This window comes from Nycticebus coucang, chromosome 8, assembly GCF_027406575.1.
Source record: "Nycticebus coucang isolate mNycCou1 chromosome 8, mNycCou1.pri, whole genome shotgun sequence".
Classification (NCBI taxonomy): domain Eukaryota; kingdom Metazoa; phylum Chordata; class Mammalia; order Primates; family Lorisidae; genus Nycticebus; species Nycticebus coucang.
In genome coordinates, this window is record NC_069787.1 from 102,691,581 (window position 1) to 103,845,013 (window position 1,153,433).

General features: G+C 38.3%; 7 protein-coding genes, 1 long non-coding RNA gene, 6 other non-coding genes and 2 pseudogenes across 29 annotated transcripts in view; 11 read left to right on the forward strand and 5 right to left on the reverse strand.

Annotated features, from left to right (window-relative positions):
• The first annotated feature begins 105,748 nt into the window (after positions 1–105,748).
• LOC128592715 (uncharacterized) lies at positions 105,749–109,009 on the forward strand. The gene is made up of 3 exons (XR_008381984.1): positions 105,749–105,770; positions 108,041–108,132; positions 108,674–109,009. It is a non-coding gene; the product is annotated as an uncharacterized LOC128592715 (long non-coding RNA).
• A 51,415-nt stretch (positions 109,010–160,424) lies between these two features.
• Positions 160,425–359,264, forward strand: PPP2R3A (protein phosphatase 2 regulatory subunit B''alpha). Of its 5 annotated transcripts, XM_053599233.1 has the most exons (15): positions 160,459–160,558; positions 194,561–194,646; positions 210,841–213,285; positions 232,998–233,261; positions 242,374–242,477; positions 247,883–247,985; positions 272,085–272,159; positions 287,313–287,399; positions 291,334–291,490; positions 297,752–297,800; positions 298,279–298,368; positions 318,129–318,304; positions 319,113–319,231; positions 328,415–328,521; positions 356,129–359,264. In XM_053599233.1, exons 3-15 carry the CDS (start codon positions 211,291–211,293, stop codon positions 356,253–356,255), a joined length of 3,453 nt encoding a protein of 1,150 aa, XP_053455208.1. In that variant the 5' UTR covers positions 160,459–160,558; positions 194,561–194,646; positions 210,841–211,290; the 3' UTR covers positions 356,256–359,264. The 5 variants fall into 5 exon arrangements, with proteins under 5 accessions (XP_053455212.1, XP_053455209.1, XP_053455208.1 ...); XM_053599234.1 differs by lacking the exon at positions 194,561–194,646 and having other exon boundaries at positions 160,432–160,558; XM_053599235.1 differs by lacking the exon at positions 232,998–233,261.
• LOC128591614 (MICOS complex subunit MIC60-like) lies at positions 234,819–235,364 on the reverse strand. Its single transcript, XM_053599240.1, has one exon. The coding sequence runs from the start codon at positions 235,362–235,364 to the stop codon at positions 234,819–234,821; it is 546 nt and encodes a 181-aa protein (XP_053455215.1).
• Positions 359,265–361,306: 2,042 nt separating the features above from the next.
• On the reverse strand, positions 361,307–398,108 carry MSL2 (MSL complex subunit 2). Of its 2 annotated transcripts, none has more exons than XM_053599238.1 (2): positions 397,752–398,108; positions 361,307–364,660 (listed from the first exon to the last, which is right to left on the reverse strand). In XM_053599238.1, exons 1-2 carry the CDS (start codon positions 397,891–397,893, stop codon positions 363,069–363,071), a joined length of 1,734 nt encoding a protein of 577 aa, XP_053455213.1. In that variant the 5' UTR covers positions 397,894–398,108; the 3' UTR covers positions 361,307–363,068. The 2 variants fall into 2 exon arrangements, with proteins under 2 accessions (XP_053455213.1, XP_053455214.1); XM_053599239.1 differs by lacking the exon at positions 397,752–398,108 and adding an exon at positions 364,835–365,068.
• Positions 398,109–403,976: 5,868 nt separating this feature from the next.
• LOC128592939 (U6 spliceosomal RNA) lies at positions 403,977–404,083 on the forward strand. The gene has a single exon (XR_008382145.1). It is a non-coding gene; the product is annotated as a U6 spliceosomal RNA (small nuclear RNA).
• Positions 404,084–411,022: 6,939 nt separating this feature from the next.
• On the forward strand, positions 411,023–434,092 carry LOC128591415 (cytidine and dCMP deaminase domain-containing protein 1-like; annotated as a pseudogene).
• Positions 434,093–434,271: 179 nt separating this feature from the next.
• On the forward strand, positions 434,272–434,377 carry LOC128592894 (U6 spliceosomal RNA). Its single transcript, XR_008382105.1, has one exon. It is a non-coding gene; the product is annotated as a U6 spliceosomal RNA (small nuclear RNA).
• A 10,530-nt stretch (positions 434,378–444,907) lies between these two features.
• PCCB (propionyl-CoA carboxylase subunit beta) lies at positions 444,908–533,404 on the forward strand. The gene is made up of 15 exons (XM_053598527.1): positions 444,908–445,154; positions 453,928–454,047; positions 455,062–455,130; positions 458,052–458,108; positions 459,515–459,628; positions 467,990–468,100; positions 500,688–500,796; positions 504,185–504,305; positions 504,685–504,766; positions 519,416–519,539; positions 530,071–530,178; positions 530,419–530,519; positions 530,858–530,956; positions 532,065–532,164; positions 533,147–533,404. The coding sequence occupies exons 1-15, from the start codon at positions 444,972–444,974 to the stop codon at positions 533,266–533,268; spliced, it is 1,620 nt and encodes a 539-aa protein (XP_053454502.1). The 5' UTR covers positions 444,908–444,971; the 3' UTR covers positions 533,269–533,404.
• On the forward strand, positions 516,626–516,687 carry LOC128592979 (U7 small nuclear RNA). Its single transcript, XR_008382174.1, has one exon. It is a non-coding gene; the product is annotated as a U7 small nuclear RNA (small nuclear RNA).
• A 5,835-nt stretch (positions 533,405–539,239) lies between the features above and the next one.
• On the reverse strand, positions 539,240–950,538 carry STAG1 (stromal antigen 1). 3 transcript variants are annotated; one of them, XM_053598525.1, is made up of 35 exons: positions 950,282–950,532; positions 864,403–864,521; positions 834,948–835,059; positions 829,650–829,752; positions 818,267–818,431; positions 765,396–765,492; positions 737,328–737,404; positions 721,401–721,605; positions 705,967–706,118; positions 703,450–703,523; positions 674,961–675,084; positions 667,598–667,696; positions 667,012–667,091; positions 661,364–661,471; positions 656,821–656,935; positions 633,774–633,891; positions 619,942–620,045; positions 614,105–614,197; positions 613,914–614,003; positions 613,558–613,761; positions 611,987–612,057; positions 609,319–609,406; positions 590,954–591,034; positions 574,369–574,461; positions 569,981–570,155; positions 568,158–568,297; positions 565,605–565,706; positions 562,228–562,376; positions 561,413–561,541; positions 555,083–555,288; positions 550,890–551,064; positions 548,633–548,743; positions 548,011–548,125; positions 541,366–541,446; positions 539,240–541,270 (listed from the first exon to the last, which is right to left on the reverse strand). In XM_053598525.1, the coding sequence occupies exons 3-35, from the start codon at positions 834,974–834,976 to the stop codon at positions 541,247–541,249; spliced, it is 3,777 nt and encodes a 1,258-aa protein (XP_053454500.1). In that variant the 5' UTR covers positions 834,977–835,059; positions 864,403–864,521; positions 950,282–950,532; the 3' UTR covers positions 539,240–541,246. The 3 variants fall into 3 exon arrangements, with proteins under 3 accessions (XP_053454500.1, XP_053454499.1, XP_053454501.1); XM_053598524.1 differs by lacking the exon at positions 864,403–864,521 and having other exon boundaries at positions 950,282–950,538; XM_053598526.1 differs by lacking the exons at positions 864,403–864,521; positions 950,282–950,532 and adding an exon at positions 856,600–856,620.
• Positions 600,552–600,655, forward strand: LOC128592885 (U6 spliceosomal RNA). The gene has a single exon (XR_008382097.1). It is a non-coding gene; the product is annotated as a U6 spliceosomal RNA (small nuclear RNA).
• LOC128593014 (small nucleolar RNA SNORA28) lies at positions 784,455–784,580 on the reverse strand. The gene has a single exon (XR_008382204.1). It is a non-coding gene; the product is annotated as a small nucleolar RNA SNORA28 (small nucleolar RNA).
• Positions 900,370–900,562, forward strand: LOC128593086 (U2 spliceosomal RNA). Its single transcript, XR_008382257.1, has one exon. It is a non-coding gene; the product is annotated as a U2 spliceosomal RNA (small nuclear RNA).
• A 27,593-nt stretch (positions 950,539–978,131) lies between the features above and the next one.
• Positions 978,132–979,147, reverse strand: LOC128591416 (intraflagellar transport protein 22 homolog; annotated as a pseudogene).
• Positions 979,148–1,028,800: 49,653 nt separating this feature from the next.
• On the forward strand, positions 1,028,801–1,067,124 carry SLC35G2 (solute carrier family 35 member G2). The gene is made up of 2 exons (XM_053599292.1): positions 1,028,801–1,029,013; positions 1,065,680–1,067,124. Exon 2 carries the CDS (start codon positions 1,065,698–1,065,700, stop codon positions 1,066,934–1,066,936), a length of 1,239 nt encoding a protein of 412 aa, XP_053455267.1. The 5' UTR covers positions 1,028,801–1,029,013; positions 1,065,680–1,065,697; the 3' UTR covers positions 1,066,937–1,067,124.
• Positions 1,067,125–1,073,420: 6,296 nt separating this feature from the next.
• NCK1 (NCK adaptor protein 1) overlaps positions 1,073,421–1,153,433 on the forward strand; it is a 111,246-nt gene continuing 31,233 nt past the window's right edge. Inside the window, exons 1-2 of one of the 9 annotated variants that reach the window (XM_053599293.1) lie at positions 1,073,427–1,073,524; positions 1,099,510–1,099,592. The gene's annotated coding sequence lies outside the window, so the exon portion shown is untranslated. Of the gene's footprint in view, positions 1,073,576–1,073,922; positions 1,073,941–1,099,509; positions 1,099,593–1,150,698; positions 1,150,815–1,153,433 lie in introns of those variants that run through there. The other 8 variants (XM_053599298.1, XM_053599294.1, XM_053599295.1 and 5 more) reach the window with 8 other exon arrangements.

The window sequence follows — 1,153,433 nt, forward strand, 5'->3', positions numbered from 1 at the left end:
TTCTCTGTGACTTAGGGAGGGCATTAATATAATAAATTCTCTCTATTCCTGTTTCCCTTTTCACTAATAGCAAGTTCTATAGCTGCAGTCCCTGAATTCTTGGCTAACAGGCCAAAGCCAAAGCATGAAGACAAAGTCCTCATTTTTTAAAGATTGGCTCTACTGGACTCTTCTACTGTACCCAAAATCCCACAATTGATATCTCTGCAGCAGACTGTATGTTAATGAATAAAGGAACAGTACAAATGGAATTAATCATGGCTTCAGCACCAATGAATCTCTTCCAGAGGTTCAATGAGGATATTTTAGTAGCATTTCAGTGCCCTGTGCTTTGATTTTGTAGAACCAGTAAAATTATATAATGTCCAGCACATAACCTTTCCTCTATTCTCAGGTTTTGCAGACCTGAAAATGGTCAGGAAAAAAATTTGAGTCTCCTGGCTCTCCTCCCCTGGGATGCCATCTATTTTCCAGATCCCTCTGATTCCAGCACAACAGCCATCCCCACAATTAATTCCATACCTGCCTGCATTTCCTTTACCTAACAGCTAATGCCGATCCAGCATCTGAGATAAGGAAGAAAAAGCCCTGGGAGATGGAAAGAGATGGACCCTTTCCCACCTCTCCATTCATCACCAAGCAGTGGAGAGGATTCCCCTCCTTTATAGTGGTCAGGAAAGCATTTTCCTGCTCCCTAGTTTCCACAGGCATTACCTCAACTCACAAAAACCCAAACTAATCAAGTTGTAGGTAATTCAAAAAAAACCCTACATATGTGATCTGGTTCCAACTCTGATCATATTTTTGCAGGACGATTACATAGTTCGTAGGGTCTGGGGCAAGAGGAAAACACAGGCCCCCTTGTTTCCAAATTATTAAGAATTTCAAGACAGCAAGAGCAGAGCATGATACCAACTGTGAGGTGTATATGCAGCTGTATGCGTTGCATATTCACGCAGCGGTCCTACATTTATAATTTAGGACTGCCTAGGATTTGGGGCTTACCGTTGACTCCTGTTTTCTGTAGCTTTTACAAGTTTAAGCACTGCCTTGCACCTGTGGCAAGGACGTAAATAAAAGGAACATTAAATCCCCCAAGTGTTCAAATGTGAGTTCAGACCTTGGGCGGGGTGATGTTGGATGGAGGGCAACAATCTGTGTCCAACCCAATTATTGATAAAACAGCAGGTAAGCAATAGCAGGTGGCTGTGTTTACAACAATATTAAGCAACCCTGCTCAGCTTTGCAACTGTGGGGACTTACAACGCTTCCAAAGAAGTAAGTCTTACAGGGGACAAGCAGATCATCCTATGGAAGTTTTGCTAGATGGCCCTGGGACAGGAGAACTATAGAGCAGATTCCTGCTTCAGAGTGTCACAGACTAACAGTTAGTGGACCCCACATACCTTACACACACATTTTGTTTGGCGTACAACATTTTTAAAATTATAAAATTTCTCCTTAAAAATCTGGATTTCTGGAGGAGAGATTAAAGATGGCGGCCAAGTAACAGCTTCCCTGTAACTGGGAACAGCGAGTCTGGGGAGACAAGACTCCAGGCATCTCTGGCCAGTGGGATCTGACTATAATCATCCCTTTGAGGATACAGGGAGCCAGCAAGGGACTTCTGGACCCCAAGAGGAGGACAAAAACAGTGGAAAACTGGCAAGTGGTTGCGTGTTTCAATCGACTTAATCACGCCGGCAACCATAAGTACAAGCAGCAGTGAGACTGCAAACCGGAAAGGCCTTACCTGTGAACTGTTTCAGTGTTCTTGGACTTGGCACTCAGTTGAACTGTCTTGGGGAAAGCTTGAGCAGGAGTATGGAGAACTTTGGGCATTGTCTGGGGCCCCAGACTGAGCCACTGAGCTGGGCACAGGAAGCCTTTGTGAAAGAACTGCCCTGGCAAGCTCTGCCCTCAGGGTCTCAGAGCAAGGATTGGGCGGGTCAAAGTAACCTACTGACTGAGCAGCCTAAAGGTGGGGACTGAGCTACCTTACAGCCTTAATCCTTAGGGTCAGAGTGAGACGGCTTTGGCACACTGGAGCCTTGGGCTGTTGCCCTGAGTAGAGTGCCGTGATGTCACACCTCATAGCATCCTCAAACTCCCGGGCTTGGCACCACCCAGACCTCCGTAAGAGCTGTACAGCAACATTCCCTGACCAGAAACTGCGGGAGCCACACAAACCTGCGTCCTCCCTCCTGTGTCCTCCCAGCTTCCACACTAGCCCGTTCATCTGGACAGGGAGTCTGGTAGCTGCATGACCTTTGGAGCCCTCCCTGCCTCTGCGCAAAGCTCTTCTCCTGGAGAGACTGCTAGAACCTTGGGGGTCTCTGTGCCAAAGTCAATGGGTGCCTGGCACTCCCAGAACCGTGAACACCACCCCCAGCCCTGTTGCTGGATCCGGTGTGTCACAAACTGGAGCTGCTTCCACAACCAGAACTCCCTAGCTAGAGCAGCCCCAGAGGAACTACACAGAGTCACTCCCTACAAAGATCCAGCAACAATAGAGTGATCCCACTGGGGTCTAATCTTGGAGAGACACCTCCCCAACTCTGAGGACAGCCAAAGGCAATGGTGAAAAACAATCATGAGGTGAAATCAACATAAAAACTCTGGCAATATAAATAATCAGAGTAGATCAACTCCCCCAAGGATCAATGGGGCAGAAACGGCACAAGACCCCATGCACAAACAAATAGCTGAGATGTCAGAAATTGAATTCAGGATCTGGATAGCAAATGAGATCGAATTAGAATTCCAAAAGATATCTCAAGAATTCAATGGATTCAAAGACAAAATGACCAAAGATTTCAACACATTGAGACAAGAAGTTGCATCCCTCAAAGATCTGAGAAACACAGTAGAATCCCTCAGTAACAGAATGGAGCAAGCAGAAGAAAGGATTTATGACATTGAAAACAAAGCTTTTCAACGCTCCCAAACCCTCAAAGAAGGAGAGAAATGGAGAGCAAAAACAGACCACTCTCTCAGACAGCTCTCGGATAATTTGAAGAAAACCAATATTCGTCTTATAGGGATCCCCGAAAGTGACAAAGTGGCTTCACAAGGCACAGAGTCTCTTCTCCATGAGATTATGAAGGAGAACTTTCCAGACATGCCAAGAGATTCTGAAATTCAGATAGCAGACAGTTTCAGAACTCCAGCACTACTCAACCCAAATAAGACATCCCCCAGACACATCATAATCAATTTCACTAAAGTTAATATGAAGGAGAAAATTCTGAAAGCTGCCAGACGAAAAAAAACCATTACCTACAAGGGGAAGAATATCAGAATAACTGCAGATCTCTCTGCTGAAAACTTTCAAGCTAGAAGAGGATGGTCATCGACTTTTAATCTCCTAAAAAGAAATAACTTTCAACCCAGGATCCTCTACCCAGCTAAAGTGAGCTTCATTTATGATGGAGAAATTAAATACTTCAACGACATTCACATGTTGAAGAAATTTTCCACAACTAAACCAGCTCTCCAGGACATTCTTAGACCTATCCTCCACAAAGACCAGTGTAATTCTCCACCACAAAAGTAAACCCACACAAAAAATTTTTCATCAAATTCCAACTTCCACAGTCGCAAAAGGATTAAAATGTCCACAGGTCCCTCGAAAGGCTTATCAATACTCTCAATTAATGTGAATGGTTTAAATTGTCCTCTAAAGAGGCATAGGTTGGTGGACTGGATACAAAAACTCAAGTCAGATATCTGCTGCATCCAAGAATCGCATCTTACATTAAAAGACAGATATAGACTCAAGGTAAAGGGATGGTCATCTATATTCCAGGCAAATGGAAAGCAGAAAAAAGCAGGCGTTGCAATCCTGTTCACAGACGCAATAGGCTTTAAACCAACCAAAATAATTAAGGATAAGGATGGAGACTTCATATTTGTTAATGGTAATACTCAAGATGATGAGATCTCAATTATTAATATTTATGCACCCAACCACAACACACCTCAATTTATAAGAGAAACTCTAACAGACATGAGCAACTCGATTTCCTCCACTTCCATAGTAGTTGGAGATTTTAACACCCCTTTAGCAGTCCTGGATAGATCCTCCAAAAAGAAGCTAAGCAAAGAAATTTTAGACTTAACAGACATCTACAGAATATTTCATCCCAACAAAACTGAATACACATTCTTCTCATCAGCCCACGGAACATACCTGAAAATCGACCACATCCTAGGCCAAAAATCTAACCTCAGCAAATTTAAAAAAATAGAAATTATTCCTTGCATCTTCTCAGACCATCATGGAATAAAAGTTGAACTAAATAACAACAGGAACCTGCATACCCATACAAAAACATGGAAGCTAAACAACATTATGCTGAAGGATACATGGGTTATAGATGAGATTAAGAAGGAAATCACCATATTTTTGGAACAAAACAACAATCAATACACAAATTACCAGAACCTCTGGGATACTGCAAAGGCAGTCCTAAGAGGGAAATTTATAGCACTGCAAGCCTTCCTCAAGAAAACAGAAAGAGAGGAAGTCAATAAATTAATGCAACATCTCAAGCAACTGGAGAAAGAAGAACACTTCAACCCCAAATGCAGCAGAAGAAAAGAAATAACCAAAATCAGAGCAGAATTAAATGAAATTGAAAACAAAAGAATTATACAACAGATCAATAAATCCAAAAGCTGGTTTTTTGAAAGGATTAATAAAACAGATAAACCTTTGGCCAACCTAACCAGGAAAAAAAGAGTAAAATCTCTAATTTAATCAATCAGAAATGGTAATGATGAAATAACAACAGACCCCTCAGAAATTCAAAAAATCCTTAACAAATACTACAAGAAACTCTACTCTCACAAATATGAAAATCTGAAAGCAATCGACCAATACCTGGAAGCATGCCACCTACCAAGACTTAGCCAGAATGAAGTGGAAATGTTGAACAGGCCAATATCAAGTTCTGAAATAGCATCGACTATACAAAATCTCCCTAAAAAGAAAAGCCCAGGACCAGATGGCTTTATGTCAGAATTCTACCAAACATTTAAAGAAGAACTAGTACCTATACTACTAAACCTCTTCCAAAATATAGAAAAAGAAGGAATATTACCCAGCACATTCTACGAAGCAAACATCACCTTGATTCCCCAAACCAGGGAAAGACCCAACAAGAAAAGAAAATTATAGACCAATATCACTAATGAATATAGATGCTAAAATACTGAATAAGATCCTAACAAACAGAATCCAACAACACATCAAAAAAAATTATACACCACGACCAACTCGGATTTATCCCAGGGTCTCAAGGCTGGTTCAATATACGTAAATCTATAAATGTAATTCAACACATAAACAAACTTAAAAATAAAGACCATATGATTCTCTCAATTGATGCAGAAAAAGCTTTTGATAATATCCAGCATCCCTTCATGATCAGAGCACTTAAGAAAATTGGTATAGAAGGGACATTTCTTAAACTAATAGAGGCCATCTACAGCAAACCCACAGCCAATATCATATTGAATGGAGTTAAATTGAAATCATTTCCACTTAGATCAGGAACCAGGCAAGGTTGCCCATTGTCTCCATTGCTCTTTAACATTGTAATGGAAGTTTTAGCCTTTGCAATTAGGGAAGAAAAGGCAATCAAGGGCATCCACATAGGGTCAGAAGAGATCAAACTTTCACTCTTTGCAGATGATATGATCGTATATCTGGAAAACACTAGGGACTCTACTACAAAACTTTTAGAAGTGATCAAGGAATATAGCAATGTCTCAGGCTACAAAATCAACACCCATAAATCTGTAGCCTTTATATATACCAACAATAACCAAGCCGAACAAACAGTCAAGGACTCTATTCCTGTCACAGTAGTGCCAAAGAAGATGAAATATTTGGGAGTATACCTAACAAAGGACGTGAAAGATCTCTACAAAGAGAACTATGAAACTCTAAGAAAGAAATAGCTGAAGATGTTAACAGATGGAAAAACATACCATGCTCATGGCTGGGAAGAATCAACATTGTTAAAATGTCCACACTGCCCAAAGCAATATATAATTTTAATGCAATTCCTATTAAAACTCCATTGTCATACTTTAAAGATCTTGAAATAAATAATACTTCGTTTTATATGGAATCAGAAAAAACCTCGAATAGCCAAAACATTACTGAGCAATAAAAACAAAGCAGGAGGAATCACACTACCAGACCTGAGACTGTACTATAAATCTATAGTGATCAAAACAGCATGGTCCTGGCACAAAAGCAGAGAAGTAGATGTCTGGAACAGAATAGAGAACCAAGAGATGGATCCAGCTACTTACCATTATTTGATCTTTGACAAGCCAATTAAAAACATTCAGTGGGGAAAAGATTCCCTATTTAACAAATGGTGCTGGGTAAACTGGCTGGCAACCTGTAGAAGATTGAAACTGGGCCCACACCTTTCACCATTAACTAAGATAGACTCTCACTGGATAAAAGATTTAAACGTAAGACATTAAACTATAAAAATACTTGAAGAAAGTGCAGGGAAAACTCTTGAAGGAATTAACCTGGGTGAATATTTTATGAGGAGGACTCCCCAGGCAATTGAAGCAGTATCAAAAATACACTCCTGGGACCTGATCAAACTAAAAAGCTTCTGCACAGCCAAGAACATAGTGAGTAAAGCAAGCAGACAGCCCTCAGAATGGGAGAAAATATTTGCAGGTTATACCTCCCATAAAGGTCTAATAACCAGAATCCACAGAGAACTAAAACGTATTAACAAGAAAAGAACACATGACCCCATCTCAGGGTGGGCAAGGGACTTGAAGAGAAACTTCTCTAAAGAAGACCGACAGAAGATCTACACACACATGAAAAAAAGCTCATCATCCTTAATCATCAGAGAAATGCAAATCAGAACTACTCTGAGATATCACCTAACCCCAGTAAGAGTAGCCCACATAACAAAATCCCAAACCCAGAAATGTTGGCGTGGATGTGGAGGAAAGGGCACACTTCTACACTGCTGGTGGGAATGCACACTAATACGTTCCTTCTGGAAGGATGTTTGGAGAATACTTAGAGACCTAAAAATAGACCTGCCATTCGATCCTATAATTCCTTTACTAGGTTTATACCCAGAAGACCAAAAGTCACAATATAACAAAGACATCTGTACCAGAATGTTTATTGCAGCCCGATTCATAATTGCTAAGTCATGGAAGAAGCCCAAGTGCCCATCGACCCATGAATGGACTAGCAAATTGTGCTACATGTATACCATGGAATACTATGCAGCCTTAAAGAAAGATGGAGACTTTACCTCTTTCATGTTTACATGGATGGAGCTGGAACATATTCTTCTTAGCAAAGTATCTCAGGAATGGAAGAAAAAGTATCCAATATACTCAGCCCTACTATGAAGCTAAATTATAGCTTTCACATGAAGACTATAACCCAACTATAGCACAAGACTATGGGGAAAGGGCCAAGGAAGGGGAAGGGAGGGGGGAGGTTTTGGTGGAGGGAGAGTAATGGGTGGGGCCACATCTATGGTGCGTCTTAGAATGGATACAGGCGATTGCACTAATGTACACAGCTATGATTTAACAATAAAAAAAAATTTTTTTTAAATCTGTATTTCTAGCTCTCTAAATAATCTGAACAACTAGAATCCCTGGGCCCTCATCTCCACATGGCAACTCTCTGCTGGAGTTGATGAGCCACTGCCCTTGGTTGTAGCATGTGTTCTCCATACCCCACAGTCTCCAGCCTTCCCTACTATTCTCCATTACCCTGACTAACTCACACATGATACCTGGCTGGCCCTGATTTTGAGTTTATGATGCTTAGTCTTCATGGGCTCTTCTAACTCTGAGAAGCCACCATGGGCCCAGGCTCTACCATGGGACCAACACTGGAGGAGAGTATCATTTACTATAATTTTTATAACCAACTACTATACTTTCTGAGTGCTACATGGACAGAGGTATAAATTGCTATACACGTAGTAATGATGCTGGTGATAATGGTGGTTGTCATTGTTAACAGACATAGTATAAAGATTGTATATTATATCATCTCATTTGATCCTGATAACTAATATGGAGCCCTGACCCAGACACCATCTGTGTCACCTACTTTCACCGAACTTCAGTTACCAGGTGAGACACTCTGTCCCTGCACTATACCTGTACTCACCAAACCCTGCTATGCCAGCAGGACACTGGAATGTGCTGCTTTAGCAGCCAGGCAGTTCAACTTCTGCCCTTTCCCCATCTGCCTGGGTATTTGAGTTCCCAGCCAGAATCCTAGGTCCACTCACTTGGTGATCTCCTCATGATGGGATCTTAGAGAGCTACATCCATGAATTAAGAACTTATTCCCCATCCCAAATATCTCAGTAAATAATGGGAAAGGGGTGCTGCCAAGGTTAGCTGAATGAACCACGGGAAGAGATTTGGCTCCTGGGTGCTGCCAGGAACACCCAGGGGCCAAATCACACTGATATCCTCACCAACCAACTTCCCAACCTCCAAACCAGTAATAATTTCCCCTTCTCTTCTTCCTGTACTGACCTCATCCTCCATCTGCTACAGGACCTAATCAACTGTTGCCCAAAAGATACAGCATCAGGTTGCCTCTTGAGATGCTGCTCTGCCTCTCAGGCTACCCATGTGAGTTTCTTTCTTCTAAATCTCAAAATACTTGAGACCCAAAGGAGCCTCCAAGGCAACCAGCCAGGTAGTTAGAAGGCTGAGGTTTACTTCTTGTATTTGAGAGTACTAACCTGAGTAAGTTTGAGACCGTCATACAGAGACTTCACTTAGGAATGCTTCTTCAAAATTCTTGATCAAATATACACTTGTGTTCTTTTAAAAATTGTGTTCTTTGAAGCTTTAGAAATAGATGGACATATTGAGTTACTGGACAAAACAAGATCACAGCTCCTATTAACCCCCAAGTTCCCCTAAATGAGAAAGATTCTGTCTTCTTCAGGTGAAGGCCTCCCAAGTGTGCCTGCACCAAAGTGAAGACCCAAAGTCTATTCAACACCTGAGTAAGCTCAGGATCCGTATACATTCCAGCAGAGGTGATCAGGCAATAAGAGATTGAACTGTGGGAGTTGAACTCCCCAGAGAGTGATTGATAGACCAATATCCCATATTAGTTCCCTGCAGGAGGGTGTCACTGAGAGAATTCACCACCACCCAGGAGACCTAATTGCAAGTTTGTGGGCAAGCAGAGAACACGAGCCAGGGCAGCTGAATGTTCTTTCAGAGAATTACTTTCCAGCTCTAGTTGCTTGATGAATTACCTTTCTCATCTAGAGGGGTATTTCAGTTGGAAGATCCGGTACAGGTCATCTAAAATCAGATCATGCTCTTCAGGGACAGCATTAGAGGAAATCTTTCAATTCTAAGACTCCTGTGTTGCTTTCTCAATAATTCTTATCAGTTACCTTACCATTCAAAAGCCACTGCCATTATGTGATCTCATGTTACAATTTCCCAGATTACTGCTTGTTCTACACTGGCTACATTTGTGATGGCTGCTTCCCGGAACATGGGCAAGGACAGCCATATCCCTATCACAATGACTTATGACTTACTGCTCTAAGACACTGTGTTTCATTCTTGTAGCTTCAATTTCCCAGAATGGCATTTTGTAACCTTGTTCTCTAGGGGAACAAGCTAGAAGGTAATGGAAAAAGACCTGGAACCAGAATCGGCAGACCTGGGAAGATAATTTCCCTAAAAAAAGGTTCTGTATCTACAATTGTAAAATGGACATAGAAACGTCTTGCCTGCCTATCTTATCATCAAAAGGAAAAGCTCAAGGCCGGGTGCAGTGGCTCACACCTAACACTCTGGGACGCCAAGGTAAGTGGATGGATCATCTGAGCTCAGGAGTTTGAGGCCAACCTGAGCAAGAACAAGATGCTGACCTCATCTCTACTAAAAATAGAAAAACTAGCCAGGCATTATGGCATGTGCCTGTAGTCCCAACTACTCTGGAGGCTGAGGCAAGGGGATCGCTTGAGCCCAAGAGTTTAAGGTTGCTGTGATCTATGTGAGCTCCCCAAGGCAGAGAGAGACTCTGTCTAAAAAAAAAAAAAGAAGAGAAAGAAAGAAAGCTCTTTGTAAAATTAAGGTACTAAATAAGCACTGGCTGTTGCTTGTCTGGGAAAGCTCAGTGGATTTCAGCTCTTACACACAGCTCCGGGGTCTTGCTCTCACCACTGCCTTAAGCCTTGCCAGAATTATGGCATGCCCTTCACTCACCCCATACTATGCTCTGGCAGCCACAGGGGCTAAAGGTAGACAGGGATGGGGAAGGGAGGAAAAGATATATAGAAATTAAAGCAGCAAGCCTAGGACTGGCAAGTCCTTCAGTCATGACCTATTTGAAGAAGTCTCAACACCCCAAGCACAAACAGAAAGTAATAGAACACTGCATGTTAGCATCTCTCAAACCTAGACCCACTGCTTATTAGCTGTAAGATCACAGAAAAGTCACTTCTCTCAGCCTCACAAAAGAGATAAAACACTTACCTGCTGGGCTCTTTTGAGGATTAGAAAAATTAAGATATGTGACGTCCCCAGGACAGAGCCTGTCTGAAGCAAATCTAGACAGACATTGGCTTTCTTCCCTACAAGGTGACACAGGACCCAAAAATGACAGCATCCTTATTTTAGTCAAAACTAAACTCACTCACTACCTCTGGATCATAAGAGCTCCAATTCTCATAGTCTTCTTTAGCAGGGTCCAGTTGTTTATGGGAACTGGGAACACTCTAAAATAGCAAACAAAATGGTGTGGGAGAATGAGTGTGTTCATATTTCTGCAGCGAAAGTCTGTAGCACTTAAGAATGCTAGGCCCTGGGCGGCACCCGTGGCTCAGTGAGTAGGGCGCTGGCCCCATATACCGAGGGTGGCGGGTTCAAACCCGCCCCAGCAAACTGCAACAAAAAATAGCCGGGCATTGTAGCAGGCACCTGTAGTCCCAGCTACCGGGAAGGCTGAGGCAAGAGAATTGCTTAAGCCCAGGAGTTGGAGGTTGCTGTGAGCTGTGACATGACAGCACTCTACTGAGGGTGACAAAGTGAAACTCTGTCTCTTAAAAAAAAAAAAAGAAAGAATGCTAGGCCCATCAAAATGCCAAAGGTCTCTGCTACAGCCAGTATACCCTTCCAGAAAGCAAACATACCTCTAGCCTTAAGGCTGTGCCACAGACCAACCCACTTAGGGAGTACTGCTTAACATCTGGCCTCTATGATTTACAAATTTTCTTGGGCAAATATAAGCACTGTGAGAGCTTGGGGTTGTTTTTTGTTGGTTTGCTTTAATTCAGTTTGGTTTGGTTGTTGCTGTTGTTTTTCAACTTCATGCAATGAAGGATGGGCAAAGGGCAGACAGCAGGTGTGTACATAGATACCCACAAACTCTCTCTGAGAATACTACCCACTGTCATTTAGAACCATGTGCTTTAGATGAATGGGAAAATGAAGTTTGGAGTTCCATAAAGTTGTCTCTGAAAACTCCTAAGACTAATGCCAATTTATCTATGCATGGATGCATCCTGTATCCCAGCTATTTTCCTACAAAATTCTAATCCTCACAATAACCCTAAAAGGTAGGTATTATTTTCCCACCAGCAAGGCAGATGGTAACTTGCCAAAGAAGACTCAAATGCCAGCCAGTTTCAATTGCACTTGAAGGAATTTCATTAAAAACCATCAAACACTGGAGGCTGAGGCCTGAGGATTGCTTGAACCCAGAAGTTCAAAGCTATGAACTATGATCTGTATCATTGCACTCTAGCCTAGGTGGCAGAGCAAAACTTCATCTCTTAAAAAAAAGTAACAAAATCAAATCAAATAAATTTGAATAAATCAAAACAATCGAATAAATTAAAAAACAACAGACACAAACAGTGTAAGGGAAGCTATTTAAGAATAAAACAGAAGCCAAAAAAGCATGTGAATGGGACAAAAAAAAAAAAAATAGGAGCTGGGTGTTGTACAGAACCTTAAAGTGAAAAGGAAAAAGCCTCTCTTTCAGTTACCCCTGCTACACAAAAAAACAAAACAAATTTAATAGCATAAAACACTGACCATTGTATTATGCTTGCAGCTTTTGTAGGTCAGAAATTCAGAAAAAGCACAACAGAGATGTCTTGTCTCTGCTCTCTCAGTTGGGAAGACATGAAGGCTAATGGCTGGCGTCTAGAACCTTCTTCCAGCATCTTCACTTGTGCCTGGTGTTGATGCTGACTGCTAGCTGGGATCCCAGCTGGGGCTGTCAACCAGACCACCTATACATGCCTTTCCATGTGGCCTGGGCTTCTTCACAGCATAGCAGCCTCTGAGGGCCTGACAGCCTAGACTGTTGTATGTGGCACCTCAGGACCTCAAATGCAAGTGTCCCAGTGCACAAGGCAGAAACTGCAAGGTCTATTTTGGCTTAGCCTCAGAAGTTACACAATGTTTGTTGGTTATACGCAAATCACATGTGTCCCCTAGTTCAAGGGGAGAGGACATAGATCTCATCCTCAATGGGAGGACTGTCAAAGAATTTGCTGCCATTGAATTTTTTTTTTTTTATTAAATCCATAGCTGTGTACATTAATGCAATCATGGGGCACCATGCACTGGTTTTATATACCATTTGACACATTTTCATCACACTGGTTAACATAGCCTTCCTGGCATTTTCTTAGTTATTGTGTTAAGACATTTATATTCTACACTTAGTAAGTTTCACATGTACCCTTGTAAGATGCACCATAGATGTGGTCCCACCAATTACCCTCCCTGCCCATCCTCCCTCCTCCTCTCCCCTCCCTTTCCCCCACAATGAACAGATAAAGAAAATGTGATGTATATACATAAGGGCATACTATTCAGCCTTTAAAAAATTGAAAGAACATCCTGTCATTTGCAACAATGGACATGAACCTAGAGGACATTATGTTAAGTGAAAGAAGCCAGGCATAGAAAGTCAAATACCTTATGATCTCTCTTATACGTGGATTGCAAAAAAGTCAAACTAATAGAAACAGGGAATAAAATGGTCGTTACCAGTCTGACGGCAAGGGAATTAGGGAGATGTTGGTCAAAGTACATAAAATTTTAGTCAGACAGGAGGAATACATTCAAAAGCCATATTGTACATTTTGGTGACTATGGTTAATAAAACTATGTATATCATTACAAAAGTCTCAAGATACACAAAAATCAAGAAACACAAAATCCACCTAGACAGAAATAAATGCAGCCCTCCAAGCAAAACTGAACAAGTTGAAACTTGGATTAGTGAATTAGAAAGGACGCTTTTGACTAGGTTTCTTGAAAGTGAAATAATGGACCATAACACTGTCTCAAAACTTTTGTAGTGACTCACATACATTGTATTTTTTTTGAAACTGAAAATTGCTTATAGAGTCGGTTTTAAGTATCCTTATCACAAAAAATAAGTACACAAGGTAATGTGTATGTTAAATAATTTGATTTAGCCTTTCTACAATGTGTACATATTTGAAACCATGATGTTATACACTATAAATAAATAAAAGTGTCATTTTTACTTATCAATTAAGAAATAAAATAAATTAAAATCCAGTGTTTTTTCCATTTTTCTAGGATATGGGATGAATATGAAAAGAAAATTGACCTGGGTAGAATATTGACTTCTGCAAGTTTACTGAGGCCAAAGATGGGGGGAGTAGTACATAGAAGGCCCCAAAACAGCAAAACAAACAAAAAAAAAAGTATCGATTTGAGAAAATTAGAGTATAATAAATTCTTCATCATTAATTCTAAATCAAGGATCGTCGACCAAGGCTGAGTTAAAATTTCCTCCTGTGCTATCTGAAACAAAAGACTTTCTCAGCAATTTAATCATGTAAACAAGATGCAGGGTCAGGAAGGGTTTGTCTATAACCTACTTAGGAAAAACTGTTCTTAAGAACTTTAGCACTTTAATCATTTTAATAGTTTGCACGCCAATTAATTGGTACTGCTAATTATAAATGAGTTATCTGTTCATTAAAGCAGGCTTAGATGAATGTCAGCTTAGAAGCACTTAGCAGTTAGTGTGGATTGCTTTGTTATCTGCAAGTAAAAACTGCATTTCTTTAAAAATGTCTACATTATAAGTTTAAAAGTCTATAATTTATTTTTACTAATTCTGATTCATTTTTCTAGGCTGATACAATAAGATTTTACAAAATAAAACTTGAACTACTAGCAGCAAGAAAGACATATCAAATTAAATAGTCAGCTAACTTTTTAACAGTTTCGAATAAAGAGTCAAAGACTCCTCATGCCCATGAATGAGAATGCCTTCTATCCTGGAGCAGTTCTCTCTTTCCCGCATGCACAATCACTGGGAAACCACACACAAATGCCCTGGAAGGGTCAGGGCTCACAAAAATAGGATGTCTCAGGACTTAGAAATTTTCATCCACAGTTGGCATCTTGAAAGCCAATGTAGCAAAACTTGCTGATGTTTGCACTCAAACTTCTTGGCTTTAATTAATTCATGTTTGTCATTGGAATTCATCTTCTTCTCTCCAACTGAGAGAGAAAAACCTGATTTCGTGTCATTGTATCTCTCAGACATTGTCAGGAATGGGGCTAGAGGTTTGGCCAGAACCAGCACTGGTCAGACTCTAGCGAGGTTAATTCTGACATGTTACTGTGTCTCCATAAAAGTATGTCAAGGGAATGAATGAGAGACCAGTAGAAAGGTGATTGAAACAATGCAAGTGGCTTGGCTCAGGGCAGTAGCAGTGCAAGTGGTAAGGAGTGGTCAGATTCTGGACATATTTTTCAAGTAGAGGTATTGGGGTTTGCCATGTCCTCCCAAAATTCATGTCCTTCCTAGAACCACAGAATGTGATATTATTTGAAAATAGTATTGTTGCAGACGTAGTCAGTTAATCTGAAGTCATACTAGAGTATGGTGGGTCCTTAATTCAATAAAACTGGCGTAGCTCAACTGGGCTATTGAATGGAGAAGAGACACAGAAACAGACACACGTGGAGAGGAGACCACCACGTAAAGATACAGACGTTCGGAGGGAAGATGGCCATGCGATGAGGGAGATACACAGCTAACAAGCCAGGACCACCAAGGGTGGCCAGCAAACACCAGAGGCTTCAGAGAGAGGCAGGGAAAGAATTTCCCCTCTGAGCCCCCAAGAAGGAAATGTGCTAACACCTTGATTTTGGACTTTTGTCTGCCCCAAAACTCTGTCAGGTTATTTCATGTTATGCCCTCATATAACCAAGTTTCTTTCCTTTGTCAACTTATTGTGGCTATAATTACATAATCACATTACTGTTTTATAAATTGCTACTCCCCACCACACTGTAAGATCCAGAAAAGCAGGAGTCATGTCATTTTCACTGGCTATTGATCACCATAACTCAGAAGAGTAACTGACACGGACCCAGTAGTCAATAAATGAATAAGTGAATGAATGAAGAATACTCTTTTCATAATTATGATATTGACAGAAGTGAGAAGAATGAAAGACATTCCAGTAGGCTGAAACGAAAACAAAACCGTGGGGAAAATGTTTTGAGCTGTGTTTGAAAACCAAGGACAAGAGAATAAAGAATGAAAAGGAGAAAATAAAAAAATTACCAGAGAAGACAAAGGAAGCTGAGCAGTGGTAGAGGATCCTCCCAGTGGTGTCTAGAATACCTGAAGTGATTAGTCTTTTAAAACACTAGCTTTGTTCTGATTCATTATTGCTGTGTAACAAATTACTCCAAAACCGAGTGGCTTAAAACAACCTTCTCCTTATTTTCTTATTTGGCATTGTGCATGAGAAATACAAGAAGAGCTCAACTTGGATGTTGATTTCTGATCCACATATTTTCAGCTGGAGCAGGTGGGGCCAAAGGATGCTCTCCCAAGATTGTTTCCTCACTCACCAGTCAGGCACCTTTGTGCTCTTTGGCCTCTCTTTCTACATAGAGTTTCACCCTCCGAGTTTTTTCCATGTGGGTTGGAATTCTTACAGCATAGTACACTCGGGATAATTGATAGATTTCCTTGAATGGTGACTCAGAGCTCCCATAGACCAAGACAGAACATGCCAGACTTCTTAAAACTCCAGGCCTAGAACTGGCATGGGCTCTTTTTTATATCCATATTCAATTGGTCAAGGCTATCACAAACCAGCCCAGATTCAAGGATAAAGAAAATGAACCTCATCTCATGATACCAGTGTATCAAAGAATTTTCAGCCATTTTTAATTCATCACAAATCCATCCTGAGGTTGGACAAAGTGCCATGATATTTAAAGTAGAGAAGGAAAATAACAAAGAAGTTCTCACTGTGTAAATTTTCTTTTAAGCAACAATTCAAAACTTTGTTTTTAAACTAATTAAAAAGTTAAAGAAGTATAAATGGTGAAATTTTACTTATATCTGTCAATAAAATGGCAAGCAGTGATGTCAACTAAGTCTTTGGAAATTTGATGTCTTCTCAATCTTAAAGGTTTGCTTTGAAAGTTATGGCCAATGTAAACAATGACTTCCCTTTACATCAACCAGAGTTGGTCTCTCCTTCCTTCTTTGGTATAACTGCTTTCCTATGCTGTCTAAATGTGAACACCTGTATTCAGTCCTCCCCTCTCTCTTCTGATTTCTCGATCTTCTTTTTAGGTGGATGGTCTAATGCCTCTCCATCTTCCATAGTCATTACTCAACTGGGATTCAGTTCAGCTATGAGTCATTATCATCTAAACGCCATCTCCAAATGTGTGATGCCATCATCACCTCCCCACAAAGTCTGTCCAACCTCTTGACTTCCAAACTCCTCACCTTCATTTTCCTTGTCACCCTGACTGAAACCCTTGGGGTGCTGTGTTAAGAGTTGTGTTATACTCCCTCTGCCCACCTCTGACTACATCCCTTTAGCAAATTAGTCACCAGATGACATCAGTTGTTAATTTGTAGCATCTCCTACAACTACACCAGCCACTCCTATTTCTATTGATCCTGCCCTGATGGAGCCCTTATCACCATGTGCCTGATACACATAACTAAATTTGTTATAGGTCTCCCTACATCCTATCCCCTCTTTCACACTCCTGGCAGATTAATACTTCATCCAGTTTAGAAAATACATATTGCATTCCTACTTTTTTATTATTACCCATAAGCTTAATATGGTTACTTAACAAATATAATCAGTATAATTACTCTCCTCCTGAATGATAAACAGGACCTTAAATGCTTTGAACTACCAATTACCTCACTCTCTTCTTACCTGTTATTTTGGCCCAGCAATCTAGTTTTATGTTGTCTTCCAAGGGTGTCCAACGTGTGGCCCATGGGCTGCAGGCAGATTATTTGAAGTCTGTTTTGCTTATCTGTGGTGTTGGATATCATGAAAATTATGCACAGACCTTTTGGGGTGGGCTCATCATCTTCTTCCAATGTGCAGAAGGGAAAAATAAAAAGGTTGGACATCCATTAATCAATATATCATTATTTCTTCAGTCAACAAATATTTAGATTTATTCACATATTTAAGGATTACTTGTTCATCCTTTCTTCCTGGGTTCAATTTCATTCTCCATGAAGTGTGTCTTTTTAATACCAGTGGTTCTCAAAGTTGACATCACATTAGAATGACTTAGAGACATCTTTAAAATCTCAATGCCCAATCTTTACCTCAAAACAATTCAATATAAATCTCTGGGGACATCAATTTTTTGTAAATCTTTCCTAGTGATTCCAATGTGTGTATTTGTTTTAGAAAATCCTTCAACAAAGGTCTCTTCGCAGCAAATCGTCTTTGTTTTTTTTTCCGGAAATGTTTATTAAAACATTCATCTTTTTATAAAGTTTTAATGTAGTTAAATATAAAATTCTAGACTGACAACTATTTTTTAGCACATGGGAGATGTTATTTCACTGTTTTCCGGTTTCTGCTGTCCCTGTAGTGAAGTCTGCTATCAATCTAGTTTCCTTTCTTAGTAATCTTTATTTGCTTTCTGATTGCTTTTACAATTTTCTTTTTGTCTTTGAAGTTTTCAAGTTTTATTACGATGAGTCTGAACATAAAATCTGTTTTACTTGGAAATAAAAATGTTTAGAATTTATTGTATTTCCAGAATCTGAGTGTCTTTTAACATTTTAGAAAATTCTCAAGGCATTATTTTTTTTAATAATGTTTTTCCCCCATTATTTCTATTATGCCTTCACAAAAATCCTATTTTATGTAACTCAGGTCATCTCATTCTACTCTCCACGTCTCTAATACTGCTTTCATATTTTCATTCTTTTTATCTCTGTTCAAGATCTTCCAATTCACTTGATCATTTTTCATCTTTGTCTACTCTATTTAACCTATCGTTTGGGTTTTTTATTTTCAATTGTTTTACATTTTAACCTCTTAAAGTTTTACTTTATTGTTTTCCAAAATTTTCTGATAGTTTTACAGACTATCCTTCTTTTATATCACTCATCACTTTAAGGCTTCATTTAGAGAATGTATCCAATAATTCTGTATCTGAAGATTTAGGGATTTACTTACTTTGTTGTTTCTGCTGACTCTCACTTGTGGTGGATTAGTTCCTTGCATGTGTTGTAATTTTGAATTGTGATCTTGAGTTTGGCAGGGTTTTAGCTGCATGAATACTGTGCAGTCTGAATTTAAGGCATGTCTTTGCAGAGAGGTGCTCCATAGGCTTTACTGGTCTCACGCCAATTCCATGTTAACTTCCTCACTTGGATTTCCTGGATCATGCAAGTAAGTGTAACAACATGATGCTTATGAATTCTCAACAGGCACTTTCTTCCCCTAGGCAAAGCCAGCAAGGATTCTTATGGGGCTTTTTTGGTTTTGTTTTGCTTTGAGGTTTTGTTTTGATGTCTCTTGTTTTGGTTTTTTGCCAGTAGGTATTTTTAAACATTTCAAGTAGTGTACAGTCCTTTGAGAACTTTATGTGGGGTAGGGAATCCTGAAGCAGGAATGCCCATGACCTCAACTTCTATTCCTTGCAGTCCTTAAACTCAAGCCACCTGCTTAACCAAAACTGGCAACTCCTCCCAGGTCAGCTGAAGTCACTGCCTACTTGCTACTCTAGTTTTTAGCCTTCTCTCCATATTTTAATCCCTGGATCTTTCCTTTCCTAACTTCCTGAAAACTCTGCTATGTATTTAAAATTATGTTTAAAATGGGTAACTATGTGTGATCATAGATATGTTCATGTGTTTCACTATAGTAAAGATTTTACTATATATATAGTAAATATATAAAATCATATATATATGATTTTACTATATGTAAGATATTTATATCTTATAACATCATGTTGTAGGCTAAATACACACAATAAAATTTATTTTTTAATAAATAATAAAACAAAATGTTATTTTCATTTTATTCAACATCTAGGTTTTTGTCTTGTTTTTGTCATATCGAAAGAGGCTTTTCAGGGTAATAATTGTTAACTTGCCATAAACGGAAATCCCCATGGTCATTCCCTCTAATATATTAGAAGAATGGATTGTTATTTGCACTATAGCTCACATTTTTGCATAAGCAAATTTTTAATTAATATTTTTTAAATAAATTAAAATTTTTATTTACAAAGAATTTTCTTTTTCAAAGCATCTATCAGAAGGAAGGAAGGGAGGGAGGGAAGGAGAAAGGACTGGACACCAAAAAATGCTTTCAAACTATGTTAAATACTGACACAGCTTTGTTTGAAAAGGAAATTGTGAACTTTCCTCCTACACTTTATTCTTTTTTTTTTTTTTTGAGACAGAGTCTCACTATGTCATCCTCAGTGGCATCACAGCTCACAGCAACCTCAAACTCTTGGGCTTAAGTGATTCTCTTACCTCAGCCTCCTAAGTAGCTGGAACTACAGGCGCCCACCACAACACCTGGGTATTTTTTTTGTTGTAGTTGTCATTGTTGTTTAGCAGGCCTGAGCTGGGTTGAACCCTCCAGCTCAGGTGTATGTGGCTGGTGCCCTAACCACTGAACTACAGCACCAAGCCACTTTATTCTTTAGAAATCAAATAACATATCCTTTAGTGCAATGCTGGTGAAGTCACTCTCAGAGTTAAGGCAACCCAGGAAATAATCTTTGGGCACACATTCTATTCCAGTATTACAGATCATAAAATGGGAGGGGGGGGAGTTGTATATTTTGTTAATAACCTACCATTAATAGCGCTGAGCAAAGTTGGCTTTATTATTATTGATGGTGAGATATAAATCTAGATGGACTTAATTGGTCTTCCATTTCACAATTCATTCAGTGAAATATCAAATGTATGGATGAAATTTAACAAGGAAAAGTAGAGATATAGGATAAGATGATGTTTTTGCAATAAAAAGCTATAGATTTCAGTTACTCAGATTATTTCTAATATAAATCAATTTGGCTTTTTTGAAGAAAAGAAAATATTTCTAGCTAGTCAAAGTTTTATTTGAATTACTGATGCTCCCACATTCCTCTTCCATGCTCTTATACCTCGTTTTTGCCATCTTCTTCCTATTTGTACTACCACATTCTCAACTCTAAATTCTATAGAATTGCCCACTCTTTCCCTTCCAATGTGTTAAAAAAAAAAAAAAAAAAGCCAATCTACCATTGAATGAACAGCCAAGACAAACTGCTACAGGGGCTGTGGAATTTTTACCTTACAGAACCCATACAAAAGTAGAGCACAATTAATTACCATCACCGTCTGTACCTTGTGTCTCTTACCCAAACCCTTAGCTCTGTGAGAGAGGGAGCCAAGGCCTCACGCCTCTCTCAGGGTACTGTGCGTGGCTCAGGGTTTGGTGCAGGCTCACATCTGTGTGAATACTTGATGATAATGATTGTCTTGGTCATAATCATCGTTATCATCAAAATTTCTGCTATCGATGGAGCATGTGCTCTTTTGATTCTGAATGCTTTTCAGATTCAGTTTTGAGTCCTCAAGATAATCTTAGGCATCTTATTATTGTTGTTATTATACGTTTTATACATGAGAAAGCTGAGTCTCAGAAAGAATAAGTAATTTGATCAAGTTCACACAGACCATAAATAGTGGCTTTTTATAGCATCTTTGTATTCTGTATGTATTCTGGGCAGACAAATTTTTAATGCATTCCCATGGAGTAGACAAATAAGAAAAATTTGTCCTTCCTCCAAGTAGCTACAGCTTCACAGGTTTATAGCTTGATCAGGGGGATGTAAGCCTGCACTTGTCCCCTCCATGGGAGGCCTTCATGGAGGGCACAATCTGCCCAACAATATGTCCCAACCAACACATATCTGATTCCAGACCCCATGGTCTTTCCAGCCTCTTTAACTGAACAGTGATGTGATGGCTCATAATCCTCCAGTGTTTACTCCTAAAATAGTTGGGATTTTCAGCCATTTCCAATCAATTTGAATTTTTCTTTGTGGGTAGTTTGAATGGCCTGAGTTTTGGATTATGATGCTTGACTCTGGTCGTTCATCATTGAACACTGCTAAAGAGGATCCACAATGCTCTCTTTCCTTAACCCCAACATTTTGGTGATTGGAACAGGTGAAGAGTGTATGGATGGAGCAACATCTGCCTTCACTGCCATAATGCGAAGTTTCACACCATTGTTATAATAAACTAACCAAGCCTCCCATCCCTATAGCACAAACAGTGGCAATATGGCTGCACAACTCCATCCCTAAACAAGTGCTTGCTAACGGAAACCCTGACAAATCACAAGGCATCAGCAGCAATACCAAGCACCAGGGTAATAATTTATTTTTAATGCCATGCTGTCTTTAACAGTGCAATTTCCTCCAGGGTGTTTGCTTTGAGATTGCAAGATAATTACATCTCAGAAACCAGGCTAATTACAGTTAACAGCCTGAAAACCAAAGGAACCCTTCCCTCTACCCCCCACTTTTTTTTCCGCTAGAATACTACAACAAATTTCAGTTAAAATGTGAAGCATCATTTAGGAAACCAATTTGACTACAGCTTAGCGGTTCATTCTCCCCTCCTTGCAGCACATGTATAAACTCGCAATGATGTGTATCAGAGGGACCCAGAATAACACAGCCATGGTGATTAGAATAAATAATGTTGCTATAGAAAGGGAATAATGACAGCAATTCTCCAATAGAGATGAAAGTCTAAATGTTTCCAAAGAAAAACCAGGGTGTGAATATGAATTTATGTTGGAAAGGCGAGATTACCTGTGCCCTCCAAATATACTTTTAAAGTCCCTTAGAGTAAATAATCAACCAATTTGGGCCATTTATAGAATTAAGAACCTGAAAGAGATGTGAGAAATTATCTGCTCAATTTTCATTATTTCTAAACATAAAACAAAAATTCTCAAGAATGACAATTCCATGATGGGATTATTCACTCAGAAAACAATTATCGTCTTGTATGTAGTGAGCTAAGGATATGCAGGTAGATTTCCTGATTTTTTAACCCAGCTTCCATCAGAATCTTCTTCCAATCCTAAACGTTATCTCCATGCAACTCTCAGACCTGCCTCTACTGTGTTTTAGCTGAGATTAAGATCTTCTCAAATAGTTAGAGTTGCCCGATCCTCTTCTTTGGAGGACGTAACTTTCTCTCCAACTATAATACTCACCAACTTTCTAATCTTTTGCATATTATTTCCTGATTTGTCTCTAGTTTCTATTTACTTTTGACATGTGGAAACCAAACACCATAACCAGTCCTGGCTCAATCTGGCATCTCATAGAAGCTGGTGCCTGTATTTTCTTCTGTCCATTTGTGGGGTCTGGGGAAATAGATTGGGAAAAAGAAAAGTAAACTCAATTCTGTGAACTTTTGCAGGAAGTTCATTCTAGTACCTGTAGTGCCTCCAGAATTTATCCACCTGACCCTGTAGTCTACTTAACATGGCTAAAGCCCAGTGTCTCTGCCAGGCTTCTGCACAATGCCCATGGCTTTCCTCTGCATCCAGATCTAACTCAGAAAAGCAACATATTGGCCATTCCGTCAGCCTCCTTGCGAGAGGTTCTGAGCTGCTAATAATGTAAAATTTGCATGCAAATGGTATTTCTCATAGTAACAACTCCCTAGCAACACTGCCTGACTTCATTCATTCTTTTCACACATTGAGTACTCACCATAGGGGTGGAGACTCCATCATCTTTCTTGTTCAGCTGACCCTATTACTAGCCCTCCACTGAAAGAAGAGGAATTGCTAGTCTTGATGGAGCTACTTTCTACTAGTGAGCAGAGTTACCTTGCTCTAAAAATCAGCACCTCGATGCAATGTTCCCCTTTCCTTTCTGCCTCAGGCCCAGGTAGGTCATGAAGCTTGAAGAGGATCAACCACCCTCTCATCAGCCTCTCCTATTCTGAAGGCTGGCTGGGAACTGTTCCCAGAGCCTCTGCGGAGACAAGTATCTTTCTCTGTTCTTGGTCTTTTCACAGACATGCCTATACATTATGGTCCTAACATTCAGGTTTGTGGGTGCTGATGAGGTAAAGAGCCCCACTTTATTCTCAGACCCAAGCTGTGTCTCCTATCCAACTTTATCAGAGTCCTAAATTAGTGTTAGTTGCTTGCTTGAGTAGTACTTTAAATTTCTATTTTGTTACTATTCATTACAAATTTCTTTTCCCCAGGAAGATCTTGGTGAAGTACAGAAGTTTGGCATCACATGATTTGGGCATCTAGATGGTGAAATAACCACTTTACCCAAAATCTCACCTTCAAGCTCTAAATTTACTATGTACCATGCCTGGTGCTGGGCACCAAGGAGAGAAAGTCAGACAAAGCACACCCCTCCCCTCCAGAGGCTTATGAGATCTAGTGCAGTGATTTTCAACCAGTGTGCCACACTGGTGTGCCCCCATAATTTTTAAAGATCATTAATTAAATTATTTTTGAAAGAAGTTCAAAGCACAGCAAATATATTCTTTTTTTTCTCTTCTTTTTAGATCAACACAATTTAACTTTGCGACAGAAGTTTAACTATAGGTTCAAGTATGCCGTGAGATAAAAATGTTGAAAAACACATCTAGTAAAACATTCTGCCTGCCTTGGAAATGACGCTTTCATTGTCATTATCCAAAAGAATTTTTATCAAATAGCCAGGAATTGTTGCAGGCGCCTGTAGTCCCAGCTACTCGGGAGGCTGAGGCAAGAGAATCATTTAAGCACAAGAGTTTGAGGTTGCTTTGAGCTGTGACACCATGGCACTCTATCCAGGGCGACATTGTGAGACTCTGTCTAAAAAAAAAGAAAGAAAAAGAATTTTTATCCTTTACAAGAGAACAATTTTTTTTTTAATCTATCTGAGGCTTGAAAGGGATTTTATTACAAAAATGTGGGAATTTCCAATGTTATACGTTGCTAGGATTCTCTTACTTTTTGGCTCTTTACTAACTTGTAAAAGGGAAGACGTTAAATGGGCACTTAAAGAATGTGATTCTACTAAAAGCCCAAAATGTCCAGGCACAGTTCTGAAGAAGTGTAAACAGCTTGAATGGGAGAAGGGAAGAGCTCAGAACCAAGGAGCACAGCAGCTATGAGAACGCTCAGACCCAGGGAGGTGTTCGGGCTCCCACCATACACACAGTGTGCTTCCCACTCCCAGACACACTTTTGCCTCTAAAGGAGGAAAAGTGGGGCTCCTCAGAGTTCATTATAGTTCATTAAGTGGGGCTCCTCAGAGTTCATTATAGTCATAAAGAGGAAGTTCCTACCTAAAAGAAAGCAATGGGAGCAAATGGCACGATGGATGTTTAAGGCTGCTTCTTTCAGAAGAGTTTCTATTTTCAATCCCTCATTCTTTGAACAAGTCTTTAGGGCAGGTGTTACTGCATAAAAAGAAAACTATTTCTGAATTTCTCTCATAGAGTTGAGTCAACAGTCTACCACAGTTAACCTACACTCCCATGGGCTGATAAAATCCCATCACAGGGTCTCTGCTGGTCAAGGAAGATGGCGGGTTACTGTGGGTGGTTCAGACTAAGCAGTCCAACCACAACTCTGTAAGATTCAGGATAAGAAGAGTTCAATAATACTCAGGGAATGAATTTGAGTTGAGTTAAAAATAAGTGATATAGTTAAAATATAAAATACTCTGAAAGTACTGTATCATATGAGAAATGTGAGGTTTTGTAACTTCTCTGTATGCTTTAGCTATTTCAAACTATTTAAAAATACAAAGATAGGCTCAGCACCCATAAGTCAGTGGTTAGGTGCCAGCCACATATACTGGGGCTTGCAGGTTCGAACCCGGCCCAGGCCTGCTGAACAACAATAACAACTACAAAAAAAAAAAAAAAAGCCGGGCATTGCGGCAGGCTCCGGTAATCCCATCTACTTGAGAGGCTGAGGCAAGAGAATCTTAAGCCCAAGAGTTTGAGGTTGCTATGAGTGTGACACTATGGTACTCTACAGAGGGTGACATAATAAGACTCTGTCTCAAAAAAAAAAGTGTTCTAAATATGTCTCCTTTGATCCTATGACTTAGATCATATTACTTAATCACAAATTATCCAATAGCAGTTCACTTTAATTGCAGGCCAAATAATGCAAGAGGAAAGGATAAAAGAAGTACATCCAGAAAGGAATGGAAAATGGTACAGTTTTTAGGAATGACCTAGGAACAGTTTTAGGCAAAACATAATCTATCATAATAACTTGTTTTTGCAAAATTTCCTTAAGTTCATTTATAAGCCTGTAAAGACAGCAAGTACATTCTGTAATATAATTGGCTTGTGCTAAAGCTCTGCCTAAAACAGGCTTCTCTCTGATTGGCGTCATTGGTGATTTTCTTTTTTTTTGGGGGGGGGGGGGCTTCTTTAAATGGTTTTCTTTTTTTTCTTTTTTTTTTTATTAAATCATAGCTGTGTACATTAATGTGATCATGGGGCACCATACACTGGTTTTATAGACCATTTGACATATTTTTATCACACTGGTTAATATAGTCTTCCTGGCATTTTCTTAGTTATTGTGTTAAAACATTTATATTCTACATTTAGTAAGTTTCCCATGTACCCTTGTAAGATGCACCGTACCTCTGCCCATCCTCCCTCCTCCCTCTTCTCCCTCTCCCGTCTTCCCCTATTCTTAGGTTATAACTGGGTTATAGCTTTCATATGAAAGCCATAAATTAGTTTCATAGTAGGGCTGAGTACATTGGATACTTTTTCTTCCATTCTTGAGATACTTCACTAAGAAGAATATGTTCCAGCTCCATTCATGTAAACATGAAAGAGGTAAAGTCTCCATCTTTCTTTAAGGCTGCATAATATTCCATGGTGTACATATACCACAATTTATTAATCCATTCATGGATCAATTCATCCATTCATTCATGAAAATCATTTTTTTTAATTAATCCTCAGGTACACAGAATTGACTTGATTAATGACACTCTCATTATTGGTCAGTGCTTAAACTACTTTTATTAAATAATAAAGTAGATAGGGTTTCACTCTGTCACCCATGTTGGAGTACAGTGGCGCAATCATTGTTTACTATAACCTCAAAATCCTGGGCTCAAGCAATCCTCCTGCCTCAGTATCCCAAGTAACTAGGACTAGGATTACAAGCACTAGGATTACTCCCAAACCTAGCTGCTTTTCTTTATTTGGTAGAGATAGGGTCTCACTATGCTTCTCAGGCTAGTCTCAAACTCCTAGCCTCAAGTGATCCTCCCGCTTCCTAAAGAATGGGGACTATAGGCATGAACCACCATACCCAGCCTGGTTTTGTTTTTTTGTTTGTTAGGGTTTTTTTGTTTGTTTGTTTTTTGAGACAGAATCTCAAGCTGTTGCCCTGGGTAGAGTGCCATGGCATCATAGCTCCCAGCAACCTCCAGCTCAGGCTCAAGTGATCCTCTCGCCTCAGTTTTTCTATTTTTAGTAGAGGCAAGGTCTCACTTTTGCTCAGGTTGGTCTTGAACTTGTGAGCTCAAGCAATCCACCCACCTTGGCCTCCCAGAGTGCTAGGATTATAGGCAGGCACCACTGCACCCGGCCCCAGCCTGGTTATTTTTAATAAGGTATTAATCATTCATGAATGCATTATTCAAAAAATAAAACTAGAAACTTTGACAGGGATCTACATCTAACCACATGGAACCCACTCCATCCTTCTGCCTCCTTTGCCACTGAAGATAAGCATCATTTTGAATCTTGCTTTCCTTTGCATGTGAATTTTTACATACACACAAACAATATACATTATGTTTATATAATGTGAAAAGTAACCTTTGAAGAATTACTTTTCTTCCTTAACATAATGCTATTTAGATTCATCCATACTGTTGCAAATTACTGTGGTTCATTTATTTTTAAACTTTCATAATAATATGTTGTGTGAATATGTTACCATTTACTCTGTCACTCCCCCGTGTTTGCTATCCTGCGCCCTGCTGCTGTGATCATATGTTTACAAACATCCTCTTGGACATGTGCAAGAGTTTCTCAGATACATATTCAGGAACTGTATTGCTGGGTATAAGCAATATAAATCTTCAACTTTAGAAGACAATGCTAAACCGCTTTCTAAACTGATTGTATATTCAATTTTAAGAAACAATGTTAAACTCTTGTCCAAAGTCGGAACTGGATTTACCCAACATTTTAAGTTTTACCCAATTAAATAAATAGTCTATGATATGTCATGGTGGTTCTGATTTGCACTTCACTGATCACTAATGATATTGAACATTCTTTTACAAGTTTATTAGTTAGCCAGGCCAGGTGGCATACACCTGTAGTCCCAGCTACTCAGAATCTTAGGCAGGAGGGTTACTTGAGTTTAACCTGGGCAACAGAGAAAAGAAAAACCCAACTTAATAAATAAATAAATAGATATTATCTGATGATTTTTTTATTGATGCATATGTGTGTTTCTTACTGATTTATAGAAATTCTTTACATATTTTGATGTTCTGTATATTATGAGTGCCTAACCAAATTTTATAACTTGTTTTTCAACTTTCTTAAGAATTACTTTAAGTCAGTGGTTCTCAACCTTCCTAATGCTGCGGCCCTATAATACAGTTCCTGTGGGTCGCAACCCACAGGTTGAGAACTGCTGGTTAAGTCTTTTATTCATTTGGAGTTGATACAGTGTGAGGCAAGGGTCTAATTTCAATTTCACCTTTTCCCACATGGTTAATGCACAGCCTTTCTGGATTCTATTTACTGATCACATTTTATTCCTAGCTAATCTGATCTCAACTCTACCACATACCCAAGTTTTCTGGATAGCTTTCTCTATTCTGTTCCTATTCTGTTCATCTTTCTCTATCCCTGTACTAATCCACATTGTCCTTCCTCTCTGCTCTGACTTTTCAAAAATATCCTGATTACTTTTGGTGCTCCACCCCCATCATGTACATTTTGGAATCATTTTATCAAGTATCATTTTTAAAACTCTGGAATTTTAATTGGAAATATATTGAAGCTATAGATAATTAAAATCTTTAATATCTCTTAACAAGGTTTTATAATTTTCCCTGTAGAGGTCTTCCACATCTTTTATTAGATTACTCCTAGATACTTGATACCCTGTGATAATTTTGTTGCTTGGCTTTTGTTTTAATTTTTATATCTTTTACTGGCATAGAGAAATGCATCAGAATTTTATATTAATCTTATACGAACCCACCTTACCAAGCTCCCCTATTATTTCTAATAATTTGTCGGTAGATTAATTTGGGTTTTCTATATAAATTACTATATAATCTGCAAATAATGACTATTTCATTTTCTCCTTTTCTCTTAGGCCTCTAATATCCTTTTCTTAATTGTCTGGAACCGTAAATATAAAGCTAAAGATAAGCAGCAGTTGTGAACATCCTTTTCTTTTTTTCTTTGATTATTTTTTATTAAATCATAACTTTGTACATTAATGCATTTATGGGGTTCAGGGTACTGTTTTGATATACAATGTGAAATGCTTACATTGCACTAAGTAACACATCCATCACAATTATACTCATTTCTTAATAGTTTTGAAATGTACCATTGCATCATGCACATTAGGTGAGGTCCCCCCAAATACACTCCTTCCTCCCATATCCCCCCTTCCCTACCCTCTCTCTCCTCTTCACTTCTACTTTCTGGACTATAGTTAAGAACATCCTTTTCTTATTTCTTCTCATTCTACACATTCATCCTGGGTGATCTCTCTTAGTTCCACGGCTTCCTTCCATCACTATCTAGCTCTCTATCCAAATTCATGATGTGATCATGGGGACCAGATCAAAAAGGGCCTAAGTGTTAGATATTTGCCTCATGTAACAGATTTAGTCTCATTCTATAAAACACAGGGAACCACTGAGGGATTTAAGCATGAGTACTGTGAGAACAGATTTAAATTTTAGAGAACATGCTCTAACTGTGGCATGGAAGAGGATTTAGGAGAAGGCAAGAGTGGATGCAAGAAGTGGTGTAGGAACTTACAGCAGTAAAACAGATGAAAGATGATGGATTTGGTAGAGTAAATGGAAAAATAGGTTAAGTTAAAGTGATATTAATGGATCAAAATTGATAGGATTTGATGACCGAGAGGGCAAGTGTTAGGAAAGAAAGGGTCAAAAAGACTACACTGGGAGCAAGATGGCGGCCGAGTAACAGCTTCCTTGCATCTGGGCACCGTGAGTCTGGGGAGATAGGACTCCAGGCATCTCTGGCTGGTGGGATCTGCCTATCATTGCCCCTGTGAGGATACAGGGAGTCAGCGAGAGACTTCTGGACCCCAAGAGGAGGACTAAAACAGTGGAAAAACGGCAAGTGGCCGCGTGTGTTCAATCCGTCTAAACCCGCCTGCAACTGTAAGTTCAGTAGCAGCGAGACTGCAAACCAGAAAGGCCTTACCTGTGAACTGTTTTGGTGTCTTTGGACTTGGCACTCAGTTGAACTGCCTTGGGGAGAGCCTGAGTGGGAGTGCGGAGAACTTTGGCCGTTGTCTAGGGCCCCAGTCTGAGCTGCTGAGCCAGATGGAGCTAATAGTGTTTGGCTGTGGGTCACAGGGCGCCATTGTGAGCGATCTGCCCCGGCAAGCTCTGCCCTCAGGGTCGCAGAGCTAGAATCGGGTGGGAGCTGGTAATCCAGTGACCAAGTAGCCTAAGGGTGGGGCCTGAGCCGCCTTGCAGCCCTAACCCTCAGGGGCAGAGTGAGACCGGTTTTGGCACACTGGGTAAGTGGATAGCAACTTCAGCAGTGATTCCAGCGACAAGTACTTTCCTGGGAAAACTTCTGCTCAGCAAGTTTACAAGTTCAAAGTGCCTTTTAAGTGGACTGAAGAGAGATTTAGGATGTCTACCTGCTGGGGTTTCAGAAATCAGCAGCCTCCAGTCGTATCAGAACTGTGATTAACATCTCATACCCCAGAAGACCACGTGTTGTCCAGACAATATTCAATAACATATACATACTGCTTGGTTTTTGTTCTGGTTTTTTTGTTTTTTGTTTTTTTTTTTTGGTTTGGTTTGTTTTTTGTTTATTTTGATGTTGTTGATGTTGTTTTGTTTTTAATTTCAACCTTTTCCATACAGATCCTTTTTCTTTCTCAATTTTTCTAGTTTAATTATAATTTCCCATTGCTGCCTTTTTCAATAACTAGAACTTCATTTTTGCTAGTGTTTCTACCACTATTATTTGGTTTTTCACCCAATTTTATCCCGTAAAGTTTTCTATCTGCTTGTTTTGGTTTGATTTATCGCATTTTTGCCTTTCCTCTCTACTTGGTGGAGGTGGGGTACTGTGTCTGATCAGGTTACCAAAGAGCTGCTGACCTCAAGGGAAGCACCCAACTGGCCACCCCCAGAAGGTGGGGTTTTTTTAAGCTTGTGTCAAAGTACCCTACTGTACACCTATATTGCTCTGTCTCCCTCTTTCTGTGCCTCTCTTCTTTTTGTCATTTTCCTTTTACCCACCCCTCTCCTTTCTCTGTTTTTCTTTTTTTTTCTTATCACTTGGTCCCCCTTTCTTTCACCCCTGTTTTGCTCTTCAACCTTCTCACCCTTCTGGTCCTGTAACCCTTAGTCCACAGGCATGAGAATTTAAAGAGCAAGAGGAAGTGAAAGGAAAATTAGGACAGGAAAACAGATAAAAGAAATCACTCATGAGGAAGAATCAGCAGAAAACTCCAGGCAACATGAAGAACCAGTCCAAACCAACCCCACCAAGGGACCATGAGGTAGCTACTGCAGAGGATTCCACCTATACAGAAATGTTAGGAATGACAGAAAGGGAATTTAGAATACACATGTTGAAAACAATGAAAGAAATGATGGAAACAATGAAGGAAACGGCTAATAAAGTGGAAAATAACCAAAAGGAAATCCAAAAACAGAATCAAATAAGAGATGAATGATATGAAGAATATAAAAAGGATATAGCAGAGCTGAAGGAACTGAAACAGTCAATTAGGGAACTTAAAGATGCAATGGAAAGTATCAGCAACAGGTTAGACCATGCAGAAGAAAGAATTTCAGAGGTAGAAGACAAAGTTCTTGAGATAACTCAGATAGTAAAAGAGGCAGAAAAGAAGAGAGAGAAAGCAGAATGTTCACTGTCAGAATTATGGGACTTTATCAAGCGTTCCAACATACGAGTTATAGGAATCCCAGAAGGGGAAGAAGAATGCCCCAGAGGAATGGAAGCCATACTAGAGAATATTATAAAAGAAAATTTCCCAACTATCACCAAAGATTCTGACACACTGCTTTCAGAGGGATATCAGACCCCAGGTCACCTCAACTCTAACCAAGCTTCTCCAAGACACATTGTGATGAAACTGTCCAAAGTCAAGACAAAAGAAAAGATTCTGCACGCTGTCGGGAGTAAGCGCCAGTTGACCTACAGGGGCAAATCCATCAGAGTGACCACAGACTTCTCTAATGAAACTTTCCAAGCAAGAAGACAATGGTCATCTACCTTTAATCTACTTAAACAGAACAATTTCCAGCCCAGAATTCTGTACCCTGCTAAGCTAAGCTTCAAAATTGACAGAGAAATCAAATCATTTATGGATATACAAACATTGAGGAAATTCGCCACAACAAGACCAGCTCTACAGGAAATACTTCAACCTGTTCTGCACGCTGACCACCACAATGGATAAGCAGCAAAGTAAGAACTCAGAAATTAAAGGACAGAACCTAACCTCCACACTGATGCAAAAGATCAAACTAAGCAATGGACTCTCACAAAATAAGATGAATAGAATACTACCACACTTATCAATTATCTCAATAAATGTTAATGGCTTGAATTCCCCACTGAAGAGACATAGATTGGTTGACTAGATTAAAAAACACAAGCCATCCATTTCCTGTCTTCAAGAAACACACCTGGCTTCAAAAGGGTTGGGAGACAATTTTTCAGGCAAACGGAATTCAGAAGAAAAGAGGAGTTGCAATCTTATTTTCAGATACATGTGGATTTAAAGCAACTAAAGTCAAAAAAGACAAAGATGGTCACTTTATATTGGTCAAGGGAAAAATACAACAAGAAGACATTTCAATTCTAAATATTTATGCACCCAATTTAAATGCTCCCAGATTCGTGAAACAGACCTTACTCAGTCTGAGCAATATGATATCTGATAATACCATCATAACAGGGGACTTTAACACTCCTCTTACAGAGCTTGGACAGATCCTCTAAACAGAAATTAAACAAAGATATAAGAGATTTAAATGAGACCCTAGAACAACTGTGCTTGATAGATGCATATAGAACACTCCACCCCAAAGATAAAGAATATACATTCTTCTCATCACCCCATGGAATATTCTCCAAAATTGATCATATCCTGGGACACAAAACAAATATCAACAGAACCTTGTATCTTCTCAGACCATAAGGCACTAAAGGTGGAACTCAACTCTAACGAAAATGTTCGACCCCACCCAAAGGCATGGAAATTAAACAATCTTCTGTTGAATAACAGATGGGTGAAGGAAGAAATAAAACAGGAAATCATTAACTTCCTTGAGCATAACAACAATGAAGACACAAGCTACCAAAACCTGTGGGATACTGCAAAAGCACTTTTGAGAGGAAAATTCATCACTTTAGATGCCTACATTCAAAAAACAGAAAGAGAGCACATCAACAATCTCATAAGCCATCTTATGGAATTGGAAAAAGAAGAAAAATCTAAGCCTAATATCAGTAGAAGAAAAGAAATATCCAAAATCAAATCAGAGATCAATGAAATTGAAAACAAAAGAATCATTCAGAAAATTAATGAAACAAGGAGTTGATTTTTTGAAAAAATAAATAAAATAGATAAACCATTGGCCAGACTAATGAGGAATAGAAAAGTAAAATCTCTAGTAACCTCAATCAGAAATGATAAAGGGGAAATAACAACTGATCCCACAGAGATACAAGAGGTCATCTCTGAATACTACCAGAAACTCTATGCCCAGAAATTTGACAATGTGAAGGAAATGGATCAATATTTGGAATCACACCCTCTCCCTAGACTCAGCCAGGAAGAAATAGAGCTCCTGAACAGACCAATTTCAAGCACTGAGATCAAAGAAACAATAAAAAATCTTCCAACCAAAAAATGCCCTGGTCCAAACGGCTTCACTCCAGAATTCTACCAAACCTTCAAGGAAGAGCTTATTCCTGTACTGCAGAAATGATTCCAAAAACTGAGGAAGAAGGAATCTTCCCCAACACATTCTATGAAGCAAACATCACCCTGATACCAAAACCAGGAAAAGACCCAAACAAAAAGGAGAATTTCAGACCAATCTCACTCATGAATATAGATGCAAAAATTCTCAACAAAATCCTAGCCAATAGATTACAGCTTATCATCAAAAAAGTCATTCATCATGATCAAGTAGGCTTCATCCAAGGGATGCAAGGCTGGTTTTACATATGCAAGTCCATAAACATTACCCACCATATTAACAGAGGCAAAAATAAAGATCACATGATCCTCTCAATAGATGCAGAAAAAGCATTTGATAAAATCCAGCATCCTTTTCTAATTAGAACACTGAAGAGTATAGGCATAGGTGGCACATTTCTAAAACTGATTGAAGCTATATATGACAAACCCACAGCCAATGTTTTACTGAATAGAGTAAAACTGAAAGCTTTTCCTCTTAGAACTGGAACCAGACAAGGTTGTCCTCTGTCACCTTTACTATTCAACATAGTGCTGGAAGTTCTAGCCAATATAATTAGGCAAGACAAGGAAATGAAGGGAATCCAAATGGGAGCAGAGGAGGTCAAACTCTCCCTCTTTGCTGATGACATGATCTTATACTTAGAGAACCCCAAAGACTCAACCACAAGACTCCTAGAAGTCATCAAAAAATACAGTAATGTTTCAGGATATAAAATCAATGTCCACAAGTCAGTAGCCTTTGTATACACCAATAACAGTCAAGATGAGAAGCTAATTAAGGACACAACTCCCTTCACCATAGTTTCAAAGAAAATGAAATACCTAGGAATATACCTAACAAAGGAGGTGAAGGACCTCTATAAAGAAAACTATGAAATCCTCAGAAAGGAAATAGCAGAGGATATTAACAAATGGAAGAACATACCATGCTCATGGATGGGAAGAATCAACATTGTTAAAATGTCTATACTTCCCAAAGCAATCTACCTATTCAATGCCATTCCTATCAAAATACCAACATTGTACTTTCAAGATTTGGAAAAAATGATTCTGCATTTTGTATGGAACCGGAAAAAACCCCGTATAGCTAAGGCACTTCTTAGTAATAAAAATAAAGCTGGGGGCATCAGCATACCAGATTTTAGTCTGTACTACAAAGCCATAGTGCTCAAGACAGCATGGTACTGGCACAAAAACAGAGACATAGACACTTGGAATCGAATAGAAAACCAAGAAATGAAACTAACATCTTACAACCACCTAATCTTCGATAAACCAAACAAGAACATACCTTGGGGGAAAGACTCCCTATTCAATAAATGGTGTTGGGAGAACTGGATGTCTACATGTAAAAGACTGAAACTGGACCCACACCTTTCCCCACTCACAAAAATTTATTCAAGATGGGTAAAGGACTTAAATTTAAGGCATGAAACAATAAAAATCCTCCAAGAAAGCATAGGAAAAACACTGGAAGATAGTGGCCTGGGGAAAGACTTCATGAAGAAGACTGCCATGGCAATTGCAACAACAACAAAAATAAGCAAATGGGACCTCATTAAACTGAAAAGCTTCTGTACAGCTAAGGAGACAATAACCAAAGCAAAGAGACAACCTACACAATGTGAAAGGATATTTGCATATTTTCAATCAGACAAAAGCTTGATTACTAGGATCTATAGAGAACTCAAATTAATCCACATGAAAAAGCCAACAATCCCATATATCAATGGGCAAGAGACATGAATAGAACTTTCTCTAAAGATGACAGACGAATGGCTAACAAACACATGAAAAAATATTCATCGTATCTATATATTAGAGAAATGCAAATCAAAACAACCCTGAGATATCATCTAACCCCAGTGAGAATGGCCCACATCACAAAATCTCAAAACTGCAGATGCTGGCGTGGATGTGGTGAGAAGGGAACACTTTTACACTGCTGGTGGGACTGCAAACTGGTACAACCTTTCTGGAAGGAAGTACGGAGAAACCTCAAAGCACTCAAGCTAGACCTCCCATTTGATCCTGCAATCCCATTACTGGGCATCTACCCAGAAGGAAAAAAATGCTTTTATCATAAGGACACTTGTACTAGACTGTTTATTGCAGCTCAATTTACAATCGCCAAAATGTGGAAACAGCCTAAATGCCCACCAACCCAGGAATGGATTAACAAGCTGTGGTATATGTATACCATGGAATACTATTCAGCCACTAAAAAAAATGGAGACTTTACATCCTTCGTATTAACCTGGATGGAAGTGGAAGACATTATTCTTAGTAAAGCATCACAAGAATGGAGAAGCATGAATCCTATGTACTCAATTTTGATATGAGGACAATTAATGACAATTAAGATTATGGGGGGGAAGCAGAAAGAGGGAAGGAGGGAGGGGGGTGGGGCCTTGGTGTGTGTCACACTTTATGGCGGCAAGACACGATTGCAAGAGGGACTTTACCTGACAATTGCAATCAGTGTAACCTGGCTTATTGTACCCTCAATGAATCCCCAACAATAAAAGAAAAAAAAAAAAAGACTACATGTGGGCTTGGTGCCTGTGGCTCAAGTGGCTAAGGCGCCAGCCACATACACCTGAGCTGGCGGGTTTGAATCCAGCCCAGGACAGCCAAACAACAATGACAGCTACAACCAAAAAATAGCCAGGTATTGTGGCGAGTGCCTATAGTACCAGCTACTAGGGAGGTGGAGGCAGGAGAATCACTTGAGCCCAGGAGTTGGAGGTTACTGTGAGCTCTGATGCCACAGCACTCTACCCAGGGTGACAGCTTGAGGCTCTGCCTCAAAAAAAAAAAAAAGACTACACTGTGGTGAGGGGTAGGGGGTGGTGCCATTCACAGAGTTAGGAATTGAAGGAGGAGCAGGCATGAGCTGTAGAGCAAATCAGTACTGCTCCCTTTGCCCATAGCTCTGATCTCCATTTGTTAAGAATCCTATCTTTCAAAATGCCTTTCAATGCATTTCTAATCTCTCCCCCCATGACGAGCCCCATCACTTTGTTTACATGATTCCTTGGCATACATCCTACAGGCCTTGGGCTTTTGTCTAATCCTCTCAACCAGCTGCATGAAAACTAGGGCTGTGCCTCATCCATCTTGGTGTTCTCGCCACCTGCAGCCTAGGGCCTTGCACATAACCAATGCCAAATAGATATCCAAAGAAAAAAAAAAATAAATTCCCTTCTGGAACCACAAACCAAGCAGAGAACGTGATTTGGATTCTTCCATGAGCTGTGTTAGTGTTCAAAGTAGGAAGACTTTCGCCAGCATCTCCACCTGCACTGCCTTCAGCCTCCACCTCCCAAATGCTTTTTCAGTTTTATAACTGAAGTCTGAAGTCTCTGAAACAATGTTATTCATTTTATGTAACTTACTTTACAGGCAAAGCCTCTTCATCTTTCTATTCTATAATGCAAGTGCACCTGCACATTTTCTTGATTTTACAGATTTTTTTTAAAGGAAGAAGGCTTGGTGTGGCATTTAGTCTGGGTTTTCCTTCCCAGAAATATTACCCCTCTCCTCTGCAGCTGTTTATGAGTGTCACGCTCTGCCATTTAAATATTAATGTTATGGAAACAGAGGAGAAAAATCGGTCTCTCATCTGATATGCAATGTTGAGAGAAATTAAGATTAATAAATGGTGACAAGCTCTACAGAGGAAATAAAAGTTAAATTGCCTTGGACTATTTTCAGAAGTTGTTTGAGCAATGAGTATTTTATTGAATGCCCCATAACTATAATCATTCTAAAAGCCTGATTTCTGACTATGGATCTCAAATGATAACTCAAACCTTAGCTGTCCCCTCAGAGCACTTGTATTCTGGAAGTTCATATGTAGGGAAATCCTTGAAGGGGAAAAACTGAGAAATGTCTGAAAATGAGGTCTTCTTAATCAAATCTCAAGTGGCCGCTGTCCTGTGGGAAGGCACATTTTTGATGTAAAAATTTTAAGTAATAAATTTATGTAGGTGTCTAAGTAACTAACTAGAATTTTTTACTTCTTCAGCCAGATAAATCACCTCACAGCCACACTGGCACACCGTGGGCTATGACAGTTAGCTGCAGAGGGAGCAACCCTGCAGCTCCTGTCTTAGGTCTGGCTCTCACAGCCTCCACTCTATTGCACCTGCCAGGGCATTGGTGAAAGTATAAGGCAGTGACTCCCACAGCGTGGTCCCTGGACCAGCAGCAGCAGCACCTGGGAACTTCTTAGAAATGAGGTTCTCAGGCTCCAGACTAGATACACTGAATCAGCTTTGCTTGGAGGAGGCTCAGCAACTGACCTAGCAAACCCTCCCGGAGACTGTGGAGACTGTGATGCATCTTCAAGTGTGAAAGCCACCAAATCCTAACCTTGGTTTCAAATTTCACCTACTGGAATTTTTTTTAACTGATGCTAGGGTTCTATCCCCCAGAGATTCTGGTTTAATAGGTTTGGGGTTATAGCTTTCATGTGAAGGTCCTAGATTAGTTTCATAATAAGGGTGAGTACATTGGGTACTTTTCTTCCATTCTTGAGACACTTTACTAAGAAGAATATGTTCCAGCTCCATGCATGTAAACATGAAAGAGGTAAAGTCTCCATCTTTCTTTAATCTTACAAGGGTATATGTGAATCTTAGTAAATGTGGAATGTAGAGGTCTTGGCAAAATAACTAAGAAAATGCCAGGAAGGCTATGTTAACTAGTGTGATGAAAATGTGTCAAATGGTCTATGAACCAAGTGTATGGTGCCCCATGATCATACTAATGTACACAGCTATGATTTAATAAAAAAAAAAAAAAAAGAAGAAAGAAAGAAAGAAAAAAAAATAGGTTTGGGGCAAATCCAGTGCACTGGTGTTTTTAATGCTCCCCCAGATGAACCAGCCTGGCTGAAAATCTTACTGTGGTGATGGCAATAATCTCAGAAATGGGCTCTTGCTGTCCAATCTTCTCTCTCATTCTGTTCTCTACCCACTAGGGATTTATCGCTAATCAGTTTTCAAACCTTACCACACATCAGAATTACCCAGAGGCCTTGTTAAAAGCAGTTTGCTGTACCCCAACTCCAGAGTTTCTAATTCAGCAGGTGTGGGGCAGGGCCCAAGAATTTGCCTTTCTAATGAGTTCCCAAGGGCTATTGCTGCTATAGGTCAGGCTTCTCACCCATGTATTCTCCACTCACTCTGCCTTGGTTAGAATGGGGAAGTCATTGTAGTAATCAACTTACCTTGCAGGACCTCAAACCTCCTGCAGATCCCTCTGCCCAGAAGGCCTTGTAAGGTCATGAGCAAGGGTGCAGCCTCGGGGTGCTGGCTGCAGTGGGGTTTTTTTATTTGTTTTGGGGTTTTGGTTTTCTTTTTTGTTTTTGAGACAGGGTCTCACTCCATTGCCTGGGCAAAGATGCAGTGCTGTGATCAGAGCTCACTGCAGTTTCAGGCTCCTGGGCTCAAGTGATCCTCCCACTTCAGACTCCCAAGTAGCTGGGACTACAAGCACATACCACAACATCCAGCTAATTTTTCTGTTTTTGGCAGAAACAGGGTCTCACTCTTGCTTAGGCTGGTCTTAAAACTCCTGGCCTCAGGAAATCCTCCTGCCTCAGCTTCCCATAGTGCTAGGATTACAGGGGTGAACCACCACGGCCAGCCTGGCTACGATGTTTAATCCTATAAAGTCTCTATGCCTTGGTCCCTCATTCATATAAAGGGATACTTTGGTTTGAAGATATATCCCAAAGTTCATGTAGTGAAAACTAAATCCCTAGTGCAATTGTGTTGAGACATGGGACCTTTAAGAGATGAATGAATGAATTTCTTTATCTTAGTGTGGGTTAGTTGTGAGAGGAGTGGGTTCCTGATAAAAGCATCAGTTTGGCTGCCTTTCAAACAATCTCTCTGGTGCGTGCTCTCTTGCCCTTCCACCTTCCACCATGGGATGACCTAGCAAGAAGGCCCATGCCAGACGCCAGCCCCTTCCTAGACTTCAGAACTACAGGGGGAAAAATTATTTTCTTTATAAATTATCTAGTTTGCGGTATTCTGTTACAAAAACATAAAACAGACTAAGATAGGAAGATAATATGGACCTACTGACAGGGTTGCTGTGGGGGTCAGATGCATTAATACAAACAGCACACGTAACAAGTACTTGGCAGGGCAGGCACAGTGGCTCAGGCCTGTAATCCTAGCACTCTGGGAGGCCGGGGTGGTGGAATGCTTGAGCTCATAAAGTTTGAGACCAGCCTGAGCAAGAGTGAGATAACACAAACAGTTGTAATTGCAGATAAAAAACACTAATTATTTTATAGCCCCTTCCTCCCTAGAGTGCAGACACTAATTCCTGGGGCTCCATGCAGACAAATAAATAAAAAGGACACAAATTTTGCTATCCATAATCAGAATCACTCATCCTACCTTCCCCACCCCAAAAGTCAGGGGTCCATTAATGTAAGTCTAATCCAGAGAGGTCTGACCCCACTAGTCACCCCTAGCAGCATTTCCTGGAAACTAGAAAACACAAACCCTTAGTAAGCTGAAACTTTGACACACTTCTAAAATCCAACATGACCACATCACACGCCTCTGAATTATTCTATGATTCCCCACTACTTAGGAATAAACCAAAAAATGTTTATCATGACTTAAAGTCTCCTCACCCCTTTTCAGCTTCTCATCCCATGATACCTTTGCCACTGTTCCTTCCTCTACCTGGATGCCCTTCCCCCTCTTTGCATTATCCATAAATACACATACACACTTTTAAGATTCATTCCAAGTCCCCATTCAAAGTTCCTGAGTACTGACTTCCTCTGTGTCATCTCCATGCTTCTGCAATCCACTGCTGTGCTGATGCATGCCTGGGTGCCGCCGTCTATTCACACAGCCTCTCCCCACTGCGAGGCTGTGAACCACACCAAAGTAAAAACCACATTTTGGCCATCCCTAACCTCCACACCACAGTCCCTAGCCCACAGATGCTTCATTGTTGAGTGACTGGATGAAATCAATGAAGGATGAAGGAGGGAAGAAATGCCCAGTGGATTCTAAGAAAGTAAACTGAAGTTAATTCCTGGAGGATCAAGGGAAATCAGAAGAGAAAATATCCAGAACAGGGTACAGAAGGGAGAAGGAGTGGCTGCTCCAGCTAATACCCAAACCAGCAAGTGCACATGCCCTAGAGCTGGTGGCTATAGAGCAACAGGAAAAGTCTAGCTACCTGTATCATTAGCTCAGATAGAAGTTCTCAAACATTTTGATCTCAAGACTTCTTTATATTCTGAAAAATTGATAACCCCAAAGTACTTTACGTATGTTGATTATATATTTCCATATTAACCATATTTGGAATTAAAATGGAGAAATGTTTTAACAGTTCCTTCATTAATATGTTTTAAAATAACAGTAATAACATAGAAACATAAATGTTTTATTTTTAAAATAATATTTTCAAAAAACTTTTCTGGGAGGGCAGTGCCTGTGGCTCAGCAGGTAGGGCTCCGGCCCCATATACCAAGGATGGCGGGTTCAAACCCAGCCCCAGCCAAACTGCAATGACAACAACAAAAAAAAATAGCCAGGCATTGTGGCGGGCACCTGTAGTCCCAGCTACTTGGGAGGCTGAGGCAAGAGAATCGCCTAAGCCCGTGAGTTAGAGGTTACTGTGAGCTGTGTGATGCCACGGCACTCTACCAAGGGTGATAAAGTAAAACTCTGTCTCTACAAAAAAAAAAAAAAAAAACTTTTATTGTGAAGAATGGCATTGTTTTGGACTTTTGCAAACTTTTTTAATATCTAGCTTAATAGAAGACAGCTGTATTTGTGTATCTGCTACTGCATTCAATCTGTTGTGATATGACTCACCATGTAGCCTCCAGAAAACTCAGCTATACACTCATGAATGAATGACAATGAAAAAAGCCAACGAAGTTTTAGGGCTCTTATGAAAATGGTCTTTATCTTGTAGACACTAGGAAAGGGCTTCAGAGACTCCTCTGGGTTCACAGACCACATTTTGAAGGGTTCTGAATCAGGATATGGGTCATCTATTGTCAGAAACTTAAATAAGTGACTTGAATAAGATGAAAGTGATTTTTTTCCGTTGCCTAATTTCTAGAAGTAAGCAGCACCCATCAGTCATGGCATTCTTTCTAATTGTTCACTATCCCAAAATGACTCTCCACTACTGTCTCTATATTCCTGCCAGCAGGAAGGGGGGCCATGGCCTATTCCTTTAAGTGCATGCCCAGAAGTTTTATATATCACTTCCTCCCGTATCCTTACACAAAACCCTATTACTGAGCTGCAAAGGAGTCTGGTAAATATCTTTAATCTTGTTGACCATATGTTCCATTACTATGGAAATGGGTGAAAACAGATATGGGAATAATTCCCATCATCTGCTACATTACACTTTCCTCTTAAGCCCTGCTAGGCACAGGCCCAGGGAGGAGCGTGGGCAAACCAGGGCTTACCTCACTAATGCCCAGAAGGTCAGGGGAGCTGGTCTTGAAAGGAGCAGGACTCATCAGCAAGGTATCTTGGCCTGTTCATGTGCCTCACTGAAACAATGCTAAGAGAAAACTAAGAGGTCCCAAAGCATGCAGGCCCTCAGATAGGAAGTGGAAGCTCACATACAGAGCAACAGACAGGAGCTGGAGTTTATACTAAAAAAAAAAAAAAGTACTATTAATAATTACAAGAAAAACCGCCAAGCATCAGCCACAAATGATGCTGTGGTTAGGATAAAGGCCAAAACCATCAACATAGCTCACAAGGCCCGGCAGGAACCCAAACGCACACCTACACCCAGCCCCCGTCCCCTGCCACGTCTCATGCCAGTCTCCCTCTCACACTCTGCATTTCAGTCACATCCAACTTTTACAGCTGGAAGAATGTACTTTAGTATTTTTTGTCTCAGGGACTTTGCATGTGCGTTTCCATCTCCTGAAACACTCTTTTTCCCACCACCATCTGACCTACACATGACTTATGAAATAAAGACCAACCAAGTGAGAACAAGCAAAGGCCGTTTATTCAGAGCCTGCTATCGCAAGGGAGTCAGCCACCATCATTGGTGTTTTGGCAGAGACTCAGGAGCAGGAAGAGGAGTAGGAAAGCTTTATAGCAAAAAAGGGTAGAATTTATGTATGCCCTGCTTCTAGACTGTTGTCCTGGAGAAGTGGTAGGTGAGATCACCAGAAGCAGGCATCCTATGCAATTGGTTAGGGGTGCATACTTACCTTCTTCCTGTTGATCCTAAGTTGGAAGTGGGGACAAAAATTAGGGAAGCTGTCAGTTACTGACTGTTGGCCATTTGGAGCCAATTGTTACAGGAGTTATCATTTGACTTTTAACTTCCTATAAATCTGACTTATGGATAGTGCGCTGACTTCCCAAGCTGGTTACTGTGGATAATGGGTTGATTTTCCGAGCTTGTTGCTGCAGATGGTAGGTCAGAGTTCTATTTCATAAATGGCCTGATCATCATGCATGCTTATATTCTGTCCCTCAGCAGTCAGTTCACAACATTTCCTGCTGAAAACTTTCCCAACCCCCAGACCAGGATAGATGTAATATATTCCTGTAATATATTCCTGGAGCTCCCTGGACTTTTCTTTCCTAACTCTCAAAAATCTTGAAACTATGTGCCCAATAGACCATAAGCTCCACAAGGGAGTAGTATTTTTTTATTATTCATTTTACTATGCTCAGCATCACACAAAGTATTTAGCATATAGTTGGAACTTGATAAAATATTATTACATGGGTGGGTAGATGGATGGTGGGATAGAAGTCAGACTTTTTCAGAGCCAAAGGCATTGTTCTGCTCCTTCCCAAAAAATTTCCAGGACTCTCTGCAAAAAGGAGCTCAAGGCATGAGTTCCTTCTTGGTTCTGCCCCCTGAGCCATGATGGCCTTCCAGCAGAGACATTCACAGAGCAAAAGAAGGTCCCATTCTACCTCAGCAAAGGTGTGAGCTGTTTCAAGTTTAGTCAATTCTCCACCCTTGGGTCCAACCCTGTCTGAGATGTGATATCTGCTCTGGTGCCCTCATGCTGGGCTATATTTCCTCTTAAGCACAGATTACTGACAATATCCTACCAAACATTCCAATAGGCTTTGGTGCTGCCCATCTAGCAAGAAGATTACTTGTGCTGAAGTTCTGGCATAAACCTGCCAGCTGTAACATATCTTCCCAGTCTGACCCAATGATAACCCACAGTGCTCTATGTATGAGCTGTTTTCTTTTATTTTCCATCCTCTGAAGATTGTCAGAATTCTGCCTGGCTAAGCAATACATCTATCTTTTCAGAAATCAATTGCAGTGACTGGCTGAAAAACCTAGAAATCTAATTAACTGCAAAATAAATAAAAAATGAAAAATACACTGAAGCTATAATATAAATCAGCTAGAAAGTATTCTGGACGTTAAAATAAACAAAGAAAAATTTCAACTTTGTTTGTCTTCTTTTCCTTTTTTTAAACCGTTATTGATAAATTTAGCCTTGGTTCCAATTTTGTCTTAACCACGATTTGCTCAAGTATATATCTGTTGAGATGGCTATCTTGGTTCTAATTATACTCCGCAGGCACTCTCTAGAGAAGCCAGCTCGGCTAGGATTACCTCGCTACCATATGTAAAACTTTAGGCCGTCTCTCCCTTCATCTTTTTACACCACATGTGTTCTTAAAGGGGCATAAATCTGCTCTAATGTTGTGTGGAAAATATGAGTTATTTTGGCTTTCTAGAACATTTTGAAAAGGACAGAGTTTTCATCCTTTGCATCAGCTGGCTGAGTGAAAGGTCTTCTGCACCACTGCTGCTGAGGCCTCCTGGGCTGACGCCATCATAAGCAGAGCCCATAGGCACTGCAAAACCTTCCTGTTATGTAGAGTTGGTCAAGTACCTAGCAGCAGTGAGCCTCCCAGATGCATCTCAGGCCTCCTTTCAATGCTCTAGAAATGGCCCCACTCAGGAAATAAGGCACCTGGAGAAAGCAGAATAGCAAAGACACAGAGGGAAATGGATTCTTGAGCTCCCATCAGTAATGGACTCATATCTATTTCCTGTGGGTGTACTATAGAGGACAATCACAGGGGTCCTCAAACTACGGCCCGCGGGCCACATGCGGTGGTGTGATTGTATTTGTACCTGTTTTGTTTTTTTACTTCAAAATAAGATATGTGCAGTGTGCATAGGAATTTGTTCATAGTTTGTTTTTTTTTTTTAACTATAGGCTGGCCCTCCAACGGTCTGAGGGACAGTGAATTGACCCCCTGTTTAAAAAGTTTGAGGACCCCTGAAAGAGTTATAATCCATACAACCTGGGTCACCTGGGGCAACACACTAGTACAGAGATCTCATGTCCAGGGTCCAGACTGAGGGGCTCTGCTACTGAATTGTTATGTAATCTTGGACAGTCTTGAGCTGCACTGGATCTCCGTTTCCTCGTTTGCAAAATGGGCAGACTGAAACAGAAGCTCCCGACCCCCTTCCAGGTCTCAATGCTTATGATTACACCTTGGGTGAATAAAAGCATGTTTTTTACTTAAGGAAGATTTAAGAGGCCTGGTGTGGTAGCTCATACCTGTCCTCCTTGCATTCTGGAAGGCCGAGGCAGGTAGATCGCCCAAGCTCAGGAGTTCAAGATCAGCCTGAGCAAGATCAAGACCCCATCCTTACTGAAAATAGAAAAACAAGCCAGGTGTCATGGCATGCACCTATAATCCTAGCTACTTAGGAGGCTGAGACAGGAAAATCACTTGAGCCCAAGAGGTTGCTATGAACTATGACATCACAGCACTCCATCACAGGGTGACAGAGTAAGACTCTATCTCAAAAAAAGAAAAAAAAAAGGAAGATTTGATAAAAGAATAGTCTTACTTTGATGAACTATAAACTGGCTCTTCTAGCTTTTCTTATTTCTTGAGGCCCTGGACATGCAGTCTTGGAATTTGTCATCTCTGGGTCATGATCATCACACAGACAACAGGTGCCGGTCAGCTGATGCCACTGTGGAAAACAAGAAAAACAACAATCCACTGTTTCCCAACATTTCTCAATGTGAAAGCAAAATGACACAGCATCATTTTAAAAACAGCAAAAAAGTATCTTCCACTTCCAATCACTCCTTGAATAAAATAAATGACGTCAGTAAATGTGAGGAGAAACCTCTCTTGGACTTCAAAATGTGCACATGCAGAGTTTTCAATTCCAATCACAAATTATCTGCTATCCTTAGCTGGTTATCGATTTGGTTTTACTAAAAATATTGCTTTATTTTCTAAATGTATTTTTAAAATTCAATTTACCCAAAACCAAAACCAAAAGAAAACAAGTAAGTAGAATGACAGGAAGCTGTAACCATTGGAAACACAGTGATTACTAACTAGAGGTATTGCCATGGTCATAAACTAAATTTTCTGCCACAAAGAACAGAAAACACATAGGGCATAGGGTGTCTCCTTAAGTCTAATTGGAGTGATCAGACTTATGCAAGGAAATTACTGTGAAACAGCCTCAGAGTAACACACAAATAAATTCACCCTCTTAGTCTCAAGCCTGGTAGCTCTATTATTTACATAATCATTTATTCTACAGATATTTCTTGGATACTAACTCTATGCCAGGCACTGTGCTTAGCAATAAAAAATAGCAGTGAACACAATAACCGAAGCCTGCTCTCTGTAAGTTTACAGAGGGTGATACATACATTGATGGGTCAAAAACAATGGGTTAATTCCATGGGAAACAATGAGTTCTTTGGCATACTACACATGAACGCTGTTTTCTTAACCTTTGGCTGCATTTTTCTATTTTCATCTAGTAGTGTTGGCATTAAGAAGGCAGCAAGTGCCTGAGGCTCTTACCTTTCTAATCCCTCTTTCTTCTCCAAGGCAGGTAGTTACAAGTACCAAATAAGTTTCTATTCTCACTGTGGGGTTTTTTGGTTTAAAACTGTTTATTGATCAATAAAAAAAAGTAGAAAATCACAAAGTCATTGCCTGGGGAAACTGTACTAGTAATTTTACAGCAGGCTAGATAGTAAGGAAAGATTACAAATGTTAGTAGGCGGGAGACCCAGCTTCTGCTGAAAACAAGTCAATCCTGACAAAAATTCAACCACCACTACTGACCTTGGAAAGCCTGGACAAGGTCAATGGCAGAGTGAATATGATCATATTGGTGCTGTTCCCAGTTTATTTACTTGCTCTAGAAAAAAGTGGACAAACATCATATGTACTCCCATATGTTTAAAAGTAATAAACACTGTAAATAACAGACTTGAGTTCTCAAAGGAATGCAAAAAAGAACATACATAGGATTTAGAATAACATTTTAAAATAGATTTTAAAGTTAATTTTTAAAATAGGACTGTCACTAGGACATTTTGTTGCTACTGTAACTACTTATATTAATAACTCTGAGTCACCCAACAAGTCTTTGTGAGCTCAGAGACATATGAGTACACTGGCAATATTCATTCATCCTTTCTTTTTTTTTTTTTTTTTGTAGAGACAGAGTCTCACTGTACCGCCCTCGGGTAGAGTGCCGTGGCGTCACACGGCTCACAGCAACCTCTAACTCTTGGGCTTACGCGATTCTCTTGCCTCAGCCTCCCGAGCAGCTGGGACTACAGGCGCCCGCCACAACGCCCGGCTATTTTTTTGTTGCAGTTTGGCTGGGGCTGGGTTTGAACCCGCCACCCTCGGCATATGGGGCTGGCGCCCTACTCACTGAGCCACAGGCGCCACCCTCATTCATCATTTCAATCATCCTTTTTTCCATCTGCTCAACAAGGACTGCTGTGGGTATGAGCATCCAGTGAATCCAGAAAATTACCATTACCCTTGTTCTTATTTCTAATAATGGTCTTAACTTCATCCAAGGAGAACATACATTTCAACCTAGTCAGTACCTTTCCCTCTACCTGCTTGCCTTATTTCTCCTTCAGCCTCTTTATATCCATCACCCAGATCTCCCTAAAATAACTGAGATAAAATATTTCCAATGCCTTCTTCTGTCTGCTTGTACCCTTGCCTACTTCTCTTTTCTCCATGACTTCCATTAGTCACCATTTAAACTCTATTATTTATTTTATTTAGTTATTTATTTTTGTTGTTGTTGTTGTTGTTGTTGCAGTTTGGCCAGGGCCGGGTTCAAACCTGCCACCCTCAGTATATGGGGCCTGCACCCTACTCACTGAGCCACAGGCACCACCCCTTAAACTCTATTATATTCACCAACTCCTCAGCAGCCTCCTGAATAAAGCCCTAGACTTAATCTCCTCTGTCAGCCTACCTTTCTCTAGCAGACAGACAATAGTGTATTATCTTAAATATTATAAGGCTAAAGTATCTTTTCAGAAAGGCAGCATGCTCTGAATCTGGACAGTGATCCAACCATAACTTTTATTTGTAAGTATTCCTGGAAGATGGTGAATTAAGTAAATGGCATGTATGGATTGTCTCCACAGGCAGGGGCTCCATTCATTTCTAGGTGAGCTGTCATTTTTACATTCATGGCAAGGCTTTTAGTCTTTAGTTCTCTGACCCAAAATGTGGGTATCACCTCTCAGCTGTGATCACATTCCGTCAGGAACAGCTAACTTAAGAGATGAGACAAAGTGATTACCATTATACAACATCTCAGCTTAAAGTAGTTTATCATTTTACAGAAGAGTTCAACTCTTGATGGAATGGCTCCCTGAACAGGTGAGCTTTGCTGGGAAGGAAGGAAGAGGAGCAACTCACAGCACAGGTCAGGCAACACCATGAGGAGTCCTAGTAGGCATATAGAGCTTAAAAAATACCACACCTCCAGTAATAAACATTAAAGGGCTGCAGAGGCAGAGAAAGATGGGAGGTTTATAACAGAGACAAGTTCTTCACTTTTCACTTTTGTGAAAGGGAGTCTTAGTTGTATTCTTGCAGAGCATTAGGGCCATGTAAATAAGGTTCAAATACCTTTTCCCCCTCCCTCCTACCCCCACTGTCCCATAAAAGTATATTTCACACTGGGGAAGCAGTGAACTAACTGAAGTTTCTTCCTCCCATATGGGCATAATGTACTTTTGAGCATCATGTACTTTTATATCAGGATCTTCTAGGCCAGGATTGACCCATATCTAGAATCCACCGAAGTGAGGACTTCAGCTTGTGCCTGAAAACCCAAATATAAGGAATCAATTCACATGAAAAAATAGGAACCTCATAGAGTAAGTCCTCTCCTGAGAAAAAAAGAGAAGGAGGTACAGAAGTTTAGTTCAAGAGTAATGAGCCATAGGACATCAGCAAGGTGGCAGAGTGGGAAGTTCTAGGCCCTTCTTTCACCCAAAGACATAGCAAATTTAGCAATAGTGACAGAAAACTTTAGCTTTGCAAGAAATCCAGATACTAATTGAATAAAACTCTAGAAACCAGGAAAACATAAAAAATGACTTAATGAAGTAAATAGGGAGATTCAGAACACCTCTTGCTAGAATCCCTACCCCTGGAAAATGCCATATGATCAGGAAGAGAAACACCCTCCCCAGATCCCTCTTTCCTCCAGGGTAGGGAAGGGATTGGTTTGTGCAAGTAGCACCTCAACTTTTCCAAAGGGGATCCCCAAAGAACTGACTTTCATCTTTCCAGCCTTGGAGCAGTCTATCCACTTAGGGGAGAATAGAGAGAGTAGTTTGAACTAGTAGATACCATATCCCCCTTTCTGACCCTTGGCTCAGCACAGAGTGCACAGAAAAAAAAAACACACAGCTACTTTCTTTTCACTGGGGATAGAAAAAGTTGGTAGAAGCACCAAAGGTTCTGGCTGGGATGATTTGTGGGGGTCTTCTGCTGTACAAAACTAAGTCAGTGAAGACAAAAAGAGGTGCCTGTTTTATCTGATACACAAACACCAAAACAGTAAGTCAAGGAAAAGAAAAAATTAAGAAACTATGTTCCATACAAAAAGACAAGATAATACTCTAGAAACCAAGCCTAATAAAATAGAATTACAGGATTTATCTGAAAGAGAATTCAAAATAACTGTCATAAAGATGCTCATCAAAGTCAAGAACAAAACTAAGACATAGGTCTTTGTATTTCAACCAAAAGAAAGAAAATATTTTAAAGTATCACACAAAAATCATGGAGATAAAAAACATAATAACTGAACTGAAAAATTGACTACAAGGATTTAATAACAGACTAGATCAAATAGAAGAAAGGATCAGTGAACTTCATGACAGGTCATTGAAAATAATGCAGTCAAAAAAAGCAGGAATAAAAAAGAGTGACAAAAACTTAAGGGGCATATAAAATACCATCAAGCAGACTAATATATGTACAATAGGAATCAAAGAAAGAGAAAAGAGAAAGAAAGGACCAGAAAGCTTATACAAAGAAATAATGGCTGAAAACTTTCCAAATTCAGGCAAGGAGACCCAAAGACAACAAATAAAATGAACCCAAAGAAATCAACATTGAGATATATTATAATCAGATTATCAAAAGCCAAAGAGAGTTCTGAAAGCAGTAAGAGAAAAGCAACTTGGCACATTCAAGGGAACTGCCATAAAATTATTAGCAGATTTTTCAGCAGTAATCTTGCAGGCTAGAAAACAGTAGGATGATATATTCCAAATGCTAAAAGAAAAATACAACCAGCTAGTAATACTATACCCAGAAAAATTATCCTTCAAAAATGAAGGAGAGATACTTTCCCAGACAAATAAAAGCCGAGTATTCATCACCACTAGTCCTACCTTATAAGAAATGCTAAGAGGAGTTTTTCAAGGTGAAAGAAAAAAACACTAAACAGCAGCACAAAATTACGTGAAAGTACGAAACTCATTGGTAAAGGTAAATATAGACAAATACGGAATACCGTATTCCTGTAATAGTGATGGTTAAAAACTTTTAATTCTAGTATAAAAGTTAAAAGACAAAAATATTTTAAACAATTAAAATAAAAAATACATTTAAAGATACATAATATGAATAGATGTAAATTGTGATAATAACATTAAATATGTGGGGGAGTTAAGAAGTTTTAAGCTTTCATCAGCTTAAAATAGACTACTAAGAGATATTTTATGTAAGCCCCAAGGTAACAAAAAAATACCTATAGAAGTTAAAGAGAAGCTTGGTGCCCATAGCTCAGTAGTTAGGGCGCTGGTTACATACACTGAGGCTGGTGGATTTGAATCCACCCTAGGCCTGCCAAACTACAATGACAACTACAACTAAAAAAATAGCTGGGCATTGTGGCAGGTACCTGTAGTCCCAGCTACTTGGGAAGCTGAGGCAAGAGAATTGCTTAAGTCCAAGAGTTTGAGGTTGCTGTGAGCTTTCACACCATAGCACTCCACTGAGGGCAACAAAGTGAGATCCTGTCTCCAAAAAAAAAATAATAATAAGTTAAAGAGAAAGGAATAAAAGCATATCAATACAAAAAAAAAGTCAAAAAAATACAAAAAAGACATTAAGAGAGAAAAGGACAGAGAAGAGAACCACAAGATTAACAAATAATTTTTAAAATGGCAATAACAAATTCTTCCCTGTTGATAATTAATTGAAATATAAATGAATTAAATTCCCTAATCAAAAGACACAGAGTGGCTGAATGGATAGAAAAACAAGGCCCAGATATATGTTGTTTACAAGAAACTCACTTCAGATTTAAGGACACATACAAACTGAAAGCAAAAGAATGGAAAAAGATATTCCATGCAAATGGTAACCAAAACAGAGCTGTATTTATAACAAACAAAATGTACTTCAAGTCAAAAACTGTCACAGAGACAATGAAAGTCATTATATGATGATAAAAGGGTTAACCCACCTGGAACATATAAAAGTTATAAGTATATATGCATTTAACATCAAAGCACAAATATATAAAGCAAACATTAACAATTAGAGCAAGAAATATAGATAGCAATATGATAGTAGGAAACTTCAAAACCCCATTCTCTATAATGCATAAAACATTCAGAGAGAGATCAATAAAGAAACAGAAGACTTGAACAATACTGTAGAACAAACAGACCCAACATATAAAGAACATTTTACCCCAAAGCAGTAGAATATACTCTTTTCTCAAGAGCACGTAAAACATTCTCCAGGAGAGATCACATATTAGTTCACAAGTCTTTAAAACTGTAAGACTGAAATCATTTCAAACACCTTTTCTTACAACAATGGTCTAGAAATCAATAACAGAATAAAAACTAGAAAATTTACAAATATATCCAAATTAAACAACACACTTATTCAATCAAAAAAGAAATTAAAAAGAAAATTTAATAATACCTACATATGAATGAAAATAAAAACAGACATACCAAAATAAATGGGTTAGGAAAAGCATTACTAAGAAGTTTATTGGAATAAATTAAAAAAAAGAAATATCTCGGGTGGTGCCTGTGGCTCAAGGAGTAAGGTGCCAGTCCCATATGCCGGAGGTGGTGGGTTCAAACCCAGCCCCGGCCAAAAACCACAAAAAAAAAAAAAAAAGAAATATCTCAAATAAGTAACTTTACACTTCAAGGAGCTAGAAAAATGACAAACTAAGCCTAAAATTAGCAGAATAAAGGAAATAAATATTAAAGCAGAAATAAAATAGGTAGAAAAATAGAAAATAATCAATGAAACTAAGAGTTTTATGGAAAGATAAATAAAATTGTCAAACCCTTACCTAAACTAATTAAGAAAAAAGAGAGAAGATTCAAAAAAAATCAGAAAGAAAGAGGAGGTATTACAAGAGATGACATAGAAATAAAAAGGATCATAAGAGACTACTATGAACAATTACTTGCCAACAAACTGGATAACCTAAAGAAAACGGATAAATTACTAGAAACATACAACCTACCCAGATTAAATCATGAAGAAATTGAAGATTTAAATAGATTTGTAATAGAATGAAGATTGAATCAATAATCAAAAATCTCCCAACAAAGAGAAGCACACAATCAAATTTTTTCACTGTTCAGTTCTACCAAACATTTAAAGAAGACACCTGTGGTGCATCTTACAAGGATACATGTGAAACTTAGTAAATGTAGAATGTAAATGTCTTAGCACAATAACTAAAAAAACGCCAGGAAGGCTATGTCAACCCGTGTGATGAAAATGTGTCAAACGGTTTATGAAGCTAGTGTATGATGCCCCATGATCATATCAATGTACACAGCTATGATTTAATAAAAAAAAAAAAAAGAAATCCTTCTCAAACTCTTTCAAAAAATTCAAGAGGAAGAAACACTTATAAATTTACATTATCCAGGCTAAGCAACAAAACAAGATCCTGTCTCTACCAAAAAATTTTAAAGATTAGCCAGGCATTATGGAATATCTGTAGTCCTAGCTACTTGGGAGGCTAAAGTGGAAGGATTGCTTGAGCCCAGGAGTTATAGGAGTGATCTGTAATCATGCCAACTGCATTCCCCCATGGGTGACACAGTGAGATCCTGTCTCTAATAATAATAATAATAATAACCTCATGTTATGAGGCCAGAATTACCCAGATACCAAAGGTAGACAAAGATACCACAAGAAAAGAAAACTACAGGTCAATATTCTTAATGAATATAGATGAAAAAAATCCTCAACAAAATACTAGAAAACTAATTTCAACAGCACACTAAAAGGATCATACACCATAATTACATGGTATTTATCCCCGGGATGCAAGCATGATTTATTATACAAAAAGCAATTAATGCAACACACCCTATTAACAGATTAAAGGATAAAAATTGCATAATAATCTCAATAGATGCAGAAAAATCACTGAAAAAATTCAGCACTCAAAAATATAACAAACCAGGAATAGAAAGAAAATACCTCAACAAAATAAAGGCTGCATATAAAAACCCCACAGCTAATAACACTCACAACGGTGAAAAACTGAAAGTTTTTCCTCTAAGATCAGCAAAAAAACAAGGATGCCCATCTTGCCAATTCTATTCAATATAAGATTGGAAGTCCTAACTATAGAAATTAGGTAAGCAAAAGAAAAAAAAAGGCATCCAAACTGGAAAGACATGCAAATGACATGATCTTATACATAGAAATTTCTAAAGGCAACATTTTAAAAAACTGTTAGAACTAATAAATTCGGTAAATTTACAGAATACAAGATTATCATACAAACATCAGTTGCATTTCTGTATACTAACAGTGAACCATATGAAAAGAAACCACGAAAACAATTCTATTGACAATAGCATTGAGAAGAATAAAATACTTACAAATATATTTAACTGAGGAGGTGAAAGAATGTTTACTGAAAACTACAAAGCATTGATGAAAGAAATTAAAGAAGACACATACAATTAGAAAGACATTCTTTTATTCATGGACTGGAAGACTTAATATGGTTAAAATGTTCATACTACCCAAAGAAATCTTCAGATTCAAAGCAATCCCTATCAAAATCCCCAAAGCATTTTTTAGAAATAGGAAAAAAGTTCTAAAATTCATATGGATCACAAAAGATCACTTGGCCACAAAATGGGATAGAAGAACAAAGATGTCGGTATCACACTTCCTGATTAAAAATATATTTCAAAGCTACAGTAATCCAAACATCATGGTACTGGCATAAAGATAGATGTATACAGTATTCCACTCTTATCCATGGGGCATACATTCCAAGACCTCTGATGGATGCCTAAAATTGCAGATAATACCAAACCCTATATTTAGTATGTTTTTTCTATCTGATAACTGCAAAAACTGCTGAATAACAGGTGGGTAGTGTATATAGTTTAGACACACTGAACAAAAAGATGATTCATATCCTGGATGGGACAGAGCAGGACTGCACAAAATCTCATCATACTATACCATTTTTTTTTTTAATTTTTTTAAAGATGAGAGTCTTACTTTATGGCCCTCAGCAGAGTGCTGTGGTGTAACGGCTCAGAGCAACCTCCAACTCCTGGGCTTAGGCAATTCTCTTGCCTCAGCCTCCTGAGTAGCTGGGACTACAGGTGCCCACCACAACACCCAGCTATATTTTTACTTGCAGTTTTGCCAGGGCCAGGTTCCAGCCTGCCACCCTCGGTATATGGGGCTGGCACCCTAGCCACTGAGCCACAGGCGCCGCCCTATGCCATTTAATTTAAAACTTATAAATTTTCATTTCTAAAATTGTTTATTTAATATTTTTGTACTGCCATTGATCATGGGTAACTGAAATGACAGAAAGCAAAACAAGGGATCGGGGGAATTACTATAGACCAATACAATGAAACACAGTATCAGAAATAAATTCATGCATAAAAGATCAACTGACCTTCAACAAAGTACCAAGAATATAAAACAGAGAAAGGATAATCTCTTCAACAAATGTGATTTGAAAACTGAATATCTACATGCAAAAGAATGAAACTGGACACTTACCTTACAACATATACAAAAATCAACCCCAAATTGATTCAAGATTTCAACATAAGACCTAAAATTATAAAACTCTTAGGAAAAAAAATGAAAGAGAGAATAATATTATGACATTGGTCTTAACAATGATTTCATGGACATAACACCAAAAGCATCGGCAATAAAAACAGTAAACAGACGGGGCTATATGAAGCTAAAAAGCTTCTACACATCAAAGAAAACAATGAGTGAAGAGATAACCTACAGAATGGGAAAAAAATATTTGCAAACCATATATCTGATAACAAGTTAGCCTCCAAAATATATAAGGAACTTATATGACTCAACAACAAAAAAATTAATGTCCCAATTTAAAAATGATCCAAGGACTTGAATAGAGATTTCTCCAGGAAAAAAAAAAACATACAAATAATCACCAATTACATAAAAAATGTTCAACAACACTAATTATCATGGAAATGCAAAACAAAAGAATAATCAGATATCATATCACACCTGTCAGGAAGACAATTATCAAAGCAAAAAAAGATGACTATTGGTGAGGTATGGAGAAATGCTCTTCACAAATATTAATGTTGAGAGTTAAACATCTTCTGAGTCCAACCTATAATAAACAACCAGTATTTCCTCCTACCTGCATAGGGTTCACTACTTACTATTTTCTAAGGGTAATATTTGCACACTATTGGTGGGAATGCAAAAGGTTGTGGCCACTATGAAAAACTGTATGGAGGTTCAGGAAAAAAATAAAAATAGAACTACCATATGAAGAGCCTAAATGCCCACCAACCCAGGAATGGATTAACAAGCTGTGGTATATGTATACCATGGAATACTATTCAGCCATTAAAAAAAAATGGAGACTTTACATCCTTCGTATTAACCTGGATGGAAGTGGAAGACATTATTCTTAGTAAAGCATCACAAGAATGGAGAAGCATGAATCCTATGTACTCAATCTTGATATGAGGACAATTAATGACAATTAAGGTTATGGGGGGGGCAGAAAGAGGGATGGAGGGAGGGGGGTGGGGCCTTGGTGTGTGTCACACTTTATGGGGGCAAGACATGATTGCAAGAGGGACTTTACCTAACAATTGTAATCAGTGTAACTGGCTTATTGTACCCTCAATGAATCCCCAACAATAAAAAAAAAAAAGGAAAAATAAAAGCTATGCCTCCCCCCCCCCAAAAAAAAAAAAAAAAAAAGAACTACCATATGACCCAGCAATCCCACTTCTGAGTATTTATCAAAGAATTGAAATTAAAATCCTGGAGAGATATGAGCAGTCCCATGTTCATTGCAGCACTATTCACAATAAGCAAGATAAGGAAAAAAGCTAAATATTCATCAACAGATGTATATATACAGAAAACAGATGAATGGTATATATGATGGAATAATATTCAGCCTTTTAAAAGAAGGAGCAACATGGAGGAACACTGAGAACACTACCCTAAGAGAAATAAGCCAGTCACAGAAAGACAAATTTTTGACCAACAATCATTGATCAACATTTTGATTAATGATTTCTCTTATACAAGGCATCTGAATAAGTCAATTTATAGAATCAAAGAGTGAAGTGGTGCTTGCTCAAGCCTGGGAGGAGGGGAAATGGTGAGTTACTAATCAATGGGCATAACATATCAATTAAGCAAGATAACTAATCTCTAGATATCTGCTGTACAAATCTATAGTCAAGAACAAGGTATCATACATGTAGAAAATTGTTAATAGGATAGATTTCATGTTAAGTGTTCATAAAATAAAGTTAAGAAAAAAATGAATGGTCTACCATCAGAGATGACACACTCAATTATCCTCAATTCCAAGCCCAGGGACTTACACAAAACTAAACAGGAGTTAATAATAGTCAGCACCCTAGTAGTCAGAGCTGGAGAGAAGAAGGTGGTAAAGGCCTCACATACCAATGTGCCAATCATACCCAAGATACCCCCAGGAACTCTCAGAGCCATCTGTGAGGACTATGAGGAGGTGTGAAAGGCCTAATGAACAAGGACAGATTGCTGAAAATAGTTAGCAGAGAATGCGATCTTTTTTCTGGGCGGGAGGGGAGAAGAGAAGTTTATTTATTTTTTTTTATTATTGTTGGGGATTCATTGAGGGTACAATAAGCCAGGTTACACTGATTGCAATTGTTAGATAAAGTCCCTCTTGCAATCATGTCTTGCCCCCATAAAGTGTGACACACACCAAGGCCCAACCCCACTCCCTCCGTCACTCTTTCTGCTTTTCCTCCCACCCCATATCCTTAATTGTCATTAATTGTCCTCATATCAAAATTGAGTACATAGGATTCATGCTTCTCCATTCTTGTGATGCTTTACTAAGAATAATGTCTTCCACTTCCATCCAGGTTAATACGAAGGATGTAAAGTCTCCATTCTTTTAATAGCTGAATAGTATTCCATGGTACACATATACCACAGCTTGTTAATCCATTCCTGGGTTGGTGGGCATTTAGGCTGTTTCCACATTTTGGCGATTGTAAATTGAGCTGCAATAAACAGTCTAGTACAAGTGTCCTTATGATAAAAGGATTTTTTTCCTTCTGGGTAGATGCCCAGTAATGGGATTGCAGGATCAAATGGGAGGTCTAGCTTGAGTGCTTTGAGGTTTCTCCATACTTCCTTCCAGAAAGGTTGTACTAGTTTGCAGTCCCACCAGCAGTGTAAAAGTGTTCCCTTCTCTCCACATCAACGCCAGCATCTGCAGTTTTGAGATTTTGTGATGTGGGCCATTCTCACTGGGGTTAGATGATATCGCAGGGTTCTTTTGATTTGCATTTCTCTAATATATAGGGATGATGAACATTTTTTCGTATGTTTGTCAGCCATTCATCTGTCTTCTTTAGAGATGGTTCTATTCATGTCTCTTGCCCATTGATATATGGGATTGTTGGCTTTTTTCATGTGGATTAATTTGAGTTCTCTATAGATCCTAGTTATCAAGCTTTTGTCTGATTGAAAATATGCAAATATCCTTTCCCATTGTGTAGGTTGTCTCTTTGCTTTGGTTATTGTCTCCTTAGCTGTACAGAAGCTTTTCAGTTTAATGAAGTCCCATTTGTTTATTTTTGTTGTTCTTGCAATTGCCATGGCAGTCTTCTTCATGAAGTCTTTCCCCAGGCCAATATCTTCCAGTGTTTTTCCTATGCTTTCTTGGAGGATTTTCATTGTTTCATGCCTTAAATTTAAGTCCTTTATCCATCTTGAATCAATTTTTGTGAGTGGGGAAAGGTGGGGTCCAGTTTCAGTCTTTTACATGTAGACATCCAGTTCTCCCAACACCATTTATTGAATAGAGAGTCTTTCCCTCAAGGTATGTTCTTGTTTGGTTTATCGAAGATTAGGTGGTTGTAAGATGTTAGTTTCATTTTCTGGTTTTCTATTCAATTCCATTTTTCTATTCGATTCCAACATGCTAGTACCATGTTGTCTTCATCACTATGGCTTTGAAGTACAGACTAAAATCTGGTATGCTAATGCCCCCAGCTTTATTTTTATTACTAAGAACTACCTTGTTTTTTCTGGTTCCATACAAAACGCAGAATCATTTTTTCCAAATCTTGAAAGTACAATGTTGGTATTTTGATAGGAATGGCATTGACTATGTAGATTGCTTTGGGAAGTATAGACATTTTAACAATGTTGATTCTTCCCATCCATGAGCATGGTGTGTTCTTCCATTTGTTAATATCCTCTGCTATTTCCTTTCTGAGGATTTCATAATTTTCTTTATAGAGGTCCTTCACCTCCTTCGTTAGGTATATTCGTAGGTATTTCATTTTCTTTGAAACTATGGTGAAGGGAGTTGTGTCCTTAATTAGCTTCTCATCTTGACTGTTATTGGTGTATACAAAGGCTACTGACTTGTGGACATTGATTTTATATCCTGAAACATTACTATATTTTTGAAGACTTCTAGGAGTCTTGTGGTTGAGTCTTTGGGATTCTCTAAGTAATAAGATCAAGTCGTCAGCAAAGAGGGAGAGTTTGACCTCCTTTGCTCCCATTTGGATTCCCTTTATTTCCTTGTCTTCCTAATTATATTGGCTAGAACTTCCAGCACTATGTTGAATAGTAAAGGTGACAGAGGACAACTTTGTCTGGTTCCAGTTCTAAGAGGAAAAGCTTTCAGTTTTACTCCATTCAGTAAAATACTAGCTGTGGGTTTGTCATAGATAGCTTCAATCAGTTTTAGAAATGTGCCACCAATGCCTATACTCTTCAGTGTTCTAATTAGAATAGGATGCTGGATTTTATCAAATGCTTTTTCTGCATCTATTGAGAGGATCATATGATCTTTATTTTTGCCTCTGTTAATATGGTGGATAATGTTTATGGACTTGCATGTGTTAAACCAGCCTTGCATCCCTGGGATGAAACCTACTTGATCATGATGAATGACTTTTGATGATAAGCTGTAATCTATTGGCTAGGATTTTGTTCAGAATTTTTGCATCTATATTCATGAGTGAGATTGGTCTGAAATTCTCCTTTTTGTTTGGGTCTTTTCCTGGTTTGGTATCAAGGTGATGTTTGCTACATAGAATGTGTTGGGGAGGATTCCTTCTTCCTCAATTTTTTGGAATCATTTCTGCAGTACAGGAATAAGCTCTTCCTTGAAGGTTTGATAGAATTCTGGAGTGAAGCCTTTTGGACCAGGGCATTTTTTGGTTGGAAGCTTTTTTATTGTTTCTTTAATCTCAGGGCTTGAAATTGGTCTGTTCAGGAGCTCTATTTCTTCCAGGCTAAGTCTAGGGAGAGGGTGTGAGTCCAAATATTGATCCATTAACTTCACATTGTCAAATTTCTGGGCCTAGAGTTTCTGGTAGTATTCAGAGATGATCTCTTGTATCTCTGTGGGATCAGTTGTTATTTCCCCTTTATCATTTCTGATTGAGGTTACTAGAGATTTTGCTTTTGTATTTCTCGTTAGTCTGGCCAAGGGTTTATCTATTTTATTTATTTTTTCAAAAAACCAACTCCTTGTTTCATTAATTTTCTGAATGATTCTTTTGTTTTCAATTTCATTGATCTCTGATTTGATTTTGGATATTTCTTTTCTTCTACTGATATTAGGCTTAGATTTTTCTTCTTTTTCCAATTGCATAAGATGGCTTGTGAGTTTGTTGTTGCTCTCTCTTTCTGTTTTTCGAATGTAGGCATCTAAAGCGATAACTTTTCCTCTCAAAACTGCTTTTGCAGTATCCCACAGGTTTTGGTAGCTTGTGTTTAACTGTTTTTATGCTCAAGGAAGTTAATGATTTCCTGTTTTATTTCTTCCTGCACCCATCTTTTATTCAACAGAAGATTGTTTAATTTCCATGCCTTTGTGTGGGATCGAGCATTTTTGTTAGAGTTGAGTTCCACCTTTAGTGCCTTATGGTCTGAGAAGATACAAGGTAAAATTTCAATTCTTTTGATTCTGTTGATATTTGTTTTGTGTCCCAGGATATGATCAATTTTGGAGAATGTTCCATGGGGTGATGAGAAGAATGTATATTCTTTATCTTTGGGATGGAGTGTTCTATATGCGTCTATCAAACACAGTTGTTCTAGGGTCTCATTTAAATCCCTTATATCTTTGTTTAATTTCTGTTTAGAGGATGTGTCCAGCTCTGTAAGAGGAGTGTTAAAGTCCCCTGTTATTATGGTATTATCAGATATCATGTTGTTCAGACTGAGTAAGGTCTGTTTCAAGAATCTGGGAGCATTTAAATTGGGTGCATAAATATTTAGAATTGAAACGTCTTCTTGTATTTTTCCCTTAACCGATATAAAGTGACCATCTTTGTCTTTTTTGACTTTAGTTGCTTTAAATCCACATGTATCTGAAAATAAGATTGCAACTCCTCTTTTCTTCTGAATGTCATTTGCCTGAAAAATTGTCTTCCAACCCTTGACTCGGAGTTTTAATTTGTCTTTTGAAGCCAGGTGTGTTTCTTGCAGACAGCAAATGGATGGCTTGTGTTTTTTAATCCAGTCTGCCAATCTATGTCTCTTCAGTGGGGAATTCAATCCATTAACATTTACTGAGATAATTGATAAGTGTGGTAGTATACTATTTGTCTTATTTTGTGAGAGTCCATTGCTTAGTTTTATCTTTTGCATCGGTGTGGAGATTAGGTTCTGTCCTTTAATTTCTGAGTTCTTACTTTGCTGCTGATCCACTGTGATGGTCAGTGTGTAGAACAGGTTGAAGTATTTCCTGCACAGCTGGTCTTATTGTGGCAAATTTCCTCAATATTTGTATATCTGTAAATGATTTGATTTCTCTGTCAATTTTAAAGCTTAGCTTAGCAGGGTACAGAATTCTGGGCTGGAAATTGTTCTGTTTAAGTAGAGAAAGGTAGATGACCATTGTCTTCTTGCTTGGAAAGTTTCATTAGAGAAGTCTGCGGTCACTCTGATGGATTTGCCCCTGTAGGTCAACTGGCGCTTACTCCCGACAGCTTGTAGAATCTTTTCTTTTGTTTTGACTTTGGACAGGTTCATCACAATTTGTCTTGGAGAAGCTTGGTTAGAGTTGAGGCGACCTGGGGTCTGATATCCCTCTGAAAGCAGTGTGTCAGAATCTTTGGTGATATTTGGGAAATTTTCTTTTATAATATTCTCTAGTATGGCTTCCATTCCTCTAGTGCATTCTTCTTCCCCTTCTGGGATTCCTATAACTCGTATGTTGGAACGCTTGATAAAGTCCCATAATTCTGACAGTGAAGGTTCTGCTTTCTCTCTCTTCTTTTCTGCCTCTTTTACTATCTGAGTTATCTCAAGAACTTTGTCTTCTACCTCTAAAATTCTTGCTTCTGCATGGTCTAACCTGTTGCTGATACTTTCCATTGCAAAAAAAAAAAAAAAAAAAAACTAAAACACAACCAAAAACAAAGCAGTATATATATGTTGTTGAATATTGTCTGGGCAACACGTGGTCTTCTGGGGTCTGAGATGTTAATCACAGTGCTGATACGACTGGAGGCCACTGATTTCTGAAACTCCACTGGGTAGACACCCTAAATCTCTCTTCAGCCATCTTAAAAGGCACTTTGAACTTGTAAACTTGCTGAGCAGAAGCTTTCCCAGGTAAATGCTTGTCGCTGGAATCACTGCTGAAGTGGCTATCCACCTACCCAGTGTGCCAAAACTGGTCTCACTCTGCCCATGAGGGTTAGGGCTATAAGGCGGCTCAGTCCCCACCCTTAGGCTACTCAGTCACTAGGTTACCAGCTCCTGCCTGATTCTAGCTCTGCAACCTTGAGTGCAGAGCTTGTGGGGACAGTTCTCTCCCAGTGTGGCCCACAGCCAAACACTATTAGCTCCGTCTGGCTCAGTGGCTCAGACTGGGGCCCTAGACAACAGCTAAAGTTCTCTGCACTCCTGCTCAAGCTCTCCCCAAGGCAGTTCAACTGAGTGCCAAGTCCAAAGACACCAAAACAGTTCACAGGTAAGGCCTTTCTGGCTTGCAGTCTTGCTGCTACTATACTTACAGTTGCTGGCAGGTTTAGACCAATTGAACACAAGCAACCACTTGCCAGTTTTCTACTGTTTTTGTCCTCCTCTTGGGGTCCAGAAGTATCTCGCTGATTCTCTGTATCCTCACAGGGATAATTATAGGCAGATCTCACCAGCCAGAGATGCCTGGAGTCCTATCTCCCCAGACTCACAGTGCCCAGATGCAAAGAAGCTGTTACTTGGCCGCCATCTTGCTCTCTCTTCCAGAGAATGTGATCTTATGGCTGCTAACCACTGATAAGGCTAAGAAACATAGGTGAGAGCCGCCAGTGAAAGAAACACAGCTGCAAAAGGCCACAATTCTTTAGCCCAGTGTGTCTCTTCACACATATGTTGGAGGCAGTCCTGGCTAGGACTATGGAAAATGGGTATCAAGATGTCCTTCTAGGAAGGACGTCTGTGGCCACATGAATTTTCCCACATACGCAGGTCCTCACCTTACATGCCCCACACCACCAGTCCTGTGAAAGACAACATGAAACATGATATCAGAAGACTTTGTCCTTCAACCAAGATGGCTTTCAGTAGGTGAATAAACAAATAGTGGCACATCAGCAAGGACTGTTATTCTGTGCTTAAAAACAAATGATCAATCAAGTTATAAAAATACATGGAGTAAACTTTAAATGCATGTTACTAAATGAAAGAAGCCAGTCTGAAAAGGCTACAGATTTTATGATCGTAAAGAAAGATCAGTGGTTTCCAAGGTCAAAAGGTGAGAGGAGGATGAACGGGCAGAGCACAAGGGATTTCTAGGGCAATAAAATTACTCTGCATGATATTGTAATAGTGCACACACATCAGTATGAATTTGTTGTACATTTAATTTACAACCCCAGGAGTGAACCATAATGTGGACTATGGCTTTTGAGTGATAAGGATGTGTCAATACAGGTTCACCAATTGTAACAAGCGCACCACTTTGTTGGGAGATGTGGATGATGCAGAAGGCTATGCATGTGTGGAGGCAGGAAGCATATGGAATATCTCTGTACCATCTTCTCAATTTTGTTGTGAAAATAAAACTGTAAAAAATAGTCTTTTTTAAGCCAATATTTTTTAAAAATGACATCACTCCTATTCTGATATCTTTGGCTACAGCTACTGTTGGCGAACTCTGGTCAAAGAACAAAAAGGTGGAGAGAAAAATGGAAAATCCTATATGACTGAGGAAAACACCAAATACGAAATTCCATAAGGCTGAATTAAGCTCTGGGATCAAGAGTACAGTCCTCATCCTCCTCTGACCTGTGACAAGGTTACATTACTCCCACTACTTAACTTCACTGACTGAATTCCATCTGCAATACCCGTGAATTACATAGGGGTTTTAAGGACTGACACCTTTTTCCAAATGACTTAAGGGTTAGAAGAGGTATTCTCTCAATACAAAGTACAATTACAGCAGGACTGGCCCTTATCTGAGCTGGAAGTATTTCTTTCTCTTTTAAGATCTTAGGAAGCTGATACTCAGAGAAGGACAGCAATTTCTCTGAGGTCAGATAGCCTGTCAGTCCTCAGCAGTCTCAGGATAAGCAGCTGGACCCTCTGAGGCATCTCTTCTAGAATTCTGCTGGGAACTCAAACAAGACCTGAAAGATATTTTGGAAAACAGCAAACATATAAATAGTAAACATAAACTATTCATTATGTATGAAGAATGCAGCTCTCAAAAGAAAAAAAAGAAAAACCTTCCCAGAGCCTTCTCCACACCAATTTTCCTAGCCTTACTGCTACTGAAACTTTCCAGAGGAATAATTGGTTCTTTCTTCTAATTTCTACTTAATAATGTTGCAATGGTGAACTTTTTATTTTCCTCATTGAGGTATTGCTGGGTTGATCAGAGGAAAGCCGATTTGAGGTTTCTGCCTTGTAACCCAGCCGGGTCTTTAATTGGGAACTCCTCCTGTTGCCAGTGGTAGGAAAACATTTTAGGTTGGGTCATCAATTCTTATTTTTTTACCTGAAATCTTAAGCACTCCCTACAAATAAAATTTTAATATAATTGGCTTAAGAGCATCTAGGAGCCTTTTAATTACCCTCCAAAAGATGCTTAGGCAACAGCTTGCTATTAGGATGAACAGTGTCAGCATCTGTACTGTAAACACTAACAGTTTATTACACTTTGCAAACCAACATTTGCCTTCTATTATTTTTTCTCTAAAAAGCCTTCTTTGGAAGTACATCTCTAATGCAACAGACAGACTGGACATCATGCCCACAGAGACACCATCTTTTCTTCTCCTTATTTCCTTAAACATTGGAGGCTGGTTATTTCCAACACTACTATAAAACCGTGAAAAACCTTGTGACAATTCAGGAGCCAACTACACAGCTGGAAGCTCCACAAGCAGGTCCACTCCCTCCTTTGGCATCTCAGGCCTGGCCATTTCACTGCTCATTAGCCATTTTCCAGAGAGTGAGCAGGGAAAACAAAAAGAGATGAAATTCAGCTCTTCTCCTGGCCTGGAGTCTTGTCTCCCCAGACTCGCTGTTTCCAATTGCAGGGAAACTGCTACTCAGCTGCCATCTTTAATCTCTCCACAAGTTTAGAATTCTTTACCAAAAAAGTCTGACATCAGTTTTGTTTCCTCAGGAACTTGCCATGATAATCTTTCCGTGGCCAGCACAATCCTAGCAACTCTCCTAGCCTAGTCCCAAGGCCAGTACATTTTGTACTGTAGATGATTTCAAGGGGAGCAAAGCACTGCAAACACAGTCCTTAAACTTGCTATTAATTAATCACATCAGCAGCTTCCCTACTAAACTTTTAACTGGAGCAGCTAAGACTCCAGGCATCTCTGGCCGGTGGGATCTGCCTATAATCATCCCTTTGAGGATACAGGGAGCCAGCAAGGGACTTCTGGACCCCAAGAGAAGGACAAAAACATGGAAAACTGGCAAGTGGTTGCATGTGTTCGATCAACCTAATCACGCCGGCAACCATAAGTACAAGCAGCACTGAGACTGCAAACAGGAAAGGCCTTACCTGTGAACTGTTTCGGTGTTCTTAGACTTGGCACTCAGTTGAACTGCCTTGGGGAGAGCTTGAGCAGGAGCGTGGAGAACTTTGGGCATCGTCTGGGGCCCCAGACTGAGCCACTGAGCTGGGCACAGGAAGCCATTGTGAAAGAACTGCCCTGGCAAGCTCTGCCCTCAGGGTCTCAGAGCAAGGATTGGGCGGGTCAAAGTAACCTACTGACTGAGCAGCCTAAAGGCGGGGACTGAGCTGCCTTACAGCCTTAATCCTTAGGGGCAGAGTGAGATGGTTTTGGCACACTGGAGCCTTGGGCTATTGCCCTGGGTAGAGTGCCGTGACGTCACAGCTCATAGCAACCTCAAACTCCTGGGGTTGGCGCCGCCCAGACCTCCATAAGAGCTGTGCAGCAACCCCCGACCGGTGACCCACACCCACCGGGCCTCCACATTCCCTGACCAGGAACTGCGGGAGCCATGCAACCCTGCATCCTCCCTCCTGTGTCCTCCAAGCTTCCACATTAGCCCGTTCCTCTGGACAGGGACTCTGGTAGCTGCGTGACCTTTGGAGCCCTCCCTGCCTCTGCGCAGAGCTCTTCTCCTGGCCAGAGACTGCTGGAACCTTGGGCTCTCTGTGCCAAAAACACTGGGCGCCTGGCACTCCCAGAACCGTGCGCACCACCCCAGCCCTGTTGCTGCATCCGGGTGTGTCACAAACCGGAACTGCTTCCACAACCAGAACTCCCTAGCTAGAGCAGCCCCAGAGGAACTACACAGGGTCACTCCCTACAAAGATCCAGCAACAATAGAGTGATCCTGCTGGGGTCTAATCTTGGAGAGACACCTCCCCAACTCTGAGGACAGCCAAAGGCAATGGTGAAAAACAATCAGGAGGCAAAATCAACACAAAAACTCTGGCAATATGAATAATCAGAGTAGATCAACTCCCCCAAGTATCAATGGGGCAGAAACAGCACAAGACCCCATGCACAAATAAATAGCTGAGATGTCAGAAATTGAATTCAGGATCTGGATAGCAAATAAGATCAAATTAGAATTCCAAAAGTTATCTCAAGAATTCAATGGATTCAAAGACAAAATGACCAAAGATTTCGACACATTGAGACAAGAAGTTGCATCCCTCAAACATCTGAGAAACACAGTAGAATCCCTCAGTAACAGAATGGAGCAAGCAGAAGAAAGGATTTCCGACATTGAAGACAAAGCTTTTGAATGCTCCCAAACCCTCAAAGAAGAAGAGAAACGGAGAGCAAAAACAGACCACTCTCTCAGACAGCTCTCAGATAATTTGAAGAAAACCAATATTCGTCTTATAGGGATCCCCAAAAGGGATGAAGTAGCTTCACAAGGCACAGAGTCTCTTCTCCATGAGATTATGAAGGAGAACTTTCCAGACATGTCAAGAGATTCCAAAATTCAGATAGCAGACAGTTTCAGAACTCCAGCACTACTCAACCCAAATAAGACATCCCCCAGACACATCTTAATCAATTTCACTAAAGTTAATATGAAGGAGAAAATTCTGAAAGCTGCCAGACGAAAGAAAACCATTACCTACAAGGGGAAGAATATCAGAATAACTGCAGATCTCTCTGCTCAAACCTTTCAAGCTAGAAGAGGATAGTCATCAACTTTTAATCTCCTAAAACAAAATAACTTTCAACCCAGGATCCTGTACCCAGCTAAACTGAGCTTCATTTATGACGGAGAAATTAAATACTTCAACAACATTCACATGTTGAAGAAATTTGCCACAACTAAACCAGCTCTCCAGGACATTCTTAGACCTATCCTCCATAAAGACCAGTGTAATTCTCCACCACAAAAGTAAACCCACACAAAAAATTTTTCATCAAATTCCAACTTCCACAGTCACAAAAGGATTAAAATGTCCACCGGTCTCTCGAAAGGCTTATCAATACTCTCAATTAATGTGAATAGTTTAAATTGTCCTCTAAAGAGGCATAGGTTGGCGAACTGGATACAAAAACTCAAGCCAGATATCTGCTGCATCCAAGAATCGCATCTTACATTAAAAGACAGATATAGACTCAAGGTAAAGGGATGGTCATCTATATTCCAGGCAAATGGAAAGCAGAAAAAAGCAGGCGTTGCAATCCTGTTCGCAGACACAATAGGCTTTAAACCAACCAAAATAATTAAGGATAAGGATGGACACTTCATATTTTTTAAAGGTAATACTCAAGATGATGAGATCTCAATTATTAATATTTATGCACCCAACCACAACACACCTCAATTTATAAGAGAAACTCTAACAGACATGAGCAACTCGATTTCCTCCACTTCCATAGTAGTTGGAGATTTTAACACCCCTTTAGCAGTCCTGGATAGATGCTTCAAAAAGAAGCTAAGCAAAGAAATTTTAGATTTAAACTCAACCATTCAACATCTGAACTTAACAGACATCTACAGAACATTTCATCCCAACAAAACTGAATACACATTCTTCTCATCAGCCCACAGAACATACTCCAAAATCGACCACATCCTAGGCCACAAATCTAACCTCAGCAAATTTTAAAAAATAGAAATTATTCCTTGCATCTTCTCAGACAATCATGGAATAAAAGTTGAACTAAATAACAGATGGAACCTGCATACCCATACAAAAACATGGAAGCTAAACAACATTATGCTGAAGGATACATGGGTTATAGATGAGATTAAGAAGGAAATCACCATATTTTTGGAACAAAACAACAATCAAGACACGAATTACCAGAACCTCTGGGATACTGCAAAGGTAGTCCTAAGAAGGAAATTTATAGCCCTGCAAGCCTTCCTCAAGAAAACGGAAAGAGAGGAAGTCGATAACTTAATGCAACATCTCAAGCAACTGGAAAAAGAAGAACACTTCAACCCCAAATGCAGCAGAACAAAAGAAATAACCAAAATCAGAGCAGAATTAAATGAAATTGAAAACAAAAGAATTATACAACAGATCAATAAATCCAAAAGCTGGTTTTTTGAAAGGATTAATAAAACAGATAAACCTTTGGCCAACCTAACCAGGAAAAAAAGAGTAAAATCTCTAATTTCATCAATCAGAAATGGTAATGATGAAATAACAACAGACCCCTCAGATATTCAAAAAATCCTTAACGAATACTACAAGAAACTCTACTCTCACAAATATGAAAATCTGAAAGAAATCGACCAATACCTGGAAGCACGCCACCTACCAAGACTTAGCCAGAACGAAGTGGAAATGTTGAACAGGCCAGTATCAAGTACTGAAATAGCATCAACTATTCAAAATCTCCCTAAAAAGAAAAGCCCAGGACCAGATGGCTTTACGTCAGAATTCTACCAAACATTTAAAGAAGAACTAGTAACTATACTACTAAACCTCTTCCAAAATATAGAAAAAGAAGGAATATTACCCAGCACATTCTACGAAGCAAACATCAGCTTGATCCCCAAACCAGGGAAAGACCCAACAAGAAAATAAAATTATACACCAATATCACTAATGAATATAGATGCTAAAATACTCAATAAGATCCTAACAAACAGAATCCAACAACACATCAAAAAAATTATACACCATGACCAAGTCGGATTTCTCCCAGGGTCTCAAGGCTGGTTCAATATGCGTAAATCTATAAATGTAATTCAACACATAAACAAACTTAAAAATAAAGACCATATGATTCTTTCAATTGATGCAGAAAAAGCTTTTGATAATATCCAGCATCCCTTCATGTTCAGAGCACTTAAGAAAATTGGTATAGAAGGGACATTTCTTAAACTAATAGAGGCCATCGACAGCAAACCCACAGCCAACATCATATTGAATGGAGTTAAATTGAAATCATTTCCACTTAGATCAGGAACCAGGCAAGGTTGCCCATTGTCTCCATTGCTCTTTAACATTGTAATGGAAGTTTTAGCCATTGCAATTAGGGAAGAAAAGGTGATCAAGGGTGTCCACATAGGGTCAGAAGAGATCAAACTTTCACTCTTCGCAGATGATATGATCGTATATCTGGAAAACACTAGGGATTCTACTACAAAACTTTTAGAAGTGATTAAGGAATATAGCAATGTCTCAGGCTACAAAATCAACACCCATAAATCTGTAGCCTTTATATATACCAACAATAACCAAGCCGAACAAACAGTCAAAGACTCTATTCCTTTCACAGTAGTGCCAAAGAAGATGAAATATTTGGGAGTATACCTAACAAAGGACGTGAAAGATCTCTACAAAGAGAACTATGAAACTCTAAGAAAAGAAATAGCTGAAGATGTTAACAGATGGAAAAACATACCATGCTCATGGCTGGGAAGAATCAACATTGTTAAAATGTCCATACTGCCCAAAGCAATATATAATTTTAATGCAATCCCTATTAAAGCTCCATTGTCATACTTTAAAGATCTTGAAAAAATAATACTTCGTTTTATATGGAATCAGAAAAAGCCTCGAATAGCCAAAACATTACTGAGCAATAAAAACAAAGCAGGAGGGGGCGGCACCTGTGGCTCAAGGAGTAGGGCACTGGTCCCATATGCCGGAGGTGGCGGGTTCAAACCTAGCCCGGCCAAAAACCACAAAAAAAAAAAAAAAAAAAAAAAAACGGAGGAATCACGCTACCAAACCTGAGACTGTACTATAAATCCATAGTGATCAAAACAGCATGGTACTGGCACAAAAGCAGAGAAGTAGATGTCTGGAACAGAATAGAGAACCAAGAGATGGATCCAGCTACTTACCGTTATTTGATTTTTGACAAGCCAATTAAAAATATTCAGTGGGGAAAAGATTCCCTCTTTAACAAATGGTGCTCGGTAAACTGGCTGGCAACCTGTAGAAGATTGAAACTGGACCCACACCTTTCACCATTAACTAAGATAGACTCTCACTGTATAAAAGATTTAAACTTAAGACATGAAACTATAAAAATACTTGAAGAAAGTGCAGGGAAAACTCTTGAAGGAATCGGCCTGGGTGAATATTTTATGAGGAGGATTACCCAGGCAATTGAAGCAGTATCAAAAGTACACTACTGGGACCTGATCAAACTAAAAAGCTTCTGCACAGCCAAGAACATAGTGAGTAAAGCAAGCAGACAGCCCTCAGAAGGGGAGAAAATATTTGCAGGTTATACCTCCCATAAAGGTCTAATAACCAGAATCCACAGAGAACTCAAACATATTAACAAGAAAAGAACACATGACCCCATCTCAGGGTGGGCAAGGGACTTGAAGAGAAACTTCTCTAAAGAAGACCGACGCAAGATCTACAAACACATGAAAAAAAGCTCATCATCCTTAATCATCAGAGAAATGCAAATCAAAACTACTCTGAGATATCACCTAACCCCAGTAAGAGTAGCCCACATAACAAAATCCCAAAACCAGAAATGTTGGCGTGGATGTGGAGGAAAGGGCACACTTCTACACTGCTGGTGGGAATGCACACTAATACGTTCCTTCTGGAAGGATGTCGGGAGAACACTTAGAGACCTAAAAATAGACCTGCCATTCGATCCTATAATTCCTTTACTAGGTTTATACCCAGAAGACCAAAAGTCACAACATAACAAAGATATCTGTAGCAGAATGTTTAGATGCAGCCCAATTCATAATTGCTAAGTCATGGAAGAAGCCCAAGTGCCCATCGACCCACGAATGGACTAGCAAATTGTGGTACATGTATACCATGGAATACTATGCAGCCTTAAAGAAAGATGGAGACTTTACCTCTTTCATGTTTACATGGATGGAGCTGGAACATATTCTTAGCAAAGTATCTCAGGAATGGAAGAAAAAGTATCCAATGTACTCAGCCCTACTATGAAGCTAAATTATAGCTTTCACATGAAGACTATAACCCAACTATAGCACAAGACTATGGGGAAAGGGCCAAGGAAGGGGAAGGGAGGGGGGAGGTTTTGGTGGAGGGAGAGTAATGGGTTGGGGCCACATCTATGGTGCATCTTAGAATGGGTACAGGCGATTGCACTAATGTACACAGCTATGATTTAACAATAAAAAAAGAATTCTAAACTTTACATTATCTCATATAACATTTTATAGTATTTCTATTAAATTATAAAATAGAATATCCCATGGCTAGAAAAAAAAAATAGCTACTTCTTTGTTTATCTATCCCACTTATAGAAACTCCATGACAGAGAAAGTCATACTTACAGAAATAATAAATCTTAATAATGCCATAGGAAAGCTGACTTTTAATGATGAAGAATTTACACAAGAAACTAAGCAAATATTGCAGGAAGCTAATCCAGGCTGTTAAATAAACAATTAATAGTGATTATGCAAGATAAACCCTTCAGAAAGAAGAAATAAAAGTTTGAGCTTTCAAAACGAATATTTACCTGTATATAGAGAAATATATAACTAAATTTAAAAAAACATGCAAGCTATATCTTTCTCTAACAAAAAGATTTTTGTCTCACACTTTAATATTTGTTGGTTTATTCAGAACATTATTTTAATATTTCATCAGAAAATTCTTTTCACTCTAAGCATGTGGTTTTTCTATTATATTCAAGTGTATACTCAAGGCTGAAAGCTTTAACAGAATAAATACATTTCTAATCTTTAAGAAACATGATAAGATACATAATTTATTGAAATTCACTTTATTAGCAAATTTGTAAGAATATATCCAAGGCATGAAATGAGGTCTCCCTAAACATATGATACAGGCTCAACTTCCTAACACATCTTATCCAAAACTGGAGGACAAAACAACCATAGAGCATAAAGAAATTGAAAGACTGAACTGGAATAAAAGTCAGCTGGGTTCTAGCCCAGCTGTGAAAAATTGAACCAGCCACTTCTCTTCCTTGGCCTCTGCAACAAATGGTTTCAGTATTTCCTCCAATTCTTACTTTGTGGTCTATGAGATAAAAGATTAGGTCAAATCAGGAGAAAGCCCAGGTGAGTTAAAGAAGTACAAATTCAAAGTTCACTGGGGGATATAAATGGTACTACATGACAGACTCAGGGCTGGATACTTCTAATTAACTAGAAATGGTGAGGCTGTGGGGTTAGGAGGACTCTCAGTCTAGAATCTGGAGCTGAGTACTGCTGCTTTACAAATTTTATAATTGCACCTAGATGTAAGGAAACTTGGAAAACTTTTTGCAAGGGGAAAAAGATTCACAGGCCAGAATGCCAATCTATTAACCTGCCTAATAGGGATAAATATTTATAGTGGCTGAACACTCATAGCTATTTAGAGGACTGACTATTCTTGTTATGAAGGTAACTAGAGCTCTGAACCAGTCATCAAAATATTACCCAGTGAGCACAGAATAAGTTAGAGCTGAGCTGGTGCTAAGAAAGGACAAAATAGCATATGAAACTTCTAAGGTCAGATTAAAGAAAATGTTATTAACCAAGGGTCTCAGACCTAGGCCTAGGCTTTAAGAGATCTGTGACCCTGCTGAAATTATATGCAAAATTGCATATGAATGTGACCATGTGCACTTGTCTAAGAAGGATACTCACAGTATTCATAGCTTCTCAAAAGCATCTGTTTTTTGAGAACAGATGCTAAGAAGGATACTCATAGCCTTCATAGCTTCTCAAAAGCCAATGTTTTTGTGAACCACTGGGAAACACAGAATAGACTCAAGATAGAGAGAGACAACTCCAAGGTAGCTCTGAAAAGTCAGAAATCACGAGCCAGAGCTGAATGACAGAGTGAGAACTCTCTAGGAAGACTCAAATCAGAAAGAAAGGGTCAAGGAGTAGCCTGGTCCAGGCCAGGTTGGATGCCACAGCACTGACTCAAGGCGTCCCTTCCTACAAAGATCAGGTCCATGAGTCAGCCACAGTGATTCAGGAGTCCCTAAAAAAGGCTTGCCTCCCATGTGGAGCTACAAGGCCTGCCAGCTCACCAGGGGGGCAGGGCTCCTATAAATCCTGGTTACTCATGAACAGTCTAGCTTGAGACCCCTCTGACTCAGCACTGCACCTCTATTTCCTCTTACCCTAAGTCTGTTGATTTCCCTATGAACAGAGAGGACACCCGGAGAAGAGAGAGTAGGTGTGGCCTCAGGAGGCCAGCAGAAACACATAAGAGTTACCTCTCACGAGAGCTTTTGTCAGAATAGGTAGTTAACATGTTGGGCCAAGGTATTCATTCAAATTTAAAGTTTAATTAATTAAAAGTAATAAAAGTAAATAAAGTTTAAAATTCACTTGTTCAGTCACACTAGCCACATTTCAAGTACTCACTGGCCACATGAAACTAGTGGCTATGGTCCCAGAAAATAGAGCTATGGAACATTTCCATCATCACAGGAAGTTCTTCTCCAGGTAATTCAGCACTGAAGTCCATGATGCAAATTCTATAGTGATTACAATCATAATTCTGAGAAAGGAAGAGCCCAAAGTGAGCAGAAATTGCTATAAAGAGCTTCATGGAAAAAAAAATTTTTAAATAAATTAAAAAGGGCTTCATGGAGAAACTGGAACTCAAACTGAGGCTCAAGGGATGGAACAGAAGCATAAGAAGGGACATTTCATTTCAAAGCCAGTGACAATAAGGAGAAGAAAATGGACATAGGTCTGGATGGAGTCTGGCATGTGTTCATGAAGAACATAAATGGCAGGAATGGAGAGATAAAAGAATGGAGGAAATGCGGGGAGGCAGGACAGAGGCAGATTGCACAGTGATTTCAATATCTAGAACAGTAATGAAGTCACAGCAATCATAGCTATTGCTTATCAAATGTTTATTGTGTATCAAGCTTTGTACCAAGAGATTTGTATAAATTATTAAATTTACTCCTCACAGCACCAAAAGGTAAGTATTTTTAACTGTATGATCAAAATGACAAAAATTAATTTTTGGAGAGTTTAGGTAACATGCCCACACTGTCACCCAGAGTAGAAATGGTGGGTGGTGATGCAAACTATCACAACACCATTGTCACCACTGCCTTCGTTCCACACTTTCATCCTCCCTGCCCATCCTCCAAATGTCTTTCTTTCTAATTGGGCAGGGATTTTGCCTTCATTCTGTTGCATGAATCCAGTGTCCCAGGCATCTCTTCTGGAAATCCCTTTACCTTTTTCTAATGCTTAAGGGAAAGTACTCTTTTAACAGGGACTCTTTAGTAGGTTAGAATGCTTGATATTAGCAAGAGCAGGAACATGGCAGGAGGATTGAGAATATAGCAGGGATTGGCCCTACAGCTTGAATAAGAAGCATGTAGAAAAAGACGCCAGCATGCTCAAGATCTCCACAACTTTTTTTTTTTAGAGTCAGAGTCTCACTTTGTTGCCCTCAGTAGAGTGCTGTGGCATCACAGCTCACAGCAACCTCTAGCTCCTGGGCTTAGGCGATTCTCTTGCCTCAAACTCCTGAGTACCTGGGACTACAGACACCAGCCACAACTCCTGGCTATTTTTTATTGCAGTTTGGCTGGGACTGGGTTCAAACCCGCCACCCTCAGTATATGGGGCCAGCGCCCTATTCACTGAGCCACAGGCACTGCCTTTTTTTTTTTTTAAACAGAGTCTCATTTGCCCTGGGTAAAGTGCCATGGCATCACAGCTCACAGCAACCTCAAAGTCTTGGGCTTAAGGGATTCTCTTGCCTCAGCTTCCCAAGTAGTTGGGACTACAGGTGCCAGCCACAATGCCTGGCTATCTTGTTGTTGCTATTGTTATTGTTACTTAGCAGGCCCAGGCTGGTATCAAACCTACTTGCCTCAGTATTATGTAGCCAGCGACCTACCCGCTGAGCTACGGGCACTGCCCATCAACAACTTATTAACTGACATCCTTGTCAAAAGTCATCTCCCTCACTTCAGAGCCCCATCTGTCTATCAGGCATGCAGGAAAATGTTGCTGGCTCTGTGGCTCCAGGCACCTTTTTGGACACTTTCATCATCTCTCATTCTTCTAGGAAACTTGCTTGTTATGCTCATTTATAGGTTGGGTTTTGGAGTTTGCACACATGGAGTCCTCCCCGCTTATGATCATGGGTACCATTTGAGCTGGCTGCTCCCAGGGCAGATCCATGACCGCAGACTGGAACAAAAGGCTTCCCACAGAAGGAAGAGAAGTTAACGTGCTTTTCTGTGCCTCTGTGCTTTTTCCTATAAAAATAGAATACTTTATTAAGTTAACAAAGCATAACAATTCATCTCAAATTATTACAGATAAAAATTGATTATAGCATTTAGAGCAAGACTTAAAGAAATACATATACCTCGTACTGCCTTTAATAGTAATCATTCACTGCTTAATCTAACCTTGGCACTTGCTCAACACTTAAATTAGAATTCACCCTGTGTCTTTCCGTAGAGTTAAAATCCAGTGTGGGGTTAATACTTGGCTCTTTTTCTTTGGGGCATTCGAGATTCTGGCACCAACAAGTATTCCACATGGTTTCTTGCCAGCTTTTTACAATTTTAGCTGCCTTCACACAGCTGAACAGTGAGAAGGTGCCCTGCTACAGTCTTAGCATTCTAATTAACAGTCTTGCTGTCTAATCACTCTGCTCTGCTACATGAGAGAGACTGACCTTCTACTCCACACCATTGCCAATAGCCAAGAGGAGAAAATGATTAGAACCCAGCCATGTAATACTTATGCCTGGGGACACACACACACAGAAAGCCTGTTATGGAAAACCCCATAGGGCAGTGCGGGGAAGAAAGAGATAAAAAGACCAACCAACTCGCTCCCAGCTTTTATCCCTGCTTCATTTCTCTTCACCTCTTCACCTTTCTTTTTTCCTTTTATTTTTTCTTTTTTGAGACACAGTCTCACTCTGTTGCCCTCAATAGAGTGCTGTGGTGTCATAGCTCACAGAAACCTCAATTTCTTGGGCTCATGTGATCCTCTTGTCTCAGCCTCCCAAGTAGCTGGGACTATAGGCACCCACCACCACACCTGGCAAGTTTTAAAGACGGGGTCTCCCTCTTGCTTAGGCTGGTCTTGAACTCCTGTGCTCAGGCAATCCACCTTCCTCTGCCTCCCAGAGTGCTAGGATTATACCACGCCCAATCTACCTTCACCCTCCTAATGATCACTTCCACCATCATAACTGCTGCTGGTGATAGTTTGCTCTTTATACCTATCTTAGATTTTAGTAAATATCCTATTGATAAATATCTTTAATAAATATTTGAGGCAAAAGTGAAAATGTTTTTGAATTTTTGTCTTTAAAAATACAGGGAGAAAGGGCGGCGCCTGTGGCTCAGTGAGTAGGGCGCCAGCCCCATATGCCGAGGGTGGCGGGTTCAAGCCTGGCCCCGGCCAAACTGCAACCAAAAAATAGCCGGGCGTTGCGGCGGGCGCCTGTGGTCCCAGCTGCTCGGGAGGCTGAGGCAGGAGAATTGCGTAAGCCCAAGAGTTGGAGGTTGCTGTGAGCCGTGTGACGCCACGGCACTCTACCCGAGGGCGGTACAGTGAGACTCTGTCTCTACAAAAAAAAAAAAAAAAAAAAAAAAAAAGCATAAGTAAAAAAAATAAAAATAAAAAAAATAAAAAAAATACAGGGAGAAATAAAAAGAATAGAAAACACGAGTAAAATCACAAATGGGGTTACAGGCAGATATCTCATTTTTAAATTACCAAAGACTTAACACAATTATTTGCCCAGTGCCATTCACTAAAATCACCCAAATTCACCTCACTTATGATTTATTTTATTTTCCCTGAATTAATGTGCCTTTACCTATTTTTCTCAGCAAAGTTTGAGCCCAGACTCACTAGTGACCACATGACCTGTATAGCAGGTTCTAGCATTCCTGGATTCCCTCTACCTCATACAAATGAGCTCTCTTTCCACTAAAAGTTGGTGATCACCAGTGATCATAAATGCGGTATAGTTCCTCATTCCCTTCTCATAAGAGCTAAGTAGCTATCGTTAAGTGTTAAAGCAAGGTGATGCCACTTTTTGTCCTAACTCATGGATTGTGTAGGAATGAACTATTATCAAGTTTGATTGACTGTAGATGGATTTTAATGAGGTAAATTAGAATAAGGCTACTTATAGTGCTCAATAAAACTTTTTACTCCTTTAACTTGAAAAAAAAGTTAGCATGCCATGGAGCCAGTAAGCTTCTGATTATGGTCTATGTATGGGTCTGCCATTCTTCAATCACTGATAGATCAGAGACAGTAGATGTATCCAGGGCCCAAAATTGACAGATCCTCCCTGGGTCAGGTGCCATTTCTGCCCACCTGTGTAAATGCTCCTGAGGACACATCCAAGGTCTCATCCTCTGCCCCCTTCCCACTGTCACATTCCCACTACTACCCACATCCACCTCTTTCCCTCCACTGCCAAGAGTATAGTAAAAAGGGAAAGCCCCCTCTGCAATAACAACACATCTGACCAGAGAGGGGAAGCCATTCAATCCCAAACCCCTGCAGGCCTAATCTGGTATTGTGCTCAATTCTAGTTCAGTCTAGCTTTCTAGTAGTTTACTTGTTGTCTTTCAATCTAAGTTGAGCTTCTATTAAGGTAGGCTAAATTGCTACAATACACATATCCACAGATGTAATAGTTCAAACACAAAAGAAATAAAACTTGTTCACATAATAGTCCATGCAAGTGTTTCTGGGTCATCAAGAAGCTCTTCTTCACGTGCTGATTTAGGTATCCAGGCTGCTTCTAATCTATGACTAAAACTCTCCCCCATAACCTCCCGCCAAGCCTCATCATCCTCTGTATCCAGCTGGCAGAAAAGAGAAAGACCACAGAGTAAGCCTACCAGCCTCTTAAAGACCAGAGCTCAGAAGTGGGACACGTCACTTCCACTCACATTTCATTGGTAAGAACTGGTCACATGGCCCCAGCTACTGCAAGACAGTAGGGGAAGTGTGGTCTCTGGCTGGGCAGCTCCTTCCGAGTACTAAGTTACAGGAGAGAGCAGATTATGATGGGCAGCCAGCAGATCTGTCCACAAACTCACACAAAGAAAAGGGAGGTTTAATTAATAGAAATCACATAGGCAAGGAGAAGAAGGACTCTGAAAAGTCTTTATTTTTAATTTCCTTTTGAATTATTTTGGTGGAGTTTTATTCCAAGGAAGTCTATGCCTTCCAATTATGTTCATATGCTTATTTGTATTCTTTGTTTCTACTAAAAGTTTTAAGACAGGTACTAGATTCAAAGAGGAAGCAAGAATGGTATTGACTTTTGTTCAAGGACAGTGCAAATACTGTAAGCCAAAATGTTTTGCCAGACAAAAAAAAATCGGAAAATTCTTGGGAAGTGTGGTTTTCCCACAGGCCTGGTCCCTGAATATCTCTTCAACATCATTTTCCACCCACCATCCCTTTATGCACCACACTCTAGCCTCACTGCCTTGCTTACACTTCCTGGAAGAATCCTACCACATTCCTGCTCTATGATATTTCCATTTGTTCTTCCCTCTGCCTGAAACACTCTTCCTCCAGATATTTACATAGCTTGCCCCTTTATTTAATTCAGATGCCAAACAAATGCAACCATTTTACAGAGGCATTTCCTGACTTTCCCAGCCAATATAAAATAGCATCATCTCCCCAGCCCCAATAATACCTCTACCATTAATATTCAGAAAGTTTCCCCCAAATTTTTTGTTGTTCTGTTTTTTTTTAATTTTTCATTTTTCAAAGATCAATGACAACTTTAACAACTTTAACAATCAACAATATCCACACACAAAAGAATAAAGTTGGATCTTTTCCTTACATCATACACAAAAGTTAACTCCAAATTGATCATAGACATAAATGTAAGAGCTAAAACTATAAAACTATTAGAAGACAGCAACAAAGCAAATCTTTGTGACATTGGGTTAGGAAATGATTTCTTATGTGTGACACCAAAGGCATCAGTGATAAAAGAAAAAATAGATAAACTAGACTTTACCAAAATTTTAAAATCTTTGTTCTTAAAAGGACAAACCAATACCATCAAGAATGTAAAAAGAGGGGTGAAGACAAGATGTGTGACTAAGGCTAGCTTTCCACAGAGGCTTCTGTCCAGAAGGAGAATTAAAGGACAGAAATTTAGCAAGAAACCTGGTGGATTAGAGCTTCACCATAAGAGAAGGTTGAAGAACACACATCAACCCCACTGAGGTGAGCTGCAACCCCAAGGAGAAAAACAAAAGGTACAAAATCCATCACCAAGTGGACAGAAGTCCTCTCCCCCATGAGAACGGCTCGGAGTGCCACACAAACAAATGAGCAGAGTTCAAAAGTCCTCCCACTACACTCCATGGGAGAGACCCTCTAAAAACTGGACCTACCTCCCCTACTAGGGTGCCACGGCCTTCTCCTACCAGGCATAAAACTGTATAAAACTGTATATATTCTCTACCTGCAATTCTGAGCACTCCTCTCCACTCTCACTCTGAGGTCTAAAGGCCTGTCCCCCAGAAGTCCAGATTCTTGGGTGATTCCTCAAGGGGTGTGGACAGGGCCTGGACTGCAGCTGGTCTAGTGCTGATTCTGTGGCACAGGAGTGAGGACAGGACGTTGGCTGAGAGAGAACCATACTAGAGCGGCAGTACCCCAAGGCGCAGAGCAGCAGCCATTTTTGGCAACAATAGGGCTCACCCACGGATATTCTGAAGCCACACCCCCTGTCTCCCTGGGCAAGCAGAGGAGGCCAGGCATCTTCTCAGGTGGCAACCACCACGGAACAGATCTGGGATGGAAATGCAGGCCCCGTGAGTAAAGGGTTTGCCTCAGGCAGTACCAGCCTAGGTGGTGGGGGGACTAGAAAACGCACGTGCAGTGCCAGCTGACTCCCAGGGTGGGGCTGACCCAGAGGACTGCTTTACTGAGCCTAAGATGCACCTGGCCCTCAAGGGATCATCAGCCTATAGACAAAAGAGTGTGAGGCTAGAACTGATAGCTAACCGAGCTGCAATACAAATCTTTGCAGCAGCAAAGACAGGGCCTGAGGCTCAGGTTCTGTGAACTCAAAACAGCTTCTCTTCTGCAGGGGAATTTAGGTGGGACAGAAACAAATTCCACAAAGTTGTTCTGTTTGGTCAGTAACATCAATCAGGAGCGGGGCTGGAACTGAGTGAACACCCTCCAGCCTCCATCAAGTGCCTGAGGTTGTCAGGCCTCACCTCCCCCTATTGTATAGAGGCAGAGAACAGCAGCCTGGCTGAGCAGAAATAGATTTCCTTGTGATTCAGGCAGGTGCAAAACCCTGGAGTATCTGCTTATTGGAGGCAACTGGGTCGCAGTCCTGTGGGACTATCAGTGACTGGGTATGACAGAGGTGCAAAGTGGGGAAGGAGGCATCAACCTTCCCAGACTAATCTTTTTGCTGGGTGGATCCTCCTGACTTCACAGAGCACCTGAGCAAGTCATACTTGAGTTGTCAGCAGACCCCTGCAATCTAGTTGCCAGAGACCTTTTAAACTCTCCCACCTGAGACAGGTGCTGACTGAGACAATTGATTTGGACCTGTTGAACTGAGCCAATCGCCCGAGGACTATCCAAGTGGTGCCCTGGGTGTGTGGTTGTAGGAAGGTTTGATTTTCCTTTTCCAATTGTTACCCGTGGGGGGCAGGGTGACTTAATTGCTGGTATTTCTCCACAGCTGAGACTTCAACCCAGAGTAACTGTTTCACTAGGGTAGGACAGAGACCAGCTGAAAACAAGACAACCACTTAACCCCACCACACAAAATAGGTCCCCAGTTTCTCAGGCCGTAGCACTGTATGGGTCCTCAACAAAGCTCCAGAGGAAAAGCCAAATGGTGTAAAATAATCATGGGGTGGAATCAGTGGAAAAACTCTGGTAACATGAAGAACCAGAATAAATGAACCCCCCAAAGGAAAGATATAGCAAATGTAACTGAAGATACCATTAATAAACAGCTGGTCGAGATGTCAGAAATCGAATTCAGAATTTGGATTGCAAACAAGATTAACAGAATGGAGGAAAATTTGGAATTAGAAGGTCGAGGAGCAATTCAAAAGTCGGAACTAGAAATTTGAGCAGAAATTCAAAAGTTGTCTCAAGAATTTAACGAATTTAAAGACAAAACCACCAAAGATTTTGATGCACTGAAGCAAGAATTTGCAGCCCTCAAAGATCTGAAAAATACCATAGAATCCCTCAGTGACAGAGTGGAGCAAGCAGAAGAAAGGATTTCTGACATTGAAGACAAAGCCTTTGAACGCTCCCAAACTCTCAAAGAGGAAGAGAAATGGAGAACAAAAATGGATCATTCTCTCAGAGAGCTCTGGTATAATTCGAAGAAGGCTAATATCCACCTCATTGGAATCCCTGAAAGTGATGAAGTGGCCTCGCAAGGCACAGAGGCCCTTCTCCATGAAATTATGAATGAGAATTTTCCAGACATGCCAAGAGATTCTGAAATTCAGATAGCAGACAGTTTCAGAATACCAGCATGACTCAATCCAAATAAGACATCCCCCAGGCATGTCTTAATTAACTTCACTAAAGTTAATATGAAGGAGAAAATTCTCAAAGTGGCCAGATGTAAGAAATCCATTACTTACAAAGGGAAGAATATTAGAATGACTGCAGATCTCTGCTGAAACTTTTCAAGCCAGAAGAGGGTGGTCATCGACATTTAATCTCCTAAAGCAAAATAACCTTCAACCCCAGATTGTGTATCCAGCTAACTGAGTTTCATTTATGATGGAGAAATTAAATACTTTAATGACATTCATATGTTGAAGAAATTTACCATAACCAAACCAGCTCTTCAGGATATTCTCAGACCTATCCTCCAAAATGACCAGCCCAATCCTCTACCAGAAAAGTAAACTCACTCAGAAACTTTTGATCAACCTCCAACTTCCACAGTGGCAAAAGGATTAAAAATACCCACTAGACTTTTGAAAAACTCAATACCCAAAATTTTACCAGACTTATCAATATTCTCCATTAATGTGAATGGCTTAAACTGTCCTCTAAAGAGGCATAGGTTAGCTGACTGGATACAAAAACTCAGGCCAGATGTTTGCTGCATACAAGAGTCACATCTTACCTTAAAAGATAAATATACACTCAGGGTGAAAGGATGGTTGTCCATATTTCAGGCAAATGGTAATCAGAAAAAAGCAGGTGTTGCAATTCTATTTGCAGACACAATAGGATTTAAACCAACAAAAATAAGGAAAGATAAGCGTGGTCACTTCATATTTGTTAAGGGTAATACTCAATATGATGAGATTTCAATTATTAATATTTATGCACCCAACCAGAATGCACCTCAATTTATAAGAGAAACTCTAACAGACATGAGCAACTTGATTTCCTCCAGCTCCATAATAGTCAGAGATTTCAACACTGTTTTGCAGTGTTGGATAGATCCTCCAATAAGAAGCTGAGCAAAGAAATTTTAGATTTAAACCTAACCATCCAACATTTGGATTTAGCAGACATCTACACAACATTTCATCCCAACAAAACTGAATACACATACTTCTCATCAGCCCACGGAACATACTCCAAAATCGATCTCATCTTAGGACACATGTCTAACCTCAGTAAATTTAAAGGAATAGAAATTATTCTTTTCATCTTCTCGGACCACCATGGAATAAAAGTTGAACTCAGTAACAACAGGAATCTGCATACTCATACGACAACATGGAAGTTAAATAACCTTATGCTGAATGACAGCTGGGTCAGAGATGAGATTAAGAAGGAAATTCCCAAATTTTTGGAACAAAATGACAATAAGACACGAATTATCAGAACCTCTGGGATACCGCAAAGGCAGTCCTAAGGGGGAAATTTATAGCACTGCAAGCCTTCCTCAAGAGAATGGAAAGAGAGGAAGTTAACAACTTAATGGGGACATCTCAAGCAACTGGAAACGGAAGAACTTTCCAACACCAAACCCAGTAGAAGAAAATAAATAACCAAAATTAGAGCAGAATTAAATGAAATTGAAAACAAAAGAATTATACAACAAATCAATAAATCAAATAGTTGGTTTTTTGAAAAGGTCAATAAAATAGATAAACCTTTGGCCAACCTAACCAGGAAAAAAAAGAGTAAAATCTCTAATCTCATCAATCAGAAACAACAAAGACAAAATAACAACAGACTCCTCAGAAATTCAAAAAATCCTTAATGAATATTACAAGAAACTTTATTCTCAGAAATATGAAAATCTGAAGGAAGTTGACCAATACTTGGAAGCACGTCACCTTCCAAGACTTAGCCAGAATCAAGTGGAAATGTTGAACAGGTGAATATCAAGTTCTAAAATAGCATCAACCATACAAAATCTCCCTAAAAAGAAAAGCCCGGGACCAGATGGCTTCATGTTAGAATTCTACCAAACCTTTAAAGAGGAACTAGTACCTATATTACTCAACCTGTTCCAAAATATAGAAAAAGAAGGAAGACCACCCAACATGTTCTATGAAGCAAACATCACCCTGATCCCCAAACCAGGAAAAGACCCAACAAGAAAAGAAAATTATAGACCAATATCACTAATGAATATAGATGCAAAAATATTCAACAAGATCCTAACAAACAGAATCAGCAATACATAAAACAAATTATACATCATGACCAAGTCGGTTTTATCCCAGGGTCTCAAGGCTGGTTCAATATACGTAAATCTATAAATGTAATTCAGCACATAAACAAATTAAAAAACAAAGACTATATGATTCTCTCAATTGAAGCAGAAAAAGCTTTTGATAATATCCAGCATCCCTTCATGATCAGAACACTTAAGAAAATTGATATAGAAGGGACATTTCCTAAACTGATAGAGGTCATCTATAGCAAACCGACAGCCAATATCATATTGAATGGAGTTAAATTGAAATCATTTCCACTCAGATCGGGAACCAGACAAGGCTGCCCATTGCCTCCACTGCTCTTTAACATTGTAATGGAAGTTTTAGCCACCACAATTAGGGAAGAAAAGGTGATCAAGGGTATCCATATAGGGTCAGAAGAGATCAAACTTTCGCTCTTCACAGATGATATGATTGTATATCTGGAAAACACCAGGGATTCTACTACAAAACTCTTAGAAGTGATCAAGGAATACAGCAGCGTCTCAGGTTACAAAATCAACATTCATAAATTGGTAGCCTTTATATATACCGATAGTCAAGCTGAAAAAAACAGTTAAGAACTCCATTCCATTCACAGTAGTGCCAAATAAGATGAAATATTTGGGAGTTTATCTAACAAAGGACATGAAAGATCTCTATAAAGAGAACTATGAAACACTAAGAAAAGAAATAGCTGAAAATGTTAACAAATGGAAAAACATACCATGCTCATGGCTGGGAAGAATCAACATTGTTAAAATGTCCATACTACCGGGCAGCGCCTGTGGCTCAGTCGGTAAGGCGCCGGCCCCATATACCGAGGGTGGCGGGTTCAAACCCGGCCCCAGCCAAACTGAAACCAAAAAATAGCTGGGCGTTGTGGCGGGCACCTGTAGTCCCAGCTGCTCAGGAGGCTGAGGCAAGAGAATCGCTTAAGCCCAGGAGTTGGAGGTTGCTGTGAGCCGTGTGAGGCCACAGCACTCTACAGAGGGCCATAAAGTGAGACTCTGTCTCTACAAAAAAAAAAAAAAAGTCCATACTACCCAAAGCAATATACAATTTTAATGCAATCCCTATTAAAGCTCCACTGTCATACTTTAAGATCTTGAAAAAATAATACTTCATTTTATATGGAATCAGAAAAAACCTCGAATAGCCAAGACATTACTCGGAAATAAAAACAAAGCAGGAGGAATCACACTACCAGACCTCAGACTATACTATAAATCGATAGTGATCAAAACAGCATGGTACTGGCACAAAAACAGAGAGGTATATGTATGGAACAGAATAGAGAACCAAGAGATGAAACCAGCTACTTACCGTTATTTGTTCTTCAACAAGCCAATTAAAAACATTCATTCGGGAAAAGATTCCCTATTTAACAAATGGTGCTGGGTGAACTGGCTGGCAACCTGTAGAAGACTGAAACGGGACCCACACCTTTCACCATTAACTAAGATAGACTCTCACTGGATTAAAGATTTAAACTTAAGACATGAAACTATAAAAATACTAGAAGAGATTGCAGGGAAAATCCTTGAAGAAATTGGTCTGGGTGAGTATTTTATGAGGAGAAACCTCCAGGCAATTGAAGCAGCTTCAAATATACACTACTGGGACCTGACCAAACTAAAAAGCTTCTGCACAGCCAAGAAAACAGTAAGTAAAGCAAGCAGACAGCCCTCAGAATGGGAGAAGATATTTGCAGGTTATGTCTCTGCCAAAGCTTTAATAACCAGAATCCACAAAGAACTCAAACATATAAGCAAGAAAAGAACAAACGATCCCATCGCATGCTGGGCAAGGGACTTAAAGAGAAACTTGTCTGAAGAAGACAGGCACACAGCCTACAGACATATGAAAAATGCTCATCATCCTTAATCATCAGAGAAATGCAAATCAAAACTACTTTGAGATATCATCTAACTCCAGTAAGATTAGCCCATATCACAAAATCCCAAGACCAGAGATGTTGGCGTGGATGTGGAGAAAAGGGAATACTTCTACACTGCTGGTAGGAATGAAAATTAATACATTCCTTTTGGAAAGATGTTTGGAGAACACTTAGAGATCTAAAAATAGACCTGCCATTCAATCTTATAATTCCTCTACTAGGTATATACCCAGAAGACCAAAAATTACATCATAACAAAGATATTTGTACCAGAATGTTTATTGCAGCCCAATTCGTAATTGCTAAGTCATGAGAAAAACCCAAGTGCCCATCGATCCACAAATGGATTAATAAATTGTGGTATATGTACACCATGGAATATTATGCAGCCTTAAAGAAAGATGGAGACTTTACCTCTTTCATATTTACATGGATGGAATTGGAACATATTCTTCTTAGTATACTATCTCAAGAATAGAAGAAAAAGTATCCAATGTACTCAGCCCTACTATAAAACTAATTTATGGCTTTCATATGAAAGCTATAACCCAGTTATAACCTAAGAATAGGGGAAAGGGGAAGGGGGAATAGAGAGAGGGGTGAGGTGGGCAGAGGGAGGGTGATTGGTGGGATTACACCTGTGGTGCATCTTACAAGGGTACATGTGAAACTTAGTAAATGTAGAATATAAATGTCTTAACACAATAATAAGAAAATGCCAGGAAGGCTATGTTAACCAGTGTGATGAAAATGTGTCAAACGGTCTATAAAACCAGTGTATGGTGCCCCATGATCGCATTAATGTACACAGCTATGATTTAATAAAAAAAAAAAAATAATGTAAAAAGACAACCCACGTTATGAGAAAAAACATTCACAAATCATGTCCCTGATAAGGATTTATATCTAGAATACATGAAGAACTCTTACAACTCAACAGCAAAAAGGCTAATAACCCAATTTTAAAAATGGATAAAAGATATGAATAGACATTTTTCTAAAGAAGATATATAAATGATATATGAATTATATCTCAATTTTAAAAGACTAATGGGCCCTTTGTTGGGTTTCTATTTCAGAGACAGACTTTAAATCCAGATCACACCTACACTGTTGGCAGTTCACATAAGCCACTTACAATGTTCTAAAGATATACGTAGTTCTCAAAGTGTGGTTCCTGAACCAAGGGCAATCATGTCCTCAGGAATCTAGGCCTACTAAGCCAGCAACACTGAGGTGGAGACGTATGTGTTTCAATAAGCTCTCTAGGTGATCCTGGTGCTCATTAAAGTGTTAGATCCACTTCTCCCAACAAGGAAGAACATAAGATCTCTTTACTTAGGACAAGTTGGTGCAAAATTCTTACCCCATCTCCACCATCAGGACATTGAATGGGCCTCATTCTTTCTTTTTACATAATAGGCAGGGCTACTCTGCTCTATCCCATTCTTCTTGCTCCACACATGCAGTTAAAGCCATGGCCTGCTCTGTATATTGCTACCCACTCCCCACTCTCTGATTTTCTTTCTCCGCATAGCCAGCTTGATAGAGGTGATATCCCCAATATTGAGGTTCAGGGTACTAGGAGAACCCACTTCATAGTCTCAAGACCTTAGGCTCATGGCCAGCTCAGTCTTTCACCATAATACATTGCATAGGTGAATTTAGTATCTGATTCCCTATTTTTCCCAAGGGATTATTATTGTCCCTTCAGTATACAGCTCCTTTAAAACTCTATGGGCAGGCTTGGCAACACGGAGAGACTTTGTCTCAATAAAAAAAAAAAATTAGACAGATGTGGTAGCATGTGCCTAGAGTAGTCCCAGATACTCAGGAACCTAAGGAGGGAGGATCACTTGAACCTAGGAGTTTGAAGCTGCAGTGAACTGTGATAAGGCCACCCCAAACCAGCCTGTGAAATAAAGTGAGAACTTGTCTCAAAAAAAGAAAAAAATACTCTGTGGGTGAAAAGAGTACTTATTGGGCCAGAATGAGGGCATTTTGAACCCCTCCTGCCTGAACTACTTCATAATAGCATCAAAACTTCACCCTTAACCCCTAGCACCCAACAGCATGACATTTGTCATAACTTGGAACTTATACCACATTTACCCTACTCACCAAACACCTATCCCTCTTACATCAACCTACTTTGTTTACCCGCATCTCCACCTATGTGATTAGTGTGGTCAGGGAGCAATCACACATATAGTCTTCATGTGCTCATTAGGATTCCCTAGGAAGCTCAAATTCATAGGCAATGCACAAGGTCTCTGAGAGTCAATGGCAGAACCCTGAGGCCTTAAGCAGCATTTAGCTCTAGGCCAGCGGTTCTCAACTTGTGGGTCACAACCCACAAGAACTGTAGTAAAGGCTTACAGCATTAGGAAGGTTGAGAACCACTACTCTAGGCCTATTCCCCCACAAGAAACTAAACCCCTGACCTAAGTGCTAAATATAGGTCACCTGCCCTCATGTGAGTCATATCTAGGCTAAACGAGTGACTTCTTTCAGCCATGCTCAATGTGCATGTGTGTACGTAATACATTCAGAGATATGAGAAGAAATTCTCACTGGCTGCAACAGAAAACAGAAATAGAGAAAAACTTAACTGCAGACCCAAAGTCAAGTTATCAGAAACCAAATTAAAGCTGTTGGGTATTTTTGTTGAAACATCTCTACCTCTGAAATCTAATTTCTTGCAACTTTCCATATAGGATCCTGTATTGTATTATTTATAAGAAAATAATATTCTGCCCTCCCTTGACAGCATTTCCAGACTGCAAAAACCACTGCAGCCATGAAGTAACAGAATAATTTTGGTAATGTTTCCATAGCTACCTTGCTTCTAAGTGAGGTTTATTCTGTTTTAAAGTCTACTGACCTACTCACAACCTTAAGTGACATATTTTCAATCTAATCCCTTGTCTACTTATTATTGTCTAATGTTCTTGTGATTCCTATATTTAAGAAGGTCTTGATGCATAAATATATGGTAATCAAGCCTTACAGTTATATACAACAATATGATTTTTTTTCCTCCCTTTTTTCTATTCCTTTCCAATGTTCCAATTCATTCTGTCCCTCCCTTGCAAAGCTGGAAAGCCTAAGAATTTTGGAGGAAAGGGCCGTTTAAGGTACACTGCTGCCCTCTTGTGGTCACTCTGGCCTTGTGGTTGCCTTTCCAGAAGCCTCATAGAGAACTGATTTTTCAAGAGGTTAATGAGAAAGGATACCTCAAAATGCCATTGCTAATTGCCCTGGGTGTCCTTGTGTCTCTGTCTTTTGCCTCCTGAAGGCATGAGGGTCTGTCTAGAAAGACAGGCAGCCTCTCTTGAGTAGCAATGTAGCCCTGAGGTTTACAGGCCTCTGTTCTTTCCTCCCAAGGCAGGCCTCATTAATAAGGAATAATGTTCAGGGGTTAGGCCCTGGGAAGTAACCTGGGATGCACCCCAGAACAAAGACGGTAGACCAAATAACTCTCAGAAAGATCTTAAAGTGAAGATAATCTAGAGAAAGAGGAGAAGGGGCTTCACCTCAACAGAGCAGAGCCCATCAAAAAGGGAACAAGGATACTACCATGTTCTTTTTTAAAAGCTGAAAATATAAACTCCCATTCTGGGAGACAAAACAATCAATAAAATTCTAAGTAAGTCAATGTGGCTAGTTTTTATTCGATAAACATAAGAAGAGGAGAATAGCATACAGTCCTAGCACTGTCCAATAGCCCTTCCTACAATGGTGGAAAGGTTCTGTATCAGTGCTATGCAGTATGGTGACCACAACTACTTGAGCTATTGAGCACTTCAAATGTAGCTGGTGAAACTGAGGAAATAAATGTTTAATCTTACTTCCTTTTAGTTGATTTTAATTTAATAGCCACATGTGGCTAGTGGCTACCATATAGAACATTGAACATGAAGAAGACAGACAACTAAAATATAAGCAGAATTTTTAGTATAGGCAAGTACAAATAAAGCTCCATGGTGGGAGGGAAGAGAAGTTTCAAAAAAGAGAAGACGGGTGGCACCTATGGCTCAGTGAGTAGGGTGCTGGCTCCATATACCAAGTGTGGTGGGTTCAAACCTGGCCCTGGCCAAACTGTAACAAAAAATAGCTGGGCATTGTGGTGGGTGCCTATAGTCCCAGCTACTCCGGAGGCTGAGGCAAGAGAATCACCGAAGCCCAAGAACTGGAGGTTGCTGTGAGCTGTGATGTCACAGCACTCTACTGAGGGTGACAAAGTGAGACTCTGTGTCTAAAAAAGGAGAGAGAGAGAGAGAAGACATTGATCTTGCCAGAGAAATGGTAATGAGAGCATTCCAGGTGTCAGAAACAGCATGCACAAAGTGGTGAAGGTAGGAAAATGAAGCCCTGAATGCCTTGAAAGGTATATGGACCAAAACAAATAGGCAGTAGAACCTGAAACAATCCCATCATTAAATGAGGCTTGGAGCCTGGGTTTTCAGGAGGCCAGGGGCTCTGTGGCAGATTGAGGAAGGAAAGAAGGAAGGTCTCAAGGCAGGGTGTCAGTAGGAAACCTTTGCAACAGTTGGACCAGTGAGAAAGAGGGAGAGCTTTACCTTAACAAAGAGAAGGGACTGAGCAGGTCCAGCCCAGGCTGCTTTATCTCCCATACACACACACACAATGCATCAGAACTATCATGGTATTGTAACCAGAGTCAGAAGAGTGCCATGCTGTAAGACATGCCATTCAGCAATCAAAAAGTAATTTCAAAATAACTTGAGTTCTTGCATTTCTCAAACATGTTTGGACTGCCTCAGGTCATCCCCCAGCACCCTGAAGGCCAGGCCCTTAAACAAATTCACTTTCTTCTCACACCACTTTCCTTATGCCTCACAACCACCCCTACACCTTGTCCCTGGAATACTAGAATACTCCTCTTGCCTTACTAGACCCTGAACATCCTGTCCTTCCCTCTCCCTTCCCTCTCACCTCTCCAGCTCCCTCTCAATCCCTCAGGCTCCATTTTCTGCCACTCTAAACTCTAAAGATCAGATCCCCTCCTTGTGTAAGGGAGAGCAAGGAACAGAGTGTGCAAGCCCAGAACAATGTTTTGGTGGCAGGGGAGAGTAAAAGCTGGGGATTTGTACATAATCACCCACCTCCCACCCCCTAAAAAGAGCTGTCCCATATATGAAAGTATCTCTTAGGGACTCCATTCCCATAGTTCATATATCCCTCCCTCTTCCCACCACTGTCACTTTCTGTAGTAATTTCAAAGAAAGGTCCTCAGACCAGCAGTATTACATCAGCTGGAAGATCATCAGAAATGCAAATTCATGAGCCCCACTCCAACCTACTTAGTTACAATCTCTGAGAAAAGGGCCCAGGGAACTAGTAATTTAATGAGCCCTGCCGGAAACTCTAATTGCATTAAATTTTTAGGAGTCATTGGTAGAACAGATTTGAGAGCCATTACTCTCTTTTGCCTCTGGGGGTGCTGCCGAGTTAACTTGACTAGCTCCACCTGTCCTAATATAGTTTAGGACTAGGTAATGGAAAGTTTCTCTGGCAGAGACAAGTGAACATTCACACTTAATCCCCCTCCCTGCAAGAGTCAGGGCTAGGGCAGTGTTTCACAACATCTTACGCATCATGGCTCATGAGAAAAGTGAGAGGATTTGGAGGCACACTGGGGTAAACCCAGGTGGTAGCGACCAGGGGCATTGGCTAGCTCTGGAGCATGGAGAAGCAAGCAAGCCTAGGGACAAGATTGCTCTGTTTGCCATAAAAGAAAGAAGTGTGAGACCATCTCCTAAAACCCCAATGTTGGGTTCTGTCTTATCCACGCTGCAGCCTTGAAACACTAGGACTGAGAGGGTAAATTGCTGCCACAATCACAGTGGTGGGCCATTCTGCTGTACAAAAAGCATACTAGAGGGATATAGTTTCTAGTTCAGGTCTCAAGCTGCCTCCCAGGTGGAAGGGGGGGAATTTACAATGTGCATATCTGCATCTTTCCCCCTATTTTGAGCTCATCTAAGGATTTCTTACAGGGTAAGAATAAAGCCATACGCACATCACTTTATGCTTCCAACTCTAGCCCCAGAATTGTTTGTCAACTCGGGTCTACACATGCTTCATTGTTAACTGCTTATCTGGGTTCTCTTTTTCTTAGTAGAGATACTACTACCAGCAGAACTGGAGTGAGCTTTCAAGTTAGTATGAAGTCCAATATTGTTACTCTGACCAACCCCTGTGCCCCTTGGTTCTCCTGCCCCTTAGCAGACTGCCTGCTTCAGGACTTAATCTAGTTAGAACTTAGGGCAGAGCATACTTCTTGATCACTGGTTAATGTTTGTAAATCCAGCATGGAAATCACAATCATGGTCCACTTGCTACACATCCATGCCAGAAAGACATTAAGACATGTCTGTCTTAAATACTTTGAGTATTGAAAACCCTCACATAGAAGACGGTATCTCTGCCTTTTAGTCTTCCATCCTTAAATCATTTCTGACATATTGTATTTGCATTATAATTAAGTTATAGTATTTCCTATCTTCTGATTTTTTTCTGACATTCACAAGTTACTCAGACATATGCTTTTTTTTTTTTTTTTTTGTAGAGAGACAGAGTCTCACTTTATCACCCTCAGTAGAGTGCCGCGGCCTCACACAGCTCACAGCAACCTCCAACTCCTGGGCTTAGGCGATTTTCTTGCTTCAGCCTCCCGAGTAGCTGGGACTATAGGCGCCCGCCACAATGCCCAGCTATTTTTTTGTTGCAATTTGGCCAGGGCCTGGGTTGAACCCCCTTTGGTATATGGGGCCGGCACCCTACCCACTGAGCCAAGAGCACCGCCCAACATATGCTTTTTAAATTCCAAGATCTATGAAAGCTATCAGTCACATTGTTACAGATTCCTAACTGAAATGTATTGTGATCAGAAAGTATACAGGCACCTGTAGTCCCAGCACCTTGGGAGGCTGAGGCAGGAGAATCACCTAAGCCCAGGAGTTGGAGGTTACTGTGAGCTATGATGTCACAGCACTCTACTGAGGACGATAAAGTGAGACTCTGTCTCTAAAAAAAAAAAAAAAGAAAGAAAGAAAGTACAATGTGCTTACCTGTAAAGTTTTGGCATTTAAGGGTTGTGAACCACATGAGGTTAATTTTTGTATCTTTAGATTAAGTTTATTAATTCTGTTCAAATATTCTGTATCTTTTACTAAATCGCTCTGCATTTCATCTACAAAATATAATTAAAATATATTGTGATTTTAGTTTTATCATGTTCTTATACTTCTGAAAATATGTGATTTATATAAATTGAGGCTGTATTATTAATATAAATTGAGGCTGTATTATTAGGTACATACATGTTTAGAATTATTTCTTCCTAGTGAATTTTTTATCATTACATAGTGGTTCTATAAAAGTGTGATTTTCAAGACTATTTTGGTTAATTGTCAAGCATTTTTTTAATTACTTTCATGCTTTCTCCATCATTATGTTTTGGGTATGCAGCTTGCAAACAGATATAGCCAAATTAAAACAATTGACGAGCCAGGCACCATGGCTCACGCCTATAATCCCAACACTTGGAAGGCCAAGACAGGTGGATTACCTGAGCTCACAGGTTCAAGACCAGCTTCACCAAGAGAAAGACCCCATCTCAAAAAAATAGCTGGGCATTGTGAAGGGTGCCTATAGTCCCAACTCTTTGGGAGGCTGAGATAAGAGAATCACTTAAGCCCAAGAGTTGGAGGTTGCTGTGAGCTATGACACCACAGCACTCCACTCAGGGCAAAAAAGTGAGACTAAAAAAAAAAAAATTAATGATGTCTTTCACAAGTTTGGTCCACACACTTGTGATTAATTATTTTAGATCCCTCTTGATTTTACCCTCAAAGGTAGTCAGTATTTTTATTGTTATATATAACTGTTGCCTACTTAGATTCAATTTCACATTTACCAATAGATTGATTACCATTTCTTCATATTTTTTTTTTTTAGAGTCTTACTTTGTTGCCCTAGGTAGAGTCCCCTGGCATCATAGCTCATAGCAACCTCAAACTTGGGCTCAACCAATCCTCTTGCCTCAGGCTCCCGAGTAGCTGAGATTATAGGTGCCCATCACAATACCAGCTATCTTTTTTTAAAGACAAGGTCTTGTTCTTGCTCAGGCTTGTCTCAAACTCTTAAGCTCAGGCAATCCACCTGCCTTGGCCTCCCACCGTGCTAGGATTATAGGCTTGGCCTTCTTCATATTTTTTATGCTTCCATTTTGGGTTTTTTCTTCCTTAAGTTCTATTTGTGGTTCTTTCGTCAAAGATCTATTAGTAAAGATCGATTATCTATTGGTAATTCTTTCAACATTTTTGTCTGTATCTTTAATTTGTCCTCATTGCTATACTGTCACTTATCAAATAATTCTATTTGATAGATTATTTAGTAATATTTAGCATTTCTTTTGTAGTAAAATATAACATAAAATTTGCCATTGTAAGTGCACAATTCAGTGGAATTAAGTACAATTTTGCAATATTGTATATCTGTCACCATATCCATTTCCAAAATTCTTCATCATTCCAAACAAAAACTCCAAACCCCATTAAACATAATTTCCTTTACTTCCCTTCCCCTAATCCCTAGTAATCACTATTCCACTGTCTCTATGAATTCGCGTATTCTAAGTATCTCAGATAAGTGAAGTCATACATTATCAGTCCTTTTGTATCTTTATTATTTTACTTACCGTAAGTTTTAAAGGTTCATCTATGCTGTAGCATGTATGAGAATTTCATTCCTTTATATGTCTGAATAATATTCCACTGTGTCTATACATGTATACATATATGGTATTTATGCCACTTTTTTATCCATTTATCTGTTGATGGACAGTTGGGTCGTTTCTCAGCATTATTAAGCTCTTGTTCTCCCATTGTTTTCTTGTTTCCCTTGTAATGGTTAAGAAGTCTGCTGTCACTCTATCATTCCTCTGGAGGTGAATTCTATTTTCTCTGGTTGCTTTTATACTTTCCCTTAATATTCTGCATTTTCTTGTATGTAGGTATGTATTTTCCTTTTTTGTTTATCCTGCTAAAGATTCACACTGAATCAAAAAGACTCCTAACTTTCATCGACAATAGAAAATACTGAGCCACTCCCTCTTCATATTCCTTTTCTACAATTTCTTTTATTTTAACCTCTCTCTGTTTCTGGATGTGTGTGTCTTAACTTCTTTTTCATGTTTGCTATGTCTTAACTTCTCTATGCTGCAGTTCAGTTCATCAATTTTCTCTTCCATTCTAATTTGCTATTTAACCCCTCCATTAAGTTTTTAATTTCAATAACTGTGATGTCATTTCTAGTAATTTAGTTCTGTCTTGTGGTTCTCATTTTTTAACTGTTTTTCATAAATTTCTCATGCATTTTGTTGCTTTCTTAACATCTTTAGCCATAATCACCTAGGAATTCATTTATAAAACACCTAGTATGTACCTATTATTATGCATTTTGGAAAATGAACAAGACATTATTTCTATTGTCAAGGAAGTATAAGTCTGGTGGGCCTCATACTCCTGCACCTCCTCACTTACTCTAGTTCCCGGTATCAAGGAAATAATGGGGAACTAGAGTAAGTGAGGAGGTGCAGGAGTATGAGGCCTACTACAACTGAAAAATTCTCCAGTGACAAAGAAATGCCAGTTTTAGATGAAGTTGCTATTGTGTTAGATCATCTAGAATAGGGGCTCCAGCCAGTAACATAAGCATGTCAACAGATGGGGGAGCACATGTTCTGACTAAAGGCATTCAAATTTAGATACATGGTTTAGATAGACAGATAACACCAAATAGACACCATGCTGGTCAAACAAACCACTTGCTAGTTCTGGTCTAATCATTTGAATTAGAGTGCCAAAGAAAATACTGAAGCCCAATTGCTGAATTTTCCAGGACTTAACTTTTGAGGTAGTTCTCCCAAAGTTGAAGAAAAGTTGGGTAGAGTTGGCTGGTGTTATCTTAAAGTGAATATCAATGGCAGGTGAAGAAAGAAAGTGCCCTATGGCCTCCGGAACACAGCTGAGGTGGAGGTAGAGGATAAAGAACTCTAAGAGGTTGGATGTCAATAGCTCCTGAAGAGTCTGTTGACTTGTCCAAAAGCTTTGGCCAAGAGCAAGATACCCTGCAGCATGGCTTTGTGCGTACCCTTCAGGTGCCTAGGAATTTTTAGAGGATATTAATCAATGGAAAATAGTTCCATGCTTATTACTTACTACTAGTGACCAAACTGCAGATGCATTCTTCCCTGCCTGGAGTTCGCAGGCAGTCTTAACAAAAGTAGCCAACATTTCCTGAGTGCTAACCATTGGCCAGACACAGTTCTATGAACTTTACATGCATTATCCCATTATTTTCATAACATTCCAATGACTTAGGCACTTTCTTTTTTTTTTTTTTTTTTATTGTTGGGGATTCATTGAGGTTACAATAAGCCAGTTACACTGATTGCAATTGTTAGGTAAAGTCCCTCTTGCAATCATGTCTTGCCCCCATAAAGTGTGACACACACTAAGGCCCCACCTTCCTCCCTCCATCCCTCTTTCTGCTTCCCCCCCCCATAAACTTAATTGTCATTAATTGTCCTCATATCAAAATTGAGTACATAGGATTCATGCTTCTCCATTTTTGTGATGCTTTACTAAGAATAATGTCTTCCACTTCCATCCAGGTTAATACGAAGGATGTAAAGTCTCCATTTTTTTTAATGGCTGAATAGTATTCCATGGTATACATATACCACAGCTTGTTAATCCATTCCTGGGTTGGTGGGCATTTAGGCTGTTTCCACATTTTGGCAATGGTAAATTGAGCTGCCATAAACAGTCTAGTACAAGCGTCCTTATGATAAAAGGATTTTTTTCCTTCTGGGTAGATGCCCAGTAATGGGATTGCAGGATCGAATGGGAGGTCTAGGTTGAGTGCTTTGAGGTTTCTCCGGACTTCCTTCCAGAAAGGTTGTACTAGTTTGCAGTCCCACCAGCAGTGTAAAAGTGTTCCCTTCTCTCCACATCCACGCCAGCATCTGCAGTTTTGAGATTTTGTGATGTGGGCCATTCTCACTGGGGTTAGATGATATCTCAGGGTTGTTTTGATTTGCATTTCTCTAATATATAGAGATGATGAACATTTTTTCATGTTTGTTAGCCATTCGTCTGTCATCTTTAGAGAAAGTTCTATTCATGTCTCTTGCCCATTGATATAAGGGATTGTTGGCTTTTTTCATGTGGATTAATTTGAGTTCTCTATAGATCCTGGTTATCAAGCTTTTGTCTGATTGAAAATATGCAAATATCCTTTCCCATTGTGTAGGTTGTCTCTTTGCTTTGGTTATTGTCTCCTTAGCTGTACAGAAGCTTTTCAGTTTAATGAAGTCCCATTTGTTTATTTTTGATGTTGTTGCAGTTGCCATGGCAGTCTTCTTCATGAAGTCTTCCCCCAGGCCAATATCTTCCAGTGTTTTTCCTATGCTTTCTTTGAGGATTTTTATTGTTTCATGCCTTAAATTTAAGTCCTTTATCCATCTTGAATCAATTTTTGTGAGTGGGGAAAGGTGTGGGTCCAGTTTCAGTCTTTTACATGTAGACATCCAGTTCTCCCAACACCATTTATTGAATAGGGAGTCTTTCCTCCAAGGTAAGTTCTTGTTTGGTTTATCAAAGATTAGGTGGTTGTAAGATGTTAGTTTCATTTCTTGGTGTTCAATTCGATTCCAAGTGTCTATGTCTCTGTTTTTGTGCCAGTACCATGCTGTCTTGAGCACTATGGCTTTGTAGTACAGACTAAAATCTGGTATGCTGATGCCCCCAGCTTTATTTTTGTTACTAAGAACTGCCTTAGCTATACGGGGTTTTTTCCGGTTCCATACAAAACGCAGAATCATTTTTTCCAAATCCTGAAAGTACGATGTAGGTACTTTGATAGGAATGGCATTGAATAGGTAGATAGCTTTGGGAAGTATAGACATTTTAACAATGTTGATTCTTCCCATCCATGAGCATGGTATGTTCTTCCATTTGTTAATATCCTCTGCTATTTCCTTTCTGAGGATTTCATAGTTTTCTTTATAGAGGTCCTTCACCTCCTTCGTTAGGTATATTCCTAGGTATTTCATTTTCTTTGAAACTATGGTGAAGGGAGTTGTGTCCTTAATTAGCTTCTCATCTTGACCGTTATTGGTGTATACAAAGGCTACTGACTTGTGGACATTGATTTTATATCCTGAAACATTACTGTATTTTTTGATGACTTCTAGGAGTCTTGTAGTTGAGTCTTTGGGGTTCTCTAAGTATAAGATCATGTCGTCAGCAAAGAGGGAGAGTTTGACCTCCTCTGCTCCCATTTGGATTCCCTTTATTTCCTTGTCTTGCCTAATTGTATTGGCTAGAACTTCCAGCACTACGTTGAATAGTAAAGGTGACAGAGGACAACCTTGTCTGGTTCCGGTTTTAAGAGGAAAAGCTTTCAGTTTTACTCCATTCAGTAAAATATTGGCCGTGGGTTTGTCATAGATAGCTTCAATCAGTTTTAGAAATGTGCCACCTATGCCTATACTCTTCAGAGTTCTAATTAGAAAAGGATGCTGGATTTTATCAAATGCTTTTTCTGCATCTATTGAGAGGATCATGTGATCTTTATTTTTGCCTCTGTTAATATGGTGGATAACGTTTATAGACTTGCGTATGTTAAACCAGCCTTGCATCCCTGGGATGAAGCCTACTTGATCATGATGAATGACTTTTTTGATGGTAAGCTGTAATCTATTGGCTAGGATTTTGTTGAGAATTTTTGCGTCTATGTTCATGAGTGAGATTGGTCTGAAATTCTCCTTTTTGTTTGGGTCTTTTCCTGGTTTTGGTATCAGGGTGATGTTTGCTTCATAGAATGTGTTGGGGAAGATTCCTTCTTCCTCAGTTTTTTGGAATAATTTCTGCAGTACAGGAATAAGCTCTTCCTTGAAGGTTTGATAGAATTCTGGATTGAAGCCATCTGGACCAGGGCATTTTTTAGTTGGAAGCTTTTTTATTGTTCCTTTGATCTCAGTGCTTGAAATTGGTCTGTTCAGGAGGTCTATTTCTTCCTGGCTAAGTCTAGGGAGAGGGTGTGATTCCAAATATTGATCCATTTCCTTCACATTGTCAAATTTCTGGGCATAGAGTTTCTGGTAGTATTCAGAGATGATCTCTTGTATCTCTGTGGGATCAGTTGTTATTTCCCCTTTATCGTTTCTGATTGAGGTTATTAGAGATTTTACTTTTCTATTTCTAGTTAGTCTGGCTAATGGTTTATCTATTTTATTTATTTTTTCAAAAAACCAACTCCTTGTTTCATTAATTTTCTGAATGATTCTTTTGTTTTCAATTTCATTGATCTCTGATTTGATTTTGGATATTTCTTTTCTTCTACTGGGTTTAGGCTTCGATTGTTCTTCTTTTTCCAATTCCATAAGATCTCTTGTGAGATTGTTGATGTGCTCTCTTTCTGTTTTTCGAATGTAGGCATCTAAAGCGATAACTTTTCCTCTCAAAACTGCTTTTGCAGTATCCCACAGGTTTTGGTAGCTTGTGTCTTCATTGTTGTTATGCTCAAGGAAGTTAATGATTTCCTGTTTTATTTCTTTCTGCACCCATCTGTTATTCAACAGAAGATTGTTTAATTTCCATGCCTTTGGGTGGGCTTGAGCATTTTTGTTAGAATTGAGTTCCACCTTTAGTGCCTTATGGTCTGAAAAGATACAAGATAAAATTTCAATTCTTTTGATTCTGTTGATATTTGTTTTGTGTCCCAGGATATGATCAATTTTGGAGAATGTTCCATGGGGTGATGAGAAGAATGTATATTCTTTATCTTTGGGGTGGAGTGTTCTATATGCATCTATCAAGCATAGTTGTTCTAGGGTCTCATTTAAATCTCTTACATCTTTGTTTAATTTCTGTTTAGAGGATCTGTCCAGCTCTGTAAGAGGTGTGTTAAAGTCCCCTGTTATGATGGTATTATCAGATATCATATTGCTCAGACTGAGTAAGGTCTGCTTCAAGAATCTGGGAGCATTTAAATTGGGTGCATAAATATTTAGAATGGAAATGTCTTGTTGTTGTAGTTTTCCCTTGACCAATATAAAGTGACCATCTTTGTCTTTTTTGACTTTAGTTGCTTTAAATCCACATGTATCTGAAAATAAGATTGCAACTCCTCTTTTCTTCTGAATTCCGTTTGCCTGAAAAATTGTCTTCCAACCCTTGACTTGGAGCTTTAATTTGTCTTTTGAGGCCAGGTGTGTTTCTTGCAGACAGCAAATGGATGGCTTGTGTTTTTTAATCCAGTCAGCCAATCTATGTCTCTTCAGTGGGGAATTCAAGCCATTAACATTTATTGAGACAATTGATAAGTGTGGTAGTATTCTATTCGTCTTATTTGGTGAGAGTCCATTGCTTAGTTTTATCTTTTGCATCAGTGTGGAGGTTAGGTTCTGTCCTTTGATTTCTGAGTTCTTACTTTGCTGCTGATCCATTGTGGTGGTCAGTGTGCAGAACAGGTTGAAGTATTTCCTGTAGAGCTGGTCTTGTTGTGGTGAATTTCCTCAATGTTTGTATATCCGTAAATGATTTGATTTCTCCGTCAATTCTGAAGCTTAGCTTAGCAGGGTACAGAATTCTGGGCTGAAAATTGTTCTGTTTAAGTAGGTTAAAGGTAGATGACCATTGTCTTCTTGCTTGGAAAGTTTCATTAGAGAAGTCTGCGGTCACTCTGATGGATTTGCCCCTGTAGGTCAAATGGCGCTTACTCCTGGCAGCTTGCAGAATCTTTTCTTTTGTCTTGACTTTGGACAGGTTCATCACAATGTGTCTTGGAGAAGCTCGGTTAGAGTTGAGGCGACCTGGGGTCCGATATCCCTCTGAAAGCAGTGTGTCAGACTCTTTGGTGATGATTGGGAAATTTTCTTTTATAATATTCTCTAGTATGGCTTCCATTCCTCTGGGGCATTCTTCTTCCCCTTCTGGGATTCCTATAACTCGTATGTTGGAACGCTTCATAAAGTCCCATAATTCTGACAGTGAACGTTCTGCTTTCTCTCTCTTCTTTTCTGCCTCTTTTACTGTCTGAGTTATCTCAAGAACTTTGTCTTCTACCTCTGAAATTCTTTCTTCTGCATGGTCTAACCTGTTGCTGATACTTTCCATTGTATCTTTAAGTTCCCTAATTGACTGTTTCAGTTCCTTCAGGTCTGCTATATCCTTTTTATATTCTTCATATCGTTCATCTCTTATTTGATTCTGTTTTTGGATTTCCTTTTGGTTATTTTCCACTTTATTAGCAATTTCCTTCATTGTTTCCATCATTTCTTTCATTGTTTTCAACATGTGTATTCTAAATTCCCTTTCTGTCATTCCTAACATTTCTATACTGGTGGAATCATCTGCAGTAGCTACCTCATGGTCCCTTGGTGGGGTTGTTCTAGACTGGTTCTTCATGTTGCCTGGAGTTTTCTGCTGATTCTTCCTCATGAGTGATTTCTTTTATCTGTTTCCTTGCCCTAATTTTCCTTTCACTTCCTCTTGCTCTTTAAGTTCTTGTGCCTGTGGACTAAGGGTTACAGGACCAGAAGGGTGAGAAGGTTGGAGAGCAAAAAAAGGGGATGAAAGAAAGGAGGACCGAGTGATAAGAAAAAAAGAAAGATAGAGAAAGGAGAGGGGGTGGGTATAAGGAATATTGACAAAAAGAAGAGAGGCACATAAAGAGGGAGACAGGGCAATATAGGTGTACAGTAGGGTACTTTGACACAACCTTAAAAAACCCCCACCTTCTGGGGGTGCCCAGTTGCGTGGTTCCCTTGAGGTCAGCAGCTCTTTGCTAACCTGATCAGACACAGTACCCCACCTCCACCAAGTAGAGAGGAAAGACAAAAATGCTATAAATCAAACCAAAACAAGCAAACAGAAAACTTTACGGGGATAAAATTGGGTGAAAAACCAAATTATATCGGTAGAAACACTAGCAAAAATGAAGTTGAAGTTATTAAAAAAGGCAGCAATGGGAAATTATAATTAAACTAGGAAAATTGAGAAAGAAAAAGGGATCTGTGTGGAAAAGATTGAAATTAAAAAAACAAAAGAACATCAGCAACGTCAAAATAAACAAACAAAAAAACAACCAAACCAAAAAAAAAAAAAGAAGAAAAAAATACACAACCAAAAACAAAGCAGTTTGTATATGTTATTGAATATTGTCTGGGCAACACGTGGTCTTCTGGGGTATGAGATGTTAGTCACAGTTCTGATACGACTGGAGGCTGCTGATTTCTCAAACCCCAGCAGGTAGACACCCTAAATCTCTCTTCAGCCTACTTAAAAGGCACTTTGAACTTGTAAACTTGCTGAGCAGAAGCTTTCCCAGCTTTCTCGCTGGAATCGCTGCTGAAGTGGCTATCCACTTACTCAGAGTGCCAAAACCGGTCTCACTCTGCCCCTGAGGGTTAGGGCTGCAAGGCGGCTCAAACCCCACCCTTAGGCTACTTGGTTGCTGGGTTACCAGCTCCCACCCATTTCTAGCTCTGCGACCCTGAGGGCGGAGCTTGCCGGGGCAGATCACTGACAATGGATCCGTGTGACCCACCGCCAAACACTATTAGCTCCGTCTGGCTCAGCGGCTCAGACTGGGGCCCTAGACAACGGCCAAAGTTCTCCGCACTCCCGCTCAGGCCTTCCCCAAGGCAGTTCAACTCAGTGCCAAGTCCAAGGACATCAAAACAGTTCACAGGTAAGGCCTTTCTGGTTTGCAGTCTCGCTGCTACTGAACTTACAGTTGTGGGCGGGTTTAGACGGATTGAACACACGCGACCACTTGCCGGTTTTCCACTGTTTTAGTCCTCCTCTTGGGGTCCAGAAGTCTCTCGCTGACTCCCTGTATCTTCATAGGAGTGATGATAGGCAGTTCCCACCAGCCAGAGATGCCTGGAGTCCTATCTCCCCAGACTCACGGTGCCCAGATGCAAGGAAGCTGTTACTCGGCTGCCATCTTCAACTTAGGCACTTTCATTATTATCACGTTACAAATCAAGTAACTAGAGCACAGAGAAGTTAAATAACTTCCCCAAGATCACACAAGGAAGTGACTGAGCCAGGATTCCAGCCCAATCATTTTGGCTCTATAGCCTGCACTTTTAACATCTATGCTCTGGTGACTCCCATGAATTCAAAAATGCTACCAGGAGCACTACTACAAAAGGAAAAGTGGTGACATCTGTCACAGCATTCATTATTCTTCATGCGTACAACCTCAGAAGCTGCATCCCTCTGTCTACAGAAGAGCTTCAGCTAAACCCTCTACCCTCTCTAGTATGAAGCCAGAAGGAAGCAGCCTGATCCTGCCATGGGTCCTCTGGAGGACATCATTAGGGATGCTTTTTCTCTTTTCCAAGTTTATGATGGGTTTATCAAGATGTAACCCCATCATAAGCAAAGGAACATCTGTATTATATGCCAACAATTGTGAGAAAGAGTAAGGCAGATATACAGTGTGCTATCACAGCATATAACATAAGGGTCTGTCCTTTCCCAGGAGAATTTCCACATTAAAATAAAGTTTATGAAAGAATTATATAGAAATCATAAATAATTATATAGAAATCATATAGAAATCTAAAACATAATAATTAATATCTAGATTTATTTCTCCTTTGTCTTTTCCTCGTTTCTTTCTTTTTCTCTTTACTTTTTTTTTCTTCTTGTTTTGAAACAGAGTCTAACTCTATTTCCCCCATGTAGAATGCTGTGGAGTCATAGCTCACAGCAACCTCAAACTCCTAGGCTCTTTTTGCCTCAGCCTCCCAAATAGCTGGGACTACAGGTACATGCCACAATGCCCAGATAGTTTTCCTATTTTTAGTAGAGATAAAGTTTCACTATTGCTCAGGCTGGTCTTGAACTCCTCAGCTCAGGCAATCCACCTGCCTCAGCCTCCCAGAGTGCTAGCATTACAGGTGTGAGCCACTGCACCGGCCTCCTTGTTTCTATCGCTTTTCCTTCCCTTTTTTTTCTTTTTTGTGCTCCAAAGTCAACTCTAGGTATCAGACAAAGTTTAAGAACTACAAAATGTTTATGTAATCAGGAAAAAAAAACAGTAAATGTTTAGAAATATTTAGGGGGTATGGAATGGAACATAGGGTATAGAAATAGAGTAGAAACTGAAATGTAAAGGATTTTTTTTTTTTTTTTTTTATCGCCCTCGGTAGAGTGCCGAGGAGAGGCTCCAAAACCAGCCTGGGATGGTTTTGGGGGAAGCTTTACAGAAGGCTCAAGGTCTGAGCTGAGTCCAGAGGACAAGTAGGAGTCACACAGCTGCTCAAGCTGGGGGAAATCCACATCACCTCAAAGCAGCAATATAAAAATAGCCACGGAGCAGTAAAGGACATCAAAGGAATACAGGAAGAGCATTTCAACTAGTCCAAGGACCACAACACACACTCTCTCTCTCCCTCCCTCCCCTCGCATAGCCACAGAGGAAGAACACAAGATGGCAGTGGTGTGATGGGATTACGCGGAGCTGGGCGGCCTTGAAGCTTCAGACAGAAACTGCAAATCATGATAGAAGTTGGCAACAAATGGACACTGACATGCCCTGTGGGACTTTTGAAGTGGAGGACAAGGCAGCGATATGTATGAAAAGCCTTGAAAATGTATGGTCGTTGACCTATTAATTCAACCTTTAGAGAGTTATCCTAAGTGAAGATTTTTATACAGAATGTCTACAACAGCATCATTTTCAAATGGTGGGGAGCTGGAAATAAGCCAAAGTCCAACACTTGAGGTCATGGTTAAATGAACTGTGACACAATAAAATACCAGATGGCCAACTGCAATCATGCTCTTGAACAGTGTTTAATGATGAGGAAAATACACATAACACTATGTGCAAAAAATGGGATAGGAAACTGCATCTACAGTATGACTCACATTTTTCTTAAAATGTGTCTGTACACAAAGAAAATGTATATATACACAAGGAAAAAAGACTGGAAGAAAAACATCAACATGTCAGCAGCCGTGGAATTATAGGCAGTTTTTATTTTATTTTTTAAGCTTTTTTCTTTACCCCAAACATTCTATTTTGAATTTATAGTAAACATTATAAAAGAAAACGTTAACAACAGAGGCTATCTATAGGAAATGAAGTCAAAGTTTATTTTATTTTTTTTTTGTAGAGACAGAGTCTCATTGTACCACCCTCGGTAGAGTGCCATGGCGTCACAGCAACCTCCAGCTCTTGGGCTTACGCGATTCTCTTGCCTCAGCCTCCCCAGCAGCTGGGACTACAGGCGCCCGCCACAATGCCCGGCTATTCAAAGTTTATTTTTTTAATTCTATGCTTTCCAAAATATTTTCCCAAATTTCATGCTATGACTAGGTATTCCTCTTTAAAAGAAACCACCAAAGAGCACATTTTACTAGGAACCCTTTTTTTACTGGAGAGCAAGCTGCTATTTTGGGGATTAGTGATTAAGTCACCTACTGAGAACAGGTGTCAGCTTAGCAGAGAATGATGTGGGGGCTCCCTCCTCCCCCTGGAACCAGAGGACCTCCTATTGCCTTCCCACATTTTCTCTTCCATGCACCTACCTTTGAGAATGAGAAAAGGGCGGGGCTTTTGACCTTGGTCTGTAATCAGCGGGTTTAACTCTGTTATTCCCTTTCCCACAACCTGGCATTAAGAGAGTTTGCAGGTGAGTGAGCAAGACCAGCCCATTAAGCTTGCCAGATACTCCTTGCAGGGGTCCTCAAACTGCGGCCTGCAGGCCACGTGAGGTGGTGTGATTGTATTGGTTCCCGTTTTGTTTTTTTGCTTCAAAATAAGGTATGTGCAGTGTGCATAGGAATTTGTTCATTGTTTGTTTGGTTTTTTTTAAACTATAGTCCGGCCCTCCAGTGGTCTGAGGGACAGTGAACTGGCCCCCTGTTTAAAAAGTTTGAGGACGCCCGAGTTCTGGGACAGAGTAGTCCACATAAAGGAGATCTTTCTAAAACAAGTACTCAAATCTCTTCCTGTAAAGGTCTCTTTTATTTAGTCACTGTTCTTCATTTTTAATGCCAAGTTCACTAGAACAATTTCCAGCAAGCACATTCCTAACAGGTAAGTATCTGGGGCTTAGATCACTTTCCCCATCTTTTCTGGGTATATTTGCTGGGCCACGTGGAGCTCTGAAAAGAGTCCTCTTGCTGAAATAGATGGAAGCAACACTGGGAGGGAAGAATTCTCCCTTGGTTTTTATCATTTGCAAACATTGTGCTAAATTTCCCTGACAGCAGGCCTATACTTTCTATGTTCTTCTTGCTCTAAACACAGCTTTTTAGAAACCTGTTGTTTGTCTTTAGTTTTACACACACGCACACACACAAGCTTTGGCTTGTTCTGAGCATTAGCCTTCCTGACACTCTTCTGATGGTATGACAGGCCTGGGCCAGCCATTGACTCTCATCACACCCTAGGCCCATGGGATTATGTTTACTTCACTGTGTAAAAATCTTAACTATGTTTTGTTTCTCCCATTTTGCACCATAGAGTATCGATCACAAAGCTTTATGCACACTGTAATGCACTTACTGGATGCTTTTCACCTGGAAATTTCTGTTTTTATATTTCTTTCACACTACAGCGGGTATCCTTGATACCTGGGTTCATGGTTTTATTAGACCAATTTCTCCCCATCCCCTCACATTTTGGGTGGAATCTCGCAATTAGGCAGGTGTTTCTTGTCAAACAGGTCTTCCCAGATTTAGTGCAAAGCGCCCAGAAATCTCTGTCAGAAATGCTGTATCAAAAGCCACAATCTAGAAAACCAAAGCCTGCTAGCTAACACCAGGTGTAGCCAATACTTCAATTTTAAGATCCCCTCATTATGCTTTACCAGTTGCACCCTTTAAAATGGAGTGTGACACATATATGGCCTCTGCCCATCTCTAAGCTTAGCCTCGCATTTTTTTTTATAAAAGCCTCCAAAGCCAGTGAAGGTGTGTGACAGAGTCCCTCTGCCTCTAGCGTTCACTCCTGTAGATGTAAATGCTCGGGAGTGATACTTCCGAGTGGGTGTCAGTCACATTCTGCTTGCCTGCTTAACGCCTGTTTGCCTTCAGCAAAACAACTCACCCCTGCTCTCTGCGTCAGGACACTTGGTTCTCCAGAGGGAGTTGGTCATCAACCTCTGTGACTCACTTCTTCCTCACTGGGCGGGAACAGTCTTGCTCACTCCTGCCACTGCCCGCCACTTGGCCATGCTCCCTGACGGTTGATGAGTGTGGGGCGCTGCTGGGCAGGCACACAATGCCTCTCTCTTTGGCCCCAGGGAGAGATACTTCTCCACCAGCTCCTCCTGGATCACTGTTTTCACTTAAGCCTCTTGAAATTGGCCTACGTCGTTCTCCCTTCTTAAGCTTGCTTTCTGACTTCCTCCCTAGCATGCATTTTCCCCCTTGTCTAGGCACCCTTTTTCCTCTGCAGTGTTGGGAGAGCCACCAGCTAGCCTTGCACTCCCTCTGCAAGCAGAACTGATTGTACTGGCAGCAAACAGTGCCTGCTTAGGCGGGAAGCTAATGTGGTGCTGTCTGCAACAATTCCCTGGGGGTTCAGTCTTCCAAGGTCTAGAGTCCTTTGTGGCTTTCCCTGCAAAAAATGCTCATTCAACAGTTGGCTCCCAAGAAAGCTTGTTCATAGTTCTCCTAAGAGAACAGCTCTTAGATGAGCAAATAAGCTGAATCGCCATAAATCAGTTGCCTCTCACTTTTAATAATAATTAACTCTAGCAAGTTCTCAGCTTTAAATGTTTAAGAAGCAACAAACACAAAACACACAGGAACATCTTTTACTTGCAATAGTCACCCTTTCTTCTCACCCCTTCCCACCCATGCCTATTTGCTGGGTCTGTGGAACTAAACACTCCATATGGGTTTCTGCAGTGCCCCCACCCTGACCTACCCCATGCCTGACTTTTCTTTCCAGGGCTTCGAGTCTCACCTCTATAGCGATGGAACTGCAGGTACAGAAGGGACTCTGGAGACAGTCTCATCAATCCCATTTTTTATCTATAGCAGGTACAAATTTTCACATATGAAAATGTGTTTTCATTACATTATAATGAAACTTAAGTTTTTAAATTCACATTTCTGCTTAATCATGCCCTGCAGAGTAACTCAGTCTCTTTCACGTTTTTTCTCCTATTCAACCAGTTCAGATTCTCCTTCTCCCTCTCTTCTTCCCACACTCTCAAGTCTGGGTTCAGGAGGACTATGTGTAAGGCGCAGCTTATGTTCCATCCTGCCATTAATGGAAATGGGATGGCATTGGGCCCACACTCATGCTCTCTCCATAGGTGTCTCTGGCATGATAGCTGGCTTCTTGCACAGTCCTCACAGCAAGGCACTGGTGTCCACTGCTGCTGTCAACAGTCCTTCATGACCTCCAAGTCACTGAGTTCAGTGAACCACATTCTTCTCACCTAAGGGTGCCAGATTTAACAAATAAAAATATAGGATACCCAGTTGTATATGAATTTTTAGGTAAATAACAGTTTGAGGTTTTTGTTGCTGTTTTTGTCTAACCAACAACCAGCTACCTTTCAATATTCTCTCACAGATGTAGAGGGATCCGGACGTCCTGGTCTTCCTCGCAGAGGCAGGCCCTGACAACTCACCCTTCCTGTCCTGCAGCTGAAAGAAAAAGCCCTTATATGTGTGATATTCAAACACACCGTGCCCTCTTCCTCCAGGGAGCAGGGCCCAGTCTACACCCTGAATCCAGTCTAATTAAAAGTTCCTCTACATGTTTAATGGGTATAGAGATTCAATTTGGAATGATGAAAAAGTTCTAGAGATGGATAGTGGTGAGGGCTGCAAAACAATGTGAATGAACTTAATGTCATACACTTAAAATAATGAAGATATGTATCTTGCCATTTTCTTTTTTAAAAAATAAAAATGAAGGGCAGTGCCTGTGGCTCAGTGGGTAGGGCGCTGGCCCCATATACCAAGGGTGGTGGGTTTGAACCCGGCCCTGGCCAAACTGCAACAAAAAAATAGCTGGGCCTTGTGGCAGGCGCCTGTAGTCTTAGCTACTTGGGAGGCCGAGGCAAGAGAATCACCTAAGCCCAGGAGTTGGAGGTTGCTGTGGGCTGTGTGAGGCCATGGCACTCTACCGAGGGCAATAAAGTGACACTCTGTCTCTACAAAAATAGAAATAAAAATAAAAAAATGAAAATGAAAAATTTCTTACAATTTTTCTTTTTAAAAATCCCTTTACATGGCTTGGCACCCGTAGTTCAGTGAGTAGGGCACTGACACATACACTGAAGATGGCAGGTTCGAACCCAGCCCAGGCCTGCTAAACAACAATGATAACTGCAACCAAAAAATAATCGGCCATTGTGGTGGGCGCCTGTAGTCCCAGCTACTCAGGAGGCTGAGGCAAGAGAATTGCTTAAGCCCAAGAGTTTGAGGTTGCTGTGAGCTGTGACGCTATGGCACTCTACCGAGTTCAACATAGTGAGTCTCTGTCTCAAAGAACAAAAAAGCAAAAAACAAATAAAATCCCTTTTCATGGAGGGAAGGGAAGAAGGGAAAGGACAGAGGCTGCTTTCCCAAATTATGGATTATAAAGTAGGGATGGGCTGGGTGTGGTGGCTCATGCCTATAATTCCAGTATTTTGGGCAAAGGTCAAAGCAGAAGGATTGCTTGAGGCCAGAAGTTCAAGACCAGCCTGGGCGCAACATGGTGAAACGCCCCCCCACCCCGATTTCTATAAAAAATTTAAAAGTTGGGCGGCGCCTGTGGCTCAGTCGGTAGGGCGCCGGCCCCATATACCGAGGGTGGCGGGTTCAAACCCGGCCCCGGCTGAACTGCAACCAAAAAATAGCCAGGCGTTGTGGCGGGCGCCTGTAGTCCCAGCTACTCGGGAGGCTGAGGCAAGAGAATCGCGTAAGCCCAAGAGTTAGAGGTTGCTGTGAGCCGTGTGACGCCACGGCACCCTACCCGAGGGCGGTACAGTTAGACTCTGTCTCTACAAAAAAAAAAAAAATTTAAAAGTTAGCCTGGTATGGTGGAAACTACTCAGAAGGCTGAGATAGGAAGTTTGCTTGAGCCCAGATACTTGAGGCTGCAGTGAGGTGTGATTGTGCCACTACACTCTAGTCTAGGCAACAAAACAAAACTGTTTCTAAAAAAAATTAAAAGAAAGGGATATTTAAAGCTTGCATTTAGGGACTAGTTATTCTTAGTTTTAGTTAGGATGCATTCACCTCTTCCACCCCCCTCAGGTCTTTGGATTCCTCTTCAGTCTGGAGACAAGTTGCCTACAGCTGGCCTGACCTCAAACTCCATGTGCAACAACAGCTGCAGGAGGAGAAAGCCAGCGGTCCTAGGAGCTCTCCTAGAATTTGAAGTTTCTCCCCAAAAGTCCCAGTAAACTTGCCCTCACACCTCATTGGCTCAGATTGAGTAACATGCCCATTCATTACCAGCCCTTGACAAAGAGGATGAGCATCCCATCCAACCAATCAGGCCCAGTCCTGGAGTTAAGGGAGGGTCATTTTCCTGGAAGAAGACAACTGTTGGGGAGAGGGGTAGGAGAGATGGATGCCTATATAAAAGTGGATCTGTGGGAAGGGGGAAAGGGAAAATGGATACACTGGGTAGAAAATCCAGCATCTAGGTGGTTCACACCTGTAATCCTAGCACTCTGAGAGGCCAAGGCAAGTGGATCATCTGAGTTCAGGAGTTCGAGACCAGTCTGAGCAAGAGCAAGACCTGGTCTCTACTAAAAATAGAAAAACTAGCTAGGTGTTGTTATGAGTGCCTGTAGTCCCAGCTACTAGGGAGGCTGAGGCAAGGTGATCTCTTGAGCCCAAGTGTTTGAAGTTTCTGTGATCTAAGACACCACAGCACTCTACCCAGGGTAACAGAGCGAGACTGTCTAAAAAAGAAAGAAAGAAAGAAAGAGAGAGAGAGAGAGAGAGAGAGAAAGAAAGAAAGGAAAGAAAGAAAGAAAGAAAGAAAGAAAGAAAGAAAGAAAGAAAGAAAGAAAGAAAGAAAGAAAGAAAGAAAGAAAGAAAGAAAGAAAGAAAGAAAGAAAGAAAGAAAGAAAGAAAGAAAGAAAGAAAGAAAGAAAGAAAGAAAGAAAGAAAAGAAAGAAAAGAAAGAAAGAAAGAAAGAAAGAAAGAAAGAAAGAAAGAAAGAAAGAAAGAAAGAAAGAAAGAAAGAAAGAAAGAAAGAAAGAGAAAGAGAAAGAAAGAAAGAAAGAAAAGAAAATCTCCAGTACACAAGAGCAAAGTAGCACCCAGTTGCACTTGTATTGTCTGGTATTTGAGTGTTTCCAAGGCCCTCGAAAGAAGAGAAAGGAGAAATGGAGAGAAGGTGAGAGACAGAAGCCAAGTACTCTATAACATGACACTTCTTGTGACCACCATCAATGCACACACACACAAATACAAGTCTTGAGTAAATTCTCCTCAGCCAATTGAGATAAGCTCTGTATGGCTGAATCCTCAGATACTATAGGCCCTGCTCATTGTATACCAGCCATGAAGCCTGTTTTGCTCAGGGGGTCCCTGGTGATCCCTGAAGACACTCCTTGCAGTAGTGATACCTTTTATGTCCACAAATAAGAACACCTGTTAGGCCAATGTGGTTAGTAAAGGAAGTCCTTTTTAACTCTAATAACGTAAACATGCAATTAGTCTGGATATTCAGAAAACATTTAGGCTGAAGCATGAGACAAAACTATATGGATATGGGAAATACTTAAAATGAATGTAGGGAGCCTAAAAGTTATGACTGACTGAGGAACAGTAAAATAAACTGAGTAACAAAAGTCGAATTTGGTATATAATATTCTTTCAGGTCTTGGGACCTACAAAGAAGGAAGTTTTTCTAAGAAGTTTTGAAAAGCCAGATGAAATTGTACAAGTGCATCTAATCCAACAGAGATTCTTTCTAAAATAAGACATGCAAACGTGGCTTCCCTAGTGGAAAAGATGGAACCTTTCTAAGAATACGTGAGTTTAAGCTCACAGGTGCAGAAATTGAAGGGGTTCTGGAAAAGTAGTTAAAATTGTCATTCTGTGCAACAAACAAAACAGATGTGAGGTGACATTTATCTGAGAGACTTTGTGCCCTATCCCCTCCAGCAAATATGCCACACATCATTTGAATAAGATTTTTTAATGTTTAAAATTCCGTTAAGTTTTAGATGGTGTGTCTATGGCAGGCATGGTGATGTGCACTTATCTATGTTTGGTGAAGTATGTTAATCATTTATTCAGCAAACATTTCCTAAGCACATACTTTGTACCAGGAACTGCCTTGATTCATTCGCAAGTCTCACATATAAATATGGTATGATAAATATTTAAAGACCATCTGAAGCAAGAATATATTTTTCCACCCATATATACTCTTTAAAAATGTTCATACCAATGCACTGAGATTAGTTTTACCTGCTTCTTTCTTAAATTCTTTACTAAAAAATAGGGCATCAAATTGTTTCTAAATTAAAAATTATAGCTTTTACAGACATCAAAGGAATAGCTCAAAGCTATTGTAAAATAATAAGCAAATAAACTAAACTAGGAAAAGAATGCGGCCATTTTTAAATGAGTGTTCTTTTTCATTATTAAAGAGAATAAATAAATTCTCATGTCAGTCACTTTTACTTATAAAAAAATGATGGTGATAATCTTCAGCTCTGTCTATTGATTAGTTTGATAAACTGGTGTTTTACTATCATATTACTTGCATTAAATATTTCTTTTCAAACAATGTAAACCTACTTCTGTGTGCCATCTGATCTATATTTAGAAATTTGCCAAATTTTATTGTGCTTTATAACCTACCATACATTGAATTTTTCATCTTCAAGTTTAATCAGTTTGAATTATTTATGGCTGAAATTGTGTTAACAAAGTAACTGATGTTAAAATTTTTTTAAGCTGGCTATAAATTGAGCCACATTAGTTTTTTTTTGTGTGTGTGTGTGGTTTTTGGCCGGGGCTGGGTTTGAACCCGCCACCTCCGGCATATGGGACCAGCGCCCTACTCCTTGAGCCACAGGCACCGCCCGAGCCACATTAGTTTTAAATAGAACTATTCCACCATGGATTTTATTGTCCAGTCATATGAATAGCACCAATAGAAATTACCCATGGTGAGCTCAATTGCTTTTATTTAACTACATTTTACCTTTATAGATACACAATGGCCGTTCCTCTTTAAATATAACGTACCTATAAAAAATACCATTCTCTCAAAAAACAAAATACCATTCTATGGATAGCTATGGGTGCAATTGTACAATATTTATGCTATGTTAATCCAGGAAAAACAGCATGGAATATTTAATACATGGAGCGTGGGTGGATACTTACAACCAATGTAAAATTGTGCTTATTGGGTGTTTGTTGCTAGCAAATTTCACTGCTGTAACTACATCTTGCAATGTAGCTCTGAGACTGGATCACTGATGTCTGGGAGTGCAGGATCAGAATACCTAAGGAAAGAACCCCAGCATTGGTATCTTTGTTGTTTGTTTGTTTGTTTGTTTGTTTTTAAACAGAGTCTCACTTTGTTGCTGTGGGTAGAGTGCTTAAACAGAGTCTCACTTTGTTGCTGTGGGTAGAGTGCTATAGCATCATAGCTCACAGAAACCTCAAACTCTTGGGCTCAAGTGATCCTCTTCCCTCAGCCTCCCAAGTAGCTGGGACTATAGGCACCCACCACAATGCCCAGCTATTTTTTAGAGTCCAGTTCTTGCTCTTGCCCAGACTGGTCTCAAACTCCTGAGCTCAGGCAATCCACCCTCCTCGGCCTCCCAGAGTGCTAGGATTACGGGAGTGAGCCACCACACCTGGCTAGCTTTGGTATCTTTGGAGGAGAGAAAATTGCAATCTGATGAAGACTGCAGTTGGATTACTTAAGGATTCCATTTCATCCTTATTTTGACATGTGGTTAGTAAGAGTCAAAAGAGTATCAGAAAAGATCTGTTAGATGTAAGAAGTTTGTGCACTTTTCAGCACACACTGCCCCAGCTATGTATGACCAAGAATTAAGTCTACGTCACAGGCAACTTGGATTGGAGGTCCATCCTTTTACCTACCTATTCCCAATGACCCTATGCCCAATATTGAACTATCTACTACATAGTAGATACTAAAATTTCCATGTTTACCCCTTAATTTATACCCCTTCTTTCCTCCACAACATCTTTCAAATTACCCTCCTTCTAATCCATTCCTCTGATTATTTCTTTTTGTTATTTCAAATTAACATGAGGGTACAAATTTTTAGGTTACCTTGTTCTCACTTCCAAGGTAAAGTTCAAGTTGTAGAAGAGCCCCTCACCCAGGGGGTGTTCAGAACACCCTCGCATTATGCACGTTAGGTGAGATCCTGTCAAATGCCCTCCCTCCTCTGGCCAGTCACCCTCCTTCCTCTTCCGCCTTCCTCTCCCTACCCCCTTGCTAGACTATATTTGTGTTTCATCCTTTGTATGAGCGTGTAATTTTTTATATGTTGGTTTCATGGATTATTTCTAATTCCATTGGAAAATTAACCCAGTTAAGATTTTGTTGGCAGTGAGGTATGGTAGAAAGAATACAAACTTTGGCTTTTTATGATCAAAAACCCCTGGATTGGGATCTCAGTTCATCCCACTAAATCTGGGGCAAATTACTTTACTTCTTAATTTCCTCTTTGACAAAACGGGGAAGATAATATAGCAGCAGCCTGTAATATAAAAGAGACCCCATGCTCCAGTAACACCGGTTCTCTGCCCCACCCCAACATCCTGCTTTGCTGTCACCAGGCTGAAACAGGGAGACTTTTCCAGTTTGTGACTTGCCTCTTAAGTTTGATTATAGTGACTCTTTGATGGATTTTTTAAAAATTAAAAAATGAAACCAGAAAAAAATAAGACAAGTATGTAATGGGTTTCAGAATGAGAAATTCTTTTCAAAGCATAATGCATCGATAAAGCTTATATCCTAGCTATTCTCATTTGTCTATTCTTCCAAACAAACTTTAGAATAATTTCTCTGTCATTCAACCTAAAAAATCTCACTAACAACTTTGACTAGGATCATGTTAAACTTAAGTGGCAATGTGTCCCAAGTTGGCATTCATCAGAAAAGCAAAAGTTTTTCCAGAAACCGTTAGCAAATTTCTTCTTTTCTATCATTGTTCAAAACTGTAGCAGACTTTGACTACCCTTCCCTGCAAAGGAGGCTGCAGGATGTTGTTTAACTTCCAACTTCTAGAATAGAGGTGGAAGAAGGGAGATGAAAATGGATGTTGAGAGAGCCCATCTGCAGGATCTGCAGCAAAGTCTACATGGTCTACATGAAAGAGAGGTCAGAGGCAGGAACTGTTTCTGTGAGCACCTTTGCAAGACTAGTCACAAGGAATGTGGCTGTGGGATCCAGGCAACACCATGCACTTTGCTGAAAGGGCCATTCTTTGTCCCTCTTTACAACAGGCAGCTAAGCAGCTTTGATATTCCGAGGACTTAGAGCAACTACAGGGAAAGTGTCTATGCTTTGCCCATCCAAGAAGAGTGTGCAGCAGCTCCAGAGCAGTGGAGACCCTCTCTCAAATGCTTGTAGGTGCTGCATCACTGGGCAAATTCTATTGTTTGCCTGCCAAACAGACACATCCCCTGCTTCATAGCTAACAAAACCACACTTTTTTTTTTTTGGAGACAGAGCCTCAAGCGGACACCCTGGGTAGAGTGCTGTGACATCACAGCTCACAGCAACCTCCAACTCCTGGGTTCAAGGTAGTCTCTTGCCTCCACCTCCCAAGTAGCTGGGACCACAGGTGGCCACCACAATGCCTGGCTATTTTTTTTTTTTTTTTTTTTTTTTGTTGCAGCCATCATTGTTTGGCGGGCCCAGGCTGGATTCGAACCTGCCAGCTCAGGTGTATGTGGCTGGCTCCTTAGCTGCTTGAGCCACAGGTGCCGAGCCAGAACTACACTTTTCTTTTGGCAGTCTTGTACCCAGCACCCATGACTGAATACTGTTTAGTTAAAGCCCAGTATGGCTGTTGCAGTTCCCTTTGCCCAGTACTTCGTCTAGAGGTGGTTAACATGACCCAGCTTTGGCCAGTGAGATATAAGGGGAAGTCTGATGGCAGTGAGAGAGGTGCTAGAAAAAAAAATTGCCTTGCCTGAGAAAAAGGCACAGCCTTATGAAAAGGAAGTCCTTCTCTCCCTGACCTTTCTTCCTGTCTCGAACATGGTTGTGTGTGGACATTATGCTGAAGTGGTTCTTCCAGCTTGTATCCACAAGACAATAGGCTAAGGACAAAAAGGAATTTTCCCAAGTTGGGAAAGTGGAAATGTAGGAAGAGCCTAGGTCCTTGATGATTTTGTAGAGTGAGTCAATGCATCACACCTGGAACTATCTACCTCTGGACTAGTCACAGACAAGTAAATGTCTTTACTGTTAAAACCACCATTGGTGGAGTTGTTTTAATACTTGCACCTAAGAGCATTTATAACTGATATATACTTTTTTTTTTAGAGACAGAGTCTCACTTTGTTGCCCTTAGTAGAGTGCTGTGGCATCACAGCTCACAGCAACCTCCAGCTCTTGGGCTTAGGAGATTCTCTTGCCTCAGCCTCCCAAGTAGCTTGGATGACAGGCACCCGCCACAACACCTGGCTATTTTGTTGTTGTTGTTGTTGTTGTTGCAGTTTGGCCGGGGCTGGGTTCGAACCCGCCACCCTCGGTATATGACGCTGGTGCCCTACTCACTGAGCCACAGGCGCCACCCCCCAACTGACACATACCTTAAAAAAGAGAGCAGAGGGCGGCACTTGTGGCTCAGTGGGTAGGACACCGGCCCCATATACCAAGGGTGGCGGGTTCAAACCCAGCCCCAGCCAAACTGCAACAAAAAAATAGCCAGGCATTGTGGTAGGCACCTGTAGTCCCAGCTACTCGGGAGGCTGAGGCAAGAGAATCACCTAAGCCCAGGAGTTGGAGGTTGCTGTGAGCTCTGTGATGCCACAGCACTCTACCCAGGGCGATACAGTGAGACTGTCTCTACCAAAAAAAAAAAAAAGAGAGAGAGAGAGAGAGCAGAACAGTGCAATGAGTTGGCTTATTCTTGAGTAAAGACCCAGAAGAGACAAGAGGTCACTAAAAGCTAATAAACTAACAAAATCTAGGTATTAATATGCATGTGACCTCTTTCCATACTCACAGACACTGAGGCCTAGAAACAATCACGTTATCCCTATACAGTAATTTGAGAAGAAGTGACATTTGTATACAATACATTCTTTAAGGAAGATAGTGTATTTCTCCATTATTTAAATCTTTTCTATACTAAGTTTCATTTTTCATCATATGTGCTCCACCTATTTCTTATTGTTTTATTCCTAGGTATTTTATGTTTGGGACTATTGTTTCTCTCAAGATGCTGGCATTCTCTAGTAATCTGTCTTTTGCCCTGTTTTTACCCTAAAACTTAAGTGACACCACCTCTCCTGCCCCTCTCCTAGCTCCTACTTCAAACTGCTCCTTCTGTTTTGGGCAAATGCAACACTTAACCTCCTAGGTACACAGACTTTTGCCTGGACTGTTTTTTGGACGTCATCCAACCCTGATTGACAGGAAAAGGTAACATTTGAAATCTGGAGAGCTTAAGGTTAAAATATGTCATGTCAGCAATTGCTAAACAACAGTACGTCTGATTAGGTCAAGAATTTGTAAAATGTTTGTGCCAAGTGAAATGTCAAAGCACAAAGTGCGTGAAAGAAAAAAAGTTTCTGTGCTAGTCAAAATGTCATTCTGTCCTGCACCAAGTAATTTATTCCTTTCTGTCATTGCTGTTCTTGTTTCACATGTATTAATGCTGCCTCTAAATAATTAAAATTAATAGCAGCATTATCAGTGATTTAGGGTAAAAACTAAAGAGCTAATTTAGAATCACTCGGTCAATTTAGGCTCATTTTGAAATGGAAATTACTGATCCAACCTTAAAAATAAGCCCTTACTTGATTGTCTATAGCATTTATACTACAACCATTATTTATTTTGTTAATTTTGTAATATGCATAAAGAAGACACAGAAGATAGTAGAGAATTAACATTTTTTAAACGCTTTATCTGAGAAACTGAAAACAAGATAGAAATGCTATAGGTAGGATTAGTAGATCTAGGTAGCCTTCAACAAATGGAAGGCCAGTGGCTTGTTGAGATGATTATGAAACAAAACTCCATAATGTTCATCCCCATTTTCCCACTGGTTTTAATTTCTAAGTTGGCAGAGCTTTCCAGAATATGGCTCTTTTCCATGCCATTTGCTTCCTCTGAGAGCAGCTTTCTGTTGCACATTCATAGTCAAACAGTGGGGAACTGGTCCTGCTCTTGATGCTACAGCTGCCTGGTTAATAAACTAAAATGCTTCTTGGTAGGTATTAGAGCTGGAACTAGAGTGGGGCTAGCAGGAGCTCAGGGCACAACATTTAAGGAGGCATTCAGTCTCCAGTGCTGACCCTACACCTGCATGATCCTGAGAAGGAGTTCTTCCTTAAATATTGCAACTTAGTCATCTCAATTGCCTTATTTATTCCCGGCCCTTGGCTGCCTTTGGAATAGAAGAAAGGGCCTTAAGTAATGAAGAACTCTATGAATCTTCTGACAATAAAAATGGGGTTCCTACACAATTATATTAATTCTACACATCCGAAATTTTAAAATCTAAATTTGGAGAGCAATAAGAACCATGTATTGCTAAAATCAGAGAAATTCTCAAAAAGGAGTCCAATTCATGGCTAAGAATGGGCTCAATACTATCAAAGGACCATGTAGGACCACAGCATTTCCAGAATTTGGGATCAAATTTTTGGGTTTAGAGCTCAACTTTACCGGCACAAACAGAGATGATCAGACTGAGCAAAATTGGGCAAGAGAATTAATTATAGATAAAGCAGAATCCCAATTTACTAAATTAGAATTGTCGATATTTTTCAGTGGCAATATATATTCAATCTTGAGGACAACTCTCTCCATAGTCAAGGTATGTAGAATAAAGTACTAATCAGCAGACAGCTAGCTGCAGGTGAGCATGGCAAGAGCCAAGAGGAGCAGTAGCAGGATATTCCATCCAGGCCAGAGAAAAGTCCTGCCTGACTCCAGAATGTTCCTCTCTGTGTATCCATTCACTTGGCAACTATAAACTATACACCTACCATGTACTCAGCAAACCTTGTCAGGTATGTCTTCCAAAATTCAGTCCAGTACTTCACGCCACCAGCATAGCAACCACGTCATTCAGGTACCATCACACCTGGAGTAATGGAGCAAACCCCTAACTTGCTCCCAGCCCAGTCCATTCTTCAGCCAGCAGCCAACTGATCCTTCTGAAATGTAAATCAGATCATGATGTACCTGTGCTCAAAACCCTCTACTGGCTTTCTTCCTCTCAGAAAAAAAGTCCCAAATCCTTTTCTTTGGCTACACAGCCTATGTGATCTCACCCCAGCTCTCTCTCTCTGATCTCATTTCCCACCTCTACACACCTCACTCACTGCACTCTAGCCTCCACAGGGGTTCATCCTGCTGCTGGGACACACCTCAAGCATGCTTTCGCTTCAGGACCTCTGCACATATCTCTCCTGCTTGAATAATTTATTCCCATATATCTATATGGCTCCCTATGCTATGCTTTATGCTTAAATTTCCAAGCCCAAATGTCATCTTATCTCGGAAGCTTCCATTACCACCCTGTCTAAAACTGCATAGTTCTATCACTTCCTGATGTAGTTCCTGGGATCTTTGAATGGTAATGTAGGCTATTTTAAAGGATAATGCAATAATTGAAATGACTGAGTTGAAGGTGTGGCTCTAGAACTAGTTAGGGACTGAGGTGAAAATGGAGACAAAATTACACAAATGGGTGATTTTTCTGATGTAACCTCAAGATGACAAGTGCATAACAACACAACTACTGTCTCCTGGATGTCAGATGATCCGTGCAATCCTTTCCTTAATCCTCACAACTCTACAACAACCTTAAGAATTGGAGATTATTAGCCTCTGAATGTTTCCTCTGGGTGACAGATGACAAAACCAAGCTCGGGAAGGTTTGTTAACTAGCTCAGGGTAATACAGCAATATGGATTCAGGATTCAAACTCAGGGTTTCTAACCACAAAGCCATGTTTTTGCTGTTGTTCTTCACCAGGTCATCTCATATCATCATATCACCTGCAAGCTTTAGTTCATAGCCGCCAGCATGAGCAAGTTCACCCAGCAAGTTCTAAGTCTCAACTTTTGTTGTATGAGACTGGGGCAGAAGTCTGATACTGACGGTGGATGCTTCAGTTTCCTGAGAAAATTAGGTGGGTGCAGTGGCCACACTTATAATCCCAGAACTTTGAGATTGTAAGTGAGATTATCTCAATCCCAAGGTGAGAGGAATGATTGAGGCCAGGACCACCCTGGGCAAAATAGCAAGACCCCGTCTCTAAAAAAAAATTTTTTTTTTTTGTTGAGACAGTCTCACTATGTCGCCCTTGGTAGAGTGCTGTGGCATCACAGCTCACAGCAACCTCAAACTCTTGGACTTAAGCAATTCTCTTGCCTCAGCTCCCTTCCACCCAGATTTTTTTTAATTAGCCAAGCATAGTGGTGCTCACCTATGGTCCTAGCTACGAGCTCACTGCATTCCAGCCTGGGCAACAGAGTGAGACTCCATCTTCAAAAAGATAAAAAGAAAGAAAAGAAGCCTCTTTTTCCTATTCTACATTAGGAATCTCCATTAGACATTAGAGACAAGTATAACCACCATATTGTTTGGGTTTTTCTTCACTGGTTGACCTACTGGCCTGCCCCAGTAGCTACCTTTATCTAACCATAGCAGAAGATTCTTGGAAAATCTTGCAGTCCAGGCCAAAAGACTTCTTGGCCATTCACCAGGTGGTAACTGCTCCTTTATCTGGGAAAAAAGTAAGGACTAATATTCTGTCACTGGCATTCCTAGAATATCCTACTGTAAACCTAAGGTTTTCTATCCTCAAATAATTTATATAAGTAATAAGTGAAGAAAGTAGGACATGAAATATTCCACAAAATTCATGTATTTCTTGCTGCAATTGGGAGACATTTTCATTTTTTTGCTTTGTAATAATTCTACTAGAAAGAAATTTACCTCTAAGTGTCCTGAATTGTTGCAGGAAGACAAGGCCCAAAGGAGAGAAAGAGCACCCAAACACCACATTTATAAGAGGAAAGGCGGAGCTTACGGCATAGAAGAATCCCAAATGGCCGACTCCCCGACTGCCTTGGTCTTTCCCTTTTTATTGACAGTCAAAAAGTTCCACCCCACAGGTACCCTTCTCATTGGCCAGTTTGAATCAAGTGGGAGATGCTATTCCCACCCCTACAGAACTACAGGATTTCACAGAACTTGGAAATTTCCAAGTTTCGGGAAGTTAAGTTTACAAATTCCTAAGAGATATGTCACCGTGGAGAGGACCCTGCATGTGTATCCTTGTGGTCTCCTTGAGAAGACCTGTTCTTCTATACCTCACCCTTCTTGGGTATCCTCTCTCAGAATGAGAAAAAGAACAGGTGTAACTGAGTGTCATCACTGTGAATTATCTAGGTCAGAACTCATTCTGTTGAACTAGTTGTAGTCCAATAAAACTTTCCACAATAAAGGAAACTTTCTACACTCGTGCCTTCTAAATCAGCAGCCATTGGCCACATGTGGATTTTGAACACTAAAAATGTAGCTAATACAGCTAAGAAACTAAATTTTCAATTTTCTTTGATTTCAAGTTAAGCCGTATATGGTTCGTATGTGGCTAGTAGCTTTCACATTGGACTATGTAGATATAGATTATAAAACAGGAGGCCAAGCCACCTCACCCTTTTGAACAATGACCAATGACCAAGTTTGCCCACAAAACCTTGCCTGGTCCACTCTTCCTAAGAAAGAGGTCTTCTTTAACAGAAAAAGACTCAAACTCTGGGCTCAGCATCTGTAGCTCAGAGGCTAAGGCGCCAGCTAACATACACTGGAGCTGGCAGGTTCAAATCCAGCCCAGGCCTGCCAAACAACAGTGACAACGACAACCCATAAAATAGCCAGGCGTTGTGGCAGGCACCTGTAGTCCCAGCTATTTGGGAGGCTGAGGCAAGAGATTGCTTAAGCTCAAGAGCTTGAAGTTGCTGTGACCTGTGACACCACTGGCACTCTACCAAGGGTGACAAAGTGAGACTCTGTCTCAAAAAAAAAGACTCAAACTCTGTAAAATAATTTAAAGATGTTTATTCTGACCCAAATGTGAGTGACCACCCCCAGAGCACATGGCCTCAATAAGTCCTGAGAAGAGTGCCCCTAGTAGCTGGATTTGTTTGGCTTTATACATTCATGAAGACAGGAATTACAAGTAAGACCCTAGGCTCGGTGCCTGTGGTTCAAGCAGCTAAGGCGCCAGCCACATACACCTAAGTTGGCGGGTTCGAATCCAGCCCGGGCCCGACAAACAACAATGACGGCTGCAACAAAAAAATAGCCGGGCATTGTGGCAGGTGCCTGTAGTCCCAGCTACTTGGGAGGTGGAGGCAGGAGAATTGCTTGAGCCCAGGAGTTGGTGGTTGCTGTGAGCATGTGATGCCATAGCACTCTACCCAGGGTGACAGCTTGAGGTTCTGTCTCAAAAAAAAAAAAAAAAAAAACAAGTAAGACCCCAATTCAATATATGGAGGGTATACATTGGTTTGGCCCCCAAAAATGATACATCTCAAAGGGGGTGGGACTTGTAGGTTATAGATTGGTTTAAAGATTCTTTGATTTGTAATTGGTTAAAGAAATGAAGCTTTGTCTAAACTTAAAACAAGGGCGGCACCTGTGGCTCAGTGAGTAGGGTGCTGGCCCCATATACCAAGGGTGCTGGGTTCGAACCAGTCCCAGCCAAACTGCAACAAAAAAAATAGCTGGACACTGTGGCAGGTCCCAGCTACTCAGGAGGCTGAGGCAAGAGACTCCCCTAAGCCCAAGAGCTGGAGGTTGCTGTGAGCTGTGATGCCATAGCACTCTACTGAGGGTGACAAAATAAGACTCTATCTCTAAAAAAAATAAAAAATAAATAAAATTAAAACAAGGATTCCTGTTAATCAGAGACCAGCCACCGGACACTGACCCAAATTCAAATAATCTGTTAAGTTAATCATAGACCAGCCACCGGACATTTACCCAAACTCAAATGATCTGTTAAATAAATCGATGACCTCCAGGTGTGGCTTAAACTTTGTCTTGTATTCTTAGTAATAAAAACAAATCTAGAGCCATCACTCCACCAGACTTCAGGTTACATTACAAGTCCACAGCAATCAAAATAGCATGGTATTGACATAAAAAAATAATAGAGACATAGATACATGGAACAGAATAGAAAACCTAGAAACGAAACCAGCCTCTTATTTATTCAATAAACCAGACAAAAGCATATACTCTGGAAAAGAATCCCTATTAAAAAAAAAAAAAAAAAAGAATCCCTATTTAATAAATTGTGCTGGGAAAACTGGATAACCACATGTAAAAGCCTGAAAGTGGACCTGTACCTCTCACCACTTATAAAAATTGATTTATAAGGGGTAAAAGTTTTAAATCTTAGACAAAAAAAATGATAAAAAACCTAGAAGAAAGTATAGGGGAAAACTCTTGATGATATCAGCCTGAGGAAAGATTTTATTAAGAAGATTCCATTGGCAATTGCAACAACAAAAATAAATAAATGAGACTTAAGCCAAAAAGCTTCTTCAGTAACTAAAGACACAACAATTAAAGCTAATAGACTGGCCAGGCTTGGTGGCTCATCCCTGTAATCCTAGTGAAAGACTTGGGGCAGAACCCCCCACTCTGCCCGGAGCTCTGACCACCCCAATCAACCGCAAGAGACGTCGCTTGATGCAAAAACGCAAGAGGATTTTTATTCCAGCATGCTGGGACTTGACTCACAACTCTTTTAGAAGCCGAGGAGTCAAGCCCCCCCACAGCAGTTTTTTACAAGCTTATAAAGGCAAAAACTACAAAGTAGGCGGGAATAGCAGACATGCCAGGGACTCTAATAAAGTAAGAGGGAATAGACACAGCTGGGGCTCTAACCAGATAAGAACTCTGGTTCACTATTCAACTGTCTTAAGACAAGACTAACAGTCAAATATTTGCTTAATAGTAAACATTTGCTGCAGCTCCTGGGGCTATCTCCTGGAACAGTTACAAAAGGTCACATTCCTATGGTAGGGAGTGAGAAGTGGTCACATTCTCATGGTAATATTTTCTTTCACTAGTACTCTGGGAGGTTGAAGCAGGTGGATCACCTGAGCTCAGGAGTTTGAGACCAGCCTAAGCAAGAGCAAAACCCTGTATCTACTAAAAATAGAAAAACTAGCCAAGTATCATGGTGGATATAATCCCAGATACTCAGGAGGCTGAGACAAGAGAATCTCTTGAGCCCAAGAGTTTGAGGTTGCTGTGAGCTATGATGCCACAATACTCTATCCAATGCTATAGAGTAAGAGTCTGTCTCAAAAAAGAAGAAAGCTAATAGACTTCCTCCAGAATAGGAAAGGATATTTGCATGGTATGAATCTGATAAAAGGTTGATAACTAGAATCCACAGAAAACTCATGTTAACCAACAAAAAAACAGCAAACAATCCCATCTATCACTGGGCAAGAGACACGAATAGAACTTTCTCTGAAGAAGACAGACCAACTGCCAACAAAACATGAAAAAATGCTCCTCATCCCTAATCATCAAAGAAATGCAAATCAAAACGACCCCAAGATATCACCTAACCCTAGTCAGAATAGTTTACATCACAAAGCCCCAAAGCTGCAGATGCTAGTGTGGGTGTGGGGAGAAGAGAAGGGAACACTTCTACCTTGTTGGTGAGATTGCAAACTAATACAGCCTCTTTGGAAAGAAGTATGGAGAATCTTCAAAGAACTCAAAATAAATCTTCCATTTGATCCCACAATCCCATTACTAGGTATATACTCAGAAGAAAAAAAAATCATTTTATCATAAGGACATTTGCACTATATTGTTTATCACAATCAATTTACAGTCACCAAGATGTGGAATCAACCCAAGTGCCCATTAACTCATGAATGGATTAACAAACTGCGGTATATGTGTACTATGGAATACTACTCAGCTATAAAAATTATGGAGACTTTACATCTTTTACATTAACCTGGATAGAGTTGGAGAACATTCTCTTTAGTAAAGTATCACAAGAATGGAAAAGCAAATATCCAGTGTACTCAATACTAATATGAAGCCAGTGGGACAAATGAATACACACCCACCCACACAAAAGAAAAACTCAATTTAATTCAAGCTGGAGGGAGGAGAAAGGAAGTATGGGGGAGAGGGGAGGATGAAGGGGAATTGATATGCTCCCACCTAATGGGCACAATGTAAGGGTATATGTAAGGGTACACCTCCTGAGTGCAGTACACAACTGCAACAGGCATCTTACATAACAAATGCAAACATTATAACCTAATGGTTTGTATCCTCATATTAATCTGAATACAAAAATAAAAATAAAAAATCTTTGCCTTATATAGCCTTAGGCCTGTTAGTGAGTTTCAAAGAGTATCTCTAAGAAGGGAGTGGGTGCAGGAGAGAAGTTCATCTGACCTCCCTTCTCATGGCCAGCAACTCAGTTTAGGGTATTTTTTGGGTCCCCTTGGCAAAGAGGAGGGTTCATTCAGTCAGCTAGGGCACTTAAATTTTTACTTTAGTTCACATCTCCATTGTCACTCCTTTTCAAACAAAAGACAAAAGTTCCACATAATCATTTTCAATTACTGCAAGAAAGTACCACAAACTTTGAAGGTTAAACCAACATATATTTATTATTTCATAGTTTCTGTGGGTCAGAAATATATATACAGTGACCTTCAACTGAATTCTCTGCTTAGAGTCACATAAGGCCCAAGTCTAGGTGTCAGGGGTATGCTCCTGTCTGGAGGCTCTAGGGAAGAATCCACTTCCAAGTTCATTCAGCTGGTTGTCAGAACACAGTCCTTCTCTTGTAGGACTGAGGTCTGTATTTCTTTGCTGTCAGCCCAGAGGCTGCTCTCAGTTCCTAGAGGCCTCTGGTCCTTGCACATGGCCCCTCTATTTCGGATTCAACAACACATCAAATCCTTCTTAAGCTTGGAATCTCTCTTATGTCCTCCTCTGCTTTTAGGTAGGAGAAAGCTCTTCTTCTATAGGTTCCATAATTACACTGGACCCACTCAAAGACTCTCTCTATTTTAAGGTCAGTTGTTTAGTAACCTTAATTGCATGTACAAAGTCTCTTTTGCCAATTATCAAAACATAACTACTGGAGTAACACGAGGTGAAAAGTCCTGAAACTAAAATTCTTCCTATCACAACCCAATGGCAGAGAATGGGGATACTAGTGAAGGTATACTTAGTAATTATTTAGTGCCTTCTTGAGTAGAATTTAAAGTGGGCTTGTTGAGAAAAAGTAATTTTAAAAATTCTTTTGACTATTTTCTCTTGAAGTTTCAAGTCCTTTGTCTCACTTCGTCATTATAAGAAATTGTCAAAGTGATGGCCATCCCTGATCTCTGTCAGGGATCCCCAAACATTTTAGGTTATGTTTCTTGGTGGGTCTTAATTTTCAAGATAGCTTCAGGCAAAAAGAGATGATACACCACTTTGGAGATCCTTTCCCATCATAGGAGCACATATCATCGGCAATTCAAACATTCTTTCTGGTTTAACCAGTGCTGAGTTAGATATTAAGTCCTGATAAGGGCAACTTGGCCTGGAGGCTGTTAATTAATGAACAAACCTTGTATGCAAACTAAGCTGCTCAGCTCCAGTTAGCAAATTCCAATAAGAAATGAAGTCAGTGGAAAAATACTTCCTTCTAATTAGGTGAAAAGAGATATTGACTTTTCAAGTCTTAAACAAAGAGCTGTTTAGTGTCTGTCCTCCTGAAGAGAAGAGAAGAACATACCTCTGAGCCAAGAGTTCAGAGAGAGAGAGCCTGAGTGTGAAGCTGATGGATTTTCCAAGAACAAGTGTATAGGTGGTCCAGGAAGTTCTAGCGAAAGAAGTCAGCTCAAAGGGCTACAGGTTTGAAGCACCAACCACTGGTTTTGGAAGGTCACCATTCTCCGGAACTGCCCGAAGCTATCTTACTTCACTCAGCCTTCTCGCCCATTGCACTTAAAATACACCTGCAGGTTAAGCACTACTCTAGACTCGGCAAGTCAGCTGCCTTTTTACAGGGGTAATAAAAATAGTTAGGAAAATCTATCCAGCAGCCTTCAGAATTTCTCTTAGAGAAGAAACTATCTTGTTTAAGGAAATACCTTCAAAATCTAGGTGGGGGAAGACAGTGAACCTTGATACTGGGGTTGGTAGGAGTTTACAAAGAAACAGCTAAACTTCTGTGTTTAGAAAAGGAAAGAAGGCTTGGGAAGAAGTAAGAAAAGATGAAGGAGATTGGGGAGAAAGGAGAGAAGGAAAGAGAGGCAATGCACTGAGAGTCTGGAGTCTGTGAGTTGACAGAAACGGAAAAAGGGAGGCTTGTACACGGTATTCCACGTTCCTCTCTGGAACATGGCCCTCTGGAAAGTGGTGTGCAGCGTTTCACAAACCTTCTACATAACATTATTTTTGAAGCCCCTCTATCACTGACGTTTCACAGAGCAGACTTTCTAAACTTTCCCATGACGCAGGAACCAGCCCCAAGGAATTAAAAAAGAAGAAGAAGAAGAAGAGAGTTATCTAGCCAGGCACAGAGGCTCACACCAGTAATCCTAGCACTCTGAGAGGCCAAGGCAGGGGGATTTCCTGAGCTCACGTATTCAAGAAAAGCCTGAGCAAAAGTGAGACCCCCATCTATAAAAATAGCTGGTGTTGTGGCAGGCACCTGTAGTCCCAGCTACTCAGAAGGCTGAGGCAAGAGAATTTCTTGAGCCCAAGAGTTTGAGGTTGCTGTGAGTATAACATCACAGCACTCAAACCCAGGGTGACAAAGGGAGACTCTGTCTCAAAAAAAAAAAAAAAAAAACAGAAAGAGAGCAGAGTTGTCTTATATTAACTCTGTCCTCCACTGTCTTGTGATCTGTAACTTCCAGTAGCAAAGTTCTCCAACATGCTGCTAATTGATGTAAGTGGTGCTTTAGGCAGAAACCAAGGAGAAGAAACTAGATGCTCTCAGACTGAGAAAGATTTCACTAGACCAAGATTAGGATATAAAGTATAAACTTTATTTTTATCTTCTTAGAAAGAAAGAGTGAGAGAGGGAAAGAGAGGGAGAAGAGAGAGCAGAGAGACATTGTGGCATCCCAAAGAGAGAAAGGAAGAAGGCCACGCTGAGGTGAAATGGCTAGGTGAATTCAAGGAGGGAAAAGAGAAAAAAGGTAATTGCAGCCCAATTCACAGGGTACTGTGAATGTTGTATCTGTAGCTGGATGATAAACATAAGCAGCTGTCTTTGCTGTTGGAGACAGACTTTTCATAGGTGTTTCTGATCCTGTTGCTGATTCTTCCCTGAGATATAATTTTGGACAAAGTCTGAGGCCAGATAATCATACCCTGTTGTTCCTCCAGGGAAGACTCAGGAACACTTCAGTCTTATAGGTACAAATTCTAAAAGACATGTGAATGTAAGGTGAATGTAAGGAAAAATTTACATTTCCTTTCTGTCTGCTCTTTTCAGTGGTTTGTGAAAACAGAACTCCACAGGGTACCTGCCAGCAAGAGGACACGGGGGATTGTGTGGAGAGAAGAGAGAGATTTTACCAGAAAATTGAGTTAATAATTTTTCTACTGGGCCAGGCTCAGTGGCTCACGCCTGGAGTCCTAGCACTCTGGGAGGCCAAGGTGGGTGGATTGCTTGAGCTCAGGAGTTTGAGAACAGCCTGAGCAACAGTGAGACCCTGTCTCTAAAGAATAGCCAAGGGTTGTGGCAGGTGCCTGTAATCCCAGCTACTTGGGAGGCTGAAGCAGGGGGATCACTTGAACCCCAGAGTTTGAGATTGCTGAGCACTATGACAGCACAGCACTCTACCAAGGGTGACAAAGTGAGACTGTCTTTAAAACAAAATTTTTTTTTCTTTTCTGTTATTTCACTATCAAGACTAAGCATCGCACATTGGGAATAACTCACCCAAAGTTGGGAATCAGAGGAGGAGTGATTAGGAAAACTGTCAGAACATGGGATTGTGCATAAGCTTGGAAGGCACTGTTCTTCCCCCATGATAGGAGTTGAGCCGATCTTAGCAGATACTAAGGGACAGGGTGACATCAGCTAATACCTGAGTTATGTAAAGATTAAATCAGCCACTCACTGATTCAGCATTGATTTGTCTTGCGGCTTTTCCTGTCTTTTTTACTATCACTGTTTTCCCAAAACCTGAGTATATTATTTTTTTCTTCTTGAACTAAGTTCTCAGCTTCATATCTACATCCCCAGTGACTGGCCTCCTGCTCAACAGAGTTGGGGGAGGCATGATCACCCTGGCAATGGTGAGTAGTTGTCAGGAAGGCCCATGTTGTCAGAATGAAGACTCTTTGGAGCAACATTATTTTATACTAACTAGGTCAAGTTAGTTTGTCCAGTAATTTTAGGGGCTAAATTCTTCTCTCTCCTAACCTTGAGGACTCTATGGCTGAGGACCAGTGCTTTTCAGGAGATACCAAAGGATGAAGGCATGCCATCAACATAAGGAAAATTTTGGCTCATTTATCAGGACCCATGTGTAGATGCACGTCACAGAAGGCCTGGGAGCATATACATTATTCTTCCTTTTGATTCAGGTGTGATAATTCCATCCTCCTTACTTGAGGCTTGCTTATGGTAAAGCACAGAATAACCAGAAAGTGTAAATGATGGCACCCAGAGAGGAGGCCGAAGAGATGTTCAGGTCACATTTATTGAATGGTTCGGTGACCTGTTTATGCAGTGCAAAAATGGTGTCTGCACCTGGAGGAGCGTGGGGGAGGGTTTACAGACCCCTTTTATATGGGGCCGTGGGGGTGGGCACATTCCACAGCTTTTGCCTGTCAGGTTAGGGTCTTCTGGCATGAACTTCTGGTGGGTGGGGCCAGCCAGATCCTTTGTGTCTTTGTCTTAGGAGAGAAGGAGGAAGAGGAGGAGGAGGAAGGGAAAAGGGTTTGTGTGTGGCTGTGTTAGGCCTTCACAACAATAACCTTACAGTAATGTTGCATTCATTTGGAGGCCTGGACAGAGGCCTCTCATTGCTTCCCAGACCATAAGGGTGGGCGGCACCTAGCCTCAGACATCACCTGGCACCTTCTCTGCGTAGGCTTAGAAATCCCTTCTGCCAGAGTCCCAGACACACTCTCCAGACTAGTTAATTCTGGAGGTTTGCCTACCTCCCCACTCTGGCATGCTTTCCTCCACTCTTAATACTAGATGTTCTGATGACCTCTCTTTTTCTGTTATCATCACTGTCATCTTCCCCTTGGATCGTCCTCCCCCATTTCCCTTTCCCAGGACCCAACCATTCCTTCCAAGCCTCTGGAGCTCTCATCCATTGGTAAACTAACTCCCTTCCTTATAGTGAAGACTTTCCCATTGGGCTCCTTTCTCCACATGCCTTAACTGAAACATGACTCTGAAGGATTCCGCCTCTCCTACAGCCCCAGGGAGTGAGGATATATTATTCTTCACAAATTCTAGAGCTATTTAGGGAAAGGGATATATTTACAAAATATTTTCTGAGTCCACATTGCCCTTTCAAAACTTTTATATCTTCATTCAATTATAAAAACTCTCAACCCTTTCTTGTGGCCACTGTATCATCTCTCCTGCTCTTGGTCATTCACTCCACATTCCCTGGACTTCAGTTGAACTCTCTTCCTCAAGTCCTGCCAAGATTATTGGTAGCTTCCACCTCTGTCATTTCACCAGCCATCCTCATGGCTTCACCCTGAATGTGATCATTACCCAGAACTATTTCAACTTTGCCAGTTTCAACTCACCAAACACCATTACCAGTCCACTTTTCAGTTCTCTCTTTAACATAACACAATCAAAAATGACAATTCTTTGACCTCATTTAGAGCACTAATCCATAGATCTCTCTGTTTGGTCCCATTATACCATCTGTCATCTTCCTTCACTGTCTCATATGCTTAGGTCCTGTGTGCTATCCATTAACCCAATATTTTACCATTATCTTTTATCAATCCATTCAAAGATAGAAACACTTGGAATAGGAAAATTCAACCATTGAACACTAAAATCAATGAACAGTGTTCTACATAAAAGAAATACTAATAAAATAATACATCTAATGTTAACATTATCCAGACAGTTTAAAAAAATTTTTTTTTGAGACAGAGTCTTATTCTTCACCCTGGGTAGAGTCTCATGGCTTCATAGCTCATAGCAACCTCAAACTCTTGGGCTCAAAAGATCCTCTTGCCTCAGTCTCCTGAGTAACTGGGACTATAGGCACCTGCCACAGGCCCAGTTATTTTTCTATCTTAAGTAGAGACAGGGTCTCGCTCTTGCTCAGGCTGGTCTTGAACTCCTGAGCATTATTCAACAAATAGTTCTCCTTTCAACACTGTCCTGAAGCCTTTTCTTTTTAAAAAATCATAATAATGGTTTCAGGGATTATCTTCATTTCAACCTAACTTTCCAACCATCTTATATCACTTTTATTTGTTCTTCTTTTAATGTATAAATACATCTTAATGTCAAATGTCACTTATATTCAATATTCTTGCCAAAATGTATTAATAATACTAACCTTCAAGTCAACTCTGGGCAGGAAGCTTTAGCCATGACAGTGGTCTTGCTTGTCAGGTGGCAGATACCCTTATGTTTTTTTCTCTCTCCCCTTTAAGCTAGAGTTGAGTTCCAGAATCTTATAAGAAGATAATCATCAAAGTTTGCATCTAGCAAACAAACACTTGGTAAAATGGTTGCTAGGAAATTGTGAAAAGGAATAGAAATGTAGGGGGAAAAAAAAACCTAGAGGTAGGGAAAAGGTGTTCCCAGAATAAGATCAACATGAAAGATAAAAATCTGAGCCAAATGCAAATTGACCCTGTTATAGGCCAGAGACTGAGGAGCCACAGGAAGGGCCCACTCTAAGAACTGGAGTAAACAGAGTGAAGAGCACTGGGTAGAAGAGGTTCATTGAGGCACAAGAGGAATGAGGCACAAGATCAAGGTATGAAGCAGATCCCATGTACCTAGATGACACATAATGATGAAGCTTTCCATCCCACCCCCCAACACCCGTGACTTGAGCACCCAGGCACAAGAAGGCTTGAGAGAGAGAGAGATTAGTCCCCTCCCTGATGGAGGATGACTACAGGTCACCTGGCACCTCTGCCTACAGGTTTAACTGTGGCCACAAACTTATATCCAAATCCCACTGGTTTGTGGGACTAAACTATTGATCTGCTCATCTTGAAAGGAGTGGCACTCATTGGAACAGCTTTCATGGTATACTGGGATAAAGGCAAATAATAATACTCCATTCATTCATTGATCATTTACTGAAAACTTAATAACAAATGAAACACAAAATCAGCCCCAGAGCATCTGCAAGATTATAGCTGAGATTTGCATTGAGTTTGCTACCCCCAGGCAAAGGGAGGACCTAGAGTTTTCAAGCAGAGCTAATGCAACCATGTTGCTGGAATGTGCCAGCCAAGTGACTCACTCTCAAACCTCTTTAATATGAAACAGCATTAGGAGACTGTATATAGCCTCAGGGAGATCAGCTGCTAACCAGCTCAGATTATAGCTGTAATCCTTCAAATGCAGCCACTTACAGTGTCTTTCTACATCTTCAGAGGCACGTAGCACTGTGTACAGGAAAGAGACTGTTGTTGAAGTCTAAAGATCAGAGTTCTGTTTCCCATTCAGTAGCAGTTTGTCTTATGACTTAGGTCAGCGTTCTCTGAGAAGTGAGGCTGAAGCCTTGTCCATAAAATGGGGTAACACCTTCCCTGTCTACTCCCTCTGTAGTTTTGAGGATCAAGTGAGAAATTATGAGAATTGAATGAGATGATGGAAATGGCAGAGAGCTACATACCAGGTATTATATTACACACAAGTATCATAAATCTCCTTTTACACTTTCATTGGTACTAGAGGGAATTTCTTTAAATGGCAGGAATGAGGAAACCAACACAACAAAATTTTTGCTTCGTACTTTATTATCAACAGCATCCAAAGCACCAATTTAGCTGTTTATTGTAGACTTTTTTCATGCCAAGCAGAAAGTTGGATTCTTCTCCAAGGGAAGACTAGAGCTCCCTCTTCAGTGTTATCTGGGGCCATTAGACCATTTCTGATAATTTCCAGCAAGTACTTTAAAAAGATTCCTGTTTGAGAAATGTTTGCAACTATTTCTCTTATCTGCAATTACATGGTCAAGAAAACAAGTAAAAAATATCTTTTTTTCTTCCTTTCTTCCCCTTTTCTTCTAGGATGCAGTGGGTGAGGTGAAGAAGGCGCTTTCCTCAAGTGCAAAATTTAGATGAGCATCCAAAAGCTCAAAAATCAAGATAAATAATACTGTAATACAATATTTAAAAAATAGATCCCCAAACCCATAATGAAAAAAATATCAAAATTGTAAACAAAGATCAGTGACAATGATATGATGAGACATATTAAAGCCTGAAGCAAAGTAATGCTGATCCTATCTTTATTTGGTATGGTTTTCATCATAGATTTTTTTGCATTAATGTTGATGTAGCATAACTAGCTTTTTTTTTCTTTCTTAGTAGCATCTAAAATTATGGTTTTCCTTAGTATTAACGGGCATGCTGGATTTGGTTAAATTCTTTCCAGGTGGTATGTGAAACAAGTGTGACTCTTGGCAATCAAAACCCAACTTGACTCTGTCTTCCACTGGCTTTTTGAACATTTATTCAGTAAAGGTCACCTTCCCTGCTCCTAAATAAAAACTCTAACAAGTCCCATGGCTTTTCTGTTCACTCTTAAATAATGAGAAAGTCTCAAGGTCATTTTAAGTCACAAATACAGTCTCAGATTAGCAATTAGGATGCATAATCCCCTGAAATAGCCAAAATTCACAATTTTACTTAGTAAATCTTTCCCCTCCTCCAGATCCACCTAGAAGCCTGCAGGAGAAAAGGGAGGTAGAGACTTCTGCTCTCTCATCTCTCCCATCTCCCACTTCCACTTAGTGCCTATTTTGTTCTTTCCAAAATGGTAGGGACTTGGCAGGGAGGAGAGAAAGGATAGACCAGTTATTATTTAGCTTGGTGGCTTTATATCCTCTGAACCAGGAAGATGGTTCATGTGGGCTCATCATAGGTGGTAGAACCTTCTCCCTTCATTATAATGTATGCCCCATCTGGATGGTAGGTACATGGATGTTTATTATATAATTAACTGGACTTTTCTGTATATTTTATATATTTTTAATTTTATTAACAACAATAACAACAACAACAACAACAAAGAACTGTGAGAGAAAATAAGGAGAAAGAATTCTAACTCCACATGAAATCAACTTTTCCTGGCTGGAAACTTGCCTAACAGTGTCTGTTTTTTCTTCTCTCTCTACTCCCCAGCTCCCTTTACTTTAAACTTTTTCTCCTCTCCCGGCCTTCATTTTTAATACCTTCATAGACCAATAAAAATAAGTTTGTCTAGATTTATACAAACTTCCCTGCCCTGTCACATGCTAGTTTATTTCTTACTCTTTCTGAATAAGCAGAGCAATACCCCACTGGTTTCTAATTTCTTCATGAACAAATACCCCTGGCCAGAATCCAGTCCACTCCCAGTTCCTGGGACCTTGTCAAGAGAACTGGAACATCTCTGCCCACAACCTCCAGGGCAGAAATCAACAAGAGTCTCAAAGCAAGAAAAGCACTATAAAAACAACAGCCTTTGCCAAAGGCAGAAAATACATGTTGTTCTCACCATGGAGTGTTCCACTATCCCGCCTGTCTCCAGGTACTAGAAATGAAGAAAAAGAAGAATGTTGCAGAGGTTAAACAGTTGTTCCCATTTTAATAAAATAATGGCTTCCATTGTTTGGCTTCACAATAGCAACAATATATTACTTATATCCTGGAATGCACCTTTTCCATAGCAAAGCCTTCAATATTCTGATTTATCAGTACTATTTAAATGCAAGCTCTTCTATTTTTTTTTTTTAATTTAAAATTCTAAACTAAATGAGAAACCTAACACTTTCCATGCACTCAGCTCAGTGCTTACAGCGAGCACATTTCACAGCTGAAACATACTTGTTCAAAACACTAAGTCATGCCACTTCATAAGCAGAGGAGGAAGAGGTCAAACAGTATGTTTTTGCCAAACATTGGCTTTACTGGATCTCTACCTAGAAGCAAGCTCTTCTATTTTGCCTCCAGGATCTATGAAAGTGGGAACTGGAAAACAATTTGAGTTCTCACACATTCTAAAGTTCCTGCCCAGATTCAGGATGTCTAAAGCAAAACACTTTTCCAACATGACAAGTTTCAGGATCATAAGGAGGAGAGAACTAGCTATGGGTAGGTCATGTAGATTAAAAAAACAAAGCACAGAGGGAAAGCAATGCAGAGTCCACACCCTCTGTGACTAGGGCTCAACCTTACTGGGAGTGGCTTGCAATGGCAGGGTGGCCCAGGAAGGCAGAGCATTAAGTGTGGGAGGAAAAGGTGTAGAGGGCAGAAGAGCAGCCGCCCAGGACTCAAGGTCTGCACCCATCCATATTCTTTACTCTCCTTGGTGGCCTGCTAAAGCCTGCCCCTGGAGGGTTAATACAAAGGAAAAGAAAGTGCTAGTGCAGCAGTTCTCAACCCGTGGGTCGCAGTTGGAGGTCGGAAAGCACATGGTTCCGATGGACTTAGCAACCCAGACATGGCTCCTCTATCCTTCTCCAGGCAGGTCCGCCCACATAGGAGTACCCGGCGTGATGACATCATCTGTATTAAAGGGTCGCAGAATTAGTGGATGAAATTAATCAAAATGTAAAACCTGGCTAGGCACCAGCCACATACACCTGAGCTGGCAGGTTCGAATCCAGCCCGGACCTGCCAAATAACAATGAAGGCTGCAACTGAAAAATAGCTGGGAGTTGTGGCCGGCGCTTGTAGTCCCAGCTACTTGGGAGGCGGAGGCAGGAGAATCACTTGAGCCCAGGAGTTGGAGGTTGCTGTGAGCTGTGATGCCATAGCACTCTACCCATGGTGACAGCTTGAGGCTCTATCTCAAAAAAAATCTACTCAGCCCTACTATGAAACTAATTTATGGCTTTCATATGAAAGCTATAACCCAGTTATAACCTAAGAATGGGGGAAGGGGGAGAGGGAGAGGGGAGGATGGGCAGAGGGAGGGTAATTGGTGGGATTACACCTGTGGTGCATCTTGCAAGTGTACATGTGAAACTTAGTAAATGTAGAATATAATTGTTTTAACACAATAACTAAGAAAATGCCAGAAAGGCTATGTTAACCAGTGTGATGAAAATGTGTCAAACTGTTTATAAAACCAGTGTATGGTGCCCCATGATCGCATTAATGTACACGGCTATGCTTAATATTAATTTAAAAAAACTTTATTAATAATAACATTTTAAAGAAAAAAAAAGTAAAACCTGAAATAGGTGTTGGATCTCACACAACAGAAATAGATTCCATGAAGCCAAGAACTCAGATGGAAAAAAAGGAAATTGCATCTTTATTTTCACTAACCTGTAACTGAAAATCCAGGATTTCCTTCATTTCTGAATGGAGGAAATAGAACACTTCAGTATTAACAGTCTTGATGACTGTCACCAATAAAATTCACAGATATTTTCAATTAACTTTGTGGTGTTGCAAATATCTTGAAATATAATTTTTATTCATCATTTTATTGAAATTATGATAGTGGGGCGGCACCTGTGGCTGAATGAGTGGAGGGTGCGGGCCCCATATACTGAGGATGGCCCGGCCCTGGCCAAACTGCCACAACAACAACAAAAATAGCCGGGTGTTGTGGCAGGTACCTGTAGTCCCAGCTACTCGGGAGGCTGAGGCAAGAGAATCGCCTAAGCCCAGGAGTTGGAGGTTGCTGTGAGCTGTGATGCCACAGCACTCTACTGAGGGCGATGAAGTGAGACTCTGTCTCTAACAAAAAAAAAGAAGAAAAGAAAATAAATTATGATAGTGACGAAATGTCACTAGATTTTGAGATTTAATCTATTAATAAAAAATACATAGTCATGTACCACATAACAACTTCTTTTTTTTTTAGACAGAGTTTTACTGTGGCACCCTCAGTAGAGTGCTATGGTTTCACAGCTCACAGCAACCTCCAACTCTTGGGCTTAAGCAATTCCTTGCCTCAGCCTCACAAGTAGCTGGGTCTACAGGTGCCCACAACAATAGCTAGCTATTTTTTGCTGCAATGTCATTGTTGTTTAGCTGGCCCTGGCTGGGATAGAACCCACCAGCCTTGGTGTATGTGGCTAGTGCTGTAACCACTGTGCCAAGTGTGCCGAGCTACACATAACAACATTTCAGACAATGATGAACCACATATTTTATGGTGGTCCCATAAGATTATAATGCAGCTGAAAAGTTCCTATTGCCTAGTAACATCAGAGCCATCAGAATGTCATGGTGCAATGCATTACTCATTTGTTTGTGGTGATGCTGGTTTTATGCTAGTCCCTGATAGGATCAAACCCCACTCAAACAGGGTGGACCCGCATAAAATAATCAACCCCCTACCCTCTCTCACAGGATGTCCCACCCAGGAAAGGTCAGTGGGCCAACCCCCACACTTACAACAGATGCCCAACCCAGGAAAGGGAATGTCCCAACCCCACCTTCCTGACCTTTAAAACCCCAGTTCACCTTTACCCACATGTGGATTTCTTCCTGGCCCGGTTGGAGATCCTCCCCACCTGCACCCAGGTGGAATAAAGCTATTTTAAGTACACAAACCAGGCCTCCATTTTCTTTTGTCTCCAGCCTTGGAATAATCTTTTATCTTTGATTCTGTAAACTTTCAGTACCCTGCTTATTTGTTTACTGTATCTTTGTACTATATTTTGATGTCCAGTTATCTCTTTTTTTGTGTCCTTGTCTGGTTTGGTATCAAGGCAATGCTAGCCTCATAGAGTTGGAAAGTACTCCCTCCTCTTCAATTTTCTCAAGAGTTTGAGTAGAATTGGTATTAGTTCTTTAAATGTTTGGTAGAATTCTGTAATGAAGTCATTGGTTCCTAGACTTTTCTTTGATGAGAGAGTTTTTATTAGAGATTCAATCTCTTCACTAATATAATAGAACCTCCATAGTTGCCCACTTCCCTACATTGACCACCTCCTAAGTTGACCTAATTTTCTGGACATGCACCACATATACTCAGTAGAAATTTCTTGTGATGACCACCTCCATTAATAGACCAGTTTGTTATAGTCCCTTTGATGGTCAACTTACAAAGGTTCTACTGTAATTCGTTTGTTTAGGTTTTGTATTTTTTCTTGGTTCAATCCTGGTAGACTGTGTCCAGAAGTTTATTCATTTCTGCTGGGTTTTCTGATTTGTTGCCAGTTATTCATAATAGTCTCCAATGATTTTTTGTATTCCTGTGGTCTCAGATGTAATGTTTTTTCTTTTGTTTCTGATTTTACATATTTGAGTCTTTTCTCTTTTTTTCTCAGTCTAGCCAATGGTTTGTCAATTTTATTTATCTTTTTAAAAAACAACTTTTGGTTTCATCAATCTTTTCTACTTTTTAATTTATTTTTTTGAGGCAGAGTCTCACTTGTAGAGTGCCATGGTGTCATAGCTCACAGTAACCTCAAACTCTTGGGCTCAAGCAATTCTCTTGTCTCAGCCTCCTGAGTAGCTGGGACCACAGGTGCCCACCACAGTGCCCGGCTATTTTTAGAGACAAGATCTCACTCTGGCTCAAATTGGTCTGGGACCTGTGAGCTCAGGCATTCCACTCACCTCAGCCTCCTAGAGTGCTAGGATTACAGGTGTGAACCACCATGTCTGGCCCAATCTTTTGTATTTTTTAAAATCTCACTTTTATTGATTTTGCCTGATCTTTTTTTTTCCTTGTACTAATTTTGGATATGTTTTGTTCTTACATTTCTAGTTCCTTAAGATGCATCACGAGGTTATTTATTTGAAATTTTTCTGCTTTTTTGGATGTGGCTATTTATTGCTTTAAGATTACCTTAGTACTGCTTTTTCTGTGTCCCATAGGCTTTGGTAGGTTGAGTTTCTATTTTCCTATGTACCAAGAAACTTTTTAATTTCCCTCTTAGTTTTTCCATTGACCCATTAGTCTTACAGGAACATGTTTAATTTCCATATAATTGTACACTATATAAAAGTTCCTCTTGTTATTTATTTCTAGTTTTATTACATTGTGATCTGAGACAATATTTAGTATGATTTTGCTTCTTTTAAATTTGGTTAGATTTGTTTTGTGGCCTAATATATGGTTTATCCTGGACAAAGCTTGTTATGCTGAAAAAATTTGTTTTCTATAGCTGCTGGATGAAATATTCTATAAATGTATATTAGGTCTATTTGCTTTAAAGTGCAGCATTATTTATTTATTTAGTCACCCTGGGTAGAGTGCCATGGATTTAGATCAACTCATAGCAACCTCAAACTTTTTTTTTTTTTTTGAGACAGAGCCTAAAGCTGTCGCTCTGGGTAGAGTGCTGTGGCATCACAGCTCACAGCAACCTTCAACTCCTGGGCTCAAGCTAGTCTCCTGCCTCTGCCTCCCAAGTAGCTACAATGCCGGCTGTTTTTTGGTTGCAGCCATCATTGTTTTTTGGCGGGCCCAGGCTGGATTCGAACCCGCCAGCTCAGGGTATGTGGCTGGCTCCTTAGCTGCTCGAGCCACAGGCACCAAGCAGCAACCTCAAACTTTTAAGCTCAAGTGATCCTCTTGCCTCAGCTTCCTGAGTAGTAAAGACTACAGGCATGTGTCACCATACCGGGCTAGTTGTTTTTTGTTTCTTGAGGTTTTTTTGTTTTGTTTTGTTTTTTTCTTCAGTAGAGACAGGGTCTCACTTTTCCTCAAGCTGGTCTTGAACTCTTGACCTCAGGCAATCTACACATTTGGCCTTCCAGAATAGTAGGATTATAGGTAAAGTGCAATTTAAATTCAATGTTTTATTGTTGATTTTCTGTCTAGATGTTAAGATTGGGGCATTAGAGTTCCCAACTATTACTATACTAGAATCTATTTCTTTCATTAGATCTAATATTATTTGCTTTATATGTCTGGGTACTGTGGTGTTGGATATATATATCCCTAATTATTATATCCTCTTGCTGAATTGATTCCTTTTTCATTATATAATGATCACCTTTGTCTCTTTTTACTCTTTTGATTTAAAGTCTGTTTTATATGATGTAAGTATAACTACTCCTCTTGCATTTGGTTTCCATTTGCATGAAATATCTTTTTCCATCCCTACACTTTCAGTCTATATGTGTCCTTACAAGTGAAGTGACTTTCTTGTAGTTAGCATATAGTTGGGTCACATTTTTTATCCATTCATCCAGTCTGTCTCTTTAAAGTGGCAAATTTAATATGTTTACATTCAAGGTTATTATCAGTCAGGACTTTTTTACTTCTGTCATTTTGTTCATAAGGCAGTTCCCTTAGCTGGGCTTAGTTCCAGTGAGAACTTCAGAGGATCCCAGTGGTGAGGTCTGTGGATGTCCAAGAAGCTAAAGGGCATTGTTAGAATCCTCTTGTTTACCTCCTTGCCATATGGAGAAGCTCCCCTCTTCCTAACTGATCCTGGTTAGGGAATGGGGTGGTGGAAACCTAGACTTTCCTTCCATTCTCCATGTGGCCATCCCAAGTTCCTGAATGGTCTGGTGCTCTCCCTCAATTGTTTTCATTAAAAACAGCAACCTTGCTCAAACAAAAAGTTTATTACATTTCTGAGAGGGGTGTACTCCACATCAGACAGAGCCATGTGGGGAAGCACCAACCACAGGAGGAAAAAGGAGCCCCATTTTTTAAATCTTTTACACCATAATTTTACTGTACCTTTTCTATATTTAGATGTTTAGATACATAAATATTTACCTTTGTGTTACAGTTGCCCACAGTATTCAGAACAGTGGCATGCTGTACAATTTGTAGCCTAAAAGAAGTAGGCTGTAGTACCTATAAGAAGTAGTACCATATAACCTAAGCTTGTAGTAGGCTATACCATCTATGGTTATGTAAGTACTCTATGATGTTTTCATATGAGTGAAATCACCTAACAGTGCATTTTCTCAGAATATAACCCCATGATTAAGTGATGCATGACTGTATAAATTATTTTGCATTCATTTTAATATTTTTATAATTGTATTTCAATCATTGGTTTCCTTTGTGGTCCTATATGTTTTATGAAATAATAACATGGATAGGCACTTCACGAAAAAGGATATACAGTTGGTAGATAAACACATGAAGAGATGTTCAATATCATTAGCCATTAGGGAAACACAAATTTAAATCACAATGAGATAGCATTACACAGAGAATGAAAACTCATGTTCACACAAAAATCTGTACATGAATGCTCCTAGCAGCTATTTTCATAATAGCCCCAACTATCCAGAAACAATCCAGATGTCCTTCCACAAGTGAATAATCAATAAACTGTTGTATATCCATAGTATGAAATACTATCTAGCAGTGAAAAGAAACAGCCTATTGATACATACAAGAAATTTGATGACTCTCCGGAGAATTATACAGAGATAAGTGATTTCTAGGAGCCCGAGTTGGGTAAGAGAGGGATTGACTACAAAGGAGTAGTCAAGGGAATTTTGAAGGATGATAGAAATATTCTGTATCTTGGTCATAGTAATGGTCATTACATGACTGTATGCCTTTGTCAAAACTCAAAGGACTATATAGTTAATGGAAAGATTTTATTGTATATAACTTGTCATTCAATTTTTCAAAACATGAAAAACAACAGAAGCTTTTTAAACCATTCTCCACCTAGCTCAATTAGTAAATTAACTAGCAGTATCCGTTCCTTCTGTAAAACATACAAACTGGTACCCAGAACACTTACAGCTGAGTACATACTACATTCAGCAAGTAAGTCCCTCTCTAAAATACTGGCATTTTCTGCTCCCATCAGTTAAGCACAATACATACCAAGAATCAGTTGTGTTTGTCCCTAAACCTATAGGTGTTAGTTGTTTTTCTCATTATAATTACCTGATTTAATTAAATATGACATAAGCCCATGAATTATAAGTGTGGAAAGGAATTTTTTTTTTTTTTTTAGAGACAAAGTCTCACTTTATCGCCCTTGGTAGAGTGCCATGTCATCACAGCTCCCAGCAACCTCCAATTCCTAGGCTTTGGCAATTCTCTTGCCTCAGCCTCCCAAGTAGCTGGGACTACCGGCGCCTGCCAGAACGCTCCGCTATTTTTTTTTTTTTTTTTGCAGTGTTTTGGCCAGGGCTGGGTTTGAACCCGCCACCCCCGGCATATGGGGCTGGCTCCCTACCCCTTTGAGCCACAGGCACCGCCCTCGGCTACTTTTTCTTGTTGTTGCAGTTTGGCTAGGGCCAGGTTCGAACCCCCCACTCTCAGTATATGGGGCCAGAGCCCTACCCACTGAGCTACAGGCACTACCAGGAAAGGAAAATTATTGTTTCTATGAAAATTGAAAGAAATCCTTTGGAAAGACTTGCTAATGGCAACTTGCTGGAAAACTTCTTAAACTAAAAATGGATAAGACTACTATGAAAAATTGCAAGGAAATATAAAAATCAAAATCAATTTATACTTACATTGCTTTGCAGTATCTTAAAGGTTTTGCTTCATTTTATCATAATCCAAACTGGAAATAGTGTAGGATACACCATGAGAGTTGTTTGTGCGATGAAGATGTCTTAGAATTCTGATTAACAGATTCATGTTCAAAGAAAGGTATGGCAAATGGATGCATATTTATATGTTTAAACTAAACATTTATATATTCCAAACATTTAACTTAAAATGTTAAACTATGTATGAAGTATTGTTTATGATCCTTAGGTTAGCTGAATTTTTCTCTTTTTTTGAGACAGAATCTCAAGCTGTCACCCTGGGTAGAGTGCTGTGGCGTCACAGCTCACAGCAACCTCCAACTCTTGGGCTTAAGCAATTCTCTTGCCTCAGCCTCCCAAGTAGCTGGACTACAGGCACCTGCCACAATGCCCAGCTGTTTTGTTTTGGTTATAGTTGTCTTTGTTGTTTGGCAGGCCCAAGCTGGATTCGATCCCACCAGCTCCGCTGTATGTGGCTGGCATCCTAACCACTGAGCTACAGGCACCATGCCAGCTGAATTTTTCTATAAGCCAAATGTATGCAGGCTCCAAATAAGAGTGAAGAAGTGACTCAAACCCAAGATTTAACACTTTTTGTGTTAAGTTCAGAATCATTTTAAAAATTTAGGTGTATTTTGTTTGACAGATGGGATATTTGGAATGTCGAATTTAGACCTGATTTTAATTTGAAATGTTTAAGAGAACTTCACTGATGGTAGATTGAGGATTTAAATTTGAGATGTATAAAAGATGAATTGATTATGTTTGTAAATTGTGCTTGAATTTTTCAGAGACTCTGAGATATTAAATCTACAACTTCTGAGTTATTAGGTTTGTAAATAGAGTTTAAGAGTTTAGGAATATTGGTTTATTAGATTTGTAAGCTTGCTTATTGAGTGCTTGAAGTGCTTTAGAGAATCAAATACATTTCATTTGTAATTGTGGTTTGAAATATCTAAGAATTTCATCAAGTTAATAAATAAATGCTTAGGGAATTTAATCTCTCACATTTATAAGGGGATTTTAGGTTATAACAATACTATATTTAAAAAATTATAAGATTTAAAGTTAAGGTTAAAAGCCTAATATCAACTAAATTTTAAAATTAGATACCTCTAATAAATATAACATTAAGAAAAAGTTGAGCCAACACAGTGGCTCATGTCTATAATCCTAGCACTTTGGGTGGTCTAGGTGGGTGGATCACCTGAGCTCAGGAAGTTCAAGACCAGCCTGAGTGCGAGTGAGACCCCCAACCCCGTTCTGCCCTCCCCCCACCCAGCTGGGCTGGGTGCCTGTAGCTCAAGCGGCTAAGGCGCCAGCCACATACACCAGACCTGGTGGGTTTGAATCCAGCCTGGGCCTGCCAAACAACAATGACAACTACAAACAAAAAATAGCCAGGCATCTTGGTGGGCGCCTGTAGTCCCAGCTACTTGGGATGCTGAGGCAAGAGAATCGCTTGAGCCCAAGAGTTTGAGGTTGCTGTAAGCTGTGACACTACAGCACTCTACCCAGGGCAACAACTTTAGGCTCTGTCTCAAAAAAAAGAAAAGTGAGACCCCCCATCTCTAAAAAACCTCTGGGCTAGGGCGGTGCCTGTGGCTCAAAGGAGTAGGGCGCCAGCCCCGTATGCCAGAAGTGGCGGGTTCAAACCCAGCCCTGGCCAATAACTGCAAAAAAAAAAAGGCTGGACTTGTGGTGGGCACCTATAGTGCCAGCTACTTGGAAGGCTGAGGCAGGGTGATCACTTGAGCCCAAGAGTTTGAGGTTGCTGTTGCTGTGAACAAATAAAAATAGAAAAAAATAGCCTGAGCACAGTGGTAGGTGCCTGTAGTCCCAGTTAACTCAGGAGGCTGAGGCAAGAAGATTGCTTGAGCCCAAGAGACTGAGATTGCTGTGAGCTATGATGACACTGTGGCACTCTACCCAGGGCTACAGAATGAATTCTGTCTCAAGAAAGAAGGAAGGAAGGAAAGAAGGAAGGAAGGGAGGGAGGGATGGAGGGAGGGATGGATGGATGGATTCAGGGAGAGAGAAAGAGAGAGAAAAAGAGAGAGAAAGAAGAGAGAGAAAGAAAGGAAGGAAGGAAGGAGGGAGAGAGAGAGAAAGAGAAAGAAAGAAGTGGCTCTAAAAATTTGGTTGTTTTTTTTCTTTCTATGTATAAAAGCCTGCCTCGTACATTAAAAAGTTCAAATGATGAAATGATGAGGTCAACTTTTCCCAATCCAGATTTTTATAAACAAACAAATTAAAAAACCCTCAACTTTCAAGCAAAGCACTTTAAACATGGAGTTACCATATGACCCAGCAATTCCACCATTGTGTATGTACCCCAAAGAAATAGAAGGATATGTACATACTACAGTTTGTATAGTCATGCAATATGTTATTAACAATTTTTTAAAGTACTGATACATGGATCAGTACAATATAGATGAACCTTGAAAATATTATGCCACATATACAAAAGAAGCCAGACACAAAAAGCACATGTTATGACTCTATACAAAATATCCAGAATATTCACTAATACAGAGAATAGATTAGTGGTTGCCTACAGCTAGGAGGAAATGAAAAGTAGCTTAATGAGTATAGAGTCTTTTGAGGGTGATGGAAATGTAAAATTGATTTTAGTGGTAGTTACATAACTCTTTGAATATGAGGTCAGACAATTAAGTTAATGAACTCCTTCTATAAAAAGTGCTACATACCTCATTGATGAATATCACCATGGCCACCTTTGAAGTACTTTCCTGGGCCATCTAGTGACCCTAGTGATATCCAGCAATGAGATATGTGGCACTCCATCTAGGATGAGTTTGCAAATTTAATTGTTCACGTTTGTATAGCAAGAACCATTGCATTTTACATTGGAAAGAAGTGAATTATACAATATGTTAATTATACCTCATTAAAGCTGTTAACAAAAAGGAAGAGAGGGAGGGAAAGAGAGAGGGAGCGAGGGAAAGAGAGAAAGAAGCAGAAAACAAATTCTTCCTGCCAGGAAACATCTCTGGGAATCTCTTGCATATATATCTAATGACTTTATTCTGTTGTGGATGTCCTGCTTCTTCATATTGTGCTCTTCTTAGAGTCTTATGAGGTAAGTCTGATTGAATTGAGGTCATGCACCCTCCACTAGCCATACAGGAGATGGGGAAAGTGAGTTTTGTTTTTGTTTGTTTGTTTGAGACAGAGCCTCAAGCTGTCACCCTGGATAGAGTGCTGTGAAATCACAGCTCACAGCAACCTCCAACTCCTGGGCTCAAGTGATTCTCCTGCCTCCGCCTCCCAAGTAGCTGGGACTACAGGCACCTGTCACATGCCTGGCTATTTTTTGGTTGCAAAATTGTTGTATAGTCATTGTTGTTTGGCAGGCTCAGACTGGATTCGAATCCGCCAGCTCAGGAGTATGTGGTTGGTGCCTTAGTCACTTGAGCCACAGGTGCCAAGCCTGAAAGTGAGTTTTTGCTTGCACCTGGGCATCAAGTCTCCTAAAAGTAGAGATCCCACAACGGTACAAAAGCTATTCAACAGACACTAAGAAATGGAGAAACTATAAGAATGTGACAAACTGTTCACAACACTCAGCTACATGTGGAAAGTGAGTTTCAGGGGGGCAAAATGGGAAGCAGAGAGACCAGTTGGGTGCCTGGTATAGGTCGACAAAGAGAGATGAGAGATGGTAATGACCTGAACTGAAGCTGCAGTAATAGATACAGAAAGGAAGAAACTGATTTGAGAAATAATTTGAAAGAAAAGTCAACAGAACTTGGAGATTTGTTGTGCAACAGAGGGGAGAAAAAGGAGGAATTAAGAATTTCTGGCTTAAGAGACTGTGGCTCAGTGAGCAGGGCACCGGCCCCATATACCAAGGGTGGCGGGTTCAAACTCGGCCCCAGCCAAACTGCAACAACAACAACAAAAAGAAATAGCCGGGCGTTGTGGCGGGCGCCTGTAGTCCCAGCTACTCGGGAGGCTGAGGCAGGAGAATCGCCTAAGCCCAGGAGTTGGGGATTGCTGTGAGCTGTGTGACGCCACGGCACTCTACCCAGGGCAATAAAGTGAAACTCTGTCTCTACAAAAAAAAAAAAAAAAAAAAAAGAGAGAGACTGAGTGGATAATGGAAGCTTGACCTAAAATGAGAAAAGAACATGGGAGGAGGAGCAAGTTTGGAAGTTAGGGGAAGGAGGAAAGATATATTAAATTCTAGATATGTTATTGGTTCCTAGTACAATTTCATGTGGTCAGAGAGCATATTTCATATGATTTGAATTCTTTTAAGTTTGACACTTGTTTTATGGCACTAAATCTGATCTATCTTATTAAATGTTTGAAAAGCATGTGAATTGTATTATTAGATAAAGTGTCCTACAAATGTCAATTAGATGAAATTGTCTTCTATAGCTTTGCTGATTTTCTGTCTACTTGTGCTATCAATTACTCAGTAGAGGGTATTGAAATATATAACTAATTACAGATTTGTCTATTTCTATATGCTTCATATACTATTTCAAAGCTCTGTTATTAAATACATAAACATTTAGAATTGTTAGGTCCTCTTGATGAATTCATACCATTAACGTTACAACATAACCTTCATTACTTCAGATAATACTCTTGTTGCTCTAAAATCTATTTTCTTTTGGCTGCTTTTTATTCATTAGCATAGCAAATATTTTTCCATACTTTTACTTTTAAACTAGTTGTATTTATAAATTTAAATTGTATTTCTTGTAACCAACATATTGTTGTGTCTTGCTTTTTTATCCAATCTCTGTCTTTTAATTGGAAATGTTTGGGCCATTTATATTTAATATTTTTGCTTTATTATTAATGCATAATAAATGTACATATTTTGCATATAATAATTTAATGCATCCATGTAATTTATATAGATAAAATCTAAGTATTTGAGTTATATAATACCTTAAGTATTTGTTCTTTACACTAGAAACATTTGAATTATTCTCTTCTAATTATTTTGAAATGTATGATATATTATTATGAACTATTGTCACTCTACCAATCTATTGAACACCAGGTCTTATTTTGTCTATTTAATCATATCTTTGTACCTATTAATCCACTTCTCTTCATCTCTCCCTTATCTCACCCTTCTTGGTCTCAGGTAACCATGAATCTACTCTCTATCTTTATGAGATCTAGTTTGTTAGTTCCCACATATAAATGAGAATATGTGATATTTGTCTTTCTGTGCTGGGCTTATATCTTTCAACATAATAACCTCCTATTCTATCTATGTTTCTGCAAATGACAGGATTTTATTCTATTTATAGCTGAATAATATTACATTGTGTATATGTACCACTTTTTCTTTGCCCATTCATCTGTTGATAGGCACTTAGAATGATTTCATATTTTGACTGTTGTGAATAATGCTGCAATAAATATAGGAGACTAGGTATCTCTTAAATACATTGATTTAATATATATACACCTAGCAGTGAAATTTCTGGATCATGTTTTAGATGTATTTTCAGTTTTTTGAACAACCTCCATAGTGTTTTCCATAACGGTTATAGTAATGTACATTCCCACAAAGAGGGGTCCTCTTTCTCCACATCTTTGCCAGCCTTTTTTAAAATTTATTTTTATTTATTTATTTATTTATTTATTTATTTTAAGACAGAGCCTCAAGCTGTCACCCTGGGTAGAGTGCTGTAGCATCACAGCTCACAGCAACCTCCAACTCCCGGGCTCAAGCAATTCTCCTGCCTCCGCCTCCCAAGTAGCTGGGACTACAGGCACCCACCACAATGCCTGGCTAATTTTTGGTTGCAGCTGTCATTGTTGTTTGGCAAGCCCAGGCTGGTTTCGAACCCGTCAGCTTAGGTGTATGTGACTGGCACCTTAGCCGCTTGAGCCACAGTTTGCCAGAATTTTTTATTACCTGTCTTTTTTTTTTTTTTTTTTTTTGGCTGGGGCTAGGTTTGAACCTGCCACCTCCAGCATATGGGACCGGCGCCCTACTCCTTGAGCCACAGGCGCCGCCCATATTACCTGTCTTTTTGATGAAGGACATTTTAACTTGGGTGCTATAATACCTCACTGTGATTTTGAGTTGCATTTCTCTGTTGATTAGTGTTGCTGAACATTATTTAATATTCCTGTTGTATGTCTTCTTTTGAGAAATGTCTATTCAGATCTCTCGCCCATTTTTACTTGCATTATTTAAGGGTTAGCTATTGTGTTATTTGAGCTCCTCCTATGTTCTGGTTATTAGTCCCTTATTAGATGCATAATTTGAAAATATTTGTTCCCATTCTGTGGGTTGTATGTTCACTTTGTTGATTGTTTCCCTTGCTATGCAAAAGTTTTTTAGTTTGACGTAACCCCATTTGTCAATTTTTGCCTCAGTTTTCTGTGCTTTTGAGTTATTACACACACACAAAAAATCTTTACCCATACCAATGTTCTGGAGCATTTCCCCAATTTTTTCTTCAAGTAGTTTCATAGTTTCAGGTGTTAGCTTTAAGTCTTCAATAATTTTGATTTGATCTTATGTGTGATGAGAGTTGAAGGTCTAGTTTTATTTTTCTACATGTAGTTATCAAATTTCCCAAATGTCTTCCCTTTATTGAAGACATTGTCCTTTCCCCATTTTATGTTCTTGGTGCCTCTGCTGAAGATGAATTGGTTGTAAATGTGTAGATTTATATCTTGGTTCCCTATTCTGATCCACTGGTCTATGTGTCTACTTTTATGCAAGTATCATGTAAAGTTAATAAACACAAGGATGGTCACTTCATACTGTCAGGGAACACTACAACAAGAGGACATTTCAATGCTAAATATTTATACACCCAATGTAAATGCTCATAGATTTATGAAACATTGATTTGTCTGAGCAATATGATATCCTATCACACCATAATACCTGGGGACTTGAACACATCTCTGACAAAACTGGATAGATCCTCTTAATAGAAACTAAACAAAGATACAAGGGACTTAAATGCATCCCTAGGACAAATGGGCTTAATAGACATATACAGAACACACCATCCCAAAACTAAGGAATATACATTCTTCTCATCAGCCCATAGAACATACTCCAAAATAGATCATATCCTATGACACAAATCAAACCTCAAAATATTAAAAGAACAGAAATTATACCTTGTATCATTTCAGACCACAAGGCAATAAAGATGGAACTCAACTCCAACAAAAATTTTCATCCCCACACAAAGACATGGAAATTAGACAACCTTCTGTTCAATGACAGTTGTGTTAAGGAAGAGATAAAGGAAGAAATTACTAAATTCCTTGAACATAACAACAATGAAGCTATAACTTACTGAAACCTGTGGGATACTGCAAAAGCAGTCCTAGGAAAGAAATTTATTGCATTAGATTACATCTGAAAAACAGAAAGAAAGCATATCAACAACCCAATGAATCATGTTAAGGAAATGGAAAAGGAGGAACAATCTAATCCCAAACCTAGGAGAAGAAAAGAAATAAGTCAGAAATAAATGAAAATTAAATCAGAAATAAATGAAATTGAAAACAAAAGAATCATTCAGAAAATTAATAAACAAAAAGTTGGTTTTTCAAAAAGATAAATAAAATTAACAAATCTTTGAGCAGATTAACTAAAAACAGAAAAGAAAAAAAAACTCAATCAGAAATGAAAAAGGGGAAATAACAACAGATACCAAAGTGATACAAGATATTATCTCTGACTATGACAAGAAACTCTACACCTAAAAATTTGACAATGTTGAGGAAATGGACCAATACCTGGAGTCATACCATCTCCCTCGACTTAGCCAAGAAGAAATAGATCTCTTGAACAGACCAATATCAAGCACTGAGATTCAAGAAACAATAAAAAAGCTTCCAACAAAAAAAAAGCCCAGGACCAAATGAATTCACACCAGTACTCTATCAAACCTTCAAAGAATATCTTGTACCTATACCACAGAACCTATTCCAAAACATTGAGAAGGAAGGAACCTTCCCCAACACTTTCTATGAAGCAATCAATACCCTGATACCAAAACCAGAAAAGGACACAACTAAAAAGGAGAATTACAGACTAATTTCACAAATGAATATCAATGCAAAAATATTCAATAAAATCTTAGGCAATAGATCACAACTACACATTAAAAAATTATACATCAAGATCAAGTAGATTTCATCCTAGGGATGCAAGTTGGTTTAACATATGCAAATCCATAAATGTAATTCACCATATCAATAGAAGCAAAACCAAAAACTCTGTGATCCTCTCAATAGATGCAGGAAAAGTATTTGATAAAATTCAGCATCCTTTTCTAAGAAGAACACTTAACAATATAGGCATAGGTGGCACATTTCTTAAACTGATTGAAGCCATCTATGACAAACCCACAGCTAATATCATACTGAATGGAATAAAACTGAAAGCTTTTCAACTTAGAACTAGAACCAGATGAGAATTTCCTCTATTACCACTATTAATAGGTATCCACTCAGAAGAAAATAAAGTCATTTTGTCATAAATATTTGCATCAATATTCACTAATGATATTTGCACCAGAATGTTTATCACAGCTCAATTTATAATCACCAAGATGTGGAAATAATCTAAATGCCCATCAACTCAGGAATGGATTAATAAACTGTGGTATGTGTATACCATAGAATCTTTTTTTATTCAGCCATAAAAAAAAGATGGTGACTTTACATCTTTTGTATTAACCTGGATAGAGTTGAAACACATTCTTCTTAGTAAAATATCACAAGAATGGAAAAGCAAATATCTAATGTACTCAATATTAATATGAAGCCAGTAGCCTACATAGGAGAAAAACTTAATTCAATTCAAGTTGGGGGAAGGGGGAACAAGGAGAGGGTAAGAGGGGGAGGACTAGTATCTTCTACTTAATGGGTACAATGTAAGGGTGTAAGGAACCCTTTTTAGGTGTGGGACACAACTAAAAGAGGGACTCTATCTATAAACAAATTCAAATATTGTGACCTTATTATTTGTACCCTCATATTAACCTGAAATTAAAAAAAAGACTTTACCAAGCAAACACAAGCAATGTAACCTAAATGTATGTATCCCATATTGACCAATAATAATAATTAATAGAAAAAATAAAAAGTGTCAAATATTTTCCATTTATGTGCAAAAGAATAAACCTTTCCTGTTCAAAAAAGGAAGTCAGTTTATTAAAGGATGCAAAATTAAGTATTGATTGTCAATGTGCAATTGAAGTACAGCTCCTCTTCTTTCCCCAAAGAGTTAATTGGTATTGTTAGTGAATTCACAGTGCAGAACTGATGATTATGAGTTGCTCTCCAAAAGGTGTACATTGATTTTGTATTCTGTAACTTTACTGAATTTGTTTATCAGTTATAATAGTTTTTTGGTGGAGTCTTTAGGTTTTTTTAAGTACAAGATCATGTCATTCGCACACAAGGCTAATTTCACTTCTTCCTTTCCAATTTGGATGCCATTTGTTTCTTTCTTTTGCCTAATTTCTCTGGCTAGGACTTCCAGGATTATGTTGAATAAAAGTGGTGAAGGCAGGCATCCTTGTCTTCTTCCAGTACTTAAAGGAAAGACCTTCAAAATTTCCCATATGTAAATTTGTCACATATGACCTTTAAATGTTGAGGTATGTTCCTTCTACACCCAGTTTGATAAGGGTTTTCATCATAAATCAATGTTGGATATTATCGAATGTTCTGGGGGCATCCACTGAAATAATCATATGGTTTTTCCTTCCTTCTGTTAATGTGATATTATTTATTGATTTTCGTAGGTTGAACCATCCTTGTATCGTTAGGATGAATGCCACTTGATCATGGTGAGTGATATTTTTAATGTGATATTCAATTCCCTTTGCTAGCATTTTGTGGGTATTTTTGCATCTATGTTGAAAAGAGATACTGGTCTACAGTTTTGCTTTTTTATCATGTTCTGGCTCAGGCGATCTGATTCCTTGCCTCAGCCTCCCAAGTAGCTGGGACTTCAGGCGCCAGGCCACCATATCTCTGGCTAGTTCTTCTCCTTCTCCTTCTCCTTCTCCTCCTCCTCCTCCTCCTCCTCCTCCTCCTCCTCCTCTTTCTTCTTCCGTCCTCGTCCTCGTCTTCATCTTCCTTCTTCCTTCTTCTTCCTCCTTCTCCTTCTCCTCCTCCTTCTCCTTCTCCTTTTCTTCTTCCTTGTCCTCGTCCTCGTCTTCATCTTCCTTCTTCCTTCTTCTTCCTCCTTCTCCTTCCTCTTCCTCTTCTCTTCTTTTTCTTCTTTTTTTGAACAGAATCTCACTTTGTCTCTGTTGGTAGAGTGCCATGGCACCATAGCTCACAGCAACCTCAAACACCTGGTGTCAAGCAATCCTCTTGCCTCAGTTTTTCATTTTTAGTAGAGATGGGGGTCTCACTTTTCTTAGGATGGTCTCAAACTCATGAGCTCAAGTGATCCACCTGCCCTGCCCTCCCAGAAGGCGAGGCTTACAGGCATGAGCCTCTATGCCCAGCTGTGCATGGAATATCTTTGTTCACCCTTTCACTTTCAGTTTATGTGTGACTTTGTAAGTAAAGCAGATTCTTTTTTTTCTTTTTGACACAGGGTCTCATTCTCCTTCCCTTAGGGTGGAGTGCCATGATGTCATCATAGCTCACAGCAACCTCAAAGTCTTGGGCTCAAGCAATCCTCCTGCTTCAGCCGCACAAGTAGCTGAGATTAGGCATCTGCCACAATGCCCAGCTAAATTTTTCTATTTTTAGTAGAAACTGGTTCTCGCTCTTGCTCAGGCTGGTCTCAAACTCCTGAGCTCAAGCAATCTACCCTTCTCACCCTCCCAGAGTACTAGGATTCAAGGTGTGAGTCACCACACTGGGCATGAGTCTTGGGTCTTTATCCATTCAGCCACTCTTTGCCTTTAAATTGAGAATTGAGTCCATTTACATCCAGTGCTATTAGTGAAAAGTAAGGACTTACTACTGCAATTTCGTTGTTTGTTTTCTGGGTTTTCTTTCTAAATCCTTTTTTCCTTTCTTATTCTCTTCCTTTGTGGTTAAGTGATTTTCTCTGGTAGTACATTTTAATCTGTTACTTTTTATTTTTAATGAACTTATTTTCTTTGTGTGTGTTGTGGTTACCATGAAACTTACAAAAAAAAATTATAGATGTAACAAGTATTTTAAAGAGATGACAGCTCATCTTAGATAACAAAGAAAAGAATAGACCTAAACAACAAAGAAAAAATTCCAACAAAATTCCTGCTTTAACTACACCTCCCCCAACCCCATTTTGACTTTTAGTTGTCTCAATTTACTCACTGTTATGTTACCCATCTCTTTCTTTTTTTTTGAGACAGAGTCTCACTCTGTTGCCCTTGGTAGAGCACTGTGCTGTCATAGCTCACACCAACCTCAAACTTTTGGTGTCAAGCAATCCTTTTGCCTCAGTTTTTCATTTTTAGTAGAGATGGGGTCTCGCTTTTGCTCAGGCTGGTCTCCAACTTGTGAGCTCAAGCAATCCACCCGCCTTGGCCTCCCAGAGTGCTAGGATTACGGGCATGAGCTACAGCACCTAGCCATTACCCATCTCTTAGTGGGTTGCTGTAGACATTGTTGGTTGTGATAGATTTCTCTTTCAGGCTTATTACTAGAGTTACAAGAGGATTGCATACCACAATAATGGTATTTAAGTATTTGGTTTGTCTGTGTATTTAATTTTACCAGTGAGTTTTATACCTTCAAATGTTTTTGTTTATTGTTAGTGTTTTTTCTCTGACAATGAAGAACTACTTTTAGTATTTTTTGTAAGACATGTCTAGTGGTGGTGAATTCTCTCAACTTTTTTTTGTCCAGGAAAGATTTTATCTCTCCTTCATAATTAAAGGATAACTTTGTTTTGTGTACAGTATTCTTGGATGGCAGATTTTTTTTCTTTCAGCTCTTTGAAAATGTCATTCCATTCTCTCATGGCCTGTATGGTTTCCCTTGAGAGGTGTGTTGCCAGACAAATTGGTACTCCTTTATAGGTTATTTGCTTTTTTACTCTTGCTGCTTTTAAGAACCTCTCTTTATTCTTGACCTTTGAGAGTTTACATATTATATGCCTTCTTCTTCTAAAAAGGATTTAGAAGGGGTAGTCTTCTTTGGAAGAAATCTGTTTGGTTTTCTCTGACCTTCTCGAATCTGATATTTATATCTTTCTCAAGTCTTAGAAAGTTTCCATTATTATTGCTTTGAGACAGGGTCTCACTATGTTGCCCTTGGTAGAGTGCTATGGCATCACAGCTCACAGCAACCTCAAACTCTTGGGGTTTAAGTGATTCTCTTGCCTGAGCCTCCCAAGTAGCTGGGACTATAGGCACCTGCCACAACACCTGGCTATTTTTTGGTTGGTTGTCATTGTTGTTTAGCAGGCCCAGGCTGGGTTGGAACCCACCACCTTCAGTGTATGGAACGTCAGCTCACCTTCACTGCAGGTGAAGGGCATTCTTTGAGTAAACTTTCTACCCCTTGCTCTTGCTCAGCTCCCTGTTGAACACCAATAACTCTTAAATTTGGTCTTTCGAGTAGTGTTTTGTATCTTGTAGGCAGTCTTCATTCCCTACCATTCTTTTTCCCTTTTTCCCCTCTGACTGTGTATTTTCAAATAGTTTGTCTTTGAGATCATTGATCCATTTTATTGTTGTAAACTTCTCGTGGATTATCCAGTTCAGCAATGTACTTCTTGGTTCCAATATTTCTGTTTGCTTTTTTTTTTTTTAATTTTAATCTCTGGTAAATTTCTCTAATAAATTTCTGAATTGCCTTTCCATACCATCTTGTGGATCACTGAATTTCCTTAAAACTGCTGTTTTGAATTCTTGGTCAGAGAGCTCGCATATTGCTGTCTCATTAGAGTCAGTCACTGGTCGCTTGCTTTGTTTGTTTAGGGAGATCATGGTTCTCTATTTGCTATTGTTTCTGCTGGATGTATGTATATGTCTTTGCACTGAAAGATTATTTATTCCAGTCTTCTCTCTCTGGTTTTGTTTAGGCTTTTATTGAATATATTTGCTTAGAGATTCCTTACTGCTAAGTCACTGCCTCTTTTTAGGTGATGCCTTAATCCCAGGTTCTCCCTATCTCTAATAAATAAGTCCCAAAGGGGATATCTCAACTGTGTGAGAAGGCTGGCTTGGGGGTCATGACCCAGGTATCCCATGGACTATATCTCCTACAGCAGCTGCTGCTGAACAGCCACTCTTGTTTGGCATCTCCTTGCAGAGCAGTTTCCAATACTTCCTCTCCTTTTGTCTCTGTCTATCCTAGGGGATACTTCTCCCTTCAGGTACTCACAATGTTTCCTGTGCATTAAGACAGGGACAGGTCCCTGTCAGGAAGCCTAAAATGATAGAGAAGTTGGTTGTCCACTTCAATCTCACTTTTTCCAGTGTAGAAATTGTTGTGGGGTGGGGCTGGGGCTAATGCAGCCACACACAAACCCTTTTCCTCTACTCCTGTTCCTCTCCTTCTAAGTCAAAGACATGAAGGATCTGGCTAATCCCACTCCCCAGAAGTTTGAACCAAAAGACCCTAACCTGACAGGCAAGCTGTAGATGTGCCCACCAGCCACAGCGTCATATAAAAGTGGTCTCTAACTGTCCCCCAGGTGCAGATGCCATCTTCACACTGCCCAGGGAGATCACCCTCTCCTTTTGATAAACCTGGCCTGAACATCTCTGCAGCCTGGTCCCTGGGCGCCATCATTTATACATTTCAGAAATCATGGGTTGAAAGGAAATATTCTGCTGGCTTGGTGCTAGGCAGAATGGGAGGAGGGGTATCATGAATGTGGAAATCCAATTCTCTTATTTTCTATTTAGAGTTTTTTTACTTCTCCATGGCCCTGGAACTGTCTCATCCTCACATTTTATTTCTGGGATATTTCTGGTGTATTTGTTCATGGTTTTCAGGGGGAGGGAGTTAAAGCCAGTTTACTTCTATGTTTCTTCTACAGAAGAAATGTTTACTTCCAAATTTTGGAAACAGAAGTCCCACATTTAATATGATTATTGATGTGGTTGGGCTTAACTTTATCATTTGCTAGACTGGAAACTGGAAATCTGCCGAGCTTCTTAGATCTAAGAGTGTATAATTTCCATAAATTTTGGAAAATTTTGTTTATTATTTCTTCAAATATTTTTGGTCCCCACCCCTCTCCTTTGGATATTTTATTTATAGGCCACTGGTAGTTGTTCCACAACTCATGGATGTTCTTTTTGAATTTTAGTTTGTTTTCATTTATGTTTCATTTTTTATCATTTTTATTGATGGGACCTTAAGTTTACTAATCATTTCTATGGCAACATCTAATTTGCCATTAATCCAATTCAAACTATTTTTATCTCAGACATTGTAGTCTTCATCTATAAAAATACTATTAATACTAGGTTGCTTTTTTTTTTACATTTTCTCTTTCCAACATTTATTTAACTTTTTAAAATTCAGAATATAATTCTAACATGCATGTCAGTTTTGGTGCCTTTTTTTGATTGGTTGATTTTTCTCATTGTCATTATTTTTCTAAATCTGACAGACTCCCTAACTCTAACCATCAGTTTATGGGAAAATACAGGAGTAGAGGCACATGTAAAAAAACTATATAGGGATGCAATCAACAAAATGCAGAAGGTGGGAAACTTCCTAAGACAAACCATCCTTTTCTTCCACATGTAAATAGCAAGGAAATAAAAAAGGTTTAAGAGATTTTAAACAAACATAATATAAGGGCCTCTTTGGATACTGACTTAAAGAAATAAACTAAAACATTTATGGCCGCGTGCAATGGTTCATGCCTACGGTCCTAGCACTCTGGAAGGCCGAGGCAGGTGGATTACCTAAACTTAGAAGTTCAGAGACCAACCTCAGCAAGAGCAAGATCCCATCTCTACTAAAAAAGTAGAAAAACCAGCCAATTGTCATAGTGGGCTTCTGTTGTCCCAACTACTTGGGAGTCTGAGTTAAGAAGATCGCTTGAACCTAGGAATTTGAGGTTGCTGTGAGCTATGAAGCCAAGGCACTCTATCAGGGTGAAAGAGTGAGACTCTGTCTCAAAAAATAAATAAATAAAACATTGCTCAGCTCCCTATTGAACACCAATAACTCTTAAATTTGGTCTTAAAATTTGAACACTGTCTAGATGTTAAGCAATTATTAATTTAAAAGATATTGTAATGATTTTGTCATTGTTTTAAAAAATAGATTTCACTGGCCAGGTACTGGGAGGCTGAGGCAGGTGGATTGCTTGAGCTCATGAGTTTGAGACTAATCTGAGCAAGAGTGAGACCCTGTCTCTACTAAAAATAGAAAAGAAAAACTAGCCAGGCATTGTGGCAGGCGTCTATAGTCCCAGCTACTTAGGAGGCTGAAGCAAGAGGATCACTCGAGCCCAGGAATTTGAAGTTGCTGTGAGCTATGACGCCATGGTACTCTATCCAGGGCAACTGAGTAAGACCCTGTCTCAAAAAGAAAAATATAAAATAGGCTTTATCATTTAGAGATGCATAGTTAAGTATTCATGGAGTGAACTAATATGCTGCATGTGATTTGCTTCAAAATAATCCAGGGAGGGAAAGAGAAGGTGAGGGAACCGATGGAACAAATTAACCATGAGATGATAATTGTTGAAGCTGAGTAATACGTGCATAGTAGTTCATTATGTTATTTTGTCTACCTTTGCAATGTTTTTTTTTTTTTATAATGAAAAATATTCAGATGTTCTCTTCTCCGACGAGACTTGCCCTACTCTCTTCTTAGCCCTACTGGAATTAATTGTGCTCATGACTTTTCCCCTACCATTGTAATAAACTCTCATTTATTTCCATATCTTTCCCCTTTTTTGACCATAGCCCCCTTAAGATCAAAGGTTATATCTTATATATTTTACATTCTTTGTATTCCTACTACCAACCACAGAGGTTGGGTGCTCAATTGTTGTGAATTAACCATTCTCTAGTCGCAATCCACCAAGGTGCTCTTGACAGAGAGGCTAACTCCATTGTATTAAATCAAATTTCCAGTCAAACATCATCATGTCTTTTATACATTCAAGTTATAATACGTATAACTGTAAAAACTCAGGCAATAAAATTGTCGAGATAAACCAGGAATCCAGAATGGTAGGGTAAACAGTATTGAAATCATTTTATGGCTCACTATGTACTTCACCTTCTTACCAGCATTCATTGCACGTGACTTTTGCAAAGTCCTGTCCTGCCTCACCTTTCTCACAGGATTGCTGTGTCTCAAATAAGATGTCACATGCCTGTGAAAGGGGTTTTACAACAGAAAAGCAATACAAAGTTGAAAGTATAATGATCTCTTCTTTACAAGGCATCTCACTGAGCATACATGTATCACTTTAGCATCAAAAGGATTGACCTTAGGTGAAATTGTTCAGTAGATAAAGCCTATTTGGGGATATTTTACATATTTTTTTCTTTCCTTGTGCCACACACACATATTTATATATGTATGCATATGTCTGTGTGTATGTATCATACACACGTATGGGTACCTAGAACATGGTATGTGCCTGGTGCTTGTGCTAGGTGCTGGTGACAACAGTGAGAAGTATAGATAGCCCAGGTGCCTAGGACATATCCTCACAGCCCTAATCCTTGCCTGTTTTTAAATCTTTACATACCTCCCATCCTGCACCCTTAGATGCTCCTTACTCATGCTATTCAATCTTCGAATTGACTTATTTGTTATTATATGCATATATATTGATTGATTTATCTTTTCAATTAAAATTTTTACAAAGAACTCTTAATTGGGAGTTCCTAATTACAGGGAAATTTCTATATTACAAATATATTTTTGGAGAGGATATGTTTATGGACCAGTGACCTTTAAGTTCTTGTGGTACTTGGAAGAAGGGCAGTTTTGGGAGGCCCTCCCAGGCTGTGCCCTCCCAATTATTGATGAGGGTTTAAGATAGACCATTTTACAAGGTGTTAAATTGGAGAAGTGGTTATAGGCTGTGTGTCTCAGAATAATCCACTAAACGCTAGTTACATGGCTTTCTGTATTTGTGTTATATTTGACAATAACAACTAAAAAGTAAGTATCTCTTTTTTCAAAATTCACACAACTTTTTGAGCTCAGCGAAATGCAGTGCTGGTGTGGGCCACTGGGAACATCGGAGCGGTTGAGAGTGTCAGCAGCAAGGACAAAATAACTAATGACGATAACAATGATGACCATAAGTAAAAATCCGGTCGACAGGCTCGCAGCCGTCAAATAGTAATAATCACTACTAATCGTGTCCTGGCAGGGTCGCCTATGAGGGACTGCACCAGCGGTGGCTGCGGCGGCTATCGCGACGTCCCTGGTGGCCCCCTACCAGCCTTGGTCAGCGGGGAGGGCGGAGCCTGGAGGGAGGGACCTCAGGGGGCGGGGCGCCGAGCCCGCCGCGGAGAGTGGGGGAGGCGAGGAGGAGGAGGAGGGGGCCGACGGGCGGCTGGGCGGGGCGCGCTCAGGCCTCGGCTCCACACGAGACACGTTCGTAGCTTCAGAGCCCGCGCCGAGGGGAACCCTGGAGACCAGCGTCGCGCGCCAGCCTAGGCTGCAGTCTGAGGAGGAGTCGCGGGCGCCGAGGTAGGCGCGGGGACACCCGCTGCGAGGCCTGGATCCCTCTGCTCTGGCGGCCCGGCCTGAGAGGGTGGCGAGACCGGGGGGCGGCGCGCGGAGGCCGGGGCGGGCGGGGCTGGGGCCTGGGGGCGGGGACCGGCCTGGCCCGAGGGGCCTCGCGGAGCCGACAGGGCTGGGGAAGTCGGGATTCCAGGCGGTAGGGCGATCTCTGCACTCCCGGTCGGGTCTCGGGTGTGGAAAACGCCTGCCTGGGGGCGCCCACGGAGCAGGCGAGGCGGGGTCGGACTGGGCCCTCTCACTTAGGGGGTTCCTAGGCCAGTTTGCCCGCACAGTCGTCAGGAACTTGTTAACAGGAAAGCTTGGCAGAGAAATGCCAGCGTTTTGGAAGAACTGAGAGTCACGTCGTTAGGCACTGAGGCTTTATTTTCCTTCCCCGCCCCCTGCCCAGCCTCGACCGGGCTTAGCCTTAGAAGGATGTGTCACCGGCTCTGGGCTACGGGCGGGATCTCCGGCCCGGCTGGGAGCAGGGCTACTTGAAAACAAAGGTGAACGGAGGCCGGGTGGACCCTGACCCCGCTTCGCGGCGACACTCGGAACGGCTCACTGGGTCCCACTCCCGTGCCGAGCCGGCCGCCGCCTCGGAGGGGCGTTTCCTGGGGGACCTCTCTATGGAAACCAGCTGGCCAAGCTGGGGAGTTGATGTTGCATGCGAACTCACATTATTTCCAATCCTCCCACTCTGGTAAAGCTTAAGAAATTTTATCCAGTCTTAGTGGTCAGCAAATGCAGGGGAAGACAAATTGCCGTTTGTAAATTATAAGGTATTTTCTTATTAGGAAATGGTCCGAAAACACGAAATAAATTCTCAACACGTAAGCAAAAAAAGAGTGATTTGTACCGCTTTCCAAAATCAGAGGACGTGTTCCTCCTCAAATCTTCATTTGTGTACAAAACATACCCCACACCTTAGGTGCCAAGCATTTTTCTTTGTTCTCCTTGGTTTGGCCTCAGTTTCTTGTAAACAGAGCATCCAGCTCTAAACCCTAAGGATTGCCATACTAGGTCAGAAGATGGACATCCAGTTCACTAAGGGCGGGCTTGTGTTGTTGTAAAACAGGTCCCCCGACCCCCCAGGTAATACCGTTAAAAATCACCTCAGTTTCCTTTAATACTATCCATTGCTTTTACTGAAAGCCTTTTAAAAAATTTATAGACTACTCCTAATTTACACACACAATTTATTCACATTTATTGCATCCAAATGGCTCTTCTGTCATCTCTGGCACAATAACTTCCAGGGTGAGATACTTGTGGAAAAAACTTAAATCTTTTCTACAGTTTGGGAGCTCAAAAGTAGAACAGGGAAACAAGTTAAAAGGTTTCATAAAATAGAAAGTTTTAGAGAAGGCTTTACCAGGGCTGATGAGTTTGAACATAGCTTTATCCACCAACAATCTGAACATTAAGCAGTTAAAGATTTATTTGTACTCATATGTATTTGCGTATTTTAAAATGCAGTTCAACATTCTGGAGAGTGTAGGAGCTATCTTACTTCACCTTGGGCTGAATTAATTCGACCTTATTAAGGCCTTTATTAGAAGTATTTGTCCCGTATAATTTAGATTCGGTCAAAAGGTCACACTCAAGGATCCAGAAGACTACGTGTGGCACCAATTCCACAGGTTCCCCACCACTGCTTGTGCTACTCTGAGAGAATGGAATTTTTATTTTAGCAAGGGAATAAAGGAGATGAGTAATTTTGGAGTATGGGGTACTTGAAAGGGGACACCTGCTCAAATCATACTTTGCTTTTAAACTCTTCAGAGATTCCTCATTCCCTCTGACAAATACAGTCCCCAGTGATTTGGCCTCTGTTATTTTTCAACACAACACGGAGCTAAAGCTTTACTTCACATGAAGCTTCTTTTCATAGCCCCTCTATCCACCAAAAGGAAAAAAATTTTTGAAAAATTCCCCTGGGAGTACACTTGACCATTCTTTTGAGTATTACCATTCGCTAAATCAGGGATTCTCATCTGTGGTACTACCCTGTTTCCCCAAAAATAAGACAGTGTCTTATTTTAAGGTGTGCTCCCAAAGATGCGCTAGGTCTTATTTTCAGGGATTAACTTATCTTTCCTGTAAGTAGGTCTTATTTTCAGAGGATGTCTTATTTTCAGGGAAACAGAGTATTGACTTTTCAGACCAGGTAATTCCTTGTTGTAGGGGACTATCGTGTGTAGCATAGGATATTTAGCAGTATTCTTGACCCCTGCTTACTAAATACCAGTAGCACACTGCACATACAGTTGTGAAAATCAAAAATGCTCTTAGAAATTGCCAGATGTCCTCTAGGAGGGCCAAAATCACCCCCAGTTGAGAACCACTGTTGTAAATGGACTGCTGCCTTAACACAAATGGTAGTATTGTTCTCATGTGCTTATGCATTTACTATGGTAAGTTTGAGGGCAAGAGCAATTATTTATTTAACAAATATGTGAAGCCCTCCTTGGCTAGCTGGATGCTACATTAGTCTGGAGTACAGTCATAAAAGCAAATCTGCGGCCTTGGCCCTTATAGTCTAAAGAGGGTGACAGATATATGCACGTATAATCATACAATTATCTCACTACAATTGAGGTAACTGTATGATTATACATGGAAGAAGTGCTGCTCTGAGTACATGAAACGGAGATTCTCATTTACTTTGGAAACTGGGAAAAGTTTCCTTGGCGAAATGATCTTAAAGGTAGACTCAGAATAAGCAAGAGTTACTGGGTGAAGGTTAGAGGATAAGATTTCAGGAAAAAGGAACAGGTGTGAAGGCCGTGAGTAGAAAGGAAAAGGACAAATTTCCCAGAACCTGAAGAAGCCAGGGTGACAGGAGCAGAGAATGTGAAGATACAAAATGAAGCTAGGAAAGTAGGCAGGAGGCTATCCACTAACAGTGATTCTCAGTCCAGTGTGCTCATCAGAATCACTGGAGGAACGTAACAAGCAAATGCATATTCTTCCTTCTTCCTGTTGTTTACATACATGGTAGTATACTGTACAATTCTATTCTCTTAGCAATGTCTTGAGAGTCTTGCCACTTCAGTAGTTTCCTTATTCTTTTGAATGACTGTATAATGTTTCACTATATGGATTTACTATAGATTGTTTAAGTGTCTGGTCCCCTACTGATAGACGTTTAGGTTGTTGCTAATAATTTACCATAAACAGTACTATGATTATGCCATTTTTTATGTGTTTGAACATATTTGTAGGATAAATTTCTAGAAATAGAATTTTGGGGTCAAAATATGTGTGTATATATGAATAGACATTAAGTTGAATAAAATAGACAATATTTTTTCTACAGGATAGTTAAGATAGGACATTCAAGTTGATAATCCCTGTCCATTAACGACTTATGCATTATTAATAAAATTACGAGAATGAAAAAAATGTGTGTATATACCCTGTTTTCCCGAAAATAAGACATCCTCCAAAGACCTACTTACAGGAGAGATAAGATGTCTCCTGAAAATAAGACCTACTGCATCTTTGGGAGCACACCTTAAAATAAGACACTGTCTTATTTTCGGGGAAATGGGGTATTTATATATAACATACATACATTATATATACAAGGTTTGACAATTAAGTTTGTGAACTTACCACCTTGTGTTTACATCGACAACACTGTACAAACAACTCGGTAAGGTTTCACAACCTTGATATATCAGTGTCTCACAGTTGTGTTGTTTTGACATGTGGCATTGTGTTACTGCATGGCATTAATTATTGTGTGTTTTTATGTGCTTTCACAAGAACATTGGAGCTTGAATTAGAGCAGCAAACAAATATTTATAAATTTCTTATTAAATTTGGCAAGAGTAGAAGTGAAATCAGGGACATGTTAGTACACATTTATGGGGATAAATGCCATGAAGACAATGGCAGTGTATAAACAATTAAATACTTTTCTGAGAGGAGAGAAAGTATCACTGATGAAGGCAATGTCACTGTTAGGGTAGCCAGCAATGAGCAGAACTGATGAAAACATTGCAGAAGTTTGTTGAATTGTGGAACTGACTGTGAGAAGCATATCAGACCAAGTAAACATTGATGGAGAGAAACAGGCCATGGCATCACAGCTCACAGCAACCTCCAACTCCTGGGCTTAGGCAATTCTCTTGCCTCAGCCTCCTGATTACAGGCACCTGCCACAATGCCCAGATACCACAATGCCCGGCTATTTTTTGTTGCAGTTTGGCCGGAGCTGGGTTTGAACCCACTGCCCTCAGTATATGGGGCTGGCACCCTACCCACTGAGCTACAGGCACTGCCCCAACTCATGGCTTTTGCATCACGACAGTACACCAACTCACACGACACTGTGAGGGAGATTTTAGCCAGCAGACAAATAACTGTATTGGAACACTATCCCTGCTCACCTGAACTGGCCCCAGTGACTTCTTTACCCTAAGATAAAGGAAATATTGAAAGAAAGACTTTTTTTTTTTTTTTTTTTAAGATGGAGTTTCACTTTGTAGAGTGCCCTGGTGTCATAGCTTACAGCAACTTCAAACTCTTGGGCTCAAGTGATCCTCTTGTCTCAGCCTCCCAAGTAGCTGGGACTACAGGTGCCCTCTACAATGTCCAGCTGTTTTTAGAAAGGGGGTCTCACTCTGGTTCAGGCTGGTCTCAAACTCCTGAGCTCAAGCAGTCCACCCGTCTCAGCCTCCTACAGTGCTAGGATTATAGGCATGAACCACCATGCCCAGCTGAAAGGAAGACATTTTGATGACATTCAAGGCATCAAGGGTAATAGGTGATAAGCTTTCATGGCCATTCCAGAAAAAGAGTTACAAAATTGCTTTGGAGGATGGATGAGGTACTGGCATTGGTGCATAGCTTTCCATGGGGAGTACTTGGAAGGTGACTGTAGTGATACTCAGCAAAAAGGTATGTAGCATTTTTTCTAGGATGAGTTCATGTACTTAATTGTCAGACTTTGTATATACACATGCATTATATATATATATGTAGTGTATGTGTGTATATATATTTGCAAATATTTGTGATTGTAAAAGATCAATCTGGCCATATTGGAGAGAATGGTTTGGAAGAAAACAGGTGTGAATGTGGAAGACAGCTGACCCAAATTAAGGTTACTGGATGACTAGGAGAGAAAAGATGGTAGCTGGGACCAAGCTGGTAGCAGAGAAGATGGAGAGAAGCACATGTATACATGTGATAGTATTTAGGAGGCATGATTGAGAGGATTTGGTGGTTAATATGGTGTAGGAGTTGAGAATGAGAAGTTTCAAGGATAACCCCCACAGTTCTAGCTTGCCAGGTAAATGGTGGAGTTGTTACCTGAACAAGAAAATGCAGTAAGTATAAATAGTTTTGAGATAAGTTTAAATCTCGGTTTACATTTGGACTGCTGAGATTTTACAAATGGAGATGTCACCTAAGCTTTTGACAGTTCAAATCCAGAGCCCAGGTACCTGGGCACAAAGGAACCGAAGGCACAAAGTTTTAGATGTAAACTAAAGAATGTGGGTGAAATTATCTAGGAAAAGGTCGCAAACCAGTAGCTGTCAGCCAAATCTGTCCCACAGTTGTGTTTTGTTTTGCCCATACAATAGTTTTATTGTTGTTTAATTTTGAATTATTTGCTAATATTTTAAAATCTGAATATTGTCCCATGATAATCTAGACTTGGGGCATCTCTTAAAAAATTGGAAGATGTAGCACTACTGAGTTGTCTTTCCCATATGGCAGCAATAATTAGAGCTAAGTGACAGCTGATCCCAGCTGCTTTCTAGTTCACTACATATCCCACCACTTCCTAAAACTTAGGCCTGCCTCGCTTTTCTCATTTATTTCTCTAGCTCTGTAGGCTTTTGAATGTGTGACCCTTGGTGTAGGAAGAGAGTATAGAATGATGTTCTCCTCTTGCTTGCGCATTGGAATCACTGAATGATTAAAAAATACTAATGCTGGTGTCTAGAGATTAAAAAAAAGAGGGTTCACACCCAGCATTTCAAAGTTTGTTAGAAGAGGGTAGCTCAGGAAAGGATGAGAAGGGGCCAGAGAGGTACAGTGGAATGGTGCCTTGCTTGAAGTTCAGGTACGCAAATGCACTCTACCATGTTTTTAGTTAGATGAGAGAGAACCAAGTTTTATTTGCAGATACACAGGTATGCTGTACTTAATGCATCGTTTAAAGGATTTTTGAGAGTAATTTAAGCAAAGCTTGATTTTTGCCTTAGATGCATACTTTAGAATGTAATTCTAGTTTAAGATGTCATAAAAGGTAAAAGAGGAGAGTTTCAAAAAGGAGTCATTGAGGAAAAATGTGGACTGAAAATGATCTTTAGAATTTAGTAAGATGGAGTCTTTAGCCAGAAACAGTTTGGATTGGAATAGGCAGAAACCAGATTGAAATAGGTAGGAAGTAAGAATAGTAGAAAGGATAAATGTTGGCAAAATCTTTTGAGAATTTTGCTCACACAGGGAAGTGGTAATGGAGGGACAGGTGTCTTATATGACTACATGATGAGCGCTCAGTCTGTTGGTACTCAAACACTTCTCCTAACTTTTTTAGGAAGGTAGGTCAACGGTGCCAGATTATCTCTCTCTCCCATCTTAGGAAAGTCTGTCTTGCATTTGTTTTGTACTTTTCACTGAGAAGATATTTTTGCTAAGACTCTTGAGACTTCTGAAGGGGCTGACTCAGATATTGGTGATTAGGTCCCAAATCTCTTTCTCATCTGGAAAGGCCAGCAGTGATCTGGGTTCCAGTGACCCTGACATCATTCTCCCATTAAACTGATGAACAAAGACTATATTGTTGATATGTTAAAAATGGAATACTTGGCTGTGTTAGGGAATGTGTATCCAACTGTCAGATTCTCAGGAGTAGTTTTCGCAGCTGTATTTTTTTTTTTATTGTTAGTGCAGTAGCTTCATTTTCCAGTTGTATACATGTAAAATTCCTCATACTTTGAAACATTTATCATTGGTGGTGATTAAAGGGTATGGATAAATTGGAAATGTAGACCCTCATTCAACTCAGAGAAGAGAGCACTAAGCAAACTTTGGTTTCCGAAAGTTTACCTGAAGGCTGTTACCCTGAAGACATGGGGTTAGAGTGGACTGTCTAGGATGGTTTGTTGTGCAAATGGCCACTACTAATCTTTTATCTGTTTCTGCCTTATTGGCAACCTTAACCTGGCAGAAGAGGTTTTAAAGGTCAGTTTTCTACTTCATGTTTTTACAAGTTGTGTTTGCCTGCAGAACAGAAAATACGTGGGGGTAGAAAATGCCAAGGATTATTAGTGATAAATGGCATTTGTTAGTTAAAGACATAAACCACATTGCTATAATCTTTTGAAAATAGGAGTAATATTGTAAAGGATTAGCCTTCATAGCTGTCGTTGGTTTATCAGTTAGGTGGATGATGGTTAATTTCTGTATAAAGGATGACTTTGTGACATGAATAGCAGACTTTGTTTCCAAGATGGTTTGTATTGGGAGCCCATTATCAGAAAATATTTTTTTTTAGAAACTTGCATGTGTTTGGGCAGCTATGGTAATTCAGCTATCACAAATATGGCTAGGTACTGTACCTGCAGGTAGTAGATGGAGGGAAAAGTCCATTGCCAAGGTGGTCCAGTGCTCCTTTGGTTTATAGAGCAGACGGGGACTGAGTGGGCCAAGAACTTGGGGTCAGTTCTTGGGCAAAAGGCCTGTATTTGTCAAGTGTGAGCTTTGTGGTATTTATTTTTAATTGAGGTAAAATTAAATTAGGTGTACAAATTAAGTGTAATTTGAAGTGTAATGTACATTCACAGTATTGTGCAACCATCACCACTGTGTAATTCTAGAACATTTTTATCACCCCTAAAGGAAATCCTGTACCCAGTAAGCAGTCACTGCACCTTCCCTTCTACTCCTGGCCCCCGGAAATTATCATTTTCTTTTCTGTCCCTGTGGATTTGTAGATTCTGAACATTTATTTATATAAACAGAATCGTATGATTTTTTTTATGTCTGATTTATTTCATTCATAGCTTTTACAGAATTCACTCAGGTTATAGCATGTATCCTACTTCATTCCTTTCTTTGATTGAATAATATTCCATTGTGTGGATATACCAGATTTTGTTTATTCATTAATTAATGGACATCTGGATTACTTACACATTTTGGCTCTTATAAATAGCACTGCTAAGAGCATTTGTTTACAAGTTTCTGCTTAAATACCTGTTTTTAATTCTTTTGAGTATATACTAGTTGAATTCCTGGATCATATGCTAATCCAATATTTAAATTTTTGAGGAACTGCGAGACTGTTTTCCACAGAAGCTGCATCACATTTCACATTTCTACTGGCAATGTTTCAGAATTCTAGTTTCTCCACATCCTCATCAACACTTGTTATTTTCTGATTTTTTTTTTTTGTTGTTGTTGTTATATCCATCCTAGTGGGTATGAAGTGGTATCTGATTGTGATTTTGATTTGATTTCCCTAATGATTAATGATGTTGAACATCTTTTCATGCTTTTATTGGCTATTTGTGTATCTTCTTTAGTGAAATGTCTGTTCAAGTCCTTTGCCCATGTTTTAATTTGGTTCATTGTTTTTTTGTTGTTCAGTTATAAGAGTTCTTTATATAGTCTGAATACTAGACATTTATCAGATAAATGATTTGCAACTATTTTCTCCCTCATTGTAGGCTGTCTTTTTTTTTTAATTAATTAATTTATTTATTTTTTATTGTTGGGGATTCATTGAGGGCACAATGAGCCAGGTTACACTGATTGCATTTGTTAGGTACAGTCCCTCTTGCAATCATGTCTTGCCCCCAGAAGTGTAGACTGTCTTTTCACTTCATAGTTTTCTTTGCACAAAAGTTTTAAATTCTGGTGAAGCCTTGTTTGTTTTTTTTTTCTTTCAGTGCTTATGCTTTTTGCATTATATCTAAGAATCCATTATCAAATCTAAGGTCATGTCAGTATTACTCCTTTATTTTCTTCTAAGAGTTTATAGTTTCAGTGCTTACAGTTATGTCTTTGATCCATTTTGAGTTAATTTTTGTATGTAAGGATCTAACTTCATTCTTTTGCATGTGGATATCCAGTTATCCTAGCACCATTTGTTGAAAGAATTATGTGAATTTATACGATTCTCAGACCCTGAGTTTTCTCATTTATGAAGCAAAAAGTGTTAAAAATACTTGCTCCACAAAGTTGTTTTAAGATTAAATAAGAAAGGATATATATGTTATCACTTTGGAAAGTGTAAATCACCGAGTAATACTCATGGTTGTTATTTGTTTGCTACATATAGCTTTTATTTGTTCAAGGCTCCTGTAGGTTGATATCCTTCAGGGACCACTGAAAAAAAGTCTTCCATCCTAATGCATAGTGAATCATGACATGACAACAGGACCAGGATCCATGTTGTACCCCTGAGTACAAAGTTGTGGGGCCCTAGATACAGAAGGTAGTTGGAAGAGATTGTACCTGTTCAGACTCGAAAATGTATTTTGATATAGGGCATGTGTTTGTCAAATTCTGTTGCTATTTCACTGAAGTTTAGGGATATCTGTTTAGGTGTATAAGGGACCTAAAGAGTTTTCAGGCAAAGTAGGAAAGTAAAAGGTGGTCTTTTATCGAACTAAGAATTGTTACATTCTCTGTATCAGCTTTTAAACTTCTAGAACTAAGACTGAGTCAATGGCTAGTAACCTCACTTAGTTCAGTCAACAAGTATTTATTAATTTATCACTATGGACAGATACATAATACCTGTTGGAGATGCCAGAGATACAGTGCCTTATGACATAAGACCAAGTTTCTCTTGTATTCCAATGTAAATCTCCACAGTTATCTAAACCACTGACTTCAATTCCTTTTCCATCAATCTGTCTTGAGTCCACACTGGCCAGGTCTCTTTCTCCACTAAAGCACTCTTGCCAGGCTTGCCACTGACTTTGACATTGCTAACTCGAATGAATCATTGCTCTGTCTTCCTCTTTCTTGATTGTTTAGCAGCATTTTACAGAGTTGATTAATTCTTTCTTTGAAATACTTCTTTCACTTAGCTTCACTGTATTTCTCTGGATTTCCTTTCACCTTATTGAAGGCTCTTTCTCAGTCTTTTTGCTAGTTCCTAGTCCTTTGCTAGTTCTTTTCCCTATCTTCTAAAAGTTAGAGCATTGAAGAGCTTAATTCTCAGAACATATTCTTCTTAGTAAAGTATCTCAAGGATGGAAGAAAAAGTATCCAATGTACTCAGCCCTATTATGAAACTAATTTATGGCTTTCATATGAAAGCTATAACCCAGTTATAACCTAAGAATATGGGGAAGGGGGGGGGATGGATGGAGGGAGGGTGATTGGCGGGATTACACCTGCGGTGCATCTTACAAGGGGACATGTGAAACTTAGTAAATGTGGAATATAAATGTCTTAACACAATAACTAAGAAAATGCCAGGAAGGCTATGTTAACCAGTGTGATGAAAATGTGTCAAACTGTTTATAAAACCAGTGTATGGTGCCCCATGATCGCATCAATGTACACAGCTATGATTTAATATTAATAAAAAAAATTAAAAAAAAACCTTTATTCTTCCTAATTTGCATGGCACTTCACCCAATTTCATGACTTTAAATCCCATCTGTACACCAACAACTACACACCAACTATAAATTTTATATCTCTGAGTTAGGAAATAACTTGTAATAACCTATTCTTTCTCTGTGTCCTTCCTCTACTATAACCTACTCCCAAAACAGCAGCCAGCCCTATTAAAGGTAAGTTCTCTTTATACTTACCTACAATGCCCTATATATATAGACTCAAAACTCTGCTTTGTCTCTCTGATCTTGTCTTCTTTTACTCTTCCCTGTGCTTGCTTTGTCCTAGTTAAAAATGGTGCCTTTTGGGCGGCGCCTGTGGCTCAAAGGAGTAGGGCGCCTGCCCCAAATGCCGAAAGTGGTGGGTTCAAACCAGTCCTGGCCACAAACTGCAAAAAAAAAAAAAAAAAAATGGTGCCTTTATCTTCTTCCAACAAGCCAGATTATTTCCCTGCTTTACTCAGGACCTCTGCTTTCCCCTGTAAAGCTACCTCTTTCATTTTCTACCTCCCTTCCCTTTCAAACTTTGCTTCCCATCACTCTTAGAAGGGCCTGAGTATTCCTCCCACCCTTCCTTCCCCTGAGTACTAGTTTATTATTATCTCTTGCCCTTTTGTTTATTCACTGCCCTAAAGATGTAAACATACAATCTTACTTTTTTATACTTTTGTATATTTTTTAAATGTGGGTCTTCAATTTTATCTGGAATTTATTTTTGTGAATAGTGTCAAGGAAGAATTTTGTTCAGTTGGTTATCCATTTGTAATAATAATTTTAACAATAGGTGGAATATCAAATTATTAGTTTCCAAATTTCCACGTGTGCATAAGTTGGTTTTAGTACTCTATTTATTCCCATTGATCTTTGCTTCTCTGCTGATACATTTTTAATTATACTAGCTTTATAATATTTTTTTCTTGGTAAGGTAAGGTCCTCTTTTCTCCATTCTTCATAAAAAATTCAATACCTATATTTAAAAAATTAAATATTAAGTGGCTGTAGCATAATTGTAAAACCCAGATTAGGTATAAAAACGTATTAGTACAATGAATACTTGTTACCCACCACTCAGTTTAAGAAAAAAAGAAAAAATTGTCATTTCCTTTGTTCCCCTCCTGAAAATTGTCTTGGCTTTTCTGGCATATTCTCTTATTCATGTGAAATTTTAAAATTAGCTTATAAATTGGTTTTAAGATCAAGTTACATCATTGACATTAATAATAGTTTCTGGGCTCAGCACTCATGACTCATTGGTTATGGCGCCAGCCACATACATCAATGCTGGTGGGTTCGAACCCAGCCTGGGCCAGGTAAACAACAATGACAACTGCAACAAAAAACAGCTGGGTGTTGTGCTGGGCACTTGTAGTCCCAGCTACCTGGGAGGCTGAGGCAAGAGAATTGCTTAAGCCCAAGAGTTAGAGGTTGCTGTGAGCTGTGATGCCACTGCACTCTACTGAGGGCGACATAGCAAGACTCTGTCTCAAAAATAATAATAATAATAATAGTTTATGGGCCAGGCATGGTGGCCCATGCCTGTAATCCCAGCACTTTGAGAGGCAAGGCAGGAGGACTGCTTAAGGCCAGGAGTTCGAGACCAGCCTCGGCAACATAGCAAAAACCCATCTCTACAAAAAGTAAGAAAAACTAGCTGGTTGCTGTGGCTCATGCCTTAGTCTCAGCTGCTCCTGGGCTCAAGCAGTAACATTGCTTGAGCCTAAGAGTTCAAGGCTTTAGTGGGCTGTGATCCCACCTCTGGGATCTAGCCCAGGCAACAAAGCAAAATCCTGTCTCTAAAAACAAAAAGAGTAATAGTTTCTGTGCCAATAAAACAATTGAATGCTTATTCCATTTCTTTCTTTCTTTTTTTTTGAGACAGAGTCTCAGTATGTCACCCTCAGTAGAGTGCTGTGGCGTCACAGCTCACAGCAACCTCCAACTCTTGGGCTTAAGCGATTCTCTGACCTCAGAGAAGTAGTAGCTGGGACTACAGGAGCCCACCACAATACCCGTCTATTTTTTTGTTGCAGTTGTGACTGTCGTTTAGCTGTCCCAGCCCCGTGTGAACCTGCCACCCTCAGTGTATGTGGCTGGCACTGTAACCACTGTGCTACAGGCACCGAGCCATGAATGTTTTTTCTATTTAATGACAGTAGTTTGAGTGATGCAATGTGAATGTTAGGAGATATTGGTTGAATGTGGTCACGACCTTTAGTCATTTGTCTGCTTTGGTTCTTAACCATTATACTGTTTTTAATTGTCTTAGTTGTAAGTATGGTTTAATTTGTATTCATAATGGACTCTTGGTTAAAGATGGAACATATGTGTAGCACATGTCAAAATATTATAAATTAACAGAGAGCACAAAAAATAATTTTGCTCCATTATTTCAAGTTGCTCTTTTACAGAATGCATAAGTTGCATTCATCTGATCAGCATTCTTATAAACATTGGATGCCTTTAATATTTTTAAAGAACTATCTGAAAGCTGGGAGTAGTGTATCTCTGTCTTTATGACTTTTCTGGAAACCTAATGTTATTTTAAAATAAAGTCTTTTAAAATTATATAAAGATATAATTAGTCAGGAATGTCTTATGTTTAAATTACAAATTACATGCACTTAATTGGCATTTTCTGTTTCCTGCTCTTAGACCTGCTCTAGAGAAAATAATTTCATATTGGTTCACTGAATACAAATAGCAAGGTAAAGATATGCTACTGAATTTCATGAAAGATAGCAGAGGTCTAATCAAATTAAAATGCTTTCATTTTTAAAATGGATTGTCAGTTGAAAGACTCCATGTGATATTAAATAATTAGGAAGTGATTTTCTCTAAAAAGAATTCATTTTCAACTTACTATTTTAGTGATAACCTAGATGGCTGGATGTTTATTATACTTGATTGTACTCTGTTTAGGTACTTAAATTCTAAAAAATAAAACATTTGAAAATTAAAAAAAGAAAAATGTATGCTGATTCTCTCTGATTTGGCTTTTTAGTTATGGGTAATAAAGATCTATAATATGTTATAAAGAAATTCTCTCAGCAGGTGTGGTGCCTGTGGCTCGGTGGGTAGGGCACCAGCCCCATGTGCTGAGGGTGGTGGGTTCAAACCCAGCCCCTGCCAAACTGCAGCAACAAAAAAAAAGAAATTCTCTCAGCAGAGCAACTTTTACTACCTTGACATTTAAAAACTAAACCCCCAAATTACCAAAATAAACAACTTTATAAGCCCACAGTGGAAGAATTCTAAGTATCAAGTTATAAAAGCAATTCATTTATTTTGGATGGTATAATATAAATTAAATTTCAATCTACATTTTAGTATACATTTGGTGCTAAGTTCATCTTCTCATTTAATACATTTGGCAATAAATCCATCTTTTGACAATTGTATTCGACAACTTTATGATTTTCTTTACACAATAAAACCATTTGTCTACTTTGAGAAGACAAATTTGTTCTTAAATATTGTCAATATTATTATTAGTATCAATATTATTAAAGACCTGGGCCTGATTTTTTAAAAAAAGTTAAAAAAAAAAAAAAAACGATTATCTTCTGTACTTTGCTTCTCAAGACTAGGGCATTTGGAATGGGGGCCAGGAGGTTCAAAGCATATGCTAAACTTTTTCATCAGATAAAATGCCATATGAAGGGAGGGGGAGACAAGATGGCGGACTGAAGCCAGCTTTCAACAAAGGCTCCCGTCCAGAAGGAGAGTTAAGGGACAGGAATTTAGTAAGTATCCTGGTGGACTTGAGCCTCACCAAGAGAGAAGGCTGAAGAACGCACATCAACACCGCTGAGGCAAGTTGTGATCACAAGGACGCAAACAAAAGGTACAAAATCCACCACCAAGCGGACGGGAGTCCCCCTCCCCCATGAGACCGGCTCTAGAGCCCCATAATTGAACAAGCGGGCAGAAATTGAACAAGCGGGCAGAAATTAGAGCCCTTTAATTTCCACGGTCTCTCCACGGGAGAGACCTTCTAAAAACTGGACCTACCTCCCCTACTGGGGTGCCGTGGCGTTCTCCTGCCGGACATAGGGCTGAATAAAACTTTGGGAATCCTCTGCCGGCAACCCTGAATCCCCGGCGCTCCCCTCCCGCCCACTGAGGTCTGGAGGCCTGTCCCCCAGGACTTCGGATCCTTGGGTGATTTCTCAAGGGGAGTGGACAGTCCCCTTGAGTGCGACTGGTCAGCATTGACTCTGGGGCGCGCCGAGTGAGGAGAGGGCACCGGGCTGAGGGGGAGTCACGCCTCGGGCACTTCCCTGCGGTGCAGTGCAGCAACCCTCCCCGGGCATACGGGGCCCAAGACTGAATCAGACTCTGGCCTCCCCGCTGAGAGCTGAGAGCCCCTACTCTCACTCGGGGTCTGAGGGCCTATCCCCCAGGAGTTCGGATCCTTGGGTGATTTCTCAAGGGGAGTGGACAGTCCCCGAGTTGCGACTGGTCAGCATTGACTCTGAGGCGCGCGAGTGAGGAGAGGGCACCGGGCTGAGTCACGACTCGCGGCACTTCCCTGCGGTGCAGTGCAGCAACCCTCCCCAGGCATACGGGGCCCAAGACTGAATCAGACTCTGGCCTCCCCGCTGAGAGCTGAGAACCCCTACTCTCACTCGGGGTCTGAGGGCCTATCCCCCAGGAGTTCGGCTCCTTGGGTGATTTCTCGAGGGGAGTGCACAGTGCCTGAGCTGCGTCAGGTCAGCGCTGACTCTGGGATACGTGAGCGAGGAGAGGGCACTCTGCTGAGGGGAAATCAAGCCTTGGCGGCACTTCCCTGCGGTGCAGTGCAGGAGCCCTCCCCGGACCGTAGTATTGCGTGAAACTGAATGAAACTCTAGCTTCCCCCCGCCCCACTCCCAATCGGGGTCTGGGGGCCCATCCCCCAAGAGTTCTGATTCTTGGGGGATCTCTTAAGGGGTGTGGACCCAGCACAAACTGCGGCCGCTCAGTGCTGACTCTGGGGCGCGGGACAGAGGAGAAAAGGGTCGCCTGAGTGCCCACACCAGAGCAGCAGTTCCCTGGAGGTAGATCAACAGCCGTTTTTTCTTTAACGGCAGAACGCTCACTTCTGGATATTCTGAGGCCACACCCCCTGTCTCCCTGGGCAACCAGAGGAGGCCACCGGTGACACGGCTCACAAACCCGGAAGCCTCCAGGGCGGGGCCGACCCAGAGAGGTGTTCAGACGCAATTCTCCAGCAGCAAAGACGTTTGAACTCAAAACAGCCCGTCTCCTGTAGGCGATGACAAGAACAGAGACAGAACCTCACAAAGTTGTCTGTTCTGTTCTGTTCTGTTAGCAGCATGCATCAGGGACGGGGCTAAGCCTGAGTGAACACCTCCTTCCCATCACCTGCATCAAACACTCAAAGATGTCAGGCCCCATCTCCTCCTGCTAGATAGCGGCAGTCTGCGGGGGCCTGGCAGACTTCCTTGCGATTCAGGCAGGTGCAAACCCCTGGAGTGTCTGTTCACTGCAGGCAACTGGGTTAGCCATCTGCAGAGATACCAGTGACTGGGTCCGACGGAGGGGCAAAGTGGGGAAGGAGACGTCAACCTTCCCAGACTGCTCTGTTTGCTGGGTGGCTCCTCCTGACTCCACGCTGCACGGGGGTGAGCCGTGTCAGAGGAGTCACCAGGCCCCTGTGATCCAGTTCCCAGAGACCTCTTGGGAACCCGAGACAAGTGCCGATTGAGACAGTTGATTCGGACCTTTTGAACTGGGCGGTGCCCTGGGTGTGCGATTGTAGGAAGGTTTGATTCTCCTTTTCCAACTGGGGCCAGAGGTGGGCAGGCGGGGTGACTTAATTGCTGATTTTTCCACACAGCTGAGACTTCAAGCCAGAGTAGAAGTTGCAATAGGATCGAACAGAAACCAGCTGAAAACAAGACAGAACCACTTTGCTCCACCACACCAGACAGGGCCCCAGTTTCTCAGGCCACAACACTGTACGGGCCCTCGATAAAACCCCAGGGGAAAAACCAAAGGGAGTAAACCATGGGGCGGAATCAGCGGAAAAACTCTGGTAACATGAATAACCAGAATAGATCAACCCCCCCAAGAAAAGATACGGCAGATGTGATTGAAGATCCCATTCATAAACAACTGGCTGAGATGTCAGAAGTCGAATTCAGAATTTGGTTTGCAGACAAGATTAATAAAATGGAATTAGGAATTCGAGGAGAAATTCAAAAATTGTCTCAAGAATTTAACGAATTTAAAGACAAAACCACCAAAGACTTAGACACACTGAAACAAGAACTTACAGCCCTCAAAGATATGAAAAATACAGTAGAATCCCTCAGTAACAGAATGGAGCAAGCAGAAGAAAGGATTTCTGACATTGAAGATAAAGTCTTCGAACGCTCCCAATCTCTCAAAGAGGAAGAGAAATGGAGAGCAAAAACGGATCACTCACTCAGAGAGCTCTCAGATAATTCGAAAAAAAACAACATAAGGGTTATAGGAATTTCGGAGACTGATGAAGTAGCTGCCAAGGACACAGAGGCCCTTCTACATGAAATTATGAAAGAAAATTTTCCAGACATGCCTAGAGAATCTGAAATTCAGATAGCAGACAGCTTCAGAACCCCAGCACGATTCAACCCCAATAAGCCATCTCCCAGACATATCATAATTAGCTTCACTAAAGTTAACATGAAAGAGAAGATTCTCAAAGCAGCCCGGCGAAAGAAAACTATAACGTACAAAGGTAAGAATATTAGAATAACTGCAGATCTCTCTGCTGAAACTTTTCAAGCAAGAAGAGGCTGGTCATCAACTTTTAATCTCCTAAAGCAAAAAAACTTTCAACCCAGGATCTTGTATCCAGCTAAACTGAGTTTCATCTATGATGGAGAAATTAAATACTTCAATGACATTCATATGTTGAAAAAATTTGCCATAAGTAAACCAGCTCTTCAGGATGTTCTCAGACCTATCCTCCACAATGACCAACCCAATCCTATACCACAAAAGTAAACTCACTCAGAATCTTCGGATCAAACTCCAACTTCCACACTGGCGAAAGGATTAAAAATGTCCACTGGACCTTTGAAAAACTCGATACCCAAAATTCCACCAGACTTATCAATACTCTCCATCAATGTGAATGGCTTAAACTGTCCTCTAAAGAGGCATAGGTTAGCTGACTGGATACAAAAACTCAAGCCAGATATTTGTTGCATACAAGAGTCACATCTCAACTTAAAAGACAAATACAGACTCAGGGTGAAAGGATGGTCATCCATATTTCAGGCAAATGGTAATCAGAAAAAAGCAGGTATTGCAATTTTATTTGCAGATACAGTAGGCTTTAAACCATCAAAAGTAAGGAAGGACAAGAATGGTCACTTCATATTTGTTAAGGGTAATACTCAATATGACGAGATCTTAATTATTAATATCTATGCACCCAACCAGAATGCACCTCAATTTATAAGAGAAACTCTAACAGACATGAGTAACTTGATTTCCTCCAGCTCCATAATCGTTGGAGATTTCAACACTCCCTTGGCAGTGTTGGATCGATCCTCCAGAAAGAAGCTGAGCAAAGAAATCTTAGATTTAAACCTAACCATCCAATATTTAGATTTAGCAGACATCTACAGAACATTTCATCCCAACAAAACTGAATACACATTCTTCTCATCAGCCCACGGAACTTACTCCAAAATTGATCACATTTTAGGTCACAAGTCTAACCTCAGTAAATTTAAAGGAATAGAAATTATTCCATGCATCTTCTCGGACCATCATGGAATAAAACTTGAATTGAGTAACAACAGGAATCTGCATACCCATACAAAAACATGGAAGTTAAATAACCTTATGCTGAATGATAGCTGGGTCAGAGATGAGATTAAGAAAGAAATCACCAATTTTTTGGAACAAAATGACAATGAAGACACAAACTATCAGAACCTCTGGGACACTGCAAAGGCAGTTCTAAGAGGGAAATTTATAGCACTGCAAGCCTTCCTCAAGAGAACGGAAAGAGAGGAAGTTAACAACTTAATGGGACATCTCACGCAACTGGAAAAGGAAGAACATTCCAACCCCAAACCCAGTAGAAGAAAAGAAATAACCAAAATTAGAGCAGAATTAAATGAAATTGAAAACAAAAGAATAATACAACAGATCAATAAATCAAAAAGCTGGTTTTTTGAAAAGGTCAATAAAATAGATAAACCTCTGGCCAACCTAATCAGGAAAAAAAGAGTAAAATCTCTAATATCATCAATCAGAAACAACAAAGACGAAATAACCACAGACTCATCAGAAATCCAAAAAATCCTTAATGAATATTACAAGAAACTTTATTCTCAGAAATATGAAAATCTGAAGGAAATAGACCAATACTTGGAAGCACGCCACCTTCCAAGACTTAACCAGAATCAAGTGGAAATGTTGAACAGACCCATATCAAGTTCAGAAATAGCATCAACTATACAAAACCTCCCTAAAAAGAAAAGCCCGGGACCAGATGGTTTCACGTCAGAATTCTACCAAACCTTTAAAGAGGAATTAGTACCTATATTACTCAACCTGTTCCAAAATGTAGAAAAAGAAGGAAGACTACCCAACACGTTCTATGAAGCAAACATCACCCTGATCCCCAAACCAGGAAAAGACCCAACAAGAAAAGAAAATTATAGACCAATATCACTAATGAATATAGATGCAAAAATATTCAACAAGATCCTAACAAACAGAATCCAACAACACATCAAACAAATTATACATCATGACCAAGTTGGTTTTATCCCAGGGTCTCAAGGCTGGTTCAATATACGTAAATCTATAAATGTAATTCAGCACATAAACAAATTAAAAAACAAAGACCATATGATTCTCTCAATTGATGCAGAAAAAGCTTTTGATAATATCCAGCATCCCTTCATGATCAGAACACTCAAGAAAATTGGTCTAGAAGGGACTTTTCTTAAACTGATAGAGGCTATCTACAGCAAACCCACAGCCAATATCATATTGAATGGAGTTAAATTGGAATCATTTCCACTCAGATCAGGAACCAGACAAGGCTGCCCATTGTCTCCATTGCTTTTCAACATTGTAATGGAAGTTTTAGCCACCGCAATTAGGGAAGAAAAGGCGATCAAGGGTATCCATATAGGGTCAGAAGAGATCAAACTCTCGCTCTTCGCAGATGATATGATTGTGTATCTGGAAAACACTAGGGACTCTACTACAAAACTCCTAGAAGTGATCAAGGAATACAGCAGCGTCTCAGGTTACAAAATCAACATTCATAAATCGGTAGCCTTTATATACACCAACAACAGTCAAATTGAAAAAGCAGTTAAGGACTCTATCCCATTCACAGTAGTGCCAAAGAAGATGAAATATTTGGGAATTTACCTAACAAAAGACGTGAAAGATCTCTATAAAGAGAACTATGAAACTCTAAGAAAAGAAATAGCTGAAAATGTCAACAAATGGAAAAACATACCATGCTCATGGCTAGGAAGAATCAACATTATCAAAATGTCCATACTACCCAAAGCAATATATAATTTCAACGCACTCCCTATTAAAGCTCCACTGTCATATTTTAAAGATCTTGAAAAAACATTACTTCGTTTTATATGGAATCAGAAAAAACCTCGAATAGCCAAGACATTACTCAGAAATAAAAACAAAACAGGAGGAATCACACTACCAGACCTCAGACTTTACTACAAATCGATAGTGATCAAAACAGCATGGTATTGGCACAAAAACAGAGAAGTAGATATCTGGAACAGAATAGAGAACCAAGAGATGAATCTAGCTACTTACCGCTATTTGATTTTTGACAAGCCAATTAAAAACATTCAGTGGGGGAAAAGATACCCTATTTAACAAATGGTGCTGGGTGAACTGGCTGGCAACCTGCAGAAGACTGAAATTGGACCCACACCTTTCACCATTAACTAAGATAGACTCTCATTGGATTAAAGATTTAAACTTAAGACATGAAACTATAAAAATACTAGAGGAGAATGCAGGGAAAACCCTTGAAGAAATTGGTCTGGGTGAGTATTTCATGAGGAGAACCCCCCGGGCAATTGAAGCAGCTTCAAAAATACACTACTGGGACTTGATCAAACTAAAAAGCTTCTGCACAGCTAAGAACACAGTAAGCAGAGCAAGCAGACAGCCCTCAGAATGGGAGAAGATATTTGCAGGGTATAACTCTGACAAAGGTTTAATAACCAGAATCCACAGAGAACTCAAACGCATCAGCAAGAAAAAAACAAGGGATCCCATCGCAGGCTGGGCAAGGGATTTGAAGAGAAACTTCTCTGAAGAAGACAGGCGCAAGGCCTTCAGACATATGAAAAAATGCTCATCATCTTTAATCATCAGAGAAATGCAAATCAAAACTACTTTGAGATATCATCTAACTCCAATGAGACTAGCCTATATCACAAAATCTCAAGACCAGAGATGCTGGCGTGGATGCGGAGAAAAGGGAACACTTCTGCACTGCTGGTGGGAATGCAAATTAATACATTCCTTTTGGAAAGATATATGGAGAACACTCAGAGATCTAAAAATAGATCTGCCATTCAATCCTGTAATTCCTCTGCTGGGCATATACCCAGAAGACCAAAAATCACAACATAACAAAGATATTTGTACCAGAATGTTTATTGCAGCCCAATTCATAATAGCTAAGTCATGGAAAAAGCCCAAGTGTCCATCGATCCACGAATGGATTAATAAATTGTGGTATATGTATACCATGGAATACTATGCAGCCTTAAAGAAAGATGGAGACTTTACCTCTTTCATGTTTACATGGATGGAGCTGGAACATATTCTTCTTAGTAAAGTATCCCAAGAATGGAAGAAAAAATACCCAATGTACACAGCCCTACTATGAAACTAATTTGGGACTCTCACATGAAAGCTATAACCCAGCTACAACTTAACAATAGGGGGAAGTGGGAAAGGGGGGGGGTGGGTAGAGGGAGGGGAATCGGTGGGATCACACCTGTGGTGCATATTATAGGGGTATTTGCGAAACTTGGTAAATGTAGAATGTAAATGTTTTGGCACAGTAACTGAGATAACGCCGGAAAGGCTATGTTAACCACTGTGATAAAAATGTGTCAAATGGTTTATGAAGTGAGTGTATGATGCCCCATAATCATATCATTGTATACAGTTATGATTTAATAAAAAAAATTAAAAAAAAAAATAATAAAATGCCATATGAAAAGCAGAGCACTTCATGGAATATTATGCAGCCTTAAAGAAAGGTGGAGACTTTACCTCTTTCATATTTACATGGATGGAGCTGGAATATATTCTTCTTAGTAAAGTATCTCAAGAATGGAGGAAAAAGTATCCAGTGTACTCAGCCCTACTATGAAACTAATTTATGGCTTTCATATGAAAGCTATAACCCAGTTATAACCTAAGAATGTGGGGAAGCGGGAGAGGGGGGAGGAAGGGGGAAGGATGGGTGGAGAGAGGATGATTGGTAGGATTACACCTGCGGTGCATCTTACAAGGGTACATGTGAAACTTAGTAAATGTAGAATATAAATGTCTTAACACAATAACTAAGAAAATGCCAGGAAGGCTATGTTAACCAGTGTGATGAAAATATGTCAAATGGTCTATAAAACCGATGTATGGTGCCCTATGATCGCATTAATGTACACAGCTGTGATATAATAATAACAATAATAATAATAATAATAGAAAAGCAGAGCACTTCTCAGGATGGCCAGGCGACCGCTTTAACTATCCTACCTGGAGTGAGTCAGCCCATCCTTAAACTAGGTACAAAAAATGACCCTTTTACTATTTAGGTTTTGGACAGAAGAAATGGTGGTATATTAGCAAATTGCCTCCCTCCTGCCTTTCTTCCTTCCCTTCTTTCATTGAGTGCTTCATATATGCCAGGCACTGTTCTGGTGTTGGGACGCAGTGGTGAACAAGGTACCTTGTGGAGTGTACATATCATTGCAGGGATAAAGATAGTAAGTGTATAAATAACAAAGCAAATTCAGGGACTAACACGTTATAAAGATGGTAAACTAGATAATGGGGGAGGGAATAACGAGAAGGGGAGCAGAAGGGGCCATTTGAGGAACTTGAGAAAAGGCCAGGGAAGAACTGTACAAGATGAAGTCGGGGAGGTGGTAACAGACTGGAGCTATTATAGGCTATGGTAGAGGGGTTCAGACTGTTCAAAATGCAGTGGCTAATCATTTTTTGTTGTTGTTTGAGACAGTCTCAGTACGTGGCCCTTGGTAGAGTGCTGTGGCGTCACAGCTCACAGCAACCTCCAACTCTTGGGCTTAAGTGATTCTCTTGGCTCAGCCTCCCAAGTAGCTGGGACTACAGGGGCCCACCACAACACCTGACTATTTTTTTTGTTGTTGCTGTAGTTGTCATTGTTGTTTAGCAGTTCTGGGCTGGGCTGGAACCCACCGGCCTCGGTGTATGTGGCTGGCGCCCTACTCAGTGAGCTACAGGCACCAAGCCAGTGGCTAATCATTTTAAACAGGTAAGCAGTTCACTGTGATTTATATTACTCTGGTCGTGCTGTTTGGACAATGACTGAAGTGTAATGAGGCAAGAGAGGAGGCAGGGAGACCAGTTAAGAATCCTTGACAGTTCTGCAGGTTAGAGAGGATGGTGGTCTGGATCATGATCATATCGTAGCAGTGGAAATGACGAGAAGTGGTCAGAATTGAGAGATATTTTGGAGATAGGGTTGATGGGCCTTATACACTGGGTATGGCCTGCAAATATAGCAGATGGTTATTTCATTTTTATGGAGTTACAAACAACAAGATACCCGTGAAAAGTTCTGTTACCCAATAAGGTGCCTGGTTGTGCATGTACTGGGCTATTGGGTTATCTGTCTATATAATATATAATTAATAACAAATCCTTTTAGGCTTCATCTGTAGAACATAGGAATTCTCCTAGTCCCACATGTAGAATGTCAGCTGAATGAAGAACTTTGAGGAGTGTCTCAGAGTTCTCATTATACCCCTCAGGGTAATTAAGGCCTAATGACAGTCAGAGGTTGGCAAAGCAGTCTAGATGGCTGTCTTGGACCTCTCACCTCAGCCTGATGTACTACATATATGACCAGAAAATAGAAAGCAAATCATTAACAACCTTGCTGGTTCTGTTATACCGGATGACTCTGTTTATTTTCACCATCCTCCTTTCAAATTCCTGACTCTATGGCCAACCTCCATACTCTTGAATTAGAAGTTTTGTTTATCATATCTCGAAGAAGCAGTACAATTCAAGTATGTGCCTAAACTATTGACACAGTTTTGCCATCTTAATGGTAGTTTATTTTTGTTAGCAGCAGAGAAGCCTAGAAAGTGAGTAGCAATGTAATCACAAAAGGTGTTTTACACAGCTTGTTGAGAATTGAATATTTTTCCTTGTAAGAAGTGGTCCAAAGCCTGGAAAAAGTGGTGGTCAATCGTTGCAAAGTCTGCTGAATATGGTGGATAACAGAGAGGTTCCAAGTTTGGCTTGGAAACTGAAGTTTGAGTGGCATTAACTGTTGTTTGTATGACTTGTGATCAAGCATTGTCTTGCAAGAGGATTGGCGTGCCTCTATTGACAAGTCTTGACTGCTTAATCACAAGCATCATCCTCATGTCATTCAGTTGGTTGCAGTAGACATCTGCTGTAATTGATTGACCAGGTTTCATGAGCTGTAGTAGATAATACCAGCTCTGGACCACCAGACACCATTAGCTGTTTTGGCACTTCCTCTTTATCCAGCCGTCATGTCAAATGCTTGCATTTGTTGAAAAGAATACATTTTTCACACATAACAACGCTGTGTAGAAATGGTTTGCCTTTATGTTGTGACAGCAAAGAAAAGCAGGCTTCAAGACAGTTTCTCTTCTGATGCTCATTTAATTCATGTGGAGCCCATCTGTCCAGCTTCTTTATTACCTTGCCAGTTTGTTTCAAGTGGTCCAATTATTGGAATACTAACATCCAACCTTGCTTCTAATTCACATATAGGTTGAGATGCATTCGCTTCCACTACAGCTTTCAGTTCATCATTATCTACCTTAGTCTCAGGTCACCTATATGGCTCATTTTCAAGATTAAAATCAACAGAACAGAACTTTTCAGACCATTGACATACTGCGTGTTTATTAACCACATCCTTGCCAAACACTTCATTGATATTTCGAACTGTTTGTGCTATGTTGGTTTCTAGTGGAGCCTACCAAAAAAAATAACACATAGTTTTGACTTTATCCATGGTTTCACAAAAATTGCTCTAACTTTTTTTTTTTTTTTGAGAGACAGTCTCACTTTATCACCCTCGGTAGAGTGCTGTGGCGTCACAGCTCACAGCAACCTCCAACTCCTGGGCTTAGGCGATCCTTTTGCCTCAGCCTCCCGAGAAGCTGGGACTACAGGCACCCACCACAATGCCCTGCTATTTTCTTGTTGCAGTTTAGCCAGGGCCTGGTTTGAACCTGCCACCCTTGGTATATGGGGTCAAACGGGGCTGGTACCCTATCCACTGAGCCACAGGTGCCACCCGTTCTAAAAATTTTTGTAAGATAAGTCAAAATGTGCATTTGAAAGAATGAGAATGCACCTCCAAAATAAAAATAAAACAAGAAGTGTCAAAGTGAAATGTCAGAGATATCAACTGTTAAACTTAGTACTTAAGGAAATCAGACATTTCCTACTTAATAACTTAATAGAAAGCAAGTCATTAATAACCTTGCTAGCTCTGTTATAGCAGATGACTCTGTTTATTCTTACCCTCCTGCTGTCACATTTCTGACTTTATGGTCAACCTCCATACCCCTCTGGCCTTTTGTTTATATTCCCATCATGTCTCTTTTGACTTGAAGTTGAACCTTGTTCTCAGCTCTGCTTTCCCATCTTAACCTCATTATCATCTTCCCCAGCTTTATCTCTCCCATGCATGCACATACTCCTATCAAGATATTGAATGAAATTTTTCCTGCTGAATTGGTGGCCAAAGGGCCCCACTAGAGGAATATTACTAGTGGTAATTCAGACTTGTGTCCGATGGGTGGTTATATTTACTTGAGCCCTCAGGACCACAGATTTTTGCCTGAAATTGCCTTGTAGACAGATGAGTGCTTCATGCACACTTCCAGTGGACAAACAGTATAAAAATGAACCCAAACTGCTAATATATCTGTGATAAGACCTCATTGGAGACATGATCAAGGCTGGTTAAATAGAGAGCATCCATGGGGCCAAGAAATAAAACACTATAGCTGTATCCAGGGCAGGAGCTAAATAAACAATGGGTTCTGTTGAGAGACACCTGTAAGAACCATAAAGGATCAGCTTAAAGTAATCTGTATTTCCTGCTTACCTGAAAATATTTCCTTTGGGCTTTCACCCCCTTCCTCTACCCTAATTGAATTGTAGGGTATTCCATAACATTGGAAAGTTCACACATTAAGACAGTGTTTTGAATTTCTGTTTTATGCTCTGCCCTAGGCACATGTTGAGGATATGAGGATGAGTACATTGTAGTGGTATTCTTTGCTTCTGCTTCCCTGTTTCCATCACACTGCCACCAAAATCCCATCATCCTCCTTCTTGAGAAACTGTAACAGTGTTATAAATGCTTAATACTAAAAAAGCTTTGTGAATAAATGGAAATTATTTCTAGGATTTTCTGTTCAGTGAATCTTTGTGTTTATATGTGTTTCTCTAAATTAGATCTCATGTTTCATTCTTCTGTCATTTCCTTAAATTGTTTTTTCTTGCTCTAATATTTATTATCTTTCACATTTAGAGCTTTCTGCATTTTGTGTTTTTTTCCTGTGATTTAATCTCACAGTTCATTTTTTAAATTAAGCTTTATGCTTGCCTCTTGTCTGTCTTCCATCCTTTTCCCTACTGGGATTTTGAGACATTTGTTCCTTCTCTGGAAATTGAGAAATCTGGGATTATGGGAGGAACTCAGGAACTAACTGCCCCCCAGCTCTTTCAGCCTTCTTATGGATATGGTATAGGTAGGACAAAAGGACTTTAATGTTAGAGAAAACTGGACTAAAGTCACAGTCGTACTTTATGAGTGTATAATATGAACAAGTTCTTCAGCGTCTCTTATCCTCAGTTTACTCATCTGTGAAATGGAAATAAAACTAAGTTTATTGTCATAAGTGTTAAATTAGATGATTCATTTAAATGCTAGCACAATCCTAGCATGTAGAAGTACTTTAAAATGGTGATGTCATAATATTAATCTTCCTTTGAGAGCTGGGTACAAGAAGGGTCAACATAGCGGCATGCCTTTGTCTCTACTCCAAGCCTTCTCATACAGACACTGTCTTGTCCACCTAAGGGATACAAGCCTAAGGTAAAGAGGAAGCATGCTTAATTCTCTTTTTCTTGCTGTTATCCGTTGATGGTGGTAACATGAATTCCTGCAGAGGGTGGTCTTATATCTGATGTGTGACCATTTCCTCAGTCCTGCCACTTGAGGCCCACAGAGGGATTATCTTACTATCAAGTCATCAGTAAAGTTATTTTGGTAAATGATGCTCCTTCAGATATGTCATTATTAAAACATGTTCTAAAGGCTTAGGGTGTGACTAGGGGATAAAGTGACTGACACAGAGTAGAGAACAAGATCAACATTATTATTGTTATTGGGAAGAAAAGATTGAGAAACTAAGAGGACAGGATATCAGCTGGATTATTTGCTTGGAAATAATGTTGGAGTGACAGCCCGAAGATAAAATCATCAAGGAATGGAAGGGAGTGACCTTAGGGAGCCATAAATGACTGCAGTAAGAGAGGGTAGTGGGTGGTAGGGTCTGGTGATACATGACTCAGAGCAGAGAGTTTTTGGAGAGATCAAAGAGAGTAGTTTGGAAGTAGCATTGTGGAACAAGCCCTTACCATGCTTTGTGTTTGAGGAGTGTGGAAGAAGAAAAGCCATCATCCTAAAGGGTTACAGGGAAAGCAGCATCCTTAAGGGAGAGCCCCATTTCAGTTTAATTAAGAAGGTAAAGGAAGTGAAAGAAAGTTGCAGAGGTCAAGGATATGGGAATTTGAGCAGTTAACTACCTATGAGTCCTACAGGGCTCAGTGGAAAGGTTAAGCTTTCAGGAGATAGGAGGGGTAGAATCTTAGATTCCATCATCAGCTCATCATTTCTGCAAACATCCTCAGTTTCTTTGCCTCTCTCTTACTTCAGTAGCCTTACCTTGCTAACCCACAGCACCAATTAAATCCAGTTATGTGCCTATTTCATGCCTGTAAAACCATGCTGTGGAATTTGAATTACATTAGTGCTCATAACCTCAAGTGGACCCTTAATATTGCCTGGCCGTCATACTAGATTTCCCCAGTCATTTTCTCACAGTTTCATCTCCTAGGTGACTATTTATTTCATGTCTTCAGTCTCCTTTCATGTGGAATAGCTCCTCCTCACTTTTCACTTTCACCTGTTGGCCTTGCTTCCTATTTCACTGAGAAAAGAGCTTTACTACCACAGTGGCCAGTGGTATCCATATGCTCTGCTTTCTTTCATGTTACTGTGAAAGAACTAGCCTAAGTGCTTTGTAATTCTTTCTCTTGTATCATCATTTCCCCGCACTCTAAGTCATTCTCCTATGCATGACAATATGCTTTTATTTCTTCTATATTAAAAATAATTCTTAACTCCACTTTTCCTCTCTAACTGTTGCCTTGTTTTACATAAACATCACAGCAAAACTTCTTGAAAGAAGTTCTTGCTAATTTTTCTTTTCCCATTTTTTTTCAAGTCAGTTTTATCCCCATAATTCCATAAAAATTACTCTCATCAGTTATCAGTAATGTCCACATCTGTTGTTATTATTTATCTGACTTAACAGGAATAGAGTCGATCACTTTCTCCTCCTTGAAACACCCTCTTCACTTAGTTTCTAAGATATTTGTCAAGAACTATAAATTATCTAAGATTTTACCCTATGTGTAAGCTAAAAGATTGAGCCTGCCACAATTGCATGAATAATAGTAGGAGACAAAAGACTCCTGGATCAGAGACAGAAGATAGTTTATTACTTATAGTAGTAGTAGTAGCCAGAATTTCAGTATTTTTGTACTGAGTGCCTGATCCCCAGATCCACCAGGCCAATGTGAAGAGGCTAGATGATACTTACACACACCCAATGGGTTGTTTTATCAGAAAGGAAACCTGATCAAAAAATTATTTTCTTTTTTTTTTTTTTCAGGCAGAGTCTCACTTTGTCTTCCTCAGTAGAGTGTTATGGCGTCATAGCTCACAGCAACCTCAAACTCTTAAGCTCAAGTGATCCTCTTGTCTCAGCCTCCCAAGTAGCTGGTACACATTAGTTAAACTTAGTATAACTAAGGTGGGACAATCAGATACATATGTACCTCCAGAAATGATGCAAGATGAAGATCACAATATCATCTATGGAGTTTTCTTGCCAAAAATATTTAATTTCAATATAATCAATCCTTTAGTTCTAATGTGTAATTATAGGAAATATAAGACATAGAGAAATTCGCAGTATGGATCATTTAGTAAGAAAATTAGCCTGATCTTTTCAGTAGGTCTGGTATCACAAGGGAAAAAGCACATGTGTGTGGGTAGGTTGGGGGAAGGAAGCAGAAGGAACGCCAAATATAAAGTCTCTGTGCTGGGAGCATGTCTTGAATGTTTTGGCAAGAATGAGAATACCAGTGTGATTCAGAAACTTTGGCTCTTACCTGAGCGAGATGGGAAGCTGTTCAGGAGTTTTGAGCAGAGAAATGACATGATGTGACTTTTTAGCAAGATCATATAGCTGTTGTGAGAACAGACTACAGGAGAAAAGAGTAGAAGAAAGAGACCAGAAAGAGGGCTATCACTGTAATTCAGGTAAAAGACGATGCTGTCTTGAATTAGGCCATAGCCAGGAAAGGATGAGAGGTTGTCAGATTCTGGAAATATTTTGAAAATAGAGCCAATGTGACAGATGAATGGGTTTTGTAGAAAAGAAGGTCAAGGCGGCGCCTGTGGCTCAGTGAGTAGGGCGCCGGCCCCATATGCCGAGGGTGGCGGGTTCAAACCCAGCCCTGGCCAAACTGCAACAAAAAAATAGCCGGGCGTTGTGGCAGGCGCCTGTAGTCCCAGCTGCTCGGGAGGCTGAGACAAGAGAATCGCATAAGCCCAAGAGTTAGAGGTTGCTGTGAGCCGTGTGACACCATGGCACTCTACCCGAGGGCAGTACAGTGAGACTCTGTCTCTACAAAAAAAGAAAAAGAAAAGAAAAGAAGGTCAAGAATGAGTCTAAGAGTTTTAAAAAACTGGGATTTTTTTGTTTTATGTTTTTGCTTGAGCAACTGGAAGAAGAGAAATGAACTGACATATAGGTGGGGACTTTCAGATCGCTCCCTTATAAATTTGTTTTTCTCTGATTGGTTAACAAATAAGCTGAAGGATGAGTGTTATTTTTTTTTTTTTTCATTTTTTTTTTATTTTATTTTTTTTTTGTAGAGACAGAGTCTCACTTTATGGCCCTCGGTAGAGTGCCGTGGCTTCACACAGCTCACAGCAACCTCCAACTCCTGGGCTTAAGCGATTCTCTTGCCTCAGCCTCCCGAGTAGCTGGGACTACAGGCGCCCGCCACAACGCCCGGCTATTTTTTGGTTGCAGTTTGGCCGGGGCCGGGTTTGAACCCGCCACCCTCGGAATATGGGGCCGGCGCCCTACCGACTGAGCCACAGGCGCCGCCCGAGTGTTATTTTTTTAACTCTATGATTTTAAGAATACTTTTTAGATGTGGGACTTTTTTTTTTTTTTTTTTTCCAAATAAAACCTTTTTGAAGATCTGATATCTAAAACAGATAAAAGCAGAGCTATTCTGGTTACCGTGGGAAATGCCTGGTAGTAACAGCTTCCAAGGGAACTCTGACAAGCACAGTTTATTACCTATAGAACCTGCCCAGACACCGAAGGGAAATACATGAACCACTCATGAGAAAGCCTCAGTACATCTGAGCATCTCATAATAAAGACCCAGTATACTTTCTGTCAGAATACAATTTGGGAACTCTGTCACTTCCTTGGAAAGCTGTGGTTGTGGATGATCATTAGAACAGCACTTGGTTTTTCCCTGGCAGTCCACCCACTGTTTTTAGTTGTCTGAGTGCTTTCTTTGACATTCTATCTGTTCTGCAGATGTGAGATTTGAAATTACTTCATTTATAGTGTGAGTTGAGTTACAGTCTTTTTTTGTCTCCCTTTTGGAAATTCTTCTTCATCCACAAAGAATTCCAGATTCAGACATTATTCATCTATGTCTGGAACACTAAAATCTCATGAGCTTCCATATGTCTTAACCTCTTTCCACCTTTGGACTATTCAAAATGCTGCCATAGCTGAAGTCAGTTCTATCATTTGCTTGCTGCTTGCTTTCTTTCTGTACCTTCTTTAGAGCCTAATGTGCCTTTCTAGAAAGTTAAATAAGTAAATTTAGGGTAATGAATATATACCCATATATAAGTTGTGTAATGTAGACTTTTGTCTTTATGAAAAGGAGTTTCTCTATTAAGTGAAAAAACAGGTAATAAACCATAATTTAATCTCACTTTTATTTAAAAAAAAATATATGAGGTCGGACGAGTAGGTTTGTGAACCCACCTAGAAAAAGTGCTACATACCTCTTTGAAGTACTCTCCTGGGCCATCTGGTGACCATAGTGATATTGAGCAACGAGGTATGTAGCATTTTTTCTAGGATGGGTTCATGAACTTAATTGTCAGACCTCGTACAACAACGGCTCTGATAGCCATTCCAGAAAAAGAGTTCCAGAATTATTTTAAGGGTGGACTAGGTGCTGATATCAGTGCATAGCTTCCCAAGGAATACCTTGAAGGTGACTGTAGTATATTCAGCAATGACATATATAGCGCTTTTTTAGGACGAGTTTGCAAACTTAATTGTGCAACCTGGTATACACAAAACTCTCTATATCTTTTTATGTATATATGAACATATAGAGCCCAAAGAGATAATTACAAAAATGTTCACATTGATACAACCTGTATCACATTGATGCAAAGGTGAGATCTTTGTTTTCTCCCTTGTATTTCAGATATATATATATATATATATATTTTTGGACCGGGTCTGGGTTTGAATTCGCCACCTCTGGTATATGGGGCCGGTGCCCTACTCCTTTGAGCCACAGGCGCCGCCCCTCCTTTGTATTTCTTTCTCTCTCCTCACTGTCTTTTTTCTCCAGTGTATCTTATTTTTATACTCATTGCTTCTATCCATACAGATTCCCCTAATTACCTGCTTCTACATCACATTCCTAGTCATCTTCTAGAACTGTCCACTTGGCTCTGAAGACCTTCTCTATTCACTTGTATCAAAATGAACTTGTCAGGGAGGTAAAGAAGGATATAAAAACCATATTCTGAAAGGAATTGTCACTAGAATGTTATCTCCATCAGGGCCAGGAAGGACTCGGCAAATACCTCTTGAGTTAATTGACCTATTTTTTTTTTTTGTCTCGTTTCTTTTATCTCATAAGTTTCTAGAAGACAGAAGCCTTGTTCATTTTCTATAATGCCCTGAATATTTGTGGTACTTAATATAGTTAATGAATGAAGTCTTTTTAAAAAATAGGTCCATAGTTTACTTAATAGAGATAAATTTAAGATCTGTTTTCAACTTTGACCAGAATTTGTGCTTGCATGGGGATATAGAAAGGCACAAGGCCTATTATGTTCAGATTTTGCTGATAGTTTTGTGATCATAGTTATTTAATCCCCTGAGCTGCCTTCATTTATAGTCTCTCTCATTCTCTTCTAGACTCTGTAGAGACCAGCTACCTCACTTTATTTTGCGTTCCCAAGTCTGTCCTTCACAGTGCAACAAAGAGTAATATACCTACAGTGTAAATCTGACCTTGTCATCCCCAGGCCCCCAATCTATATCCTCTCAGAGACTGTGATGCTATATTGTCTCTGCCCTACCCCTTCAGCTTTCACTTCAGGAAACCTGTCTTAAAACTTGATGCTTGAAATATCACATTCCTGGTAGCTCCCACATATCTCATGCTGCCCTCTGCTTTGCTTCCTCTGCAAGCCATTTTTCCTTCCTTCCTGTAGCCAATTACTTCTGTTGTACTGCAGGACTGGGTTTGGCAGTCTTCTTCTCTGGGATGCCTTCCTTGCCCTAACAGTGGTGTATCTTTCTTTTCTGCCTACTCACACCATGAGCTGCTTGAGGCAAAACCATAGAGTTCATAGTACTCTGTCTGGAAGGGAACCTAGTCTGTAGTAGAACTCAAATGTTTATTAAACCATGTTATACGCATGTTCTAAATTGTCCAGATTTATATCTATAGATTTTGACCTATAAAACACAGTCTGATTTTTATATAATCTCTTCCAAAAATAACGAAAATACATAGGAAGGGAAAATATGTAGATTCAAGTAATTTAAAATACTACCAGATAGAGACAACTATTGTTAATGTTTTAGAATATATAAAGAAAATCGTTGTTTTTTTTTAAATTATAAAATGGGGCCGGATATGCTAGCTCACACATGTTATCTTAGCACTTTGGGAGGGTGAGGCAGGAGGACTACTTGAGATTAAGAGTCTGAGACCAGCCTGAGCAAGAGTGAGATCCTATCTCTACAAAAAAATGGAAAAATTAGCCAGGCATTATGGTGTGCACCTGTAGTCCAGGTTACTCAGGCTGAGGGAGGAAGATCACTTGAGCCCAGGAATTTGAAGTTGCAGTGAGTTATGGGAGAGCCATTGCACTCTACCCCTGGCAACAGAGCAAGACCCTGTCTCAAAAATGAGTAAATAAATAAAATTTTTAAAATGGTAAAAAAATGTTTAACCCCCAGATTTCCTTGTGGAGACAGTTCTTGGAGAAATCAGTAACTTTGCAAATTATATGCCCTAAAAATTAATAGTTCAGGCTCACAGTGGCTCATGCCTGTAATCCCAGCACTTGGAGGCCAAGGCGAGTGGATTGCCTAAGCTCACAAGTTTGAGACCAGCCTTATCAAGAGTGAGACCCCCGTCTCTAAAAATAGGCAGGCATTATGGCAGGATAGTCCCAGCTACTTGGGAGGCTGAGGCAAGAGAATCGCTTAAACCCAAGAGTTTGAGGTTGCTGTGAGCTGTGATGCTACAGCACTCTATCAAGGGTGATAAAGTAAGACTCTGTCTCAAAAAAAAAAAAAAATTAATAGTTTATTATGTTTTCCACATCAAATAATACAAAATAATTCTCTGAGAAAATACATCCTTTTCCTAATTCAAACCAAGAAAAAACAAATTTTGCTTTTCTCATGTTCCCTAGACCCCAGAGCCGCCTTTCATCCTATTTTTCCTGGAGTGAAGATGAATTCCCAGTAAAGGAAGTGACTTGATCAAGTTACTGAATTGGTCAGTATAAAAACAGAAGCTGGGACCAGGTGTTCCTGACTGCCCACCTGGTACTTTTTCCCCTCAGCCATCTTTCCTGTTTCTACACTGCAGTAAAAATATGTTTTTAAGTATTTCCTAATTCCTATATGCTCAAATTTGGCCTGCTGCTGAAATGTTCTTATATTACTCTTAGTTTCACTGAGATATTAACTTAAACCTAAAGCATTAATTGTTCTTTCATACAATTTCTTTGAAAAGTATGAACTGTATACAATTTCTTTGAGTATAGAAATACTTCCTTATAAGAGATTGCTTAATTTATTTTCTCAATTATTTTTGAAATGAACACAACGAATGAAATATTCTAGGTCTCCTTTTTTAATCTCACATGTAGAGCTTGTGGTATATGTTCTGTATTCTTCTGTATTGTTCTCTTGGAAGCAGTTTCCATACTGAGTCATCCACTCATGATTGCCTATGTTTTCCAGGCAAAGTAGTAGTTTTATTATTTTTAGATGACTCATTGCTTCTGAATCATCACACCTTGTTACTCTGTTAAATAAAAAGTTTTCAAGACAACTTTTACAATTTCTTCCACTCTTGCACTTTAAATGCCCACCTAAGTGACATGGATATTCAACCAGTTCGTTCTTGTGTCCATGATTTATGTTGATCTTTTCTGCTTGAACCCTTTCATTAGCTGTGATAAGCAACAAAATTTATTTACCTTATACTCTCTGCTCCAGGTGTTTCCTGAAATGGAACAAATAAATAGCAACATAAAAATATGTGTAATACCCTTCTCTATTTTCTGTCATGACATTAATGTTTAAGATTTTATTAACTTCCTGAATTTCTCCATGAAATTAGGGAGAGACAACTGTAAAAGCAGAGCATATTTGTTGGTACACAAAATTTTTGGAATCCAGCATTTTGGAAGAATGAAACATTCTCCTGTCTTGACTTCTGTGACATATTTGGCTGGTTCTCTACCTACCCTTTGAAGATTCAGTCTGTCTCCTTCCTTTCATTCCTCTTATTGCCAGACTTCTCAGAGTTTTGTCCTTGACCCTTTTCTCATCCTATGCCTGCTCAGTGTCTTCTACTCTTGTGTCTTTAAAACCTTTTTTGGTGCTTCCTCCCAGATCTTTATCTTCATTTCTTATGTCTTCACTAAAAGTATATCAAACTTGGGGAATATCTTCAGGAATGTCCCACTGAAACAATCTATGCCTGAAGTTGAATTCATCTCCCTTGCAGCCTTGCCCCTTAGCTAGCCTAGCACATAATAATCAGGCCCCAACTTCATTGTCACATATTCCTAGAACCTATTTTTAACTTTAAAAATTTTAAAGTATCAAATAATTCTAAAGCCTTTTTAAAAATATCAGTCTTAATCCCAACTAGTCCTGCTCCTCAGCGACAACTACTGTCAATGTTTTCTTAGCTATTGATTTTGGTTTTTATCTTCATATTTCTAAATGCATATACGTTGCTAGTTCATCATTTGTTAATTTTAAACACTAAGTCTTACCTTCCCAGTATGAATTTAGCTCTCTCTTTCCTATTCTACCACATTAACAAAAGAAAAGGTAAAAATGGGCGGTGCCTGTGGCTCAGTGAGTAGGGCACCAGCCCCATACACCAAGGATGGCAGGTTCAAACCTGGCCCCAGCCAAACTGCAACAAAAAAAATAGCTGGGCGTTGTGGCAGGCGCCTGTAGTCCCAGCTGCTCAGGAGGCTGAGGCAGGAGAATCTCCTAAGCCCAAGAGCTGGAGGTTGCTGTGAGCTGTGATGCCATGACACTCTACAGAGGGTGACAAAGTGAGACTCTGTCTCAAAAAAAAAAAAAAGGTAAAAATTATGTGATTATCTCAATAGATACAGAGAAAGTATTTGACAAAATTAAACACCCATATGAGATTTTGAAAAACTCTAAACAAGGCTTGGCACCTGTGGCTGAAGTGGATAAGGCGCCAGCAACATATACCTGAGCTGGTGGGTTCAAATCCGACCCGGGCCCACCAAACAATGACGGCTGCAACCAAAAAATAGCCGGGCGCCTGTAGTCCCAGCTACTTGGGAGGTGGAGGCAGGAGAATCGCTTGAGCCCAGGAGTTGGAGATTGCTGTGAGCTGTAATGCCATGGCACTCTACCCAGGATAACAGCTTGAGGCTCTGTCTCAAAACAAAACAAACAAACAAAAAAAACTCTCAACAAACTATAAATAGGAAGGAACTCTTTCAATCTGATGTTGAACATCTACAAAAAAAAAAAATAAGCTTATAGCTATCATCATAGTTACTACTCTAAAACCAGCTAAGGGTTCCTAAACTCATTACTTCTATCAATATTGGAAATCCTAGCCAGTGCAAAAAGCAGTGAGGCATTAAAGATTGGAGAAGAAAAAGTAAAAACTGTCTCTATTCCTAGATGACATGATTATCAATTATATGGGAAATCCCCAGGAATTTACAAAAAAGAAAAAAAAAAAACTACGATAAATGAATTTAGCAAGGTGTCAAGTGACAAGGTCAATCAGCTGTATTTCTATAAAGTAGCAACAAACAATATGGGAAAGGAAATTAAGGTAACAATGCTATTTGCATTAGCATGAAAACATGAAATATTTGGGAATAAATTTAATGAAATTGCTGCAACATTGCTGAGAAGTTAAAGAGCATCAAAATAAAGGGAGAGATATACTATGCCTGTGGATTGAAGATTTGATATTAAGATTTCCATTGTCACCAAATGGAGATTTAGACTCAATGAAATTCTGATAAAATTCCAGTAGGCTTTTTTTTAATAAAAATTGACAGGCTACTCACAATATTTATATGAAAGTACAAAGGACCTAGAATAGCCCAAACAATTCTTGGGGTGGGGGAAATGGAAGGTATACATTAACTATTTTAAGACTTAAAAAGCTACAGTAATTAAGATGGGATGGTATTGTGTATATACAGACAAAAGAATAGAAAAGTCATAATTATACCCACATACAGTATATGATTATTTATTTTTCAACAAAGCCTTTAACATAATCCAGTGGGGACAGAATAGTCTTAGAACAAATAGTGCTAGATGATTTTCAAATTCAACTTTATAAGTAAAAATTAGTTCAAAAGATACATACCTAAGCATAAAAACTAAAACTATAAAACCATTAAAAATCTTCATGACCTTAAGAAAGGTGAAGAGCTTAACATGGTATACAAATGTATTAACTGTAAAAAGAAAAATCGATGGATTGATGAGAATTAATTAATAGGATTAAAACTTCCTATTGTTCAAAGGCTACAGCTAAGAAAATAGAAGAGCCACAGACCAGGAGACAATATCTGTATCTAAAATATATAATGAACCTTTAGACTTCATTAATAAAAGACAGCCCAAATATTTGAGTAGACACTTTATGAAAGAAGATATGTATGAATTTCTAATAAGCATATAAAAATGCTAACATCATTAGCCATCAGAGAATTGCATATTAAAGCCACAGTGGGATACCACTTTACAGTCACTAAGATGGCTAGAATAAAAGAAACTAACAAGTATCTGAAAGTATGTAAGCCACTGGAGCTCTCAAGTTCCTGATAAGTGTGTAAAATGGTAGATGTACTTTGGAAAATAGTTTTGTAGGTTCTAGGTTCTTATAAACTACACTGATCATGGCACTGTAATTCACTGCTAATTACTCAAAAGAAATGAACATATATATACAAAAAGACTTTTACTTCAATGTTCTTAGTAGCTTTAATTCATAATAGCCCAAACTAGAAATAATCCAAATATTCATGGCTGTCAGACAAGTAGAACATATTTTAGTATATTTATACAGTGGACCACCTACTCAGCGGTAAAAAGGACTGTACAACTGATTTCATTCAGTAACATGGATGAATCTTAAACCATGTGCTAAGTGACAGAAACCAGATAGAAAAATATATATTATATAATTACATTCATATGAAGATCAAGAACTGGCAAAATTTATCTCTAGTGATAGGGAATCAGAGCAGAGGTTGTTGGATATTGTCAGTGAGAGGAATTGACTGGGAAACGGCATACAGAGGATTTTAGGGTGATGGAAATGTTTGTTCTGTCTTTTATAGGCAGTAGCTATATGCTTCTTGTCAAATTTCATTGACCTGTATATTTAATACATATTTTTATTGTATGTAAAGTATATATCAATGCAGTTGATTTAAAATAAAAGTGAAGGCTGGATATGGTGTGGCTCATAACTGGAATCCTAGGACTCTGGGAGGCCAAAGGGGTGGATTGCCTGAGCTCAGGAGTTTGAGACCAGCCTGAGCAAGTGCGAGATCACATCTCTACTAAAAACAGAAAAACTAGGTAGGTATTGTGGTGGGTGCCTGTAGTCCCAGCTGCTCTGGAGGCTGAGGCAAGAGAATTGCTTGACCCCAAGAGTTTGAGGTTGCTGTGAGCCAGGACTCCAAGGGCACAAAGTGAGACTCTGTCTCAAATAAAAAAAAAAAAAAAAAAAAGTAAAAGTAAAATAGGAAGCTCTATGTTCATGCCATAGCATTTGTCTATTAATGGGCTTCACTATAATGTAGTGATGTAGCTAGATGAGATTTCTGTTTCTCCTGAATAAGATTCTTTAATCCATAGTAGAGATTAGGAGCTGGGGACAATAGGCCTGGTTTCTAGAGATCTGGACCTCCTTTTTTCCCCGATTTTTTACTACCTACTGTATGTTGTCCCTGGTTTTGGTACTTTTCTGGTTCAGTTTTTTCCTTCTCAGCAAATAAACTTCCTGTCTGAGGTGAAAGAGGGATTATTTTCTGGGTTTGTGGAGTTGGGGTAAGGAGGTCTAATTATTCCTTTGCAGACTTTCAAACAAGTCTCCTATGTTCAATCCTGTATCCTACCCAATTTTCTGTAGTACCTGCTATTGCCAAACCTCAGCCTTTTGGGGATTGTACAGGATGAATTGATTTGCTTGTTATCAGTATCCCTACTCTGCTAAATTATTTACTATTCCACTTCTCTTTTCTATCTTCATGTAGTATATAGTGCTTTGGGGTTACAAGTGTCTCCTGAGTTTTTAAAGATGGGATTTTCATTCTTGTATCTTGTTCATACTGTTTGGAGGAAAATGCACATATTGAACTTCAGCAATACCAAATTCCTTATATTTCTCTGAACACACAAGCCTTTTCATATCTCTGTGCCTTTGTAGAATTTCTTTTTGCTTACAAGGCCCAGTCTAATCCTTTCTTTACCTGGCAAGTCTCTCATCTTTGAAAATCCAGTTTCTCTTCTTCCTAACTTTTCTTGTCTTCTGCTTTTGAACCTTTGTTTCACAAAAGGTTTGCTTCATTAGGAATTGCCATTTAGCAATTTACTATGGAGGAGTTGTCCAGGAGCCACTGGAAAATACTTTTAGGATACTTGTAATCTGCTTAAAGTAGAAGTGATAGTAAATGCTTAATAAATATTTGTTGAATTAACTCTGAAGATATATGTGAACCGATTAGCTAGAAATTGGGAAACAGAGTCCTTTGCAGGGATCAAAGAACCAGGAGAGACAAAGGCCTGAGGAGTAGGTAGTTAGCATACGACAGGAACTGAGATGGAATAAATATAAACATTCAGAATAATTATAATTTCCCAAAAAGTCTGTTACATTAGGGGTAGAATGCAGACTATAGCAGATGCTTAGACCAACTAAAAAGTTTTACCATATTTTATCGTATCTAAGATTGTAAAACACTCATTTTATGATATAATGCTTATCATTTAGAATTTTTTTACTTACTGAAAGAGCTCTACTAGAATTATATTAACAGATTTTTTTTTTTTTTTTGTAGAGACGGAGTCTCACTTTATCGCCCTCAGTAGAGTGCTGTGGCGTCACACAGCTCACAGCAACCTCCAACTCCTGGGCTTAGGCGATTCTCTTGCCTTAGCCTCCTGAGTAGCTGGGACTACAGGCACCCGCCACAACGCCTGGCTATTTTTTTGTTGCAATTTGGCTGGGGCTGGGTTTGAACCCGCCACCCTTGATTTGGGTGGGACCAGTGCCCTACTCACTGAGCCACAGGCACAGCTCTTAACAGATATTTTAAATTATATATTACTCTTGTGCATATATAAATAAAACATAGGGAAAATTGGTTAAAGTATTTCTAGAATTTCTTCAATTCATATCCTAACTCAGAACAACTTTTCTTTTTTCTTTTTTTCTTTTTACATATACATGTGTTTATTAGGATTCCATATTTTTGCCTTCACAAAATTAAAAAACCTTAAAATTTAATAACAATAGCAATGTTTAAGATAAGGACTAGAAACAAAACCTCGTAAGTAAGGGACAAACATAAATACATTCAGAAAAGGAATCAGACAATTGCTGCATCGAAATATTAAGCAATAATAATAATAATAATGCAAAGAAAGTAACATTCACATTGTCAAATAAGAGTAAAAACTTTTCAATTTATTTATTTGTTGATTTTTTTTTGTTTTTTTTTGGCAAGTGTGAAAGTTTATTGAGGAAGAGAAAGATAGGTTTACAGAATAAGAAAGTTTACAAAGCAGGATACATTTATCATATAGCAAACGGGCCTTCATTGCCATGGCAAATAGGCAAAGAGGCAACTTTTCCAGTTTAGAACCATCTATGTTCATATTTCCTCCTACAGTATTATCTTCTATGCCATTTAGTGATGAAGAATTTCTTAGAAGAGTGTTTTGCAATGCCCTTTGGGAACTTTTTGCCAAGTTATTCTGCATGCTTTTTATGGTGGTAATCTTTTGATTTTACTAGAAGGTGTTGGTAAATGATAACTAACCATGTCAAAACTGCCTGGCCCATAGACATTTAAGATGCTACCCATTAAAAGATGTGTCACCATTTCAGTGACATTTTATAAAATGTCCAAACAATGTATTTTAGACTGGAAAAATACTGTAGCTTAATAATTAATGTGATTCTTGCACCAAGACTTTCTCTTTTTCTTATTATTTGAAAGCTACTGATTTTTTTTTTGAGACAGTCTCACTGTGTCACCCTTGGTAGAGTGCTGTGGTATCACAGTTCACAGCAACCTCAAACTGTTGGGCTTAAGCAATTCTTTTGCCTGAGCCTCCCAAGTAGCTGGGACTACAGGCACCCACCACAACGCCTGGCTATTTTTTGTTGCAGTTGTCATTGTTTAGCTGACCCAGGCCGGGTTCGAACCCACCACCCTCAGTGTATGTGGCTGGCGCTGTAACCACTGTGCTATGGGCACCAAGCCTGAAGGCTGCTGCTTTTAAAAATATATATTTATAAAGACAAACATGGTGATGTATGTCTGTAGTCTCAGGTACTTGGGAGGCTGATGTGAGAAATCACTTGAGCCCAGGAGTTCAGGTCCAGTCTGGGCAATGTAGCAAGACCTGTCTCTAAAATAAAGAAATAAAAATTAAATTAAAATGTGTGTATAACCAAACTTTTCTTTCAAAAGTACTGCCTTTTATTGCTAATTTTGCTATAGCAACAAAATAAGTAAATAAAAAAAGTACTATCTTTTTTGCGAAAAACTTTAGGAATTTCTTCTTTTAAAATTTTTTTGTCATCATATTTATTTTGCTTGAAGTTAATAGAGGCTGTTATATCTTTGACAACTTTTGAAAGAAGCCTGATGAAAAAAATAGACCTTCTACATCCATCTCAGATGATTTAATGAAGTCTCCACTAATATGCAGTAAGGTATTCGTTAGATAATTTAATGATTAGAGTCAAAGTTTATTGCAGAAACATGTCATCCAGTGAGAGATCTTTAGTAAGTGGCGAAAGACTTTTCTCTTCTTTGCTTCTTTCTACTTAACATTATTTAACCAATAAACATCTTACCTCATAATTCTCCTGTGAATACTTATCACTCTTACTCTTGAATCTCATGCTTCTTTTTCATGAGAAGTCGTGGATCAATCCGCCCGTTCACATCCCCACTTCTGTGTCAGTCTTGCTGAATGTTTCAGTACCTCTGTGCTTTCGCCTGTTCTTAGTCATATTCCTCATTTGCATTAGCATCTATTTCAGATTTTTATTCTCTTCCCCTTTCTTTCCTGGAAACTTTAATAAGTAATTTTGCCATCAATTTCACTGAGAAAAACAGAAGCCCATCATGGGAAGGAAATCCTTTAAATTCTTCCTCTTCCATCTGTACATTTATCCCATTGCTTTCTTTCCTCCTGTCTTCCTGGGAACACCTCCTTGAAGCTTATGGATCTTTCTCTTTAACATGCACACAAGCTCAAGTGTATCTTCCATCCTTTGAGAAAAAATTTCATAACTCTATTCTCTTCTAGCTACCATTTTATAGCCCTCCTGTTTTTTTTTTTTTTTTTTTAACAAAAGCCACTGATGGAAAATCTAGTCTGCTTACACTTGCACCCTTATTTGACACTGACTCCCTGAAGTTGCCCTTGTTAAGGTTACCAGCAGCCTTCGTGTTTACAAATCCAGTGGATAATTTTTGTTTTTTCCTGGACCTCTTAGTAGCATCTAATGCTTATGACCTCCAATTTCAAAGTCTTCCTCTAGTTCCCTTGTTACCTTTCTGTCTCTTTGTTCTTAGGTTCTCTTTAAGAATTTTGTTCCTCTGATTAACCCATAAATGTCAGTGATCCCAACTTTGTACTCTGCCAGAGCTCTCTTCACTTAATGCTGTCAGCCTGAGTAACTTCTCAGAGCTGCATCTCCAACCTGGATCTTTCCTTTGACCTGTAGTTTTTTGTTTTGTTTGTTTGTTTTTTGAGACACAGCCTCAAGCTGTCACCCTGGGTAGCGTGCCGTTGCATCACAGCTCATAGCAACCTCTAACTCCTGGGCTTACGCGATTCTCTTGCCTCAGCCTCCCAAGTAGCTGGGACTATAGGCGCCCACCACAACGCCCAGCTATTTTTTGGTTGCAGCCGTCATTGTTGTTTGGCAGGCCCAGGCTGGATTTGAACCCACCAGCTTAGGTGTATATGGCTGGCGCCTTAGCCGCTTGAGCCACAGGTGCTGAGCCGACCTCTAGTTTTAATATACACATTTCATCCATTCATCACCATTGAGATGTTCTACATGTACCTCTTCAACACATTCAGAATAAAGCTTTTTGTCTTTTCTACAGCCACCCCTCCAATAAAACAAAAATTCTGTCTTAAAAGTAGCAATACTAGTTTCAAAGTACTCAAGCCAGAAACCCAAGATTCCTCCCTCTCGTTTCCCCCTCTGACTGTACTGTGGATTTTTCTCCCCACACTCCCTCATCCACACTGTCTAATCAATGCCTTCATCTGTATAACTACTGCCACCTACCTAGTTTAGATTCTCACTACTTCTTACATGATTATTACAGTAGTCTCATAATTGATTTCCATGCCTTCAATCAGGTTCCTCTTGCGTCTCCTTAGCTGCTTGAATGATCTTTCTGAAACATAAATCTCATTTATGTTACTCCCTATCCTAGAAGTTTTTGTTTTTTCCATAGTATTCAGAATAAAGTTCACAATCAGTGTTAACAGTTCCTGCTGCTCTAGTTTCCTTTCTTCTTGCCTTTCCTCTCCCCAGCGAAACCAGGACGAACTCCCTGTGCTTTTGGACTTACTATGCCATGATGTGCCTCTGCACCTTCACATATGTGTTTCCCTCTGCCTGGAGTATTCTCCCCTTCTGTTTTGTCTAACTCAGTCTCATCAATCCTTCAAAATTATGTATATACCAAAGTCTAACAGTTAAGTTCATTATCTTGCCACCATGCGCTTATGTTAGCAGAACTGTATGAGTAACTCAGTAAGGGTTTATAACCTTGGTATATCAGTATTTCATGGGTATGTCGGTGTCAACGTGTGGCAGTGTCTTGTTGAGTTGTGTTCATTATTGTTGTGGTTTTTTTGTTGGTTTTTTTTTAAGACAGAGCCTCAAGCTGTCACCCTGGGTAGAGTGCCGTGGCATCACAGCTCACAGCAACCTCTAACTCCTGGGCTCAAGCGATTCTCCTGCCTCCACCTCCCAAGTAGCTAGAACTACAGGTACCCACCACAATGCCTGGCTATTTTTTGGTTGCAGCTGTCATTGTTGTTTGGCCGGCCTGGGCTGGATTCAAATCCTCCAGCTCAGGTGTATGTGGCTGGCGCCTTAGCCGCTTGAGCCACAGGCGCCGAGCCATTGTTGCGTGTTTTTGTGTGTCATCACAAGAATGCTAGAGCTTTAATTAGAGCAATGAACAGACATTCATAAATTTGTTAAACTTGGCAAGAGTGGAAGTGAAATCAGGACATGTTAGTCCAAGTTCATAGGGATAATCCTATGATTATGAAAACAGCAGTGTAGAAATGGATTAAACATTTCTGAGGGGAGAGAAAGCATCACTGGTGAAGAGAGGTCAAGGTGGCTAGTAACAAGTAGAATTGACCAGAACATTGCAAAATTTGTCAAATTATGTCTGACTGAAAGAGGGACAGAGGGCGGGGGGTAGGGCCTTGGTGTGTGTCACACTTTATGGGGGCAAGACATGATTGCAAGAGGGACTTTGCCTAACAATTGCAATCAGTGTAACCTGGCTTATTGTACCCTCAATGAATCCCCAACAATAAAAAAAAAAAAAAGAAAACAAAATTATGTCTGACTGTGGGAAGCATAGCAGACCAAGCAAACATCAATAGAGAAACAGTTAGGAAAATCTTAACTGCTGATCTTGGCCAACAACTCATGGCTCTTGCAGTGTAATAATGTACCAGCTCACATAGCACTGTCTGTGAGGGAGATTTGAGCCGGAAAATAAATAACTGTATTGGAACACCTTCCCTACTCACCTGATCTGGCCCCCAATGGCTTTTTTCTTTACCGAAAGATAAAGGGGGCTTGGTGCCTGTAGCTCAGTGGTTAGGGCACTGGCCACATACACCAAGGCTGGTGGATTCAAACCCAGCTGGGGACTACTAAGCATCAATGACAACAACAACAAAAATAGCCGGGTGTTGTGGCAGGCACCTGTAGTCCCAGCTACATGGGAGGCTGAGGCAAGAGAATCACTTAAGCCCAAGAGTTAAACAATTAATTAAAAAAAAAAAACAACAAAGATAAAGGGAATATTGAAAGGAAGACATTTTGATGATAGTCAGGACATTAGGGGTAATAGGATGACAGCTTTGATGGCCATTCCAGGAAAAGAGTTCCAAAATTGCTTTGAAGGGTAGACTAGGAGCTGGCATCAGTGCAGTTTCCTAAGGAGAGTACTTCAGAGGTGACTAGTGATATTCAGCAAGGAAGTGTATAGCACTTTTTCTAAGATGAGTTCATGAATTTAATTGTCAGACCTCATAAATGTCTTTATTTTAGGAATAGTTTCCTAGTCCTGTCTAGATCCACAAGGTGGAAGAGCTCCCTTCCAATTTAGATACTGGCAGTCTGCCACGGGGACAAGGGGAGCTAAAAATACACCCACCCCTCCTTTGGAGGAAATACTAAGTCACTCAGGTTCCTTGTCAGTATCTGCCAGCCTCTTACTTTCTTCTTTTTCTGTGCCTTAGTTTCCTCCTGTGGATTCTCCACTACACTGTAGTACTTTCCCCTTGATATTTTGTTCATGATTGTTTACCTATGACTTTGGTTCTTCTGAGAACTGGTATTCGAAGTCTATAGTCAGCAATCTTCATGTGCATTAATGAGAGTGAATCTCAGAAACGTTGCATTATGTCAAAGAAGCCAATCTCAAAAGGTTACATACCATATGATTTCATAACAAAACGTTTTCTAAATGACAAAAGTATAATGATGGAGAATAGAGTTACAGTTGGAGGAAGAATGTGACTACAAGAGGGAAGTATGAGGGATTTTTTGAGGAGTGATAGGACAGTTCTGTATTGTGATTATGGTGGTAGTTATTACAGGAGGCAAGGAGGGAGAGAGAGGAAGGAAGGAGCGAGTGCTTGTAAAACTGGTGAAATCTGAGTAAGGTCTGTATTTGCTAGTACCAATGTCAGTTTCCTGGGTTTGATTATTGTACTGTGGTGACTTAAGGTGTTATCATTGGGAGAAAGTGGGGAAAGGGTTCACAGGACCTCCTGTGTATCATTTTTTCAACCCCTATGTGAATTTAAAATGATTTCAAAATTAAAATTATTTTTAATATTAAGTAAAATAAAAATTTGGTACTTTAGTTACACTAACCTCATTCAGTGTTCCCAACAACCCCATGTGCCTAACGCAGCCATATCAGATCATGCCGATGGAGAATTTCCATCTATATAGGAAGCTGTATTGGGCAACGCATGTCTGACTTTAGCCAATGCACTCTCTTCCTTTCACTGTTTCAAATTCTAACATAACACAAATACATTCTTGTACTTTCTGTCATATTACCTTGTCAACCAGTTGTTTTGGTTATATATAGGCCTGGAGAAATACCCTCTTTGTTTTATCAAATTTCAGAGAAAAATTGTTAATATAATTTATATAAACTAATATAATTGTTTTTATATTGTTAATATAATTATATAAACTGTTAATATAATTGTTAACAGTTAATTATATTAACAATTTTTTATATTAAAATTGTTAATATAATTATATAAACTAATATAATTGTTTTTATATTAGTTTAAGAATTTGCCTGACACATGTTTTAATAAGTGTATCTGGATATTTAAATTTTCTAATGCTCAATACATTTTGCCTCTGGGCCAGGTTTATCAACTCTATTAGGAAGTAGTCTCAATATCTCTCATCTGGTTATCCTGCTCTACTTTCTCAACAGGTTTCCTTTATGTTTATCATTCCTTTTATCCATACCCAAAAGCACTTTCAAAATCTTGGATTTCTGAAAAGGTGCCATTTCTTCCCTGTGTTTTGGATGTGGAAACGTAATTCCTTCCATTAGTCTGTTCTCTTTCATTTGCTCCATAACATCTGCTTTCTTTGGCTTTGTATTTTCACTTAAGAATTGCTGGGCACTTCTTTTACTGTTGAACTTTTTCTGCTTTAGCTTCATCCATCCTGTGTGGTATCTAGTTTGTGTGTGTGTTTTTTTTTTTTTATTTTTTTATTTTTGTGACAGAGTCTCACGTCTCACTTTGTCACCCTTGGTAGACTGCCATGGTATCACAGCTCAAACTCTGGGACTCAAGGGATCCTCTTGCCTTAGCCTCCCAAGTAGCTGGAACTATAAGTGTCTGCTACAAAGCCCGACTATTTTTAGAGATGGGGTCTCACTCTTGCTTAAGCTGGTCTGAAACTCATGAGCTCAGGCAGTCCACCTGCCTCGGTCTCCCAAGTGCTAGGATTACAGGTGTGAGCTACTACGCCCAGCCTGGTATCTAGCTTTATGTTTTTTTGTTGTTTTTCTTTTAATATAAGTACAGAATTTTATTTCTTTATACAACTGTAACAGGATTTGGATCAAACTACTAGATCCAAAAACAAAATAAAACAATGATAAAGTCACTGTCTGAGATGTGGAGGACGAGATAGTAGTTTAAGATGCATTTATACAGCAACAGAGTTAAAATACTCAGAGACAAGAATGAGATGTGACCTACCTGAAGAAAACCATAAAGAGGATTGCTTGAGGCCAGGAGTTTGAAAACAGCCTGGACAACATAGTGACACTCAGTGTCTTTAAAAAATTTTTTTTTTGCCTGGCAGAGTGGGCCCGTACTTGTAGTCCTATCTACCAGGGAGCTTGAGGTAGGAGTGTGAGATTGCAGTGAGCTCTGATTATACCACTGCACTTCAGCCTGAGTGACAGAGCAAGACCTTGTCTCTAAATAAATAAATAGAAAAAATATTTATATCTTCCTGTCTGAAAATATGAATATTGTAATGATGTTGGTATTCCTTCAAAATAATTTGAAGTTTATTGCAATTGTAATCAAATTCCAGTGGGATTTTTTTCTTAAAATGGATGGTTCAACAATTCATCTGGAAGACCATCAAAAAACACTTAGAGGGTGAGAAAAGAATTACAATTAGGGATACGGGAAGCAATGCCAGGTAGTAAAACTTAATAAGTAAACAATAATTATAATACAGTATACTGGCACAAAAGCAGAGTAATTACTGGATCCAAAGAACAAGAAATATAATCTAACCCGTATAAGAATTCAACACAAGAAATGTTTCTTCAAGAATTAATTGTATTAATTGTTTCTGTTTTAGTCCCTCATACCTAAATGGGCAAAGAACAAGAATACACAGTTTACCAAAGAACAAGTAAATAAGCAAAACAAACCGCTTTCTATGATTAAAGAAATAAAATGTGAAAACAAGGAAGTACTGTTTCTCATTACTAAATGGGGAAAAATTTTTATTATTGAAACATCAGAGCTAGTGATAGCGTGGTGAAATTGATAGTCTGCTTCATTTCTATCACGATCTCCTTCCTATCATTGCCTTATTGCACCATCCTTGACACAGTAGCATTGCACATTCTGTCCTTCAACAAATCATATTGGCTATAGCTTTGAAATATTAGCATCTCCACTGTTAGTATACTGGTTCAAGCCTCCCAGCCTTCTTGCCTGAATTATTACAATAGCCCCTAACTTGTTTCCCTGTAGCCAAAGTTACCAATGTAAAATGTGAATCTGAACATGTCATTCCTCTGCTCAGTAGCTACCAGTTGTTTACCCACTCACTCAGGGTTAAAGCCAGTTTTATCATAGTGGTCTACAGATCCTTCGTGATTTTGACTCCCACCTTTTCTTCCTCACCTCTTCTCCCATACTGTCCCTTGTGCTTTCTCTGCTGTAGCCAGACTCTTTGACATAGTCTCTTTGTCATTCTTCCAGTAAATCAATCATGCTACACATCAGAGCCTTTGTACTTACGGTTACTGTGCCTAAGATGATTTACCTCATAGTGCCTCTTGGCCTGCTCCTTCTCTTTCAGGCTTCTGTTCAGATTTCAGTGAGGTCTTACCTAACTTTCCTTTATAAAACAGCACCCTCCCAGCCTTTCTAAACTTTTGCCCTCTTTTATTTTTAACTTACATGTTGTTTTTCTTCTTCCAACTAGATTGTCAGCTCTGTAAGGAACAGGGACCTTGTGCTGCTTACTCTTGCATCCCTAGCATGTAGAAAGAGTTTGGCACATAGTAGGCATTCAATATTTGTCGATTAAATGAATACACTGACAGAATCTTTTTAGAAAGCAACTATAACATGTTTTAAAGGCCATTTTTTTTAAAAGAATGATTAAGTAAATTCTATATACTAGATGAAAAAGAGAGTTGCATAGGGTGGGGTTTGGGAGATGGGATCGAAAGCAATAATCAGGTTGTTTTTCTCTCAGTAAGAAAAGAGGGTCGGCCAGGTGCAGTGGCTCACACCTGTAATCCTAGAACTCTGGGAGGCCGAGGCTGGTGGGTTGCTTGAGATCAGGAGTTTAAGACCAGCTTGAGCAAAAAGCAAGACCTCTTCTGGTGGCGCCTGTGGCTCAAAGGAGTAGGGCGCCGGCCCCATATGCTGGAGGTGGTAGGTTCAAGCTCAGCCCCGGCCAAAAAAACTGCAAAAAAAAAAGCAAGACCTCTTCTCTACTAAAAATAGAAAAAACTGAGGCAAAAGGATTGCTTGAACCCAAGAGGTGGAGGTTGTTATGAGCTATGATGATGCCATCACACTCCACCCAGGGCAACAGCTTAAAACTCTGTCTCAAAAATAAAGAAAGGACAGAAAAGAGAGGGTCATCAGAGAATAATTTCCAAGTGTAGAGGAAATTTTGGAATCAAGAACAGGCACATATGTTGGCAGTCTTTGAGAAGACTAGGTTGATGGAAGCGAAAGGTTGGTGCAGGAGAGTAGTAGAAAATCTGGTTATAGATGTGTGAGAACAGATGTTGAAGGACTTGAAAGTGAGTCAGAAGGGTTAAACCTGCTGTGATCCATGATGGACATCAGTAATAGGAATTTTTGAGATGCGAGGGATGATGTCTAAATCTAAACTAGCAAGTGTCATAAGGTGGCAAGGAGAGTGGGAAAAGAAATGTCAGCTTGGAGGCAATTGTAACAAGGCAGAATTGAGATACTACTACTCTAGGTAGTAAGGATTGTAGGACATGATAAAATAAAGGTATGAATTGAGTATCAGCAATCAGTGGTATGGCTTGGTGATCTGTTGCATATGGGATGTAAAGAAAGAGGAAATTAAAAGTTCCAGCAATAAGAAATCATGTTTTCTTTTAATTTTCTTTTTTTGTTATAGGTTTCTCTTTGTCATTCATGGAAAAATGGATCATTTAAACCTTTGGAGGACACAGTTATCTAAATACTTCCATATCGCCAACTAAGATTTAAGACAGTACATTTATGGCAATTAATTTCTACGTGTAGAACTGTTGAAGAACTGAAAGAGGATATTTTTTTGATAAAAATAATTCTGTGGTATCATGATACAACTAAATAAAACTAAAAAGCACAATTAATTAAATTATGAGATTTGCTAATAAGAGCACCCATGTGCAGAGCTACTGTATCCTAACAGTTAACAGACCTCAAATTTAGATGGTTTTCTTTCTTGAGAAGAGTCATTATATTTGCAAAACACCACTGAACTTTGTCATTAAATATATTTTCAGTTAAGTACATTTAGGAGAATTTTCTTGAAACTAGTTCAAGAAAATTACAAGACCCACCACTAAGTGGATTTGATATTATGGCAGCAACTTACAGACTTGTGGTTAGTACTGTGAACCACTATAGCAGTGTGGTGATAGACCGACGTTTTGAGCAAGCTATACATTATTGCACTGAAACCTGCCACACTTTCACACATGGAGTTGACTGCATTGTGGTACATCATAGTGTTTGTGCAGACCTCTTGCACATCCCTGTGTCTCCATTCAAAGATTCGGATCTAAACTCTATGTTTCTACCCCACGAGAATGGGTTTTCCTCAGTTGAAGGTGACTATCCTCCTCAGGCCCTCACAGGCTTACCCAAGGTCAAGAGAAGCTCTACATTTCAGAATACCTGTAACTTAAAGGACATTGCAGGGGAAGCAATCAGTTTTGCTAGTGGAAAAATAAAAGAATTTTCCCTTGAAAAAGTCAAAAATTCTAACCATGCTGCTTACAGAAAGGGAAGGAAAGTTAAATCTGACTCATTTAATAGGAGGTCAGTTGATTTTGACTTGCTCTGTGGCCAATACAACAATGAGGGCAACTCCCCATCATTTGGTTTACTACGGAGTTCCTCAGTTGAAGAAAAATCTTTGTCCCATAGAAACTCACTTGATACAAACCTGGCTTCCATGCTTCTTCAAAACTTCTCTGAAGAAGATCTGGTTACTCAGATTTTAGAAAAACATAAAATAGATAATTTTTCTTCTGGGACAGACATAAAGATGTGCTTGGATATCTTGCTGAAATGCTCTGAGGATTTGAAAAAATGCACAGACATCATAAAACAGTGCATAAAGAAAAAGTCAGGAGGTAGCCTCAATGAAGGAAGTGGTAATGATACAGTTGCTAGCTCTGAAACTGTCTATATGAGTGTAATGACTAGGTTAGCATCCTATCTGAAAAAGTTACCATTTGAATTCATGCCATCTGGAAATACTGAGGCTATAGATTTAACAGAACTGGTCAGTAATCTGCCAAGCTTACAACTGACTCCCTTCTCACCAATATTTGGCAATGAACAGCCCCCTAAATATGAAGATGTTGTCCAGCTCTCAGCTCCTAACTCTGGACAATTTCAGACTATTGAATTGCAAGATGACAAGCAAAATTTTAGGAAAATGGACTTTGTAAAATCCATTCCAAACAACTCCACAAATTCCTTATATAACTTAGAGGTAAATGATCCCAGAACTCTAAAACCTGTCCAGCTTCAGTCACAGTCATTAACCATGAATCCTTTAGAAACTGTTTCTTCTGATGACTTAATAGAAACACTTTATATTGAAGAAGAATCAGATGAAAAGAAAGCATTAGATAAAGGACAAAAGACAGAGAATGGACCCAGTCAGGAGTTGTTAAAGAAAAACGAACATAGAACAGAATTTTCAGAACATGATACTCATCTTAAAAAATGTCCTGCCTCAGTGCAAAATGAAATTGGTAACATATTGGAAAAACCATTTGTTCATCTATCTCAGGAAGACTGTAAATCACAAAGTCCTAAAGTTGCAAGGGGAGACCAGAAAGATTTTATGAACTCTAATAGCCAGGAAGAGATAGATAAATTGCTGATGGATTTGGAATCTTTTTCACAGAAGATGGAAACTTCTTTAAGAGAGCCACTTGCCAAGAGTAAAAACTCTAATTCTCTAAATAGTCATAGTCACTTGACTGGTCAGACCCCAATAGATCTGGAATCCAAATCTAAACTCTCTTTACCCGTGGAAAAAGTCTCACCTTCCTGTCTGACAAGGATTATTGAAACCAATGGACACAAAATAGAGGAAGAGGATAGAGCCCTCTTACTGCGAATTCTGGAAAGCATTGAAGACTTTGCTCAAGAATTAGTTGAATGCAAATCAGGCAGAGGAAGCCTATCACAAGAACAGGAAATGATGCAAATTTTACAGGAAACCTTAACAACTTCCTCTCAGGCCAGTTTATCAGTCTGTAGAAGTCCTGTTGGTGATAAAGCCAAAGATACAACTTCCATGGTTTTGATTCAGCAGACTCCAGAGGTGATCAAGGTAAGACCCAACAATCTTGAACTCTGAGAAGTCTCAAACAAAAAAAAATTTTTAAGAGAAAGTTTAGAGCACTTTGAAAGAGAGTTGGAACTGGGTCCCTCTCATGGAGGAGAAAAGGTGGGAGAGACCTCCCAAAAAGTATTTTTTCTTTTTCTTTTTTTTTTCAGAGACAGTCTCACTTTATCACCCTTGGTAGAGTGCTGTGGCATCACAGCTCACAGCAACCTCCAACTCCTAGGCTTAGGCGATTCTCTTGCCTCAGCCTCCTAAGTAGCTGGGACTACAGGCACCCACCACAATACCCAGCTATTTTTTTGTTGAAGTTTGGCTGTGGCCAGATTCGAACCCACCACTCTCAGTATATGGGGCCGGTGCCCTACCCACTGAGCCACAGGTGCCGCCCCCCAAAAAGTATTTTGATGTTTGCAAAATTCATAAACAAAAGCTATTTTTGGAAGCCTTTGTATGATCTACTAAACTCCTGTCCTACACTAGGAATGTAGGGCAGTTTAGTCAGTTTACTCAGTTTAGTCAGTAAAAAGCAAAAACTTGGAGGCAGATAGACTGGTTTTAACTGCCCTTCCCACACCCTTCATCTTCTAGTTCTGTGACCAAAGAAAAGTAAGTCACTTAGCCTTAATATCCTTATCTCTATGGTAGAAATCACAAAGATCAAAAATAACTCATTTCAAGTACCAAGCAAGGTGCCTTATACAAAGTAGGCATCAAATATTAGACCTCACCCTTCCAGTAATCCAAGAGACCAGTCATTACAGCATACCTGTGTAGACCTATGTAAGATGCAGTGTTGGGTACAAAATTAGAGAAGACTTGATTCTCAAACAGCATGCAACCTAGTTGAGGAGACAAAACTAACATTCCTGAAATAGTTCATGAGCATGTATCATTACTCTGAAAATATTGTTAGTACAGTAGGCTTCAAAGGAATAAAAACTAGAATATTAGATTTCCTTCTCCATGCAAGTGAGAATAAGTACCAATCTAGAATCATAGAAGTAATTTTAAAAGATTTTTGAATCTATTCCCTACTGATAGCACTGCTTTTGCATATTCCCAAGAAGTCTGTTATCTGCCCATTTGTGTTATGTGTTTTAGCATAACAGAATTACAAGTCCAGCATAGGTCAGCAAGGGGCTCGGCTATACCTCACTCATGGTCCAGGCTGATGAAGCTTCCATGTTCTTACCCCTGGAGTAAGTAGTTCTTACTCCATCTGGAATACTTGGCTTAAGAGTTCACTGAAGAAGGGGAAGAAAAGGGTGGTGCTTTTAACTACCCAACATGACACACTTCATTTCTGCTTATGGTCCAGTGATTCCAACCTAAGATCTGAGAAACACAGGGAAGCATATGGAATATTTGGTAAGCACTGTCTCTGCCATATAAATGTACTATATGTAAAAATATGTATGGATTCACAAACATCGAGCCAAATCAACAAAAGCAAGTTGTAAAATAATGATATGAATTATTTTGAGATATGTATATTTGTTTAAATCGTATTAAGAAGTACATCAAATATGATTTTTATCCCTGGAGGGGAAAGAAGAGAGCTATTGAGGAAAGATGTGCAGAAGGCCTTAATTGTATTAGGAATGTTCTATTTCATAATCTAAGTGGTGAATCTGCAAGTACATATATTTTGTCATATTATTCTTTGTGCCTTTTTATATATTTTAAATATTACAAAGTAAATTTTTTAAGAAAATAAGATTAGAGGTGGTATTTATGTGGGCCAAGTTAAAAAACAAGTAATTCATTATTTTAGGCTTCTTATTAAAGTTTTCATTTGAGCAGGGAAAAAAATATGTGATGTAATCAGATGAATTTTTCCCTGGTACAGGTTGAGTACCCCTAATTCAAAATCTGAAGTGCTCCAAAGTTTGAAACTTTTTGAGCACCAACATTACACCACAAGTAGAAAATTCCACACCTGACCTCACATGATACAAAACTTTGTATCATGCAGAAAATTCTTAACAATATTTGATAAAATTACCTTTAGGCTATGTATATAATGTATATGTGTTTAGATTTGGGTCCCACCCCTCAAGATACCTTTTATGCATATGCACAAATTCCAAAATCTGAGAGAAATTCGAAATCCAGAACAATTCAGGTCCCAAGCATTTTGGATAAGGAATAATTATCCAACTTGCATATGTTTTGAGGCTGATGTTCTGTTATGGATTTTTTTTTTTTTTTTTTTTTTGAGATAGGGCCTCAAGCTGTCACCCTGTGTAGAATGCCATGGCATCACAGCTCACAGCAACCTCCAACTCCTGGGCTTCAGTGATTCTCTTGCCTCAGCCTCCCAAGTAGCTGGGACTACAGGTGCCCACCACAACACCCAGCCATTTTTTTGGTTGCAGCTGTCATTGTTGTTTGGTGGGCCCAGGCTGGATTCAAACCTGCCAGCTCTGGTGTATGTGGTTGGCACCTTAGCCACTTGGAGCTATAGGTGCCGAGCCTGCTATGGATATTTTTGTTTGTTTGTTTGTAGACACAGAGTTTCCCTGTACCGCCCTCGCGTAGAGTGCCGTGGCGTCACACGGCTCACAGCAACCTCTAACTCTCGGGCTTCCGCGATTCTCTTGCCTCAGCCTCCCAAGTAGCTGGGACTACAGGCGCCCGCCACAATGCCCGGCTATTTTTTTTGTTGCAGTTTGGCCGGGGCTGGGTTTGAACCCGCCACCCTCGGCATATGGGGCCGGCGCCCTACTCACTGAGCCACAGGCGCCGCCCTGTTGTGGATATTTTTAATTGCTAGTGATACTAATGTTTAAAACAACATATACTTAAGTTTAATAAATGATGAGTCTGAATATCCTTAGAAGTTAACTGAGCATTTCTGTAAAATCACTTTGTGTGTCTCATTTGTTGGATTCACAAGTGATTTTTTTTTTTTTTTTTTTGGCCTCTTTACTTCCGTGAAACAAGTGGTAGTATCTTTACTTGAATTGGGTCAACACTGGGGGAGAAACAGTGGATATTCATTACCAAAAAAAAAAAAGAAAAAAATCCCTTCATGTGGATTTTTTTCCTTGTGGCATATTGACAATGTGCAGGAAATAGTGATGTGCTCAATATTTTATAAAGAAAATACCTATGTAGCAGCCTCAAGAGGTTAATATCATGAGAGCTACCAGTTACTGAGAGCTAAGGTGTACTAAAACATTTTAGAGCTATTATCTCACCATTTTCCCCACAATAACCTGTTTGCTTATTAAAGAAAAATGTCCACTTTCTCTGATGACCTATTACAATGCCTTATAACTATTATAACCAAAACCTCTTACTGTGATACAGTGTTTTGAATTGTATTCAACCCTCTTCCCCCGTTATCTTCTGTGGAAAAAAGGAGGCAAATTCTTTTAAAAGAGATCAATTGTATAAAGTAGAAATGTGCGAGCAGCACCCTTCCTGTGCCAGCCAACAGCTCATGAGCAGGTCCCCAGTGATTTCCCCAGTCTAAGTACAGCTCCCTAACAATGCAGCAGTAGGCTCTAAATGTGCTTCCCAGTGTTTTTTTTTTGACCAGTATGGACTGAAATGAAAATCTTATTAAAATGCTGACTTCTGCCATTCTTTTAAATAAGTTCCAATATCATAAAATAGAGTAAAACTTGATGAGATTTCTTCTTGATAAAAGTTGGAAAAGTAATTAATGAAAAGCTAATTTAAAGGGATAGATAAGACTGGATACAATGGCTCCCACCTTTAAACGCAACACTTTGAGAGGCCAAGACAGGAGGATTGTTTAAGGACAGGAGTTCAAGACCAGCCTGGGCAATATACCAAGACCTTATCTTTACAAAAATCTTAAAATTAACCTGTGTGGTGCCACATACCTGTAGTCCCAGCTGCTAGGGAGACTGAGACAAAAGGATCACTTGAGCCCCAGAGTTTGAGGCTGTCGTTAGCTAGAATCATAACACTTTAATCCAGCCTAGGTGACAAATGAGACCTATCAAAAAAAAAAAAAAAAGATAATTATATAAAATGTTTAAATTCAGGAAAACAATGCAAGAAGACAAATCATTCATCTTTGACTCAGTTGCTTTTCTAATCATCTTAAATTGTTTTAATAAACAATTAACAAATTGTTTTCATTAAATGTTTTAAGCGAAGGGTTAACAAACTTTTTCTGTGAAAGCCAAATAGTAAAATTTTTAGGGTTTGTTGGCCACAAAGTATCTGTCACATGGTTTTCTTTGTTTTTTTTTTTGTTGTTGTTGCCCTGGGTAAAGTGCTGTGGTGTCACAGCTCACAGCAACCTCAGACTCTTGAGCTTAAGCAATTCTCTTGTCTCAGCCTCCCAAGTAGCTGGGACTACAGGTGCTTGCTGCAACACCCGGCTATTTTTGGTTGTAGTTGTAATTGTTGTTTGGCAGGCCTGGGCTGGATTCGAATCCGCCAGCTCCCGTGTATGTGGCTGGCGCTCTAGCTGCTGAGCTACAGGCGCCAAGCCTGCCCTTTTTTTTTTAAACAACACTTTTAAAAGGTAAAACCATTCTGAGCTCCACCCTGTACAAAAACAGTCAGTCAGATTTGGCCCATGATGACTCCTGTTTTAAGGCAATGGAAAAGTATGCTGAATGATACAGAAAGTCCTCTTTCATTTGCTCACCACTTAGCTTTGTCAAATGTTAACATTTTGCTTGATTTGATTCAGATCTTTGCTTTATCTAATGTTTTCATTTATTATCATCATTAAAAAAATCTCAGTTGAAATCTCTAGGGCACCTTACCTCAATACTCTGTCTCTCCCTTTTCGAGAAGTAACTACTATCCTGAAGTTGAGGTTTATCTCCTCCTGCAAGTTTTTACATAAAATTGTTTCTCATGTTTTTATTGCTATATAGAAAGAGTGAACAAAGAATCTTAGGAAATAAAATAAAGAGGTAGGTTAGGGCCAACTTATGAATGACCTTGTATGCTATGCTAAAGAGTTTGTTCTAGAGGAGTGGGGAGCCAAAGAATGCTTTTAAGCAGAAGAGTCCTGTAGGGAACTTTTAAAAGAATAACAGATTTTCAACTGTCTTCTTTTTTTGTTTCATCGGAGTTTTTTTTTTTTTGTTTGTTTGTTTCTTTTTTGGACAGTTGAAAATTTACCAATCATTCAAAACATTTTAACTAAAAGATTTATGTAAGGGGGCATATAGGCAGTACTTTTAAATGACACTGATTATCCTTAAAAGGAAAGATGGACTTGGTAATATATGAGGCATGTCATTAATATGTATTCAGAATAATTTTCCAAGAGTGAGCAGTATTTAATGTTCAGATATAAATGAAATTCAAACCTGAATTACAGGGGGAGCCAAATAGAAAATACTAGGAGAATACTGAGAGATTGATAAAGAGGATATTGGTCCAGATCGAGTGTTAGTAATTTGGGACCAATGGGCCAAATATAGCCTGCAGCCTATGTTTGGACCACAGTCACATCCATTCATTTACTTATGGTCTATGACTGTTTTGTGCTCTACTTGCAAAGCTGAGTACATAGTTACAGCAGAGACTCTTAAAGCCTGACATATTTCTGGCTACTTATAGAATAAGTTTGCTGACTCCTGATCTAGATAATGTTTCATGGCAGATCAGCAAAGCAAACTTTTGATACTGTTCAGTGTGCTATTTTGTTAAATGCATTGGAAATCTTGAAAGCATCCTTAAATATCAATAGCAAAAACTACCAGTGGTGGGGCAGTGCCTGTGGCTCAGTGGATAGGGCACCGGCCCCATCTACCGAGGGTGGTGGGTTCAAACCCAGCCTCGGCCAAACTGCAACAAAAAAATATAGCTGGGCGTTGTGGTTGGTGCCTGTAGTCCCAGCTACACTGGAGGCTGAGGCAAGAGAATCGATTTGGAGGTTGCTGTGAGCTGTGTGACACCATGGTACTCTACCGAGGGCAATAAAGCGAGACTCTGTCTCTACAAAAAAAAAAAAAAAAACAACTACCAGTGGTTGATGATATTTAAGCAGTGTATCAGTGGGTATAGAAAAGTAAAGAAGCCCAAGGTTTCTATATCCTTCATAATAAATTCCAACCATAGCTCTTTTTTCTCCCCTCTCCTTAGTCACAATTGATCTCTGACTTTTCCGCTTAAACCTGTTTCTTTACCATATTTTAAATTCTCCCTTCTTTACACGTGAACTTTGTCATTGTGTCAAATTATATCAGTTTCATTGGCTAGCAAATTAATCTTCAGAATAAGCCTTTTTCTTTTTTTTTTATTAAATCATAGCTGTGTACATTAATGTGATCATGGGGCACCATACACTGGTTTTATAGACCGTTTGACACATTTTCTTTTTTTTTTTTTTTTTACTGTTGGGGATTCATTGAGGGTACAATAAGCCAGGTTACACTGATTGCAATTGTTAGGTAAAGTCCTTCTTGCAATCATGTGTTTGACACATTTTCATCACACTGGTTAACATAGCCTTCCTGGCATTTTCTTGTGTTAAGACATTTACATTCTACATTTACTAAGTTATTGTGTTAAGACATTTACATTCTGCATTTACTAAGTTTCACATATACCCTTGTAAGATGCACTGCAGGTGTAATCCCTGCCAATCACCCTCCCCTCCCTTTCCCCCTTCTCCTATAAAAATCACATCATAACAAAGATATTTGTACCAGAATGTTTATTGCAGCCCAATTCATAATTGCTAAGTCATGGAAAAAGTCCAAGTGCCCATCGATCCATGAATGGATTAGTAAATGTGGTATATGTACACCATGAAATATTATACATCCTTAAAGAAAGATGGTGACTTTACCTCTTTCATGTTTACATGGATGGAGCTGGAACATATTCTTCTTAGTAAAGTATCTCAAGAATGGAAGAAAAAGTATCCAATGTACTCAGCCCTACTATGAAACTAATTTATGGCTTTCACATGAAAGCTATAACCCAGTTATAACCCAAGAACAAGCCTTTTTCATGGACGCCTCCATGTGGCACCAAACAACCCTATAGGTTCTATAATAGCTGAGGTATGCAGATGGGCCTGAAAGTGAGTTGAACAAGGATAAGAGAATATCTTCTGAAGAGGGAAAGGGTAATATGGCTGAGGTCCCAAAGAGTTCGATAATTACAAATGAGTGAATTACTGAGGACATGTTTTGACATGGAGGATAAAGGAATAATTTTTTTTGAAAAACTAAGAGACTATGCGATTTTGATAATTCACATAATAAATGACATCTTAATTCTATATTAACCACCAGCAGTCACTTTTGGTCTATTTTTTAGCCTTATGGGGCAATAGCATGTTAGTAGTTATTCACAAGTTAAAATAATAAGCCCCAACCTCCCTTTAAAATTATTTATCTATACTTAATTTTACTAAGAACAAAGCCAGGAAAAAAATTTCTGCTACTTGCCTCAATTAAAAGAATGGAGGTTGGGAGAAAATTCTTCAATGAAAGAGGAAGAATTTAAATAAAGAGGAAGATTATTTAAGAAATGATATGTTTGCAGTTTTTTTTGGGGGGGGGGTTGAACCTGCCACCTCTGGCATATGGAGCTGGCACCCTACTTCTTTGAGCACAGGCACCGCCCCAAGAAATGATATGTTAGTATTTAAATCTAGTGAAACCTTACAAATTTCAATGGAGGGAAAAACATGTCTAGTAAAAAGTACAAATTAAAATCTTAGTGTTTTTGAAAGAATAGCTGTATTAATTTTAAGATGAATGAAACTATTGTCAACATACTGCCAAATGTGGACTTCAGCTGGACCTGTTTCAGTAATCTGGTAAAGATCATTTAGAGTTAACGCATTCATTGTTATGCAAAATGGAGGCTGCTAAAATGCTTATTTTGTTTCTAAATAGGATATCTTTAAATAATTCAAGCATTCATAACTGCACTTCTATGCAGAGCTTACATGGGAGATAAAGATGAATCAGACAGAACAAGCCTTTGTGGAGCCCACAGTCATAGGAAGAGAGGAGCTATTTACTTTGATACAAAGTAGAAAATAATGGATTCTATGAGGAAAATATAAATGAAGTGCTGTAGTAGCTTAGGGGAGGTAGAGCTTTGTCCTAGCTGGTGAAATTCAGGGAAGTTTCTCTGGAGGAGATAGCATTTGGAATATGGATACCTTACTGTTATCCCATTAATTTCCTTAAGGACCTTGTTTTTCTGTTGGTGTTAGCTCAGTGTTAATGATACTAAGGTTAAAGGTTTATTTCTTACAGTGGCTTGTGTCATTTCCATTCTGTTCCAAGACTCTATGACATACTTTCAATACTAGTCTTGCCACATTTCTTACAAGTTTTCAGTAGATGAAGTATCCTGTACAGGAGCTTCTCAGTTCCTCGATCTCCTTTCCTCCAGTGAGCTTGTCTTCTGCCCTTCTTCATTCATTCTATATTTATGTCAGTGGTTTTATTTTAAAATAATTCCCAACCGATGGCATTCGCGTCACCTGGGAGCTTGATAGAAATGTATAATCTTATGCCCAGCCCAGACCTAGTACATCAGAAACTCTGGGAATAGGGCCCAGCAATTTGTGGCTTAACAAGCCCTGCCTGTGATTCTGATGCATGATCATCTTTGAGAACCACTGGGATAGTCCACTGTTAAAATCACTCTCTGGGATATACCTCAGCTTCCTTGCCTTCACTTGGTGGTGCACACCTGGAAAACTCAGTCTCAGATTAAGTTTTGTTTTCTGCTTACTCTGAGCTTTTATTTGTTTAGCTGTACTTGGATAGAGAGAATCACACAACCACGCTGATTATTCTGGCCAGTGGGCCTTTAGTACTGGCCAGCACCCCACCACATTTTCCTAGTCCATTCACTCCCCCCAGATGCTACCTTTCCTGTCCTCTAACATCCAAGATCTTTTCCATCCTCACCTTCAGCTAATGATCTTGTTCCCTTTTTTACTAACCAAAGCAATCAGAAGAGACCTTTGGCCACCCCCATCCCTTTAGCTATCCTCAATGTCTCCAGTTCCTTCTCTAGCCCTGCTATTTCTAAATATAACAGACACAATCCTATTTGCTGTTTCCTGTTCCTGCAACACTCCTGTCCCCACTCCATACCTGTAGGGCTTAATCCATCATCACATTCCAGTCTTCTTTAAAATAGCACCTCCTTGAGGACTCATGCACTGAAAATTCCTTACAACTTTTGGTATTCCCTTTCCTCCTTTACTGTTTGTATTTTTTTTCTCTATCACACACTGATGTATTATTTCAATTACTATTGTTTTTCTCCCCTCACTGCTACCACTAGAATGGGATTTTTGTGAGAACAGAGACTTTTATCTGAACATTGCTGTATCCCACAACCAAGACTGGAAGCTGGCACTTAATGGGTGCTCAATCGATATTTGTTAATAATTATCACATTTTACAGGACTTTGATTTATATATTGCTGTAGCATTTAACATTTTTCTTACAATCAACATTATTCTTTTGTAAGAAGAAAAATAATGAAGGTGATTTTTCTAAGTTACCTTAGAAGATCCCACTATTTTAGCCAGGCTTGAACACCTGAAAGCAAACTTTTCCTAATATGATCATCTTCAGAAATTGGATAAAATTACCTGTGTAAACCGATCACAAGCTCAGTTGTACCATACTTTGCAGTCTCCCTACTTCATGAGAACTGAGAGGCTTTTGAATCAGAGACCTGCCATCTCCCCTTAGATTACCAGGACACTAATCTACAACAGATCTGAGGGTGTCTTTATCATCTCCTCTCAGTGATCCACTTTTGGAGATGACAGTTAAGGTTTTTATGCAGGGAGGTGCTTTGACATCCAAGAGACATTGTTCCACCAGCTGTTGTATTTACAACATAATGCTCATTGAAACCCGGGTCCTTGACTATCAATTTAAGCCTTCTCTTTTGACATTTGTGAATTCAACTGTCACCCAAAATTACTGAGAAATCATTCTCTCTCTCTCTCTTCCTCCCTCTACTCCCTCCCCCACCTCTACCCCTTTCTTTTTTCCCCTCTCTCTCTCCCTCTCTCTTCCTTCCTTTGTCCCTCCCTCCCCCACCTTCCCCTCTACCCCGCAAGGAAGACTCTGGGGCAAGGTATTTTATAGTACCAGCCACCATGCAAGGCAATGTCAATGAAATAGAAACCCTTGATTTCTTCTTTCTCTAATCTATTTGTAGGCCAAAAATGAATTCTTATGCTCTTTAATGAGCAATTTTTCTAATTGAAATAATTCCCTCAAGGAGAGAGGGAAGAAAAAAGCAGACAAAGAGAATTCCAGAAACTTAGAAATTCTAGGGTATAAGAATTACTATGCAGGGTGGCACCTGTGGTTCAGTGGGTGGGGTGCCAGCCCCATGTACCGAGGGTGGTGAGTTCAAACCCGGCCCTGGCCAAACTGCAACAAAAAAATAGCCAGGCCTTGTGGCAGGCACCTGAGGTCCCAGCTGCTTGGGAGGCTGAGACAGGAGAATCGCCTAAGCCCAGGAGTTGGAGGTTGCTGTGAGCTGTGTGACACCATGGCACTCTACTGTGGGCAGTAAGTGAGACTGTCTCTACAAAAAAAAAAAAAAAAAAATTATTATGCCTGATAATTTAAGGCTCTTAATTCTCTCTCCCTGCTCCAAATCGTAGAAGAACCTGTATCCCAAGTACAAGATGACACAGTTTATTCTCCTATGTCTCCTTCCTAGTCTCAACTTCCTTCAGGGTACAAGCTTGTTCTAAATTTACTCCTCACTTCTATAGGTACCTGTGGGATATGATTAAGAGAGCATCTTTTTTTGCTTGAGATACCAGAGGCTATCCTAAAAAAAAAAAAAAACATTCTTTAGTTTTTAGGGTCCTCACACGAGGCCAGCCTCTCTTCATACAGTTCTGCCAAGGGACCTGTAAAACCTATACTTAGCAACCCACCCCAACTGGTTCTTTTTGAGAAAAATTATCTCCCTTGCCCAAGCATATTTATTCTGGAGGAAGATGTAATGAATGGTAAAGCAAGGGAGGAACCCTAGTCCAGGCAGTAGGATCCCAAGGTTGCCACTGATATATCCCAGTCAACCCCACAACAGACAGCACCAGTCTCTTGCATCCTCTAGTCAAGCTCTCTATCATTATTGTCCTGAATACTCAAATTGAACATGTGGTCCAGATAGGACCACATGTGTCTTCAGACAGGCTTATGTTTGTGAGTGATCTCTACTCTAATAAGAGCTCCAGGTAGCTTTGCAGGAAGCACCTACTGGTGACTGGCTAGAGTCTATTCTTGTTAGAATGGACTTCATTATATGCTTCGGGAAAGCAGGAGAAAAGTTCTCATAGTTTATTCCAGAACGACATTGTGAAGACCCTTACTATCATTTCTTTCCTTTATAACTTCCCATGGCTTCTAATTTCCCATATTCTCAAACTGAATTTATAAATGATGTGTTTTATGGTTCTCTGTTCTTCCTCATTCCGGTTAGCCCCTTCAGGGGAAACTTCTCACCCAAAAAACAGCTTCCTTCTTACGACACTCAGTCTCATGGATTGTACTTTTCCTTCTGACTAAAACAGAGAAGAGAGTAGGCCATAGAGTAAGTCTTAATCTGTAGTGAAATTCCCCTATGTTTGATCTTTTCCCAGCAAAGAAGAGGTTACTTTAAAAACCATGTTCTTTGGTGCTATGTTCCAGTTGTCATATACTTCTTGAAAGTAGAATTCTCAGATCCTTTCTAGAACCATGCAGGTATACTTCCATTCAAACACAAGTAAATAAGTAAAAAGCAAATAAGCCAATCTCATGCTAGTATCCTTTGTCAGTAACTGACTGCCACAGACCATTTCTTTTCTAAGCCCTTTGGCAGTCCTGGTCTTTTTTCTCCTCTGACTTTTTTGGAGAGCAATTTGAGAAGTCATAATTTAGAGTTTCTTTCTTCACCAAAAGACATGGAGAAATGTTTTCTTGCTTAAGAGTGGTACAGCAGAGCAGGCTTTTAACCGCTATTCTGACTTTGAAACTTCACAAACTTATAGGAAGTAAGTGAAATGAAAGGGTTTCTTATCCTTTGCTGCAAACCAGCTAGAAGGTATACTAGCAACTGCAGTGAAGAAACCAAGAGGCCACTGATTTATAATCTATCTTCACATCCAACAGAGTGTCTGCACATAATAGGTGATCATAGAAACATTTATTGATTAATTAAATGACTGTAAATTGGCCTTGCCCTCAAGAGTTTAGACACTATTGGAAAATAATTATCAGATTACAAATTATTACAGTAGAAGCTCTTAACATAATTGAATCAGTAAGGGAATTATAAACTATGTATATATGAACCCTAAACATTTTAACTTAAAACATTAACTTATTGAGATATCTTTTGATATAAGGCCAAAGTCTCTTAATAATGAATGAGTCCCATAATTAGAGTTCTATAACATCTTTCTTTTATAAACCACACTCATATTTGTTGACTGATTCCAATTTCAATTTCTTTAAAGTGGAGTGGGAACTTAGTAATGAAGCAATTTGAAAGTGGACACCTTCTAGTTTTTTTATTTTTTAAGAGACAGAGTCTCACTTTATCGCTGTCTGTAGAGTGCTCTGGCGTCTCATCTCACAGCAACCTCCAACTCCTGGGCTTAGGCGATTCTCTTTCCTCAGCCTCCCAAGTAGCTGGGACTACAGGCGCCTGCCACAACGCCCAGCTATTTTTATTTTGGTTGCAGTTTGGCCGAGGCTGGTTTTGAACCCTCCACCCTTGGTATATGGGGCTGGCGCCCTACCCACTTGAGCCACAGGTGCTGCCCGGCTCACCTTCTAGATTTTAATGATTTTTCTCTTTTATCCCACCAATACTTAATTTTGCCCCAGATTTTTTTAGTCGTTTATCTTTACTAAAAGGTTTTCAATTTGCGAATCAAATTTTCGACACTCATATTTCATTAGTTTATGTGATATGCAATTGAATTGAATAATTGTAAAGGTGCATCTTACAAGGGTACATGTGAAACTTAGTAAATGTAGAATATAAATGTCTTAACACAATAACTAAGAAAATGCCAGGAAGGCTATGTTAACCAGTGTGATGAAAATGTGTCAAATGGTCTATAAAACCAGTATATGGTGCCCCATAATCGCATTAATGTACACAGCTATGATTTAATAAAAAAAAAAAACAGGAAGAATTGTAAAAAGTGCAAAGAGTGTAAACAAGTTGACAACAAACACAACTGCTCTTAGTGAGCGTACAACTCATACTGAGATAAGAAATATGAGAACATAACCAAAAATATACTAATAGCCATGAATCAGTATCTGATGGGTTTTGGTTACTTGGTTTCACAGGAGAAATAGAGAACATTGGCTAATCCAGCATAAGTTAAGTGGAGGTCATTTAAAGGAGATTCTGTATTTCATGAAGTGTTTATATATATATAAATATTATATTTCCCAAAATTACAGTTCCCTTACTGTAATTCTTGACTATATATATAGGAAAGGTCAACTATATTCTTTCATGTTTCATTTCTTTGGGAGATATATATAGTCAAGAATTACAGTTAAGGGAACTTAAATAATCATGAAGCCTTCATGAAATAGTTAAAATTTGAGTTGCACTTTGAAGGATGATTAGAATATGTATAATTTGAGGAAAGGGAGCATTCTCAGGAAGGAGATGAAAATTCACCCACCTGAAGCCACAGGTTGGCATTGTGAAGAGGGAGGAAATACAACTTATTGCGAGGTTTTATAGAGTAGGCCTTGAATCATAAGTCTAAAGACTGAATTGAATTATAACAAACCTTTTTGACATTTTAATTTGTAGATAAATAATGAGGGTATTCTAGGCAGGAATGTAAGGAAAAACTATGGGAAAGCTGCCTAACTCAAAGAGTTAAGCCCAGTGAGTAACAAAATTCGGAAAATAAGGAAAGGTTCGAGTTGAAGCATAAGACCAGTGGTTTTCGATTGCAATCCTCTTTCAATCATAGTATATACTAAAAGTTTTCAGGTAAGATTTTATGTGAACAGAAGATAAACAGCTTAAAAAAATTTAAACACAGGTTTAAACACATAAACTCCAGTGTCCACATTATAAAAAGTTGTAGAATATCTTGAAAAGAAATCAGCAGAAGAAAGCTGAAGTTGTGGGAAACAATGGAAAACCAAAGAGTTTAATTCCACTAAATTAGATAAAGGTTCATAAAAGTTGTAAGCTATTTCTTGGTTTTACGTTTTTATAATATTTGGTTTATATTTCCTAGAAGTAGAAAATAAATGCCAAATGAATGATGTGATTAAAAATAAATATTGAACTCTAAATATTAAACATGAAAGAATATAGTCGACCTTTCCTATCCATGTGTTCCATATCTGTAGATTCAACCAACTATGTTGGAGAAATATTCAGGAAAAAAAAAAAAACAATGGTTGCATTCGTACTGAACATCTACAGACTTTTTTTTTCTTATCATTATTCCTTAAATAATACAGTGTAACAACTACTTACATAGCATTTATATTGTACTGGGCGGGGTTTTTGTTTTTTTGTTTTTTTGTTTTTTAAGAGGCAGGGTTTTGCTATGTTGTCCAGACTGAACTTGCACTTGTGGGCTCAAGCGATTCTCAGCCCCCTGAGTAGCTGGGACTTACTTTCATAAATTAATATTGGAGGATGAAAGTTTCTGTTTTTATATTTTGACGAGAGAGCTAAAAGGTTTTGGATATTTACTTCCTTTCAAATAAATTAAAAAAAACTATTCTTTAAATAATAGTTTTAAATTTGAAGTTCACCCTTTTCTTTTTTTCATAAAATATTACATAGCAAAAGCTGAAAATGTTCTCCATGTTCTTCTAGTTTGAGGACAAACTACTTTATGTGGATTGACACCTCACATACTCTGAGTTTAGGAAGTTAGCATTATCTGAGAAGTTGCTATTTTTAGGTCCAGCTATAATGTTTCTAACTTTGGTACTCAGAGTAGTGGGTGCTTTCTTTCCCAGAAGGCTCTGTATTCTCAACATGTGCAGGTCAATTTGACATAAAGCTACCCACAAGGAACAAGAGGCCCATTGCAGGCTGTGTTTCTAACTTGAAAATTATGAGCAGGTATTGGAAGCCACAGACTGGGAACCGGCTGCTTGTCAGGACAAGCATGGATTGTGGTTCCTGGAGGCTGAGAGAGCACAATGCTTGAATTTCATTTCTTTGGGAGATAAGAAAAATACCGTTCTACCTGACAAGATTGACAATTTACTTAAATCTGGACAGTTACGAAGTAAACATTCACTTTTCAAAGATGATGATCAAGGAAACATCTCTACGAAGGGACCCGGATCTAAGAGGAGAGTTAGCTTTCCTGGCGAGGGGCTGTGATTTTGTTCTCCCTTCACGGTTTAAGAAGCGGCTAAAGTCTTTTCAGCAGACCCAGGTTTGAAATTTGGGTGTTTCTTCTAAAATATTTTTGTTACTAATAAAACCACCCAATGAACTAACTCACAAATAATTTTACAGCTCTCTTGTATCTTGATATTAGATCAAGGAATTAATCTGTGTCCTCTATTCAGCTATTTGCAGAAAGCTATTTGTAGAGGGATTCCAACGGGTTTAAAAATAGACCTCCTGGACCTGAAGTACAGTACTCACATTTTTCTCTTGTAGAGAGGGACCCAGTTTTGGAGACAATAAATACACCTTAACCAATAGTTTACAATTTAGCCAGAAGAATACTAGAATCTTTAATAGAAATATCCTTGAGAAACTAGAATTTGTGTTAAAAGCCTTATTTGTATTTTGAATCAGCAAACTGTGTTTGTATTGTAATACATACATTTCTAATGAATGTTTGTTAAAAAATAATATATCCTGGAAATCTTTTTTTGAAGCAAGAAGTATTTTTATAAATAGACAATTGTGTATGTCCGTGTTAATATTATGAAGGTATGAAGATAACGAAGCATGGCAGTAACTTATAGACAGGGCAAAAAAATGTCTTCTCTAAGCATGAGATAAGATAGAGTCCTTCCTGCCTGTGATGATTTCTTTTCAGTCTCTGCTTTCTTGCTTAAAACCTTATGGCAGTGTCTTACCAAACAAGTTGCCTAACATTAGCATTGAGAACAATATAAATCAAGGGCTATACAAATGCTGGTCATCCAAAATCCAGTAAGAAACCATAGTTTCATAGTTACTCTGACCCAGAATAATCTCAAATTATTTGGGTAAATTATATGAAATTGCTTTTTTGTAGGTCAAAAATGGTCAAATGTTGGAAATACTGGATGTTTTAAATGTTCAGAGGAATATTTAAATGATATTTTGTTCATAGGGAAAGACTGAAATGGAGAATTGGGATAGTTTACCTAGCTAATTCTGTTTTAATGCTGCTCCTAGATTGTACTGAAACTACTTTATTCTAAGTGAACAGACAATAAACTTACCAGTAGATATGGCAAAATTTATATTACTAGGTTTTATTCTATAATGTTTGCAAAGGGTCAATTTTACTAAACTACTTTAAAGTTTAAATTATATGTTTTCTGTGGAACTCAATGAAAAGTAAATTGATATCCCCGAAAGTTCAAAATAAATGCATTTTTAAACGTCATTTTCTAAATATCAATATCAATTTTATTAAATAATTAGCCAATGAAATAATATTTACCTATTAGTGAATTGCTGTGTTAAGAATTACACTAAGAAAACAGAATGTTAATTATATGATCAAATATTTTCCCATTCAAATGAAAACTTTAATAGCCTTTGTTTTGCTCTGATGTCCCTTATTTCTGCCAAATCAAAAATATAGTTTTAGAAGACCCTACTCTAAACCTTCTCCACTCCTGTGTGTTCATGAGGCTGTCATATTTCATGGTCTTGATCCTTTGGGCATAACTGCTCTGAAATTATCTGTGATGTTACACCATGGGGAGAAATAAAATATATATTTTTTTAGAGACAGAGTCTCACTTTATCACCTTCCATAGAGTGCTGTGGCGTCACAGCTCACAGCAACCTCCAGCTCCTGGGCTTAGGCGATTCTCTTGCCTTATCCTCCCAAGTAGCTGGGAATGCAACGCCTGGCTATTTTTGTTGTTGTTGTTGCAGTTTGGCTGGGGCCTGGTTCAAACTCGCCACCCTCGGTATTTGGGGCTGGCACCCTACTCACTGATCCACAGGCGCCGCCCACAGTAAAATAATTTTGAAGATTGCACTCTTGTAGTCTCGCAGATCCCTCTCAGCATAGGATAATGCAAAGGAAATGGCACTAATATTGGTAAAGACTTAGGTAAAGCTCCTGAAGGATTCTGTGCCTTATTTTAGAATTTTAAGAATACTTTAAATAAGAACAATAACTGTTATTGACTCTTAGGACTATGTATTATTTGTAGATTTAGCACTAAGCCAGAGAGAAGCGTTTACTTACACTAGATTGTCATTTACTAAATCAAAAGTGATTTATAAATTTAAATTGCTTTATGAATGTAAATGATTATTCCATTCATTATTGAATTCGAAGGATCATGCCAAATTATCCTTAATCTAATCTTTTAAGAACCTCGTCCTTTGGCCCGTCACTCATTTTCTTACATTCAGACAGATGTGTGCCTAGCACTAATTTTGAACGTTTTACCTATGTTATATCCTATAATTTCCTTTAATTTTCACAAAATCTTCCAGGAAGTAGGAATTGTAATTTGTTTTGTTTTTGAAATTCTATTTTTTTTCTAGTACCTTCCAGTTATAAAAATCTTTTTTTTTATTAGTATTAGATCATAGCTGTGTACATTAATGCGATCATGGGGCACCATGCACTGGTTTTATAAACAGTTCGACACATTTTCATCACACTGGTTAACATAGCATTCCTGGCATTTTCTTAGTTATTGTGTTAAAGATTAAGTAACTTTTCTAAGGTCACAGCCTAATAAACCCTCACTCTTTTCTGTTAAATTTTTCATGTTTCATTGGCATCATTTCCCTGTGTTCCTTGTCTATTGGTTTATGTGGGTGACATCTTGATACTGTAGTAGAGGCTTGTTATGACAACTGGCCTTCATATCCCTAATCCCTAATATGTTAATCCCCCTATGAGGGATTAACATATGAGCAGACTGTGTGTGTTAATGTTAGATATTAACACATAGGAAATGGACCATTATAGTGAAAGTAGAATTTTAAAATCATGTTGTAAGCCATATGTTGAGAAAATATTTATTCAGATCTACTTCTTACAGATAAATCATTGTTCAGACTTTAGAGATGGCATTAAGGTAATTTAAGGAGGATTTAAATAATACTTTGTGTTCACAATGAATTTTTTAAAAGTTTAGCTAGTCAGCAGTTGTGTTCATCTTTCATATTTTATGTAGCATCTAATATAGTGTCGTGCTGTGAGCCTTGATAGATAACTTAGTCATTAATTAAAAGTAGAAACTATGGGCTCAGCGCCTGTGGCTCAAGCGGCTAAGGTGCCAGCCACATATACTTGAGTTGGTGCGTTTGAATCCAGCCCGGGCCCGCCAAACAACAATGACGGCTCTGACCAAAACATAGCCAGGCGTTGTGGCAGGTGCCTGTAGTTCCAGCTACTTGGGAGGTGGAGGCAGGAGAATCTTTTGAGCCCAGGAGTTGGAGGTTGCTGTGAGCTGTAATGCCACGGCACTCTACCTAGGGCAACAGCTTGAGGCTCTGTCTCCAAAAAAAAGAAGAAACGAAACCATGAAAATCTTCATGAAATCTTTTTTGTACCATTAGGAATTTCACAACCAAATTTAGTCTTCACTGGTTAAAAAAAAAAAAAAATCTTACCTGAATGATGGTGTACCTCATCCCTTCCCCTTTTTCTAAATCATGGACAATCTTAATTTCCTCATTGCCCTCCACCTTTTAATGTCCTTTTTAATGTCTCTATGTTATGTCACATCAAATCCTTTTTGTAAAAAAGGAAGACTATAAAACTGTATATGAATTCATAAACTGTAAAGGGTGTTTGTTTGTAATGAAATTAATGACCATGGTCATTGCCTATTTAGAGCATACCTAAAATGAAGTAAATGTGTATCTTGGAAAAAATGGCATGCCTCTATTAGCAAGTACATCAGCCAGGTAGAGGACAATTCAGAAAGAAAATAGTTTATTAACACAGATTTTCTCAGCATCAGGGCCTAGTAGTGATTCCATCTCAGCAAAGTCAAACTACAGAAGAAGGTGAAAAGAGCCCATGCCCCTAAATATGTTTTAGGTTTATTTGAAACCTAAAACGTATTTAGGTTCTTATTTGAAAAGAACTGACTTCGGCTTTCTGAAGGAGAGATAGAAATCCACAGAGAGACCAAGAACAGTCTTCAGAAGAATTTACTAATCCAATTCCAGTAAACTGAAAATACATGTTGATATCCTTAATATATCAACTGACATTGCTCTTTGAATCTTTTGAAATGCCTGCCAGGTGACTGATGGGAATATGTAGGATTTTTTAAACATAAATCTATGTAAACTTGATTCTTGAAAGATAGTTAATGTATTCGTTTACTTAGTATGGATGAGCATTCCTGAGAAACATACTTACCACCCTCTAGAGTGCAATGAGCCCTTGATCTGTACTATCTCTAATTGTGGGTTTTTTTTGTACTTATACTCAACTTCCTATTACTGGTAAGAATTCTCAAGAAATGAAAACTGCTTAGAATTTTTTTGTCTCATAATCTCATTTTCCTTCTAGATCCAAAATAAATCAGAAAAGAAACCTGGAACACCACTTCCACCACCAGCAACCTTTCCAAGTAGTCCCCGACCTCTCTCCCCTGTTTCTCATGTGAATGTTGTGAATGTACCATTGTCCATAAACATTCCACAGTTCTACTTTCCTGAAGGACTCCCAGATGCCTGTAGTAACCATGAACAGACTCTAAGCAGAATTGAAACTGCTTTCATGGATATTGAAGATCAGAAAGCAGACATTTATGAAATGGGAAAAATTGCAAAGGTAATATAACTACTAAATGATTTATAATCTCCCTTTCTCCACTACCCCTAATCTCCCCTTTGTTGCCTCTTTGCTGTGTTTTTGAATATACATAGGGTTTTTTTCCATGTTGAAAGAATTTGTTTGATCCTTATTAAATCTTTATCTGTAGTCCTATTCCATGGTACTTTTAAGTTTGAAAGAAACTTTACTGGTTTTTTAGTCCAACCTCCTATTTAATATAGTCATGCCCTATTTATAATCTCACAGATCATTTGTCATTGCTGTTAAATGGTTTGTAACTAGAGTGATTTAAAAGGAAATAAAAGGGAATTCTTTTATTATTTTTTTACCACCCTCTTAAACATTGCTTGTTGATCCCTTAGATGTTTCTAATGAAAAACACTTTCATTCCAGAAATAAGAACTTATCTGATTTCATTCCATTTTACTTATGGGAAAACTTCAGTCCCACAAGTACTTACGTGCAGGCACAGAACTAGTTCATGTCAGTAGACAAGTCCTTTAACTTCTAGCATGAGGCTGTTTTGACATGTGTTATCTCCCTGAACATTCACTGTTATTAGAGGCCTGTAATCCCAGCACTTGGGAGGCCGAGGCAGGTGGATTACCTGAGCTCACAGGCTCAAGACCAGTCTGAACCAGAGTGAGATCCCATCTCTAAAAGTAGCTGGCATTGTGGGGAGTGCCTATAGTCCCAGGTACTTGGGAGACTGAGGCAAGAGAATCCCTTGACCCCAAGAGTCTGAGGTTGCTGTGAGGTATGACACCATGGCACTCTACCAGGAGTGACAAAGTAAGACTATCTCAAAAAAAAATTATTAGCTAACTTCTAATTAATAGCCATCCAAATAAATTACCAGTTCTTTCAGGACATTCAGGATTTTCTTACCCAAATAGAGGCAGCTATTTTATTAGATCACAGAACCAACATGGTAAATTAAATGAATGAGCCAGAACTACACATCTACATCCAAAAGATAAAATTAAGCAAGGATGGAAATCTGTATTTGGAGAAAACATGGTGAATGCATAATTGCCAACAGGGTATTTTTTTATTTATAAGTCATTTATTCAACATTTTCAACTATCTATACCATGGACAAAAACTCAGAAGAATGCAAAACAAAAATCCAAATCTAAGTAGCCAAACTAATACCCAACACCTATGTTCATTCTGTCCCTTCTATTCTTTTGACTCCTCAGATTAGGGCAGAACCAACATGTTAGAAGGGAAACTGGCTGGGCTTGGTGCCTCATGCCTATAATCCTCGTACTCTGGGAGGCCAAGGCAGGAGGAGGTCTTGAGGTCAAGCGTTCCAGTCAGACCAGCCTGAGCAAAGCGAGATCCCGTCTTTACTTTAAAAAGGAAAAATTAGCCAGATGTTATGGTATACACCTGCAGTCCTGCTACACGGGAGGCTCAGACAGGAGGTTGAGGTTGCTGTGAGCTGGGCTGAGGCTTTTGGCACTCTAGCCCAGGCAACAAAGCATGATTACTCAAGTTTAACTTGTTCTTGTTTTTCCTGTTGTGCCAAACTCCAACGTCGTCAGACGGTCACTGCCTCGCAGAAGATGTGGGCGTGGGCTTTCCTTTACCAGTTTCTCCATGCTGAATGGCAGGGGCTGGGACCCACAGGGTATCACCTGCTGCGGAAATAATTTGAGCTGCCTCTGTAGGTGTAGTTGTTGAAGCTGGCTTATCTCTCTTTTGTTCTTGAAGTTGTGAGTCAGGCCGTTTAGATTCTTCCATTACTTCTGATACACTAGAGATTTTTAGTGGAGGAGCAGACTGAATTGGCTTCTTTGGCAATTGACTATTACAAGGTGCAGAACCAAGCACCACCTGGAAGAGTATGTCTGAGTAAGGTATGGTTTTCTCCACACTTTCCCGGAAATGGGAATCCCATTTGGCATATAGGATAGTGCCGCCAATACCTCCACCAACAAATATAAGGCCAGCTCCAGCGATTCTGCTGGCAGTCACCCCAGAACTGCCTGAAGTAGAAGCTCTATGGCACGGTCGCAGTGGATGGACGACAGACTTCCCACAGAGACCACTCTGGGCGGCGATCACGCGGAATAACTGACAAGTCCGCAGCATCTCGGTCGAGTGGATGTTGCCGCTGGCTTATGCAGGAGTCGCTGTAGCGCTAGTGAACAAAGGCGTGCGTATGCGTGCGTATTTACGTGTCTACATCCGGGCGCCGCACCCTGCTGGGTGCACCGGAAGGGCTGCAGCGCCACTGCGGGTCAGGGTATTTATAGCATGGGGAGAATTTGTGGGAAGGAAATAAGAAGTTTCATGGATTGCTCCAGCTTGGCAAATAAGGAGAAACTGTCCAGATCAAAGCATAGCAGTTCCCTGGTGCAGTGCTGAGGTCACATGTCTGGAGAGCCCATCTAGGAGACTAGTACCTAACTGTCAAAAGAATTGTAGCCTACCCTATTTTGAATACATGTCCCACTGGGCTGACCCTCTTCCTCCGACTATTCTCAACCCCTGACTGAGGAGCCCGTTGTTGCTGTGTTTCCACATCCCTCTGGGTCTGGCCCTCTCTATCACTGTATTGCGGTAGCTCTACCCTCCACATTGTGGTAGCTCTAGCACTCCACCAATTCAGTGAGAGGAAAGCAGAAAGCCTCACGACTCCTCAACTGTCAAGGTAGGGAATGGGGGGAGCCAGGACTTTTCTTTATTTGGCATCAGGGAAAACCCCTCATGTTGAAGCTGACAACATGAAGTTTAGAAAGACAGAAAATTAATTTGTTTAACCATAGTAACAGTCATTTTCATAATTCATTTTTTATATTTAATAATCATGTGTCACGATAGCTATTGTTCATACATATGTCTGATTAACTTGTCTAAATTATACTTGATTATCGCTCTAAATTTCAATCAAAACTAACATTGCATATAAAAATGAGGATTTGTACATAATGACGTCAAAAGATATTATGACTGTCAATTTGTATGGTTTTGTTTTGTTTTTGTTTTTGTTTTTTGAGACACAGTCTCACTTTGTTTCCCTTGGTAGAGTGCCGTGGCATGGAAGCTCACAGCAACCTCAAACTCTTGGGCTCACATGATCCTCTTGCCTCAGTCTCCCAAGTAGCTGGGACACAGGCGCCCGCCACAACGCCCAGCTATTTTTTGTTGTAGTTGTCGTTTTTTTTTTTTTTTTTTTTTTTTGTTTTTATTAAATCATAGCTGTGTGCATTAATGCGATCATGGGGCACCATACACTGGTTTTATAGACCGTTTGACACATTTTCATCACGCTGATTAACATAGCCTTCCTGGCATTTTCTTAGTTACTGTGTTAAGACATTTATATTCTACATTTACTAAGTTTCACATGTACCCTTGTAAGGTAGTTGTCGTCATTTAGCAGGCCCATGCTGGGTTCAAACCTGCCAGCCCTGGTGTAGGTGGCTGGCGCCCTAACCACTGAGCTATGGGCACCAAGCCGAGTTTATTTTGTTTTGGTTTTGAATACTGTATCGGTTCATTTTGTTGGATTTTGCCTCTTTATTAATAAAACCATTTTTAAAAAAAAAGTGATTTAGTCACATCTTCCAGTTAGCTAATTCTCATTTAATCTAGAGTTTATTTGGCTATCACAGTCTGTTAGCATACACTAAATCACCGTTTTTTTCAGTACTTCTTTACTACATGAGTCTTTTTGCCACAAGGCAGTGAATTCTGTGGCTCCAGCACTTACTGTCCACAGTCCATATTCTTATGCCCACATTGGCATAGGAAAAGAAGAAGAGAGGTATCCTTTAAGGGGCAGGAAGGAGATTGTCAGAGCAATAAATGAATGTTTATATGTATGCATGTAGTTTATAAAGCTATTAGAAAAGTCAGCTTGAGTTTGGGACCTATTCTTAGTGGCAACTAAGTGTAGATATAAAGACTAAAGACTGTTTTTCTTTTCTTTCTTTTTTTTTTTTTTTACAGTTTCTGGCCAGGGCTGGGTTTGAACCCGCTACCTCAGGCATATGGGGCCGTCACCCTACTCCTTTGAGCCACAGGCGCAGGCGCCCTAAAGTCTGTTTTTCAAGTGCAGAGAAAACTCTGTTCATGAAATTTGCATCCGTTGGTGAAATTTAGCTCATTTATCATCTTAAACCTCAAACAGCCGTAGAGAGCTTAATGACCATGTCTGGTTAAATTCTCAGTGTGTAGTTTGTTTTTTTTCTACAGTTTTTAATGTGGTAGAGAAGAAATGAATAGAGAATTAATCTAAGAGGGATGAAAGCAGTGTGGGAACAAAATCTGAGCAACAGTAAAAAAAAAAAAAATAATAAGGCATTTGTCGAAGACTGGGCCAGCAGATTTGTCAGGAAGTTTGAACCTCTAGCAGAAAGTTGAGGAAAAAGAATATAACTCTCTTCTAAACAATACAAAGCTCTCCAGCTCCTCCTTCTGGCTGATGTAGCACCATCTGGACCCATTGCACCTATGTCCTATAAGGACCTCTCTGTACCTGAATTTCCTCATCTATAAAAAGGGATAAAAATACCTGCCCTATTCTGCATGGGGATCGTCTGAGGGCCAAATGAAATTGCTGTCATGAAGTATTTTTAAATGTTGAAGGAACATTACAGATAATGGGCTTTAATCCCTTCCGGTGTGTATCATTAGACAACTTTGCTTTTAATTCTTAATGTTGTTGAGCCATTCTTAGATCAAAGTATAGATGTTAATCAAGTTTTCTTTGCTCCAGCAATTTTGATTACCATACATTGACTCTTGCCACCTCCCCTAAGCATAAGTTTCCTAAATTCATTTTCTGTATTTCTCTGTATATCCCCACTTATCATTCATTTTCTTCTTTTGTTAAAAACAAAAGTCTTCACAGTGGCTTGTTCTCTCCTCTGTTAATCAAAATACTATTCTCTTGCCTTCAGATTAATATTACGTACTTTTTAAGTTCTTACTGATTTCCTGGCTTCCTTTATCTTAATTCTTTGACTTTTAAGCAATGTAGGCCAGCCATACTTTTTTTTAATTGTCAAAGTATAATGTCCTCAGCCCTTTGCATTTGCTGCCTTTCCCATTTTTTCCTCTGACATTTTCTTCAAGGCCTTGATACCCTTAAACTGTTTAACACTTGACTACTCAAGGTACCCACAATGAGAAAAATAAGCTGACCTTTCCCCATCAATTTGAAATAGTTTTGTTCTGTTTCTTATTCCTTCAGATTTTGCCTTTGGGTTATAGTAAGTTTGTAAGTATTTTGATTTTTATAGTTTATAATTTTTAGTTTATAAGTATTAATCTCTGAGCTGACACATGTGCATTTTTTTTTTTTTGAGACAGATTCTCACTTTGTTTCCCTTGGTAGAGTGCCATGGCATCTTAACTCACAGCAACCTCAAACTCTTGGGTTCAAGCAATCCTCTTGCCTCACCCTCCCAAGTATCTGGGATGACAGGCACCTGCCATAACACCAGACTATCTTTTAGAGATGGGGGGGTCTCACTCTTGCTCAGGCTGGTCTTGAACCCGTGAGTCATGCAATCAACCCACCTTGGCCTCCCAAGTGCTGGGATTATAGACATAAGCCACCATGCCCAGCGCCCACATATGCATTTTAACTGGCATCTTTCAGAGAAAAGACCTTAATCCCGGGAACGAAAGTTGTTTAATAATGGAAGTTGACTCATTTCTAGGAAACAACTCAAGGGGTCAACTAGTTCATTAAGGGAGAGGATTATAACAAACATATTGAGGTTCGTGGAGCTAATTATAAAAGCAAGGACAGAAGGCTTGGTGCTGTAGCACAGTGGTTACTGTACCAGCCATATACACTGAGGCTGGCAGGTTCGAACCCAGCCCACATCAGCTAAACAATAATGACAGCTGCAACAACAACAAAAAAATAGCTGGGCATTGTGGCGGGTGCCTATATTTCTAGCTACTTGAGAGGCGAAGGCAAAAGAATTGCTTAAGCCCAAGAGTTTGAGGTTGCTGTGAGCTGTGACTCCACGGTATTCTACCAAGGGTGACGTAATAAGACTCTGTCTCAAAAAAAAAAAAAAAAAAAAAAACAAGGACAGGAGCAAGAATTAGGATCAGAGCAACTTATACTCTGACAAAGCCATTGGGATCAACTCCAGGGTTTGTGGGAGCCTTTTCTAGTTGATTTGCTGCTTTTTCTTCAAACTAATGGGTTCCCAGATATGGCACTCACTGACTGCCCTGTAATATCTCCCCACCCCTCCAGGATCTACCTTTGGAATAACAACGTTTGTAGGGAGCAGAGCCCTTCAAAAAACTCAACCCAACTTACATTTTTTATCAGTCCTGGAGGGTGCATGCTCAGATGAATTTGATTTTATTTAGAAAATGATACATAACAGGGATGTTTTTTAGATACTAAATCCAAAACCAGTGTATTTTTTACACCCAGTAACTCTTTGTTCCTAGCTGTCTCATGATTACTCTCTTACATGAATTCCAAGATATTTATTGTTTGGTGGGGAGGGCATCAATTAGTTTTACTATATAACATCAACTATCATTTCTGCAGTGTTGTATTGATTCACAAAAGTCACAGGTCATCCTACACTAAAGACAGGAAAACACACTCCTCTCTTAATGGATAAGCTGCAAAGAATTTGTGGCCACATTTACAGTTCACTTCTTTTTTCTTTTTTTTACTCAAAGAAACTTTCCACTTCTGGATGGAATTCACTTAGGAAGGACAGACCCAACCAAAAGTCTTCAATGAGTTTCAAAATAGAGATTTAAAGTCTATATAGTGATAAAAAAGATTAAAAAGCCACAAAAATGTACAAATACTATGTATCAATAAAAAATGTTAAAAAGTAAAGTCCGTGGTGAGATAACAGTTTAATGTAAGTCAGGATTCTTATTTGTAAACAACAGTTGTTAGTTGAAGAAAAAAAAATTATTAAAGGCTAGCATATCGAGACCAGCCTAGGTAAGAGTGAGCCCTCATCCCTACTAAAAATAGAAAAAATTAGCCAGACATGATATTGCACACCAGTAATCCCAACTACTTGGGAGAGTGAGGCAGGAGGATCCCTAGAGTACAGGAATTCAAGAACAGCCTGAGCAAGAGTGAGAGCCCATCTCTATAAAGAAAAATAGTAAAATTGACCAGACGTTGTGGCAGGCATCTGTAGTTCCAGCTATTTAGGAGACAGATAGGAGGATCACTTGAATACAGAAGTTTGAGGTTGCTGTGAGCTAGACTGACCTCAGGGCACTCTAGCCTGGGGTAACAAAGATACAGTCCCAAAAATTAAAAAAAAAAAAAATAGTCCTAGCTACTTGGGAAGCTGAGGCAAGAGAATTGCTTAAGTCCCAAGAGTTTGAGATTGCTGTGAGCTGTGACACCACAGCACTCTACCAAGGGCAATACAGCACTCTACCAAGGGCAACATAGTGAGACTCTATGTCAAAAAAAAAAAGGAAGTTACCCCCATAGGAGGTGGTAAGCACACAAGCCACTGGGAGTGTTTCAGTTGAGGCTGGTGACCACTTACCAAAAGCTAGATGATTCTTGATCCTTTCCAATTCTGAAAAAGTTGTAAGCAACTTCGGTGGTGGGAGTTTCAAGCACTTTAGCAAGCCTGTTCTACTCTCTCTCTGTACTTGGTGTTTGTGGCTCCCTCACTTCCATAATACAGACTATTCTTTCAGCTTTTCTAGCAGTTTCCAATAGCTTATCACTGAGGCTAAGAGCATTCCTTGGCAAACCACCATTCTCCATGAAATAAGGGCCTGGGATTGGGGATTTGACAGTTTATCCACCCAAAACATATTAATTATGAGCTTTGTATCTTAGCAATCATAATTTATACAATAAGCAAAAATCATATGGTTGCTAAGCAACACCTTTCCCTCTTTCTTGACCTCAGTGAACCTGTGGACTTCAGAAATTTTCAATTCTACTCTGTTTGCAGATGTGCTTTAGAAGCCCTGGCAGCAGTAGCCTCTTATTTCTGCCCTGTCCTTACCTCTCTTGAATTGAATCTTGTCCTGTATCTTTAACTCTGGCATGAACCCAGCAGCCTTGGGCATTCTCCCAAGATAACTAATGTCAGACTAGGTATTCTTCAGGCTCCTGTGAGATGAGGAGTGAGGCCTAACCCCAGGAGTGATTTCACCTAAACCTAATGTAGATACACATCAAATCTACTTCCAAAGAAGCTTCTTTCCACAGAATGATGAAGACTGAACAGATCCTGTATCTAATATGTGTAATGGTAATTATCTCATATCACAATGTGACTCTTAAAAAAATCCAGATCTGGGAATATGTTTTCTATGTATGTACAAAATTAGGAAGATTTGGAGACTATCTCTCTGCTAATATTTAGGTAATATTATAATATTATTTAAAGGACAGAATTTTTCCTGTAAGAAAAAGTAGATAAATTTAGTAAGAACTCTTGTGAGAGTAAAAGGATACCTTTTTTTTTTTTAAACAGAGTCTCAAGCTGTCATCCTGGGTAGAGTGCCGTGGTGTCATAGCTTACATCAACCTCAAAGTCTTGGGCTTAAGCAATTCTCTTGCCTCAGCCTCCCAAGTAGCTGGGACTACAGGCGCCTGCCACAATGCCTGCTATTTTTGTTGCAGTTGTCGTTGTTTTAGCTGGCCCAGGCCAGGTTAGAACCTGCCAGCCTCAATGTGTATGGCTGGCGCCATAACCACTGTACTACGGGTGCTGCCCAAGATACTTTTTTTTTAATTGAAAGGAAGATATTAAGGAGAAAAAGCACTGCCTTTTAGGGTTTTTGAAGTTAATATTCATCCCCAGTTGTTCTTTTTATAGTCGTGGTTGCTTTAACTATCAGGAGGGGGGAGTAGGGAAATTACTATAAATAAACTCGGAGAAAAGGTAAATGGATTTCCATTTTCTCAATTAAAAACCTAATCCTCTTATTTTTTCCCAATTTCTCTCTGAATCTACCCCAGTTGATATATTTGCCTGTGCCCCAGTTTTGTTCTCCTGAGGGCCCTTTCATCCACTGTGGCATGAAGGGTAAAAGCCACAAACAACTTTTCTTTGGCCATGTATCTCTTCACTGCCTCTTGGTTTATGCCATATTTGTTTTTTATTTGCAGGTCTGTGGCTGTCCTCTTTATTGGAAAGCCCCCATGTTCAGGGCTGCAGGGGGAGAGAAGACAGGATTTGTGTCAGCACAGTCTTTCATTGCTATGTGGAGAAAGTAAGTATGTAAGAAAAGAATTGTGTGGTCCTCACAATGTGCTTTATAAAGGTCACCTATGTTACTCATTTATTCTTTTTCACTTTACTCTTTATTAAAACTAGAAAACTCATTGATTCACAACCAGTTATGCCCACATACAAGTTCTTTGTCACAGTCTTTATCATATATGTCTTTAAACAGTAAAGTGGATCTGCAGAAATACTTTTAATAACTATTTGATAGTTTTTTAGTTTTACTTGTTAATTTGGGTATCAGGACAGTTGTGACATAAAAGGAACTAAAGACTTTCCTTTAAGGGGAGCAAACCCCATGTATCACATGAGAAATATAGTTTCATTCTCATGTAATCCAGTGTAAGATTATACCTACTTAAATTATACCTAAAAATAATTGAACATATTTTAATCATTATGTTTTGAAAACTCTAGTTAAGGAACCAAAGGACTAGTATTTATCAAGATTTTCCTGGATTCTAACATTCTAACCAATCAAATGCAACTTTCTTCTTCCTTTTCTTTTTTTCTTTTTCTTTTGTAGGAGCTATTTTTTGATATATTTATACATCTTAGGAGAATATCATAGCTTGCCTTTCTACCTCTGTTAACTGATCAGTTCTCTTTGTACAAGTTCTTCTCACCTTTCCTATTGTTGTTGTTGTTGCTATTTAAAACCAACAAATAATAGCAGATTCAGCTTATAGATTCCTTCTAATCCTTTCATACCACCTAAAAGCCCTAATAATATAATGCTTAAGAATTTAGTAGCTAATTAATAAATGTATTCTTAATTTTATTTTGTTTTTATTTTACTTATTTATTTTTTTGAGACAGAGCCTCAAGCTATTGCCCTGGGTAGAGTGCCGTGGTGTCACAGCTCACAGCAACCTCCAACTCCTGGGCTAAAGCGATTCTCTTGCCTCAGCCTCCCGAATAGCTGGGACTACAGGTGCCCACCACAACACCTGGCTATTTTTTGGTTGCAGTTGTCATTGTTGTTTGGCAGGCCTGGGCTGGATTCAAACCTGCCAGTTCTGGTGTATGTGGCTGGTGCCCTAGCTGCTTGAGCCACAGATGCCGCCCAGATTCTCTTGCCTCAGCTTCCTGAGTAGCTGGAACTACAGGTACTTACCATAACACCTGGCTATTTTTTTGTTGTAGTTGCCATTGTTGTTTGGCAGGCCCTGGCTGGATTCGAACCCGTCAGCTCTGGTGTATGTGGCTGGCGCCCTAGCCTCTGAGCTATAGGCACTGAGCCTTAATTTTAGAAATATAGCAGCAAATTGAATTATATTGGAACTAAGGTATTCAGAGTATCTGTTGGTAGACAGAGCAAAAGTAGCTACCATGACATTATTCCTTTATTGAGATGAATCATTTTAATTTTATCTCTAGGGAAAAGACCCTTCTGTAAAAAAAATAAGAGGGGGGGAAAAAGACATGAAGCACAAATCTTCACTGTGGTTAATTGCAGGGAAACTGGTGGGTGAAGTTAAATAGCATGAACAACTGTCCCTATCGTTTTTGTTAAAAAAAAAAAATTCTGCGATGTCTCTAAATTAAAGCATTTATCTTATGATCAGATACTAAAATAGTTTGAGTGCCCTCTAGTGGGAACTCCTCTTTGAGCTCTTAAAATGCAAAAAACCAGAGTGTTTTAAGGGAGCCCAAAGTATGGCTCTTTTGGGAGACTAAACAGCTAACTATGGTGGTTTGAGTTACCACACTGACCTTGGAGAAGATATGTTTGTTTTGTAATTTTTTACAAATTGTACACTTTTCATAAAGTACCTTGAGCCCAAGAATAATATATTAAAACTGTCAAGTACAAAAAAGTAACTGGCAGGTAATTCTACAGAATTAAAACATTTTGGCCTATGCATATGTATGCTGGCTTGTTCCAATAACAAGCTCTATATAATTTTTTAAAATAAAGTCAAATTGAAAACAATGTAACCAGATGAGGTAGATCATGCACGTATGTAATCCTAGGCTAGGGTGGGTAGATTGCCTGAGCTCACAAGTTCAAGACCAGCCTAAGCAAGAGTGAGACCCCATCGCTAAAAAATAGCCAGGTGTTGTGGCAGGAGCCTATAATCCCAGCTATACTCAGGAGGCTAAGACAAGAGAATCGCTTGAGCCCAAGAGTTTGAGGTTGCTGTGAGCTGTGACCCCATGGCACTCTACCAAGGGCAACAAAGTGAGACTCTTAAGTCTCAAAAAAGAAAAGAAAAGAAAACTTAACCATCTGTACCCTCATATTAATCTGAAATTTAAAAAAAGAACCAGGAAAAATAAAATAAAATAAAGGCAAATACAAAGCATAAATATAAAGGGAAATAATTTTCCTCATGTCAGAGTGCTCCTGGGTTGGAGCTTTCCATATCTCTCCTCTAAGTGGTTCTGTTCCCCCTTCCTTTTCCTGTGCTATTGCCCATTTCAAATCTATACTCTGACATCTGTTTTTTTTTTGTTTGTTTGTTTGTAGAGACAGAGTCTCACTTTATAGCCCTCAGTAGCGTGCCGTGGCATCACACAGCTCACAGCAACCTCCAACTCCTGGGCTTCAGCGATTCTCCTGCCTCAGCCTCCCGAGTAGCTGGGACCACAGGCGCCCGCCACAACGTCCGGCTATTTTTTGGTTGCAGTTCAGCCGGGGCCGGGTTTGAACCCGCCACCCTCGGTATATGGGGCCGGCGCCTTACCGACTGAGCCACAGGCGCCGCCCTCTGACATCTGTTTTTTGTTTTTTGTTTTTTACGGTCAGGACATTTTTAGGAACAAATGTCTCCTAGCTTTTTTATTTGCTCTGTAGCTTTTTTATTTGAGGTCCAAGAGTACAAGATTTGGGGCAGAACTCCACTCAGTTGGAGTCAATAATATTGCTTCAGCTTTATTATGCTTTATTGTCTTTTACCTTTTATATCAATATGTCATTTGTCCATTAACAAAACAAGATTTTGTCTTAAAAGCTCTGGAAGATACCAGTTTAGAATAGCTGTGCTTGTCTTCATTCTTTTTTATTCACCTATTAGTAGTAGTAGTGTTGTTATTGTTATTATTTAAAAACAACACTTAATGGCAGCAGATTCAGCTTGTGAATTCCTTCTAATCCTTTTACATCACCTAAAAGCCAGTAGAGTTTACCAGCCAGTAGCATTGGCAGAAAATTATAATTCACCCTTTCTTTCTATTTTGTAGCAAAAGGCATCCTTGATTTGACTTCATCCTTTCAGAGTAGCTCTCATCTGTCATGAGAGTAGTGCTATCCTTTTTTTATACAAATGCTTCTTTTCAAAGATGTCACTGCTTTTCTGTTGTGATCATACCCCATTTTCTAATCCAAAGAAATGGCTCCTGTTAGCTCCTATTACACTAATCTTTTCCTGAAACATATATATATCTAAAGAATGACAAAGAGGATAAACATACAAGTCATATCATACCCCTAATAATCACAAATGAAGTCAGTTAGTATGTATATCTCAACTGTTAACAGACATAACAAATATATGTCTGTTATATCACATTTTCTTGTTTTCCTTTAATCATTTATCAAATGCTATCTGTGTGCCAGGGTGTTGTGTCTGACCTGGATACAAAGAAAATAAGACATAGTTTTAAACTTGTAAGGAGCTTACGGTCTAGTGAAAGAGTTACAACACTAAAACTGTACTATATACTCTGGTTTCCCTTCAGATCGCATAAATCTTTCGCCTTTTACTAAAACTATACTACTGTGGAACAACCATGACAGAACTAAGCAGCATAGGATGTCATGGAAGGACTCAGGAGGCCAAGTGAGATTCCCTAGAAAGCAAAGTAGGAAAGAAGGGTGTTGTAGCAAGGATGATAGCATAGTACAGATGCCTGGAGGTGGGAGTGCATAGAACATTTAGGCAACTACAAATGCAGGAATGGTAATGGAAGAGGACGTGAGCTGGTAGGATCAGATCCTGAAGGTCCTTTTTTTTTTTTTTTTGTAGAGACAGAGTCTCACTTTATGGCCCTCGGTAGAGTGCCGTGGCCTCACACAGCTCACAGCAACCTCCAACTCCTGGGCTTAAGCGATTCTCTTGCCTCAGCCTCCTGAGTAGCTGGGACTACAGGAGCCCGCCACAACGCCCGGCTATTTTTTGGTTGCAGTTTGGCCGGGGGCCGGGTTTGAACCTGCCACCCTCAGTATATGGGGCCGGCGCCTTACCGACTGAGCCACAGGTGCCGCCCCGATCCTGAAGGTCCTTTTATGTTAGATCAAGAGCTTGGACTCCTACTCCACAGAAGAATTGTAGCTTGGACAGTAACATGATCAGATGTGTTTTTCAGAAATATCAGGCAAGAAGCAATGAGAGCCTGAGCATGAATACTGACAGTGGGAGATGGGGGAAAGGGGAAGTTTGATAGAAAGGAAAGGACATGGTAGTTCATAGGTATTGGGAGTGAAATGGGGGAGTCCACAATGATTCCCAATTTTTTAGGTTGGAGGTATCTACCAATAGGTGCTTGGAATACAAGATAGGAACACTGGAGTCCTGAGAAATTTTCCTCAAAATATTTTAGACAACTGTTCCTTCCTTTCCATTCCATTGTACCATCAAGTCCAGAGCCTTGTTACTTCATGCTAAAGCCACTAGAAGAAATCAGGGTCCTCTTCAGTGCTCATCCAACCTTGTATCATAGACAACTCATTATTTTAAAACATTCTTTGTTTATATAGTTCTCTCTCTTTTGTTTCTTGACCTACATAGCCTTCAAGTCAGACTATTGATTTTTTAAATATTTTTTTCAGAATAATATGAGGATACACAGGATTAGGTTACATTGTTTGCATTTGTAAGGTAAAGTCTGAGTTGTCATTTGAGTTTGTAGTGTACTATATACCCATGCATTTGGGTGGGAACTTGCCAAACGCTCTCAACCCAGCCCCCCTTCTTGAATTTGAGTTTTCTCTCAAGTAAGCCTATAGTTGTTAATGTACTAGTTTCAATTTAGTATTGAGCGTGATTGTTTTTCCATTCTTGTGATACTTAGGAGAGTATTCTCCAAATCCGTCCAAATTGTTACAAAAGATACAAAATCTCCATCTTTTTATGGCTGACTAGTATTCCATGGTATACATATATCGCAGTTTGTAATCCATTGATGTTGAAGGACACTTGGGTTTTTTCTACATCTTTGCAATTATGATTATGCTGCTATAAACATTCAAATGCAAATGTCCTGTGGTAAAATGACTTTTGTTCTTTTGGGTAGATAACTAGCAATGGGATTGCAGGATCAATTGGAAAGTCTACTTTTAGTTCTTTGAGGACTCGCTGTACTTCTTTCCATGAAGGCAACTATTGATTTGGTAGTCATTGGTTGCTCAGAGAAGCCAGTCTTCCTAAGCACTTGTTTCTCTTATAGATTGCTGAATAACCATCATGATGATGCCTCCAAATTCATCTGTCTTCTAGCAAAGCCCAGCTGCAGCTCTCTAGAACAGGAGGATTTCATCCCTTTACTTCAGGTAATTTTCATTTCCTTTTGAAAATAGGTCCCATTTTGGGAGTTCCAGAAGTTTTTGGAAAAAAAATATGCAACTCTAACATATAGTCAATTAAGCTACTCAGATCTAGAGATCAGATTTCTAGAAGAGTGGTTACCAAACTTATTTTAGCGGTAAAATTCTTTTGTTAATTGAAATCTAGAATAGCACCAATAGGAGAATAAGGTACAACCGCTTTCTCCCACTGAAGCAGGGAGAAGGGCCACTCAGTCTCCCCTTTGCTCACTCACAGCCATCACTGAAGCTTTAGGATTCTGAAACTTTAGGATCCAGGAAAATAACTTGAAAAATGCTGACATATTATATAACTAAGAAACTGGTAGAAAATATGAACAGGCTGTGGTGTAAATCAGAATCATCCTCATGAACCCTGGGGTTTGCACTCAGTGCCTTGACTCTTGACTCTTGATTTAAGCATAGTTTTATAATACTTAATTTTCTGAACCAGGATATATTTGAAACAGAAAATTAGAACAGGAAGAGAAGATAACTAGAATCAAGCACACTGAGATCACACTGCAGAGACTGCAAAAAGTAGTCGGGAGACTAAGAAAAAGAAAAAAATAGAAAGAAAAAACTCTTTCTAATGGGAGTAATTCAGGATCCCATTACCAGATTTCAGTTGAGATTCATTATTTATATAGGTAACACAGACTCTATATTTACTAATCTAGAAAACTCAGTTATATGAAGCAGCTTTCACTGGTGCAACCAGATAAATGAAACAGCAATACTATAGTGTCATTCTTTTCCATTTGTAAAACTAAAGTCTGTGTGTAATGCATTGGCGGGGGGATATTTTTAATCCCATATCAACCTGAGGTTTCCTCATCCTGAAACTATGCCACAGCTGAGGTTTTGCATAGTACCAAAGCATGAGGGTTGGGAGTTACTGCTGAGACATCAGTCATCCTCAGCTAAAAGATCCCTTTAGATCCAGAGGTCTTTGCTGTTTCTGTGCCATACATCAAGCCCCAAAACCTGGTGAAGATACCCATGGCCCATCTTCCTAGATGCACACATACCTATTTTCTCCCGAGGTTTTAGTTGCCTCTGTAGGTCTGTTGCCAGGCAACAAAGTCCCTTTGTTTTTGGCACCTACAGACTTCTCTTTATTCTGACACAAAGAGATCCTCTTCCTGTCACATTCCTTTATGCTTCCCTCTCTCTGCCCTCAAATATCCTTCCTTGTGTTGTCTGCTTCCCTTCCCACTAGACATGGGCTTTCTATTTACTCCTTCAGAGAAGAGAAGAGGCTTAGGAATCTTCATGGCTTTTGTGGCCTTGTGTGTGGTAGGTTTAAATGCAGGGTCTACAGCATTTGGTCTAGTTGACTTCTGTTAAGGTCAAAGACAAAGAGATCTCTTAAGTGCAAGAGCCATTTGGGGAGTGTTTCTATCTAGGCCTTCATATGAATATCAGTTACATCTAAGTATTGGCTCTAATAGCATTCTTCATAGCCAGAGATATTGTTAATATTCTTAATTTCAAGTCTAAATGTTCAGTTTTCCTAAGCAGATCACAAATTCTTTGAAGCTAAGATCTGCCTTTCCTTTATGTTAAATGTACATCATTGCATTAGCTCTTCAGTAAATCCTGGTTAGCTGTTAGTAAGGGTGCCTAAAGAAAGAAATAAAAATACATTGACATAGTTGTTTTATTGTGGTTATATTCATGGCTGCTATTATTTTTTTTAAAGATTTTTGCTGAAATATACTTACACAAAATCATCCAACTCATAAATATTCTAATCAGTGAATTTGCACAATGTGGGTCCATCTGTAGAAGTAGCACACAGATCAAGAAACAACATTACTAGTACCCCTGTAGCCCTTCACACTCCATCCCAGTCATTGCCAGCCCAGGGTAACCACTAGTCCAACTTCTAACACCAACCATATGACATAGGTGTTTTAATTATAGTAACAATTTTCTGTGTTAAGAAGTTTGGTTCTGATGTTATTTTACATTCAGGGCCTTTGGACTTTTCTTAATTTACATGATAATTTTGATATCCTTAGAATTATCTGCTACTTGGTTTTGTTCCCCTAAAAAAATAGTCATGATAATGGGGATTATTAATATTTCTTTGCATTTAATCAAGAACATTATACCTAATCATATCCAATATTAAATACTCCTCTTTATGTTTTATGAAATTCAATATATTCCATATATTGGTAATAAGATGGTAGATTCCTTATCCGTACTCCATCCTCAACCCCTCAATCCATTCTTTTCCCTGTTGTAGCCCTTCAAATTGCATGTTTTAAGCTCTGACTAGCTTCTGTTTGGATATAGCCAATTGGGAACTTTGCCAGTAGATGGGAGGGCTGGAGAGCGGGAAGTTGGCATTTCTTCCCCAGTCTCTGCATCAGCACAACAACTATATCTCTCTATAATACACTTTTTGGCTCCCATAACTCTACCCTTCCCCTTGCTCCTTTGGCCCCAGTGTCCTCCTGTTGCTAGCCTCTGGGTGCCTCACCATTCCCTTGGTGCTCCCTTAACCCTGCCAACAACTGTACACATTGTCCCTTTACGAAAGGTACATATGGTGAATTCTTTTTCTTGTGAAGACCCTTCCCTGACAGATGCAATTCTCAATTTTATCAGAGCTTTTAATAAAAGTTTCAACAGGAATGTAAATTAAGTTTATACTAAGAAAACTACAAATAGACAACAAAAAACCATAGTTATGAGTTAATGGTCATTTATACTTCCCTTAAGTCTAAGGAGAAATTTTATTTTTATTTAAGAAGTAGACTTGTGCAGTCTGCTAGTAAAAGATGACAAAAGGAATAGACAAATTTTCTTCTTTTTCTTTCCCAAACCCCTCTAAAATTAGAATGTTGGAAATTAAAAAGAAATAAGACTATGAGAGTGGATGGAATGGTAGAAGAATGGTAGAAAAAAATCAGTGTACAAGAGAGTTAAACATAATTCTTGAAGATAGAAATTGACCAGAAGCAGGAAACCACATCCCAGAATGAGGAGCTATGTAGGCAGCAGTGAAGTGAGTTCCTCTGCTTATCAGAGTTCCAGTGTGTGTGTAACCTCAGGGTTAGTGGATCTGATGAGAAGTATTAGAAATGGGGATTCATAGAAGGTTGGTACACAAAACAGTTGACTCCTTTCCTGGTAAATGCAACCTGACATTTACTCACAAGCATAAACTGACAAAAGCATGCTCAGGATACTAATGTGACACCTGCAGATTAAAGCTCTTGTTTCTCTGTTGAGGGTGGTGAGATCGTGGAGGTCCCACTAATATTACTCTAAAACAGTGCCTGCCACTTATCACATCCAACCTAAATTCACACAACTCCTGGCATACTTGCTACCCAAGAAAGACACCTATTGGAAAAATAGACCTACTGGCCAGGTATAGTGGCTCACGCTTATAATCTTAGCACTCCTGGAGACTGATGCAGGAAGATTACTTCAGGTCAGGAGTTCATGACCAGCCTGTGCAAAATGAGACCTCATCTCTACAAAAAAAAAAAAAAAAATCCCTAGAAAAGTTAGCCAAGTGTCCTGGCAGGCACCTATAGTCCTAGATACTTGAAAGGCTGAGGCAGGAGGCTGCTGTGAGATAGACTGAGGCCATGGCACTCTAGCCTGGGTAACAGAGTGTCTCCAAAAAAAAAAAAAAAAAAAAGGCCAGGCATGTTGGTTCACACCTGTAATACTGTCACTCTGGGAGGCCAAGGTGGGTGGATTGCTTAAAGTCAGGAGTTTGAGACCAGCCTGGGCAAGACTGAGACTCCATCTCTGCTAAAAATAGAAAAACTAGCCAGGTGGTGTGACAGGTTCCTATAGTCCAAGCTACTTGGGAGGCTGAGGCAGGAGGATCACCTGAGCCCAAGAGTTTGAGGTTGCTGTGAGCTATGATGCCACAGCATTCTACCCAGAGTGACAGAGTGAGACTCTGTCTCAAAAAAAAAAAAGAAAAAAGAAAAAAAAATGAGAGGAAAAAATAGACTTACCTATATTTCACCAGAGAAAAATTATATCAACTACCTTGTCCTTCTTAACTATAAATAGGCAAACTAGGTAATAAGGAAAACCAAAATCATAAAAGAAAAAAATTAAGTTAAAAAGATTCAGAAAATATGACCTAGAATAAACAAAACTAAACTAATTCAGGAAACAGAAGAGATAAGATTTTTTAAAATTAATTAGACATACTAATATAAACAAATAAATGATTGAATGGGAGAAGAGACAACTCCCCTGTGCAGAAGAATTCCAAATAATGTAATAAATACTGCAGCCCCAAAAAGGGGAGCATAATTCTCTACTCCTTAAAGAGTAGAATGGCTGTGCATAGTGATTTCTTAGAGACCAAGGAGTAACTTTACAGCAGAGCAACCTGACAGGCACCACCTTAGTCAATAGTCATAACAGTGATAAAGCATGTTGATAATATGTACCCTTGTTAGGATATGATGCAAATAGCATGTTACCTTTGCAGTCTCTCTCCCAGAAATGCATACACCCAGTCTAATCATGAGAAAAACATCAAACAAATGTCAGTAAAGGAACATGCTGTGCAATACCTAACCAGTACTTACCAAAACTGTTAAGGTTATCAAAAAAAAAAAAGGAAAGTCTGAAAAACTGTCACAGCCAAAAGGAATCTAAAGAGATATGACAAATAAATGGAATATGGTGCCCTAAATAGAATCCTGGAAAAGAAAGAAAGGCATTAGGTGAAAACTAAGGAAATGTGAACCATATGAACTTTCTTAATAATGTATCAATATTGGTTTATTAAATACAACAAATGTACTATATAGTAAATGTAAAATGTTAATAATTGGGGGAAACAGGGTACAAGATATATGAAAACTCCTAGTACTATTTTCTCTCTCTTTTTTTTTTTTGTAAATCTAAAACTGTTTTAAAGAAATCTTTTTGAAAACTAATAAATTACTATATTAAGAAAGATTATATAACAAGAACCCATAAAATAAGAACAACTGTTATATTATATACAAAAATCCATATACACCAAGGGTGGCGGGTTTGAAGCTGGCCTGGGACAGCTAAACAACTGAAACAAAAAAATAACTGGGCATTGTGGCGGGCGCCTATAGTCCCAGCTATTTGGGAGGCTGAGGCAAGAGAATTGCTTAAGCCCAAGAGTTGGAGGTTGCTGTGAGCTATGACTCTACGGCACTCTACTGAGGGCAAAATACTGAGACTCTGTCTCAAAAAAAAAAAAAAAAAATCAACTCAGGCTCAGCACCTGTGGCTCAAGTGGCTAAGGCGCCAGCCACATACACCTGAGCTGGCGGGTTCAAATCCAGCCTGGGCCTGCCAAACAACAATGACGGCTGCAACCAAAAAATAGCTGGGCGTTGTGGCCGGCAACTGTAGTCCCAGCTACTTGAGAGGCAGAGGCAAGAGAATCGCTTGAGCCCAGGAGTTGGAGGTTGCTATGAGCTACGATACCACGGCACTCTACCCAGGGTGACAGCTTGAGGCTCTGCCTCAAAAAAAAAGCAACTCAAAGTGGGTTAATGGCTTAAATGTAAAACCTGAAACTGTAAAACTACTGAAAGAAAACATAGGAGTAAAGCTTTATGACATTGGTCTGGGCATTAACCTTTTTGGATATGAACTCAAAAGCATGGGCAATTAAAGCAAAAATAGACTAATGGGATTATGTCAAACTAAAAAGCTTTTTGCACAGCCAAGGAAATAATCAACAGATTAAAGAAAAACCCTACAGAATGGTAGAAAATATTTTCAAACCATACCTCCGGTGAGGGGTTAATATCCAAAATTTATCAGGAACTCAATCAATAGCAAGAAAACAGCATGATTTTAAAATGGGCAAAGGAACTAACTAGACATTTCTCAAAAAAAGAGACAAAATGGCCAGTAGGTATATGAAAAAAAATGCCCCAAATCACGAATCATCAGAGAAATGCAAATTAAAACCTCAGTGGTTGTTATCCAAAAGATGAAAGATGACAAGAAAGTACATAAAGAAAAGAGAATCCTTGCATGTTGTTGGTAAGATTGTAAATTCATACAGCCCTTATGGAAAACAGTTTGGAGGATCCTCGAAACTTAAAAATGGGACTACCATCTGATCCACCAATCTCACCATAAATATACATCCAAAAGAAATGAAATCAGTCTGTCAAAGAAGTATCTTCAGTCCCATGTTCATTGTAGCACTATTCACAATAGCCAAGATATGTAATCAGCCTAAAGGTCCAGCAGTGGACAATGTATAAAGAAAATGAGATATATGTGTATATATATATACACACACACAGTGAAATACTATTGAGCTTTAAAAAGGAAGGAAATTCTGTCATTTGCAACAACGTGGTGAACCTGGAAGACATTATGTTAAGTGAAGTAAGCCAGGCACAGAAAGACAAGTACTACACGATCTCACTTACACTTAAATGTAAAAAAGGTGAATTCATAGAAGCAGAGAGTAAAATGGTGGTTACCAGGTGCTGGTCAAAGGTTACAAAATTTCAGATAGGAAGAGTAAGTTCAAGAGATCTATTGGACAACATAGTGACTATAGTTACCAAAAATGCATTCTATGATTGAAAATTACAAAAAAGGAAGATTTTAAGTATTCTTACCACAAAAAGGATAAGTATGTGAGATAATAAAGATGTTATTTAGCTTGATGTAACCATTCCACAGTGTATACATATTTCAAAACAACACAGTGTACGTGATAAACATTGTATAAAGATATACAAATATGTACAATTTTTATTTGTCAGTTTAAATAAATAATGTTTTTTAAAAAAGAAAAAAACAGAATAGACTGTTACAAAGACAGAATGTATACTGACACAAGAAGGAGCTGTTAGAATTTTAAAATATAAGGCAGCACCTGTGACTCAAAGGAGTAGGGCGCTGGCCCCATATGCCAGAGGTGGCGGGTTCAAACCTAGACCCAGTCCAAACTATAAAAAATGAAAAAAACTGTATAAGACAGTCATGATCTAAACATGAAGCAAACTAAAATATGGCATGATATAAAAGCTGATGGAAAGTTAGAAAAGACATTTTCTAACTTCAATACCAAGAACATTCTCTTCTGAATGCCCTAAGGAACGTGATGCTGGACCCATAAGAAATGAAATGCATTCCTTGTAGATTGCTTGAGCTAGCATTCAACAGTATTTATATAGTCAAAATATTATAAAACATTTTAGTTTATAACATCTAAAAGCACCCTGTGGATAAACTATGGAAAATTTTATTGTGGTTGCAGAACAGTATATCAATAACCACAACATAGAAATCAAAATATTGCTAATAAAATATAAAGGGTAAAGAGAGAGAACAGGAGAAAATAGGATAGGGATGCTATTATCATTCTTTGTAAAGGAAAATCAAGTGACTAGATGTGTAAATATTATTTGTATTATTGCAGTTTACAAAGATAACGGAAGAACTAAGCATCATAATCTCAAATATGGAGATAGGGGAGTAATGAGGGACAGTATAGATGAGCTAAATCCTCATCTTTCCTGTCAGAAAATAATCAATATTTTCTAAAGTTGATAAAGCAATAAAGAAAAGTAATTATGATATAATTTTAAATTGTTATTTATATTTATCTATAGAGATAACTAGCAAAAGATTTTAAAGTATAAATGATTAGAAAGAAGTGGGGCTAAAAGAGGATGGATGGAGTAGGTTACAATGTTTCTGTACATAATTGCTTGTATACGCCTTGATTTTATATTTTGTGTATATGTACATTTTTAAGGTTTTATTATGGAGAATTTTGAAATGCAGACAGAGTAGAATAATGAACCTTCGTGTATCCCTCACGCAGTCCAATAATGATCAGAAATTAAAGAGGGAGAGAAAAGAAAACCAATAGCACTTTTAAGAAATTGAAATCTTAGTTTTGGAAAATACTAACATCTTAGACCAGGGGTCCTCAAACTTTTTATACAGGGGGCCAATTCACTGTCCCTCAGACGGTTGGAGGGCCGGATTATAGCTTTAAAAAAAAACTATGAACAAATTCCTATGCACACATCTGATTTTGAAGTAAAAGAACAAAATGGGAACAAATATAATATTTAAAATGAAGAACAAGTAAAGTCAAATCAACAAACTTTCCAGTATTTCAATGGGAACAATGGCCCTGCTTTTGGCTAATGAGATGGTCAATGTTCGGTTCCATATTTGTCACTGCTAGTCGTAACAAGTGATGCAAGTATGCATCAGTTAGTCTAGATCTGGTTGGAGATTTCAGATGTTTCATTCATTTTCTATTGACATTGAAAATGTGGATACGATTTACCAAATGTAACTGGCTGAACTGCAGAATTGTGACTCTCTGAAAGATGCATTCAAGTCAAGAAAGACTCACTGTACTAAATAAATCAGCCTTCTCTGGATACATCTCTTTAGCAACAGAAAGAAGTCATTCTTTAACAAATTCTCCCTCCATGAGTGGTCTGCCAGTGTACGCTATCATCTTGACAGCTTGAAAACTTGCTCACAGTGATGAAGTATTTAGCTGTTTCTGCTTCACAAAAGTATTTTGCTGAGTTGTCAATGTATATTTCAGTTTTAATATTTTATCTTTTCTTACTTCTCTGACCAAACTATCATATTTATCTTTATGTTGAGTTTGATAATGTTGACGCAAATTGTATTCTTTGAACACAGACGCTATATTCTGGCCTGTCAAACACACAGCTCTTTCCTTGTACTGCATGAAAAAGTAATCATAAGTTCACTGTTCTTTGAATATCCTACACTCCGAGTCAATTTTTCTCTTTCTTGATATCATTGTTTCCTAGGGATTCCAAAATGCTATTAGTAAAATACCAATATATGTATACAGCACTCCAAAAACAATATACAAGCAATAACTTTGCCCACAAGGAGACATACAGACTGCACTGCCCATCAATGCAGTCTGATCAGTGTCCATCAATGCAGCCTTGCCAGTCCACATCGTTTCAGCCTCGCCAGTGCCCATATGGTGGAACTCCACTTTTACTTCAGGCTCACACTGGTGTGTGGGAACAGGCACGATTACAGAGCCGGTTCCTCCACCACCTTTACAGTTCGCACTATCCTGTGTGAACCGCACTGCCATTTGTGAACTCGCACAGGAATCTGATCTCATGGGTGAGAAGACCCATGTGATCAGATTCCACTGCAGGAAAAAAGAAGGCACATATGCCTTTTTTCTTCCAAATCTAATGCGAGTTCAGCCGTACAAGCATATGGCTGAACTCGCACTGCTCAGAGATCGCAACAGTGTGAACCGGTGCTTACACAGCACACAACATACAACATCATACACAACTGAATAGCAATCAGAATATTAATGCACTTACTGGCAATTAAATTGGGTTTCCTACTCCTCGGCTGTCTGCAGAGCCGGATTAAGTTCCCATGGGGCTCTAGGCAGAATACCAGTTTGGGGCCCCCATGCGATAACACTGAACACTGACCATTTGCATTAACACTGACCACTGACCACTTGCGATAACACTGACTGCTGACAATTTGCATTAGTACTGAGCGCTAACAATTTGCATTAACACTGAGCACTTAAAATTATCATAAGCACTGAGCACTATTTGCATTACCGCTGAGTTCTGACCATTTGCATTACGTCTGAGCACTGACAATTTGCGTTAGCACTGAATGCTATTTGCGTTATCACTGTGATGCAACCCCCCTAGAAACTACCCCCAACCAACTAACCAACTTAAAAAAAAAGGCTTTCCTAACTTCAAAAAAAAAAGGCTCTTCTAACTTCAAAAAAAGGTGTCCCCTATCTGCAAAAAAAAAAAGGCCTCCTAACTTCAGGAAAAAAAGGCCCTACTAACTGCAAAAAAAAGACCTCCTAACTTCAAAAAGAAAAAAATCCTAACTTGTTCTTACCTCAGTCATTAGGCAGCAGCAGGCTCTGTACAGGCAACCTGGTGACTCCTCCGATTACACCAGAGACTGAGATGAGTAGTCGAGAGACAGAGAGAAGGAGGGGCAGGGAGAGACAGAGAGAAAGAGCGGAGTAGGAGAGTGGGAGGGGAATTGGAGAGTGTGGGGCACATTCCACACATGCACACTGCGGCCTGAACAGTGGGTTGCTAAGCAGGATGGCAATAACACCGGGCAGGCAGAGACAGAGAGAAGGAATGGAGTCGGAGAGTTGGCGCACATTCCACACATGCACACTGCGGCCAGGAGGACAAGTCAGCTACTAAGCAGGACAGGCAGCTGTGGCAAAAACACCCAGCGGGCTGGATAAATGTCCTCAGTGGGCTGCATGTGGCCCGCGGGCCGTAGTTTGAGGATCCCTGACTTAGACCAACAACTGACTAATTTGATCAAGAAAGAAAGGGAGAAAGCACTAACACAAAATAAGAAGTGACAAGAAGGAAACCATTAAAATGGAAGAAATTTTTAAAAATTATGAGAGACTATTTTGCAGACCTCTATGGAAATAAATTTGAAAACCTAAATGAAGTAGACAATTTCCTAGGAAAATACATATGATCCTATTTGACCATATTTGATTTAGAGCATTAAAAGACTTATTTTATAGAAGAAATAGAGATATTTATTAAGAAACTACTGTACAAAAAAGCAACAAACCCACTTAGTTGATTCTTCCCAGCTATGAGCATGATATGTTCTTCCATTTGTTAATATCTTTTGCTATTTCATTTCATAGGGTTTCATAAGTTTCCTTTCATAAGTTACCTCTTTTGTTAGGTATTTCTAGGTATTACATTTTTTTAAGGCTATTGTGAAGGGAATTGTTATTCCTTGATTAGCTTCTCATCTTGGCTATTACTGCCATATACAAAGGCTATTGATTTGTGGGCATTGATTTTATATCCTGAGACATTACTGTATTTTTTGATCACTTCCAGGAGTCTTGTGGTTGAGTCTTTGGGTTCTCTAAGTATCAGATTATATCATTGGCAAAGAGTGAGAGTTTTATCTACTCTGCCCCCATTTGGTTGCCCTTTATTTCCTTCTCTTGTCTGATTGTATTGGCAAAAATTTCCAGCACTATGTTGAATAGTATAGTGTTGATAGAGGACAGTCTTGTCTGGCTCCAGTTCTAAGTGGAAAAACTTTTATAGTTTCACTCCATTCAGTATAATATTAGCTGTGAGTTTGTCATAGGTGGCTTCAGTCAGTTTAGGAAATGTGCCACTTATGCCTATATTCTTAAGTGTTTGAATTAGAAAAGGATGCTGAATTTTATCGAATGCTTTTTCTGCATCTATTGAGAGGATCATATGGTCTTTGTTTTTGCTTCTGTTGATACAGTGAGTTAACGTACTTTTGTATATTAAACCAGCCTTGCATCCCTCACATGAAACCTAATTGATTGTGATGAATGATTTTTGTAATGTTCAGCTGTAATCTGTTGGCTAGGATTTTATTGAGAATTATTGAACATCAATATTCATTAGTGAAATTGGTCTGAAGTTCTCTGTTTCAATTGGATCTTTCCCTGGCTTTGGGTCAGGGTGATGTTTGCTTCATACAAAGTGTTGGGGAAGAGTCCTTCTTTCTCAATTTTTTGTAATAATTTCTGCAGCGTGGGTATAAGCTCTTATTTGAATGTTTGATAGAATTCTGGTGTGAAGCCATCTGGACCAGGACATTTTTTTTCTTTTTGTTGGGAGATTTTTTATGGTTTTTTGATCTCAGATCTTGAAATTGGTCTGTTCAAGAGATCTATTTCATCTTGGTTAAGTCTAAGAAGAGGGTGTGATTCTAGGTATTGATCCATTTCCTCCACATTGTCAAATTTCTGGGCATAAGGTTTCTTGTAGCACTCAGAGATGATCTCTTATTTATCTCTGTCTGTTATTATTTGCCCTTTATCATTTCTGATTCAGGTTATTAGAGATTTTACTTTTCTGTTTCTAGTTAATCTGGCCAAAGGTGTATTGATTTTATTTATTTTTTTGAAACACCAACTTATTTGTTTTGTTAATTTTCTGAATGATTCCTTTCTTTTTAATTTCATTAATCTCTGATTTAATTTTGATTATTTCTTTTCTTCTGCTGGATTTGGGATGAGATTGTTCTTCTTTTTCCAATTCCATAAAATGGTTCATGAGTTTGTTGATGTGCTCTCTTTCTTTTTGTCAAATGTAGGTTTCTAATGCTATAAATCTTCTTAAGACTGTTTTCGCTGTATCCCACAGGTTTTGGTAACTTGTGTCTTCATTGTTGTTGTATTTGAGGAATGTAACGATTTCCTGTTTTATCTCTTCCTGAACCCAACTATCCTTCAGCATAAGGTTGTTTAATTTCCATGTCTTTGTGTGGGGATGAAAATTTTTGTTGGAAAAAAAAATTTTTTCCAACAAAAATTATTGCTTTGGAGTCTGAGAAGATACAAGGTATAATTTCTATTCTTTTAATTTCACTGAGGTTTGATTTGTAACCTAGTATGGTATCTATTTTGGAGTATGTACCATGGGCTGACGAGAAAAACGTATATTCTTTAGCTTTGGGATAGTGTGTTCTGTATATATCTATTAATCCCATTTGTTCTAGAGTCACATTTGTACTTTGTATCTTTGTTTATTTCTATTTACAGGATCTGTACAGTTCTGTCAGAGGGGTGTTAAACTCTCCAGTTATTATGGTGTTAGGGGATACCATATTGCTCAGACATGTTTGAGGATCTCTCTGGGACTGTCATAGGGGTGTTAAAGTCCCTAGCTATTATGGTGTTATAGGATACCATATTGCTCAGACCTCAAAGTCTGTTTCATAACAAGTCTGGAGCATTGAAGTTGGGTGCATAAATATTTAAAACTGAAATGTCTTCTTGTTGTATTATTCCTTTTACCAGTATAAAGTGTCCATCTTTCATTCTTGTATCTGAAAATAAGATTGCAACCCCTCCTTTCTTCTGATTTCCATTTGCTTGAAATACTGTTTTTCATCCCTTAACCCTGAGTCTTGATTTGTTCTTCAAGGCTAGGTGTGTTTCCTGGAGACAGCATATGGATGGCTTGTGCTTTTTTATCCAATTAGGCATCCTGTGCCTCTTTGGTGGTGAATTCAATCCATTGACATTTATTGAGAGAATTTATAAGTGTGTCTATTCATCTTGTTTTGTGAAAGTCTATTGTATAGTTTTATCTTTTGCGCTATTGTAGAACTTAAGTTTTAACTGTTAGCTTCTGGGTGTTTACTTTGCTGGTTGTCCATTGTGATGGTCAGTGTTGAGAATAGTTCAAGTGTTTCCTGTAGAGCTGGTCATGTTGTGGCGAATTTCCTCAGTGTTTGTATATCCACAAAAGATTTGATTTGTCTGTTTTGAAGTTTAGTTTAACAAGATAACAATTCTTGCCTGAAAATTGTTTTGTGTAAGAATGTAGAAGTTGGATGACCATTCTCTTCTGGCTTGGAAAGTTTCAGTTGAAAAGTCTGCTCTCATCCTAATAGGTCTGCCTTTGTAGGTCAGTTGGCGCTTACTCCTGGCTGCTTGCAGAATTTTTTCTTTCATCTTGACTTTGGACAGGTTCATTACAATGTGTCTAGGGGAAGCTCTACTTGAGTTGAGATGACCAGGGGCTTGATATCTATCTGAAAGGATTATGTCAGGATCTTTAGTAAAACTTGGGAAGTTTTCATTTATGATAGTCTCTAGTAGGTCTTCCATTCTTGTAGAACAATCTTCTTCCCCTTCAGGGATCCCTGTCATTTGTATGTTTGAATGCTTCATGAAGTCTCATAGTTCTCTAAGCAACTGTTCTGCTCTTGCTCTCTCTTCTTTTCTGCCTATTTCACTACCTGGGATAACTTGAAAACCTTATCCTCTACCTCTGAAGTTCTTTCTTCTCCATGATCTAACCTATTTTTGATACTTTCCACTGCATCTTTACATTCCCTGATTGTCTCCTTCATTTCCTTGAGCTCCGCCATATCTTTTCTATATTTTACATATCTCACATCTGAGTTTTGGTTCTGTCTTTCCATTTCCTCGTCCATTCCTTTTATTATATCTATCACACATATTTTAAATTACCTTTCTTTCAAATCCATTAATTCTTTATAGGTGGAGTCTTCTGCAGTAGTTGCCTCATGGTTCCTTGGGGGAATTGTTCTATTTTTCATGTTTCCCAAATCTTTCTGTTGGTTCCTCCTCATGTGTTCTTTCTACTTGTTCACCTCGTCTTTTTTCTTCTCACTTCCTCCTTTGCTTCAAATTAGCTTGTCTCAAAGCCTCAGAAGGGTAAAGCACAAACAGGGAGAAATAAGAGGAAAAGAATGAAAGAGGAAAAAAGGAGGAAAAAGAAAAAGGGAAGAGGGATGAAAGAAAAGTATTGAAGGGCAGCACCAGTGGCTCAAAGGAGTAGGGCGCGGGCCCCATATGCTGGAGGCGGCAGGTTCAAACCTAGCCCCAGCCAAAAATTGCAAAAAAAAAAAAAAAAAAGAATTGAAGAACAGGAGAGAATGATGAGAACCTGAAGAGATAATGGGAGTGATAGAAGAAATAGTATTGATTAGCCCAGTGTTAATGCCATGCCTGTAATTCAACGATTTTCTGGGGCTGGGCTGGGTGGGTTCCTCGAAATCAAGAGCTCCTTACCACCCTGAACATAGCCAAACTCTTCCTCATGACTAAAAATAGGATAGAACCAAAAATAATAATAGAACCAACCAACAAATTAGCAAAAACAAAACACAGCAAAACAAAAAAAGCTCAAATGGCCAAAATGGCAGCAACCTCAGAAATATAGAAAAGAAGACAAAAAAATAAAAGAAGTAAAAATATAGATAAAATTTTAAAAATACTTAAAAAAATTTATATATAGCAGAAGGGACCAACTTTCATAGGAATGTTGCAGTATATTGCCTGACACCAGGTGGCACTGTGGTTTTTTTCTTTTAGAAGATGGAGAACACAGCCAGCAACCTCTGTGGTTCTTATTCCTAACTTAGTTGTCCTCAGTGATCACCTGATTATTTCCTCAGCATTTAGATCCTGTGGGTTTGGGATCTTAAAGCTATCCAGAATCCTTCAGGGGCAGGTCTCACAGACCCCCCGACACAAGTTCCTGTGGGGTACGGGAGTCCCTCAGCCTGTCCCAAGAGTGGAGTTCTAATCCCAGCAGGCAGAATTAAGAAGTTTGTGCTTTAGACCCCTGCTAAGACCGTCTCATGAGCTTCCCACAATGGCAGCCCCCTGGCCACTGAGACTTTCCTAGTATGGTTGACTCACCAGCCACCAAACTGAAGGCACATTCACTGTAATGGGTATTCCAATCTTGTTGGCGTCTACTATTCAAGTCTACCCACTTTTCCAAATTTTCCACTCAACATGCAGCTTCCCCCCAAAACCGAAAACTCAGGACTTCTCCCCTTCCCCCATCCTGAACCTCCATTGGGGAGCTGGCCAATTGCAGTGGGTCACAATCACCTGTCTAATGCATCAGATTTCCACCACCCCAATCACACACTGTATCCAGTTCACAACCTCCTCACTGTGCTCCTTGAACTACAACACTGGGTAAGGTTCCCACATCAGGTATGACTGGGTTCTCTCATTTTCCCCTAGTCATACTAGGAGAACTTGCTGAACTATCCTTCTGGTCCGCCATCTTGGTTCACCTCCAGATCAGCACATAGAACATTCTGCACGGTAGACCATATTTTAGGCCATAGAACAAGTCTCAACAAATTTTAAAAGATCAAAATCATATCAAGTATCTTCTCAGACCATAGTGGAATAAAACTAGAAGCCAATATCAAGAACTTTGGAAACTATACAAATAGTTTCTTTAAGCAACATGTTTCTGAAGTACCATAGGGTCAATGATGAATTAAGGTGGAAATCAAAACATTTCTCTGTGTGTGTGTGTGTGTGTGAAAGAGAGAGAGAGAGAGAGAGAGAGAGACACTCAAGCTATTGTCCTGGGTAGAGTGCCATGGCATCATAGCTCACAGCAACCTCCAACCCTTGGGCTCAAGTGATCCTTTTGCCTCAGTTTTTCTATTTTTAGTAGAGACAAGGTCTTGCTTTTGCTCAGGCTGGTCTCGAACCCAGGAGCTCAAGCAATCCACCCTCCTTGGCCTCCCCGAGTGCTAGGAATACAGGTGTGAGCCACCATGCCTGGCCCAAAACATTTCTTAAAACAAATGAAAATGGAAACAGTATGATACAGCAAAAATAGTGCTAAGAAGAAACTTTAGAGCAACAAATACCCACGTCAGAAAAGTGTAAAGATTCCAAATACATAATTTAACAATGCACCTCAAGGAACAAGAAAAGCAAGAACAAACCAAACCAGAAATTAGCAGAAGGGAAGAAATAAAGATCAGAGCAGAACTAAATGAAATTGATACTAAGGGAACACAAACAAATGGAAAGACATCCAATGCTCAGGGATCAGGAGAATTACTATTGTTAAAATGACTATTCTACCCAAAGTGATCTATACATTCAGTATAATCCCTATGAAAATAGCAATGCCATTTTTCACAGAATCCTTAAATTTGTATAGAACCACAAACAGCCCAAGTAGACAAAGCAATCCTGAGCAAAAAAGAACAAAGCAAGAGTCATCATATTATCTGACTTCAAAATATATTATAAGGCTATAGTAACCAAAATAGCCTGGGACTGGTACAAAAATAGAGACATAAGCCAGTGCAATGGAACAGAGAACCCAAATATAAAACCATCTACCTATAATCACTGATCTTGACAAAGCCGAGAAAACATACACTGGGGAAAAGAAGTTCTATTTGGGGGAAATTGGATAGCTACACACAGAAGAATGAAATAGGACCCCAATCTCTCATCATTCACAAAAGTGAATTAAAAATGGATAAAATACTTAAACCTAAGGCATGAAACCATTAAAATTCTAGAATAAAACATAGGAAAAGTCTTTTAGGTATCAGCCTAGGCAAAGAACTTATAACTAGGACCCCAATGGAAGTTACAGCATCAATAAAAATAAATAAATGAGATTTGATTAAAAAGCTTCTGCACAGCTAAAGGATAGAGTCAAGAGAGCAAATAGACAGCATACAGAATGGGAGAAAATACTCACAAGCTATACAGCCAATAAAGAGATAATATCCAGAATCTACAGAGAACTCAAACAAATCAGCAAGAAAAAACCAAACATCCTCATTATTATTATTTTATTTATCTTTTTTTAGAGACAGAGTCTCACTTTATCACCCACAGTAGAGTGCGGTGACATCACAGCTCACAGCAACCTCCAACTCCTAGGCTTAAGCAACTCTCTTGCCTCAGCCTCCTGAGTAGATGGGACAAACAGGTGCCTGCCACAACACCCGGCTATTTTTTTGTTGCAGTTTGGCTGAGGCTGGGTTCGAACCCATCACCTTCGGTATATGGGGCCAGCGCCCTACTCACTGAGCCACAGGTGCCACCCCAAATATCCTCATTATAAAGTGGGCAAAAGACATTAACAGAAGCTTTTCAAAAGAAGATAGAAAAATAGCCAGAAAACATTTGAAAAATGCTGTGTCACTACTCATTAGGGAAATGCAAATTAAAACTACAAAGTAGGGAGACTCATATTTTCTGATTTCAAAACTGACTCCAAAGGAGCCATAATCAAGACAGTGTGTTCTACCCTTGTTAGAATGGCTTTTCTTAAAAAGTTCAAAAACAATAGATGCCAACATGGATGCAGAGTGACAGGAATGCTTATACACTGTTGGTAGGACTTAGAATTAGTACATTCTTTTTGGAAAACAGTATGGAGATTCCTCAAAGAACTAAAAGTAGACCCAGCAATCCTACTACTAGATATCTATCCTACAGAAAATAAGTCATTTTATCAAAAAGACACCTGTACTTGAATGTTTATTGCAGCACAATTCACAATTGCAAAGATGTGGAATCAACCCAAATGCTCACTAATTCATGAGTGGATAAGGAAAATATGGTATTATACATACACCATGGAGTACTATTCAGACATAAAAAGAAATGAATTAATGTCTTTTGCAGCAATTTGGATGAAACTAGAGACTGTTATCCTCAGTGAAATATCTCAAAAATGGAAAAACAAATACCATGTGTACTCTCTAATAATTTGGAACTCACTGATGAGCCCACATAGGCATAGAAAGAAGTAAAAGAAATCAGTACAGTTGGGTGGCACCTGTAGCTCAGTGCGTAGGATGCCGGCCACATACACCAAGGCTGGCACATTCGAACCTGGCCCAGGCCTACTAAAACAATGACAACTGCAACTAAAAGTAACCGGGCGTTGTGGCAGGCACCTGTAGTCCCAGCTACTTGGGAGGCTGAGGCAAAAGAATCTCTCGAGCCCAAGAGTTTGAGCTATGACCCCACAGCACTCTACCCAGGGCAACAGCCTGAGACTCTGTCTAAAAAAAAAAAAAAGAATCAGTACAGCAAAGAGATACAAACACTCCATGTGTACTGCAGCACTGTTCACAATAGCAAAGATACTGAATCGACCTAAATTCTCACCAACAGAAAATGTAGTGTGTATATACACATGATGGAATACTATTTAACTCTAAAAAAGAATGTAATGTTATTTGCAGCAACAGTGATAGACTGGAGGTCATTATGTTAAGTGAAAGAAAGACAAATATCCCTTTTTCTCACTCACATAAGAGCTAAAAAAGGAAATCACGCAGAGGAAGAAAGTGTAATGACTGATACCAGAGACTAGGAAGAATGTTAAGGATGGGGAAGTAGGGGTAGTCAGTTAATGGGTATAAATATATAGTGAGATAGAAAGAGTAAGTTCTACTGTTTGATAGCAGAGTAGGTGACAATAGTTTACAACAATGTATTTTATTTTTCAAGATAGCTAGAAGAAAAGACCTGATATGTACTCAACACATAGAAATAATAGGTGATGGATATCCTAAATACCCTGACTTGATCATTCCACATTCTATGCATATAACAAAATTTCATGTGTACTCCACAAATACATACAAATATATAATGTATAAGAAATTAAAATTATGTGATAAATGATTCAAGAAATCAGAAAAATGTGCTAAGAATTAAAAAAAAAAAGTGAAAAGATCATTGAATGACAACTTTAAGCAGCCTAACATGCATATAGATAGAAAGAAGGGGTGTCACATAATAAAGAATTTTTTAAGTCTTTGTCCCAGGTTCCTAAGAGCTTCTAAACCCTTGGAATTTCCAAAATGATAGGAATATGTTTGTTTTTCATAGTGGGCTCCTGGACAGGTTTCATAAAGGCCTGACTAGAGGTTGGAGCTTTTAACCAAGTGATAGGACCTCACCCCCTGCAAGGAGAGGAAGTCTAGAGATTGAATTTAGTTGCATGGCCGTTGATTCAATCAGTTATGCCTACATAATAAAACCCCAATAAAAACACTGAGTTTCCCTAGTTAGTGATACGTAACAATGTGTTAGAGGGATGAAGTGTCCTAAGAAATAACCTAAGTGTCCTTTAACAGGTGAATGGGTAAAGATAATATTTTATGTATATAAAATGGAATATTTGGCTTTAAAAAAAAGGAAGCCCTATTATATGCTACAACATGTAAGAATCTGAAGGACATGATAAGGGAAATAAATCACAAAAAAGTAAATACTATATGTTTCCTCTTATGGGAGGTATATAAGATAATCAAACTTAGAAAATATAGAGTGGTTGCTAGAGACTGGGAAAAGGGTAAGTTGTTATTTGGTGGGTGTATAGTTTGGTGAGTGTTAAGTTTTAGTCATGCAGGATAGAGTGAGGGGTTCTGGGAACCTATTGCACAATAGTATGCCTGTGGTTGTCAATATTGTATCATACTGTTGGACATTGTTGGGAGGGTGAATTTTACACACTTTTTTACCACAAAGAAAAAGAAAAGAAAGGTGGGTGGCTGTATTAGTGTCAGACAGTCAGACATAGTAGTATTTAGAGTATATAATATTGCTAGAGAGTAACAAAGGGATCAGTTCATCAAAAGGACAGAACAGTTCTAAATGTTTGTGCATCTAATGGCAGATCTTCCAAGGGCATGATGCAGCATTGATTAAACTGCAAGGATAAATACATATTTATAGTTGTAGATGTTCATACACTGTTCTTAATAATGAATGGCACAGATAGAAAATCAGTAAGGACAGAACACTTAAAAAATATATTTTCTTCACACCAGAAAATATGGAAGTGCCCACAGAAGGACAAGATATGTCAGCCTGTCTAACTAATTGCCAGCCAACCTGAACTAATTGCCATTTATATTCCACTTAATCCATCGTCTTTCCTTTTTTTGTATACACAGAGTATTTACCAAGATAGATCATATTCAGAGGAATAAAATGAATATCAATAAATTTAAAAATATTCAAATGTGTTCTGTAGCCATAATGGAATTAAATTAGAAATCATAACAGATCTGTGAAAAATTCCCAAATATTTGGTAGCTAAATAACTCTTCCAAATAACATGTGGGTCAGAGAAGAAATCAAAAGGAAGATTAGGAAATATTTGAAGTGAATGTAAATGAAAACACAACATGTCAATATTCGTAGGCTGCTGCTAAAGCTGTATTTAAGAAATTAGTTTAGCAAGTTTATGGAGTAAGTGATCGATATACAAAAATTGTTTTTCTCTATACTATCAATAAATAATTGGAAATTGAAATTTTAAAAAATACATTATTGGGCAGCACCTCTGGCCTAGTGGGTAAGGCACTGGCCTCATATACCAAGGGTGGTGGGTTCAAACCCTGCCCCAGCCAAACTGCAACAACAAAAAAATAATAGCTAGGACTTGTGGCGGGTGCCTATTAGTCCCAGCTACTTGGGAGGCCAAGGCAAGAGAATTGCCTAAGCCCAGGAGTTGGAGGTTGCTGTGAGCTGTAATGCCATGGCACTCCACCAAGAGCAATAAAGTGAGACTCTGTCTCTACAAAAAAAAAAAATATATATATATTATTTATAATACCACCAAAAAATAAGAACTACTTAGAGATTAATCTGACAGAAAATATTGTAAGATTTGGCAACCCTATATACTGAAAGCTGCAAAACATTTCCGAGAGAAATTAAGTAAGATTTCTATGAATGGCTTGGTGCCCATACCACAGTGGTTATGGAGACAGCCACATACACCAAGGCTGGCAGGTTCGAACCCAGACCAGGCCAGCTAAGCAACAATGACAACTGCAACAGAAAAATAGCCAGGTGTTGTGGCAGGCACCTGTAGTCCCAGCTACTTGGGAGGCTGAGGCAAGAGAATCACTTAAGCCCAAAAATTTGAGGTTGCTGTGAGCTGTGACACCACAGTACTCTACCTAGGGTGACATAGTGAGATTCTATCTCAAAAAAAAAAATTTTTTTTCTATGAATGGAAAGATGCATGTTTATAGATGGGAAGGCTTCATATTGTTAAGATGTTAATTCTACATTAGCTTTGATTCCTAGAACCATAAAGCCTTTATGTGCTCTTCTTCTAAGAAAAAATTAAAGTCAACCAGTATGTGTGGGAATGAAACCCATAACAGAATGTTAACAGTAATAAATGAAATGAGCCTCATTGAAAAGGCTAGAGGAAGAACTATGCTAAGTAACTTTGGAAAACAATACTTAACTATATACTAAAGTGAGACTAAAGACAAAAGGAGCTGTATATAAACACTGTACTCTAGTTAGTAAATTTATCACTAGTGTTATGTGTTAGCAATTCTGTTATTACATTAACAGGATTGAACAAATAGGTGAATTTATGAGAGCCCAATTTCTCACTGTATATAAAAGAAGTTACAAAGGAAAGGAGGAAAGCTAGATTGAACCTTGTGGCGTTAGATTGGAATCAGTTATCTCTATGATGACTTAGTTTTTAATATATATACAGCCAGATTCAGAAAGAATTAGATATATGTGTATGTGTGGATTAATCACATAAATATATTTCCTAGTTCTGCCTGCTAAAATGGCCTAGGAGCAGTGATATCCTAGTAGTAATGGGCACATGTCACACATAGATTTGGTTTCTAAATAGCATTCTCCAGTAAAAGTAACCAGGGCTTCTTGGAGTAAAAGTTAATACCAGAGATGGGCAAAGGAAAATACAAAATAAACCTGGACCATCTTATGATACCAGAAAATATGGAAGTGCTCAGAAAAGAGTAAGGGCAAGCCAAGAGGATACAGGAGCCAATGGGAAGGAGCTCCCAAAGGCCAAAGCTAGATCAATTTGAGCAACAAAATAAATAATGGTAGTATAGAATTATAACCCACATAATAAACACCCATTAGTCTGTACTGATATAATTATACAAATAAATATATGGGAGAAAAGAGACAGTACTTCATTATAGAAGAATCCCAATTAATAAATATACACAGAATGGGGAAAAGGCAAAATCACTATTAGAGAAGCACTATAATATAAATGTTTCAGTGACAATCTGCCAATAGATGCTAAAATCAGTATACAAAAGTTTGAGGAGAAAAAAGATATTGACATAGTCTCAAAGTACCTTCCCCATGATATTAATCAATTATTCAGAGAAAATAGTAACTTTATGATAGTGTACACACCAGACACCACTGAAACCAAGTGTAATCAAAAATTAACATTTCCAGATACAAGACCTATCAATAGTACATACCCCTGTATTCTGTGTGTACCAGAAAGGACACAATGTCACTTCCATGGTATTCCTGCAAAAAAAATGTGTAGACTTAACCTAATCATGACAAAACATCAGACAAAACTAAATTGAGAGACATTTTATAGACTAACTGACCAGAACTCATTAAAAGCATTAAAATCATGAAAGACAAAGAAAGACTGAGGAACTGCCACAGAATGGAGGAGACCAGTGAGAAACAAAAACTAAATGCAGTGTAGGATTCTGAAAGGAAAAAGACATTGAGGAAAAACTGGTCATATTTGGATAAGATCCGTAGGTTAGTATTGTATTAATGTTTGTTTCCTGCTTTTGAGGATTATACTACAGTGTGTGAATTGTTACCATTATGGGAAGATATAGAGAGGCATAGGAAATTTCTCTATGATATTTTTTATGAGTCTAAAACTATTTCCAAATAAAAAGTTAAATAGGAAGTTTCACTAGTTTGAGACTATATATATTGGCAGTTACACATAGCTAACTACTTTGAAGAAACAAAGAAAAGAGATACAACTGATGTCTGTCCATTGATGACTAGCCAATATTAATAGGCTGTATCTATGTTGGCATTGATGCTTCCTCTGGTTATTAAATTAACAGTAATTGTCTTTAATAGTTTTTCTTATTAAAAGTGCTTTAAAAATCTAATTAGAAAATAAAAACAGGGTGGCGCCTGTGGCTCAAGGAGTAGGGCGCCAGTCCCATATGCTGGAGGTGGCGGGTTCAAACCCAGCCCTGGCCAAAAACCAAAAAAAAAAAAAAAAGAAAAGAAAAACAGTATTTTAGGGTTTTAATGTTCTAATAATCTTCATAGAGATGAAAATACCAGATTTAAAAATAAATAAAATCCTAAATTGAAAACAGTTTTGTCCACACAATTATTATGACAAAAACTGATAGATATTAGCTAGCTCACACAACTTGACATAGATTTCAAACTACTACTGGCTACGTGGCTGTTTTTTTTTTTTTTTTTTCCAAAACTTCTCACGTTTCTAGAAAGTTAAGAAAGAGAATCATTCTCATGGGCTTATGTCTGTCACATCTTTTCTTTTTAAATATCACTTAGCTACTCCTACCAACCTGTGAGATGAATTTCCCTGATGTACTTTGATGTGTTAAGATTATTACTACACACCTCTAAGACATTTGAGTCACAAATCCCCAAATAAAGCTAAATCAAAATTTTAACTTTTATTGAAGTATGCATACTAAAAAGTACACCCACTTATATACTTATAATAAAACTTAAATTTAATAAACTATTAAGTTTTAAGTGCATTATTTAATATTATAAAATAGCAAGTTTGTTCAACTGGTATTTTTTACACAAAGTAAAAAATTCTGTAGGTATAATTTTGAGATGTTTGTTAATTTAGTGTTGGTTTTGATCTTTTTTAGGATGTGGTGGATACACATCCTGGTCTCACGTTCCTGAAAGATGCTCCAGAATTCCACTCCCGCTACATCACCACGGTAGGCTTAGTCCTCTTTTTTCTATTTTTTTTTTTGTCTCCAAAAAAAAATCTCTATATATCTCTGTATATCTTACAGTATATGTAAGAAGGAAAAGAAGTTTTGACAGCCTATCCCAGAAAAAGATGTGTCTCTAGTACTTCGAGGTTAGAACTGGAAATGATAATGAGAAATAGTTGGTGTATATTTGGAAAATAAATGATACTGGAATTTAAAGTCACATAATCATAATCCCCTCTTTTCCGAGGTGCTCACACTCCCTCGTTTCTCAAGCGCAGGCTCATTTGGTCAGTCACAGGTAGTGCGTGAATTATGAGTGAGAGCACACAGGCCTACAGTGTGCAGTTCAGCCATGTCATGTGTTCTCTGTCCTGGCTTTCTGATTATCTTTGGGAACATTCTAGAGACAAGTCCCAGGGCCATTTATAGACACACTCAAGGGAGATGGCCCTTGCCTCTAACTCAGAACCCTCAGCTAACCAGGGCAGTCTCCTTTGAAGACCACCCTCTCATTCTTAGGGTACAGTTCGTTAGGATGTGTTAGGTTCTGCTGAGTTACAAAATACTTTCCTCCTATTGGAACTTCATTCTTCACTTTTACATTGGCTCTCTTCTGTCACTGTTAAAGTTTGTAAGATTTTTATCTGAGCCAGAAGGTGTCACTGTCATCTCAGAAGTTATTTTTGCCCATTAACACCAACACTCTACTAAGCTACCTCTACCACAATCATTCGGTCAATCACCCTAATTTCTCACTTGGATTACTTCAAATTGGTCTTTCTGTTACCACCCTCGTTGCCCTAGAGTCTAATTTCTATAAGGCAAGGAAAGTTATCCTTTAAAAATGTAAGTCAAATCATATCCCTCTTCTACCCAAATCCTCCGAATAGTTTCCATCTCACTTGGAATAAAGCCAAAGTCCTTGCCAAGACTCACGATAATGCTCCCATACCTTTGCAAGACCTGCTTTATGATCTCTCCTCCCTCCTTCCTCCTTGCTACTCTGCTTCAGTCACATGAGCAGACCAGGCCTACTTCAGCCTCAAGTGCTTTGTTTTTCCTCTTTTCTTTGCCTGCATGGCTTTTCCTATAGATTTCTACACTTGCTCCCTTACTTCATCCAGATACCTGCTCAGACATTCCCTTATTAGTGAGGCCTTTTCTATCATTCTCTGCCTTCATTATCCTTCTATGCCCCCGTCCTTTCCCACACTATTCCTTTTCCCTGCTTTAATTTTCCTTCTTAACTCCTATCATCTGATATTTAGCTTTTGTTTGTTTATGGTCCATCTCCTTCTCTCAGTATAAACTTCATGAGAGCAGGGTCTTTGTCCATATTTTTCACTGCATGTCCCTAGTACCTAGAATAGTGCCTAGCACATATTAGGTACACAGTAAATATGTACTGAGTGAATGAGTGAACTTGTTCATGCTCAAGAATTCTACGTTATCTCTGGCTACAATCCCAAAGGGACTTATTTTTTATTATTTATTTTTATTTTTATTTTCTTTGAGACAGAGTCTCATTATGTCACCCTCAGTAGAGTGCTGTAGCATCACAGCTCACAGGAACCTCAAACTCTTGGGCTTAAGCAATTTTCTTGTCTCACCCTCCCAAATAGTTGGGACTACAGGTGCCTGCCATAACACCTGACTATTTTTTTTTGTTGTAGATGTCATTGTTGTTTGGCAGGCCTGCGCTGGGTTCAAACCGCCATCCCTGGCACCCTAGCTGCTGAGCTACAGGCACTGAGCCCTGGTGGATTTTTTCTTTTCTTTTCTTTCTTTTTTTTTTTTTTTATTGTTGGGGATTCATTGAGGGTACAATAAGCCAGGTTACACTGATTGCAATTGTTAGGTAAAGTCCCTCTTGCAATCATGTCTTGCCCCCATAAAGTGTGACGCACACCAAGGCCCCACCCCCCTCCCTCCATCCCTCTTTCTGCTTCCCCCCCATAACCTTAATTGTCATTAATTGTCCTCATATCAAAATTGAGTACATAGGATTCATGCTTCTCCATTCTTGTGATGCTTTACTAAGAATAATGTCTTCCACTTCCATCCAGGTTAATACAAAGGATGTAAAGTCTCCATTTTTTTTAATGGCTGAATAGTATTCCATGGTATACATATACCACACCTTGTTAATCCATTCCTGGGTTGGTGGGCATTTAGGCTGTTTCCACATTTTGGCGATTGTAAATTGAGCTGCAATAAACAGTCTAGTACAAGTGTCCTTATGATAAAAGGATTTTTTTCCTTCTGGGTAGATGCCCAGTAATGGGATTGCAGGATCAAAGGGGAGGCCTAGCTTGAGCGCTTTGAGGTTTCTCCATACTTCCTTCCAGAAAGGTTGTACTAGTTTGCAGTCCCACTAGCAGTGTAAAAGTGTTCCCTTCTCTCCACATCCACGCCAGCATCTGCAGTTTTGAGATTTTGTGATGTGGGCCATTCTCACTGGAGTTAGATGATATCGCAGGGTTGTTTTGATTTGCATTTCTCTAATATGTAGAGATGATGAACATTTTTTTCATGTGTTTGTTAGCCATTCGTCTGTCGTCTTTAGACATAAAGTTCTGTTCATGTCTCTTGTCCATTGATATATAGGGTTGTTGGCTTTATTCATGTGGATTAATTTGAGTTCTCTATAGATCCTAGTCATCAAGCTTTTGTCTGATTGAAAATATGCAAATATCCTTTCCCATTGTATAGGTTGTCTCTTTGCTTTGGTTATTGTCTCCTTAGCTGTACAGAAGCTTTTCAGTTTAATGAAGTCCCATTTGTTTATTTTTGTTGTTCTTGCAATTGCCATGGCAGTCTTCTTCATGAAGTCTTTCCCCAGGCCAATATCTTCCAGTGTTTTTCCTATGCTTTCTTGGAGGATTTTTATTGTTTCATGCCTTAAATTTAAGTCCTTCATCCATCTTGAATCAATTTTTGTGAGTGGGGAAAGGTGTGTGTCCAGTTTCAGTCTTTTACATGTAGACATCCAGTTCTCCCAACACCATTTATTGGATAGGGAGTCTTTCCCCCAAGGTATGTTCTTGTTTGGTTTATCAAAGATTAGGTGGTTGTAAGATGTTAGTTTCATTTCTTGGTTTTCTATGCGATTCCAAGTGTCTATGTCTCTGTTTTTGTGCCAGTACCATGCTGTCTTGACCACTATGGCTTTGTAGTACAGACTAAAATCTGGTATGCTGATGCCCCCAGCTTTATTTTTATTATTAAGAAGTGCCTTAGCTATACGGTGTTTTTTCCGATTCCATACAAAATGCAGAAACATTTTTTCCAAATCTTGAAAGTACGATGTTGGTATTTTGATAGGAAGGCCATTGAATAGGTAGATTGCTTTGGGAAGTATAGACATTTTAACAATGTTGATTCTTCCCATCTATGAGTATGGTATGTTCTTCCATTTGTTAATATACTCTGCTATTTCCTTTCTGAGGAGTTCATAGTTTTCCTTATAGAGGTCCTTCACCTCCTTCCTTAGGTATATTCCTAGGTATTTCATTTTCTTTGAAACTATGGTGAAGGGAGTTATGTCCTTAATTAGCTTCTCATCTTGACTGTTATTGGTGTATACAAAGGCTACTGACTTGTGGACATTGATCTTATATCCTGAAACATTACTGTATTTTTGATGATTTCTAGGAGTCTTGTGGTTGAGTCTTTGGGGTTCTCTAAGTATAAGATCATGTCGTCAGCGAAGAGGGAGAGTTTGACCTCCTCTGCTCCCATTTGGATTCCCTTTATTTCCTTGTCTTGCCTAATTGTATTGGGTAGAACTTCCAGCACTATGTTGAATAGTAAAAGTGACAGAGGACAACCTTGTCTGGTTCCAGTTCTAAGAGGAAAAGCTTTCAGTTTTACTCCATTCAGTAAAATATTGGCTGTGGGTTTGTCATAGATAGCTTAAATCAGTTTTAGAAATGTGCTACCTATGCCTATACTCTTCAGTGTTCTAATTAGAAAAGGATGCTGGATTATATCAAATGCTTTTTCTGCATCTGTTGAGAGGATCATGTGATCTTTATTTTCGCCTCTGTTAATATGGTGGATAACGTTTATGGACTTGTGTATGTTAAACCAGCCTTGCATCCCTGGGATGAAGCCTACTTGATCATGGTGAATGACTTTTTTGATGATAAGCTGTAATCTATTGGCTAGGATTTTGTTGAGAATTTTTGCATCTATATTCATGAGTGAAATTGGTCTGAAATTCTCCTTTTGTTCGGATCTTTTCCTGGTCTTGGTATCAGGGTGATGTTTGCTTCATAGCATGTGTTGGGGAAGATTCCTTCTTCCTCAATTTTTTGGAATAAGTTCTGCAGTACAGGAATAAGCTCTTCCTTGAAGGTTTGATAGAATTCTGGAGTGAAGCCATCTGGACCAGGGCATTTTTTGGTTGGAAGATTTTTTATTGTTTCTTTGATCTCAGTGCTTGAAATTGGTCTGTTCAGGAGCTCTATTTCCTCCTGGCTGAGTCTAGGGAGAGGATGTGATTCCTAGTATTTATCCGTTTCCTTCACATTGTCAAATTTCTGGGCATAGAGTTTCTGGTAGTGTTCAGAGATGATCTCTTGTATCTCTGTGGGATCAGTTGTTATTTCCCTTATCATTTCTGATTGAGGTTACTAGAGATTTTACTTTTCTATTCCTCGTTAGTCTGGCCAATGGTTTATCTATTTTATTTATTTTTTCAAAAAACCAACTCCTTGTTTCATTAATTTTCTGAATGATTCTTTTGTTTTCAATTTCATTGATCTCTGATTTGATTTTGGATATTTCTTTTCTTCTACTGAGTTTAGGCTTAAATTGTTCTTCTTTTTCCAATTCCATAAGATCTCTTGTGAGATTGTTGATGCGCTCTCTGTTTTTCGAATGTAGGCATCTAAAGCGATGAATTTTCCTCTCAAAACTGCTTTTGCAGTATCCCACAGGTTTGGTAGCTTGTGTCTTCATTGTTGTTATGCTCAAGGAAATTAATGATTTCCTGTTTTATTTCTTTCTGCACCCATCTGTTATTCAACAGAAGATTGTTTAATTTCCATGCCTTTCGGTGGGGTCAAGCATTTTTGTTAGAGTTGAGTTCCACCTTTAGTGCCTTATGGTCTGAGAAGATACAAGGTAAAATTTCAATTCTTTTGATTCTGTTGATATTTGTTTTGTGTCCCAGGATATGATCAATTTTGGAGAATGTTCCATGGGGTGATGAGAAGAATGTATATTCTTTATCTTTGGGGTGGAGTGTTCTATATGTGTCTATCAAGCACAGTTGTTCTAGGGTCTCATTTAAATCTCTTATATCTTTGTTTAATTTCTGTTTAGAGGTTCTGTCCAGCTCTGTAAGAGGAGTGTTAAAGTCCCCTGTTATGATGGTATTATCAGATATCATATTGCTCAGACTGAGTAAGGTCTGTTTCAGGAATCTGGGAGCATTTAAATTGGGTGCATAAATATTTAGAATTGGAATGTCTTCTTGTTGTATTTTTCCCTTGACCAATATAAAGTGACCATCTTTGTCTTTTTTGACTTTAGTTGCTTTAAATCCACATGTATCTGAAAATAAGATCGCAACTCCTCTTTTCTTCTGAATGCCATTTGCCTGAAAAATTGTCTTCCAACCCTTGACTCGGAGCTTTAATTTGTCTTTTGAAGCCAGGTGTGTTTCTTGCAGACAGCAAACGGATGGCTTTTTTAATCCAGTCAGCCAATCTATGTCTCTTCAGTGGGGAATTCAAGCCATTAACATTTATTGAGATAACTGATAAGTGTGGTAGTATTCTATTCGTCTTATTTTGTGAGAGTCCATTGCTTAGTTTGATCTTTTGCATCAGTGTGGAGGTTAGGTTCTGTCCTTTAATTTCTGAGTTCTTACTTTGCTGCTGATCCATTGTGGTGGTCAGTGTGCAGAACAGGTTGAAGTATTTCCTGTAGAGCTGGTCTTGTTGTGGCAAATTTCCTCAATGTTTGTATATCCGTAAATGATTTGATTTCTCCGTCAATTTTGAAGCTTAGCTTAGCAGGGTACAGAATTCTGGGCTGGAAATTGTTCTGTTTAAGTAGATTAAAGGTAGATGACCATTGTCTTCTTGCTTGGAAAGTTTCATTAGAGAAGTCTGCAGTCACTCTGATGGATTTGCCCCTGTAGGTCAACTGGCGCTTACTCCTGGCAGCTTGCAGAATCTTTTCTTTTGTCTTGACTTTGGACAGGTTCATCACAATGTGTCTTGGGAAGCTCGGTTAGAGTTGAGGCGACCTGGGGTCTGATATCCCTCTGAAAGCAGTGTGTCAGAATCTTTGGTGATATTTGGGAAATTTTCTTTTACAATATTCTCTAGCATGGCTTCCATTCCTCTGGGGCATTCTTCTTCCCCTTCTGGAATTCCTATAACTCGTATGTTGGAACGCTTCATAAAGTCCCATAATTCTGACAGTGAACGTTATGCTTTCTCTCTCTTCTTATCTGCCTCTTTTACATCTGAGTTATCTCAAAAACTTTGTCTTCTACCTCTGAAATTCTTTCTTCTGCATGGTCTAACCTGTTGCTGATACTTTCCATTGCATCTTTAAGTTCACTAATTGACTGTTTCAGTTCCTTCAGCTCTGCTATATCCTTTTTATATTCTTCATATCGTTCATCTCTTATTTGATTTTGTTTTTGGATTTCCTTTTGGTTATTTTCCACTTTATTAGCAGTTTCCTTCATTGTTTCCATCATTTCTTTCATTGTTTTCAACATGTGTATTCTAAATTCCCTTTCTGTCATTCCTAACATTTCTGTATAGGTGGAATCCTCTGCAGTAGCTACCTCATGGTCCCTTGGCGGGGTTGTTCTGGACTGGTTCTTCATTTTGCCTGGAGTTTTCTGCTGATTCTTCCTCATGAGTGATTTCTTTTATCTGTTTCCTTGCCCTAATTTTCCTTTCACTTCCTCTTGCTCTTTAAGTTCTCATGCCTGTGGACTAAGGGTTACAGGACCAGAAGGGTGAGAAGGATGAAGAGCAAAAAAGGGATGAAAGAAAGGAGGACCGAGTGATAAGAAAAAAAAAGAAAAATAGAGAAAGGAGAGGGAGTGGGTAAAAGGAATATTGACAAAAAGAAGAGAGGCACAGAAAGAGGGAGACAGAGCAATATAGGTGTGCAGGAGGGTACTTTGACACAACCTTAAAAAAAACCTACCTTCTGGGGGTGCCCAGTTGGGTGGTTCCCTTGAGGTCAGCAGCTCTTTGCTAACCTGATCAGACACAGTACCCCAACTCCACCAAGTAGAGAGGAAAGACAAAAATGCTATAAATCAAACCAAAACAAGCAAACAGAAAACTTTACGGGATAAAATTGAGTGAAAAACCAAATAATAGCGGTAGAAACACTAGCAAAAATGAAGTTCTAGTTATTGAAAAAGGCAGCAATGGGAAATTATACTTAAACTAGAAAAATTGAGAAAGAAAAAGGATCTGTATGGAAAAGGTTGAAATTAAAAAACAAAACAACATCAACAACATCAAAATAAACAAAAAAAAACAACCAAACCCAAAAAAAAAAAAAAAAAATCACAACCAAAACCAAAGCAGTATGTATATGTTATTGAATTTTGTCTGGGCAACACGTGGTCTTCTGGGGTATGAGATGTTAATCACAGTTCTGATACGACTGGAGGCTGCTGATTTCTCAAACCGCAGCAGGTAGACACCCTAAATCTCTCTTCAACCCACTTAAAAGGCACTTTGAACTTGTAAACTTGCTGAGCAGAAGCTTTCCCAGGAAAGTGCTTGTTACTGGAATCACTGCTGAAGTGGCTATCCACTTACCCAGTGTGCCAAAACTGGTCTCACTCTGCCCCTGAGGGTTAGGGCTGCAAGGCGGCTCAGGCCCCACCCTTAGGCTACTTGGTCGCTGGGTTACCAGCTCCCACCTGATTCTAGCTCTGCGACCCTGAGGGTGGAGCTTGCCGGGGCAGATCGCTCACAATGGCGCCCTGTGACCCACAGCCAAACACTATTAGCTCCATCTGGCTCAGCAGCTCAGACTGGGGCCCTAGACAACGGCCAAAGTTCTCCGCACTCCCGCTCAGGCTCTCCCCAAGGCAGTTCAACTGAGTGCCAAGTCCAAAGACACCAAAACAGTTCACAGGTAAGGCCTTTCTGGTTTGCAGTCTCGCTGCTACTGAACTTACAGTTGCGGGCGGGTTTAGACGGATTGAACACACGCGACCACTTGCCGTTTTTCCACTGTTTTAGTCCTCCTCTTGGGGTACAGAAGTCTCTCGCTGACTCCCTGTATCCTCACAGGGGTGATGATAGGCAGATCCCACCAGCCAGAGATGCCTGGAGTCCTATCTCCCCAGACTCACAGTGCGCAGATGCAAGGAAGCTGTTACTCGGCCGCCATCTTGCTCCACCCTCCCGAGCCCTGGTGGATTTTTTCTTGCAGTTGTCATTGTTGTTAGCAGACCCAGGCCATGTTCGAACCCACCTGCCTTGGTGTATGTGGCCAGCACCCTAACCACTGAACTATGGGCGCCGAGCACAAAAGGAAATTATTGTATTCTGTTTATTGACTCTCCTGTAAATTATATGTTAATAGCATCATTTAGAATCTTAAGAGTTGAAGAAGATCTTGGAAATAATCTAGTTCAACCTTTTACCAATTCAGAAAATGCTTTCTACAGAGAAACTTTTTGTTGGAATTTTTTTTTTTTTTTTTTTTTTGTAGAGACAGAGTCTCACTATACCGCCCTCAGGTAGAGTGCCGTGGCGTCACACGGCTCACAGCAACCTCTAACTCTTGGGCTTACGCGATTCTCTTGCCTCAGCCTCCCGAGTAGCTGGGACTACAGGGGCCCGCCACAACGCCCGGCTTTTTTGTTGGAATTTATCTGCAGAGATATTAAAGAACAAAACAGTAAAACAGATATAAATTTCTCCAACTCCTGGGCTTAGGCGATTCTCTTGCCTCAGACTCCCAAGTAGCTGGGACTAGAGGCACCCGCCACAACACCTGGCTATTTTTTTGTTGCAGTTTGTCCCAGGCCAGTTCAAACCCGAGACCCTCGGTATTTGGGACCGGCACCCTACTCACTGAGCCATAGGTGCCACCCATAAATTTCTTTCTGTATCCTTTCTAGTTTGGTATTTCTTGAAGTAGTATGTGGACTTATGATGGCCTATGGTCATCCATCCAGCAAGTATTCCACAGGAAATTGTATGATTTTGATTCCAGAGTGAAAAGTCATAAAATCATTTTGTATACATATAATTCACATTTTCCCAGAAATTCTATCATGTGTTAATAATCATTGAACAAGGTTGGGCATGGTGGCTCACACCTATAATCATAGCACTTTGGGAGGCCAAGGTGGAAGGATCACTTGAAGCCAAGAGTTCAGGACCACTGGACAACAAAGTGAGACCCCACCTTTACAAATAAACAAAAGAATTAGCTGGGCATGGTGATGCTCGCTTGAGCCCAGGAAACTCCAGCAGCCTGAGTGACAGAGTAAGACCTCATCTCTTAAATAAACAAACAAATAGTTAACAAAAATAACTATGCAGGTCAATTAACAGAATATAGTTAATTATCTCTACTGTCATTTTCATAGCCTTTGTACATTACTGTTTATAATTGTTAAATTTACATGTTGTTGTATTATGCTGCTTTATCCCCAATTCACAAAAATGAATCTATTACTCAGAAGTATTGGCTTAGTGCTTGTAGCTCAAGAGGCTAAGGTGTCAGCCACATACACCAGGGCTGGCGGGTTCGAATCCAGCCCAGGCTTGCCAAACAACAATGACAACTACAACCAAAAAATAGCCAGGCATTGTGGCGGGCACTTGTAGTCCCAGCTACTTGGGAGGCTGAGGCAAAACAATCACCTAGGCCCAGGAGTTGGAGGTTGCCATGAGCTGTGATGCCACAGCACTCTACCCAGGGTGACAGCTTGAGGCTCTGTCTCAAAAAAAAAAGAGGGGAGGGGAGGTGCGGCGTCTGTGGCTCAGTGGGTAGGGTGCTGGCCCATATACCAAGGGTGGCAGATTCAAACCTAGCCATGGCCAAACTGCAACAAAAAAAAAAAAGCCAGGCATTGTGGTGGGTGCCTGTAGTCCCAGCTACTCGGGAGGCTGAGGCAAAACAATCACCTAGGCCCAGGAGTTGGAGGTTGTAAAGTATAAAATAGGCTAAATGTGGTGGCTTCATACCTGTAATCCTAGCACTCTGGGAAGCCAAGGCAGGTGGATCACCTGAGCTCAGGAATTCCAGACCAGCCTGAGCAAAAACCAAGACCCTGTCTCTACTAAAAATAGGAGGGGGAAAAAAAATAGCCAGGCATTGTGGCACAGGCCTGTAGTCCCAGCTACTTGGGAGGCTGAGGCAAGGGGTTCACTTGAGCCCAAGAGTTTGAGGTGGCTATAAGCTAGGCTACCATGGCCCTCTACCCAGGGCACAGAGAGAGACTCTGTCTAAATAAATAAATAAATAAAGTGTAAAATACTTGTGATGAAATAATAATAATATGACCCTTCCAAATAGAATAATATTAATACTAAACACAGCCTAAATGGGAACAGTTAGTACAGATTCACATCCTGTAAGATTAAGTGAATAACTGCCATCATGATAATCTTATACTAATACCCCAAAATGAAAAAGTGCAAATAAAAAGTGTGACAACAAACATCTGGAAATAGAATTTTATCTGACTGTTTATCTTGTCCTCAGTGCCTTTTTTGTTATAAAACTTGGTCATATAATGGCCAGGTTTCATTAAAAATCATTGAAACTTTTGTATTGTTTTAGAGTACAGTGAGTTTTTCTAGAACAAATGCAAAATAAGACCTTCTGAAATTAGTCATTCAGTGTAAAAGTGACTAGAGAGGCATCATTTTGTCTATGCTGCTCTTGACAAAACATAAGATCATACTATTTCTAAGAAACTAATAAAGAGCCTGAGAATTAATGACAAATATTTTAGAAAAAGCAACATTATTTTATCATAGTCTATCGAATATTATATAATCAGTGGCATACAGTGTAGAAGAACAATTAATATATTATGTTTGCATGCTAGAGTTATTCGGTTGTTTCACTTTATAGTTGGAAAAAACCACTGACACAAAGTATGACCCAAATATTAGCTTAGGTATAGTACTATATAATGAAAAGTTAGGTAACTTTTATTTTTTATTTTTTACTGAAAATACTTTATAGGAACTGTTTAATTGTTTTATCAGCAATTTTTGGACTAGAAAGAGAACCAGCTAAGTACTACAAAGATGGACATCACTACACAAATAAGAGACTGCACCTAAAGTCAGTTCAAATTCTCTTCAAGTCCCAAAAGAATTAGCAGTTGAAAAATAACCCTTTGGTATATAATGAAAATGAAAATCATAAATCCAGCAAATTGTAGCCTTTTAGTTTGCAGTTTTCCATGGTGCACAGAAATTGCCACTGAATCTAGCTTTGCTTACTGACACATGCTGACTTTTGAGGAAAGAAGCACTCACTTGAGTTTTTTAAGTAAGTGATGAGATTTTAAATATTTCTTTATGATATTGGTGCTGAAAGTAAAGATATTTCTGTGGCTTGTTCAGATGGTGTCTTAGTGATATATAAAGTATCATGATTGGCCTGAATCCACCACTTCAGACAGAAGTGCCAGGATTTTAATTGTTGAGGACAAGGTACTGATATCTCCTCTAAGATGACTAAGCGGTGGTGGGACTATTGATCCCTAAGAGCTTATTAACTCTTTCCTCCTTGAAAGCTTTTCTTCTTGATGGAGAAAGAATCATTTTTATTTAAAGTTCAACTTCCACAGGAGACCATGAAGAAATACTTTTCAGAGCCATATTAACCAAAAAGAGGATTAGAAATCCATTCACTCCTCCCCGCCAACTAGCAGAACCAGCATTTGAGTATGTTTTTCTGTACTCAGGTCATCCATAGTGAAAAATTCTTTGTATTTAATTTACTTGCCAAAAACTACATGACAGAGCTACCGAACACTTCCATCCCTGGTGACCTATATTTGTGAATCATAGATTTCCAATTTCACAGATAAAAAGAATATATCAAATTGACTTGAATTCCCTTTGTGAAAGATTGTCAAATTTCACTACTAGTAAACAAATTATTCTAATTTAAATTTTTAAGTTTTGTTTGATTTTTTTTTTTTTTTAGAGACAGAGTCTCACTTGTTGCCCTCAGCAGAGTGTTATGGCGTCGTAGCTCACAGCAACCTCCAGCTCTTGGGCTTAGGTGATTCTCTTGCCTCAGCCTCCAGAGCAGCTGGGACTACAGGCGCCCGCCACAATGCTCGGCTATTTTTTTGTTGTAGTTTGGCCGGGGCCGGGTTTGAACCCACCACCCTCAGTATATGGGGCCGGCGCCCTACTCACTGAGCCACAGGTGCCGCCCTTGTTTGATTTTTTTTTTAATGGTGATTAATTTTTATTCTCTTACAAGTAGTAGACCAAGTTAGAAAAAAAAACTATTGTAATTAATGTAGAACCAGCAGCTATCTACTTTTACCACTAGATGGTGGTCCTACCTTGATTATCTAAAATGCTTAAATCAGTGATATGGAAATCAACAAATGTGCTAATGAAGTGGGGCCACTGAATAAGATTTGGTCTATGGAAGAATGGACTACAAGTACTTTGTTTTGTAGTATTAGATAAGTTAATAGAGGCTAAAAACAGGAAATGCCTCACAACCAAACTGCAAGTTTAAAAAATTCTGTCAAAAAGAACAAAAAAGGAAAAAGAGAAAAATAAAATAAGCAGAAATGAATTCAGATTAAAGTTGTATAATTTTTAATATAGTACGTCCATAAATACTAAATATTTCAGTATATAAATATGAAATTTAAATAGGAAACTCAGAATTTAAGAAATTTATATTCAAAATGAAGAAATAAAGGACAAAAATCTACTATTCAATAAAGAAAAATTTGGTATATGTTTTAAAATTGACTTTAACTTGATAGCGGGGATATGAAACTATGATAAGTGAAATTCTTCACTTGATCTTACCCAAAAGGTTGAGAAGTGATGATAAATGAAATTCTTAATGTTTATATTCGTATATATAATTTCTATACTAAAAATCCTCCATTATTTTTATATGAACTTCCGCTCAGCTAGTGCAAAGAATACAGTGTTGAGCAAGACACAGTGTCTCAAGGACCTCAGAGTCTGAGTAATTGAGGCCAAGAGAGAAATTGGGCACCAGCTAATCCCAGCTTCTATCCTATCAACTATGTGGTGAAAAGAAACCTCACTTTCATACAAACATATTATTTCATAGGACTAATTTTAGAAACGTCCTTATTTTGAAGGATTTTAGTATAGGGGCATTTTCATCTAGCCATTCTAATTCTGCCTTCTGTTGTAACAGAACAAGTCGGTTTGTTCTTCTACCCAGTAGTATAGTCATTCAGATCATGATCCCATCTGCACTCTAGTCTTTTTTCCTCAAGATTAAACATTACTACATTAGTAGCACCTTCACAATCATTTTGAGTGTAGTTACCCTTCCCTGCTTTGTTTTTGCACATTTCATAGGCATTCTATCTATAAATCATAGACATACTGATTTATATGAAATACTAACTAGAGACCTGACTTGGGTTAGCATCCATCTGCTATGCAAAAGTCTGAATAGAGTTGTTCAACTATCTATGAAACCAACTCACATTTACCTATCATAAAGATTACACAAAAATCTTTGTTACACAGTTTCCAAATCTTTTTATCAAGCAATTATTGACCATCTGATAAATAGCACCATATCAGATACAGAACACAAGTCAGGAAAGACCTGATACCCTATTATGTGGAGGCAATGATGGTCTGGTATGCACCAGTGTTTAGATATAACCACTGGGATGATGACTGAAGGGGACTCAGGTGGCAGTGAGCACAGAAGGGCAGAGCTCTAACCCCCAGTTCCTGTCATGACAGCTCCTGTGGAGTATGGCATTTGAGCTTGACTCTGTAGGGTCAGACAAGTTTAGCACTGATAGCAGAGGGTGGCATGGTAACTGCTGAGCAGCAGAAATCTAAACTTTCATCCTGATGGTAATTTTTCCCCGTTTAGTTTGAGTATCACTCTCTTTGCTAAACAATTCAGAATGGTAGTTTAGTCCCTCATTAAGCCTAATCTTTGGAAAGATGTCCAAATGTCTTTCCTTCTTCTTGTACCAAAATAGTTTGAAAAAGAGATCTAAACTTTTCCATGATAAATCCACCAGGGATACAGGATTTCTGAATTATGAGACTATAAAAATAAAAGTCAAAGTACCAAAAAAGCTGTTCAAATTGCTCTTCTCACCACTGTTTTCCTTTGAATGGAAAAAAAGATATGTGAAAGAAGGAAATTGAGTGGGTAGGAGTAACCACTGGTAAAATCGCTGAGAATGCACTATGACCTCCTACCTTCAGGACTGCATCTTCTGTCATCTTCCTTCTCTGATCTTCTGTACCACAGCACACGTTTGCTTCTGGGTGTCCTCTTTGCCCCATCCTAACCGGGACCTTCTCCAGAGCTGTACTTCTGTTAAACTCATTAAAACACTAGCTGGTAACATAGGTGTTCATGCCCAAATAAAGGTTAGGAAATAAATTACCTTGATGTATTTGAGTTTCCAAAGTAAATCTGAAAGACCAGAAGTCTGTAAGACTCCAGTGAATAAGGTTATAATAATCACAATAATGCCCTTTTGAATCATATCACCTTGACAGCCATCCTTCTGACTGATTTATCAATAATCAAGTCAACCTAGCAGAATACTTCCCACCTCATTTGCCCTTCCCAAACATGTAGCCCAAGTAGCATTGTTTGAATTAGGCATCACTGTATAAATGAGAGGTAAACAAAGGAAGTGATGTGTAGGCAACTGGGAAATGAAGACTTGTGAGCAAAGAATTTTTTTTTATTCTTCTCAGAATTAAAGAGGCAAATTCAGAATATATATAGATGTATATTTTAAAACAGTGTTAATTCTTACTAGGAATTACACCTATCTGACATAATAAAAACACAAAACTTTAGTTCCAAATATATTCATAAGATGGCCTTTGATAAAGCAATATAGATCTTTAATTTTTTTGTTTGTTTCTTTTGTTTTCCTTTGGGACCCAGGTTATTCAGAGAATATTCTACACAGTCAACAGATCTTGGAGTGGAAAAATTACTTCAACAGAAATAAGAAAAAGCAACTTTTTGCAAGTATGCCTCTCATTAGATTTCACTTACAAAGAGCAATTTAATTTCCTTACTTCATTTTACAGATATTTGAGTACTTACTTTATGAAAAGCACTGTCACTTACTTTTAGTCCTTAAGCATTTATCAAATACCTGTAATGGAACTATAGGGTATTGGGGTAAGGGGTGGAGTGGGGGGACAAAGTTGAATAGAATAAGAAAGGATCTCTGTCTGAAGGCATGCATTGTGGAGCAAGAGTATACCACACCTAACTTGATACATTCACAAATGTTTATAAAAGGTGTAGAGAAGGCTTTACAGAAGGACTGGCATGTCATCTTGACCCTGGAGAATATCACAAGTTTACCAAGATAAAATATTAGAAGAAAGAGGATTCCAGAAAGAGGAAGCAGCATAAGCAAGGCTGGAAAGCATGCAAGTGTCATTTTCAGGAACTGCCTAACCGTGTTAAGGGGCCATAGGCTCCCAAAAAGTGACCAGAGATCAGGTTAAAGGGGTGGGCGGGGTCCAGTTTAGTAAGAATCTTACAAAAGTGATGAAAGATTTTGGAGTTGATCCTGTCAGCAAGGACTCTTTATACCTGCTAAAGTTCTAAAAATTTCTTTTAAGAACACATTTCATTCAATTACTATATTTTACTTGTTTTACCAAATGAGAGTATTGACCACTAGTGGGAGCCTTTTGCAAGGTAATCTTTGGACCTAATTTAAGCTTCTGTAAACCTCAAAAGAGTGGAATTGTTACACTTGGAAGGAAATGAAATGTTTTATTTTAAATGAATTATATTAATGAAGCTCAGTCTAATAATACAACCTTATTTACTCTTTAATTTTTCTCATCTTCATCTGGGACAGAGTAATGAGGACTTGGCAAAATCAGCAGTCCATGATGAATATACAGACTTTTTTTTAATTCCAAAATGAACAATCATCATCACAGTCATTGTTGACACCTGCCTGGGTTCTCAGTAGTATTAATATTGGATACATTAGGATGGTAGTAATTCCAAATTACTTCAAGAATGATAATAGGAATAATCTCTCACATTCCTGAAGCACATTATAGTTTGTAGTTTCTGAATCATTATTATAATCCACATGTTTTTAAAGCAGTGTTAAAATTTGAGGCACAACCACACAGACTACACAACAAGTTAAGTTGCTGAACTGGAAACAGAAATCATGCGCTTCCTAGAGCATGATTTATTTCCCCCTATCTCTCCTTCCTTGTTCCTCTCCTTATTTTTCCTCTTAGTATATAAATACTTACTTTAAACATTGAAATAATATGAACACATCTAGAGTCATAAACAACCAGAAGTTGTTATTTATCTCTTCATTCCATCATTTCACTCCCTTTGCCAGAGGGAACCATATTATCTTTTGTTCTCTTATAAATGTGTACATACAATATATCGTTTTGTATGGCTGCTATTTTGAGAGATATTTTAATATATGGGTTCATACTTTATTCTGTTAACTTGTTTTTTCTCTTAACAGTATCTTAGGGTTCTTTTCCTTTCCATTTATACAAATCTATTTCATTTTTTTAAACTACTGCATTATTAATCACATGGCTAACCTAATTACATATTCTTCTATTGATTTTCAAATCATTTTCAGATTTCCTGTATTACAATGATACATGATTACAATGATACAAAGAATAAAGAACATCCTTATTCTTTCCTCTTATGTGTATATGAGTAAGAATTTCTCTAGAATAGGCCATTGTAGAGAAAATCTTGGATCAAATAGTTTATGCATTTTTAATTTGATAGATCCTACAAAGTTACCCTCCTGAAAGCCTACTAGTTCACACTTTCACTTACATACTCACCAACAATAGAATTTATCTGCCCTCTTCATTTAATGACAATCCAAAAGGTGAAAATGATAGTTCTTTGCTTTTAAAGATTTGTTTTATTGAAAATATTCTACTTAATACACATCAAAGGACATTTTATAAAACAAAACATTACAAAAACATTTCCAAAAGCAAGTTTGGAAAACAGAAGAAAAACCGTATTTTATCACCTGAATACAACTATAATCATTTTTGTATCTGTTCAAGTCTCATTCATGCACATATATGGATTTTAGGATTTTACATAGTTCTTAGTGTATACAGTCTTCTAACCTACATTCTGTACTTACTAACTACATCATGGTTTTCCTTTGTTTCTTTTTTGTTTTTTTGTTTTTTGAGACAGAGCCTCAAGCTGTCACCATGGGTAGAGTGCTCTGGCATCACAGCTCATAGCAACCTCCAATTCCTGGGCTCAAGCGATTCTCCTGCCTCCACCTCCCAAGTAGCTGGGACTACAGGTCCCCGCCACAACACCTGGCTATTTTTTGGTTGCAGCCGTCATTGTTTTTTGGCTACCCGGGCTGGATTCGAACCCTCCCGCTTGAGCCACAGGCACCAAGCCAACTTCACTTCTTTTTTTTTGCAGTTTTTGGCCAGGGCTGGGTTTGAACCCGCCACTTCCGGCATGTGGGGTCAGCACCCTACTCCTTTGAGCCACAGGCGCCACCCTGGTTTTCCTTTGTTTCTATGTAGAATTTATAATTTTTACTGACTGCATTATCTTCCATTGATCAAATTTACCTTAATTTAATAATTTGTTATTTTCAATTTTCTAAGTGTTTTGGCTTCCCAATGATTAAATTTTTAAAAATACTTTTTTATTGGAGTAATACACATGCATTATAAAATAGTTCTCTTTCTCTTATGTTTCACCTTGAATGCTATTTTATCTTGTTAATATTGATACATGTGTTCTATCTTGTTAACATTTGACTATCATATATTTGTCCATCTTTTTTTCTTGGCCTTCCTTTTAAATTTTATTTTAGGTATATCTCTTATAAAGAGTATATACCTTTACATGTTTTTTGTTAGGTTTTGATACTCAGTTGAAATCTTTTAATAACTTATCTATCATTCCGGTGACTGTTGATATATCTGGTCTCATTTTTTCTGTTTCCTGTTTATTTTATTTTTCCTTCTGAATCGTTTCTAAAAATGTCTTAATTTATCTGCCCACTTATAAAATCACTTGAATAGCAAGAGAATTGTGGGTTAAAATTCACTGGTTCTGGTGTTTTCCCTAAGGGTACACAGGAAGTTAGGAGAGACCCAGATTTTTTTTCAGCTCAGGGCCCTGCAGCTCCACCGACCATGCTTTCTATGACAGACCACCATGTTTTCTTTCTTTCTTTCTTTCTTTTTTTTTTAGAGACAGAGTCTCACTTTATTGCCCTCAGTAGAGTGCTGTAGCATCACAGCTCACAGCAACTTCCAACTCCTGGGCTTAGGTGATTCTCTTGCCTCAGCCTCCCAAGTAGCTGGGACTACAGGCGCCTGCCAGTACGCCCAGCTGTTTTTGGTTGCAGTTTGGCCTGGGCCGGGTTCCAACCCGCCACCCTCAGTATATGGGGCCGGCGCCCTACCCACTGAGCAACAGGTGCCACCCAATGTTTTATCACTATTTTATATATAAGTATCATTTACAGTAAACTTGATTTCATTACAAAACTGAACTCTGTACTTGGCTGCCTACTTTTCTTAATATTGCTCATGTAACTTTGAAAAGTTAAAAAGAAATGTTAGTTTATGGCCATGTCACTAAACCTGTTTTCTAATTTGTTCTGTGCTTGCCAGGTCAGTCTCTGATCCTCTGACTGGTTGCAGTCATTGTAGTAATGGTCCTTTTCTGCCTTGCTTTTGTCTAATCCTTTGTATCTAAACATCTAATCCTTTGCTAAGCATATTATTATAGAGCTCAGCAAATTAAAGGTAGGATGAAGTTGCCTATGAAATGTTATAAAATTCCAAGTTCAATTTAAAACAAAGATTTGCTAAACTGTGTACACTGGCCAAAGCTGATTTTTCATAATTTTAAAATTAATCTTTCTTTTATACCATTTCAGACTTTAGCCCTTTTGGAAGAAGAAGAAGATATAAACCAAATCACTGATTATTTCTCCTATGAACATTTCTATGTTATTTATTGTAAATTCTGGGAACTAGATAGTGATCATGACCTCTACATCAGCCAGGCTGATCTGTCTCGATACAATGACCAGGGTGAGTAACTTTGAGGAGCTGAGACTTAACCATTTTAAAGAGTACTATAAATCGTCCCCACTCTTACTGAGAAATTCCCATTTCCTAAATTCTACATCTAATAAGTCCTCTTTACAGGACCAAAAATTTTACAAGATGACATGCAAAGGGAATTCAATGTTTTTATTTAGAGGCCAGGTGTGGGAGAAGGGGTTTGGAGGTGAATAAGTAATCACAGTCTTAGGATTAATGAAGTGGTGGGTCTTTATAGTGATGTGTATTTTCTGATGATGAATTAAGATCCACCTGTGTAAATCTATTGGAAAGAGACTATATATACATCTTTATAAACTTTCCCAGTTATTAACAGCATTTGTATAAAAAGCCAAGGATGAAAATAATGTTTCTAACTTGCCAAGTTTTCTTTTTAAGAGTCCATAAAAACTTACTTTTGGGAATTTAGTTCCAAAAAATATTGTCTCTGCAGACGAATTTTATGTGCTTTGTTTAGACAGAAACAAAGACTTACATATCATGTGAAATTACCCTTTTGGCTTCATTTTTGCCCTATAGTAAACCTTAGAACCTATTACCTAATGATTTAATGTTAATATTCTTTTTTTTTTTAATTTTTGGGGATACAATGAGGGTACAAAGAATCAGGTTACATTGATTAATGTTAATATTCTTAACTAAGTACCAAGACACATTCATTCATTCTTCTCTCATAAGATTATCTCGGCTCTATACTTACATATTTTCTCAGACACTGTTGATTTTTTTTAATTAGATTTTAGCTTTTTAGATGTAGCCCAGTATAAAGCTTAAATAAATCATTGAATTTTGTTTCTTGTCTTTTTTTTTTTTTTTTAATTGTTTGGGATTCATTGAGGGTACAAAGAATTAGGTTCCACTGATTGTGAATTTTGTTTCTGTTATTTGGTATATCTGTGATCAATGTATACATCGTAAGAAAAGGCTCATCACATATGATGTCAATTTTCATCTTTATAAACTTTCCCAGTTATTAACAGCATTTGTATAAAAAGCCAAGGATGAAAATAATGTTTCACCATTTTAAAGAGTACTATAAATTGTCCCCACTCTTACTGAGAAATTCCCATTTCCTAAATTCTACATCTAATAAGTTTGCATATTTAAGAAACAAAATTCTTACTCTCAGATTTTCAGGTGCGAAGCATACATCAAGGGGAAATACTCAAACATACTTATTAGTACAAATATATTAGTACAGTTATCTCCTTTCTTCAAGTAGTCTTCCTAACACCAGAATAGTATAAAAATGAAGATTTTCATAGGGGTATCAGGTCAGCTTTATTAGCCATGCATCTTCCTACTAGTAGTAAAGAGATCATCTGTACAACATGAGCCACGTCATGCACACCCTATGGCTTTAAAGCTCCCTCTCTGGATGACAGAACCATAATTCTTATTAAAACCCCAAATATTGTATATACTCACTTAGCAAGTCAAGAGCCATATTAATAGAATCAAGTCTGGAAAAGCAGGCATCTGGGCTTGAAAAATGAAGGAGTCACTAAATTACGTAATTATCCACTCACCAGACTATCCTTAATGGAATAATAACATGGAACAATAGAATCTTCAATTTTGGAAGCTAAGCCTTTCAAAGCTAAAAAATGCTTTTTAAAGAAGATAGTACCGGGCGGCGCCTGTGGCTCAGTGAGTAGGGCGCCGGCCCCATATGCCAAGGGTGGCGGGTTCAAACCCAGCCCCGGCCGAACTGCAACAAAAAATAGCCGGGCGTTGTGGCGGGTGCCTGTAGTCCCAGCTGCTTGGGAGGCTGAGGCAAGAGAATCGTGTAAGCCTAAGAGTTAGAGGTTGCTGTGAGCCGTGTGACGCCACAGCACTCTACCCAAGGGTGGTACAGTGAGACTCTGTCTCTACAAAAAAAAAAAAAAAGAAGATAGTACCTAAATATATATATATATAAATATATATATTTATATAAAATATATATTTATATAAAAATATATATTTTATATAAAAATATATATTTATATATAAAAATATATATTTATATAAAAATATATATTTTATATAAAAATATATATTTATATATAAAAATATATATATTTATATATATATATATATATCTTTGGAATTAAACCTTCTTGCCTTTCCTATATAGCCTTCTTTTTTTCCTATCTAGTACTAATTATAATATTAAGGGCAGCAGTGTGAGACTCTGTCTCAAAAAAAAATAAAAATAAAAATCCTATAAGCACAGTGGCGCCTGTGGCTCAGGGGGTAGGGCGCCAGCCCCATATACTGGGGGTGGCGGGTTCAAGCACAGCCCCAGGCAAAACTGCAAAATAAAAATATATATGTATTTTTTAAAAAAATCCTATAAGCAATGTTCAAAGTATAAAAGATCTGATAAGCTTCATTGTGTGGCAAGGTATGACTGTACTAAAAGACATATTTCCTACTTTCTTCATCAAACCAATGAACCTTTATGCTAACTGTACTTTATACAGAAGAATTAGCTTCAGATAGCTGCTAAATTCCTAATGACTTGTCACTGGTCCTAGCATTTTATTGTGCATGCTGTTGCCTAGGGCACTTGTTAAAAGAACAGGTCTGAGATCCTTAGGATCTTTTTCTTTCTTTTCTTTTTTGAGACAGAGTTTAGTTCTGTAGCCTAGGATAGAGTATAGTGGCACAATCATAGTATAGTTTAGTTTACTGCACCCTTAAATTCCTGGGCTCAAGAGGTCCTCCTGCCTCGGCCTTCCAAGTAACTAGGACTACAAATGTACACTACTGCACTCAGCTAATTTTTTCTACTAAATGGGATCTTGCTAGGTTGCCCAGTCTGGTTTTGAATTCCTGACCTCAAGTGATCCCCTTACCTCAGCCTCTCAGAGTGGAAGGATTATAGGCATAAGCCACTGCACCTGGCAAACGAATACCTTTGGTTATTTTGAACCCACCATGGGATACACCACTATAGATTCTCTAGGATCTATCATTGTAAGCAACATAGTGTTATAGCAGTTGCACAGCAATGCCAATTTGGTACCCAATGAACACCAGTGGGAGGTCAGTTGCAGACCCCAGAATAAAAAGTACTATAATTTGGGGGGAAACCTATATATTTCACATATCTCTGTACAAGTAACTAACAATACTTTAATCACATTCTCTGCATGTTCTTTTAATTATATTTTCTTTTGATGTGTGGCTGTACATTCTCTGCATGGTCTTTGTATTGTATTTTTTTCTTTTGATGTGTGGCTGGGAAAGAGGTATTTGCTGCATTCACTGCATGCCTTCATATATTTCTGGTCTCTTCCACGAGGACAAAGGTAGCAGCAACCTTTTTGGGGTAAGCTTTGTACTGCTTGTCTTGTAACTCTTCTTTTAGGTTCGAAAATGAACCATTCCTCTTGTCACCACACCTTGTCCTTGATTGCACTTGTGTCCACAAAGATTCATTGCCATTGTATGTTTTTTGTGGAGACCATCTGCATTTTGGGCACGCCTTGTGTTTTCTTCATAGAGCTATCCTGCCAAATCTTTCAAAGAGTATTTTCTTCCCAATTGTTTCTTTGAAGTTGCAACCAGTGGCTATATACTGCAATGTCAATGACCTTGAAGAAAATTGCCAGGGGCTAACGTCAAGTTTCTGGCATATGTTCTCATGCACTTATCAAGTGCATCAACGCCTGCTTTAGTAGCATTATAAAAGTGGATTACATAAGGCTTGTTACCCATGACCTTTGTATCTTCATGCTGTGTGGAAAGTACTGTGACTACCTTCCTTGTCTTTGGAACGTAACTTACTAATGTCACATAGGGAAAAAAGGCAAATCTTACTTTACCAGGTGGAGAATTTTTCATCAATGCTGGCCTGAGTTTTAGAGGCAATTCCCTTGTATTTCAGAAAAAGGTATCAACCATCGTTATATTCTTTTGAAGCAAGTCAAAAGCTAGGGCAATGGAGATTAATTTTCTATTCATGGTAATATTTCTTCCAGACTGATCCAAATGACATTTCCGAACAACACTTTATAGTCTTGGAGTCCCTATTATAATTTTTTGTAAGTTTCTCTGATTTCCCGGCATATGGCTCCACTGCAAAACAGTAGTTTGTAGAAGAATCATCTAAAAGATTCACTGCAATTCCAAACTTGCCGGGTTTACTTGTTATGTGATGTCTAATTGACAGCACCCCTGGATAGACAGCAATTCCTCATCAACAGTGACAGACTTGTGAGGATTATAGTAAAGTGAAAGCTTATTTATAATCATATTCCAAAGCTTTCAAACTACAGCAAACTTACCATGCAAGTTTCACGTATTACAGCAGCATCAAAGCATAGACGTTTCACTAGGAGTTGCGTTCTGTGTTCTGAAAACAGAATGGTAAACTGGAAAATCTTCCTCAGTGAAAAGCTCTCAGGTATTGTCTTTATTTTACCAGTACACACCACAATTTAGAAGAATCCCAATTTCTTCTTTTATGAAATCACCAGAATTTGGGATAAATATGTCCTTACATAACTCTTTAACTACATGTAGTTTCTGGTTTGTAAACTTTGTAATTACATCCACATTTTCATTATCAATAAATAGTTGGAAAGCATCCAGTGGAGTTTTGGGTTCTATCCCTGATCCTGGATTAGTCCATCAATCAGTATCAATACTGATGGTGAAGTCATCTGAGCTGTAGGCTGCTCTGTTTTTGCAACTGCACAAGGTTGTCTTCTCTTTGGCTGCATATTTTGCATTATTCTTCTCCATCATCATCATCATCATCTTTCTCTTCACTCCCTTCCTCAGAATGAATAATTCCACATTCCACCTCTACCAATTCTTCTTGTTCACTATCTGAACTAGTGAAAATGTCCTCATCATTTCCTTCAAAATCTGTCATTATCACTTCTTCCTCTACCTCAGCTATTGACAAATTATACTGCCTCTTTGCCATATTTGCATCTGTATCATAAGGAAAAAAAAGTCATCGCTTGACATAAATGGACTTACAGAATATCAGATAGTCTGTATTTTCACTCATATATACCTTGATCTTCACCAAATACAAATATACTGCTTAGTAATTTCACTATGAAAAACCCTTAGAAAAAACTTGAATGCCAGCTTTTCCTGGAAAACAGATTGCAACTTGTTGCTGCAGATAAAAAAAAATAAAAAAGGGGGGGGGTGGGTAGAGGGAGGGGAATCGGAGGGATCACACCTGTGGTGCATATTACAGGGGTATTTGCGAAACTTGGTAAATGTAGAATGTAAATGTTTTGGCACAGTAACTGAGATAACGCCGGAAAGGCTATGTTAACCACTGTGATAAAAATGTGTCAAATGGCTTATGAAGTGAGTGTATGATGCCCCATAATCATATCATTGTATACAGTTATGATTTAATAAAAAAAATAAATAAATAAAAATAAAAAGTGTTGGGAACTGCTGATCCAAGAGTGCTGCTGTGCGAAAGTGTCATGGATGGGTGGGCAAGGGTCTAATAACAAAAGTCATCAACAGTGAAACCACAACTCCCCCCCATAAACAAATATACAGCTCCTCCCATAAGCAAATACACAACAACAAAGCCATGGTGGGGTCAGTCCCTGACCTCCCCCATTGGTATGTGACTACTGATAATTGTGTCTCCCTGTGAATAAAACTTACTGATGAATTTCTAAAAACTTGATGTTATATTATAGCTTGGACTTTTATAGAATGGGAACCTTTTAAGAAGTATTTTTATGGTATGTTTTAGTATCTTTTATACTTTATCTTTTATTCTACTCTAAAGCATTCTTTGTTGTTTTACTTTGTTTTGTTTCATTTACATTGTATTAGGCACTGCCCGATCAGTTCCCTTTTGAATTTAATGCTAGGATAAAATTTGTCTTATGTTATATGAAAATTTATCTCATTTATTGTATAACTAGACCAATACAAATTCTATACATTTTTGTCTTAGGGTCAGGATGTTCAGAATTAACTTAGCACTCAACTATATAAATACTTCCCAGATGTCAGGGACATTCATTTGCCTGTTCTTTTTAAAATTACTGATTAATGGATAGTAAGCTACCTCAAATTCTTACTGCCAAAAAGTATAAATTCTATATAAGTAAAAACTTAACTCATATTTTCATCATAGAAGATTGTTATAGTTTAGCTTATAAATAATGAAAATAAATTTGCCGGAAGTATTGCCTTTATGGAGTATGTTTCTAACTAGCTTTGTAATTTCTTATTTATTTTTAGCTTCATCAAACAGAATTATTGAAAGGATATTCTCTGGAGCAGTAACTAGGTAAGAAGTCTAAAATCTGAATTTAAAATGAACTGCAAATAATAGTATAACAATTTCAATGTAGTAAGACTTCCTGCACAGTTTGACAGTGCTCCTGGGACAAATGATATCCTGCAAAACATAACTCATAGCTTAATACAAGATAATAATTATTTAATATGAGTATTAATCCTATATCTAAATACAGGTATTTGATCCCAGTGATTATTTATTTGCATTTGAATTAGAATCCAGGCTTATTTTCTTTATATTTATAAATGCCTTCTGATTTCACTCTCTAGGCCTCTGAAAATAAGATAGCTCATGGAAGGATTGCACTTTATGGGGCATCCAGTATTCTAAATTTTTAAAAATTTTAACTGAATTTCCAAAGAGGGAATTTCCAAGAGGGACAATTACTTTATTTCTTAGTCCATTATCCTACTAAATGTGTCTGAATAATTGTTCAGGAAATGTTATAACCATGTATTTTCTTCAGGGGAAAAACAGTACACAAAGAGGGAAGAATGAGCTATGCAGATTTTGTTTGGTTTTTGATCTCTGAGGAAGACAAAAGGAACCCTACCAGGTATGACTTCTAAGTTTCCTTTGCCAGGATGTTAAACACATGCACAAAGCTTGAAAAAGTCACCACGCATGCCTAGTGAAGCTGACTCAACCTGAGGATACTACTAAGATAGATTAGACTTAGTCTTTGCCCACTTGCAGCTCTCAGTCTACGAAAGGAAATAGGGACTGAATTTGTGACCTAGGCACATCAGAAGAAGTGCTGTTACCCACAGAAACAAATGTGAAGTGACATGTAAGCTGACCATGAGGGATAACTAGGACCAGTAAGCATGTATATGGAATGTGAGAATAGATACTGTAAATCTTAGTTTTTTGACTTTAATGGTTCAGTGGTAAATTGGAGAGGGAAAGGAAAGCCAATTGTAGATGACTAGTATGTAAAAACATGTCCATGTTCATTGAGTTGAAATCATCACTCCCTTTCTTTGACATGCTCAAATAACTTTGATTTATAACTGTGAATTTCCACAGTTCTTTTTTTTAATTTCAGATTGATATGTGGGTACAGATGTTTAATTTACACATTTTTCCCCCATTGCTATTATATTCCTTATTTAAGTAAAAAAATCTAGGTACCTTACTCCTTTTTATCCCTAACTTGTATAATACAATGTCCTACACATAGTTTGTGCTCAGTATCGAATGAGGTAGGGGCCACAATCCTTGATGGTGCTTGCAGATATAACCAACTCAGCTGTATTCATATCGATTCAGAAAGCTATCTAAATGTTCAGTATATTCATTAGAAATATTTGTTGAAATAAAAATAAGCCATTTCTTTTGGTAGCTTGTTATTATTTCTAAATAATTTTGTTATCCATTTCAAAAGAGATCATTTATTGTCCATTATAGGTAATTTAGAAAACAGATGAGTAAAAGAAAATAAATTTTAATACTAGTAATTCTAATACCCAGAAAAATTTTTTCATTAAAAATTGACATACATTGTAGCTATTTTTCATATACAGGTTGAGTATCCCATATTCAAAATGCTTGGGATCAAAAGTGTTTTGGATTTCGGGTGGCGCCTGTGGCTTAAGGAGTAGGGCGCTGGTCCCATATGCCGGAGGTGGCAGGTTCAAACCCAGCCCCGGCCAAAAAGAAAAAAAAAAAAAAAGTATTTTGGATTTCATATTTGTTTTCGATTTCATATTAGTTTCAGATATTGAAATATTTGCATTATATTTACTGATTGAGTTCCCCAAATCCTAAATGCTCCAGTGACCATTTCCTATAATCAAGACCTTTGAGTGTCTTGTCAGTGCTCAAAACGTTTTGGATTTCAGAGCATTTTGGATAAGGATTTTCAGATTAGGGATGCTTAACCCATATACTTTTATATATTATTTGTACTTTGAGATTATTTCCATTGAATTAAATCTAAATTGCCACATAACCCCAATTTTTTTGTGGAATACTCACCTAAATATCTTCTAATGCCAGAGTCCCCAACCTTTGGGTTCTGCTCCACCTTCTGTCCATATTACCCTAACCATGAAAAAATTGTTTTCCATGAAAACAGTCCATAGTGCCAGAAAAGTTCCAGTCCACTACCAGACCACACAGAGGAGGTGAGCACTAGGTGAGCAAGGGAAGCTTCAGCTGTATTTATAACTGCTCCCACTTGCATCACTACCTGAGCTCTGCTCTTCTCCCACCCCCCTCTTCTTGTCTGTTTCCCTTTATCCTTGAAAAAATTGTCTTCATGAAACCAGTCCCTGATGCCAAAACAGTTAGAGCTAAATAGTTGTTACATCTAAAATTGTTTTCTGTATAATAAATCCCCAGAAAAGGAATTGAACAGTTAAAGGGCATAGACATTTTTTTTAAAAAGAAAAATGGTAGCAGTTTACATCTTTATCAAGATTCAGCATATTTCCTAGAAGTAGATATTTTCATCTGAAAAATATTTTCCAATTTGAGAAATTTACATTTCTTTGATTACTAGGAAGATTAAATTTGTATGTATATATTTGGGCATTTTTATTTCATTTCCGGGGACTTGCCTTTTTCATATCTTTTGTACATTTCTGCTGGATTAAATTTTTTAAGTTTATTATTTAATCATATACACTTTAAGTATTAAAAATTATAAAATATATGTAACCAAAAGCCTTAATATAAAATTCATTCATAATTTCATGACCCATAGTTAACATTTTGGTATATATCCTCTTCCACCTTTCCTCCTTCTTCCCCTTCTTTTCCTTTTTTTTCCTTCTCCTCTTCCTTCTCTTTCTCCCTCCCCTGAATGATATGGTACAATAAGTAGGATCCCATTATATATACATTTTAAACACATTTTATACATATAGTACATTTCCATGCCAATAATTATACACATGTATAATTTTGTCATTAATGCATTATTTTGTTTTTATTTTATTTATTTTTTGAGACTAAGTCTTAATTTGTCACCCTCAGTAGAGTGCTGTGACATCACAGCTCACAGCAACCTCCAACTCCTGAACTTAAGCGATTCTCTTGCCTCAGCCTCCCAAGTAGCTGGGACTACAGGTCCCCACCACAATGCCCCCAGCTATTTTTTGGTTGTAGTTGTCATTGTTGTTTGGCAGGCCCAGGCTGGGTTCAAACCCTCCATCTCCAGTGTATGTGGCTGGCACCCTAGCTGCTGAGCTATCGGCGCCGAGCCTAATGCATTATTTTGAATGCTTGGGGTTGTTTCAGTTATATTACCTAAATTTTACAAAGATCTGAAAACTAGGCATCTTTTCTTCTCTCCTTTTTGGTGTTCTGTTACCACTTTCAATCTTAATCTTTCACTTATCTTTCCTATTTCCTTAATTATGGAAAAACTTTCCTCAGTTTCTTCCCATTCATGTTTTTCTCTTTGGAACCCCTGTTATCACATAGGAACAAAAGAATAGAACACATGCCATGTATTCATATATTGATTATGAAACATGCAAAGATCTGTCACAATAAACTAAAAATTGAATGCAACTGAAAATGTTCAACAGGCTGCCTGCAAAAATTTTTTAAAATACATGGTATTAAATTTTTTAAGATTTGCAGTGAAAACTCCCTGCTAATCACAAAGCAGTGGAAAAATTTATTGATGAGTTTGCCAGGGTCACTGCTGACAAAAATCTGATGTGAGAACAACTTCTATAATGCTAGTGAAATATCACTAGCTTGGCATTATTGCCCAGAAAGACACTGACTACAGCTGATGAAATAGCACCTACAAGAATTAAGTAAACTAATGATAGAATAACTGTTCTGGGATGTGCTAAAGTACCAAGCATAAGTGTACATGTACTGTCCTAGGTAAAACTGCATTCTCTTCCAGGCATGCCTGTAATCCTAGCCTCTGGGAGGCTGAGGCAGGTGAATTGCTTGAGCTCAGGAATTTGAGACCAGACTGAGCAAGAGCAAGACCCCCATCTGTACTAAAAATAGAAAAAATAGCCAGGCATTGTGGCAGCTGCCATATAGTCCCAGCTACTTGGGAGCCTGAGGCAAGAGGATCTCTTGACTCCAAGAGTTTGAGGTTGCTGTGAGCTATGACATTACAGCGCTCTACCCAGGGTGACAGAGTGGGACTCTGTCTCAAAAAATAAAAATTAAAACAAAAACTGCATTCTCATTGTTTTCAAGGAGTGAATTCTTATCAGTTCATTATTATGCTAACAAAAAAGCATGGATCTCCGGGGACATCTTTTCTGATTGGTTTCACAAATATTGTATACCAGTATCTTGTGCCAGGAAGCTAGACTGGATGATGACTCTTTGTTATGCCTTAAGAACTGTTCTGCTCATCCTCCAGCTGAAATTTTCACCAAAAATAACATTTATGAGACAGACACAGTAGTGTACATCCTGTAGTCCCAGATATTTGAGAGGCTGAGACAGGAGGATCACTTGAGCCCAGGAATTCAAGACTAAGAACCTGTCTCAAAAAATAACAACAACAGTAATGTTTATGCCATGAACTTTTGCCCAAATGTGACTTCATATATTCAGCTATGTGGCCAGGATATCCTTAGATCAATGAATAATAAATAGTGAAATATTTTGCTTAACAGCATGCTAGTAGCAGTGAACAGGTGTGTAACTGTGGAAGGTAACACGAAGGACTCCATATATGCTATTGCTGATGCTTGGAACACAGTGAATAAAGACATAGTTGTGCATGCCTGACACAACTTCTGGCCTGCCACTATGTTCAGTGATGCTGACTTTGAAGGATTCCATATATCACGTGAGAAAAAAAAAAGAGATGGCTTATCTTACATATGCAAAAAAAATACACCTTCAGAGTCCATAAGTAAGCTGGAAGGAGTGGTTACTGAAGAATTAATATTGATAATGAGACTCCAGTTCATTCACTAACCAGTGGTTAAACAGCCAAAACGGTTCTGAATCAAGGTTATTTTGGTAATAGTGAAAACAAGAATAGCACTGTTCACATTACAGGAAAGTGCCAAAAGATGACATGGTGAAAATGTTTGGTGAGCTAATTGACAAACCAGAGCATCATACATTCATAAGAGAACAAGAAATTATATCGGTTTATAATCAAAGAGAGACTTCTGACACACAAAAAAATTGTTAATAAGGTAAATGTTTCTGGAGGAAACATTTTTAAAAGCCATCTAGCAGGATGCTTTATCATTCGTAAAGGACCCACTTTCTGGTCCCTCACTTGCTTCTCATTTAGGTTTATTTACACCTAAAAAAGTAAATTGCGGTGTACAAGAACCTTTTAATCAAAACACAGCATCATAGGTAGAGGTGTAAAGGCTGCCCTTGTTTGTTGCTGCCATTGGCAAACAGCTGATACAGGTATTCCAGCAATGCTACTGTGCTGCATAGTTACCCTAAACATGTTACTTCACTGTGTTAATGGCATGTGATATTTTTTACTATTAAGTACTTACGTGTGAATAAGTGTAAGAAAATAATTACTTATTGGTAGCCTATAAATTCTGAATCGAAAATGATGGTGATGCCAAATCACCCCATATTGTCCACATAGGTGGCTGAGATAGTGGCACCCTTGCTTTCTGATGGTTTAGTGTTCACAAACTTTGTTTCATGTACAAAATTATTTGAACTATTATATAAAATTAACTTCAGGTTTTCTGTGTAAGATATGTATGAAACATAAGTGATGTTTATGTTTAAATGTGAACCCCATCCCCAAGATATTTCATTATGTATATATACTGGTTTCAAGATTTTTTTAAAGTAAAAAAAGAAAAAGGTAAAAGGATGGGAAAAGGTAGATCATGTAAACAATAGCCACAAAAAAAGAAAGAATGGCTATATAGATATCAAAGAAAATAAACATTAATACAAAATCATTACTAGAGACAAAGGACATTTTTATATGACAGAAAGGTCAGCCCAATAAAAGGATATTATAACTGTAAATACACATACACCTAACAGTAAAACCCTGAAATACAAGAAGTAAAAACTGATAGAATTGCAGAGAGAAGTAAATAATTCAACAAAAATCATTGGAGACTTTATTACCTGCTTTCTTTTTTCTCTTGAGTCAGAGTCTTGCACTATGGCCCAGACTAGAGTGCAGTGACATGGTAATAGCTCACAGAAGCCTCAGACTCCTAGGCCAGGCAATTTTCTTAGCTTAACCTCCCAAATAGCTGGGACTACAAGCACACTCCACCTTCCCCAGCTTATTTTTATATTTTTTGTAGAGACAGAACTTGCTGTTGCCCAATCTGACCTCAAACTCCTGGCCTCAAACAGTCTTCTTGCCTCAGCCTCCCAAAATGTTAGGATTACAGACGTGAGCCACTGCATCTCGTATTACCCCATTTTCAATGATGGATCAAACAGCCATGGAACAACAAGGAGATAGAAGCTTGAACAACACTATCAATGCTATAACCAAAACGGTAAAACCACATTGACCTAACAGACAGCTATAGTACACTACACCCAAGAATGGCAGAATACATATTCTTTTCAAGTGTATGTGGAACATATGGTAGGCCTTAAAACGTTTTGTTTTGTTTGTTTTTTGGCCAGGGCCGGGTTTGAACCTGGCACCTCCGGTATATGGGGCCGGCGCCCTACTTCTTTGAGCCACAGGTGCCGCCCAGGCCTTAAAACATTTTAAATAAATAAAATGAAACCATACAAATCATTTTCTGTGATCACAGTAGATTAAAATTTAAAATTAATAGCAGAAATTTGGGAATACATAAATATATGGAAACACACTGTTTAAGTGAGTCAAAGAATCCCAAAAGAAATTGGAAAATACTTTGAAATAGATGAAAATGAGGACACAATATACCAAAAATTGAGGTGAATGAAAAAACACCAAAAATATATCAAACCTTCTAGGATATACTGAGAGTAGTGCTGGGGGAAATTTATAGCTGTAAACACATATGTTAAACAAGAAGAAATAAATCAGTAAGCTGACCTTCCACCTTAAGATATTGGGGGGACAGGGGGAGGAAGCAAATTAAGCATTGCATACGGAAAGAAGGAAAGAATAAAAATTGTAATGGATAAATGAAATGGAAAAACTTTTTCTTTTTCTTTTTTAGCAAAAATGTCTCACTGTGTTGCTCAGGCTGAGCTCAAACTCCTGGCCTACACTGATATTCCTTCTTTGACCTCCCAAAGTGCTAGATTATAGGTCTGAGCCATCATATCTGCCCAAAAAGCAATAGAGAAAAATCAACAAAACTAAAAGTTGGTTTCTTTGAAAAGATCAACACTATTGATCCTCTAGCTAGACTAATCAAGGAAAATAAAAGAGAATATCTAAGTTATTAATATCAAGAATTAAAAAGAACCGCAAATGTTACAGAAATAAAAAGGATTGGCTTGGTGCCTGTGGCGCAAGCGGCTAAGGCGCCAGCCACATCCACCTGAGCTGGCAGGTTCGAATCCAACCCAGACCTGCCAACAAAAATGACGGCTGCAACAAAAAAATAGCTGGGTGTTGTGGTGTGAGCTTGTAGTCCCAGATACTTGGGAAGTGGAGGCAGGAGAATCACTTGAGCCCAGGAGTTGGAGGTTGTTGTGAGCTGCGATGCCACCGCTCTCTATCCAGGGCAACAGCTTGAGGCTCTGTCTCAAAAAAAAAAAAAAAAAAGGATTGTAATAGAAGCCTGTGAACAACTTTATGCAAACGAATTAAATAACTTACACAACATAAACAAATCCCTAGAGAGACACAAACTACAGAACTGGCTCAAAAAGAAATAAAAAATCGAAGTAGGAAAGACAATCCGAAGCTGAAATGGCTTTACTGAAGAGTGCTACTAAACATTTAAAGAAGAATTAGTAACTATTCTTTACAACTCTTCTATAAAATAGAAGAGGAGGGAATACTTTTGAAATCATTCTATGCGGTCAATATCACCCAGACACAAATATCAGATAAAACATTACAAGAAAACTACAAACTACTATCTCTTATGAACATAGGTACAAAATGTACTGTAAATGCAAAATGCAAGGAAGCTGAATCCAGCAACATAATGAAAAAGATTATATACCCTGACCAAATGAGACTTATCCCAGAAATGCCAGATTGGTTTAACATCTAAAAATCAATGTAATACATTATATTAATAGAACAAAGGATGAAAACCACATAGCCATCCAAATAGTCTCAGAAAAAGCAATAATGAGTAGTGAGATTGAAGCAGATGAAAAACCTTCCAACAGACATAAGTCCTGGACCAGATGGATTCACAACCAAATTCTACAAGATCTACTCATACAACAGAAATTAAAATATTGAGAAGGAGCTAGCCGGGCATTGTGGTGGGCACCTGTAGTCCCAGCAACTTGGGAGGCTGAGGCAAGAGAATCACCCTAGCCCAAGAGCTGGAGGTTGCTGTGAGCTGTGACTCCACAGCACTCTACCGAGGGCGACAAAGTGAGACTCTGTCTCTAAAAAAAAAAAATTGAGAAGGAGGGAATCTCAATTCATTCTCTGAAACCAGTATCACCTTGATATCAAAGCCAGAAAAGGATATTAACAAAAAAAAGAAAACTACACACCAATATCCCTTATGAATGTAGATGCAAAAATCCTTAATAAAATACTAGCAAATAAATTCAACAGCACATCAAAAAAATAATCCACCATGACCAACTGGGCTTTACCCAGGGGATGCAAGGATGGTTCAACATATGTAAATCAATAAATGTGATTGATTCATCACATAAACAGAAGCAAAAACAAATTATCATCTTCATAGATGCAGAAAACTGATACATAAATTGATAAGTAAATTCAGCAAAGTCTTTGGTTACAAAATCAATGGACATAAATCAATAGCATTTCTATATAAAAATAACAGTCAAACTGAGAGACAAAGACTAAATACCATTTACAATAGCTACAAAGAAAATAAAATACCTGGGAATATACTTAACCATGGAGGTGAAAGACCTCTCCAAGGAGAATTATGAAACACTAAGGAAAAAATCACAGCAGACACAAACAAATGGAAAAACATACCGCGGTCATAGATAGGTGTAGTCAATGTTAAAATGTCTATACTTTATAACTAGGATCTACAGAGAACTCAAATTAATCCACATGAAAAAAGCCAACAATCCCATATATCAATAGGCAAGAGACATGAATAGAACCTTCTCTAAAGAAGACAGACGAATGGCTAACAAACATATGAAAAAATGTTCATCATCCCTATCTATTAGAGAAATGCAAATCAAAACCACCCTGAGATACCATCTAACCCCAGTGAGAATGGCCCACATCACAAAATCACAAAACTGCAGATGCTGGCGTGGATGTGGAGAGAAGGGAACACTTTTATACTGCTGCTGGGACTGCAAACTAGTACAACCTTTCTGGAAGAAGTATGGAGAAACCTCAAAGCACTCAAGCTAGACCTCCCATTTGATCCTGCAATCCCATTACTGGGCATCTGACCCAAAAGGAAAAAAATCCTTTTATCATAAGGACACTTGTACTAGACTGTTTATTGCAGCTCAATTTACAATCGCCAAAAATGTGGAAACAGCCTAAATGCCCACCAACCCAGGAATGGATTAACAAGCTGTGGTATATGTATACCATGGAATACTATTCAGCCATTAAAAAAAAATGGAGACTTTACATCTTTTGTATTAACCTGGATGGAAGTGGAAGATATTATTATTAGTAAAGCATCACAAGAATGGAGAAGCATGAATCCTATGTACTTGATATGAGGACATGAATCCTATGTGAATTTTGATATGTACTTGATATGAGGACATGAATCTTATGTGAATTTTGATATGAGGACAATTAATGACAAGGTCACAGTGGTGGTGGGGGAAAGGGAGAGCAGAGAGAGAAAGAAGGAGGGAGGGGTGGGAAAAGGAAGAACAAGAGGGAAGGAGGGAGGTGGGTGGGGCCTTGGTGTGTGCCACACCTTTTGGGGGCAAGACATGATTGCAAGAGGAACTTTACCTAACAAATGCAATCAGTGTAACCTGGCTTATTGTACCCTCAATGAATCCCCAACAATAAAAAAAAAAAGTCTGTACTACCCAGAGTGATTTACAGATTCATTGAATACCCATCAAATTACTAATATCATACTTCATAGATAATGAAAAAATAATTCTGTGCTTCATTTAGAACCAGAAAAGATAACATTGGCCAAAGCAATCTTAAGCCAAAAAAAAAAAAAATCCAGAGGCATCACATTACCAGATTTCAAACTATACTACAAGGCTATAATAACCAAAACAGCATGGTGCAAAAATAGAGACATACACCTATGGAACAGAATAGAGAACCCAGTTATAAAACCATCTTCCTAAAGCCAACTGATCTTTGACAAAGCAGACAACGCACAATGGGGAAATGAAGCCCTGTTGAATAAATAATGCTGAGGAAATTGGATAACCACATGCAGAAGAATAAAATAGAACTCCCATCTTTCACCACTCACAAAAATTAATTCAAGATGGATAGGGCGGTGCCTGTGGCTGAAGATGGATAAAAGACTTAAATGTAAGTTATGAAACTGTAAGAATTTTAGAAGAATATGTAGGAAAATACTTTTAGATATGGGTTTACACAAAGAATCCATGATAAAGACCCTGATGGCAATTACAGCAACAACAGAAATGAACGTGAGTTGATTAAAAAAGCTTTGGCACAGCTATGGAAATAATCAACAGAGCAAATAGACAACCTACAAAATGGAAAAAAAATATTTGCAAGCTATAAATCTAATAAAGGGCTAATTCCAGAATCTATATATAAAGAATTCAAGCAGATCTGCAAGGAAAAAAAACAACCCCATTGAAAAGTGTGAAAAAGGCTGGGCGTGGTGGCTTGCCTGAGCTCAGAGGTTTGAGACCAGTATGAGCAGTAGTGAGCCAAGTAAGACCCCGTCTTTACTAACATCAAAAACAGCAGGACAGAGCATCGCCAGAGGAAGAAGAAAGTGAACAACAAAAAAGAGTACTTCAAATGAAGAAGAATGAACAACCAAGCTGAAATTAAAAATAATAAATAAATAAATAGAGAAAAAGACATGAACAAAAAAGCTTTTCAAAAATGGATAGACAAATGGCCAATAAACATACAAAAAATGTTCAAATCACTAAAATAGAAATTGAAACTACAATGAAATATCACCTTACCCCAGTAGAATGTCTTTTATTAAAAAGTCTAAAAAAAAAAGTCTAAAAACAGTAGATGCTGATATGGATGAAGAAAGGAAGGAATGCTTATGCACTATTGGTGGGACCACAAGTTAGTACAACCTCTGTGGAAAACAGTGAGAGATTCCTCAAACAGCTAAAAGTAGGCCTACCATTTAACTCAGAAGTCCCCCTAGTACTCAAATATCTCCCCAAAGGAAAAACAGTCTTTTCTTTTTTTTCTTTGAGACAGAGTCTCACTATGTCACCCTCAGTAGAGTACTATGGCATCACAGCTCACAGCAACCTCCACCTCTTCGGCTTAAGCAATTCTCTTGCCTCAGCCTCCCAAGTAGCTGGGACTACAGGCTCCTGCTACAACACCCAGCTATTTTTTTTTTTTTTTGAAACAGAGCTTGAAGCTGTTGCCCTGGGTAGAGTGCTGTGGCATCACAACTCACAACAACCTCCAACTCCTGGGCTCAAGCGATTCTCCTGCCTCTGCCTCCCAAATAGCTGGGACTACAGGTGCCCGCCACAATGCCCGGCTATTTTTTTTGTTTTGTTTTGTTTGTTTGTGTGTTTTTTGTTGCAGCCGTCATTGTTTGGCAGGCCTGGGCTGGATTCGAACCCGTCAGCTCAGGTGTATGTGGCTGGCACCTTAGCCACTTGAGCCACAGGCACCAAGCCCTGGCTATTTTTTTGTTGCAGTTGTTTTGTTGACCCACGCTGGGTTCGAACCCACCACCCTCAGTATATGTAGCTGGTGCCATAACCACTGTGCTACGGGCACCAAGCCAAAAAGAAGTCTTCATCAAAAAAGACCCCTGCACCCAAAAGTTTTTTGCAGCATAGTCACAATTGCAAAGATGTGGAATCAACCCACATGCACATCAATTCATGACTAGATTAAATGTGATATTTGTATACCATGGAATACTACTCAGCCATAAAAAGGATAAACTAATGCCTTTTGCAACAATTTGGATGGAACTGGAGACCATTCTATGTGAAGTATCTAAAGAATGGAAAAACAAATACCACATGTACAAACTATTAAATTGGAACTAAACCAATGAGCACATATGTGCACAAAGGGAAGTAAAACTCAGTGAAAATCAAGCAAGGAGCTGGGGGTGACAGCCTACTTAATGGGTAGAATAAACATTATGTGGGTGATGAGTACACTTATAGCCATGACCAAAGCATTACAAAAGCAATCCATGTAACCTAAACATTTGTACCCCCTTAATATTTTGAAATTTTTTTAAAAAGGACATTACCATAGCCTGTACAATATAGTAAGACCCCATTTCTATATAGAAAAGGAAAGAAAGGGGAAAAAAGGAAAGAAAATATTTAAATACAGTTTTTTAAAGATGACCCACGGGGAATTAGATATTCAAAAGAAAATAAAGGAATTATCAACATTGAGCTAAGTAAGAAATTTGCAGATAATATATCTGATAAGGGACTTACCTAGAATATGTAAACAGCATTTACAACTCAAAAAGACCCCCAATTTAAAAAATGGACAAAGGATCTGAATATACATTTCTCCAAAGATGATCTATATAGGCCAATAAACACATGAAATATGCTTGACATCATTAGTCATCAGAGAAACACAAATCAAAACCACGATGAGATACTATTTCATTCCCACTAGGATAGCTATCATCAAAAAGTCTGATGATAACAAATGTTAGCAAGGATATGGAGAAATCAGAACCCTCATACATTACAGACAGGAATGTAAAATGGTGCAGGCACTATGGAAAATGGTCCTACAGTTCCTCAAACATGAGGTTACCATATGACCCAGCAATTCCATTCCTACGTGTATATCCAAGAGAAATGAAAACATAGTCACACAAAAACTTATAAACCTATGTTCACAGAAGCATTATTCATAATAGCCACAAAATGAGAACAAGCATGACCATTAACTGATGAATAAATTAGCAAATGTGTTAAGTTTGGACTCCTGTAATAAATCAATACTATTCAGCAGTAAAAAGAAATGAAGTTCTAAGACATACTACACATGGTTGAATGCTGAACACATTACATGAAGTAAAAGATGCCAGCCACAAAATACCATATAACTGTTTAAATTCATTTAAGTTGTCCAAAACATGCAAATCTGGAGGTACAAGAAGTAGGAATAATGGTTGCCTAGTCCATGGAGAGCCTATGGGGGAATGAGGAATGAACGCTAATGGGTATGGAGTTTCTTGGCAGTATCCCAAAATTAATTTTGGTGTATTTATATAACTTCGAATACTAAAAACCAGTGAGTTGTACACTTGAAGAATTGTATGATATGTGAAATATATTTTAGTGAACTTGTTTTAAAAAAAGAACTGAAATAATGCAAATATATTCTCCGAGGAAAATATAATTTGTGTAGAAATCAGTAAGAGAAAGATGCTTGGAAAATGTTCACACAGTTGGATATTAGCACACTTCTAAATCTATGGATAAAAAAGCATGACTTAGCCTGAATCCTAACTACTCACAGCTGAAGCAGAGGATTGCTTGTATCCAAGAGTTTGAGACAACAGTGCCCCTTGATTGCATCTATAAATAGTTTCTGCACCATAGGCTATACAATATAGGGAAATCCTGTCTCTATATGAAAAAGGAGGAAAATATTTAAATACAAATTTTTTTAAGGATGACTCAAGGGGAATTAGATATTCAAAAGATAATAAAGGAATATTACCAGTAACATATATGCACATAAATATGGTAACTTAAAATTAAACTTTTGATTTAATAAAATTCACCCACAAAAAAAAATATAAACTGAATAGTCTGATACCTATTTAAAAAATTTGAATTCATAATTTTACACCTTTTGAAAAAAACTTTCAACCAAGGTAATTTCAACTGTAACACCAAATTCTGTACTGTCTCTCTACAAAGCAGAAAAGGAAGAAACAATGCCCAACTCATTTTATAAAGCCAGCATTACCTTGATAACAAAACCAGACAAACATATACAAGAAAATAAAATTACATCCCTCTTGAAGACAGACCCAAAATCCCTGATGAAATGCTAGCTTGGCTTCTCAAGTTTTCAGGGACCTTTTCTAGAAACAGGGAAAGATGAATCCCAAATACTAGGTTTCCATGTCTGTGTTTCCTTCTAGAATTATAGATGCCATAATTCTTCACTACCCTGTTAATTCTCCAATAACTTTAAACCAGTTGGGTTTTTTCATCATTACCAGAAAGGGAACGCTTTAGATCAGCTTTTCAAATCATGAGATCCATAACTGGATTCTTACGAAATATCACCAGAGGTTTTGGAATCAAAAGCTTTCTTAGACCTCCTTCTTTTGTACTCCTTTTCTCCCTTGCATATTGCCTTTCTTGTAGCTAACAGCTAATATATTATTGAGGTTTTATTCTTTGCCATTGACAAGTGTTTTATATGCAGTGGCTTATTTAATCCTCATATCATTATGAATTTAGATATCAGTGGTCCCATTTTTTCAATTGAGGAAATAGAAGCTCTGAGAGATTGCACAGCTAGTAAGTGCCCTAGCATGGATTCAAACTCAGATTTGTATGACTCTAAAACCTGGACTCTTTGTCACTGTACTATATGGCATATCGTGCCAGCAGCATTCATTTGTACATCTGTCTTTCTACCAACTGGATTATAGATTCCCTAAAAGAGCTATTTTTATGTCATGAAATTCCTTGTTTCTTAAGAGAATCAAAGTTAGGGCAATCATAGAAGAAAATACCTTCTGATTTTGCTTTGTTGATATTGGTTTCCTTGGCTTCTACTGGCACTATAGCACACTTACTAGTGTGCTGTTCTCGGTGGTTCATACTTTCGTACTAAAACAATGTGAGCAGAAGACAGTTAAATCCCACTGTTTTAAAGTAATGAAAAGAAAGAAAATATATACAGATGCTTTTCCAGTTATATTCTGATAAACCTACCATAAGTTGAAAATATAAGTAAAAAATGCATTTGTGTATCTAACTTACCTGAACATCATAGCTTAGCCTTGCATACCTTAAACATGCTCACAGCACTTAGCTTACAGTTGGGTGAAATCATTTAACACAAAGCCTATTCTATAATAAAATATTGAATAGCTCCTCTAATTTGTGGAATATTGTACTGAAAGTAAAAAACAAAATGGTTGTATGGGTACTAAAAGTATGTTTTCTACTGACTTTCATGTCAGGAAATCCATATATCAGGGACCATCTATATAATTAAAGTCAAATTCTTATTTGTAGAAATCAAGTTTTTGACTTAGACATGGGTGGGAAAAATGAGTTTCATAACAAAAATACACTGACTAAAAGTTGCTGAATCCTGTGTAAAATACTGCATACCAAATTAGGTTTTTGTTTTGTTTTGAGATAGAATCATTCATTTGCTCTGGATAGAGTGCTGTGGTGTCATGATAGCTCATAGAAACCTCAAACTCTTCAGCTCAAGGAATCCTCTTTGCCTCATTCTCCCCAATAGCTGGTACTACAGGTGCCTGCCATGATAACCATTTAGTTTTCTCTTTTTTAATAGATACAGGGTTTCAATCTTGCTCAGGCTGGTCTCAAACTCCTGAGCTCAAGCAATTCATTCACCTCAACCTCCCAGCATACTAAGATTACAGGAGTAAGCCACTGCACCCAGCCTCAACTTAAAATATTGAATCTTTCCTACCTATTTCTGGTCCTGACAGGGGAGATATGGAAAGTATCTTTGGGTAGATTGTTTTTTGTGGACAGGTTTGTGCAAATCATCTTTTGCTATGTCCTTTAACCTCTCTGTCCTTGTTTTTATCACATTCTGATTCTACCTTAGTCATCTGGTTAGGTGTCGTCTCTAGCAACTATTTCACTCACCTTTGTTGTGCCTAAAGGCACTAGGCCAGTGCTTTTTAAGGTAGCACATACTATGTCTTCTGAATATGCAGTGAAATATACATTTAGTTACTCGCCAAGCAATAGAGTTCTTTCTTCTTGAATACCTTATAGGAGTTTTTTGTTTTTTTTTTTTTTTTGTAGAGACAGAGTCTCACTGTACCACCCTCGGTAGAGTGCCGTGGCGTTACACGGCTCACAGCAACCTCCAACGCCTGGGCTTAGGCGATTCTCCTGCCTCAGCCTCCCGAGTAGCTAGGACTACAGGTGCCCGCCACAACGCCCGGCTATTTTTTTGTTGCAGTTTGGCCGGAGCTGGGTTTGAACCCGCCACCCTCGGCATATGGGGCCAGTGCCCTACTCACTGAGCCACAGGAGTTTTTACTGAAGATAGAACCAGTCCAGAACTTAATTTCATCTACTCTAAGAACAAGGGCAAGAAGTAATCTTGTTTATGTCTATAGTTTTACAAATATAATTTATCATTAATATCATTATACCTTGAAAAACCAAAAATTGGTGGTAAATTTAGAACAGATATAACACTGGTTCTCTCTGGATAGTTACTCCTTTTGTGTGCTTTTCTGTTTTCCAATTTTCCTACAAAGTAGTCATTACTTTTAGGCCCTGAGAAGATAAGTTACCTTTGTACAAAAAAAAAAAATAGAAAATCTTCACTGGAACAAATTAGAGAGTATCTAGTACTTCTAATAAAAAAAATTCCCTCTGAACATGTCCTACATGTGTTTAACCAGCCAGCCAGCCCTTGCTTTTAAATTTTTTAGGGACAAAAAACTATCCACTGAGGCAGCCTGTTTCATTTCTCAAGGTTTATGCCTAAAAACATCTCTCTTTTGTACATTGATCCTTTTGCTAATACTAACAGATCTAATCTGATTCCTCTATCAGATACTTAAAGGCTGTTATCATGTACCTTTGGCAAATACTCAAGCAGCATATCTTTGCATTCTAGCTTTCTTCCATTCTAGGAGCCATTACAAAGAACTGAAGTGTATGCTTTATCTTTACATGCTATAAAGACTTTTTTATCTTAATTTTCTGGTTTTTTTTTTTTTTTGTTGTTGTTTTGTTTTGTTTTGTGACAGTCTTACTCTGTTGCCCAGGCTAAAGTGCAGTGGGATCATCATTGCTCACAGCAACCTCAACTTCTTGGGTTCAAGTGATGCTTCTGCCTTACTCCCACAAAGCCGGGACTGTAGGTGCCCATAACAATGCTCAGCTAATTTTTTCTGTTTTTTTAGAGACAGGGTCTCGCTCTTGCTCAGGCTGATCTTAATCTCCGAGAGTGCTAGGATTATAGGCGTGAGCCGCATATTGGCCATATAATTTTTAAAATACTTGTCATAAAAGGACTTTGCAAGTATTGTTCAATTTGTTACAATAGCATAACATTTATCTTTCTTAGAAAAGGTACACACCACAATCTTAGTATGATTTACTTGAAAACAATTAACAATCACAACTTATTTTCTCTTTTCTCTCCCTAAAAGAGACTTTTAAAGTATGGTGGTTCTTAATATGGTTTCAGTTCTATAAATGGGAATTTGAACAAGGGTCTCCTAGAACCATCTCTTGAGAAGTTTCACTTTGTCATGAATTTGTGGCTATTTGGAAAAATATTATTTCCTATTTCCAATTAATACTGTTGGCTTCATCTTCTGTGATTAATTAATGATATAGCTATAGATGCTACTCTGACAGTGCTAAATGATAAAGTAGCCATAATAAAGCATGAGTAGGTTTCTGAATGAAGATAACAATTTCACCACACTTAGTAACTTTCAATCCTCTTGAAACCCCACTAAAATGCCAGTAAAGACATTTTTAAAGGAATAAACCCACAATAATAAAGGAAATATATTTAAAAAAAAAAAAAAAAAGACTTAGAAACTGGAAAGCAAATAAACTTATCAGACTACCTGAATCCTAAGCCAGCAGAGGAAAAGAGAAAACAAGAAGCAACTAGATATACCCAGCAAAACCTGAGATATACCCAATAGATATCTGAGTAAATCCTAACATAAAAAAGACCAAACAAATTGGGGGGGAGAAAAGAAAACCTGGATGAAACAGAGACTTTGCAGGGAAAAGAAGGCTTTTAACAACAAAAAGAAACCGATTAATATCTCACAGACACGAGTAGAAAGTACATTCACAGAACATGAACGGAATAGTACTTTTTATAAAAGGAACACTCAAGAAACAAAAAAAAAGGGGGGGAATCGAAACTATCAATATGATAGCAGAAATAAAAAATGTAATGTTTAGAAGGTAACGCTAACTAAACCTCCCAGAAAGAACAATTTACAAAAAGATGAAGCAATAGAAAATAGAGACAAGACGTGAAAATTGGAGAACCAGGCCAACAGTCCAGTATAACTAGTAATTGAAATATGATGCAAGCCACAAGTATAAGTTTAAGATTTAGCCATAATGAAAAAGTAAAAAGAAATAGGTTAGCTTGGCATTGTGACGGGTGCCTATAGTCCCAACTACTTGGGAGGCTGAGGCAAGAGAATCGCTTCAGCCCAGTTTGAGGTTGCTGTGAGCTGTGATGCTACAGCACTCTACTGAGGGCAACAAAGTGAAACTCTGTCTCAAAAAAAAAAAAGAAGAAATAGGTAAAATTAGTTTTAGTTATCTACCTTACACTAACATATCTATGATGTTACCATTACAATTTGTAATATAAAATATTGATAAGATGTTTTACAATTCATAGTTAAGTCTTCAAAATCTGTTACATATTTGCACTTAGAAAACAGCTCAATTTAGACTAGCCACATCTCAAATGCTCAAAAGCTACATGTGCCTAGTGGCTATCATATTGAACCATACAGATCTGAATAATAGGGGTTCTAAAAAGAGAGAATCAATGAGGAGGAAGAGTGTAGGCAAAAAAATAAAATAATTTAAGAAAACTTCTAAGAACTGAAGGTTACTAATTTCCAGATTGAATAGACTCTAAGAAAAGCACAGCTATATAGATTAGTTGGATCCAGACCAACGCACTTCATCATGTTATTTCAAACCACCAAGAACTCAGAAAAACCTCTATAACATGAGTGTCCAACCTTTTTTTTTTCTCTGCCACAATGGAAGAATAAGAGTTGTCTTGGGCCATATGTTAAATATATAAACACTATTGGCAGGAAAAAAAAAGGTCTGTGTATACTTTTCATGACGTCCAACACCACACAGATAAGCAAAAATAATCCTCACAAAATCAGCATTCGGCATGGGCCTTATGTTGGACAACTCTGCTCTACAGGCTTCAAAGAGAAAAAAATTGTTTATAGTCACGGGATTGGATCTCAACATGACTTTAAACTTCTCAGCAACACTGGGTAGATTGAAGACAATGAATCAATGCTTTTAAAAATCTGAATCTAAAGCACCACCAACCTTTAATTCTATAACTAGCCAAAATACCAATCAAGTTAGAGGGTAGAAAAAAGGTACTTTCAAAGATCCAAAATCTAAAAACATTTGTCCTACTCCCTTTTCAAGAAGATACTAGAGAATGTGCTACATCAAACAAGGAATAAAGAATGAAGAACATGTGAGCTACAAGAAACAGAAGAAAGGTGAAAAGAATCCCTGGATGACACTGTGAACCATGCCTAGAGAACCGAGTCCAAATTAGAGTAGGCTGAAGGACCACAGAACACTTTGTCAAGAACATAAAATTGACAGAATATTTGATAGGATTGTGGATTTAGATGACTAGCAGAAATTTGAGAGTTGAATTATTAGTAAGTACATGGAAAATTATTAACAAATACATAGAAAACTAACAAGAGATAAAAGAAAAAGTTAGGAACTCTGAATATTGAACAATTTAACTATAGTAAGAATGGGGAAAGAATGGTGGGAAGTGGTAAAGATCTAAAATCTCATCTTTCATAGTGTGAAATTAATACATAGTTCTTAAAACAGTATAAGAAAGGAGCAATATAGACATGTTACCTGAAAGTATGAAGGTGGAAAGCAAAATAATCAGATGTTCAACATGATTCTGGTATGGTAAAATAAGTGGAAGAAGGAATCTGCCATTTTCTCTAACAAACTTCGTAAAACTATGTCCAAGTTATTTACATATGTGTAACTTTTATTTAAAAAGAAACATGGGCAATAGTGAATCTGGGTAAATATAAGATCATTAGTAGACCCACAATAATAAGTGTTCTTACCTCCTAGCATTGAGTATTGGTTCCGCTGCATGGATGTGGATGGAGATGGCGTACTTTCCATGTATGAGCTGGAGTACTTCTATGAGGAGCAGTGTGAACGAATGGAGGCCATGGGCATTGAGCCCTTGCCATTCCATGATTTATTGTGCCAGATGCTTGACCTGGTGAAGCCAGCCAATGATGGTGAGATGAAGTAAAGGGACCGTTGTACTGTTCACCTGTATAACAAAGTGGGGCACATAATTCTGGAGTACCCTAAATTATCTGCTTACCATGCAAGCTTCCCAACTACAGAAGTGTTTAAAGTTTCTCTTCACTTTTAATGTAGAACTGGCAATTAATGACAAATCCACTATGTAAGAAATAGGGTTTTTCACTGGGCATGGTGGTATGTGCCTGCAGTCCAAGCTACTTGGGAGTCTGACACAGAAGGATCACTTGAGGCCAAGAGTTCAAAGCTATAGCACATTATAATTGCACCATGAGTGTACCAAGAAGGGAGGGAAGGAAGGAGAGAGAATTTTTCCATAGAGACAAAAGGCAGATTAGTGGTTACCAGGGATATGGGGGTGAGGAGAAATAAAGAGGGACTGCTTGATGGGTACAAAGTTTCCTTTTGGAGTGATGATAATGTTATGAAACTAGATAGTGGTAATGCTTGCATAACACTGTGAGTATATTAAAAGCTGCTGAATTGTGCACTTTAAAATGGTTAAAATGGTAGATTTTATGTTCTATAAATTTACCTCAATTTTAAATGTGCAGCACCTGTGGCTCAAGGAGTAGGGTGCCGGTCCCATATGCCGGAGGTGGCAGGTTTAAACCCAGCCCCAGCCAAAAACCAAAAAAAAATAAATAAATAAAAAAAGAAATGGGATTTTAATAATAAAATTAACATATATGTAATATATATTCTTTCAGATTTTAAAGCTTTTTTTCTCTCTTTCCAACACAGCTTTTGATGAAATTTACTGGGTTTGTTTTTATGTAGGCAAAATAACTCTAAGAGATCTGAAGAGGTGCAGAATGGCTCACATCTTCTATGACACTTTCTTTAATCTGGAGAAATACTTAGACCATGAACAGAGAGATCCCTTTGCAGTCCAGAAGGTACTAGTATGATTTTAACCTATGTTTCAGGGCTACAGTATCAGGGGCTGGGTGCTTCCACAGTGGCTCACACCTGTAATTCCAGCACTTTGGCAGGCCAAGGCAGGAGAATCACTTGAGACCAAGAGTTCAAGACCAGCTTAGGCAATTTAGCAAGACACTGTCTCTACAAAAAATAAGAAAAATTTTCCAGGACTGGTGGTGCACACCTGCAGTCCCAGCTACTCAGGAGGCTGAGGCAAGAGATCACTTAAGCCCCAGAATTTGAGGCTGCTATGAGCTATAATCATGCCGTTGCACTCCAGCCTGGGCAACAGAGTGATACTGTTTTTAAATAAATAAATGATCTCTTCATTTAAGAATCTCAGTACTTAAAGAGGTAATATTTTAAACATTTTATCAGACTGGATACAGTGGCTTCCACCTATAATCCTAGCACTCTGGGAGGCTGAAGCGGGTAGATTGCTCTGAGCTCAGGATTTCGAGACCAGCATGAGCCAGAGTGAGACCCTGACTCTACAAAAAAAAAAAAAAAGAAAACAGGTGTTGTGGTGGATGCCTATAGTCCCAGCTACTTGGGAGGCTGAGACAAGGGAATTGCTTTAGCCCAAGAGTTGGAGGTTGCTATGAGCTATGATGCCACGGCACTCTACTGAGGGCCACAAAGTGAGACTCTGTCTCAAAAAATAAATAAATAAATAAATAAAAATAGAAAAATTAGGCTTCATGGCAGATGCCTGTAGTCCTAGCTACTCAGGAGGTTGAGGTAGAAGGATTGCTTGAACCCAGGAGTTAGGTTGCTGTGAGCTAGGCTGAGGGCATGGCACTCAGCCTAGGCAACAGAATGAGACTCTGTCTCAAATAAATAAATTAATTAATTAATTAATAAAATTTTGTGAAATACTGAAAACGGAGGGAAAAAAGACCTCAAACACATCTCTCCCCACAGCTAATCTTCAAGTTTAGGTAACCTGCATCTGCCTAGGTATTATACCTTCCACTTTGGAAACTAGTTACAAAGAGTACTTTTGAAAGAAATGTGTCATGACTCCTGCAGCCAGTGCTCGGGATGTGCACAGATGAGCCCAGGGCCTGCAGCTGCCACCGCCACCAGGTCCATGGAAAAATTGTTACCCAGGGAAATGGTCCTATGTGCTAAAAAAGGTTGGGAACTACTGCCCGTGGGAGTGCTAACAATGTACACAAAGTAATAAAAGAAAATATATCGATCGGCGTCCTCCCAGACCTCATAAGAACTGCACCACGACCGCAATTGGCGCCTGCATGGACCTCCGTAAGAGCTGCACCACGACCGCGATCGGCGCCCACCCGGACCTTGGTAAGAACTGTACCGCGACCCCCGACCTGCAACCCACGCCCACTGGGTCTCCGCATGCCCTGAACAGGAACTGCTGGAGCCGCGCAACCCCGCGTCCTCCCTGCCATACCCTCCCTGCCTCCACATTGGCCCGCTTGTCTGACCAGGGACTCTGGTAGCCACGTGCCCTCCGGAGCCCTCCCTGCCTCTGCACGGAGCCCTTCTCCTGGCCAGAGACTGCTGGAGCCTTGGGCTCTCTGCGCCAAAGTCACTGGGCGCCAGGCACTCCCAGAACATGTGCACCACCTCCCACCCTATTGCTGGATCCGGGTGTGTCACACTCTGGAGCTGCTTCCACAACCAGAACTCCCTGGCTGGGGCAGCCCCAGAGGAGCTACACAGGGGCACTCCCTACAAAGAACCAGCAACAATACAGTGATCCCACTGGGGTCTAATCTTGGAGAGACACCTCCCCAACTCTGAGGACGGCCAGAGGCAATGGTGAAAAACAATCATGAGGCAAAGTCAACAAGAAAAACTCTGGCAATATGAATAATCAGAGTAGATCAACTCCCCCAAGGATCAATGGGGCAGACACAGCACAAGATCCCATGCACAAACAAATAGCTGAGATGTCAGAAATCGAATTCAGAATCTGGATAGCAAATATGATCAAATTAGAATTCCAAGCAGTAACTCAAAAGATAATCTCAAGAATTCAACAAATTCAAAGGCCAAATGACCAAAGATTTTGACACATTGAGACAAGAAGTTGCAGCCCTCAAAGATCTGAGAAACACAGTAGAATCCCTCAGTAACAGAATGGAGCAAGCAGAAGAAAGCATTTCTGACATTGAAGACAAAGCTTTTGAACACTCCCAAACTCTCAAAGAGGAAGAGAAATGGAGGGCAAAAACAGATCACTCTCTCAGAGAGCTCTGGGATAATTCAAAGAAAACCAATATTCGTCTTATAGGGATCTCCAAAAGCGACGAAGTGGCTTCATAAGGCACAGAGTCTCTTCTCCATGAGATTATGAAGGAGAACTTTCCAGACATGCCAAGAGATTCTGAAATTCACATAGCAGACAGTTTCAGAACCCCAGCACAACTCAACCCCAAAAAGACATCCCCCAGACACATCATAATCAATTTCACTAAAGTTAATATGAAGGAGAAAACGGTGAAAGCAGCCAGACGAAAGAAAACCATCACCTACAAGGGGAAGAATACTACAGTAACTGCAGATCTCTCTGCTGAAACCTTTCAAGCTAGAAGAGGATGGTCATCGACTTTTAATCTCCTAAAACAAAATAACTTCAACCCAGGATCCTGTACCCAGCTAAACTGAGTTTCATTCATGACGGAGAAATTAAATACTTTAATAACATTCACATGTTAAAGAAATTTGCCATAACTAAACCAGCTCTCCAGGATATTCTCAGACCTATCCTCCATAAAGACCAGCATAATCCTCCACCACAAAAGTAAACCCACCCAGAAAATTTTGATCAAATTCCAACTTCCACAGTCGCAAAAGGATTAAAAATGTCCACCAGGACTCTCGAAAGGCTTATCAATATTCTCAATTAATGTGAATGATTTAAATTGTCTTCTAAAGAGGCACAGGTTGGCTGACTGGATACAAAAACTCAAGCCAGAATATCTGCCGCATACAAGAATCTCGTCTTACATTAAAAGACAAATATAGACGCAAGATGAAGGGATGGTCATCTATACTCCAGGCAAATGGAAAGCAGAAAAAAGCAGGTGTTGCAATCCTGTTCGCAGACGCAATAGGCTTTAAATCAACCAAAATAAGGAAGGATAAGGATGGACACTTCATATTTGTTAAAGGTAATACTCAATATAAGATTTCAATTATTAATATTTATGCACCCTACCAGAACACACCTCAATTTATAAGAGAAACTCTAACAGACATGAGCAACTTGATTTCCTCCAGTTCCATAGTAGTTAGAGATTTTAACACCCCTTTAGCAGTACTGGATAGATCCTCCAAAAAGAAGCTAAGCAAAGAAATTTTAGATTTAAACTTAACCATTCAACATCTGGACTTAACAGACATCTACAGAACATTTCATCCCAACAAAAACTGAATAAGCATTCTTCTCATCAGCCCACGGAACATACTCCAAAATTAACCACATCCTAGGCCACAAATCTAATCTCAGCAAATTTAAAAAAATAGAAATTATTCCTTGCATCTTCTCAGACCATCATGGAATAAAAGTTCAACTCAATAACCACAGGAACATGCATACCCATACAAACACATGGAAGCTAAACAACCTTATGCTGAAGGATAGATGGGTTATAGACAAAATTAAAAAGGAAATCACCAAATTTTTGGAACAAAACAAGAATCAAGACACGAATTACCAGAACCTCTGGGATACTGCAAAGGCAATTCTAAGAGGGAAATTTATAGCACTGTGAGCCTTTCTCGAGAAAATGGAAAGAGAGGAAGTTAATAACTTAATGGGACATCTCAAGCAACTGGAGAAGGAAGAACACTCTAACCCCAAACCCAGCAGAAGAAAAGAAATAATCAAAATCAGAGCAGAATTAAATGAAATTGAAAACAAAAGAATTATACAACAGATCAATCAATCAAAAAGTTGGTTTTTTGAAAAGATCAATAAAATAGATAAACCTTTGGCCAACCTAACCAGGAAAAAAAAGAGTAAAATCTCTAATTTCATCAATCAGAAATGGTAATGATGAAATAACAACACACCCCTCAGAAATTCAAATAAATCCCTAATGAATACTACAAGAAACTCTACTCTCAGAAATATGAAAATCTGAAAGAAATCGACCAATACCTGGAAGTACACCACCTACCAAGACTTAGCCAGAACGAAGTGGAAATGTTGAACAGGCCTATATCAAGTTCTGAAATAGCATCAACTATACAAAATCTCCCTAAAAAGAAAAGCCTAGGACCAGATGGCTTTATGTCAGAATTCTACCAAACCTTTAAAGAAGAACTAGTACCTATATTACTAAACCTCTTCCAAAATATAGAAAAGGAGTATTACCCAACACATTCTACGAAGCAAATATTACCTTGATCCCCAAACCAGGGAAAGACCCAACAAGAAAAGAAAATTATAGACCAATATCACTAATGAATATTGATGCAAAAATACTCAATAAGATGCTAACAAACAGAATCCAACAACACATCAAAAAAATTATACACCATGAGCAAGTGGGATTTATCCCAGAGTCTCAAGGCTGATTCAATATACGTAAATGTATAAATGTAATTCAGCACATAAACAAACTAAAAAATAAAGACCAACTGATTCTCTCAATAGACACAGAAAAAGCTTTTGCTAATATCCAGCATCCCTTCATGATCAGAACACTTAAGAAAATTGGTATAGAAGGGACATTTCTTCAACTAATAGAGGCCATCTACAGCAAACCTACAACCCATATCGTATTGAATGGAGTTAAATTGAAATCATTTCCACTTAGATCAGGAACCAAGCAAGGTTGCCCATTGTCTCCACTGCTCTTTAACATTGTAATGGAAGTTTTAGCCATTGCAATTAGGGAAGAAAAGGCAATCAAGGGTATCCACATGGGGTCAAAAGAGATCAAACTTTCACTCTTCACAGATAATATGATCGTATATCTGGAAAACACTAGGGATTCTACTACAAACTTTTAGAAGTGATCAAGGAATATAGCAATGTCTCAGGCTACAAAATCAACACCCATAAATCTGTAGCCTTTATATATACCAACAATAACCAAGCCAAAAAAACTAGTTCTTTAAGAACTACTCTATTTGTTTCACAGTAGTACCAAAGAAGATGAAATATTTGGGAGTATACCTAACAAAGGACGTAAAAGATCTCTACAAAGAGAACTATGAAACTTTAAGAAAAGAAATAGCTGAAGATGTTAACAAATGGAAAAACATACCATGCTCATGGCTGGGAAGAATCAACATTGTTAAAATGTCTATACTACCCAAAGCAATATATAATTTTAATGCAATTCCTATTAAAGCTCCATTGTTGTATTTTAAAGATCTTGGAAAAATAATACTTCGTTTTATATGGAATCAGAAAAAAACCTCGAATAGCCAAAACATTACTCAGCAATAAAAACAAAGCAGGAGGAATCACACTACCAGACCCAAGACTGTACTATAAATCGATAGTGATCAAAACAGCATGGTACTGGCACAAAAACAGAATAGCGAACCAAGAGATGAATCCAGCTACTTACCGTTATTTGATTTTTGACAAGCCAATTAAAAATATTCAGTGGGGAAAAGATTCCCTATTTAACAAATGGTGCTGGGTAAACTGGCTGGCAATCTGTAAAAGACTGAAACTGGACCCACACCTTTCACCATTAACTAAGGTAGACTCTCACTGGATAAAAGATTTAAACTTAAGACATGAAACTATAAAAATACTTGAAGAAAGTGCAGGGAAAACTCTTGAAGGAATTGGCCTGGGTCAATATTTTATGAGGAGGACTCCCCAGGCAATTGAAGCAGTATCAAAAATACACTACTGATACCTGATCAAACTAAAAAGCTTCTGCACAGCCAAGAACATAGTAAGTAAAGCAAGCAGACAGCCCTCAGAATGGGAGAAGGTATTTGCAGGTTATGTCTCTGACAAAGGTTTAATAACCAGAATCCACAGAGAACTCAAACGTATTAGCAAGAAAAGAACAAGTGATCCCATCTCAGAGTGGGCAAGGGACTTGAAGAGAAACTTCTCTAAAGAAGACAGATGCACGATCTACAAACACATGAAAAAAGCTCATCATTCTTAATCATCAGAGAAATGCAAATCAGAACTACTTTGAGATATCACCTAACCCCAGTAAGAGTAGCCCACATAACAAAATCCCAAAACCAGAGATGTTGGCGTGGATGTGGAGAAAAGGGCACACTTCTACACTGCTGGTGGGAATGCACACTAATACGTTCCCTCTGGAAGGATGTTTGGAGAATACTTAGAGACCTAAAAATAGACCTGCCATTCAATCCTATAATTCCTTTACTAGGTTTTTACCCAGAAGACCAAAACTCACAATATAACAAAGACATCTGTAGCAGAATGTTTATTGCAGCCCAATTCATAATTGCTAAGTCATGGAAGAAGCCCAAGTGCCCATCGACCCACGAATGGACTAGCAAATTGTGGTACATGTATACCATGGAATATTATGCAGCCTCAAAGAAAGATGGGACTTTACCTCTTTCATGTTTACATGGATGGAGCTGGAACATAATTCTTCTTAGCAAAGTTCTCAGGAATGGAAGAAAAAGTATCCAATGTACTCAGCCCTACTATGAAGCTAATTTATAGCTTTCACATGAAGGCTATAACCCAACTATAGCACAAGAATATGGGGAAAGGGCCAAGGGAGGGGAATGGAGGGGGGAGGTTAGGGTGGAGGGCGGGTAATGGGTGGGGCCACACCTATGGTGCATCTTAGAATTGGTACAGGCCAAACTTACTAAATGCAGAATACAAATGTCTACGTACAATAACTAAGAAAATGCCATGAAGGCTACGTTGAACAGTTTGATGAGAATATTTCAGATTATATATGAAACCAGCACATTGTACACCTTGATTGCACTAATGTACCACGGCTATGGTTTAACAATAAAAATAAAGAAAAAAAAATGAAAGAAATGACATTTAAAGCTAATGTCTTAGCTCTAAAATGTATCAGTAGATATATCTGTATGAGAAATTATACTGGCCTTAATCATACCATTCATTTCTGGAAATCTATGGTAAAAATCATAATGAAAACTAGAAGCTCTCTGTGATAGCCCTCATATAACACTTTTTCAAGTATTCATGATTGCTATGTGTGGCTGTTAGTTCTGAATGTCATTCTGCCTTTGAATAGAGATGAGCACCCTTCCCCACTCACAAAAACCATGGACCCTCAGAAAACCCCAGACATACGATCCATGTTGATAAACAAAACCAGAATATCACCATTTTCTTTTACCATTCCTCTATTTAAGAAATAAAAATTATGTTGGATTGTTTCAATTAAGTGACAGTAAAACTACAGGAAGCTTATGCAGTCTTTTTTTTCTTTAAATGTCCCATAACTGCTTGATCTAATAAGAACATGAAATCACCTTCTTAAAAAAATACTTTATAGCTGATCTCAGAGCATATCAACATACTGTATTGCTGGCCTAACGTCAGTATTATATTCCACTGAATTTAACATGCCCCCTTATTTTACATTCCTCTAAAACCCCAAAACATTGCCCATTTTAAGTCTAAGATGCATGGCAATTTCAGAAATTTCAAAAGGGTGGAGAGAATCTTAAAATGCAGTAAGTAACACACTGTTGGTTCAATTCTTTAGGCACTTAGCATTTTTCTAGGGGTAACTGACCCTGGGCCCTAGGATAATACTAACTCATTTTTAGTTTGGAAAGATGTTTTGCCTAGAACATACAATCCAAGATATTACGGAAGGGAAAGAAAATGTATAGGATTTTCTGCCCTTCATTTGTAACTTTTAATTTACTTTTATAAGAAATGGTAATTTCTTTTTTGAGACGAAAGTTTTTCACTCTGTTGTGCCAGGTTAGTGTGCTATGGTATTTTAACTCACAGTAACCTCAAACTCCTGGGCTCAAGCAATCCTCTTGCCTCAGCCTCCCAAGTAGTTGGGCCTACAGGCACCCACCACAGTGCCACAGTTTTTCTGTTTTTAGTAGTGACAGGGTCTCACTCTTGCTCAGGCTGGTCTTGAACTCCTGACCTCAAGCCATCCACCTGCCTCGGTCTCCCAGAGTGCTAGGATTACAGGCATGAGCCACCACACCCAGCCGTGGTAATTACCAATAATGGTAATTATTGATATTTGTTCTGATCTGCAAAGAACATTCGTAGTCGGAAAGTACTCAATAAGTTCCAGGCACTGTGGGAATATGGAGATGACAGAAACGCAAGAGCAAAAGGGGGTAACCAAATCATCTACAATAGAGAGAAGGACGTGATTTGGGAAACATGGGCTGTTTCCAGGAACATGTCACAGATGACATGGTATCTTTGCTGGTTTTTATTTTTATTTTTTTGCAGTTTTGGCCAGGGCTGGGTTTGAACCTTCTACCTCTGGCATATGGGGCCAGTGCCCTACTCCTTTGAGCCACAGGCACAGTAGGGAAAATTTTTTTAATTTCACATTAATACAAGGGCACATATGATTAGGTTACATTGTGTTAGGAGAAGTCCAAGTTGTATTTGAATCTTTCCACCCAGGAGATGTGCCACATACCCCTACATTATATCCATTAGGTGGGAGTTTACTAGTCCTCCTCTTTTCTTTCCCCTCCCTTCCTTGTTGAATTTGTATTTTTCTCTCCTGTGGTCCTATAATTGTTTATCTCTAGTTTCAAAATAGTACTGAGTAAGTACATGGGATGCTTGTTTTTCCATTCTTGAGATACTTTATTAAGCTGGCTTTTAAAAGAAATAGTAAAATTTGCTAGAGAACCGAGGGTAGAAGGAAGGTACATTTCAAGTGGGCATGCGCAAATCACAAGTCACTCCATATAGCTACTATGCAGAGTGCCAGGGGAGAAGGGACTGAGGAAGGTCTCTAACTACAAGTCTAAGGAAACTAGACCTTAAAAATCTAGCTACTAAACAGTTATGGTTTTGTGATTTCTAGGTTATAGAAATCACTTAGGAGTGAGTGTTACCTTAGCACCTCTTTTACGTGTTGAAATGAAACATTTCTGAGGTTTTCTTCAGCAATATATAACATATGTATATTCTTTGTCTTTGATTATTTGTTTCTTGCCCCCTTTCCAATCAGGATGTTGAAAACGAGGGGCCCGAGCCCTCCGACTGGGACCGGTTTGCTGCTGAGGAGTATGAGACTCTTGTCGCAGAGGAATCTGCACAAGCACAATTCCAGGAAGGGTGAGTGAGTCTCCCTTTGTCTTGCAGAATTTTTTAACAGGGATGCCATGTCAGGGGTATTAAAACCACCTGAAAAAATCTTTTTTGTGGCTTGTTGCCTGTAACTCAGCAGCTAGGGCGCCAGCCACATACACTGGAGCTGGCGAGTTCGAACCCAGCCCAGGCCTGCCAAACAACAATGACAACTACAACCAAAAAATAGCTGGGCATTGTGGCGGGTGCCTGTAGTCCCAGCTAATTAAGAGGCTGAGGCAAGAGAATCACTTAAGCCCAAGAGTTGGAGGTTGCTGTAAGCTAGGATGCCACTGCACTCTACCAAGGGTGACATAGTGAGACTCTGTCTCAAAATTTTAAAAAAAAATCTTGTTTTTTCTTTTTGAATACCATAAAAATGACTGATTTGGTTTCACCAACTTTAGTTAAATGAATATTCTCCCTAGCAGGCTAATTTCCTGATAAAGTCTTCTCTTGTCCCGTTTCCTTTAATGTAGTTGCGTCTTTCACTGGAAACCAAGACCACTGAGCAGTCACACTCGTATTTTAGTGACATCATAAATCCTGTAGAGGCTGGACAAGGTGGCTCACACATGTAATTCTATCACTCTGGGAAGCCAAGACATGGGGGGTCACTTGAGCTCAGGAGTTCAAGACCCTGTCTCTACAAACAAATAGAAAAATTAGCCAGTCATTGTGGTAGATGCCTGTAGTCCCAGCTACTCAGGACGCTGATGCAGGAGGATCACTTGAACTCAGGAGTTTAAGGTTGCTATTAGGCTGACGCCATGGCACTCTAATCTGGGCAACAGAGTGAGACTCTGTCTCGAAAATAAGTAAGTAAGTACTGTAGATCAGTGCTATAGAACACTGTGCCATGAAAATTTTTAAATAATTATTTTCAAAAGTTCAAAGCACAGTAAATATGGTTTTTTTAACTCGGTTTTTTAAATCAACGTAATTTAAGTGTGTCGTGAAAGTTTTAACTATACGTTAAGTGTGCCATGAGTTAAAAAATGGTTGAAAAACATTCCAGTATAGATGGAGGAGGAGGCTAAAGGAACCAAAACCCTTTAAATAATAAAAATGATCATGTTTAAAACAAATATTTATCATACATGCATAGTTATGTGCATTCAAACCTATACAGGAAATAACTTCTACATATAATTGATACTAGTCAGGGCATAATTCCATAAAGGGACCATGTTAAGATGTTATCCAAGAATTTGACTGCTTGGATTTCAGTAACTATACTTTGCTGGCTCTTTCCATCATCTTCTAATGACTTTTTCAGAAATTCTTCTAATTCTAACATTATTTCTCTAAGGCTTATCATTAATGTAATGCATTTTTTGAATAGGCAGTATTCATGTAAGATTCAAAGAAGCAAAATCCATATAATGTATGTGGAAATACATGTATATTCTTTTGTTATTTTTTTCTTACAAAATGATAGCATGTGTCTAATGAATGATGGTTTTTTACAGCTGCATAATATTCCACTGTACAGTTTTGTCCATTATTTTATAGTCCTCTACTGATACATTATTTCTAACATTTCACTATTAGAAATTATAATGTTGCGGGCGGCGCCTGTGGCTCAGTCGGTAAGGCGCCAGCCCCATATACCGAGGGTGACGGGTTCAAACCCGGCCCCGGCCAAACTGCAACCAAAAAATAGCCGGACGTTGTGGCGGGCGCCTGTAGTCCCAGCTACTCGGGAGGCTGAGGCAAGAGAATCGCTTAAGCCCAGGAGTTGGAGGTTGCTGTGAGCTGTGTGAGGCCACGGCACTCTCCCGAGGGCCATAAAAGTGAGACCCTGTCTCTACAAAAAAAAAAAAAGAAAGAAATTATAATGTTGCAATGAATCATGAATATAGGACAGATTTCTAGCAAATAGCATACTCAAACTAGGTATTTGAAGAGTTTGCAAAGACTTAAAAGAGTTTTAGAGAAATCAACAAGAAATGATGCAGACACCCAGAACTGGCAACAGTGGGGAGACATTTTCATCCTTAAGTCTAAAGGGGCAAGGAGGTGAAACCAGCACCAGAACCCAAAGAGAAGAGTTATATGGAGGGAGTCACCCAGTGGGAACTGTGACCTTTAGTAATGGGATTTAGCCAATTTATAGCAATTCAGCTGAGAAGAAGTTGCTAGAATTTAATTCTCTTCATTTCCTGCTGGTGTCTTATGTTGACTTGCAGTCAGGTCAGAAGAAAAGGGAGCCCAAAGATGTTGTCTATTTAGGTCAGTCTCCTATAGCACAGCCTAGGGGATCTGGGAGGGATAAACAGAAAATATCCAGCCCAGTGGTCCTCCATATAGACTACACTGTTTTATAAACTAGCAGTAAGCACGCATCTCCAAACCACTTTTTTTTTTTTATTAAACAGGGTCTCACTCTATCATGTGGGCAGGAGTACAATAGCATTATCATAACTTACTGTAACTTCAAACTCTTGGGCTCAAGCGATCCTCTTGCCTCAGCCTCCCAAAGTGCTAGGATTACAGGAGTAAGCCACCACAACTGGTCTACTTTCTTTAATCCAGAGGAGAGATTTCTGTAAGCTGGTTAGCCACAAAAGTGGGGTTTCATTTTTATGGCAATGACCTAGAAACCTTAGAAATCATTCATTATGCTTTGAGTACCCTAAACCTCACCTCACTGGAAGAGAAGATAGGAAAGTAGATTCATAAGCATGATTTATAATTTCTTAGCATTGAGTGTCCATTCTAGGAATTATTAGGGTTAATTTACTGATCTTACAAAGCATACCACATGTGAGTATTAATGTTAGTGAAAAACTAGAGACAACTGAAGTATCTAAAGGGAAGATTAATAAAGTTATACTACATGGCTGGGTACAGTGGCTCTCACTTATAATTCTGTCACTTTTAGAGGCTGAAGTGGGAGGATCACTTGAGGCCAGAAATTTGAGACCAGCCTGAGCAGCATATCAAGACACATCTCTACATAAAATACAAAAAATTAGCTAGGTGTGGTGGCATGCACCTGTAGTCCCAGCTACTCAAGAGGCTTAGGCGGGAGGATTGCTCAAGCCCAGGTGTTTGAGGTTGCAATGAGTTATAATGAAATCATTGCACTCTAACCTGGATGACAGAATGAGACTCTTTTCTCAAAAATAAAAAATTATGCTACACATACACAGTGCAATGACACATAGCATTAAAATCATTTCATAGATGTATATTTTTAACTTTTTATTAAGAAAAATAGGGACAAGAAAGACTTTGAAAGATCAAAATTAATAGAAAAAAAATTATGTATAAGTAATGAAAAAAAGGAGATCTGACATACATATATTAAACAGAACATATAGAAGAAAAATTCAAAGATAATGATTTTTTAAAAAAAATAAAACCTGAATATGAAAGGTCAGAAAATCATGCTATATCCAGGAAATACTGAGTAGTGATTGACCCCAGATACATTGTGATTTTATTGGAATTCAAGGGTAATTAAAGATTTATGTGCATTTTGAGTTTGGGGGCTTTTTTTCCACTTTTTACAAATGCAAATCACCAGACAAGGAGGAAAAAAGTCAGCCTTTCTTCTGGTACCGCCACAGTAAAATTAAATATTGAAAAACCATGAAACAATGTTTACAAGTTTATCAGATAATATATTAAGCCAAAATGACATTCACACATAAAGACAGATAATCAGAAAACCAAGAGACAAACCAAAATAAAGCATTCAAAAATGGAAGCCAGGTCCCAAATCCCAGCACTTTGGGAAGCTAAGGTAGGAAGATCTCTTGAGGCCAGGAGTTTGATACCAACCTGGGCAACATAGCAAGATCACATCTCTACAAAAAAACTAGCTGGGGATGGTGGCACAAGCCTGTAGTCCCAGCTACTTGGGAGGCTCAGATGGAAGGATCACTTGAGTTCAGGAAGGAGTTGAAGGTTACAGTGAGCTGTGATTATACCACTATACTTTGGGCGACAGAGAGGGACCCTTTCTCTGAAATAAAAGGAAAAAATAAAAGAAATGGAGCATCCATGGTAGAAAAGGAATAGTAGTGAGAATTGAGTCCATATAAATGAAGAAATAAGCCGGATATACTGGCTCACGTCTGTAATCCTAGCACTCTGGCAGGCTAAGGCAGGTGGATTACCTGAGCTCAGGAGTTCGAGACCAGCCTTAGCAAGAGCAAGACCGCATCTCTACTAAAAATAGAAAAACTAGGTGTGGTAGGCACCTGTAGTCTCAGCTACTTGGGAGGATGAGGCAAGAGGACCATTTTAAGCCCAGGAGTTTGAGGTTGCTATGAGTACGGCACATGGCACTCTACCCAGGGCAACGGAGTGAGACTCTGTCACACACAAAAAAAACTAAGGGCATTAAAAGATAGTAAACTGGTCACATGCTTTGGCTTACACCTGTAATCCTAAGCACTGTGGGAGGCCAAGGCAGGAGGATTACTTGAGCTCAGAAGTTGGAGACCAGCCTGAGCAAAAGTGAGACCCCCATCTTTACTATAATAAAAATAGAAAACTTAGCCAGTTATCATGACATGGGTCTATACTCTCAGTTACTCCAGAAACTGAGACAGAAGGATCACTTGAGTGTAGGGGCTGAGGTTGCAGTGAACTACAGTGACACCACTGTACTCTATCCGGGGCAACAAAGATAAACTCTGTCTCAAAAAAACAAAAGGAAAACCAGACACAATATTCTGAAAAGCATAATGGGACTAAAATTGAAATGTAAAAAGGAAGAAAAAATAAATGTGTAAAATCTGGAAATAACAACTAAAACTGGGAGGAAGAAAGAAGAAAATATATGTATAAGTTTCACTAGCAGGGTCTCCATAAATACCCTCAAAGCTGATAAATCAAGTTGAAGGTTTAAGAATATTAATTAAATAAACTTGATATTATAATTGAATCCAAAAACATATATATACAAAGGAAAATCACAGCCCACGCGGTATAAATTAAGAAGACAGAACTAAGGCAAATATGAGTGTGTAGATCAGTGAATGTAAAAGAAATAAACTCAGTTGTTAAAGGAAAAAGACTCAATTATGGAATAACAAAAAAAAAAACCAACAAAGGCTGAATAAAAAAAAATTAAGACCACCAAAAAAGCTTTCTGATAACATCAGATTTTTGAAGGAAAACCTCAAAAAAGGAGAAATTGAAACCTATTATTTACGGACACAGTAAACTATTCCCTGAAAATAGAGAATAGATGTAAAGTTCGTGTGCAATTTACTATGTTAAACTGTTTTAAAATTGCACATGAACTTTATGTCCACCCTGTATATAAAAGTACCTTTGGGAGTTATGTTTATAAACCATTTACAAAATACATATTAAGTCACACACAAAACTCAGACTTCTAAAAAGTAGCAATATTATATAGACCAGCATCTGATTTCAAGGAGGGCAAGACAGTATGCTGTAGTTTTCCATCTCACACCACATGAAAATAGAGAGAGCACCTCTTAAATAAGAGAAACTTCAGTTTCTGAAGTTTCCGCTGAAAAAAGAAAAGCGGGTAGGATCAGATTAAAGGAGATTGTAAAAAATAATTGCTACTGATAATGGGAGCAGTACTTAATGATCTATACCTGAATTCAACTGAAACCAATAGGAAGAAGACAGATGCATCCAGGTAAGTCAAACCCTGTACATCCCATCCTACTTCTAAATGAAAGACAAAAGCAATGAGTATGGGAGCTTGGAGCAGAAAAATTCCAGCCAGTGAAATATCCATAGCCTAGCAGCACATCCCATCTCCCACTCTCATTCTCATTAAAAACACAAAGCCCCCCACCGTTTTCCCCTAAGTAGCCAGTGAGAACAGAGGAAGCAGTCTGTTCTCAACTATACAGAAAAGTGGACAATGTCAAACAGTTGAAAAATGTCAGTAAAAAAACTTCCTTACACCCTGGGAAGGAGACAAAATGCAGCAATCAGAACAAGACGTCAGAATGATTATATTTATTATTTAAGGGATAAGAGAGAATGTCATATTCCTGAAGATGAGCCAATTTCTTGGAAAAAGTATTTTTAATGAAAAATGCAATCACTGCACTAAATAATAGAATGGATACAGCTGAAAAGTTACTAACTTGGGATAGTGATCAGAATACTGTAGTAAGAAATCCTTTAGAAAGCAATAAAAATAGCCAAATAATTGCCAGAATTTTAACTTTTTAAGCAATTAAAAGGTAAACAGAAACAGGAATCAAATTTTTTCTGGCCATGTTGTAAGTACTTTAGGTTCTGTAGGTCTCTGCAATAGCTACTCACCAATCATAGATAAAACCTAAGCAAGTGTATGTGATATGTTCCAATAAAACTTATATAACAGACCCTGAGATACTAATTTCACTTCATTTTCACATCACAAAATATTCTTTTGATTTTGTTTTTCAAATTTAAGAAGGTAAAACTATCTTAGCTCACAGGCTATACCAAAGGAGCATCAAGATAGGTTTGGCCCATAAACTATAGTTTGTTGACCCCTGCACTGATGTGAAATTTCAGAACACAAAGATATAGAAGTGCTGAAAACCTACCAGAGAAAAGTGCACACAAAAATAAATAAAACAAAGTCACTCCAGTACTGCAAAAAATAATTTTGAACCTCAAATTCTGTTCCTACTCAAAAGTGAGGGTCAAACAAAGACATTTCAAGACTTTCAGAAGTTTGCCAAAAAGTTTATCGCCTACAGACCATCTCTGAAAGAAATATTAAACAATATTCTTCAGCAAAAACAGTAAATAGATCTTAGAAGACATCATGGGATGCAAAGAACAGTCATGAGAAATGAAAGTAATAAAATTTATTCTTAGAATTAGGTAAGTATTGATCACAGATATCGTTAACAGAAAAGAGAAAAAGGAATTAATATGCTAGGTTCTTATCTTTATTAGAATAGAGAATACAGATGTAGATTGGAGAACATAGACACTGATAAATATATTTCTTTAACAATTACTACAGTGTATCTGTTAAAATTTTAAGGTCAATCACTAGAGAGGAAAAATAAACTTTCAAATCAGTTTTAGAAAAAGACATTATTGAAAAAAAGATGAGTAAAGAAAAAGTCTACTGAAAGGCAAATGTGTTAATCAACATTCTTCTGCTAACAAGTGACCTAAATTCAAATCAAATTGTCATAAGCCAAAAAAAACAAAAGGCTTAAACAAAAAGGAAAGTACTGATTTATAAAAATGAAAAGTCCAGGATAGTAGATAGTACTAACTGTAGGGACTCAGAATGCTAAAAGTAGGACTTAATCTCTTTCATCTCTAATATATGTTTTTCTTTCATTCTCTTACTTCTGGGTGAGATTTTCCTATATAGTAGCAAGATGATCGCCTAACAGCTTTAAGTTCAGAGAAAAAAGAAAAATCTTTTTCCCACAAATTCCAACAAAAGCTTAGGATTCCTATCACTTAGGGCTTGGTTTAGGTCCAGTCCCTTAACCAATTCCTGAAGGAGTTTAGGCCTAGAACTAAACTTGGACATGAGTAAAGTCCATCCAAACCATATGTTCTCCAAAGAAAAAATAGGGAGAAAAAGGAGAGTATGTCCAGAAGAAAGAGAAAACAAAAATAAAAAGCACAAAATGAATGGGTAGAATAAGTCCAGATATAGTATCAGTCATAAAATCAGAATACAGTTGGGTTGATTAAAAATCCAACCACATACTGTTCTTTCAATTCACACCATGCACAGAGTTAACAGGCAAAGGAATAGTAATAAGAGGAAATCAGATATGGCAATGTTAATGAGACAAACAGAATTCAAAGCTTTAAAAGGGACTTACCAGTATTTCAACACTTGGCCATAAAAATAAGTTATGAACTATATCCACTATATAAAGAAAATCTAATAGAAAAACAAGGAGAAATTGGCAAATCTACAGTTGTAAAAACCAACAAATCCAAAGGGGCGGGGGGAACCCTAAGGAATATAAATGACAAAAAAACACAGTGAGTTTGATTTTACAAAGATAGCAGTACACATGGAACCACCACAAAAGTGCCTATTTTATTAAGGCATACAGAAAACAGCAATAATTTTTTTAAATACCACTAGCATACAGACCACATTTGCAGCCTGAAATTAACCCAAAAAAATAGCAAAAATGCACATATCTAGAAATATTTAAATAAAATTTAAATTGTAGAGGTTTTTTAAATATATTGTAAAATAACCTTTAAGCAAAAGAGGATATGAAAATAACAAATTATAGTCTTTTTAGAACCAGACAATGAAAGTATTGTATTTATTAAAACCTATAAGATATAGACAAGATGAAATTTTAACCAATAGACTGAAATAAATGAATTGGGTTATCCACTCAAGATCCATGGGAAAGGATGACAAAATAGGCCCAAATAAAGTACAGTCATTCCTTGCTGTACGTGGGGGTTTGGTTCCAGTACCACCTGTGTACACCAAAATCCACACATACTCAAGTCCAGCAATCAGCCCTGCAGAACCCACATATACAGATAGTCAGCCCTCCATATACTCAGGTTTTACATTCTTTGACTACTAGATTTTTGGCCTATGTTTGGCTAAAAAAAATTGTGTTTAAGGGGATGCATTCAGTTCAAAGCCATGTTGTTCATAGGTCAACCGTGTGAAGTAGGAGAAATAAACAGATTTAAACCATAAGTGTCCAACTTTTTGGCATTCTGGGCCACACTGGAAGAAGAATCATTGTGTTGGACCAGACATTAAATACACAAGCACTAATGAAAGCCGATGAGCAAAAAAAAAAAAAAAAAGTATGTACATAATTTTCATGATATCCACCACCGTAAAAAAGCAAAAAAGTCCTCATATCATAATCCTAATTATGCAGTAACCTGTTCAGAGACTTTTAAAATCGTTAAGCAGGTGCCAAGCTTGTAATCACTAATATAGAGAATGTACTTATCTAAGTAAAAAATATCTTGGGTTTTTTGGTATTTTTTATTATAAAAGTAGGCAACATAAAACGTGGGATAAAATTGACTTTGTATTTGAGAAACTGACATCAGTATCTGGTTCAATGGATATAGTTGTGATTCTCAGTGAGTTCTCAAGGTGCTCGTCAGATATTTTGGTTCTAATTGTGCTCTTAATGTGCTTCATTTTTGAAAATAGTTGCTTGCAAAGGTAAGTGCTGCCAGAAAGCGATGACATGAATAAGGCATGATTGTGAAGCAAGAGGTATTTGTCTCTGGGAAGACAGGACCTACATAAATCCAGGAAAGAGACATGGTCAAATTTTTCAAGTTGAATGTCAGATTGCAGCTCTATGCATTCCATTTGAAAATTAGCAGGTAACATATATGTAGGCTAAAAATGAAATTTGCACATGCACCAAAATATTATTTTCCCAGAAATCTTGAAATCTGCTTTAAATTCTTATATGAAATCAAGAATTCATTTCTCTATTCACAGGACTGTCATGTCAAAATGCGTGTTTGCCATAATTTGACCTTGCCATTTCAGTTTGATTTGGAATGCTATTACAGATTGAAACATTTCATGTATTGGTAAATCGGTTTTCACTTAAACATATGTTTAACTCATTTAAATGAACAGTTAAAGCTACTAAAAATGCTGAATCTACAAGCCAGTTTTCACTGTCAAGTTCTGGTACAAATTTGGTTTTTGATACTGTAATCAACTTAGTAACATGTTGCAAATCATGAAATCTTTTCAACATTTGGCCTCAACTTAGCCATCTTACTTTTGAAAAGTAAATGTTGCCATAGTCAGCATTAATACTTTTAAGGAATTCCTGGCATTGGCAATGATTCAGTCCCTTGGCCTTTATCAAATTCACAGTCTTGATGATGATTTGCATGACTTTTTCATTTTTAAAACTTTTGTGCATAAATTTTCTTGATGTACTATGCAATGAAACTTTACCAAACATGAGTTTTGGATGGCAATTGCAACATCCTCTATTAATTTTACACGTCCCTTTCTTTTACCTACACCAGGGTACTATGAGTAACTATACCAGATATGTTGACAATGAACAAAGAAAATTGCTTTAACATTTTCTATTGCTTTGTATAAATCTCTTGATTTAGTTGTGTCTTTTAATGGCACTGAAGAAGCCACTGCTTCAGTGACATTATACTCATCTTCAATACCTCTAATAAAAATGGCACGTTGAGCTATATTTGTGGTTCTGTTGAGACACTGTAGAAGTCATGCTGAGATTAAAAAAAGAATAATAGATAAGGGGTTATATTTACTTTTATTATGAAAACGGATAGGAAAAACGAAAGCAAAGTTTGGGCCCTTCCATCTCTGCTGCCAATGCAGGGCAAAGTAGAGGGTCAATCCTAAAGTGCAGGTGGCAATGTGTGAGGCGCTGCTGAATCATGGGACTAACCTTAATAATCAAATATTATACCCAAATTCTAAAAAATATTTAATGCCTAATGTTGCAGTGGTATATTGATATATTACTGATAATCACTGCCTTACCAAGTCATCAAAAGCACATGCAGTGTCTGAGGTGTCAGTTTGTCTGCACTTGGAAAATAAACTAAAAGCTGCGCATCACTGGAAAACTGAAGCCACACATGCATACAAATACCAAGAATGTATTTGTTTATTTTATGTGACATTGCAACACGATGTCATCTACATAGTTCATGCTCAAGAACTGTGCAATCGAGTTCCACCAAAATGTCACCAAAAAAATCTAATGTTCTAAGTAAGTTTACCATTTTCTGTGGATTGTATTCATAGCCATCCTAGGCTACATGAGGCCTGCAAGCTGCAGGTTGGACGTCCCTGATTTAAACAAAAATAAGACTTATCCACACACATGGAGGATGTTAGGTACTAAGCACTATCTAAATATTTTAATTCTTTGGAAAGAGTCCTACAGTATAAGTAGAAACTTTATACAGTTAGGAAAACTGAACCACAGAAGATTATGTAACTTGTCAAATCCATCAATTTAAAAAAGAATGCATCGTAAGTGGGTTTTATCCCAAGACCACACTAATAGGAATCCTTATAAAATCAGTCATTAAAAGACTAGAGGAGAAAAAACACCATAAAATTTAAATTGAATTTTTGAAGGCATCTGAATAAAATTTCAATATATTTTCTAATTTGGGGGAAGATCTTAAAATTAAGCAAAATAAAACGAGTACTTCCTTAATTAAGGTTATTAATTCCATATCACAGCAATAGCCAGATAAAAATGAAACAAGAAAAAAAATCCCATTCATAACAGCAAAAAAGTAGGGATTGAGAATTATACATGCAGAAAATTATAAAATTTCACAGAAAAATAAGACTAGTTGCCATGTTAGAATTTAATGTAATCCCCCCAGAATATATTGTGGGACTTGATAAAACTAGTTCTAAAACTCACATGGAACAATAAAGACACAAGAATAGCAATGAATTTTGAAAAGAAACAAAGCTATAGCAGGGTATAACCTAAGCCATAGTAATTAAACCTAGTATTCACACAAAAATACAAAATTTATGCATAGCAGTGTAGTATATGATAAAGTTAGCATCTTGAATGTGCCAGTAAGAGACTAGTCAGTAAAATTTTGGTTCTCCGTGGTGGAATGAAAAAGTACATATTAAACTAATGTCTCCATTTGAATAAATAGACTTTAGAAATATAAAGATAGATAAAAATTTATAAGGAAATTATTTATAGATTTGAGTACATTTAAAAAGTGGCCAAAATGGAGGGATAAATCCACACCTAATGTGTACAATGCACACTGTGCAGGTGAGGGGCACACTTATAACTTTGACTCAAACTGTACAAAAGCAGTTCACGTAACCAAAATATTCATGCCTCTATAATATTTTGAAATTAATTAAGTGGCTAAAATTCTGAGGCAAATCACTTGAACCCAAGAGTTTGAGGTTGCTGTGAGCTGTGACGCCACAGCACTCTACCGAGAGTGACATAGTGAGACTGTCTCAAAAAAAAAAAAAAAAAAAAATTGACAAATTCTATATCACAATCAAAAGGCAAACTGGGTTCATTATATGACCAACATTATTTTATAAATAAGGTTCTTCAGAACAAATAGTAGAAACATAAATATTAGCTCATTCTGTCAAAAGGCAGAAATTTCACCCAGGAAACAAACATAAAAATTCTTATTTCACCAGAGTTAAAATGCATTTACCAGATACGACATTGTCATACCAAATAACAACCACAAAATACATTAAACAAAAATTTCCGCACTTCAAAGGAGAAATACCCAATTCAGCAATTATAGTTGGAGATTTCAATACTTCTAATTCTAGATAGAATAGAACAATTGCAGACAGTAAATAAGGATCCAGAAGACTTGAAGGACATAGTCAGTATATTTGATTTAATCAATATTGGGGAGTACTCCATTAAAAAATTACACTTTTTTTCCTAAGTGTACATGAAGGTTCTCCTGACCATATGTTAGGCTAATAAAACAAGACTTGAAAAATTAAAATAGAATACAATAAAATAAAGTATGTTGTTTCACCAAAATGGAATTAAATTAGAAATCAACAACAGAAAGAAATACACTAATTTCAAAATATTTGGAAGTTAAATAACACAATCCTAAAGACACATGGGTCAAAGAAGAAAGCACAAGGAAATTACAAATTATTTTTAAATAAATAAGAGGACCATATGAAAATATATCGGATGCAGTTAAAGCAGTGATCAGAGGGATATTTAAGCTGTTAAACCCTAGTATCAATAATATAAGCTTCTAACTTGAGCTAGAAAAAGAAGAGCAAACAAGTAGAATAAAAGAAATAAAAAAGACCAGTTTAGAAATCCATGAAGTAGAAAATAGGAAAACAATATAAAAATTAATTAAACCAGGGCAGCACCTGTGGCTCAGTGGGTAGGGCACTGGCCCCATATACCGAGGGTGGCAGGTTCAAACCTGGCCCTGGCAAAACTGCAACAGAAAAATAGCCGGGCATTGTGGCAGGTGCCTGTAGTCCCACCTACCCAGAAGGCTGAGGCAAGAGAATCGCCTAAGCCCAAGAGCTGGAGGTGGCTGTGAGCTGTGACACCACGGCACTCTACTGACGGCGACAAAGTGGAAAGATGAAAAGATAAAATCCTCAACAAGACTAACAAAAAGAGAGAAGTCATAAATTAACAACATCTAAAATGAAAGAGGAGGCATCACAATAGGTATTACATAAGTTAACAGAATTATGAGACATTTAAGGAATTACAAACAACTTTATCTCAATAAATTTCATACCTTAGATGAAATAGGGGGAAAAATGCTAGAAAAATTCAAATTACACAACTGACTCAATAAGAAATAAAAAATCAGAATAGACCTGTATCAAGTAAAGAAGTTACTAAATGCCATCCCCATAAGAAAAGTCCAGGACCAGATTTTTTTTTTTGAGACAAAGTCTCACTCTGTTGCCCTCAGTAGAGTGCTATGGCATCACAGCTCACAGTAACCTCAAACTCTTGGATTTAAGAGATTCTCTTGTCTCAGCCTCCCAATTAGCTGGGACTACAGGCGCCCACCACAATGCCCAGCTATTTTTTTGTTGTTGTAGTAGTTGTCGTTGTTTGGCAGGCCCACGCTGGGTTCAAACCCGCCAGCCTCAGTGTTATGTGGCCAGCACCCTAACCTCTGAGCTATGGGCACGGAGCCAGGAGCAGATGACTTAACTGGGGAATTCTGTCAAATATTCAAGGAAAAAAATACCACTCTTTCACAAATACTTTCAGAAAATAATAGTAGGAGGGAATCACTAAATAAAGTTGATATTACTCTGATATCAAAGTACACAAAGACATTGTAAGAAATGAAAACTGCAAACCAATATCCCTTATGAACATCAGCACAAAACTTCTTACAAAATATTAGCGTATCAAATCCAACAACATATAAAAGCAATTATATACCAGGACAAAGTAGGGTTTATTCCAGGAATGGAAGATTGGCTTAACATTTGAAAATAAATACAAATATACCCTATTAATAGAATAAATGACAAACAGGACATGATCATTGACAAAATCCAACATCCATTCAGAGTAATTCTCACCCAAGTAAAGACATAAGGGAAATTCCTTAACCTGATAAAGGCCATCTATAGTTAACATTGATACTTAAGGGGATGGAGAGGACTAAGTGCCTTTTTAAGATCAGGAATCAGGCAAGGATGTTTCTATTCCTCATCATTTCTACTCAACCATTGCTCTGGGTCCTACTCAGAGCAATAAGGCAAGAAAAAGACATTTAAAGGCATTCAGGCAGGGTGCAGTGGTTCATACCTGTAATCCTAGCACTCTTAGAGGCTGAGGCAGGCGGATTGCTTGAGCTCAGGAGTTCCAGACCAGCCTGAGGAAGAGTAAGACCCTGCCTCTACTAAAATTAGGAAAATTAGCCAGGCATCGTGGCGCACACCTATAGTCTCAGCTACTCTGTTGAGCCCAGGAGTTTAAGCTACGTAGATGTCATTGTACTCTATCAGGGGCAACAGAGCAAGACTCTGTCTCAAAAAAAAAAAAAGACATTAAAGGCATTCAGATTGGAAAGGAAGAAATAAAGCTGTCTATTCATAGATCATATGACCTATAAGTAGAAAATACTAAGTAATTTATGTAAAGACACCAGAACTATTAAGCAAGTTAGCACAATCTCAGGAAAAAACTCAAAATACAAAAATTAATTTTTTAGTATCCGCTTAAAATTAACACTTGCATATATTAAGAATGAACAATCCAGTAATGAAATGAAATTGAAATAAAAATAATTTTATTCACAATTACATAAGAATAAAATTATTTAGGAATATAGCAAAAAGAACTGCAATACGCATACCTGCCCAATGAAAACTACAAAACTGTGCTGAAATTAAAGACCACCTAAAGGCTCAGTATTCAGATGTCACTTCTCCTCAAATTGACCTACGGAGTTAACCAATCCCTGTCAAAATCCCAGTAGATTTTTTTCATAGAAATAAACTGATCCTGAAGTTTATATAGAAATGAAAAATACCTAGAATAGCCAAAATAATTTTTTAAAAGGACAAAGTTGAGGTTGGGCACCATGACTCACAAATATAATCCCAACACTTAGGAAAGCCAAGGATCGTTTGAAGCCAGGAGTTGAAAACCAGCATGAGCAACATGACAAGACCTGTCTCTACAAAACGGTTTTTAAAAATTGGCCAGGCATGGTAGGGTTCTCCTATAGCCCTAGTTTATTCAGCAGACTGAGATAGTAGGATCTCTTCAGCACAGAAGTTTGAGGTTACAGTGAGCTGTGATCTTGCCACTGCACTCCAGCCTGAATGCCTTTAAATGTCTTTTTGTAAAGACAGACTCTGAAAAACAGAACAGTTTCAGGACTCATCCTACCTGATTTTAAAACTTACAATAAAACAATCATTAAGACATTGTAGCATTGTTATATTTTACACATAGATCAATGAAACACTCCAGAAATAGATACAGTCATACACAGTAGAGCCTCCACCGTTGACCACCTCCCTATATTGACCACCTCCTTCAGTTTATATAATTTTCATAAGATGGGACATGTACCACATGTATGTATCAATACAGTAGGCCTAATTCCTCATGCTGACCACCCCCACATGTTGACCAGTTTGTTGCAGATCTTTGGGTGGTCAACTGACATAGGTTCTACAATATATGGCCAACTAATTTTCAACCAAAGGAGAAAGGGTATAAAATAACTAGATATCCATGTGCCTAAAAAAAAAAAAAAAAAAAAATCAATGCATACCTTGTACTATGTACAAAAATAATGAACTCAAAATGGATTATAGACAGTTAAATGTAAGTTAAAACTATAAAGCTTTTGAAATAAAATATAGGAAAAAATCTTTGTTTACTTTTGGTTAGGCAAGATCAATAAAAAAGAAAAATCAATCATTGGACTTCTTCAAAATTAAAAATTATTGCTGTTCAAAAGACACCATTAAGAAAGTGAATAGAGGGCAGCGCCTGACGGCCCCATATGCCAGAGGTGGCGATTTCAAACCCAGCCCCGGCCAAAAACTGCAAAAAAAAAAAAAAAAAAGAAAGGGAATAGATTAAAAGAAAATATTTCCAAAACATTCTAATAAAAGACTCGTATCTAGAATATATAAAGAAGTCTAAATAATAAAAAGACTATTCAATCATTAAAAAAGATGAAGATTTCATATCTTTTGTAACAAACTGGATGGATTTCGAGAACATTCTCCTAAGTGAAATATCACAAGAATGGAAAAACAAGCACAGCATATACTCAGTTCTTAATTAGAACCAGTAGATTAATAACTACATCCTCACATGAGAGAACAACTCAAATTCAAGTTGGGAGGGAGAAAAGTTGGGTAAATTCTCACCCACTGGGTACATTGTATGGGTATATGCACATTTCCTAGGAGAAGGGCACAACTACAACCTAGACTTTAAAATCCTAAGTAAGCCAATCTTATGTATCCCATATTAATCTGAAATTAAAAAAAAAAAGAATAGGAAGAAAGACCTGAGTTAGCATGCTCCCCCTCACTGTGCAATGCCCTGCATCATCTTAGGACTCTGCAGAAAGTCCCCACCAGCAGGAAGGCCCGCACCAGATGTAGCCCCTCAACCCTGGACTTGTCAGTCTCTATAACCATAAAAAAAAAAAAAAAAAAATCTTCTTTTTATAAATTTAAATGAGTAATAAATATCCAACTTTTCAATTGGATAAAAGATCTGAACAAACACTAAATAAAGGGTGTAAGTAGGAAAAAATAGGTGTATAAAAAGATGCTCTATATCATTAGACATTAGGAAAATAAAAATTAAAACCACATTTACTAAATTTCACATGTACCCTTGTAAGATGCACCATAGGTGTAATCCCACCAATCACCCTGCCTCCTGCCTCCAAATGTCTTAACACAATAACTAAGAAAATACCAGGAAGGCTATGTTAACCAGTGTGATGAAAATATGTCAAATAGTCTATAAAACCAGTGTATGATGCCCCATGATCGCATTAATGTACACAGCTATGATTTAATAATAAAAAATAAATAAAATAAATAAGAAATACATGGGTACAGTATTTAGCATGGCGATTAAAGTATGATGCATGGAAAATAAACTGCATATTTGTTAATTAAAAAAATAATTAAAACCACAGTGATATATGCTACACTGCCACTGTATATAACTGGTGATTTAGTAGCAACTAAAATCACCAGTTGCAATGATGTGGAGAAACTGTAACCCTCATACTTTGGTCTGACAGGGATGTAAAACTATACAGCCTCTTTAGAAAAGGTTGGCAATTTCTTAAAACGTTAAACATACACTTCATTTACCATATGAATTGTAATTCTCCTAGAATCTACCCAAGAGAAATAAATGCTTACCCAAAAACTTGTACATAAAGGTTCATAGCAGCATTATTCCTAGTAGTCAAAACTAGAGATAATCCAGATGTCCACTGAACTAGTGAGTTGATAAACAAAATATAGTACATCGAGACAGTAGAATGCTACATAGCAATACAAGAACATAGACAATCACAGCAAACATGAATGAATCTGAAAATAATCAAGCCAAGTGAAAGAAGATACACATAGAATATATACCATATGATTACATTTACATAAAATTCTAAAAAGTGCACACTAATCTGTAGTGACGGAAAGCAGATCAGTGAATACCTCTGAAGGGGAACAGTGATTACAAAAAACAGCATGAGAAAACTCTGGTAAAGGGAGAAAAGGATATTTTCATTATCTTGATTGTTGTAATAATTTCACAGGTATATTCAAAAGTTAAAAGTTACTAATTACACACTTTGAGTATGAGTTCACTGTATATCAATTATACCTCAAAAGGAATGAACTACTAACAGATGTAACAACATGGGTGAATCTCTCAAAAACATCCTACATGAAAAAATCCAGACATGGAAGACTACATATTATATGATTCTATATATATGAAATTTCTAGAAAAGGCAAATTTACAGCACCAGAAAGGAGATTAAGTGGTTGCTTAGCTCCTGGAATGAGAATGGGTACTGAATGCAAACAGGCACATGGGAGAGAAGGGGTAGATAGACAGGTAAAAGTGTTCCAAACAATGGTGATGGTTACACAATTGTAGAAAGTTACTAAAACCCACTGAACACTTAAAATTGGTAAATTCTATAATACGTGAATTATACCTAAATAAAGGTGTTTTTTAAGAAGCAAGAGCCAGGCAGGCTCATACCTGTAATCCTAGCACTCTGAGAGTTTGAGGTGGGTGGATTGCTTGAGCTCAGGAGTTCGAGACCAACCTGAGCAAAAGCCAGACTCTGTCTCTTCTAAAATTAGAAAAACTAGCTGGGTGTTGTGGTGCACACTAGTAATCCCAGCTACTTGGGAGAGTGAGACAAGAGGATCACTTGAGCCCAAGAGACTGAGGTTGCTATGAACTCTGATGACATCACAGTACTCTATTCAGGGCGACAGAGTGGGACTCTGTCTTAAAAAAATAAATAAAAATAAAAAGCAAGAGCCAAAACACTTCAGCTTACTAAATTGGCAGCAATTTTTTAAAAGATAATTTTTTTTTTTTTTTGCAGTTTTTGGCCAGGGCTGGGTTTGAACCCACCACCTCCGGCATATGGGGCTAGCGCCCTACTCCTTTGAGCCACAGGCGTCACCCAAAAGATAGTTTTTAAGATAATATTAATTTAATAAATTTTTGCATTTCTACTATATACTGAACATTAATAGATTATCAGAGAACCAGGATGAGAAAACATACAGGATACAATTAAAATACAGCATCTTCACTGCTCTCTCAAAGCAGCAGCACATTGCAGAAACATCTCATTCTAGGCTTGTCTAGAAAGACAAGTACTTTCAAATATTGCTGGTAGAAGCATATTGGCCCTGGAAAATAATTTGACAATCTGTAATTCAACTCCCTAATTCTGATTCTGAGTATCTATTGTAAATATTCAGAAATTTAGATAGAACTGTTCTATCTAAACAACTGGCATCTGTCACAGATAATTCTAAAATTAAAAAATTCAAAGCAGGAGGCCAGGTGTGGTGGCTCATACCTGTAATCCTAGCATTTTGGGAGGCTGGGACAGGTGGATCCCTTGAGCTCAGAAGCTCGAGACCAGCCTGAGAAAGAGTAAGACTCTTTAAAAATAGCTGGGTGTTGTGGCAGGAGCCTGTAGTCCGAGCTACTTGGACGGCTAAGGCAAGAGGATCACTATAACCCAAGAGTTTGAGGTTGCTGTGAGCTATGACACCATGGCACTCTATTGAGAGCAACAACGTGAGACTCTGTCTCAAGAAAAAGAAAAATTCAAAGCAACACAAATGAGCAATATTAATAGTTAAATAATTCATGGTATCTTTGTCATGATACTATATAGCCATTTCAATGTGCTTGCAAAATTTTAATTTCATAGAAAGTCATGGTTACAAAATTGTTTGCAATATAATATCAGTATTAACATGTGTATGTATATATGCAAACTAAAAGATAAAAGCCCAAAATACTAATTCTGGGCTATGGCACTGCAAGTAATTTGGTTTTTTATATTGTTCTCGTATTTATAAGGTTCATGTGACAAGTATATATTACTTTAATAAACAAAAGTTATTTTTCTCTTATCTATTTAGGTAGGTAATATATATTCATTGCAGAAGAATCAGAATGTAATTAAAAATTTTTCATTATTTAAAATTTTTGTAATTCAAAAAATCTTTCTTCGCCTAAAATCCACAACCCAGAGACAACCTGTCTTATCACTTTGGAGTATATCCTGTAGACATTTCGATATCTATATAAATCATCTGTTTTACTAAAATGGCATTTATACAGCTATTGTTTTAGGTATGTAACCTGCTTTAAAGGGAGAAAACACAGATAGCAAGTCTAAGCACTTAGTAGTATGTTCAGCTAAAAAGAAGAGAAACTGTTGGCAGCTAAAGAGAATAAATAATTAGCTCAAGCAAAAATTTTCTTCAAGTTGTCGTAGCACTAAGAGAAGGTGCCACTATGTGTAGAAGAAAGAGAGAGAAGGAGAACACAGACAGTACATGTGAGACAGGGTCACAAAAGGAGATGTAGAGACCAGCTGTAGTGAAATTCAAACAGTACACAAGAGGCTCTTGCTGGACACACCTCTTCTCATGTTGTGGGAGATAAGGCCTACATAGAACACACGTGATGATAAGGTTCCAAGGGAAGGGAGGGCTCAAAATAGTAAGAGCCTGTAGAGTGAGCACTAGAAAGTGAACAAAGGAAAGGAAAGGGAAAGGCCCAATAGTTTACAGGAATAACTGGTGCAAAAGGCCACGCCCAAACACCAAGATCATAGCACATAGAGCTCCATCTCAAGAGGAATTACAAACAAGTCTGTCAAACAGAAATTGCCAGACTCAAATATTAGGAAAGGAAGAACAATGTTGGTACCGTAGAAAGAGCAGAAAGCAGCAAAGAAGCCAGACAGATCTGGTCCACTTACCAGCTGGGCAGTTACCTGACTCCTGAGGCTCAGTTTCAGAAGATAACCAGCAACTGCTTTCCAAGGTGGTTGTGAGAATCTAAGATAATATACGTAAACACCTGGCACACAGCTACAGATAAATAATAGCTATTACTATGCACTATATAGGAAATGATGCAACATACATCATGGTTAACATACGAATTTGGAGTTAGACTTCCAAGCTGTGTTATCTCAGGCATCTAAGTCGCAGCATCCCCTATAAAAATAAGGGTACCACCTGCCACATCAAGCTGTTTTAAAAATTAAACAAGACAATATGCATAATACAAAGTCCTTAAGCATAGTGTTTGTGTAATCAGTGAGCAATGGTTATTACTACTGCTTCTGTGATCTTAGCCACATTACCTAACCTCTCTGAACCAGAATTTATTCATCTGTAACATTAGCATTCCATCATCTACCTTGTTCTCTTCATTCCTAGGGCACAAGTACATGGCACAAATTTCACATTAATTGTGTGAATAGCAGGACTGAATTGAGAATTAGATAAAGTGTATATATGTACCTAACGGTGTCTGGCACACAAGTACTCAAAAAATGGAGCTCTTTGTCTTACCACTAGATTGTGGGCTCCTCAAGAGCAAAGAACTTTTTCTTAGTCTTGTAATTTCAGCACCAGATTGTTAGTGATGTAGACTGTCCTCAGCAGATGTTTACTAAATAGCACAGAAGACAGCAATACTCCAGCAGCTGTTCTCACTACAAAGGATCTGTAGTAGCCCAATTTGACCTTCTAAAAAACAACTCAGAATTCTCCATTTACTGTACCCTCTAACAATAATCATAGGTAGCCATTGTGCCAAATGCCTGTACCTCCTGATTTTATAGCTGGTACTTACCTAATACCTTCACTAAGTAACCTAGTAATAACCACTGGTCTCAGTGAGGTGAAGGAGAGTCAAAGGTCTCCATAAATAAGAGACTGCAAACATGGTGAATCAGCCCACCAGGCACACAAAGTGATCACAGCATACAACATTTAATAAATTCCACCCTAGTAATGAATAGTCAGAGAGGAAATCTGATTTTAATTTGAGTATAACCCAGAGTGAACATAATCTTTTATAGAGTCTTTATCTGATTAGTAGAAAAATACAGGCTTACTGCAGAAAAATTGGGAAATGTATAGAGATTAAAATCATACTTTGTTCAGTGATCCAGAGATTACCATTATTTGTACTTTGGTATACTTCTTTTTGATACTTGTCACTAGTTGTGTTCAAAACCATGACTTTTAATACTTCTGATTATCCTCTCAAGCAGTAACACACATCCATTTCCCTACTATGAGACTTTTATTTTAGAAGAATTGTTTTCAGTAACTGAATGTTTTTAAAGGTAGATTTTCCTTTACATTAAATGTAAACTTGTATGAATTACTCTGTGTAAGAGTTTTACCTTTACTTATATCAGCACTGGAAAATACAACATTCTGGGCTTAACAGTGAAAGGTAAGGGGTTGTCTGAACCCTGAATATCCTCAGTGAAGTTGGGAAATTCAGCAGAGGAGGAGGGATATAAGAGAGATGGGTGAGTGTAAACATGAACTAATATTCTAAAACATGAGCCATAATCTTACAAATCGCTGAGTCGTTGTTTTAAATGCTGTGTAAACAGAGCCTTTATCTGGACCTCAAGGATTTTTTTTCACATTTTAATGTATTTCAACAGATATTTACTTGTACATATTCTATGCCAGGCACTGTGCTTAGTAATAAAAATGTATGAAACTCTGCTCAGGTTCATAATTAGTATACAGTTACCGTACATTTTTATGCTGTCATCCACAATGAATAACATAATGATAGCTCATGATACTGGGCAACTGTAAGATTTCCTCAGCCATCAAAAATGAAGTAAGATTGGCCGGGCATGGTGGCTCACGCCTATAATCCCAGCAGTTGGGGAGGCCGTAGTGGGTGGATTGCTTGAGCTCAGGAGTTTAAGACCAGCCTGAGCAAGAATGAGATTCCATCTCTACTAAAAATAGAAAAAAACTAGCCAGGTGTTGAGGCAGGCACCTGTAGTTGCAGCTACTCAGGAGGCTGAGGCAAGAGGATCATTTAAACCCAAGAGTTTGAGGTTGCTGTGCAAGCTATGACACCACGGCACTCTAGCCTGAGTAAGAGTCAGACTCTGTCTCAAAAAAAAAGAAGTGAAATCAATTTTCTGAGGCAGGAAAGTAAGTAGTACATATTGGAGACCTCAACAACAATTGAAACAGAAGTTTTCTAGTTACTGGATGGGTTAAGGAAATTTCAAGGAAGCAAATTATCAATCTTCCAAAAATATTTCAGTTAATCCATTTTATGTAAATTACTTGAGATGTTTTTTAAAGTATAAAGATAAAATGCACATGCTCCTATACCTGAAGCATTATAAGACTCCAAAGTTTAGAATCATTTTATTCTATGCCTCTAGCCACCATTATGTCTTAGATTTTCCCAATCTCTGAATCAAATGTTGTATCGCAGCAGTCCCCACCCTTTTTGGAACCAGGGACTGGTTTCATGTAAGGCAATTTCCCCATGGACAGGGGGAGGGTATTAGAGTCTCATATGGAGCACATAACTTAGATCCCTCATGCACTTTATAGTAGGTTTCACACTCAGGTGACAATCTAATGTTGCCATTGATGGGACAGAAAGCAGGGCTCAGGCAATGATGCAAACAGTTGGAAGATGAATCTTCTCAGCCCACTCACCTCCTGTGTGGCCCTGTTCCTAACAGGCACAGACTGGGAGGTTGGGGACCACAGTTCTATCCCTTTGTCCCTGTAAATAGCTAGAATCCCAGAAATTGGAATCAAACCTTAACTCCCAGACAACACCCTAAAAGAGCATACAATCCTCTATCCAACCACATATGTACCAGTTATCTCTGCACATTAGCTACATTTCCATCCCAAGGATCTACAGAACCAGCCTTAATACTTTCACCCAGAAATTACTCATCTGAAAGTGCAAACATACTGAAGGAGACAAGTTCCTAAAGCCAATGATATTGCTGGCAAAATTAAATGAACCATTATTTTCCCTCATGCTAACAATACTATGGTAAAGAATTTGTTCTCAATTTGAAACCTATGATTTTTAGGAAAATGTTTATGATCTTTTGAGTTCTGCTTTAATCCTGGGACCCTTCTGCTCATTCAAAAATGGTTTATTAAATTAACAGGAGACACTTAATAAAATAATATTCATTTGAGCCTTGAGTAATTCCAGTAACCTACAACTAAACCCAGAAGTGGTCATTTAGGAGTCAGTTAACATACTCTGTCTCCACGTGTTTAAGAATTCCTGAGGAGCAGGATAAAGATTAAGGGTCTTACAGATCTGACTTGAAGATGACTTCTGCACTCTCACCATTTTACTGACTCCCCGGTTTACCAACATCTCTACATATTGTTTCATGAGAGCATTAAGACATCACCTTTCAGTCAATAATCCATTTTGAGTACCTTGTGCAAGGACTTTGAGGAGTCACTATATTACCTACTAAGGAAATTAGTGAGTTGCAAAATAGACTCTTTATAGTTAAGAGAGGGAAAGACATTTAATTATGTAACTTTGAAAGAAACATAGGATGAACCACTAATTGACAGAAGGTCACAACTCTGAATGCTAAGGGAAGAATATGAAGAACTAGGCCAGGTGTAGTGGCTTACACCTGTAATCCCAGCACTTGGGAGGCTGAGACAGTGAGCTCACGAGTTCAAGAACAACCTAAGCAAGAGCGAGACCCCATCTCTAAAAAATAGCCAGGTGTTGTGATGGGCGCCTGTAGTCCCAGCTACTTGGGAGGCTGAGGCAAGAGAATTGCTTGAACCCAAGAGTTTGAGGTTGCTGTGAACTAGGATGCCTAGTTCACACTGTACCAAGGGTGACCAAATGAGACTCTAAGAAAAAAAAAAAAAAAAAGAATACGAGGAACTGATAAGACCTAAAGTTTAAAAAAGAAACAGTTAAACCAAACAGCAAAAATATCATAGGCAGAGGGAAAAACACATGCAGTGGCTCTGAGGCAGGAAACAGGATGTTGAGAATATTTTTAAAGGCCAGCATAGCTAGAATATAGTGAGCAACAGAGAGAAATGTGGTTACAAAGTTTAGCAGGGGCCAGATCATGCAGGGCCTAGAGAAGCTAATGAAATGGTTAAACAAGGAAGTGATACAATCCCACGTGTTTTTTGAAGATTCTGCTAGATTGGAGGAGCTGCAATAACAGAAGCAGGGAGACAAATAAGCCATTACAAATATTGGAATAAGAGATATCGTAGTTTAGGAATAGGAAACTTAAGTGACATCTCAAATTATAAAATGAACACAACCTAGTCAAGAGCAGCAGGTATTTCAAGCATTAGGTCTCAAGACCTTACCATTCCAACACCATAAACAGCCTGTATGGTAGTAGCAAAAGGGTAAGCACAAGAACTAGTTGTTAGAACATTATTGCAGTAATCCAAGCAAGAATGTATAGTGCTCTGAACTAAGCCAGTGGCAGTAGGGAGAGAATCAGGGCTCTATCCATGTGGCACTGTAGGTGGTATGAGAGATTGGCTACAGTTAAGATAGGAGGGAAGAACAACTTGGGATAATTAAATTTCTGGCTTTGAGGGGGTAGATGATGATCCCATTCACTAAAATAGAACATAGAACCAGGGCAGTGGGAAGGATGAATTCAGATTTATACATGCCATCCTGAAGAGCCATCTAGTAAGTAGCTGAATACATGGAGTTCTACAGCTTAGAAAGAGGTTGAAAGCCTAGGCAACATAGCAAGACCCTGTCTCCACAAGAAAAAAAAAAAAATAGCTGGGCATTGTGGTGGATGCCTGTAGTCCCAGCTACTTGGGAGGCTGAGGCAAAAGAATCGCTTGGGCCCAAGAATTTGAAGGTGCTGTGAGCTATGACACCATGGCACTCCACCAAGGGCAACAAAGACTCTGCAAAAAAAATTTAATTAGCTGGGTGTGGTAGCACACTCCTATATTCCCAGACATTAGAGAGGCTGAGGAAGGAGGACCACTGCCACTTGAACCTAAGAGTTCAAGGCTACAGTGAGCCACTGCACTCCAGCCTAGGCAACAAAATGGGACTGTCTCTTAGAAAACAGAGTGGTTGAGGCTGGACATGGTTTAGAAGGCACAGGAGTTAAGGGGTGAGTGAAGCCATGAGAAAAACTAAGCTCTTGCAAGTATAAAACTAGACACACTTAGTTCAGAACTTTTGAGATGTATTGACACTGAACGGGTAAGAGTTAGACCAGGGTTTCTCAACATTTTAAGCTGAGCGATTCTATTGTGAGATATCTGGCTCTTCGTAGAATGCTAGGATGTTTAGCAGCATTCCTGGGCTCCCCCCACTAAACGCCAGTAAAATCCACCCAGTTGTGACAATAAAGTATATCTCTAGGCATTGCTGAATATCCCCTGGGGGTCAAAATCACCCAGTGAGAACAGTTTAAGATTACTGACAAGAGGGTTGTTGAGTGAGCTCTCTTGTGTTTTATTTGAAAATGACACCCTGCTTCCAATGTAAGGTTGGGTGTCACTTAACATTGTACTTCAAAGTCATGTGATCAAGCCTAGATTGGAACCTGATTTAGGAGTCTTAATTCCAAAGCCTATATGACCTATGACTAACTCACTTTACCAGTATCCAGATGGTCTCCATTAGGCTATAGGTGCTGTGAGGAAGGGGCTGATACAATCTTTTTCATTATTGTATTCCTAGCATTTGGCTCAGCCTTAGCAACAGGAGTTCAAATATTTACTGAATGAATCTCCCTCCAGGCTTAACTCTTTAAAAACTTTATTCCCAGACTTGCATTGAGGTATTTAAGACACTAACCAGCTTGCAGATACCAAGTTAACGGGAAACTTTCTGACAGGAAATAAGCAGTGTCTGACAATATATTTCGAATATATTGTCTTGGGGTGTTTTTTTTGAGTATTGGGTATTTTGGGTATTTTGTTCCCAAAATAGTCTGTCATCAACCACCTCACTCGCATTAGAGCAGTTACCCTCCTGTTGCCTCCTTGACCAGCATTATCTCACACTCCAGAGGCCTCCTGGAGATGGGGAAAGAATGAAAAATCAGGAATGGAGTATTTTTGTAAAGTGATCAAACTGTACATAGTTTTGATAGTATCATAAGCTGGTATTCATAGAAAAAAATTTCCATCAGGCAGGCTTTTTTATTTAACTTTCTCTAACATGCATTTGAGAAGTGTTTTAGAAACTTGTGTAGGTACCACTTACTGTATAATTTTCTTTACTAATTGGCTGTGGTACCTTTTTAATGAAGGGACTGTCTGTACAGAAATGTCTCAAATGTGGGAGTTCTCCACAAAGGGGAAAAAGACAAAGCCAGTGATGTAGATACTATAACAGACATTGTTAACCGATCATGTGTATTTTTCTGGGCTCAGATATAGCCTCAGAATCTTTATCAATTTAGGAGATAATTTTGTCATCCCTGCCTAAAGCCAGCCTCAGGGTATGGAACTCAAGAGCAGAAGGAATTATCCTCCGGATTAACATCTAGGTATGCTGTGGAGTCCTAGAAAGTAGAACAGAGGGAAATCCATTAGTTGTCTTTAGTCCACTTTTAAGTATACATTTGCCATCTAATTGTGCTTCTTAGAAGCCATGGAGGCAAGCAATGTGAGAGATGAGAAAATTCTCTGCTCTGCATGGAAACCACTTTACCAAAACCATCATCTAAAACTCATACTTTATGAACTTCAAACTCTCCTTATCCTAGCACCATTCATAATGCTTTGGTTCCCACCAAGGCCCCAGGGAAAGCTTGATGAAACACATCTTCAACAAATTCTGACATGGACTTGAGCTTTAAGGAAGAGGGAGAACAATGTTTTCTCCTCCAGGGCAGCTCAACTGTTTACAAAACCTATTTAACAACTGAGGGCACTTCTGCAGGCTGGTCTTCAGTCTCTTCATAATGATTTCTACCCAAACATTAGAACTTTAAAAAAAAAAAAATCAAGTAACTCACTTTTGCTTTGTTCTTTCAGCTCCTTTGAAGATTATGAAATAGATGAACCTGCTTCTCCCTCCGAATTTGGAAACAAAGCCAATAAAACAGTAAACTCAAGCCTTTCAGAGAAATGTGGAAAGCTTCAGTCAGTGGATGAAGAATAGCTGCCAATGTCTACATGAAAGGAAGATGTGTTTTAAATGTTTTTTTCTTGTGAAGAGATGTTCTAGTTGCATACTGTTTCAAAGGCTTTGATGTCTCCAAATGTGTATCTGCACTAGGAACTTTAAAATGCTTTTATGCAATGGGTCAGGATACACACTCAACTAAGGAAATGCCTCTAATTTGCCTCAAACCTCTTATAGAGCTTTTCCTCGGAAGTAAATATAATGATATACCATCACCTTCCAAAGTTTGGAAATCAGCACTCTACACCCCTGAATGTACCAAGGATCTCTTGGGGCCAGTGCCAAGCACAGTTCTCTGCACAGAGCAGAAGTTGCCTCAGTGTTGGCCGGCATCCCTGAAGCCCTTTTGGGGCTCCTGTGGAGCCTAGAAGAAACCTTCACTTGCAGAAAACTTGAGTTAAAAAATTCTGGAACATGAAATAGCAGTTAAGGGCCTCCAGAATTGACTTAGCCCTAGTAATAAAAGCACTGCCAAAACATCTCAGAGACTTATTTTAATTGTATGTGTACTGAAGTTCAGAGACCTTAAACTTACCTGGTTTATGTAATTTCACAGTGACCTGCCAAACTGCTAGTCACTTTACATCCTCAGGTATTTTAACCACTGGGCCTTCCAACTTTACTGACAAGCTCTGGCAACTGTGGATCTTGTATCTCAACAAAAACTTTTAACATGAAGACAAGTACAGATTTGACTCTTATTTGAAAAAAGTCCTTTCAACTTACCTAACATTTGTTTAACTATTTAATGATTTATTAATCTCCAAATTAGCTGATGTCCCACCTTCACTTCCTGTCAAGCCTACTGGAAGTCCTAAAGGAATAATGATATATGAAAATTCTTATCAGACTTGTACGTTTCTTCACTGAATATTAGACTGGGCCAATCATAAAGGCCTCAATGTAAACATTATTCTTTACTTCAATGCTGAAATCACTATTCCAGATTATTATTCACCTCAATATTTATCTTAGAAATGGAAGAAAATAGTGATAGACTCACTCATAAAAGCTATTTACTGTAGTTGCTGTGTTCATTACAGAATCCTACATTATTCAGCAGGCCACAGTGCAGCCAAATGCCCCAATATCCTTGAAAAGAAACTATTAAAAAGAATGGACAGGCTCAGCGCCTGTAGCTTAGTGGCTAGGGCGCCAGCCACATACATCAGAGCTGGGGGGGGTCGAATCCAGCCTGGGCCTGCCAAACTACAATAGCTGGGTGTTGTGGCAGGTGCCTATAGTCCCAGCTACGTGGGAGGCTGAGAATCTCTTAAGCCCAAGAGTTTGAGGTTGCTATGAGCTGTGACGCTACAGCACTCTACCCAGGGCTACAACTTGAGACTCTGTCTCAAAAAAAAAAAAAAACGATGGACAGTTCTGATATAATTTCTAATATAAGTAAAATGATTTCTGATGAAAGTAAAAGAAATGCCCCGCCAAACAATTTTATCTCCCTGTAGGTTATTTTTTTAACCAGTCCTAAAAGTGTCAGAATAACTTTCCTTTCCACCCCACCCTTGCTGGTATCAAGGCCAAGCATTAAAGTAATCAAACCTGGGGGGCTATGATAGCCAAAAGGAGGAAAGGAGAATTTTAGGATCTATGCCATCAAGTAGTAAGAGTAATTCTAGCAATCCTGTCAGAAGCTCCTCCCAGTTTCATTACTTTATCTTCATGATTAGAACTAATTCCAATTGTTACAGACAAGGCGGTGCCTGTGGCTCAGTGGGTAGAGCACTGTCTCCATTATACCAAAGGTGGCAGGTTGGAACCTGACCCTGGCCAAACTGCAACAACAGTAACAACAAATAGCCGGGTGTTCTGGCGGGTGCCTGTAGTCCCAGCTACTGGGGAGGCTGAGGCAAGAGAATTGCTTAAGCCCAGCAATTGCTGTGAGCTGAGACACCACAGCACTCTACCAAGAGCGATACAGTGAGACTCTCTAAAAAAAAAAAATAAAAATAAAAAAAATTTACAGCCCATTACAGTAGTTCACATGTAATTAAAAGTGACTAAATTTTTAGCAAACATTTTACAGCACTCTACCAAGAGCGATAAAGTGAGACTCTCTAAAAAAAAATTAAAAAAAAAAAATTGTTACAGACCATTACAGTAGTTCACATGTAATTAAAAGTGACTAAATTTTTAGCAAACATTTTATGCAGTAAACTAAACACACTGGGATAGGTTGTTAGGACCTTCAAATCATTTATATCAGGCGTCCTCAAACTGCGGCCCGCAGGCCACATGAAGCGGTGTGAATTGTATTTGTTCCCGTTTTGTTTTTTACTTCAAAATAAGATATGTGCAGTGTGCATAGGAATTTGCTCAAGAGTTTTTTTTAAACCTATAGTCCAGCCCTCCAACGGTCTGAGGGGAAGTGAATTGGCCCCGTTTAAGAAGTTTGAGGATGCCTGATTTATGACACATGAAATTTACTAGGGATCCCATCTGACCTTCGCTGAGGACTGAAAGCAGCTATTTTTAAACTGCAGAAAGAAATACAAAAAAGGTAAATTTTTTTAGAAGTCAGATATGGTAATGGTTTTATTGTCCATAATGATCTGAACTATTTCTGGCTGGGCTCAATGGCTCATGCCTGTAATCCCAGCACTTTGGGAGGCAGAGGTGGATGGATCACCTGAGCTGACAAGTTCAAAACCAGACTATCTTGTTCAAGCTAGAACAAGACCCATCTCTAAAAATAATCAGGCATTGTGGCAAGCACCTGTAAGTCCCAGCTACTTGGGAGCCTGAAGCAAGAGAATCACATCAGCCAAGAGTTAGAAGTTGCTGTGAGCTATGACTGTAGTCCCATCTACTTGGGAGGCTGAGGCAAGAGAATCGCTTGAGCCCAAGAGTTAGAGGTTGCTGTGAGCTATGATGTCCCTGCTCTCTACAGGGGGGCAACAAAATGAGACTCCCCTCCCAAAAAAAAAACACTTGCCAAAAAGTAAAAATAAAATTAAATTTTACAACATACATTTTTTTCTTCTAACTGGCTTTCCTTTTTACATCTTATCCTTTCTGAAGTCCTCTTCCGTTCACTTTGATCAATATTTGGTTTTTAAAGTCTGTTATAAAAGTAAAGCCATCAATATTCCATTTAAGAATGGCTATTTTAACAAGTTACCCACATTTTCAACAATTTTAAATGTGTTTCACTGTACTTTCTTACAGCTGAATCCAAGAAATGTGAATTCTAAAGAACTAGGATAGAATATATTTGGCTTTCTAGCAAAGATCACATGCTAAATATAATCATTACTGCCAAACTGTAAATTTCAAATTAGTACAGTATCCCAGGCACCCTGATAAAAGTGGAGGGTTATCATGATCTTAATACTAGTCAATGAAAAACAAGTTTCATAGCGTAACATTAATTGCCAAGGTAATCAAACTGATAAAATTCTATACATTTTCCCTGCATCTTATTTGTGTCACTGTGAACCATTCAAAGTATTTATAAAACTCTAAATTGATCAAATGAGATAAATCAATTGCTCACTTTTGGAAATGTTAAGGTGTGTCTGAGTGGACAAGGCTGCATGACTGAACTTTCTGTTTTTCCCTTTTTGCAAAACGAAATAAAGTTGTCAAATATGAATCATGTTCACTAAGATAATCACTATACACTTTTGCTTTGAATCACACTTGCACTTCATTTTCATATCTAAAGAATAATGCTGAGTTTCAAAGATAATAACTCTTTGAACCCCTGGAAAAACTATATAAAGGTAGGTCTAGAAAGATAGTATATACTGAGAAATGATTTCACCTGGGGACAGGAAGGAAGACAAAGTTTGGGAGTGAGGGGTTCATAGGGATCAGGAGGGATGAAAGACTTATCTATAATGTATTATTTTGAAAGATGTGTAATTATGTGTTATTGGTTACCTAAATTTTAATTTTTTTTAAAGAAGTATAAAATACCATTCAAGTATTAGATTCAAATATTATACTTTGAACTTAGAAAATACTATTTATTACCTATGATAAGGGAAAGGTCAATTTATTTTTAGTCTGATTGTCATAAAACCTTTACTTTTATTCACCAAAGTCACCATGGAATTGTTTTTAAAAAACTAAGAACACAATGAAATAAGAGCAATTCTTTATCATAGAATCATACTATAACCTCTGTGTGGAAATGCAGACTTAATGAAGCTAACCAAAAAAATTGTCAGCTCTAAACGATTACCTAAAGTACAAGACCATTTGATCAATTATATCAATAACAATGATGCAAAAGAACATCAAAAGATGTCATATTAAATGCTGCTATTGTTTTGGTGGTTTCAAATCCTGATGAGATAAATCCAATAGCTTCAGTAACAATCTCTCAACCATCCCTAGTTAGCCAATGGTCCACATTCCTAAATAATGCAGGGTATAAGGAAATACAATATAAAAATCAAGGCACTGTAATTACTCTTCCCCAAATATACATAATATAGACCATACACAACATGCTATCCCAAACTCCTCAGTATTCTACAACATAGAATTAGAAAACTATCATTTATTGATAGATTTAAGATGTAATACAGGTTTCAAAAAATGTGGCAGTGAGAATACCAGCATAAAAAAGAGAAACTTGTGCTAAAAACAACCTGAATTCATCATTGGCAATATTACATTAACAATCAAGGCCCTCACATACTAATGATTTCCACTTTTTCTATATTGCCAACCTCCCATGCATCAAAAACACAAGATTATCAAACTTGGGAAGCAATAAAGTACTCTATGAATTTTAAGATCATAGTATTAGGAAAGTTTGGGAAATTTGTAAAATATATCCTCATCATCCATGTGTACAATCTCATTTCTAGTCATTTTTGCAATGATCATTTATGAATAAAGAACAGATTTACAAGTTATATAGCAGGGCATCTGGGTTCAACACAAAACTGTTACAAACTTTAGGCAAATACATGTTTCATAAGACACTGCTAATACTTAAAGGAATTAAATAAAATTCCAAAACTTGAAAAGCAAATAAAGACAAGACAACTAAGAAGCATTTTCCACCATTTACTCTTGTTATCAAAAATAGTTCAACTCTTCTTGCAAAACAAAAACAAAATAGTACATACTGGACACATACATCACATTTTTCTTCCTATGGCTTTAGCCCACCCCCACCCCACCAAAAGAGACCAAAAAAAAAAAAAAAAAAAAGCCCAACAACAACAACAAAAACAACTCTACCTGACCACATTCACAGAAAATGACACCAGGATACACTACAAAACAGAAGGAGGTGTCATCTGCTCTGTGTCCAAGGGGTTTCTTCTCCATGTCTTGTACTAAGTGAGTAACCATCATTGAACATGCTGTGTGCCAAATCAAAACATAACTTCAACATATGTCAGATCTGACTAGAGATGGCGAACGTAGTAGAAATTGGAAATTTTCCAGCAGTATTTCCTTAAATAAGTACTGTCAAAGCAGCAGCTCTTCTTTTAAATCATAAGGTTATTTCTTTATACCTAGTCAGTTCTTGGTTTATTTGGGCTGTGCTCTTTCAAGCAACTGACTAGATTTCCCTTCAACAGAATGTTTGTGACTCACTTCTCTTCCCTCATAAAAATTAAAAGGGAAGAAGTGCATTTAAATTGAAAAATAGTTTTGTGCTTTACATGCAAAAGAGCATTCTAAAGAAAATCCTCCTAACTTCAAACTACCTAAATGCACAGGCTTCAAAAAAGGCATTTTTAAGGCCTCAATAAAGAGGCCTTCATAATGAATAGCACCCTAAAAAGAAAATAGGAGCATATTCAAAATAACGTCTGTGGCAAATAAACTATTAGAGTAAACAAAAATCAAAGAAGTGGCCAGTGGCAGTAAAGTATAATGTATAAATCTAGTTAAGTTTGGGGGCATTATTCCAAAATTATTTTAAATAAATCCCAATTTCTAAATAAAATATTTTTATAATTTTTTAAAAACTCTGTCACATACTATATAGTCTAAATTCAATTACCTTCAGAATAAAACTGCTCTTCTCCACTTCATTTATCCAATCAGAACATTGCTCAAAGTGAAGGAAGGATTTATATTTTTTTCCCTAGAAATGAGTCAGACTAAACTAAAAAAGGGGGCTCAACTCAGAAGAGTTTTACAGCATGAACAGCTAAATATTTGCCGTCTGACAGAATTTATTTTTTTTTAAAAACAGATTTCTGAAACATTCTAATGAGGGGGAAATTTTCTTTCATAATACTGCTGATTTAAGAACTGCTACATACACCGGTAGCCAATTTTCATGATCAGAAATGGTATTACATCAGCACAAAGGTTGAGCTGGACACATCAGCTATTCAACAGGAGAAACATCAATGGCATCTGAAAGCAGCACTGAGTTTCCTGAACAAACTAATGGCTACTTTTCCACAAAAAATTAGCACAATCTTTATGGACTGACTAGATACCACTTCCTTACATTTAATCATAAACTTTGATTATGCACAAAGCATGACCATAAACAATGAGGTTAATGTTATTTTCCTTGCCAAAGTTCATTTTATATAAATCAGTTGCATCAGCATTTGTTCTCAAACTATGAGGTTCTGTAAGAACTAAGGACATATAGTTGTAGGGTTACTCCTCCATTATCTGCAAACTATTTCCCCGACACTAACACATATAACTTAGCAATGAAAACACTTGATACAAGTGATCTATATGCAGGAGCTCCGGCAAGTTAAACCAACAGAACCATAGCTGCCCTTAAACTGTAGCTATTTCCCTACCAAGGGTAGGTTTAAAAGACCCACTGATTTAACAGTCGAATCTCATGTCTATAGCTTCATCCAAACTTTTATCATCACGTGTACTGGCAGCTAAAAACGTCGTTACTGGGGACCCTGTGACATTAATTACACTGGTGCTGGTACTAGCGTTACGCACAGCAATGCTAGTCACATTAATGCCCAAAGTGAGCCTGGTCTGCTCCAAGGCCTTTTCTGGCACAGCAAATGCCTCCAGCTTCTTCTCCCCATTGGCCATATAGGAGTTTTGGCAGCCACGACATATACAATCTAGGCAGGCTTTGCGGTTAGAGTAGCAAGGGCAGCGTTGGCCTCGGCATGTAAGAACACTTGGATTTTGAGTAGCACGCCCACATTTACACCCTTTCTTTTCCTGGGGTTTTTTGTACACGGTCTTGGTGGGACTTCCTGGCATAAAATGATGACTAGGTATCTTTTCCTTTACTGCTTTGTCTTTTTTTAGAATACCTGGCTTGGTTTTAGAGTGAGATTTCTTGGATCCATGTTCATGACTTTTTTTCATGCTTTTAGTAGATAAAAGTACAGTTTTGCTGATTTTGGGCGTCGTGCCTCCATTGGGAACAGTTGCTATAGGTTGAAGAGAAATTTTGCTTTCCCGTTTCACTGTCACAGGAGCAGATGCCCCCAATGTTGGGCCTCGAATAATGGTAGAAATTGGAAGTGGCTGAACTTTCTCACTGTCACTTTCTGATCTGGATCGTTTTCTATTCAATTTTGCTACCTTCGGAGTTGCTGCTGTACATGATAACCCATGAAGTGCAGGACTGGTGGACATAAAAACATTATGGCTAAGAGACTGGGAAGAAAGCTGCAGAAAAGGTCCATTGGATACAGTGGCTTCCAAGTTCGGCTGCAAATTAGGGCAACAAACCTCTGTATTTGAAACAGTTTCTAAGCTGCGGAGTACTTCCTCAACACTCAGTAATAGAGAGTCACCAGGTTTAATATCTTCACTGAAACTGCAAATATCAATGCCTGTGGAGCATAAGTCAGTGGCTACTGTGTCACAGACAGGTGGCAGGCTGTCAGACAGATCCTCAGTTTTTATGTCAACAGTGTTACATACATCAATGGTACTTGAATGTTCTGGTGAAGGAATATTTATACCAAATCGATCTATTGAAAGCCCATTATAAGTGGGCAACCCATTGATAACAGAACTGCCGATGGCAATGCTGAGAGTGCTTTCAGACATTGGAGATAAACTAGCTTGAGGATCCGCTGTGGGTTCTGAGGTTGAAGGTAAAGGGGAATGCGTCAAACACAAAGTAAAGGATGAATCTGAGGGTTTTTCTGTCTCCTCACAAAACACTGATCCATCATTAAGCAAAGCCAAAATATCAGAAGAACAATCAACTGCTTCTATTATATCCCGTGCCAAAGTAGTCTGTGTTATATATTCGCATAGTTTTTTGTAGCAGTTCACTAGGATGCTTAACTGCTTATTTTCCTCAAACTGCTCATAGTCTTTGCACCAGCTACATGAAGGTTTCATCATCATTTTCTTGCCTTTACAAGTTTTGCAGACATAGTGTTGGCAGGTTGAGTTGGTAGGTGCAATGGGATCTTGTAGCAAATGTCCTAGGGGGAGAAGGAGGAAAGCAAAGATTTTAGTAAAATAAATTTACAGTTTCATATACTGGAGTTAAGATGACATTGTTAACTAATCTATCAAAAGTGAGATGGATCAAACTCACTAGACCAGATAATAAAAAATATATCTTACAAGAAACGAAAAAATACTCAATAGCTCACTTCATTTCCATGCCATATTCCCCATTCCTTTATCTCAAACCAGAATCTTCCTTGATTCTGTGTCTCTCCCCCAAGCAGTATGTTCTGGTCCACCTTCTTATCCTCTTCTCCAAAAGCTATAAAGTTAAAGAGGTGAAGATCAGTCACTAAAACACAAACTAGGCTTTAAACCCCTAGGACCTCAATCTAATGTAACCTGATAAATGGTATATTTTGTGTTGGAAACTGGGAAGAAGATACAAATAAGAGATGCTTAGTCCCTGTCCTCATACAACAGTCTTAAGGGCATTAATCAATCTCTACAAAAGTATCTTCACAGAAAACATATATTTCAAACTATTTTTATTGAGATCAGTTAAAAACAAATCAAAATGAACAAATCAAAATGTAGTTACAAGCCAGGAACAGTGGCATTATGTCTATAATCTCAACTACTCAGAGTAGTAGGCTGAGGTGGAGGATTACTTTGAGCCTAGGAGTTGGAGGCCAACTTGTACAACATAGAAGACCCTCTTTCAAAACAAAAATATGCGGCCGGACGCAGTGGCTCATACCTGTAATCCTAGCAGTCTGGGAGGCCGAGGCAGGTAGACTGCCCTGAACTCACAAGTTCAAGATCAGCCTCAGCAAGAGCAAGACCTCATTTCTAAAAAAAATAGCCAGGCACTGAGAGGCTGAGGCAAGAGAATCTCTTAAGCCCAAGAGTTTGAGGTTGCTGTGAGCTATGACACTACAGCACTCTACCAAGGATGACCAAAAAATATATATATGTATGTATATGTATATATAAAAATATATATGTATATATATATACAAAAATATATATATATATGTATATGTATATATAGTTACAATGTCTCCAAAAAATACATATGTATATGTATATATAAATATAGTTACAATGGAAAAGAACTGTGTTCATTTAGATTAAAAGAAAGAAAAAAGGGAGCGCTATTGAATTCAAATTCTTCTACAAAAATATCAAAGTACAAAACAGAAAAGCAATTACATTTAAACTTTTTTTAACAGGGTATGATACTGGACTCAAATTCATCTGACAGAATTCAAAATGACCATGGTTTTAAACTGTAGTATCCTTATTGCAGTAATATAGTGTAAAAGTCAAAGTGGTCCCCTGACTTCATACAACTCCCAAATTATAAATGACCTGTACATACGAACCAGGAAGGGAAAGGAACTAGATCCATTCCTCATCTCCACCCTCACTCTCCAACAAAGCAAAATGATCCTTGGTTCCCAATTCAGACAATTGGTTAGTAATCAACCTAAAGCACATTCACCACTTCTCACAATTTTTATAAAGAATGTTGACCACAACAGAAATTAGAAATCAATACAAGAAAAAATATAAGGAACACCCCCAAATATGTGCAAATTAAACACGTAAATAATCCATGAGTCAAAAACATCCCAATGGAAATTAGAAAACATTTACTTGCATGAAAATGAAAAATACATATCTAACTTTACAAGATGCAGCTAAAGCAGTGTTGAGAGGGAAATCTATAGTTTTAACAGTCTATATCAGAAAATAAGGTCTCCAGTCAGGAACAGAGGCATGTGCCAATAGACTTAGCTATTCAGAAGGCTGAGGCAAAAGGATATCCTGAGCCCAAGAGTTCAAATCCAGCTTGAGCAACATAGCAAGACCCCATCTTTACAAAAACAGCAAAATTAAACAATACTTTAAAGACAATAAGCCCTCAAGTCAATAACATAAGCTTTGTTACACCTTAATAGGAAGAGCAAACTAAACCCAAACTAAGCAAGATAATGCAAATTAAGATTAGAATATAATCAATAAAAGAAAAAAACAAAGAGAAAAAAATCAGTAAAAAGAAAAACTGGTTACTTAAAAAGATCAAAAAGTGCTGGAGAGGCAGCACCTGTGGCTCAAGGAGTCGAGCACCGGCCCCATATACCAGAGGTGGTGGGTTCAAACCCGGCCCCGGCAAAAAACTGCAAAGAAAGAAACGTGGTGGAGAGAGAGGGACTGGTATCCTCTCACCTAAAAGGCACAATGTAAGGGTATATGGCACACCTCCTGGGTGCGGGGCACAACTATAACTTTGACTCTACCTAACAAACACAAACAATGTAACCTAGTAATGTGTACCCTCATATTAATCTCAAATGTAAAAGAAAAAAATGGTTGGCGAATATTAGCTAGAATTACCAAGGGGAAAAAAATACAAATTACCAAAATCAGGAATGAAAGCAGTCAGAATATCACTAGTGCCCTACAGAAATTTAAAGGATTCAGAAAACACTATGACAACGAATTTGACTAGCTGGATAAACAAATTTCTATAAGGACAGAAATGATCAAAACTGACAGAAATTTTAAACACGAGTAGATCTTTAACAAGAAATTGAAATAATAACTAAATGTCTTCCTCAAAAGAAAATTCCAGGGATAAATTCATCATTGGTGAATTCCAACAAATAATCACAAGTAACACCCAAAAATAAAGAGAAAATACTTCCCAACTCATTCTTTATAAAGGCCAGAAACTATCCTAATACAAAAGGCGAACATAAGAAACTAAAAAACAAAATCCCTCATGAACACAGACAAAAAAATCCATACTAAAACATTTCACAGAATGTAGCAACATATAATTCAACACCCATCCACTATTTTATATATATATTTCTAAACAAACTAGAAATAAAACTTCTTTAACCTGATGATGGGGCATCTACAAAACAGCCTCCAAGCCAACATCCTAAAAGGTGAAATACAATGCTCTTTCTCCAAAGATCAGGAACCAAGTGCCTTTGCCACTTCTTTTCAAATTTATATTTGATGTTCTAGCTAGTGCAGTAAAGTTCAAAAAGAAAAACAGGCCGGGTGTGGTGGCTCAGGCATGTAATCGTAGCGATCTGAGACCAAAGCGGGTGGACTGCTTGAGCTCAGGAGTTTGAGACCAGCCTTAGCAAGACCCTGCTTCCGCTAAAAACAGAAAAACTAGCCAGTTGTGGTGGCACATACCCCTAGTCTCAGCTACTTGGGAAGCTGAGGCAGAAGGGTTGCTCAAGCCCAAGAATGAGGTTGCTGTGAGCTATGATGCCACTGGCACTCTCCTGAGGGCAGAGTGAGACTCTGTCTCAAACAAAACAAAAACAAAAATCAAAGGCACCAAGATTAAAAAGTACAAAAAACTGTGATAGTAACAAATAAAATGCTCTTATAGATATGGAAAATCCCAAGAAATCCACACACAAAAACGATTATAATCCACAAGTTTAGTAAAATCACAGCACAAACTTAGTACCATACAAAAGTCAACTGCCTGCATCAATGTACAAAGTTATGATTTAATAAAAAATCATTTAAAAAATCAACTGCATTTTGTGTTTCTATATATTAGCAATGAACACTCAAAAAAGTAACAGTTTTTGTTTTCTGTTTTAGGCCAAGCATGGTAGCTCATGCCTGTAAATCCTAGCACTCAGGGAGGCCCAGCAAGAGGTTCACTTAAAGTTAGTTCGAGACCAGCCTGAACAAAAAAAGGAAGACCTGGCTCTACTAAAAATAGAAAACTTGCTTTCAGCTTGGAAGAGGCCAAGGTACAACTTTCTTCAGTCATCCCAAATCCAGATTCATCCACACCAGGTGCCTCCACCATGCCACCTAAATTCAATCCCAAGATCATCAAAGTTATATCCTTCAGGTACACAAGTGGCAAAGTCAGTGCTATGTTTGCCCTGGTTCCCAAGATCCGCTGCCTGGGTCTGTCTCTAAAAATGGTTGGTGATAGCATCACCAAGGCAACCAGTTACTGGAAGGGTCTGAGGATTACACTGAAACAAACTATTCAGACAGCACAGACAGGCTCAGATTGAAGTGGTACCTTCTATCTTTGTCCTGATCATCAAAGCCCACAAGGAACCATCAAGAGACAGAAAGAAACAGAAAAATATTAAACACAACAGAACATCACTTTTGATGAGACTGTTGTCATTGCTAGGAAACTCTGGTACCGATAATTAGCAAGAGAACTCTCTGAAACCATTAAAGAAATCATGGGGACTGCTCAATCTGTGGGCTGCAATGTTGATGGCCAACACCTTCATGACATCATAGATGACCATGATCTATGACGAGCTAATTAAAATTAAAAAGTACAAAGGAAAATATTTCAATAAAGGATCATTTAACATCCCCCCCAAAATAAAATAAATAAAAATAGAAAACTTAGCCAGGAGTGCTAGTATGTGCCTGTAGTCCCAACTGCTCAGGTGGCTGAGGCAGGAAGAGCTTGCTCTCTTTCACTCATTATTGTTGTTGTTGTTGTTTCTGGAGACGGAGTTGCACTCTATCATCCTGGGTAAACTGCCGTGACATCATAGCTCACACCAACCTCAAACTCTTGGGCTTAAGCCAACCTCTTGTCTAAGCCTCCCAAATAGCTGAGACTACAGGCAATTGTCACAATACCTGTCTATTTTTAGAGACAGTAAACTGTTGCTCTGGCTCAGGCTGGTCTCAAACTCCTGAGGTCAAGCGACTCTCCTGCCTCAGCCTCCCAGAGTGCTAGGATTACAGGCACAAGCCACAGCACCTGTCCTCAGGAGGATGTCTTGAGGCCAGGACTTTGAAATTACAGTGAACAATGATAACTCCACTGCACTCAATCTACCAGGAAGACAGAGCACGATTCTTTAAAAAAAAAAAAAAGTATTAACCGTTTTTTTCAAATTCCATTCATAATAGTATCAAGAATATATTTAAAATGCTTAGAAAAAATTGAAGAAAGTACAGGCTCACAACTGCAAAACATGGCTGAAAGAAAAATTTTTTTTAAATAAAGATACATTTTATGTTCGTGGATTGGAAGATTCTCTGTATTGTTTCAATGGCAATCTTCCTTCAAGTTCATCTATAAATTCATTGTAATCCTTTATCAGAATCCTAGGTGCCTTTTTTTTTTTTTTTTTAAAGAAACTGGCCAGGCAAGGTACCTTACACCTGTAATCCTAGCACTCTGGGAGGGCAAAGAAGGTAGACTGCTTGAGCTCAGTTCAGACCCAGCATGAGCAAGAGCAAGACCATGTCTGTACTAAAAATAAGGGGAAAAAAACTAACCAGACATCTTGGTGAGTGCCTGTAGTCCCAGCTACTTGGGAGGCTGAGGCAAGAGGATCAGTTCATCCCAAGAGACAGAGTCTGCTGTGAGCTATGATGATCCCAAGGGACTCTACCCAGAGGGAGGGAGGGAAGAAGAAAGGGGAAGGTGAAGAGAAGAGAATAGAACAGAAGAGAAGAGAGAAAAGAGAAGAGAAGAAAAAAGGAAACTGACAGGCAAATTCTAAAATTCGTATTACATAACAGGATAGCCAAAACACATTTTATTTTATTTTCCTTTTCTTCCTATTGGCAGGATCAACCAATCATTAGGAGAAGGGGAGTTATTTTCATCTTTATTTTTTTGAGATAGAGGTCAAACTGTTGCCCAGGCTAGTCTTGAACTCCTGGGCTCAAAGCAATCCTCCCACCTCAGCTCCCAAAGTAGCTGCAACTGCCAAAACAATTTTGAAAAATCAAAGAGAACTCACACTACCAAATTCCAAATTTTACTCTAAGGCTATTAACAGGATGGTAAGCATAAACATATACATCAATAGAAAAGAACTAGAGTCCAGAAAGAAACTCTTACACTTATAGTCAAGTGATCTGTATGACAAGGGTGCCAGTAATTTGGTGAGGAGAGTATTTTCAACATCAAAAAAGACAAATCTTACACCTTGACTTCACAATATGCATAAAAATTAACTCAACGTGGTTATAAGCCTAAAAATAAGAGCTAAAACTATAAAATTCTAGATAGAAACACAGAAGAAAACGGTGTTTGATTGGCTAGAGCTTTCATAGAAGTGACACTAACTGCCCAATTCACAGAAGAGAAAAAAACAGTAAGATGGAATTCCTCGAAAATAAAAAACAGTGCTTCAAAAGATACCATTAAGAAAATGCCATATTCGCAACTCACATATCTGATGAAGGACTATAATCACATTTTTTAAACTTCTTAATAAGATCATCCAATTTTGAAAGTTAAAAAAAAAGACTTTCACCAAAGAAATTATATGAATGCCTAGTAAGTACATGAAAATATGCTCAAGATCATTAATTATTAGGTAAAGTAAAACTATTACATACCACTACATACCTGTTAGAATGGCTAAATTCTAAATAACAATAACAAGATTTGGCAAAGATATGAAGAAAGGGGAACATCACAAGTAAAATACAAAATGGTACAGTCATCACAATGGAATAGTTTGGCAGTTTCTTAAAAAGTTAAACGTAAATGTACCATGCAACCTAGCAATTCTACTCCTAGGAACCTACCTAAAGAGAAATGAAAACATGTCCACACAGAAAAAATATATGCAAAGGTATATAGCAGCATGATTTATAACAGTCTAAAACTGGACACAAGCCAAATGTCCATAAACTGAATAAAAAAACAAAATGTAGTATATTCATTCAGCGGAGTACTATCCAGTAAATAAAAGGAACAAACTATTGCCACAACATAGATGAACGTCAAATACATTATGCTAAGTGAAAGAAGTGAGATGCAAAAGGATACATTATTATATGATCCCATTTATATAAAATGACCAGAAATGACAGAAAAGTACAAACAGTACTTGCCTAGGGCTGAGAGAGTGGGGGGAGGGGTTAACTGTAAATGGAGTACAATGGAACTTCTTAACATGATAAAGATGTTCTAATATTAAATTACAGTGACTATTACACAACTCTTAAATTTAAAAACACACACTTAAGGCACCAGTAGTTACAGAATCCAATCTTCTGTCCAATGCCAATTCAAGAATCCTTTAAAGAATACTCTTAACTTTATCTAAGGAAAGGCATGGGGAATATGAACAAAAAAAAATACACGTGTATATATTACATGCAAATCATAAAGTTAATAAAATTGGTTACCTATTGGGAGGGAGAGAGAATAAAATGAAACCAACAGGGATGAGAAAAGACTATCATGAGTTTAACCTGTTTCACAGATTTTACTTTCAAACCACGTAAATATTTTATATTGTTACAAAAAGAATTTTAAGAAATCTCTAAAAACCAAAAGCAAAATGAAACAAGTGATCATAATTTTGTAATAGGTGGTGTAACAATTCATTGTATCACCTATTTCAAATGACTTTATAACAGAAAATTGATTCAATCCTTGAGTCCTAGTTTTTGTTTTCAGGAATCACATTGTTGGCATAGTGTTAATAATTATAAATGTTTTGGTGTGTATCATGGAATAAATACCAATGTAGCTGGACCCAGTGGCTCATGCCCATAACCCTAGCAGAGGCGAAGGCAGGTGGATGACTTGAGCTCATGAGTTCAAGACCAGCCTAAGTAGAGCCAAACTCATCTCTACTAAAAACAGAAAAACTAGCCAGGCATTGTGGCAGGCGCCTGTAGTTCCTGCTACTTGGGAAAATGAGGCAAGAAGATCGCTTAAGCCCAAGAGTTTGAGGCTGCTGTGAGCTATGATGCCACGACACTCAACCCAGGGTGACACAGCTGAGTGAGACTCCATCTCAAACACACATACACACAGAAGAAAGATTCAATTTAAGAGAAAAAACTTCTAAAGCTCTAGAAAGGGGCTTTTATTTAGCCACCAAAACACATTCAGGGGTCCTCAAACTTTTAAAAAGGGGGCCAATTCACTGTCCCTCAGACCGTTGGAGGGCCGGACTATAGTTTAAAAAAAAAAAAACTATGAACAAATTCCTATGCACACTGCACATACCTTATTTTGAAGTAAAAAAACAAGATGGGAACAAATACAATCACACCGCCTCATGTGGCCCGCAGGCCATAGTTTGAGGACCCCTGTATACCTCTCTGAATCAATATGCTTTTTACAGCCATAAACCTTTTATTAAACAGTTAACATAGATCATCCAAATCATTGCTTTACAGTATTAACATGCAACTAGCACTTCCATTGGCTGGCATTCATCCTCACCATGACCCTGCCAGCCAGCATCTAGATTTACAAAGCAAGGGCTGGGTATGGGGCTCATGCCTGTAATCCTAGCACTCTGGGAGGCTGAGGTTGGTGGGTCACTTGAGCTCAGTAGTTCAAGACCAGTCTGAGCAAGAGCAAGATCCCATCTCTACTAAAAACAGAAAAACTAGCCAGCCCAATTAGAAAAACTAGCCAGCCTAGCAGGCACCTGCAATTCCAGCTATTTGGGAGGCTGAGGCAAAAGGATCCTTTGAGCCCAAGAATTTGAGGTTGCTGTGAGCTAGGATGCCACAGTACTGTACCAAGGGCGACTGAGACTTTGCTTTTAAAAACAAAAATTCATGAGATTGTTCTTAACGTCAATATTAAAGTAAAGAAAAGAAAAGAGCACTAGCTGGTTATTTTAAAATACTCAAAAATTAAAGTTTTTACAAAGGAAGTTTCCTGGGTTCACCTAAGTTACTCATTCTGAGGCCAACTTCCTCAGCAATTACTACTGAATGAAATAATGTTCTTTTTGTCAGCCATTCCTTTCCAAATGGCTCAGGTAACTTTATTGACCATCTAATTATAGCTATAGTTATATACAAAGAAAAAAATACAGAAAGAAAAGGGAAAAAAAGCTTTATTCACAGCAAAAAGATTTTGTAGCCAGCCAAATCATATTGCTGTGAAGCTCTTGGATCAAAGACAGGATGGTAACTCAAACAATGACAAAACATCTGAATGGATGATGACAAATGGCACACTGGATCTTAGAAAGGAATTCCCAAATGCTGCATACAGAAAATCTTAAAATATTTTATCCAGGAATGTAGTCAGATTCTGCCAGGCAAATCAGTCCTATACCATGAGGGCAAGCCTTTTCTTTCTTTAGATTTTTACGACTACATTACAGAACATACTCATGGAGTACATGTGACATTTTGATAAAGCATACAATGACTAATAATCAAATGAGGGTAACTGGGATATCCATCACCTGGAATAACTCAAGTTATTTTGAAATATGCAATAAATTATTAACTATAGTCACTCTATTGTGATAGCAAAGAGCAAGACTTTTCTTGAAGATCAATATAATAGTATTTGTTTCAAATACACTACAGATCTTTCCATTGTGTACAAGTATGACCAAGAATAAAAGAATAAAAAAACCCATGTTGTGTATGTGTGTGTGTGTCTCTCTCTCTCTATATATATATATGTATATACACACACATTTTTCTTTTCTTTCTTTTTTTGGAGACAGTCTCACTCTGTTGCTCAGGCACAGCAACAGGTTCAAGTGATCCTCCTGCTTCAGCACCCCCAACTAGCTGGGATTGCAGGTGCCCACCACAAGGCCCAGCTAATTTTTCTATTTTTAGTAGAGACAGGGTCTTGCTCTTGCTCAGGGTTGTCTGGAACTCCTGAGCTCAAAGAGTCCTCCCACCTCAGCCTCCCAGAGTGCTAGGATTATAGGAGAGAACGACCATGTCCAGCCATATTTTAAAATATCTAAAATTAAGAAAAGCAGATATAAGATAGGTTTTAGAATTTCCAAAAAGAAAGAAAGAAAATAAGCCAACAAAAAGAGTTATAAGCCTGATCTCAAAGGATGGGACACCTCTTTAATTTATAAAATAAAAACCAAGCAGCAGAACAATGACCTGATTGGGATGGCAGTGAATGAGGCCAATTATATACCAAGATCTTTGTCTAGGACGTTTGAGAGAGTATTTTTTGTGTTCCATCCCCAAACACTTCCTAATGATAAATGTTTTATGTATATTTGGCAATATACAAATTAATCATTTTCTTTCATTTTATTATTGATTATATCCCAACATTTATCTATTTTGTGGCTGGAGAGCCAGGTCTTTAATGGACCAGTCTTTGGACACAGGTTCCTCCCAACGAGGGGATATGAACTTAAATGAATGGCTCTCCTCAACCCAGGGTAATCCCAGGAAGGTCTGACAACCTCAACAGCACACTCATTAGCTAACAGAACGATATCCTTCAGTCCTGAAGTGGGGATTTGGGCAGTATATCATAGCACCCACTATAGTCAACGTTTCTTTAACTATCTAAATCTAATAAATTTTGAGTAAAACAATGTAACAATAGTAATGATATGTGCCTTTAAAAGCTCTCCATCTCTTAAAGCTATGAAGTAACTACCTAAGTTCTTTTCAGTACTAAAATTTCATGATTCCAAGACTTTATGGTTAGATCTATAAACAGCGTGCCAAGTGTTGCATTTGGCTATCATTAACTATTGAGGGGATAGGTCAAGAGTTGCATTCTATTTTGTATGTTGAAATTTTCTATAAAAGTTGGCAAAATAATGTTCAATAAAAGCTTAAACATAGCCCATCACAGTGGCTCATGCATGTAATCCTAGCACTCTGGGAGGCCAAGGCAGGTGGATTGCCTGACCAGCCTGAGCAAGAGCAAGACCCCATTTCTAAAAACAGCCAGGCAGTGTGGCGAACGCCTGTAGTCCCAGCTACTAGAGGCTGAGGCAAGAGAATCGCTAGAGTCCAAGAGTTTGAGGTTGCTGTGAGCTGTGACGCCATAGAACTCTAACCCGGGCAACAAAGTGACTCGGTCTTAAAAAAAAAAAGGCTTGAATATTACTTACACCAATTTCTTGTGCTTTCTCAAACTTACCAGAAGCTTTAGATATTTAAACATTTCTCCTTCTCTCCCTACTTCTCATCCTACACACACCCAACTCCTCCCCAACACACACACACAACCCTTTTCCTCTTCCATCCAAGATAAATCTTCTTCTCTCCCTCAATGCTCTCGCTGCCACCCTCCTTCTCCAGTTACCCTCCTAACTTTATACCCTCTCATTTCTTTCTTTCTTTCTTTTTTTTAAGAGACAGAGTCTCACTTTATCACCCTCAGTAGAGTGCCATGGCATGACAATTCACAGCAACCTCCAACTCTTCGGCTTAGCTGATTCTCTTGCCTCAGCCTCCCAAGTAGCTAGGACTACAGGCACCTGCCACACCACCCGCTATTTTTTGTTATTGTTGCAGTTTGCCCGAGCCAGGTTCAAACTTGTCAACCTCGGTATATGGGGCAGATGCCCTACCAAGTCACAGGCACCACCCACCCTCTCTCATTTCTATCTTCGACCTTTCTTCTCTAAAGCAACTTGCTCTCTGATTATTCATATGCTGAAGTTTCTCCCCAGAATCAATCTTCTAATAAAAGGCAAAAGTGCTTAATCCAACTTCAATGGACATTTCTTGTTTATCATCCCTCCTTGAAACTCTCTCTACAGTCAGTCCCATCTCCTCCGCATCTTCTTCTATCTCTTCCTTAATTTTAGTATTTCCTATTTTTCTAACAGAATTTACACTCCTTACTGCCTTGCTGTATTCTTTAGTAATCTTTACTGGGTCACAGATCCCCTTTGAGAATTTGATAATACAAGTATGTATAAACCATTACATACAATAAGCACATTTTCTAGGATGAGTGCATGAACTTAACTGCCAGACCTTGTATAACGACAGTTCTGATGGTCATTCGAGAAAAAGAGTTCTAAAATTGCTTTGAAGGATAGACTAAGCATTGGCAGTGGTACATAACTTCCACTGTAGTGATATTCAGCAATGATGTAGCACCTTTTCTAAAATGGCTTGAACTTAATTGTCCAGCTTTATACACCTTTTTTTTTTTTTTTTGAGACAGAGTCTCACTATGTCGCCCTCAGAAGAGTGCCGTAGTGTCACAACTCACAGCAACACAGCAACGTCAAACTCTTGGGCTTAAGAGATTCTCTTGCCTCAGCCTCCCAAGTAGCTGGGACTACAAGTGCCAGCCACAACACCCAGTTATTTCTTGGTTGCAGTGACTGTCATTGTTCTTTAGCAGGCCCGGGCTGGGCCCAAACCCACCAGCTTCAGTGTATGTGGCTGGCGCCCTACTCACTGAGCTACTGGCACCAAGCCTACGCCTTTCTTTTCAAAACCCTTCAATCAGACTTTAAAATCCAAAGTCTTTACTTACTGTGTTCTTGGCAAGCAAACAGCCCTCAGCATGGGAGAAGATATTTGCAGGTTATGTCTCCAACAAAGGTTTAATAACCAGAATCCACAGAGAACTCAAACGCAGTAGCAAGAAAAGAACAAGGGACCCCACAGCAGGCTGGGCAAGGGATTTGAAGAGAAACTTCTCTGAAGAAGACAGGCGCGCGGCCTTCAGACACATGAAAAAATGCTCATCATCTTTAATCATCGGAGAAATGCAAATCAAAACTACTTTGAGATATCATCTAACTCCAGTGAGACTAGCCTATATCACAAAATCCCAAGACCAGATGTTGGCGCGGATGTAGAGAAAAGGGAACACTTTTGCACTGCTGGTGGGAATGCAAATTAATACATTCCTTTTGGAAAGAGATATGGAGAACACTTAGAGATCTAAAAATAGATCTGCCATTCAATCCTGTAATCCCTCTACTGGGCATAGACCCAGAAGACCAAAAATCACATCATAACAAAGATACTTGTACCATAATGTTTATTGCAGCCCTATTCGTTATTGCTAAGTCATGGAAAAAGCCCAAGTGCCAATGGATCCACGAACAGATTAATAAATTGTGGTATATGTACACCATGGAATATTATGCAGCCTTAAAGAAAGATGGAGACTTTACCTCTTTCATGTTTACATGGATGGAGCTGGAACACATTCTTCTTAGTAAAGTATCTCAAGAATGTTAGAAAAAGTACCCAATGTACTCAGCCCTACTATGAAACTAATTTAGGGTTTTCACATGAAAGCTATAACCCAGTTACAACCTAAGAATAGGGGGAAGGGGGAAAGGGAGGGGAGGGAAGGAGGAGGTGGATAGAGGGAAGGGTATTGGTGGGATTACACCAGCGGTGCATCTTACAAAGGTATATGTGAAACTTGGTAAATCTGTGAAGCTAGTGAATGATGCCCCATGATCATATCAATGTACACAGCTATGATTTAATAAAAAAATAAAATAAAATCCAAAGTCTTTGGAATGACAAAGCCTTCCAGAATCTGGCTCCTACCTACACTCCCCTCACAACCCCAAATCCATACTACTAATCTTTCTCCAAAAACTCCATACTCCCATTCTCACACACCATTTACTGTTGCAAAACATGCACTACTTACTCATTCCTCTGTGCTTTGCTCTTCCCAGAATGTCCTTCTGCAGGCCTTGCATAGTATTCTTAAAGGATCAACCCATATATGACCTCCAAGAGGAAGTCTTCCCTAATTCTCTCCCCTCAGTTGTTGAAAAAGCTCTTTACACATTGTCCTACTTAGTATATTATACTGTCATTGTTCTCTGGGTTTCATGTAAGGCCAGAAACTTACTTATCTCTATATCTAAACTTACTTATCTCTATATCTTTAAACCAGTATTGGCAGGTAAGCCAGAACCTAATAAACATCAATGAATCAATCATAAAAAAGAACATTAGATTTGGGAGTGATCTTGGTAATCACTTGTTCCATAGCCTCATTTTAACCAAGATGGACTTTCATGGACTACATAGCTTGTTACTAGCAATGAGAAATACAAGATGAGTGTACTGATTCCCAGCCTAATTAACTATTCCTTTCACTTACTCAGCACCACCCCTCCCTACTTCTATTAAGTTCATGGCATATACTGAGACAACTTTAGCCCATGATTAGCCAGGCGCAGTAGCTCATGCCTGTAATCCTAGCACTCAGGGAGGCCGAACCAGGGGGACTGCCTGAGCTCACTGGTTTGAGACCAGCCTGAGCAAGAGCAAGACCCCATCTCTAAAAATAGGGAGGCATTGTGATGCACACCTGTAGTCTCAGCTACTTGGGAGGCTGAGGCAGGAGAATCACTTGGGCCCAAGAGTTTGAGGTTGTTATGAGGTAGGATGCCACAGCACTCTACTGAGGGCAACAAAGTAAAACTCTGTCTCCAAAAAACAAAGAATGATTACTGAAACTGAGTCACAGGCAGAATCAACAATTAACCACACAATATAAAACTTTTTGTGGAAAAAAGAAACAGGAATTGGAAATAATATATAAGGACTGGGCCAAGAAGAGTGAAAGGAAGGGAAGGATGGACTCTGAAGAACAGGTTCCTTGAGAGTCAGAAAATCTTTTTTGTACACTAACTGGAGCTACAAGACCCCTGCCTGGATTCTCTATACACTGACCTCAATTTTTAAAGTTAATTTTAAATGTTACAAGTGAACTTGTATGCTATAAAGCATTGTACTATCTTCTCTATTAAAGAGATTTCAAGAAAAACAAAATTAAACCTATAAACCAGTCTAAGAATTTGTAGCATCAGAAATCTTAAAAAACTATGTTATGTATACACTAAACATATAGAAATTAAACTCATTATTGTGTATACAAAATATGTAGATATTAAACTCATTATTAGACAGCTGTTTTCACAAAGGAGGTCACTTTGGATAGCTTTACCCATTCATACATAAAATCGATCTATAATATTTATGAAACTTTTTACAACTGCAATAAATTGATGATGTTAAATTCAAATATATACATATACCTACTTCTTTTGTGTGAGAATAACTATTCTGAATCTGAGTCATAATCTAGTCAGCCTAGATCATCTCCGACAATATCAAGGCATATATGAAGAACAAGAGAATATATTTCTCCCTCTGATGTCAAAAGTCTGAGATGGGGGCTAAACAATAATCCTTTTATAATTCAATCCACTGATCTGAATGTCTGCATTCTTCACCTTTACGAAATGAAAAGTTAATTGTTTGGGGTATTTTCATTTAATAAAACAGTTGTTCTTTCTCCATTACTTACGTCAATAATTCTTTGCACCTAGTTATATACCAAGCACTGCAATGGAGCCTGCCAGTCCATATTTTAAACAAGGTATTCTTAAACCTTTCTTATATCTTGGAATAACAGCACCAAAATTATACTCCAATATTAAAGATATAGAATATGTTTTCAAACAATGACTAATACATAGTAGGATGCTTTCTACAGATACATACACATATGGAAATAATCACTGGATTCAGCCAAGAACAAAAATGACTATAACATAAAAAAGATATATGTATCACTTAACACATTAGCACAAATGAATTAACTGTTTCTGAACAATTAGAATTCTGTTTTTAAATTTTTTTTTTTTGAGACAGAGTCTTACTGTGTCGCCCTCAGTAGAGTGTTGTAGCATCACAGCTCACAGCAACCGTGATGGGCTGTGAGGGCTGGGTACAGTACCCTCATCATAGCTTAATGCAACCTCCGACTCCTGGGCTCAAGTGATCCTCCTTCCTCAGCCTCCTGAGTAGGTAGACCATAGGTGGGTGACATTATGCCCAGTTAATATTTTTTGAGGGGGAGATGGGGTTTCGCGAGCGTTCAGGCTAGTCTCAAACTCCTGGCCTCAAATGATCCTCCCACCATGCTAGTACAGGTGTGAGCTACTGCACCCAGCAGTTCTTCTTAAAACCTTATTTTTCATTCTTGCAAAATCGATGCCCAATTATAGTTTCTTGCAGACATATATACTAAAGTCAAAACCTCTTTAAAATCTTTTCATTAGGCAACATTCAGGAGTGCCATGAGTACTACTATAAAGAATAAGTTCATTATCAAAGAGAAATAAATTTGGCGTGGCACCTGTAGCTCAAGCGGCTAAGGCACCAGCCACATACACCAGAGGTGGTGGGTTCGAATCTAGCCTGGGCCTGCCAAACAACAATGACAACTACAACCAAAAAATAGCTGGGCGCTGCGTTAGGCGCCTGTAGTCCCAGCTACTCGGGAGACTGAGGCAAGAGAATCGCTTAAGCACAGGAGTTGGCGGTTGCTATGAGCTGTGATGCCATGGCACTCTACCCAGAGCGACAGCTTGTGGCTCTGGTCTCAAAAAACAAAAAATCAAAGAGAAATAAATTTGAGACTAGAGAACACTCCAAAGACAGCACCCGTTTACTCCTGTTGGGGCTACCCTAGCCCAGGTCTTTTTTCCTCCTTTAATTTGAGACAGGGTCTCTCTCTGTCTCCCAGGCTGGAATATAACTGTGCAGTCATAGCTCACTGCAAGCTCAAACTCTTGGGCTCTAATGAGTTAGCCTCAGCTTCCTGAGGAGCACATACCACCACACCTGGCTAATTTTTTTTTGTTTTTTTTTCATTTTTTTAATAGAGATGAGGGCCTCCCATGTTGCCCAGGCTGGTCTCACTCTCCTGGCCCAAGCAATCCTCCTACCTCTGCCCGATTTTAGGCATTAGCAACCACACCACGCCTAAAAATTTCTTTTAATTTTTGATTGAGCAATAGCACTTAAAATCTGTTCCTTTCGGGCGGCGCCTGTGGCTCAGCGAGTAGGGCGCCGGCCCCACATGCCGAGGGTGGCGGGTTCAAACCCAGCCCCGGTCAAACTGCAACAACAAAAAAAAATAGCCGGGCGTTGTGGCGGGCGCCTGTAGTCCCAGCTACTAGGGAGGCTGAGGCAAGAGAATCGCGGAAGCCCAGGAGTTAGAGGTTGCTGTGAGCCGTGTGACGCCACGGCACTCTACCCGAGGGCGGTACAGTGAGACTCTGTCTCTACAAAAAAAAAAAATCTGTTCCTTTCAAACTTCACCCTGTTTATTTTAATAAATGAAAAAGCAAATATAGGCCTCAAAAAATTCAGATCCAAATAACAAACTAAAATTTTGATTAAATTGTTATTTTCTAATTCAATATCGGAGCAGCTATAAGCCCAGACCAGCATAAGCCCCTTTACATCTCTCTTGATCACCCAGATTCCAGACTTGTAAACTATTTTCTTTAAAATATCAAACACAAATAATCATATGCCATAAAAAATATGCACTTTAATTAAAAACAAGAAAGGAGTACTTTAATTAAAAACAAGGAAAGAAGATACTGACAAATGTGCATTACTCACTAAAAATGATGACAGTGGAGAATTTTGACCAAGCAATTATTTTAAAGTTCACTATATCACTTTAAATAACTAAATACTATTACATTGAGACCAATAATAATAAAACATGTATGCTAATTTGAGAGGGGTCTTGGGGGGGGTTAAAGTAAAAGAATAGTTAAACACAGCAGTTTTACTTTTTTTTTGAGACACAGCCTCAAGCTGTCTCCCTAGGTAGAGTGCGATGGCATCACAGCTCACAGCAACCTCCAACTCCTGGGCTGAAGCAATTCTCCTGCCTCTGCCTCCCAAGTAGCTGGGACTACAAACGCTGGCCACAAAACCCAGCTATTTTTTGGTTGCAGCTGTCATTGTTGTTTGGTGGGCCTGGGCTGGATTCAAACCCACCAGCTCAGGTGTATGTGCAATTATAGCTCACTGGTGCCTTAGCCACTTGAGTCACAGGCGCTGGGACACTAGGGATTTTTTGTTGTTGTTGAGACAGAGTCCCACCCCATGCCCTAAGCAGGGTGCAATGGCATCATAGCTCATTGCAACTTCAGACTTGAGCTGTGGGCATCCTGCTGCCTCAGCCTCCAGAAGTCGCTGGGATTACAGATGCTCCACCAATGTGCCTAGCTGGGTTTTTCATTTTTTTAATGAGTCAGGGTCTTACTCTCACTCAGACAAGTCTTGACCTCCTGAGCTCAAGCAATTCTCCCATCTCAGCCTCCCATAGTGCTGGGTCTCCCACTACACCCGGCTGGCACTAGGAATAAAAATATATATATATACACATATAATATATATATGTATGTGTGTGTATATATATATATCTCCCCCCCCCCCAGTTTTTGGCCGGGGCTGGGTTTGAACCCACCACCTCCAGCATATGGGGCCGGCACCTTACTCCTTTGAGCCACAAGGCCACTCTAGGGATATATTTTTTTTTAGAGACAGAGTTTCACTCAGTTGCCCTCCATAGAGTGCCATAGAGTGCCGTGCTGTCACAGCTCACAGCAACCTCCACCTCTTGGGCTTAGGCAATTCTCTTGCTTCCCAGTAGCCGGGACCACAGGCGCCCACTATAATGCCCGGCTATTTTTTGTTGCAGTTTGGCCGGAGTCAGGGTTAAACCCTCCACCCTCAGCATATGGGGCAGGTGTCCTACTCACTGAGCCACAGGCACCACCCAGTTTTACTTTTTTTTAATTGTTAATTTTTTTTGAGACAGAGTCTCACTTTTTCACCCTAGGTAGAGTGCTGTGGCATCATAGCTCACAGCAGCCTCAAACTCTTGGGCTCAAATGATCCTCTTGCCTCAGCTTCCCAAGTAGCTGAGACTACAGGTGCCCGCCACAAGCCCAGCTATTTTTTATAGACAGGGTCTCACTTTTGATCAGACTGGTCTTGAACTCCTGAGCTCAGGCAATCCACCCGCCTAGGATTCCTAAAGTGTTAGGATTACAGACGTGACCTGTAATTGGCAACACTGCAATTTTAAAGGTATGAATGTTACTCAGCAAAGCTGTTTATTAAACATCTGAATGGTTAGAGTTTTTTTTTAACTGTATGTCTACAGTTAACTAAAAACTATGACAAAACACTTCGGGTACTCAGGGTGATAAATCAATAGTTTACACAAGGTAAGTTTCGCCAACTATTATAAATTAAAAAACCAAACGTTCATCATAAATTATTAAATGAACGACGTATAACCACTCAGATCCACAACTCTCATAAACTCAAGTCATGCCTCATTTCATATTTAAAAGACGCCAGACATCATTTATTTTAATTACTAAGTAGGGAAGACTTTTATAGAGTGTGGTTACAGAGCACTTTTGTAATATTCCATTTTCCTATTTTAGCAAAGCAATGATGGTCACTCATGAAATTATTACCAATGAGATAATTAATGTAGGCTGGTCAGTTAGGCACAATTAAGTTGATTCATAGCTGAACGACCAACATTAAATTAATTAAAAAACCAATACAAATCTAGATCCAAATCTCCCAAAGTGGTATTCCATGGAACCAGAGAGTCATCCCAAAATACTTCAGCATCTTAAAACTGAGTACTACAGCTGTCAAGAAACTTGCTTAACACAGCATTGCTTAAATTTACAGGCACGTGCTCTTTTTTTAACCTCACAGAACGAGTATTCCAAGGCATCACTACCATCATCCAAGGGTAATAAAATCACTTAGGTAGCCTACTGAAGACCTGACTCAGTATCTGGTGATGCTGCCCAGGAATTAGCATTTTTAAAAAGCATCCCAAATTCTGACACACAAACAGGATTAGGAACCACAAAAAGGTACTTTAACCTTTTGGGGTTTTTTTTTTTTTTTTTTTTTTGCCTTGAAGCTACCTTACACAGTAATAAGAACTCCTGGGAATTTCTTCTAATCATTTCATGACTTAAGCAGAACTGTGATCAAATTATTAAAGGGAATAGAAGTACATAAACCATATATGAATAAAGATACTATAAAGTTCATTTTATAAGGCACACAAAGACAAATTTACCTAAATTTTGCAAAAAATGCATTTTGATGATTTAATCTACTTTAAAATGACATTTTGTTTGTAAACTCATGAATCTTAAAAATGTAGGCTAAAATTGAATACATAATCAAAACTATGTTAAGTGCATGCTTGGAATTCCTCTGTTTTTTACTTAAAATATTTTTTAACCATTTTTCCATTTTGTTACTAAGTGACAAACCAAAGGTGGCTTTATTCAGATTGGTATCTACAAACACTTCAAATAACACTCTATAAGCATATGTGTCTTTAGCCTCTAAAAATAAAAAGCCATACAGATTAACACTATGTTTCAGCACTCTGGGAACTCAAGGCAGGTGGATTGCTTTTAAGCTCAGGAGTTCAAGACCAACCTGAGCAAAACCTTGTCTCTACTAAAAATAGAAAAACTAATGGACATCATGGTGGGTGCCTATAGTCTCAGCTACTCACGAGGCTGAGGCAAGAGGATCACTAGAGCCCAAGAGTTTGAGGTTGCTATGAGCTATGACACCATGGCACTCTACCCAGGGCAATAGGGTAAGACTCTGTCTCCAAAAAAAAAAAAAAGAAAAGAAAAGAAATAAATACTGAGAATCATTTACATTTTAATGTTCCTCATTATCTACTATTTTAATATCAGCTTAATATTCTTAACGTTTCTTATCTCTAACTGATGGTCTATCAAATGGATATATGAAGAATCAAAAAAATGCCTAACAGTTAACAAAATACATGACTAAGAATGAAAACAATTTAAAACTTTCATGACAGAAGGATTCAACTGAATTATTAACTAGTTACGGCACCACTATCTGTCCAGATAGATGCTCATCTGACATATCTCCTGTGGCTCAGTGAGTAGGGCGCCGGCCCCATATGCCGAGGGTGGCGGGTTCAAACCCAGCCCCGGCCAAACTGCAACAAAAAAATAGCCGGGCGTTGTGGCGGGCGCCTGTAGTCCCAGCTGCTCGGGAGGCTGAGGCAAGAGAATCGCGTAAACCCAAGAGTTAGAGGTTGCTGTGAGCCGTGTGACGCCACGGCACTCTACCGAGGGCGGTACAGTGAGACTCCGTCTCTACAAAAAAAAAAAAAGAAAGAAAGAAAGAAAAATAAATTGTTTTATCTCTCTTTTTCTAAATAACAGGAACCTTTTACTACATAAACACTGTGGAACACTTTCTTAAACCCGATTTACTAAGTTGCAGAAATTGTTCTAGAGGTCTGTAAGTAGTGAACACCGAAGGTGGCTTTCAAAACTCCCACAACTTTCAAGAACAAATATAACTCCATCCATTGTTCCTTCTCCATACTCTACGTCTGTCTCCTCCTTTCTATTTTTCCCTTCTAAATTCTGAAAGAAAGGAGTATCTAAATTCTTTAGTTGTTATAGTACAGTCTAGGAGAACTTTTTCTTTCTTTCCTTTTTTTGGAGACAGAGTTTCACTCTGTTGCCCAAGCTAGAGTGCCATGGCATCATCATACCTCACGGCAATCAATCCTCCTGCCTCAGCCTACAGAATAGCTAAGACTACAAGCAAGCACCACCATGCCCAGTTAATTCCTCTATGTTCTTAGTTGAGAGGAGTCTCATTCTTGCTTAGGTTGGTCTCAAATTTTAAATTCAAGCAATCCTCAGTGCCTTGGCCTCCCAGAGTGCTGGGATTACAGGCGTGAGATACCACGTCTAGCTAGTCCAGTAGAACTTTTGCAATGATAGAAATGTTTTTGTATCTGCAATGTCCAATAAGATAGCCATTACTGATGTGTGGCTTCTGAGTACTTATAGCTAAATATAACTAAAGAACTAGATTTTAAATCTTAGTTTTAAGGGCCAGGCACAGTTGCTCATACCTGTAATCGTAGCACTTTAGAAGGCCGAGATGGGTGGATTACTTATCTCACAAGTTCGAGACCAGTCTGAGCAAAAAGCAAGACCCCATAGCTACTAAAAATAGAAAAACTTAGGCAAGAGGATCTCCTGAGCCCAAGAGTTGGAGGTTGCTGTGAGCTATGACAACACAGCACTCAACCCAGGGTAACAGCTTGAAACTCTGTCTCAAAAAAAAAAAAAGACCCTTAGTCTTTTAAACTAAGACCCTTAAACCCTTAGTTTTAAGTATTTAATAAATAAAATTCAAATTCAAATTGTCATTTATATGGCTTGTGGCTCTATATAAGGAGACAAGGTAGGTTTAGAAAGTGACCTTGCTCTGCTTCCACACAAAAATGGAATAATCGGATTTACTCTGCTGCCTGTAACAATTTTAAAAACTTGAGAAAATGATGGTTTTCAACTACAGTATTGAGAAACAGGCAGCACAAGCCAGTGATTGGGAGGGGGAACAAATGAGGGGAACCCCATAACTGCCCAATCTTACTGCCTGGAGATGGTTTTCAGGCCAAAGCACATGGAGGGAAAACATAGTGGTCTCCCAGGGTTGGGAAGACAGAGCTAGAAGGCTAATGCAGCTAGACTTCTCAGGGTAGAGTACTGGAGATCAGAGAGGTGTGCAGAGAAAAGAGGTCCAGAGATTAGCACAAATTCTCTCTCAAGTCTTCAGGTTGAGTACTGACTAGCACATTTGTAGGAGGACCAGAGAAGTCCCAGAAAGGAGTACTAAAACAATCCCCGTAACTCACAGAATCAACACTGTAATTCCGATTCCCATCACCCAGACTAAGAAATCTCGTAATTCATAGGCATCACACAGAATAGTCAAAAGTTTCTTGCATTAGCAGAGCAAAATATTAGCCCCATGAAGCTGCTGCGGTCCTAACAAAAACTTTTTTAAAAGCCTCAAAAGGAGGGCGGCACCTGTGGCTCAGTCGGTAGGGTGCCGGCCCCATATACCGAGGGTGGTGGGTTCAAACCCGGCCCCGGCCAAACTGCAACAAAAAAATAGCTGGGCATTGTGGTGGGTGCCTGTAGTCCCAGCTACTCGGGAGGCTGAGGCAAGAGAATCGCTTAAGCTCAGGATTTGGAGGTTGCTGTGAGCTGTGTGATGCCATGGCACTCTACCTAGGGCCATAAAGTGAAACTCAGTCTCTAAAAAAAAAAAAAAAAGAAAAGAAAAAGCCTCAAAAGGATCAAATAAATGGTCTCCAAGTAATTTAACCTCATTCCTAGAACAAAGTTCATGAATATTTATAGTACAAAAATACACAGCACCAAGGTAAAATTTTACCAACAAAGTAAAACTCACAATACCTGGCATCCAATCAAAATTAACCAGGCATGCAAAGAAGGAAGATACAACCCACAATGAGCAGAAGAACCAATCAGAGTAACAAACTCAGAAATGACAAAGATTAGCAGACAAGAACATTAAAAATGAAAGTTATTACTATATTACACAGGTTCAAAATTGTTTTATGAACCTAATAAAAGAGCTTTAAAATACATGACGCAAAAACTGCTAAAACACCCAAGAGAAAGCGACAAGCTCGTAATTATAGAGATTTCAATGCCACTCTCTCAACTGACAAAACTACTAGGAAATCAGTAATAGATTTTAACTACACTACCAATCAACTTGTGAAAATGTTTTTTAACTGACCAGAAACACTGTGAACCAACACCTGTTGTCCAACTGCCAAACGAACCAAAGTAATCCTGATTCTTAACAAGGTTCCCCAACATTAGAATTCTATGGTTCCAAATAATCCCCAGAGCACCAAAGGGGGGCCTTGATATATCATTCCTGGGGATTATAAATCCAAATGCTTACAGGCATGAGTAGGTAAAGCTTTTAAAATTAAAAAAAAAAAAAAAAAAAGGCTGCGTATGACCACAGACAAACTGGAGAGCATATTCACAGCCCCAAAGCAAAAAATGCTCTCAACTTCAGCAATGAGGGGATGCTTCCATTCACTCTTCCATTATTGCAAGAACTTACAATTTTCCAAGAGGTTATCTAAAATATAGGTTTTTACGTGAACTCCAGATTTTGAAACTCTGATCACCAGGTCAATTTTTAATCTTTTAATATTGAAATTAAAATTTCAATCTTTTACAAAAGTATAAAGGCCAAATTCACAACCAAGTTTTTGCTCTAGTCGTCCAACAACCTCATCTCATAAATTAAACAGAAAAACCAATTTGTTCAAGTCATCAAAGCAGATAATCCTATCTTGCCATATCTAAAATAGTGTGGACATGGACATAAAAATCCACACTTTTAGTGAAGACTAAACCCAGGATGCTGCCAAAACAGCCTAATGATGCTTATATGCTCAAGAATAACATAAAAACTATCTTCCAACAGTTGAAGGGCAAAATTTTACCAAAATTTTATCTTGTTGCCAGATATTTTTGTACCACAAGTACTCTTGAACTTTGTTCTAGGATGAGGTTGTTACTTGGGAGTCCATTTGATCCTTTTGAAACTTGTTTTTAAGCTTTTGTTAGGCAGGACCACAGCAGCCCAGAGGCTAATTTTTCTACTCTATTAAGACAAGAACCATCAGACTACCTATGTGATGCCTTGTGAATTGTAAAATTTCTCAATCTGGCTGAGAAATTATTCCAGAGGACAAAATTGAAGTCAGTGGAGCCAATTTCATGTATGGAGAAGGTAACTTCAGCAAAATGGAGGCAAAAAATGAAAGATCTTTTTTAAAAGAACTGTCAAACAATGAAATAGCTATTTTGCAAAGTATTTAGCTCAAGTTTCAGACTTCTCTCAAGATTCAATACCACACTGCTAAAATCCCTGAAGAATGCTTTAATTGAGCTTCCCCCACCAGCCTGTCTCAATTCTTCATATCCTTTCAAAATATCAACGCCCTTCCTGACTTCATTTCAGATATGAACTAAGTTACCTTTTGATTCCTTCAATTTCTCCATGCACATTGAAGAACTGTCATATTTTGTCAGTTCTTCAACACAAGTCAGCACAGTTGTCCCTCAGTATCTGTGATTGTTTGGTTTCAAAGCATGCTTAAGTCCTTGACATAAAATAATGTAGTATTTGCATATAACCTAGGTACGCCCTCCTTCATACTTTAAAACCACTTCTAGATTACTTAAAATACCTAATACAATGTAAATGCTATGTTTTATAAGTAGTTGCCAGTGAATAATGACCAAAAAGGTCAGTGCATATTCTATACAGACAGAAGTTTCTTCTCAGTACTTTCCATCTGAGGTTGGTTGAAACCACAGATGCAGAACCCAAAAATATGGAGGGTGGACTGTATATTTTTATCAAGTATATACTATGTGAAAGCACCATGCTAGGCACGTTTATACATTTAACAGTAGAAAACACCTCATGTTGTCCATTCATAGCAAAAAAAGCCCAACTATTACAAAGTATAACACAGTACATATCAGTATTCAGTCACATATAACACAGTACATTTGATATGGTACATATCAAAGAAATAAAATGTTAGTATAGCCACAGGATGATGAAATTTTCCCTACAAATTATCTTGTGTTGTTACCTTCCCCCCACTCTCAATTCATGGCTTTATTCAAGCATCTATCTGATACAGATATATATCTATTATCTTTCTTAAACTGGGTTCACCCTATGCTAATCAAACCCATATTCAACTTCAACCCTCTAATTACCTTTTCTAAAATAGAATTTCCATCACATCACTCTCCTACTTAAACATTATTTCTCAAATGCTTACAACGCTGATTTGCAAATGCTCCTTCCACTAAAAATGGGCAGTTAGAATGCAGCTTCCAAGGCCATGAGTAGCCCAGCCTTACCAATGGGTGCCTACAGTCCCAGCTACTTGGGAGGCTGAGACAAGAGGATCTCTTAAGCAAATGAGTTTGAAGTTACTGCGAGCTGTGATCCCACAGCACTCTACCCAGGGCAACAGAGTAAGACCATGCCTTAAAACAAACAAACAAAAATAAACAACAAAGCCCTGACCACAGAGATTCATTCAATTAGTCTGACGTAATGACTGGGAATCTGGATTTTAAGATTTTAGGTGATTCTGATTCAAGTGGCCTATAGAACACATTTGGGGAAGAAAATTAGAACAGGTCTACAGAGTGAGTATCAAATTCCTTAGCCTGGCATCAAAGTGTTCACACAAAAGGCTCCTGAGTAACCACTAAGGGGCAAGGGCTCTCCTATAAGAACTCTTTATTCTAGATAAACTTGATTTACTGCTGCTTAAACAAGCCAAAAAATGTCCACTAACTTCACCATTCCTTTTAGTTCAGCTCAAGCCCACAGTTACTAGATCTCATGAGACTGAAACAATACCTGATGCCTAATTCTACAGTACCATAATGCCTGCCTTCAACCATATTTAAACTAGCCTTATTATTAACTTTTAAACTTCCAACTTAATATATGAAGGGCTGTGGATCAAACCTCTTTTCATCTTTCTCAGCACCTAGAACAATGCATTTAAGGAGGAAGGCAATTTCATTTTGTATAAACATTTCCAAGCAGGAACAACTATATTGGGACTCTTACTAAAAGAAAAAAATCATAAAAAGAAGATTCTTCTTAGGAAAAGACAACAAACAGCTAAATAAATATCTGAAATACAAGAAGTTTATCTGTCAAGAAAATTACTCAACATTGGTATTCCTTACCAGACTATTACAGAAATTCTCCCTAAAGAATTTTTCCCAGATCGGGGCAGCGCCTACGGCTCAGTCGGTAAGGCGCCGGCCCTATATACCGAGGGTGGTGGGTTCAAACCCAGTCCCGGCCAAACTGCAACCAAAAAATAGCCGGGCGTTATGGCGGGCGCCTGTAGTCCCAGCTACTCGGGAGGCTGAGGCAAGAGAATCGCTGAAGCCCCAGGAGTTGGAGGTTGCTGTGAGCTGTGTGAGGCCACGGCACTCTACCGAGGGCCATAAAGTGAGACTGTCTCTACAAAAAAAAAAAAAAAAAAAGAATTCTTCCCAGATTAAAAGAGAACATGAACTAAGACCCAAGAAAAAAGCCAGGCACGGTGGCTCACGCCTGTAATCCTAGCACTCTCAGAGGCAGAGGCAGGTGGATTGCCTGAGCTCATGGATTGGAGACTAGGCTGAGCCAGAGGGAGACCTGGTCTCTAAAAATAGCTGGGCATTGTGGCGGGAGCCTGTAGTCTCAGCTACTCAGGAGGCTGAGGCAAGAGAATCCCTTGAACCCAAAAGTTTGAGGTTGCTGTGAGCTGTGATGCCACAGCACTCTACCGTGGGCTACAAAGTGAGACTGTCTCAAAAAAATAAAAAAGACGACCCAATAAAAAACTGGTAAAGCAAGAGTTGCATTAACACCAATCAGGTTCACTTAACCTCTGACTCAACTCATCAAAAGCAAATTACATGGAGGGAAAAATACTTTTATAAATTAGCAAATCTGAAAATTCAGTAATTTTCAAGTTTCTACCAGTACAAAAGCATTAACTTGAGATCTGGAATAGCACAAGGGTCTCTACCCAAGCACCTATCAATTATTGCTGGCTTACTTATCTGTCTTCCCCATAACACTGACCAACATATCAGACCAGGCCATTTGTTTTGTTCATCTTTCTATCCCAGCATCTGGAACATTATACATGATTAATAAAGATACAATGAATGAAACAAGATTTTCAATATAAAAAACAGTGATTCTGGCTTGGCGCCTATAGCTCAACAGGCTAGGGCGCCAGCCACATACACTGGAGCTGGCAGGTTCGAATCCAGCCTGAGCCTGCCAAACAATGACAACTACAACCAAAAAATAGCCAGGCATTGTGGTGGGCACCTGTAGTCCCAGCTACTTGGGAGGCGGAGGCAAGAGAATCACTTAAGCCTAAGAGTTTGGACTTGCTGTGAGCTGTAATGCCATGGCACTCTATCCAGGGCAACAGCTTGAGACTCTGTATCCAAAAAAAAAAGTGATTCTTCAAAGATAACATACAAAATGGCCAAGAAGCATATAAACAGATGCTAACATCACTAATCATAAATGAAATGATCACATCATGACTACTGCTATAAGCATTGGTGAGAATGTGCAGAAATTGGAACCCATGTGCACTGTAGGGATTATAAAATGGTACAACCATCATAGAAAACAACATGGAGGCTCGGCACCTGTAGCTCAAGTGGCTAAGACACCAGCCACATACATCAGAGCTGGTGGATTCAAACCTAGCCCAAGCCTGCCAAACAACAATGACAACTACAACCAAAAAATAGCCAGGCGTTGTGCTGGGCACCTACAGTCCCAGGTACTTGGGAGGCTGAGGAAAGAGAAATCGCTTAAGCCCAGGAGTTGGAGGTTGCTATGAGCTGTGATGCCAGAGCACTCTTACCTATGGCAACAATTTGAGGCTCTGTCTCAAAAAATAAAGAAAAATGGAAGTTCCTCAAAAAATTTAAAATAGACGCAGCAACTGTGGCTCAAAGGCACCGGCCCCATACACCAGAGGTGATGCGCTCAAACCCAGCCCTGGCCAAAAACTGCAACAAAAAAAAAAATACCATTTTATCTAGCAATCTCCCTTTCTGGGTATATATCCAAAAGAATTGAAAGCAGGGTCTTAAAGAGCTATTTGCATACTCATGTTCATAGCAGCACTATCCACAATAACCAAGAGGTAGAATCAACCAAATATCCATTGCTGGATAAATTGATAAACAAAATGCAATACATGAGGGCTGTCCAAAAAGTATCCAGCCATGTATGCCACTTTTTTAATAGTACATGGCTGGATACTTTCCAGACAGCCTTTGTACAGAAACAATGGAGTATTTTTCAGCCCTAAAAAGCAAAGAAATCCTGATACATGCTACAACATGGATGAACTTTGAAGACACTATGCTAAGTCAAACAGGCCAGTCGTAAGACTTATGATTCCACTTTTATGACAAACATATAGTGAAATTTACAGAACGTAGAATGACTGTTAACCAGTAGGTAGGCATAGGGGAAAATGCAGTTTTTTAATGCAGCAGTCCCCAACATTTCTGGCACCAGTTTCACGGAAGACAACTTTTCTATGGACTGCAGGGGACAGGAAGAAGCACTAAAGTGATGCTGTGCTGCCAGGTTCCTAAAAGGCTATAGAACCGTTAACAGTCACAGCCCAGGGCAGGTGAGGACTGCAGATTTTATGGGTATGTAGGTCACTACAAGTTTCGAGACAGACTGTGTTATGGTCCATTATTTCCAAGAAACACAGTCGACAGAGTTCTTTCCGATTCACCTGTGCAAGCTTCAACTTTTTCAGCTTATCAGTGTTGCCAGGAGAGCTTCAGTTGTTTGTCCACTTGGATTTTGCATTTCTTGATTTCTGTGTATCTCAAAACTTTCGTAATGACCCACAGTTTCAAATTTGCAATATGAAAAAGTTTCACACTACTGAACTGCACACTTAAAATGGTTAAGATGGTAAATTTTGTTTACCACAATAAAAAATTTAATGATAGTGACTCTAAGTGAAAGAAAAATAAAACTTTAAGCAGTAAACGAACTCATGCTTGAGAAAAGCAAATATAAAATATAATATTTATACACAATTATTCAACTGACCTTTAACATTCATCTAAAAGAAATGCAGTTTAAAAGTCACTCAAGATCATACATACATTATGTTCAAATTATGTATTAGAAGATTCCTGCTATTCATAAATCATGCTTTGCTCAGTCACAAAGTAAATCATTTCTGCTTAAAGAAGCATAATTTTAGAAATGGATGAGATCTTTTCTTCTAAAAAAGGCCCAAGTATTTTGAGCTTCAGTGGAAGAAATCCATCAGTGGTTCTACCACTAAATTCAACGTGGATGGTTTTCACAAATAGCAAAATGACAAAAATAAGGAGATAAAAACAGTTTTTCACAAAGCTAAATCTATTTAATTTTAATTCTTAAAGAACATTTTTCTTACTTTGATAATGCTGAAAAGTTCTCCTTTCAATGGATCCCACCCTAAGGAAAAACCTAACAGTGAAAAGAGTAGCAGCAGTAGAGAGATGATAGTGTTTTGTTTTTAAGTTCTTAACACACAATACAAAAGCCAGTCACCATATGTCACCCAATGTCAATGGGAAACACTTTCCAACTTCTATTTTATAAATGAGGAGTTGGGTGTCTAAAAAGAGCCACAACTACTCAGTATATCCAAAGCCAAAATCACTCTGTTTCTAGACCCTAATTAAAACACCTGGAAAACATTCATGGCTGAGACCTGACCATAATACACAGGACTCCAAATATGTATCTCCAATAGTAATTACTTTTCCATTAACAAGCCCTTTCAGTTCTCAAAGAACTTGATTCTATATATCAAACTCGTTATATCATTTGAAGACTGATTAAGTGTAATGAAAACTTAAAATCTCTAGGATAAAATTTATCAAGTCTCACACCATCAAAAGAAAAGAAATTCTACTTCCTGGCAAAGCAAATCCAACATGTAGAACAGGAAAAAGGAACTGACGCTTAAAAACTGGTCGCTGTTTCTGTGGCCTACAAAGTACAGTGATTCTCTGGAGCATTGCTATTTCATTCACTAGAAGTTTCAGAAGGTTTAAATATACAAAGCTATTGAAAAACAGTGATAATCAGCTAATTAACACTTCAAAGAACAATAACAAACTGAAATTCCAGTGAATAACTGAGGTTTGACAGTAATTGACCTGACAGTTCAGTCTCTTCCTTCATCTCCCACCTTAAAAGACAGGATACTAACCACCTAATGAGTGCCAGACACTGCATCTGTCCATGTGTTCTCATGGGTTCAAAAAATGTTTTCAAACTTAAGCCCACATATAACACAAATTTGGAGAAATAAACTTGAAGCAGACAAAAGTGGCAAAAAAGTTAAAGCAACTTGCCTACATAAGTATAAAAGCCAAGATTTGAACCCAATTGCAAAGTGTTTAGGGCTTTTACTTTCCCTTCTTGACCACCTTCCTCTGAGTCTGTCATAAACACCTACATATAAGTCACTGGACCAAAGAGAGAGGTTGTGAAGCAGGAGGAATACAAAAATGTACAAAAAATAGTATTTCCATAAGAAGTTTATTTTATATATATCAGAAGAATCAAACATATAAAAACTGCACTCTAAAGACTAACAAAAGGTTACAGAGGATCAGAGGACAAAGAGAAGTTTTTGCTGCTATAAGCAAGGAAGACTTCAGAAAAGCGTATTTTAGGCAGAACAAACTCATGGGAGTAAAGGTAAGGAAAAGAGGAGGAAGATACAGGATGTGCTTGAAAAAAAAACAAAAACAACCAAGGTAGTACCAGGTCAACGTTAAGGAACTTGTTGAAACAAACTCCCTATTGACAGCATTAAGGCAGAATTAACCTTCATTTTTACGTATTATTTTCATGAAATGAGACTGCACATGTACAAATTGAATGGGTTTAAGCTTTTGAGCTAAGGAAAAAAGTCTAGGGTTGTACCTAATACAAAGATGATTAAATACTTGAGCTGAATCCAAATAACTGATTTTTTTTTCCTATCTTTTGATAACCACTGATATATGTACAAAAAGATGGGGGGGGAATACCTGAACCTAAATCCACATTTCTGAAACTTCATGCTAGCTACTTAATTATAAAGTAGAACTCACAAGAAGGAAAAATTACAAAGCCCCTATGTCAAAAAAATTCATGTTGCCAAAACTTTTTTTTTAAGAGAAAGGCTATTGTTGGACTTTTTAAAAACATAGGTTTTTCTTAAATGCCATTCTTTAAAATCCAGGTTAGAATTTGGGGAAACATTCCATTTGACCACCATTGTCCTAAAGATATTGATAAGAACTTAAAATCCCAAACATCTACACAATATAAAACTACCTTTTTACCTTTGGAGAGCTAAGTCTCACGTACCTGTTAAAAAGGGGATCAAAGATTCTGCGAGTGTTACTTGATAATAACATTATCCTACCGATATTTCAGAAGGACAGATAATAACATCATTCTACGGATATTTCAGCAGGACAGACTGGGCTGCCATATGCCCTCCCTTTCCCCTACTTCACCATAGAAGCACTCCTCTTAAAAGAAGAAAACGAAAAGTATATGAAAAAGGAAGTTACGGCAGCACCAGTTCCTAAGTCCTCAAACTATCAAAAGCAGTGAGGACATAAGAACTCCACAAAAGTGAGAGAAGGAAAAAAAAGTGAGAGAAGGTACCTCAAAACCAAGCAAATTCTCCACATACTTACATTTGTAAAATTTAAGCTAAAAGGTAACTTGAATCTAACCCAAAGCTTTCATTTTACCCATCAAAACACTGAGGCCCAGGGCAGTTAAGTGATTTGCGCCCTGGGCTATTGCTTCTCTGTTAAATGTCCCTTACTAGTCACTTAATCGCTAACTCACTTCAGTTACTTAAATGTTTATGACATTAAGTACCTGGCTTGCAAAAAACACTACCACCACCTCTTCTGCACTCCTCCCACGTGTCTTGCCTTAGAGCTCTACAGAGAATGCTGGATGAATCTCAGGCAAATACAGTTTCCCCCTTCAGCCAAACTTCAAAAAAATTTTTCTTTTTTTATTTAAATTTAAATAAAGTAAAAGCTTGAAGGTGTCTGAATCTTTCAAGTTCTGACTAAACAACTAAACCAACATACCTCAAATTTTGGGGTAGAATATTAATTGGGGTATATATATTACTGCCTTGCCAAATGCCCTTTCCATTACATTAAGGTTTCAATCTAGGTTTTTTGTAAAGCAAGTAATTATTGTGCCTGCACAGTTAACCCAAATGATCACACTTTCTAGACATTTTAATAGATAATTTAGCATCTCTTATATCTTAGAAATAATTTACAAATACTCTGCCTACCACAAGTTAATATTCTTTTGAATAAAAAGATCTAAAATGCCCTTCTACTAAGCCACAATATAACAAAATCACAAAACGAGAAACGTAGTTAAGCAAAATCCCCTCCAGCTAAAAAGCACTTAAGAGTACCATCACTCTTCCCAGGCTCACTGTTAACGGTCAAACCGTCAAAGCATTTGTTGAAAAAGGTGGGGGGAAAGTTCTGCAGAGTTCTCCAGCTGTGGGTGCATCAGATTACACCAACACCCCCACATGACACCAGTTTGCGGAAATGCAAACACGCCACAAGTACGTTTTATTTTAATCATGTTTAACCACGTCTTGCCACGGCAGGTTAAGTTCTCGAAGCAAAGGGTTAAAAAAAAAAGCAGCACTGTGCATGCGTGTTACCCCACTTAACATACCCTCACCAGAAGAACCTAGGCGAACTAAACCGTTCTAAACGTTAAGGCCGCTGTACAACGCTGTCTGAAAGCGTTCTGTGCCTTTCTGAAATGCAGAGCAAAAGTCCCTCGGCAAGTTTCAAAACTGAAGACCATACACTACTGCACAAATAACAAAAGCTTAATACGAACTACCAGGCCGTCACATGTTGCCACTGCCCAGGAGGCTTTTTTTAAACAGGCATGAAAGGGGAACAATAAAAAGTGTCTCACCGCAAACACAGCACGAGAGGGACTGTCGGAAGTAAGGCAAGAGCCTGTTAATCTCAGTAAACGCCTTGGGGTCTCCGGGGTCGTAGTTGAGCACTAGGCGGCTCGCGGAAATGTAGAGAGCAGTAGCATTCACGGGGTTCATTGCAGACACCTCGACACCAATGGCTCCCGGTCGAAAAGAAATTCCGGATCCAACTTCGTAAGCAGTCAGGGAACAATGGCGAATTTGCAACAATTCGAAAGAAATCAGCGCAGACCCATTGGCCAAAGAAGTAATCAAAATCCGTGCAAGTTTGTGGAGCTGAAGCAATCCTCCCACACATGGGGCCTTGGCGCCCCTCCTCCGTCCCTGAGACTTTCACACCAAAGAAAAAAGAGAGAGAAACCAGCGTTCGAGTTCGTCCGGAGCGTCCACAGAGCGCAGAACGCCGCTAGTCGGGCGCCTGGAGCGGGACTCGGCTCAGTCTAGCCCCGCGGCGGGCGGCCTTCGCTCGAGCTGCATCTCCCGACGCGGAGGCACCTCCTCGGGTCAAGCTGGAGGGCGCGGGAGCAGGCCCCAGCTCAGTCCCAGGGGCGGCACGCTTCTCACAGGCTGCGGGCCTGTTATTCCATCACAGCGCCCGGCAAGGAGGCAGCGGCTACAGCAAGGACGACGGCTCGGGCGTCGGCTTCCCCGACTTAGTGCAAGAAAGAGCGGCGGCGGAGGCTGCTGCGGCTCGCTAAGGCTGCCGCCGCTCTCTCCATATCGAACGCGGGGCCCAGTCTGCGCCCTGGCTCTCCGCCCCAGCGGCTGCAGCCCGCTGTTCCCTGAGGTGGCGAGGCGGGCAGGAGACCTCACCCGAGAGGGGAGGGCCAAGGAGGAAGTGCGCGGGCTGCCGCCGTCGGGCGGGAGGGGGCGGGGAGCAGGCCCGGACGGGCCGCGGCGGCGCCCCGAGCTCCTCAGTCGCACACTCCGGGGTCACCAGACGCAAGCGCCGCCCCCTCACTGCCCGGCCATCTTTTCGACGTCGCACACCCAGACAACTCCGCCGCCGAACACGACGGCCGCCGCCGCCGCCTGCAGCTCCCGCCCGGCCGCGACTGAGACGAGCGCTCACACCGCCAGGCCCTGCCGCCGCCCAGAACACACAGCAAGGCCGCGCTGCAGGCCCCTCCCCCGTGCTTCTCCGTCCTCACCCCGACTCCGCGCGCCACTCTAGCTCGGTAGGGCCCGGGTTGCTGCGGCCTTAATGGATCCCGCGGACTGTGCAGCGTCTCAGGCCCTGCTGGCGACGACGACCGTTACCCCAACGGGCAAAGCCCCTGTCATCCCCGAGACTCCCCCGCCGCCGTCGTCGCTACCGCTTGCACGCATGCGCAGAGCACAATCTCACCCCTCCCCCACGCCCTTTCCTTTCCCTTTGCTTCCCTTTTCCCCAGCTTCTCCAAGAGCCCCCTGCACAGCCTCCCAGGGCTGTCGCCTCACTCAACGCATGCGCACTTTACCACCCGGCTCCACCGCCTTTCGCCCCTACGCGTGCGCTTTGACCGCCAACCCAGAAAACCGGATAAACACATCAGCGCGCTCGCACTAGCCCCTCCCCGTTGCCTACCCACCCTGGGCTCATTGCGCATGCCTGGCTCTCCACTTACGGCTCTCAGAATAGAGCATGCTCGCTGCGAGCAGTTAGATCGCCGCCCCTCCCCCATGTGCTCTCAAATTCCCTTTCCTAGGCGTGTAGGCTGTGTTGAAACGTTCGTTAGTTGGCACATCCTTCCCCAGTGTAGGCTGTAGGCTTCCTGCATTACACTACCTCTGTGTCCGCCAACGCTGAGGCCCAGCTTGGTCGTGCCATGTGGCGCACCACACTGGCTTCGACGCGGCCTCTACTAGTCCTGACTGACCGCTGTGTGAGGGAGTTTCCTCGCACGGCCCCAAGCCCCGCCCTCGCGGCCTTGGTCCTGGAACCGCGAGTCCAGACCACCAAAAGGGCGCTGCCTCCCGCCAGCCGGAAAGGCATGCGGCAGTCGACGTGGCTGCGCGCCCAGCGGAGCGTGCAGGCCGCGTTTGCTGGATAGGTCGCGCCCGCTTCTTTCTGATGTCTACAGTCCGAGGTCTCTAAGCCCCTGGCGGGCAGTCTGTAAGCCGAGAGGCTCGAACTCACCGCCCCTCTCCCACCTGTCAGGGCCGGGCGGTTCCCACGGGCTCCAGCCCTTGGCATCTGATGGACACCAGCGGTGCGGACTAGGATCACACGGAGCTCGCAGGGGGAATAGAGTCCAGTTTTTAAAACGAAACTAACTACCCCGACACCTTTTTTTTTTTTAGCTTTGTTGAAGGACTTGTCCTTTGTATGTGAACGGATCCTTATATAGTCTTGCTCTACTAGAACAATTTCAAGTTCTTTAAAGTGTCCGTTTTTTAAAAAACCTTTTGCCTTGTATTTTTTCAGGAGATCAAGGACACTGGGATATAAATAAACAAAACCTAACTTAACAGATTGATTCCCTTTCCCTCTCTACAAAACGTTTTTGGAGAAGCACAAATAGAAACAGACCATAGGAACCATTTCTAATTTTTCTGGACACACCAAAGCTCTTCAGCGTAACATTTTGCGCATGGGTGCTTCTGCAGATGTTTTCAAAGTGAAATTTATGATGTGTATAAATCTTTCGTGTCACATGTTACATATATACACATACGAATATATTGTACATGGCATATGTAATACGGTGCATGTTTTTTAGGGGCTTGCTACTTGGAGTAGAAATAGTTAAGATATGAATCCATGCAACCTCTGATATATAATTTCTATTACCATTCGAAGGCAGGTTTATTTTCTACAAGGCCTAGCATATTATCAACACTTCAGTATAATATTAAACAAATAGGAACCCAACTTCCTGATTTTGTTTAGCAGTAAAGCAGAAATAAAGCAAAGATGTAGAAAATCTATTTGGTAGCCTTGTATGTGGAAAATGATAAATATTCTAAAATTCATTCTCATTTTTAAAAGCTCCATCTGCAAACATTTTTGTATAAAAGATCTTCCCTAAGCTCACCTTCGATTAAACTGGTATACAGTTCTATTTTTATTCCAAACTCCAAGATCTTTTCCCACAACACACAGGTTATTCTCCCAGAGAGGAGGAGCATGGAGAACAAGATAATCAGCACCATTTTCCATTCAGGCCTCATAAATTACCAATCACCTTAGGCAAGTGATTACTTGCAAGGCATTAACCTTGTTGATTTTCTCCTAACTAGATTTTAAAAATCCTTTGAGATGTGCAGACCCCAAATTAAGATTAATTCTGTTGATGGCTCGTGTGTGTGTATGTGTGTGTGTGTGTAGGTAAAGTGCCAGGAGAGAGAAAGAGTTAACCCAGTTCTCTTTTAGCATCTGAAATTGATTGCAACTGGTGTTAGATTATGGTACTTAAAGGCAAAGCATCTTGAAGGATATTCCTGTCTAATAATTATTGACGCTTGAGTCTTGCACTAAAAACATGAATTGCTTGTAGAAAAATTCTTTAAGAAATTTGAGGGGCGATGCCTGTAACTCAAAGGAATAGGACACTGGCCCCATATACGGAAGGTGGCAAGTTCAAACGCAGCCCCAGCCAAAAACTGCAAAAGAAAAAAAAAAAGAAATTTGAGATAATTTTTTCAAATCTGTGTTTAACTATTGCTTGGAAGTAATATCTAGTTTTGTTAGTGCTAACAAAAATATAGGATGAGGCCAGGCCTGGTGGCTCACACCTGTCATCCTAGCACTTTGGAAGGCCAAGGGATTGCCTGAGATCTGGAGTTCAAGATCAGCCTAAGCAAGAGCAAGACCTGTCTCTACTAAAAATAGAAAAACTAGCCAGCCATTGTAATGATCACCTGTAGTTCCTGCTACTTGGGAGTCTGAGGCAAGAGGATGGCTTGAGCCCAAGAGTTTGAGGTTACTGTGAGCTATGAAACTGTAGTACTCAACCCTAAGGCAATAGAGACTATGACTGATTGAATGATTGATTGATAGATAGATAGATAGATATCATATATACATATATATATATATATCTCGGAGAGAGAAAGAGAAAGAGCAAGTGCCTGGCATTTGTGCATGCCTGTAATCCTAATACTTTGAGAGGCTGAGGCATGAGGATTGCCCGAAGTCAGAAGTTTGAGACTAGCCTGAGCAACACAGCAAGACCCCTCCTCCATTTCTGCAAAAAAAAAAAAAAAAATAGAAAAATATTAGCCAGACATTGTGGCCTGTGCCTGTAGGAGTAATATTTGAACCCAGGAGTTTAAGGTTGCAGTGAGCTACGATTGCACCACTGCACTCTAATCTAGATGACAGAGCAAGATCCTGTCTCAAAAAAAATTAAAAAAAAAAGCACAGGATGACAGTTGAAAATAGTTCAATAAACTTTTAAATTTAGACTAAAAAAATAAATTTAGAATAGTTTTGAAGGCCAGGAGCGGTGACTCACACCTGCAATCCTAGCACTGAGGGAAGTGGAGGCAGGTGGATCACCTGAACTTAGGAGTTCGAGACCAGCCTGAGCAAGAACAGGACCTTTCATTACTGAAAATAGAAAAAATAGGGCGGCGCCTGTGACTCCGTGGGTAGGGTGCCAGCCCCATATACCAAGGGTGGTGGGTTCGAACCTGGCCCCAGCCAAACTACAACAAAAAATAGCCGGGTGTTGTCGCGGGCGCTTGTAGTCCCAGCTACTCAAGGGGCTGAGGCAAGAAAATCGCCTAAGCCCAGGAGTTGGAGGTTGCTGTGAGCGTGACGCCACTCTACCAAGGGTGATAAAGTGAGACTCTGTAAAGAAAGAAAGAGAAGGAAAAGAAAAGAAAAAGGGGAAAGGAAAATTGAAAAACTAGCTAGGTGTTGTTGTGGGCACGTATAGTCCCAGCTACTCAGGATGCTGAGGCAAGAGAATCTCTTAAGGCCAAGGGATTGAAGTTTCTAGGAGCTATGACACCATGGCACTCTATCTAGGGTGATAAAGTGAGACTGTTTAAAAAAAAAAAAAAAAAAAGAAGTTCTGGATTTACAGAATTATCGCACAGATGGTTCTTGTATACCTTACACCTAATTTCTCTTATTATTACATTAGTATGGTACATTTGTCACAATTAATAAATCAATAGCAAGGTATTACTAATAACTAAAAATCCCTACTTTCTTCAAATTTCTTCTATCTTTCCCTAATGTTCTCTTCCTGTTCTAGGATCCTATCCAGGATACCACATTACATTTAGTTATTCTCAGGTTTCTCTTGCTGCTCAGTTAAATTTTCATCTCAAACAAATTTGCAAAATTTGGAATTACAATAGTTATATCAAAATAATTGTTCATTGTTTAACAATTTACCCTAAGTAAAAAGTTCCCAAACGTTTCTTGGTGCGTGGTGACTTCAGTGTCTCAGTACCTTTTTCACACCACCCTTAGGCCTAAAGAAATATGGAACAGTTTTTTTTTAGTAGTTGGGTCCAAAGAACTTAATGAGTATTTATGTCCTAACTTGGTAACTATTTTGAAAAGTTAATTGATACAAAGTAAAAAATATTTTTATTTCATTCTCAAATAACTATAATTCCTTATTAATAGGCTGTGTGTACCTCTCAATCATGGCACAATTTCTCAAACCTTAGAATCAGATTGGACATCACCACCCTTATTTCCAAGATAACACTGATTTTTGTGCAACGCTTATATGTTATCCCAGCACCAGCAAACACCCAGCTTTGTAAAGATACAGCCTCACTGGAAGAAATGTATAGTGATTTACTGTGATTTTCAGTGATTACTCCATGAACTACCTGGAGTTAGTAGTTTCCACAGTGTCTGACAGATGTCACATATTGCTAGTTTTCTTTCAAAAATTGAACTATCCTGCATCTTCCCTGTAAGTTCTGTGAGGTACTCTGGAGGTACCTTGGCACACTGTCCAGGAACCATGTAATTTAGGACTGTGAAAATAATTTCATATAAGAATAGTCACTGCAGTTGTTTATATTATAAAAAAGTAGAACTGATCTAAATTTCCAAATTGAAAACAACCTACATTATGGTGTATCTACATAGTAGAATACTATATAGCTATTAAAATGATGTAAAAATGTATTATTGACATGGAAAGATACTCAGAATATATTAACTTTTTAATCCTGATTAACAGAGCAATTTTGGAAAAATTAAATATCCATTCATGGTAAAAAGGCTGTAAAGATATATAGCAGTGCTTGCTTTGGCAGTCCATATACTAAAATCGGAACACTGCAGAGAAGATTAACATGGCCTCTGTGCAAGGGTCACACACAAAGTCATGAAGCATTCCATATTTTTATTTGAAACACATTCTTCTTAGTAAAGTATCACAAGAATGGAAAAGCAAGTATCTAATATACTCAATACTAATATGAAACCAGTAAACAAACTAATACATGCTCACACAAAAAAAAATTCAATTCAAGTTGGGGGGGGAGGGGAAAGGGAAGGGGAGCGAATTGGTGTGCTCCCACCTAATGGGCACAATGAATGGATACATGGCACATATCCTGGACCTGGGACACAACTACAAGAGGGACTCTACCAAATAAATGCAAACATTGTAACCTAATCATTTGTACCTTCATATTAATCTGAAATAAAGAAAGATATATATGCACCAAGATATTTTTTTCTGCATAATGGGATTATGGAAAATACCCATTTTCTTTTTGTCTGTAGACCCACTTTTAATTAAAGCTTCCCTCTTCTGTTCTCAGAGATTGCAAGTACTTACCTCTTTTGTTGCTCTTACAACAAAAGCTGTTGTAAGCTATGCTGCAGATGTTGTTTTAGTCCTGTCTTCTCCCCATTTTACTTCTACTTTACTTCTATTTTAGAAGGCCAGAGTTTTCTCCTTCACCTTTTATTCTCATTGCCTTGTATAGAATCTGACATATAATGGAGATTTAGTAACTGTTAAGATAATGATTACTAGACATGGGACAATGTAAGTAAAGCCACCACTACCGTATGTGATACGCATAACAGGCTCAACAAATGTTTGCTTTTTCTGTGGGGAGAGACATAAAATCTCTTACAAATTTAAAGACAATTCTTGCTTCAGCTTGATCAATGTTAGATGATTCTTAGTAAAATCGAAAGTGTCGGTTGGAAAGTGTGTCGATCAAGTATTTATTGATTTCACTCTAGCAACTTAGGGACAATAAAGTAAATGCAGAAGTAGTTGTAATGTTTTCAGAGAAAAAAGATCAGGCTAGCAGAAAGTCAGAGGGACTTTTTGAGGAGTTAGGTCCTTTACAAAATTATGAAATAGCTAAAGTTTGCCTTCCTTTCCTCTTCTGTTGCACCCTCCTTCTTACATCTCCGTCTCTATTTAGAGATGATGTCTCCTCTCCCACCTTCTCAAGTTACATTCTTCTTTCTGCCAAATTATCTCTGCCCCATTGCCTTCACCATTACACTCATCCCACCAAATTTTAACACATGCTTAATCTACTGTCATTGTGGAAAACAATCAATCTAATCAAACTTCATCTATGGGAAAGTGACAATAGCTTAATCTAAACTCATAAAAAAATCTTCAGAGACTGAATAGAATAATACTTCTTTATGAGAGCAGTAAACTAGATGAAATAAAACCAGAATCTGATCCAGACCAGTCCTTCAGTTGTTTTCTGACCATTCCTCTCTGACAGTTAGCAAACTTCCTCTTCCATTCTGTCTTCAGCTATGCTCACACCTCTTTCCTCCAGAGTCCTACAGCCCCCCAAGAATCGCTTCCTTTTTATTCCTCCAGCAGCAATTCCTGCTGATACTTTTTCTATGACATTTTTTCAAATCTGTACATACATACATCCATTCATTTCATCCAAAAATATTTATTTAACAAGTCTGGCACCCTTTTATTTTATACCTCAAATATTAAACTTGATTTCATAGTCTTCACTCCTAACTCTAGCCTTAACAAAGTAGCCTGCTTTATTGGTCATCCTCCTAGCACAGTGCCAGACACATATTAAGGTACTGTCTAAATGTTACTGTTTTTATTTACTAAGACACTTTCAATACTATTCAAATGCCTATTAAATTTGTCCATTCATTTATGCAACCAAAGTTTATTGCCAGTTATATGCCAGGCATTCAGAATACAAAAAATGAATAATTCAACAGTTTCTAGCCCTCAAAGCGTTCACAGTTTAGTTGGGATGGCAGCTATGTACATAGTTCATTTATAATTCAGAGTAGTAAGAATTTAGAGATGTACTCAATGCAGAACTAAAATATCTTAGCTGATATTTCTGCTACATTATGAGTTAAATAAGCTTGTGTGGATTTTCCTGGGAAAATAACTGTAATTATTCATAGCATTGTTTCTAAGGGGAAATGTGTTCTGCATTCCAAACGGTCAATTTAAAACTGAATTTTTGGAACACAGCCCATTTGTCCCTTGGGGCTGTCTCTTTCTCCATTATCCAGGAATACCTATCTGTCTTAGGATCATTTATATCTTTAACTCCCACCTACCTATTCCATATGGCCTATGGTAGGTACTACCTGAGGATTGCATTGTTTCATGGTCACCAATTTCTTCTCCAGGGCTCAGTACTGTATGTTTAAGATAGTCCTCTGGTCAAACAGGTTGACTCAAGCCGCTAGGATTAAAGTGGCTCAGCCCCAAATGTAACTGTTTAACATTTCACCATTAGAGAAGATAGTGAGGAAGAGTTCATCAAGTGAGTGATGAAAGTCTGGAATTGCTGCTATGTGAAATGAGAGAAGGAACTGATTAGGGACATAAAAAAGGATTGTACAAATGGTTTTGTAAAAACCACCTTGGAAAAAATAGAATCCCTATTCTATTCAGTGTATACTCCTGGACAATAAAGGTTTAAAAATGGACTATGCAACTCAAAGACAAACTGGGCTGGGAATGAGGGTTTCTAACCTGAAGTTGAGAAAGCTAGACTTTGTGGACCAGATTGTCCTGAGCTTTGGGAGGTGGCATGGAATAAGCCTGAGCAAATCATTACTCCAATACTATATAGACTTAGGAAAAAATAATCAAGTTCCCTGAGCCTTAGTTTTCTCATCTGTAAAATGAGAATAATAATTCTTTCTTTCTTTCTTTTTTTTTTTTTTTCAGACAGAATCTTACTCTGTTGCCCAGAGTAGAATGCCATGGTGTCATAACAACCTCAAACTCTTGGGTTCAAGCAATTCTCTTGCCTTAGCCTCTCAAGTAGCTAGAACTACTGGCTCCTGCCACAACACCCAGCTATTTTTAGAGACAGGGTCTTGCTCTTGTTCAGAACTCATGAGCAATCCACCTGCCTCAGCCTTCCAGAGTGTTAGGATTACAGGCGTGAGCCATCGTACCTGGCCCAATAATACTTTCTTTGAAGGGTTAGCATGGCAAGTCATATATTCATCAAGGGTGTTTCTAACACAGGTACCATGAATACACAAGTGAAAAAAAAAAAAAAAAACAGTTTCAAGGAGTTTCAATCTACCAGCTAAGACAGAAATGAATATACGGTTATAACAAGTATTTCACTACTGTGCCATAAGACCATAAAAAGGACATATATCTAGATGTTGAGGCCCACAAAAATATGGAGGAAGTGACATATAAAATGTGACTTGACTGACAAGTAGGAGAAACAAAGGAAAGGCAGAAAGAGTCTCTAGACAGAAGGAAGAGCGTGGCGTAGAGGAAGAAGTTACACATTTGGATACTTCCTTATGTAGATGAGCAAGACTAAAGTATACATAATACCTGGGGGAAATGATGAGAAATGAAGTTGGAGTAATAAGCAGACACTGGATTACAAAGACCTTTTATCAACTTTATGGGGGTCATTTTGAGGGTTTGGGGGGCATCACAGAAAATAGATTGGATCCTGGGTAGAGCCAGAGAGAGATTAGAAGCTGAGAGACCAATTAGGAAGATACTGAAGTATTTCACCAAAAGATGATCTTGCCCAAGGGTTGGCAAATTACAGACCAAAGGCTGATTCTGGCACCCTGCCTCATTTTGTATGACCCATGAGATAAGAATGTTTTTCACATTTTACATGATTTTTTAAAAATAAAAATAACATGTCATGACACATGAAAATTACAGGAAATTCAAATTTCAGTGTCCATAAATAAAAATTTCTTGGAACACAGCCTCACTCAATCATTTCTGAATTGTTTATAGAGTTTGTTTTGTACTACAACAGCAGATATGGGTAGTTGTAACCCACAAAGCCTAAAACATTGCCTATCTTCCCTTTTACAGAAACAAATTTTCTGACTCTTGTTCTGGACATCAAACTAAGTGGCAGAGAGGAGTGAGAGAGATTAAGGAGATTGAGTCAATAGGACTTAGTAAATGGATGTGACAATGAGGGGTAGTCAAAGATGATATCAAAGTTTTCTAATTCTGCCAATAATGAAGAACATAGCCAGTTGCAGTGCCTCATTTCTCTAATCCTAGTACTTTGGGAGGCCATGGTGGGAGGATCACTTGAGGCCTGGAATTCAAGACCAGCCTAGGCAACATAGCAAGACCTCATCTCTAAAAAAAATTAAAATATTATCGAGGCATGGTGGTATGTGCCCATAGTCCCAGTTACTTGGGAGGCTGAGACAGGAGCACTGCTTGGGCCCAGAAGCTGGAGGTTAGAGTGAGCTATGACCATGCCACTGCATTCTAACTGGGCAATGGAGTGAGATCCTGTCTCAAAAATAACAATATTAATAATAACAATAAACACTTATATCACATTACCATGTGCCAGGCACTGATCTCAGTATTTAAAATATTAAATTAACTCATTAAATTATTATAATAATAATTTATAATAGTAATTTTATAATAATGAGTTATTGTAAATTAACTCATTAAATATTAGTTAACTCATTAAATCTACTCAGCCACATAGCAACTTTATGAAGTAAGTACTATTATTATCATCTTCATTTCACATATGAGGAAACTGAATCACAGAGGTCTAATAATTTGTTCAAGGCCACACGGCTAGTATGAGGTTATAAGTTGAGAATTGAATCCATGCAGTCTGGCTCCAGAACCACTACTTTTAACACTGATCTATAAAGTCACAGAGGGAGGGAATTTCACAGGAAGTAAAGGTTTGGAAGGAAATGATGTATGTAGGTTTTAGGCATGTACAGTTTGAAGTGACTATGGAATATCTGAATGAAACGTCCAGTAGGCAGTTAATGACTCTGGTTTTCTGCATATAGAGGCAAGGGATCTGGTTTGGGGGGTATAAATTTAGGAGTCAGCGGCATACAGATGGCAATGGAAACTGTGGGAGAGAGGTTATTCAAGGAAAGTAAGAAAAGAAGAAGGGTAAGAATGAAACCCTGATGCCCACCACTATTTAAACAAAGAGCAGAGGGAGGATCCCACAAAAGAGATTGAGACGGAACAGTCAGAGAGGTAGGCGGCAAACTGAATGTATGTTTCATATTCAGTGAGGTAAGGTGTGTGAAGAATCTAGCACACAAATCCATACATAATATGCATCCCAAGTGGTGACTTCTTTTACTAATAAAGTCTTATGTGAAGGTTATCATCCTTTCTTAGTTGTGCTGTGGGGCTGTCCCAAACCTCTTCCACATCCTCACATCATTGAACCCCTGCTTCATTTTGCCTTCCATTTCTTAACAGAAGACCTTACCTCTATCTTAAGGAGAAAGTCAAGATTCCCTTCTTTTCTTCATCAGAATATTTTATGATTCCCTATTCTCTCATTGTTCCCTTCTGTTTCTGGTTTCCTCCAGGAATTGGCTCCATGATTTTCCCAAGTGTTACTTCTTCAGCCTGCCCCCTTCATCATTGTCTTACCCAGTTCTGCCCAACTATGCTATATTTTTAAAAACTCATCTTTCAGTTCACATTTCTATTTATTTATTTATTTGAGACAGCGCCTCAAGCTGTTGTCCTGGGTAGAGTGCTGTGGCATCACAGCTCACAGCAACCTCCAACTCCTGGGCTGAAGCAGTTCTCCTCCTTCCACCTCCCAAGTAGCTGGGACTACAGGCGCCAGCCACAACGTCTGGCTATTTTTTGGTTGCAGCCCTCATTGTTGTTTGGCGGGCCCGGGCTGGATTCGAACCCGCCAGCTCAGGTGTATGTGACTGGCATCTTAGCCACTTGAGCCATAGGCGCAGAGCCTTTATTTTTATTTTTTAAGAGACAGAGTCTCACTGCACTGAGGCTGGAGTGCAGTGGCATAATCATAGCTCATTGCCACCTCAAATGCCTGGGCTTAAGCAATCCTCCCATCTGAGCCTCCAGAGTAGCTAGGACTACTGGTGCATGCCACCATGCCCAGCTAATTATTTTTATTTTTATTTTTGTAGAGACAGTCTTGTTTTATTTTGTCCAGCCTAGTCTCAACCCCCAGCCGTAAGCAATCCCCCAACCTTGACCTCCCAAAGTGCCAGAATTAAGAACGTGAGCCACCATGCCCTGCCCTTCTTCTTTATTTAATCTGGCAAACGTTGGGAAGAATTTAACCTTATTTTGGATTTTGTTAATTAATCCCTTGAATTGCTTAATCTCTTGAAATCAGATTTCTCTCCTTATTACTTTACTGAAACTATATTCTTCGAAACCACAGAGGTCCCCTAATGTTTGAGTTTTATATTGTCCAAACATTACTTTCAACAATGGTGTACTTTTTTTTTTTTTTGAGGCAGTCTTACTATGTCACCCTTGGTACAGTGCTGTGGCATCACAGCTCACAGCAGCCTCAGACTCTTGCCTTAGACTCCCACGTAGCTGGGACTACAGGTGATCACTACAATGCCTGGCTATTTTTTTGTTGAGGTTGTCATTGTTTTTAGCAGCCCCGAGCCAGATTTGAACCTCAGTGTATGTGGCAAACACCCTAACCACTGAGCTACAGGCTCCGAGCCAACAATGCCATATTAAATTGCCCTTTCTTGTCCCTATGCTATATCTTGGGCAGATTCCATAATGTTCTGATTATTTTCAGTTAATAAAATCTAGTCTAGTTTGAATCAGGATTAGCTTTGGCTGAAATCAGAAAAAACCTAAAATAACAATCCTTAAACAAAATGGAAATGTACTTCTTTTATGTAAGAAAAAATAAGTCTGGCGGAAGGCCATGTACAGTTAATATGGGAATCCCCCTGTCATCAAGGATCCAGGATATTTTTACACTTCATCATCCAAACATATACTTTCAACCTTCATTGTTGTCAATAATCCAAGATGATTCCTGATGTTTCAGCATGTCAGGTAACAGAAAAGAGACAGGAGAACACAAGGCCCACCTCTCAGCTGAACCAGCACCTTCTAAGCAGCCTCCAGTTTTAAAGAGCCCACGTAACACTCTCGTACATTTCTTTGGCCATAACTTAGTTACATTGCCATGTCCAGTTCAAAGGGAGTAGAAACATAGTCTTTCAATGGGGTCTTGGACATGCCAAATAAAATGGAAGTTCTATTATTAAGGAAGAAGGAGAGAATAGACTCTGGATGGTAACCAGCAGTTTCTGCCACAAACTCAAAAAACAAAAAGTTTCAGTATCTTATCTCTTTCTTTCCCCTTACTCTTCAAGATCTAGCTCTTCTGTTATGTTGGAAAAATAAGAGGAAAAAAGGGGCAAGTACAGAGTGGTTTTAGACCCAGAGTAGAAGGGGCAACTCTAGCCATGCCACTCCATGTGTCAGGTAGACGGGTCCACAGAGCCAAGGAGATTTGCCTCAGAGCCTAAGAAGTGCCCAACGGTCAGTAGTTGGTAGAGATTAGATATTTGATTAGGATGTGCACTTTAGGATCTTCAACATACAAGAAAGAGCCATAAGTAGGAAGAGAAAGGAGGTGGGCCAGCAGCCATGCTTGGGAAACCAGTTCTACCTCTGCTGGTGTGAAACTCCAAAGACTTTGAACATTCTAAGTTCAAACCTGGCCCTTTATGTTGTTTTGAAAATATATTTGTCGAACTAGAGAATAAAATACATTTTTTTTTTTTTTTTTTTGTAGAGACAGAGTCTCGCTGTACTGTCCTCGGGTAGAGTGCCATGACTTCACACGGCTCACAGCAACCTCCAGCTCTTGGGCTTACACGATTCTCCTGCCTCAGCCTCCCGAGCAGCTGGGACTACAGGCGCCCAGCACAACACCCAGCTATTTTTTTTGTTGCAGTTTGGCCAGGGCTGGGTTTGAACCCACCACCCTCGGCATATGAGGCCAGTGCCCTACTCACTGAGCCACAGGCACTGCCTGAGAATAAAACACATTTTAGTTAAAATTGGTTGGTTTGAACATGTAAATATTTAGACATATGGTATGTGGGCCCCCATTTGTACTCTCTGGTTACCATTGCTTCTCTGGCTAGCATCAACTGGTAACTGAAGTTCTCAGGAGAGGACCCTCAAGTGCAGAGTCTCTCCTGGGGTACATGTGCATTTTTCTAGGACCACTACTGCTGAGTGTCCACTCCACTTTACAGTGCCATGACATGGAAGAATATCTCTGGCTTGACCACTTCTTGTACCTCTTTGGTACATACTCTCAGCACGCTACTAGGACGCCCTTACCAGTGACAGCTCTCTTATCTGGAATACTGCCAACATAGCTCAATCCCAGCTGTTTTTCACAAGACCCCCCTAACAGAAAATACCCATCCTTGCTATAATAGGAGTTTAGACTACTGCACAGCCTGCCTCCAACTCCCATTTGGCATCTACCTTAGCTTTTTCTATTTTGGTGAGATCAAGTTCCAAGCCCAAGAATACATTAAAATCAGGAAACCAGCCTCTCCACTCTTCCATATTCCTCCAATCCCACTTAGCATTGGAGATGGAGGAAAAACATGACTTCCTTGGGAGGGTAAAAAATATTTTCTTGCCACAAATGCACAACCACGAAGGTGGACTCTGACTCTGACTCTCCGTTTCTTCCCTCTTTTTCTATGAACTAGGAAGAGAAAGAGAGTTGGGGTGGTGGCTGGTGGTGGCAGGGCTGGTTTTGTTGCCTCATAGTCCTGAGGAAGGTGTCTGCTACAATGGAGGGTGCTGAGAGTTTCATTGTCCTAAACTGGAGGCCCCAAGCCCCAATTTTAAATCAGAAGAAAGGTACTATTCAGGAATATCAATCTGCTTTACCAAATCTTAACTATTATTCTCCTTGACCATTCTGAAGAAATTTTCTCATCATTTATAACAACTTTTTTTCTAAGATATTCTTTCCTCCATTGTTCTGTGATTTTGCATTGGGTGAATTTTCCTGTTTCTGAGTATTCCCTTTCTCTTTTTCATGTTTTGTTTGTTCTCTCTCATTTCAATTTGGTATTAATATCCCTAAGTTGAAATCAGCATTTGTCTCACTTATTAAACTTTAAGTTTTTAAAAAAGTTTAATTTTTGAGGGCCTAATGTATTTGTTTGCTATTTTTGGATAAATTAAAACTGTATGAATCCAGCCCACATTTGGCATCTATTTCCAGTTTCCTTTCCTTTCCTTTTCCATGTTAGCTCATACCCCTACTCATCACTCTCCTTAATGCCTTAAATTACCCCTGCCCTTTTTTTTCACTGTGTCCAGCCTTCTTTTATTTAAGAACAAAGTGATGGGCTTGGCATCTATAGCTCAGTGCCAGGACACTGGCCACATACTCCGGGGCTGGCGGGTTCAGAGTAGCAGGTTCCAACTCAGTCCGAGCTTGCCAAATGACAATGACAACTACAACAAAAAGAATAGCTGGGCATTGTGCTGGGTGCCTGTAGTCCTAGCTACTTGGGAGACTGAGGCAAGAGAATCCCTTAAACCCAAGAGTTTGAGGTTGCCGTGAACTGTGATGCCACAGCACTCTATTGAGGGTGACATAGTGAGACTCTGTTTCAAAAAAACAAACAAAAAAAAGAACAAAGGACTTTCTCACGGCTGCAGTAAATACTACTATGTTGGCTGGGACACCGATCTCTGATTCTGCCCTTAAAGCAATAAAGATGTATTGAAGGCCCTGAGGTTAATCTTCTGGAGAAAAGAATAGAAGCAGCCAAGGTAGACACTGCCAAACCAGTTAGGAAGCCATTGTAAGAGAGATCTCAGAGAGAGACGATAATAATCTGGACTTAGGAATGGCAGAGGAGAAGCAGGAAAGTGTCTGGATTTTAGAGAGACTCCCATCCAGAAGGCGAGTTAAAGGACAGAAATTTAGCAAGTAACCTGGTGGATTAGAGCTGCACCAAGAGAGAAGGTTGAAGAACGCACATCAACCCCACTGAGGTGAGCTGCGATCCCAAGGATACAAACAAAAGGTACAAAATCCATCACCAAGTGCACAGGAGTCCCCTCCACCATGAGAACAGCTCGGAGTGCCCCACAAACAAACGAGCAGAGTTCAAAGGTCCTCCCACTACACTCCATGGGAGACACCCTCTAAAAACTGGACCTACCTCCCCTACTAGGGTGCCACAGCATTCTCCTGCTAGGCATAAAATTGTATAAAACTGTATATATTCTCTACCTGCAATTCTGAGCTCCCAGCACTCCCCTCCACTCTCACTCTGAGGTCTGGAGGCCTGTCCCCCAGAAGTCCAGATTTTTGAGTGATTTCTCAAGGGGTTTGGACAGAGCCTAGACTCCAGCTGGTCAGTGCTGATTCTGCAGAACAGGAGTGAGGAGAGGAAGGTCGGCTGAGAGGGAATCACACCAGAGCAGCGGTGCCCTGAGGTGCAGAGCAGCAGCCATTTTGAGCAACAATAGGGCTCACTCCCGGATATTCCGAAGCCACACCCCCTGTCTCCCTGGGCAACCAGAGGAGGCCGGGCATCTTCTCAGGTGGCAATGACCACAGAACAGATCTGGGATGGAAACGCAGGCCTGTGAGTAAAGGGTTTGCCTGAGGTGGTACCAGCCTGGGTGGAGCACGGGGACTAGAAAACCTACACACAGAGCTGGAAAATTCCCAGGGCGGGGCTGAGCCAGAGGACCACTTTACTGAGCCTAAGACGCACCTGGACCTCAGGGGATTGTCAGCCTATAGGCAAAGGAAGGCAGGAGGCTATAACTGACAGCTAACCGAATACAAACCTGCAGGAGCAAAGACAGGGCCTGAGGAGCAGGCTCTGAGAACTCAAAACAGCTTCTCTTCTGCAGGGGAATTTAGCAGGGACAGAAACAAATTCCCACAAACTTGTTCTGTTCTGTTCTGTCAGTAACATCAATCAGGGTTGTCAGGCCTCACCTCCCCCTGCTCGATAGAGGCAGAGTGCAGGAGCCTGGCTGAGCAGATATAGATTTCCTTGTGATTCAGGCAGGTGCAAACCCTGGAGTATCTGTTCACTAGAGGCAACTGGGTCACAGCCCTGCGGGGCTATCAGTGACTGGGTGTGACAGAGGTGCAAGGTTAAGGAGGCATCAACATTTCCAGACTAATCTATTTGCTGGGTGGGTCCTCCTGACTTCATAGAGCAGCGGAGCAAGTCATATCTGAGTTGTCATCAGAACCCTGCGATCAAGTTGCCAGAGACCTTTTAAACTCTCCCACCTGGGGGCAGTGCCTATGGCTCAGTGAGTAGGGTGCCGACCCCATATACTGAGGGTGGCAGATTCAAACCCAGCTCTGCCAAACTGCAAAAAAAAAAAAAAAAAAAAAATAGCTGCAACAAAAAAATAGCCAGGCATTGTGGCAGGCACCTGTAGTCCCAGCTGCTCGGGAGGCTGAGGCAGGAGAATCATGTAAGCCCAAGAGCTGGAGGTTGCTGTGAGTCCTGTGACATCATGGCACTCTACTGAGGGTGGTAAAGTAAGACTCTGTCTCTACAAAAAAAAAAAACTCTCCCACCTGAGACAGGTGCTGAGACAATTGATTTGGACCTTTTCAACTGAGCCAGTCACCCGAGGACTATTCAAGTGGTGCCCTGGGTGTGTGGTTGTAGGAAGGTTTGATTTTCCTTTTCCAATTGTTGCCTGTGTAGAGTGGGGTGACTTACTTCCTGGTATTTCTCCACAGCTGAGACTCAATCCAGAGTAACTGTTTCACTAGGGTCGAACAGAGACCAGCTGAAAACAAGACAGAACCACTTAGCCCCACCACACCAAATAGGTCCCCAGTTTCTCAGGCCATAGCACTGTACAGGTCCTTGACAAAGCTCCAGGGGAAAAATCAAATGGTGTAAAATAATCATGGGGTGGAATCAGCGGAAAAACTCTGGTAACGTGAATAACCAGAATAGATCAACCCCCCCTGCAAGGAAAGATATGGCAGATGTAACTGAAGATCCCATTCATAAACAGCTGGCCGAGATGTCAGAAATCGAATTCTGAATTTGGATTGCAAACAAGATTAATAGAATAGAGGAAAATTTGGAATTAGAAATTCAAGTAGCAATTCAAAAGTTGGAATTAGAAATTCAAGGAGAAATTGAAAAGTTGTCTCAAGAATTTAACAAATTTAAAGACAAAACCACCAAAGACTTTGATGCACTGAAGCAAGAATTGACTGCCCTCAAAGATTTGAAAAATACAGTAGAATACCTCAGTAACAGAGTGGAGCAAGCAGAAGAAAGGATTTCTGACATTGAAGACAAAGCTTTTGAACGCTCCCAAACTCTCAAAGAGAAAGAGAAATGGAGAGCAAAAACAGATCATTCTCTCAGAGAGCTCTGGGATAATTCAAAGAAGGTTTATATCTGCCTCATTGGAATCCCTGAAAGTGATGAAGTGGTCTCACAATGCACAGAGGCCCTTCTCCATGAAATACGAAAGGGAATTTTCCAAACATGCCAAAAGATTCTGAAATTCAGATAGCAGACAGGTTCAGAACCCCAGCATGACTTAATCCAAATAAGACATCCCCCAGGAATATCATAATTAACTTCACTAAAGTTAATATGAAGGAGAAAATTCTGAAAGCAGCCAGATGTAAGAAATCCATTACCTACAAAGGGAAGAATATTAGAATGACTGCAGATCTCTCTGCTAAAACTTTTCAAGCCAGAAGAGGTGGTCATAGACTTTTAATCTCCTAAAGCAAAATAACTTTCAACCCTGGATCCTGTATCCAGCTAAACTGAGTTTCATTTGTGATGGAGAAATTAAATACTTAATGACATTCATATGTTGAAGAAATTTTCCATAACCAAACCAGCTCTTCAGGATATTCTCAGACCTATTCTCCATAATGACCAGCCCACAGCCCTCTACCACAAAAGTAAACGCACTCAGAAACTTTTGATCAAACTCCAACTTCCACAGTGGCAAAAGGATTAAAAATGTCCACTTGACTTTCGAAAAACTCGATACCCCAAAATTTACCAGACTTATCAATATTCTCCATTAAGGTGAACGGCTTAAACTGTCCTCTAAAGAGGCACAGGTTAGCTGACTGGATACAAAAACTCAGGCCAGATATTTGCTGCATACAAGAGTCACATCTTACCTTAAAAGATAAATATAGACTTAGGGTGAAAGGATGGTCATCCATATTTCAGGCAAATGGTAATCAGAAAAAAGCAGGTATTGCAATTCTATTTCCAGACACAATAGGCTTTAAACCAACAAAAGTAGGGAAGGATAAGAATGGTCACTTCACATTTGTTAAGGGTAATACTCAACGTGGTGAGATTTCAATTATTAATACTTATGCACCCAACCAGAATGCACCTCAGTTTATAAGAGAAACTCTAACAGACATGAGCAACTTGATTTCCTCCACCTCCATAATAGTCGGAGATTTCAAAACTCCTTTAGCAGTGTTGGATAGATCCTCCAATTAGAAGCTGAGCAAAGAAATTTTAGATTTAAACCTAACCATCCAACATTTGGATTTAGCAGACATCTACAGAACATTTCATCCCAACAAAACTGAATACACATACTTCTCATCAACCCATGGAATATACTCCAAAATCGATCACATCTTAGGTCACAAGTCTAACCTCAGTAAATTTAAAGGAATAGAAATTATTCCTTGTGTCTTCTTGGACCACCATGGAACAAAAGTTGAACTCAGTAACAACAAGAATCTGCATACTCATACAAAAACATGGAAGTTAAATAATCTTATGCTGAATGATAGCTGGGTCAGAGACGAGATTAAGAAGGAAATCGCCAAATTTTTGGAACAAAATGACAATGAAGACATGAATTATCAGAACCTCTGGGATACTGCAAAGGCACTCCTAAGGGGGAAATTTATAGCACTGCAAGCCTTCCTCAAGAGAACGGAAAGAGAGGACGTTAACAAGTTAATGGGACATCTCAAGCAACTGGAAAAGGAAGAACATTCCAACGCCAAACCCAGTAGAAGAAAAGAAATAACTAAAATTAGAGCAGAATTAAATGAAATTGAAAACAAAAGAATTATACAACAGATCAATAAATCCAAAAGTTGGTTTTTTGAAAAGGTCAATAAAATAGATAAACCTTAGGCTAAACTAACCAGGAAAAAAGGAGTAAAATCTCTAATCTCATCAATCAGAAACGACAAAGATGAAATAACAACAGACTCCTCAGAAATTCCAAAAATCCTTAATGAATATTACAAGAAACTTTATTCTCAGAAATATGAAAATCTGAAGGAAATTGACCAATACTTGGAAGCACGTCACCTTCCAAGACTTAGCCAGAATCAAGTGGAAATGTTGAACAGGCCAATATCAAGTTCTGAAATAGCATCAACCATACAAAATCTCCCTAGAAGAAAAAGCCCGGGACCAGATGGATTCACGTCAGAATTCTACCAAACCTTTAAAGAGAAACTAGTACCTATATTACTCAACCTGTTCCAAAATGTAGAAAAAGAAAGAATACTACCCAACACGTTCTATGAAGCAAACATCACCCTGATCCCCAAACCAGGAAAAGACCCAACAAGAAAAGAAAATTATAGATCAATATCACTAATGAATATAGATGCAAAAATATTCAACAAGATCCTAACGAACAGAATTCAGCAACACATCAAACAAATTATACATCATGACCAAGTCAGTTTTACCCCAGGGTCTCAAGGCTGGTTCAATATCTATAAATCTATAAGTATAATTCAGCACATAAACAAATTAAAAAACAAAGACCATATGATTCTCTCAATTGATGCAGAAAAAGCTTTTGATAATATCCAGCATCCCTTCATGATCAGAACACTTAAGAAAATTGGTATAGAAGGGACATTTATTAAACTGATAGAGGCCATCTATAGCAAACCCACAGCCAATATCATATTGAATGGAGCTAAATTGAAATCATTTCCACTTTTAGAGAAAAGAAAAAAGTTGCTCAGGCTGCAAAGCAGTGGCTCACTGTAGCCTTGAACTCCTGGGCTCAGGTGATCCTCCCACCTCAGCCTCCTGAGTACCTGGGACTACTATTCTACCATTATGCCATTAGTCTCCCTCAAGCTTTTAATTTTGGAGTTACCCTTTGACCACTTCCCTGCAGTGTCTTATCAATTCTTTTTTTTTAAAGAGAACAAATTGCTTTATTACAAATGTTCATTGTAAATAACTTGCAAAACAAAAACAAAAAAACCCATCTATAAATCCACCTGTAATACAGTTCACCCTTGAACAACGTGGGTTTGAATGGTGAGGGTCCACTCATATGAGAATATTTTCAACCAAGCATGGATCAGAAGTACAGTGCATGGCGGAGGGCCAACTTTCCATACATGTGGGTCCCACAAGGCCAACTGCAGAATATGAGTTTGTGTAGATATTGTGTGGTATATTTAGGGGTTCTGGAACCAATCTCCCGTGTAAACTGAGGGACAACTGTAATTTGTAGTCTTTATGAACTTCTATTTATATGTACATACAAAAGTACATATATATTTCTACCAATATGAGATTGTGAATATAATTTAATTTTGGAAACTGTTTTTCTTTTCACTTGACATATCCCATATGCATTTTTCTATATCATTACATTTTCCTCTACAAAGGTGGTTCTCAAATTGTGGTCCCTGGCAGCATCAGCAAGCATCACCTAGGAACTCATAAATTGCAAATTCTTGGACATCATCCCAAACATTCTGTATCAGAAACTCTGGGGTTGAGCCCAGAAAGCTGTCAACAGTCCTCCATGTAATTCTGATGTACACAGAAGTTTGAGAACCACTGTTCTATAGTATGACTTTTTAATAGCTAAAGATATTCCATTGAATAGCAATACCACAATCTACTTATCTATCCTGTTATTGTTAGTCATTGATGTTATTAATTTTTCACATTTTAAAAACACCATAGTGGCCAGGTGCAGTGGCTTATGCCTGTAATCCTAGTACTTGGGAGGCTGAGGTAGGTGGATTGCCTGAGCTCACAGGTTCAAGACCAGCCTGACTCAGAGCAAGACTCTATCTCTAAAAATAGCTGTGCATTGTTCCAGGTGCCCGTAGTCTCAGCTACTTGGGAGGCTGAGGCAAGAGACTCACTTGAGCTCAACAGTATGAGGTTGCTGTGAGCTGTGACACCACGGCACTCTACCAAGGGTGACAAAGTGAGGCTCTGTCTTAAAAAAGAAAAGAAAAACTACAGTGAATATTGTTGTAGTTAAACTTTGAAGACATCCATAGGATGAAATAAACTTCTATTTTATTTAGGCCATTGAAGCTAGAGTTTCTTTTATTCAGCAACTGGGCTTTTACCCTAATAACACCTTCTTCACCTCAGACTTAGACTTCTAAAACACAGATCTCCTGATATAAGTCTCCTAGACCTATAATTCATCATACACAGTATGACTTATTAAACTAAGAACCATTTTGCATTAACAGCACCACTCTCTGCTCAAGAACTACTATCCACTCATTCATGTACTCCTTATTTCAGGGGCTATGCTAAGTATGTTTGGGCACTGTCCTAAGTGCTAGTGATAAAAGAAAATAACAGTATATTTATTTTTTATTTATTTGTTTATTTTTTATTATTTTTTATTTTTTTGAGACAGAGTCTCACTGTGTTGCCCTTGATAGAGAGCCGTGGCTTCACAGCTCACAGCAACCTCCAACTCTTGGGCTTAAGCGATTCTCTTGCCTCAGCCTCCCAAGTAGCTGGGACTACAGGAACCCGCCACAACACCCAGCTATTTTTTGTTGCAGTTGTCATTGTTGTTTAGCTGGCCCAGGTCAGGTTCAAACCCACCAGCTTTGGAGCATGTGGCTGGCGCCATAACCACTGTACTACAGGTGCCAAGCCACATATATTTATTTTTATTTATAAGTCTTTGCCCCTCATGTGCTTTACAAGTCTAGTCAAAGAGATTGACAAAATTGACAAATAGTCACACAAGTAAATACATATAACTTTGATAATTTTTGCAAATAAGAAGATCACAATACCAGGAGACATACAACAAACAATTTGACTTCAAGAAGTCAAGGTAGAGCAGGTGCACTGGCTAACGCCTGTAATCTAGCACTCTGGGAGCCTGAGGCATGTGGATGGTTTGAGCTCAAGAGTTCAAGACCAGGCTGAGCAAGAGTGAGACCCCGTATCTACTAAAAATAGAAAAATTAGCTGGGCATTGTGGCAGGCATCTGTAGTCCCAGCTACTTGGGAGGCTGAGGCAAGAGAATCACTTAAACCCAAGAGTTGGAGGTTGCTGTGTGCTGTGACACCACGGCACTCTACCCAGGGCGACATAGTGAGACTATCTCAAAAAAAAGGAATCCTCCCCACAAAAAGAATTTTTGTCTTTATCACATGACCATTGAGAAGTCATTAAAGAGTTTAACTTCGAGAGTGGCATAATTATGAAATCTTTACCTAAATGGGTTAATTAATTAATTCTCCCCTCAGGCTTTTGCTCTTCTTTTTTTAATGTTTTTTTAAATTTTATTATTTTTTATTAATATTAAATCATAGCTGTGTACATTAATGCGATCATGGGGCACCATACATTGGTTTTATAAACAGTTTGACACATTTTCATCATATTGGTTAACATAGCCTTCCTGGCATCTTCTTAGTTATTGTGTTAAGACAATTATATTCTACATTTACTAAGTTTCACATGTACCCTTGTAAGATGCACCACAGGTGTAATCTCACCAATCACCCTCCCTCTGCCCAGCCTCCCTCCTCCCTCAGCTCTTCTTTATTTATATTCTCCCCTGGACAAGTCACCCACTTTCAAATCATAAGGAACTATACAAAGGGGACCGAGAATAAGTGGCCAGAGAAACTGGAGGAAAACTAGGAGTGTGTTATGTTAAAGAAGCCAAGAGAGTTAGGGTTAGGGGTAGGAGGAAATAAAAAGGAAAGAGTGATCAATAGTATTCAATGCCACCAAGAGAAGGTAAAATGTAAATTTAATACATCCATGGCTTCCCAGGGCCTACAGGATAGAGAAAATTTCTTACTTTGTCATTCAAGTCTTGCATCAATTCTATCTTTACCTACCTCTCCACCATTTTTGTGGCTATCTAAAACATCTCTAAAATGAACCTTTTAGATAAATTACCCTGTTTATTTTACCTAACACATATTGTGCTCTGCCCACCTATCATCTTCAGATGTATTTTCTGTCCCTTATCATTTATCTAAATTACTATCAATTTTCTAGGTCTTATCCCCATTTCACCTCCTCTGTGCTTCCTCCATGAAGCCTACTGTGGTGGCCACGAGAATGTACCTCTCAAATCTTCAATCACAGAGATGCTTCTGACAGAAATGCCTCTGCCCTCTGACATGCATCACTGTGTTTGCAACAAAGCTCTGCTTCCCACAGGCTGTTCCTTCCCAGTGAGTACGCAAGACAGAGATACTAAGGGATGCATTCCAGAGAGGTGCCAGATTCCTCTCACAGGTGACTTTAGCTTGAGAAATCCCAAATGGCCATGTCAAACTTTCTTTAGAACTGCAGCGGGATTGTCCAACCCTCCTTATTTCACTCTGGGTCATATTTGCATTGTAGTCTAATAGCTTTCTCAGCCTACTCTGTTTGCCTCCTCATTTTATTTCATGGGCATTTCCTCTAATAAATTTCTTGCACAATTAATTTTGTCTTGCATCTACTTCTCAAGGTTCCAGACTAACACAGGTGCTGCCAGGAATGGTCTAAGAAAACAGGTGGGAAGATGAGGATTTGGACTGGCTTATCCACTGCCCATCAGGTAAAGAGGATGCCAGCTTGATTAGCAGGTGGAGCATAGATGGTCCCTGGCACAAGGTGGTGGTTCACCTGCAAAATAATTCACAAATTAAATGGGAAGATGTCTCAGTGGAGGGGAATGCTGTGGCAGGTATGATGATGCAGGCATTTGGGAAAAAAGGCGGGTCCAGAGGTACAATTTCTACAAGAAGTTGGTGGTTTCTACTCAGTTGTAATGATGCATTGCAGAGAGATAATGAGAGACTGAGAGCAGCCAACAAGGAGTTTTGGTTAAGAGACAAAACCAAATGTCCATTACAAAGGGCCTTTGGGATGGCTTACAAAGAGACCCTTATCTCCAGCAATGAAGAGATACACACCTGAGTGGCAGGCAGAAGACCACCTTGCTAGTGTAGCAGAGTGCCAAAGACATTAGAATGCTCAGCCAAGGCAGGCTTGGCATAGCCTTCTAACAAAGGGGCAGTATCAGTGTAGAGGCAAGCAGCAGTCTGGATGGATGGAGGGCCATTCTTCAAGATGTCACATGTGTATTAAATCTGAGACCCTTACATGGTGTGTGTCCTCAGTAGAAAGGATATATGGGCCTGGGAAGCAAAAGACAGGAGCTGGGGTGCCCCACTGAGGGATTTGTGCTTTCTGTTCCCACAACTCTTGGCTCTGCAGGGTTAGAGGTCTTGGTCCCTATAGCAAGTACAGTCTTGCCAGGAGATCCCATTGTCACCTCCAGGATCCCGTTAAACTACAAACTATGGCTACTGCCAGGGCATTTTGAACTCCATGTGTCGAGGAATCAGCAAAGAGAGGAATCACCATTCTGGAGGGGCAACTGACCTGCTCAGCTAAAGGGATGCTTTTACCTAACAGGGACAAAAAAGAATATGTGAGGAGCCAGGTGACCCACTTGGGTGCCTCCTGGTACTCTCTTGCTCTGTTGTAAGATGAATGAATGTATAAAGCAACCCTGACCTGAGAAAGATATGGTTACCTTTCTTGTTCAGACCCATAGAGGATGATAGTTTGGCTCACATCACCGGGTCAGTTACCAAGACATGCCAAGGTGAGGGGATTTGAGACTGGATAGTGCAGGAGGGAGAAGATGAGTACCCTGAAATAAATTGCAACAGAAGCTGTAGTTCTTTCACTAACCTCCTTCTTCTGAGTTTCACCACAGGGAAAGAGAGGCTCACAGAAGCCATGGAGGAGCTGCTCCCTAAATCTATGTGGTGCCAAGGGCAGACTGTGGAGGCCCTAAGAATATAACTCTCAGATCTTCAACTGCAAGGGGTCTAACTGACCAAGGGTGCTCCCCTAGTGCTCCCCTCTGAAGTCCACAGCTGGATTCTGGCTTCTGTTTTTTTTTTAGAGACAGAGTTTCACTTTGTTGTCCTCGGTAGAGTGCTGTGATGTCACAGCTCACAACAACCTCCAGCTCTTGGGCTTAGGCAACTCTCTTGCCTCAGCCTCCCGAGTAGCTGGGAGGGACTGCAGGCGCCCACCACAACACCTGGCTATTATTTTGTTGTTGCAGTTTGGCCCGGGGCCAGGTTTGAACCTGCCACCCTAAGTATATGGGGCCGGTGTCCTACTCACTGAGCCACAGGCACCGCCCTGAAGCCATCCTTTGTTTTTGTTTTTGTTGTTTTTTTTTTTTTTTTTTTTTTTTTTTCAGTTTTTGGCTGGGGCTGGGTTTGAACCCGCCACCTCTGGTGCCCTACCCTTTGAGCCACAGGCACCACTCTTTTATTTATTTTTTTAGAGACAGAGTCTCACTTTGTCACCCTTGGCAGAGTGCTATGGCATTGGCATCACAGCAACCTCCAGCTCTTGGGCTTAGGCAATTCTCTTGCCTCAGCCTCCCAAGTAGCTGGGACTACAGGTGCCCACTACAACACCTGGCTATTTTTTGTTGCAGTTTGGCTGGGGCCGGGTTTGAACCCGCCACCCTTGGTATATGTGGCTGGCACCCTACTCACTGAGCCACAGGCACCATGCAAAGCCATGCTTCTTGAAGGCTGCTGCCAGCCAATGACTGAGTATGGCAGGGAAACTGAGGCAGGTCTATTCCTAGAGATGGGACTCCTCTGGGAGCTGACTTTGCTCAAGGACTTCCTGATGATGTTGCTCAACTTTCCTTGGCCTGCTCTGTGGTCTAAGAGCCTTCCACCCAGCCTGCCTTCCATTCTTCCCTGTCTCCCTCACTCAGGGTCAGATTCATCTCATAGTAATAGTCTAAAGGCCTTCCCATCCTCTCCTTGCTCCTTCTACATTTTTTTCCCAGGCATTTCCCTAATATATTTATTGCATATTTAATCCTGTCTTGACATTATCTTCCTGGCAGATATGAACTTTAAACCTACCTTAAGTCTCCACCTGTCATTGATAACCTTCTGCTTTAAACTCCTTGTTTTTTTGATACTGTCTTGCTCTGTTGCCCCAGCTAGAATGCAGTGGCATCATCCTAGCTCTCTGCAACCTCAAACTCCTGGGTTCAAGTGATTCTCTTTCCTCAGCCTCCCAAGTAGTTGGGACTACAGGCACACACCACAAGGCTTGGCTAATTTTTTTTTTTTTTTTTTTTTTTTTTAGAGATGGGGTCTTGCTCTTGCTCAGGCTGGTCTTGAACTCTTGACCTCAAGCAGTCCTTCCTCCTTGACCTCTCAAAGCACTAGGATTACAGGCATGAGCCACCTTACCAAGTCTGCTTTGAACTCTTATGTCGCTTCTCTCCACCACTCGACACTCCCCAAATTCTGTCTAGAAAATAAAATCTATGTCTACATCTTCCCATCTGGCTTAATAATCTCCTGGAAATAGTCACCATTATATCACCCTTACCAACTTCTGCACTTCACTCAGTGAAGGAGCTCACTTCAACCGTCACAGGAAAGAAGTTGCCAAGGGACTAAGCCAGTGGTTCTCAACCTTCCTAATGCTGCGACCCTTTAATATAGTTCCTCATGTTGTGGTGACCCCCAACCATAAAATTATTTTCATTGCTACTTCATAACTGTAATTTTGAAGTTTATGAATGAAGTTTAAGCAGAAGCATCTTAGACTTCAGTACAGTCTAAGGAAGTCAGCAAGAGAGCTAACTGAAATAACACCACACTATGCCTTCCCCTTTTACACTTGGCTTGTTGTAAATGAATCATAATATAAGTATCTGATATGCATCATGTATTTAGGCGACCCCTGTGAAAGGGTCCTTTGATCCCCAAAGGGGTTGTGACCCACAGTTGAGAACTGCTGGACTAAGCTGTTCAGACAATCCTGTGCCCAGGATTGATGTTTTCCAATTACTTAAACTTCCTAGGGTACTATTTCTTTCCCATTCCTCAAACCTGCTACTCAGAATGGTTTTCCATCCTCCTGGGGTCCTTTAATTCTCAGTACCCTACCCATTTTCCACACATTTTACCATATACGTCAGCCTAATAGAGGGTGTGGCATAGATAGCTGTCAGCCAAAATTTGTGATCCTCCTTCTGTTGTGTGGAGATGTTTCTGGAAAGTGGCTGGCTAGCCAGGGACCACCTTGTCAAGCTTCCCTCTGCATCCAGGTAGAGCTGGGGTCTTTAATAAACAGGACTTCTCAGGTGGTGCCTGTGGCTCAACAGAGTAGGGCGCCAGCCCCATATGCCAGAGGTGGTGGGTTCAAACCCAGCCCCGGCCAAAAACTACAAAAAATAAATAAATAGGACTTCTCTTCCACTTATTTCCTTTCCCATTCTCCAATTAAGTACAGAGGATTGTAGGGATGGTAGGCCCACAAGACAGAAGCAGCTTGGGTCCTTTCACCATGTGGAGGAAATCTGCCCACCATGTGGAAGGATGCCTACACTAGCATGTTAGAGTGAGCTTCTATTATATTAAATAGCTGACATATTAGAGTTTGTTACTATCTCTCATAATATTCTAAATCTTATAGAGATAATTTGTCCTTTTCTTGGCTACTCTTCATCTTAATTCCCTTCTGTTTATAGGGAGTCCTCCATTTATGGGACCCTTGATGCCAAATGGGCTAGATCCACCTGATGCCAGGATGTGAGCATGATACTTACTCTCTGCCAATCTGATGTTCCCACTCAAGACTATGAATGGAGGAGTGAGTCAAATATACATGACAATATAAAAACTAGGCACAGTGGTGGTATACACTTGAGATTCAGAGGCAGTGGCAGCAAGGTCTGTCAATAGTGGTAGCTAGGTCCAAATCATAACCAGACTGTTCTGGTAGCATGATCTTACCTATGTTTTCTTGCATCTAGATTATCTTGCCTTTGACTCTTCTCCAGCCTTTTTGTCAATTCTTTCCTTTCAGTAATTAATTTTCTTCTTTAGGTATTTCAGGATCAGTTCCCATCTATAATATTGCTCCCATCTTTACTGGACTTGACTCCCACTCAGTGCTTAATAAAGATATGTTATCTCACTTAATTTAATCCTTCCAACTGTTCTGTAGGGTCAGTATTATTACTACCATTTTACAAGTTGGAATACCTAAGTCAAAGAGATGAACTGATTTTCCCAGTCACACTCATTATTTCTGTCATTTGGAATTCAGTTTTTATAGCACCAAAGCATGTTTTCCATTGTACCAGAAGACTTTCACCAACTTATAATTATCATAGTGCTGATTCTGGAAATAAGGAATGCATCAACATTTACTCAGTCCTTTCTTAGATATAAAAGGGTTAATAAGGAAAACTCTGTTGTTGCAGCAATTTTCTAAGCTTTCAAATAGTCTTCAAATAGTACTGTTTTTCTCTTCACTTTTTCTTTTCCTTTCCCTCCTTCTGTCTTTTTTTCTTTCTTTCCAAAACAACAAGCCAGGTGTAAAAGGGGAAGCCACAGTGTGGTGTCATTTCATTTAGCTCTCTTGCTGACTTCCTTAGACTGAACTGAAGTCTAAGATGATTCTGCTTAAACTTCATGCCTATTCTCATTCACTCAAGGTCACATTTGCATTAATCACAAGTTGAAATTGGGGGGAGCAATGCATAGGATTAGCTATACCCCAGTGGAAAATAATTGTTTTTAATACTTTTGTTGTTCCCCAGTGAATACTTTGCAAATGTCAATACCACCCCTGGGAGACTACATCAGTTTCCCATCCTTCATGGGAAAGAAGCTTCCTCTACTGATGGAGCTGAGGGTCAGATAATTCCCCCATCCCAGAGAAACTGGAGTAGCAAGAAAGTTCATTCAGTGATTGAATATCTTCCATGTACCTGGAACTATTGGGTATTGGAAAACAGAAATAAAAATGGTAGAGTCCATACCCTGAATAAGCATATAATCCAGGGAGAGTCATATATAAATAGCTTATTTTTTTTCCATTTTCTACATGTTAACCTTAATTGCTTTAGAGTAGCATAATTCATACAAAAAACTCAAAATCACCCATTGTAACAGAAATAGTTGTGAAATTATCATAACTCATAAGCCTTTTAGAAATGCAGCAGGAATAATAAAGGAAAAAGAAGTTAAGAAGAAAGGCTACTAGTTAAAAGAAAAATATATTAATCTAGTACTATGACTCCTGTCTTAGAATTTTGTAAGTATCTGGAGATGGACAGGAAAACAGAGGATGAAAGAAAAAAGAAGAATATTTCTTATATAATGGCTAAACTTTAGCTTAAATTTTACATAATATTAACATCCAGAAATGGACAGAAGCACTAAGGATGTTTTGGTTGAAATGGGAAAGGGCATTCTCAACTCAGAGTGACCTATTATACTACAGTTCTGAAAACATATATCTCAACCCCATTGCCAGGTATAAATCTTTTTTTGAGATAAGGTCTTACTATGTTGTTTGGGCTGGAGTGCAATGGTTATTCCCAGGTACGATCATAGTACATCACAGCATTGAACTCTTGGGGTGATCCTCCTGCCTCACCTTCCCAGTAGCTGGGACTATAGGCATAGGCTACTGCACTCCACTCAGGAATAAATCTAAACAGAATTGGAGCATACTGTGGGTGGAAAGGAAGAGATTATCAGAAAAATCTAAAGAAGTAATTTTAATGCAATATATCAAGGAGGTATTATTACAGAGGTAGGGACAAACTATGGGAACACAAAAGAAGAATGCAGTAATGTTGTGGAATGGAAAGCATGGTGGGTATCAGAAGGAAGGGAACTAATGGCATCAGAATAAGCAAGAAAGTGAAGGGAGAATTCTTGGAGAAAGTTAAGGATATCTAGAGGGCTTGGAGGGAAGGTAGGAGAAAGTCTTAAGAACCAGACTGAACTGGGTAGAGAAGAGAATAAGGAAGATAGTGATAGCTTGAAGGGATTTGGGAGACTGAGAGGTAGAAGTAGAGAAGGGACAGGTTGTTGAGCAGAGGATTGGGGCCAGGGAAAAGCAAAGAGGTAGGAAGACAAAAAACTAAGAGACAGGGACTTTTAGTATAGAGGGGCCATGTCTGCATATTCAGTGTCAGTAGGAGCAACATAAATAATTCTAGCCAAACAAACATTCTAATGTGAAGTTTTGTGACCAGAAGTTTATACTACCTGCATCCTGGGTAACCAGAGAAAGTGTAAGTTACTCTTACATAGATAACACTGTTAAAAAGTAGAACTTGATAAAAAGATATAAATGAGGAGGCAGTGCCTGTGGCTCAGAGGAGTAGGGCACCAGCCCCATATGCCAGAGGTGGCGGGTTCAAACCCAGCCCCAGCCAAAAATTACAAAGAAAAAAAAAAAGATATAAATGAGGAACAAAAAGTGGACAGGAGTTTAGAGAAAGAAGTACTTGTAACTGAGAAATTGTGGAAGAAATGGTGCTTGGAGCAAGATACGTGGGATTTGGACATGCGAAATTAGAGTGGGAGAACATCAAGGAATAGCAAGAATCTGCAGTGATCTAGTATAGTGGGTTGAATTGTGTCCAAACCCCAAGTCCTGGTACCTGTGAATATGATCTTATTTGGAAATAGGGTCTTTGCAATGTAATTAAGGCAATGTAATTTTGCAATTAATTTTAACTCCTGGATTCAAGCTGTAACTTTGCAATGTAATTAAGTTAAGCATCTCTAGAAGAGATCATCCTGGATTTAGAATGGGTCCTAAATTCGGTGACAAGTACCCTAAACAAAAATAGAGAAGGAGGTCACAGACATGAAGACATAGGGAAGAAGATCATGTGAAGATGGAGGTGGAGATTGGTGTCATGCTGTCTCAAAACAAGGAACACCCAAGCTATCAGAGCTAGAGAGGCAAGAAAGAATTCTTCCCCAGAGCCTTTGGAGAGAGGGTGGCCTTGATGACATCTTGCTTTTGGACTCCTGGTTGCTAGAACTGTGAGAGAATAAAGGTCTGTTTCACCACCAACTTTGTGGTAATTTGTTGCAGCAGCCCTAGGAATTAAAACACCTAATATGACTTTTGTGACTTCTGCCAGCAACTTTAGGCAGTCTGTGAATGGAATTAGAGTTATTCAGAGGAAGGGACTCAAGGTGTTGTGATTCACTCAAGGTGAAGTGATTCAAAGAAAGGGACTCGAGATTTTCAGCTCTACTGTCTCAAAAGTTGAGGAAACAAAAGATAGTTCAGAGTTTCTCCCATCTTACAATGGAGAAATAACTCATACATAGCAATTAAGGATAGGAAAGCAGCCTAGAGCATGCTAGTATTAGAGGGCAATTGCTGGATAGTTCAACCCTATTCCTACTTCTATCCGCCTCAGGCTGGGACTTGCATTGGGGTGAGAGGAATAACAGTACAGGTTTATAGCACTACTTAGGGAGTGCTCTATAGGACATTAGGACTGAGAGGAAGAGGAAGAGGGGGAGGAAGAGAGGACTAGCTAGAGGGAGAAGTTAGGTTCAGTGAGCACCCCTATGTTGGGCGTTCTGCCAAGCATTGGTTTTTGTTTTGTTTTAATTTAATTTAATTGTTTTCAAAGTGGTGTCTTGCTGTTGCCCTGGCTAAAGTGCATGTGTCATCATGGCTCACTGCAACCTCAAACTCCTGGATTCAAGCTGTCCTCCTACCTCAGCCTTCTGAATAGCTGGAACCATAGGTATGTACCACCACACCCAGTGAATTTTTCTATTTTTTTATAGAGATGTTTGCCTATGTTGTTCAGGCTGGTCTCAAATTCCTAGCCTCAAGTGGTCCTCTCAACTTGGCCTCCCAAAGTTCTAGCATTACAGGTGTGAGCAGCATTGGTCATTTAAAGTTAAATAAGAAAAAGCTTCCTTGCTTCCCTGAGGGACCAATACTTAGCCTAACACAAGCAAAGGGAGAATCAAGAAGTACTTTCTGGAGGAGATGATGAGCAGAGCCTGAAAGGACTATAGGAGTAGGTGAAAACTTCTGAACCTACCTGCAACTACCTATTTTCGAGCTCTATTCAATTTCACAAATGTATTCTGAAGGCCTTCCTTTTTCAGGTGTAGGGGCCACAGGGGTGAACAAGACAGCTGCAGCCCTTGCCCTCTGGTTGGGGAGTGTAGCTCGGAAGAGAGCTAAAAAATCTTAACACAAGATGGAATGTGCTTTATGAGAGGAAACTACAGGGCACTGTAGGACAAGGGAATCCTGTGGTCCCTGGCCCAAAGCAAGTCCCAATTTCTGGACATAAGACAGGAGTCAGACAACTTGCAGGATGTTAGGGTAGGGGTAGGGAGAAGCCCAACAGGATAAGAAAGTCACAAGAATGTTAGTTTGCTTAGCTAAGAAAAATGTCACCAACAGGAACCCTTGGTTATTTTACTTTAGTCATATCTTTATTTAAGATAAAAGGGGGAATTCCTTTAATTGAGGCATGGGCACAATTGAGGTGACGGGGTTCCTAAGTGAACTACCTTCATTAACATACTAAAAAATCACACCCACCAACACCATGACAGTTTACAATTGCCATGGCAACCCTGGATGTTCCCCTGCATGTATAAAGTCAATAAAGGGAATGGTTCTAGTTCTAGGAATCTCCCACCCATATTCCAGAAAACTCATGAATATTCCACCCTAGCTTAGCATATTATTATCTATTAGCATAAAAGGAGAGACCCTAACCCTGGGTTGGTATTATTTTTCCTTATTGGCATAGTCTAGTCCACTCTCTACTATCTTTTAAGAGTGTACTCTGCTTTCTATACTATGTCTTTAATAAATTTCTTTGTTTTGCATGTGACCTGAGTTTAAATTCTTTCTTGCTCAGAGGTCAAGAACCCTCTCTGCTGGCACAAGTGGTGGTCCACACTAGTATTAGATAAGGCAAGACACTTCACAATCTAATTCCCTTCTTGTTTTCCAGTTTTATTTACTACTATTCCTGGAAAAGCTGGGAACACAGCTATGTGTGTGTGTGTGAGAGAGAGAGAGAGGGAGCATGCTTCCCTGTGTATCTAGGTGAACAATTCCTACTCCAGGAAATGCAACCAGTACTGATGTTTAGTTCTTGGTACATAGTAGGTGCTCAAAAATTTTTGCAGAAGGTCATTCAAGGTGCCTAGAAGTGGCGGCAGGCGGGCTTTGGCATCATCTGGCTGTGCCTGGTGGGCTGTTGCTTTATAGTTGCCAGGAGGAGACGAGAAGGGGAGCTGCTGGGGCCAAGAGCATCCTGACAGGGAGAGGTTTCCTGGGCAGCAGAGGACGCTAGGCTTGGGCTAAAAGAAGCAGGGCAGATGAAAAGTGTGGAGAGTGCAGAGACCAGGCTGTCAGTCAGCACCCAGTCGGGTCAAATACCAAGACTTTCTAAAGTCAGTCTTTTCACTCTGCTCAGCCTCCAGATGGAGCTCTTCCCAGGAGAAGTCCAAAGACAAAATGCCCCCCAAAAATGAAGAGGGAAAGCATGGATCCTTAGGAGATAATGAAGAAGTAGCCAGAGTATCTACTGACAAAAACCAGGATTACATAGGTGACTTGCCAAAAATGTTAGTGAAGTGAAGGAAAATTAAGATCCAGAGCAATGATTGACTGAAAGATTCAGTCTTCTGGGAGTTGAGTGAAGAGAATTGGTCTTGTAGTGGTGAAAAACATAAAAATTGTTGGTCTCCACTGTTCTAGTGAAGATTTAGATGCTGGGCAATGCTGTTATTAAACACAAGTCAAAGCTAAAAAACTATGATCTTTATTTTTCAAAAAACCATGTTCTGCTTGTTTGAAAATGATTGCAAATGCTGGAGTTAACCAAATTTCATATTGGCCCATTGATCCAGAAATAAGTTTGCTTACTAAGGCTTCTAGTTCTGAAGATGCAAAGTTAGATGGCAAAGCAGTGGAAAGATTGAAGTCAAATAGTCAGACCCGTGTGTGTCTTACTTCAGCTTTTGGTGTGTTATGTGGTGCAGTTTGTAGAGGGGAGCTCTTACAAATGTGACTTTATTCAAAAAACTGCAAAAAATATTACCAGATGCTAACATTGACTTTTGTTCTGAATGTAAACAAGAAAGAATAAAAGAATATGAAATGTTATTTTTGGTTTCAAATGAAGATATGCATAAGCAAATACTGGTGACTATAGGTTTGGAGAACCTGTGTGAAAATCCATAGTTTAGCAATCTAAGGCAAAACATGAAAGACCTTGTCCTACTTTTGGCCATGGTAGCTTGCAGTGCACCCAAATATAAACACTTCGGATTTTATTGTAGCAACATACAACAGATTAATGAAATTCACAAAGTTTTCCAGAAGAAATTACAAGGCACTATATGGTTCAAGCCAGATTAATAGCATATTGAACTGAGGATCATAAAACAGGAGCAGTCATCTGGGCAGAAGGGAAATCTAGACATTGGGATGGAACAGGTGCTATGTACTTCATAGGATGTGGTTATAATGCTTTTCCTGTTGGATACAAGTATGCTGACTTCCCACATGTGGATGACAAGCATAAAGACAGAGATATAAAAGCAATTCAGATACATTATACACACAAAACAGAATACCTTGATATTTAGGAGTCAAGAAATAAAACCAGAAGAAAGAAGCATGATTTTTGTGACAATGTCCATGATGATGAATGTGTACCTTTAATTAAGAGTACAGGCATAAAACAAATCTATGCAGGGGACAGAGATGTTGGAAAAAAGAAAGCAGACATGTATATGAGGTTCGGGGAACTTGAGGGGGTGAGCAAATTTATATGGCAGCTGACTCCATCCGGAGCTTATGGTTTTGAACAAAAGGATCCTGGAAGGGGAGAAAACAGAGTGCTAAGCACCACCCCTCCAAATGAAGAACAGCACCGAAACAAAAAGCTGTGTCTCAGAAACCACTGAGAAGGCTGTCTGCTTGGGAGAAAATCCTCCAGAAATTTCTATTGCATTTCCAAAATTCAGCCTTGTTAACTCAGAAAATAAAGATGGATTTTGTGAATTATTGAAAAGTGTTTTTAAGGACACTAATTTATGTCTAGCATATGAAAGATGTTAGTGAGAATATTAAAAAATAAATGTTTGTGCTCACTTCACAGCACATATACTAAAATCGGAACGATAAAGAAAAGATTAGCATGGCCCCTGTGCAAGGATGGCGTGCAAATTCCTGAAATGTGTTCCATTTTTGTATTAACCTGGATTGAGTTGGAACACATTCTTCTTAGTAAATTATCACAAGAATGGAGAAGCAAGAATCCAATGTACTCAATTCTAGTATGAAGGCAGTACATGATTTCATACAAGGTGGGGGGTAGGGGAAGGAGGAAGTGGAGAGAGGGGAGGCAGGAGTGGATGGGGGGCTATGGTGTATGGCACACCTCTTGGAGGTGGTACACAAATTAAAAGATGGACTTTACCCAACAAATGCAATCAGTGTAACCTAATTCTTTGTACCCCCAGTGAATCTCAAACAATAAAAAAGGAAATAAATAAATAAATAAATGTTTGCTGAAATGAATTGCATTAAGGCCCTGGGTCAACATTTCAATTTTATGAAGGCCCGGGCTGTGAGTTGGATCTTGGAAAGGTTAATGATCAACTTTAGCAGTTTTCTGTGGCTAAGAATGAGAAATATACACTTTGTCCTTTGCCCTGAAGACCTGCCTGTTAGATGGGGAAACAGATGGACAAGCTCACAACAGCACAATTTCAACCCCCTAGAGCAGGGGTTCTTAAACTTTAGCAAGCATAGGAATCATCTAAAGGTCATATGCTAAACAGATCACTGGCCCCACCCTCAGCATTCTAATTCAGTCAGTCTGGGGTAAAGTCTGAGAATTCGAGTTTGCATTTCCAACTTATTCCAAGGACACTAAAGCTGCTGGATTGAAAGGATTCTCTCCTTGACTAAACTTTGCTCAGGTTCTTCTGAGCCCTCTTTTTGACTAGGCCTGACCTTGGGCCCCCATACTTTTCTTTGTAAAGTCCAGTTGTAGCAAGAATCTTGTCAAGTCAGTTTAGCCAGAATACTCCATCTTGATATCTGATCACTCTCCATGACTAATTTGAGTTCCTCAACCTCTGCCACCCCCCTGGTCATGTCTGATCACCCTGGTCTGCCCTCAGAAAGAATCATGGTAGGGGTGGGTCTAGTAGTTCACATCTGTAATCCTAGCACTCTGTGAGGCTGAGGCAAGAGGATCATTCGAGCCCAGGAGTTTGAGGTTGCTGTTAGCTAGGGACACCATAGCACTCTAGCCTGGGGCAACAGTGTGAGACTCTGTCTAAAGAAAAACAAAAACAGAGCAGCGCCTGTGGCTCAAGGAATGGGGTGCTGGCCCCATATACCAGGAGTGGTGGGTTCCAGCCCTGCCCCAGCCAAAATTGCAAAAAAAAAATCCTGTTAGGTGGATTTTGCCAGACTCACGTCTTACCCCTGATTATTTCCTTTATTAGTTTTCCATCCACTGACTTCCACCTGCTCCTTGGCTATAAATTTTCACTTTTTTTTTGTTGTTATTTTCAGAGTTGAGCCCAATCTTTCTCCCTTACTACCAAACTATTGCAGTAGTCCCTACCTCTATCACATCGTCCCAAATAGATGCTGCTTTATACTTTTTTAACAAGTGAATGAATAACTTTTCTTTAACAGGGTCCATGCTTTGAGATCACTCACTAGAGATTACGGGTCCTGTGTTTAATATCTGGCACATAATATGTCCCTGAGTTTGAACCCTGGTTCCACCACATCTTCAGCCTTGGCTCTTGACCAAATTGCTCTCCCTTTCTGTATTTTATTTGACTCATCTGTGAAATCAGGATAATAAGCTAGTGCACGGTAACTGCAAAAAGCAATACCTGGCAAAATGTTCAATAAATGTTGGTTAATTCTTATTATCTACTAATTTTCTGTAGGAAGTGGGATGACAAAGCTAAGGGTCTAGGTCAAGGGTGGGAAACTTTTTCATGTTGGAAGGCCACTTTAATTTAGCTATAATCAAATAAGCCTGCACTCAAGAAAATTCAATTAGATATACTTTAAAATGTATATTATGTTGTAAAAATCTAATTCTTATGTACTTAACAATTTCAGAAAATGAAACTAACTTGTTAATTTTAAAGTTAACTTATCCTTTGTGTCTGCTTCTTGTTGGAAAGCATTGAATATTTGGTTGAAGCATGGAGGTCCAATATCAGTTTATCTTCTAGATGGGTATTAGTCATTTGTGACCTTAGGACATCTTAATTTCAGTTAGGTAGGAGAATGTAGATTTGCAGCCATGAGTGGTTGAAAAGCAAGAAAGCATTTCTATGGGTATGTTGCCAAAGGCATGGGTATTCTACTGAATTTTTCTGTATTTCATTGGATCTTTCTTGGCATCAAACAAAGACCCTAAAATGTCCTGTACTAAGAGCTCAATCAATTTATTTTGTAGATCTTTAGATGCCTTGATGATATCAACTAGGTGAGGCTGAAATGTTAATCTGAGTGTTGATGTTATGACCCTCAAAGCCAGTGACACTTTCGTTGCATTTTCTTTCTTTCTTTTAAATTTTTTTGAGACAGAGTCTCACTCTGTTGCCCTGGGTAGAGTCCTGTGGCACCATACTTCATAGCAACTTCAAACTCGTGGGCTCAAGTGATCTTCTTGCCTCAGCCTCCCAAGTAGCTGGGACTACAAGCACTCACCATGATGCCTGCTTAGTTTTCTATTTTTAGTAGAGACAGGGTCTTGCTCTTGCTCAGGGTGATCTCAAACTTGTGAGCTCAGGCAATCCACCTGCCTCAGCCTCCAAGAATACTAGGATTACAGGCATGAGCCACGGAGCCTACCCTGTATTTTCTAATTAATAGGTCTATGACAGCTGCATATTCTCATAGTAATTTGCTTATATCATCCAGCTTTCCAAAGACCTTTGCTAACTGGGGAAAGCATTCATCCAAATTTTTCTTTCTCTTTTTTTTTTTTCAAACTTAGAAAACTTCCAAGACTTTATTTGACAATATGGGAAATTAACAGAGAATATAGTGAGGATTGACTACATACATATATATGACAGTGGGTTTCTCTATGTAAACAATAATAATTTAGATATGGAAATTTTAAAATCCAATTCTAAATAGCAACAAAAATACATCTTACAAAGCAACAAAAACAAAATGGAGAAACCACAAAACATTATTAGAAATAAGATAAAATCTCAACTGAGATATTCTATACACCTGGTTTGGAAAACATGATATCAAAAATATTAGCTTTTGGCGCCTGTAGTCCCAGCTGCTCGGGAGGCTGAGGCAAGAGAATCGCTTAAGCCCAGGAGCTGGAGGTTGCTGTGAGCTGTGTGAGGCCACAGCACTCTACTGAGGGCCATAAAGTGAGACTCCGTCTCTACAAAAAAAAAAAAAAAAAAAAAAAAAAAAAAATATTAGCTTTTTAAATTTTTTTATTTTTACATATGCATGTATTTATTAGGTTTCCATTTTTTTGCCTTCACAAAATTAAAGAGGCTTAAAATTTAATAACAACAACGTTTAAGATAAGAACTAGAAACAAAAACCTCGTAAAGAATGAATGAACATAAATACATTCAGAAAAGAAATCAGAGAATTGCTGCATCGAAATATTAAGCAATAATAATAAAAATAATGCAAAGAAAGTAACATTCACATTGTCAAATAAGAGTATGTCTATTATAGAATGCTTTGACTCTGAGATTCAGTATGGAGTCATCTGTTAACTTCTTATTTTTTTAAGTCTCAAAAAATAGACAACTAATATTTATAAATAAAAGTAAAAGATAATTTCAAAAAATAGATCATGCCAAATGTTATAGACAAAAGAAAAAGAAGAAATACTTCAAAATCATTCTACTTGATCTTGATACACCTGATATTAAAATTGGAGAGAACATATTGTTGTAAGGGGAAATTACAAACATATTTCACTTGTAAGTGAGAATGGCATATCCCAAACAACATATTAACAAGTTGATAAAAATTAATGTTTAAGTAATATACTTTGGTCAAAATTAAATCCAATTTATGTGAGAATTAGTCACTATTTTATTTTCTTGTCTTTTTTTTCTTCTTTTCCTTTCTGTCACCCACTCCCTCCTTCTCTGTCTGGTCTCCCCTTCCCCTCATGCCCTATTGTGTCATTAATTGTCCTCATACCAAAATTGAATACATAGAATTCATACTTCTCCATTCCTGTGATGTTTCATTAAGAATAATGGGTTCCACCTCCATCCAGGTTAGTACAAATGCTACAAAATCTCCATTTTTAAAAATAGCTGAATAATATTCCATGGTATATATATACCACAGTTTACCAATCCATTCCTGGGTTGAAGGACATTTAGGTTGTTTCCACATTTTAGCAATTGTAAATTGGGCTTTGAGAAACAGCCTAGTACAAGTGTCTTTATAATAAAAGGTTTTTTTTTTCCTGGATAGATACCCAGTAATGGAATTGCAGGATCAAACGAGAGATCTAGGTTGAGTTCTTTGAGGTTTCTCCATACTTCCTTCCAAAAAGGTTGTACTAGTTTGCAGTCCCACCAGCAGTGTAAAAGTGTTCCTTTCTCTCCACATCCATGCCAGCATCTGCAGTTTTGAGATCTTGTGATATAGGCCATTCTCGCTGGGGTTAGATGATGTCTCAGGGTGGTTTTAATTTGCATTTCTCTAATAAGTAGGGATGATGAGCATTTTTTCATATGTTTGCTGGTCACTCATCTGTCATCTTTAGAGAAGATTCTATTCATCTCTCTTCCCCATTGATGTATGGGATTGTTGGTTTTTTTCTTGTGAATTAATTGAAGTTCTGTATAGATCCTGGTCATTAGGCGTTTGTCTGATTTGAAATATGCAAATATCCTTTCCCATTGGGTATTTGCTTTGGTGGTTGTCTCCTTGTCTGTACAGAAGCTTTTCAGTTTTTGTGTTTTTTTTTTTTTTTTTTGGCCAGGGCTGGGTTTGAACCCACCACCTCTGGCATATGGGACCGGCGCCCTACCCCTTTGAGCCACAGGCGCCACCCAGAAGCTTTTCAGTTTAATTAAATCCCATTTGTTTATTATTGCTGTTGTTGCTATTGCCATGGCAGTCTTCCTCATAAAGTCTTTCCCCAGGCTGATATCTTCCAGTGTTTTTCCTATTCTTTCTTTGAGGATTTTTATTGTTTCATGCCTTAAATTTAAGTCCTTTATTCATCTTGAATCAATTTTTGTGAGTGGAGAAAGGTGTGGGTCCAGTTTCAGTCTTTTACATGTGGATATCCAGTTCTCCCAGCAACATTTATTGAATAGGGAGTCTTTCCCCCAGTGGACACTCTTGTTTGGTTTATCAAAGATTAGGTGGCTGTAAGTTGCTGGTTTCATTTACTGGTTTTCTATTCGATTCCAAATGTCTATGTCTCTATTTTTGTGCCAGTACCATGCTGTCTTGACCACTATGGCTTTGTAATACAGCCTGAAATCTGGTATGGCGATACCCCCAACTTTGTTTTTATTACTAAGAACTGCCTTAGCTATGCGGTTTTTTTTCTGGTTCCATACAAAATGCAGAATCAGTTTTTCCAAGACTTGAAAGTAGGATTTGGTGTTTTAATGGGGATGGCATTGAATCGGTAAATTGTTCTGGGAAGTATAGAAATTTTAACAATGTTGATTCCTCCCAGCCATGAGCATGGTATGTTCTTTCATTTGTTAATGTCCTCTGCTATTTCCTTTCTAAGGGTTTCATAATTTTCTTTATAGAGGTCCTTCATCTCTTTTGTTAGGTATATTCCTAAGTATTTCATTTTCTTTGGGGCGATGGTGAAGGGAGTTGAGTCCTTAATTAACCTCTCATCTTGGCTGTTGTTGGCGCATACAAAGGCAACTGACTTGTGGACATTGATTTTATATCCTGAGACATTATTTTTTGATGACTTTCAAGAGTCTTGTGGTTGAGTCTTTAGGGTTCTCTAAGTATAAGATCATATCATCAACAAAAAGGGAGAGTTTGACCTCCTCTGCTCCCATTTGGATGCCCTTTATTTTCTTGTCTTGTCTAATTGTATTGGCTAAAACTTCCAGGACTATGTTGAATAGTAATAGGGGACAACCTTGTCTGGTTCCAGTTCTAAGAGGAAAAGCTTTCAGTTTTACTCTATTCAGTAAAATATTAGCTAAGGGTTTGTCATAGATAGCTTTGATCAGTTTAAGAAATGTGCCACTGGGTGGCGCCTGTGGCTCAAAAGGATAGGGCGCCAGTCCCATATGCTGGAGGTGGTGGGTTCAAACCCAGCCTCAGCCAAAAACCACCAAAAAACCCAAAAAACAAAAAAACCACAATCCTTTTTAGGGCGGCGCCTGTGGCTCAGTCCGTAAGGCGCCGGCCCCATATACCGAGGGTGGCGGGTTCAAACCCGGCCCCGGCTGAACTGCAACCAAAAAAAAAAAAAAAAATAGCTGGGCGTTGTGGCAGGCGCCTGTAGTCCCAGCTACTCGGGAAGCTGAGGCAAGAGAATCGCTTAGGCCCAGGATTTGGAGGTTGCTGTGAGCTGTATGATGCCGTGGCACTCTACCAAGGGCCATAAAGTGAAACTCTGTCTCTACAAAAAAAAAAAAAAAAGAAATGTGCCACCTTTGCCTATACTCCTCAGTATTCTAATTAGAAAAGGATGCTGGGGGCGGCGACTGTGGCTCAGTGAGTAGGGCGCTGGCCCCATATGCCGAGGGTGGTGGGTTCAAACCCAGCCCCGGCCAAACTGCAACAACAACAACAAAATAGCCGGGCGTTGTGGCAGGCGCCTGTAGTCCCAGCTGCTCGGGAGGCTGAGGCAAGAGAATCGCGTAAGCCCAAGAGTTAGAGGTTGCTGTGAACCGTGTGACGCCACGGCACTCTACCCGAGGGCGGTACAGTGAGACTCTGTCTCTACAAAAAAAAAAAAAAAAGAAAAGAAAAGGATGCTGGATTTTATCGAATGCTTTTTCTGCATCTATTGTTTGGTTTTGCTGCTGTTCATATGGAGAATAACATTTATGAACTTGCGTACATTAAACCAGCCTTGCAACCCTGGGACGAAACCTTCTTGATCATGATGTATGACTTTTTTGATGATAAGCTGTAATCTTTTGGCTAAGATTTTGTTGAGAATTTTTGCATCTATATTCATTAGTGAAATTGGTCTGAAATTCTTTTTAGTTGGGTCTTTTCCTGGTTTTGGTATCAGGGTGATGTTTGCTTCGTAGAACGTGTTCAGGAAAATTCGTTCCTCCTCAATTTTTTGGAATAATTTCTGCAGTACAGGAATAAGCTCTTCCTTGAAAGTTTGATAAAATTCTGGTGTTAAGCCATCTGGACCAGGGCACTTTTTTGTTGGGAGATTTTTTATTATTTCTTTGATCTCAGTGCTTGAAATTGGTCTGTTCAGGAGATCTATTTCATTTGAAGAAGTGTTTTTTAAAAAAGTGTTTTTTTTTTTGAAATGCTTTTTTTTTTTTACCATGCTATTACATATAGATTTAGTTTTACTTTGCAGAGAAATATTCAAATTGTTTTGACATATCACTCAAAAATGCTGCATTCTTATAGAAAGCTTCTTTCTTTCTTTTTTTTTTTTAGAGACAGAGTCTCACTTTATCGCCCTTGGTAGAGTGCCATGGTGCCACATAGCTCACAGCAACCTCCAACTTCCAACTCCTGGAGCTTAGGCGATTCTCTTGCCTTAGCCTCCTGTGCACCTGGGACTACCGGCACTTGCCACAACGCCCAGCTATTTTTTTGTTGCAGTTTGGCCGGGGCTGGGTTTGAACCCTTCACCCTCGGTATATGGGAAGGGTGCCCTACCCACTGAGCCCTACCCACAGGCACCTCCCAGAAAGCTTCTTTCAATAATTCACATTATTGATTCTGATCTTCATACAATTTAACAATCTGTTCTTACAGAGATCAAAATTTTGGCTAATACATGTCCCTGTGATAGCCAACATACTTTAGAATGATATGGCAAATCTATATTGAATACCTCATCTATCCACTTTAGCATGTTATGAAACTGACAATGCCATAATGCATTTGCATGAATATAGTTAACAATACTTATAACTGGTTGCTAAGTGTCACTTAAAGTAGTAGCTTTAGCACACAGATTTTGGTGATGCAAGAAAACAGTGAAAAGAAATGAGAGACAGCATTTGGGTTTGTTAATACTTTTTAAAAATCTCTATAATAAACCTTTCATGTTTTCTTGTCATGGAAGGCAACCACCTGTACATACACTCACTAAATTTATCAAATTCAATCCCACTTCACCACATTTATCTTGAAATTTGTTGCACCTATCTATTCCCTATTCCCTGCATTCTCTTTGCAAGAGTGCCCAAAGTGAGTAACTTTTGGTAGCAATGAAAATCTTCTATTATGACCTGAATGAAGTGTAAACCTGTGCCAAGTCAGTAGTGTCAGTTGATTCATCCGAAGTGACTGAATTTTTTCTTTGAAGTATTTCATAAAATTAAAATGTGTTAATTTTAAAACCTCATTCGTTCCTTGAGAGGTTTTTGTTTCTGGTTCCTATCTTAAACATTGTTATTGTTGTTAAATTTTAAGCCTTTTTAATTCTGTGAAGGCAAAAAGTGGAAGACTAATGAACACATGTATATGTGAAAATAAAAAAAAACTATTGTGTTAAGTTGAAGGCTAATTCATGCTGCCCACCAGTAAGTATTCTCCTTGGAAAAGTAATTGTTTGTACTTTGAAGATGTTTTCAGGGTCTAAGCATCCTACCATTTTAACGATGCATTTTTCCCACAGCTTCTACATCACTGAATGACCTCCCTTTCTTTATGAGTATATAAGCTACTTTATAAGTTGCTCTAGGCCAGGTCTTACTGCTGCTTGAAATAACTGTTTGCTATTACTGTTCATCTTTTAGTTTCTGCAATATAACCTTTCACACCCCTCTAATTTAAAATATTTGTGGTCCTTATGAGTATTATAGTGCTGATGAGCAATGAATTTCTTTCTTTTTTCTTTCTTTTTTTGAGACAGAGTCTCACTATGTTGCCCTGGGTAGAGTGGTGTGGTGTCACAGCTCACAGCAATTCACAGCAACCTCAAACTCTTGGGCTCTAGTGATGCCCTTGCCTCAGCCTCCCAAGTAGCTGGGACTACAGGTGCCTGCCACAATGTCCGGCTATTTTTGTTGTTGTTGTTGTTGTTGCAGTTGTCACTGTTGTTTTAGCTGGCCCAAGTCGGGTTTGAACCTGCCAGCCTTGGTGTATGTGGTGGGCACCCTACCCACCGAGCTATGGGAGTCACTCATCAGTAAAGAATTTCTTGAATTCGATACAAAGTATTGCAGTATTAGAAAGCAAGCAAATCATGTTCAGCAGGAAAAAAACTATTTTCTTTCAGCATTCTCTTGCTTTTCTTTTGTTTGTTTCGAGACAGTCTCATTTTATTGCCCTGGTAGAGTGCATTGCATTACAGCTCACAGCAACCTCCAACCTCCGATTCTCTTGCCTTTCTTTTACATGATGGGCGTTAAGCAGACAGAACTGAAAAATACTGTTGAGCTGGGCAACTATTCACAAATTCCGCTTCAAACAAAACACAGTGCACCCTTTTCAAAAGCTAACAGACTGACACACTCCATCCCCACAAACCCTCACTAGTCAGCCTCAACCGGTAGTGGAGAAAGGTGGGGGAAAGTTAGAACTAAATTATGGGCACAGCAGCTGTCAATTTAGCCTTTATGGCTTACTAATGTTCTAATTGTGTCGGGCAATCTTATCAGGATTTTTTGTTGAAATTTATTTTTTTATTGGTATTTCAAATGTTCATTTAACCAATTAAAGCATTGGCTAGGCGCCCATAGCACAGTTCTTTCAGTGACAGCGACATATACCGAGGATGGCGGGATCCAACCCAGCCCGGACCAGTTAAACGACAACTGCAACAAAAAATAGCGGGGCGTTGTGACAGGCCCCTGTAGTCCCAGCTACTCGGGAGGCTGAGGCAAGAAAATCGCTTAAGCCCAAGAGTTTGAGGTTGTTGTGATCTGTGACGCCACAGCATTCTACGGAGGGCGACACTGTGAGACTCTGTGTCAAAAAACAAGAACAAATTAAAGTACAAAAGACAAACAAAATAAGTGAATAAAAATAAAATTGTTCTATAAAATTTGGATTCAGTCAAAAGGCTGCACTTAGGGACCTAGAAGGCCATATGTAGCCTTAAGGCTGTAAGTTCCCCACCCTGGTCTAAGTGGCCAGCAAAAAGCAAGGACATGGCCCAGCGCTGTAGCACAGTGGATACAGCACCAGCCACATACACCAAGGCTGGCAGGTTCGAACCTGTCCCGGGCCAGCTAAACAATAAAGACAACAACAAAAAAATAGCTGGGCACAGCAGCTACTTGGGAGGCTGAGGCAAGAGAATCGCTTAAGCCCAAGAGTTTGAGGTTGCTGTGAGCTGTGACGCTCGGCACTCTACTGAGGACGACATAGTGAGACTGTCTCAAAAAAAAAAAAACAAGGACAGTGTCCCTTTTTCTGCAGCCAGGCAGGCACAAGGACAGTCCTCAGGAAGGTCCCACTGTTTTTCTTTGCGTGACACCACAGCGTAGCCTCAACCCACGAACTCCCTCTCATCTCTAACTTTCAGGCACAATCCGCAGTCCGGGCCTAGGCTACTTGCGTCCGCCAACGCTGCGCAGGCGCCCTGCCCACCCTTTACACACATGCGTACTGAGGCGCGCTGGTTGGGGGCGTGCAGGTAGATCGAAAATGGCGGCAGCAATGCGGGTGGCGGTAGCTGGGGCAAGGCTCAACGTTCTAGTAAGCGGTCTCCGCACCATGGTCCGCAGCCTTTGCAGCCAGCCTGTGTCCATTAACGAACGGATCGAGAACAAGCGCCACACCGCGCTCTTGGGTGGAGGCCAACGCCGCATCGACGCGCAGCATAAGCGAGTGAGTCCTGAGGGTCCGGCTTGAGTCCCGCCCCCAGGCTCGCGCGACCTATCACGGCGTGTCCGGAGCCCGGCGCCTGAGGTGCCCCAGCCAATCCGTGCGATGCCGGGGGCGAGAGGGCGAGAATGCTCACCTTGAGAACCTGAGGCCTTTGGAGTGGAGGCGGGTGAAGGAGAATAAGCACCTTTGTGCCTTGTTGCCCACTGCTTTCCCCTAGGAATTTAGAAGGACCTGTCTGGTCAACGGGCGACTTACTACTTAACAAACTTTTGTGCAAGTTATTTAATGTCTAGGGGTCAGTTTATCATAAACAGAAGAGAGTAATAATTCTTCCCTCACAAGCTTATTGTTGGAATAGAGATAGCGAAGCAACGCTAGGTACTCAGTAAAAAAGATGTGCTTATTCTTTTGCCCCGTGAAAGAGTGGTGATAGTCCTTCATCATTCAAGCAGGAAAATCGAGGCAGGTGGCAGAGGAAGTAACGGGCAAGCTCACGTTAACCTGCGGTGGGGTGTGTGTGTGCTCGCGCGCGTGTGTGCAACTGTGGAACTTCCACCCGCAGAATGCCAACTCAGTCCCATTAGGATGTTAGCGTGCCTCGACCTGCTGGGTAGCAAAGGAAAGTGTTGTGTGGGAAGCTGATGGCCTTTCTGGGCGTGCACCGGCTAGGCTGTTCCGCTGTTTGGCTTCAGTGAGCAGCTACGGCACTGTCACCTGCCTCTCCTCGCAGCCGGCCTTCGGAGATAAGCTGGATGGGCCGTTTAGCAGCAGAGAAAACTGAGGGTTGGACAGGCGACCCTGGCCTTGAAACCAGGCTTGCCATGTGTCCCTGACTCGTAGGTGAATCTGGACTGATGTACTGGTCAAGTTAAATAACCGAAAAGAAGGTGGAGAAGCGAAATCCTTACGTGTGAAGGACACTCAGGCACAACTCACTAGTGCAGGGGAGGTGACTGGGTGGAGGGCTGGGGTCTTTAGTGAAGAAATTTGAACCTCCGTTTATTTACATGTAAATCAGGTGTTGATTTAGATATCATAAATTCCTATTTGGCAGGGATGAAGATGACAATTCCTTTTGATACTTGAGAGTGAAGTGCTAATTTGGTTGATGGTTTGTGGTGCCCAGAGTGCTTCCCTCCCTACCTTGGGGTGGCTCTGTCAGGAGAGGGGACTGCTAGACCATCCTCTAAAAAAGGCCTGTCAGTGCTGCTATGCACTTTCTATTGGGACATCTTGCACAATTCCTTCCTGAAACGTTGCCTGCACCCTTTCCCAGGCAGATCCCACTAGGTTTATATGCAGCCTCCAGAAGCTGCTTTTCTTTTGCTAAAGCTGATTTAGGAGGCAGACTTGATTTCATATCCCCTTCTTCTTCCCCTTTTAAACAATATTGGATGATTTCCATAGGATAGATTTCCCAGAACTGGAATTAGTGGGTCAAAAGTTATAAATGTTTTAAAAATTTTGTATGTGTACTGCTAAATTGCCTTCATAAAAGGTTATACTTTCCATAACAATTTATAGGACTGCCTGTTTGTTTTAACACAACCTCACTGGCTTTGGCTGCTTTCCTAAGGGGAAAAATAGCCAATCCGAGGGGTTTTTTTGTGGAGGGGGGGCAGGAGGGGGAGAGGGACACTGAGCTGGGGAATTTGACTTGGGCCTATGGCTTGGGAACCCAAACAATGAGGCGTTCTTTCTCTCTCTCTTTTTTTTTTATTGTTGGGGATTCATTGAGGGTACAATAAGCCAGGTTACACTAATTGCAATTGTTAGGTAAAGTCCCTCTTGCAATCATGTCTTGCCCCCATAAAGTGTGACACACACCAAGGCCCCACCCACCTCCCTCCTTCCCTCTTTCTGTTTCCCCTCCATAACCATAATTGTCATTAATTGTCCTCATATCAAAATTGAGTACATAGGATTCATGCTTCTCCATTCTTGTGATGCTTTACTAAGAATAATGTCTTCCACGTCCATCCAGGTTAATACGAAGGATGTAAAGTCTCCATTTTTTTTAACGGCTGAATAGTATTCCATGGTATACATATACCACAGCTTGTTAATCCATTCCTGGGTTGGTGGGCATTTAGGCTGTTTCCACATTTTGGCGATTATAAATTGAGCTGCAATAAACAGTCTAGTACAAGTGTCCTTATGATAAAAGGATTTCTTTCCTTCTGGGTAGATGCCCAGTAATGGGATTGCAGGATCAAATGGGAGGTCTAGCTTGAGTGCTTTGAGGTTTCTCCATACTTCCTTCCAGAAAGGTTGTACTAATTTGCAGTCCCACCAGCAGTGTAAAAGTGTTCCCTTCTCTCCACATCTACGCCAGCATCTGCAGTTTTGAGATTTTGTGATGTGGGCCATTCTCACTGGGGTTAGATGATATCTCAGGGTTGTTTTGATTTGCATTTCTCTAATATATAGAGATGATGAACATTTTTTCATGTGTTTGTTAGCCATTCGTCTGTCGTCTTTACAGAAAGTTCTATTCATGTCTCTTGCCCATTGATATAAGGGATTGTTGGCTTTTTTCATGTGGATTAATTTGAGTTCTCTATAGATCCTAGTTATCAAGCTTTTGTCTGATTGAAAATATGCAAATATCCTTTCCCATTGTGTAGGTTGTCTCTGCTTTGGTTATTGTCTCCTTAGCTGTACAGAAGCTTTTCAGTTTAATGAAGTCCCATTTGTTTATTTTTGTTGCTGTTGCAATTGCAGTCTTCTTCATGAAGTCTTTCCCCAGGCCAATATCTTCCAGTGTTTTTCCTATGCTTTCTTGGAGGATTTTTATTGTTTCATGCCTTAAGTTTAAGTCCTTTATCCATCTTGAATCAATTTTTGTGAGTGGGGAAAGGTGTGGGTCCAGTTTCAGTCTTTTACTTGTAGACATCCAGTTCTCCCAACACCATTTATTGAATGGGGAGTCTTTCCCCCAAGGCATGTTCTTGTTTGGTTTATCAAAGATTAGGTGGTTGTAAAATGTTAGTTTCATTTCTTGGTTTTCAATTCAATTCCAAGTGTCTATGTCTCTGTTTTTGTGCCAGTACCATGCTGTCTTGAGCACTATGGCTTTGTAGTACAGACTAAAATCTGGTATGCTGATGCCCCCAGCTTTATTTTTGTTCCAGAGAACTGCCTTAGCTATACGGGGTTTTTTCCCGTTCCATACAAAATGCAGAATCATTTTTTCCAAATCTTGAAAGTACGATGTTGGTATTTTGATAGGAATGGCATTGAATAGGTAGATTGCTTTGGGAAGTATAGACATTTTAACAATGTTGATTCTTCCCATCCATGAGCATGGTATGTTCTTCCATTTGTTAATATCCTCTGCTATTTCCTTTCTGAGGATTTCATAGTTTTCTTTATAGAGGTCCTTCACCTCCTTCGTTAGGTATATTCCTAGGTATTTCATTTTCTTTGAGACTATGGTGAAGGGAGTTGTGTCCTTAATTAGCTTCTCATCTTGACTGTTATTGGTGTACACAAAGGCTACTGACTTGTGGACATTGATTTTATATCCTGAAACATTACTGTATTTTTTGATGACTTCTAGGAGTCTTGTGGTTGAGTCTTTGGGGTTCTCTAAGTATAAGATCATGTCGTCAGCAAAGAGGGAGAGTTTGACCTCCTCTGCTCCCATTTGGATTCCCTTCATTTCCTTGTCTTGCCTAATTGTATTGGCTAGAACTTCCAGCACTACGTTGAATAGTAAAGGTGACAGAGGACAACCTTGTCTGGTTCCAGTTCTAAGAGAAAAAGCTTTCAGTTTTACTCCATTCAGTAAAATATTGGCTGTGGGTTTGTCATAGATAGCTTCAATCAGTTTTAGAAATGTGCCACCTATGCCTATACTCTTCAGTATTCTAATTAGAAAAGGATGCTGGATTTTATCAAATGCTTTTTCTGCATCTATTGAGAGGATCATGTGATCTTTATTTTTGCCTCTGTTAATATGGTGGATAACGTTTATAGACTTGCGTATGTTAACCCAGCCTTGCATCCCTGGGATGAAGCCTACTTGATCATGATGAATGACTTTTTTGATGATAAGCTGTAATCTATTGGCTAGGATTTTGTTGAGAATTTTTGCGTCTATGTTCATGAGTGAGATTGGTCTGAAATTCTCCTTTTTGTTTGGGTCTTTTCCTGGTTTTGGTATCAGGGTGATGTTTGCTTCATAGAATGTGTTGGGGAAGATTCCTTCTTCCTCAATTTTTTGGAATCATTTCTGCAGTACAGGAATAAGCTCTTCCTTGAAGGTTTGGTAGAATTCTGGAGTGAAGCCATCTGGACCAGGGCATTTTTTGGTTGGAAGATTTTTTATTGTTTCTTTGATCTCAGTGCTTGAAATTGGTCTGTTCAGAAGCTCTATTTCTTCCTGGCTGAGTCTAGGGAGAGGGTGTGATTCCAAATATTTATCCATTTCCTTCACATTGTCAAATTTCTGGGCATAGAGTTTCTGGTAGTATTCAGAGATGATCTCTTGTATCTCTGTGGGATCAGTTCTTATTTCCCCTTTATCGTTTCTGATTGAGGTTATTAGAGATTTTACTTTTCTATTCCTCGTTAGTCTGGCCAATGGTTTATCTATTTTATTTATTTTTTCAAAAAACCCAACTCCTTGTTTCATTAATTTTCTGAATGATTCTTTTGTTTTCAATTTCATTGATCTCTTATTTGATTTTGGATATTTCTTTTCTTCTACTGAGTTTAGGCTTAGATTGTTCTTCTTTTTCCAATTCCATAAGATCTCTTGTGAGATTGTTGATGTGCTCTCTTTCTGTTTTTTGAATGTAGGCATCTAAAGCGATGAATTTTCCTCTCAAAACTGCTTTTGCAGTATCCCACAGGTTTTGGTAGCTTGTGTCTTCATTGTTGTTATGCTCAAGGAAGTTAATGATTTCCTGTTTTATTTCTTCCTTCACCCATCTGTTATTCAACAGAAGATTGTTTAGTTTCCATGCCTTTGGGTGGGGTCGAGCATTTTTGTTAGAGTTGAGTTCCACCTTTAGTGCCTTATGGTCTGAGAAGATACAAGGTAAAATTTCTTTTTTTTTTTTTGTAGAGACAGAGTCTCACTTTATTGCCCTCGGTAGAGTGCCGTGGCCTCACACAGCTCACAGCGACCTCCAACTCCTGGGCTTAGGTGATTCTCCTGCCTCAGCCTCCCGAGTAGCTGGGACTACAGGCGCCCGCCACATCGCCTGGCTGTTTTTTTTGTTGCAGTTTGGCCGGGGCTGGGTTTGAACCCGCCACCCTCGGTATATGGGGCCGGTGCCCTGCTCACTGAGCCACAGGCGCCGCCCACAAGGTAAAATTTCAATTCTTTTGATTCTGTTGATATTTGTTTTGTGTCCCAGGATATGATCAATTTTGGAGAATGTTCCATGGGGTGATGAGAAGAATGTATATTCTTTATCTTTGGGATGGAGTGTTCTATATGCGTCTATCAAGCATAGTTGTTCTAGGGTCTCATTTAAGTCTCTTATATCCTTGTTTAATTTCTGTTTAGAGGATCTGTCCAGCTCTGTAAGAGGAGTGTTAAGGTCCCCTGTTATTATGGTATTATTAGATATCATATTGCTCAGACTGAGTAAGGTCTGTTTCAAGAATCTGGGAGCATTTAAATTGGGTGCATAGATATACAGAATTGAAATGTCTTCTTGTTGTATTTTTCCCTTGACCAATATAAAGTGACCATCTTTGTCTTTTTTGACTTTAGTTGCTTTAAATCCACATGTATCTGAAAATAAGATTGCAACTCCTCTTTTCTTCTGAATGCCATTTTCCTGAAAAATTGTCTTCCAACCCTTGACTCGGAGCTTTAATTTGTCTTTTGAAGCCAGGTGTGTTTCTTGCAGACAGCAAATGGATGGCTTGTGTTTTTTAATCCAGTCAACCAATCTATGTCTCTTCAGTGGGGAATTCAAGCCATTAACATTTATTGAGATAATTGATAAGTGTGGTTGTATTCTATTCGTCTTTTGTGAGAGTCCATTGCTTAGTTTTATCTTTTGCATCAGTGTGGAGGTTTGGTTCTGTCCTTTAATTTCTGAGTTCTTACTTTGCTGCTGATCCATTGTGGTGGTCAGTATGCAGAACAGGTTGAAGTATTTCCTGTAGAGCTGGTCTTGTGGCGAATTTCCTCAATGTTTGTATATCCGTAAATGATTTGATTTCTCCGTCAATTTTGAAGCTTAGCTTAGCAGGGTACAGAATTCTGGGCTGGAAATTGTTCTGTTTAAGTAGATTAAAGGTGGATGACCATTGTCTTCTTGCTTGGAAAGTTTCATTAGAGAAGTCTGCGGTCACTCTGATGGATTTGCCCCTGTAGGTCAACTGGCGCTTACTCCTGGCAGCTTGCAGAATCTTTTCTTTTGTCTTGACTTTGGACAGGTTCATCACAATGTGTCTTGGAGAAGCTCGGTTAGAGTTGAGGCGACCTGGGGTCCGATATCCCTCTGAAAGCAGTGTATCAGAATCTTTGGTGATATTTGGGAAATTTTCTTTTATAATATTCTCTAGTATGGCTTCCATTCCTCTGGGGCATTCTTCTTCCCCTTCTGGAATTCCTATAACTCGTATGTTGGAACGCTTCATAAAGTCCCATAATTCTGACAGTGAATGTTCTGCTTTCTCTCTCTTATTTTCTGCCTCTTTTACTATCTGAGTTATCTCAAAAACTTTGTCTTCTACCTCTGAAATTCTTTCTTCTGCATGGTCTAACCTGTTGCTGATACTTTCCATTCCATCTTTAAGTTCCCTGATTGACTGTTTCATTTCCTTCAGCTCTGCTATATCCTTTTTATATTCTTCATATTGTTCATCTCTTATTTGATTCTGTTTTTGGATTTCCTTTTCGTTATTTTCCACTTTATTAGCAGTTTCCTTCATTGTTTCCATCATTTCTTTCGTTGTTTTCAACATGTGTATTCTAAATTCCCTTTCTGTCATTCCTAACATTTCTGTATAGGTGGAATCCTCTGCAGTAGCTACCTCATGGTCCCTTGGCAGGGTTGTTCTGGACTGGTTCTTCATGTTGCCTGGGGTTTTCTGCTGATTCTTCCTCATGGGTGATTTCTTTTATCTGTTTCCTTGCCCTAATTTTCCTTTCACTTCCTCTTGCTCTTTAAGTTCTCGTGCCTGTGGAAGTTGCAGGCGGGTTTAGACGGATTGAACACACGTGACCACTTGCTGGTTTTCCACTGTTTTAGTCCTCCTCTTGGGGTCCAGAAGTCTCTCGCTGACTCCCTGTATCCTCTCAGGGGTGATGATAGGCAGATCCCACCAGCCAGAGATGCCTGGATTCCTATATCCCCAGACTCTCGGTGTCCAGATGCAAGGAAGCTGTTACTCGGCTGCCATCTTGCTCTGCCTCCTCTCTCTCTCTCTTTAAGACCACTCGCTACTGTGCAGTGGTGTCATCCCAGCTCACTGCAGCCTTGAACTCCTGGGCTCAAGTAATTCTCCTGCCTCAGCCTCCCAAGTAGGTGAGACCACAGGTGCCTGCCACAACTCCCAGCTATTTTTTGGTTGTAGTTTTCATTGCTGTATGGCGGGCCTGGGCTGGATTCGAACCCACCAGCTCTGGTGTATGTGGCTAGTGCCCTCGCTGCTAAGCTATAGGCGCTGAGCCAAGTTTTCCTATCTTTGATAGAGACATGGTGTCACTGTTGCTCAGGCTGGTCTTGAACTTCTGATCTCAAGCATCCTCCCGCCCCAGCTTCCCATAGTAGTAGGAGTGCACATATGAGCCACTGGTGGCTCTTGATAGTTTGAGGGCTCCAACCTTGTGTCCTCCAAGAACCCATTTTTTTTTCTCTTCTCAAGTGAGCTGTTCACTCTCATTCCCAATCCCTTTTTGCTCAGCTACTCCCTGTTATGAGGTCGGTTCTGTGTCATACCATCACTGTCAAGTATTATGTCCCCACGTAGGGCCCCTAATATAGGATAGTAGGAGGAAAAGGAAGGTGAGAGGGCAGAAGAACCAGGAAGTAGTTGTCCTTGGGAGCAGGAGGGTTGGACCCTGGTGAGGTATACTTCTGAAGGCTTTCCTAGAGTGAGCCTGTGAATTCATGAGTATATAGTCTCAGGTTCTTTACTAAGCCTGCTTCAGTTTCTTTCTTTCTTTTTTTTTTTTTTTTTGAGGCAGAGTCTCTCTATATTGCCCTTGGTAGAGTGCTGTGGTATCGCCGCTCACAACAACTTCAAACTCTTGGGCTTAAGCCATTCTCTTGCCTCTGCCTCCCAAGTAGCTGGGACTATAGGAGCCCACCACAACGCCCAACTATTTTTTTGTTGCAGTTATTTAGTTGGCCTGGACTGGGTTCGAACCTGCCACCCTCGGTGTATGTGGCTGGTGCCGTAACCACTGTGCTGCAGGTGCCGAGCCTGCTTCAATTTCTATTTCTTGCTTCTCCATTTTTTTCATGGCTCCTTAGGTCTTCAGCAAGTATTTGTGGAACTTGTTATCTTGTTTTGGAGTCAGTTCTTTATGCCTACTTCTTTCCACTTTGTCCTCCTCTTTCCTTATTTACTGTCCACAGTTGGGTGCTTCTAGAGTACCCTGACTGCTTTGATTGCCTTACCAGCTGAAGTCTACTAATAACCTTTGTCTGCCTTGGGTAGGTCAGACAAAATGAGGCTTTTGCATTTGGGTCAAGAGGCAAAACCTGTCTTCCTGGCCTTCCCATGAACACCCGTTTTTTTGGCTTACTAACTTTGTCTGTGATGACACCACTGAGTGATCTTTATTGCCTTTTAGGGAAAGCTAACGGCCAGGGAGCGGATCAGTCTCTTGCTGGACCCTGGCAGCTTTGTTGAGAGCGATATGTTCGTGGAACACAGATGTGCCGATTTTGGAATGGCTGCTGATAAAAATAAGGTATTTGTTCAAATGGTGGGGTGAACACGTTCCAGCTGTGGCCTACACACCAGGGTAGTGAACCTAAAGCTTTTCTCTGAAGTCCTGCAGAAGCACTACTGGGACCTCTAGATTCTTCCCTCGGCTTTGCCCAAAGATGGAATCTGTGGGGGCTGCTTGTACCCTTTGCCATGTGGCTCAGGGCTCTGTTTTGGCTTCAGAGTTTTTGCTAGTACAGACTGACAAACTGGGGTGAGGGATGAGAATATCTTTTAGTTGTAACATGAGTAAATTTTTTTTTTTTTTGAGACAGAGTCTCACTTTGTCGCCCTGGCATCAAATAGCTTTTAGTTGTATTCTGGTTTGTCTGGAAACCAGACACCAGGGACCCTAAAGACTGATCAGTTGCCTCTTTTGACACACTGTAAGTTTAGTCTTGGAGTTTTTGAGGTCAGAATCAACAACACTTCTTCCTTCAACTGGGTGCTATCTATGGGTGTGTGAAGTTCTTTGGACTCAGTGTTTAGTCCAATTTTCTTTAGCTCTGCATATCTGCCGTTTGTGATCAAAGATTTGTAAACTTGGCACCAAACCAGCTGGCTGCATTTGAGGCATTATGGGTCATGCAGTGATTACCAAGATTCCATGCAAAATACTGGGTTTGCCTTTTTAAGGTTTAGGGTGGGGGGGGATATTGCTTTGGGGAAGTGGCCATGTTTCTTTATATGTCCTCCTAATAAGCATTTGGTAGTGGTGGCTCTGTGTGTGGGGGGGTGTCTTGTGATTATTTTGCTTTTAGGAAGAAGGATGATGGCTAAGACTGCAGTACCCTTCATTTCTGTGGGTGAAGCGGTAACTCAGTGCTTGCTGTTGCAGAGCTCAGGAAGGAGGGATCTCTTCATGTTCCTTATTCATTTTGGATTTTAAGGAATTGGGGGTTTTGCTGGTTTTTATCTTTCATTAAGGGATAGATACCAAAATCATTAAAAGAAATATCTGTTTTTTTTTAACCTTTACTTTACATTTTTTTGTTAGTTTCCTGGAGACAGCGTGGTCACTGGAAGAGGCCGAATCAATGGAAGATTGGTTTATATCTTCAGTCAGGTATTTACTAACTGCAGCAAGCTGAACTTTCCTGGAGGACAGAGCCAGGAGCAGAATATTTGAGAAAAAAAAAACAGAAAAAAAAACAATCTTAAGGAATGAAAACTTGCTTGTAGTTTGGGCAGATGAAGGACTGACTTTGTTTTTAGTGCATATATCCAGAAGATTATACTTTTTTTTTTTTCCCCCCTTAGGAGGAAGAGTCCTTAGTCTGTTTGGATAGGATCACAGGACAGTAGGCTTGTACAAAGTTGTCTCAGAAACCAGGAGTATATTCTAAGTGAGTGAGATTCCTCCTAGCAGGGTGGGGGGCATCTGTGTCTAAGACAGTGTGTAAGACACACTGTGTAAGACAGATTCCTCCTAGCAGGGTGGGGGGCATCTGTGTCTAAGACAGTGTGTAAGATAGTGTGTAAGACATGACAGCACAGTGGATGCTGCCTCATGAAGAGGACTTGACTCAGAACCACGGGCCCTTGAACTTTGTGCTTTTGTGGAGGTGTTCAAACAAGTGTTGTCAGGCCATATCAAAACAGATATGGTTTTTCACACTGAAACTGTAGGAGAATGTCATAGGCAGAATCATTCCCCCTCCATATCCAAATCCTAATCCCTGGAATATGTGAATATCCTATCTTACATAGCAAAGAGGAATTAAGGTTGCTAATTAACTGACCATACAATAGAGAGATTAGTCTGGTTTATCCAGTTGGGCCCAGTATAATCACAAGGGTCCTTAAAAGTGGAAGAGGGAGACAGAGGAGTAGGTTAGAATGATACGATGTGAGGACTTTAGAGTAGCTGGCTTTGAAGATGGGGGAAAGGGACCATGAACAAAGGAATGTGAAGAGTCTCTAGAAGTTGGAAAAGACAAGAAAACACTTCTTGGGGCCTCCAGAAAGGAACATAGCCCTGCCAACCTTGATTTTAGCCCAGTGAGACCTGTGTAGGACTTTTAAACTATAGAACTGTAAGATAATAAGTTTGTGTTGTTTTAAGCCACTGAATTTGTGTTAATTTGTAATGGCAGTAATAAAAAACCAAAACAGAAAATATGTTGTATAGTATTTTGAATCTGACTATTTTTCCCTCTAAAGGTGAAAATATGTGTATGATCTAAAACGTGTAGTTCCTTTTACAGACTTAAAGTTACACAGCTTGTCTAGAAACCTAAAAGGTTTTCTGGGTTTGATATTAGAAGTTATGCTTGGTTAATGTTTAATTTGTTGCAGTTACACAGTATTCATTTACTGAATGAATTACTTTCAAAATGTTTTAAAACTGTTGTAAATTGGTATGCCAAATGCTGAGCTAGAAGGAATCATATCTGCTTTTTGCAGTTTATGAGAATTGGGCAAAAACTTGTACAGAAGGCAAAGATAGATAGAACAAAGAAAGTTATTGTTTTCTGGACATGATATTTGTCAAAAATTCATTGAACTGATGCTTTGGAGCACCTTTTATGCCCAGAGTGTAAGGTGGGAATGAGGAGGAGGTGGAGATGACTCAGATTGCAGAGTTCTTACCCTGACTAAGCTAATGATTTTATAGGCAGAATGGGATAGAACAGAAATGACTACTGTGTAAGGTAAGAGAGGTTCCAGGCAAATGCTGGGACTCTGGACAAGGGAAAATCACATCAGGTGTTGAGGAAAGCTCTAGGAAAAATGGAGTATTTGAAATAGGCCCTAAAGGATACCACGGGTGGGGAGTGATGAGTTAGCTTTTTTGTAATGATCTCCAAGATGATAGTATTTGTAGGTATTTTGTCTGGGGAGTGCTTGTTTTTCCAGAAAACAGTTCTCAGTCCTTGCCTGATAATTAGCTATTGGTGTCTTCTAGAAGGAGAGGAGGGAGGGGCCATCACTGGCTTATTCAGTGTAATCTCACCTGCTTTCAGCCTTACTCTGCCTTCTTTTAAAAAGGCTAGTGATTGTGAGTCCAGAGCCCTTCTGATATGATTGCTTTAGACCAGGCATCCTCAAACTTTTTAAACAGGGGGCCAATTCACTGTCCCTCAGACCGTTGGAGGGCCGGACTATAGTTTAAACAAAAAAAAACTATGAACAAATTCCTATGCGCACTGCACATATATTATTTTGAAGTAAAAAACAAAACGGGAACAAATATAATTCACACCACTTCATATGGCCTGCAGGCTGCAGTTTGAGGATGCCTGCTTTAGACAATAAACTTTTCTCCTCTAGGTGAAGGAGAGGCCTCCGAGGTCTGTTTCTAACATATACTTTCAATGAACCTCTGATTTCGGCCCCTTCCCCAACCCCCACTCTCCCTGGCTGCTGGTGGCACTTTCTGCAGGTGTGTAGGCTTCCATTTTCTCTCCCTAAGTCAGATGTTTTGTGTTTTCAGTTCTCCTCAAACTCGTTCAGTCTTCTCTGCTGCTGCCTCCTTGTTTTTTCTCATTCTCATGGGTTAATTCTGTTTTTAATTCACTATTATATTTTTGAGGGGGTTTTAGGAAGGAGGCCCACAAGAAGCTCTTCATGTCTGAACATAATGAAAGTCCATAAGCAGAGGAAACAGGATTTTGATTCATTTTTCTGTTGTTTTTTAACTGCTCTTGTTAAAATAGCAAATGTTTCCTAAAAGTAGAAATGTTTGACTGACATCTATAGTATCTGATATAGGGTTAATTCTGCATAAGTTTTCCTTTCCTCTTAGGTACACATCCTTTTTGGAGAGCAAAGACTAGGTCTTTTGCTCTTGACAATACATGAACTACATTTAAGATAGGTTATTCCCCATCCTATGGAATAATCTACAAATCATACTTTTTTCTTAATTTTTTAAAGCTGAGAAAATTCTTTAAAAATGTTTGTGAATTTTCTGTTTCCTCTTCCTACTGGGTCTTCATATCTGGCCATTCACTGTATTTTAGTTGATTTGTGTTTTCTTTTTAGGATTTTACAGTTTTTGGAGGCAGTCTGTCAGGAGCTCATGCACAAAAGATCTGCAAAGTAAGTGTTTAATATTGAAATTGAATCCAGTACTTTCATCAGATACAAAATTGCATATCGAATATCCTTGGGGCATAAGACACTGAGCTAGGTACTTGGAGTGGGGCAGAGGCAGGCAAGTTGTGGTACTGACCCAAGAGGGTTCTTAACATTTTTTGTACTCTCAGCCACTGAAGCCTGGACCCTCCTGTTTTTACATGCATAAAATAAAATATGTAGGATTATAAAAGATTAAAAATGTTTTTAAAAAACCACAATAATACATATGCTTCCTTATTAATATATTTAATAATAAGATTTATCAGTAAATCTAATAACTAATTTCAGATTAGACCTGAGTGAAAATGATAGTCCGGAATATCTGCAACAACTTTAAGGTGGCATAAAAATATGTATGGCTTCTATTAATGACAGTGTCAATGGTATTTCTTATACTGCTGTGGTTTGTTGCCTATTTTTATAATTGAGAGAAATGCTAAAGATCAGTTACAATTAGTAAAGATAAACATAAAGATTTTTTTCTGTCCTAATTCATGGAATCCTTGAAATCTGTTCACAGATTTCTTGGGGTTCTGAGGAACTCTGTAAATAATACCTGGTCTACATGGAAAGTCCAGGTCCCAGAAGGTAAAGAGCATTGCAAGAATTGCATGATGGTATTTAAACAACACTGCTAGAGATTAGATGCTCTGGAGAGGAATTAAAGTGTAGAGCATATTTGAGAATTTTGGAATTAAAAGTTGAGCTGACTATTAGTAGCTAGGCAGGGCTTCTCTTTGTAATGGAAATTTATAGATTCTAGACATAGTCCTGTCATGTATTACTCCTGAGACTTTGGGCTATCACTTAACTTTAAATCTTCCTAATTTTTCTCTTTTTCCTGCCTCTTTTATAGTGGGTAATTGAGGAAATAAGAGTGCTTTGTAAACTATGAAGAGCTGTAGGAATGTTACTTATTATGAACTGTTGACCCATGAGGAAAATCTGTCCCATTAGAAGTAAAAGCAGGCCTGCGTCTGGCCTCAGATTAACAGATGGGTCAATGTCTGCTTTTATGAAAATACTACTTTGCCATTCTATCTACTATTAATTCTTTTAAAAGAGTAACTGGGAATAAAATTGGAGCCTGCGGTTCTAGAAGTGGTTGCCATGAGCAGTTTTGTCCCTTGCTAATGTGAAGTGCTTTGGCTCTTAGGTGTTTGGGGGCTTTGATCAGGCTTTTAAATACTGGTCCTTTGTCTTCTGTGAAGGTACCCAATCATCACGGGGAACAAAGCCTGTATTACTGCCTCCTGTTTTGAAAAGTACACTAATAACATATTCCAGAAAGCACCATAATGCTTTGTAAATGCTGTTTTTGATAACAAGAGGATTTGTCTTAAACAAAGATTTCTCTGCTGTCTCAGATCATGGACCAAGCCATAACAGTGGGGGCTCCAGTGATTGGGCTAAATGACTCTGGAGGAGCACGGATCCAAGAGGGAGTGGAGTCCTTGGCTGGCTACGCTGACATCTTTCTGGTAAGGAACCTATTAATAGAGAATAGAGAGGGCGGCACCTGTTGCTCAGTGAGTAGAGCGCCGGCCCCATATACCAAGGGTGGTAGGTTTGAACCCAGCCCCTGCCAAACTGCAACAAAAAAATAAACTGGGCATTGTGGCAGGCACCTGTAGTCCCAGCTACTCAGGAGGCTGAGGCAAGAGAATCGGCTAAGCCCAAGAGCTGGAGGTTGCTGTGAGCTGTGACGCTGCGGCACTCTACTGAGGGTGACAAAGTGAGACTCTGTCTCTAAAAAAAAAAAAGAGAGAGAGAGAATAGAGAGTAAAGCAGTACAGGGTTTAGTTCTGTAAGTTGTGTCCTGGTGAGAGATTCTCTGTCTCTCCTCATTATTATCTGCTCCATTTTGTGTCTGGTCTGTGGCTCCTTCCTGTGGGAGGGGGGGAATGTGAAGGGAGTAGGGGTGGTGGTCAAGTAAAGTGTGGATGAAAAGCAAGAGAGAATGGAAGGGAAGGGTTTTCTTTTTTGTAGTAGATGATCCCTCACAGAGGAAAATAATATTAGATCATTCATAAGGGAAAAACACTGGAAATATTTTTTTCCTTTTGTAAAAGCAAGAGAGAGGGAAGGAATATAGAAAGATAAAATGAACTGATTCGCTAGAATTAAATTTTTTAAAATAAAAATATGCAGTGTTCTTTTTATTTTTTGGTTAAAACACTATAGGATCATTACAGAAAGTTGATGCAGTAGTACAGAGAATAAAGAAATCTTTCCATTCAGAAACATTTGGTCAGCACCATTTCGGGTATCTCTTCTTATTTACAGACAGAAATTATAATAGAGAAAGAAATGGAAAGAGCCATAAAATAATGTGTTATGTGAAGTATGAAGTACATTGAGAGATACTGCATATCATGAGGGAGACTGGGATGAAGGAGAGAGATAGTGTAGATGGAATCTGGCAGCTTTCCAGGGAGGAGAGGCGGGCAGAGGGAGAAGGGAAAGAGACAGGCAGCCATTGTTTTTAATCAGGCCAGCTACTCTTGCCATCTGAGTTTGCAGGCTTGTAAGAATTCTCATCCTTGTCCACTGCCCCTGTGATTAGCCAGGAAAATGTGCATTTACTTTTTGTAAGATACTCTGACGGTTGTAGGGGTACAACTGTTATGTTAGCTGAGAAGACATTTTTTGCAGGTCTTAAATGTATTTTTTAATCTTTAAACTTGAGCCCCAGTGATAAACCTTTGGGGAGAATTAGTTCTTTGGCTGGCTTGACCTGAACTGCTTAGTCCTAGAAGGTCTACTTTGGCTCCCAGCCTAAAAGAAACAAAGAAAGCCTGGCGCTAAGAGGAGTGGCAATGAACCACCACAATTTCCAGCTTTACTGGATTTTAGAGTATCTTCTAGTCTAATACATTTTTATGAGAACTGGGAGACTTACTCAGGCTGGTCTTGAACTCCTGAGCTCAAGCAATCCACTCACCTCAGCCTCCCAAAGTGCCAGGATTACAGGCATGTAATCATATAGCCCTCGTGCTCAGTGTTTTGTTTTGTTTTTTTCAAGGGATAGGCTTTAGTGACTTTAAGATCTGCATTGCTTAATTATTTGCTTACTAATGCTGCTTGTCATGTTGACACCTACACTCTTGCATGTATTATTATTTTTTGGTAACTTTGTTTTGATATAATTTCAAACTTTATACAAAAATTATAAGAATAGTAACAGAATAAGAATTCTCATGTGCCTCTGATCCAGTCACCACTTGTTTACATTTTTCTCTACTTGCCCTATCATTTTCTCTCCATAAGTACATATTTGCATCTTATATTTTTCTGAAATATTGGAGATTAAATTGAAGATATTATGTTCCCTTTAGTACTAAGTCCTTCATTGGGTATTTCCAAAGGACAGGCACATTCTCTTGTATAACCAGAGCATAGCAATAAAAATAAGGAAATTTAACATTGATTTATCAATATTATTCTAATCCATCCTTACTTAGGACTTAATAAAGTTCTTTATAGCTCTCTCTCTCTATTTATTTATTGATTTATTTCTGGCCAACATTCAATCCAGAATGAAGGATTGTCTTTAATTAGTGTCATATCTTTTTAGACTTTTTTGATCTGGAGCAGTTCCTCAATGTTTGTCTTCCACAACCTTGACATTTTTTAAAACAGCTTTGTTAAAATTTATAAATCATAAAATCTACCCATTGTAAGCATAAAATTCAATTATTTTTAAATGAAAGTTTTAGAGTTGTACAACCATTACCATAATCCAGTTGTGGAACCTTTTCTCTTACTGTAAAAAGATCCAGGGACTGTACCTAACAAATGCTAACTTTGTAACCTTCACATTAAACTGAAATAAAATGCTAACTTTGTAACCTTCACATTAAACTGAAATAAAAACAAAAATAAAAAAAGTTCCTCTTGCCTGTTTATAGTTTCTCTCCACCCAACCCTTGGCAACTACTGCCCATCTTTCAGTCTCTACAGATTTTTACATCTGACTCCTCTCACTTAGCATAATAGTTTTGAAGCTCATTCATATCGTTCTATGTTCTTTCCTTTTTTATCACTGAATAATACTGTATTGGATATTTGTCATTTTTTGTTTAGCCATTTACCATTTAAGGGAAATTTGGGTTGTTTCTAATTATTAGCTGTCATGAATAATGCTATAATGAACATTTGTGTATAAAACTGGGTTTTCATGACCCTTAGGTAGATTGTTACTTAAGAGTGGGAGTGTTTGGTTTGGTAAGTTTATGTATGAATTTTTAGGAAACTGCCAAATTGTTTTCCAAAATGATTGTACTATTTTATGTTGCCACAAGTAATATATTGAGGGGTGGAGATTTTCTACCTTCTGTGTTCTTGGTATTCTCAATCTCTTTGATGATAGCCATTCCAGTGCAGTGTAGTGGTCTGTCACTGTCGTTGTAATATGCATTCCCTAGCTGACTAGACATGTTGAGCACCTTTATGTATATGTTAGTCATTTGTCTATCTTATTTGCTGCAATACCTGTTAAGATCTTTTGTCTGTTCTGTAATTGGGTTTTTGAGTTGTAACAGTTCTTCATATATTTTGGATACAAATCCTTTATGAAATACATGATTTGCAGGTACTTAGTCTCTCAGTCTGTGGCTTTTTTTTTTTTTTTTCTTAATGGTGGCTTGTGAAGTGGAAAAGCTTTGAGTTTTGAAGTCCTATTTTTCAATTTTCTTTTTGGATCATACTGTCATTGTCATATGTAAGAACTCTTAACTTGTGATCTTACTGTCTTTTTGATATTGACATTTAAGGCTACAAACATTCCTCTTAAGACTGACTGCTTTTGCTTGTTCCAGAGATTTGGGGAGTTTATGTTGTCTTTGTTGTTCAATTTGAAAAATGTTTTGTTTTCCATCTTGAGTTTTTCATTGACCCAAGGATTGTTCAATAGCATGTTGTTTAATTTCCATGTATTTATATAGTTTTGATAGATCTTCTTGGAATTCTAGTATTATTGCCCTGGTTTGAGAAGATATGTGTTATGAAATCGATTATTCTGTGTTATCTGAGACTTGTTTGATGGGCTAACATATACTAAATCTTGGAAAGTGTTCTTATGTGCTTGTGAGAAGAATGTATACTCTGCAGTATTGGGGTAGAATGTTCTGAAAATGTCTGTTAGGCCAATTTGTTCTAGAATCTTGCTTAAGTCCAGTATTTCCTTTGTTGATTTTCTGCCACAGTGATCTGTTCAGTTCTGTCCAGTTCTGTGGAGCGGCTATTGTGGTGTGCTATTTATTACCTTGCTTGGATCTAGTAGAATTTGTTTTATGAATCTGGGAACTTCTGTGTTAGGTGCATATATATTTAGGATTGTTATAACTTCTTATTGAATTTCTCCCGTTATCATTATATAATGACTGTGTTTGTCTTATTTTTTTTTAACCATTATTGATTTAAAATCTATTTTATTTGGTTATGAGAATAGCCATTCTTACTCTTGGTTTTCATTTGCATGGAATATTTTTTTCAATCCCTTTTCTTGAGTCTATGAGAACGCAAATTTAATGACTTTCTTGGAGACATAGTATATTTGGATTGTGTTTTTAAAATCCATTCAGCCTACCTGCTGTATCTTTTAAAAGGAGCCATTAAGACAATTAACATTCAATGTTAACATTGATATATGACATACTGTTCTGTTCATCATGTTGATTGTTACCTAGTTGTTTTGTTTTCTCCCTTGTGCTACTATTTTATATGAACTATGAGTTTTAACTTTTGGGTGTTTTTATTCTGGTGGGTATCAATTGTCCTATTCCATAAATAATGTACTTGTAAGCATGTCTCATAGGGGAGATCTAACTTTTCGTTCTTTCACAGAGGATAGTTTTGCTGAATATAGAGTTCTTGGTTGACAGATTTTTTTTTTTTTCCCCTTTAAATATGTCCCACTGCCTTTTGGCTTCCATGGTTAATCTTATGGAGGAACCCATGCATATGATGTGTTACTTCTATCTAGCTGCTTTTAAATTTCTCTCCTTGTGTATGAGTTTTGACAGTTTGACTATAATGTGTCTCAATGTGAATCTCTTGAGTTCATACTTACTGGATTTTTTGTGAGGTTCTTAGCTGTGTATATTCATGTCTTTCATCAAATTTGGGAAGTTTTTGCCATTATTTGTTCAAATATTTTATCTGATCCTTACTCCATTTTCTTCTGGGATTCCTACAATGTGTATGTTGGTATGTTTGTTGGTTTCACACAGGTCTGTGAAGCTCTGCTCATTTTTCTTCCTTTGGTTTTTCTGGTCCTCATACTAGATTAAAAAAATTTTATGTATGTATGTATTTATATTTTTTGAGACAGAGTCTCACTTTGTTGCCCTTGGTAGAGTGCCGTGGTGTCATAACTCACAGCAACCTCAAACTCTTGGGCTCAAGTGATCCTCTTGCCTCAGTTTTTCAGTTTTAGTAGAGATAGGATGTCACTCTTGCTCAGGCTGGTCTCGAACTTCCCAGCTCAAGCGATCCACTGCCTTGGCCTCCCAGAGTACTAGGATTGTAGGTGTGAGCCACTGCATCTGGCCTTTTATTACTATTTTTAAAGACAGTATCTTGCTCTGTCACCCAGGCTGGAGTGTAGTGGCTTGATCATAGCTCATGGTAGGCTTGAATTCTTGGGCTCAAACGATTCTCCCACCTCTGCCTCCTGAGTAACTGGGACTACCAGCATGTACCACCATGTCCAGCTAATTTTTTCTTTTTTTATTTATTTATTTATTTATTTATTTTTGTAGAGACAGAGAGTAGAGTGCTGTGGCATCACACAGCTCATAGAAACCTCCAAATCCTTGGGCTTAGGCGATTCTCTTGACTCAGCCTCCCAAGTAGCTGGAACTACAGGCGCCCGCCACAACGCCTGGTTATTTTTTTGTTGCAGTTTGGCCGGGGCTGGGTTTGAACCCGCCACCCTCGGCATATGGGGCCGGTGCCCTACCCGCTGAGCCACAGGCGCCGCCCTTATTTATTTATTTTTTTATTTTGAGATAGAGTCTTACTCCGCAGGCTAGAGTGCTGTGGTGTTAGCCTAAGACAAAACAATCTCAAACTCATGGGTTCAAGCAATCCTCATGCCTCAGTCTCCCAAGTAGCTGGGACTACAGGTGCCCACCATAATGCCTGGCTAATTTTTCTATTTTTAGTAGAAATGGGGTTTTGCTCTTGCTCAGGCTTGTCTCTAACACCTGAGCTCAAGTGATCCTCCCATCTCAGTCTCCCAGAATGCTAGGATTACAGGTACGAGCCTTTGCACCTGGCCTATTTTTTATTTTTTTTATTTTTTGAGACGTGTTCTCACTATGTTGCCTAGTATGGTCTCAAACTCCTGGCCTCTAGCCATCTTCCTGCCTTAGCCTCCCAAAGTGCTAGGATTACTGAAGTGAGCCACCATGCCCAGCTGAAACTGGATAATTTAAATTGCTTTTTGTTCACATTCCCTGATCCTTTCTTCTCCTTGTTTAACTCTGCTATTGAACCCCTCTGGGGAATTTTTCATTTTAGTTGTATTTGTCACTTCCAGAGTTTCTGGTTGATTCTTTTTTATTCTCTTTGTAGTGTTCCTATTTTGTTCAGACATTGTTTTCCTGATTTCCCTTTGTCTCCTCACAGTTTGAATGGCATCTTTGACTAATAACTCTGTCTGTCTTTCCTCAGGGATGGTTTCTCTCAATTTTTTTTTTTCCCTGTGACTAGGCCATACTTGGTTATTTCTTTGTATGATTTATAATTTTTTGTTGAGGACTGGAAATTCTGAATATTGTGTGTAGTATGTTTAGAAATCTAGTTCTTGCATTACTCAGGGATTGCTGAGTTTTGCTTTTTGATTGCAGGATCCATCTGTGTGAGCTTTCCAAGTTATATTTGCAAAGTGTGTGTTCCTTGCTGAATGAATATGGTAACTGCAATTTTAGTTCTCTTGTCTCTGTGGTGTACCAGTGATCTGACAGAGATTTTCTTGAGCTCATTATGGTTGGAACAGTGGCCAGCCTCTGTGCTGGCCCCTCAGCCATCAGAAGTAGTGATGAGCAATCAAAACACAACCCTAATTTTGAAGGGCAGAGTCCTTATTGCCCCACCCATGGGCACTAGGACTATCCCTAGTGCCCATGCACACTAGTGCCCACTATGACTATAAACTGGGGGATGGTAGCAGCCATGGTAGATGTGAAGTTCATTGAAATTTACCTCCTCTGTTAGATTCACCTCTGCTCTCTATAAGTGTTTGGCCAGACTCCAGAATTCCAGAATAGTTGGTTTACACAGTTCCAATGCTAAATGGTGGTTTTGGTACCAGATTGCTAGAGCTTCCTATTCTATCTTCTGTAATGTCACTCAACTCTTTAATGTTAAACAAATATTTTTAGTGTACTATTTTAACGTCTGGCTTTTTAGCTGTACCTTTTGAGTTTTCTTAGTGATTGCTATAAGTGTTACAATATCTATCTTAATTTAAAAATTAATTCAAAATCTGCTTCAGATAGTACTGACTTAATTCTGGTAAAATGTAGGAACTTTGATCCAGTATAGCCCCATTTTCTCCCCCTTCATTTAAGGGGGCTTTTAAAAGACCCAATTATGATTTTTTCTTTATATAGTCTTATCTTTTAAAGTATAAAGAAAAGAGAGAGAACTATATGTGGTATTTTATATTTAATCACATATTTATCATTTTCAGCTTTCATAATTGCTTCTTGTGGGTTTGAATTACTCTTGCTAATTTTCTTTCACCCTAAGGGACATCTTGAGCACTGTGGGCAATGGTAGCAGCCTTAGTCAAGGATGCTGCAGACTTGTATTGCCTTTAGCTCTAGCAGTTTATCATGAATAAACACTTTCTCATTTGTTCACATTTGTTCCTTTTTGAGAACTCTGAAATATTTGTTTTTGCCAGTTTTGTTTAGTTTTATAATTATTTTTGGAGGAAAGAATTTTCCATACTCTTCACTTTGCCCCAGCCTGGACTTCTGTCCACCCACTGTGGTGTTTGTACAGAGAATATAGATGACTTTTTGTTCTATCCTCAGCTGTGTCCCATGGATTATAGAGATTGGGTTTCAAGTAAAACGCAGACCAAAAAATGGACCCATTTTTTCCAAGCCATTGTGGCTTAGAAGAAGGAAAGGGGGTGGGGATAGGACAAAGAGTGATTGGGTCTTCACCACCCTGCCAGAATCCTTCAGCACCCAGTCCCTGCCTTTCCCAGGTGGTGGCAAAAGGCTTAGTCCTTCACACCATTATTCTTATGGAGCCTTTCTAGTTCCTCTTACCTTTCTCTCTCAACATGCCATCTCTGGGGAGGGGCAGACATTCAAGACTCAACATAAAGTAACTCCTGCTTCTGAGCCTTGCCTTGTGACTGCTGGGTACCCTCTGTGGAGGGTGTGAAGGGGCTCAAAATAGATTAGGGCTCCATGATAAGGGTTAATCTCAGGCTGAGTATGCAGAGCTTTCATTCTCTCTGCTTGCCTCTTGCAGACAGGGAGAGGGTGGGGTTGGATGGGACAGGCCTGTGGTATGTTTGCAGCTGGGCTGAGGGCAGTGGGAATTTCTTTGTCGCTTATGTTCTGGTAGAGGGAATTGCTGCCAAAGATGGGAGAGTAGAGGAAGTATTTTCCCTGGAAGGTAATATGCCGGCTATCCCAATTGTGGGGAGAATCTGCATATATAATTCTGGAAGAACCTTACTGATCAGGTCTTTTGCCTCCTGGGTAGAGTTTTTGTGGGGAAAAATACCCTAGTGCTATTTTGTTGTTGCCTTTATCTCCCTGCGTTGAACACCTGTGTAACCAGATACCTTTGCCTTTCTCTTTTGGCAGAGGAACGTCATGGCATCTGGAGTTATCCCTCAGATTTCTCTGATAATGGGCCCGTGTGCAGGTGGGGCCGTGTATTCCCCGGCCCTAACAGACTTCACATTTATGGTAAAGGTAAGAAAGAAGAGCCTGTTTCTGGTGCCCTTTGAAATTCATGTAGTTTCTTACCCTGCAATAAACATAATTCCTGACCCAGATCTAGGTTTTCTGTCTTCTCATTGGCTTTCAGTGTAGTGAAGATAAGGTCTTAGAGGAAAGAAGGTTTGGCATGAAAGCTGTAGTTTGTGGGGGTTCAGTGGCAGAAGGTGCTGTGTATTCCTTGGTGGGTGAATTTACTTGTTTATCTGAACTGCAAATGATTTCTGGTAATCAGAAGATCCTGTCCTCTGCCCAGACAGATGATTGTTGGGCTGTTCTGTAGTCTGTTTTATTGTGAAATTGTTTCTGATGTCCCACCTTTGTTTTTCACCTATTTGTCATTTTATTGTCTTAAATGTTAAAGGATAAATCTGATCTCCAACTTCATTTTGAGAGGTGCATATCTTTATTGCATGACTTTAATGGAATGATATTTCAAAATGATTTTAAAATGAAGCCTGCATGAATTTATATATGGGTAATTACCCTTAATCTGATAGCTTGCTTTAAAAGAAATTGTCTTTTCCTCATAAAACATTAATAAAAATGAGCAATGATTACCCAAACAGAGGGGTTGGCAGAGAAAAGTAAGAATAGTCATCCAATATGAGAAGAATAGTTTTAGAGGTAGTATAAATGGGAAACATCTTTTTCTTTAGGGCAGGTGATAATAGGAATTCAAAAGTTTCTCCAAGTGCTTATTACTTTGACCCACCTATTCTGTTCTTAGTGACAGATTGAAAACAACATACATGTCCAACATGAGGGAGGGGTTTTAAAAATTAAAATGACCATTTCTCTTACATCTTGGACAAAGCAGAATTCTCTACTAAATCTCTTTATACATACCTACCTGGCCCAGTCCTCCCTTCCTTCCTGTTCCTCTGGCTAAAGCCATCCATTCCCTCTACACATATCCACAGTGTTGAGTACAACTTTCTACGCCTTATGCTGTTCTTTTTCTCCTTTCTCTTTACTATCTTCAGTTTCTCTTCATAGGTCCTCCCACCACAACTTGACCATGTTTGGGTCTTTCCTATCTTCAGAACAAAAACTTTCCTTTAGTTTGCATCCCCCTGTAGCTATTGTACAGTTTCTGTCTTCCCATTTCTTCTTTAACATGTTAATTTAGCTCTCTTTCCCTCTGTACCCAGTCCAGTAAACCTGTGTTTTTAAGTTCTTTAGTGACTTTTGTGTCATTGTAAATGCTACTTAACTTTCATCTTTCTTGATCTTTTAGCCATATTCCCCTGGGTTCCATGATGTCATGTTCTGGCATTTACTTTTACATCTTTGGCCATACCTTCTTGGTTTCTGTTGCAGTTCACACTACTCCATTCAGACTCTAGGTGCTGGAGTTCATGCCCACTGCTTTCTCTTTTAAATCTGTTTTATCCTAAGCAATCCCATTTTCCATTTGTAAAACTTAAGTTAATGACTGCATATTGGTAAGACTTATCTCTTTTCCTTTGAAAGTAATGCTCAAGCTTTAACCATTCCATATTTTATTTATTTATTTATTTTTTTGTAGAGACAGAGTCTCACTTTACTGCCCTCAGTAGAGTGCCGTGGCATCACACGGCTCACAGCAACCTCCAGCTCTTGGGCTTACATGATTCTCTTGCCTCAGCCTCCTGAGTAGCTGGGACTACAGGCGCCCGCCACAACGCCCGGCTATTTTTTTGTTGCAGTTTGGCTGGAGCTGGGTTTAAACCCACAACCCTCGGCATATGGGGCTGGCGTCCTACTCACTGAGCCACAGGTGCCGCCCCCATTCCATATTTTAAATATTCCATGTGTTCAACAAGAGTACAATGAAAATACTAACATTCTTTCTTAAAAAATTTCAGATTAATATAAGGTACAAACGATTAGGTTACAATGTTTGCATTTGTTAGGTAAGGTCCCTGTTGTAGTTGTGTCGCACACCCACAACATTCTTTTTACAGTTTTTGGCTGGTGCTGGGTTTGAACCCACCACCTCCAGCATATGGGGCTGGTGCCCACAACATTCTTTTTAAAAGAGCTACACAAGGTAGTTATAAAGTTTATACGGGTGGAAGAAATAATATGCAAGAATAAACATTTCATGAAAGTAACATGATGATAAGATAGCCCTACCAGGTGCTAAAATATAAAATTATAATTAAAACTGACTGGCTAGTCATGGTGACTCTCACCTGTAATCCTAGCACTCTGGGAGGCTGAGATTGAGCCTGAGTGGATTGCTTGAGATCTGAGTGGATTGCTTGAGATCTGAGTGGATTGCTTGAGATCTGAGTGGATTGCTTGAGCTCTGGAGTTTGAGACCAGCCTGAGCAAGAAGGAGATCCTATTTCTACTAAAAATAGAAAAACTAGCTAGCTGTTGTGGTGAGTGCCTATAGTCCCAGCTCCTCAGGAGGCTGAGGCAAGACGATCACTTGAGCCCAAGAGTTTGAGGTTGCTGTGAGCTATGATGTCATTGTACTCTACCCAGGGTGACAAAGTGAGACTCTGTCTCAAAAGCAAACAAACAAAAAACTGTCTAATCAACTTATAAATAAATTGACAGAAGTACAAAGGGATATAAGAGGATTGACAAATAGATCTAAGTATATTTGGGCATTTAGTTTATGATGAAAAAGATATTATTCTATTCAGAATCACTGATACCAGTTTCTTAGAGATAGCAATAATTTCTTGCGTCAGTAAATCCAATTGACATTTCTCAGCTCTTGTCTTAACCTCTCAGCAGCATTTAATGTAGCTGGTCATTGCTTCCTCTTTGAAACATCAGGGCATCACACTTTTTTGACTTTTTTTTCTCCTCTAATTCTCTTGGTGAACTTATCCAGTCCATGACTTTAACACATTGACTGCCATACTAGAAAAAAAAATTATTTCCTTGGGGCCACAGTGTTTTATTAAGTCAAGAGACCTGCTTCATAAGGCCCTGACCTTAAAACCAGTGTAAGTTAAATACAACTCACATGACAGTTAAAGTGTTAAATGCTGATCTATATGCTGATGATTCTCAAATCCGTTTCTCCAGGTTTGTAGAAAGTCCTACCGGCATTTCCATTTGGACTTCAATGAGCATCGCAAATGTAACAGATTTTGATTTCTATTAAACCCTCATGAATTGCTCCCCTCTAGTCTTCCCCAGTTTGAATTGCAAGTCCAGTCTTCTGGTGGCTCTGGTCAAACACTTTGACACTACATATTTTGACTCATCTTTTGCTGTCACATCCCAAATTTATTCAGAATATCTTGTTGGCTTTTCTTTAAGATATAATCTAAAATGTAATCAGATTGTGTCTTACTACTGCTGCTTACTTTTATCATTAAAACTGCTAACGCTTTGGTTCAAGCGCAACATTTTCCACCTGGAATATTACAGGATCTCTCCGACTGGTCTCCCTGCTTTTGTCCCTGCCTCCCTTATCAGTTAATCTTTTAATTTTTAATTATTTTAAATTGTGTGATGTAGTATACACTCAGAAAAGTACATAAAATACGTATAGTTTAGCAGTTACTATAAAGGGCAAATCTGTGTAAAAAACACCCAGATAAAGAAATAACTCTTTGAGAGCCCTGTACTCATAATCTTTCCTAATTACTGTTGTCTCCATTCTGCATAGAATTATTTATTATCTCAACCTTTATGGCAATGTATTTATTTATTTATTTTATTAAATCATAGTGCTGTACATTAATGCAATCATGGGGCACCATACACTGGTTTTATAGACCATTTGACATATTTTCATCACACTGGTTAATATAGCCTTCCTGGCATTTTCTTAGTTATTGTGTTAAGGCATTTATATTCTACATTTACTAAGTTTCACATGTACCCTTGTAAGATGCACTGTAGGTGTGATCCCACCAATCACCCTCCCTACGCCCATCCTCCCCCCTCTCTCCCCTCCCTTTCCCCTTTCACCATATTCTTTGGTTATAACTGGGTTATAGCTTTCATATGAAAGCCATAAATTAGTTTCATAGTAGGGCTGAGTACATTGGATACTATTTCTTCCATTCTTGAGATACTTTACTAAGAAGAGTATGTTCCAGCTCCATCCAGGTGAACATGAAAGAGGTAAAGTCTCCATCTTTCTTTAAGGCTGCATAATATTCCATGGTGTATATATACCACAATTTATTAATTCATTCGTGGGTCGATGGGCACTTGGGCTTTTTCCATGACTTAGCAATTATGAATTGGGCTGCAATAAACATTCTGGTACAAATATCTTTGTTATAATGTGAATTTTGGTCTTCTGGTATATACCTAGTAGAAGAATTATAGGGTTGAATGGCAGGTCTGTTTTTAGATCTCTAAGTGTTCTCCAAACATCTTTCCAAAAGGAATGTATTAATTTGCATTCCCACCAGTAGTGTAGAAGTGTTCCCTTTTCTCCACATCCACGCCAACATCTCTGGTCTTGGGATTTTGTGATACGGGCTAATCTTACTGGAGTTAGATGATATCTCAAAGTAGTTTTGATTTGCATTTCTCTGATGATTAAGGATGATGAGCATTTTTTCATATGTCTGTAGGCCGTGCACCTGCCTTTTTCAGAGAAGTTTCTCTTCAAGTCCCTTGCTCAGGCTGAGATGGGATCACTTATTCTTTTCTTGCTTATATGTTTGAGTTCTCTGTGGATTCTGATTATGGTCAGAGACATAACCCGCAAATATCTTTTCCCATTCTGAGTGCTGTCTGCTTGCTTTACTTACTGTGTTCTTGACTGTGCAGGAGCTTTTTAGTTTGATCAGGTCCCAGTAGTGTATTTTTGAAGCTGCTTCAATTGCCCGGGGTGTCCTCCTCATAAAATATTCACCCAGACCGATTTCTTCAAGAGTTTTCCCTGCATTTTCTTCTAGTATTTTTATAGTTTCATGTCTTCAGTTTAAATCTATAATCCAGTGAGAGTCTATCTTAGTTAATGGTGAAAGGTGTGGGTCCAGTTTCAGTCTTCTACAGGTTGCCAGCCAGTTCACCCAGCATGATTTGTTTTTGTTTTTTTTTTGTAGAGACAGAGTCTCACTTTATGGCCCTCGGTAGAGTGCCATGGCATCACACAGCTCACAGCAACCTCCAACTCCTGGGCTTAAGCGATTCTCTTGCCTCAGCCTCCCGAGTAGCTGGGACTACAGGCCCCTGCCACAACGCCCAGCTATTTTTTTTTGTTGTTGTTGCAGTTCAGCCGGGGTCAGGTTTGAACCCGCCACCCTCGGTGTATGGGGCCAGCACCTTACCAACTGAGCCACAGGCGCCGCCCCCCAGCACCATTTGTTAAGTAGGGAATCTTTTCCCCACTGAATGTTTTTAATTGGCTTGTCAAAGATCAAATAACGGTAAGTAGCTGGGTTTATCTCTTGGTTCTCTATTGTGTTCTATACATCTACCTCTCTGTTTTTGTGCCAGTACCATGCTGTTTTGATCACTATCGATTTATAGTATAGTCTGAGGTCTGCTAGCATGATTCCTCCTGCTTTGTTTCTATTTCTGAGTAATATCTTGGCTGTTCAAGGTTTTTTATGATTCCATATAAAACGAAGTATTATTTTTTCAAGATCTTTAAAGTATGACAGTTGAGCTTTAATAGGGATTGCATTAAAATTGTATATTGCTTTGGGTAGTATGGACATTTTAACAATGTTGATTCTTCCCATCCATGAGCATGGAAATTTTTTCCATTTGTTAACATTTTCAGCTATTTCTTTTCTTAGAGTTTCATAGTTATCTTTATAGAGATTTTTCATGTCCTTTGTTAGATAAACTCCCAAGTATTTCAACTTCTTTGGCACTACTTTGAATGGAATGGAGTCCTTGACTGTTTTTTAAGCTTGACTATTGTTGGTATATATAAAGGCTGCTGATTTATGGGTGTTGATTTTGTAACCTGAGATGCTGCTGTATTCCATGATCACTTCTAAGAGTTTTGTAGTAGAATCCCTGATGTTTTCCAGATATACAATCATATCATCTGTGAAGAGTGAGAGTTTGATCTCTTCTGACCCTATGTGGATACTCTTAATCGCTTTTTCTTCCCTAATTGCAATGGCTAAAACTTGCATTACAATGTTAAAGAACAGTGGAGACAATGGGCAACCTTGTCTGGTTCCTGATCTGAGTGGAAATGATTTCAATTTAACTCCATTCAGTATGATATTGGCTGTGGGTTTGCTGTAGATGGCCTCTATCAGTTTAAGAAATGTCCCTTCTAAACCAATTTTCGTAAGTGTTCTGATCATGAAGGGATGCTGGATATTATCAAAAGCTTTTTCTGCATCAATTGAGAGAATCATATGGTCTTTGTTTTTTAATTTGTTTATGTGCTGAATTATACTTATAGATTTACGTATACTGAACCAGCCTTGAGACCCTGGGATAAAACCAACTTGGTCATGATGTATAATTTGTTTGATGTATTGCTGGATTCTGTTTGTTAGGATCTTGTTGAATATTTTTGCATCTATATTCATTAGTGATATTGATCTATAATTTTCTTTTCTTGTTGGGTCATTTCCTGGTTTGAAATCAGGGTGATGTTTGCTTCATAGAACGTGTTGGGTAGTATTACTTCTTTTTCTATACTTTGGAACAGGTTGAGTAATATAGGTACTAGTTTCTCTTTAAAGGTTTGGTAGAATTATGACATGAAGCTATCTGGTCCCAGGCTTTTTTTTCTAGGGAGATTTTGTATGGTTGATGCTATTTCAGAACTTGATATTGGCCTGTTCAACATTTCCACTTGATTCTATCTAAGGCTTGGAAGGTGACGTGCTTCCAAGTATTGGTCAATTTCCTTCAGATTTTCATATTTCTGAGAATAAAGTTTCTTGTAATATTCATTAAGGATTTTTGGAATTTCTGAGCAGTCTGTTGTTATTTTGTCTTTGTCGTTTCTGATTGATGAGATTAGAGATTTTACTCCTTTTTTCCTGGTTAGTTTAGCCTAAGGTTTATCTATTTTATTGACCTTTTCAAAAAACCAACTTTTGGATTTATTGATCTGTTGTATAATTCTTTTGTTTTCAATTTCATTTAATTCTGCTCTAATTTTGGTTATTTCTTTTCTTCTACTGGGTTTGGCATTGGAATGTTCTTCCTTTTTCAGTTGCTTAAGATGTCCCATTAAGTTGTTACCTTCTTCTCTTTCCATTCTCTTGAGGAAGGCTTGCAGTGCTATAAATTTCCCTCTTAGGACTGCCTTTGTGGTATCCCAGAGGTTCTGATAATTCATGTCTTCATTGTTGTTTTGTTCCAAAAATTTGTCAGTTTCCTTCTTAATCTCGTCTCTGACCCAGCTATCATTCAGCATAAGGTTATTTAACTTCCATGTTTTTGTATGAGTATGCAGATTCCTGTTGTCACTGAGTTCTACTTTTATTCCATGGTGGTCTGAGAAGATGCAAGGAATAATTTCTATTCCTTTAAATTTACTGAGGTTAGACTTGTGACCTAAGATGTGATCGATTTTGGAGTATGTTCTGTGGGCTGATGAGAAGTATGTGTATTCAGTTTTGTTGGGATGAAATGTTCTGTAGATGTCTGTTAATTCAAATGATGGATGGTTAGGTTTAAATCTAAAGTTTCTTTCCTTAGCTTCTTTTTTTTTTGGAGAGACAGAGTCTCACTTTATGGCCCTTGGTAGAGTGCCATGGCATCACACAGCTCACAGCAACCTCCAACTCCTGGGCTTAAGCGATTCTCTTGCCTCAGCCTCCCGAGTAGCTAGGACTGCAGGCGCCCGCCACAACGCCCGGCTATTTTTTGGTTGCAGTTCAGCCGGGGTCGGGTTTGAACCCGCCACCCTCGGTATATGGGGCCGGCGCCTTACCGACTGAGCCACAGGCACCGCCCCTTTGCTTAGCTTCTTATTGGAGGATCTATCCAACACTGCCAAAGGAGTGTTAAAATCTCCAACTATTATGGAGCTGTAGGAAATCAAGTTGCTCATGTCTGTTAGTTTCTCTTATGAATTGAGGCTCATTGTGGTTGGGAGCATAAATATTAATAATTGAAATCTCATCATACTATTACCCTTAACCAATATGAAGTGACCATTCTTATCCTTCCTTAATTTTGTTGGTTTAAAACCTATTGTATCTGCAAATAGAATTGCAACACCTGCTTTTTTCTTTTTTCTTTCTTTATTTTTTAATTTTTAATTTCAGTTTGCTTGTTCATTCTTCTTTGTTTAAAGTACTCCTTTTTTGTTCATGTTCTTCCTCTGGCGGTGCTGGCTGTTTTTGATGTTTTTAGTAGAGACAGGGTCTTACTCTGGCTCACTGCTGCTCATACGGGTCTTGAACTTCTGAGCTTAGACAATCCACCTGCCTCGGCCTCCCACAGCTCTGGGACTACAGGCATGAGCCACCATGCTCGGCCAACACCTACTTTTTTCTGATTACCATTTGCCTGAAATATGGATGACTATCCTTTCACCCTGATTGTATATTTATCTTTTAAGGTAAGATGTGACTCTTATATGCAGCAAATATCTGGCCTGAGTTTTTGTATCCAGTCAGCCAACCTGTGTCCTCTTTAGAGGACAGTTTAAGCCATTCACATTAATGGAGAATATAGATACGTCTGGTAAAATTTTGGGTATCGAGTTTTTCCAAAGTCCAGTGGACATTTTTAATCTTTTCACCACTGTGGAAGTGGAGTTTGATCAAAAGTTTCTGAGTGAGTTTACTTTTGTGGTAGAGGATTGGGCTGATCACTATGGAGGATAGGTCTGAGAGTATCCTGAAGAGCTGGTTTGGTTATGGCAAATTTCTTCAACATGTGAATGTCATTAAAGTATTTAATTTCTCCATCATAAATGAAACTCAGTTTAACTGGATACAGGATGCAGGGTTGGAAGTTATTTTGTTTTAGGAGATTAAAAGTCAATGACTACCCCCTTCTGGCTTGAAAGGTTTCAGCAGAGAGATCTGCAGTCATTCTAATTTTCTTCCCTTTGTAGGATATGGTTTTCTTACGTCTGGCTGCTTTCAGAATTTTCTCCTTCATAGTAACTTTAGTGAAGTTAATTATGATATGCCTGGAGGATGTCTTATTCCAGTTGAGTCATGCTGGGGTTCTGAAACTGTCTGCTATCTGAATTTCAGAATCTTGACATGTCTGGATATTCTCTTTCATAATTTCTTGGAGAAGGGCCTCTGTGCCTTGTGAAGCCACTTCATTGCTTTCAGGGATTCCAATGGGGAATTATCATATCTGAGAGAATGATCCATTTTTGCTCTCCATTTCTCTTCTTCTTTGAGAGTTTGAGCGCATTCAAAAGCTTTGTCTTCAATGTCAGAAATCCTTTCTTTTGCTTGCTCCGTTCTGTTACTGAGGGAGTCTACAGATCTTTTTTTTTTTTTTTCCCAGATCTTTGAGGGCTGCAAATTCTTGCTTCAACGTGTCAAAATCTTTGGTGGTTTCGTTTTAAATTGTTGAATTCTTGAGACAACTTTTGAATTTCTAAATCCAAGTTTTGAATTGCTCCTCAAATTTCTAATTCCAACTTTTCCTTGATTCTATTAATCTCGTTTGCAATCCAAATTCTGAATTCAATTTCTGACATCTCGGCTATCTGTTTATGAATGGGATCTTCAGTCCGATATCTTTCCTTGGCGGGGGTGGGGGGGGTTGATCTACTCTGGTTATTCATGTTACCAGAGTTTTTCTGCTGATTCCCATGATTATTTTACACCATTTGACTAAATGAGTGGATAAAGAAAAGTTGGGATCTGGGCTCCAAGAGTAGTGATTAATCAGCCCTTTGCACAAAAGCTGGGACTGATGTCTGTACCTTTTCACCTGGAGCTTTGCTGAGGACCCATACAGTGCTACGGCCTGAGAAACTGGGGACCTGTTTGGTGTGGTGGGGCTAAGTGGCTCTATCTTGTTTTCAGCTGGTCTCTATCTGACCCTAGTGAATTAGTTACTCTGGGTTGAAGTGTCAGCTGTGGAGAAATACCAGCAATTAAGTCATCCCGCTCCCCACAGGCAACAATTGGAAAAAGGAAATCAAGCCTTCCTACAACCACACACCCAGGGCACCACTTGAATAGTCCTCAGGCGATTGGCTCAGTTCAAAAGGTCCAAATCAATTGTCTTAGTCAGCACCTGTCTCAGGTGGTAGAGTTTAAAAGGTCTCTGGCAACTGGATTGCAGGGGTCTGGTGACAACTCAGATATGGCTTGCTCCGGTGCTCCGTGAAGTCAGGAGGACCCAGCCAGCCAATAGATTAGTCTGGGAAGGTTGATCCCTCCTTCCCAACCTTGCAACTTTGTCACACCCGGTCACTGATAATCCGCAGGGCTGTGACCCAGTTGCCTCCAATGAGCAGATACTCCAGGGGTTTGCACCTGCCTGAATCACAAGGCAATCTGTGTCTCCTCAGCCAAGTTGCTGCCTTCTGCCACTATCTGGCATGGGGAGGTGAGGCCTGACAAGCTTGGGTGCTTGATGGAGGCTGGGCTGTTCACTGAGTTCCAGCCCCGCCTCTGATTGATGTTATTGAGAGAACAGAACAACTTTGCATAATTTGTTTCTGTGCCGGCTAAATTCCCAGGGCCTGTGTTTCCGTCTCTCAGATTTGTTCCGCCGGTGGTTGCCACCTGAGAAGATGCCCAGCCTCCTCTAGTTGCCCAGAGGGATGGGGGTGTGACTCCGGAATATCCAGGCGTGAGCTCTATTGGTGCCAAAAACGGTTGCTGCTCTGTGCCTTGGGGCACCACCGCTCCGGCGTGGTTCCCTCTCAGCTGACCGTCCTCTCCTCCCTCCCATGCCGCAGAATCAGCACTGGCCAGCAGTAGTCCATGACCTGTCCGCACCTCTTGAGAAACCACCCAAGAATCTGGACTCTAGGGGACAGGCCTCTAGACCTCAGTGTGAGAGTGGAGAGGAGTGCCGGGAGCTCAGAATTGCAGGTAGAGAATATATACAGTTTTACACAGTTTTATGCCTGGCAGAAGAGCACCATGGCACCCAAGTAGGGGAAGTAGGTCCAGTTTTTAGAGGGTCTCTCCCGTGGAGTGTAGTGGGAGGACTTTTAAACTCTGCTAGTTTGTTTATGGGGTACTCCAAGCCGTTCTCATGGGGGGATGGGACTCCCGTCGCTTGGTGATGGATTTCGTACCTTTTGTTTGTATCCTTGGGGTCGCAGTTTGCTTCAGCAGGGTTGATGTGTGTTCTTCAAACTTCTCTCTTGCCGCAGCTCTAATCTGCTAGGTTACTTGCTAAATTTCTGTCCTTTAACTCTCCTTCTGGATGGGAACCTCTGTGGAAAGCTGGTTTCAGTTAGCCATCTTGTCTCTGCCCCTATGGCAATGTTTTTATTTGTTTTCTTCATAGTTAAAAATTTTAAGTAAGCCCCACCAAACAGTGTGGATTAGTTTTGCTGTTTTAACCTTTATGTAAAATGAAATCATGTACTATGCTTTCCTTTGTGTAAGACTTCTGGTGCATTATTTTAGAAGATTTATCCATGTTGTTCTTTGTAAATGTAGTTCATTCATTTTAATAGCTGTGTAGGAAATATATCTTAACATATTCCTCCATTCTGCCATTGATGGACATTGAATTATTTCAAGATTTTTGCCATTGCAAAAGATGCTGATATAAACATTCTAATATATGTATCTTGGTGATTACATTTCAGTTTCTCAAAGTAGTGCAATCTTAGGTCATAGGAAATACATATCTTTAGTTTTTTAAGGTAATCCTTAACTTTGTGGAAGAAGATACGGCAATTTATAATTCTACCAGCAGTGGGAGAATTTCATTTGTTTCACAACTTTGCTGGCCCTTAGATTAGCATGTTTTAATTATGCCAGTTTGATACTAGTATGTAGTCTCTCATTGTGGTCTCAATTTGCAGGTGAAGACTAAAAAAGCTAAGTGCTATTTCATATGTTTCTTCTTTGGTGGCATGCCCATTTAAAAAAATTGAAATTTCGGGTGGTGCCGTAGCTCAGTGGGTTGGGCGCTGGCCACATACACTGAGGCTGGTGGGTTCAAACCCAGCCTGGGCCAGCTAAAATAACAATGACAACTCCAACAACAACAACAAAATAGGTGGGTGTTGTGGCCGGCGCCTCTATCCCCAGCTACTTGGGAGACTGAGGCAAGAGAATCGCTTAAGCCCAAGAGTTTGAGGTTGCTGTGAGCTATGACTACATGGCACTCTACGCAGGGTGACACCTTGAAACTCTGTCTTAAAAAAAAAAAAGAAAAATAGAGATTTTGTCCGGGCATGTTGGCTCATGCCTGTAATCCTAGTACTCTGGGAGGCTGAGGCAGATGGTTCACTTGAACTCATGAGTTTGAGACCAGCCTGAGCAATGGTAAGACCTCATCTCTACTAAAACTGAAAAAAAGAAAAAGAAAAACTGAGGCAAGTGGATCGCTTGAGCCCAAGAGTTTGAGGTTACTGTGAGTTGTGACACCATGGCACTCTATCCAGGGGGACAAAGTGAGACTCTGTCTCAAAAAAAAAAAAAGGGTAAAATAAAAAATTGAGATTTTGGTTGGGTGCAGTGGCTCATGCCAATAATCTTAGCACTTTGGGAGGCTGAGGTGGGAGGATCACTTGTGGTTAGGAATTTGAGACCAGCCTGGGCAACATAACACTTTGTACGAAAACTACAACAATTTGCTAGGTATGGCTGTGTATGCCTGTTGCCCCAACTAATTAGGAGGCTGAGGCAGGAGGATCACTTGAGCCTAGGAATCTGACACACGTATGTTGCACTTATCTTCTCCTCTTCATGACTTGTGATTTTCCCTCTTGTAATGCTATCTTTTCTTGGACAGTTTTTTAAAAAAAATTTATATTTTGAAATAATTAAGAATAAAAGGAATTCCTAGCCATGTGCATGTAAGTTACATACAACATGCCCCATGACCCCTTAATACTTTGGTGTAAGATCCTTCAGAACTAGAAACTCTTATTGCATAACCAGGGTTATTAAATTCAAGAAGTTTAACACTGATACAGTGCTTTTTTTGTTGTTGTTGTTGTTGTTGAGACAGAGTCCTATCCTATGCCCTGAGCAGAGTGCAGTGGTGTCATAGCTCACTGCAACCTCAGACTTGGGCTGTGGGCATCCCGCTGCCTCAGCCTCTGGAAATCACTGGGATTACAGGTGCTCACTGTGGCACCTGGCTGGGTTTTTAAATTTTTTTTAGAGGTCGGGATCTGACTGTTGCTCAGTCAAGTCTCGAACTCCTGAGCTCAAGCAATTCTCCCTCTTCAGCCTCCCACAGTGCTGGGATTATAGGCGTAAGCCACCATGCCTGGGTGATACAGTGCTTCTTAAAATAAATGGTGGTAAAATATACATATCATAATTTACCAATTTTTAAACATTTTTTTACTTTTTAAAATTAAAAAACAATTTTTTTTTTTTGTAAGAGTCTCAAGCTGTCGCCCTGGGTAGTGTCACAGCTCACAGCAACCTCAAACTCTTGGACTTAAGCCGTTCTCTTGCCCCAGCCTCCCAAGTAGCTGAGACTACAGGCACCTGCCAGACTGCCTGGCTACTTTTTGGTTTTAGTTGTCATTGTTGGTTGGTAGACCCAGGCCGGATTCGAACCCGCCAACTCCGGGGTATGTGGCTGGTGCCCTAGCTGCTTGAGCTACAGGTGCTGAGCCTTTCCTTCTGTTTAAAGGCTGAATAATGTTCCTGTCTGTGTGTATGTGTATGTATGTACCACATTTTGTTTATTCCATTCATCTGCTGATAGATAACTTGGGTTTCATTCATCTCTTGGCTATTGTGAGTAATGTTGCTATGAGTGTGGGTATACAAATATCTGAGTCCCTTTTTGCGATTCTTTTTAGTTATACACCCATAAGTCGTCTTGTTGGTCATATGATAAATCTGTGTTTACTTTTTTGAGGAATTGCCGCACTGTTTGCCACAGTGACTGCTCCATTTTACATTTCTACCAGCAATGCACAAGGTTTCCAATCTCTTCATATCCTTGTCAACACATATTTCATTTTATATTTATTTATTTTAATTATTTTAGAGATGGGGTCTTGCTCTCTTCCCCAGGCTAGAAGAAGTCAATGTCATGATCAGTGTCGTGATCATAACTCACTGCTGAACTCCTAGGCTAAAGTGATCCTCCTGCTTCAGTTTTCCAAAGTGCTGGGATTACATGTTTGAGCCACAGTGCCTTGGCTCTGTTTCTCTCTCTCTTTTTTTTTTTTTTTTTTTTTTGAGACAGACTCTCACTCTGTTCCCTGAGCTAGAGTACGGTGGTGTCGTCACAACTCATAGCAACCTCAAACTCCTAAGCTTTAACAATCCTCCTATCTCAGTCTCCTGAGTAGTTTGCTTGGGACTACGGTATGTGCCACTATGTCTGATTTATTTATTTATTAGTTTTTTAATAAGAGAAAATTATCAAATTTATTTTATGTGTACACATGGGAACTCCCTCAAAGTGTGGATTTAACTGGCATTCAAGAGCTTATTATATGCCTTACTGGTAAAATGGATTTTGTGGGGGGACTCTGTGATTTTTGTACAAAATTATTTTTTGTAGAGATGGGGTCTCATTATCTTTCCCAGGCTGGTCTTGAAATCCTGGCTTCAAGCAATCCTCCTACCTTTGCCTCCCAAAATGTTAGGATTACAGGCATGACCACCTTACCCAGCGTTGTTTTTTCCCCTATAGCCACCGTAATAGGTATGAAATGGTATCACATTGTGGCTTTGATTTGCATTTCCCCAATGACTGCTAATTTTCAGCATCTTTTCATGTTCTTGACCACTTATGTATCTTCTTTGGGGAGTTGTCTATTCTGGTCTTTGGGGTTTTTTGGAATCTTTTTTCCCTCTAGAGTTTTCTAAGAGGGAGTAGAATCAGACTTTTTTATTGTTAAGAGTTCTTTTTACATTCTGCATATTAACCATTTATCAGTTACATGATCTGCAGATATTTTCTCCTATTCCGTGGATAGCCTTTTCACTCTGTAGTGTCCTTTGATGTACAAAAGTTTTTTGGGGGGAGGTTGTGGCATAAATATTTGTTTTTATTAATTTGTGTTTCTCTTTTATTGATACGTAATACTTTACATGTTTATGGGGATATGTGTGTATTACATGCATAGAGTATGTAATGAATGGTCAAGTCAGGGTATTTGGGGTATCTATCACCTGAGTGTTAATCATTTTTTGGTATTATTTCTTTTTGGTATCATTTCTTTTTCTTTTTAATTTTTGTTGAGACAGAGTCTCTGCCCTGGATAGAGTTCTGTGGTGTCATCATGGTTCACAGCAACCTCAAACTTCGAGGCTCAAGTAGTCCTCTTGCCTCTGTCTCCTAAGTAGCTGGGACTACAGGTCCCACCACAATACCTGGCTAGTTTTCTTTCTCTCTTTTTTTTTTTTGTTTTCAAGACAGAGTCTCACAGCTCATAGCAACCTCAAACTCTTGGGCTTAAGCGATTCTCTTGCCTCAGCCTCCCAAGTAGCTGGGACTATTGGCGCCTGCACAATGCCTGGCTATCTTTTTTTTTTTTTTGGTTGTTGTTGTTGTTTGGCAGACCCGGGCTGAATTTGAACCCCCCAGCTCCAGTGTATGTAGCTGGCGCCACAGCCTCTAAGCTACAGGCGCTGAGCCTAGTTTTCTATTTTTAGTAGAGACAGAGTCTCACTTTGCTCAGGCTGGTCTCAACCTCATGAGCTGAGGCGATGCACCCAACTCGGCCTCCCAGAGAGCTAGGATTACAGGCATGAGGCACTGCACCTGGCCTGTTGGTATCATTTCAAGTCCTCTCTTCTAGTTATTAATATTTTGAAATATACATAATGTTGTTGCTAAGTAAAGTCACCCTCGTCTGCTAGAAAACATTATACCTTACTTCTTCTATCTAACTGTGGTTTTTTTTTATTGTTAAATCATAGCTGTGTACATTAGTGCAATCGCCTGTACCCATTCTAAGATGCACCATAGATGTGGCCTCCCCCATTACTCTCCCTCCACCAAAACCTCCCCCCTCCCTTCCCCTTCCTTGGCCCTTTCCCCATAGTCTTGTGCTATAGTTGGGTTATAGTCTTCATGTGAAAGCTATAATTTAGCTTCATAGTTGGGCTGAGTACATTGGATACTTTTTCTTCCATTCCTGAGATACTTTGCTAAGAAGAATATGTTCCAGCTCCATCCATGTAAACATGAAAGAGGTAAAGTCTCCATCTTTCTTTAAGGCTGCATAGTATTCCATGGTGTACATGTACCACAATTTGCTAGTCCATTCGTGGGTCGATGGGCACTTGGGCTTCTTCCATGACTTAGCAATTATGAATTGGGCTGCAATAAACATTCTGGTACAGATGTCTTTGTTATATTGTGACTTTTGGTCTTCTGGGTATAAACCTAGTAAAGGAATTATAGGATCGAATGGCAGGTCTATTTTTAGGTCTCTAAGTGTTCTTCAAACATCCTTCCAGAAGGAACGTATTAGTGTGCATTCCCACCAGCAGTGTACAAGTGTGCCCTTTCCTCCACATCCACGCCAACATTTCTGGTTTTGGGATTTTGTTATGTGGGCTACTCTTACTGGGGTTAGGTGATATCTCAGAGTAGCTTTGATTTGTATTTCTCTGATGATTAAGGATGATGAACTTTTTTTCATGTGTTTGTAGATCTTGCGTTGGTCTTCTTTAGAGAAGTTTCTCTTAAAGTCCCTTGCCCACCCTGAGATGGGGTCACGTGTTCTTTTCTTGTTGATTCGTTTGAGTTCTCTGTGGATTCTGGTTATTAGACCTTTATCGGAGGTATAACCTGCAAATATTTTCTCCCCTTCTGAGGGCTGTCTGCTTGCTTTACTCACTATGTTCTTGGCTGTGCAGAAGCTTTTTAGTTTGATCAGGTCCCAGTAGTGTATTTTTGATACTGCTTCAATTGCCTGGGGAGTCCTCCTCATAAAATATTGACCCAGGCCAATTCCTTCAAGAGTTTTCCCTGCACTTTCTTCAAATATTTTTATAGTTTCATGTCTTAAGTTTAAATCTTTTATCCAGTGAGAGTCTATCTTAGTTAATGGTAAAAGGTGTGGGTCCAGTTTCAATCTTCTACAAGTTGCCAGCCAGTTTACCCAGCACCATTTGTTAAATCGGGAATCTTTTCCCCACTGAATGTTTTTAATTGGCTTGTCAAAGATCAAATAACGGTAAGTAGCTGGATCCATCTCTTGGTTCTCTATTCTGTTCCAGACATCTACTTCTCTGCTTTTGTGCCAGTACCATGCTGTTTTGATCACTATGGATTTATAGTACAGTCTCAGGTCTGGTAGCGTGATTCTTCCTGCTTTGTTTTTATTGCTCAGTAATGTTTTGACTATTCGAGGTTTTTTCTGATTCCATATAAAACGAAATATTATTTTTTCAAGATCCTTAAAGTATGACAATGGAGCTTTAATAGGAATTGCATTAAAATTGTATATTGCTTTGGGAAGTATGGACATTTTAACAATATTGAGTCTTCTCAGACATGAGCATGGTATGTTTTCCATCTGTTAACATCTTCAGCTATTTCTTTTCTTAGAGTTTCATAGTTCTCTTTGTAGAGATCTTTCACTTCCTTTGTTAGGTATACTCCCAAATATTTCATCTTCTTTGGCACTACTGTGAAAGGAATAGAGTCCTTGACTTTTTGATTGGCTTGCTTATTGTTGGTATATGTAAAGGCTACAGATTTATGGGTGTTGATTTTGTAGCCTGAGACATTGCTATATTCCTTGATCACTTCTAAAAGTTTTGTAGTAGAGTCCCTAGTGTTTTCCAGATATACGATCATATCATCTGCAAAGTTTGATCTCTTCTGACCCTATGTGGATACCCTTGATCGCCTTTTCTTCCCTAATTGCAATGGCTAAAACTTCCATTACAATGTTAAAGACCAATGGAGACAATGGGCAACCTTGCCTGGTTCCTGATCTAAGTGGAAATGATTTCAATTTAACTCCATTCAATACGATATTGGCTGTGGGTTTGCTGTAGATGGCCTCTATTAGTTTAAGAAATGTCCCTTCTATACCAATTTTTTAAGTGCTTTGATCATGAAGGGATGCTGGATATTATCAAAAGCTTTTTCTGCATCAATTGAAAGAATCATATGGTCTTTAAGTTTGTTTATGTGTTGAATTACATTTATAGATTTACGTATATTGAACCAGCCTTGAGACCCTGGGATAAATCCAACTTGGTCATGGTGTATAATTTTTTTGATGTGTTGTTATGTGTTGTTGTTGTATTCTGTTTGTTAGGATCTTATTGAGTATTTTAGCATCTATATTCATCAGTGATATTGGTGTATAATATTCTTTTCTTGTTGGGTCTTTCCCTGGTTTGGGGATCAAGGTGATGTTTGCTTCGTAGAATGTGCTGGGTAATTTTCCTTCTTTTTCTATATTTTGGAAGAGATTTAGTAGTATAGGTACTAGTTCTTCTTTAAATGTTTGGTAGAATTCTGACATAAAGCCATCTGGTCCTGGGCTTTTCTTTTTAGGGAGATTTTGTATAGTTGATGCTATTTCAGAACTTGATATAGGCCTATTCAACATTTCCACTTCATTCTGGCTAAGTCTTGGTAGGTGGCGTGCTTCCAGGTATTGGTCGATTTCTTTCAGATTTTCATATTTGTGAGAGTAGAGTTTCTTGTAGTATTCGTTAAGGATTTTTTGAATATCTGAGGGGTCTGTTGTTATTCATCATTACCATTTCTGATTGACGAAATTAGAGATTTTACTCTTTTTTTCCTGGTTAGGTTGGCCAAAGGTTTATCTATTTTATTGATCTTTTCAAAAAAGCAGCTTTTGGATTTATTGATCTGTTGTATAGTTCTTTTGTTTTCAATTTCATTTAATTCTGCGCATTTTGATTATTTCTTTTCTTCTGCTGCGTTTGGGGTTGAAGTGTTCTTCTTTCTCCAGTTGCTTGAGATGTTCCATTAAGTTATTGACTTCCTTGCTTTCCGTTTTCTTAAGGAAGGCTTGCAGTGCTATAAGTTTCCCTCTTAGGACTGCCTTGGCAGTATCCCAGAGGTTCTGGTAATTCGTGTCTTGATTGTTGTTTTGTTCCAAAAATATGGTGATTTCCTTCTTTAATCTCGTCTATAACCCATGTATCCTTCAGCATAAGGTTGTTTAGCTTCCATGTTTTTGTATGGGTATGTTGTTACTGAGTTGAACTTTTATTCCATGATGGTCTGAGAAGATGCAAGGAATAATTTCTATTTTTTTAAATTTGCTGAGGTTAGATTTGTGGCCTAGGATTTGTTCGATTTTGGAGTATATTCTGTGGGCTGATGAGAAGAATGTGTATTCAGTTTTTTTTGGATGAAATGTTCTACAGACGTCCGTTAAGTCCAGATGTTGAATGGTTGAGTTTAAATCTAAAATTCCTTTGCTTAGCTTCTTTTTGGAGGATCTATCCAGAACTGCTAAAGGGGTGTTAAAATCTCCAACTACTATGGAAGTGGAGGAAATCAAGTTGCTCATGCCTGTTAGAGTTTCTCTTATAAATTGAGGTGTGTTGTGGTTGGGTGCATAAATATTAATAATTGAGATCTCATCATATTCAGTATTACCTTTAACAAATATGAAGTGTCCATCCTTATCCTTAATTATTTTGGTTGGTTTAAAGCCTGTTGCGTCTGCGAACAGGATTGCAATGCCTGCTTTTTTCTGCTTTCCATTTGCCTGGAATATAGATGACCATCCCTTCACCTTCAGTCTATATCTGTCTTTTAATGTAAGATGTGATTCTTGGATGCAGCAGATATCTGGCTTGAGTTTTTGTATCCAGTCCGCCAACCTATGTCTCTTTAGAGGACAATTTAAACCATTCACATTAATTGAGAGTATTGATAAGCCTTTCGAGAGACCGGTGGACATTTTTAATCCTTTTGCGACTGTGGAAGTTGGAATTTGATCAAAAATCTTTTGGGTGGGTTTACTTTTGTGGTGGAGAATTACGCTGGTCTTTATGGAGGATAGGTCTAAGAATGTCCTGGAGTTGTGGCAAATTTCTTCAACATGTGAATGTCGTTGAAATATTTAATTTCTCCATCATAAATGAAGCTCAGTTTATCTGGGTACAGGATCCTGGGTTGAAAGTTATTTTGTTTTAGGAGATTAAAAGTCGATGACCATCCTTTTCTAGCTTGAAAGGTTTGAGCAGAGAGATCTGCAGTTATTCTGATATTCTTCCCCTTGTAGGTAATGGTTTTCTTTCGTCTGGCAGCTTTCAGAATTTTCTCTTTCATATTAACTTTAGTGAAATTGATTATGATGTGTCTGGGGGATGTCTTATTTGGGTTGAGTCGTGCTGGAGTTCTGAAACTGTCTGCTATCTGAATTTCGGAGTCTCTTGGCATGTCTGGAAAGTTCTCCTTCATAATCTCATGGAGAAGAGACTCTGTGCCTAGTGAAGCCACTTCGTCACTTTTGGGGATCCCTATAAGATGAATATTGGTTTTCTTCAAATTATCCGAGAGCTCTCTGAGAGAGTAGTCTGTTTTTGCTCTCCATTTCTCTTCTTCTTTGAGGGTTTGGGAGCGTTCCAAAGCTTTGTCTTCAATGTCAGAAATCCTTTCTTCTGTTTGCTCCATTCTGTTACTGAGGGATTCTACTGTGTTTCTCAGATCTTTGAGGGATGCAACTTCTTGTTTCAATGTGTCGAAATCTTTGGTCATTCGGTCTTTGAATCCGTTGAATTCTTGAGATAACTTTTGGAATTCTAATTCGATCTTATTTGCTATCCAGATCCTGAATTCAATTTCTGACATCTCAGCTATTTGTTTGTGTATGGGGTCTTGTGCTGTTTCTGCCCCATTGATCCTTGGGGGAGTTGATCTACTCTGATTATTCATATTGCCAGAGTTTTTCTGTTGATTTCGCCTCATGGTTGTTTTTCACCGTTGCCTCTGGCCATTCTCAGAGTTGGAGAGGTGTCTCTCCAAGATTAGAGCCCAGCGGGATCACTCTATTGTTGCTGGATCTTTGTAGGGAGTGACCCTGTGTAGTTCCTAAGGGGCTGCTGTAGCTAGGGAGTTCTGCTTGTGGAAGCAGCTCCGGTTTGTGACACACCCGGATCCAGCACTGGGCTGGGGGTGGTGCGCACAGTTCTGGGAGTGCCAGGTGCCCAGTGACTTTGGCACAGAGAGCCCAAGGCTCCAGCAGTCTCTGGCCAGGAGAAGAGCTCTTCTCAGTGGCAGGGAGGGTTCCAAAGGGCACGCAGCTACCAGAGTCCCTGTCCAGATGAACGGGCTAGTGTGGAAGCTGGGAGGACACAGGAGGGAGACGCAGGGTTGCATGGCTCCGGCGGTTCCTGGTCAGGGAATGTGGAGGCTCGGTGGGTGCGGGTCACGGCTTGGGGGTCACTGCACAGCTCTTATGGAGGTCTGGGCGGCACCAAGCCCAGGAGTTTGAGGTTGCTATGAGCTGTACCGTCAGGGCACTCCACCCGAGGCAACAGCCCAAGGCTCCAGTGTGCCAAAACCGTCTCACTCTGCCCCTAAGGATTAAGGCTGTAAGGCAGCTCAGTCCCCGCCTTTAGGCTGCTCAGTCAGTAGGTTACTTTGACCCGCCCGATTCTTGCTCTGAGACCCTGAGGGCGGAGCTTGGCGGGGCAGTTCTTTCACAATGGCTTCCTGCGCCCAGCTCAGTGGCTCAGTCTGGGGCCCCAGACAATGCCCAAAGTTCTGCACATTCCTGCTCAAGCTCTCCCCAAGGCAGTTCAACAGAGTGTTCACAGGTAAGGCCTTTCCGGTTTGCAGTCTCACTGCTGCTTGTATTTACGGTTGTTGGCGTAATTAGGTTGATCGAACACACGCAACCACTTGCCAGTTTTCCACTGTTTTTGTCCTCCTTTTGGGGTCCAGAAGTCCCTTGCTGGCTCCCTGTTTCCTCAAAGGGATGATTATAAGCAGATTTCACTGGCCAGATGTGCCTGAAGTCTTGTCTCCCCAGAGTCGCTGTTCCCAGTTGCAGGGAAGCTGTTACTTGGCCGCCATCTTTAATCTCCTCCTTTTTTTTTTTTTTTTTTTGAGACAGAGTTTCACCATGTCACCCTTGGTAGAGTGCCATGGCGTCACAGCTCACAGCAATCTCAAAGTCTTGGGCTCAAGCGATTCTCTTGTCTCAGATTCCCAAGCAGTTGGGACCACTGGTGCCCGCCATAACACCCACCTATTTTTTGTTGCAGTTGTCATTGTTGGTTAGCTGGCTCAGGCTCAGCTTGAACCTGCCACCTTAGGTGTATGTGAGTGGTGCCATAACCATTGTGCTAAAGGCACCGACCTGTATTTTTTTTTTTTTTTTTGAGACAGAGTCTCACTTTGTTGCCCTCAGAAGAGTGCCAAGGTGTCATAGCTCACAGCATCCTCAAACTCTTGGACTTAAGAGGCAATCATCTTGCCTCAGCCTTCCAAGTAGCTGGGACTGCAGGCTGCACCACAACTCCCAGCTCCTTTTTCTATTTTTAGTAGAAACAGAATGGAGTCTTGCTCTTGCTCAGGTTGGTCTCTAGTAATCCACCCATGTTGGCCTCCCGGAGTGCTGGGATTGCAGGTGTGAGCCATCATGCCTGCTGTTATTTCACTGTATTTTTGTACCCATTAATCACCCTCTCTTCATCTTCCTCTGTCCTCCACCCACACTTTCTGGTCTCTGGCATCTTACTTTTATTCTGTGTGTCTATGCGATCAAGTTTTTAACTTCCACATATGAGCAAGAACATGTGACATTTGTCTTTCTGTGTATGGCTTGTTGCATTTAACATAACATTCTCTAGTTCCATCCATGTTGCTGCAAATGACATGATTTCATTCTTTTCTTTTTTTGATTTTTTTTTTTTTTATGGCTGAAGAGTATTCCATTGTGTGTATGCCACATTTTCTTTATTTGTCCATTGACGAACACTTAGTTTGCTTCTGTATCTTTGCTTTTTTGAGTTGTGCTATCAGAAACATGTGGGTGCAGGTATCTTTTTGATATATTGATGTCTTTTCCTTTTGATAAAATGCAATAGTAGGATGCTGGATTGTATTATAGTTTTAGGTTTAATTATTAGGTATTATAATTTTTAGGTTTAAAAATTTTTCTATGTTCAATTTCATTGATTTCTGCTCTAAATTTTATTAATGTATTTCTTTGGATTACTCTGGATTTAATTTGCTCTTTTTTAAATTTCCTAAGGTAGAAGCTTTGGTGATTAATTTTTAGATATGTCTTCTTTTCTAATATATGCAATTAATGGATAATTGTTCTACTCAGCACTGCATTTACTGCATACTACAAATTTTACTAAGTTGTACTTTCATTTTCATTTAGTTCAAAGTATTTTTTAAAATTTCTTTAGAGATTCTTTGATTCATGTGTTGTGTGGTTTTAAATTTTCAAATACTTTAGGATTTTCCAGCTGTTACTGATTTCTAGTTTAATTCCATCATGGTCTGAGAATTTTATTTTAAATTAAAGTGTGCTTTATTGCCCAGAATGTGGTTTGTCTTGGTGAGTGTTCCCCGGGAATGCGACAGGAATGTGTATTCTGCTGTTGTTGGAGGAAGTAGTGTACAGGTGTTTATCATACCCAGTTGATCGGTGGTATTGAGTTCACAGATGTCTGTACTGATTCTTCTACCTGTGGTTCTGCCTATTTTTGACAGAGGGGTGTTGAATTCTCCAGCTACAGTAGTGGATTAATGTATCTCTCCTTGTAGTCCTACGAGTACCTTATGTTATTTTGATGCTCTGATAGACATGGAATCCTTTAGAGAATTGTCTCCTTTATTATTATGCAGTGTTGTTCTTTATCCCTGATAACTTTTCTTTGTCTGAAGTCTGCTCTGTCTGAAATTATTTTTTTAGTTTAATTGATTGATTGAGTGATTGACAGAGTTTCTATCACCCAGGCTGAAGTAGAGTGACATGATCATATCTCACTGTATCCTTTATCTACTGGGCTGAAGTGATTCTCTCACTTCGGCCACCAGAGTAGGTGGAACAAATGTGTGCCATCATGCCTAGTTAATTTTTTACTTTTCTTTTTGTAGAGGAGCGGTCTTGCCATGTTGCCAGGCTGGTCATGAATTCTGTCTGAAATTAATATAGCCACTCCTGCTTTCTTTTGATTAGGGTTACATGTAATATCTTTCTCCATTTATTTTAGTTTGTATGTGTCTTTATATTTAAAATGGATTTTTTAATAGATAGCTCATATAGTTGGGTCTTGTTTCTTGATCCCCTCTGACAATCTGTCCTTATAGTTGATGCATGTAGATTAGACCATTGAGATTCAGAGTGATCGTTGATATAGTTGGATTAATATCACCATAATTGTTACTGATTTCTATTTGTTGTCTTTGTTATCATTTTTGTCTTTTTCTGCTTTTTGTGATTTTAACTGAGTATTTTATATGTTTCTATTTTTTTCCTTTATTATCACAGTAGTTATACTTTTTAAACTTATTTAATTGGTTGTCTTAGAAGTTTGAAATGTACATTTACAACTAATTCAAGTCCAATTTTGATTAGCACTATACTGCTTCTTGGGTAGTGTAAATACCTTACAATAACAAAATAATTTTAGTGGGTAGGAGGAAGATGGTGGCCGAGTAACAGCTTCCTTGCAACTGGGCATGGTGAGTCCGGGGAGAGAAGACTCCAGGCATCTCTGGCTGGTGGGATCTGCCCAGAAACATCCCTTTGGGGACACAGGGAGTTGGTGTGAGACTTCTGGACTCCATGAGGAGGACAAAAACAGTGGAGAATTGGCAAGTGTTTGCGTGTTTTTGTTTGGTCTAATCCTGCTGGCAGCTGTTAAGTACAGCAGCAGTGAGATTGCAAACTGGAAAGGCCTTACCTGTGCGCTGTTTTGTTTTTTTTGGACTTGGCACTCAGTTGAACTGCCTTGGGAAAACTTGGGCAAGAGTGCGAAGGACTTTAAGCATTGTCTAAGGCCCCAAACTGAGCTGCTGAGCTGGACCAACCTAATAGTGTTTGGCTGTGGGCCCAGCGGAGCCATTGTGGGAGAACTGCCCCAGCAAGCTCCACCCTCAGGGTTGCAGAGCAAGGATTTTGCAGGAGCTAGTAATCTAGTGACTGAGCAGCCTAAAGGTGGGGACTGAAACGACTTACAGCCTTAGCCCTCAGAGGCATAGAGTGAGACCGGTTTTGGCACAATGGGTAAGTGGATCGCCACTTCAGGAGTGATCCCAGCGATAAGTGCTTTCCTGGGAAAGTTCCTGCTTAGCCAAGGTTAGTAGTTTAAAGTGCTTTTTAACTGGGCTAAGGAGAGTCCACCCTGCAGGGTTTGAGAAATCAGGCTTATGCCTCCTAGTCTCCATCTTGTACAGCTGTACCAGCATTGTGATTAACATCTCATACCCCAGAAGAACACCTGTTGCCCAGACAATATCCACCAAGATATATATACTTTGTTTTTGGTTTTGTTTTTTGCTTTTTTGTTTTTTTTAATTTCAAAATTTTCCCTATATATTTTTCTTTTCTTTTATTCCCCTTTCTTTACCTTCTTCATTTTTCTAGTTAAATACAATTTTCCATTGTTGCCTTTTTCAACAATTAGAACTTCATTTTTGCTATTGTTTCTACCCCTATTATTTATTTTTTGCCCAGTTTTATCCCGTAAAGTTTTCTGTTTGCTTGTTTTGGTTTGATTTATAGCATTTTTGCCTTTCCTCTCTACTTGGAGGAGGTAAGGTACTCTGTCCGACAGGCTAGCAAATAGCTGCTGACCTCAAGGGAACCACCCAACCCAGCACCCCCAGAGGTTGGAGGTTTTAAGGTTTTTAGGGTCAAAGTACTCTACTGTACACCTATATTGCTCCTTTCTCCCTCTTTCTGTGCCTGTCTTCTTTTTGTCAATATTCCCTTTTACCCACTCCCTCTCCTTTCTCTTTTTTCTTTCTTTTTTCCCTTCTTGCTCTTCAGTCTTCTCATCCTTCTGGTCTTGCACAAAAAGGACTCATCGAAACCCTAGTCCAGAGGCACGGCAACTTAAAGATCAAGAGGAAGTGAAAGGAAAATTAGGGCAAGGAAACAGATAAAAGAAATCACTCATGAGGAAGAATCAGCAGAAAAATCCTGGCAACATGAAAAAGCAGTACAAAGCAACACCCCCAAGAGACTATGAGGTAGCTACTGCTGAGGATTCCACCTATAAAGAAATGTTAGAAATGATAGAAAGGGAATTTAGAATACAGATGATGAAAACAATGAAGGAAATGATGGAAACAATGAAGGAAACTGCTGATAAAGTGCAAAATAACCAAAAGGAAATCCAAAAACATAATAAGAGATGAACGATATGAAGAATATAGAAATGATATAGCAGAGCTGAAGGAACTGAAGCAGTCAATTAGGGAACTTAAAGATGCAATAGAAAGTATCAACAACAGATTAGACCATGCAAAAGAAGGAATCTCAGAGTTAGAGGACAAAGCTCTTGAGATAACTCAGTTAAAGAGGCAGAAAAGAAGAGAGAGAAAGCAGAACGTTCACTGACAGACTTATGGGATTTTATGAAGTGTTCAAACATACGAGTTATAGGCCAGAAGGGGACGAAGAATGCCCCAGGGGAATGGAAGCCATACTAGAGAATATTATAAATGAAAATTTCCCAATATCACTAAAGATTCTGATACACTCTTTTCAGAGCGATATTGGACTTTAGGTTGTTTCAACTCTGAGCTTCTCCAAGACACATTGTGATAAACCTGTCCAAAGTCAAGACAAAAGAAAAAATTCTGCAAGCTGACAGGAATAAGTGCCAGTTGACCTACAGGGGCAAATCTACCAGGCTGACTGAAGACTTCTCTAATGAAACTTTCCTAACAAGAAGACAATGGTCATCTACCTTTAATCTACTTAAACAGAACAATTTCCAGCCCAGAATTCTATATCCTGCTAAGCTAAACTTTAAAATTGTCGGAGAAATCAAATCATTTACAGATACACAAACATTGAGGAAATTTGCCACAAGAAGACCATCTCTACAGGAAATACTTCAACCTGTTCCACACACTGACCATCACAATGGATCAGCAGCAAAGTAAGAACTCAGAAATTAAAGGACAGAACCTAACCTCCACACTGATGCAAAAGGTAAAACTAAGCAATGGATTCTCACAAAATAAGATGATTAGAACACTACCACACTTATTAATTATCTCAATAAATGTTAATGGCTTGAATTCCCCACTGAAGAGGCATAGATTGGCTGACTGGGTTAAAAAACACAAGCCTTCCATTTGCTGTCTGCAGGAAACACACCTAGCTTCAAAAGACAAATTAAAACTCCGAGTTAAGGGTTGGAAGACAATTTTTCAGGCAAATGGAATTCAGAAGAAAAGAGGAGTTGCAATCTTATTTTCAGATACATGTGGCTTTAAAGCAACTAAAGTCAAAAAAGACAAAGATGGTCACTTTATATTGGTCAAGGGAAAAATACAACAAGAAGACATTTCAATTCTAAATATTTACGCACCCAATTTAATTGCTCCCAGATTTTTAAAACAGACTTTACTCAGTCTGAGCAATATGATATTATTTAAAACCATAATAACAGGGGACTTTAACTCCTCTTACAGAGCTGGACAGATCCTCTAAAAAGAAATTAAACAAAGATATAAGGGACTTAAATGAGACCCTAGAACAACTGTACTCTATAGACAAATATAGAACACTCCATCCCAAAGATAAAGAATATACATTCTTCTCATCACCCCATGGAACATTCTCCAAAATTGATCACATTTGAGGACACAAAACAAACCTCAGCAGAATCAAAAGAATTGAAATTTTACCTTGTATCTTCTCAGACCACAAGGCACTAAAGGTGGAACTCAACTCCAACAAAAACGTTCAACCCCACACAAAGGCATGGAAATTAAACAACCTTCTGTTGAATGACAGTTGAGTGCAGGAATAAATAAAACAGGAAAGCATTAACTTCCTTGAGCATAACAACAATGAAGACACAAGCTACCAAAACCTGTGGGATACTGCAAAAGCAGTTTTGAGAGGGAAATTTATCACTTTGAATGCCTACATTCAAAAAACAGAGAGCACATCAACAAACTCATAAGCCATCTTATGAAATTAGAAGAACAATCTTAGCCTAAACCCAGCAGAAGAAAAGAAATCTCCAAAATTAAATCAGAGATCAATGAAATTGAAAACAAAAGAATCATTCAGAAAATTAATGAAACAAGGAGTTGGTTTTTTGAAAAAAAATAAATAAACCTTTGGCCAGACTAAATAGAAATAGAAAAGTAAAATCTCTAGTAACCTCAATCAGAAACAATAATGGGGAAATAAGAACTGATGCCACAAAGATACAAGAGATGATCTCTGAATACTAGCAGAAACTCTATGCCCAGAAATTTGACAATGTGAAGGAAATGGATCAATATTTGGAATCATACCATCTCCCTAGACTTAGCCAGAAAGAAATAGAGCTCATGAGCAGACCAATTTCAAGCACTGAGATTAAAGAAACAATAAAAAAGCTTCCAACAAAAAAATACCCTTGTCCGGATGGCTTCACACCAGAATTCTATCAAACCTTCAAGGAAGAGCTTATTCATGTACTGCAGAAATTATTCCAAAAAATTTAGGAGGAAGGAATCTTCCTGAACACGTTCTATGAAGCAAACATCACCCTGATACCAAAGCCAGGAAAAGACCCAACTAAAAAGGAGAATCTCAGACCAATTTCACTCATGAATATAGATGCAAAAATTCTCAACAAAATCCTAGCCAATAGATTACAGCTTATCATCAAAAAAGTCATACATCATGATCAAGTAGGTTTCATCCCAGGGATGCAAGGCTCATTTAATATATGCAAGTCCATAAACATTATCCACTGTATTAATAGAAGCAAAAACAAAGACCATATGATCCTTTCAATAGATGCAGAAAAAGTATTCAATTAAATCCAGCATCCTTTTCTGATTAGAATATTGAAGAATATAGGCATATGTGGCACATTTCTGAAACTGCTTGAAGCTATCTATGACAAACCCACAGCTATATTTTACTGAATGGAGTAAAACTGAAAGCTTTTCCTCTTAGAACTGGTACCAGACTAAATGGACAAGGTTGTCCAGACAAGGTTGTCCTCTGTTACCATTATTATTCAATGTAGTGCTGGAAGTTCTAGCCGATACAATTAGGCAAGACAATGAAATAAAGGGAATCCAAATGGGAGCAGAGGAGGTCAAACTCTCCCTCTTTGCTGATGATATGATCTTAGAGAACCCCAAAGACTCAGTCTCAAGACTCCTGGAAGTCATCAAAAAATACAGTAATGTCTCAGGATATAAAATCAATGTCCACAAGTCATTTGCCTTTGTATACACCAATAACGGTCAAGATGAGAGGCTTATTAAGGACACAACTCTCTTCAGCATAGCTTCAAAGAAAATGAAATACCTAGGACTATATCTAACACAGGAGGTGAAGAACCTCTATGAAGAAAATTATGAAATCCTCGGAAAGGAAATAGCAGAGGATGTTAACAAATGGAAGAACACACCATGCTCATGGCTGGGAAGAATCAACATTGTTAAAATGTCTATACTTCCCAAAGCAATCTACGTATTCAATGCCATCCCCATACCAACATCGTACTTTCAAGATTTGGAAAAAATGATTCTGCATTTTGTATTGAACCAGAAAATACTCCATATAGCTAAGGAGTTCTTAGTAATAAAAACAAACCTGGGGGCATCACCATACCAGATTTTAGGCTGTCATACAAAGCCATAGTGATGAAGACAGCATGGTACTGGCACAAAAATAGAGACACAGACATTTGAAATCAAATAGAAAACCAGGAAATGAAACTAACATCTTACAACCACCTAATCTTCGCTAAACCAAACAAGAACATACCCTGGGGGAAAGACTCCCTATTCAATAAATGTTGCTGGGAGAACTGGATATCCACATGTAAAATACTGAAACTGGACCCACACCTTTCTCCACTCACAAAAATTGATTCAAGATGGATAAAGGACTTAAATTTAAGGCATGAAACAATAAAAATCCTCAAATAAAGCATAGGAAAAACACTGGAAGATATCAGCCTGGGGAAAGACTTCATGAAGAAGACTGCCATGGCAATTGCAACAACAATAAAAATAAACAAATGGGACTTCATTAAACTGAAAAGCTTCTGTACAGCTAAGGAGACAACCACCAAAGCAAATAGACAACCTACACCATGGGAAAGGATATTTGCGTATTTTCTATCAGACAAAAGCTTGATAACTAGGATCTATAGAGAACTCAAATTAATCCACATGAAAAAAGCCAACAAACTCATATATCAATGGGCAAGAGACATGAATAGAACCTTCTCTAAAGACAGACTAATGGCTAACAAACATATGAAAAAATGCTCATAATCCCTAATTATTAGAGAAATGCAAATCAAAACCACCCTGAGATACCATCTAACCCCAGCAAGAATGGCCCACATCACAAAATCTCAAAACTGTAGATGCTGGTGTGGATGTGGAGAGAAAGGAACACTTTTACAGTGCTGGTGGGACTGCAAACTAGTACAACCTTTTTGGAAGGAAGTATGGAGAAACCTCAAAGCACTCAAGCTAGACCTCCCATTTGCTCCTGCAATCCCATTACTGGGCATCTACCCAGAAGGAAAAAAATCCTTTTATCATAAGGACACTTGCACTAGACTGTTTATTGCAGCTCAATTTACAATTGCCAAAATGTGGAAGTAGCCTAAATGCCCATCAACCCAGGAATGGATTAACAAGCTGTGGTATATGTACACCATGGAATATTATTCAGCCATTTTAAGAAATGGAGACTTTACAGCCTTTGTATTAACCTTGATGGAAGTTATTCTTAGTAAAGCATCACAAGAATGGAGAAGCATGAATCCTATGTAGTCAATTTTGATATGAGGACAATTAATGACATGGAGGTCGGGGAAGGGGAGAGCAGAGAGAGAAAGGAGAGAGGGGTGGAGAAAGGAAGAGCAGAGAGAGGAAGGAGTGAGGGGGTGGGGTCTTGGTGTGTGCCACACCTTTTGGGGGCAAGACACGATTGTAAGAGGGTCTTTACGTAAGAAATGCAATCTGTGTAACCTGGTTTCTTGTATACTCAACGAATCCCCAACAATAAAAAAAAAAAATTTTTTTAATTTCGTCTGTCCCTTGTATTATTGCTATCATTCATGTCACTTACATGTTATCATATGTACACGTACATAATTAAATATGTTCCTAATATTTTGAACAAAGTAATATCTGTTAGATCAATTAAGAATAAGAAAAACACAAGTTTTTATTTTACCTTCATTTATTCCTTCTCTGATGCCCTTTCTTTATGTAGATCCAGGTTTCTGATCTTTATCAACTTAACCTTTTCTGTAAAGAATTTTTCTTAATGTTTCTTGAGAGGCAGGACTACTGGCACCAGATTTTCTCAATTTTCATTTGAGAAAATCTTAATTTCTCTTTAACTTTTTTTTTTTTTTTTTGTAGAGACAGAGTCTTGCTGTACCGCCCTCGGGTAGAGTGTCGTGGCGTCACATGGCTCACAGCAACCTCTAACTCTTGGGCTTCGGCGATTCTCTTGCCTCAGCCTCCCGAGTAGCTGGGACTACAGGCGCCCGCCACAACGCCCGGCTTCTGTTTAACTTTTGAAGGATAATTTTCCAGGCTACAGAATTCTAACTTTGTAGGTAATTTTTTCCCCTTAACACTTAAAACCCTTTACTCTCTTACTTGCATCGTTTCTGTGAAGTTGGATGTAGTGCTTATCTTTAGTTGGTTTTCTAAAGGTGAAACTTTTTATTTTCTCCTGGTTGCTTTAGGATTTTCTCATTATCTTTGATCTTCTGTGGTTTGAGGATAACGTGCCTAAGTAGAGTGTTTTTGGCATTCATCTTGCTCAATGCTGTCTGAGCTTCCTGGTTCTGTGGTTTGGTATCTGACAGTTTGGGGAAATTGTCAGTCATATTTTTTCCAATGTTTTGTTTCTTTCTCTCTTCTTCTGGAATTCCCATTATGTGTATGTTACATCCTTATAGTGGTTCCACAGTTAGTGGATATTCTGGATTTTCAATTTGGGTTGTTTCTATTGAGATATCCTCAAGTTCAGAGATTGTTTCCTGAGCTGTGGCATCATAGGTCATAGCAACCTGCAACTCCTGAGCTCAAGCCTCCTGCCTTAGCTTGAGACTTGGGACTAAAGGCATGTTCCACCTTATCCAGCTAGTTTTTCAATTTTTAGTAGAGGTGGGGTCTCACTTTTGTTCAGACTGGTCTCTAATTCCTGAGCTCAAGCAATCCACCCTCCTCGGCCTCTCAGAATGCTAGGATTGCAGGCATGCGCCACTGGGCCCGTCTTGATAGGTATCTTTGAGCTGCATTCTAGCCTGATTCTACCATTATTTACTGTGCATTTTGTCATTTTTGCTGAGTAAACTCTAAGGCTCTGACCAGTTATGGTGCTCCTGAGATTGATTGTTCTGGAACTCTCTGATTTCAGGATACTTCCTACCTGTTTATCACTGGCCCTGATGTCGTAAAGTCTGTCACCAATGAGGATGTTACCCAGGAGGAGCTTGGTGGTGCCAAGACTCATACCACCATGTCTGGTAAGAGGCCTTGAAGATGAGGCCTTATTACTTTCAAACATTGAGAGAGGTTAAGAGGGCATGCCAAGAGTAATGGTGACAGTGTTAAAAGTATCACTTAATTGGTAGAACCTATTTGGGAAGCTTGTAGTACAGTTTGTTGTACTACAGGGCAGTACAGATGTTGTCTACAAATACAGTGATAAAGGTGGGTTTGGTATCTCAAATTTATTGAAACAAGTAGCAGGCTATTATTGCTTTGATATTCCTTAGAGTAATTTTAAAGGTAATTGTTAGAATGGTGGTTATAAGAAGATATGGTTGGACCTTTAGCAAAATACTGTATCTCTGAGATCTGGCTGGAATCAGAACACTTTTCAGCATCTGCTTCATGGGCAGGCTGCCACCACACTAGCAGTTTGTCTTTCTTGCTTTGATATAATGTAGAGTTGAATCTTGATGGCATCTTTTTTTTGTTTGTTTTTGAGACTGAGTTTTATTATGTCACCGTTGGTAGAGTGCCGTGGCATCACAGCTCATAGCAACCTCTAACTCTCGGATTTAAGTGATTCTCTTGCCTCAGCCTCCCAAGTAGCTGGGACTACAGGTGCCCGCCACAACACCTGACTTTTTTTGTTGTAGTTGTCATTGTTGTTAAGCAGGCCCAGGCTGGGTTCGAACCTGACAGCCCTGGTGTATGTGGCTGGTGCCCTAACCACTGAACTACGTGCGCCGAGCCATGATGGCATCTTATATTGGATGAAATATGCTATTCATTTATTTTTTCTCATTTCAGTAGTAGTGTAAGTTTTCAGTATAAAATTTTAAAAATATAAGGAGTATAAATCACTAGAAATTTCATCATCCACACAGAATCATCACTGAGACACCTTTGTAGTCTTTTCTTTTTGTTTTTTTAGAGACAGAGTGTCACTTTGTCACCCTTGGTAGAGTGCTGTGGCATTATAGCTCACAGCAACCTCCAGCTCTTGGGCTTAGGTGATTCTCTTGCCTCAGCCTCTTGTCCCAGCACGAGTAGCTGGGACTATAGGTGCCTACCACAATGCCCGGCTATTTTTTTGTTGCATTTTGGCCGGGGCTGGGTTTGAACCCACCACCCTCAGCATATGTGGCCGGCGTCCTACTCACTGAGCCACAGGTGCCACCCCACCTTTGTAGTCTTTTCATGCAGATGACTGTGAATACATATGCTTGTATTTGAACATAAAGGTATACAAACTCTTCTACCACCTGTTTTTTTTTTTTTTTTTTTTTACTTGACAGCTTAAAGTAATGAATGTCTTAAGTTTTCTCCTACAGCACAGTTTTATGGTTTCGTTTTTGTTTTAAAGGGTTGTATGTGGTGTTCTTTCTGGGCCATCTGATGTGCTTGTCCTGAATCCCCAGAGCAAGGCACAAAATGGGCTTTATATGTATATATATTTTCTTTTTGATAACAACTTTATTGAATTATAATTCGTATACCATATACCTTAAATATTTATAGTATACAATTCGGTGGTCTTTAATACATTCGGAGTTAATATAACTATTACCCCAACTAATTTCATGATATTTTCATCATCCCAAGAAGAAACCCCATGCCCATCAGCATCACTTCCTATGTCACCACAAATACTGCTCCCACAGGCAGTTGCCTATTTCCTGCAATATGTGGATTTTCCCATTCTGGACATTTCATATAAATGGAAATTATACAGTGTGTGATCTTTGTGACTGATTCCTTTTACTTAGCATATTTTTTTCCCTCTTTCGACTTACAGCTGAAACATCATTTTTTTAAATTTATTTTTATTGTTAAATCATAGCTGTGTACATTAATGCGATTATGGGGCACCATACACTGGTTTTATAGACTGTTTGACACATTTTCATCACACTGGTTAATACAGCCTTCCTGGCATTTTCTTAGTTATTGTGTTAACACATTTGTATTCTACATTTAGTAAGTTTCACATGTACCCTTGTAAGATGCACCGCAGATAAAACATCATTTATTTCAAGTTTCATTCATACTAGTTGTTATTATCATGAATCAGAACTTTTTTTTATATATTCCAGTGTATAGATATACCACGTTTTCTTTTTTGACCAATTAATAGACATTTGAGTTGTTTCTACTTTTGGGCTATCATAGATATACTACTATAAGCATTTATGTACAAGTTTTTGTATGGACATATTTTCATTTATCTTTAGTGTATACTTAGGAATGGAATTTCTGCATTAAATTATAATAACACTTATGTCTAACCAATTTATAAATACTTACTGAATGAAAATATTCCTCCATGTTGAAAATGCTTCTTCGTTTGACAGATATTCATTGAGTATCTACATGTGAAACGTTATTCTAGGTGCCAGGAATATATCTGTGGAGAGAATAAAAACCCCTGCCCATATGGGGTTTATACTGTGTCTTCCAGTAGATGAAATAGACAATAAACATTATAAATAAGCACATTATATTGTATGTTAGAAGGCAATAAATGATGTAGAAAAAGTAGAACAAGGTAAAGGGAATTGTTGGAATTGTTGCAGTTTCAAATAGGGTGGTGTAAGGGGAAGTCTTCTTGGGAGGCTAACATTTAAGCACATTTGAAGGAGTTAACTGCATTGATGTGTATGTCTGGAGCATTGTAGGTAGAGAGAATAGCTTATGCAAAGGCCTTGGGGTAGGAGAGTGGTTGGCAAACCGAATGGACAGTAAGGCAGGTGGTTGGAGTAGAGACATGCCATGATTTGACTGGTAGAGCTCCCTCTGGCTGCTTTATGGACAGGTGACTGTGGGCAAAGAGTCTGGCAAGGCAAACCTCAGATAATGTTGTTGGCTGTACTTTATCATGTTTATAGCCTTGTTTGGCTGGTCTGTGATTTCATAATGCTCTTCAGGAATAATGGCTTGATCCCTCACTAGGGCCCGGTAGGTCCTCTCCTTTTTGTTCACCATTTTAATCACCCTTTTTATTCACCATTTTAATCACCATTGTCAGGCTTTATACTTTGGGGTAAGGGGTGGGGATTTCATTGATAAGACAGGCCTGATCTTGCTGTTGGAGCTAATATTCCAGGAGAGATGCCAGGCAGTAAATAGGGAAATGGGCAGGTACATGGACCAGGGCAGGAAAGTGAGGAGTGTGGGGATGGGTGTGAAGGGGACATTAGAGCAAAGGCCTGAATAAAGGTGTGGCCCCTGTAGGGATGTGGGTACAGAGAATAGGGAACAGGCTGTGTGAATGAAGGGATGCCTGAAGCTATGTGATGTACAGCAGTGCATCCTGGAACTGTCAGCATAGTCCATGGCAGATGTGCCCTGGAATGCGGCAGTGAAGCAGCATCTTAAGACTGAGTGGTACCCTGGCCCATCACATCCTCCTTATTTTCTTAGGTGTGGCCCACAGAGCTTTTGAGAATGATGTTGATGCCTTGTGTAATCTCCGGGAGTTCTTCAACTACCTGCCCCTCAGCAGTCAGGACATGGCTCCCATCCGTGAGTGCCACGATCCCAGGTGGGTTGCAGGGTAGTTTGCCCTTCTCTGGCCACCCTGCCCGACAGTACTTTAGGGTTTGCCCAGTTGGGCAGGTTGAAGGAGACTGTGGTTTGTACTTAGTGAGGCACCTGGATGTAGGGATGATAATGGCATGTCTGCGGGGTACCGGAGCCATGAGAGATTATTTAACTTACTTTTTCCTCTCTGTAATAACTGATGGGGAGCTTGGAGGTAAAAATGGTCAACATTTTTTATTTTATTTCATTTCATTTCATTTTTAAGAGACTCTTAAGTTGTCCAGAATTGGAGATGGAAGTTTCTTTGTGTTTGGGCCAGTCCTTGTGGTGTGTCCCCCCTTCAAAGTAACTGGCCTCTCTGTCTTTTTTTCTACCTAAAGTGACCGTCTGGTTCCTGAGCTTGACACAGTTGTCCCTTTGGAATCTACTAAAGCCTACGACATGGTGGACATTATACACTCTGTAAGTGCCACATCTGCCTGTCTTGCCTGCCCTGCTCTGCCACATCCATGCTCATTGTGTTTGGGCCTGGTGAGGAAGTATTAGACCCACTGGCCTTGATTGACATCACACAACTCAGGTGGGGCCTGGAGTGAGCACAGGACCAGGGACCACTGAGTAGTGTGTTCTAGAAAGACCTAGTGGCTATAGACACCCTAGCAGCACAGATGGACTTTAAGGCTACAGGCAGGAGTAGCCAGTTGGGCCAGCAGAGCTCAGAGGTCTTTAGAAGGCACTCAGGTATATAGTTTAGGGGCCATGACCCTAGAGTCTGGAGTAAGGCCTGGGGGATCCTTGTTACCTTGTATGATCCTTGTATGATCCTTGTACCTTTGTTTGGGATCATATGTTCAGAGGCTATTTTGTCTTTCTAGAGAAAGAGTACACAGGGCACCCACTGATATGGTTATGGGGGCGGGCATGGTGGTTTGTGGGAGATAGGAGCAGTCATTTATGGCTTTTTCTTGGGTCATTAAGTAGACATGGCCACTGTCTTCCTCACACTGTACTCTCAGCTGTCCTCACACAGTGGAACATGGATGGCTGTGTGACAACTCTATTTATTGAAATCAGATTCTTCCCCTTCCTGTAGTTTTCTGGTTTTGTTTGTTTGAGACAAGAGTCTCATTCTGATGTTCCAGGCTAGAATATATGGTACCATAGCTTACAGCAACCTCAAACTCCTTGGCTCAGGCGATCCTCTTGCCTTAGGCTCCCAAGTAGCTGGGACTATAGGCACCTGCCACAATACCCAGCTAGTTTTTTCACTTTTAGTAGAGACGGGATCTCACTCTTACTCAGACTGGTCTCAGACTCCTGAGCTCAAGCATTTTACCCTCCTTGGCCTCCCAGAGTGCTAGGATTACAGGTGTGAGCCACAGCTCACAGCCTGTTTTTGTTTTGTTTTGTTTATTTTTTCTTATAGACTGTTTCTGTGCCATAGATCAGCCTGGGGTGTAACCTGAATGTCTTCCTTAGGTCTTTTCTGAACCCTTGCAGGGGCATGCACACTTTCTAATTTTCTTTCTATAGGCAGCTGTTTTTTTTTTTTTTTTTTTTTTCTTTTCTTTTCCTGGAGTCAGACAAGGATGTCCACTATTATCACTATAGTTCAACATAGTTTTGAAAGTTTTAGCCAATGCAGTCAGGCAAGAGAAGGATACTAAGGGCGTCCAAATGGGGACAGAGGAGGTCAAACGCTTGCTCTTTGCCGATTATATATATGATCTTATGTTTAGGAAAGCCCAGAGACAAAACTATAAGATGCCAGGAAGTGATCAAGAAATATGGTAATGTCTCAGCATGTAAAATCAATGTCCACAAATCAGTAGCCTTTGTATATGCCAATAACAGCCAAGTTGAGAAATAAATCAAGACACAATTTCCTTTACAGTAGCTTCATAGAAAATGAAATGCCTAGGAATATACCTAACAAATTAAAGGATCTTTACAAAGAGAATTATGAAACTAAGAAAAGAAATAGCAGAAGAAGAAGACATTAACAAAAGAACATACTCAACGTTGTTAAAATGTCTATACACCCAAAGCAATCTACAAATTCAGTGCAATCCTCATTAAAAGGAGGATTACACTTTGAAGAATTGGAAAAAATAGTTCTTTGTTTTGTGTGGAACCAGAAAAAAAATCCCAGACTTCAGGTTATATTACAAGTCCACAGTGTTCAAAACCCCATGGAACTGGCACAAAAATAGAGACATAGCCATTTGGAACAGAATAGGCAGCTGTTTTTGAATATCCTGCTTGCTAATGTTTGGTTCCCAAAAGTGAGAAAAGAGAAAAACGAAGAAGGCGGGTAGGAAATGGTGTCAGCCCTTTAAATTCCCTGGAAGTCACTTGAGCTCAAGGGAGGAAAGTGTTACAATAAAAGGAGGAGTTGTAGCAACAATGACCCCCATCTCTTTGTATCTCTGTGTTCAGTAGCAGCTGAAATTAGCAGATACTTGGAGGACAGGGTCCTTTTGTGCCTGCAGGCTGTGTGCAAGATGCTCCACAAACACTTGCAGCTGCCTGTCATGGAGCTGTGGTTGGGGCAGGCTTAGCTGTTAAAGGTGCCAAGAACTGAAATTAGTTTTTGGTCCAACCCTTCCCCTGGATGTTGCAAGGTGTCAGCAGATCCTACTGCTTCCAAAGAGTTACATCTGACAGATTCTGCCAGTGTAGTTGCTGTCTAGATAAGGAGACAGATTTCGGTGCTTCCTACTCTACCATCTTCTCCTAATTTTTTTTTTAAGCTCTATAAGACAGGTCTTGATTTTGTTTTATCAATTTTATATCCCACCACCTATTAAGTTCTCTTATGGTTGGTAATTTTCCATGTTAATTCTTTTGAGTTTTTCAAGTGCACTTGCCTAAAAATAGTTTCTTCTTTCCAATTATTTTCCACGTCATTTCTTTCTCTTATCTAATTGCATTGGCTATAACTCCTTATATGTCAAATGTAATGATGAATAACAGTTGTAATACTGGGTGTCTTTGTCCTGTTCCTGTGCTTACCAAGCCTACCCTCAATGTTTTCTAATTTATACCTTTTTTTATGTTGAAGCTACCATTGGTTTCTATTTTACTGTTTTTTATTTTGTTTTTAAAATTAGGGATAGGTAGTAAATATTGTCAAATGCTCTTTAGTATTTTTGGAGATTTTCCTCCTTAAATCTGTTTATAAATCTATCTTAGTAGATTTCCTAATACTTAACTATTCCTTCATTCTTTAAAGTAAATTCAAATAGTTATATTCTGTTTGCTAATATTTTATTTGGATTTTTGCATTGATGTCACATGATAATCATGTGTTTTTTTGTTTTTTTTTTTCTTTTTTGTAGAGACAGAGTGTCACTTTATGGCCCTCGGTAGAGTGCCGTGGCATCACACAGCTCACAGCAACCTCCAACTCCTGGGCTTAAGCGATTCTCTTGCCTCAGCCTCCTGAGTAGCTGGGACTACAGGTGCCCGCCACAACGCCCGGCTATTTTTTTGTTGCAGTTTGGCCGGGGCTGGGTTTGAACCTGCCACCCTCGGCATATGGGGCCGGCGCCTTACCGACTGAGCCACAGGCACCGCCAATCATGTGTATTTTTTAGAAATGTTTTAAAATCAGGTTTTGATATCAATGTTGTATTTCTTTGTATGTTAGTCTTCTAGGGCTGCTACAATAAAACACTATAGACTAGATGACTTAAAGAAATTTATTTTCTCACAGTTCTGGAGGCTGGAAGTCTGAGTTAAAAGTTGGCAGGGTTGAGTTCATTCTGAGGTCATTCTCCCCAATTTATGGACCTTCCTGCTGTATTCTCACAGACCCTTTTCTCTGTGTGCCCATGGAAAGAGATCTGTTGTCCTTTCTTCTTTTTAAATTGTAAAAGCAGATATTTATGGGTAGTCAAGGTAATGGTAGCCTCTTAAATCCAGAACTCAGTATGTCCACCAAGAATTTTATAGGTTAACAAGAAGAAAATAAAATTACCATTTCCATACCTTTAGCATAAGTAAAGACTAGAAACTATAAACTCAAATAACTGTAAATAGAATAATAAACTATTCATGGACTCCCCCTGCAATTCTCTGGAATGCTGAGGCAGTCTTGAGCAGTTGCACAGAAGAAAGGAAAGGAGATTGAGACAGAAGTCACTCCCAGAAAGAGAAAGTTTAATAGTGAAAATGCTGGAAGAGTCCTGTTAGCTCAGTGACTTTGGGGAGTACACACAAGAATCAACAAGGCAGTCAGGAGAAGCCTTGATTCTGGGGAAGAAAAGAATAAAAAGGAAAGGGAGAGCCACCTGTGAAGGGAAAATGAAGCAAAAGGGATGAATTTATGAACCTGTAAGACAGAAACCAAAAAACTGAAGGCCACACTATCCCTTTCCCCAGTGTAGCACTTTGCTCTACTGACAGAAGAGGGCGCTCTAGAACTAGGAATTTTGTTCACTATCCCAAACTACCAGCTGCCTACAAAATACAGAGATACAAATTGTTTTCATCTGTGTAAAGCTAGAATAATAAGAAAATAATTAGAATGCAACATTTCAATTGATGAACCTCCCTTCACTGTAAGTCACTTGTATAGCAGATGGTCACACTTTAGTCTGAATTCAGTAGCCTTCACTAAGCATTTGAAGCTATGGAAATAAAATTTCAGAAATTAAGGACAAAATGGAGAGAAAATAAGAAGTAAAGTTAGAGCTGATTGAATTAATAAGGACAGGGTGAGGGGAGGGAGAAGACAAAATCACACCAGAAGTGATGCAGAATTGCAAGGTGCTCAAGGGAGATATATTAGAATAAAAATTTAATAAGGAAGTAGAGAAATAACAAGAATGTTTGTGAGGTAATGAATGTGCTGACTGCTTGATTTAATCATCAACAGTAGATACATATATGAATTGTATATGTGTGCATATATGAATAAATGCCTATGTATTTTTATTTGCCAATTAAAATATTTTTTCTCCATCCCTTTCCAAAAACATACTTTAAAATAATGTAAATACATCTCATGAAAATTATTAGTTAAAAAAGTGTCAGAAAAAAGTGAGTACAATGAAAGAGAGGCAAAGAAGACCAAACATACATATAATTGCAGTATCTGAAGAAGAAAAATCAATGGAACAGAATTAATATTTAAAACTGCAATCTATGGGCTGGGCACAGTAGCTCATGCCTGTAATCTTAGCACCTTGGGAGACCGAGGAGGGTGGATTGCTTGAGCTCAGGAGTTTGAGAACAGCCTGAGCAAGAGCGAGACCTGGTCTCTAAAAAATAGTCTGGCACTATGGTGGGTGCCTATAGTCCAAGGTACTTGGGCGGCTGAGGCAAGAGGATCACTTGTGCCCAAGAGTTTGAGGTCGCTGTGAGCCATGATACCACAACACTCTACTGAGGGCAACAAAGTGAGACTCTGTCTCAAAAAACAAAAAAGCTCCCCTGCCCCCTGCTAAGAAAATATTCCAGAAATAAGACTCAGATCTGTATAATGAAAAACATACTGAGCATCTAGGAAAACTGACCCAGAATGATCAAACTTGAGAAAATATTCAGTAACTATTAGATTTTAAAGTAAAGATACATCCTGGCTTGGTGCCCATAGCACAGTGATTACGGTACCAGCCACATACACTGAGGCTGGCAGGTTCAAATAAAGATACATCCTCAGGACCTTCAGGCAGAAAAGATGAAATAACTTAAAAAAGTAAGAAAATAGAGTGGTGTCAAATTTTTCAAAAGCAACATAGAAAGCAAGGTAATAATGGAGAAGCACTTTCAGGAATATATATCTATGAATTTTATGTTTAGCCAAGCTGACTTTTATTTATTTATTTATTTTTTTGAGACAGAGCATCACAGCTCACAGCAACCTCCACCTCCTGGGCTCAAGTGAGTCTTCTGCCTCTGCCTCCCAATTAGCTGGGACTATAGGCGCCTGTTACAACACCCGGCTATTTTTTGGTTGCAGTCATCATTGTTGTTTGGCGGGCCCAGGCTGGATTCAAACCAGCCCCAAGCTGACTTTTATATATTAAGACCACAGAAAATGAGTTTTAAACACCCAAGAACCAAGTGAATTGAGTATTTTGTTACACAATGAGTTTCAGCTGACCAAGATATGACTGGAGAAATTACAACAAAAGTATTAAAATTAATTATTTAATATCCTAAATTATAATTCTAAGACTAAAACAGAGGTGAGGATGAGGGTGGAAAACAATGTATATGTTATATATTGCAGAAAAATGCAGCTGAAAATGGAAGGAGGAGGAAAAGGGAACAAATATAGCAGAATCAGCTTACTGATTTTTGGGGGTCAAGAAATATTAAGAATAAAAAGAGCAGTTACTAAAAGATTAAAGAAGGAAACAGATTAAAATCATTAAGGTATAATTACAAAGGTAAACATTAGACTAAAAAAAATACAAACCTTCCTACATAATATTAGACATCACGTAAACAGCAACTGTAACTGGTCCACACAATAATTATAAAACATGATAGAGTAAAAAATGTCATGGTGGTGGCTCATGCCTATAATCCTAGCACTCTGGGAGGACAAGGCAGGTGGATTGCTTGAGCTCAGGAGTTCGAGATTAGCCTGAGTAAGAGCAAGACCCTGTCTCTAGGGCGGCGCCTGTGGCTCAACTGAGTAGGGCGCTGGCCCCATATGCTGGAGGTGGTGGGTTCAAATCCAGCCCCGGCCAAAAACTGCAAAAAAAAAAAAGTAAATAAAAAAATAAAAGAACATTAACTGGGCGTCATGGCACATGCCTATAGTCCCAGCTACTTGGAAGGCTGAGGCAAGAGGATCTCTTGAGTCCAAGAGTTTGAAGTTGCTGTGAGCTATGATGCTACAGCACTCTACCCAGGGCAATAGACTACCCAGAATGACTGGGTGAGACTCTTGTCTAAAAATAAATAAATAAATAAATAATGTCAATAAATGTGAATGGACTCAATTCATTTATTAAAAGAAAAAGACCAATTTGGCTCACAAACCAAGACCAGCCATGTGCAATAGACAAGAGACACTGAAAGTGACTCAGAAAGGCTAAAAAATAAGGATGGGCAAAGGTACACCAGGTGAACAGAAATAATAGCATAGCAGTGTTTATGATCCTAATAATGAACAAAGTAAAATTCTGTTATTAACCATGACAAAGAATATTTTCAAATGCTAAAAGCCACAGTTCACAATGATCATGAAAGGCTATAAAACATCTATGCCACAAATAATACAGCCACTATCTTTATAAAACAAACTGCAGGAGGTTGAAAGAGACATAGGAAAAAGCACTTAATAATAGGAGATTTGAAATCACCATTGTTAATATAGAGCAGGTTAAATGAACAAAAATAATAAGTAAATATACAGGAGACCTAAAAAACATAATAGATCTTACAGATTTATTTCAGGCTTTATACCATTAACAGACAGTAACTCTTACTCTGACATACCCATGAAACTTTACAAAAGTTGATCATATACGAGATCAGAAAGAAAACACCATTAAATACCATACAGCAAAAAATATATATATATATATATTTTTTATTGTTGGAGATTCATTGAGGGTACAATAAGCCAGGTTACACTGATTGCAATTGTTAGGTAAAGTCCCTCTTGCAATCATGTCTTGCCCCCATAAAGTGTGACACGCACCAAGGCCCCACCCACCTCCCTCCTTCCCTCTTTCTGTTTAGCAAAAAATATTTTAAAATAACACTGCTTAGAACTAAAAATTTATAACAAAATAAAAGCACCACCCAACATGGAAATAAATCTTATTAAAGAATTTGTGGATGGAAGGGGAAAATATAAACCAAATACAGAATTCTAAAAGAAGAAAAGATGATTAAGAACACTACATATCCAGGGCGGTGCCTGTGGCTCAAAAGAGTAGGGAACCGGCCCTATATGCTGGAGTGGTGGGTTCAAACCCAGCCCTGGCCAAAAACTGCAAAAAACAAACAAAAAGAAACCCCACTACATATCCAGATCTATAGAATACACTTAAAACACTGAGCAGAGGAAAATTTATATCCTGAAACAGTAAAACATGAAAGAAGAAAAATAAGTGATTTAAATTCCCCGGTCAAAAAGCCAAGAGAGAGGGACTCAAAAACATTTCAAAACAAACCACAAGGAATAATTGAATAAGGATAAATGCAGAAATTTATGATGGAAGCAGAAAAATAATGTAATTCAGTGTAATTAAAAAATTGAAAAAAACACAAAGGAGGTATGAAGTGAAAAAGAAATAGCCATTGAAAAAGAAAAACTTAAAAATCATAAGAGACTAGATGAATTGGACAATTTGTTTGGAAAACACAGCTTAACAGAAATTGACCCTAATAGAGGTAGGAACCTTAAATGGGCCGAATTCCATGGAAGAAATCACTTCACAAAAAATCACCAGGTTCATATAGTTTCATGTAGCTAATCTGAGACCTTCAAAGACCACATAGTGCTGATAACTGCTTAAATTTTTCTGGAGCACAGTAAGTAAAACAAAAAACAATACACAGAAGAAACTTCCAAATTATTTTTATGAAGCAATTATGACATTCATATTGGAACTTGACAAAGATAGTACTTAAGAAGATTTCAGTTTACCATTTTTTTTTCTTTCTTTTTCTTTTGAGACAGTCTCACTATGTCATCCTTGGTAGAGTGCTGTGGCGTCACAGCTCACAGAAACCTCAAACTCTTTGGGCTTAAGAAATTCTCTTGCCTCAGCCTCTCAAGTAGCTGGGACTACACACGCCCACCACAACGCAATGCCCGTCTATTTTTTTGTTGCAGTTGTCATTGTTGTTTTAGCAGGCCCAGGCCAGGTTCAAACCCACCTACCTCGGTATATGTGGCCGGCACTCTAACCGCTGAGCTATGGGCGCCGAACTTCAGTTTACTATTTGCTTACCCCCAGTATTGACACAATAATAACACATAAAATATTAGCTAACATTCTCCAACAAGATGTTAAAATCACATCCATGGGATATGATATATCAAATAGGCTTTGTTTTAGATGCCTGTGGCTCAGCGGGTAGGGCGCCGGTCCCATATGCCGGAGGTGGCGGGTTCAAACCCAGCCCCGGCCAAAAAAAAAAAAAAAAAAGAAATGCAAGATTGATTCTAGGAAATCCAGTAATATACTGTGTTAATAGAAGGGAGAAAAATCTTATTTCTATAGATGCTAAAGAAATCCTATGAGATAGTTTAACACCTACTCTAAGTAAGAAAATAGGAATTGATACTTTTTTTTGTTTTGTTTTCTTTTTTGAGATAGAATCTCAAGCTGTCACCCTGGGTAGAGTGCTATGGTGTCAGCTCACAGCAACCTCCAACTTTTGGGCTCAAGGGATCTTCTGCCTCAGTTTTTCTATTTTTAGTACAGATGGGATCTCACTTTTGCTTAGGCTGGTCTCAAACTCATGAGCTCAAGCTATACACCTGCCTCAGCCCCCCAGAGTGCTAGGGTTATAGGCATGAGCCACCATGCCTGATAAGTACTTTTTTAATATAATAAAATTTGCTATACATACTTTCAAAAGCCAGCATCTTACCTAATAAGGAACGACTAAGCTCTACTAAGATTAGGAATAAGGCAAGGATGCTCGTCTCCACTATTATTTAGCATTGTCCTAGAATTGTTAGCCAGTACACGTAGACAAGAGGATCATTCAGAGGCAAAAGCCTTGAAAAGAAGTTAAGCTATATTTGTAGATGATACAGTGTGCTAGAGAACTCCAGAGGATGGTGTGGATGTGGTATCTCCTGACTGTAATCCTAGCATTCTGGGAGGCTGAGGCAGGAGGATCACTTGAGCCCAGGTAGGAGTTTGAGGCTGCAGTGAGCTATGACTGAACATAACATTTTAGCCTAGGTGACAGACTGAAACCCTGTCTCCAAAACAAAAAAAGGAAAAGAAACACTAGAGTATGCATTATTATATGAAAATACCAAGAAACGGAATATAAAATTAATACGCAGAAATCAATAGTCTTCATATACATAAGCAATAACCAGTTAGGAAAGAGTAAAATCTCCTTTTATATAGCAACAAAGAAGACAAAATAGTGATAACTTTTTCCCCCTATTATTTCCCTAGGAATCCTAGAAGCAGAAAAAAAAAAAAAGTAATACTCTTAACAGCAAATATGCAGAAGCAATATAAGGGGAAATTTAAAACACTTTAAAAAAACACAAAAGTAGACTTGAACGAATGGAGAAACATCCCCTATTCCTGGTTATTGAGTTGACATTATAAAAATGTCATTTCTCCCAAAGTTAGTTTATAAATTTTAAGGCAATTTCAATAAACAGTTCTTAAAAATAAAACTAGGCAAATTTATACAGAAGTTCACAAGAGAAAAAAAGTGCAAGAACAGGGCGGTACCCCCGTGGCTCAGTGGGTAGGGCGCCGGCCCCATATACCAAGGGTGCCGGATTCGAACCTGGTCCTGGCCAGCTAAAACAGCAGTGGCAACTGCAACAAAAATAGCCGGACGTTGTGGTGGGCACCTGTAGTCCCAGGTACTTGGGAGGCTGAGGCAAGAGAATCGCCCTAGCACAAGAGCTGGAGGTTGCTGTGAGTTGTGACGCCACGGCACTCTACTGAGGGCAACAAAGTGAGACTCTGTCTAAAAAAAAAAAAAGCCAAAGAAAAGATCTTAAGTGTGGATAAGCCATGTCTTATATTAGAGGAGCTTATAGTTAAAACAGTGTGGTACAGGTGCATAAATAGAACAGTGGAATAGAATGGAAAAGCCAAGAGTAGACTCAAGTACATAGAAAATTTTAAAACAGTTGTGAATTGCTTACCAGTGGGTACACACTCTGAGAAAGGTGTGCTCGGGCTGTTTTGTGGTGTGAACCATGGAGTGCACTTACACAAACATGGATGGTGTTGCCCGCTGCATAGCTAGGCTTTGTGGTATAGCCTCTTGCTTCTGAGTTACAAGCCTCTGTAGCATGTTACAGTCCTGAATACTGCAGGTAGTTGTAACACAGTGGTAAGTATTTGTATACCTAAACAGAAAAGATGTAGTATAAACACTGTATTATAATCTTATGGGACTACTGTCGGGAATGTGGTCCATCATTGTCTGAAACATTGTTATGTGGCACATGACTGTATACGAGAAAGGTATTTTTTCAAATCCCAGGGGCAGAGATGAGCTTTTTAATAAATGATGCTGGGACAGTTGGTTACCTGTTGAGGAAAATATAAAATTACATCCATATTTTACACCATATACAAAAATACACTACAAATAGGTCAGAGAACTAAATATAGTCAGTGAAGCTATATAAGCATAAGAAAGCACAGGTGGAATTCCTCTAAAATTGTAGAGGAAGGTGAAAAAAAGCTTTTGTACTGTGACTCAAAATTTAGTTTCATTAAAAGATAAGGTTGAAAAAAAAAGATAAAGTTGATAAAGCTGACTATGTAAAAATTTACAAACCTCACTCTTCATAGCAAAAACTGCAAAGTCAAAAGATAACCAATAAACTGGGAGAAAATATTTGCAACATGTACAGGCAGTCCCTAGGTTATGAATAATGTAAGTTCTGTAGGTTTGTTCTTAAGTTGAATTTGTATGTAAGTCACTTACCTATTACCTGTAATAGCCTCCGTTTGTAAGTGTGAGTCATTTGTCAGATGTTTGTAACTTGGGTACTGCCTCTATCTCAAATAAAGTATTAATATACTCCATAAAGAACTTTTATAAATTGAGAGAATAAAGATTGAAATTGATAGAAAAGTGGAAAAACATGAATATGTAGCTCACAAAACAGGTTATATATATGGACATTAAACATATGGAAAAAATGTTCAACTTCACTCACAGTGCTAGAAATACAAATTGAAATTATACTGAGTTATTTCTCATGTCAGATTGGTCAAAAATAAAAGGTTTGAAATTACTTTTCATTGTCAAATCTGGAGAAGCAGGAGCTCTCATACATTGCTGGTAGGGAATCTGGAATTATCTAGAACGAATTAAATAAGCATTTAAAATTTGACCCAGTAATCCTATTTTTAGCAGTTTACCCTGAAGATATATTTCTCATCATACCAAATTATAGATATACAAGGTTACTATCATTACATCGACATTAGTAATTGCAAATTATTCTAAGCAACCTAAATGCAAATTTTAAAGTAGCATAACCTGCATGTAGGAGGTTGGTTGAAAAATCTTTGGTACATTGCACAATAGAGAACTATACAGTGGTAAGGAAGAATGAAGAACTCTGTGAATTGATACGGAGTGATGTCCCATATGTACTACTGAAAGTGAAAAACTCAGTGCTACAGCTCTTTTAGAATTTGTCTAGCAGGTTTTCTGGTCTCTACGGGAAGACTTCCTCATGCAAAAAATAAAAAAAAAGTGAAAAAACTCAAAGCATAAAAGAATGTCTGTACTGTGTCAGTTTCCATGTAAGATGTGAAAGATAGAAATGCAAACAGACATGAATAATAAATCAGGAAATAATTATACTAATAAGGGGTGCATGGATATAGGCTGTAAGAGATGGGGGAAGTGACAGTATTAAACTGTATTAATGTTTCACATATAAAAAAATAAAATCAAGACTGGGGGAAAACCTTTAAGATGAAATCCAAACACACAAACGTACCTGTTTCAAATGAATAACTTTTCAACAAATAATTTTGACCACATACCTAGAATCTAAAGACAGATACCTATAAGAAATATTGAGGCGCTGGCCACATGCACCAGGGCTAGTAGGTTTGAACCTGGCCCTGGGCCTGCTAAGCAACAATGACAACAACAACAAAAAAATAGTCGAGCATTGTGGCGGGTGCCTGTAGTCCCAGCTACTCAGGAGGCTGAGGCAAAAGAATCGCTTAAGCCCAAGAGTTTGAGGTTGCTGTGAGCTGTGAGGCCATGGCACTTTACTGAGGGTGACATAGACTCTGTCTCAAAAAAAAAAAATATTGAACTTTAGGCTTCTTTTTTATAGGTGTGTAGGTTAGCAATTCTGAAGCCATTTTCTCTGTATTTGAGAACTGAACAAATAAATACATTTTTGGGGAATAATGGGGGCCAGATTTCTGCTGTTGGAGAAGAAAATTATCAATATGGGAAGGGAAGAACTAAAAAGAACCATGTAGATGAATTGGGGTAAGAATGGAGTTGCCCGTATGAACTCACATTTTTTTCACACAGCTATACTTTCCTCTGGAACAGTTTAGGAGCAATGATACACACCCCAAAAGAAACCCAGGCCCTTTGGAGAAATGGCTGATTATAGCGCTGGGGCAGGAAGAAAACCAAGATAAACCTGAAAGTATGGTAATTCCAGCACTTCAAGTTGTGCTCAAAGAATGATGGGACACATGGGAAGGACACAGCCAGCTTGAAGGAGCTCTCACTAACATATGGGGCGATTTGAACACAAAATAATGATACTAAGGTTATCCACAGGATAAAACAAGAATCCATAAATTCATACTGATACAAGTGGGAAAGGCAAAGATCTTTCTTATAGTAGAATGATAATTAATAAACAGAAGGAAAAATGAAATTAAATGTGGTAGGAATTGAGTCAGGAAAGCATTACCAGTGGATGTTAAACCTAGTGAGTGAAGAACTGGATTTCTAATGAAAGTTTGATGAACAACAGGATTTTTATGTAGTCTCAAAGTTTTTCCCCACAAAGTTCTTATTACATTGTAAAAAATAGTAACTTTACAGAGGTGAAACCAAACAAACCCAAATTGAAGGCACATTCTACATAATAACTGGTTTCTTCAAAGTTGACATGATCATGAAAGGCAAAGATAAGGAAGGAAAAGGTAAAGGAGCCTAAAGAGACATGACTGCTAAAAGCACCAGGTGATTCTGGCTCAAATTCTAGGCCAGAATTTTGTTGCTTTTGTTACTGTAAAGGATACTGTTGGGCTGGGTGTGGTGGCTCATGCCTCTAATCCTACCACTCTGGGAGGCTGAGGTAGGACAATTATTTGAGGCTAGGAGTTTGAAATCAGCCTGAGCAAGAGTCAGACCCCATCTCTACTAAAAATAGAAAAATTAAGGGCCAGGCACCGTGGCTCACACCTGTAACCTCAGCACTCTGGGAGGCCAAGGTGGGTGGACTGCTTAAGTTCAGGAGTTCAAGACCAGCCTGACCAAGATTGTCTCTAAAAATACCTGAGACTCTGTAGTCTGAGCTACTTGGGAGGCTGAGGCAAGAGGATCACTTGAACCCAAGACTTGGAGGTTGCTGTGAGCTGTGAGGCCACAGCACTCTAATGACGATGAATGTGAGACTTGGTCTCAAAAGAAAAAAAATAGCAAAATTAGGTGGGCATGGTGGTGGGCACCTATATTCCCAGCTACTCAGGGGACTGAGGCAGGGAGCTTGTTGGAGCTCAGGAGTTTGAGGTTACAGTGAGCTGTGATCACACCACTGCTCTGGGGCGACAGAGCAAGGCTCTATCTTAAAAAAAAAAAAGATATTATTAGAACAACTGGCAAACTTGAATACGTTTATATAACAAAATAGTATTGTGTTAATTTTAATTTCCTGATTTTAACAGTATCACTGTAGTTATGAAAAAGAATGTTCTTCTTAGGAAGTAGACAATGAGGGACTGAGAGATAAAGAGGCATCATGTCTGTAACTTGCTCTCAAATGGTTCAGGGAAAAAAAGTTTGCCATATATATGTGTGTGTATATATAGAGTGAGGATTAATGTGGCAGAATGTTAATGAGGAATGTGAGTGGAGGGTATATGAGTGTTTTTTGTACCATCCTTATAATTTTTATGTGTTTGAAATGACTTCATAGTCAAAAGGTAAAAGAAACTGTTATAAATAATTCCAGTTCAAATATCCATTGATTAATGCCCCCCAGCAGCGTGTGAGAGGATTTTTTCCCACCACACTGTTTCAGTGGGGAAGAGGTGTGGCCTTTGCCTGCTGTCCTGCTTCCTGGGAAAACCTGTGGTAGAGGTGGGAGCTGCCTAGCTCTGTAATTCTGTAATATCAATGTAATTCTGTAATGTAGTTCTATCTTACAATGCTATCTTTATCATTTTGACCTTAGAAGTAAATGTATTCCTACAGGTTGTTGATGAGCGTGAATTTTTTGAGATCATGCCCAATTATGCCAAGAACATCGTTGTTGGTTTTGCAAGAATGAATGGGAGGACTGTTGGAATTGTTGGCAACCAACCTAAGGTGGCATCAGGTAGGATGAAAAAGGCCTCTTAAACCTGGGATGGGTGTGGGTCTGCCCAGGCCAATAGTGTCTGTCTGCTTTCTGTTTTTTCTTTCTTTCTTTCTTTTTTTTTTTTGAGACAGAGTCTCAAGCTGTCACCTTGGGTAGAAGACTGTGGTGTCACAGCTCACAGCAACATCAGCTCTTGGGCTTAAACGATTCTCTTGCTTTAGCCTCCCTAGTAGCTGGGACTATAGGTGAGTGCCACAATGCCCAGCTATTTTTTGGTTGTAGTTGTCATTGTTGTTTGGCAGGCCTGGGCTGGATTCAAAACTGTCAGCTCCAGTGTATGTCTGGCACCCTAGCCACCGGGCTACAGGCACTGATCCTATTTTTTCTTTAAACATAGCCTTCTATGACTATAAGAAAAAAAAAAAAAAGAAACACAAATGAATGTTATAGAAACAACTTTCTCTTTTAATATCTCTAAAGGCTTATTTTGTGCCTTTTCCCCTTTTTGAGGATTTATAAATAACTTTCTTCCTTAATGTATATTTAATTTTTTAGAGGTCAGCTTTCTGTCTCCTCTAGTTAAATATATGATTTACCCTCTGAACCATGAGCAGAAGAGTCTTATTTATAGTTGTGTCACCTGTATCTTGAGCAGCACCAGGTACATAGTTTGAACATGAGAAGTTAATGGTATCTTGTGTCTGTGCCTACAAAAGGTGATGTTTCTACCTTTTGGCTATTATGAATAATGCTGCAGTGACCATTGTTATACATCTATCTGTTTGAATCTCGGTTTTCAGTTCTTTTGGGTATACATATAGGAGTGAAATACCTGGGTTGTTTAGTAATTATATGTTTAACTTTAAGGAAACATCATACTATTTTCCATAGTGGCCGTATTGTTTTGCATTCCCACCAGCAATGAATGAAGTGTTCCCATTGCTCCGTATCTTAACAAGCATTTGGTGTTCTGGTTTTTCGCCATTTTGTTGGGTTTGTAGTGGTATCTCATTTTTTTTTTTTTTTTTATTGTTTGGGATTCATTGAAGGTACAAAGAATTAGGTTACACTGATTGCATTTGTTCGATAAAGTCCCTCTTATACTTGTGTCCTGCCCCCAAGAAGTATGCCACACACCGTGTCCCCTGTCCCCTTCCCTCCTCTCCTTTCCCCACTCCTTCATTCCTCTACTCCATCTCTTGTATTAGCTCATCTACTGCCTTCATATTAGAATTGAGTACATCGGATTCTTGCTTCTCCATTCTTGTGATACTTTACTACGAAGAATGTGTTCTATCTCCATCCAGGTTAATACAAAAGATGTAAAGTCTCCATCTTTTTTACTGGCTGAATAGTATTCTATGATACACATATACCACAGCTTATTAATCTGTTCCTGGCTTGGTGGTTGTTTCCACATTTTAGCGATTGTAAATTGGGTTGTGATAAACAGTCTAGTGCAAATGTCCTTATGATAAAATAATTTTTTTTTCTTCTGGGTAGATGCCTATTAATGGGATTGCAGGTTCAAATGGAGGTCTAATTTGAGTTCTTTGAGGTTTCTCAATACCTCCTTCAAAAAAGGTTATATTAGTTTAAAAGTCCCACCAGCAGTTTAAAAGTGTTCCCTTCTCTTTCACATCCATGCAAACATCTGTAGCTTTGAAACTTAGTGATGTGGGCCATTCTTACTGGGGTTAGGTGATATCTCAGGGTAGTTTTGATTTGCATTTCTCTAATGATAAGAGATGATGAGCCATTCATCTTGTCTTATATAGAAAAGGTTCTGTTTGTATCTCTTGCCTGTTGATATGTGGGCTTGTTGAGTCTTTTTCTTGTTGATTAATTTGAGTTCTCTGTAGATCCTAGTTATCAAGCTTTTGTCTGATTAATATTATGCAAATATCTTTTCCCATTCTGAAGGTTGTCTATTTGCTGTGGTTATTGTTTCCTTAGCTGTACAGAAGCTTTTTGGTTTAAGTTCCATTTGTTTATTTTTGTCATTATTGTAATTGCCAAGAAAGTCTTCATAAAATCTTTCCCCAGGCTGATTATCTTCAAGTGTTTTCCCTACACTTCCTTTAAGGATTTTTTTTTTTTTTTTTTTGAAACAGAGTCTTAATTATGTCACCCTCGGTAGAGTGCTCTGGTGTCACAGCTCACAGCAACCTCAAACTCATGGGGTTAAGCGATTCTTTTGCCTCAGCCCCCCAAGTAGGTGGGACTACAGGCCCCTGCCACAATGCCTGGCTATTTATTATTGTTGTTATTGTTGTAGTTGTCATTGTTATTTAGCAGGTCTGGGTTGGGTTTGAACCTGCTAGCCCCAGTGTATGTGGCCGGCGCCCTAACCACTGAACTACAGGCTCCAAGCCTTCTTTGAGGATTTTTGTTTCATGCCTTAGGTTTAAATCTTTTATCCATCTTGAATCAATTTTTGTAAAGGATGAGAGGTGTGGGTCCAGTTTCATTCGTTTACATGTGAGTATTCAGTTCTGCCAACACCATTTATTGAATAGGTATTCTTTTTCTCAGTGTATGTTCTTGTTTCTTTATCAACTATTAGATGGCTGTAAGATGTTAGTTTCATCTCATGGTTTTCTATTCAGTTCCAAATGTCAGTGTCTCTATTTCTGTGCCAATACCATACTATTTTGATCTCTGTGGCCTTGTAGTATATAGCCTAAAGTCTGGTAGGGTGATACCCCCGGCTTTGTTTTTATTGTTAAGAATTGCCTTGGCTATATGTTTTTTTTCTGCAAAAAAAACCCATACAAAATGAAGAATTATTTTTTCCAAATCTTGAAAGTATGATGATGGTATTTTAATGGGGATTGCATTGAATCTGTAGATTGATTTGGGAAGTATAGACATTTTAACAATGTTGATTCTTCCCAGCCATGAGCATGATATGTTCCTCCATTTGTTAATATCTTTTGCTATTTCTTTTCACAGGGTTTCGTAAGTTTCCTTTTGTAAGTTACCTCTTTTGTTAGATATTTCTAGGTATTACATATTACATTTTTGTTGAGGCTACTGTGAAGGGGATTGTGTCCTTGATTAGCTTCTCATCTTGGCTGTTATGGAGATACAAAAAGGCTACTGGTTTGTGGACATTGATTTTATATCCTGAGACATTACTGTATTTTTTGATCACTTCCAGGAGTCTTATGGTTGAGTCTTTGGGGTTCTCTAAGTATAAGACTATATCATTGGCAAAGAGTGAAAGAGTTTGACCTCCTCTGCTCCCATTTGGATGCCCTTTATTTCCTTCTCTTGCCTGATTGTATTGGCAAGAACTTCCAGCACTATGTTGAATAGTAGTGTTGGTAGAGGACAATCTTGTCTGGTTCCAGTTCTAAGTGGAAAAGCTTTTAGTTTCACTCCATTCAGTATAATATTAGCTGTGGGTTTGTCATAGGTGGCTTTAAGCAGTTTAAGAAATGTGCCACCTTTGCCTATATTCTTGTGTGTTCTAATTAGAAAAGGATGATGAATTTTATTGAATGCTTTTTCTGCATCTATTGAGAGGATCATAAGGTCTTTGTTTTTGATTCTGTTGATATGGTGAGTTACATACTTTTGTATGTTAAACCAGCCTTGCATCCCTCACATGAAACCTAATTGATTGTGATGAATGATTTTTGTATTGTTCAGCTGTAATCTGTTGGCTACGATTTTATTGAGAATTTTTACATCAATATTCATTAGTGAAATTGGTCTGAAGTTCTCCTTTTTAATTGGGTCTTTTCCTTGTTTTGGTATCAGGGCGATGTTTGTTTTGTAGCAAGTACTGGGGAAGAGTCCTTCCTTCTCAGTTTTTTGGAATAATTTCTGCAGCATGGGTATGAGCTCTTATTTGAAATTCTGGCGTGAAGCCATCTGGACCAGGGCAGTTTTTTGTTGGGAGATTTTATATGGTTTTTCAACCTCAGTTCTTGAAATTGATCTGTTCAAGAGATCTATTTCATCTTGGTTAATGCTAAGGAGAGGATGTGATTCCAGTTATTGATCTATTTCCTCCACATTGTCAAATTTCTGGGCATAGGGTTTCTTACAATACTTAGGGATGATCTCTTGTGTCTGTGTGGCATCTGTTATTTCCCCTTTATGGTTTCTGATTCAGATTATTAGAGATTTTACTTTTCTGTTTCTAGTTAATCTGGCCAAAGGTGTATTGAATTTATTTATTTTTTTTGAAATTGCAACTTTTTGTTTCATTAATTTTCTGAATGATTCTTTTCTTTTCAATTTCATTAATCTCTGATTTAATTTTGATTATTTCTTTACTTCTGATAGATACAAGATCAGATTGTTCTTCTTTTTCCAATTCGATTAAATGGTTCATGAGTTTGTTGATGTGCTCTCTTTTCATTTGTCAAATGTAGGCATCTAATGCAATAAATTTCCCTCTTAAGACTGCTTTCACTGTATCCCACAGGTTTTGGTAATTTGTGTCTTCATTGTTGTTATATTTGAAGAATTTAACAATTTCCTCTTTTATCTCTTCCTGAACTCAACTATTATTCAGCACAAGGTTAAACAATTTCCATGTCTTTGTGTGGGGATGAGAACTTTTGTTAATTTTTATCCAGTTAGGCAGCCTATGCCTCTTCAGTGGTATATTCAATCCATTGACATTTATTGAGATAATTGATAAGGGTGGTGGAGTTCTATTTATCTTCTTTTGTAAAAGTCCATTGTGTAGTTTTATGCTTTGCACCATTGTGGAAGCTATGTTTTGACCTTTGGCTTCTGGGTGTTTACTTTGCTGGTGGTCCATTGGGATGGTCAATGTTGAGAATAGGTCTAAGTATTTCCTTTAGAGCTGGTCTTATGGCAAATTTCCTCAGTGTTTGTATATCCACAGAAGATTTTATTTCTTTGTGAATTTTGAAACTTAGTTTAGCAGGATACAGAATTCTAGGCTGAAAATTGTTTTGTTTAAGAATATTGAAGGTGATGACAATGCTCTTCTGGCTTGGAAAGTTTCAGTTGAAGACTGCTGTAATCTTAATTGCTATAATCCTTATTCCTGGATGCTTGCATAATTTTTTCTTTCATCTGGACTTTGTGATTCATTACAATGTGTCTTGGAGAAGCTCTGTTTGAGTTGAGATGATCAATGGTTGGTTAAACTTGGGAGGTTTTCATGTATGATAATCTCCAGTAGGGCTTCCATTCCTTTGGGATAATCATCTTCCCCTTCGGGGATCCCTGTTATTTGTATGTTTGAATGCTTCATGGAATCTTGTAGTTCTCTAAGCAGCTGTTCTGCTTTCTTTCTCTTCTTTTCTGCCTCTTTAACTACCTGGGTTAACTTGAAAACTTTTTCCTCTAGCTCTGAGATTCTTTCTTCTCCATGGTCTAACCTATTTTTGATACTTTCCACTGCATCTTTACATTCCCTGATTGTCTCCTTCATTTCCTTGAACTCCACCATATCTTTTCTATATTCTATGTCTCCCATCCAAATTTTGGTTCTGTCTTTCCATTTTCTCATTCATTCCTTTTATTGTGTTTATCACACATATTTTAAATTCCCTTTCTGTCAAATTCATTAATTCTTTATAGGTGGAGTCTTCTGTAGTAGCTGCCTCATGGTTCCTTGGGGGGAGTTGTTCTGTTTTTCATGTTTTCCAAATCTCTCTTTTGGTTCCTCCTCGTGTTCTTTCCACTTGTTCACCTCTTTGTTGCTAATGTAAATGGTATTTTTTAAAATTTCAAATTCAACTTATTCATTAATGGTATATAGGAAAGTGATTGATTTTTGTGTATTAACCTTTAATCCTACAACTTTGATATATATACTGATACATACTTATTAGTTGCAACAGTTTTTTTTCTTTTCTTTTTGGTCAGTTCTTTCAGATTTTCTACATAGACAGTTATGCCATCTGTGAAAAAAGACTGATTTCTTCCTTCCCAATCTGTATAACTTTTATTTCCTTTTCTTGTCATATTGCATTAGCCAAGACTTTTAGTACAATATTGAAAAGCAGTGGGGAGGAGAAATTCATGCCAAAATTCCTGATGTTAGCAAGACAACTTCTAGTTTCTTACTATTAATTAGGATATTAAATGTAGGCTTTTGTAGATATTCTTTATGGAGCTAAGTAAGTTCCCCTCTATTGCTTAACTTGCTGAGAGTTTTTTTTTTGTCATGGATGGGTATTGGGTTTTGTCAAAATTTTTTTTGCATTTATTCATATGATCATGTGACTAACTGTTGAAATAGCCTTGCATACCTGGGGTAAATCTCATTTGGTTGTGTTATGTAATTCTTTTTATACATTCTTGGATTTGATTTGCTATCATTTTATTGAGAATTTTTTCAAATATGTTCATGAAACATATTGAGGTGTAGTTTTCTTTTTGCAATGTCCTTGCCTGGTTTTGATATTAGGGTAATGCTGGGTTCCTAGAATGAGTTTAGGAAGTATTACTTCAGTTTCTCTACTCTGGAAGAGATTGTAGAGGTGCAATTTCTTCCTTAAATGTATGGTAGAATTCACTAGTGAAAGCATCAGGGTTGCATTTGTTTTTTAAAATTTTATAGGAAATTAAAAGTGGAGTTATAAGGCCAGGTGGGGTGGCTTATACCTGTGATCCTAGCATTCTGGGATGCTAAGGCAGGGGGATCACCTGAGCTAAGGAGTTCAAAACTAGCTTGAGCAAGAGCAAGACCCCATCTCTACTAAAAATAGAAAAACTATCTGGGTGTTGTAGCTAGTGCCTATAGTCCCACCTGCTCAGGAGGCTGAGGCAAGGGGATCACTTGAGCCGGAGAGTTTGAGGTTGCGTAAGCTATGACATGTCATTCTACCCAGGGTGACAGAGTGTCTAAAAAAAATTAAAGAATAAATAAATAAATAGAAGTGGAGTTATAAACAAAAGTATCCTAATCCTGGTTTACCCATGTAGTTTTCTTTACTAGAGATCTTTATTTCTTTATGCAGCTTTCAATTACTGCCTAGGGTTTCTTCCTTTCAACCTTAAGGACTCCTTGTAGCATTTTTTATAGAGCAGGCCTAATGATAATTAATGTTTGTACTTTTGTTTATTTGGGATTGTATTATTGATTTTTATTTCATTTTCAAAGAAGAGTTTGCCAGATAAAGAATTCTTCATTGATGAAACAGAGTCTTGCTCTGTCACCCTGGCTAGAGTACAGTGGAGTCATCATAGCTCACTGTAACTTCAAACTTCTTGGCCTCAAGGGATCTTCCTACCATGGCCAAGTGCTTGGATAGTGGGTGTGAGCAACCACACCTGGCCTGTTCTTTTAGCATTTTAAATATCATGTCACTGTCTTTTTGCTTTCAGAGTTCTGCTGAGAAACAGTTGGTCAGGGATCAATGAGGATCCCTTATATATATGATGAGTTACTTCTCTCATTACTTTCAAGAGTCTCTCCTTGTCTTTTAACAATTTGACTATGTTTGTCAGTCTGAGTCTCTGTGAATTTATTCCTCTTGGAGTTGAATTTCCAATATTTGTAGTTTTATGTCTTGCTTCATGAAAACTTGGTAAGTTTTTGGATAATATTTCACCAAATTATCTCTTTGCCTCATTTTCTCAGTCTTCTGGTGCCCCATGCGCTGTATGTTGATTCACTTGATGTTGTCTGTGGGTTCCTCAGGGTTCTGTTCACTTACTTTTTTTTTTTTCTTTCTGCTAGTATGACAGTATATTTCAGTTGTTTTATTTTCTCATATTTTCTGTCTGATCTTTCTTTGGTCTTCTCCAATTGATGAACCCTTATAGTGAATTTTTCGTATCAGTTACTGTACTTTTCAGCTTCAGAATTTCTGGTAGATTCCTTTCTATCATTTCTCCCTTTTTATTGATATTCTCATTTTGTTCATGCCTTCTTTTCTTGATTTCCTTTAGTTTTTTGTCCATGTTTTCCTTTACATTTTTAAATGTATTTAATACTGTTGTCTTAAAGTCTACTTAATTCCATGTCTGTGCTTCCTTAGAGATAGTTTCTGTCAATTTACTTTGTTTATTTGAATAGGCATACTTTACTGTTTCATTTTATTCCTTGTGATTTTTTTAATCATTGAAAACTCAACGTTTGAATAGCACAATGTAGTAATGTTAATAATGAGATTTTCTTCTTTTCTCAGGATTTGTTTTTGTGATTGTTGAATATTGTTGTAATCCATTTGTCTAGTGTCTTTTCCCAATTTTTTCCAGAGATTATATTTCTTATGGTCACTGAAGTCTTTGTTCCTTAGCTTATATATATATATATTTTTTTTTTTTTCCTTAGCTTGTATTTTTGACAGAATTTTTTTTAAACAACAGGAGCTAAAAGGAAGAAACAAGAAAGCTCCCAGTTTTGAAATTAGCTCTAGGTTGGGGCTATCCTTTGATGTTTAGCTAAACTTGAACTAAATTTTGGGATTAGCCTATGGTTAAAGCTTTAAGGTTTTCTCTTTTGTTTTATAACATGTTTTCATTTCCATTCATCTCAAGGTATTTTCTAATACTCCTTCTCAGATCTTTTCTGATCATGTATCTTAGGCATATGTGTCTTTCCAAATTCCCCTATCCGCATAGGTGCTTTTGAGTGCACTGGTTTCCCAAAGAAACTCTCTCCTTGGCTTTTTCTTCCAGGTCTTAGGTGGTCTCAACAACAATCTTTTGCCTCTGACTTATAAGTAAGTCTTGAAGTTAGCTAGTTAAGTCCTCCAATTTTGTTCTTTTTCTTTTTTAAATATGGTCCTGGTTATTCCATCTCCTTCGTATTAATTACCATATGCATTTTAGACTCTGCTTGTCAATTCCTATCAAAGAACCTCCTGTTGTTTTAGATTGGAATTGCTTGAAAGTGTAGATTTGTGCTGTCTAGTATGCTAGCTGTTATACTTTATATCTAAAATTATTAAAATATTATAATTGAAATGACAATTAAAACAAAACTTAGTTCCTCAGTTACACTTTTATTTAAAGTATTCAATAATTCAGCTTTGTGCTGGGTGTGGTGGCTCATGCCTATAATCCTAGCACTTTGGGTAGCTGAGGTGGGAAGTTTAAGACCCCATCTTCAAAAAAAGAAAAAAGCCAGATTAATGAATCTGTGATGGTGCATGCCTTTAGTTTTAGCTATTTGGGACAATAGTCACAAGTGACTAGCAGCTACCAATTTGAACAGCAGTCAGAAAATATTTTTATCATCACAGAAATATTGGGCAGCATTGGTATAGGTCAATTTGAGGGAGAATGGATATTTTAACAATATTTATTCTTATGGTCCATAAGCATATAAGTTTATTTATAGATACTTTTTATGAGATTGCATAAGTTAAGTTCCATTCTATTCTATTCTTCGTTAGTTTTAATCACGAATGGATTGAATTGGATTGAATTGAATTTTGTCAGGTGGGTTTTTTAACATCTACTAGGATGGTCATATAGTTTTTTCCTCTTTTATTTAATAACTTCACTAGTTTTCGTATGCTGAAATTGATCTTGAATTCTTAGAATAAAACCCTACTTGGTTATTATGTATTACTATTTTTGTATGTTGGACTTAATTGGTAATATGTCTTCTTTAAAAAGTAAGGATATTTGGCTTGGTGCTTGTAGCCACATACACCAGCCACATACACTGAAGTTGGAGGGTTCGAACCCAGCCTTGGGCCAGCTAAAACGACGACAACTGCAACAAAAAATAGCCGGGCGTTGTGGTGGGCGCCTATAGTCCCAGCTACTTGGGAGGCTGAGGCAAGAGAATCACTTAAGCCCAAGAGTTGGAGGTTGCTGTGAGCTGTGATGCCACACCACTCTACTGAGGGTGACATAGTGAGACTCTGTCTCAAAAAAAAAAAAAAAAAAGTAAGGATATTTCCATTTATGTTTATGAGGGGTTGGTTTTGGTCTGTATTCTTTTCTTATACTGTCTTTTACTATCTTTGTTTTGGTAGCAGAGTAATACTGGCCTCATAGATTAAGTTACAATCTCTCCCAGGAGGGAACATTTACTAGTAACTGAGCTCTCAATCTGTACTACTTTATACATCCATTTCCTTTAATCCTTAGAACTATGCCAGGGAGGTAGTAACATCCCTGCTTTTCAGGTGAGGAACCTTAGGCTAAAATGGTAATTTCCGAAGGACTCATGACTATCCTTGGAAGAGCCAGAATGTGATTCTCAGCTCTAAGGACTCTTTTTAAGAACCACCCCTGAATCAGGCCTCCCTCTGATGGCTCCATTGGGTCAAGCCTGGTTGTCTCTCTGCTGTCAGCTGCCCTTCCTTCAGTCCTTGGGGCAGAGCTTGGCTGCTTATACTGGGTTGTGCTCCCAGCAAGAAGTGTGTAGGGTGAACCTACTCCTGGGCTCTCTTTGGCCAGTGTGAGGTGGGTTCTTCATCTTCCTTGCTTTTCCTGGGGCATGAGGTTCTCTATTACCATTCTGAGAGGAAGAAACTGTGGAGTCTCTATAGAAACTAGCTTTGGATGGTTGTTAAAGACATACTCTCATTGTGGGTGGAACTAGAAATTTCCCAGAACTCAGTACAGATAATCTTTCTTTTTCTAGGATGCTTGGACATTAATTCTTCTGTGAAAGGGGCTCGTTTTGTCAGATTCTGTGATGCATTCAATATTCCACTCATCACTTTTGTTGATGTTCCTGGCTTTCTGCCTGGTAAGTTGTTAGGAGAGGACCGGTAGAGATGGTTTTCCCAGCAAGGTACCCACTTTATTTGGGGATCTTCTTGTAAAATTCCCTAAGGACTTATAACTTTTCCATTTTTTGGGTTTCCAGAAGACGGGACTATATGAGGGATGGCCCTCTCTGGAGATGAGGAAGACTTCCCAGTTAATAGTAGTAGACACACCTTGTGAGGTCTCTCACAGATATGTAGTAATTTTTCCTTATGTCTAGGCACAGCACAAGAGTACGGGGGCATCATCCGGCACGGCGCCAAGCTTCTCTATGCATTCGCTGAGGCAACTGTGCCCAAAGTCACAGTCATCACCAGGAAGGTGAGGACCTCATATTGGAGGCCATGACCCCACAGCACAGCTGTGGTGGGAGGCTTGGGCAGGAATTTCACCAGGGTTGGAAGGAGAAGTACTCCTACATCCTTAAAATGATCTCAAGGACAGCATTTCTAGCCCTCAGACATGCCTTGCAGTAACACAGGGAACTGAAAGCAGCAGTGAAAGACAATAAACAGTAACGGTGGAGGGCATCACAGACCTTGGGCCTTTGGGAACCTAGAAGAGCTATTCTTGTCCCCATTTCCTGTCTTCTTAAGGTCTTTCAGGGACATGATTTGGTTATCTCAGGGTCTAACATTCAGCATTTGGGTCTGTTCTAGGCCTATGGAGGTGCCTATGATGTCATGAGCTCTAAGCACCTTTGTGGTGATACCAACTATGCCTGGCCCACAGCAGAGATTGCAGTCATGGGAGCAAAGGTAAAAACCTGTAGCCTTCTTTCCTGCTTTCTGGGTCTAGTGACTATACTTTTCTAGCAGGAGCTCAAAGCATAGCTGGGAAATGTTGGAGAGAGGCCAGGGCCCTTAGGATCGGTCAGGACCGAAGGCAATAGAGACTACTTTGGCAAGTGTCCTTGGGGCTCCAGGGCTAGGTCTGCCTCCTGTCCTGCACCGTCTCTATAAGCATATGCTAATGTCTTCATGCTAGGGTAGGTAGGACAGGTGAAAGGTATGTAAAGTAAGAGGGACCTAGAGTGGGTTTTGAGATTGTAAGTAAAGGTGGCAGATGGTTGAGTCAACTGAACTAACCTTTGGAAGAACTAGACACCCCTCCACCCCTGCCTCAGAGCCATTCCTTTCTAGCCCCTAAGAAGCTGAACTATAGTTTTGACTTGGAAGGCTTTGGGCAAAGTGCTTCCTATTGCTTGACCTGTTCCCCATTCTTTGCTTTGAAATAGGTATTTAGGTGTGTTACAATATTTTTTTTTTGGCCAGGGCCGGATTTGAACCTGCCACCTCAGGTATATGGGGCTGGCACCCTACTCCTTGAGCCACAGGTGCCGCCTACGTGTTAGGTTTGAATCAGATAACTTCCAGGGCTCCTCAGAGCTGACTTATAAGTGTTCTGACTTTCAAGTGAAGGCCAATCCTTCTACATTTGCAGTTCAGTCTGTCTTCCTCTGGCTACTGAATTGTATATTCAGACTAAGGATAATGAAAAAAGAAAACAGCACTTTTAATCCCTCTGGACACAAAGGACCATAGATTTAATATGGGAAAATGAGTGAAACATCTTAGCCTCTAAGAAAGATGATGAATGCAAATGGAGAGGGTTGGATGGAATCTGGGAAGAGAAGCTACTGGGTGGGCTGCCCTTCCTTGGGGCTATAGCTGATCATCCCATTGTGTAGTCCCTGGGGTCATGATGTCAACCCCTGCCATTGCCTGCCTCTGTCCTCAAGCTGGTACTTTTCTTAGGGAATCTTTAATTTAACAAGAATTTTGTAGCCATATAGTGATAATAAGTTGAAGTAGGTCTGCCTGGATTGTGATTTATAGCAAAGTTCATTGATTCCTCCTATCACAGGGTGCTGTGGAGATCATCTTCAAAGGGCACGAGAATGTGGATGCTGCTCAGGCAGAGTACATTGAGAAGTTTGCCAACCCTTTTCCTGCAGCAGTGAGAGGTAGGGGACTGTGATGGGGAGGGCAGCTTTGTTCATTTATTTGGTCACTTACTCTTTTCCTCTCCAAAATGTTTCACATAAGTGCCTTGTGCTGTTGCAGTCTCATCTGTTGACTAGTGAGAATTGGGGCTTTCCTTAGGCAGTCATTACTTAAGGAAAGTGGTACCTTTATAGACTGCTTTGGAAAGCAGGATTAAAACAACATTGCTGAAGTGTCTGAATGTCTAGATGTTGTTCCAATTATTGAGTGCTGTGTAAAAATCCACCCCAAAACTCAGTGGCTTAAACCAACTATCTTTTTTTCCTGCTTATGGCTCTGAAGAGAGCAATTTGGCCTGAGCTTAGCAGGGTGGTTCTTCTGCTGAGGTCACTCATGCAGCTGTAGTCAAAGCTTGACTAAAGCTTGATAGTCCAAAATGGGCTCAGTCTTTCCCATATGGTCTCTTACCCTAAAAGAGGCTAGTACAGGCTTCTTTATATGAGGTCCCAAGTTTAGCAAAGGGAAGCTGCAAGGTCTCTTGAGGCCTAGACATGGAAGTTGTAGTGTCACTTTTGCCACATTTTATTGTCCCCCAGCGCAAGTCACGAGCTCAGATGAAGTAACAGAATCTACCTCTTGATGGCAGAAACAGCTAAAACATTGAAGGACTTGTGTACCAGAATGTAAGGAATTATAGTCATTTTTGAAAATATAGCTGTATTCCCTTAATTTTATTTCCTGTTGAATTCATCTTGGCAGGATGAAAGGATCAGAGCCAAGAGATTAGGGAGGGTGTCAAATTTTCCTTTTCTTGCCAAGGTCTCCTAAGTCAGAGTTTGGGAACTTGCCAGAAGAACAGATAAGCTGCTTGGATGCAGGTTGGGCGCTGTTTACATTGTTGGCCACGGGTGGTCAGGCTGAGCACAAGGTTGGAGGTGGGTGTGTAGAGGTGACATCATCTGGGGATGCAGGTGATCTACTTCTTTTTCTGTGCTTCACCAGGGTTTGTGGATGACATCATCCAACCTTCCTCCACTCGGGCTCAAATCTGCTCTGACCTGGATGTCTTGGCCAGCAAGAAGGTACAGCGTCCTTGGAGAAAACATGCAAATATTCCATTATGAAGAAATCAAAGCAAAATAAATCAAGAGCTGAATTATTGCCTGTCCACCCCTGCCCGCTTTTACAGTCATGAAATCTGAGAATCTAAATATCAATAGTAACTTAGAATGGCTAAGTTTATTAAATTCTAGAAAAATCTCTTTTGTGCCTTACTATAAATTACTTTTATGAATTAAAATCTTTAACTGGTATTTTTTTTAGCATATATTTCATTTTTATGGTAGGAATATGAAAATCAATAAAACTAAAAAGAAAAAAGTACATAGCATCATCCCCTAGAGGTGATCTTTATTTCAAATTTCTGTTATGATACTATGCCTTATCTTTTAATTTCCCCATGAGTTGTTAAGGATTAAATGTTCGCAGATGTGCTGTTTGTCTAGCAGAACAAATGCTCTGTAAGGTATAGTACCCTGTCTTTACTTCAATTTTCAGAAATATGTTCTCACGTTAAAAAAAAAAAGTTTTTAATGTAAAAAATTTTAAGCCTATAGAAACATTATGGGACTTGTCCTAAACTATAATACAGTTGTTAATGTTTTCTACATTTGCTTCATATTTTCTATAAATACATAATCATCATTGACTTGTGAGAGTAAATTGCAGAATCATGATCCTTTGCTCCCCAGAACTTACATGTCTCTTGGGAACAAGGCCCACTGCCTTATAGAGTCTGCCTTTCATGACACTGAGATTTTTGATAAGTATTTGCTCACCAATTATTTTGTAGAATGTCACTCAATTTGGGTTTATTTCGTGATGTTAAGAGTCAGATAAGAGTAATATGTAACTATGTCCTTTCAGTTTATTACATCAGGAAGCCCATGATGTCAGTTTGGCAAGTTTTTGGTAATTGACTAATTGGTAATTGGGTGCAAAACTTCTACCATTTTTAACATTTTCCCTTTGTAGTAACTAACTTGTGGTGTGTTCTTTAATCCTGTCTGCCAACAAACTTTCATTAATTTTAATATTCATTGATGATTCTTACCTCACAGTGATTGTGTTGACTGTAAAATATAAATGTAAATGTTAAGAAGTTTCTAGAACCCTATCATTATGTTTGTATTTTTGGTTGGAACTCTAGATAAGGAAAAGCTTTCTCTTCTCCTGTTTTTCTTTCTTTAGTGTCAGTCTGGACTAATGGATTCCTTTATAATTTAATATTGTATTAAATTTTGTAATGTTGTATGTCATTTTGATGCTCAAAATTACCTGATTTGGCTGGTGAGATCTCCTTCAGGCTGGCTACCCAGGTCCTTTTGATATGTCCCAGTCATTCTTTGAGTATTTTCTCAATTTCCAACAGAAAATGATGTTCTGGGCTAATTTTATTTTCCTCTGTTTATTGTTGTTCTGAAATCAGCAATTTCTTCAAGGAATCTTCATTTCTTTTAGTAAGTATGTCATGTAGAAGCTAAAATTGACACCTCATTGATACTGGGGTATCATTGCTTTAAGGCATTTTCAGCAGATAAAACTAGGAAAATTTATGCAAATAAATGTTTAGGTAAAATCTTGAGTTTATACTGAAACTTTTTTTTTTTAATTGTTTGGGTACATTGGGGTACGAAAAATTAGATTACACTGATTGCATTTGTTAGGTAAAGACCCTCTTATAACTGTGACCTGCCCCTAAGGGGTGTGCCATACACCATGACCTCCATCCCCCCACTCCTTTGTGTCCCTTCCCCCCACCTTATATTAGATCATCTACTGCCTTCATATTAGAATTGAATATATTGGATTCTTGCTTCTCCATTCTTGTGATACTTTACTAAGAAGAATGTGTTCCAACTCTGTCCAGGTTAATACAAAAGATGTAAAGTCTCATCTTTTTAATGGCTGGATAGTATTCCATAGTATATATGGCTTATTAATCCATTCCTGTGTTGGTAGGCATTTAGGCTGTTTCCATATTTTGGCAATGGTAAATTGAGCTGCACTAAACTGTCTAGTGCAAATGTCCTTATGATAAAATGATTTTCTTTCTTCCGGGTAGATGCCTACTAATGGGATTGCAGGATCAAATTTGAATTCTTAGAGGATTCTTCATACTTCCTTCCAAAAAAGTTGTATTAATTTGCAGTCCCACCATCAGTGTGAAAGTGTTCCCTTCTCTTCACATCAATGCCAGCATCTGCAGCTTTGAGCATAATGAAAGTTTTAATTCCAATCCAACACCATGCATTTTTCTTTACCTTCCTTCATCCTGTATTAATGTCTCTTTGGCTGCAGCAATAAACCTGGTTTCCATAAATACAGGTTTCAAAATCACTACAACTGTATCAACAATAAACATTCTAAAGTTTAAGAGGTTTCGTAGTTCTTTTTGTCTTCAAACTGAAGGTAGTTACTCAGTGGCTGTTTTCAAGATGAATTATATATAGTCTTTTATGTTTGTAAACTCTTTTTTCCTTCATCCTTGTTCACTTCATTTTTCTGAGTATATAAAGCATTAACAGTTGTACCAGAACTGGAGACTTAAGTTGTGTGCTCCATAGTGTTCTGCTCCACGATGCCCCATGGGTGTGCTTTCTCTTTTGTGGCAGAGACAAGGCCCTTCCCACTACCATGACTTTCTCTTGTTCCAGTCCCTTAGCTCCAAAGTTCGGTAATGCTTGGACATTACATCATTATTTCAAGATTTGAAGGTCAACTTAACATGTGATGGTCTTCTACTTTCCCAATTTCAAACAGCTTCCTCATTCCAGGTTGCCCTTTGTTTTTTGAGCCTCTTTCCTCCCTCTTCAATCACCATCGTAGTTGGGCTTTGAATACTTCTGCAGCAATTTCTTACTGTTCTCTATGCTTCCCCTAAGCTGGAAATCCTGGTCTCAGCTACCAGATTAATCCCAGCTCCTGATTTTGTCACATTCCTCTGCTCCAGCATTCCCAGAGGATAGCGTTCTGCTTTCCAAAGTTCTTACCCCATGTAGAAAGTCCCAATCTGTCCCCACTTTGCTTGCTTACTGAGTTTTCTGAGCCCACAGTCCTATCATCTCCACTTTGGAACACACTCTTCCTGTGAGTAGCTCTAAGCTGATCAAGCTCAGGGGCCTGACCTTCTCCATTTGTACATCTTAACTTGTTAGCTCAGACTTAGGCTTCTTATAGAAGTCATTTTTTTTTAAAAGCACCTGATTCTGCATTTTCCTTTTTTCCCCCTTATACATTTTTTTATTCCTAACTATCTAGGTTGAGGTTGTAGGTAGCAGAGACAAGTTTGATCAGAACTTCTTCATACTCCTCTTTGATACCTAATATAGAACCATCAGACTATACAGCACTGGAAGCTAGTAAGAGTGGTGGCAGACTGCTGGGATTTCAGTTGGTCAGCCTTGGCTCAACAGTATAAAATTACTGGGTCAATCCAATTTTGGGGTCAGACAGCCTAGGATTTGGACCTGCTTTGGTGATGACTCTGCTATGCTCCGTACAATAGTACACACAAGCTTTTTTCTTCTGGAGGAAAGAGTCCAAGAAGTGTTCCATCAGATTGTCAAAGGTTTGTGTGAAGAGCTGTTTTAAGATGGTCGAGGAATTAAGAAAGCATCTGGGTCAGCAGTTTAGGGAGGCCTTAGATCAGCAGTTCTCAACCTGTGGGTTGTGACTCACAGGAACTGTATTAAAGGGCTGCAGCATTAGGAAGGTTGAGAACCACTGCCTTAGATTATGAGGGAAGTCTCATCCCAGAAACCCAGCTGGCCAAAGAAACACGAAGGCACAAGACCTTGGAAGCTTTGTCAAGTGGACCTTGTTATCCATTGAGTGGTGGCAGCTGAGTATTCTTATTGGCTATTCTACAGGAATGCTTTTTCCACCTTTAAGATGGTTCTCTTACCTTGATGGGAAAAAAAAGTGTTGAATTTTGTAACTAGAGAAGAGTTGAGTTTATTAGCAGAAAACAGGCAATATAGTGAGAGCAGTGGTATAGGAGGCACTATCTCTGCCTTGTGTTAAATAAAACAGTTCCCCTTGAGCCACAAAGCTAATGAGTGAAACTGAGTTGAAGCCAGACATGTTTCACTCAAAGCTGCTGTTGTTCGGGCGGCGCCTGTGGCTCAGTGAGTAGGGCGCCGGCCCCATATGTCGAGGGTGGCGGGTTCAAACCCAGCCCCGGTCAAACTACAACAACAACAACAACAAAAAAAATAGCCAGGCGTTGTGGCGGGTGCCTGTAGTCCCAGCTGCTCGGAAGGCTGAGGCAAGAGAATTGCGTAAGCCCAAGAGTTAGAGGTTGCTGTGAGCTGTGTGACGCCACGGCACTACCCGAGGGCGGTACAGTGAGACTCTGTCGCTACAAAAAAAAGAAAAAAAAAAAAGCTGCTGTTGTTCCCAAAAAGTATTGCCACTGAACTGGTAAGGCAGGTGAGATGAACTCCTAAGGGTTGGGGTGAGTACAGCTGAGGAAGGTGGTGGTCAGTTCCCTTGGGATTTTGTCTCTACCCCTGGAGCTACTACATTTAGAAAACTTTCCTATCTCATGCACGAATCTACTACATGGTAGTACCAACAGGATGGCATCTTTTTGAGTTGCTAGAGTAATGAGGAGCACATTCACAATACAGCCTTCTAGTGCTTGGCAGAGAGTGCTTTTGTTGTGAAAAATTATTCCACCTCCCCTTTTGACTAGGTCTTGGTCTCCTCAGTCCAGTTCTCTGCATCTCTGGATTTAGTGATACTTTCTCCTGGTCAAGCTATTTAAGATGTAGTCTGGCTCAGCCAAAGAAGCCTGTGAAGGAGGCTCACCCGTATGCTTAATTAACACTCTTGATGGAGTTGATGAATCAGCCAAGACTTCACCTATTTAATAGATATGAATGTTTTAAGTCTTTCTGGGGAGCTGTGACTTTACTCTTTTGGTGAGAACAAGGGTCCTCATGTCTTGTGTTTCTGATGTCAGCATAGGAGTTGCACCATTTTAAGCAGGAGCGACAGCCAACTTGATGATACCACCTTAGTCTAGGGTCTCTGTGGAAACCAGCTGGCATATTCTAGCTGATAAAGCGGCCTCCGTAGTTAAGTTCTGACTATGTCCCTCCTGTCCCAGATGGTGAAAATATCTCCTTTATGTGTCCCTGGGAGCAGAAAGATGCCTTCAAAAATCAGAACCTGATATAGAGATCATAGAACAAGACTCTCCAGGCAGGGAAAGAACCTTACCTGAGTTTGGTCTGATATGGAAATGAGTGGGCACCAAACCTTTGTTTTCCATGAAGACACTCTTCCTTGCTGTTATGAACAATTATCTGGGAAAAAGGTCAAATAGGGAGTTAGTAAAGTCATAGCTGGGAGATTTGCAAGCCTGACTCAAGGGAAGTCACACATAGGAAAAGCCTTGATCTATTCTCATAACCTTACATTCTTCAAGATTAGCTGTCACAGACAAGCTTCCCTTTTTAGCCTTTTCAAGAGCTCACCTACTGATTTTGATTTATCTCCTACATCTTTTTTTTCTGCACAGGTATGTTACTGTTTAATGAACTCAGCCTAAACACAATAGGGCCAGGCAATAAAGTATATAGAACACAATTTCTTAAGAGCGAGGTCTGGTTCTAATGCCAAGAGCCAGGCTTCATTTCCACAGCTATGTTGAATCTTCATGGTTTTCAAAGAACTACTGTTAGCGGGCAACCATGCACAGAAGCCCAGGATCCGGTTCTCAAGCAGGGAAGGACCCACACTGTGGGTCAGTGGATGTTCCTGAAGGCCTCATCCAACTCAGCCTGTAAGAGATTCCCTTTTAAACCACAAACGGCTTGGCTTACCTGCTCTCTATAGGGAAATCCAAGTAATGAAAGCTAGTTATAAACTTACGCTTTCTTAAAAAAAGAGAAAACCTCACTAATATGGTGAACTTGCCATCATTTAACAAATAATCTGAAGCAAACTCTCTCAAGAGCAGCAAGACAGGAAATTGTCTCTTTAAAGCTTTACCTTTTAGGAACAATAGGATGACTACCACAAGCCTGATTTTGAATAGTTTATTAAAGGAAAGGTGAAGCATCAGTTTCAAATTGTACAAAAGGAAAAAAAAAAAACCCCTCATATTGCAAATGTACAATTTACAGAATTACTAGCAAAACCAATCAAGGAGACACTGAAAATACAAAAATTTGATTGACTTTAAACTGAACTGGAAACCCATTGGAGTTGATATTAAGCCTTTTTTTGTTGCATGGTAGTCTGCAATACTGTCAGCAGCTGTTTTCCACATGAGACTGTCAAGCAAAGGATAGGTGTGTGCATGTGCCAGGGTACCTCGTGGCTTGCTGTCTGGCCAGAATGCAGGCACAGGCAGGGCTGGGATGGACTGTCCAGTCATTCCTGCCCGGTCATTCCTTCACTTTGAGTGAAGACCACATTTCTGGGAGAAAGGCCCCAGATCACCTAACTGGAGCCCAGGAATTGCTGAATTAGCAGACAAAACATTTGGTGACCAAGTTTTTTCTAAACTATACAAATGTTAAGAAAAATTTCAGTTTTGTCTGTTTAATAAAAGGATGAATAATATCCATTTTGCTTTCCTGCATAAGAAATTATTGTTGGGTGCATGAATTTTAAAAAATGCTTTTGATTTGATAAAAAGGGAAAGCCTCATGATTCTGTTGCAGCAACATTAAAAACCAGCCCAGATACAGCTATGGATGGATTAGTTTGGAAATTTTGAGGCTTACTTTAAAAACTGGAAAGGAAAAAACTAAGTGGGCTTTTAAAAACAATAATAGCAGCAAGTCATAAAAGTCTAAGCAGAACGTAACTCTAAACCATAAGACTGTCCTGAAGATTCATAATTTCTTTCCCCAAAAGAATTATTCTTAATATGCACATTTAACACTGAAATGTAGCTGTATTTCAAGGTAAGCTTAGGAACTTCACCCTCTAAGCACAGACTTCTATGCAGCACATACTTCTATAATCAGTAAACTTAATTCACAAAATTAGCATGTAAAGGTATTAAGTGCATGGGAAGTAGACACAATTATGTTACACTTAGAATTACTTCTGAATGGCAAAAGATTTCTTGATGATTATCCTAAAAAAACTGAAGTCTGTGTAACTTGAATTTGGCAGGGCATGAAATAAGTGGTAAAAACAGCAAACTGATAACTTGAGAATCATTTTTGTTTTACTGAGAATACTTTATTTGCTGGTAGAAGTTGCTAAAAATGCACAGAACAAATACCAATAGAAAATGCACTGTATTTGAATCTCCCTATTCTATATAAAATGAACGATGTACAGCATTTGTTGGAAAAATGGCTGCATGGACATTTCTTATTTTATGCCCACTTATAAATAAAAATAAACCTTTTTATTCAAGAGTATATAAAATCTGGGAATCAATCCATATCCACAGAGGGTGTGTGGTTTTTGGCAGAGATGCACTATGTCAGAATTTCATCTTAGCTTGTCAATGTTCTGCTCCTTCATATTTCTATGTTCCACAAGGTCAACCAAATCCAGTGAGCTCCAAAACACTCTTCAACAATTAGGATGAGCTGCTTACTCATAGGTTTAATAAAAATGGTTAGCTTTTAAAACATAAAAAGGCAAAATGTTAAAACGGTTTTTAAATTGTACAACAGGAAAATAAAGTTAAAAATATTTTTTTTTTTTTTTTTTTACTCAATGCTGTTTTCATAAAACAGGTGTATAACAGTGTTTATCTTGACAGCTGTTTAAAAATTTAAAATATTTTCCTCCCTCCAGAAAAACACACACATCTGTATTGGGATAAGTCCAATATTAGGACACAAATGATTTTAAGGCCAGTCTTTCTGAGGTGACATTCCCTTGGGTTAATGTACATGCTCCTCTTCTCTGTCACTGCAAAAAGGGATTGACCTTAATCATTTGATTAAAAAACAAATCAGATCACATCAAAAGTGTTTTTTTCCCCATACAAGCTATCACAGTATATAGGCCTCTAGCTCTAAATAATAGAGTTCCAAATTTGTAAATTTTCTTCAGACTTCAGAACATAGGCATTCCAAATCCCTAGAAACATAATGAAAAACAAAATTAATTTCATGTATAAACAAACCATAAGTAAGAAAGCATAAGTAAGAAGCAGTAATAATTTTAACATTTACTGAATCATCTTCTATGATAGCTGCAGAGTCAAAGAAGTCTGGCCTCAGCTCAGCTCTCTCTCGCCGATTTCTTGATGGAGGCTAGAAAGAGAAATCAGTTACTTAATTTTTTTTCCTGAGATCATTATGGCAATAAATTGTGATAATTAGCTGCTATCTGATAGTATCATAAATATACGCAACTGCTAAAGGTCAATTCTGAAAGGACAAAGAAAATCTGGTTTTTATATGAAATGAAGATTTAAAAAAAAAGCCCCAACAATATTTCTGTCTTTTAATTATCATGTAGACTTAAAAAAAAAAATAGATTTTAAAGCTAAAAGGAGTAAACTGAAAATATAAATGCATATAAATATTTTTTGGCCTACAATACAGAACATACTCCCCCCCCCCTTTTTTTTTGAGTTTAAATGCATTTTATTTCTAGATAACCTACATGACATATTTTTTCCTTAACAATACCTCCACTCCAAATAAATCATGGTCAAAATAAATGAAGACCTCTGATTCAGTGCCTGTAGCTCAGTGGCTAGGGCTCTGGCCACATACACCAGGGCTGGCGGGTTTGAACCCAGCCTGGGCCTGCCAAACAAAAAATGACAACTACAACAACAACAAAATAGCAGGGCATTGTGGCAGGTGCCTATAATTCTTGCTACTTGGCAGGCTGAGGCAAAAGAATCACCCAAGGCCAAGAGTCTGAGGTTGTTGTGAGACATGACATCTACCAAAGGGGATGCAGTGAGACTGTCTCAAAAAAATAAAAATAAAATAAATAAATAAATAAAGAGCTCAAGATGACATCAGTCCTGTTTGTCCTAAGTCCTGGTATTGGGTTAGAACCTGTGCCGGCCAAACTGCAACAACAGCAGCAAAAAAAAAAAGTCCTGGTGTTATGTGGATGACAAGCAGCACCCAGCAAGGATGACAGGTGATACATCCAAAGTAATTGCCAAATTTGTTAACGTTTTCCATTTCTGACCATCCTTAAAGAAAATCATATGTGGAATCACACTATCCTCACAGTAGTCCAGGAGAGCAACCATGCCATGTGGATTCATGTTTTCACCAAGAAAGAACTGGTAGTTTTTGAAATTAGCCAAGATGTGTTTGATTTGGCCTGGAGCCCCTGTCATAAAAGGTTTGACTCTTTCTGGTCTCCGTTCTTCAAGTTTGCCTTTGATTGACTTCATGTAATCTTTGATGTACTTCTTTTTTTTTTTATTGTTAAATCATAGCTGTGTACATTAGTGCAATCAAGGGGTACAATGTGCTGGTTTCATATACAATCTAAAATATTCTCATCAAACTGTTCAATGTAGCTTTCATGGCATTTTCTTAGTTACTGTATGTAGACATTTATATTTTGCTTTTAGTAAGTTTCACCTGTACCCATTCTAAGATGCACCGTGGATGTGGCCCCACCCATTCCCCTCCCTCTACCTTAACCTCCCCCCTCCCTTCCCCTTCCTTGGCCCTTTCCTCATCGTCTTGTGCTATAGTTGGGTTATAGCTTTCATGTGAAAGCTATAATTTAGCTTCATAGTAGGGCTGAGTACATTGGATACTTTTTCTTCCATTCCTGAGATACTTTGCTAAGAAGAATATGTTCCAGCTCCATCCATGTAAACATGAAAGAGGTAAAGTCTCCATCTTTCTTTAAGGCTGCATAATATTTCATGGTATACATGTACAACAATTTGCTAGTCCATTCGTGGGTCGATGGGCACTTGGGCTTCTTCCATGATTTAGAAATTATGAATTGGGCTGCAATAAACATTCTGGTACAGATGTCTTTGTTATATTGTGACTTTTGGTCTTCTGGGTATAAACCTAGTAAAGGAATTATAGGATCAAATGGCAGGTCTATTTTTAGGTCTCTAAGTATTCTCCAAACATCCTTCCAGAAGGAACGTATTAGTGTGCATTCCCAACAGCAGTGTAGAAGTGTGCCCTTTTCTCCACATCCATGCCAACATCTCTGGTTTTGGGATATTGTTATGTGGGCTACTCTTACTGGGGTTAGGTGATATCTCAAAGTAGTTTTGATTTGCATTTCTCTGATGATTAAGGATGATGAGCTTTTTTTCATGTGTTTGTAGATCGTGCATCTGTCTTTAGAGAAGTTTCTCTTCAAGTCCCTTGTCCACCCTGAGATGGGATGATGTGTTCTTTTCTTGCTAATACATTTGAGTTCTCTGTGGATTCTGGTTATTAGACCTTTATCGGAGGTATAACCTGCAAATATTTTCTCCCATTCTGAGGGCTGTCTGCTTGCTTTACTTACGATGTTCTTGGCTGTGCAGAAGCTTTTTAGTTTGATCAGGTCCCAGTAGTGTATTTTTTTTTTTTTTTTTGTAGAGACAGAGTCTCACTGTACCGCCCTCGGGTAGAGTGCCGTGGCATCACACAGCTCACAGCAACCTCCAACTCCTGGTAGTGTATTTTTGATACTGCTTCAATTGCCTGGGAGTCCTCCTCATAAAATATTGACCCAGGCAGATTCCTTCAAGAGTTTTCCCTGCACTTTCTTCAAGTATTTTTATAGTTTCATGTCTTAAGTTTAAATCTTTTATCCAGTGAGAGTCTATCTTAGTTAATGGTGAAAGGTGTGGGTCCAGTTTCAATCTTCTACAGGTTGCCAGCCAGTTTACCCAGCACCATTTGTTAAAGAGGGAATCTTTTCCCCACTGAATTTTTTTAATTGGCTTGTCAAAAATCAAATCATGGTAAGTAGCTGGATTCATCTCTTGGTTCTCTATTCTGTTCCAGACATCTACTTTTCTGTTTTTGTGCCAATACCATGCTATTTTGATCACTATTGATTTATAGTACAGTCTCAGGTCTGGTAGCGTGATTCCTCCTGCTTTGTTTTTATTGCTGAGTAATGTTTTGGCTATTTGAGGTTTTTCTGATTCCCTATAAAATGAAGTATTATTTTTTTAAGATCTTTAAAATATGACAATGGAGCTTTAATAGAAATTGCATTAAAATTATATATTGCTTTGGGTAGTATGGACATTTTAACAATGTTGATTCTTCCCAGCCACGAGCATGGTATGTTTTTCCATTTGTTAACATCTTTAGCTATTTCTTTTCTTAAAGTTTCGTAGTTCTCTTTGTAGAGATCTTTTATGTCCTTTGTTAGGTATACTCCCAAATATTTCATCTTCTTTGGTACTACTGTGAAAGGAATAGAGTCTTTGACTGTTTTTTCGGCTTGGTTATTGGTATATATAAAGGCTACCGATTTATGGGTGTTGATTTTGTAGCCTGAGACATTGCTGTATTCCTTGATCACTTCTAAAAGTTTTGTAGTAGAGTCCCTAGTGTTTTCCAGATATACGATCATATCATCTACGAAGAGTGAAAGTTTGATCTCTTCTGACCCCATGTGGATACCCTTGATTGCCTTTTCTTCCCTAATTGCAATGGCTAAAACTTCCATTACAATGTTAAAGAGCAATGGAGACAATGGGCAACCTTGCCTGGTTCCTGATCTAAGTGGAAATGATTTCAATTTAACTCCATTCAATACGATATTGGCTGTGGATTTGCTATAGATGGCCTCTATTAGTTGAAGAAATGTCCCTTCTATACCAATTTTCTTAAGTGTTCTGATCATGAAGGGATGCTGGATATTATGAAAAGCTTTGTCTGCATCAATTGAAAGAATCATATGGTCCTTATTTTTTAGTTTGTTTATATGCTGAATTACATTTATAGATTTACGTATATTGAACCAGCCTTGAGACCCTGGGATAAATCCCACTTGCTCATGGTGTATAATTTTTTTGATGCATTGTTGGATTCTGTTTGTTAGGATCTTATTGAGTATTTTTGCATCAATATTCATTAGTGATATTGGTGTGTAATTTTCTTTTCTTGTTGGGTCTTTCCCTGGTTTGGGGATCAAGGTGATGTTTGCTTCGTAGAATGTGTTGGGTAATATTCCTTCTTTTTCTATATTTTGGAAGAGGTTTAGTAATATAGGTACTAGTTCTTCTTAAAGGTTTGGTAGAATTCTGATGGAAAGCCATCTGGTCCTGGGCTTTTCTTTTTAGGGAGATTTTGTATAGTTGATGCTATTTCAGAATGTGATATAGGCCTGTTCAACATTTCCACTTCATTCTGGCTAAGTCTTCGTAGGTGGCGTACTTCCAGGTATTGGTCGATTTCTTTCAGATTTTCATATTTCTGAGAGTAGAGTTTCTTGTAGTATTTGTTAAGGATTTTTTTGAATTTCTGAGGGGTGTGTTGTTATTTCATCATTACCATTTCTGATTGATGAAATTAGAGATTTTACTCTTTTTTTCCTGGTTAGGTTGGCCAAAGGTTTATCTATTTTATTGATCTTTTCAAAAAACCAATTTTTGGATTTATTGATCTGTTGTATAATTCTTTTGTTTTCAATTTCATTTAATTCTGCTCTGATTTTGGTTATTTCTTTTCTTCTGCTGGGTTTGGGGTTGGAGTGTTCTTCCTTTTCCAGTTGCTTGAGATGTCCCATTAAGTTATAACTTCCTCTCTTTCCGTTTTCTCGAGAAAGGCTCACAGTGCTATAAATTTCCCTCTTAGAATTGCCTTTGCAGTATCCCAGAGGTTCTGGTAATTCGCGTCTTGATTTTTGTTTTGTTCCAAAAATTTGGTGATTTCCTTCTTAATTTTGTCTATAACCCATGTATCCTTCAGTATAAGGTTGTTTAGCTTCCATGTTTTTGTATGGGTATGTTGTTACTGAGTTGAACTTTTATTCCATGATGGTCTGAGAAGATGCAAGGAATAATTTCTATTTTTTTAAATTTGCTGAGGTTAGATTTGTGGCCTAGGATGTGATCAATTTTGGAGTATGTTCCGTGGGCTGATGAGAAGAATGTGTATTCAGTTTTGTTGGAATGAAATGTTCCGTAGATGTCTGTTAAGTCCAGATGTTGAATGGTTAAGTTTAAATCTAAAATTTCTTTGCTTAGCTTCTTTTTGGAGGATCTATCCAGCACTGCTAAAGGGGTGTTAAAATCTCCAACTACTATGGAAGTGGAGGAAATCGAGTTGCTCATGTCTGTTAAGAGTTTCTCTTATAAATTGAGGTGCGTTGTGGTTGGGTGCATAAATATTAATAATTGAAATCTCATCATATGAGTATTACCCCTAACAAATATGAAGTGTCCATCCTTATCCTTCCTTATTTCTGTTGGTTTAAAGCCTATTGCGTCTGTGAATAGGATTGCAATGCCTTCTTTTTTCTGCTTTCCATTTGCCTGGAGTATAGATGACCATCCCTTCACCTTGAGTCAACTTTCCCTTTTTAAGTCATGGAACATTTATAGAATTGATCAAATACTATGTGATAAATGTTAGTGAATTTCCCAAAGCAGGTAGGTGGACAGTACTGGGGATAGGGAAAAGGAATTTACAGATCAGAACGACGCAATCTTACTAAAACTTTTCATGATGGAAAACGCAAAACATACAACACAGAATGTTATGGGCTGAATTATGCACCTCTTCCCCAATTTATATGTGAAGCCTTATCCTCCAGTATCTCAGAATTTAACTGTATTTGGAAATAGAATCTCCAAAAAGATAATTAAGGTAAAATGAGGTCATATTGGGTAGGCCAGTGTGCCATGAGAGGATCTTATGTATGCTGTGAAAATTTGTGAAGGCTGTTAAATTATTTTCAAAAGAAGTTCAAAGTACAAGTCAAGTATATTCTTTTTTTTACTCTTTTTTTTTGGGGGGGGGTTCAACATAATTTAAGTGTGCCGTTAAGATACAAAAGGTTGAAAACACTGTGATAATTGAATGGCATCGGACACACATACAGGAAAAATCATCTGAAGACAAAAGGAAGAAGGCAGGCATCTACCAACCAAGGATTCGAGAAGCCTCAAAATGAAATCAATTCTACTCATACCTTCCTCTCAGACTTCTAGCCTCCAGAAATGTAAAATAAATAAATAAATAAATAAATAAGTAAATAAATAAATGTATGTTTGTTTAAGCTACCAGTTTGTGTGGTGTCTGTTATGGCAGCCCAATATACAGAGAAAGCAGTATGATGAATTTCCATGTACTCACCACCTAGTTTCAAAAATTATCAACCATTTGGGCAATCTTGTTCCACTGAGTCTCCTTACTATCTTTTCTTCCCCATATCATTTCACCTATAATTACTTCAATGTTATCTATAACTCATGAAATCTTTTTAAAAACATAAGCACCATGCATTACTATTCCTGAAAAAATAATTTCTTAGGGTCACCTTTATTGAGTCCATACTCAAATTTCCTTATCTCAAACTTACTGCATAATAAAATTCCATTTTTTGTATTTGGTTGTAATGTTGAAACACAGTAAGAGGCCAGCTATACACACTATGCTGAAAGATCTGGTGTGAGCTCTTTTAAGAAGATAAAAAGAAGGAACCACTTCCTGTTATTTCCAGAATTCAAAACATGATGGCTTTAAAGGCAGGCTTGAAAAATACACAAGATCATCCAAATAACCATTGTTGGTCAATGTTACCACCTCCTCACTTCACTCTTCCTCCTATAGTGTTCTGAGAACAATTATAAGAGGATCATGCTACACCAATGAAATCACATATTTTAACAACAACAAAAATACAGTGAATTTCCTTACCAGATCAATAACCATGGTGTCTTCAAATTCTTCATTCATATCTTCTAACTGGCTCCGGGATGACATCATCACATCTTCAAAGATGGGCTCAGCATCTTCCTCCATCAGACCCCGACTGGTAAGGAAAAGTCAGAAAGCTATTCAGACTTAACCAATTTGAAGTTCTAGCTCTTTCTTAGATTAGCTCTTCTATTGTTCTAATAATGACCTACATAGACTACACAAATTATGACATTAAACTCCAGGATAATTAAGGATCATTCCTTTGGTTCACCAAAGATTTCATTTCAACTCATCAGAAGGAAGTATTATAATAATAATAATAACCATTTATTTACTATGTGTTAATTCCCCCACAAACTATCATGGGTTCTATTATTATCCCAATTTTACAAATGAGGAACCTGAGGAACAGATGTTTTAGAGTGGAACCTACCCAACACAGCAGTAGTAGGATTTAAATGCTGAAAGTCTCAAGAGCCTCCATTCCTTTCCTATGCTGCGTATCAAGAATTATAATTTTAACTCATAAGAGCAAATGTTAGACACCCACGTCATTTCACAAAATGACCAGCATCACATAGTTATTATGTTATTGTGATACTCAAATGTTAACACTTACACGGCATGCCTTACTCCAGTTCTCACTTTCATGTAGTTCATTCCTGTTCTGTCCTTCCGATTTAAGTCTTCTAACTTTGGCTGGCCTAACCAAGAGATCTGCATCTGAGGACTAAGAGAGGGTATGATTAATCATTTTGTGGTAGATGAATTTAGCTAATAAGCTCCATGCTAAAAAAGCCATGGTTAGCTGACTTAATCCCAATGGTAGGAGGAATTAACTGGACTTATTCCAGTGCTTTTACAAAAAAAGGCAGTAAGCTGCCCAAAGAGATCCCAAAGTCTCCAAGAGAAGCTGGCTAGGGCTACTTGTTGGATACTTAAACTATCTTTTGGCTTTGATCCCCAAATCTCTGCCAAGCAATGGTGCTTCTCAGACCTCTCTGTCTTGGACTGCTGCTCCAGTCAAGGCATACCTAGCTGGACAGCAACCCACTAAGAAACAGAAAAGATGCTGGTGTGGCAGCTGAAAGCTCTCCAGAATTGAATAGGGATGAGTATAAATTCTTTTCTCAGCTTCTTATGGAGTTAAATCCACTTGTATTCTCTACTTTCTGGCACATAGGAACTTGTATAAACACACAACTTGGAAATTTTACAGAATGTAAACTAGTGATTTTTAGCTTATAAAATCTGTCACATGAAGTTCTCTCCAAGTAGCTATCTTTAGATCATGTGGGGCTAACCAATTTGATTAAACCTATGAATCTAGAGCAGGGAAAACAAGAGAGACCACAGCCAGAGGACTGACAAGTGGTAAAGTGAGGTAGGCAAAGCAAGCTGCTCAAAGAGAAACCCACCCTGTAGGAAGAACTGTGGGGATCCTGGTCATAAGGCAAATCACCTTCTACTAGGACATTCTGCAGCACAAGACTGTCCCATTTATGCAAAGGTTGACAACAACTGTCCTCTCAGGTTTGAAGAGAGGCAGGTACTTTAAAAAGCAAAGGGAGTTGTATAAAAACCAGATCTGAATACTTTTAATATCATCTCTTTCCATTTTCGATTTGCTAAAGTTGTTGAGTTCAAGGGAGAATTCTCCCTTTTATCCATCAGAAAATTTACATTACTTCACTATACACAGAACTATAAGTGAGGAGCTAAGAGAATTTTGAAGTTGGATGGAAAACAACAAATAAGATTTTTATTAAAGAAAGATGGAGAGAGACTTTACCTCTTTCATGTTTACATGGATGGAGCTGGAACATATTCTTCTTAGTAAAGTATCTCAAGAATGGAAGAAAAAGTATCCGATGTACTCAGCCCTACTATGAAACTAATTTATGGGTTTCATATGAAAGCTATAACCCAGTTATAACCCAAGAATATAGGGAAGGAGAGAGAGGGGAGGGGTGGGGGGAGGATGGGCGGAGGGAGGGTAATTGGTGGGATTACACCTACAGTACATCTTACAAGGGTGCATGTGAAACTTAATAAATGTAGAATATAAATGTCTTAACACAATAACTAAGAAAATGCCGGGAAGGCTATGTTAACCAGTGTGATGAAAATATGTCAAATGGTCTATAAAACCAGTGTATGGTGCCCCATGATTGGATTAATGTACACAGCTACGATTTAATAATAATAATAATAATAATAACAATAATAAAAGATTTTTATAGCAAAACTCACACCAGCACTTTGCCTTCCCTACAATTTCCAGAGCCCTGTATACTAGAAAACATTTTAAGTGCTAGCATAGAGGCAAAGGTTAAGGGACCTTGATTCTTAAAGAGCAACTATTCTCAGAATTTTACAAATAAGATGTTAGAAATTCTTAATCCATGAACAGTTTAACTTTAAAATAGAAATGTAACCAAGTTAAAATACTATTAATCATTTAAATAGATGATAAAGGTAATACAAAGTCTATATTCTTGGTGTGCAGACTGCTGACAACTTAGCAGAGGCTCTTAAAGGTTTCTCTTGCTAAGGAAGTAACCTACATTATTCTCTTGGCAAGTTCCTGAGAAGAAGTAAATCTATCCAATGAAAATGCAAACTCTGGCTAAAATTAGCCCTTAGTGAGAGACACTATACATTTAAGGATTTGTGAACTCTGAGTAACTGATACATGCAATAATGTTTTTAGACATTTTATAAATCTTCTCATAAAAATCACCTATTTGTTGTTTTGTTTCCTCACAAACTGACCAGCAATCTGCTTTGATGAACAAATGAAGTTTTTCTAAATAGTTTTACTTTCTTTAACAGTTAAAAGTTTTATGCCAGTTACACAAATTTTTATTACTTACTTGTGTAAAAAGTCTGGTTCAGAACCATGTTCAGACTCAGGCTCTTGAATCTGCTCTCCCATGGGCCTGCTGTTTTCCCGCAGTACAGTAGAAGTGAGTTGTGGTGCTGGCAGGGGGCCAGGAGTCTGAATCATGGTGTCAGTTCTGTTTAGCCATGTGTTATCCAGACTCTCATCTATAAAATTCCAGTTAAAAGTCACATAATATTATGGGTGGAGTGAACTCTGGTGGCAATGTTAGCTTAGACTTGAAAAGTGTGACTCTGAAGTTAGACTGCCCAGTGTGAATCCCAGTTCTACTACTTGCATGATCTTTGTATAAATTATTAAACTTCCAAAGTTTGGTTTTCTCATATACAAAATCCTTATAGAGTTGGAAGGATTAAATGAGATAATGCATGCAATGATCAAGTGTTTGCTATCATCACATTATTTTCTCTTAAAGATTGCCCAATCTCTTGAGGATTTTTTCACCCTAGAAGGGGAAGAGGGTGGTCAGATGGACCTCTCCAACTTTCCTTTGCTGAAGCAATAAAGGGCCTCTTTCCTTGGCTTCATAGGGACCCTAGGCAGTAGTGCTTATAATCTGGCTGGCCATTATGGAGAAATCAGCACATCCCTGTGCACAACTGAACACTGGTCACTAGGGAAGTAACTTTTTTTGCCAGGTTATACAAGTGGAGAATGGTAGAGGCCGTTTTCATGCCTCTAAGTCCTTCAGGAAAGCTTTCCCTGATCATGCCACTCAGTCCTCAATTTCCACTCTTGTAACTTCTACAGCAGTGGTTCTCAACCTCTGGGTCACGACCCTTTTGTAACAATGAAAATAATTGCAGCATTAGGAAGGTTGAGAACCACTGTTCTAGAGGAAATATTTTATCATTCCTGCTCACTTAGGACTTAATTTTATACTATTTTGCATGAGCAGGGATGTGATTTATCATGTGTATAAATTACATTTAAATTCTTTCAAGGGACCAGGAACTCTTTTTCCCTTCTTCTGAAAATGGTTTATGAAAAACAGATTAAAGCATCATGTCCATACCTAACCTATCCTGATATAATATTACATAATTATAAAGCTTCTGGCCGGGTGTGGTAACTCATGCCTATAATCCCAGCACTTTAGAAGGCTGAGGCAGGATGACTGTTTGAGCCCAGGAGCGTGAGGTTACCCTGGGCTATCGCTGTTGCCACTGCACTCCAGCCTGAGCAACAGAGATCTTTAAAAAAAGAGAAGTTTCTCCTATAAAAATTTTAAGTTATTTTAATATGAGAAGGTTTTTAAAAGCCTGTAACTGCTATGGTTTTCCTTCTGAAGAATTTTAATCATGAAGTATAGTATGACTCTTATTTTTCCTCCCCCAATTAGGTCAACAGAGATGTGTGCTTGTTGCCATCATGCATTCCATCTTTCTCAGTATACTTTCTCAGGTTTCCAATATTTTGTCAGACATGTGTACCTTCTGGATTGGCTTTTCTGACCCTGGAAACACCTACCCATTTTTTAAAAAGATCATTCCGCTGATCTGAAGCTTACTACTGAGTCTCTTAATCAACAAAAATGTGTTTCATCATGTTTTATTCATACCACTTTTCATTCAACATTTAATTCCACACTTAAAAATTTATAGTAAAAGGTAAGTATCATTTAGGTTCTGAACATGGTAAATTCACCTGTCAGCTCTCTAATACATGCCAATTTTTTTCCCCCCAGAAAATCATTCTGGATTCATTAAAAGTTTGGTCAATCATGCCCTGATCAGAGCAGTTCTCATTCTGAAATCAAATTGCTTCTCTTCTCTCCCTGTGTATGCTATGCACTCCTTTATTAATACCTAATCTGTAGCACTTAGCACAGTTCTTAGGAAGGTGCTCAGTAGAGACTTACTGAATGAGTTAACTTCAGGAAGAACTCACTTTTCTTGAGCAGACTCTTCTAGCCCTTAAAATATTCCTCAATGATTAAATGATTATATCAATGTATACAGCTATGATTTAATAAAAAAAATATTCCTCAATGAAAACATTTCTTGTTTCTTGTAGTACCCTTTCCTCTTCATTCCAAAAGAAGAAATTCTGTTGCCTAGGAGTTCTAGGCATGCAACTTATTTTCATCATTTTGTAAATTTCAAATTGATACCAAGCTAGTTTTCTTTTTTACAATTTAACAATTACTGAATTAGGTTATCTGTTCCATATATGCTTCCCTTAACCCTGAAGATGATAAATGACTGCTCCATTACAGAATTATATATGGTTCTATAAATTCTCTAAACCTTAATTCCTTTAGTCCAGAGAATGACTAGAAAGATTTTAAGTTCCAAAGCTGAAACTTGGAAGGAAATCTTAAACTTTGTGAAGATTTTGTTAAATTTTAACATTTAGTGCTAATTCTTTTATTCTCTTTGAAATACAGATGCTGCCTAATCCACTAACATGCTAGATAAAAAATTACTATATATTGATAATATTCTGACAATAACAGTTAACATTCCTTGAGTGTTGCCTATGTGGCAAACACTGTGTTCAGTACTGCGTGTGTAGTAAGGGTTTTATTTAGAGTATCTTATTTAATATTCCTAGTAACTGACAGGATAGGTACTCTGATCAAAATTCATTCAATCAATGACTAAAGCTTAAAGATGTTAAGTAATATGCTCAAAGGTCACACAGCTGATATATGAGAAAGCCAGCTTTGAAATCTGGAACTCGGATGTTAGAATTTGTGCTCTTCATAGAAAACCTAGCTGGGTGTGATGGGAGGTGCCTGTAGTCCCAGCTGCTTGGAAAGCTGAGGCAGGAGGATTGCTTGAGCAAAAGAGTTTGAGGTTGCTGTGAGCTATGATGATGCCAAGGGACTCTACGCAGGGTGACAAAGTAAGACTCTGGTTCAAAAAATAATAATAACAGAATTTGCGCTCTTTATCAATAGTCAATAATACCTCCCCAATTATGAAAAGAAACATTAGATTTAAATTCTAACAAATTTTGCCACAAATTTTAGCAAAATTTTTGGTGAGTCACTTTTTTAGACAGCAGAGGCAAGATGATGAAAGATGAATCGGAAGTTCTAAAAGGGAGCAAAAGACTAGGAATCAGATTGCAGCTCTCCTCTCCTGGTTTGAAGAAAATTTATGAGAAAGGGAAAGATTATTTGAGGAAATAAGCATTTTCATGTGGAGGCTTTTTTTTTTTTTTGTAGTTTTTAGCTGGGTTTGAACCTGCCACCTCCGGTATATGGGGCCAGGGCCCTACCTACTCCTTTGAGCCACAGGCGCTGCCCCACATGGAGGCTTTTCTCAGTAAGTTTGACAGGAATGCTGTAGGAGTAATTTTTAGTCTTTTTAGATATGGGAATACCTACTATTGATCAGATTTTTATGACAATTCAACTTGTTGTTCCCCATAGTCCAAGAGGGGTTATAATGATAAAACCAGATTTGGCCATTGTTGTTATACATACAAAAATAAATTACCTAGCCAAGTGGCAGACTAGAAAGCTATTCTGGTATTTAATTTTTCTATCTTATTTTAAATTTTAATGTAGCAGGGGTCCTCAAACTACGGCCCGCGGGCCACATGCGGCAGTGTGATTATATTTGTTCTTGTTTTGTTTTTTTATTTCAAAATAAGATATGTGCAGTGTGCATAGGAATTTGTTCATAGTTTATTTTTTTAAACTATAGTCTGGCTCTCCAGTGATCTGAGGGACAGTGAACTGGCCCCCTGTTTAAAAAGTTTGAGGACCCCTGTTAATTGGGTGTCAATTTCACAGATCTTCGTAACTATTTTCTCTTTTTCTCTGGGCTTATTTCTTCTCTGTTCTATGCTTCTTAAAATGCTTTTTCCTTGACCTGTTACCTTTTTTCTTCTTTTCCTTCCTTCCCCACTTCCCCTTTTTGGGGTGGGAGGATGAGGTCTCACTATGTTGCCCAGGCTATTCTCAAGTCATCCTCCTGCCTCAGCATTCCAGTAGCTGGGACTATAGTAGCATGACCACTGTAACTGGATATCCTTGACCTTTTCTGTCCAACTTTCTCCATTACAACCTTTTTGCTTGACCATCTCAGTATCTATGAAATATACAAGGTAATCATGTGACTAACACTACTACCTTGCATCAATATATTATTTGTCACTTCATCTCTATAACCCTAGGCAAACTGTCTCATGGTGTAAATGCACACTTACCTTCTACTCGTTTTTTATGAAGTGGGGGTCGTCCTTTCTTATTCCTTACTGAGGATGTTTTGCTGCTGCTACTTCCACTATTCACAGACATTCTATCATCTTCACCCCCAGTGACTAATGAATTTCTATAGGAGATGAGTGGAAGCCATACATCTTCCCTCCTTTCCATCATCTGCTCAGTAAGAAATTTCTCCAGGTAAGAATGACTAGAAACACAAAAGAACCAGCAGTGATTTTTAAGGAAGCAGTATATGTATCACTAATTTAATTTCTTCCTTAACTTAAGGCTCTCTTTCTGCAGGTTGTGAAAAATGCCTACAGATATACATCAAAACTGTTAACAATGGTCACCTTTGGAAAGAGAAGGACTGAAAATTTAAGGTTTTGCTTCACATGTTACTGGAATACTTAACAACAATATATCACTAAGGTTATGTGTAGTGTGTAGTATGTGTGTGGGCATCTCCTATATTTCTTCCTTTGCTTTTAAACACCAATGTTCAAAAAACACCAGATGTTTGGATCAAAAAGATTACTAAATTTTCTTTTTTATTTTTATTATTTATTTTTTTTAGAGACAGAGTCTCACTTTGTCACCCCCGGTACAATGCTGTGGCATCACCACTCACAGCAACCTCCAGCTCTTGGGCTTAGGTGATTCTCTTGCCTCAGCCTCCCAAGTAGCTGGGACTACAAGCACCCACTACAATGCCTGGCTATTTTTTTGTTGCAGTTTGGCTTGGGCTGGGTTCGAACTCGCCACCCTTGGTACATGGAGCTGGCACCCTACTCACTGAGCCACAGGTGCTGCCCCTGAATTTTCTTTTAAGGTATTCAAACCAGAGCAGGATTTCTGGATTTACCTTTAACTGGGAAAAATGATAAAACAGAAAAAAATTTAAAAAATCTTTGTAAATTGTCTTAAGAGCAAATAGAGACAAATTTAATCAAGAAATCTATTAAATATTGGTAAGAACAGCAAGAGTTTGCAGCATTTGAACCACCTCCTGTTCCCTTCCCTTGTCCCCTCTCCCTGACTATGGCTCTGTATTGTGAAAACTTTACCCAAGGCAAGTGGCTGAGAAGGTAGGGGCTCCCTCTTTCTCTAGTTCCCCATCTGGGGGATACCTTGAAACAGAGCACATCATTTTCATTTCTCAGCCCCCCACCCCCAGCTAGCCCTATATTGCAGAAGCTCTATTCTGAGAAGCAACCCAGAGGAATGCAGCTGCTTTTTCCTAGCTAGCCTCCACGCATAGTGTACAAACTCTATCCCAGGCCCAGCTCCACTGGGGCCCTCAATGCCCCATCTCGATTCTTTCGTAGAGTTCTATACCTGGAGGGGCAAGCTGAGAATCAGGGATTCCCCTCCCCAGAAAAGATAAGAGCTGTTAACCTGAGAGAAAAAGGATGCTATCCCATTCCATTCCTCCCAACTTCCCCTTTAATGGCATAAAAGTTAAAGTTCTGCCCAGGGGCGGGGAACTGAATTTATTTGGAATGAAGAGTAGAAAATTCCTTTCCTAAGAGAACTGACAACACAAATCCTGATGGGGGGCAGATAATGATATAAGCACTCCAATTTGTACAAATACTCAACACACTGAAATTGGCATAAATGTATTTATGATCTATGTACAAAAGACAATAAAAAAATAAAATAAAAAAGAGGGGTGCTGGTAGCTCTTTGATACTAGCATCAACACATGACAATGACACTTCTGAAGAACAGCCAGAAGTCTAACAAAAAAAACAGCCCAGAAGAACTCTCCTGGGATCACAGTCAAACCTGCGAGTTGGATGTATTAATTACCTTGATTGCAGTAACAATTTTATAACATTTATGTATGTCAAAACATCATGTTATATATCTTAAATACATTAATTTTTATTTTTTTAAAAAGGAGGGGGAAAAAAACCCAAAGTGATTTTCCATTTTGGAAGCTCCAACTGATTCATTTGAGTACAGCCTACCCAATCATCCACTGTGCTGGTAATATATTATTCTGTGGCATGCATTTTTTTTTTTTTTTCATCTCAGCCCTGGAAGAATGCTTTATCAACAATTCTTAGTGGCTATTAATAGGCTGTGGCAATAACTTGACATTTTACATGTTTATTCTTATATGGAGAAAAAAGAATGAAGAAAAATGAAATATGGGATACCGTTGACATATGCCTAATGGAGTACCAAGAAAGAAGCAGAAAAAAATTAGAAGACAAATAGTGACTTAAATCTTTCCAAATTTGACTAAAATCATTAATTTATACATCCACAAAGTTTGGTGAATTCAAACAGGATAAATGCATAGACAGCTACATCCAGATTCATTACAGGAAAATTGCTGAAAGCCAAAGACAGAAAGAAAATCTTGGGCTAGGCACATTTGTTATCCCAGTACTCTGGGGGAGCTAAGTCAGAAGAGCATCTGAGACCAAGAGTTGAGACCAGCGTAGGCCACGTGGCAAGATATTGTCTCTACTAAAAACATAAAAAATTATCCAGGCATTGTGGTGCATGTCTATAGTCCCAGCTACTCAAGAAGTTGAGGCACATGGACTGTTTGGGCCCAGGAGTTTAAGGCTCGAATGAGTTATGGCTGGATCATAGCACTCCAGGCTGGGTGATGGAGTGAGATCTTGTCTAAATAAATAAAAAAAATAAAAAAAAATCTTCAAAGTAATAGGATAAAAATAACTCATACATATATAGGAAATCCAATAAAATTAATCATGATCAATTCTCATTAGAAAAAATGGAGGCTAAAGGCAGGAGAATGACAGTCAACGTGCTAAAAGTGAAAAACTATCAAACAAGAATCTTATATTCAGGAAAATTATATATCAAAACTAAAGACAAAATAAAGATACTCAGATGGACAAAAGCTGAGAGAATTTAGTGTTAGCAGACCTGCCTTACAAGAAATATTAAAGGAAGTTTTTTAAGCTGAAAGCAAATGACACCAGAGGGTAATTGAATTTACATGAAAAAGCAGAATGACAGTACAGGTATTTAGTAGATGGTTATATAATACAGTACAATTGTTAACCAGTGTGATGAAAATGTATCAAACAGTCTATAAAACCAGTGTATGGTGCCCCATGATTGCATTAATGTAGAAAGCTATGATTTAATAAAAAAAAGACAGTACAATTATATATTTACTTATCCTTTCCCTCTCAATTGATTTAAAAAGCAACTGTATATTGTACAAAAAACAATACGTTTATTATTATATTGTTGAGCCCCTAACGTAAAAATGTAATTTTGCTAACAAGCACAAAAGAGATGAGTGAGAGAGAAGCTGTATTGGAGTATGGAAATGATAGCAGATGGTAATTCAGATCTATAGGAAGAAATAAAGAGAACCAGAAATGGTCAAATAGGAGGGCTAATCTACCAAACTCTAAAAATGGCATTCCCCAACCTTTTCGGCACCATGGACCAGTTTCACGGAAGACAATTATTCCATACATTGAGGGTAGAGATAGGGGAGATTAGATTTTCTTTTTTGAGACAGAGTCTCAAACTATCACCCTGCATAGAGTGCCGTAGTATCACCGCTCACAGCAACCTCAAACTCTTGGGCTTAAGCAATTCTCTTGCCACAGCCTCCCAAGTAGCTTGGGACTATAGGTGCCCAACACAATGCCCAGCTATTTTTTTGTTGCAGCTGTCATTGTTGTTTTAGCTGGCCTGGCTGGGCTTGAACCCACCAGCCTCAGTGTATGTAGCAGGTGCCCTACCTGTTGAGCTATGGGTGCCCCCAGGGGGAGATTAGATTTTAAGGAGCATGCAACCTAGATCCCTTCATGCACAGTTTACATTAGGGTTTGTTCTCCTAGGAGAATCTAATGCTACTCCTGGTTTGACACGAGGTGGAGCTCAGGCAGTGATGTAAGCAATGAGATGCAACTATAAAACATAGATGAAGCTTTGCTTGCTGGCTTGGCCATTCATCTCCTGCTGTGTGGCCTGGTTCCTAATAGGCCACAGACTGGTACTAGTCTGTGGTTCCGGGGCTGGGGACCACAGCTTTAAAAGAGATAAGATTATCTCAAGTAATAATTACAATAATGTACTATTACTATTGGGTTTATAGTATGTACATTGATGTATTTTGTATAACAGTAACACAAAAAAGGGAGAGGGAAGAAATCGAGTTATATAGAGTTAAAGCTGTATTGCAAGGTCTCCAGAAAACTCACTAAGAAAAAGATGTTAAAATACTATTAAATATCATTAAATAGTATTTAATAAAATACTATTAAATATCTAGTGTAATATATTACACTAGAAAATAGCCACTTAATATAAAGACAGTAAAGGACAAAGAAAAAAAAACCTACTATAAGACATATAGAAAACAAAAAGTATAATAGCAGAGATTGTCAGGTTGATTTAAAAAAACATAATTTAACTTGTTGTCTACATGAAACACATTAGATTGAAAGACACAAACGCAGAGAGTGAAAAGAATGGAAAAAGTATACTAAATAAACAGTAACCAAAATAAAGCTGGAGTAGTTATAATAATATCAGACAAATATATTTTATGATAAAAATTAATGAGACAATGACATTTCAGAATTAACAGTCAACTGATTAGGAAAACACAACAATTAAAAATGTATGGGATCACAAGGCACAAAATACATAAAGAACACTGAAAACCAGTAAGTGGGAACAGCATGGGAGGAGGAGAGGGATAAAAACTTACCTATTGGGTATAACGAACACTATTCTAGTGATGGGTACACCAAAAAACCTGACTTAAGCATGATGCGAGGTTACTACACAACTAAAACATTTGTATCCCCTTAATATCTGCAAGTAATTAAAAAATATATATCTAACAGTGGATCCCCCAAATACATGATGCAAAAACTGACAGACCTGAAGGGACAAATAGACAATTCAATAATAATGGTTGGAGACCTCAATACCCCACCTTCAAAACAGATAGGACAACTAAGCAGAAGATGAAAAAGAAATTAGAAGACCTGCAAAATACTATAAACTATAAGCCAATTAGATTATAAGATATCTACAGAACAAAACTATACCCAACAACAGAAGAATTAACATATTCTTTCAAGCATACATAAAACACTGTCTAGGCTAAACCATATGTTTGAAAAAAGCTTTCATAAATTTAACTTAAGTTTTTTTTAAAGGCTACTTTAAGTGAAGCAGTGGGAGCAGAGAAAGAACAAAGCATTCTGTAAGTGGTCATGATCAATTCATTGTAAACATAAATTTAAAAGGAATGAAATCATACAATGCATATGTTCTGACACACTGGAATGAAATTAGAAATCCATAATAGAAGGAAAATTTGAAATTCAGAAATATGTGAAAATTACATAAAACATTTCTAAGTAACCAAAGAAAAAATAATAAATGAAATGAGAAGATACTCTGACATGAATGAAAATTGAAATGCAACATAACACAGGATTTAGCTAATGTTTAGTGGAAAATGTATAGCTGTAAATGTCTATATTAAAAAAGTTTTCAAACCACGCCACTCCCATCATGTTGAACATTCATCATTCTTTATTGTATTACCTACTCCATTTCAGTGTCTGAAATTCTTATTTTCTTGCCTGCCTATTTATACTGTGTCCCCCTGTATTATAAAATAAGCTTTAGAACAATAGCTGACCATATTAGGGACTCGATAAATGTTTTCTGACCAATATGAAGTCAACATCTTTCCTGAGAACTATCACTTATATTCATAGAAGCATTAATCATCTCTCCAAATTTCTTTTATTTAGAATATTATAACTGACTCTCCTTCCTATCAATTTTATAAATATCATCTAACTTTCTTATAAACTTTTCATCATTATGGTACCAGCCTTTTGAAAAGTTTCTAGGTTAGTTCTAAACAAAACTTATCATATCAAAATTCACTTTTAAAAATTATATATATATATTTACTTAAACTGTTATCAGTGATAACAAAAAGCAAACAAAAAAAAATCAATCTTTTGAAATAAGTCAGAAAATAAAATAAAACTAAAATGAAATAAAATCTTAATAAAATAAAACAAAATAAAACTAAAATGAAATTAAAGAAAAGGAGGAAGGGTTACACAATGGTTAAGCCAATGTTCAGACACCTTCAAACTACAGAATAAGAAATCATTTCCGTTTGCTTAAATTTCATCTTGAATATTCTAGAGTACAGTTCCTTAAAATTATTAGAGCCTAAATTATTGAAATTTTATTTAGATGATTAAAAATATTTCTACAAGTAAACAGTTAAAATTACAATGGAATCATTATCAAAACCACTTTTCTTATGATGTTCAACTTACACAGTCTTTTTGTCTTGTCGAAGAAGTTTAGAAGAAAATTCACTTAATACTTCAAGAAAAGCCAGATTAGGAGGTGGATATTCTTGTCCTTTCTGATTTTGGTATTTAAAGGCAAACTCTATGCCATCCCTGAAGTACAAGAAAATATCATCTTATTTTTCCAGATAGTGTTAAGAATTGTGCTAAAATTTGAGAAGGTAATGAAATCATTAATGAAGGTACTAAAATCTGATAAATTCAGGTAGTAAACAAATGACTGTATGACATATTTGCATATATACATATTTAATTTTACTATTTACAGCATAAAACTATAAATTGTAAAAAATAAACAAAAAAATAGCTGTATAGCAACAAAGCTAAATTCCATTGTATATTTTTTAGGGGTGATACGATAACCTGGAAAGGTAATTAGATTGTCAGAAATTTTGCTTCTTGGAGCCAGGCATTGTACCAAGCAGCTGTGCAAGTTTATAGAAGGCTTTCTGTCATTAATGAGACTGACCAAATCAACACAATATGGTCTTTTAAACCCACATCTGCCGTAACATTTTCTTACTGATAGACCAGACAAAAATATGTTACCAAACTTTCCTTTCTATACTTTGTAAGATGAAAAGGATGGCTGGTTTAAGTCAGTTTTTCTCAAATTAAAAAGGTCCTACTAGTTGAGAATCTCTAGATACTCTTTAAACATTTCTTATAACTTGAAAATTCTATTATTTGTCACTTTAAAAATGGGCCAAATAACAGTTACTTCATTTAAATTCCAGTAAATGAGATTCTTTATAACAGAAAGTATTTATCTTACTCACTTGTGAAGTGTAGCAACCGCTTCTCGCGTCTTTATCTGGTCCAGTCCAAATGTAAGGGCAAAGCGACGTGCCAATTCTTTAATGCCACTGACATGGGCAGATGTCCTATCTAGGTTGGGACCCTGTTCTTGAACAAGTTCATTAAACAACTAGTAGAAAGAAAAAGAGGAAAAAAAAAATCTATGGCTTGGAAATTTTAAAATTTTATTTATTTTCAGAATAGCTAATTAAAAAAAAAAAGGCACAAGGTGAAATATATTTCTCTCTTTGCACTGAACTTTACATAGCCATTCTGTTTCCTTACTTCAAATCATCTATTATTAGTTTCTTGAGTTTCCTGCAGTGGTATGATTAAAAGCAGTTAGGAATTTGTTTCTTTTAAATAATAAAAATAATAAAGAATATTTTGGGATGGGAAAAGAAAACATATTTACAGAAATACACTATGTATTTATAAACATCTATGTATACTTTTTGCTATTATTTTTACAAGATGGCAATATATGAAAAAAGTAAGGTTCAGAACTTTGTTTTTTCACTTATTATGTCTTAGATAAGAGCATTATATAAAAGACCATTTGGATATATGGGGCTATGATTTTTTCCATCCAATAACAAAATACACCAAAAAGTTCTTAATCTAGGTGGAAGACTTTTATAAATTATATATATGCATTATCTATACACTGTCAATAACAAAAACTCTGGACTACAATAACATGAACACAATTATCATTCCACTACCAATTCTAGAAACATAATTGTATCTGTACACATTTATTTTCTCTCCTGTTATCAGGGGTGAACTGTCCAGACTTTGATTTAAAGCCATCCTCTCCTTATGTACCAAAGAAGGAGTACATGAGGTTTCACCTGCTGAATGGTTTTGCTCTTGTGTTTACTGTTCTCTCTTGCATCATTAATTATTCCTTCTCTACTAGATGCTTCCATCTTAAAAATACTCCTAACTTCTTGATCATATTTCCTTTGCCAGCTACTAACCCATTTCTCTGATTCCTTTTATAGCAAAGGTCCTGAAATGTATTGTTAACATTTGTTTTCTTCAGTTCCTCATTTCCCAATTTATCAATTCACTTTAATCACACCATTCACTGGAATAGCTCTTGGTTTCTAAAAGGTTGTCCTTCCTTCTAGCTTTCTTCAGCAATGAATTGACCTGAACTACTTACTGTGCCATTAGTGAAAGAACAGTTCTTCCACAGATTTCAAATTTATTCACAGATAATAGTTTATGAATTCTTATACTTTTTAAAATGTTTCCACAGATAGGTATATACAATAGCCTTCAACTTTAAAATTTGCATTTAAAGTGATTACAAAGAGTACCTTTCATTATAAAAAAAATTGAAGGAATATGAAAGTAAAAGTTATCCTGGGTGGCGCCTGTGGCTCAAAGGAGTAGGGCACTAGCCCCATATGCCAGAGATGGTGGGTTCAAACCCAGCCCCTGCCAAAAACTGCAAAAATAAATAAATAAATAAATAAAAATAAAAAAGAAAGGTAAAAGCATTAAAAAGTTATCCTTTCTCCCACCAAATATCATTATTCTCTCCAAATGTCACCAGGGCAAAGGGCTAAATTGGTATATATACGTATAAAGTTTTTATCTTTACATAAATAGTATCATAATACGTATTACTATTTTGTCCTGAAATTTTTCACTTATTATTTTGTCTTAAAAATCTTTTAGCTACTTCAGAGTATCCCAGTTTATTTAACCATTCTTCTATTGATGGACATTTAGTCTATTTCCATTTCTTACTATTCCAGAGATTGTGGCAATGCGACTTCTTTACAAACATATCTTGGTATATATCTGCATATATTCATGTAGATACCTAGAAGCAAAACTACTGACTTAAAGGAAATATACCGTGTATATCTTAAATTTTGAAATTTACTGCAAAACGGTCTTCTAAGAAGGCAAGAGCAACTCCTTTCAAAAGGGATCTTTCTGTATTAACTTGGATTGAGCTGAAACACATTCTTCTTAGTACAGTATCACAAGAATGAGAAAGCAAGTATCCAATGTACTTAATACTAATATGAAGCCAGTAGGTAAACTAATATATGCCCACACAAAAGAAAAACTCCATTCAATTCAAGTTGGGGGAAAGGGGAAAGGAGACAGGATGATGGGTGTGCTCCCACCTAATGGGCACAATGTAAAGGTATATGGCACACTTCCTGGGTGTGGGATACAACTACAACAGGAACTTTACCTAACAAACGCAATTGTAACCTAATTGTTTGTACCCTCAAATTAAACTGAAAAAAAAAGGGGGGGGGACTGTTTTCTCCATCAATCATTGTAATTGATGCCAATCTGTTCAGCAGTAATAAATATCTCCCCATTTTACCTTGTATTTCACTACTAATGAAGCTATGCCTCTTTTCATGTCCTCTGTTCATTTTTCTACAGGATTTATTTTTCTTACTGATTTGTAGAATTTTAAATAAATGATTGAAAATATTTCCCCATCTGTCATTTTTTTAAAACTTTGTTCACAGTGCTGATTGATGTACAAACCTATTTAAATTTACACAGATTGATTAGTTTTCACTTTGTGCCTTCTTCAGAAAAAAGATTTTAAAAATATCCTCTTACTTTCTTCTAAACTTTTCATCTTTACCATTTATATATAATTCATCTAGTAGTTATTTTGGTATATGTTGGATAGGGCTATAAACAGCTATTTTTCCAAATACATAGTCAGGTGACCCCTCACCATTTATTGAACAGTACCAATCCTTTCTCCACCTTTATTATAAACTAAATACATAATATACGTAGATACAGATATGCATATACCACTAGCTCCCTGAAATCTCTATTTTAACTTATTAGGCATTTACCAGAAATCTTATTTACATAATATAGCAATATATTTTCTTATATGGGTATTACTGGTATCCTTTTTCATTAACAACTTTTTACATTTTCTTTTTAGACTTTTAATTTGACATTTCATCTGGGTAAGAGTAGAATAGGTTTGCATCTATAGTAGAACTTCTGTAAGCTTACCATCCAAGGGACTGTAACAAACTTGTCAACGTAAGGAACTTCCACTGAGTACATGTGGTGCATGTCCAGGCTATGAAGATTAGGGCAACTTAGCAGGTGGTCAATAGAGGGAGGGTTGGTCAGTTATGGAGGTACTACTGCATTTGAATGCAAACTACATTCTTTTGGATTCTCTTCCAAAAGAAAGGACACATAATCCATGTCTTTACACTAGAAAGTAACCACAGTAATGCACTGAGAAGAGGACCTTGTTAAATGACATAACCCAAAGCATAAAGAAGTGCAATAATGTTATTTCCATTCTTTGTTTCTTTCCCTCTAAATTCCTTACCTGCTGCAAACTGAGAATGAGAGTCTTGGCACACTGAATTTTATCGATTTGTCTGGTTTTACTCAGTGTTTCCTTAATAATATCGCCATAGTCATTGTAATACTATGAGGATAAGAAAGTAAACATAGTTTTAAAATTACTGAAACTTCATGTGATAAAGTATAGGTTGGGGGAAAGAAAGGAGAGTACAGGCATGTTAAACTTCCTCAACTTAAACATAATCGTAGTTAAAGAACATTTTCTAAAGTTTCTATTTGATATTTAAGATTATGAAGTAATTCATAATAACATAACTAAAAATATCTTGGAATTCCAGGAGAAGAGGTGTAAAATGTTTCTCATTCTTCACAATGTGACTCAAAAGTCACTACCTAAAAGGTTACAAATCAAGAAATAGAACTTTGGTAGAAACCTTCTGAAGAAATACAACCAAAATAGTTAAAATTGTTTACTTCTGGGTTCCTAAAAAGGGGGAAGGATAGATTAATATAACAGACTTAACTTCTCATTTAACACTTTGTATATTATCTCACCCCCCCCAACATGTCTATATTTTGGTGTTATAAAAAATTAAAATATAGACATCTTGAATAGTGACTAAGAAAAATTATAATATTTTTGACATAAGATTTAAAGAATTTTCTTTGTGAGTAATAATTAGAAAAAGTTTCCTCTAAAACCATTAAATCTGGGTATTATTTCCAAGCTAAAGCCTAAAGCCTATGTGAAAAAGTGATTCGTATTAGTTTGGCCTTTGGATTGATTTTCAAATCATCAAAAAAATAGATATACTTCCATGATATGAGATGCTAAAAGGGGAAGAAGCTCAAAAGGATCATCCTTTCAGTAAAATTAATTATGTCAATGAATGGTGCATGCCTAAAGTCCCAGTTACTTGGTAGAGCTGAGCAGGGAGAACTGCAAGTTCAAGCCCATCTGGGTAAAATAGTAAGATCTTGTCTCCAAATTAAAAAAAAAAAAAAAAAAAATCAAGGAAAAAGAAAAGAAAAGAACTATCTCAAAAAACAACTAAATAAAGATACATCAAGACACTAAAATACTTGAACAGGCAGATTTCTTAAGTTCAGATATTTGAAGTAATAATTATGTATAGAAGTTAGGGGGAAAGTCACATAGCCATATATTGAAATAGCGAACAGGTTAGAGCCTACAATGAGCAAAGGTGTGCAAAAATGATAAAGTATAAGATGAAGGTGCATTCCTGATGGTAAAAGTTTTGAGTAAGATTGACTTTAGAAAAAATGCAGTATTGTTAAGAGATTACTGGGAAAAACTAGAACACAACACATTCTTCTCTATTTTTTGCTAAAGGGAAAAACTGTATTAAGAGGGTACCATAAACACCTTAAAATGGAACTGAGATCTAGGTTTAGTGAGGAGATAATGAGAGTATCAAGTCATTCCAAATGAATGTTTCTTAGGCCAGATGAATCAAGTGTTAAGCAAATTTGCACAGAGTGTGGAATCTATGTCCTTTTATCACCTTTTCACCAGAAAAACAGAAAAGGTGATAGAAAGACATAAATAATAGTTCCAAACAAATAAATAGAGATAATCATAGTTCTGATTTTAGAAAGTGAAGGAAGGTTATATGGAAAATTAAACAATTCTCCTTCACAAATGCCTGGGATCTAAGGGAATCAGGAATATAACTACTCTGAATAATATAGCAGTGAGCTTGATGTTGAACCTAAGTAAGAGTATACAATAAATGCACCCTTAAAAGCAGTGCTTTTTTTTTTGAATACTTAGCAATGTAACAGTCACTAAGAGGAAGCAGAAGTTCACTATTATATTGTGATATTTTTGTTTATAAGATCAACATGCAAATATGACAGACATAATCTATCTGGATATCAGTAATTAGTTTGGCAAATTCTTTCATGATTTCTTTGCGGACTAAATGGAGAAAATAAGCTGAAACAGAACAAATGGAAGTTGCTCTATTAATCTGTAAACTCTTTCTTGGAGAAATGATGCTTTATTTAAACCCCTGGCCTCTAGGCACAGTGCTCACCACATGGCAGTTTTCAGTAAGATATGATGAATTAGTTATGCTATATCATAACTGGAATTAAACCATTCCCCAACAGACAGAAGTAAATCAAACAGCAAACACTATATTTTGAATATGGGCATTATAGAACATTCTCTCTGGTCTAAGAACAAGGCAAATATAGGAAAAGTGAGTAGTTTTCCTTCTTATCTGTGCCTGTCAAGTCACACCATTAAGAGTTCTGGCCACTGCTTTTTCAGAGGATTAGGAATAAAGTGTAGCTAATAAAAATGAAAGCAAGCAGAAAATGAGTATATTCTTTTCATATAAATGCTAGGAACTACTACTCAATGGAATTAATACAATGAAACAGACTAATAAAAAAGCTTTATAATTATATAAAATAAACTTTTCCAGAAAAATCATTCACATTACATAGGTGAAAGCTATCAATTTTAGCTTCTGTCATCATTATTTCAATTGCAAATTTCTCTGCCATTTAAATGGAAGGAGAAAATAAGAATAAGAAACTATACCTTCATGTAGTGTTTGAAGATGTCTGCAGCTGCATGCATGTCAACAATGTCATAAATGATAAGTTTGCTGAAGGCAGCAAGTAGATTCCTTCTTTTGTGTAAGGCTTCAATTTTATTAGCTTCATCTTCTTCATCACCCTCTAACCACACAAAATAAATAAGTTAAGAATTTATCTTTTTATTCAAGAACAATGCAGATAATCAATATAAGTGAAAATGATATAAATATTGTTAACTTTATAAACAGGTACAATTGAGTTACTGATGAGACAGAAACTTAATTATACTGATTAACTATTTTGGAGTGCTGAATTTAGTTACCCATTTACCAAACATTAAATAGGCACTAAAGTTATCTTCTAGGACAGCATCATAGCAAAGACTGAGTAAGAAAAGCAAACCATATAGTCTCCCCTCCATATCTATGAATGTGAAAGGCTGACTGTACTATGCCATCTTTTACATAAGAAACTTGAGCATCCCTGGGGGTCCTGGAACTAATCCCCCACAGATATACAAAGATTGTTTTACTGCTATTTTTGTCATGTAATACTAAGTTACTTTAAACAATGCTGTCTTTTCTTTTAATATTCTTTATGTGCTAACATATTCCCATAGACAAAAATTTCTGAACAATTTTAAGACAAAGGGAAAAAGTTTTCTTTTAGAAAAATATTTGGAGGAGTAATGGAAATATATGGAGGAGTTACTTTTTAATACTCATCCTAAACACTGTTACATTATCAGATGAGAAACAAATATTTTGTAAACCATGTTATACACATATATTTTTTCCAACAAGGCTCTGGATGCTAACATTGATTTCAGGTTCTATACTAACATTCTCCTATCCTGGCCTGCACTTATCTGGGGTCGAGCCTTCTCTTTTTCACATTTATATAGTCATAAAAGATCTCACTCTCCATCTCTCTTTTTCCTTTCTACTAATTAGTACTGTTGTGAAGCAGCAATATTTTCAGAAGTTGGAAATCTTTTTGCTTTAGATGAGTAGCAAGTAAATTTTGGCTCCAGGGATTAATACAGACTCTAAATAAACACACAGTTTCACAGCTGAGTATTTTCAAAGTGAATAGCACCAACTAGATTTGTGGATCAGATATGTATTTTATATTATTTTAGAGAGCTTAATCATATATTTTACAAATAGCCCATTCTAACTGACACTTACAAGTAACCATGAACTATTCAGTCTAATTCTGCTAAGTTATCATTTCGTAGGCTCAGCACAATTTTAACTAGGGAGGTTTGATTTTAGTCTTTCAGCTTTTAATATCTTACAGGTATATTTTGTTCATTTAAATAATATACAGTCTTCACTCAGGAACAGAAGAGAAACTGGATATTTTCTTCTGGAAAACTTATGAACCTGGACAGTCAACTAGAAAGAACATCTATTCTCACAATAGTACATTCGAGAAATGACAAATGTACACTATTATTTGTTATAGGATAGTTTATGATAGCTAAAAATTGTAAACTAGCCGTTAGTATATCAATCAATGTAAGATAGGTTATATAAATTACGCTGTACCGTATCTATATAAAAAATATGTAGCTGTTATAAAAAGAGGAAGCTCTGTCATGATAGGAAAAAAAATCTCTCAAGTACAATGTTAAAGGAGAGAGAGCTCACTATGTACATTTTTCTTCTTATTGGTTTCTGAATTATATGAATGTATTAGTATTTTTTTTTTTTTAAATAAAATCTCACTAAGTTTTAGAATTGAATTTGATTTTCTTCCTCCTGTCTTTTGGGGTTGGTAAAACAAAATCACTATCAACAAGATGGTAGTTACAAATACCCATGCTCTGGTTCTCCTCGTCTTGGTCAATGAAAACGTGATCCATTACAAAACTGAGGAGTTCAGACTGAAGTCCAGTATCTGGATTAAACACCAAAGGCTGAAGGCCCTCTCTGCCACCTGTCATTAATTGGTGGCTAAAAATCATCAAAAGATCACAGAGTAACATGAAAGCCTGGAATGCAAAGAGAATTCGTCAATAAAATATTGTACAAATATAGATATAACTACAAATCAATGCTAATGGCAATATACCAAATTAAAACATAGTTCAATAACAGTATCATAGTATAAATTTTCAGTGTTAAAATAACTATATAGTTTAAATTTCAAAACGTAATAAAATTACTTTTTCTTATTAAACACTTGACATACTTGAGATTTTTTTCCCCTAAATATAATCATTTTCTCTTACTTGGCTATATTATCTAAAAATAGTTGATTAAAAGATTCTGACTTGAATTTTTTTTTTTGGAGACCACATCTCACTCTGTTCCCCAGCCTGGAGTGCTGTGGTGTCAGCCCAATTCACAGAAACCTCAAACTCCTGGGTTTAAGTGATCTTCCTGCCTCAGCCTTCTGAGTAGCTGGGACTATAGACACCTGCCACAATGACTGGCTAATTTTTCCATTTTTAGTAGAGATAGGGTCTTGCTCTTACTCAGGCTGATCTCTAACTCCTCAGCTCAAGAGATCATCCTGACTCAGTCTCCTGATAGGTGTCTGTCATAATGCCTGGCTAATTATTTTATTTTTAGTAGACATGGAGTCTTGCTCTTGCTCAGGTTGGTCTTGAACTCCTTAGCTCAAGTGATCCTCCCATCTTGGCCTCTCAGAGTGCTAGGATTATAGGTGTGAGCCACTATGTCTATAAAAATGAGTTTAATACAAATCTAAAAATACAAAATTGATATAACAGATTATGATAGAGTTTAGGAATCAATTATATACTTAATCAAGTAATTAGCAGAACATTTTTGAAAACAAATCATAATGCAGTAATAAAAATCTGTAAGCTGTTTGGGATTCTTTTTTAAAAATCTAACATAAAAAAGTTTCTTATATAGTCATGTACCACATAATGACATTTTTGTCAGTGAACACATAAAATTATAATGGAGCTTAATAATTCCTATGGCCCCAGTATGTAGTAGCTACCATTAGTGCAATGCATTACTCAATGCATTACTCATGTGTTTGTAGTGATGCTGGTATAAGTAAATTTACTACACCACCAGTCAGAAAAATATAGCACATACAATTATGTACAGTACATAATGCTTGAGAATAATAAATGACTATGTTACTGGTTTATATGTTTACTATACTATATTTTTTATCATTATTTTAGAGTGTATTCCTTCTACGTATTAAGAAAAAGTTAACCATAAAACAGCCTCAGGCAGGTCCTTCAGGAGATATTCCAGAAGGCATTGCTGTCATAGGAGATGACAGCTCCATGTGTGTCACTGCCCCTGAAGACCTTTCAGTGGGACAAGATATGGAGATGGAAGATGGTAATACTGATGATCCTGACCCAACATAGGTCTAGGGTAAAGTGTGTTTGCATCTTAGTTTTTAACAAAAAAGCTTAAAAAGTAAACAAATAAATAAAAAAAACTAAGAACAGGAAAAAGTCTGTAGAATAAGGATATAAAGAAAAATTACTGGCCAGGTGCCCTGGCTGATGTCTATAATCCTAGCACTCTGGGAGGCTAACGTGGATGGATTGCCTGAGCTTAGGAGACTGAAACTAGCATTAGCAGGAACGAGACTCCATCTCTACTAAATATAAAAAAACTAGCTGGGCTTTGGTGGTGGACACCTGTAGTCCCAGCTACTTGGGGGGCTGAGGGAGGGGGATCACTTGAGCCTAAGAGTTTGAGATTGCTGTAAGCTTTGATGCCATAGCACTCTACCAAAGGCAACAGAGTGAGACTCTGTCTCAAAAAATAAATAAAAGAAAGAAAGAAAAAGAAAAATTATTTTTGCACAGCTGTACAATGTGTTTGTGTTTTAAGTGTTACAAGAGTCAAAATTTAAAAAGTTAAAAAGTTTATAAAGTTTAAAAGTTATAGTAAGCTAAGATTAATTTATTACTGAAGAAAATTTTATTTTATAAATTTAGAGCAGCCTAAGTGTACGGTGTTTGTAAAGTCTATAAAGTACAATTATGTCCTAGGCTTTCACATTCATTCATCACTTACTCATTTACCCACATCAGTTCTGAAGGTTCCATTCATGGTAATGTACAGTGCAGGTGTACCATTTTTTATCTTTGACGCTGTATTTTTACTATACCTATTCTGGCTTTAGATACATAAATACTCAGAACTGCACTATAATTGCCTATGTATTCAGTATAGCACTATGTGGGGGTGTAGCACTGTAGCCTTGGGGCCACATGTGGCCTTCCAGATCCTTGAGTGGGCTTTTGGAATGAATCCAAATTTTAAAGAACAAACCCTTTTAATAAAGTGATTGTTCGGTGAAGTTGAATTTGGTTGAGGGACCACACTAGGGGATCTGGAGGGCTACATATGGCCTTGAAACTGCAGGTTCCTCACTGCTAGTAGATAATACTTTGTAGTTTGTGTAAGTATACTCTATGATAGTCACACAATTATGAAATCACCTAATGACACATTTCTTAGCATGTATTCCTGCCATCAAGTGATGCATGACTATAGTAGACCATTCATATAAAAACTGGAATCTAAAAGCATCCTCCCAAATTTAATCACATTTCCCCAAAGATAAAACAGTACAGGTATACTACCAAATTTACACTATTTAATGGGCTGGGTGAAAGATTTTGTTGTAGGTTAAAAGAGGGCTCTGACATCTCAGTACAATCCACCAATTCCTCCACCCCCAAAATTGATTTCAATGGGAAAACACTATTTTGGCATTTATTTGGGGATGGCTGTATACCTGGCTGTTCAGGTCCAGCAAGAATCATGGCAATTCATGCCCTGACTGCACAACCATGAAATATTAAGATACTTAGTAAGAGCCATTTGAAAAGAAGGGAGCATAAAAAGAATGTAGAAGCATATTTTTCAACCAAGCCATACGTTTGGATATTACCGAGCAGGTTTGATGCAGACACAGTATGTATTTGGCTTAAATGGGCAGAGGTGGGCAATTCTTGAAAGCACCAGAAGGGTTGTGCAGATTTAGAGCATAAACTTTAGGAAAAATCATCTGTTTCCACTTTAAGTTAAATGTTGATAACCCAACAAAAAAGAGACCTGTGACAACATATTTGTAAGAAGAAGAAAGAGCAAAGTAATACTATACCCTTTAAACCAGACTTTTTCTAGCCCATTATCAAAACAAGAAATACATATATTCTATTTCATACACACATACTCCTTAAAAGGAAAGTATAATTTTCTTTAAAAAGTGTTGCATCATGGAAAAAGTACTTCCCTGGCCCATCCTGACCTTCTTTGTGCTGTGCCCTTTTCAAGGGGTAAGTAATCTACAGGACCAAAAGGATATGCCTACCTGCTTACTAAACTATACTTCTACACTGTTGTCCAAGTACAGAGACTCAGGGATTCCTTGCCCTGAGAGCCATAATCCTATTGTCAGATCCTGTAAATGCCTCTTCTTGGGTATACTGCAGCCTCAGGCAGGTGTTTAGGTGGGTGGTGTTGACAGAGTTTTGATATGTGGACTAAAGTATTCACATGCATGTGTGAGAAGTTCTGATTTGCATGTGAAGGAGCTAAAGATGAGATGGTAAAAGGACAGGTCATAGTTGAGCTCCCTAGATTCTCAATGTTCTGGCATAGAATTCTTAGAGGAGTCAAGAACTCTAAATTTCAACCTAGCCTTCCAAGTGATAAGAATATACTTGTCAAAGGAGAAGGAAAGTATGTATTTTGCTTTTTTTTTTTTTTAAGAGATAGAATCTTGCTCTGTCACCCAGATTGGAGTGCAATGATCTGATCAAAGCTCACTGTAACCTTGAACTCCTGGGCTTAAGCAATTCTCCTGTCTCAGCCTTTTAAGTAGCTGGGACTACAGGCATGTGCCACCATACCTGGCTAATTTTTTGTATTTTTTTTTTTTTTTGTAGAGGTGAGATCTCACTATGTTGCCTAGGCTGGTCTTGCACCCCTGGCTTCAAGCAATCCTCCCGTTTCAGCTTCCCAATGTGCTGGGATTACAGGTGTGAGCTACTAGGCCCAGCCAAATATATTTTATATAACAAGTTTATTTGCTTGTTTTATAACATATTTACATCTGCATTCTTGTTCTAGATCCCACAAATGCTAGGAAAGGACATGCTAAGAACTGCCATAAAATTTACATCTTACTGTTCACTAATGCTTTTATAAGTGGTTTTTGTTAAGAGCTCTTAACTGATTTCTTACCTGTTCCTTCACTGGAGTATTAACATTAGATAGGCACTGTTGGCAAACAGCCAAAAAGGATTTCACTGTTTTCCTCAATACCAACAAATCCTCCTGTAAGACACATTCAAATTTGCAAGCATGAGTTATAATATCCTAGAAAACTGACCCAGAAGAAATAATTCATAGAAAATAATCAAGCTAGTTTATTGGCAAGGAAATGTGTAAAACCAAATTTACAGTTGGGAATTAATTAGTATAGTTATTTCTTCATGATCTGTCCTAATAGGAAGGGCAATGAAATTGACAATGGGAAACACTCAGCTCAAATTAGCTACAGAATGCTCAGTATGACTGCTCCCAACAAATTTTCCTCTATAAACATGGTTTATTTAGGCTGACACTGATAAAAATAAATTAAGTAACAAACTTCTCCCATAGTTTCTTCCCGAACTTCTCAGCATTCTACAAGAACGATAAATTTAAGACAGGGTCCATGCCCTCAAAGAGTTCACATTCTAACAGACAGACCAATTAGAGAGATTAATTGTTCACATTTATTGTATTAGCTTTGATTGTGCAGACACAGTTGAGTAGGAAGATGCTTCATAGAAGGATAGACTTTAATCTAAGATTGGATGAGTATATAGCTTTGATTAGATGGCCAGATAACACTATGTAGCCCATATAAAGCAACATTTATAAAGTATAAAAGGAAATTTAAATTTATTGAGCATCTACAGTATGTCAGGCACTGGTTTTAGGGCTTACATATAGATTCTAAGAAGTAGTCATTATTAGCAAGAGTTTGAAGCCAGCATTGCCTGATATCAGAGCTCATATTCTTCTCATTGACCAAGAAGTTCAGACAAATGCAGATATCAGCATTTCAAAAAGTAATGGAGAATAATATCTGAGAAAGGACTGATGTAGACAGGAACTACTTTGAAAAGTATAGCATTAAACTAAAATTCTTTAAGCAATTCTGTTTTATACAGATGGCAGCACTCATTCCCTTTTGAGAACTTCACATCTCAAATAATGATATTTTGAAAATTACATACATGTTTTCTTTTGCTAATATAAGTGAAATATATAGAAGAACAAATGAGGAACAATAAATAAGACACCCTCTTGAGAATATTTAATGTTTTGCAGATGAACATCCATCCAATAACCAAACCTCAATAGTCCTTGAGCTTCTTTAAACATTCACAATGAATTGAGGGAAACAGATGAGGGAATAGGTAGCCACAATATAGTGTAAGGAGTGCTATCGTGGGAGAGAGCGTGAGCCCTATGTTAGTTAGCAAACTTAACTCAATGTCCAAAGTAGTCATGAATATGTTCCCAAATAAAGTAACATGTAAGCTGAGTCCTGAAGGACAAAAATTACGTCTCTAGCTACAGAAAAAGATGTTTCAGATAGGGCTCAGATGTTCAAAAGCTTGCAGGTGCTCTGGAGGAACTGTTAATTATTATCACCGAGGCATAAATAGGGGAGAGAGGCAAAAAGAAGCTAAAAAGGAAAACAGGATTCATTTCCATTTACATGGAAGACCATTTAAAATGCCATGTTAAATCATTTGAATATTACTCTGATAGTAATAAGGAACTACTGAAGCAGGATTTTTACCCTGGGAGTGGTAACATTTTGTAAGAAAAGCATCATACTCAAAACACAATGGAGAATGATGTGAAATAGGCAACTTAAAAAGTATTTACAATCTTTTGTTGAAAGTTTATTATGTGCCAAGTACTGCGTTCTAAGGACCAAAAATTTAAATTGCACAATTGCCCTATGAAATAAGTGGTAATACTCCTGTTTTACAGATAAGGAAACTGGTATTCAGAGCACCCACAGATTCTAAGTGACAGAGTAATGATCCAAACGTAGAGCTGTATGACTCTTTAAGTTCATTTCCTGAGTATTTACTCTATTATTTTCTTACATATTAACAAAGGCCATAGGAATAATCTAGAATGATGGCCTGGAAAGAAAAGTGTTAGTATCCTACACATGTAGAATGAATTAAAGTAGTAGAATGGATAGAATGTAGGGAGTAATTGAGGTAGAGGCTGTTTATGATTACTACTAAATTTCTAAGCAATCACCTATTTATTAGATGTCACCAAGATAAGAAACGGGAACAAATGCAGTTAGCAATAGTTCAGTTTTAATGATGATGATTTTTGAGATTCCTAAAAGATACCCAGGAGATGTCTAACAAGATGTATGAGTTTAAAGCTTAGGGGAAAGAATTGAGCAAGAATAAAGATTTGCAAGTTCTCAGCATTTAGATGGCAAGAGAGGCGATGAAAGTGGATGAGACTGTTCAAGGAGAGTATGTAGAAAAAGGTGACAAGTATCTTGGGGAGCACCAAAATTTTAAAGATGAATGATAAGGAAGAGCTTATGAAGAAGTCAGGAAAATGATCTAAGGAGGAGAAATAAAACCAGCAGAGTATGTCATCCCATAGGTAAGAAAACACTTGAAATGGATAGAGTGATTAATAATAACAAATGCCACACAGTGACAAGACAGAAAAAGATTAGAAAATGCCTCAGGCATAAGCAGTTATGAGGCTGTGGGTGGCCTTGGAGACAGCACTTTCAATGGAGTTATGAGTACTGAAGTTAGACGGTAGTGTGTTCAAAGGAAGATAAGAAGTCAACCCTTTCAAAAAAGTAGAATCAGAGAAAAACAATATTACTGCTGGAGAAATATTCTGAGGTTGATGAAGGATTTTTTGGGTCATTATTTATCTTTTTAATATAAATAAGATTTGAGAATATGAAAGAACAACAAAAAGCATGCAGTGTTATTGACTAACCATATGATGAGAGAAATTCTTTTAATCTCAGGATTAAAGATTCTTAAAATCTATAAATAAGAGGGTTGAACTAGGTTCTCGAGTTCTGTATCATTCTGTGATTTTGCTGAATTAACTCCAGGTAACTCAAATGAGACCAGATAGTTGCAAATTGGTAAGCCTCCTACTATTCAAAGAATGTATGTTTGCTGTTCCATCACTAGTATTAGAACAGTGTTTGGCATATACCAAGTGTTTAATAAATATTTATTGAATGAAATCTCAGTATACTTAATATGGACGACATCATAATCCTAGGAGTAAATGTGTTCATTTCAAACAATAAATTGTTGAGTTTTTATTTTAAAAAAGATGCTAGGAGGCACAAATGCTTCTTTATTTCCCTAGATTTCTTGATGTATGTAAAGAAGTCATCTAGGGAATCAGCTATCTTTGGAGTTGTAGGCAAGAGATTCCTTTATGTAAAATGGTTACTTCCCAATATATCTGAAGAACTGTAAATTTAGTATACAGAATAACTTACTGATGGACTAATTAGTAGTAGTAGTTTAAGAAGAAACTGGGAATGTGAAGCAAACAAAGATAACTCAAAGCCTTGTTAAGCAATAAAATTTGGCCTAGATCTGGATGCAGTCTAAATATTATTTGGGTGCTAAGGTGTATTTCATTGTAACTAGTTGGATTCCACTGAAAGAATTATAAATTTAGCTAAATGGACACAGATATTGTATACTTAACAGAGTTAGCTAATCTCATATAGAAAATCCCTTTGAACAATTGGGAGCAGAATTTAGGTTCCTTTGGATTTCAGAACTTAGAGCTTTTTATTTATCCCACTTCATGATGTTGGCACGTTACTACGTTTCTTTTGATTTACATAGTTGGAATTATGATTCCCAAGACTGTGATTCTGCTGAAGTACAGACAGTCTGCCATTACTAGGTTATGGTGTAGTAACTATCTTTAGAAATTTTCAGGCTGTCAAATCATGATTTTAAAAGAAGTTCAGATTTGCCACTTTAAAATTTCAGTATGAAGCTAACCAATCTTAGAGTAGGCTTTACTCTAAATGCCCTTTGAGGAACAACAGTAGATGATAATCTAAAGAAAAAAATAAGAAAAGAAATTTAAAAGGTTCTGGCTGGGCACAGTGGCTCATAATCCTAGCACTCTGGGAGGCTGGGCTGGGCGGATTGCTTGAGCTCAGAAGTTCAAGATCAGCCTGAGCAAGAGTGAGGCTACATCTCTACTAAAAATAAAAAAACTAGCCAGGCATTGTGGCAGGTGCTTATCATCCTAGCTACTTGTAAGGCAGAGGCAAGAGGATTGCTAGAGCCCAAGAATTTGAGGTTGCTGTGACTATGATGTCACAGTACTCTACCCAGGGCAACAGAGTGAGACTCTGTCTCAAAAAGAATAAAAAGCAAATAATAAAAATATTTTTATTTTTATGAAAATAAAAAAATTCTGAACAGGGCAAATAATAAGAACTTGTTCTTTTTTTTTTTTTGAGGCAAAGTCTCACTTTGTCACCCAATGTACAGTGCTTATGGCATCACAGTGCATAGCAACTTCAAACTCTTGGGCTCAAGTGATTCTCTTGCCTCAGCTTCTGAGTAGCTGGGACTATAGACACTCGCCACAATGCCTGGCTAGTTTTAAAGATGAGGTCTAACTCTGAATCAGGCTGGTCCTGAACCCCTGAGCTCAGGTAATCCACCCATCTTCACTTCCTAGAGTGCTAGGATAATAGGCGTAAGCTGCCATGCCCAGCATGAGCTTGTTCTAAATAGCAAAAAAAAGCACACTTACTTTTAACTCCTTTAAAATATAAATCATTGATTTTTAATTTGAAAAAAGGTATTAACATTTCTCATATTTGGATATCTTTTCTTCTCCCCTGCTCTAATAATTGTAATTCATTGTGAAAAAAATTAAATATGCTTAATTTACATTGAATAAACAAGAACATCTTACATGCAGTGTTTTATTTTTTTCTGGGCCAGAACACAATAATAATAAAAGTTAACATTTACTGGCATTTAGTATGTATTTTTTACAGATTAACAACTAATCCTTGCAATTGTAACAAGTACTGACATTATTGCTTCTATTTTACATAAGAAACAGGCACAGAGATGTTAAGTGAAAGGCCCAAAGACACACAGCTATGAAGTGGTAGAGTAAATTACCCAAAGCAGTATGCCTCTAGACTATGCTCTTAACATTTTGCTGTGATGATTTTTTAATATATTAAAATTAATATGTGGAACTTGCAGAGACAGGCAGCAATACGGAAGTAAGAAATTTGAAACTTGGAATACTCAAATATCTGTACACACACACACAAATATATACACAGACTGTAATTTTTAGAAACTAAAATACAGTGAAATTTTACTTTAAATAAATCCCCTTTTTAGCCCAATGAGAGGACCTGGATTATAGGGGGTGGGAAGTAAAAGTAAAGAGTGAAGAGTAATTTTTTTTTTTTTTGAGATGTAATTTCATTTTGTCGCCCTTGGTAAAGTGCTGTGACATCACAGCTCATAGCAACCTCAAACTCTTGGGCTCAAGCGATTCTCTTGCCTTAGCCTCCCAAGTAGTTAGGACTGCAGGTGCCTGCCATAACGCCCAGCTATTTTTAGAGACGAGGTCTCACTCTGGCTCAGGCTGGTCTGGAAACTGTGAGCTCAGGCAATCCACCCACGTCTGCTTCCCCGAGTGTTAGGATTACAGGTGTGAGCCACTGGACCTGGCCTAAGAGAAGAGTAATCTAACTTATTTTATCATCTTAGTCTATATAAGCTATATATGGTACTTACATTGGTGATTCCTTTCAGTTTTTTTTCCTAAATAAACTAATATATATATATTTTTTCTTTTGTAGAGACAGAGTCTCACTTTATGGCCCTCAGCAGAGTGCCGTGGCCTCACACAGCTCACAGCAACCTCCAACTCCTGGGCTTAAGGCGATTCTCTTGCCTCAGCCTCCCGAGTAGCTGGGACTACAGGCACCCACCACAACGCCCAGCTATTAAATAAACTAATATTTAATCTTATTTTCAGAAAGCAGCTTGGCATCAAAAGCATGTTTTCTTAAGAGCAGCTGTGTAAAGGAATTTAGTGGAGTCAGTTAATAAGATTATACTGAGATTTATTTTATTTTATTTTTGAGACAGTCTTATTTTGTCACCCTCGGTAGAGTGCGGTGGCCTCTCAGCTCACAGCAACCTCCAACTCTTCGGCTTAAGCTATTCTCTTGCCTCAGCCTCCCAAGTAGCTGGGACTACAGGCACCTGCCACAACACCTGGCTATTTTTTGTTGCAATTCTCATTGCTCTTTTAGCTGGCTGGGGCTGGGTTTGAACCCACTACCCTTGGTATATGGGGCGGGTGCACTTATCCACTGAGCCACAGGTGCCGCCCTATACTGAGATTTAAATCATAATATCCTGGTTATGTTTTGTATCCATTTGCAAGTAGCTTCATTAGACTGGCTAAGATTTTTGCTTCCTTATATATCCAGTGAAATGATGAAACCTACATATGCCCAAATGTAAAAGGGCTAAAATTGTTTGTCAGTAATCTATTAACACAAACGAGAGGAGAAATCTCTTTCAACATTTTTAAACTAGTCTCTAGTCAGCAAGATCTCAACAACAAAGAAGCCCATTTATAAGACAAGCACAATTAGTGAATTTATCACGTAAGTTCTATTAGAATGAAGCTTTCCTAAAGGCACAAAGGCTCACACCTGACATTTTAGGAAGAAAAAGATCTTAAATGCAGACTGTCCTGTAATAGACAACTATCTCAGTATGATTATGGTCAGTAAGGAAAGGTACAGAGTTTAATTCCTAAATACATGCACACATACAGATTTTAAGTGGATATCCTTTTAACATCACAATTTTATGTACCTAGTGGAATATCAAATTTAGCTGTCCTTTTATCTACAGCTATAAAATATCATTAAGATAATCACAGACAAAAATCAAAGTCATAAAAAACTAGTAAACATATAAAATTACAGGGTGTCCCCAAAGTCGCCCCATGTAGAAAGAATGGGAAGTTATAGCTAAATGTACCTTTATTTAAATAAACTTAAATAAGTACAACTTTCAACTGTATGGTGACTTAAGGAGCAACTTTTGGGACACCTTGTAGTTTTAACATTAGCTGACAAACGTACATTTTTGGAATGAGCAAAAAATAAAACAAAGCAAAGGAATAAAACAAAGATTTAGACCAGATGAAAGATTTCAGAATACGAAAATGAAGCCTGCTAAGAATTTCACAATCAATTTTCACGATGAAAAGCTGGCATAAAACTAAACTTCTACTCACAATAAGTAGCATTTTCTAACTGACAAAGCCTGGTAAACAAGACAAAGGGGGTTTGCTATGTTATTAGGCCAGGGGTTGACAAATATTTTGTGTACAGGATCAGAGAGTAAGTATTTTAGGCTTTGCAAGCCATAAAATCTATATCCCAACTATTTAACTCTTCCACTGTAGCATGAAAGTAGCCGGAGACAGCACATAAAGGAATGAGCATGGCTGTGTTCTAACAAAACTTTATTTATAAAAAAAGATGCAGGGTCAGATTTGTCCTGTAGACTAGTTTGCTAAGCCTGTACTGGGCAATAAAGCTCTTTGGAGACAGACCGTGGCATGTTTCTTGGTACCTAGCACAGTGACCGATACATAACAAGGCTCATTAATTTTTAACCTAAACTGTCATTAACCACATTACATATAAAACTGAGAGACCCCAATTCACTCACTTGGAACAAGTGACAAAGGGAACAAGACAAAAAAGATCTCACCATTATGGTGGGCAAATTTTATGCTACATCTCTGAAACTACCCTCTTGCATGAATAATCACTACTAGTGTCTTTCTTGGGATGGGGGGGAAGTGTGCAACTTTTGTGAATACACAATAAAACGACTATTGCATATTTAAACCCCAAATGTAATACCTAGTTTTCAGTGTTGTTGCTGTTCTTGGCGATCTGAATCCCCACCTGCTGACTCCTGCCATTGCCTCAAAGGCTAATCCACTTATGATCCAGGAACCCTTAAGCTGCCTACTGTAGTTCCAAAAGATCTTCTTATTTCTCTTTCCTGTAGTGTACAAAGATGAAGGAAGCTAAAGAAGGAGTCAGAGGAACAGGGGAAAAGTAGTGACTGTTAGGACCAAAGTGAGAGACTTGATTCCCAAAATATCCCAAAAATTCAAATGGAGGACAAGAACTACCAAGTGTATCCCAAACCTACACTAGCCATTAAGCATGTTTAGGTATGCCCATAGCCTCAGACAATAGTTCATTTAGTATCAACTCTTGGTTTTGGCAGTAGAGAACATTTGGAAAGCAAAGACTAGGACTGAGATTTTATGCCGAAAAACAACATTTATTGTTTTGGTTTTCTTTTTTTGAGACCAAATCTCACTCAGTTACCTTGGATAAAATGCAATGGTGTCATAGCTCACAGCAACCTCAAACTCAGGCTCAAGTGATCCTCTTGCCTCAGCCTCCTGAGTATCTGAGACTACAGGTGCCTGCCACAACACTTGCTAATTTTTCTATTTGTAGAGACAGGGTCTCACTTTGCTCAGGCTGGTCTTGAACTCCTGATTTCAAGTGATCCATCCACCTTGACCTCCCAAAGTTGTTAGAATTACAGGGATGAGCCATCACACCCAGCCAACACTTATTGTTAATTGTAACATTTCTCTCAATTTAGTCTTCTCAACAAACCTATCCAGTGGTATCATTCTCATTTTATATGTCAGAAAAACTAAAGCTTGTGGTGAATTAACTTGCTTATTTTGCCATGGGTGGTTGAGAAGTGGAGCCAAAATTTGAACTCAGGTTTAACTTGAAAAACCATGTTCTAACACAAAAAGTGGTGGAAGAATTGGGAACTTCCTTTATAGATAGCGTCAACAACAAGAAGTCCTTTAACACTTAGAAATTGTTACTAGGAAAAAACAATTTCAAAATAAAAAACCTACTGCAAGAAGGAAAATGCATTACTATATCACTCAGTAGATATTAAGTAGGATTAGATACCTATTTAGTTTTTATCCAAATAAATGGCCAGAGAGGAAAGTACACTTTTATTATGAATTCTGGTGGAACAAATCTCTGATTTCTATATTAGAAAGTGGGAAGTATTATGTTTTGTCTATATATTCACAGTATTTTTTTTAGGCCTCTGATAAGCTCAGTTAAAACGTATTTTTACATTGTAATAATTATTATTTAGAAAAGGATCAATACATCTTTTCATCCCTGGCTCATTATTTAGAGCCATTATGTACTCATAATAAATGAAATATTAAATATCTTAAGGAATTTGGGTATTTGTAAAAAGGGACCTAAAAGGCTATCTCTTTGCAGGTAAAAGCAGCATCCATGTGAAGGCCTGTAAAGCCGAGGAAGCCTTATGATATCCTTTGGGGGGTGGGGTTGGGGGAATCCTCTACCAGAAAGCAAGCTCCTATATTAGGAGGCCCAGGAATACTGTTACAAACACAACATGGCATCCTTAATGGAATGCTAAAACCATGACTTGAAAGTTCTTAAGTTTCCAGAGGATTATTGGGGTTGAATTTTAGAGTTCAGAATTTGGTATGAACATTCACCTATTTCTGAAATCTAGATTTTTATAAAAGAACATTGTGACAGCTGAACAAGAAATGGACGTTAAATATGACCTGGATGTTTCTCCCTTAACTTTTCTAGACCAGTCTATCAGGCACTTGTGATCAGACATAATATCAACGGGAACACATCTATTAAAGAATTCTGGAGTCATGGAAGGACCAAAAGGAAAGGCTTAGAACTAACTACATAGCTAATGAGGATAAAATTCTCAAGAAATGAAAGGGGGAAGAGGGAAGATTCTTTAAAAAAATAAGTAAAATAGTTACATACCACTAAAAATTTGTTGCTAGATGGAGATGTGCTATCTATATTTTGTTATTATAGGAATTCTGGGCAAGGACCTGAGTGAGCTCTTTGTTGTTCACTGCTACTTTGCAAGAGTGTCTAGGAAAGAGGAAAAAAGGTACAGAGAGTAGCCTGTAGATTTTTACTCATCTGAGCCTATTTCTAATATATTTGTAGAAATGTATGTTTGTGGGAAGAACAGCAAGGTTAAATGTGTCTCCCCATGGGTCTTGACCACCATCTCTCTCACATTTATCTTTACTCCTCCTTTCTCCAGTATGTTTGGAAGTCAATACATTAGAATTTGCAGAGGAAAACCTTTAGTCAAGATGGTGATGGAGGAACAAATTTTGCAGTTAAACATCTCAATCATAATTTCACTTGTAGCTACCTGGGGAACATTTGACTTTATTTGACTTAAAGGATAAGAAATGACTGTCCCAGGCCCTTCGTACTGCAGTCTAGAATAGAAGCATGCAGGGTAAGGCGAAGAGTAGCACAAATGTAAGATTACAGAAAGCAGGACAGCTCCTCCCAGAAAAAATAATTGAGAATAAATTACAAATCCCCAGGCCAAAGAAGGCAATAGGGACATTATTTTAGCCCTAACTCTTATTTACCTGGCTCTTTAAATGTCTTTGTTTATGTCCAGAAGGAGATGAAGGAAGAAGGATGTTTTCTCTACAGAGAAGAAAAACTGAAGGCTGCTTCTACAGGACCAGCACTAGGGGGCACCGGAGCAAAGTATACTGAGCATGACCTGTGAGACTGCCAAAGAGCTTCAACTCTGGAAATTAGGGGAACAGAGGAAATACCCATTGGTAAAACCAAGTGCACTTCCATTTCAAATAAATATCTAAGTCTGTTCTTGACAGTCTTCTCATATACTTCATTTTATAAAATAGTGTTAGGGTTGAGTTAAATTATAAATTAAATTTAAGCTCAACTATTACTACCATTCATAATATATTGAATGACAGTGTTCATGACAATAAAGAAGAAAAATAAATTTAGAAAGTACTGCCTAAAACACAATTTGGCAGTATGTACTAAGAACCTTAAAAGTATGCACTATATTTGACCCAGTATTTCCATTTTTAAGAATATAAGATGAAACAATGAAAAACACACAGCTTTTTTTTATCAGAATGCCCATCACAGCATTAATTTTATTAGCAAAATGTTTAAACCTTAATAATCAAGAGAGCAGAAAGGTAAGAAATTACGATACAGTTATACAGTGGATTATACATGTTAAAAATATTCTCTATAAACATTTTTTTACAATTGAAGGATATGTTATATTAACTGAAGAAACAAAATTATATCGTCTCAAAAGATTAGCAATATATATAAGAAAAAGTATGAAAAAATACACCAAAATATTAACAGTGGTTATCCACATGGTAAGATTCTAGAGTTTTATTCTGTTCATATTTTCCTTTCCTTCTTTCCTTTTTATTTTTGTAGAGAAGAGATCTTGCTAGATTGCATAGGCTGGTCTTGAACTCCTGTCCTTAAGTGATCCTTGTGCCTTGGCCTCCAAATCACTGGGATTACATGCCTAGCCTTGATTATATTTTTCTAGTTTTTCTTTTACAATGAGCACATACCCAAGTAAGAGCTCAAATTTATGAAAATCATTCTACCATGACCTTGTATTTGACACAAAAACTAATAAGCATAATTTATTAATTTAAAATATAAGTGATCCTGAAGAGATTTAAATAAATTTCTATTACTATATTGATGACTAAAAAACCAAAGAGATGGTGGTCACCTGGCTTGCTCCTTCACCAGCAAAATGACCCATTCTGTCTTAGCATTTTCTCAAAAAAACAAAATTACTTCGTGTAATAGACTTTCAGGTTGTTTCTAAACATCATTACAGAAGTCCTCCCTATACTTTAACATTAATCCACTGTCATTACAAACTGAGCCATTTAAAATCACAGTATCTTCTTGTCTAAATACCCTTAGGAATACAGAATTATGAGAGAAATCTAGCTATGTGATATAAATATCCTATACCCAATTGGTTAACACATACTGTTAGTTTTTGTTCAATGGGGAGTCAACCATAGAAAGTTCACTTAAAAGAAAAACTTAACAAGGGCCCGCTGCAGTGGCTCATGCCCATAATCCCAGTATTTTATAAAGCAGTAGGATGCCTTGAGGCTAGGAGTTTGAGACCAGCCTGGGGCACACATTGAGATTTTATCTCTACAAAAAAATAAAAGAAATTAGCCAGGCTTGGTGGCATGTGCCTGTTGTCCCAGTTATTCAGGAGGCTTAGGCAAGTGTTCTGCTTGAGCCCAGGAGATGGAGGTTACAGTGAGCTATGATCGCAGCATTGTACTCCAGACAACAATGCAAAACCTTGTCTCTAAAAACAAAACCTTTCAAACAAAACCCCCACTACAACAAAACCCTCTAGAATTAGGATCAACAGCTTAATAATTCAAGAATTTAAAGAAGACTAACAGAAAGAAGACCACTGGATTGATATTCAAAAGACTAGTGCTATATAAGTCTGATCTCTGGCAAGTCCCAATCTCGGAAGGCTCAGATTCCTTACCTATCAAGTGGAATTATGAAAACAACCACTTTACAGGATTATTATGAAGATTTAAGTAAACCAGAGCATTTATGTTCATGTAATTTTTTTTTTTGAGACAAAAGCCTCAAGCTGTCACCCTGGGTAGAATGTCGTGGCATCACAGCTCACAGTAACCTCCAACTCCTGGGCTCAAGCGATTCTCTTGCCTCTGCCACCCAAGTAGCTGGGACTACAGGCACCCACCACAATGCCTGGCTATTTTTTGGTTGCAGCCGTCATTGTTTTTTGGCAGGCCTAGGCTGAATTCAAACCCGCCAGCTCAGGTGTATGCGGCTGGTGCCTTAGCTGCTTGAGCCACAGGTGCCGAGCCTACGTTCATGTAATTTATAAAATGTTAAATACTAGTAAGGTAATTACAATAACAATGTCCTCTTCTAGGCTACATCTAAAATAAACAGCTTTCATCAAATTATTTCCAGATCCCCTTGAAGGTCTAATACCACATTTATAAGCAACAAAATAATGTTGCTACAGCAAATAAGACACAGGACACACTAAACATTTTTCTAGTATTTACTTCAGGTAAAAAACCCAGTGAGTTACATGTGATAGCCAAAGCTGAGATTAGTATGGAGAATCAAGACATTTTTGCTCTTAACAGTTTTAAAAAATTATTTTGTAATAAAATAATCACTATTAAATAACATCAACAAGAAAAACCCCTCAAACAGTATCAAAAAGTATGAAGTGGAAAGTAAATCTCTGTTATCCTTATGGCTGACCCCAAAGAAATTTTATTTTCCCAGAGGTAAGCCCTGTTGAGACTCTTGTATATCTACTGAAACATCTTCAATACAGTAGTTACTAGCCGTAGCATAGACTGCAGAACTTTACAGCTAAAAATGATCAGTTCAATATAACTTCCAATTTTACAAGTAAGAAACTCAAGACACAGATGATTTTTTTTTCTTTTTTCTTTTTTTTGTAGAGACTGAGTCTCACTTTATGGCCCTCGGTAGAGTGCCGTGGCCTCACACAGCTCACAGCAACCTCCAACTCCTGGGCTTAAGCGATTCTCTTGCCTCAGCCTCTTGAGTAGCTGGGACTACAGGCGCTCGCCACAACGCCCGGCTATTTTTTGGTTGCAGTTTGGCCGGGGCTGGGTTTGAACCCGTCACCCTCGGCATATGGGGCCGGCACCCTACCGACTGAGCCACAGGCGCCGCCCGACACAGATGATTTTTTTTTTTATTTTTATTTTTTTTATTTATTTTTTTTTTTGTAGAGACAGAGTCTCACATACCGCCCTCAGGTAGAGTGCCGTGGCATCACACAGCTCACAGCAACCTCTAACTCTTGAGCTTACGCGATTCTCTTGCCTCAGCCTCCCAAGCAGCTGGGACTATAGGCGCCTGCCACAACGCCCGGCTATCCTTTTGTTGCAATTTGGCCGGGGCTGGGTTTGAACCCGCCACCCTCGGCATATGGGGCCGGCGCCCTACTCACTGAGCCACAGGCGCCGCCACAGATGATTTTTTTATATGTTACTAAGCACCATACAATTCCTAAAATCCTTTGACATAAGTTATCTACATTAAGATTATTTATGTGACTTGTCTCAAGGTATATAGGTTAACAATACAAATGGAACTACAGTTAGGAAGTTTCCATCAAATGACATGCTAATTCTATAGACTGTATGTGTACAAAGTTTATATACGTGCTTTTAAATACTCAAAGATATCATACATCATAAAGAAGATGAGAAAATTTGGTAACTGCTAATCTAGTAATTATTATATCTAAATTATTATTTTAAAAGGAGAAATCTTGGCAATAAAAGGTTAATTTTTAAAGTTTGCATGTATCCTGATAATTCATATTTTTCAAGATAATCACTTAGAGAACCACTTTTGCTCTTTATCAAAAAATTTTTTTTTATAGTTAGAATCTTGCTTTGTTACCTAGGCTGGCTATAGCCTTGAATTCTTGGGCTCAAGTGATCCTCTTGCCTCAGCCCTTTCCATTCCCACTAGCGGGGACAACAGGTGCCTGTTACTCAGCCCAACAAATTTATTTTCACATTACAGATACAAGTGATACATAGCACACTATGATTACTGAAAATACTTAGCTTTAAATTTGAAAAGAATACTAACTTTAAAGTGAGAGGAAATAACTTGAGAGACACCTAAGTTAAATTTTGCATAAGTATAAATGTACACAAAACTATAAATGGAAATCAATTAAATAAAAAAGCACTTAATGGATGTTTTAATATCCTTTCCGGCATAAAGAAAATAAGTTCTGTTCACAAAATATGCAATGCTGATAATGAAATATGTAGTATGACTGATGACAAAAATAAAGCCATCTTTTATTAGGACAATGTGTTAGATAAAAATTAAATAAAAAGGCAATAAACTGCTAAATAATTCTGTTATAACAGGATTAAAAGAAACAGTATGTTTAAGAATACAGATTTTTACTCCAATTATGGAATATAGTTGTAAAAGGATAAAATTTAGATTTATAAGGAGAAATTTTAAATTACGCTGAATTTTTATGTAAGTATGTATTCCTAAATTTGCTAAATGCAATTATCAATATTTAGCCAAAATACATGTAACTCAGGTAACCAAAATGATATCTACAAAAATAAAATGTAAAAATTCAACCATAATTTTTAAAAATCAGAATAAAAGTAATTGTGTATAATAAACTCTATTAAATTTTAACATATACATTCAATCTCTTTTAATCTTACCATATTAATAAACATTTAAAAACCATGAAAAGGTAATATAGTTTATTGTTTTATTTTGTAAGGTAATACAGTTTTAAGGTGGCTTTTATTTTTAATGAAATGTTAACTGTAATTTTTACTCTTTAAGACTGAACTCACCAATAAAATAGAAAAACCAGGGACTTTCCAATGGGACTTGAGGGAAAAAAATAGAAAAACCAAGAGGGTTATCCACATATTGCCATCATTCTAATTGAAAACAAACAACAAAAGTCCTACTTTCCAAATATATAGAAATCCTCAAGTTATTAATCAGAAAACAAAAAAGAAGTTCTTTCTTACATTCTAATCTTTATTAGGTTCTTTATCAAATGTTTGCCTTTTAATCATACTTGTTCAAGTCTCTTTCATTATGTAAAATAACTGAAACATTTATTTTATATTTGTGTCAGATAATTCTAATGTAAAGTATTTTTTCCCTGATCTCCTTCATGGTTCTTTTCGTGTTTTTTTGTTTTGAGCTGAGTGATTTTTTACTATGAGTTCACTTTTCTTCAAATGTTATTTGTGGAAAATTCTTTAAGGCGAGTTCCTTCAGAGGAGATGAAGATTTAGATTTGACTTTATTAGGTCCTTGGGGATACACCACTATGGAACTCAAAATCAAAATCTCAATTTGTTTATTTTTATGATTGAAATAGTATAAATTCTGGGTGAAAACTTAAGTGAAAGCTAGGTCACAGTTATAAACTTTCATGGGAGATCAATTTTTCTCCCCTTTAATCAAAGACAAATTATACAACAGGTTATTTTCCTCATAATCCCCCAGGCCATGAATGCAACTGGTATGGATTTATTTCTAGTTTATCCTTGTGCTGACCATAGCTCTTTTAGGATCCCAACTTAATCAGAGAAGATATGAACACCTGTTAGACAGTCTATCTTACAAGGGCCTGGGACTAAGTCCAGATTAGAAAACACCCTCAAGATGAAACAAGCTTTAGCACTCTTTTTTTATTTTCTTGATCCTATTTTCACTTACTCTTCAGCCATATTTTGATTTGTTTTATACAGTCCTGGATTAAAACTTAAAAAAAATTTATCCAACATTTTAAGTGGTTTTTAAACCGATGAAGGTTGTGTTCACTTTGGGCCCTTAGGTGCCATAATGACAGAATCAAAAGCTAGATTCTATTATCTTTCAATATTATTCTTTTTTCATAGCATGTCACCTATCACAACTTATGTGTTTATTGTAGCTTCTTATATGAATATTAACTCTGAATATATATAGAATATGTATCTAGTGCTTGAATAATCTATTTCTAAAAGAGGTAAATATATACTTACTCATAAGATAAAACAAGAATTGGTAATAAGAAATTACCACATCTTATTAAAGATTACAATAACTTATAAAACTGATAGTATTATTAGATAAAGAGGTAAGCAAAGTTATTATTTTAGTAAAAACCCTCTGCCTACAGAAACTCTTACTTACTTTGGAAGGAGAACCATCAGTAATTTTCACCAACTGCCAAAGTATCGAGTAATGGGAACACTGCAGTGCCTGTACGACTATCTGTATCAAATGAGAAAAAAAATTTTTAAGGAAAAATTTCAAAGAAATGAGGATTTATGTTTGCACAGAACTAAAAAAAATTTACAATAGTTTTTATTTTATGATAAAATTTCAAGTCTAAAGTTTTGTAGAATTAATGAGAACGTGTAAAATATTTGGATTAAAAAAAAAGACAAACCAACATATCAATCTAGAGAATAAAGACAGAACATATGTTGATAAATATGGACCCCAAAAGCACTATACTTTAAATAAATATGTAGTGTTATGAATATTTTGCTTAGTCAAATTTTTAAAAACAGATATTCTATCCAATTTTATAACTGAAATATCTGACAATGAAAATTTAATCAAAATTTTGTAACAGAATGTTCTACTTATCTTGTTTTAAAGCACTTTAATATGAAACATCATATACCAAAAAGTGCCTATATAAATATAAAGCTTAATGAATTAATATAAAGCAAAAATACCTGTGTAACCACTATCCAGGTCAAGAAACAGAACAATTTCAGCATCTCCTCCTAACAAATCATCCCTTTCTTCTCCTAAGGGCAACAGTTATTTTGGCTTATTTGGTAAACAATATTTTAACTACCAAAGTTTGTACTCCTGAAGTTTGTTATGCCTATTTGTTAACAATATATAAATGGAATTATGCATTATGTATAACTTTGTGTCTGATTTCTTTCATTTACCATTTGTTTAATATTTATACATGCTGCATGTGCCTATAGTTCATTAATTTTTAGTCCTGTGTAATATTCAGAATATTCCCCTATTTATTCATTCTATTACTGCTAAACTTTTACATGGCTTTGACTTTTAGCCATTATGGATAATACTGCTATGGATATTCTTGTACATGTTTCCTGGTGCACTGTGCATACATATCTCTAGGGCAGAGATTTTCAGAGTTTTTTAGTTTTATTTATTTGTTTGTTTATTTTTGAGATAAAGTCTCACTCTGTCACCTTCAGTAGAGTGCTATAGCATCACAGCTCACAGTAACCTCAAACTTCTGGGCTCAAGTGATTCTCTTGCCTCAGCCTCCTGAGTAGCTGGGACTACATGTGCCCACCATAATACTCAGCTATCTCTGGACCTCTTTATACTCTTAAAAATTACTAAAAACACCAAAGAGCTTTTGCTTAGATGGGTTATATCTGTCAATACTACCATATTATTAACTGAAACTAAGAAATGTTTATAAAATATTAAATCACTTAAAGCTACTTTTATTACATCATAAAAAAATAACCAAATTTTCTTCAACAAGAAAGTATTAAGAGTGACACTATTATATATTTTTGCAAATAACTTTAATGTCTGCCCTAACAGAAAACAACTATTAAGAGATTCTCCTGTTTCTGCCTTCTCTCTGTTCCAATATCCAGGGTGTCCATAAAGTTCATATGCAATTTAAAATAGTTTTTTACATTGTAAAACTATTGTTTTAATCAAAATATATGAAGAAAATCTAGTTTTGCAAAGTAGTTGAAAAAGAAAGTATATTATAATAGCTTGTGTAGATAAATGTGGATATTCTTTGCTATGACCTCAATAATATTCCACTGTAGACTTGTGAAAGAATGAGAATGAAAAAAATAACATTTTCATCTTTACTATGAAAACAGTTTTTTTCCTGTTTTTTATTCCCCACATGTTAGGAGCTGTCAGACAAAAATTGTTTTAACTTCACGGACCTCTACTGCAAACCCCCAAGGGCTCCTGAACCACATTTGAGAACTACTGCTCTAAGAGTAGGACTGCTCAATTATATAAAATATGTTTAATGTTACTAGATATTGCCAAACTGAAAATTGGTGTGTCTTGTACTCACTGACAGTTCCCAAGCCTCCACATTTTTATCACTACTTGATATTAGATTTGATAAATTTGGCAATTCTTTTTTTAAATTTATTTAATTTATTTTTTTAGAGACAGAGTTTCACTTTATCAGCTTCGGTAGAGTGCCGTGACATCACAGCTCACAGCAACCTCCAGCTCTTGGGCTTAGGCGATTCTCTTGCCTCAGCCTCCTGAGCAGCTGGGACTACAGGCGCCCGCCACAACGCCTGGTTAAAATTTAGCAATTCTATTATACATAAATAGTACCTTAGTGGTTTTAATTCACATTTATCTAATTTGAATGAAGATGGACACTTTTTCATTTTTTACTGGCATCTGAATTCCTGTTTTGTGAAATGTCTATGCAAGTTTTGTTCCTGTTTTCCAGAGACAATAGAATTCAGAAAAATAAAACTGATTAAGGGGCATAATGTAAAAGAGAATTCCATTTTGATAGGTCTTTTACTGTATCTTTGTTTGAATACAAGATTTATATTTACTGCAATAAAGTGTATGATAATATGATATTCCATTATTTTATTTGCTAACTTCACCTAATGTCTCTATTATCTTCAATACTCAATAAACTAAAAACCATGAAGGTGAACATACGTAGAGAATAAGTTGAAGGAGAAATCAGTAAGTGGAATGCTATAGGAACTTTAAAATTTGGGTTTTAGATCACTTAACCAAAAGCTATTTCTAGCACGTTTACTCGGTACTAGAAATAACTCTTATGAATTAGAAGAATAAATAGTGCTGTTTTTAATGCAAAATTAATGAGATGATGTAAGGATTTTTTTAAAAAAATATAGTAATTCAATGATTGATTCATGTCAGAATGTACAAACATGACTATACAAACACTGTCAAGTTATATATTAGTGCTAAGGAAATTACCCTAGTATATTTAGAAGATGCTTGATGACAATATACCTAATGGTCCTCAGATACTAACATGGTTTGCATGGAAAGAAAAGACAAGAGTAAAAAAATTCTCTTGAATTTGAAACAACTTGATTTGTTAAATTATTAGAAAAGCAATATACAGAATAATAATAATCAATGGGAACTTAAGATCTGAAAAATGCTGAATAATTGCTTAATTATGGTTGTATTAATTTATCCAAATCATTACAAATACATTTTTTCTCCTACTTTTCTTTTTTTATTTCTATTTTTTTAAAATTTATTTATTTTTATTGTTAAATCATAGCTGTGTACATTAGTGCAATCAAGGGGTACAATGTGCTGGTTTCATATACAATCTGAGATATTCTCATCAAACTGTTCAATGTAGCCTTCGTGGCATTTTCTTAGTTACTATATGTAGGCACTTGTATTCTGCATTTAGTAAGTTTCGCCTGTTCCCATTCTAAGATGCACCGTAGGTGTGGCCCCACCCATTGCCCTTCCTCCCCCATAACCTCTCCCCTCCCTTCCCCTTCCTTGGCCCTTTCCCCATAGTCTTGTGCTATAGTTGGGTTATAGCTTCATGTGAAAGCTATAATTTAGCTTCATAGTAGAGCTGAGTACACTGGATACTTTTACTTTTCTGCCAATCTATACTAGAAATTTTCAAATTGTGTTCCACAGAAGTTTCTTGTCAGTGATTATGAGGGAGGAGAGACACTTGGTCACTACGATACCTGTTTCAAATACAGAATTACCATTTTAATTTGTTTCACACACTAGTATTCCTTAAAAGTTTACTTTTAAAAGGGCTCCACAGCTTTACGTTAAAATACAAATCTTGCTCTCATTGACTAGAAAGCCTTTTGCCATCTTACAGGCATAATTATGTAGTTGTCAAAAGAAAATTCAGAGCTTTTCCTTCTAAGCTTCGCTAGTCATTCCGATAGTTTATCTTCTACACTAGCAATGTTATCCTAACTTGTACAGAAGTCATCTATTTATTTTATTCAGTCATTTCATCTTTCTAAAGTGTAGATGAAATATGAAGGGCAATTAATAATAATACCAAAAAAAGCCAAAAGAGACTGTTTTGACTTTTGAGGACCCCACTCTTTTTGCCTTTTCTTGATTAACATTGCTCTGAGCCTAAAGAGGATCTTCAAATAATAGCAAGTATTGGTTGATGACTAAGAACTTCTTCCAATCCCACTCCTCTGTTGTTCCTGGGAGTAAACACTAATGTGTATTACATATTCCTAGGCAAATTAAGGAGGAGCACCTGCTTTGTCTGCAGGATACCAACACTCCAGGAAAATTTAGGTCCCAGAATAACTAGGGAGAACAGTGACATCTGACTTCCCCTAATGGTACTTTATGGTTATGAGGGTGAGAAATAAATTTCTATTTTGTTAAGCCACTGAGATTTTTATATTAATCTATTAAAGCAGCTAACACTAGTTTAACCAATATAAATTTTTAGTAGGCCCTTTCCTAAATAATCACTTTTATCTCTTTAAAAGAAGAGAATTTTTTGTTGTTGTTGTTCCCCAGCCAGTTTCACTCTGTTGCCCTGAGCAGAGTGCCTTGGCATCAACATAACTCACAGCAACCTCAAACTCTTGGGCTCAAGCGATCCTCTTACCTCAGCCTCCTGAGTAGCAGGGTCTACAGGGGCCTACCATGTCGCTCTGCTAGATTTTCTATTTTTAGTAGAGATGGGGTCTCGCACTTGCTCAGGTTGGTCTTGGCCTCCTAGAGTGCTAGAATAGCTTTTTATCTGACTAGCAGACTGACTCAGTGAGAATCATTCAGCTTGTGGCTAATGACAGGTATTACATACCTAGAAGATGAATAGTATTACTAATGTAAAGCTTCTACAAAGTTTAAGTTTAGGAAAACCAAATTTACATGGAAAATAAAGTCTGAATTAAGACTAGAGAACAACAGTAAACAAAAATAATTATGTATACATAAAATACATATGCACATATATTATCTACACATATAGGATATATTTAAAATTCTGAAAATCCATATAATGTTTACTTTTCCATTGGCCAGAGATCTTCATGGTGAAAAGCATCAAACCTTTTAGTGGACACATGGATGATAAGAGAGTGAACTACCTTAAATGCTTCTGATATCCAATACTGATCTATCATTTTTAGACTGGGTTAACATAAATGACAATTAACAACCTCTTCAAAAAGAGATTTTATAAAAAGAAAAAAGAAAAAATGACTTAAGTTTGAGGCATTATAAAAAGAGACTTTAGATGCAAACTAACAATCAGTATGGTTTCACCAAAGAGAATATAAGGCTGGCAAATGAGCACACATAAAAATGCTCAACATTATTAAGAAATACAGGTTAAAAGCACAATGAGATACTACTATATATCTACCAGAATGGCTAAAGTAAAAATTATTGACATTATTAAGTACCACTGAGGATGCAGAACTGAAACTCTCACATTGTTGGCAGGAATGCAGAATAGCATAGCCTCTGTGGAAAATCATTTGGCAGTCTAATATAGTTAAACATATACACTTACCATAACACTCAACAAATGTACTCCTGGGCATTTGTTTTACAAAATGAAAACTTACTTGTTCAATTGAAAATCTGTACACCAATGTGATAGCCAAAAGATGGAAACAACTCAAATATCCTTCAATTGCTGGACGTATAAAACAAACTATGACATAGCCACACAGTGCCCTATTATTAAGGAGTAAAACAGAACCAACTATTGATCTAATGATTTATGCAACAACTTGGATTAATTTCAAAGACATTATTTTTAGGGAAGACATTACGCTAGGTGAAAACATTATGCTCTGCAGGGTGACATATAATATGATTCCATTTATTTGGAAATCACTGGAAGTTACCAAAAGTCAAAACTATAGTAATGAACAACAGATCATAGGTGTCCAGGAGCTGCAGGTGGGGTGAGCATTTAACTATGAAGGGATAGTATGAAGACATTTTCTGGAATGGTTAAATTGATTCTGTAGCTTACTATAGTGGTGACTACAGAAGTCTATATACATGTTAAAATTCATAAGATTATATACATAAAAGAAATATAAGTCGATTGTGCTGTATAATTAAAAATAGTAACATGGTGAAGAGTAGTTTACAGTAACTTTTTCTTAAGGCAATATTAAGAAATGCACAAATATTGATACAAATCATAAGTAACAATTTGATAAAGGGAAAAAATTTCTAAATTCTGCATAGTCTTTGGGAAGGGGGTGGGGAGTTATCTAATATATTATATAACTGCCAGGCATACTACAGCACGGGTTGAAAAAAAATCACTAGAAGTGTGAAAAACTCAAGTAAAAAATTTAGGTAGTAAAAAGTTAACTTTCCAAAAAATGGATTACATAGCAGGCTAATGCACATTAATCCCTGGCAATTCAGGATACTGAGATTTTATTGTTAACCTTACTTATAAATTCCAAGTATTAGAAAATAAGAAGGGTATGAAGGAAAATATTTCTACAGTAAGTCCAGTGTGGATAGTACATTCTCTTTTTGTAGTATCTCTTCATACTGATCTCCAAAAGGAGGTTTAGTATATGATGAAAAGCACAACAGACCAGGAGTTCACATCACACAACCTTATTCCTCTTAAACAGTTCATGGTCTTTTTCCTCTGCATATGCTGTAGGCCATAACATCAAAAATGATCCTGCTATTTCCCATCTCAGTGATCTGCTCAAAAGACCCCATGAAAAATTTCTGCTGATAATTCTGAAAACTAAAATTAACACAAAGAGTTGTCCAAACAACATGCACAACAACCAAACTATTCCTAAGGCATCAAAGCAATTAATACAACACTTTGTGCAGCTAGACTCATGATCCATATAAAAGGGTGGAGGGAATTAGAGGACACCCATCACTTCAAGATAAAAATACTTACTTCCAGAGATAACTGAAGTGACACGAATTATTCATGCAAATAAATTCCAAACATTTAAATGTTTTAAAAGACTGCTAAGCTAAGCGAGAGCCCAGTCTCTCTAAAAAACTAGAAAAACTGAGGCAAGAGGATCCCCTAACCCCAAGAGTTGGAGGTTGCTGCGAGCTATAATGACACGGCACCCTACCCAGAGTGACAGCTTGAGACTCTGTCTCAAATATATAAATAAAAATAAAAAAGACTGCTAAGGCAGGAGAAGAAAAAAGATGTATTTAGATGATTGAAAGGCCTTCTAATTATGACAAAAAATAACGAAAATAACTAATAATTCTGATTACATAAAAAACACATTAATACATATAATTAAAATTCTTACTGGTAAAATTATTGCAAGAAATGATGAGGTCAAAAATATTAATTTAGAAAAAGCTTATATGCTAAAATGAAACTAGCTGAGCATGGTTGTTCACACCTCTAATCCCAGCCACTTGGAAGGCTGAGGTAGGCAAATTGCTTTAGCCTGAGCAACATAAGAGACCCTGTTTCTACAAAAAATATGAAAAAACTAGCTGTGCTTGGTGGTGGCACATACTTGTAGGCTCAGCTATTAGGGAGGCTGAGGCAGGGGTTTGAGGCTGCAATGAGGTATGATGGTGCCACTGTACTCCTGTCTGGGTGATGGCTGAGCAAGATAACGTCTCTTAAAAAAGAAAAAGGAATTAGAGATCTGATGTACAACATTGTGCTTATTAACAAGGTAGATCTTAATATTATTTTTTACCACAATAAAAAAATGAACCAAGGCCAGGCACAGTGGCTCACACCTGTAATCTCAGCACTTTTGGAGACTGAGGTAGGAGAACTGCTTGAGGTCAGGATTTTAAGGACAGGATTTTGAGACCAGCCTGAGCAATATAAGTAAAATCCTCACCTATATAAAAAAATTAAAAAATTAGCTGGGTGTGGTGGTGCACTCCTGTATTCCCTGTTACTCAGGGGGCTGAGGCAGAGGTATCCCTTGAATCCAGAAGTTCTAGGTTGCAGTGAGCTATTGATGACATCACTGTACTTTAGCCCCAGCAACAAAGGGAGACCTTGTTCCCCCCGACACATAAATACCCCAAACAGAAACTAACACAACAAAAAGGCAAAACATAAGGTAATTTTATATAATGAAATAAATAATAATCTAAAATAACAATAATAATTTGAGATATAATGTATAAAGATATAAAATATAAACCATTTGAAAACCACCAAAATGAAAGCTATCAAATCATGATGATCTTAATTGACACAGTTTTGCAAAAAGATATTTATTCAGTACATAAGCTTTCTGTTAGACAGAGGGACTTAAAATCAAATATATTCCTAATCTAATGGGAAGACAAACAAATATAGTTGGTCTATAACAATTTACTAATTGGTTTGATAAAGTAAATAGCATATAGGCTCAGCACCCATAGATCAGTGATTAGGGCGCCGGCCATACGCACCACATGGTTTGAACCCAGCCAGGGCCTGCTAAATAATGACAACAATAACAAAATTAGCTGGGCATTGTGGTGGGCACCTGTAGTCCCAGCTACTTGGGAGGCTGAGGCAAGAGAATCACTTAAGCCCAAGAGTTTGAGGTTGCTGTGAGCTGTGACGCCACAGCACTCTACCAAGGGCGACTTGTCTCAAAAAAAAAAAAAAAAGTAAATAGCACATACAGGGTCAAGAGTTGAAGGGCAAGAAGAGGGCATCACATGTTGCCCAAAAAGAGGGATAATGTGCTTTGGTTTCCTCATCTGTAAATTGAGCTGTCTGCCCCATCAAACCCGCACTACCTCCTTCAATTACTTCTGTGGATCATGGTGGTTCAGTTCTAGAGAGTGAAATAAACTCTTCCTGGAGAGACTAGAGCTGAATGTCCTTGGAGAGACTGGGTTGCCAGGTAAAATACAGGATAACCAGTATTGCATGAGACACATTCATACTAAAAACTATTCACTATTTATCTGCAATTAAACTTAGCAGGGCATCTTTATTTGCTCAATCTAGAGACCCTATGCACATGTCACCTGATTTCTAACATCCCAGACGAGGACCTGAAGATCAGAGAGGAAAACTCAGTAAATAGTAGTGTCAGGCTAGAAGCCACGTCTGGCAGTGATCTCTGCAGAATCAACTCTCAGATGAAATCAGAGCAACCCCTTGGAGATTCTGAGTCATCAGACCATCCCATTCACCTCTTTAGCAAAGCCCTCCTTTAAGGACCCAGGAGAGGGCAGGGATGAAGCATCATAGCTGAGGAATATGATGTTACTTTTGTCCAGGTGGGTGGACTCGATAGAACTCAGTTTCGATCCTATCTGGGGAGGCTGGGAAAGCCCCTTGGGCTCTCTGGGAGGCTTCCTCACTGCATATTCAGGGAAGAGAATGATGGCAAGGAAGGCTCTGGCAGGCAGGCAGCACATCTTAGTTTTCTTCCTTCCTTAGAAAAGACACCTTTTTGCAGCAGGATTAGAATTCCTGGAATTCCAGCCAAAGGGACCATGTTGGGAACTGATGCTGAAAGAATGCTGCTGAGCCATGCCTGGGGCACATGGGGCCCTCTGTCAAAAATCAACTGACCATGTACATATGGGTCTACTTCTAGGCATCCTATACTGTTCCTTTTATCTATGTATCTATCCTTTCTTCAATACTACACTGTCTTGACTACTGTTTACAGCCTTGAAATCAGCTGTACATCTTTTTTATTTTTTCAAAATTTAGTTCTTTTGTCTTTTGTTCTTTTGTTCTTTTGTCATAAAAATTTTAGAATCAGTGCTTGCTTCGGCAGCACATATACTAAAATTGGAACGATACAGAGATCAGCATGGCCCCTGCGTAAGGATGACACGCAAATTTGTGAAGTGTTCCATATTTAAAAAAAAAAGAAAAAAGAAAAAAAATTTTAGAATCAAGTTGTTAGTTTCTATAAAACATTCTATTGAGATTTTAGCCAGAACTGTGTTAAATCTATGGATCACTTTGGGGAGAACCATCATCTTAACAATACCGATTCTTTCAATTCATAAACATGTTATATTTTCATTCACAAAGTTCCTTTTTAATGTTTTTCATTAATTTTTATAGTTTTCAGCATACAAATCCTGTACATATTTTGTTAGAGATATACATAAGTATTTCATACTCTGGTGCTATTTTTAAATGCTACATTTTATAAAATTTTATTCTCTAACTGTTCATTGCTAAGCAACTGGTTTTGAAATTTAAAAACCATTAGATGTACATGGTAAAATATTCAAAGGTATAAATAGTACGCACTTCAAATTAAGTTTCTGGTCCACTTAAGATCTTGATTTTTCCACTGAAGAAATCCACTGTTAACAGCTATCATCCAAAATTGAAGATTATTATACATATAGCATAGTTTTATAAGTATAGATCTTCTCATCACCCATTAAATTACATACAATGATCGCCTTGTCTTTTTCATTCAGTATATCATTAAATGTCTTCTCACATAGAATATTGCATAAATAACACCTACTTCATTATTTTATTCATAACTGCATAGAATTATAGAGAATCACAACTATCCCAGTGTATTTAACTGGTTTTCTACTGATGAATGTTTTAAGTTAAATTTTCATAAAAACGCTACCATGAATACCTACATCTTTGTATATATATCTGCACTCTAAATGCCTAGACACAAATGCTCAGAAGGGTATGTCTACTTTCAATTTTGATAGAGTAGCAAATAACCTTCTAAAGGAATTATACTGACCTATTCTCACAATAGCATTTGAGAGAGTCATGTATAAACCAGCACATTGTACCCCTTGACTGCACTAATATACACAGCTATGATTTAATAATAATAAAAAAAACACCTTTCTAAGAGTTTTTGATGCCACAGATGGTTGAGAATTACTAGAACAAAGCCTAGATTGCAGAGAAGGTGAAACTAAGGTTTCTGATGTGATCCATAGAGAAAATACAAGGTATTAAACTAAGGACATGGTAGCAGGGCTGGAACAGTATGAGAAGAAGAGACATTCAGGAGGTATAATTTATAAAAAAGATCAAAAGCTTCGTGAGCTTAAGAATTGCTTTCTAGTACACCATTATATCTTCAGGACCTGATACTCAAACACATTTTTTATAAATAATGACTAGGTACAAACAAAAATAAATAAATAAAATGACTGGATGGGGTAACATCTTGTATGTGTGCATAATGTACTGGTGGTGAAGAAAAGGGAGGCATCAACCATAATTCCTATCTTTTTGACTTAGGAGTGTAGGTGGACAGATAATGGATACAGTAGTGTTGAAAGGTTTTGATATGGCATGACTAAGGAATAATCACAAGTGGGTAAATGAAACAATTCTAAGCCAATCAGAGAAATAAGTTTGTTTATTCATTCATTCATCCACTCATTCATTTAGAGAGAGTCTCACTCAGTCACCCTGGGTAGAGTGTCATGGTATCTATACGTCACAGCAACCTCAAATTCTAGGGCTCAAGGGATCCTCTTACCTCAGCTTCCCGAGCAGCTGGACTACAGGCACCTGCCACTGTGCCTGGCTAATTTTTTCTATTTTTAGTAGAGATAGGGTCTCGCTTTGTTCAGGCTGGTCTCAAACTCCTGAGCACAAGTGATCCACCCACTTCAGCCTCCCAAAGTTTTAGGATTACAGGTGTGCACTTGGCCTGTGTGTAGTTTTCCAAGGATAGTATGACTTTCTCAACTGGAACAATAAGCCATAATCTATCCAAAAACAATAACCTGACTAAAGTTAAACCTACCTCCTACATTAGGTTCAGTCTTTTTAAGTGCTAGCATCTAGTCTCTCTCTAAAATTGGCACTGAAAAAACACAAAAGATTATCTGGGGAAAAAGGTAAATGTAAAGTGAGAATCTGACAGGCATGTGCCAAACATTAGAAGGCATGAGTAAAGAGTGGAAGAGTACAAAGATACTTATACCAGAATGTTTATTGCAGCCCAATTCATAATTGCTAAGTCATGGAAAAAGCCCAAGTGCCCATCGATCCATGAATGGATTACTAAATTGTGGTATATGTACACCATGGAATATTATGAAGCTTTAAAGAAAGATGGAGACTTTACCTCTTTCATGTTTACATGAATGGAGCTGGAACATACTCTTCGTAGTAAAGTATCTCAAGAATGGAAGAAAAAGTATCCAGTATACTCAGCCCTACTATGAAACTAATGTATGGCTTTCATATGAAAGCTATAACCCAGTTATAACCTAAGAATACAGGGAAGAGGCAGAGGGAGGGGAGGGAGGGGGGAGAATGGCAGAGGGAGGGTGATTGGTGGGATTACACCTGCGGTGCATCTTACAAGGAAACTCAGTAGATGTAGAACATAAATGTCTTAACATAGTAACTAAGAAAGTGCCAGGAAGGTTATGTTAGCCAGTGTGATGAAAATATGTCAAATGGTCTATATAACCAGTGTATGGTGCCCCATGATCGCATTAATGTACACAGCTATGATTTAATAAAAAAAAAAAGAGTGGAAGAGTAGTAACCTATGAGCTATCTATTATAGGCTAAAAATTCACTGGGAGGGAGGAAGCATAAGTAGTTCCTGAAACATATTCTCATGCTATAAAAGATGGAACTGCTCAAAACATATCTAAAGCTGCGGTCTCCAATGTTTTTGGCACCAGGAACCAGTTTTATGAAAGACATTTTTTCCCTGGAAAGGGTGGGGAAGTGGAGGTGGTTAGGCAGAGCTCAGGCAGAGATGCAAGCAAGTTCAGACAGTGATGCCAGGATGCGGAGGGGCTGGTGTGAAGCTGCTTAGATTAATCTCCCACAGCTCACCACCTGCCATGCGAACCGGTTCCTGAGTTTCGTGGAAGACAATTTTTCCACAGAAGACAATTATTCCATGGACTGGTAAGGGGACAGGCAGAGCTCTGTGGCCAGAGACTAGTAGTGATTTGAGGCCCAGAGTTTGGGGAACACACAGCTAAAGCACACAGGAGCTGGTTTAAAAGCAGCTCACACCGGCCAAATCTGGAACACAATATGAGTGCCAAAATAAATAAGATAACTGAAGGATAATTAGTTGAATAAAATAGAAATATAATAGGGATCTACAAGTCTGTTAAGATATTCAATTTTTAAAAATGAACTTAAAATTATAAAAAGCAAATGAGTGAATGGAAAGTTTTTCCCTATTGTAGAATGCCAATTAAGAAAAATAACGTAAGTGATAGAGTCAGAAAATCATTTTATTCATAATTTTGTGATCATCATAGTAATAAGTGAGTCAAGCAAGGATCATAAGCGGATACTAAAACTATTATGTCAAAGTTTGAAAAGAAAAAGGATTATGTACATACTTTTAAAAGATCTCCTTACAGATTACTTATTATTTAAAAAGGACATTGGTAACTACATAGTAAGAAACTTGGCAGACTTCACCTTCTTCAAGTGATCAAAATTAAAGTTAATAATGTCAATAATGAATTGGCATTATGTTCATTCTGATGTGATACATTGAGAACAAAACATCATTTACGTAGCATTCCTACAAAAGTGTGTAATCCAAACCTAAATATTCAGAACTTCTGACAAAACTCAATTAAGAACATTCTGTAAGTAGGGCATGGTGGTTCTTGCCTATAATCTTAGCACTCTGGGAGGCTGAGGTGGGTGTATCTCTTGAGTCCAGGAGTTAAGGATAAGCCTAATCAAGAGTAAGATCCTGTCTACTAAAAATAGAAAAATTAGCTGGGCACTGTGGCAGGTACCTGTAGTCCCAGCTACTTGGGAGACACACTGAGTCAAGAGGATAGCTGGAATTCAGGAGTTTGAGGTTGCTGTGAGCTATAAGGCCACAGCACTCTATCTAGGGCTAGTGAGACTCTGTCTCAAAAATAAAATAAAATAAAATAAGAACATTCTATAAAATAACCAGTCTATACTCTTCAAAATGTTGATGTCATGAAACACAAGGTTGAGACGATTCCAAATTTAAGGAGACAAAAGAGATACAATAATTAGATGTAGTAGCTCTGGCCTGTAATCCTAGCACTTTGGGAGGGTGGATTGCCTGAGCTCACCAGTTCTAGACCAGCCTGACCCAGGGCAAGACCTTGCCTCTAAAAAGAAAAAACAGCTAGGCATTGTGGGGGGCACCTATAGTCTCAGTTACTTGGGAGGCTGAGGCAAAAGAATCACTTGAGCCCAAGAGTTTGAGGTTGCTGTGAGCTGTGATGCCAGGACACTCTACTGACAGCTAGCTACACAGTGAGACTCTGTCTCAAAAAACAAACAAAAAAACCCAAACAATTACATGCAAAGTGTTACCCTGGATTGGAACCTAGGCTTAGAAAAATTGTTATAAATATATATAACACTGTTATAAAATATTAATATTTACATATGTATACTAATACATGTAATATATAGACAGAGTAAGCAAGTATGCAAATGTGAAAAACATATTGACAATTGAAGCAGGTGAAGGGAATAAGTTCATTTTCTATTATTGTAACTTCTATAATTTGACTTTTAAAAAATAGAATAAATAAGTTCTTTCAAAGTTAGGTTTACTACATATCCTAAAGCTATAATAGTTAAAGTAGTACTGGAAAAGAAAAGATAGATCACTGAGAGAAATAAATACATGTATATACACATAGACACATCTTGGGGATATTGTAGGTTCAGTTCCAGACCACCACAAAATAACAAAGATTGGAATAAAGCAAGTCACACAAATATTTTGGTTTCCTAGGGCATAAAAAGTACACTATATTATACTATAGTCTTTTAAATGTGCAAAAGCATATGTCTAAAAAACCCCAGTATATATATACCTTAACTAAAAAGTACTTTATTGCTAAAAAATGCTACTGATCATCTGACCCTTCAGCAATTCATAGTATTTTTGCTGGTGGAGGATCTTGCCTTGATGTTCATGGCTGCTAACCGATCAGGGTGGCTGCTGAAGGCTAGGGTAGCTGTGACAATTTCTTAAAACAAAATGACAGTAAAGTATGTTGCATCGATTAACTCTGCCTTTCACAAAAAACTCTGTAGCATGCCATGCTGTTTTCCTACAAGAGATATTTTTTTAAAATCCTCTTCAAACCCTGCAGTTGCTTATTTTTTTTTTTTTTTTTTGTGGTTTTTGGCGGGGCTGGGTTTGAACCCGCCACCTCCAGCATATGGGACCGGCACCCTACTCCTTGAGCCACAGGCGCCGCCCCCTGCAGTTGCTTATTAACTAAGCTTTTGTAACATTCTAAATCGTTTGTTACCATTTCAACAGTGTTCACAGCATCTTCACCAGGAATAGATTCCATCTCAAGAAACCATTTTGCTCATCCTTCGGAAGTGACTTCTCATTTATTAAAGTTTGATCAAAGAGATTGTAGCAATTCATTTACATATTCAGGCTCCATTTCTAATTCTAGTTCTCTTGCTATTTACACCACGCATGCAGTTTCTTTCTCCACTGAACTCTGGGACCCCTCAAAGTCTTCCATGACTAGAATCAGCTTCTTCTAAACTCCCATTAATGCTGATATTTTGACCTCCTCCTATGAACCGTGAGTGATCCTAATGGCATCTAAAATGGTGAATCCTTTCCAGAAGGTTTTCAATTTACTTTACTCAGATCTATGATAGGAATCACTATGGTAGCTATAGGCTTATCAAATGTTTTTCCTAAATAATAAGACTTAAAAGTAGAAATAACTCTTTGATCCATGGATTTCAGAATTAATGCTGTGCTAGTAGGGAGGAAAACAAGATTAATTGCCCTATGTTATTTTTATCAGTGTTCTTCAGTGACCTGGTACACAGTCAACAAGAAGTAATATTTGGAAAGAAATCCTTTCTCTCAAGCAGTAGGTCTCAATAGTGGGCTTAAAAAATATTATGTAAACCATACTAGAAATGTGCTGTCATCCAGGCTTTGTTGTCCCATTTATAGAGCTCAGGCTGAGTAGATTTAGCACAGTTCTTAAGGATCCTAGGAATTTGGGAATGGTAAATGAGGAATGACTTCAACCAGCTGCATTAGCGTGGAATAAGAGAGCCTGTCTTTCAAAACCATGCATTGACTTGTAACTAAGAAAGTTCTAGACGGCATCATATGCAATAGAGGCTACAATGAAAATCTGTTGTTTAGTGTAGGCATCTTCAATAGTAATCATAGCTAGATCTAGAAAATTTCCTGCAGCTTCTACTCATGTAGAAGCTTGCTTCGAAACTTGCTGCTTCATCTTATACTGTTGTTATGAAAGGCAGCTTCCTACCTTAAATGTTATGTGCCAATAACCTCTACTAGCTTCCAACTTTTCTTTGGAAAAGCCTTCAATGAAATGAAGATAGTAAGGACCTTGCTCTAGATTAGGCTAGGACTTTGGGAATGTGGCTGGTTTGATCTTCTATCCAGACCATTAAAACTTTCTCCATATCAGCAATAAGGCTGTTTTACTTTTTTATCGTTTGTATGTTCACTGGAGTTACATTTTCCATATCCTTTAAGAACTTTTCCTTTGTATTTACAAGTTGGCTCTTTGGCACAAGAGTCCAAGCTTTCAACATGCCTTCCTCACTAACCTTAATTTTTTCTAGCTTTTGATTTAAAGCCAGAGATGTGTGACTCTTCTTTTTATCTGAATGCTTAGGAGCCAGTATAAGGTTATTAACTGGCCCAATTTCAATACTGTTGTGTCTTAGGAGATAGAGGGGCCTGAAAAGAGGGTGAGATGTGGGGAATGGCCTGTCAGCAGAACATACACAACATTTATTAAGTATGCCCTCTTATGTGGGTGTGGCTCATGGCTCCTCAAAACAGTTTAAATAGAAAGATTAAAGATTATTAATCACTGTAACAGATATAAGAACAATGAGAAAGTCTGAAATACTGCAGGAATTACCAAAATGTGACACAGACATGAGGTGAGAACCTGCTATTAGAAAAATGGTACCAACAGACTTGTTTGATGAAAGGTTTCTAAAAATAGCAATTATTGTGAAGTACAATAAAATGAGGTACACAGTCCCCCCAAATAGCTAGACAGTTTTAAGGTATCTTCTCAACACCAGGCATAATTGAGGGTTAACACTAACATTTTGGCAGATCTTTGATATCCTTCCTCTAAAAGGGTATTCTAATTCAACGTAAACAGTTGGAACCTGAAAAAGTAATCTTGTATATAGTCCTGTGAAGAACTGGTTGAATAGATTTTATATTTTCAATATTGAGTATCTTAAAAGATGTTTCTAAGTGTTGCCAAAATGAACAAGCATATAATTAGTTATGCACTCAAACTTCATACACATGGTCAACAAATAAGACTGTCTAAAAAGTTAACAAAGTTAAAGACACATAACATTAACTTTAATGTCACATAAGTATGTTCTCCTGTTCAATAAATAAATGGAAAATAATACATACACAATGAAAATAAGCAACAGAAAACCAAAACAACAACAGAGGACAACACTGTGACAATAATGATGTTTGTATAAGTGAGTTAAAAAATTTAGACATGGTTATAAATCCCCAGACAAAACCCAGATGTGCTAGTCTTATTTTCTCCCTAAGGAAAATACAGAAAGAAAAAAAGGAACATCTTAATTTTTCCCATTCCCTTTCAATTATGAAGCATGGCTTGAAAATATGAGTGCATTATAATTAGGTTATTGAAAAGACTGAGATGAAGAGAGGATGGGAAGTTGAAGCATCAGCAATAAGTTAAGAAAAACAACACGGTCATATACTTAGGTTCTTCCTGCAAATACAGTAAAAATATCTAGCATAATCAGGAACATTTATAGGGATGAAGAAAATGAATAATGCCATACAATTTAAAATACAATAATAATAAAGCACTATTTCTATGATTAACTTTTAATACTAAAATTATTATTTTCGTATTACCTGTTGAAATTTGTATTGCTTAACAGTAACAAGGGTGTCATCTAAGCATTGTATATTTTACTATTTTAAGTCAAATGGGAAATGAACGAGATAATCCCCTAAATATTACCTACACCTAAATATGGAGATGGTATCTTGGTCTCTATGAGTGTCTGCAGTATAGAAATAAGTCTTTCTTTTCTCATATAAATTAAGCTGACTAATCATTCTACTCAAGTCTCTGCTGAATTCCTCCCCCTTCTAGTCTAATTTGTATATGAGTTGAATGCAAAAAGTTCTAAATCTACTAAAGGCTCTCATGCTTATTTAACTATAGTTTTAGCACATAACTAAACCATACCTAAAGCTTATTATTATTAATACCTAGCACAGTCATTTTAATACAACCATCAGAAATTTTCATTACATAATGAATTAATCTAAAGTTTTTAAGTTGCTACTATAGTAATTAATGCTTACCTTAACATTAAAATTTTAAGATACACTATAAGCAAAAGTTCTCTCTTCTCTTTTACTCTAACACACCTACAGGTACCAACTACTTCCTATAAAAGGATTTTAATAATCATGTGACTTTAGAAAAGCTTAGTTTTCTACAATGTCACAACAGAAAACATATTAGTAAACTCCTACCTGTTCTGGCATTGCTCCATGTTCAATTCCAGTCTTCAGTAATCTGTAGCAATTACCAAACAGATCCCATTTTGTGAGATCATGAGCACTAAAATAAACAAAAATGCATTAACTTTATTCTAGAGTGGAAGGAAATTTAAATTTCCACTCAGTTTTAGTGAGTGGAAGAATAAAATCATTTCATTTTCTTTTGAATTGAAAAAGATCCATAAAGGAAAGGTTTAAATGCTCAAACTTAAAAAAAATAAAAAAGGTGATTAGAAAAATAAAAGCAAGTAACAGAGACCGAAGAGAACAGAAAAAAAGTAAGAATTAATACGAAGAACTCATTAAAGAAATCAACAACAATAAAACCTCACACATTTAAGTCAAAGTTTCTACCTACCACTTCTGAATGTAATGAAGGTGACATTTTAAATTTTCATGAGGTCTACTACTAAAAATAGTTCTTTTGATACTGGCTGGCAACTTTTATTTTTAAACAACAAAGTAAAGTATTTTTTTTTTAAATAAGAATTTAGTTCTCCATGAAATATCAAAAAATTTACTTATATATTAGATTTTTAGAAATTCTGAAGTATTCATTAATGTAAGAGATACATGTGAACTTTTCTTTGGACAACAAAGTTCTCTGTTTTCCTTTATTCATGAAGAAGATAGGCATATCTTATTACAAGGGACATGTAAATTATTATACAATTTGAAAACCTATTTCATTGACTACTTGAATCTTTTTTCCTTATTAAATTCAATTGTCCTGTCAACACAGTAAAATCACAATAACCAACCAAACAAGAACAATTCAGAAAAAACTCACAAGAATAACCATGACTTTCTTCATAATCCTATTTCTTTTTATCAACTCTTTATATTGACAGATAAAATCACATATATTGTATAAATGTTGTTCTAAAATATATACACATTGTACAATGACTAAATTGAACTAAGCAACATGTGGATTACCTTACATATTTATGTTTTTGTGGTGAGAATGCTGAAAATATGCCCTCTAAGCGTTTTTCAAGAATATAATAACATTGTTATTAATGATAGTCACCATGTTGTCAATACATCTCTCAAGCTTATTCTTCCTTTCTAAGGTTTTGTGTTCTTTGACCAGTATTTCCAGCTACCCTCCATGTTATTTCTCATTTAGCAAGATTTGTAACGGCTACCAATTGAAATTTATACCTGTAAAACTCTAGCTTATAAAATAAACTCATCTATTTTTTTTTTTGTAGAGACAGAGTCTCACTTTATGGCCCTCGGTAGAGTGCCGTGGCATCACACAGCTCACAGCAACCTCCAACTCCTGGGCTTAAGCGATTCTCTTGCCTCAGCCTCCAGAGTAGCTGGGACTACAGGCGCCCGCCACAACGCCCAGCTATATTTTGGCTGCAGTTCAGCCAGGGCCGGGTTTGAACCTGCCACCCTCAGTATATGGGGCCGGTGCCTTACCGACTGAGCCACAGGCGCCACCCTCATCTATTTTTTTCAAAGACAGGGTCTTGGTCTGTTGCTCAGGTTAGGGTGCAGTAGTGTCCCCATAACTCATTGCATCTTCGCACTCTTAGACTCAAGCAATGCTCCCACCCAACAGTAAAGGTGCATTCTACAAATTCTGGTCAATTTTTCTATTTTTTTGTAGAGATAGAGTTTTGCTAGGCTGCTCCTGCTCTTTGCCTTAAGCAATCCTCCAGCCCTGGCCTGCCAAAATGTTGGGATTACAGGTGTGGGCCACTAAATCTGGCCCTAATTCGTTAAATAATACTAATTGAGAAACTTTCATAATGTATATATATTACATTAAATGATAAATCTTCATTACATTAATAAATCTTACACCTTAAACAATTACATGATAAAAAGTTCATCTAGAGCATTGGGTCTCAACTCTCCTAATGCTGCAACCCTTTATAGTTCCCCATGTTGTGGTGACCCCCAACCATAAAATTATTTTTGTTGCTACTTCAAAAGTAATTTTATGGTTGGGGGTCACCATAACATGGTGAAATGTATTAAAGGGATGTGGCATGGGCGGTGCGTATAGCTCAGTGGGCAGGGCGCCGGCCCCATATACAGAGGGTGGCGGGTTCAAACCCGGTACCAGCCAAATTGCAACAAAAAAATAGCCAGGCATTTGTGGCAGGTGCCCAGAGTCCCAGCTACTAGGGAGGCGGAGGCAAGAGAATTGCCTAAGCCCAGGAGTTGGAGGTTGCTGTGAGCTGTGATGCCATAGCACTCTACTGAGGGCAATAAAGTGAGACTCTGTCTCTTAAAAAAAAAAAAAAAGGGTCGCGGCATCAGGAAAGTCGTGAACCATTGATCTATAGAAAATGTAAATAAAGTAAAAAATAACTCAGTATCTCTCTACAATTTCCCATTGTTATAGGAATGTCAAACATTACAAATATTAATCATTCTGTACTGTATGCTAGTGTGTGCTATTCACTAAATCTACTCTATCCTCTTATTTTTGAGATAGTAGGATCTTGCTATATTGTCCCGGCTAGAGTAGAGTGGCTTTTCATAGGTGCTGCCATAGACTGTGGCCTTGAGCTAGAAGGCTCAAGAAAGCCTCCTGCCTCAGTCTCCGCAGTAACTGAAATTGTACGTATGCCACTGTACCCAGCTCACTACATCTACTTTAAATAAAATGACATACTTGTGAAAAGAAGTTAACCGCTTTAATGTAGAAAGAACATTGTAAATATCATCATCATCAGCTTCTTCTCCCTATAAATTAAAAAAAAAAAAAAAACCCTCATTACCACAACTTTACTCATCTCAAATTGACTTTATATTTCTGCTGCCTACAGAAAAATTCTTTTAAATTATATGAACAGTATATATCCATTACTGATAAAATAAAAAAAAACCCAAAATACCCACAATCCCAACACTAAGAGATAATCAATTTTTGCATTTTAAATAATGTTAAATGTCAATGATTAATATGACATTGTATACTTTTCAGATTAATACAGTTGGATAAATTCCTTGAAATTAAAATTGCTGAGCGAAAGGGTATACATTTGAAAGACTATCAATTATTTCTAATATTTTACTGTCAATTGTAGCCTGAAAATCATAATGAAAAACCATAAATGGCTGAAAAAATGAAGAGTTAATAATAAAAATCAGTTACACAGATTTAAAAGAAAACCTGAGGGGCTGGCTCTCAGAGCACAGAGAACTATGCTTCCAGATTGTCTCATATGACTGGAAAGAGTAGGCAAGAGGAAGAGATCACAGAAATAATTAGAAAAATTACCAATTGAGGATGCTTGCTGCTATCTTGGGCACACTTAATTTGCATGCTCTATTCATCAGCACATACTAATAATTCAGTAGTATTAATGTGTAAATTAGGTCTCAGGAATAGGAAATTGTGAGTTCAGAAATATCACACCTTAAAAATATTTTCCTTTCTTTCTTTCCCTTTTTTTTTTGAGACAGAGTCTCAAGCTGCCACCCTGGGTAGAGTGCCATGGCATCACAGCTCACAGCAACCTCAAACTCCTGGGCTTAAGTGATTCTCTTGCCTCAGCCTCCCAAGTAGCTGGGACTACAGATGCCCACCATAATGCCTGGCTATTTATTTTTTGCTGCAGTTGTCACTGTTGTTTAGCTGGCCCGGGCTGGGCTCCAACCCGCCAGAAGCTTTGGTGTACGTGGCTGGTGCTGTAACCACTGTGCTATGGGCTCCGAGCCTCTTTTCTTTTCTTTCTTTCTTTTTTTTTTTTTTTTTTTGAGACTGTCTCACTTTGTTGCCCTGAGTAGAGTGCCATGGAGTCATAGCTCATCAAAGCAACCTATAACTCTTGGGCTCAAGCGATCCTCTTGCCTCAGCCTCTTGAGTAGCTGGGACTACAGCTTCTATATTTAGCAGAGATAGGGTCTTACTCTTGCTCAGCTCTTGAACTCCTGAGCTTAAGCAGAAGTTCAATCCCAGAGTGCTAGGCTTATAGGCATGAGCCATCACACTTGGCCAATATATTTTTTTTTAAAGAAAAAAATTTAGCTTTTATGAAAAATATTTTAAGAATAAAGTAAAATCAAAGTTAATCTTTATAGAATAAACTGTTGCAATGAGGCTCCTAAGTTTGGAAATGGCTAGGAATTTTACTAGGTTTTATTTAAAATGAAAATGATTTACACACCACTCAGCTTTCTTGAATAATTATTAATCAAAATCATTATTAGCCAAAAGTACACATTAACTTTAGAACAGACCTCTTGCAATAGGTCTTCCACAGAATGATTGAATCGATCTACAAACTCATCAATCAGCTGGCTTCGAGCTATGTCAACTCTGTTCTGGATGGTATATTCTTCACTGCATAAGATGCTATAGGTTTTACTGCAGGCTTCTAGAACATCTGATTCTACATGTTTCTCCACAACAAACTTAATCTGTTTTAACAAAGCGTCCAAATGCTGAGGAAGAAAAAAAGAAAACTGTAATATTTAGATTAATGATGAAAAATACAAATTAGTATTTGTCAAAGAACATACAAGTATATGAAAATAAAATGATCCAGTTAATAAAACTATTATAATAGCAGAATTTAAATTTCGTAGCATCTTACCTTTTCCATTCTACCTGTGCTGTAGATTTCTAAATCAAAATACTGTGGGATTTGTAGCAAGTTTGCTACCTTCTCTGCATCTGCAGAATACTAAAGGAAGCAGCAAAGAAAAAAAAGCAATAAGTGGTTTAACAGTACAGTGAAATTAAATTCAGTAATATATTTTAACTAAACTATAAATGAAACTGTACCTTTGACAATAACATAGGAAGTGTGATAATAAAATGTTCAGTCAATTTGTTTCTATCATCAATTTGAGTTTTCCTTTCTTTGGCAGTTAGCACCTAGAAATAAATTAGGAAAAGAATAAGTGTGGTGCTAATTCATAAATTTAAAATATAACACAGAATCATGAAGCAGATAATAGAAAATTTTAGGAGTAGTTTGAACTAACTAATGAAATAAATACATCTAGGCTTACACAAATTTTTATATAACATGCATTACCACTTCATGAAATAGCTAAAATTTAGGCAAATTTCTTGATGTTTAGATTAAATGAAAATATAAACATTTCTATAAAACCATAATTATTATTATAAACAATTGGAATCAATCATAATTTTTTAGGGTTTTAATCTCAATGTGCTAATAGTGATCTTTCCAATGTTAAAGACATTGATTCATTTATTTGTTTATAGAGACTCACTCTGTTGCTCACCCCAGGTAGCATCTAGTGGCATCACAGCTCTCAGCAACCTCAAACTTCTGGGTTCTAGCCATCCTTCTGCCTCACCGTCCCAAGTAGGTGAGAATACAAACAACTGCTTTGGCACCTCACTAACTTTTTCTATTTTTAGTAGAGATGCGGTCTTGCTTTTGCTTAGACTGGTCTTGAACTACAGATCAAGTGATCCTCTTGCCTTGGCCTGTCAAAGTTCTGGGATTATTGGTGTAACCCACTGCTCACAGCAAACTTTTTAAATTTTCCACATAAACTTTGTAAGTAATGCTTTTTAAATACCATTGGAAGCAAATAAATTTTCACTTATTTTAAAAGCATATACTAAAAATATGTCTAGATTGAATTTCCTTCTAACTAAACTCATACACGGGCAGAAATGTATAGACTGAGTTCATAAAACAAATTAGACCTAATAATGCTTTTCACTTAAGCCTGTATCCAAATTGTTAAACCATAGGTTCTAAAATTAAAATGTTAAAATTTAAGTCCAGGGTGGCGCCTCTGGCTCAGTGAGTAGGGTGCTGGCCCCATATACTGAGGGTGGTGGGTTAAAACCCGGCCCCGGCCAAAATGCAACAACAACAAAAAAAAGCTGGGCATTGTGGCAGGCACCTGTAGTCCCGGCTACTTGGGAGGCTGAGGTAAGAGAATCGGCCGAGCCCAAGAGGTGGAGGTTGCTGTGAGCTGTGACGCCATAGCACTCTACTGAGGGCGAAAGTTAAGACTCTGTCTCTAAAAAAAAAAAAAAAAAAAAAATTTAAGTCCAATTTAAGATAATCATTTCCCTTAAGAATTCTGCATCTTTTTATTATCTTCAAGAGATTTATCCTTGCAACCTTGAATAGATTTATAGAACAGAAATATTCCAATATAAATCGCTGCTTTATAAACGTTGAGTTCTGGGTGGCACCCATAGCTCAGTGAGTAAGGGCACCGGCCACATACAATGAGGCTGGCGGGTTTGAGCCCAATCCGGGCCAGCTAAACAACAATGACAACTGCAACCAAAAAATAGCTGGACGCTGTGGCAGGCGCCTGTAGTCCCAGCTACTTGGGAGGCTGAGCCAAGAGAATCTCTTAAGCTCCAGAGTTTGAGGTTGCTATGACCAGTAATGCCACGGTACTCTACTGAGAATGATATAGTGAGACTCTGTCTCAAAAAAATTAACAAATAAAAGTGAGTTCCAATGTTTTAAGAATAAGTGCAAGAAGTAACAGTACCTTCTGATTGTTGTTCAATCTCTTAAATATGAAAAATAATCATTTTTTGGAATAATTTATGAATTACTATTTAGTTCTACATAAAGCAATTCAAAGGAACTAAATATAAAGTAGAATATATGTCTAAGAATGTATTGAGGATGTTGAGAAGTCTTGAAATTCATCTAATTATGAATGGTCTAAAGAAAATGATTTTAGGGAAATAGCTGTTTTTGATTAAATGATCAGTCTGTCAGGCCCTCCACATACATGAACTCATTTAGTCCTCAGAATACCTCTTAGAGGATAGCAAACACTAGCACAACACCTATGAAGAAGGAGTTTGCCAATATCTAACCAAATTGTGTACATGCTTTTCCTTTGACCTAGAAATCCCACCAACACCCCTGGTATAAGTATGAAATGATATATGTACAAGATTATTCACTATATATTACTATTATTATTGTTTTTTTTTTTTTTTGAGACACAGTCTCACTCTTATCACACCATGGGTAGAATGACATAGCGTCATAGCTCATAGCAGCCTCAAACTCTTGGGCTCAAGTGATCCTCTTGCCTCAGCCTCCTGAGCAGCAGGGAGTATAGACACCTACCACAACACCTGGCTAGTTTTTCTATTTTTAGTGAAGATGGGGTCTTGCTTTTATTTAGTCCTGGTTGTGAACACCTGAGCTCAAGCAATCCACCTGTCTTGGCCTCCCAAAGTGTTAGGATTACATCTGTGAGCCATGGTGTCCAGCCTACTACACATTATTTCTAGTAGCAAAATACTGGCAACAGATTGAATAGGTGACTTTCAGTAGTATAATCCACCTAATGGCTCCTACACAGCCAGAAGAAAATGAAGATTCCCAAATAAAGATATGGAGTGACTGCCAGGATACAATGATACAGAGCACTATATGATGTACATGCCTATGTTTTGGATATGGTTTGTTTGGCCCCACTAAGTTTCATGCTGAAATGTGATTCTTAATGTTAGAGGAGGGACCTGATGGGAGGTGTGTGGGTCAGGGAGGCCCCTCATGAATGGCTTAGTAATGTTCTTACTCTTAGTTTCTATGAGAACTTGTTGTTGAAAAGAGCCTGGCACCTTTCTCTTCTCTTGCCATGTGATCTGCACATGCTGGCACCCTTTCATCTGCCATGAGTGGAAGCCTCTCAAGGCCTTCATTAGAAGCAGATATCTTGGGCAAAAGATTGAAAGGGGAGGTGTAGGTGGAATGGGAACTGCAAATACTTATATATTCATGCCTTTACTTATATCTGCAAAATGAACACTGGAAGAATAAACCAGAAACAAATAAAAATGGTTATGGTAGGAATGAAGTGTAAAGGGAAGTATGTAAGAAAGATTTCTCTGAATGCATTTTTTTTTACATGGTTTTGACTTTTAACTATGTAAGTGTTTTACCTACTTAGAAAATATTAAATGGAACCATCGCTCACTGGAGAAATGGCCAATTTCCATGCTAGCACACTATGGAATCCGGACACCATCATCCCCACTTCCTGGTACTCATAACCTTGTAGAATAAGGCTGACTCGTGTAACCAGAAGGATATTGGAAAAATAATATTGTGTGATTTCTGCGCTTAGGTTATAAAAGACTTCTCAGGGTCTGGCTTACTCTCTCTCATTCCCTTTGGGGGAGATGAGCAGCCATGTACTGAGAACACTCAGTCCTATGGAGAGGTCAATGTGGTAAAGCTCCAAAATCTACTAACAGTCAGTACTCACTTGCCAGCCACATGAATGAACCATTGTGAAAGTGAATTCTGCATTTCTAGTTAAGCTTTCAGAAGCTAAAACCCTGGCGAACATCTTGACTATGAAAGATTCTAAGCCAAAACAACAGCTAAGCCATTCCCAAATTTCTGATCCACAGATAGGGAAACTGGTATTCAGAGCACTCATAGATTCTAAGTGACAGAGTAAAGAGCCAAACCTAGGACTGTCTGACTTTAATGTTCATTTTCTGAGTATTTACTCTGTATCTTCTTACATTTTAACAAAGGCCATAGGAATAATCTAGAATGATGGCCTGGAAAGAAAGTGTTAGCATCCTACACGTGTAGGATGAATTAAAGTAGTAGAATGGATAGAATGTAGGGAGTAATCAAGATAGAGGCTGTTTATGATTACTACTAAATTTCTAAACAATCATCTATTTATTAGATGGATTGTGGCAGATGTCACCAAGATAAGAAACGGGAACAAATGCAGTTAGCAATAGTTCAATTTTAATGATGATAATTTTTGAGATCCCTAAAAGATATGCTGGAGATGTCTAACAGGAAGTTGGACATATGAGTTTAAAGCCTATGGGAAAGAATTTATGTAGCTGTAAACCCAGGGAAGAAGGATGCAGACTCCTTTTACCTTAAGCTTTAACCATTTTTCAGGAAAGAATCTCAATTTGTTTTTTAACTTTGGTGAATTTCCAGAGCCCTAATGTGGATGTTTCTGACAATATTTTCCAGCTTTACAATTATTTTATTGCAGGAAGAATTTGCCTAATTTTTTTAGGAAGAATTTGCCTAATTTTTTTTTTTTTTTGTAGAGACAGAGTTTCACTTTATTGCCCTCAGTAGAGTGCCGTGGCGTCAAACAGCTCACAGCAACCTCCAACTCCTGGGCTTAGGCGATTCTCCTGCCTCAGCCTCCAGAGTAGCTGGGACTACAGGCACCCGCCACAACGCCCGGCTATTTTTTTTTTTGGTTGCAGTTTGGCCGGGGCTGGGTTTGAACCCACCACCCTTGGTATATGGGGCCGGCGCCCTGCTCACTGAGCCACAGGCGCGGCCCTGCCAAATTTTTCATACCCAAGAAACCAGTAGTCTGTCCATCTATGATTATCTTAACTCATTCTTTAATACAAATAATATCTACAGGGTGTTCCAAAGGTCACTGTACATACATACATAGGGAAAACAGGAATGTATGCTGAACGTATCTTTATTTACAATATATTCATTACAAACTTTTTTTTTTTTTGAGACAAAGTCTCACTATGTTGCCCTTGGTAGAGTGCTGTGTTATCATAGCTCACAGCAACCTCAAACTCTTGGGCTTAAGCGATTGTCTTGCCTCAATCTCCTGAGTAGCTGGGACTACAGGCGCCCAGTACAATGCCCAGCTATTTTTTGTTGTAGTTGTCATTGTTGTTTAGCAGGCCCAGGCCAGGTTCAAACTCACCAGCCCAGGAGTATGTGGCCTGCATCCTAACTACTGTGCTATGGGCGCCGAGCTTTCATCACAAAATTTAAAAAAATATTTCTGTATATGTTAATATATAAATATTATTTTAATTTAATAAAAATTAAAAATATAAAATACAATAGAACCTCCAGAGTTGACTACTTCCTTAAGGTGACCTAATTTTCATAAAGCAGACATGTACCACATGTATACATCAGCATAGTAAACCTAATTCCTTATGCTGACCACCTCCATTTGTTAACCAGTTTGTTATAGTCACCTGGGTGGTCAACTTGTAGAGATTCTATGGTACAATATATAATATAAGCTTGCTAATTTTTCCTACGTATAGTGACCACTGGAACATCCTGTATATTATTAGTCCCATGTTACAAAGAAGCGATGAGATACAGAAAAATAAATTCACCTATCTGAAGAATATATAGCTGCTAAACAGAAGAGCTTGCAAATTAGGAAATTTGCCTCCAAAAATTTTCATATACTTTTAATAAATACGAATATAAATATTCTTAAAATACTATATAAGTACCGTAGATTAGTATAGGTACTACAGGAGCATGAAGAGAAGAATCTAGTTCTGAATCCTGAGTATAGTATATAGGATATAAAGATGAAGCACCATAGTATGCATCATTTATTTTAAAGATGAAGCACCATAGTATACATCATTTATTTTAAAAACACAGGCGGCGCCTGTGGCTCAAAGGAGTAGGGTGCTGGCCCCATATGCCGGAGGTAGAGGGTTCAAACCCAGCCCAGGCTAAAAACTGCAAAAAAAAAAAATTCAAACAAAAAGAAAAAACATGTTTTTAGGAATGAAAATACCAGTAAAATATCCAAATATTAAAAATAATTACATTCAAAGCCTTTTTGTATATTTCTCACTCTGTAACTTACTCTCTTGCCGGTACCCCTTCCCACTGGAGGGTGTGCCTCAGCAGCTTGACGAATTGTACAAACCATTAGCTCTATAAGAGCACTCTCTTGACGGTCAGACATCGCTAAAGTGAAACAAAATACATGAGCATGAGTAGACAGTTTTACAATAACCATGTACTAAAAATGAACATATTATAAAAAATGCAAACATATTCTATTACTGATAAAGACTGAGGTTAAACTCTATACTTTGGTATTTATCTTTTTCTTCAGAATATGTGTTTATCATAAGTCAAACAAGAGAAAAGTATACAATGTTGAAAAAAAAAAAGAGAATAAACTCCAGTCTCTTACAATGCCATTCTTCTGAGTTAATGCAATGCTAAAATTTTACTGTATCTCCTATATCATTTCAAAGCTCATCTACTAGAGTTTTTCTGTTTTAACAAAAACCAAACCATATACACATATTTAACTTCAATATATTTTTAGTATCTTTCAAGATAATACATGCACATGTGAATAATTAAATAAATTACTACATAACTTAGGTATCATAATTTAGTCAACTGTCTCCTACTTATGGCCATTTTAGTTAGTTCCAAATTTTCGAAAAAATCATACACACACACATATATTTATAGTAACTGGTAATATTCATTTCTATAGAAAAAATTTCCAAGAGAGAAAATAATGGGTGAAAAGGCAAACCTTGATACTGACAAATCGTAAGACTAGTTATTAAAATTTATACTCTCGGAACCGCGCCTGTGGCTCAGTGAGTAGAGTGCTGGCCCCATATACCAAGGGTGGTGGGTTCAAACCCAGCCCCAGCCAAACTGCAACACAAAATAGCTGGACGTTATGGCAGTTGCCTGTAGTCCCAGCTACTTGGGGGGCTGAGGCAAGAGAATCCTAAGCCCAAGAGCTGGAAGCTGCTGTGAGCTGTGACACCATGGCACTCTACCAAGGGTGACAAAGTGAGACTCTGTCTCTTAAAAAAAAAAATGTGTACTCTCATATCTCTGCCAGTATTAGATATTACAACCCCTTCAGTGTTTTCCAGTTTATGGTTAAAAAATGGTATTTCACTGTAATTTTGCACCTTTCTATATGCCAATTGGTGAAGTGAAACACATTTTATTTCTAAGACTTTTTCCATGTAATTCTTTGCCTGTTTTTCTACTGTTATTCAATTTTCTAATCTACTTATGAGAGCTCTTGTATGTTAGGGGTAGTGTCCCTTTGTCCTTTGAATGATGCAATGTTTTCTCTCAATGTCATTTATAGTGTATTTTGTAATCTCTTACATAGTAACATCTGTCTCCTTTTGTTTTATGACTTCTAAGTTTCTCATTGCCTTCAAAGATATCTCTGTCCCAGACATTACAGAAATATATTCCTCATTTTCTTCTAATTTCTTTTTCTCTCTTGCACTCTTCTGCTTTCGATTACTCGTTTGCTCTTTCCTCCTTTTGCTTTTTCTCTGTCTCATTTTTATATTTTTAACCTGTTTGGCATTTATCTCTGCTGACAGTAGGTGGAACTGTTTATTCCCACCAAATAGCCGGTTATACCTCCATCAATATCAAACCAGATATCCTGCTGAATTTAGATGTCATTTTAAAAACATTGTTTAGGCTCTCAGATAAATATATACTTAGATCCAGTTCTGGATTCTTTAGTTTCACTCATTTATTTATTTTTATGGCAATGCCTGTTTGGATTAAAATAGATATTTAATGTAATTTGTTATAACTTAATATATAACGTAATTCAACTAATATAAATATTTAAACAAGTTTCCCTTATCTAGGCCTTTTCTAATTTTTATACTGTTAACAGCAAATAATTTATTAAAACATTTTCTAAGTATAAGGCACTATTATAAGAGGTCTATATGTAATGACCTGTTTTATCTATAAAATAATCCCAAGAGATAGGAACAAATATCCTTACTTTACAGATGGTGAAAATGAGCCACAGAAAGACACACTCAACTAGTAGTAGATAGAGCCAATATATGAACCTCAGGTAGTCTGAGTCAGTACTCTTAAATACTATGCTACATTGCCCTTTCAACATAAGCTTAAAATTTTATATATGAGGTCTGACAATTTAAGTTCCCAAACTTGCCACCATTTGCTATGTTGGCAGCACTGTACAAACAGATCAGTAAGGTTTCATAACCCTGGTATCAATGCCTCACAGTTGTATTCCCATTGACATGTGGCATTCATTACTGTTGTTAATGTTTTTGTGTACTGTCTGCAAGAATGTTGAAATCTGAATTAGAGCAACAAACAAATGCTTGTAAATTTCTTGTTCAACTTGGCAAGAGTGGAAGTAAAATCAGGGACATGTTAGTACAAGTTTATAGGGATAATGCCATGAGAAAAAAGCAGTGCACAAATGGACTAAATGTTCTTCTGAAGGGAGAGAAATTGTCAGTGATGAAAAGAGGTCAGGGCAACCAATAATGAAAACTCATGAAAACACTGCAAAAAATCGTAAAATTGCTCATCAAAATTGTAGGCTGTGACAAGCACAGCCGACCAAGTAAACATCCATAGAGAAACAGGAAAATCCTTTTTTTTTTTTTAATTTTGTGACAGAGTCCCACTTCCCAGGCTTAGAGTCTATGGGATCAGCCAGGCTCACAGCAACCTCAAACTCTTGGGTTCAAGTGATCCTCCCACCTTGGCCTCCTTAGTAGCTGGGACTACATTGCCTGACTAATTTTTCTAGTTTTCTTTTTTTTTAAAGGACAGATGAGGTCTCTTCTTTTCTTCCAGTTAGGAAAATCTTGACTGAAAATCTTGGTCAACAACTCATGGCTCTTGCATTATGACAATGCACCAGCTCACATGGTATTGTCTGTGAGAGTTTTAAGACAGTAAACAAATAAGTGTACTATTACACCATCCTGATCCAGCTGATTTGGCCTCCAGTAACTTTTTTCTTTACCTGAAGATAAAGGAAATACTGAAAAGAAGATGTTTTGATGACATTCAGGACATTGAGGGTAGTATGACAACAGTGCTGATAGCCATTCCAGAAAAAGAGTTCCAAAATTGCTTTGAAGGGGGGACTAGATGCTGGCTTTAGTGCATAGCTTCCCAAGTGGAATACTTCAAAGTTGACAATAGTGATATTCTGCAAAGAGGTATGTAGCACTTTGTTGAAGATAAGTTTGTGTACTTAATTGTCAAGAGTTCATACACTGTAAAATCACTTTACTTAGGTTATTTTCCCAACCCACCTACCAGAACTCTCTCAAATCCATTGGAATTATGACTGGTATTCTAAGAAAATGACCTACTACTTTTGAGAAGAACTAACATTTTTATAATATTTCAGCTAGGAACATAACATAGCTTTTCACTTTTAAAAGCTTGTTTTAGGTCATTTAACAAAATATAGTTTTCTTCTGTACTTTTCTGTTGAATTTATTCCTGTGTGTTTGTTTAGTTATTTACTGGGCACAAGAGTCTCACTTGGTCACCCTCAGTAGAGTACTGTGGTGCCTTTACTCACAGCAATCTAGAACTCGTGGGCTCAAGCAATCCTCCTGTCTCAGCTTCCCAAGTAGGTGGGACTACAGGCTCTGCCACAATGCCTGGCTATTTTTTTTTTTTTTTAGGGATATGGTCTCTCTTTTGAGAGTCTCATTTTGTCGCCCACAGTAGAATGCTGTGGCATCACAGCTCACAGCAACCTCAAACTCTTGGGATTAAGCTATTTTCTTGCCTCAGCCTCCAAAGTAGCTGGGATTATAGGCACCCACCACAACGCCCTGCTATTTTTTAGAGATGGGGTCTCACTTTTGCTCAGGATGGTCTCGAACTCATGAGCTCAGGCAGTCTACCCACCTCAGTCTCCCAGAGTGCTGGGATTACAGATGTGAGCCACCATGCCTGGCCTCTTATGTATTTTTAAATACAGAGTTTAAGGATAATTTGAATAGTTTAGTTCTACCTTCCTCTCTCCCTCCATATACTTATGTTGAAGACCAGTAGATGTAGGGATTAAAGAGACAGAACTAGGAAAAAATTAAAGAAAACATATAGTTAATCTATGAAAATTAAAAAGTTTACATTGAGTATTTTAAAATTATAAAATAAATTGATGAAAAAGCAATAAAAAGGCAAAGACAAAATGACATGTTGTTCTTTAATCTTTACTAAAATTATCCCTAAGGAATATGTATATATATCTTGATCCAATCATTTTCTGTATTAACATTTTAATTGTCTTAGAAAACAAACTTCACACTATCTTAGATAAAACACATGAAAACACTTTAATTTTTCCATCTATACCTTTATGATACGATGCCTAGTAACACAAAAAAAATATGCTGAAGTAAGCAAAACATAAAAAAATACAATTTTTTCCCATTCATTAACAAAAAAAATTTCTATTTTTATGATTCTAGAAATTCACACTATTTTCATATTTGGCTGTCTATAAAGGAACTACAAGATTGTCCATGAACTAAATGCATTTTCTTTTATTCAGGAGGAAAATCTAGTCCCATGGAAAAGTGAGGAGAGAGAAAACAACTTACTTAAAGAATAGAAACAGGAGTTTTTAAAACCTGTTCTGGTTCTGAGGTCAGCCCTATTCTAGAATCATCACTAAAACCAATTAAAAAAAAAAAAAAGAACAGAAACATTCTTCTGAATTCACAAAAGGTCATGAAGAAAAGAAAACAGGAAAAAAAGAATACAAACATTCTCCCACTATACTGTAAAATATATAATAGTGCTGAATACCTAATCAATTTTGTTAATTTATTATTTGAAACCATCAATTTAGAAACTTTCCTCGAATTAAGAGACAGGGTGAATTCAAAAGTAGTTGAAACTTAGATGAAATTTCTTTTGGATATGACAGCAAAATCACATAATAACACTTAAAGTAACGCAAGCCTTAATGCACAGACAAGAGCCCGTCATACTGACTGAAAGAAATAGTCGACTGCTTGTAATATAAATTATCAGATAAGTACATAACTTTCTAACTCTTAGAAAACCTTCCTGTACATCATCTTCATTTCTTCACTATTAATTTTATTCCTATCCCCTAAACGATGGCTTTTCTCTTTCACTATCACTGAAAATAAACACTTTAAAATAACCAATGATGCAAATCCTCACAAAATCTTCATGCAGTCCTTCTCCCTGCAGTACATGGTATTAGTAGCCAAAGCTCTCTTAAATATTCTCTTTACTGAGCTTACTTAAAGGTGTAATTACCTCTTTTTTTTTTCTTTAGCTAGCTTGAGAACTCTCTTGCTCTTTCTGGTTTTGTCTCCTATCCACAATCTTTAACTCAGCCATGAGCTCCTTCTTTTTTTTATAAGACATCTTCTTCCTTTATATATTTTCCTTTTTACTATCATTTCCCATGAAGATCACTGCAACAATTATATACTTGGTCTTCTGCCTATTCCAACCCTATCTGTAGGAGGCATTTTTTTTTTTTTCAAATATGCTTTGGATTACATTACTTCCTTGTTTAAAAATCTTTAATGGCACCCCCAGTATGCTTGGAATGAACTAAAGAAATTCACTTATGAACCAAAATGTTCTGTATCAACCGATTTCTGCATCTATCACATCTCTGACACATTCTTCTCTAGCTATTGTAACACCTAGAACATATTACTCATGTTTCAAATACCATGTAATTGTTGTTGGTTCTATCTAAGAAACACTTCCCAAGTCTAGTATCCTTTAGCTTCTTGGCTCACAGGTGGCTTCTTGGTAAAGTTTTCTATCAGGATTCCATCTAAAGATAGATTCTTTGTTATTATCCATCAAAAACACTAACTCTTGAAATTATTGGCTATTTAATACATTTTGGTCTGTATTCCCAAGAATATAAGCATCAGAGAGTTAAGTGAGCTGACCTAGCTTAATACCATACCCTGTAGCACTTAGCATATTTGAGTCATATAAAGTAGTTAATACATATTTTAAAAATTATAAATGAGTCAATGATTCCTGCTTTGAAAAATTCCATTTCTTACATTTATTTCATCCATCACTGGGATCACAGAATTTTAGCACTAAACATGACCAAAGATAAGACAGCGTTGTCCAAATTGTAGACTAGGGGCTGCATATGGATTATGTGAGGACTTTTTTGCATATTTGTGGTGGTAGATATCATAAAAATTATGCATGGACTTTTTTTTGTTTATCAGCTTTTCTTAGTGTTTGTGTATTTTATGTGTGGCCCAAGACAACTTTTTACAATGTGGTGTAGAAAAGCCAAAAGGTTGGACACTTCACAAAGGTTCTCATTTTATAGTTGAAGAAGCTGAGACTCAGAGAGGTTAAAGAATTTGGTTATGGTCTACTTGTTACCTGGTGGCAGAGCTGTTAACAAGAATCCAGACTCTAACATTACACTAAAAACGTATCCAGCAATTTAATTTTACTATGGAATATATGCATACAGAAAACAGCCTCATGAAAACGCTGCAAGACAATCTTAAAAATACTGTGCTTTAAATTGATGTTGGTCGTCTTTCGCGATGTATCTGACTTTCCCAAATTTTGTAATAGGTTTAGTAATATAGGTACTAGTTCTTCTTTAAAGGTTTGGTAGAATTCTGACGTAAAGCCATCTGGTCCTGGGCTTTTCTTTTTAGGGAGATTTTGTATAGTTGATGCTATTTCAGAACTTGATATAGGCCTGTTCAACATTTCCACTTCGTTCTGGCTAAGTCTTTTTTTTTTTTTTTTGTAGAGACAGAGTCTCACTGTACCGCCCGAGGGTAGAGTGCCGTGGCGTCACACGGCTCACAGCAACCTCTTAACTCTTGGGCTTACGCGATTCTCTTGCCTCAGCCTCCCGAGCAGCTGGGACTACAGGCGCCCGCCACAACGCCCGGCTATTTTTTGGTTGCAGTTTGGCCGGGGCTGGGTTTGAACCCGCCACCCTCGGCATATGGGGCTGGCGCCCTACTCACTGAGCCACAGGCGCAGCCCCCTGGCTAAGTCTTAGTAGGTGGCGTGCTTCCAGGTATTGGTCGATTTCTTTCAGATTTTCATATTTGTGAGAGTAGAGTTTCTTGTAGTATTCGTTAAGGATTTTTTGAATTTCTGAGGGGTCTGTTGTTATTTCATTGTTACCGTTTCTGATTGATGAAATTATAGAGATTTTACTCTTTTTCTTGGTTAGGTTGGCCAAAGGTTTATCTATTTTATTGATCTTTTCAAAAAACCAACTTTTGGATTTACTGATCTGTTGTATAATTCTTTTGTTTTCAATTTCATTTAATTCTGCTCTGATTTTGGTTATTTCTTTTCTTCTGCTGGGTTTGGGGTTGGAGTGTTCTTCCTTCTCCAGTTGCTTGAGATGTCCCATTAAGTTATTAACTTCCTCTCTTTCTGTTTTCTTGAGGAAGGCTTGCAGTGCTATAAATTTCCCTCTTAGAATTGCCTTTGCAGTATCCCAGAGGTTCTGGTAATTCGTGTCTTGATTGTTGTTTTGTTCCAAAAATTTGGTGATTTCCTTCTTAATCTTGTTTATAACCCATCTATCCTTCAGCATAAGGTTCTTTAGCTTCCATGTTTTTGTATGGGTATGCAAGGTTCCTGTTATTGAGTTCAACTTTTATTCCATGATGGTCTGAGAAGATGCAAGGAATAATTTCTAATTTTTTAAATTTGCTGAGGTTAGATTTGTGGCCTAGAATGTGGTCGATTTTGGAGTATGTTCTGTGGGCTGATGAGAAGAATGTGGGATGAAACGTTCCGTAGATGTCTGTTAATTCCAGATGTTGAATGGTTAAGTTTAAATCTAAAATTTCTTTGCTTAGCTTCTTTTTGGAGGATCTATCCAGCACTGCTAAAGGGGTGTTAAAATCTCCAACTACTATGGAACTGGAGGAAATTGAGTTGCTCATGTCTGTTAAGAGTTTCTCTTATAAATTGAGGTGCATTGTGGTTGGGTGCATAAATATTAATAATTGAGATCTCATTATATTGAGTATTACCTTTAACAAATATAAGTGTCCATCCTTATCCTTCCTTATTTCAGTTGGTTTAAAGCCTATTGCGTCTGTGAATAGGACTGCAACGCCTGCTTTTTTCTGCTTTCCATTTGCCTGGAGTATAGATGACCATCCCTTCACCTTGAGTCTATATTTGTCTTTTAATGTAAGATGTGATTCTTGTATGCAGCAGATATCTGGCTTGAGTTTTTGTATCCAGTCAGCCAACCTGTGCCTCTTTAGAGGACAATTTAAACTATTCACATTAATTGAGAATATTGATAAGCCTTTCGAGAGTCCAGTGGACATTTTTAATCCTTTGCGACTGTGGAAGCTGGAATTTGATCAAAATTTTCTGGGTGGGTTTACTTTTGTGGTGGAGGATTACACTGGTCTTTATATAGGATAGGTCTGAGAATATCATGGAGAGCTGGTTTAGTTATGGCAAATTTCTTCAACATGTGAATGTCATTGAAGTATTTAATTTCTCCATTGTAAATGAAACTCAGTTTAGCTGGGTACAGGATCCTGGGTGGAAAGTTATTTTGTTTTAGGAGATTAAAAGTCGATGACCATCCTCTTCTAGCTTGAAAGGTTTCAGCAGAGAGATCAGCAGTTATTCTAATATTCTTGCCCTTGTAGGAATGGTTTTCTTTCTTCTGGCTGCTTTCAGAATTTTCTCTTTCATATTAACTTTAGTGAAATTGATTATGATGTGTATGGGGGATGTCTTATTTGGGTTGAGTCGTGCTGGAGTTCTGAAACTGTCTGCTATCTGAATTTCAGAATCTCTTGGCATGTCTGGAAAGTTCTCCTTCATAATCTCATGGAGAATAGACTCTGTGCCTTGTGAAGCCACTTCGTCACTTTTAGAGATCCCTATAAGATGAATATTGGTTTTCTTCAAATTATCTGAGAGCTCTCTGAGAGAGTGATCAGTTTTTGCCCTCCATTTCTCTTCCTCTTTGAGAGTTTGGGAGCGTTAGAAAGTTTTGTCTTCAATGTCAGAAATCCTTTCTTTTGCATGCTCCATTCTGTTACTGAGGGATTCTACTGTGTTTCTCAGATCTTTGAGGGCTGCAACTTCTTGTCTCAATGTGTCAAAATCTTTGGTCATTTGGCCTTTGAATTCGTTGAATTCTTGAGATATCTTTTGGGTTACTGCTTAGAATTCTAATTTGATCTTATTTGCTATGCAGATTCTGAATTCGATTTCTGACATCTCAGCTATTTGTGCATGGGATCTTGTGCTGTGTCTGCCCCATTGATCCTTGGGGTAATTGATCTACTCTGATTATTCCTATTGCCAGAGTTTTACTGTTGATTTCGCCTCATGATTATTTTTCACCTTTGCCTCAGGCCATCCTCAGAGTTGGGGAGGTATCTCTCCAAGATTAGACCCCAGCGCGATCACTGTATTGTTGCTGCATCTTTGTAGGTAGTGACTCTGTGTAGTTCCTCTGGGGCTGCCCCAGCCAGGGAGTTCTGGTTGTGGAAGCAGCTCTGCAGTGTGACACACCCAAATCCAGCAACAGGGTGGGAGGTGGTGCACATGATTCTGGGAGTGCCTGGCACCCAGTGACATTGGCACAGGGAGCCCAAGGTTCCTGCAGTCTCTGGCCAGGAGAAGGGCTCTGCACAGAGGCAGGGAGGGCTCCAGAGGGCATGTGGCTATCCGAGTTCCTGGCCAGATGAGCAGGCCGGTTTGAAGGCAGGGAAGGTACAGGAGGGAGGACGCAGGGTTGTGTGGCTCCCGCAGTTCCTGGTCAGGGCATGTGGAGGCCCAGAGGGCGCGAGGCGCAGGTCGGGGGTCGCAGCGCAGCACTTATGGAGGTCTGGCGGCGCCAAGCCCAGGAATTTGAGGTTGCTATGAGCTGTGACGCCACGGCACTCTACCCAGGGCAACAGCCCGAGCCTCCAGTGTGCCAAAACTGGTCTCACTCTGCCCCTGAGGGTTAAGGCTGTAAGGCTGCTCTGTCACTAGGTTACTAGCTCCCGCCTGATCCTTGCTCTGCGACCCTGTGGGCGGAGCTTGCTGGGGCAGTTTTCTCACAATGGCTCCCTGCGGCCCACAGCCGAACACTATTAGCTCTGTCTGGCTCAGCGGCTCAGTCTGGGATCCTAGATAATGCCCAAAGTTCTCCGCAGTCCTGCTCGAGGTCTCCCCAAGGCAGTTCAACTGAGTGCCAAGTCCAAAAACACCAAAACAGTTTCCAGGTAAGGCCTTTCCGGTTTGCAGTCTTACTGCAAGTACTGCTTGTACTTACGGCTGCCGGTGGAATTAAGTCAATCGAACACACGCAACCACTTGCCAGTTTTCCACTGTTTTTGTCCTCTTCTTGGGGTCCAGAAGTCCCATGCTGACTCCCTGTATCCTCAAAGGGATGATTATAGGCAGATCCCATCAGCCAGAGATGCCTGGATTCTTATCTTCCCAGACTAACCATGCCCAGTTGCAGGGAAGCTGTTACTCAGCCACCATCTTGCTCTACCTCCTGACTTTCCCAAATTTTACTTGTATATCTCTAACTGCAATCTAGACTTTTCTCAATTGGGAGTCTACTGCACTCTATCCAAAAAGTAACTTAATTTTTAATTAGTCTGAAAATAAGTTACTGGTAGCATTTTGTTATCATAAACTACAGCACAGTACCAGCATAGAAAATTAACTTGTTTGCCACTCCATGCCAGAGCTTGTATGTGGCAAAGTATGTACTTAAGTGTATGAAAAAAAGTTGTCATTATGTAAACACAGTTCTGCATGTGTGCCTAATTTCACGGGCCTTGCCCTACCCAGATCTAATCATGGTTCATTAAAAGTGTGGTTTACTTTAAAAAACAAGTTCTCATCTTTTAAGTCACTTTTCTAGTTAAAACCAGACCAAACAAACTTAAGCCAAACCAAACCAAACCAACTTCTTGACTAGTTAATGTCAAGTGAATTTAAACCACACTTAAATGCCTATTAGTATATACGGTAATTAACTAGATAAATTCATCTAGACCACTTTCAGGATTAAAAGACTTATTACTATTTACTGATTTACACATCTTACTACATGATAGTAAAAAGTTTGAACAATATAAAAGCTCATTTTGGCTCTTCTTTCCTTAATTTATATTGCCTGTCTTCTCTTTGGAAATAACCTTAGAAAGCATGAGGTGACATACAGAACAAATAGCTTGGAATCAGAAATGAGAAGTTCTTGTCCACTATGATAATTTGTTAATTTTATGGCCATGAGCAAGATAAGGAAAATGGATGAATACTATGCTGGGATCTTTTACTCAAATGTTAATTGGGCAGCAGTGTAGCTGGAAAAGGAATTAATGTTATTGGGGAAAATATTAAGATTAATTAGAAATTGAAATGTATGGCATCAATAAACTTAGCAGGAACATGGATAAGTAAAAGAGAAGAAAATGCAGAATGTATGTTTATTCTTGTCGTCACAAAGTGAAGGGGACCCAAACTATAATTAAGATAGAGCAAAATACAGTAATAAGCTCTACCTTAAAAGATGGTCTGGGAAAAGTTTGAGAAAGATTTGTATTACAGATAAATAATGAAGCCAATGTTTTGAGTTAAGTTTAAAACAGGCATTTTTTATAATTATTTTTGCCATATAATAATTTATTATATATTAAAAAATAGCTAGAAGAAAAAAATTATCATGGCCCCAATAGAAAGAAAAAGATAAATAGGTGAGGTGTTGGATATCCTAATTACCCCAATTTGATAATTATACATTGTATACATGTGTCAAAATATCACAAGTACCCCAATAATATATAAGATATATCAATTTAAAAATTATCAAAAAACTATACAAAGATCATTGTCATCTAAGACCACTCTTCAGCCTATATATCCAACTATCTATCTGAAATCACAAGTTATACATCTCACAGATAATATATAGCTCAGGGTATCTAAATAGAATTTATTATATTTTCCCAAAACCTTGATCCTTTCCCATATTTCAATGAGTTGTACAGCCTCTTAAACCAATAATTCTTTTTTTTAAAACCAATAATTCTAATATGTAGCAGTCATATTAGAATTCTACATATTAGAATTACCCCGGAGTTTTAAAAAACTACCCCGTTCAAACCAAATAAGTTATAATCACTAGAAGAGTGTCCAAGTCACAATCTTTCTAAAAGTTCCAGGTAGTATATTTTTAGGTTGGAGAACCACTACTCTTTAGTTTATGCCAGAAACCTGGAAGTTACAACAACACATCTACTTTCTCATCTCCTGCCCTCACCCAATACGTCACCGAAGGCTGTTGCTCCTACTTATGATATAATTGATAAATCTCTCCAGGTTTTCCCCCTAACGCTACTATCACCCTATCCCTGGTGACTACCATTCCTTGCAAAGATTAATGTGAAAGTCTCCCAAAAGAGGCATTTTTGAGCCAGTTTATAGAAATTACCTGGGTATAATGCATGCTGTTGTTTCTCTCATTAAATTCTGTCAAGTTAGAATAAACAGTATCAATCAGCATCACTGCTCAGAAAGAACCTGGGTGATGCTTTGCTCACTATCCTGGTTACCTGGATAAATAACTGCAGAGGATGGCTCTCTTATAGTATTTCAAAAGGTAGAATCACACAGGAGAGGAGGGGAAGCATAACAAACAATCAATAGTACATTCTCTTATTTAATTTTCACAACTATATATAAGCTATGTAGGGAAAATAATCTATGTTATAGACAAAAGGAAACTAAAGATCAGAAATTTTGAGGACTCAGGTCACAAGGGACAGTTAAAAATTTGAATCTGTATTTTACTTCTGATTCTGAAGTCCACATTCAATCTATTATGAGCTTTAATTACATCAAGGTATCACCCACCTTCCAGTACTGTTATATGGCTTAAGTGAATTACCAGTTTGTTAACTTATTACCGTGGGCTAAGCTGAAAACCTAGACATATAAAGAAAGAAGTATTTCTAATTGTAAGGGGCTAACATTCATATAATCTTTTACAATACAACCTCTTTATTAAGTATACATACTCATTTTGCTGTACATGTCATTATATACATGGTAAAAGATGCATATTTGAGATGCATATTTCCCTCTAATTCTGGGATAGATAACCTAATTTATGATCTCCTGATTTTAATTTCAAAGAAAATATCATTGAAGAAGGGATGGCTGTGGTTTAACTAAATCATTATGTGTCAAAGGTTTTTCCAAGCTTAAAAACATGGCAAAAAAATTCTGGATGCATTTCTTTCATCAGTACATCAGTATTTTTTATCTCAAAATTAGCATAAAGAACACTACATTACACCTATGTGGATTTTAAAAAATTTATGCAGCACAGTAGCAGTACTGATATGGAAAGAGGTTCTCAACTATTGAGATATCCTTGTTACAGAGAACAAATTGTTCTCTTGGCAAAAAGTCACACAGCATGACTGCATATTCATTTCTAAGAAGTGATCTATACAGGATGGTATAATCATCAATGGAAACATGACAATATGGCCAGGTGTGGTAGCTCATGCCTATAATCCTAGCACTTTGGGAGGCAGAGGCGAATAGATTGCTTGAGCTCAGGAGTTTGAGACCAGCCTGAGCCAGAGCAAGACCCCATCTCTAAAAATAGCCAGACATTGTCACAGGCACATGTAGTCCCAGGTACTCATGAGGCTGAGGCAAAAACCAAATTCTTGAGCCCAAGAATTTGAGGCTGCTGTGAGCTATGAGGCCATAGCATTCTACTGAAGGTGACAAACTGGGACTCTGTCTCAAAAAACAAAAGAAAGAAAGAAGATAGAAACACAACAATATGTGAATCAACTTGTCAAAATACTATACCTTCTTCTCCTTGAACAGGTTCTTCTAGTAGCAACTCTGTCATACATTCCCAATCTTTCAATAGTTCTTGAGAGCTCTCCCACAAACTGTCCACCAAATAGGCTGCATGTTCATGCAACTAAAAATAACAAAGCAAGTGTGACTAAGGAACATTTAATAAAGAAATGAATAATAATATTTTGAGATAAAAAACCATTTTCTTCATAATTAAAATGGCTTGGTCTCTGATTCTAACAACCATTTAGAGAACAACACACATATTCATATTCCACTATCAATAAGGTGGATGCAGTATGTAGAATCATTAATTTTTTAACCCAGTCATAGTCTCAGCTCAATGACATCATCTAACAGTAATGTACAACCTGTGGCCTGCATGCAGATTATTTGATGACTGCTTTGCTTATCTGTGGTGTTTGGTATCACAAAAAGTATGCATGGACCTTTTTTAATGTTCATCAGCTGTCCTTAGTGGTTTTGTATTTAATGTGTGGCCCACGACAACTCTTATTTTTCCAATGTGTTGCAGAAAAGAAAAAATTCTGACATGCCTGAAGAGTATAGGTAGTTAGCGGCTAGCTAGAGTACAACTAGTTGGCAAAATTCTTAAAATTATACACTGTATCTAGGTCTTTTTTTTATTACTCCTGGTTGTCTCTTTTTAAACATATTTTTAAGGGAAATTAATCACTTTCTCCCAGGATTCCATTCACACTTTGGTATCAGTTTTACTTACTTTACATTTGTCATCTTGGTCAAGGTAAAAAAAATGTAAGTTACTCTATATTTCTCCTCTATTCTACCCTCATTTCTATTTGACTAAAGGTATTCCTCATCCCAGCCCCATTTTCTATTGGTCATTACTTTCCTGACAATTTTCTTTGGAATCTATGTTCCCATAGTAAACAAATACACTCAAGTTCCTCATCAAATATTTCACACTAAATTCTCTGTCACTTGCCAGTCATTTAACCTCAAAGAATTTCATTCCAATGAAAGAAACTCTTCAAGGAAGATAAGCAGAAATGGTATTGGCATTGTTTCAGTTTTTGCTACTTACAATTAACTTCACAGCTGTGTATAAAGATCTTCCCTTTTGAATCTCATTACATTCTGCTAAAGGATCCTCAAGATCAGTGTTTTTCAAACTACAGATTGTAACCCATTCTTGAGTTGTTAAAACTAATTCAATGCATTGAGATCAAAGTTTCAAAAAAATGAAGCACAGCAAAAAAGAGTGAACAGCACACAGAAATAGTAAATACCCTTTCATCTAACTCTTATTTGTTAAATGGGCTTGTAGTTGTTGCAAAAGAAAATGTTTTTTTCATCATTAATGGCTACAAAAGTATGCAAAAGTCACTTTTCTAGACCTATTGGTTATCTACTGTCATCTTGTTCATTTCACACTTGGGTTGGTTTTCTCCCCCATTTCTAACTCTCTCATCTCTTAACTTCAAGGTGAATTTTAATAACCTATTTAATGCTCTGCCTCTTTTGACCTTAATTCTGTACTTGATTTCTACTGCAATTCAAATCTCACACTCTGGCTCCAGAAAAACACCCCAGGAGAACTACATATACCACAAAGTCCCCCAATGAATTCTGTCAAAGCAGAGTAAATGATACTGATTAGCATCTTTGTTTGAAAAGAACATGAGGAAAAGTTTGCTGCAAGTTACCTTCCAACTTTCTAAATTCATATGTTCTGAGAAATTATTCATAATCAGTAATATTATTCCAAGAGTGACAGGCACAAACGCTGTACAAGTTGGTATCACTGATGAAAAATGACAGAAAAAAACTTGTTTTAAAACTGCTACTATTAAAACCTATGTAGAATGGAAGAGTTATTGTTTAAAGGGTATGGTTTCAGTTTGGGAAGATTTGAAAAAGTTTTGCAGATAGATGGCAGCAATGTTTGCCCAGCAACATGAAAATATTTAATGCCACTGAAGTACCATAATGCACTCCCATGTAAGATTTGCATCCACGTTTTTTGCCCAAACTCCCAGGAAAAAAAGTCTGTCATTTTAGTTTTTTAAAGAAGGGTAGAAGTGGTTGTGCAGTTGGCACCTCCTTCAGAGAGGCCTGAAATGCAGAGCCCACCATTGCAGAGAAGCTGAGAGGGAGCCCAGGCAGCACGTGAGAATGGTCTGGACGAGGTGAGCACCCAACCTCTCCATCCTGTCTCCTCTACCCCATCTTCATCCCCACATCCTCTCATTTCCAATTCCCAGCCATGCCCATAGGTGGGAACATGGCCACTGCTGCTGTTGTTCTGAAATCATTGGTGGGCTTATTTCCTAGAAAGCTGGTATGAGGAGCCAGGTGCAGCACTGCCTGCCCCCGGCTCCTGATGGTAGAACCCTGTCCTTTCCAGGCTTCCCCATTTTTTAGGCAATGGGCCCTATTTTGAGACCCCTGACACAATGCACTGAGGAGAAAGCCCTCTTTGATGATACACCAGTGAAGAGATTTGAATTTACATTTCTGATTAGTAAATAAACTGTGACCTCCTTGAGCTATCCAGACCTTTGGCACTTAGTAAAGGCAGAATGAATGACACCAGTTTTGCCCACCACATTCAAGTACAATGACTCATTTCTCCAGGAGAAAAACCTGAGTTAACAAGCACCCTACATGGTTCTTCCTACTGGAAAGTTTGGGAAATTATACCAACTCAGCATCTTAGGGGTTTAGACCCTCAAAATTAGACCCCTAATTTTGAGTCAAAAGCTCAAAATTATATTCTATGCATTCAGGTACCCTTGAACCTTTGTGCTTTGCTGCTAGGTACCCTCTAAGACAGAAGCTGGAAATATCTCTTGGTTCAGTCTGTAGCCAATTTTTGACTGTGTCTCTATTTAGTCCATTTAATGATTTTCCTCAATTAAACTTTAGAAATCAAGTTTTTAACTTCTAAGGACTCTTTTCTTCCTCTTATATATCTGAGACTATTAATTAAATCATTTAATATAATAAGTTGAATTAGTCCTCTTTTTCATGGTATTGATTTAAAATAAAAAGTTTTACTGGCTGGGCAGGGTAGTCACGCCAGTAATTCCAACCCTCTGGGAGGGCGAGGCAGGAGGATCCCTTGAGTTCAGGAGTTCAAGACCAATCTGAGCAGGACCCTGTCTTTACTAAAAATAGAAAAACTAACTGGGTGTGGTGGCAGGCACCTGTAGCCCCAGCTACTCAGGAGGCTGAGGCATGAGGATCCCCTCAGCCCAGGAGTCTGAGGTTGCTATGAGCTATGACACCAAGTCACTCTAGCCTGAGGAAAAGAGTAAAACTCTTCTCAAAAAAAAAGTTTTACTGATTGGTTGCCAGTTCATATATGAGCCTATACTCAGGAATACAGTTAGCCAGACCCTTTCCTTGAATCTGACTGCAAGGTCCTGGCTTTCTTGGTTATAAATGAAGGTAGAAACAGGGCCTCTATAATTAGGTAAGCTTTCCCTCTATTGTACAGGATACAATTTATCTTTTGAATGCAGAAATTTCTTGTCCCTAGTGGTGGTTATAAATTATCTGGGGCAATCACTACTTTGCCTCTCAGACCCATTGTCCACATCTTAAATGCCTGGACCAGAACTTCTAAAGTTCAAAAAAAGTTCTAAAGGACAGCCATTTAATTACTACTTACACGTTACTCCTTCACAAGCCTCTACTGTTCTGCTCATTGGTGTATTTCAGGGCTCTACCAGAAAATCTCAGTTAAAAAAAAAAAGATTTTATATTTTTGCCTCATGTGGATATGGATTATCTAGAACTAATAAAATTTATAGTTCTTTTTTTCCCATTTACTTTATAGCTTCAACAAATCACTCATTATTTTTGTGAACTTGTAATCTCTTTCCATCTTGACTAATTTGGCCTGAAGTTTTCAGTGGAGGAGTTGATAGCATAATTTAGTGCTTTGAGGAAGTTTAATTCCATTATCATCAGCATTCTTTAGGTTGATGTTTCTATGCCTGGAACAGGGCATGTTAAAATGTAGCTCTGGCATACTGTCACAGTACCTTTCATATGAAAGCTATAAATCAGTTTCAAAGTAGGGCTGAGTACACTGGATACCTTTTCTTCCATTCTTGGGAGACTTTACTAAGAAGCATATGTTTCAGCTCTATCCATGTAAACATGAAAGAGGTAAAGTCTTCATCTTTCTTTAAGGCTGCATAATATTCCATGGTGTACATATACCACAATTTATTAATCCATTCATGGGTCAATGGGCACTTGGGCTTCTTCCATGACTTAGCAATTATGAATTTGGCTGCAATAAAAATTCTGGTACAAATATCTTTGTTATAAAGTGATTTTTGGTTGTCTAGATATATACCTAGTAGAGAAATTGAAGGATCAAATGGCAGGTCTATTTTTAGATCCCTAAGTGATCTACAAATTTCTTTCCAAAAGGAATGCATTAGTTTGCATTCCCACCAGCAGTGTAGAAGTGTTCCTTTTTCTCCACATCCACGCCAACATCTCTGGTTTGGGGATTTTGTGATGTGGGCTAATCTTACTGGAGTTAGATGATATCTCAGAGTGGTTTTGATTTGCGTTTCTCTGATGATTAAGCATGATGAGCATTTTTTCATGTGTCTGTAGGCCGTGTGCCTGTCTTCTTCAGAGAAATTTCTCTTCAAGTCCCTTGTCTGCCCTGACATGGGATCACTTGTTCTTTTCTTGCTAATACGTTTGAGTTCTCTGTGGATTCTGGTTATTAAACCTTTGTCAGAGAAATAACCTGCAAATATTTTATCCCATTTTGAGGGCTGTCTGCTTGCTTTACTTACTGTATTTTTGGCTGTGCAGAAGCCTGTAAGTTTGATCAGATCCCAGTAATGTATTTTTTGTGTTGCTTCAATTGCATAGGGGGGTCTTCCTCATAAAATATTCACCCAGACCAATTTTTTCAAGTGTTTTCTCTGCACTTTCTTCAATATTTTTGTAGTTTTCATGTTGCATGAAGGTTTCTCAGATAGGGGCGGGGATACAGAGGATAAGTCCTGCTTTTCAAATTGTATAGTAATAAATGCGACTACCGCTCTCATGGCAAGTAGCAACCATTCTTTATGTTCCACCAACTTACCCATTATTAATCAATAAATGACAACATTTCTCAACACTGGTCTCATGACTGGACCCAGCTGTACCTGGTGCCTAACAGTCTACCAATTAACTGATATACACTCCACTACCTTATTTCAAAGTTACTATTTTAACATTTAGTTAAAACTCTACTCTAACCTACTTCAGTAAAACAAGGATAAGAACTCAGAAGAGAAGGTTGTTTGAGTACCTAACCTTTTACCAGACTATCTGGAGGTAGTAAATCATCTTCAAAGAACGAGCAGAAGGTCACTAAGATATAGCTGCTTATATGCAAACCTCTGCCCCTTTCAGCCAGCCTCTATCTCCCAGGCAATTTACTGTTTCTGTGACGAAGCTCTAGCCTTTTTTATGGAGTTCTATCCTGGTCCCTCACAGAGAGTTCTAAAAAACATTTTTTACTTGCCTTTCCAGCCTGGCTCAAAGGCACATATAGGCTTTCCACCTATAGTTTCATGTCTTAAGTTTAAATCTTTAATCCAGTGAGAGTCTATCTTAGTTAATGGTGAAAGTTGTGGGTCCAGTTTCAATCTTCTATAGGTCAACAGCCAGGGCAACCAGCACCATTTGTTAAATAGGGAATCTTTTCTCCAAGGGAATGTTTTTAATTGGCTTGTCAAACATCAAATAATGGTAAGCAGCTGGGTTCATCTCTCGATTCTCTATTCTGTTCCATACATCTACCTCTGTTTTTGTGCAGTAACATGCAGTTTTGATCACTAGCGATGTATTGTATAATCTGAGGTCTGGTAGCATGATTCCTCCTGAGTAATGTCTTAGCTACTCGAGGTTTTTTTCTGATTCCACATAAAATGAAGTATTATATTTTCAAGATCTTTAAGAGTTTTAATAGGGATTGGATTAAATTGTATATTGCTTTGGGTAATATGGACATTCTAACAATTCTTTCCAGCCATGAGCACGGTATGTTTTTCCATTTGTTAAAATCTTCAGCTATTTCTTTTCTTAGAGTTTCATAGTTCACTTTATAGAGATCTTTCATGGCCTTTGTTAGGTAAACTCCCAAATAATTTCATCTTCTTTGGCAGTACTGTGAAAGAAATAGAGTCCTTAACTGTTTTTTTCAGCTTGACTATTGTTGGTATATATAAAGGCTACCGATTTATGAATGTTGATTTTGTAAACTGAGACGCTACTGTATTCCTTGATCAATTCTAAGAGTTTTGTAGTAGAATCCATGGTATTTTCCAGACATACAGTAATATCTTCTGTGAAGAAGTGAAAGTTTGATCTCCTCTGACCCTATATGGATACCACTGATCGCCTTTTCTTGCCTACTTGCAATGGCTAAGACTTTCATTACAATGTTGAAAAGCAGTGGAGATAATGGGCAACCTTGCCTGAGTCCTCATCTGAGTGGAAATGATTTCAATTTAACTCCATTCAATACGATATTGGCTGTGGGTATGCTGTAGATGATCTCTATCAGTTTAAGAAATGTCGCTTCTACACCAATTTTCTTAAGTGTTCTGATCATGAAAGGATGCTGGATATTATCAAAAGCTTTTTCTGCATCAATTGAGAGAATCACATGGTCTTTGTTTTTTACTTTGTTTATGTGATAAATAATATTTCCACAGATTTAAGTATATTGCATCAGCCTTGAGACCCTGGAATAAAACCCACTTGGTCATGGTGTGTAATTTGTTTGATGTGTTGCTGGGTTCTGTTTGCTAGGATCTTGTTGAATATTTTTGCATCAATATTCCTTAGTGATACTGGTCTATAATTTTCTTTTCTTGCTGGATCTTTTCCTGGTTTGGGGATCAAGGTGATGTTTGCTTCATAGAATGTGTTGGGTAGTATTCCTTCTTTTTTTTGTATTTTGGAAAAGGTTATATAATATAGGTACTAGTTACTCTTTAAAGGTTTGCTAGAATTCTTATGTGAAGGCCATCTGGTCCTGCGCTTTCCTTTTTAGGGCCATTTTGTATAGTTGATGCTATTTTAGAACTTGATATAGGCCTGTTCAACATTTCCACCTCATTCGGGCTAAGTCTAGGAAGGTAGCGTGCTTTCAAGTATTGGTCTATTTCCTTCAGATTTTCATATCTCTGAGAACAGTGTTTCTTGTAATATTCATTAAGAATTTTTGAATTTCTGAGGAGTCTGTTATTTTGACTTTGCCATTTGTGACTGATGAAATTACAGATTTTATTCTTTTCATCCTGGTTAGGTTAGCCAAAGGTTTATGTATTTTATTGATCTTTTCAAAAAACCAACCTTTTTGATTTATTGATATGTTGTATAATTCTTTTGTTTTCAATTTCATTTAATTCTGCTTTAATTTTGGTTATTTCTTTCCTTTTCCTGGGTTTGGGGTTGGAATGTTCTTCCTTTTCCAGTTGCTTGAGATGTCCCATTAAGTTGTTAATAACTTCCTCTCTTTTTGTTCTCTTGAGGAAGGCTTGCAGTGCTATAAATTTCCCTCTTAGGACTGCCTTCGCGGTATCCCAAAGGTGCTGGTAATTTCTGTCTTAATTATAATTTTGTTCCAAAAATTTGGTAATTTCCTTCTTAATCTCGTCTATAACCCATCTATCCTTAAGCATAAGGTTATTTAGTTTCCATGTTTTTGAATGAGTAAGCAGATTCCTATAGTTACTGAGTTCAACTTTTATTCCATGATGTCCTGAGAAGATGCAAGGAATAATTTCTATTATTTTAAATTTCCTGAGGTTAGACTTGTGACCTAAGATGTGATCAATTTTGGAGGATGTTCCATGGGCCGACAAGAAGAATGTGTATTCAATTTTGTTAGGATGAAACGTTTTGAAGATGTCTGTTAAATCCAATTCTTGAATGGTTAAGATTAAGTCTAAAATTTCATTGCTGAGTTTCTTATTGGAGGAGCTATCCAGCACTGCTAAGGGAGTATTAAAATCTCTGACCATCATGGTGCTGCAGAAAATCAAGTTGCTCATATCTGTTAGAGTTGCTGTTATAAATTGAGGCGCATTCTGATTGGGTGCATAAATGTTAATAATTGAAATATCATCGAGTGTTACCCTTAACAAATATGAAGTGATCATCCTTATCTTTCCTTACTTTAGTTAGGTTAAAGCCTATTGTATCGAGAGGAGCAAGATGGCAGCCGAATAATAGCTTCCTTGCAACTTGGCACAGTGAATCTGGGGAGATGAGACTCCTCCAATCATCTCTGGCTGGTGAGATCTGCCCAGAAACATCCCTTTGAGGACACAGGGAGTCAGCGAGAGACTTCTGAACCCCAGGAGGAGGACAAAAGCAGTGGAAAACTGGCAAGTGGTTGTGTCTGTTCGTTAGGTTTAATCCCACTGGCAGCTGTAAGTACAGAGGAAGTGAGATTGCAAACTAGAAAGGCCTTACCTATGAGCTGCTTTGGTTTTTTTGGACTTGGCATTCAGTTGAACTGCCTTGGGAGAACTTGGGCAAGAGTGCAGAGAACTTTAAGTGTTGTCTACGGCCCAAGACTGAGCCGCTGAGTCAGACAGAGCTAACAGTGCTCATCTGTTGACTGTGCGGAGCCACTGTAGGGGAGTTCCGGACCCAGGGTCGCAGAGTAAGGATTGGGCAGGAGTTAGTAATCTAGTGACTGAGCTGCCAAAAGGCGGGGACTGAGATGCCTTGCAGCCTTAGCACACTGGTTAATAGGATAGCCACTTCAGGAGTGATCCCAGGCACAAGCACTTTCCTGGGAAAGCTTCTGATTAGCCAAGTTTAGTCCTTTAAAGTGCCTTTTACTTGGGCTAAGGAGAGATTTAGGGTCTCCAGTTCAGGCTCTCCACCCTGCAGGGTTTGAGAAATAAGCAGAGGTCTCCAGTTTCCATCTCGTACAGGTGTATCAGCATTGTGATTAACATCTCATACCCCAGAAGATCACCTGTTGCCCAGACAATGTTAACAAGAGATATATACTACTTTGTTTTTAGTTGCTTTTTTTTTTGGGGGGGGGGGGGAGGTTGTTATTGTTGTTGCATTGTTTTCTAATTTCAACATTTTCCCCATAGATTTTTTATTTTCTTTCTTCATTTTTCTAGTTCACATATAATTTCTCACTGTTGCCTTTTTCAACAATTAGAACATCATTTTTGCTAGTGTTTCTACCCCTATTATTTGGTTATTCCTCCAATTTTATCCCGTAAAGTTTTCTGTTCGCTTGTTTTGGTTTGATTTATAGCATTTTTGTCTTTCCTCTCTACTTGGTGTAGGTGGGGTACTGTGTCCAAACAGGCTACCAAAGAGCTGCTGATCTCAAAGGAACCACCCAACCCGAAACCACCAGCGGTTGCGGGGTTTTTAAGGTTGGGTCAAAGTACCCTACTGTACACTGATATTGCTCTGTCTCCCACTTACTGGGATCCTGTTCTATTTGTCAATATTACCTTTTACCTACCTCTTCTCCTTTCTCTTTTTTCCTTTTTCCCTCTTGCTCTTAACCATTCTCATCCTTATGGTCCTGTACAAAAGGACTCATTTAAATCCTAGTCCAGAGGCACGGCAACTTAAAGACCAAGAGGAAGTTAAAGGAAATTTAGGGCAAGGAAACACATTAAAGAAACCACTCGTGAGAAAGAATCAGCGGAAAAATCCTGGCAACATGAAAAACCTGTACAGAGCAACCCCGCCAAGGGACCATGAGGTAGCAACTCCAGAGGATTCCACCTATAAAGAAATGTTACAAATGACAGAAATACAATTTAGAATACAAATGATAAATACAAATGACAGAAATGGAATTTAGAATACAAATGATGAAAACAATGAAAGAATTGATGGGAACAGTGAAGGAAACTGCTCATAAAGTGGAAAATAAGCAAAAGGAAATCTAAAAACAGAATCAAATAAGAAATGAATGACATGAAGAATACAGAAAGGATATAGCAGAGCTGAAGAAACCAAAGCAGTCAATCAGGGAACTTAAAGATGCAATAGAAAGTAACAAAAACAGATTGGAACATGCAGAAGAAAGAACCTCAGAGGTAGAGGGCAAAGCTCTTGAGATAACTCAGATAGTGAAAGAGGCAGAAAAGAAGAGAGAGAAAGCAGAACGTTCACTGACAGAATGATGGGACTTCAGGAAGCATTCAAACATACGAGTTATAGGTATCCCAGAAGGGAAAGAAGAATGCCCCAGGGGAATGGAAGCCATAATAGAGAATATTATAAACGAAAATTTCCCAAACATCACCAAAGATTCTGACACACACCTTTCAGAGGGATATCGGTCCCCAGATCACCTGAACTCTAAGCAAGCATCTCCAAGACACATTGTGATGAACCTCTCCAAAGTTAAGACAAAGGAAAAGATTCTTCAATCTCTCAGAAGTAAATGCCAGTAGACCTATAGGGGCGCATTCATCAGGGTGACTGCAGACTTCTCTAATGAAACTTTCTTTTTACTTTTTTTTTTATTTATTTTTTTTTAATTGTGGTAGGAAATATATAAATTTATCATCTTAAGGATTTCTAAGTGTACAGTTCAGTAACATTAAGTACATTCACATTGTTGGAAAACAGATTTTCAGGACTTACTTACCTTGCAAATCTGAAACTGTTCATTAAACAGCGAGTCCCCTATTTTCCCTGCCCCTCAGCCCCTGGCAACCATCATTCCGCTTTCTGTTTCTAATGAAACTTTCTAAGCAAGAAGACAATGGTCATCTGCCTTTAATCTACTTAAAGAGAACAATTTCCAGCCGAGAATTCTATATCCTGCTAAGCTAAGCTTTAAAATTGACAGAGAAATCAAATAATTCACTGATATACAAACATTAAGGAAATTTGCCTCAGGAAGACCAGCTCTACAGGAAATACTTCAACGTGTTCTACACACAGACCATCACAATGAATAAATAGCAAAGTAAGAACTCAGCAATTAAAGGATAGAACATACCTTCCACAATGATGCAAAAGATAAAACTAAGCAATGGACTCTCACAAAATAAGATGAATGGAATGTTACCACACTTGTGAATTATCTCAATAAATGTTAATGGCTTGAATTCCACACTGAAGAGGCTCAGATTGGCTGACTGGATTAAAAAACACAAGCCATCCATTTGCTGTCTGCAAGAAATACACCCAGCTTCAAAAGACAAATTAAAACAATGAGTGAAGGGTTGGAAGACAATTTTTTAGGCAAATGGAAATCAGAAGAAAAGAGGAGTTGCAATCTTATTTTCAGATACATGTGGATTTAAAGCAACTAAAGTCACAAAAGATAAAAATAGTCACTTTATATTGGTCAAAGAAAAAATACAACAAGAAGACGTTTAAATTTTAAATATTTGTGCACCCAATTTAAATGGTCCCAGATTTTTGAAACAGACCTTACTCAGTCTGAGCAATACAATATCCTATAATACCATAATAACAGGGGACTTTAACACTCCTCTTATAGAGCTGGAAAGATCCTCTAAATGGAAATTAAACAAAGATATAAGGGACTTAAATGAGATCCTAGAACTGTCCTTGATAGATGTGTATAGAACACTCCCTCCCAAAGATAAAGAATATACATTTTTCTCATAGCCCCATGGAACATACTCCAAAATTGATGCCATCCTAGGACATAAAACAAACCTCAACAGAATCAAAAGAATTGAAATTTTACCTTGTAATTTCAGACCACAAGGCACTAAAGGTGAACTGAACTCCAACAAAAATGTAATACCCCACATATAATGCATGGAAATTAAACAACCTTCTATGGAATAACAGATGGGTGCAGGAAGAAATTAAACAGAAAATCACTAACTTCCTTGAGCATAACAACAACGAAGAAATAAGCTACCAAAACCTAAGGGATACTGCAAAAGCAGTTTTGACAGGAAAATTTATCGCTTCAGAAGCCTACATTCAAAAAACAGTGCATCAACAAACTCACAAACCATCTTATGGAATTGGAAAAAGAAGAACAATCTAAGCCTAAACCCAGTAGAAGAAAAGGAATATCCAAAATCAAATCAGAGATCAATGAAATTGAAAACAAAAGAATCATTCAGAAAATTAATGAAATAAGAAGTTTGTTTTTTTTTTTCAGTTTGTGGCCAGAGCTAGGTTTGAACCCACCACCTCCGATATATGGGACTGACACCTTACTCCTTTGAGCCACAGGGCTGCCCAAGGAGTTGGATTTTTGAAAATAAATAAATAAATAAATAAATAAAATAGATAAAATCTTTGGACAGACTTAGTACAAATAGAAAAAAGTAAAATCTCCAGTAACCTCAATCAGAAATTATAAAGGAGAAAAAACAACTGAGGCCACAGAAATACAAAAGATCATCTCTGAATACTACCAGAAACTCTATGCCCAGAAAATTGACAATGTGAAGGAAACGGATCAATATTTGGAATCACACCCTCTTCCTAGACTTAGCCAGGAAGAAATATAGCTTCTAAATATTCCAATTTCATGCACTGAGATTAAAGAAAAAATGAAAAAGCTTCCAACAAAAAGATGCCCTGGACCAGATGGCTTCATACCAGAATTCTATCAAACCTTCAAAGAACAACTTATTCCTGTACTGCAGAAATTATTCCAAAAAATTGAGGAAGAAGGAATTTTCCCCAACACGTTCTATGAAGCAAACATCACCCTGATACCAAACCAGGAAAAGACACAACTAAAAAGGAGAATTTCAGAGCAATTTCATTAATGAATATAGATGCAAAATTTCTCAACAAAATCCTTGCCAATAGATTACAACATATCATCAAAAAAGTGATACACCATGATCAAGTAGGTTTCATCCCAGGGATGCAAGGCTGGTTTAACATACGCAAGTCCATAAACGTTATCTACCACATTAATAGAAGCAAAAATAAAGACCATATGATACTCTCAAAAGACGCAGAAAAAGCATTTGATAAAATCCAGCATCCTTTTCTAATTAGAACAATGAAGAGCATAGGTGGAACACTTCTGAAACTGATCGAAACTATCTATGTCAAACTCACAGCTAATGTTTTACTGAATGAAGTACAACGGAAAGGTTTTCCTCATAGAACTGGAACCAGACAAGGTTGTCCTCTGTAACCATTACTTTTCAACACACTGCTGGAAGTTCTAGCCAATACAATTAGGCAAGACAAGGAAATAAAAGGAATCTAAATAGGAGCAGAGGAGGTCAATCTCTCCCTCTTTGCTGATGATATGATCTTTGAAAACCCAAAAGACTTCACCACAAGACTCTTGGAAGTCATCAAAAAATACAGTAATGTCTCAGGATATAAAATCAATGTCCACAAATCAACTGCCTTTTTATATGCAAATAGTCAAGATGAAAGGCTAATTAAGGACACAATTCCCTCTGCCATAGCTTCAATGAAAATGAAATACCTAGGAATATACCTAAGGAGTATGAAGGACCTCTATAAGAAAAATTATAAAATCCTGAGAAAGGAAATAGTAGAGGATATTAACAAATGGAAGAATAGACCATGCTCATGGATGGGAAGAATCAACACTGTCAAAATGTCTATACTTCCCAGAGAAATCTACCTATTGAATGCCATTCCTATTAAAATCCAACATCGTACCTTCAAGATTTGGAAAAAATGATTCTGCATTTTATATGGAACCAGAAAAAACTCTGTATAGCTAAGGCAGTTCGTAGTAATAAAAATAAAGCTGGGGGCATCAACATACCAGATTTTAGGCTGTAGTACAAAGCCATAGTGATGAAGGCAGCATGGTACTGGCACAAAAATAGAGACATAGACATTTGGAATTGAATAGAAAACCAGGAAATGAAACCAGCAACTTACAGCCACCCAATCTTCGATAAACTTAACAAGATCATACCTTGGGGGAAAGACTCCTTATTCAATAAATGATGCTGGGAGAAGTGGATATCCACATGTAAAAGACTGAAACTGGACCCACACCTTTATCCCCTCACAAAAATTGATTCAAGATGGACAAAAGACTTAAATTTAAGGTATGATACAATAAAAATCCTCAAAGAAAGCCTAGGAAAATCACTGGAAGATACTGGCCTAGGGAAAGACTTCATGAAGAAGACTGCTGTGGCAATTGTAACATCAAAAATAAACAAATGGGACTTAATGAAACTTAAAAGCTTCTGTACAGCTAAGGAGACAACAACCAAAGCAAATAGACAACCTACACAATGGGTAAGGATATTTGCTTATTTTGAATCAGACAAAAGCTTGATAACTAGAATCTATAGAGAACTGAAATTAATCTACATGAAAAAAGCCAACAATCCCATATATCAATGGGCAAGAGACATGAATAGAAGACTGTCTTCTCTAAAGAAGACAGACGAATGGCTAACAAATATGAAAAAATGCTCATCATCCCTATCTATTAGAGAAATGCAAATCTAAACCACCCTGAGATACCATCTAACCCCATTGAGAATGGCCCATATCACAATATCTCAAAACTGCAGATGCTGGCATAGATATGGATAGAAGGGAACACTTTTACACTGTTGGTGGTACTGCAAACTAATACATTTTTGGAAGGAAGTATGTAGAAACCTCAAAGAACTCAAACTAGACCTCCCATTTGATCCTGCAATCCCATTACTGGGCATTGACCTCGAAGGAAAAAAATCCTTTTATCATAAGGACACTTGTACTAGACTGTTTATTGCAGCTCAATTTACAATCGCCAAAATGTGGAAACAGCCTAAATGCCCACGAACCCAGGAATGGATTAATAAGCTGTGGTATATGTAAACCATGGAATACTATTCAGCCATTAAAGAAAAATGGAGACTTTACATCTTTTGTATTAACCTGGATGGAAGTAGAACACATTATTCTTAATAAAGCATCACAAGAATGAAGAAGCATGAATGCTATGTACTCAATTCTGATGAGGACAATTAAGGACACGATGGGGATAGGGGAAGGGGAGAGCAGAGAGAGAAAGGAGGAGGGAGGGGTGGGGAAAAGAAGAGCAGAGAGAGGGAAAGCGGGAGGAGCATGGGACCTTGGTGTGTGCCACATCTTTTGGGGGCAAGACAGGATTATAAATTCAATTACGTAACAAATACAATCAGTGTAATCTGGTTTCTTGTACCCTCAATGAATCCCCAACAATAAAAAAGAGAAAAAGGAAAAAAAAAAAAAGCCTATTGTATCTGTGAATGAAATTGTAACACCTGTTTTCTTCTGATTTCCATTTGCCTGAAATATGGATGACCATCCCTTCACCCTGAGTCAATATTTATCTTTTAAGTTTAAGATAAGGTTTTTGTATGCAACAGATATCTGACCTGAGTTTTTGTATCCAGTCAGCCAACCTGTGCCTTTTTAGAGGACAATTTAAATCATTCACATTAATTGAGAATATTGATAAGCCTGGTAGAATTTTGGGTATCATGTGTTTTGAAAGTCCAGGGGGCATTTTTAATCTTTTCACCACTCTGGAAGTTGGAATTTGATCAAAAATTTCTGATTGAGTTTACTTTGGTGGTAGAGGATTGTGCTGGTCATTATGGACGATAGGTTTAAGAATATCCTGAGAGCTGGTTTGGTTATGGCAAATTTCATCAACATGTGAATGTCATTAAAGTGTTTAATTTCTCCATCATAAATAAAACTCAGTTTAGCTGGACACAGGATTCTGGGTTGAAAATTTTTTGTTTTAGCAGATCAAAAGTTGATGACCACCCTCTTCTAGGCTTGAGTGGTTTCATCAGAGAGATCTGCAGTCATTCTAATATTCTTCCCCTTGTAGGTTATGGTTTTCTTACGTCTGGGTGCTTGCAGAATTTTCTCCTTCATATTAACTTTGGCAAATTTAATTATAATGTGTCTGGGCGATGCCTTATTCAGGATGAGTTGTGCTAGAGTTCTACAACTGTCTGCTATCTGAATTTCAGAATCTCTTAGCCAGTGGAAAGGTCTCTTGATTATCTCATGGTGTAGAGCATCAGGGCCTTTTGAAGATACCTCATCACCTTTAGGAATTCCTGTAAGGTGAATATTAGTTTTATTTTAATTATCCCAGAGCTCTCTGAGAGAATGATCTGTTTTTGTTCTCTATTTCTCTTCCTCTTTGAGCATTTGAGAGCGTTCAAAAGCTTTGTCTTTAATGTCAGAAATCCTTTCTTCTGCCTCCTCCATTCTGTTACTGAGGGATTCTACTGTATTTCTCAGATCTTTTAGGGCTGCAAGTTCTTGTCTCCCTGTGTCAAAAATCTTTGGTGATTTTGTCTTCGAATTCATTGAATGCTTAAGACAACTTTTGAAATGCTCCTTGAATTTCTAATTCCAACTTTACCTCCACTGTATTTATCTTATTGGCAATCCAAATTCTGAATTAAGATTTCTGACATCTCAGCCATTTGTTTATGAATTGGATCTTCTGGTGTGTCCGCCATGTCGTTCCTTGGGGGAGTTGATCTACTCTGATTATTCATGTTGCTGGAGTTTTCCCACTGATCCGCCCCATGATTATTTCATACCTTTTGTCTAGATCAGCAGATAAAATGAAGTTGGGTTGGGGCTCCTGGAGTAGGGATTAACCACCCCTTTGCCCATGAGCTGGGACTGGTGTCTGTACCTTTTACCCTAGAGCTTTGCAAAGGACCTGTACAGTGCTATTGCCTGAGACACTGGGGTCCTGCTTGGTTTGGTGGGGTAAGTGGCTCTGTCTTGTTTTCAGCTGGTCTCTGTCCAATCCTAATGAATCAGTAACTCTAGGTTAAAGTCTCAGCTGTGGAGAAATACCAGCAAGTAAGTCACCCCATACCCCACAGGCAACAATTGGAAAAGGAAAATCAAACCTTCCCACAACCACACACCCAGGGTATTCCTTTGGATAGTCCTCAGGTCATTGGCCCAGGTCAAGAGTTCAAAATCAATTGTCCCAGTCAGCATCCAGTCTCATTTGGGAGAGTTCAAAAGGTCTCCAGCAATTAGAAAGCAGGAGTCTGCTGGCAACGAGTATGACTCATACTGGTGCTCCATGGAGTCAGAAGGACCCACCCAGCAAATGAATTAGTCTGGGAAGGTTGATGTCTCATTCCCCACCTTACCCCTTTATTACACCCAGTCACTGGTAACTCTGCAGGGCTGTGACCCACTTCCCTCCAATGAGCAGATGCTCCAGGGGTTCGCACCTGCCTGAGTCACAGGGAGATCTATGTCTCTTCAGCCAGACGGCCATACTCTCCCACCAGCCAGCAGAGGAAGCTGAAACCTGACAACCTCAGGGGCTTAATGGAAGCTGGGGCGGTTCCAGCCCCACCCCAGATGGATGTTGCTGCCACTTACATTCTGGCGGAATTAGTGATTCTGTTCCAGCTATATTCCCCTGCGGGCCAGGCTGTTTGAGTTCACAGAAACTGTGGCTTGGCCCCACTCTGTGCCACAGCTGGCGTCTCTGTGTGGGCTGTACTCTGTGTTGTGGCGGGCTCAGTTAAAGATCACATTCAGCTCTCAATTCCTGCCTCTCCCTGGGCTGGTATCATTGTCTTGTCTGCTTTTGTCTCAGCTATGTTCCCCTGGGGGCCGGATGCTTCTTAGCCTCACTAAAGCAGCACTTCTAACTCAGCCCCACCCTGGGAGTATGCTGTCTCTGCACAAGCGTCTCCATCCCCACTGTACTCCACGGGGACAGGTACCACCTCAGGCCTACCCTTTACTCACAGGGTCTGTGTTTCCATCCCAGATCTGTTCCTCCAATGGCTGCCATGGGATCAGAGGCCTGGCTTTCTCTGGTTGCCAAGAGAGTTGGGGAGTGTCTCTCCAAAATATCCCCAGGGTGTGAGCTCTATTGTTCCCACTGCTGCTGCTGCTGCTCTATGCCGCTTTTCCCTCTCCCTCTTGGTCCACTGTCTTCTCTTTACACCCGTGCCACAGAATCAAGACAGACCTGCAACAGCCCACACACCTTATACACACCTCTCGAGAAAATGCCCAAGAATCTGGACTCCATGGGAGACAAGCTTCCAGACCATGGGGTGAGAATGGAGGGGAGTGCTATGAGTTTACAATTGCAGGTAGAGAATATATACAGTTTTATGCCTGGTGAAAGAATGCCATGGCACAATAGTAGGTCCTCTCCAGGGAAGGAGTTCTGGTTTTTAGAGGATCTCTCCCGTGGGATAAAATAGGAGGAGATCTGAACTCTGCTCACATGTTTGTATAGAGTATACTGCGAGCCGTTCTCATGGGGGAGGGGACTCCCGTCAGCTTGGCAATGATTTTGTACCTATTGTTTGTTTCCTTAGGGTTGCAGCTCGCCTCAACTGGGCTGATGTGCGCTCTTCAAACTTCTCTCTTGGCTCAGCTCCAGACCATCACCTTACTTGCTAAACTTCTGTCCTTTAACTTTCCTTCTGGATGGGAGCCTCTGTGGAAAGCTGGCTCCAGTCGGGCATCTTGCCTCCGCCCCCCAGTAGCAAATATTCTTAATGAAGATGCTAGCTTTTTTCATAATTTACTCAGTTTTGACTGTACGGTAGTGGCACAGTGGAATACATTCAGTTAATACTGATAAATAGTTGTTTCAAACTCAATGTGTAAACCAGAGGGTAAGACAATGTACTGGCCATTTTTCTGATAAAAGTTTTAAATTCACCATTATTAGCAACAACAATCAGAATAACATAGTCAAGAACTGGTGTGATATAATATTTATGATAATTTTTCTGTCTTAGGGCATTTGCAATAGCCACAGAACTTGCTGATCTCAAATTTTGACATAAATTCCAGGTAAATCCATATTTTAGAATAAAAGAAAAAAGGTTTCACATAGTGAGTAAGGAAGGGTAAAAGGTTATAATCATTTTTCAAATGCTTTATACCAATGAACTAACATCTTTCTGTTACTAGTGAAAGATGAAACTAAGAAAGAAGGCCTTGAGCACACTGATTAAAGGGTACAAATATAAAACTTGAGGGAAGAAATAAGATGTATTGTTTGATAGACACTCCAATAGAGAATCCAATAACGTACTGTATATTTCAAAATAGCTAGAAGAGAATATTTTAAATGTTTCCAGAATAAAGATAAGACAAATATTTAAGGTTATGAATAGTCCCAATGAAATGAATTTGACCTTTATAAATTACATGAATATCTTAAATTATCACATATACCCCTAAAATATGTAAATCTATCATGTATTAATAAAAAGGTAACTGAGAAAAAAAATCTCCATGATTAAAAAGAAACTAGAACCCTATAAAATGAAAAAACCCTGAATTTTTCAAAAACCATTTTTGTTGTCATAATTTCATAAAAACAGTGTGAGGCCAGCTGCAATGGCTCATGCCTATAATCCCCAACACATTGGAAGGATGAAGTGGGAGGATCACATGAGGTTAGGAGTTTCAGACCAGATAAGTAACACAGTGAGATCTTGTCTCTATATAAAAAAAAATAATAATAAAAAGAACCAGCCAGTTGTGCTGGTGAGCACTTATAGTTCCAGTTATTTGGGAGATTGAAGCAGAAGGATTGCTTGAGTTCAGGAGTTCTGAGGTTACAGTGAGCTTTGATGACACCACTGCACTCAAGCCCAGTCAACAGAACAAGACCCTGTCTCAAAAATAAAAAAAAGAATAACAACGAAAAGCAAAATCAGGTACATGCACGCATTCTTTGTATTCTTCAGAAATTAAATGAACAGTATATGGAACCAGCACATTGTACCTCATGATTGCATTATTGTACACATCATTATTGCTATGATTTAATAAAAAAGAAAAAAGAAAAAAAAGAAATGAACAAAAAAAGGTAACTTCTTAATGGGCAGAGTCACTATATGGAAAAATGGATTTAAAATCTATTAATAAATTATATATAATTAAATTTATAATATATAATTAAATATAAATTAAAATTATATAGAAGATTATATCTATATAGATTTTACCCTGCTAGATCTAAGTTTAATTTATTTTATGGGCTTTCCTTTAAACTTGTATATAAGACAACAAACTGATTTCATTTTCCTGGTAACTTTCATTACAATGAATATTCTGATTTATCTTTAACTGGCTTCAAAGTTACTCCTACCATCTTATCTCAAGTTTTTTCTCTGCTGACCCTTCCATCAGATAGTTAAACATACTAAAGAGGTTAATTATGTAAAGGAACATCAAAGTATCCTGCTATTTAGCAGCCGTCTAAAATATAAGGTATTCTGTCACCTGAAATCAATGACTGTCATAGACTGTGACAGCCTAAAAACATCACTTTTTGGTACCCCGAGAAAATTACTAACTTGTTTAGGCAGATCTTGTAATTGCCGTGATTTCATCTCCACTATAAACCTATTTCAATTCAACCCTTTATAATTTTATTATTAAAATGTTACTATTTGAAATCCCAGTTTAAGAAAAAAGACAATCAGTTCAGTCAATGACATTTAAGTGATCTGTATCTCACCCATAAGATAGCCTCATTCTAACATTATGATTTTAAAAGTCTCTTTCAATTCAACATTTCCTGAGTTTATTACTAAAATTTTACTAATTGAGATCCATTACTAAAAAAAAAAAAAAATCAGAGTAGACTGCAATTGGAATCCTATCATACTGTAAGAATGTGGCTTCAATACGTGTTCAGCTCTAGGTGTATACTAACTTAATAAGAGGAGAGATTTAAGAGGAGAAATTTTCACAAGGAATGTTTCTGGTGAAACACAAGAGACCATAAAGGCCAATATAATGACCATGAATCAACTATAAACGCCTACATACTATTTGTAGTTGTTTTTGCAGCTGCCAACAATGCAATACAGGAGAACTGGGACATATATTTTAATACTGCTGAAACACAGCAGCAAACACAGGATTATAGTACATATCATCTGAAAATAGAGCAGTAATAAACATGACAAATTACTGCTTTAAAAAGGTGAAACTTCCTAACACTGAGTACTTATGCCTTGTAACAAATCATAAAGAAAATCTTCGAGCTTTCAGAGAATTGAAACATTTTCCTTTAATTAATAATCAAATTCAGTTAGCCAGGATCATATTCCCTAAACATCCCAGGAATTTATATTCTTGCATGTTTTATCCCTTATATGATTTGATTGTTGTATAATACTTTTTATCCCATCCCTCTGAAACCTAAGGAGGCCAAAGGTATCACGTGAAATGGTCTACCACATAAGCGATATTTCCTTGGTAAACTTTTATATTTTATTCTATAGTCTATCTACATTTGCTTGCCTAAGAAAATCGTGTTTCCAATGATTAATATCCAAAAGTGTGACCTATGGACCAGGAACATAAACATCATCTAGGAGCTTGTTAGAAATGCAGAATCTGACACCCCATTTCAGAACTACTGAATCACAACCAGTATTATAACAAGATCCCCAGGAGATTTTTATGCACATTTAAAATACCATTCTTACACATTCTTAACTAAAGTGTAACTTTCTAGCTGGTTTTGTTTGTGACACTACTTTTTCTCTATTCATTTCCAACACTTTTTCTTTAAAAAACAAAAACAAAAACAAAACATTCTATCTATCTATCGACAGAGGTTCACTTTGTCATCCTCATTAGAGTGCTCTAGTGTCAGAGCTTACAGCAACCTCAAAACTCTTGGCTCAGGCTCCCGAAAAGCTTGGATTACTACAGGCAGAAGCTGCCTGTCACAAAGCCCAGCTATTTTTAGAGGCAGAGTCTCACTCTAGTTCAGGCTGGTCTCCAACTTCTGAGCTCAAGCAATCTATCCACCTTTGTCTCCCAGAGTGCTAGGATTACAGGTGTGAGCCATTGCAAAGGGCTTCCAACACTCTTAAAATATACCAGCAACTCTACCACTTTCTGCCATGCTTTGCCCTAAATGCTCTAATTCCCCTGACTCAGTTCTTTTCCAATTTTAACTTTCATATAAATGATGTGTTTGTCTCTTTTTTCCTTATACCTCCAGAGTTCCTCAAATACTTTCAAACTTGAGCATTCATAGATATATTCTCAATCTCTCTAGACCCATTAGTTTATTCATTCATGGGCTCTTTAGGTTTAATTTACCATTCCCTTAATGACATGGGACTAGTAAGAAATACAGATTTAAAAATATTAAAAAAGCATTTTGTGAGCAGATCAAAGTTCACTTGTGAAAACAAATCCTGGCAGATAATATGAGTGTTAATTATAGATTTGCTTAAATAATGATTGATTAAAGAACACAGAAATATTTCTATGCTTGTACATTAATAAAAACATGTAAATTCATATTTTTCTCCCTGTAAAATACAATAATTTTCAACCAAGATAATACTAATGATGGTAACATTTGCAATTTTCACAAACTGTTTAAATAATATAATTTAAAAGTTATAGGCACAAAGAAAAACTAAAAGCAATGATAAAAAATTGTATTCAGAGCAGGGCACAGTGGCTCTTCGCTGTAATGACAGGGATTTGGAAGGCCAAGACAGGATGGTCACTTGAGGCTCGAAGTTCAAGGCCAGTTTAGGCAACAAAGTGAGACTACATTTCTACAAACAATAAAAATTAGCCAGGCATGGTGGTGTGTGCCTATAGCTGCTCAGGAGGCTGAGGTGAATAATAGCTTCAGCCTAGTAGTTTTGAGGGTGCAGTGAGCTATGATTGGGCCACACTGCATTCCAGCCTGGGTGACAAAAGACTGTCTTTTATAAGGGAGAAAGTATTCAGTAGTATAATACCAATACTGCAATACTTTAAAAATTTTAATAATTGCTAATAAATTCTAGTCTATATCCAGGGTTGATCCACCCCTACATGTAAGTTTAGAACTTCTTCCCACAGAAACCAGAATATTGACTTCATAATCAAGCAATTCATGGGGGCAACTTTGTAAGAAACAGTCTTATTTTCAATTGATTAGGGAAAAAAACAATTACAATGAATTAAATGACCATTTTATTTAATATATAATATAATACAAAAAAAATAAAGAGTTGTGTTAAACATTTTTTACCTCACTTTCAAGAAAGAAAAGAACCAGCATCCTAATGAGGTTTCCATTCGGACTGTTCCTACCCCTCCTCTTTGCTAATGCTTCTTCTGCTTGTGGGTCATGTCTGCTAAATAGCCTAGAAATAAGCAACAGAACAAGAGCATTACGAATTTACATGAATATAACTTTAGTCTTTTCCTTCACTACACACATCATTTTAGTGTTTAAAAAAAAACAGAAAATAACATCAGAGATCTGATTATGCCTATCTATTTCAATATAATTGTGTTAACTGATATCATTATATGTCAGACAATAGTTTGATTTAAAATTTTTTAACTATATATAAAATTGTTCAACTATCAATAAAAAGCAAAATTTTATTGATATGTAATCAACATCCAAATACATAATGAAAAATAGGCAATGCGATTATCCTATGATTGATCCTGGAGTATGTAATTTTAAATTAAGTTCTCTTTTCTTAATGTTAATTTTATAGTCATATAATGATAGCGTTTAGCTACATGGTCCAGCAATAATGAAAAAATTCGCATTTTAATGGTTACCTCTTAAATTCTTTCCTATTTATACCCTATTATCTAAAAGCAGTACTGACTAGTCCAATAGTTTTCAGCAAAATGACATTAATATTAAATTTATAAAGATACAATTTAGTGACAAAACTTCTAAAATGTGACTTGAAAATTTTAATTTGTTAAATAGATTTATCCCAGCAAAACCTAAAGACTGCTAAAGGTACCTTATTTCTAGGCACTGCTTTAGGTAAAAAGGATATAGCAATGAGCAAAGTCAAAAGCCCTGGTTTTATGAAGCTCTTGTTCTCATAAATGAAGATAAACAGTAGATAAATATATACTATCACAAGTGTTATAAAGAAAAATGAGAAAATAGGGATGGATACATAACATGTGCTAGTTTCTACATGGAAGTGAGTAAGCCTCTCAAATGAAAGGCCAAATAACTAGATAGAATGAGAATAATTTCATGTAATATAAAAACAAACCAATCTCAAGAGAATGACAACTACAGAAGAGTTGAGTTTCGCTGCTTGGGATGAAAGCATATGGGGAAACTACAGAACTTATTTTGAAACTTTATCTATATAACTAACACATTGGTTTAAGAGAAGGTTTGTTTTATAGGTTGACTTTTGTAGGAGTAGCAAATGGAAAATATGAGGAACCTTGATGCATACATGTACCAATTTAAATAACTGCATTTAGTGCATATAAATGAGGTATTGGGGAAAAAGCTTAATTTTGAATAATGTGGAATTTTAGATGACATATTAAACTATTCATTTCAGAAAGGCCTTACTTTGTGGCTGATTGGTTAAATTATATATAGTTTATAACTAGACTACAAGATGCTATGTATGTATGCATATGCATCTATCTATAAAAGCTAATAATAGAAATTCCGGGAACACTGTATTGCTTGTTAAGATTTTAAAAGATCACTGTATTAAATGGTGGAAGAGGATGGGCGTGGTGGCTCCCGCCTGTAATCCTAGCACTCTGGGACGCCAAGACAGGTAGATTGCTTGGGCTTAGGAGTTTGAGGCCAGCCTGCGAAAGAGAGAGAACCTGTCTCTAAAAAAATAGTTGGGCACCTGTGATCCCAGTTATTCAAGAGGCTGAGGCAAGAGAATCCCTTGAGCCCAAGAGTTTGAGGTTGCTGTGAGCTATGATGGCTAGGGCGTCAAAGTGAAACTGTCTCGGGGGTGACGCCTGTGGCTCGGTGGGTAGGGAGCCAGCCCCATATACCAAGGGTGGCAGGTTCAAACCCAGCCCCAGCCAAATTGCAACAAAGTGAAACTGTCTCTCAAAAAAAAAAAAAGGTGGAAAAAATACTGAAAAAGATCATTAAAAATCAGAAGTCATTAAAGTGTATATTTTTTCCAACACAGGGGCCTAAAATCCACCTGTGACATAACACATTTCATTTGCAAAAGAATTGATTTCATTTTCACAAAGAAATGAAAAATGGAGGTTTATCCTTCTAAATTTTTATATAAAATATTCCAATTAAAGTATTTCTAGCAAAGTAATATCAACAAAATGGCAAAATAGATCTCCCAGCATCACTTCTCTGACAAAAATACAATTAAGAACCTATTCAGAGATAAGAATACCATCCTAAATACATCAAAATACAGGGGAGAAGCAGAGAAACCCCCTGAGTTCACAGAATGAAGAGCAGCTGCCAATTGTTCTTCCTCTCCCCAAAGTCAGCACGTGCCACTTACAGAAAAATTTCCTAAGGCTTACGACTGCCAACATGAAAGAATGAAATTAGAGGTGGACATTTGCCTTCTCCACTGGTCTGAGAATCTTCACAAGAAGCCCAATCTGGTCTTGTCCCATAAGAACCACTGACAGTGCCAGGAAGCCTGGGGTAGATTAGGGATGCCACAATGAAGACTGGATGATACACAAACAGTGTGAGAAGCACAATGTGGTGGAGGGCTTGAATCCCAAGTTGGATTTTTCACAAGGCCCAAGTGATTACATGCAGCCTTCCATCGCCATAGCAAAGTAAAAGGTAGGAATTATATTCCAGTGCCTGCTTAAATGTTCCCTGTACTAGGAAACAATGACATGGTAGTAATATAACTTCTAAGACAATGTTTACATTCTATTACTCACTATAAATCTTCTACAGACCAAGAAACAATGCAAAGACAGTGATTTAGTTCCAGAGAAGCGTTTCAAGTTTTGGTATTCACTGTAAATCCTCCCCAGACCAGGGTTTAAATTCAAATATTAAAATGGAAAGATTGAACACCCCAAAGAATAAAAGTAAAAAGGTGACTGTTTCCTCAAATACACAGGCATAAACTTAAAAACACAAAAGTTGTGAAAACTTAGGAAAATACGACATTAATAAGAGAAACCAACAAAGTTCCAGAAATAGACCCAGAAGAATTAAATAGCTATAAAGCGTCTGAGAGAGAATTTAGAATGATTTATTCTTTACCCTCAAAGAATTTCAGAGAATCACAAAAAAAAAAAAAATACAAATAGAAAACTAAATAAAATTTATAAAACATGGGAAAAAAGAATCTGAAAAGGAAATAGAAATAATTTTAAAAAATAACAGAGATCCTAAAAATAAATACAATAAATGAAGTGAAAAACTCATTTTTATAGCAGACTTGATTAAACAGAGGAAGGAATTACTGAGCTTGAAGACAGAACACATAAATTTATACAGTCAGCAGAGTAAAAAAGAAAAAGAATAAATAAAGAGTAAAGAAAACCTATGAGAATTATGGAAGACCAACTGAACTAACTTTCATGTAATTGGAATTCCTGAAAAAAAGATGAGATAGTTCTTTAAAAAGTTAAGTAGAGCATAGAAACTAGAACAAAATAATTTTAAAAAAGGAAAGAAGGTTAAGACTACAGTACACTTTGGATATTTGTGACAGACACTATCCCAAGATAAATATGAAAACTACATTACTGTATTAGCCATAGAAGTCAGAGTCACTGGTAAATTCAATATATTTTTTTTAAGTCATGCCTGAAAACCCTGACTTTCTTCCTCTTCATTTTCAGTATGAGCATTTCATTAGTAGCTGGCTTATCTTAAGAAAGATTTTTCTTTTACATTAAAAACAACTTTTTCCACTTTGACAGGTACAATTAAATAAAGAACAATTTGTCACTGCAGCCTTGAGATGCAGATACGGGATGGAGAACTAGACCTACTCATTATAAAAGTTAATCGTCCATGCACAAAAGTTGCTCAGTGTATTATTTATATCTGTGCTTCAATATAATCACAAATTAGCACACTCAATAAACTTTAAGATTCACCAGCCAATATTTAAGACTAAGTTAGATCCATGAACAAAAATACAAAACACAGCAAAAGACGCAGATGCACAACCAAGAATATATTTATATTTTAAGAATGAATTAATCTACTAATAAATTATAGAACATATACAGTATATCATGATCAAAAGTATATTTCCTAATTGTGCTTATATTCATATAATCTCATCAGATCTATGTTTTACAAAAAAATACATAAGGTTTTTTAAAAAAATTAAACTGTAGCCATATATATCACTTTCAGAATCACTATGAATGACTAATTAAAATAATCCTCACCCCAATGGAAAGAACAGGAAAGAAATCCATGAAAAGTTGGGAGGCATTTTGAAAGTGACATTGCTTCACATTCAGATTACAAATGTTGAGAAAGTTAAGATCAGAACTCAGAATTTTTAAAGAAAAAAAAAACAACACCTGGTGAAATGAAGGATCAATTACCTGGGGAACTTATTATAAACCACATGCTCTCCCCCACTCTCCACTCAAACCTCTCTCTAGCTGAGAACCATCCTTTCAGATTTTAGGGAAAAGGAATATGTAACAAAGTATACCACTCTCAGGGGTATGTTTCATGATATGTATATAAATGATGAGGCTATTAAAGCCCCTACATTTTGAAATGGAAATTATAATCTAAAACAACAAAGGAAAATACAAAAGTTGAAATTTGCTTTTAAAGATAATTAACTCACTTTTTGTGAAGGAACTCTCCAGCTGCCACAGCAACAGGGCGATGTGCGGAGTACACTAAGTGGTAAACATTTTCACAGTCTTCATTGGAAAGAGCTTCTTCACTTCCACTGAAAAATCCAGAAAGTAGCATATGAACCAAAGAAATGTTTGTTTTTAGTTCTACCTTTATTTAATAAATAAAACTTTGGAAACCATTATAAAAATCAAGGCATAATGATTTGACTTTCATCTTTTATCCACCTCTCTCCCTTTTATTTTTTAGGAGAGGGAGTCTCGCTTTGTCACCTGGGTTGGAGTGCAGTGGTGTGATCATAGCTCACTGCAGCCTTGATCTCCAAGTTCCAGTGATTCTACTGTCTCAGCCTCCAGAGTAGCTAGAACTATAGGCATGCATCACCATGCCCAGCCTTTCTCTTACTTTGAAAGTAATATTTCCCTTTAACTATAAAAGATAATCATTATTTAAAACTCAAAAAATAGAGGTAAAATAGGAAGAAAATAAAATGCCCCCAATTTTTCTACAGCTTAATAAAATCTGATATATGTGGGTAGAAAAAGAACATGCTACTGAAAAAATGTATAATTAAACTGGAAAACATAAAACTAATCAAAATATTTATCATTAAATGCAAAAATACTATATGTTTAAATTTTTAGGACACAGTTAAAATAGTACTTAAAGGTATTTAGTAGAACTATCACAGTTGACCACTTCCTTAACATGACCTAATTTTTACACTAAGGACATGCACCACATGTAATCACTATAGTGACCTTATGTTGACCACCTCTGTACCTCTGTTAGAGTCTCCTTGGGTGGTCAAAATACTGAGGTTCTACTGTATTTATTTCTATAAATATGATTATTACAGATGTTCAGGACACAGCAGGAGTAGCATGGAACATCTAATAATTCCCAGGGCTTCCCACTGCCCTGAGACACCCCAAAGAAGCAGTGTTGAGAGCACACAATCTACACCAAAGAACAGCAGAACAAGCTAAAAAAACTCTTTGAGATGAACAAGTACCCCACCCACAAGGACTGTCAAGCCCTGGCAGAATGACACAACCTGCTGGAGTACCAAGTGCAGGTGTGGTTCAAGAACCACAGAGCCAGTCTCAGGAGCAGCTCCAGCAATAGCTATCCAGGTGCTGAGGCTGTGGAAGTTGCATTCAGGGAGCACAAGGAAGCTGGTTTGTGCTCACCTGCCCCAGGGCCTGCACCACGGCAGCAGCAGTCCCAAGTTCCCACAGGGTCCAGGTTTCCAGAGTGTCCCTCTGTCCAGCCCCCTAGGAATCTTCCCAGCAGCAGAATCCTCCTCTGTCCCCCACAGATTGCAGCCTTCACCAGGCCTGGGGGCGCTCAGGGTATAGCACCAAGAGGGTGTCCCTGTAGCCCCAGGCCCTACACAAGGCCCATGCCTGGGCCCAAGGTGATGCTCAAGCTCAGGCCCATTTCCAGGTCCAACCCCAGGCCCATTGTGAGGTCCAGGCCTAACCTCAGACCAGGCTCATTCCCAGGCCCTGCCCTAGACCAAGCTAAAGGCCAACTATGATCCCAGAGCTCTTCTGCCTCTCATTTCTTAGCAGACTTTCCATTATTATCTGCCCTTTCTGAGCTCCTCTCACCCCAAGACCCCTACCAGGTCTTCTGGTCAACATTACATCTGGGCACGAAGAGGAGGATGATTTTGTGGACAAAATCAGGCTCCAGGCCACTAATGGATTTATAGGGAGTTGTGCTTGCAAAGATTCCAGGGGCCAGAAGGCCTGGAACAGTGGCTGGTTACTTTCTGCTGGTTGAATGCACTGCCTTTTACCCAACCTGCTGGAGGGGCACATTTGCTACCTTAGCTGTGGGCCATCACAGCTCACCCTGCTATAAATGTCCCTACCTGGTCATTTGCGTTGACTGAATATCTCTGTTATCTAGGAGTGAATTGCTGCTCTTGGAAGTCTAAGAGCTTTCTAAGGGGCTTGTCTTCAGCATCCTACCTCTACCTTCTCCCACACTCAGGATTTGAGGCTTTTAAATGTTTGTCATTCTATTGACTTGTGACTTAATTTGGTTTTATTATTCATTTTCCTGATGTTTCAGAGGCTAAGAAATTCTTACCTGGGCATTAAGAATTCCTGTATAAAAAGGAAAACAGCCCTCTCTGCATTGGTTTATTAAGCCATGTTCCAGGCACTTTTTTTTTCATACGTTATTTTAAATATAATGTTTTTATTAATAAAAAAATAAAATATGATTTTGTGATGTTGGCCATTCTCACTGGGGTTAGGTGATATCTCAGGGTGTTTCTGACTTGCAGTTCGCTAATAATTAGGATGATGAACATTTTTCATATGTTTGTTAGCCATTCATCTGTCTTCTTTAGAGAAGGTTCTATTCATCATCTCTCTAGCCCATTGATATAAGGGATTGGTTGGCTTTTTTCATGTTGATTAATTTGAGTTCTCTATAGATCCTAGTTATCAAGCTTTTGTCTGATTCATATGGAGAATCCTCCAAGAACTCAAACTAGACTTCCCATTTGATCCTGTAATCCCATACTGGGCATCTACCCAGAAGAAAAAAATCCTTTTATCATAAGGACACTTGCACTAGACTTGTTTATTGCAGCTTAACTTACAATCGCCAAAATGTGGAAAAAGCCTAAATGCCCACCAGAAATGGATTAACAAGCTGTGTATGTATGTATACCATGGAATACTATTTAGACATTAAAAAAAGATGGAGACTTTACATCTTTTGCATTAACCTGGATGGAAGTGGAACGCATTATTCTTAGTAAAGTATCACAAGAAGGGAGAAGCAAGAATCTCATGTACTCAATTCTAATATGAGAACAATTAATGACCTAGTACATGGTGAAGGATGGGGAAAAGGGAGAGCAGAGAGAGGGAAGGAGGAAGGGGAGGTGGAGGGGTCATGGTGTATGACTCACCTTTTGGGGGAAGGACACAATTATAAGAGGGACTTTACCTAATAAATGCAATTTATATAATATAACCTGGTTCTATGTACCCTCAATGAATCCCCAAGAATAAAAAAAAATACGTGAAAAAAATACGATTAGAAAATAAAAAGCAAATGAGCCATAAGAAACTGGTTATTTGCAAATAGTAAGATAGACAAACCCCTGACATGATTTATGAAGAAAAAGAGTACACAAATAAAATAGAAAATGAAAAGTAAGAATAAACAAAAGAAACACAAGTTTTAGAAATAAAAATATCAAGAACAGGGCCAGGTGTGGTGGCTCACGCCTGTAATCCTGAAGCACTCTAGGAGCCGAAGTGAGAGGATTGCCTGAGCTCAAGAGAACAGCCTCAGCAAGAGCGAGACCCTATCTCCAAACAATAGCCAGGTATTGTGGCAGGCACCTGTAATCTCAGCTACTCAGAAGGCAGAGGCAAAAGGATCTCTTGAGCCCAAGAGTTGAGGTTGCTATGAGCTATGATGCCACAGTACTCTACCAAGGGCAACAAAGTGAGACTCTGTCTCAAAAAAAAAAAATGAAATAAAAAAGCTAAGCTAATTTTTATGGACTGGCCATGTACCACATATACGTATCAGTACAGTAGGCCTAGTTCTTTATGTCAATCACCTCTGTATATTGACTGGTTTGTTAGACTCACTTGGGTGGTCAATTTACAGAGGTTCTACTGTATATTATGTTCAAAAATGATTTATTCTGGAAATTTAAGAGTGGTTTACCATTAGGTAAATTTATTCATTTAATTCAGGCTCATTACTGGATGAAAGAAAAAATCTCAGAAAACTCAGAATACAAAGTATCATATATCAAAACACTTATCACAGAAATCACAAAAAGCACTTTAAATGTCTTCTTAGAACACAAACAAAAATATCTTCTTTCAGGGACACTCTTAATAGTACTAAAGTCCTGGCTATACACTTAGACAGGAAAATGAAACAAAAATTATAAGGTAAGAAAAGGAAGAGACAAAATTGAAACTGCTTACAGATGACATGATAATCTTTGAAGTGAAACCAATAGGATCAACAAAAGCATCAGAATGTATTCTAAAATTCAGAATCAGATTTCAAATAGGTTGAATATACTGTATTAAATGCTTCTCTGATTTAGCAGTAACCCAGTAGGAAATATAATACTAAATAGTAATCATACAATAAAAACGGCATAAAGCATTTACAAATTAACCTACTAAATAGTGTATAAGACCTCTATGAAAAAATGTAACCCCTTTATGAAAAGATGCAATGATATTTAAATAAAGAAATGCAGCTGGGTGGCACCTGTGGCTCTGTGAGTAGGGCCCCACATACTGAGGGTGGCGGGTTTGAACCTAGCCCCAGCCAAATTACAACAACAACAAAAAAGTAGCTGGGCATTGTTGTGGGTGCCTATAGTCCCAGCTGCTCGGGAGGCTGAGGCAAGAGAATCGCTTAAGCCCAAGAGCTGGAGGTCGCTGTGAGCTACACTACAGCACTCTACCAAGGGCAACAAAGTGAGACTGTCTCGGTGGGGTGTGTGTGTGTGTGTGTGTGTGTGTTAGAATGCAGCTAAGCAGGATGGAACTTTCCTATAGTCTCAGCTTCTTGGGATGCTAAGATAGGATGACTGATTGAGCTCAGGAGTTGGAGGTGTTAGTGTGCCAGGACTGTGCCTGTGAATAGCCTTGTACCCCATTCTGGGCAACATAATGGGAACCTATCTCTTGAAAGAAAGGAAGGAAAGAACACAAGACATAAACGCAAGAATGGAGGGAAGGGAGAAAGGAAGAATGAAAGAAAAATCCAGCATTTTTATGCATAAATGATACAATAAAGAACTTCATTCTGCCCTAAAGTATGTCATAAAATCCAATACAGCTCTAATATCCCAAATCCCAGCCAAAGCTCTTGAGGCACTTAATGAATATATTTTAAAATTTTACTGAAAGAAAAAAATCTGTAAGTAGCTGAGAGAATTTTGAAAAGAAGGTAAAGAGAGAATCACCCAGTATTTAGAACATATATATTATAAAGCTACAAATAAAAAGCATGGTATTAGAGCAGAAAGGTAAAAGGAGATCAAAAACCAGTACATCCCCATATAGATATCTAGTTCATAACAGATTTGACATCATAAAGTAGGGAGAGGAGGATTTGTAACGACTTTGTGAGAACCCACATTCTCCCACATAAATTCTTTCTAGTCTTTACTCAAGTTCATACAGATAAAGCTATAACATTATTATTTAAAAATTCCTACCATATTAATGAAAACAATTAACTACCTTGTTTTCTTTCTTTTACTTTTCCAGCATTCTAATAAAGCTTACTGAAAAACTTACCCTTTGAGGGTTCTACCTTTTGAAGGCTTCTTTTAGAATTTTTGGGTTTTTTAAAAATACAAATGTATGCTAATTCATTGATATTTCCTATAGACTGTACAGAAGAATTTTTGTATGAAGGAAACAGACATCAGTCAAAGTAAAAAACAAAGAGAAAAACAAAAAAATACTTTGTTCTTAACCTAATCTTAAATTTTATTAAAAGTAGAACCTAAAGTGTTTAAAAAAATAAGCATTAATATATATGTAAGACATTAATAATGCCAGGAAAATGCCACTAAAATATCAAGAGATTCAATTATTAACATATTACACTTACTGAAGTATCAGAGTAACCAGTCGAATAGCTTCCACAGCAACATCATATTCTTTATCAAGTGTCATTGATACAATGCGATCCTAAAAAAAGTTGTAAGACAACTATTAACAGAAAATGAGGTAATTAAGGTAATGTAATGTATTCTGAGACATAAATGCAACACTAACAATAGTTTAATTAAAAGGCTTTACTCTTGAAACTATACTATTGTAACAGTCCTACTCACACAAAAGGGCTGTTAGTTCAAGTGGTTATAATGTAAAATCTTTCTCATCAACTGGTATTCCCTAACACTGCGACAGGTAAATCTTAGCTTACAAAATTAATGCATTTGTAAAATTCTATATATAAAGAAAATTTTAGTTTAGGAAAGTCTTCTTTCAAAGGCAATAAATAAGAACTCATGTTGATAATATCTTTTGCAAAGGAGAGATTAATTCATTTATTTTATATGTGTTTACTTAAAGAATATGTAGTAAAGAACATGAACTAAATACTTGTTATGGTAATGTCATTTGCTACAGTAGCTATAACTGCTATTTGTAAAGTAAAAAAATAAAATAAGCTCACCATTCTTAATGCTTACCTTAAATCGATTAGTGAATAGCTCCAATTTGGGGAATAATTCTCTATTGGTATATAGACTCTGTAGAGCTTTCAAACACTTCAGCCTGACTTCCCCTTGCTTCATAAATACAAATAAAAATACAACAGAAGTGATGATTTCCATGCCATAGGGATTAAAACAATTTTTAAGTTTATATGAAGATTAACATAAATGTTAGCTTAATGATTTAACTTACTTCATATTATAATTCAACATAAGGTAGGACCTAGCAATTGCCCAGTCTGTGCTGCATTTATATTTAATTACTTTAGAGTAAGGTGTATCTATTTAAAAAACTTGTCAAATCTGACTTACCATGCAATCTCTCCCATATTATCCCATGGCATTTAGAATTTTTAACCTATGATTACAATTAGAGAGAGAGATACTTATTTGGTCTTTATGTAATTACTGAATAATTCTGCGGAAAACCTAATTTCATATTAAAGGGTCATTACTCATTCATATAACAAATATTCACTGGATATCATTTACATTCCAGGGAGAACAGTAAGGAAAACAAAAATAGAAGAATGTTTAAAACAGAGGCAAAACGATAAACTGAAGAGTCCTGAGGGTGCTATTTACTAGAAGAATATCAAAAGTCATTAACTTGGAGTAGATTTTGGTGATCAAAGCACACTCAGGATTAATCCAGACAATTCTCTCAAAGGATTCAAAGGTGACCAAAGTATCTATCCCCCAAAGAAGCAATGTGTAGAAGTCTAAATTGTGGAATTAGACAAAACTAGATTTTCTTTTCAATTCTACGTAATTAGCTACATGCAAGATAAGGAAGTAGAAAAATCACTCTGATACTCAGGTTTCTCACTTATAAAATTGTCATAGGGATTAAATGTGGGGGTATTCTGATAAAAGCTTTAACAATCAGCTCTGAGGAATTGGGCCTTAAATTGCTGCATTTGCAATTTCTGTAATGTAAATTGCTCCTTCATGGTTAATATTAAGCTACCAATGAGATGTCACTGAACTAATTTACGAAGAGAAACAGCTAATACTCTCTTGCCAGCTGATTCAAGTTAGCTCTAGCCCACTATGACATATGCTATGAGATGGTGTGATAGTTTCTGGTAAGTCTCTAGTACATGGGAAGAAGCTGAGGTACATATGGCAAATGCTATTGATGCCCTACCCAGATTCACTTTACTGGGCTAATTCTTTAGCGTCTGTCTGTGTTGACAGCGAATGGTTCATACATGCAACTTTTTCTAAAGAACAGACCATGATTACCAAGAACCATCTAGCACAGAGATCTCCAGGAGTTTATACTCCATTTTTCCTCTTCTATCTAATCTCTTCCCCTCTGTGAGGCTGAGGCCCACAGCCAGTAGAGAAAAAAAGAGTAAAAACAGCCCAACCTCCTTGCCTCCAGGAGGTAAGGGTAACCTCAGAAGTGCAACTTACTCTCCAAAGTTCCTTGTGAAATCAGGCTGAGACTAGACTTTTCCTGAGACCACATTTTCCTGTTCTATCATACTTTCCTCACTTTCTTAGAGGCTACTCTTGAGATTACAAATCTCAATATATCACTACCCCCAAATCTCTGACTCTGGTGAGGACAGTCAGTGCCAAGTGTGGTCCTAGGAGGCAGACTTCAACAACAAGATTCTGGGTTTGAATTACTTTAAGGCTGGACTTGAATGAGGAAGAACCCAATGGTGGTAGGTGAAGTATTGATAGCTCCTGACATAGAACATAGCAGGGCATTTTCACTGGTTGATTAAAGTAGATATGCATTAGCTCATACAACATTCTTATGTTTGAGGGATCAGGGTGAACAGTAACTATAAAAACTGGAAGTGAGTGGCTGATACTAAGTGTCCCTGAAATGCTAAAGAGAAAAACAATAGGCTCAGGCTATTTAATTACCAGTTCAAATGTTGCCTCCTTGGTCACATTTAAAGAGACCTTTATCGGCTCGGCGCCTGTGGCTCAAGTGGCTAAGGTGCCAGCCACAATACACCTGAGCTGGCGGGTTCGAATCCAGCCGGGCCTGCCTAATAACAATGGTGGCTGCAACCAAAAAATAAAAAGACCTTTATCTCCTGCATATAGAGAACTGAATAAAGGAAGACCAGTCCCAGTATTCAACTTTAAGACTGGCAGAATTTAAAAGACTGCAACCTAGGCAAGTCACCTATACCAAAATCAAGCCATGATAGGAAAGAAGCGAAGTCTAAAGGTTAACTGGGTAAATAAAGCTAGAAATCTTGAACTCCTAGTTACCTCTGAATTTGTTAGTCTGAAACATGAATCATGCCCCCTTTTTAGTGGGCTGGCATGTTTCTTCTCAACCCTACCTTTTGCTAAAGAGTATATAGAAACCTCAAAGAAGGCAGGTGCCTTAAGGACAATGTTAGTAGCTCTCCTCATAATACATGTATACACTTATCTCCCTTACTGGTCTCCAGCCTAAGGTCAAATCTTAGCATAGACCAAACAGAGAATTTGGTTCCCAGCAGCATCAGAGTATGAAGATCCCAGAAGAGCACACATAAAATACTATCACCTGTCCAGCAGATGCAGGGGTGGGAGATAAATGTTATGATGGGCAGCAAACTTCAGCCATGGGGATCTATAGAATTGGCTCATAAGATATGGCATTCTAGGAGACAACATATGCAAAGCAAATAAAAGTATTATGTAATATATATAATGAAAAGAGAAGAACGATGGATGAGCAAAAGGCTGAGTAGAGTTGTCCCAATGTACAGCCACAACCCCAAAACTAAGATAGCACAACTGATTTGTATCCAACTATAGACTTGAAACTAATGCAAAGAAAGATGAAATTATTTCATCTAAATCCACACAGTAAATGAGAGACAGAGCAAGGACATGAATTGAGTTTTATCTTTATTTTGTGCAGTGATGTTTACCCATCAACCACCTCTCCTCACAAATCTTGGTTCTTCACCTATAATGTGTGCAGCCAAGTATTATCTGTGAAAGTATTTTAGAAAGCTATAAAAAATACAGTTAGAATGAAAACTCCAATTGCCCTTTTGATAGCTCATCTCCTCTGGGACTCTTTTATAAGCTATTTTTATTACATTACCTAAGTGCTTTATTGTTTCTGCATTACAAAAAATCTTGCTCAAATCTAAAGGCTGTTTAACACAGCATCTAACACGTATTAGCTGCTCAGTAAGTATTTCTAGGTGAATAACTATATAAACATTTTTTAATTTTAAAAAAATATTTTAAAATTGAGACAGGGTGTGGCTTTGTTGCCCGGGTTAGAGTGCACTGGTATGATCAGAGCTCTCTGCAACTCTTAGGCTTTACAGTCCTCCTGCCTTAACTTTCTGAGGAGCTAAGACTATAGGTATGTGCCACCACTCCCTGCTAATTTTCTATTTTTTGTACAGATGGGGTATAGCTCTTGCTCAGACTGACCTTAAGTGTCTGACCTCAAGCGATGCTCCTCCCTCAAACTCCCAGAGTGTAAGGATTATAGGTGGCAGCCACCTCATCTGACCAAATGCTAATTGTTATTAAAATGCACATGTATTATGAATATATAGATAGGAATAAGGTGAAAAAGTTAAAATAAACCATGAACCAAATTCTGGAGGGCTATCAAAAAGTGGGTATGCTTGTATGCAGCAGGATGAAGGATGTAGAAGGAAGTAGTCGTCTTGAGAGGCAGTTAGTTATATGCAGAACTAATGGGATTTTTGGTGAATTTAAGAAAAAACAGAACATAAAAAACAAACAAACAAAAACAGAATATGGAATGAGTCAACACAGAGAGGAAATGATGTGGGCTAACTGAAAAGAGATCCTGGGAAAGCACCAGAGATTTTGATGTGGGGAACCAAGCAAACATGAGAAAGCATAATAATTATGCAAACAATTTAAAACCAAACCAGTATGGAGCAGTGCTGATAAACTACAATGCCCAGAAAAAGGCAATCTGGTGTCATGAATATAAATCCTAAAAGAAATTAAGATGTTTAGCTCCAAACACAGATACTAACTACCACGCTGTATTTAAATTAGGCCTATTTATATCACCCTCAAGAATAGAACCAAAAGCAGTAGGCAGAGAACTTAGAGAACAACCACATTAGTTGTTAAAATTTGTCTTCTTATTGCCCCAAACTTAAATGATATAACATATTTAAAAAAAAAAAAATTTAGGAAGGTAAACTAGGTTATAACCTCTAAAATTGTAAAATCAAGACAGAAGTTTTATCAGTTCATTTAAAAGAGGCAAAGAATGAGTCTAAAGGCAAAAGTCATAGCCGAGTAATGGAGTGGTTCCAACCAGACAACTAAAATAAGAAAAGTCAGGCTGGGCATGGTGGCTCATGCCTGTAATCCTAGCACTCTGAGAGGCTGAGGCAGATGGATAGCTTACTGGTTTGAGACCAGCCTGAGCAAAATGCAAGACCCTGTCTCTACTAAAAATAGAAAAAATGAGGCAAGAGAATCACTTGAGCCCAAGAGTTGGAGGTTGCTGTGAGCTCTGATGCCACTGCACTCTACCCAAGGCGACAACTTGAGATTCTGTCTTAAGGGAAAAAAAAAAAAGAAGAAATACATAAAATAAGAAAAGGCAAATAACTATAGTTCTCATACAAAACAAGGTACAAAAAGATTATAGTGGAAATGACCAAAAACATTAAAAAGTTTAGAAGAGATTATTTAATAAGGCTTTTTCTGAATAAAGTGATTAGAGTTAATAAGAGGTTTATAAAATTGTTCTACTGAATACAGTATTTACAATTTTATCAACAATGTACAAACAAGGGAAACCTATCTCTGTTTTTACTTATCTAGAAAGAGAATTTTTTACAATTTAGTGATTTTTAAGTTCATGATTGTTTTTTAGGTAAGCCACATCAAATTGGTACTTTTTCCAGAATTTGTGATCATGCATTAAATTCTGTTAAAACTAGTAACTCTTACATAAATTCAGAAGACTACTCTATTAGGTGATGGGGAAAAACTGGGATGGTAGTGATAGGGAATAAAAATGTTAAGACTTTAAATACATTCTTACTAAAGAGATTGTGTAACTGAATTTAGGAAGCTGCATATATGTGCAAGAAGGTGCACTGTATAAATATTCTGTATTTTCTCACACTACAGTAAAATCTAATTGGATCAATCTGAGATGTGGCTTAGATGCAAAGGCTCCAATTCTCCATATGGAATCCAGATTGGGATTTATCACTGTAGATAGAAAGAACATGAAGTGGGAGAAAAGACAGACATTAAGAAAAAATTAACTAGTATTAATCATTAGATTTTCCTATAAATAAGGTTTAGGGGAAGAGAAGACTCTGTTTATCATTGATTAAAAATTGATAATTGTATAGCTGAGCAATCAATAGTAGTAATGCTCTCCCTATACTCTGTCTAACCTCTCAGAGCAAAACTGGACTGTAAAATTCCCTTAGGATCTTTAATTATAATTCATGCAATTCTGTGGTTTCCAAATCTTTGATACGACTTAACATAACCCTATATAAAAAGTAAAAGCTAAGATGGGCATAGTGCCTCACGCCTGTAATCCTAGGCCAAGGCAGAAGGACAGTTTGAGGCTCAGGAGTTCAAGACCAGTCTGAGCAAGAGTAAGACTTGGTCTCCACAAAAAATAGAAAAAAATTAGTCAGGCATGGTGGCATGCACCTGTAGGGCCAGCTGCTTAAGATACTGAGGAAAGAGGATTGCTTGAACTTAGGTGTTTGGGGAACAGTGAGCACTATGCACTCCAGCCTGGGTGACATAGCAAGCATCTGTTTCAAAAAAAAAACAGCAACAACAACAACAAAAAAAAAAAACAGAAGTAAAAGCTAAATATGCGGATTGTGATAAGATAGACAATAAGTCCTAAAATATTACCAAATTTGCTTTTAAAATGTACAAATATAATTGCATTAAAAATAAAATGCTGTCTTATAGCTATGATTTTTTGTTTGTTTGTTTTAAAGACACATTGTCCCTCTCCACTCAGGCTGGAGTACAGTGGCATGATCACACCTCACTACCGCCTCAAACTCCTGGGCTCAAGTGATCCTCTTGCCTCAGCCTTCCAGGTAGCTGGGACTATAGGCATGAATCACCACACCTAAATAATTTTTTCTTTTTCTTTCTTTCTTTTTTTTTTTTTTTTTGTAGAGACAGAGTCTCACTGTACCGCCCTTGGTAGAGTGCCGTGGCGTCACACGGCTCACAGCAACCTCTAACTCTTGGGCTTACGCGATTCTCTTGCCTCGGCCTCCTGAGCAGCTGGGACTACAGGCGCCCGCCACAACGCCCGGCTATTTTTTTGTTGCAGTTTGGCCGGGGCTGGGTTTGAACCCGCCACCCTCGGCATATGGGGCCAGCGCCCTACTCACTGAGCCACAGGCGCTGCCCCCTTTCTTTCTTTTCTTAAAGACAGGGTCTTCCTGGGCTGCCTAGGCTTGTTTTGAACTGGTATCAAGCAATCCACCTTGGCCTCCCTAAGTGTTAGGATTATAGGCGTGAGCCACTGCACCTGGCCAGCTATAATACTTTAAACACTTCAAATGGAATGTAGTGATTTAAAATATATTATTATATTTCTATGTCTATGAACATCTGGCATTTCAAGTTAAAGAATGTCAGGTCATTCGACATAAAAATTTCTAATAATTTATTACTCCTACCCTTGGTTATTCTAAGGATTACTTACTTAGGACTTAATGTGGGATTCCTTATAAAGTCAAAGCCTTTTCTATGAGCTTAGAGGTATAAACTATTTTTCGATAAAATATAGAATCAAACAAATCTATTTAACTCTGATTAAACAACCTACTGTGACATAAACCTAGAAAATTCAAAGCAAGAAAGCTTATTTACTTTTTATATATTGAGAAATAATCTTGTTTGATTCAAAACTACAGGGTGTCTCAAAGTTAGCCCCTAAAGTCTCCGCAGACAGGGAAAATGGGAAAGTGGAGCTACATGTACCTTTATTTACAAAATATTCATCACAAAATATGTGGAAAATATTCTCTAAATGTTGGTCACCTCTTTGTAAAATTTTATAATGAAAAGAATATAACTATCTTCTTGGGACACTGTATTTTCTTAAAACTTGAGATACACCTGGTTTCCAATCTTCACAATAACACTGTAACTATATAAGACAGGGCCTTCACACATGGGCCAATGTGTGAGTTTAGTTTCATCACACTCATTAAGTAAACAGTTATTCAGTCTCATTATCTTCAATATCCATGTTATTAGAATTCTCAAAAAATCAACTAATGTCATTTTGATTCCCTGTATTTTAATATTGAGATAAGCTTATTTTCCATAAATGTTATTTAGAGTAACTTACCCTGTCATGAAGAGTCCAGCCAACATATTTTAGGTAACTGTCATTCAGGAAGGCATCACTATACATTTTCATCCATACTCCTATTTCTTCAATACAAATGGCTCTAATTTCAGCAATAGCATCACTAGAAGGAATGGGGGTGGGGGGACAAACTTTGGTTAATAACATTCAAAACTAGGAGGTATTGATACTCACTTTCAACAAAGTGAGTTTCACTTTCTTTCTTGTTTTTTTTTTTTTTTTTGTGGTTTTGGCCAGGGCTGGCTTTGAACCTGCTACCTCCAGCATATGGGGCCAGCACCCTACCCCTTTGAGCCACAGGCACCGCCCCCAAATAGTATTTCTAATGGTGTATTTTTATTTGCATTCTCAAGGACCTCCAAGATGAATACCTTCTGCTATTTTATGTTTTCTATAAAATAAAAACTGACAATACCAACAATAAAAAAAGCTTCTATACAACAAAAAGTCTCTTTATTTTGGCCCAACGGCTCTATTTTTATTAGGTAGGCAACAACATCTGGAGCTTTCTGAAAGCTTTTAACAACTGCAGAGCCAATAAACATGCTAAACCTTCTGAGGTTACCAGACTATCAAAAGCCAAGTAAAAAATAATGTAGAGCTCAAAAATTGTTTCTCTATAAAGAATTGTGAATCTTTACAAACTAACATAAATGTAATGAATTAAAAGGAAATAAAAACAACTGTCAACATTAAATAATTTACTTTCCAGGCTGACGCAAACAGAAAAATAATCCACCTTAAGTCACAAAAGGAACAATCTTGGTCACCATACTGTGAACTGGCTGGCAGAACAACCCCAAAGTCAGCTGGCTCACTATCTAGATGGTTTTCACCTCACCCAATATAATCCTTCTGGGTTGATTTTCCTACTCTAAGACCTAAGAATTATGGACAAATACAATGTTAATACCTTTACCTTATCTTTCGCCAGGTTACTAGCCTTAGCTTTAAGAAAAAAACATTAAATGTATAATTTGATAAATCCTAATTTTTTTGTAGATCAACTTTCAAAGTTTCTGATTTACCATATATACTTAACATTTTAAGTAAATTTTAACTCTCTAATTTATGTAAGACAATTACAATTTTTAATGTTTCTAAATCTTTTGGTAATACTTTTTCTTTCATGGAGAGGTTCTATAGCCTAGTAGCTAATATCCTGACTTTAAATCCTGGTTCTGCTCTCACTAGCTGTTTGACCCAGGCAAGTTACTTCCCTCTTTCTTAGGTTTCTTCGTATCTATGAGCTCAGAGAATTACTAAGAGGATGAAATTACTTAGCGCGAGTATAATACTTAAGAGTTGTGTCTGGGCTCAGTGCCCATACCACAGTGGTTAGAGCGCCAGCCACATACACCCAGGCTGGCAGGTTTGAAGCTGGCCAAGCCTGCTAAAACAGCAATGACAACTATTACAACAACAACAAAAAATAGACGGGCGTTGTGGCGGGCACTTGTAGTCCTAGCTACTTGGGAGGCTGAGGCAAGAGAATTGATTAAACCCAAGAGTTTGAGGTTGCTGCGAGCTGTGATGCCATGGCACTCTGCCGAGGGCAAGATATTGAGACTCTGTCTAAAAAAGAAAAAAAAAAAAAAAGAGTTGTGTTTGGCACCTACTAGACCTTCCATAAATGTAGACTATTATAATCTTTCATTTAAGTTTCATCAATCTAGACATTTACAGACAATACAGCATAAAAAACTCTACTGAGGGCAGTGCCTATGGCTCAAAGGAGTAGGGTGCTGGCTCCATATGCCAGAGGTGGCGGGTTCAAACCCAGCCCTGGCCAAAAACTGCAAAAAAAAAAAAAAAAAAAAGCTCCAATATATAGCTCCAATATATTAATTTAAGCTGATATTCATTGTTCCTTTCTATGACCATATTATAAATTATTTATACATTTTCTCAATATGTACTTTAGGGTTGTTTCCAAGTTTTTGCTTTTATTAACGATGATCCATGAACATTCTTGTATATGTCTCCTTGTGCACATGGTCAGAGATTCCCTACAGCATAATTTTACAAATAGTACATCACTACTCATAAATATATTATGAAATAAATTTAGTGAGTGGCATCAAATACATAAAAGCATATAGAATAGAAAATACAGAATGTTCCACAAGTAGTAAGATGAGTAAGTATTCTTTCTTTAAACTGTGTACCCAAAGTAGGACATGGCCAACAATATCTGTAAGATACTTTTCTTTTCTACATAGAAGTAAAATTACTGGGTAAGAAGGAATAAATATTTTCAACTTTATCAGATATTAAATCATTTCCCTCTAAATCAGTGTTTCACAACCTTGCCTGACATTTGTTTGGTATTATCCTACTGTTTAATATATATTTCCATCTCTGAGCTACAGCTTTGTATACTCTCTTTTCTACCAGAGTGTCCCAATAAAAAATGGTAACAGTAGCAAAAATAAAACAAAACACAGTTCTAAAATGTAACTACAAAATACCCTCAAATGATACCACTTTAGCTCTCTCAGTCCTACCAAGTGGTAATTGCCATCAGGGGCCCATATTTTATTCCTCTGCTGAACTACCCTTATAAAAGGCAATCCTATAAACAAAACAAAACAAAACAGGCAAAATTTTTAAATTATACAATCTCAATGGAAGCAGGATGATGACAAATCAATATGTATGGTAAGATGATTAAAACTACTAGCAACCACTGAATACGGTAGCTACACATATACACAGCACAATTATTCATCTATTACTCTTAAGAGTTAGGTAAATTCTTGGAATTACCACTAAAATTATAAGTAGCTAATTTTAACAAGCTAAACTGAGAAAATAAAGATTTACATTTGGTTCTTCAGCAAGGAAATCTTACTCAAGTCTTTATTTTGTAGGCATCTCTATCTACATCTATGCCAAATTTCTATTTTTTTTAAATCTTTAAAATTATTCTTTCATGACCTCTTGTAACATGGTATGTACGCCTAATTTTTTTTTGAGATAGAGTCTCACTATGTCATCTTCAGTAAAATGCCGTACCATCACAGCTCACAGCAATCTCAAACTCCTGGGCTCAAGTGATTCTCTTGCCTCAGCCTCCCAAGTAGATGGGACTATAGCCATCAACCACAATGCCCGGCTATTTTTTTGTTGCAGGTGTCACTGTTTAGCTGGCCCAGGCCAGGTTCAAACCTGCCAACTTCAGTGTGTCACTGGCACTGTACGCCTAATTTCTAATGCCGTTTTTGTCTCACTTACTAGACTACTAAATACCTTATTTATTTGGAACACAGCTCTATAAAAACTGCCAATATTGGATACAGCATGTTTTCTAGGAATCCCAGTCCTTATTTACTTCAGATGCCAGTGTGATCCTTCACACCTTAAGTTGAAAATGTTAAATATCCTATTCTAGACTTACAATCTGATCATATGTATCCACATAGCATATTCTGTAGCTATAAAAAATCTCCATAAGATTTGTCTGTTTTGGTGTGGACTGAGTCTAGCAGGCAGGAGAGAGGATCCCTGCCTCCAACTGAGCTGAGCAGGTGGGTGGGGTGTGGTCCCCAGGCTCCAACATAGCCGGAGAGCAGAAATGTGGACGGCAGTGTGGACTGAATACAGCGGACAGGGTTCCACACTCTGGTTTTGACTGTGCCCAGGGGGCAGGGGCACTAATGCCCAGTTGGGACTTGGATAGGCATCTGGTGGCTCAGCGGAGGGGACTGGGTGCCAAATCCTTGGGGTTACAGGACAGAACTGACTGGATTTCTATCCACAGTTGAAGACCCTTGGATCCCTCTCTGTTGAGCAGGGTTTGTACTGCCCAAGACAATTTGATTGGAATTCATATCTGGGGCTGCCCACCAGGGGACACTCTGTGGTTCACCTTCGAATTTCTGAAGCTGGAAAGAACTGAATGGTGGGGCTGGGGCACCTAGCCGTCCGTATCTCTCCCCAGCTGAGATTTAAACCTAAACCATGACTTCTTAGGATAGAGAAGAGGTTGGCTGAAGTCAAAACAGAGCCAGCTGGTGCTATCTCACCAAGAAGGTCTCCAGATGCTCCAGCCAAAACTCTGAAAGAGGCCTGCGTAAGGTTGTAGGGGATAAGGTACAATTACAAGGCCTAGCCTAGTGCTTCAGTAAGGGGCTGATTAACTCTACTATTTGGGACCCCCAATTCAATCTCACCATACCAGTTTTAAGAACCAAATGGTAGAAAATAAACATGGGGTGGACTCATGGAAAAACAGTGGCAATATGAATAACCAGAGTAGATCAACCCAAGGAATGACAAAGGAGATACAACTGAAGATGCCATGCATGAACAAATGGCTGAAATGTCAGAAACAGAATTCAGAATATGGATGGCAAATAAGATGAATAGATTGGAAGAAAAGTTAGAAATTGAAATCCACAGAGTGGTTCTAAAGTTATCTCAAAAAATTAATGAATTCAAAGACAAAGTCACCAAAGATATGAACATAATGAGAAAAGAAATAGTAGAGCTAAAGAAAATGAAAAAATGATTCAAGGAGCATAATGAGAAAAGAAATAGCAGAGCTAAAGAAAATGAAAAAATGATTCAAGGAGCTCTGAAATGTAGTCGAATCTGTCACTAATAGAGTTACCCAGACAGAAGAAAGGATCTCTGAAATTGAAGACAAACCTTTTGAACATTCTCAAACAGTCAAAGAGGCAGACAAATGGAGAGCAAAAACTGATCATTCCCTGAGACAGTTGTGGGATCACTCCAAAAGATCAAACATTCGTCTTATAGGAATTCCTGAAGGAGAAGAGGATGGTCCTAACAGTAAAGATGCTCTACTCTAAGAGATTATGGAGAATTTACCAAGCATTGCAAGAGATACAGAAATTCAGATAGTAGATAGTAAACAGTTTCAGAACTCCAACAAGACTCAATCCAAATAAAGCATCTCCTTGACACATTGTGATTAATTTTGCCAAAGGTAAGATGAAGAAGAAAATTCTGCAAGCAGCCAGACATAAGAAAAGCATTACCTACAAAGGGAGAAATATTAGAATGACTGCAGATCTCTCAACTGAAACCTTTCAAGCCAGAAGAGGATGGTCATCGACCTTCACTCTCCTAAAACAAAACAACTTTCGGGCCAGAATCCTGTATCCAGCTAACTTGAGTTTCATTTGTAATGGAGAAATCAAATACTTTACTGACATAGATGTGTTGAAGAAATTTGCCATAACTAAACCAGTCTCCAGGATATTCTTAGACCCATCCTCCACAATCACCAGCACAATGATCTACCACCAAAGTAAACTAACCCAGAAAATACTGAACAAAACACAACTCCTACAGTGGTGAAAGGATTAAAAATATCCACTGGACATTGGAAAAACATGAGACACAAAACACTGCCATGCTTATCAATTCTCTCAATTAATGTGAATGGTTTAAATTGACCTCTAAAGAGGCACAGATTGGCTGACTGGATACATAAACTCAGAACCGATATCTGTTGCATATAAGAATCTCATCTTACCCTAAAGGATAAAAATAGACTCAGGGTGAAGGAATGGACATCTATAAAATAGGCAAATGGAAATGAGAAAAAAGCAGAGGTTGCAATTTTATTTGAATATACAATTGGCTTTAAACCAACAAAGATAAGGGAAGATAAGGATGGTCACTACATAGTTGTCAAGGGAAATACCCAGCATGAACATTTATGCACCCTACCAGAATGCTCCTCAATTCATAAAGCAGACCCTAATGGATATTAAGAACTTGATATCTTCCTGCACTATAATAGTTGGAGATTTTAATAACCCATTGACAGTTTTGGATAGATACTCCAAGATGAAACTAAACAAAAAAATAGTAGACTTAAACTTGACCCTAGAACAAATGGACTTAACAGACCTCTACAGAACATTTCATCCTAATAAAAATGAATATACATTCTTTTCTCTCACATTTTTTTCCCCAGCCCCACAGATCATTGTCCAAAATTGATCATATCTTAGGATACAAGTTTTATCTCAGCAAATTTTAAAAAATAGAAATTATTCCTTGTGTCTTCTCAGACCACCACAGAATAAAAGTTGAACTCAAAAGCAAAAGCAATCTTCATACTCAAAGTCGTGGAAACTAAATAATTTTAGGCTGAATGATAGCTGGATCAAAGATGATATGAAGAAGGAAATCACCAAATTTTGGGAACAAAATGATAACAAAGACACAAATTATCAAAACCTATGTGATATTGCAAATGCAGTCCTAAAAGGGAAATTTATAGCATTGGAATCCTTCATCAAAAAAAAAAAAAAAAAAACAGAGAGAGGAAGCCAACAACTTAATGGGTCATCTCAAGCAATTGGAAAAGGAAGGACATTCCAACAGCAAACCCAGCAGAAGAAAAGAAATAACCAAAATTAGGGCAGAATTAAATGAAATTAAAAACAAAAGAATCAGTCAGAAGAGCAATGAAACAAAAAGTTGGTTTTTTGAAAAGATTAAAAAAATTGATAAATCTTTGGCCAATCTAACCAGAGACATAAAAGTACAATCTGTAATACAGTCAATAAGGAACATTAAAGGAGAAATAATAATACCTCAGAAATTCAAAAAATCCTCAATGATTACTATGAAAAACTCTATTCTCCAATACCTAGAAGCATGCCACCTTCCTAGACTCAACCAGAAAGAATGAGAAATTTTGAATAGAACTGTATCAATCACTGAAATAGCATCAACTATATGAAATCTCCCCCCTCAAAAAAAGTCCAGGACCAGATGGCTTCACATCAGAATTCTACCAAATCTTTAAAGAGGAACCAGTACCTATATTATACAACCTTTTATAAAACACAGAAAAAGAAGGAATACTTCACAACACATTCTATGAAGCAAATATCACCCTGAACCCCAAACCAGGAAATGATCCAACAAAAAAAGAGAATTATAGACCAATATCATTAATATCAATGCCAAAATATTCAATAAGGTCTGAGCCAACAGAATTCAACAACACATCATAAAAATCATATACCATTGATCAAGTTGCTTTTATTCCACGGTTACAAGTTTGGTTCAACATATGTCAATCTATAAATGTAATACATCACATAAATAAAATAAAAAACAAAGATGATTGTTTCTCTAGGGTTCTCTCAATTGATGCAGAAAAAGCTTTTGATAAAATCCAGCATCCTTTCATGATCAGTACACTACAGACAATAGGCTTGGGGGGAGGATGGGCGGAGGGAGGGTGATTGGTGGGATCACACCTATGGTGCATCTTACAAGGGTACATGCGAAACTTACTAAATGTAGAATATAAATGTCTTAACACAATAACTAAGAAAATGCCAGGAAGGCTATGTTAATCAGTGTGATTGAAAATACGTCAAATGGTATATAAAACCAGTGTATGGTGCCCCATGATTGCATTAATGTATACAGCTATGATTTAATAATAAATAAAAAAAGAAAATAGGCTTAGATGGGCCATTCCTTAAACTGATAGAGGTCATATGCAGCAAACCCAATTCTACCTTGATTACTTATTACTGTTATTATTATTATTTTTGAGACCAGGTCTCACTCCGTCACCCAGGTTAGAGTGCAGTGGTATTGTCATAGCTCACTAGAACGTCAAACTTCAAACTCCTCCTGCTTCAGCCTCCCAAGTAACTGGGACCATAGGTACATGACACCATACTTGTGTAAATTTTCAATTTTTTGTAGAGATGGGGGGGGCGGGGTCTCACCATGTTGCTCATGCTAGTCTCAAACTCAAGGTTAACTCAGGTGATCTTTCCTGCCTTGACCTCTCAAAGTGCTAAAATTAAAGACCTGAGCTACCATGCCTGCCTCTTTCAATGATCCTTTCAAGATCCAGTGAAGTCTCAGTTCTTCCATGATTCTTGTCACAGCCTATTACTAGATACTGCTTTTATGCCCGCTAGGTATTCATATCATACACTTATTTAAGTAGATGGAATAGTTATAAAATAAAAATGCTGCACAATGTAAATATTCCTTGATTTGATTACATCTTTTGACAGATTTTCTCATACCTAAGAGTAATAAAATTTTTGTATTAAATTCATTTTTTAACCAACCTAATCTCTGTTTCCAGTGGCTTCACCCCATTTAGAAAGGTTTGTAGCTGAGGCATTTGGGAGCCTCCAAATCAAAGATTAAAAAAAGTAAGGGCCAAAAGTAAGACAAGAGGAAAGGTATAAAGACAACATTAAGAGGGCGGTGCCTGTGGCTCAGCGGGTAGGGCACCAGCTGTATATACCGAGGGTGGTGGGTTCAAACCTGGCCCCAGCCAAACTGCAACAAAAAATAGCCAGGCATTGTGGTAGGCGCCTGTAGTCCCAGCTGCTCGGGAGACTGAGGCAAGAGAATTGCCTAAGCCCAGGAGTTGGAGGTTGCTGTGAGCTGTGACGTCAAGGTACTCTACCAAGGGCAAAAAAGTGAGACTCTGTCTCTGAAAAAAAAAAAAAAGAAAACATAAGATAAACTCATTTTTATAGTACTCTAGTATTGGAGCATTAAAATGAAGGCTTCTCTTGCACTTGGAAACTCACAGCAAGATAAGAATCAGAATAATTGGGGTGCAGTAATATTAATTCTTTGTTGTAACTCTCTTTTATAACATTAAAAGAATGATCTTGTTTCTATGAAAGATTTGTCTAATTTTTTGATTGTCACAGTATGTCTTTGAGAGCATAGATATGACCCTTTGATATCTGAACTTACATTTGCATTTTGAATTACTTTATTAGGAGATGGAAATTTTTTTTCTGCTTACAATAAAACATAACTCTAGTGAAATTTAATTAAACATTTCTTTTATGGATGCTTTCCCAGTAAGGACGCAGACTAAATTAAAATGACTACCAAACAAATTTCAAGAATAACTGTTGCCTAATATGGATGTTTTGACATTCAGAATGATTGTTCATGTATAAGGAATCTTATAGGAGTTGTAGAGTAAGAAATAATTACACATACTCCAAAACAAAGGTCCACTATCATCCAACTGAACTCATGTCTCAACCAATTCTGCCAGTAAGATTAGGATGGGGGAGAAAGTCACATTAGACCAAGTACTGTACAAAGAAATTATTTTTTAAAATAGCCTACAGAGGAAAGAATAGGTCAAAGAGTTACTGAAAATCTGTATTAGCAAGAACTTAAGAGAACCTAATATTCAAAAAGATGATTAAATATTATCTTAGAGAGTGTTGAATGTTAGTAAAGGGCATTATAAGGAACAAAGAAATGTAAAATGATGAAGAAGTGAAGATGTAGTCAAGGAAAGCTTCTGAGGTATTAATCTGTAAATGTAGACCTGAACAACTGAAACTTCTCTTGCTAAATAAATACATATACATATTTCGTTTATTATTTCAGGCTGACCAGAGTTATTTTAAATGCATTAAAGAAACATTCATTTTATGAAACTGGAAATACTTTCTTTTTTTTTTTTTTGTGGAGACAGAGTCTCACTTTATGGCCCTCGGTAGAGTGCCGTGGCTTCACACAGCTCACAGCAACCTCCAACTCCTGGGCTTAAGCGATTCTCTTGCCTCAGCCTCCCGAGTAGCTGGGACTACAGGCGCCCGCCACAACGCCCGGCTATTTTTTGGTTGCAGTTTGGCCGGGGCCGGGTTTGAACCCGTCACCCTCGGTATATGGGGCCGGTGCCTTACCGACTGAGCCACAGGTGCCGCCCCGAAACTGGAAATACTTTCTATCTCATTCTTGTTGCTTTATTTCTTAGTAAAAATAGTGATAAAATACACAGAAAGTCACTGCATCATTGAGAGTCTCATACAGAGAAGAGGACATGGCTATTTGCTACCTTAGTATTTTACTATTAATTGAATTTTAGGCATAAATAATATTAAAAATGAAATGTCAAAGATACATTAGCTTTCTAAAAACGATGCACTCTTGGAAGTAACTGAGAAGTAACTTAGAACAGAGAATACTAGAGGGTTTGGGGAAAGATTAGGAAAGATTTGTTAAAGCACATAAAATTAAAAAAAAATAGGTTCAGGTGCTCTGTGCCACTGGAGGAGGAATGTAGTTAACAATAATACAGTTTCAACTAGCTAGAAAAAGGATACTGAATGTTTCTAACACATTAAAATGATAAAAGTTTGAAATGATGAATATACTAATCAGTATATTAGCATATTCCTGATTTGATCAACATACATAATATGTATCAAACATCACTAATGTACCCCATGAACATGGAAGTATTGTCAATCAAAATAAAATAAAATAACCCGGTTGCAGTGGCTTGCTCCTGTAATCCAATCATTCTGGGAGGACTGGGCAGGAGGACTGCTTGAGCTCAGGAGTTTCAAGATCAGCTTAAATAAGATCAAGGCCTTGTCTCTACTAAAAATAGAAAAATTAGCTGGGCATGGTGGTGCATGCCTATAGGCTCAGCTACTTGGTAGGCCAAGGCAGGAGAATTGTTTGATCCCAAGAGTTTGAGAATGCTGTGAACGAGGCTGAGGTCATGGCACTTTTGCCCAGGTAACAGAGCAAGACTGTCTAAAAACAATAACAACAACAACAAAAACATATATGTGTGTATAAAATAAAAAAAAAAATTTTAAAAGACGTATTAGTTTTCAAAGGAAAATATCTTCTGATTTTTAAAACTATTTTATGAAATTTCAGTTCTCACTAGTACTACTTCACACTAATACCTCTGAGAAAAAGAAATTCAGAGTAAGAATTAAAATCTTTATTTACAGATGACATAATGTATGTAGAAAATCCTAAAAAAAAACTATAAAAACAAACAAAACCCAAAACCATATCATAACCCAAAACTTTTAACAGGAAAATATTTAACAGGAAAATAAAATATCAGTTGAGGCTGGGTGTGGTCGCTGAGAGTGCTAGGATTAGCACTCTGGGAAGCTGAGACTGGCATATTACTAGAGCTCAAGAGTTTGAGATCTTCCTGAGTAAGTTAGAGACGACTTCTCTACTCAAAAAAATAAAAAAAGAAAAGAAAAATTAGCTAGGCTGTGTGGTAGGTGCCTGTAGTCCTGGCTACTGGGAAGGTTGAGGCTTGAGAAGCTTTTGAGCCCAAGAGTTTGAGGTTGCTATGGGCTATGATGACAACATAGCACTCAACCCTAGGACTACAGAGTGAGACTCTGTCCCCCACCTCCCAAAAAATTAATTGTATTTTTATATATTAGCGAGGAATCAATCAAAACAGAAAATTTTCAAAATCCCATTCATAACAACATAAAACATTAAAAATATTTACAAATGAATTTAATAAAAATGAGATTTGTATACTGAAAGTCATTTAAAAGCACTCTTTAAGAAAAACTGCATGTTGTGGGCTCACATCTATAACCCTAGTACTTTGTGAGGCGAAGGCCCAGGGATTGCTTGAGGCTAAGAGTTCAAGACCAGGTTGAGCAACAGAGAGGCACCCCCATCTCTACCAAAAAAAAAAAAGACAAAAATTTAGCCATGTGTAGTGGCGCACAGGTGTAATCCCAGCTACTCAGGAGACTGAGGCAGGAGGATCAATTGTTTGAGCCTAGGAGTTTCAGGCTGGCTGCAGTGTGCTATGATGATGCCACTGCACTCTAGATAACAGGGTAAGACAAAAATAAACAAACAAACAAACGGAATTAAAGAAACCGTGAATAACATCTAAATTAAGTAGAGATATGATCTATATTCACGGATTAAAATATTCAATACCGTTAAGAGGAAAAGTCTTTCCAAATTAGTCTACAGATTCAGTATAATCCCTATCAAAATTTCAGATGCTTTTGTACAAAAATTGACATGATGACGCTAAAATGTATATGGAAATGCAAAGGACCTATAATAGTGGAAATAACTTTGAAAAAGAACAAAGTAAGTATTACCTAATTTTAAAAGCTTATTTTAAAGCTTACTCGATGATGGGAATATGCAGATTAGAAAGTCCAAAAATAAAACCTTGGGACATTGGAAAGTATTTTGAATTGAATGAAAATGAAAATACCACATATCTAAATTTAGGGGAAATAGCTATAACAGTACTTAGATAAATTCCTTGGAGTAACTCCCTAGATTAGAAAAAAAGAAAGTCCTCAAATCAATGACTTTGGTTCCATCTTTAGACACTAAAAAGAATTGAGGAGGTAGAAGTGAAAGCAAGCAGCAAAAAGAAAAATTTTAATAAACAGAAATCAACAAAATAAAAAATAAAAACCATAAAACCTGAATGTAACCAAAATCTCATTCTCTTTGGGGAACAAACCCTCACGGAGTGGGGGTGGGGGAATCAATAAAATTAGCTCAAGAAAGAATGAACAAAAATAGAAGAGTGGGAAAGAGGGAAGAAGTGTGTGTGTGTGTGTGTGTGTGTGTGCGCGCGTGTGCGTGTGTGTGAGAGAGATATAAAGAAAGAGACAAAGATGTTAAAATCACCAATACTATTAACAACTTAATTCTGACAATTGTTGAGTACAATTCAACAAGCTAGACGAATGTACCATTTTCTAGTAAAACATAAAGGTTTCTTAAAAAATTAAAAAAACCCAAACCCTCCAAAACAGATAACCTAAGCAGTCCTAAATATACTAAAGGAATTTAAGAGGCAAACTGGACTGAAGTGCACTTGGAGCAGTTGAAACTGGGAAGTGGATCACAGAGAGAAGAAATTAAGGCATTCAGCAAACCCACTGAGACCAAATGTGAAGACAAAAGACGAGTAAGAGAAAGGGAGAAAGCAGGGGACAGTTATGGAGTGGATTGGACTCAGAGAAGCCTGGAGCTGAATAGAAGAGTAAGGGAGACCCCTTCTCGCACCCAGGGACTCTCCCAAGCAGTGAACCATAGGAACTCTAACCCCATAAAAGAGTAACACCAGGGACCAAAGACTCAGCTTTCCTAGGAGTACTCTCCTTTGGGTCTCCCTCTTACCTAGTAGAATAGTGAGTAATTTTGGCTCTAGCCTGCTTATAACCACAACCTAAACTCCCTTTTCTTTTCTTAGCGCACAGTGTCCCCTCTTGAAGTCTTGTTCCCACTGCAAGAGTGAATTGAGGACATTAGCTCAGCTCAGGCTGCCTGAGAGGGCTACCCCACCCCCAGGAACCAGAGAGGCAAAGAGACTTTGGACCCTACCCAGCCCATATACTGACAACAGAAACAAGTGTTGCAGATGCCACTTTCTCTCTCATAAGCATCCAGCTGGAAGGAATGCCCACAAGAAAAGTAAAGAAAAATGGCCCTAACTTCCCACCTTATCTGATGGAAACAGGGTGGGAGGGTGGGGGCGGGGTTGCACCATGTGGCCCAGGGAACTGGGAGTACCCCATCCCCTACTGCAGGAGGAAACTAGGGCTAAATTAGCTTTCTTCCTGATAGGTGGGATCTATCCCACCATCTATACACGCTGGCCTGGAGGCACCTCTTAGAGGCTCTACCTCTGCCTCGGGGGATCCTGCCCTGGAAACTCCTGGGAGGCATACTGCAAACTCCAAATTCCCCTTTCCAAACTCCAGATGAAAGCCACGGCTTTTTGATTCTGTTGATGGTGGGGCTGAGGCTTTGCCTTGGACAGTTTGGCTTGCTATCCATGAGCTGCCCCCAGCCCAGGAGTGACAACTGGATGTTCTGCTTCCAGATTCATCCCAACCAGCTCAGAGAAAACAATGCTCCTACACCATGCAGCCCTGAAAGCAAGCTTAAGGAGGCTGTATGTGGGAAGGACCATAGGAAAAAGCAGTAACTCATTTAAACATTGATGAAGGAAAGTGGGGAGCTCCACATCCTATGGCCTCTGCTTCTGATTCCTACCTAACATTTTAGTTTCCAAATGGCCCTAAAGCCCTACTCAGTGGGTAAGAGTAACAACAAGCTGCTGCATCACGTTGACAGGCCCTCGAAGGAGCCTGGTGAACTCCTCACTCAAGGGCCCTTGAAACTGATTATCAGCTACTCAGTTTTAGTATCTAAATACCCAAAAATACCTACTGAGTAAGCTAACTACATAGCAAGCAGCTGCTTTGCTTTGGTATGTCCTAGAAGGGATGGGGCGGCTCTACATCCTGGGGCCCCTGAACTTGACATCAGGCCCTAAGATTAGGCATCCAATTAGTTCTAATAACTACTGAGTAGTTCACAGAACAAGTAGCCACTTCCTATCAGCAGGCCCAGGAACAGAAGTGGAGAGCCCCACCCCTGGGGCCTACGAAACTGATACTGACCAACCAGATCAGGCAGCAAAATAGCCCTAATACCTGCTGAGGAGGTGGTAGAACAAGGAATTGCCATTTGGCACTGGCAAGTCCTAAAAGGGGCATAGAAAGCTCTGTGTTTCGGGAAAGCCAATGTCATCACAAGCCCACCCAATTTGACATCCAAAAGGACCTAGAGATGGCTGAATGGTACTAATGCTAGGAAACAGGTGTGCCTCTTGGTTAGCTGAGGCTCTGTCTTCCAGGTTCCAAGTGCCTCCTTGGAGATGCCCAAGGGAACCCAACTAGAATCTCTCTCAATAACAGTTCAGGAAAACCCTAACGTTCTAGCTTAAAAATTAAAAAATAGGGCCAAGCACAGTGACTCACACCTATAATCATAGCACTCTGGGAGGTGGAGGCGGGTGGATTGCCTGAGCTGAAAGGTTCTAGAGCAGCCTGGACAAGGGTAACACCCTGTCTCTAAAAACAGCCAGGTGTTATGGCAACCACCTGTGGTCCCAGCTTCTTCAGAGGTTGAGGCAAGAGAACTGCTTGAGCCCAAGAGTTTGAGGTTTCTGTGAGATATGATACCATGGCACTATACAAAGGGCAACAAAGTGAGACAGTATCTAAAAAAAAAAAAAGAAAAAATGAAAGAAAAGAAAAATTAAAAAATAAATAAATTGAAAACACACATGGTGAGGAATTAGCAAACGAACCCTAGCGACATGAAAAATCAAAGCAGATCATCCAGGAGAGCAAGATGGCGACCGAGTAACAGCTTCCCTGCAAATGGGCACGGTGAGTCTGGGGAGATAAGACTCCAGGCATCTCTGGGTGGTGGGATCTGACAATAACCATCCCTTTGAAGACACAGGGAGTCAGTGAGAGACTTCTGGCCCCAAGAGGAGGATAAAAACAGTGGAAAACTGGCAAGTGGTTGTGTGTGTTCGATCATTCTAATCCCGCTGGCAGCTTCCACAGGCACGAGACATAAAGAGCAAGAGGAAGTGAAAGGAAAATTAGGGCAAGAAAACAGATAAAAGAAAACACTCATAAGGAAGAATCAGCAGAAAACTCCAGGCAACATGAAGAACCAGTCCAGAGCAACTCCTCCAAGGGACCATGAGGTAGCTACTGCAGAGGATTCCACCTATAAAGAAATGTTAGAAATGACAGAAAGGGAATTTAGAATACACATGTTGAAAACAATGAAAGATATGATGGAAACAATGAAGGAAACTGCTCATAAAGTGGAAAATAACCAAAAGGAAATCCAAAAACAGAATCAAATCAGAGATGAACGATATGAAGAATATAGAAAGGATGTAGCAGAGCTGAAGGAACTGAAGCAGTCAATTAGGGAACTTAAAGATGCAATGGCAAGTATCAGCAACAGGTTAGACCATGCAGAAGAAAGAATTTCAGAGGTAGAAGACAAAGTTCTTGAGATAACTCAGATAGTAAAAGAGGCAGAAAAGAAGAGAGAAAGCAGAACGTTCACTGTCAGAATTACGGGACCTTATGAAGCGTTCCAACATACGAGTCATAGGAATCCCAAAACGGAAGAAGAATACCCCAGAGAAACAGAAACCATATTAGAGAATATTATAAAAGAAAATTTCACAAATATCACCAAAGATTCTGACACACTGCTTTCAGAGGGATATCGGACCCCAGGTCGCCTCATCTCTAACTGAGCTTCTCCAAGACACATTGTGATGAACCTGTCCAAAGTCAAGACAAAAGAAAAGATTCTGCAAGCTGCCAGAACCGCCAGTCGCCCTACAGGGGCAAATCCATCAGAGTGACTGCAGACTTCTCTAATGAAACTTTCCAAACAAGAAGACAATGGTCATCTACCTTATATCTACTTAAACAGAACAATTTCCAGCCCAGAATTCTGTACCTTGCTAAGCTAAGCTTTAAAATTGACGGAGAAATCAAATCATTTACAGATATACAAACATTGAGGAAATTTGCCACAACAAGACCAGCTCTACAGGAAATTCTTCAACCTGTTCTACACACTGACCATTACAATGGATCAGCAGCAAAGTAAAAACTCAGAAATTAAAGGACAGAACCTAACCTCCACACTGATGCAAAAGATAAAATTAAGCAATGGAATCTCACAAAATAAGAAGAATAGAACTCTACCACACTTATCCATTATTTCAATAAATGTTAATGGCTTGAATTCCCCACTGAAGAGACATAGATTGGCTGAACGGATTAAAAAACACAAGCCATCCATTTGCTGTCTGCAAGAAACACACCTGGCTTCAAAAGACAAATTGAAGCTCTGAGTCAAGGGTTGCAAGACAATTTTTCAGGCAAATGAAATTCAGAAGAAAAGAGGAGTTGCAATCTTATTTTCAGATACATGTGGATTTAAAGCAACTAAAGTCAAAAGACAAAGATGGTCACTTTATATTGGTCAAGGGAAAAAATACAACAAGAAGACGTTTCAATTCTAAATATTTATGTACCCAATTTAAATGCTCCCAGATTCTTGAAATAGACCTTACTCAGTCTGAGCAATATGATATCTGACAATACCATAATAACAGGGGACTTTAACACTCGTCTTACAGAGCTGGACAGATCCTCTAAACAGAAATTAAACAAAGATATAAGAGATATAAATGAGACCCTAGAACAATTGTGCTTGATAGATGCATATAGAACACTCCATCCCAAAGATAAAGAATACACATTCTTCTCATCACCCCATGGAACATTCTCCAAAATTGATCATATCCTGGGACGCAAAACAAATATCAACAGAATCAAAAGAACTGAAATTTTACCTTGTATCTTCCCAGACCATAAGGCACTAAAAGTGGAACTCAACTCTAACAAAAACATTCACCCCCACACAAAGGCATGGAAATTAAACAACCTTTCATTGAATGACAGATGGGTGCAGGAAGAAATAAAACAGGAAAACATTAATTTCCTTGAGCATAACAACAATGAAGACACAAGCTACCAAAACCTGTGGGAAACTGCAAAAGCAGTTTTGAGAGGAAAATTTATCGCTTTAGAAGCCTACATTTGAAAAACAGAGAGAGAGCGCATCAACAAACCCACAAGCCATCTTATAAAATTGAAAAAAAGAACAATCTAAGCCTAAACCCAGTAGAATAAAATAAATATACAAAATCAAATCAGTGATCAATGAAATTAAAATCAAAAGAATTATTCAGAAAATTAATGAATCAAGGAGTTGGTTTTTTGAAAAAATAAATAAAATCGATAAACCATTGGCCAGACTAACTAGAAATAGAAAAGTAAAATCTCTAGTAATCCCAATCAGAAATGATAAAGGGGAAATAACAACTGATCCCACAGAGATACAAGAGATCATCTCTGAATACTACCAGAAACTCTATGCCCAGAAATTTGACAATGTGAAAGAAATGGATCAATATTTGGAATCACACCCTCTACCTAGACTCAGCCAGGAAGAAATAGAGCTCCTGAACAGACCAATTTCAAGCACTGAGATCAAAGAAACAATAAAAAATCTTCCAACCAAAAAATGCCCTGGTCCAGATGGCTTCACTCCAGAATTCTATCAAACCTTCAAGGAAGAGCTTATTCCTGTACTGCAGAAATTATTCCAAAAAATTGAGGAAGAAGGAATCTTCCCCAACACATTCTATGAAGCAAACATCACCCTGATACCAAAACCAGGAAAAGACCCAAACAAAAAGGAGAATTTCAGACCAATCTCACTCATGAATATAGATGCAAAAATCCTCAACAAAATCCTAGCCAACAGATTACAGCTTATCATCAAAAAAGTCATTCATCATGATCAAGTAGGCTTCATCCCAGGGATGCAAGGCTGGTTTAACATACGCAAGTCCATAAATGTTATCCACCGTATTAACAGAGGCAAAAATAAAGATATGATCCTCTCAATAGATGCAGAAAAAGCACTGGATAAAATCCAGCATCCTTTTCTACTAAGAACACTGAGGAGTATAGGCATAGGTGGCACATTTCTAAAACTTATTGAAGCTATGTATGACAAATCCACAGGTAATATTTTAATGAGTGGATTAAAACTGAAAGCTTTTCCTCTTAGAACTGGAACCAGACAAGGTTGGCCTCTGGCACCTTTACTATTCAACATAGTGCTGGAAGTTCTACCCAATACAATTAGGCAAGACAAGGAAATAAAGGGAATCCAAATGGGAGCAGAGGAGGTCAAACTCTCCCTCTTTGCTGACGACATGATCTTATACTTAGAGAATCCCAAAGACTCAACCACAAGACTCCTAGAAGTCATCAAAAAATACAGTAATGTTTCAGGATATAAAATCAATGTCCAGAAGTCAGTAGCCTTTGTATACTCCAATAACAGTCAAGATGAGAAGCTAAATAAGGACACAATTCCCTTTACCACAGTTTCAAAGAAAATGAAATACCTAGAAATATACCTAACAAAGGAGGTGAAGGACCTCTATAAAGAAAATTCTGAAATCCTCAGAAAGGAAATAGCAGAGGATATTAACAAATGGAAGAACATACCATGCTCATGGATGGGAAGAATCAACATGGTTAAAATGTCTATACTTCCCAAAGCAATCTACCTATTCAATGCCATTCCTATTAAAATATTAACATCGTACTTTCAAGATTTGGAAAAAATGATTCTGCATTTTGTATGAAAACAGAAAAAAATCCGTATAGCTAATGCAGTTCTTAGTAATAAAAATAAAGCTGGGGGCATCACCATATCGAATTTTAGGCTGTACTACAAAGCCAGAGTGGTCAAGACAGCCTGGTACTGGCACAAAAACAGAGACATAGACACTTGGAATCGAATTGAAAACCAAGAAATGAACCTAACATCTTACAACCACCTAATCTTTGATAAACCAAACAAGAACATACCTTGGGGGAAAGACTCCCTATTCAATAAATGGTGTTGGGAGAACTGGATATCCACATGTAAAAGACCGAAACTGGACCCACAAATTTCCCCACTCACAAAAATTGATTCAAGATGGATAAAGGACTTAAATTTAAGACATGAAACAATAAAATTCCTCACAGAAAGCATAGGAATAACACTGGAAGATATTGGCCTGGGGAAAGACTTCATGAAGAAGACTGCCAGGACAACTGCAACAATAACAAAAATAAACAAATGGGACTTCATTAAACTGCAAAGCTTCTATATAGCTAAGGAGACAACAACCAAAGCAAACAGACCACCTACACAATGGGAAAGGATATTTGCATATTTTGAATCAGACAAAAGCTTGATAACTAGGATCTATAGAGAACTCAAATGAATCCACATGAAAAAAGCCAACAATCCCATATATCAATGGGCAAGAGATATGAATAGAACCTTCTCTAAAGAAGACAGACTAATGGCTAACATATGAAAAAATGTTCATTACCCCTATCTATTAGAGAAATGAAAATCAAAACCACCCTGAGATACTATCTAACCCCAGCGAGAATGGCCCACATCACAAAATCGCAAAACTGCAGATGCTGGCATTGATGTGGAGAGAAGGGAACACTTTTACACTGCTGGTGGGATTGCAAACTAGTACAACCTTTCTGGAAGGAGGTATGGAGAAATCTCAAGCTAGACCTCCCATATGATCCTGCAATCGCATTACTGGCCATCTACCTAGAAGGATAAAAATCCTTTAATCATAAGGATACTTGTACTAGGCTGTTTACTGCAGCTCAATTTAAAATAGCCAAAACATGGAAACAGCCTAAATGCCCACCAACCCAGGAATGGATTAATGAGCTGTGGTATATGTAAACCATGGAATACGATTCAGCCGTTAAAGAAAAATGAAAACTTTACATCTTTTGTATTAACCTGGATGGAAGTGTAACACGTTATTCTTAATAAAGCATTGCAAGAATGGAGAATCATGAATCCTATGTACTCAATTCTGATGATGACAATTAAGGACACGATGGGGATGGGGTAGGGGATAGCAGAGAGAGAAAGAAGGAGGGAGGGGTGGGGAAAGGAAGAGCAGAGAGGGAAGGAGGTAGGGGGTAGGGCCTTGGTGTGTGCCACACCTTTTGGGGGCAAGACATGATTGCAAGAGGGACTTTACCTAACAAATGCAATCAGTGTAACCTTGCTTATTGTACCCTTAATGAATCCCCAACAATAAAAAACAAAAAACAGGGGCGGCGCCTGTGGCTCAGTCAGTAGGGCGCCGGCCCCATATGCCGAGGGTGGCAGGTTCAAACCCAGCCCCCGCCAAACTGCAACAAAAAAATAGCCGGGCGTTGTGGCGGGTGCCTGTAGTCCCAGCTGCTCGGGAGGCTGAGGCAAAAGAATTGCGTAAGCCCAAGATTTAGAGGTTGCTGTGAGCCTTGTGACGCCAGGGCATTCTACCGGAGGGCGGTACAGGGAGACTCTGTCTCTACCAAAAAAATAAATAAATAAAAATAAAAAACAAAAAAGAAAAAAAAAGAAAGAAAAATCAAAGCAGATCAACTCCCCCAAGAGATTATAAGGATAGTACAGCTGAATATACAGTTCATAAAATTTTTTTTATTACTTCAGATTAAAATGAGGGTATAATTAGGTTACATTATTTGCATTTGTTAGATAAAATCCAAGTTGTGCCTGTCCACCAGGAGGTGTGCCATATACCATACAACATTGTGCTAGTTAGGTGAGAGTACACCAATCACCCTTCCTCATCTCCTCTCCCCTTATTTGAGTTTAATTGTTTTTCTCTTATGTGGGCATATATTTGTTCTTCTACTGTTTTATATTAGTATTGGGTATATTGGATACTTGCTTTTCCATGCCTGTGATACTTCACTAAGGAGAATGTTCTCCAAAAGATGTAAATTCTCCATGTGTTTAAGAAATTGTTGATATGACAGAAATAGAATTCAGAATGTGGATAGCACATAAGATGAATGGATTTGAAGAGAAGATCGAAAAATAAATACAAAAACTTCTCCAGAAATCAATAAAATTACAAAGTCACCAAGCATCTGGACATAATTAGGAAGGATACAGCAAGAGCTTAAGGAATTGAAAGAGGCATTCAAGGACTTTCAAAAGAAAGAGTGTTTCAGAAATAGAATAGAACATGGAGAAGAAAGAATCTTACAACTTGAAGACAAGACTTTTGAACTATCTCAATCATTCAAAGAGGCACAAAAGAAAGCAAAGACAGAACAATCTCGTAGAGAGATACAGACTATACGAAGTGCATAAACATATGAATCACAGAGATCTCTGAAGGAAGAGAATACTACGAGCATGGAAGCTCTACTTCCAGACGCCATTGTGGAGAATTTCCCAAGTGTTGTGAGAGATCCAGAAATACAGATAGTAGATAGTTACAGAAGTCAAGGACAAATTAATTTAAAACAAGCATCTCCTAGACACTTTGTAATTAATTTGGCCAAAGTCAAAATGAAGAAAAAATTGTGCGATCAGGCAGGAGTAAGATAGGTTTTACCTATAAGAGAAAAAATATTAGGGTGACAGTAGACTTTTCGGTGGAAACTTTATAAGCAAGAAGAGAGTGGTCACCTACCTTTACCCTTCTTAAAACAAAGCAACTTTCAAACCAGGATTCTGTATTCCACTATTAGTTTCACATTTGATAGAGAAACTAAATCCTTTATAACAAGCAAATATTGAGGAAATTCACCACTACAAGATCAGCTCTGGAGGAAGTACTCAGACCTGATCTATACACTGACCATCATAATGGATCACCAGCAAAGTAAAGACACCCAGAAACTAAAGGATAAAGCCTACCTTCCACAATGGCCCATGGGATAAAACTAGGCAGTGGACCACCACAAAAGAAGACAAACATAATACCATCATACTTATCAACTCTCTTAATAAATGCAAATGGATTGGATTCCTCACTGAAAAGGCACAGCCTGGCTGACTACATAAAAAGGCACAAGCCAAGTATACGCTGTCTTCAGGGAACACATCTAACCTCCATGGACAAAACAGACTCAGAGGGAAGGATCAGAAAACAATATTCCAGGCAAATAGAAGTTAGAAAAAAGCAAGAATCACCATCTCAATTTGCAGATACATTGGGCTTTAAACCACGAAAAGTAAAGAGGACAAAGATGGACACTGTATTCTTTTTTTGTTTAGACAGAGCCTCAAGCTGTCACCCTAGGTTGAGTGCCGTGCCATCACAGCTCACAGCAACCTCCAACTCCTGGGCTCGAGCGATTCTCCTGCCTCCGCCTCCCAAGTAGGTGGGACTACAGGCGCCCGCCATAACGCCCGACTATTTTTTGGTTGCAGTCGTCATTGTTTGGTGAGTCTGGGCTGGAGTCGAACCTGTCAGCTCAGGTGTATGTGGCTGGCGCCTTAGCTGCTTAAGCCACAGGCGCTGAGCCTGAACACTATATTCTGATCAAGAAAACACTACTAGAAAACATTCCAATCCTAAATATCTACGCACCCAACTTAAATGCTACCACATATATAAAAGGAATCTAAGAGGTCTGAACAATATGATATCTTATAACACCATAATAATTAGGAACTTCAACAACCCACTGAGAGAACAGGACAGAACTTCTAAGCAGAAACTAAACAAAGAAGTGATGGACTTAACCCTGACTTTAGAACAAATGGACTTAATAGATGTATACAGAACATTCCACTCAAATAATACTGAGTATACATTATTCTCATCAGTTCATGGATCATTTTCCAAAACTGACTACATCTTAGGGAACAAATCAAATCTCAATAAGTGTAAAAGAATAAAAGTAGAACTCAACTCCAACAAAACCTTCATCTCCACACAAAGTTATGGAAACTAAACAGCCTTATGCTCAACAACAGCTGGGTCAAGGAAAACATAAAGAAGGAAATCATTAGAGTTTCAAACAAAACAACAATGAATTTACCAGCTAACAAAATCTGTGGAATACTGTAAAGACAGTCCTAAGAGAAAAATTTATCACATTAAATGCCAACATCCAAAAAACCAGAAAGAGTGTGTATTGACAACCTAATAAACCATCAAGGAACTGGAAAAGAAGGAGCAATCCAATCCCAAACCTAGCAGAAGAAAAGAAATAGCCAAAATTAGATCAGAATGAAATGAAACAGAACAAAAGAACCACTTGGAAAATTAGTGAAATAAAATGGCCAGATTAACTAGAAATAGATTTCGAATAACCTCAATCACAAACGAAAAGGGGAAAATAAGAACAGATACCACAAAGATACAAAAGACCATTAGTGATTATTAAAAAACCCTCTATGTGGATAGGAAACAGACCAACATCCAGAATCATACCATCTCCCCATACTTAATCAGAAAGAATTAGAACCTTTGAACGACCAATATCAAGGACCAAAACTAAAACAATAATAAAAATGCTTCCAGGAAAAAAATGTCCTGGATCAAATGGTTTCATACTAGAATTCTACCAAACTTTCAAACAAAAGGTCATATATACCTATACTGAAGAATCTATTCCAAAACATGGAGCAGGAAGGAACCCTCCCCAATTCCTATGAAACAAATATCATCCTGATACTAAAACCAGGAAAGAATACAACATAAAAGGAAAACTACAGACCAATATCATTAATATTTATGCAAAAATACTCTGTAAAATCCTAGCAAACAGAATACAACTACATATTAGAAATATTATACTTCATGATCAAGTGTGCTTTTTCCCAGGGACGCAAGGCAATTTCAACATATGCAAATCCATAAATGTAATTCACGACATAAATAGAAGCAAAGACCATATGATCCTCTCAAAAGATGCAGAAAAGGCATTTGACAAAATTCAGCATCCTTTCCTGATAAAAACAGTTAAGAAATAAGCATTGATGAGAGATTTATAGATAGAAGTCATCTGTGACAAACCCCCACCCAACATCATACTCAATGGAGTAAAACTGAAAGCATTTCCACTTAGAACTGGACCCAAACATGGATGTCCACTATCACCACTACTATTCAACATAGTGCTGGAAGTTCTAGTCAATGTAATCGGGCAATTTAACCAAGGGCATCCAAATAGGAACAGAGAAGGTCAAACTTTCACTCCTTGCTGATGATATCATCTTGTACTTAGAAACCCCCAGGGACTCAACCACAAGATTCCTACAAGTGCTCAAGAATTACAGTAACATCTTGGCATATAAAATCAATGTCTACAAATCAGCAGCCTTCATATATGCCAACAACATTCAAGCTGAAATCACATCAAAGACATAATTCCCTTCACAGTTGCTTAAAATAAAATGAAATACCTAGGAATATACCTAACGGAGGAGGTGAAGGATCTCTACAGAGAGAACTAAGAAACTCTGAACAAAGAATTAGCAGAAGGTGTTAACAAATGGAAGAACATACCATGCTCATGGCTGGGAAGAATAAACATTGTTAAAATGACCACACTACCCAAAGCCATCTACAGATTTAATGCAATCCCCATTAAAGAGTCAACGTAATACTTTGAAGAACTTAAAAACATAGTTCTTCATTTCATAACAAGAAAAAAACCCGAATGGACAATGCAATTCTAAGAAACAAAAACATATCTGGAGGCATTACATTACCAGACTTTAGGTCATACAACAAGTCCATAGTGATGAAAACAGCATGGTACTGGCACAAAAATAGAGACAGAGATTTACACAATAGAATAGAAAACCTAGAGATGAAATCAGTTGCCTACCACCATCTTCTTTTCAATAAACCAAACAAAAGCTTAGACCAAAGAAAAGACTCCCTCTTTAATAAATGGTGCCAAGAGAACTTGTGAGCTACATGTAAAGGACTGAAACTAGACCGGCACCTCTCACCATTTACAAAAATTGACTCAGAAAAAAAGAAATTGACCCATGATAGATAAAAGATTTAAATCTAAGACACAAAACAATAAAAAATCTAGAAGAAAATGTGGGAAAAACTCTCAATGATATCAGCCTGGGCAAAGATTTTATGAAGATGACCCAATTGGCAATTACAGTAGCACCAAAAATAAATAAATGGAACCTGATCAAGCTAAAAAGCTCTATACAGCTTAGGGTACAACCACTAAAGCAAAAAGACAAACTTCAGAATGGGAGAAGATATTTTCATGTTACAAATGTGACAAAAGCCTAATGAACAGAATGTACAGAGAACTCTAATTAACAAGAAAAGAACAAACACCATTAATAAGTGGGCAGGAGACATGAACAGAATCTCCTCCCAAGAAGTCAGACTAATGGCTAATAAACACATGAAAAAATGCTCTTTGCCACTAATCATCAGAGAAGTGCAAATCAAAACCACTTTCAGATATCTAACCCCAGCAACAGTAGCCCACATCACAATGTTCAAAGCTGGAGATGCTTTGTGAAAAGAGAAGTGAACACTTAAACACCATTGATAGGACTGCAAACTAATACAGCCTTATTGGAAAAAAGTATGGAGAACCTTCAAAGAGCTAAAAATAGACCTTCCATTTGACCTCACAGTCCCAATTCTGTCTACCCAGGAGAAAAAAAATTATTTTACCATAAGGACATTCACACCAGAATGTATACAGCAGCTCAATTCACAATCACACAGACATGGAAACCACCCAAGTGTCCTTCAACCCGTGAATGGATAAACTGTGGTATGTGCATACCATGGAATACTACTTAGCCATAAAGATAGAGACTTCATATCTTTTGTATTTATCTAGAAGGATTTGGAGAACACCCTTCAAAGTTATCTATCACAAGAATGGAAAAGTAAGCATCCAATGTACCCAATATTATTATGAAACTAGTGAACAACCACATGCCCACATGAGACAAAAAACACACCTAAAATCAACAAGGGGGGGATGGTGGGGGGAGCAGGTGTGGTAAGCTATCACTTATCAGGTACAATGTAGGGATATATGGTACATCTCCTGGGTGCAAGGCTCAATTGCAACTTGGACTTTACCTAATAGAGACATAGATTTACACAAATAATGTCATCTAATTGTATGCACTCTTATATTAATCTGAAATTTAAAAAAATTTTTTCTATAGAAAAACTCTAGGCCTCCATGGTAGAACTCTTATCTGAAGAAGAAATAACATTAAACTGTTCAAGGAAATTAAAGAGATTATCTTTCAACTCAATCTACAAGGCCAGCACTACCGTAGTACCTGAAGTAGTTAGAGTAGCTTGAACCTGTAATCCCAGCTACTTGGGAGGCTGAGGTAGCAGAGTTGCTTGAGCCCAGAAATACAAGACTCCACTGAGCTGTAACTGTGGCACTGCTTTCTAGACTGGGCAAAAGAGCAAGATCAGCAAGAATAACTTAACATGACCATGGTTGTTCATGACCATGAATTCATGTTAACATCTGAAAATCAATAAATTTAATTCACCACATTAACAATCTCCAAAAAGAAAATCATGTAATGACTTCAATAGATGCAGAAGAGGATATGACAAATCCAATATCCATTTCTAATAAAAACTCTCAGAAAACTAGGAATAGAAAATCTTCCTTAATCAGATAAATGGCATATATGAAAAACTAACAGCTAACATATTTAAGGATGAAAGACTCTTAATTTTGCTTAGAGAAAGAATCTAGACCGAAACAAAAAGAGTACAAATTGCTTGATTCCAGTTTTATAAGCTCCTACAAAATGAAAACAGACAGCAGATTAATGATGACTTCAGAATGACAGAGAGGGAAATGACAGAAAAAGAGGTAGGAAAAAATTACAAAGTGCCATGAGAAAACTTTGGAAATGATGGAATAAATTTATTATCTTACTTGTGGTAGTGGTTTTATAGATGCATATATGTCAAAACTCAACAAATTATGCACTTAAATGTGTACTTTATGTCAATTATGTTTCCTTAAAGTTGTAGGGAAAAAAGAATGAATGGTAGGTATACAGTAAGTTCTTTTTCTTCTTAAAACAGATATGTCAATAATGTGTTAAAAGTTCAGTGTATGCAAGAAATAGGCATGTGAAACTCCAGTCAGAGAATTTATACTCAAAGTAAATGCTTTGGCCCAAAATAACTGTTTTACTTTCAGTTAAAATGTTTAAGTTCTGGGGTGGTGCCTGTGGCTCAAGGAATAGGGCGTCGGCCCTATATACCAGTGGTGGTGGGTTCAAACCTGGTCCCGGTCAAAAACTGCAAAAAAAAAAGAAGTTTAAGTTCTGTTAAAAGAAAATGTTAAAGATATATATATATATATATGTATAGCCATCCTCTGGTATATGAGGTGGGACTGGTTTGTAGTACTGCACGTACATATCAAAATCTAGGCATAACCGAGTCCTATAGTCAGCCCTGCAGAACTCACATACACAAAAATTTGGCTCTCCATATTTAAGAGTTCTGCATCCCTCAAATATTGCTTTTCAATACACTTTTTGTTGGAAAAAACCCCAGCTTATAAGTGGACCTTCAGAGTTCCAACCCATATTGTTCAAGGGTCATCTGTATAATGTTAATGATTTCCCTGTTGTAACTATCTCTTTTTATTAATTGGCCAATGATCATCTTGTGTGACTGAAAACAGTGCTTTTATTTTCTGTCTACCTACTCATACATATTACATTTAATTATTAATAACAGAAGGTAACAAGTTTATGTGTATGATTCATTAATTCTATGTGAAATATATGATCTTCTACAAAGTAATATTTCAGAAGTTTTCAGGTTTCAAAGAAAGATAAACTAAATTCATTTGCAATGTAGCATGACAAAAGTATTTAACTAACAGCTTCTACTTTAAAGTGTACAATTAATGTGTATAGTTGAAGATAAAAGTGAGGACATAGTGTCATCAGTGCCCTTTTCTGTCTTTTCTCCATGGTCAAAGGTATTTAGAAAACAAAGATTATTGATTAATTTGATCATGGAACAAGATGAGTATCACGGTCTAAGATGTAGGATATTTAATTTTTTTACATGTGAAAACACATGTAATTTAGTGATCTTATTAATATTCCACTAGCACAAATGCAAGTACACAGGCTGTTTCTAAAAGTATGAATTCTTAATTTGGAAGAATGTGACAGTGGCAGTGATAGCATTTCAATTTCCTCCACATTTGTAATAACACATTTACTTATTTAGCCAAAGCTGTTTTCCAGAAAATAAATCAAAATAAAAGTAATAATTAGTAGAGTTTTATATATTGCTTCATAATTAGTTTGGGCTACAAAAATGCAGTAATTGTTTAAGTTAAAAACCTAAATGATTTTAAAAATCCCTTACCGGTATCTATGAACAAATATACCCTTAAAAATAGAGTTCATCATATTTTCAATTTCATCCTGATTTTCTTGTAGCTGAAATGAAACAAATAAAAACTGTAAATTAGAATACTGACCGTTTTACTTGGAATGAACAGTTCCAATTGTTTTTAATTCCTGGTTATCATTCTGGGTAGTTACTAACGCTTTTTCTCACATGTGCAACAGATGTCTGAAATTAGCTGTATACTGCATTATTTCTACAGTTTTATCACCTTGGTTTTAGAACTTCTCTTTCTCTCTAGATACAAAATTATAAACGAGAGAGGGCTGTGTGACTAACTGTGGTACAATTCCTATCTCTAAAATATCATCCTCTCCAGGAACAGATTTTGGCTTGTTTTTACCTTCCTTGCTTAAAGAACTATCCCTGATTAAGGTATTATACAAGAAATTTCCTTCTCCTTCTCTCCTTTTTTTTTTTTTTTGTTTGTTTTTTGAGACGGAGCCTTTCTTACTCAGTCACCCTGGGTAGAGTGCCATGGCAACATAATAGCTCACAGGAAACTCAAACTCTTGGGCTCAAGAGATCAATCCTCTTGCCTCTGCCTCTCAAGGTAGCTGGGACTGCAGGCACCTGCCACAACACCTGATTAGTTTTTCTATTTTAAGTAGAGACAGAGTCTCACTCTTGCTCAGGCTGGTCTCTAAAGTACTGAGCTCAAGCAGTCCTCTTGCCTCAGCCTCCCAGAGTGTTAGGACTACAGGCATGAGCCACCACGCCTGGCCCTTTCTTCATCTACAAATATCCAAATACCATTCTCCATCTGATTAGCTCATAACTAAAAGTAGTCCAAATTCTCAAAAAAGGAGGCACAATAGAAGACAGAAAGGATCCTGGCTACTAGAGTTGATTGTAGTAACAAAACAACTAACATCTACAGCAAAGATAAAAATTTCAGGCAACATTACTGATCAGTGTTACAGTTGGTATTTATTCACTACTCAAAATTAAAAGCACTGATATAAAATTACATCAAAGTGGTACTTATTCAAATTTGTCCAATAATTTGCTGTATAATAATACTTATTGAAATATTTGCTTTTACTACACACATGAATGTGACAATAAAATTCCTTCAGATTTAATCTTTTGCTGTATGTTTTGTTTCAGGTTTGAATAAGTAAGTTTGGGAATACTTTTGCAGTAAATCGTTCAAATTATTGCAACTTACTCCACATTTTAAAAATTACTTTTGTTGTGTTTATTATATGAAAACAAATTAATTCATGAGAGGCATATATTTAGACAGCAGTACTTACTACATACCAGTTTCAATATTTACTTTCACAATATTTCAAGTATGGTATGTTATGAATTAAGCTGTATTCCTCAAAAATTTATACCTTGACACAGTAACCCCCAGCACTTCAGAATGTGACCTTATTTGGAAACAGAGTTACAGCATATATAATTTGTTAAAATGGAACCACAGTGGAGTAGGGTGGGCCCATAATCCAATGTGATTGCTGTCCTCATGAAAAGGGTAAGTTTGGAGGCAGATACACAGGCAGAATATCATGCAATGATTAGAATTATGCTGCCACAAGCCAAGGAACTACCAGGAGCTAAGAGAGAAGCCTGTAATAGATTCTTCCCTAAGGTCTTTATAGGGAGCATGGCCCTGCCAACACCCTAGGACTTGCAGCCTCCAAAACTGTGGGATAATATACTGTATTGCTTTTATTTAAGCCATTCAGTTTGTGGTACTTTGTTACAGCAGCCATGTCAAACTAACACAGTATGGGTTTGTTGCCTGTTATAACCCATTATTCATATACAATTCCTTTGCAGCAATGCAATATTCTTTTTTCAAGTTAAAAGACAAATAGTACAGATCTATAATTGTATTTACCATTGGATAAATAAAAATGTTTCCTCAAAAAAAAAAAAAAAAAAATCAGCGTAAAAATCATTTTTTTTTTTTTTTTTTTTGGTTGCAGCCGTCATTGTTTGGCGGGCCCAGGCTGGATTCGAACCCGCCAGCTCAGGTGTATGTGGCTGGCGCCTTAGCCACTTGAGCCACAGGCACCGAGCCTAAAATCATTTTTAACACATACATGAAAAAGGCACTGTAAAAACTAGGATCAATCTTATTCGTAGGAATGCCTTACACATCAGCTAACATGTAGCCCTTAGCTTTTTCCTGGAAATGAGGCTTTCCTGGCACCCTTGTCTGACTTTAGTTATTTATCATGCTTTGAGCCCATAGCCTGATAACCTTTCTGAGTTGTTTAATTCCCAGACCACCTTATTTTATGAGTAGGGATGTTCTCTGATTCTCTTCTACTATCAGAGAGCCATTATAGAATCATTGGTGAACACTCACAGTTTCATTTAAAACTTTCTGAGATCAAATAATCTAATTAAAATGAACTTTAAATATGTACACAAACCTTTTTAGAGAGATCAAAAATTTGCTAATGTATTTATTACACAGTTATAGAATATAAAAATGCCATTTACCAAGAAACTTACCTCTTTGCGTTTCTGAAGTAGTAACTCCAATCTTTCATTGGCTCTCTTCCCAATCATTTTATTTCTCTCAGCTTCATACTGTCTCTGGGTATTATCCTGATGAATACTGAGGTTTAAGGCAACATTCACCAGGGCAGTCATGAGCTTCATGGCTATGAAATAAATGAATATTATAATACTCACCACCTATGAATCAAACCTTCACCCATAAGATTACAAATTTATAAGTAAATGGATGAAGGAAGGAACTACTCAATTTCTGCCTTTATAATGCAGGGCAAATTTAAATTTTAATAAAAGGCAATTAATTTCTAGAAATAAACTCTTCTTCAACATAATTTTATTTACTTCAGTTAAGAACCACTTGGCCTTTTAACATTTCCCACTTCAAAAGAGCCTCACCTACCAGCAGGAAGGATTTAGGTAGCATCATCCTTTCCCTACCTCCGAAATGCAAACACTAAAGTGAGGACATACTAATCATAAGCCAAATCTCTACTCCTGATCATCAAATATAAATGTACATAAGTGTATCCTTAATACATAAAAGATGTCTTACATGTTTTTTTCTTTTTTTTTGTAGAGGACAGAGTCTCACTTTATGGCCCTCGGTAGAGTGCCGTGGCCTCACACAGCTCACAGCAACCTCCAACTCCTGGGCTTAAGCGATTCTCTTGCCTCAGCCTCCCGAGTAGCTGGGACTAACAGGCGCCCACCACAACGCCCGGCTATTTTTGGTTGCAGTTTGGCCGCGGCCAGGTTTGAACCCGCCACCCTTGGTATATGGGGCCGGTGCCTTACCGACTGAGCCACAGGCGCCGCCCTGTCTTACATGTTTTATAATCAATTTAGGATTTTTACCCCTGGATGGTCCTTTTTCTTTGTTCCTCACCTCAATGAGTTGCACATCTTTCAATCCCAAAAAACAAATACCAGTCCTACCAAATTCATTAAGCTTATTAAAAATGTACTCTGTAAATTTCCAGTTGACAAATTTGCACCACTCAGAGCAGTAATGAATGTACTCTTTAATGCTCATTTGTGTTTGTAAATATTATTAAATATTTTCAAATTCTGCTTCATGTCCTCTAACAAACAGGTAAGACACAAACTTTAAACTTTTGTCTAATCATACTTGTTTATTCTAGTAAATAACTTCCTTTTTTATTCTTTTTAGGTTATCTATCTACAGATATGGACATTGAGTTATTAAAAATGAACTATTCTGGATTTTAGAAAAACTGATTCATTTATCTATAAACACATACATATAACTAAAACCAAGCAGGAATTTCTTTTACAATTTCACTACTTTCCCATTAATTACACACATGCGCAAGCGTGTATGTATGTTTGTGTATATGCTGTTTTTGTATTTCTGTCTATACATTCACACACACACGAAATTTGTTATTCTGAAACTCTATCAACATTTTGGCCAGCTGCATGTTAACAGTGATTGCTGCTATCATTAAAATATGACAAAAATCCTAAATATAAATGTATTTAAGTTAGTGACCATTTAAAAATACATTTAATGAAAATGTTTCTTTCCTGAGATACAGTGTCTTGAACAGTAAATTGAGGAACAATTCATGTGTTTTAAAATACAAACTAGTGACTTTACACTTGTATGCACTGCCAGTAGTAGAATATTTGATTATACAATGAAGGTCTGAAAGTACTTTTTAAATAAATCTGTTTAAGAAAGAAGAGTAGCTCAAAGACAAGAGGAGTCTGGAGCATCCAAACTGTCCAAGTCGGGGATAAGACCAGTTAACCAGTATTTGTTCTGAGCACACAGAAGTGATAACCAATGCATAATTTGGTACATACTTTTAGATCTCTGAAACAAAAGTACTTGAAGATCGGGGAGTTGGAAAGCATTACAATTAACACCTATCATACCTGGAATTCATCAGCAGACTTTGGGCACAGCAGTTTTTAAATTTAATAACTTTTGCTTTTCAGCTATACTTCTCCTTGTGAACCCACATCTCAAACTTCAACATTCATTATACAATCACTTCCCCCCCAGCCCAGAGCATATCACCAACAAAATCAACATAGAAGAAATAAAAAAAAAAAATCAATGTATCTTTAGAGAAGTATTAGATATAAAACAGCAGTATTCTCTGAAGCAAAGTATTTTTTTCTTTTTTTTTTTTAAGAGACAGAGTCTCACTTTATCGCCCTCAGTAGAGTGCAGTGACATCACAGCTCACAGCAACCTCCAACTCCTGAGCTTAGGCAATTATTTTGCCTCAGCCTCCTGAGTAGCTAGGACTATAGGTGCCTGCCAGAACACCTGACTATTTTTTTGTTGCAGTTTGGCAGGGGCCAAGTTCGAACCCGCCACCCTCGGTATATGGGGCTGGCGCCCTGAGCCACAGGTGCCACCCTAAAGTACAATATTTCTAATTCTGTAAAATTGATACTTCACTGAAAATTTTAATTTCACTAAATAACATTAAACAGCTACTGAACACAAATTTCTAATTTAATTTCTAAATTAGAGACATACATGGAGATTATGATGTTTTATTGATTCTGCTGAAAAAGTGATTTCTGCAAAGAACGGGTACTTACTAAATTTTACTGGTATTACTAACAGAATAATTTTATAAATTCATAACCCACTAATCAAGGAATTTAGCTTTGATAATGTGATATGGGCTTTGAAGTGGCTTCTTGTCTACCAGATAGAGTATTTCATTTAGTGTTCACATTTTAATTGTTGACTATATATAGAATGGCGAACCCGTTTTTCTACTGCAATGACAATGAGGACGACAAGAGTGGTCTGTAATTAGGTACTGACCACGAAAATTGTAAGTATAAAATTGAAAGTGTTTAGAAATTTTATTATCAATCTGACAGTAATTTTGCCTGTTGATCCTAATAATAAAATGATGCTAATAAAGATATATGTCATTTTTAAGATTAATTTTATTGCATTTATAAAAGTACTAGGTTGTGGCAGTCTGATAATTAAAAAATGGGTGTTCATCACTGACAGTTACAGAAGCACCTATAAGGTACTGTCCCATTCATCTATCAATCCAACATATCTGAGCATTGTTCTAGGTACTAGAGATACAAAGTGAACAAAACAAAGTAACCCCGTCATGATTTTTTACATTCTAAGAAAACGATAATAAATAGTTGATATTCAAATAAAAAAAAAAAAAAAGAAAAGAAAGTATGGTTAAAAAAAAATAAAAGAAAAATGGGTGCTAGTGTAGATGGTCATTCAGGAAGGTCTCTCCTGAGTCCCTGATATTTGAGCATGAAGTTTAGGAACAATAACACAACTATATGGCAGAACAGTGTTCTAGGAAGAGTATAAGGTAAATGGTTAAGAAGGCAGTCATAAAAGTGCAAGATATTTAGTGTGGCTGGGGCAGAAGTAGGCAGAGGCAGGAGCTCAGAATACAAGGATGCTGTTAGAACTGGTTAGAGCTCAGGAATTATTTCTAAGTGGTGTAAGATCTACTAAAGAAGGTAGAATGATGAAACATAGTCTAATTTACATTTTAAACTGCTATGTGAACAGACTATAGAAGAGTAAAAGGAGAAGATGACAGACCAAACAGGAGCAGTGAAAGAGCACTGAAAACACTTTGCTCAGTGTTTGCAATGATGATTCTTAAGTTTTTGGCTTCAAGCAACTCAATGAAGTAAGCTGCCTAGATTAAGGTGGTATAACAGGCAAAGACAAATGGTTAAACATGAAGTGTATTTTAAAGGTAGAGTGGAAAGAATTTGCTAAGTGATAATAAAGTGACAAATAAAAAAGGCAAGGGTAATTGAAAAGATTTTTGCTTATTGTTATCTAAGTGAAAAGATTTTTGCTTATTGTTATCTAAGTGAAGATGTCCAGATATACCTTTGGAAGTCACTATCAAAGATATGGGTATTTAGAGCCACAGATCTAGATAGCACAGCCATCCAGTGGATAATTATTCAGCCATTAGAAAAAGGGAGGCACGATTTGTATATTGTAAATAAAAGCTAAGATATTTGATGATGAAAAACAAGATGGCTGACAGCGTATATGCTATCACTTATGCAAAAGAAGAAATATGTTATTTTTATGTGCCAGTCACTCAATAAATTCTTTACACATAGCTATTCACTTGGTATCTCACAAGTCTATGAAATAAATACTACTGTTATCCCTGTTTTACCTAAGAGAAAACTGAGGCACAGATCAGCTAGGAGACTTGACAGTCATATGCATATAACTATTAACTGGCTGAGACAGAATTTGAGTATATGCAGTTTTTCTCCAGGGTACAAACTCATAATCACTATACCATATTACCTTTCACTGAATGTGTAGTTGCTATCATATGTCTAAAACATGTCTGGAAAGATAAATAAATACCTGGCAGCTCTGGTTGCCTTCAAGGAAAGAATTTGAGGACTGAGTGCTAGGGGTGAAAGAGTGATGCTTCACCATTTAACATTTTTACTCTCAATTTTACATCAAATGATTATATTGGGTCTCTCATCATCACTATTTTCTAATTAAAAAACAAACAAACATGGAATTGATTTTCACTTACTAAGTAGTTAATTTAAGGACAGGAAAGGAAAAAGATCTGAATTTTAAATCCCCAAGTAACTCAGTATTTAGAATTTAGTTTCCTAAGATCTACCAGGACAATGTGGTATTCCAGAAAACGAGTGACGATAGTGTTTCAAAAAAGAAAAAGTAGAAAGATGACAACTGGGAGCTGCTCACTGATCTGGATAATGTGAAGGTAATTGCTGATCTAAACAAGAACAGAAGCAGGAAAAGGGTAAAGATAGAAAACCTAACTGTTCAAGGTTCAAAGACAGACTAAGTAGAGACAGTGAATACAAATAGATCTCAACTCAAGACTGCACAACTCCTGTCTGAATTTCAGCTTGATGGACTAACCTAAATTTCAAATTTTCCAGACCCTACAAGTTTGTTAAGCCATTTCATTGGAATAAGTATATGATGTATGTGTGGAAGATTAAAGTATATCCCCTCTCCTCCTTCTTTCTAGACTATAGTTATGTTTTACCATTCCTGTGAATGTGAAGTTAATTATATACTGATTTCATAGTAGTATTGAATACACTGGATACTTTCTTTTCCATTCTTGAGATACTTTACTAAGAAAAAATATGAGGAAAGAGAGGGGAGGGGAAGGGTAAGGGAGGGTATTTGGGGGGCACCTAAACTAATGTGCATAATGCAATGATACATTTCTAAACTATTAAGAATAGACTATGAATGTCCTATCACAACAAATAAGCAAGCGAGGAGATGGTTATCTTAATCAGTTAGATGTATGCATTCCACACTGTATATCAAATCAGCACATACCTCATAAATTCATTAATGTACACAGTTACGATTTAATAAAGAATTAAAAGAAAAGTATATCCTCTACTAATTCTGTTTCTCTGGGGAACTCAGATTAACACAGTTTCTAGAAATGGGAGTTTTATAGCATATTAACATAATGATAAAAATTATCTAATAAAAGGGGGGGGAATTAAAGTCAGGAGAGCATGTAAACAACTTGAGGAACAAAACAAAGTTCTTGAGCAGATGAAAAGGGATCAAATTCAGGGCACTGTAATAAGAGAAAAGGTGGAGTATATGGGCACATTTATAGCTACATAGATAGGTTTAATCTTTGAAAAATTCTCTTCTGTCTCTATTAATTAGCTGAATGTGAAAAAGAAAAATTAGAAAATGTTATATCTGAATGTGAGGCCAATTAGCTGAATGTGAAAAAGAAAAATTAGAAAATGTTATATCTGAGGAGAGGGTAAATAATTTTGTAAGGATGTGGGAATAAACTTGGAGTACAATACTGTATTATGACTTCCAGGCAGCATTAAAGGGCCACCTAAGGAAAAAAAGTGAAAAACCCAGTCACCATGGTTGCACATTTTTGTCCAGCCACTTTCAGAGGCTCTGGGGCAGGGATGGGAGAGCAGGTGATGACGTGGGGTTTTCCTAGGGAAAGTAATGAGTAGTGAGAGACAAGAAAGTTGAAGGTATAAAAACATATGTGATGGGCGGCGCCTGTGGCTCAGTCGGTAAGGCGCCGGCCCCATATACCGAAGGTGGCGGGTTCAAACCCGGCCCCGGCCAAACTGCAGCCAAAAAATAGCCGGGCGTTGTGGCGGGCGCCTGTAGTCCCAGCTACTCGGGAGGCTGAGGCAAGAGAATCGCTTAAGCCCAGGAGTTGGAGGTTGCTGTGAGCTGTGTGAGGCCACGGCACTCTACCGAGGGCCATAAAGTGAGACTCTGTCTCTACAAAAAAAAAAAAAAAAAAAAAAAAAACATATGTGATGCCAATAAAGGATGATGAAATCTAAGCAGGGAACTGGAAGCAGGAAGGACATGAAGCTTGTGAAAACATTAAAAATGTAGCATCACAGCATTTAAAGGCCTAGAAGATGAAAAACAATAGTGAAATGGAAGCACAGAAGAAAAACACTGGAACCAAAAAAGGATTTGTCAGCAAATGGGATGTTTGAAGTTAAGATTGTGGACACCTACTTTCCTTTTAATCAATATCCAACAATCTGCATTTCTCTCTCTAAACGAAAACTGAAAACTAAAAAACTGCATTTATATTTAGTGATGCCTACTATACCTTTGACAACTATAACTGTATATCCTAGAAATATGTTTGATATAATGGATATGGATAATATGTTGGTTATAATATGTATGGATAATATGTTGATTTTACTGAGACAGAGTCTCACTTTGTTGCGCCCAGTACAGTACTGAGGTTGTTGTCACAGCTCGCAGCAACCTCAAACTCTTGGGCTCAAGTGATTCTCTTGCCTTGGCCTCCCTAGTTGCTGGGACTACAGGCGCCTGCCACAATGCCTGGCTATATATTTTTTGTTTGTTTGTTTAACAGGTCCAAGTTGGGTTCAAACCCACCAGGTCCGGAGCATATGTGGCCAGCGCCCTAACCACTGAGCTATGGGAGCTCCCAATAGATTATATGTTTAAGAGAGGAATGATTATATTACTTTATAGTTTTGAAAAGCTTATGTTTGAAAAAATGAGGCTTATAATACATTCCCTGTTTCGAAATGATAAAGAGTTAACTAATCCCTCTGTCTCTTAAAATATAAAAAAAAATAAAAAGGAGAAAACAATTTTTATGTTCAATGAACTCAGAAAATACCTGTAACCCCAAACACAATATATGAATATATTAATATGGATAGCAGGAGGATGAGCAGAGAGCTAAAATCAACCAAAAAGTAGCAGAAGCATGACAACCATTATCTGTAAGAAATAAGCTATTTTGCTCTGTACAGCCCAGACACACTCAGGAAGTATAAGTACTAGTTTCCATCACAGATTAAGTCAGATACAATCTAAAAATAGAAGTATTATCTCAAAGTCTGTACAAAAAACAATTAAATCCACAAATCTATGTTCCAACCTAGGCAATCAAGAAATTCCTCTATGACACAGCCATCTTGGAAGTTCAGACATTTCCTGAAGAAAATAAACCAGAGATCTGGAGTCATCCGATGTGTATGTGAAGTGAGTACCCTGAATGCTTCCTCATCTAGCCCAACTCTGAAATGACAAAGAACACACGAGCTTAAGCAGACTGGAAGATCTTTCTTAATAAAGGTCAACTTTACCAGGGAAAAGAATTATCAATACCAACATTTCAAGGCCTACAATGAAAATACTAGTTGACAACTGGAGTGACCTACAGTGATGCTCACCAATCTGGATGCCAGAGCCATTGTTTTACTGTGCCAGACAGACCAACACACACACATACCCCTTCCCTTCTGGCAACGAGCTTTTTAACATCTCACTCTCAACAACGACTTAAAATTTCCAATACTTTAAAGACCATGACACAAGGAGCAAATAAGAAAAGGGGTTGGGGGCAGTGCTGTGGCTCAAGGAGTAGGGCGCCGGCCCCATGTACCAGAGGTGGTAGGTTCAAACCCGGCCCCGGCCAAAAACTACAAAAAAAAAAAAAAAAAAAAAGAAAGAAAAAAAAGGGGGGGTTAGCAGTGAGAGCAGAAGAAAATTTCAGAGAAACAATGTCATCAAAGAGGTAACAGAAGATATTACTTCTACGAAACATACAATGTCAAAAAAAAAAAAGAATAAGAAAGAACTAGGAAACAAAAGGATAGTCAAAATTAAGCTCAATAAAGTTGAAGGAATAACAAGAAAAGTGAACAGAAAAGACTAAGAAATGAGAAATAGTAATAAGAAAAAAGAAATAATGAGAAACTCAAGATTAATTCAAGAGATTAACATTTAACCAACAGGCATATGCATTCAAGAAAGAGTGCCCAGCAGAATGAATATGGAAAAACATACACAACAGGATATGTCACCATGAAACTTCAAGATACCAGGAACAAAGCAAAAAATCGAAAAGATTCCAAAGATAAGAAATAGAATACTGGACTTCTCAAAAGCAACACTAAAAGCTAGGGCCAAATTCTGAAGGAAATAATTTTCAATGATGAAATTATTTGGTCAGACCATTAAATATGGGCATTCAACGTACTTTTCAGACATGTAAAGAATCAAACACATACTTCTCACTCTTTTTCTCTAGAATCTATCAGCTAATGTGATACACAACAAGAAAAGAATGAAGAAATAAAGAAAACAAAAAATGAAAGGGAATCCAAAAAAAGATAAAGGATCCAAACAATGCAAGAAAAGTAAAATAAAGGGCATTTAGAAAATGAGGCATGATTTTAAAAGATTTAAACATGCTATGAAATTGATGAGAACACTTTTCTTTAGAACCAAACCAAATAAGCTTTGCGGTTCTCTCTCTCTCTCTCTGTGTGCGTGTGTATGTTTGAGATAGTCTTACTCTGTTGCCCAGGCTACAGTACCATGGTGTCAGCCCAGCTCACAGCAACCTCAAATTCTTGGATTCGACCAATCCTCCTACCTCAGCCTCTAAGTAGCTGGGACTACACAGCTACAAAATTAGCCACCACAATGCCTGGCTATTTTTTGGTTTCCTATTTTTGGTAGAGATGGGGGTTTCACTCTTGCTCAGGGTAGTCTTGAACTCCTGAACTCAAGGGATCCTCCCACCTCAGCCTCCCTGAATGCTAGAATTGCAGGTGTGAGCGATGACACCCGGTCAGCTTTGCTGTTCTCTGTATCAGAATTATAATAAGAGACAATGACTGAATGATTTATGTGTCTTAAACGTTTAACATGGATTATTTCAGTTAATCTTTAAAATATTACTGAGATGGGACCATTAGTATCAATACTACACAGATAAAGAGAATGAGGCAAAAAAGTAACTTGTCCAATGTCACCAAGTTAATAAAATATAACATGTAATCCTTATAAAGCGATTTATAAAATCATGGTTTCTTTAGTAAAACTGGCTGTCAAAACAAAGCTAATTTTCAGAACTGATGACAGAATGAAAAGATAAAAATCTGAGAAAATGACACCTCTTTAGTTTGAAAGTTTTAAAAATTACTCTAGGCCTGTATTTACAGAATCAGAAAAGTAATTACATTTTAAAGTTATACTTTATTTTGTGGGTACAATTATATAACACAGTGGTATTTGAGGATTTAGCCAACTGTTGGGCAATAATCCTCTAAGAACATCAGAAGTCTACTATAGCCAAACCTTAGAAAATTGAATGAAGGTTTTACACCTGGAGTAGGGGAAAAGAAAAACAAAGTAATAAAGTAAAATAACACAATGTTAAAAGTACAAGGCAACAAAAAGGTTATACTCTAGAAGAATGGAAAAAATGAATATAAGAAAAATAAATTGTCAAAGACAAAAAGTAAGATAGATTATTTATACTCTGTGGTCTGTTCTTTGATAATGCTAGACTGCCCTAGAATTTTTAGGTCCTAATCAGAAAAACCAGAAATATTTTGTCTGGTTAAAAGTTATAAAATACTTATTGATTTTAATAAATAGGATTTTGGTCCTTAGAGCTAAAAGATACAAACAAAAATGTAAGGTGCTCAGTTTCTTAATAGCAGTTCTTAAAAATATATTTACTTGTTTATTTTTCATATGTTTTTGGCTTTATCCATTGTTACTAAAATAGTGAATAAATTCTGAGTAAAAATATGAAGGAAGAAAAACATAAGCAAATACACCTTAGCTTTTGTTGTCATTACAGAATAATAGCATAGCAATTACTAAATGCCAGTTACTACCTGAAATGTCTTTTAAAAACAGGAAGCTATCATTATCATTATCTTTCTCAGTATGCATATATATACTGAGAACAGATTAAGTTAAGGACTTGTCCAAAATAACACAACTAGTAAAAGTAGAGATGGATATGAATTCAGGGAGTTTCTCTAGAACCCATTTTATCAATGACTATGTTATGTGGTTTTAGGCCAAAAGAAGGAGGTCAGTTTCCTGAAGCAAAGTAATTTTCAACCTGTGATTAAAAAAAACAAAGCAATTTCACATGCTGTATCTTTCATCAGACAAAAAGTCCAGAGACAATGACTTTGTAAAACATATTAATCAATAGTGAAAGATATGTCAATATAAAATCAACCATATGCCAACATAATAATGTTAAATAATAAGGTATAAAGAAACGTTTTGTTTACTCGCCCAGAGTCTGAGAGTGATTTATTGTTAGCTACTAGGAAAGACTGGCTTCACATAATGATGATCTTGACCACACTTTCTAAATTATATTTAGGAAAAATAAATAAATAAAAATATAATCAATTACCATGTCATTATTAATATAACTTTAGTATTCTTAACTTCCCTTTCTCCATATTAGCATTTTCACCTTTCAAGTGACAGGTACTCAGTATTTGTTAACATCTCAGAAAATAATGTAGACAAGAAAATAAGACAAAAATAAAAATGTTACAACAACACTGCTCAGTTTAAAAACTGTCCTCTTAACAAAAACTTAAAGTCAATGACTCATAAGGTATTACTCTACATTTTAATAATGTCTAAAATTAACTATAATCCTGAAAAACAGATTTTTTGACAGTGAAATTATCTTCATAATGCCAAACAACAAAGTGGCAAAACAAAGAAAATCTTATCTATTTCTGACCTTGGCAAAGAGAATGTGTTCTCATAAAGTAAGAAAATTGCAACACAGTAAAAAAAAAATTTCCAGTTTGACTGTTAAGTTCACCACAATAATTATAACAAAATGTTTCTTATATAAATTAAATCCACAAACTATGTTCTACTATGCACACTAGACAGCTATTTTGAACAGAAATATGGGCATTTAAGTCTGAAGAATATTTAATGAAAATGTACTATAATGTAAATCTTAATTATTAAAAAAGATCAAGTAAACAGGACAGTTTTAAAATTCCAATTAAGAGAAGAGAAAAATAAGGAAAATAAAATGTAACCATTAATAGCCTGTTTCAATTTAATAGTGAGAAGCATTCCAAAAGAGTTAGTTTATCTCCAATGGAAAGATAAGAATATTTATTCTTGTAACTGTGAAATAAACAGATCAGAGAAACTACAGAATGATAAAAAGTTTTAATAAAAACGTAAAGTATACAATTAAATGCAATGCATTAATACTGATAATAGGGACACATTTAATTCACAACAACAAAATGGGGTATTTGGAAAACAGATTAAAGTACTACTAATAAGACCACTCTGATCACTTATGAAGCTCTAGAACTCATCATATCTGTTCCCTACAAAATAACTAACCTGATTGTCTCTCTTCTCAGCTAAGATATAAGCAATGCCAAGGAGCATTTTATTCCAAAGCCGATAATCATATCTGGCCATAACTGCCTTGTAACTGTCCATGCACATAGTCTTTGAAGCAGAGGATTAAATGTTCCTGCCCATTTTATCTAGTCCCCAAGACTTGTCCTGCAAAGTGAATAAAAATGATTACCTTTTAATCTATGCCTTGAATACATACCATAAAAAAGCAAAGAAGAGGGCAGAGATGAGAACAAAATAAAAGTCTTTGAAAAGATGGATAATTACTGTCTATCTTTTGGAATTAAGTTCTCAGCAAGCCCCTCGTGCTTTGTTGAAGGGTAGGTGACTGATATGACTCACATTTAATATAACTAAACCTTGTAAAGTATGACTATTTAGTGTATACACATGAGAATCACAGTAATATTTTGAAGTAAATTGAGAGAATGACTGAAAAGGTTTTATGCCTTGAAAATTCTGTATAAACAAAATGTTGATTAGCATCTGGGTTATTTTTGATATCTGATTGTGAAAAAATTTTCAAATTCAAATAGGCTACATAATATGAAAAGAATTTCGATAAAAACACATCATACAGTTTTAAAAACTAACAGGAAAACAAATCATGGGAAGACAAAGAAGCTACTCAACTAAATAAGCCAAAAGCCATAATGAAACTATATTTAAGCAGATACAAAATTAGCAGTTGTAGATAACCAAAGGGATAAATATAAAGAAAATACTATAATAAAAGTTAATGACAGTGAGCTAATGGAAAAGTTAGCTGAAATGGATCATCACAAAAGTAGTAAAATACAGTAATGTTGTGTTTACCTGGGTGTGAAGGACAAATACAAATGAAATAAACAACAGTGTTCAGAAAATTAAACCAATGCCTTTTTTTTTTTTTTTTTTTGGGAGACAGAGTCTCATTTTGTCACCCCTGGTAGACTGCCATGGCGTCATAGCTCACAGCAACCTCAGCTTCCCAAGGAGCTGGAACTATAGGCATTTGCCTTAACATCCAGCTTTTTTTTTTTTTTTTTTAAGTGACGGGGTCTTGCTCTAGCTCAGGCTGGTTTTTCTTTAAGTGACTGAAATCTCACTCTAAGGCCCAAGCTGGAGTGCAGTGGCATGATCATAGCTCACGGTTAAACTTGAAACACCTGGGCTTAAGCGATCCTCTTGTCTTAGCCTCAAGGGTAGCCAGGACTATAGGTGTGAAACACCACACCAGGCTAATTTAAAATTTATTTTTATTTTCTGTAGAGATGGGGTTTCACTAGGTTGCCTAGGCTGGTCTTAACTCCTGGCTTGAAGTGATTTGCTCACCTGGGCCTCTCAAATTGCTAAATTACAAGTCTGAGACACTGAACCCAGCTAAAACAATGTTTTAAGAGTTAAAGTATTCTGTATATTTCTATAAAATAGCACTCCTTCTCGTGTTCTTAAATAAGAAAATTTGGCATACGGATTTCTGGAATAAAGTGAGGCAGCTTTCCCCTACAGAGAAGATCAAGATTACTCTGTTCTTCCTATCTGTTAACATTTTGTCTTCTTTTTCATTATGAATTGTGATTTCGCAGCCTTCATTAATTTGTTACTTCTCTTTCTCTCTTGGCCTTGGGAAAATGAATAATGCCTTCTATATCAAGAAAAGTTCAATAATTTTTATGACAGCAACGTTGGCTATTCACAGCAGTTTCTACCTTAAGTGTTGTTCATTTCAAATTGCTGAATTTCTTACATATCCAACAACCAGGTAAATGGGCATTACTGTACTCAGAAAGAAGAACATAAAATGAAAAAGAAACAGAAAACATAAAGAAAAAAAGAAAAGATGAAATGCAGGAAATACTAAAGGTCAATGAATTAGAAAAATGTCTACTAGTGATATATATATATTATTATTATTATTTTTATTATTTTTTTTTTTTGAGACAGAGCCTCAAGCTGTTGCCCTGAGTAGAGTGCCATAACATGACAGCTCACAGCAACCTCCAACTCCTGGGCTCAAGCAATTGTCCTGCCTCTGCCTCCCAAGTAGCTGGGATTACAGGCACCTGCCACAACAGCTGCTATTTTTTGGTTGCAGCCATCACTGTTTGGCAGGCCAGGGCTACATTCGAACCCACCAGCTCAGGTGTATGTGGCTGGCGCCTTAGCCACTTGAGCCACAGGCGTAAAGCCAATAGTGATAAATTTTTAAATAATAGTCTTTTTGTATAACATTTAAAAAAATAAACTGGGTACAAGATCTCTTTTCCTTCCTAATAAAGAGGAAGAGAATACTTACAAAACACAGTATAAACTGTGCTTGATGTATGTTCTACACAAAAATTTTTCAGCAGTAAAATGATCTTTATCTTTAAAAAAACAATATAAAATTAGGCAAAACATCTCCTTTATTCCTAATGAGAGAAAGGATTCTTACAGAAGAGAACAAATGGTTTTTCATGTTTATTTGATTAGAATTGTCACTAAAATAATGATGGACACTAATATGAATTAATTATGTTGAACAAGGGGCAAAAAAGAAAACCGGGAAAAAAGAAACGGAAAAAATATTGATGACTTCAGCTTACATTATATTTGCTTTGGGCAACAGGTTAAAATAAAAAATGACAAAATTTTACATTAGAAATTTGCAACAGATAGTCCCCAATCTACTAGCATCAGTATCACCTAGAAACTTGTTAAACTCTGGGCATAAGGCCCAGAAATATGATTCTGATGTGTTCTAAAGTTTGAGGACCAATCCTTTAAATAAATTAGATAAATGAGATATTAAAATTTCAATGGAAAATGAAATGTAACTAATGAATCTAAATCTGGCTTTGTCATAACAAGATAAATATAGACAAAAATTACTGCTACTAAAATGTAATATGGGAATATTTGCATATTTATGTATATACTCACATGCATGAAATTATTGTCATAAATGAAAGATAAAAATAGCCATTTTAGTTAGGTACAGTTCAATAGTAGAGGAAAAATAGGACAATTGCTAAATTAAATTATTTCTCTGAAAAAATAACAAAAAGAATGCAAGTGGCTCACAAATTGTCACCTTAATTTTAAAATGAAGAAAACAAAAGTGAAAACCAATCTGTCAGTTCTTTAGATTATGTACAGTTTATCTTAATGAACAAATTTTAAAGGTGTTAATGCTTTAGATATGTTTACATTATCATACCTCTAGGAATAGAAAGAATGCTTGTCACTTTACTAAATGGAATTGTTTCAAATATATAAACAAATATTTATGCTTATTTATAATAACAATGAACAATAAAACAACATAATCAAGTGATGGAAAAACAGTGTGAACTTGCAATTTCAACTATTACTTGGGTTTTCCAAAGAAGATGGCCTAGCGGCTTCTTAAAATTTCTTTGGTTATAAACTAAGGATGTAGGAAATTAATTAAATATTCATACAGATATTTGTTGACACTGGCCAGAAAATTTAGATATCATTTTTATGTTATGACTATCAAACACCCATTATCAAAATAGCCATATATTTACCTAAATAGGTAACATAAACTACCCAAATAAATTTAAGGGGAAGAAGTTATTTTTTTAGAAGAACAGGGATTAAATTAATATTTAATCTAAAGACAGTTTAATCAGAATAAAACATATTTAACAAAACTAAACCAAACAGAAACAAAATGTTGATTACTTACCAGCAAGGGTACTTGTATGCCTAAAAGCTCTGACCTGGGAGTCTGACAAACCAGTCAAAAGGGAGATTACTGTGTCCATCATATACTCATCATAAATTATGCTATACTGACACTGTCGAATCAGGACGCCAATAAATTCACAAAAGTTTGAACGAAATTTCTTCCACTGAGGTCCAGGCATGGTAAGAGGATAATCACCACTGTCCTAAAAGTGATAAAAAAAAAAAAGCATATTAAGTAATGTCATACTAAAGCAGCCTCACGAAAGTATTTTTTTTTTCTTTCTACTTATAAAGGAATGCTTTGGCAAAGTAGATATAAACAGAAATGTGGTAAAACAAGGCCGAGGGAGTTGAGGCAGAAGAGCGTACCCTTTTGAAGTACTTACATAAATTCGATTTTTTATGAAATGTTTTTGTTGATAAGAATCTGTTGGGGAGGCCAGGCTCAGTGGCTCAGGCCTGTAATCCTAGAACTCTGGGAGGCCCAGGTGGTTGGATTGCCTAAGCTCCTGGGCTCAAGACCAGCCTAAGTAAGAGGGAGACCCTGTCTCTAAAAATAGCCAGGTGTTGTGGTAGGCTCCTATAGTCCCAGCTACTTGGCAGGCTGAAACAAGAGAATTGCTTGAGCCCAGGAGTTTGAGGTTGCTGTGAGCTATGACACAATGCCTCGGCGGCACTCTATCAAGGACAACAAAGTGAGACTCTGTCAAAAAAAAAAAAAAAAGGAAGGGAGGGAAGGAAAGAGGGAAAGAATGGAGGAGGAAGGAAGGGACTGACTCTGTTAGGGGATGGGGATCATGAGAAATGAGATACAGGAAAGAAACAAGAGATGGATACTGAATAGAGTATGTATGCAGGGAGACCACAATGCATATGGGGAGCCCCAAAAGTCAGTTGAAGAGCAGTAACACAAACCTGGGGGAAAAAGACAAGAAGTGTCTTGCTAAGGCCTGACCTGTCCCCCACAGAGAGCCTGTACAAAGGTCTCTAGGGGCAATGAGCAATGTCTGCACATGCTTAAGGCTCTTATAAAAGAGAAACAATCTCTTGGGTTTGGGATAAGAAGAACAACTTCTTTCTCTGCAGCAACCAATGGATATGGCATTAGCCAGTCAGATGGCAGGGACCCGGTAGACTTAATTGCCTCCTGTGGAAACAGTGTGCATGGTCAAACCTGCTGTCTGTTCTCGCATCCTAATAATAAGCCTTGTTCTTGATTTATGAACTGATCCCAGTTCTGTAATTTATAAATAGCTTAGGCTGGGATAATGTAGTTACAAAAGTTAGTTTAAAAGTAGCTTAGCTGAAATTGTAAAGTACCTTGAGAACTATGAGGCATAGAGCTGTTTTGTCACTATTCATTTGCTGATTTGAATGTAGGTAATAAATACTGACATAACCCCTGAATAATGGGTCTTTGCTATTCTTATTCCTCGAAGTAGGTGGCAATGGTCCCCTGGGCCTACACTTTTTAAATCATATCTCATCTCTTGTCTGTATTTCTTTCATTCTTTCCTCACTGCCAATCCCATGGGTTGTGTGAGGGCAGGCCCCCTACAAAGAAATAGGTGACTTTCATAGGTACACGGACTGCTTTTTTTTTTGGGGGGGGGGTGTGCAGGGGGGTTTGATCTGCCACAACTAAATGACTTTTTAAAAATTGATTTATTAATTTTTTTTTTTTTTTTTTGCAGTTTTTGGCTGGGGCCGGGTTTGAACCCGCCACCTCCAATGTATGGAGTTGGCGCCCTACTCCTTTGAGCCACAGGCACCACCCCCTGATTTATTAATTTTTTGAGAAATGGGGTCTCCCTCTGTCACTCAAGCTTGAATGTAAAGGCATGATCATAGCTCACTATAACTACAAACTTCTGGGCTCAAGCCATCGTCCTGACTCAGCCTCTGTAGTAGTTAGTACTACAGGCATGTGCCACCAGGACGAAGTTAATTTTTTATGAATTTTTAACATTGAAAATTTTTAAAGTATAATTATTTCACTTAAAATTTTAAAATTAACTTTTCACGTCTGAAACTACAACCTCGTTTCTCCCAATTTTACTATAAACTTGATGAAAATTCTATTTCATAGAGTGTAATTATTAACTTATGTAAGAAAAACATCTGAGTTTGGCACAAGATTCTACACACAAAGTAAAAAAACTAATATGGCCTCTTGGTATCACCAGATTGTGCCTACAACACAAACCTCAGAGTTAAACTCAATTGGTTACTGGCCTCCTTCTCTAGTCTAAAAAACTTAAGTATAGAAATGGAAATCCACAAAGCAGAGGGTAAGGAATTCTGTGAACATGGTTACCAGAATATTCTCAATTTGTGGCTTTTACCTTTTCTAGAACAAACTGCTAGTAGAAAAATTATTTATAAGTGAGGCCTTAAGTTTTTTGTTCATGTCCTAGGAAAAAGAACTAGTGTGATGCATAGAATAGCAGTTCCTAACAGCAAGGAAAAGAAAGCAAAGCATAAGAAGAGACTAACAATCAGAGTCAAAATCCCAAAAGAAGGTTAATGTTAGTATTATGTGAGTATTATGGAATTCAATGAACCCTTAAAAGATTAAGAAATAATGGAAGATGCTGGCTGAATCTTTCCAGCCTTTGAGATTTGGAGTGTGGGGTAGGCTGGAGAAGTTACATGGACTGAAGAGCCAAAATGTTTTCCAAAGGCATCTCAGTAACATACCTGATGCTTCTATATCATGGAAATCCACTAAAGTAGAGCTCTTCTTGTTTTATACCAGTTGAGAAATTCAGCCATTTAGAGATTCACAACAACTGAACCTAGCCTTCAAGGAAGCCACAAAGAAAATAAACTAACTTAACAGCCCTAACAGCAAGTAAGAGCAAAGAAAGGCAGAATGATTAGCACATGGCAAAACTGAAAGAAATAATAAATAAATAAACACAATTTAGGGACAATTCAAATGTAACCAACCAACCCAACCTCCCAACCTACCCCCAAGGAACTACAAAATTTGATTTTGTAATTAAACAATTCAGATGATGAACTGAGGGAAAGAATGATCATTATAGGCTGGGTGCAGTGGCTCATGCCTGAAATCCAAACACTTTGGGATTTGGAGATGAGAGGATTGCTTGAGGTCAAGAATTTGAGAGCGGCCTGAGCAAAAGCAACACTTGACTTCTACAAAAGTTTTTTGAAACTTAGCTATGCATGGCAGCACCCACCTGTAGTCCTAGCTACTTGCAGGAAGGTTGAGGCAGGAGGATTGCTTGAGTCCAGGAGTTTAAAGTTGTCATGAGCTATCCATACACCACTATACTCTACCTAGGCCAACAGAGTGAGACTCTGTCTAAAAAAGACATATATGAGGGAAGAAAATGTAATTTGCTATATGGTGCTTCTGGAAACCCATTTAAAATGGACTAGGCTAGGACCTTTTTAGTCCTTTGTCCCTTCCTCCCTTCACTAATCTGGAACTCATACGTGGTGCTAGAAATTCAACCACCATCTTTGAAATATGAGAGGATAAGTACAAGGATAAAGAATGATAGAACAAAAGAATGGAAAAAGTCCAGGTTCATGATTGCCCTAACAAACTTCAGTACCAACCATGTATTATCTACTACTATGTTTATTTGGATGAGAAAAACTCCTATGAGTTCAAGCCACTGCTGGTCAGTTTTCCTGTTACAGACATATGCATTTCTATCACTGGAGTAAAATTATGAGCAGTAGGGAAAGGGGAATTATTTAGTAAATAAATAATTTACATGGCACAACTGGGTGTTCATTAGTGGCTTCAACTTAGGATGTAGAAGACTATACACAATGTGAACAAACAATCAACAATAAGTCTGAACTTCTCTTGAGCCCATCTTGAGCTGAAATAACTTGAATTCTAAAGAATAAGCCCACCAAGAAAAGATAAAACATACAACCTCTATCACCTGTGAAAGTCTTAACTTAGTTCTTTACCCCATCTTGAGATAAAGTAACATGAATTCTAAAGAATGATAAGGCCTCCAAGAAGAGATGAGGCATAGAAATTATATCACCCTGTAGTTGAGACTGGGAAGAAAAGGCAGCCACCATAAAAGTGGGTAAGAAGAAGTAAACTAAAATTTTAAACTGTGTGCTAGTCTGTCAGCGTGAAGTAACAAGGGAATTTTACTCATTCAAAATTATTTTCCAGGCTGGGTGTGGTGGCTCATACCTATAACCCTAGCACTCTGGGAGGCCAAGGCGGGTAGATTGCTTGAGCTCACGAGTTTAAGACCAGCCTGAGCGTAAGTGAGACCCCCACCTCTACTAAAAATAGACAAACTAAGGCAAGAGGGTCCCTTGAGCCTAAGATTTGGAGGTTGCTGTGAACTATGATGCCACAGCACTCTACCCAGAGTGACAGCTTGAGACTAAAAACAAAAACAAAAAGCTATTTTCCACAGGTCTCAGTCAGATGCTCACAACAAAGCCTAGGGCAGGGAAATAGAGAACACCTCTCCTGGAGACATAGGCCTGCAGAAGGTAATTTTCAACAGCTGGAGAAGGGCAAGAAGCCAGCTCAATTATCCCGAGCTCTTTCCCCTACAAATCAGAAGCCTTAATCTGGTGGGAGGAGGAAAAACAAACTGAGTCACCCCCTAAGGCACAGGCAAAGACTGTGCCTTCAGCTGAGAGGAGAGTAGATGAAAAAACCCTCTATCAGGGGTCCTCAAATTGCAGCTCGTGGGCCACATGAGGCGGTGTGATTGTATTTGTTCCCGTTTTGTTTTTTTACTTCAAAGTAAGATGTGTGCAGTGTGCATAGGAATTTGTTCATAGCTTTTTTTAAACTATAGTCTGGGCCTCCAATGGTCTAAGGGACAGTGAACTGGCCCCATTTAAAAAGTTTGAGGACCTCTGAAAGGAGACAAAACACTATTGTATCAATAACAAGCAGAGGTTTCCTAACATTGAGAGAGGGGAAGTAAACTCCCATTCAAGGCTGACAAGACATAAGGTAGAAGTTGGCTGCTACAGAATGGAGGAACAAGAAAGGTGTGCAAGTCCCCTTGGTAGCTCCAGGCACATAAGACATAGTTGTAATATGGCAGGAGTAGTATAATACATGGGCCCATCATAGAATCATGCAACAAACAAGAGAATTCTACCACTAGGGACAGGGCAAAAATATGGAGAGAGATCCCTCTGTGGCACTATGTGGAGAGACGGCAGAGGTCTCTGAGAAACATGAACAACGAGAAAACTCCTTGGTATGCTAAGCACAAGTCAATAACAGCCCATCACTAGACAAATCTGAAGACCTGTGGTACAGTGAAGATAATGACAGCAACAATAAAACACAAACATAACTTATGTGCAACTAAAAAATGAAAAACTATTTTGCAAATAGAAAATCTTCTGCAACCACTTGAAAAGAGTTTCTTAACTCTAATACAAGTTATAAATTTCTTCTTCCTGTACCCACTTATACATACTGTGTAAAAAGAATTATCTGGATAATCAAGGGTAGCGTTATCCAACAGCTAGGGAAGGGCAAGGGTATGTGTGTGGTATTAAAAACTAGCTTATGATCAATGATGGCTCCATAAACACATTTCTTTAAGAAAAATACAAGGTTCCTTCATAAAATAGTAGTTACTTTTTCTAGGAAAGCAAAAAGAAATTCATAAGGACAATAAAATAGAGACAATGGGCCAGGCACAGTGGTTCACACATGTAAAGCTGACACTCTGGGAGGTCTTATCTCTACTAAAAATAGAAAAATATTTTTAAAATAAAAATAAAATAGGGCGGCGCCTGTGGCTCAGTCGGTAAGGTGCCGGCCCCATATACCGAGGGTGGCGGGTTCAAACCCAGCCCCGGCTGAACTGCAACCAAAAAATAGCTGGGCGTTGTGGCAGGCGCCTGTAGTCCCAGCTACTCGGGAGGCTGAGGCAAGAGAATCGCTGAAGCCCAGGAGTTGGAGGTTGCTGTGAGCTGTGTGATGCCGCGGCACTCTACCAAGGGCTATAAAGTGAGACTCTGTCTCTAAAAAAAAAAAAAAAAAAAGAGAGAGAGAGAGATAATAATCAAATAACTCAAATGCTTCATCTACCATTAGTATTTAAGATCTTTGACGGCAGTCTTATGACTGTGTTTCACATCAGAGATTTACTGAATAAACAAATAAAAAGATAAAACATATCTGGGTGGCGCCTCCGGCTCAAAGGAGTAGGGTACCAGCCCTATATGTGGCTTCAAACCCAGCCCCAGCCAAAAACCACAAAAAAAATAAAATAAAATAAACATATCTGATAAGAAAAATATATGGAAAGGAAGAAAGACGTTTAGGGGCTGGGTTCTGTAGCTCACATCTCTGATCCCAGAACTTTGAAAAGTCGAGGTGGGAAGATTCTTGGAAGCCAGGAGTTCAAGACCAGCCTGAACAACATAGTAAGATCCTGATGGTATAAAAAATAGAAAAATTAGCAAGGTTACAGATATGCGCCTTTAGTCCTAACTACTGAAGCCACAGGATCACTTTGGCGCAAGAGTTCAAGGTTGTAGTAAATTCTCATCATGTCTCTGCATGCCAGCCTGGAAGACAGAGTAAGATCCTACCTCTCAATTAAAAAAACAAAGAAGTTTAGGGTAGAAAGAATATCAGGCAAAAATCCATAAAGATGTATAATATGGAGTTAATCAAAAAGGCCTAGAAAAAATTAGCAAACTCAATTAATATGTTCAGAAAAGTAAAAGAGAAGAAATCTCTGTGCAGCAAAATATAATATAGCTAGTATTTATATTGCATGTACTCTGCACATATATAATCTTGTATAATCCACACATTGTGGTAACTATTGGTATGTATAAAGGAGATAGAAACAAGACGTTAAGAAAAAGAACTTCTAGATCAGTGGTTCTCAACCTTCCAAATGCTTCCTAATGCTTCGACCCTTTAATACAGTTCCTCATATTGTGGTGACGCCCAAACATAAAATTATTTTCGTTGCTACTTCATAACTGTAATTTTGCTAATATCTGATATGCAGGATGTAGTTCACTGTTACAAAGGAGTAGTGACCCACAGGTTGAGAACCACTGTTCTATATCCTGGAGCCATGGGGTTCTGGTTCTGGTATTGTAAAGCCCATGTACTCTCTACAATGGAGCTTCACATGATTTACTAAAGGAACTTCGGAGGCCCAAAGGGTTGCTAGTAATTGTTCTCCCAATGGAGAGACATTGGGTTACTGCTCCCAAATAGAAGGTCAAGGATTTAATGGAAAACTATTTTATAAGTTTTGGGAACTCTAATGGGGAAGGGTAAGGGGAAGGAAAACAGTGCCAAGCTTTAAGAGCCAGCGACAAAAACTAGAGGATTTAGAACCTTTGACAGGGTGGTAAAAATTAGCTCAAGACAAGTCCACTGCAAGGTAAAGTTCATGTACCTAGCAGAGGAAAAGGCTGACTACCTATTCCTTAAGCACGTGCATTCTAATAGTACTCAAGAATGTTCTCTAGAAAATTTACATAGCACTGAAACACTCTTCACAGATATTTGGGGACTGAGTGTGGTCACTAACGGTAGGTAGCTAAAGACATAAAACATTCTGGCGGCGCCTGTGGCTCAGTCGGTAGGACACCGGCCCCATATACCGAGGGTGGCGGGTTCAAGCCCGGCCCGGCCAAACTGCAACCAAAAAATAGCCGGGCGTTGTGGCGGGCGCCTGTAGTCCCAGCTACTCGGGAGGCTGAGGCAAGAGAATCGCTTAAGCCCAGGAGTTGGAGGTTGCTGTGAGCTGTGTGAGGCCACGGCACTCTACCGAGGGCCATAAAGTGACACTCTGTCTCTACTACAAAAAAAAAAAAAAAAAAAGACATAAAACATTCTCTAAGAAGAAATCCAAGAGCATTGCTTTTTAGACCAGCCAATGGATGATGTCGTCCTCCTTTTGGTGAAATACTGGCTTTGATTATCTATAATACTTTCAACAGACTTACCCAAAGATATATGCCACTGTCACTTAAAATGATAATTCACAAACATTTTCTTGGAGGGCAGAAACTATCCATCTACCGAACACTTACTCATCCATCCATCTACTCATACATTTATTGAACAAAAAATGGGCTCCTGGCATTATACTAGATTTTTGGCATACAAAGATGAGCAAAACAAGGATCTATCAAAGATTTTCTCCTTTAATTCAGGTGTCATGGACCTACACAAAGTTAATTACAACAAAAGGGAACACAGTACTTAAAAAAGAGTGTCAATTCTCTGCAAATGGCAAATGGGCAAGTGAAAAAGACATAACATTCTAGGCAACAAAATTAGTAAATATAAACTAACAAGGGCACATCAGTGGGACTATATAAAAATTGACTCTTTTCGAGGAGGTGGAGCAAGATGGCGGACGAGTAACAGCTTCCTTGCATCTGGGCACCGTCAGTCTGGGGAGATAGGACTCCAGGCATCTCTGGCTGTGGGATCTGCCTATCATAGCCGCTGTGAGGATACAGTGAGTCAGCGAGAGACTTCTGGACCACAAGAGGAGGACTAAAACAGTGGAAAAACGGCAAGTGGTCGCGTATGTTCAATCCATCTAAACCCGCCCGCAACTGTAAGTTCAGTAGCAGTGAGACTACAAACCTGAAAGTCCTTACCTGTGAACTCAAAGTGTCTTTGGACTTGGCACTCAGTTGAACTGCCTTGCGGAGAGCCTGAACAGGAGTGCGGAGAACTTTGGCTGTTGTCTAGGGCCCCAGTCTGAGCCGCTGAGCCAGACGGAGCTAATAGTGTTTGGCTGTGGGTCACAGGGAGTGATTGTGAGCGATGTGCCCCGGCAAGCTCCACCCTCAGGGTCGCAGAGCTAGAATCGGTGGAGCTGGTAACCCAGCGACCAAGTAGCCTAAAGGTGGGGTCTGAGCCGCCTGGCAGCCCTAACCCTCAGGGGCAGAGTGAGACCAGTTTTGGCACACTGGGTAAGTGGATAGCCACTTCAGCAGTGATTCCAGTGACAAATACTTTCCTGGGAAAGCTTCTGCTCAGCAAGTTTACAAGTTCAAAGTGCCTTTTAAGTGGGCTGAAGAGAGATTTAGGGTGTCTACCTGCTGGGGTTTGAGAAATCACCAGCCTCCAGTTGTATCAGAACTGTGATTAACATCTCATACCCCAGAAGACCACGAGTTGCCCAGACAATATTCAATAACATATACATACTGCTTGGTTTTTGGTTGTGTTTTTCCTTTGTATATATATATATATTTTTTTTTGGTTTGGTTGTTTTTTTTTTGTTTATTTTGATGTTGTTGATGTTCTTTTGTTTTTAATTTTAAACTTTTCCATACAGATCCTTTTTCTTTCTCAATTTTTCTAGTTTAATTTCCCATTGCTGCCTTTTTCCATAACTAGAACTTCATTCTTGCTAGTGTTTCTACCACTATTATTTGGTTTTTCACCCAATTTTATCCTGTAAAATTCTCTGTTTGCTTGTTTTGGTTTGATTTATACCATTTTTGTCTTTCTTCTCTACTTGGTGGAGGTGGGGTACTGTGTCTCATCAGGTTAGCAAAGAGCTGCTGACCTCAAGGGAACCACCCAACTGGGCACCCCAGAAGGTGGGTTTTTTTTTAAGTTGTGTCAAAGTACCCTACTGTACACCTATATTGCTCTGTCTTCCTCTTTCTATGCCTCTCTTCTTTTTGTCAATATTCCTTTTACTACCCACCCCGTCTCCGTTCTCTATTTTTCTTTTTTTTTCTTATCACTCGGTCCTCCTTTCTTTCATCCCTTTTTTGCTCTTCAACCTTCTCACCCTTCTGGTCCTGTAACCCTTACTCCACAGGCACCAGAACTTAAAGAGCAAGAGGAAATGAAAGGAAAATTAGGGCAAGAAAACAGATAAAAGAAATCACTCATGAGGAAGGATCAGCAGAAAACTCCAGGCAACATGAAGAACCAGTCCAGAACGACCCCGCCAAGGGACCATGAGGTAGCTACTGCAGAGGATTCCACCTATAAAGAACTGTTAGGAATGACAGAAAGGGAATTTAGAATACACATGTTGAAAACAATGAAAGAAATGATGGAAACAATGAAGGAAACTGCTAATAAAGTGGAAAATAACCAAAAGGAAATCCAAAAACAGAATCAAATAAGAGATGAACGATATGAAGAATATAAAAAGGATATAGCAGAGCTGAAGGAACTGAAACAGTCAATTAGGGAACTTAAAGATGCTATGGAAAGTATCAGCAACAGGTTAGACCATGCAGAAGAAAGAATTTCAGAGGTAGAAGACAAAGTTCTTGAGATAACTCAGATAGTAAAAGAGGCAGAAAAGAAGAGAGAGAAAGCAGAATGTTCACTGTCAGAATTATGGGACTTTATGAAGCGTTCCAACATACGAGTTATAAGAATTCCAGAAGGGGAAGAAGAATGCCCCAGAGGAATGGAAGCCATACTAGAGAATATTATAAAAGAAAATTTCCCAAATATCACCAAAGATTCTGACACACTGCTTTCAGAGGGATATCGGGCCCCAGGTCGCCTCAACTCTAACCAAGCTTCTCCAAGACACATTGTGATGAACCTGTCCAAAGTCAAGACAAAAGAAAAGATTCTGCAAGCTGCTAGGAGTAAGCGCCAGTTGACCTACAGGGGCAAATCCATCAGAGTGACCGCAGACTTCTCCAATGAAACTTTCCAAGCAAGAAGACAATGGTCATCTACCTTTAATCTACTTAAACAGAACAATTTCCAGCCCAGAATTCTCTACCCTGCTAAGCTAAGCTTAAAAATTGACGGAGAAATCAAATCATTTACGGATATACAAACATTTGAGGAAATTCGCCACAATAAGACCAGCTCTACAGGAAATACTTCAACGTGTTCTGCACACTGACCACCACAATGGATCAGCAGCAAAGTAAGAACTCAGAAATTAAAGGACAGAACCTAACCTCCACACTGATGCAAAAGATAAAACTGAGCAATGGACTCTCACAAAATAAGACGAATAGAATACTACCACACTTATCAATTATCTCAATAAATGTTAATGGCTTGAATTCCCCACTGAAGAGACATAGATTGGCTGACTGGATTATAAAACACAAGCCATCCATTTGCTGTCTGCATGAAACACACCTGGCTTCAAAAGACAAATTAAAGCTCCGAGTCAAGGGTTGGACGACAATTTTTCAGGCAAATGGAATTCAGAAGAAAACAGGAGTTGCAATCTTATTTTCAGGTACATGTGGATTTAAAACAACTAAAGTCAAAAAAGACAAAGATGGTCACTTTATATTGGTCAAGGGAAAAATACAACAAGAAGACGTTTCAATTATGCACCCAATTTAAATGCTCCCAGATTCTTGAAACAGACCTTACTCACTCTGAGCAATATGATATCTGATAATACCATCATAACAGGGGACTTTAACACTCCTCTTACAGAGCTGGACACATCCTCTAAACAGAAATTAAACAAAGATGTAAGAGATTTAAATGAGACCCTAGAACAACTGTGCTTGATAGACGCATATAGAACACTCCATCCCAAAGATACAGAATACACATTCTTCTCATAACCCCATGGAACATTCTCCAAAATTGATCATATCCTGGGACACAAAACAAATTTTACCTTGTATCTTCTCAGACCATAAGGCACTAAAGGTGGAACTCAACTCTAACAAAAAATGCTCGACCCCACACAAAGGCATGGAAATGAAACAATCTTCTGTTGAATAACAGATGGGTGCAGGAAGAAATAAAACAGGAAATCATTAACTTCTTTGAGCATAACAACAATGAAGACACAAGCTACCAAAACCTGTGGGATACTGCAAAAGCAGTTTTGAGAGGAAAATTCATCGCCTTAGATGCCTACATTCGACAAACAGAAAGAGAGCGCACCAACAATCTCACAAGCCATCTTATGGAATTGGAAAAAGAAGAACAATCTAAGCCTAAACTCAGTAGAAGAAAAGAAATATCCAAAATGAAATCAGAGATAAATGAAACTGAAAACAAAAGAATCATTCAGAAAATTGATGAAACAAGGAGTTGGTTTTTTGAAAAAATAAATAAAATACATAAACCATTGGCCAGACTAACAAGGAATAGAAAAGTAAAATCTCTAGAAACCTCAATCAGAAATGATAAAGGGGAAATAACAACTGATCCCACAGTGATACAAGAGATCATCTCTGAATACTACCAAAAACTCTATGCCCAGACAATGTGAAGGAAATGGAGAAATATTTGGAATCACACCCTCTCCCTAGACTCAGCCAGGAAGAAATAGAGCTCCCGAACAGACCAATTTCAAGCACTGAGATCAAAGAAACAATAAAAAATCTTCCAACCAAAAAATGCCCTGGTCCAGATGGCTTCACTCCAGAATTCTATCAAACCTTCAAGGAGGAGCTTATTCCTGTACTGCAGAAATTATTCCAAAAAAATTGAGGAAGAAGGAATCTTCCCCAACACATTCTATGAAGCAAACATCACCCTGATACCAAAACCAGGAAAAGACCCAAACAAAAAGGAGAATTTCGGACCAATCTCACTCATGAATATAGATGCAAAAATTCTCAACAAAATTCTAGTGAATAGAATACAGCTTATCATCAAAAAAGTCATTCATCATGATCAAGTAGGCTTCATCCCAGGAATGCAAGGCTGGTTTAACATACGCAAGTCTATAAACGTTATCCACCATATTAACAAAGGCAAAAATCACATGATCCTCTCAACAGATGCAGAAAAACCATTTGATAAAATCCAGCATCCTTTTCTAATTAGAACACTGAAGAGTATAGGCATAGGTGGCACATTTCTAAAACTGATTGAAGCTATCTATGACAAACCCACAGCCAATATTTTACTGAATGGAGTGAAACTGAAAGCTTTTCCTCTTAGAACTAGAACCAGACAAGGTTGTCCTCTGTCACCTTTACTATTCAACATAGTGCTGGAAGTTCTAGCCAATACTATTAGGCAAGACAAGGAAATAAAGGGAATCCAAATGGGAGCAGAGGAGGTCAAACTCTCCCTCTTTGCTGATGACATGATCTTATACTTAGAGAACCCCAAAGACTCAACCACAAGACTCCTAGAAGTCATCAAAAAATACAGTAATGTTTCAGGATATAAAATCAATGTCCACAAGTCAGTAGCCTTTGTATACAACAGTAACAGTCAAGATGAGAAGCTAATTAAGGACACAACTCCCTTCACCATAGTTTCAAAGAAAATGAAATACCTAGGAATATACCTAACAAAGGAGGTGAAGGACCTCTATAAAGAAAACTATGAAATCCTCAGAAAGGAAATAGCAGAGGATATTAACAAATGGAAGAACATACCATGCTCATGGATGGGAAGAATCAACATTATTAAAATGTCTATACTTCCCAAAGCAATCTACCTATTCAATGCCATTCCTATCAAAAGACCAACATCGTACTTTCAAGATTTGGAAAAAATGATTCTGCGTTTTGTATGGAACCGGAAAAAAACCCGTATAGCTAAGGCAGTTCTTAGTAATAAAAATAAAGCTGGGGGCATCAGCATACCAGATTTTAGTCTGTACTACAAAGCCATAGTGGTCAAGACAGCATGGTACTGGCATAAAAACAGAGACATAGACACTTGGAATCAAATTGAAAACCAAGAAATGAAACTAACATCTTACAACCACCTAATCTTCGATAAACCAAACAAGAACATACCTTGGGGGAAAGACTCCCTATTCAATAAATGGTGTTGGGAGAACTGGATGTCTACATGTAAAAGACTGAAACTGGACCCACACCTTTCCCCACTCACAAAAATTGATTCAAGATGGATAAAGGACTTAAACTTAAGGCATGAAACAGTAAACATCCTCAAAGAAAGCATAGGAAAAACACTGGAAGATATTGGCCTGGGGAAAGACTTCATGAAGAAGAATGCCATGGCAATTGCAACAACAACAAAAATAAACAAATGGGACTTCATTAAACTGAAAAGCTTCTGTACAGCTAAGGAGACAATAACCAAAGCAAAGAGACAACCTACACAATGGGAAAGGATATTTGCATATTTTCAGTCAGACAAAAGCTTGATAACTAGGATCTATAGAGAACTCAAATTAATCCACATGTAAAAAGCCAACAATCCCATATATCAATGGGCAAGAGACATGAATAGAACTTTCTCTAAAGATGACAGACAAATGGCTAACAAATACATGAAAAAATGTTCATCATCTCTATATATTAGAGAAATGCAAATCAAAACAACCCTGAGATATCATCTAACCCCGGTGAGAATGGCCCACATCACAAAATCTCAAAACTGCAGATGCTGGCATGGATGTGGAGAGAAGGGAACACTTTTACACTGCTGGTGGGACCGCAAACTAGTACAACCTTTCTGGAAGGAAGTATGGAGAAACCTCAAAGCACTCAAGCTAGACCTCCCATTTGATCCTGCAATCCCATTACTGGGTATCTACCCAGAAGGAAAAAAATCCTTTTATTATAAGGACACTTGTACTAGACTGTTTACTGCAGCTCAATTTACAATCGCCAAAATGTGGAAACAGCCTAAATGCCCACCAACCCAGGAATGGATTAACAAGCTGTGGTATATGTATACCATGGAATACTATTCAGCCATTAAAAAAAATGGAGACTTTACATCCTTCGTATTAACCTGGATGGACGTGGAAGACATTATTCTTAGTAAAGCATCACAAGAATGGAGAAGCATGAATCCTATGTACTCAATTTTGATATGAGGACAATTAATGACAATTAAGGTTATGGGGGGGAGCAGAAAGAGGGACGGAGGGAGGGGGGTGGGGCCTTGGTGTGTGTCACACTCTATGGGGGCAAGACATGATTGCAAGAGGGACTTTACCTAACAATTGCAATCAGTGTAACCTGGCTTATTGTACCCTCAATGAATCCCCAACAATAAAAAAAAAAAAAAAGAAGGAAAATCTACTAAAAGAGATCTTGTTTGAATTAAAAGGAAGAATATTAAAACTGGAATAAGTGGCAGCCTACAGCATGACATGAATTTAGTTCACTATAAATCCAATTTTAAAAAAACAGTGAAAATATAAAGCTGCTCAAGAGAGTATTTCTGTTAATAATAGGAATGGTGACTGATAATAGCATGAGAAGCAAAAGTTTGCCACATATTCTACATTAGAATACTCTCTAATGTCCCAAATAATTCTCTCATAGTTTGTCTCATTGTCTCTCACTTTCTCTTACTCTCCCTTATAATCTCTCTCTCTCTCCACACACACACACAGAGTAGGACGGCGGCTCCACGTAATATAATTTCAGGAAATTCTGTGTTAAATAGAGTTAAACAGGTTTTTCTTCATTAAGATTTTTAAGAACCTTAAATAAGATAATGTGCCTTGATAATCTCTGAGACAGGTATTACATGCAGAGCAGCTTAGATTTCTTTGACCTCCAAACCATTTTTTTTTATTAAAGCATTTAATAGAACTAGCATTTCACATAACAGAGAATTGCTAGAGATACATTTATAAATTTGAAAATTTAAGGTCTTCAGTAAACGTCAAGAATCATGTTCTTCGTCATATATAGAACTACTAATTTTCTTATCCTTATCAGTCATTAGTCATTAATCAATACTATTCCACATAACATAACCAAATCCTTGAAGATCATCTTTTTTTTTTTTTTTAGCTGGGGCTGGGTTTGAACCCGCCACCTCTGGCATATGGGTCCAGCGGCCTACCCCTTTGAGCCACAGGTGCCGCTCTGAAGATCATTAATACTAGAATTAGTAACATGGATTGTCATATGGATAAAAAATAGTAGATCTTCTCTTACACTGAATCAAAACAAAACTTGAAATAATCAACACATCATGTAAAAGTACAAGAAGACAATTTGTATAAAGACTGAAATGCCATACCTCATCAAATTCTTCAGTCATTTTTCTGATGATTTCTGCATTTTGCATATTTCGAAACATCTCTATTCTCACAGTACCTGTGGAATAATAGATTTTAATGTTAATCTTTTCTAATTGCATGCTTAACATTAAATCTGACCACTGTTTGAAAAGTTACACACATGGTTGAATTTCTCTTTCCTCCTCATTGTGTCATCTATTTTAAAGGGACTTCTTAGGTACTTCAAAGTTCTTTAGACATTAAAAAACTCTGAATCCGTAAATAAGACAAGTATAAACAAAAGTACTCAGAGAAATGTCAAGGACGTAGAAGACAAAGACACAGAACATTGAATTTATTATGGAGAGGACATATTAATTTAAATATACAGTAGCTATCTAGACATATAGCTGACTGCCTTAGTCTAAAAACTTCCAAGAATAAAGAATTTATTTCTCACATAGCTCTTTCTGATACTTTTTATTATCAGAATATTTTTCTGCAAATTAAAACAAAATGTCCATTAATCTAATAATTTTTTTTTTTTTTTTGAGACAGAGTCTCACTATGTTGCTCTCAGTAGAGTGCCGTAATGTCACAGCTCACAGCTCAAACTCTTGGGCTTAAGCCAGTGGTTCTCAAACCTCCTAATGCCACAACCCTTTAATATAGTTCCTTATGTTGTGGTGACTGGGGACCATAATATGAGGAACTGTATTAAAGGGTGGCGGCATTAGGAAGGTTGAGAACCACAGGCTTAAACGATTCTCTTGCGTCAGCCTCCCAAGTAGCTGGGACTACAGATGCCCTCCACAATGCCCAGCTATTTTTTTGTTGCAGTTGTCATTGTTGTTTAGCAGGCCCAGGCCAGGTTCCAACCTGCCCGCCTTAGTGTATGTGGCTGGGTCGTAATAATGGGCTATGGGCGCTGAGCCCTAATAACACATTTTAGTTAAATGTTTTTTCTGAACATGAAAAGTTGCTTAGTAACTTATACATAATTATCATCAGTCAAAAAAAGTTACACTTTGTCATCTTGTTCTTCATACTACTTTTATCACAGCTAGTTTATTTTTTATCAAATATGTTCACATAAATTTTGTCAATTATATAATGATTTTTTAAGAACTTGCATTAAAAATCTAGAAAAACTAAAATAAAGTTTGAAAAAATCAAACTTGAGTATAGAGAATCCTGGAATAATAATTAAGTAAGGTTCAGTTTCACCTATAAAAATGTAAAATGTTCAAGTTTAAAATTACAGGAATAAGATTCAATGAATCATTGGGAAAATAATTACTTTATAACCTACAATCGGCTCCTTGCTGTGCTTAACAGCTCCAATTCATATACCATATAGGAATACAAAAGAAGAAGGTCTTTGATAGGTACTTTCAGCACGGAATAGTAGAACAGCTATGGAAAGTCACAGAAGTATAGTTTTCATTCAGAGTCACTAGAAAAACTATACTGGCATATCTAATACATTAAACTTAATTCAACTTAATATTTACTAAGGTTAAAATGAAAAAGTGATACCTGCCCTTGTAATGAGAACCATGTGCACACACAATTTAGTTGCTTGATATATATATTGCACTTCTTCATTTTCAGGCAGGACCCTAAATTCATTGAGTATCAACAATAGGTATTCCCTAAATCCAACTATAAACATAGAACTGTCCAGGTTGGGAGATGTAGGAAAAGAAAAAATACTGTTAAAGATTTCTTCTCAAGCATGTAACTTCTTAAACAAAATGAGAAGATTTTATATTTTTAATGTTAAAAACAATATTGAAAATTAGTTGTTTTGGCTTGGCACCCACAGCACAGTGGTTATCGCACCAGCCACATGCACAGAGGCTGGTGGGTTCGAGCCTGACCAGGACCAGCTAAACAACAATGACAACTGCAACAAGAAAACAGCCAGGTGTTGCGGCGGGTGCTTATAGTCCTAGCTACTTGGCAAGCTGAGGCAAGAGAATCACTTAAGCCCAGGAGTTTGAGGTTGCTGTGAGCTGTGACGTCACAGCACTCTACTGAGGGTGATATAGTGAGACTCTTTCTCAAAAAAAAAAAATAAAAAATAAAAAAGTAGCTAGACGTTGAAGTGGTCGCCTGCAGTCCCAGCTACTCAGGAGGCTGAGGCAAGGGAATCGCTTGAGCCCAAGAATTTGAGGTTGCTGTGAGCTGTGACACTACTGCATATCACGGAGGGCAAGAAAGTGAGATTCTGTATTAAAAAAAAAAAAAGAAAGAAAATAGGTTGTTTACATACTATAATACAGCCTTTAAATTGAGAGCATCTTAAAAAATTAAGTAAGAAATATATTTTTAATTGCTAATCTTAAATTATCTATAGCAAAAGTTAACTTTCTGGCAAAGATTCTTATAATTACCTAAATTAAATAAAACTATTTAACTATAGAAACCAATGGTATTTAACCATGTTTGAGTAATGAACTATTCTGTCAATGTGAAAGAGATTCCCATAGATTAAAACCATATAATTATAGGGATTATTTCACAGCACCCTTGATAAGTATTACATTCATATGCATTAAACAAGTAAAGGTAAAATTAAGATTTTTAAAATATTAAACGAAAGAAGGACTTGTTCCTGTTCATATATACACACACAAATTTAATTGACTATAGTACTCCAAGAGAAGATATGGTTAAAAATCAGCTTTCCTTAAAGGGTTAATATAGGAATTATAAAAAGTATTCAAAGACCCAGAAATGCATATGTTTGATCTGTTCTGTCTATAATACCCTAACATAATGATAACAAGGCCTATGCACAATATACTAGTAAGTCAATATCATCGTATTCCTCTGTGATAACAGATTTTTTTCATTCTATTCTTTGTAAAACATTTGATCATTATATCAATTCCTAAGCACTGTATTCTCCAGGAGTATTCCATCACAACTTATTTGGAGTTTTTTTTTTTTCTTGGAGACAGAGTCTCACTGCCTCGCCCTCGGTACAGTGCCAGGGTATCACAGCTCACAGCAACCTCAAACTCTTGGGCTTAAGCAATTCTCTTGCCTCAGCCCTAGTAGCTGGGACTACAGCACCCACCACAATGCCTGGCTATGTTTTGCTGTTGCAGTTGTTTAGCTGGCCTGGGCAGGGTTTGAAGCTGCCATCCTCGGTGTAAGTGGCTGGCGCCGTAACCACTGTGCTACGGGCGCCAAGCCTATTTTGATACCTTTCATTTACTTTCACTCATTTACGTGATATAGGTAATTTCCAAAGTTTTGTCCAATATATTCTTCTTTATTCCATTCTTAAATTTTCTAACCTGGAAATATTATATGACAGCCTCCCTTTAGTTTGCCCACAAAAGGAAAGTTTGGCAGGGACTACCACTTATTAATCTTTGAATTCTCCCAATCCCACGAAACATGCCTAATATCCTCAGCTCCCCTCTATTTCTTTCCTTTAAGAAAGCTGTCTTAGGAAAAGATTTTTTCTTTCTTAAAGGAAAAAAATCAAAAGAAAAAAAATTTTCTGTAACTCAAGACTAATACAAAAATAAAGAGCTAATGCTAATCTCAGTTCTCCTTTGCATTTTAGGTGCTTAAAATTGCTTATTTCTAATAGAAGTTTACCCTAAGATTATGGTTAAATATGATTAAATAAAGGCACATTAAAGATAGGAAATAATCCAGATTCACAGAAACATAAATATCTGAAAAAAAGAGAATGGAAAAAAATAGAGAACTATACTCCTAAGCATTGACAAGTTATCTGTGAAAATCCCGAAAGAATAACCTACTAACATATATAATTTATATTAAAACATAAAGGTTGTTTGATCAGGATAGTACTTCTGACAGGATAGTACTTCTAATGAAGATAAAGGAAGAATTCTAAAATTGTCATTTCTAACTAGGAGTAATTCCATAATTACAAGTAATATCAAAAAGCTATCATCAAGTTCTTGACAATTTAAATTATGTTAAATTGCCAATGAAAGCATAATTTCGTACAACCTCCATGGTATACAGTTTGGCAGATGTCTACCAAAATAATAAATTTATATACCCTTTGACCCTCAGATTGTACTTGTAGCAAAATATCCATAAACTAACATATGTGCAAAATAATACAACAGAACTCCCATAGTTGGCCGCATTCCTACATTGATCACCTCCTTAAGTGAACGTTATTTTCATACACCAGACACAGACCACATCTACATATCAGTACAATAGACCTAGTTTGTAAACTTACATTGACCACCTCCATATGTTGACCAGTTAAGTATCCCTTAGGTGGTCAACTTACAGAGGTTCTACTGCATATGTACTAGGTTATCCCCTGAAGCACTGTTTGCAACAGTAAAAATGACAGAAAACTCATATACCCATAAATAATGATCTGATGAAATAAAAGAGGTGATAATAATGATGATGGTGGTGGCAGCTAACATTTGGAGGCTTGCTATCTGCCAGGCACTGAAGTTAACACATTTAATCTTCACAACAATCCTATGAAAGATATGTTATTTCTCCCATTTTAAGCTGAGAAAACACACATCTAGAATTTTAGGAAACTAGCAAAAGGAGTTTCCCAGTAGCGGATTCATGGCTTACATGCAGGCAGAATGGCTGCTATTAACTATTATTCTTTATTAACCGATGAAAACAGCTGTCAAATAATAAAGCTATCTATGATTGATAAGGAAAGATTGTAGGATATATCCATACACAAAGAAGAAGAGATACTGGTATTTATGTGGATGAACATGCATTAAAATATTCCTGGAAAAGAACACAAGTATCCAGCAAAATGGTTGGCTCTGGCAAAGTAAAATGTGTAGTTGAGGATTTAGGGACATAAGGGAGTTTTGTTATATTGTTTACTCATTGCATTTTTGAAATTTAAACAATATGAAGATATTAATCAACCAAAATAAGGAATAAATACAACTCAAATAAAAAATGAAATGTGAAAAACTAAACTGAAAGATACTGCTCTTAAACCTTTCTTACCAAGCATTGGTGTAGTCACTATCAAAATGTGATAGGCAAGAATAATTGACACAAGTTTACAATTATTTTTTATTTTTCTTACCTCCTGTCATGAGATACAAAAGATGGAATTTAAAAGCAGCACAAACATAACACAGGAAAACACATCCTTGCATAATTATCAATATGGACAATAATAAAAAGATACTATAATTGTAGTAGCAGTAATTACAACACACAGTGGACAGTTTCAGAAGTAAAGCAACCTAGAGTAGTTTAAAATCTTTAGAATCAGACATGATACGGTTTATTCTCATCTCAATCTGTTGCTAGACATAGGTCACTGAAAAAGTCACCTGATCTGTATAAAAATCAAATTTCTAATTTTTAATGTAATAACACCACAGCAGAACAGATGTTGCTTTATTCAATGCTGTAATTCGTAGTGCCTGGAACATTACTTAGTACATGGCAGGCATTCAAAAACTGTCCGCTGGACACATAAATAAAAGAAGAATTAAATAAAAAACATAAAATATTTGGCACTGCACCAGTAGTATATAACATACTCAGTTTTAGGCTCTCCTACTTTGGGCATTCAGTTTTTATGGATAATCCTGCCCATTTTAGAAGCTAAAAGTTCTGATTGCTAACTTGACTTCTATTGGAAGCCAGATTCCTGCATATGTATGCTTCCAGGTTAATACTGCTTGGTGAATGAGACTACTTCTTTTATCTCAGTACCAGGAAAAGTCATTCCAATGGCTTTCTAATCACCCAGACCTATATCCTCCACCCCAGAGTAGAAAATATCAGGGCCAACAGCACTAAAATATTCCTGTCCAACCTTCCTGTTACACACCACAAAATAAGTTAGGAAAATGAAGTTTTTGTCAAAAAGTCAAGAAGGAACTTGCAAATTGTCTTACCCCCCAAATATATGAACCACACAGTGTAGAGAACTTTTCACCCTACTCTCTCTCCTAAGTCTTTTTAAATTCTCTCCCTCCTCTATATTACGATGTCAGCCAAAAGAGGAACTGTAGCCTTCTTTGCAGCCTTCCAACTAGGTCCAGAAGCAGGTAGAAGATTGAAGGTAAACAGAACTTTATGTAGCAGCAAAACAATTTATATGAATACAACAAAATCCCCATTTAAGCCCATTTATAGCTTTTAATGACACAACATTCTGGCTCACTCAAAATTACTGAAGGCTGGGTATGGTTGAAATACACTAATGTTGTCTAACATACTTAGCAAAGAGCCTTTCAAACCAGTAGATGCTTTCCACATAACTGTTTCATGCATGAATCAGCTTTTAATTTTAAGGCTTTAAAAAAAAATTTTTTTGGGGGGGGGGTGGTGACAGAGTCTCACTTTCTTGCCTTGGTAGAGTGTTATGGTATCATAGCTCATAGCAACCTCAAATTCTTGGGCTAAAGCGATTCTCGTCTCAGTCTCCCAGGTAGCTGGGATTACAGGCACCCGCCACAACACCTGGCTTTTTTTTAGAGATGGGGTCTCGCTCTGGCTCAGTCTGTGAGCTCAGGCAATCCACCTGCCTCGGCCTCCCAGAGTGCTAGGATTACAGGTGTGAGCCATCATGCTTGGCCTTAAAGCTTTAATTTTAAAGAGTGGATTATCTTAAATAAAATCTAATCTGGTGCACCAGAGATAATCCAGGCATATGACAAGACAATTTTTGGTAGTTTCATTTTCTCTTATTAGCCTGATAGAGAGCAAACTGTAAATCAAAATAAAATGAAGAACTATTAAAAAAAGTAAGGATGAGTTGGTAGAAAAAATCTGAGTTAGAAAAAGAAGAAATGCTGAGGAAACTAAAACGGAGAAGCATTTTCTAAATACACACCTGCATACCGGAAATGTAAGACTTGACACTTACCTAGTAATGTGGTGATTACATGTGAGAGTCTTTTTCAAGATTTGAGCAGGGAGGCTGGGGGAAAGGTAGAGAAAGGGACAGAAACTTCGGCTGCACTTCAATGAGCATTTAAAGATTGATCACAAATATCTTGGGATGCATGCAATCTGTCTAGTTAATACATAAAAAAATGAAAAAAATTACCTAGGTTATTAAATATAAAGACAAATTTTTGAAACTTAAAAATGTTTAAGAATGCCTTAACAACAGAAGTTGCTGTGATTACATCTCCACCGATAAGTTTGTCTCTAAATGGTAGCCTGAACTTTGTAACATTCCTTGGAAAAAACTAATGTATTTCTTCCTTTCTAAACACAAAGATAAGTAAAACAAACATCAAACAAAATGCTCAAAAAAATCACATATTTGCGCATAACAGGTGAGTATCATTTAACCCATCTTTTAAGACTGCACAGGATGCATGCCATCTACATAAAAAATAGATAAACTTATTAAATATACAGATAACAAATTTTGGGGACTTTATACCTTTTGTATTAAGCTAGATAAAGTTGAAACAGTCTTCTTAGTAAAGTATCACAAGAATGGAAAGGCAAGTATCCAGCGTACTCAATACTAATATGAAGCCAGTAGACAAACTAATACATGCCCACACAAGAGAAAAAAAACTCATTTCAATTCAAGTTGGGGGGAGGAAGAAAGAAGGGGAGGGAAGGGAAAAGGAGAGGAGGGGAAGGGGATTGGTGTGCTCCCACGGAATGGGCACAACACTGTAAAGGTATGTGGCACACTTCCTGGGTATAGGACATAACTACAACAGGGATTTTACCTAACAAATGCAAAATTGTAACCTAATTGTTTGTACCTTCATATCTATCTGAAATTAAAAAAAAGAAAAGATATCAAATTTTGGAGCTTGACTGAGCCAAGCTTGTGTAATCTAAAGCCAAAACAAGTACCATCCTAGAGCTTTGTACTCTTTCAAAAAACTGCAAAGTATTTTCACCAAATCTTCAGCAACTAACTATTAAAATACCCACGTCTTTAGTGCTTATGTTGTTCATATAAGAATTAGAAGAAATAATGGTAAGGAGGGTGGCACCTGTGGTTCAGTGGGTAGAGCACCGGCCCCATATACTAAGGGTGGCGGGTTTGAACCCAGCCCTAGGCAAACTGCAACAAAAAAATAGCTGGGCATTCTGACGGACACCTGGGTCCCAGCTACTTGGGAGGCTATGGCAAGAGAATCACCTAAGCCCACGATTTGAGGTTGCTGTGAGCTGTGATGCTACAGTACTCTACTGAAGACAATAAAGTGAGACAAATGAAAGAAAGAGAGAGAGAGAAAGAGAGAAAGAACTAAATAAATAATGGTAAGGAAAACAAATTTATTTCAAAAAATGTCTGTTGGCTACCTCATTACTACTATGTGTTTTTTCTCATTTTTGGGGTGGCACTCAATTGAAAAAGTTCTAAACTTTGTAGATGACAACATCCTGTTGCAACAAAGTCAGATAAACATACAAACACTCTCACTAATTGTAGGCATGCATGGCTTCAGTTTGATGGCAGTGTGTGGCTTCCACAGTGTTATCTTTCAAGCACAGACAGTGAAAGTGACACCATCAGACATTACATATGCTGGTGGTGACTTACCGAGGCAGCAATTACCAATAATATTTCAACCTACCATTGCAACATCAGGCGTTTAATGTCATTTAGAAGCCCAGTAAACATGCTTGTTTGAGTAAGGGTACTTTTATAACTCAGTAGCACCCCATACATCGCACTCCAGGCTTTACTTCAGGCCCTCCACCTCACGTTGTGCTGGCAGCCAAGATATAGAAAACCCCAAATCTTGCTTTCTACTTTTCTTTCAATTAATTTTCACAATAAAAGAAAATATAGTTCCTTATCATTTTTTTTTTTTAAGAGATAGAGTCACCCTTGGTAGAGTGCTGTGGCATCACAGCTCACAGCAACCTCCAGCTCGTGGGCTTAGATGATTCTCTTGCCCCAGACTCCAGAGAACCTAGGACTACAGGTGCCTGCCACAACACCTAGCTATTTTTTGTTTGCAGTTTGGCAGGGGCCGAGTTTGAACCTGCCACCCGCGGTATATAGGGCCGGCACCCTACTCACTAAACAGGTGCCACCCCTCCTCATCTATTTTTTTTTTTGTAGAGAGAGTCTCACTTTACCACCCTCGGTAGAGTGCCATGATGTCACAGGACTCACAGCAACCTCCAGCTCTTGGGCTTCCGCAATTCTCCTGCCTCAGCCTCCCAAGCAGCTGGGACTACAGGCGCCCGCCACAATGCCTGGCTATTTTTTTGTTGCAGTTCAGCCGGGGCTGGGTTTGAACCGCCGCCCTCGGTATATGGGGCCGGCGCCCTACTCACTGAGCCACAGGCGCCACCCCCTTATGTATTTTTTTAATCCCAACATGGCTTCTATATCATCTCAAAAGAAAATAGAACCCCTCCCATGGAAAAAATATTACAGATGATGGGAAGATTGTTCAATGAAAAGTAGATACATGACTACTTTTTTTTTTTTTTAATGTTGGGGATTCATTGAGGGTACAAGAAACCAGGTTACACTAATTGCATTTGTTAGGCAAAGTCCCTCTTGCAATCGTGTCTTGCCCCCAAAAGGTGTGGCACACACCAAGGTCCTACCTGATGACTACTTTTTTATTGAGGCAAATAGTAAGGCAGCCTGCTTAATCTGAAAGAAGTTTCCAAAGACTATAATTTGAAAAGGCATTATATTCAAAAACATGCTGCCAAATTCAATATGTATAAAGGATTGTGTCATAAGGACCAAACAGTGAAACTGAAATGAAGTCTGTCTTCTCAAGAAAAAAAAAAATTTTAAGAAAGTTACAACTCAGATGGATTCTACTATAAAAGCTAGATATATGGTAGCATATTTGTTATTTTATTTTATTTTATTTTGAGACAGAGCCTCAAGCTGTCGCCCTGGGAGGAGTGCTGTGGCATCACAGCTCACAGCAACCTCCAACTCCTGGGCTCAAGCGACTCTCGTGCCTCCGCCTCCCAAGTAGCTGGGACTACAGGCACCCACCACATTGCCCAGCTATTTTTTGGTTGTGGCCATCATTGTTGTTTGGCGGGCCAGGCTGGATTTGAACCCGCCAGCTCAGGTGTATGTGGCTGGCTCCTTAGCCGCTTGAGCCACAGGCGCTGAGCTGTGGTAGCATATTTAATAGAATAAAATCAAAACACTTTACTGCTGGTGAGTTTATCAAGTAATGTATGGAAAGCATGGCAGATACAATTTGCCCTGAAAAAGGGAAATATTTCTAAAATCAATTTCTCCCACTAGACTATAGGCAGGTAATTCAAAGAAACTGGAAAATCTACTGAAAGAAGTTTGGGGAGTAAAGCGGCTAATTTTTAATTTTATGCTTTGATAATGGATGACAATGCTGATGCTACAAATATGGCTCAACTTGCCATTTATATTAGAGGTATTAATGATGAATATGTCACTGAAGAAATGGCTTCCTTGGAGCCATTAAAAGACATAAATCCAGAGATTTATATGAAGTAGTAAAAAATATATTAAAGCTACTTTCTTTGTCCATTGTCAACATATCTGGTATAGTTTTACTGAGTTGGCAATCTTAGGTAAAAGAGAGGGACTTGTAAAATTAAAAGAAGATGATGCAACTGGCACCCCAAACTCACATTTGATGCAGTATCATTGCACAGTACATCAAGAAAATTGCTTTAAAAATGGAAAATGTCATGCAAATCCTTATTAAGATTGTGAATTTCATAAGAGCCAAGAGACTGACTTGTCACCAATTCCAGGAATTCCTTAAGAAATACTGATGCTGGTTATGGTGACATCATTTACTTTCAGAAGTAAGATGGCTACCTTGAAGCCAAATATTGGAAAGATTTTAGGATTTGCAATATGTTATCAAGCCATTTATGGTATCAAAAACCAATTTTATGCCGAAGAAAACTAGCTTACAGATTTAGCATTTTTAGTGATTTTAACCACTCATTTAAATGAGTTAAACATGTGTCTTAAAGGTGACAAGGGACTTATCAATAGGTTTTGGACCATAACAGTGTTGCAAATGAAACTGAAATTATGGCAAACTCAAATTAAGGCAAACAGTTTTATACATTGCAACAAGTTGGCTACACACAGTCCTATAAAAGTGAAAAATATGCAGCCTTGCTTTTCAGTTTGATACAAAAATTCGAAAATAGATTTTAAGATTTCTGAGAAAATAGTAATTCGATGAATTTGTGATTACATTTTTAGTCTACATCAGTATGTTACTGTCAATTTTCAAATGGAAAGAACAGAGTTGCAATCTGCCATTCAACTTAAAGAAAAATTTGATCACATCTCTTTACTGGACTTTTCTAGATCTTATCTTCCCAGAGATAAATACCCTTGCTTCACAATCATGCCTTATTCATTTCATCAATTTTTGGTAGCACCTATATTTGCTAACAACTATTTTCAAGAATGAAATACATTAAGAGTAAAATTATAACCAAAATATTTGATAAGCACCTTGAGAAATCACTGAGAATTGCAATACTTCCATCGAACCTGATATTGATGCATTACTTTCTCAAATATAATGCCAAATATCCTCCTAGTTTTATGTTGCCCTCTCTTCTTTTACTTTTATAATAAAATATATCAAAAACCCAGATATTTTATTACTTAGATATGTACGTTTTCTATATTAGTCTGTATTAGTGATCACAAACTGGGGACCTGCTTGATAATTTTAAATGACTCTCTGAACAGGCCTCTGCATAATTAGATTATGTGAGGATTTCTTTGCTTAACTATAGTGGTGGATACCACAAAAATTATGTGTGGACCTTTTTTGTTGCTCATCAACTTTCACTGTATTTATGTATTTAGTATGTGGCCCAAGACAACTCCTCTTCTTCCACTGTGACCCAGAGAAGCCAAAAGATGGGACACCCTAATATACAGAGAGCCAGATTTCATTTCTAAATGGCAGGTGTGGGAGAGAGTATGTGTATAAGAGAAGGTGCCCACAATGTTACATGGATCCGTAAATCACAGAGCTAAAAATGTTATCTATCGAATATCTTATTTATAGATAGCATTGTATAATTGACTCAAATTATACAATTTAAGATTTAACTCTTTCTTTTTATTTCTTTACTTTTTTTGTTGTTGTCCTTTTTGAGACAGTTTCTCACCCTATGCCCCTGAGCAGAGTGAAGTGGGCGTGGTAGCTCACTGCAACCTCAGACTCGGGCTGCGGGCACCCCACTGCCTCAGCCCCACTGCCTCAGCCTCCAGAAGCCGCTGGGATTAACAGGCGCTGGCCACGGTGCCCAGCAGGGTTTTTTCATTTTCTTCATGAGTCAGAGTCTCACTGTTGCTCAGGCTAGTCTCAAACTCCTGAGCTCAAGGAATTCTCCCTCCTCAGCCTCCCACAGTGCTGGGATTACAAAGATTTAACTCTTTCTGATCTGAAGGTCCAATATAACGATTTTCCTGTTCTGCTCTGATGTTTTAACATTTAGATGAAATAAAGAATTTCCTTGAAAAATCTAGATTTTTGAACTAATAAAACACTGGATTAGTTCTAAACTAATTAAAGAAAGTGAATCGAAAGCTGAAAACTGGTCAAACATAAATTTCAGGCCCAAATTCCTTCAATTCTATCAAACATTCTGAAAAGAACTAATTCCAAACTCAGATACTCTTCCAGAAAACAGAAAAAGAGGATATTGTTCATAATTCATTTTGTGAAGTCAGCAAAGCCTTGATAATAAAACCGTAAGATAGGATATAAAAGTCCTAAATAAGATATATTAGCAAACCAAAACTAGTGATAATTTTAAAAATACATCATGAACAAGTTAAATTCATTCCAGTAATGTAGATAAAATTCAACATTAAAAGACCAATAGTAGCCATATTTTACTACAAACCTAAGACTGTTCTAAAAAATAATGTCTATTTTTAAAATCTTCTCCTTAATAATGAGCTTTTTGTAAATGGTAAAAATGCAAAAATAAATTTAATAGATGTGTAAGACTTTTTCACACACACTCCCAAATACTATAAAACAGTGTGTGTGGCAGGGAAGACCTAAATAAGTGGAGAGATTTATACAATGATCATTAATTGGAAGACCTGATTTTACCCAAAAGGCAAACTCATCCCCTATTTATGTACAGCAGTAGCTGTCAACCTTTGTCCTTCCCTGTCAACCACCTTTTACATAAACAATGAAAGTAGTGATAAAGGGCACTTAGTGGTACAAGGCAGGGATGTTGCTAAATATCCTACAATGCAGGATTTTCCCACAACAAAGTTTATTGATGAAATTTAACAAATAATAAAATATATATAAAAAAATGTGAAAGCCATTTAAGTTCCAAGTCAATAAACTTTAAAATCTAACAGACCAACTGCCAGAATAGAGAACCCAGAAAATGAGTCTTCTGTAAAAGGATGCTTGATATATGTGAATGATGTCATTATACAATAGTAAAGAACCAAAAAACTCACACTTAAATTTGAGAAAACTTAAAAATTAAAACCTTATATTCATTCATTCTTTCTTTTTTAAAATAACTTTTGGACGATTTAATTATAAAATCTGTTCCCTCCAACTAAGGAACCAAACACACCAAAGGTATCTTATGTTTCAGTTCAAACCACACAGCACAAATTCACTTCACAGGTCTCTGATTGTTAAATGCACTTACTCCTGGCACTTCTAAGACCTCATCATTTACCAACAGGTCGGAACCCTGCCAGGGAATCAGAGAATACTTTTAGATCATCCAATATTTCACTCACTACCCTCAGGACAGTTTCTTTTCTATCTGTGGTCTAGTTCTTAGATACACTATAATTTCTCCTTCCTAGGACACTTAAGGAACAGTTTCATTTTCATGATGTACAAGGGCTTTAGGTAGAGTAGTACCACAGGGTTCCTGGAAATCAAAACCAAAATCTCTACTTGGCTGGGTTAAGCTCCCTATTAAACTTGGCAACTGACACTCCCCTAGTAGAATTCTGGGGGCAAACATGGTGGCCAGGCATACCACAAAGGAAGTGCCCATCCACAGACATAAGTCACAGAGGGTGAGCTCTCTACCAACCTCCTCCAAATCACATGACATGAGATTGCAGCAAACCCCCGCACCCCACCTTTTCACAATAGGAAAATTTCTCAGCTAGATTATAGCAACTTGATAAAGTTGGATTCTCGTAATTCTCAGCCACACTCCACAAGAGGTACATCAAGTTTTATATAAGCTATCATGGATTTCCAGAAGGTTCCTCAAGGCAATCTTGCCAAGTGTCTCGCCAATATTTTGGGTGATGACCATGACCTCTTGGCCCTACCTGACCAGTCCAGCCTCACACTTGGTGATGACAAGGTGCCCAGCAATGGGCTCCTTGTCCCTCTAGTGGTAGAATTCCTACAAGTGGGATGGGTTGTGAAGAAAGGCCTGTGGGGTCAGAAGGTCCTGAACCTATCATTTTCTCCAATAACCTATAGCTCCTCTGAACATTGGAATCCACTTTCAGCACTAACACCAGCCCCCAAAATGATGACTACGTACTCTGCCTTTGCATAAACCTTTTGAAAATCTGCCATACTTGAACTTAACTAACCATCAGGCAAAGCTTAGTTTGTGTGGATGCTGGAGGCTTCAAGCAACAATACAGCTGGGAAAATGATAGGCAGGAAATAATTTGGAGAGGTTGTATAAAATTTTCATTGTAATTTTTTTTATTCATTCATTCATTCATCGATTCATTCTTTTTTGAGACAGAGTCTCATTCTGTTGCTCTAGGTAGAGTGCCATGCCATAATACCTCACAGCAACCTCAAATTCTTGGACTCAAGAGATCCTCATGCCTCAGTTTTTCTACTTTAAGTAGAGATGGGTTTTCACTCTTGCTAAGGCTGGACCCAAACTCCAGACCTCAGGTGATCTACCTGCCCTGGCCTCCCAGAGTATTATTACAAGCGTCAGCCATGGCACCCAGCCTATTTTCATCATTTTTTGAGACAGAGTATCACTCTGCTGCCATGACTAGAGTGTCATGGTGTCACAGTCCACAGGAACCTCAAACTTTTGGGCTCAAGCAATCCTCTTGCCCCAGCCTCCTAAAGTAGCTAGAACTACAGGTGCCTACCACCACACCTGGCTAATTTTTCTACTTTCAGTAGAGACGGGGTCTGGCTCTTAGGCTGGTCTTAAATTCCAGAGCTCAAGCAATCCACCTGCCATAGCCTCTAAGAGTGCTAGGGTTATAGGTGAGAGCTACCATGCCTGGCCATCTTTGCAATTTTAACAATTAAGGTAACGAACCTCACTTCCTGCCTCGTCCTGGTCTCTCAGCTGCTCATTCATTCTTTCAACAAATATTACAGGTACTACAATATATACCAGACAAAAATCACTACCTTCAAGGAATAATTTATCAAAAAGGAAAGGAAAAATATAAAAAGTACAAAGCTGCAGGATAGGCGAATATAGTTGTTATATCTATCTATCCATCTATCTAGCTATCTATAGGTGTGTGTATATATATGTAAAATCAACAAAGGCATCTAACACTGAAAAAAAATACTCCTACAGACCAATAACCAACATCCCAGTAGTGTAGTTCATACAAAGGAAGGTCAAAATGGCTAACTGATATGTGAAAAATTACTCAATGTTAACAGTAATCACCTAAATAAAAATTAAAGCCCCAATGTGATACTTATAATCCTAACCAACAAGATAAAACTAAAAAAGAGATAATAGTGGTCTGAAAGTGTGTCCGTAGTTTGTCACCAAGTTTGAGAACTTGCCACCATGCACTTAAGTTGGCAGCACTATACAAACAACTCGGTAGGTTTCAGAATGTTGTTATATCCGTGTCTCTCTCAGAGCTGTGTTAGCAATGACATATGTCTTGCTGAGTAATGTTCATTATTATTGTGTGTTTTTCTGTGCTGCCTATAGAATATTGAACCTTAAAGCAGAGCAACAAACAAACATTTGTAAATTTCTTTTAAACTTGGCTAGAGTGGAAGTGAAATCTGGAATATGTTAGTCCAATTTTATGGAGAAGAAAATGGCAGTGTACAAATGGCTTAAAGGTTTTTCTGAGGGTATAGAAAATGTCATTGATAAAGAGAGGTCACTAACAAGCAGAAATAATGAAAACACTGCAAAATTCATTGAATTATGAATCAAAATCACTGGGTTACTGTGAGGAGCTTTGCAGACCAAATAAACATCGATAGAAAAAACAGGAAAAATTTTTTTTTGTAGAGACAGAATCTCACTTTATGGCCCTCGGTAGAGTGCCGTGGCCTCACACAGCTCACAGAAACCTCCAACTCCTGGGCTTAAGCGATTCTCTTGCCTCAGCCTCCCAAGTAGCTGGGACTACAGGCGCCTGCCACAACGCCCAGCTATTTTTTGGTTGCAGTTCAGCAGGGGCCGGGTTTGAACCCACCACCCTCGGCATATGGGGCCAGCGCCTTACCGACTGAGCCACAGGCGCCGCCCAAAACAGGAAAATCTTAATGAAAATCTTGGCCAATAATTCATGGCTCTTGCATCATGACAACTCACATGACACTGTATGTGAGGGAGATTTTAGCCAGTAAACAAACCTTATTGGAACACCCTCCCTACTCACCTGATCTAGGTATACAGTGCCTTTTTCTTTACCCAAAGATAAAGGAAATACTGAAAAGAAGACATTTTGATGAAATTCAGACATCAAGTATAATACAACAACAGCTCTAATGGCCATTCCAGAAAAAGATAAACAAATTTGCTTTAAAGGCTGGCCTAGATGCTAGTGTCTGTGCATAGCTTTCCAAGGTAACAAAAGGTCAGGACCTCACTGATAATCAGCAAAGAGGTATATAGTACTTTTATTAGGATGAGTTCACAAACTTAAGTCTCCAACCTTGTATATGAGAGCAAAGATGTTAAGCTATCAGAATTTTGTGACATTCCTTGACTGAAATATAAAAAGTCACTACAACCACTTTAGAAAAGTTTGGCATTATCTAAAAGTACTACATCTCTTTTAATTGAGAAACTTGCCTTAAACTAGATCCTGGGTGTCCAGCCTATAGCCTGTGGGCCATATTTTGATTATTTGAGGACCATTTTGCTTATCTGTGTTGTCAGACATAATGAAAAATACACATGGATCTTTCTTGGCTCACCAGCTTTCATTAGTGTTTTTGTCTTTAATGTGTAGCCCAAGGCAACTCTTATTAGTTCAATTTTTGGCAGAGAAGAAAAAAGTTTGGATACCCTGGAACAAGAGCATCTTATGCAGAGAAACCAAGTGAACACATACAAAAGACATTTTACAGAAAAATTGTTCATATTATCCAAAAGATGGAAATAAAGCAACATTCTTGCATAGCAGGAAGTAGAAATAAATTGGTATATTCGTATAATAGATATTTTATAGCAGTTCCCACCGGGGCCATTTTGACTCTCAGGGAACATTTGACAAAGTCTACAGACATATTTGGTTGTCAAAACTGGAGCAGGTGAGGAAAGAAATGTGATACTGGCACCTAATGGGTATAAGTTCAAGTTGCTGCTGAATGTTCTGACATGGGCAACGGTACCACAACAAAGAACTGTCTACATCAGAGCAATTAAAATAACTGAACTAGAATACAGACAACATAGATAATCTCATAAACATAATATTTAAGCCGAAGAAATAAAACAAAAGGGCACATACAGTTAATCATCTGAGAAAGGAAAGCAAGCAAAACTAAACTACATACTCTCTGTAGTAAGATTAGATCCATTAATGGTAAGACCATAAAGAAAAGCAAGGAAATACTTACTGCAAAATCAAGGCAGTGCTTCTCTCTGTTGGAGGTAGAAATGGTTATGCTACTATACAAAAGAGAAAGAAAAGAATCTACTGATGTCCTAACAATATTCTGTTCCTTGACCTGAACATCAATACCATTAGGAAAAACAGAATATTATCTAGTCTATATAAGACATATTCTGTGTAATCTTCATAACACATAAAAAATATAATCAAAAAGCATTTTAGAAAAATACTTATGAACTGTACATGTAAGGACAAAAGAAAGAATTCATTAAAATAGATTCCTAGATGCAGAGCAAGATGGTGGACTAAAGACATCTTAGCAGCCACTTGAGATGAGATGGAAAGAGAGGATTCCAGCCACTTCTGGCTAGGGTGTCCTGCCCAAAGCATCATTCCAGGAGCACAATGAATCAGCATGGGACTCCAGGAAACAATGGTCAGGAGCAGGAGAAGACTGGCAGAGAAGGTAAGTGCCTAGGTGCAAGGCAGAGGCCAGGGGGCCTCCAGCAAAAGGGCTATAAATAGACAGGGATCTGTCCAATGGGTTTTTATTTATTTATTTATTTTTGGCTGTGATGGCTCTCTTTGAGCAGCCTTGAGAGGGCTTAAGCAATAAAATGATGTTGAACAGTGCCCAGGGGCTATGATTAAACCACGGGCACGGTTGAGCTCTCATTGCTTCAGCTGCCACCAGAGCACTGCCACTGTGATAGGACATTCACAGGCCAGGTTATTTATTATAATAATAAATTTTTTTTTCCTTAGTTCTGTTCGTTCTGTTTTGTTGTATTTTAATTTTTTTCCTTTTTCCTTTCTCCAATAACAAGGGTTCCATTTTTGCTATGGTATTTCTGCCGACTTTATTCTTTTCTTTTTCTCTTTTCATAGATTTTTCTTTTCCTTTTTTTTTTTTTTTGTTGAGACAGAGTCTCACTATGTCATCCTCGGTAGAGTGCCATGGCATCACAGCTCATAGCAACCTCAAACTCTTGGGCTTAAGTGATTCTTTTGCTTCAGCCTCCCAAGTAGCTGGGACTACAGGTACCCACCACAACACCCGGCCATTTTTTGTGGCAGTTGTCATTGTTGTTTACCTGGCCTGGGCCAGGTTCATGCCCGCCAGCCTTCTGTGTATGTGGCTGACCATTGTGCTACGGGCACTGAGCCCACAGAGTTTTCCTAATTTCATCCCTCAACACATAAATTTCTTAAACAACTAAGATATCCCTTTTTTGTATCATATACAATTTTATTTTTAATTTTCTTTATCTAAATTTATTATTGTTTTCTGATTATCTTTTATTCTTTTTCATCCTATATTCTCTTTATGGGAAAGCGTCTCACTTTGAGGCCAGGGCTAGGGTGCCATGGCATTGGCCTAGATCAAAGAGGCCATAAGCCCATGGTCTAAGGTGTCAAGCTTTGATCTTTGGAAGAACGATACTGGTAGAGCCCCACTAAAACGTACTGATTTTTTTCTGTATTTGGTGGAGGTGGGACCTTGCTTTTGCTTAGGCTGAGAAAAAGCACCTAACGTGAAGGGAACCATCCAACGTGGCCACCTAGAGTCCTGGAATTGAGAAAGTGGGGCAAAACATACTGCCAAACATAACTATTACCCCTGTCTCTTTCTGTCTTTCTTCTATCCCTTTTTTCAGTTTTTTCATTGTATCCCTTTCTTTTTCTTTCTTTTCTCCCTTCTTGTTCTTTTCTCTTCCTTTTGGCTGTATACCAAAAGGACACTTCAACACCCAAGCACAAAAACAATGTGAATTAAAAACAAGCAGGAAGTGAGAGGAAAAAGTGGAGGAAGGAAGTGAACAAGAAGAAACCACACATGCAGAGGAATCAACAGAAAAATTCTGGAAACATAAAAAAATCACAACACATCAACTGCTCCAAGGGATCACCAGGTAGCTACCACATAGGATTCCCACCTATGAAGAAATTATGTAACTGACAGAAGAGAATTTAAACTTTGGATGGTAAAAGTAATGAAGGGAACTAAAAGTAAAGGGAAAATAACCAAAAGGAAATCCAAAAACTGACACAAATAATGAACAAAAGACATGAAGTGTAGAACACAAATGTTTTAATGCTGTAATTAGGTAAATGAGGTGAAGACTATGTTGATTAGTAGGATGTAAGCACTCCAATTTGTACAAATAATCAACACAGTGAATCTCATAATGGCATAACGGCATTCATGATCTATGTACAAATGACTTAATTAAAAACATAAATAAAATGAAAAGGAGACACTGACATTAGAAGTCCCAGTGGAAGAGCAATATTCTTAGGATTAAACCCACCTATAGGATCTAACAGGATAAGTAACACAGATCCTGGACAACTGACAAAATGCCAGGAGCAAGGTCTCAGAGATTTGGCTTGAAAAGTATTTCGTGGAGAATGGAAACAAAAGTATCCAATGTACTCAATACTATTATGAAATCAATATATAAACACACACTCAGATGAATGATAAAACACAAATATAGTTTGGCAAGGGGGAAGGGTGAGAGGTAGAGGAGAGGAGAAGGTGGGAGAGCAATTGGTGGGAGGAGTGAGGGCATTTGGTAGGATCTTACCTAAAGTACACAACGCAAGGGTATATTTCAAAATAACTAAGAGTAAATTTTAAATGTCTTACCACAAAAAATAAGTAAGTAAGGTGATGGCTATGTTAATCAGTTTAAGCATTCCACATTGTATATCAAATCATCGCATTTTACTCTGTAAATGTATACTTAAGATTTTAATTAAAGATTAATAAAAAAGGAAAAAGTAAAAAAAAAAAAAAGACACAAAAAAATTAGAAAGGATATATCAGAGCTTAAGAAACTGAAGGAATCAACCAGGGAACTTAAAGATGCAACAGAATGTATCAATAACAGATTAGAATAAAGAGAAGAAAGGAAACTCAGAGCTAGAGGATAAGGCTCATCAGCAAATCCAGGCACTTAAAGAGAGGTAGAAAAGAAGAGAAAAACTGAAAAAAGATAGCTCAGAGGATTATGGGACTTCACTAAGAGTTCAAACATATGAATTACAAGAATCCCTCAATGGGAAAAGAATAATCAAAAGGAATGGAAGCCCTACTGAAGGATATCATAAATGATCATTTCCCAAGTAACACCAAAGATGCTGACACACTCCTTTTAAAGGGATACCAAACCCTGGGTCGTATCAACACAAGCAGAGCATATCCAAGATACACTGTAATGAATCTGTCCAAAGTCAATACAAAAGAGAAAAATCTGCAAGCAGGCAGGAGTAACTGCCAATTGACCTACAGAGGCAGATCCATCAAGGTGACAACGGAGTTTTCAGCTACAAATTTTCAAGCCAAAAGACAGTGGTCATCTACCTTTAACCTCCTTAAAAAAAAAAAAAAAATTTTGAGCCCTGAATTCTATATCCTACTAAACTAAGCTTCAAATTCAATGGAGAAATCAAATCCTTTATTGACATACAAAGACTGAGAAAATTAATGTCAACAAGACCAGCTCTACAGAAAATAATCAGACCTGTTCTCCACAATTATGATCACAATGGACCACCAGAAAAATAAACACCCAGAAACTAAAGGACAAAACCTTTGTTTTGTCCTTCAACAGTGGTGCAAAGGCTAAAACTAAGCAACAAACATTCACAAAATAAGATAAACAGAACTCCACAATACCTATTAATTCTCTCAATCTATGTAAATAGGCTGAATTCACCACTGAAGAGGCACAGGTTGGCTGACTGGATAAAAAAGCACAAGCTAACTACATGCTATCTCCAGGAAACACACCTAAAACTCGAGCATGACAAAAGACAAGACTAAGGATGAAGGGTTGGAAAACAATTATTTCAGGCAAATGAAAATGAGAAGACAGAAGGGAGTCACAATCTTATTTTCAGGTACAAGAGGATTTAAAACAACTAAAAAGACAATGATGGGCACTTCATACTGGTAAAGGAGACAATACAACCTTAGGACATTTCAATTCTCAATATTAATGCACCCAACTTCAATGCTTCCACACTTATGAAATGGAAGTTAATTTTTCTGGGAAAAAAAAAAAGACATCCTACAACAACATAATAGCGGGGGACTTTAACACCCCTCTGACAAAGCTGGATAGAACTGCTGAACAGAAACTAAATAAGGAAACAAAAAACACAAATGCAACCCTAGAAAAATTTCACTTAATAGACATGTACAAAACATACCATCCCAAGGTTAATGACTACATGATCTTCTTGTCAGCCCACAAACCATAATCCAAAATAGATCATATCACAGGACAAAAATCAAACCTCAACAAAACTCAAAGAATTAAAATAATACCTTGTATCTTCTCAGGCCACAAGGCAATAAAGGTGAAATTCAACACCAAAAAAAATTTCATCCCCATCCAAAGGCATGGAAACTAAACAACTTTATGCTGACTGAGAGTCGGGTCAAGGAAGAGATGAAGGAAGAAATTGGTAAATTCCTCAAACATAACAACAATGAAGCTACAAGCTAACCAAATCTGCAAGATACTGTAAAAGCAGTCCAAAGAGAGAAATTCATCACATTAGATGCCTACCCACAAAAACAGGGAGTACAAACTAAAAAATCATCTCAAGGAAATGGAATAGGAAGAGCAATCCAACAGCAAATCTAGTAGAAGAAGTGAAATAACCAAAAAGGAGATAAGAAATAAACTGGAAACAAAAGAATCATTCAGGAACAATGAAACAAAAAGTCAAATCTTCAAGAAGATAAACAAGAAAATCAATAAACCTTTCACCAGATTAACCAGAAACAGAAAAGTAAGATCTCTAATAATCTCAGAAACAAAAAAGGAGAAATAACAACAGACAGCATAGCGAATAAGATATTATTTCTGACTATTACCAAAAACTTCTAAGCTCAAAACTCGACAATGTGGACGAAATGGACAAATACCTTGAATCACATCATCCCTGCTAGATTCACCGAGAAAGAAAGAAATCACTTGAACAGACCAATTGACAACCACTGAGACAGAAGAAACAATAAAAAAACTTTCAACAACAACAAAAAAGCCCTGGACCAGATGACTTGACACTTGAATTCTATCAAACCTTCAAAGAAGAGCTTGTACCTATACTGAAGAACCAGTTCCAAGACACTGAGAAGGAAGGAACCTTCCCAAACACGTTCTAGGAAGCAGACATTATCCTGATACCAAAACCAGAAAGGATCTAACCAAAAAGAAGAACTACAAACCTGTATCACTAATGAATGTCAAGGAAAACTACTCAATAAAATCTTAGCCAATGAATTACAGCTACACATTAAAAATAATTATACAGCATGATCAAGTAGGTTTCATCCCAGGAATGCAAGGCTGGTTTAACATACGCAAATTCACCAAATGTAATTCACCCCCATATCAACAGAGGCAAAAACAAAGACCCTATAATCCTCTCAACAAATGCAGAAAAAGCATTTGACAAAATTCAGCATCCTTTCCTAACAAGAACACTTCAGAAAAATAAACATAGCTGGCACATTTCTTAAACTGACTGAAGCCATCTATGACAAACCCCCAGCTAATGTCATACCAAATGGAGCAAAAACGGAAAGCTTTTCCACTTACAACAGGAACCAGACAAGAATACCTCTATCACAACTACTATTCAAAATAATTCGATCAGATAAGAAAAGAGTATTAAGGGCATCCAAATGGGGGCAGAGGAGGTCAAACTCTCGCTCTTTGCCAATGATATGATCTTATACTTAGAAAACCCCACAGACTCAACCACAAGACTCCTGGAAGTGATCAAGAAATACAGTAACCTCTCAGGGTATAAAATCAATGTCCACAAATCAGTAGCCTTTGTACATACCAATAACAGCCAAGCTGAGAAGCAAATCGAGGACACAATCAAAAAAAATCAAATACCTAAGAATATACCTCACAAAAGAGGCAAAGGATCTCTACATCTCTACAAAGAGAATTATGACACCCTAAGAAAAGAAATATCAGAAGACATTAACAAATGGAAGAACATATCATACTCTTGGCTGGGAAGAATCAACAAAGCAATCTACATATTCACTGTGAGCCCCATCAAAATAACAACATCATACACTGAAGACCTGGAAAAAAGATTTCTTTGTTAGTTCTTCGTTTTGTATGGAACCAGAAAGAAACCCGTATAAGCATGGCAATTCTTACTAATAAAAACAAAGCCACAGGCATCACTCTACCAGACTGTACGTTATATTACAAGTCCACAGTGATCAAAACAGCATGGTATTGACACAAAACAGAGATACAGACATATGGAACCAAATGGAAAACCAAAAGATCAAACCAGTCTCTTATCACCATCTGATCTTTGATAAACCACACAACAGCATACACTGGGGAAAAGAATCTTATTCAATAAATGATGCTGGGAAAACTGCATAACCACATGTAAAAGACTAAAACTGGACCCACACCTTTCACCACTTACAAAAATTGACTCAAGATAGAAGATTTAAATCGAAGACACAAAACAATAAAAATCCTAGAAGCAAGTGTAAGATAAACTCTTGATGATGTTGGCCTAGGGAAAGACTTACGAAGAAGACTGCAGTGGCAATCTCAACAATAACAAAAAAACAAACAAATGGGACTTAATTGAGCTGAAAAGCTTCTCCACAGCTAAGGACACAGCAATTAAAGCAAATAGATAACCTACAACTTTCAGAATGGGAAAAGATATTTGCTTGTTATGAATCAGACAAAGGGTTGATAATTAGAATCAACCAGAACTCAAATTAATCAACAAGGAAGGAACAAACAATCCCCTCTTATCACTGGGCAAGAGACATGAACAGAACCCTCACTGAGGAAGACAGACAAATGACTAACAAACATATGAAAAAAATCCTCATAGTCCCTAATCATCAGAGAAATGCAAATCAAAATCACTCTGAGATAGCACCTAACCCTAGTAAGAACAGCCCACATCTCAAAAGTCCCAAACCTGCAGATGCCAGTGTGTGGATGTGTAGAGAGAGAAACACTCTTACACTTTTGGTGGGACTGCAAAATAACACAGACAGCCTCTTTGGAAAGAAGTATGGAGAATCCACAAAGAACTCTAATTAGACCTCCCATTTGATCCCACAATCCTATTACTAGGCATCTACCCAGGAGAAAAAGAAATCATCTCATCATAAGATCATTTGTACTAGATTGCTTATTGCAGCTCAGACATGTGGAAACAACCTAAATGCCCATCGACCCAGGAATGGATTAATAAGTTGTGGTATATGTATACCATGGAATACCCCAAGAGGTCTGGCATACACCGTAACCCTCCATCCCCCTCCTCTTCCAGTTCCCTTGTTCCCCAGCCCCTCACACTTCGAATTAGAGTTAATAGTAAATTTCTTGGAAGGAGACACTTTGAGATTAGGTAAATACTGTTTTCTTCATCAACTAGTTTTAGAGCACTGAGTGCAAAAAAAAGGGGTAGTGCTATTACACCCCTAAGTGAAGTTTAAGTTGGGTCATTTGTTCTGTTGGCATCCAATTTTAGAATTCTACCCCCATCTTTGTTGAGGATTTTGAGGTTGTGAAATATTAACATAGCGTCAAAAGTCCAAACAATTCAAAAATCACATTCAAATTAAGTATCATTTTCTCCTACCTCAATTTCCTCTAAATTTTGCATTTCACGTGTGTGCCTGCATGTGCACACATTCTGTAGGTAACCAGTCTCATTATTCTCTGGTTTATCCCTTTCTGTATTTGTTTTTTGTCAAATTAGCAGACATATGTGTATATCTCATTACAGAAAAAGTCGCATACTTTAGATATTCTTTTGTACATTACATTTTGCCTTTTAAAATATATCCCAGAAATCTCCTTGTATCAGTTCATAGATATCATCTTCATTTTATTTTATAGTGATACAAAACTCTATTGTGTTTATGCAATCACTGTCCTATATATGAGCATTTCCAATGCTGTTTCCTATATTTTTCAATTAAAACAATGTTTCAATGACTTAACTATTCATACTTATTTCTTATCACTACAGGTATATCTTTCAAGGCAAAAATCCCCAAAGTCGGATAGTTAAACAAAAAAACACAAAGGTACTTTTGGTATATATTGCCAAATCCCTTTATACAGGGTGGCAATAAAGGACATGTACAATTTTAAATGGCACATTATTTTAAACTGCACATGAACTTTATGGCCACCCTGTATTAACAGTTGTACCAATTTATTTTCCAACAAACAATGTACCAGTGTTTAGTTTGCCCTCGGCCTCACTAAGAGAGTATTGCCATAATTTTTAACTTTTGCCAATTTGATAGGTTAAAAAAATGGCAACTGGTCAGGCGCAATAGCTTAGGGCTATAATCCTAGCACTCTGGCAGGCTGAGGCGGGTGGATTGCTTGAGCTCTCAAGTTCCAGACCACCCTGAGTAAAAGTGAGACCCTGTCTCTACCAAAAATAGAAAAACTGAGACACGAGGATGGCTTGAGCATGAGTTGGAGGTTGCTGTGAGCTATGACACCATGGCACTTTACCCAGAGTGACAGCTTAAGAATCCCGTCTCAAAAAAAAAAAAAAAAAAGAAACAAAAAAGGGCAACCAAGTATATTTTTAATACGCAAATTTTCTATTTATACTAAGTAGCAATGTTTTCTCTAAGTTTTAAGATATGTTTACTAATGTCTCATAAGTACTTAGGTCTATATCAGGAGTTTAATGTTATTATTTTTTTTCCTGACTTACCACACTAGGGACTTTCACTATATTCTATTGATATAAAAAATTGTACTTTCATTATTAATCACATTAAGAAAGTATACATCTATCTCTCTCTCTCTTTTGGGGGGTTTTCTTTTTTTTTTTTTTTTTTTTTTTTTGAGACAGAATTTTACTTTTTTGCCCCAGGCATTCCTAGAATCCTCACAAAAACCTCAAACTCCTGGGTCCAGGCGATTCTCCTGCCTCAGCCTCCACAGTCAGGGGGACTATAAGAATCTACCACAATGTCCGGCTTTTTCTATTTTTCGTATAGTTAGGTCTTGCTCTTGTTCAGGCTAGTCTTAAACTCTTGTGCTCAAGTGATCCTCCTACCTCGGTCTCTCAAAGTGCTAGGATTATAGGCATGAGCCATTGCCCAAGCCACATGTATGCCTCTTTAAGCAAAATGTTTTAAAAGTTACTTCATTGAAAGATGCCTTTTATGGAATTCTAATGGTAGTTAAAGGAAAAATGGGCAAGGGTAGGAACTAATAATTGACAAAAAAATAAAAGAAGAACTGAAATGATTTTTCTCTCCCATTTATCAGAGACAAACTAAAATCACCCCATATATAGAAGTTAATCATGGATTAACAACGTAAATCTAAAATATAAGACAATTAAAAAAAATTTTAAAAAAGGGGTAAATCTTCATGACCTTAGATTTGGCAGTGGGTTTTTAGATTTAATACCACAAGCATGAGCAAAAAATTAAATAATAGATTAACTGTATCCAATAAAATGTAAATCTTTGTGCATTAAAAGATATCATCTAAAAAAAGAGGAAAAAATAGAAAGATAACCTAGATAACGGGAAAAAAGTGTTGCAACTGATATTCTTGAAAGGGTTGCAATCCAGACTACATAAAGAGCTCATATTATTCATCAATAATGACATAATCTAATTTTAAAATGAGCAAAGGATTGAAATGCACATTTCTTCAAAAATACATAGAAATGGCTGTGCGCCCGTAGCACACTGGTTATGGCACCAGCACATGCACCGAGGCTGGCGGGTTCGAGCCCGGCCCAGGACAGCTAAACAACAATAGCTGCAACAAGAAAATAGCCGGGCATTGTGGCGGGTGCCTCTAATGCCAGCTACTTGGGAGGCTGAGGCATATCTATGAAATAAGGACCAAATTACTGGCAAGGATGCAAAATAAAGAAATGTGGACAAATAGCACACATGCTAATAAGGAGCATATGTACAAATAATATGAATAAAAATTGTAAGAGCTTATCATTTTTTAAAAAAATCAATTCATAAAGCTACTGAATAAATTTTAGAATTCTTTCCCAAATTTCCTGAACAGAAATGTTATTTTATAGGAGCAAAACTAGGCTAGTACAAAAACAGAATATACTTAAATAACTTAACCAATAATTTTCTCTATCATAAGAAGTTTTTAGAATACAATTTTAGGATGAATTATATATGACTAGCAGCAGGTGAAGTAAAAGTCATATTGCTGGACTGACAGGCTCAATGTATATCATTTATTCTAACATTCTGTACCTCGACATCCTGAACACTGGATAAAAAAGTTGATTAAATCCAGGAGTGCGATGTCCCTGTCTTGTTTATATGATTCAATCCAGTCATCCACCACGGACTGTGGGAAAAAAATATAAAAACGAAAACTTAAAAAAAAATTTTAGTATTATAGCAAATAAATTTTCAAAAAAGTTTGTGTGTTTGTGTGGCTGTCTAAACAAGAAAATTACTTACCTGAAATTATTTCTCTGGTGCCTAATAAAACAGAAATTTCCCTACTTTTATAGGCCAATACAAGGTAAGCTACGAGGTCTCAGAGATTTGTTCACAATAGAGTATAACATAAACTTGACCTTACAAATTCCACGAAGTTCAATAATTATTAAGCAAGTATAGATAATAATATTAAAACTTACGCATACATATAAACTTTCTGAGTATCATAAAACCTAATTCACCAATGTATAAAAGGAGAACACATTGGGCGGCACCTGTGGCTCAAAGGAGTAGGGCGCCGGCACCATATGCCGGAGGTGGTGGGTTCAAACCCAGCCCTGGCCAAAACCACAAAAAAAAAAATAAATAAATAAAAATTAAAAAAAAATCCTGTTAAAAGGAGAACACATCGTATATAACAGAAACCACTTTTTTCCAGGAAAATAAGAATAGTTCAATATAAGGCAATCAAATATCTGAATTTATCCAAAAAAGGAAAAGTAAATGATTATATTACTAGATGTCAAGATATCTGATAAAATTCCATTGCTAATCCGAATAAAAAATTTTTAAGAAAACTAGGATTAGATGGAATCTATTTAAAGAAGATAAAGACTATGCCAGCATGTTGACTCATCCCTGTAATCCCAGCACTTGAGAGGCCAAGGCGGGTGGATTGCCTGAGCTCACAGGTTCGAGATCAGCCTGAGCCAGAGTGAGACCTCATCTCTAAAAAATAGCTGGGTGTTGCAGCAGGTGCCTGTAATCTCTTCTACATGGGAGACTGAGGCAAGAGGATCACTTGAACCCAAGACTGTGAGATTGCTGTGAGGTAAGACACCATGGCACTCTACCAAGAGTGACCAAGTGAGACTGTCTCCAAAAAAACAAGAAGAGAGAAAGAGAGAGACTAAAATATACGTGATGTTTAAATATTTTAGGCATTTCAACTTCAAGAATAAATAAGGCAAGGATAAACCCCTAGCCATTTGACATAGGTTTAAAGTTTTCAGTTAATGCAAAAATTAGGAAAATAGTAAAGACATTTCTCCATTCCTACAGATAAGAAAACCTAATAGTCTCCAATAAAGTGATTCAAAAGATTAACATAAGAAAAATGACAAGGTGACTGACAAAAGATAAATGTACAAAATAACCTTTTAATATTGCAATAACCAGGAAACACAAATGGATAGGTAACCTGTTTACAACTAAAAATACCTAAAATTGAATTCAAAAGAATTCTTAACAAAAAAAAAAATTATAAAAACTTGCAAGATCTAAACAAATGACCCTAATAAATATTGTGTTCTGAATTATTTTTTAAAAAGTGCCATATCAAAAAGTCTTAATTTTTCTCAATTCATGAGGCAAATTTAATGTGATTCCAGTAGGATTGAGATTTCCATGGGTAGGGGTAATAGGAAAGGTATAGAATAAAAGATTTTAAAAGTTGAGTGTGTTGATATATACTAATTATATAGTGCAACACATAAATTTAAGTTATACCTTGATTAATTTTCACAAATATATACACCCAGGTAACCATAACCAAGATGAAGATATAAAACATTTCCAGAAATGACACAGGCTCTCTCATGCTCCTTTCTCATCAGTCACCATCCCTAGCACAAAGGGTATTATTCTGATGCTTATTACCATAAATTGACTTGACATGTTTTTGAAAATCATGTAAATGGTGGTTATCTTTTTGAATTCTTTCAAGCAAAGTAGTATCAGTAAGATTCAAACACACTTTTATGTACATATGTATTATTAATTCTTTTTTAGAACTGCTTGTTAGTATTTCATTGTATGACTATTCCACAATTTATTACTCATTTTACTGTTCGAGAACATGAGTGCTATTTCCAATTTAGGACTATCATAAACATAACTGTACATATGTTCTGAAGGATATAAACACTCTTCTTTTGTTTTATATACCCAATAGTGAACTTGTTAATACATTATACACATGTCAAGGATTAGTAGACAATGCCAAACAATTTCCCAAAACAAATACAGTAAATTATACTTCTAGCAGCAATGTTTGAAATTTCCAGATGCTTCACATCCTTATCAATACTAAGTACTCTCAGTTGTTTTATTTTAACCCATTCTGGTTGGGCATATGCCTCTTTAATAACCTTTTATTGAGGAGAACCACTTGGCCTTCTAACAAATGTGAAAAGAAGATTTTTTGGGGAGATACATAATACTATTTCCGTCTTATCACATTACCATCTGAGAGGTTTTGTTTTTAAAGTGAACAGAAAATCTGAAAGAAGATTACATTTAGTAAGAAAGGGTGAAGAAGGAAGAATACCATGATATGTGTTCAAGGCTCAGCTATGCTGAAAATGTGTAAGGTCCTGAGAACTCAAGATGATGGTGATGACTAGGAGCCAACAGAGCAGGTCTAGAAACTTTTATCCTCAGGCCAAAGCTCAAATATTTTGCAACCTACTTTATAAAAGTATGGCACAAAGCTGAAGAAGAAGCCATTTACCCACTCCTGCCTGGAGCCTAGAATTGTGAATGTGCTCTAAACATGGTGACTAAAATTTTCTTTAATTCCCAAAGTAACAGGATCAATATATACTTCCACCAGTTATATACATGGAGAGCTTGAAACACAAAGTACAGGAATTTGCATTAGAAATAATAAACTTCCTATAAAGGAAATGAAAAACAAAATGTTATCAGAAATAAGAGCCCATGCACAGTGGTTTACACAAGGAATCCAAGCACTTTGGGGGGTCCAGGTGTAAGAATCACTTTAGGTCAGGAGTTTGAGACCAGTCTGGGCAACAAAGTAAAACTCTCTTTCTACAGAAAAACTTAAAAAACCAGGCATGGTGGTGTGAACTTGTAGTCCTAGCTACTTAGGAGGCTGAGACAGGAGGATTGCTTTAAGCCCAGGAGTTCAAGGTTGCAGTAAGCTGTGATCCTACCACTGAATTTCAGTCTGGTGATACAGCAAGATCCTGTCAAAGAAGAGGAGATGGGAAGGAAAAAAGAAGGGAAAGGGAGAAGAGAAGAGGGGCAAAAAGAAAGAAAGAAAGAAAGAAAACAAGTAATACAAAAAAAACAAAGTACAGAAATAGATCTATTTACAAAGAACCTATGACAAAAGAGATTATCTCAATTTTAGGGGGAAAAGGATGGTTTAAGAAACAATACAAATATACTTGATTAAGCTAAAAGTAAACACAAGTTATACCTTTTAAGAGCTTGCAGAGGCTGGTCGCGGTGGCTCACACCTGTAATCCTAGCACTCTGGGAAGTCAAGCTGCGTGGACTGCCTGAGCTCGCGAGTTCAAGAACAGCCTGAGCCAGAGCCAGACCCTGTCTCTAAAAATAGCCAGGCACTAGGGTGGGTGCCTGTAGTCCCAGCTACTTGGGAGGCTGAGGCAATACAATCACTTGAGCCCAAGAGTTTGAGGTTGCTGTGAGCTGTGAAGCCACTGCACTCTACCGATGTGACAAAATGAGACTAAATAAATAAATACTCTCAACTAAATAAATAAATACTAATGGAGAGATGTGGTTGTCTTAAGTTGACAAAGACTGGTGACTATTTAGAGGCAATGCCAAATACGGGCACAGGTAAGTAGATAATTCAGCTTGTTATGGATGGGGTAAGAATTAAAAAAAAATAATAATAACCACATAAGGCACAGCATAATCAAACTGCTGGAAATCTTCAATAAGGAGAAAAAAATTCAAGCAGCCAGAGGGTACACACGGAGGAGCAAGGTATAGAATAATAGCATACTTCATGTCAAAAAAAGTACAAGCCCACAGATAATGGAATGGCATATGTAAGTTAAACGAAGGAAAGCAAAAACATTGTACATCCAGTTGTGTGTGTGTTTAATTTTTAAAGAGATGAAATTTCACTCTGTCACCCAGGCTAGAGGGCAGTGGTGCAATCAGAGCTCACTACTTTATACTTTCGAATTTCTGGGTGATCCTTCCATCTCAGCTCCTAAGTAGCTAGGAAAAGGCACACGCCACATCAGACTAATTTTTTTAAAAGAAATTTTATAGAGACAGGGTTGTCCAGTGTTGTCCAGCCTGGTCTTGAACTCCTGGCTCAAACCATCTCCCTGCATAACCTCCCAAACAGCTAGGGTTAAAGGCATTACATTACAGTTCAATGTACCCAGCCCATCCAGAATTTTTAACCTGGCCAAACAAACAAAAGCCCTTTCAAATGAGGGCTTTCCATACTGTAAAATAAAACATAAATACATGTAGTAATGCAAAAGTGCTGAGTCAATGATAAAATAAGGGAAATAAAGGGAAAATAAAACTTCAAATAAAGGGAAAATAAAACTTTTCAGACTAAAAAACTAAAACCAAAAATAAAAGCAAATGGACTAAGCACTTCTCTTGAAAATGAAAGACTGTCTAAATTGGACAAAAGACCCAAGCACATGATATGGACAAGACACACTTTTAATTTAAGAGCATAGATAGGCTTCAATTAAAAAAAAAAAAAAAGCAAAAAAACTACACCATGCAAACATTAACCATAAGAAACTGGTTACGGCTATATTCATATCAGACAATATAGAAATTAAGACAAGGAATATTAACAAACATAAAGAGAAAGATTTTAAAATGATAAAAGGATAAATTCATTAGGAAGATGGAATAACATTCAATTTATGCACCAAACAACAAGTCTCAAAATACATAAAGGAAAAATTTTACTAGAAAAAATTAATTACAGAACACATATTCTTTTCAAGTACACATAAAAATATTCACCAAAGAGACCATAAATCAAACACGTGTAAATTTTTAAGGACTGAAATAATATAGATCCCTGGCCATCACAGATTTAAATTAGAAATTAAGAAAAAATATACATCTAAAACGCCCCCAAATATTCGGTAATTAGAAACCATTTTGAACTGACGATAATGAAAAAAAAAAAACATATAACTTACAGAATGCAGTTAAAGCAGTATTTATAAGAAAGCATATAGCTTTAAATATTTATAATTTATAACTAAATTATAGATTAAATACATATTAAAGAGAGGTCTACATTAATGATCTGCCTTAATAAACGTAACATTCCAGTGCTGACTGTCCTTATTTGGAAGGCAAGGAAAATTACGCAGCCTAATTCCAACATTACTAGAAAGAATACTTTCAATAACATAACCACAGACCCTCAAAGAGTCCTGTAGCTTTAGAACATCAAAATCACAAATTATAAACAAAAAATTTTTCTGGGACCTAGGCCGACAGACTCTAGTATCCTTATAAGTGCCTTCCAAGGTTAATAAACAGTTAATGGAGAAAGAAAATCATAAAAAAAATTTCATAGGAAATTTTTGTATGATTTGGAAGTGGTGTCTATCACTTCAGTCAATATTTCATTGGCAAGAATTTAATTAGTCATATCCAGATACACAGGATTAGAGAAATGGCCTCTTTAAACTTTCTCTACTATGAATAAGGAAAAATTAATTTTTGGTAGATAGCCAGTCATCTCTGCCAAATCTGGCCCTCTGGCTGCCAATATTTACATGGAGCACTTCTTTCATCTAGAGAAAAAATACATACATAAGTACATGGATATTACAGCATTGTTTACTTGAGGAAAAAAAATCCTAAATAATTTAAATATCTACAAAGGAATATTTCCCTAAATTATACTATAGCCATACTGTAAAATAAAACATAAACATATGTACTAATGCAAATGTGCTGAATCTATAGATTTAGCCATGATAAAATTGTTGAAGACTATTAAAGAAATAAGTATGATTTTACTTTTAAAATAAATTAATTCCCCCCCAACCACACACGTACACATACACAAACATACACATTAAAACATGGAGAAGGGTATGAATAAAAACTATGACACTGATAGGCTTGGATGCCCTCAATTAAATCCAAACAGTTTAATTCTAAGACTTTACTACAAAGAAAAGACACCTCAGCCATAGATCCTCAACAAAAAGGCCATAATAAGCAGCATCTGGAACATAAATTACAGTCAAATGACAAAATTCATGACATTTACTAAAATCATACTTTTATCATGTTGTACTACATTAATATCCCAGTTTGCACCATAAGGAATATAAAAGGCAGTTAGAAAAATATTAAACTGAGAAAGAAAACACAAAGAGAAGACAAAAAATTGTTAATGCCACAAAGAAGAAACACAAACATGTGAAGCAAAACAATCAGTACAGTTAAAAATGAATTTTAAACCTGTCTGAAAGCTCCCATTAAGGTAAACCGAAAAGATCAATTTATTTTGGATATTGATATTAAAGAAAATGGATGCAGTACACTGAGTCCACCATATTCTTAACTCTATTAGATAAACATATATTCTCAGTAAGCCATTTGATAGGACCTTGGTTATAGGTCCATGTGATAAGAATGGCATAGAGAAGGCATAGAGGGCATAGAGAATTAGTATACTATAATGCTGCTTAAGAGCTGATTCATTTGCTTTGGAGAAAGACATGCAAATGACGGTGATAATATATATTACAATACACTGCAAATTCAAGACCCTAATCAGGAATCAAGTGAAAGACCTTTCCTCTTTCAAACTGAGAAGAACTATATAATTAATATTTAGGTAATTTTTTTCAACATAGCTTTTAGCAATATCATATACATATATTCTTTGAATGCAGATATAAATTTTTTTGCACATACAAATATTAGTATAGTTGGAAAGAAACTTCTTTATGACTCCATGAGACCAGGCTGTTATTTTCAGGTATAAACAAAAACATTGATTCTCATAGTTGTTTAAAGCCTGGGTGTTTTTTGTTTTTTTTTTTTAATTGTTCTACATTTTTAGTATATAACTCTTTGGGGTCTTGTGGAGACAAACTGATTAATCCTATAAACATAATTTCATTTCTACTTCTATATTAACTAACTACAGTTTCAGGCCAATATTAGCTTTTCATTGGCCTTTTTTTTTTTTATTTCTTTTTTTAAAGATAAGAGTCTCACTTTGTTGTCCTGCGTAGAGTGCCATGGTATCACAGCAACCTCAAACTCTTGGGTTCAATTGATCCTCTTTGCCTCAGCCTCCCAAGTAGCTGGAACTATAGGCATCATCCACCACAATGCCCTGCAATTTTTTAAGAAATGAGGTCTTGCTCTTGCTCAAGCTGGTCTTAAACTTTTGAGCTCAGGCAATCTGCCCACCTCGGCCTCCTAAAGTGCTAGGCTTACAGGTCTGAGCCACCGCACCAGGCCCATGTTTTCATTTCACCTTAGTTGGAAATAGAATTACAATTTCAACATCATTTCAAAACTACTTCTTCAGAAAAATAGAACACCCCATGACTAATATATATTATACTTTTACTTGATATGAAATCTAGTTTTGATCTTTCCTTTTTATTACTCCACTTTTGAAATAGAAAGCCATTTTCAACAAATGTACATACTTTTCCATTTAACCTGGTAACTTAACCAAGTTTAAAGTTTAGTACTATAATAGTGATGTCTACATAAAAATGGCACAGAAGTATTTTAATTATTAGTCCTCTAAATGTCAAGTTTTTATACTATTTCTCACCAGTTGGTAAGTTGCCTTTACAATTATTTTATTTATTACTTTGCCTTTACAATTTCTTCCCTCCTTTTTTCTCTTTCTTTCTTTAGAGGCTGGTCTTGAACTCCAGCATCAGCCTCCTGAGTAGCTGGGAGTTCAGTCATCCATCACTATGCTCAGTTAATTTTTCTTCTTTCTCTCTTTTTTTAGAGATGGGGTCTTGCTACATTGTTCACTACAAAAGTTTGAGAAAGACTGTGTTATAGTCCATTATTTCACTTCTAGGAAACACAATAGACAGTGTCTTTTCTGATTCACTTGTGCAAGTTTCAACTTGGTTGGCTTATCAGTGTTGCTGGGAAAGCTTTATTCCCCTCCATCCCTGAGGATTTTACGCTTCTTGATTTTTGTGTATCTCAAAACTTTCGCAGTAATGCACGTATATCATCACCTGGTCTGGGTCTTGAATTAGCCTCAAGCAATTGTCCTGCCTCAGCTTCCCAAGTAACTAATTACAGGCATGATCTACCAGACTTGGCTAAAATTACTATAGCATACAGAGTTCTCATCAGAGGAATTCTGGCAAAATAATAGCCTGACCTTGTATTCTTTTAAAAGGCCCAAGGGATGGACCAGGTCTTTCTGTTCCTTCATTAAGAGATACCTTCATAGATTCCCAAATCTTTTTTGTAAGCTACATGTATTAAGTCCCAATGTGTTTGGTTCTAGGACAGCCTATGGCAAATTCTTGGCCCCAAAGGAACTTCAGGGGCAAAGGGATAAACTGAGTTGCTTTCTAGTCTTAAAGGTGAATGGCAAAGTACTACTGAATTAAGATGACCACAACAACCCATTACATGTGAAGTTGTGCCAATGGAAGGACCCTAACAATCTGACTTCACTATATGAATTAAAGAGCCTCAAAGAATTAAAGCAAAATAATATGCCTTCAGCAGCCAAGGAGAAAGAAAAACTAAATAAAGCGTATATGAAACAGATTGGAAATTTAACCGTGGGAAAGACTTTCTAGAAGTTTTAAAAAGCAATGAAATTTAAATATTGGATTCATTGCACAAATAAAAAAAATCGCTAAGGAGAAACAAATCTAATAACCTGGAAATTACGTGGGAAAAAACAATCTCAACACATAAAACAAAAACACAGAAAATTTGTGAATAAAGGAGTAAAAGATTTCGTTAGCTGTATTTAGTAGATCTAACATGGATAGTTATTTGAAAGGCAGACAAAAGAACAAAGAAAGGAAAGACAGACAAGTAAAACTGATAATTTTTAAGAGAAAAATCCACCTGATCAATAAAAGATTTAAATCTGAATGTTAACAGAGCTCATCCAGTTGTAGACAGGTTCAATGGAAAAATGTCACAGATCTAAGCATATCCAGATAAAATTCATCAATTCCAGGAAAAAGTAAGTATGTTAGAAATGTCAGGACAATAAAACAAGTCAGACGAAACAGACAAACGTTATCCCTACACGAGGTGAGCTTTCAATGCCTCACCTCATAAGATAAGCAAACAGCCAAGAAACCAGATATATGAGGAAAGCCTCTGCATCAATTATCAATGTACTGTGTCTAAACTCCAAATTAAACCTTCAGGGTCTGCTTTGCAAAAGTGGACTAGACTCTACAATCATTTCTCCCTTACCTTAAGAAGTATATTAAATTTTGTCAGAACACTGCTCTGGAAGGATACTGCAGAAGGAAGGGGGAATCTTCTTCTGGTTCTCGTATGTTGAAGTTTGGTCTTTTTGCTCGTCCTGTATGGTCCATCAGTGATAAGTGCATGAAAGGAAATCCAGGAATGGTCTGCTTCAGCCCAACACCAAAAGTTCACAGTTCTTTTATGACCTTGTGCACCAGCCCGGGAATGCAGCACTCACAACATGGACACTGGCATACCCCAGATCTCACACTGGAATCACACTGGAAGCAGTGCACTATCCCTTCCTGTACAACTGTCTACCATATGGAACTGAGAACCAGAGAACTTCCATGATAGTATTAGAAGAATCTCTTATTTCATTTAGGTGTAGGACTGATATTTTTTTTTAAGCCAAAAAAAATCTAATTGTGTAGGTTGCAACGACAGTTTAATTAAGTCTCACCAAGTTTCTCAGCTCAAAGTTAGGACCTTGACTGACAAAGAATGGGATCATGAAAACGGGAAAAGAGAGACCTGGTTGGTATCAGAGGAAACTAACAATTTTGGACAGTTCCATCCCTCAAGTAATTCTGAGCATTCCATAACAACAGCTTGCTTTGCTGTGCCTGAAAAAACTAACCTTGTTTGGCTAGAAAGCCTTCTGATAATTTTATATGGGCAGATTCTTTGAAAGGGGATGCTAATTCTCCTGAAGATCCACCCACAGCCAGTCCCTGATTGCCACTAGATCCATAACTAGAGTCAAATCTCAGCATGCTCCAAGGAGATAAGTCCACACTGTAACCCAGGAGGGAACATCCTGCATACCCAAAAGAAACCTGAGGAACATGCATGGGAATAGATTCTAAAAATATTTTACCAAAGAAGACACAATATAACACTACATCAGACCAGGCCACACTAAGCTCATGGATATAATCCTAGCACTCTGAGAGATAGAGGTTAAGAATCTGAGACCAGCCTGAGCATGAGCAATACTATGTCTCTACACAACCCAGAAAAATTAGCCAGGTGTGGTGGCACATGTTTGTAGTCCCAGCTACTCAGGAGGTTGGGACAGGATGATTGTTCGAGCACAGGAGGTACAGGTTGCAGTGAGCTATGATGACAGCACTGAACTCCAGCCAGACGACACTGCAAAACTCATCTCAAAAAAAAAAAAAAAAAAAAAAAAAAACTGAAAAAACCCCCACTACATCAGGCCAAGTTCATTGGTATGGGTACATTTACTAGAGATTCCAAATTTAATACATTAGCTCATACACCTAGAAATGACTATGCTAGCTACCTGGTTGGAGCAGTGAAAAGCTGGATTTAACAATTGGGATGCTAGAGCTTTGCTGATATTGATACAGAATGCAATCAATGATTTAGGGAGTGAGGAATGTTGGATTATTAGACTTACCATGTGAGTACAACATACACACACACACTGCTCAACTGTGCTTCATAAGAGAGCTCAAAAGGCAAAGAAAAACATTAGTGAAGGGAGTAACTTATCTACCTCCTTAAAAAACTCTGTGGTTATTCCTTCTTGTAAGCCAGGTGTGATCATAGGAAATGTGGTAATTAAGAACTCCTAGGTTTCAATGGAGATCATAGGATCCCAAGGTAACACAGCCCAAGTGGCCACAATTAACCAGTGAAGATAAGATGGACACATTATTTGTAAAGGGCAATAGGAAAATACTGAGAATCAGAATGTCTTGGCTTACATAGATCTTTGGCAGTAAATATTCCATTGCCAGTGCCATTTGTTTAAAAAAAGAAAGAAAGAAAGAAAGAAAGGAAAACAGCCTAACACAGTGTATAAGATAAAAACAAAAACATTAGGTTTGGTAGGCAGAAACCTGACTAGCGAAAAGTGATAGCCTCTCACCAGTATCCAGACTTAGGTCAGTTTACAGACCTAAAACCTTCTGCCTGAAGTGGAGACCAGGTCTCTATACAATTACTTTAAGTACACACATGATAAATCTTCTAACCCTTTTCCAAAGGGACCTAGAGCCACTAATTAGAGGTACTGTTCATTTTTAAAAGGAAATATCAAGACTTTTCATGTATTAATAATAGATACTGTCATTCTTGGAGATTCAAAATGCTATTGTGTTCTACCAGGTATATTAGGGGCCAACAGTGGTCATGTAATAGAATTACAACTCAAGACTGATGAACAGTGGGCCCAAATAGTCCACCAACCCATTCTGTCATTATTTCTCCAGTTCCAGAGTATTATTGGAAAACACATACTTGGCAACTGGCATAACCCCCATATTAGCTTTCTGATCCATGTGATTAAAAGTCATTATGGTAACTTTGGCTAAAGGGAAGTACATAGAACTTCCTATTCCTGTGAAACAATAAACCAGAAGCAATACTACATTCTTGGATAAACAGCAGCATTTTAATCAAAGACTTAAAAAAAGTAGGGTTGGCAAAACCCATTACTTCTCCTTTTAACTCACCAGTTTGGCCTATGCAGAAGTCAGAAGGATCTTGGAGAATGATTGTGTACTATCACAAATTTAAGCAGGTGGTGAGTAACTGTAGTTGCAGCCCTGGCACTTGATATGCTACTGACCTGGCTAATGCCTTTTCTCCAAATAACATGAACCACTCAAAGCAAGTTGTTTTTACCTAGAAGGGACAACAGTATACCTTCAGTACTTCAGCAGTGTGTTAATTTTCCTGTCTCTGCCATAATATGGTTGTGTAGTTACCTATTATCTCACAATTTCTATAGTTTCAGGAGTCTAAACACAGTTTAATTGAATCCTCTGCTTCGAATCTCATAAGGCTACAATCGAGGTTCTCACTGTGCTGTATTCTCTCATCTAGATGTTCCGCTGGGGAAAATTAATTTCTATGTTCACTTAGGTTGATGGCAAAATTCATTTCCTTGCGGTTATAGAATGAAGGCCCCTGATCTTCTGCTGACTAATAGCTACAGACAACTCTCAGGGCCAAGAAGCTGCCCACAGTTAAATGCTCCCTAGGATTCTCCAAGGTGATCACTTACTTTGTCAGACCAATGAGGAAAATCCCTAGAGCAAGTCTGCTAGCAGTCTTATATAACATAATATAATCACAGAACTACCCTATCAACTTTGCTATATTAAGTTGGTTACAAACAACAAGTCACAGGATTCAACACATCCTAGGAGACTACACAAGAGCATGAATATCAGGACGTAGGGCTCATAAGGGGCCACACCTGAGTCTGTCTACCTCAATAGTCCAGAGATATCTTCATAGTCCTTACACTCCACAAAACATCACACAGGTTGATATTATGTTCCAGACCAGTGAATGTCCAGATACTTTACTGAGGATGCCACAGGCTCCTGAATATAGGCGGTGAAGGTGAAAAAGACAACACCAACAGTTGATTTTGTATGTTTTAACTAAGGCTTTAGATGTACCTCCTGCTCACCATATTCAATTAGCACAATGCTATCAAAAATAGCAATAAGTAATTATGTAAATACATGGGGGTACAAAACTAAAAGAAATGAAAATATCCCTTTGAGAAGTAGGATTGTGATTAGACAGGATAGAAGAGGAGGCTGCTATTTTGGTAACAATATCATTTGGTTTTTTTCTTTTTTTTTCAAAGAGACAGGGCTTTGCTCTGTTGCTCAGGGTGGAGATGCAGTGGTGAAATCATACACATAGCTCAGCCTTAAACCCAGTGAACCCCTGGCTCAAGTGATCCTCCTGCCTCAGCCTCCTGAGGGGCTGGCACTACATACATATGCCACCACCACAGGCTAATTTTCACTGTAAGAGACAACATTTCACTATGTTGCTCAGTCTGGCTCAAACTCCTGAACTCAAGCAATTTTCCTGCCTCTCAAAGTGCTGAGACTACAGGTGCGAACCACTGGGTCCAGCTCATTTAAATTTTTTATTTAAAAAAATTAGATTATGAAAAGAAAAAAATAAAGATTTGAATCAAGAAATAACAGATAAATAATTAACTACAGAAAAGTTAAGGTGGCAATATTAACATCAAATTGGCATTTAAGATTAGATATACTAAACAGGAAAAAGATGGCTACTACAAAATGGTAAAATGCTAAATATACAAAGTAAACAAACCAATCGCTTCCTTTGAATTTGCTTTTATACTTTTAAAACTCCCAAATCACAGTTTTTCTTCAAACTTTTGTAATTGCATTATTATTTTATTGCTTGTATTTAAATCTTTAGTACATCTACACTTTGGTGTATGATTCCAGGTAAATCTTTTCTTCCTATTTGTTAATCAACTGTCATAATTACGATGAAGACAAAAAAAGTGGCAGAGAAATATAATTTTTAACATTAATTATTAATATACTTAGGTCTGTTTCTGTTCGAGTGATACACCTGCTAGTTGTTGGCCATTAATTTAATTATTTTCTATGCCACTATAATACAATGTATTAATTGGAAGAGTTAAGTCTTTCATTATGCTTTATTTTCAGAATTTTTGTAGCCACTTACACATAGTTTGTTCTTCTAAATCATGTCAGCAAGTACAAAAACAATCCTTAACATTTTGCTATGACATTACATACAAAAATTAATCTTAAAAGATTATTAAAGGAGATATAAATGGACGGTATTTCAGGAAAAAATTATCTGATTTACTTCTAATCAAAGAAACACAAAATGTTATATACCATTTTTATCTTTAAAAATGACAAACAATATTTTTAAATGATGAGCTTCAGCATTTTTAGGATTTTACAAAATAGGTATTTTCAACTCTGGTAGGAAAAGAAAGCTATTTGGTAATTTTATACAAAGCCTTAAAAATATTGATTTTTTTTTTTTGACCTAGCACTTAAGTGAATCATATATAAGAAAACAATATGAGCATCAGTATTTTCTAAACTTTTAACTATAAAACAATAAAAATGTAATCAAAAGGAAAAACAAAAATGACATCCACAAAATATGAAATATACATTAAAAATTCCTACATTCAGGCTCGGTGCCCGTAGCCAGTGGTTATGACACCAACCACATGCACTGAGGTTGGCGGATTCCAACCTGGCCCGGGGCCAGCTAAACAATGACAACTGCAACAAAAAGATAGCCGGGCATTGTGACAGGCGCCTTTAGTCCCAGCTACTTGGGAGGCTGAGGCAAGAGAATAGCTGAAGCCCATGAGTTTGAGGTTGCTGTGAGCTGTGACGCCATGACACTCTACCAAGGGCGACTTTAGTGAGACTCTGTAAAAAAAAAAAAGAAAAAAAAATTCCTACATTCAAGGAATACCAACAATGAAAAAAATTAAATCATTCTGCTTTTACAAAAGAGACACAATTGTAATATAAGCTCAGATCAAATACCAGACAAAATATATCCAAATACTAAAAATTATGATTATGAATACTTTCTCCTCATCCTTTTAAAAATTATTTTCTAAATTTCTAACAAGAGTACATGAGTTCCTTAAAAGTAATCAATATTGTTTTTAAAATTATACATGCAAAAACAAATCATCTGTTAAAACACATCAGCAAATTATTAATTTACTAAGTGCTGGCTATATTCATTTTACTATAGAAGGCCATATAGGAGATACAAAAGTGCCTGCCATAGTTCCTGATACACATAAACATTTTAATCCTTTGGGGGGGTTGGGAATGTATATTCAAGGGAAGCAAACCTTTCATAAATGCATAGCAAAAATATGGAATGAGGTTAAGTTCAGATTTTAAACTTGACTAGAGATGATAGTTGATAGGAGAATAGAGTTTGTCTTACGTTGAACAGATGCTTTTAAAATAACAGTTAACAGGGCAGTGCCTGTGGCTCAAAGGAGTAGGGCAGGGGCCCCATATACTGGAGGTGGTGGGTTCAAACCCAGCCCCGGCCAAGAACTGCAAAAAAATAAATAAATAAATAAAATAACAGTTAACACTAACCACCTGTTTTCAGGGAACCATCAGCAGAAGGTTAGATAGTAAAGAATGGAAGAGAAAATATTTTCTGCTAGTTGCTAATGGTATAATGTCAGACATTAAGTTTTGATCATATAAATTAGCAATTCCAAAATGTTTGTATTTCATGAACTAGGAAATCTCAAAAAAATAGTCTGAGAGATGAGCAAAAGATTGACAATAAATTAATAGCAAAAACAACAACAAAAAGTAGAGATACTCAGCTCAGTGCTTGTGGCTCAAGCAGCTAAGGCGCTAGCCATGTACACCTGAGGTGGCAGTTTCAAATCCAGCCCGGACCCACCAAACAACGATGGCTGCAACCAAAAAATAGTCGGGCATTGTTGCAGGCACCTGTAGTCCTAGTTACTTGGGAGGCAGAGGCAGAATAGCTTGACCCCAGGAGTTGGATGTTGCTGTGAGCTGTGATGCTGCAGCACTCTACCTAGAGTGACAGCTTGAGGCTCTATCTCAAAAAAAAAGTAGAGACATTCATCATCTACTGGTGAATATTTTTCTATTTTGCACAAACTAGTGTCACAATTCATGGAACCACTGTGAATTGCTATGCTTTTCTTATGTGCCTGCATCATTCTTTTATTATAGGATATAATGGTATTTTAAAAAAACAACATTCAAATGAATTATTTTGATTAACCACAGCATCTTATTCTAAGCAATATTACTTAGGTAAATTCTTTAGTACAATTAAAAAGAACATGTTTAATACATAAGAGCTGTATTACATATAAGGTTATCTTCTGGCTCAAAACATGACTGCTCAGGCTGAGCATCATGGCTTACACCTATAATCCTAACACTCTGGAAGGCCAAGGTAGGTGGTTTGCTTGAGCTCAGCAGTTCCAGACTAGCTTGAGCAAGAGGCAGACACCCGTTGCAACTAAAAAATTAGCTGCGTGTCATGGTGGGAGCATGCAGTCCCAGCTCCCCAGGAGGCTGAGACGAGAGGATAGCTTGAACCCAGGAGTTTCAGGTTGCCGGAGCTATGATGATGATACCAGAATTACGTCTTCAATAGGTTCTTGGTCTTGGTGATTTGAAGAATAAATCCATGAACCACAGATCAGTGGTAAGACAAGATTTATTTACAGAAAAGAATACAAAAACACCAAAGCTCCCAGCAGGGAGAGAAAACCTAAGTTGGGAGAGAAAAGCTCTCTGTCTGTCTCTCTCCCCAGGCTCTTTGTCTAGGGGTATATATAGGTGCATGGGTTCCTTGTATATGAGGCCAGGAAATGAATGAATACAGTCCTTTCCCCTGGGCAAGGTGAATGAAATGTACTAATGAATGGACACAGTCCATTCATGGAATTGAGGCCCAGGAAACTTACATGAAATTGACCTAAGCATAGGAAATGGGGGTTCCCTATTCAGTCATAAGTGCAAAGGGAAGGAGACACCAAGGCGCTGGTGTCTCCCCAGCAGCTGTCTAGCCCCTTTGGCTACTGGAGCCTCCGGTGGGAGTCGGAGCCCCACCCCTTGCCTACCCTCCAGCCTGCTGGTTCTTCTGCTATCTGCCATTGTACCAACACCACCAAGGTGGAGGCGGCTGGTCCTCCAGCTCAGCTCAGCTCAGCTGGCTGGCACGCCACCTGTCCTCTATCAATGAGGCAATGGTGCTCTACCCATGGTGCCAGTGAGCCTCTGTCTCAAAAAAAAAAAAAAATTTTTTCAGAAAACAAAAAGACAGCTTTTTCCAATTTAGAATTCAACATATTTACAAATACAGAAAAATGTAGTTATCTATAGAATCAGAATCATATTAATCACACTAAAATTGGGCAGAATTTATTAAGAAATTTATGAATGTTACTGAAAGAACCAGACCAGCGCCACCTTAAGAGTTAAGTTTCGCTTTCCCCGCCATTTCACTACTTCACTCAATAAGTTTCACTTTCCAGACAAGCCCAGGCAAGCCCAGGCAATTCCCCGAAATCATGAGACAACCGCCCACCAACCAGGGATCCCCACCTAACCAATCCAGAAGCACCCCCTTTGTTTCAAGCTGTGCATGCACACCTGCTGCGCAGCACTATAAGAACCCCCTGCTCCAGAGCTCAAGGCTTCTGGCTCAGATCCATTTCAGCAGAGCCCCTGGGAGCCCAAGCTCAAGCTTGCAATAAAAGGCTCTTTTGCTTTTGCATCAGACTCAGCTCCTCAGTGGTCTTTGTGGGGAATTTCGAGATCTGGGCACAACATTATCAAAGTATATTTATACTTTTAAGTATTATTAAATTTGTACAACAATACACTGACATATCAGTTTCATATGAGTCTCACAAGATTTAAAAGGCAGGAAATTAAACATTAAGAAGGAAAATAGAGTAGAAGATGTTTAGTAATTTATCCAAGACCATCCCAATTAAATAATGACAGTTTTACCTCTTTGTCTTCTAATATTATTTTTCTTACTATAGAATGATGGGGGACAATTATAGGTCAATAAAAGGAAAAAACGGGCAGCGCCTGTGGCTCAGTAGGTAAGGCACCGGCCCCATATACTGAGGGTGGCGGGTTCAAACCCGGCCCCGGCCAAACTGCAACCAAAAAATAGCCGGGCGTTGTGGCAGGCGCTTGTGGTCCTAGCTACCCGGGAGGCTGAGGCAAGAGAATCGCTTAAGCCCAGGAGTTGGAGGTTGCTGTGAGCTGTGTGAGGCCGCGGCACTCTACCGAGGGCCATAAAGTGAGACTCTGTCTCTACCAAAAAAAAAAAAAAAGGAAAAAATATCTAGTATGTGAATGTTCGAACAATTTTAATGCCAACTTATTTCTAAACTCTGAAGGCAACAAGTTTTTAAAATGACTCTGTATCATCTACAGTCATTAAAAACACAAAGTTATCCTGATTTTACTATACTCTAAAATGCCCAGAGCTCTTGGTTTCTTTCTCCTAATTCATACTTCCACTTACCTTCCTTCCCCCACTATTTCCACTGAAAATGGTGAAGTAGCAGTTCACTATATAATTTCTCTATACAGTCTAAAAGTTCACAAAATCTCATTGGCCCTATCTGAAACTTGGAAGTTCTCCCAGTGGCCTATGAACACTATAGTATTTCCTTTTTCAGTACTTTATGATAACTGCTATTGCCTAGCTACTAACTGTCATATCCTAATAATCCTGTTTCTACTATCATTCGAAAATGGTTCTGCCTTTTAAAACTCTTGCCAGGTGGCTTGCCTTCCCACTATTTCTCCTTGTGATACATTGGATTCTTAAATCAACCCCTCCTTCCATTCCTGTCATTAAAAATTTGTCTCAAATAGCCAGGTGCTATGCCAGGCACATGTAGTCCCAGCTACTTGGGAAGCTGAGACAAGAGAATCATTTAAGCCCAAGAATTTGAGGTTGCTGTGAGCTGTGACGTCAGGGCATTCTACCAAGGGGAACCAAGTGAGACTCTGTTTCAAAAAAAAAAAAAAAAATTTTTTTTTTGTTTTGTTTCATGGATCATAATGTTCTTCTCTGTCCTAATTTGAGCCATCACGCTGAGGCATTTTGGTATCTTTATTGAAGATACATTCAACAAATTTATGTTCATAATTTTTACTTCTGTAAGTAAGAGAAGCTAGCTAGGAACCTACCCAGGCAAACATCTGAGTGATGGGTAAAGGCAAAGTTGTGGGTTTTTTTGTTGTTGTTGTTTGTTTTTTTAACACTGTATAAGTCTATGTAACGGCTCGTCTCATGGAAGGGAGAACACTAGAATAGGTTAGACTTTCTTGCTATAGCAAGCTCAAATTGTGTCAGACAGTTCTGATCATCTGCCATGAAGTGTTGCTTGCAGAAGGCAAAGTTTTAATATGGGATATGGAGCTTTTAACTTTCTTGAGTACATTTTTTTAGATTCTTTCTGCATCCAATTAGGAGACATTTATATCCTAGCCCAAAATACTGCAAATAGCAAGACATCTATAAATAAGACCATGTTTGCTAGATTAAACACCTTATTTCAAGTAACTCAGCACCCTCAAAGAACTACAACTACTCAAAGAAGTTTGGGGCACCAATTGCAACTTACATTCTCCTTGTTTTTGTTTAACATTAAATTTATATTTCCAATATCTGGGTTACAAAGCTGCAGAGAGAAAATCAAATAATTATATGAACTCAGAAAGCTACAAATGTAGTCTCCAATGGCTTTAATAATTATTTTTTTTTTCCTAGTTTTTGGCTGGGGCTGGGTTTGAACCTACCACCTCTGGCATATGGGGCCAGCACACTACTCCTTTGAGCCACAGGTGCCACCCTTTAATAATTATTTTAAATATCCTCAATCCGCGTTTTCACTTCATTTATTGCTTTAAATTCAATTCTAATTTTTCCCACCCCCCAGACAGAGTCTCAAACTGTCGCCCTGGGGAGAATGCCATGACATCAAAACTCACAGCAGCCTCAAACTCTTGGGCTTAAGCGATTCTCTTACAGCCTCCCAAGTAGCTGGGACTACAGGCGCCTGCCACAAGGCCCAGTTATTTTGTTGTTTGTTTTAGCTGGCCAGGGCCAGGTTCGAACCTGCCAGGCTCAGTGTAGGTGGTCGGCGCCTTACCCACTGAATTATGGGCGCTACCCTCAATTCCAAATTGAGGGAAGAGGTTCCGAATGAGAAGGAATCAGCAATACAACTCTGGCACCATGAAAAAACGCTCTTTGAACAACCCCAAAGGATCACAATAGCTCTCCAGCACTGGATGCCAATCAAAAGGAAATTTCTGAAATGTCAGAAATGGAATTCAAAATATAGATTACAAGTAAGTTCAAGAAGATCCATTGAAAAGTTGAAAACAATACAAAGACACCAGAAAAATGATTCAAGACATGAATGAAAACTCACTAAGCAGATAATTTTTAAAAATAATAGGCTGGGCATGGTGGCTCACACCTATAATCCTAGCACTCTACTCTAGGAGGCCAAGGCAGGTGGATTGCTTGAGCTCATGAATTCAAGACCAGCCTTAGCAAAAACGAGACCCCATCTCTATTAAAAATAGAAAAACTGAAGCAAGAGGATTGCTTGAGCCCAAGAGTTGAATGTTGCTGAGAGCTATGATGCCACAGCACTCTATCCAGGGTGACAGCTTGAGACACTGTCTCAAAAAACAAAACAAAACAAAAAAAAAAACAGAACTTCTAAAAATGAGAGTCAATTGTGGAATTTCAAAATACAATGGAAAGTCACCAAGAAACTAGGTGAGAAGAAAAATATTTCAGAGCTGGAATACAAGGTTTTCAAATTAACCCAGTCAAAAATAAAGAAACAAAATCAGAAGAAATAATATAGTTTCTGAGAATTATGCAATTATGTAAAATACCCAAGCATAAGAATCATAGGCATGATTTTTCTTCTCCTGAGAAAGAAGGGAAAAAAAAAAAAAAAAAGCAAAAAGCCTGGAAAATCTATTTGAAGGTATAATGGAAGAAAACTTCCTGGTCTTACAGAAATTTCGTCATCTAGATAAAAAGGTATCAAACTCTTGGAAGATTCACTGAAAACAAGACATCACCAAAGCACCTCATTATCAGATAAAGTCAAAGACAAGGAGGAAAGCTACAAGATGAAAGCATCAACTAACTTAGAAAAGAAAACCCACCAGTGTAACTACAGACTTCTCAGCAGAAACCTTATAAGCCAGAAGAGATTGGGGTCCTATCTTGAGTCTTCTTAAACAGACTGTCAGCCAACAATTTTGTGTTGTGCAAAACTAGGCTTCATAAATGAAAAGAGAAAAAAAACTTTCTAAAACAAGCAAACACTAAAGGAATTTGTCACCACCAGACCTGCCCTACAAGAAACAGCGACAAGTGCTCTAAACACCAAAAAGAAAACCTAATATTGTCAACGTAAAAATATTAAAAAGTAAAAACTCAGGCAGACCAGAAGGATCATTCAGGTGAGCTCTCCGCTTGGGGTGTGCAGCAATGTGGTAGTCTACAGGGGACACAGCGTGTGATCCAGAGCAGTGGAGATCTTGAGACACTAGGTAAGTGATTGTGAGTTGGGAGTGAACTGCTGCCCCCCTCCCCCAAGGAGGTCTGGGAGGAGGTCTTTCTGCAGTTTCCGGTTCTCAGGGGAAGCTGCAGGATGAGTGGAAAGCTTGGAAGTGTGGGCAAACTCAAACAATGTACAAGAGCCAGATTTGAGCACTGGTTGGAGTGGATTTAACATCAGTTTGGTGGTAGGCGGGGCAGTGATACTGGAAAGGTCCTGGGTGCAAGGAGGCCCCAACTGTGGGAAGCCTGTGAGAAGGTCAGGAGGGTGGGCTCCTTACCAAGGGCTTAACATATGGCTGTCTTTGTTCACCCTGCGGGGACCAAAACTCCTCTCTTGGAACAGGCTCAAAGCCTATGGCATCCCACGGGAAATATTGTCAGGAGACACGGTGAGACCTGCCTCTGAAACATTCTGGAGAGCTTTATGATCACAACCAGGTGGAATCTGAATGCTCAGGACACAATCAGACCATTACTGAGGACAATGAAGTTGGGAAACAGGACCATGCCTGGGAACTAAGATTGCGGGCTATGTTCAGTGTCCCCTAAAAAAAATGACAGTGCCACCTAAAGTCCCAGTAACATATTGCAACATATAATCCTATTAAAGTTGGTACCTTCTACTACATACATGAAAAAAAAATTTTTTACTATTTTTTTTCTTCTTCTCTTTGTTGTTGAGGTTTTGACTATTACAGATTTTTTTGGTTTGTTTTGCAGTGTCTTGCTAATTTGTTTGGTTGGTTCTATTCTTAACTTCAATTTTTACTTTCATCAAGAGCAAGGGCTCCTGTATATTTCGGTTACATATTTTAGCCTCATTCTCTCTCTCTCTCTCACTCATCTCCATTTTCTCTTTTGATAAAGACTCTTCTACTTTTTTATTTTTCTGAAATAAATAACCATTGCAACAACTAAGATATACCCTCCTCTTTTTTCGGTCTTTCTTCTTTCTTTTTTCCTCTTCCATCTCTCTCCATTATTTGACACAACTGTATTTTTTATCTCCTTCATCTATTCTTATTTTATTATTATTATATCATTCTTTTTTCACTGAAAGCGGAGGTGGCACAGCTGTGGTCTGGCAGAAAGGTCACAGGAGTAATCTGGCTCAAGTAGGCAAAGAAATCATGGTTTAGGGAGCCTTTCTTCTTTGGCCCTCGGAAGAAAGTGTTGGCAAGTCCACACTACAGAATTTTTCTATTCCTTTTTCATTCTTATTTAATTTACTCTTCCTGGTTTTTATTTATGCTCTTTTCATTGTCTTCCTATTTTTGGCAAAGGAAGAGTCTAGCTTTGCTCAGCCTGGTACGGAGCTCTGGTAGATTTTGAGGAATCCACCAAGTTGAGACCCTCAAAATCCTTCACTTATAGGCACTGCCTCAGTACTCTGCTGATCAATACCATGTCTGCCATCACTCGCATTCTTTTGTCTGTCCTCCTTCTCTCCCACTCTACGATTTTTTTTCTTTCATCCCCTTTCCTTTTATTCTTCTCCTTTTCTTTTGCTCTTTCCTTCTATTTTCTTACTTCTTTCTTTTCCTCTTGTTTCTTCCTGCTCATTCTTTACCCTTCTTTTCCTTATGGCCTTATACCAAGAGGCCTCATCAACACCTAAGCTATGAGACAAGATAATTTGTTTTTCTGTTTGTTTGTTTGATTTTTGAGACAGAGTCTCAAGCTATTACCCTGGGCAGAGTGCCGTGGCATCACAGCTTACAGCAACCTGAAACTCTTGGGCTTACATGATTCTCTTGCCTCACCCTCCCAAGTAGCTGGGACTATAGGTGCTGGCCACAACACCTGGCTATTTTTTTGCAGTAGCTGCCTCAAGTTCTCACTGTTGTTTGGCAGGCCCGGGCTAGATTTGAACCCGCCAGCTTCGGTGTATGTGGCTGGTGACCTAGCCGATGAGCCAAGACAAGGTAATTTGAAGCAAAAGAGGAAGGGAAAAGGAATAAAGAAGGACAAGGAGGTGAACAAGAAGAAAGCACAGTGGAACCAATAGAAATGTTTGGGCACCATGAAAAGCCAAAACAAAGTAAATCCTCCAAGGAACTATGAGGCAGCTACTGCAAAAGACTCCACATATAAAGCATAAATGGATTTGACAAAAAGGAAATGTAAAATATGAATGATAAAGACAATAAAGGGAATGGAGAAGAAAATAGAAAGACACACCAAAAAACAGATGAAACATATGTAGAATATAGAAAGGATAAGGCAGAAAGGAAGGAGACAATCAGGGAATGTAAGGATGCAGTGGAAAGTATTAAAAATAGGTTAGACACCATGGAGAATAAAAAACCTCAGAGCCAGAGGATAAAGTTTTCAAGTTATCCTACATAGTTAAAGAGGAAGAAATGGAGAGAGAGAAAGAAGAACAGTTGCTTAAAGAACTATGAGACTTCATAAAGCATTCAAACATATGAATAATAGGAATCCCTGAAGGGGAAGAAGATTATTCCAAAGGAATGGAAGGTCTCCTGGAGACTATCATACATGAAAACTTCCCCAAGTTTTACTAAAGATACCGACACACTCCTTTTAGACGGATACCGAACTCCAGGTCATCTCAACTCAAACAGAGCTTCAAGACACATTGTAATGAACCTGTCCAAAGTGAAGACAAAAAAGAAAATTCTGCAAGCAGCCAACTGGCCTACAGAGGCAGAACCATTAGGATGACAGCAGACTTTTCAACTGAAACTTTCCAAAACAGAAGAACATGGTCATCCAACTTCAACAAAACAATTTTCAGCAAAGAACTCTGTCTACTAATAAACTAAGCTTCAAAAATGATGGAGAAATCAAATCTTCTATGGATATGCCAACACTGAGGTAATTCTCCACAACAAGACCATCTCTACAGAAAATATTTAGACCTATTCTCAACACTGACAATCACAATGGACCACCAGCAAAGTAAATACCCAAAAGCCAAAGGTCAAAACTTGGCTTCTACAATTGCATAAAGGATAAAACTACACAACAGACTTTCACAAAATAAGATCAACAGAACTCCACCACGCTTATTAACTCTCTCAATAAATGTCAGTGGACTGAACTCATCACTGAAGAGGCACAGGCTGGCTGACTGGATAAAAAAGCATAGCCGTCCATATGCTGTCTTCAGGAGACACACCTAGCCTTGAAGGACAAATCAAGACTCAGGGTTCAGAGATGGAAAACAGTATTTCAAGCAAATAGAAATTAGAAGGAATGAGGGGCTGCAATCTTATTTACAAATACAAGCAGATTTAAAGCAACTAAAGTTAAGAAAGACCAAGAGGAACACATTGTGCTGGTCAAAGGAACAATACAACAAGAAGACACTTCAATTTTAAACATTAATGTACCCAAGTGAAATGCACCCAGATTTATGAAACAGATCTTGATGGGTCTGAGCAGTATGATATCCTACAACACATTATAGCCAGGGACTTTAACACCCCTTTGACAGAACTGGACAGATCCTCTAAACAGAAACTAAACCAAGATACAAAGGAGTTAAATGTGACCCTAGAACAAATGGAATTAATACACATATGCAGAACACACCTGAAGAATATACATTTTTCTCATCACCCCATGGAACATACTCTAAAACAGACCACATCCTAGGACACAAATCAAACCTCAGCAAAATTAAAAGAATAAAAATAATAGCATCAATTTTCTTGGACCACAAGGCAATAAAGGTGGAACTCAACTCCAACAAAAACATTCATCCCCAAAAAAAGACATGGAAATAAAATAATCTTATGCTGTATAATAGCTGGTGAAGAAAAGATAAAAGAGGAAATCATTAAATTCCTCAAATATAACAAAGATGAAGATACGAGTTATCAAAATCTGTGGGATACAGCAAAAGCAGTGTTAAGAGGGAACTTTAGTGTATTAGATGCCTACATTCAAAAACCAGAGAGCGCATCAACAAACTCGCAAGGCTCGGCACCTGTAGCTCAAGAGGGTGAGGCATCAGCCACATACACCAGAGATAGCAGGTTCGAATCCAGCCAGAGCCCGCCAAACAGCAATGAGAACTATAACCAAAAAATAGCTGGGCATTGTGGGAGGGGCCTGCAGTCCCAGCTACTTGAGAGGCTAAGCAAGAGAGTCGCTTAAACCAAGGAGTTGGAGGTTGCTGTGAGCTGTGATGCCATGGCAGTCCACCCAGGGTGACATCTTGAGGCTCTGTCTCAAAAGAAAAAAACAAACCAACAAACAACAATAAACTCACAAACCACCTGATGGAATAGGAAAAAGAGCAACAATTTAATTTTCAACCAGCAGAAGAAAACAACCAAAATTAAATCAGAGATTTAATGAAATTATTAACAATCATTACAATCATTCAGAAACTAACAAAACAAAAATTTGGGCTTTTGAAAAAAATAAATAAAATCACTATATCTTTGGCCAGGTTAACAAGAAACAGAAAAATCTCTAATAACCTCAATCAAAAATGATAAAGGGGAAATAACACATGCCATAGAGATATAAGAGATTATCTCTGAATACTACGAGAAACACTGTTTCAAGAAATTTGACAATGTGAAAGAAATGGATATGGAATCATACCCTCTCTCTAGACTTAACCAAGAAGAAACAGATCTCCTGAACAGACCAATTTCAAGCACTGAGATCAAAGAAATAATAAAAAAACCTCCCAACAAATAATGCCCTAGTCCAGATGGCTTCATAAGAGAATTCTATCAAACCATCAAAGAAGAGCTTATACCCATACTGCAGAAATTATTCCAAAAAATTGAGAAGGAAGAAATCTTCCCCAACACTTTCTATGAAACAAACATCACCCAGACACCAAAACCAGGAAAAGACCCAACTAAAAAGGAAAACTTCACATTAATTTCACTAATGAATACTGATGCAAAAATTCTCAATAAAATCCTAGCCAATAGATTACAGCTTCACATTAAAAAAAATCACACACCACAATCAAGCATGTTTCATCCCAGGGATGCCAGGCTGGTTTAACACATGCAAGTCTATAAATGTAATTCACCATATCAACAGAAGCAAAAATATGGGACACAGAGAAAGCATTTCATAAATTTCAGCATCCTTTTATAATTAGAACACTTAAGAATATAGGCATAGCTGGCACATTCCTTTTTTTGGGGGGAGGGGGGTCCAGACATAGTCTCACTCTGTCACCCTTTGTAGAGTGCTGTGGCGTCACAGCTCACAGTAACCTCAAACTCAAGCGATTCTCTTGCCTCAGTTTCCCAAGTAGCTGGGACTACAGGTGCCCACCACAACACCCAAATATTTTTAGAGATGGGCTCTCACTGTGGCTCAGGCTGGCCTTCAACTTATGAGTTTAGGCAATCCACCTGCCTCAGCCTCCCAGATGCTAGGATTACAGGTGTAAGCCACTGCACCAAGACAGTGGCACATTTCTTAAACTGATTAAAGCCATCTATGACAAACCCCTAACTAATATTATGCTGAATGTAGAAAACTGAAAGCTTTTCTACTTAGAACTGGAACCAGACAAGGTTGTCCTCTATCAACACTACTATTCGACACTGTATTGGCAAGAACTTCTAGCACTATCAAGCAAGAGAAGGAAATAAAAGGCATGCAAATGGGGGCAGGGGAGGTCAAGCTCTCCTCTTTGCCTATGATATGATCTCATACTTAAGAGAACACCAAAGACTCAACCACAAGATTCCTGGAACTGATCAAAAAATATAATAATGATGAAGTTCTTTGTACCCTCAATCTCCAACAATTAAAAAACATTAAAAAAGACAGTAATGTCTCAGGATATAAAATTAATGTCCACAAATCACTAGCCTTTGCATATGCCAAGAATAGCCAAGATGAGAAGCTAATCAAAGACATAATTCCCTTCACAGTACCTCCAAAAAACAAAAATTGAAATACCTAGAAATATACATAACAAAAGAGGTGAAGGACCTCTGCAAAGAAAATAACAAAGAAAAGAAATAGCAGAAGACATTAACAAATAGAAGAACATACCATGCTCATGGCTAGGGAGAATCAACATTGTTAAAATGCCTATACTTCCCAAATCAATCTACAGATTTAATGTAATCCCCATTAAAACACCAATATCATACTTTCAAGATTTGGAAAAAATAATACTTCATCTTGTATGGAACCAGAAAAAAACCCATATAGCCAAAGTAATTTTTAATAATAAAAACAGAGCTGGGAGCATCACCCTATCAGACTTTATAATCTATACTATAAGGCCACAGTGATCAAATCAGCAAGGTATTGGCAGAAAAATAGACACACAGACATTTGGAACTGAACATAAAAATGAAAGATCAAACCAGTCTCTTACCAACATCTGATGTTTGATTTTAAAAAAAAAAAACCATATAGGGTGGCGCCTGTGGCTCAGTGGGTAGGGCGCCAGCCCCATATACCAAGGATGGCAGGTTCAAAACCGGCACCAACCAAACTGCAACAACAAATAGCCAGGCGTTATGGTGGGCGCCTGTAGTCCCAGCTACTCAGGAGGCTGAGTCAAAATGATCACGAAAGCCCAGGAGTTGGAGGTTGCTGTGAGGTGTAACGCCATGGCACTCTACTGAGGGTGACAAAATGAGACTCTGTCTCCCAAAAAAAAAAAAAAACCATATACTTGGGGAAAGAATTCCTATTAATAAATGGTGCTGGGAGAAATGGACTACCACATGAAAAAGACTGAAACTGGACCCGCACCTCTCACCACTTACATAAATTGATTCAAGATGGATAAAAGATTTAAACCTAAGGCATGAAACAAGAAAAGTACTTGAAGGAAGTGTGGAGAAAACATTTGAAGGTATTGGCCTGGGGAAGATTTTATGAAGAAGACTTCCGTGGCAACTGCAACAATAATAAAAATTAAAAAATGGAACTTAATTAAACTAAATTGCTTCTATACAGCTAAGGAGACAATAATCAGAGCAACTAGACAACCTTCAGAATGGGAAAAGATATTTACATATTATTAATCGGACAAAAGCTTAATAACCAGGATCTACAGAGAACTCAAATTAATCAATAAAAAAAGCCTAAACAGGAGGAGATTAAAAATGACGGCCGAGTAACAGCTTCCCTGCAACTGGGCACGGTGAGTCTGGGGAGATAAGACTCCAGACATCTCTGGCTGGTGGGATCTCCCTATAATCATCCCCTTGAGGATACAGAGAGTCAGCAAGGGACTTCTGGACCCCAAGAGGAGGACAAAAACACTGGGAAACTGGCAAGTGGTTGAGTGTGTTCGATCAACCTAATCACATGGTAAGTAGAGCAGCAGTGAGACTGCAAACCGGAAAGGCCTTACCTGTGAACTGTTTCGGTGTTTTTGGACTTGGCACTCAGTTGATCTGCCTTGGGGAGAGCTTCAGCAGGATTGCGGAGAACTTTGGGCACTGTCTGGGGCTCCAGACAGAGCCACTGAGCTGGACTACAGGGAGGCACTGTGTGAGAGAACTGCCTCAGCAAGCTCCGCCCTCAGGGTCCCAGAGCAAGGACCGGGCAGGACCGGGAAGGACCTAGTAACCTAGTCACTGAGCAGCCTAAAGGCAGGGACTGAGCTGCCTTACAGCCTTAACCCCTAAGAGCAGAGTGAGACGGATCTGGCACACTGGAGCCTCGGGCTTTTCCCCTGGGTAGATTGCCGTAGTGTCCCAGCTCATAGCAACCTCAAATTCCTGGACATGGCGTTGCCGGGACTTCCATGAGATCTGTGCCACGACCCCGCACCAACCGGTCCTCCGCATGCCCGGCCAGAAACTGCAGGAGCCGTGGAACCCTGCGTCCTCCCTCCTGTGTCCTCCCAGCCTCCACACTGGCCCACTCGTCTGGCCAGGGATACTGGTAGCTGCGTGCCCTCTGGAGCCCTCGCTGCTTCTGTGCAGAGCCCTTCTCCTGGCCAGAGACTGCTGGAACCTTGGGCTCTCTGTGCCAAAGTCACTGGGCACCAGGCACTCTCAGAACCATGTACACCACCGCCCGCCCTGTTGCTGGATCCAGGTGTGTCACACGCCGGAGCTGCTTCCACAACCAGAACACCCTAGCTGGAGCAGCCCCAGAGGAACTACACAGGGTCACTCCCTACAAAGATCAAGCAACAACAGAGTGATCCCACTGGGATCTAATCTTGGAGAGACACCTCCCCAACTCAGGACAGCCAGAGGCAACGGTGAAAAACAATCATGAGGAGAAATCAACAGAAAAACTCTGGCAATATGAATAATCAGAGTAGATCAACTCCCCCAAGGATCAATGTGGCAGACAACAGCACAAGATCCCATGCACAAACAAAGAGCTGAGATGTGAGAAATCGAATTCAGAATCCGGACAGCAAATAAGAGTGAATTAGAACTTCAAGCACTTACCCAAAAGATATCTCAAGAATTCAACAAATTCAAAGACCAAATGACCAAAAATATTGACACATTTAGTCAAGAAGTTGCATCCCTCAAAGATCTGAGAAACACAGTAGAATCCCTCAGTAATAGGATGTAGCAAGCAGAAGAAAGGATTTCTGACATTCAAGACAAAGCATTCGAACGCTCACAAACTCTCAAAGAGGATGAGAAATGGAGGGCAAAAACAGATCACTATCTCAGAGAGCTCTGGGATAAGTTGAACAAAATCAATATTCATCTTATACGGATCCCTGAAAGTGATGAAGTGGCTTCACAAGGCACAGAGTCTCTTCTCCATGACATTATGAAGAAGAACATTCCAGACATGCCAAGAGATTCTGAAATTCAGATAGCAGACAGTTTCAGAACTCCAGCATGACTCAACCCAAATAAGACATCCCTTAGACACATAATAATCAATTTCCCTACAGTTAATATGAAAGAGAAAATTCTGAAAGCTGCCAGACGAAAGAAAACCATTACCTACAAAGGGAAGACTATCAGAATAACTGCAGATATCTCTGCTGAAACCTTTCAAGCTAGAAGAGGATGGTCATTGACTTTTAATCTCCTAAAACAAAATAACTTTCAGCCCAGGATCCTATACCCAGCTAAACTGAGTTTCATTTATGACGGAGAAATTAAATACTTCAATGACATTCACATGCTGAAGACATTTGCCATAACTAAACCAGCTCTCCAGGATATTCTCAGACTTATCCTCCATGAAGACGAACATAATCCTCCACCACAAAAGTAAACTCACCCAGAAAATTTTGATCAAATTCCAACTTCCACAGTTGCAAAAGGATTAAAAATGTCCACTAGATTCTCCAAAGGCTTATCAATATTCTCAATTAATGTGAATGGGTTTAAACTGTCCTCTAAAGAGGCACAGGTTGGCTGCCTGGATAAAAACTCAAGCCAGATATCTGCTGCATACAAGAATCACATCTTACATTAAAAGACAACTATAGACTCAATGTGAAGAGATGGTCATCTATATTCCAGGTAAATGGAAAGCAGAAAAAAGCAGGCGTTGCAATGCTGTTCACAGACACAATAGGCTTTAAACCAACCAAAATAATTAAGGATAAGGATGGACACTTCATATTTGTTAAACGTAATACTCAATATGATGAGATCTCTACTATTAATATTTATGCACCCAACCACAACGCACCTGAATTTATAAGAGAAACTCAAACAGACATGAGCAACTCGATTTCCTCCACTTCCATAGTAGTTGGAGATTTTAACATCCCTTTAGCAGTGCTGGATAGATCCTCCAAAAAGAAGCTAAGCAAAGAAATCTTAGATTTAAACTCAACCATTCAACATCTGGACTTGAAAGACATCTACAGAACATTACATCCCAACAGAACTGAATACACATTCTTCTCATCAGCCCATGGAACATACTCAAAAATCGACCACATCCTAGGCCACAAATCTAACTCAGCAAATTTTAAAAAACAGAAATTATTCCTTGCATCTTCTCAGACCATCACAGAATGAAAGTTGAATTCAATAACAAAAGGAACCTACATACCCATACAAAAACATGGAAGCTAAACAACCTTATGCTGAGGGATAGATGGGTTATAGATGAGATTAAGAACGAAATCACCAAATTTTTGGAACAAAACAACAATCAAGACACGAATTACCAGAACCTCTGGGATACTGCAAAGGCAATCCTAAGAGGGAAATGTATAGCCCTGCAAGCCTTCCGCAAGAAAACGGAAAGAGAGGAAGTTAATAACTTAATGGGACATCTCAAGCAACTGGAAAAGGAAGAACACTCCAACCCGAAACCCAGCAGAAAAGAAATAACCAAAATCAGAGCAGAATTAAATGAAATTGAAAACAAAAGAATTACACAACAGATCAATAAATTCAAAAGTTGGTTTTTTGAAAAGATCAATAAAATAAACCTTTGGCCAACCTAACCAGGAAAAAAGGAGTAAAAATCTCTAATTTCATCAATCAGAAACGGTAAAGATGAAATAACAACAAACCCCTCAGAAATTCAAAAAATCCTTAACGAATACTACAAGGAACTCTTCTCTCAGAAATATGAAAATCTGAAAGAAATCGACCAATACCTGGAAGTATGCCACCTACCAAGACTTAGCCAGAATGATGTGGAAATACTGAACAGGCCTATATCAAGTTCTGAAATAGCATCAACTATACAAAATCTCCCTAAAAACAAAAGCCCAGGACCAGATGGCTTTCCATCAGAATTCTACCAAACCTTTAAAGAAGAACTGGTGCCTACAACACTAAACTTCCTCCAAAATATAGAAAAAGAAGGAATATTACCCAACACATTCTACGAAGCAAACATCACCTTGATCCCCAAACCAGGGAAAGACCCAACAAGAAAAGAAAGTTATAGACCAATATCACTAATAAATATTGATGCTAAAATACTCAATAAGATCCTAAGAAACAGAATCCAACAACACATCAAAAAATTATACGCCATGACCAAGTGTGATTTATCCCAGGGTCTCAAGGCTGGTTCAATATACGTAAATCTATAAATGTAATTCAGCACATAAACAAACTAAAAAATAAGGACCACATGATTCTTTCAATTGATGCCGAAAAAGCTTTGCATAATATCGAGCATCCCCTCATGATCAGAACACTTAAGAAAATTGGTATACGGCGGCGGCCGTGACTCAGTCGGTAAGGTGCCGGCCCCATATACCGAGGGTGGCGGGTTCAAACCCGGCTCCGGCTGAACTGCAACCAAAAAATAGCCGGGTGTTGTGGCGGGTGCCTGTAGTCCCAGCTGCTCGGGAGGCTGAGGCAAGAGAATCGCTTAAGCCCAGGAGATGCAGGTTGCTGTGAGCTGTGTGATGCCATGGCACTCTACCAAGGGCCATAAAGTGAGACTCTGTCTCAAAAAAAAAAAAAAAGAAAAGAAAATTGGTATAGAAGGAACATTTCTTAAACTAATAGAAGCCATCTACAGCAAGCCCACAGGGAATGTCGTATTGAATGGAGTTAAATTTAAATCATTTCCACTTAGATCAGGAACCAGGCAAGGTTGCCCATTGTCTCCATTGCTCTTTAACATTGTAATGGAAGTTTTAGGCATTGCAATTAGGGAACAAAAGGCGATCAAGGGTATCCACATAGGGTCAGAAGAGATCAAACTTTCACTCTTCGCAGATGATATGATCATATATATGTAAAACACTAGGCATTCTACTATAAAACTTTTAGAAGTGATCAGGGAATACAGCAATGTCTCAGGCTATAAAATCAAAACCCATAAATCTGTAGCCTTTATATATACCAACAATAACCAAGCTGAAAAAAGTCAAAGACTCTATTCCTTTCACAGTAGTGCCAAAGAAGATGAAATATTTAGGAGTATACCTAACAAAGGATGTGGAAGATCTCTACAAAGGGAAATATGAAACTTTAAGAAAAGAAATAGCAGAAGATGTTAACAGATGGAAAAACATACCATGCTGATGGCTGGGAAGAATCAACAGTGCTAAAATGTCCATACTACCCAAAGCAATATATAATTTTAATGCAATTCCTATTAAAGCTTCATTGTCATATTTTAAAGATCCTGAAAAAATAATACTTCATTTTACATGAAATCAGAAAAAACTTCGAATAGCCAAAACATTACTTAGCAATAAAAACACAGCAGGAGGAATCACGCTATCAGACCTGAGACTGTACTATAAATAGATAGTGATCAAAACAGGATGGTACTGGCACAAAAGCAGAGAAGTAGATGTCTGGAACAGAGTAGAGAACCAAGAGATGAATCCAGCTAATTACCGTTATTTGATCTATGATTAGCCAATTAAAAACATTCAGTGGGGAAAAGATTCCCTATTTACCAAATGGTGCTTGGGTGAACTGCCTGGCAACCTGTAGAAGATTGAAACTGGACCCACACTTTTCACAATTAACTAAGATAGTCTCTCACTGGATAAAAGATTTAAACTTAAGACATGAAACTATAAAAATACTTGAAGAAAGTGCAGGGAAAACTCTTGAAGGAATCGGCCTGGGTGAATATTTTATGAGAAGGACTATCCAGGCAATTGAAGCAGTATCAAAAATACACTACTGGGACCTGATCAAACTAAAAAGCTTCTGCACAGCCAAGAACATAGTAAGTAAAGCAAGCAGACAGCCCTGAGAATGGGAGAAAATATTTGCAGGTTATACCTCCAATAAAGGTTTAATAACCAGAATCCACAGAGAACTCAAACGTATTAACAAGAAAAGAACACATGGCACCATCTCAGGGTGGGCAAGGGACTTGAAGAGAAACTTCTCTGAAGAAGACAAACGCATGATGTACAAATACATGAAGAAAAGCTCATCATCCTTAATCATCAGAGAAATGCAAATAAAAACTACTCTGAGATATCACCTAACCCCAGTAAGAGTAGCCCACATAACAAAATCTCAAAACCAGAGATGTTGGCGTGAATGTGGAGAAAAGGGCACACTTCTACAATGCTGGTGGGAATGCACAGTAAAACGTTCCTTCTGGAAGGATGTTTGGAGAATACTTAGAGACCTAATAACAGATCTGCCATTAGATCCTGTGATTCCTTCACTAGGTTTATACCCAGAAGACCAAAAGTCATAATATAACAAAGACTTCTGTACCAGAATGCTTATTGCAGCCCAATTTATAATTGCTAAGTCATGGAAGAAGCCCAAGTGTCCATCGACCCACAAATGGAGTAGCAAATTGTGGTACATGTATACCATGGAATATTATGCAGCCTTGAAGAGGGATGGAGACTTCGCCTCTTTCATGTTTACATTGATGGAGCTAGAACATATTCTTCTTAGCAAAGTATCTCAGGAATGGAAGAAAAAGTATCCAATGTACTCAACTCTACTATGAAGCTAAAGTATAGCTTTCACATGAAGGCTATAACCCAACTATAGCACAAGACTATAGGGAAAGGGCCAAGAAAGGGGAAGGGAGAGGGGAGGTTTTGGTAGAGGGAGGGTAATGGGTGGGGCCACATCTACAGTACATCTTAGAATGGGTACAGGAGAAACTTACTAAATGCAGAATACAAATGCCTGTACACAGTAACTAAGAAAATGCCATGAAGGCTACATTGAACAGTTCGATGAGAATATTTCAGATTGTATATGAAACCACCACATTGTACCCCTTGATTGCACTAATGTACACACCTATGATTTAACAATAAAAATAAATAAATTAAAAATAATAATAATAATAATAAAGGAAATATAAAATGACAAGAAAAAAGAAGAGTATGTTCCAGCTCCATCCATGTAAACATGAGAGAGGTAAAGTCTTCATCTTTCTTTGAGGCTGCATAATATTCCATGAGGCATATATCCAGAAGACCAAAAATCACATCATAACAAAGATATTTGTACCAGAATGTTTATTGCAGCCCAATTCATAATTGCTAACTCATGGAAAAAGCCCAAGTGCCCATCATTGCCCAATGGATTAATAAATTAAGGTATAAATGCTAAAAAAAAAAAAAAAAAAGCCTAAACAATCCTGTATATTACTGGTCAAAAAACATGAATAGAACTTCTCTAAAGACAGAAAAATGGTTAACATATGATAAAATGCTCATAGTCCCTAATTATGAGAGAAATGCAAATCAAAACTACCTTGAGATATCACCTAACCCCAGAGACATTGCCTATATCGCAAAGTCTCAAAGCTGCAGACGCTAGCATGGATGTGCCTCAACACAATAGTGGGACTGCTATTTACACTGCTAGTGGGACTGCAAACTAATACAACCTTTTTGGAAGGAAGTACAGAGAGTCATCAAAGAACTCAAATTAGACCTCCCATATGATCTTGCAAATTACATGATTATTAGAATAGTGTTTCACTTATCAGTATTAACATTCAATGAATAGTCTAAATACCTCATTTAAAAGATATAGATTGGGGGGGTGGAGCAAGATGGCACCCGAGTAACAGCTTCCTTGCATCTGGGCACCGTGAGTCTGGGGAGATAGGACTCCAGGCATCTCTGGCTGGTGGGATCTTTCTATCATCACCCCTGAGAGGATACAGGGAGTCAGCGAGAGACTTCTTGACCCCAAGAGGAGGACTAAAACAGTGGAAAACCGGCAAGTGGTCGCGTGAGTTAAATCCGTCTAAACCCGCCCACAACTGTAAGTTCAGTAGCAGCGAGACTGCAAACCAGAAAGGCCTTACCTGTGAACTGTTTTGGTGTCTTTGGACTTGGCACTCAGCTGAACTGTCTTGGGGAGAGCCTGAGCGGGAGTGCGGAGAACTTGGCCTTTGTCTAGGGCCCCAGTCTGAGCCGCTGAGCCAGACGGAGCTAATAATGTTTGGCTCTGGGTCACAGGCAGCCATTGCGAGGATCTGCCCCGGCAAGCTCCGCCCTCAGGGTCCCAGAGTTAGAATTGGATGGGAGCCAGTAACCCAGCGACCAAGTAGCCTAAGGGCGGGGTCTGAGCCGCCTTTGCAGCCCTAAACCTTAGGGGCAGAGGGAGACCAGTTTTGGCACACAGGGTAAGTGGATAGCCACTTCAGCAGTGACTCCAGCGACAAGCACTTCCCTGGGAAAGCTTCTGCTCAGCAAGTGAACAAGTTCAAAGTGCCTTTTAAGTGGGCTGAAGAGAGATTTTGGGTGTCTACCTGCTGGGGTTTGAGAAACTAGCAGGCTCCAGTCGTATCAGAACTGTGATTAACATCTCATACCCCAGAAGACCACACGTTCCCCAGACAATATTCAATGACATATACATACTGCTTTGTTTTTGGTTGTGTTTTTTTTTTATTTATTTATTTTTTTTGGTTTGGTTGTTTTCTTTTATTTTGATGATGTTGATTGTTGTTTTGCTTTTCAAGTTCAACCTTTTCCATACAGATCCTTTTTCTTTCTCAATTTTTCTAGTTTAATTATAATTTCCCATTGCTGCCTATTTCAATAATTAGAACTTCATTTTTGTTAGTGTTTCTACCGCTATTATTTGGTTTTCCACCCAATTTTACCCAGTAAAGTTTTCTGTTTGCTTGTTTTGGTTTGATTTATAGCATTTTTGTCTTTCCTCTCTACTTGGTGGAGGTGGGGTACTGTGTCTGATCAGGTTAGCAAAGAGCTGCTGACCTCAAGGGAACCACCCAACTGGGCACCCCCAGAAGGTGGTATTTTTTTTAAGGGTGTATCAAAGTACCCTACTGTACACCTATATTGCTCTGTCTCCCTCTTTCGGTGCCTCTCTTCTTTTTATCAGTATTCCTTTTACCCACGCCCTCTCCTTTCTCTATTTTTCTTTTTTTTTCTTATCACACGGTCCTCCTTTATTTCATCCCTTTTTTGCTCTTCAACCTTCTCACCCTTCTGGTCCTGTAACGCTTAGTCCACAGGCACGAGAACTTAAAGAGCAAGAGGAAATGAAAGGAAAATTAGGGCAAGAAAACAGATAAAAGAAATCACTCATGAGGAAGGATCAGCAGAAAACACCAGGCAACATGAAGAACCAGTCCAGAACGACCCCGCCAAGGGACCATGAGGTAGCTACTGCAGAGGATTCCACCTATAAAGAAATGTAAGGAATGACAGAAAGGGAATTTAGAATACTCATGTTCAAAGCAATGAAAGAAATGATGGAAACAATGAAGGAAACTGCTCATACAGTGGAAAATAACCAAAAGGAAATTCAAAAACAGAATCAAATAAGAGATGAAGGATATGAAGAATATAAAAAGGATATAGCAGAGCTGAAGGAACAGAAACAGTCAATTAGGGAACTTAAAGATGCAATGGAAAGTTTCAGCAACAGGTTAGACCTTGCAGAAGAAAGAATTTCAGAGGTAGAAGACAAAGTTTTTGAGATAACTCAGATAGTAAAAGTGGCAGAAAAGAAGAGAGAGAAAGCAGAACGTTCACTGTCACAATTACGGGACTTTATGAAGCGTTTCAACATACAAGTTATAGAAATTCCAGAAGGGGAAGAAGAATGTCCCAGAGGAATGGAAGCCATACTAGAGAATATTATAAAAGAAAATTTCCCAAATATCGCCAAAGATTCTGACACACTGCTTTCAGACGGATATCGGACCCCTGGTTGCCTCAACTCTAACCGAGCTTCTCCAAGACACATTGTGATGAACCTGTCCAAAGTCAAGACAAAAGAAAAGATTCTGCAAGCTGCCAGGAGTAAGCGCCAGTTGACCTACAGGGGCAAATCCATAAGAGTGACCGCAGACATCTCTAATGAAACTTTCCAAGCAAGAAGACAATGGTCATCTACCTTTAATCTACTTAAACAGAACAATTTCTAGCCCAGAATTCTGTACCCTGCTAAGCTAAGCTTCACAATTGACGGAGAAACCAAATCATTTACGTATATACAAACATTCAGGAAATTCAACACAACAAGACCAGCTCTACAGGAAATTCTTCAACCTGTTCTGCACAATGACCACCACAATGGATCAGCAGCAAAGTAAGAACTCAGAAATTAAAGGACAGAACCTAACCTCCACACTGATGCAAAAGATAAAACTGAGCAATGGACTCTCACAAAATAAGACGAATAGAATACTACCACACTTATCAATTATCTCAATAAATGTTAATGGCTTGAATTCCCCACTGAAGAGACATAGATTGGTTGATTGGATTAAAAAACACAAGCCATCCATTTGCTGTCTGCAAGAAACACACCTGGCTTCAAAAGACAAATTAAAGCTCCGAGTCAAGGGTCGGAAGACAATTTTTCAGGCAAATGGAATTCAGAAGAAAAGAGGATTGCAATCTTATTTTCAGATACATGTGGATTTAAAGCAACTAAAGTCAAAAAAGACAAAGATGGTCACTTTATATTGGTCAAGGGAAAAATACAACAAGAAGACATTTCAATTCTAAATATTTATGCACCCAATTTAAATGCTCCCAGATTCTTGAAACAGACGTTACTCAGTCTGAGCAATATGATATTCTTTAAAACCATAATATCAGGGGACCTTAACACTCCTCTTACAGAGCTGGACAGATCCTCTAAACAGAAATTAAACAAGGATATAAGAGATTTAAATGAGACCCTAGAACAACTGTGCTTGATAGATGCACACAGAACACTCCATCCCAAAGAATATACATTCTTCTCATCACCCCATGGAACATTCTCCAAAATTGATCATATCCTGGGACACAAAACAAATATCAACAGAATCAAAAGATTGAAATTTTACCTTGTATCTTCTCAGACCATAAGGCACTAAAGGTGGAACTCAACGCTAACAAAAATGCTCGACCCCACCCAAAGGCATGGAAATTAAACAATCTTCTGTTGAATAACAGATGGGTGCAGGAAGAAATAAAACAAGAAATCATTAACTTCCTTGAGCATAACAACAATGAAGACACAAGCTACCAAAACCTGTGGGATACTGCAAAAGCAGTTTTGAGAGGAAAATTCATTGCTTTAGATGCCTACATTCGAAAAACAGAAAGAGAGCACATCAACAATCTCACAAGAGATCTTATGGAATTGGAAAAAGAAGAACAATCTAAGCCTAAACTCAGTAGAAGAAAAGAAATATCCAAAACCAAATCAGAGATCAATGAAATTGAAAACAAAAGAATCATTCAGAAAATTAATGAAACATGGAGTTGCTTTTTTGAAAAAATTAATAAAATAGATAAACCATTGGCCAGATTAATGAGGAATAGAAAAGAAAAATCTCTAGTAACATCAATCAGAAATGATAAAGGGGAAATAACAACTGATCCCACAGAGATACAAGAGATCGTCTCTGAATACTACCAGAAACTCTATGCCCAGAAATTTGACAATGTGAAAGAAATGGATAAATATTTGGAATCACACCCTCTCCCTAGACTCAGTCAGGAAGAAATAGAGCTCCTGAACAGACCAATTTCAAGCACTGAGATCAAAGAAACAATAAAAAATCTTCCAACCAAAAAATGCCCTGTTCCAGATGGCTTCACTCCAGAATTCTATCAAACCTTCAAGGAAGAGCTTATTCCTGTACTGCAGAAATTATTCCAAAAAATAGAGGAAGAAGGAATCTTCCCCAACACATTCTATGAAGCAAACATCACCCTGATACCAAAACCAGGAAAAGACCCAAACAAAAAGGAGAATTTCAGACCAATCTCACTCATGCATATAGATGCGAAAATTCTCAACAAAATCCTAGCCAATAGATTACAGCTTATCATCAAAAAAGTCATTCATCATGATCGAGTAGGCTTCATCCCAGGGATGCAAGGCTGGTTTAACATACGCAAGTCTATAAACGTTATCCACCATATTAACAGAGGCAAAAATAAAGATCACATGATCCTCTCAATAGATGAGAAAAAGCATTTGATAAAATCCAGCATCCTTTTCTAATTAGAACACTGAAGAGTATAGGCGTAGGTGGCACATTTCTAAAACTGATTGAAGCTATCTAGGACAAACCCACAGCCAATATTTTACTGAATGGAGTAAAACTGAAAGCTTTTCCTCTTAGAACTGGAACCAGACAAGGTTGTCCTTTGTCACCTTTACTATTCAACGTAGTGCTGGAAGTTCTAGCCAATACAATTAGGCAAGATAAGGAAATAAAGGGAATCCAAATGGGAACAGAGGAGGTCAAACTCTCCCTCTTTGCTGATGACATGATCTTATACTTAGAGAACCCCAAAGACTCAACCACAAGACTCCTATAAGTCATCAAAAAATATAGTAATGTTTCAGGATATAAAATCAATGTCCACAAGTTAGTAGCCTTTGTGTACACCAATAACAGTCAAGATGAGAAGCTAATTAAGGACACAACTCCCTTCACCATAGTCTCAAAGAAAATGAAATACCTAGGAATATACCTAACGAAGGAGGTGAAGGACCTCTATAAAGAAAACTATGAAATCCTCAGAAAGGAAATAGCAGAGTATATTAACAAATGGAAGAACAAACCATGCTCATGGATGGGAAGAATCAACATTGTTAAAATGTCTATACTTCCCAAAGCAATCTACCTATTCAATGCCATTCCTATCAAAGTACCTACATCGTACTTTCAAGATTTGGAAAAAATGATTCTGCATTTTGTATGGAACCGGAAAAAACCCCGTATAGCTAAGGCAGTTCTCTTTAACAAAAATAAAGCTGGAGGCATCAGCATACCAGATTTTAATCTGTACTACAAAGCCATAGTGCTCAACACAGCATGGTACTGGCACAAAAACAGAGACATAGACACTTGGAATCGAATTGAAAACCAAGAAATGAAACTAACATTTCACAACCACCTAATCTTTGATAAACCAAACAAGAACATACCTTGGGGGAAAGACTCCCTATTCAATAAATGGTGTTGGGAGAACTGGTTGTCTACATGTAAAAGACTGAAACTGGACCCACACCTTTCCCCATTCACAAAAATTGATTCAAGATGGATAAAGGACTTTAACTTAAGGCATGAAACAATAAAAATCCTCCAAGAAAGCATAGGAAAAACACTGGAAGATATTGGCCTGGGGAAAGACTTCATGAAGAAGACTGCCATGGCAATTGCAACAACAACAAAAATAAACAAATGGGACTTCATTAAACTGAAAAGCTTCTGTACAGCTAAGGAGACAATAACCAAAGCAAAGAGACAACCTACACAATGGGAAAGGATATTTGCATATTTTCAATCAGACAAAAGCTTGATAACTAGGATCTATAGAGAACTCAAATTAATCCACATGAAAAAAGCCAACAATCCCATATATCAATGGGCAAGAGTCATGAATAGAACTTTCTCTAAAGACAACAGACGAATGGCTAACAAACACATGAAAAAATGTTCATCATCTCTATATATTAGAGAAATGCAAATCAAAACAACCCTGAGCTATCATCTAACCCCAGTGAGAATGGCCCACATCACAAAATCTCAAAACTGCAGATGCTGGCGTGGATGTGAGGAGAAGGGAACACTTTTACACTGCTGGTGGGACTGCAAACTAGTACAACCTTTCTGGAAGGAAGTATGGAGAAACCTCAAAGCACTCAAGCTAGACCTCCCATTTGATCCCGCAATCCCATTACTGGGCATCTACCTAGAAGGAAAGAAATCCTTTTATCATAAGGACACTTGTACTAGACTGTTTATTGCAGCTCAATTTACAATCGCCAAAATGTGAAAACAGCCTAAATGCTCACCGACCCAGGAATGGATTAACAAGCTGTGGTATATGTATACCATGGAATACTATTCAGCCATTAAAAAAATGGAGACTTTACATCCTTTGTATTAACCTGGATGGACGTGGAAGACATTATTCTTAGTAAAGCATCACAAGAATGGAGAAGCATGAATCCTATGTATTTAATTTTGATATGATGACAATTAATAACAATTATGGTTATGGGGGGAAACAGAAAGATGGAAGGAGGGGGGGTGGGGCCTTGGTGTGTGTCACACTTTATGGGGACAAGACATGATGCAAGAGGGACTTTACCTAACAATTGCAATCAGTGTAACCTGGCTTATTGTACCCTCAATGAATCCCCAACAATAAATAAATAAATAAATAGATAGATATAGATTGAAAGAAAGTTCAAAAAAAAACTCCTGTTTATAAGAAACCCATTTTTCATAAGGAATCTCATAGATTTATGATGAAGAGGTGGAATAAAATAATCCACAGAAATGGAAACCAAAAGCAAACTGGTGTAGGTTATTCTTGTATCAGAAGAAACAGACTCTAAATTAACTCCAGTAAAAAAAAAAAAAATCAAAGACAGTCATTATATAATGATGAAGACAGCAATTCAACATAAAGATGTAACAATCCTAAATATAAATGCACCCAACACAAGAGCTCCCAGATTCATAAAACAAATACTACTAGATGTAAGAAATGAATTAAACTGCAACATAACATTTTGGGGGATTTCAACACTCCACTGACAGCAGTAGACAGATGATCAAGACAGAAAATCAACGAAGAAATACTGGACTTAGATGGGACGCTGGAACAAATGGACCTAACGACACTTACAGCATAGTTTACCCCCCAAACTGCAGAATATACATTCTTCGTATTAGCACATGAAACATTTTCCAAGATAGACAATTGCAGTGGGGGCCTATAATCCCAGCTACTCAGGAGGCTGAGGCAAGAGAATTGCTTGAGCCTAGGAGTCTGAGGTTGCTGTGAGCTATGACACCATGGCACTCTACCCAGGGTAACAAAGTGAGACTTAAAAACTAAATATTGGCTGTTTCTAGATGGAGTTTCCTCTTCACAAAAGAAAAAAAGATTGTTGAGGCAGAAGAAGTAAGATTTCTTTTAAGTGATAAGTGCAGCATATGTGTTGGTGGTATAACAGATAATAAATATAGCTACTGTGCAAGTCCAAATAAAGCCAGATTTTCCTTTCAACAAGATGATCACTATGTAAGTAGATAACTCAGGATGATAATGCTGATCTTTCATTGTTGGGGGGTAGGGGTGAGATAGAGTCTCACTTTGTCACCCTAGGTAGAGTGCAATGGCATCATCATAGCTCACAGCAACCTCAAACTCTTGGGCTGAAGATATCCTCTTGCCTCAACACAATGGCCAGCTAGTTTTTCTATTTTTAGTAGAGACAGGGTCTCACTCTTGCTCAGGCTGGTCTCAAAGTCCTGATAATTTTTAATTGTTACCTAGATAATCAAAAAATCTTAACCCTGGAGTGCTCAATCTGTGGCTACATACTAATTTTGTGAGGAATTTTTTTGCTTATCTGTGGTTGGTGTCAGATATCACAGGAAGTATGAGTGGGCCCTATTTTTGCTAATCAGCTTTCCTCTGTATTTGTGCATTTTAATGCATAGCCCAATACAATTCTCAGTGTTCCAATGTGCTGGAAAAAAAAAGTTTGGCCACCCCTGAAAATGTTAAGAAAGAAAAGCACTATTCCTCACCCAAACTCTTTTAAACCTTCAAAAAGTATTCTATCACTTTTTCAAAGACATCATTCAATAGAGACCTCTTGTATATATGCCTTTGCTCAATTCTAGAGTCAGATTTCATGTCCCTAGACCAAGAGGAAGAAAGAATACTAGAACAGCTCTTTAAGAATAGGTGACACATGAAAGTAGAAAAAGACTTAGCCCTGGCTCCAAACTACTATAGAAAATGATGGGGGAAAAAAAGAAGGGAAAGGGATTTGTAAATGATAATGGAGGAAGTACCTGACCTGGACAAGAATCAAGTTTGACTTTGAATTGATCCTAAATCCTACCCACATACCTTTCCTAATACAAACCTATGCTTGGCTATATAAGTTACCTTCCCAATTCTTGATCTCTATCTTCATAAACTCCCCCAGCTTGCTCCTGATGGTGATCACCAGAACTGCAATGCTAGCTCCTAAGGTCAAACAATCTACCATCTCAGCCTCTCACAGTGCTAGGATTACAGGAGTGAGCCACTGTGTACCACGTGAAATTTCTTATCCACACAGAGATGACCAGCAAGGGGACTCCACACAAACTGCACATTGAGAAGGCCACAACCCTGGGAAAGTCATACATTCCTAGGTTCCTCACAAAATAGGCAGAGCTAGCAATCCCTACCTCAACAACCACCTTCTGAAAGTTTTTCTGCTACAACTTAACACAAATGATGGGCTGCTTATAGTACATAACCCCATATACTTAGAATGTAGTGATCACCAAAGGGCCACAGGTAGCTCAACGTCTTTTGAGTTTAAAGACATAAACATTCCAGCAATAATCATTTGTGACATGGGTGTTGTGTTGTAGGCTCAGGTCCTCTTTTTCCAAATTGTGGCTGTCCATTAGATTCACCCACCAATCCAGTGATACCTAGGCACATTACCAGGTATCACTTTCTATGAGCCTTTCTATTACAAACAGAAATACCTTCAAATACCCTTTCTATTACAATTGGAGTTGTACAGGCAATCAGCATTTAGAAAGGTATGCTTGCTAGAGTTTACCATGTCCTGGCCACTCAAGTATGTCTTTTCACAAGGAATTAAAGAAATCTAGAATGGAGTTCATCTCAAGAGTTCAGTGCCTGGGACCAGTAAAACTCCCATTACCCTTCACCTCACCACAACTTGTAGCACATTGTACATATGGTGTGCAATATGAGCACATTGTTCATGTACATATGGTATGCAATATGACCTACACCACTAGTAGGAGACTTAGTTCAGATTCCTCACCAGACTACAGGACTAGAGGAATGAAAACTGAACAGGACCAGGAGAACATTCAGAAGTCTTGGAATATGAACCAAGTCTGATGTAACTATGTTACCCTCACAGCTTCTTCCTTTTTAAAATGGAAAATCCATTTTTAAAAACATCAAAATGTATTGCTGAAGTTATGGTTAAGTACACTTTAATGATTATTAAAATATTAACAATTTTAGTTATTTCACAATCCCATTTCCACACATTTCTATCTTGTTTAAACAATTGTTATTTCAGTTTTCTATTTTTATCCTCAGGCAAATAATCTCAATGTTTATAAAATTTTAATATATGATTTTAAATGCTATACCCAATATTTTGCAGTATAAGCAGTCACAACTATTAACACATTTCTTACACTCTCCTGTATTGTTTCCTTCTATTCAAGTACTTTTATTTACTTAGTTCTGTAAGGTTTTACTTCTGTTTTACTGCAGTATTTCTGTCCTTAAAAGTCTTCTGCCCATCTTTGTCATGAAGTTTCATTCCAACCAATAGTACATTTGTTGTCCAATGTCTCAATGTTTTTTTTTCATAATTAAATCCTTAGTCTTCAGCCATTTTAAAAATTCTTAAAAGCTTTAAGCTTTATAATCAATGAACGTTACAAATTGTAAAGAGTTTTATCCATTCTATTAATGGTTCACAAAAGCATATACTCACTTTCTATAAAAGTTATTACGTAACTATCAATTCAAACACAACCTACCAAGTTAGATTTAAATAAACCTTCAACTGCTATTTTACTTGGTATACTCAAGCCCAGCTAAATTTTGGGGGAGAATGCCTCCACACCTGATATGGAGAGATCTGGCATCTAACCCATTTATAATTTGGAGACTAGAAGAAATCAATGTAACTAAAAAAAGCCCATACTTTTCTTTGACACCAGAACAAAGCTTCCTTTCTAAGGGAGAATGACTGATAACAAAATATCCCCTCAGAGACCTATCTCTTTCCAATCATACTTAAAAGGATAAAATCAATTTTACCTTCAGAGTTGGTTGTCAAAACAGAAAACTAAACTGTCTCCCTAAGTATACTTCATTTATAGCAGCGGTTCTCAACCTTCTTAATGCCGCAATGTATTTTCAGGTTGAGAACCGCTAATTTATAGGCTGACACCTTTCCTTATTCACACAAGCTGTTGTTATCACTACAGTTAAGTCCAAAGGAAGTTTGCGTTAAGATACAGTTTATGCTTTCCCTCCCCCCCCATAACCTTAATTGTCATTAATTGTCCTCATATCAAAATTGAGTACATAGGATTCATGCTTCTTCATTCTTGTGATGCTTTACTAAGAATAATGTCTTCCACTTCCATCCAGGTTAATACGAAGAGGGACGGAGGGAGTGGGGTAGGGCCTCGGTGTGTGTCACACTTTATGGGGGCAAGACATGATTGCAAGAGGGTCTTTACCTAACAATTGCAATCAGTGTAACCTGGCTTATTGTACCCTCAGTGAATCCCCAACAATAAAAATAAAAAAGAGAGAGAGAGAAGATACAGTTTATAACTGTATATTAGATCATCTGCTTAGTATGAGCAATTTCTTCTTCCTTCTAAGATTGGAAAGTCCTTGAAGATGAAGTTCAGATGAGTTTAGTTCATATGGCATCCATCTCTTCCACCTAACTCAGTAACTGAAAGAAGGATTTTTGTTGAATAAATGAACTATTGTCCAACTTTTTTTTTAAATTTATTTATTTTTATTGTTAAATCATAGCTGTGTACATTAGTAGCAATCAAGAGGTACAATGTGCGGGTTTCATATACAATCTGAAATGTCCAACTTTTTTAGTTGACATCTAGAAGTACAAAATCCAAGTGTTAATGGATTACAGAAGTTCATTTAAATGTTTACTAATTTGTAACTACTAAAGCAATAAATACTGTTAAACTAAATAGCTTGAACGTCCCAAAATTCAACATGTATTTAGTGTCAAATATCTCAGAGTCAAAATGTCCACACCAAACTATTCTCATAGCCATCCTCCCACACCTATCCTCTAATACAAACGTTCTTTCAGTAAATACTACCAAGTCAAACTAGAGATCACTTTAGATTCCTTCCTCTATCTCACCTTTCAGAATCATTCCATAGCCTCAATATGTGTATAATCTGTCACTGTCAATTCTTTTCCATCCTCACTGACTCTATAAATTTGAACTTTCATTCCTTCATGATTGGATCGAAGAGGGGAAAAAGCTTTCTAATTGGTCTTTGATTCTAGCCTTAACTGTCCCATCAAATAAATTATATAAATTGCCAAATCATCATGTACATTGCCAAATCAGTGGTCAGAATCTAGTCTCTCCCTTAGCTCTATTTTTACTAGGGCATCTAAGTCCTCTGCAATCAGGATATAGATTTCACCTTTCTATTTCTTATTTCTACATTAAGAAATATATAAGAAATGAGGCTTTCTGTTACTGTCTACTTAACTCCTACTATTAGTAAAGATGCTATGAACGTCAAAATGACAACAAAGGATTTTTTTTGGTTGTAGCTGTCATTGTTGTTTGGCAGGCCCCGGCTGGATTCAAACCCTTCAGCTCTGGTGTATGTGGCTGGCTCCTTAGCCCTTGAGCTACTTGCGCTGAGCCTATCTTGCTCATTCTTAAGAACAAACTTTGGATCTAAGGTAATCTGTTTAGAAATTTCGCAATTATCTCTTCCAAGACTATCTCTTTTCTTCCCTCTGATTTCTTCCCCTGACTTATTTTGGGATCCTTTTTCCACACCAAAGTCTTGAAACAACAATGTGATACTCTCTTTGTTCTTTATCTTTGTTATAGTCTAAGTGAATGCCCTCATGGATGCCAAGTCTTGAATTCTTCCTCTGATGGCATCTAATGCAGCATTTATTCCCAAGTAAAACCTAAATTTATAGATTTTATACTTGCACAATTTACTTTCGATTTCAGACTGGTCTTTTCTCATATCTACCTATTCTTAGTTTGATTTATTCCCTATTTTTTCCTAGAGTTTATTCTTCTATCTTTCCAGTATCTTAAATTTTTATTTATTTTATGATTTATCCCTCCCCTCTAATGTTAATGATTACTTCTACTTATCCTGAGCAATTCATTGCAGAACCAGATCATACAATGTGGCCTTATAACAAGGAACTTCCATAAGACAACACTGGGAATATATGTATTTTTAATTTCAATAAATTTAGGGGTACAAGTGATTTTTGTTACATCAATTGCATAATTCTGAAGTCAGGGCTTTTGGTGTACCGATCACCAGAATAGTGTATACTATCACTGATAGATTTTATCCCTCACTCTTCTTGCACACTTCTGCTGTCTCAGTTTTCCATGTCCATTACACCATTTCATTACCATATATACCCCTTCATTTGCTTTCCACTTACAAATGAGTACATGCAGTATTTGTCCATTCTCTTTTGAAATACTTAACTTAGGATAATGGTCTTCAGTTACACTCAAGGTGCTGTAGAAGACATTATTTCATTCCTTTGTGGCTGCATAGTATTCCAGGGTGTTACGTCAGAGTGTGTGTATATTCCTTATCCATTCACCATTTAATGTACACATAGACTGATTCTGTATCTTTGCGATTATGAACTGTGCTGTGATAAACATTCAGGTACAGGTGTCTATTCTATAAAATAACTTCTTTACCTTTTTGTAGATACCCAGTAGTGAGACTGCTAGGTCAAACAGCAGCTCTACTTTTAGTTCTCTGAGTAATCTCTATACTATTTTCCAAAGATGTTGTACTAGTTTACATTCCCATTAACAGTGTGTAACCATGTCCTTTTGCATCAGCTATCGTTTTCTGATTTTTTTAATGATGGCCATTCTGAAGGGGTAAAGAAGTGTCTCACTTTGGTTTTATTTATTTATTTTTTGAGGGAGGAGACAAAGTCTCCCTTTGTCACTCCTGGTAGTGTCACGGCATCACAGCTCACAGCAAACTCAAACTCTCAGGCTTTAACAATCCTCTTGCCTTAGCCTCCCAGCTAGCTGGGACTGCAGACACCGGCCACAATGCCCAGCAATTTTTAGAGACAGGGTCTTGCTCTAGCTCAGGCTGGTCTTGAACTGGTCATCTTGGGCAATCCAACCACCTCAGCCTCCCAGAGTGTTAGGATTTACAGGTATGAGCCACTGCGCCCAGTTCTCGCTGTGGTTTTAATTTGCATTCAACACCAGGAATTTTTACAAAACTAGTCACCAAGTCAGCACACATTTCAATTAAGGTACTGGTCGTAACAGCTCTATGTCTATCTACTCCCTTCCCTTAACCTCTGATTCACTGTAAGTAGAGTTTTAACATAAATCAGACTAGTACCCTTCTAGAGAGTATTAAAGGAGTCTCAATTAATAACCATATGGACAACAAACATAACTAGGAGTCTCAAGGGCAACTTGAGATATATGATTACCCTAAACATAAACCAGCAGTTACTGGCAGCTTTCTTCATCCTTCTTAACAAGTAGGAAGACTCATGTTAAGCCCTGCTTCCTGTAAAGCCTGATTCTATTTTACTGTTCAAAAGCACTGTTAGTCCTTTTAACACACAAAAGCCAAACTCCTGGTTACAAATATCTGCTTCTTTACCCTAAATTCAATCCAGTTCATTATATAGTAGTTTTCATCCATACAACAAACAGAAATACATGTTTAGTCTGTTTCTAAATGTATTGTTATCTGCTTATATTCTCTCTCCTTTAAAATATATATATATATATAGTTTTTTGGAGACAGAGCCTCAAGCTGTCACCCTGGGTAGAGTGCTGTGGCATCACAGCTCACAGCAACCTCCAACTCCTGGGCTCAAGAGATTCTCCCGCCTCCATCTCCCAAGTAGCTGAAACTACAGGCGCCCACCACAACGCCTGGCTATCCCTTGGTTGCAGCCATCATTGTTTGGCGGGCCCGGGCTGGATTTGACCCGCCAGCTCAGGTGTATGTGGCTGGTGCCTTAGCCGCTTGAGCCACAGGCGCCGAGCTTCCTTTATTTTTAGAGAAGGGGGTATCACTGTGTTACTCAGGTTGGTCTTAAAACTCTGGGCTCAAGCAATCCTGCTTCAGCCTTCCAAGTAGCTGGAACTCCAGCTATGCATCACTGCTCCTGATTTTATTCTCTTTTTAATATTTTATCTATTGTTACTTTATGTTTGAAGCAAGGATATAAAAAAAGACAGTGAAATTTCTGTTCCACTGTCCATAAAAGATAATAATCAAATTTTTAAACACACATACTTTTTGCTCAGCAACCATTTTCAAGAATTTGTAACACATTTCAACATAGACATTCCAAGTGGTATGTAAGAATATTCAAAAGAGTACTATTTTTAATGCAATAAAACTGTAAGCAATCCAAATAAAAACTAGTTAAATAAATCACAGCCCAGCCATTTTAGAAAGTACTACATAAATCAGAAGGTAAATTCATAGAAAACAAAATCCTCACAATGAACTACTAATTAAAAACAACTACAGAAGTTTATAAATTAACCTGAATATAGTCAATAAGAGAAAAAATATGAATATTAAAAATTAAATTTTAACTATTATTAAGGCAGGAAAAAAATGTTTGGAGTAAACTTCAATAAAGGAATAGTAAGAAAAAGCTGAAAAGATGGGTTAAAACCAAATTGTAGAAGGTACAAAGGTCCTGACAAGTAATTATTACCTTTTATAAAAAGAGGATCCAAAGATTTGAAGCAGAAGAGTGACAATATAAAACAGTATGCTTAGGAAAGAGTAGTCTGAATGATGAATACAACACAGTGGATGAAAGCAAAAAACATTGGTTAATGTTTTATTTCAAACATAGTGATGATAAAATTTTGCTCATATTAAATAAAAGCTGGTATTGAAGCTTTAATACTATATGCATTAAAATTATCTTTACATAAATACCTGTAAAATAAAAGTTTTACATGAAAAAGTGAAAGCAAAATACTGAAATGCAATTATCAGAATTTTACATAAATATTCACTATTTGCGACAGGCACAGTGGCTCACATCTTTAGTTCTAGTACACAGGGAGGCTGAACCCAAGAGTTTGAGGATGCCATGATAAGACCATTGCACTCTAGCCTGGACAACCCAATGAGACCCTCCTTGTCTTTAAAAAAAAAAAAAAATTTGTTTGTTTTTTTTTTTTTTTTTCATTATTCTGCTTGTTTTTCTATCTGAAAGTGGGAAGCAATAAAGTAGAACTCAAATATTAATACTTCCATAGCTTAACAATTCTTCTATTCAAATAAAATTGAAGAAATTGTCAAGCTTAATGGCTAATGGTCACAAATCCATTTTTATGTTATACTTACTTGTATGTTATTTACAGATTATCATCCATTGCTTTGGATCACTGTGAATTCCTTATTTGTTTTACCATTTAGCATCATCCTACTACTCCACCTCCCTCTCTGCTCACACAAATTCCAAATTCCAAGACCTGGTGAACACATCAATCTGGTAACACATAAGTAATGAACATCAAATGCCCTATGAATTTCAAAAATAGTATTTTTGAATAAAAAACAGAAAGTATAATAATGAAAAGATGACTGTAAAGATGACTGTAATAATTCCAAAAGTAATTCTGTTTCATAAACTACCTAAATAATTTTCAAACACAAATTGAAACTGAAATAAAAAATAACCAAGTATCAAATAAAACAATTTAATATACTGTTAATCATTGGTGATCAAAGAAATGCAAATTAAAATAACAATGAGTTGTTATTTTTCACTTAGGTTATTGGATAAATCTTAATATAAAACACCGAATTGCTAGCACTGGTACAAGGAAAGGTGGGCATTCTGCTACAGTTATGGTGAAAGGTAAGGTAGTACAGTTTTTTCGAGAAAATATAATACTTATCTAGCACACAGTTTAAAAATACCTCATAGCCAAATAATTCCACCTTTAGAATTCTAAAATAAAAAAAATGTGAAGATGTAAATATGAAGAATAACTATTTTATAATAGTGAAAAAATGCAAAGACATTCTAAAGAATGACCAAAATAATTATGGTTCATTCTTGTAATAGTAAGAAGCCAATAAAATAATGCTCTTTCAGAATACTTAATGATATTTGTTAAAGTAAATGAGAGCTAAAAGAGATTACAGGCTATAAGGGATCATATACATACAAAAAATAACCACCATGAGATAATAATTGTGGTTATTCCTGATTCACTAATAAAGAATGCTCTTTTATATCCTTTCCTCTTTCAAATACTGCAATACACATGTGTTACTTATACCGAATCAAATTCTAAAAAACACATCAAAACAATAAAAATTCTCCTAGGCAGCTCCTATTATAGATATCTCTTTCTACCCAGCAGTCCCACCCAAAAGGTCTCCCCCACCAACCTTTTGGGTGGTGGGATCTGACAGAAGGCAAGCTCAGGTGATGATTAAGAGGGATGGGGAACAGCTGTGAATACAGATAAAGCTTCCCTCACTCCCCACAGATCACTTCCTGCTGTGTAGGTTACGCTGGTTCCTAACAGGCCATGGACCATGGACAGGTCCACAGCCCAGGGGTTGGGACTAAGACCATGGAGTTATAGCTGACATATTGTATGTCAGCATAGTTACAGGATTTAAATGAAATCCTATTCCTGATGCTCTTTATCAAATCAAACCAAAAAGCTTTAAGAACAAATTTCTTGATAAGGCAATCAATAAGAGTACATAAAGTGCCAATGCATACAATAACAGATTCCATACAGGTCACTGATTCTATTGCTTTATATATGAAATAAAAACACTTCAAATTTACCTGCATTGCACTTTTCCCCAGTTTCACCACCTCAAATAATGTGACAGGATCTCCATCACCATTTTGTTGAGGGTGCCCATTAGCTCTTCCACGGCCCAGTCCTCTGACTCCACCTTCAATTCTACTCTTCTCACCTGGAGATTTTCGAGGTTTCTTATTTGTAGACTGAATAAAAAGATAAACAAAATTACATTCAATGAAGGCTTACTTTCTTTATAGAAAATGATCATTAAATCATGTTTGATCCCATGAAATGTATTTAGCACCACTACTTATAGGAGAGACTGTATAATCCCTAATCAAAAGAAGCTTTACAATTTGTTCTCGGTTATTTAGAAAAGTACAAGCAGGCTCCGCACCTGTAGCTAAGTGAGTAGGGCACTGGCCACATACACCGAGGCTGGCAGGGTTGAGCTAAACAACTACCAACAACAAAAGAAATAAGCCAGGTGTTGTAGTGGGCGCCTGTAGTCTCAGCTACTTGGGAGGCTGAGGCAGCAGAATCACTTAAGCCCAAGAGTTTGAGGTTGCTGTGAGCTACGATACCAACGAACTCTACTGAGGGTGACAAAGTGAGACTATGTCTCAAAAAAAACAGTACAAGCAGCAAAACATAAGTTCATATATATATATAAGATACGAAAATAAAATCTAAAACAATGACTTAGTATTCTGTACAACAATAACACCAATGCTGAACATTTTAACCACACCCACTCTTGACAGTTTTTCTTCAGACTCTCCTTAATACTTACTCAGAAACCTTATTCAACAAAACACTCCTGGGAAATGCTATATATCCAATTTCTCCCTCTACTTAAGTGCTCAAGTATTTCAAATTTGTGCAAGAAATATGGATATATTTGCAACCATTCTAGGAATACAGCAATAAAGTAGACAAAACATTCCTGTCCTGAGAGAGTTTATATTCTTCAATTAACATACCATTGCCTGCCACTTGTTTTATTTAAAAGGTAATGCCTATCACCCTATCTTTTTTTTTTTGAGACAGAGTCTTACTGTGTCACCCTCAGTAGAGTGCCATGGCATCACAGCTCACAGCAACCTCCAAGTCCCTGGCTTAGGCGATTCTCTTGCCTCAGCCTCCCAAGTAGCTGGGATTACAGGTGCCCGTCACAACACCCAGCTATTTTTTGTTGCAGTTTGGCCAGGGCCAGATTCAAACCTGCCACCCTCGGTATATGGGGCCGGCGCCCTACCACTGAGTTACAAGGCACCGCCCCCTTATCTATGTCTCATCTATAGAACCAATGATAATTTGAACAAAATTGTTTGGAGTCACTATATGTATTTTCCTATGAATTTCATTCATTTAAATAAACTCATCCTATGGGTCCTGATTCATCAAACTCACCAGTGACATCAAAGTTGCTAAATGCAACAGGCATCTATTGAAACTCTCTTAAGAGGACACACAATTTTCTTTCCTTCATTTATTTTTTCTCCCTGTATTTCTTACCTGTGTTACACAAATATTACCCAGAAGTCTCTCCAAAACATCTTTTCTTCTCAATTCTTCTACTCTCTTGAGTAATTTAATTAATCCTCATGATATCCTTGTTCCAAATGCCCCTCATCTCCAAATCGACCCCTATTTGTACTGCTTTGTGACACTGCAGCTAGACCTACAAACATTCACTTTTGCCCCCACTGCAGCATTAGCTTTGTAAATAGGGATTACTAGAGAAACACTATAAGGCATAGAGGAGCTTCTCTTCCTGGTTCCTGCTCCCTGAATTTGCTATTACTGTGTTCTTCACAGTACTTTTTTTTCACTCCTTTTAGTAAGTAGTTAATGCCTATAACCATTTTTGTGGAAATTAATACATAATGATCTAATTGCTTAATCTCTAAATAACTTTATTTTTTAGAAGTTTTAAATTTATCAGAAAACTGTGAAAACAGTATAGACAATTCCAAATGCTCCATATTTAGATACCCCTATTGTTAACATCTTACATTAGTATGGTACAATGTAATTGTACCACTGTGTTACAATTAATGACTGAGATTGATATACTAACAGAAGTCCTTACTTTATTCTGACTTTCATACCTTTTGTCTAATGACTGATTTTTGGAATACTAGGTAAGACTATGTTTGGGTTTGTATGAAACTGCCAAATTATCTTCCATAGTGGCTGTAATCATTTTACAATTCTATCAGTCACCAGTGAGAGTTCCTGCTGCTTCACAAACTTGCCAGAAAATTGGCATTGTCAGGTTTTAAGATTTCTGCCATTCTAATAGGCATATAATAGTATCTCATTGTTGTCTTCATTTGCAAATCCCAAATAATGAACGATTAAACATCTGTAAATAATTAATAATTCTTCATATTCAATTTTCTCCTTTTGAATTATTGGCAAAAAGTCTATCTCCTGACTGGACACTGATGGACTCTCAATACTTGCACTGTTCAATATCATAGCCACTACCTATCAGATAGGCAAGGCTTTCAAATAATTCATAGTATTTAAGATATATTTTTCAACATCATAATATAATTTTGTCAGCTGTGGTAAAGGAGTACACTGTGTTTTATATCCCATAAACAACAGTGCTAGTGAAATGTATATGGTCCAGAGGTTTAGTAATACAGAAATTAGAGCTCATGTAGCTAATTCAAGAGACACAGTAAGAAAAAAAGGCTAATGAATATGCATAGGAAAATACACCTGAAATACCTGAAACAAAGCCTGCCAGAATACATTAAGTAATAAAATCCATGGAAAATATACATATTTAGGAAGTCACAAAGCTAAGCAATGTTCACTGTACTATTGTGAACATGATGCAACCTAACTTCAGAGTTTACAACAACTTTTAGGCCAACTGCTTTATCACAACTATGTATGTAGTACTTAAATATGTACCTACACTTCTGGTAAACTATTTTATGTAAAGGTCAGCACCACTATGTAGGAAAATTATTCAAAATTACTCTATTCCAAAAGCTATGGGTCAGTAGTAGTCTCAATATGCAATGGTTTTTCTAGTTAGAAACACACATACATCAACATTGTTCACCTTTGTACCTCATCTGGCTTTTCTCATAAGCTGTGACTATGAAATAACCCTTACTTTTTCACAAATAATGCATGTTAACATGTTTTGAGATAGCTTTATGTAAAATATTTAGGTACATACAATTAAAAGATAGACAGACACATAGCTGTTATGTAAAATAGAAAACTATAACATATAAAAATGATACTTCATGGTACTTTAAAGTAAGTGCTGTAAGAGGTCTAAGAAAAGAAAGATTATTTCTAATACTGAGAACTAGGGAAAGTGTCACAAATAAATGAGCTGTAAATTGGGACTTATAGATTGGTAAAATTAATATTAGTAAGATTAGTATAGGTAGAATTTAGAAAATAGAATTCTAGGGGGAAAAAACACCCTAAGCAAAGATATGGAAGTAGGAAGGCAAAAGACATATACAGAAGAAGAAAGACACACCTAACTGAAAGGTTATGAATAGGGAAATACAATAAAATATTAGGTTGTGAGTTAGGTTAGAGGAACATGCCCCACAATAAAAAAACACTGCTTGCTTTTTGAACAGGTAAAAACATACCAACCTGGCAGTATTGAGAAAGATAAAATAGGAAAGGTGAAAGTCTAAAGATAAGAAGGTAACAGTACAAGTGCCAGTAACATGAGCCCTAAAGAGAGAAACTTGGAAATGCAAAATAAGAGACAGCTGTAGAAGGCACTATGGGATTAAAAATAAAAATCATATGATTTGAACTTTCAATAGAGGAAACAGGGGAAGATACTTGAGAATAAGGAAATTTAACAAGAACTCAGGGTTTTTTTTTTCTTTATTAAATCATAGCATTGTACATTAATGCATTTATGAAGTACAATGTGCTGATTTGATATACAATGTGGAATGCTTACATCTAACTGATTAACATAACCATCTCCTGGCTTACTTATTTGTTGTGGTAAGACATTTACATTCTATTCTTAATAGTTTTAAAATGTATCATTGCATTATGCACATTAGGTGTGGTACCCCCCAAATGCCCTCCCTCCTGTTGGTCTCCCCACTCTCCTTCTTTCTGGACTATAGCTACATTTTACCATTCATATGAATGTGTAGGTGATTGTATACTGCTTTCATAGCAGTATTGAGTACATTGGATACTTTTTTTCCATTCTGGAGATACTTTACTAAGGAGAATATGTTCCAGCTCCATCCAAGTAAACATAAAAGATGTGAAGCCTACATCTTTTTATGGCTGCATAGTATTCCATGGTATACATATACCACAATTTGTTCATCCATTCGTGGGTTAATGAACATTTGGGCTGCTTCCATGACTTGGCAATTATGAATTGAGCTGCAATAAACATTCTACTGCAAGCGTCTTTGTTGTAAAATGAGTTTTGATCATCTGGGTATATACCTAGTAGAGGAATTGCAGGATCAAATGGTTAGTCCACTTTTAGTTCCTTGAGTATTCTCCAAACTTCTTTCCAAAAAGACCGTACTAGCTTGCATTCCCACCAGCAGTGTAAAGTGTTCCGTTCTCTCTGCATCCCTGCCAACATCTATGGTTTTGGGCTTTTGTGATGTAGGCTAATCTTACTGGAGTTAAATGATATCTCAAAGTGGTTCTGATTTGCATTTCTCTGATGATTAAAGATGACGAGCATTTTTTCATGTGTTTGTAGGCCATGTGCCTATCTTCTTCAGAGAAGTTTCTGTTCAAGTCTCTTGCCCACATAGTAACTCAGGTTTTAATACGTGTTTCTGGGAGAATTATGGTAGCCTTTAACAATATTAAGCAAGTCAGAACTGAAAACCAGTCAATAGGAAAAAGAAATGCTAAGTGAAAAATTAAAAAATAAAAAGTTAGTTTAAGAAAGAAGAGGAGATACAAGCATGATAAATACATCTCCAGAAGTGATTATAAAAACATGAAGACCTAAACTACAAAACTTATTTTATATAGGTATGCTTGTATGCTTTTTAGCAAAATAAAAACAGAGAAGGTGATATAGAAAATGACAGTCAATTTACAAAAGATAAATATTCAGAAAGTATTTAAATTTTTACCACTTAAAAATTAGCAAATAATAACCAAAGGTAAGATAGACAAGCATTATATTTTGCTGTGTGAAAGGCAAACCAAAAGGCAAACCAATAATACACGCCAAAAGCTTTCAAAACAAACAGTATAGCTTTTAACTAATCTACTGTACTTTTAGGAATTAAGATAAAATGAGAAAGGCAATAGCGCTAAGGCAAAATTTATTGGCAAAATAGTTTATGTCAGCATGGTTCAGAATAGATTAAGAATTTTTTTAACGGGTGGTGCCTGTGGCTCAAGGAGTAGGGCGCTGGTCCCATATGCCAGAGGTGGCAGGTTCAAACCTAGCCCTGGCCAAAAACCAAAAAAAAAAAAAAAAAAAAAAAAAAAAAGAATTTTTTTAACATAAATGCTCAACAACAGGGATCAATTACAGTAGAACCTCCATAATTGACCATCTTCCTACATTAACCACCTCCTTAAGTTGACCAGTTTGTTACAGTCCTTGGGTGGTCAACTTACACAGGTTCTACTGTAAGTAATTCTGATAAAGAACACTATCTAGCCATTTAAAATGATGAAAAATAGTTAACTACAACAGAACCTCCATAGTTGACCACCTTCCTACACTGACCACCCCCTTAAGTTGACCTAATTGTCATAAACCAGACGTGCACCACGTGTACATATCAGTGCAGTGGGACTAGTTTCTTATGTTGACCAGTGTTTTAGAGTTCCCTGAATGATCAATTTGCAGAGGGTCTACTGCATTATGAAATTCACAACATTCTAAATAAAATATCGAGTAACTGAAAGGATCCAATTCTTATAAATAAAAGCACCTGTAAACCTCTCTGTCTTATTGTTAATCTTTTGTTGTGTAATCTCCATCACCCATGGATATATATAATAGACATTTAAAAATAAAAACTGTAACAGACCTCTGCTACTCAGCCTAGGCAAATTGAGAATATAGAAGTGCTGGTTCTCATTTAAACAGAATAAAGAACAAAATCTTTAATAAAACATAAATCAGAGACTAAAGATGGGTTAGGTTGCTAATTTAAATGACAACTAAAAACAATAGGAAAACCTGGATCGTGCCTATAATCCTAGCACTCTGGGAGGCTGAGGCAGGAGGATCACTTGAGATCAGGAGTCTGAGACCACGAGACCAATCTGAGCAAGAGTGAGACCATGTCTCTACCAAAAATAGAAAAATTAGGCAGGCATTGTGGGAGGTGCCAATAGTCCCAGCTGGATGAGAGGCTAAGGTGGTAGAATAACTTGAACCCAGGAGTTTGAGGTTCCTGTGAACTAGGCTGACATCCTGGCACTCTAGACTGGCAGAAAGAGTGACACTCTACCAGGAAATGAGATGAAGAGGCAGACAGGAGGGGAGAGGAGAGGAAAAAAGAAAAAGAGAGAGACAGAAAAGGAAAGGGAAAGTGGGAAAGAAAGAAAGGGAAAAGAAAAAGGAAAAAAATAAAAAAAGAGAATAACCTGGACTGGATTGGATCCTGAATCAAAAAATACGTAAGACAATTGGCAAAATCTAAATAAAATGTATAGATAAGGCCGTTATTATATCAATATTATTTTCTTGGTTTTCATAACTACACTGTGGTTATATAGAAGAGTATCTTGATTGCAAGGAAATTCACACAAACATATAAAAAGTGGCATGGCTACAACTTACTCCTAAAACATTTCAAAACTAACAGGTTTGTATCTTCCTATATATAATAATATATAAAATATGTATTTATATATATTTATGTGTACATGTATACATATAAACAGAGAATACGGTCTGTAGCAAACGTTAACAATCTGCATGGATGATAAGGGGGAATTCTTTGTATTCTTAGAACCCTTTTGTATCTGAATTATTCCAAAAAAAAAAAAAAAAAAATTTTTAACACCATGGGAAGAAAAAGTGCTCATTTAACAAAATTAAACATAAGTCATTCAGTAAACATTTACTGAACACTTACTGCAGGTCAGACAATAGCAAACAGCAGAAAACATGCTAAATAAAAATCTCTGCCTTTATACAGCTTACATTCTACTCGGGAGAAGACAGACAATAGGCAAATAAATAAGTAAAACAATGCACCATGTTAGATGATAGTAAGTCTCATGGAAAAGGGGGGAAACCGCTGGGGAACCAGTTAAGTCCTGTTGGGTAGAGGTGGGGATTTGCAATGTCAAATAGCATCTTTAGGGGAACCATCAATGAGAAAATGCCATTTGAGCAAAACTGTTGATAAGCAGGATAGAAAAAAACAGCAATATTCTGAAACTGCCCTGAGACAAGAAGTAAGCCTGACAGGTTTGAGCAAAATGGTGGTGGCTTTAACCAGTTTTGTAGTGTAAAATGACAGACCAGGGGTGGGGGTAGACATGACACCTACCTATAACAAACGCTATCTGATTGATGGGCACACTTATAACCCTGACTCAAGCATTATGAAAGTGATCCAGGTAACCAAAAACATTTATACCCATGTAATATTTTGAAACTAAGAAAAATAACTGATGTAATTTGTAAAAAGGGTAAACGGGATTTGCTTTCAGATTGGATACAAGCTGAAAAAGAAAAGGGCCATTGTCACATCTCATTCATGATACCACTTGTCAGGGCCCAGGACTGGCCAGGTCTTGGGCTCAGCTTAACTAGTTCCAGATGCAGACTGCTAAGTTACTTTGCTCAGGTCTCTTAGGTGCCTGAGGGCTATCTACGAGAGAGAGAGAGAGAGAGAGAGAGAGAGAGAGAGAGAGAGAGAGAGAGAGAGAGAGAGAGAGAGAGAGAGAGAGAGAGAAAAGCAGTCTTCTTAGAATAGTCAGATCTTAGTCTTTTAGTACAGCTTGGTAATGTTCAGTAGAGAGATGCTGTGCTGGCGTTCCGCAGACAGAAGAGGAGACAGAGTCAGAGTAAGCGAGTCCGTGATAGAATGTGCACGCTCCTGACTGCCTTCTCCTCCAGCCTAATATAAGGCTGATCGCATGCCTTTCAACACCACAGGTGTAGAGACTGCCAGTTCACCTCTGCTCTCATCTCACAAGCTCTCATGCCTGTCAGTAGAGCTGGATCCCTCTCCATGCCCTTTCCACCAAGGTGTTCCAACATTGAGCCACACAGGTTATTTCTTATAACTCTCTCTCCTCCTAGCCATAGACTATCCGGGCTGCTACAGGCCATGAATGACCCACAAGATTTATATATAGGCTGAGCAACTAGAGGGATGAAGTTACCATTATGAAAACAGGTGAGCAGGAAAAATTTGGTTTTTTAAACATCTTGGGTCCATTAGCTAACTAGATGAAAATGTTCAGTGGGCATCTGGGTAGGAGTCTAGAATCCAGAAGTAAGGTCCAGGCCAGAGATATAAATCTGGGAGACATCAACTTAGTCATGAGATTGGATGTGACCACCAAAGGATTAATGCTTGCAGATAGTTATAAATATGATACTATATAGTGATTGTTTAGAGATCATTATTTGAATAGAGTTACAATAACAAATATTAATTAGGACAACTACAAAATAAGGGTGATTTAACGGAGAGGAAACATCTGTGAAATAATAGTATATTAAAAGTAAATATTGAGATGACCTCTAAGAATGAGAAGCTTCCTAAGAATTTACAAATTTTAAAAAACTGCCTGTAATAGAAATTCCTTATACTATTTGTTTTCATTTGACTAAATGAATAAAACCATATATAAAAGACCCTTGAAAAGTAATGGAAGAAAATAGGTTAAACTTAGCAAAAAGAAGTGAATCGTATTAACATAGCTAAACACAAGCATATCAGTCAAAACTTGGTATTATTCAAAATAGAACAACTTGACAGAAAATGTCCAATCTCTGAAGAACAGGTACCTAGGGCAGGACTCCAATCAGATCATTTCACAATTGTATCTCTCAAGATTAATTAACCAGCTTGGCATTTTGGGTTGCTTAAGAGAAAGAATGTGGGAGTTTAGAATATAATTTCAAATCCTAGCTTTGCCATTTACTTGCTGTGTGACTTTCGGTAAATTAATAAACTTTTTAACTTTGTTTTCTACACCATAAATGGCATGTAAGACCTATTTCATAGCACTAATATGAGGATTAAAATTCATAAAATGCACCAGCTCAATATAAAGCCCAAAGGAGAAATTCAGGAAGTTGTGTTTCCTCAAACAAGAAATGGGCCAGACTAAACCAGGTAGAAGTACAGAAAGCTATCTGAACTAACAAATGTGAATACCTGGACTCAACTATAAAATAAGTCTCCAAAACAGTGTTTTTCAACCTTTTTTATCTTACAGCACATTTGAACCTAAGGTTAAACTTCCACTTAAATTGTGTTGATCAAAAAAAGTAAAAGAATGAAAAATATACTTACTCTGCTTTGAACTTCTTTTGAAAATAATTTATTTAATGATCTTGAAAAATTCTCACAGCACACCTAAGATCCTCTCAGGGCACACCAGATGAAAATCACTGCTCTAGAATGTTACTATGCTGTCTCAGTCAACGTTTTTTTCCAATTCTACAAACACAGCATGAACACGTACTATTTACCTACTAGATTACTAGTTGTAGCAATTTCACTAAAATCCAAATCATATCTCCGACCACAAAAGAACTAAGCGTTTGGGTACATAGCTCCTTTTCAACAAGCACAGCATTACAAGGGAACCAGCTGTACACACATCAAAATTATGTAAGTTTTAAGGAATAATACAACAACCTGATTAGGGGGTGATAAATTCTCGTTAGGGAAAAAAAAAAAAAAAGCTTAATCTGCATCCTATAAGTGAAGACTTTCAATTAAGGGAGAAGAAATTCAAGTAAGTAATTATTCAAGTAGTTCATTCTCCTACCTCTATGCAAGTTTAGTCTTATTTCCAAATCTGCATCTATAACCTGTGATACCCAGGATGGGAACATAATCTACCCATAGTCCCCTCCCCCCACCAAAAAAAAAAAAAAAATCACAGGGTAGTAATGGGAACTAGAATAATCTTCAATTTTCAAGGGCAGGAGTCTTCAATTATCCCTCAATCTTTTTGTAAGGAATATTGTAGCACCAAATAAAGAATACAAAAAATAATGAGTATCTTTTCCCCTATAATTATTTTTCCTTTAAATAAAAGTAGAAGATAAAAGCAAGTATGTACCAAGATGGAAGAAGTGCTCCTTCCATTTTTTTCTTTTTATTCAGTTTGGCCTGGAAATGTAACTAATTAAAAATTCTGGCAGATAGAAAAAGTGACCAGTAACATTAAAAAAACAGTCTTATTGAGTAAACTCGCTACAGAGGACACACAGTAATAACTGGTAAACAATATAACCATCAATGGCAAGAGTTGAATTTCTGTTTGCATCGTGATTGCTAATCAACAAATAGCATTTTAAAAATTATAACATTTATGACATGATTATAAACTATAAAACTAGTTATTTGGTGATGTTACTATTATTATATCTGAGTATGACAATGATATTGTGGTGATATTAAAAAAAGATATAAACAAACTAAGTTCTTATTTTGTTTTAGCAATATATACTGAAATATTTGCAGATGTAATCACATCTAGGATAACTTTAAAAATAACATGGCAAGGGGCAGCGCCTGTGGCTCAAAGGAGTAGGGCGCCAGCCCTATATGCCAGAGGCGGCGGGTTCAAACCCAGCCCCAGCCAAAAACTGGAAAAAAAAAAAAAAACATGGCAAGGAAAGAAAGGGAGGAGTGAGGAGATTAACAAGACTGGCCATGACCTGATAATTGCTCTAGCTGGATAATGGGCATATGGGTGCCTCATGATACTACTATGTCTCCTATAAAAGGAAGATAAGATTTTCCATAAAAACTTTTATAAAATGGGGTGGGGAGACTTAAGAAGTGTTACCTAGAGCTCTTCTTAACTTCTTAATCATATATCAATGAAAATATATACCAAGAATGAGACAGGTCCCAAACCCCAAACTAGTACTACCAAAACACACACTTAGGAAGTCATAAGAAATCAGAGTGCATTTGAAAAGCAGAAAATTCTTTATTAACTACATCTCATTCATTGTTAATCACTTCCTTTATGCCTTCATATAAACCACCATTTAAAAAAAAAGATAACTATAATAATTTCCTTTCTCTGATCATTGCCAGGATAATTTATAAAAAGCAAAATTTCTAATCTCTATTGTGTCACTGAAAGTTTTACAAGTATTAATAGTACTAATCCTAAAATTGACAAACTCGTCAAATCCATTTGCCTGGTCACCAGCTAAGTAACAAAGACAAACATAATACATACTGGAGGGCGGCCAGGACGACCCCTTTTTCTTTTTCCTTTGACTTCTGTTTCTTCAAGTTCACTGCCAGCATCAGAATGGGCAGTAGTTTCATTAGTTGAATCCCTAGAAAACATTATATTACTTCAGTAAACAAATTAACAAATACAATGCAGTTCTGTTTCACTATTTTTCTTACCTCCTGCTCTATGGCTGATTAGAAGTGACTTACACTTCTATTTTCAGAAAAACTTGTAAGTAAACCAAAAATGTTGTCCTACTGCTTAGTATCACATCGTGGAGTGAAATGAGTACCTCAAAGAGGAAAATGGCAACCGATGTACAAAATATAAATGCAAGATACAATTGCAGAAGATCAATTCTTCCATATAAAAAGGCAAAGGCTTGTTAGTAGTTTTACTCATTTTATAAAATCATGAAAGTTAGTGGTATGCTGGTAAATGTTTAACAACTGGCTCATCAAAAAACTGTAAGCATGTAAGTTACAAATGTTTACTGATATACAGGATATGTAGCACACAATCTACAAACAATAAAATACTCTTATCATAAATTTCATATAACCAATTGATATAATTCATATAATCATTTGTAAAATGATTTTGATAATTTTTGCCAAACTCTCATATCAAAATCTAACTTATGGTTGCAAATGATGAATGAATAGGAGTTTTGACATAAAAGCTTATTGCTGTTTTTGTTCATTTTAATGAACAGGATACAAGTGAAATGGTAAAGACATTTGCTCGAACTTCATTCATTAGTCAATGGTATGAGCAACTTCACTACTGAACTGGGTAACAGTTACCAAATACTGAAAGAATACTTCCTCAATTTTTTTTGGTTATTCATATAATGTAATGGCTACAAATCATTATACACCCTTAGATGAAACCTGTATTGTTAAGAATTTATCACTTTCTTAAGTCTGCAGACAGCCAACACAACAATAAATTAAACCTTGATTTATAGTATTTGCTGATTTTCATGGTGTACATATTCCCGGCAGAGCCAATTTCACACAACCAAAGTGATAGCAGCAAACCGAGTTGGGAAGTGATAAACAGTAGTACACTGCTAAAACCTATTTCCATCATACAGATACAAAAGTTACAAATAACAACCTCCAGTGCACAGATAACAGTAATATGTAAAATAAGAAGTGATATTTGAAATATTTATTTTTAATATGACTTATTTGATTTTAAGCTTATATAAACTTTTAATGTTTTACAATGGCTATGTTGTGTTTAACTGACTTGCAAAATTCCTGAAAATCTAATATTCTGCTCTCACAGGCCAATACAGGCTGGCTTCAAAACAGCACTGAAAAGATACAGAGATACAGATAGCATAAATAAGAATCTCTTCCCTAAGTTCTATATTACTTACTTAAGGATATATATAAAATTGCAAATAGTAGCAAGGGTACACAGCAAATAGTTAAGTCTAACTCACAATCTATTATTAGTATTACTCAATCTGCTTCACTAAATGCTCTTTTCAGGCCCATTCCTTCTTTGTGTTGATTCCTTAAAGCTCTACTCTTAGTGTCTACTTTTCTTCCTTTACACTACACTCCCATGGAGAACTCATCCATCTACATGTGTAACTTCTATACAAATGCTTCAACACCCTAACACTTGACCACATTCCATATCTCTAACCTAAGATTTTTAACTTGTATGCATGATATGCTTCTCTGAATGCCGCCTTAAACTAAATTCACCAAATATACCGCATCTGAAATTAAGTCCATCATTACTTACTTCCAGCTCTCTGCTTAAAGAAATAGCACTAAGGCTGGCCACAGTGGCTCACACCTGTAATCCCAGCACTCAGGGAGGCCAAGGTGGATGGATCACATGAGTTCAAGAGTTCGAGACTAGCCTTAGCAAGAATGAGACCCCCATCTCTAAGAACAGCTGGGTGTTATGGCAGGCACCTATAGCTCCAACTACTTGGGAGGCTGAGGTGAGAGAATCACTTAAGTTTGAGGTTGCTGTGAGCTATGATGCCACAGCACTCTACAGGGGCACAGAATGAGACTTTGTCTTAAAAAAAAGAAAGGAAGAAATGAAGTAATAGCATTAATTAAATGATTTTTAACTCGGTACATGAGTTTGCTTTGAATTATTATGTAAATTTATTATTGTCACCATTACCCTGTTACTCAAATTCATAGAATCCTAACAACCTTCTTCTTGTGCCTCCTAACCCAAGATGTCTTCAGTCATCCTTCTCAGTACACTAATCTTAGTCTTTCCATGATTACTATCATAATCACACTCCCTGAAATACTCTCAATTTATCTCCCTGCTTCTACCAAATCTCCTATTGAAGCCATTCTCCACACTACTGCTAGTAACATTCTCACATCATGTTACTCCCTCACTTGCAAATCTTCAAATGTGGTATTTCAAACTGTAAGTAATATTAAAAAAAAAAAATTCAGGGGTCAGCAAGCTTTACCTAAAGGACCATACACTGAATATTTTAGGCTTGTAGATCTTGTGGTCTTTATAGTTACTACTTAACCCCAGGGCCATAGCATAAATGCAGCTATAGACGATATATAAATAAATGAATATGGCTATGTTCCAATATTTTATTTAAAAAAAAAACAGGCTTCTGAGCTACTTGCAGTTTATCTATCCCTGATTTAGTCAATCTTATTAGTCTCTACTGAAGAGCAATAAATCGTGTTTTTTCTCCTCATTATATTCCAAATAAGCTACATTCAGCATATACATCTGTTTAGATGTTATCTAGAATATGTATGCACAAAAACCTTGTAAGAAACGTATTACTGCCCAGATCTTAAGAGATGAGAAAATGAAAGACCCAAAAACCTGATGAACTTGTCTAGACACACAGTAGTCATTCACATAGTCTAGCAAGTGACAGAGTCCAGTTAGATCAAATAACTTAAACTTCTATTTTCTGTTAAGGATACTGAAATTCAAATATCATTTTGTACTTATCTTGTGCAGACAAAATTTACTAATGCTTTTGAAGCTTACAGAAATCCATAGGCAATTACAGTAGCAGACCAGCTCCAGTATATAATATTAAGTGACTCAGTATAGTTTATTGACCTCTCCCCTACAAATAAACCCCGGAAAAGTACGATTTAATAATTCTGCTAACTACAGCCAGCTTAAAAGGTGATAACTATTACCAAAAAAAGCTACTGTATTCTCATTAGTATATGTATGTATATTTATTAGAACATATAACAATTTTATTTTAAAAATTTCAAACAGTAGAAAAGATACAATATAAGAAAGGCTGGGAACGATGGCACACACCTGCAATCCTAGCACTTTGGGAGGCTGAGGTGGGCCCAAGACCAAGACTCTATCTCTACCAAAACATACAAAAATTAGCTGAGTGTAGTAGCACACAGCTGTAGTCCCAGCTACGTAGGAGACTGAAGCAAAAGGACTAATTGCTTGAGTCCAGGAGTTTGAGGCTGACTGCAGTGAGCTATAATGACACCACTGTACTCCTCTATCCTGGCCAAGAGAGGAAGACTATATTTCCCTCTCGTCCCAAAAGAAACATAAGGAAGAGTTTCACTTCATCCTACCATAACTCTGAATCCTAATCTACAAAATACAATGTTAACAGATTGACCACACCATAAATGTTGAGGCTTTTGCAAACATATGTAATATAAATGTAAGTAAATACCTAATTTCCAATTCTCATTAATAAATGAGAATTTTCTACACAAATACATGGATTCTTGAATGGCGAAAATATATAGACTCATTTAACTACTTCTCTATCAATGAGCACTTATTTGTCTCTACCTTTACACTATTACACGGTACAAACAGAGTTGAAATGACTGTCCTTGTACATAAATCTTATTATAAATTGATGAAGTTTCTCTCTAGGAGAGACAGTAAAAATGCTGGGTCAAAAAGTTTATGCAAAATCAAACTCTGACCAATATCTCCTCAAAAATCTTGTGAATGTCTATTTTCACATTTATAGGTCTATTGGACATAAATTAAGATAAAAGGCCAGCTCTTATAATAAAAATGATTTTGCTCCTGAAACTCTCTGAAAGTTTTTTCTGTCTCTTTTTATCTCTACTGTAACTATTTTAGTTCAAGTTGTCAGGAGGTAAAAAGGAATGAGCTAAGGAGGTAAAAAAGACTTAAATTTTTTCAAGCAGATAAAGGAATTTGCACAGCTTTGTGTCTTAGAACTCTAGAGGGAAAAAAGAAGGCCAGGATCAGTTAGAAGGTTGTCTCTTATAAAAGAATTATATGAATGAGCTAGGCAGTAATATTATATAAATAATTGTTTAAATTGCTGATCACTTTCATTATATCTAAACCATGTTTAGCATAAAGTATCAAAATATGCTGATTCCTGATTTGCATCTTGATAAAAACTATAAAAGGAACACTATCTGACGTTACTGGGACCACATTTCCCAAAGGATCCAAAATGAACCCCAATTTTGTCTCTCCTACAACTCCAACAAATCTAACGAAATGCCATCAAAAATGCCACCTGGGCTATTCCTTAAATTACTTCTGACAGCCAGGATGGCTCAACCTGTCAATCTCAGGAAAAATGAAGAATCTGAAGGAAGGAACTAGGAGTGAGTAGAGAGGGGATAGAAAATGAGTATTATATAGGATGGGGTCAACAAAGTTGTTTTTGTAAATGTCCAAACTAAATGTTTTAGGCTTTCCAGGCAATATAGTTGCTATCACAACTCATAACACAAATAACCAGTATCTAAAGGAATGAGTGTGGCTGTGATCTAACAAAATTGTACTTGCAAAAATAGGCAGCACATCAGATTCAGTCTATGGGCTAACATTTGCTTGCCCCTGGTATAAGGCATTAATATCTTTTTGTTGACTATCGGAGAACATGCTGACATTGCAATAGCAAAATCCATGGACAGATAAGGTAACTATATACCCTAATAATTAGACTACAAATACATTGTCCAAATATCAGAAAACATAATGATATGTGTCATCAGAGAGCACTTAGATTAATGTATTACATAAACCTAGACAAACTAGTACATGCCCACACGAGACAAAAACAGAATTTAATTCAAGTTGGCAAGAGAGGGGAGGAGCAAGGGGGAAGAAGGCATAATATAAAGGCATATTGCATACCTCCTGGGTAGGAGACCTTACCCAACAAACACAAACATTGTAACCTAATCATTTGTACCTTTATATCTGTCTGAAATTTTTAAAAAATATATATTGCACAAATTCTTTCTTAACAAAAAATAAGAAAATTATAATACTTACTGCAACACTGGTAACTCTGAAGTAATCATTGCTGAAGAGGTCCTTCCACAATGCAGCAAAAGAATCAAGTGCTGTACAACTCGAAATTTTTAAAATAACCTCAAAGACAATCCTGTTGTTTAAAAAAAGAAAAGAGAAGAAAATTATTTTAGTAATAAGTAACATACTCATTTTGAAATAAAATGAAGATATAAGCAATCCACACTATCAGTGATTGCACTACTTGGTATTTAACCAAATAACTTAAAAATGTATGTCCATAAAAAAATGTGCACATAGAGATTTATAGCGACCTTATTCATAATAGGCAAAACTTAGACATGACCAAGATGTCCTCACTAGTAAATAGAAAAATACATCCATTCTGACAGTATAATATTATTTGGCAGTAAAAAGAATTATCAAGACATAAAAAGACATGGAGGAACTAAGTGAAAGAAGTGAGTATGAAAAAGATATATACTGTGTGTGTGTGAGAGAGAGCGATGTATATATGACATTCTGGAAAAGACAAAGCTATGAAGACAATAAAAGGATTGGTGGTTCCCAGAAGGTGATGGATGAGAGGGATGAACAGGTTGATCTCAGAAGATTTTAGGATACTAGTCTGAATGTTATACATGTATAACTATGAATACATGTCATTATACATTTGTCAAAACTCACAGACACCACGAGTAAAACCTAATATAAAACAAGAACTGTGGGTGATACTGACATCTCAATACAGGTTCATCAACTGTAACAAATGTACCCCACTATGGGGTAGGCTGCTGATAGTAAGGGAAGTTGGGCATGTAGGGACAGGGAATATAAAGAAACTCTTCGTATTTTCCCCTCAAATTTGCTGTGAACTTTAAGCCACTCTAAAAAATAAGTCTAATTTGTATAAGGCAGTATAAATATTTGGAGAGATAAAAGAGGAGAATGTTCAAAAAAATAATGTAAAACATCAAAAAGGACGTAAGATCAGAGAATGCCTAAGCAGAACATGCCAAAATATACAAATTGCTTAAAAAAAAAAAAATCAAAGTTAAAGGGAAAATTCAAAAGGAAGCAAAAGAAACAGGATACTTCATGTACAGAAATAACAAAGTAAGAATTATATCAGACTTTTTACTGGAAACTATGGAAGCTGAAGACAATGGAATTAACATCTTTGAAGTGCTGAGAGGCAAAAAGTCAACCCTGAATTATATACCAAATAATAAAAATCTTTCAAAAAAGGGAAGAGAAGAGTAACATCATAGAAAAGGGCAGAGTAGGAAGCACCAAGAATAAGCCTCTCCTGTGAAGTGACCCTTAGGTTAACAAGAACTGACAAAAGTCATCATTTATAGAAATCTTGAATCCAATAAAAATTTACAACAAGGGGGGGATGGGGTGCTTACAAAAGAAGTTGCTCAATTTTGGGGAAAGGCACAATGGCATTTTTGCTTAACTGCCTACATCCTCCAGGCCTAACTCAACAGTGTCAATGGAAACAGCAGACCAAATTCTTGGCTCAGCATGCTGATGCCAGGGGGAGCAGCATACATTTGAACCACTAGCTAATCTCTGAACTCTCTGCAAACAGAAGATGGTGACTAATGCAGAGCTGCAAATGGCCTGGTTATTGAAGAAATATCTCAGTGAAGTGCCAACTGGCAAACACCAAGACAGGTTTTGTTCCCCTGGGGCTCTAGTTCTTTAAGTAAATCTGTCAGGTTATTGGTTTGACTACAAAGGTAAAAAAACAATTTCAGTGACCATGCATGATAAATACAGTCTTCACAAAAATGGGGGAGAAAAATCACCAAATAAAGAGATGATTACAGCTCTCAACAAGCAACATTAAACTTGAGGGTTAGGGGCGGCGCCTGTGGCTCAGTCGGTAAGGCGCCGGCCCCATATACCGAGGGTGGCGGGTTCAAACCCGGCCCCGGCCAAATTGCAACCAAAAAATAGCCGGGCACTGTGGCGGGTGCCTGTAGTCCCAGCTACTCGGGAGGCTGAGGCAAGAGAATCGCTTAAGCCCAGGAGTTGGAGGTTGCTGTGAGCTGTGTGAGGCCACGGCACTCTACCGAGGGCCATAAAGTGGAACTCTGTCTCTACAAAAAAAAAAAAAAAGAAAAGTCAAGCTGGGCTGAACCAGTGTGGTAACTGGGGGCAGTTTCCAGCAGCCACCACAGAGGTGCACCCCAGTCCTACCTGTCTGGGTCAAGGGAACAGGACTCCACAAGAAACCAGGAAAAGCATTTCTTCAGACTGAGACTGCAGAAAAGGAAATATTTTAAATCACTGATAATCTGTGGCCTTGGAGAGCAGTGTGGATTTAAGAGCAGCCAGTCCTCATGGAGCAAGAATGGCTGCACTATAAATTGGCATCCCCAGATACGAATATTTGTTTGATGACTTAGATTTGGCCAACTAAAGGAATGGGCAGGAAGACTACCAGGAAGCAAAGGCTCAAAACAAACTCAAAAGCTGAAGGCAGCAATGTAAGGAGATGCAGCAGCCGAGAGGGAGCTTAGGGTGGCTGTGAACCCTGGTGAGGAGTAGGGTTCTGGCCAGGACCTAACCTTTAACTTGCCATCAGAAACGAGTTGAGGTTGCTGTGAGCTGTGTGAGGCCACGGCACTCTACCGAGGGCCATAAAAGTGAGACTCTGTCTCTACAAAAAAAAAAAAAACTTGAGGGTTAGGGATAAGGAATGCTTAGAAATGCACAAATCATCAAAATTGGCTCCAGAAAAAAATAGTAAGTTTGAACAGACCCACAAGTAAAGATATTGGATCAGTTATCAAAAACCTCCCCATAAAGAAAAGCCCGGAACCAGACAAACACATTTTAAAAGAATTAACACCAATTTTCTCAAATTCTTCTAAAGTATAGACAATGAGAGACTACTTCCCACCTCATTATGAGGTCCGCATTTCCAGAATACCAAAACTATACAAAAACATTACAAGAAAACTAAACACCAATATCTCTGATGAACATATATCTGCAACAAAGCATTAGCAAATTAAAACATACAATGTATAAAGAGAATTACACACCAGGACCTCTTGAGATTTATCCCAGGTATGTAAGGCTGGTTCAACATTTAAAACTCAATTAATGTAATACCTCACATTAGCAGCTAAAGAAGAAAAACTACATGGTCATATTGGGAAAAGCACTTGGCAAAATACAATACTCATTGTACAATACAATAAAAACAATCAGTAAACATGCTGATACAGGGGAACATGCTGGACTTGATAAAGAACATCTCCAAAACATCAATGTCTTCCTGGTAAGACTACTTACTAGGCTAGGATGCTACTCTCACCACTCTTTTCAACAATAAGACAAGAAAAAGAAATAAAGGATACACAGCTTGGGAAAGAAAAAATAAAACTGTCCCTACTCCCAAACCTCATCATTGTCTATGTAGAAAATCCTTAAGAATTGACCGAGGGAAAAAAAAAAAAAAAAACCCCACCTCCTGGATCTAATAGGCAATTTATAGTTAGGTTGCAAATCAGTAACTTTCCTCTGGACTAGCAATGAACAAATGAAATTTAAAATTAAGAACATAATACCATTTATATTTGCATCCCCAAAAATTAAATACATAGTTATTAAATCTAACAAAATAAAAATAAAAAACAAAAACCTACATGAGGAAACTAAAACTGTTAAAAGAAATCCAAAAAGAACAACAAAGATAGATTCCGTGTTCACGAATAGCAAGATTAAATATTATGAGGCTGGCCAGGCACAGCACCTCACACTTATAATCCCGTGAGGCCGAGGCAGGAGGATTAGTTGAGGTCAGGAGTTTGAGACCTGCCTGGTAACACAGCAAGACTCCAACTCTATAGTAAATTTTTAAAAATCTTAGCTGAGTGTGGTGGTGCACACATGTAGGTCTAGCTACTTGAGGGCTTGAAGCAGGAAAATTGCTTGAGCCCAGAAGTTAGATGTCACAGCAAGCTGCACAACAGCCAGGGTAACAAAGTGAGACCCTGTCTCTAAAAGTAATAATAATAATGATATTAAGATGTCAGTTCCTCCCAATTTGCCCTATATATTAAACACAATCTCAATCAAAATCCCAGTAAATTATTTTGTACATATCAAAAAATTATTCAAATGTCTGTATGAAGAGCAAAAACCCCCACAAGAATTGCTAACACAATATTGAAGTAGAACAACAAAGTCCGAATACTAGCACTCCCTGACTTCAAGGTTTTGTCTAAAGCTACAATAATCAAGACAGTATGGTTACTGGCAAAAGAAAACTAAAATAGATTAACAGGAACAGAGAACCCAGAAATAGACCCACACAAATAAAAGTTATGACAATATGATTATAAAAAATACATATTTGGTCTTAATCTCTGATTCCTGACACAAAAGTCTCTAATTCCTGACACAAAAGTCTCTAAGACCTATGGAATCTCCAGCAAGATAAAAGAGTCTTTTTGTATGTTAATGAGATGACTGGTGACTGAAAACACACAGAAAGCTTCTGGATGTCGAAGGGAACCAATTATATAAAGGGCTGGAACTTTCGACCCTACCCCCAACCTCCAGGGAGAGGAGAGGAACTGGATTTTGAGCTCAAGTACTAATGGCCAATGATTTAATCAATTATGCTTACACAATGGAACCTCCATGAAGACCCTAAACCACGAGCTTCAGAGAACCTCAAAGATGGTGGCTGTATCCAGGTGCTGCATCAAGCCAACTCTATGGAGTCAGAAGTCCCTAGCCTCATCCTATAGGACTCATCCTATGGGCCTCTTTATCTTCACTGTTCATTATATCCTTTACAATAAACATAAGTACCCTATTTCTCTGAGTTGTGTAAACCATTATAGCAAATTATCAAAACTTAGAAGCAGGCTGTGCATTCTCCCAATTTGTTAGCCAAGTCACACAGAAGTGCAGTAACCTGAAAATACACTACTAGTGACTAGCATTTAAAGTGAGAGAGGAAGGCAGTCTTGTAGGACTAAGCCTCAACCTATGAGTTCTGTACTAACTCCAAGTAGCTACTGCCAGAACTGAATTAAACTGCAGGACATCCAAATGGTGTCTGAAGAGAACTGAATTGCTTGGCATGAAAAACCCACACATTTGGTATCAAAGTGTTGTCAGTAGAGAAACAGTTTTCTTTTAAATAATCAATTGATCTTTGACAAAGCAAAGCAATACAGTGAAAAAGTCTTTTCAACAAATGATGCCAGGACAACTGCACATCTACATGCAAAAAGAAAACAAGTATCCACACACTGATACTTTACACCTTTCACAAAAATTAACTCAAAATTGATCAAAGTACTAAATATAAAATGCAAAAATATAAACTCTTAGGAATAACAGGGAAGAAATTTGGATGACTTTGGGTATGGTCATGTCTTTTTAGATAAAATAACAGGCACGAGCCATGAAAATTGAAAAACTGGACTTCGTTAAAATTAAAAACTTGAGTTCTATGAAAGACACTGTTAAGCAAATAAAAAGTCTAAGAGAAAATAGTCACAAACAACATGCCTGATAAAGAAATTTTATCTAAAATACAAAAGTGCTCTTAAAACTCAATAAGAAACCCAATTTTAAAATGGGCAAATGACCATAAAAGCAAAAAAAATACACAGATGGCAATTAAACATACAAAAAGATATTCCACATCACATATCATTGGCAAACCACAAAGTAAAACAAGGAGCCATTACATACCTATTAGAATGCACCACAAAATGGTAGTAAGGATGTGGAGTAATTGGAATGGGGATGTGAGGTTAACAGTCATCAGTAGCAGGAATGTATTATAAAATGGCATAAACACTCGGGAAGCCACTGTTTCAAATCCTTACAAAAAGAACATACTCCTACTGTATTATCCAGTAACTGTACTCCTTAGAATTTACTCAAATTAATTAAAAACATATATCCACACTAAAACCTGCACACAGATATTTTTAGCAGCTTTTTTCAATGGTTAGGGGAGCCGGAAGGATGAATAGGGACCATACAAAGAATTTTAAAGGCAGTGAAAGCATTCTTAATGTTACTACAATGGTGGATACATATCATTATGTATTTGTTAAAATCACAGAATGTATAACACCAAGAGTGAGCTCTAATGTAAACTAGGGACTTTAGGTGGTAATAACATGTTAATGTAAGTTCCAATTATAAAAAAGGGTACCATTTTAGCAGGGGATATTGATAATCAGGAGAGAGGTTCATGGAAACCTCTCACCTTCTGCTTATTTTTTGCTATGAACCTAAAACAGCTAAAAAGAAAAATAAGTATATTGTTCCGGAGCAAGATGTCAGCCAACTAACAGCTGCCTTGCAACTGGGTACGGTGAGTCTGGGGAGTAAAGACTCCAGGCATCTCTGGCTGGTGGGATCTGCCCATAAACATCCCTTTGAGGACACAGGGAGTCAATGAGAGACTTCTGGATCTCATGAGGAGAAAAAAAGCAGTGGAGAACTGGCAAGCGGTTGTGTGTGTTCATTGGGTCTAATCCCGCCTGTAGCTGTAAGTACAGCAGCAGTGAGAATGTACACTGGAAGGGCCTTACCTGTGAGCTGTTTGGGTATTTTTGGACTTGGGACTCAGTTGAACTGCCATGGGAGAGCTTGGACAGGAGTGCAGAGGACTTTGGGTGCTCCCTAGGGCCCCTGAGCCAGACAGAGCTAATAGGGTTTAGCTGTGTGCCCTGCAGAGCCATTGTGGCACAAGTGCCTAGGCAAGCTCCGCCCTCAGAGTCACAGAGCAAGAATGTGGTGGGAGCTAGTAATCTAATGAATGAGCAACCTAAAGGTGGGGACTGAGATGCCTTACAGATTTGGCCCTCAGGGGCACAGAGTGAGACCACTTTTGGCACACTGGGTAAGTGGATAGCCACTTCAGGAGTGATCCCAGCGACAAGTGCTTTCCTGGGAAAGCTTCTCCTTAGACAAGTTTACCAGTTTAAAGTGCCTTTTAAGAGGCCTGAGGAGAGGTTTAGGAACTACAACCTGCAGGGTTTGAGAAATCTGCAGAGGCCTCTAGTCAAATCAGCATTGTGATTAACATCTCATACACCAGATTACCTGTGGCCCAGACAATATACAGCAAGATATCTATACTGCTTTGTTTTTTGTTTTGTTTGTTTGCTGTTGTTTTGTTTTTTAATCTCAACATTTTCCCTATAGATTTTTATTTTCTTTCTTTTCTTTCTTCATTTTTCTAGTTTAAATATAATTTCCCATTGTTGCCTTTTCAACAATTAGAACTTCATTTCTGCTAGTATTTCTAACCCCCTTATTTGGTTTATCCCGTAAAGTTTTCTGTTTGCTGGTTTTAGTTTGACTTATGGCATTTTTGCTTTCCTCTCTACTTTGTGGAGGTGGGATACTGTGCCCAAACAGGCTACCAAAGACCTGCTGAACTCAAGGGAATCACCCAACCCAGCACCCCCAGAGGTTGGGGGTTCTTTAAAGTTGGGTCAAAGTACCCTACTATACACCTATAATTGCTCTGTCTCCCTCTTTCTGTGCCTCTCTTCTTTTTATCAATACTCCCTTTTACCCACACCCACCCCTTTATCTTTTTCCTTTTCTTTCCTTCTTTTTTTCCCTTCTCGCTCTTCAACCTTCTCATCCTTCTGGTCCTGTACCAAAAGGACTCATCGAAATCCTAGTGCAGAGACAGGGCAACTTAAAGATCAAGAGAAAGTGAAAGAAAAATTAGGACAAGGTAACAGATAACAGAAATCACTCATGAGGAATAATCAGCAGACAACTCCTGGCAACACGAAAAAAGTCCAGAACAACCCCAGCAAGGGACCATGAGGTAGCTACTGCAGAGGATTCCACCTATAAAGAAATGTTACAAATGACAGAAAGGGAATTTAGAATACAGATGATGAAAACAATGCAGGAAATGATGGAAACAATGAAGGAAACTTTGGATAAAGTGGAAAATCCAAAAACAGAATCAAATAAGAGAAGAACAATATGAAGAATACAGAAAGGATATAGCATAGCTGAAGGAACTGAAGCAGTCAATTAGGGAACTTAAAGATGCAATAGAAAGTATCCACAACAGATTAGACCATGCAGAAGAAAAAAATGTCACAGGTAGCAGATAAAGCTTTGAGATAACTCAAGATAGTTAAAGAGGCAGAAAAGAAGAGAAAGAAAGAAGAACGTTCACTGGCAGAATTAGGGGACTTTATGAAACGTTCAAACATACAAGTTATAGGTATCCCAGAAGGGGAAGAAGAATGCCCCAGGGGAATGGAAACCATACTAGAAAATATAATACATGAAAATTTCCCAAATACCATAAAAGATTCTCACACACTCTATTCAGAGGGATATCGGACCCCAGGTTGCCTCAACTCTAACCAAGATACAATGTGATGAACCTGTCCAAAGTCAAGACAAAAGAAAAGATTCTGAAAGCTGCCAGGAGTAAGCGCAGTTGACCTACAGGCGCAAATCCATCGGGCTGACTGAAGACTTCTCTAATGAAACTTTCCAAGCAAGAAGACAATGGTCATCTACCTTTAATCTATTTAAACAGAAGAATTTACAGCCCAGAATTCTATATCCTGCTAAGCTAAGCTTTAAAATTGATGGAGAAATCAAATCATTTACTGATACACAAACATTGAGAAAATTCGCCACAATAAAACCAGCTATAAAGGAAATACTTCAACCCATTCTACACACTGACCATCACAATGGATCAACAGCAAAGTAAGAACTCAGAAATTAAAGGACAGAACCTAACTTCCACACTGTTGCAAAAGATAAAACTAAGCAATGGACTCTCACAAAATAAGATGAATAGAACACTACCACACTTATCAATTATTTCAAAAAATGTTAATGGCTTGAATTCCTCACTGAAGAGGCATAGATTGGCTGACTGGGTTAAAAAACACAAGCCTTCCATATGCTGTCTGCAGGGAATACATCTAGCTTCAAAAGACAAATTAAAACTCCGAGTGAAGGGTTTGAAGACAATTTTTCAAGCAAATGGAATTCAGAAGAAAAGAGGAGTTGCAATCTTATTTTCAGATACGTGAAAAGACAAAGATGGTCACTTTATATTGGTCAAAGGAAAAATACAACAAGACGACATTTCCATTCTAAATATTTATGCACCCAATTTAAATGCTCCCAGATTCTTGAAACATACCTTACTCAGTCTGAGCAATGTGATATCCTATAATACCATAATAACAGGGGACTTTAACACTCCTCTTACACAGCTAGACAGATCCTCTAAACAGAAATTAAACAAAGATATAAGGAACTTAAATGAGACCCTAGAACAACTGTGCTTGATAGACGCATATAGAACACTCATCCCAAAGATAAAGAATTCTTCTCATCACCCCATGGAACATTCTCCAAAATTGATCGTATCCTCAGACACAAAATAAACCTCAACAGGGCGGCGCCTGTGGCTCAGTCGGTAAGGCGCCGGCCCCATATACCGAGGGTGGCGGGTTGAAGCCCAGCCTCGGCCTAACTGCAACCAAAAAATAAATAAATAAATAAACCTCAACAGAATCAAAAGAATTGAAATTTTACCTTGTATCCTTTCAGACCACAAGTCACTAAAGGTGGAACTCAACTCCAACAAAAACGTTCAACCCCACACAAAGGCATGGAAATCAAACAACCTTCTGTTGAATGACAGTTGGGTGCAGGAAGAAATAAAACAGGAAATCATTAAGTTCCTTGAGCATAACAACAATGAAGACACAAGCTACCAAAACCTGTGGGATACTGCAAAAGCAGTTCTGAGAGGAAAATTCATCGCCTTAGATGCCTACATTCAAAAAACAGAAAGAGAGCACATCAACAAACGAACAAGCCATCTTATGGAACTGGAAAAAGAACAACAATCTAAGCCTAAACTCAGTAGAAGAAAAGAAATATCCAAAACTAAATCAGAGATCAATGAAATTGAAAACAAAAGAATCATTCAGAAAATTAATGAACAAGGAGTTGGTTTTTTGAAAAAACAAAATAGATAAACCTTTGGCCAGACTAACTAGAAATAGAAAAGTAAAATCTCTAGTAATCTCAATCAGAAATGATAAAGGAGAAATAACTGATGCCACAGAGATACAAGAGATCATCTCTGAATACTACCAGAAACTTTATGCCCAGTAATTTGACAATGTGAAGGAAATGGATCAATATTTGGAATCACACCCTTTCTCTAGACTTAGCCAGGAAGAAATAGAGCTCCTGAACAGATCAATTTCAAGCACTTAGATTAAAGAAACAATAAAAAAGCTTCCTACAAAAAAATGCCCTGGTCCAGATGGTTTCACACCAAAATTCTATCAAACCTTCAAGGAAGAGTGTATTCCCATACTGCAGAAATTATTCCAAAAAATTGAGGTGGAAGGAATCTTCCCCAACACATTCTACGAAGCAAACACCACCCTGACACTAAAACCAGGAGAAGACCCAACTTAAAAAGGAGAATACCAGAACAATTTCACTAATGAATATAGATGCAAAAATTCTCAACAAAAACCTAGCCAATAGATTACAGCTTATCATCAAAAAAGTCATATATCATGATCAAGTAGGTTTTATCCCAGGGATGCAAGGCTGGTTTAACATAGGCAAGTCCATAAACATTATTCACTGTATCAATAGAAGTAAACCAAAGACTATATGATCCTCTGAATAGATGCAGAAAAAGCACTGGATAAAATCCAGCATCCTTTTCTAATTAGAACACTGAGGAGTATAAGCATAGGTGGCACATTTCTTAAACTGATTGAAGCTATCTATGACTAACCCACAGCTAATATTTTACTGAATGGAGTAAAACTGAAAGCTTTTCCTCTTAGAACTGGAACCAGACAAGGTTGTCTTCTGTCACCATTACTATTCAACATAATGCTGGAAGTTCTAGCCAATACAATTAGACAAGACAAGAAAATAAAGGACATCCAAATCGGAGCAGAGGAGGTCAAACTCTCCTTCTTTGCTGATGATACGATCTTATACTTAGAGAACCCTAAAGTCTCAACCACAAGACTTCCTGGAAGTCATTTAAAAATATAGTAATGTTTCAGGATATAAAAATCAATGTCCACAAGTCAGTTGCTTTTGTATATGCCAACAACAGTCAAGATGACAGGTTAATTAAAGACACAAATCCCTTCACCATAGCCCCAAACAAAATGAAATACTTAGGAATATACCTAACAAAAGAGGTGAAGGACCTCTATAAAGAAAATTATGAAACCTTAAGAAAGGAAACAGCAGAGGACTTTTAAAAATGAAAGAACATACCATGCTCATGGCTGGGAAGAATCAACATTGTTAAATGTCTATAGTTCCCAGAGCAATTTACAGGTTCAACGCCATCCCTATTAAAATACCAACATTCTATTTTCAAGACTTGGAAAAAATGATTCTGCATTTTGTATGGAACCTGAAAAAAAAAAAAAAATGTATAGCTAAGGCAGTTCTTAGTAATAAAAACAAAGCCGGGGTATCACTACACCAGATTTTAGGCTATACTACAAGGCCATAGTGGTCAAGACAGCATGGTACTGGCACAAAAATAGCGACACAGACATTTGTAATTGAACAGAAAACCAGGAAATGAAACCAGCAACTTACAGCCATCTAATCTTCGATAAACATAACAAGAACATCCACTGGAAGAAAGACTCCCTATTCAATAAATGGTGCTGGAAGAACTGGATATCCACATGTAAAAGACTGAAACTGGACTTGCACCTTTCTCCAATCACAAAAATTGATTCAAGATGGATAAAGGACTTAAATTTAAGGTATGAAAAGATAAAATTCCTCAAAGTAAGTATAGGAAAAACACTCGAAGATATTGGCCTGGGGAAAGACTTCTGAAGAAGACTGCCATGTCAATTGCAACAACAAAAATAAACAAATGGGACTTAATAAAACTGAAAAGCTAGGGTGGCACCTGTGGCTCAGTAAGTAGTGCGCCGGCCCCATATACCGAGGGTAGCAAGTTCAAACCCGGCCTCAGCCAAACTGCAACCAAAAAATAGCCGGGCATTGCTGCGGGCACCTGTAGTCCCAGCTGCTCAGGAGGCCGAGACAAAAGAATCGCATTAATCCCAAAAGCTGGAGGTTGCTGTGAGCCGTGTGACATCATGGCACTCTACCAAGGGTGGTAAAGTGAGACTCTGTCTCTACAAAGAAAAAAAAAAAGTTGGTGAGGTAACATACATGGAGCTCTTAATGGACACTGAAGGAAAGTCAAGGGGATGTGCCATTGTTGAATTAAAAAAAAAAAAAAAAAAGGAAGAAAGCATGAAAAAAAAAAACTGAAAAGCTTCTGTATAGCTTAAGGAGACAACAACCAAAGTAAATAGACAACCTATACAATGAGAAAGGATATTTGCATATTTTCAATCAGACAAAAGCTTGATAACTAGGATCTATAGAGAACTCAAATTAATCCACATGAAAAAAGCCAACAATCCCATGTATCAATGGGCAAGAGACATGAATAAAACCTTCTCTAAAGAAGGCACACTAATGGCTAACAAACATATGAAAAAATGCTCATCATCCCTAATTATTAGAGAAATGCAAATCAAAACCACCCTGAGATACCATCTAACCCCAGCAAGAATGGTCCACATCATTCAAAATCTCAAAACTGTGATGCTGGCTTGGATGTGAAGAGAAGGGTACACTCTTACACTGCTGGTGGGACTGGAAACTAATACAACCCTTTTGGAAGGAAGTATGGAGAAACCTCAAAGAACTCAAGCTAGACCTCTCATTTGATCCTGAAATCCCATTACTGGGCATCTACCCAGAAGGAAAAAAAGTCCTTTTATCATAAGGACACTTGCACTAGACTATTTATTGCAGCTCAATTTACAATTGCCAAAATGTGCAAACAGCCTAAATGCCCACCAACCCAGGAATGGAATAATAAGCTGTGGTATATGTACACCACAGAATACTATTCAGCCATTTTAAAAAATGGAGACTTTACAGCCTTTGTATTAACCTTGATGGAAGTGGAACACATTATTCTTAATAAAGCATCACAAGAATGGAGAAGCATCCTATGTAGTCAATTTTGATATGAGGACAATTAATGACAATTAAGGACATGGTGGGGGTAGGGAAAGCGGAGAGCAGAGAGAGAAAGGAGGAGGGAGAGTGGGGAAAGGAAGAGCAGAGAGAGGGAAGGAGGAAGAGGGGTGGGGCCTTGGTGTGTACCACACCTTTTGGAGGCAAGACAGGATTGTAAGAGGGACTTTACCTAACAAATGCAATCAGTGTAACCTGGTTTCTTGTACCCTCAATGAATCCCCAGCAATAAGAGGGGGAAAAAAAGGAATATTAATTGTATCAGCAAATTAAAGTACCTAACAGATGCTAATTTATGTCCTGATACCTTAACATTTCTCATTTCCTGGACAATTTTCTGATCTTGGGTAGATTTACGCATGTGTGTGCAAAAGTTCATAGGCACACACAAAGAGGCACAATGCCTCACGTACTAAAATATGAGATACCTTCATCTGTTTGCCATGCACTGTGCTACAAATAATAAGAAAAATGATACAAACATAACCAATAGCATGATTATTTCATAGCTTAATACTGTGAATCAAGCATCAATGCTTAATTGAATCAAGAAAAAAGGTTTGAAAAATGATACAAACATAACCAATAGCATGATTATTTCATAGCTTAATACTGTTAATCAAGCATCAATGCTTAATTGAATCAAGAAAAAAGGTTTAGGGCGGCGCCTGTGGCTCAGTTGGTAAGGCGCCGGCCCCATATACCAAGGGTGGCGGGTTCAAACCCGGCCCCAGCTGAAATGCAACCAAAAAATAGCTGGGCGTTGTGGCGGGCACTTGTAGTCCCAGCTACGTGGGAGGCTGAGGCAAGAGAATCACTTAAGCCCAGGAGTTGGAGGTTGCTGTGAGCTGTGTGATGCCATGGCACTCTACCGAGGGCCATAAAGTGAGATTCTGTCTCTACCAAACAAAAAAAAAAAAAAAGAAAAAAGGTTTAAAAAACAATATCCGAACTGCAAATTATGTCCATTACAGGCAGTTTTTTGTTTGTTTTTGAGAAAGAGTCTGACTTCATTGCCATTGGTAGATTGCTGTGGCATCACAGCTCAGCAACCTCAAACTCTTGGGCTTAAGAGATTCTGCTGCCTCAGCCTCCTGAGTAACTGGGACTATAGGTGCCTCCTGCAACTCCTGGCTATTTTTAGAGACCTGGTCTCACTCTGGCTCAGGCTGGTCTCCCAAATCCTGAGCTTAGGCAATCCACCTCAGCCTCCCAGAGTGCTAGGATTAGAGGCGTGAGCGACAGCACTCAGCCTTTTACATGCAGTTTTATTTGTAAAGTACAAGGTCTTATTTATTGTTTAAGCACAGAATTCGTTCTTCAGGTAAATACTAATATAACACAATGTCATTAATTCGATCTTTCTTTATCCTTCTTAAAATTTTACCAAGGCTGCCTTAATCTCTTAGGAGTGTATATACAGAGGGACACATGCATGCGATGGTGGTAAAATATCACATGATTTGTTAAGGAAATCAATAATTACCAATGACATCGATATTATTTATGAAACTGCTTTTCAACTGTTTCTGTGAGTGGTACTCTGTATCTACATAAAAGTAATAAGACTCATTTACTACATTTATTGAAATTATAAATCTGTTAACTATGTTTATGATACCAAATTAAGGATATTAACAGCAAAATTTCTGTCTAATATCACCCACGTTAATATAAAGTAGGTCCTCAATGTCATCCACAGATCCCTGGAAATCTGAGACTTTAAAACAACGTATTACAAAACCACGTTTACCATGTACAGAGGGTGCCAAAACAATGTATATGTGTTTTAAAAGAGAACAAAACTATTAAAATTATAATATTCAAGTCACATTTGACTTCTTCAACTACAAGAGACTCAAGTCCTTGCTTTTATCATCTCAGTTTATTATTAAAACAAAATGAAATGATAAAAACAATAAGCAAATCCAAAATAACTCTGGGATTTGAGTAGTTTCAAAGGAATGTGCCACATACTTTTGGTGATTTATTCATATTTCTTGCTCTTAAGGAGACTATATGTTCCTTTGGAGACAGTCTTAATGTTCTATTCTTAAGGAATTGTCTATTACCTGACACCCACAAAGGGGGGTTAACAGTTAGCAAATGTAAAAATAAAGATATAGCATGCCACTTGTAATATTAATAAAAACTAAATGGTTAATTACTAGGTTTGTTTTTAATGCTATTATGAATAGGATCTTTGATTTAAAGAGGGACTTTACCTAACAATTACAATCAGTGTAACTGGCTTATTGTACCCTCAATGAATCCCCAACAATAAAAAAAAAAAAAAAAAAAAAAAAATGAATAGGATCTTTTTCTCACTGTTGATCTCTAATTAGTTTCATACTCTGTGTGTGTGTGTGTGTGTGTGTGTGTGTGTGTGTGTGTGTGTACTTTGGAGATGGGTTCTCACTCTGTTGCCCAGGCTGTAGTACAGTGGTATAATCATAACTCACTGTATCTGCAAACATCTAGGCTGGAGCACATAAGCTTCCCAAGTAGCTAGGACTATAAGCTCATACCACTGCAACAAGCTAATTTATTTTTATTTTATAGAGACAGAGTCTCACTATGTTGCCCAGGCAAGTCTCAAACTCCTGGCCTTAAGTGATTCTCCTAGCTTCTGTTAGGTAGGGATGAAGGTAAACAGGTGGCAAGGCAGGTAGAGGAAGAGGCTGAGAAGGGAAGTGGGAATCAATCAGAATGCAGAAAAGAACCCACAGTATCAGATAGCTGTAGCTGGAGACTTTTCCTTGGTCAGAGCATGTGCAGTAAGGAGCTCTTGGTCACCTTAACTGACCTGGGTTGATTGCCAACTAATTAGCATTATGATTTTCACCCGAGTAGTTTTTCATGAAGGATTCTGGGAAGATGCATGAGTAGAAAGGAAACTGTTACATAACATCAACCTGTTATGTAAATTGTTATATAACCCCAACCTGTCAATCATCCAAAGGCAAGAAATGGCAACCAATTCCACCTAAGAGAGTCCAGACAAACCAAAAATACATAAAAGATCTGTACTAAGACTTCGAAATCTTCTCCACTCACAAAGACAGACTCATTTCTCCCTCTAGACATACTTTCAGCTTTGCTGTAAGTGTTACCTGAGATTACCTTGTATTTGTGATCATTCCCTCATCAGCTCAACTCAGTATGAGGTCTCATTCCTGACACTGGGAATCAAGGACCAGGGAACCCGACAGACCTAACACTTCAACCTCCCAAAGTGCTATAGTTACAGGAATGAACCAGCATGCCTGGCCATAATTTAGTCTTTAATTAACTAAAATTTATCTTCTCTGGAAAGGTATAAAATATTGTAGTTACAAAAGGAAGTCAGTTTATGGCAAGCTCCAGCCCTGGTTCCTCTCTAGAAAACGGCCTAGACATTATCTTGTCAAAATAATGAGCTAGGTTTCAGGAGTCTAATCAGGACAGGTATACTATCTGAAAAAGGCAGGTATATCTAAAAGCATCAATCGAACAAATTCAAACTAGAACATGATGAGAGATTGGAATCGAAAGTCACAGGCAAAATAACAACTCTAACAAAGAAGAAAATAATAAATGAGAAGTGAAGCCAAAAGAAAAGAATCTGACAAGAACTATAAGATTAAGATCAAAGCAGGTTAGAAACAATGAAAGTTTAATGACTATAAGAATTTAATATGTGAATTTGTAGTAGAGTCAAGAAATTTATTTGAATCTCTTACTAATCCAACAATTAAAATTTAAGAAAGCATACAGAAAGGTATTATCTTAAGTGAAAAATATAAGCTTAAATTTAAATAAACGTATTTAACTATAAAGCCCTCCAAAATTATCTTATACAAAGAGTCTGGTTCTTTAATTCACACAACTAACTAATCACAAACAAATGTCATGAATTAAATATAAAGAGCACTAAAAATGTCATCAGCCTTGAAAATAGCTAACAAGTAAAAATGAACCCCAAGGAAATTAACTTGGCTTATCCTAAATCACCCTACACTAAAGATGTAATAGAGAATACTTGCAAATAAAAAAAAGTCTACAGTGATCAAAATAGCATGGTACTGACATAAAAATTGAGATACAGATCTATGGAAAAGAATAGAGAACCTAGAATACCCAGCCACGTATTGCCATGTGATCTTGGATAAACCAAACAAGAGCATATACTGGGGAAAAGAATCCCTATCTAACAAATGATGCTGGGAGAACTGGTTAGCCACATGTAGAAGACTGAAACTGGACTTGCACTTCTAACCACTTAATAAAAACTGACTCTCCCAGGGTAAAAGATTTAAATTTAAGACATAAAATAATAAAAATTCTAGAAAAAAATGTGGGAAAAATTCTTAACAATACTGGCCTGTGAAAAGATTTTATGAAGAAGACCCTCTTAGCAATTGTAGCAACACCAAAAATAAATAAGACATGATCAAGCTAAAAAGCTTCTGCACAACTAAAGGTACAACAATTAAAGCATACAGACAACTTTCAGAATAGGAGAAGAGATTCACATGCTACACATCAGACAAAGGGCTGATAACTAGAATCTACAGAGAACTCAAACTAATCAACAAGAAAAGAGCAAATGATCCCATTTGAAAGTGTGGAAGAGATATGAACAGAACCTTCTCTGAATATGACAGACAAATAGCCAACAAACAAATTGTAAAATGCTCATCAACCCTAATCATTAGAGAAATGCAAATCACAACCATCCTGAGAGTGGCTCGGCACCTGTAGATCAGCAGCTAGAGTACCAGCTACATACACTACAGTTGACAAGTTTGAATACAGCCCCGGCGTGCCAAACAACAATGACAACTACAACGAAAAAACAGCCAGGCATTGTGGTGGGCACCTGTAGTCCCAGCTACTTGGGAGGCTGAAGCAAGAGAATCGCTTAAGCCCAAGGGTTTGAGGTTGCCCTGCATTGTGACGCCACAGCACCAGGGCGAAAGCTTGAGGCTCTGTCTTTTAAAAAAAAAAAAAAAAACCCTGAGATAACACCTAACCCCAGTCAAATTAGCTTACATCACAAAGCCCCAAAGCTGCACATGCTGGCATGGATGTGGAGAGAAGGGAACACTTTTATAATGCTGGTGGGGCTGCAAACTAATACAGCCTTTATGGAAAGAAGTACAGAGAATTCTCAAAAGAACTAAACTAAAAAGTAAACCTTCCCTTTGATCCTGCAATCTCATTACCAGGTATCTACCCAGAAGAAAAAAAAAAAACATTTTATCATGAAAACTTTGCACTAGAATAGTAGCTCAATTCACAATCACCAAGACGTGGAAGCAAGCCAAGTGCCTATCAACACATGAATAGCATGTGGTATATGTATACCATGGAATACTATTCAGCCATTAAAAAAGATGGAGACTTTACAGCTTTTGTATTAACCTAGATGGATTTTAAGCACATTCTTCTCAGTAAAGTATCACAAGAATGAAAAAGCAAGTATCCAGTGTACTCAATACTAATATGAAATCAACAGATAAACAACTGCAGGCCCACACAAGAGTAAAAGAAAAATGAAAATCAAGTGGCAGGGGAATAGAAAGCAATAAGCTCCCATCTAATGGGCACAATGTAAGGGGTATACAGTACACTCCCTGTGTGAAGAGCTCAACTATAACTTGAACTTTACTTAATGAACACAAATAATGTAACCTAATTATCTATACTCTCATATTTATCTGAAATAAACTAAAAACATAAATAAATAAACTGACAGCTCTGTCAAAATCACAAGAATTTAAGTTTCCATGTGTTTTGTAAGGGAAAAGAAACATTCCAAAAATGTCTTTTGGCTAAAGCAAATAAATATCCACAGTTAGAGATTCTGAAAAAAGTAATAATACCTACAAGAAAATATCTTCTTTTTTTTTTTATGTTTTATTTGGCTTCTTTTTCTTACATATACATGTGTTCATAGGTTTCCACTTTTTGCCTTCTTCTTCTTTTATAACAAAAAACTTACCCAAGCAGTCAAGTCTATATAGCCCCATGATTTTCATACAGAAATTATTCCGAAGGAGCATATAAACAACCACTGTCACCTTACCCCAGTAATAATAAAAAATAATAAAATTTAACAAAACCTCATATGGTGAGATTTTTTTTTAATCTAGTGAAGAAAACATCACTAAAGACCAATCTTTTTATTTTTCTATTTCCCTCAAAATGTATATGTGCACAAACATGTGTATGTGTATATATTAACCTATTCCTAATGCCGCAATGTATTTTCATTGCTAAAAAGAGGTTGTGACCCACAGGTTGAGAACCGCTGTATTAAATACAACTTCCATAAATATTAAAAACTAAAATCTATCCCATAATTAAATACCTCAAGCTTAAAGGCTTTATCTCATCAACTCCCTTTCCACATAATTACTACAAAAATTTCTTACAAAATCTGTAAGTTTCTGAGAAAGCATTAAGTTTGACAAAGCAGTGGGGGAAAAAATTTTATAGGAGCATAATCTGCAAGAAATGGGTTCTTAAGAAATACTAAGATTGGCCAGGTACTGTGGCTCATACCTGTAATCTTACTACTCTGGGAGGCTAAATCAGGACGATCACTTGAGCTCAGGAGTTCAGACCAGCAAGAACAAGAGTGAGACCCCATTCTCTACTAAAATTAGAAAAACTAGCCAGCTTTTATAGCGGGCACCTGTAGTCCCAGCTACTTGATAGGTCGCAGTAGGAGGATCACTTGAATAAGAGCAAGACCCCATCTCTACTAAAATTAGAAAAACTAGCCGTCTGTTGTAGCGGGACCTGTAGTCCCAGCTACTTGGTACAGTGCAGCAGAAGGATCACTTGAACCAGGAGTTTAAGGTTGCTGTGAGCTAGGCTAATGCTATAGCACTCTAGCTTGGGCAAAGGAGTGAGACTCTCTCTCCTTCAAAAAAAAAATAAAATAAAATAAATCCTAAGAGTAGAAGAACTTTAAAAAATGTGGTCCAAAACAGATAAAAGATATAAAACTGGAGTGGTTCATAATTTTGTGGATTTGTTTAGGCAAAGTTCTTTTATAACTAAAAATTCTAAACAAATATTATTTATGGGACAATAATTAAAGTATCTAATTGTGTATGGTTATTTTAAATCCAGACAGTGCTAGGGGTGTGTTCTTATTAAAACTATTGTTCCATCACTAACATTTTACCTTTAATTCTGAAAAATCTTCCATATTTTGGACAGAGCTATAATTAGAAAAACTTGAGTTGCAATGGATTATAAAGAAGATCTGAAAGTCCCTTAAAACATACATAATTAAATTTTTAAAATGGGAGAGAATGGAAAAGTTCAAAATATATAAGAAATGATAAAAATAGGAAAATTAGCATTTGATGAACACAATATTCTTTTCAGGCAAGAAGCATTAATGGATACTAAAACCAGTGGGCAAAAGTTTAACAATACAAAATTCATGCATGGTATTGAAGTATCTCCCCACAAGATATTAACTAATCACAAAGGGGAAAATAGTGATGGTACAGTGGAGAATAATAGCAGATCCCTCCTCAACCAAGTGATTACAGTTAACACCTCGAATAATGAGATATATCAACAGGGGCATTCTAATATCACAAACAAAGAAGGGCACAACTTTACTTCTGTTGTATTCTTTCTCAAAAATGCATACTCTGAATTTAATCAAAGTATAACAGGAAAATCCAAACTGAGAAACATTCTACAAACTAGCCATTATTTTTCAAAACCATCAAGGTCATGAAACACTTAGAAAGGGTGACAAACTATCCCTGATTAGAGATAGGACAACTAAATACAATGTGTGATGCTACATCGGATCCTGGACCAGAGAAAGGACCTTAGTAGGACAGGTGATAAAATGAGAATAAGGTCTGCATATTAGTTAATAGTACCAAATCAGTTTATTTTCAGGTTTTCATAACAGTACTGTGGTTATAACAGATACTGGCATGTGGGGTAGCTAGGTGGGGCACAGAGGAAACCACTGTGCTACCTTTGCAACTTTAATTAAGACTGACATTATTTCAGGGAGAAAAAGAAGAGAACCAAAACTAACTACCAAATTACACACTAAAAACCAAAACCAATCAAACAAGCAAAAACACCTACCTTGATAAAAGATCTAAGGACATAAAAGAAAAAGAGGTGAGGTAGTTTATCAAATTACCTTCTCACTTTCTCCCTGGAATTCAAATATTTCTTTACTCTTAGTAATTCATTTAAAAAAGCAGGGCATTAGTGCTATGTATGTTCCCCCTTTCTACTCATACCCAATATGGTCTCTATCTCTTGAAGCTCAAAATTATGATAACTATTTTACTCATCATAATTAAACTGCACATGAACAAAACTATTTGTATATCTCACAGAGTTCCATGAGACTCTATGGAACCTGTACTGTGCAACAAATAAAATTTCAATCAAACTTGCTAGGAGAAAAATAAACCATCTGATAAAATCAATGGTATTTTCATATGCCTGCAAATACCCATAAATGTTCAGTCCCATTAAGAAAATTACTCACCAAAGAATGTTAAAAGCCAGAGACTACAACAATGGGAGTAAGTTCTTTTATCTTTTGTGCTTATACTTTGCATTTCCAGGGCTCTTCCTTGTATTAGTTTCCTAGGTTGGCAATAACAAAGTGCAACAAATTAGATAGTTTTCAACAACAGAAATTAATTCTGGAAGCAGTTCTGAAAGCCACAAGTGCAAAACCAAGGTACTGTCAGGGCCATGTAATCTCTGAAACCTCCAGGAAAAGACTCTTCCTGAACTCTCCAAGATTCTGGGTGCCCCACGTGTTCCCTGTCTTGTTGCAGCCTAACCCCATGTCTGTGTGCCTCTGTTTCACATCCTTTCCCTATGTCTCTATTTTCTTTTCTCATAAGGACAACAGTCATATTGGATTAGAACTCATACTAACTGGGCATGACCTAATCATTTAAACTTGATTATATCTGCAAAGATTCTACTTCCAAATAAGGTCACTTTCTTAGACACAGGGGCTAAGATTTCAACCATCTACAGATGTGGAGAGAAGAGAGAGCACTTTTACACTTTTGGTGGGACTGCAAACAAAAACAGTATCTTTGTAGAAGTATGAAGAATCCTCAAAGAACTCAAAATAGACCTTCCATTTGGTCCCGCAATCCTATTACTAGGGATCTACTTGGAAGAGAACAAATTATTTGTCATAAGGACATATGCACTAGATTGTTGGTCGCAGCTCAAACTACAATCGCCAAAATGTGGAAACAACCTAAGTGCCCATCAACACATGAATGGATTAATAAACTGTGGTATATGTATACCTTGGAGTATACCATGTATACTATTCAGACATAAAAAAGATAGAGCTTTTACAGGTTTTGTATTAACCTAGAATTGAAGAACAGTCTTCTTAATAAAAAGTATCACAAGAATGGAAAAGTATCCAATGTACTCAATACTAATATGAAGCCAGCAGACGAATTATTATATGCCCATGCAAGAGAAAAATTCAATTCAAGTCAGGGGGAAAAGATTGGAGGAGACAGGAGCAGGAGAGGGGGATTAGTGTGCCCCCACCTATCAGGCACGATATAAGGGTATACGGCACACTTCCCGGGCATACAACTACAGCAGAGAATTTATCAACAAATGCAAACACTGTAACCTGGTTATTTGTACCCTCTTATTAATCTGAAATTTAAAAAAAGAAATAAAGAGCTGGCACAGCAATTAAACTTAAAAAAAAAAAATTTTTAACTATCTTTGGGGGGGAACACAAATCAGCCTACAACACCCCTCTATTCCATAAAAGCATTGTTTGGAAGTTACTTATTCAACATCATTTTTAAGAAATGTTCATTGACCAACTCCTATATGCCAGGTACCATTCTAATAATAATTAGTGTTAAATAAACAGTAAATAAATTAGGTGAAATTCGTCTTTAAAAAGCTGTTACTTCTGGTTCATAAAATCAGACAATAAATGAAGAGAAAAAATTAAAATTTCAGATTGTGGAGTGCTATGAAATGATTAAGTACATCAAAAGGATAGTCCTAGACTTTCTAAGCTAAACTTTCTTAAGCTAAGACCTGGGGAACTAGCAAGTGTAATGGCCAAGGTAGGAGACTAGAGCAGAGTGACTATTGACAGTGGAGGAATTTGTTTACTTAAATAATGACCACCATATGGCAAAATGCAGTTTACAATTTATGAGGCCTACCAACTTGAAAAGTACGTGATTCTTAAAGAAGTTTTTGTGAGTATAGCAATTTTACACATTAACGTTTGATGCCTTGCATTTCAGTTTTGGATAACTAAAATTTGTAAAGCTCACAATCACACTGTGAGTGTCTGATGATAATTAACCTTGAATTCTGAAGGACACAGTAAAACAAAATATTAATTTAGTGTGGGCTAAGTCAAGATAATGTACTGTTAGAATATGAAAGTGTGGCGATTATTAGTTCTATATTTACTGTTAAATACTATGTTCCTCCATTAAGAGAAAATTAATTTTGAAAGAAAAAGAAACTTCTTCCCCAATAGAAAGTTTTTCAGAATCCTGCAAACTGTGAAACTGGGGGCAGAACACAAAGTTAGGTGGGCTATATATAAAAGTCTCAGAACAATCATAACCATACACTTTCACCACTGCTCACTGAAGCACCATGCCTGCCAGCTGCCCAAGGCAGTCATCTTGATTAAATATACTCCAGGGATGCCTCTGATCAGGTTTCTTCTCTTTATTTCACTAGTGTTTCCCACTGGCAAGCTGACTACTATCAATGAAATGTAAAAATATAGGGAATCACTTGAGGGTGCAAAAACTCATGTATTAAGTACAAAACTGTAGATGTGATTGCTGATAAAGCTTAGTACAGCATAATACAATGATAAAGTTTTTACAAAGGCTATTATATTTAATAATCAGTTTACTAATCTTGTTTATGTCTCAAATCTTATAAGTATAGTATTTCTGACGTGCTCTCATGAAATGTTAGGTACTCTAGAGATACAGAAAACACACTACCCAGAATCTATAGTATATAAGCAATTCTGTGTCTATGGATCTGGGACAACTAATCTTCTGCTTTTACAAGTCCCCAAACACTTAAGCATATCGAATATCTAACCTAAATTATACTGAAGTCTCCTTTGACTTCACTGCTCGGAGCTACTAAACCTTCGATCTCCCCACCCCACAAACAGCTATAAAAGATATCCTTATGCGGGAAGTGAGTTTGAGTTGAAAGAGTTTCTTCAAAAAGTTGAATATGTGACAGGATTTTTGGTACTAAACTCATTACCTTTCTTCTCATACCATTCCTTCCTCCACGATCTATTTTGGGTAAAAATGTTAAGTCTCACAGTCTTCAGCACCAACTGCATCTGTTCATACCACTCTCCATCTCCATTTCAACTACACCACACCACCCTCTCTCTCTCCTTCCATATTTCTAGATCTCTTAACATTTCAAATGCTACTAAAGTGATAAATCTTTTCTTCAAAAGTATCCTGTGAGTGCTTACTGTCTTTGATGCTCATAGCACCTATTTACAAAACTGCCTTGTTTTATATTTATACATAAGTATTTTGAGCTTTATGGTCTTGTACACCTTTGTACAGAAATGTCTCAGTTATCTGAAACATACCTGAAAACTAGTAGATACATACATTCTTCAGAACTCTGAATTTTCTTAGTAACCCACAGTGTCTCCCAAACCATTATCTCTCCCCTACTCCATATGAATACCATTCTCTAATCTACATCACTGTCATCTACTCATTTCCTAACCATCTACCATTAGCTCCTTACACATTATATTTAAATCTTGGTCAGATTTCTGCCCTACTATATATCCTATTACCACGGGCAATGACCATCTAAAGCCCAAGTCTCAAGATTCTCGGGCCCTTTCAATTCAAAAGACCTACTCAAATAGCCTGTAGACTTCATCTGCCAACTCTCACAGCCAAACACTTTAACCAATCTGACCTAATATTCCAATGTTCACAGTTCTCTCATGCTTTGGATACATCTGTTCCTCAATTTTCATTTACACAGCCTAGTGTTTACTTCTTTCACTGTCTACCTGTCCCCTCCTCACCTCAATTCCTTAATAAGTTTACACATAAATGATTACCTAAACTACTTCCTCACAAATGTTTTTTATCACTAGTCTTCCGTATGATCTGTCATGCAAAAGTCGAAGCCTAAAATAAACCCACAAACTCTATTTTCTTAAACATCCAAATTAATGAATAGTACTAGAAAAAGATCACCAAGTCATGAAAATTGATACTATAATAAAAATTTTGCCTACAATTTCAGGTGAAATCTTAATCCAATAAATTGTATTAATAAAGCAAGCAATTTTTTTGTTGTTCATGGCTCCCTCTCTAATTCCTTTCAACAGCTACTCCCACATTTTCACTAATCTTAAAACTCTTTCCTAGGGCCAACCTCCACAATCTCTGAAGTTCATTAAAAAAAAAAGTTTTTTATTACCTAATTCAACTTTTTGCTTCTCCCTCAATCATTCTTTATCCTTCAACATTATCTCAGAAAATAAGCTAATGTAAGGAGATAGGGAGAGATTAAAATTACAGCTGGATAGGAGGAGTAATTCTAAGCTAAAGTAAGGAGATAGGAAAAGATTAAAATTACACTAAAATTACATTAAAAATCACTGTAGGATGACTATAGTTAACAAGAATATATTACAAAGTTTCAAATAGCTAGTAGGAGGATATGGAATGTTCCCAACACAAAGAAATGATAAATGTTTTAGATGACCAATATGCTAATTATGCTCATGTGATCACTGTACATTGTATCACAATATCACTATGTACCCCATAAATATATGTCAATTTAAAAATTAAAAACTAAACTAAATTTTTAAAAAGTGAATGCCATGTGCAAATCATAGTAGTATAGGAAATGAAGTGGTAGTGTCCAATGAGATTCCAAATTTTGAGTACAACGATTCCCTGCATACTGCTGAATATCAGTACAGTCACTTCTGAAGTTCTCCCCTTGGGAACTGACATACCCATGCCAGTGCCTATTCCACCTCTCAAAGCAATTTTGGAACTTTTTCTGAAATGGCCATCAGAGCTATCATTGTATTACCCTTGATGTCCTGAGTGTCACCAAAATGTCTTCCTTTCAATATTTCCTTTATCTTCAGGTGAAGAACAAAGTCATTGGGGACCAGATCATGTGAATATAACTATATGAAATAACATATAGTTATGTGTTTCCTGGCTAAAAACTCCCTTCACAGTGTCATCTGAACAGGTGCATTGTCGTGATGCAAAAGCCATGAGTTGTTGGTGAAAAGTTCAGGTCATTTTGTCTTTTTCATGCAGCCTTTTCAGCAAAGTAGGTTAACTGTTTGTCCAGTAGTTACAAATTCATAATGAACAATCCCTCTGATATCAAAAAAAATTAGCAACATCACTTAGACTCTTGATTTGGACTGACAGAACATTTTTGTTACTGGAAAATTGGCTAACTTCCATTGTGCAATTTGACACTTTGTTTCAGGGCTGTATTAGTACACTCCAGTTCACCAGTGATAACACAGCCCAAACCTCTTGCCTCTCCAAAAGGTCTGAGCAAACTCCAGCTCTCCTTTGCTTTTGTTTATTGGTGAACTACTTTGGGACCATTTTTTGTACAAATTCTTCTCATACCACAATTTTCAGTTAAGATTTTCCTGGTTTGTTTTTTTTTTTATGTTTACTCAGTCTGCTATGCTTCTCTTAGTCAATTGAGACATAATTCAATAGATTTTTACACTGTTTCCATCAGTTCTGCTCATTATTGGCCCCCCTCACTTCCCTTTATCAGTGACACTTTCCTCTCGGAAAAACATTTAATCTATTTGTCCACTGCTGTTTTTTCATGGCTTTATCCCCATAAACTTGGACCAACATGTCCCTTATTTCATTTCCACTCTTGCCAAGTTTAACAAGAAATGTAATGTTTATTCATTGTTCTAAATCAAGCTGCACATTCTTGCAATGGCACATAAAAACGCATAATAATGAACACTACTCAGCACGTCAACATGAAGACAGCACTGAGACACTGATATATAAACCAAGGTTATGAAACCTTATGAGTTGTTTGTACAGTGCTGCCAATGTAAGCAAATGGTGGCAAGTTCATGAACTCAATTGTCAAGACTTCGTACAGACTTTACTTTAAAAGGAAATAATTTTTTTCCTTAAAAAGAAAAAGACAATAAGGTATTCTTTTTTTTTCCCTTTGGTAGAGACAGAGTCTCACTTTATTGCCCTCGGTATAGAGTGCCATAGCATCACAGCTCACAGCAACCTCCGACTCCTGGGCTTAGGCGATTCTCTTGCTTCAGCCTCCCAAGTAGCTGGGACTACAGGTGCCCACCACAATGCCTGCCTATTTTTTTGTTGCAGTTCGGCCAGGGCCAGGTTTGAACCCGCCACCCTTGGTATATGGGGCCAGCACCGTCGGAAAATAAGGTATTCTTGTTCTTGCTCCATGCCACATGTCAGTATTTCACTCTCTACTATCCTGTTTCCCCAAAAATAAGACATCCTCCGAAAATAAGACCTACTTACAGGAAAGATAAGATGTCCCCTGAAAATAAGACCTAGCGCATCTTTGGGAGCACACCTTAAAATAAGACACTGTCTTATTTTCAGGGAAACAGGGTAGCTCTTTCCCTAAGCCTACAAACCACTAAAGTACCTCCTATCACTTAAAACATTTAAAACCTGTAATTACTACCTCTCCATTATACACTATTCTCTGTTTTCCCTTATAGAAAGATAGCCTATATGCACTGTTTCTACCTCCTTTCTCACTGCCTCCACTAGTTTAAAAAAAAAAAATGTATTATTTTAGTCCCAATTCTCCACTGAATCTACTCTTTGAAAACAATCTTTTATGATATTAAAGTTATTGATGTTTTTACTGTTTCTTAAAGCTATTGTCTTTTATAGACATACACTAAAACATTTATAGATGATGATGTCAGGAATTTGCTTCAAATGAACAATATGAGAGGTGTGCAGATGAAAGAATATTAGCTAATACACATAACTGTGGAAGCTGGGTAATAAGTACATAGGGAGGGTCACTATTATAATTCCATCTACTTTTGTATATGCTTGAAATCTTCCTTAATAAAAACTTAATAATAATAGTAAGGCCACAGATCCCCACATTATGTATTCCTTTCCAGGAGACCATAGTTTTTAACCAGAATGGACATCACTGAGTCACCTAAACTTGGGTAGTATTAATCTTCCCCAGCCTTCCCAAACCTTCCCCAATCCTTGCCACTCAAGCAACAGTCAACTGCTTTTACTGACCAGATGCGATGCATCCTTTAGAAATACTGGGGGGTGGGGGGGAATGTTAGGGAGTAAAAAGGTTAATACTGATTTTTAAGTACCTGGTGACTCTAAAACGTTTTCAGATTCTGATTTTACTACTGCTTTCTGTATATTATTTTCTTAAGATGCAACATTATGACTCTTGTCATGACATTCCAGAAACTGAAATTCTTTTCTCAATAGTACCCCCCACCTTCTTGTCCTTCAGAAAAAGAAATTGATTTACTTAAATTTTGTGATTATGTTTTTCATCCAAATTACTCATTTCATCCAATGTAATTATCTAGTCCCCAAAGCAGGAAAATCAGAAACCCTGAGATAAGCTTTTATTTCCCTTTCTACCTCACCATATCCCACCAATTTTACCAGTAAAACAAACATTACATTCATCCATCCCTCTCTAATTTTATTTATACTACCCTATTAAAGGCTTTTGCTGTCCCCTTACATATTTCAATAGTCTCACTGTTTGCCTTAATTCAATCATCTACCCTACAGCCAGAATGATTAAATACTAATTTAATCATATCAGATACCTGTTTAAAGTCTTTCAAATAGCTCAAATATCACTTCCAGGATAAAATTCAAATTCCTAAGCATAGCAAACAAAAATTTTAAGGATCTGGCTGCCCACTACCCTCACTTCCAATCTCTCTTATGTCTGTGTAAATTGTGTACTAAATTTAGTACTGCTACAGTTTTGTAATGCTATAGTACTAAATTATGTACTGTAGATCACCACAAACACGGTTCACACTCCATTGCCTTTGGTTATACTGTTTCTTCTCTATTCATTCTAGTCACCATTTTGTTCGTTAAGTTAGAAGAGTATGGTTTAACAAAGAATGCAATACAGCAGCCAATAAAATAAATACAGAAGAAAAGTTTTTTATATTGTATTTCAAAGAATTGATTAAAAATAAAAGAAAACAGCTGGGTACCATGTTGCATGCCTGCAGTCCCAGCTGCTTGGTAAGCTGAGGCAAGAGAATCAATCACTTGAGCTCAGGAGCTCAGGAGTCCAAGGCCAGCCCGGGAGACCCATAGTGAGACCCTGTCTCTAAAGAAAAGAAAACAAAAAGACAAAAGAGACATTGTGAGACCCTGTCTCTAAAGAAAGGAAAAAAAAATAAAGACAAGAAAAAAAGATTCTGTTAATAATACAAAAATAAAAATATATAAAATTACCAAAACAAAAGCAAAATAAGTATGAAGAAAAGTAATTTTTCAAAACCTAGCTAATGATTATCTCTGAAAAGCAAAATTATGGGCAACTTTTATTGCTTACTTTTACATCTCTATACATACTACAATAAACAAGTATTATATAAGCAACAAGAACTGTTAAGTTTTTAAAATCTGAACAGATCGGAACATGACTTGTTAGCAACACATTACTAAAAAGATACACACATACCCTCCTCCCAGGGCCAACCCAAAAGGTAAAAGGCCTTCAATGTTGGTCCAGAGAGTGTAAGACTTCATTTTGTTGAAAGAAGCTGTACTTTCTAAGCATTAATTCGAGGCAGGTTGTTGGAAAGACCACAGAGATTACAGCCCAATCGTAAGTCAAGCAATTATAAGTTTCAGGAGATATTAAGGGACTCAATCATGATATTAGCAGCAGGTAAACAACAAAAGAAATGAGTTAAAAGAAAAAATATACCGGTAACTCTTAGCAGTTGAACTGGATGAGGTGGACTAAAACTACAGTTATTAAAAGTGATTTATGTCTGGGCGGCACCTGTGGCTCAACATAGCAGGGCACCAGCCCCATATGCCGGAGGTGGAGGGTTCAAACCCAGCCCCAGCCAAAAAAAGTGATTTATGTCTAATTCTGCACTGAGAGAATGGTGGTAGAATATTTAAAAATAAGGAAGATGAAGAGTTTGTGGGAGAAGCACTCTCCATAGAGAAACATAAATGAGCTCAGTTTTAGAAGAAATGACAGTGGATCATTCTACCAAAAATTTCTAGTATACACAATGTAATATATAGAAAAGTGACTGGGTTCACAAAAAATGAACTCCAATCTTGGCTTTGATGTTTACTAACTTATGACCTGGCAATTAAACTGTTATTTCTCACGCCAGAGCAGTGTATTTTTCAACTTTACTTTCTCTTTCTCTCTCCCTCTCTCATGGCAGAAGAACCTTTTTTATAAACTTATGCAGATCGCCTATCTAATCATCTGCAGACCACCAACAGGAAAGAGTTGAACCTAAGAAGGGCAGGACCCCTGGAGCCCTGCCCAGTTACCAAGCCCACACCTCAGTACTCCAATTTCCAAAGGCCCCTGAGATACTGCCATGATATCCTAAGCTCTGTGATAACTACTTGGATACAAATGGAACACAGTGAATAGTATCTTTAAATCATCTATAATTTTAGCATGTCAGGGGAAAAAGTAACACCTGAAGTCAGGTGAGTGATCCAGAACAAAAAGGAAAAGATTGACAAGCATACCTTTCTTTAATCAGGAAAATATCTCAGACAGAAGTGAAAAGATCACAGGAACATCTCAAAACAAAGTTTCAGGATATTTGGGACTTTGTATTCATAAAAGTAAAAGATCTACAACAAAAAAAAATAGGTAGATGTGTCTTCATAAAAATTAAAATTCTCTACATTGAAGCAAAAAAAAAAAAAAAAAAAAATCACAAACATCACAGCCACAGGTCATAACTTACACTGAGGGGAGGAAAAAACTAGTAAAAAACAAAAATACAGAGGAAAAATGGCCAATGCCATTTTTCAGATTATTAGTGAAATAAAAAACATCATTCCATTATGCCTTTAAATTGTATTTAAAGTTAAGCAATTTTGCCTCAATAACACATTTTAAGTGATAACACTCAATGATGGCAGGATTTGTTCCTGTATTGTTCTTAATGTTACCAAACTATGAACTCAAAAAATTAAGAACACTACAAAGAGGCCCACTGTTACTGCTGTTTAACAAAATAGTAAAGCTCCTAGCCAATGGTATAAAAAGAAGAGTTTCAGAGACAGGCAGACATATAAAAATTAGAAGCGAAGAGACTAGATCATGTAAAAAGAAAAATCGAGAAAATCTACAAATTATTAGAACAAATTATAAGAGGTAAGCAAAATTGCCAGACACACAACATCTCCCTCCTATAGCTATAACCAATCAGAAATTAAAATTGAGGCCATTCACAAGAGCAAAACAAAAACCCAAAAGAAACCCTACTTTATGTCTAGAACAAGGTTTCTCAGCCTCAGTATTACTGATATTTTAAGCCAGACAGTACTTTGTTGTGGGGTTTGGTTTATAGATGTTTAGCAGCACCCCTGACCTGTACCCACCAGATGAAGTAGCATCCCTGAGTTATGATAACCAAAAATGTCTCTAGACATTGTCAAATGCCCCATGTGGGGAGGGAGGTACAATACTGCCTTTAGTGATTGAATACTTTGAGCACTATAGAGACAAGAAATAAAATCTAACTCTATCAAAATACATAAAAAGTCTGACCAGGGCGGCGCCAGTGGCTCAGTGAGTAGGGAGCCAGCCCCATATACCGAGGGTGGCAGGTTCAAACCCAGCCCTGGCCAAACTGCAACAACAAAAAAACTAGTCGGGCGTTGTGACGGGCGCCTGTAGTCCCAGCTACTTGGGAGGCTGAGGCAGGAGAATCGCGTAAGCCCAAGAGCCGGAGGTTGCTGTGAGTCCTGTGACATCATGGCACTCTACCAAGGGTGGTAAAGTGAGACTCTGTCTCTACAAAAAAAAAAAAAGTCTGACCAATTAAGAGTCATTCCATGTTCTTAGACGGGGCAACTTAATATGTGATTTCCCCAGAAACCAATGCAATGCCATACCATTCAAAATTCTACCTACATTTTTAAAATTTGGTAACAATAACACAAATATATAGCACTCCCTGTATACCAGCCATTTTTCTATATAAATATCCACTAATTTAATATTAACAGTAAGGACAGGACATACTCTTAACCTTATTTCACAAATTTTAAAATTGAAGCATCTAGTTTGCCCAGAGTACCACAGTCACTAAATGATAGAGCCAGTATTCCATTCCCAAGCTGAATGGATCCAGAGTACATGCTCTTAGCCACTTCACTATCCTTCCTGGCAAAACACTGGAAAAAATACAACCCTAGCAAGTGTTCAAACCAAATCTGGCAGCATATTAACAGGATTATATACTCCACCCAGGTAAGATTCATTCCTGGAATGCAATGATTATTCAACACATCAAAATCAATGTAATATTAAGTGAATGAAGAAAAAAAAAAATCACATGACCATCTCAATGCAGAAAAAGCATTCGATAAAATTCAATACCCTTGTATAACAAAAACACTCAGCAAACTAGCAATAAAAGGGAACTTTCTAAACAAAATAAAGGTAATACATGAAAAACTCACAGCAAAGATCAAACTCAAGGGTGAAAGATTAAAAGGTTTTCCTCTAAAATCAGGCAAGAACAAGGCAAAGATGCTTGCTTTTGCCGCTTCTATTCAACATAGTACATACAGAAGTCCTAACCAGAGCAATTACACAAGACAAATAAAAAGAATTCAAACTGAAAAGCAAGTAAGTCCAGGCATGGTGGCTCACGCCTATAATCCAAGCACTCTGGGATGACAAGGCAGATGGATCACTTGAGCTCAGGAGTTCAAGACCAGCCTGAGCAAGAGCAAGACCCCATCTCTAAAAAAATAACTGGGCCTTGTGGCAAGTGCCTGTAGTCCCAGCTACTGGGGAGGGTGAGGCATGGGGATCTCCAGAGCCTCAGAGTTTGAGGCTGCTGTGGGCTATGACACCACAGCACTCTACTCAAGGTGACAAAGTGAAATTGTCTCAAAAAAAAAAAAAAAAAAAAAAAAGAAGTAAAATTACCCCTGTTCACAGATGACATGAGCTTATATATAAGACTCTAAAGATGCCACACACAAAAATTTTTAGAAAGCAAAGTTAACAGAATATAAAAATCAATATACTGAAAAGTCAGTTGTAGAGTCAGCACCTATGGCTCAAACGGCTAAGACAATGGCCACATACACCTGAGCTGGTGGGTTCGAATCAAGCCCAGGCCTGCCAAACAACAATGACGGCTGCAACCAAAAAATACCCGGGCATTGTGGCAGGCGCCTATGCTCCCAGATACTTGGTAGGCGGAGGCAGGAGAATCACTTGAGCCCAGGAGTTGGAGGTTGCTGTGAGCTGTGATGCCACTGCACTCTACCCAGGGCGACAGCTTGAGATTCTGTCTCAAAAAAAAAAAAAAAAAAAAGTCAGCTGTAGTTTCAACATACTATCAGTGGTTCTCAACCTGTGGGTTGCAACCCCTTTTTAACAATGAAAATACACTGTGGAATTAGGAAGGTTGAGAACCACTAACAATGAACAATCAGAAAAGAAAATTACAAAAATTGATTCCATTTACAGCAATATCAAAAAGAATAAAATACTTATACATAACTTATCCAAGAAGGTCAAAGACTTACACGATGAAAACTACAAAACCATTATGAAAGAAAATAAAGATGGCACAAGTAAACGGAAATATATCCCATGTCCCTCGGATTGAAAGAATTAACATTGCTAAGATCACAATGGCACCCAAAGTCATCTTTAGTCAATGCAGTCACTATCACAATCCCAATGATGCTTTTTGTAGAAAGATAAAAACTCATTCTAAAATTCATATGTAATCTTGAGGAACCGTGACTACACAAAACAATCTTGAATTTGAAGAACAAGATATTGAACCCAGTCGAACAAAACTGGGGGATTCACTTCCTAATGTCAAAACATCACAAAGCTATAGAAATCAAAACAGTGTACATACTGTCATGCAGACATAGAGACCAATGGAATAGATTAGAGAACCCATAAATAAGCCCTCACGTGTATGGTCAAATTATCTACAAGAAGCTTGCCAAGACCATTAATGTGAAAGGACAGTTTATCAACATATAATAATGAGAAAATTGGATATCCATATGCAGAAGGGAGCTAGATCCTTACCAAACACCATGCACAAAAATTAACTCGAATGGATCAAAGGCCTAAATGTATGACCTAAAACTATATAATTCTTAGGAGAAAAACCTAGGGCAAAAGTTTCATGGTACCGGATTTGGCAATGATTTCTTGGGTAGGATAACAAAGGCACATACAGCAAAAGTACCAAGAGACAAATTAACCATGAAAATTTTTAAATTTGGTGGATCAAGAGACAGTATCAACAGAGTAAAAAGACAATCCATGGAACAGGCAAAAATATTTGCAAAGCATATATATGATAAGGGATTAATACCCAGGATAAAGACTCCTAAAACTCAACATCGCCCCCCCCACGCCAAAAAAAAAAAAAAACCCTGATTCACAAATGGGTAAAGAGCTTAAATAGACATTCTCCACAGAAGATACACAAACAGTCACTAGGCACACAAAAAGATGCTCAATATAATTAGTCATGAGTGAAAATCCATTAGGATGGTTACTATCGAAAAAACAGAAAATAAAAAAGTGTTAGCAAGAATGTAGAGAAACTGGAATACTGTTGGTGGGAATGTAAAATGGTACAGCCACAGTAGAATACAGTATGGTAGTTCCTCTGAAAATTACCATATGATCTAGCAATGTCACTTCTGGATATACTCACACATACACTCAAAAGAACTGAAAGCAATGTCTTAAAGAGACATTTATACATCCATGTTCATAGTAGCATTGCTCACAACAGCTGAAATAAGGAAGCAGCTCAAGTGTCCACTGACAGAAAAATGAATAACCACAAACAATGGAATATTATTCAGCATTAAAAGGAAGGAAAGTCCGGCATATGCTACACATGGATGAAGCTTGCTTGCACTGAGCAAGTGCAACAAGTTAGAGGGAGAAAGGGAGGGCTGGAGGGAAAGAGAGAGGGAGGGAGGTTGGATGGAAGGAAGGAAGGAAAGAAAGAAAGAAAAAAAAGGGAGGCGCCTGTGGCTCAAGGAGTAGGGCGCCAGCCCCATAGGGTAGTGGGTACATGCCCAGCCCCGGCCAAAACTGCAAAAAAAAAAAAAAAAGAAAAGAAAAGAAAGAAAAAAGCCAAATACTGTACAATTCCACTTATATGAGGTACCTAGAGAAGTCAAATTCATAGGGACATAAAGTACAATGGTAAATGTCAGGGGCTAAGCTATGGGGATACTTGGTAAGTTACTATTTAATAGGTATAGATAGTTTTGTAAGATGAAAATAGTTCTGAAGATGCCCAGTGGCCATGGTTGCATGACAATATGGACGTATTTAATACCAGTGAACTATACAATTAAAAATGGTTAAGAAAGTAAATTTTGAATTATGTGTATATTTTATCATAAATTTTTAAACAGGGGGGAGGCAGTAGTGGTAGAAAGGGTAACCAAAGAACAAAATAATGCCAATGCATTGTATTTTACTTGAATTATATCCACACAAGACAACAATATGTTTTACTATTTACTAGAACACGTACAGATAAATATGTATGTGTTATCAACCACATTAAAATGTATGTGTATGGTTGGAAAGGAGGATGGATAACACAAACAAAGAAAAAAAAATAAAATGAAAGCAAGACCTTAAATGAGTTAGTAATTGTTGTATGCCATGAATTAATGTCAGGATTAATTCAACCTTTTGCACTTTAAGTCCTACAAGTAAATTTAAAGTAATTTAGAAGTCAAAAAAATGAAAAACTCCTCTAGAAAGCAACATTTATATAATCAAGACTTTTTCTTTTATGTCCAAGCACAAAGATGATGAAATATATTTTCCATGCAAAATATTATATACATTAAATAACATATAGTGGTAACAATGCAGGTTTTCTGAGAAGTAGGTTCTATGATAGAAATATACAAGCAGGAAGTGTATTTATTGAGCAGTGCTGTCTAAATGAGGACCAGTGAGAGGGCAAGAATGAAGCAGGATAGACAGAACAAGAAGTTGAACTCTATCGAAGTCCCGACAAATGTCTCAGTTGATCCCTCGAGGAACCTCTGACTGGGAAAGCCCCTCAAAGATGTCTGAATTGAGGCAATGTCCAGTCTTTGGATATTTGCCGCCTCATAAACATTAACCTTGAATGAGACTACTCTCCTTAGCCAGGGGCAATTTCCAGAGAAGAACTCAGCAGAGAATAGCCAACTACCAATAGTCCCAGTAGCTGAGGGAAGGAGTGCTTCAGTCTCAAAAGGGTTGGGGGATTTGTGAGAATCTAGGAAGCACATCATAGCATTGACTACAGATGATCAAAAAGAACAATACATATTTCATAATTTACAGCAAAGTTCTACCTCAATCCTAGATACAACTGAACTTGAAATTATAAAAAGGTAAAATTCTAGCAAGAAAACAAAGAAACCACATGAAATGCCAGCTACTGGAATTATGGAAACTTTGATAGTAAGAAAGAAAAAAACAACCCCCCCCCCCAAAAAAAAGCCTCTAAATAGTGAAGAGAATTATTTCCCGGAATACTCACTTTCTTTTTTTCCCCAGAGTCTCAAAAAATAGACAACTAATATTTATAAATAAAAATAGAAGATAATTTCAAAAAACAAATCATGCCAAATCTTATAGACAACAGAAAAAGAAGAAATTCTTCAAATTCATTCTACTACATCTGGACATAACTGATATTAAAATTGGAAAAAATATATTGTTATAAAGGGAAATTACAGACATATTTCACTTATAAATAGGGATGCAATATCCTAAACGACATATTAACAAGTTGAATTAACAATTATTGTTCAAATAATGTACTTTGGTCAAAATTAAATCCAACTTATGAAAGTATTAGTCGCTATTTTCTATTTTTTTCTTTTCCTTACCCCCACCCCCTCCCTCTAATATATATCAAGACTTTTAGTATATATATAATGTATATCAAGACTTTTAAAGTATCAGTAATCTTTTAGTAATTCCTCTTCTAAGATTGTCCTGAAGCAAAAATAAGAAATATACAAATGAAAATATATTTTCATTTAAAGAGGTTCATCCATCCTGAACTATTTATAATAGCAAAAAGAAAAAATAAGCCAACTTAATGTCTTATAGAGAGCAATTACTTGTGAAATATTTTTATATACAATTAAAAACAATGTTTTAGAAGAATCAAACATATAATATAGAAGGAAAGTGGCCAATGTACAGAGTTAAACATAAAGAATGACCTCTTCTACAAATGTTTTATATATACTCATGCACAGAAAAAGACTGAAAAGGTGATGTAATAAAATGTTAATAGTAGCTATCTAAATAGAGCTGTGGATTTCTATTTTGACTTCCTGTACTTTTATTTCTATCTCCTAGTGTTAAATGTAAAAAGAAAGCACTATTAAAAAGCGTATCAGCCAAGAGCATAATCCAGTACTACCAGAACTGCCACAGGCAGACCAAGACATACAGTCACCAGGTCACTTGAACACTTATCATTTAAAAACAAAATGATTTGCAAAGTATTTCAAATACATAATACTGATTATGAACTTACAGATTTTAGTGTTTAGAAGATATTTAAGTACCAAAATTTTGTGTTTGGTTTTGTCAAAAAAGTTAACAGGAGCATCCCACATTTCTATGCAAGTTTACTATGAAAATTTTCCCTCAAAATTTTCTGTGTTCCTTTAATACAAAATGAATCAAAGGTAATTTAGCATGATGGTAGGTACTAATTTTTTTCCAATGTTATGTTTGCTAGCAAAACCAAATAATCAAATAAACCAACATAGCTGTAACTCAGTTTATAAATTTCAACACTACCACCGTCACCAGTAATTTTTTAAAACCCAAAGATAGAAGTAGCAAACACTTAAAATAGGCTACATCCCTAAGTAGTATTTTCTACACTTGCTGAACTAATCAGCTGAAGTTGTTTTTACAAAGTGAAATTGCTTTTGAGGTGTTAACTAATTATTTAATAAATTTCATCTAAATTAATTTGCTGTTATTTAACTGCCAAAATTGGTTAAAATAGCCCTCAATCTAACACTGTACTTTATAAAAAATGTAGTAAGTGGACAGTGATGGACGATACTCTGTCCTTTAGTAAGATAGATATTACTATGCCTTTGTGCATGGCTCTATTAATTTTTATTTTGGTTTTATTTTGATTTTGATTTTACTACTTTACTGTCCTCAAAATCCAAAGTATACACCACCACCTCCCTTTTCAAACCATCTACATTGCCCTAACAAAGAGTCAAACACTCATGGGGCTACCTTAAAAATCCAAGAGAAAGGAGATTCTAATCTAATTCACTGAACTGGAGTATATTTAGACACTATTCCTTGCTTTCACCAACTCTCTCTGATCCTGCATAATTAACAACCCTCTCAAGCCTTGATCTCCTCTGAAGTAGGTGTTTCAGAGGGTAGGGCACAAATTAAGTGGTAGCTGTGAAAATATTTCTTTAAATAAGAAATAAGTAAAATAAGGAAAAGTGACAGGATTACAACATTCTTAAGAGTTCTGAAAATTATTTTTTCTAAAAGTCTGTCCTGTGTTAACAAGACTGGACATTATTATTCACAAAACTACTTAGAGCAAAATTGTGTAACAGTAAAACAAGTGTTAAATTTTTGTGTGCTGTTCTGTTAAACTTCCAGAGGTTTAAGAGGATTCCTTCAAAACCTTCTTTCATTTGCTCGATTCTCTTCTCAAGCATATTAGACTCCATTAACAGCCAATCATGTAAGCTGAGCTGCAAGTGACCCGAGAGTTGCCATAGCAACAGCTGCTTTCTGAAATACGTGTTATGCATTTTAAAAGCTTTCACAGAGCATACCACATCTATCAATTAACAACCAAAGCTCAACACAGCACATTATCCAAATGAAATGAAAAACTCTACTACTTTAATAAGGCAGCTACTTAATAACAAAAGGGATGTTTGATATTCATGATCCAAAATGCGATCACGGTTTATAATTTCTAAATGAAACCTAAAATTAATAACACACAATAGTTGAATACCATGTTTAGTAATGCACAAAACTGAAATCGTAAAGGAAAGAATAATGAGGGCTATATTTAGCAATGGACCACCAATGATAATGAATGAACATATGTTATAGTATACTGGAAAACTGTGATGCAATCTTACTAATCAAAAGGTTGGCCTACATGTGACATACCAAAATGTTGTTCAACACACATATTGGGTGTGTCTGTGTGTGTACACTTCATAGATATATAAAAACATCTTCAGGAAACAGTATATACAAAAGATATTCTAAGTGTTTTCAAGAAAAATCCTTCTTTTGACAATTCATCAGAGACAGATGTCTCTTCCTGTAAGACTCTTTCACATTAAAAGATGCACAAGTAGCCACAGTTTATCGTCAAAGTCATCTGAATAGTAAGCAATTCTGTAATAAGAAAATTTGAAAAACAAACTTGTCTCCGGCAAAACAACTTCAAGTGAATAATAAAGAGCAGTCTTGAAAAATCAATTTCTGAAAATACTTTCAACCAACTAACTCAAGTAATTAAGCAGAATACATAAAAGTTCTGCTCAAGATGTTTTCACCAGAAAAAAATTGCTGCAAATAGAAGAATTAGATAAAACATAATGAAATCACTAATAACTATGCTCTAACACTCAAACACTGGAAAGGAAAATATTTTTGGTAATATATTCTAAAAACAGACTCTAGATTAATGTGATAAAAGATTCTGTTTCATGCACATTCTAACTTTAATTTTTCTACAACTTCAAAAGAAGGATTTTTTCAAAAACCTGGTAACTACCATTAACTATTAAAGCAGAAATTCAGGAAATAAGATGAAAAAATAGGCAAAAGAGAAATTGTTTTAAAGACTGTTAAGTGAGAAAACTAGCAATAAGCCACCATACCAACAACTAAGTATGACCACAAGCATCTTAGAAAAACCCAAGGGCCTAGGAAGTATTACTCCATCAATGAAGTATTCATTAAACTGCCAGACAATTCCTGTCTCTCAAATGTTATTCCATCTATAGATGATAGAAAAAATAATACCCTCACTCTTTTAATATAAAACTCTCACCTTTTATTTCAACCCTGTATTCTTTGTGCAGGTTGAGCACCCCAATCCAAAACTCTGAAATGCTCCAAAATCCAACATTTTTTTGAGTGCAGACATGATGCCACAAGTGGAAAATTCCACACCTGACCTCATATGGTGCGTTGCAGTCAAAGTACAGGACAATAGTTTATTCAGCATCCTCAAGGGAAAAATAAAAATTACCTTCAGTCTATATGCAAAGATGTTTATGAAACATAAATGCTGTGTTTCAACTTTGGATCCATCCCCACAATCTCTCTTTATGTGTATGCAGATATTCTAAAATCTGAAAAAAATCTGAAATCCGAAAAACTTCTGGTCCCAAGAATTTGAGATAAAGTATACTCAATCTGTACTTAAACTCTGTTTAAACACAAACGAACACTGAGTTCAAAACCCAAGCACAATTTAAAAAAAAAAAAAAAAAAGAGCCTCAAGCTGTCACCCTGAGTAGAGCACCGTGGCATCACATCTCACAGCAACCTCCAACTCCTGGGTTTAAGCAATTCTCTTGCCTCAGCCTCCCAAGGAGCTGGGATTACAGGCGCCCGCCACACACTTGTCTATTTTTTTATTGTAGTTGTCATTGTTGTTTGGCAGGCCCAGGTTGGATTCAAACTGGCCAGCTCTGGTGTATGTGGCTGGCACCTTAGCCACTTAAGCTACAGGCGCCGAGCCCCCAGGCACAATATTAATACTACTAATAGCTAGTATCTCTAAAGCATTTGTAAGCAATTTACATGCATTAATTCATGGGATCTTTACATCTTCATGAGGTAGGTGGTATTGTTCCCATTTTACAGATGATGAATCTAAGGCACAGAAAAGTTGATAAATTTACCCAAAGGTCACATAGCCAGTAAGTCATGAAACTAATGTTCTTTTTTTTTTTTTTTTTTTTTTTATTGTTGGGGATTCATTGAGGGTACAATAAGCCAGGTTACACTGATTGCAATTGTTAGGTAAAGTCCCTCTTGCAATCATGTCTTGCCCCCATAAAGTGTGACACACACCAAGGCCCCACCCACCTCCCTCCTTCCCTTTCTGTTTCCCCCCCCATAACCATAATTGTCATTAATTGTCCTCATATCAAAATTGAGTACATAGGATTCATGCTTCTCCATTCTTGTGATGCTTTACTAAAAATAATGTCTTCCACGTCCATCCAGGTTAATACAAAGGATGTAAAGTCTCCATTTTTTTTAACGGCTGAATAGTATTCCATGGTATACATATACCACAGCTTGTTAATCCATTCCTGGGTTGGTGGGCATTTAGGCTGTTTCCACATTTTGGCCATTGTAAATTGAGCTGCAATAAACAGTCTAGTACAAGTGTCCTTATGATAAAAGGATTTCTTTCCTTCTGGGTAGATGCCCAGTAATGGGATTGCAGGATCAAATGGGAGGTCTAGCTTGAGTGCTTTGAGGTTTCTCCATACTTCCTTCCAGAAAGGTTGTACTAGTTTGCAGTCCCACCAGCACTGTAAAAGTGTTCCCTTCTCTCCACATCCACGTCAGCATCTGCAGTTTTGAGATTTTGTGATGTGGGCCATTCTCACTGGGGTTAGATGATATCTCAGGGTTGTTTTGATTTGCATTTCTCTAATATAGAGAGATGATGAACATTTTTTCATGTGTTTGTTAGCCATTCGTCTGTCGTCTTTAGAGAAAGTTCTATTCATGTCTCTTGCCCATTGATATAAGGATATTGGCCTGGGGAAAGACTTCATGAAGAAGACTGCCATGGCAATTGCAACAACAAAAATAAACAAATGGGACTTCATTAAACTGAAAAGCTTCTGTACAGCTAAGGAGACAATAACCAAAGCAAAGAGACAACCTACACAATGGGAAAGGATATTTGCATATTTTCAATCAGACAAAAGCTTGATAACTAGGATCTATAGAGAACTCAAATTAATCCACATGAAACTAATGTTCTAACTCAGGCATGCTGACTCTGTATATCGCTCACCCTTAACTATTTATCCAGAAAACTCATGTATATAAGTATGGTTTGTAATCTACAACCTTCATCTACAAACTGAGATTTTTCTAATCACCTCACAGTCCTTCATTTTAATTTTGCTAATTTAGTCTTAGCTATTTCAGTTTACCAGCTTAAAACTAGCAAAGCAAAACCTAAGTAGATTTTTTTCTTTTAAATGAAGTAGGTTGAACACCAAGCCAAAAAATAGAGAACAATTGGTTCACCTATGAAGGCTACATAAAAACTGTATAAATTAATAAAATATCTGAGATTTCCTTTTTTGCTAAACAAAGGATACATACACACATATAAATGGGTGAGTAAGGTTATGACTTTATGATGTTGACAAATAACAACTATTAAATGCTATTTGTCACAGAACTTTTTTTATATGACCTAAAATTTATTTCTCACAGTAACCTTATTAAGTAGCTACTACAAACCCTACTGTAGAAAAAGGAAACAGTTACAGAGACATGAGGTAATTTGCCCAAGGGCACACAGCTAATGAGTGGCAGAACTGAGATTCTGAAACCTCTGATGGCGTGACCAGATAGTCTCACTCTTAACCATGACTCACCAGTTACCACTAATGAGATGAAGAATGAAAGATTTTAGAGGAACACAGGTAATATCACACAGGCAGTTGTGTTTTACTCAGTCATAAAAATAATTATGATTCCTTCTACAGATTTAGCAGTAATAAGCTCTTAGAAAAACCAGAAAACAAAACATAACACCAATTTAGGACTATTAATAAATTATAAGGCTTCCAAATGAACATGGTAGATCAAAAAACAAATGTACCGTTTCTTCCACCCCTGTTATTCGGGTAAAGATAAAAAGCTGTTTTGTTTTGTTTTTAAACAAACTGTGAAACTAAATTAAATAATAAACACATGGGGGGAAAAGAGTTCCATCACTACATCAGAAAATTTGGGTGATGCCCAGAAACACAAAACAAATGAGAGCAGACTAACAGTAAGTAAGCAAACTACAGTCAAGATACTAGCGTAGGTCTTTCCAAATGAGCCAGAGATGTGTCAATCTTAAAATACAAAACAAGATGACTAGGGACAGGATACCATTATATAAATCAGTAAATCAGCAATTAACGAAGTGCATTCCAAATGGCTTAGTCAACTAGGCCTTTCAAAGAGTCAACAGCAATAGTTGTCAGCCTCAGAATTAAGCCCAGGTACTAGTCTAAACTGTTTTTCAAACTATAGGTTTCACATAATTTTGGAGGGTCACAATTAGCATTTTTTAATAATCTAGGATGCACAGAACAGGAAATACAAAATGAAGATATATTTTATTTCACAGAATTTTTCTTCAGTTATAATTTATAAATTCATATATAGGTATACTGAGTTACAATGTAAAACAAGTTTTATATTATGGAGGACAGATTTTTAAAAGTTAGAAAGCTGCTGTTCAAAATATACACATCTGTGGAGAGCTTTTAAGGTGGGTGTTCAGCAGAGCAGTACTGGAGACGGTATTCCACTCCCCAGATAAGGCATGATTATTTTGGCAACTGTGGGTACAGTCTGCTTCCTAGTCAATCATATACCTTACAGCACTGTTTCTCAATTTCTTCTTCCATTACTGAAACCAAAGAAGATTTTTTTTTTTAAATATTTTTCCCCAGGTTCAGTGCCGAATAGTGGTTACGGTGCCAGTCACATACACCAAGGGTGGCGGGTTCAAACCCAGCCCGGGCCAGCTAAACAACAGCAACAGGAGAATCTCTTAAGCCCAGGAGTTTGAGGTTGCTGTGAGCTATGATGTCACAGCACTCTACCAAGGGCAACACAGTGAGACTCTATCTCAAAATATATATATTTTCCCCCAATCGCCTCATCCATTAAATTTTATAACCACAGTTATACTACATATATTTTTATATTGTATATATACCTGCAATTTACACATAATAAAGAGCAAAAATTTTTTGCCCCCATAATAATTTTTTTTTTGAGACAGAGTCTCAGTCTATTGAGTGCAGTGCTGCAATCATAGCTCACCGTAAAACAAATTCCTGGTCTCAAATAATTCTTCTGCCTTCCAGCTTCCCAAGTAGCTAGGACATAACCAATTTTTTGAAAAATGAAAGTCTCTAAGAATGCATTAAAGAAACCTACCAATGCCATAGCCACAGGAAAGACCTATAGATGAAATAAACCTGCAGAAGAGAACCACATCCAGTTCTGACCAACTGACCAACTTAATCATTCTTTCCTGAATATGGATGAACAATCAAGAATCAGCAAACCTGTGGAAAAACAAGTGAAAAAAATAAATAAAACAACAAAAGTAACCAGAGAGGGAAGAGCTACAAACTCAAAGAGTGAAACTGCAAACCACAAAGGATTATTTTCAGGCCTTGAAATGTAGTGGGAGTTTCTCCAAGCTGATTTTTTAAATTGCTTAGAACTTGTGACTCCTTTTTTCTGTGTTCTCCCTTTTAAGTCCATAATGTCCATAACTGTGCCAACACTGTACTTTGGGAGGAGTTCACTTGTTTCTTTAGTTTCACAGGTACACAGATAAACAGCTTCATCTCTATTTCATTTTTTAGGTGATTTAGGACTGCTGAGCTTATGAGATTTAGGTGAGACTTAGAACTAGAACAGGATGAGACCTTTGGGGACCTTCACCCTTGGGATGAGGTGAATGTATTTTGTATGTGAAACGAATACCAATCACAGAGACTAGAGAGAGGAGAGGACTGTGCTAGGCAAGATTTTGGCCCCTTATGATATTTGACCCCTACTATTATTCTTGTGTTATGTCACATTACATGACAAAGGGTTACGGGCTTTAAAAATAGAGAGATTAAGGCGGACATGGGGACTCACACCTGTAACCCTAGCACTCTGGGAGGGCGAGGTGGGTGGATTGCTTGAGCTCAGGAATTTGAGACCAGCCAGAGAAAAAGTGAGACCCCATCTCTACTAAAATAGAAAAACTAGCCAGGTGTTATGGAAGGTACCTGTAGTCCCAACTACTCGGGAGGCTGAGACAAGAGATTGCTTGAGTCCAAGAATCTGACATTGCTTTAAGCTATGGCACTTTACCCAGGGTGATGGAGTGAGACTGTTTCAAAAAAAAAAAAAAGAAAGAAAGAAAAGAAAAGAAAAGAAAAGAAAGAGAAAAAAAATATCTGGAGTGGAGCGGGGGTGGATTATTCTAGATTACCCAGGCAGGCCCAATAAAAACCCACAGGCCCTTAAATGTGAAAAAGGAAAGCACACAAATGGAAGACATGTACCAGCAGACGCAGAAGAGATTTAAAGTTTCAAAGGATACTCTCCACTGCTTATTCTGAGGTAAGGCAGAAAATTAAAGTGGCATATAGAAAATGAGCAGCAAGACTCCATCTCTTAAGGATACAAGGAAGAAGGGGGGGAGGGGAAAAAGAATCTAAGATGTAAGGATAATGACCCTCCCCCAAGCCAACAGTCAGCAAGAAAATGGGACCTTAGTTCCTATAGCCACTTAGAAATCAATTCTGACAATAATCTGAATAATCAAGGAAACTGTTTGATTCTCCCTAGGGCCTCTTGGAAGGAAGTAGCCCTGTCAACACCTTGATTTCAGTCTTTTGGGACTTTAAACAAGGCCCAGCCTAGGCCACTGAACCACTGACCTATTGTAAACCATGAAGTTCTAAATGGACATTGTTTTAAGCTACTAGATTTGTAGTAATTTGTTACGTTAGCAATAAAAAACAGTTCTAATATAAGAACAGTTATACCAGGCTCGGTGCTTGTGGCTGAAGTGGCTAAGGCACCAATCACATTCACCAGAGCTGGCGGGTTTGAATACCGCCCATTCCTGCCAAACAATGACAACTACAACCAAAAAAATAGCCAGGCGTTGTGGTAGGCACCTGAAGTCCCAGCTGCTTGGGAGGCTGAAGCAAAAGAATGGCGTAAGCCCAGGAGTTGGAGGCTGCTGTGAGCTGTGACGCTATGGCACTCTACCCAGGGCAGTATCTTAAGACTCTGTCTCAAAAAAAAAAAAAAAAGAACGGTTACACCAATTTTGCAAATCACACTTGTTAAGCAAAGAGAGCTTAAGTAACCTGCTGAAGATGACCAATAACTGATCCAACCCCAAGTAATATGGCTTGTCCTCTTAAACACTGAAGAAGACAATATGACCTTCAAGGGCCAAAGACTAGAGAGGCCTAGAAAGAAACATGAACCAGTTTCATTGGCAGAGCTAAGATACATGGAATTATATTTCTTATATATAGTTTCAACCAAATCACTTGGTTCTAGACCAGATTATATTTATGTAATTATAGCAAACTGTATTACTGATTTTCAATTTTTTAAATCAGTTTTTAGTCAAAGCACAGTCTAAGTTATAGACACATTAACTATAAACATAAACTTTAACAAAGTAAAAAACATTAGTAATAAATGAAAATTAAAAGACGGAAGAGGAAAAGTAAAAGGAGTATTAGATATTCTAAGTCCCTTATCTTTTAGAATATTAAGATAAATATTATCTAAAGTTGACAAATTAAAAAATAATGATATGAAGGCCAGGTGCAGATATAGTAGTTGGCACCTGTAGTCCCAGATACTTGTTACTCAGGCTGCACTCAAACTCCTGGGCTCTAGAAGTCCTCCCACCTCAGGTCTCCCACAGCAAGACCCCATCTCTTAAGGATACAAGGAAGGAGAAGGGGGGGAAGGGGGAAAAGCAATAATGATGTATAAGATGTAAGGATAAACAGGTGAAGATAGCTTTTTTAAGAGTCTGGAGAAAGGGTAGTTTTCTTTGTGCTGTTTCAAAGCCACAAGAATGTATTATAACTTCTTAAAGTTATAAAAAAAAAATTTTTTTTTGAGATTTGAAACAGAGTCTCACTTTGTCACCCTGGGTAGGGTGTTGTGGCATCACAGCTCAAAGCAACCTGAAACTCTTGGGCTCAACAGATTCTCTCACTTCAGCCTCCCAAGTAGTTGGAACTATAGGCACCCACCACAACACCCGGCTATTTTTAAGAGACGAGGTCTTGCTCTGGCTCAGCGTGGTCTTAAACGGGGTCTCGCTCTGGCTCAGGCTGGTCTTAAACTCCTGAGCTCAAGCCTCGGCCTCCCAGAGAGCTAGGATTACAGGCTGAACCATGATGCCTAGTTGAAATACTTATTTTCAAATCATCTGGATGTGTGTTAGTTCAGGTTCTCAGGGCAACAAACCCAAGATGGGGTTAAAAGTGTAAGAGACTTATGAGAAATGCCTATGAAGAATGTAAGGACCAAAACCAAGAGCAGTTAGTAGAGAAAGCCTTCAGGCTTGTGATATAGGACTGCCAAATGTGGAAAGAAGGTGAATCAGGCAAGAACACTCTCAGAGCAGTTCCCATCTGCCAGCTCAATAGGCAGCTCCAGTACACAGACTGCTCTTAGAGAAGCCCATGTTGTGCAAAATTGGCAACACCTTAGTACCTTGCTGTGCTCAGTAACTGGGGAGGAGTTAGCTATCCAAGCAATGTGGTTCAATGATGCAGCAAATCCCAAAGGCTCTGTAGCTAGAGGCTGTCAGCCAACAACATTCCCCAAGGCAGATCTCTTTCAAGGGAGACATAAGTAAAACACTTCTAGGGCTAACACAGATGTCACCTAATGGAACACTCTGCAGCCATTAAAAATGTTAGAGCCTAGTGATGTGCCAACTCTCCTTGGTATATGATATATGAAATCATAGAGTTCTTAAGTGGTACCACCAAGGTAGACTGTTGAAGGTAAGCAACCCAAACACTAAGGCTTTGTATTTCTACCCCACCTTCAACCAGAACAGCTCCAGTTTTATTTACTTCATTTCTCTGTAAGATGTTTTAACAAAGTGCTGCAATGCTAAGAGTTGAAATATCATCTCTGTCACAAAAAGGAACTTTTAACTGGAAAAAGTAACAAAGTGTTTTTAGAATCAACTTACTTGTTTTTATGTAAGTCTGAGCCTGTAATACAAAAAAAAAAAAAGCATTGGAAAGATAAACATGAAGATGTTAACAGTGGTTATCTATTAGGTAGTGAGTTTTTGTTCTTGTTGTTTACTGGTATTTTCTATACTTTCTATAATTGACATTACAAGACTTTGGTAATTAAAAAAAAAAGTGGGGGTGGGAGGGCCTTGGCGCCTGTAGCTCAGCAGCTAGGGTGCCAGCCACATACACCGGAGCTGGTGGGTTCAAATCCAGCCTAGGCCTGCCAAACAACAATGACAACTGCAACCAAAAAACAGCCAGGCATTATGGTGGGCGCCTACAGTCTCAGCTACTTGGAAGGCTGAAGGAAGAGAATCGCTGAAGCCTAGGAATTTGAGGTTCTTGTGGGCACTCTAAACAGGGTGAGACTCTAGTCTCACAAAAAAAAAAAAAAAAAAAAAAAAAACAGGAAGCGATCTCAAATTTTTATGTTAAAAAAAAAAAAGCCCTGATCTGACAAATTGACTTCTCACAACTTCCAAGTTACAGTATTACAGAAAATAACCTGTCTCTCTTACTAACTAGTAGGAAAAAGTAGATTTACAAATTATAACATTTACTTTAATGAGTACTTAATTATTCTACATAACATCTTTAATACTTAAAAAGAATAATCAATCAAATCATGGCACTTAGTAGCACACAAATAACTAAAATATATTACCTTTCAGGAAAATTTCAATGAGTTCAATATATAAATGCCAGTAACTGACATTATTCAGTAAGCATTTTGGTTTTATTAGTAGCCAACACCTGGAAAATCCAATCATTATTGGAATCCCTGGTGTGGTGTCAATTAACATTTATTCGAACATGTATTGGTACACATGACTGTACTTGAAAGTACAAGTGTATTAAGAAGAAATGAGATGAAAAGAAAAATGTGAGTTTTTAGTTCTTTTCTTTAAAGTAACTTGTACTTTCTTTTATTCTAGAGTCCTGTTGGAAATGTGTGAGTTCTGCAGGAACCTTACCAGGGTAGTTTAAAAATCATTTAATTGTGAATCATTATTTTTCCAAGGCATTGTCACTTATTCACTTGACGAGCTTGACCTCATACATCAAATTCTGCATTTATTAAATGAGAATACTAGAAGCTTTCCTGGCTATAGGGTTTTAAAAACCCACAGAGTTACATACATTTATGTACTTTTTACCTCGGGTGTGGCTACTAATAAAACCAATCAGCCAATCTATGCCTCTTCAGGGGGGAATTCAAGCCACTGACATTTATTGAAATAATTGATAAGTGTGGTAGTGTTCTATTCACCTTATTTTGTGAAAGTCCATTGCTTAGTTTTGTCTTTTGCATCATTGTGGAAACTAGGCTCTGTCCTCTTTAATTTCTGGGTGTTTACTTTGCTGAAGGTCCATTGTGATGGTCAGTGTGTAGAACAGGTTGAAATATTTCCTGTAAAGCTGGTCTTGTGGCAAATTTCATCAGTGTTTGCATATCAATAAAAGTTTTGATTTCTCCGCCAATTTTAAAGCTTAGCTTAGTGGGATATAGAATTCTGGGCTCGAAATTGTTCTGTTTAAGTAGATTAAAGATAGATGACCATTGTCTTCTGGCTTGAAAAGTTTCAGTAGAGAAGTCCGCGGTCACCCTGATAGATTTGCCCCTGTAGGTCAATTGGCACTTACTCCTGGCAGCTTGCAAAATCTTTTCTTTTGTCTTCACTTTAGATAGATTCATCACAATGTGCCTTGGAGAAGCTCTATTTGAGTTGAGGCGACTAGGGGACCAATATCCCTCTGAAAGGAGTATGTCAGAATCTTTGGTGATATTTGGGAAATTTTCATTTATAATATTCTCTATTATGGCTTCTATTCCTCTGGGACATTCTTCTTCCCCTTCTGGGATACCTATAACTCATATGTTCTATTCCTCTGGGGCATTCTTCTTTCCCTTCTGGGATACCTATAACTCATATGTTTGATCGCTTCATAGAGTCCCATAATTCTGTCAGTGAACGTTCTGCTTTCTCTCTCTTCTTTTCTGCCTCTTTAACTACATGAGTTATCTCAAGAGCTTTATCCTCTACCTCTGACATTCTTTCTTCTGCATGATCTAATCTGCTGTTGATACTTTCTGCTGCATCCTTAAGCTCCCTAATTGACTGCTTCAGTTCCTTCATCTCTGCCATATCCTTTCTATATTCTTCATATTGTTCATCTCTTATTTGATTTCTCTTTTTGGATTTCCTTTTGGTTATTTTCCACTTTCTCAGCAATTTCCTTCATTGTTTTTTGATTGTTTTCTACTTTCTCAGCAATTTCCTTCATTGTTTTCATCATCTGTATTTTAAATTCCACTTCTGTCATTTCTAACATTTCTTTATAGGTGGAATCCTCTGCTGTAGCTACCTCACGGTCTCTTGAAGGGGTTGCTCTAGACTGGTATTTCATGTTGCCAGGATTTTTCTGCTGATTCTTCTTCATGAGTGCTTTCTTGTATCTGTTTCCTTAGCCTAATTTTCCTTTCACTTCTTCTTGCTCTTTAAGTTATTGTGCCTCTGGCCTAAAGTTTTAATGAGTCCAGGTGTTGTTTCATCTAAGAAATGCTCTAGATCTGTTGTTCTTTAGTAGTAGAGATTTCCTGAAGTGTCATAGTCTTGGCAAGATGTAGAACACCAGAAACTCCACTCTTTTGATTAGGGCCCAGGAGAGAAGTTTCTGTGAAGACATTTGCATTAATTACCACATTAATTTTTCGTCCCAGTGAAAGCTCAGCAAACCTGAAAGCCTTCCTGCAGGCAAACACCTGTGAGACCTGGCAGTGGACTGGGGCTCTGGGTTAGTGAAATGGCAAGGAACTGCTGGAGGGAAGCCCGCCGATAGCTTCCGCACAGGTGTTCAGCATAATAGCAAGAAGACGTTTAATGAGGAAGAATGTCCTATAATGATGAACAGATCACTGCTCACTGATATAAATGTAGAACCAAAAAGATAAAGTTATAAATTAATATATTCACCTTCAGTGACTAGGAGGTATAGTAAGTTTAGCTACTGATGCATAAGCTGACTCATATAACCCATTCACCAATAAAGCATATTTCTGGAATTTCACCCAAATATCAAGAAATATTTTTCTATTTATTTTTTGTGTTACTATTAACCAAAGCAAGGATTCCCTTGACCTCTATCAAAGCAAAAATCCCAGTATTAAATATTCTTGTAAGGTATAAATATTAAATTATAAAACAGTTAAAAATAAGGATCTAGGCTAAGCATGGTAGCTGATGCCTATAATCCCAGCACTTTGGGGGCGGCAGGAGGATCACTTGTGTAAGGCCGGAGCCTAAGCAACATAGTGAGATTTCGTCTCTTCAAAAAAAATTAAGAAATTGGCCAGGCATAGTAGTACATGCCTATAGTCCCTGCTACTTGGGAGGCTGAGGCAGGAGGATTGCTTGAGCCCAGGATTTTGAGATTGCAGAGAGCTATGATGATTCCACTCATTACACTGCATTTAGCCTGGGCAACAGAGTGAGATACTGTCTCAAAACAGACAGACAGACAAAGAAAGTAGACAGGAACACTGACTGTGGCAGAAACTTTCTGAACCAAATCTCATTCTCTGCCATTATCTTGTCCCTAATCAACATCCAGACCAAGAGTGACCATGTGCTATGGTCCAACCATTGAAATGTGAAGACTGATTTGGAGTTTCTGGTCCAGTCAATGTTGCTTCCCTGCTCTAGTTCTTCTAATCCTTGGGGCCACAATAGCCATATGCAAACATCAGGGAGAGGTCAAGAATTAATCATGGAGTCATCTGCTCTGGTAACACTGCCCCAGTGAGTCAATACTTGCAATACTCCACTTATTATGTACAACAAATAAAGTTCTGTTTTATAAAGCCAAAGTTAAATGCAGTGATCCCTAACCTTCTTGTCACAAGAGACCAGTTTCATGGAAGACAATGTTTCCATGGATGGGGTGGCAGACGGGAAACAGTAGGCAGAGCTCAAGAAGTGATGTGAGCAAGGGGAGTGGCTGAAATGCCAAAGTGTTGTTGATGTTCACCCCCTGCCGTACAGCCTGGTTCCAAACAGGCCACAGACCAGAACCAGGGACAGGTTTCACGGAAGACAGTTTTTTCAGGTACAGGGTGGGGGTGCAGTGGACAGAAGGCAGAGTAAGGTAGTGATGCTGTGCAGCCTGGTTCCTAACAGGCCACAGACCAGTACCAGTTCGCAGCCTGGGAGATGGGAACCGCAGACCTAATGCCAAAGTCAACCCTAACTGACAGAACTACTGTCACTATTTTTTTTTCCACATAATGCATATCATAAGATTCACCCTTTTAAACTATACAATCCAATAATTTTTAGTGTATTCACAAAGTTGTGTAACCACTATCACTATCTAATTCTAGAATATTTTCACCATATCAAAGAGATAAGCATATCCCACACCCGTTTAGCAGTCACTTCTTATCCTTCCCACCCCTACTCTCTGACAATCACTAATCTACTTTTTGTCTCTGTAGACTTGCTTATTCCCAGCAGTTCACATAAATGTAATCATACACTATATGAACTTTTGTGCTTGGCTTCTTTCACATAGCAAACTATTTTAAACATTCAACCATGTTGTAGCATAAATCAACACCTCATTTCTTTTGGTGGCTAAGTAATATTCCATCATGTAAATACACCATTATCCATTCATTAGTTGATGGACTGAGAAAAGAAAAATATAGTCATGTATTATGTAATGATAAAATATGTCCTGAGACTGTGTGGTTAGGTGATTTTGCCTTTGTGCAAACATCATAGAGTGTACTTACACACACCTAGATAGTACTATCTATTGCTCCCACCCTGTAAACCTGTTCAGCATATGACTATACTAAATACCATAAGCAATTTTAATTCAATGATAAGCATTTGTGTATCTAAATATATCTAAACACAGAAAAGGTACACTAAAAGTATAGTATAAAAGATAAAAAAATGGTACCCTCGTGTAGGGCACTTACAATGGAGCTTTGCAGGATTGGAAGCTGCTGGGCATCCTTGCCCTATTTCAGATCTCAGCAGGAGAACTTTTCGTCTTTCACCATTGAGTATAATGTTAGCTGTGGGTTTTTCATATATCACCTTTTTGGGTGTTGAAGAAATTCCCTTCTGTTCATATTTTGTTAAATGTTTTATCATAGAAGTGTGTTGGATTTCATCAAATGCTTTCTCTGCTTTGAGATGATGATGTGATTCCCCCCCCCTTTTCTGTTAATTGGCATATTGAGTTTTGTATGTTGGATCATGTTTTCATTTTAGGAAGGAAACTTAGTTATGGTGTACGATCTTTTTAATATGCTGTTCAGTTCACTTTGCTTATGTTCAGTCTTGAAACATTTTAAAAAATAATTATCTTTTGTTTTTTAAACATGTATTATGCCAATCTTAGTAAATGGCAGGGGCTATGGTTCTTTTTTAAGAGTATTCAGAGTTTATTCAAAGACACAAAAAGCTCTACAAAGTTAAGACAAGGCTTAACAGTAGAGGGGTAGTTGAAACACCTCACCCTGTTCCTTTTATAGATAGTTTATATAGCCTGGTATTTTAGTTCTTATTCGTAACCTTATGCTTCTGTATTACTTTGTTTAGATTATGCCTGAATTAAGTGAGTATATTGTTCTCTTGTAGGATACAGGCAAATCTACCATTTAAATGATTGGTTTAATGTCACATGTCAAAGCTGCTCATTTAAGTCGTACGATGAAATATTCACGGTTGTTTGATAACAGTGTTCAATTCTAGCATATTCTTTTTTTTTAAAGATGTGTCATACACTGAGACCCCACCCCCTCCCTCCTTCCCTCTCTCAACTCTTCCTTTCCCCTACCGCCCTCCCTCCTTCTCTCTCTGTTCTCCTTTCCCCCTCCCCCCACCATGTCATTAATTGTCCTCCTATCAAAATTGAATGCATAGGATTCATGCTTCTCTATTCTTTTTTTTGTTTTTTTTTGAGACAGAGCCTCGAGCTGTTGCCTTGGGTAGGGTCCTCCTCACAGCAACCTCCAACTACTCCTGGGCTCAAGAGATTCTCCTGCCTCTGCCTCCCAAGTAGCTGGGACTTCAGGGGTCTGCCACAACGCCTGTCTACTTTTTGGTTGCAGCCATCATTGTTGTTTGACAGGCTGGGGCTGGATTTGAACCCGCCAGCTCAGGTGTATGTGGCTGGTGCCTTGTTCTCCATTCTCGTGATGCTTTACTAAGAATAATGTTTTCCACTACCATCCAGGTTAACACAAATGCTGTTAAGTCTCCATTTTTTTTTAATGGCTAAATAGTATTCCATGGTATACATGTATCACAGCTTGTTAATCCATTCCTGGGTTGGGGGGCATTTAGGCTATTTCCACATTTTGGTGATTGTAAATTGAGCTGAGATAAATAGTCTAGGGCACATAGGCAAATTGTCATTTGTAGCATTTCTGAACCATAATTAATATTTAGTCAGAGGTATACCGTAACAACTTTAAATGATTATATTTTCCTCAGTGAAAGTCAGTTGATACTTTGTGTGTGTGTGTGTGTATGTATTTCTATGGTTCTGCATCAGTGGATTCAAACAACTGTGGATTGAAAATATTTGGGGGAAAAAGTGGATAGGTTTGTCTTTATTGAGCAGTACAACTTTATTTTCCGTATTTCCTAAATAATAGAATATAATAACTATGTAGCATGTACATTGCATTTGGTATCATAAGTAATCAAAAAATTATTTAAAGTGGGTGGTGCCTGTGGCTCAACGAGTAGGGCGCCGGCCCCATATGCCGGAGGTGCTGGGTTCAAACCCAGCCCCGGCCAAAAACTGCAACCAAAAAAAAAAAAAAAATTATTTAAAGTATACAAAAGGATGTGTATAGGTTATATGCAAATACTACACTATTTTATATAAGGGCCTTGAGCATCTGTGGAGTTGGTGTTTGTGGTGGTAGGGAGGTATGAAACCAATCCGCCATAGATAATGAGCAGTGAGTGTATAAATAAATATGTGTCTTTATATATTTATTTGCCACTAGTTAAAACATTCAAAGATTAGTTTGGTTTTCTTTATTTCATTTTATTTTTATTTATTTATTTTTTTTGAGACAGAGTCTCACTATGTGGCCCTGGGTAGAGTGCCGTGGTGTCACAACTCACAGCAACCTCCAACTCTTGGGCTTAAGCGATTCTCTTGCCTCAGCCTCCCTCGTAGCTGGGACTACAGGCGCCCACCACAAGGCCTGGCTATTTTTTGGTTGTAGTTGTCATTGTTGTTTGGCAGCCCGGGCTCGGGCTGGATTCAAACCCAGCAGCTCTGGTGTATGTGGCTGGCACCTTAGCCACTTGAGCTATAGGCGCCAAGCCTATTTCATTTATATAAAGTATAAATCTTTCATCCTTATCTTGGACAAACTTTAGGTATTGATATGTCTGCTTAAAATTTATAAATATTTTGTTTATAATTTTTCATGAAATCATAAATGAGGATTTATCACTTTAGAACCATTCTTTTAGGCTTGGCCCTCTCCTTCCCACCTACTCAGAACTACCTCCTTCCTCCCCCTCCCCCCTTTATGTAAGTAGATAGTATTATATACTACTCTGTATTTATTGTTCTCCCTGCTTATATAATCTTTTAGTTACTTAGATCCTTACTTAGATGTATAGACTTTTTGTTATAATTAAAAAAAAATTGATATACATACTTCTCTTGTGCAACTCTTTTACTAATTTTACTCTTTAAAAGTAGTTCTCCTATCCAAGGTGTTATGACTCTGTAATGAATGTCATGTTGTAATATAAAAAAATTTAGCCATTCCCACATTTATAGGAATATATTCTATTTCCAGTTCTTTGTCTTTTTAAATGATCTTGTGTTTTTGAATGTAAGTCTTCACTTTGTGATGCTTTCTTCTCCATGGGCTAGATTTCTAGGAGTAAAATTGCTGGGTTAATGGGTTTTTATTTCAGTAGATGTTGCCAAATAGCTTTTCAGAGAAATTTTCCACCAGTAATGTGTGAGAATTCTTCCTTTTATATCCCTGCCAGCAATAGAGCTATAGATTTTTAAAAGTTTGCCAGGCCAATGGGTATAACATTATATCTCATTGTTATTTTTGATTTAAATTTCATTGCCAGTTGTGAATTTGAAAATTTTTTTCTTATAGATACCTGCTTCTGCTCTTTTTTGAATTATTAGAAAAATATTACTATAAATATGCAATTTTTAAATAAAATCGTGTTTATTTTTTGAATTACTTTCTATATCCTTTGTTCAAATACAGTTTGTCCAAAGTTCACATTTTCTTGTCTTTTTCAAATTGTAAAAGCTCACAGTGTGTTAAAAACATTACCTGGGTTGCAAATGTTTTTTATTTTTCACCAGGTAAAGAAACCTAAATTTTTAAATATGAATTTCTATAGTTTCTAGTTTTAATTAGCGAAGCTGTTATCTGGGCCTTTTCCTTCTATTATATTTTTTACAATTCACATTCATCTTTACTTTGTTTCTGTATGTTGGATATCATTAGAGTATCTACTTTTTCTTGTAGAAGATTATCTGTGGCTCAAAGGAATAGGGCGCCTGCCCCATATGCCAGAGATGGTGGATTCAGGCCCGGCCCTGGCCAAAAACTGTAAAAAAAAAAAAAAAAATCAGCCATTTATTTCCCATTGACTTGAGTGATGGTCTTATTTTGTTTAAAAATTGCATATTTATAGTAATCTTTTTCTCAGTTGCATCATTTTGTTTATATATTCATCTGTTCCTGTATTAATACTGTACTGATTTATTTTCTGTGAAATTCTACTGTGTTTTGTTATTTGAAGCAGTTTCCAACTGACTCGTCTTTTTCACTGTTGGCTTTTATGCAGCATTTGTTCTTACAGATAAGCTTGATCATTTTTTTCCTTAAAAATATTACAAAATAGGCTCGGTGCCCGTAGCTCAGTGAGCAGGGTGCTGGCCACATACACAAAGAATGTATGGCTGGAACACTGGCTGGTTCGACTTGGCCCAGACCTGCTAAACAACAATGACAACTGCAACCAAAAATAGCCAGACGTTGTGGTGGGCACCTGTAGTCCCAGCTACTTGGGAGGCTGAGGCAAGAGAATTGCTTACGCCCAAGTGTTTGAGGTTGCTATGAGCTGTGATGGCGACATAGTGAGACTCTGTCTCAAAAAAAAAAAAAAAAAAAAAAAAAAAAATCACACAATAACTCTTTGGATTCTAATTTGAATGACATGAAATTAATGAATTAATATAGGGGACAATTGGAATTTCTCTGATAGTGCTTTACAAATATATCAAAGTGTTTGTGCCTTTTAATAAGAATGTGTAGAATTTTATATTAGTGCCAACTTAACTAAATTTATTCAAAAGTCTTATAGGCACTGTTACCATTGAGAATATTTTAATCTCACTTCCATTTCTAAGATTATTGTCTCAGTCCATTTAGGCTGCCATAACAAAATAGCTTAGACTAGGTAATTTATAAGCAATAGAAGTTTATTTCTGTGCTTGAAGGTGGGATGTCCAAGTTTGGGGTACCAGCAGATTTGGTTTTCGTGATTTGATGACGTCTTGCTCTCTGCTTCAGAGATGACACTGTCTTGCTGTGTCCTCACATGGTGGATGGAGCAAGGCAGCTCTCTTCAACCTTTTTTAGAGGGGCACTAATTCCATTCATGACGGTGAAGCCTACATGCCTTCATTACTTTTAACTCTACCTTTTAGTACTTTCACATAGGGTGTTAGGTTCCAACTGATGAATTTTGGCCATTGCCAGTATTTTGACCATAGCAATCACTGTTTCTCCAATAGAAAAAGCTATTGACTTTTGCATATAGTTATGCACCACAGAAAACTTTTGGTCAATGATAGACCATATATGTGATGGTGGTCCCATAAGATTGTAACAGAGCTGAAAAATTCTTATGGCCTAGTGATTTTGTAGCTGTCATGATGTCACAGTGCAATGTATTGCTCACATGTTTGTGGTGATGCTAGTGTAAAGAAACCTACTGTGCTGCTAATCATTAAAAAATGTAGCACATAGTTATTTATAGTACATAATACTTGATAATGATAAAAATGACTTTGTTATATCTTTATTTCAGAGTGTATTTCTTTTACTTTATAAGAAAAATGTTAACTGTAAAACAGTCTTAGGCAGGTCCTTCAGGTGGTATTCCACAAGAAGGCTTTGTTATCATAGGAGATGACATTCCTTGGTTGTAACTGCCTCTGAAGAACTTGCCTAGGGGCAGGATGTGGAACTGGAAGGTAGTGATATTGATGATCTTGACCCTATATAGGTCTAGGCTAATGTGTTTATGTGTTTTAGTTAAAAAAAGAAGTTTACAAGTAAAAACCTAGAAATACAAATTTTAAAATATATAAGATCTTACAGAATAAGTATATAAAGAAAAAATATTTTGTACAGCTATACAAAGTGTTTATGTGTTAAGCTAAGTAATACTACCAAAAAATCGAAAAGTTTATAAAGTAAAACTTTCAGTAAACTGAAGTTAATTTATCAAAGGAAGAAAATAATGTTTTAAAATAAATTTAGCATAGCATTAAGTATACATTGTTTATAAAGTATTATAAAGGTATAAAGTAATAGCCTTCATATTTACTTACAACTCTTATTCACTGACTCAACCCAGACATTCACCATTTCTATTCAACATAGTACCAGAAATCCTAGCCAAAACAGTAAGTCAGGAAAATGAAATAAAATGCATCCAAATTGTAAAGAAAGAAATAAAACTATCTCTACTTACAAATAACATGATCTTATATGTAGAAAAACTCTCACACAAGAAAACTTTTAAAACTAATATACAAATCCAGCAAAGCTGCAGGACACAAAATCATCAGAAAATAAATAGTTGTGTTTCCATACTGGCTTTATAAAGAGTAGGCAACAAGGGTGGCGCCTGTGGCTCAGTGAGTAGGGCGCCGGCCCCATATACCGAGGGTGATGGGTTCAGGCCCAGCCCCGGCCAAACTGCAACAAAAAAATAGCCGGGCGTTGTGGCGGGCGCCTGTAGTCCCAGCTGCTCGGGAGGCTGAGGCCAGAGAATCGCGTAAGCCCAAGAGCTGGAGGTTGCTGTGAGCCGTGTGACTCCACGGCACTCTACCCTCGGGCGGTACAGTGAGACTCTGTCTCTACAAAAAAAAAAAAAAAGAGTAGGCAACAAGAGCAGAGTGTAAAGAACATAATGTAGGGCGGCGCCTGTGGCTCAGTGAGTAGGGCGCTGGCCCCATATGCCGAGGGTGGCGGGTTCAAACCCAGCCCCGGCCAAACTGCAACAAAAAAATAGCCGGGCGTTGGCGGGCGCCTGTAGTCCCAGCTGCTCGGGAGGCTGAGGCAAGAGAATTGCGTAAGCCCAAAAGTTAGAGGTTGCTGTGAGCCATGTGACACCACAGCACTCTACCTGGGGCGGTACAGTGAGACTCTGTCTCTACAAAAAAAAAAAAGAACATAATGTAGGCCTGGTGCAGTGGCTCACACCTGTAATCCTAGCACTCTGGTAGGCCAAGGCTGGTGGATTGCTTAAGCTCACAAATTCAAGACAAGCCTGAGCAAAAGCGAGACCCTCTCTCTACTTAAAATAGGGGGGTAAAGGGAGGAAAAAAAAAAAAACTGAGGCAAAAGGATTGCTTGAGCCTAAGAGTTGGAGGTTGCTGTGAGCTATGGCACCACAACACTCTACCTAGGGCAACAGCTTGAGATTCTTTCTCAAAAAAATAAAAAAGAGTAATCAGTAACAAAATGATAAATCTGGTTTTATAATAGCTGTACAGTAAGTGCAGTGAAATCCCAGCATTCTGCGAGGCCAAGGCCAGAGGATACCTTGAAATCAGGAGTTTGAGACCAGCCAGAGCAACAGCAACACTCCATCTCGACTAATAACTAGAAAAAACAAGCCAAGCATTGCACTGGGTGCCTGTAGTCCCAGCTACATAGGAAACTAAAACAGGAAGATTATTTGTATCCAAGAGTTTAAGGATGCTGACATCATGGGACTCTAGCCTGAACAACAGAATGATGACTGTCTCAAAATAACAAAAAGAAAACTGTAAAGTAACCATAAGCCCAATTTTGAAGGTAACCACCTGAACAAATCAAAAAATCTAGATGTATCTGGTAAAACCTGTAAGAACGAGGTGACTTGGCCTTTTTTTTCTTATATTTTTCCAGAGAAATTTACCCATGTGTAGTAAGTAATGTTAGCAAATGCACAAGCACCACCTTGTTTAAGGTGTAAGAAGTAATCCAGAGCAATCCTGTTATCTAAAACCACTTTGGCAAGAGAACCTAGGGAAGTCTGTTGAGCTATGGAATCAGTTATAGACCCAATTCTTAAGAATGAATTTTGACCACTGTTTCTAAGTAGCTGTCTCTGATCCAAGGAGAAAAAGGCTCTAACAACTGAGGCCCATCCTGTTTGATTTGTCTCATGTTAAGGTACCTCTTTTCACATGATGGTGTAAATTAACATCAATGAAATGTTCAGATTTTACCAATTTAAATTAAATCAAGAAATATTCCCAACCACACTGGGCTATTTTTTCTTCTTTTTGTAGAAATTAGGTCTTATTATGTTACCCAAACTGGTCTCAGATTCCTGGGTATCAAGCTATCCTCCCACCTCAGCCTCTCAAAGTGCTGGGATTACAGGAACGAGCCACCACACCCCAATTGAATTTAATTTTTAAGTATTTCTATAGACCTTAAGTACTCTTAAAGCATGGAATCTACATAAATGAGTCCAAAAACTTAACCCTTGTAAAAATGGTAGATGCACAATTTAAAGAGTTACATGGGAACATCAGCGAAATCTGTTATGGGGTAGACTAAAAGCTACTTGTATCATGTTACAGCATGAATTTTCTTGATAAATACAATAGTTCATTAAACTCTGCCCTGTGGCAACAGATTGGGAAATGTAAATTACAGCACTGCTTTTCCAGGAAAATAAGGACAAATTAAGAAGGTACTAGGGACTGGCATAGTGGCTCATACCTGTAATCCTAGCACTCTAGGAAGCTGAGGCAAAAGGACTGATTGAGGTCAGGAGTTCAAGACCAGCCTGAGCAAGAGCAAGACTGTCTCTACAAAAAACAGAAAAAATTAACTAGGCATGGTGGCATGTGCCTCTAGTCCCAGCTACTTGGGACAGAAGGATTGCTTGAGCCCAGGAATTTGAGGCTGCAGTGAGCTAGGATGATGCCACTGTAGTCTCCCCTGAGCAAGAGTGAGACCCTGCCTCCAAAATAAATAAATAAATAAAATAAAATATAAAAGAGAAAGGCCATACTGGCCTAGTCCAAAGCATCATAGATAGCAGTGTACTATGGATGTCTGTTTCAATTACAGGTTAACTTTAGTTTTAAATCATCTGTTGAGGTACTGATCCAATAAGGAATAGAACCTTTTTACATGAGATGTGAATCTAGGAGACAATGGCTTGGAACTTGGCAGCACAGAAATTGGTGAGAAAGACTTAGATATAGACCCTTTCAATGAATTTGGCAAGAGTTCTTTAGGTGTCTTCTTCAGGGGACAAAGTCAACGGGTTGCAGACTGGTGCTTTAGGTCTTTATCTCCATGAGTATATTGTGTAAAGACTATTCTACCAAAGCATATTTTCTTATCCATTATTTTCATAATGTCCTTATCATAGAGAGTATGTCTACTTTTATTAAGTGAGAGTCAAATTTAGAAAGATCCAAATGTGTCTGACAAACTATGATTATTTTAAAACACCAGAGTTTGTGGACCCCAAAGGGAATGCCTTTCAAATTTAATTATACCAAAGGAAGAACCCTAGACCAAGAAAGGTGTACAATTTCTATAAATTTTGTCAACTGGGTTTTTTACAGTTCCATTTGTTTGTTCTACTGAGTATAAAATGGGAGATAATGAATATGATGGAAATGTAAAATGGACAAACATGGCCAGTAAAGTGAATTCCCTCATCAATATGAAATTCAAGGTCAGTTCCTCAAACTGGGAATAATTTTCTCTAGAAGAATTTTGGGCACAACAGAAGCAGTGGCTTGTCTATAAGGAAAAGCTTTGAAGCAATGGGAAAACATCGAGATCATACATATGAATATCCATGGGAAGGTAGCAGTTACATAAAATTTATTTGCCAAACCTAAACAGCCTATTAGATAAATTAAAATAGATGGAAACAAAGTGTACACCTTTTATGGGATTAAATTTAAGGCAAGTGGCACAAGCCAAATAAGCAATTTTAGCAGTTTATCTTTTGTTATGTTGCCCCACCAATAGTTTAAATTAATTGGCAGTTGTCAAATCATGTACTATATAGCAAACAGCATATATTTATTTGGGAGAACTGATTTATAACAGGTCCAAATCATAGTTGTCTTATATCAAACCAGCAGCCATGATTTTTCCAATTTTATTTTTCAGCTTTTGGATCCGCATTTTGTGCATCTTTGGTAACTGTTCTCAAATCATCTTTTGAAAGCTCTTTTAGTGGGACCATGACAAAGATTCGACTAAAGCTTTAGTAGCAGCATTTCTTAAAAATTATCAACAAGATGATTTCTTCTATCCTTCATAGAGTCTAACTTTGAATGTCCAGGAATTCTGATACTAGCCAAAGTAGCAGGTAGCTGGATGACCATCTAATAAGTCTCATTCAGGGGATCCATTCCTCCCGTGGAGGTGCAGAAATCCACTGCTTCTATAACAGTTTAAAATCATGAGTAACCCCAAAGGCATACCTACTGCCTATATGCGTATTAGCAGATTTTCGTAACTGAGCAAGGAGGCAAGTCCAAGTAAGGGCAGAAAGTTTATTATCATGTTGGATAGAAGGAGTCCAGGCAAGAAGATTGCTTCAGTAACTACAAAACTAGCAACTGCATCTTCTGCACAGTATTTACCACTGTAATCCTTTAACTATGACCCATCTGTAAACCATGGTAGTTTAGCATCATGGTTTACAGATGGGTAATGACATCTAATGTCATTGACTTTTGGGGGAGTCAAGTCATTGCTTGGGGGGAGGTGTCTCATCAAAGGGCTAACAGTAGCAGGATTAAACTTTTATACCAAGAAAGAACTACATGAGGAAGAATTACCAAAAGAAATTCATAAAAGGTAACTGATAGAGACATATATCTAAACTTGGGGTATAAGCAATGTAAATTTAGAAGAATTCGGACAGGATGGGAAACAAAAGGGGTCAAGGAAGGTCCCATGACAATTTCTTTGATGGATCTGACTAGCAGCTGGTAGTAGCTGAGATAGTTTTCAAAACTGGGCAATAATCTCTGAGCTATTAGTACTAATTTTTAGCCATAATATCTAATGGGGCAATGCTGATCTCAAGTTTTTAAGTTGGGACACCCAAGGCATTTCCTTTCTTTTCATAAACAGAAAAGGAGTTGATAGTTGGGGTATCCCAAGGCAGGGGAATTTAGAAGTCCCTTTTTTAATGTAATAAACATATTATTTTCATTTGTTTGTTTACTTAAAGAACAGTGTCTTACTTTGTCACCCCAGGGAGAGGGCAGTGGTATCATCATAGCTCACTGCAATCTCAAAACTCCTGGGCTCAAACAATCTCCAGCCTTAGTCTCCTGAGCACCTGGAATTACAGTACCTAGGACTATTGCGTGTACCACCATGCCCAGCTAATTTTTTTCTATTTTTGGTAGAGATGGGGTCTTGCTCTTGCTCAGGTTAGACTCAAACTCCTGACCTCAACTATCCTCCCACATCAGCCTCCCAGAGGGTGAGGATTACAGGCGTGAGCCACAATACCCAGACCATTATCTTCAGATTCTTCTTTAATACTATGTAGGGCATGCACTGGTTGATCGAACAAAGAAAAGTTTGGTATCTAGTTATAGTAGTACCTGAGTCTAAGAAACCCTCATAGCTGCTGTATAGTTTTGCATTTAGAGAATTGAAGGCCATCCTGGATCCACTCAGGGTCCAAATGTACTCTTATCTCAGAAATCAGATAACTCAAATCTTTGACTTGAGTCATCTGTATTAGTACCTTTCTTTAGAAATCTTACAATTTTTTGTGGCTGGGAGTTTTCATAAGTCAGCCCTGTCTTCTTCATAAGCCACTGTGACAGAGACAGAGCAAAGGTCAGTCACCCACATATTGTAGTAAGGACAAGCCTAGGGAAAGGTTCCATCTTCCAAATTAGCCTTCAGAATTTTAGAGAAATGAGAATGACTTTCACTAAAACCCTAAGGCATATGAGCCAATTAGATGCAGATTGGCTACACCACCAGGATACTGGTAAAAGTACTACAGAGGTCAAGTACAGTGAAAAATTTACTCCAAGTTGATACTATGATCATCAAATTAGGCGGATTTCAGAATATGAGGTGACAGGATATAACAATGTTATTTACCACACAGAGATCCTGAACAAATCTCTACCTTTACCTTCAGCCACTGGATATTTCTATTGGGATAATGAGAGCATTCCAGGGACTAGAGTTTAAGAAATTATTAACTTGAGTTTTGTATTCTTTAATGATGGGTCTCATGTCTTATAAGGTGGAATGGCTCAAGAAATATTGTTTAATATTATTTAAGAGCTTGGCTGGATAAATCTGAATTTGATTGAGGGTGGATTCTACCAATGTCCTATTGATGAAATAGCCCATAAATACAGGTAGATGTTTCAGTAGGGCATTTTAGGGGCCAGCAGAGATGTTTTTAGTGTGCAGGACAGAATAAAAAATGAGCAGAACAACACTGATAGAATCCAGCAGATCACTGGGTTTATCAAACTCTAAAATTACCACTTCTCAGTCTTTTGGCTAAGATCATGTGTAGTTATCTGATCTTACCAGTTTAATATCTGATACATTCTCTATTCAAGGACAATCTATTAAATGGATTTTTTAAGTAGAGAGATGGAATAGGAACTTACTCCAGCCACTTCTTATGCACTGACCTGGTTTACAATACCTCCAGGAACAATGCACCCCCTCCCCACCCAGGGTTTAAAAAAAAAAAAGTTATTTCTCTTTTTCAGAAAGGGGTATCACCATGGTATTTTTTTTAAACTCTTGTCCCAATCAATTAGCTGAAGCAGATTCTACCAATAAGAGGACTGGGTATCCCGTAAAAGCCCAAGGTGAAAAATAATGAACCAGGATAGAAAATCTGTCAATGGTTTATTACAACTCCCATCACTTGAATCTTCTTCTTATTTAAGGCAGAGGCTGGTTAAGATTGATGGGGTTGAGCACTAATAGGACAGTCATGACTGACAATGAATAGTCAGAATTTCATTGCCAATTTGAAGAGTGATTTTCCTGAAGTGATTAAGAGACAGGACTGGAAAAAGCCCCTAAGTATCTCCAGAGCCCGTTCAAGAGAAAGGAGAAGCCAAAATGTGAAGTGAAAAAGACAGTTTAGTTTGCTACCGTTTGTAATAGCTCTTCTTTCAGTGGCCAGGCTGATTATTATAAATACAGACATCATAAGGTGGCTCTTGTGGATCAGATTTGTGCCACTCAGCCTCAAATATTTTCTATGGGAGGATTTATCTGCCATAATCAGAGATTTTGGATTTTAGTAGCCTTCTTTCTATTGGTATTTTTTAGGTGTGAGCCAGGTGTTTTATCAAATTAACAAGGTCTGGAGCTGGTATAGTCTCCCATTCCAGACGAGCTCTTTCAACTGAGAAAGTTCTTAGAAGAGACCATTAACATAAAATTAAGGGTGACTCTAATATAAAGTCAAGACCCATGGGAAAGTCAGAGTTTTCTCTGAACACAACCTAGAATCTGTTATAATGGTTATGAATTGGTTCATTTGGCTCCTGGGCAGAAGCCTGAATTTTATTCTAATCTATAGCTTTATAAAATGCTTCGGGGGGGGGCCTATTTCAGTGTTCTTTTACTAATTATAAAGACAAATCTCACAATGCAGTCCAGATTCTGGGGAGAGGAGCCAAGTCTCTGTAAATCCTATTAGGGATAGGTCCAACTAGCTTTTGCCATCCACTGCTGGGCCTGGCCTTCTCTCACAAGCATGTGAACAACCTGGTAAATACTGGAGAAGCAAAGCTGGGAAGCTTAAAATGTAGTATTAAATTCATCAGCAAAACCTAAGGGACCTCAGTAACCTTACAAAATTCCTTAGCTGGATCCAAGAATCATTAGCGGCCCTAATCTTTAAGTGGCAAGTTTTTATTCGCTGAGGTTGAAAGAGGAGTAAGAGGGGGAAGAACTATCACAAAAAAGTTTTTGAAAGTAAAGAAATATCACAAAAGGAGGTAAGTGTGGAGAGTAGAGAGAAAAAGATAGTTAAGTAGTGCCTGAAACAGAAAAAGATTGTGCTTCTAAGGCCTTTATCTACTTTTTTTAATTTGTGTCTGGTAACTTAGAGACAGTATTTTTGAGCAAAGCAAATTCTGATTCTTGAATGCATTTGGCTGCCTCAGATACCAGTTAAGGTCTATGTCCTGTTTAGACTGCTTTGTCTTGCAGCTATAGCCATAAGAGAAAAACAACTTAGGAAGGTCAAAAGAACACTACAAAGGCCATTATAAATCCAAGCTATCTTTAATAAAACTGGTCCATAATATCCCAGCTGGAATCCTCAATGGGGGCTTACCTTGGCATGCCTTTGAACTTTGAGAGCCCATTTTGTAAGTAAATTTATCTAGGTGACTTGGTTTAATGCTAAGTATACAAAAACTGAAATAAAAACAAAAAGTACATACTCACCAGAAAGGACATCAAACCCTCTTTTTTTTTTTTTTTTTTTTTTTTTTTTAAAGAAACTGAATCTCACTTTATTGTCACAGCTCACAGCAACCTCCAGCTCCTCAGCTTAAGCGATCCTCTTGCCTCAGCCTCCGGAGTAGCGGAGGACATCAAACCCTCTTTAACAGGACAGGAAGTCTCTCAATAAACAAGGGGAAAACCTCTCAGAAATCAAATCCCAAATAAAACTGGAGAATACAGACCACAAGAAATGAGAGTAATCTCAGAGAAAGATTCACAGGCCAAAAAAAAAAAAGCAAAACACAGAACAGGAAGCAGTAGTCCCAAGGGCCATCATATCTCTCCAGGTGAGATCACCTTGGATCCCATTTGTGATACGAGGTATATCAAAACCAAATAATGTATAGAAATGAATTTGTAAGCTAAATATTTTATTTAAGAATATATAAAAACATGATTACAATTCAGGGCATACACAGACTGGCAAAGTAAAGATCAGAATTTTATTAGGAAAGAGAAATGTGTAAACTGTTTTGATAGAAAGCTCAATGGCCCTCGCGACATTTTAGAGGAGCCAGCAAGCTCCAGTTGGTGATTAACAGCAAAAGGTGAAACAGTCTTAAAATAAAAGGTCAGTATAGCAGCTGCTAGATAGGTAAAACTAGCCTCGAGGTTACAGCCGGTCATTTTGGTAAGTGGGCTTTCAAGACAATCCCTGCAGTTTTATACCGTGAGTACCTATTCCGTCCTCTAGTCCCTCAACTCCAGTTTAGTTGGGTATAATAACCCCTATTTATATAATCAATTGTTACAAGGGCAACAGAAGAATTTTAGGGCAGCAAAACTATTCTGAACAGTCTCATAAAGAAAGATACATTTTGTATTTGTCAAAACCAATACACTGTGTACCATGAAGAGTAAATCTTAATGTAAACTATGAACTATGGATGATAATGGCATGTCAATGTAGGTTCACTGCTATAATAAATGTACCACTCTGTGGTCGTGGGGAGGCTGTGCATGAGGTGGAGGGGAGAGGGGCCTGGACACACTCTGTACTTTCTCAATTCTGCTATAAACCTAAAACTTCCCTTTCTAAAACAGGAATGAAGTTAACAAACACAACAGCATGGACTGACCTCAAATGCATTGCACCTAGTGAATGAAGTCAGACTCAAAAGGTTACATATTAAATGTTTCAATTTATAGGACATTCTGGGAAAGAAGGACTATACGGTAAGAAAACAGATCAGTGATTACCAGAAACTGGGATTGGGGCATGAGGCAATTGTTAGAAATGTTATTATACCTTGATTCTGTTAATGATTACACAATTGATAACACTTGTCAAAACACATAAAACTGAACTCTTTAAAAAAAAGTAAGTTTTACTTAATTTACCCAAATAAAGCTGGGGAGGGAACATCTGCTGTGTTTAAACATCTCTGACAATACTGTTTTGGGCAAATTTTGATTTACCATGTTTGAGGTTTTTAATTGTAAATTAAATTTGAATACTTATTTTAGACGTAAAAAAACAAGTAACATCACCTCCGCTTTATAAATGGATTTTCCACATTTAACATTTTTTTACTTTGAAATCTATTACATTTCATATATTGCGTAAGAACTTAGTTCCTCACTTAACATTATATAGCCTCCAAATTAAGCAGGTGGTTCCTCACCCCAGTCAGTGTACAGTCAACAAAGTGTGGTCCCTAAACTAAAAGCATTTGTATCACCTGGGAAACTTCTTTAGAAATGCAAAATCTCAGGCTTCACCCCTCACCAACTGAATCACAAACTCTCACTTTCAGACTTCCCATATGATTCTAAAACAGATTAAGAACCCTAGATATAACACTAGACCAATTAAATCAGATTCTCTGGGGGTGAGGTCTAACTGCTAATATTTTTTTAAACTCCCCAAATGAAAAGTGCAATCAAAGTTGATTTTGATTCAGTTTAAGTCTTTAATGGAATCAGACCTTAGATTTTCAACAAGCACTCCAGTTGTTTCTAATGTAAGTAACCTAAGGATCTCTAGTATAAAAAACAAGTAAGCATTCTCTGACAAATAGAGACTACCACCTAACACTACAATGCAATGCAAAGTCTTACTTACAGTCCAAACTCCTTAGAATCAAATATAACCCAGACATTTAGAAGTGTGGAGTTGTCTAATTAAGAGGAATAGAATCTTACTTACAGTCCAAACTCCTTAGAATCAAATATAACCCAGACATTTAGAAGTGTGGAGTTGTCCAACTAAGAGGAATAGAAAATAAAGAGTAGGGGCGCCGGCCCCATATGTCGGAGGTGGTAGGTTCAAACCCAGCCCCCGGCCAAAAACTGCAAAATAAATAAATAAATAAATAAATAAAAATAAAGAGTAAAATGTCCTCAACATGATAACATTTCCAGGAAGTATATCATGTTTCTAAAAGGGGGTTTGAAAGTTCAGCACCCATAGCACAGTGGTTACGGACTGGTGTGTTCCAACCTGGCCCAGGCCAGCCAAACAACAACATGTGCAACAAAAAACAGCCAGCCATTGTGGCGGGCACCTACAGTCCCAGATACTTGAGAGGCCGAGGCAAGAGAATAGCTTAAGCCAAGAGTTGGAGGTTGCTGTGAGCTGTGAAGCTAGGGCACTCTACCTAGGGTGACACAGTGAGACTCTGTCTCCAAAAAAAAAAAAAAAAAAAATGGGGGGTTGGGGGATGGGTGGAGGTTAGAAGATATAATTACAGAAACTAAACTGCACAGCAAATGTCTAAATAAATAAATATGAGGTACATTTAGCACAAGTCAAATGTCCACAGTCACATTTATACTGATATTTTCTTAACAAATACATATTACAACTATACAAAACATGGTTATTACCAAATGTTTAGCATCTGTAATATAGGTCCTGTTTGTTTTTATAACACTTATTAAATAAATAAAGATAGTTAAGCCATCTGTCAGCATTTTCTACAAGTAACTCATCCTGACATTAAAACTCTTTAAATTTGACAGGTTAATATTGTATGGCTCTGCTTTGAAATATCTCTTTCCTTTTTTCCCTCTTTCCCCCAACTCTTCATTTATAATCTTTAAAAGTAAAATATGTATAACAAAAATCTATTACTTGTCACTTACAAATCATTTTCAGATACATCTTCTCAATCCCATTACAGGAATCATTATTAACTTTCAGAAAAAAAAAAGAAACTGAGTAAAGGGGCCATATGAAACGCCCCAAAACTAAGGCATGACAACACCAAGACTGACTGAAACCTTTAACTCTCTCTTCTGCTACTATCTCATTAGATTAATTCCTAAAGACTAGCAACACTCCATCTTAAGATGTACTGGTTCCTGGAAAAATAGTTGCAAAGTAATGAGCTTGTAGAAAAAAAAAAACAACAAAAACTGAAAACATACTTTCTTATTTTCTTACTATTTTAACCTATGTTAAGCATGGGAAATCAAGACTATGTACAGTCACCTATAAAAATGGGGTTCCTCTTTATAAAAAAATCTGTTGTGAAGGATCATTTGGGAATAACAAATGCTGGCACAGATGCTATTCCCATAGAGAATCTTTATTGCTGAGCTTCTATGTCTAACAATTCAACCACAACCTGCTTTATAATGAAGAACCAAGCAATTGTTTCCTATTTTATTCACATTAAACATCTGAATAGATCTGAACTAACTTGTTTGGAAAAAATACTTTGATGTTTGCATACCGGTGCTGATAGTTTTCAACCCTTTGGATTTGCTAACCAGTGTCAAACGGGAGAGACTGGGCCTTTTTTTTTTTTTGTTGGAGATTAGTACTTGGATGGGAGACTGAGCCATCTTTTGCTCCTATTGAGAATGTCTTTCTCTAATATCTCCATAGCCTAATTTTATAGTGCCTCCTTTGCTGAGATTACTGCTTTATTCAAATACTTAAGGATTCCTTGTGATTGTTTAAGCACAATCAAGTATTACTACTATCTAGAGAATTAGTTAGTTGCATTTTCTCATCATCACTTGACTATATTGGCCTGATGCTCTTTACCCCGTTCAATGTTTTTTGGTGTTCTTCATAACTATGCACATTTTTAGCAAGACAATAATTTCAAAAGCTGGGCCACTCACAGTGGCTTATGCCTATAATCCTAGCACTCTGGGAAACCAAGGCAAGAGGATCCCCTGAGCTCAAGAGTTTGAGACCAGCCTGAGCAAGAGACTCTGTCTCTACTAAAATTAGAAAAAATAAGCTGGGCACTGTGGTGGGAGCCTACAGTTACAGCTACTTGGGAGGCTAAGGAAGGAGGATCACTTAAGCGCAGGAGTTTGAGGCTGACACCAGGCACCAGGGCACTCTCACCTAGATAAAAGAGTAAGACTCTGTCTTAAAAAAAAAAAAGAATTTCAAAGGCTGCCTCATAATATTCATTCCTAAATGCGGTTGATATGCCCTATTTATGTACCATTTCCAAAGTGTTTTGTACCTTTCTTTGTGACAATTTGTCATTTTTCACCCTATCTCCTCCAGGCAGACATAAAAAAATAAATAAAGAGAAAGAGAAATCTGGACAAAATTCACAAAAATTAAAGAGTATTCTAAAGTAAATGAATGTACACATGAAGAATAACTTCAGAGAGCACAATGAATCTGGGCCATCTTTCACAGACCTAGGGAAATCAGGTATCAGTCTATCATCACAGTGGGAGATTCATTTAAAGGAAAAAATGGAACAAATCAAATCTTCAGTGTTGGAAGGGGTAGTTTATTATATAGAAGTTTCTTGATTAAGTAATTCATAATTTTAGAGTGGGGATCAAGTGGCAATTTCATTAACCATACTTTCTGTTAAATCTATAACTAAAGGAAAAGTAAAGTTTTCTTTGATTTATCTTCTTCATTTGAAACAATCCAAAATGCACTGAATAAGGCAAGGCAAGGTGGCTCACTCTGGGAGGCTGAGGCAGGTGGATCGCCTGAGTTTGAGATCAGCATGAGCAAGAACCAGACCCCATCTCTAAAAAAAGCCAAGGGTTGTGTGCCAGCTACTCAGGAGGCTGAGGCAAGAGAATCGCTTGAGCCCAAGAGTTTGAGGTTGCTGTGAGCTATGATGCTACAGCAGTCTAACCAGGGGTGACAAAATGAGACTCTGTCTCAAAAAAATAAAATATGGCTTAGCGCCTGTAGCTCAGGCGGTTAGGGTGCCAGCCACATACACAGGAGCTGGTGGGTTCGAACCCAGCCCAGGCATGCCAAACGACGACAACTACAACGAAAAAATAGCCAAGTGTTGTGGCGGGCACCTGTAGTCCCAGCTCCTGGGGTAGCTGAGGCAAGAGAATCACTTAAGCCCAAGAGTTTGAGGTTGCTGTGAGCTGTGATGCCACAGCACTCTACTGAGGGCAACAAAGTGAGACTCTGTCTCAAAAATAAATAAATAAATAAATAAAATACACTGAGAATACCTTTAACTTCAATAATAAAGATCATCATGATTTCTTTGATTTTTCACAAGATCAGAATTTTTATTATGAAAGTTCCTAATCATGTTTCACCTCTCCTTTCATAAAAAGTTGCTATAATTTTTCTGTAAAAAATATAAAAGGCAATTTTCCAAAAGTTGTAAAAGATAGAAGGTTATATTTGAGGCATTAAATCTACATACATACACACATGCGCGCGTGCGCGCGCGCACACACACGAGTTAAGTCTGGAATACAAAGGACAAATCAGAAATCTAGGCACAGAAGAGAAGTGTGAGAACTCTAGAACTCATGACATTAAGTGGTACCCACCACAATGCCCGGCTATTTTTTGGTTGCAGACGTCATTGTTGTTTGGTGGGCCCGGGCTGGATTGGAACCCACCAGCTCAGGTGTATGTGGCTGGCGCCTTAGCCACTGGAGCCACAGGCACAGAGCCTCTGCCGTTTCTTAATATGCAAGATCACCTGTATTTTAAGTTCAGCAAGTCAAACTACATTCACAAGCTTTGACTTTTGTCTTCAAAGGTAGCTTTTCCTTTTTTTTTACATTTTATATTATAGTAAGTTCATTTTTTTTTTTTTTTTTGTAGAGACAGAGTCTCACTTTACTGCCCTCGGTAGAGTGCCATGGCGTCACAGCTCACAGCAATCTCCAACTCCTGGGCTTAAGCGATTCTCTTGCCTCAGCCTCCCGAGTAGCTGGGACTACAGGCGCCCGCCACAACGCCTGGCTATTTTTTGGTTGCAGTTCGGCCGGGCCGGGTTTGAACCGGCCACCCTCGGTATATGGGGCCGGCGCCTTACCGACTGAGCCACAGGCGCCGCCCGATAGTAAGTTCATTTTTAAATTAAAAGAAGATTAACTGTCAACTGCAAAAAAATTCAAATAATACATCTGTTTACTAAAATACACTTAATAGGCAATGAGTTTCATTTTTAGAAAACTATAACTGGTCAAGCAGCAAAACAATAGTATACTATATTTCTCACCCATCAAGATACAAGAAACTAAAGATTCACAGTATTTAGTGTTGCCAACACTCAACCTGAACTCAGAGGTATAAATTAAAATAGTCTTTTAGGAAGGCAAATTAGGCAAAATCTATCAACAATTCTCTATCTAAGACTCTAATATCCAGAAATATGTTGAGAAACAAAAATTTAAAAACAAAATGTCTTCTAAAGGATTAGAAATTAGAAATAAGCTAAATGCCCATGCTATCCCATATACAGATCTGCTGTGGATCATAGAACCATCTTATGGAAATACTATGCAGTTGTTATAAAAGAACAAAGTCTACGTATACATAATACCAAGATGCTTACAATAAAAGTTAAAAAGTTAGAACATACCTATTGTTTGAGCCTGTACTAGTTTTCTTGGGCTGATGTAACAAATTACCACAAATTTGGTGGCTTAATACAACAGAAATTTATTCTCTCACAGTTCTAGAGGCCAGAAGTCCAAAAATCAAGGTTTCACCACAACCCACCTCCCTTCAAAACCTCTAAGAAGAGAATCCTTCCTTCCCTCTTTCAGTTTCTAGTGACTCCAAGTGTTCCTTGGCTTGGGCCTTGCATAATTTCAATCTCTGCTTTCATCTTCATATTGTCTACTCCCTATATCTGAGTCTTAAAATGCTCCTCTCCAATTTCTCTCCTCTTTTAAAGAGATTTGTCAATGGATTTACGGGTCCCTCTAATCCAAGATCATCTCATATTGAGGTCCTTTATTAATTTACAAAGACCCTTTGTTTAAATGTCACATTCACAGGTTCCAGCAGTTAGGACTTGGGACATTCCTTTGGGGGGCCACTATTCAACCCACTACAGACCCCAGTTACATTTCGTTTTCAATCATGTTACATCTAAGCTTGTAAGTTAGGTAGGAACAAGGTTATAGAGAATACCAAGAAAATCATTAACAACAGTTACTTCTTAGGCAGAAAGGAAAATAATAAAGTTAAGGGGAATTCTCCCATTCTGTTTTTGACAGATCTCCAAAAAAGTTAAATAATGAGCATTTACTTTCCCACTGTCCAAACAATTTCACCATTTCATTTCTCTTCAAACCTCCAATAAATATTCCTCCACCTTCGCTCAGCTTCCCATTCCACTGAGACAACCAAAAATGTCCCTTAAACTAAAACCCCACATACACCCACCCACCAGCAACTACACCTACACACTTTGCTTCTCCTTCAGTTACCTTGTCAAAATTGTTACTTTCACATTCCTGGGTCTTTTTCCTATGTCAATCTTCTGTTCTCTACTGGATCACTAACATCGGCATAAAACAAATTTTCTAATTCCTTTTAAAAACGTTCTCTTAGGTTGGGAGAGATGGCTTACCTGTAATCCTAGCACTCTGGGAGGCCAACGTGGGTGGATTGCCTGAGCTCACAAGTTGGAGATCAGCCTGAGCTACAGCAAGACCTTGACTCTAAAAATAGCCAGGCGTTGTGGTGGGTGCCTATAGTCCCAGCTACTTGGGAGGCTGAGGCAAATGAATCGTTTAAGCCCAAGAGTTTGAAGGTGCTGTGAACTAGACACGCCACGGTACTCTAGTGAGGGTGACCAAGTGAGACTCTGTCTCAGGAAAAAAAAAAAAAATAGAAAAAGAAATGGGCCCTGGCCCAAAAATTCTCTTGGCCGGGGCTCACACTTAAAATCCTAGCACTCTAGGAGGCCAAAGCAGGAAGACTGCCTGAGTTCAGGAGTTTGAGACCAGCCTAAGCAAGGGTGAGACCCCATCTCCACTAAAAATAGGGGGGAAAAGGGTGGTGCCTGTGGCTCAATGGAGTTAGGGCGCCGGCCCCATATGCCGGAGGTGGCGGGTTCAAACCCAATCCCAGCCAAAAACTGCAGAAAAAAGAAAAAAAAAAAAAATAGGAAAAAAAAAAAAAACTAGCCTTGGACACCTTGTAGTCCCAGCTACCTGGGTGGCTAAGGCAAAGAGGATCACTTGAACCCAGGAGTTTGAGGTTGCTATAAGCTATGATGACACTATGGCACTCTACCCAGGGAGACAGGGTGAGACTCTGTCTATAAATAAATAAATAAATCTTTTCAGCCCATTTTTACACCAGATACCACAGTAGTTCCTTGCTCCTTTTTACAGCAAAATATTTTAAAAGAACTGTCTCTGCTGTATCTTTGCAATAATATCTCTCATCAACACCCTCTACTGTTATACCCAATGATTAATTCTCAGTTTGATTTTGGGTTTGGTTGGGGTTTTATTTTTTCAGACAGAATGTGCTCTATCACCCAGACTCCAGTCCAGTGGCATGATCATAACTCGCTGTAGTCTCAAATTCTTGGGCTCAAGCAACCTTCCCACCCTAGCCTCCCCAATAGGTGGGATTACAAGTGCATGTCACAGCATCTGGCCATTTTGGGGGGGTGGAGGGGTGGAGGGTAGCTATGAGGTCTCATTATTGATAGGATCAAACCCTACCCAAATAGGGTGGACCCACCTAAAACAATCAACTCCCTACCCTCTTCCACCAGATATCCCACCTAAGAAAGGTAAATGGGGTCAACCTTCCAACTGATGTCCAACCTAGGAAAGGGAATGTCCTAACCCCCACCTTCCTGACCTTTAAAACCCCTATTCCCAATTACCCACATGTGGATTTCTTCCCACCCGGTTGGAAATCTTACCCCACCTGCACCTAGGTGGAATAAAGCCATTTTAATTGCACAACCCAGGCCTCCAATTTTCCTTTCTGGCCTCAGAATAATGTTTTTATCTTTGGCTCTGGAACCTTTCAATTATGTTGCCTAGGCTGGTCTGAAGCTCCTGGCCTCAAGCTCATCTTCCTGCCTCAAGACCTGCAATATAATGACACCTCACCTCTTAAAAAAAGAGAGAGAAGAGAGAAAAGAGAAAAATTAGGCATGTGTGGTGGCATACCTGAGCCTGTAGTCCCAGCTACTAGGAAGGCTGGGGTAGGAGGACTAACTGAGCCCAGGAGTTTGAGCTTACAGTTGAGTATGGTCACACCACTGCACGCCAACACGGGCAACAAAACCAAACCAGCTAGACGTAACAGACATCTAGAATATTCTACTCAACAGCAGCAGAACATGCATTCTTCTCAAGTGTATGTAGTACATTCCCCAAGACAGAACATAGGTTATGAACGAAATAATTCTTAATACATTTAAACAGACTAGAATCCATAACCTATTTTGTCTGACCAAATGGAATAAACTAGAGTAGAAGAAAAACTGAAAAATTTGCAATATAATCCACCTTTAAACAAGCAATGAGTCAAAGAATAAATCACAAGGGAAATTAGAAAACAATTAGAGACAAATGAAGACAAAAACACAAGAGAATACTATGAACAGTATTCTATTCATACAGAATTTAGATACACATATTATATCTGAATGAAAGGGGAAAATTCCCAGAAACACAGAAATTACCAAAACTAACTCAGTAAGATAATCTCAACAGACCTATAACAAGAAAGTGAACTGGGAATCAAAAATCTCCCAACAAAGTCCATAAACCAGTTAGTTAGCTTCACTGGTAAATTCTACTAAACATTTGAAAAAGAATTAACACTAATCCTATTTAATTCTTCCAAAAACTAGAAGAGGAAGTAATAATTTCTAACATTTTTTCTTTTCTTCTTTTTTTTTTTTGGAGACAGAATCCCACTCTGTTGCTCTGGGTACAGTGTCATGGCGTCATAGCTCAGAGCAACTTCAAATTCTTGACTCAAGTGAGCCTCTTCTCTTGCCTTAGCACCAGAAAATGCCCGCCAAAATGCATAACTACATTTTCTAATTTTGGTAAACACTGGGTCTCATTCTTGCTCAGGCTGGTCTGGCAATCCACCTACCTCAGTCTCCCAGAGTGTTTGGATTACAGGTGTGAGTCACTAAGCCCACCTATAACACATTTTCTTGATAGCAGCATTACACTGATACCAAAACCAGACCAAAAAAAAAAAATAAGAAGGAAAAACAAAAAACAAGAAAACTACAGATCAATATCCCTTATGGATACAGAAGCAAAAACCCTCAACAAAATTTTAGCAAACCAAATACAACAGGACATTAAAAAGAGTATACACCACGACCAATGGAATTTATACCAGGAATACAAGGGTGGTTCACCATAAGAGTATCAATCAATGTAATACATCACATTAACATAATGAAGAAAAAAAAATGCCACATGATCATCTCAATAGACAAACACAAATAAAGCACCTGACAAAGTGCAGCACCCTTTCATGCTAAAACAAACCACTCAGGAAACTAGGAATAGAAGGCATTTTCCTTAACATGTTAAAAGGCATTTATGAAAAGCTCACAGTTAACATCATACTCAATGGTGAATGACTAAAAGCTTTCCCCATGGCTTGGCAACCATGGCTCAGTGGTTAGGGCACTGGCCATATACACTGAGGTTGGCAGGTTCAAACCCAGCCCAGGCCTGCTTAACAACAATGACAACTGCAACCAAAAAATAGCTGGGCACTGTGGCAGGTGCCTATATTCCCAGCTACTTGGGAGGCTGAGGCAAGAGAATCGCTTAAGCCCAAGAGTTTGAGGTTGCTGTGAGCTGTGATGCCACAGCACTCTACCGAGGGCAACATAATGAGACTCTGTCTCAGGGAAAAAAAAAATCAATTAGGCCAAGCACAGCAGTACACACTTGTAATCCTAATAGTTTAAGAGGCTGAGGCAGGAGGACTGCTTGAGGCCAGGAGTTCTAGATCAGCCTGAGCAATATAGCAAGATCCTATCTCTAAGAAAAAAAAAATAGAAATAATTAGTTGGGCATGGTGATACACATCTGTAGTCCCAGCTAAAGAGGCTGAAGCAAGACTGTTTGAGCCCCAAAATTTGAGATTGTAGAGGTGCAGTGAGCTATGATAACACCCAGCCCAGGCAAAACAGTGAGACTATATTAAAAATTATAATGAAACTGTATTAAAATTTTAATTTTTAATTTTAATTAATTTTAATTTTAAAATTTAAAAAATTTTAATTTTAATTTTAAAATTTAAAAAATTTTAATTTTAATTAAATTTTAATTTTAATTAAAATTTTTTAACTCAAAAATGGGTGCTGTTGCTCATTCCTGTAATCCTATCACTCTTGGAGGTCAACCTAGCAGTCTGTTAAGACTGCTTGAGCTCAGGAGTTTGAGACCAGCCTGAGCAAGAGCAAAAGCCAAGACCTCATTGCTAATAATAGACAAAAACTAGCATTGTGGCAGGCGCCTGTAGTCCCAGCTACTTGGAAGACTGAAGCAAGAGGATCTCTTGAGCCCAAGAGTATGAGGTTGCCTTGAGCTATGAAACCATATCACTCTACCCAGGGTGACAGAGTGAAAGTCTGTCTCAGGGGGGTAAAAAAAAGAGAGATCAAAAGCCTAAATGTAAGTGCTAACATTATAAAACTCTTGTAACAAAACATAGGTATAACCGATGACCCTGAATTTGGCAATGGTTTCTTAGATATGACACCAAACACACCTAAAGAAAAATTAGGTAAAAAACCTCATCAAACTTAAAAGCTTTGTAGCTCAAAGGGCACTATCAGAAGAGTTAAAAAGGCAATTCACAGAATGGGAGAAAATATTTACAAATCAAGTATCTGGATAAGGGTCTAGATACTATATATCTAGAATATATAAAGAAGTCTTATCACTCAACAGCAAAAACACAAACACAATTAAAAACTGGGCAATGGGTGTGAAAGGACGTAAGATGTTATATAAAAGACAAAAAAGCACATGAAAAAATATTCAACTTCAGTGGTCATGAAGGGAATACAAGTCAAAACCATAATGAAATACTACTTAATACCCATTAGGATGGTATATTAGTCAGTTTCACGTTGCTTATAACAGAATATCTGCTTGGGTTAATTTAAAAGAAAAAAAGGTTTATACCAAAAAAATGCAGTGCAAACTAATTCTTTGCACCCTCAATGAACCTGAAACAATAATTTTTTAAAAAGGTTTATTTATGTCATAGTTCTGCAAGCAGAAGTTCAAGGGAATGGCCCTATCTTCTAGAGAGGACCTTTGTGCTGTGTCACAACATGGCAACAAAGGTTAATGGAGAAGTAGACATGTGAAAAGGGGAAAACATGAGAAACATCCTGGCTTCCCAAAACCCACTCACAAGTGGAACTAAACCATTTGCTTGAGAACTAATCCAGTCTCTGGAAAACAAGAATTCACTCACTACTCTGGGAACAGCATACAGCCATTCAAGAGGGATTTATCCCTACAACCTAAATATCCCCCACTTCCCAACAACTCGAAGCTAGGGATCAATTTTTTTGTTTGTTTCTTTCTTTCTTTCCTTTTGGGGGGATCAAATTAAAACAAAGTTTTGGCTGGTACAAACAAACCATATCCAAATCATAGCCGATAGATATACAACAAAACAAATGGAAAAAAACAAGTGTTGGCAAGGATGTGGAGCAAAAGGAACTCTCATACATGGCTGGTAGAAATGTAAAATGGTGCCAGCTGCTGTTGAAAACAGTCTGGCAGTTCTGCAAAAAGATAAAACAGCCATTCCACTGGTACGTACCCGAGAGAAATGAAAACATATGTCCATAAAGGAATTTATACACAAATGTTAATAGCAGCTTTATTCACAATAACCATAAGGGGACTCAACAGATGAACTAATAAACAAATGTGGTATATACAAAGTGTGTCTTAAATTATACACCCATTTTAAGGATCTTACCTATGTATTACTTTTGGAAATTGAAATGAAGGTACCGTTACTGGTCAAGTGTACCTAGACATGCTACACAGTACCATTTTACCCATAATTCATATACTTTATGGGAATAACTAATTTTACTGCCCACAAGATTTCTCAAAATGTGTATACATTTTTTGGCACTATGTATATATACATACACACAGATAAACACACACATATATATCATAGACAAACACACATAAAAAGAATATTTTTCAGCCATAAAAAGGAATTACATGCTACAGAACTTAGATGAACCTCAAAAACATTATGCTAAGTGAAAAAAAACAGATACATATTAAGTGATTTTATTTACAAGAAATATTATGAATAAGCAAATCCATATAAAGACAAAAAAGCAGAATAGTGATTACCAGGAGATGGGTGGGGAGGGGGAAATAGGAAGTGAGTACTTAATGAACATGGGATATTCTTCTGGCATATTGAAAACAAAACTACAAAGAGTTGGTGGTTGCACAGTAACATAACTGAACTAAGTGTGTACTACACTGCACCCTTAAAATGGTTAAATATGTTATTTAAAGTTCACCTCAGTTTAAATAAACTGTAAAGGCTAATACTGGCAAATCAATATTAATATGAAATAAACAGTTTAGCTGTTTACTATATTATTATTTACACCACTGTTAGGTGCTTAGTTCACCTCTCATCCTTTTAAAAAGTAATCTGTAGCTACCAGTCAGAGAAGTTGTAAAAAGTGTAGTAAATTCTGACAAAAATTTTAAGAATTTATATATTGACCTAGTTTATAACTAACTTGAATGAAGGCAAATTTATAATACAGAAAAGTCAAATTACAGTACTATTTATATAGATAAAATGTGGTTATCTTCTGTGAGTTAAAATGAATTTTTCCCTTATCAAAGAAAGGTTTAGAACTCCAGAAATGTATTATATAATCAATTCCTAAAACAATACATTTTTAAGCCTTTATATGTGTGTGTGTGTATATACATACACATATATATACACACACACACACACACACACACATATCACACACACATACACATATATACATACACACACAACCTGGAAATATATGCTGAGGCTTTAGAGTATAGTCTTTTCTTTCTGGAGATTTTTTCTTTTGAGACAGAGTCTCATTTTATCACCCTTGGTAGAGTGCTGTGTCATCATAGCTCATAGCAACCTCAAACTCTTGGGCTCAAGCGATTCTCTTGCAGCCTCCAAAATAGCTAGGACTACAGGCACCTGCTACAATGCCCAGTCCCTGTATATTTTTTAAAAACTAGAAAAGGTCACCCAAATACAATTCCAGTGTTAAAAAATTACAAAAATGTTTGTTCTGAGTATTAATTTTCACACAATATTGCAGTCTGAATATACATATAATGGTCTTCCAGAAACTAAACTGTTAAAATATTATTTTAACACTACCTTCTACAAGATATTTCATTTTCTCTCAATCTCTGAATCTTTCCCCCTTTACTCTATTCCAACATGTCAATTCCAGGGCTCTGGTCCTAGAATTCAAAAACAAGCATTTTTTCTCCATCTTTCTCATACATATGGCTATACAGAATTAAGCCAACACTGTGTTTTGCTTCCTTTCCACAGTCCCAGAATTTCAAGTCTTTATACATCCTTGTAATAATGTTGATTCAGGTCATTCCCCTTTTCATTCCAATCATGGAATGAAACTAAAAGAAACTACTTAATGCAAAGTAATGTTTGCAAAGAAGAAAAACCTAAAACTCAAAAACAGTAAATAACCATTTTATTTAATGAATTATTTTCATGAGTAAATGTAACTTAATACCAAGAAACACAAAGTACTCAACCAAACTGAATAAGAAAAAGTTTTTATGTTTTTATTTCAATATACAATAATCACTTTATCCAGCTTTCTTTGAAAAATAAAAGGAAAATGGCATCATCAGAAGCAATCAATTTGTGTAGTATCATGGACATTCTGGCTTTATAAATATTGGGAGATGCTTTGGACAATCCAACTTAAAGCTAGAATGTAATTTTTCCACCAAAAATAAATGTCCTCTGTAATGCCTGGTTAAAGTATTGTAATTTCTAAAAGCCCACTTAAATAAAGGAAAACAAGTTAAAGATAGTACTTACTGCAGTATCCAAGAATAAATGTAACAAAAGATATGCAAGACATCTAGCCAGAAAGCTATAAAAGCATGTCAATTTTTGCCCCACCCCAAAATTGATCTAAAGCAACACTGCAATCCCAATAAAAATTTCAACAGATTTTGTGGCTTGGTCAGGGGTTATATTGGTTTCAGTTTAGGGAGAGAAATTGATAGAGTGATTATAAAATGTACATGGAAATGCAAAAGAAGAAATCAGGAAATCTTAAAAAAGAACAAGGTGGGGAGACCACTTCTACAGGATATTTAGATTTAACATTTAGCCCAATGAATAAGGCAGTTATACTGGTGCAAAGCTATTCAAACAGACTAATAAAACAGTATGAAGGTCCTAAGACAGACCATGCATGTATGAACATGAATTATAAAAACATGATATTTCACAGCAATGGAAAAGATTTTTTACTTTACATTTGTTTATTCAAAAATGGTACTAGGTAAAATGAATGGATATTCATTTGAGAAAAATAAAACTTGACCTAATCTGATATACATATAAAAATCAATTCCAGGTGAAGGACATATCTAAATGGAAAAAGTAAACAAAGCTATAGGTGACATAGGTCAATAACTTCATGACCTCCAAATAAGGAAAGCTTTTTTCAAACAGAACACAAAAATCACTAAGCATAAAGGAAAAGGCTGATACTTGTAACTGTAAGAACTTTTCTGCACCAAAAGATACCATTTTAAAAGATTCTCTTTACAGAAAAGCAAAATGGCCAATGCTACGATGTTCAACTCAGAAGTAGCCAGGGAAAATGCAAATCAAAACCATCAAAAATGGCTGTAATTTTAAAAGACTGACAATAATGAGTGAAGAAAATATGAAAGAAATGGAACTCTCATATGCTGCTGGTAGAAGAAAAGTTTGGTAAAACCACTTTGGAAAACAACTTGGCCTATTATAATAATGGCATATCTTATGACCAAGAGATTTCACTACTAGATACAGATCCGACAAAATGGCTACACATGTGCATTTAAAACTACATAGGAGTGTTTTTACCAGTACATGTAATGACCCCAAAATAAAAATAACCTAATGTCCACCAAAAATAGTACGGATAAAGAGAGCATAATCACACAAATTAATAAAAAATGAACTATAGTAGCTAGGCGTTATGGCAGGCACCTGCAGTCCCAGCTAGTTACTCAGAAGGCTGAGTTAAGAGGACCACTTGAGCCCAGGAGTTTGAGGCTGCTGTGAGCTATAACGCCATAGCACTCTACCCAGGGCAACAGAATGAGATTGTTTCCAAAAAAAAAGAACTATAGATCCACACAACACTGATGAATCTCACGAACAGTACTGAGCCAAGGAGGAAAAACACAAAAAATCATATGATTCCTTCTACATGAAGCCAAAAACAAAGCCAAAGCAACATTTAGGGATACAGAGTTAAGCGGTAAAAACATTTTTTAAAAACAAGAAAATTATAACCAAGGAAGTCAGGGTAATGGTTCTTTTTTTTTAATTTTTTATTTATTTATTTTTGCAGTTTTGGCCGGGGCCAGGCTTGAACCCACCACCCCAATACATGGGGCTGGTGCTCTACTCCTTGAGCCACAGGCACTGCCCCAGATAATGGTTCTCTTAGGGGTAAGAGAAGGTATTGTGATGCAAAGCCCACACAGTGAGGGAAGTTTCCATAGCATTGACAATGTTCTGGTTCTTGATCCAGTTACAATTTCATGTTTACTTTATAATAATTATTTAAGCAATACTTTTATGTTTAATGCACTTTGTGTTTCATTTCACAGTAAAGTTCTTTACAAAAGGCAAATAAATGGGGAAAAGCTACTTGACATTATAAGCAATTACTGTAGCCAAAAATAGGTATATATAGATATGAGTCGTTTTAATAGTTCATGTCACTTTTTGGCCTAATTACAAATGGTCTCTGCACTGGCAGCTGTCCTGTTCTTGCTCTGGCTTAGTATTAATTTTAGCACCTTCCTTCACTTAGTCTTCAGTTTTCTACCTATAACTCTACAATTTAAATCTTCCAAATCCCAGCTTTTCAATGAGTAATATGCAAACATGCTATTAGTGGCTAAAGAATAATTTCAGGCGCTACAATGACCAAAAGTGCTTTGGATTTTTTGTTTTTGAGACATTCTTATACTCTGTTGTCTAGGCTAGAGTGCAGTGGTGTCATCAGAGCTCACTACAACTGCGAACTCCTGGGCTCAAGCAATCTTCCTGCCTCAGCCTGCTGAGTAGCTGGGACTACAGGTGCAAGCCACCTCATCTGGCTAATTTTTCAATTTTTTTGCAGAGACCAGAGTCTCTTCCTAACTCAGGCTGGTCTTCAATTCTGGCCTCAAGCAATCTTCCTGCCTCAGCCTTCCAGAGTGTTAGGATTATGGGCATGAGCCACCACACCTGACCCAAAAGTATTTATCCTATATTAATAGTTGTTTAAATAGTTACTTCCCATTTATGGCAAGTAATATTAGTTTCACATTCACTATAATATTCCAGTGCCTTTCCAAAATGAATTCATGGGGCAAACTGACAATTTAAACAACCTGCTGAGTAAATAATAGTAGAGACAATAGGTATATATGGGCAACACTGATGACACTTGCACCTGAATGACTCAAGTTCTGAAAACACCAAGATGTTTTCTATTATAAACCCAATTTAGCCTTGCAGATAACAGACAACAGATTATTTGCTCTTTTGTAAAGTCTAAACGAATTACTGACCAAACCCACAAATGTGGCTATGTTAGAACTATATTCTAGTTAGGTAACCAAAGTAACCCCTAACATTTCAGTGCTTTCAAAAAAAACAAAAACAAAAACAAAAAGCAAAAACATCTGTGTATTTTCTCCCTGATCTACAACTGCACACAATATAAAGAAGTATAAACTTTCCAATTAAAGTTGCACTAACTAGATGTCAGACTTTCTGAAAATTACTACACTTTTCCAAGTCTTAGTTTCCTCACATAAGAAGTGACGATAATAATATATACCTTCTGCAAAATTACTTCACGTTTACAAGCCTTAGTTTGGAATGAGAATAACAAACAGTATTGTCATAGGAATTAAATGGAATTTACATAAATGAATGCACATTAACAGGCACTTAACAGTTCTCATGGGTTTTCCTATTTGTCTTTGCTCTGTACATGCCAGAGCATAAAGACCCACAATATTGTTAACTCTGTCCCAACAGCAACACACACTACCAAAAAAAAAAAAAAAAAAAAACCTACATGCACTTACCTTACCTTCTCATTTAAAAAGAACAGATACTATAATATTCCCTTTCATATGTAGAACGAGGTTCAAAAAAGCACTAGAGAAGTCTATATAGATCAGTCATAGAACTAAAATTAAACCCCCAGGTTTACCAAAAATACTTAGTGACTTTGATGTTACAAGCATTTCAGTACTGATGAGAAAACAATTGGACAAAATATGGAAAAAACAGTAGTGTTTTCAGAAAACAAAACAAAAAATAGACCATGAGAATATCCATGGATCCATAATCTAAACCAGAAATCATGTATAGAAAGTAAAATATAACAATTTAATCTTGAAAGCAATTGAATGTCAAACGCAAATGATAAAAATAATTTCCCTAAAGCAAAAATAAAATGAAGTAGCAGAATCTTCTAACCTCATTCCATGTTCCAAAGGTATCTATTTTCATGTAAATGAACCAAATGAAAACAAGCCAGTCTCCACATCCTCAAAATTCTGTTCTGACTTTTTTCTGGGGAAGAGGAGGAAGGCATAGGACCCAAAATCTCTAAAAAGAGAAACAATTCTTTAAAACATACACTCAACAAGGACCAGGCGCCCTGACTCACACCTATAATCCTAGCATGCTGGGAGGCTGAGGCAGGTGGATGAATTGTTTGAGATTACGAGTTCCAGACCATCATTAGCATGAGCAAGATCCCCATTTGTAAAAATAGCTGGGTGTGCTGGGAGCTGTGGCTCACACCTGTAATCCTAGCACTCTGGGAGGCCAACGTGGGCAAATCCTTTGAGCTCAGGAGTTCGAGACCAACCTGACAAGAGCAAATCCTCATCTCTAAAAATAGCTGGGCATTCACATCAGCACTGTAGTCCCAGCTACTCGGGAGGCTGAGGTAAAAGGATCTCTTAAACCCAAGAATTTGAGGTTGCAATGAGCTACAATATCACAACACTCTACTGCCGGCAACAAAACAAAACTCTAAATAAATAAATAAATAAATAAAACATACATTCACACACACACTCTCACTCTTGTTTTAATAGCAGCTAATGCCATGTATAATACTGAAATCTAATCAGACACTGTAAATATTCAGACAAGAGCCAACCTGATACCTTCATAAATGGATGGCAGAAATGTGAAATAAAATACTATAACCATTTCGGAAAACAGTTTGGCAGTTACTAAAATGTTAAATATAAATTTACTACATATGACCCAGCAATTCCACTCCTAGGTATCCACCAAAGAGGAATGAAAACATATGTCTACACCAAAACTTGTAAATGGATGTTCATAGCAGAATTATTTATGACAGCCAAAAATTAGAAACTCAAATGTCCATCAAGTAGTGAACATTTTTATTTAAGCAGTGAATAGATTTTTTTATTGTGAAGAGTATTCCATGAATAGTCTTTACAATAAAATGGAATACTCTTCTTTTTTTTTTTTTTTTTTTTTGTAGAGACAGAGTCTCACTTTATGGCCCTCGGTAGAGTGCCGTGGCCTCACACAGCTCACAGCAACCTCCAACTCCTGGGCTTAAGCGATTCTCTTGCCTCAGCCTCCCGAGTAGCTGGGACTACAGGCGCCCGCCACAACGCCCGGCTATTTTTTGGTTGCATTTTGGCCGGGGCTGGGTTTGAACCCGCCACCCTCGGCATATGGGGCCGGCGCCTTACTGACTGAGCCACAGGTGCCGCCCCTAAAATGGAATACTCTTCACAATAAAAAAGAAAGTATTGAAATTCCAGTACTCTGGGAGACCAAGACTTGAGATCACTTGACCTGTATGAACAACATAGCAAGATTCAATCTCTACAAAAAATATATTTCTTTTAATTACCAAGGCACAGTGGTGTAAACCTGTAGTCTCAGCTACTCAGTAGGCTGAGGCAAAAGGATCACTTGAGCCCAGGAGTCTGAGGTGACCCTGACTCAAAAATAGTCCAATACGCTATAACCTATATGATCTTTAAAACCATTAAACCGAGGTGGCGCCTATGGCTCAAGGAAGAGCGCCAGCCCAGTATGCCGGAAGTGGCGGGTTCAAACCTGGCCCCGGCCAAAAAAAAAAAAAAAAAAAACATTAAACCGTAAAGCCAAACATATAAAGACCATATACTGTCTGATTCTGATTCTAATTATATGAAATGTCCAGAAAAGCCAGATCTATAGACAGAAAATTAATGGTTGCTTGGAATCAGAAGTAAATACGATGAAAGTAACTGCAAATAGGCACAGATTTTCTTTTCTGGGTGATGGAAATATTCTGAAATTAGATTGTGGTGATGGGTGCACATTTTTCTAAATTAACTAAAAATCACTGAATTATACACTCAAAAAGAGAATTTTATATTACATTAATTATACCTCAATAAATCTATGAAGGAAAAATAGAAAGGCACAGAGGAGCAGGACTACAGTGCCTCTGAGATGAGACATAAATGCAAGTAACTTGCACCAATGTCTCAACCAAATGTATGGAAGAGCCAATATGGAAATCTACAAAATCTATATTCTTCCTAGAACCACTGAAAGCAATATATATCTTACTCAACTTTGCAACAATAAACCCAATCCACAAGTGAGGTAGTTTGTGGGACACACAGAAAAAATTCTTTTAAAAATTGAAGTTAGCACTGAGAATTAAATTAGGAAGAATGAAACATAAGATAAATCATCTATAGGCTATAAAGAGTAAGCCAGAGAGATGGTTCACACTTGTAATCCTAGCACTTTGGGAGGATGAAGTGGGTGGACTGCTTGAGCTCCAAAGTTCAAGACTAGCCTGAGCAAGAGCAAGACTGCTCTACTTGGAAAAAAAAAAAAATGAAAGAAAGAAAAATTAGCTGGGTGTTGTGGTGGGTGTGTCTATAGTCTCAGCTACTTGGGCAAGCTTGAGCCCAAAAGTTTGACATTGCTGTAAAATGACACCATTATCACTGTACCATGGTGGGTGGTATGTATGACAGGGTGGTAAGGGTGACGGTACTGTAAGACTATCTCCAAAAAAGAAAGAAAGAAACGTCATGGGGACTGAAGCCCAAGGTCACAAGAGCAGCGGACTACTAGTAGAACTGCATCCCAGAAGCTAGGTCTCTCACATCCCAGCTCAGGGATCCCCTCCTCCTGTGCACAGTTGGTATCCTGGGAGCTTCAGAATGGGGCTAGGAGATGGGGCCAGTGGCAAGAGAGATGAGGCAGCCTGGAAAGGCTGCCTGGAAAGATCCCCTAGGCAGACAGAGTCGACCTGGCCTCTCACACCAGCTTCCTGGGAAATAAGCTTGCCAGTGTTCTCAGCAGAGCAGCCATGGCCACAGACATGGGTAGGAATAGGATGTGGGAGAACGTGGGGACAAGGTGAGCCAGGAAGAGGCAGGTGGCGGAGATCAGGCACTCAATTCATCCAGACCACTCCCACTTGCTGCCTAGACTCACAACTGCCTTCAACCCCACCAACTGGCTTTGCACCTCACACCTCCTGCGAGAGAAGGAGGGGCCATTACACGACCACTTCCACCCCATGCTAACCATCTCATTGGTATCATTGCCATCAGTGCTGTGCCCACTTCCAAGATGGCAGCAGTAGCATACAGCACAATCAGCCAGCTGGGCTGCAGGGTGCCTGCCTGCTAAAGGGGCAGCAGGGGAGAAGGGTAGCAAGGTAACACAGAGGGAGTACGATTACCATATTCCAGGGTATTATTTTGCATATGGATATCATTATGCTTTCTAGAGTTATACTTTAAATGCACAAGCATAAATAAAAAGAATTAAAGACATTTATATTAAAAAAATTTATACAGATACAGAATTAGCACTACCGATATATATTGCTCACCCTTATTTGTACATCAAAAACTTGGGCAAAAAGGCACAGATTATACAGGGCAAAATATGGTATATGAAACTGAACCCAAATTAACTGACTAGTGAAGAGTATTCAAAGAAATCAAATTCGGCAGTTTGTCTCCAACACTGTCCCTGAAGTATGTCCTGACCCAGAACTGCTATAGTGCCGAAAGATTTATCAGGCTATCAGAACTCAGTAATACTGACAACTAAAATGCTCCAAATTGTTTTGAGTTCATGCCAGGTTTACTACTAGTCAATCTTAAAGTCTTCCTACAAAAAGAGAATGAATCCACTAATTGGTTAGCACAGGCAATTTCATTTGAAGAGTAATTTTTCAGTGTATATCAATTACCTGACACATCAGGTAACTGATTTATACCTCAGCCTTCAAACCACCTAAAACCAAAATCACTTCTAGATATAAATAATAAACTTAATTTCTAAGAATATCAATTCTGAGAACCAGAGTCTGGTACATAGTTCATCAGTTCTTGTGACACTTAAGAACAGACTCATCAGGCAGTCAGTATCCCCTACAGCCACTCTCTGGCCTGTTGCATGCCTCCCAAAACTGTGACTTCTGTTTTGCAAACTGAATGAATGCTGCTTAGAAATCTGCAAATGGACGAGACATCCTCCCCAAAACACAACCACTTACATTCATAATTCACAGTTTATGGAGCACTGCTATATTTGCTGGCCAAAATCCCCTGGAATGACAAGGACATACTTATCCCCAATGTAAGTCAGGCAGTGACATCAGAATAATTTACGATAGGGCAACCTGCTAATAAATAAGTAATTTGGGGTTAGAATCCAAGTCTCCAAATGCAGTAGTTCCTTAAAGTGTCTAAAAGATCAACCCAACATATCCTCAGTTTCTGGTTGGAAAATCAATTCTGCAGTCTTAAGAAAAGTCAGATAAATTCCTTGAATAAGTTAATAAGTGTATAGACAGTACAGAGAAATGCTCTAAATATGGATAAACGAAGGAAATTGAAGACTTACGATATTGAAGGAAGTTCTAATACAAACAAAGAGTTCAATTTGGAACTAGATAATTTTAATTTTATATGTAAAATTAAATCAAAGATGTGCCTGTAATTCCAGCTATTTGGGAGTTAAATCAAGAGAATCATTTGAGTCCAGAAGTTCAAAACAAGCCTGAACAACACAGCAAGACCCTATCTCAAAAAAGTTAATAAAGAAAACAGAAAAAATCTAATACTTTTTATATTCTTTCAAAAGGAATGAAATTGCTTACAGATAGGAAAGGTTCTGAAGTTAATAATTCAGTTCCATTGTAAAAGTGGTGTTAAGAACTACACTATGATCCACTAGAGTTCCACTCTAAATACAAGTATGCAGAATAAGGGTGTATGTTCACCAGAAGACTTAAACAAAAATGGTCACAGCAACTTTGGTATAATAGCCAAAAACCACAAATAACACAAATGTCTACACTCAAAAGAATATTTTAGTATACTCATAAAATAAAATACTACATAGCAATAAAAAAAACTTCTCATACATGACACAATATTGAGGAATATCCCAAACATCATGTTGAGCAAAAAAAATAAATAATAAAACACTAGACAGTTAAGTACAAAACTAATGAATGACTATAGAACTTGGAACAAAGAGTGGGGAGATAATACAGAAAACCTTCTATATTAAATAAGAAATATTTTGTATCTTCATCTGGGAAGTGCTTAAATAGACAAAACTTCATCATGCCATAAGCAATGTAATTTATTCCATAAATTAGTATTAGACTACAATCGAAAAGTTACTGCATTTATTTGGTACCTTTTACACAACAGAACAGTAATCTGAAATTTTAAAACACAAAACTATACCAAAAACTTACCTGTAATTGAAAACTGATTTTATGCTAAAATTGGCCCATGGTAGATTCAATCAAAATTTTCACAAGGACATGTCTTTCAAATTTTGTCCCAAATGTATATATTAGCTTGCTGTATGCTCCCAAGGAAAAGCTATGGCAAATATAAGGATGCTCTCTATCTGATCTTATTTCAATCTTTTTTGACATCTTCCAAAAATAAAATAATAATGAAATTTCTAATTTCTCAATGAATAGATAAGATTGTCTACAGAGAAAGAGAAGTGGTAAAATATGGAGGCTACAGGAGAGTGCAAGTTTTTAAGTAACTCCTATGAGGAATGAGAAAATAACTAGGAACAAAAGAGAATTACTAGGTAACAGTGAGGGTCCAATAAAGATTGAAGAGCACGAATATTTAATAGCTCCAGTCTATAAGTTATTTTCTGGAGGTTATTTTCTCCAACTGTACTTAGCAGTTCAAAGGCAGGTACACAGATATCAAGATGAAATGATCTGTGATTGGGTTTTGGTACAACAGATGTAATAAAGAAAGAAAAAAAAACACAAGGCACTTGAACACTAAACTAGATAAGAAAATAAAGGCAAGAGGGTCTGATACACTAGGAGAAAAGATACACTAGCTCTCAAAAGACTAGAGCTCTACATGGTTGAAAAGAGACCATCAATGTCTATGTTCAAAAAAACATCAAAAAGTTCAACATATATAAGAAATCATGAGGTCTTCTACGTATGTGAAGTACCATTTCTTCTTATTTTAGAAAATGAAACGTTCTCCCTGACGATTCAAATTGCCTTTTTTTAAGGGAACTAAAAAGGTTCCAAATGCAAACAGTCAAATGCTTGAAGCATAACATTATAACATTATAATTGCAAATCTAGATGTTCCTTAACATTTCTATGTAAATCCAACCTTATTTTTTCCAGTATTTTGAATCAACAAAGGAAGTTCCAAATTTCTTAATCAGCCTTTACCAAAAATCTTAACATAAGCAAATCAGTCACCCTGCACATCAACATTACCACTGTTTAACAAGAATGGGGATGAGTGATTATATATGTGTACATATGCTTGAAATCCTATGACAAAAGAATTATCTTATTTCTAAACTCTAGCTTGACCAATTGTCATCAATTAAACTTATTTACATTGAGTGTTACTCAAGGTGAGTGTGACTTTATATTTTTTAATTTCCGATAAATATGAGGGCACATACAATTAGATTACATTGTTTGCATTTGTAAGGTGAAGTCTTAATTATAGCTATGTCCTTTACCCAGGAAGTATGCAACATAGCCTTACATTGTACCCATTAGGTGGGAACTTACCAAAACCCCCTCCTCAACTTTATTATTATTTTTTTTTTTTTTTAACAAACCATACAGGAAATTTAAGAGCTTAACTAACTTTAAAATGTCTTTTAAAGGCCAGGCACGGTGGCTCATACCTGTAATCCTAGCCCTCTGGGAGGCTGAGGCAGGTGCATTGCTTGAGCTCAGGAGTTCGAAACCAGCCTGAGCAAGAGAGAGACTCCATCTCTATTAAAAAATAGCCAGGCATTGTGGCCAGTGCCTATAGTCCCAGCTACTTGGCAGGCTGAGGTAAGAGACTCACCTGAGTCCAGGAGTTTGAGGTTGCTGTGAGCTACGACACCATGGCATCCTACTCACTCAGGGGGACAAAGTGAGACTCTGTCTCAAAAAAATAAAAATAAAAATGTCTTTTAAAATATTACTCCACAATTTGGCATTGAAAAGTTACTATGTATGCAGAAATATACAAAAATTGAGATTAGTAAATCAAATATTTATCATTGTTAGCAATAATCTCAATTCCATGTTTTCTTACACAGCAACAATGAAGTGACTTATGTGATGTGAGAACAGCCACAGCAACAATAGTAGATGAAGCTGTATTATATTTTGCTCCTGAGATGCATGCAAAAGGACAGCCTGGTATATACCAAGCAATACAAATGAAGATAGAATAAATTACCAAAATCCCTAAGGATAAAAGATTTCAAAGCAATGAGTACTTGGTGTGACCAATTTTTAACCTGCTCAGGACTATAAGGTATAAGTTTCTTTCTTATTATCCCTAAAATAGCGGTGTGTCTTCTATTAATGGCAACTCATATTTAATGAAATAAGATTTAAACTTAGAACCCTTCATTCCTGGTCTACCCTACTTTAAGATGGCACCACCATTCATTTCATTATTAGTCAGAAACCTGGAGATTATCCTTGCCTCATTCTAGCTTCACTTGTCTACACTATCTCCAAAATGCATACAGAATTGAACACTTCTGACAATTAATCTCTATTACAACCAAGGCACTGTATCTGTCAATTCCCCCACTTCTGTTCCAACCCTGTCCCCTTACCTAATCCAACAAACAGCAATTAGAGCAGAGGTTCTCAAACTTGGCATTATTGACATTTTGTGCCAATAGTTCTTTGTTGTAGAAAGCTATTCTGTGAATTGCAGAATGCTGAGCAGTATTTCTAGTCTCTACAAACTGATGCCAGTTGCACACACCATCATCCCCAGTGTGACAATCAAAAATACCCACAGGCATTGCCAAATGTCCCCTGGGAAGCCAAAATTACCCCCAGGTGAGACCCACTGAGTTAGAACTATGTTCTTTATAATAAATGCCCCTTTGCTTTAAACTCTCCAATAGTTTCTCATTTCACTTATAATAAAATCTGCACTCCTTAGATTCCTAACTTCATCCCAAACATACCATATCCTACCTAATCTAGACTCTACCAACCTTTTCCTTTAACCTCACGTGATGCCACCATACTCTTCCTCATATCACAGTCCCTCTTGTTACTAGGGTCTTCTCTCAGTTCCTAGGTAACAGCCATTTCTACTAAAGAGATTCTTCTCTTTGCTAACCCAATACCTACGCCTAGACTAGGGGTTCCCAAAACCTTTTGACTTCCCTGGGCCACAATGGAAAAAGAAGAGTTGTCTTGGGCCACACAGTAAATACAAACACTAATGAAAGCTGATAAGGGAAAGAAATGTGTGTACACAATTTTCATGATATCTGCCACCACACATAAGCAAAAAAGTCCTCACATAACAACACTAATTATGCAGCAGCCCATTCAGAGAGTCTTTTAAAATTGTCCAGCAGTTGGGCGGCGCCTGTGGCTCAGTCGGTAGGGCGCCGGCCCCATATGCCGAGGGTGGCGAGTTCAGACCCGGCCCCGGCCAAACTGCAACCAAAAAAATAGCCGGGCGTTGTGGCGGGCGCCTGTAGTCCCAGCTACTCGGGAGGCTGAGGCAAGAGAATCGCTTGAGCCCAGGAGTTGGAGGTTGCTGTGAGCTGTGTGAGGCCACGGCACTCTACCGAGGGCCATAAAGTGAAACTCTGTCTCTACAAAAAAAAAAAAAAATTGTCCAGCAGATCCCAAGTTTATAATCACTAATATAGAAATGTACATATCTAAGTAATAAAACATCTTTGTTTTTGATGTTTTTTGTTATAAAAGAAACACGGGCTACATAAAACTAGTGGGATACTTGACATAGTTTTTGAGAAAGTAATACATTAATGACAGAAGTAGTTGCAATTCTAAGTGAATTCTCAAGGTGTTCATCAGACATTTTGATTCTAACTTTACACTTAATGTACTTCATTCTTGAAAATTGTTGCTCACAAATGTAGGTGCTGCCTAAAAGTGATGACATAATAAGGCACGACGGTGAAGCAATGGATATTTGTCTCTGGGAAGATAAGACCTAGAAAAGTCCAGTAAAGAGATGTGATCAAATTTTTCTTTAAGCTGAATGTCAGATTGCAGCTGTATGCATTCCATATGAAAATCAGCAAGTAACGTATTTATGTAGACTGAAAATAAAGTTGCATATACAAAATACTGATTATTTCCCCAGAAATTGTAAAATCTGTTTTCAAATTCTTGTATCAAATCAAAAAGCAAGCCTGCTTATTTTTTACTGTTCACAGGACTATTTAGCCAACATGTCAAATTGCATGAAATTGTTTGCCTTGAGTTTGCCATAATTTCAGTATCATTTGGAAAGCTGTTAATGGTTTGAAACCATTGTATCGATTAGTTGGTTGTTACCTTGAAGACATAGTTCAACTCATTTAAATGAGTGGTTAAATTCACTAAAAATGCTAAATCTGTAAGCCAGTTTTCATCATCACATTCTGGTACAAATTTGATTTTTGATACTGTGAACAACTTGATAACATACCACAAATCATAAATTTTTTCAACATTTGGCCTCAACTTAGCTGTCTTACTTCCAACAAGTAAATGATGTCACCACAGCCAGCATTAACACTTTCAAGGAATTCCTGGAATTGACAATGATTCGATCCCTTTGCCCTTATGAAATTCAGTCTTAGTGACGATTTGCATGACATTACCTATTTTTAAAGCTTTTGTGCATAAATGTCCTGTTTTGTTTTGTTTGAGACAAAGTTTCACTATGTCGCCCTAGGTAGAGTGCCCTGGCATCACACCCCACAGCAACCTCAAACTCTTGGTCTTAAGCGATTCTCTTGCTCAGTCTCCCAAGCAGTGGGGACTACAGGCGCCTGCCACAACGCCCAGCTATTTTTTTGGTTGTAGTTGTTGTTGGGCAGGCCTGGGCTGGGTTCGAACCAGCCAGCTCTGGCGTATGTGGTAATTTGAGCCATATCTGTAGCATAACTGCTATCCTCCATTGCCAAAGTATGTAACTTAAAATTAGTAGCTTTACTTCCCAAACTTCTTTCAACAGATTTTCAAATTTCTTCAATTCATCTGGCTATCAAACTCATTTTACACATATCCCCCCCCTTATTTCAGGGCAAATTATATCTGCCATGCTTTCCATACATTGCTTAATAAACTCATCAGCAGTAAAAGGTATTTATTTTTTTGCTTCTAAATGTTACCATATAACCTGCTTTTACAATGGAATCCTCTGTGAATTTTTTTATTGAGAAGACAGATTTTATTTCAGTTCCATTATTTTGTCCTTACAACACAGTCCCTCATATATATCAAATTGGCAACATGTTTTTGCATACATATAATCTTTCTTTTTTTTTTTTTTTTTGCAGCTTTTTTGCCGGAGCTGGGTTTGAACCTGCCACCTCCAGCATATGAGGCCGGCGCCTTACTCCTTTGAGCCACAGGCACTGCCCCATATAATGTCTTTTCAAACTATAGTCTTTGAAAACTTGCACAAATTCCTACAAATTAAGCATAGTGCCTTACTATTTGCCTCAAAAAAAAAGTAGTCAACTGTCCACTTTTCGTTGAATAATCTTCCTTCATCTGCAATTTTTCCTTTTGGGGGTTCTGTTTTCTTTTGAGACGTTATAGAAGCCATCCTGAGATTAAAAAATAAGGGATAAGGGACTATATTTACTTTTACTGTGAAAATTAATTGACAGGAAAGCAAAGTTTGGGCCCTTCCACATCTCAGTTGCTGAGGCAAGGCTGGGTGTAAAGTGTGGTGGGAAATGTGAGAGGCACCACCAAGGTGTGGAAGTACCCTTAATAATCAAGAACACTGGCTCAGCACCTGTAGCTCAGCAACTAGGGCGCCGGTCACATACATGAGGGCTGCCAGGTTCAAACAACTATGAAAACTACAACAAAAAAATAGCTCGGTGTTGTGGCACCTGTAGAACCAGCCACTTGGGAGACTGAGGGAAGAGAATCATTTCCCTCAAGGGCAACATAGTGAGAATCTGTCTCAAAAAAAAAAAAAATCAAGAATACTTACCTGACTTACAAATGACATTAAATGCCTAATGTTGCAATGGTAGGTTGAAATATTATTGATAATCACTGCCTTGCCAAGTCACCACAAGCACATGTAACATCTAATGGTGTCAATTCCAATGTCTGTGCTTGAAACGTAAGACACTGGAATCCACACCCCACCATAAAAGTGAAGCCACACGTGGGTACAAATATCAAGAGCATATGTATATTTTATACGACATTGCAAAATGTTGTCATCTACAAAAGTCACACTCAAGATCTATGCAACAGAGTTCCGCTCCCGCCCCAAAAAAATCTTATAACATTTTATGTAAGCTTGTGATTTTGTGTTTGTGCTGTGTTCATAGCAATCCATGAGGATCATGGGCAACAGGTTAGACACCCCTGGCCCAAACCATTCTTGCCTGTGTTCTGTGTGTGTCTCAGATAAAATTTCACATCCTCCTAAATGCCTGACTCTCCTTATTTAAGGTATGGACCCCAATATTACCCATTATAATGCCTCATTTATTCCCTTCCTAACACCACAGTCTATGTTTATTCTGTTTACATGAATATCAACTGTCTGTCACATGAGAACAAATACTTCATCTGCCTTATTGTCCAGCATATAACTGAAACAAAATAAACAAATGTACAACTTGGACAACCTTAAGTAATAGATGAGTTGGCACAAGTAATAACCTCAGCATTACCACCACATCATTCCCCACCTATATTTATGAATATATAGAAGTGAAGAAGAAAGAAGGTACAGCAAGTACTTTGTTAGGCCCTCACCTGTGAAATACCTTTACCATCATCATGCTCTCTGAATGAAACAGTTGTGTGAGGATTAAATGACAAATGTAATGGATTTAAAACATTTGAAGGACTTAATAAAAATGTTGTGTTCAATAAATGATGACTGTGTAAAGAACCAAACACAAAAAGGAAGAGGAAAAAAAAAAAAAAAAAGAATTTTCTTTTTTTAAAGCCAGAGTCTGATCTGTCGCCCTGGGTAGAGTGATATAGCATCACAGCTCACACCCACCTCAAATTCTTGGGCTCAAGTGATCTTTTTGCCTCTGCCGCTCAAGTAGGTGGGACTAAGGCACCCACTGCAACACCTGGCTAATTTTTTCTATTTTTAGTAAAGATGGGGTCTTGTTCTTGCTGGTTTTAAACTCCTAACCTCAAGCAATCCATCTATCTCAGCCTCCCAAAATGCTAGGATTACAGGCATGAGCCACTGTGCCCCACAAAAAGAAAAAAAAAAAAAAAAAAAAGAACCAAGCACAATGCCAATAAAAGATACTCGAGAAATGACAGTTCTCTTGCCCCTTTCAATTTCATTCTACCAGCAGTTTGGCCCAAATACAGTTAAGAATAGAACTCTCTGTCTGAGAGATACTTTTTCCCCCTCTAGGTCTCTGGAAACATAACATACTAGGTATAAATAGGTTATTCAAATAAGTTTTCTGAGGATAACCAAAACTGACTATTCACAAAATAACCTCAAAATTTAATTTCAATTTGTTTCGGTAATCAACATAATCAGATTATTCTATTTCAGAACCTAACTTTCAATTGACCTTGGTGGTGAAAAAAAATATATAAACTATTATTTACTGTGTCAGTATTCATTATTAAAAATACCTCCTACGTGGGTGGCACCTGTGGCTCAGTGACTAGGGTGCCAGCCCCATATACCAAGGGTGGGGGGTTTGAACCCAGCCAAACTGCAACAAAAATTAGCTGGACATTGTGGCGGGTGCCTGTAGTCCCAGCTACTCCAGAGGCTGAAGCAAGAGAATTGCCTAAGCCCAAGAGCTGGAGGTTGCTGTGAGCTGTGATGCCACGGCATTCTACCAAGGACAACAAAGTGAGACTCTGTATCTTAAAAAAATAATAATAAGGGGCGACGCCTGTGGCTCAAGGAGTAGGGCGCCAGTCCCATATGCTGGAGGTGGCGGGTTCAAACCCAGCCCCGGCCAAAAACCATAAAAAAAAAATAATAATAATAATAATAATAATACCTCCTACATCTAACACCAGTTCACTTACAGGAAATAGTAAATTGAATATTAGAATCAAATAATAATAAAGGGTAAATAAACTATAAAGTACTGAACATACTTTATTTAATAATTAGATAAAACTGTTTACCTTAAATTCCTTTTAATAACCCATTTCTAAAGCCATTCTGTATATACTTGTGGGTATAAGAAAAATGATAAAGAAGTATGTGGGAAGCCAGATTGCCATAAATTCCCAGATCTGCTAATTACTAGTTATTTAACCTCTGTAAAGTGTTTCCTCATCTGTAAGCTGAGACATAACATTAGTACCTGTCTCATGCAGTTGTTATAATGATTACAAAAGTTAATATGTGCAAAACACATAAGAAGTACTGTTATTTATTATTATTACTTTGTTTCTTTGCATCACTGTGGTTAACAGCTACTATATTGGACAGAACACATACAAAAGATTTCCATTATTGCAGTCCTACTGGACAGCTCTATATAAAACTACAATATAGCTAAGATGACTGTTGGGATAATGCACATTGTCTTCTTCCCTAATTTTTTAGAGGTGTTTCAAAAAAAGCACTCCAAACCCAATGTATTTTTTAATCTAGTAAGTATGATATGCAACAAAGAACTTAAGTTTCAGTATAATTTAACAAACCAAATAAAAGAGGGGTGGGTGGAGAAGGCAACACTGTCTGATGTTTAAGGATCTCTTTTATGAGGAAGGGATAACCAAACAAATGGATATTTGTCTATTTTTTATCTACCTTACATCAAACTATTCACTAAAGTCTCCTTGTCAGTGAATAGTATGTCTACAAGATAAATTAATTATATTCAAATATAATTATCAATATATTAAAAGAGCAAATCTAGGATGTGATACAATAGGCTTCCTTAACACAATAAATAAATTGATCTAGAGGTAAATCTATTTTTGCCTAATTTTGATGTACCGATTAGGAGAAATTATATTTTGAGATATCTATAACACTTATAATATGAAACTATTTCTGATTTCTGGTGGTGACAAAATAGGTATTGATAATAAAAAAATGATTCATTGCCTACATTCAAAATTGAGGCCAGGCGTAGTAATTCATGTCTATAATCCCAACACTTCAGGAGGCCAAGGTGGGAGGATTGCCTGAGGCCAGGACTTCCAGATCAGCTGGAGCAACATGGCCAGATCCTGTTTCTACGAAAATAAAAATTTAAAAATGAGTCAGGTGTGGTGACACGTGCTGTATGGGAAGCTGAGGTGGGAGAATGCTTGAGCCCAAGAGTTTGAGAGACTGTAGTAAGATATGATCACACCACTGTACTCCAGCCTGGGTGACAGACAGAGCAATATCCCATCTTTTAAATTAAAAAAAATTAAATTAAAAAAAATTGAAGGAACTGCTAAATTTCAGTCAGGTTAGTGAAAATAAATATGTGATTATTTTCCCATCCAAGTTCATGAAGCTCAGGGCTTTTAATTGCTTAAGAAATTAGATAAGACTTTAGAGTCACAAAAACCTGGGCTCAAACCCACCATTTTCTAGCTATGTAATATTGGGAAAATGTACTTAACCTCTTTACCTTACCTGTGAAAAAGGAATACCTACATTAAGACTGCTGTGTTATGGCTCGGCAGCCAGTGGCAGGTTCGAGCCTGGCCCAGGCCTGCTAAACAATAACAACCGCAACCAAAAAATAGTGGGTGTTGTGGTGGGGTCCTGTAGTCCAAGCTACTTGGGAGGCTGAGGCAAGATAATCAGTTAAGCCCAAGAGTTTGAGGTTGCTGTGAGCTGTGACGCCACATCACTCTACCGAGGGCAACGTAATAAGACTGCCTCAAAATAAAAAAGAAGAAAGATTATTATCATGCACGTAACCTAGCTGACACAGTATTTGATACATTTTCAATAAACACATTATCAAGATCAGTAACCAACTCCTGTCAATTATATAACTCACAACCCTTACTGTGTAACAGAAAACTCAGATATTTGTGTTCAGTTGGTCTGGGGTGAATCCCAAACATTAAAGCTTCTAAGTGATTCTAATGTGCAGCCACTGACCTAAGGACAAAGTTCAAATTCTTCAGTTCTGGCACGCTCTGGTCATTGCTTATAGCTCTGTGTATTTTAATCACTCTTCCATAGGCTCCTAGCAAAGTAACACTTTCAGAGAGATGGGCTATAGTAGTGGTTCTCAAACTTCAACCTGCATCAGAGTCACCTAAAGAACCTGTTAAAACACAGATTCCTGGGCGGTGCCTGTGGCTCAGTGGGTAGGACGCCAGCCCCATATGCCGAAGGTGGCAGGTTCAAACCCGGCCCCAGCCAAACTGCAACAAAAAATAGCCAGGCTTTGTGGTGGGCGCCTGTAGTCCCAGCTACTTGGGAGGCTGAGGCAAGAGAATCACCTAAGCCCAGGAGTTGGATGTTGCTGTGAGCTGTGATGCCATAGCACTCTACCAAGGGTGATAAAGTGAGACTGTCTCTAAAAGGAAAAAAGAAAATACAGATTCCTACTCTTTACCCCCCAAATTTCTCATTCAGCAAGCCTAGGGTGAGGTCCAAGAATCTGCATGTCTAACAAGTTGCTAGGTAATGCTGACACGACGAGGTTCAAGGACCACACTCTGAGAAATGGAGTCACTACGCTTGATCACAGCTCTGACCTGGTGCATGTACTCTTTCCTTCACTTAGAATGACATTCCCATCTCCATCATTCCACTTTTGCCTGGCTTTCACTTCTCTTTCAAAACTTACATAAAAATTTACCTCCTTCAGGAAACATTTGTTCACTTCAACAAACCACCTCAAGGCATTTCTTACCTACAATAAACTTGACTACAAAAAAAAAAAAAAAAGCATAACAGACCAGTGTAAATGGTGCCCTAATGCACAAGAAAGGTACCTGCTGGCATACACAGATTTTTTTCGTAAAAATTTAAAAAGGTTGACTCTTTGGGGCAGATAAATTAGAAAAATGTGGGAAAAAGGGATAATTTGTCAAGCAGAATAAAATTTGGATTTCAGGCTTCACCTACACCTGACCTCGTGACCAGAGTATCTTTATGCAAGGTACCAATTCCACGGCCATTCATGCCAGCCCAGGCACAGTGTACCCCTAATGCACAAAGGCAGAGAGAACACTTGGACCAATGTTGGATGGGAGGGAGAGGGAAGTAACAAGAGTATTAGGGAAAGATCTCTAAAGAAGGGTGTGTAAGTTCTTTTTTTTTTCTTTTTTTGTCTCTGTCACCCAGGCTAGAGTGCAGTAGCACAATAATAGCTCATTGTAGCCTCGAATTCCTGGCCTCAAGCAATCCTCCTGCCTCAGCCTCCCAAACTGCTGGCTTTGCTGTTATGAACCACTTCGCCTGGCCCAAATTTCTGAGTCTTGATATGCTCCCTCCATACTTCAGGAAAACAAGAACTGTACTTTAATGATGTCTACAACCACAGTGTATGGCACTTGAAGAATGACTCAGTGAATAAAATTATGTAAAAATATTTGCCAATCTCTTTTTCATCAAATAAATGAAGAACCCAACACATACCCACACTTAGCACCAAAAACTGTAAGTGCTATCTAAATATCAACATTACATTTGGTCTGTGACAGTCATCAGCCAAGAGAAAATAATGAATTATCCTAATGAACAGATGGAAGGTACGGAGGTAAAATATCAAACTTAGGTGATATTTTAATAGGGACTGAAAACTAAAGACCTCACAATTATTTCAGTAGGGACTGAAAAATTATAGAAATCTTAGAAATCAGATATCTAGTCTAAGACACTAATCTTAGAGATGAATAAACTGAGGCCCAGAGAAGTAATGAGTCAAAGACACACAGTTGTCTGGGTACAGTGCCTCACACTGTGAAGAGCCAGGGCAGAAGAACTGCTTGAGGCCAGAACTCAAGACTAGCCTGGGCAACACAGAGAAACCCTGTTTCTACAAAAAAATAAGAAAAATTAGGCTGAGCGTGGTAGCTTACACTTGTAATCCTAGCACTCTGGGAGGCCAAGGCGGGTGGATTGCTTGAGCTATGAGTAAAAGATCAGCCTGAGCAAGAGCAAGACCCTGTCTCTACTAAAAATAAAAAAACTGAGGCAAGAGTATCGCTTAAGCCCAAAAGTTGGAGGTTACTGTGAGCTATGACACCACAGCACTCTACCCAGGGTGACAAAGTGAGACTCTGTCTCCCAAAAAGAAAAAAGAAAAGAAAAATTAATCAGGTATGATAGCATACACCTACTTAGCAGGCTGAGACAAAAGGATTGCTTCAGTCCAGGAGTTGGAATTTGCAATGAGCTGTGATCATGTCATTACACTCCATACAGTCTGAGCCACAGAGCACGATACCATATCATTGGGTGGGGGGTAGGGGTGTGTGTAACAGAGGTGTGCCTCACTCTGTCACCCCAGGTAGAGTAGCATGGCTACTCATCTCATCACAGCCCACTGCAATCTCAAACTCCTGGGCTCAATGGATCCTCCTGCCTCAGTCTATAGATACCTGGGACTATAGATACATCCCACCACACCTGGCTAATTTTTTCTATTTTTTGTAGAGCCAGGATCTGGCTCTTGCTCAGGCTAGTCTCAAATTCCTGACCTTAAGCGATCCTCCAGCCTCCACCTCCCAGAGTGCTAGGATTACAGGTGTGAACCACCGTGCTGCTCACCCTGTATCTTAATCTCACTCACACACACAAAACACATAGCTAATAATTATGGTGGTAAAGCTATAATTAAAACTTGGATCTCGGACACTATACTAGTTTTCTCTCTTGGACACCATGCCACCTTTATACATATAAAATAAAATATCAACTGTCCATAATTTAAAAGAAAGAAAACCTATCAGTGAACCACAATTTTGTTCTCTGTATCCCATTCCTATGGGAGGAAAAAATAATCATCATCTTACTTCATCTAGGAATTTACTCTAAAAGGTTTTGCTCTTGGAAAAAATTCATTCCTGCTCCCTTTGCTGTTACAGAATTATATATACAAAGGTAATATTCATAAATAATCCTGAGAAAGCCATCAAAACTTATCAATTACCAAAGAAGCATTAAAATGTCTTTCTAGGATGTAATGCTTTCTTAAAGAAAGTAAAAGGGCCTAATTTTTGAAATATATTTAATAATAAACAGAAAACACTGGTTATAACTTTTATCTCTAAATTACCTGGAGTACCTAACCATTTTCAATAAAATTTTAATCTACTGCTAGTTCTTCGTGCTGGTAACAACCAATTAACTAAAATTCTTTGAGCCAGGTGTAGTGGCTCACACCTGTATTTCTAGCACTTTGGGAGGCCAAGGTGGATCTCTTGAAGCCAGAAGTTCAAGACTCCATCTCAACAAGAGGGAGAGAAATTAGCCAGACATGGTGGTACCAGCCTACAGCAGTTAAAATGGGAGGCTGAAGCTGGAGGATCACTTGAACCTAGGAGTATGAGATTGTACTGAATTATGATGCCACTATAGTCTGAGCAACAAAGGAGACTCTGTCTTTAAAAAAAAGGAAAAAAAAATCTTTGCCTCTGGAAAGTAACCTCACCATTAGATAAATCTAGATACTAGATAAAATTATAATTTAATGTAAGTTTAATATAATTTTAATAGAAGTTTAATGGTTAAAAGCATGGGAAACAGTGTGGCTACCCTCCAACATACAATGCACATCCTTGGGGAACATGGTGTTAAGCCATTCATAGCAGATATGCTTCTGAGTTAGGGTTTGTATGTAGCACAGCAGCTTCCTTGCAATTCCTCCTATTGAAAATCGCCCCCTGGGCGGCGCCCGTGGCTCAGTCGGTAAGGCGCCAGCCCCATATATCGAGGGTGACGGGTTCAAACCCGGCCCCGGCCAAACTGCAACCAAAAAATAGCCGGACGTTGTGGCGGGCACCTGTAGTCCCAGCTACTCGGGAGGCTGAGGCAAGAGAATCGCTTAAGCCCAGGAGTTGGAGGTTGCTGTGAGCTGTGTGAGGCCACAGCACTCTACCGAGGGCCATAAAAGTGAGACCCTGTCTACAAAAAAAAAAAAAAAAAAAAAAAGAAAAGAAAATCGCCCTCAACACAAAAGTGTGTAAAACAGAAATTAAAAAGAACAAGATTTCTTTAAATAAAATAAAAACAAGTAGCTAACTGTTTTTAATCATAACAGGCTATAAAAGTATAATGATTTTATTTATTTATTTAATTGAAGGAAAATCCTGTCTTTTGCAATAACATGAACCTGGGTGACTTTACGTTAAGTTAAATAAGCTAAGCACAGGGCGGCGCCTGTGGCTCAGTCGGTAAGGCGCCGGCCCCATATACCGAGGGTGGTGGGTTCAGACCCGGCCCCGGCCAAACTGCAACCAAAAAATAGCCGGGCGTTGTGGCAGGCGCCTGTAGTCCCAGCTGCTCGGGAGGCTGAGGCAAGAGAATCGCTTAAGCCCAGGAGTTGGAGGTTGCTGTGAGCTGTGTGAGGCCACGGCACTCTACTGAGGGCCATAAAGTGAGACTCTGTCTCTACAAAAAAAAAAAAAAAAAAAAAAAAAATAAGCTAAGCACAGAAAAACAAATACCTACTGATCTCATTTATATGTAGACTCTAAAGAAGTTGAACTCATAGAAACAGAGAGTAGAGTCAAGATTACCAGGGACTGAGGGGAGGCATGGGAATTGGGAAGATACAGATCAAAGGATACTAAATTTCATTCAGGAGGAACAAATTCAAGAGATCTACTAAAGAACATGTTAACTATCGTCAATAACAATATATACTTAAAATCGCTTCAGAGAGTAGATTTGAAATGTTTCACTACAAAAAAAGTATATGAAGTAATGCATACGCTAATTAACCTGATTTAGTCATTCTGTAATATAAACACATCAAAGCATCATGTTAAAACCATAAATACATATACCATTTTGTCAATTAAAATAAGTAAATTTTTAAAAACAAAATAATTTTAACTGTAATCCTATCATAGAGAGGAGATAATTGATGACTCCAAAAATTGTTTGCTACCCAAGATAACACACTATTACATGGTGGAATAGGGAAGAAAACCAAATCTCTGTAAAATAAATTTCAAAATGCAAAGCATTTCAACATGCAGAAATAAGGCTAAAAGAAAAATCACTCATTAAGAGATGGGTGGCGCCTGTAGCTCAAAGGAGTAAGGCGCAGGCCCCACATACCAAAGGTGGTGAGTTCAAACCCAGCCCCGGCCAAAAAAAAAGAAAGAGACTGAGGGTATGCATTCTGAAATTAAGCCTGGGTTCAACTCCTGATTCTATTACTTACTGGCTGGGTGGTCTTGTAACAAATCAGTTTAAAACACTACAAAGGATACTATGCCTTTTAAACACCACCACTTACAAACCTTATGATGGCAACAATAAATGCAATCAGTAACACACACAGAGGATGATAATAAATGTTGGCTCACGTTATCAGGAAAGATTTTACATAGACAGATTCTACAGCTCACTGTTTGCTTTTTCTGTTTTTCTTTTTGTGAGTTATTTCAGTTATACAGTACAATATGCTAGTCTAGGTAAGTATTTAAAGAATCTTAAAGCAAGCAACATTGCTACTAAGGTCAAGAAATATACTACAAAAGCTTCTCCACAGTGTGTCCCTTCCTACCCATATCTCAGTTCCTTACCAGAAAAAGGGGTAAGGCCAGCAAAAAAATAAATACCACACAGAGTTACCGTAATTGTTTATTTGTACATAATCAATGTTTAATGAGTATTTTCTTACCCACATATTTACACCAGAACAAAGGAGAAAAAAGGACACAAGTACCTAACCCAATTTAGTGGGAGCATAACTCACAAAGAATAAGTACATAGATAAATTATTTCAAACTAGGTTGTGGCCATGTAGGAAATAGAAGAAAAATTTCAGAAGCAAATAACATAGGAGAAATTGAGAAAATCCATTTGGCAGGTTGTTCATGGTCCTCTTTATTTTCTGCATGTCTTGAAAAGGAGGCATTCAATGTCTTTGTTCCAGAGCTTTCAAGGATGTTTACATAGTAAGTGAACAGTCCTCAAAGAGTATCTTCCCCATGATAAAAGATATTAGTTTCCCTAAGTTTGGGATTCCTCTCTTGCAATTCAACCCACTCCTTATGCAGGTATCACCTGGATCTCTTCCCACTGTTCTGTGCAAACTGGGGCTCAGAGATCAGATACAAATGCTCTTCATCTATGATCCAGTTATTTCATGGCTTCACCAGCATCCATTAAACTATGCCAGGTTAACTTATTAGCCTAGCCTGCACTAAGGCAAAATCTCAAACACGTCACAGTTCTTGACAGGCATTTGCATATAAGCAATGTTTATTATAAGTAAAAGAGAGATTCCACTTCCATATTGTCAGAAGGGATTAAAAATTACTCAACTATATGCTAGTATCAAAAGATGCACTTTAAACAGAATGAAAATGAGAGTTTTAAGTAAATGGTGGAAAAAGATATACTATGACAGTTCATGAGGCTATATTAGTATCAGATAAAGTAGATGTTAAGACAAGGATTACTAGCAGAAAGAGGGACATTTCTTAAAGATGAAAAGGTCACTTTGTCAAAACAACATAACAATCACAAATTTTATGTGTCTAATAACAGCATCAAAATAAATGAGGCAAAAATTGACAGAATTAAGAGAGAAATAGACAATTCTACATACAGTAGAACATCCATAGTTGACCACCTCCCTACACTGACCACCTCCTCAAGTCAACTTAATATTCAAAGACTGGACATGCACCACATGTACTATCAATACAGTAGGCCTAATTCCTTATGTTGACCACCTCCATATGTTGACCAGTTTGTTACAGTCCCCTGGATGGTCAACTTACAGAGGTTCTACTGTAATGGATATTTTAATTTTTTAATTTTCCTCATAGCAAACACTAGAACAAGACCCACACACACAAAAAAAAATCAGTACAGACAGGTGATCTGAAAAACACTTACAAAACTCCTTAATCTAAATGATATTTATAAAATATTACACCCAATAATTGCAGAACATACATTATTTTCACATGTGAAAGTTAGGTTAACCAAGATGGACCATATGCTGGCCCATGAAACAAGGCTCAATAAATTTTAAAGTATTAAAATACATATAATATATTCTTTGGGGTGGCACCTGTGGCTCAACGGAGTAGGGTGCTGGCCCCATATGCTGGAGGTGGCGGGTTCAAACCCAGCCCTGGCCAAAAACTGCAAAAAAAAAAAAAAGAATATATTCTTTGATCTCAAAAATGAAATTAAGTTAGATACAACAATAAGCTATCCAGATGAATCCCACATATTGAAAATTAAACATACTTTTTAAGGAGCCGTGGGTAAAAGAAAAAGTAAATTGGAAATTATTTCAAATTAAACAATTTAAAATACATCAAAATCTGTGGAATGCAGCAACAGTTCTTAGAGAGAAAATCTATAGCTTTGATTGCCTTTTTTTTTTGAGACAGAATCTCTCTCTCTCTGTCACCCTCAATAGAGTGGAGTGGCTTCACAGCTCACAGCAACCTCCAGCTCTTGGGCTTAAGCAATTCTCTTGTCTCATCCTCCCAAGTAGCTGGGACTACAGGCGGTCATCACAACACCCGGCTAGACTGCTTTTATTAGACAACAAGAAATGCCTAAAATCTATGACCTAACGTTGTTTACCTTAGAAAACTAGAAAAAGGGCAAAGTCAGTGGAAAAATGAAAATTATAAAGAACAGAAAGCAATGAGATAGTAAAACAAATACAGAAAATTGGCAAAGCTGATAATCTGAAAAGATAACAAAATTGATAAACTACTAGTTAGAAATGGTCAAGATAAAAAGAACCCATTAACAATACTAGAAATTAAAGAGGAGATATCACCACAGACACTACAGACATTAGAAAGGTAACAAGGGGGGCGGCGCCTGTGGCTCAAGGAGTAGGGCACCGGTCCCATATGCCGGAGGTGGCAGGTTCAAACCCAGCCCTGGCCAAAACACACACACACACACACACACACAAAGAAAGGTAACAAGAGAATCTTATAAACAACTTATGCCAACAAATTAGATAAAATTAACAAACATAATCTACCAAAACTGACACAAAAGAGAAAATCTGAATAGCCCTACATCTAGAATAGACACTGAATTTGAATTATCAAAAACCATACTATAAAGAAAATTTCAAGTCCAAATATATTGGTGAAATTCTATCAATAACACTCTAGGAAGAATTAGTAACAGTAATACACAAAATGTTTCAGTAAATAGAGAGAACATGTCCCAAACTTTTGTATGACACCATCATAAACCTAATAACAGAACCTGACAAAACTATTACAATAAGGGCGGCGCCTGTGCCTCAGTCGGTAGGGCACCGGCCCCATATACCGAGGGTGGCGGGTTCAAACCCAGCCCCAGGCAAATTGCAACCAAAAAACAGCCAGGTGTTGTGGTGGGCACCTGTAGTCCCAGCTACTCGGGAAGCTGAGGCAGGAGAATCGCTTAAGCCCAGGAGTTGGAGGTTGCTGTGAGCTGGGTGAGGCCACGGCACTCTACCGAGGGCCATAAAGCGAGACTCGGTCTCTACAAAAAAAAAAAAACTATTACAATAAAACTACAAAGCAATATTCCCCTTGAAGAAATATGCCAAAATCACTAACAAAATAGTAGTCAATACAAAAAAGGTGCTTGATATACTGCATAGGGTTATCCCAGGAACAAAGATTATTTTAACTTTTGAAAACCATCATCCATTAATTTAGCCATCCTATCCCCCTCCCCGAAGGACACTTAGTTTATTTCTGAATCTTGCAAATAAGGCTATTATGAACATCTGAATCTTGCAAATAAGGCTATTAATCCACATCTGTGGAAATAAAGCTATTATGAACATCTTGTTCACAAAGCCTAGTAGACAAATACAAGAATTTCTCTCACCAGGACTATAAAGACAAGAGCGTAACTGCTAGGTTTAAAGTATGTGTATCTTCTAATTACTAAATACTCCTACTAAAATGTTTTCCCGAAATGACTATCAATTCCCACTGCTGTCAAAAACTGGAGTATAACTTCTCAATATTCTCATCAACACTTGGAATTATCAGACTTTTTTACGTTTATCAATCTAATGGAAGTGAAAAGGTTTCTGCTTACTACTCTACTTCTGATGAGATTAAAATTCACTACTTTTCCAACTATGAGTTGCTGTAAGTCACATTTTTTAGTTGAGTAGAAAGCAATATTCTTAATAGAAAATATCAGAGTATATTACATAAGGATTGAACATTAGTTGGCTGGGCATGGTGGCTCACACCTGTTATTCCAGCAATCTGGAAAGCCAGGTCAGGATGATCCCTTGAACTAAGGAATTTGAGACCAGCCTAAGCAAGAATGAGACCAAGTCTTTACTAAAAATGGAAAAAATCAGCAGGATATTATGGTGTGGGCATCTGCAGTCCACCTACTCAGGGGGCTGAGAGAGGAAGATCGTGAGCCCAGGAGTTTGAGGTTGCTGTGAGCTAGGCTGACACCATGGCACTCTACCCTATCTCAAAAAATGTAATAATAAAAAAGAAAAATTAAATATTAGTTTACAAAACTTTTCTTTCCAATTGTGTGTATACTCTGGTTTCTCTTTAGATCATATAACTCTTGCTTGCCTTTTACCAATTCTGTGTATGTGTACTGGGCTGCCATGTAAAATGTTTTTGTAACTGCTAGCTTCCATCAAGTTAGAACCATTGCTATAGCTGTTTACAGCAAAACGTCACAAAGACACTTAACTAGGAAATTTAGTTCCACTACACAAAGGACTATGTTTTATAAAGAAGGCAAAACTTGAGATGTCCTTCAATTACTGACTGGCAGAACAGAGATTTAGAAGAGGAGAAAAATTGGAGAGAAGCAGTAAGAAGTATGTTTTATGGAGAAAAGATAATATCAAACTAACTGGCCTACCTGTGACCTTAAGCTCACTTTAAAAGAATCACATTTCTCAATAAGACAAGGTTTCTCTCAGCATTAAAAGCCAAGAAGCCACACCCTGTCTTCTTAACATACCAAAATGACAGAAAACTGACTCTTCCTTCTCCATAAACACAACAGAATCTTCCCTTCTGTGACTTACATGTCATCATCATCATTTTAGGCTCCTGTTTCTTACTTTTCCTGTACAGAGTACCATAGTAGCAAGATTCATCTAAATTCTAAAGATTCATATTTTTATTCAGTTGACAAAGATTCACGAAGCCCCTACTATATCATCTCTGTATTCGAATATTAAGCTGTACCTCTCTAACGATTTTAACTCCCCGTTTTATGTCTTTAAAGCTTGATTTCTTTACCCAATACTGTGCTATTTGCCTATTCTTGAAAACATTTTGCTTCTTAGACTATTAAAATACAACTATGACCAAACTTTTACTACCTTTTTTGTTTCACCAATAATATCCCTACCCTGACATGTTCAAATAACCATTCTCTTCCTAAGAATTCTCTCCACACAGCTGTGGACCAATCATGCCACAGCAACTGTCTGATATAACAAATGTCTAAATCTATCACTTAACAGAAATGTGATCAAAGCATTTAAATTCCTTGGTATCTCTGATATTCAATTTCACTTCTAAAAATGGGTAAAACAATAGGCATCAAAAAAAATGGCAAGAATTAATCTCGTTTTCCCTATTGTCTTTTAATTTTTTTCATTTTTATTTTTATTTTTTATTTCCTCTCAGTGCAATAAAATGCTTTTCTAGGAAGAGGTACTTAAACTTAGGTACCAGGAAATATCAGAAAGGAAAGGGTGAGGAAAAGACAACAATAAACTGATCGAGTGGGATAACTGTTCTACGTCTCTCCTTGTATGTCCAGATTCTAAATAGGCTAATGTGAACTTACTTCCTTTCCCATGGCAGGCAAAATTATTAAGAGCCTCTACTGACCCTTCCCTTTGGGTGCAGAAGAGAACTATAGATATGATGGGATATCACTCCTATGATTATATGACAAAAGAGATATTTGTTTATGTGATTAAGGTCCTTGATCAGTTGAGTAGAGGAAATCAGAGAGACTGGTTCCTACTTTAAAAATGTATTGTGGGGCGGCGCCTGTGGCTCAAAGGAATTGGGCGCCAGCCCCATATACTGGAGGTGGCGGGTTCAAACCCAGCCCCGGCCAAAAACTGCAAAAAAATAAATAAATAAAAATGTATTGTGAACTTCACATTGTGGCCACATGGCATGGAACTGAGAGCAGTCTTTAGCCAACAGCTAGCAAGGGGACTTCAGTCACACTGCCATAAGGAGATTAATTCCACCAACAAGTAGTGACTCTGAAAGAGGACCCTAAGCCACAGATGAAAATTGCAGCCATAGCTGACACCTTGATTGCAGCATGTGAGACAGTAAACAGAGAGCTCAACTTCACCTACCCAAACTCCTATAGAAACTAAAATAAATGAATATGAAACTACTAGATTTGTAGTAATTTATTTTACATCAAAAGAAAATGGTAAAAAAGACACAGGAAAAAGCAAAGAAGAAAATAAAAGGGGAAAAAGGCATGTATCTTTACCACAGAGTATATCTTATTTTCTCATAGCACAGAGATTATGAAAATATACAGATCCAGAATCAAGGAAACAAAACTAAAATTGTAAAGTTGTACGCATGTTAAGTTTTAACGGTATTTACACACACTTCTTGCTACACTACCACCAAATCACTCCCATTTCAGAGATAAGGAAAGTAAAGCTCAAAGAGTAACATCCTAAAGATCACAAACTGGGCGGTGCCTGTGGTTCAAAGGAGTAGGGCCCTAGCCCCATATACTGGATGTGGTAGGTTCAAACCCAGCCCCCGCCAAACAAAAAAAAAAAAAAAAAAAGAGAAAGAAAGAAAAGAAAATAGTGCCTGGTCCCTAGCAAGTGGTCAATAAATGTTAACCACCATTAAAAAAAAAAAAAAAAAACACCTGGGTGGTGCCCGTGGCTCAAAGGAGTAGGGAGCCAGCCCCATATACCAGAGGTGTCAGGTTCAAACTCGGCCCGGGGCCAAAAACTGGGGGGAAAAAAAAAAATCACAAAACTAAGGCCCACTTCCTCTTCCCTATCCCAGTGCTCCCTCACCTCTTTAAAAAAAGCCATTCAAATCAACAATAAGTGTATTACTCTCTTCAAAGACGGCAATCCTAATAAGTATTTCCATATCTCATATTTATTTAAATATCTTAGCTTTATCAGAACATCTAAATTAAGTGGACACAGAAAAATGTTCGCTCAAATGTAGTTTGTTTGTAAAAATGACCACTGGTAGACCACTTGAATAAATTTAGTTTACTCAAATGCATTTTGAATATGTAAAGAAAAAAATTTTGGCCAAAACACCTGTAGGCTTTTTGTAACTTTATTAGGTGACAATTTGTGTTACAAGCATTCTCAAAAATCAAAAACAAGGAAATAACATTTCTGCTCTTTTCACATTTCTCTCCTTGGTCAAATGTTTTTAGTCTTTATTCTTCAGACATTATGAACATGAGAACAAGGTAGGTACTACATATCATACAATGTATTTCCGTAAGTGCCTCGCCGTCATAATTTTCAATTTATTTAAAACACACAGAAAACTAAAAGGCAGAGTCAAATTCCACATTACTTGCAAATCACACAACTTTACAACCCTACAAATACTTTCACAAATACTATTTTGGCCAAGAAGATGCAAAATATAGTCCCAGTCACAACCACGAGAATAAACTATATTCATCATCAAATCATCAACTTAACAGCAAATAATTCGTTATCACAATTAGCTTTGTTTTAAGTCTGTGAGAGTCCAAAACCATCCCAGGACTTATACGTCCGAAGCATAATTCCCCGCAATGTGAAGAGACTAGATAACATTTGAAATGTGGGGAGATGAGGTGACGTGACGATCCTAAAGCCTGAAAATTGCCTCGTACCTACACCATACAAACAGCACCCAGTTCGGACCCTCCAAATGAGGTTCAGGTCCAACTCCAGGCGCTCTGGTTTCTCACCCCGCCCCCACCATGAGAAAGGAGGGAAAACAACTTTTATTGGCCTCGTCTCCCGGGGGACTGGCAAACTAACGGGGCAGAGCTCGGGCCTGGACACATTTCACACGGAGGCCCCCGTCGGGGGCGGGGAAGACGGATAGCGGGAAAGTCCGGCATCGACGCCCCACGGTCCCCAGTCGCGAGCCCCCTGCCCCACCCCACCAAGAGGCCTGGGCCAGCCGCCACGCCGAGCGACCCCAGGCCCCTCTGCTACGGCGAGCTCGTTGTCATGTGACGACGCCGCCGCTAAAACACCGCAGAAACGCCAGGTCGGCGATCGGCGGAAGACACTCGCGCCAGCCTGCCTCGGCCCGGCCCGCTGGGCGCGGGCGAGTCCCGAGAGCTCGGGCGGGGGGGGCAGAGGGCGGGCTTGGCGGCGGGCCCAAGCGCGCCACAAAGGCTTCCGCGCCTGTAGCCGTAGTGCCGGGGCGGGCGGGGGCAAAATTTTCGGGGCCCGCGGGAGGGCTGGGGAGCAAAAGAGGGCGCCAGGGTGCCCGCCGCGCCCACGGTGGCCTCTCGGGACACTCGGACGGCTCACGGCCGCCGCGCCCCGCACAGGCCCGCGCGGCCACCCTCCCCCGCGCCTGGCCCGCCCGCTCCCCGCTCGCGCTCTCTCGCTTTCGCCGGGCCTCCATCTTGGATCGGCGCTTCCAGCCCCCGCGCCGCTGCCGCCGCATTCCCCCTCTTTCCCGCCCCCCGCCGCTGTCGCCGCCGCCCGCACTCACCTCAGCTGCCCATCCGGGAGCCGCCGGCCGTCGACCTAGTTTCCCCCCAAAAGTCTCCGGTGTGTTATTCCCGACGTGGGGGGGTTGTTACGGGGTGGTCGCCGGGGGTTCGGAAGCGGGGACCGCGCCTTCAACGGAGCTGCAATCCTAACCCGCCATCTGGTGGCATTTTCCACACGCCAATGGCGCCGCTGCAGACTTGGGTCCGGACCGCCCTCTGCTGGCCGCAGTGCCCATTGCCTCGCTGATGGGACAAGCCTACTCGGAAAGGGGAGGGAGCAGAGACGCGAGCTGGGGGCAGAGGCGGGGGCGCGCGCAAACGCTCTCCTGCGGGGGTTGCGCGCACGCGCACCAGTGGGGCGGGAAACGTGGCCGCTGCGCGGCGGCTCCGCCCCCACATGTAGCGCTTGCCCAGCTCAGCCAACCGGGATCGGCGAATACTTCTGGGTACGGGCGCTGTGGACGGTTTTTTCGCGGCGGAAGACAAGCGGAAGGACGGCGGCTGCAGCGCTTGCGCGGCTCGCTGGCTGGGTTACCGCCCGCCATTTTTGTAGCTTCTCGGAGACCTAAGAAGGAACCCGCTCCGGTTCCTTCATCGAGGCTCCTCCCCAGGTCGCAGCGCCGGCACTTCCCTGAGGCCCTACTTGGCTCCTACTGCCTCCACCCTCCTCCAGCAGGAACCAGTGTGAAAACGGGAGGGAGCGGCCGCGCAAAGCTCAGCTCTTCCCCTCTCCTGGGTTTAACCAGAGCCTCAGACCCTCATGGTATTAAAGATTTATTGTTGACGAGGCGCTTTCACCAAGCAGGAGTGAATCTACACGGAACACTGCCCGCCTCGGGCCGATTGGCGTCATCCTTCTTCTGTAGAACAAATTCTCTCCATATTGCCGGCTTTGCATAAGGCGGCAGCATTGGCCAGTTAGTGAGAACAGAATATCCTTAGACTGAAAACGTAGGCTCAGCTTTGGAATTAGATTTCTCCTCCCACAACCTGGGTGTGAGATGGACGTGAGAATCCTAGTCTTCTGGCTGCCAAAAGGGAAATGACCACTAACTTGAGGTCAATACCAAACTATTCTGTTGACGCGTGCTTCCTACCTCCCTCGTCTCTTACCTTTAACCTACTTACAACTTTTCGCTAAGAAAGTGAATCCTTATTCTCCCAGGTCATTACCGCCATGTATGGCTAAATTAGCGCTATAGCTAGTTCTTTTTCATTATGACCTTAGAATCGCTCAAGTCCTTTGTATTCTTCGGGGCTATAAAAAGCAGTTACCACTTTCTGGTTTTTCTCCCGAGGATTCCAAGATACGTGACTTTTCACTTAGGGAAGTCATAATAATTCGTGACTGGACTTTTTTGTTGTTGTTACTAGTCTCTGGTTGACTTCCTATTGTATTCTCCACAAATATTGATTCTAGCTTTCAATCCATACTAATAGATAACTTTTAATTTCCTGTGCTCAAAGCTTTGGGACTCCCAATTCTGGTTTGACCATCTCTCCTTCTTAAAGTATCTGTAACTACCTCCTGTTCGTGGTCTCAGAAATTCTCACCAAATTAACCCATTCCCCTTTCCCTTCTCTCCAAAGCCAGTCCTTCTGCCTGGACTATATATGCCATCCCTTCCCACTACCTGTTTCCACTGCTATTTGTCCAGGATCTTAGATTTTCTTTTTTGTTTGTTTGTTTTTGACTGGGGCTGGGTTTGAACCTGCCACCTCCGGCATATGGGGCCGGCGCCCTACCCCTTTGAGCCAAAGGCGCTGCCAGGATCTTAGATTTTCAATACCTTTTTATCCACTGGCTTTTCCCCTTCTCTCTCCAATTTCCATTGTTAAAAATCAGTGCTGTCACTCCCTCCAGTCTGCTGTACTATCAACTTTCCTTTCACTATCATATTTCTCCAAAAATGCCATCATGGCTTTCACTAATCCTCATCCTCTCCTGAAAACCTTTTCCCCCTTTCTTTTTAGATACTTTCCGGACTTAAATGTACCTGGTTTATGGTCTTCTAATTCCTTAGCTAGCTGCTCCTCTTTTCTTCTATCCCATAGTTCAACCCCTAGCTCCCTGTTCTTAACTACATTCCGTCTCATAGGTCTTCCAAAATTACTGTCTGTTCCCAATTTTTCCTTAACTAAGGTCCCCTGTGTTTGGTTACTTGCCAGGAAGCTCCAGCTCAAAACTTAACATTCAAAATAATTATTTGAATTTCCCAATCTCGCTTAATAACGTTGTAATTTGGCTAGGCCTGGTGGCTCACTCCTGTAGGCCTAGCACTCTAGGAGGCCAAGGCAGGAGGATACCTGTCTCTACTAAAAATAGAAAAATTAGCCAGGTGTGGTGGCACATGCCCGTAGTTCCAGCTACTGGAGAGGCTGAGGCAGGAGGATTGCTTTAGGTGAACAGTTTGAGGTTGCAGTGAGCTAGGCTGAGGCCATGGCGCTCTACCCAGGGCAACAGGGTAAGCCAGACTCTGTCAAAAAAATTTTTTAAAGTGAAAGGCAAAAAAATAAATAAATATAACATTGTAATTTCAGGGTAGTATAGTGCTTAAGAACATTGTGGAACCAGACTGCTCTGGAAAGCTGTGTAACCTTAGGCAAATCTTTGTGTCTTGGTTTTCTCAGCTGTAAGATGGAAAATAACAGTACCTATCTCATAGGTTCTGTGTATTAAACTATTTAACACATATAGAAGTGCTATATATTTTTTTTAATAACTTCACTTACCAAAATATATATTATTGTTATTTTTATTGTATTAAGAACTTTTTAGCATTTTTTTATATTCAAGATCCAGGGAAGTCAACTTTTTGAGTTTATAAGAATCTAAAATTTTGTTTATTTTGCTCTCACACTTAATAATTGAGCTAGGATTTAGAAATATTTATGTAGTACCATAGACTCTTGTAGGGCCAGACTTGACTTTTCTTTTTAAAAAGTCCCATCCTATGTCATTCAACTCCTTTCCTTTTTCTTCTACCGCTATCTTCATATGTCATTCAACTCCCTTCCACTGCTATCTTCATTTTACCCTTGCTCTCCCCATCGCCTTTGATTGCCTTCCACCAAGACAATTGAGTATTTTTCATTTTTTTTTTACACCAAGACAATTGTATCTAAACAGTCCTTGTTCTTCATTCACCTCTCTTTTAAAACTACAGCATTGGATACCTACAGAGAAGCTTTCTGTGATTCCTATGGCTTACAAAGTAACATCTAAAATACTTAATAATGTTAAATATATGCCTTGATCTTTTTCAGGTTTCTATTTTGTCACACATTCTTCACACTTGCTGATCTTGTCTGATCAATAAATGTAAGCAAAGGACAGATTAATTCATCCTTTATCTGGTAAAATAAAGTAAAAGAGGTCCCCTAATATGTTGACTTTGTTACAGAACTACACATTTCCTAGGATCCTCTGCTTTTTGTGAAATTCTTGGTATAAGATTTCAGATCTTATACCAGTTTCAAGTAATAAATATAATTGACATATTATTGGAACACCTAAAACAATTCCCTACAGTGCTTCGGCATCCTAAGTAAGAGCTTTGAAAATTGAAAGGTCTCAGAAATAAGCTTCAGAGCCAGGGTTTCTGACCTTTCCCCTGTCTCCCAGGCTCTCTGATCCTCTTTCCAGAAACACCAAAAGGGACACTCTCTTTGAAATTTTATCTTTCCAAAAGAAATGCAGCCGTTTTAAGACTCCCTCCCTAGGAATCTCATCGAATAACCAGGAAATATCAACCACCAGAAAAGAGATGGAGAGTTACCATGCCAAACAGACTTTCATTCTTCTGAGAGCAGCTTCAGGAGATTACTAGGGGACTTTTTAAAATAAGCTTTGCTCTTGTGCAGCTCCACACCTTAACCTTCCCATTAATGTCTGCCTCCTAACTCCAGGGTCCATTCATTCTCTCTAATGCTTGCTGTCCCTCAAAAGAATTGTGTACATATCCCATTTCCTCCCTCACCTATGAAAAAGAATATGTAGATTCTGTACCACACTGAATAATTGGGTAATCTCTCTTAATACGAGAGTTCCCCACCCCTCATATTAATGAACTTACATGCCTTCTCTCCTATTAATGTACCTTGTGGCAGTTGATTTTTTGGCATACCTTAAAAGAATAAAGAGAAAAGCTTTTCTTTTTGCCCCTACAATATGAAAAGACGTATACACCTCTTCAGGCACATGCCCATGATACTTTTATGTCAATTTAATCTGTTAGCCAACCAAAAGTAGATATTTAATGTCATAAATAGAACATTATATTCCACATTTTATGAAATGAGTGGGCATTGAGCAGGGATCCTAATAGGCTTGTTTGTGTGTTTGTTTGTTTTTGAGACAGAGTCTGACCCTGTTGCCTGGGCTAGAGTGCCATAACCTCAGCCTAGCTCACAGCAACCTCTAACTCCTGGGTCCCAGTGATCCTCTTGCCTCAGCCTTCAAAGTAGCTGGGTGTAGAGGATGCCAAAAGCCAGACGACCTCTGAGCAAGATGATTTGCAGCTGAGGGACAGACCCTCAGACGATTCATCTGCGGGTGCTCCTTGTGGAGAAAGAGCCAAGCCCATGGTGATCCTTAGGCATGCAATCATTATCTAATACTCCCCTTACCTGTCTTGTGCTGTGTCAATAAAAGGCTACTGCGGAGGTGCTCGGGGCTATCCTGCAAGCAAAGTTAGCCTGCCTCCTATAAGCTTGTACTTATAATCCGTGTCATGTCTGGTTCCTTCTTGCTGCGATTGAGTCCAGGGCCATAGGGGCTACTAGGGGCTGTGACATCTGGCATAGTCGGCAGGATCGAACAGGACACCAGGGACATGGACCAAAGGGGAAGGTGACACTCAGAAGTAAGTGAGAGCCTTTGGTAGACAGCGGGAGGAAGTCCAAAGGGAAACTCCGCTCAGGGCAAGTGGGACCTTTGGCCAATCTAGAATCTAGGGAACCTTGCTCAGAATAAGTGAGCAAAGACATTTAGAGAAAACAATGGGTAACTTCTTGCTTGGGGAGTCGCGAGAATTAGAAACTGAGGAAGAAAGCTATGTTCAAACAGAATTTGAAAGTGAGAATAGTGAGGTTTAGAGGGAAGCTGGACCTAAGGAACACTGGGAATCAAGAGCATATGATACAGACACAAATAAGCAAGGAATTACCTCTATGGCCATTATGGCTGCTCAGATCAGACAATTGGAAGACCGGGTAAATAGTCTCACTGTCAGAAATGCTGACTTAGAACACTCAATATTGCCCTCAGCAACTCCCTATGTAGGTGAACCGCCAGTGACTTCTGTTATGAAGGCTGTGTTAGAAGGGTGTAAAACTAGTGACTTTAAGTGGGAAGACACTTTGGGGCTTTTTCCGGTTATGGTCACTGATATTCCTCCCAATCTGCAACACCCTCAAGGGGGCCAACGTTTTGATCATCATATGATCACCTTTGCGGTTATGAAAGATTTGACACAGGCTGTAGCACAGTATGGTATGCAATCGCCATTTGCTAGAGGTCTGTTACAGGGGCTTGCACAAGAGTAGCAGCTCATTCCTTATGACTGGGACATGATAGCCAGAACTGCTCTTGAGTCTGGACAGTATTTACAGTTCAAAACCCGGTGGAAGGAGGAGGCTGACCTGATGAGTCGCTAAAACCAGCATAGAGGAGTTCCTATAACATCAGACTAGCTCACAGGTTCTGGTCAGTGGCTGGGGATTTCCAATCAACTTCAGTACAATGACATAGCCATAGTCCAGACAAGGCTGTGTTGCCTTAGGGCCTGGGAAAAGGTTCAGGCTCCTGGAGATATCTCTAAATCTTTTATTAAAATAATGCAGTCGGGGAATGAACCCTATACTGACTTTCTAGCCCAACTAAAAACTGCAGTCAATAAGGCCACTGCCCAGCTGGAGCTCAGAGACATGCTGTTCCAAACTATAGCATTTGAGAATGCTAACTCTGAGTGTCAAAAGGCCTTGCAACATTTGAGAGCACAGAATGCTCCTTTAGAGGAATATACATGGGCATGTGCTGATATAGGAACACAATTCCACAAGGCTAATTTGCTTGCTGCCACTTTATAAGAAAGGGTTAGTCCATACTGTCCAAAATGTTATAACTGCAGAAAATTGGGACAGGAGAAAAGAGTGTTGGAAAGGGAAGATCTATAGCAAAAACAATGATTATGTGTCTCTCTAAATCTATTAAAACTGATAATGAACCTTTTTATTCTACTCACAAATTAAATACCTTCTTATCTTTTTGGAATATTCACTTATCTCATGGCATTCCTTACAATTCTCAAGGACAAGCCATTATTGAGTGACATCATAAAACATTGAAAGATATGTTAGATAAACAAGCAGGGGGAGAAGATATCCTCCCCTTGAATAATAGTCCTAAGTATATGCTCCCTAGAGCTCTTTTTACTCTCAACTTTCTCAATCTCAGCAATGACAAAGACAGCTGCAGAACGCCATTGGACATCTCTCATTCATCCACCATCCTCTCCAATACAACAACCTATTTTTAATAGAAAACCTGACATGTCAGAGTGGAAGCCTGGTTATGTACTGCATTGAGGTTGAGGTTTTGCCCATATTATTACAGAACACCAAGAGAAGCAGTGGTTACCAGCCCGCTGGATTAAGCCTCGACACGAGCAGGACACCTTGCCAGCGCCTTAACAAATTTGTTTTCACTAACTTTTCTTTTATTCACAGGATTTTTGGAGGCTAGGTAATTTCATAATAGAGAAACCCTGGATCAATCTACTCTTCTCTAGCTGCCTCTCCCATATCACCATCCATCTTCAACAGGAAGCAGTTAAGAGTGGTCAGCGTTCTAATTCCCTAAGAGGCTGTTTCTATGCAGAGTGGGAAGATTGATACAGGATTTCATTATTTTGGGCTGAATAACAAGCCCCAGGTAAGCTTAGTATGCATCTTCTAAACCTTTGAAGAGTATGACAATAAAGACCTCGAACAGCAGGCTTTAAGGTAATGGTCCTAACTGGTATCGGCTAACGTAAGAGAATTTCATTTGTTGGATTTACAGTTGTTTCAGTTGGGCACCTGATCTTTAAGTTATACTGCTCTTTGGAAAGGGCCTGAGTTCAGTACAGCCCTTTCCCCACCTAACCTTAACTTTGAAGGGTGGTTAATACTTCCCATGGAAGCGTCATAGGCCCTATGGGTCAGCCCATAGCACGTAGTTGGGTGGCGATTAGCACAAAGGGGACATGTTTTCCCCAATGCCTAGTTTGGCTAAAATAGTTTCCTTTATACCGGGATTAGTTCCATTGGTGTAATTCTGTGTTATGCTTATATGCCCTTTTGTTTCTTTTACTTAGCAGGAAGGAAAGCTCCTCGGTGAGGAGAACAACTATAATACCCAACGACAGATTTTCTCCCTTGCTATCCAAAAATGTCTTTAATACACTAGACAGGGGAAATGTAGAGGACACCAAGAGCCCAGCAAGATGATTTGCAGCTGGGGAACGGACCCTCGGGCTATTCATCTGCAGGTGCTCCTTGCAGAGAAAGAGCCCAGCCCATGGTGATCCTTAGGCATGTAATCATTATCTAATACTCCCCTCACCTGTCTTGTGCTATGTCAATAAAAGGCTACTGCGGAGGTTGCTCGGGGCTATCCTGCAAGCAAGGTTAGCCCGCCTCCTGCAAGTTTGTACTTCTAATCCGCCTCACATCTGGTTCCTTCCTGCTGCAATTGAGTCCAGGGCTATAGGAGCCACTAGGGGCTGTGACAGCTGGGACTATAGGCACTCGCCACAATACCCAGCTAATTTTTTCGACTTTTAGTAAAGATAGGGTCTGGCTCTTCCTCAGCCTGCTCTCAAATTCCTGAGCTCAAGGGATCTTTCCACTTCAGCCTCCCTGAGCATGAGGATTACACTTATAAGCCACTGCACCCAGCCTGAGAGTATTTTTTAAAGACTTTCTACATAATGTTGTTTTACCTGGTTGCTTTTAAGTTGCTTTCTTGTTTTCCTTGCACATATACCAAACCATAATGTTTCTGAAAATGTATTAGCTATAATTAACATTTGTTAATCAATAAGAGGAAGAACTTTGCATTATAACACTATATACATAGCACAATCCCTTCAAAATTTTGGTTGTACTTAGATCTTTTTCAGTTATTCTATTGACCTTACAGTTCTGCTTAAAGTAAGAGACATTCAATCAACTGGGTTTTTTTTGAGACAGAGCCTCACCATGTCACCCTCAGTAGAGTGCCGTGGAGCCACAGCTCACACCTCAAACTCCTGTGCCCAAGTGATTCTCTTGCCTCAGCCTCCCGAGCAGCTGGGACTATAGGTGCCTGCTACAAGGCCCAGCTATTTTTAAAGGCAAGGTCTCACTCTGGCTCAGGCTGGTCTCCAACCTGTGAGCTCAGGCAATTCACCCACCTCAGCCTGTCAGAGTGCTAGGATTACAGGTGTGAGCCACCACACCCAGCCCTACTCAGATATTTTTTTAAAAAGAATCTCACAGACAGAGGGCTAGAACTAACGTTGGTAGGAGATAAGTGTTTTTCATATTATTTAGAATAGAGAGTAAAGCATCAGTAAAAACAACCACTGTGAACCAGCATAATTCACAATCACAAAGATGTGGAATCAGCCCAAGTACCCATCAATTCACAAGTAGATTAATAAAATGTGGTAGGTGTATACCATGGAGTACTATTCAGCCATTAAAAGGGATGAACTGGTAACTTTTACAACAATCTGGATAGAACTGGAGAGTATCTTTCTAAGTGAAGTATCTCAGGAATGGAAAAGAAAACTACCACATGTACTCATTATTAAATTGGAACTAAGGTATGAGCACATATGTACACAGGGAAGTAAAACTCTATGGAAATCATGTGGAAGGAGAGTGTCTGAGGGGTGGGGAATAAATCAACTTGATGCGTGTTACAACGTTCTTTGGATCATTGGCTCACCTATAGCCAGGACTGAAGTATTAGAAAAATGATCTATGTAACCAAAAACATTGGTAACCCTTTAAAATTTTGAAATAAAATAAATTTGGCCCTCATTTACTCTCTCTTTTGGCCCTACTACCTACTTCTGTGAGATGACACAGAAGGCATTGCCAGATGCCAGCCTATGAATATTGGACTTCCAAGCCTTCAGAATTGTTGTTGTAATTATTTGCCACCTGAAGAACGACTCGGACCCCACTTTAGGTATAAATCAGATGGTGATTTATTACACCTGCACAGGTGGGCCACCACCCAAAGGCAAACAGCCTGAAGAGAAAAGCAGGTTGCTTTTTATACCTTTTTTGTGCTACCTGGCAAGCCCACCAAAAACAGAAGCAGGGTGTGGCTGGTTAGTTCAGGGGTGGAGTTACAGTGACAGCTTGGCAGTTGGCACAAGGGCGGGGTTACAGGGGGTCAGGGGGGTTGGCACCGATTACAGCAAGTCAGGGGGTTGCAGCTGGCATGGGGACAAACTTGGCATGGGGACAACTTGGGGGATGCAGTACCTTGGGAACTTCACGTAGGTAATTTATTTCACCATTGTTTAAGTTCTACCATTGTTACCCATTGCTAGGAGTTCTTGAGAACTCAGGGAACGTCCTTGTTCTATTCTGAAACCTGTTTGAGGAATTAACTCGGGGGGGACATGCAGGGGAGTAAGGCTGAAACAGGCTGAGACAGGGGCCTTTAGGGGTCCTTTGGCTGGGTACTACATTGTGATAAATAAATTTCCATTTACTTTAAATTACCCCATCTATGGTATTCTTGTATAGCAACCTAGACTAAGACATCCTAAAAAGCTAAAGGATTCAAAGGTGGTGATCCCCACCCATACCTACATTTTATTCAATAGTTTGGTCCCTGAAAAATCCAGCCTGATCCTGCAGAAAAATCTAAGATGTGGTGTCTTTGCTGGAGGAGAATAAGGTAGACACAGGAACATGGTATACAACCATTAATCTTACAAATACTGTACATTCTTTTCCATCTCAGGAAAGAGAATTAGAATGTGTTCTCATTTACCTGGAATAGATAACAGTACACATTTACTATTATCCCATAGGGTTATGTTAATTTTCCTTCACCCTCCGTCATAACGTATTTGTCAAGAGCTATAAATAGTCTGAGATTTTACCCCATTTGCAAGCTAACAAGTTGGCCTGCCACTTTCAAGGCTGCTGGCAGAAGACATAGACTCCTGGGTCAGAGTCAGAAGACTTTATTGCATAGAAAGTAGCAAGGGCTTTATGTTTGCCCCCAAGTACTACGAGGAAGATGTGGAGTGATCTAGATGGAAGCTCATATGCAGTGAATTTGTGTCATGGATGATGTATTTTGAGTTTAGAGAATCCCAATTTTTTATCAAGCAATCTAACCAAACTTTTCCCCAGAGAGAAACATTATTATCTTTATTATATTGGACTGTAAACAAATCTGTCATTTGCTCTGAAGAGATACACTATTCTATTCTCTAAGGTTGTTCAGTATACAAAATCCTTGAAAAGGTAGTTTAGAGTAAAAGCTATTGATATGTTGACATTTCCGTTCTTGAGATGTGTAGAAATGTAAGAGATCCGTCAATAACCCTGTAAGGTTGGAAGTATAGGTCCCCAAAGAGAACACAATTTTAACTAGGAACAGAAGACTTCTAATGAGCAATAAGTTATGCCCATTGACCTGGGTCCTTTGTGTTCTTTGTGTCCAGTAACCAGCAGGCGAAAAGAAGAGCCACCATTCTGCTATCAGGAGAAGGTTACACAACAAAAGCATGAAAAAATATCTTTGGCATTCAGGTGATCCAAAATGGCACCTCCTGGTGCACTCTTGCCCAATTTAGACCATAAGTGAACAAGTAGATTCAACCCAAGCTTGAGAAGGACATAAAGACCAGAGGTTCATACCCTTCAAGGGAGAGGGCCTGAGTCATGGCAACAGATAAGCCACTGAGACCAGTAGAGGTAACAGCTGTAGTTAAGGGGAATCTTGAATGGATGGAAGACAAGGAAAACAATGAGTATCAGTTGTAGCCCTGAAACTAACAGCAATGACAGGCTCTATAGTTTGTTCCATAAGCCATACTTTTCTAAATTTTTCATGCAGAAAGAAGTTCACCCTAATCCTGGCATTGCCACTCCTAGAACACATATAAAGAAGTAGATCTAAACAGAACAAGACTGTGGTGGATGCTGTGATATTCTGCTCAAATCCCTCTTTACTGAAGGATTACCCCAACTTCTGAGAATGCCATTAGCTCCTTCAGGGATTGCCTCCGCTGCAGAGAGGCATGCTCCTTCCCAGAATGACTCCTATCCAATGATCTCTGCCAGGGTAAAAAGGCCTGCCCATGTCCAATTTAAGATAATTCTTGAGGGGTCATTTCAGTTCCAAAACTCCATGTTAGGTCAGATTAGACCACCACCCAGCTTTTATCCTACCTTAACTTCTCCCTCTATTCAATTCTGCTTCCTTCCTTTCTCTTGCACAGATATTGACAGAAAGGGCACCCCTTAATAAATATCCTATCTGTTAATCTTCATCTCAGAGTCCACTTTCCAAGAGACTCAAGCTGAGACAGCCATTTATGGTATATCCTTACAATAGATTACTATGTACCTTTTATTTATTTATTTTTTTGAGACAGAATCTCACTATGTCAACCTCGGTAGAGTGCTATGGTGTCACAGCTCACAGCAACTTCAAACCCTTGGTCTTAAGCCATTCTCTTGCCTCAGCCTCCCAAGTAGCTGGAACTACAGGCGCCCGCCACAATGCCCGGCTATTTTTTGGTTATAGTTGTCATTGTTGTTTAGCAGGCCCAGGCTGGGTTCGAACTTGCTAGCTCCAGTGTGTGTGGCTGGCACACTAGCCACTGAGCTACAGGCACTGAGCCACTATGTACCTTTTAAAAAGATATAATACTTCAATATTTTCTACTGGATTAGAAAGAAAACCAGGTACATTAATTTAAACAAAGTCAGGTTAATATAAACTGCAAAAAATCTGGATATATACTTCAATGTTAACAGTAAGTAACTCTGGATGATGATTTTTATTTTCCTTTATGGAACTTTCTTATATTTTCTGAATTTGTATTTTTAGTATATGTTATTTTTATAATAAAAAAATACAGCAAAGCTATTTTCATTTTGAATATCAACTTTATAGAAAATAAGTAATCTCTTAAGTAGCTGTAACAGTAAATTGGCATAGATATTCTGGAAAGTAATAGTAAAACTTTATAAAAATTACAGGTTTCTAGAAACAGCAAATTGGTATAGCTGTTTTGGAAATTTTTTTTTCTATTTTTGCACATGTTCCAAATTTTCTATCATAAGCGTATGCTAATCAGAGAAAAAATTAATATTTTGGAAACTAAACAATATTAAATGTTTCACATGTGTATTTGCTTGTATTTATTTCCAGAAATTGAATACATTACAAATACCATTTTGTATATTACCTCTGAGGCTATAACATAATTGCATTTAATTTGTTATAACAAATCATAGAAAGAGATGACATTAAAACACTAATGTTGATGTTTAAATAATTAAAGAGCTGTTAAGGTAATTGCACCTAATTTCCACTTGTGAGAAGATTCTTTTAATTTAGGGCTAAAGCACCGGATGATCCTCAGACAGTGTACAGGCACTTGGATATATTTGTTTAAGTGAATGAAAACCTGACCTGTGGGAACTTGTCCATTATCAGGTTCTCCAGACTTCTATCTGAGGGGAAATCCCATTTAGGATTCACTATCTATCTTGGTCTCAGATTCTTGGTGCTTGATTCCTTCTAGTGGGAGTTCTCGTGGATTTTGATCTCATGGTCTCAAGTTCTAGATATAAGCTTATAGCACATATGCTTAGAGACCATTCATTAAAATGAGAGGATCAGCTGCTGTAAAGCATCATGTTGGATGTTAAAAAGTCTATGATGAACAAGACAGACACAGTTCTTACCCTCTTAGAAATTTATATTCTTACGGAGGATAAAAGCATTAAACAGGTTATGGTATAATAACTATATTGCATAGTAAGTGACTATTTATATGAATACCAGCTATACAATCACTATTCTACTCTGGGAGGCTAAGGTAGGTGGGTCACCTGAACTCACAACTTTGAGACCAGCCTGAGCTAAAGGGAGACCCTGTCTCTAAAAATAGCCGGGCATTGTGGCAGGCGCCTCTAGTCCCAGCTACTTGGGAGGCTGAGGCAAGAGAATTGCTTGAACCCAAGAGTCTAAGGTTGCTGTAACTATGATGCCACAGCATTCTAATGGGGAAGACAAAGAGAGACTCTGTCTGAAGAAAAAAAAATTCTAATTGTTATAAGTTCTGTGAAAAAGTACAGAATTCTGTGAAGCTACCTATGTAGCACTTCCTGCTACAGCCTCCTTTGTAGCTGGTACTAGAGGCACAAGCCATGAGGCTTGGCTAATTTTTCTATTTTTTGTGAGACAGAGTCTAGCTCTTATTCACATTGGTCACAAACTTCTGGCCTCAAGCAATCCTCCAACTTTGGCCTCCCAAAGTGCTAGGATTACAGGCATGAGCCACCACACCAGCCTACTTATTTTTATATGAGTCAGGGTCTTGCTAGTATGATAGTGGAAGAGATATCAAAAAGTACCTTTTTTATTGTTTATTTATAATTTTTTAATAGGAGATAGGTGCGATCCTTCTGCTTCAGTCTCTGAGTAGCTGGGACTACAGGCACTTGCCTCTCACAGCCTGAAGGAATATCTTTAAAGATGATTTAGCAATAAAGTCACATCCAAAAGGCAAAGTAATCCATTAAATACAAATTACTCTGAAATTTCTGGCTGGCATAACTTGATGAAGAGTGGTACCATTTACCGAGATATTGAGACGAGATTTTTTTTTTTTTTTTTTTTGGTTTGGTGGTGGACAGAGTTATGTTCTAGCTAGAACCATGGCAATCGTAATCACTTCTTTCAATAAAAATAAATCGTGTGTTTGAAAATTATAAATAATGATCTTCTCTGATAAGCTGAAGTCCTTCCCTTTAGTTCTCTTGGATCAAATAATTGATAGAAGGGGAGGGGACTTAATTGAAACAGTACCAGAGCAAGCACCCACAGCAAGAGTGGTCCACAAGTGCCCTGGCGACAGCACAAATGACTGTGGCTATGGGTCATGACCAATAGAAAAGCAGCTCAGTCGTAAAGAATCCAGCTCCAAAGGAACAGTGAAATCTATGCTAGGAATTCGCCCCTTGACAGGAACTGCATGGGTGACAAAGTTGTTGCTGGCTTTCATGGGGGTATTGATGGGCTCACTGTAGGAACCCCGGTAGTCTGGAGAATGACACAGGTGAAGCCAGAAGAACAGTCCTCAGCCGAGAAGAAGACTGATAGTTGCCCCCCAAAGGCCCAGGCTTTAACGATACTCACAGACGAGACAATGCAATGTCTGCACTGAGTTTCCAGGCTGAAGTAGTTACCAAACTCACATGGAATGGAACCAGGGAGAATTGTGTCACGATTCTACTTGTGATGTGCCATCTCTACTTGTCTTCTCACTACTCTATCCTTATACATTTTAATTGTGGTGCTGTTTTAAACATTTGAGTTTCTGCTCTGAAATGAAAGTTGCTAAATCAAGACTTACATAATAAATTTAAAGGGAGAAGCTAGAAAAGATTTCCATTCGCATTTCTAAATGCAATTAATTGGAAAGATATATGGAAGATAGAGTGAACAGAATGCTTGCTGTTACTCAACTGTCAACAGGCAACTGGAATAAAATTGATGTGTGAAAAACATGACCCAGTCATCAGACGCAGGACAAGGTTACAGTGGACAGCAGCCAATGTATTCAGTGAAACAGCTGCAAGTTCAATTTTACAATGTTTCTTTAACATAATACACATTGTCTTTTTAAAATAAAATCCATAGTTGTTTCATAAGAAAAGAATTGCCTATGACATTGCTCATGAAATCCAAAGATTGGTCAGAATTAGTTCTTAGTGTTATGTTGCACCAGCCAATTAGCCACTCTTCCAGTAGCCAGAGGGACTCTTGCCCTTCCCCTCATATAAGCAGGAGTGGGGGAAGAGAGAGGGCTGAGCCAAGCCGTGGCAGGAAGTGCCTCCTTTGGAGGAGTGTGGAATCTAAAATACTGTTATCTAGAACAGTATTTTTGCAAGTGTATGTGGAAATGTGGAATGATTTCAGGAGTTCCAAGGACAAGCATGAAATTACACTGAATATGAGAGAGAAAAATATTTCCTTTTAAGATTACTTTTAATCCTCATAATTATAAACAGACAGTTGTAGTTTGCTAGTAGCTTATAGTTGATACTCACTGATTTCCTTTTAACCAAAACTAATTTTTGGCTGAAAGGATCAAGGAACCATATCTAGCTAGAATTTTAAATACTATTTTCTTTTCATTTTTTTTATGTTCACAGTGTCATTTTACTTATATAAAAGATCTTTATAGCTCACAAGATGGAAGGAACTTAGGAATAGCCAGGCCTTACAAAGGGCAAGAGCAGGCATGCCTCTGGGCATCTCAGGGAGCTACCATTTGGCTTCAACCTCTTTCTACTTCAAGATTCTAATTCCCAGGATGGAGAATTTGATCAGCCCAGCCTGATTCTTATACCTTTTCCCATGATCAAGGCAGTGTCCTGTGATTATCAGTCTGACCTAGGAGAATAAAAAAAGAGAATGGAAGAGCAGTCATTAGAAGTAAGGGGAGAGAGTCTCTCTTAATCAAAGGAGTTGAAGTTTACTGTGCAGATGGTAACAGATGTCCACTAAAGCCATTAGTAATATCCAGGAGATCAAGGGAACTGAATTCTCAGTGATCATTTGATTCAGCAAGACATTTTATAATGCCTTACACTGGTATGCTGTAAGCTGGCTCTTACCAGCTTATAGGAGCTAATTGTGTGCATTTCTTCCCAACTCTGTATTCTACGAATGTCAAGTTAAAATCAGGATTATTACAACATGGATATTGGCCAATGTTACAAATCAGTGATTCTCCCCAACTCCTGCCCTTGAGAACCAATTGTTAAATATTTACCAGCACACCACTGCCCCTAATATATCTTGCCAAGGCAGAAGCTATCTGCACCTAAGAGGAGTGATAGGGTGAGGGCAATGGTGGAATCAAGTATGTCTCTGAGTCTAGTAAGGGGTGTTCATTCACCTTTGCAAGGTCCATCAGCTTGTCAAGGGGAAAACACTGAGCTTGTTCTAGGAGAATGCATGATTGGTTCCTATGAATGATTTTTAGGTCTATAATCTGTCCTGTGTGGTACTATGGCTATCTCTGATTTGATTAGGTAGAGTTCCTACCATGGGTCCAAGTCCGTAAATAACTATTAGCCTTTTTCTTTCTCTTGCCTTCCACTCCTAGCCGTTCAAACCAACCATTCAGCTCTTGGCATATTGTTCACTCATCCTTTGGGGTTATAGGTTGACAAGAGAGAACAGTAGGGTGACTCTTATCCTGGGAATCAATAGGATTGGATTCAGTCTTGGATTATTCCTTCTTAACTGCTATAGGACAGTATCTTCACCACTTCCACCCAGAAAGAAGGTCTGCTGCTGAAAGGTTTCCTAGGAACCATTGTTCACTCTGTTCCTACTTCTCTTTCCTCAACCAGTAATGCCAAAGTCTTTCACTTTCACTTCCTTTCACTTTCTCCAGTAAGTCTCGGTAACTTACTGGAACCTACTTGGATGCTTTCCCTAGCCAGGCCCTTTTTTGGAGGCCATCTCTTGGCCTTTTCTTGCCTGTCTGATTTACAGATGGCATTCCAGAATGACCTTACTCTGGGTGATACTATCACATAAATTGTCCTAAACATCTCACCATAGGGAGGGACTGTCCTTGTGGCTCAGAATTCAAACTGGCCCAGGGCCTTCAGTGACAAGGTCACAGACTTCCCTTAAAATCTCTAGCTTCCCAGGCCCTTATTCCTACATTTTGCTTAAATTGCCATGCTTTTGATTTCTCTTCTTCTGCGTATTGTCTTTAATATTCTTTCTTTTTTTTCTCTGTCTCTCTCGCTCTCCATTCTTCCTTTAGATATTCTTAGATAATGATGATCTACCTAGCTGTTAACTTGTTACTGTTAAAAACTTTTCCTGTGGAAAATTTAAAACATGTACAAATATTGAGAGAATTATATATATATATAATATACATAGGTTGTATATTAATGTACTCATGACCCAACTTCAAACATTATTATTATCATTATTATTTTGAGAGATGGGGTCTAGCTCTATCATCCAGGCTGGGGTACAGTGGCACAATCATAGCTTACTGTAACCTCAGATTCCTGGGCTCAAATAATCCTGCTTCAATCTTTTTAGTAGCTGGAACTATAGGAGCATGCCAGCATACACAGCTAATTAAAAAAATTGTTTTTAATTTTTTATAAAGACGGGTCTTCCTATATTGTCCAAGCTGGTCTCAAACTCCTGGCCTCAACTTATTTTCCTATCTTGGCCTTACAAAGTGTTGGGATTATAGCCATGAGCCACCATGCCCAGCTTCACATTTATTTGTGCCCCTACATATTTCCCAACAGATCTGATTTTACCCCAATGAGAGAAGTGTGAACTAAACTTCCTTTTTTTTTTTTTTGCTTAAGGACAGTGTCATAATGTCCAAAGCCATCTCTCCAAACCTGTCTTACTCCTTGAGTACCACTCCTTAGTAAATAATCCTACTCTCACCAGGCTGATTCTTGTTTCTTCTCCTTAATAATCCCTCACCATCTAGTTGATCATCAAGTCCAGTTGGTCTTGCCTCTCGTATACCACTCTTCTCTATTCTCTCTCCCACTGTCCTGGTCTAGGCCTTAACATTATCCTCCCACACTAGCCTCCTTTTATTCCTGAAGACTGGCACTTGAGGTCTGGGACACTTCTGAGAAAACCAGGACTAGGAATTTAGTGGGCATATTAGTTATGTATTGCTATGTATCAAATTATTCCCAAAACTTAGTGGTTTCAAACAGCACATATTTATCATCTTACAGTTTCTGTGGATCAAGAATCTAGGCATAGCTGAGGTGGGGCCTCTTCTCCATAGCCTCTCACAAGGCTGCAATCACAGTGTTGGCCCAATATCTGTGGTCTCATCTGAAGGCTCAACTGGGGAATGATCGGTTTCCAAGCTCACTCAATGGTTGTTAGCAACATTCATTTCCTTGTGGGCTATTGATCTGTGGGCTTCAGTTCCTTGTTGGCTGTTAGCCAGAAACTGACCTCAGTTCCTGGCTATGTGGGCTAATTTTTCATGGCTTCTTACTTCATTTAAACATTCAACTTCAAAAGGCAATAGAGTCTTCTAGGAAAATCAAAGTTATAATCTTTTATAACTTAATCATAGATATGACATTCCATCACCCAAGCCATGGAATCAAATCACCAGGTCTAGCCCATACCCAAGAGGAAGGAATTACATAAGAGTATGAATACCAGAATTTGATGACTACTGGGGGCCGTCTTAGAAGTCTGCATGTCAGAATGAGAGGCAGACGGGACACTTCTGAGACAACTAGAACTAGGAATTTGGTGGGTATATTAGTTACCTATTGCTGTATAACAAATTACACCAGACATAAAAGAGAATTTCACAATGGCCAGACAGCAGAACTGAAAAACAAACAAACAACAAAACAAAACAAAACAAAACAAACAAAAAAAAAACCCAAAAACTGAGGTATGAGAAAAACTTGCAGTTTCCACATGTCTGGACACATAATAGGCCCAAAGTTCACCACATAGAAATTCAGAGTAGGATACCAGTGAACAAAGGCAAATAGTTCTGCAGTAAAATAGAGGACAGAATATAGTTATGACTTCTAAAAATATATTTTTAGTTCTATCCTAACCACTAGACTACTAGGGATATGGTTATGTTTGATATATGTTTTCTTATCAGTAGAAATACTATGTATTTCCTGCAAGCTGGCAAATAGATACATTGTATTTTCATGGGGAAGCAAAGTTGACATAATACTAAACCACAGAAGCATTTCTCAATTTTCTGTTACTTCACTGATCATTGCTTTTGTCTACTTGAAGGGCAATACTTTCCTTGGCCACCTCCTAAACACAGGTGTTGCTTAGGGTTAAGAATTAATTTTTTTTGCTAATTCTCATTTTTCTTTTCACATTTCCTCCATGCTCACACCATTAGCAATGCAGAAAAATGTCCAGATCTACCTCATTAGTTTTTACTTTTTCCAACTGCCTATCCAAAGTATCTAGCTGTTTATTGGGACATTGCCAGCAAGATATTCCATCATTATTCTCAATTTAATCTATTTCAAGCCAGTGTGGTCATCTTTCCCTTAAAACTGATCCTACTACACAGAGGAAGTCATTAACCAGAATTGCTGATTAACTTTAGGGTAAATGATTAGGGATTTGGAGTGAGAGACATTCTTACTTTCCATGTTAATCTTATCTACACTATTTTTAATGTTTTTTTTTTTAACAAGGAGATGTTTAATATAATAATAAAATAAATGAAAAGGAAGTCATATTTAAAATTCTGCCAGCTCTTTCTCCTGATTTAAGCTGTTATATTTGTAGTCACAGTTTCCCATTCTTGGTTACCCAGATTCTGCCTCCTCTGTGACTCTCCCTCTATCAAGATCTATTCAAGTATCAGCGTTAATAAACAAAGGTGTCACTTCTGATCGTGAGGGTAATAGGATGATCAGAATGCAAACTAGAAAGACTCAGGAAGGCTGTGATAAATCTAATCAGAAGGGGAATATGGGAAGGACATAAGGCAGAAATTGTAGAAGTATTCATTGACTAAAAAAAAAAAAGGTGGGGAAAGGAAATAAAAGGTATACAAGATACAAGATCTACAGATTGGGAAGTAAAAATAATGAAATTTCCCTTATTCCCAGATGGCATCATTGTCTATATAGAAAATCCAAAGGAATTGACAAAACAAAAACAAAAGCAAACCTCCTGGAACTAATAGGCAATTATAGTAATGTTGCATGATACAAGTTTTTCTCTGTTTTTGTTGTTTTAGAGACAGAGTCTCACTTTGTCACCCTGGCATCATAACTCACAGCAACCTCAAACTCGTTTTTGTTTTTTTTTTTTTTTTTGAGACAGACTCTCAAGCTGTCACCCTGGGTAGAGTGCTATGGCATTACAGCTCACAGCAACCTCAAACTCTTGGGCTTAAGTGATTCTCTTGCCTCATCTTCCCAAGTAGCTGGGACTACAGGCGCCCGCCACAACGCCTGGCTATTTTTTGGTTGCAGTTGTTGTTTGGCAGCCTGGCTGGATTTGAGCCCGCCAGCTCTGGTGTATGTGGCTGGCACCCTAGCTGCTGAGCTACAGGTGCCAAGCCAACCTCAAACTCTTGGACTCAAGCAATTCTCTTGCCTCAGCCTCCCATGTAGCTGGGACTACAGGTGCCTGAAAGAATGCCTGGCTATTTTTAGAAATGAGGTCTCCCTCTGACTCAAGCTGGTCTCAAACTCATGACCTCGGGCAATCCACTTGCCTTGGCCTCCCAGAGTGCTAGGATTACAGGAGTGAGCCACCATGCCCAGCCAGGGTACAAGATTAATATACAAAAGTCAATTGCTTTCTTATATGCCAGCAATTTAAAATTAAGAACATAATACCATTTACATTAACACCAATAATAAAAAGAAATACTTAGATATCACTCTAACAAAATATGTACAAGATCTATATAAAGAAAACTATGAAATTGTGAAGAAATAAAGAAGAACTAAACTAATGGGGAAATATTCCATGTTCAAGAGTAGGAACACTTGGCTCAGGGCCTGTAGCTCAAGTAGCTAAGGCACCAGCCATATACACCTGAGCTGGCGGGTTCAAATCTAGCCCAGGCCCACCAAACAACAATGATGACGGCTGCCACCAAAAAATATAGCTGGGTGTTGTGGTGGGCGCCTGTAGTCCCAGCTACTTGGAAGGCAGAGGCAAGAGAATCGCTTAAGCCCAAGAGTTTGAGGTTGCTGTGAGCTGTGATGCCATAGCACTCTACCCAGGGCAACAACTTGAGCCTCTGCCTCAAAAAAAAAAGAGTAGGAACTCTCAATATTATCAAGATGTCAGTTCTTCCCAATGAGAATTTCCAGCAATTTATTTTGTGGCTATTGACAAACTGTTTCCATAGTTTATAGGAAGAGAAAGACCCAGAATAGTCAACACAACACATTATTGAAAGAGTAGAACAAAGTCAGAGAACTGATGTTACTTGTCTTCAAAATTTACTATAAAGCTACAGTAATCAAGATAGTTATGGTACTTGTGAAAGAATAGACAAATATGTAAATGGAACAGAACAGAGAGTCCAGAAAATATCCACATAAGTAAAGTCAGCTGATCTTCAACAAAGAAGCAAAGGTAATATAATGGAGCAAAAATAGTTATTTTAACAACTGGATATCCACATGCAAAACAATGAATCTAGACATATACTTTACACCCTTCAAAAATTAACTCAAAATGGATGATAGACCTAAATGTAAAACACAAACCTATAAAATTCTTAGATGACAAAATAGAAGAAAACCTAGATGACCTTGGGTATGACAGACGTTTTAGTTAAAACACCAAAATTATGATGAAAGAAAGAACTGAAAAAAAGCTGGACTTTATTAAAATTAAAAACTTCTGCTCTGGGAAAAATATTGTCAAGAAAATAAGGATAAGCCACAGACAGGGAGAAAATATTTGCAAAGACATTTAATAAAAGACTGTTATCCAAAAAATGCAAATAACACTGAAAACTCAACAATAAGAGAACAAATAACCCAATTATAAAATAGGCCAAAAACCTTGAGAGTTTTTTCTTTCTTCACCAAAGAAGATAAACATTGGGCAAATAAGGATATGAAAAGATCTTCAATAGTATACATCATTAAGGAATTAAAATTTTAAAAAACAATGAGATACCTCTGCATATCTATTAGAATAGCCAAAATCCAAAACACTAACACTGTCAAATACTATCAAGGTTGTAGAGAAACAAGAACTCTCATTCTTTGCTGGAAGGAATGCAGTGGACTACAGTCTAGAGTCTCTAGTAAAACTTAAGTGGGCTGGGCAGTATGGCTCATGGCTGTAACTCCAGCTCTTTGGGAGATTGAGGTAGTAAGATCACTTCTGAGGCAGAAGTTTGAAGGTTTAGTGAGCTATGATCATGATATTGCACTCTAGTCTGGGCAACAGAGAGAGACACTCTCTATAAAAACAAAACAAAGATTGACATTCAATCCAACAATTGCACTCCTTGGAACTTACCCAAATGAGTTAAAAACATATGTCTACACTAAAACCTGGACACAGATATTTATAGCAGCTCTATCATAACTGCCAAAACTTGGAAGCAACCAAGATGTCCTTCAGTAGGTATATGGTTAAATAAACTGTGGTACATTCAGCATTATAAAGAAATAAGCTATCGAACCATGAAAAGACATGAAGGAACTTTAAATGCATATGTGGAAGATGCCAATCTGAAAAGACTACACACACACTGTATGCTTCCCACTACATAACATTCTGGAAAAGGTGGTACTATGCAGACAGTAAAAGAATCTGTGGTTGCTGGGATTAGAAACTTGGGGAGGGATGAATAGGCAGAGCACAGAGAATTTTTAGGGCAGTGAAACTACTCCATATGATACTATAAATGTTGGATACATTTTATTATATATTGGTCAAAACCCATAGGATGTATAACAAACACCAGGAAAGAACCTTAATGTAAACTCTGGACTTTTAAGTGACAATGACTGTTAATGTAAGTTCATCAATTGTAACAAATGTACCACTTTGGTACAGGAGTTTTTTTTTTTTTTTTTTCTTTTAAAGACATTTTATTTTGATTCATTAACTTTGAACTCATGGCCAATAGCAGCACCATTACTCACACTTGAATGAAACTTATCTAAAACACATATTTTCCTTTGAAACTAGCAGATGAACAACTACAGGCCCACATGAGAGAAAAACACAATTATTTTTAAGTAGCCGGGAGAGGATAGAGAAGCTCAGTAACCTCTCACTTAACAAGTACAATGTAGGGGTATATGGCACACTTCCTAGGTAAAGGATTCAACTACAACTTGGATGCTCCCTAGCAAATGTGAAAAATGTAACCCAATCATATGTACCTTATATTAATCTGAAATAAAAATAGACTTTGGCCAGTCTAACTAGAAATAAAAAAGTTAAATCTCTAGTAATCTAAATCAGAAATGATAAAGGGGAAATAACAATTGATGCCACAGACATACAAGAGATTATCTCTGAATACCACCAGAAACTTAATGCCCAGAAATTTGACAATGTGAAGGAAATGGATCAATATTTGGAATCAGACCCCCTCCCTAGACTTAGCCCAGATGAAATAGATCTCCTGAACAGACCAATTTCAAGCACTGAGATCAAAGCAACAATAAAAAATCTCCCAACAAAAAAATGCCCTGGTCCAGATGGCTTCACACCAGAATTTTATCAAACCTTCAAAGAAGAGCTTATTCCTATACTGCAGAAAGTATTCCAAAAGATTGAGGAGGAAGGAATCTTCCCTAACACATTCTATGAAGCAAACATCGCCTTGATACCAAAACCAGGAAAAGACCCAACTAAAAAGGAGAATTTCAAATCAATGTCACTAATGAATATAGATGCAAAAATTCTCAACAAAATCCTAGCCAATAGATTACAGCTTATCATCAAAAAAGTCATACATCATGATCAAGTAGGTTTTATCCCAGGGGTGCAAGGCTGGTTTAATATATGCAAGTCTATAAACATTATCCACCGTATCAACAGAAGTAAAACCAAAGACTACATGATCCTCTCAATAAATGCAGAAAAAGCATTCAATAAAATCCAGCATCCTTTTCTAATTAGAACACTGAGGAGTATAGGCATAGATGGCACATTTCTTAAAGTGATCGAAGCTATCTATGACAAACCCATAGCTAATATTTTACTGAATGGAGTAAAACTGAAAGCTTTTCTCTTAGAACTGGAACCAGACAAGGTTGTCCTCTGTCACTATTACTATTCAACATAGTGCTAGAAGTTCTAGCCAATACAATTAGACAAGAAAATAAAGGACATCCAAATCGGAGCAGAGGAGGTCAAACTCTCCCTCTTCGCTGATAATATGATCTTATACTTAGAGAACCCTAATGACTCAACCACAAGACTCTTGGAAAAAATATAGTAATGTTTCAGGATATAAAATCAATGTCCACAAGTCAGTTGCTTTTGTATATGCCAACAACAGCCAAGAAGAGAGGTTAAGTAAAGACACAAATCCCTTCACAATAGCCCCATAGAAAATGAAATACTTAGGAATATACCTAACAAAAGAGGTGAAGGACCTCTATAAAGAAAATTATGAAACCTGAAGAAAGGAAATAGCAGAGGACTTTAACAAATGGAAGAACATACCATGCTCATGGCTGGGAAAAATCAACATTGTTAAAATGTCTATAGTTCCCAGAGCAATTTACCAATTCAACGCCATCCCTATTAAAATACGAAAATCCTATTTTCAAAATTTGGAAAAAATGATTCTGCATTTGTATGGAACCAGAAAAAAACCCATATAGCTAAGGCAGTTCTTAGTAATAAAAACAAAGCCGGGGTATCACTATACCAGATTTTAGGCTGTACTACAAGGCCATAGTGGTCAAGACAGCATGGTACTGGCACAAAAATAGGGACATAGACATTTGGAATTGAACAGAAAACCAGGAAATGAAACCAGAAACTTACAGCCACCTAATCTTCGATAAACCAAACAAGAGGGTCCACTGTGGGAAAGACTCCCTATTCAATAAATGGTGCTGGGAGAATTGGATAGCCACATGTAAAAGACTGAAACTGGACCCACACCTTTCTCTACTCACAAAAGTTGATTCAAGATGGATAAAGGACTTAAATTTAAGGCATGAAACAATAAAAATCCTCAAAGAAAGAATAGGAAAAACAGTGGACGAGGGGCAGCACCTGTGGCTCACAGGAGTAGGGTGCTTGCCCCATATGCCGGAGGTGGTAGGTTCAAACCCAGCCCTGGCCAAAAACCACACACACACACATACACACACACACAAAAAAAAAAGAGAAAGAAAATGAAAACACTGGAAGATATCAAACTGGGGAAAGACTTTATGAAGAAGACTGCTATGGCAATAGCACAACAGCAACAATAAACAAATGGGATTTAATTAAATTGAAAAGCATCTGTACAGCCAAGGAGACCATAACCAAGGCAAATAGACAACCTACTCAATAGGAAAGGATATTTGCATATTTTGAATCAGACAAAAGCTTAATAACTAGGATCTATACAGAACTTCAATTAATCCACAAGAAAAAAACCAACAATCCCATACATCAATGGGGAAGAGAGATGAACTGAACCTTCTCTAAAGAAGACAGACGAATGACCAGCAAACATGAAAAAATGCTCATCATCCCTAATTATTAGAGAAATGCAAATTAAAACCACTCTGTAATGTTATTTAACCCCAGCGAGAAGGGCGTATATCACAAAATCTCAAAACTGCAGATGATGGCACAGATATGGGGAGAAAGGAACACTTTTACACTGTTGGTGGGACTACAAACTAATACAACCTTTTTGGAAAGAAGTATGGAGAAACCTCAAAGAACTCAACCTAGACCTCCCGTTTGATCCTGCAATCTCATTACTGAGCATCTATCCAGAAGGAAAAAAACCCTTTTATTATAAAGATATTTGTACTAGGCTGTTTATTGCAGCCCAATTTACAATCACGAAAATGTGGAAACAGCCTAAATGCCCTTCAACCCAGGAATGGATTGGCAAGCTGTGGTATATGTATATTATTGAATATTATTCAGCTATTTAAAAAAAATGGAGATTTTGCAGCATTTGTACTAACCTGGATGGAGGTGGAACACATTATCCTTAGTGAAGCATCACAGAAATGGAGAAGTATGAATCCTATTATTCAACTATGATATGAGGACAATTAATGACAATTAATGACATGGTGGGGCATGGGGGAAGGAGCAAGCAGACAGAGAAAGAGGGAGCAGGTAAGGGTAAGGAAAAGAAAAAAAAAAGAAGAAAAAATAGTGACTAATTCTCACATAAACTGGATTCGATTTTGACTAAAGTACATTACTTAAATATTAATTTTTACTTCAACTTGTTAATATGTTGTTTAGGATACAGGATACTGCATCCTCATAAGTGAATTACGTTTGTAATTTCCCCTTTATAATAATATATTTTTTCTCATTTTAATACCAGGTGTATCCAGATTAAGTAGAATGATTTTGAAGTATTTCTTCTTTTTCTATTGTCTATAAGATTTGGCATGATCTGTTTTTTGAAATTATCTTTTATTTTTATTTATAAATATTAGTTTTTGATATTTGGGAAAAAAATAATAATAAGAAGTTAATTGATGACTCCATACTGAACCTCAGAGTCAAAGCATTCTATAATACATGTACTCTTATTTGACAATGTAAATGTTACTTTCTTTGCATTACTAATATTATTATTGCTTAATACTTTGTTGCAGCAATTGTCTGATTTCTTTTCTGACAATTGTCTGATTTCTTTTCTGAATGTATTTGTCTTCGTTTATTCTTTGCGAGGTTTTGTTTCTGGTCCCTACCTTAAACATTGTTATGGTTGTTAAATTTTGAGCCCTTTTAATTTTGTGAAGGCAAAAAGTGGAAGCCTAATGAATACATGTTATGTGAAAATAAAAAAATAAAAATAAATAAATAAAACACATACTTTCTCCATAAGGCACTTGTACGTAGGTACAATAGACAGGCCTTCAGCACTATGTTTGGGGGCCATTTTAAACAACAAAATCACCAAGAAAAAACACAAAAATGTGAAAATGTGACACAAAGTAGATGAAAAGGACATTCGTTTACAGAATGAGCGCTGAAACAAGAAGGCAGAACATCTCTTGTTTTACTTCATCTGGGAATGTGTGCATTGGGCAATTCAAGTTTTTTGCTACTCTGTGCATGTCTCCAAATAACTGAGAAAGTGCCATAGCATTGATTTGGGGGTTACAAATAAATTTTAGTGAGTAGGTAAATTCCCAAATACAAAATCCATGAAGAAGGATCAACTCTACCTTCATTTAGCATTGTTAAGTACCCCTGGTCCCCTTTAGGGGAACATAAGAGATTAAGACCAATTATAGAAAATGTAGAATCTTTTTTTTTTTTTTTTTTGCATATCCAAGATGTAGTACTTAGGTCTTTGTCTCTACCTTACTATTAGTTAGAAAAATAGAATGGAAACTCCATGAGAGAAGGGATTTTTGTCTTTCTTATTCATGCTACATGTGGTCAGTAGTCAGAAGTATGCTGCAACATAGCAGATGCTCAACCAGTTGGTATTTGTTTAGTAAATCAAAGAATGAAAATCACATTCAAACCAATACACATGTATTAAACTATTGTTGCCTCATTGGACTATGATAATTTTACAAGTTTTATTTACACGTGAAGGAAAAAAAATCCTCAAATTTCCAGCTTTGGAATGGTCTGGGGTCAGGAATTCAGAATCCAATGATAGGATTTTTCTCAACTGAATTAAGGACAGAGAATAGATGATATGATTCATCTTCCTAGCTTACTGGTACTTTTTAGCTGACAGGAAAGTTTCTTCTATAGCCACAGAGAGAAGAAAACATCAGTAGCTGAACGTGATTTCAGATGTGCACTGAGAAAGATGTTGATTTCATTTGGATGTGGGAATTTCAGGTGAAGTCCAGTTAGGTAATAATTGACATCTCCCTGTCTCTGCTTTCAGACATGGAGTTGATTAAGATTTTTAAATACTTTATGAATTCCACACAGATCTCCTCGGGGTCATCCTCAAGATTCAAGTGCACCAGCTTCAGCTTGTGACAAGGATAGTCTTCCTTTATCACCTCCAGTGATGTGCAGTTAATAGACCTTGAGTATCCTATAAGAACTGCTGCTGGACAAAGCAGGAAAAGCACATTTCTCTTTTCTTCTGGTGCTGTGGTTCTCAACCTTACTCTTGCTGCGACCCTTTAATATAATTCCTCATGTTGTGGTGACCCCAACCATAAAATTATAGCAATGAAAATAATTTTATGGTTCGGGGTCACCACAACATGAGGAACTGTATTGATGGGTCGCGGCATTAGGAAGGTTGAGAACCACTGTTCTGGTGACTTGGGATGTTGGCATTGAAGATGATCACCACTCCATGGGTGTCTTTCATCAGGGATGACCAGCAGGACTTGAACCCGAACTTTGTAACCCTGCTGCAGTCCCATAGTTCATATTCACACCCTGTGCCTTTGCTGTTGCTGGTAACATGTGGGTTCTCAAATTCCAGAATCCTCACTCCTTGTGTTGGGTTATATTCAGTGATATCAAAACATTATGTCAGAAAGTTAGCCAAAGCTCAGCGCCTGTAGCTCAGCAGCTAGGGTGCCAGCCACATACACTGGAGCTGGTGGGTTTGAATCCAGCCCAGGCCTGCCAAACAACAATGACAACTGCAACCAAAAAATAACTGGGCATTGTGTCAGCGCTTGTAGTCCCAGCTACTTGGAAGGCTGAGGCAAGAGAATCGCTTAAAGCCCAAGAGTTTGAAGTTGCTGCGAGCTGTAACGCCATGGCACTCTACCCAGGGCAACACAGTGAGACTCTGTCTCAAAAAAGAAAGAAAGTAAGTTAGCCAAAACAGGTCTTTCACTATTTCCATCTCTTCACAGGACCCCACAAAGAGGATCTCGGCCTTTAGCACTGTCATCAACCTCTGGGGAGCTCACCCCAACACCAGTCTACCCAAGCCAGCACATCCTTGGTGCAGGATTTTGATAGAAAGGGAGTCTGTGGCCATGTGGGAGTAGGTATGTATGGGAAATCTCTGTACTTTCTGCTTAATTTTGCTGTGAACCTAAAATTGCTCTAAAAAAATAGTCTTTTAAAATTATTTTAATGGAAATAGTTTATATCTCATGTCATTTTCTCCAGGAAGCAGACTCCAAGGGGGAGTTTAGTGTACAGGATATTTATTGGGAAGTGCCCTTGGAATAACTCCTGCTGAAGAAAGGGGAAGGAAGCAGGAATTGACAGAGGGGGAAATAAAATTGTGATGCTGTCCCAACAACAGCGTTGGCTCCCTCAAAGGAAGTTCTGGAGTGATAATAGCCCTCCAGAATTTTCCCAAGTTGGGCTGAGGGACCAGGCCTTTATTTTTTACATTTTTAGTCATTGGATATGGCCAACTGTGACTTTGAAAGAGGTTAAGCTCTACAAATTAGACAGTCTCTGAAGGGGCTGATGGCTGAAGGCTATTTATTAGCCAATAGCACTCACAGCACCTGAGGCAAAAATCCTGCACTGAAGGGGCTTTCAGTAGGTATCACCTTGTCCCTACTGTGAAAAAAAGGAGAAACTCACCTGAGCTGGATGGCCCAGCTGTCTGGATGCAAGGAGATGGCCTTTGGCATTAAATGTAAGAAAAATAAACGTTCAATTAGAAATCCTAACCTCAAAATCTTTTAAGTTCTAATTTCTATTATAATACATCACTAGTCCCACAAAAATACTGCTAATATTTGGAGGATGTGTCTCAGCAATAACATTTTCAAACTTTAGAGTACAGAGAAGGGAAAGAGGAGTCACTCAAAAGTAGCCAGCTAACCAACAGCTTGAAACTTTATAGTCTCTTTAAATTTGGATTTTGTAATTTTTTTAAACTGGTGGTTTCTCTTGTTTTCTCGACTCTGGCACTATCCTTGTCTACTTCCAGGAATTTGCTGATGATAATTTTTTGGTTTTCTTGATAGCAACAAAAGAGTAGTGAGGCATATGTTTCGTATTCTTAATGAGATCTTCTTCTGGACCCTAGCCTGCTGGCTCCTTTAAATGGAAGAAAGAGCCAACAAGGGCTCTGAGCGACTGCAGCCCAGTCTGCATTCACAGAGGACAGCTACAGCCTCTGGGAAGGGCTGCTTTCAGCTTGCACATGGCCAGGAGGCAGAGCTGACAGGTCAGCACAGAAGCTGGCCCTCATCCTGTCCTAATTCTGTTTTGAGAAGATACTAAGGAGAAGCAGCAAAGGGCACAGGACTTGGTGCCCTCCAAAGTTGATGGGAGTCTTGAGAGGGATCCCAGATGTAAAAATTCTCCACAAGCCAGGCTTCACTGGACAAATACCAGGCAGGTTTCTGTTTGCGTTTCTCTTATAGTGTGGCTGACCTTATAAAATAAATAGTCTTTTCTTGGCAAAAGAATTTTAGTACCTTCCAAGAGCTAGGGAGCCTGGTGCCCTGGAACATGTCTTCAACTTGACATATGAGGTTTGGAGTTTAATCCCCGATCTTCTGCCATCTTAATCACATTTCACCTCTCCTCTGAAGGAAGGGAACTGGACTCCATGAGTACTGAGTCTCCTCCCAGCTGGGTTAGCTGATGAGTTTTAAAGGGAACTGGACACATTGGGGTGGAGGACACCCTGGTATGCAGAGGAAAGAACACTAATTAGTTTCAAACAATGTCACTGGGATTCTGTTTCTCTATATTACTTTTGTTTCCTTTCAGTTGGCTTTCCTCAAAATGGACTCAAGCAGTCACAGGCAGGCCCTCTACTAATTTCACAAGAACAAAAGGAGAGATTATTTTCCCCAATGCTTCCAGCAATAGTTCCAGAATTGAATCTCACTATCTAAGATTAGCTTGGTTGAGACACATGCAGTTGTGGGTGTCTTGGTGCTCCACCGAGATCCCCTTTATCAGCTAGTGTACCCCTTCTCTTCCTTCATCTTCTCCCACCTTCCTTACCCCCCTTACTCCCTCACCTCACATCTATTTCAAGGCTGTGTCTAGAAACTTCAATATGTGATCTGGGCTTATGAAAGGTGCCCTTGGCTCAGCGCCTGCGGATCAAGCAGCTAAGGCACCAGCCACATACACCTGAGCTGGTGGGTCTGAATCCAGCCTGGGCCCACCAAAAAACAATGACAGCTGCAACCAAAAAATAGCCGGGCATTGTGGCAGTCACCTGTAGTCCCAGCTACTTGGGAGGTGGAGGCAAGAGAATTCCTTGAGCCCAGGAGTTGGAGGTTGCTGTTAGCTGTGATGCTACAGCACTCTACCCAGGGTGAAGCTTGAGGCTCTGTCTCAAAAAAAAAAAAAAGAAAGTAAGAAAAAAGAAAGGTGGCCTTGGCCATGGAGAGGTGACCTGGTCTGTTGAGAGCTTCTTAGTCTAGAGATGCCTGGAAGTTACTCTGCCTCCATCTCTAGACTATGAGTGATGGATAAGAAGTCACTTAAAGGGCCAGCCTCCTTGCCTCAAATTGTAGTGCAATTTGTGTTCCAGAGGCAAGCTTCCCCCTCAACTTGCAAAATTAAGTCAAATCTAGATTCTACATGACATGAGGTCTTTGCTTGGCTCCTTCCCCTTCTTTATGTCTCTTGTTCCCATAGACATTTTTCCTAAGAACACTCACTAGCTATCTTTATTACATCTGAATACTTGCCTCAGGATCTGTTTCTAGGGAATTCCACCTAAGATACAAGCACATTAGATCAAGAGTTTTTCCCACACTATCTTCTAGGGTTTTTATTGTTTCATGTCTTAGATTTAGATTTTGTATCCATCTTGGGTTAATTTTTGTAAGTGGTGAGAGGTGCAGGTCCAGTTTCATCTTCCCAGTACCATTTATTAAATAGGGATTCTTTTCCCTGGTGAATGCTTTTGTTTGCTTTGTCAAAGATTAGATTGCTATATAAGACTGGTTTCATATCTGGATTCTCTATTCTGTTCCAGAGATTTATGTTTCTACTTTTGTGCCAATACCATGCTGTTTTGATTGCTATCGACTTGTAGGGTAACCTGAAGTCTGGCAATATGATGCCTCCCAATTTATTCTTAGTTCGTAGAATTGTATTGACTAATTGAGGTTTGTTTCTGGTTGCATACAATACATGAAATTATTTTTTCTAGATCTTCAAAGTAAGGCATTGGTATTTTAATGAGATTGTATTAAATCTGTAGATTGCTTTGGGTGGTACAGACATTTTATAAATATCGATTCTTCTAACCCATGAGAATGATAGGTGCTTTCATCTGTTAACATCCTCTGTTATTTCTTTCCTTCGTGATTTGAAATTACCTAGGAAAAGAATTATGAAGAAGACCCTACTAGCAATTGTAGTAGCAACAAAAATAAATAAATGAGACTTGATCAAATTAAAAAGTTTTTGCACAGTAGGTAGGAAGTTACTAACTTTTTTTTTTTCCAATCTTGAAATACTTTACTTAGGAGAATTTTCTCCAAATCCATCCAGGTTGTTACAAAGGATGCAAGATTGCCATATTTTTAGGAATGGATAGCATTCCATGCTATACATATACCACAGTTTATTAATCCACGGACACAATCCACAAAGCAAAAAGACAACCTTCATAATGGGAGAAGATACTCTCATGTTATAAATCCAGTAAAAGGCTAATCATCAGAATCTTCAATGAACTCAAGTATATCAATAAGAAAAGAACCAAGAATCTCATTAAAAACTGGGCAAGAGACATGAATGGAAACTTTTCTCATAGGACAGAAAAATGGCCAATAAACACATGAAAAATGTTCATCATCCCTAATTATCAGAAAAATGCAAATCAAAACCACTTTGAGATATCCCAAATCAGAATGGCCTACATCACAGGGTCCCAAAGCAAGAGTTGCTGGCATGAGTGTAGAGAGAAGGCAACACTCATGCACTGTTGGTGGGACTACAAACTAGTATAGCCTCTACAGAAAGAAGTATGGAGAGTCCTCAAAGAACTAAAAGTAGTTCTTTTACCATTTGGCCCTGCAATTCTACTAGTAGGCATTTGCCCAAGTGAAAAAAAGACATTTGACCATGAGGACATTTACACTAAAATGTTCATAAAAGCTCAGTTCACAATCACAAAGATGTGGAAACAACCCAAGTGCCCAACACATGAGTGGATTAATAAACTGTGGTATATGTATAGCATGGAATGCTATCCATCCCTAAAAATACGGCAATCTTGCATCCTTTGTAACAATCTGGATGGATTTGGAGAAAATTCTCCTAAGTAAAGTATTTCAAGATTGGAAAAAAAAAAAAATGCATCGCATGTACTCAATGCCAATTTGAAACTAGGAGATTAACAATCACAGACCCACATGAGAGAAAATCTTAATTAAATTCAAGAAGGAAGAGAGGAGAGGGGATTAGTGACTTCCTACCAAATGGGTATCATGTAGGGATATATGGCTCATTCCCTGGGTATAGGACACAATTAACACTCTGAATTTTACCTGTCATGTGTAAATTATATAACCTAATGGTTTGTATCCTCATATTACTATGAAATTAGAAAAGAATGAAGAAAAAAAGATACAGCACATTTCTGAACCAGTTACCGAAGGAGTGGTTAAGTGCTATGCTAAGGGACAAGCCATGTTGCATACCCACCTACACCACATATACCTGAATTCTTGAGTATGTTTCATGAAGGACTTAGATTTGTTCACTGCTGTAGCCCCAGTGTTCAGAAGCATACAGAGTAGGCATTTAATAAATATTACCTTAATAAATTCAGGAAAGAATAGATCGCGCGCGCGCGTGTGTGTGTGTGTGTGTGTGTGTGTGTGTGTGTCTCCTTGAAATGGAAGAAATACAGTGCCAACAAGGGTCCTGAGCAAGTGCAGCCCAGTCTGCATTCACAGAGGACAGCTGCAGCCTTTGGGAAGGGCTGCTCTCAGCTTGCATGTGGCCAGGAGGAAGAACAGACAGGTCAGCACAGAAGCTGGCTCTCATTCTGTTCCAGTTCTGTTTTGAGTGGAACATGTGATCACTCTGATGTTCCAAAAAGATGGGGCAGAGGCCACAGGACTTGATGCCTTCCAAAGTTTATGGGAGTCTTGAGGGCTATCCCAGATGTGAAAAAAATTTTCCCAAGTAAATTGGTGTGTGTGTATAACTGTTACCAGATGAAAAGGAATTGAGGGTAAGGATGTGCTATAATGATAAACAAACAAGCAGTTTAAAAGTTTCAAAAGAAAAAAAAAGTTTCAAAAGAAGTTTAAAAAACCAAACTTCTGGGAGGCGCCTGTGGCTCAGTGAGCAGGGCGCCAGCCCCATACACCGAGGGTGGCGGGTTCAAACCCAGCCCCGGCCAAACTGCAACAAAAAAATAGCCGGGCATTGTGGCGGGCGCCTGTAGTCCCAGCTGCTCGGGAGGCTAAGGCAGGAGAATCGCCTAAGCCCAGGAGTTGAAGGTTGCTGTGAGCTGTGTGACGCCATGGCACTCTACCGAGGGCCATAAAGTGAAACTCTGTCTCTACAAAAAAAAAAAAAAACAAACTTCTTTCCCTCTGCTAAAGGCCAAATTTCTGTCAATGACCAGGTGTGCCAAGCATTGTGACCCTAAGTGGTGCTTTCACTTAGGAATTTAAAAAATGTTTTAGGAAATGTTTCTGTGACTATTTGCCATCTAGTAAGCAATGGAATTACTTCAAGTAGATAATGAAAATATGCTTTTTTATTTCACATAGTAATTGCAAACAGCAGTAACTAAAATCTTGAAAGCACCTCAATGAATCTCCAACAATAAAAAAAATTTTTTTAATACACACATACACACACAAAAGAAATTTACAACATAAAGACCTAATCTTGAAAGCAGGTTTCTTGCTGAATCATTCGTCCTTGTTCAAGACAAGCTTTCCTTTTGCCATGTATTTTAATGTGATATTTTTTCATCTTCACCCACTGTCTTTTTCATAGTCAGCTAGTCAGTAATTTCTCTTTCGCTAAAGTGACGCTGGCCTCCCAGAGAAGTCAAACAAATTCTCCTGAGATACTTCCAGAGATCCCCCCACCTTTTTACTTCCAAGGACTCATTCATGATCTTTCTCCCAAGGGCTCATGGGTCAAAGATCTCATTGCAACACACACTATGAATTTGGAAAATAATCCACATGTTTTCTCAAAGTTTATTAACTGAGCTGAGGCGGGTGGATTGCTTGAGCTCAGGAGTTTGAGACCAGCCCAAGCAAGTACAAGACCCCATCTCTAAAAACAGCCAGGTGTTATGGCAGACACCTGTAGTCCCCCTAGTAGTAAGGCTGAGGCAAGAGGAGGGCTTGAGCCCAAGAGTTTGAGGTTGCTGTGTGCTATGATGACGTCACACCACTCAACCCCCGGGCAACTGAGATTCTGTCTCAAAAAAAAAAAAAAATTATTAATTGTACTAAGCATGCTGGTACAAGTCCAGCCCAAACTAAAGGGATTTTAAAGTTATTTATTTATTTTTTTTTGTAGAGACAGAGTGTCACTTTATGGCCCTCCGTAGAGTGCCGTGGCCTCACACAGCTCACAGCAACCTCCAACTCCTGGGCTTAAGCGATTTTCTTGCTTCAGCCTTCCGAGTAGCTGGGACTAAAGGCACCCGCCACAACGCCTGGCTATTTTTTGGTTGCAGTTCAGCCGGTGTCGGGTTTGAACCCACCACCCTCGGTGTATGGGGCTGGTGCCCTACCGACTGAGCCACAGGCGCCACCCGATTTTAAAGTTATTTTATAAAGCATTTCAATGAGTAAAAGTAAGATTTCCCTTGAGCTTTCTGAAATAATGATAATTTTGGAAGCTGCTGAATAATCTTATTACAGGAAATATATGTTTACAAAAATGATTCTGGGTTGGATGGAAGCAAGAGCAAAGTCAGAGAGATCCACCAAAGGTTGTCTTAGTAGTCCAAGGAGAGAGATTTGTTAATAAGGAGATGCATCAGAAATGACTTTGGAGTAAAACTGACCACAGTTGAGTGCCTGGCTTCAGTGTGCTAAATAAGGTAGGACCTTCCCTGCAGAGACCAAAGCCAAGTCTCTCATAACGAACCACTGTACTCAGAATCTTGTCTAAACAGTCTCTATAGCTGTCACCAGGTGGCAGGTGGCAGGAATCTGAGTCATGGTGTGTAACTTTCCTGTTTTGGCCTCAAAGCCATGAACAAGTGAAAGAAGAAGTATAGTCCATGTAATTTGGTCCATAAATACAAAACTCATTATTGATATGAATTAACCCACTACTCACAACTAACAGAGCCAAAGTATGATTTTCATGGGCTCTGGGAAATTTTGAATCTGTGGCCCCCTTCCTCCATAAAAAAATTGGAAATTATATTTTATGGCTATATCAGTGTAAAGATGAATATAATCCAGGCTGGATTCATTTATTTCTATTGTGGTAAAATATACATAACATAAAACTTACCACTTTATCCATTTTTAAGTGTACGTGTTCAGTGGCATTAAGTACATTGGATTTATTTTTATATATTTATTATAATGCTTACTTATTTTAATTCTGTTTTTGAAAGATATTAAAATTAAAACGTTTTTGTGGGCCCTTTAAAATATCATGGACCCTAGATACTGTGTGTTATGTACCTAATGGATAAATTGGCCCTGCCTTTTTTTTCCCCCAGAATGTTGGGGAAGTACAGATGTTTTGTTTATATACTTTGTTTTTGCACAGAATGAGTCAAAGTTATACATGTAAGTGTGCTCTTTACCCAGGTAGTGTGCACTTACACTCAATAGATGTGAATTTACCCATCTCCTCCTTCCCTTTTCTCCCAGCTTGATTCTCATTGAGATTTATTTCCATATGTGCACTTAAGCATTGATAGATTAGCTCCAATTTGGTATTGAGTACATGTGTTGGTTCTCCATTCTTGTGTTGTTTCACTCAGAAGAATGGTTTCCAGTTCCCTCCAGGTTGTCCAAAAAAGATATTAAATGACTATTTTTTATGGCTAAGTAGTTAGTACTCCATGGTATGCGCATACCACATTTTATTAATCCATTCATGTATTGATGGGCATTTGGGTTGCTTCTATGTGATGTGATTATGAACTGTCCTGCTATAAACATTAGCGTGCCCGTGTCCTTTTTATAAAATGACTTTTTTCCTTTGGATGTACACCCGGCAGCAGGATCACTGGATCAAATGGTAGGTCTACATTTCAGTTCGTTGAGATTTCTCCATGCAGTTTTCCACAAAGATTGCATTAGTTTGCAGTCCTACCAACAGGGCAGTACCACACCAGCATCTGTTGTTTTGTGACCCTGACTATTAAATGGCAAAAGGGGACAATAAAAAACAAAACTGAATGCACTCAAACTCATTTTGCATTTCACACACACAAAATGACATTCAAACTTGCTTTTTCTTTCTGCAGGAAGATATTATGTTTCCTGGGAAGCAGTGTATCTGACCAGCCTCAACACGGGACTCAGTTAGTCTTAGATTAGGCCCTATTTTTGTCCCTTTCTAGCTATGTGTCACACCCAGCACAACATCGGACTCAGGCCAATCTGTGGAGTCCAAGGGGGTCAGTACCAGCAAATTCAGAAGTAGCACCAGCTCTAGGCCAAGAGGTTGGGACAGACACTCCAGATGAAGCCCAGGATGGTCCCCAGGGGTCTAAGAGGAAGAACCCAGTGTTCGGTAGAGAACAAAGGTCCCAGTCATAGCCATAGACTAGAGAATGGAAACAATAAGCAAACAAGGAAACTAAAGTGAGAGGAGCACATATCAGTGCTGTTTTGCAAAAGCCTATCTAGGGACACCTTTCTCTTGCTGTAAGTGCTACTCATTATTTAGAAGTGTGCACTCACTTCTCCTTGGGCACTTCTGCTTACCAAGCTTCAGGTTCCCCATCTATGCAATCAGGAATTGGACCAATAACTCCTCCTCAGGTCTGATGAACCTATTTGCCTGTATCCAGCTTCCTCATAGCTCTACCCTTTTCCCTTCTCTAGCTCTAGATAATTAAAAATTAGAGCTTAATGTCCAAGCTTCAGAGCAGAGGTTGCAGATTGGTAGCTGCAAGGCCAAATCTGGCCTACAGGCAAACTTTGGCCTACTCAATAATTTTAAACTTTAAATTAATTGCCAGCATCCAGAAATCAGGCAATAGTTCATAAAAATATGAATTTCTGCCTTCTCTTGAAAAGTTGTCTCCTCCCCTTCCTTAACTCTGTGTTCCCACATGACCTTGGCTGGAACTGAGCTGGAACTGAGCAGGAACTGCCCCTTCTAGCTGAGGCACAAATGCTCCAGGGTGCCATAGTTTCCCCCACTCCATTTTACTCTTCCCTGTCCCTGCAAGAAGTTGGATTTGCTAACCACACACTGAAAGGTCAAAGCTTTTTCTTACCCCCTGAACCCTATCTCTCCAGTGCCCAGATGCTGTTCATCATGAAGCTGCTTAAAGCTGATCTACAGGCCTCCCAGGTGACTCAGTCTGACAAAGCCTCGGAGCACAGAGTCATACACAGCACTTCTTCCCAGGGTGACCTTGAGCCAATGAGCAGTTCTCCCTGTCACTCTTCGGCTCCTGATAAATTACTGCAACTGGAGATATGGAGTCACCTTGACAAGATATTTTCTGCTCTTTGGGAGCTCTGACTGGTTAGTCCCAGAGGTACCTACTTCTAAGTCAATTAGAGGCTGAGGGCTGAAGAGGGGGAGCCCCAACTGGAAGCTTTTGTGAAGAAGAACCAAGGCAACGTGGGAACTTGGAACCATGGAGGTAGCACAGACTAAGTGCCCACTTTTGCCACTGCCACAGGAAATTACCCATAAAACCCACCTCCCATTTTCCTCACAAATAGGTTCTCTGTTTCTTCTACTAGATATCTCAATTACATCTAGACTAGAACACAATGAGCTCTTATTATTATTTTTTTTCTGGACACAAGGTCTTACTCTGTCACCCAGGCTAGATTGTGGTGGCATCATCACAGTTCAACTCAACCTCAAACTCCAGGGCTAAAGTGATCCTCTTGTCTCAGCCTCCCACGTAGCAAGGACTACAGGCAAGTGACACCATGCCTAGCTAATTTTTCTATCTTTTGTAGAAACAGGGTCTTGCTCTTGTTCAGGCTAATCTCAGACTCCTAGCCTCAAGTGATTGTTCTACCTCAGAGTGCTAGGATGATAGGCATGAGCCACTGTAGCCATCCAGAATGAGCTTTTAAAAGAATTCTACAAGGTTTTGCTCACAGTAGGTTGAAATAATTCACCCCAAATAATATAAAACTGGAACAAAGAAATTCAAAAGTAGTACCACTTTCTGGATTACTTTCCTAAGCCAGTTCTAATTTATCTACTCTGCAATATCTCCTATTCCTTTTGTCATTTCTACCAACTATACCTCCCTGGGACCTCTGCACTCTATTCACAGAGCCTCTGCTTTGGTTCAGCAGCTTGGCCTTCCCTTAGTTCCCCACTGGCTTTGATCATCTCCTTACACCTGCCAGGGTGAAGGTTCTAAACACAAATCAGAGCATCTTCCTTTCCAACTTAAAACTCTAAAAGGTTTTAAGGGTACCTCCATGGTAAAAGCTAAGTTTCTTCTCTTGCTACCATGACTTTGCAGACACCTGGCCCTACTCCCTCTCTAGCCTCATCTCATGTTACTCTCCAGTTACATAAAATTACCCACAGATGGGTGGCACCTGTGGCTCAGTGATATACAGGGTGCCGCCCTGTATATCAAGGGTGGGGGTTCAAACCCGGCCCTGGCCAAACTGCAACAAAAAAATAGCTGGGCGTTGTGGCAGGCGCCTGTAGTCCCAGCTACTCGGGAGGCTGAGGCAAGAGAATCGCCTAAGCCCAAGAGCTGGAGGCTGCTGTGAGCGGTTACCTTAGCACCGCTAAGCACTCTACTGAGGGTGACAAAGTGAGAATTACCCATAGATCCTCAAAAGGTCCCATGTGTTTTCTGCCACTCAGTTTTGGCTCTTGCTATTTCTCTGTATTTGGAATTTCCTTCCTTGTCAAACTCCCTAGCAAATTCCTACTCATCTTTCAAGACTTTATTCAAGTGATTCCAGACCAATGATACTTCCTGCATACCCTGCAAGGGAATAACATGGAATGACTAGAGACCAGTTCCCTGGAGGCTAAGCACCAAAAAGAGATGGGGCTCTGGCTCTGGGTGGGCTTCAAGGGAATAGATCAAGAGTTGCAAACTGACAGCTTCCCTAGTCCACTGTCTCCAGAAGTATTTTGTTTTCTAATTTTTTTGGCAGGCAAGATTTTTAATTTTCTTTATTTTGAGAAACTGTTCTTCAGATCTCTGTCTTACATTCTTGGTCCTGAAAACCTCTGGATAAATAGGTAAAGGGATTGTGAGAGGGGAACTATTAAGAATGCAAAGAGGAGAGGTTTCTCTTTTGTCTACTGGGAGTTGGTCACAAGGGTGGCTGAGCATTGGAAACCCTGGCTCTACCTGACCCCACACCAGTGGGAATGGCTGGACATTGACGTTAAACAGAAGCTTTCCTAGCTTTTACCTCCTCTCCCCACTCTCCACTAAGGGTGGGAATATATCATTAAAGCCAAAGTAAACAGATATTGGCATGTGTTCCTGGACTTCTCATGTGTGCTTATCTAACTAACAGTAAAGAGAGGCAGCTGAGGATTGATAACATGGTCCAATCAAGTTAAAATATCAGCCCTCTATGGAATTTGGAGCTTTGAGCAAGCCATTTTACCTCTCTATGCCTTAATTTCCTCATTGGTAAAATGGGAATAATAATAGTACCTACCTATAAAGTTGCACAGATTAGATGAGTTAACTATATAAGGCTGTTAGAACAGTGTAAGGGTTTATACATAGAAAGGGCTGTATAAGGATAGTGCTGATGCTACATGGTGTATGTATGGCCCCAGCCATAGAGCTCCTTATTTGTTTGGCTGGAGGTGCCCAACAAAGGAGGCATGCTAAAAGCTGTTTCCTAATGTATGGACATGTAGCTGGAAGGACGAGGGCTGAGTACTCACAAACTTGCCAACCACCAAGTCCTATTCTACCTGTCCCGATCATTGGTGAAGCTGTGCCATGTTCATAAGAGACAGAGAGAGAGAGAGAGAAAGACAATTTAATTTGCATCCTGCTGGTAGAGTCCTGTATCTTTGTCTGTATTCAAATAAGTAAGAAACATGGCAGAAGCTTACAAAAAGCTTCCCAGGGTGCTTAAATACTCCCATGCTGCTTCCCCCTCTCCTCTTTGCTTGGCCCCTCTGTCCTTTGTCTGTGCTTCTTTCACAGCACGTGGCATGTTAGTATACCAAATTTCTTTAATTCCAAAAAGTTATTGTAAGTTGCCTTTTAGTATATTAATTTAATAATACCTATCTGGATCGGGAGGAACCCATAACTTTAAATAAACTCATGTATTAATGCATTTGATTTTGGAAGGTTTAAAATGTAAAAAAAATCTCTAAATATGTCAGTGATTATTTACACTCTCTCTTCAATAGACTGTGAACTTGGTGGAGTAAGGAACAGTACATTTTTGTTCCTCTCCTCTCTACCCTCCACCCCTAGACCATGCCTATTGATGTCTTGAATGAATGTTTCATTTGGAAAATTTTCTAGAAGCTCCCTTGGTTACTATGGTAACCCAAAATTGGTTTCACAGCCCTGTGTACCGAGGGAGCCCTGCTGAGGAAGGCTGCCTGCTGACCTGGACTCTGAACCATGCTGCATATGCTGACCTTCCCTTCCTGGGAAAGAAGAACAATGATGAAAATAAAACACATGTGATTAAAAACTGCAGGGATCACACCTTTGCTAATATAAAATAATTTATTTAAAATAATTTTGTTGTTGGGCGGCGCCTGTGGCTCAGTGAGCAGGGTGCCGGCCCCATATACGGAGGGTGGCGGGTTCAAACCCAGCCCCGGCCAAACCGCAACAAAAAAATAGCCGGGCATTGTGGCGGGCGCCTGTAGTCCCAGCTACTCGGGAGGCTGAGGCAGGAGAATCGCCTAAGCCCAGGAGTTGGAGGTTGCTGTGAGCTGTGTGACGCCATGGCACTCTACCGAGGGCAATGAAGTGAAACTCTGTCTCTACAAAAATAATAATAATAATAATAATAATAATTTTGTTGTTTATTGTTGAACTTTCTTATAAATGTAAAAAAAATCTGACCTCTGAAAGTCTTTTCTCAATGAGCCCTAGGCAATTTGAACAAAGGACTCTCAGTGGAGAGTTAGGAAATCCATTCTCATGGCTTAGCAATTTGTTGAGTTTTGGTTGAATCCAGCTATTCTCTGAAAGCTTAGACTAAGAAAGACTACCCATGAATATAATAACAGTTTCCATTTCTTTCACTTATTCTTACTCCAGGTACTTCACATGGACATATTGGACAAACATTGATGCATCACTTACTACCTGCTAAGCTCTTTTCTAAGCACTTTACACATATTAATTCTTTTAACCCTTATAATAAGGCTTCTTCTTTTATTTTTATTTGCATTTTACAGACGAGAAAATTGAGGCACAGAGAAGTTAACTGATTTGCCTAAGGTCACATAGATAGTAAGCTGTAGAGAGGAAATTTAAACCCAGGATGCTTGGCTCCAGAACCTGGGCTCCTAACCAAGTTGCTACACTGCCTCTTTTAATCTTTTCTATAATTCAATAACATAGGTGTTACTATGGACAGAATGGACAGATTGGACACTGACGCTCAATCAGGTAATCTTGTCTCCATTTCTCTGTTCCGGAGGTGGGAAAATTCTGGAAACTCTCCTAAGGCTTATTAAGAATCAGTCTTTAGTCTACTTCCCCAAACACTCATACATCCATTCACAGGAAATTTATAATGTTTCTTTCCAGGTTATTTTTAGGAGACCAGAAGCCCTGAATCCTCACAGGCAAATTATTTTGAAGTGATGTTCTAAGGCATGCACTGGCAAGAACTGAATATGCAGGCATAATGAGTTCAATTAATTAGGAGAGAATATATCTTTTAAGATCACAAAATAACTGCTATTTGATGTGTGAGCTGGTAATCAGGAATATAATAACTTAAATTCTTAAAGCATTTGAACTGTATTGTCCTAAGAAAGTGCTCTTGGAATATGGAAGAATATTGTTTTCCACAGATGTGTCAGTGGGGAGAAGATACAAATTAACACCCTACCCTGGGGCCTCTTCCCCAGGCCAAATTGTGAGTCCTTGAATAAACAATTAGTAGGGTGACTAACCATCCTGATTGGCTTTAACTGTCCTGGTTTTAGCCCTGAAAGTTCCTCAAACCAAGGAAACCTCGCAGTCCTGGAAAAACTGGAATGCTTGGTCATCCTTAATTAAGAACCAGTTATGAGGCCAGGCGAGGTAGCTCAGGCCTATAATCCTAGCACTCTGGGAGGCCAAGGTGGGCAGATTGCTTCAATTCAGGAGTTCCAGATCAGCCTAAACAAGTACCAGACCCCATTTCTACTCAAGAAATAGAAAAATTAGCCAGGCATTCTGGCAGGGACCTATAGTCTCAGCTACGTGGGAAGCTGAGGCAGCAGGATTGCTTAAACCCAGGAGTTAGAGGTGTAGTGAGCTAGGCTGACTCCAGGGCACTCTAGCCTGGGCCACAGAGTGAGACTTTATGTTGGAAAAAAAAATGGGGGGGGGGGGCGAGGACCAGCAATGAATGACAGTTTCTGGGAGAAATTCCTTGTTAGACAGAGAAGGGGGAAAGGTAACTGAGGGTAGTGAGAGATAAAGAGGGCAGCTTGAGCAAAGGCTCAGAGGTTATGAAATTGTTGCGGTGGTTTTGGGAAGTTGCCAAGGCATCTGTGTGGCTCTAATTTAGAGCTGAGAGGGGAGGCAGACTGTGAAGCATGGGGGAAGGGAGGTGCCTGGCTAGATATTAAACTGCTAGAATTTGAAATGGATAGATAGAAGTTTATGACCCTGATTCAATACTAAAAAACAGTTGCCAGGACTGTGAACTCTTTTTAGGTGGTAGTGATCTTTTGGGGTCTTGATTAGCTCTAAAAAAAAAAAAAGAAAGGAAGGAAGGAGGGAGGGAGGGAGGAAGGGAGGGAAGGAAGGAAGGAAGGAAGCAAAAACAGGCTCAGTTTACAGAATCTTTTTTTTTTTTTTTTTTTGAAACAGAGCCTCAAGCTGTCGCCCTGGGTAGAGTGCTGTAGCATCACAGCTCACAGCAACCTCCAACTCCTGGGCTTAAGTGATTCTTCTGCCTCAGCCTCCCAAGTAGCTGGGACTACAGGTGCCCGTCACACCACCTGGCTATTTTTTGGCTGCAGCCGTCATTGTTGTTTCGTAGGCCAGGGCTGATGCGAACCCGCCAGCTCAAGTGTATGTGGCTGGTGCCCTAACCGCTTGAGCCACAGGTGGCAAGCCATAGTTTGCAGAATCTTAACTGAGTGGTCTTTAAACATATTTACTCACGTATTCCCTAAAGTAATTTGTAAATTATATATCCCCTTGCATATTTGTAAGCTGACATTTCAAATTTGTATCTTAATTTTAATCATTGCAAAGGGTATAGTTTCTAGCTCTTTATAAACATTGACATTTTAAAATAAAAAGCTATATCACTTTTAAATTAATCCAGTGGAATCTAAATCCTAAAGCAATTTAATATCTTCCTCAACCAACATTCATCTAAAGCATGTATGAACATCTTCTTTTCTTTTTTTTATTTATTATTAAATCATAGCTGTGTACATTAATGCAATCATGGGGCACCATACACTGGTTTTATAGACCATTTGACATATTTTCATCACACTGGTTAACATAGCCTTCCCGGCATTTTCTTAGTTATTGTGTTAAGACATTTATATTCTACATTTAGTAAGTTTTGCATGTACCCTTGTAAGATGCACCATTAAGTGTGGTTCTACCAATACACCCTCCCTCTGTCCATCCTCTCCCCTGAACACCTTTTTTTCAACAAAAAATTTTACATTGGTCTTTACTTTCATTAAACTTATATTCCATTCTATTTCCTCTGCAGAATCTTTTTAAGCTTAAAAGTCTTTAATTGATAACACTGTAATACTTCTTTGTAACAAAAATTATGTATATAAATTGAAATGAAAGCAAAATGTATTGGAAATAAGAATATTAATGAGATGGAAGGCTATTTTTTAAAAATTGGTTCATGAATGTATGGATGAAAATTTTGTATTGCTGAAATGAGCTACCATTGAGAATCAATCATACCACTTTTTTGTTTTTATCTATGTAAGCCCTGAAAAATCTTTATGCAAATAAGATGATGGGAATGGAAGAATGGAAGACATTTTGTTATAAACAAATGTCACTCAAGCTTCAAATTCCTCTTAGGTTTTTGTCAAAAAACTGTATCATGACATATAAAAATTTTTTTTAGCTATCAGTTGACAATTTGATTAGATCCCACTTCAATTTTGTTGAAATTAAAGAATAGATACACCTGGCTTACAAAAATTTTGTTATTCAATGATTCAGTTTTCAACATTAACACCAAAATATCAAATCCCCTCCTGTTGCAACATACATTCATACACACACATTTCTTGTACAATATAGTGAGATTCAGGGTGGGTGAGCTGTCTGCCTTTCTTTTAAAAAGATGGAGATTGATAACTAACTGTAAAATAGTAGATAGGAAAGGAGAATCTGGGAATGCGAACCTGTACCAATCATTTAGAAAAAAGAAATAAGAAAGTTGAGGATCTGAACATTTATTCTCTTAGTTCTCTTAGAACCATCTTGCACTGTAACTTTCTTACCCTCACTTTTCACACATACACTTCACCCTTATTTTTCACACACGCTTGAGGCTTGATTTGAAGGCATGCATCATGTTGCTTTTCTTGAAAACAAACATTGTTAATTGTTGCACTGCCCAGGAAATAGGCAAAAATCCCAGGAAAGTCTTCATGTGCCTCTAGGGCTATGCATACCTGAGGTTGAAGAAACTGTCTCAGAAGCCATTATTGGTGTCCTCTGTGGGAGTCTCCTTCCCAAGTCCAGAACAAAATTTCTAAACAAGAATTTTCTAAGAAAAGGAAATCCTTTTCTTGTACCTTGCCATGCTGACCTTGCCTTACCTTTTAAATGTTTGTCTTGGCCATGCTCCTTCTCTACCTCAAGCTTTCTTTCTCTGTATCATGATCCCCTTCAGTTCTACTTCTTCTTTTTTTTTTTTTTTAACTTTTTAAAAGAATTTCAGATTAATATGAGGGTACAAATGATTAGGCTACATTGTTTGCATTTCTAAGGTAAAGTTCAAGTTCTGTTTTTTAACCTTGGGCCCTCCTGTGGTGATTGTCTTCATAGATGAAAAACACTAAGGAATGTCTTTCTTTCCTTGAGAGATCAGTTTTCCTACTTCTACCCTGATTCACAGAGGCTGCTCACAGGAAAAGATTCCAATGCAGCCATTCTTTGGTAGGTGGTGGGGAAAGGGATTCTTGTTTTGAACCTACCAAAAAGGTAATCTTTTGGAGATGATACAAGGGAGCCCTAGGAATATAAGGAAGTGAGAAAGAAAAGGGAAGGAAACCAATAAACTGTGTACTATGAAGTCAGTCACCATTGTGGGTAACTTGACCTCAATTCTGCAGGGAGCTCTGAGAGTCAGTGAAGTGCAGGGGTTCAAAGTTCACCTAAGGGGTGAGGGACCTGGGGTATCTATACACCAACTCTAGTCAGTCCTTAATTAAGAGTTGCTGAATTGGGGTGAGGGTGTGGGAATATTAATTCCCCAACACTTCTGGCTTGACACTTTTGAGGCAGAGTGGGATCCAGAAGCCAAAGCCCCAAGACAGTAGGAGTCAGGAGTCCTGCCTAAAAACTACAAGACCTGAGAATACAGGGACAAGGACACGAAAAGGATATGCCACCTCCTTCCTTCTTGGTCTCCCAAGAAAGAAGGAAGGAGGTGGCATATTTTATGCTGTCCACCACCCTTTCTTAACATGTTATCTTTCTTTGATTCCTATCTTTGTCCTTTCCTTTCCTTTCTTCATCTTCTTGAGTAGTTATTTTTCTTTATTTTGCTTCTCAAACAAGAACTGGAAAGAACTTCTCAAACAAGAACTGGAAAGTGGAATTCTAATCCTCAAATCCTGTGTTCTGTTTCTTCACAGACTTCACTTGACTTTTTTCCATTCACACTACCTCAATGCTTGCTTTTACACATATTACTCCCAGTGTGTTGTATATAATTATGTTCAATGACTTAGCTTGAGATTAAGATTTATTTAAAGGTCTTCAGGGAAAAAAATTTTTTGGTTGTCTTTTATAACTCAACAGACTGAAAAATCTATAAATGTCTGCTGGAAGTCATTCGGGAATTACACTTCCCGCTGACAGTGTGAGAAGCAGGCTCAATATATGACTCAGCTTGCAATCAATGGAGCATTATGCTTCAAGGAAATAGGAAAGTCTCATGCCAATTTAGAACTTGTCACTAAATCTAGTCCAACTCTTTGTCTAGAAAGAAGGGCAGCTCCTCACTGTCAAAACCTGAACTCCTGGGATTTTTGCCTATTTCCTGGGCAGTGCAATAATTAACAATGTTTGTTTTCAAGAAAAGCAACATGATACATGGCTTCAAATCAAGCCTCAAGCGTGTGTGAAAAATAAGGGTGAAGTGTATGTGTGAAAAGTGAGGGTAAGATGTGAGTAGGGAAAGGTGAGAAGGTGGAATTGGAGTCTAAGGGGAAAAAAAGGGGATGGCTGAGCAGGCAGTTCCTTGGCTTTGGCTCCATCTTTCCCCCTTGGCTCCTCAAGGAGTAAGGAAGGGAGGAAGTTTAAGGGTTTTTTTGAGACAGAGTCTCACTCTGTCCCCCTGGGTAGAGTGCCCTAGCATCATAGCCCACAGCAACTTCAAACTCTGGGGCTCAAGTGATTCTCTTGTCTCAGCCTCCCAAGCAGCTGGGACTATAGGTGCATACTGCAACGCCGGCTATTTTTTTAGAGGAGGGTCTCACAATTGTTCAGTCTAGGCTTGAACTTCTTCTTTTTTTTTTGCTGGTTTTTTTTGGCCGGGTCTGAGTTTGAACACACCACCTCCCGTATATGGGGCCTGCTCCCTACTCCTCTGAGCCATAGGCGCTGCCCTAGGCTTGAACTTCTGAGCTCCGGCAATCCACCCACCTCTGCCTGCCAGAGAACTAGGATTACAGGTGTGAGCCACTGCCCCCCACCCTTTCACAATCATCACTTACAAATTCTCTTTGACTTCTGTCTTTGACTCACACCTAAGAGTGGAGCACTGGCGGCTCTGAGCGTACAGGAGCACTCCTTGATAAGAAGCCCCAGGAATTCTGGTTCCTGATTTTTTTAATATGGCCTATTTAAAACATTTTTTGGTTTTCGTTCATTTTTATGCTGAAAGCTTATAGACACTCTGTTTTCCCCCAGGATTCTGAAATTTCTCTAAAGATATGCTTTCATGTTGGCTTACTTTATAGAGTACAGTGCTATGTACTCCACAGGCCCTTGCAATCTGCAAACTCGCAGGTATTATCCCGAATTATTTCTAGGATGATTTTCTCCCCTATATTTTCTCCGTTCTCTTTCTCCAGACTCTGTATTTGGATGTTAGACCTCCTGAGATGGTCTTCTAGTTTTCTTACCTTTCTGTCCTGTATTTCATTATTTTGTCCTTTTATTTCACGTTATGGGAGACTTTCAATCTTTACTCTGATTTCTTTTTAAAAATTTCTACCATCATATTTTATTCTATTTTTATTTTAGAATATTATGGGGGCATACATGTTTTGGTTACATGGGTTGCTTTTGTACTGCTTGAGTCCAAGTTATAAGTCGCCCCATCACCCAGATAGTGTGCATTGTGCCCATTGGGCATGATTTCACCTCTGGTGCACAGATGGAAGTGAAACTCAAAGGAAATCAAACAGGTGAGAAGTGGGAGGAGGATGTCAAGAGGAAGGAAAACTTAGATAATCTTGGTCTTCCTCCTCCCCCTCCCCACCTACTCGATTTCTGTTGAGTTTTGCTTCCATCTGTGCACCTGAGTGCTGATCAGTCACTTCCAATATAACTGTGAGTACATACGATGTTTGTTTTCCCATTCTTGCAATACTTAGGAGAATGGTCTCCAGTTTCATCTGGATTGTTGCAAAAGGTATTAATTCATTTTTTTATGGCTACATATACCATAGTTTATTAATCCACTCATGTATTAATGGGGACTTGGGTTGATTCCACATTTTTGCGACTATGAATTATCCTGCATTAAACATTCGAGTACAAGTGTCTTTTTGTTAAAATGACCTCTTTCTTTGGCAAATACTCAGTAGTGAGATTGTGGGATGAAATGGTAGGTCTACTTTTAGTTATTTGAAGAATCTCCATACTGTTTTCTGTTAGAGGTTATACTAGTTTGCAGCTCCACAACTGTAAGTAAGTGTTCCTTCCTCTCTACATCCCCACCAGCATCTATTGTTTTGGGACTTTTTCATAAAAGCCATTCTCACTGGGGTTAGGTCATATCTCACTGTAGGTTTTAATTTTCACTTCCCTGATGATTAGTGACATTAAATATTTTCTCATATGTTTATTAGTCTTTAGCATACCTATCTTATTTTGAAAAGCTTGTTTGATTTTTTTCTTGCTGATTTGCTAGAATACTATGTAGAGTCTGGTTATTAGCCCTTTTTCAGATGTATAGCTTGAAAGTAGGTTATCAATTTGCTCTGTTGTTTCCTTGGCTCTGCAGAAACTTTTAATTAGATTAGCTCTCATTTATTTATTTTTATTGTTGCTGTGATTGCTGTTAGGGTCTTATTCATAAACTCTTTTCCTAGCGTGATATCTAGAAGAGTTTTTTTCAACATTTTCTTCTAGAGTTCTTATGGTTTCTTTCATGCCTTACATTTAAGTCTTTTATCCATCGTAAATCAAGTTTTGTGAGTGGTGAGAAATATGGATACTATTTCAACCTTCTACATGTGGCTATCTAATTTCCTAGCATCATTTGTTGAACAGGGATTCTTTTCCCCAGTATATATTGTTGTCTGCTTTGTTGAATCAGAAGGCAATATGTGGATGCTTTATATCTGGGTTCTCCATTCTGTTCCATTAGTCTATGTCTCTAATTTTGTGCCAGTGCCATGCTGTTTTGGTTACTATAGACTGTAGTATAGCTTAAAGTCTGGTGGAGTGATGCCTCCATATTTGTGCCTTTTGCTTAAAGTAGCTTTGGCTTTTGGCCTCTTATCTGGTTCCATATGAAGTGTAGAATTATTTTTCCTAGATCTGTGAAAAATGATGTTGGTATTTTGATGGTGATTGCCTTGAATCTGTAAATGGCTTTGAGTGATATGGACATTTTAACAATGTTTATTCTGCTGACCCACAAGCATGATATATTTTTTCATTTATTTACATCATCTACAATTTCCTTCCTCAGTAATTTATATTTCTCAATGTAGAGATCTTTCACCTCCTTGGTTAAGTATATTCCCAGGTATTTTATTTCCTTTGTAGTTATCATGAAAGGTATTGAGTCTTTGATTTGATTCTCAGCTTGACTGTTGTTGGTGTATATGAATGTTACTGATTTGCGTACATTGATTTTGTAACCTGAGACTTTGATTATTTATTTATCAATTCTAGGAGTCTCCTGGCAGAATCTTGGGGGTTTGTTGCAACGGACCGCCCTGTCGGTGGCCTTCAGTCCGAGGGAGTGCAGGGAGAAGGAACGAGGAAAGTTGAGAGGTCGGCGCAGGAAAGACAGTCTGACACACTACGGGTTGGAGTATGCAGCTGTAAATTTATTGGGTACACATGTTGGTATTTATACATTTTTACAGAGCTTACATAATGTAATCTTTTTGCTTACGTGTGCGGGTTATCTTTGCGTTTACAAGTGTGATTTATCATACATTGTTATGTTTTAACGTTCCGCTTCCGGAGGGTGGCGGTTATTAGTCAACTCTGCCCGCTTCCTTTTATCTCAGTTTCTTATTATCTTTTTAGAACAGCTTGACATCTTCTTTATGTTTAATGCTTGACTAATTTTACATTTACTATTTGATCTTATTGTTATTGATAATTATAATTTTGATTTAGAGTAAATTCCTTGACAAGTATTATTTTTCCTATTGATTTTTATTATGCGTGACAATTGGTGAAACAAGATGTTCTGAACAGGACTTTATGATGGGTGGATGTGTTTCAGTGACTTTGTAACTTATGTAGATAATTTGTATTTCATGTTCTTGGGCTTATCGTCTTAGCTCACTGGTGGGAAAACATCTTTATGTGCTCATTGTTGGTGCCACTGAGTTTAGCAGCTCACAAGGCTGTGCTCTATCTGGATTAGTAGTGCATTGTGCTCATTCTTAGGAAAGTACATATTGACAATTTATCAGAACAAACTGGCTTCAGGTACAGAATGACAGTCACATGAATAGACGCCATAATCTTTAAACTTTGGCAAATACCTAAACACGTTGAGCAACATTTCTGATGCTTGTACGTGCTGGGGGCGCCGGGGGCAAAGCTCCGGGGAGCACAAACCACCTTCCCGTCGTTCTATAACGCGGACAGCACTGCCTCACTACGGCTATATGCCGTGGGCGCGGCAGTTTGTAGATATAACTCCCAAAGAGCAAAAGTTTGACTTCCTTTTTTTCATTTACATTCACTTAAATTTCATTCTCTTGCCTGATTTCTGTAAATAGTACTTCTAGCACTATGTTGAATAAAAATGGTGACAATGAGCATCCTTGTCTTGTTCCAGTTGTATGTGGGATGCTTTCAACTTTTCCCTATTCATTGTGATGTTTGCTGTGGTTTTGTCAAATATGGCTTTTAAAATTTTGAGATGTGTTCCATCTATGCCTGTCTTGTTATGAGTTTTTATCATAAAAGGGTGCTGGATTTTGTTGATTGCTTTTTCTCCATTTATCAAGATGATCATGTGATCTTTGTTTTTGACTCTCTTTCTTGTGGTGAATCACATTTATGGATTCATGTATGTTGAACAGCCATTCTTGCATCCTTGGGATGAAACCTGCTTGGTCATGGTGGACTATTGGGTTTTTAAAAATATATATATACTGTTGAATTTGGTTTGGGTTTTAAAAAAATATATATGCTGTTGAATTTGGTTTGGTAGAATTTTATTGAACATTTTTGCATCTATATTCATAAAGAATATTGATCTGTAGTTTTCCTTTTTGTGTGTGTCCTTTCCTGGCTCAGGTATCTAGGTGATACTGGCTTCATTAAAGGAGAGTTTGACTACTCAATGGTTTGGGGAGGATTCTTTACTTCTCAATGTTATGAAATAATTTCTGCAGTATGTGTACCAATTCTTCTTTGAAGGTCTGATAAAATTCATTTGTGAAACCATCTGGTCCATGGCTTTTTTGTTGTTGTTGTTTTTGTTGAAAGACTTTTTATTGCTGTTTTAATTTTGTTACTTGTTATTTGTCTGTTCAGGAGTTCTATTTCTTCCTCATTGAGCCTTGAGAGTCTGTGTGTTTTCAGGAATTTGTCCTTTTCCCCAACATTTTTGAGTTCATGTGCATAGAGATTTTTATAGTATAATATTATGTATTTCTGTGGTATCAGTGGTAATATTTCCATTTTAATTTCTGATTAAACTTATGTTGGTCCTTTCTTTTCTATTTCTGGTTAATCTAGTGTGTGTGGGGGGTGTCTATCAATTTTATATTTTCAAAGAACCAACTTTTTGTTTCATTAATCTTCTATGTTATTGTTTTCAGTTTCACTTAGTTATGCTCTGATTTTAATTATTTCTTTTCTCCTGCTGGCTTTGGGTTTGGTTGCTCTTCTTTTTCTAGTTCCTCAAGATGATTCATTAGATTGTTGATTTGTGATCTTTCTGTCTTTTTGATGTAAGCATTTAAGCTATGAATTTTTCCCTTAAGACTGCTTTTGCTAAATTCTATAGATATTGATAGCTTGGCTGCCCTGTGTCATTCACATTAAGGAATCATTTGATTTCCATCCTAATTTTGTCTTTTATGCAATAATCATTCAGTAGTAGATTGCTTAATTTTCAACCTATTGAAAGAATTTGTAGTTGATTTCTAATTGTAGTTGATTTCTAATTTTATTCCTCTGTGGTGTGATAAGATACATGGTGTAATTTCTATTTTTGTAAATTTGCTGAGGCATGTTTTTTGGTCTGATATGATCTCAATCTTAGAGAATGTACTGATGAGAAGAATGTATATTCAGTGGTTATTAGGTAGAATATTTTGTAAATATCTGTTAGGGCCATTTTCTTTAGAGTCACATTTAAGTCCAGTGTTTCTTCGTTTATTTGCTGCTTGGAGTATTTGTCTAGTTCTGTCAGTGGGGTGTTGAAATTCCCAACAATTATGATACTGCTGTTTATCACTTTGTTTATATCTAGTACGGTTTGCTTTATGAATCTGGGTACACAAGTGCATAAATATTTAGAATTGATGTGTTGTTGGTGGATTTCTCTCTTTAATATTATATAATGATCATCTTTGTCTGTCTTTACTATTGTTCATTTAAAGTTTATTTTATCTGATATGAGAATGGCTATACCTGCTTTCTTTTGATTTCCATTTGCATGGAATTTTTTTCTATTCTTCACCTTGAGTCTGAATGAGTCCTTATAGGTTATATTTGCTTCCTGGAGACAGCAGACACTTGGTTTATATTTTTTTAAATTCACTAAGCTGGCTTATGTCTCTTGAGTGGGGAATTCAAGATATTCATGTTTATTGAAAGAATTGTTAAGTTCATTTTTGTTCATCGTTTTGGGTAGAACCTTATTGTTTTGTTTTACCTCTTAGGCCATTGTTTTATACAGTCTCCGAACATTAGCTTTTGGAAGATTTTACATTAGTGGGTGTTTGAGCCATGTAGAATTCAGTTTCCAAGTACTTGCTGCAGGGCAGGTCTGGTGTTGATGAATTCCCTCAGTGTTTTCTTGTTTGACAAATTCTTTATTTCTCCCTTAATAAAATTCTTTATTTCTCCCCAAAATAAGAAACTTATTTTTGCAGGATACAAAATTCTAGACTGGCTATTGTTCTGTTTAAAAGGACTGAGAATGGGGTTGCAATACCTTTTGGCTTGTAAGGTCTCAGATGAGAAATCTGCTGTTAGCTTGATAGGTTTTACTTTATAAGTTACATGGTGTTTTTGCCTTATAGCTCACAGGAGTTCCTCCTTCATGTTAATTTTGGCCAGTCCGATGACTATGAGTCTTGGTGATTGCCTTTTTAATGAAGCTCCCAGGTGTTCGTTGAGCTTCTTGTACCTGATATTTAACTTTTTAACAAGACCAGGGATGTTTTCTTCAATTACTCCCTTAAATAGGTTCTCCAATCTTTGTATGTTTTCTTTGTCACTCACAGGGATGCCTATGATTCTTGAGCTTTCTTATAATCCATATTTGGAGTTCTTTATCTGTCATTTCAATATTTTCATATTTTCATGTTGGTTAGTATCCATTGGTAAGGAGCTGTTATTTCCTTAGAAGGATGTCCTTTCACTCTGATGTGTCTTACTTCTGGAGTTCTTTCATTGATACTTTCTCATCTGGCCACTCATCTAAGACCTGAGATTCTGGCCCTGGCTTGCGGGTCTGTCTCCAAGTTTTAGAAAATCAATCCCTGACCATGCCACAGAGAAGAGTGCTGGTCCTGAATTGCCTATGGGGTATTCAAGCAGGTTTGATGACCCTCTGGGGTTGCCTCTGATCTGTTGTCTTTCTTCTCTTCCCACTAGGGTGAATTGTGTTGAGTCCCCCAGCTTAATCTCAAAGGTGGCAGGTAGTACTTGTCAATATGAATCAACCATGCTTTGTTTGAGCTGGAAGATACTATGTTGAGCTATAGTGTTGTCCCTGTTATTGGTTGATGTTTATGTGAAAGAGCCAGGTGCCAAGGTATTCTCTGTGCCTGTGATAGGCTCTGGTCATTCAGGTGTAGTAATTTAGTGTCCCGAGCTCTAGGAGTGACCCAATAGCTCCCAGGGAGTTGCTTGATCTCTACCACCTCTGTGGTGGGGGGGAGGAGCAAGGCAGTTCATAGCTAGGTTGTGGGACCCTGAAAGGCTCAGAAGTTGCTTTTCTGGCCACTAGGGGAAGCCACTGGTAGGAGGGTCAGGACAAGCTTTCCATACCATTAGGGTTATTTGTAGGGAAGAGACCTAAATGGTTGAATAGTAGGAGTCTGGGCTCTGTTCTTTCCCCTCTTATCTGGTAGTGCAGTTTTCCTATAGGGAGGAGTGGGTGCTATCCTTGGACCCCCACAGCATGCTCCCATCAATTCTGTGCATGTGGCCCCCCTCGTCACCCAAGTCCAGTTCTTAAGCCTCCTCCCAGGCTATGTGTCCAACCCACTAGTGTGCGTCTCTGTGAAATGCCAGTGAGCCGGGAGTTCCCAGATTGTGCATCGCTGTTCTACTACAAGTCCTCAAAGAGAAAGATGTAGGACCCACAATCTGTGGGAACCTCAGCCTGGAGCATGAACCCACAGTAGATAAATAGCTGCTCTGAACTTGTGGGTTCAAACTGCTCTTGTTGCATTGAGTGGGCAGAGAGGCTGCAGCACCTGGTCAGCTGGCACTCCCAAGTGTGAGGCATTTGGTTGCCATAGAACAGGGGCTAGGCTATTTCTCTCATAATGGCACACTTTTATCCAATATAGCAGTTCTCCTGTGGGGCAAATGGGTGCAATACCAGATTCCTGTTCCTCAGCACTCTACCACACTCTCCTAGTGAGTATGTCTGCATGGGCTTCCTTTCCACCCTAGTCCAGCTCCCAGACTTCTCCCCTGTGTCCTCCTGCACCCCTCTTGAGTCCTGGGGGGCACTGGGACCAGTTTGCTTACCTGAGCTGCCAATATGCAACCATGCAAAATGCCGGTGGGTGGGGAGTTCCCAAGTTCTGCACCCCAGTTTCCATAAGCCTTCACAGGCAGAAATATGAGTCCCAGTCTCTGTGGAGCCCTCATGAAGTGGGAAGCCAGAGGCAAGGAGCAGCCATTTGTGTACGTTTCTGCTTGAACTACTCTTACTGTTGCAATGGGTGGGAGAAGGGCCACAACTTCCAGATAGTCTGAGCTCAAACTGCTCAGCTGTAGAAGATAGGGGAGGTGCCCGGGATGAACCCTCTGGATGGAAGAAAGTAGCACACTGGCCTTATGTGGCACTCTCTGGGTGGGGTGGGGGGGCCCTCATGGACTGCCCAAACTCCAGGAATATGCTAGTTCACTATTCTTTATTTCTTGCTGTGCTTGGGCTCATGGAGAGTGGAAAAGCCTTCAAATAGTTATTGGTCCCATGTTCGCTGAAGGCACATAGGAGGGAGAGGGAAATACCCACTTATCCTTTCACTGGAGTCCAAGCCTCTCTGGGTTTGATCCTCACTGATTTCTTTTCTTTAATTTCTTCCTTCTCAGCTTCGCAATTTTTCTGCTTAGGGTCCCCAGATGTCTCTGTCACCTCTGTCTGTGATCCATACCTGAGCTGTGACTCTTCTCCACACCCCACTATCTGATATCCTACCTTCCTGCTGGACAGTCTCATAAGTGATGTCTCCAGTTGGCCATCTTGACTCATTCCCCTCTACTATCATTATTTTAAATTTTCAAGTTTTCCTTTGTGTTCCCTGGATATTCCTTTTTATAAACACACTTTTTTTTTTCTTTTTAGAAATAGGGTCTTGCTTTGTTGCCCAGGCTACAGTGCAGTAGCTTGATCATAGCTCACTGTAACCTCAAAATCCTGGGCTCAAGTGATCCTTCTGCCTCAACCTCTTAAATATCTAGGATTATAGGCGTGTGCCACCTTTGTGGGCTAATTGTTCTTTGTAGAGATGAGAGGTCTCATTATGTTGCCCAGCCTGCTCTCAAACTTTTGGTCTCAAGTGATCCTCCCGCCTGGGCGTCCCAAAATAAAGGGATTACAAGTGTGACCCACCATGTCTTTTCTATTAACATACCATTTTCCTCTTTCAATGATGTAATATTGTTCTCTCTGAGGATTTGTTGATTTAAAAAAAAGTTGTGTGTCACACTTTATGGGGGCAAGACATGATTGCAAGAGGGACTTTACCTAACAATTGTAATCAGTGTAACTGGCTTATTGTACCCTCAATGAATCCCCAACAATTAAAAAAAAAAAAAAAAAAAGTCATCTTGGGCGGCGCCTGTGGCTCAGGTGGTAGGGCGCCGGCCCCATATACCTAGGGTGGCCAGTTCAAACCTGGCCCCGGCTGAACTGCAACCAAAAAATAGCTGGGCGTTGTGGCGGGCGCCTGTAGTCCCAGCTACTTGGGAGGCTGAGGCAAGAGAATCGCTTAAGCCCAGGAGTTGGAGGTTACTGTGAGCTGTGTGATGCCATGGCACTCTACCGAGGGCCATAAAGTGAGACTCTGTCTCTACAACAACAACAACAACAAAAAAGTTATCTTTATCTGTTTGTTTCATTTGGTGTCTCTGAGGCTTTGCTCAGGTGAATGATGATCTTTGGTCTTTGCTCATATTTAAGAATCAGGCATAGAGAGCTGATAGGAATCTCTGCTGAGACCATGAACTGCATCTTGTCAATGGTGGATTTCTCTGTACAGTGATCTAGCAAAAGTAATTGATTGGAAAATTCTTGTGTCAGAATTATGTATATAAAGTCTTTCTCTTGGGCTTGTCAGAATGCTCATAGAAAGGTCCTTTGGTCTCCTGGACAGTATAGGCTTGGTTGACAGTGTTCTGGGAGCTGAGAGGGAAAAGAGGCCTGGCAGTTTCAACATTCAGTAGGTAAACATTCACATAATCCACCTGTTGTCCACCTGTATCCCCCTGTTCTCATTTGTGCCAGATATTCCTCAGTGTAGAGATCCCTAGATTTTTCTTCTCTAGAGAACATTCTTCTCCACTCTGAAAAGAAGAGCCTCTAATCTTCTACTGGGGTGGGAGAAGATTGGGGAAGGGCATCTGGGGATCTTAAACTTTCTGTTTTGTTTTGTTTCTTTGTTTATTTTTTTTCTAGAGACAGGTCTTCCTATGACATCAGGTAAGAGTGCAGTGGTGGCATCATAGCTCACTGCAAACTGAAATTACTGGTCTCAAGCAATCTTCCTGCCTCAGCCTCCCAAGTAGCTGGAAAAGCAGGTGTGTGGCACCATGGCCAGGTCAGTTTAAAAAAAAATTTTGTAGAGATGCATTCTTGCTCTTTCCCAGGCTAGTCTGCAAATTTCTGGGTCCAAGCGATCCTCCCAGTGTGGCCTCCCAAAGTACTGAGGTTACAGGTGAGAGCTGCCACACCTGGCCTCCTGATAGCTTCTTAAACGAAGTTTCAATCAACCCCTTTTATCTCAGCCCCTCGTTTAGCCCCACTTACAGAGGTGCCTGGAACTGCCAATTCTGGAGCTTTTTGAGTTTTTCAGTGTACATCAGGTTTCTTTTCATCTTTCACCATCACTGACTTTGGATTCAGTTTACTAGAGTCTGCTAAGCCAGTTTACCACGTTTAAGCATTTTCTAACTTCTAAAATTTAATTGTTATGTCCTCTTCTTTTCTCTTTGTTCATACAGATTTATCTAAAAAACATTGCTTCCTGATTGTTTTGGGGAGATTTAAAGAGAGAGTTAAGATTAGTCAGGTGTGGTGGCTCACACCTATAATCCTACCACTCTGAGAAGCCAAAGAGAATGGATCACCTGAGCTCAGGAATTTACAACCAGCCTGAGCAAGAGTGAGACCTCCATCTCTACTAAAAATAGCAAAACTAGCAGGGTGTGGTGTGGGCACCTGTAGTCCCAGCTACTCAGGAGGATGAGGCAAGAGGATCTCTTAAGCCCAAGAGTTTGAGGTTGATATGACTTATGTCTCCAGGTCACTCCACCCAGGGCAATGGAGTGAGACTTTGTCTAAAAAAAAAAAAAGGGCAGCACCTGTGGCTCAAAGGAGTAGGGCACTAGCCCCATATACCAGAGGTGGTGGGTTCAAACCCAGCCTTGGCCAAAAAAAAGAAAAAAAGAAAGAAAGAAAAAAGAGAGAGAGTGAAGATATAATTGATGCTTTCTATTCGTCATCCTGGGAAAAAACCTTGGCTGCTCCACCCTAGTTGGGACCCTCCTCTAGAAAACATAGGAGGGGAGATGTCTGAGTCCCTGGAGGAACATCTGAAGAAGGGAATCTTGTGAACCTAGAAAATGCAGCCTTTTCTCAGCCCATAGAGCATGGGGATTCCTGCAGTTTTGTCCACACTACTCCTGAGGCTCTCTGAAGACTCCATAAAGTCAGGACTGACAAAGATTCTTTGCACAGTCAAACTTTAGTCATCTCCTGAATGTTCTTTTAGGCCTATTTGTATACTCCCTTGTAAAATCCAGTTTTAGCAAAGTACCCTGTTAAGTCAGGTTAGCAAGAGTCCTCTACACTTAACATTTGATTATCTTTAATATCTCACCAGGTTCCCCATTTTCTGCCATCCCTCAGGTGATGCCTGAACACTCTGGCAGCCCTTAGCAAGAATCCTGGTGGATTGTTTTAGCCAGAATTCTCTTTACTCCTACTATTTCCTCCTAGTATTTTTCCATCCACTGACCCCCACCTTCCTCCTTGGCTATGAATTCCCATTTGCCCATACTACATTTTGGAGTACAGTGCAATCTTTCTGCCCCACTGCAAAATCCATGGTAGTGGCACCTACACCTATTGGAGTGGTCCTGAATAAAGTCTTCTTTACCATATTTTTATTGAGTATCACTGCATGACTTTTCTTTTTAACAAGTCTCTCCTCAGGATTTTGTCCTTCATAATCCTGATCACTCTGCAGCCCTCTGTCTACATTACACCTCTTCCTTAACCCTATTCAGCCTGAATGAGTCTCCTTGCCATCTTTCTTCTTCTTTTTTTTTTTTTTTTTGTAGAGACATAGTCTCACTTTGTCACCCTCAATAGAGAGCCATGGCCTCTCAGCTCACAGCAACCTCCAACTCCTGGGCTTAGGTGATTCTCTTGTCTCAGCCTCCCAAGTAGCTGGGACTACAGGCACCTGCCACAATGCCCGGTTATTTTATTTTATTTTATTTGCAGTTTTTGGCCAGGGCTGGGTTTGAACCTGCCACCTCTGGCATATGGGGCCAGTGTCCTACTCCTTTGAGCCACAGGTGCCACCCCAGCTATTTTTTATTTTTATTGCGGTTTGGCCTGGGGGCAGGTTTGAACCCACCACCCTCGGTATATGGGGCCGGTGCCCTACCCACTGAGCCACGGGTGCTGCCCCTTGCCATCTTTCTTAATCTTCAAAAATAAAGACTCTTACTGATAACTTTTCCTTCATGACTTTTTAACAACAAAATTAACTTCTTAGAAAATCTTAGCATGCTGGAAATGAAAAGATCTTAGAGAACATCAAGTTAACTCTGACATTTTAGAGTTGAGGAACTGGTAGGTCCAGAGGGGTTAATTGATTTGTTCAAGGTCACACAGCTGCCAAGCAGCAGAGCTAACAATAGAACTCAAGCCTCCCATCCTCATCAGGAGCCTGTGCCTGACACCACCTGCCGCGTGGGCAGGCTGCCAGTCTGCATGTCCACATCTCTTAAGGATCATTAAAGTGGTTCATAAATCACCTTACAGTTGAAGTAGAGTACACCCTAATACATTGGTTATTGTTACATATAATATTAAATACTCAGCATGAGCAATCACATCTTGAGTTTTAAAATAAAAAATTCTTTGCAGATTAATGGAGAAAGAAGTTACTTTGCATTTAGAAAATTTGGTGTCAGACTGGCTATTCTTTGTCTGTGTTTAGATAGGCTGCAGAGGGGAGAGGAAGTGAAGGGGCAGAAGGGCAAAGCCAGGAAAACATGGTAAGCTCCCTATGTCTCCAACATTCCCACTGGGCCTAGCCCTGGTAAGACTCTTGATGCTTTTCTTCCCCTCATGCCTTTTGTTTGTATTTTCACAGTAAAACATGAGTTAGAGACTTCCAGGTAGATGGATTTTGGTGTAATAGGTGCAACCACTAGGTTATTTTTTAAAAACTCCCAGAGCAAGGATTGGGAGTCAAAAACATCCTGACAGGGAAGTACTGACTGTAAGGAAGAGTTGCCAAGATTAAGTTGTTTCTGTTTTGCATTAAAAAAATTTTTTTTTTTAGTATTCTCAATAAATGCTTGTTGAACAATAAGTCAGATCAGATTGGTAGATATCAGAGGTGGTAGACATTTGTTGTTTTTGGCAACCCAACACACATTCTTTCTTTTCTTGGTAATACTAATATATTTCTTCAGTCAGGAAGAATAAGAACTCCTTCTTAGACCAATAATGAGAAACTACACTGAAGCAGCAATAAAGACCGTTCTAACAACAAGAAAAGCTCCATACCAGATGGAGCTCACAGCCAATTTTATCAGACTTACAAAGAGTTGGTATACATACTACAGAAACTATTCCAAAATATCAAGAAGAACAGAATCCTCTCCAACTCATTCTATGAAGCCAGTATCACCTTGACACCAATGCCAAGAAAAGGCACAACAACAACAAAAAAGGAAACTGCAGACATATCCCATATCCTTTAATAATGTAGTTGTAAAAATCCTCAATAAAATACTAGCAAAGCAAATTCAATAGCACCTTAAAAAAATAATCTACCATGACCAAATGGGCTTCATCCCAGGGATAGAAAGATGTTTGAACATATTTAAATTGATAAATGTGATTCAATACACATTAAATAGAAGCAAAAACAAAGTTTATATGATCATTTCAATAGATACAGAAAAAACATTCACCAAAATTTAGCACCCTTTCATGATAAAAGTCATTAACAATCTAGGCATAGAAGGAATATCTCTCAGAATTATAAAAGCCATGTATGACAAAACCACAGCCAACATCATACTGAATGGGGAAAAGTTGAAAGCATCTCCTCTAAGAACTGGAACAAGACAAGGATGCTCATTGTTACCAGTTCTATTCAAAATAGTGCTGGCAGTCCTAGCGAGAGCAATCAGACAAGAGAAGAATATGAAGAATCTCCAAACTGGGAAAGAGGAGGACAAACTATTGTCCTTCACTGATGATATGATCTTGTATCTAGAAAATCCCAGGATTCCACCATGAATCCCTTGGAATTGATAAATAAACTCAGCAAAGTCTCAGGATACCTAATCAATGTATATAAATCAGTAGCATTTCCATATATTAATAATAGTCGAGCTGAAAGTCAAATCAAAGACTCAATACCATTCGCAATAGCTACAGAGAAAATAAAATATCTAGGAATATACTTACAAGGAGGTGAAAGACCTCTAAGAAAGAACTATGAAACACTGAGGAAAGAAATTGCAGATACAAACAAATGGAAAAACATATCATGCTCATGAATTAGTAGAATCAACATTGTTAACAAGTCCATACTACCCAAACTGATTTACAAATTCAAAGCAATGGCTATTCCCCATCAAAATACCAATTTCATATTTTATAGATCAAGGAAAAATAATTCTATGCTTTATTTGGATCCAGAAAAAAGCTCAAATGTAAAAAAATCCCAACAACAACAACAACAAAAAACCTTATGCAAAAGAAATAAATCTGGAGCCATCACATTATCTGACTTCAAACTACACTACAAGGCTGTAGTAACCTAAACACATGGTACTGGCACAAAAATGGAGACACAGACCAATGGAACAGAATAAAAATTCAAAATATAAAACATTATTACAGCCAACTGATCTTTGACAAAGCAGACAACATACACCGGGGAAAATTAAATAAATGGTGCTGAGAAAATTAGCCACATATAGAAGAATGAAATAGGATCCATATCTCTCACCACTTACAAAACAATTCAAAGTGGATAAAAGATTTAAGTGTAAGGCATGAAGCCATAAGAATTCAAGAAGAAAATGTTGGGGAAAATTCCTCTAGACATTGGCCTAGGCAAAGAAATCATGAAGAAGATCCCATTAGAAATCACAGTAATGACAAAAATGAATAAATGGAACTCAATTAAATAAAAAGCTTCTGCACAGCCAAGGAAATAATCAACAGAGCAAATATACAACCTACAGAATGGGAGAAATTATTCACAAACTACATATCCAACAAAAGGCTAATACCCAGAATCTACAGAGAATTCAAGCAAATCAGCAAGAAAAAGATAAACAACCCTATTAGTGGGCAAAAGACATGAACGGAAGCTTCTCAAAAGAAGAAAGACAAATGGCCAATAAACATGAGAAAATGCTCATGACCTTATCTCTGTCATAATGGCTTTTATTTAAAAGTCCACAAACAATAGATGCTGGCATAAATGCAGAAAGAAAGGAATACTTGCGCACTGTTGGTGGGACAGCAAGTTGTACTACCTCTATGGAAAACAGTATGGAGGTACTGCAAAGAACTGAAAGTGGACCTACTTTTTGATCCAGCAATCCCACCACTGGGTATTTACCAAAGGAAAAGAAGTCACTTTATTAAAAAGATACCTGCATTTGAATATTTTTTGCAGCACAATTCCCAATTAAAAGATGTGGAATCAACCCAAGTGCCCATTAACTCATGAGTGCATTAACAAAATGTGGTATGTGTATACCATGTAATACCAATCAGCCATTAGAAAGGATAACTTAATGCCTTTTGCAACAATTTGGATGGAAATGGAGACCATTCTCCTGAATGAAGTATTGCAAGAATGGAAAAACAAACACCACATGTACTCACTATTAAATTGGAAATAACCAATGAACACCCATGTGTATAGATGGAAGTAAAACTCAATGAAAATCAAGCAAGGGAGAGTGGCAAGCAGGGGATGGGCAAAAACTTACTGTACAGGTGCAATGAACACTATCTGGGTGACACACATGCTTATAACCATGATTCAAGCTTAAAGTGATCCCTGTAAGAACAACAACAAAAAGGACAAAATTTAAGTTAATGATCTCAAGTGGTTTTATTTGTGATTCTAGAATTAAGCAACGCTTTGTTTCATAGAATAAGAATTTCTCCACTTTGACCATTTTAAGTGAATAGTTCTATGACTTTAAATACATTCACATTGTGCAATCATCACCACCCATCCATCTTCAAAACTTTCTTTTTTTCCAGTTGAAACTGTATCCATTAAACACTAACTTCCCATTCCACACCCTCAGCTCTTGATGTCACTGTTCCACTTTCTGTCTCTATGAATTTGATTACTCTAGTATCTGATGTAAGTGGAATCATACAATTTTTTTTGGCTTATTTTACTTAGCACAATACCCTTAAGGTTCATGTACATTATAGCACGTCAGAGTTTTCTTCCTTTTTAAGGTTCAATAATATTTGATTGCATGTGTTTGTTATCCATTCATCCATCAATGAACACTTGTGTTGCTTCCATGTTTTGGTTATTGTAAATAATGCTGTTATGAACAGGGGTGTACTAATATCTGTTCCAGTCCTTGCTTTCACTTTTTTTGATTATGTACCCAAAAGTAGAATTACTGGATCATATGGTAATTCTATTTTTAACTTTTTGAGGAATCACCACACTATTTTCTACAGTGGCTAAATCATTTTATAATTCCTACCCTCAATGCAACAATTCCAATTTCTCCACATCCTTACCAATGGTTATTATATTGTTATTTTTGGACAATAATCGTCTAATGGGTATAAAGTAGTAACTCATTGTGGTTTTGATTTACATTTCCCTAATGACCAGTGATATGCAGCGTCTTTTGCAAGATGATATGCATGCACTTATTTTTGCCATTTGTATATTTTTAGAGAAATGACTTTGTGAGTCCTTTGCTTATTTTTTAATCAGGTTGTTTTGCTGTCATTATTGTTGCTGTTGAGTTGTAGGGGTTCTTTTTTTTTTTTTTTTTTTGAGACGCAGTATATGTTGCCCTGGGTAGAGTGCTGTAGTGTCACAGCTCACAGCAACTTCAAATTCTTGGGCTTAAGTGATTCTCTTGCCTCAGCCTCCTAGGTAGCTGGGAGTACAGGTGCCTGCCACAGTGTCCGGCCATCTTTTGTTGCAGTTGTCATTGCTTTCCAGCTGGTCCGGTTTGGGTTCAACCCGGGCTCCCTCGGTGTATGTGGCTGGTGCCATAACCACTGTGCCATGGTCACTGAGCTAAGGAGTTCTTTATATATTCTCAATATCAAACCATTATTAGAGATAGGACTTGCAAATATTTTCTCCCATTTCATGGGCTACATTTTCGCTCTCTTAATAGTGCCTCTTGATGCACAAATACACTTAATTTTTGCCGGGTCCTCTGGCAGTCGCAGTCGAGAGAAGATCGGGGCCAGCCCCACCTTGTCACAGGGGCTGAGCTGGATGGTGAGTGTCTGCGGCTCGAAGAAAACCACATGGAGCCGGGAGGCTGTCGAAGCAGTATCTCAACTTTATTGTGTCAAGCAGCCACTTATATAGAGCATGGGGAAGGGGCGGGGAAAGGAAGGGGGCGGGGGTGGGGTGGGGATGAGGTATGTGAAATGGTGTGATGGGTGGTATAACAGGGTTGGGCCAATGGCATGGTACCACGTTGGCTGTATCTAGGTAGAGGCAGTTTCAGGCCTGGCCTTGCTGAATCATTGGTATGCGGAAGTAGCTCGATGGATCTACTTCTAGTCAAGCTCGGGAAGTTGCATTAGGCCTCAGGCACATGGCAGAGCCCAACAAATTTTGATAAAGTCCAACTGATGTTTTTTCTCTTGTTGCCTGTGTTTTTGTGTTGTATTCAATAAGTCCCTGCTAAATTCAATGTCGAAAAGATTTTCCTCTTTTTTTTTCCTAAGAGTTTTATAGTTTTTGCTCTTACATGAAGGTCTTTGATAACTTTTGAGTTAAATATCGTATATGTATAAGGTCAGGGTCTGATTTCTTTTTTTGTTGTTGTTGTTTGTATGTGGATATCTAGTTTTCCCAACAGCATTTGTTGAATGGACTGTCTTTTCTCCATTTTGTGGTCTTGGCATCCTTCTTGAAAATCATTTGACCGCCTGAGTGAGGGTTTATTTCTGAGCTTTCTATTATATTCCATTTGTTGGCGTATGTGTGTCACTATGAATGTTTTGAGACAGATTATATTATGGTCCATTATTTCACTTCCAAGAGACACAGTCAACAGTATCCTGTCTGATTCACTCATGCAAGTTTGGCTAGCAACCAACTAGCTTGGCTTATCAGTGCTGTTGGGAGAGCTTTATTTGTTTTCATCCATGGGGATTTTATGTTTCTTGATTTTTGTGTATCTCTCAATTTTTGTAATGACCCACAGATCTGTCTTTATGACAGTACCATTTGTTTTAATTAATGTAGCTGTGTAGTAGATTTTAAACTTATTTTTTTTATTTTTTTTTGGCCGGGGCTGGGTTTGAACCCGCCACCTCCTGCATATGGGACCGGCGCCCTACCCGCTGACCCACAGGCGCCGCCCGCTGTGTAGTAGATTTTGAAATCAGGAAGTGTGTTAGCTCCAACTTGGTTCTATATCAGGATTGTTTTGGCTATTCAAGGTCCTGTAAGGTGCTTTATGAATTTTAGAATGGATTTTTTAATTACTATAAAAATGATGTTGGAGTGCGGCACCTGTGGCTCAGTGAATAGGGCCTGGCCCCATATACGTAGGGTGGCGGGTTCAAACTGCAACGAGAAAATAGCTGGGCGTTGTGGTGGGTGCCTATAGTCCCAGATACTCGGGAGGCTGAGGCAAGAGAATCTCCAAAGCCCAAGAGCTGGAGGTTGCTGTGAGCTGTGACTTCACAGTACTCTATTGAGGGAGACAAAGTGAGACTCTGTCTCTAAAAAAAAAAAATGTTGGAATTTATTTATTTGTTGTAATAGAGTTTCATTTTGTTGCCCTTGGGAAAGTGCTGTGGCCTTACAGCGAACTCAAACTCTTGGGCTCAAGTGATCCTCTTGCCTCAGCCTCCCTGGTAGCTGGGACTTTAGGCGCCCGCCACAGCACCCGGCTACTTTTTAGAGATGGGGTCTCGCTCTTGCTCAGACTAGTCTCCAACTGGTGCACTCAGGCAATCCACCCACCCTGGCCTCCCAGAGTGCTGGGATTACAGGCGTGAGCCACTGTGTTGGCCTTGATGTTGATATTTTGATAGGGATTGTATTAAATCTATAGATCATTTTGATTTGTACTGGCATCTTAATAATATTGACTTATAATCCATGAATGTGTGGTGTCTTTCCATTTATTTGTGCTTTTAATTGCTTTCTGCAATGATTTTTTTTAAGTTATTATGGCTACATAATAGTTGTACATATTTATCGGGTACATGTCCTTTTTTTTTTGAGACAGAGTCTCATTTTGTCACCCTCGGTAGAGTGCCGTTGTGTCACAGCTCACAGCAACCTCCAACTCCTGGGCTTAAGTGGGTCTCCTGCCTCAGCCTCCCAAGAAGCTGGGACTACAGGCACATGCCACAACACCCGGCTATTTTTTGTTACAGGTGCCACTGCTCTTTTAGCTGGCCGGGGCGGGTTTGAACCCACCACCCTTGGCATATGGGAACGGGGCCCTACCCACTGAACCACAGGTGCTACCCTATCATGTTTTGATATAGGCATACAATGTGCAATAATCAAATCAGGGAATTGGGGCATCCAGCACCTCAAAAATTTAGCATTTCTTTGTGTTAGGAACATTCCAATTCTACTCTTTAGTTACTTCAAGGTATACAATAAATTGTTAATTATAGTCACCCTATTATACTACCAAATACTAGATTTTTTTCATTCTATATAACTGTATTTTTTGTACACATTAACCATCCCTTCTTTATTCCCCCCTCTTTCCTCCCCTTCTCAGCCTCTGGTAACCGTCATTCTACTTTCCACCTGCCTGAGTTCAATTTTTAAAAGATTTTTAGCTCCCGGGCAGTGCCTGTGGTTCAAGGAGTAGGGCACTGGCCCCATATACTGGGGGTGGCAGGTTCGAGCCCAGCCCCGGCCAGAACTGCAAAAAAAAAAAAAAAAAAAAAAAGATTTTTAGCTCCCATATATGAATGAAAACATACAAAATTTGTCTTCCGTGCCTGGCTTATTTCATTTAACATAATGTCCTCCAGTTCCATCTATGTTGCAAATGATAGGATTTCATTCTTTTTTATGCCTTAGTAATGTTGTATATATGTACCACATTTTCTTTATCTAGTCACCCATTTATGGTCACTTAAATTGGTTCCATATCTTTACTTTTGTGACAGGTGCTGCAATAAACATGGGAGTGTAGATATTGCTTTGATATACTGATTTCTTTTCTTTTGGATATGTACCCACCAGGGGGATTGCTGGATCATAAGGTAGTTCTATCTTTACTTTTTAAATAAACTCTGTTTTCTTCTCCATAGTGGCTGTTTAATTTATATTCCCCTCAACAGTGTATGAGGATTCTCCTTTCTCTACATCCTTGCCAGAATTTGTTATGCCTGCATCTTGGATAAAAAAGCCATATTAACTGGGGTGAGATAATACTTCAGTGTAGTTTTGATTTGCATTTTTCTGATGGTACAGTGATGTTGAACATTTTTTCATTTACCTATTTTCCATTTGTGTTTTCTTTTGAGGAAGGTCTATTCAGATCTTTTGCCCATTTTTTAAATTGGGTTATTTGATATATATTTTTTCCTATTTAGTTACTTGAGTGCCTTATATGTTCTAGTTATTAATCCATTGCCAGATAGGTAGGTTGTAAATATTTTTTCCCATTCTGTGGGTGGTCACTTGACTTTGTTGATTGTTTCCTTTGCTGTGAAGAAGCTTTTTGGTTTGATGTGATTCCATTTGTCCATTTTTGCTTTGGTTGCATGTGCTTTTCAGATATTACTCCACAAATCTTTGCCCACATCAATGTCCTGAGTGTTCCCAATGTTTTCTTTTAGTAGTTTCATGTCTTAGATTTAAATCTTTAGTCAAAAAAGATGGAGACTTCACCTCTTTTATGTTTACATAGATGGAGCTGGAACATATTCTTCTTAGCAAAGTATCTCAAGAATGGAAGAAAAAGTATCCAATGTACTCAGCTCTACTGTGAAACCAATATATAAGCACCCACACTTCCATATGAATGCTATAACCCAACTACAGTCCAAGTTGAAGGGTAAAGAGGAGGGAGAGAGGAGGGGAGGGGGGAATATGGATGGAGGGAAGGTAATTGGTGGAACCACCCCTATGGTACATTTTACGAGGGTACATGTTAAATCTACTAAGTGTAGAATATAAATGTCTTAACACAATAACTAAGAAAATGTGGTGGAGGCTATGTTAACCAGTTTCATGAAAGTATTTCAAATTGTATATAAAACCAGCACATTGTACCCCATAATTACATTAAATGTACACAGCTGTGATTTAATAAAAAAAATCTTTAGTTCATTTTGATTTAATTTTTGTACATGGTGAGAGATACGGGTCTAGTTTTATACTTCTACATATGGAAATCCAGCACTATGTATTGAAGAGATTTTTCTTTGCCCAATATATGTTCTTGGCACCTTTATCAAAAATGAGTTCATCATAAATATGTGGATTTATTTCTGGGTTCTCTATTTTTTTCCACTTGTCTATATGTCTATTTTTATGCTACTATCATGCTATTTTGGACACTATAGCTTTGTAGTATAATTTGAACTCATGCAGTGTGATTTCTCCAGTTTTGCTTTTGTTGTTCAAGATGGCTTTGGCTATTCTGTGTCTTTTGTGGTTTCACATATATTTTAGTATTAGTTTTTATATTTCTGTGAATAATGTCATTGGTATTTTGGCAGGAATTGCATAGAATCTGAAGATTGCTTTGCATAGTATGAACCTTTTCTAATCCATGAATTTGGAATATCTTTCCAGTTTTCGGTGTTCTGTTCAATTTCTTCCTTGATGTTTTATAGTTTTAATTATAGAGATCTTTCACTTCTTTGGTTATGTTTATTCCTACATATTTTATTTCATTTGTACAATTGTAAATAGGATTACTTTCTTGGTCTCTTTTTCAGATTGTTCATTCTTAAGAGATAGAAATGCTACCGACTTTCCTATGTTGAATTTGTATCCTGCAACTTTACTAAATTTGTTTATTGGTTATAATAAGGGTTTTTACGGAGTGTTTAGGTTTTTCTAAATATAAAATCACATTGTCTGCAAATGAGAGAAATGTTTTGTAATTTTTAGTTTACCAATCTTTTTTCTCCATGGTTAAGTTTATCCCTGAGTATTTTATTCTCTTTGATGATATTGTAAATGGAAGTGTTTTCTTAATTTCCTTTTAGGATTTTTCATTGTTAGTGTATATATGCAACTGACTTTTGTGTGTGTTGGTTTTGTATCCTGCAACATTACTGATTCATTTGTTGTAAACAGTTGTGTATGAGTGTGTGTGTGTGTGTGTGTGTGCAGTATTTAGGGTTTTATATACATGAGATCATATTGTCTGTAAACAGATAATTTTATTTGTTACTTTCCAATTTGGAGGTTTTAACTTTCTTTTTCTTGCCTAATTGCTCTGTAGGACTTATAGTATAGGTTGAGTACTCCTTATCTCAAATTCTTGGGACTAGAAGTATTTAAAATTTCAGAGCTAGTGAAAAAAATGTTATTAAGAAAATCATTGGCCTGGTGCAATGGCTCACACCTGTAATCCTAGCATTCTGGGAGGCTGAGGCAGGTGGATTTCTTGAGCTCAGGAGTTCCAGAACAGCCTGAGCAAGAGCAACAGCCCTTCTCTACTAAAAATAGAAAAACTAGCTTGGCGTTGATGGTGGACACCCATAGCCTCAGCTACTTGGGAAGTCTGAAGCAAGAGGATCTCTTGAGCCCAAGAGTTTGGAGGTTGCAGTAAAAAAAAAAAACATAAAGAAGAGAAAATACATTTACAGTACTATAGTATATTTATCAATATACTATAGTTTATTGATAAGTAAACCATAAGTTTATATTATCTCTTTACAAGATGAATTGTTTGTCTTAAATGGTGGGCAACCACAGCTACAGATCTCAACCCGTGGTACGTATCAAGCGAGTCAACTTTTTCTTGTAACATCATGACTTTTCTGTGCTTCTTTGGATCACTGCCAGAGTCACTAGTAACACTTTGTATGGGTTCTGTGGTGCTATTAAAGGTTTATGGTATTGTATTAAACAGGATGAAAATTACTCAATAACTTCAAAAGATCACTTTTTACTGCCATATGAAATTTATGGGAGAATAAGCGCTCCTAGAGATGGCATTTTAAGTGGGTACTTGCAACCCATGAGCTCACTACAATAGCAACAGAGGTGGCTATGATATTATTATAGTAGTGTAGTATATAATACAAGTCAGTTTTATGCAGTTATGACTTAATACTGCATCACTACGCATGTTTACATTCTTTTGACAATGAATGTTGCCACGTATGGTCTGTGTTTGAGGCATAAGTTTTGATAACTTTTAACTATTTTTTTTGTTAAGACAGCTCTCACTATTTTGCCCAGGCTGCAGGGCAGTGCCTTGATCATAGCTAAATGCGGCCTTGAGTTCCCAGGCTCAAGCAATCCTCTCATTTCAGCTTCCCAAGTAGCTAGGATTATAGGCATGTGGCACCATAGCTAGATAATTTTTCTTAATTTTTGTTGTAGAGATGGGGATTTTAACTTTTCATAATAGATGTGTGTATATTTTATGGTAGTAAATGTTAAAATAGACCAGTAGCTCTACATATATATTATGTACGTATGGCATATTTAACTTCATCTTGTTTTTAAAATAATTTTAAGCTATGTGGTTAATCTGTAAGTTTTCTCAAATTTTCATATATCTCCAAAATTCTTTCAATATATTTATTTTTAAAAAAGCGCATGTACATGTATAAATGGACGCATGTGTTTCACACCCATACTGTTTAAGGGTCAACTATGTTGAGCTTTGTATGTGATTGTGAGAGTGAAGTTGGTGGTGCTGATGAAGGAAACAAATATTTTCACAATTGTCAACCAGGAACACTGGTAACTTATTCAGGGCGTTGCAGATTCTGTGTTGTTTGCTGGGATTAGAAAAGGGACCTTTTTACTTTTTTTTTTTTTTTTGAGACAGAGTTTTACTTTGTCAACTTCAGTAGAGTGTTGTGACGTCACAGCTCACAGCAACCTCCAACTCCTGGGTTTAGGTGATTCTCTTGCCTCAGCCTCCAGAGTAGCTGGGACTACAGGCACCCACCACAATGCGGCCGGTGCCCTTCCCACTAAACCACAGGTGCCACCTGGGGCCTTTTTACTTAAATAATGAGTATGAGCATAAGAAAACTCAGACCAAAATATGTTTTTTTTTTTTTGAGACAGAGTCTCACTATGTTGCCCTCAGTAGACTGCAGTTGTGTCACAGCTCACAGCAACCTCAAACTCTTGGGCTTAAGTGATGCTCTTGTCTCAGCCTCCCAAGTAGCTGGGACTATAGGCACCCGCCACAACACCTGGCTATTTTTTTATTGCAATCATTTAGCTGGCCCGGGCAGGGTTCGAACCCACTACCCTCCGGGTATGTGGCTGGCGCCCTGCCGACTGACCTATGGGTGCCGCCCCAAAATACATTCTTAAAGTGTTTTCTGGTTTATCTTTGCATAGGAACAGCAAGACTTTTCACTCTTTTAAGTTAAAGGAACATTTCAGCTGCCTTGCTGCTATCAATATGATGAGCATTGCTGACAACAATATGATGTCATTTTCAAGAAAAATACTAGTTTGGTATTCAAAAAAATTGAAAAGCAATATAAATCTTAACTGAAGTTCTTTGAAAAGTACATATAATAAACATTTCCTTTTTTTTCACATGACCATCACTATATGGTTTACTTTGGTAATATTAACAGAACCTTGATTTTCTTTTGGAGAATGAGCTCTACCCCATTCTTTTGTTTGTTTGTTTGGGGATTTTTTTGGAGACAGAGTCTTGATCTGTCACCTTAGCTAGAGTACAGTGGCATCATTGTAGCTCACTGAAACTTCAAACTCCTGGGTTTTAGTGATATTCCTATCTCAGCCCCCCCAAGTAACTGAAACTATAGGAGCATGCCACTACACTTGGCTGAGTTTTTCTCTTTTTTGTATAGATGGGATTTAGCTCTGGCTCAGGCTGGTCTCAAACTCCTAACCTCAAATGATCTTCCTGCATTGGCCTCCCAGGTGTTAGGATTACAGGTATGAGCCATTGCAATCAGACTCTCCCATTTTTTGTCTCCAGATTAAGGAATATGGTTGACTATATGATTCAGAATTTGTTGATGGGACATAATAGTCAGATTTCATGGCACTACTGGGAAATAAGTGCTCTGTTTCTCCTAGAGCTATAAGGAGCATTATTTAAACCATTCTTTATAAAATTATTAAATGGTGGCAAGGTGGAAACTGTGACAGGAGCCTGACCTCTGCAAGGGTACAGGCATAATTTATAAAATATATAATATAGCAGGGCATTGTGGTGGGTGCCTATAGTCCCAGCTCCTCAGGAAGCTGAGGCAGGAGGATCACTTGAGCTCAGATGTTTGAGGTTACTGTGAGCTAGGCTGATGCTGAAGTACTCTAGACAAGGGCAACAGAGTGGAAAAAAAAAAAAAAAGAAAGAAAGAAAGAAAAGAAAAAATATATATACTCCAGCCATTGTTTCCTAGCTTGCTTTCCCATGGTTGCTTACTCAGGAGTCATATAGATGATGGTCATAAAGATTGTTAACTTTCTTCATTGCTGTCATAGACAACATCACTCCTGTGAAACCTAAGGCTGATCTTTGAGATATCTTCTAGACCCTGTATTCCAGTGGACCAATTGACCCAACCAGACCAGTGGCCCAAGGGACCAACTCCACTTGTCATGCAACTGGGGAACTGACTCAGCACAAGAAGACAATATCTGCTTCCCAAACCTTGTGAGTTAATCCCCAGCCAATCAGCAGACCCCATTCCCAGGCCCTTTGCTCACCAAACTGTCTTTACTTTTTTTATTTTTTATTTTTTTTGAGATGGAGTCTCACTTTGTTGCTTTTGATAGAGCAACACAGCTCACAGCAACCTCAAACTCTTGGGCTTAAGGGATTCTCTTTCTTGCCTCAGCCTCCCAAGTAGCTGGGACTGCAGGTGCCCATTTCAGTGCCTGGCTATTTTTAGAGATGGGGTCTCACTCTTGCTCAGGCTAGTCTTGAACCCTGAGCTCAGACAATCCATCCGCCTTGGCTTCCCAAGTGCTGGGATTACAGGTGTGAGCCACCACACCTGGCCAAAGTATCTTTAAAAGCCCTTTCTCTCAGATTCTTATAGAGATGGATTTGAGATTTTCCTCCTATTTCCTCACATGGTGCCTGTGATATTAAATTCTTTCTCCACTGTAACCCCTGCTGTCTCAGTGTATTGGTTTCCTCTTGAGAAGTGGGCAATGAACCCGATTGGTCTGTAAATAGTATCAGATGAATGCTGGGGAAAGGTGGGGAGGTAGAAAGAAATCACTGTGTGAGAATAGACCCTTTGAAGTCAACAGAGAGGAAAGGAGAGACCATGTGCTGATGACATTGTTTGCAGTCCTGAATCCAACCATTTCTGAAGTTCTCTATCCATGGATTTTTCAGTTATTAAGCCAAGTATGTTCCTTTTCTTAAACAGTTTGAGTTTTTGATACTTGTAAGGAAAAGCCTTCAGTATTACAGTATAGAATATTTCTACTTATTACACAACAAAACATCTAACAAATTTCTTTCTTACTTCTCAGAATGGCAGCTATGCTAAATCCCTAGTCTCCTTTTTTCAAACCCCCCCCGAAACTTTCTCTTCCAAAGTCAGCTCATTCTAGGTTGGTTCGTTTGTTTGTGTTAAATCCCATTCTCATCCTCAAAACTTTTCTGGCTCCCTTCCTCACCCAATGACCCACCCTCCTTCAATCAACAAAAATATAAACTCTAGCTGAACCTCATAGGTCAGCCTAAGCTTCTGGGGCTCCTTTTGCTTCTGTGCCTCTATTCCTTACCTAGATTAGCAAAATTACTGCCTGTCTGAACAGCAAATGATTCTTTCTCTTAGAAAGTTCTGAAAATACATGTTAAGTGTCTGTTCTGATCTCATTTGTATTCCATACACATAATCTGTTTGCTTGGACATTAATTCTACTTCAAACAGCTATGCCTGGGGATTTGTTTGGGTAAGTTTTGCCAGATATTGCCACCTTGGTTGTAGGTTTATGAAGTGGATGGGGGAGGAACCAAACTAGTCAAACCAGTTTGATTGTTTTTATGGGCCTGAGACATGGTCAAGTCCTGGATTCAGACCAAGCTGATATGGAGTGCTAGGGGCAATTTAATGACTATTGCTCCCTTTCTTCTTTGAAAATATTCTTTGAGTTTTCTACAGAAACAGCCACAGGCTCTCAATGTTGACAATTGCCTCATTCAGCAGTTTCTTCTTAAGCACATTTATCAGACTTTGTGCCCAAGACTCTTAAGTGTCCTAAGAATATTGCTTCATTCAAAAGCAGCCCAGCTGTAGTTGGCAGGGCACCAGCACTGCTCCATTAAAATCTACATCAAGAGATATTCAAAATTCTATTATTCTGGGCACTCAGATGACCCCCAGCCCTTTTGTGAACACATTGGTTATAAGCAGTTCAAATTCCATTCTTGTGTGTACTCAAACTGTCTTTGGCACCCTTGGACTAGGGAAGCCAGCAGGGAGACCGTTTAGCATGATGGCTGCCTGGAGCCCAGGGAACTGTCAAGATAGCTCTAGGAGACATCTCGTCTTTTAAAAAGCCTCATGTCTCTTTTACATATCTTTCACATCATGAATTTGCCAACCATGATAGACTAAAATCTATTATAGTGTCCTGAAGACACTAATACAGGAAAAGAATGGCATAGTTGAGGCGAGTTTAATGACTGGACTATTTAAAAAGGTGTGGACAGGGTTAAAGGAAACCTCTGAGAGCCATTACCAGCCCCAGGTCTGAAGCATTAAGGCTAATGGCAAGGAACAGGAGAAAACTGTTTAAGAATGTCACAGGAAGATTTTTTATTGTTTCTTTGATCTCAGTGCTTGAAATTGGTCTGTTTAGGAGCTCTATTTCTTCCTGGCTGAGTCTAGGGAGAGGTTGTGATTCCAAATATTTATCCATTTCCTTCACATTGTCAAATTTCTGGGCATAGAGTTTCTGGTAGTATTCAGAGATGATCTCTTATATCTCTGTGGGATCAGTTGTTCTTAACAAATGGAAGAACATACCATGCTCATGGACGGGAAGAATCAACATTGTTAAAATGTCTATACTTCCCAAAGCAATCTACCTATTCAATGCCATTCCTATCAAAATACCAACATCGTACTTTCAAGATTTGGAAAAAATGATTCTGCGTTTTAGCTAAGGCAGTTCTTAGTAACAAAAATAAAGCTGGGGGCATCAGCATACCAGATTTTAGTCTGTACTACAAAGCCATAGTGCTCAAGACAGCATGGTACTGGCCCAAAAACAGAGACATAGACACTTTGAATCGAATTGAAAACCAAGAAATGAAACTAACATCTTACAACCACCTAATCTTCGATAAACCAAACAAGAACATACCTTGGGGGAAAGACTCCCTATTCAATAAATGGTGTTGGGAGAACTGGATGTCTACATGTAAAAGACTGAAACTGGACCCACACCTTTCCCCACTCACAAAAATTGATTCAAGATGGATAAAGGACTTCAATTTAAGGCATGAAACAATAAAAATCCTCAAAGAAAGCATAGGAAAAACACTGGAAGATTTTGGCCTGGGGAAATACTTCATGAAGAAGACTGCCATGGCAATTGCAACAACAACAAAAATAAACAAATGGGACTTCATTAAACTGAAAAGCTTCTGTACAGCTAAGGAGACAATAACCAAAGCCAAGAGACAACCTACACAATGGGAAAGGATATTTGCATATTTTCAATCAGACAAAAGCTTGATAACTAGGATCTATAGAGAACTCAAATTAATCCACATGAAAAAAGCCAACAATCCCATGTATCAATGGGCAAGAGACATGAATAGAACTTTCTCTAAAGATGACAGATGAATGGCTAATAAACACATGAAAAAATGTTCATCATCTCTATATATTAGAGAAATGCAAATCAAAACAACCCTGAGATATCAGCTAACCCCAGTGAGAATGGCCCACATCACAAAATCTCAAAACTACAGATGCTGGCGTGGATGTGGAGAGAAGGGAACACTTTTACACTGCTGGTGGGACTGCAAACTAGTACAACCTTTCTGGAAGGAAGTATGGAGAAACCTCAAAGCACTCAAGCTAGACCTCCCATTTGATCCTGCAATCCATTACTGGACATCTACCCAGAAGGCAAAAAATCCTTTTATCATAAGGACACTTGTACTAGACTGTTTATTGCAGCTCAATTTACAATCGCCAAAATGTGGAAACAGCCTAAATGCCCACCAACCCAGGAATGGATTAACAAGCAGTGGTATATGTATACCATGGAATACTATTCAGCCATTAAAAAAAAATGGAGACTTTACATCCTTCGTATTAAACCTGGATGGACGTGGAAGACATTATTCTTAGTAAAGCATCACAAGAATGGAGAAGCATGAATCCTATGTACTCAATTTTGATATGAGGAGAATTAATGACAATTAAGGTTATGGGGGGGAAGCAGAAAGAGGGATGGAGGGAGGGGGGTGGGACCTTGGTGTGTGTCACATTTTATGGGGGCAAGACATGATTGCAAGAGGGACTTTACCTAACAATTGCAATCAGTGTAACCTGGCTTATCGTACCCTCAATGAATCCCCAACAATAAAAAAAAAAAAAAAAGAATGTCACAGGATTGGAGTAATAACTTTCAGATGAAGAACACAGCCATTGCTAACAGGAAGGCCCTGATGGGGTGGATTGGGACGTCCCCGAATAATATCCTGCCCTCCAGTCTCCCGTAGGCTTGTCCGAGTTGCCAAAAATCAACTGAAAGTCTTATTAAAATTGATGTAGACCTCAAAGGCCAGTCCTGAATCAAAGAGCAGAGCGGAGAGTGGAAGTGAAGGAACAGAGGAAAAGCTAGCAGACACTTACTGTCCTTTTCCACAGATAGCGCCTTTGCTCAGGCCTCACCCTTTCTTGCCTGGCCTCTTGTTATGCACTTTCTACTTGTGCCCTTCGAATGCATTGCTTTGATGACCAGGTCTATTTCCAAGACATGCATTCATTCGTCCTGGTACTAGGGTATAGACACCCAAGCAGAGGAACCATTTCCGCAGACCTTTCCCTAAGAGACCTCATGAGTAAAATGTAGGGTGGACCTGAGGATATGGACCTTTACGGATGCTGGACACAGTTTTAATCACCAAGGAACCGACTAGCGATTTTTAAACGCAAACAGCTGGGTGTAAATGGACCGAGTCTGCCACCCTGCCCCCTTCCAGAGGACTATATCGCCCTGGCTGACAGGCAAAAGCTTCAAACCAGCTCTCTCTTTGGGCGTGTAGGCAGAAAGCTGGGCAGACCGTTTCCCGTGTCTAAGAACCTCCCACCACTCAGGGAGAGGAAGTCCCACAACCCAGGCACAAATCCTGGGCACCCCCAGCGGCCTCCGGTTGGGTTGGGGCCGGGGGAGCGGAGAGCGCAGGCGCAGAGTTCGCGCCTGCCGCGCCCCTCTCAGCAGCCGGGGTCTCGGGTTTCCCGGCAGCGCGCTCCGGGGCAGCAGCTGGCTCCGAGGGGGGACAAGGCGTGCCGCACACGGCAGCCCCAGCTGGCGCACCCGGCGCCGCCTTCTTCGCCACGACTCGCAGGTAACTGGGCCCCGGGGGTCGGTCGGCAGCGGCGGACTGGGACCTTGACCATGCCCGCCAGTCGCCCCACAGGGAAGGAGTGGGAGTGGACCCTGAACCGCACACACCTGTTTTTAGCTGCGAACATCTAAGGGGTAGAGTCACTCTTTTGGGCTAAGGGCTGGGCTGGGAACCAAGCGCCTTGAGCCCTTTGCCAGCCTTCGCTGGAGCACTGTAGACTGCTTGAAAGGCCGCGACGCCTCCAGCGTTCTACGCTGCCATCCTAGGGAAGCCGGACGCCAAGATGCTAGGGTCAGCATCAGCTATGGTCCCCGCTACGCATGTCCTGCACTGTCGCGTGTATGGGCCCTCCTCCAGCGTCCATGATTAAAGCCAGCGGCTATTGCTTTCTCTCTCCCAGGAGCCCTGCCCAGAAAGGATGGGTGAGTTGCTGTGGCGTCATGGGATCAATTTTCAAATACAACTTTTAAAAAATGCTGGATAGTTTCAGAAATATGACCAAGAATTTGTATTTGTTATTACTCTCTTAGTCCATGAATTCTTCTTCTTCTTCTTCTTCTTTTTTTTAAGATAGAGTCTTGCTCTTGTCACCCGGGTAGAGTGCAGTGGCCTCAGCCTAGCTCAAAGCAACCTCAAGCTGCTGGATTTCAGCGATCCTCCTGCCTCAGCCTCCCTAGTACTGGGACTACAGGCGCCAGCCACAACACGCGGCTAATTATTCTATTTTTAGTAGAGACGCCGTCTGGTTCTTGCTCAGGCTGGTCTCCAACTCTTGAGTTCAAGCAATCTACCCGCGTCGGCCTCCCAGAGTGGTAGAATTACAGGCGTGAGTCACCGCGCGCAGCCTCTCTTAGTTCTTGACTCTTGAACGCCAGTCTATATGGGTTGAGATTTTCTTTTCTTTTTCTTTCTTTCTTTTCTTTCTTTTTTTTTTTTTTTTTTGCAGTTTTTGGCCGAGGCTGGGTTAGAACCTGCCACCTCCGGCATATGGTGCCGGCGCCCTACTCCTTTGAGCCACAGGCGCTGCCCTGGGTTGAGATTTTCATCGGAAACGAACTGTTTGTAGAAATCATTGCGCAAGGAGAGATGAGGGCAAGGATTAGTGGAGAAAGGGCTCGGTTACCGACGAATGTGGCGGCGGAGCCTCAGAGCAAGCCCTCTCAGCTTCCAGCAGCCACCAGGATGAAAATACGAATCATTTCTGTCATTCCTGACAGTCCTCTGGGCGTTGTAGAACGTGCGCCAATTTGGCCTCTTTGGAGAGAAGAGGAAGGAAGGGCTGCGCAGGACGGCAGGAAGGAGAAGCGTTGGGGCGGGTGAGAGCGCAGCGCGGACCCACATCTCTGTCCAGGCTTTCACTCGGCTGGCGGGGCAGCGAGACGGAAAGCTCGCATCCGCCTGACAGTTGAGGGCCCAGACAGAGTAACGCGCTGGGTGGAGGGGGCTGAGGGCCGCCCTGCAGGGGCGAACTCTGTGGGCTGCTCGGCGGGAAAGGACGTTGATCAGGGCTGCCCGTGTCCGTGGTGCTGAAGTGCCTAGGGCGTCCTGGTCGACTGACTTCCTGGGCCGCGGCCTGGCTTGCCCTTCCGTTCTGCACTTTTGCCAGAAATAGGCCATCTCCAAGGCAGGTGGCCAGAAGGGAGCCCTGCTGACACTAAAACCTTTCGCAGACAGGTTGGTGCTAATTTTTTGAAGATAACATGAAGGCAAATATGGCTGGCCTTGGAGGTGCAGATAAAGCACATGCATAACCTATGTGAAAGTATAACACCTTGAGCATAAACACGAACTATCATGTATACATATGTAAAAACAGGTATGTGTATATGTACATAAACATAATGCACGAGTAAGTACTCTCATCCTTTTCAAAGTCAGCATGAAGTATGAGTCACATATTTTCCAGAGCTTTTTGTGATCCATCTTTATTTTTTGACACTTCTAGTGTTTCTGAACTCTGTAGAGCCATTAATTTACAAAATCATCTGTTCCAAAGGCACAGAGCTGTGAATTGAAGTGTTTGGTATTTGGCTGAGCAATTAAATATTTATGCTCATTTAAATTCCAAAACAAAGCTAGTTTAGAAAGATGTAACATTGATATTGATACAAAAAAACTTCCTAAAGGAAGATTAAGCAAAAAGAACATAAATTTTAATACAGAACTATGTCTAGGGAATCTTACAGAATTTTATAATCTGAAGGAAATATGACTAAGTTGTATCATGATGTTGGCAATTTCAAATATATTGGTGATATATGGTTTATGAAGTTCTTAAAGATTACATTTTTATTTTTCACAACATTGATATGCTTTTTTCCTCAAGAAGTGTATATTCATTGTAAGAAATTTAGGCAGTAGAGAAATGTATAAAATCATAGAAAGCCATTGTAACCAGATTTTCTTTTAGGTGAACACACATTTTAACTGGACCAATCTTCTGTTGGTTGCATTTTCACTGTAAACGTTATCATTAATGTCTTTCAAACCAATACAGATAAAACTAGGTTAGCATTAAGGGTAGCATGTGCTATATGTGGGTAAAATATAACCAATTTAAATAATCTCATAACAAACATTTATGTTCAATTTTTGGCTGTTACAATTCTGCAGATAAACATCTTTTTTTTTAATCCTATGATTAGTTGATAGAGATCTTTAAAAAATTATTTTATTGTGGTAAGAACACTTAACACTTAACATGAGATCTACCCTATTAAATGTTTAAGTGTATAATTATTGTTGACTATATGTGCAATGTTGTGCAACAGATCTGTAGAACTTACCTTGCTTAAGTGAAACTTTATGCCTATTGATTGGTAACTCCCCATATTCCCCTGTCTTCATCCTCTGGCAACCACCATTACATTCTTTGATTCTATGGCTATTTCAGATACCTTATGTAAGTGGAATCATGCAATAGGTATCTTTTTGTGACTCCTTTGTTTCATGTAGCATGTCACAAGATTCATGCATATTGTCGCATGTTACAGAATTTCCTTCCTTTTAGAGGCTGAATAGTATATTCAATTGCAAATATGTATCACATTTTCTTTATCCATTCATCTGTCAAGAACACTTAGATTGTTTCACATGCAAATTACATATATATTTGCCTAATTGTAGTTTAGTTTTAAAACACCGTTTAAGATGAACATGCAATAATTATTAATATTATAGAGGGACAAGAGAAAAATGAAAACAAAGTTTTATATTTTATAATGATTAATTGAGGTGAACATATTAGTATAATGATTAATTGAGGTGAACATATTAGCAGTAGAACTGGAAAATCCTTACTTCCCTAGCTAAATAAAAGCAGTAAACTACTGCACTAGTCTGTATTTTCAAGCAAATACAGAAGCAAAACTCATTAGCTCTTTTAAAAATACACACATTTAATGTTGACAAATAATAATTTTGAACAAAAATGTGTGCACTTGTTGCTTATATTCTTACAACAAATTCCTAGAAGTAAAATTGGTGGTTCAAGTGTGCCAAAGCAACTGTGCTAGTACTATAAGGTATCATTCCTGGTATCCTGTGGCTCAGGATCTTGTGCTTGGGACAAGCCATAAATGATAAAATTTCAACACAAAAATAAATAAAAGCCCGGTACAACTATTGGATTTATATATATGTTTTGTAAATAAAAAACAATCAGTTTAAGTTTCCTAGGCTTAGACTTGATTTCTTAACAGTAGAGCATATACTCAAATGTTAGAAAATGACTCCAACTAAATATTCCTGATGTGGCCAGGTGCAGTGGCTCACACCTATAATCCTAACACTCTGGGAGGCCGACACTAGTGGATTGCTCAGGCTCAGGAGTTGGAGACCAGCTGCAGCGAATGAAAGACCTATCTCTAGAAAATAGCTGGTGGTGTGGTGGGTACCTATAGTCTCAGTTACTGAGGCTGACAAAGTGAGACTCTGTCTCAAAAATAAATAAATATTCATGATGTTACAGTGCTTTATTGAGAGGATAAGCATAAAAAAACAGTACTTAATATAATGCTTTGGAATTAACAGAAAGTATAATACAGAAATATAAATTAGTAGAACTAAATCATAATTACATGCCATGTAAACTTACCTAACAATTATTTTTCTGTTTCTTATCTGGCTTTTTAATAAACAAGACTTTATTATTAAAATAAAAGAAATTTATGGTTCAAAGGGTAGGTACTTGTTATTTTTATGATACATTAATTTATTTACTCATTTGTTCCATTATTTATTTCCTTTCTCTTCTTTTATCTGTCTCATTCTTCACTGTGTTCTCAGCATCCATACAGTGCCACATGTGTGGGTATTCAATAAATATTTATTGGAAGAACACTATATCCAGATTGTGCTAAAGAAAATGTGTACTATATACACTTCTATACACTGAATTAGAGTGTCACTATCCCCCATACTCTGAGATTAGACTTTATCAATCTTTTAAAAGTATTTTCCTATTAGGCAGAAAACACTTTTTCATATATTTATTGGCCATATTTATTTATTTGATGAATTGCTGGCTTATATCCCTATTTTTCTATTGATTTGGTTATATTATTTATTTGAATATTTCTTTATATACTAAGGGTAATGTTACTTATGTTGCAATTTTTATTTTTTTAACTTCGTTTATGGTATTTTATATTGTATAAAAAATTTCAAATTTTATACAGTCAAATATGTTTTTTTCCTTTATATAATTTCTGGTATTTACATCAGTATTACATACCAAAGATAATCCAGGCCAGGTGCAGTAGCTCATATCTGTAATCCTAGCACTTTGGGAGATAAGGTGGGAGGATCACTTTGAGGCCGGGAGTTTAAGACCATCTTGGGCAACTTAGTGATACCTGTCTCAAAAAAAAAAAAAGGATAATATGCCATGTTTTCATGGTTTTATAAAAAGATTACACGTTAAGTTCTAGGTTTAAATCCCTATTTTCCTTTTTAGTTATGTTTAATTCATTATTAGATATAAAATTCTATTGGAGATTGCTTTGTGAGAAATAATTATTTTCAACCCACATACACATGTATATAGAGGCATATACATGCAGAGTATATGTGGAGTAACATTCAGTTTTGTTTTTTTTTTTGTTTTTTAGATAGAGTCTCACTGTGTTATCCTGGGTAGAGTGCCTTGCATCATAGTCCACAGCAACCTGAAACTCTGAGGCTTGAGCAGTTAGTTCTCTTGCCTCAGCCTCCTGAGTAGCTGGGACTATAAGTGCCTACCACCATGCCCAGCTAGTTGCTAGTTTTTTCTACTTTTAGTAGAGACAGGGTCTTGCTCTTGCTTAGGCTGATCTTGAACTTCTGAGCTCAGGCAATCTACCTTCCTCAACCTCCAAGAGTGCTAGGATTACTGGTGTAAGCCCCCATCCCTGGTGCATATTACTCAGTTTTGAACCCTTTTGTGTGTTTAATTTCTAACTGCTTAGTGGAAATATTGAACCTAAAATGCTAGCATTTTAAGATTTATTAATATATAGTATTTTTAAACTGTTGGCATGCAATCTTTTTTAAAAGGAGCTATTCTTAAGTATTTATTTATTTGTAGCTGGAAGAAAATATGGCAAATCTACTATTTGGCCAAATTAGGAATTGATGTCATTGAGGTTCTGAAAAAGGAGCTACTCACCGTTAAGAATGCATATACATGGGGCGGCACCTGTGGCTCAGTGAGTAGGGCGCTGGCCCCATATGCCCAGGGTGGCGGGTTCGGACCCAGCCCCGGCCAAACTGCAACAGAAAAATAGCTGGGCGTTGTGGCGCGCGCCTGTAGTCCCAGCTGCTCGGGAGGCTGAGGCAAGAGAATCGCGTAAGCCCAAGAGTTAGAGGTTGCTGTGAGCTGTGTGATGCCACGGCACTCTACCCGAGGGTGGTACAGTGAGACTCTGTCTCTACAAAAAAAAAAAAAAAAGAATGTGTACACATGAAGATGGTCAAATGCCTTAAAAAAAAAAACCCAAACACTAATTTTTGGCATCCGTATGGATCCAAATAATTTTCTCCTAAACAAATAGTTATTTGGGTGTTGATGAACTATTCTGTATATTATTTTCTTCCAGGGGTTTAAAAACATTTTAGAATAACCCAATAGGAATAATTTTATTGTTTTATGGAATATTTTTAAAAATATAGCTGATTATAAGAAATAAAAATAAAACCAGAGCAGAAAATGAAATCCCCGAATACACCATTCTCCAACACAGATACTAGTTTGGAATAAATACTTCCAGATATTCAATGCATCAATAATTATAAATTTCATTGAATCTAAGATGTTACCAATTGTAAGACACATTCTAACTTTATTTACTTATTTTGAGATAGAGTCTCACTTTGTCATCTATAGAGTGCCATGGTGTCACAGCTCCGAACAACCTCAAACATTTGGGCTTAAGTGATTCTCTTGCCTCAGCCTCCCAACTACTTGGGACTACAGGCACCCACCACAACACCCAGCTATTTTTTAGAGACAAGGTCTCACTCTAGTACAGGCTAGTCTTGAACTCCTGAGTTCAGGCAATCCACCCACCTCGGCCTCCCAAAGTGCTAAGATTACAGGCGTGAGCCATGGCAGCTGGCGTGACACACTTTAACTTTAGAAATGTGAAAAAAATGTTCATCTTAAATTTGATGTGTCATGAACAGGATCATGTAATATATTTTTTCCCCATTATTTTTTACATGAGATGTGAATATTTTCCCATCTGAACATTATTTTTAAGTATTAAATAATACTTAATATTGAATAATAATCTAGTTATTTAGATTATTTGTGATTTTGGATAATAAAAACAATGATTTATTAAACTTTTAAAAATATACCTCTGTATAATAGTGTTATTTCTTTAGGATAAATTCTTAAATGAAATTAATGGATTAGGGAGAATGTATATCATGATGCATATTGATTGCCCTACAAAAATCTTGCAGCAGTTTGCTCTGCAACCAATAAACACTGCATGATGTTCTACAGTCTACATTCTTTTTACTTACGATGTTCTACATTCTTTTTACTTATGCTAGAGATATCAGCCTTTTGCGTTGTTCTCACCTAAGAGGCAAAACAGATAACTCACTGTTCTCTTGTATCTATGACTTTTACAGAAGTTGTACATCTTGTCACATGCTTATTGATCATTTTTATTTCTTCCTATGTGAATTATATATTCTTAGCCTTTGCCTGATTTTCTTGAGTTTTAAAGAGTCCATTTTGCAACATCAAAAGGATGTTGACCTTTTACTTTGTTTTGTTTGACATTTAGAAAATGTATTTTAATAGTTTCTTCTTTTGTACAGAAGAGTTAGCTTCTCGTGGAGTCAGACCTTTTTCTTTGTGATGTTTGACCTTGGTGTTGCACTTTGATCTCCCTACCCAAGATACAAAGTATTCCTCAGTAAGAGAAAGCAGAATTAAATTTACTGAAGAGTAAAACTTCAGTATCACACTGTGTTTAGATAGTCACCATTTCTATTTCTAAGCAGAATCTAATAGGCTTTGTCTGTTTGTGTTAGTAGACCTGACAATCAGCTCCAGTTAGGTGGAGGATAGTTGCAAGCAGAGGGCCCAAACTGAAGAGGGGCAACAATCACACTGGTTTTGTTTAATTAATATGGCTGACACTTGTTTTGTGAATTCAGTCACATGAGAAAATAATATTTGGGAAGTGTCTTAGTTTATTCAGGCTGTCTTAGTTCATAGAATGGGTAGCTTAAAAACAATATAAATTTATTTCTCATAGTTCTGGAGACTGGGAACTCCAAGATCAGGATGCCAGCAGATTAGGTATCTAGACATGGCCTGCTTCCTAGTTCATAGATGATGATGTTTTTGCTGTGTCTTCATATGACAGAAGAGATGATCTAATCACCTCCTCCAAAAGCCCCCATCTCCAAATACCCTCATACTGCCCTCTTACTGGGTATTCAGTTTCAACATATGAGTTTTACAGGGGGACACATAACATGCAGGGAGATTGATAGATTAATAGATAATAAAATTTTTAAATTCTTTTGTATAATTTAGAGTATTTTCAAAGACAGACTTAATGAAGTTAAGAGAATATGTGTAGGTGTGAACATATCTCATAATCAAATATAATTTCAGTTGGAGCTTATAGTTAATTTTCACAATATTTTAATTTAAGTGGATGGCTAAATTTGCCTATAACTTTTAACCTGGATAACATTATGATACATACTTCAGATCTCCTAGTTGATCTATGCAGTTGTTGATGTATTTAGCAGTCTCACAGTTTGTTGTTGTCACAATGAGATTACACTCTTTCCAATTACTAGAGGTGTCTTTGTTTCTTGGTGATCTGAATAGAAACATAATTTTCACTTCAAAGATTGGAACTTGTTGGAGAAGGAAAAAATGAGGCATTAATCATATTCCAACTAGACCCTCCTTTTTCCTGAGCACTCTGAAACATTTCATTGGTGATTAGAATCTCATTTGATTTTCTTTCCTGAGACCAACTTGTACCATGGATGGTACATAGTATTATTAAACATTGTGGAAAAATTGCTATTACAGGATGTTATAGGCCACTGCAATATCCTCATTATTTCATGTTCCTCCTACAAATTTTGAATATGAAATCAAGCAGTCTTCTTTCCCATCACCACACATATTTTTTTTCTGACATTAAGCCCTGAGCAGTTGATCCCCCCTCTAGCCAAAGTGTTATATTAACAGCCCCTGTCTGCTAGTTACTGGCTTAGATTTGGGAAGGAGAATGATAATCACTCCATTGCCCCACCTCTCTCAGTTTTCATTCATCTACCTTCTGGTCTGGACCCTGGAAATACTCGATAGTTAGTAGGGCAATGTCAGAAATAAGCTGAAATCACCGAGCTTTTTTCTTCCTCTGGACCAGAACTTTATTTTGCCCTATCAGTATTAATATACATATATAATTTTTAAATTTTGACACATAACGTTACACATGTTAGACTGTTTTTCTACGCCAGGTTCTCTTATAATCATTGCTGTAGTAGAATTATATGTATTCAACAAGTATACATAATGTATGTGCATTCAGCACTATTTTATAGTTACAACTATACATGAACTCAATCCACATGCCTGCCATATTTCCTAAAGTTTGTTTAATCATTTCCTGACTGTATAAAATCACTTGCTTTGTATAACTCTAAAGCAGAGTATCAGCAACTTCACTGAACTCTTTTAAAAAACTTTAAGAACTTGATGAAGAAAAGGGGAAATATTAGGTAATCTAATGTCCCTCTAATTTTGCATCTGGTTTCCGAGTAACTCTGGCTGAGCCATTGTTCCAAACAGGGGTAAAGATCCCAAAAGTGAATCAGGCTGCTGAGGGTGGTGGTGGATAACGGCCAGATACTCACATTATTCTTGGATTCCCTTAATTTAGATCTGGGAGATACAGGATTGACTTAGGTTGCAGAATTTTGAAGACCAAAGCTCTGCACAGCAATTAACTAGATTCTGAATTAGAGGTCTTCACTTAAGAGGATGACTTTCTCCAAAGCATTCCAGTTAAGCCAGAGAATTCATTCATTCTCCCAGTATTTGTTGAATCTGGAGCTAGGACCTAGGGATGCTAAGGAAAAAGATAAAGACATGATCCCTCTTGGAGCAGCAACACTCTATCAGGGGCTACTGCTTGCTACATACAAACACAACTCACAGTGATAAAGTATGTCAAGGACTATACCAGAGCTGTGCAGAAAAGTGTCCTAGAACTCAGAGAAGAAACAGATTGTTCAGTGAGAGGTTTCTCCAGGTAGGTTTCCAGTTTAGTCACCAGGAAAGTTGTGGGGATGTGTGTGGGAATGTGGCAGAGATTGTTTTCTGAGTAAGTAGTTAATGATCTCAAGTTGTAAATGAATGGCCTGGAAGGTGACAATATGAGTAAGCCTAAGGCCTGGCTGCCCTATTTATCACCTTTCTAAGCTTAGACAAATCACTGAACCTTTCTGAGCTTCACTTAATTTTTTTGAAAAAAGGGGAAATAACCTTAGTACTTAGGTTTTTGGACTTGCAGGATTGAGATAATACATTTAAGGTGCTTGTGGATAAACCTGGTAAATAGTGGTCTAGTCTATTTTTTTTTCCTCTAAAGAATGGCATATAAATAACTCTGGACAAATAATTGTTGATCCTGTTGCCAGAGCTCTCAAGGGTGAAAAGAGTATATAAGGGTGAAAGGACTATATAATTGTTTTTCTTTTTTTGAGGTAGAGTCTCACATTGTCACATTTGGTAGAGTGCTGTGTGTCATAGCTTACAGCAACCTCAAACCCATGGGCTCAGGTGATCTTCTTGCCTCAGGCTCCCTAGTAGCTGGACTATAGGTGCTCACCACAATGCCTGGCTATTTTTAAAGACAGGGTCTCACTCTGGCTCAGTCTGGGGTCTTGAATTTCTGAGCTCTGGCAATTCACCTGCCTTGGCCTCCCAGAGTGCTAGGATTATAGGCGTGAGCCACCGCTCCTGGCCTATATAAAAACCTTTTAGTCTTCTGTGTGGTTAAATCTTAACCTCCTGCTTTTTTACCAATTCTCATGCTATCTCAAAGCAAATTAGGTCTAGTCTGAAATTGTCATTACTTTCCCTTTGTTCCATAGTACTCTGATGTTAAAGCAAACCCATATTTAATTGTATAACTTCCTTCCTTTGACATGCATAGCACTTGTGTCTGTTTTATGGCACTTGTTACTATATATCTTTTCTCCCTCATTAATACATCAAGTTCCTTAAGAGAAACCTTATGTCTTCTTAATCTTATCTCTCATAATGTCTTATGGTGTCTTTCACATCATAGACACTCAGTACATATTGACTAAATTAAGGAATAATCATGAATGCATGAGGTTGCCAAATTGCTGACGTGACTTCAGACTGTCCTCATAGAAGCCCCCAAACAGGACAAAGTGTAGAAACTCAGGAGAATGGTTAAGAGGATAAGAAGACTGACAACCACGATTACACATGGAATAATTGAAGACACAGGGGATGCTCAGTTTGGAGAAAAGAAAGCTTGTGACGGGAGAATAATTCCTGTTCATGAAATGTTATATGAAAGAAAGAATCATTTTGTAACCCCATAAGACACCTAGTAACAGCCCCTGGAAATTATATGGAGAAAGATTTTGACTCATTGTTGAAATAACTTTCGTTATAACCATCAGAATGACTCCACTTGTCTGCCTTGAGAAGGAGTGAGTTTCCTGACATTGTAAGGTGTTCACTCAGAAACTGTACCATTTGTTGGGAAGACTGTAGACAGTGGTTCTTAACCTTCCTAATGCCTCTTAATGCTGCAACCCTTTAATACAGTTCCTCATGTTGTAGTGATCCCCCAACCATTTATTTGTTTATTCATTTATTTTCATCAGTATGGATTTGTAGATTGCTGTTTTATTCAGTAGATTGTATCATCATTGATTTTGATTCTGAAATTGACCCACTTTTGAGTCAAGCTGGTTCCTGTGTCTTACTGACATCTCTTTATCATTCCGGGACTAATTTATATTGTGCTGCAAGATGTTTCAGGCTCATCTTATCCTTTTCCTGCCCCAACTATTTCTTATTTTACCATCTATTTCTCCAAAGATCTTTGGTTCCTTTTAGTTGAGAATGCATTTCTAGAGCCAAGATCTGGATGCTAGGTATGGTCATTACTACTGGCATGTTACTGTTTTTAAGCCATTTTAGCAGATGGAGCTAGAAAATTCATAAACACACACATTCATATTTTTATGTGTTTTCCATCTATTTATATTAAAACACATGAGTCGATTCCATTATCTCCAATTCTACTTCAATAGCTACTCAAGTATCTCCACTTCTATTCAAACACCATAGTGTTTGAATGTATGCACCCTTTTTCTCTTTGTAACTTCCTTCTCTATATTTGATATTGGTTATATCCTTTATGTAACCAAACTCCTGACCTCACAGACCACCTCCTTAACCTCAATTCCTCCTTAGTTCCAGTCCTGCTGGCCCCACCAGTCTCCTCCTGGCCTTAAATTAAACAGTTGTGGAGCAGGAATTTAAACCTCAAAGCTGCTATTACTTGACAGAGAGCTCTTTATTAAGTCTTCAACCCCAACAAAATATATTTGTAAAACTGCTCCTGTGAAGATGTTCATGGAAAAGGGGCCCTGGGACTAATAAGATGAAGATTTAGCCAGGCTGATTGTCAGCCCTAGAAGGTTAGGAGCATCAAGCCAAGAACCACAGAGGGTATTCTCCAAAATTGAAGATGTTTAGTGACCAACCAGCACCACTACTGCTACAAGTATGTTTTATTATATCAACAACATATCACTGTTCTCTAAGAACATATCACTGTGCTCTACTTATAAAATGGAATAGTTCTTTTATTAGCAGCTTCTTAAAGTTGAAATTCTAGGAGACGGTTAGTGGTGTCTTCTGTTTTAGTGTTGACTTCATTTCCTGGTCCAGAAGATCAGAAATATGTTCATGTTTTAGAGAACAGCATGAGGTCCATCTGTTCAGGTCAGATTTTTCACATTACCATAAAGATTTGTGGGGTGGTAACTTATATAAGAAAAGCCAATGGTAATTACATTACGTGGTATATTCTTTGCTGCCAATTGGAATCTACATTATATTTTTAGGTAGTCATGAAAATATAGTAACATATATATATACACACATTGAATTCTTTCAAACACAATGCTAAAATATCTTCCTCACTTTGTATAGTATTTCATTTCTGTTTTTGTTTACTAGACACCATCCATTCAAATACTCTCTGTTACATGGTCTGTTTATCCACAGTTTTCCTTCCAACAGAAGGCACAGAAATAGAAGTCTACAGTTGGCTTCCTAGGTGGCTATTCTGAACTGACAGAACTACAGAGTAATTATTTCTTTTTCTGCTGATTAAAATAGCTTGATTCCTCCACCCTGATTTAAAAGTAAATGTATGTAAAAAAGTAAAAAGAAGAAAATGCTGAATAATTAAAATTCTACCGTCTGCAATATAGACATAAATTGTTTTATATAAATGGAATCACAGTGTATGCTCTTTTTTACCTTTCTTTTTACTCAGCAATATGACATGAAGATTTTCTTAGGTCAGCATACATATGTATAAATTATTATTTTAGATAGCTGCATAATATTGCATTAATGTTTTTATTTTAACCAGTCCCCCATTGATGAGCAGTTTATTTCCATTTTTTCATTATGTAAAGAAACCATGATGAATATTCTTGCATGCATATCTTTAGGATCTCTTGTGGAAATAGCATTGTTGGGTCAAAATTTTCACAACATGTTTTAAATTTTGATACATATGGCTGGTAAAATTAACTCTTGATGAGATGGATTACATTGTTTGTTCATCATATATGACATCCCTGTCAATGATAGAACTTGGGAAAGTCTCTTTTCAACTTTGCAGTATTATACACATATACACAAACGTGGGTGTATATAATAACATATATACACACACATTGAATTAGTTCTTTAATGTCTGTGTTCTACAGACATTAAAGAACTTAAAGGAGTTATTTTATGTATGTTTTATCCTGAAGATATATTAAAGGAGCGATTTTAATAAGTCTAGGTGTGCTACTTAACCCAGTAGGTGTTGTCAAGTTTCATTCAAAATTCGACTTATGGTTTGGTCTGAAACAAGGTGGCATCTGGTAACTGTTTCTTAATTGCCTTATCTTACATGATTTTAATGAAATATAGTATATGGGAAGTGGTGACTGAGTTGTAATTTTAGTGAGTGGCATCTGTAGTGTATAAATTAGGTATGATTAAACCAAACCAAATTTATAAAATTGTGAACTAATTCATTTGGCATTTTGATAAGTCTTGACCCCAAAAGAGATTTCAGATTTGGTTTTCTTGTGCATAAAGAGCAGCTAGAACAGTGTGAATGGGAACAGGTGGTGTATGCAGTTTTTGCGGGATATGATTCTGCTGATCCCAGAATGTTTCTTTATTTTTTTTTATATACAGAGTCTCACTTTGTCACCCTCGGTAGAGTGCTGTGGCATCACAGCTCACAGCAACCTCTCTAGCTCTTGGGCTTAGGCAATTCTCTTGCCTCAGCCTCCCGAGTAGCTGGGACCACAGCTGCCTGCCACAACGCCTGGCTATTTTTTGTTGCAGTTTGGCTGGGGCTGAGTTTGAACCCACCACCCTCAGTATATGGGGCCAGTGCCCTACTCACTGAGCCACAGGCACCGCCCAGAATGTTCCTTTTTGGTTCAAAGACTGATGCATGTCCTGGGGAGTTGGAAGGCTTCTTTGAACACAGCTGCTTGATAGTGTTTGGTCTGAGTTGGGTAATATCCAGTGTACTCAGCACTACTGTGAAACCAATTTAGAATCACTCACACTTGCATATGAAGAATGAAGCACAGCTATGGCCTAGGATAAAGGAGGGAAGGGGAAAGAGAGGGGAGGAGAGGGGAGGGGTGGGTTGATAGAGGGAGGGTTAGTAGGGGGACCATACCTATGGAGCACAATGCAAGTACAAGTTGGATCTATCAGGTGTAGAACACAAATGTCTTAATGCTGTAATTGGGTAAATGAGGTGAAAGCTATGTTGATTAGTAGGATGTAAGCACTCCAATTTGTACAAATAATCAACATATTGAATCTCATAATGGCCTAAATGTATTTATGATCTAGGTACAAATGATTTAATAAAACAAACAAAAACAAACAACCAAGACGACAACTTTAACAAGCATATGGAAAGAGCACAGTGATTTACATTTAATTAGCATCTAACCTAATTGGTGATTTAACTATTTAGATACACACAAAAAAGATCAAGGAAATGGAAAAGGGTCCTTTTATACCTGCTCCCCCCTCCCCACCCCCGTGTGAGTGAAGGCACCCTGCCACCCTTCACAGATTCACCCAGCATAGCTGAATTTAAAGGTGCTGATTCACAGCAAAGTGAGTTTGCTTTTTTTTAAGATAGTAAGAAAGAGGTAGATGATAAATATGTGTCCATTGAGAATGGCATATTTTATGCAAATTGGTAAGTCCAGTTGTTTCAGAGGTTAGAAAGGCTCTTTCCTGGAAGGGGAAGTGTTGATTATAAATGGTGAAAGACTTGTGTTCCAGCAAGTTCTTAGCTGTCAGCCGACACATTCATCACAGTGTGCCAGAATGGATTTTAAAACGTCACAACATAAATTGCTCTGCTCCAAATCAGGCACTATCACCTTCACATGTGCCAAATCAACCTGCTTGTTTGGAAACTGTCATACTGGCTTTTTTTCAATCTCAATTAACATTTTCCTTTCCTGGTATGCACGGTTCATTTCAGTCTACTAAAGTCATAAGCCACCATGGAGCAGAAAGCATCCAGGATTCATCTTTACCTACACAGTAACTAACAGGTCCAGTAGCTTTCAAGCTGATGACAACACTAAATGTTTAGCCCAGCTTTAACCAGACTGATAATTCTCATCTCTACTGCTCCTTGTCTATACTTTCTGCTCTTCTTTCTTTCTTTTTTCTTAAGTCTTTTCTCTCCCAGAACCCACTATTAACTCTCAGCAGCTAATGCACAGGTGATAACCCCTAGATATACCTTCTCTTATTTTCTGCTTTAGAACTGTCAGCAGTCTCCAGCTCAATTTGGGCCAGCCCTCCTGTTCTAAGCATTCCTTCCTAATTCTCCCAGCATCCACCTCAATCCTATCAGATCTATCTATCTATCTTTCTATCTTTCTCTCTCTCTCTGTCTCTCTCTCTCTCTCATTCTTCCATAACCCAGTGTGTTAGTCTGTTTTGCATGACTATAAAGGAATACCTGAAACTGGGTAATTTGTAAAGAAAAGGAGTTTATTTGGCTCATGGTATTGCAGGCTGCACAAGAAGCATTATGCCAGCACCTACTTCTGGCAAGGGCTTTAGGAAGCTTCTAATCAAGGCAGGTGTGTCACTTGGTGAGAAAAGCGGGAGAGAGAGGAGCTGGTGCCAGGCTCTTTTAAACAACCAGCTCTCCAGCAACCTGATAAAGAACTCATTATCTCAGGGAGGGCACCAAGCCATTGATGAGAGATCTACCGTCATGACCCAGACATCTCCCACCAAGCCCAAATTCAACACTGGAGATTGAATTTCAAATGAGATTTGGAGAAGCCAAACATCCAAACCATATCATCCAGTTCAGCACAACACTTCTTAGCCTCCTTAGACCACATTCTGCCTTGCTTCTCCCAGCATGGCCCACTCTGGAATATCATACGCATTATATTCCTAGTCCAGTTAAGCAGCCTTCATCTCTACCACAGCCTGCCACACTGCCTGCTTCAATGTAACTCAACTCCATCAAAGCAGTCTTGACCCATACCCTGGAGGGAAACGTCTGCTTTTCAGCCCAGAATAAGGATTCAGTTATGTCCAGGTAGCTGGTTTTAGCTAAAATGCTGAGGGATTTATCATTCAGCCTGGTATGCCCTGAATTTTTCTAGGCTAGAATGAAGGAACTGTCATCCAGTTCTGGCTCTCTTGTGCATATGTTAGCACTGCAGGGAGTCATCCTCACAGAGGACCTCACCACTGACCTATCACCAGCAAGATGCAGTGATGAAGATGAATTTGGACTGATTCATCCACATTCCTCCCCTGGTTCTCCTAAATGAGAAAATATACTTGCAAGGTGCTTGGCAGGGTCAGGGGCACAGAAACAAAAGTTAGTTATTGCTATAGTAATACAGAGCTGTACCCTGTCTAAATGATGGACTGTTAGGATCAGATTACCAAAACCACATTACAGAATGCAACAAGCTTGTCACTCCTCAGATTCTCAAGGTTAGTTTTTTATCACAAACAAGGAGCTCATGGAGAGAGTGAAGGACTTCGTATCCTACTAATTTTTGAGCCTGATAACCATTTCCTACTGGACAATAATGTGAATACAAATATCAGAATTCCTCCACAAGAGTCTCCAAAGAAGTAACATTTTTAGCATCAATTCCTAAGAATTACAACCTTATAGACACTGCTGAAATCTTCCAGCAAGATTTCACTATGTTCCTTAGGTTAGTCTTGAACCCCCTAGTCTCAAGTGATCCTTCCGCCTTGGCCTCCCAAAGTGCTACGATGACAGGGTGAGCCACCTCATCTGGCCTCAGATGACTAGTTTGAAGTATTTTTTAAATAGACTTTTCTTATTTCATAAAGCTACTTTTAATACATTAACATTTATTGCTCTTAAGTTCAAAGTAAATCTCATTCTAGCTACCAAAACATTTAGACAATGGAAAAAAATAATAGATAAAATAATAATAAAAACTAATTTTTTTTTTTTTTTTTTGTAGAGACATAGTCTCACTTTACTGCCTTCAGTAGAGTGCCATGATGTCACAGGACTCACAGCAACCTCTGGCTCTTGGGCTTCAGCAATTCTCCTGCCTCAGCCTCCCGAGCAGCTGGGACTACAGGCGCCCGCCACAACACCTGGCTATTTTTTGGTTGCAGTTCAGCCGGGGCTGGGTTTGAACCCGCCACCCTCGGTATATGGGGCCCGCGCCCTACTCACTGAGCTACAGGCACCACCCAAAACTAAATTTTTTTATCTTTCATTTTTCTAAAATAGTGCTACAAAACTTAATGCTCTTATCTCATTCAATGAACCCAATTTTTATTGCCATCTCATTTCTTCCCTTTGGGTGGTTCAGGATCTGCTTCAAATGACAAGGAGGTATGAGTATTGGGATTCAGAGCCTTTCCTGTTTTCAGATAGGAAGATTTTCAATGATGTAGCTGAAAATGTAGTTGTTCTTTAGTCTAACAACTTCGCAAAAATGCTGCTCCCAGGTGAATCTAGGCATTTCTGACAATATTGGGATAGCATGGCACCACGATAGAGTCTAGGGCAGGCCAAACTGGGTGAGGGGTTCCTCGGGATCTGGAACTGGTGTTTCCAGAACACACAGTAAGAATTGCTGCTGAGTGGCAAACATACTGTGAGGATAGGCTCAAAGGAGAGGCCAGAAATGGAACAATGAATAGCAGAGTGTATAATAGCTAATACAGGATGGGACAAAGCTCAAGAAGCAGTTATAGAAGGCAGTTTAGGACTGGGTCTTTATTTTTATTCAATCAGCTTTTATTAAATGTGCTCTGTGAATCAGGAACACAAATATGAATGAGAACTCCCTGGCCTTCATGAAACTTTTGTGAGATTTCTTTTACAAAGGAGATTTTTGACTCAGTGCACTCCCTTTATTTTTAATATTTGTGTAATTTTAAAGGTACAAGTGCAGTTCTGTTACATGGATATATTGCACAGTGGAGCTATCTGGGCCCTTAATGTAGTCATCACCTGAATAGTACACAATATACCCATTAAGTAATTTCTTATCCTTCACTCCCCTTCTACCCTCCTACCCTCCTAGTCTACAAGGTCTATTATTATTCTTTTCATGTGTATATATTATTTAACATTCACTTATAAGTGAGAACATGAGGCATTTGATTTTCTGTTTCTGAGTTATTTCACTTAATAGCCTTCAGTCCCATCCATGTTGCTACAATACATATGATTTAATTATTTTTTATGACACAGTAGTATTCCATGGTATGTGCCAAAAACCCATATATACATTGGGCAGTGCCTGTGGCTCAAAGGAGTTGGGTGCCGGCCCCATATGCCGGAGGTGATGGGTTCAAACCCAGCCCCGGCCAAAAACTGCAAAAAAAAAAACAAACAAAAAACCCCCATATACACATTTTAAGAAAGGAAAAACTACATTAAATTTGTAATATTCAAGTCACATTTGGCTTCTGCAATATAACAGATGCTCACTGCAACTTGTATTCATCTTTTGTTATTGGTACATATTATTACAAATTTAATATAGTTTTTTCCTTTCTTAAAATGTATATACAGTATTTGACACCTTCTCTATATTCCTTGGCATTTTTTTTTTTTTGTAGCTATTGTAAATAGGATTGACTTCTTCATTTGGACTGATTGGCTGGGCACAGTGGCTACATCAATAATCCTAGCACTTTAGGATTGCTTGAGGTTAGGAGTTTGAGAACAGCCTAAGCAAGAATGAGACCTTATCTCTACAAAAAATAGAAAACTTAGCTGGGTGTGGTGGCACATACCTATAATCCTAGCTATCCATGAAGCTGAGGGAGGAGGATTGGTTGAGCCCAGGAGTTTGAGGTTGCAGTGAGCTATGATGTTGCCTCTGCACCCTAGCCAGGGTGACAGAGCAAGACTGTGTCTTTTAAAAAGAATAAAAGAGAGAAACAAACAGATTTTTGCATGTTGATTTTTTTATCCTGAAGCTTTGCTAAATTCATTTATCAAATCCAAGAGTGTTTTGGAGGAGTCTTTAGGATTTTCTGGGTATAGGATTATACCATCAGTGAACACAAATAATTTGACTTTCTTTTTTCACAATTTGGCTCTTTTTTTTCTTTTTCTTGTCTGATACTCTGGCTAGGACTAGTTGTTCCACGTTGAATAGATTGGTGAAAGTAGGCAGCATTGTCTTGTTCCAGTTTTGTTTTTTTTTACTTGTTCCAGTTTTTAGGGGAAATGCTTTCAGCTTTTCTCTATTCTGTATGATGTGGGCTGTGGGCTTGTCATATATGGCTTTTATTTGAGGCTATCCTAAGTTTGCAGAGGGTTTTTATATCATAAAGGATGCCGAATTTTATCAAATGCCTTTTCTGTATTTATTGAGAGGATCATATTGTTTTTCTTTTTTCTTTTTTTTTTTTTGTAGAGACAGTTTCACTTTATGGCCCTAGGTAGAGTGCCATGGCATCACATAGCTCACAGCAACCTCCAACTCGTGGGCTTAAGCGATTCTCTTGCCTCAGCCTCCCAAGTATCTGGGACTACAGGCGCCCGCCACAACGCCCAGCTATTTTTTGGTTGCAGTTTGGCTGGGGCCGGGGCCGGGTTTGAACCCGCCACCCTCGGTATATGGGGCCTGGCACCTTACCGACTGAGCCACAGGCGCCACCCGTACCATGCTGTTTTGATCACTATGGATTTATAGTACAATCTCAGGTCTGGTAGCGTGATTCCTCCTGCTTTGTTTTTATTGCTCAGTAATGTTTTGGCTATTCGAGGTTTTTTCTGATTCCATATAAAACGAAGTATTATTGTTTCAAGATCTTTAAAGTATGACAATGGAACTTTAATAGGAATTGCATTAAAATTATATTTTGCTTTGGGCAGTATGGACATTTTAACAATGTTGATTCTTCCCAGCCATGAGCATGGTATGTTTTTCCATCTGTTGACATCTTTGGCTATTTCTTTTCTTAGAGCTTCATAGTTCTCTTTGTAGAGATCTTTCACATCCTTTGTTAGGTATACTCCCAAATATTTCATCTTCTTTGGCACTACTGTGAAAGGAATAGAGTCCTTGACTATTTGTTCGGCTTGGTTATTGTTGGTATATATAAAGGCTACAGATTTATGGGTGTTGATTTTGTAGCCTGAGACATTGCTATATTCCTTGATCACTTCTAAAAGTTTTGTAGTAGAATCCCTAGTGTTTTCCAGATATACGATCATATCATCTGCGAAGAGTGAAAGTTTGATCTCTTCTGACCCTATGTGGATACCCTTGATCGCCTTTTCTTCCCTAATTGCAATGGCTAAAACTTCCATTACAATGTTAAAGAGCAATGGAGACAATGGGCAACCTTGCCTGGTTCCTGATCTAAGTGGAAATGATTTCAATTTAACTCCATTCAATACGATGTTGGCTGTGGGTTTGCTGTAGATGGCCTCTATTAGTTTAAGAAATGTCCCTTGTATACCAATTTTCTTAAGTGTTCTGATCATGAAGGGATGCTGGATATTATCAAAAGCTTTTTCTGCATCAATTGAAAGAATCATATGGTCTTTATTTTTAAGTTTGTTTATGTGTTGAATTACATTTATAGATTTACGTATATTGAACCAGCCTTGAGACCCTGGGATAAATCCAACTTGATCATGGTGTATAATTTTTTTGATGTGTTGTTGGATTCTGTTTGTTAGGATCTTATTCAGTATTTTAGCATCTATATTCATTAGTGATATTGGTCTATAATTTTCTTTTCTTGTTGGGTCTTTCCCTGGTTTGGGGATCAAGCTGATGTTTGCTTTGTAGAGTGTGCTGGGTAATATTCCTTCTTTTTCTATATTTTGGAAGAGGTTTAGTAGTATAGGTACTAGTTCTTCTTTAAGTGTGTGGTAGAATTCTAACGTAAAGCCATCTGGTCCTGGGCTTTTCTTTTTAAGGAGATTTTGTATAGTTGATGCTATTTCAGAACTTGATAGAGGCCTGTTCAACATTTCCACTTCATTCTGGCTAAGTCTTGGTAGGTGGTGTGCTTCCAGGTATTGGTCGATTTCTTTCAGATTTTCATATTTGTGAGAGTAGAGTTTCTTGTAGTATTCGTTAAGGATTTTTTGAATTTCTGAGGGGTCTGTTGTTATTTCATCATTACCATTTCTGATTGATGAAATTAGAGATTTTACTCTTTTTTTCCTGGTTAGGTTGGCCAAAGGTTTATCTGTTTTATTAATCCTTTCAAAAAACCAGCTTTTGGATTTATTGATCTGTTGTATAATTCTTTTGTTTTCAATTTCATTTAATTCTGCGCTGATTTTGGTTATTTCTTTTCTTCTGCTGCATTTGGGGTTGAAGTGTTCTTCTTTCTCCAGTTGCTTGAGATGTTCCATTAAGTTATTGACTTCCTCTCTTTCCGTTTTGTTGAGGAAGGCTTGCAGTGCTATAAATTTCCCTTTTAGGACTGCCTTTGCAGTATCCCAGAGGTTCTGGTAATTCGTGTCTTGATTGTTGTTTTGTTCCAAAAATATGGTGATTTCCTTCTTAATCTCGTCTATAACCCATGTATCCTTCAGCATAAGGTTGTTTAGCTTCCATGTTTTTGTATGGGTATGCAGGTTCCTGTTGTTATTGAGTTCAACTTTTATTCCATGATGGTCTGAAAAGATGCAAGGAATAATTTCTATTTTTTTTAAATTTGCTGAGGTTAGATTTGTGTCCTAGGATGTGCTCAATTTTGGAGTATGTTCCATGGGCTGATGAGAAGAATGTGTATTCAGTTTTTTGGGGGATGAAATGTTCTGTAGATGTCTGTTAAGTCCAGATGTTGAATGGTTGAGTTTAAATCTAAAATTTCTTTGCTTAGCTTCTTTTTGGAGGATCTATCCAGGACTGCTAAAGGGATGTTAAAATCTCCAACTACTATGGAAGTGGAGGAAATCAAGTTGCTCGTGTCTGTTAGAGTTTCTCTTATAAATTGAGGTGCATTGTGGTTGGGTGCATAAATATTAATAATTGAGATCTCATCATATTGAGTATTACCTTTAACAAATATGAAGTGTCCATCCTTATCCTTAATTATTTTGGTTGGTTTAAAGCCTATTGCATGTGCGAACAGGATTGCAATGCCTGCTTTTTTCTGCTTTCCATTTACTTGGAATATAGATGACCATCCCTTCACCTTGAGTCTATATCTGTCTTTTAATGTAAGATGCAATTCTTGGATGCAGCAGATATCTGGCTTGAGTTTTTGTATCCAGTCCGCCAACCTATGCCTCTTTAGAGGACAATTTAAACCATTCACATTAATTGAAAGTATTGATAAGCCTTTCGAGAGACTGGTGGACATTTTTAATCCTTTTGTGACTGTGGAAGTTGGAATTTGATCAAAATTTTCTGGGTGGTTTACTTTTATGGTGGAGAATTACACTGGTCTTTATGGAGGATAGCTCTAAGAATGTCCCGGGGCGCTGGTTTAGTTGTGGCAAATTTCTTCAACATGTGAATGTCGTTGAAGTATTTAATTTCTCCATCATAAATGAAGCTCAGTTAGCTGGGTACAGGATCCTGGGTTGAAAGTTATTTTGTTTTAGGAGATTAAAAGTCGATGACCATCCTCTTCTAGCTTGAAAGGTTTCAGCAGAGAGATCTGCAGTTATTCTGATATTCTTCCCCTTGTAGGTAATGGTTTTCTTTCGTCTGGCAGCTTTCAGAATTTTCTCCTTCATATTAACTTTAGTGAAATTGATTATGATGTGTCTGGGGGATGTCTTATTTGGGTTGAGTCGTGCTGGAGTTCAGAAACTGTCTGCTATCTGAATTTCAGAATCTCTTGGCATGTCTGGAAAGTTCTCCTTCATAATCTCATGGAGAAGAGACTCTGTGCCTTGTGAAGCCACTTCGTCACTTTCGGGGATCCGTATGAGACGAATATTGGTTTTCTTCAAATTATCCGAGAGCTCTCTGAGAGAGTGGTCTGTTTTTGCTCTCCATTTCTCTTCTTCTTTGAGGGTTTGGGAGCATTCGAAAGCTTTGTCTTCAATGTCAGAAATCCTTTCTTCTGCTTGCTCCATTCTGTTACTGAGGGATTCTACTGTGTTTCTCAGATCTTTGAGGGATGAATCTTCTTGTCTGAATGTGTCGAAATCTTTGGTCATTTGGTCTTTGAATCTGTTGAATTCTTGAGATAACTTTTGGAATTCTAATTCGATCTTATTTGCTATCCAGATCCTGAATTCAATTTTGACATCTCAGCTATTTGTTTGTGCATGGGGCCTTGTGCTGTTTCTGCCCCATTGATCCTTGGGGGAGTTGATCTACTCTGATTATTCATATTGCCAGAGTTTTTCTGTTGATTTCGCCTCATGATTGTTTTTCACCGTTGCCTCTGGTAGTCCTCAGAGTTGGGGAGGTGTCTCTCCAAGATTAGACCCCAGCGGGATCACTCTATTATTGCTGGATCTTTGTAGGGAGTGACCCTGTGTAGTTCCTCTGGGGCTGCTCTAGCTAGGGAGTTCTGGTTGTGGAAGCAGCTCCGGTTTGTGACACACCCGGATCCAGCAACAGGGCTGGGGGTGGTGCGCACGGTTCTGGGAGTGCCAGGCACCCAGTGACTTTGGCATAGAGAGCCCAAGGCTCCAGCAGTCTCTGGCCAGGAGAAGAGCTTTGCGCAGAGGCAGGGAGGGCTCCAAAGGTGTCCAGATGAACGGGCTAGTGTGGAAGCTGGGAGGACACGGGAGGTAGGACGCAGGGTTGTGTGGCTCCCGCAGTTCCTGGTCAGGGAATGCGGAGGCCGTGTGGTTGTGGGTCACGGGTCGGGGGTTGCTTCACAGCTCTTATGGAGGTCTGGGCGGCGCCAAGCCCAGGAGTTTGAAGTTGCTATGAGCTGTGCCGTCAGGGCACTCTACCAGGGCAACAGCCCAAGGCTCCAGTGTGCCAAAACTGTCTCACTCTGCCCCTAAGGATTAAGGCTGTAAGGCAGCTCAGTCCCCACCTTTAGGCTGCTCAGTCAGTATGTTACTTTGACCCGCCCAATCCTTGCTCTGAGACCCTGAGGGTGGAGCTTGCCGGGGCAGTTCTTCCACAATGGCTTCCTGTGCCCAGCTCAGTGGCTCAGTCTGGGGCCCCAGACAATGCCCAAAGTTCTCCACGCTCCTGCTCAAGCTCTCTCCAAGGCAGTTCAACTGAGTGCCAAGTCCAAGAACACGGAAACAGTTCACAGGTAAGGCCTTTCCGGTTTGTAGTCTCACTGCTGCTTGTACTTACGGTTGCCGGCATGATTAGGTCGATTGGACACACGCAACCACTTGCCAGTTTTGCACTGTTTTTGTCCTCTTCTTGGGGTCCAGAAGTCCCTTGCTGGCTCCCTGTATCCTCAAAGGGATGATTATAGGCAGATCCCACTGGCCAGAGATGCCTGGAGTCTTGTCTCCCCAGACTCGGTGTTCCCAGTTGCAGGGAAGCTGTTACTGGGCCGCCATCTTTAATCTCCCCATTTTTGTGGTTTAGATTATCAAGAGAACCTGTACGTTTCTGGTTACCTAAGACTATAGTTGATTGAGCAGTGATATTAAGAGGGCAGACATGGATGTCTGGGTCTTTAAGATCCTGTAAAGATATCAGTATCCTTAACATCATTCCCCATTCTTTGCTATTTCTCCCTGTTGGTCTTCAAATCTATTCCAATCTATCCAACAAACATTTATTGAGTGCCAGTATGTATCAGGCACTATGTTAGGGGCTAAGGACATAAAGTTGAGAAAGTCTGCCCCTGAGAAGTGTAAGGTGTGGTGGGAAAAACAGGATATAAACAAACAAATGCAGGGAGAGTAGGGGGCACAAAGATGAGGAAGGCGAGGGAAGACTTTTCAAAGAAAGAATTACATTTGAGCAAACCACTGAAGCACATATGAGAGCTCTACAGGTAGACTGGATTATAAAAGGGAAGGACCAGTTTATTCTAGGTGGAAAGAACAATCTGAAAAAAGAGCTAAAATGTATTGAGCAACCGCTAAGTGCCACATACTAAGTAACTGACTTAATATTCTCATTCTGCCCTATGAGGTAATACTGTTGTTATCACAATTTTACAGAACAGGAAATCGGCAAGAAGGTTAGTAAGTTGCCCAAGGTCACAGATTTAGTAAGTTCTGTAGCTAAGATTCAACTTCAAGGAGTCTGGCTTCAGTATCCACTTCTTCTTTAAAAAAAAATTCTATCCCCAGGTGGCACCTGTGGCTCAAGGGTAAGGTGCTGGCCCCATATGCCTAGGGTGGTGGGTTCAAACCCAGACCCGGCCAAAAAACTGCAAAAAAAAAAAAAAATTTCTATTCCTATGCCATTCTCTGTCTTTCTTAGTAGTATAGCAGTCCATGGATCCACTAAATCTTAGAGCCAGAGGACCCTTAGCAAATCTAGTCAAGTGGTTCTTTCACAAGAAATTTAAGAATTAGAATTACCAGGGCAGTTTTTAAAAACACCAATGTGTGGTGTTACTGACTCTCCCCACCCCCAGCACAGATTGGAAGAACTCCTAGTTTTCTCTCCCCTGCCTCTTTTATGATATTTAAAAAATTGTAACATATCCATAACACAACTTACCATTTTAACTATTTTTAAGTCTACAATTAAATAGCATTCAATACATTCATAATGTTGTGTAACCACCATTACTATCTATTTTCAAAAATTTGTATTATCCCACACAGAGACTATGAAACCATTATGTAAAAGTTTCCTATTGCCTCCCAACACCCCTAATAACCTCTAATCTAGGTTTTGTCTTTATTAATTTACTATCTAGACATCTCATATAAATGAAATCCTATAATATTTGTCTTTTTGTATCTTATTCCACTGAGCATAAGGTCTTCAAGAGTCATACATTTTGTAGTATATATCTGAACTTCATTCCTTCTTATGAATGAATAATATTCCATTGCATGTATATAACACTTTTCTTTTAACCATTCATCTGCTAGGGCACGTGGGTTGTACCTTCAACCCCAAATATACACTAGAGAACTACTACTTTTTAAAACTTAAAAATGTTATACATATAAAGACAATGAAATGACAAAAAGGAGGTTAGGTACAGGTTAGGTACCATGTGGCACAAAGAATAGGCCCAGAGGAGTGAACATGCTACAATATAATTGGACAGGCAAGAGGCCTGTTTTAGGGAGGAAGTGTCAGTGGAAGGGATTTTCAGGTAGCTGAAGTTTTTCTCCTACTTTCTGTACTGGTATTTTGTCATCATCACCTGTTTCCTGACTGTGAGCTTATTTTTTTAGGAAAATGAAAATAGTTTACTGTGAAAGAAGAATATGATTCTGACACCGATAATGCTCTGTCTAAGGAAATGAAACAGATACCATTTTTCCTGAGATCATTTGCATGAACAATGGTGGACATCTAAATTATCAATAGAATGTCATTTAGGGCTGTATCTGTGGGGGACAGGACTGAAGTTGAGAAGGTCAGGTAGGGAAAGAGGGAAAGGTTTGGAAAGAGAAAAGAGTGAGAGAAGAACAGGGAGGAGACTAATTTTGGATAGTTTCTGACTAAGTTCTTAACAAAATCTTAAAACAAATTCCTTTAAAAAGTAGAACGTACTGACCTGCTCCACAGGGCCCTTCACATAGGTATGTTCAATAATATTTATCAAATTAGTCTCCAAAAGCAAATACCTCCCTCTATCCCCTTTAGGCTCTTTTTGTTTAAAATGAGGTAAGGCCATTAACTTTGCCATACTTTTAGTTGGCAATATTTCTCCACCCCAAACCTCCTAAGGTTTTACTTCCTCTGGTTAACCCACATATAGTGGTTAGCATGATATCTGTATGAATGTAAATATCAATATACCTAGCTGTTGATGGTATTATTATCAACTTCTCCCATCTTTCCTTTTGTTTTCACTGGATTTTAGAGCCACTAGTTTTGCCTTTCTTTATTCTATTTGTTTTCTCATTCTTGTTTTTATCCTGATTGTTTCCATTAGAGCCCTAAAAATGTCATGTCTGTCTAAATCAAGGTCTGTCTTATCTTCTTTTCTAATAGCCCATTGCAAGAATGCTTTAATCTAAGTGTTACAAAGGGGGAAATAATTAATGTGCCTTAGTTTTTGTATTTTTAAAGATAAATATAGATGAACCGTTGTTTAAGCAATAATCTGATGCGATGAGTGATCTGATGCAAGCTCTTATATATCTGTCCTAAGTAATATACTATATGATTCTAAAATTTCCTTTTATACTTTTTTAGAGATAGTATTCAGCTGGTTTACCATAGCATGCTACTAGATCGCCTGTCTCCTTTTTGTTTTTCTTTCTGTTGAACTTTCCCAGGGTAGGGTCCTATTTTATTAAAGTTTTATACAATTAACTTTTCCTGCAGCTCCACTTTTACATCTTCATGAAACTGTTTCTTTTCAGATTTAATGATAACTTTAGTTCATTCTGATTATTTGCCACTTCCATTCAACATGATTATTACCACATTGTCTAAGAAGGGCAAACATTTTATGATAAATTCCTCATTTCTTAAATGTGCCTGATATAAGAAAGAGCATGTCTCTTACCTTCAACACGGTTATTTCTCACTTATTTTACTTTATGAGCTTATTTAAGAACTAATTTTCTAGTTCCAGTGATAGAAGCTTAGGAGCAGTTCTTTTTCCTTTAAAGTAGTAGATACAGATTCCCAGCAACATGGGAAGCTGAGGCCTGAGATGAGAGGATTGCTTCATCCTAGGAGTTTGAGATTAGCCTGGAAAATAAAGCAACATAGCAAGACTCTGTTTCTTTAAAACAAACAAACAAACAAACAAACAAAAAAACCCAAAAACGTATCATGCTATTTAGAAAAATATTAATAAAGTATAAGAGTATAAGCAAACTTTAATGCTGCCTCCAGTCTTCATGATGCAATGAGGAAGAAGGAGAGAATCCCTATTTCAAAGAAGAGTGTTAAGGGCTATGCCTTATCATTCCAGACAGGATTTAGCATAAGCTGACAGCAATGGCTCAGAAAGGCTCAGAACATAAGGCCCCTTTCATCAGTTTGGAGAGAGAAGTGGCTTCTCTCAGCAGGTCTGAGGAAGTCCAACATTTAACAGTATATAACCTCTGCACGTCTTGTTGTCTTATGATATCCTGGAAAGATGGTTGTGGAGTCTTTTAGGTGACTAGTACAGTGTAGTGTGCACTCTTAGAATGGTCCATTTCATTCAGGGGCAAGGCTATCTAAGCACTTTGAAGCTAACAAAGTATCCCAGGGCTAGGCAGCTCAGTTTTGTGGTGGTAGGTAACCTGTCAGTTCTTTACAAATATTTAGTTAAAGGCCAAACTCATTCATGAATGTCAAATATCACATAAGTTATGAACAAGTTGCACTAGCCAACTTTATATCTAAGACTTTTTACCACTATAGGGGGTAATCCAGAAATTTACTAGATTTATTACCAAGTTACTACCAAAGTTATTAGACTTATTACCAAGTGACATTTGCCTTAGGCACTGTAGGAGGAATCTCCTAAGGATTCCTACCAAGATAATGGTGATGGCATGTTAATTTTAATTTTCTGAACTTTAGGTATAAGGTAGTCTTTGGCCTCATTTGCAGGGACATAGCTTAGGAAACAATGCCTCTTTTGGATCAGAATAATGGTTTTGGGTTGCTACACTGAATTGTGCCTATTGTTCAAGCAGACACGAAACTATGTATTCTTTTCATCCATTCTGCCCAGCATTTCAGGTGCATACATTTGTAGCCAGGCGGGTGGAACATCTCCTCCCATTTTGTATTCCCTTTAAGTTGCTCTGCAAATCTGAAGTGAACATCCATGGCTTGGAGGACACTGCCCCTTGTGAACTCATAGGAATGGAAGCTATGAGATTGGCTCAGACTGCTTATCTCTGTGAGGAAGGAAAAGCTGAGTTAGCACATTGATTAGAACAACTTTGAGCAGATGGTAGAAAGTTAATTGTCACTGAACTACACAGTGGTCTTTCATAGGAGAGGTATCAAAATACTCAAAGTACAAAATCATTAAAAAGACAAACTGTGAAGACAGTTGAGTCAAAAGATCCCAACAGTTATCATCCAAAACCTGTTTCTTAAAAATAGACATAATTATTAGTCTAGTTAGTGGCAGAGCCAGAACTTAAAACCAACATTTCTAACTCTTAAATTTTTCAATCTCTAAAATAAAATTTCATGGTTTCTTGGTGCCAAGTGAATGCTGTTGATTCCTGGCCAAGAGAATTGCCTACCATGCAAGAGGACCAAACAGCAGAAATTTGTAAACTATAGGCCCCCAGGTACAAGGCTTTCCCACATCAGGGATCTGTGCACTGAGGAAGCCCTCTAGAATTTATCTGAGTTAGCCTGCATTTGGACACTTTCCTAGAGGATATCAGTGGCCTCTCAGAGTTTATAGAAAAAGAGAAAGAAAGGAAGAAAGGGAGGGAGGGAGGGAAAACCTCCCCCCTCCCTTCCCCTTCCTTGGCCCTTTCCCCATAGTCTTGTGCTATAGTTGGGTTATAGTCTTCATGTGAAAGCTATAATTTAGCTTCATAGTTGGGCTGAGTACATTGGATACTTTTTCTTCCATTCCTGAGATACTTTGCTAAGAAGAATATGTTCCAGCTCCATCCATGTAAACATGAAAGAGGTAAAGTCTCCATCTTTCTTTAAGGCTGCATAGTATTCCATGGTATACATGTACCACAATTTGCTAGTCCATTCGTGGGTCGATGGGCACTTGGGCTTCTTCCATGACTTAGCAATTATGCATTGGGCTGCAATAAACATTCTGGTACAGATGTCTTTGTTATATTGTGAGTTTTGGTCTTCTGGGTATAAACCTAGTCAAGGAATTATAGGATCGAATGGCAGGTCTATTTTTAGGTCTCTAAGTATTCTCCAAACATCCTTCCAGAAGGAACGTATTAGTGGGCATTCCCACCAGCAGTGTAGAAGTATGCCCTTTCCTCCACATCCACGCCAACATTTCTGGTTTTGGGATTTTGTTATGTGGGCTACTCTTACTGGGGTTAGGTGATATCTCAAAGTAGTTTTGATTTGCATTTCTCTGATGATTAAGGATGATGAGCTTTTTTTCATGTGTTTGTAGATCTTGCGTTGGTCTTCTTTAGAGAAGTTTCTCTTCAAGTCCCTTGCCCACCCTGAGATGGGGTCACATGTTCTTTTCTTGTTTATACGTTTGAGTTCTCTGTGGATTCTGGTTATTAGACCTTTATCGGAGGTATAACCTGCAAATATTTTCTCCCATTCTGAGGACTGTCTGCTTGCTTTACTCACTATGTTCTTGGCTGTGCAGCTTTTTAGTTTGATCAGGTCCCACTAGTGTATTTTTGATACTGCTTCAATTGCCTGGGGGGTCCTCCTCATAAAATATTCACCCAGGCTGATTCCTTCAAGAGTTTTCCCGGCACTTTCTTCAAGTATTTTTATAGTTTCATGTCTTAAGTTTAAATCTTTTATCCAGTGAGAGTCTATCTTAGTTAATGGTGAAAGGTCTGGGTCCAGTTTCAATCTTCTACAGGTTGCCAGCCAGTTTACCCAGCACCATTTGTTAAATAGGGAATCTTTTCCCCACTGAATGTTTTTAATTGGCTTGTCAAAGATCAAATAACGGTAAGTAGCTGGATCCATCTCTTGGTTCTCTGTTCTGTTCCAGACATCTACTTCTCTGCGTTTGTGCCAGTACCATGCTGTTTTGATCACTATGGATTTATAGTACAGTCTCAGGTCTGGTAGCGTGATTCCTCCTGCTTTGTTTTTATTGCTCAGTAATGTTTTGGCTATTCGAGGCTTTTTCTGATTCCATATAAAATGAAGTATTGTTTTTTCAAGATCTATAAAGTATGACAATGGAGCTTTAGTAGGAATTGCATTAAAATTATATATTGCTTTGGGCAGTATGGACATTTTAACAATGTTGATTCTTCCCAGTCATGAGCATGGTATGTTTTTCCATCTGTTAACATCTTTGGCCATTTCTTTTCTTAGAGTTTCATAGTTCTCTTTGTAGAGATCTTTCACGTCCTTTGTTAGGTATACTCCCAAATATTTCATCTTTTTTGGCACTACTGTGAAAGGAATAGAGTCCTTGACTGTTTGTTCGGCTTGGTTATGTTGGTATATATAAAGGCTACAGATTTATGGGTGTTGATTTTGTAGCCTGAGACATTGCTATATTCCTTGATCACTTCTAAAAGTTTTGTAGTAGAATCCCTAGTGTTTTCCAGATATACGATCATATCATCTGTGAAGAGTGAAAGTTTGATCTCTTCTGACCCTCTGTGGATACCCTTGATCGCCTTTTCTTCCCTAATTGCAATGGCTAAAACTTCCATTACAATGTTAAAGAGCAATGGAGACAATGGGCAACCTTGCCTGGTTCCTGATCTAAGTGGAAATGATTTCAATTTAACTCCATTCAATACGATGTTGGCTGTGGGTTTGCTGTAGATGGCCTCTATTAGTTTAAGAAATGTCCCTTGTATACCAATTTTCTTAAGTGTTCTGATCATGAAGGGATGCTGGATTTTATCAAAAGCTTTTTCTGCATCAATTGAAAGAATCATATGGTCTTTATTTTTAAGTTTGTTTATGTGTTGAATTACATTTATAGATTTACGTATATTGAACCAGCCTTGAGACCCTGGGATAAATCCGACTTGGTCATGGTGTATAATTTTTTTGATGTGTTGTTGGATTCTGTTTGTTAGGATCTTATTCAGTATTTTAGCATCTATATTCATTAGTGATATTGGTCTATAATTTTCTTTTCTTGTTGGGTCTTTCCCTGGTTTGGGGATCAAGGTGATGTTGGCTTCATAGAATGTGTTGGGTAATATTCCTTCTTTTTCTGTATTTTGGAAGAGGTTTAGTAGTATAGATACTAGTTCTTCTTTAAGTGTGTGGTAGAATTCTGACGTAAAGCCATCTGGTCCTGGGCTTTTCTTTTTAAGGAGATTTTGTATAGTTGATGCTATTTCAGAACTTGATAGAGGCCTGTTCAACATTTCCACTTCATTCTGGCTAAGTCTTGGTAGGTGGCGTGCTTCCAGGTATTGGTCGATTTCTTTCAGATTTTCATATTTGTGAGAGTAGAGTTTCTTGTAGTATTTGTTAAGGATTTTTTGAATTTCTGAGGGGTCTGTTGTTATTTCATCATTACCATTTCTGATTGATGAAATTAGAGATTTTACTCTTTTTTTCCTGGTTAGGTTGGCCAAAGGTTTATCTGTTTTATTGATCTTTTCAAAAAACCAGCTTTTGGATTTATTGATCTGTTGTATAATTCTTTTGTTTTCAATTTCATTTAATTCTGCGCTGATTTTGGTTATTTCTTTTCTTCTGCTGCATTTGGGGTTGAAGTGTTCTTCTTTCTCCAGTTGCTTGAGATGTTCCAGTAAGTTATTGACTTCCTCTCTTTCCGTTTTCTTGAGGAAGGCTTGCAGTGCTATAAATTTCCCTTTTAGGACTGCCTTTGCAGTATCCCAGAGGTTCTGGTGATTTGTGTCTTGATTGTTGTTTTGTTCCAAAAATATGGTGATTTCCTTCTTAATCTCGTCTATAACCCATGTATCCTTCAGCATAAGGTTGTTTAGCTTCCATGTTTTTGTATGGGTATGCAGGTTCCTGTTGTTATTGAGTTCAATTTTTATTCCATGATGGTCTGCGAAGATGCAAGGAATAATTTCTATTTTTTTTAAATTTGCTGAGGTTAGATGATTTGTGTCCTAGGATGTGCTCAATTTTGGAGTATGTTCTGTGGGCTGATGAGAAGAATGTGTATTCAGCTTTTTGGGGATGAAATGTTCTGTAGATGTCTGTTAAGTCCAGATGTTGAATGGTTGAGTTTAAATCTAAAATTTCTTTGCTTAGCTTCTTTTTGGAGGATCTATCCAGGACTGCTAAAGGGGTGTTAAAATCTTCAACTACTGTGGAAGTGGAGGAAATCGAGTTGCTCGTGTCTGTTAGAGTTTCTCTTATAAATTGAGAAACTGGGTGCATAGATATTAATAATTGAGATCTCATCATATTGAGAATTACCTTTAAAAATATGAAGTGTCCATCCTTATCCTTAATTATTTTGGTTGGTTTAAAGCCTATTGTGTCTGCGAACAGGATTGCAATGCCTGCTTTTTTCTGCTTTCCATTTGCCTGGAATATAGATGACCATCCCTTCACCTTGAGTCTATATCTGTCTTTTAATGTAAGATGCAATTCTTGGATGCAGCAGATATCTGGCTTGAGTTTTTGTATCCAGTCCGCCAACCTATGCCTGTTTAGAGGACAATTTGAACCATTCACATTAATTGAGAGTATTGATAAGCCTTTCGAGAGACCGGTGGACATTTTTAATCCTTTTGCGACTGTGGAAGTTGGAATTTGATCAAAAATTTTTTGGATGGGTTTACTTTTGTGGTGGAGAATTACGCTGGTCTTTATGGAGGATAGCTCTAAGAATGTCCTGGAAAGCTGGTTTAGTTGTGGCAAATTTCTTCAACATGTGAATGTCGTTGAAGTATTTAATTTCTCCATCATAAATGAAGCTCAGTTAGCTGGGTACAGGATCCTGGGTTGAAAGTTATTTTGTTTTAGGAGATTAAAAGTCGATGACCATCCTCTTCTAGCTTGAAAGGTTTCAGCAGAGAGATCTGCAGTTATTCTGATATTCTTCCCCTTGTAGGTAATGGTTTTCTTTCGTCTGGCAGCTTTCAGAATTTTCTCCTTCATATTAACTTTAGTGAAATTGATTATGATGTGTCTGGGGGATGTCTTATTTGGGTTGAGTCGTGCTGGAGTTCAGAAACTGTCTGCTATCTGAATTTCAGAATCTCTTGGCATGTCTGGAAAGTTCTCCTTCATAATCTCATGGAGAAGAGACTCTGTGCCTTGTGAAGCCACTTCGTCACTTTCGGGGATCCGTATGAGACGAATATTGGTTTTCTTCAAATTATCCGAGAGCTCTCTGAGAGAGTGGTCTGTTTTTGCTCTCCATTTCTCTTCTTCTTTGAGGGTTTGGGAGCATTCGAAAGCTTTGTCTTCAATGTCAGAAATCCTTTCTTCTGCTTGCTCCATTCTGTTACTGAGGGATTCTACTGTGTTTCTCAGATCTTTGAGGGATGAATCTTCTTGTCTGAATGTGTCGAAATCTTTGGTCATTTGGTCTTTGAATCTGTTGAATTCTTGAGATAACTTTTGGAATTCTAATTCGATCTTATTTGCTATCCAGATCCTGAATTCAATTTCTGACATCTCAGCTATTTGTTTGTGCATGGGATCTTGTGCTGTTTCTGCCCCATTGATCCTTGGGGGAGTTGATCTACTCTGATTATTCATATTGCCAGAGTTTTTCTGTTGATTTCACCTCATGATTGTTTTTCACCGTTGCCTCTGGTAGTCCTCAGAGTTGGGGAGGTGTCTCTCCAAGATTAGACCCCAGCGGGATCACTCTATTGTTGCTGGATCTTTGTAGGGAGTGACCCTGTGTAGTTCCTCTGGGGCTGCTCTAGCTAGGGAGTTCTGGTTGTGGAAGCAGCTCCGGTTTGTGACACACCCGGATCCAGCAACAGGGCTGGGGGTGGTGCGCATGGTTCTGGGAGTGCCAGGCGCCCAATGACTTTGGCACAGAGAGCCCAAGGCTCCAGCAGTCTCTGGCCAGGAGAAGAGCTCTGTGCAGAGGCAGGGAGGGCTCCAAAGGTGTCCAGATGAACGAGCTAGTGTGGAAGCTGGGAGGACACAAGAGGGAGGACGCAGGGGTGTGTGGCTCCCGCAGTTCCTGGTCAGGGAATATGGAGGCCCGGTGGGTGCGGGTCACGGATCGGGGGTCACTGCACAGCTCTTATGGAGGTCTGTGCAGCGCCAAGCCCAGGAGTTTGAGGTTGGTATGAGCTGTGCCATCACGGCACTCTACCCAGGGCAACAGCCCAAGGCTCCAGTGTGCTAAAACCGTCTCACTTTGCCCCTAAGGATTAAGGCTGTAAGGCAGCTGAGTCCCTGCCTTTAGGCTGCTCAGTCAGTAGGTTACTTTGACCCGCCCAATCCTTGCTCTGAGACCCTGAGGGTGGAGCTTGCCGGGGCAGTTCTTCCACAATGGCTTCCTGTGCCCAGCTCAGTGGCTCAGTCTGGGGCCCCAGACAATGCCCAAAGTTCTCCACACTCCTGCTCAAGCTCTCCCCAAGGCAATTCAACTGAGTGCCAAGTCCAAGAACACGGAAACAGTTCATAGGTAAGGCCTTTCCCGTTTGCAGTCTCACTGCTGCTTGTACTTACGGTTGCTGGCGTGATTAGGTCGATCGAACACACGCAAGCACTGCCAGTTTTCCACTGTTTTTGTCCTCCTCTTGGGGTCCAGAAGTCCCTTGCTGGCTCCCTGTATCCACAAAGGGATGATTATAGGCAGATCCCACCGGCCAGAGATGCCTGGAGTCTTGTCTCCCCAGAGTCGGTGTTCCCAGTTGCAGGGAAGCTGTTACTCAGCCACCATCTTTAATCCTGTCCCCACTTATAATCTTAATACATATTGCTCATCAGAAAGGTTGTACAATTTACATCCCCACCAACAATGCACAAGTGTTACTAAATTCATTTGAATTATTTTCTAATTTCAGTTAGAAATTGCAAAATGGGGAGCCTGGAATAAATGGCAAGAAATTATTATGATTTGTAATATAAGGTGGATTCTGGTATTACAAAAAATTTATTACACAAAAGACTTTGGACTTGTCCATTTATAATTTATAATACAGACAAATGGATAAAATGAGAAGAAAAGGTTTGATCTAAATTGTTATTATTTTTCTGCATTTTTCTTGTTTGATGGCTGGAGAGATGGATTGGAATGAAAAGTCAGAAAAATATTATTTTGTGGTGTAAAGGTGGGAAATGGAGCCAGATAAGAAAGAAAAGGAGAATGAGAAATAGGGATAGACTTAAGATGAGGGTGAAAAAAAGGGAAAACAAATCCTAGTTGAGTTCCAAACATCTGATAAGGTGTATTGCCAGATCATCTCTTCCTATTTCATTCTTTCTTTTCTTCCTATCTGCTTGCCTTCTGTTGTTGTTGGAGACAGAAGTTTCACTGCTTTGCCCAGGCTGGGCTCAAACTTGTAGTCTTCTTGTATCGGCCTCCCAGCTAGCTGGGACCAGGTATGTACCATTGCACTGGCTTAATTTTTTTCTGGAGTCCTATTATGGCCTTTCTATCACTGAGTTGATACATATGATTATAATAGAAATTAAATTTTCAATGAAATGTATAAATACATTTGTCTTTTTTTTTTTTAATAGAATTGCTTACCTGAAGAAATGGATATGTCTCCCTCCAAAAAATATCCAGTTAAAAAACGGGTGAAAATACATCCCAACACAGTGATGGTGAAATATACTTCTCATTATCCACAGCCTGGGGATGATGGATATGAAGAAATTAATGAAGAGTACGGTAATTTTATAGAAGAAAATCCAAAGAAAAGTCTGCTGAGTGAAATAAAAAGAAAAGGACGAACTTTCTTTGGAACTGTGGATACCAGACCTCCACCAACAGAAAACCCAGCAACCAATGAGATCAGACAACTCCAGAGCTTTGCAGAAAAAAATGTTTTACAATCCCGAAAAATGTGGATAGTGTTGTTTGGATCTGCTTTGGCACATGGGTGTGTAGCTCTTATCACTAGGCTTGTTTCTGATCGTTCTAAAGTTCCATCTCTAGAACTGATTTTTATCCGTTCTGTCTTGCAGGTTTTATCTGTGTTAGTTGTGTGTTACTATCAGGAGGCCCCCTTTGGACCCAGTGGATACAGATTACGACTATTCTTTTATGGTGTATGCAATGTCATTTCTATAACCTGTGCTTATACATCATTTTCAATAGTTCCTCCCAGCAATGGGACCACTATGTGGAGAGCCACAACCACAGTCTTCAGTGCCATTTTGGCTTTTTTACTTGTAGATGAGAAAATGGCTTATGTTGACATGGCTACAGTTGTTTGCAGCATCTTAGGTGTTTGTCTTGTCATGATCCCCAACATTGCTGATGAGGACAATTCTTTGTTAAATGCCTGGAAAGAAGCCTTTGGGTATACCATGACTGTGATGGCTGGACTGACCACTGCTCTTTCTATGATAGTGTACAGATCCATCAAGGAGAAGATCAGCATGTGGACTGCACTGTTTACCTTTGGTTGGACTGGGACAGTCTGGGGAATATCAACCATGTTTGTTCTTCAAGAACCCATCATCCCATTAGATGGAGAAACCTGGAGTTATCTCATTGCTATATGTGTCTGTTCTACTGCAGCATTCTTAGGAGTTTATTATGCCTTGGACAAATTCCATCCAGCTTTGGTTAGCACGGTACAACACCTGGAGATTGTGGTAGCTATGGTCTTGCAGCTTCTAGTGTTGCATATATTTCCTAGTGTTTATGATGTCTTTGGAGGGGTAATCATTATGATTAGTGTTTTTGTCCTTGCTGGCTATAAACTTTACTGGAGGAATTTAAAAAGGCAGGATTATCAGGAAATACTAGACTCTCCCATTAAATGAATAACTGATTATTATTACCTTGCTAATGCTTAGTTATTAATAATGTTCACTGCCATTTTAATGTTTACCTATAATTGTCTTTTGTGTTGTATAATTGACAAAGTGTTATATAATATATAATATATACAGATACAGAAAAATTCTATTCTAATATGGTCAAATATTAATATTAAATATGTGAAATAAGTCATGAACCTGGTGTCTTTACTGGTATTTAATGGTTTCTTTACAGATAATTTTGTTAGCAGGAGAAGGTTAACTTCCCTCACTAAAGAATACCAGATTTAAATAAATGCCCCTTTCAGATAACCCTTCTGTGGTGCTAAAGTTGAAAAATTAGAAAAATATTCATGCTCAATATTCTACAGACGTTCAACCAATACCCTTCAATATTCAAAAATCATCATTTGTGCAAAGCACACTATCAGGTGAAATGTTGAACACAAAGCCCTATTTTGTCATCTACCTGCATTCGAAAACTAGAGATGATAGGGTTAGGGAAGGAAGCTTGAGCTGAGGCAAGAAAGAGTGCATAAAGGAAAGGAGATTTTTCAATGACAGTGGGTTGTTGTCCAAGAAATCAGTCTTCTTGCTATGGCCATATTAGGAAATGTGTAGGAAATGGAAGTAAGGAGAAGACTGGATTCTTGCCAATCTTACCTAGTCCATGCCATTTTGTACCTCAGAGTGGGAGACCTAATGTTGGGGCAGGGTCTGCTTATTCTCAGTTATGCAGCTTTATTCCAAGGCTGCCCCTGTTTATTATTTTATGGCAAGATCTGTGACCTGTAGTAAAGGTACTTCTTATCCGTAGTCATGGTATAGTAGAAAATTAACATGATGTCCTGAGATTCTTTTCAAAAGGGTATAAAAGTCTATAGAAGCATTTAAGATGGCATTTTGAATCTAATATGGGCCATTCTTAACAATTTAGCACAAATGTTTATATAGTACTACAAACTATCTTCTCTTTGTTCTAAATTTACCCTTCTATATTTTCCTCTGTGATGCTATGGCTCAAACCCAGAAAATTACATTTTTCCTATGTTAGCTAGTATCTCATAGGTTCCACAAATAAAGGGCATTAGAGGGAGACTAGAAGGCAGAAGGGGTAAAAGGATTTCCTCCTTTCTATTTGCTTGCTGTTTCTGTCATTATTAATTTCAATAGTAAGCAAAAACTTTTTGCTCCAGCACCAACAACTGATTTCAGCCTTGAGCTCCTTTTGGCATTCCCCCCTTACACCCCTGAGTCAATTCATCATATCCCTCTCAAAAGTAGCAGGACCAGCTGGAGAGCATCTCTTCAGGGGTCTGAGCTATAACTCAGCTTTGTCTGAGTTTCTGAGACCTGATAGTCCAAGCTTGATTCCAATTTTTAACTAATCTCAAGTAATTATCCTTGCAGTTATCATCTCTGGGATACCTCAGTGTTCTCTTTTTTTGTTTTTGCACCCACTATTAAATCCTCTCTATTGTAATATCTTGTGATTTCCGTTCTCCTATTAGGTCTCCAACTCTAAAACTTACCCAAAGGAATCCACAGCCATTAGTAGGTTACCTGTGCTTTGATAAAATGTCAACATTTAGATTTTTCAGTGATTAGTAGACACTAGCTCTCAATAGAAATTATTTAAATGGAAGCACAGAAAGAAAAAGATTTGAACAAAAAGAATGAACAGAGCCTGAATGACTGTATTCTGTACCAAGAGGTCTAGCTTGAGTATAACTGTATCCCAGAAAAAGAAGAGAGAGAGAGCGTGGGGCCACAAAATATTTGAAGAAATATTGGCCAAAAGTCTTTCAAATCTGATTAAAAAAAAAAAAAAACCCGAGAAAACAAAAAAACCCAGAGCAAGCCACAGTTGAGGAAACTAAGTGAACGCCAAGCAGAAAAAATACAAAGAAAACCACACCTAGAAACATCACTGTGTGACTGTGACATGGGAAATCAAAGTCTTAAAAGCAGCAAAAGAAAAAGACATGACATACAGGAAAACAATGAGAAGAATTAGAAACTGACTTCTCAGCAGAAGCAAGGAAAGCCAGAAGACAAGAGAATTATATCTTTAAAGTGCTGAAAGAAAATCCTTTGATGACTTCTCCTTGTCTAGGATAAACTCTAAGGTTCTTGACTTCCAACATGGCTATTCCTTACTTTCTAGCTGTCTTCTGCTCCAGCAATATTCTATTATTGTTTAATGCCTTTTTATTATGTAGTCCCCTCTATGTGGAAAGGCTTTCTATTCTGTGCCTAATTCCTTCTCTATCCCAACCATACAACTCCCCTTTCCTGTGGCTTCATATTCCCCATTTACATTATCTATTTTTATATACTATATTAATTTTTTTTTGAGACAGCCTTAATTGTGTCCCCCTTGGTAGAGTGCTGTGTTGTAACAGCTCACAGCAACTCAAACTCTTGGGCTTAAGCGATTCTCTTGCCTCAGCCTCCCAAGTAGCTGGGACTACAAGTGCCTGCCACAATGCCTGTCTATTTTTTGGTTGTAGTTGTCATTATTTGGCAGGCCCCGGCTGCATTCAAACCCACCAGCTCTGGTGTATGTGGCTAGCGCCTTAGCTGCATGAGCTACAGGCACTGAGCCATGCCCACTAATTTCTATACCTCACAGGTGAGCCTGTGATTAGGTACCTCTTGTTGATTGGTACATAGGCCTTTTTTTCCTCTAAGCACTCTGGCCTGACAGTGATGCTAAACTAGACCATTTTCTCTAACCATTTCTAACTATGAGCTATCAATAGGTTTCTGGGAAAAGCCTTGAGACATGGAGGGTCATTTTTCCCTTTGTCTTCCCAAATCCTTTCTTTTGAGATTAATGAGGTGAGTCCACTTAATGTTTTTTATCCTAGATAGTTTAGCTGCCAATATCCAAAGACCCACCTCTAGTCCATAGGTCATAAGCATTTTAAAAAATTTTATTTTTCCTTTTTTTTTAGAGACTGAGTCTCACTTTGTTGCCTAGGCTGTAGTCCAATGGTACTTTCACAGCTCACTGCAACCTCAAACTCCTATAACTCAAGTGATCTTTCTGCCTTAGCCTCATGAATAGCTGACTATAGGCAAGCACCACCATGTGTGACCAATTTTAAAAATCTTTTGTCAAGACAGGTCTATGTTGCCTACATTGGTCTTGAAGTACTAGCTTCAAGCCATCTTCCTACTTCAGCAGCTCGGATTACAGATGTGAGCTATCAAACCCACCCTGTAGGTCATAAATTCTTTTTCTTTTTTTAACTCCCCAAGTCTAGCAAGAAGGTCAGGTTTTGACCTACATGTTGTCATCTGATTCTGTTTAATTCCTAGTTTACTCAGTACTTATTAGCAAGGATGATTCCTGTTTTTTGAGTTCCTCTGAAAGAGAGGAAGCCACACGCCTGTTTATAGTTAGAAGCTGGGGAGACAGTGTGTGAAAGGAAGTTTCTGGGACAGCTTCCACCCTGGAAGAACATGTACTCCACTCCTGATGCAATTTCATACGTGACTTTCTGCCTACCTACCCTTCTACTCTTTCCTTTTAAATTTTTCTTCTTTGATTCTTTCTCTTTTCAAGTATTTTTGGAGGATTTTTTTGTAAAGTGTTCCTGGTAAGAATGGGCGATGAGGACACTTAAAGAAGGAAAATTAAGATAAATTAAAAATAAATCATGCTTACAGGAAACTAAAATACTTTTATGAAAAAATAGATTTTAGGGCGGCACCTGTGGCTCAGTGAGTAGGGCGCCGGCCCCATACACCGAGGGTGGTGGGTTCAAACCCAGCTCCAGCCAAACTGCAACCAAAAAATAGCTGGGGTTGTGGCGGGCGCCTGTAGTCCCAGCTGCTTGGGAGCCTGAGGCAAGAGAAGCACGTAAGCCCAAGAGCTACAGGTTGCTGTGAGTCCTGTGATGTCATGGCACTCTACCGGAGGGCGGTAAAGTGAGACTCTCTGTCTCTACAAAAAAAAAAAAAAAAATAGACTTTAGCCGTTTCCCTTATTTACAGCTACTTCTTTTATTTCTTTTCTCTCTTTTTTTTTTTTTTTGCAGTTTTTGATGGGGCTGGGTTTGAACCCGCCACCTCCAGCATATAGGGGCCAGTGCCCTACTCCTTTGAGCCACAGGCGCTGCCCTACTTCTTTTATTAATAGGCGATGTATAGTAGCCATGAGATCTGGATCAAAATCTTGTGAATGTCTGCTCAGATCATTGGCTTATTCAAAATACGGAATCCCCTACAAAATAAAATCTAAACTTATTACTTAAGCATATCTTTGCTGGGTTAATTTTGCCCAAATGGGTAGTGGCATTTGCCATACGAAGGCAAGGACTGTATCTTATCTACTGTATATATGTTCATACCTTCTGCCCCCATTGCATGTTAAATATATACCTGGAATTGAAATTGAGTCAGGTTCTGCTGACAGTGTGCTGTGTGATTTGGGAGAAATAGTTTTAACTTCTAGGCAATGGTTTCTTCAGTCCAAAAACTTTGTATAAGTTTTATATAAGAAAACCATTGTATTAGCTTGAGTTGCCATAACAAAATACCTCCCAGATTGGGAGGCTTAAACAAGAGAAAATCATTTGATCATAGTTCTGGAGGCTAGGAAGTCCAAGATAAGGTGCCAGCATGGTCAGTTTTGGGTAATGGATCTCTTTCTAGTTTGCAGATGGCTGTCTTCTTGCTGTGTCCTCACACAGTGAAGGAAGCCAGCTGGTGCCTTTTAAAATACAGATATGACTCCTATTAGATTAGGACCCCACCCTTATGACCTCATTTATCTTAATTAGCTCCTAAAGGCCTATCTCCAAATACATATTGTCCCCAACTTGAGATATTTCAACTTCATGGTGTGAAAATCATACACATTCAGTAGAAACTACCCTTTGAATGCTGATATAACCATTGTTTTCTTTCAGTACACTATTCAATAAACTACATGCGATATTCAACACTTTATTACAAATAGGCTTTGTGTTAGTTTTGCCCAAATATAGGCTAATGTAAGTGTTCTAAGCATGTTTTAGGTAGGTTAGACTAGGTTCTGCTGCTTAGTACGTTGTGTAATTGAACACATTTTTGACTTATAGTCCTTTCAACTTAATGATGGGTTTATTGGGACATACCATTGTAAGCTGAGGAGCATCTGTACTGTCGCACTGGGGGTTATGGATTCAACATAAGAATTTGGGGGTGGGTGGGACACAATTCAGTCCATAACAACCATGATAAAATATGCTAAGTTATTTAAACCTGTAGAATAAATTCAAAATTCACTTGAATTATTCATTTTGAGGATTCGCTTTGCTAATTATGGAATGTAGATACACAGTAGCTGATGCCAGTTTCATGGTCTACTTGTCCCTGCCAACTTGAGGCTAAAAAGGGCACAGATAGGTAATCTGTGTTTGACCTTGTGGTCCTACATATGGCAGACCAGCCACATGCATCCACTTTTGGACAACATTCAGTGTTTAATTTTGAACTTAAATGCAGAAAACCATGAAACCTTGAGACTCATAGTCAGGTCTAAGATGAAAGAAGGAAAAACCAGATGTATCAATGACTTAAACAATATTTATGGACCATCTACCATATGTTAGACACTGGGGGAAAACTGAACACTGACATGGTTCTGGATTTAATGAAGTTCACAGTGTAGGCAGGGATGCAAACAAAACATTCAATAACTCAGATGGAGAAAATACCTGTGCTCCTAACCCAGCAGGCTTCCCTGAAAAGTGACACCTAAGCTGAGTCACAAAGATGGTTAGGAAGGAACAAGGCAAGTTGTTGGGGGCACCGGCATTGGGGAGAACCAACTTGCTGATGCCCCAGGAGATGGCGGCGGCTGAGCCCTTAAGAATGGGCAGACCCAATTCCGAAGGCTGTCTTCACAAAACTACCGCAGGCCAAGCCTGGAAGCTGTCCACACATTAGTGCACTCAGAGGACCTCAGACTCAGGGGAAAACCGAAAAACTTGTTTCAGTTTGTGCCTCAAATTAAGCACACGCCTAACATTTTTCCTCCGAGGTCTCCACTTTCAGGTCTTTTTGTTTTTCTTTGTCGCCTCTGGTCCCTGAGAGCCTTCAGCTGGGAAGACTCCTCAGGTGCAGAAAGCAGGAGGAGACTTCCAAAGCCGCTGGTGCTGAGTCTGGGACGCATTAATTTTGCGGCTAAGTCTCTCCTACCGCAACGAGGAGGAAAGCTCAAAGTAACCAGCTAGAAAAGCTGGGGAGGCAAAAACCAAGCCACCCACGGGCAGGCCCAGAGCCTATTACCCTCTAGCTGTCTTTCCCCCACGCAGCCTCAGCAAACTCCACACTCAGCACACCTCTTGATTGACATGTGTTCCCGCCCAATCCCGGCGCGGCGCAGACGCCTGGCACTTCAGAGACCAAGAAGTGGGGCGGCTGAGCCTATCAAATTAGGCCGGGAGCGGGTTTCCTGCCCACGCAGATCCGCCCAGCGCACCCGCCCCGCCTCTCCCCGAGAGCTACGCGGCGGCTGAGCGCAGGCCTCGTGCCGTAACGGCCATCCGTGCTGCCGCGCCGGCGTTCCGAGCCGCCGGGCTTGGCAGAGGGAAGGTGAGACGGTCTTTCCGGCAGGCAGACACACAGATTGCGCTTCCATCCCCGGTCCGTGCACACAGCCTGTTATTCTGCGCGTCGCTTCCTTTTCCCTGGCGAAGTTAGCATCGGGGCTCAGTCTGCCGGCTCCGAGCTGAGCCGGAGTGGGCACGGAATCCGCTCGACCGGGCCTGGGCGTCTGCACCGCGCCTCCGTGCGACCTTGGGCCGCTGCTCAGAGGAGCGCGACCCCGCGGCCTTCCTCTCTGCGCTGCCCGGGAGCGCCGCGTCGCGGGGAGAGCCCCAGCAGCCGCCCCTGGGAGGCTGGGAGGCTGGGAGGCTGGGAGGTCGAGCGTGAGGCGCGCGCCCTTCCCTGGCTGTCTTCCTCCCGAGAAAGTGTCGTTGCCAGTTGTGTCGTAATCCAAGGCCGGGAAGGTAGGGACCGGCCAGAGAAAGAAGGGCGCTCTCCCCTTCTGCTGGAGAAGGGGTGAGGGCGCCGTGTTCTGTGCTGCGGGTGGACATCTTCGGGACGCGCCCTCTGCCCTTCCCCCCACCCCGCCCCCAGCGGTTTCCTTGTTTTGGGCCGTTACTTTCATCATTTCCACCTGCTTTAGGTTGCTTGAGCTTTGAGTTTTTGACTTGAATTGTAATATATCCAGTTTAAAAAAAAAATCATCTCGTTAGGTTGATTTAAATTGCTGTTAGAAGCTCGGAAGGCTGAGAACCGTAACGTAGGCTCTCGGTGTCGTCCTGATTAACTGAAGTCACCTGAAAATAATTGTGCCCATTAGATTAGGTAGGAAGTATTAAGGAGTGAGGAAAGAGTGAGGTTAAGGAGAATGTTCTAACCTCATCTTGGGTGGGGAGCAAAGTTCAGTGTTCAGCCCAAACCGGTGTTAAAGTATTCATCTTTAAAATCTTACTTTGATAGATGTAAGACGGACTTGGAAGTCACTGTGCCTCAATTCTCAGTCTTCAGTGAAACACAAAGTAAATAGAGAAATAACCCAAGAAGAAAGTTTTGTTTGGCAATTGTCGATGAGGATACGTTCTCAAATAGGCACCCCATTCTCAACTTGATAGTAACTGAAGAAACATGCATTGGTTGATTAATGGTACTTTCTCTGTTTTTCTAGGCATTATCTATTATGTCCATATTTTCCCCTTGCTTTCAGGTCCATCTAAGTAAAAGCAGAAATCTACACATCATGTTCTGTTAGACATTGAGTGCCTCTGGGTTTTTCTTTTGGACCTCTGTGAACTTTTCTTCTAAAGCTCCGGGTAGATTTGATGTGATTATTGTTATAAATCATTTCTCAGGAAGACTTGATTTAATACATATAGTGCATTTTTAAAATCATAGTTTTAATAATAATTTCACAGTTTACCTTTATGATAAGGAAAAATGTCACATGTTCTCTGTGGACACCAGAAAATTCAACAATTATTTAGTTGATAAGTGAAATTGAAGGGAACTCTTGAAATCATTGCACATTTAACAAATTCTTCATAAATACTTGGCTGTGCTGTTTTAGGAAGAAAACTAACAGGGCCAAATGTGGACATTTAAAGATTCAAAGCAACAGTTATATTTGAATTATGCACGTTTTAAACCAGGGATGTCCACAAACTGTCGCTCACTGGCTAGCTGCCTACTGATTTTGTGAGGACATTGTTTTGCTTACTTATGGTATCAGATATTATGAAAATTATGCATGTACTTTTGTGTTTGTGTATTTAATGTGTTGCCCAAGGCAACTCCTATTCTTCCAAAGAAGAAAAAAAAAAAGGTTTTTTTAAAAGTTAAAAAAAAGAGGCCGAGCAGGGAGAATTGCTTGAGCTCAGGAGTTTGAGACCAGCCTGAGCAAGAGCGAGATCCCATCTCTTGTAAAATAGAAAAATTAGCTGGGCCTTGTGGTGGTCACCTATGTAGTCCCAGCTACTTGGGAAACTGAGGCAGGAGAATCTCTTGAGCCCAAGAGTTTGAGGTTGCTGTGAGCTATGATGATGACACCAAGGCACTCACCTTTAGGGGTTCTGAGTGAGACTCTGTCTTGAAAAGAAAGTTAAACAGTTTTAATTGTTTCAAAGATGGAACTCAGTATTCCCTTCAGAACTGATTCCATATGCAGACTTTATTTTGTTGACATTACCTTGCTTTCCATTATTATTTAGGCACAAACCTTGGTTTTATTTGTATGGATGGCCAGTTGTGGCCAGTGATTTTTATCTCTAAACTACTCATTAGTCTTTTGCCAAGTTTTCTGCCTGGTTTTTTTCTCTCTCACTGTGCCTTGCCTGCTGCCTAAATCTTAAAATAATGCTGCAAACACATCCCTCACTGTTCAGAAACCAAGGATAGCCTTCTTTTATCTACAGAGTATAGTTCAGAATGCCTAGCTTTCTAAATGTCTGCTCAAAATCTATTTTTCTGATGCCAGTATTATTTCTTTATAGGAGCTGTCCACTCTAACCAATCTCTTTCTCATTTACACTTTGCATTTTTCTACTTTCTTGTTTCTGTTGAGACTTTGAATGCCTATGTATAGGCTGCTTATTTTTAAAAAATTCCCCCCCCCCCCCAAATTACCAAAGTAGAGAATGAAGTAAACTTTTAAGTTTCATCTTTGGTCCTTCAGTACAGTCATCCAGATGTTGCAGTTGCTTGTGTTGTTGCTTTCCTTTGAACTCATACCCCTTGTTTGCCATTCCCTTGGTTTTAATCTTATGTAGACTCATTTTAGAGTATCATAGAACATTATTGTGGGAAATGTTGGAATCCAGCCTTCTGTTTTATAGATCGGGAAAGTGAAATACATACACTATAACTATGGTAAATTTCACACACCTAGTGATGGAGGCAGAGCTGGAGACCCACACTTTATCTCCTGACTCAAGTTTTGCATATTCTCTATGAAACCATACTGCTTTTCATCTCTTGGGTCATGTTGTATTATTTGCTTCATATTATTTTTCATTTTGTGGGTTCATTCTTATGCAGATTGGAAATTTCTTTCTTTTTCTTTTTTTTCAATTGTTGGTGATTCATTGAGGGTACAAGAAACCAGGTTACACTGATTGCATTTGTTAGGTAAAGTCCCTCTTACAATCGTGTCTTGCCCCCAAAAGGTGTGGTGCACACATCACACAAGAAATGTGTGGATATTTCTTGAGGGCAGGAGTATCTTGGTGACTTGCATTATAAATTATTTAAACAATGATTGAAAGTATATATGGATCATGCCTGTAATCCTACCTAGCACTTTGGGAGATGGAGGTGAGTAGATTGCTGGAGCTTATGAATTCCAGATCAGGTTGAGCAAGAGTGAGACCCCGTCTCTACTAAAAATAGAAAAACTAGCTGGTGTCAGGGCCGGCGCCTATAGTCCCAGCTACTCAGGAGGCTGAGGCAGGAGTATTTCTCTCTTGAGCCCAAGAGACTGAGGTTGCTGTGAGCTATAATGATGCCACAGCACTGCACCCAGGATGACAGAGTGAGACTTTGTCTCCCCCCTCAAAAAAATGGAGTCTTTCTGTGCTTGTTAGATGTATTAAGAAAAATATTTCTGCAGTGCAGTCCTATGACCCACTAAAAAGGGAACTGAATTCCTTATAGGCTTTTCCTGTTGGAATTTAGTTTGTCTTTTTGAATGTCTTGTAGAGAGAATGAATCTTTGAAGAACATAGATGAGAAACAATGTAGTGATTTGTAAGAAACTGTCAGGACGTATCACAGTAACTAAATGTAAATGATCTAGCAAAATGTTCTTTTTCACCTTTTGAGTATTATAAAAATAACATTTCACATTTTGCTACTTTCTTTTATTCATGTGTCAAGAAGCAGCAGTACATCTGTTGAGCAAAATATTTGAAAAATCATTTGTTTTTGGTGTTAGCTTTAATATATTCTTCATGTTTTCTTTTTTCTTAATTATGAGGTTTCTGTTAATAGAAACAGAATAGGGTTGCCTTGCCCTTTTTCTTACATATTTGTAACAGTAGTTTAATGTTGTTAGCATAGAGAGCCATCAGGTGAAATCTCTCTGGAAAGAATGAATGCTTACTCTTTTGGTCTGTTTTTCATGTATTTTTTGGTTGCTAATTTTTATTTGTTCAAACTATCAGCTATAGTTTTGAAAGACTGATTCTCTTGTTCCTTTTTCCTGCAGTTGTACTTAAGATTTGCTGAACTGAACATGAATATAGTATGAATGATATTTTTTTTTGTTGTTGTTTAGGTGATCAGCTGAATAATCCAAGCAATGAGAATACATGGAAGCTTTGTAGGGAATGGGCACTTCACAAAAGGGTTTTTTTTTTCTTTTAAGAATAAGTCTTCTAAAATTTTCAGTACATATTTTCAAATCATGTGGCTATGTAGATCAGCTCAAATAATGGATGTAACAAAGAATTTAATATGCCATGTATTATTTTAAGTATTCCAGCTATGTTGTAGAAATATTTTATTAATTTCTTAAGACATTGGAAAATTTTCCTTGGGGATGCCTAATCGCTTCTAGGTGCTAGATATTCTTAAATAATATCTTTCATTTTTAGAAACATTTAGCATATTTAAAGTATACCCCCCTCCATCTCAGTAATTCTGCTGCCCTAGGAAATCCAGTTACTTTTATTTTTGTTTCTTTTCATTTCCTATAAGGCCTTGCACGATTTGGCTTTTTGCCTCTTCTGCTATTATCCTTTTCCTCTTGGGGCCTTGAATAGCACCTTCTTTTTTTGCCTTAGAACCTGTGAACATGTTCTTCCCTCCTCTTCTGTAGGGTAGTTAATATTAAGTCTGGCTACTAGCAATAGACAGCAAGTAACAATTTCTCTCTCACACCAGAGAAATAAATACAGGAATGGCATGACATTCATTTATTAAATTTATTTCAAGGTATGTGTGTGTGTATTTGTGTAACGTGTTTTGCTATTATAAATCTGAAATAAAGATCTTTGTGTATAAGCTTAAAAATATTTTCTTTTTCATTGAATCCTGTTGTGAGCTCTGGTTGAAAATCTCATTTAAAAAAAAAAAAAAAGATTTTAGAGAAATCTTTAAATTCTTTTTATTGCAAAGCACAAAATTTAAATGTGCAGTCCAGTGAATTTTTGTAATTGTAGACATCCATGTGATCGTCATCCAGATCAAGGTATAGAACATTTCCAGTGTACTGTAAGTCTCTTTTGTGTCCCCTCTCAATCAGTATTTCCTATCCTCCAAAAAGTAATCAGTATTGTTACTTCTGTTCTGGACTTTATATAAAGGGAACCAGACAGTATATACTCTCTTGTGGATGGCTACTTTTTTTTTTTTTTTTTTTTTTTGAGACAGAGCCTCAAGCTGTCGCCCTGGGTACAGTGTTGTGGCATCACAGCTTATAGCAACCTCCAACTCCGGTGCTCAAGCGATTCTCTTTCCTCAGCCTCCCAAGTAGCTGGGACTGCAGGCGCCCGCCACAGTGACTGGCTGTTTTTTGGTTGTAATTGTCATTGTTGTTTGGCATGCCCGGGGCGGATTCTAACCCCCCAGTTCTGGTGTATGTGGCTGGCGCCTTAACCGCTTGAGCTACAGGCGCTGAGTCGATAGCTACTTTCTCTTAACATGGTGAAATTTCATCATGATATTGGGCACAGCAACATCATGGTAGTATTCCAATTAAAAAAAATTTACCATAGATGAAAAGTTTTACATTTGGTTTGTTTGCAGTTTTTAGGTATTGTGGATAAAGCTATTGTGAACATTCATTTGCAGATCTTTGAGTGGACATACTTATTTCTTTTAGTAGCAGAATTGTGCTGTCCTTAGCAATTTTTGAAGCTCTTTGAGCCAGTCCTGTATGGTTGGTACATAGTTTTATGGGATTCCCCTTACCATAAAACTGGAGACTGCCTCTTTCTCTTGTGTTAAATCTTTCAATTTCTGTGAAAATCATGTAAGTTTTTTGGTTTGTTTAACTTCTCCATTTGATGGAGTATATCACACAGTAGACCATGTCTGTTTTTTTTTGTTTGTTTGTTTGTTTTGGTCTCCTACTTGATTTGTTTGGATAAGAATTCCAGGTTGAAAATAATTAGCCTTAAGAGTTCAAATAATTTGCTTCATTGTTTTCTAGTTTGTCATCCCTTTGAGAAGTCTGAAGACATTCTGATTCTTGATCGTGTTTTTGCCTTTGTTGAATTTTGTGGTTTCTGTATTCTGAAATTTCTTGAGGATTTGACTTCGTGTACATCTATTTTTAATTATTTTCTTGGATATTCATTTTCCTGAATATTCGTTGTACCTTCAAAATCTGCAAATTATGTTATTCTGGGAAATTTTCTTGGTTTATTTCATTGATGGTTTATATTAGTCTGATAGGACTGTCATGTGAGATATCACACAGCATGTTTCTTAAACAGAAATCTTTTCTCATAGTTCTAGCATTCAAGAATAAGGTGCCATATGGTTAGTTTCTGATGAGTCTTCCCTTCTGGCTTGTAGACAGCTAATTATATTCTTGCTTGTGTCTTCTTGTGGGTTTTCCATGGAGAGAGATTTGTTCTCTTTTTGTATTGGGGCCCTATTCTTGTGACCTCACTTAATATTAATTACATCCTTAAACAGCCTTATTTTCAAATATAATTATATTGGGGTGTTGAGGCTTCAACAAAATAATTTTTGGGGCCAATTTCATAACAGTGGATTTCTTCCTTTTTGTTTATTTTTTCTTAAACTTCTTTCATTTGTTTGGGTCTCTTAGATTAGTTTTTGAATTTTCTTTTTTTCTCCATTGTTGTTTTCCTGATATGTTTGCTCTGTTTTATTTGGGATATTTATTTCCTAAGCCTTTCATTGAGTTTTTAATTTTTGATGTCAAGATTCTGATTTCCCATATGCTCTTTTTTGTTTTGTTAAAAATTTCTTTTGGCTGGACATACTGGCTAAGACCTTTAATCCTAGTACTTTGGAAGGCCATGGTGGGAGGATTGCTTGAGGCCCAGGAGTCTAAGACCAGTTCAAGTTGCTGAGCAACACAACAAGACCTTGTTTCTAAAAAAACTAGAAAAATTATCCAAGCTTGGTGGCATGCACCTATAGTCTCAGCTATTTGGGAGGCTGGGGCAAGAGAATCAGTTGAGCTCAGGAGTTGCATGTTGCAGTGAGCTAGCCTGGGCAACAGAGCAAGACCCTATTTCAAAAGAGAAAAAGAAATTTCTTTATATAGCATCCTGTGCTTTTGCATGCGTGCACTATCTTTAATTTTTGAGGCTCATCAAGGGCTTTAAAAAAAATGTTTCACCTTTCATGTTTCTTTGAAGGTGGCTTTTCTCCGTTTGTTTCAGTCTCTAACTTTGGTGTTAGAAGCTTATTTTAGCTGTTGAAATCCTTGGGTGATTGACAGTTAAATTGATTGGGATTTATAGACTTTGAATGTTACCATATGGTGGTCCAAATGAGTCCTTTTTGAGAAAACCCTGAGGTCTAGGTGTTTCCTCTGGGTCAGATTCATGAGGGAAAACTCAGTTTGCCTGAGGGCTGAAGGGTGCCACTAGATGTTTTTTGTTCGTTTTGGTATAAGGGAGTGGACTGCTCATTTTCCCACTTTATGGTAGTTAGCTCATAGATATTTAATTATATCTGGTTGAACCCCTAGTTCAGGAACTCTTTAAAATAACTCTGGGGCTGGGAATGGTGGTTCATGTCTATAATCCTAGCACTCTAGGAGGCTGAGGCGGGTAGATGGCCTGAGCCTTAAGAGTTGAAGACCCACCTGAACAAGATTGAGACCCCCGTCTCTACTAAAAATAGCAAAACTAGCAGGGAGTTGTTTCAGCTGCTCAGGAGGCTGAGGCAAGAGGATCTATTTCTTGAGCCCAAGAGTTTGAGGTTGCTTTGAGCTAGGCTGACACTGCTGCCCTCTAGCCTGAGCAACAGAATGAAACTTTGTCTCAAAAACAAAAACAAAAATACCCAATAAAACAGCTATTGGCTGTGGGGGGAAAAAACAAGTAAAAAAGAATGTTACAAAAATTAAAAAAATATAGATGTTTATAGGCTTTTGGTAGAGTTTGGTAGCTGACCATTTGGGAAATTTCCAAGGGTTTAACTGCTTCTCAGACAGTTCTCATCCAGTCTTTCTTATTTAACTTACTCTTCCAGATTAGGCAATACCTGGTACTGCCAGGTCTCGAATAGTTCCAGGATTCCAGGGTATAAATTCGGTTTTTCAGTTTCTAGTATAGGCTTCACCATTCTGGAATTCACTAAATGAGTTTAGTTACCAGTTTTCCATTTTGTCTTTTAGCATCTGAAATTTTATTTGTATTATTATTTTTTGGATATTTTGCCCTTGTGGGTTAATTTCGTAAATTAAAACTTTAGATTTTAAATCTCAGAAATTCTATATTTAAATCTCAGAAATCTCAGAAATTACCTCGAGGTAATTTTTTTTTTTTTTTTTTGAATTTTTAAGAGTTGGGAGGAAAAAAAAAAATATGTAAGACTCAGGCCCAGAAAGGGTAAAATATTTTCTATCTGGTTCTTTACAAAAGAATTTGCCTATTCTGTCCTTGTTATAAAGTTCCTTATTTATTTTAATAAAGCTGTGTCTAAATTATTTCTACCTTTATTCCTACAAAGAAGCTTCAGTTTATAATCTTTGAACTTCCTGAAGTTATTTAGTGCATATATGGAAGTTAAAAGTAAAAATTGGTAGGATATACTCTGTTGTCAATTCTTTAATGTTAAATGTTAAAGAGTAGGACAAGAAAAATATTGAAGAAATAAATCAGAGAGCACCAAATAGGTATTTGTATGGATTGTTCTTTGTCTTGCCATGTAAGTGCAGAACATAGGAGGCTCATGTATAATATTTTGAAGAATGGGGAAAAGAACAGTTGTAAGCCTAAAAGAACAGGCTGAAATCATATTTTAAATGAGCCATTTTTATCATCCCTCTTTTAGATGGCAAATCATAGCTGGGGGAATAAATTGGCTCTAGGTAAGAAGCTGTTCAAAACAGTAATGTAATGGATACATGAATCCATACTCACACACGAATGTGTGTGGTGTGTATATTTTACCCCTAATATCAATCAGAAATGATAAGAAGAATTAATGTGGTCCACATGTGATAGTAGGAGAGACTGGGATTATGTTGTTACAAGAAGTAAAATATGTTTTTCTTAAAGTTCTGGCTTCCAGCAAGCTCAGTTTTGTTTAGTCTTAATTGTGTGAGCAGTTATTATCCTGGTTTCTTGCATAATTATTATTTTCTTCCCCCTAAATGATAATACTTCATTATTTATCACTATTATTTTTAAACTTATTTCTGTGAATATGTAAACTCATCATACTTTTGAAAACTAGGATCACATGCTATATATTGTTTTCCAGCTAGGCTTCTGTGAACATCCTTCCATCAGTATATATGTAGGGTGCCAAAAACATGTATATACATTTTAAGAAAGAAAAAACTGTATTAAATTTGTAATACTCAAGTCACGTGAGACTTCTGCAATTAAAGAAGTGCTCAACAGGACTTGTATTCATCTTTTGTTAACAGTATATATTGAGTAAAAGTTTTAGAGTCAGACAAGTTAGGTTCTAGCAAAGGGTCCATTTACTGTTTGGGCTAAGTCTCTACCTCATTTTTTCCTCATTTTTAATGTGGGGAATACCTAATCAAAGGATTATTATAAGGCTTCAGTGAGAATTCATGAATCAGTGTAACTGCTAAGTGGTATTTAGTGTAAATGAAGAACTTGTCTGGATCTCCTCTCTCTCTAGGATCAATTTCTAAATGTTAAATAACTGGGTTCAAAGATATATTATTATATACTTAAGATTTTGCTAACTGTTGTCCAACTGGTGCTGGGGAAAAAAAAATACCACTTTACACCTTTATCACAGTGTTTCCAAACTTTGTGTTATCATTCTTTCTAATCTTTGCCAAACCTAGTAGGCAAAAAATTGACAGAATTAAAAGAATTAGACAAATCCATAAACATAATTTGGGTATTTTGCTATACCTCTCTGATTAATTAGGAGAATATTAAGATGAAGTCAAAAGAATATACAGAATTTGAGCAATGTAATTAACATGTGAGTCTAATTGACATGTATCAAACATTTCCTCCAAACCTGCAAAATGCAGACTTTTTTGAAGTTCTTGTGGAAATTTTTCCCAAAGTGACACATTGTGGACACTAAAAAAAGTTGAAATAATTATTTCTAGACTGTACTTTCTGACATGTTGAAATTAAGCCAGAAATGAGTTCTAAAAAGAAAGAAAAATTGTCACCTGTTTGAAAATTAAACAGTAAGCTTGTAAGTAGCAATTTGAGAAAAAATATTAAACAATTTTGAACTGCACAATGAAAATATGGTATAACTTAAGGAATACTGGTAAAACCAAAGTTAGAGGAATGTTTGTAGCCTTAAAAGCCATGTATTTGAAAGAATATAGGTTTGAAGTGGTATATATAACTTTAACCCACATTCCATTGGTCAGAAATGAGTCATGTGATCCCACCTATATGTAGGGATGGCTGGGAAATGTCATATAGCACCATGCTAATGATGAAAAGAGTACAGATATTAGACTAGCATTCTCTGTCTTTTGCCTATTTATTTTTGGAGAGAAGGGTTTCTCTCTGTTTCCCAGACTGGTCTCAAACTCCTGTGCTCAAATGATCTTCCTTTTCACCTTCCAAGTAGCTAGGATGTCAGGTGTGTTTTCCTATGTCTGACTCTCAACCTTCAGTGTTGTTTTGTTATGTGTGGAAGTAGATTGGCCTATGTCTTTTGTTCCAACCCTGACATTGTACCACTTTCTGCCTTATTATTCTCTAGCCACATTAGACTAGGTTATTTCCCATAAGGTGAGGCTTTTTCTCTCCTAGCACCTATGTGCATTATAGTTTACTTTGCTTGAAGTGCTCTGATGTAAACATTTACATGACTTGTCTACTCTTCATCTTGAAAACGTCAGCTTAAATTTTATCCCTAATGAAAGGCTCTAACTAAAGTAGCATTTCTATTCTCTGTACTTTGTGATAGCATTGTGCTTCTATCTTCATCAGTATTTTTCACAATTTATAATTACTTAAAAATTTTTGTTTCTTCTGCTAGAAAGAGATGTCTGTTTTGCTCTGTTGTATCCCTGTAGCATCTGTCTGCTAATAAGGATACACTGGTCATTCAGTACATGTGTGAATGAATGAATATTAAACAGACTGAAGTTGAGAGTGTGAATTACAATCAAAGGTACTTATGATAAATTAGTTGAGTTGGTGAAGGCTTGAGTTTCAGTGGTGGCAGTGTCAGTGGAAGTAAAAAGGAGGGATGAGAGGCATTTCGAAAGAAAAACCAACACAAGTTGATGTGTTACTTAAGGTGAGCATGGATGAATGGGAAAATAATGGTTTGTAATCTAACAAATTGGTAAAGAGGATAGAAAAACTGGGTTTTGGAGATAATGATGAGTTAGAATTGATGTATGTTAAATCTGAAGTGATAGCAAGACATTCAAGTAGAAATGTTGAGGAACAATAACTTGAATTAAAGAACACGATTGGAATTACGGATTTGGGAGTCAGTTAACCAAAGGTAATAAGACGAAGCTATAAAAATGGATGAGTTAATGAATTATCTAGAGGGTCTATACTGAGAAGACCAGATGGCTGGAGGAGAAGAAAAAGAGAAGTCAGAATAGAAACCAGAAGTCAGTGGAGGGGTGGGGAAAGAGAATGAATTTAATGTAGGGTCAAGAAAACCAGTAAAGAGTTTCAGAGAAGAGGGATGGTTAATGTGGTTAACTATATAGTCTAGCTATTTCTTGTCATGTGCATTTGAAGGTTCTGAAACGTTACCTTCTATGAAGTACAGTAGAACCTCTATAAGATGATCAAGGTACTGTAACAAACTGGTCAACATGAGCTTCCATTGAGTACATGCTGTGCATTCCTCATTTATGAAAATTAGGTCAACTTAAAGAGGTAGTCAATGTAGGGAGGTGAACTTCTGCTGAGTTAAGAGGTCAAAAAGTATGTTGGGCTTTCTTTTGTGTACAGGAAGATATAGCTTAATGAGAATGATAGAGTATACCTTTGAGTTCCTGTCTCTTAGAGATAGACAGTTAAATGTGGGTGAAAATATTTTTTTAGAGGTATATATTGAAATTTTGCAAATAAGATTTTGCTTCAAAATAATCCAGTGGGGAAACAGGAGTAGGTGAGAATATGGATAGAGCAAGTGGCCATGAGTGATGATTGTAGCTGGAAAATGGATTTTGGGGGGGGGTTGCTCTGTTCTTTGGTGTTTGAAATTTTATATAATAGAAATTATAAAAGTAGGAAATCAACTTTTTCACTTACTTGTTATGACCATGGGTGAGTTAAACTTTTTCTTTTTCTTTTTTTTAATAATAGACGGGGTCTGGCTCTATCATCCAGACTGCAGCGCAGTGGCGTAGTCATAGCTTACTGCAGCCTCAAACTCCTGGGCTCAAGGGATCCACTTGCCTCAGCCTCCTGAGCAGTTGGGATTTCAGGCACATGACACTATGCCTGGCTAATTTTTCTATTTTTTTGTGAGAGACGAGTCTCACTATGTTGCCCAGGCTGGTCTTCAACTCTTGGCTGCAGGCATTCGTCCTGTCTCAGCTTCCCCAAGTTTTGGGATTACAGCTTTGAGTCACTGTGTGGGGCCAAACTTTTGAAGCCTTAGTTTCTTCAGTTATAAAATGGTGACATTAATATTTACTTCATAAGGTTGCTGTGGTAATTAGTAACATTGTATTAAAAGTACTTAGCATAGGGCGGCGCCTGTGGCTCAGTGAGTAGGGCGCCAGCCCCATATGCCAAGGGTGGCGGGTTCAAACCCAGCCCTGGCCAAACTGCAACAAAAAAATAGCCGGGTGTTGTGGCGGGCGCCTGTAGTCCCAGCTGCTCGGAAGGCTGAGGCAAGAGAATCGCGTAAGCCCAAGAGTTAGAGGTTGCTGTGAGACGTGTGACGCCACGGCGCTCTACCCGAGGGCGGTACAGTGAGACTGTCTCTACAAAAAAAAAAAAGAAGAGAAAAAAAGAAAGTACTTAGCATACTTGTTCTGTGTATTATTTCTGAAGTGAAATACAGTGAGAGGCAATACAGTTAGGCATCAAGGTTGAGGATTTTGTAGAGGGAGAAAGGCTTCAGGGCTTGTTTTAGCTTCTCTTAAGACTTACGTTCTTTTTAGAATATTATAGTAGGTTAGAATTGCTACTGTAGATTTTTTTTTCTTTCTTTTTTTTTTTTGGAGACTGAGTCTCACTTTGTTGCCCTTGGTAGAGTGTCCTGGTGTCATAGCTCACAGCCTCAAACTCTTGGGCTCAAGCAAACCTCTTGCCTCAGCCTCCTGAGTAGCTGGGACTATAGGCACCTGCCACAGTGCCCAGCTATTTTTAGAGAGGAAGGTCTCCCTCTGGCTCAGGCTGGTCTTGAACCTGTGAGCTCAGTCAATCCACCTGCCTTGGCCTCCCAGAGTGCTAGGATTACAGGTGTGAACCACTATGCCTGGCCCTCCCTGAATATTTTTGATCCTTGATTGGTTGGGTCCTTGAATGTGGAACCCATGGATATAGAGAGATGACTGTACTAAGAAATTCCAGTCCCAGTCCATAGATGGCATATGATTTGGTCTCCAGGTAAACAAGAGAGCCATTAACATAAGAGGAGGAGGGAGCTTTCTTGCGTATCTTTTCATTCTCATCTTTTTAAAATTTTGTCTTTTTTTAAAGGGAACTTTGAATTAGCTGGGCAGAGTTTGCAACTGTCCTACTGTCCTATAGCTTCATGATCAGTCATTTCTTTTTCTTTCTTTTTTTTTTTTTTTTTTTTGTTGTTTGGCAGCCCCGGGCTGGATTTGAACCCATGAGCTCTGGTGCATGTGGCTGATGCCCTAGCTGCTTGAGCTACAGGTGCTGAGCCTTTTTTTTTTTTTTTTTTTAAGAGATGAGCTCTCACTGTGTTGTCTAGGCAGGAGTAAAGTGCACTGGCTAGTCATAGGCATGATTATTGCTTTCTACAGTCTGGCCTCAAGCAGTCCTCCCACCTCAGTTCCCCGAGTAGCTGGGTTGCCTCTATGCTTGGCATTTCCCCCCCCCACCCCTGTTTTAACAGGAAAAAACTTAATGGAAAACACTAAGTTATTGTTGTCTTTCTTCTGTTAAATAGCAGTATAAGAATAGTAGAGGATAAGATGATAAGGCAGGCAGGTGAGAGGAAAGAGGTGTTTAAAAATGAAGGAATGGAGGAGATGAAGTAGATAATTACTGAGAAGAGCTGTCTAAAGTTTATCTTTCTATTTGCTTTATATATCAACTTGTAGTGAGTAGTTGAAAATTGCTTTGCCACTATAATTGGTGACTTTTTGGTTATTCACTACCTGGAACACACATATATTTTTAACACAAAATTCTGATACAGCTATCACTGAGTTTATATTCTCATACAGTTGGTGGTGGAATTTTTAACATTAGGTAGGAGGCTAGGACAGGGAAGCACAACTTACAGCAGGCATTGTAACCAGTATGTTTTACATACAATTTATCCTCACAGCCTCCCTGTAGGTAGATGTTACCAAAACACAGAGAGGTAGTAGTAGAACAAGAATTCAAATGGTACAGTTTCTGTTCTCTTGCAGTTATCTTTTATTTATCCCTGTGCTTCATTTTATAATTCCATTTGGTCATTAGAGATGTGATTTTTTGAGATGTGATTCACATACCATATAGTTCGTCCATTTAAAGTATGCAATTCAGTGACTTTTAGTATAGTCTCAGAGTTGTGCAACCGTCACCATAACATTACAATATTTTGTCATCCCAAAAGGAGACCCCTTACTTGTTTGTTGTCACCCCCAATTTCCCCTCCCCCTGTCCTGGGCAACCACTTAACTATGTTTTATCTCCATAGATTTACTCATTCTGGGCATTTCATGTAAAGGGAATCATACAATGTGTGATTTTTTTTTTATGTTAATCCTCTCTCTCTCTTTTTAAATTATTTTTTATTAAATCATAACTTCGTACATTGATGCATTTATGGGGTTTAGGGTACTGCTTCGATATACAATGTAAAATGTTTACATTGAACTAAGTAACATATCCATCACAATTATACTCATTTGTTAAGTTTTGAAATGTACCATTGCATCATGCACATATCTATCTCTCCCTCCTCCCATATCTGTCTTCTTCCCTTCTACTTTCTGGACTATAGTTATGTTTTGCCATTCGTATGCGTGTGTAGGTGGTTATATATTGATTTCATAGTAGAATTGAGTACATTTGGTACTTTTTTTCCCCATTCTTGAGATACTTTGCTAAGAAGAATATGTTCCAGCTCCATCCAGGTAAACATAAAAGATGTGAAGTCTCCTTCTTTTTTATGGCTGCATAGTATTCCGTGGTGTACATATAGCACAATTTGTTAATCCATTCATGGGTCGATGGACACTTGGGCTGTTTCCATGTCTTGGCTATTATGAATTGGGCTGCAGTAAACATTCTGATGCAAATGTCTTTGTTGTAAAATAATTTTTGGTCATCTGGGTATATACCTAGTAGAGGAATTGCAGGATCTTCTACTTTTAGTTCCTTGAGTGTTCTCCAAACTTCTTTCCAAAGAAAATGCACTAGCTTGCATTCTCACTAGCAGTGTAGAAGCGTTCCCTTCTCTCCGCATCCTTGCCAACATCTGTACTTTTGGGATTTCGTGATGTGAGCTAATCTTACTGGAGTTAGATGATATCTCAAAGTAGTTTTGATTTGCATTTCTCTGATGATTAAAGATGATAATTTTTTCATGTGTTTGTAGGCCATAAGCCTGTCTTCATCAGAGAAATTTCTGTTCAAGTCTCCTGCCCACATAGAAATGGGGTTTTTATTCTTTTCTTTTGATTAGTTTTGAGTTCTCTGTAGATTCTAGTTATCAGACCTTTGTCAGAAGAATAGCCTGCAAAAATCTTCTCCCATTCTGGACGGCGCCTGTGGTTCAAAGGAGTAGAGTGCCATCCCTGTATGCCAGAGGTGGTGGGTTCAAACCTTTCTGATTCCATAAAATGAAGTACTATTTTTTTTTTTTTTTTTTTTGCAGTTTTTGGCCAGGGCTGGGTTTGAACCTGCCACCTCTGGCATATGGGGCCAGTGCCCTACTCTTTTGAGCCGCAGATGTCTCCATTTTTTTTTTTTTTTTTAAGTTCTTTAAACTATGACAATGATGCTTATAGGGATTATATTAAATCTGTAGATTGCTTTGGGTAGTATGGACATTTTAACAATGTTGATTCTTCCCAGCCATTGCAGTTTTTGGCCGGGACTGGGTTTGAACCTGCCACCTTTGGCATATGGTGCCAGCGCCCTACTCCTTTGAGCCACGGGCATGGCCCTGTATTTGTCTTTTTTTTTTTTTTTACTGTTACCAGTGGGTTGTATACCTTCAGAAGATTGCTTATTGTTCATTGTCCTTTTCAGGAGGCAGAAGGAGTAAGGAGGAAATCATGGGCCAAACCCTTTGTTGTGATTTCTATGGAAAGGAATAGGCAAGACAGGGTAGGCAAGCTTGAATAAGTTTAGTATTGGATAGTTTGAATAATTTTAGTGCCTTCTGGGATATAAGGGTTGTCCTTATTGTCTGATACCTTGCCCTGGGATGATTTAGGGCAGGAGGAATATCGGCTTGGTGTGAGTTATTTAAAGGATGTGGTTGGGGGTATTGGGTTCTCCATTGGTTGGGTACATAACAAGGGTATATTCACAGGCAAGTTGTTTGCTGTCTCTAGTAATTAACCCCAGAGAGGGTTATAAATAATATAACCTGTTATAAATTAGCTAAATTCATTTACATCTTTTTTTTTTTTTTTTCCGAGACAGAGTCTTGCTGTGTCACCCAGCCTAGAATTCAGTGGTGTTATAGTTCACTGCAACCTCAAACTCCTGGGCTCATGTGATCCTTCTGCCTCAGCCTCCGCAATAGCTAGGACTTGTATAGGTGTGCACCGTGGTGCTGGGCTAATTTTTCTCTTTTTTGTAGAGATGGAGTTTTGCTGTTACTCAGGGTATCCTGGAACACCTGATGTCAAGTGATCCTCCCACACTGGCTTCCCAAAGTGTGAGATTAGTGGTGTGAGCCACCTTGTGTTGGGGAGATTTCAAGTCCTCTCTTGTAGCTATTTTAAAATACATAATGCATTGTTGTTAACTATAGTCACTCTACTTTGCTATTGAACCTACATCTTCTGTCTAATTATATGTCTGTACCAGTGGTTCTCTACCTTCCTGATGCCTTTTGATATAGTTCCCGTGGGTCGCGACCCACAGGTTGAGAACTGCTGGTCTATCTGTATTGACTAAACTCTTCTTCACACCCTTCCCAGCCTTTTGTAACTGTCATTCTGCTCTCTACCTCCAGGAGATAAATTTTTTAGCTGCTACATATGAGTGAGAACATGTAATCTTTGTCATTAGGTGCCCAGTTTATTTCAGTTTACATGTTGATCTCCACTAACATCCATGTTGCTGCAAATGACATGGTTTTATTCTTTTTTTTTTTTGTAGAGACAGAGTCTCACTGTACCGCCCTCGGGTAGAGTGCCGTGGCGTCACACGGCTCACAGCAACCTCTAACTCTTGGGCTTACGCAATTCTCTTGCCTCAGCCTCCCAAGCAGCTGGGACTACAGGCGCCCACCACAACACCCGGCTATTTTTTGTTGCAGTTTGGCCGGGACTGGGTTTGAACCCGCCACCCTCGGCATATGGGGCCGGCGCCCTACTCACTGAGCCACAGGCGCTGCCCATGGTTTTATTCTTTTTATGGCTAAGTAGTATTTCATGTATCTATATGCAACATTTTCTTTATTCATTCATCCACTGATGGATACTTAGGTTGATTTCATATCTTTGACGTTGTGCATGATCCTGTGATAAACATGCAAGTGCAGGTATTCCTTTGAAGTTTTTACCCCTGTTTTCTTCAAGTAGTTTTTAGTTTCAGGTCTTACTTTAATTTAAACCTTTAATCCCTCTTGATTTTTTGTATGTAATGAGAGGCGTCTAGTTTCATTTCTTCAGCATATGGATATCCAGTTTTCCCAGTACCACTTATTGATGACAACGACCTTTCTTCAGTATGTTCTTGGCACAGTTTATTTTTCGATCCTCTATTTTGTACCATTTATCTGTGTTTCTTTTTTTTAAAACGTTTCATGTACCAATACTATTGTTTTCTGGTTACTATATTAATAATTTTGACATCAGGCAAGTAGTGTGATATTTCTAGCTTGCTTCTGTTTTTGCTTAGGATGCTTTAGCTGTTTGGGGTCTTTTTGGTTCCATATGAATATTAGTATTTTTTTTTCTATTTCTGTTGTCACAGAAATGATGTTGGTATTTTGGTAGGAATTACATTATTTGTAGATTGCTTTGGGCAGTATGATCATGTTAAGGATAGTAATTCTTCCCATTTATGACCATAGGATGTGTTTACATTTGTTTATATCCTCAATGTTTTATATTTTTCCTAGTAAAGATCTTTCACTTCTATTAAATTTATTCTTAGATTTTTCTGGAGGAGAGCTAGGTATTGTAAATGGGATTTGTCTCTTGATTGTTTTTCTTGGCTAGATCATTATTGGTGTGTAGAAATGCTACCGGTTTTTGTATGTTGATTTTGTATTCTTCAACTTTACTGAATTGGAAGAGTTTTTGGTAGAGTCTTTAGGATTTTCTAGATATAGAAGATTGTGTCATGGGCAGGGCGTGGTAGCTCATGCTTGTAATCCTTGCATTCTGAGAGGCTGAAGTGGGAGAATCACTTGGGCTTAGGAGTTTGAGAGCAGCCTGAGCAAGAATGAGACCCTATCTCTACTAAAAAAAATTAGCTGGGAATTATGGTGGGCAGCTGTAGTCCCAGTGGCTTGGGAGGCTGAGGCGAGAGTATTGCTTGAACCTAGGAGTTTGAGGTTGCTGTGAGTGAAGCTGATGTTACCCACCTTAGCCTGGGCAGCAGAGTAAGACTCTGTTTCCAAAAAAAAAAAAAAAAAAAAAATCATGAGTATAGAGGGACAGTTGAACCTCTTGTTTTCTAGTATGGACTCCTTTTAGTTCTTGTTCTTGATTGATTGCTCTAGCTAGGACTTCCAGTACTATATTGAATAGGAGTACTGAAAGTAGACATTTTTGTCTTGTTCCCCTTTAAATTTTTCCCATTCAGTATGATATCTGTGGGTTTGTCCTATACTGCTTTTATTGTGTTATGTTTGTTATGTGCCTAATTTGTTAAGAATTTTTATGATGAAGCAGTGTTGAATTTTATCAAATGCCTTTTCTCCATCTACTTAGATGATCATTCGTGTTTGTCCTTTATTGATGTGATGTGTTGTGTTTATTGATTTGCATGTGTTGAACTATCCTTGCATCCCTGGAATAAGTCCCACTTGATTATGGTGTATTTTTTTTTCAATGTGCTGTTGGATTTGGCTTCTAGTATTTTGTTGTGGACTTTTGTGTTCGTATCAGAGATATTGGCCTGTAGTTTTTGTTTTGGTTGTTGCATCCTTGTTGGGTGTTGTATCACATAATGGCTGGCCTCATAAAATGAGTCAGGGAGAATTTGTTCCTCTTCAATGTTGGGAATATTTTGAGGAGAATAGGAATTCTTTGAATGTTTGGTAAAACGTGGCTGTGATGCCATCTGGTCCTGGACTTTTCATTATTGCATGACTTTTTATTATTGATACAGTCTCGTTACTCATTGATCTGTTCAGGTTTTCTATTCGTGATTCAATCCTGATAGGTGTGCGTGTGAAGGAATTTATCAATTTCCTTTAGGTTTTCCAGTTTGTGAGTGTGTAGTTGTTCATAATAGTCTCTGATGGGCATTTCAGGTATAGGCACCTGCAAGAAAAGTTCTCTGATCTTTTGAGTTCCGGTTGTATCAGTTGTAGCATCTCGTTTTTCATTTCTGATTTTGTCTACTGGGGTCATTTTTCTGGGTTAGTCTGGCAAATAGTTTTTGGATTTAGTTTGTCTTTTCAAGGAACCATCTTGTTTTCGTTGCCCTTTGTAACTTTTTATTTTATAAGAGACAGGGTCTTTCTTTCACCCAGGCTGGCATGCATTGGAACCATCATAGCTTACTGCATCCTCAAACTCCTGAGATGAAGCAATCCTTCTAGCTTAGGCTGTGGCGCAGCTAGGACTACAGGCACACATTATCATGCCTGGCTCATTTTGTAGAAATTTTTTTGTAGCGATAGGGTCTTGCTGTGTTGCCTGGGCTGGTCTTGAACTCCTAGAGTCAAGTAATCCTCCCGCCTTGGCTTCCCAAAATGCTAGTTAGAGGTGTGAACCACTGTGCCCAGCCTGTAATTTTTTTATTTTTATTTTTTGCAGTTTTTGGCTGGGGCTGGGTTTGAATCTGCCACCTCCAGCATATGAAGCCAGTGCCCTATTCCTTTAAACCATAGGCTCCGCCCTCCAGCCTGTAATTTTGAAACATCTCTATTTCATTTACTTCTACTCTGATGTTTATTTCTTTTCTTCTGCTAATTCGTGGTTTGGTTCTTTCTTACTATTCTAGTTCCTTGAGATACATTGTTAGATTGCTTATGTAACATCTTTCTACTTCTTTGATGTATGCATTTATTGCTATAAACTTTCCTCTAAGCATTGCTTTTGTTGTATCCCATAGGTTTTGTCTGGTATGTTGTATTTCTGTTTCCATTTGTTTAAAAAGGTATTTTTATTTTTACCTTGACCTAGTGGTTGTTCAGAAGCATGATTTTTAAATTTCCATGAATTTGTGCAGTTTCCAAAATTCTCTTGTTACTGATTTCTAGTTTTATTCCATTGTGGTCTAAAAAGAGAACTTGGTAAAATTTTGATATTTTTTTAAATTTGTTGAGACTTTTTTTGTATTCTAGCATATGATCTTTATTGTGCTGATGAGAAGAATGTATATATTCCTTAGTTCTTGGACGAAATGTTCTTGAAATGTCTGTTAGGTCCATTTGTTCTAATGGGCAATTTAAATCCAGTGTTTGTTGATTTTCTGTCTAGATGAACTGATGCTGAGAGTAGGGTGTTGAAGTCCTCAAGGGTTACTTTTTTAACTTTAATTTTTTAAATCATGAGTATGCAGTAGTTATATATTTATAGGGTACATGTGATGTTTTGATATGGGCATACAATGTCTGTTAATCACATCAAGGTAATGGAAGTATCCATCACCTCAAGCATTTATCATTTCTTTGTGTTGAGAACATTTCAGTTCTACTCTTTTAGTTACTTTAAAGTATACCATAACTTATTGGTGACTGTAGTCATTTTGTTGTGCTATCAAATGTTGTTCATTCTATCTAACTATATTTTTTGTACTCATGAACCAACCCCACTTTATTGCCTCCCTCCCCACTACCATTCCTATCTTCTGGTAACCATTATTCTATTCTCTATCTCCATGTGATCAATTGCTTTAATGTTTAGCTCCCACCTTTGAGTGCAAACGTGAGAATTTTGTCTTTCTGTGCTTCACTTATTTCACTTAACATGTTCTCTAGTTCCATCTATGTTGTTGCAGATGACAGTATTTCATTCCTTTTTATGGCTGAATAATACTCCATTATGTATATGTACCGCAATTTCTATTTTTTTTTTTTTTTTTGAGACGGTATCTCACTTTGTTGCCTTTGTTAGAGTGCTGTGGCATCACAGCTCATACCAACCTTGAACTCTTGGACTCCAGCGATTCTCTTGCCTCAGCCTCCCGATCAGCTGGAACTACACATGCCTGCCACAACACCGGCTATTTTTATTTTTTAGAAATACTGCACTTTTTGTGATTTCCATGATATAGTTTTAAAATACATTACAACAACTTTATCTTTAACATTTTGATAGTATGCAAAAAATAGTTTGTTTTCACAGGTAAAAAGCGTTTTGAACTGGGCACTGGTGGCTCATGCCTGTAATCCCAGCTACTTGGAAGACTAAGATGGCAGCACCCTTGTAGCCCAGGAGTTGAGGCTGCAGTGAGCTATAATCATGCCACTGCCCAGCCTGGGCGACAGAGCAAGATCCTGTCTCTAGACAAAACAAAAACAAAAAACAAACAAAAAAATGCCTGTTATTTTGTGAGGAAACCCTTTTTAACTTGAAATTTTTGATAGTTCCAAATAGTTCATATAATTGATTCCTTTTCATAATTTTATTTAACAGAACTGTGTGTATAAATGTTTATTACGTCTGTTTCACCTTGAATTAATTTTTAAAGACATGTATTTCAATTAGTTTTGGGGAAAATGGAACAGTTTTGTTTTATCACTCATGTTCTAGGTACCTGCTCTTTTTAGAGATGAGGTCTTGCTCTGGCTTAGGCTGGTCTTGAACTTGCGAGCTCAGACGTTCCACCCACCTTGGCCTCCCAGAGTGCTAGGATTACAGCTAGGAGCTACCACGCCAGGACTGTACCTTAATTTCTTTTTTTATCAAAGCCATTTTAACTGGAGTGAGATGATATTGCATGGTAGTCTGGATTTGCACTTCTCTGATGACTAATGATGGTGAGCATTTTCGTATACTCTCCGCTATTTTATTGGAATCTATTATTTTTGATCTAATAACATTTTCTTTATGTATCTGGGTGCTCTTTTAGGTACATATGTATTTTAGAGACAGGTTCTTGTCCTGTTGTTCATGTTGGCATGATCTTAGCTCATTGTCACCTTGACTTTTGAACTCCTGGCTCAAGGAATCCTCCCATTTCAACCTCTGTAGTAGCTAGGACTATAGTTGTGCACCACTGTGCGTACCCAATTTTTAAATTTTTTGTAGCGATGTGATCTTGCTTTGTTTCTCAATACATTTAGAATTGTTGTCTTCTTACTGAATTGATCTCTGTATAATTATGTGATCTTTTTTTTAAGTTGTCTTTTACTTTAAGTCTGATTTGTCTAAGATAAGTGTAGCAATTCCTGCTCATTTTTAGTTTCCATTTCCATGGAATATCTTTCCCCATCCTTTTACATTCAGTTTACACCTATCTTTACAGGTGAGATGAGAGTTTCTTGTGGGCAGCATATAGTTGGGTCATATCTTTTTCATTCTTTCAGCCAGTTTATATATTTTAAGTGAAAAGTTTAATACATTTACATTCAAGGGTATTATTGGTATGTGAAGATGTATTTTCTGTCATTTTTTCATTTGATTTCTGGTTGTTTTGTATATCCTTTATTCATTTCTTTCATTCTTTTATTATTGTGGTTTGGTGGTTTTCAGTGGTCACAATTGAGTATTTTCTCTTGTGTATATGTTTGCTCTATCAGTGGCTTTTATATTCTTGCGTGTTTTCCCGCTGGTAAATACTGTTCTTTTGCTTCTGGTGTAAGTACTTCTTGTAGGGCTGATCTAGTGATGGTGAATTCTCTTAGCTTTTGCTTGTTTAGGAGAGAATATTTCTTCATTTATCAGGAATAACTTTGGTGGCTATAGAAACCTTGGCTAGCAGGGTTTTATTTTATTTTGTTTTGTTTTTTCCTGGCAATTTTGAATGTATCAGCCTATATTCTCTTCACCTATAAGGTTTCTGTTGAGAAGTCTGCTGCTAGTCGGATGGGTGTTCCTTTATAAGTGACTGGACGCTTCTCTCTTGCTTTGACAAGTTTGACTATAAGATGTCTTGGAGAAGACATTTTTAAATTGTATTTAGGCATCTCTGAGCCTGTTGTATCTGGATGTCTAAATTTCATGCTAGACTTGAGAGGTATCCATCTGTTCTTTTGTTCAGTAGGTTTTTGAATCCTATATCTGGAGCAATGCCTTTGAGGGGCTCCAGGCAGCCCCCTGTGTTAATCTCAGGACCTGTGCAGGTGAAGGGGTTCTCCTGTGGTAAGGATTATAAATTGTATACTGCCCATGCTGGGAGTCTGTTACTTACCCTTCCTTTCACTGGGGAGTCTCTCCAGGCTCCTGGCTGATTTTGGCTGAGCAGACTGCCTTGCTTTCCTTTCCTGTCTTGCTTTTGGTTCTTCCTGTCACTTCTCTGTTCAATTCCAATGCTCTCTCTTAGATGATATATTTGAAGTGTCCTCTTCATGGAAGAGTTAGGTACTAGTCGTATCTATCCAGCCATCTTGAAGCCCCTCCCTTTCTTGTTTTTTATGAATTGATAATTGAATACTATCTATAACTCAAGTCTGTAACAAAGTAGGAACATAAAGTTTTCCCTATTGTACTTATTTCCACAGGCGTTATATCCTTTTTTCAATGTGGCACCAGCCTTACTCCCCAGATCTTTGTGTGCCTAATATATTGGAATCTGATGATACTGTAATAAAGTAGAAAGAGAGTATCCTTAATGAAACATTTTATAATTTATTCTCTTTTGGAATACTGTTGTTTACCATTCAGTGGTACTGCTCCATTAGTACCATTGAAGTATTCAGAAGTACTCCACATGAAAACAAAGTCAAAAAAATTATATTAGTATTGATAAACGAGTTTCAGAGTAAAAAGGCATGTGGTTGTTTATGCTGTGTAAACAGTCTGTATACAAAGGGTACAGATGTACTACAAAACGTTCTTTGTCCTGTTAACAATCCTGTACCAGTATCTGCAGGGATCCATATAGTTTCAATAATTTATTGAATCACAATGTAATTTTTAAGTTGAATAGTTGACTGTTACTGCATGCTGTCTCTAAATACAAAGTAGTAATATATAGTGTTTTAAAAGATACAGCTTTGTAGTATATATATAGTTTTAAAAGATACAGCTTTGTTCAGAAATGAACTGAATTTATCGTAGACATAGTGGACTAGAATTATAGCTTGCAAAGTGGAATTGAGGCCATGATTTGGATATGGAAATAGGGTTGAGGTTGTCCTGAATTCATGTCTAGCAAGATCATAGGGGCTAAAAGGATCACATGTGAATTGGAGACTAGAGCTAGGAACACTGAGTAAAACCAGAGACAGAATAGGTTGCTCCTGCAACTGACTGCTGCTTATATAATGACATTTAACTGCAAAGGAGGCTGAAGATATATATGTATTTTTTTTTCTTTTTGAGACAGAGTTGCACTATGTCCCCTTCAATAGAGTCCTGTGGCGTCACAGCTCACAGCAACCTCCAACTCTTGGGCTTAAGCCCAAGACTCAGCCTCCCAAGTACCTGGGACTATAAGCGCCTGCTGCATCACCCCGCTATTTTTTGTTGGATTTGTCATTGTTGTTTGGCAGGCCCAGGCTGGGCTGGAACCCGCCAGCCTTGATGTATGTGTCTGGCGTCGTAACCACTGTGCTACAGGCACCAAGCTTATATCTTTTTTTTTTTTTTTAAATTGTGGTTGCTGTATGCCTATCTTAAAATTGGATAATTCTATTACTTAGGAAGAGAACAGATGTAGAGGCAGACAACTAATCATTTCTGCATCTGGAGGTCCAAAATTTATAGCAAAAGTTCAGAGAATTCAGGTTCAGTGGGATATACTGTACAGTAAGTGCTATGGTTTTAGTGTGTTTCCCAGAATTCATGTGTTGGAAGCTTGATCTTCAATGCTGTGGTGCTAGGAGATGGTGCTTAATGAGAGGTGTTTGGGTTGTGGGTGCACTGCCCTCCAGAATGGATTAATGCCATTTTTACTTTCTGCTTTATTATGATGCAGCAAAAAGGCCCTTGACCTTGGACTTCCAAGCCTCCAGAACTGTGTGAAAGTAAATTTATTTTTTTCATAAGTCACCCTTAGGTATTTGTTACAATAGGACTAGAAGGACTGACGGTAACGGAGAGGCAAAAGTTAGGTAGAATCACAGAGAAAGGAGACTTCTCTGGGCAGATGATGCGGAGAAAACAAATGTTGACTGAGTATTAATAAATATGTAGGAGTTTGCTGAAGGAGGAAGGGTATATTAGACTGGGGAATGAAAAAACTATGAAGAGAGCTGAAAGTCATGTTGTTAATTCTGTAAACGTTAATTACCAGGTGCATGATATCCTGTTGAGGTGCCAAGGACCCAAAATGAAATGAGACTATTTTCTCTTCAGAGGCCATATTATAAAAAAGGGAGATAAGTATTTGAACAGCCAATTTCAATGGCGGATGTTGAGTATTTTAATAAATTAAATGTCCCACATGGGCTTGAGAAGAATGTGAATTCTGTTGTTGGGTAGAGTGTTGTCTGTATGTTAGATTGAATTGGTTTATGGTGTTAAGTCTTTTTATCTTTTATCTTTTGTCTGATTGTACTGTCCAGTATTGAAGGTGAGATATTGAAGTCTCCTGATTATTGTATAACTGTCTTATTTTTCCCTTAAATTTTTAATTTTTGCTTTATGTTTTGATAGGCTATCATTAGGTGTATAGATTTTGATAATTGTTATAACTTCTTGCTATGTTGAATCTTTTGCTAGTAGATAATATCCTTTGTGTCTTGTAACTTTTTTTAGTTTACAGTCTGTGACATCTGATGTTTTAGTAGAGCCATCTCCATTCTCTTTTGGTTACTTTTGGCATAGACTCTCTCTCCTCACACATTTCAACTTATTTGTTGTATCTTTGGTATAGAAGGAATTTCCAAATAGCATGTATTTGGAACTTTAAAAAAATTCATCCTTCCAATCTGTGTTTTTTTAATTGGAAAGTTTAATCCATTTATGTTAGATAAGTTACTGATAAGGAGAGACTTTTGTCATTTTGCTATTTGTTTTTCAGGTACCTTATAGTTTTTTTGTCACTTATTTCCTGTATTACTATCTTTGTGCTTAGTTGATGTTCTGTAGTGAAATGTTTTAATTCCATTCTCATTTCCTTTTCTGTATATTCAGTGGCTTTTTTTTTATAGTTACCATAGGGATTACATTTAACACTGTAACATTATAACACTCTAACTTGAATTTATACCAGCTTAACTTCCTTAACATTTAACTGTGGTCCTGTACAGCTCTATCCCCACTGCTTTTTAGTTATGTATTATTAATTGACAAATCATAATTCATACATTTCTAGGGTATAATACGTTTTGATATATGCATGCAACATGGAATGAGTAAATCAGGGTAATTAACATATCTGTCACCTCATTTACTTGTCATTTTTAGAGTGAGATATTTGAAATTTACTCTGTTGTTTTAAGTATACAATAATATTGACTGTAGTCATTGTGCTGTGCCATAGATTGCAAAACCTTTCTATCTGAAACTTGATAATCCTTTGACCAACAAATTCCCATCTTACCCCTCACTACCTTATCCCCCACCTGTGGTAACCATCATTCCACTCTAGACGTTTATGAGTTCAGCTTTTTAAGATTCCACATGTATGTGAAGTCATGAAGTGTTTGTTTCTGTGCCTGGCATATTTCACTTAACCGTAATGTTCTCCAGGTTCATCCATGTTGTTGCAAATGACACGGTTTTCTTTTCTTTCTTTTTTTTTTTTTTAAGGATTTATTTATTTTTAAAGTAAATTTATTTCAGGTTAATGTGAAGGTACAACCAACCAGATCAAAATGTTTGATTTTGTTAGGTAGTCCCTCTTGAGGTTATGTCCCACACACAAAAGGTGTGCCAATTACCCCCAACCCTGTGCCCATTCAGTGAGAGCAAAGGGAACTTTCTTTCTCCCCCTCCCTCATTACCTTTTTCCGCATCTTGAATTGAAATGAGTTTTTCTCCTATGTGGGCATGCATCATATCGTCTACTGGCTTCATATTAGTGTTGAGTACATTGGATACTTTCCTTCTTTTTTTTTTTTTTTTTGCAGTTTTTGGCTGGGGCCGGGTTTGAACCTGCCACCTCTGGTATATGGGGCCAGTGCCCTACTCCTTTGACCACAGGCACCGCCCACTTTTCTTCTTTTTTAAAGCTGAATAGTATTCCATCGTATAATACATAACTCATCCATTGATGATTACTTAACTTGATTTTGTATCTTGGCTGTTGTGGATAATGGTGCAATGAACATGTGAGTGCACATATCCCTTTGGCATGTTGATTTCATTTCCTTTGGATAGATAACCAGAAGTGTGATTCCTAGATGATATGGTAGTGTTATTTTTTAGTTTTTTTGGGGAAACTCTATACTGTTTTCTATAATGGGTATACTAATTAACATACTAATTTACAACCCTCCCAAGTGGAACAGTTCCCTTTTCTCTGCATTCTTGCCAACCCTTGTTATATTATAGTTCATCTTTTTTGGTTTTTTTTTTTTTTTTTTTTTTTTTTTTTGAGACAAGAGTTTTATTCTTTTGCCCAGGCCAGAGTGCCATCGCATCATCCTCGCTCACAGCAACTTCTCCTGGGTTCAAGTGATCCTCCTACCTCAGCCTCCTGAGTAGCTGGGACTACAGGTGCCTGCTGCATTAACATCTGGCTAATTTTTTGTAGGGTCCTGCTCTTGCTCAGACTAGTATCAAACTCATGAGCTCCTGCATTGGGTCTCCCAAAGTGCTAAGGTTTTAGGCATGAGCCACAGCCACCCAGCCTGTGGTTCATCTTTTTGATAGAAACCTTTCTAACAGATGTGATGTGATCTCATTGTGGTTTTAATTTGCATATTCCTAAAGTTTAGTGATATCATTTTCTCATGTCATTTGTATGCCTTGTTGAGAAATGTCTGTCGAGGTCTTTTGCCCATTTTTAGATTGAGTTATTTGTTTTCTTGTTATTGAGTTGTTTTGAGTTTCTTATTTTGGATGTTAACCCCTTGTGAGATGCAGGTTTGTGAATATTTTCTCTCATTCTATAGGTTGTCTTTTCATTTTGTTAATTGTTTCCTTTTGTCTGCAGAAGTGTTATAGTGTTTCTCCTTTAGCATTTCTCACAGGGCAAATCTATTTGTAATCAATTTCCTCACTTTTGTTTGTCTTAGAAAGCCATATTTTTTCCCTCACTTTTGAAAGTCAGTTTTGATGATACAGAATTCTTAGCTGAGAATTTTAACGTCAATATTTTGAGTATATTAGCCCCCTGCTTTCCGACCTTGAGAATTGCTGATGAGAAATGTGATAATTTTAAGAAGGATTGCTTACATGTAACAAGTTGCTTTCAAGAGTTTGTCTTTTGATTATGTGTCTCAGTGTGGATCTCTGTGAATTCATTCTATTTGGAATCTTTTGAATCTGTGTATATTCATGGCTTTCATCCAATTTGGTAAGTTTTCGGCCATTCTTTAAATTTCTCTTTTCTGTTTTTGGCATTCCTACGATGTATATGTTGGTTCTCTTAAGGGTCTCACTTGCCTCTTTGCCTCTGTTTACCTTTCTTCAATTATTTTTTCTGTTACTCTTGATAATTTCAATTATCCATTTTCACATTTGGTGATTCTTCTGCCTACAAATCTTCTTTTGAATCCCTATAATAAAATTTTCATTTCCTTTATTGTACATTTGAGTTCTAGAGTTTCTTTTTAGCTTCCTTTGAGTTTTCTCTCTTTACTAATAATCCTACTTTGCTTATGCATTGATATCTTGCCTTTTTCTAATCTTCAAAAATTTCTGTTGGTTTATTTTTTTTCCTTCATATGGGCCATACTTTCCTGTTGCTTTGTATCCCTTGGGTTTTGTTTTTGAAAACAATTGAATCTAATAATAGGGTAACTTTGTAAATCTAATTGTCCCTATTCCTCAGGCTTTGCTAGTATTTTTGTTTGCTTATCTCTCTTTCTCTTTTTTTTTCATTACCCCCTCCCCTGCCCTCCCCTTCCTTGTCATTGTTGCTGGAGAACAGAGTGAGGTGTAAATTTAGTTTGAGTCTGAACCTTTTCCTAGGCACACACAGTAACTTTCTAAATTCAACTGTTTATGTAGTTGTTTTTTACTGTCCTGGTACTTTAGCGTCTGACTCCCAAAAAGGAAAAAGAAAAATGAAGGAAGAAGGAAAAGTAAAAGGCAGTGATCCTTTTAAATTGCCTTCATCCTAGAGGAGTAAGGGTTACAAGTATTGGGAGAGAGTAGTGGAACAAAAGCTGCCTGCCCTTGTGTCTGTATTTCAGTGGTCAGAAGCAACAATTAGCTATCAGAATACAGATATGTATGTATCTGTGTATACATGCACATGTATACATATATAAAGGGTATATACATATATGTATGTATACATTTATAAAGGGTATATGTATACATACATACACATGTGCATATACATGTATAGATATACACACATATACATATATGTATGTATACATACACACACACACATATATATACATTTTTCTTTTTTAAGTCAGAGTCAGTCTACCTCGCAGCAACCTCATATTCCTGGGTTCAAGTGATCCTTCTGCCTCGGCCTCCTAAGTACCTGGGACCATAAGCATCTACCAAAATACCTGGCTAGTTTTTCTGTTTTTAATAAAGATGGGATCTTGTTCTTGCTCAGGTTGGTCTTGAATTCTTGTGCTCAAGCAGTCCTGCCTCAGCCCCCAAGGTGCTAGGATTTCTGGCATGAGTCACAGTGCCCAGCCAAACTCTTTATATTTGGAGGATGGGCTTTATTGCCTGCAAGCTGTGAATGCATGCATGGCTGCCTGGAGGTTGAGGAATGGGGTTGTCAGTTTTGAGCTCAAAGTTAAATTGACTACAGTTACTAGCAGGTTTATTTCCAAGCCTTCCCTTGCAAGTTGCAAGCCTTGGAATAGACTGCACAGTTCCAAAATAGTTACACAAGACAAGATTAAACTAGTGCATTGTTGTTTATGCAGGGAGACAGATTCCTGTTGCTTCCTACTCTGCCATCTTTCCAGAATCCTGTCATAACTTTGTTTAAAACAGTTTCATTAGCATTAGAAAAGTTTTTTTTCTCCTTAATTTTGAGGAACTAAGGAATAGTAAGTTCATTATACTCAAATCAAATACGCTTATACCTTTTATTTTCAAGTTTAGTTAGCAAGCATTTATAGAGAGAAATTATATTTCAGGTTTTTTTTTTTTAACTCCCTAATGAGACAATTAAATGCTTCCAACTAGAAAAGTGACTGGAAATAGGGGAACATATGCTGTTGCTTGGTTGCTTGTCCTTGCCACACCTCATGGTGAAATTTGATCCAAGGTTGGAGGTGGTCCTTAATGGTAGATATTTGAGTCATGGGGTAAGATCTTATGAATAGAGTAATACTTTCCCTGTGAGGTGAGTGAACTCTCACTGTGTTAGTTTCCATGAGTTCTGGTTATTTAAAAGAGCCTGGCACCTCCCTCCTCCTGTCTCTTGCTTTCTTTCTTGCCATGTGATCTCTACCACATGCCAGCTCCCCTCCCCCACCAATTTTTTTCTTGAGACAGGGTCTTAGTCTTGTCACCAGGGTTAGAGTGCAATGGCCTCATCATAGCTCACTGCACCTCAAACCCAGGCTAGGCTGGTGCAGTTCTCTTGCTCCAGCCTCCCAAGTTGCTGCGACTATAGGTGTATGTCATCATGCCCATCTGATTTTTCTATTTTTTTTGTAGAGACAGGGTCTTGCTATGTTTTTCAGGCTGGTCTTGAACTCCTGGCTTCAAGCAGTCCTTTGACCTTGGCCTCCCAAAGTGCTTGGATTACAGTTGTTAGCCAGTGCACCCAGCCATTACCTTTCCTTTCTGCTATGAGCAATAGCAGCCTGAGGCCCAATCTGGAACTCTCTAGCCATAAGAATTGTATTCCAAATAACCTTTTTTCTTTGTAAATTACCCAGCTTCAGGTATTCCTTTATAGCAGCGGTTCCCACAGGAACTATATTAAAGGGTCGTGGCATTAGGAAGGTTGAGAACCACTGCTTTATAGGAACACAAAATGGACTAAGATATCACTTAAGGAGGCTTCATTACTACTAAAGGTAGTGTTAGTGAGAGTGGAGATAGATTCATTTGAACTTTATAAAGGAGGTAAAAGGAACATGTTTTGAGATATGAGGATTGATTTAGTATGATTCATTAATCCAGACAATGATTTATGTTGGCACTATTTTCTAACTTATAGAACACGTAAGCAAAAAGTCTGTAGGAAAAGGTATATGGAGGTCTGCCTATAGAGTAGTGTTGTAGAAGTTACACAGTACTTTCATACCCAAGGTTTTAAAGTAATTTTTAGTTCCAGTTTCCTGTGACTCCAGTAAGTTTTATGGCATGCATAGGCCAAAATGATAATGGGAGGTATGATAAAGCTAATTGGTAAAGTCCTGAAATTGTTTTTATAATAACAATTACATAAGCACATGGAAGACAAAAGGGGGAATTGGAATTAAGTGCAGCAATTAATCTGAAAAATACCAAATGTTATGGTTAATTGCAAGTTAAATATATCTGGGATTTCAGGTAGCCACAAATTTATGTATACTAGGAAACTGGTTGCTTAAAAGACATGCATGATACATTCTGAGAATGACAAGTAGAAAGAAAATAAGAGATGACACAATCTAAACCTTATTAATGGAGTAAAGCTTGGGGAAATGATAATCCTGCTGTCCACTGTGCTAGTTGTGTGTGTTCTTTTGGAAATATGTACAACTTGGTGTGACACTAAGAGATAACGGTAGAAGAGTAAAGATCAGAATAATGTAGGTTTAATTTAATGAAAAAGTTTGAAAACAAAACTGAGTTTAATTCAGAAGATTTAAATATCTTGGCATTCACAAACAGTTTTTGGTATTACCTACTTCAATTTACTTTTCAGATAAGGAAATGGAGTTACAGAGAGATTAGTATGGCATGTCCCAAGTCATAGCTAACTGGCTGCAACTTAAGTATGTGATTAGAAAGGAAATTGAATTTATCATAAACATATTTTTGTTTATAGGATGTCTTAACTTTGCATTGCTATAAAGGAATACCTTCAGCTGGGTAATTTATAAAGAAAAGAGGTTTATTTGGCTCATTGTTCTTCAAGGCTGTGTAAGAAGCTTGCTTGGCACCAGCATTTATCTGCTTCTGGTGAGGGCCTCAGAAAGCATCTGTTCATGGCAGAAGGAGGAGAGCCCATGTGTGCAAATTACATTGGAAGGTAGAAATAAGAGATGGGGAATAGGGAGATGCTAGGCTCTTCTTAACAAGCAGTTTTCACCAGAACTAGAAAAACACTAAACTATTAATAACAGATCTGCCCCTGACCCAAAACCTCCATTTGGGCCCCACCTCCAAAGTTGGGGTTCAGATTTCAACATGAGCTTTGGAAGGGACAAATATCCAAACTACCTGTACAACATAAGGGGGGAGTTAAACAGAGTTGGGAGTAGGGTAAAATAAGCAAGTTATCTAGGGAACAAAGTTGAAGGAGGCACTCACTTTCATAATGTTGAGACCTTATACTTTCAAGATGTATTCATATGTGAAGATGTAAACATAGTTTAAAGCATCAAATTGTGCTCAGAGGTTTAGGGATAGTTTAAGGAAGCTAAATGGAGTGTTATATTCCTTAAGACCTAATCCTCTGGGTGTAGTAATCCACACTTTTCAGGCTCTTACCGGGCATTATTTCACTTTGAGAACAATGTGACATATTTTGTATTAAGCCTTGTAGTCTTGATTGAGACATGACTAGATGCAGGTCTGAAAAGATAGAATTTGGTTTCTGTCTACCTCTCAGCTTCACTGTCACGTTCCACATGGTGACTTTTACTCATAAGTTTACTTTCCAGGCTAAGTCCATTGGGAAAAGAGAAGATATCTTACAGTGACCCCTACAGATATCCCAGGAGTGTTTCTGAATGCACAACTTGGGTTTTAAGTCCATTGTTGAATTAGTCACAAAGAACTATGGGAATTTGGCATTCTGAATGACTGTGAATGAATTGCATAAGCTAATTCTGGGTTGATGGAACTCCACGTGAATAATGTGGAAATAGAACTAGAGGGTTGAGTTGGAGAGAATACTTTCTCTGAAGAAAGTTGAGATACTGTAAAGGAAAGAGAATGGATGTTGGTATAACTGAAGAGTAACTTGATTTTGATTGATTTTTAAAGAGTCAATGAGGTTTACTCCATTAAATTTTTTAAACTTACCAAAGTAATAATAAACATAGTTTAAAATAGTCAAATAGTGCTGTACACCTGTAACAAAAATAGCAGTTCTTTGTTCTTCCCCATCTTCATTCTCTCCCTTTATTCAAATCACTTTCTCTCCTTTTATTCAATCATTTTCAGTTTTTAAACCTGTTTCTTCTGGTATTTTCTTATATATACTTATCTAAGTTATGTATCCGTATTATTTCTTCACTCATTAAATCAGACATTATCTACTGATTTTCTGTTAAGGTAAATGAGGATACAGTCAACTCTCCTTATCTACAGGTTCCACATCTGTACATTTAACCAACTGAAAATAGAAAATATTTGGGGAAAAAACAATAAAACATAAATTAAAAAATTAACATGGTATAACAGCTATTCATACAGCATTTACATTGTGTTCGATATTAAAGTAATCTATAGCAGATTTGAAATATATGGGAGGTAGTACTAAGCCTTTTTTATAAGGGACTCAAGCATCTGTGGATTATTTCTTGCAATTTATAAAGTTCTCATTTAAAAATTTGTTTTCTTTGAACTTAAAGGTAAGTCTTCCCACATCTGCCAACAGTTATATAAAACTCACCTTTGTGTAGTTTTTCACATGGTCGTACAGTCTATCAAGTTTCTTCTTTTTTCCCTGGAATCCTATTCCAATTCCGTCTATTTCTTCTAGACGTGTTGTAGAAGTAGATTTCATTTTGTTGTCATCTGGAAATTCCCTTTGCCTTTTTTCATTAATTTTCCTTTTTCCTAGATCCTATGTCTTTCTTTTTTTTTGCTTTACTTCCTTGTTTTGCTGGAGCATGTGTTCCACTTGTTTCCTGAGTAAGGGTACTTTGGAATAAAATGTTTTGAGGATATATATCCTAAAATGATTTCACTCTTAACACTTGATTGCTAGTTTGTCTATATATTTGGGGAGTTATTGTTTAATGGGTACAGAGTTTGAGTTTTGCAAGATGAAGATTATTCTACTTGTTTGCACAGCATGACTGAATTTAAGGTCACAAAACTATACTCTTAAATGGTTCAGGTGATAATTTTTATGTGTATTTTATTTATTTGCTAGGGCTGCCATAACAAAGTGTCACAGACTAGGTGGCTTAAAACAATAGTTTTTGCTCAATTTTGGAGGCTGAAAATCGAGATAAAGGTGTCAGCAGGGTTGGTTTCTTCTGTAGCCACCCTTGGTTTGGAGATGGCTGACTTCTCTCTGTGTATATCACATGATCTTCCCCTTGTTCATGTCTGTGTCCTAACATCTTTTCTTAAGGAGACCAGGCGTAATGGATTAGGAGCTATCCTAATGACCTCATTTATCTCTTTAAAGACTCCAGATTGAAGTAGAGTTATATGCTATAGTTTTGCTTTTTATAGAATGTTTTATGTAGCCTTTGAGTCAGGCTTTTCAGTTAGAGCTTTATCTTGTAAAATTTTGAGGACATAGGGCGGTGCCTGTGGCTCAGTGAGCAGGGCGCCGGCCCCATATACTGATGGTGGTGGGTTCAAACCCAGCCCCGGCCAAATTGCAACAAAAAAATAGCTGGGCGTTGTGGTAGGCGCCTGTAGTCCCAGCTACTGGGGAGGCTGAGGCAAGAGAATTGCCTAAACCCAGGAGTTGGAGGTTGCTGTGAGCTCTGATGTCATCGCACTCTACTGAGGGTGATAAAGTGAGACTCTGTATCTTAAAAAAAAAATTTTTTTTTTTGAGGACATACAGTTCGGTCATAAGATTTATTTTAATTGCAGTTTCAAAAAAAATTTTAAAATATGATTACCATCAGTTGTGAGCCCATTTATGTTTAATTGCATATAGTACAATAAGGGTTAGATTAATTAACATGCTTATGTTTGTTAATTATGACATTAAATTCTTCACTGTTATACATTTTCATAGTTGTAGTTTGTATCATAATTGCTCATAATTTAGCAAGGTTAATTTATTGCTTTTGCTTTAGTGGTGACATAGGTTTTTTTAATGTAATATACAAAGGAATATTCTTTAGATTATAGAATGATGGTATGTTCCTAACATGCTCTTAGATCAGTATATTATAATTCAGAGGGATAATAAGTAAATTTTGTGATACTTGACAAAATAATTACTGTAGAACCTCTGTAAATTGACCACTCAAAGAATTGTAACAAACTGGTTAACATGCGGAGGTGGTCAACATAAGGAACTAGGCCTACTGTACTGATATGTACATGTGATGCATGTCCAGTCTGTGAAAATTAGATCAACATAAGGAGGTGGTTAATATAGGGAGATGGTAACCTATGGAGGTTCTGCTGAATGTAGGGAATAATGATTTGTGTGTATAAGGCATTAATAAGTTTATCAAAGAAACAGAATTATAGTTGAGATTTCTTTTGAGAGTAAAATTTTTGCTTGATAAAATTTTTACTCTCATTCCTTGGCTCTGTCTCCTCTTAATTTAATAGTACTTTAATAACTACTCAATGAACATTTGTTGAATGAATAAATAAATGAATTTGATAGGTAGAATTTTTCTTTTGTCTTTATTTTGTGCTTTAACTATTGGGGATGTTGTTAATGTGATATTTGCAAAAGTTAATAGAGTAAGTTTGCAATTTTTTTTCTTTTACTGGGAATTTGTTGAGGGTATAAGAAACCAGGCTACACTGATTGCATTTGTTAGGTAAAGTCCCTCTTACAATTGTGTTTTGCCCCCAAAAGGTGTGTCACCCACCAAGACCCCACTCGCCTCCCTCCTTCCCTCTGTCTGCTCTCCCCTTCCTCCACCCCCCACAGTGTCATTAATCGTCCTCATTATCAAAATTGAGTACATAGGATTCATGCTTCTCCATTTTTGTGATGCTTTCCTAAGAATAATGTGTTCCACTTCCAGGTTAATACGAAGGATGTAAAGTTTTCCTTTTTTTTTAATGGCTGAATAGTATTCCATGGTGTACATATACCACAGCTTATTAATCCATTCCTGGGTTGGTGGTCATTTAGGCTGTTTCCACATTTTGGCGATTGTAAATTGAGCTGCAGTAAACAGTCTAGTGCAAGTGTCCTTATGATAAAAAGATTTTTTTCCTTCTGGGTAGATGCCCAGTAATGGGATTGCAGGATCAAATGGGAGGTCTAGGTTGAGTGCTTTGAGGTTTCTCCATACTTCCTTCCAAAAAGGTAGTATTAGTTTTCAGTCCCACCAGCAGTGTAAAAGAGTTCCCTTCTCTCCACATCCACGCCAGCATCTGCAGTTTTGAGATTTTGTGATGTGGGCCATTCTCACTGGGGTTAGATGGTATCTCAGGGTGGTTTTGATGTGCATTTCTCTAATATATAGAGATGATGAACATTTTTTCATGTGTTTGTTAGCCATTCGTCTGTCATCTTTAGAAAAAGTTCTATTCATGTCTCTTGCCCATTGATATATGGGATTGTTGGCTTTTTTCATGTGGATTAATTTGAGTTCTCTACAGTCCCAGTTATCAAGCTTTTGTCTGACTGAAAATATATAAATATTCTTTCCCATTGTGTAGGTTGTTGATTTGCTTTGGTTGTTGTCTCCTTAGCCGTACAGAAGCTTTTCAGTTTAATTAAGTCCCATTTGTTTATTATTGTTGTTGTTGCAGTTGCCATGGCAGTCTTCTTCATGAAATCTTTCTCCAGGCCAATATCTTCTAGTGTTTTTCCTATGCTTTCTTTGAGGATTTTTATTGTTTCATGCCTTAAATTTAAGTCCTTTATCTATCTTGAATCAATTTTTGTGAGTGGGGAAAGGTGTGGGTCCAGTTTCAGTCTTTTACATGTGGATATCCACTTCTACCAGCACCATTTATTGAATAGGGAGTCTTTCCTCCAATGTATGTTCTTGTTTGGTTTATGGAAGATTAGGTGGTTGTAAGATGTTAGTTTTGTTTCCTGGTTTTCTATTCAATTCCAAATGTCTATGTCTCTATTTTTGTGCCAGTACCAGGCTGTCTTGACCACTCTGGCTTTGTAGTACAGCCTAAAATTCGGTATGGTGATGCCCCCAGCTTTATTTTTATTACTAAGAACTACCTTAGCTATACGGGTTTTTTTCTGGTTCCATACAAAATGCAGAATCATTTTTTCCAAGTCATGAAAGTATGATGTTGGTATTTTAATAGGGATGGCATTGAATTGGTAGATTGCTTTGCTAAGTACAGACATTTTAACAATGTTGATTCTTTCCAGCCATGTGCATGGTATGTTCTTCCATTTGTTAATATCCTCTGCTGTTTCCTTTCTTGGGATTTCATAATTTTCTTTAGAGGTCCTTCACCTCTTTTGCTAGGAATATTCCTGGGTATTTCATTTTCTTTGAAGCTATGGTGACGAGAGTTTGTGTCCTTAATTAGCCTCTCATCTTGGCTGTTTTTGGCATATACAAAGGCTACTGACTTGTGAACATTGATTTTATATCCTGAGACATTGCTGTATTTTTTGATGACTTCCAGGAGTCTTGTCGTTGAGTCTTTGGGGTTCTCTCAGCCAAAGAGGGAGAGTTTGACCTCCTCTGCTCCTATTGGATACCCTTTACTTCCTTGTCTTGCCTAATTGTATTGTAAGTTTGCATTTTATTTGACCGATACTTAAAATTAAAAAATAGAACCCTTGATTTTAAGTAGTTTTTATATATGACTAGCCTATAACATTTTGTATTCCGAATGGAGGGATAGATTTCATTAGTTTCAGTAGTAAGAATTTTAACAATGAAAATTACTTGATGAGATGCTAGAGTTGAAAAAATTGAGTAGAATAAAATCATCTTATTAATTGCCTTGTCTTTTGCAATACTTACTGCATATCCTAGTTAGCTATTTGGGTATTTCTTCCCCCCTTCATTGTTTACTGAGAGATTTGTACCCAGCCAAACTTCCGGACTTAGTCACTGAGTAACAATACTTAGCTGATTCTTATCAGAAGCAGGAAATTGTCAAGTTGTGTGTTAAAAGTATAGCAGAATCCAAAATTGCATGAGAGGTTTCCCTTTAGAAAATTTTTTTATTGCTGATGTTTTTAGTTGGTTCTTTACCTTTTCCTCAGAATTTAACAAATGACTTGCTAAAAAAGGTCATATTATTGTGACCCTGTATATGGATAGCAAGCAGTACCCTTCTTCAGAGTTTACAGTTCATACAAAATATCATTAAATGATTTGATAAACTTAGTGTTATTAAGCTTATTAGGTATAAGTTATATATATACACACGTATATGTACTTGGCTTGCCAAAGTTCTGTCTAGGAACCCATTTTGAAATCATTTGAAAAACTATTAAGTAATGTGTCACCATTAAGAGCCTAATATCTTCTTTTATTATAAAATATTATAAAGCATGGTCTCCACTTTTAAATACACTTTGAATTTTTCTGAATTATTAAAGTTATTGAACATGTCATTCATAAACACTAAATTCTGTCACCTCCTGTCATTTTACTTTGTATTCTTTCAAATGTTTTATCTTATGTATGTTATAAAAGTATATTTTATGACCTCTTATCCTAATAAATACTTGTAAGTGGCTAAAGGAATCAATTACTTAAAAATATAAAAATATATATTTTAAAATGTATAATATAAAAATATTTTATATAAAAAGATATAAATGTATATATAAATGTAAATATATATGAATTATATATGTAAATTTATATTATACATAAATACACATATATATTTTTATACATATATGTATATTTATAGCTATAAACATACATACAAACCTTTTATGGATTCATAAAAGAACATGGTTTCAGGTGCTTTCTTTGGAATTGCTCACATATTTAGTTTAACAGTTCTCTTAAGGGTTCCTTAAGTGTACCTTTAGGGCAGGGGGCCTCAAACTGGCCTGCGGGCCACACGAGGCAGTGTAAATTGTATTTGTTCCCGTTTTTTTTTTTACTTCAAAATAAGATATGTGCAGTGTGCATAGGAATTTGTTCATAGTTTTGTTTTTTTTTTAAACTATAGTCCGGCTCTCCAACGGTCTGAGGGACAGTGAACTGGCCCCCTGTTTAAAAAGTTTGAGGACACCTGTTTTAGGGCATCTACAAAGCCAAAACTATTTTTATAATACTGGAATGTTAATTTCCTTTTCTATTCTGGCAATTCTAGAGGCTGCATGAAATTTAGATGCAGTTGTTTAAGATATCAACATTTTTAAGTTCTTCAGCATGTATATTGAGTGATGCATGGATAAAAATAGACCCATTCAAAGTATAAGAGGTGTCACTGAGTAGTTTTTGCTATATTTTAACTTATATGTAGTTAGTTTCACACTTATCAGTGGTGAATGAGGTTTGACACATACATAGGTATGTAATCAGTATCACAATCGAAATAGAGAATTTCCATCACCCCATCTCAAAAAAAAAAAAAAAATCCTTCATGCTTTGTAGTCAAACCCTCCCCCCCACCATTAGCTTGTGATAACCACTGCTCTGTGTTCTGTCCCTATGATTTTACCTTTTCTGGAATGTTCTACATGTGTACTCTTTGAGTCTGGTCTTTTCATTTAGCATTAGGAGTTTGATTCACCTGCGTTGTGTAAATCAGTAGTTTTCTTCCTTTTTATTGCTGAATGCTAATCCCATTGGTATGATAACCCCATTTATTCATTCACCTGTTAAAGGGTATTTAGATTGTCAAATAACTTGTTGATGTTACAAAAAGCCTTATAACCATTCCAGTACAAGTTTTTGTGTGAACATAAGTATTTGTTACACTTGGCTAAATGTCTAGGAATGAGGTCTCTAGATTATATGGTAAGTGTACATTTTACTTTATAAAAAGCTACTGAACTGTTACCTGTAGTGGCTGTATTATAGGTGAATATCCCTTGTCCAAAATGTTTGAGACCAGAAGTGTTTTGGATTTGGGATTTTTTTTTTTTTTAATTTTATAATACCATGTTTTGCCCTGTATAATGTGCACTTCCTCCAAAAATTTTTGAGGGAAAAATAAGGATGTTCATTATATGTGGGTAGTACTAATTCCATACCTATGTAAACATTTTTATTTTATTTTTTGTTTTTTGTAAGAGTTGGTTTTTACTGAAAATAACATAATTCCACTTGATTCCAACACAATTGAAAAGCCTTTGAAGCATTGACCTTATGCATGGTAAAGCTTAGTAGAATGCGTTTCTCAGCCTTCTACCTGTCTTCTTTTTTTTTAAATTGTTTTTTATTAAATCATAACTTTGTACATTGATGCATTTATGGGGTTCAGGGTACTGCTTCAATATACAATGTGAAATGCTTACATTGAACTAAGTAACACATTTATCACAATTATACTCATTTCTTAATAGTTTTGAAGTATACCATTGCATCATGCACATTAGATGAGGTCTCCCCCAAATAGTCTCCCTCCTCCTATATACCCCGTCCCCTCCCCTCTCTCTCATCTTTCCTTCTGCTTTCTGGACTATAGTTCTGTTTTGCCATTCATATGAGTGTGTAGGTGGTTATATATTGATTTCATAGTAGTATTGAGTACACTGGATATTTTTTTCCCCATTTTTGAGATACTTTATTAAGAAGGGGTTCCAGCTCCATCCAGGTAAACATAAAAGATGTGAAGTCTCCCTTTTTTTTTTATGGCTGCATAGCATTCCATGGTATACATATACTACAATTTGTTAATCCATTTATGGGTCGATGGGCACTTGGGCTGTTTCCATGTCTTGGCTATTATGAATTGGGTTGCATTAAACATTTTGGTGCAAATGTCTTTGTTGTAAAATAATTTTTGATATACCTAGTAGAGGAATTGCAGGATCGAGTGGTAGGTCTACTTTTAGTTCCTTGAGTGTTCTCCAAACTTCCTTTCAAAAAGGTCGTATTAGCTTGCATTCCCACCAGCAGTGTAGAAGCGTTCCCTTCTCTCCGCATCCTTGCCAACATCTGTAGTTTTGGGATTTTGTGATGTGAGCTAATCTTACTGGAGTTAGATGATATCTCAAAGTAGTTTTGATTTGCATTTCTCTGATGATTAAAGATGATGAGCATTTTTTCATGTGTTTGTAGGCCATGTGCCTGTCTTCATCAGAGAAGTTTCTGTTCAAGTCTCTTGCCCACATAGAAATAGGGTTATTTATTCTTTTTTTATTGATTAGTTTGAGTTCTCTGTAGATTCTAGTTATCAGACCTTTGTCGGAAGCATAACCTGCAAAAATCTTCTCCGATTCTGAAGGTTGTCTGTTTGCTTTATTTACTGTGCTCTTGCCTGTGCAAAAGCTTTTTAGTTTGATCAGATCCCAGTAATTTAGTTTTGATGTTGCTTCAGTTGCCTGGCGGGGGTCCTCCTCATAAAATATTCTCTCAGGCTGATTTCTTCAAGTGTTTTCTCTGCACTCTCTTCTAGTATTTTTTTTTTTAAATTAAGTTTTTTTTTGTATTATTTTTGTTGTTGCAGTTTGGCCAGGGCTGGGTTTGAACTCGCCATGCTTGGTATTTGGGGCCAGCACCCTACTATCTGAGCCACAGACACCACCCATAGTTTCATGTCTTAAATTTAAATCTTTTATCTGGTGAGAATCAGTTTTTGTTAGTGGTAGAAGGTGTGGGTCCAGTTTCAGTCTTCTACAAGTTGCCTCCAGTTCACCCAGCACCATTTATTAAATAGGGAGTCTTTCCCCCACTGAATATTTTTCATAGGCTTGTCAAAGATTAAATGGCGATAAGTAGCCGGGTTCATCTCTTGGTTCTCTATTCTATTCCATAAATCTACTGTTCTTTTTTTTTTGCCAGTATCATGCTGTTTTGATCACTATAGATTTATAGTATAGCCTGAAGTCTGGTAAGGTGATACCTCCTGATTTGTTCTTATTTCTGAGTAATGTATTTGCTATTCGAGGTTTTTTCTGATTCCATATAAAGTGAAGTACTATTTTTTCAAGTTCTTTAAAGTATGACAATGATGCTTATAGGGATTGTATTAAATCTGTAGATTGCTTTGGGTAGTATGGACATTTTAACAATGTTGATTCTTCCCAGCCATGAGCGTGGTATGTTTTTCCATTTGTTTACATCTTCAGCTATTTCTTTTCTCAGAGTTTCATACTTCTCCTTATAGAGATCTTTCACGTCCTTTTTAGGTAAATTCCCAAATATTTCATCTTCTTTGGCACTACTATAAAAGGAATAGAATCCTCGACTATGTTTTCAGCTTGACTATTGTTGGCATATATAAAAGCTATTGACTTATAAGTATTGATTTTTTATCCTGAGACGTTGCTGTATTCCTTGATCACTTCTAAGAGTTTTGAAGTTGAATCCCTGGGATTTTCCAGGTATAGGATCATATCATCAGTAAAGAGTGAGAGTTTGATCTCCTCTGACCCTATTTGGATACCTTTGATCTTCTCCTCTTGCCTGATTATCATGGCTAAGACTTCCATTACTATGTTGAATAACTGTGGAGACAGTGGGCATCCTTGTCTCATTCCTGATCTGAGTGGAAATGTTTTCAGTTTTACACCATTCAATATGATATTGGCTGTGGGTTTGCTTTAGATAGTGTCTATCAGGTTAAGAAATGTCCCTTCTATGCCTATTTTCTTAAGAATTCTGATCATGAAAGGATGCTGGATATTATCAAAGGCGTTTTCTGCATCAATTGAGAGAATCATGTGGTCTTTTTTATTTTATTGATGTAATGTGTTATATTTATAGATTTGTGTATGTTGAACCAACGCTGTAACCCTGGAATAAAACCAGCGTGATCATGGTGTATAATTTTTTTGATGTGTTGTTGAATTCTGTTTGCTAAGATCTTACTGAATATTTTTGCATCAATATTCATTAATGATGTTGGTCTATAATTTTCTTTCTTTGTTGGATCCTCCCCTGGTTTGGGGATCAGGATGATATTTGCTTCATAGAATGTGTTGAGAAGTATTCCTTCTTTTTCTGTGCTTTGGAAAACATTGAATAATATAGGTACAAGTTCCTCTGGAAAGGTTTGATAGAATTCGAATGTGAAGCCATCTGGTCCTGGACTCTTCTTTTTAGGATGATTTCGTATTGTTGATGCTATTTCAGTGGTTGATATAGGTCTCTTCAAGGTTTCTAATTCTTTCTGGTTGAGTCTAGGAAGGTGGCATGCTTTCACATATTGGTCCATTTCCTTCAGATTTTCATATTTCTGGGAATAGAGACTTGTGTAGTAATCATTGAGGATTTTTCGAGTTTCTGAAGTGTCTGTTGTTATTTGTCCTTTATCGTATCTGATAGATGAAGTTAGAGATTTTACTTTTCTATTTCTGGTTAGGTTGGCCAAAGGTTTAACAATTTTGTTAATCTTTTCAAAAAACCAACTTTTTGTTTCACTGATCTTCTGAATGATTCTTTTGTTTTTAATTTCATTTAATTCTGCCTTGATTTTGGTTATTTCTTCTGCTCGGTTTGGGATTGCACTGTTCTTCCTTTTCCAGTTGCTTGTGATGATCCATTCATTTGTTGGCTTCCTCTCTTTCTGTTTTCTTGATGAAGGCTTCCAATGCTATAAATTTCCCTCTTAGGACTGCCTTTGTAGCATCCCACAGGTTTTGATAATTTTTGTCTTCGTTGTCATTTTGTTCCAAAAATTTGGTGATTTCCTTCTTAATCTCGTCTTTGACCCAGCTATCATTCAGCCTAAGATTATTTAGCTTCCATGACTTTTAGTATGAAGATTCCCTTTGCTGTTGAGTTCAACTTTTATTCCATGGTGGTCCGAGAAGATACAAGGAATAATTTCTACACTTTTAAATTTGCTGAGGTTAGACTTGTGTCCTAGGATATGATCTATTTTGGAGGATGACCCATGGGCTGATGAGAAGAATGTATATTCAGTTTTATTAGGGTAAAATGTTCTGTAGAGGTCTGTAAAGTCCATTCGTTCTAGGGTCAGGTTTAAGTCTAATATGTCTTTGTTTAGTTTCTTCTTGGAGGATCTATCCAAAACTGTCAAAGGGGTGTTAAAATCTCCAAGTGTTATAGTGCAGGAAGATACCAAGTTGTTCATATCCATTAGGGTCTTCTTTATGAATGAGGAGCATTCTGATAGGGTACATAAATGTTAATTATCAAAATCTGTTCATGTTGGATGTTTCCATGACAAATATGTAGCGACCTTCCTTATCTTTGTCTTTGTTGGTTTAAAAGCCAGTTGTATCTGCTTCTAAAATTGCAACCCCTGCTTTTTTCCAGTTTCCATTTGCATGTATTATACAAGTTCATCCCTTCACCCTGAGTCTATTTTTATCCTTTAAGGTAAGGTGAGGTTCTTATATACAGCAGACATCTGGTCTGAGTGTATGTATTCAGTCAGCCAGCCTGTGTGCCTCTTTAGGGGACAATTTAGACCATTCACATTAATTGAGAGAATTGTTAATCTGGTTGTATTTTGGGTGTCATGATTTTTGGTGTCCAGTGGACACTTTTAATCCTTTCACCACTGTGGAAGTTGGATTTTGTTCAAAAATTTCTGGGTGAGTTTACTTTGGAGGTAGAGCATTGTGCTTGTCATTGTGGAGGATGTGTCTGAGAATATCCTGGAGAGTTGGTTTAGTTATGGCAAATTCCTTCAACATGTCTATGTTCATAAACTATTTGATTCTCCATCCCAAATGAAACTCAGTTTAGCTGGAGTTTAGCTGGGCTGGAAGTTGTTTTGTTTTAGGAGTCTTAAGGTCGATGACCATCTTCTGGCTTGAAATGTTTAGACTGAGAGATCTGCAGTCATTCTGATATTTCTCCCTTTGTAGGTGATGCTTTTCTTACGTCTGGCTGCTTGCAGAATTTTCTCCTTCATCTTAACTTTGGCAAAGTTAAGCACAATGTGTCTAGGAGATGCTTTATTTGGATTGAGTCTTGCTGGGTTTCTGAAACTGTCTGCTATCTGAAGCTCTGTATCTCTTGCAATGCTTGGGGAATTCTCCTCCAAAATCTCTTGGAGTAGGGTATCTGTACCTTTAGGACCATCCTCTTTGGGAATTCCTAAAAGCCAAATATTTGATCTTTTGGAGTGATCTCACAACTCTCTCAGGGAATGATCAGTTTTTCCTCTCCATTTTTCTGCCTGTTTGAGTGTTTGGAACATTCAAAAGCTTTGTCTTCAGTTTCAGAGATCCTTTCTTCTGCCTGGTCAACTCTATTACTGAGGAATTCTACTGTATTTTGGAGCTCCTCAACTAACTTTTTTGTTTCCTTGAGTTCTGCTATCTCTTTTCTCATTATGTCCATATCTTTGGTGACTTAGTCTTTAGTCTTTGAATTCATTATTAATTTCTTGAGACAACTTTAGAACTACTCTTTGGAATTCAATTTCTATCTTTTCTTTCATTCTATTTATTTTATTTGCAATCCACATTCTGAATTCCGTTTCTGACATTGCTGCCATTTGTTTATGCATAGCATCTTCAGTTGTATCTCCTTTGTCATTTCTTGGGTGGGGGGAGTGTTGATCTACTCTGGTTATTCATGTTGCCAGAGTTCTTCTTACCATGTGTATTTTCCACTGTTTGGTTATTAGAAGTGGTAGGGTGAGATAGAATTGGGGTTTCCAGGTAGTAGAGATAGCCCCTTATCAGTGCACTAGGCTTTTTAATTGTGGCTTGTCTCTTACAATCTTACAAAGGCCTCTTTCAGAGTTTTAGCCAGAGACTCTGAGGACCTACTTGGTGAGATAGCACAAGCTAGCTCTGTTTTGAAAGCAGCCAATCGCTACCCTTTCCTAAGAAACCACAGTATTAGGTTTAAATCTCGACTGTGAAGAGACCCAAACAGCAGCGGTGCCCAGCCCCCACCCTTCGGCTCTTTTCTGCTACAGAACTCAAAGGCCAACCTCACTGTCCCGGAGTGGACAGCCCCAGACATGGGTTCCAACCAAATTGTCTCAGGCAGTGCAAACCTTGCCCAACAGAGAGGGATTCAAGGGTCTCCAACAGCAAATTGGAGCCAGGAATCCACACTCCCACCCGCCAGACTCAGTGTACACTGTTGTTCGCTTTTCTATTCAGAGGCCCAGGAGGAGTCACAGACCACGCCCCCACCTGCCAGTCTCAGTCCACTGCCTGGCAAGCGTCTGTTCGCAGGCTGTGTTGGAGTCAGGGCACCGGTCCTGCCCCTGCCTACCGTCTCAGTCCATGCACAAGTAGTCTCTGCTTGCCAAACCAGTTGGAGTCAGGGGACCACACCCCCGCCTGTTAGTCTCAGGCCACTGCTTGGCAAGCCTATGTTCGCAGGCTCTGTTGGAGTCAGGGCACGGGGCCTTACACTCTGGTCTCAGTCCACACACAGCTAGCCTCTGCTTGCCAGACCAGTTGTAGTCAGGGCACCACACCTCCACCTGCCAGTCTCAGTTCACTGCCTGGCAAACCTCTGTTCACAGGCTCTGTTAGAGTCAGGGCACCACACTCCGCCCGCTGGTCTCAGTCCTCACCTGGTAAGTCTCTGCTCACCAGCCTGGCTGGAGATAGTGGGCCACGCCCTAGCCCTCAGGTCTTGGTTCACACCCAAGGGTTCTGTTAGAATCAGGGGACCACAGCCTTGTGGTCCTGTTGAGGGTTCTGTTGGAATCAGGGGACCACAGCCTTGCTCTCAGGTTGCAGTCCACCCCTATCAAGCCTCTGCTTGCAGGCCCAGCAGGGGCTAGGGACCAGCCCTGTCTGCCAAACTCAGTCTGCACAGGGCAACCACTCTCCCCCTGGGGGTGCCGTGAGAGCTTAGGGGTTCTTCATCCCATCCCACCAGAAATAGCCTGAACCGAGGGTCAACACTACCACTGGCTGGGCATAGTCATAACCAGGGGACTGGTCCTGCCGCTGAGTGCCCCTTTCTTCCCACACTCTCTTTTTTCCCCGTTAGTCACAGATTCTGTCCTGACGGTTGGCTATCCACACTATGCCCAGTTCTCTCAGGACACTTTCACCTGTCTTCATTACTCTATCTTTAGAGAGCTCTTTCTTGATAATAGAATAATCAAGTACAGAGAACTAGAAAGCCATTTTCAATGCTAATACTTTTGAATGTGATCCAAATAAGGTGAGGCTTCTTGATTAGTAGCTCACTGCCAGACTCCAACACCGAGGGAGGGCACACGTGCTGGGCCTTGAAGCACTAGAACTCTGTAAACGTTTTTAATTCTTTTATTTATGCTTATGCATTAAAAGTATAACTTCAGAAAGCAGTAACGATATTTATATGCAGAATAATAGCCTGGAATATGGTAATTGGTCTTGTTGAATTTAGAGCAAATTGGCAACAACAGCTTTTTGGCCAATGAAGAGCAGTGTATTTCTCTTTGTATACTTTAGGGAGGGAGCTAGCAATTTAGCTGATATTTTTACAGAAATTACTGGAAATTCTCTTGGAAAATGTACAATGCAATCTTTAAGCCAATAGTTATTAAAGAGCATGGCAACAGAGCTGTTGAGACACTTTGGACCCCCTACAACAGAGAATGTCATTTGATTGTGGAGGCAATAGGAAGAAAAGCTTCTTTAGATGCCAAGACAGAAAAAGGCCATGGATGGGAAACCTTCACAGTGGCTGGAATGTGGAGCAGGAGGTGAAGACCTGGTTTCTGGAGCAGTGTCCCAACCAAGATGTTACAAGAGGAGGTCAAAGGATTGCATGAGAAAAAATCATTGATGATTTCTCAGGAACACCAAATTAAAACAATTTTTTTCTTGAAATTTTGGCCCCAAAGCATGGGTACACATTATAGATAGAAAAATACAGTAATACTTTCATTATACTGACCAGTCGAATATCCCTAATCTGAAAATCTGAAATGTTTCAGTGAGCATTTCATTTGGGCCTTATGTTGGTGCTTAAAAATTTCTGGATTTTGGAACATTTGGATTTTGAATTTTTGGATTAGGGTTACTCAATCTGTATTTCGCATGTCTACCATCAATTTTGAGTTCCATTTGCTGCACTTCCTCACAGGCATCTGCTACTGTCAATGTCTCTTTTCTTTTTACTTCCTGTCCTCTAAGCCATTTAGTAGCCAGATAGTGGTATCATTTGATGGTTGTAATTTCCAGTTCTGTAATGACTAATGATGTTGAGCATCTTTCCACATGCTTAAATGCCATTTGTATATTTTCTTTGAACTATACGTTCAAATATTTTGCTTTTAAATTTTTCTTACTCTTAAAATTATTTTAGAGAAAACATCTCACTTTGTTGTCTAGACTGGAGTGCAGTGGCACAGTTGTAGCTCGCTGTAACCTCAAATTCCTGGGCTCAAATGATCCGCCTACTTCAGATTCAGCATGCCTGGCTAATATTTTTATTTTTTGTGGAGATGGAGTCTTGCCATGTTGCCCAGGCTGGTCTCAAACTTCTGGCCTCAAGTGATTCTTCTACTTTGGCTTCCAGACGCACTGGTATTATAGGAATGAGCCACCATGCCTGGCCCGTTTTGCTCATTTTTAAATTGGGATGCTTGTTTTCGTGTAGAGTTTTTCTTTTTTCTTTCTTTTTTTGGTTTGTATTATGAATATATATCATATGGCCACAAATTAACTTACTTTTTCTTCATCCCAGTATGTTGTCATTTCACTTCATTCTTGAGGGGTATTTTCACTGAATATATTATTCTGGGTTGACAGTTGTTTTCTTTTAGCATTTTAAAGATGTGATTATTGCTATCTTCTGATCTTTGTGATTTCTAATGAGAAATCCTTAGTCATTCAAATTGTTCTCTATATCACATTTCTCAACATTACCATGTTGGATTGGGTGTTTCCTTGTGGGGAAAGAGGTGTTCATTGTAGGATGTTTAGTAATGTTCCTGGCCTCTACCAACTAGAGATACAAGTAGTTCTGTACCGTTCCCCTTACTCTCAGTTGTGATGGTCAGAAATGATTTGAAATGTTGTCACCCATCTCCATCAGTGTAAAATAACCCCTGGTTATGAACCAACCACTACCCTGTATGTAATGTACCATTTTCTCTGTCTTGTTCAAGATTCTTTGTTGTTGTTGTTTTTGCCATTGTTGTTTAGCAGGCCCTGGCCGGGTTTGAACCCACCAGCCCTGGTGCATGTAGCTGGTGCCCTAACCATTGAAGTTGTGGTGCTAAACCTCTTCTTTTTTTAATTTTGGGGATTAATTGAGGGTACAGTAAGCCAGGTTACACTGATTGCAATTGTTAGGTAAAGTCCCTCTTGCAATCATGTCTTGCCCCCATAAAGTGTGACACACCCCAAGGCCCCACCCCCCTCTCTCCGTCCCTCTTTCTGCTTCCCCCGCATAAACTTGTCATGAATTGTCCTCATATCAAAATTGAGTACATAGGATTCATGCTTCTCCATTCTTGTGATGCTTTACTAAGAGTAAAGTCTTCCATGTCCATCCAGGTTAATACGAAGGATGTAAAGTCTGCATTTTTTTTTTAATGGCTGAATAGTATTCCATGGTATACGTATACCACAGCTTGTTAATCCATTCCTGGGTTGGTGGGCATTTAGGCTGTTTCCACATTTTGGCGATTGTAAATTGAGCTGCAAAACACAGTCTAGTACAAGTGTCCTTATGATAAAAGGGTTTCTTTCCTTCTGGGTAGATGCCCAGTAATGGGATTGCAGGATCAAATGGGAGGTCTAGCTTGAGTGCTTTGCGGTTTCTCCATACTTCCTCCCAGAAAGGTTGTACTAGTTTTCACTCCCACCAGCAGTGTAAAAGTGTTCCCTTCTCTCCACATCCACGCCAGCATCTGCAGTTTTGAGATTTTGTGATGTGTGACATTCTCACTGGGTTTAGATGATATCTCAGGGTTGTTTTGATTTGCATTTCTCTAATATATAGAGATGATGAACATTTTTTCATGTGTTTGTTAGCCATTCGTGTGTCTTCTTTAGAGAAGGTTCTATTCATGTCTCTTGCCCATTGATACATGGGATTGTTGGCTTTTTTCATGTGGATTAATTTGAGTTCTCTATAGATCCTAGTTATCAAGCTTTTGTCTGATTGAAAATATGCAAATATCCTTTCCCATTGTGTAGGTTGTCTCTTTGCTTTGGTTATTGTCTCCTTAGCTGTGCAGAAGCTTTTCAGTTTAATGAAGTCCCATTTGTTTATTTTTGTTGTTGTTGCAATTGCCATGGCAGTCTTCTTCATGAAGTCTTTCCCCAGGCCAGTATCTTCCAGTGTTTTTCCTTTGCTTTCTTTGAGGATTTTTATTGTTTCATGCCTTAAATTGAAGTCCTTTATCCATCTTGAATCAATTTTTGTGAGTGGGGAAAGGTGTGGGTCCAGTTTCAGTCTTTTACATGTAGACATCCAGTTCTCCCAACACCATTTATTGAATAGGGAGTCTTTCCCCCAAGGTATGTTCTTATTTGGTTTATCGAAGATTAGGTGGTTGTAAGATGTTAGTTTCATTTCTTGGTTTTCAATTCGATTCCAAGTGTCTATGTCTCTGTTTTTGTGCCAGTACCATGCTGTCTTGAGCACTATGGCTTTGTAGTACAGACTAAAATCTGGTATGCTGATGCCCCCAGCTTTATTTTTATTACTAAGAAGTACCTTAGCTATACGGGTTTTTTTCCGGTTCCATACAAAACGCAGAATCATTTTCTCCAAATCTCGAAAGTACGATGTTGGTATTTTGATAGGAATGGCATTGAATAGGTAGATTGCTTTGGGAAGTATAGACATTTTAACAATGTTGATTCTTCCCATCCATGAGCATGGTATGTTCTTCCATTTGTTAATATCCTCTGCTATTTCCTTTCTGAGGATTTCATAATTTTCTTTATAGAGGTCCTTCACCTCCTTCATTAGGTGTATTCCTAGGTATTTCATTTTCTTTGAAACTATGGTGAAAGGAGTTGTGTCCTTAATTAGCTTCTCATCTTGACTGTTATTGGTGTATACAAAGGCTACCGATTTGTGGACATTGATTTTATATCTGAAAAATTGTCTTCCAACCCTTGACTCGGAGCTTTAATTTGTCTTTTGAAGCCAGGTGTGTTTCTTGCAGACAGCAAATGGATGGCTTGTGTTTTTTAATCCAGTCAGCCAATCTATGTCTCTTCAGTGAGGAATTCAAGCCATTAACATTTATTGAGATAATTGATAAGTGTGGTAGTATTCTATTCGTCTTATTTGGTGAGAGTCCATTGCTTAGTTTTATCTTTTGCATCAGTGTGGAGGTTAGGTTCTGTCCTTTGATTTCTGAGTTCTTACTTTGCTGCTGATCCATTGTGGTGGTCAGTGTGCAGAACAGGTTGAAGTATTTCCTGTAGAGCTGGTCTTGTTGTGGCGAATTTCCTCAATGTTTGTATATCCGTAAATGATTTGATTTCTCTGTCAATTTTGAAGCTTAGCTTAGCAGGGTACAGAATTCTGGGCTGAAAATTGTTCTGTTTAAGTAGATTAAAGGTAGATGACCATTGTCTTCTTGCTTGGAAAGTTTCATTAGAGAAGTCTGCGGTAACTCTGATGGATTTGCCCCTGTAGGTCAACTGGCGCTTACTCCTGGCAGCTTGCAGAATCTTTTCTTTTGTCTTGACTGTGGACAGGTTCATCACAATGTGTCTTGGAGAAGCTCAGTTAGAGTTGAGGCGACCCGGGGTCCGATATCCCTCTGAAAGCAGTGTGTCAGAATCTTTGGTGATGTTTGGGAAATTTTCCTTTATAATATTCTCTAGTATGGCTTCCATTCCTCTGGGGCATTCTTCTTCCCCTTCTGGGATTCCTATAACTCGTATGTTGGAACGCTTCATAAAGTCCCATAATTCTGACAGTGAACGTTCTGCTTTCTCTCTCTTCTTTTCTGCCTCTTTTACTGAGTTATCTCAAGAACTTTGTCTTCTACCTCTGAAATTCTTCCTTCTGCATGGTCTAACCTGTTGCTGATACTTTCCATTGCATCTTTAAGTTCCCTAATTGACTGTTTCAGTTCCTTCAGGTCTGCTATATCCTTTTTATATTCTTCATATCGTTCATCTCTTATTTGATTCTGTTTTTGGATTTCCTTTTGGTTATTTTCCACTTTATTAGCAGTTTCCTTCATTGTTTCCATCATTTCTTTCATTGTTTTCATCATGTGTATTCTAAATTCCCTTTCTGTCATTCCTAACATTTCTGTATAGGTGGAATCCTCTGCAGTAGCTACCTCATGGTCCCTTGGCGGGGTTGTTCTGGACTGGTTCTTCATGTTGCCTGGAGTTTTCTGCTGATTCTTTCTCATGAGTGATTTCTTTTATCTGTTTCCTTGCCCTAATTTTCCTTTCACTTCCTCTTGCTCTTTAAGTTCTCGTGCCTGTCGACGTTTTTACACTGTTTTCGTCCTCCTCTTGGGGTCCAGAAGTCTCTCTCTGACTCCCTGTATCCTCACAGGGGTGATGATGGGCAGATCCCACCAGCCAGAGATGCCTGGAGTCCTATCTCCCCAGACTCATTGTGCCCAGATGCAAGGAAGCTGTTACTCGGCTGCCATCTTGCTCCGCCTTTCTTTTTGTGTGTGCTGATCCTGTTTCAAGATTATTTTATTAGTGCTTTACCTTATGCCATTTGTCAACTTTCAGAAAATTTCAATGGTTATTTTCACATTTATTTTTTTGGTACTGATCTCTTTAGGGATGCCAAAGACATGAATATTAGCCTTTTTTATGTTGTCCCACTAGTCCTTGAACCCAAGGGTTTTTTTTTTTTTTCTCCAAAATATTTTCTGTTTCTGATCTTTAGATTGGATAATTTTTATTGATCTCTTTTCAGGTTCACACAGACCTGTTTCTATTGTAGTGTGCTGAATAGTGGCTTCCAAAAAGATAGGACCATGTCCCAGTTCCCAGGACCTGTGAATATTACATTACATGGCAAAACGTGATTAAGTTAAGGATTTTGTTTGGTGGGGCTTATTCGTGAACCTAAATCCAATGATAAGTGTCACTATAAGAATGACAGAGGGAGATGTGACAGTCAAGAAAAAGGAGGAAAAGGAGGAGAAGGCAATGGAATTACAGAGGCACAGATAAGTGGTAGCACCACAAGAATGCTGGCAGCCCCCAAAATCTGGTAGAGGCAGAGTACATACAAATTCTTCCCCGCTGGCTTCAGAAGTAGTGGAGCCCTTTCAACATCCTTACTTCAGACTCCTTGCTTGAAGCGTCTAGATCTGTGAGAGGATAAATTTCTGTTTTAAGCCACCTAGCTTGGGGTAATTATTACAGCGACCATAGGAAATTATCATTTTGATACCGTCATTCAGCCTCCAGTGAAGTTTTTATTCCAAATATTGTAGTTGTTAAGTCTAAAATTTTTATTAGATTCTATTTAACAGCTTTTCTTTTTCTTGGATGAGATTTATCTATTTCTTTCAAGAGTGTTCATCTGCATGGAGCATGTGTTTATAATAGCTGCTTTAGGGTTTTTGATAATGTCTGGGTCTTTTCTTCATTGGCATCTGTTGGTTGTCTTTTTCTTTGAGAATTAGTCATATTTTCCCATTTCTTGATGTGGTGAATAATTTTGGGTTGTATCCTGGACATTTCAAGTGTTATGCTGTGAGGCTTTGGATCCTGTCATTCCTTTGGGGAATGCTGATTTTTGCTGTTACTTTAGTATGCATGAATTTGGTTAGGTTCAAACTAGTTTTTTTACTTGGTTTTTGTGGGCAGTCGTTCCCATATCAGTGTCATTTTCTGAATCTTTGTTGTGCCGTTTGCATCTATTTGGATATGCACCACTTAAAGATAGTCTAAGATAGGGCTTGGACCATGTTTATGTTAACTTTGGTTCTTAGTGCCTTTGTAATGCTTCTTTGGATATGCCTGTCCAATTTGGAGAAGCCTAGCAATAATGTTTGTTCATAACTAGAATTATAGCATTATAGATGTCAAAGATAAACATAGCTGGATACTGGTTAAAATGGTAAGGATAGATTTTATTCCATTAACTGTTGTAGTAGGGAAGAGAGTCTAGGGTGAACTAACCTCATCTTTTCCAAAAGGCTGGAGACTTTTTAAAGGTTGGGTCTGCTAAGGGAAAGGCACTGAGTGGTTATAAGGGAGGTGGAGGGGTTGGTCCATGTTAGTAGGCCATCTGGGTTCATTAACACACTTACTTTTGTGATAGCAGGCACACTTAAGTTAGACCCACTAAAGTTTAGCCCTTACCTTTTTGCAGGGACTGGGAACAAAATGAGTTATCACCTTTATTGTTGGCATATCAGGAAGATGGCTCTCAGGTGCTGGAGAAGGCAGTGGTTTATGGTAGATTTGTATCTCAAGGGGACAGAGAAAGTATTTGTAATTGCAAGCTTTCTAAAGTAACTGTTCTAAGAGGGGGTTCAGAGGACTGTCTGCCTACCACTAGGTTTTGGCTGGAACAAACAATAAATTCTCCTGGCAGTGTTTCTCAGGCTTAGGGGGCCAATTCACTGTCCCTCACCATTGGAGGGCTGGACTATAGTTAAAAAGAAAACAAAACTATGAACAAATTCCTATGCACACTGCACATATCTTATTTTGAAGTAAAAAAACAAAATGGGAACAAATACAATCACATTGTCTCATGTGGCCCGCGGGCCACAGTTTGAGGACCCCTGGTCTAGAGTCATCATCCTAAGGATGTGGCCTTGAGCTTTTTCTAAGCTAGTGGAGAAGGTGGCTCAGAGGAGCTTTACTAGAATTTGGTCAAAAAGAGCCTTTGTTGTAGATTACTTTAACTCCTTTGTTCTGGTAGTTTTCTTTATATTCTTTGGCTTTCGGCTGCCCTCTTCCTGGTTCATATGGTAAGAAAAAATCGGTTCTCTTAAAGTTTTAATCTTCTATGTTGTTCAGTTCTGTGAAAGACTATAGCTACCTCTAGAGTGAAGTGATGAGTGAAAAATAGTGGACACCTCCCTCCCCATTGCACTATGTGGTCTTTTCGACTTTTCAGAAACCGGTTTCTCTTGGATTCTTAAGGTATATGCTATCTCTACCATTGTGGTAGCAAGGCAGATCCACACTTGAGGCTGACCTTGGAACAGAGCTAAGAAAGAGGGGGAAAAAGGAAAAAAAATAAAAAATAAATTCAGGGAATTTAACCCACCCTCTCTGGCTTTTAAGAGCCTTTTTCCCTGTCTTTTGGCCAAACAGGGTTCTTACGGGTTTTTATCTTACTGCATCTGCAATGTAATTATCTATTATGCTTGCTTTTAGGTCAAAGCTAGGAAATGAAGGGCTGGGAGGAACTCAAAAGGAAATCTATCACTGCTATATTGGTCTTTTTTTCATATCAATTTCCTCCTGTCCCGCAATCTACTGGCTGTTATTTATTCAGTGTTCCTCGATAATAATTCTTAGTATTTTTTTTTCAGACATTTTAGATGTAATCAGGTAGAGGTTGTAATGGGCTTACACCCATCGTCCCTGAAACTAAAAATGCCAACTAATTTTTTTTTGTAGAGACAGAGTCTCACTGTACCGCCCTCGGGTAGAGTGCCGTGGCCTCACACAGCTCACAGCAACCTCCAGCTCTCTGGCTTACGCGATTCTCCTGCCTCAGCCTCCCGAGGAGCTGGGACTACAGGCGCCCGCCACAACGCCCGGCTATTTTTTTGTTGCAGTTTGGCCGGGGCTGGGTCCGAACCCGCCACCCTCGGCATATGGGGCCGGCGCCCTACTCACTGAGCCACAGGCGCCGCCCCAATGCCAATTAATTTTAACATAATGGTCCAAAAAAGTCATTGATACAGTTTTAGCTTCCTTATTGGAAACTGATATTTAAGAAACGTTACCACTTGTCATGTTTTAGTGTAGTTCCAAAAAAAGAATTCCCACAATAATCTGAATTAAGATATTCTTCCTTGGGCGGCACCTGTGGCTCAGTGAGCAGGGCGCCAGCCCCATATACCGAGGGTGGCGGGTTCAAACCCAGCCCTGGCCAAACTGCTACAAAAAAATAGCCGAGTATTGTGGTGGGCGCCTGTAGTCCCAGCTACTCGGGAGGCTGAGGCAGGAGGATCGCCTAAGCCCAGGAGTTGGATGTTGCTGTGAGCTGTGTGACGCCACGGCACTCTACCGAGGACAATAAAGTGAAACTCTGTCTCTACTAAAAAAAATATATATATATATATATATTCTTCCTTTTTTCAACCACATTATCTGTGTGAGACCAAGTTCTCTCATGTTTTGTTTTGTTTTGTTTTGTTGAGACAAGGTCTTACTCTGTCACCCAAGCTGGAGTACAATGGTGCAGTCATAGCTCACTACAGCCTAGAACTCCTGGGCTCAAGTGATCCTCCCACCTCAGCCTCCTGAGTAGTTAGGACTACTCAGGTATATAGTGCACACCACCATTCCTAGTTAGTTTTTAAATTTTTTGTAGAGATAGGGTCTTGCTATGTTGCCCAGGCTAGCCTTAAACTCCTGAGTTCAAGCAATCCTCCCACCCTGGCTTCCCAAAGTTCTTAATATACTTCAGCCAAAATAACATATTATGGCACATTAAATGCAGAAAGAGATTTGAGAATTACCTATTTTGTATCAAGTCAGATATTAAAAAGACTTGCAAATATCTCAGATAATAAATGTCATTTTTTTACTAATTGTTTTGTAAAATAGTTTTATAAAAATATGTTAAAATATGTTACATTAAATATTTTTAATTGTATTAATAAGTATTTGAGATTTTCTTTATTTTTATTTTTAAATTTTTTTTGGAGACAGTCTCACTTTTCTTGCCCCTGTCTCGTACTGTAACGTCATAGCTCACAGCAACCTCAAACTCTTGGGCTCAAGTGATCCACTTGCCTCAGCCTCCCAGGTGGCTGGGAATACAGATGCCCACCACAATGCCGGGGTATTTTTTTAGAGATGGGGTCTCACTCTTGCTCAGGCTGGTCTGGAACTAGTGAGCTCAAGCAGTCCACCTGCCTGGGCCTCCCAGAGTGCTGAGATTACAGGCGTGAGCCACTGCGCCTGTCTGATTTTTCTGTTTTAATTCCTAATTCTGATAGATATGACCCACATCAACAAAAGCACTTTGGAGTCTTCAGTTTTTAATGTGTAAAGAGGTCAAAATGTTTGAGTATTGCTAATCTAGTAAGTTTCCACGTGCATTCCTTTTCTGTTTCTTTTTTTAACCCCACATAAATAGTAGCAAACTTTCCTGTTCTTTAAGAGGCAGCATGGTAATTGAAAGTATGTGAACTCTGGGGAAGTGAAAAGTACATACATTTGTCTCCCAGTTTCTATCAGTTATTTTTCAAGATTAAAGCTATTTGATTTCATAGCTTCTTAAAGATTCAAGGATAATACTTAAAAGGATTATTGTGAGGGAAATCTTAGGATAATTCATGGATTATAGACGTTTAGTAAACGTTCCTTCTTATGGGTTACATGTTTTGAGCAATTCCTAACCTTTGTAAGGGATGCAAACCTCTAAGCCAATAGATAGATATTCTTTTTATTTTTATTTTTTGGTACTGCCCTCGGGTAGAGTACCATGAGGTCACATGGCTCACAGCAACCTCCATCTTCTGGGTTTACGCGATTCTCTTGCCTCAGCCTCCTGAGCAGCTGGGACTACAGGCGCCCGCTACAATGCCTGGCTATTTTTTTTGTTGCAGTTTGGCTAGGGCTGGGTTTGAACTGACCACCCTCGGCATATGGGGCCGGCGCCCTATATAGATATTCTTTTTCTTTCTTTCTTTTTTTTTTTTTTTTTATTGTTGGGGATTCATTGAGGGTACAGGTTACATTGATTGCAATTATTAGGCCAATTCCCTCTTGCAATCATGTCTTGCCCCCATAAAGTGTGACACATACCAAAGCCCCACCCCCCTCCCTCCATCCCTCTCTATGCTTTTCCTCCCCCATCCATAACCTTAATTGTCATGAATTGTCCTCATATCAAAATTGAGTACATAGGATTCATGCTTCTCCATTCTTGTGATGCTTTACTAAGAATAATGTCTTCCAATTCCATCCAGGTTAATACGAAGGATGTAAAGTTTCCATTTTTTTTTAATAGCTAAATAGTATTCCGTGGTATACATATACCACAGTTTGTTAATCCATTCCTGGGTTGGTGGGCATTTAGGCTGTTGCCACATTTTGGCGATTGTAAATTGAGCTGCAATACACAGTCTAGTACAAGTGTCCTTATGATAAAAGGATTTCTTTCCTTCTGGGTAGATACACAGTAATGGGATTGCAGGATCAAATGGGAGGTCTAGGTTGAGTGCTTGGAGGTTTCTCCATACTTCCTTCCAGAAAGGTTGTACTAGTTTTCACTCCCACCAGCAGTGTAAAAGTGTTCCCTTCTCTCCATATCCACACCAGCATCTGCAGTTTTGAGATTTTGTGATGTGGGCCATTCTCACTGGGGTTAGATGATATCTCAGGGTTGTTTTGATTTGCATTTCTCTAATATATAGAGATGATGAACATTTTTTCATGTGTTTGTTAGCCATTCGTCTGTCATCTTTAGAAAAAGTTCTATTCATGTCTCTTGCCCATTGATATATGGGATTGTTGGCTTTTTTCATGTGGATTAATTTGAGTTCTCTGTAGATCCTAGTTATCAAGCTTTTGTCTGATTGAAAATATACAAATATCCTTTCCCATTGTGTAGGTTGTCTCTTTGCTTTGGTTATTGTCTCCTTAGCTGTACAGAAGCTTTTCAGTTTAATGAAGTCCCATTTGTTTATTTTTGTTGTTCTTGCAATTGCCATGGCAGTCTTCTTCATGAAGTCTTTCCCCAGGCCAATATCTTCCAGTGTTCTTCCTATGCTTTCTTTGAGGATTTTTATTGTTTCATACCTTAAATTGAAGTCCTTTATCCATCTTGAATCAATTTTTGTGAGTGGGGAAAGGTGTGGGTCCAGTTTCAGTCTTTTACATGTAGACATCCAGTTCTCCCAACACCATTTATTGAATAGGAAGTCTTTCCCCCAAGGTATGTTCTTATTTGGTTTATCAAAGATTAGCTGGTTGTAAGATGTTACTTTCATTTCTTGGTTTTCAATTCGATTCCAAGTGTCTGTGTCTCTGTTTTTGTGCCAGTACCATCCTGTCTTGGGCACTATGGCTTTGTAGTACAGACTAAAATCTGGTATGCTGATGCCCCCAGCTTTATTTTTATTACTAAGAAGTGCCTTAGCTATACGGGTTTTTTTCCGGTTCCATACAAAACGCAGAATCATTTTTTCCAAATCTTGAAAGTACGATGTTGGTATTTTGATAGGAATGGCATTGAATAGGTAGATTGCTTTGGGAAGTATAGACATTTTAACAATGTTGATTCTTCCCATCCATGAGCATGGTTTGTTCTTCCATTTGTTAATATACTCTGCTATTTCCTTTCTGAGGAGTTCATAGTTTTCTTTATAGAGGTCCTTCACCTCCTTCGTTAGGTATATTCCTAGGTATTTCATTTTCTTTGAAACTATGGTGAAGGGAGTTGTGTCCTTAATTAGCTTCTCATCTTGACTGTTATTGGTGTATACAAAGGCTACCGATTTGTGGACATTGATTTTATATCCTGAAATGTTACTGTATTTTTTGATGACTTCTAGGAGTCTTGTGGTTGGGGTTCTCTAAGTATAAGATCATGTCGTCAGCAAAGAGGGAGAGTTTGACCTCCTCTGCTCCCATTTGGATTCCCTTTATTTCCTTGTCTTGCCTAATTGTATTGGCTAGAACTTCCAGCACTACGTTGAATAGTAAAGGTGACAGAGGATAACCTTGTCTGGTTCCAGTTCTAAGAGGAAAAGCTTTCAGTTTTACTCCATTCAGTAAAATACTAGCTGTGGGTTTGTCCTAGATAGCTTCAATCAGTTTTAGAAATGTGCCACCTATGCCTATACTCTTCAGTGTTCTAATTAGAAAAGGATGCTGGATTTTATCAAATGCTTTTTCTGCATCTGTGGAGAGGATCACGTGATCTTTATTTTTGCCTCTGTTAATATGGTGGATTACGTTTATGGACTTGCGTATGTTAAACCCTGGGATGAAGCCTACTTGATTATGATGTATGACTTTTTTGATGATAAGCTGTAATCCATTGGCTAGAATTTTGTTGAGAATTTTTGCATCTATATTCATGAGTGAGATTGGTCTGAAATTCTCCTTTTTGTTTGGGTCTTTTCCTGGTTTTGGTATCAGGGTGATGTTTGCTTCATAGAATGTGTTGGGGAAGATTCTTCTTCCTCAATTTTTTGGAATAATTTCTGCAGTACAGGAATAAGCTCTTCCTTGAAGGTTTGATAGAATTCTGGAGTGAAGCCATCTGGACCAGGGCATTTTTTGGTTGGAAGATTTTTTATTGTTTCTTTGATCTCAGTGCTTGAAATTGGTCTGTTCAGGAGGTCTATTTCTTCCTGGCTAAGTCTAGGGAGAGGGTGTGATTCCAAATATTGATCCATTTCTTTCACATTGTCAAATTTCTGGGCATAGAGTTTCTGGTAGTATTCAGAGATGATCTCTTGTATCTCTGTGGGATCAGTTGTTATTTCCCCTTTATCATTTCTGATTGAGGTTACTAGAGATTTTACTTTTCTATTTCTCGTTTGTCTGGCCAATGGTTTATCTATTTTATTTATTTTTTCAAAAAACCAACTCCTTGTTTCATTAATTTTCTGAATGATTCTTTTGTTTTCAATTTCATTGATCCCTGATTTCATTTTGGATATTTCTTTTCTTCTAGTGAGTTTAGGCTTAGATTGTTCTTCTTTTTCCAAATCCATAAGATGGCTTGTGAGATTGTTGATGTGCTCTCTTTCTGTTTTTCGAATGTAGGCATCTAAAGTGATGAATTTTCCTCTCAAAACTGCTTTAGCAGTCATCCCACAGGTTCGGTAGCTTGTGTCTTCATTTTTGTTATGGTGAAGTAAGTTAATGATTACTTAATAACATGATTAAGTGTTAATGATGTTATTAACATCATTAACCATCATTAATGGTGTTAATGATTACTGAATAACACCCATCTGTTATTCAGCCGAAGATTGTTTAATTTCCATGCGTTTGGGTGGGGTGGAGCGTTTTTGTTAGAGTTGAGTTCCACCTTTAGTGCCTTATGGTCTGAGAAGATACAAGGTAAAATTTCACTTCTTTTGATTCTGTTGATATTTATTTTGTGTCCCAGGATATGATCAATTTTGGAGAATGTTCCATGGGGTGATGAGAAGAATGTATATTCTTTATCTTTGGGATGCAGTGTTCTATATGCGTCTATCAAGCACAGTTGTTCTAGGGTCTCATTTAAATCTCTTATATCTTTGTTTAATTTCTGTTTAGAGGATCTGTCCATCTCTGTAAGAGGTGTGTTAAAGTCCCCTGTTATGATGGTATTATCAGATATCATACTACTCAGACTGAGTAAGGTCTGTTTCAATAATCTGGGAGCATTTAAATTGGGTGCATAAATATTTAGAATTGAATCATCTTCTTCTTGTATTTTTCCCTTGACCAAAATAAAGTGACCATCTTTGTCTTTTTTGACTTTACTTGCTTTAAATCCACATGAATCTGAAAATAAGATTGCAACTCCTGTTTTCTTCTGAATGCCATTTGCCTGAGAAACTGTCTTCCAACCCTTGACTCGGAGCTTTAATTTGTCTTTTGAAGCCAGGTGTGTTTTTTGCAGACAGCAAATGGATGGCTTGTGTTTTTTAATCCAGTCAGCCAATCTATGTCTCTTCAGTGAGGAATTCAAGCCATTAACATTTATTGAGATAATTGATAAGTGTGGTAGTATTCTATTCGTCTTATTTGGTGAGAGTCCATTGCTTAGTTTTATCTTTTGCATCAGTGTGGAGCTTAGGTTCTGAACTTTGATTTCTGAGTTCTTACTTTGCTGCTGATTCATTGTGGTGGTCAGTGTGCAGAACAGGTTGAAGTATTTCCTGTAGAGCTGGTCTTGTTGTGGCGAATTTCCTCAATGTTTGTATATCCGTAAATGATTTGATTTCTCCGTCAGTTTTGAAGCTTAGCTTAGCAGGGTACAGAATTCTGGGCTGGAAATTGTTCTGTTTAAGTAGATTAAAGGTAGATGACCATTGTCTTCTTGCTTGGAAAGTTTCATTAGAGAAGTCTGCGGTCACTCTGGATTTGTCCCTCTAGGGCGACTGGCGCTTACTTCTGGCAGTTTGCAGAATCTTTTCTTTTGTCTTGACTTTGGACTGGTTCATCGCAATGTGTCTTTGAGAAGCTCGGTTAGAGTTGAGGCAACCTGGGGTCCGATAGCCCTCTGAAAGCAGTGTGTCAGAATCTTTGGTGATATTTGGGAAATTTTCTTTTATAATATTCTCTAGTATGGCTTCCATTCCTCTGGGGCATTCTTCTTCCCCTTCTATGATTCCTTTATCTCGTATGTTGGAACGCTTGATAAAGTCCCATAATTCTGACAGTGAACGTTCTGCCTTCTCTCTCTTCTTTTCTGCGTCTTTTACTTAGTTATCTCAAGAACTTTGTCTTCTACCTCTGAAATTCTTTCTTCTGCATGGTCTAACCTGTTGCTGATACTTTCCATTGCATCTTTAAGTTCCCTAATTGACTGTTTCAGTTCTTTCAGGTCTGCTATATCCTTTTTGTATTCTTCATATCGTTCATCTCTTATTTGATTCTGTTTTTGGATTTCCTTTTGGTTATTTTCCACTTTATTAGCAATTTCCTTCATTGTTTCCATCATTTCTTTCATTGTTTTCATCATGTGTATTCTAAATTCCCTTTCTGTCATTCCTAACATTTCTTTATAGGTGGAATCCTCTGCAGTAGCTACCTCATGGTCCCTTGGTGGGGTTGTTCTAGACTGGTTCTTCATGTTGCCTGGAGTTTTCTGCTGATTCTTCCTCATGAGTGATTTCTTTTATCTGTTTCCTTGCCCTAATTTTCCTTTCACTTCCTCTTGCTCATTAAGTTCTCGTGCCTGTGGACTAAGGGTTAGATGAGTCCTTTTTGTTACGGGACCAGAAGGGTGAGAAGTTTGAAGAGCTTGAAAGGGATGAAAGAAAGGAGGACTGAGTGAAAAGAAAAAATAAGAAAAGAGAGAAAGGAGAGGGAATGGGTAAAAGGAATATTGACAAAAAGAAGAGAGGCGCAGAAATAGGGAGACAGAGCAATATAGGTGTACAGTAGGGTACTTTGACACTACAACACCTTCTGGGGGTGCCCAGTTGGGTCGTTCCCTTGAGGTCAGCGGCTCTTTGTTAACCTGATCAGACATAGTACCGCACCTCGACCAAGGAGAGAGGAAAGATAAAAATGCTATGAATCAAACCAAAACAAGCAAACAGAAAACTTTCGGTGTAAAATTCGGTGATAAACCAAATAATGCGGTAGAAACAGTAGCAAGAATGAAGTTCTAGTTATGTAAAATGGCAGCAATGGGAAATTAAAGTAGAAAAATTGAGAAAGAAAAAGGATCTGTACGGAAAAGGTTGAAATTAAAAAACAAAAAAAATCAACAACATCAAAATAAACAAAAAAAACAACCAAATTAAAAAAAAACAAAAAAACCCCACAACCAAAAACAAAGCAGTATGTATATTTTGTTGAATATTGTCTGGGCAACATGTGGTCTTCTGGTATATGAGATGTTAATCACAGTTTTGATACGACTGGAGGCTGCTGATTTCTCAAACCCCAGCAGGTAGACACCCTAAATCTCTTTTCAGCCCACTTAAAAGGCACTTTGAAGTTGTAAACTTGCTGAGGAGAAGCTTTCCCAGGAAAGTGCTTGTCGCTGGAATCACTGGTAAAGTGGCAGTCCACTTACCCAGTGTGCCAAAACCGGTTTCACTCTGCCCCTGAGGGTTAGGGCTGCAAGGCAGCTCAGACCCCACCCTTAGGCTACTCGGTGTTGGGTTACCCGCTTCCACCCAATTCTAGCTCTGCGACCCTGAGGGCGGAGCTTGCTGGTGCAGATCTCTCACAATGGCTCCCTGTGGCCCACAGCCAAACACTATTAGCTCCGTCTGGCTCAGTGGCTCAGACTGGGGCCCTAGACAACGGCCAAAGTTGTCCGCATTCCCGCTCAGGCTCTCGCCAAGGCAGCTCATCTGAGTGCCAAGTCCAAAGATACCAAAACAGTTCACAGGTAAAGCCTTTCCGGTTTGCAGTCTTGCTGCTACTGAACTTACAGTTGCAGGCGGGTTTAGACTGATTGAACACCCGCGACCACTTGCCGGTTTTCCACTGTTTTAGTCCTCCTCTTGGGGTCCAGAAGTCTCTCGCTGACTCTCTGTATACTCACAGGGGTGATGATAGGCAGATCCCACCAGCCAGAGATGCCTGCATCTCAGGTGCCCAGATTCAAGGAAGCTGTTACTCGGCCGCCATCTTGCTCTCCTCCCTCCCTAAATCCTAGATAGATATTCTTAATTTGTTGCTCTCTAATCATGGGGAATGGTATAATTTATGAAGATCTCTAGAACAGTGAATTTAGGTGTTTTCCTTATTGACGTATTGAAATGATTGAATTGTTTGAATCCTTCTTGGGTCCTATGCTTGGCCTTTTCTAATTCGCTTATTAGAAGAGTAAGAACAGTGGTTGTGTATAGGTCCATTTTGGGAGTGAGATACGAGGTGAAGTTGAAAAACAAACTGAGAAGGCCAGGCCCTGTGGCTCACGTCTGTAATCCTAGCACTCTGGGAGGCTGAGGCAATTGGATTGCCTGAGCTGTTGGGTTAGAGACCAGTCTGAGCCAGAGGGAGACCTCCTCCCTAAAACTAGCCGGGCATTGTAGTGGGCGCCTGAGGCAAGAGAATTGATTGAGCCTAACTTGAGAGTTTGAGGTTGCTATGAGCTATGATGCCATGGCCTTCTACTGAAGGTGACAAAATGAGACTCTGTCTTCAAAAAAAGAAAAGAAAGAAAGAAAAAAAGGAAAACAAACTGGGATCAGGAAATAAGTCCTAGAAGAAAAGGCAAGCAGGGTGTGACTACTGCAATTTTGGACTAATGTCAAGTTTGAGATCTGTGGTGTTAGTATAATTAGAGCAGATGGGCAATCAGTGGGGATCAAAATAGGAAGTTCAGCTTCTGTAAGAGAAGTAAACCTAACATTTAGTGTCAGGTAGGAGTTTCTTGGGCACTGGTTGGTGAAGCTCCAAACTTCAGTTGCTGGGTACATGGACACATAGTCAAAAGAATAAGAGTCTAGGCTTGGCACCCATACCTCAGTGGTTAGGGTGCTAGCCACATATACTAGGGTTGGCGCGTTCGAAGCTGACCCTGGGCCTGCTAAGCAACAATGATAACTACAACAACAACAACAAAAAAAATAGCTGGGCGTTGTGGTGAGTGCCTGTACTCCCAGCTACTTGGGAGGCTGAGGTAAGAGAATTACTTAAGCCCAAGAGTTTGAGGTCCCTGTGAGGTGCCACAGCACTCTACCCAGGGCGACATAGTAAGACTGTTTAAAAAAAAAAAACAAAAAAACAAGAGTCTGCTTCCCGAAAGCAAGAATGTAGGGTAGTTGAAAATATGGATTTGAAACCATAGTAGGAAGAAATAACAGGATGTCCCCAAAGTTGCCATACATAGGGAATGTGGGAAGCTGTAGCTAAATACACTTATAAAATATTTATTACAGAATTTTATAAAGGGGTGGCCAACACATAGAGAATATATTGTAAATATTTTGTAAAATTTTGTAACACATATTTTGTAAATGTATGTGTAGCTGCAATTTCTTATTTTCCCCTATGTATGGTGACTTTAGGCGCAACTTTTGGGACACTCCGTATGTACAGAATTTCTGTAAGTTGACCACCCGAGGGACTGTGACAAACTGGTCAACAGGTGGAGGTCATCAACATAAGATTAGGCCTGTTGTACTGTTATATACATGTGGTATATGTCTGGTCTATGAAAATTAGGTCAACTTGAGTTGATCAACTATGGAGGGTTCTCTGTGTGTGTGTGTCTTTTTATCTACTTACATACATAAACACACACAGAGAAACTTACTGTAAAGAATTAATTGAGCATCTTATCTCACTGTGATTCATGTGTTTAAAGGTACATATTTCCCCCTACTATCTGAACTCTAAATTTAAGTTTGCTCTTTTAATTGGTGCTTCACTGAAGAAATGGTCATTAAAGGAAAGTTAAATTCTAAGCGGGATGCTAGTTTTTTCTTTTTAAGAAAAAAATGTATGCTGGGTTTAAGTTCTATTTGCGGTTGTTCTCTATAGCAAATGTAGTTTTATACCTGCTTACTTCTCTTCTTCTGTTTTCTCACCTGTATCTTGTTTTCTGGGTGCCATTTCTTACTGGCTAGCTTTCATTTGGTTTTCTCTATTTTTATGGTGCATTTTAGAAAAATTAAGTAATATATACCTATTGTGAAGTAGTCAGACCACACATATATGTGAAATAGGGAGTGAAAGACTAACCAGTCTTACCACTTACTAAGGGTACCACTGTTTACAATTTGCTGTATATCCTCCCTGAATTTTTAAATGCATATACAAACAAACAATAAGAACTTTTTTCAAAGTAGAATTATAATAATCATACTGTTTTGGAACTTGCATTTTTTTGCTTAATATCTCTTGGACATTTTTTCATATCAGTACTTAAAATTTAGACAATCTTGATCTACATTTTCTAAGTTTTTACAATTATTAGCAATACTGCATCAAACATTCTTAGGCACATAATTTTGGATATTTGCAATGTTTTTCTTGTATGCATATCACTGTTTCAAAGAAATGTACATTTAAAATTTTGATAGCTATTGCCAAATTTTTCTTTTAAAATAATGTTTTTTTTTTTTTTTTTGTAGAGACAGAGTCTTACTTTATGGCCCTCAGTAGAGTGCCGTGGCCTCACACAGCTCACAGCAACCTCCAACTCCTGGGCTTAAGCGATTCTCTTGCCTCAGCCTCCCGAGTAGCTGGGACTACAGGCGCCCACCACAACGCCCGGCTATTTTTTGGTTGCAGTTTGGCCGGGGCTGGGTTTGAACCCGCCACCCTCGGCGTATGGGGCCGGCGCCTTACTGACTGAGCCACAGGCGCCGCACTAAAATAATGTTTTGAAATACAGTTTTTGGCAAAGCTGTGAGGAAATAAAGCCAACATATTAACCCAGCATATAAAGCCAAAAAGAAAAGCAAATCCACTTAAAATTTAACTTTCTTTGATGACCATTTATTCAGCTAAGCACCAGGTAAAAGAGCTAACTTTTAAAAAAATATATGCATTTAAATGTATAAGCATTTAAAAAGAGCTAATTTGAGTCCAGACAGGAGGAAATGTGTATCTTTAAAAAGGTAAGTGACAAACTGAAACCAACATTTTGCAGCTGACATCACAGACAAGAGAATTTCTAAAAACTGAAAAAGAAAAGCCACACCACAGGGAAATGAGCAAAAGATATGAACAACACTGTGAAGAGGCGGAGCAAGATGGCAGCCGAGTAACAGCTTCCTTGCATCTGGGCACCGTGAGTCTGGGGAGATAGGACTCCAGGCATCTCTGGCTGGTGGGAAATGCCTATCATCACTCCTATGAGGATACAGGGAGTCAGCGAGAGACTTCTGGACCCCAAGAGGAGGACTAAAACAGTGGAAAACCGGCAAGTGGTCGCGTGTGTTCAATCCGTCTAAACCCGCCCACAACTGTAAGTTCAGTAGCAGCGACTGCAAACCAGAAAGGCCTTACCTGTGAACTGTTTTGATGTCCTTGGACTTGGCACTGAGTTGAACTGCCTTGGGGAAGGCCTGAGCGGGAGTGCGGAGAACTTTGGCCGTTGTCTAGGGCCCCAGTCTGAGCCGCTGAGCCAGACGGAGCTAATAGTGTTTGGCGGTGGGTCACACGGATCCATTGTCAGTGATCTGCCCCGGCAAGCTCCGCCCTCAGGGTCGCAGAGCTAGAAAGGGTAGGAGCTGGTAACCCAGCAACCAAGTAGCCTGAGGATGGGGTCTGAGCCGCCTTGCAGCCCTAACCCTCACGGGCAGAGTGAGACCCGTTTTGGCACACTGGGTGAGTGGATAGCCACTTCAGCAGCGATTCCAGCGAGAAAGCTGGGAAAGCTTCTGCTCAGCAAGTTTTCAAGTTCAAAGTGCCTTTTAAGTAGGCTGAAGAGAGATTTAGGGTGTCTACCTGCTGGGGTTTGAGAAATCAGCAGCCTCCAGTCGTATCAGAACTGTGACTAACATCTCATATCCCAGAAGACCACGTGTTGCCCAGACAATATTCAATAACATATACAAACTGCTTTGTTTTTGGTTGTGTATTTTTTTCTTTTTTTTTTTGTTTGGTTTTTTTTTGTTTGTTTATTTTGACGTTGCTGATGTTCTTTTGTTTTTTTAATTTCAATCTTTTCCATACAGATCCCTTTTTCTTTCTCAATTTTCCTAGTTTAATTATAATTTCCCATTGCTGCCTTTTTTAATAACTACAACTTCATTTTCACTACTGTTTCTACCGATATCATTTGGTTTTTCACCCAATTTTATCCCCGTAAAGTTTTCTGTTTGCTTGTTTTGGTTTGATTTATAGCATTTTTGTCTTTCCTCTCTACTTGGTGGAGGTGGGGTACTGTGTCTGATGAGGTTAGCAAAGAGCTGCTGACCTCAAGGGAACCACGCAACTGGGCACCCCCAGAAGGTGGGGTTTTTTAAGGTTTTGTCCAAGTACCCTACTGAACAGCTATATTGCCCTGTCTCCCTCTTTCTGTGCCTCTCTTCTTTTTGTCAATATTCCTTATACCCAGCCCCTCTCCTTTCTCTATCTTTCTTTGTTTCTTATCACTCGGTCCTCCTTTCTTTCATCCCCTTTTTTTGCTCTTCAACCTTCTCACCCTTCTGGTCCTGTAACCCTTAGTCCACAGGCACAAGAACTTAAAGAGCAAGAGGAAGTGAAAGGAAAATTAGGGCAAGGAAACAGATAAAACAAATCATTCATGAGGAAGAATCAGCAGAAAACTCCAGGCAACATGAAGAACCAGTCTAGAACAACCCCACCAAGGGACCATGAGGTAGCTACTGCAGATGATTCCACCAGTATAGAAATGTTAGGAATGACAGGGAATTTAGAATACACATGTTGAAAACAATGAAAGAAATGATGGAAACAATGAAGGAAATTGCTAATAAAGTGGAAAATAACCAAAAGGAAATCTAAAAACAGAATCAAATAAGAGATCAACCATATGAAGAATATAAAAAGGATATAGCAGACCTGAAAGAACTGAAACAGTCAATTAGGGAACTTAAAGATGCAATGGAAATTATCAGCAACAGGTTAGACCATGCAGAAGGAAGAATTTCAGAGGTAGAAGACAAAGTTCTTGAGATAACTCAGTAAAAGAGGCAGAAAAGAAGAGAGAGAAAGCAGAACGTTCACTGTCAGAATTATGGGACTTTATGAAGCGTTCCAACATACGAGTTATAGGAATCCCAGAAGGGGAAGAAGAATGCCCCAGAGGAATGGAAGCCATACTAGAGAATATTATAAAGGAAAATTTCCCAAACATCACCAAAGATTCTGACACACTGCTTTCAGAGGGATATCGGACCCCGGGTCGCCTCAACTCAACCGAGCTTCTCCAAGACACATTGTGATGAACCTCTCCACAGTCAAGACAAAAGAAAAGATTCTGCAAGCTGCCAGGAGTAAGCGCCAGTTGACCTACAGGGGCAAATCCATCAGAGTTACCGCAGACTTCTCTAATGAAACTTTCCAAGCAAGAAGACAATGGTCATCTACCTTTAATCTACTTCAACAGAACAATTTCCAGCCCAGAATTCTGTACCTTGCTAAGCTAAGCTTCAAAATTGACGGAGAAATCAAATCATTTACGGATATACAAACATTGAGGAAATTCGCCAGAACAAGACCAGCTCTACAGGAAATACTTCAACCTGTTCTGCACACTGACCACCACAATGGATCAGCAGCAAAGTAAGAACTCAGAAATCAAAGGACAGAACCTAAGCTCCACACTGATGCAAAAGATAAAACTAAGCAATGGACTCTCACCAAATAAGATGAATAGAATACTACCACATTTATCAATTATCTCAATAAATGTTAATGGCTTGAATTCCCCACTGAAGAGACATAGATTGGTTGACTGGATTAAAAAACACAAGCCATCCATTTGCTGTCTGCAAGAAACACACCTGGCTTCAAAAGACAAATTAAAGCTCCGAGTCAAGGGTTGGAAGACAATTTTTCAGGCAAATGAAATTCAGAAGAAAAGAGGAGTTGCAATCTTATTTTCAGATACATGTGGATTTAAAGCAACTAAAGTCAAAAAAGACAAAGATGGTCACTTTATATTGGTCAAGGGAAAACTACAACAAGAAGACATTTCAATTCTAAATATTTATGCACCCAATTTAAATGCTCCCAGATTCTTGAAGCAGACCTTACTCAGTCTGAGCAATATGATATCTGATAATACCATCATAACAGGGGACTTTAACACACCTTTTACAGAGCTGGACAGATCCTCTAAACAGAAATTAAACAAAGATATAAGAGATTTAAATGAGACCCTAGAACAACTGTGCTTGATAGACGCATATAGAACACTCCACCCCAAAGACAAAGAATATACATTCTTCTCATCACCCCATGGAACATTCTCCAAAACTGATCATATCCTGGGACACAAAACAAATATCAACAGAATCAAAAGAATTGAAATTTTACCTTGTATCTTTTCAGACCATAAGGCACTAAAGGTGGAACTCAACTCTTAACAAAAATGCTCAACCCCACCCAAAGGCATGGAAATTAAACAATCTTCTGTTGAATAACAGATGGGTGCAGGAAGAAATAAAACAGGAAATCATTAGCTTCCTTGAGCATAACAACAATGAAGACACAAGCTACCAAAACCTGTGGGATACTGCAAAAGCAGTTTTGAGAGGAAAATTCATCGCTTTAGATGCCTACATTCGAAAAACAGAAAGAGAGCACATCAACAATCTCACAAGAGATCTTATGGAATTGGAAAAAGAAGAACAATCTAAGACTAAACTCAGTAGAAGAAAAGAAATATCCAAAATGAAATCAGAGATCAATGAAATTGAAAACAAAAGAATCATTCAGAAAATTAATGAAACAAGGAGTTGGTTTTTTGAAAAAATAAATAAAATAGATAAACCATTGGCCAGACTAACTAGAAATAGAAAAGTAAAAGCTCTAATAACCTCAATCCGAAACGATAAAGGGGAAATAACATCTGATCCCACAGAGATACAAGAGATCATCTCTGAATACTACCAGAAACTCTATGCCCAAAAATTTGACAATGTGAAAGAAATGGATCAATATTTGGAATCACACCCTCTCCCTAGACTTAGCCAGGAAGAAATAGACCTCCTGAACAGACCAATTTCAAGCACTGAGATCAAAGAAACAATAAAAAAGCTTCCAACTAAAAAGTGCCCTGGTCCAGATGTCTTCATTCCAGAATTCTATCAAACCTTCAAGGAAGAGCTTATTCCTCTACTGCAGAAATTATTGCAAAAAACTGAGGAAGAAGGAATCTTCCCCAACACATTCTATGAAGCAAACATCACCCTGATACCAAACCCAGGAAAAGACCCAAACAAAACGGAGAATTTCAGACCAATCTCACTCATGAATATAGATGGAAAAATTCTCAACAAAATCCTAGCCAATAGATTACAGCTTATCATCAAAAAAGTCATTCATCATGATCAAGTAGGCTTCATCCCAGGGATGCAAGGCTGGTTTAATATACACAAGTCCATAAACGTTATCCACCATATTAACAGAGGCAAAAATAAAGATCACATGATCCTCTCAATAGATGCAGAAAAAGCATTTGATAAAATCCAGCATCCTTTTCTAATTAGAACACTGAAAAGTATAGGCATTGGTGGCACATTTCTAAAACTGATTGAAGCTATCTATGACAAACCCACAGCCAATATTTTACTGAGTGGAGTAAAACTGAAAGCTTTTCCTCTTAGAACTGGAACCAGACAAGGTTGTCCTCTGTCACCTTTACTATTCAATATAGTGCTGGAAGTTCTAGCCAATACAATTAGGCAAGACAAGGAAATAAAGGGAATCCAAATGGGAGCAGAGGATGTCAAACTCTCCCTCTTTGCTGACGACATGATCTTATACTTAGAGAACCCCAAAGACTCAACCACAAGACTCCTAGAAGTCATCAAAAAATACAGTAATGTTTCAGGATATAAAATCAATGTCCACAAGTCAGTAGCCTTTGTGTACACCAATTACAGTCAAGACGAGAAGCTAATTAAGGACACAACTCCCTTCACCATAGTTTCAAAGAAAATGAAATACCTAGGAATATACCTAACGAAGGAGGTGAAGGACCTCTATAAAAAAACTATGAACTCCTCAGAAAGGAAATAGCTGAGGATATTAACAAATGGAAGAACATACCATGCTCATGGATGGGAAGAATCAACATTGTTAAAATGTCTATACTTCCCAAAGCAATCTACCTATTCAATGCCATTCCTATCAAAATACCAACATTGTACTTTCAAGATTTGGAAAAAATGATTCTGCGTTTTGTATGGAACCGGAAAAAACCCCGTATAGCTAAGGCAGTTCTCTGTAACAAAAATAAAGCTGGGGGCATTAGCATACCAGATTTTAGTCTGTCCTACAAAGCCATAGTGCTCAAGACAGCATGGTACTGGCACAGAAACAGAGACATAGACACTTGGAATCGAATTGAACACCAAGAAATGAAACTAACATCTTAGAACCAGCTAATCTTCGATAAACCAAACAAGAACTTACCTTGGGGGAAAGACTCCCTAGTCAATAAATGGTGTTGGGAGAACTGGATGTCTACATGTAAAAGACTGAAACTGGACCCACACCTTTCCCCACTCACAAAAATTGATTCAAGATGGATAAAGGACTTAAACTTAAGGCATGAAACAATAAAAATCCTCAAAGAAAGCATAGGAAAAACACTGGAAGATATTGGCCTGGGTGAAGACTTCATGAAGAAGATTGCCATGGCAATTGCAACAACAACAAAAATAAACCAATTGGACTTCATTAAACTGAAAAGCTTCTGTACAGCTAAGGACACAATAACCAAAGGAAAGAGAGAACCTACACAATGGGAAAGGATATTTGCATATTTTCAATCAGACAAAAGCTTGATAACCAGGATCCATAGAGAACTCAAATTAATCCACATGAAAAAAGCAACAATCCCTTATATCAATGGGCAATAGACATGAATAGAACTTTCTCTAAAGACGACAGACGAATGGCTAACAAACACATGAAAAAATGTTCATCATCTCTATATATTAGAAAAATGCAAATCAAAACATCCCTGAGATAATCATCTAACCCCTGTGAGAATGGCCCACATCACAAAATCTCAAAACTACAGATGCTGGCGTGTATGTGGAGAGAAGGGAACACTTTTACACTGCTGGTGGGACTGCAAACTAGTACAACCTTTCTGGAAGGAAGTATGGAGAAACCTCAAAGCACTGAACCTAGACCTGCCATTCGATCCTGCAATCCCATTACTGGGCATCTACCCAAAAGGAAAAAAATCCTTTTATCATAAGGACACTTGTACTAGACTGTTTATTGCAGCTCAATTTACCATTGCCAAAATGTGGAAACAGCCTCAATGCCCACCAACCCAGGAATGGATTAACAAGCTGTGGTATATGTATACCATGGAATACTATTCAGCCATTAAAAAAAATGGAGACTTTACATCCTTCGTATTAACCTGGATGGAAGTGGAAGACATTATTCTTAGTAAAGCATCACAACAATGGAGAAGCATGAATCCTGTGTACTCAATCTTGATATGAGGACAATTAATGACAATTAAGGTTATTGCTGGTGGCGGGGAAGCAGAAAGAGGGATGGAGGTAGGAGGGTGGGGCCTTAGTGTGTGTCACACTTTATGGGGGCAAGACATGATTGCAAGAGGGACTTTACCTAACAATTGCAATCAGTGTAACTGGCTTATTGTACCCTCAATGAATCCCCAAGAATAAAAAAAAAAAAAAATTACCTCTCTAAAAAAAAAAAAAAAAAGATATGAACAAGTAATCCATACAGGAAAACAATGTAAATGTTCATGAAATATGGAAACCAGTGTTTAATCTCAGTGCAATAAGAAAAATATAAATAAAAACTGTTCTGAAATAAGTTTGTTGGCAAGGCTGTGAGGAAATAGTGATAGATATATCTATTAGGAAAGTTTAAAAATAGTCTGTAGATAAGGAATTTAGTAATATCTCACAAAATTACAGTAAATCTTAGTTTCAGCTCAGCTTTTTTACTTGTATGACTCTTATCCAATAGGTATACTCACAGAAAAGTAAAATGTGTTTCATGCTATTATTGCAGCACTGTTTAATGCCAGGGGACTGGAAACAACCCATTGTCCATCAGTAAACGCTAGCTGAAGAAACTGTGATACTTTAGTAATAATAAGTAACATGTAGAAGTAGTAGCTATATTAGCAAAGAAATCTCATATGTGTCCATGGAATATTCTTTAGGATTTATTGTTAAAAAGAGCAAGGGTCAGACATTATACATAGTGTGCCCCTGTCTTTGTGTAGGTGTGTATTTTTGTTGTGGGTAGAGATAAAAATTAGAATTTTCAATTTTCTTACACATGTATTTTCTTGTATACTTTTCTTAAATATTTGAAAATAAAGCATAAACCAAAGCACATTTTCAAAAGTATCCTCTGGGGGAAGGGAAAGTAAAGAGAGAGGCTGAATATGGAAGCAGACTTCTCTTGAGTGTATACCTTGCTTGGTAGTTTAACTTTTAGAACCATCTAAAAGGTACATAATTATGAAATATGTAATTATGTTTTATGTAATTATGAAACATTTTAAAAAGGGACAATAAAGCGATCTTCAAAAAAATGGAAGCAAATGAATCTTAACTGTGTATCTGTTTGGTGTCATAATCACACAGATGCATATATTCTGTCTTTCCTGTGAGGTTTGTTGTATTAGGGAAAACAGTTATGCAAATTTTGCCTGCTAGAATAATCACAGTTTCGAGTTGGCAACTCATTTTGGGCATACTTGATCCTAGGTCATGATCATGGATGGGTGATAAAATTATTTGTTAAAGGTTTGATGGGGACTTTATAATGGTTAAATCAGTTCAACACTAATAAATCTACTTTACATTATTAACATGACTGAAATAGTTCAGCCAAACATAGAGTGCCTCCTAGTACATGGCAACAAGAAGTACACAAGAATACTTCTGAAATATTCTTCCAACAATAACAAAAAATCTAGAAAAAGAAAAAGCCTCTAGAAATAATTACCAGTGCACCCTGTGAGATAGGGGACATAGAAGAACACATCAGCTGATGTGATGAAGATACACATCAGCCAAATCTGTGATGTGGAAAATGTCACAGGACAGATGAGACCAGTTTCTCTCTTTTGTTTTTCTCTTTTTATTCATTTACCACTGATCAGAAGGCTTAAAGCCCATTTCCTTAACAAATAAATGATGTGGAAAAAGTGGGGGGAAAACAGTATTGTATTTAAAAGACTTAAAACTTACATAGCTGAAAGCAATATGTGGCTTGCATTTTAAAACCATTGTAAAAAGATTTTTTAATTAATATGCTCAGTAAAAATTGAACATTAAGTGAAATGAAAAGTATTGCAGAGGTTCTTAACCTTAATAAACACATTTTTGAAATAAATTTTGAAATATAGATAATTGAATTCTAATATAATTGATTTTATTTGCAATATAGTTTTATGTCTTTAAAAATACGAGCAGGGGCTATAGGGCTCACCACACTGGTAAAAGCAGGAGAGTCCATGGCAAAATAATTTTTTAGTTATTATACCAATAATGTAGTAGAATGCCCATCTTCGTACACTCTGTGGAAGACTAGGTAATGTTGGTGATATCTTTGTTACTCTGACGTGTAAAAAATGGTATTTCAGTTTTAGTTGTGATATTTCAGTTTCAGTTTTCATCTCTTTAATTATAAATACATCCAAGATATTTTTGAACATCCTTTGATCATTTGTTTTCTCTTACGTAATTGCTTCTTGACCTTTATCAGGTTTTAAACTTGTTGCCTTTCATCTTTTATATGAGCTTTAATTGTATGATGGTTATTAAACACTTGAACATATAATAAATATTTCCATAACTATCAGTCTTTTAACATTGTTTTTTGTTTCTGTACCAAGTTTATGGCAATAAGTACTAATGTTTTTGTTTGTTTTTTTTTGAGACAATCTCTGTCACTCTAGCTACAGTGCAGTGGCATTATTATACATCACCTCAGCCTTGAACTCCTGAACTCAAATAGCCCTTCTGCCTCAGGCTCCTGAGTAGCTGGGATTACAGGTGTGTGCTACCACAACTGATTAATTTTTCTATTTTTTTCGTAGACATGGCATCTTACTCTTGCTCAGGCTAGTTTTGAATTCCTGACTTTAAGAGATGCTCCCATCTCAGTCTCCCAAAATGCTAGGATTACAGCCATGAGCTACCTTAACTTTGTTTTGTGATGTCAGTGGTAGGTACAATAATGGCTCCCCAAAAATGTACATGTCCTAATCCCTAAAACTTGGGAATGTTACCTGACATGGTTAAGGGGACTGTGTGGGCATAATTAAATTAATTAAGACTTTTGAAGTTGGGGGCATTATCCAGGATTATCTTCATGGGCCAGTGTGATTAAAGGATCCTTTTAAGAGGAAGACAGAAGGTTCATAGTGAAAAAGAGCCCTGATGATCAAACTAAAGATCAGAATACTGCAGCCACAAGCCAAAGAAAGAGGGTAGCTTCTGAAACTTGATAATAAATTTGTGTTGTTTTGAGTCACCAAGTTTATGGCAATAAGGACTAAAGTTAAAGATTTTTTCATTTTATAGTTGCTAACACTGAAATCAATAATATGAAAATAGGCCAGGTACAGTGGCTCATGCCTGTAAGTCTAGCACTTTGGGAGGGGGAGGCAGGAGGATCCCTTGAGGGCAAGAGTTCGAGACCAGACTGTTTAAGAGTGAGATCCTCCTTGGTGTGTGTCACACTTTATGGGGCAAGACATGATTGCAAGAGGGACTTTACCTAACAATTGCAATCAGCGTAACAATAAATTGTACCCTCAATGAATTGTACCCTCAATGAATCCCCAACAATAAAAAAAAAAAAAAAGATCAAAAAAAAAAAAAAAGAATGCCATAAGACAACATGTAGGATATAGAAAGGATAGTTTGAAGAGAAGATGTTCAAATAAAGGTTATTATTTTGTCTTGGAAGAAAAAAAAAAAAAAAGAGTGAGATCCTATCTCTACTAAGAAAAATTAACTGGGCATTGTGTCAGGTGCCTGTAGTCCCAGCTGCTTGGGAGGCTGAGATAGGAGGATTGCTGGAGCCTGGGAGTTTTGAGGTTTCAGTGAGCTATGATGACCCCACTGTACTCTAGCTAAAAGTAAAAAAGAATACGAAAATATTACTTCTATATTTTATTTTTTATGTGTATCTTTAATTTCTATTATTTTAATTAAACTTTTTGAGATAATTGTAAATCCACATTTGGAAGAAATCTTAGAACTTACTGAGAGATCCAGTTTATCCTTTACCCATTTTCCTCTAGTGGTAACATCTGTACACTTTCCCAGCTAGAATGTTGAAACTGATATTGTCAAGATACAGAACATTTTCACTACTGCAAGAACCCCTCATGCTGTCCTTTTATAGCCACGCCCACTTCCTACTGCACCTTTAATCTCTATACAACTACTAATCTGTTTTATCATTTATATAATTTTTTCATTTCAAGTATGTTCTATAAAAGGAATCATGGGATACCTAATCCTTTAGGATTAGATTTTTTTTACTGATTATACTGGTAATTCCCTGAGATTCATCCAGGTTGTTTTTGTATCAATCGGTAGTCCCCTTTTGGTATGAATATACTACAGTTTAATCATTTGCTTGATGAAGGACATTTGGTCGGTTTCCAGTTTTTTGCTGTTACAAATAGAGTTACTATAAACATTCACGTAAAAGTTTTTATGTGACCGTAAGTCTTCATTTCTCTGCGATAAATACACAAGTGTGCATTTGCTAAGTTGTATGGTAGTTGCATATTTAGTTTTACAAGAAACTACCAAATAAATTTGCAGGGTATCTGTATCATCTCAGCAGCAATGTATGAGTGATCCAGTTTTAGCTTATCCTTGTCAGCATTTGGTATTGCTACTTTTTTGTTTTAGCCATTCTGATAGGTATGTTTAGTGGCATCTCAATGCTTTAACTTGCATTTTAGCTTGAATTTTCTTTTTTTTTTTTTTGTAGAGACAGAGTCTCACTGTACCGCCCTCGGGTAGAGTGCCATGAGGTCACACGGCTCACAGCAACCTCTAACTTCTGGGCTTAAGCGATTCTCTTGCCTGAGCCTCCCGAGCAGCTGGGACTACAGGCGCCCGCCACAACGCCCGGCTATTTTTTTGTTGCCGTTTGGCCGGGGCTGGGTTTGAACCCGCCACCCTCGGCATATGGGGCCAGCGCCCTACTCACTGAGCCACAGGCGCCGCCCATCTTGAATTTTCTTAATAGCTAATGATGATGAATATCTTTTCACATGCTCAGTCTCCCAAAGTGCTAGGATTACAACCATGAGCTACTTAACTTTGTTTTGTGATGTCTTTTCATTTGCCGTTTGTACATCATCTTCAGTGAATGTCTCCATCTCTTTTGTTTGTTGTCTAATTGAATTTGTTTTTCTACTGTTGAGTTTTTCCTTTTGTGGAATTTGTCTTCAGTGTCAAATTTTTGTCTAGCCCTAAATCCTGAAAAATGTTTTTTTAATTTATAATTTTACTTTTATGTATATTTGTGTGTTAATTTAAAATTTATTTTTTTTAGGGATTGGGTCTCACTCTGTCACCCAGGCTGGAGTACAGTGGTGTGGTCATAGATCGCAGTAACCTCCAACTCCTGGGATCAGGGACTGC

Coding starts and splice junctions, on each gene's coding strand:
- LOC128591614 (XM_053599240.1), bottom strand. CDS start 235,364: ATGCTGCGGACTTGTCAGTTATTCCGCGTGATCGCCGCCCAGAGTGGT.
- SLC35G2 (XM_053599292.1), top strand. CDS start 1,065,698: ATGGATATGTCTCCCTCCAAAAAATATCCAGTTAAAAAACGGGTGAAA.
- MSL2 (XM_053599238.1), bottom strand. CDS start 397,893: ATGAACCCCGTGAATGCTACTGCTCTCTACATTTCCGCGAGCCGCCTA. Junction 364,661..397,751: donor CCTCTCGTGCTGTGTTTGCG/GTGAGACACTTT, acceptor TTCTCCCCCTAG/GACATTTGCTACAAGATCCC.
- PCCB (XM_053598527.1), top strand. CDS start 444,972: ATGGCGGCAGCAATGCGGGTGGCGGTAGCTGGGGCAAGGCTCAACGTT. Junction 445,155..453,927: donor TCGACGCGCAGCATAAGCGA/GTGAGTCCTGAG, acceptor ATTGCCTTTTAG/GGAAAGCTAACGGCCAGGGA. Junction 500,797..504,184: donor GACTCATACCACCATGTCTG/GTAAGAGGCCTT, acceptor TTATTTTCTTAG/GTGTGGCCCACAGAGCTTTT.
- STAG1 (XM_053598524.1), bottom strand. CDS start 834,976: ATGATTACTTCAGAGTTACCAGTGTTGCA. Junction 555,289..561,412: donor CGACAAGACAAAAAGACTGT/GTAAGTTGAACA, acceptor TTGTGTTTCTAG/TCATTCTTACCTGGAGAAAT. Junction 541,447..548,010: donor ACACCATGGTTATTGATCTG/GTAAGGAAATTC, acceptor TTCTCTTTCTAG/CCTCCATCAAGAAATCGGCG.
- PPP2R3A (XM_053599234.1), top strand. CDS start 211,291: ATGGCAGCAACTTACAGACTTGTGGTTAGTACTGTGAACCACTATAGC. Junction 213,286..232,997: donor AGACTCCAGAGGTGATCAAG/GTAAGACCCAAC, acceptor TTTTCCTTCTAG/ATCCAAAATAAATCAGAAAA. Junction 297,801..298,278: donor TTCTCTGGAGCAGTAACTAG/GTAAGAAGTCTA, acceptor TATTTTCTTCAG/GGGAAAAACAGTACACAAAG.